General features: G+C 43.3%; 3 protein-coding genes and 1 non-coding gene across 5 annotated transcripts in view; 1 reads left to right on the top strand and 3 right to left on the bottom strand.

Annotated features, from left to right (window-relative positions):
* Positions 1-209,837: 209,837 nt before the first annotated feature.
* LOC137370288 (putative nuclease HARBI1) lies at positions 209,838-211,941 on the top strand. Its single transcript, XM_068032666.1, has 3 exons — positions 209,838-210,255; positions 210,563-210,821; positions 211,398-211,941. The coding sequence occupies exons 1-3, from the start codon at positions 209,838-209,840 to the stop codon at positions 211,939-211,941; spliced, it is 1,221 nt and encodes a 406-aa protein (XP_067888767.1).
* Positions 211,942-527,575: 315,634 nt separating this feature from the next.
* On the bottom strand, positions 527,576-1,078,083 carry itga9 (integrin, alpha 9). 2 transcript variants are annotated; one of them, XM_068032283.1, is made up of 28 exons: positions 1,077,710-1,078,083; positions 1,077,093-1,077,220; positions 1,060,187-1,060,293; positions 1,014,382-1,014,505; positions 1,006,812-1,006,879; positions 975,677-975,806; positions 969,630-969,715; positions 960,299-960,361; positions 949,091-949,228; positions 944,790-944,895; positions 936,662-936,756; positions 927,123-927,213; positions 910,870-910,915; positions 873,055-873,209; positions 850,905-851,062; positions 732,717-732,869; positions 697,175-697,251; positions 679,690-679,840; positions 662,809-662,895; positions 654,964-655,043; positions 624,580-624,669; positions 619,623-619,731; positions 610,369-610,476; positions 570,515-570,640; positions 564,552-564,671; positions 563,658-563,759; positions 546,811-546,930; positions 527,576-529,034 (listed from the first exon to the last, which is right to left on the bottom strand). In XM_068032283.1, exons 1-28 carry the CDS (start codon positions 1,077,883-1,077,885, stop codon positions 528,936-528,938), a joined length of 3,093 nt encoding a protein of 1,030 aa, XP_067888384.1. In that variant the 5' UTR covers positions 1,077,886-1,078,083; the 3' UTR covers positions 527,576-528,935. The 2 variants fall into 2 exon arrangements, with proteins under 2 accessions (XP_067888384.1, XP_067888385.1); XM_068032284.1 differs by lacking the exons at positions 1,077,093-1,077,220; positions 1,077,710-1,078,083 and adding an exon at positions 1,014,898-1,015,116 and having other exon boundaries at positions 1,060,187-1,060,268.
* Positions 644,887-644,998, bottom strand: LOC137370366 (U5 spliceosomal RNA). Its single transcript, XR_010975127.1, has one exon. It is a non-coding gene; the product is annotated as a U5 spliceosomal RNA (small nuclear RNA).
* A 21,340-nt stretch (positions 1,078,084-1,099,423) lies between the features above and the next one.
* The window catches only part of LOC137370287 (golgin subfamily A member 4-like), a 282,307-nt gene continuing 228,297 nt past the window's right edge, over positions 1,099,424-1,153,433 (bottom strand). Inside the window, 7 exon segments of the mRNA XM_068032665.1 lie at positions 1,099,424-1,099,949; positions 1,114,685-1,114,748; positions 1,128,222-1,128,308; positions 1,133,312-1,133,412; positions 1,145,773-1,145,848; positions 1,145,939-1,146,007; positions 1,147,118-1,147,147. Coding sequence (XP_067888766.1) covers positions 1,114,719-1,114,748; positions 1,128,222-1,128,308; positions 1,133,312-1,133,412; positions 1,145,773-1,145,848; positions 1,145,939-1,146,007; positions 1,147,118-1,147,147 — 393 coding nt within the window. The 3' untranslated portion in view covers positions 1,099,424-1,099,949; positions 1,114,685-1,114,718.

The raw sequence follows: 1,153,433 nt of genomic DNA, 5'->3' as shown, positions 1-1,153,433 counted from the left end.
CAATACTCTGCGCACATCTGCATAGGGAGGTCTCTGTGGCTCTATGCGCTCTAAGGAATGGCTATATATCATTCCCTATTGCGAGAGAAAAGCAAAGGCAGAGAACTCTAGGACTTGACAAGATTATCAGATTCCCATGGTCTAAAGAGCCATTGGCTGTACACATGTACAGACCCTCATTTAAACTTGGAGTTGTTTAAAACAGGAAGGGATTCCATTCCCTCAATGTGCAGCTCGTGTGCAACCACCATCAGGTGAATGTCTGCTATTCATGAAGCTGCCGCAATGCGTTTATAATGAGACAATCATTCATCCCACAGATTTTTGAGCCCCAGTGCAATGTGCATGGCTGGATAGTAGATGCCATGGCTCATGGCACCAGCTGAGCACTCCTGCAACGAGAGCCACTCAGCCACCATAAATATCATTGAGCACAACATTGAATCCCCATACAGAGGCTTAAGTGCCTTGTCTGGTCAGGAAGGGTCCTACAGTACTCAGCCAAGGAGATCTCCAGATTTGTGGTGATCTGCTGCACGCTCCACAATCTGGTGATCGTGAGATACCACTTGTTAGCACCAGCAATTGTTCTGGAAGGTCAAGTTCAAGAGTCAGAAGAGGGAGAGGTGGAAGCAAAGGAGAAGAAGAGGAGGAAGAGAAGGAGAAAGAGGACGAGGAAGAGGAGGGGGATCAGGGAACTATGGGGAGCGCCAGAGACTTGCAGGCAGATGGCCGCACACCTGGGTGGGACACTTGCCTCAATATAATTGAAGAGTGTTTTTAAGAGTCGTGCTCCACCATTAAACTCCAGAGCACTGTTGCCACATATTGTTCCTTCAGTGCCATATTGGACAGTCCATCATCTAGACTCAATCCTTTCAATCACTTCCCATGAATTACACAATAAAAAAGGCCATTGACTCCACCACTACTCAATTACCATCATCACTCCTTATCAACATCAAACAAAAGAAGGGAAACATTACACAACCAACAACACTTACAGATCTTAAACTATTCAACCTGCAGCTTACCTTTAGTAATCTACAAGTACGCTTTGGTCAGCTAGGGCTTCTAATAAGTGTAATCCCAGTAGTAGCAGCAGGCAAGGTAGATGGTACCTGAGAATCTGAAGAAAGTATTTTGAATGTTCTCCTGGGACACCCTTGAGAGACTGAGAGCTGAGATGGCCTCGCCTCAGAATGCACCATCTCAGCATGGGCTACAGCAATCTGGGCCACCTGGCTGACAGATAATGGCAAGGGAGTGGCAGGGGAGGGAGCAGCAAAGATGTCATCCAGAGAGAGGCCAGTAGGTTCTTGCTCCATGTGAGGAGCTCAAGGGCTTCTTTATCACTAAGGTTGGGCCTATCCCATCAGCTGCTTCTGTGACTCCCTTCCCTTCCCCCAGCCTGTCAGGTCAAGTTTCCGCTAAAGTACCCCCTAGCCTAGCCTTGAACTTGAATTGTTCTCTAGATTCTCCCTGATCTCTCCTCATCCTTGTGCCCTCTCCGAGCTCATCTTGTTCATGAGACCCACCTCCTGCTCCCTTGACCCTATTTTCACTAAACTGCTGACCACCCAACTTTTTTCCTGGCTCCCATGATAGCCGATATCATTAATGGTTCTCCTTCTTCATGTATTGTCCCTCACTCCTTCAAATCTGCCATCATCATCCCTCTCCTAAAAAAAATACAAGTCTTAATCCTTGCAAACTATTGCTCTATCTCCAACCTCCCTTTCCTTTCCAAAGTCCTTGAACATCTTGTCGCCTGCCAAATCTGTGCCCAACTTTCCTGAAACTTCATGTTTGAATCCCTCCAATCAGGCTTCTGCCCCCACCCCAGTACCAAAACAGTTCTTACCAAAGTCACAAATGACATCTTATGTGACTGTTATAAAGATAAACTTTCCCTTCTCATCCTTCTTGATCTGTCTGCAGTCTTTGACACTGTTGTTCACACCATCCTCCTTCAACTCCTCTCCACTGTTGTCCAGCTGGGTAGGACGGCACTTCCCTGGCTCCATTCTTACCTATTAAATCATAGCTAGAGAATCGCCTGCAATCGCTTCTTTTCCCACTCCTGCACTGCTACCTCTGATGTCCCCAAGGATCTGTCCTTGGCCCCCTCCTATTTCTCATCTGCATGCTGTCCCTTGGTGACATCATCCAAAAGCACAGCATCAGTTTTCACATGAACACTGATGACACCCAGCTCGACCTCAGCACCACCTCTCTCAACTCCTCTACTGTTTCTAAAATGGCAGACTACTTGTCTGGCATCCAGTACTGGATGAGCGGAAATTTCTTTCAAATAAATATTGGGAAGACTGAAGCCATTGTCTTCAGTGCCCCCCCACCCCACCCCACCCCTCCCCCCACACCCCACAAACTCTAGCCCCTAGTACCAACTCCATTCTTCTCCCGGGCAACTGTTTGAGGCTGAATCAAATTGCTCGCAACAGAATTTGAACCTGAGATGAGCTTCCGACTACATATTTGCACTATCACTAAGACTGCCTATTTCCACCTCCATAGCATCGCCCAACTCTGCCCTTGCCTCAGCTCATCTGCAGTTAAAAACCTCATTCATGCGCTTGTTACTTCTAGACTTGACTATTCCAATGAACTGCTGGCTGTCCTCCTACATTCTACCCCCTGTAAATGAAAATCCTGCCGCTTGTGTTCTTACTCACACCAAATCCTGTTCACTCATCCATCCTGTGCTTGCTGATGTGCATTGGTTCCTGGTTAAGCAACCCATCGATTGTAAAATTCTCAACCTTGTTTTCAAATTCCTCTATGGCCTCACCCCTCCCTATTTCTATCATTGCCTCCAGCCCCATAACCCTCTGAAATATCTGTGTTCCTCTATATGTGGCCTCTTGTGCATCCCCAATTTTATTCGCTCCACTATTGGTGGCTGTGCCTTCAGCTGCCTAAGTTCTAAGCTCTGCAATTTCCTCTCTAAACGTTTCTGCCTCTACTTCTCTTTCCTTCTTCAAGATACTCTTTAAAACCTACCTCTTTGACCAAGATATTGGTCATCTGTCCTAATATGTCCTCATGTGGCTCGGTGTCAAATTTTGTTTTATAAAGCTGCTGTGAAGAGACTTGGGATGTTTTATTACATTAAAGGCACTGAAGAAATATAAGTTGTGGTTGTTCTGAAGCCACTATCTCAGGGCATCTGTTCAGTCTGCCAAGTGATCTGGGGGCCCCTTTCAACTGTGGAGCCCAGAGCTACCAGGGCAGCTGCCTGACTTTTCATCGCATCCATTTGCTGTTTCATGCAAGCTGGAATGACTGAGGTGGAAGCTGTAACCATAATTTTCAGACGCTGCATGATGTTAGACTCCACAGGTCACTGGCTGGAATTAGCCATCACACTGGAGAGGATGGATTCCAGGCTTTCCGGAGAACCACAAACCACCATGGAGGTGGATTTCTCCATCCCCCTAGCCATGACTAGTAGCTTTCAGGCAGGCTCTCCACTGCACCAATATTTGTTTTGCTGCACTCATCAGCCTTTTTCTGAAGCTTGGCCCTGCCAGATCCTCATCTGACTCCACTACTGCAGACCTAGTATGCAACTTGTCTCCCAACAAGGTGGTACCTATGGTGTTCTTTCCACCCTGCATTGCTGCTATCCACTAGTGCTCAGTGCACTCCACTCTCAGAATCCCTCTTCTGTATGAGCCTCTCAGTTACTCACAGTGCTGCCGGTCTCTGAGCTGGTGCCTGTGACAATCGTAGCCATTAATGCAATGCATTCTTCCGTGTTGTTCTCCTCCTCCTCCTTATCCTCCACCTCCTCTTGCCCAATGGTGGATCTTGCACCTGGGAGCTTGCAATAATAAAGCTGGAAGGGTTAGGGTGCAGAGCCTGTGGACAAGATCAAAGGATTTGTGTGATGAGACATATGGAGCTTGGGAATGAGGATAGCTTTGGGTGATTAGGGGTCAAGAATAGTTGTGCAGTTGAAAGGATACTGGCATGGTCACATACCTCTAGGCGATAGGCCCACGTTCTGCCTTTGGCCATGACGTCTCCAACTCCTCTCCCAATCACAGCCAGCAGAGCCTAATCTGCCTGTTATGCGTTATTTTAGCCCTGAAGAGAAAGAGTGGTAATTGTGAATGAGTGTATTGACAGGTGTAATTGTGCATGCGCGTGTGTGTGTATATGATGTCTCACAAGGTTGAAGAGCTGTAGGACATGTGGAGGTTAGAGTAGTGCCTGCGAAGGCTGTAATAGTGCTGGGTGTATGAAGGTCAGTGTGTAGTTAGAAGGTGGATGCAGTGTGTTGAGGTTGTGATGCTGGCGTGATTTAGTTTTTAGGATCTTATCTTGACTATTCGTGTCAAGTTATTACATTTTTTGCAGTACTACAGCCATGTCCTGGGACTAGGGCTCCTGGTTGTGGCCTCCTGGGCGATCTGCTCCCATATGTGCTGCATCAGCTGCCTCCTTCTCCCCTGCACGTGTAGAACACCCTTCTTCCTTTGGACCTCCTCCACCAGGACCTTCAGTGCCACACCTGATAACCAGGGTGCCCTCTCCTTAGCTCCTTGTGACATCTTACACTCCCAGCTAACATAGTCCACACCTTCAGTGGAAATGATAAATGCAGGTTACACATACAGCTCCAGGAAAATTGTGTGCAATCAGCACTTGAGTGCTAAATCTGCAGGTGTCGGTTTCAGCACCTGCAGGCATGTTCAAATCATGATAATCATCAATTAAGCCGAAAATCGCCTGATAAATCCAGACTTTTCTCAAGGCATTTCTTATTTGCTTAGCACCCATTTAGCACCTGTTTTCACTCTGGTCACGCTGCTGCCTGGAATTTATAACAAACTGGATGAACTGCCCCGCTCTCCGAAGAATGGTATCAGTGACTTGATCGATGTTGGCTAGACAGTATCCTGGCTGATATCACACAGATGCCTCATGACTTGAAATGAGCTGGTAGCTGTAGCAATTTTTATTGCCAAAGGCAGGGCTGTCTGGGCAGATGATCTTGGCTGCAGGTCTTCAAACAAAAGATGGCTCCATTCTCCTGCAGCCTCTATAGTGAAACATAGTCTCTCACACAAAGCTCCAACTAAGATCTTCATGTGAGTATACAAAAATATTGGACAGAAATAGGTCCATCTAGTTGGCCCTGTTCTGATACCTTATGCATCAAGTCAAGATGCTCCTTACCCACTAGGTGCCATGCAATTTCCTGTGAAAGGCAAAAAAGATTGAAAACTTAAGACCAATTAGGAAATAAAAATCTGCAAAATTCTTCTCTGAATCTTCTAGGTGATCAAAACAAATCCAGGAAACCACATTGGCTATGGCTTATATTATTTGACAGATAACTCTTGTATGATGAGATCTTCACCTCAGCCAGCAAATGGTCCAGTTCTTTCTTGAAGGTATTCAGTAAATTAGCACTCACTGCACAAGCTGGCTAGGATGTGACTAGTGACATCCCACAGGGACCTATGTTGGGGCCTCAACTATTAACAGTATTTATTAATAACTTAGATGATGGGATAGAAAACCACAAAGATAGGTGGCATTGTAAGCAATGTAGATGGAAACATAAAATTGCAGAGAGATATTAATAGATTAAGTAAATGGACAAAACTGTGGCAAATGGATTTCAATATAGGCAAGTGTGAGGTCGTCCACTTTGGATCTATAAAGGATAGATCAGACTATTTTGTAAATGGTGAAAAGCTAGAAACAGTGGAGGCCCAAAGAATCTTAGGGGTCCAGATACATAGATTGTTAAAATGTCATGGTTAGGTGCAGAAAATAATCAAAAACTCAACTGGCATGCTGGCCTTTATATATAGAGGATGAGAATACAAGAGGGTAGTACTGTGGTAACATTTACTATTCTACAACTATAGTTGGACCATACCTAGAGTAGTGCGAATAGGTCTGGGTACCACACCTTATGAAGGATATAAACTGGACTCCAGGGTTCATATTATGGGAAGAGATTGCATAAACTAGATTGTATTTAGTGGCATTTAGAAGATTAGGGGGCGGCTTGTTTGAGGTTTTCAAGATATTAAGGGGAGCTGATAGGATAGATAGAGAGAAATTATTTATGTTGGTTGGGGAGTCTAGGACTAGAGGACATAGTCCAAAAGTTACAGCCAGGTCTGTCAGGAGTGAAGTTAGGAAACACTTCGCCACACAAAGGGTGGTAGAGTTTGGAACTGTCTTCTGCAAATAGCAGTTGACACTAGGTCCATTGTTAATTTTCAATCTGAGCTTGATCGATTTTTGTTAGGCTAGTAAGGGATGCGGGAAAAAGATCATATGGAGTTAGGTAGCAGATTAACCATGATCTTATTAAATGGTGGAACAGGCTCGAGGGGCTAAATGGCCTACTCCTGTTCCTATGTGAGTTATCTTAGCAAACACTTCCAGAAAAATCCAGGTAGACAATGTTTACTGGGATGATCTCATCCACCAAACTAGTAATTACTTCACAAAATTCTAGCAAATTAGTAACACATGACTTTCTTTTCCAGAAGTCATTGTGGCTGTCCTTAATTATTCCTCTCTGTTCCGATAATCATAAAGAGCATCTCTTATGGTCCTTTTGAGCGTCTAACCTGTAACTGAAGTCAAACTAATAGGCCTATAGTTTCTTGATTCTGCCTTGTCCCCTTTTTGAAAACTGGGACTAGATCAGCATCCTTGTCATATAGGGGAAGAGTACCTGATTCTAGTGAGCTGTTAAAGGTGCAGACAAGGTGATCATGAAGCATATGCTCCAACTCTAAGAATCCTCATATCCTCACGTGGATGTCATCTGAGCCGGCAGCCCAATCTGTTCTAAGGTTTCTGATTCTATCAAAGGTGATATCCTCACCTATTTTAAAACTTTCAATGTTTCTGCTAACAATGCAACTCTTTCTGATACTTCAGCATTGACTTTAGGATTAAAGACTTCTGCCATCTCCTGGGTGTCCATTTGAATCTGTCCCTGGGAATCTTTCAATGGCCCTATGACCAACAATGTAATTAAGAAAAAGCTTTTATTATTTTTATCATAATTGTTTACTATCCTCCACACTTACAAGCTCCTTTTAAATGTTCTTATAGCAGCTTTTGTTTCTTTTAATTGGATGTGAATTATTTATATATTTGTTTTCCCAAGCATTTTAGTTTTTTAAACCTATGAAAACATTTTTAAGTCTAATTTACCTTTGTACATGGCCAGTCAGCTACCTTGAATTAATCTTGCCATGTGACCTTCTTTGACTTTAAATTTTCTGTTGTTTAATAAACTCGCAAAGGGCGGCACAGTGGCGCAGTGGTTAGCACCGCAGCCTCACAGCTCCAGCGACCTGGGTTTGGTTCTGGGTACTGCCTGTGTGGAGTTTGCAAGTTCTCCCTGTGACTGTGTGGGTTTCCGCCTGGTGCTTTGGTTTCCTCCCGCAGCCAAAGACTTGCAGGTTGATAGGTAAATTGGCCATTGTAAATTCCCTAGTGTAGGTAGGTGACAGGAGAATTGTGGGGATGTGGTAGGGGACATGGGATTAATGTAGGATTAGTATAAATGGGTGGTTGATGGTTGGCACAGACTCAGTGGGCTGAAGTGCCTGTTTCAGTTCTGTATCTCTCTATTTTTTTTTCCAAAATATACTTTATTCATAAAAATCTGTAAAAATTACATTGCCAAACAGTTTCCAAACAGCACCAAAAAATACAAACATTGCAAGGGAGATCAGTTTCCTTCAATACTGTCATGAGTTTCTTCCCAACCCTTCCGTTTCTCAATTGTCATGTCAATTACAGTTTTACATTTACAGCAATTCAGAATATTAACGATACAGTTCGAGGGGTTTCCCATGGATCCAGCCCCTCAGTCTAGCTTGGTGGGGGAACCTTACACTGTGGTCTTTCCCCATTGAGCCTTTGCTGCGGCTGCCCCAAGCTTTAGTGCGTCCCTCAGCACGTAGTCCTGGACCTTGGAATGTGCCAGTCTGCAACATTCGGTGGTGGACAACTCTTTGCGCTGGAAGACCAGCAAGTTTCGGGCAGACCAAAGGGCGTCTTTCACCGAATTGATAGTCCTCCAGCAGCAGTTGATGTTTGTCTCGGTGTGCATCCCTGGGAACAGCCCGTAGAGCACAGACTCCTGTGTTACAGAGCTGCTTGGGATGAACCTTGACAAAAACCACTGCATCTCTTTCCACACCTGCTTTGCAAAGGCACATTCCAGGAGGAGGTGGGCGACCGTCTCTTCCCCACCACAGCCAACGCGGGGGCACTGTGCGGAGGGGGCGAGACTTCGGGTGTGCATGAAGGATCTGACGGGGAGGGCCCTTCTCACCACCAGCCAAGCTACGTCTTGGTGCTTGTTTGAAAGTTCTGGTGATGAGGCATTCCGCCAAATGACTTTGACGGTCTGCTCGGGGAACCATCCGACCGGATCCACCGTTTCCTTTTCCCGTAGGGCCTTGAGGACATTCCGTGCAGACCACTGCCTGATGGACCGGTGGCCAAAGGTGTTTTTCCGCAGAAACTGCTCCACGAAGGATAGGTGGTACGGCGCTGCCCAACTGCATGGTGCGTTCCGCGGCAATGTGACCAGGCCCATCCTTCGCAACACCGGGGACAGATAGAACCTCAGCACGTAGTGACACTTGGAGTTTGCGTACTGGGGATCTACACATAGCTTGATGCAGCTGCACACGAAGGTGGTCATCAGGATGAGGGCCACGTTGGGTACATTTTTCCCGCCCTTGTCCAGAGATTTGAACATCGTGTCCCTCCGGACCCGGTCCATTTTAGATCCCCAGACGAAGCGGAAAATGGCTCGGGTGACTGCCACGGCGCAGGAGTGGGGTATGGGCCAGACCTGCGCCACGTAGAGCAACAACGTGAGCGCCTCGCACCTGATGACCAGGTTCTTACCCACAATGGAGAGAGATCGCTGCCCCCACATGCCCAACTTTTGTCGTACCTTGGCTACTCGCTCCTCCCATGTTTTGGTGCACGCCCCGGCACTTCCGAACCATATCCCCAGCACCTTCAGGTAGTCTGACCTGACGGTGAAGGGGACAAAGGATCGGTCAGCCCAGTTCCCAAAGAACATGGCCTCGCTCTTGCCGTGGTTAACTTTGGCTCCCGAGGCCAGTTCGAACTGGTCGCAGATGCTCATCAGTCTGCGCACAGACAGCGGATCCGAGCAGAAGACGGCGACGTCATCCATGTACAGGGAGGTTTTGACCTGAGTGCCTCCGCTGCCTGGGATTGTCACCCCTCTTATGCTCGCATCCTTCCTAATAGACTCAGCAAAGGGTTCAATACAGCAAACAAACAAGACCGGGGACAGAGGACAGCCCTCTATGACTCTATTTTCAAATTGTCTTCTGTATCTGTAGCATCACCACTTAGTTTAGTTACCCAATTAACCTAATCCAGATCTTCTGCCATTTTAGTCAGACTAGTTATTTTAAAGTCTGGAATTTGATGTAAATTCATAAGAACAGGTGTGGCCTTTAAATTCTTTGGAGAGTGGCAATATCTTGTCGGATAAATCTCCTCAAATGTTGCCTCATGCTCCTTTCCCCAATCCTGTACTGCTTATCCTCCGCCATTAAACTTGCAAACAGGACTGTCCCCATTGGATATCACTGTAAGTCAGAATTGCTTATGTTTTAGGGGTGGAAAAAATATCCTGGTGGACTCACAGACCTTTAAGCTGTCAAAGACAAGGCCATCTGTATCCATTTGTAAAGTAACAAAAAAAATGTTTTAAACGTTCTCTTGTAGACGCCAAAGCAAAACATTTTCACTAGTTTCAGTTGAAGCTGGCAATAGGTAGGCTTCTTTTAATTCAGTGCTAATTATGCTTGGGACATTGGTGATCCAAGTCATAGGATTTCAGCACATCAGCACCATTGCAATTCATTTACATTCTCTTTCAGGTGAAATATTCCATGACAATTCGCTGTATAAAATAAAATTCTTATTTCTCCCTGGACCAATTTTTCCGCACCACAGTGCTGCCACTATAGGGTAGAAACAGGTTCTGCCTCAGAATCCATTCCAGAAAATGCAAATACGTTGGAATTTTACAGAACCTCGCAACAAAATGTGTGAAAATTTGGGGTGATGTAGGGAATTCTGTTTCCCTGAGTTAAGCCCAACCCCAAGAATTACAGGAAAACATTGACTACGAACCTAAATTATTCTGGTCAATCAATCGTTAGGTTTATTTAAAAATTTGATAACCAGTCCTGCAATACAGTACCGACTACAGAGATAAAATTGTAATAAAATGCCCCACCAGTTGCCCCGTGAACGATACGACTAACAACCATTAGCGACAGGTCACCAAGCGTTGATTGTCGTCTTCAAGGTATCTGATTAAACGTTACCCAGGGTGCAGCAACGAACTTCGCAGAATGCTGTCTTTTTGTCCTCTTGCACAGAATAAAAAGTTTAACAGACATTATTTTGTAAAGAACATCACATGTCTGGCTCCAGTGCTTTGTGATTAGTCAATTTTAGCGAAATCCATCAGTGAAACCCATCGTTGTTTCCTTATGTTTGGGGTCAGCTGCTTTAGCTGTGATGTTGTGGTTTTGCTCTTAACTGATATCATGTCTGAGTCCTGTCCTTTATAAGATTTCCCCTAGACTCTGTGGTTAGACTGTCAACATGTTTTTTTAAAGAGCTGTTGCTCGAACAGCCAAGTTCATGCTGCAACCTCAGCTGTTTACTCCCACCAGAGCACATCGGGTAAAATGATCACTTTAGCTGTTCTGTTTGAGTTTGTTTTATCCGACAGTGAGTGATGGGTGGCCAGAAACTGTAATGGCGGGACTAGAATGTTATATATTTGGTTCTTTATGCTGCCACCATACAGAGTCTAGCTAGGGAGGTTCTTAGACTGAAAAAGTTTAAACATTAATCTTTATTGCATAGTAACTACATACACTCCACAATAGCCTGTGCATCTCCTTCAAAAGCCATGCTGTAACTGTTCTTGAGTCTCTCCCACATGATCTCTTACCTCATCATGGTGGGTGGTAATCTTTACATTCTCTCAAGATGAGCTCTTCAATACCCTTATACTACATCTCCCCTAGGTCTTTCAATATATATTTACATACATTCACTTTTTTAAATTGCATGCTACCCCATCTCCCCCCAAGTCTCTGATTTCATAAGTTCAACTTATCAGGAGGCTTCACAACTCTCCATGATCTAGCTGTTGTCGAATGTGGAAGATCAGTAGTCTTTCTCTGATCATTTGTTTCTTGACTTGGACAGCCTTCATTGAGATTTGTAGCATTTGGCTGTTGGAGGTCAGTCATCTCAGTCCCAGGACATCACGGCAGGAGTTCCTTGCGGTAGTGTCCTAGGCTCAACCATCTTCAGATACTTCATCAATGACCTTCCCTCCACCATAAAGGCAGAAGTGGAGATTTTCACTGATGATTGCACAATGTTCAGCACCATTCATGACTCCTTAGATACTGAAGCAGCCCATGTCCAGATACAGCAAGACCTGGACAACATCCAGGCTTAGGCTGATAAGTGGCATTTGCACCACTCAAGTGCAAGGCAATGACCATCTCAAACAAGAGAGAATCTAACCATCTCCCCTTGATGTTCAATAGCATTACCATTGCTGAATCCAATCCTATCAACATCCTGGTGGGGGGGGGGGGGGGGGGGGTCACCATTGACCAGCAACTGAACTAGCCACTGCTGTGGCTACAAGAGCAGTTCAGAGGGTGGGAATTCTGTGGCAAGTAACTCACCTCCTGTCTCCCCAATGTCTTTCCACCATCTACATGGCACAAGTCAAGAGTGTGATGGAATACTCTCCATTTGCCTGGATATTTCAGATTGTTGATCTCGTCCAGAAAATATTTCGATTGATCTGCTGCAGGAGGTTGCTTAACTTCATTTAACACTCTATTCTTAACTACTTTTTCTTTAGAACTTGAGGTAGTTGAGATTTTATTTTGGCACATCTTACTGAAATGCCCTATTTTTCTGCAATAAAAGTGTTCTGCTCTATTGGCGGTACATTGTTCATGCCTGTGGGATGTTTTTGCACCACATCATTGCCAGGGTTTAAAGGTATACTTCTCTTTCCTCCTCTCCCCACCACCCACAAGCCCCCACCCCCCCCCCAGTTTATCTTTTTTCCTGGTGCCACTGCTCAGCCCTGTACCAAGGTCTTTTCTCACATTGTATGATTGGTCTGTTATTGCTGCGCCAATTGAAGTAGGAATCATAAGCATTTAAGACTTCGGCAAATGTGGCTGACATTTCAGCAGTATGTTGACTTGCTGTTATATCACCTGTTACAGCATCAATTAAATATAATATTCTATTCACTTGCTCTGTTTCAGACCAGCTATTCAATTTCAATGCAATTCTATATCTGAGGAACCTGTTCCTCCATAGTTTCCAGTTTTGAGTCTGATTGGATCCCTCATTGCTTTTGAAACTCTTTGGCACTCCCAAATTTTGATCCATATCTTAATTTTTCAGACTTTTTTGAGTGTTCCCCCTGTAAGAAACTCTTTTTTTCAGGCTAGCTTGCTTTAATGGAGTGTAACAGGTGCTTAACAGTGTTCCCTGTTTGTTTTTTGTTTGGTTCTCTTGGGGTTCTCGCTTTGCTTAAGCAGTTAACTGAAATGTTTACACAGCTGCCTATTGGCATTCACAGAGCTGTTCGATAAGTTCCAGTTGCCTTATTTTTGAGCTAGAGTTTATTTATCTTCTTCACGCTTGACTGATTTAATGATTCTTTTTTCTCTTAGCTGTGGCTGTTTTAATGGTGACTCTGCTGTATTTGGGGTTTTCCTACGCTATCTTCCCCATCGGACTTTATTTTTCTTTCTCTCAGTTTGTGCGCCTTTCAGGGTTTTTCCCTATTATTCTCTCTCGCTCATATGGAGCCTACAGAAAATTGATTTTTTAAGCTCTTCAAAAGCTTCTTTTTTACCTGGGATTTCTCGATCGTCCACAGAATGACGCAGGCGATCACTTGCTTTTCAGCCACGCTTCCATTCTATGGAGCTTTTCTCAGATCTGTAGTTTGTTTTTCTCTTTTCAGGTACTTGTTTTAAAGTTTATTCTCTTGTTGCTTCAAATTTTCTCTTCAGGCTATCGGACTTTGATCCCAGCGCAGTTCACTATGTTATATATTTGGTTCTTTATGCTGCCACTATACAGAGTCTAGCCAGAGAGGTTCTTAGCCTGTATTGTTTAAACATAATATTTATTGTAGAGTAACTATATACACTCCACACTAACCTGTGTGTCTCCTTCAAAAGCCACACTGTAACTGTTCTCGAGTCTCTCCCACATGATCTCTTATCTCATTGTAGTGGGCAATAATCTTTACTTTCTGTCAAGATTATCACATTGATACCTTAAGCTACATAGAACAGTGAGTGTGGGGAGATGCAGGCATGTTGCTGGGTGGCAATAACTAGTCTAAGCATCTTGGAGAAAACTAGTAGATAGATTAGGTGGTAATCTGTGATGTTGCAGGAATTAGCATCAGCATTTTAAGAAGGGATGGGGGGAACAGGGTTAGGTGGAATTGATTGACAACTGCTGTCCTAATCTATAAGATATGTGCCATTTCATTCTTAATTTAAACAGATACAGTGGCACATTTTCAAGCAAACTGAAGTATATCATGCTGTCGTGTTTGTGTGTCACACTGGTTACCTGCCATCATATTATTGGTCTCCTTATGTCATCAACATTCCTCAGCTGTGGTTTCACATATATCAGCCAGTTTATTTCAACACCAGACAAGAATCAGACATTACATTTTATTCTGCCAAACACCAGAATGGAATTCACATAACACTTGCTTGATTCTTCACTGAATGCCTGGAACACATGAGCCAATACATGCTACATACACAGGAATTGTATTTTACATCCAGCATCTCTGCATTAACAAATTAAATACCTTCAGATGATGAATCACTTTAAAAGTGAAAGAAAAAATAGAAGTCACATCTTTTTTTTTGTTTATGGGACAAATTTTACAATTTAACCTTTCTAGTACTGAGCCTGTGCAACCAGTACAGATGTCAGCATACTTAGTTCATGTTCAGCTTATTTTTTGTTTCTCCATTAAAGAAAGACTTGTATTGAAAATATATAGAACCTTCACAACCTCAGGATGCCCCAAATTGCTTTGTGATCAATTAAATACTTTTTAAGTGAAGCCACTGCTTTAAGGCAAGAAACACAGCAGCCAATTTGTGCACAGCAAGATCTCACAAATAGTAACGAGATAATGATCAGAGAATCTGTTTTAGTGATGTTGGTTGTGGGATAAATATTGGCCAAGACACTAGCAATAACTCCCTTGTTCTTCTTCAAGTAATGCAATGGGGTCTTTTACATCCACCCAAGAAGTCAGTTAAATGTCTCATCTAAAAGACAGCACCTCCAACAGTGCAGCACTCCCCCACTACTGCATAGGAGTATTGTGATCAAGTCTCTGGAGTGGGATTTGAGCCTACTAACCTTCTGCCACAGCTTCAGCTTCACCGGGTTCAATTCTGGGTACTGTCTGTGTGGAGTTTGCAAGTTCTCCCTGTGTCTGCGTGGGTTTCCTCCGGGTGCTCCGGTTTCCTCCCACATGCCAAAGACTTGCAGGTTGATAGGTAAATTGGCCATTATAAATTGCCCCTAGTATAGGTAGATGGTAGGGAAATATAGGGACAGGTGGGGATGTGGTAGGAATATGGAATTAGTGTAGGATTAGTATACATGGGTGGTTGATGGTCGGCACAGACTCGGTGGGCCGAAGGGCCTGTTTCAGTGCTGTATCTCTAAATAAAAAAAAAATGTCACCTTAAAGTCAGCAACATGAAAATTGGGCCGCAAATTTGGCATGCTGACATCTGCACACAAATTCTCATGTGCTCCTGTTATGAAAGCAACAGTAATTCCAATTCAGAAGGAATTAATTGACTGTGAAGCCCTTTAGGATGTCCTGATTAAGTGAGTGGGAAAAATTGTGGCAAATGGAGTTTGGTGTGGGGAAGTATGAGGTCATCTACTTTGGATAAGAAAGATAGATCAGAGTATTTTCCAAAGGGTGAGAAGCTAGGAACTGTAGATGAACAGAGATTTAGGGATGCAAGTACAAAAATCACAAAAAGCTCGTGGACAAATTAAAAAGGCTAATGGAATGTTGACCTTTGCCTTAAGAGGACTGGAAGTTATGTTAAAGCTGTACAGAGCTCTGGTGAGACCCCATCTGGAGTACTACATTCAGTTTTGGTATCGTACCTCAGGAAGGATATATTGGCCTTGAAAGAGGTGCAAAACATTCACCAGAATGATACCGGGGCTAAAAGAATTATATTATGAGGGCAGGTTGCATAGATTACGCCTGGATTCCCTTGAATATAGAAGATTAAGAAGTGATCTAATTAAGGTGTTAAAGGATTTTATAAGGTAGAGAGAAAGGTGTTTTTTTTTTGGTGAAAGGATGAAAGCAGTTGCTAAGTAGCTGCTGTGCTAATAAGACATGCCTGTTTGAAAGTCTGGTTTCAGCCCACAATCTTTGGGGTTAATTGATGATTACCAGGATCTAACATACCTGGAAGCTCTCAAACAAGTTTTGATTAGAAGGAATTTTCATGAATTGGTACATGCAGCCTCCACACCCCTACTTCCATTAGAAGTCTGGAGTGTGCTAGCTGACACATAGCAGGATGTTTGAGGATGCCTCATGGACTGAGGGAGCAGGTGCACTGGTTCTTGGGCACAGCACTGGACATTCTGATTGAGGAAATGCAGAGGTTGAGCGATGTCCTGCATCTTCAGGGGACATGGAGGCAGGTGGATGTGGGAGGCGATTCCCTAGAATTTAACAACCAGGAGGTCAGCCCCCAGGACAGGATTCCACTGCTATAAGAAATTTAACACCTTGATGTGAGTGGTCAAGGTAAGATCCCATCTTACAAACACACTGTTAAATAACTACACCAACACTAGTATCACAACATTAACACGTTAGAGCCACCATCTAACAATACACTAATATTTACACAAATCACAATTTTACATCCTTCATAGATACAACTCGCACCTTTTCAACCATGGGTAGGATCTTACACGCACACACCTGCAAATATATTCATTTACAATCAACACTCTCTTCCAGGATATATAACAGGCACCAGCATGACCTGGCTGGGAAGAGGAAGTATGACTGCATAACATAATTCCCCTTGAGAAGGCAGTGTTGCTGGTGATCAGGAGGGAAGTGACAGGCAGAGCAGGTGACAAATCCCCTAGAAGTATGTGGCCATTCCACTTCCCTTACGCATCCACAACTATTCTTGATCCCTAATTACCCAACCTCGCCTCACTCACAAGCTCCATATGATCTCCTCACACACACAGCCTCCTATAGTGGGCATGTGCACTGAACTCTAACACTTCTAGATTTATAATTGCAAGCTCTGAGGATCAAGAGCTGCCACTATCATAAGTGCTATCATAGGCATAATGGAGAGTTTTCCATAACCTTCCAATTTTCACTAGAATTGGGAAGCTGCCAGAGGATTGGAGAATGGCAAATGTGACCCCCTTATTCAAGAAAGGGTGGAAGGATATTTCCTAGTAAGTACAGACCAGTCAGTTTAATATCAGTGGTGGGTAAAGTTTTAGAAACAATAGTTAGTGAAAAAAAAATCTACTGACACTTAGAGAGGTTTGCATAATTAAGGAAAGCCAGCACGGATTTGTAATAGGCTGATTGTGCTTGATTAATCTAATTGAATTGTTTAATGAAGTAACAGAGAAGGTTGATGAAGGGACGGCAATGGATGTTGTCTATATGGATTTTTAAAAAGCCTTTCACAAAGGACCACATGAAAGTCTGGTGAACAAAATGTAATAGGGTCGGTGTCAGTTTGGATAAAACATTGACTTAAGAACAGAAAACAGGGAGCTGTGGTAAATGGCCATTTTTCAGACAGGAGGATGGTCGACAGTGGTGTTCCCCAAGGGTCAGTGCTGGGAGCACTTTTTTTTGAATGACTTGGATATTGGAATGCAGAGTAAAATTTCAAAATTTGATGATGGTACCTAACTTGGAGGAATTTCAAACAGTGATAATACCAATCAACAGTAACAGGACATTGGTATGCTGGCAAAATGGGTAGACAAGTGGCAGATGGAATTTAATACAGAGAAATGTGTGGTGATTCATTTTGGCAGAAGGACGAGGGAGAGAAAATATAGACTAAATGGCACAGTTCTAACGAGTGTACATGGACAGGGAGACCTGGGGGTTCATTTGCATAGATCTTTGAAGGTGGCAGGACATATTGAGTGAGTAGTTAGCAAAGCAGATGAGATCTTGGGTTTCATAAATAGAGTTATTAAGTACTAAAGTAGTGAAGTTATGTTGAACTTTTATAAAGCTCTGGTTACCACACTTTTGAAAGGTCCTTGAGTAGGTGCAAAGGAGATTTATCAGAATGATTCCAGGAATGAGTGATTTTAGCAACACGGTTGGATTGGAGAAGCTGGAGTTGCTTTCCTTGGGGCAAAGAAGGTTGAGGGAGATCTGATAGAGGTGCACAAGATTATGATAGATTTAGGTAAGGTAAACAGAGAAAAGCTGTACTCATTAGCTGATGGAACAAGGACTAGGGGACACAGATTTAAGATTATAGGCAAGAGATGCAGGGATCATGTGAGGAAGAACTTTTTTACACAGTGAGCGGTAATGACCTGAAACTAGCTGTCTACAAGGGTGGTAGAAGTGGAGACTATCAATTATTTCAAAAGGAAATTGGATGGGCACTTAAGGAAAATAAATGTACAGGGCTACAGGGATAGAGTGGGGGAATGGGACTGGCTGGATTGGTCTACAGAGTCAGTATTGACTTGATTGTCTGAATGGCTTCTTTCTGAGTACCTATTCTATGACATGCTAACATCTGATTTGTGGAGAGGAAAGATAGAATCATACTTTAAACATTGATTCGATTTTAACCAATGGAAACAACTCTATAGTGCAACTATTTATAATTTTTACTTATTGAAATATACAAACTCACAAGCATAGATAAATCATTAATGTTTTTTAACACTCCAAAAGCAATCCTGCCCCTATTTCTGATTGGACTCTCATCAATCATTTGGGATGTTGAGTAGATAAAGTAACCATCAATCATTTACAAGTGTCATTGTCAAAACAAGGATAAATGAACTTGGCAGTGAGCAGCAGACACATCCACTTCTCCTACACCTGTATATAAATACTTGTTTTCTTAAGAGTATTATTAAACCACTCTTTAGATGCAGCACTTACGATACTAAATAATGTTGCATAGGATTAATTTTTTTATTCGTTCTTGGGAGCATGCGTATTGCTGGCTAGGCCAGCATTTATTGCCCACCCATAATTGCCCTTGAGAAGGTGGTGGTGAGCTCCCTTCTTGAACCGCTGCAGTCCTTGGGGTGTAGGCACGCCCACAGTGCTGTTAGGGAGGGAGTTCCAGGATATACGGCACAGAAACAGGCCAGTCAGCCCAATCAATCCTTGCTGGATTTTATGCTCTACTCAAGCCCCTTCCTGTTTTTCCTCATCTAACTCTATCAGCATAACCCTCTCTTCCCTTCTCCCTCATGCTTATTTAGCCTTCCCTTAAATGCATCTATACCATTCACTTCAACCACTCCCTGTGGTAGCGAGTTTCACATTCTCACCAGTCTTCAGGGAAATAAGTTTGTTCTGAATTCCCTATTTCATTTCTTGATGACTAGCTTTATATTGATGGCCTCTAGTTATGCTCCTTCCCACAAGTGGAGACATTCTCTCTGTATCCATTCTATCAAAACCTTTCATAATTTTTTAGACCTCTATTAGGTCACCCCTCAGCCTTCTCTTTTCAAGAGAAAAGAAACCCAGCCTGTTCATCATTTTCTGATATGTTTACCCTCACATCTCTGGCATCATCCTTATAAATCTTCTCTTCCCCCATCTCCAGTGCCTGTATATCCTTTTTCTAATATGGTGACCAGAACTGCACGCAGTACTCTAAGTGTGGTCCAACAAAGGTTTGATACAGATTTCGCATCACTTCCCTACTTTTCAATTCTACCCCTCTAGAAATAAAGCCTAGTGCTTGGTTTGCTTTATTTATGGCCTTGTTAACCTGTGGCACAGGTGTATTTGTACTTTGTGATCCCTTTATTCCTCTACCCCATCTAGACCCATACCTTCCAAGTAATAAGTGACCTCTCTCTTCTTCCTACCAAAATGTACTACCTCACATATATCTGTTGAATTTCATGTGCCAATTATTTGCCCATTCTGCAAGTTTATTAATGTCCTCTAATTTGTTGCAATCCTCCTCAGTATCGATTATTTCTCTCCACCACCCCCCCCCCCTCCACTCCCAGCACCCCATTTGGTGTCATCTGCAAATTTAGATATTTTTTTTGATTCCAAAGTTCAAATCATTGATGTAAATTGTGAACAGAAATGGTCCCAACGCTGATCCTTGTGTAATACTACTACCCACCCTCTGCTACTATGAATAGCTACCCTTTACTCCCACTGTCTGCTTTCTGTCTTGAACCCAGCTGACAATCCATTCTACCACTTGTCCCATGGACTCTGCATTCTCTGACTTTATTCATTAGGCTATTATGGGGCACCTTATCGAAGGCCTTTTGAAAATCCAGATAAATTATGTCTACTACATTACCATTGTCTACTCTGTCACCTTCTCTAAAAATGCAATAAGGTTGGTCAATCAAGACTTTCACTTTTGAAATCCATGCTATTTAGATGTTCTTCTACTCTCTCCTTTAGTATGGTTTCAATTATTCTTCCTACCACCGATATTAAGCTGACTGGCCGATAATTCCCTGGACATGTTCTCTCCCTCTTAAATATAGGCATTAGGTTAGCTATCCGCCAGTTCTCTGGCACTATGTATTTTTCTAACAAATTATTAAGTATGTCTAGTAATGCCTCTGCTCTATCTTCCATAGATTCTTTTAAAATGCATGTGTGCAATCCATCCAGACCAAGGCATTTATTTTGAGTTTTTAGTTTGTTTAATATATCCCATTTTTATTCTAAATGCACTTTTCTCATTATGTATCTCATCCTTCAATGTCATGTCCCTGATAAATATCAAAGCAAATAATTATTTAATATTTCTCCCATCTCTCTATCGTTACATGTGGTATTATCCTATTTATCTCGTCATGGCCCTATTACCGTCCCAGCCTTCCTTTTTTTTTAATTGATGCGCCTGTAAAATATTTTGCTATTGTTTTATGTTCTTTGCAAGTTTAATGCTTAGTTCCACTTTTCTTTCTTAATTGTTTTTTTATTTATCTCCTAATCTCTTCATATTCTCTCCGATCATGCACTACTCTGGTGTCTATGTACTTAATGTATGCCTCTTTCTTAACCCCCAATTGTTCCTTTATGTCTTTATTCATCCATGGAGTCTCATTAGTGTTTTGTTTGTTCTTTCCTTTTAACAAATCTATTTTTCCTGCATTCTGTTGAACACCATTTTAAATGTTTCCCATTGTTGTTCTACATCATTATTTGTCAATATTGTTACCCATTTTATCTTTCTATGTTCTATTCTCAGCCCCTCATAATCAGCTTTTCTCCGATCTTTAATCTGGTTTTCGTCACACCCAAATCCTTTTCTATTATCATCTTAAGGCATATTATATTGTGGTCACTATTCCCTGGATGTTCACCTACTTTTACTTCTCTTATCTGCTCTGGCTCATTCCTCTTTACTAGATCCAATAGCGAATCTTACCTTGTTGGGATTTTTACACATTGGCTTAGAAAGGAGTTCTGTACTTAGTGTAGGAACACCATTCCCTTATCCCCTTACCTACCTCTTCTGTCCAATTAATATTTGGGTAGTTGAAATCCCCATGATTATTATGTTTTTTACTCAATTCCCTAAAGTGTCTGTGTATTTCTTCTTCCGCCTCCCCTTCACTATTAGTGTGATTAGTGTGATTGATCCTTTATTATCTTTTATCTCTATCCATATGGATTCTATGCTTGTCTTGCTGTTAGCTGTGTTCCTTTTTTTCTAATACCATTGCTATCCCTAATAAGTACAACTACAGCATTTTCCCTCTCTACCTTTTCTAAATATTGTTATACCCTGCAATGTTTAATTCCCAGCCCTGATTTTCCTGTAGCCATGTCTCAGTAATCCCTACTATGTCTGGTTCCTCACAACGCATAATTGCCTCCAGCTCCTTTGTTTTATTATGGACTTTTTCTTCATATACAGGCAGACATGCTGTGCAATCCTGTCTTTTGATTTCATTTTTCAGGTTAACAATCTATTTAATTCATGCTATCTAAATCGAGTTTTGAAAGAAGGAGTTTATTTGATTGATGGTTGAAGGACAGGGCAATGTGGAAACAGGGATTAGAACTACTGCTTATAGGCAGGATAAGAATAAAAGAATGAACTCCTATTTATATAGAGCCTTTCATGACTTCAGGATACCAAAGCACTTTACAGCCAATTAACAGCTTTTAGTGATGTTAATTGAAGGATTAAATATTGGCCAGGGCACCAGGTAAAACAATTCTGCTCCTCTTCGACACAGGGTCCCATGGCACTGAGAAGGCAGAAGGAGCCCTGATTTAATACCTCATCCAAAATACAGCACATCCAACAATGCAGCTTTCCCTCAGTACTGCACTGGAGTGTCAGCCTAAATTATAGGCTCAAGTCTCTTGAGTGTGACTTGCACACAAAACACACCACAGGCTGGATTTTATGGGTCCCCCTGAGACATATTTATATAGCAGCTTTCTATTCTCATGACATCCAAAATCACGTTGCAGGCCATAAATTAATTTAAAGTGCAATCACTTTTTTGTAGGTAAATGTCGCTGGCAGTTGGTATACAATCACATTTGATTAAAAGTGGACTATACAATTGGTTTCCGTGGAGTTTCTGCATCTTGTCCCTGTAACTTTATTGCAATATTTATGGAAAGCTTGGAAAAACAGTGTAAATACTGTTTGTAGGCATGTTCCCAGGGTTTCTGTAGCTTTTCCACCAAAGTTCTGTAGATGGTGGGACACTCGTGCCAATTTACTCCTGTGTTGTAAATAGAATGTACAGTGGGGACAGAAGTGCCTTCACTCATGAGGATGGCGATACTCCTTCATGGAGATAGTTATCCTATTTCCCTCTTAGCAGTAACATATTCTCTATTTACCTTTTACTGTTGGACTCTGCAACAGAATTATTAATGAGCACACAATGCCAAGTTTTTGTTTTGATATCGATGACATATGTGCCTACATGTAATTTGATTCTGTGATTATACACATATCTCTATTTATAATGCTTGTAGGTTAAGGTTGACAGATGGCCCTGCTTCACTGCTCTGCTAAACAAACTAATATATTTTCTATCTTTAAATGATTCCATTACCATGATAGGAAGACTGTGTGTTATACAACAGTGCCATGCAATACTGTTGTGTATACTCCTCATTTTTGCGAATTAAAGGCATTCTTCAGTTTAATGTTGAGCCAGCTATCCTGTTTCACTAATTTCAATCTTGCAATGGCTTTCCTTCACCTCACTTTGCATGCCACACATAGTCAATGGTGAATAATTTTGTTTCTTTTAAGACCATATCTTTCTAGTTGTGGCAGAGTGAAAAAGCTCAAATATTTATCTGCATTCCAAAAATTAGCAATGCACATAATCTTATCTAATTCTTTGAGTTCACTCGGGGAGATAGAATCCTCATGTTCAACTGTATGTGGTTTATGGCACTACTTGGTTATTGGAAGGTGTTGGTCACCAATGTGTTGCTGGTGCAAGAGTGGTTGAGGGCAAAGTTGCAAAAGATAACTATGATCCTGTCTTTTTAAAAATAAATACTTGCTTTTATATAGCAATTTTCAGGACTTCCCAATGTCCAAAATAACTTTACAGCCATTGAAATACTTGTAAATTGTTGCTACTGTTGTAATGTAGGAAACAGATTTTATAGGTAAAAAGAAAAATACCCATGTTTATATAGCATCTTTCTATTCTCAAGACATCCAAAATCACATTGCAGACAATAATTTAATTTAAAATGTAATCATTGTTTTGTAGGCAAATGTAGCTGCCAATTGGCATACAGCAATGTTTCAAAAACTGGAATGAGGTAACAAGTTAATCTGTTAGATTGTGCTGGTTGCTGGTAAAGGGCTGCTGGATTGAGATTTTTTAGGATTTTGAACAGAATTGATCGGGTAGATAGAAACTTTTTCCACTGGTGGGGGGTCTAGGACAATGGGACCTGACCTTAAAATCACAGCCACACCATTCAGAAGAGTTTCTTCATGCAAATTGTGGTAGAAGTGTGAAACACTATCTCAAAAAATAGTAGATGCTAGCTCAATTAATGGTTTTTAATCTGTGATTGATAAAATTTTCCTATGAAAAGTTATAAAAGAATATGAAGCCAAGGCAGATGGATGGATTAAGATACAGATCAACCATGACCTTGTTGAGTGCTGGAGCAGGCTCAAGGGGCTGAATGGCCTACTCCTGTTCCTATGTTCCTAGTAAATATTGGCCAAGACATTTGGAAAACTTCTCTGCTCTTCAAATATTCCCACCTGCCTGATTTCAATTGAATGTTTCAACTGAATAAACAACATCTCTGACAGTGCTGCACTCTCTTAATACCCCACTGAACTGCAAGTCTAGATTATGTATTCAAGCCAGGAGTGGGATTTGAACCCACAATCTACTAACTCAGATTTTGTGCCTCCCACACGATCAAACTGACACTTAGGCCGCAAAATTGGGCTATCGAGCGCCCGTAATTTCAATGTTACAGGTGCTGTTTTGATACCAAAATGGCACTCACGCATACATCTGGCATGGCCTGCACTGAATGCCATCGTGGTGAGGGCATTAACGCAGGCAGTTAGATTTTGAATAAGAAGTCAGCTGTGTTTAATGCTGATTTGATGCCAGAGCTGCCATTTCTGACCTCACAGATCTAACTAACATCCTTTCTGAAACACGCACTGCTGAGCATGCATTCAGTCACAAGAAGGGAGACCCCCACCTACATCCTGACCAAGACTATTTAAAGGTTAGTTGTTGATTACTTTCGACTGGGTATATTTTAAGTTTGTGGAAGTGCTGTGTGTTCTGAGGAGTTGGTTAAAGTTGGTGAAGTCTGCAGGGAGTGGTGCTGCATGTGGAGAAGACCTTGGTTATGACTGCAAAGGTCCTGGGCAGACCACTTGCTCCCGGTCATGGGTGAACAGTTACAATCCCCCTTGGATTGAGCATGAGTGAGAGATGGAGCAGAGACAGCAAAGAGGTCAAGCTACTCGCAGAGAGAGGAGGAGGAGGAGGAGGGGGGAGAAGGGCTCTCAGCAGGAGAGCTTCTCCACCTAGGGTCTTCTGAGTGCACTTCTTTTATCTCCCCCTAAACCAGATGCAATGTGTGCATCCACTTTGCTTCATGAATGAAATGCTCATGGAACTCTGCCACCTCTTGCCAGGAGACCAGCAACCACAGAGCAAGGGGAGGATGGTGCTGCCAGCGGCCATGAAGGTAACCCTTGCGCTGAATTTATTTATGTCGGATCCTTCCAGGCTGGAGCAGACAACATATCTAACATCTCCCAGTTCACCCTCCACTGCTGAATTAGAGAGGTGGCAGAAGCTCTTTATGCCAGGAGAGGGGAGTTCATTGTGTTGTCTCTAAACAGAGAGAAGCAGGCGGAGCATGCATGTGGCTTTACCTGTTTGCTCAATCTATCAACCACCATCTCAAAGTAGAGGGTGGCTGCTGGGCAACAAGGGTAACTCTCTTTACACCTGACTCATGCCTCCCCTCTGCAATCATTGCGTACAATGAGAGCCATGCTGCCAGGGGATGCATCATTGAGCAGACCATCAGGATGCTGAAGGAATGGTTCTTCTGCCTCAACTTCGCAGAGGAGCCTTCAGGTACTCACTGGAGAAGGCAAATGGAATTTAATCCTGAGAAGTGTGAGGAGATGCATTTTGGGAGGACGAACAAGGCAAGGGAATATACAATGGATGGTAGGACCCTAGGAAGTACAGAGGGTCAGAGGGACCTTGGTGTACTTGTCCATAGATCAGTGAAGGCAGCAGCACAGGTAGATAAGGTGGTTAGGAAAGCATATGGGATACATGCCTTTATTAGCCGAGGCATAGAATATAAGAGCAGGGAAGTTATGATGGAGCTGTATAAAATGCTAGTTCGGCCACAGCTGGAGTACTGTGTACAGTTCTGGGCACCACAATATAGGAAGGATGTGATTGCATTGGAGAGGGTGCAGAGGAGATTCACCAGGATGCTGCCTGGGCTGGAGCATTTCAGCTATGAAGAGAGACTGAAAAGGCTAGGGTTGTTTTCCTTAGAGCAGAGAAGGCTGAGGGGCGATATGATTGAGGTATACAAAATTATGAGGGGCATTGATAGGTTAGATAGGAAGAAACTTTTTCCCTTAGAGGAGGGGTCAATAACCAGGGGGCATAGATTTAAGGTAAGGTGCAGGAGGTTTAGAGTTGATTTGAGGAAAGATTTTTCACCCAGAGGGTGTTTGGAATCTGGAACACACCACCTGAAGTGGTGGTAGAGGCAGGAACCCTCACAATATTTAAGAAATATTTAAATGAGCACTTGAAACGCAATAGCATACAAGGCTACGGGGCCAAGTGCTGGAAAATGGGATCAGAATAGTTAGGTGCTTGATGGCCGGCACAGACATGATGGGCCGAAGGGCCTGTTTCTGTGCTGTATAACTCGATGACTCTATGACTATGGAGTGGGTGCCCTGATTTGTGGTAGTCTATTGCACTCTCCACAAGCTGATCATCATGAAGGCACAGCACTTGCCATGAGTGATCGGGTGAGCACCTCAGGAGGAGGAGGAGGAGGAAGAGGAATGGGAGGAGGAGCTGGCATATCCAAATTCCAGCCAGACAGTCGTGATGACCTCATTTGACTCCGATTCCTGTGAAATCCCTTTTGTACAACAGTTCCACAGACTACCAAGCCTCTCACAGGTCGTCACAGAGTCCTCTTGAACACAATCCTGAAATAAAAGCCACACAAAACAATCATTCTATACAGCTTTATTCATCAAAACATCCCATATTCCATGCAAAACCTAATCACCCTTGTGCATTCCCTTAGTGTCTGTTTTGCAGATGCTTTTGCCTGGCCTGGTGCTCCTATGCAGTACTATCCCAGTAGCTGCAGCATGGCTGGTAGAAAGCTGCTGACTTTCAGTGGGGGAGACTGCAGATGGTCTTGCAGGGCACCCTGAAGCAGCTCTGGACCTAGACAATCTGGCTTTGGACTGCACCAGTTCGGGGTGGGTGTCAATGGTCTGGGCTGGCTGGCTGACGGGCAACACCAAGGGCACTGGTGGAGTGATAGTGGTGTGAGGCTGAATGCTGTCATCTTGAAAGAGGACAGTAGATTCATTCTCCACTGAGCCCCTGCCACTTCCTCAGGGCAATGCCTCAGCAATCCTTGTAATCTGTTGAAGGACAGATTGCTGGACTGCTGCAAGACCATGAAAGCTCCTTTTGATCACTAGTATCCACAGCCATGATGCAGTAGTCTGAGGCTGCATGGCAACAAGCTAAGATTTGATAAGCTCAGCCTAAGCTTCCACTTCTGTAATGGAATCAGGGACATCGTTAATCAGTCGCTGCATCATGGTGGATCCACAAATATTCTCATGACGTTGGCTATTACTTCCAAGCTGGAAATTATGGCTGAGAATGTGAGATTGAATGACGATGTTTCTTCATCAGTGTCCTGATCCTGTTGGCCCTGACACTCCTGCACCAATGCTTGACTAGGGGGCTTTTCCTATGTGTCTGAAAGGAGAAAGGACAAGGATTTGGTGAGGGGATGGGGGATAAGAAAGCGGTGCACGCATACACCATCTGCAGCTTGCGTATCCGAAGAGATTGTGTTGAGGGGGAAGTGGGATGTGAGAAGTTAGATTAGTTGTAACATACTGTCATCTATGGTTTCAACCCCATCACTGGCCAAGGCCTCATCAACAGCCACTTCAAATTATAGTGACCACTGGTTCCTCCTTGTAAGTGAGGATATGCAGCCATGGCTGCTCCCTCCTGGCTAGGTGCTTCTGGCTCTGATTATGACCACCTTGTCCTGCAAGAGAGAAGGAATTTTCCGTGAATGTGGTGCAATGTGTTCAGGAGATTTATCTGCCATAGTTGAATAGCTGGCAGTGTGTACTAGCTGTGAGATGTAGGTATGAGGTTTGCAGTAGTGCTAAATGGGTGAGGTGGAGCATATGAACGTTATGTATGAGTAGTGCTTGATAGAGATTGTTGGTAGGTGAGTGGTGGGGGCATGATGTATGAGGTTCATGGTTCATTTGTAAGGGTATGGCATTTGAAGATAATTTACTGACCTTGACCACTAGTGTGAGGTCATGAAACTTCTTGTGGTAGTATAACCAGGTCCTCTGAGTGATACGTTATATGAAAAAGACCTCTGCTCTAGCACCAAGACTCGAATGCTGCATCATAAAATCTAGAAGCCTGCCCTCTGCCATGTTGTACCATCTTCACTCTTATTGTAAGCCAGATGCTCTTTACAATGATTTCCAGTAACTGCTGCTGCCAGAATGCACCTCTTCTTTGAGTGGGGCTAGCCTTGATGAACTTGGGGCCCACTGCTGAGGCATACTCAACAGCATGTTTAGTGCTGGGCTGCAGCAAATTATCATTTAAATTGGCAAGCAGCACGAAGTTTGCATTTTGTCTACCTTACTTTGAACAGACACAGGTTATTTGCTCATTGCGATCCCTGCACTGGTTTTCGGGAGCTATGAAATTTTTAGCCCTTAATTTTCTACAGTAATCCTCTACCAGGATTGAGCAGCTGTTAATTAACTTGTTAATACCTCCATCGCCAAACTTTTTTTTATCATTCCATTCATACATTTTCTGGAGCAAGCTGCATCACTTACACCTTAGCCAGGTGCAATGATTTTAAAATTCTACTGTTTATTCCAAACTTAGAATTAATCACAGTTCATGTACAACGACTTCCAGATCTCCCTGTACTGGAGCATTCTGCAGTCTCTCTCCATAGGAAGATTTGAAAAGCAAAATATTTCAATCAAGTTGGATAACCTCACATTTTCCCACATTATACTCTCATCTGCTAAATTTTTGCCCACTCGCTTAGCCTATCTATATTCCTTTGTGTCCTCCTCACAACTTGCTTTCTCACCTATCTTTGTATCAACAGCAAATTTGTCTACAATATACTTAGTTCCGTCATCCAGGTCATTAACATAGATTGTAAATAGTTGAGGCCCCAGCACTGATCCCTGTGGCACCCCCTACTTATAGTTTGCCAACCTGAAAATGCCCCATTTATCCTGACTCTCTGTTTTCTGTTAGTTAGCCAATCCTCAATCCATTCTAATATCATTTTGCCAACGCCATGAGCCCTTATCTGGTGTAGTAAGCTTTTATGTGGCACCTTATCAAATGCCTTTTGAAAATCCAAATACACTACATCTACTGGATCCCCTTTCATCCACCCTGCTTGTTACATCCTCAAAGAATTCTATTAAATTTGTCAAACACAATTTTCCTTTCATAAAACCATTAATTTTCTCATGAGGGTGTGGATCATGGTGATGGCACCAGAAGTGGGTGCCATTTCCGTTTGTCTGTTAGGCGGCTATCCTGTTAAGGTGCATGAGGCACAGGGGCCATCCTATTCTGGGCCCAAGCTGGCAACGCAGGCGGTGAGGTCTGGGTCCTCTGATGCAGCGGCAGGTGCTGGCGCAATATTTAAAGGGCTGCCAGCCCTGCATTTGTTGCTGCCTGAACAAAGGACTTCTTCCTGTTGCTTCCTTGAGACATCCTGCTACTGCTGCAGCCCCCCTCACTGAAGAGTCAAAGGAACCAAGGAGCTCACTGGAAGGCAACATCAATACTGGCAGAAGGAAGACCCCGGGTGGCCCCATGGTTCAGTGATGCCTTCCTGCAAGTTCTCCAGGCTGCAAGGGCAGGACAAGAGGTCCTCTTCCCCAGGCTGGGTGGAGGAGAGAGCCCCACCTGACCAAGCAAGCCTGGACAGAGATCACAGAGGAGGTCAGCAGTCATGGGGTCACCCTCCCCAGACTTGGATCCAGTGCCGCAAGTGCATCAATGACCTTATTTAGTCCACCAAAGTGAATACTCTATATGTCTTTTCCCTTTTGGGGTTGGTATGTGGTAACATGAGAGGGTTGACTTGGTGCTGTGGGAGTGACCGCCCAGTCGGTGGCAAGTGGGTGAGGCAGTAGCATATCGTGTCAGAGGTATGGCAGCCTTTCAGTGAGAGGCACTGGTCTGTCATTGCTGACCCCCACAAAGTCCCTCGAATAGCCATACACAGGTGACATTTGTGTGCCCCATCAAGGACTGATGGGCCTCCACCAGCATAGGCTTGTGCTTTTCTCCATGGGGAAACTAGCAGCCTGCCTTTTTGTAATTGCAGGAAATGATGCCATACAACACAACAAGAGAGGGCCAGGACCAACAGAGGGGTGCCAAACTTCCACATCCTCATGCCCATGGAGGAAGAGGCCTTGGAATTGGCAGGGCAGCTATGCAATCACTGCTGGCAAGATTGGGGGGGTGCCAAGGCAAGTGGGTAAGTTAACAAGTGCAGGTGCACGATGGTGCATCTGACACACACAAGGCATAGTGCCCATGTAACCAAAGCTGGACACTTGGAGCTCCACTGCAAGCATGGTTGGGATAAGGAAATGGGAAGCCCTTAACTCTTCAATGTTTCTGTTCTATCATGCAGATTAGTGTCATGCTAAGGCAAGAAGAGGTTGAGAGATCAGGGGCTGCCAGCCATCCCTGAGGAGGAGGTGGGGTCTTCAGAGGGTGCAACATCACATTATTCACCCACACCCTCCGCCAGCTCAGATTCTCTCATGTCAGCGGGTATGCATTCGCAATTAGATTCTGGGTCACAACCTGGTAGGCACACCTTAGACCTGCGCCAGCTGCTGACAGCGACTGTGACAGCCACAGCCACTGACAGACAGAGGACTGTGGGAGGCCTGGCCCTTGACTTGCCTGTGGAGTTGGCCGGGACACAGCAATTGCTGCAGCAAGAGGTGATGGAACATCTGGCAAAATGTACAGAGGCTATCCGCACCGATGATCGAGGAATCCATCCAGGCCATGAGTGCTGCCATGTCTCACATGGGTGTGCTCTTGGCTTCTTCCATCGAGACCCAGCTTAAGCAAACCACTCAGTGGATGCCAGAGATGTGCACAGACCTGTGTGTCATCACCTTGTCAATGAGCTCAATGCAGCAGTGGCAAGCTAAGAGCAGGACAAGGTGCCTGGAGTCTCCACCAGGTCCTTCTCAGGTGAGAAGGGAGGTATAAGTGTACCTTGCAAGGGAGGAGGAGTGGATGCCTTCTGCTTCTGGGGGCTCCTCTCAGGTGTTTCTGGTGTGGACAGCGGCTCCTCAGCCCCTCTGCCAGTGGAACCATCGCCTCAAAAAGCCGCAATGACAGAGGATGTTCCTGCACCTGTGCAGGAGCCCCTCAGCATGCTGGGGCCCTTCAGGCCTCAGGCAGCCAGAGGACGGCCACCATGATCATCCCAGGCCACAGGGTAGCGCAATCAGCAGCCTGCCTCCACATCAGCCACAAGCACAGGGGTTGCACCTCATAGGAGCACTTGTCAGTGAGTTAAGAAGAGCACCTAGCTGTACTTGGGGTTCACGGATGGTTACAATATGTAGATATTAGATTTCCTTTCTGTTGTGTGCCACAATAAATATTTCACTAGCTCATCCTGCTTCTCACTCTAATTCTTTCTTCCCTATGAAATCTCATCTACACCCCTGCTCCTTCAATGGGCTTGAAGCAGTGGAGTAAGGTGTGATTGTTCAGCTCCTCAGACTTGCCACTGTGCGCTGTGCACTTTGGCAATGGATTGTAAAATGAGTGGGATGACAGCAGGACTAATGAAAGGTAAGGCTTTATTGGAGTCTTTCTGAAAGGCCAAAGGGTCACAGGAAAGGGTTATGTATTAGGGTGGCCCAAGCTTCCTTTACACATTTCTCATCTTGTATTGCCTGGCCAGCTGGCTCTTCCACATCCTCATCATTGGAGGAGGCATCGTGATCAGTGATGTCCTCATTGCTCAATGTCTCTCCCTTCTGCAGTGCTAGGTTGTGCAGTGCACAGCAGACCACCATGATATGCAAGACCCCCACTGGTGCACACTGAAGCATGTAGCCAGTCCTGCATCAAGAATGCATTTAACTTTTTAAGAGGACGTTAAAGGATCACGGCTGTACTGTGAAGAAAGTTTGTAAATTGACAATCGTCAGAAATGGGCCAATTTTCATATCCCAAGAACCAACAGGACTTTTAACTGAACTCTTTTTAAAAAAAACTGGGAGCTGAAATGAAATTATTCATATAGAGACACAAACACAATAGATTGACTTCATGAATCTGTTAACCAGGAAATAGCTGGAGCAATCAGAGCATGCAATGGTATGTGCTTGTTCAAATTTAAGTGACTGTCCTTACCATTGAACTCCTGTGGCCAAGCTGTTAATAGGATTTGCAAAATAACAGCTATCTTTCGACAGCACCTGAATCGGCCTCCACATCCCTTGGAAATGTTCAATCTCAAATCTGTTACAGAAGGTAAAACTCATTCACCAACCTGATGATGCTGATTAAGTCCAGAATTTTCCCCATGAAAACACCTTTTTGTGTTAATGGCCTATTCAAGGACTTCGGATGTGGAAGTGATCAAGTCAAGCACTCCATAGATTTCAGAAACAGACAAGATTAAAATGTTACGATCAAAAGGGGAGGGGGGGTGCATGGGTTGAATCAATCATTGTCAAGGATGTGATCTTGTGCTATAGGAAGTTTGTGTTTAGGACAGAATGGGTGATTTGCAAGGAAAACCCCAGATTGGAACATACTTCCATGTCATCGCCGAGGTGAGCAGTGTTTGAAATGAAGGAGCAGTGTACTGATATGTTATCCTTGGTACAATAAATAGTTGAAAGAGTACTGAGTTGTGAGATTTGACCATTTTACCTGACCTGGACGGGTTCAGGCCAGACCCTGGAATTGGAGTATAACAGGGAAGGTGTGGGTTCACCTACCTACAAGGGGTCCACCAAATTCATCTAGGCACCTGAATATCATCTTCAGAAGGCCAATGGCTTGCTTAATGGTTGCTCGGGTTGACATGTGGCAGGTGTTGTACCACTCCTGTACACCCATGGGTGGGTTCCTCACAGGTGTGAGTAGCCATGTCTTTAAAGGGTAGCCCTTTTCTCTATGTATCCATCCCTGAAGGATCACAATGAGCCAGAAAAGCTGTGGGACCTGGGACTGCCGAAATATGTAGGCATCATGGCTCCTTCCTGGAAACCTTGCATACACCTGAAGGAATCACTTTCAGTGGTCACAGACAAGTTTGACTTTAATGGAATGGAAACTCTTCCTGTTGATGAAGGCCACTGGCAGGGCCGTGGGAGCCTTGATGGCCACATGCTTGCAGTCAATGACAGCCAGAAGTGCCAAGTGGATGATCCATCTTGGCCTCCTCCTGAGGTCCCCAGCATCACAGATGCCAGTTTTCAGCTAATCCGATTCACTCCACGTGATATCAAGAAACGGCTGAAGGCACTGGATACTGCAAAGGCTATGGGCCCTGACAACATTCTGCCATAAGTACTGAAGATTTGTGCTCCAGAACTTGCTGTGCCCCCGAACCAAGCTATTCCAGTACAGCTACAACACTGGCATCTATCTGGCAATGTGGAAAATTGCCCAGGTATGTCCTGTGCACAAAAAGCAGGACAAATCCAACCCGGCCAATTACTGCCCCATCAGTCTACTCTCTATCATCAGTAAAGTGATGGAAGGGGTTGTCGATAGTGCTATCAAGTGGCATTTGCTTAGCAATAACCTGCTCACTGATGCTCAATTTGGGTTCCGCCAGGGCCAGTTGGCTCCTGACCTCATTACAGCCTTGGTCCAAACATGGACAAAAGAACTGAAATCCAGAGGTGAGTTGTGAGTGACTGCCCTTGTCATCAAGGCAGCATTTGACTGAGTATGGCATCGAGGAGCCCTAGCAAAACTGGGATCTACCACTAATCTTTGCAGCATTATGTGCCTTTTCTTTCAATTTGATACCATCCATTAGCTACAGATGGTTAATCCTTCTCATAGTCTTTCTTTCCCAATCTTTATTGAGAATTAGGATATATCTCCTTAAATGCCCGCCACTGCTATCTACTGTCTTTCCTTTTAATTTATTTTCCCAGTTCACTTTAGCCAGCTTGCCTTCATACATTTGTAATTGCCTTTGTTTAAGTTTAAGACACTAATTTCAGACCTAAGTTTCTCGCCCCTCAAACTGAATGTGAAATTATGATCACTCTTCTCCAGATTATCCTTTACTATGAGATCATTAATTAATCCTGTCTCATTACACATTGCCAGATCTAAAATAGCCTGTTCCCTGGTTAGTTCCACAATGTATTTTTCTAAGAAACTGTGACGAATACATTCGATGAAGCATCTTCAATGCTACATTTGCTAATTTGATTTGTCCAAATGATGTGAAGAATAAAGACGCCCATGATTATTGTAGTACCTTTCGAGCTCCCATTATTTCTTTATTTATACTCTGTCCTAGATTGTAGCTACTGTTAGGAGGCCTATAGAGTACTCCCACCAGTGACTTATTTCCCTTGCTATTTCTTATCTCCCCACCAGCACCACCACCAACCACCCCCCCCACCCCCACCCCACCGAGCTGATTCTACATCTTGATCTTCTAACCCAAGATTACTTCTTAATACTGGACTTAACTCATCTCATACTTTATGAAATGAAGATGGGGGGGGGGGGGTCTTTCCCTAAATTGTACACACAACATTTAGCTATCCCACTTCCATTTCCTTTCTTCCTATCCTACCGAAATATCAAATACCCTTGAAAATGAGTTCCCAGTCTTGGTCACTTTGCAACCACATCTTTATATTGCCATCAGATCTTACCCATTTATTTCTATTTTGCCATTAATTCATCCATCTTGTTATGAATGCTGCATGCATTTAAATAAAGAGCCTTTAATTTTGTCTTTTAAACATTTTTTCTACTCAGACCCTATTTGCTGGTGCACTCTTTTATGTTTGTCCACTTCGTCTCTTCCTGTCTCACTCTGGTTATCATTACCAATATCGCTACCCTGCACTATTGCCTTGTCCTTTCTCTTAACTTTCTAAATTTCCCCTCACTTGATATATTTAGTTTAAAGCTCGCTCTGCAGACCTAGTTATGCAATTTGCCAGGACACTGGTCCAAGCGTGGGTCAGGTGAAGGCCATTGCAACAATACAGATCCCTCTTTCCCTAGTACTGGTGCCAGTGCCACATGAATCGAAACCCATTTCTCCCAATCTTTGAGCCATTCATTTAACTCTATGCTCTTATTTACCCTATGCCAATTTGCTCACAGCTCAAGTAGCAATCCAGCAATTATTACCTTTGTGGTTTTGCTTTATAAATTAGCCCCTGGCTGCTCATACTCCCTCAGCAGTACCTCTTTCTTAGTCCTACCTATGCCATTGGTACCTAAAGTGACCTACAACAACTGGATCTTTCCTCACAAGGCCCAAGTGGATATCCTTAACCCTGGAACTTTTATTTATTCATTTCATGGGATGTGGGCGTCACTGGCCGGGCCAGTATTTATTGCCCATCCCTAATTGCCCATGAGAAGGTGGTGGTGAGCTGCCTTCTTGAACTGCTGCAGTCCATGTGGGGTAGGTACACCCACAGTGCTATTGGGAAGGCAACACAGCCTTCAGACTCTCTCTCTTATCTGCAGAGAACAGTATCTATCCCCCTAACTATATTGTCCCCAACCACTACCACATTCCTTTTTACTCGCCCCAAGTTGAATGGTCCCCTGTACCATGGTGCTATGGTCAGTTTGTTCATCCTCCCCGCAGTTCTTGTTCTCATCCACACAGGCTGCAAGTACCTGCTGGACAAGTGCGAGGGCTGAGCCTCCTCCAAAGCTATCTTCTAGATCACCATATCTGCCTCACTTGTAGTTATACCTTCTGTCCCTAACCACGGACCAAATCTGAAGCGTTTAACTTAAGGGGTGTGACTACCTCCTGTAAAAAAAGTGTTCAGGTAACATCCCCCTCCCTGAAGCATTGCAGTGTCTGAAGCTCAGACTCTGAACTGAAGTTCCTTGAGCTGCAGACACTTACTGTAGATGTGTTCGCTGTGGATCACACTGGTGTACACCAGCTCCCACATTTGACAGCCGCAACATATCACACGTCCTGCCAGCTGTATTGTATTTTCTTCAATTAAGATTTCAAATTTTGAAATATTGCTCAATTGTCTGCTTATAGTTTTTAATCTAGGTAATGTTTACTTTATTAAATTTAGTTATATGCTTTAGGTCTTTAACTTGCTCACATTCCTAATTTATGCCTATTTAATTTGTTATATATATATCACCAACTCGTTCTTTCACACTAAACCCTGTCACCAGGTTTCTTGGAAGCACCCAAGATCGCATCGTTGGCACCAGCTGGACCTCATCGTCACAAGGCAAGCCTCCTTAAACAGTGTTCAAATCACACGCAGCTTCCACAGTGCAGACTGCGACACCGACCACTCCCTGGTGTGCAGCAAGGTTAGACTGAAACCAAAGAAGCTGCATCACTCCAAGCAGAAGGGCCACCCGCGCGTCAACACTAGCAGAATTTCTCATCCACAGCTGTTACAAAAATTTCTAAATTCACTTGTAAAAGCCCTTCAAAACACTGCCACAGGGGATGCTGAGACCAAGTGGGCCAACATCAGAGACGCCATCTTTGAGTCACCTTTGACCATCGATGGCAAACGTGCGAAGAGGAATGCAGACTGGTTTCAATCTCATTTTGAAGAGCTGGAACCTGTCATAGCCGCTATGCGCATTGCACTGCTGAACTACAAGAAAGCCCCCAGCGAGTTAACATCCGTAGCACTTAAAGCAGCCAGAAGCACTGCACAAAGAACAGCCAGACGCTGCGCAAATGACTACTGGCAACACCTATGCAGTCATATTCAGCTGGTCTCAGACACCGGAAACATCAGAGGAATGTATGATGGCATTCAGAGAGCTTTTGGGCCAACCATCAAGAAGATTGCCCCCCTCAAATCTAAATCATGGGACACAATCACTGACCAACGCAAGCAAATGGACCACTGGGTGGAGTACTACCTAGAACTGTACTCCAGGGAAAATGTTGTCACTGAGACCGCCCTCAATGCAGCCCAGTCTCTGCCAGTCATGGATGAGCTGGACGTACAGCCAACAAAATCGGAACTCAGTGATGCCATTGATTCTCTAGCCAGAGGAAAAGCCCCTGGGAAGGACGGCATTACCCCTGAAATAATCAAGAGTGCCAAGCCTGCTATACTCTCAGCACTCCATGAACTGCTTTGCCTGTGCTGGGACAAGGGAGCAGTACCTCAGGACATGCACGATGCCAATATCATCACCCTCTATAAAAACAAAGGTGACCGTGGTGACTGCAACAACTACCGTGGAATCTCCCTGCTCAGCATAGTGGGGAAAGTCTTTGCTCGAGCTGCTTTAAACAGGCTCCAGAAGCTGGCCGAGCACGTCTACCCTGAGGCACAGTGTGGCTTTCGTGCAGAGAGATGGACCATTGACATGCTGTTCTCCCTTCGTCAGATACAGGAGAAATGCCGCGAACAACAGATGCCCCTCTACACTGCTTTCATTGATCTCACCAGAGCCTTTGACCGCGTCAGCAGACGTGGCCTATTCAGACTACTAGAAAATATTGGATGTCCACCAAAGCTACTAAGTATCATCACATTCCATGACAATATGAAAGGCACAATTCCGCATAGCGGCGCCTCATCAGACCCCTTTCCTATTCTGAGTGGCGTGAAACAGGGCTGTGTTCTTGCACCTACACTGTTTGGGATTTTCTTCTCCCTGCTGCTCTCACATGCGTTCAAGTCTTCAGAAGAAGGAATTTTCCTCCACACAAGATCAGGGGGCAGGTTGTTCAACCTTGCCCGTCTAAGAGCGAAGACCAAAGTATGGAAAGTCCTCATCAGGGAACTCCTCTTTGCTGACGATGCTGCTTTAACATCTCACACTGAAGGGTGTCTGCAGAGACTCATCGACAGGATTGCGGCTGCCTGCAATGAATTTGGCCTAACCATCAGCCTCAAGAAAACGAACATCATGGGGCAGGACGTCAGAAATGCTCCATCCATCAATATCGGCGACCACGCTCTGGAAGTGGTTCAAGAGTTCACCTACCTAGGCTCAACTATCACCAGTAACCTGTCTCTTGATGCAGAAATCAGCAAGCGCATGGGAAAGGCTTCCACTACTATGTCCAGACTGGCCAAGAGAGTGTAGGAAAATGGCGCACTGACACAGAACACAAAAGTCCGAGTGTATCAAGCCTGTGTCCTCAGTACCTTGCTCTATAGCAGCGAGGCCTGGACAACGTATGGCAGCCAAGAGCGACGTCTCAATTCATTCCATCTTCGCGGCCTCCGGAGAATCCTTGGCATCAGGTGGCAGGACCATATCTCCAACACAGAAGTCCTCGAGGCGGCCATCATCCCCAGCTTATACACACTACTGAGTCAGCAGCGCTTGAGATGGCTTGGCCATGTGAGCTGCATGGAAGATGGCAGGATCCCCAAAGACACATTGTACAGCGAGCTCATCACTGGTATCAGACCCACCGGCCGTCCATGTCTCTGCTTTAAAGACGTCTGCAAATGCGACATGAAGTCCTGTGACATTGATCACAAGTCGTGGGAGTCAGTTGCCAGCGATCGCCAGAGCTGGTGGGCAGCCATAAAGGCAGGGCTAAAGTGTGGCGAGTCAAAGAGACTTAGCAATTGGCAGGAAAAAAGACAGAAGCGCAAGGGGAGAGCCAACTGTGTAACAGCCCCGACAAACATTTATTCTGCAGCACCTGTGGAAGAGTCTGTCACTCTAGAATTGGCCTTTATAGCCACTCCAGGCACTGCTCCACAAACCACTGACCACCTCCAGGTGCTTACCCATTGTCTCTCGAGACAAGAAGGCCAAAGAGATATATATCAATCACACCTCTTGCCTCCACCTCGCTGAATTCCCACACTCACCAAATTCCCTTCCACACTGATGATTCGATGAAATCTATGAAAATACACACCAACAAATCACTTACCTGCTTTCCTGTGATGTCACAATTTGTTTTATTTCGATCTCTTGGTTTGAACACTGTCCGTCACAGTATCATAGAAATTTACAGCACAGAAGGACGTCATTCAGCCCATTGTGTCCACACTGGCCAACAAGGAGCCATCCAGCCTAATGCCACTTTCTAACTCCTGGTCTATTGCCTTGCAGGTTATAGCATTTCAAGTGCCTATTCAAGTACTTTTTAAATGTTATAAGGGTTTATGCTCTCTACCAACTTTTCAGACAATGAGTTCCAGATTCCCCACCATCCTCTGGGTGAAAAGATTTCCCCTTGAATTCCATCGAAACCTTCTACCTCGTAACCTAAATCTATGCCCCCTTGTTATGAACCTCTCAACCAAGGGGAGTAGGGCCTTCCTATCCATTCTATCTCGACCCCTCTTAATTTTATGCACTCAAATTGGGTCTCCTTTCAGCTCCCCATTTCAAAGAAAACAACCCAAGCCTATTCAATCTTTCCTCCTGACTGAAATTCTCCAGTCTAGGCAATATCCTCACAAATCTCTTCTGTAGCCTCTCCAGTGCAATCATGTCTTGACTATAGTGCAGTGACCAGAACTGCACGCAGTACTCTAACTTGTGGCCTAACTAGTGTTTTACACGGTTCCAGCATAGCCTCCCTGCTCTTGTAGTCTATGCCTCAGCTAATAAAAGTAAGTATCCTGTATGCCTTCTTGACTACCTTATCCACCTGTCCAACACCTCAGGGATCTGTGGACATCACTCCAAAGTCCCTCTGTTCCTCTGCACTTCTCAGTATCTCACCATTTATTGTGTATTCCCTTGATGTTAGCCTTCCCCAAATTCATTACCTCACACTTCTCTGGATTGAACTCCATTGCCACTGTTCCACCCATATGACGAGTCCATTGATATTTCTTCTTCATTATCAGCCACACGACCAATTTTTGTATCTTCTGCATAAGTCTTAATCATGCCCCCTATATTCAAGTCCAAATCATCTATATGTGTCTCAAAAAGCAAGGGAACCCCACTAGAAACAGTCTTTCAGTGGTGCCGAAACTGCAGAGCTGCTGGCCTTCCGATTGACCGGGAGCTTGTCCCTTAAAGGGACTGTGTCCCCAACGGCGGGCAGTTAATTGCTTGCCTGCTGTAGAATTGCTTCAGCGGTTAGACAAATAGCCGAGGCAGGGTCTCCCCTCCTCCACCGCACCCCCACCCCCCCCCCCCCCCCACCATCGGCCCACTGCTGGGACTCCCGTCGCAAAATAAAATTTTGTTCCTGTGACTAGAGATCAGGGAGGGGGATTGAAATATACTTGAATATATTAACATTGAAAGGGAGGAAGTATTAGATATTTTAGCTGGCATAAAAGTGGATAAATCCCCAGGCCCAGATGAGATGTATCCCAGGCTGTTGTGTGAGGCAAGGGATGTGATAGCAGGGGCTCTGACACAAATTTTCAAATCCTCTCTGGCCACAGGAGAGGTGTCAGAGGACTGGAGGACAGTGAATGTGGTACCATTATTCAAGAAGGGTAGCAGGGATAGACCAGGTAATTACAGGCCTGTGAGTCTAACATCAATGGTTGGGAAACTATTGGAAAAAATTCTGAGGGACAGGATTAATCTCCACTTGGAGAGGCAGGGATTAATCAGGGATAGTCAGCACGGCTTTGTCAGGGGGAGATCGTGTCTAAATCACTTGATTGAATTTTTTGAGGAGGTGACTAGATGTGTAGATGAGGATAAAGCAGTTGATGTCGTCTACATGGACTTCAGTAAAGCTTTTGATAAGGTCCCGCATGGGAGATTGGTTAAGAAGGTAAGTGCTCATGGGATCCAGAGCAATTTGGCAAATTGGATCCAAAATTGGCTTAGTGGCAGGAAATAGAGGGTAATGGTCGAGGGTTGTTTTTGTGATTGGAAGCTTGTGACCAGTGGTGTATCGCAGGGATCGATGCTGGGACCCTTGCTGTTTGTAGTGTACGTTAATGATTTAGACGTGAATATAGGAGGTATGATCAGTTAAGTTCGCAGATGACACGAAAATTGGTGGTGTCATAAAAAGTGAGGAGGAAAGCCTTCGATTACAGGACGATATAGATGGGCTGGTAAGATGGGTGGAGCTGTGGCAAATGGAATTTAATCCTGAGAAGTGTGAGATGATGCATGTTGGAAGGACTAACAAGGCAAGGGAATGTACAATGGATGGTAGGACCCTAGGAAGTACAGAAGGTCAGAGGGACTTTGGTATACTTGTCCTTAGATCACTGAAGGCAGCAGCACAGGTAGATAAGGTGGTTCAGAAGGCATATGGGATATTTGCCTTTATTAGCCGAGGCATAGAATATAAGAGCAGGGAAGTTATGATGGAGCTGTATAAAACACTAGATAGGCCATAGCGGGAGTACTGTGTACAATTCTGGGCACCACATTATAGGAAGGATATGATTGCACTGGCGAGGGCGCAGAGGAGATTCACCAGGATGTTGCCTGGGCTGGAGCATTTCAGCTATGAAGAGAGACTGGATAGGCTAGGGTTGTTTTCCTTAGAGGAGAGAAGGCTAAGGGGGGACCTGATTGAGGTATACAAAAGTATGAGGGGCATTGATAGGTTAGATAGGAAGAGACTTTTTCCCTTAGCGGAGAGGTCAATAACCAGGAGTCATAGATTTAAGGATTAGGGGCAGGAGGTTTAGAGGGGATTTGAGGAAACATTTTTTCACCCAGAGGGTGGTTGGAATCTGGAATACACTGCCTGAAGTGGTGGTAGAGGCAGGAACCCTCACAACATTTAAGAAGTATTCAGATGAGCACTTGAAACACCCTAGCATATAAGGCTAAGGGCCAAGTGCTGTAAAATGGGACTAGAATAGTTAGGTGCTCGATGGCCGGCACAGACACAATGGGCCAAAGGGCCTGTTTCTGTGCTGTATAACTCTATGACTCTAATAGACTGGGCTAAATTTTACAGATCCCCTGATGTCATTAGTCATAGCAGCGGGGTGGGGTGGGAGGAGCCGGAAAATACCTCCGGAAGTGGGCCGCCAGACATCCCAACACCAGGACGGCCCAGCCTGATATTGCCGGCAGCAGCGATGTCTCGTGGCAGCCCCACCCCTCACCCCACCACTGCTCGGCGATGGGACTGCCATTTAAATATTTAAATAAATTTCAATCATTGAATTAATTGTATATACGTTCCGGCCGTCTGTCCCGATGTGATCTTCGTGCTATTAGCCGGCATTCCCGCACCTTCGGATCCCCATCTGGGAACCGAGGCAGAACATTGGTGGGGAGGGGGGAGGAGGAAGGTTTCTCAATGCGGTGGAGGGGAAGCGTGCTCAAAGTATAATCATTGGTGCAGGGGATGGTGGGAAGGGTTATAGTTTAAAGTTTATGCATTTTGGGAGGAGCAGGTGGACAAGGTCAGTGTTTTGTGAGGGGAGAGGGCAAGTAATTAATTCTATGGTTATTGGGGGATGGGGAGAGGGGCAAAATGTGTTTAATTTTTTCATTCAATGTCTCTTTAAAAATTTAAATTGAATTGCACACAGGCAGCTGACGCCATTGCCAGGGACAGAGAGCCGATCCCCTCCATGTGATTGGGAAGTGGGGCGGCCCGCCCCAGCTATTTAAATGAGCTGCTGCGCTTAATATTGTTGTGGCTTTGTGACGCGCGGCCCGCCTATTTTCATCTTCTGCTGATTCCGGCAGTGGGAGCATAAATTTCAGCCCACTATTATCCTTTGCTTCCTGCCTCTGAGTCAATTTTGGATTCGACTTACCTCTTCGCCTTGGATCCCATGGGTTTTTATTTTTGTGACCAGTCTGCCATGCTGGACCTTATCAAAAGCCTTGTTAAAATCCATATAGACTACATCAAATTCATTAGCCTCATAGACCCTCCTTGTTATCTCTTCAAAAAATACAATCATGTTAGTCAGACATGACCTTCCCTTAACAAATCCACGCTGACTGTCTTTGATTAATTTGTGTCATTGTAAATGAAGATTTATCCTGTCCCTCAGAAATGTTTCCAATATTTTTCCCACCATTGAGGTTAGGCTGACTGGCCTGTAATTACTCACTCTAACCCTTTCTCACTTTTTAAACAATGGTATGATGTTAACTGTTCTCCAGTTCTCCGGCACCACACCTGTAGCCAGAGAGGATTGGAAAATGATGGTCAGAGGCTCTGCTATTTCTTCTCTTGCTTCCCCCACAGCTTAGAATACATTTCATCTGCGCCTGGGAGTTTATCCACTTTCAAATATGTTAAACCACTTAATGCTTCCTCTCTCACTGTTTATTTCATCTCATATTTCACACTCCTTCTTCACCACCTGACCCCCACCACCCCTGATTGCAATGTCTGTATCGTCCCTTTCTTTTGTGTCCTGGCCCTCTCAAGGTACAACTGGTCTGGCCCAGCTTGTACTGGTCCCACCTCCCCTAGAAGCTGTCCCAATGCCTCAGAAATCTAAAGCCCTCCCTCCAGCACAATCTCTCCAACCATGTATTCATCAACTCTATCGTCCTATTTCTGTACTCACTACCACATGGTACTGGGAGTAATCAGAGATTGCTACCTTTGAGGTCCGGCTTTTCCATCTTTCTCCTAGCTCTCTAAACTCCCTCTTTTTGCCTATCTCATTGGTGCCGATGTGGACCACGACCTCCTGCTGTTCACCCTCACCCCTCAGAATGTCCAGTAACTACTCACTGACATCCTTGACCCTGGCACCAGGGAGGCAACATACCATCCTAGAGTTATATCTGCGGCTGCAGACGTACCTGTCTGTTCCCTTCACTATCGAATCTCCTACCACTGTTACTTTTCCTCTCCTCTTCATCTCCCACCCACCCTGTGCAGCTGAGATACCCATGGTGCCATGGACTTGGCTCTGTCTACGTTCCCCAGAGGAACCATCACTCTCACCAGTATTCAGAGCTGAAGATTGGTTGGACAGCGAGATGCATTCATGGAATCCCTGCCCTGCCATTCCTTCTGGCGATCAGGCATTCCCTCTCTGGCTCCACATTTTTAAGCTGCGGGATGACCACCTCCGGAAACGTGCTATCCACAAAGCTCTCAGCCTCACAGATGCCCTGTAGTGACTCCAGCCACCAGTCAAGCTCAGAAACCTGGAGCTTGAGCTGCTCTAGCTGGTGACACTTCCTGCACATGTGGTTGGCCAGAGCAGGATGGCACAGGATGTGCATTCCAAGGTTGAGTTGCCCTGCCATGCCTCTATTTTCAAGACTGTAATCTAGAAACACTTCCCAGCAACTCACTAATCAGCTCCTGCCCTGGTTGGGACATCACTATTTCTGTTTTGCAGATGTTTCTTTTGTTAATTTTTTAGGAGGCTCTCAACTCTCTTTTCCCCACCCCCCACCCGCTTTAACTCCTTGGTCGCTGCGCTCAATCTCCACCCAGCTCCTTCTGCTTCCACTGCTGCTCCCACTTCTCCCAACTAGATCTTTATCCTCCACTTCGGTCTTGCTCAACTCCTGTTCCTCGTGGTCCCGGGCCACCTCTGCCACTGCTTTTTATATTCAGCTCCAATTTCCCTCGACTCCAGCTCCTCCTGGTGCCAGCTGCAGATACCCAGAATGGAGAAGCAGACAATCAAAAGCCACCCTATCCTTTTATCCAAACAATACTCCTGAAGTCACTTAATATATCTAGCAAATTTCTTGGAATGCCATTTATGACATCAGATATAACACAGGAAGCCTTTGTCTATTGTTTGTAAGTTTTGGCACATTAGGTTGAAAAGGGCACTGGCATATTGGAAAGAGTTCTATGTAGAGAGATGAGGATGATTTGAAGTCTTAAAGTTCCAAGTTACAAAGAAAGACTTGTGAAACTCAACTTTTTTGGAGTGGAAAATAGAATGGGGGCCAGATTCAAGTCTTTATTCTTTCGATTGTCAGAAGGTCCAATTGAAATTCCCTGGTCCCAATCTACACACTCTTACAGATTTTCTGCTCACACAGTGACACAGAAATAAGCCTTAATGTTACACAAATGTCATGAGTAGTTTTATTGTTATATTATTAATTCCTCATATATCCTATCCTGCACCGAGTCCCACTCACACGTCTCTGCCCTGCTGATCGACACTGTTTCCTGGTCTCCCAATAACTCAAATTTTAAAATTCTAATTTTTGCGTTTAAATCCTTTGTGGCTTCACACTTCCTACAGGGATCCAAGGAAGCAGCCTGTACTCCTAAATGACAGGATATTTTGTAAAAAGCTTATAGTATCTGCCTCAAAAGATGTGTAAAGATATTCCCTGATGAGGATGGAGGCATTTCCCAAGATGGCAGGTATGGAGTTTCAACAGCAATGAGCTGGCAGGTGCCAAAGATGAAACCTCTGGCTCCATACAAATGAGATTCCATCCCATTGCTCCCTCATACTCTGGCAGGGTCAATGCTGGAGGATAGCAGTGTGTCTGATAATACTGGGTTTGTGACCTGAGGAATTTTGGGCCATTTAACTCGATCTGTTCTGTTTTTCTTTAACCCTGTTTTCATTCTATTTTCTCTTTCCATGAAGAAACTTAAATGAATAAGGTACATGAGGTTAAATTACATTTAACCTGAGGGGGATGATTTGCATGTTGATGCAGTCAGTAGGAGGTCTGATCAATTTTTGTGGTCATGCCTCATTTAAATTAAATCAGCAAGCTGCCAGAGCTAATCACAGTTGTTATAGTCAGCTTGCCGACTTGGAGTGTGGGAAATGCAATAGGATAGCTGCTACTTAAAGGCAGCTTGCAGCCCCTTAAATGGGAGGGGCACTTCTCAGAAGTGTTCAATGAAGAGTGTTCAAGCTATTGAAGCTACAGGCAGCATGGACGTTGTCCAGTGCCATCTGACCTTCTGAGATTGCTGTGGAGAGCAAATGAGAAAGAGGTCCTCTTCCCCTCTCATGGGGAATGGATGCTGTGACAAGTTAGTAACAATTTGAGAGCTGGATGATCAGGTCAGTGCCAATAACATTCCAAGGACATGGCTGAAGTACTGGAAGAAATTTAACAACCTCACCAGAACTGGCAAGTAAATTCTCCTCTTATATAATATAAAAACATAATACTGTGGATGCTTCTTGGCATGTCTTTGCTGACAAAGATTTTGGGAAGGTTGTCGTCATCAGTTGCAGGCCCGCTGATGGCTAGTCAGGCCTATCCGTGGCCGGCAGATTCTCCCACAGCGGGTACAAGTGAAGGTGTAGTCTCTGCTGGGGAAAATTGGATCTATCCTTCCCCTTCTTTTCTCTTTCATGCTGGCTCTTCACTCAGTCTCAAACGTGTCTGTAGCCCTCCTGAAGTAGCATCTCCAGGCATCACGATCTATGGCCTACGCTTCCCACTGGCGATGGTTGATGTGGCACACAGCGAGGGACTTCTTCAGGGAGTCCTTGAAACATTTGCATGGGGCCCCTCTGTTCCTTTTACTCATGGTCAGCTCTCCATACAGCACGGTCTTAGGCAGGTGACTGATGTCCATCTGGGCAACGTGACCCATGTTGGCTTTGCAGGAGGATGGCTTCAGTGCTGGTGATGTTGGCTGTTTCCAGGACCTCAATGTTTGTGTTGCAGTCCTGCCAGTGGACCTTGAGGATGCTGCGGAGGCAGCGCTGACGGAAGCGCACTAGAAGGCATATATGACGGCGGTATAGGGCCCATGACTCGGTGCCATACAGAAGGGTGGTGAGGACTATGGCTTTGTACACTTTGAGTTTGATCTGTGCTCTGAAGCTGTGGTTGCTCAACATACATTTGTAAAGTCTGCCGAATGGTGGCATCAAACGAGATGATGCTCCCCAAATAAGTCAATTACTTGATGGCATTCAGCTCGATTCCCTCAATGACAATACTTGGTGGTCTATCTTCTTCTTGGGTTGCAGACTGATGCAGGACTTCAGTTTTCTTTAAACTGATTTTAGTCCGAAGAGTTGAGCCGCCTCGGAAAAATGTGTTGTTATATGTTGCAGGTCTGACTGACTGTGCTCTCCTGGCCCACAGTCATCGGCAAAAAGAAGTTCACAGATGAGTTTTTCTTGTGTCTTTGTGTGAGCCTGAAGACACCTGAGGTTGAATAGGCCTCCATCAGTCCGGAAGCATACGTAAACTCCCTCCTTAACATCTTCCATTGCCTGCTGCAGCATCATGCTGAAAAAGTTGGTGAATAGGGTCGGGGCCAGCACACATCCCTGCTTCACGCCATTGGAGATACGGAAGAGACCTAAGTGGTCATTGTTTTGCTTGACTTGTCCGTATTGATTTTCATCAAACTGCTTCACCATGGCCAGGAACCTGGGTGGGCATTCAGGTTTTTTAAGGATTTTCCAAAGTCCATCTTTGCTCACAGTGTCGAATGCCTTGGTGAGGTCTACGAAAGTGACGTACAGGCCTTTGTTTTGCTCACAACATTTTTCTTGTAATTGAGTGCAAATATCATGTCTGTGGTGCCTCTGTTTGTTCTGAAACCACACTGGTTCACTGGGAGGTTTTCTTCCGCAATGGTAGACACAAGCCTGTTCAGAAGTATTCTAGCCAGGATCATCCCAGCAATAGAAAGGAGGGTGATCCCATGGTAGTTGGAGCAGTCTGATTTTTTCCCTTTGTTTTTGTACAAGGTGATGATAACGGCTTCACAAAGATCCCATGGAATTCTGCCCTGTTCCCAGCAGGCCGTGAAAAACTCATGGAGCTTGGTGTATAGGGCAGGGCCACCATGCTTCAAGGCTTCGGGTGGAATTCCATCGGCTCCAGGGGCTTTGTTGTTCTTCATCTGGTTGATGGCGGTCACAGTTTCCTCCAGAGTTGGGCTCTCATTCAGTTTTTCTTTGATAGGTTGTTGTTGGATGCGATTAATGGCAGTATCATGCACTGTGCACTTGGCATGGAAGAGAGTTTCAAAGTGCTCCGACCAGTGATCCAGGACTGACTCCTTGTCTGTGTGTAGGGTCTTGCCATCGGTGCTCCTCAGGGGGTTTGGGTTTGATATACCAGTCCATAGACAGATTTTCATGCTTCATAGAAACTTCTTATGTTGCCAGCATTAGCGTGCAGTTAAGTTTTTTTTCCCCGCGACTGCAATCCACCAGTCGTTTTGGATGTTCCTCAGTTTACATTGAAGTGTACTGCATGCTTAACAATAGGCTGTCTTTTTCTCTTGGCTGACCGGTTGAGCCAGGTGAGCCTGATGTGCTGACCTTTTTTTATTTTTAGCAGAACTTGAATTTCCTTGTCATTTTCATCAAACCAATCCCTATTTTTCTTGGTGCTGGGTCTGATGACCTTGTTGGAAGTATCCAGTACTGCAGCTTTGATGTGTTCCCAGAGTTCTTCTGGAATGGAATCAGTAGTGAGATCAGGATGTTCCAGTCTAGTCTGTAAGGTTGCTTGATATCTAATGCAAATGCAAGAAATCTGAAATAAAAACAGAAAATGCTGTAAAAACTCAGCAAGTCTGGCAGAATCTGTGGAGGGAGAAGTTAGCATTTCAAGTTGATGATCTTTATCAGAACTGGGAAAAGTTAGAAATGTAATATGTTTTAAGTAGGTCAAATGGGAAAAGGTGGAGACAGAACAAAAGGGAAGGTCTGTGATAGGGTGAAAGACAGGAGAGATTAATTGACAAAAAAAGTTGGTGGAGCAGAGCCAAAGGGAGTGGTAATGAGAGAAGAAACAAAAGATGCGTCCAGAAGAATCAATGACAGAATAATGAACTGCCATCTGAAAGTAAATAAAACAAGAGGAAAAAAGGTAAAAACAAGATTAAGGCTGAAAGATACAAAGAAAAGCAATCAAAATGGGGGTGGAGATTACAGTCTGAAATTATTGAACTCAGTGAGAGTCCAGAAGGCTGTAAAGTACCTAATCGAAAGATGAGGTGCTGTTCCTTGAGCTTGCATTGATTATCTTCATGGGTGGAATTTTATGGGTCCTGCAAGAGCAGATTTGGTGGCGTATAGTGTCATTTAATTAGATGGGAGGTGTTTTGTCAGATTCCCGATGGCAGGATTTTTTTTACCAAAATTAAGTCGACGGCATGTTTGCAATGTTCCAGAGTGCCCTCTGCACAGTGGCAGATTGCAGCTTTGCATTCATTTACATGCCATGAATGTTCATTACCTTACACTTCATTCCAATTAAGTCCAACCTGCCAGATTAAGTGAATGGCGAGCGCTATTTCCGTGCCACACAGTTCACATTTGTTTCAACATGGCATGCAGCAGTCAGCTTTGTGCAGTTAAGTCTGAGGTCAGTGTTTTTCTTTCCTGAGCTCATCGGCAAAACCAACATTGGGAATAGATGTTTGGCTCCAGGCTCGGCACCAGTAGAGGTGATTCTTCTCAGCAGATGGCTGCGAAGGCATGGGTGTGTTCACCTGGAGGAGCAGGGGAGGACTGTGTGGGGTGATCAGGAGCAAAGGTGGGAGGAGGGGAGGACAGGATGGTTAGTGGTTGTTATTGCTGCTGAAGCTGGATGTTGTTAGCTGTGGGGTTGATGGGTTGAATTTGAGTTTTGCAATCATCAGATGGTCATGAAGGATCTAAAGGGAGGGATGAGCGCTGTAATCGAGGAGCTGAGAGGTGAATTCAGGGTACTGGCTGGCAGAAAGAACCATCAGTTAATGGGAGCAAATGGATTCTCTACAGGGCAAGGTCAAGACTTGGAGTTGGGTATTCTACAACATCATGGAGAGGGGAATGGGATTAAGGTGTATTTGAGGTGGCTCAAGGGTCAGAGTCGGCATATTGATGGTAACTGGAGTAGGAATAGTGGGGAGGGATGACATAAATAAATTGATTGTGATACTGTCCAAGGTAATGGGGGTTGTTCAATGGTAATGGAGAGAAGGTTTAAGGTTACATTGGGTGGGTCAAGGGTGATGGTTCAGGCTGGAAGTTTGCAGGAGGAGGTTAGAAGGTGGGGGGGGGGGGGGGGGATCTTGCCCTAAATTGTACATGCACCATTTGCTCCAACGATAATGCAAACCATGTGGCCACTCAAGGGTTCCAAGGAGAGTGGAAGAAGACAACTGATAGTGGATGTGTTTCCACCTGGCTGCAATTCTAAGGCACATAAAAGTGAATTGCTCATTGCCTTGATGTTTTAGCTGACTGGCAAGAGAGGGCTGAATTGGAACGCTCTGCTTATTTCATTTTATGAAAAGCTGCCACGACATGGGTCTCATACACCCAATTTGTCTAGTACCACAGGAAGAGGTGCAGAGGGAGTAACTAAGGAGGGTCTTTTCCCTCAACTCATGATGCTTAAACACCAGCAACAGGCAGAACAAGTAGGTGAGGAGACTCCAAATGATAATATTATTGAAGAACGGGCACTTGTACGTCATAACATCCTGAGGACAAGGACAAATTACTTACAAATGTCAGTGAGGCAATGCCAGAAATGACTAAGGATGTCACGTAAAATGGTCACAGAAATTTGTAGGATCCTGCGGCATAACCTGCACCCACTTGGCTTTGTTGGGAATCCCATGCCAGTTGCCCTCGAGGTGACTGCTGCACTAATATTTTTGCTAGCGGGGCCTTCCAGGGATCAACCGGTGATATGTGGCATATCACAGTCTTCAACCCATAGGTGCACCAAAGAGGTGACTAATGCCCTATTTCGACATGCCAATGATTTCATCTGCTTACCTGTAGATGAGGACAGCCAGGCAGCAAGGTCTGAGGCCTTCAGCGCCATCGTTGGCTTCCCTAGAGTGCAAGGGATGATCGACTGTACTTATGTGGCCATTAAAGCTCCCTGAGTCCAGCCTGCTATATTTGTGAATCGCAAAGGCTTCCACTCTTTGAACGTACAACTGCTTTGCGACAACAGGAGAAGAATCGTGCAGGTTTGCACATATTTCCCAGGGAGCTGTCATGACTCCTACATCTTGAGGAACTCCCAGTTGCCAGCAGCTTTCAAGGAACCAGCTGAAGTAGATGGCTGGATCCTGGGTGACAAGGGTTACCCCCTTTGTACATGGTTGATGACACCCAAAGTGCTGCTGAAGAGAGATACAATGCTGCTCACGCATCCACTCGGGCCATCATTGAACACACCATTGGTATGCTGTTTTAAAACACACAGAATCTTAAGTTTTTGATACAAAAACAAAAATCCTTGTAACACCTCCACCCTTGGCAAAATGAAACACCATTTTTGAATGCGTTTCATTACAATGTAAAAACAGCAGTTGAAAACATTTTTAAACACATTTTCGCACTCATGCCCCCATTCGCTCTATAGGTAGTTAACATAATATTGCTTTGTACCATCTTTACTCATTTAACTCAACAAGGATAAATTTGTGACAAAGCATCTGCGCTAACTCGGTGGGCCGAAGGGCCTGTTTCAGTGCTGTATCTCTAAAAAAAACTAAAAACTAACATTGTTGTTCCCTGAATTGTGTACAATCTTTGCGCAATAAGTATGTAAGAGTAAGCTCCATCAGAATATTCTGGCATTTTGGGTTTTACATTTTTCCACAAAGGTTAATGGATTATGGTCAGTATTTTTTTTTAAATTTAGAGATACAGCACTGAAACAGGCCCTTCGGCCCACCGAGTCTGTGTTGACCATTAACCACCCATTTATACTAATCCTACACTAATCCCATATTCCTACCACATCGTAACCTGTCCCTATATTCCCCTTCCACCTACCTATACTAGGGGCAATTTATAATGGCCAATTTACCTATCAACCTGCAAGTCTTTTGGCTGTGGGAGGAAACCGAAGCACCCGGAGGAAACCCACGCAGACACAGGGAGAACTTGCAAACTCCACACAGGCAGTACCCAGAATTGAACCCAGGGCGCTGGAGCTGTGAGGCTGCAGTGTTAACCACTGCGCCCGTATAGATCAGTGTTTCTTTGTAGTCGTGGTGGACATATACTTCAAACTGTTTGAGAGCCAACAATAGGCTTAATGTTTCTTTTTCCATGGTGGAATACTTTTTCTTTTGGTAGCGATTCAGTTTTTTTGAAAAGTATCCTACTGGTTTTTCTATGCCTGATTTGTCATCATGCAATAGGGCTGCACTGACCCCCAGGTCACTAGCATCAATCATGACCTTGAAGGGCTCAGTGAAATGTGGAGCAGCCAACACTGTTTCATTAGTCAAAATGGCCTTTAGCTTTTCAAAAGGTGTCTGTCACTCCCCTGACCACACTACCTTAGTTTTCTTATTCTGTAGCATGTCTATTAGTGGAGCAGCTACAGGACTGAAATTTAGTACAAACTTTCTGTAAAAACCACACCCCCCAAAAAACCTCATGATTTTACTCTTAGTCTTAGGGATAGGGAACTCCGCCAAGGCTTGTATTTTTGCCGTTTTTGGCAACACTTGTCCTTGCCCCACCATATGACCAAGGTAGGTGACTCTTGCTTTTGAGAATTCACTTTTTGCCAAATTTACCACTAACTCAGCTGCTTGTAATTTTTAAACAGAGTTTCTAGCTGTTTCAAGTGTTCCTACCAAGTGTTACTGTATATTAGTACATCATCAAGATACACCATACAGTTGGGAACACTGGCTACAACTTGATTCATTAGTCTCTGACAGATTGCTGGGGCAATTTTTAGCCTGAATGGCATCACTCCACAGGTAAAGACCGTCTGATGTGACAAAAGCTGATATTTCTTTAGCTTGGCATGTTAAAGGAACTTGCCAGTATCCCTTTAACAACAAATCTATCTTTGTAAGAAATATGGCACTGCGCATTCTGTCAATACAGTCTTCCAAGTGAGGAATTATGTAGGAGTCTGCCTTCATTACTGCATTGACTTTTCTGTAGTCTATGCAAAGTCTGGGTGACCCATCGGGTTTAGGCAATAATACTGTTGGTGAACTCCAGCTGCTTTGACTAGGTTCAATTAAGTTGTTTTCTCGCATGTACTGGATTTCTGCTTTTACTTGGGCCTGTTTGTATGGACTTAAGCGGTAAGGATCCTGTTTTATTGCAACGGATTCCCCTACATCCACATCATGTGACGCTAAGGTTGTACATCCTGGTTTATCCCTACAGACTCTTTTAAATCCTGTGAGTAGCTTTGTTAGGTCTTCTTGTTGTTCTGCACCTAAATAAAAAAGCACGTTGTCCAATTTTCCTAGCCATTCTGTATTAGCTAACTGGGTAGTAGGAGGTTCAATTTGAGAATTGTCTAGGCCTCCTTCTGCCTCATCCTCACTATCCCTTTCATTTTTAACTGTCCCTCTTACCTGACGTACCTGTACTGGCTTATCCTCCTCCCTGCGATAATATTGCTTTAACATATTGATATGACACAGCCAATTCTTTTTCTGGCAATCTGGGGTGTCAATCAAATAATTTACCTTACCAATTCTTTTGACCACTTTATATGGATCACTGAACCATGCTTTTAATGGTTCACCCTGTAAAGGTAAAAATACAAATACTTCATCCCCTAGTTGAAATGTTCAGGTCTTTGTGTTTTTGTTTGCCCCTTTTGGTTTGGCATGCTTTAAGGTGTCCCTGAGCCACTTTGCAAACTTTTGTGAGCCTTTCCCAGAACACGGATACATAATCTAGCATAGAAGATTCATCCCTCTGTTCTAAAAACCTGTCTTTCATTAGTTTTAGAGGACCTCTTAGCTCATGTCCATAAACTAATTCAAAAGAACTAAAACCTGTAGATTCACTCAGTGAGTCTCGAGTGGCAAATAAAAGAAAGTTATAGCCCTTTATTCCTATCATGGGGATATTCATAACAGTATGCCCTAATCACTGTTTTTGAGAGTTTGATGGTACATTTCTAAAGCTCCCTGTGTCTGGGTGATTATGCTGAAGATTTTAACTGTTTGATACCCAAATTACCCATAACTTCTTCAAATATCTTAGACATAAAATTGGAACCTTGATCTGATTGAACTTTAATTGGTAATCCATATCTCGTAAAGAATTGGGTTAACTTCTCTACTACTACTTTAGCGGTAATTGTCTTCAAGGAAACAGCCTCTGGAAATCGAGTAACCATATCCATGATAGTGAGTATATATTGGTGTTCCGCTTTTGTTTTCAGGTAAAGGTCCGCCGCAGTCTACCAACACCCTACTAAATGGCTCCTCAAGTTTTTAATACAAAAACAAAAATCCTTGTAACAATTTCTATAATAGAAAAAGGACTGTTTTTGATAACAGCACATGAACTGGCTGTGGCAGTGTGCCTGATGACCTGTTTGCTATCAACTTCATGAAAAGAGACCTGTGTTTCCATTGGAAAAATTGTCCTGCATCAAGGTAGTAACCCGCATACATAGGAAGCTACAACTTTGCTGCACTTTGTTGTGACTGGCAGATCAAATCTTCTCAAGGCAATGACAGAACGGAAAACACACCAATGCAAGGAAAATAAGGGTGACCGCAGAACCACAAATGTAAGGCATGTTGGTAGTGAAAAAAGTGAAAAATCTTCAAATGGCAAACAGCCATCCTTGGAAACTGAAGGCTCAAACAGCAATGATAAATGGACACTGGACCCTTTCTGATATGCTCTGCAAGCATCAATGCATTCCTGCCATAGGCCTCCAATGAACATTTTCCTTTTCATCTGAAACAAAAGAAATGAGTTACAAGAGTGCATCAAATATTAAAGTAAATAAAGATGTATTTAAACTTCTGCAACACGTGCACCATATTTACAGCACCCATGCCACCTTCATGTTTAAAACTGTTTCTTTTTCCATTTTCTACCACTACGTCTATGTGCTACCCCACCATTAGCAGTTGAGGTGGAGGCAGTCTGCTCAGTGCACTAATATAAAATAAAAACAAAGTGCTGGAAATACTCAGCAGATCAGGCAGCATCTGTGGAGAGAGAAGCAGAGTTAACGTTTCAGGTCTGTGACCTTCCATCAGGGTGCTGCCCCATTGCTGTGGATGACCGTGCCTGGCACCCTCTGGAGGAATGGGGCCTTGATGGCTCCATCCTACTGGGGGTCTGCAGCACTGGTGTCTGAGTATCCCCCGTGTGCTTACCTGCTGGAGGTAAGGGAGTCAATGTCGGAGGGGAGGACGAAATGCCGCTTGGTTGGTGATAAATTAAGGAAGGAAAGAGCAGTTACAAATAAGTAAAAGATTTAATTCTGGTAACTCCAAACACACTTGTATATCACAAAGGCTGCTGCTCCTTGAGGCTTGAAACACAGAATGCTTTATAGCCGTGGTGATCAAGGTGCTTGAGCCAGTGATGGCAGGTTCCACCAATGAAAGGCCATCCGCACTGCATGATCCCACGTGTCTCCCATGCCCCGTCGCCACACTGTTCATTTATATGAGATCATGTGGGATACAGGAAAAATAGCAGAAGTTACGTCAACCTCCTGTCCCGCCGTTGGGAACGCCACGTGTCTCAAAATCCCAGCCCATATTTCTCTTACTTTCTGTGCATCCACCAGACTTCAGCCCCAGTCGAATCAAATTTTCCCTTCCCCACTTCCCATGTCTCTCTTCCAATCACAATGGGACATTTGTTCTTCTGCTTGCAATCATGCACTTAAAGTCTATCACTGCCCTCAGAACTACTTTGTCCTCTTACCACACTTACTGCTTCAACCTCACATCATGCACCCTATGCTAAACTGTCAATTGCTGCTCCTTCTTCCTGTTGTTGCTCCTCCCCCTTGTCCCGTAGCAAGAGTGAAATTTCCAGAACAATCCTATGAAGGCAAGTGTTTTGCCACGACCACTTTACAATTTAAGAATGTTGTACAGCCTCTACAATCACTTCAACATAGTCTATGTAGCAACATGTTAACTGAGAGCAGATGAGTATCTCTTTCAATGCTGTTGAAAAAGGCCACCTCCTAATCAGTACTGCCCATGGCATGTGAGCAAGTAGATGACCTGATGTTAACAATATGGATAAAGAGAAAATGGCACCTGGGGCTTAAGTGACTCCAATTTTGCATTTTCACATTCGGACCCAGTGTGTTTCAAGCAGGAGCTCTGGCCACCTAAACTGAGGTTGGCCCAAATACTGGAATGGGCTGACGTCTAGTGGTGAGTTGATTAGTTAAACCTCATGATTTTTTGTTTCTGCTGCCATCCCAGAATTAGATTTCAAACTTTCTTTTCTTCAATAGAGCATTGGCAAAACTTTCTCCAGCCTCAATAATATGGGGCACACCTGAATATGTAACAGGACTGAAACATTTAATTATTTTTCATTGTAAGAGGCATTGAATCATAGAGAATGAGGCCACTTGGACCATTGTGCCTTGCCGGTTCTCTGAAGATATCAATTTATCCCACATCCTTGCTCTTTTCCTACAGCCCTGAAAATTTTCCCTTTCTAATAGAGAAATTTTCCTCAGCTTCCCACTGGCTTTTTTTGCCAATCATTTTAAGTCTGTGCCCTCTAATTTCCAACCCCCCACCCACCCCTTATCCCAGCTACTGTTCTAGTAAATTATCCCTGGACTGTCTCCAAGGCTTTGAAGTGCTTCTTAAAGTGGGGTGCCCTCAGAATTGGACACGATACTCTAGCTGAGGTTTAACCAGTGATTTATAAAGATTTAGCATAACTTCCTTAGATATGGGATTTTTTTGTGAGTCTTGTCATTTTTGTTACGAATATATGAACTAGGAGCAGGAGTAAGCTACTCGGCCCTTCCAGCCTGTTCCACCATTCTATAAGATCATGGCTGATCTGTTTGTGGACACAACTCCACTTTCCTGCCTGATACCCTTTGACTCCCTTGTTTGTCAAGAATCTGTCTACCTCGGCCTTAAAAACATTCAATGGCCCAGCCTCCTCCGCTCTCCAGGAAGAGAGTTCCACAGACTCACGCCTCTCTAAGAGAAAATATTTCTCCTCATCTCTGTCTTAAATGGGAGACCCCTTATTTTTAAACTGTGTCCCCAGATTTAGTCTCTCCCATTAGGGGAAACATCCTTTCAACATTCACCATGTCATGTCCCCTCAGGATCTTATATGTTTCAATAAGATGATCTCTCATTCTTCTAAACGCCAATGAATACAGACTCAATCTGTCCAACCTTTCCTCAAAAGATAAACATCCCATTCCAGGAATCAGTCAAGTGAACCTTCTCTAAACTGCTTCCAATGCAATTATATCCTTTCTTAAGTAAAGAGACCAAAACTGTACTCAATACTCTAGATGTGGTCTCACCAATGGCCTGTACACTGCAGCAAAATATCTCTACTTTTGTATTCCATTCCCCTTGCAATAAATGACAACGTTGCATTTGTCTTCTTAATCACTTGTTGTACCTGCATATTAACTTTTTATGTTTCGTGTACTGGGATACCCAGATCCCTCTGCATCTCAAAGTTCTGCAATCTCTCTCCATTTAAATAATATGTTGCTTTTCTACTTTTCCAGCCAAAGTAGACAAGTCCACACTTTCCCACATTATACTCTATCTGCCAAGTTTTTGCCCACTCACTTAACTTATCTATATCCTTTTGCAGGCTCCTTATGTCCTCTTCACAACTTACTCTCCTACCTATCTTTGTGTCATCAGCAAATTTAGCAACCATACCTTCTGTCCCTTCATCCAAGTCATTGATTTAGATTGTAAATAGTTGAGGCCCTAGTACTGATCCCTGTAGCACTCCACTCATTACAGCTTGCCAACCTTAAACCAGCCCATTTATGCCTATTCTCTGTTCCCTGTTAGCTAACCAATTCTCTATCCATGCTAATATGTTGCCCCCTATACCATGGACTCTTATTTTGTTTAGTAACTTTTTATATGGCACCTTGTCAAATGCCTTCTGGAAATCCAAGTACACCACAACCACAGGTTCCCCTTTATCCACATTGCTTGTTACTGCCACAAAAACCTCGAATAAATTAGTTAAACACAATTTCCCTTTTCCAAAACCATTTTGACTCTGCTTGATTGCATTGAGATTTACTAAATGATCTGCTATAAGCTCCTTAATAATAGATTCCAGCATTTTTCCAATAACAAATGTTAAGCTAACTGGCCTGTAGTTTCCTGCTTTCTGTTTTCCTCCTTTCTTGAATAGCAGAGTTACATTTGCTATCTTCCAATCAGATGGGATCTTTCCAGAATCTAGGGAATTCAGGAAAATGTAAAACCAATACATCCACTATCTCAGCAGCCACTTCTTTTAAGACTCTAGGATGAAGTCTATCAGGACCTGGAGACTTGTCAGCTTTTAGTTCTAATAATTTTCTCTCTACCCTTTCCCTGGTGATGATAATAGTTTTAAGTTCCTCCTTTCCTTTCAACTCTTGATTCCAATTATTTTGGGAATGTTATTTGTATCCTCTACAGTGAAGACAGGTGCAAAAAAATCTGTTCAATTCCTCTGCCATTTCCTTATTTTCGATTATTAATTCCCTAGACTCACTCTCTGGAGGATCAACAGACACCTTGCTTCCTCTTTTCCTTTTTAAATACCTGTAGAAACTCTTACTATCCATTTTTAAATTTCTAACTAGCTTTCTCTCATACTCCTATTTCTCACTCCTTATTCTTTTATTAATTTTTTTTTAATCTTCTGACCTGCCACTACTCTTCGCTGAATTGTACACTTTTTCTTTCAATTTGATACTATCTATAACTTCCTTCATTAGCCACCGATGTTGCATCCTTCCCCTAGAGTATTTTTTTTTCTCACTGGAATGCATTTTTGCTGAGTGTTATGTATTATTGTTCATCCCCATTTGCCTAGAGTTGACTGAGGTACTTACTTGCCACAATCAATACTCTGTTTGTGAACAGTTGTAGCTTAAAATCCTGTTTGCACATGTTGGTGTAATTGACACTTCAAGAGAATTTGAATGTTAATTGCATTGGCATGCACAGTAAATAATGAGTTTTAAATTGGAAGATCAGCACCACAGTAATTTTTTTTTGTGACTGTTATTGTAGTCTCTACTTCACTCTATTCTGTTTCTTTCTAAGGTTAAGCCAAATGCTTGAGGATGCATAAGTAGTTGGGGATAACCTAGTGGAGAGGTTCATAAAGTTTACAGAACGCGCCCCATTCTTGATCCATTAATTTAAATGGAATGAAAATCGTGCAGGTTCTATACCAGCTGGGTAATCCACTTCACCGGGTTACTGCCCTGGTATGAAGCTGAAAGTTACTTTGGTTATTGGCTGCTTTACAAGCTTTGTATAAAATGCTTCAACTACCTTCTGTTCATGAGCACTCATGTAATGAGTTATAGATTAAGCAATTTCTAAATGTAGGCTTTGGTAGCCTATTATAATATTGAGCTAGCATCCCAGAGGTTCTGAATTTAACATTTGCTGTGGGAAGTTGTGAAATTGTAACTCAATAAATCATAATTATTGAGTTACAATTTCACTAATATCATTCAGAGAAGAAAATATCTACTCTTACCAGATCCAGCCTACATATGACTCCAATCCAACACTGTGATACAGAAAAGAAAGAAAGACTTGCATTTATATAGTGACTTTCACAACATCCCAAAGTGTTTCACAGCCAATAAAATACTTTTGAAGAGTAGGAAAGGTGGCTGTAATGTAATGTGTTTTACTTTTAATGCCCTCTGGGCAAATGGGGATGGGTAATAAATACTTCCTCATCAGTCTTGTCCACAACCCAAGCCTACTATGACCCCATCTAATTTTGCTGGGCTGGGGCTATTTCCCTATGCATATCCATTGCAATACTAGAAGAGGAAGATTGACTCTTCAAAGGGACAGAGGTGCCCTGAGAGATGAAGGAGAATTGAAGTATGGTTCATGGACTGAACCATAACCTAAAAATGTGGCTGCAAAATTCAGCTCTGTAGCACCTGTAGTTTTGATGCTAAGGGCACAGTTTTGGTACCAAAATGGTATCTGTGCTGTTCACACTCACTTCCCAAATGGTTGGCACTGAATGCCATCTTGGTGAGGGCATTAGCGTGGGAGTACGAGGCTGCAGTGGAAGTTTGCAGAGTAGACAGAACATGATGCCAGTTCGCATATAATGCTGATTTGATGTCAGCACTGCCATTTTGGATCTCACACTCTAGTTAATGCCCTCTCTTGAAAACAAACAGCTGAGCATGCATTCAGAAGCACAAAGGATCCATCCCCCACACTCCCACCAACCCCACCACCAGTGTTATTTAAAGGGATCATCTTGCAGGTTAGTTGACTACTTTCTACTTTTGCGTTTGTAGAATTCCTGGATGTTTTGAGGAGTTGGTGAAGACTGGAGCGAGTGGTGCTGCACATGAGGAAGGCATTGGCTGTGACTGCAAGGGCTCTGGACACACCACTTGCTCCAGTCATGGGGTGCAGCATGAGTGGGAGATCGTGCAGACGCAGCACATAAAAAAGGTAAGCTGCTAGCAGGGGGAGGAAGAGGAGAGGGAGAAATGCTCTCGGCAGTAGTATTGGGTCCAAGGGTCAAGAGGGTGCTGTATCGACTGCTGGGCTCTCTGTACTCCGGGAACACTTTTCTTTCTTCCATATAAGCCAGGAGCAGTTTGTGAATCATTTGGGATTCATGAAGGAGAGTTTTGCCACCCCTTGGGAGCAGATGTGCAGCCTCAGCAAGGCAAGGACATTGCTGCCAGTGCCTTGGGCTGGTGCCTCAGCAATCTGAGTAATCTGCAGGACAGATTGATGGACTGCTGTGAAAGCCTGCAGTTACCTTTTGGCATTAATCTCTCCAGCCATGATGGCAGCAGTCTAAGCCTGCATGGCAGCAAGCTGAGATCTCATGACCTCAGTCTGAGCTGCCACTGCAGCACTGAGACATTGGGTGGCTTCTGCTTGTGCTGCAATGGAAGCTGAGACATTGGTCATAAAATGCTGCATCACAGTTGGGTCCACAAGTGCTCTCATGGAGTTAGCTACCACTTCCACACTGGACTGCAGTGGTTCAAGAAGGCAGCCCACCGCCACCTTCTCAAGGACAATTAGGGATGGGCAATAAATACTGGCCTGGCCAGCGACACCCACATCCCATGAATGAATTAAAAAAAAAGAATGGGCTCCAAGCTCTGCTCAAAACCCTGTGCCAAGTTAGAGCAGACTCCCCCATGCTCCTTGACGCTGTCAGCAGGCTTTCTTGCAGGCCTGCTGATGCCTTTCTCTTTACGCCACCAATTTCCTCATCTGAGTCCTTTGCAGCAGAACATGTGCATAATCTTGCCCTCCAGGGAACTAGCACCCACACTATCCTTTTCCTTCTGCTCTCGATGCCACCCACTCATGCCAGTAACTCAATTGGCCAGCGGGAGCGGGAGTGAAGGAGGTGTGGAGGGCCGAAATTTCGGGACTAACATGCTTGCCCGGAAACCCAACATCTTGACGTTGGTTCCAGATTTTGTAAGAGGCAGGAAAGCTCCAAGGTGGCGTTGCCGCCTCGACATGGTGGGACTGTAATTTAAATTGCTGAACAGGTTGTTTCAGTACATTAACATTGAAGTGATCACAATTTTATTGGGAGTTTCAGATTCAGTCAATGGCATGCGGGGATCACATGCCTTCTGATCCTCAGTCATTTAAAGGTGGTGGCATCGAGGCAAGGCCTCAGTGACACCATGGGAAGGTAGCCAGGGGGAGCAGTGGATAAGGGAAGAGGGTGGAAGTGGAAGCATTGTCGGCCTGTGGTGCTGGGCACTCTGCACAGGTGAGCGCAGTTTCGGGTGCAAGGATTAAGTGGGCGCAGTCTCTGGTGCAAGGGTCAGGTGGGCTCAGTATTGAGCCAAAGGGTCATGAGGGTGCAGTATCGGCTGCTGGGCTCTCTGCAAGGGTGGGCATTGAGGGCCATTAGTGCATATTCTGAGGGGAGTAGCAAAGGGAAGGTTCCAAGGCAATTTAGTCTCTGCAAGGACAGCACTCGGGAGGGGTACTGATCAGATCACATGGATCTCATGACCCATCTTTGTGGACCCCTCTGCCATGCAGCAGCATCTCAGAGGATGTAGCTGGGCATGCCCGTGAAGCTCCAAAAGGAGAGTGGCAGCAGCTCGCCACACTAAAAGATCCCACCTGTGCCAGAGAACGTACAGGACTCACCTCAGCTACCTTCAAATGCCCCCCGAGTGGCAGTGCTAGCAAAGACTGTGGCTGTCCAGGGAGGTCATCCTGCCATGCTGCAGGATGTGCAGCAACCCAGGGATCAACCGGGGACATGTGTGGGGTCTCCCAGGCAACAGCCCACCACTGCAGCAGGAGGTGACCAATGTCATGTTTAAGAGGGCCAGCAACTATGTGCAGTACCAGACTAACCCTGACAGTCAGGCAGAGAGGACCATCAGCTTCAGAACCATCACTGGATTCCCCCAGGTGCAAGGTGTCATCGACTGTACACATGTGGCCATCAAGGCTCCCACCACCAGACAGTTGCCTTCGTCAACAGGAAGGGCTTCCATTCCATCAATGTACGATTGATCTACGAGCACTGGAGGTACACCCTACCGATGAGTGCCCGCTTCCCAGGAAGCAGCCATGGCGCCTACATACTTCAACAGTCCCACATGCCACAGCTTTTCAGGCTCCCTGGCTCACCTTCAGGGATGGATTCTCAGGGATAAGGGGTAACTATTGAAGACTTGGCTATTGATGCCTATGCAAAACCCTCACACTGCAGCAGAGGAGAAGTACAACACCTGCCACGGCTCCACCCAGGTGACCATCAAGCAGACCATTGGGCTAATAAAGATGAGATTCTGGTACCTGGATTGATCCGATGGAGATCTGCAGTATTTCCCTGTGAGGGCCTTGCTTATTGTGGTGGTCTGCTGTGCTCTGCACAATCTAACATAGCAGAGGTGGGGGGAGGCCTTGAATGAACAGGGCATGATTGATCGCCAGTCCACATCTGAGCTGGCGGAGGGGCTGAGGAACCCGTGCCACACTCAGAGTGCCCTGAGCAGAGCTTGCAGATGTGGAGGTCAGCCTCTCCTCCTCCCATTCAAGGCTTACTTGAACTTCCCTGTTGACCATAGAAGGACAAGGACCTGGAAAAGATTCCAGGGGCTTCCTCCACTCTCACCTTGCCACTGCTGCATTGCACTTGGATTTCCAGAAGGCATTTGACAAGGTGCTACAGAAAGGTTATTGCACAAAGTAGGAGCTCATGGTGTAGTGGGTAACATATTAGCATGGATAGAAGATTGGCTGGTTGACAGAAAACAGAGAGCATGCATAAATGGGTCCTTTTCTCATTGGCAGGATGTAACGAGTGGAGTCCTGCAGTGGTCTGTGCTGGGGCCTCAACTTTTTACAATTTATATCAATGACTTAGGTGAGGACAGTGATGGCATGGTAGCTAAATTTGCAAATGACACAAAGAAAGGTAGGAAAGTACGTCGCGAAGAGGACATAAGGAGCTTGCAGACTGATATAGATAGGTTGAGCGAATGGGCAAAAATCTGGCAGATGGAGTATAATGTGGGAAAATGTGAAGTTGTTCACTTTGGCAGGAAGAATAAATAAAGCAGAGTATTACTTAACCGGAGAACGACTGCAGAATTCCGAGGTGCAGAGGGTTCTAGGTGTTCACGTGCATGAGTCACAAAAAGTTAGTATACAGGTACAGTAAGTAATAAAGAAGGCTAATGGAATGCTATCCTTTATTACGAGAGGAATAGGAAAAGAAAGTAAGGATGTTATGCTCCAGTTATACAGGGCATTGGTGAGACCACATCTCGAATACAGTTTTGGTCTCCTTATTTAAGGGAAGATGTGACTGTGTCGGAGATGGTTCAAAGGAGGTTTACTAGATTGATACCTGGAATGAGTGGGTTGTCCTATGAGGAAAGGTTGGACAGACTGGGCCTGTTTTCACTGGAGTTTAGAAGAGTGAGGGGAGACTTGATTGAAGTTTTTAAGATCCTGAACGGTCTTGACAAGGTGGATGTGGAAAGGATGTTTCCTCTTGTGGGTGAGTGCAGAACTAGGGAGCACTGTTTTGAAATTAGGGGACGCCCTTTCAGGACAGAGTTGAGGAGAATTTTTTTCACTCAGGGTTTTGTGACTTTGGAACTCTCTGCCTTAGAAGATGGTGGAGGCAGGGTCATTGAATAATTTTAAGTCGGGGATAGTGTTATGGCATGACCACTCAGGACAAAGCCCCCAATCAAAATATATGCTTCTGATTGCGGTGGGAGCAATGCACTGTCAATTCAGTCGCACCGCGCCACAGGTCACATCATAAATATCTTTGAGCTTTCCAAATCAAACAAAGCAGAAGCCAAATTGAAACAATCTAGTAACCCTGAATGAGGTGAATCAAACCAGGTATCTTTATATATTAACAAATTAACTGTTTGTTAGAAAAAACTAAAATCCTAAACACTACTAAGATAAACCAATATCTAAGGACCTTATAAATTATTTTTAAAAAACTAACTCACGCATTCGCATACATATACTCAAACTAACAGTATTTTTGTTGTTTAGTTTAGTTTGCAGATTTACATTCCTGAAGAAATGGAACCTTCAATGTAGAAACTGTCCAAGGTTTCTTGAAGTCTTCGCAGTTGTCTGATGGGAAAAACACAAGTTCTTCAATGATAGGAAATGCAGCAGTCCAGTTCAGTAGTTGAAGTGTTACTCTTCTTTTTCCAGAGATGAACACAGCAGTCAACAATTTGCTATTTTTTTTAAGGAATTCATCTGGCTTGACTTTTCAGAACCCCAAGAGATAAATAAACAAACTAACTTCTCTTCCTTCAGTTTAAATTTGTCTGAGAGCTCTCCTTTCAGGTGCGAGCACGCAGATGTGGCTGTCTGTCTCTGGGGAAAAAACTGTTTTTTGTCAGCCAGTTTCAAAGTCAAATGGCAACATTGTATGTCCTGTTCTCCCTCTCTATATGGCTGTATCCAGGCAACCAAGATGCACTTTCACTAAGTCTCTGGAGCTTGCTGCCTTAAAGATGTACTGAACTTTTACAGCCTTAAAGGCACACCGCTTATTTCCCGCGGAGAAAAAAAAAGGATCATGACGGTAGATAGATTCTTGTTAGACAAGGGAATCAAAGATTATCAGGGTTAGATGGGAGTGTGGAATTCAAGATACACTGATCAGCAAAGATCTTATTGAATGGTGGAGCATCTAGAGGGGCTGAATAGTCTATTTCTGCTCCTAATTCGTGTGTTTGTATGTTCATATGAGCTCATGGCAAAGGCGTGCAGATTTGTGCACATCTGTAGGATCTGGCTTCCGATGAAAGTTGCTAACTTTTGGATGGTGGAAGCCATGTGCTCATATGCCTGAGACAGGGCAACACTCATGGCATGGATGGACTCCTCCATCGTCTGCTCATGGCTACACATTGCCTCTGGCAGCTCCGCCAGATGTTCCCTGACCTCTCTCTGCAACTCCAGCATGTTCTATGCTGCCAACACCAGAAGCTCATCATCAGCCTGGGGCTCAGTATGGGCCTGGCCACCCACAGTCCTCCGACTGATGGAAGCTGTGACAACCGAGGGCACTATCAGCTGATTGGGCACTTGTGTGGTGCTCTCACCAGCTTGTGACCCTAAATCTAAGCCCGAGTGCATACCCACCGATGTGAACGTCTCTATGCTGGTGGAGATTGCAAGAGAATGATGTGACGGTGCATCCTCTGACTGTTCCTCTTCCTCCTCAGAGGTTGATGCCAGGACCCCTGTCCCAGATGCTGCGCTTGTGTCCGACTTTCCATGACCTGCATGAGAAATCACCAACATTTTTGTTTAGGCTGTTCAGATCTCCTCATGACAGCCATGTGTGATGTGGATCACCAGAAGTGTGGTGGGAGACACATGAACACAATGTCTCCTCACTCTCTTATGTGGAAACTCCAGTCTCACCATCAGTGACTGCTCAGCCGCCCTTGGCCCCACTAGTTCCAAAGCTGCCTCTTCTACCGGCATCATAGCACGCACATCAAGAGTCCCTCTGCCAGTCCTCAAGGTCTCCCAGGGGTTCTGGGCCCATTTCTCCTGCAAGTGGAATGAGGGACATAAATTAGACTTTACACAAAGAGTAACAGAGCACTTCTTCTAGTGACAGCCCCTCGACTCCTGATGGGGTTTCCAATATGGCTCCTCCCCACGTCCGCTCTCAGGGGACATAATGGGGATGAGCCATGAAAGAAGGCGGCCTGTGGACAAGATGCACTCATGCATCTGATAGGGTGTGGTGATGTCTCACTCCCTTGCCACCGCCTTTGTGGTGAATCCCTTCCCTTGTCGCAATCCCTCTCATGTAGCCACATGCAAGCCCCAAAGAGGAGAGAAGCATAGAGCACTTACCCACTGGAGTGGAGGAAGTCATTGATCTTGCGATACAGTACCCAGTTCCAGGGGGCAATCCCATGGCTGCTGGCCTCCTCTGTGATCTCCATCCAGGTTTGCTTGGTCAGGCTGGAGGACCTCTTCTTGCCATTTCTTGGAAAGAGGACCTTCTGCTTTTCCTTACAGCCTAGCAGAGAATCTCCAGGGTGGGATCGTTGAACTATGGGGTCACCCAGTGTCTTGCCTCAGACATAGTCCCAGTTCACTTCCGCTCTGTCTGCACAGTTTGCAGTCCTGGTGCAGAGGCATAAGGAGCTCCAGCAGCAGCAGCAGTGGTGGAAGGGGGTCGAGGAGTTTGAACTAGTGCAGCAGCAGAGGTGAAGTATGGTCCAGGAGTTAGAAAGAACATCGAAGCAGCACTCCAGATTCATTGCCCCATTGAAAGGCAGCAGTACAAGCAGGGCTAACAGCACCTTAAAGATGGCGCCAGCACCTGCATTGCAGTTATCTGACACTGCCATCAGTGGCTTGGATCCCGCTCCTGCCCTGCAATAGGACAGGCCCCAAGCCTCCGATGTGTTAAGTGACCGGCGACCGCATGATCACAGTTAGCAAGCAGCATACATTACATGTGATGGCACCCGCTTCTGGTGCTGCTGCTGGGACCCACAATGGACTAACAAAATTCAGCCCACCATGTACAGATCTTGCCTCAATGCTGCCTAAAGTCTGCGGAGTGTCAGGATCTGTGCTGGTGGCTGCAAGTGTCAGATCAAGTGATGGTGTTTGTTCTTCATTGGTCTCTTCTTCCTCTAGGTCTTCAGCCTCTTACAGCACTGCTTAGCCAGGGGGCTGTTCTTGGGTTTCCGAAAGCATTAAGGCAAAAGGGTGGGGGTTGGAGTGAAGGAAGGAGATGAAAGCAAGAGGTGTATGCTTACACCATCTGCAGCTTGTAAATCATAATGGATTGTGGAATGTGAGAGGATGGCTTTTGTGGGAACGTTCCATTATCCTGGATAGTTTCAGCCTCACTGCTGGCCATGGCCTCAGTCATGGCCGCACCAATGGTATCTAGCACTGTCTCTCCACGGGGGGAGGGGGAGATGCCACTGTGTCTGTCCCCTGCCGGTTAGGTGCTGCTGAGAGGGAAGTGTGGCAGTGAATGTGGTGCAATGTGCTTGGCTGGTTTCCTGCCACGGTTGAATAGCTGGCAGTGTAATCTGTGAGATATGAGTGAGCAGTTTGCAGCAGTGCCAAGTGTGTGAAGAATGAGGTGAGGCTGCTAATGTGGGGAATGAGTCTTGGTTAATAGAGATTGTTGGTATGTGAGTGAAGGGTGTGGTAAATGGAGCGGTGTGCGAGCCTGATGGTTCATGTACAAGCAAATATCATGTGAGGTCATTAAACATCTTGCGACGCTACATCTAACTCCTTGGGGCTAAACTATTGGTATCGACTGCAACAGCTACCTGTTTACACTGCCTTCTTGGTGTTTGTCATGAGTGGCACCTGGCCCTCTGAGGGCAGAGGATCTCTCTCCTCCTGTGCACCTCCTGCACCAAGGCCTCCAGTGCTGCATCCTAGTACCTTGGGGCAAGCTCTCAGGTCTGTTGTGCTGTTCTTCCTGTTTATTAACTCCTCTTTGACCACTTCCAGCCCCTGCTACAGCCAGAATACATCTTGCCTTGAAGAGGTGAAATCTGGCTTTAAGTAATGCTAGTCTCGCACAAACATGGGCCCCTGTTGAGGCATGCAGCCACTCGACAGCACATTCAGTGCTGGGCCGCACACCATTATCATTATAATTAGGAGACAGCACAAACTTTTTTGCTACTTGCATTACTTTGAATGGGCGCTGGTTAATTGTGTATTGCGACCCCTGTGCCATTTGTCGTGAGCAATTGAATTAAGCCCCCAGTAATTTCTTAGACGAGTCATAGAACCAGATAAAAATTACAGCACAGAAGGAGGCCATTCAGCCCATCATGTCTGCACTGGCCGAAAAAACTAGCCATCCAATGTAATCCCAACTTCCAGCACCTGGTCTGTAGCGTTGCAGGTTACAGCACTTCAGGTGCATGTCCAGGTCTTAAAGCCTGACGAGAGGCAGAGCTTTCCATTACTGGGCCCTTTCCATCAAAAAGGGGCTTTGACAAGTCTTCCATGCTACCCTACAGTGTACTGCTGTCCCTTTCTTGATGGTCCCTGAGGTCAGAATTTGAAAGTCACAGAAGTATTGACATTTTATAGTATTACACATTGTTGTCATATAAAAATGATGGATTATATATGTATTCTGTCCCACAATCTGACCAGGGTAAACCTTGTGACCTAATGGGAAAGGTAACCTCAAAAACATGCTTAAATTTGGTATGGTCACTACACAGACACACAGAGAAATTATGAGCTGAATATTGGATAAGGAAACATCCCATAAAGGTGACAGATGAGAGATTACAGACAGAAATGGAGAAAACACATAAAATAGGCTAAACACATAAACATCAGGATAGCTGCATTTTTTATAGGTGAGATACTAAGCTGGAAAACATGAACTAAGTGGTGAATATAAATCAACACATGCATTGAGGGTATAATGACACAGTGTTGCTGCAGAAAAAACAAGAAAGATTTGCATTTATATAGCGCCTTACATGACCACTGGACATCTTTACAGCTAAGAAGTACTTTTTAAAGTATAGTCACTGTTGTAATGCAGGAAACACAGCAGCCAGTATGCGCATAGAAACACCAACATACAGCGATGTGATAATGACCAGATAATATTTTTGGGATGTTGATTGAGGGATAAGTATTGGCCAGGACACCAGAGATAATTGCCCTACTCTTCTTTGAAATAGTGCCATGGGATCTTTTACATCCACCCAAGCAAGCAGATGGGGCCTCAGTTTAATGTTTCATCCGAAAGACAGCAACTCTGACAGTGGAGCACCCCCTCAGTACTGCACTGGAGTGTCAGTCTTTATTTTTGTGCTCAAGTCCTGGAGTGGGAGAAGGGTATGAACCTTGACTTGTGAAGGGTTATGGATGATATAAGTTAAGGTTTCAGGTCAATGACTGAGTTCTGACAAAAAGTCATCAACTTGAAACATTAACACTATTTTTCCCTCTCCACAAATGCTGCCAGACCTGCTGAGTATTTCCAACATTTTATGTTCTAATTTCAGCTTTCCAGATTCCACAGTATTTAGCTTCTGTATCGATGATATCATCCTGGTGTTGGGAGGATTTGTGCTAGGATTGGTCTGTCAGAAAGATGAGATATAGAATGTTGCAGGTGCAGTGGGGAAGGAGAACACGGGCCTGTGTATGGACACAGCACAAACACTATCATTTTGTAATTATCAACAAATCTTTAAAACATTCAGTGGTCTGGATTGTACAGTCAGCAGCAAAGGAATGATGTTCATCATTCATTATTATAACTGCCCATCGACTTTTAGTGGACTTTTGTGCAACAACTTATGGTAATTAGAGCAGAAGGTGTTAGTTTAGGCAGGCATCAAGATCGGCGCAGGCTTGGAGGGCCGAAAGGCCTGTTCCTGTGCTGTACTGTTCTTTGTTCTTTGTTCTAGAGAACCATTGCAGCATGACACCCTCTACTAGTGATCTGAGAGCTGTGTGAATAGGGCAAGCAACCAATCAGATTGAAGAATACTTACTGAGGCACACAGTGGGTGAAATTGGGCTCTATAAGCAAGCAATTCTGGGCACTACGAGGCCGTTAAAGTTCCAAAATGGCATCTGCGGCATGTGTGCACACTTCTGATACAAATTGCACCAGATATCATATTGGTAAAGGGGCTTACGCACACACATATTACATCTGTCGACAGCCTGCAGGCCAGGAGGATCATGATTTGACACAAGCACTGCCATTTTGGACCTCTGTGCCTACACTCTCTATTAACTTTGCATAACTAAACATGACATTAGGCAGCCCCACCAGTGCTATTTAAAGGGATCATCAATGACTTCCAGGTTAGTTGCTGGTTATTTCTTCTGACTGTTGTTGCAATTCTACATGTTTGGATGCTTTCTATAGTTACTTAAAGTTTCAAAACTCTACAGGCTGATGCTGATGTACTGTTCTGCTGACCTCAATGCTTCTGTGCAACTCAGTTGCTTCAACACATGGGTGGATTAGTAGGCCTTCCTCTTGACATTGAGCATTACAGGGAGAATGAACAGAAGTTATGCACAGCAGGACAAGCTGCTAGAAGAGGTGGGGGTGGGAGAAAGGCCTTTCAGCAGGACATAATATCTGCAGAGGATGTTTAGAAAGTAATTCTCTTATCTGAACTTCAGTGTCGACCAATTAGATTAGATTAGATTAGAGATACAGCACTGAAACAGGCCCTTCGGCCCACCGAGTCTGTGCCGAACATCAACCACCCATTTATACTAATCCTACACTAATCCCATATTCCTACCAAACATCCCCACCTGTCCCTATATTTCCCTACCACCTACCTATACTAGTGACAATTTATAATGGCCAATTTACCTATCAACCTGCAAGTCTTTTGGCTTGTGGGAGGAAACCGGAGCACCCGGAGAAAACCCACGCAGACACAGGGAGAACTTGCAAACTCCACACAGGCAGTACCCGGAATCGAACCCGGGTCCCTGGAGCTGTGAGGCTGCGGTGCTAACCACTGCGCCACTGTGCCGCAATGTTTGAGATGCCTGTGCTTCACTAAGGAGATCAACTCTGAAATCTGCCAAATGCTACAGCTACAACTCCAACCTCGATGCAGGGCAAGGACCACATTGACAATGACTGTGAGGCTGCCTGTGGCTATGAACCTCTATGCACTGGCTCCTTCCAGGCTGCTGCTGGACTTATTAGCAACATCCCACCAGTTTGCAGTTCATTGATACATATGAGAGGTCACTGGGTCACTGAGACTCTTCATACGAAGAGAGACAGCTTCTTCTTCCTTAGCAGGTGGAGTGAGCTTGAGGGTTTGCAAGAGTTACAGGGTTTCCCATGGTGTAAGGTGCCATTGATAGCACACACGTTGCCCTGATTCCACTCAGTTTCCCCAATCTCTCTTCATAGGACAATCCCGCCAGCCCAGGAACAAGTCTGGTGAACCTTCGTTGCACTCTCTCAATGGCAATAATACCCTTCCGAAGGTAAGGGGACCAAAACTGCACACAGTACTCTAGCTGTGGTCTAACCAAGGTTCTATACAATTGAAGCAAGACTTCACTACTCCTGTATTCAAATCCTCTTGCGATAGTGATGAATAAGTAATTAATAATATTAATAAGTAATTGATGTTACTGGAATTCCTCTTGAATTATTTGTTCATGTACAGCACAGGCAGAAAGGGGTGGTCTAAGTTGCAGGCTTCAAATATGATCCCTTTAAAGAGCAATGGTTGGGCTGCTTAACATCATGTTTAGCTATGCAAAGTTAACAGAGAGTGTAGGCACAGAGGTCCAAAATGGCAGTGCTAGTGTCAAATTAGCATTGCATGCTGATTGACATCCTGGCAGTCCAAGAGAATCAGGCAGGTAGTTCAGGAGTCCCCTGGGGTCCTGCTTGCAAATCGGGATTCCATTTTGGAGGCTGATGAGGCTGGTTCCTCCAGGGAGTGCGGGCAGAGCCAAGCTTCTGGCACCACAAGCAGCCTGTCTGCACAGGAAGGGGGAAAGAGAGGAAGAGCAATAGTAATAGGAGATTCTATAGTCAGGGGAACAGATAGGCGCTACTGTGGCCGTCAACGTGACTCTAGGATGGTGTGTTGCCTCCCTGGTGCCAGGCTCCGGGATGTCACCGAACGGCTGCAGGGCATCCTGAAGGGGGAGGGTGATAAGGCAGAGGTCATGGTACATGTTGGTACCAATGACATAGGTAGAAAGAGCGATGAGGTCTTGCATCAAGAATTCAGGGAGTTAGGCAGTAGACTAAAAAGCAGGACCTCTCGGGTTGTAATCTCTGGATTACTCCCAGTGCCACGTGCTAGCGAGTATAGAAATAGGAGAATAGCAGAGATGAATGTGTGGCTTAAGAGTTGGTGCAGGAGGGAGGGTTTTAGATTCCTGGACCACTGGGACCGTTTCTGGGGAAGGTGGGACCTGTACAAGCGGGACGGTCTACATCTGAACCAGATGGGGACTAACATCCTTGCTGGCGGGTTTGCTAGTGCTGTTGGGAGGAGTTTAAACTAATTTGGCAGGGGGAGGGGATACAGACTCCTAGCAGAATAGGGACACAGCTAAACACAGGAAAGCGAACAAGTCAGAGGGAATACAGCGGAAGTAAGTTTCAAGGGAGTAAGACCAGGATGGAAGGCCTCTACTTTAATGCCAGGAGTATTGCAGGTAAAACGGATGAGTTAAGGGCAATGATTGACACGTGGAATTGTGATATAGTAGCCATCACGGAGACATGGTTGAGGGAGGGGCAGGATTGACAGCTCAAAATCCTGGGATATAGAATCTTCAGGCGAGACAGAGGAGGGGGTAAAAGAGGAGGGGGCATTGCAATATTAGTTAAGGAATCAGTTACTGCAGTAAGGAGAGATGATTTCTTGGAGGGGGCATCAAATGAAGCTTTATGGGTAGAGCTTAGGAATAAAAAAGGGACAGCCACATTGCTAGGTGTTTATTATGGACCCCCAAATAGTCAACGGGAAATTGAGGGGCAAATATTTGCAGAGGTGTGTAAAAATAATAGGGTAATTATATTAGGTGATTTCAACTTTCCCAACATTAATTGGGATAGTCATCGTGTTAAGGGCTTAGATGGAGTGGAGTTTTTAAAATGTATACAGGAGAACTTTTTGGCTTAATATGTAGAGGATCCAACAAGGGAGGGTGCAGTGCTGGACCTAATTCTGGGGAATGAAGCCGGACAGGTAGTTGATGTGTTGGTGGGGGCGCATTTTGGTGATAGCGACCACAACATGGTACAATTTAAGCTTGTTATGGAGAAAGAAATAGACAAGTTGCAAAAAAGGGTTTTGGATTGGGGGAGAACGAATTTTAGTAAAATAAGGCAGGATCTGGCCAAGGTAGACTGGAAAGAGTTACTTGTCAGGAAATCTACAGAAGAGCAGTGGGGGCATTCAAAAAGGAAATGGGGAGGGTACAGGCCCAACATGTTCCCTCTAGGGTAAAAGGTAGGAGCAACAAGCCCAGAGAACCATGGATGACCAGAAACATTCATGGTACGATGAGAAAGAAAAGAAAGGCTTTTAGAAAATACAAGGAGAGCAAATCAATGGAAGCATTAGTGGAGTACAGAAAGTGTAGGATGGAGCTTAAGAAAGCAATTAGGAGAGCAATGAGGGGATATGAGAAAGCTCTGGCTGGTAAAAGTAGGGAAAATCCCATGATATTCTATAAGTATATCACTGGGAAGAGGATAACCAGGGAAAGAGTAGGACCCATTAGGGACCCAGGGGGAAATTTGTGGGTGGAGCCAGAGGATATTGGTAGGGCGTTGAACGAATACTTCACATCTGTCTTCACCCAAGAGAAAGAGGATGTACATATGGAACTTAAAGAGAGAGACTGTGAGGTTCTTGAGCAAATTGTCATAGGGAATGACAAGGTATTGGAGGTTTTGGAAGGCTTAAAAGTGGACAAATCTCCAGGTCCGGACGATTTGTGTCCCAGGATGCTGTGGGAGGCGAGGGTGGAGATTGCAGGGGCTCTGACCCTAATTTTTAATTCCTCTCTGGCCATGGGGGAGGTGCCAGAGGACTGGAGAACAGCTGATGTGGTCCCACTATTTAAGAAAAGTTGTAGAGATAAGCCAGGGAACTACAGACCAGTGAGTCTCATGTCAGTGGTAGGGAAACTATTGGAGAAAATTCTGAAGGAGAGAATCTATCACCACTTGGAGAGGCAAAATTTGATTAGGAATAGTCAGCATGGCTTTGTCAGAGGGAGGTCATGCCTAACAAATTTGATTGAATTTTTTGAGCATGTGACCAGGTGTGTAGATGAGGGTAGTGCAGTTGATGTAGTTTACATGGATTTCAGCAAAGCCTTTGACAAGGTCCCACATGGGTGACTTATCAAGAAAGCAAATGCACATGGGATACAAGGTAACTTGATAAGGTGGATTCAAAATTGGCTTAGCTGTAGGAGACAGAGAGCGATGACAGACGGCTGTTTTAGTGACTGGAAGCCAGTGTCCAGTGGCGTACCACAGGGATCTGTGCTGGGTCCCCTATTGTTTGTTATTTATGTAAACGACATAGATGACTATGTGGGGGTAGGATCAGTAAGTTCGCGGATGACACAAAGATTGGCCGAGTGGTTAACAGTGAGGTGGAGTGTCTTAGGTTACAGGAAGATATAGACGGGATGGTCAAATGGGCAGAAAAGTGGCAGATGGAATTTAATGCTGAAAAGTGTGAGGTGATACACTTTGGAAGGAGTAATGTGACACGGAAGTATTCAATGAATGGCCTGACACTGAGAAGTTCCGAGGAACAAAGGGACCTTGGCGTGTTTGTCCATAGATCTCTGAAGGCAGAAGGGCAGGTTAATAGGGTGGTGAAAAAGGCATATGGGACACTTGCCTTTATCAATCGAGGCATAGATTACAAAAGCAGGGAGGTCATGTTGGAGTTGTACAGAACTTTGGTAAGGCCACAGCTGGAGTACTGTGTGCAATTCTGGCCGCCACATTATAGGAAGGATGTGATTGCATTGGAGGCGGTGCAGAGGCGATTCACCAGGATGGTGCCTGGGATGGAACATTTAAGCTATGAAAAAAGGTTGGATAGGCTTGAGTTGTTTTCACTGGAGCAGAGAAGACTGAGGGGTGGCCTGATCGAGGTGTACAAGATTATGAGGGGCATGGACAGGGTGGTAGGGAGCAGCTGTTCCCCTTAGTTGAAGGGTCAGTTACGAGGGGTCACAAGTTTAAGGTGAGGGGCGGGAGGTTTAAGGGGGATTTGAGGAAGAATTTTTTTACCCAGAGGGTGGTAACGGTCTGGAATGCCCTGCCTGGGAGGGTGGTAGAGGCAGGATGCCTCACATCCTTTAAAAAGTACCTGGATGAGCACTTGGCACGTCATAAGATTCAAGGCTATGGGCCAAGTGCTGGCAAATGGGATTAGGTAGACAGGTCAGGTGCTTTAATGCATCGGTGCAGACTCGATGGGCCGAAGAGCCTCTTCTGCACTGTATTATTTTGTGATTCTGTGATGATCCTCCTAGTCTGCAGGCTGTTGACGGGTGTAATATGTACGTGCGTAAACCCCTTTACCAATATTATAATAATGTAATATAATTATATTATTATTATTATGAGTGGTGTGCTGCAGGGATCTGTGCTGGGGGCATCAACTTTTTACAATTTATGCAAATGACTTAGATGAAGAGACCAAAGGTACGGTTGCTAAATTTGCTGATGACACAAAGATAGGTAGGAAAATAACTTGTGAAGAGGACATAAGGAGGCTACAAAGGGATATAGATCAGTTAGGTGAGTGGACAAAAATCCTGGCAGATGGAGTATAATGTGGGAAGATGCGAAGTTGTCCATTTTGGCAGGAAGAATAAAAAAGAAGCATATTATCTAAATGGTGAGAGATTGCAGAGCTCTGAGATGCAGAGGGTTTTGGGTGTCCTAGTGCATGAATTAGAAAAGGTTAATATGCAGATTCAGTACATAATTAGGAAAGCTAATAGAATGTTATCCTTTATCACGAGGGGAATTGAATACAAAAATAGGGAGGTTATGCTTCAGCTATACAGGGCATTGGTGAGACCACATCTGGAGTACTGTGTACAGTACTGGTCTCCTTATTTAAGGAAGGATGTAAATGCGTTGGAAGCAGTTCAAAGAAGGTTTACTAGACTGATACCTGGAATGGGCGGGCTATATTATGAGGAAAGATTGGACAGGCTAGGCTTGTATCCGTTGGAATTTAGAAGAGTAAGAGGTGACTTGATTGAAACATATAAGATCCTGAGGGATCTTGACAGGATGGATGTTGAAAGGATGTTTCTTCTTGTGGGAGAATCTAGAACCAGGAGTCACTGTTTAAAAATAAGGGGTTGCCCATTTAAGACAGAGATGAGGAGAATTTTTTTCTCTGATGGTCGTGAGTCTTTGGAACTCTCTTCCTCAAAAGCCAGTGGAAGCAAAGTCTTTGACTATGTTTAAGGCAGAGGTAGATAAATTCTTGATAAGCAAGGGGGGTGAAAGGTTATCGGAGGTAGGTGGTAATGTGGAGAAATCAGTTCAGCCATGAACTTATAGAATGGCGGAGCAGGCTCGAGGGGCCGAGTGGCCTAATTCCTCCTCCTAATTCGTATGTCCGTATGTATAAAGGCTATCATACCGTAAGCCTTCCTAATTGTTTTCTGCACCTGCATGTTAGCTTTCAGTGACTTATTGACGAGGACAACCAGTCCCTTAGTACATCGACACTTCCTTATCTCTTACCATTTAAGAAATACTCTGCACATCTATTTCTCCTACCAAAATAGATAACGTCACATTTTTCCACATTATATTCCATCAGCCACGTTCTTGCCCACTCACTAAGTCTGTCCAAATCCCCTTGAAGCCGCTTTGCATCTTCCTCACAACACACATTCCCACCTAGTTTTGTGTTATCTTCCCACATTATTATTTTCCCACATTATACTTGTGTTCTATGCTCATTTATTCACTCCCTCAATGCGCAGATGCTGTGTTACCAGTATCCTCACATTAGTCACATTACATTCATTCTATGACAGTCCGTACTTTGGACTTCGCCCTTGCCCGTCTAAGAGCGAAGTCCAAAGTACGGAAAGTCCTCATCAGAGAACTCCTCTTTGCTGACGATGCTGCTTTAACATCTCACACTGAAGAATGCCTGCAGAGTCTCATCGACAGGTTTGCGTCTGCCTGCAATGCATTTGGCCTAACCATCAGCCTCAAGAAAACGAACATCATGGGGCAGGATGTCAGAAATGCTCCATCCATCAATATTGGCGACCACGCTCTGGAAGTGGTTCAAGAGTTCACCTACCTAGGCTCAACTATCACCAGTAACCTGTCTCTAGATGCAGAAATCAACAAGCGCATGGGTAAGGCTTCCACTGCTATGTTCAGACTGGCCAAGAGAGTGTGGGAAAATGGCGCACTGACACGGAACACAAAAGTACGAGTGTATCAGGCCTGTGTCCTCAGTACCTTGCTCTACGGCAGCGAGGCCTGGACAACGTATGCCAGCCAAGAGCGACGTCTCAATTCATTCCATCTTCGCTGCCTTCGGAGAATACTTGGCATCAGGTGGCAGGACTATATCTCCAACACAGAAGTCCTTGAAGCGGCCAACATCCCCAGCTTATACACACTACTGAGTCAGCGGCGCTTGAGATGGCTTGGCCATGTGAGCCGCATGGAAGATGGCAGGATCCCCAAAGACACATTGTACAGCGAGCTCGCCACTGGTATCAGACCCACCGGCCGTCCATGTCTCCGTTATAAAGACGTCTGCAAACGCGACATGAAATCGTGTGACATTGATCACAAGTCGTGGGAGTCAGTTGCCAACATTCGCCAGAGCTGGCGGGCAGCCATAAAGACAGGGCTAAATTGTGGCGAGTCGAAGAGACTTAGTAGTTGGCAGGAAAAAAGACAGAGGCGCAAGGGGAGAGCCAACTGTGCAACAGCCCCAACAAACAAATTTCTCTGCAGCACCTGTGGAAGAGCCTGTCACTCCAGAATTGGCCTTTATAGCCACTCCAGGCGCTGCTTCACAAACCACTGACCACCTCCAGGCGCGTATCCATTGTCTCTCGAGATAAGGAGGCCCAAAAGAAAGATGACAGTCCTCTGTGCCAGCTGTATTTCAACCACCACAGCAAATCGAAGGGAGACTACGGAGACCACAGCTATCCACTGACATGTCATCAATGCACATACAGGTGTGTAGCAGGATATGACAAGAGTAATGCAACTACAAGAAATCTGATAGAGCAGACCATTGGTATTCTGAAGTGACAATTCTGCTGCCTCCACCACTCTGGGGGAACCTTGCAGAACTTGATTGAGTGGGTCTCAAGATTTGTGGTGAAATGCTGTATGCTGCACAACCTTGACATCACGAGGGATCAGTCCCTGCCATTTAGTTTTCAGGAGACAATCTGAGGAGCAGGACCATGATGAGGAGTCACCTATCAAGTCACTCTATCAAGTCACCTCTCATCCTTCTTCGCTCCAATGAGAAAAGCCCTAGCTCCCTCAATCTTTCTTTGTAGGACATGCCCTCCAGTCCAGGCAGCATCCTGGTAAATCTCCTCTGCACCCTCTCTAAAGCTTCCACATCCTTCCTATAATGAGGTGACCAGAACTGAACACAGTATTCCAAGTGTGGTCGAACCAGGGCCTTATAGAGCTGCAGCATAACCTCGCGGCTCTTAAACTCAATCCCCCTGTTAATGAAAGCCAACACACCATACGCCTTCTTAACAACCTTATCAACTTGGGTGGCAACTTTGAGCGATCTATGGACATGGACCCCAAGATCCCTCTATTCCTCCACACTACCAAGAATCCTGTCTTTAAGCCTGTATTCCGCATTCAAATTCAACCTTCCAAAATGAATCACTTCACGCTTTTCCAGGTTGAACTCCATCTGCCACTTCTCAGCCCAGCTCTGCATCCTGTCAATGTCCCGTTGCAACCTACAACAGTCTTCCACACTATCCACAACTCCAGCAACCTTCGTGTCATCGGCAAACTTGCTAACCCAGCCTTCCACTTCCTCATCCAAGTCATTTATAAAAATCACAAAGAGCAGAGGTCCCAGAACAGATCCTTGTGGAACACCACTGCTCACCGAGCTCCATGCTGAATACTTTCCATCTACTACCACCCTCTGACTTCTATGGGCCAGCCAATTTTGTATCCAGACAGCCAACTTTCCCTGAATCCCATGCCTCCTTACTTTCTGAATGAGCCTACCATGGGGAACCTTATCAAACGCCTTGCTAAAATCCATATACACCACATCCACTGCTCTTCCTTCATCAATGTGTTTTGTCACATCTTCAAAGAATTCAATAAGGCTTGTGAGGCATGACCTGCCCCTCACAAAGCCATGATGACTGTCTCTAATCAAACCACGCTTTTCCAAATAATCATAAATCCTATCTCTCAGATCATCGCCAAAGGCGCAGCAATCTCTTCCCTCGCTTCCCGTAATATCCTTGGGTATATCCCGTCTGGCCCCAGGGACCTATCTGTCCTCATATCATTCAAAATTTCCAGCACATCCTCCCTCTTAACCTCAACCTGTTCAAGCATATCAGCCTGTTCCACGCTGTCCTCACAAACGACCAGGTCCCTCTCACTAGTGAATACAGAAGCAAAGTATTCATTTAGCACCCCCCCTACCTCCTCTGACTCCAGGCACAAGTTCCCTCCACTATCCCTGATCGGCCCTACCCTCACTCTGGCCATCCTCTTGGTCCTCACATAAGTGTAGAACGCCTTGGGATTTTCCTTAATCCTACCCGCCAAGACTTTTTCATGTCCCCTTCTAGCTCTCCTAAGTCCATTCTTCAGTTCCTTCCTGGCTACCTTGTAACCCTCTAGAGCCCTGTCTGATCCTTGCTTCCTCACCCTTAAGTAAGCTTCCTTCTTCATCTTGACTAGCTGTTCCACATCTCTTGTCATCCAAGGTTCCTTCACCCTACCATCCCTTCCCTGCCTCATCGGGACAAACCTATCCAGCAGTCGCAGCAAGTGCTCCCTGAACAACCTCCACATTTCTGTCGTGCATTTCCCTGAGAACATCTGTTCCCAATTAATGCTCCCCAGTTCCTGCCGAATAGCATTGTAATTCCCCCTCCCCCAATTAAATATTTTCCCATCCCGTCTGCTCCTGTCCCTCTCCACGACTACAGTAAAGGTCAGGGAGTTGTGATCACTATCACCGAAATGCTCTCCCACCGATAGATCTGCCACCTGGCCTGGTTCATTGCCAAGCACCAAGTCCAACATAGTCTCCCCTCTAGTCGGCCTATCTACATATTGAGTCAGGAAACCTTCCTGGACACACCTGACAAAAACTGCTCCATCCAAACTATTTGCACTAAGGAGGTTCCAATCAATATTAGGGAAGTTGAAGTCACCCATGACAACAACCCTGTTACTTCTGCACCTTTCCAAAATCTGCCTCCCAATCTGTTCCTCCGTGTCTCTGTTGCTATTGGGGGGTCTATAGAAAACTCCCAACAAAGTGACTGCTCCTTTCCTGTGCCGAGGAGGTCCAGCCACCTGTCTGTGTGTGCCGCTGACCCAAATATCCCCCATGGCGTTGGGTCATCCACCAATCAATAAAATTCAGGCTGTTAACTCTGTTTCTCTCTCCACAGATATTGCCTGACCTGCTGAGGATTTCCAGCATCTTCTATTTTTAACTCTCCACCTCTCTGTGTGCAGTACTTCCTTCCGATCTGTCCATTCCCCTCCCCTCTTTGCAATGTTCCATCTGATCCATTCATTCTCCCTCCTCTGTGTCTGGTAGTTCTCTTTGATCTGTCCATTCATCTTCCCTCTCAGCTCTTTCCAATCCCCCTCATTGTCATTCTCAAGATCATGATAAAACATTTCTCAGAGCTTAATTTGCCAAAACAATTGAACATTTCAATAAACTCACTTTATTCCTCTCTTCTATAAACAAGCTCCACTTCCTTGAATTGTTCCCTGTTTACACCACTTAGATAGCTTGTTAGCTGCTGGGAAGTGTTGAAGGATTGTTATTATGGTTATGCCATGATTGACTGCTTTCTTGTTGTTCCCACTGGTGATACGGCATTCTCAGCAATCACGTCTCTCAAAATCGGTGGTTTAGCAGGAGATTAATTATAAGGGAACAAGGGAAACTATGCTTAACGTTTGGGCGGCTAAGATTGTCTGTTAATTTTTTAACTTGCTCAAAGCTCCCATTTTCAGTTCCATGTTTTGTCTTCTTGCTATTTGGTGGAGCGTTCATTTTAGTGGCTGGAATTTTATGGCCCCCCACAGGAGCGGGCTGGTGGGGCTGTAAAATTGAGTGGGATGCGGGGGCTGCCATTCCTGACGCCTTCCCACCCCCGCTGCGATTTTATGCGGGGCGGCGGTGACAAGAAATGGTCTGCCCACCTCAGGCCAATCAAGGCCCTTAAGTGGTCAATTAACTGCCACTTAATGACCTCCTCCCGCTGCCACTGGTATTTTACCAGCGGCAGCCAGGCAGCAAAGGCGCCCAGAATGCCGTCAGGTAAAACCTGGCGGTCCTCTTGCAGACTGGGGGGCGGGGGGGTGCCCTCCTGATAGGGCACCCTGTGCCCCGCAGAAACCACCCCCACACGGCCTAACCACCCCCATTGCATAACACTCCCAGACCCCCAACTGACCCCTCCTTGCTTCGCCGGGGCCTGGCCAATTATCCCCGACTAGGCTCCAAAAACTTACCATGGCCGTCATCCCTTTTGCTGTCGTTGGCAGGGTGCAGTCCCAACAGTGGCCACTGCTCCCATTAGCGCTGCTGGGACTGAGAGCTGCCAGCCTACAGATTGGCCAGCAGCTCTATGAGGTGGGAATTTCCTGCCTCAGAGAGGTGGAAGTCCCGCCCAAGGCCAATTAAGGGCCTGGGGAGCTAAAAATCACGACCTGGCTCCACAGGCCTAGTGGAAGTGGACTCGCTTCCGACTTTTTTGGCCAGCAGGCAGGGCCTCCTACCAAACATAAAATTTCGGCCAGTAAATGCTAAGCTGAGTATGTCACATTGATTCATATCTTAAGAGTGGATATTAACTCCCTCCACCTGGTGGAAAGTGGATGGAATGAGCAGAAATATTTAAGCAATTTACTTACCACTCCATTGATGTCCCATATATTGGAGCTGGGAAGCTGAGGCACCCATATCGTGGAAACCTCATGGGCTGGTTTTACCAGCCTTCTAGGGATAGGCTGGGAGACTGGGGGAGAGGAGTTGTGGTGGCTGGGTGTAAAATGGTGAAGGGTGGGGGATAAGTGCCCATTAATTTCCTGATGCCAGGGAATTTTACCAAGGGTGGGGAAGGTCGAGGACCGGTCCTCTGCCAGCTGGGGAGGCCACCCAGTAAAACCAGGCAGCCTCCCTGTGGGCTTGTTGGGGGCCCTCCTGATTGAACACTCAATGGCCCACAGAGGGACCCCTGGCAGGAAGGGCTTGCCCACGGAAACACCTCGTGCGCTCACCAGAACTACCCGCATGCCTCGCTGAGGCCAGCCTGATTGGCCCCAGGAACCCCCGACCCCACTTACATTCTGGAGAGGTTGGCGCCCAGCGCTGAGTCTCTGAGCTGAGCGTAGTCCCAGCAGTGGCCACCACGCCTAGTGGCGCTGCGATGACTGAAGCGCTACAGGCCCTCCGATTGGCCGGCAGCTCTTGGAGAAGGGGTTCAGTCTTTTAAAGGTACGGGAGCCCCGGTCCACGCAGTTAATTGTCACTGTAATGAAAAATGCAGCCAGGGGTCCTCAAAGCGGCCAAGACACGTTTCCCCCAGCTTTCTGGCCCAGCATTGGGATCCCCGCCGTGGGAACAAAATCTAGACCCATGAATTTATGCAAATTGGATAGCACCCCAAACCTGTTTAGTCAGGAGGGCCCCCAAGAAGCCCACAGGAGGCCACCTGGTTTTATTGGGTGGTCTCCCCATCTGGCGGGGGGCCCGTCTTTGACCTTCCCCACCCTTGGTAAAACTCCCCGGCATCAGGAAGTTGATGGGCACTCTATCCCCCACCTTCCTTCACCATTTTTGATGCCTGTTTGGGAAGGGAACATAGCCAACTCCATTTAAATTGACCCAACCATTAAAATTCAGCCTTTAAGTTCAGTCTTTGAGTTCAGAGGTTGATGTACTAGAAACTAAAGGTTTAAAGATGCAAAGTTACGAATGGTTTGTGTACACCTTTTGTAAAATAATATGAATCCCTCGGGAAGTAAATACCATTTTATTCATCTCTTAATGTTTTTAATTGAACAGATGTGATAGACTTATTCAATAAGACTGCAATAGATGCAATGGAATTATGTTTCATAAATTGGTGTGTGTTTGTTGGTTTATGGTACATTGATGTTTGAATTGAACCATCTGGCATTCCCCCTTTGTCAGTACATCAAGGAAAGGGAGGAGGAGCACATCTACCTTTTCCTTCTTTGTGAATTTGATTGTGGGCCTGATATTATTAATGGCTGTGGAAACGGCTTAAAATATGACAAGAAATGATCATGGACATGCCAGCTTTTTTGTTTAATTTTATGAGGATTGTTTTCCTGATGGTATCTACAGATGGCTAAAGATGAACTGCTGTGAAGGAGGAGGCTGCCGAGCCCATTGCGAAGGCAATAATTTATTCATAAACTTGCTGTCCAATTAAAAATAATAAAAAGCAGACATATGCTGAAAGTCTAAAATATTTTGGTTTATACTGAGCCTGCCTCCTATTTGGGATGATTTGACAATTCAGTTCTGTTGGTGAGTGTATTTTAGGCTATCACAGGCATGCAGTCCTTGATTTAGCATTTGCTAGTATCACCAACAGTAACGGATAAACTACTGAAACAGATCATTCTTTAAATGAGCATTGCCTGCACAAAAAGGCCAGGCAAACCTTTTCTGGCTGGAGGGGAGACAACAGTCAGGTGTGAGGGGAAGACTTCCTTCATGGTGATTGCTGCACTCTTATGACCAAGGTGGAAGGAGTGCACTGTTAATTCAGTCCCACTTCTCTACAGGTCGCAACATATTTTTACATTTTCCCACTTACCGAAACAAGCAATCATATACTCTACTTTTCCCCAGAATAAAAACACACCAACCAGGTTTCTTTAATAAACAATAAAATTATCCATTTATTATAAACCAAGTCTTAACTAATAATAAAGTAAACATATGCATGAATCAAAATATTAAAGCCCCTTATTCTAGCCCTCACGCACACACACACACACATACACAACCGGTTAACTTGGAAAAATAAAAGGGATTTTTGTTTACAGCTGTTGCAAAGAAATAGTGAGAATAAGAAAAAACACTTAGACTGAAAAGTAGGTACAGAAGATGTCCTTTGTTTTGGTGAGGTGTCCTAAAGGTGAATAGGCAGCTGCCACCAGGATCTTCCCAGAACAGTCCCTTCCAGACGATGTGTGAGGATCGGTCTGTGTAGACTTTCAAGATGCAGCTATAGGAGGCTTCACATAGGTCTTACATCAGGTGTGCAGCAACAAAGGTATGCCTAAGTAGGAAAACTGCCGCCACGCACTTGCTGTGCCCCACACCTGCACCACCACTACTGTCCATGCTATTAGGCCTCCAAATATAAGATATTTCTGTCTTTCCTCATAACTCAGACAACTTGAGGTCATGAAGGAGAATATATAAAAGCAAAATAATGCGGATGCTGGAAATCTGAAATAAAAACAAGAAATGCTGGAACCACTCAGCAGGTCTGGCAGCATCTGTGGAAAGAGAAGCAGAGTTAACATTTCGGGTCAGTGACCCTTCTTCGGAACTGACAAATATTAAAAATGTCACAGGTTATAAGCAAGTGAGGTTGGGGTAGGGCAAGAGATAACAAAGGAGAAGGTGTAGATTGGACAAGGCCACATAGCTGACCAAAAGGTCATGGAGCAAAGGCAAACAATATGTTAATGGTGTGTTAAAAGACAAAGCATTAGTACAGAAAAGGTGTTAATGGACTGAATATTGAACAGCAGCAAGTACAGACATGAAAACATGTTACTTTCTTTGACATATTCTACTGCTCTAACTATGGAGTTCAACATTATACTGGGAAACCTTTATAAATCACTGGTGAGACCTCAGAAAGAATATTGTGTTCAATTTTGGACACCACACATTAGAAAGGATGTCAAAGCCTTGGAAAAGGTGCAGAGGAGATTTACCATAATGGTACCAAGTACAAAGGAATTCAGTTACTTAGAGAGACTACAGAGGCTGTAATTCTTTTTACAGCAAAAAAGATTAAAGGGAGAGTTAAAATAGAGGTAGTCAAAAGTATGAGGGATTTTGATCCAATAGATAGGGAGGAACTGTTTCCACTGGCACAGGATTAATAATGAGATGACACAGATTTAAGATGATTGGCAAAAAGGTCAGGGGTAGTTGAGGAGAATTCTTTTTACTCCTACATTGCCTGAAAGAGTGGTGGAAGCGGATTCAACAGTAACTTTCAAAAGGGAATTGGATGCATACTTAAAATGGAAAAAATGTAGGGCTATGGGAAATGAGCAGGGGAGTAGGATTAATTGGTAGCTTTTTCAGAGAGTCTGTGCAGGGACGATAGGTCCGATGGTCTCCTTCTATACATTATAATTCTAGGGGGGTAAATTGGATGACGCCCAAAGTAAAGGGCATGGGGATCACAGAACATGATTAACCAGCGCCCATTCATTACCATGTTAAATTCACGCTGCCTGCTGTTCTAAATGATTGCTGTGAGCAGCCAGCACTACCCACACTATTCATCTGCTGCACGCGTCAGCAGAGCCATATATTGAGAGTGCTAGCTGAAAAAGGGAAGGTGCACTGTAGCTGTAGCAAGAATGGTAGGAGCATTTTCAAAAGTCAATCTAGGCTGTGATACTTTAGGCAATGGCAGATCATGCAAGAGATCAAGAACCAAGAATTTCAGACAATGCCATGGAGGTCTTGGCAGAAGAGGTGGAAAGAGGGAGAAAAATGTTGTATCCACAGGGTGGCATATGCTCAGAGAACAATGGAAACAAGTAGCAGCAGAGGTCAGTGCCAGCAATGTTGCTCCAAGAAAATGGATCCAGTGCAGGAAGAAGATGAATGATCTAACATGATTTGTCAAGGTGAGTGAGGTCATCTTCAAAATGTATATCCTACCAACTGCACCACACCAGTGTTCAATTCACTACATCTCCATCACCCACCTATAAACCGCTATCAATGAGTACTCAAACATTCAATTCATAATCTTTATCTCACCCTCATACAGTCAGATTGTTGCAAGCCTCACACCCACAACTCACAGCTATTCAACCACGACAGCCGTATCACCCAAGCATATTATAGGACACTCGCTGTCACATGCCCCTCTTTCTTGCAGGAAGAGGTGTTGTATAACTGGAGGCAGTGGGAAAGAACTGGAGGAAGATAAGCACCTACATGGAGGATACAGTGCTGGCCATCATGGGAAAGAAAATTACAGTGGCTCTGGCCATGACATGGCTGAAGGGATCGATAATGAGGGTATCTGCATTCATAATCCTTCTTTCTCTGTGCCCAATGCTTCTTAATCCCATATTATCTTCTGACTCAGAAGCTGCAGATGGTGTAAGCACAAGCTTCTTACTTTCTCCTCTCCCCTTACCACAATCCAAATCATGTCCATTTTTCATTTCAGATACCTAAGAACTGGAATGTAGCAAGTTAGAAGAGGAAGACAGTGAAGATGAAGAGACACTATCGTTTGATTTTACACTCTCATCCAGCAGCTGAGAGACTGACACTGTGCATATTTTAGAGGATAGTATAGAGGAGTGATCTACACGTGGTGAGACATCGGGTACAAGTGCACAGAAGATGGGGGGAGGGGTTGGGTGGGGTAAGGATAGCGCAGGTGCCAACTGACCAGAGGATGAGGTCGCACAGTAGCTCTGCTGCAGGGAAGTCAGATGGGACTTTGATGGGCCAAGCTACAGAAAAAGGATAGACATAGTCAAATGCTTGGTGCAATGGAAAGAATGCCAGAAAGCCTGCATTCAGTGTCAAAGAGCATGCAGGAGTTCAGCACCAACTTGGTACAGGGCTTTGCGCAGAGTTTGGAGATCATTCTTTCTGACATGGAACATATGGTCACCTCCTTCAGCACATCTGTGGAACCCACCGTGATGCAGCGAACTTCTAATCGCTCATGGCTAATGTCATAATCTCCATTGCAGCACAAAACATCTCCATCAAAGGTCTGAGTGGAAGCTCAGACTACTGTCATCATAGTTCTAGATATCAGTGTTCAAAGTGGTTTCCAGGGCAACACTGCAGACAATCAATTTATTTTCCAACAGATCAGCAGGATTGCTGAGGCTCTATTCCGAAAGAGTGGCAGTGGCTCCATGAACACAATACTGCTGTCCTCTCTCATAATGATAACATTCCTGCTCCCACCAATGACACTCTTCCAAATGCCCTTGCTGTTGCCTGTCTGTCAGCCAGCCAGCCAAGACTGTTGCAGCCCAAGCCAAGATGGTGCAGCCTAAAGCCCAGGGCAGCTTGACATCGTCCTCCAAGGCTTCCTACAGATTCCTCAACTCCAGGTCAGCAGCTTTCCACCATCCAGGCTGCAGCCTCTGAGGAAACAGCTTGTCGGAGCACTAGGATAGGTAGAGACACAGGGAAGACAGGCAGGAAGGGCATGCACAAGGGAAGGGTAGCAAAGTGGTAATGTTACTAAACTAGTAACCCAGAGGTGTGGATTAATGCTCTGGAGATATGCATTCAAATCTTTCCACAGCAGCTCAGAGAATTTAAATTTGAAAAAGTAGGCTCGCAGAATGGGAAGACAAGTGGCAGATGGAATTTAATACAGAGAAATGTGAGGTGATGCATTTTGGCAGAAGGGATAGGGAAAGCCAATATACACTAAATGGTACAGTTCTAAATACAGGACAGAGGGTTCATGTGCATAGATCTTTGAAGGTGGTAAGACATCTTGAGAGAGTAGTTAGCAGAGAATATGGGATCTTGGACTTCATAAATACAAGTATTGAGGACAAAAGCAGAGAAGTTATGCTGAACCTTTATAAAGCTCTGGTTAGGCCACAACTAGAGTATTACGTTCAGTTCTGGTTAGTTCACATATTCAGAAGGATGTGAGGGTCCTTGAGAAGGTACAGAGGAGATTTATCAGAATGATTTCAAGGATGAGGGATTTTAGCTACAATGTGAGGTTGTTCTCATTGGAGCAAAGGAGATTGAGGGGAGATTTGATAGAGTTGCACAAGATTATGACAGTTTTAGATAAGGTAGACAAAGAAAAGCTGTTCCCATTAGCTGATGGCACAAGGACTAGGGGCCACATTTAAAGTTTTGGGCAAGAAATGCAGGGAGGATGTGAGGAAGAACTGTTTTTATACAGTGAGTGGTAGGAACCTGGAACTCACTGTCTATGAGGGTGGTGGAAGTGGAGATGATGAACGATTTCAAAGGAAATTGGGTGAACACTTGAGGGAAATAAACTTACAGGGCTACAGTGATAGAGTGGGGGGAATGGGACTGACTGGATTGTTCTACAGAGAGCCAGCATGGACTCGATGGGCCGATGAGCCGTAATGACTCTTTGGGTGGAATTTTTGGGCCCTGCAAGAACTGAATCTGTGGCGTGCGGGATGACTTAATTAGGCGGGAGGTGTTTTTTTGGATTGCCAATGGCAGGATTTTTTTACTGAAATTAAGACGGCAGTATGTTTGTGGCATTCTGGGGTTCCCCCGCACATGGTGGATTGCAACTTCGCATTTATTTACATGCCATGAATACTCATTACCCTACACTTAGTTCCAATTAAGTCCTACCTGCTAGATTAAGTGAACGGCGAGCATTATTCCCGTACCAGCCGGTTCATGTTCGTTTGAACGTAACGTGGACCAGTCGGCTTTGTGCAGTTGTGTCTGAGATCAATATTTTTCTTTCTTGAACTAATCATCAAAAGGAACGCCAGCAGTGGAATGGATGTTTGCCTCCAGGCTCACCAACAGCAAGTGCAATTCTTCTCAGGGGATGGTGGCAAAGGCTGGGTGGGTCTACATCGAGGAGCAGGGGAGGGATGCTGGAAGCATCCAGGGTGCATGTTAGCTGTTATTGCTGCTGAAACTGGCTGCGGGCAGCTGCGGGGTTGTTGGGTGGATTCGAGTTTTACAGTCAGCAGATGGTCATGAAGGCCTTAAAGGGAGAGATGAGTGCAGTAAATGTCAGGAACCTGTGGGGCGAATTCAGGGTACTGGCTGGCAGAGGGATGGTCACAGTCAATAAGGGAAAATGGATTCTGTAGGGGGAGTCGTCGAGACGTAGGGTTGGGTACGCTACACCATCATAGTGAGGGGAAGGGGATTCGGCAGTAATACTCATTTTGATTCCTGGAGGATCAAGGGTCAGAGTGGGCATTTCGATGGTAACCGCGGGGAGGGATCGCATGAATAAATTGATTGTGACACTGTGCACGGTAATGGCGGGAGGTTCAATGGGAACAGAGGGAAGGGTTAAGGTTCCATTGGCTGGGTCAAGGGTGATGGGTTCAGGCTGGAAGGTGGCAGGAAAAGGTTGGAAGGTGGGGAGACTTGCCTTAAATTGCACCTGCACCAGTTTCTCCCTCACTAATGAAAACCACGTAGCCACTGAAGAATTGCAAGGTGAGTAGGAGGAAACAAATGACTGTGGGTGGGTACTCAACCTGGCAGCATTTCTAAGACACAGAAAAGAAGACTGCACATTGCCTGGATATTACTGCTGACTGGCATCAGAAGGCTGATTTGGAACATTATCATCACTTCATTATTTGCAAAGCTGCAGTGACATGGGTGTCGGACCCCCATTTTTCAAATACCACAGGAAAAGGAGCACAGGGAGCGACTAAGGATGAATCTGTTCCCTCAACGCATGATGGCTGAACGCCAGCAACAGGCAGAACAGGAAGGTAAGGATGCTGCGACTGACAATATGCAGGAATGGCATTTCTGAAGACTAGTGCTGGCACATCATCGCATCTTCAGGACAAGGACAAATGACCTTCAAATGTCAGAGAGGCAATGCCGGTGATTTTTTTTTTTGTTCATTCATGGGATGTGGGTGTCGCTGGCTGGGACAGCATTTATTGTCCATCCCGAATTGCCCTCAAGAAGGTGGTGGCCTTCTTGAACTACTGCAGTCCATGTGGGGTAGGTACACCCACAGTGCTGTTAGGAAGGGAGTTCCAGGATTTTGACCCAGCGACAGTGAAGGAATGGCGATATTATTCCAAGTCAGGATGGTGTGTGGCTTGGAGGGGAACTTGCAGGTGGTGGTGTTCCCATGCATTTTCTGCCCTTGTCCTTCTAGACGATAGAGGTTGTGGGTTTGGAAGGTGTTTGCTGTGCACAAATTGGCTGTCATGTTTCCTACATTACAACGGTGATTACATTTCAAAAGTACTTCATTTGTGCTATCAGGTGGTTATGAAAGTTGCTATATAAATGCAAGTGTTTCTTTTTTTCCTTTTGTACTTTCACCTCCTCCACTTCCTCCACTTTCTGTTCCTCCTCCTCATCGTGTTCCTGAACTTCTTAGTTGATAGGTGGTGGCAAAGACTAGTCCCTCATAATGGCCAGTGCATGTGCAGAATGAAGCATACCACTACAAAACTTGATACCTGCTCTGCAGAGCACTAAAGGGCTTCTTCAGTATAGGCAATAAACACCTTACTTGAGGACACTGATGGTATGTTCTTTAATTTTCCTGTGGCAGCATGGATCATACTGTAGACTTAGTGTGCACTTGGGCATGAGTTGCAGACTACAGTCATAAGCCATGTCATGAGTCAACAACGCCTGTTGCCCAGTAGCCAGCCTTTAATTTGACTTGCCATGGTGGGTCAAATACAGATTGCATAGAGGACTGCCTAAGGATGAGAGAATGGTGACTACTGCTAGGATAATGGGTATTCACCTACATGATGAACTGCCTGTGGTTGCATACGAGCTGTACATTAAGGGAGTAAAATTTCTTTCAGTTCATGGACATAGTTGAGTTCACATGAGGCACACATAAGGCAAAATGTGCATGCAGTTGATGGCACCTTGTACCATGGGAAAGCCTACAGTCCATGCAACCCCTTGTACTTGCTCTGCCTGCTTGTCTCTGACAAAAGAAAATGAGATTAAACTGTTTCTTTACGTATAGAGAGCCGCAGTGACATCCCTTATGCAGCAGTGCTCCGCAAACTGCAGATGTTGTTTCGATCTCCAGCAGCAGCCTGGAAGGAGACATCCGTGTAGAACCTGAGAACCATGGATACCTTGACAGCCATAAGTAATATGGTCCTTGCCCTGTTTTGAGTTTGCAGTAGTACCTGCAGATGTTTTACAGATTTCAGTCACAATCTCTTTTTTGAATCACAGATGTCTCTAGAATTGGACCTCACTGAAGTTGAGGTAAGAGAATTTTTCCCTAAAGACCGTTGGTGATATGGCCTCCTGCTGAGAGTCTTTTTCCCCCTCCTCCCTCTTCTAGTAGTTTATGCTCCTCTGTGTGGCCTCTCTTAATTTTCACAGTTAAATTCAATTCCCAAAGGCAGCCCTACCAGGCCACATAGAAACATAGAAAATAGGAGAAGAAGTAGCCTTTCGTCCCTTCGAGCCTGCTCCACCATTTATTATGATCGTGGCTGATCATCCAACTCAGTAACCTGTTCCCGCTTTCGCCCCATATCCTTTGATCCCTTTAAACTCAAGAGCTATATCTAACTCCTTCTTGAAAACATACAATGTTTTGGTCTCAACTGCTTTCTGTGGTAGCGAATTCCACAGGTTCACCACTCTCTGGGTGAAGAAATTTCTCCTCATCTCAGTCCTGAATGGTTTACCCCGTATCCTTAGACTATGACCCCTGGTTCTGGACTCCCCCACCATTGGGAACATCCTTCCTGCATCTACCCTGTCAAATCCTGTTAGAATTTTATAGGTTTCTATGAGATCCCCCCTCACTCTTCTGAATTCCAGCGAATACAATCCTAACCGACTCAATCTTTCCTCATACGTCAGTCCCACCATCCCAGGAATCAGTCTGGTAAACCTTTGCTGCACTCCCTCTATAGCAAGAACATCCTTCCTTAGACAAGGCGACAAAAGCTGCACACAATATTCCAGGTGTAGCCTCACCAAGGCCCTGTATAATTTCAGCAAGACATCCCTGCTTCTGTACTCCAATTCTCTCTCTATGAAGGCCAACATACCATTTGCCTTTTTTACCGCCTGTTGCAGCTGCATGCTTACCTTCAGCAACTGGTGTATGAGAAAATCCAGCTCTCATTGCATATTCCCCTCTCTCAGTTTATAGCCGTTCAGATAATAATCTGCCTTCCTGTTTTTGCTACCAAAGTGGATAACCTCACATTTATCCACATCATACTGCATCTGTCATGCATTTGCCCACTCACACAACTTGCTTAAATCACCCTGAAGCCTCTCTGCATCCTCCTCGCAACTCACCCTCCCACCCAGTTTTGTGTCATCTGCAAATTTGAAGATATTACATTTAGCTCCCTCATCTAAATCATTAATATATATTGTGAATAGCTTGGGTCCTAGCACCGATCCCTGCAGTACCTTACTAGTCACTGCCTGTCATTCGGAAAAAGACCCATTTATCCCTACTCTTTGTTTCCTCTTTTCTATCCATCACAATACATTACCCTCAATCCTATGTGCTTTAATTTTACACGCTAATCTCTGATGTGGGACTTTGTCGAAAGCCTTTTGAAAGTCCAAATAAACCACATCCACTGGCTCCCCCTCATCAACTCTACTAGTTACATCCTCGAAGAATTCTAGTAGATTTGTCAAGCATGATTTCCCTTTCGTAAATCCATGCTGACTCTGTACGATTCTACCACTGTTCTCCAAGTGCTCTGCTATAAAATCTTTGATAATGAACTCTAGAATTTTCCCCACTACTGACGTCAGGCTAACTGGTCTATCATTCCCAGCTTTCTCTCTACCTCCTTTTTTAAACAGTGGGGTTACATTAACTACCCTCCTATCTGTAGGAACTGTTCCAGAGTCTATAGAATCTTGCAAGATGACCACTAATGCATCCACTATTTCTAGGGCTGCTTCCGTAAGTACTCTGGGATGCAGATCATCAGGCCCTGGGGATTTATCGGCCTTTAATTCCATCAATTTCCCCAACACCATTTCTCTACTAATACTGATTTCCTTCAGTTCTTCTCTCTCACTAAACCCTGTGTTCCCCAACATTTCTGGTATGATATTTATGTCCTCCTTTGTGAAGACAGAACCAAAGTGTGCATTTAATTGGTCAGCCAGTTCTTTGTTCCCCATAATAAAGTCCCCCTGTTTCTGACTGTAAGGGACCTACATTTGTCTTCACTAATCTTTTTCTCTTCACATACCTATAGAAGCTTTTACAGTCAGTTTTTATGTTCCCCGCAAGCTTGCTCTCGTACCCTATTTTCCCCTTCTTAATCAATCCCTTGGTCCTCCTTTGCTGAATTCTAAACTGCTTCCAATCCTCAGGGCTGTCGTTTTTTCTGGTGAATTTATATGCCTCTTCCTTGGATCTAATGTTATCTCTAATTTCCCTTGTAAGCCATGGTTTGGCTACCTTTCCCGTTTTACTTTTGCGCCAGACAGGGATAAACAATTGTTGCAGTTCATCCATGCGCTCTTTGAATGTTTGCCATTGCCTTTCCACCGACATCCCTTTAAGTAACGTTTCCCAATCCATCATAGCCAACGCGCGCCTCATACCTTTGTAGTTTCCTTTACTAAGATTCAGGACCCTAGTCTCACAATCAACTTTGTCACTCTCCATCCTGATGAAGAATTCTATCTTATTATGGTTGCTCATCCCCACGGGGTCTCGCACAACTAGATTGTCAATTCTTCCTCTCTCATTACAGAATACCCAGTCTAGGATGGCCTGTTCTCTAGTTGGTTCCTCAACATATTGGTCCAGAAAACCATCCCATATACACTCCAAGAATTCCTCCTCTACAGTGTTGTGCCTAATTTGATTTGCCCAATCTATATGCAGATTAAAGTCACCCATCATTACAGATGTTCCTTTATCGCATGCATCTCTAATTTACTGTTTAATGCCATTCCCAACATTACCACCACAGTTTTGGGGTCTATATACAACCCCCACTAATGTTTTTTGCCCCTTAGTGTTTCTCAGCTCTACCCATCCTGATTCCACATAGTCAGAGCTAATATCTTTCCTCACTATTGCATTAATTTCCTCTTTAACCAGAATGCAACTCCACCGCCTTTTGCTTTTTGTCGGAAGAGCCAAAACATCCATAGGATTTCCCAAATCGAGAATTGTAATTGTCTGAAATCTGGGACAAAATCCTCCAAAAGTAAACAAATTGTCAAGAAAAGCACAAAAATTCACCTATCACGAATGCAAAATTAAAGTGTTTTTCATTAATGTTCCAAATAAAATTACAGCTGGTCTCCCTTTAAATACGATGGATATGCCTAACCCCCATCACCACCATTCACGTACACCTGAGTGACAGCAGGAGGAGGAGAAGTGGCAGCATAAATAGAGCAGGAGAAAAGGTCCCAGACAAAGCGTGGACCTGAGTGATGGCAGGAGGAGGAGAAGTGGCAGCATATTGTCCACGAAAAAATCAAGGAGAGATGCCACAGGACAGAAGGTAGGTGATTTGTTAGTGAGTATTATCATTGTCTTTTCTTCTCTGTGAGTTAGGGCAGTGGGTTAAACTAAGTTATTTAGTGGTCTAAAAAGTTTTAGGTTTGGTAAATTGTAAATTTGATAGGTTTTAATTAGGCTTAAGTCTATGTAAGTCTTAAGTTTTATTTTTGGTAAGTTTTGACAGTAGTCCATTAATAGAGATGTGACAGGACACCTCAGGCCCATCGAATGCACATCTTGTGTCACATGGGAACTCATGTCCTAGTCAACCACATGTGCAGAAAATGGCATCAGCTGGAGGAGCTTGAACTTGAAAATGGATAAATCACCAGGCACAGATGAAATATATCCCGACTACTAAGAGAAGAAATAGTGGAGGCTCTGATTATCATGTTTCGATCCTCTCTGGCTACAGGCATAGTGTCGGAGGACTGGAGGACTGCTAACGTTGCACCATTATTTAAAAAGGGAGGAAGAGATAACCCAAACAATTGCAGGCCAGTCAGCCCAAGTTATTGGTAAAAGTTCTGATGATAGCATAAATTTTCACTTAGAAAGGCACGGATTAATCAAGGTCAGTCAGACTAGCTTGGTTGCATTTTGTGAGGAGGCACCAAAGCGGGTCAATGAGGCTAGCACATTTGATGCAGTCTACATGGATTTAACAAGGCTTTTGACAAGATCCCACATAGCAGACTGATCAGAAAATTAAAAGTTCAAGGGATCCAAGGGATAATGGCAAGTTGGATTCAAAATTTGCTCAGCGGCAGGAAGCAAAAGTTAATAGTCGACATGTGTTTTTGTGACTGGAAAGCTGTTTCCAGTCGGATTCCACAGGGCTCAGTACTGGCTTCCTTGTTTTTCATGGTACATATCAATGATTTAGACTTAAATGTAGGAGGCATGAATAAGTAATTTGCAGATGAAACAAAAATTGACCACTTAGTTAAAAATGAGGAAGAAAGCAGTAGACCATCGGAAGACATCAATGGACAGGTCAGGTGGGCAGAATGGTGCAAAAGGGAATTCAACCTGGAGAAGTATGAGGTAATGCATTTGGGGAGCTCAAACAAGGCAAGGGAATACACATTATAAATGGTAGAATACTGAGAAGTGTAGAAAAACAGAGGGACCTTGATATGCATGACCACATATCCCTGAAGGTTGCAGAACAAGTAGATAAGCTGGTTGAGAAGACATGCAGGATACTTTCCTTTATCAGCCGAGGCATAGAGTATAACAGCAGAGAAGTTGAGCTAGAACTGTATAAAACAATAATTAGGCCATGGCTAGAGTACTGCGCACAGTTCTGGTCACCGCATTACAGGAAGAATGTGATCATACTAGAGAGGTTACAAAGGAGATTTATGAGAATGTTGCCAGGACTGGAGACATTTAGCTATGAGGAAAGATTGAATTGGTGGTGGTTGTGGCTGAGGGGAGAAAAAAAGACTTGCATTGATATAGCATCTTTCATGACCACTGGACATCCTAAAGCGATTTACAGCCAATGAAAATTTTTTTGAAGTGTAGTCACTGTTGTATTGTAGGAAACACGGCAACCAGCATGCACACAGCTACCACCCACAAAGAGCAATGTGATAATGACCAGATAATCTGTTTTTGTGAAGTTGATTGAGGGATAAATATTGGCCAGGACACTAAGGACCTGCTCTTCTTCAAAGCAGTACCATGGGATCTTTTACATCTACCTGAGCAAGAAAATGGGACCTCAGTTTAACATCTCATCAGAGAGACACCTTCAACAGTGCAGCACTCCCTCAGTACTGCACTGGAGTGTCAGCCTTGATTGTTGTGCTCAAGCCCTGGAGCCCAGCTCGAACCCAGAGCATTATGACCCAGAGACAAGAGTGCTACCAACTGAGCCACAGCTGACACTGAAAGCCGAGGGGAGATTTAATTGAAATGTAGAAAATTGTGAGGGACAAGTATAGGCAGGACCTATTTGTGCTCGCAGAGAAGTCAATAACCTGGGGAATAGATTGAAAGTAATTTGTAGAAAGGTTACAGGGGAGTTGAGTAACTTTTACACTGGAGAATGGTGGGGGTCTGAAATTCATTGCCTGAAAGGGCGGTGGAGCAGAAAATGTCATTGCATTTAAAAATACTTGGCTATGCACTTGAAATGCTGTAACCTACAGGGCTACAGACAAAGAGCTGAAAGTTGGTTTAGGCTGGTTAATTGTTTTTCAGCCAACACAGACATGATAGGCTGAATGGCCTCCTTCTGTGCTGTAAATATTTCTGTTTCGATATTTCTACAAGCAAACTGAGTGCACATCACATCCTCAGCAAGAAAACAGTGGAACTGTGCTCAATTCCATCTCATTACTGTTAAAGTTAGGCTTTTAGACATTTTATAATAAAGCACTTTGGGCCAACTGGCAGAGTACATGCATTGCACAATGCACAGAGATCAAGCCGGACATATCACCTGATCTCCAACACCATCCAGTGCCACTGCCCTTGGTGAAGGGAATATTTACCCTAGCATTTCAACATAGCATGTCCATTAAAGAAACAGTCTGATGTTTTACCCTCCATTTGCTTTGCATTGCCCCTTTTGATGCTGAGTTACACATTAGGATACTACATTACAATAATGACTACACTTCCAAAGTAATTTGTTGGCTATAAAAGGCTCTGTGACCTGCTGAGGTCATGAAAGGCACTATAAAAATACAAGTCTTTCTTTCTTCTTTGTCACAAAAAGAAATTGAAGATACTCAGCTAATCCAGCCCACTCCATTGGTCAGGTCTTTTGACAACTTTTGACTCTCCTTTGTGGATGAAGGTCCATATCCCTAGGCCACCTGTTCTTTCAGGTCCCTTTCTCAATTTAAGTGAAATCTAAGAGAAAGCAATACTCTTTATCGATATATTGCAATATCAAAAGCAATATACATTTCAAAATACATTGAACTGAATCATGTTTGTGTTATTTGAACAAATACAACATATACAAATGATTACACAATGTATAACCCTGAGAGGCAGTAAAGTTTAAGGGGTGGATTTTTAATTTACTTTCAGTGGGCTGATTGTATGTTAATCTGTTCTTTCTTTTATTGGTGCACTTACCTTATTGCAAATACTTGGATGCATTATGACGAATATGGAACTCTGAAGCTAATATGAAATAAAAAAACTGCAATAATGGTGCTGAATCATCTTTAAGTTTCTTAACAGGGCATGGAACCACTATAAGTAATGCTCAGTCATCAACTCAGCTGTGGCATGTGCAAATTTTAGCATTGTCAGAGAATGCAGGGCATAGAATGACCGGTTTCACTGAAACAGCCATGGACAGGATTGTTTTTCCAATAAAGCAATGAAAATGACTTCGATGGATGGGAAGCCAAAGCAGAGAGTCCAGCAAGATTAGGAGCCTATCATGGGGGAGGTCAATGCAGTACTAATGAACAAGTCCAAATTGAAGAGAAATTCCATTCTGAGCAATCAGTATTATTGTCAATTATGCCTCCCTGGTATATACATTTTTCTACTGTTAATCACCTAGATGAGAACAGTTCTAATAACCAGCCAAGCTCGAGATGGGCTGTGTCCTTTGCTGATTGCTATTTCCACTCCTTTTAGTGGTAAAAAACAATGCCATGGCAGATTAGTTGACACCTCTTAATATCTTAACAACCATAGTAATTGATAAGAAAGAGGCTGTGGTTGCTAAACCAAGAGGGATGGTGATTTGGAAGATATTGCAGAATCTCGACACACTGTGCTGTTTCTGTGGATGTAGTGATGGCTCACCAGACAACAGGCTTTAGGAACATAAGACAAATAAGGGGAAATAAAAAAAAAGGGGAAAGTTTTTTTTGTTGAAAAAAAAACTCTGGTGATAAGGTGAGTACTACTAAAGTGTTTTTTTTTAATTCAGTGTAGCTTATTAAGGACTTTAGATTGGAGTGGGTAGAACAAGGCCCCTAGTGTAATTAGTATTTTTTAATTAAGGGAGTAACTAATTAATCTAAGGGTAAGTCATGACAGGAGAGCTCAGCCCCGTGATATGCTCTTCCTGCGCTACGTGGGAAATCAGGGAAGCTTCCAGTGTCCTTGGTGACCATGTGTGTAGGAAGTGTATCCATCTGCAACTACTGGCTACCCGCATTATGGAGCTGGAGCTGCGGGTGGATTCACTTTGGAGCATCTGCGATGCTGAGGATGTCATTTAGTGAGGTGGTTACACCGCAGGTAATGGCTGCACAGGCAGAAAAGGGATAGGTGACCACCAGACGGAGTAGTAGGCACAGGCAGGTAGTGCAGGAATCCCCTGTGGCCACCCACCTCTCAAACAGATATACCGCTTTGGATACTGTTGGGGGGATGACCTCCCAGGGGAAAGCAGCAACAGCCAAGGGCTCTGCTGCACAGCAGAGGAGGAAAAGGGGTGGAAGAGCTATAGTGATAGGGGATGCTATCGTAAGGTGTGCAGATAGCTGCTTCTGTGGCCGCAAACAAGACTCCAGGATGGTATGTTGCCTCCCTGGTGCTAGGGTCCAGGATGTCTCGGAGCGGCTGCAGCACATTCTGAAAGGGGAGGGTGAGCAGGCAGAGGTCGTGGTCCATATTGGTACTAACAACATAGGCAGGAAGAGAGATGAGGTCCTGGAAAGTGAATATAGGGAGTTAGGCAGAAGGTTAAAAAGGGTTGTAATCTCAGGATTACTCCCTGTGCCACGTGCTAGTGAAGGTAGGAATAGGAGGATAAGGCAAATGAATGCATGGCTGAAGAGCTGGTGCAGGCGGGAGGGCTTCAGCTACTTGGATCATTGGGATCTCTTCGGGTGCATAGGTGACCTGTACAAGAAGGACGGGTTGCATCTGAACTGGAAGGGGACCAATATCCTTGCGGGGAGGTTTGCTAGTACTACTCGGGAGGGTTTAAATTAGTCTTGCAGGGGGTGGGACCCAAAGTAATAGTCTCTCCGATGAGATAGTTGAAGCAAATGTAGAGGTTAAAGCAAGCAAGTCCAGTAGGCAGGCCGGGCAGGGGCAGGACAAGGAGCGTGGAAGCTCTGGTAGGCTAAACTGCATTTACTTTAATGCAAGAAGGCTTACAGGTAAGGCAGATGAACCCAGAGCATGGATCGGTACATGGGATTATGATATTATAGCTATTATGGAAATGTGGTTGAGGGATGGGCAGGACTGACAGCTCAATGTTCCGGGGTACCGATGCTTCCGGCGTGACAGAGATGGAGGTAAGAGAGGAGGGGGAGTTGCACTATTGATTAGGGAGGACATCACGGCAGTACTTAGAGAGGATATCCCGGGGGGAATGTCCAGCGAGGCCATATGAGTAGAACGTAGAAATAAGAAAGGGGTAATCATTTTGATGGGATTATACTATAGGCCCCCCAATAGTCAGAGGAAATTGGAGGAGCATATATGTGGGGAAATCACAGATAGGTGTAGGAATTATAGGGTTGTAATAGTAGGTGATTTTAACTTCCCTAATATTGACTGGGACTGCCTTAGTGCTAAGGGATCAGATGGGGAAGAATTTGTTAAGTGTGTCCAGGATAGTTTTCTGAAACAGTATGTGGATGGCCCTACTAAAGAAGGGGCTACACTCGACCTCCTCTTAGGAAATGAGGCTGGGCAGGTGGTTGATGTGTCAGTGGGGGAGCACTTTGGGACCAGTGACTATAACTCTATTAGATTCAAGATAGTTATGGAAAAGGATAGGACTGGTTCTCAGGTTGAAGTCCTAAATTGGGGGAAGGCTAATTTTGATGGCATCAGACAGGAACTCTCAAAAGTTGAATGGGAGAGGCTGTTTACAGGTAAAGGGACGTCTGGAAAGTGGAAAGCTTTTAAAAGTGAGATAGGAAGAGTTCAGGGCTGGCATGTTCCTGTTTGATGGAATGGCAAGGCTGGCATGTTTAGGGAACCTTGGTTGACGAGGGATATTGAGGGTCTGGTCAGGACAAAGAAGGAGGCATATGTCAGGTATAGGCAGCTGGGATCAAGCGAGTCCCTCGAGGAGTATAGGGGATGTAGGAGTACACTTAAGAAGGAAATTAGGAGGGTGAAAAGGGGCCATGAGATTTCCCTGGCAGATAAGATAAAGAAGAATCCTAAAAGATTCTGTAAGTATATTAAGAGTAAAAGGGTAGCAAGGGAGAGAGTAGGTCCCCTTAAGGATCAGTGTGGTAATCTATGTGTGGAGCCATAGGAAATGGGTGAGGTCTTAAATGAATATTTCGCGTCTGTATTTACTGTGGAGAAGGTCATGGAAGCTGGTGAATTCAAGGGAGGGAACAGCGAAATCCTGGAGCATATCAACATTATAAAAGAGGAGGTGTTGGAGGTTTTGAAGTGCATTAAGGTGGATAAATTCCCAGGACCTGACCAGGTGTATCCTAGGATGCTATGGGAAGCAAGGAAGGAGATTGCTGGGGACCTGGCAGAGATTTTTGAATCATCGTTAGCCACGGTGAGGTACCAGAAGACTGGAGGATAGCTAATGTTGTGCCTTTATTTAAGAAGGGCAGCAGGGATAAGCCAGGGAATTACAGGCCGGTGAGCCTTACATCAGTGGTGGGAAAGTTATTGGAAGGGATTCTGAGAGACAGGATTTATATGCACTTGGAAAGGCAAGGTCTGATTAGGGATAGTCAGCATGGCTTTGTGCATAGGAAATAATGTCTCACAAATTTTATTGAGTTTTTTTGAGGAGGCGACCAAGAGGATTGACAAAGGCAGGGCAATAGATGTTGTCTACATTGACTTTAGCAAGGCCTTTGACAAGGTCCCGCATGTTAGGCTGGTCCAGAAGGTTCGAACACATGGGATCCAGGGTGAGCTAGCCAATTGGATACAAAATTGGCTTGGTGATAGGAGGCAGAGGGTGGTAGTGGAGGGTTGTTTTTCATATTGGAGGCCGGTGACCAGTGGTGTGCCGCAGGGATCGGTGCTGGGCCCTCTGTTGTTTGTCATATATATTAATGACTTGGATGTGAATGTAGGGGGCATGATTAGTAAGTTTGCAGATGACACCAAAATTGGTGTTATAGTGAAGAAGGTTGTCTAAGGTTACAACAGGATATAGATAAACTGGGAAAGTGGCAAGGGATTGGCAAATGGAAGACAATCGCAGACAAGTGTGAAGTGATGCATTTTGGGAAGTTAAACCAGGGCAGGACATATACAGTGAATGGCAAGGCCCTGGTGAGTGTTGTTGAGCAGAGAGACCTTGGGGTGCAAGTACATAGTTCCCTGAAAGTGGCAACACAGATAGACAGGGTGGTGAAGAAGGCGTATGGCATGCTTGCCTTCATCGGCCGAGGCATTGAGTACAAGAGTTGGGACGTCATGTTACAGTTGTACATAATGTTGGTTAGGCCGCATTTGGAGTACTGTATGCAGTTCTGGTTGCCGTACAACAGGAAGGATGTGATTAAGCTAGAGAGGGTGCAGAAAAGATTCACAAGGATGTTGCCTGGTTTGGAGGGCTTGAGTTATAAAGAGAGATTGGATAGGCTGGTCTGTTTTCCCTGGAGCGAAGGCAGCTGAGAGGGGACATGATAGGGGTATATAAAATTATGAGAGGCCTAGATAGCCAGACTCTGTTTCCCATGGTAGGGGTGACTAAAACTAGAGGGCATAGATTTAAGGTGGGAGGGAGGAGGTTTAAAGGGGATCAAAGGGGTAAATTTTTCACACAAAGAATAGTGGGTATCTGGAATGAGCTGCCAGAGGAGGTGGTGGAGGCAGGAACAGTAGCAACATTTAAGAGACATCTGGACAGGTACTTGAATGAGTAAGGCATAGAGGGATATGGAATTAATGCAGGCAGGTGGGATTAGTATAGATAAGCATTATGGTCGGCATGGACGTGGTGGGCCGAAGGGCCTATTTCTATGCTGTACGACTCTATGACTCTATGACTCTAATGAGTAGGCCCTCGAGCTTATTCAGCAATGAGATCATGATCTGTAGCCCAACTACATCCACTCCAGCTAGCAAAAATCTATTGATCACGCTAAAAAAAAGAATTCTGCTCAACTAATGATTTCTGTTCAATTTTACAGCCCAACTCTGAGATTGCTGAAAACACAATCAATACATAGATTGCCATAACATTTAATTAGCCAGAAACATAGTAAAATTCAGCTCACCTAATCATCTAGAGGGAGCGCAAAGAGAATCACACGAAAAAAAGTTTTAATTTCATCAGCAATTGATCAATTAAGTTAATTCCTGCAGGATTTTAATAACTGATAATATGAAATTGCTAACAGATTTTATTCAGTTCAAATCTTTGTTTCCTTCTCCTTCCACATAAAAAAAAAACTTGATACAATCTTCAGACTTTGTGGCAATATGCCTCTTGTATAGATTCTGGTCTTATTTAGATTTAAATGAAAGGATGACGTTTTAGGAAAAATCAAAGTTTGGGAGAAAGGTCAGATTGTGGCACTGTAAAAGTTTTTCAAGAATTAAATTTGGATTTGTATGAACGTGGGTCTGGGACAGAGGGAAGAGATATGGAAAATATTGTACTGTCAAAGCTCTGCCAATTTCATGCCTGGGACAACAGCACACATTGTTGTTAATGAAGGATCACTCAGCTCCATGGAGCACCACCTCAACAAGGAGAGTACAAAAGAAATGTAAAAAATAATTAAAAATAAGAAGGCAGTCCCCTCAAGGTAGATGAACAAATACAAACAAGTACCTTACACTGTTCCACATAATGAAGAAGGATCCCTTTTTTGATTAAAAGCAAAATACTGCGGATGCTGGAAATCTGAAATAAAAACAAGAAATGCTGGAAATACTCAGCAGGTCTGGCAGCATCTGTGGAGAGAGAAGCAGAGTTAACGTTTCAGGTCAGTGACCCTTCTTCGGCAGTCCCACAAAGATCTATCGTTGGCCCAACTCCTATTTCTTATCTACATGCTGCCCCTCAGTGACATCATCTGAAAACTCAACATCAGGTTCTGCTGACTACCTCAATGCCACCTCTCTCGTTCCCTCCACTGGCACTAAATTTCATGCTGTTTGTATGAACATAAAGAATTGAATGAGAAGACATTTCCTCTGATTAAACATTGGGAAGACATTGTCTTTGGCCTTTATCACAAACTCAGTTCCCTAGTCACCAACTGCATCTCTCTCCCTGGCCACCATTTTGAGCCTAAACCTTGGTATCCTTTTTGAACATGAGCTGAGCTTCCAGCCCTATGTCCTTTCCATCATCAAAACAGCCTACTTCCAACACCACTGCCTCCACTCATCTACTGCTAAAATGCTTGTCCATGCCCTTGTTACCACTCGACCCAATTATCCCAATGCTCTACATTCACACTCTGTAAACTAAAGCCCATCCAAAACTCTGCTGTCCGTATCCTAACTTGCACCAAGTCCCATTCACCCATCACCCTTGTGTTCACTGACATACCTTGGCACCTGGTCCGGCAAGGCCCTGATTTTAAAATTCTCATCTTTGTTTTCAAATCCTTTTTTTGCCTCTCCCCTTCTTATCTTTGTAAACTGTTTCATTCCTGCAACCCTCTAAAATTGCTGCACTCCTCCTATTCTGATTTTTTGCATATGCCAGATTTTCATTGTTCTGCCATTCACAGCCATGCCTGTAGCTGTGTAGACCCAAAGAACTACCACCCAAAACATTCCCTGTTTTCTACCTCTCTCTCCTCCTTTAAGTCACTCTTTAAAACCTGCCTCATTGATCAAGCTCCTCATCACCTGTCCTAATATCTCCTTATGTGGCTCTGTGCCAAATTTTGTTTGCACATGAGGATGTTTTACTACATCAAAGGGGCTATAGATAGATATATATATGCAAATTGTTGTTGTTACATGCCCACTGATGTCCCAAAATGCTTCACAGCTAATGAATTATTTTTGAAGCATAGTCACTATTGGTATGTAGCCAAACACGCCAACCTCCATGTCATCAATGCTAGCTTGAGGCAGGTGTACATGAGGGGAAATTAAAATGAGGCCCAGAAGTTAAAATAACCTGAGCCTCATGCGCCAGAGGTTGAACGAACTACTGCCCATTGTGGCCCTTGTGCCCACTATTGGTGCTGCAGGGTAAAAATGCTGCTTATGAGTATCGGTCTACCATCTGAATATTGGTGTACCGTAAGAGTGTGAGTATTAGTACAGTAAAGGAATACACTGTACCAGAGAGTACCCAGAAAGTGTGAACAAAGAGCAATATACTGCAGTGGCTGAAAGTCAGAAACAATAAAAAATGTTGGCAATATTCAGCACGTCAAGCAACATCTTTTGAGACATCGGGTGAACTTTGCTGATCTTCTTCTAAAGACACCTTGAGATATTTTACATGCACCTGGATAGTGTTTCGATAGATACTGTTGTTCTGAAGCAGAAATTAAGTACCTGAAGGTGGAAGTCAAGAGGCACAGTTTGTTGTAAAATTAAAGGTGTGTTAAACTTAGTAAACTGTTCGTACTGTCTCAGCAGCAGTGAGTGAAGATAGCAGAACAAGTGTACCAATACTGAGTAATAATACAATGCGTAAATATAATTCAGAGATACCAGATCAAGGATGTTTGCGCAGCCTACAAGATTTATATGCATATGCCTTCATTTCGTCCAAGTCCGGGGCGGTGTCCGGCTCGAAGTGCATTTGCAGCGCAATGTCAGCGAATTGCTGCTGGTACTGGTGCTCGATGCTGTCGCCCACTTCCCGGAGGACGGGGTGAGCTTTCTCGGCGACAGCGGAGGAGGCCATTTTTCAGATTCAGAGCCCGATTACCCTGATGTGGTCCTTTTTTAATTGCATTACTACTAACCAATTAATGAAGGTACCAATTAATGAACCAGCATTCAGATCACTAGAGGACAATGGCGGGAGCTGATGAAATGTTATATTACCTGCACCCCCTTCCTCTACCCCACCCCCCCCGCTCCCCCTTCCCAGCTTCCCCCTCGCGTACCCCTCCCAGCTCACCCCCCTGCCCCCACCCCCTCGCAACCCCTTCCCAGCTCCCCCCTCGCACCATCTTCCCCTCACACTCCCTTCCCCTGCACCCCCTCCCCTACCCCCCCTGCAGCCCCCTTCCCAGCTCCCCCTCGCACCCCCTTCCCTCCACCCCTTCCCACCGCACCCCTCCCCCTCGCACCCCCTTGCCCCCCGCACCCCCTTCCCCCCACCTCCTCCCACCAGCATCCACCTGTCCCTGAGCAGGGGCCCTAACAACCCCACTGCCTTGTGGGCGTCTCAGGAGAGACTAAGGCTAAGGGAGTAAACCCTAACAGAAAATCCGGAGCGGAACCCCGAAGGCGGTCATATGTCACCCTTGGCATGTTTCCGGCAGTTCCTGCAGCCATACCGGTGCCAAACGTCGTGCTCTGCACTTCTTTGGACCCCACCAGGAAGGCCGAGAGGGGGTTTTGAGGCTTGGGCAACTCACAACCTCCATACATCTGCCCAGGCATGCGCCATGGAGAGGTCACTCCATCGTCGCCTCACAGTGACCAAAACAATACGGAAGGCAACAGTTACGGGTTATAAGTCCAGCTCAATTGGCATAGAGATTGGGCGCCACGGGTTGCCTTTGTCGGTGGGAGAGGTCATCGCATCTCACTGGACAGCTACCACCCGCCTCAAACCGGGCAGCCCCCGGTCAGTAAGGTTCTATCCCGCCACAGTCCACCTGCTTCAATGGGGCTTGGAGCTCAGGGTCATCGCCCGAAAAGTGGACTGCAACACCGCACCAAACAACACGACAAAAAAAGGAAAGAAGGTACCAGCCCTTCGATTTGCAAGCTGGAATGTCAGAACTATGTGTCCTGGCCTGTCGGAAGACCCTACACAAATCAACGATTCTCGGAAGACTGCCATCATTAACAACAAGCTCAGTAGACTCAATGTGGACATTGCAGCACTTCAGGAGACTCGCCTCCCCGTGAGTGGATCTCTAACAGAGCAAGACTACACCTTCTTCTGGCAGGGTCGGGATCCTGAAGAACCAAGACAGCATGGAGTAGGCTTTGCCATCAGAAACGTTTTGCTCAGCATGATAGAGCCTCCCTCAAATGGCTTGGAACGCATACTGTCCATCCGACTGCTCACCGCCTCTGGTGCAGTACACCGACTCAGCATCTATGCACCAACACTCTGCTCCCCACCTGAAGTTAAAGACCAGTTCTACGAGGAACTCCATAATATCATTAGTAACATCCCCAATACCGAACATCTGTTCCTGCTGGGGGACTTTAATGCCAGGGTTGGGGCCGACCATGACTCATGGCCCTCCTGCCTTGGGCGCGATGGCATTAGAAGGATGAATGAGAATGGACAGAGACTGCTTGAGGTGTGTACCTATCATAACCTCTGCATCACCAACTCGTTCCTTCATACTAAAACCTGTCACCAGGTATCTTGGAGGCACACAAGATCACGTCGTTGGCACCAGATGGACCTCATCGTCACAAGGTGAGCCTCTTTAAACAGCATTCAAATCACACGCAGCTTCCACAGTGCAGACTGCGACACTGACCACTCCCTGGTGTGCAGCAAGGTTAGACTCAAACCAAAGAAGCTGCATCACTCCAAGCAGAAGGGCCGCCCGCGCATCAACACTAGCAGAATTTCTTATCCACAGCTGTTACATAAGTTTATAAATTCACTTTGAAAAGCCCTTCAAAACACTCCTACAGGGAATGCAGAGACCAAGTGGGCCAACATCAGAGACGGCATTTATGAATCAGCAATGACCACCAATGGCAAATGTGTGAAGCGGAATGCAGACTGGTTTCAATCTCACTTTGAAGAGCTGGAACCGGTCATCGCAGCTAAGCGCATTGCACTGCTGAACTACAAGAAAGCCCCCAGTGAGTTAACATCCGTAGCACTTAAAGCAGCCAGAAGTGCTGCACAAAGAACAGCCAGGCGCTGCGCAAATGACGACTGGCAACACCTATGCAGTCATATTCAGCTGGCCTCCGACACGGGAAACATCTGAGAAATGTATGATGGCATTAAGAGAGCTTTTGGGCCAACCATCAAGAAGATCGCCCCCCTCAAATCTAAATCAGGGGACACAATCACTGACCAACGCAAGCAAATGGACAGCTGAGTGGAGCACTACTTAGAACTGTAATCCAGGGAAAATGTTGTCACTGAGACCGCCCTCAATGCACCCCAGTCTCTGCCAGTCATGGATGAGCTGGACGGACAGCCAACAAAATCGGAACTCAGTGATGCCATTGATTCTCTAGCCAGTGGAAAAGCCCCTGGGAAGGACGGCATTACCCCTGAAATAATCAAGAGTGCCAAGCCTGCTATACTTTCAGCACTCTACGAACTGCTGTGCGCATGCTGGGACGAGGGAGCAGTACCACAGGACATGCGCGATGCCAATATCATCACCCTCTATAAGAACAAGGGTGACCGCGGTGACTGCAACAACTACCGTGGAATCTCCCTGCTCAGCATAGTGGGGAAAGTCTTCGCTCGAGTTGCTTTAAACAGGCTCCAGAAGCTGGCTAAGCTTGTCTACCCAGAGGCACAATGCGGTTTTCGAGCAGAGAAATCCACCATTGACATGCTGTTCTCCCTTCGCCAGCTACAGGAGAAATGCCGCAAACAACAGATGCCCCTCTTGCTTTCATTGATCTCACCAAAGCCTTTGATCTCGTCAGCAGACGTGGTCTCTTCAGACTACTAGATAAGATTGGATGTCCACCAAAGCTACTAAGTATCATCACCTCATTCCATGACAATATGAAAGGCACAATTCAGCATAGTGGCGCCTCATCAGACTCCTTTCCTATCCCGAGTGGCGTGAAACAGGGCTGTGTTCTCGTACCTACACTGTTTGGGATCTTCTTCTCCCTGCTGCTCTCTCATGCGTTCAAGTCTTCAGAAGAAGGAATTTTCCTCCACACAAGATCAGGGGGCAGGTTGTTCAACCTTGCCCGTCGAAGAGCGAAGACCAAAGTACGGAAAGTCCTCATCAGGGAACTCCTCTTTGCTGACGATGCTGCATTAACATCTCACACTGAAGAGTGTCTGCAGAGACTCATTGACAGGTTTGCGGCTGCCTGCAACGAATTTGGCCTTACCATCAGCCTCAAGAAAATGAACATCATGGGACAGGACGTCAGAAATGCTCCATCCATCAATATTAACAACCACGCTCTGGAAGTGGTTCAAGAGTTCACCTACCTAGACTCAACTATCACCAGTAACCTGTCTCTCGATGCAGAAATCAACAAACGCATGGGAAAGGCTTCCACTGCCATGTCCAGACTGGCCAAGAGAGTGTGGGAAAATGGCACACTGACACGGAACAGAAAAGTCCGAGTGTATCAAGCCTGTGTCCTCAGTACCTTGCTCTACGGAAGCGAGGCCTGGACAATGTATGTCAGCCAAGAGCGACGTCTCAATTCATTCCATCTTCGCTGCCTCCAGAGAATCCTTGGCATCAGGTGGCAGGACCGTAACTCCAACACAGCCGTACACCCCCAGCTTATACACCCTACTGAGCCAGCGGCGCTTGAGATGGCTTGACCATGTGAGCCGCCTGGAAGATGGCAGGATCGCCAAGGACACATTGTACAGCAGGCTCATCACTGGTATCAGACCTTGTCTCCGCTTTAAAGACGTCTGCAAACGCGACATGAAGTCCTGTGATTTTGATTACAAGTCGTGGGAGTCAGTTGCCGGTGATCGCCAGAGCTGGCGGGCAACCATAAAGGCGGGGCTAAAGTGTGGTGAGTCGAAGAGACTTAGCAGTTGGCAGGAAAAAAGACAAAAACGCAAGGGGAGAGCCAACTGTGTAACAGCCCCGACAACCAATTTTATCTGCAGGACCTGTGGAAGAGTCTGTCACTCTCGAATGGGCCTTTATAGCCACTCCAGGTGCTGCTTCACAAACCACTGACCACCTCCAGGCTCTTACCCATTGTGTCTCGAGACGAGGAGGCCAAAGAAGAAGAAATACAATACATGAGAGGCGAGAATGTGGAAGTCACTAACACATGGGGTAGTTAAGTCAGATAATATCGATGCATTTAAGAGGAAGCTAGGTAAGTACTAAACAGAGAAAGCAAGAGAAGGATATGTTGATAGAGAGAGAAGAAGTAAGATCTGAAGAGGCCCACATAGAAGTTAAAAACCAAAATAGGTCAGTTGGTCAGACTGACCTGATTTTGTGCTGTTATATAATATGCAATTATTTGCAATCACTGGAATAATGGTAAAAAAACTGAGAGATATCACAGTGTGCGAATATACCAGTATACTGTCAGTGAGTTTGAGTGTGATAGAGTACACAGTGCACCGGTACATTATATGAGATTTAGTCTGGTGTGAATATAGTACACCCTGTACCCGTACACTATCTGAGAGATGGTAGAGGTGAATATTGCACACTTTGCAACAGTTTACTGTCTGAGGAGGCTCGAAACATGTGGAAAACGGTCCATATTATCAAGGATCTTGCCACTGGTCTTGATTGACAGGGGGAGGTGTTGGGCTGTGGGAGCTGGTTGGAAGAGGACCTTCATTTTCCAAATGTTTAGTGAAAGACCCATTTTCTCATATGCTTCAGAGAGGGAGTTGACAATGATCTGGAGCTCAGTTTCAAAGTGAGTGCACACACAAACGTCATCTGCCTACTGAAGCTCAACGATTGAGGTTGGAGTGATTTTGGTTTTGGATTGAAGGCAGCGTAGGTTGAACAGTTTCCCATCTGTTCTTTAAATTATCTCCATGCCTGCGGGTAGTTTGCTGGAGGTGAAGTGTTGCAATGCAGCGAGAAAAATGGAGAAGAGGGTTGGTGCGATGACATAGCCTTGTTTGATCTCGGCAAAGGCAGATGTAGACAACAAGGTTCATTATTGCCTCCAATGTGCCAGTTCAGCGTTCGACCGACTGAGGAAGAGAGGATCATGATCTCAAACCTGAGACTAAGTTCATGGTTTACTGGGCAGCAGTGATCCCTGTGCTCCTATATGCTTCGGTGACTTGGACAACCTACAGCAGGCACCACAAAGCACTGGAGAAGTATCACCTGAGGTGCCTCTGCAAGATCCTCCAAATCCAGTGGCAAGAAAAGTGGTCCAACAGCAGCATCCTCTCCCAAGTCAACCTGCCCAGCATCGAGATGCTAATCACCAAAAACCAGCTCTACTGGGCAGGACATGTCGTCCACATGCCTGACACCAGACTCCCGAAGCAGCTGTTCGACTCAGAACTTGGTCACAGCAGCAGACTCCCAGGAGGACAGTAGAAATGCTTTAGAGATGTCCTCAAAGCATCCCTGAAATGATCACACATCCCTGTTGACTTCTGGGAGTCCCGGGCTTGTAATAGTCCTAGATGGAGAAAGCTCATTCAAGGGACTTCATCGGAAACATGCAGAGGTGAAGTCAAGGCATTGGAGGGAGCGCACAAACCTCCAAACTATTCATCTACCTGACCTTTCAAGCACCACCTGCCCCTCATGTGGCAGAGTCTGCAGAACATGCATTGGAATTATCAGCTATCACAGAACCCATCGATCCGGAGTGGAAGCAAGTCATCCTCGATCCCAAGAGACTGCCTAAGAAGGAAGAAGGCACTGTCTGAGCGTTAGTATGGTCTGAATACAGTGCACCCTGGACTGATACACTGTCTGAGAATTAATACAATGTGATTATAGTACATTCTATACCAGTACACTGTCTACAAGTTAGTATCGTGTGAATATTGCACACACTGTACCGTTACTCTGTCTGACAGTAAGCACAGTGTGAATATAATGCACTCTGTTCTGGTACCTTGTCTGAGAGATGGTACAGTGTGAATACAGTACATACTGTAACAGTACATCATCTGAGAGTTAGTGCAGAGAGTGAATATAGTACGCTCTGTACTGGTACACTGTTGGAGAGTTAGCACAGTGTGAATATAGTATACTCAGCACTGGGCATTGTCAAATAGTACAGTGTGAAGTTAGTATACTCTGTACCAGTACTCTGTCTGAGAATTAGTACAGTGTGAATATAGAACACTCTGTATTGATACACTCTCTGATAGCTAGTATAGTGTGACATTGCACACTTTGTACTGGTGCAATGTCAGAGAGTTAGAACAGTGTCAGTACGGTACACCTTCTACTGAAAAGGGCAGACTGCCAACGACCCTCGTGTCCACGCAGTTGGGTTTGCCATCCAGAATAGGGTCTTGGATGTACTGCCAGAACACCCCAGCTGCATGAATGAAAGCTTAGCCATAACCAATATGTCAGCGTTATCAGCATTTATGCCCTGACCCTTGACTCTGATAAAGATGTTAACAAAAAGTTCTACTCTGACCTTGATGAAGTCCTTACTGTCATCCCAAAACAAGAAAAAATCATTCTTATGGAGGACATTAATGCCACGGTTGGCTGTGACTCCAAAGTCTAGAGTGGAACCATCGGAAAAAATGGAGTGGGAAAAGCCAATGCAAATGGCGTCCTCCTACTGACAAAGTGTGCTCAGCATGGCTTCATTATAACAAACATCCTCTTCCACCACAAGGACAAATATAAAAGCACGTGGAGGCATCCTAGATCAAAGCATTGGCATCTCCTGGATTATACCATTGTTGAGGACAAAGATTCAAGTGATGTGTCTGAGTGTTAGTAGAGTGTGAATATAGTGCACTCTGTACCACAAGCAAATTGATGTAGGGTACATAAGATTAGGGAGTTTAATACATGACTCAAAGATTGGTATGGGCAGAATGGGTTTTCATTCATGGGGCACTGGCATCAGTGTTGGGAAAGTGGAAGTCTTCATCTGAACCATGTTCTGGCTAGTTGTATAACTGGGGCGGTAGAGAAGGATTTAAACTAAATAGTGGGGGGGAAGGGATTATGTGAGAAAAGATGTGGTAAATTAAAGGGAAAGGACAAGGCAATAGAGAAAGGAGGCAATAAGGGTAATGATAATCAGACTGTGGCAGGAAGGGACAGAGCACACAAACCTAAGAGTGCACCAGCAGATAAGGCCAGAATTTGCAAAAATAGTAAAAAGGCAGAACTGAAGGCTCTGTATCTGAATGCTCGTAGCATTTGTAACAAAATGGATGAATTGTCAGCATAAATAGAAATAAATAAGTATGACCTGATAGCTATTACAGAGACATAGCTGCAGGGTGACCAAGGCTGGGACCTAAATATTCAAGGGTACTTGACATTTCAGAAGGACAGGAAGCTATGAAAAGGTGGTGGTGTAACTCTGTTAATTAAGGATGGCATTAGTACAATAGTACAATAATGACCTTAGGTCTAAAGATCAAAATGTAGAATCAGTTTGGGTAGAGATAAGAAATAGGAAAGGTAAGAAGTCACTTGTGGGAGTAGTTTATAGGCCCCCTAACAGTAGCTACACTGTAGGACAGGGTATACAGGAAGAAATAATGGGGGCTGTAAGAAAGGTACAGCAATAATCATGGGTGATTTTAATCTACATATAGATCAGACCAATCAGATTGGCAAAGATAGCCTGGAAGATGAGTTTATAGAGTGGATTCAGGACAATTTCTTAAAGTAGCATGTTCTAGAGCCAACCGAGAGCAGGCTATCGTAGACCTGGTTATGTGCAATGAAACAGGATTAATTAATGACCTCATAGTATAGGAGCCCCTAAGTAGCAGTGATCAGAACATGATTGAATTTCGCATTCAGTTTGACAGTGAGAAATGTTGGCCTAAGACTAGTGTTTTAAACTTAAATAAAGGCAATTATAAGGGTATGAAGGCAGAGCTAGCTAAAGTGAACTGGGAAATTAGGTTAAAGGGTAGGACAGAAAAGATGCAGTGGCAGACATTTAAGGAGATATTTCATGACACTCAGCAAAGATATATTCCAGTGAGAAAGAAAGATCGAGGAGAAGGCTGCACCATCGGTGGCTAACTAAGGAAGTTAAGGATAGTATCAAATTGAAAGAAAAAGCATACAATTCTGTGAAGATTGGTGGTAGGTCACAAGATTGGACAGAATTTAAAAATCAGCAAAGAATGATGAAAAAAATAATGAGGGAGAAATTAGAGGATGTGGGAAAGCTAGCTTGAAATATAAAACTGGATAGTAAGAGTTTCTACAAGTATTCAAAAAGGAAAAGAGTAACTAAAATGAGTGTTGGTCCTCTAAGAGTGAGTCTGGGGAATTAATAATAGGAAATAAGGAAATGTCAGAAGCAATTGAACAGACATTTTGTGTCTGTCTTCACTGTAGAAGACACAAGTAACATCCCAGAAATACTTGTAAATCAATAGGTGAAAGGGGGGAGGAACTTAAAACTATTACTATCACCAGGGAAAGGGACTTAGAAAAATATTAGAACTAAAGGATGACAAGTCCCCAGGACCTGATGGCCTGCATCCTAAGGTCTTAAAAGAAGTAGCTGCTGAGATAATTTTCCGAAATTCGCTAGATTCTGGAAAGGTCCCATCAGATTGGAAATAGCAAATGTAATTTCTCTATTTAAGAAAGGAGGGAGATAGAAAGCAGGAAACTACAGGCCAGTTAGCCTAACATCTGTTATAGGAAAATTGCTAGAATCTATTATCAAGGAGGTTATAGCAGGGCACCTAGAAACTCTGAATACGATCAGATTGGAGAAGCTGGGGTTGTTCTCCTTGGAGCAAAGGAGATTGAGGGGAGATTTCATAGAGGTGTACAAGCTTGTGACAGGTTTGGATAAGGTAGACAGATGAAAGCTGTTCCCATTAGCTGATGGTACAGGACTAGGGGACACAGATTTAATATTTTGGGCAAGAAATGCACGAGGAACGTGAGGAAGAACTTTTTTACACAACGAGTGCCAATGACCTGGAACGCGCTGCCTAAGAGAGTGGTGGAAGCATTTCAGAAAGGAAATTGAATGCCCACTTGAGAGAAATAAACTTACAGAGCTACGGGATAGAGTGGGGCATGGGACTGATTGGATTGTTCTGCAGAGAACCGGCTTTGAAACGATGGGCCGAATGGCCACCTTCTGTGCTGTTATGACTCGATAAATCTATGACTGTACTAGTACATTGTATGAGATTTGGTACAGCATCAATATAGTGCACTCGGAACCAGTACACTACCTGAGAGTTAGTATAGTGTGAATATTACACACTCTGTACTGGTACACAGTCTGAGTGAATTGGGTGTGAATATTTCACACTTTGGACTGGTACATTTAATATTACTTGTCCTTTTTCATGTCCCCTCTTTGCTCTCCTAATTACTTTTTTAAGTACCCCCCTACACTTTCTATACTCCTCTAGTGCCTCTGCTGTTTTCAGCGGCACAGTGGCGCAGTGGTTAGCACCGCAGCCTCACAGCTCCAGCGACCCGGGTTCAATTCTGGGTACTGCCTGTGTGGAGTTTGCAAGTTCTCCCTGTGTCTGCGTGGGTTTCCTCCGGGTGCTCCGGTTTCCTCCCACATGCCAAAGACTTGCTGGTTGATAGGTAAATTGGCCATTATAAATTGCCCCTAGTATAGGTAGGTGGTAGGGAAATATAGGGCAGGTGGGGATGTGGTAGGAATATGGAATTAGTGTAGGATTAGTATAAATGGGTGGTTGATGGTCGGCACAGACTCGGTGGGCCGAAGGGCCTGTTTCAGTGCTGTATCTCTAAAACTAAAAACTAAAAGCACTCTGAATCTGCCATACGCCTCCTTTTTTTTCCTTATCCAATCCTCTATATCCCTTGGCATCCAGGGTTCCCTGGACTTGATGGTCCTACCCTTCACCTTAATGGGAACATGTTGGCTCTGAACTCTCACTATTTCCTCTTTGAATGACTCCCACTTTTCTATATAGACTTTCCTACAAGTAGCAGCTCCCAGTCCACTTTGACCAGATCCTGTTTCATCATATTGAAATTGGCCTTCCCCCAATTCAGAATCTTTATTTCCGGTCCATCTTTGTCATTTTCCTTAACTACCTTAAATCTTACAGAGTTATTAAAGTTTGAATATATGACACTATTGAATAAGAATTAAACCAGATGGAATACCCAGCAATGCCAAATACAACACAAGCAGAACCTGCCCACTCGATCCTGCAAAATGCTCCTCACCAACATCAGGGGACTTGTGCCAAAATTGCCATTCTACTCTCAATTGTCAGCAAAGTGATTGAAGGTGTTGCTGACAGTGCTATCAAACGGCACTTATACAGCAATAACCTGCTCACCGATGCTCACTTTGAGTTCTGCCAGAGCCATTCAGCTCCAGACCTCAACACAACCTTGGACAAAAGAGCTGAATCAAGAAGTGAGGTGAGGGTGACTGCCTATGACATCAAAACAGCATTTGACAAAGTTTGGCATCAAGGAGCCCTAGCAAAATTGAAGTCAGTGGGAATCAGGGTGAAAAATCTCCACTGGTTGGAATCATAACTGGCACAACTGGTTGTGGCTGTTGGAGGTCAATCATCTCAGCTCCAGAATATTGCTGCAGGATTTCTTCTGGGTAGTGTCCTAGGCCCAATCATCTTCAGTTACCTCATCAATGACCTTCCCTCTATCATAAGGTGAGAAGGGTGGATTATCGCTGATGATTTCACAGTGTTCAGTACCATTTACAGATACTGAAGCAGTCCATGCCCACGTGTAGCAAGACCTGGACGACATTCAGGCTTGTGCTGATAAATGGCAAGTAACATTCATGCTACACAAGTGCCTGGTAATGACCATCTCCAACACGAGAGAATCTAACTATCTACCCTTCACATTCAATGGCATTACCATCACTGAATCCCCCACTATCAGCATCCTGTAGGTTACCATTGACCAGAAACTTAACTGGACCAGCCACATAAATACTGTGGCTACAAGAGCAGGTCAGAGGCTGGGAATTCTGCAATGAGTAACTCACCTCCTCATTCCTCAAAGTCAGTCCACCATATACAAGGCACAAGTCAGACGTGTGATGGAATACTTTCTACTTGCCTGGATGAGTGCAGCTCCAACAACACTGAAGAAGCGCGACACCTTCCAGGACAATGCAGCCTGCTTGATCTGCACCATACCCACCACCTTAAAGACTCATTCCCTCCACCACTGCTGCACAGTTGCAGTTGAGTGTGCCATCTACAAAATGCACTACAGCAACTCGCCAAGCTTCCTTCGATAGCACCTTCCAAACTTGCAAACTCTACCACTTAGAAGGGCAATGGCAGAAAGCACATGGGAATACTACCACCTGGAAATTCCCCTCCAAGCCGCACAAAATCACACTTGGAACTATATTGCTGTTCCTTCAGTGTTGCTGGTTCAAGATCCTGGCACTCCTTTCCTAACAGCACTGTGGGTGTATGTGTGCCACATGGATTGCAGTGGTTTAAGAGGGAAGCTCACCATCACCTTCTTGAGGGCAATTAGGGAGGGGCAACAAATGCTGGCCCGCTAGTGATGCTCACATCCCATGAACAAAATTAAACAAATCTGTGTACCGTTATATATGAGAGCTAGTACAGTGTGAATATAATGCACTCTGCACCAGTACACTATCTGAGAACTCATACAGCTTGAATATAGTATATTTTGTCCTGGTACACAGTCTGAGTCTGTGAATACAATACATTTTGTACCAGTACACTGTCGGAGAGTTAGTGCAGTATGAATATTACTCAGTTTGTACTTGTACACTCTCTGAGTATTATTTGTGTGTGACTATGGTGAGAACAAATTGAGTAATACTTCTCTTATAAAGAGAAATTTCTCTTTTGTTTAACCTTTTCTCTTAGTTGTTGCAACATATGGGCGGTACAGTGTGCAATGGTTCGCACCGCAGCCTCACAGCTCCAGCAACCCGGGTTCAATTCTGGGTACTGCCTGTGCGGAGTTTGCAAGTTCTCCCTGTGACTGTGTGGGTTTCCGTCGGGTGCTCAGGTTTCCTCCCACAGCCAAAGACTTGCAAGTTGATAGGTAAATTGGCCATTGTAAATTGCCCCTAGTGTAGGTAGGTGGTAGGAGAATTTAGGGAAGGTGGGGATGTGGTAGGGAATATGGGATTAATGTAGGATTAGCATAAATGGGTGGTTGATGGTCAGCACAGACTCAGTGGGCTGAAGGGCCTGTTTCAGTGCTGTATCTCTCTATGACTCTATATACAAATAGCATCTATAATTCCCCCCAACAACATGATCTGAATCATGAAATGCTGAAACCACTCAGCAGGTCTGGCAGCATCTGTGGAAAGAGAAGCAGAGTTAATGTTTCGGGTCAGTGACCCTTCTTCGGAACCTGAACCAGTTCAGAAGAAGGGTCACTGACCCGAAACGTTAACTCTGCTTCTCTTTCCACAGATGCTGCCAGACCTGCTGAGTGGTTTCAGCATTTCTTGTTTTTATTTCAGATTTCCAGCCTCCGCAGTATTTTTCTTTTATGATCTGAATCATTCTGTCTTATTTCTAGGTCTAATGGAGTAACAACAGTTGTCTTTCATCGCATCATGGCAATGATAGCACCACAGTAGGTCTTTCTGACCATCGTATCTCTGCCAATGTATACTCTTCAACTGGAGTTATCAGCGTGGAACTTCTTCAACCTGTGTACTATAATTTATTTACTTATTGAGAGATACAGCACTGAAACAGGCCCTTCGGCCCACCAAGTCTGTGCCAACCACCCATTTATACGAATCCTACATTAATCCCATTACCCTCTCACATCCCCACCTATACTAGGGGCAATTTACTATGGCCAATTTACCTATCAACCTGCAAGTCTTTGGCTGTGGGAGGAAACCGGAGAAAACCCACGCAGTCACAGGGAGAACTTGCAAACTCCGCACAGGCAGTACCCAGATTCGAACCCAGGTCGCTGGAGCTGTGTGGCTGCGGTGCTAACCACTGCACCACCCTAATAACACACGTTTTCTCATGTCAGTGGTTGAAATTATGGTCAGAGTCAATTATTTTGGTTTCTGCCCCAGTTTTTCCACCTACCAAAATTTCTGTCCCATTTGAAGCTGGGTCCATAATAAGTTAAATAATTTGGTGCTTTGCAGCTACAGCAATGACGACGACGACATACATGCAGCATTCCAGTATTTTGCCTTTGGCAATGTTGGGTACAGGGGTGCCTGCACATCCCTGGAATTCTCATCACTAGGACGACAAAGGTATTTGAATTTTTAAAGGCTGGGAATTCCCTATTGCTATCAATCACATTATCTCATCCAAAATAAAATGCCGATTTTACCTTCAATGTGTGCTGCAGCTGGGCTCCGTGGTAAGCTCCCAAAGGCCCATGCAAGTTGAATCATTAGTGGCACAGACACCCACTCGATGCATACAAATGTCTTTGACCTCAGAAAGTGGAATGGTACCATGGGTATAATTAATAAGTGGACAGATGCTCCACCCACAACAAAGCCACCTCTAAAATTCATCCAAAGGAGTGTCACCTCCATGTCGTTCAATCCCCATTTCTTTACCCTTTTCCCAGCATCCTTTTGCAGTCAAAATACCTACCCAATTCCCTTTTAAATTATTGCCACTTATGGAAAAGTTTTGCATATTCTGCTAAACTCAAAGTGTGAAAGTATTCTTTCTAACTTTTACTGTTACTGGCTTGCTAGTGTACATAAATGTATACCATACCATATCAATATTGTTTGAGATTCATGAGTCATCCCGCTGACATGTAATAGTTTTTATGATAATAATAAGGTGCTATATGGAATTTAGTTAGCTGCAGAATGAGTGAGGGCACTAAAGACTTTTGGCATTTATTACTGACTAGCAAATTATAACATGCATTATGTATATTACATTAGCCATTAAAAAATGGCCTTGAACTTATATTATGCACTGCTGGTCTATACCTGCACAATGTATTCATAAAATTTCTCTTCAATGTTAGTTTAATGCCACTGCTAAACTTGTGAACAAAAAAATTATTATACTTATGCATTATTTATCTGTACGTCAATGTCCCAAACTGTAATCTTAAGACAAATGTTGATCAATAATCAACCTCCCCTTTCAATAACTCTCAACAATTTTCAGAGAGCAACAGGAAAATGTGTGAAATTATAACTTACAATAAATATATATACAGAGAGAAAGACAGAGAGAGATGAAAGACATGGTGGGTCTGATGTATTGGATTATATGCAGTGGGTCTTTTTCCTTAGTGTCAATCCATGGATTATTAGAGACATTAATAGGTAGATTCTTTTGTTGTTTGGGAGGGGAATAAAGAAAGGAGATGCTTGTAATTTCAATGTGATTCTGTGTTTGAAATGGCTTGTTTCAAAGCTTGTTTGTGTGGACTCTTTATGATGATGAAGAACATTTTCTATATGCTAGATAATTGGTATGCATTCTGATATGAATCTTTACTAAGATTCTGTACAGACTAAGAATCCCTGCTGTTTTTTTTTCACAGCTGTGTGTAGTGACCTTTTTGACCTCCTGGGAATTCAATACCAAGTTTGAAAGTTGGGTATCAGCCAACACTGTAATGTAACACCCTTCCCCCACTACCTCACCCCTCCCACCTCTCCCCCTTTGGTTTCATTAAATATTTTGGTACTATCAAAATTTGATAACAAATGAAGTAATTACATTCACAATTTTACTTTCAACCAGCAAATATGGATGTGTGCTGGTGAAAAGTCACAAACCTGAAACATTAACTCTGTTTCTCTCTCCACAGATGCTGTCAGACCTGCTGAGTATTCCAAGCATTTTCAGCTTTCATTGCCGGCTTCTTTCTCATATCATTTGCCCTCAAATAAAACTCAGTGCCCACATCTGCAATTATTCCCCAGCAAACATGCCACACTGCCAGTTTATTATTGCTTGATGATTCGGACGATCCAGTTCAGGTGGAGTGCTTACTGCCACCGTATTAAATCAAATAGCAAGTTTCACTTTGTAACTAAAAGGACACAAGGATTGAATTATGCATGAAAACATTCACTTTCAGTCACATTCCTAATGGTATTATTAAGAACAAGATGTAGTGCTTGTTGAATTAAAAATAACAGGCTTGACGTGCTGAATGTGTACTTTATATAGTGCTTGAATCTTGGCACTAGAAATACTGGAAGGAATTCTAAAGCATTTATGACAGTTAATGACTCTAAATTCCAGCATAGTAAACCAATTTTCATTCAGTCCTACTGTATGGATCCATGAATGGCATGTTACAGTTAGGAAAAAAACTTGAGAACATAGGAACAGGGGTAGGATATTCCAACATTCAACTAGATGATGGCTGATCTATATTCTAACTCCATTTACTTACTTTGGTTTCATAATCCCTTAATACCCTTGCCTAACAAAAATCTATTAATCTCAATTTTGAAGTTGTCAATTGACCTGGCCTCAACAGCTTTTTAATGGAGAGAGTTTTAGATTTCTGACGTATAAGGACCTGAAAGGGTTAATGCTGGAGACAGTGAGAGCAACCCCTCCCACTGTAGTGATTATGATGTAATAGTCACAATGTAATGGGCTTTGGAGGAAGAGAGTAGCAGCACAAAGGATGCTAGCTAGAGAGGCTTGTGGAGAGTGTAAATAGAGATGTGTAAATAATAAAAGAGTTATTAGTTAACGTTATCCAGATTCTGAAACTTTATTAGCAATGCCCTAGCTATGCTACTACTACAACAACACACAATACCCACCTCTTGCTTCCATTGTCCAGGTGTTTTCTGGTGTCCACAGCAAGAGTTCCTGCAGCCTTTCAGACCCCTACCGGGGTCCCTTTAAATAAAGAGCCTTACTGACAGGTCTGGTGCATGATCCTCTACACCCTCTCTGATTGGTGGGGAAACCCGGAAGTGGGATGCTTATGCCGTGACTGGTTAAAGAACCACAGAAAAGCCCACTGGAGATTACAATGGCATTTCAGCAGGGACTAAATCTTGAAAATTCCACCCTTTGATTCTGTGATTATTCCTGGCCAGGGTGGAGAGTGGGGGGGAGTTGAAAATTACTCACATCATTTTCAACTTTGCCCACTTTAGCAGTACCGAGCAGAGTGGCGCAGTGGTTAGCACCGCAGCCTCACAGCTCCAGCGACCCGGGTTCAATTCTGGGTACTGCCTGTGTGGAGTTTGCAAGTTCTCCCTGTGTCTGCGTGGGTTTCCTCCGGGTGCTCCGGTTTCCTCCCACATTCCAGAGACTTGCAGGTTGATAGGTAAATTGGCCATTATAAATTGCCCCTAGTATAGGTAGGTGGTAGGGAAATATAGGGACAGGTGGGGATGTGGTAGGAATATGGAATTAGTGTAGGATTAGTATAAATGGGTGGTTGATGGTCGGCACAGACTCGGTGGGCCGAAGGGCCTGTTTCAGTGCTGTATCTCTAAACTAAACAAGATCACAATAGACACTGCCTGATTATCGATCCATTGATTTAAATGGACAGATAGATGGATACAGATAGATGGATACAGATAGAGAGTGCGTATTGATCACAAAATAGTGGTGTTGGAGATTGTGAACAAAAATGTACAGGAAAATGGTTTACTTACCTAGACAACAAAATGTTCTATAATTTCAGATCTACTTCCAACCAGTCTTGACTAGGAAATTCAGGACTGTCACTGCAAGTATGAGGATAATGAGGAATTGTGGTTAAATTGGGATTTTATTTTAAAAATTACCAACATTGTTTATTCCAAAGTTGGATTAACAGATTTAAACCTGTTTAGTGACTCCTTGGATACTTTAAAAGCATTAGGACTGCTTGTTTTCAATTTCCATTAACAAAATAATATTCTGGTGAATGTGCATACTTCAAAATCTCAGCCACAACATGGGGCTGGATTTTATGGGGCCCCCTGAGGCAGAGGTGGGAGGGGCCCGTAGAACCTTGACGAGTGGTAGGGGGCAGAGGGCCCATTGCTGCCTAGTCACAAAGCGATTTTGCTGGGTGTGGGATAGGCCAACATAGTCCTTCCTGCCCAGAGGCCAATTGAGGCGGGGTTCTCCCCAACTTTTTGGCCCAGCATTGGGAGACCCACCTCCTCCACAAAATCCAGCACATGATGTTAAAATGTGGGAAATGTGGGTTCAATCTTGCACTCCTTCATTAATTGATTTTTATTCAAATTTGCTCAAGATACTTCGCAACTGAAAAATCATGAAGAGTCCAGCTTTGATAAAAATGATTATGCTTGTTAGCAACTAAATTGATTGTTAAGGGTGATATCTCTTTTACTTGGGATCATTTCAGGTTTGGAGTTACCTATCCCTTATTAAATGGCAATATACAGACATGGAGGCTCCAGTTTTCCCTTCTTCCATGCTCACATGCATTTTTCAGATTCCACTGTAAGTTTTCCACTGGAGCAAGCATTTGATTCTTTTTCCGTCTCCCTCGTTCTATTCCTTGCTAAATGTTGTTTGTCTGTAATATTGTTCAGTTCTGAGGAAGAATTCTACACACAAAACACTGAATGAGCTGTGTCCTCTTGACAGATGCTGTCTGGACTGCTGAATGGCTCCTATGTTTCTGAAATATGTTTTAAGTGCCTTCTGCACATTGTTTCAGACAGGTAGTAAGGGGCATGAGTGGTTCCCACTATTCACCTCCCAACTGACCACAATCGTGTTTTGTTTAAAATGAGTTGGTCTCTGATTGTTTTTTTAAGGTCAAATAAACAAATAAATTATAGGTTTTGTTATAGGTTTAAAACAGAAGATTATCTATTTATTGAATGATATTCATTCACCAAAATGTTCACAATACCACTCACGCACGCATTCACTCTCACATGCACTCTCAAGAGAAGATAGATAGAAGGTAAAGGGTAAGAGTTCAAGGTGTGATAGGTGTTCATGGTTTGCGGTATACCTATTGAATCTTCTAAGTAGGACAGTCTCTTTTAAAGCTGCAGGACTGTGTGTTTGTAGTCTTGAACTTGTCGAGGTATTGTAGATTTCTGGTGGTTAAGATTTCAGACTAGAGGTCGCTTTCAGCTGTCTGCTGCACAAAGTTGAAGTGTAGAATTAGCAGCAGGGCTTCTTCTTGTTTAGGCTGGATCTTTCCACAAGTCTTGTTGGACTGCCTTCTTTGATGTTTCTGTGATCTCTCCCTCTCTCTCCAGAGGTTTACCTTTTAAGGTCACAATTCATCATATTAGCACTTCTGTTGTTTGACACATAGCCTTTTCCCCTGGTGTAAACACACAATGGACCAGGATGTGGAATCCATGGCTATCTATTGATGTCTGAATGAGTATCATCCTGTTAAGATGTGGCTACTTCACACCCCTTTTTGTCTCAGAAGAAAACCATTCAATTCAGGAATGTCTCTTGATGGTTTCAGGATGGGTGTAGTCGACACCTCTTAGTTTGGAATGTATTATTTTGTCCTTTTGAGACAGTGAGGCATTGTTTTAATGCACAGGCCAGCTCATCTGACCTTCAGTGGCCATCTTTGCAGCACAGTGTCCACTTTTCTTAAAGGAAAGGCCAATTTCAAAGAGTTCACATTGAATAAAGTTTGTATATTAAAAGTCAGAATATGATATGTCTTTATTGGGCATGACAACATCCTCAAAATATTGTTGTTTATGGGGTTGATTTTCCTGATTGTTGACCCAGGGATCCCAATTTTCCAGTCACAAAGCTTGGGACAAGCTCGGGCGGCACAGTGGCGCAGTGGTTAGCACTGCAGCCTCACAGCTCCAGGACCCGGGTTCAATTCTGGGTACTGCCTGTGTGGAGTTTGCAAGTTTTCCCTGTGTCTGCGTGGGTTTCCTCCGGGTGCTCCGGTTTCCTCCCACATGCCAAAGACTTGCTGGTTGATAGGTTAATTGGCCATTGTAAATTGCCCCGAGTATAGGTAGGTGGTAGGGAAATATAGGGACAGGTGGGGATGTGGTAGGAATATGGAATTAGTGTAGCATTAGTATAAATGGGTGGTTGATGGTCGGCACAGACTCGGTGGGCCGAAGGGCCTGTTTCAGTGCTGTATCTCTAAACTAAACTAAAAGTGGAGGGAGGCCCATTATTCCACATTACTGTATCCTGATATTTTGAGGTCTATCCTGAATTTTATTGGGGAGGGAGGGGTGAAGCAGAGAAGCACTGAGGGTTCCCAGCTACAAGCTGAAGAAAAGCCCCAAGTAAGCTTATCGCTTTCTTCCACTTGTAATAGGATCTTTGGGGTTTCTGGCTGCTACTCTCCAGCTAGTAGTCAGGCCTACTGCTGTCCTTTAGTTTACCTGCCCTATTTTTCAGGGCTGGGCCAGTAATTGGGTGAGTGCACCAGAGGTTCCCCAAGACCATGTTAATTGCTGCTCCTGTAAAGTGCTGAACCAGAAAAACTGTCCTATATATACTTACCAATTTGCTGATGGGTATCAAGTATCCAATTGCAGTGGCCAATGGAGGATAGAAATGAGTGGCTTTTGGTATTGGAGTGTCCATCTGATTCCTCAGAAATGGTAGGCAGCCTTGTATTGGTGATAATTCATAGGATGCAATTGAAAAAGAAAGTTTCCTTCATCCACGGTCATCAGATTTGGTGAAATCTCTCAAATATAAGCAAGAAGGTAAGATAAACTATTATTTTCTATGATGCCGTTCTAACATTTACACATTTAGATTTTGAATAGACAGTTGTATGATGACTCAAAATCCAATCCTTAATAACCAAACGTAACAAAATATTGAAGAAAGGACTTTTACCACTAGTGGAATCAGTGAAAAGGAGACTCTTCGCAATAATTGTGATCACAATGCAATTCTACATAGCACCCAATAAGCCTTGTCAGTACAAAAGATGCAAAGCATTTTGTTATTCATTCATGTAATGTGGACATTGCTGGCAAGGCCAACATTTATTGCCCATCCATCGCTAATGCCCTGGAAAAGGTAATGTTGAGCCACCTTGTTTAACTGCTGCAATCCATTTGGTGCAGGTACACCCACAGTGCTGTGAGGGAGGTAGTTCCAGAATTTTGACCCGGTGTTGACGAAGGAACAGTGATATATTTCCAAATCAGGATGCTGTGTAATTTGGAGGAGAACTTTTGCTGATGGTGTTCCCATGCATATGGTGCCCTTGTCCTTCTAGGTGGTAGAGGACATGGGTTTGGAAGGTGCTAGCGAAGAAACATAGGCAAGTTGCTACAGTGCATCTTATATATGGTACACACTGCAGAAAGTGGCGAGTATTCCATCACACTCCTGACTTGTGCCTCGTAGATGGTGGAAAGGCTTTGGGAATTCAGGAGGTGAGTTACTCATCACAGAATAGCCAGGCTCTGCCCTGCTTTTATAGCCACAGTATTTATGTGGCTGGTTCAGTTAAGTTTCTGGTCAATGATGACCCCCAGGATGTTGCAGGTTGGTGATTCAATGATGGTAACCCATTGAAAGTCAAGGGGAAGTGGTTAGATTCTCTCTTCTTGGAGATGGTCATTTCGTAACACTTGTGTGGCGCGAACATATTTGCCACTATTGCCCCAGCCTGAATGTTGTCCCGGTCTTTCTGTATGCGGACACGGACTGCTTCCGTATCTAGGGAGTTGTAAATGGAACTGAACATTGGCAATCATCAGCAAACGTTCCCACTTCTGACCTTATGTTGGAGAGAAGGTCATTGATGAAGCAGCTGAAGATGTTTGGGCCTAGGACACTACCCTGAGGAACTTCTGCAGCAATGGGGCTGAGATGAGTGGCCTCCAACAATGGCAACCAACTTCCTTTGTGCTAGGTATGGCTCTAGCCAGTGGAATATTTTCCCCCGATTCCCATTGATTTCAATTTTACTAGGGCTCCTTGATGCCACACTCAGTCAAATGCTGCCTTGATGTCAAGGGCAATCACTCTCACCTCACCTCCAGAATTCAGTGCTTTGTCTGTGTTTGAACCAAGACTGAATTGAGGTCTGGAGCTGAGTGGTCCTGGCAGAACCCAAACTGAGCATCAGTGAACAGGTTATTAGTGAATAGGTTGATAGCACTGTGGATGACACCATCTATCACTTCGCTGATGTTTGAGAGTAGACTGATGGGCAAGAATTGGTCAGTTTGGATTGATCTTGCTTTTTGTGGACAAGCCATACCTGGGCAATTTTCCACATTGTCGGGTAGATGCCAGTGTTGTAGCTGTACTGAAACAGCTTGGCTTAGGGCACAGCTAATTCTGGTGCACATGTTTTCAGTACTACAGTCAGGATGTTGTCAGGGCCCATAGCCTTTGCTGTATCCAGTGCGCTCATCCATTTCGTGATGATATGTCGTGATTGGAATTAGCTGAAGTCTGGCATCTGTGATAGTGAGGACCTCAAGAATAGACCGAGATGGATCATCCACTTGCCACTTTTAGCTGAAGATAGTTACAAATGCTTCAGGCCTTGTATTTTGCAGTCACATGCTGGGCTCTGCCATCATTGACGATCAGAATGGTCATGGAATCTCCTCCTCTGGTTAGTTGGATATTTCAGATCTACAAAGCTTTGGTCCGATCCATTGTTTCTGGAATTGATTAGCTCTGTCTATAGCATGCTGTTTCTATTGCCTGGCATGCATGTTGGCCTGTGTTGTAGCTTCACCAGGTTGGCATCTCATGTTTAGGTATGCCATGCTCGCCTACACTTCTCGTTGAACAGGTTGGTCCCCTGGGTTGATAGTAATGATTGAGTGAGGGATACGCCAGTCCATAATGTTACAGGTTGTGTGGAATTCAATTCTGCTTCTGTTGATGGTGCACAGCGTTTCGTGGATGCCCAGTTTTGAGCTGCTAGATCTGTTCTGAATCTAATTCCATTTAGCATGGTGGTAGTGCTACACAACACAATGGAGAGTGTCCTCAGTGTGAAGATGAGACTTGATCTCCACAAGGACTGTGCAGTTGTCACTCCTACCAGTACTGTCCTGGACAGATGCATCTGCGACAGGTCGTTCAGTGAGGACAAAGTAAAGTAGGTTTTTCCCTCGTGTTGGTTCATTCACCACCTGCCTCAGGCCCAGTCTGACAGCTATGTCCTTTTGAACTCGGCCAGCTTGGTCAGTAGTGGTGCTACTGAGCTACTCTTGGTAATGGGCATTGAAGTGCCCCACCCAGAGTACATTCTGTGCTCTTGCCACCCTCAATGCTTCTTCCAAGTGGTGCTCAACATGAAGCAGTACTGATTCATCAGCTGAGTTGTGATTTTATTTGTTAATTTGAAGAAATGAATTTTTATCTCCAGACTATTTAAATTTTATGTTTAATTTAATGGGATATTTATCCTCATAAGAAACTTCAGATATAAGCCTTGGCTTTAAAACAAAATGATCATTTATTATATACAAAACAAATACCTACCTAGAGTTAAACAATATCTACAATTCATAAATGATTTAGAAGTGATTTAACATTTAAAAAATAAGAGCTTAACATAAGAACATAAGAAAGGGAAGCAGGAGTAGGCCAAAGGGCCCTTTGAACCTGCTTTGCCATTCAATATCATGGTTAATCTGCCATATCAACTCCGCTTTCCCCATATCCCTTGATTCGCTTAGCACTTAAAAATATATCAATTTCAGTCTTGAATATACTCAGTGACTGGATATCCACAGTTTTCTGGGTTAGAAAATTTTTAGGATTCACAACCCTCTGAATGAAGAAATTCCTTGTCACAGTCCTAAATGGCTGATCTCTATTCTGAGACTATTAGCCCTAGATCTAGACTCTCCAACCTCAGCATCTACCATGTCAAGTCCTCTAAGATTTTTAGGTATTTCAATGATATCACATCTTATTCTTCCAAACTCCAGCGAATATAAGTCAGTTCTACTCAGTCTTCCCTCAATAGGCCAATCTTCTCATCCCAGGGATCAATCTGGTGAAGTTCTGATGAAAGGTCACAGACCTGAAATGTTAGCTCTGTTTTTCTCTCCACAAATGCTGCCAGACTTGCAGAGTATTGCTAGCATTTTCTGTTTTTATTCCAGATTTCCAACATCTGTAGTATTTTGCTTTTGTATCTAGTGCACCTTTGTTACACCCACTCTGTGACAAGTATCTCCTGCTTCAGGTAAGGAGACCAAAACAGAATACAGTATACAGAACTCCAGCTTTGGTCTTACAAAAGCCCTGTGCAATTGCAGCAAGACTGCTTTACTTTTATACACTAAACCCTTGCAATAAAGGCTAACATTCCATTTGCCTTCCTAATTGATTGCTGTACCTGAATGTTATCTTTCTGTGATTTGTGTACAAGAACACCCAAATCCCTCTGAATACCAACATTTTACTCATCTCTTACCATTTAAAAAATATTCTGCTTTTCTATTCTTCCTATCAAAGTGGATAATTTCACATTTCTCCACATTATACTCAATCAGCTATGTTCTTGCCTAATCACTTGTCTGCATGCCTTTGCATGTGTCCTCCTCACAGATTATTTTCCCACCTAGCTTTGTTTTGTCAGCTAACTTGGATGCATTACTCTCAGTACCTTTATCTAAGCCATTAATATACATTGTAATTGGCTGAAGCGCAAACACTAATCTTTCTGGTACTCCACTAGTTACAACCTGCCAACACGAAAATTCCCCTTTTGTTCTTGTAGTCTATTTTCTGTTCATTAACCAATTGTCAATCCATGCTAATATATTACCCCCGTCCCATGAGCCCTAATCTTGTGTAACAACCTCTTGTATGGCACCTTATCAAATACCTTTCTGGAAAGCCAGATATACTACATCCAATGGCTCTCCCTTATCTACTCTACTAGGTCCACCCTCAAAAAACCCTAACAGATTTATCAAACACAATTTTCCTTTCACAAAACCGTGCTGACTCTGCCTAAGCATATTGTGATTTTCGAAGGATCCTCTTACCATGTCCCAAATAATAGATTCTAGCATTTTCAATAACATTTAAACATGAAAAGGGAGGTATTTGAGACATTGGATGGGCTAAAAATTGATAAGGAGCAGGTACTGGAATGGCTGGCTGTTCTCAAAATTGATTTGTTACCAGGACTGGATCAGGTGCATCCAAGGATACTGACAGAAATAACGGTGCAAATTGCAAATATGTTGCGCTGGGGACCTTGCACTGGAAGTCAGACAGATTGAGCGACACACCAAGGAGATAAGGGACAACCTCATAATTACCTGCTTCCAGCTACCTTGATGTCCACTCACAGGGAATCCAATACAGACTCATCTTAATGTATGCAGTCTTTCACCTCCTTTCTACTTGTGTTCCCTGACTTGCGACCAGCTGCAATGTGTACTGGTGTCCATGGGAGAACATATGTTAATGAGGGCTGTGGCCACATTGGAATTGCACTAAGGGGGAAGAGGGAAGTCAGCAGCTCACAATTAAGGCATAATGGAACATGGTTTTCAGACAATGAAGGCGAATGGTTTGCTCAAAAGAACTTCTAATTAATCGATACATTACATATTTCCTACACCTGTGAGTCCCAAAGTGTGGCTCGGTGCTCTTCTTAATATGTACGTGAGTGTTCCTACACGGTGTAATCCCTGCAACAGCAGGTGGGCTGGAGGCAGTCTGCTGATCAGGCTGCGTCCTTATCCTCTGACAACTTTGGCGGGTGTCCTCTGGCTGCTTACGTCACGGCTGCTGAAGCTGGGGTCACTGGCAGAGGGGCTGAGGAGCCAATGCTCACATTCGGACGGCCCTGAGAGGAAACCCCAGATGTGGTGGTCAGCCTCTTCTCCTCCCTTTCAAGGCTCACTTAAACCTCCCTGCTCATGAGAAGGATGAGCAGCTGAAGAAGACTCCAAACTCCTGTCCCTTCTCTCACCTTTCCACGAGCTCATGGCCAAGGCGATGGTGTGCAGACGTGCACATATCTGTGGGATCTGGCTCTCCAAGAGGGTCTCCACCCTCTTGATGGAGGAAACCATGCGCTCACATGCCTGAGACATGGCAGCAGTCATGGCATGGATGGACTCCTCCATCGTTCGCTCATGGCTATGCATGGCCTCTGGCATCTCTGCCTGATGTTGTCTTACCCCTCTCTGCAGTTACAGCATGCCTTGTGCTATTCACACCAGAGGCTTGTTATCAGCCTGGGGCTCAGCTTGAGACTGACCACCCACAGTCCTCCAACTGTCAGAGATCTCGGTTGTCTCAGCCTCAGCTAGCTGCTTGGGTGCGTGTGTGGTGCTCTCACCAGCCTGTGACCCTGATTCTAAAGCCAAGCAGTTACTCACCAAGGTGAAAGTATCTGCGCTGGTGGAAGGTGCAGGAGAGTCATGGGACGGTGCATCTTTTGAGTGGTCCTCCTCAGAGGTGGACAACTGTCCTCTGTGGCTGTGGTCTCCTGCAGATGCCGACCTGCATGAGAGAACACAAACAAGTGTGGGTTAGGCTGTGCAGATCTCATCATGCCAACCATGTGTGGTGTGGGTTTCCAAAAGTAATAAGTATATCAATGGAAGCCAATCCTCACTCTCTTATGCAGAGACTCCAGTTGTGAAACCTCCGAACAGACTAAAGCTGTGAAGTCAGAGACTTGGGGGAAGAAAGGGTAGTAGGTTAAGTCAAAAATGTATATTTGTTTAAAGAAAATGTTGGATAAAGACTTGGGGGGAGGTGTAGGGTTAGTGTAGGAGACAGTGACAGCAACCCCTCCCACTGTAGAGATGATGATGCAATAGTCATATGGTAATGGGCCTTGGAAGAAAAGAGTAACAGCACGAAGGATGCTAGCTAAGGAGACTTGAGAAGAGTGTAAATAGTAATGTATATATAATAAAAAGTTATCAGTTGACCTAATATAGACTCCTAGACTTTATCCGCAATGCCCTAGCTACGCTACAGCTACTACTACAACAGCACACAATATTGTGGCACTGGTTAAAATGACCACAAAGTATAGAAAATCACTTTACCTCATGAAGTAGTGCCAGGATAACAGCAGATCTCGTCGGGGCACTGCTATGAGCTCCAGAGCTGCTCCGCAGTTGAAGAAGACATGGACAGTCAATGAGCTAGCCGTGCAGGCATTCGGACTGCACCACAGTAGCATGGTACTCTGCAACGAAACATCCGTGTCCAATATTGGGTTTGATTTGATTTAGATTTAGAGATACAGCACTGAAACAGGCCCTTCGGCCCACTGAGTCTGTGCCGACCATTAACCACCCATTTATACTAATCCTACACTAATCCCATATTCCTACCACATCCCCACCTGTCCCTATATTCCCCTACCACCTACCTATATTAGGGGCAATTTATAATGGCCAATTTACCTATCAACCTGCAAGTCTTTTGGCTGTGGGAGGAAACCGGAGCACCCGGAGGAAACCCACGCAGACACAGGGAGAACTTGCAAACTCCACACAGGCAGTACCCAGAATTGAACCCGGGTCGCTGGAGCTGTGAGGCGGCGGTGCTAACCACTGCGTCACTGTGCCGCCCCAAGGGTTCCGAGACTCAGCGTTGGGCGACGGTCCAGGATTGTGTGAGAGACTTTCAAAGGGGTCATTCTTGGCAAACGGTGCACTGGATTGAAAAAAGCAGGGAGACAGGTCGATCGGGCGTAAAGGCAATTCGGGAATGGGATGAAGTCAGCAGCCATTACTCAACCAGACCGCGGAGAGAAAGCGCAGGAATTGTTGGAAAGCGCGGGAATGGTCGGAAAGCATGGGAAAACCCCAGAAAGATCGCGAACACCTCCATTAAATCCAGTACAATTTAAAAGGAAAGAGGTTCATCCTAAAAAGCCTAACAAAGCATAAGAAACAGAATGGATTCGAAATTTGGAATGCCTGAAAGTTTCCACGAAAAGGAAGGACCCAATCAGGTACAAAATTGGGCCTTATGGAGAGAAAGATTCCTACAATTTAGGTTTGCTTCCCACCTCCATACTAAATCAGAAACAAAACAAGTAAATGCCCTTTTATATTCTATGGGTTCAACTGCGGATGATGTGACTGTGAGGCAAGGGTTAATCAAGGCTTGTGATAAATTTGAAGATGTGCAACAAGCCTTCGACAAATATTTCAATTTACGCATTAACAAAACTCTGGAAAGAGCAAAATTTAACAAGTGAGTCCAGAAAAGAGGCAAATCCATAGATTCTTTTATAAATGACTTATATAGATTGGCAGAGGAATGTGAATATGCAGAATTAAAGGCAGAACTGATAAGCGACCAAATAGTTGGTGGCACAGCTGATGAATCTCTGTCAGATCTCTTGCAATCCAAAGATGACCTTACACTCGAGAAGGCAGTGCAGATTGTATGACAGGTGGAAGTACAAAGACAAAAAAGAGCCATTCTGCAGGCTGAAGGGCAGCCTTGGATTCAAAGAAATCCAATGACTGTACAGTTCTTGAAGTCAGAGAAGAAGACACACACAGGTGAGAAGGTGCAAGAAACCATGCCAGTGCTGTGGAGTCAGGATTTTGGACAGCGACTACCAATGTAAACGGGCACCTCATGAATTTTAAACTGGACACAGGTGCCAGTGTCACAGTTCTGGCAGACCAAGAGCCATGGTGGATGAGACATTGCCTACAACTGGCAGACACACAGCTGAATGGTCCAGGCGGGACCCAACTGAAAGTTAAGGGTCAGCTTCAAGCAACTCTCCAATATAGAGGGAGACAAATTAAGGAGACCTTATACATCTTGCAAAACCAAGAATTTTCCTTACTAAGTAGAAAAGCATGTTTGGACCTGCATCTGATTAAAAAGACTGACAAAGTCAAACAGCCACAGGCAAACTTCCAAGCAGAATACCCAAAACTTTTCACAGGTCTCGGAAGACTTTAGACGGAGAATAGAATCACACTTAAGGACAATGCCAGGTCAGTGTGTATCTTTACACCCAGAAAGATACCTCACCCGATGATGAATGAAGTTCAAGACCAGTTGGAAGGGATGACCAGACAGGGAGTAATTTCTCCGGTTACACAACCAACAGAGTCCTGTTCGGCCACAGTTCCTCTTCCGAAACAAAATAGAACTCTACGTTTTTGTGTGGATTTAATGCAACGTCACAAAGCAGTGGCACACGAGATTCACCAAATGTCCACAGTGGATGACAGCTTAGCGAAGTTGTCTCAAAGCACCATCTTTAGCAAACTCGACACCAATTGTGAGTTTTGGCAGGTACCCTTCGATGAGACCTCAAGATTATTAACCACATTTATAACATCTTTCAGGAGGTTTTGCTTGAATTAGTTACTATTTAGAATAACTCCACACCAGAGATCTTCTGAATTCACAGAAATTACATGTTGATACATGGGCAGACAATAGAGGAACATGACCAAAAAGAGTCTGAGCAATGACTTCATCTTGCAGGGCGAACTCTGAACAATAAGTGTGAATTTTCTCAGACATCCCATTTGTTTCTTGGGACATATAGTAAGCAGTAAAGGTATAAATGGCAGATCCACAGAAGACATGGGCCATTACAGAATTCCCTACTCATACTTCCGTTCAGCAACTCCAAAGATTCATGGGAATGGTGAATCAATTAGCAAAGATTTTACCTCATTTAGCGCAGGTGACAGAACCACTAAGACAGCTCCTCAGTAAAGAGCAAGTGTGGTGTTGGAGTTCACGCCAAGAACAAGCATTCCAAAAGATTAAAAGATATGCTCATATCACTGGACATCTTGGCACACTATGACCCTACACTACCAATGACGATAGCGGCAGATGCCTCCTCAACAGGTTTAGTGGCAGTCCTTTTCCAGGAGCAACCTGATGGTTCTCATAGGCCAATATACTACACATCTAGAGCTTTGTCCGACACAGAGACAAGGTATGTGGTAATTGAAAAATAAGCATTTGCCGTCACATGGGCATGTGAGAGGTTTTCTGATTATATTGTCGAATTGAGAGTCATCATCGAATCAGCCCATAAACTTTTAGTATCTTTGTTGGATGAAAAGGAGATTGCAAAAATGCCTACAGAAAGCATACAGAAATTGCGAGAAATTTGTCAAGCCCAAAAAAACAATGAATAAGGCAGTATTACACACAAGGGTGGCCACAAGAACGTCCTTGTGGGAAAACCATGAAAATATGAATATAAAAATACTTCACAATTATCGAATTTCTAGTTTATAATGACAGACTGGTCATTCCTAGTTCACTGAGATTGGAGATCTTAGAAAGTCTACATCAAGGTCATATGGGAATAAAGAAGTGCAGAGAAAGAGCACAATCATCAGTGTGGTGGCCTGGAATATCCAAAGACATCAAAAATCTGATCCAGAAGTGTCAGATCTGTGCAATACAAAGACCAGAACAGGGTGAACCTCCTTGAACTTCTCAATTTCCAACCAGATCGTGGCAACATCTAGGTATGGATTTATTCATATTCAACGGAAAGTCCTACATAATCGTCATTGATTACTTCTCAAGGTGGATAGAAGTGACAAGGTTACATTCAACTACAATGGAAGCAGTTATAAGAGTCCTACAAGACATCTTCATGACACATGGTATCCCTGACAAAATATTGTCAGACAACAGACCACAGTTTGTGAATGAATATTTCACACAATTTGCAACAAGAATGGGATTTCAACATCTCAGAAGTTCACCACGGTATCCACAGTTGAATGGTGAAGTGGAAAGAGGTGTAAGAACCAAAAATAATTTCTGAAGAATAAAGATATTCCAACCTCATTTCTAATTTATCGATCTGCACCATTGATGTATGGACTATCACCTGCAGAGTTACTGATGAACAGGAAGGTAAGAATGCAACTTCCTGTTCTGCCTAAAAAATTGATTGGATGTCCGGGACTACGAGAGAGTATGAGACTGGAAAAACTCTTATAGAAGGCAACAAACACGAAATTGAAACAAAAGATTTCAAGTCAGAAACTTACCAAAACTGAATGAAGGCCAAAGAGTATGGATACGTGACCTAGAAAGGGAGGGTACTGTAATCCACAGAGATGAAAACTACCAGAGATTGTATGTGGTTCACACAACTGAAGGAAACATACATCAAAATAGGAGAAACATTATCCCTATTCCCCAGAAGCAACAACCAATCATTCATTTGGAAGACCAAGATGAAGTTGAACAAACCCAAAGAAAATAGCATACTACAGCCCTTAGTAGAAATCAACCAAGTCAGCGATCCAGACTTAAAAGGAATACTACTGATCATCCCACTCAGACTAGCGCAAGATCAGGGAGAGTCAAGCAATGTTTTAGGCTGCACAAAGCTGACAATGACTCTAAGGCAGGAGTGAATGCAGGATTGTCAGGCTTTTAAATATGGTGTCAGCACCTGCTCCGGAGTCATCTGACATCATAATCAGCGACTTGCATTCCGCTCCCGCCACATGATTGGGGAGCCCGTGTCTCCACTATGCAAAATGGCCACCTGCCAGGTGATCGCAGTGGGGTGGTCACCCACATGATGGGCAGGAATGGCACCCATTTCTGGGCCCATAGTGTATAAAAGCAAGGGGGTTATGGTGAACCTTTATAAAACACTGGTTCGGCCTCAACTGGAATATTGTGTCCATTTCTGGGCACCACACTTTAGGAAGGATGTAAAGGCATTAGAGAGGTTGTGTGAAAAGATTTACAAGAATTGTTCTGGGGATGAGAGAATTCAGATACGAGGATAGATTGGAGAAGCTGGGACTGTTCTCCTTAGAGAAGAGAAGATTGAGAGGTTGAGAGGAGATTTGATAGAGGTGTTCAAAGTCATGAGGGGTCTGGACAAAGTAGATAGTGAGAAACTGTTCTCATTGGTTGAAGGGTCAAGAACCAGAGGACACTGATTTAAAGTGATTGGCAAAAGAACGAAAGGCGACATGAGGAAAAGCCATTTTACACAGCTGGTTGTTAGGATCTGGAATGGAATGTGTGAGAGTGTGGTGGAGATGGATTCAATCATGACTTTCAAAAGGAAATTTGATAATTACCTTAAGGGAAAAGAATTACAGGGTTGGCGGAAAAGATGGAGGAGCTGAGTTACTCTCGCAGAGAGCCAGCATGGACATGACGGACTGAATGGCCCCCTTCTGTGCTATAACCATTCTATGATTTTCCCTACTGCTGATATCAGGCTAACTGGCCTATCGTTCTCTGTTTTTTCTTTCCCTCCTTTTTTGAAAAACAGGGCTACATTTGTTCCTTCCAATCAACGCAGACCATTCTAGCATCTAGGGAATTCAGGAAAAGCAAAACCAATGTATCCACTAATTCTGCAGCAAACCTCTTTTAAACCTTAGGATGAGGACCATCAGGTTCAGGGGATTTGTCAACTTTTTGTCCCTTTAATTTCTCAGTACTGTTTCTTTAAGTTCCTTACTCTCATTTTACACTTTGGCCGGAATTGTGCTTTGGGCGGGAGGCCCCACCCACCGGCCAAAAGGTCAGGGGCGAGTCTGCATCTACCGGTCATGGGAAGCCACGCCAGGTTTTTACACACCCCAGGCCCTTAATTGGTTTTGGACGGGATTTCTGCCTCTCTGAGGCAGGAAGTCCTACCTCTAAGAGCTGCCGGCCAATCAGGAGCGGTGGCCATGCTGGGATTGCACTCAGCCTCAGCAGCAAGAGGGACACCGGCCCCAGAAAAAGGTAAGTTTGTGGAGCCTCACCAGGGCAATTGGCCAGACCCCGGCAAGGCAAGGGGGGTCGGTTGGGGGGGTGGGGGAGTGTTGTGTAGAGGGGAGCAGTTATGGCGTGGGGTTGGGGGGGGGCCCTTTGTGGGGGACAGGGAGCCCGATCAGGAGAGCCCCCTCACAGGATGCAAGGAGGCCACCAGGTTTTACTTGGCGGCCTCCTGGGGGACCTCAACCGCCTACCCACCGTTGGTAAAATACTAGCGGCAACGGGAGGAGGCCGTTAGGTGGCAGTTAATTGGCCACTTAAGGACCTTAATTGGCCTGGGGCAGCAGGCCGCTTCTCGCTGCTGCTGCCCCTTGTAAAATTGCAGCGGGGGCAGGAAGGTATTGGGAATGCCCCCCCGCCCCCCCACCCCCCTATCGTCTCCCACTCAATTTTATGACGCCCCTCCCCCCACCACCAGCCCACTCCTGAGGTGGGGCATAAAATTCCGGCCTTAGTTCCCCATTGTTTCTGGTATGTTTCTGACTCAAAAACATTTAAATCTAAAATGCATACTCTGATTGGAGAAAAAAGCCAACAGTACACTAACCCCTGAAAAGCAAGTTTTACATATTCTTAAGGTTGGCTCACATTTTGGGATTTAGAGTCATAGAGTCATTTACGGCACAGAAGGAGGCCACTCGGCCCATCGAATCCATGCCGGCTCTCCATGGAGCGATGCTATCAGTCCCACTCCCTGGCTCGATCCCCATATCCCTGCAATTCTATTTCTCTCAAGTGGCCATCTAACTTCCTCTTGAAGTCAGCGATTGTCTTCGCTTCCCACTACCCATGCTGAATTTTATTCGGGCACCACGCTGCCCGGCAGCACCCTTTCAACTCAGTGGGGTGCCCCCATTTAGCGGCCGCTGCACAGCACCCGTGATATTACACATGGGGGCTCATTAGAATCACGGCACCGAGCCTCCCTCCCCATATTACGCGGGGAGAGGCGGGACATTCGGCGCAGTGATGAACCCTTTGACAGCTGTGCAGCAGGTGCTGGGACCCTATTTTAAGCGCCCCAGCACCTGCTTCCTGACAGCTGTCAAAGAATACTTACCTGACTGCTGAAGAGTGGGGCTTCTGTCAATCTGGCAGCCAAGCAGAAAGTGCTGCAGAAATCCAGAAGGTCAGGCAGCATCTGTGGAGAGAGAAGCAGAGTTAACTTGTCCAAGTTCACAGACCTGAAAGTTAACTCTGCTTCTCTCTCCACAGATGCTGCCTGATCTGCTGAGTTACCCCATCATTTCTGCTTTGCTGCCACATACTTACCCTGCTGTGTTCCAGTGTCCTGTGAAGTTGTGATCCTCTTCTTCCACTCAAGTGTAACATTCCTTCTTGTAGGCATGCTGCACCTGGGTGAATAGTCATAAATATGCACATTCCAGGGCGTGAGGCTTAAATAGACCATAAAAGGTATTACAGATGTTTACAGAGAACACACTGACACAAATGGAAATACACGGGTGTCACAGCAATGTAAATACGTCTTTTATATTTGTTCGTATTTCGTAAATGTTCCTCACCAACATGTGTGTCCTTTTCTCTGTGCGTATGGTGACTCATGTAACTCAGTGGCTGGCGTTGTATCTCTCCTCTGCAGCAGTGGTAGGGTCTCTCACTGGTGTTGGGATCCATGTCTGCAAAGGATAGCCCTTATCTCCAGGAAGCCACCCCTCCATTTGAACTAGTTCAGTGAACAGCGGTGGCAGCCGGGACTGGTGCAAGACCCAGGTGTCATGGCAGCTGCCTGAGAAGCTGTCACACATTCGCTGCAAGCATCTGCGGTGATCACATACCAGCTTCCCCTAGATTGAGAGGGCTCCTTTAATGGTGATGTCTGTAGCTGGTAGCCGGGCGGGAGGCCTCATGGCCACATGAATGCAGTCTATGAACATTAAAACCCATGGTTCTCCGGCAATGGTGCCAGAACCAATGGCCCTCTGGGCCTGGCTGTGAGAGTCCGGCCTGAAGCGGACATACTCATTGGCCCTCTGGTGCAGGGCATTGGTGACCTCCCTGATGCAGCGATGCACTGCTGACTGTGTGATCCAACAAGGTCTCTGGTGGGCCCCTAAAAGGCTGCAGAGGTGTCAGGCTTGAGAGCCGCTGCCACTATGAGGAACACAGGCATGGGATGTCCACCGGAGCCCATGGGCTGCAGCTCATCCTTGAGCTGGGCACAGAGATATGTCACCACCATCTCTATTTGCGCAATCACCTCTGACACTGGCGCTCTGACATCCGATGACATGTCAAGTGGGGCCTGTATATGCACGGCAAGCGTTATGGTGAGCTCCCCTTGGGGGCTGCTCCTCACGACCGGGGGCCTCTACGTGGATCACACCTGCCTGTTGATATTGCCTCTGATGCATAGGGATCCTCACGTGCAGAGGATCACACAATGTAGGATGAGCCATTCCTATTTCCATGTGATAAATAAAGTTGAACCCTTCATGTATTGGAAGGATCCAAACAGGGCATGGATTGGTGTTGATGGGTACATCTGCTGCTTTCCTGAATCAACAATGTGGCGTGCCATGGCATTGCCCATCATGGCCAACACTCAGAGTGGCACTGCATGACCACATCAAGATCCTACCAGCTGAATTGATTGTCTCCACCATCCATAAAACCTTAAATAAAAACAAGGAATGCTGGAACCACTCAGCAGGTCTGGCAGCATCTGTGGAAAGAGAAGCAGAGTTAACGTTTCGGGTCAGTGACCCTACTCCATAAAACCTTAATGCTCCGGCCCTTTCTGGCACCATCCCCACAAACAGGGTGCCTGGTGTGCCGTAGCCCCCAAACAAACACGAGCAAACACCTCTGTGTACAATGTTGACGGAGAGATGGTACACAGTACCTCCCTTATGCCAGCAGAGCCTTCTAACAAGTAATCCAAGACCCCTTCCCTTTAAGAATGCAGAGTGAGACCCCTGTGCATCCCCCCTCATCCCTCCCAGTATGCAGAGTGAGACCCCTGTGTATCCTCCCTCCTCCCTTCCAGTATGCAGAGTGAGACCCCTGTGTATCACCCCTCCTCCCTTCCAGTATGCAGAGTGAGACCCCTGTGTATCCCCCCCTCCCTCCTCCCTTTCAGTATGCAGAGTGAGACCCCTGTGTATCCCCCCCTTCTCCCTTCCAGTATGCAGAGTGAGACCCCTGTGTATCCCCCCTCCTCCCTTCCAGTATGCAGAGTGAGACCCCTGTGTACCCCCCCTCCTCCCTTCCAGTATGCAGAGTGAGATCCCTGTGTATCCCCCCTCCTCCCTTCCAGTATGCAGAGTGAGACCCCTGTGTATCCCCCCTCCTCCCTTCCAGTATGCAGAGTGAGTCCACTGTGTATCCCCCCCTCCCTCCTCCCTTGTAGTATGCAGAGTGAGACCCCTGTGTATCCCCCCTCCCTCCTCCCTCCCAGTATGGATGAGACCCCTGTGTATCCCCCTCCCTCCTCCCTTCCAGTATGCTGAGTGAGACCCCTGTGTATCCCCCCTCCTCCCTTCCAGTATGCAGAGTGAGACCCCTGTGTATCCCCCCTCCCTCCTCCCTCCCAGTATGGATGAGACCCCTGTGTATCCCCCCTCCCTCCTCATTTCCAGTATGCAGAGTGAGACCCCTGTGTATCCCCCCTCCCTCCTCCCTCCCAGTATGGATGAGACCCCTGTGTATCCCCCGCCCTCCTCCCTTCCAGTATGCAGAGTGAGACTCCTGTGTATCCCCCTCCTCCCTTCCTGTATGCAGAGTGAGACCCCTGTGTAACCCCACCCCCCTCCTCCCTTCCAGTATGCAGAGTGAGACCCCTGTGTATCCCCCCTCCTCCCTTCCAGCATGCAGAGTGAGACTCCTGTGTGTCCCCCCTCCTCCCTTCCAGTATGCAGAGTGAGACCCCTGTGTATTCCCCCCTCCCTCCTCCCTTCCAGTATGCAGAGTGAAACCCGTGTATCCCCCTCCTCCCTTCCAGTATGCAGAGTGAGACCCCTGTGTATCCCCCCTCCTCCCTTCCAGTATGCAGAGTGAGACCCCTGTGTATCCCCCCCTCCCTCCTCCCTTCCAGTATGCAGAGTGAGACCCCTGTGTATCCCCCCTCCCTTCCAGTATGCAGAGTGAGACCCCTGTGTATCCCCGCTCCTCCCTTCCAGTAAGTAGAGTGAGACCCCTGTGTAACCCCTCCTCCCTCCCCCCCAGTATGCAGAGTGTGACCCCTGTGTAACTCCTCCTCCCTCCCTCCCAGTATGCAGAGTGAGACCCCTGTGTATCCCCCCTCCTCCCTTCCAGTATGCAGAGTGAGACCCCTGTGTATCCCCCCTCCCTCCTCCCTTCCAGTATGCAGAATGAGACCCCTGTGTATCCCCCCTCCCTCCTCCCTTCCAGTATGTAGAGTGAGACCCCTGTGTATCCCCCCCTCCCTCCTCCCTTCCAGTATGCAGAGTGTGACCCCTGTGTAACCCCTCCTCCCTCCCTCCCAGTATGCAGAGTGAGACCCCTGTGTATCCCCCCTCCTCCCTTCCAGTATGCAGAGTGAGACCCCTGTGTATCCCCCCCTCCCTCCTCCCTTCCAGTATGCAAAGTGAGACCCCTGTGTATCCCGCCTCCCTCCTCCCTTCCAGTATGCAGAATGAGACCCCTGTGTATCCCCCCTCCCTCCTCCCTTCCAGTATGCAGAGTGAGACCCCTGTGTATCCCCTCCCTCCTCTCTCCCTGTATGCAGAGTGAGACCCCTGCTATATCTAGCCTCTCCTAGTTTTAGCTGAATCTGGGTCAGACTGACTAAACCTCACAGATTCCCTGTTTACATTAGCCCCAATCAGTCCCCATTCCTCAAATACCAAGCTGGCAGCACACCTGACGTCCAGTCTTGCAGTTGGCAAAGCTCCCTTACTGTGCCCTCTCAACTCACCGCACAACTATACCACTCCTTCCACCAGCTGCCCACTAGACCAAAGGATTTGACATCAAAATTGTTAATGTGACTTCATAAAACAGTGAAATCCATGGTAGTCATCATGGGGGTGGGGGGAGGAGGGGGGGGGGGGGGTGGCAGTGGTGCAGAATCTTTGAATGTTGTGAGTTTAATGATGATAACAGTGCCATACACCAATGATGCTTAAGATAAGAGGTGCATTTTATCCACATAGAGGAAAACAATGATGTGTGCCAAAGAACTGTGATTTTGATGATGTTTTTGTTTCCCTATTTCCATATCAACCATAAAGAGAATTACAATAAAGAATATGTATATAGTTTAATGTTATGCTTACAAAGATAAAGTGAGGCCTGAAACCTCATAATTCCAATGTCCCTGCCCATCTGTTGTGTTGTACGTGTGCCAGTAAGTCTGTAACTAAGACTGATAAGTCACAATATCTCACCTAGGTATATAGAAATTGATGAATTGTTAGATCAATCTAGATGAGACAAAAATAGCTCGTGATAGTCCAGTCACACAATATTATCTTTTGACATGTTATTCAACAAGGTTCGCATTGATCAGTACTAAAGAGTGGCTGATTTTTAAATTATCTAACAATGAATGATACTCTGACATATCACAACCTCTGATATAAAGTACATCTTGTATGGCTTTCTCCCTATTAAAGGATCCAAATTAATTCATACTTGTATCAGCGAGGGACCACAATTGTCCTGGAGTCATAGAGTCATTACGGCACAGAAAGAGGCCATTCAGCATCTTGAGTCCATGCCAGCTCTTTGTAGAGCAATCCAATCAGTCCCATTCCCCTTCTTTAACCGCAGAGCACTCTAAGTTTATTCCCTTCAAGAGCCCATCCAATTTCCTTCTGTCTTTTCCAATCCACTGTATTCTGTTCCTAAAGGACCACTTCCTTCCTTTAAAAGAGATCTATTGCATTTGAAAACATAATAGCCTGGATTTTGTATTCAATGGTGAAGGAACAATGCTTGCTGTTCATTCGACTTACAGCTGCCCACAGACTTTTCATGGGCCTTTGAGTAGCAACTTATGGAGTAGGAATTCATCTCGGGCCGTGGTGCAAATCAGGCAGTATTGGATTGGCTATCCATTATATGCAGCACTTGATACTCAGTTCCAACTATTTTGCACCACCTCCGAGACAAATTTCTACCTCTTGGTTCCTGGAGATTATTTTCAGCGTGGCACACCCAACAAGGAATGTGTGGCATGTTTGTGCAGGGCGAGTAGCAATGTGTCTCTTCAGGCAATCAGATTGAAGAATCCTCACTGATCCATGCAGGCCCTGATATTAACAGGAGCAGGACTGTAAGCAAGTTGGGTAAGGTGCTGTGGATGATCTATGTAATTTGGCTCTCTGCCAAGCTGGGAGCTTTCCAGAGCAAGGCACAACCTCAGGAGTAAGTAAGGAACCTGCTGCTGCATTAATGGAAGCGTCAGGATAGTGACCATAAGCATAGGATAGTGGGTGGTCTGAATGCCAATCCCGGGAGTCAGGTTCCAATCCTTGACCCCAGGGGCGGTCCGGTCCCCGACCCAGGGTCTGTCCAATCGTGGGGAAAGATTTTATCCCCGATCCCGGAGAATGGAGGGAAGGTCCAATCCTGGGGTTTCATTGGATGAGGGGGGGGGCGGTCCATAACAGGAAGTAGGATAAGCTTGGGGGGCTGAAAGGAAGCACTCCTTCTCCTCCTCGCCCAAAAGCAATGCTCTAAAGCTTTTCTTCCCTTAAGCTGATGGGAAAGCTTTTAACTCACTCAAAACCCATCCATTTGAACAGAGTTAAAATCAGTGTTTCCCATGGCCAGTCAGGGTTAAACCTGCGAGATAGGTTCAATATAAGGCTCCCAGCCTCATCATAATATTTAAATGTGTAACATGCTTCCTGGGAGCAGGTTGGCTGTCTGCCTCCTACCACATTAAACCTGGAAGTGAGTGAGTTGACGGGGGGCTTGAGATCCTTTAAAGCGGGGCCTCACAGCTCCAGTGACCCAGGTTCAATTCTGGGTACTGCCTGTGTGGAGTTTGCAAGTTCTCCCTGTGTCTGTGTGGGTTTCCTCCAGGTGCTCCGGTTTCCTCCCACAGCCAAAAGACTTGCAGGTCGATAGGTAAATTGGCCATTATAAATTGCCCCTAGTATAGGTAGGTGGTAGGGGAGTATAGGGACAAGTGAGGATGTGGTAGGAATATGGGATTAGCGTAGGATTAGTATAAATGGGTGGTTAATGGTTGGCACAGACTCGGTAGGCTGAAGGGCCTGTTTCAGTGCTGTATCTCTAAATCTAAAATCTAAATCTAAATCAGTTCACCTAAGCCCAACCCACCCATTTTTGGGAGTTCAAATTATCCAGCAAAGTCTAAATCAGGAAGTATACATTAGAATATTTAATTCAATGTAAAATCGTGAACAGAAATTGAAATAAAGTGAGGGAAAGAAAGATGGGATTGGGAGAGGGAGATAGAAGAGATAGAAAGAAAAAGTTAAAACAATTATTTAATTTTTTAAAATCTCCAACAATATTTAAATTCCGAAGGAATAAGAATCCATACTTGTAAAGGTAAATTTTCAGTGCCAGAGAGGTTGCTTGGCATTAATTAGGATTTATCCTGGCATTAATAATTCACTTATAGCTAAATGTACCTCACTTCTTCTGCCATGTTTAAGGGGTATCATCAAATGGGTAAATACTTAAATGCCATGTCTCTTGGCAATTTACCCATGTAACAAACCCTGTGGATGGGCATGGCAAATCGGACAGCAACTTTTGGATATCCAAGTTTAACTACGCAATTGCAGACACCAAAAGTTGCCACCCAATTTACACCATAATACTTTACTCCAAATAGTGCAGATAGCCTTACCATTGTTCTTAATGCAAAATCTAGGCCAATGAAGTGGAATTGCTACCTAAGTCCAAGAGGTGATCAAGCTACATGATGAAAAATCTTGATCGATAATTATTGCAAACTCTGATTTTCATGCACTCAAGTGTTTGGGTGCTAAACTGTAGCCCTGTTTAACCTCTCAGGTGGGCCTTGGCACTATTTCAAAGAAGAGCAGGGAGTTCTCCTTGATGTCCTGGCAAATATTTATCCCGCAACAAACACATAAAAACAAATTATCTGGTCATTATCACATTGCTGTTTGTATGATTTCTGCATTTCCTATATTACAACAGTGGCTACACTTCAAAAATTATATAATTTATTTAAAGTGCTTAGGGGTGTCCTGAGGTTGTGAAAAGCACATAGACATGCAAGTCATTCTTTCTTTCTTTATATGTTTGAAGGCAAGGAATGAGTCCAAATGTGAATAATTCCTGATAATGGGAAAGGTCCTTCTAAAATTTCATTTTGGCAACAGTAACTAATATGTTCTAACATTAGTTTACCAAACCTACAAGTCTCACTACAAACCTCTAGTAGGTTGTTTTAAAATGCCTCCTACAGTTTCTTCAACACCTTTGGATGCCTGTGAATATATGCAGTATGGTTGTTAAAAGATGACTCAGAATAAAATATTAATTTGAGGAAACTTGTCTTCAATTTTCCTTTACCGTGTCAATAGAAAGTCGATTGCTAAACTGTCTACGGACTTGTAATGGCAATCAAGGCAATGGGAGCTTAGATTTTACTCAATCACAAATCTGTCATTGGTCTTTGTTTTTATTGATGGTTGGACAGTAGTGCCATTCACAATCCTGTTTATTGCAGATTTTCAAGACACTCTTGCAACGAAACATAGCATTTGAGGACAATGTGTGACAAGTTTACATCAAGGATGAGATGGAATACTTTGCCACATATAACATTTCACATCAAAGGAGGAGACTTGATGAAGATACTTGTCTGTGTTACAGAGAGAACTCCTTCTAGCAGCTGCTCAGTGAGGTACACTGTTATTTAAATTGTGGAAAGATGGTAACAAGGCATAATGGTGCACTGATACATTTGGCCTCAGATTGCAAGAGTGCATGTTTATGCCTATCATTCCCTAAATAGGCTTCCTATGGACTTGAGAAGATGCCATGAAAAATAAATTCCTGCTTCACAGAGAAGTGGGGTCAATTGAAAGATAAGTGCTGGGTCACACCTTACCCATTTCTTAGTGAGCTGTTACACAGCATTGAGAGAAGACTCAGAGCAGGTCACCTGGCTCCCCTCTTTATTATGAAATCGTACATGGCCAAGGAGAACCTCGGAAGACAGAAAATAATTTCAAAATGGAGGAAAGGGGGGTAAAAGTAATGAAAAGGTGAATGCTCGCTCTGACAACATCCCAGTGAAGAAATCTCCATGAAATCAATCGTTTACAAAGGAAAATGAAAGTGGGCTGGAAAACAAAAGGATATAACTGAATTGTAACACATTTTGGTATTCCAGGGGTTAATTTGAGGACTGTAATAAAACACTGATTAATGACCAGGGACTCCCAAAGCTATTTTATCTACATCAGCAATACATGGCTTGAGCAGCAGTGTAATATATAATAACTAATTACTGACACACGAATTAAGTCATTTTGCCATGAACAGATCATTATGGGCCATATTTAATTATAAGCAATGCAAATTCTATTGAGACATTCAGGGGACAATAAATTGATTCATTTTAACAATAACATTTTTGTATTTTATTAAATTGATGTAAATTCTGTGAAAAAGAAGGCAGTATATAAACAGGGCAGGTGTTGATGATGCAAATGAAATAGATGACAGATGGTTACCAGTGAGATCACTGGCTGTGTCTATAATGGATTGAGGTAATCAAAATCCTCTGTGAATATGTGACTTTGTTTAGATGTACAACTTTCAAAAACAATGCAGTAAGGCTCAGAATGCAATACTGGGAGCAAAGCTATGCACTGATTCTAATACTTCTAAAAGCACAACCCAGGTTCAATATAATTCCTAGCCATGTAACAGAGGAATCTCTTTAATTTAGGCAAGGAAATATACACCTTTATATTTGAATTAATCCATAATTCTCTATATATGTGCATTTTATTTTTGAAATTATACACAGTAAATTGTTTGAATTGACAACACAAGTGTTCTTTTTCCTCAGATCTCTTGCTACTCTATTCCAATGCAGGTTTCCACAAAGGGAATTATGCAGCATTATTTTATGGAATGTGTGCAGAAAAATATATTTTAGCAGTTTGCTTAAAGCTTTATGAATAGGGACTCGCAGTTGGTAGTTAATAAGAAGACAAGAACTGGTTTTGTGCACTGCTACACATGTAGACTAAGAATATGATGATTCAAGCTCTGAACAAGCACCATGGCTTTGATAATCAAAATATGCTGCACCACTGCAAGCCCAGATTATAACTGGTGTTTGCGTGTCTCACTTGTGCACTATCCCTGTTTCTTTTTTATCTTAACATCGGACATCAGTGCTTATTCTCAATTCCTTGTGTGCATCTTTATCCTCTTAAGTGGTAAAACTGTAGTCTATCTTACAAATGATTCCCTAATACAAATAAAAGTGCATTAACTCAGATACCACAAATAATAAGTCACGAATCAGCAGCTGCCATCATGACCACTGTAACTATTTTACAGACAGTTCAAATTACATATATGGTTGGCAAAAGCAAGATCATACTTTTTGGAGCTGTTCACCTCATTGAAACTTCAACGCTCCACGGCATGGAATGGTTTACATAGGAACATAAAAATAGGAGTAGACCATTCAGCCTGTCATGCCTGTTCCTCCATTCAATTAGAACATGGTTGATCTGTACCTTAACTCTGCCTACCTGTCTTGGTTTTGTAACTTTAATACCCTATCAATCTATCAATCTCAATTTTAACATTTTCAATTGAGCTAGCCTCAACAGATTTTTGAGAGAGAGAATTCCAGATTTTCACTACCCTTTATGTGAAGAAGCATTTTCTAATATTATCCCTGAATGACATATCTCGGATTTTATTGTTATACTCTGGAGTCTCCCACCAAAGGAAGTAGTTTCTCTCTATTCTACTAAATCCTCACTTCAATTAGACCACCCCTTCGTCTTCTATATTCAAAGAAATACAAGCCTGCTCTAAGCAATCTGTCCCCCTAATTTAACCTTTTTAGCCCTGGGTTCCTCATCCTTACATGGTAAGTTTCCAATCTCAGTTAAGTCTTCAAGGAAATGCTGACCACCAAACAGCTTGAAAAAAAGGTAACATTTTGTTTGAGACTAATTATACAATGAATTACAGTATTACCTTGTAACTAGCCAACCCATTCCAATTCACCAGTACCACTCCACCACAATTCAATAAATTAATTAACATTTGCCAATATTCACTTAGATTTTTTGCTTTATAGCAAAAACTGAATCATTTCCTGTTCAGACTAAAGCTGTGCATATGCTTGTAAATAGTGCTATTAATTATGGAATGAGTTCCAGGAGAATATACTTTTTCTTTGAAAATGCCACTTGCAAATAAGTATAATTTACAATAGTTTACATGTGTTGCTCCTCCACTTCCGTAAGTTTCCAATTTTACAAATGAAGGGTGTTTAAAGTATCTAACAATTCAACTTCAGAGCTCCTGATTAATTCTTGAAAGTGTATATGTCATAATATATAGGCAGAACTTTCAGGTCCACTGGGGATGGGAACAAGGCAGGTGGGGCACAGAAATACCGGCACTAGCGAGCATGCCAGTTTTCTGACGCCGTTCCCAGTGCTAACAAGTTTCATCAGGGCAGCCCCACGATCCAGCCCAATCGATTAACACTGCCATTTAAAATCATTAAAGAGCTCATTGAGAGCTTGTTAAGGGACATGTTCTGATTTTGATGGGGGCGCACGGGCTGCATGCACTGTCATGGAGGTGGACACACAGCAGGGAGCCAGTAATGGACACCCCAGGGAATGAGGTGGGCCTGACAAAAGGGTGAATGGCGCAGAGGGGGACTTGGCCATTGGCACACAGGTGCCGTAGAGTCATAGAGTTATACAGCACAGAAACAGGCCCTTCGGCCCATCGTGTCTGTGCCGGCCATCAAGCACCTAACTATTCTAATCCCATTTTCCAGCACTTGGCCTGTAGCCTTGTATGCAATGGCATTTCAAGTGCTCAGGTGCCGTTGGGTCAGTGGATGTTACGGTGAGTGTGGTCAGTAAGCGCTCAGGCAGTACAGAGGTTTGTGATCCTTCTGGCAAAGTGGGACCATAAGAGGAGGAAGCAAGGCTGCCAAACACAATTGGTGGTGGGGGTCACCTGAGCACAAGAAAGGCAGCAGCTGGCAATGAGGCCATGACTCTCAGATTTTGGGTCCAGTGGCGATAGGGAGCAACACCCTTTGCAGGAAGGCCAGAGCCCCGGGCATCAGGAGGGCAGAGAAGAGGGGTGAGGGGCAAGAAGGACATGTAGGCTAGACACTCAGCATAAGATCTACCACCACAGACAGAGATACGTTGAGTTGACGAAAACCACTGTTGCAGGAGACTGTGACACTACTGACAGATGGTTACAGAGATGCCCTAATCAACGAAAACATAAGAACATTAGAACTTCACACCTTGTAGCATTGCTCGCCATGCCCAGCCAAAAACCATCAAAGTCACTGTCACCTTGAATTTCTTCACTTCTGGCTCCTTCCAAGGATCAGCTGTGGACCTTAGTGGCATCTCGCAAATGGCTACACACCACTGCATCTCGACGGTCACTGATGTCCTATTTGTGAGAGCTGGACAGTACATTCAATTCCAGACAGACCAGTTTCACAGGCAGAGAAGGCAGTGGGTTTCTCCTCCATCGCTGAGGTGTGATGGTGCAGGGTAGGATCAATTGCACCCATGTGGCCATCAACGCATGACTAAGCACCCAGTAAGATTCATCAACAGGAATGGCTTCCATTCCCTCAGTGTCCAGCTGGTCTGCAACCAGATCAAGAGCTACCTCCAGGTGTGTGCTCGCTTTCCTGGCAGCTGCCACGACTCCTTCATTCTCTGGTAGCCCTGGCGGCCTCAAATCTTCACTCAACCCCCACATCTCTGTGGATGGATGCTATGGGACAATGGAAATCTACTCACTCCTCTACGAGAGCTCCAGACAGAGATATAGAGGTGATACAACCAAAGCCACATGTTCACTGGGACAACCACTGAGCAGGCCATCAGGCTTCTGAAGTTGTGGTTCCGGTGCCTGCACCAGTTGGGCGGCGCCCTGCAATGCACTTCTGCAAGGGTTTCGCTCATTGTGGTGATATTCTGTACCCTCCAGATAATTATGGATCTTCAAGAGGGTGAGGTCCTGAACGGACATAGCTCATCGGAGGAAGAGGAGGAGCAGGACATGGAACAGGGAAAGAAAGAGTAGCCAGAGCGGGAAGATGGCAGAACACAAAATTGCCCCAGCTGCACAGAGAGATGGCTTGGCCCAGCATGGGGCTCGAGCATCTCATCAGGATGCCATTAATGTCAGGGATCATCTGATTCAGGCATGTTTCAGCTGAGCCCCTCTGACCCAGGTGGAACAGTATGGTCTGGAACTCATACAGAGCTGCCTGTGCTAACACTTCTATTGAAGATGCAGCCTGGAAAATGTAAACTCCTATCACCAATGAACGATACACACCTGCCTAGATGTTTCACCATCATCATTGATGAACCCTTGCTCGCCTTCACTACTTAATAGCTCTTTTCTTCTCCTGCCATTAATAAAGAAGGCTCACACAACTGGCTTCATGTGGCAATATTTACATAGTGCTCATAAAGGAAAACAGTGCACGGTTAGTGACCCACTCGTGCCCATGGCTGCCACATCTGCATCATTGCGGGGGCAGTCTCTGTCACTGGGCCCTGCTGCACAGATGCTTCCACTCTCAGAAGGACCAAGGAGGCCAGTGATGATGTTGGTGCCATGTGAGGGGTGGCACCTTCATCCTCTTCGATGACTGGCTCAGCCCTTGGCTGGTGCTTCAGATGGCTGGAAGGGAGCACCTCCAGACATCCTTGTGCCATCAGCGCCAGTGAATGAGCAAGGCTACATTGTGTGGAATGCATCATATGAACATCAGTGGGCAGTTCCTGCATTCTCTACAAGTGCTGCCGCACATGTATCTCCATGAAACAAAAACAAGAAATGCTGGAATCACTCAGCAGGTCTGGCAGCATCTGTGGAAAGAGAAGCAGAGTTAACGTTTCGGGTCAGTGACCCTTCTTCGGAACTGACAAATATTAGAAAAGTCACAGATTATAAGCAAGTGAGGTGGGGGTGGGGCAAGAGATAACAAAGGAGAAGGTGCAGATTGGACCAGGCCACATAGCTGACCAAAAGGTCACGGAGCAAAGGCAAACAATATGTTAATGGTGTGTTGAAAGACAAAGCATTAGTACAGATTCGGTGTAAATACACTGAATATTGAACAGCAGCAAGTGCAAACCTGAAAAAAAACCTGAAAAAAAACAGTGGGTAAGCAAACTGAACAAACTAAGATGAAATGAAATAAATGCAAAAAAAGATTGTAAAAAATGTAAAAAAGAATGTTAAAAAAAGGAAGAAAAAATAACTAAAAATGAAAGTAAAATGGGGGGCTGTCATGCTCTGAAATTATTAAACTCAATGTTCAGTCCGGCAGGCTGTAGTGTGCCTAATCGGTAGATGAGATGCTGTTCCTCGAGCTTGCGTTGATGTTCACTGGAACACTGCAGCAATCCCAGGACAGAGATGTGAGCAGGGGGGAGTGTTGAAATGGCAAGCAACCGGAAGCTCAGGGTCCTGCTTGCGGACTGAGCGGAGATGTTCCGCAAAGCGGTCACCCAGTCTGCGCTTGGTCTCCAAAATGACGTCAAAATGACGTAGGGCGTCAGAAGAGTCACGGATGTAGGTGGGAAGAGACTGGACTAGGGGAGAAAAGATAGAGTCAAGATAGGAAGAAATAAGTTCAGCGGGGCAGGAACAGGCTGAAACAATGGGTCTGCCGGGACAGTCCTGTTTGTGGATTTTGGGAAGGAGGTAGAAGCGGGCTGTCCAGGGTTGTGGGACTATGAGGTTGGAAGCTGTAGAGGGAAGATTTCCAGAGGAGATGAGGCAAGTGACAGTCCTGTGGACAGTCGCTTGATGTTCGATGGTGGGGTCATGGTCCAGGGGGAAGTAGGAAGATGTGTCTGAGAGTTGGTGCTGAACCTCTACAAGGTAGAGGTTGGTACGCCATACAACAACAGCTCCACCCTTGCCTGCAGGTTTGGCCTGAGTAGGACTGGAACAAGGTATGTTCGACATATCCCACTATACCTGTGACTACTGGACCCCCTTGCAACACTACCATAGCTGCCGTTTCCTGTGACTGCAACTCCTGGACACCAGGACTTCTGACCATCGGAACAGAGCCCAATAGAACTGGGACCATGTCCGAGGCAAGGCACCAAGTGACCCCACGATTTAGTGATGTCTCCCTACAGATTCTCCACCAGGCTGCAAGGGAATGGCAGGAGGTCCTCTTTACCAGGGATGGTAAGACAAGGTCCTCCCACTTGGCCAAGCAAACCTGGCAGAGATCGCAGAGGAGGTCAGCAGCCATGGGGTTACCCCCTGGACATGGGTCCAGTGCAGGAAGAGAGTCAATGACCTTCAGTCTGCCAAGGTGAGTGCTCCAAACCCCTCTCCTTTTGGGGCTTGCACATGCATATGTGGCAGGCAGGGTGACATGAGGAGGGAGGCACTACAAAAACGCTCGCAAAGGGGGCTGTGCATCCCAAAAATTACGGGTGTCAAACACTTATCCTAAGGTATCCTCATCCTTGACTTGCATCTCCTGTAGTAATCCATTCTCACTGCTTGCATTGCCTGTTGACATGACAGGTTATCATTATAAGGACCATACAATCACCAGTTGAACAATGACCAGAATATGGATGAAAAATCCTAATCCACGGATGGATCTTAATATTCATACAAATATTTCACCAAGATAAATCATTCCCAACCATGTGTATTTCTTTAACAAAAACAAAAAGTGCTGGAAATACTCAGCAGGTCTGGCAGCATCTGTGGAGAGAGAAGTAGCATTAACGTTTCAGTCTGTGACCTTTCATCAGAAGTCTGACAGACCAGCTCAGTATTTCCAGCACTTTTTGTTTTGTTTCAGATTTCCGGCATCTGCAGTATTTTGCTTTTATTTTACTTGTGTATTTCTTTCCTCATTTCACGATTCCATTGAGCCAGAATGTAATAGTGCTTCTGAGACTGTTTAATATGCATCATTAATTCTGCTACGTGCTTGGGCAATGGTGGTACATTATACCCAAAACTTGCAAAGCATTTGTGTAACTGCTCTATTAACTCATCCTTTACATCAAAACTCACTTACTTATGTGAATATATATTTAACAATACATGCGCTCCACCCTTACAGGTCAGACAGGGGTAAAATAAAATGTTCCCATCACAATAGAACAGGTCAGATTATTCCACTGGTATTCCCTGTGCATAGTGGTGACACATTATTCACCTCTCCCCCTGTATGATGTTCTCATTGGGTAATGCCATCCACTGCCCTTCATGGCACAATTCCATTCAACATGATCCCAATTAAACCCATAAGTTGCAACTGCATGCTCAGCTATGTCATGGGGCAGATGAACATGTCCCAGATTTGAGTACACCCTGTGACGTCTGGCCCATCTACACAGGTCACGTACCCAGGAAGTTCTTCATTATTTCACTAAATGGTCCCCTTATGTACCCCTATGTTTTCCACATAAAACAAGGGACTCGGGGTTGCACTCCTACGCAGAGGTTGGATAAACTCGGATTGTTTTCACTGGAACGACGGAGGTGGAGGGGCGACATGATAAAGGTTTACAAAGTTATGAGTGGCATGGACAGAGTGTATCGTCAGAAGCTTTTTCCTAAGGTGGAAGAGTCAGTTACTAGGGGACATAGGTTTAAGGTGAGAGGGTCAAAGTTTAGAGAGGATGTGCAAGGCAAGTTCTTTACACAGAGGATGGTGAGTGCCTGGAACTTGCTGCCGGGGGAGGTGGTGGAAGCAGGTACGATAGCGACGTTTAAGAGGCATCTTGACAAATACATGAATAGGATGGGAATAGAGGGATACGGTCCCCAGAAGTGCAGAAGTGTAGGCAGGCATCAAGATCAGCGCAGGCTTGAAGGGCCGAATGGCCTGTTCCTGTGCTGTACTGTTCTTTGTTCTTTGCAAGACAGGATAGTACAACACCAGTTCCAGCCACTTGCATTCGTGTCTTATCAGGTACACCTGTAGTAATCTCCTGAACTGACATAGTCAAATTGAATTGGTGTGAAGGAATCTGTCCATAATGAGGGATTATAAGATTAAAGTTATTTTCCTACGAATGAGGGGTTAAAAATGTTAAAGTTCATCTCTATAACACTAAATGGACATGCCTCTGTGTTGAAAAGCTTGCCTCATCTGAGAGCTATAAAGGCAGATTCTGATCAGAGGGATCTGCGCCTAATGTCACAAACCTCACCACATGGTAAAACATTGAGAACATAGTTTTGCAAACTGTACCAAACACTACCACAGTGTCTTTGTTGTTAAGATGGTTTTATGCTGATAGCCCTAAACCACAGTCAACTGAATTTATGACCAAGCTAATCAAACCTCAAAACTGAATTATAATCGTGAAACACAGTTAGATAACTGATGAAAAATTGACCATTATGAAGCTCACAGCTTGGCTTTCTTAGAAATCAAAGAGGCTCGGACCTTACCTAGAAATTAACAGTTATACAACCTTGTTTGGGAGATAAAAGGGGATGAACTTGCTTACAGTTGAGGTAACATCCCCATATGTAAGAAATTAATTGTGCAACTTGAAAAACTGTATAAATATTGGAAGCACATATTGGATTTTTAGGTTGATTGGTCACACTCCAATGTCTCTTACAGTAAAGGTACAACTATTGAAGTGAGACAATAATAATTTTCCCTTTAACTGGGACAGAGGTATCTCACTAACTCTGCAGTCTTCTACTCACAGATTTAACGTAAGTGTTACTTTAATAATTGATAGATATCCTACTTAAATATTTTACTGTAACAAGATTGAACTTTCTATCTTTTCCTGGAACTATTAATGTTGCGATTAACTGTCACACCACCTGTGAATTGCATGTTTGGTTCTTTAATAAACTTTTATATAATTTAGATATTATATTGTCTCACATAGTCTTCTGTATCATTAACTCATAAACCCATCTCTGCACACTCTTTGATGGGGAGGGTACCTTACTGAGGAGAGATTCCCAGACCCTCATAATATCTGCGTTGTTATAATCTGTCTGAAACTTGTTAAAAAGATTATCTGGAGGAAGTAATAATCTCAGCTGGTTCTTTTTCTATAGGGAGAGTTAGATCAGTTCTTCAGACCCATTCTTGTGTCTTTAGGATCTGTCTTTCTCAACCTTAAGTTGACAGTGATCATCTGAGAAGTACGTCTGATCTGGGATAGCCCCAAAATGGGGCTAGGATTATAATCTACTACTCAAACGTTGAGTAGTTGTCCATGAAGGAAGCCTTCCCCCAATGATGTGTTGCAGGTTTTCCCCGGCCTGTTCCACCAATCAAGATCCATACATTACACACACATCATTTTACGTGGCCTCATCGCAAGTGTTACGATTTTCCTTGAACATCAGATCGATTGGTTTAGCATGGGATTCAAAATACCTGACCACATCCTGTAGGTGTATGGTCATGACTTGGCCCTCCTTAAATTCTCCCTGTGCTAAAGTATTCATTTCATTCAGAAGATTCCTTAAGCGGTTTCTCACCATCTTTACTGAGCTTTCTAAAGTGGCTAATTCAAGGGTATTAACTAAGGAAGTATCAGTGTTAAATATAGTAGCAACATCATTCAACAAGCTGCCATCTTCTGACATGCCTTTCCTCATTGTTTTTTTCTGCAGAATTATTAATTAATTCAAAGCCATTTATTTCAGAAGCAGCCTTAAACCCATGACGATCCTGATAGTCATTGTAGTACAGAGCTTCCTGACCAGTCTCTGCTAGTGTATCACTGGTTCTTTCACAAAATGTCTCAATCAATTTGCACAACAACCTTTCATACAATTGCAGTGTTTTAGGTTTGCACTACTCCCTAATTCTGTTAAATTTAAAATTACCGGTGTGATTTCTAGATGAACATTGTGATATAGAACCTTTCAAGTGGGGATTATTACTCACCCATTGGTTGGCCCTGGAGAAACTTTACAGTCCAATAGAATATCCTCATAAGGTCGTTAAAACAGAAATCAAACATTCCCATTTGATTCCAAACATTAACACAATTTGTTTGTCCATCCTTCATTTCAGACAATCTTCCATTTCTCCAAAATAATCCATTATATTGTGCCTGACATTTTATCATTTAAAAATTACCACAAATTCAAATGCTTTTGTTAATCTCCAATTATATTTCTCCCCAAAAGAAACTTTTATTCCTTGATAATCAGGAACCCCTTAGATTGCTTTTCATTAGTTCCTATGAATGAAAATTTGATTATCCCTTTTAAACTTCAGTAAACCTTCCCTTTCTTGAGTGCTTGAAATACCAACTAATATCAATTTATTGTATCAATTTCAATCTCAGAAACAAGGCTTGGGGGGGTCTTTACATTAAAGACGGAACTCTTGTAATTAATATCTCTCCTTCTTGAGCTCTTTATCCCTGAAGATACGAATCACCCTCATAGGTTAAAGCCAACTCTTTGAAAAGCAAAACCTTTTGTTCAAATCATCATCATGCTGTAACATTAGGTGTCTGCAGATAAGATCTTATCACTTGCTGCTAGATCCCTTGCTGCAATATTCACATGGACCTGGAAACCATGGTCATCTTTTTAAAGGAAAAAGCAAAGAATCCATCATGGCTCTGCTTAAGAGCCCAATTGGTTAATTTGTCCAATCATATGTACCAATTTAAAAACTTAAAATTTAAACTCCAATTGTTTCCAAACATTTAGCTTTTTATAAAAAAAAGGTTTCCAACCCAAGATTTTTAATACAACCAAGGTGATTCTACAACCAGAATCACCTTGAATGTCCCAAATTCCAGTTAACATCATTAAACATTAAAAAAATTCAAAACTGCCAATTCTTATGTGTGAATTTTATATCCGGAATTAAAATTCCCACATAGATTATCATATTAACCAGAATTTCACATGGCCTCAATGACATTCATGTTCTCACAACTTATTAACTTTAATAATTTCATTTTATTTCAAGCTAATAATTATTCACCAAACAACACAACACAATAGCACATGCTTTAAACAAGAAAAGATAAATTACGTCATTTTCCTGTTCCTCCTTCATTCGCCTTTCTAAATTATTGTGATAAAACTAAAGAAAAAGTTAACTCTCTCAGTTAAACAAAACTCTTCAACATTCTTACAGCAAAAAGAGTTAAGTGGGTGGAGCTTCCCACAGCTTGTAAGCTCCAACCATGTTTAAAGAGAAAACACCGCAACCTTGTGGTCCTTAACAGTAAAAAATAGTTTTCCATTTCTCCTTTATTTCATTATAAATTAATTTACCCTTTTCCTCACTTAAACCAATTTCCAGTTCCTGATATCCACATTATTCCAATCTGTGTGATTCAAAATCTCAAAATCACAGTTTGTGTCCTCAGCCAAACCCATACCTCTTGCAAAATTCTTAACACCTTTGTCTGGGTGAGGTGTAATACCATATGGAAAAGGTGAAGGGAATACCAAGACTCAACATTTCAACATCCCATCACCAATTCCACATCCCTTTAGAGTATGCTTACAACTCTTGCATTTTAATTTGGCACTGAAAATTTCTCCTTACCACAAGTAAAACTTTAGTCAAATGTTTTTTCAATCCCAATTTCAATTCTGGGTGCACAATCTTAAATTGACATAGACACACTCAATAATCAAATTCATGCTTTCAAATTTCTATGCACCCCAGAAATATGGATTCCTGTAATTAGTTATCAACTCAAAGTGCTATTCCCAGATCTCGAGCTCTAGGAAAAATTAAAAGTTTGAACTAGTTTAAAATCTCACTAATAATGTAAATGTAAACACGCATTGAATAAACAACACTCTTACAACCACATCCAAGACAAAACCATAAAGGATTAAACAATTTTTAGTTCTCTGCACAGACAGTGAAGCCGATACACACAGAGAAAAAAACATTCAAACAAAAGAATCACACCTTCCATGAATCTCTCACACTCTCTCAAACTGAAAAAAACATTTTTTCATTCACAGATTAGGAAGCTTCCCGACACACACTCCAATTGTCTTTTCCTTTCTCAAACATTTTTCTTCCTTTTATCCTGCCTCTGGTATGTCATTAACCTGACAGTATCAACCCTCGCCTGAGGGGCATCAGAATTCCCTTCTCCATCCGAATCCATATTCTGATTGGCGTTTTCACATCTTCAATTCCTCTCAGCCTTTTCTACCTTTTGCTTTTGGCTGCACACTTCTTCCCTCCAGGCTTCACTTTCCCTCTTATCTATACACTGACTTTCTAGATACTGTTCTTTAGTGCACCATCTTTCCTTTCCCTTTTCACACTCTTCTCTATCCCTTTTCCAACTTTCCATTCCTCTTCCAGTTCTTTTAGTAGTTTATTCACTACTTATTCTCTGTCTCTTGCCTTTGCATTAAATTCCTCAATTTTTTTCCCTTAACTGAATCCACCCTCTTTTAGGGTCATCTTCTTGTCACATACTCTGTGACTAAATGGACATACACAGTTCCTGGGATTAATCCATACCTACCCCTCCATGAGGGGCAACATCTTGTCACACCTTTGTGATCAAACAGACACAGCCCGGGGAATTATCTCCTAGCTACCCCTTCCTGAGAGGCATCTTTCCTTCATATCTTTTGTGACTATTCTACAAGTAGATCCTTGCTTCCACTGTTCTACCCTGTATATGTGATCACTACCATCTATAAAGACCCATCTCCACTCCTCCCGGAGGAGCAACTTCCCCTGCAACATATTTAATGACCAACACATGTATAGGTTTCACTTTAGGATTTGGGTGTGACATTATTCCCACTCATGTCTCATCTGGTCGCCAATTGTAAGGTGTAACCTTCTACCCCTCGACAGGATATTCTACTGTTTGGATATGAGAATTATGGGAAATAGTGAGTCAACAATCAAAGCCCAAATTAAACACTAATGTCTTTACTAGGCTTGATAGAAATACCAGTTAACAATACAAATATGGCCGTTAGCCACAAATATGGCCGTTAGCCACAAATATATTACAAGGAATCATACATACACGATCATCCAATGAGTGGTCTCCTCCCTGCCAATTGTACTGTTCAGTAGTTGACCAAACTACCCAACTTAAGCACCGAATCATTCTTTGCAACGATTTGTATATCTTTCTTTCCAAGGTGCGCAGGATGTTCCATTGACAAGATCATTTTGTCCTAACAAAATCCACCTTAAGCTACAATTGTCTAAAGAGGTGTCTAATTCTTTGTTCAAACCACAATATTAGAAACTGCCTTGATGATCATACATTTACATTTCCTTCAGTAATTTCACTTCCCTAATGAATGTTACAGATGTCTTCAAGATCTTTATCAGTAAAGACAATAACAACTTCCTTTCCTGATCTCTCTCACATTTTAAAAAGCACAGGACAATGAAACCATCAGAGTCCCTCAAATTACTGACTTCTTACAAGCTATTGCTTGGAGAACTTTTACTTTCTCTGCATTTCAAAAGAAGACAATCTCTGACATCATCAATCAATGTCAGTTTGTGTCACTCTCTTGCAACTTGTCAAAACACTTTGGCCCACTTAGGCCAGCTAAAGTAGCATTTCTTAAAACATCTCAATCTTTAATCTTTGTATTTCCAGACGCCATGCATTTTTTGGACATGAAACTTCTTCAAAGTTCTAACTCAGCATCAAAATGAAACATAGTCTGTTTATTGGTTTTGACTTGATTTTTATGGCTTTTCAGCTTTTTGCTAAATATTCCATAGCCTTAATGTGTCTTTTCACCAGTGGCTCTGTTTATCTGTAATAAAAACTGATTGCAGCTGTTAACACATTACTTTAGCTTAAAATGCCCTTTAGGCCTTCTCAATTCATGCTGGTCAGATTTGGTCAGTTTCCACTACACCTGTATACAGCATAGCTTTCTGGGTTGGATAGCCTTGCAAACCTCAACCACAAATTTCAGTTAAAGTATTAGCATTTTTTACATTGCTCTATACTTAAACATTATCCCAATTAATATTTGGGTAATTAAAGTTCCCCAATATCACCACTCTATAGTTTTTGCACATCTCTGTGATTTCCTTACAAATTTGCTCCTTTATTTCTCTCTCTCACTATTTAGAGGCCTATAGAATACCCCCAGTAGCATGATCATGCCCTTTTTGCTTCTCAACTCTAACCAAATGCATTCTGTCCTTGCCCCATCAAGGACCTCCTCTCTTTAAGGCATAAAAAGTGGCAAAAACTAGTGGTCGGCCAGAGAATTGGGAACTTTTTAAGCAGCAGATGACTAAAGAGCTAATAAAAAGGGAGAAAATTGATTATGAAAGTAAATTGGCAAGAAATATAAAAGCAAACAGCAAGAGCTCCTACAGGTATTTAAAGAGAGTAGCTAAAGTGGGCGTGGGACCCTTGGAGGATGCGACTGGAGAATTGATAACGGGGAACAGGGAAATGGCAGATAATTTAAATGAATATTTTGCATTGGTCTTCATGGTGGAGGACACTATAAACATCCCACAGATATCAGATAAGCAAGGAGATAATGGGAGGAAAGATCTTGTAACAGTCTCTATTATGAGGGACAAAGTATTTGACAAACTAATGGGACTAAAGGTAGACAAGTCGCCAGGACCTGATGGCCTACATCCAAGGGTTTTAAAGGAAGTGGCTGCAGAGATAGTGGAGGCATTGGTCGAAATATTCCAGAACTCACTGAATTCCAGGAGGGTGCCAGTGGGTTGGTAAACCACTAATGTGATGCTCCTGTTCAAGAAGGGAGGGAGCCAAAAAGCAGGAAACTATAGGCCAGTCAGCCTAACATCAGTCGTTGGGAAAATGCTAGAGTCCATTAAGGAAGAAATTTAGAAAAACTTAACGCAATCAAACAGAGTCAACACGGTTTTGTGAAAGGGAAATTTGCTCGAGTTCTTTGAGGATATAACAAGCAGAGTTGATAAAGAGGAACCAGTAGATGTAGTGTATTTGGATTTCCAGAAGGCATTTACTAAGGTGCCACATAATAGATTATTGCACAAGATAGGAGCTCACGGTATTGGGGGTAATGTATTAGCATGGATTGAGGATTGGTTAACTCACAGAAGACAGAGAGTCGGGATTAATGGGTCTTTTTTAGGTTGGAAAGACATAACTAGTGGAGTGCCACAAGGATCAGTCCTGGGGCCTCAATTATTTACTATCTATATTAAGGACTTGGAGCAGGGGTAATATATCCAAATTTGCTGACGATACAAAAATAGGTGGGAGGGCATGTTGCGATGAGGACATAAGGAATCTGCAAGGGGATATAGATCAGTTGAGTGGGTGGGCAAAAACTTGGCAGATGGAGTTTCATGTAGGAAAGTGTGAGGTCATGCACTTTGGCAGGAAGAATCAAAAGGCAGACTATTATTTAAATGGAGAGACTCCAAAAAAGTGCAGCACAGATCTGGGTATTCTTGTGCATGAAACACAAGAAGTTAGCATGGAGGTGCAGCAAGTAATTAAGAAGGCAAATGGAATTTTTGCCTTTATTGCTAGGGGGTTGGAGTTTAAAAATAGGGAAGTCTTGTTACAACTGTACAGAGTGTTGGTGAGGCCGCACCTGGAGTACTGTGTACAGGTTTGGTCCCCCTATTTAAGAAAGGATATACTGGCATTGAAGGCAGTTCAAAGGAGATTCACTAGGCTGATTCCTGGGATGAAGGGGTTGACTTATCAAGAACGGCTAAACAGGTTAGGCCTTTATTCATTAGAGTTTAGAAGAATCTTATCAAAGCGTATAAGATTCTGAGGGGGCTTGACAGGGTAGATATTGAGAAGATGTTTCCACTAGTGGGGGAATCTTGAACTGGGGACATAGTTACAGAATAAGGGGTCACTCATTTAAAACTGAGATGTGAAGGAACTTCTTCTCTCAGAGGGTAGTTAATGTTTGGAATTCTCTACCCCAGAGAGTTATGTAGGCTAGATCACTGAAAGTATTTCAAGAAGAGGTAGATAGATTTTTGAAATATCGGAGTTGAGGACTAGAGGAGCTGGCACGAAAGAGGAGTTGAGGTCTGGGGCAGATCAGCCATGATCTTATTGAATGGCGGGGCAGGCTTGAAGGGCCGAATAGCCTGCTCCTGCTCCTATTTCTTATGTTCTTATGTTCTTTCGAACACTGCAATGTCTTTCCTAATCAGTATTGCCACCCAACTTCCCTTTTTTCCTTCCCCATCTTTTCTGAACACTTTGTATTTTTGAATATTAAGCATCTAGTCCTCACCATTTTTTAAGACATGTTTCCATTACTGCCACTATAATACTTCCACGTGGCTATTTGTGCTTGTAGATCACCAACCTTACTCATCACACTTTGTGTGTTTAATTACATGCATTCTAAATCTGCCTTTGTATTCCTCATAGTCCTTCTTAGTCTCCCCCAATTAATATGATATTACTTCCACAGAGGTCAGTGCAAGGAGTCTAGCCCTGAGGGCCTTGATGCAGTGCCGCAAGAAGTTTAATGACCTCACACAAGTAGTCAAGGTCAGTGAAAGCATCTTCAAATTCCATATTCTACCAACTGTGCCACTAGCCTCAAACACTTTTCAATTCACTACACTCCCATCACTTACCTACCAACAATTTCTATCAATCAGGACTCATACCTAGTATTCAGATGCTTCACTGCACCATCACACTTCGTACTGCTGCAAATCTCACCCATCACTCACAGCTTGCACACACTGCCAACTATTGAATTGTGACAGTTACATCACCCAAACATAATGCACAACACTCATGAATACAGTTCTGTCTCCCTGGCAGCACAAGTTGGCGCACAACTGAAGGCAGCAGGAATGAGCCGGGGGAGAGGCATATCTCATGTTCTAACCCCCATAGAGGAGATGGTACTGGCCATTACAAGAAGGGCCTTTGCTAAGTTGATGGGCAGCAGTGGGGCTGAATCCATTGATGATGGGGTATCCTCACACCCAATCCTTCTTCTCGCATCCCACTTCCCCCTCATCACACTATCTCTGCTGATGAAAAATTACAGATTTTGTAAGTATGCACTTCTTATTTTTCCCTCTTCCCTCATCCAACTTTCCCCTTGTGCTTTTTTCCTTTCAGATACACAAGAATTGCAACCTGGCCAGGCAGCAGAGGGGGTCTATGAAGACAGTCATGATGAAGAAACATTGTCACTTGATTTCACACTCAGCCGCCAGCTCAGATACTGACACTACACATAGCTTAGAGGATAGATAGAGTTGGGAACTGCACATGATGAGACACTGGGTACAAATGCACTGCAACCATGGCAGAGGGCAAGGGTAGTGCAGGTACCAGCTCACTGCAGGGCGTGATCACACACAAGGGGCTAATAATTGGTTATGACCCATTTTTGGGCATGGGGATCATGGTTCATTGAGACACAAACTTGGTACTGCCTCCTCATTTACCTGATTGTAGTATTGGTCCATGTGGGGCCAGTGCTGCTGGCTGTCTGAGTACTCAGCAGGGACCTGAGCAATGTGCACCAATGAGTTTGATTCTCTTAAAAACAGTTTGCTGCTCTTAAAGGGGCAGTGAAATGGAGCTGCTTCTGGCTGTATGTACTGACACCAGCTGCATGTGGGAGCTGCACAAATGGAGCACCAGGGAAGTGATTCACAGATGTAGCGCTGGAGGCCTCAGTAGTGGAATTGGACAGTAAGAAAAAGAGGCCATGTTTCCGTTGTTGGGGGGGGGGGGGGGGGGGGGTTGAGAAAGAGAGGGCAACAGAAGGTGGTGCACAACTGGAGGCAGCAGGAATGAGCCAGAGGAGGAGAGGCATGTCTCATGTTCTAACCCCCATGGAGGAGGTGATACTGGCCATTAGAAGAAGGCCACTACTAAGACGGTGGCCAGCAGTGGGGCTGAATCCCTCAGAGATCCCTCCAGGATCACCCTCAAAAGAGATTTTCTCCTTTCAGACACCCTAGAATGCTCGATTCCAAGAGGAGGGCCAATGAGTGCATTCATGTCTGGGGGCAACTGGTTTGTGCAGAAGTCAGCAAAAAGTATTTCAGCACTTGCCACACTACTCCCTTTCGACTTTTAAAACTTGAAACAACTCCAGAAAGTATCAAAAATCTGTAGAATTGTAGCAACAGCCAGAAGAAATCGACCAGCAACTAACCTATATGTAGTTGGATGAACCCTTTAAATCGCGTTGGTGGGTGGAACTCCGGAATAAAGCTGCTGAATGTGTGAGGTTTAGAGAGGGCATAGGCTGGTGCAATGAACTCCAGATTGACAGTGCTGGCCTCAAATCAGCAATGTATGCAAATTGATGCCATGATTGACCTGTTCTGCATACTTCCGGTTGATGTTAAGTGCACATGCGCACTAACTCTTTTACCGAGATGGTGTTGAGCGCATTTGTGTCTCCAGTATGGGTGCACAGATGCCATTTTAGAACCCTAAATGCACTCATAACACCTAAAAAAAGAGCAGTACCAACCTCAATTTCTGGTCCACTGACTTTTGAAAGAAACCATCTGCCTGTCCCAGTGATGTAAAAGGATCCTTGTTATCTTTTCAAAGAGCAACAGAGAGTTCTCCCAATGTCCCAATCAGATCAAGATTATTCAGTCATTTATCACATTACTGTTTAAGGTCCTGTGCACAAATTAGTTTCTGCGTGTGTGACAATACTTCAAAATAAATTAGCCGTAAAGTGCTTTCAAATACCTTGCATTAAGCAGTGGTATATAAATGCAACTTAATTCCTTCCTTTCTCTTGTTCTTGCTTGTATCTTTGCCAAAACCCATTTTCACATCCATATTTCTATTCTCAGCACCTGCCTGCAGTTTTGACTAATTACATGTGGATTCAGTTCTACTTTCAAACATCAAAATTTTAGTCCATGAATAATTACCAAAAGCTTTATAGTATTTAGTACACTTCTGACCACTGCTCTTACCATCTCATACTGTCCACCCTCTTTTGTGTCAATGCATGCAATCTCTTGACGTCTGCCTCCAACTGTCCTAACCCTTAGTTCCACAGCATTCTTCATCTCACCTGTTGCTTTAACAAACAATTTTTCTTCTTCGTTTTGGGTAGTAACAACTGGAAGTTCAACCAACCAATTCCAGATCCCCACTCCCTTTCACTTTCTGATGTCTCAGATGTAATTCTTTGTCAGTGTTCAATGATGGTATTGGAACAAATGAGAAGATGAGAGTTCAAATCTCACTCTGACACATTGTGCAACTGATTTCAATAAATCTAGTAATTTGTGAGATATTATCAGAAAAAATGGTCCAACTGCTTCTTGAATGTCCTTCGGGAGAAAGGAGCCTGCTATGCTTATCTTGTTAGACCCACACATGATTCTAGATGCAACTGATATGGTTGATTCTTAATGCCTTCGAAATGGCTCGGCAAGCCTTTAAATTGTAATGATAATTATTAATTCACGGAAAGGGCCAACCTTTTCAGACCAATAATTGAGCCTTTCCAACATCACCCACATCCTAAAAATAAATTAAAAATGAACCTGCCTTTTCCTTTTACAGATGTTGACACACCTATTGTGTATCTCTGTTTTGCTTTACCTGATTTTCTCTCCTTCCCCTGACCACAACTCCAGCTCCATGCACTATCGAGGGGCTTGCTTATCTTCTAGTTTCCAGTTCCAATTAAGCATCGGTGATGAAACATTAACTCACCTTTTCTCTATGTATAATAAGCATTTAGGGTTGTGTTTTCTTTTTAGAGGAGGTTCTACATATGTGTGCTCCAGGTTAGAAGCCTCATCCACACCTTCTTCTTCTCTTCTTCTTTGGCCTCCTTATCTCGAGAGACAATGGGTAAGTGCCTGGAGGTGGTCAGTGGTGTGTGGAGCAGCGCCTGGAGTGGCTATAAAACCCAATTCAAGAGTGACAGGCTTTTCCACAGGTGCTGCAGAAAAATTTGTTTGTCGGGGCTGTTACACAGTTGGCTCTCCCCTTGCGCTTCTGTCTTTTTTCCTGCCAACTGCTAAGTCTCTTCGACTCGCCACACTTTAGCCCCGCCTTTATGGCTGCCCGCCAGCTCTGGCGAACGCTGGCAACTGACTCCCACGACTTGTGATCAATGTCACAGGACTTCATGTCGCGTTTGCAGACGTCTTTAAAGCGGAGACATGGACGGCCAGTGGGTCTGATACCAGTGGCGAGCTCGCTGTACAATGTGTCTTTGGGGATCTTGCCATCTTCCATGCGGCTCACATGGCCAAGCCATCTCAAGCGCCGCTGACTCAGTAGTGTGTATAAGCTGGGGGTGTTGGCTGCCTCGAGGACTTCTGTGTTGGAGATACGGTCCTGCCACCTGATGCCAAGTATTCTCCGGAGGCAGCGAAGATGGAATGAATTGAGACGTCGCTCTTGGCTGACATACGTTGTCCAGGCCTCGCTGCCATAGAGCAAGGTACTGAGGACACAGGCTTGATACACTCGGACTTTTGTGTTCTGTGTCAGTGCGCCATTTTCCCACACTCTCTAGGCCAGTCTGGACATAGCAGTGGAAGCCTTTCCCATGCGCTTGTTGATTTCTGCATCGAGAGACAGGTTACTGGTGATAGTTGAGCCTAGGTAGGTGAACTCTTGAACCACTTCCAGAGCGTGGTCGCCAATATTGATGGATGGAGCATTTCTGACGTCCTGTCCCATGATGTTCGTTTTCTTGAGGCTGATGGTAAGGCCAAATTCGTTGCAGGCAGCCGCAAACCTGTCGATGAGACTCTGCAGACACTCTTCAGTGTGAGATGTTAAAGCAGCATCGTCAGCAAAGAGGAGTTCCTGATGAGGACTTTCCGTACTTTGGACTTCGCTCTTAGATGGGCAAGGTTGAACAACCTGCCCCCTGATCTTGTGTGGAGGAAAATTCCTTCTTCTGAAGACTTGAACGCATGTGAGAGCAGCAGGGAGAAGAAAATCCCAAAAAGTGTGGTTGCGAGAACACAGCCCTGTTTCACGCCACTCAGGATAGGAAAGGGGTCTGATGAGGTGCTGCTATGTTGAATTGTGCCTTTCATATTGTCATGGAATGAGGTGATGATACTTGGTAGCTTTGGTGGACATCCAATCTTATCTAGTAGTCTGAAGAGACCACGTCTGCTGATGAGGTCAAAGGCTTTGGTGAGATCAATGAAAGCAATGTAGAGGGGCATCTGTTGTTCGCGGCATTTCTCCTGTATCTGACGAAGGGAGAACAGCATGTCAATGGTCGATCTCTCGGCACGAAAGCCACACTGTGCCTCAGGGTAGACATGCTCGGCCAGCTTCTGGAGCCAGTTTAAAGCGACTCGAGCAAAGACTTTCCCCATTATGCTGAGCAGGGAGATTCTACGGTAGTTGTTGCAGTAACCGCGGTCACCTTTGTTTTTATCGAGGGTGATGATATTGGCATCGCGCATGTCCTGAGGTACTGCTCCCTCGTCCCAGCACAGTTCATGTAGTGCTGAGAGTATAGCAGGCTTGGCACTCTTGATTATTTCAGGGGTAATGCTGTCCTTCCCAGGGGCTTTTCCTCTGGCTAGAGAATCAATGGCATCACTGAGTTCCGATTTGGTTGGCTGTATGTCCAGCTCATCCATGACTGGAGGAGGCTGGGCTGCATTGAGGGCAGTCTCAGTGACAACATTCTCCCTGGAGTACAGTTCTAGGTAGTGCTCAACCCAGCGGTCCATTTGCTTGCATTGGTCAGTGATTATGTCCCCTGATTTAAATTTGAGGGGGGCGATCTTCTTGATGGTTGGCCCAAAAGCTCTCTTAATGCTATCATACATTCCTCTGATGTTTCCAGTGTCGGAGGCCAGCTGAATATGACTGCATAGGTGTTGCCAGTAGTCATTTGCGCAGCACCTGGCTGTTCTTTGTGCAGTGCTTCTGGCTGCTTGAAGTGCTACGGATGTTAACTCGCTGGGGGCTTTCTTGTAGTTCAACAGTGCAATGCGCTTAGCGGCTTTGACAGGTTCCAGCTCTTCAATATGAGATTGAAACCAGTCTGCATTCCTCTTCGCATGTTTGCCGTAGGTGGTCAAAGCAGACTCATAGATGGCATCTCTGGTGTGGGCCCACTTGGTCTCAGCATCCTCTGTGGGAGTGTTTTGAAGGGCTGTTACAAGTGAATTTAGAAATTTTTGTAACAGCGGTGGATGAGAAATTCTGCTCGTGTTGATGCGCTGGTGGCCCTTCTGCTTGGAATGATGTTACTTCTTTGGTTTGAGTCTAACCTTGCTGCACACCAGGGAGTGGTCGGTGTCGCAGTCTGCACTGTGGAAGCTGCGTGTGATTTGAACACTGTTTAAGGAGGCTCGCCTTGTGACGATGAGGCCAATGATGTGATCTTGGGTGCCTCCATGAAACCTGGTGACAGGGTTTAGTGTGAACGAACGAGTTGGTGATGCAGAGGTTATGATAGGTACACAACTCAAGCAGTCTCTGCCCATTCTCATTCATCCTTCCAACGCCATAGCGCCCTAGGCAGGAGGGCCATGAGTCATGGTCGGCCCAAACCCTGGCATTAAAGTCCCCCAGCAGGAACAGGTGTTCGGTGTTGGGGATGTAACTAATGATATTCTGGAGTTCCTCGTAGAACTGGTCTTTAGCTTCAGGTGGGGAGCAGAGTGTTGGAGCATAGATGCTGAATAGGTGTACTGGACTAGAGGTGGTGAGCAGTCGGATGGACAGTATGCGTTCCGAGCCATTTGAGGGAGGCTCTATCATGCTGAGCAAGGAGTTTCTGATGGCGAAGTCCACTCCATGCTGTCTTGGTTCTTCAGGATCCCTACCCTGCCAGAAGAAGGTGTAGTCTTGCTCTGCTAGAGATCCACTGACAGGGAGGCGTGTCTCCTGAAGTGCTGCAATGTCTACATTGAGTCTACTGAGCTCGTTGTTAATGATGGCGTTCTTCCGAGAATCGTTGATTTGTGTAAGGTCTTCCGACAGACCAGGACACATAGTTCTGAAGTTCCAGCTTGCAAAGCGAAGGGCTGGTACCTTCTTTCCTTTTCTCATGTTGTTTGGTGCGGTGTTGCAGTCCACTTTTCGGGCAATGACCCTGAGCTCCAAGCACCCATTGAAGCAGGTGGACTGTGGCGGGACAGAACCTTATCGACCGTGGGCTGCCCGGTTTGAGGCGGGCGGTAGCTGTCCAGTGAGGTGCAATGACCTCTCCCACCAACAAAGGCAACCCATGGTGCCCAATCTCTACGCCAATTGAGCTGGAGTTATAACCCGTAACTGCTGCCTTCCGTGTTGTTTCAGTCGCCATGAGGCGATTATGGAGTGACCTCTCCATGGCGCATGCCTGGGCGAATGTATGGAGGTTGAGAGTTGCCCAAGCGTCAAAACCCCCCTCTCGGCCTTTCTGGTGGGGTCCAACGGAGTGCAGAGCACAACGTTTGGCACCGGTATGGCTGCAGGAACTGCCGGAAACATGCCAAGGGTGACACATGACTGCCTACGGGGTTCCGCTCCGGATTTTCTGTTAGCGCTTACTCCCTTAGCCTTAGTCTCTCCCGAGACGCCCACAAGGCAGTGGGGTTGGTCGGGCCCCTACACAGGTGTAGGAGGATGCCAGTGGGGGGAGGGGGTACGAGGGGGAGGGGTGGAGGGAAGGGGGTGCGAGGGGGGCGCTGGGAAGGGGTTGTGAGGGGGGAGGGGGGTGCGGGGTGGTTGAGCTGAGAGAGTGGAGCTGGGAAGGGGAAGGGGGGGGAAGGGGAAGGGGGGAAAGGGGGTGCAGGTAATAAGCCATTTCCTCAGTTCCCACCATCACACACACACACAAAGAAATAGTAGAATCACGTCACTTTATTAGAATGGACAGAAAATTGTACGGGGCGCACTAGTGATTTTATTTTTATTCGTTCGTGCGATGAGGGCATCGCAGACTAGGCCTCCATTTATTGCACATCCCTAATTGCCCTTGAGAAGGTGGTGGTGAGTTGCCTTCTTGAACCGCTGCAGTCCTTGGGGTGTAGGTACACCCACAGTGCTGTTAGGAAGGGAGCTCCAGGATTTTGATTCAGCGACAGTGAAGGAACGGCGATATAGTTCCAAGTCAGGATGATGTGTGGCTTGGAGGGGAACTTGCAGGTGGTGGTGTTCCCATGCATCTTCTGCCCTTGTCCTTCTGGGTGGTAGAGATCACTGGTTTGAAAGGTGCTGTTGAAGGTGAGTTGCTGCAGTGCATCTTGTAGATGGTATACACTGCTGCCACCGTGTGTCGGTGGTCAAGGGAGTGAATGTTGAAGGTAGTGGGTGGGGTGCCAATCAAGTGGGCTGCTTTGTCCTGGATGGTGTCGAGCTTCTTCAGTGCTGTTAGAGCTGCACCATCCAGGCAACTGGAGAGTATTCCATCACACTCCTGACTTTTGCCTTCTCGATGGTGGATAGTCTTTGGGGAGACAGGAGGTGAGTTACTCGCTGAAGAATTCCCAGCCACTGACCTGCTCTTATAGACACAGCATTTATGTGGCTGGTCCTGTTCAGTTTCTGGTCAATGATGACCCCCAGGATGTTGATAATGAGGGATTCAGTGATGGTAATGCCATTGAACATCAAGGGGGGATAATTAGATTCTCTCTTGTTCGAGATAGTCATTGCCTTGTGTGGTGCGAACATTACTTGCCACTTATCAGTCCAAGCCTGGATGTTGTCCAGGTCTTGCTGCATATGGACACAGACTGCTTCAGTATCTCAGGAGTTGCGAATAATGCTCAACGTTGTGCAATCATCAGCCAACATCCCTAGTTCTGACCTTATGATGGAGGGAAGGTCATTGATGAAGCAACTTAAGATGGTTGGGCCTACAATACTACCCTGAGGAACTCCTGCAGTGATGTCCTGGGACTGAGATGATTGACATCCAACAACCACAACAATCTTCCTTTGCACTAGGTATGCCTCCAACCAGCGGAGAGTCTTCCCCCTGATTCCCATTGACTCCGGTTTTGCTAGGGCTCCTTGATGCCATACTCAGTCAAATGCTGGCTTGATGTCAAAAGCAATCACTCTCACCTCTCCTCTGAAGTTCAGCTCTTTTGTCCATGTTTGGACAAAGGCTGTACTGAGGTCAGGAGCTGAGTGGCCCTGGTGGAACCTGCATCAGTGAGCAGGTTATTGCTGAGCAAGTGCCGCTTGATAGCACTGTCGATGACCCTTTCCATCACTTTGCTGATGATCGGGAGTAGACTGATGGGGCAGCAATTGGCCAGGTTGGATTTGTCCTGCGTTTTGTATACAGGACATACCTGGGTAGTTTTCCACATTGTCGGGTAGATGCCAGTGTTGTAGCTGTACTGGAAGAGTTAGCTAGGGGCGTGGCTAGTTCTGGAGCACATGTCTTCAGTACTATTGCTGGAATGTTGTCAAGGCCCATAGCCTTTCCTGCCGTGTATGGCTGGTGGACAATGAGCCAAGACCTTTCAGTTCAATATTGGCAAAAGCAAAGCCTTCCTCTTTGATTCTCACCACCATGGGCTGAATTTTACAGAGCCCGCGACGTCAGGAACGGTGTGGGGGGCATGATGATTGCTCCGGATGAGGCCCGCTACCGACCTTGACACCAAAAGGGCCCGTCCCGATCTCCGATGGGGAGATCACTCGGCAATGGACCTGCAGTAAAATATGCAGATAGGCACTTACCATACATTAACATGCAGGCCGCAGTGATTCATGCAGCAGCAGGTTGCGAACTTCATCCTGGTGGCTAGCACTTCTGTGACTTTGAATCCCCGTCCGGGGAAATGAAGTGCTGCTCCTGTTGGGAGGGGGGAGGAGTGAAATTTTCAGGTCAGGAGGGGTGTGGGAGCAGGGAAAACCGCTCCAATTGGTTGTGGGGATGGTGGCAAGGGGTTGAGGAACAAATGTTCTGAATGTGGGGGGTTAAAGTTCGGCATTTCCAAATATGGCTTTCCGGGGGTATAGGTTATTTCATTTATTGATAACTCATTGTGGAGATGGCAGAGTGGATGCAAAGTTTGAATAACATTTCATTCCTAATAGTGGTGCAGTGAGACCTTTAAACATTTAAATTTATTAGTAAGGGCTCTAAGCCCTTTAAAAATGGCACCGGCGCCTGTGCATTGGCGCTAGACCCTGTTCCTGGGGATGGCTCGCCCGCCTCCTCCACATCATCGAGGGTCGCATGCTAATGAGCCGCTGCTATTGGAATCGCGGCGGCTCCGCAACGTTCGTCCCAAGCGTGCGGGGTGTCATTTTTCTCACCCGTCATCTATTTCAGCGGCGGGCCTATAGAATCCAGCCCCATGCCTCTGGCTTCAGCTGCAACAACTTCCCCAGCTGCTTGCTCTGGTTCTGCTGCAGCCTGACTTTTCCATTTTACCTCAATCAGTTAATCAATCATTTTGCATCTAAGTTATATTGTCCACTTGTGCCTGCATCTTTCTTCCTCTGTTGCCAAAACCCTACTCCACATCTTCATCACCTGGAAGATTTATTTCTGAAATGCTCCCCTCAATGGAATTCCTTCCTCCTTCAGTTAAATCTAAACCAGAGGCCACAGATTTAAAGTAATTGGCAAGTGAATCAAAGGCAAGGTGATTTTCTTTTTTAAAGTAAATATTTATGATCTAGAATGCACTGGCTGACTGCAGGGCTATAGGGAAATGACAGGGAATGGGTCTAATTGGATAGCTCTTTCAAAGAGCCAGTACTAGCATGATGGGCCAAATGACCCTTTCTGTGCTGTTTCATTATATGATTGTATGATTTCATGATCCTTTGTGATCCTATGTCCTCTCTTGCATTGCTCTATTCTTGGCAGGCAGCAATTATTCCCTGTTCCCCAGTATATCACTTTCACGACATCACCAACTGTTCTATTCCACAATATCTCAGTATTCTTTTCGAGCCTACATTCCACCAGCTCCATTTCATTACTTGTTCACTGTTCTTTCCCCTCCACCATTAGAATTTCATGATTTAGCCACTTGTCCCTGCTCTCTGGAACTATTTCTCTAAATTTGCTGCCTGTCTTAGCTTCCATCAATGAATTATAGAACTAGAAATTCGTGTGCCCTGGCTTTTGAGTGCGGAGGCTGCAATCACAACCTGCCCGCATTGGTTCCCAATGAGATGGGCAACAGTACATTTGATGCACTCACTTTATCTGCATGATTGTATCGTGTGACCGAATGGGTTCCTCGCTGCTTCCTTCTTCTTTGTGCTGCCAACTGCCACTGCACCAAGTGAAAGGGAGAACAGCATTGTGCAGATACCACGTGGTGCAGCCAGCTTGCTTTTCATAAAAGCAGGCTGTCCCTCTTAAAGGGAAGCTACACTGAATAATATAGGTGTAATTTAAATGTTGGAAAATTGAACACCAGGGCAGAGAGAGGGTATCAGAGCGATGAATGAGGCGCTGAAGGCATTAATGGTGGAGCTGGACAGGAGGAGTGATGCCATGGTTCTACTGGGGGCTAGGAGACGCTGAAGGACCACTGTGAGTGGAAGCAGATGGCCAGGTCAATTCCGGGCAGCAGATTCACGAGAAGAATAATGATATTCAAATAGTCAAGGTCAGTGAATCCATCTCCATATGACATTTCCTCCCCATCACACCACCAACCTCTCACACTGTTCAATGCACCACACCCCCTTCACTCACCCAGCAGCACTTCCTGGCACTCAGGACTCATGTCTGACATTCAGATACTCTACCTCACCTTCACCCTCACACACCAGTGCTGCCAGCCTCACACCCATCTTTCTTCACCATTGCCTGCTCAGTATCTCCCCTGTTCTAAAGCCCACTGAGATGTTCTTCTATGTGAAAGAGATTATATCAATACAAGCTGTAGCTGTAGGATCACTACTGTTTGGAGAATGATGCAGGAATGCTGAAGCCCAAACACACTCTGCCAAGCAGTGATCGGATATTCCTGGCAACACCACTGAGTTCCCAATGTTAGCCAAGATGCCTTGAGAAGGTACAACGTAAACGCTTACCCACAGGAAGTGAGGGAAATTTGGAGGAAGAGTCCGGTTCAAAGATCGACCACCTTCTAGAAGTTAGTTTCATAGTGTCCTCAATGGAGGCCTAAGATTGAAGAAGTCATCCTTCGGGAAAAGTGAAAGTTATATTTTCTTCTGACCTTAATTTAGAAAATAACAGACACATGTCAAGATAGATTCTCATTGGTCAATTTCCTTTCATTAGCACTTATGGTTCAACCAGCTGAAAACATCAGAAGCAAAATGCTACATAATGTCGGGCAACCCCCACCTGCCAAGACTGAGGCACTCATTATTTCACCACATGAACATTAAAACATAAAATTGCAAACCCTGACCGGAAAGACATTTCCATGGTAACAGGCAATGTTGAAACAATGGGGATCCAGCAGCTGCTTCTCCAATACACAGAACTGGTCGGGCCAGTTTTGGTCACATGACTAGCTGGCTGGAGCTTTTTGAATTTGAACTCCCAAAGAGAGGGATTTGAACTAAGACAAAGCCATTGTCTCATGGAGTAAAGACCTTCTCCTGGGACTGAGAACATCTCCTCTCCTGCCTGCCTGTCTGTCTGTCTGTCTGTCTTCATCTCTTCCCATGGAACTGAATCTTGTGAAAACATGTGAAACTAAAAGAGAGAAAGATCTCCTACATGTACAAAGTTTGAGACTAAATCTTGGGCCCCAACGAACCACAAGACCATATCTTCAATCAAGGACTACAGCGAGCTCAAGAAACAGTAACAAAATATTGCCTCAAACTGTGCTACTTGTCTTTTTTTCTGTTCTTTTCTATTCCTATCTGCATGATTATATCGCGTGTGCATGCTAGCGTGAGTGTGTCGTATATCTGTTGGCGTGAACCGTATTAGGGTTTAAGTTTTAAAGTTTTAATAAATTTCTTTTCTGCTTTAAACAAAAGAAAGCCTGTTTGTGCTCAGTTATTTGCCTGATAATTGGAAACTGTGAACAAGGAATCACAAAGGGGGAGCTAAAAACACAGTTTGTTTAAAATTAAACCCTGTTACAATAAGACCAGGTAAAGATAGCAAGAAACCCCTAGACACCTTTCTCACCTGGTCGTAGCAACACTTATCATTTCTTTTGCTTTAACATTTCTCAAATGCTTAAATTGACACTTAAACAACTGAACTAAAAATTTATCATAGGTTCAGCTGTGCGGTTTGCTAAGTTTGTTCAAACGGGGCAAATAAAGATTGTGCAAAGCCCATGTCTCAAATTATGCCACTGAGGTATTGCTAGAGATCATGTACCTCCTGGACCTTCCTACTATCCTTTTCTTAAGCTCCTGTTATACTATGAAACTGGCGATGACTGCTGTACATATGGTGTGATGATGAAAACTTCATTGGCCCAGTCAATGTTGTGGGGAAACTTTGAATGCTGGCCTTCCCTTTGTGCAAATAACTCACTTATCTCAATGCAGGTAAAGAACTAAACTTTCAGTTTCCATTTCCCCTCCCAGAGTGCTTTAGAAAAGAGGAGGAAAATGAACAGACGTAATTAAAAGACAGTCATAGAGATAAGTTTTAACTAGTTTTATGAAGGAGTTTATGAAGCAGGTCAGGCAGCATCTGCAGAGACAAACAGCGTTAATGGGCTGAATTTTCAGGCCCCACTGAGGTCTGAATTGGAGGCGTACGGTGCCCAAAAGTTCTGAGGCTAGCCAGCATGCCAGCTTCCGAACCCCATTTCTGATGCCAGCCATTTTGGCTGACGTAGGTTCGGGGCCTCGGAAGGTCACTTGCCCCCACAAGGCGGGCTGGCACTGTGGCTTGTTAAGAGCCTTGTTGAGGAGGAATTAAGGAGGCAGACTGGGATTTTCCAGTCGCGCCCAGTTTCCTGCCAAGATGGAGGGGGCAGAACAACTGCCTGGAGGCAGGCACCCAGTGACAGGCTGGGGTGCCAGTGCTCCTGACAGGTCTACAGGCCCTTCCTGCCTGCCTGGGTGGGGGTCCAGCCAAAGGCCACCCTGTCGATGGGCTCCCCCACAATACCAGTGGCCTGGCTGATTTTTGTGATTTTTAAGTAAAGATTTTAAAAAGTGGCTGAGAGTGCACATTCTTGTTGAAGTGCCATTACACTTTGTGTGAAGAAGTGCTTATTGACATCACTCCTGAAGTGGCCTAGCACTAATTTTAAGGTTAGCTCCTTTGTTCTGGACTCCCCATCAGAGGATGTATTTTAACTTTATGCAATCAACTCATTTAATCAAACACCTCAATTATATCAGCTATGCTTCTTAATCTTCTATACATGAAGGAATATAAGCCTAGCCTATCTATCCTCATAATTTAACCCCTTGAGGCTGGTCTTATCCTGGTGAATTGCACTGCACCCCTTCAAAGGCCAAAATACCCTTCCTGAGGTTCAATCCCCAGAACTGAGTCCAATACTGCAATGGAGTCTAATCAGAGCTTTATATAACTGCAAATTAGCTTCCATCCCTTTGTATTCCACACCCTTTGAGATAAAGGACAACAGTCTTTTTAATTATTTTTTGTACCTGTCCACTTGCTTTTACTGATTTTTGTATTGGACCCCTATAACTTGCTGCTCCTCCACAGTTCCTACCTTACTCACTATTTAGAAAATACTCTGATCTATATTTCTTAGATCCAAAGTGTATAACAGTAGACTTACTACCGGAATCATTTGGGGAACACTATCATGACATCACAAATTTTTACATTGATGTTATTGGATAATGAACTGTGACCATTAAAGTCTGAGAGGAACAATTATTATTGGTTGGTTAGGGTTCCATTGTTTAGTTGATTGGTTACTCTGGGGTTGTTGTCAAGCTAATATTTTAGGCAGGGTTTTACCAGTCCTGGGGTGGCAAGCTTGGAGGCGGTGGTGGAGCAGTGGCTGGGAAAATAGTGGGGAGCTGCATCAGGACGGCTCCTAGACGCAGTCCCAGCACTGGGGAAGTTTCCCGGCGGTGGGACTGGTCGTGGATTGGCTGCCTGCTGAATGGAGGGAGGCAGTTAATTTGAATAATTAAAGGCCCTATTAAGGGCGATTTTGCTGAGCTGCTGACATTTTGCCAGCAGCAGAGTGGCCCCCTCTGTGTGGGGAGGCTGCCAGCTTCAAGGAGGTGGTCTCCCTGTGACCGTCTGGGGGGGCCATTGGACCTGGAGGCTCGATGCCCCAAGGAGGGGGCCACGGCCAGGGAAGGCCACCCTTGCGGCCCAAAGGGCCATCCAGAGGGGCCTACCTGCTTGGCAGCTCTGATTTAAAATTTTTCACTTACCTATCCGAGGGCACCTCCTTCTTGAGGCACCTTCTTGATCTCCAAGCTGCTTTAGCAACACCCATTGCTCCCAGTGGGCTGCTAAGGCTATCGAGCTGCAGGCCCGCTGATTGGGCCAGCAGCATCGACATCCTACCCACTGTCCTTACTTGGATGGCAAGCCCAGAGGCAGCCAATTAGCCTCCGGGAAAATTGCTTAGCCGGTCCTACTGCCGACTAGTGTGGGCTCAGGATCCCATTTGGTCCCGATGTCAGGGTCGCAAAGCCCATGGTAAAATTCTGCCCTTTGTCTTTCGCTCATACATGCGGCTGCTTTCTTACCTCCCATTCTGAAAGGGTTTGTGTTGAGAGGCTAATCTATGGACTTTGAAGATATTTGAGACTCAGGACATTAGGATTGGTGGTGTCATGCTGCCTTAGATTGGACCTCGGACAAGGAGCAAAATGACCATTAGCAGTGGCAACGGCTTGCTGCATGGAGATCATAGGTGGTATTCAGACATTGTACAGCAGCAAGGATTGGAGCTGCAGGAGGAACAAGGTACTGAGAGCATAACATCTACATTCAAATGCGATGAAGAGAAGGACGAAGAGAATGAGACAGAAGATGGAGATGGCATCTCCAATGCTGCACTAGATGCTCACATTGCTGTCTGGGGTGTCAGGGATTCCCTCATAACTGCAAGCTGTAGTCACTATGACTGGATCTATCACATCCAATGGCCACTCCCTCCCCAAATCATGTCCAATGGCCGCTTCCTGCCCACACCCATCCCGAATCCCACTGACCATCTATTCATTGCACATCGTCCCCATTGGTTCCTGTCTATTTATATCATCCCATTCATCAACATGCAACTGAAAAGGCAAATTGCCACGTGGCAACCAAGAATAGGCAACACAGGAAAGTCATGGAATGTAATACATTTTACGTGATTGTATTAAAGATCAGAAGCTTAACATAACATTTTGACAAACACCCATGTGCACATCCTTGTTGAACTAAAAGATTTTCTCTTCCACTTTCCTACCGCTCCAATGTAGAGTAATCCCTCTGGCTTCAGCAGAGGTAGAGGCGGGCTGCTCATTTCACTGCTCTGACTGCTGAGATGCTCTTGGCTGATGACTTCTGGGTTTTGGAGCCTGTGGGGGCCTGCCAAAGACTGCTCCACCTCCATCTGCAGAGGGGCAGACTCAGCCATTGGGAAAAAAACATAGAAACATAGAAAATAGGATCAGGAGTATGCCATTCGGCCCTTCCGGCCTGCTCTGCCATTCAAAAAAGATCATGGCTGATTGTCTAATTCAGTACCTTGCTCCTGCTTTCTTCCATATCCCTTGATCCCTTTGGCATTAAGAAATATATCTATCCTTCTTCTTTAATATATTTAATGACTTGGCCTCCACTGCCTTCTGTGGTAGAGAATTCCACAGGTTCACCACCCTCTGAGTGAAGAAATTTCTCCTCATCTCGGTTCTAAATGGCATACCCCATATCCTGAGACTGTGACCCCGGTTCGGGACTCTCCCCAGCCATCGGGAACATCCTCCCTGCATCTAGCCTGTCTAGTCCTATTAGAATTTTATAGGTTTCTATGAGATCCCCTCTCATTCTTCTAAATTCTAGTAAATATAGGCCTAGTCGACCTAATCTCTCCTCATATGTCAATCCTGCCATCCCAGGAGTCAGCCTAGTAAATCTTCTTTGCACTCCCACCATAGCAAGAACATCCTTCCTCAGATAAGGAGACCAAAACTGCACACAATACTCCAGATGTGAGGCAGCATGTCAGGTATTGACTGAAGAGGGGCAGCAAATGAGTTACAGGTGGGAGTATTTTGTAGGAGAGTTCACATTTCCATATCCCCTTTCATCATCATCTCTCTCATGAGCCAGCTGCAATGCACTCTTAACACTCTGTGAGGGAGCAGCTTAGAGCAAATCAGTGATTCACTATAAGGCCAATGCTAAGGTATCTGTCAACCTATATAGTGTGTTAGACGTACTGACGTCCAGCGCGTGCACAGCTTTGGTCAAGGCCTGCATAGGCTCATTTGATTGAAATGAGTGATGTTTCATGGAGTTGGCCAGACCATCCTTGGAAGAAGACATCCTTGCAATGCCCTGTGACATCAACCCATTCATGCTTGAGCTGGACTCCGTTGTCGCGGAAATCATGGACAGTGTGCGTGGAAGTTATATCAGTCCGTCACAAATTTTCTGCTGCCCTCAATGATTATCTTTTTTATCAATAGCCCCCAGGGTACATCAGCTGTGGCCACCTGAGCAGAGCTTGTACCTTCCGATACAGGCTCTTTACAGCCATCGTTGCCACCATTGTGTGCTGTTGTGTACTGTGAGTCACCAGATGAAAATGCAACTGCACAGTCTTTGAAGTTCCACTTCCAGTTCTCTGTCTCTCCCTTGTGGTCTGTGCTTTCTTTTCCTGCAATAGGGGAAAGAACAGATCCAGGAATGATCATAATAGCATGTTTCCACCTGATAGATGTGTATCTATGACTATGAGGGACAGGCATCAAATTGCATAAGGATTAGGGCGAGTGGCAGTGATGGATAGATAGATGGGGATGTAAGGAAGTGCATTGAAAGAAGTGTGCTTGTAAGATACGTGAGTTTGAGGAGTTATGTGATGGAATAGGTTTGTCAAAGTAGAGTGAGATAAGGGTTGTTATGTGCACAACAGTTTGTGGTGAATGTGCAATTGTTCCCACCTTTCCTGACTGTGTTAGGACAAATACAGAGTTAGCAGTAAGATCTGATATTTCACAAATGAGGAAGCCTGTATAACAAGGTCCTTACTGCACTGAATCCAGGTACATGGCACAATGCTCCTGCTGCTGACCTCCTGGGTCTTTGTAGCAGCTGCAAGTTTCCTCCTCCTAATGCTGGGGAAGAGTATCCCTCTCTGATTCCTCACTGCGCCCAGCAGCACATCAAGACATGCATCATTGAAATTTGGTGCAGCCCTTGACTCCTGAATCCATTGCAACACTTCTCCAGTTTGCTCCAACTCTTAATTCATCTAAATTTCATCCTTGGGTTGGCACTTTAAATGCTTGAGTCGAGATTGTGTCATACTGCTGCACATTGGATGATAGACCCAGAAGTAATAATATAATGAGGTGGCCACATTGAGACTTCTTATGGATTTCGCACCTGATATCGCACCCACCGCACCACCCAGTTCAGAACATGTCTTGGAGTTATTATTGGGGCCAGTGTCTGACAAATAGAATAATGTAGCCCAATAGTTCAGCATAACTTTTCTCCCCATTGATAAGCACCAACATTTTTTCACCTTATAGGAGAGTCAAAGATCAATTATCAATCCAACTAGTAGCTAATGGGGTAAGAATGCCATGAACTCTGCATGTGGTCACATTGTGAAGGAATTTGTGAACGTATTCACTGCACCCACCAGAATTGTAAACCTATATACCTCCCTGGGAGCGCCAAGTTCCCTGTAGTTCATTGGAGATTTTCAAGTTTCCATTGAATACATTAAAGACTTCCTTCAGACTTGTCCCATACTCAAATCCAATACTTTTTCTGCCATATAACACTGCTACTATGGTTGTCCATATAAATGACTGGAAGGGTTTGGCCTGAATTGTAAAATCTGTCATGTCACACTGGCATAATGAGTAAAATGACACAGATCCAGTGAGTGCAATCTGCTTTTGATTTCTCTGGTGAGTATGAGGTGGATAACACACAGCTGCGGGGCTTGTTATACAGGCTTCCTCACTTGTGAAATAACAGATTTTACTGTTAACTGCGTACTATCCTTTCTGTTGTATGCATTTGATGCTTTATGATCAGTAGTTTATGTCTCTCATGGGACTCTGCTAGAAGTATTTTGAAATGATTACCTGACCAGTGTAAATTGTGTTTGATGAAGAGTCCTAATGAACCCCAAGTAGTGATCACATTAGTAAAGTACAATTTAGTAGAAAAAAGGATCAGAGCAGAGCCTTTATTAATTCAATGCTTCACTTCCAAATTGCACAAGCTTACACTGCAAACATGCTCTAACATTTCAGTAAGACACATACTAACATTGATAATGATGAAAATGAATAAGAATTAGATACACTGCATAAAGAGCAAATACAACAGACAATGAACCCTGACATGACTTTGGGACTTGTATACAGAAGGGGCACTTCTGCATCCTGCAGCCCAATGTTCTCACTCATAAACACTTGGGGGGAAAAATTTGGTCGTGTAGCACAGCTTGAGACTACGTCAGTTCCCCGGGGGCAAACAGTGCCACGGGCTGCTGCCTGCATGGCCCATGATGCTGTCTGCCCCCGCCCCATGGAATCGACATAGTCTGCGTAACGTCACTTGAAGTGGCGCTATGCGTACAAATTTTTCCCCCTTGACCTTTTCTTGTTTCCTCTATGTGAGTTCCAACTACCTTTGTGTCAGGAGAGTGTCTGGGAATGTAAAACATCTAACAAAGTCCCAATTTAGTTATTATGATCAGCTACACAAGTCAAATTAAGACAGCATCAATCTCTGGAGCAAAATGTGATTCTATTTATACAGGGCACTTTTGGTAATATTTAAAATTATGATTTCTATGCAAATTTTTTATGTCATATTTGTATTCATAGGTTCTGCCACTGTGATGGAGGGTTGAATAGTGTACGTCAGGTCACTGTGACACTGACTAATTAGTGCAGCATGAGCTGAATGGCGATTGTACAGTAAGAGAAATAGTGATGGGAAATGAGTGGCAGGGATTCCACAGTAAGAATCTAAGGGAGCACAGAATGTGAAAAATCTCTGGCCTAGAAATTGGGTCATGGAGTGCTTGGCCAGAATTTTTCCCTTGGCGGACGGGAGCCGTCCACCGACCGAAACGTTGGTGGCGATCCTGCCCCCTTCCAGGCCTGAGGATCTAGTCCTGATTTTACGGTCCCCAGGCCCTTAATTGGTCTTAGGCGGGTCTTCCACCTCATTGAGGCAGAAAGTTCAGCCTAATGGAGCTGCCAGCCAATCAGGAGCCTGGCAGCTCTTAATCCGAGCAGCGTCACCAGGAGTGGTGGCCACTGCTGGGACTGCAACCCAGCTTCCACAAGAAGAGGAAGAATGGCTCCGAATCAAAGGTGAGTGTTTGGGGCCTCACTGGGGGTGATCAATCAGGCCCCCGGCAAGGAAAGGAGGGTCGACTAGGGAAACGGTGTGCGTATTGGGCATTGGGGGTGGTTGGGGCATCAGGGACGGCCCTCCGTCAGGCACCGAGTGCCCAACCAGGAGGGTGCCTCACTCCCCCTCCCACCCCCAGGCCATCAGAAAACTGCCAGTTTTTGTGAGGCGGCTTTTCTCAGGCCTGGGCCACCTGATCGGCCAAGGGTAAAATCCCCGTGGCGGCGGGCGGAGTCCCTTAAGTGGTTGTTAACTGACCACTTAAGGGCCTTGATTGGCCTGGGAAAGGAGGGCTGATTTTCTCTGACGCTGCCCCAAGTAAAATGGCAGCAGGGGCGGGAGCAGGTCGGGAAGGGCCCCTCGAGCCTCCCACTCTATTTTACGCCCTCTCCCCTCAACCGCCACCATCTCGCTCTTTGGGGGGGACGTAAAATTCCGGCCCATATTTTTCATGCATTATTCTGCCACCGAAAGACCCAAAATGGTGAGATCAATGCGCCCTCTGCAGTCGGAAGTGCTCCATTTGTTATTTTGATATCGGAGGCAGTGCTTGTGATAAGGTCATACACCCATAGCATTTAAAATGAGAAATAATTTATTTAACTGAGGGTCATCTGCTGGATTACCCCAGCTGATTGGACAACATGTGCGGACCTCACTAAGCACTGGGATGCTGACAAGTATGAAGGCCCACTTGTCAGTAATATTTAAAGTGATAATACAGTATTTACAGCTTAGTTCCTGGTTTACTATTTCTGGCTACTGTTTCACTTCGACACCATTATGCTTGTGGTGTACCACTCTTCAAACCTCACTTTCTCTATCTGGAGAGAAGTTTCGCTGCCTTTGCAAGGCTCTTGCAGTTAGTCTCACAGATAGTCTGCCTGCAAACATGGTTGGTGTGGTAGAGCTGCCTCTGGGTATCGAGTATGATTGGGAGCACCAAGGAAGACACCACAGAGCATCACAAGGTGCAAGATGTGACACCTTGGGGAGTGGCAGCATGGATACGAAATTAGCTGAGAGACAGAAAGCAGCAAGTAGTATTGAATGGTTATTTTTGACTGGAGGGTAATGTGCAGTGAGGTCCCACAAAGATTGATATAAGGGCCACTGCTCTTTTTGATAATATATTAATGACCTTGATGTGGGTATAGAGAGCACAATTTTTAAAGTTTGCTGATGACACAAACTAAGAAGTGCAGTAAACACTGAGGAAGCTAGTAACAGACTTCAGGATGACAGAGAAAGGCTGGTAACAGACTATGGCAGATGAAATTTAATGAGAAGTATGAAGTGATGCTTTGGGAATAGTAGCATAGTGGTTATATTATGGGACAGTGATATGAGTTCAAATCCCACCACAGCAGCTGGGGAACTTAAATTCAATTAATTAAATAAATCTGGAATAAAAATTGTTACGACCGAGGCAGGAGGAGTGCACTGCCATTTCTAGTTCCACTTCTACACAGGTCACAACATATATTTAACTGTTTATCCAGTTACCGATACGGTCAATCATATACTCTACTCTTTATCCCAGAATAAAATACACCATCCACGTTTCTTTAATAAACAACAAAATTATCAGTTTATTATAAAATAAGACTTATCCAGTAACGAAGCAAAGCATTAACACACAGATTGAAATATAAAAATTCCCTTCTTAAATATCCCACACACAAACTCACAAACACACTGCAAAAATAAAGAAATTCTCTCTGCAGAGGACTAGGGGACACAAATTGAAGGTTTGAGACAAGAGGTACAGGAGGGATGTGAGGAAGAACTTTTTTACTCAACAAATGGTAATGACCTGGAAGTCGTTGCCTACGAGGGAGGTGGAAACAGAGACAATCAATGACTTCAAAAGGAAATTGGATGGGTATTTGAGGAAATAAAGTTGCAGGGCGACAGGGATAGAGTAATGGAATGGGAGAGACTGGATTGCTCTACAGTGAGCCAGATGGACCTGCTGAGACAAATGGCTTCCTTCTGTGTCATAATGACTTTATGACTCTATGTAATGACCCTAGGAGGAGGAGCAAGAAGAGAAGGAAAAGGAGGATAAAAGAAGAGCAGGAAGATTGGCCCAAGAGAGCACCTATCTTTTCGAGTTTGTCGGAGACCAGCTGATCAAGAAGCACTTTATCTGAGCCAGATCTCCCATTCCCTGTTCAACAGCCATACCATCATTATCTTATATTACAACCACCATCTCATTGCTTTCCTTCACTCCATATCTATTGGTTCTCTCCCACTTCAGTCCAAATATTGGGCTGAATTTTATTCAGTGGCACGCCAAAAAATGGCAGCTCGCACATGCAGGCCATGCGCTGCCATGCTGCCACGATATACTGCACTGCGGCTCAAGATAATAAACCAGTCAGGTTGCACACCCCCCCCCCCCCCACCCCAAAAAAATGTGACGGGAGTGGGCTCTGCGACGCCCGCGATGATGCCGGCTGCCTGTGCCCAAGTGCTGGCGCCATTTTTAAAGGGCAGCCAGACCTGCCGCTATATTTGACTATTTAAAACCTTCCCCTTCCCAGTACACCACAATAAAAAAAAATCACCCCTTCCTCCCTCCCAACATTTACAGATAATGGTTGCCCTCTCCCCCTACCCCCCCACAAAAGACTAATGTGCAAGACTTGGCCTTTCACCTCCCAACAAACGGTTCAAAGTGCAGAGGTTACTCCTTCGCCCCTTCCCCTACACTATTAATGCACATTTGACTCTGTACATCACCCCGCCCCCCAACATCTCACAGCACTGAAAATCGTGTGTACTCCCCTTCCCCACCACGGTGGCGCCAGCTTTCCCTGGATGGGAAAGTGAAGGTGTGTGAGTACCAGCCGCTGCTCGGCAGCAGGTAAGATCGCTGACAATTTTATTTAAATGAATTCATTTTCTTAATTTACATATTCAAAGTGGAGTCCCGTCACCCAGCAGAGGGGGGGGGCGTCTGCTATGGAACCTCGCTGCTGCCGGGAAGATTGAGCCCAGCACTCGCGGCCTCAGGTTCCATCGCGGGTCGCTGCCAGTACAATCTTCCGGCTGCCTCATCCACGGATCCTGACATCGGGACCTCAACAAAATCTAGTCGATAAATTCTAATGCCTAATCCAAATCCAGAACCAAATTTATCAAATAAAGAATGTTATCACTAACAGAAAATGCGACTAACCACTCCTGTGCATACCTTTACCTGACTTGTGCCTTCCTTTCCCTACGTTAGTAGTCCTACTAAGTGTTTCCCTGGTATCTACAGCTTGGAAAGTTGAAGGCTGCTGAGATTTGAATGAGGATATTTCAGATGGCCTTTCAGAACAACATCAGGTAGCTCTGGGTCTAGAAGGCAAGACTGCAGACTGCGTCATCTCAGCAGCAGTCTGGACAGGTTGGCTCAGTGACACCAACAATGGCACTGGTGGAGTGTCTGGCTGGCTGGGGACCAGAAATACTGTCATCCTGCAAGAGGACAGATGGTTTGTCTCCCATGGAGCAAAGGCCACTGTCCTGAGGCAGCACCTCAGCACTCCATGTGCTCTGTTGGAGAAGAGACTGTTGGAGTGATGTAATCCCCTAGAAGCCCCTTTCCACAGTGTCACGCACAGCCAAGATGGTTTGACGTTTGAGCTTCCATGGCAGCAGTTTGTGCTGCGATGGAATCAGTCAAATTCATCTTCAGGCATTCCGACATGGTGGGCATCAGCTGTTCCAACATGACGGGATCATGTTGATAGATTAGACAACCTATGTTGGAAAGAATGGGCTCCATGTTCTGTGCAAAACTTTGCACCAAGTTAAAGGTGGACTTATCCATTCGCTGCAATGTTGGGCTGGATTTAGTGGAGCCGGCAGGGCTCCAGGCACCAGGCCAAAAAGGCAGTGTGAACCCTCGCTCTGCCATTCGGAGCTCCTCCCAGCTCTATTAAATGGCGCTCAGGCAATTAACTGCTCAGCGACGTAGTACTCATCCCTTTAAAGATGGAGATCCAGCCTCCAAGAGCTGCAGGCCAATCAGAGGGCTGGCAGCTCAGTAGTATCAGCAGCGACACTGGGAGCAGTGGCCACTGTTGGTACTACAGGAGGCCTTGGAACCAGGCCTTGCGCTGGATCCCCGGACCCCAGTTAAGTGAAACGGGGTCGCCAGGGCCAGATTGGCAGGCTCCAAGATTGGGGGAGGATGGGTGATGAGTGCGGGGGGGTGGGGGGTGGCGGTGGATTTATGGGAGGTGGGTTGTTTTCCACTGAGGACCCTCCATGGGCCACAGATTGCCCACAGAGAAAGGCCCCCACCAGCCCCCCCCCCCCCACGGCCACCAACCAAGCCTGCAGGGAGGTCAGTTCGATTTACTGGGTGACCTCCCCGTGTGATGGAGGCCCCCCACGCTAGCTTAAATCTAGCGGCTGCGAGAAGAGGCATTTAATTGGCTAATAATAGGCCTCTTAATAGCCTCAATTGGCTTCTGGGTGGGATGGACGTCGTCCACCTTCCCCACCCACAAATTAATTGCTGTGCGACAGGAAGGTGACGAGCACTCCGCAACCCACTAGCCGCCACAATTCTGTGGACCCCACCTCCTAGCCTATCTCCAGGGGCCCATTAAATCAAACCTATTGTGTGCTAACTCTCCAGCAAGCAGCCAGTATCCCAAACATTTCACAATGTGAGCCCATTAGCCTTCTTCTGTGGTCTGGCCTATTGAAATTTGGATCTAACTACTTTGCAGCATAACTAGTATGGAGCCTTGCTTGCATCTGCAGTTTGTTAGTTTGTTGTGTATCGCCATGCTGCTCCCCGCCACCCCCCCACCACCCCCCCCTCCCGATGGCATCCTGGTGCCTGGTGTTATGTGCCACCTTCTGCGACAAGGAAGAGGTAAGTGTGTTAGTGAGAGTCTTTCAAGGTGATTGGGTGGCTGTCATAGTTGAATATCTGCTATTGTGTGAGTGAGCAGTAAGCAGCAGGAGTGAAGCTTGTAAAGTGCTGAGTGGTGAGGATGAGCTAAAGAACATTGTGATATGTGCTGATTCGAGCAAATGCTTGGTGTTGGGGGACAGGATTAGTGTAATTGTTTTAATCAATGGGGATGCGAATGGTGAGAAAGTATTTAAATATTCTTCTTACCTTGATGACTGTAGTCAAATTATTTAACTCACGCAGCACCGCATCCACAACCTGGGAGTAATGCCCCTGGCATTCATCTCAGTGGTGACTTCCTCCCTTTCCTCCATTCCCCTGTTCGAGCCTGGCTTCAGCCAATACCAGGCTTTCACAAAAGATTGATACACAGTATTTCTTGCAGCCACAATCCACCTCCCTTTAGGAAGTACTGACTGCCTTGAAATAGCGTGGTTTCCCCCAATATTGCCATATCCAGTGCCCAACAGTCTTGCAGCCGGGGGAACGGTGAGTGCTGGTTGTATGCGCAGAGCATTAAAATTAGAAGGCAACATGGATTTTATTTGTTGCCTACATTGCTAACTGGCTGAATTATTAGCAGATTGCCATCACAATGCAGGTTGAATTTCTAGGCTATGTGTCTCCTCGAGCCCACTCATTCCTCAGACCATATACCATCTAATTAAACATAGAATCCACCTACCTTTTAATCGTCCAAGGGAAAATTCCATAAAATGCTGCATTAATCCAATAGCAATCATAAACAAAAATCTGGAACGCTCAAAGGTCTCCAGTATCCTATTTTGGCTAGTTGCTTTCCATAAGTGAGATTTCCAACACAGAAAGCATCATTGTCTTTGAAATTGGATTAAATCTGTCTGATCCTTCAATCTCATTGGCTTTCATTTTGCTAACAATTCTATTAAATGGTACTTTGTAAAACAGATTTTGCAAGGCAATATACACAACATCAATCACATTGCAGTCATCAATAGTTACCTTTACTTCATCAAAGAAGCTGAAATAATTAGTCAAACACGATTTGCTTTTAACAAGTCCATGCTGACTTTAATTTATTAGCCTATAGTCTTCTACATGGTAATTTAGGGCCGGCAGCTCAGCAGCCTCAGCATCACCTCCAGGAGCTGTGGCCACTGTTGGGGCTGCACCTGGAGGAGGAGGAGGGCATAGTGATGGACAGCACAGTCACAACTAGATAAGCGGGGTCTGGGGACATCAGGGCCAGTCAGGCAGGCCCAACTCCAGAGTTGTGGTGAGAAGGTTGGTGAAGGAACATAGGAAATAGGAGCTGGAGTAGACCATTCAGCCCCTCGAGCCTGCTTTGCCATTCAACTGGATCATGGCTGATCTTTTACCTCAATGCCATTTTCCTGCACTAACCCCATATCACTTGATGCCGTTAATATCTCAAAATCTATTGATCTCTATTTTGAAGATATTCAATGACTGAGCCTCCACCGACCTCTGGGTAGAGAATTCCAAAGATTCACCACCCTCTGAGTGAAGATATTCCTCTTCATCTCAGTCCTAAATGGTCTACCCCTTATTCTAGACCCCCCAGACAAGGGAAATATCTTTCCTGCATATACCCTGTCGAGTCCTGTAAGAATTCTGTATGTTTCAATGAGGTCACCTCTCATTCTTCCAAACTCTAGAGAATACAGGCCCAGTTTCTGCAATCTCCTCACACAGGAAAATCCCACCAACCCAGGAATTAGTTTGGTGACTCTTAATTGCACTTCCTCAATGGCAAGTATATCCTACCTTACGTAAGGCGAACAAAACTGTACACAATACTGTAAGTGTGGTCTCACCAAGGTTCTATACAATTGCAGCAAGACATCTTTACTCCTGTACTCAAATCCTCTTGCAATAAAGGCCACATAAAATTTGCCTTCCTAATTGCTTGCTACACCTGCACATTAGCTTTCAGTGACTCATGAACAAGGACAACCAATTTCCTTTGGACATCAACACTTCCCAATCTCTCACCATTTAAGAAATACTCTGCATTTCTGTTTTACCTACCAAAGTGAATAACTTCACATTTTTCCACATTGTATTTCATCTGCCATTTTCTTGCCTATTCACTTAGCCTGTCTAAATCAACCCTTGAAACTTCTTTGCATCTTCCTCACAACTTACATTCCCACCTAGTTTTGTGTCATTAGCAAACTTGGAAATATTGCATTTGGTCCCCATATCCAAATCATTGATATAGATTGTGAATAGCTGGGGCCCAAGGACTGATCTTTGCGCTACCCCACTATTCACAGCCTGCCAACCTGAGAACGACTCGTTTATTCCTAGTCTCTGTTTTCTGTCTGTATCCAATTCTCAATCATGCCGTATATTAACCCCAATATAACCTCATGTGTAGGACCTTGTCGAAAGCCTTCTGAAAATTCAAATACACAACGTCCATTGTTTCCCCCTTATCTATTCTGCCAGTTATATCCTCCAAAAACTCTAACAGGTTTGTCAAACATGATTTCCCTTTCATAAATCCATGTTGACTCTGCACAATTGTACCATTATTTTCTAAGTGTCCAGTTATCACATCCTTTGTAATAGATTCTGCCATTTTCCCAACTGCTGATGTAAGGCTAACAGGTCTGTAGTTCCTCGTTTTCTCTCTCACTCCTTTCTTAAATTTGCTACCTTCCAATCTGCAAGAACCATTCCAAAATCTATAAAATTTTGGAAGATGATCACCAAAGCATCCTCTATCTCTACAGGTACCTCTTTCAACACTCTGGGATGTAGATCATCAGGTCCAGGGGATTTACCAACATTCAGTCCCATTAATTTCTCCAGTACTACTTTTTTACTAATTCTAATTTCTTTCAGTTCCCCATTCTCACTAGTCTCTTGGTTCTCTAGTATTTCTGTGTTTTTTTGTATCTTCTTTCATGAAGACAGACACAAAGTATTTGTTGAGGGTTTCTGCCATTTCCTTGTTCCCCATTATAAATTTGTCTTTGTTAATCTTTTCCTTTTTACATACCTATAGAAACTTTTACAGTTAATTCTCATGTTTCTCGCTAGTTTACTTCCATATTTGATTTTACCTTTATCAGTTTCTTGGTTCTCCTTTGCTGAATTCTAAAATGCACCAAATCCTCAGGCTTACTACTTTTTTGGCAAGCCTCCTCCTTTGTTCTAATATAATCTTTAGCTTCTCTTGTTAGCCATGGTTGGATCAATTTTCCTGTTGGGTTTTTGTGCCTCAAAGGAATGTATATTTGCTGATAACTATGTATTAATTCTTTAAATGCGAGCTATTGCCTGTTTGCCGTCATACATTTTAATATAGTTTCCCAGTCTACCACAGCCAATTTGCTCCTCATACCTTCATAGTTTTCTTTGTTTAGATTTAAGACCTTAGTTTCAGATTGAACTACATCACTTTCAAACTTAATGTAAAATCCGATCATATAATCGCCACTCTTCAGTAAAGACTCCTTTACAATGAGATTATTAATTATCCCTTTCTCATTGCTCAATACTAGATCTAAAATAGCCCGTTCTCTTGTTGGTTCCTCAACAAACTGTTCTAGAAAACCATCTCGTATACATTCCAGGAATTCGTCCTCCACAGCATTAGTGCTAATTAGGTTTACCTCGTCTATATGTAAATTGAAGTCCCCCATGATTACTGTATTACCCTTGTTACATGCTCCTCTAATGTCCTGATTTATACCATACCCTACATTACCACGACTGTTTGGTGGCCTATAAACAACTCTCACCAAAGTTTGCTGCCCCTTGCTGTTTCTTAGCTCCACACAAACTGATTCTACATCTTGAACTTCTGATCTAAGATCCGCTCTCACTAATGCATTGATCTCATCCTTTATAAACAGCGCTACCCCACCTCCTTTTCCTTTTTGCCTATCCTTCCTAAATGTCGAATACTCTTGAATATTCAGTTCCCAGCTATGGTGTCCCTGCAGATAGGCAATTAGCTCATACCTGTTGACTTCTTTTTGTGCTGTTAATTCATCTACCTTGTTGTGAATGCTGTGTGCATTCCTGCCAAGGTGTATCCTATCCTTCTTGTACAGGTCCCACCTGCCCCAGAACCAGTCCCAATGCCTCATAAATCTAAAGCCTTCCATCCTGCACCATCTCACCAGCCATGCATTCATTTTCTGCATCCTATTATTTCTGTACTCACTAGAACATGACACTCGGAGTAATCCTGAGATTACTGCCTTTGAAGTCCTGCTTTTTAATCTCTTTCCCAACTCTCTCAAATCTGCTTTCAGGACCTCATCCCTCTTTCTACCTATGTCATTGGTTCCAATGTGGACCATGTCCTCTGGCTGTTCACACACCCCATAAGAATGGCCTGCAGCCATAGAGTGACATCCTTGACCCTGGCACCAGGGAGGCAACTATCATCCTGGAGTCATGTCTGCGACTGCAGAAATGCTTGTCTGTTCCCTTAACTATTGAATCCCTTACCACTATTGCTCTTCCACTCTTCTTCCTCCCCTCCTGTGCAGCTGAGATACCTGTGCTGTCATGGACTTGTCTGTGGCTGCACTCCTCTGAGGAACCATCACCCTCACCAGTTTCCAAAACGGAAACCGGTTACTGAGTGAGATGGACTCAGGGGTCTCCTGCACTACCCACCTGGTCCTCCCAGACTGTCTGGCAGTCACCCATTCTCTCTGTGCCTGCACTCTCTCAGCCTGTGGTGCGACCATCTCCCTAAATCTGCTATCCACATAGTTCTCAGCCTCGTGGATGCACCACAGTGATTCCAGCCGCTGCTCAAGTTTCGAAACCCAGTGCTCAAGTTTCTGCATCTGGTGGCACTTCCTGCACATGTGGTTGACTAGGTCACAGGAAGCATCCACGACTTCCTACATGTCACAGGATGCACATTCCACGTGGACTAGCTGCCCTAACTTTACAGAATATTTATTATAAACTGGAGACTAGAAAGTAAAAAGTAGAATTACTCACCAGCTATTCACTAATCAGCTCCTTTCTCTGTGCCAATGTCACTTTTTATTCCTGATGTCCCGTTTTGAACTCTGCCTTTGCTCTGCACTTTCTGCTACTTTTTATACCCCACACAGCTCTCGCTCCTTCCCATTCTCCACTGAAACACTGATTTGCTTCCCACTGATGTCACACTTGATTTTCTTTGGAACGCTGTTGGTCAGGTAAGGAATCCACAGACGAACCGCTCCCTCACAGACTCCTCCTGAGGTCCCCAGCATCACAGATGCTAGTCTTCAGCCAATTCAATTCACTCCGTGCGATATCAAGAAATGACTGAAGGCACGGGATACTGCAAAGGCTATGGGTCGTGACAACATGCTGGCAATAGTACTTAAGGCCTATGCTCCATAACTTGCCATGCCCCTAGCCAAGCTGTTCCAGTACAGCTACAACACTGGCATCAACTCAGCAATGTGGAAAATTGTCCAGGTATGTCTGGTATATGTGGTTGGCTAGGGCACAGAAAGTGTCCACGACTTCCCACATATCACAGGATGCACATTCCAATGTTAAAACAGATTGTAAGAGCTTTTATAAGTCCATAAAAAGGAACAGAGTAGCAAAAGTAGACATTGGTCCCTTAGAGGCAGAGACAGGAGAAGTCATCATGGGAAATGAGGAAATGGCAGAAGCATTGAACAAATCTTTTGTTTCTGTCTTCACAGTAGAAGACATTAGTTCCACACCAGAAATAGGCAGTCACCTAAGGGGCTAACAAGAGTGCGGAAATTAATGATATTGATATCAGCCGAGAAAAAGTATTGGAGAAACTTGAGGGACTAAAATCTGGCAAGTCCCCAGGACCAGGTGGCCTACACCTTAGGGTTCTAAAAGAGATAGCTGAAGGGATAGTGAATGCACTGGCTTTGATTTTCCAGAATTCCTTAGATTCAGGAATGGTGGCGTCAGATTGGAAATTGGCAAATGTTACACTGCTTTTCAAGAAAGGAGGGAGAGAGAAAACAAGGAACTACAGGCTAGCTAGCCTAACTTGAGTGGATGGGAAGATGCTGGAAACTATTATTAAAGAAGTCTTAACATTCCACTTGGAAAAGCATAGTATGATTTAAAAAAGTCAAAAAAAGGAGGTTTTTGAGGATGAAACTAGTAGGGTAGATAAAGGGGAACCAGTAGATGTAGTTTACCTGGATTTCCAAAAGACATTCAATAAGGTGCCACATAAAAGATTAATAGGCAAAATAAGGGCTCATGGTGTTGGGGTAATATATTAGCGTGGATAGAGGATTGGTTAACAGACAGGAAGCAGAGAATGGGCATAAATGGGGCATTTTCAAGTTGGCAGGCAGTGAATAGTGGGGTGCCGCAAGGGTCAGAGCTGGGGCCTCAGCTATTTACACTCGATATTAATGACTTAGATGAAGAGACAGAAAGTAATGTATCTATGTTTGCTGATGATACGAAGCTCGGTGGAAAGGTAAGCTGTGGGGAGGACATAGAGAGGCTGTAAAGAGATATAGACAGGGTAAGTGAATGGGCAACAAGTTGGTAAATGGAGTATAATGTAGGGAAGTGTGAGATTGTTCACTTTGGTTGTGCAAATAGAAAAGCAGAATATTTAAAAGGTGTGAAACTAGTAAGTGTTGATGTTCAGAGAGACTTGGGGGTACTCGTACCAGGAATGCACAAAGTTAACATGTAGGTGCAGCAGACTATTAGGAAGGCAAATGACACATTGGCCTTTATTGCAAGTGGATTGGAGAACAGGAATAAAGAAGTCTTCGTAAAACTGTACAGGGCTTCAGTGAGACTGCACCTGGAATACTGTGTGCAGTTTTGGTCTCCACATTTAAGGAAGGATATATTTGCACTGGAGGCAGTACAGTGAAGATTTACTAAATTGATCCCTGGGATGAGGGGGTTGTCCTATGATGAGAGGCTGAGTAAATTGGGCCTATATTCTCTGGAGTTTAGAAGAATGAGGGGCGATCTAATTGAGACATACAAGATTCTGAAAGGGCTTGATAGGATAGAAGTTGAGAGATTGTTTCTGCCGGTCAGGGAATCTAGAACCCGGGGGCACAGTCTCAGGATAAGGGACCAATCATTCAGTACTGAGATGAAGAGAAATTACTACACTCAATGGGTAGTGAATCTTTGGAATTCTCAACCCCAGAGGGTTGTGGAGGGTCCATCATTAAATACATTTAAGGCTGGGATAGATAGATTTTTGTTCTTGCACGGAATTAAGGGATATGGGGAGCAGGCAGGAGAGTGGAATTGAAGCCCAAGATCAGCCATATTGAGTGGCGGAGTAGGCTCATTGGGCCATATGGTCTACTTCTGCTCCTATTTCTTGTGTTTTTGTACACAAAAACCAGGACAAATCCACTCCGGCCAATTACCGCCCCATCAGTCTACTCTCGATCATTAGCAAAGTGATGGAAAGTGTTGTCGACAGTGCTATCAAGCGGCACTTGCTTAGCAATAAACTGCTCAGTGACGCTCAGTTTGGGTTCCATCAGGGCCATTCAGCTCCTGACCTCATTATAGCCTTGGTTCAAACATGTACAAAAGAGCTGAACTCAACAGGTGAGGTAAGAGTGACTGCCCTTGACATCAAGGCAGCATTTGACCGAATATGGCATCAAGGAGCCCAAGCAAAACTGGAGACAATGGGAATCAGGGGGAAAACTCTCTGCTGGTTGGAATCAAACCTAGCGCAAAGGAAGATGGTTGTGTTTGTTGCAGGTCAATCATCTCAGCTCCAGGACATCACTGCAGGAGTTCCTCAGGGTAGTGTCCTAGGCCCAACCATCTTGAACTGCTTCATCAATGGCCTTCCCTCTATCATTAGGTCAGAAGTAGGGATGTTTGCTGATGATTGCACAATGTTCAGTACCATTCGCGACTCCTCAGATACTGAACCAGTCCGTGTCCATATGCAGCAAGACCTGGAAGACATTCAGGCTTGGGCTGATAAGTGTCAAGTTACATTCATGCCACAAAAGTGCCAAGAAATGACCATCCCAATACGAGAGAATCTAACCATCTCCCCTTGACATTTAATGGCATTACCATCGCTGAATCCCCCACTATCAACATCCTAGGGGTTATTTTGAAAAGATTAATAGGCAAAATAAGGGATCATGGTGTTGGGGGTAACATATCTCCTCTGCACCCTCTCTTTTGGAAGGATGTGAGGGTCCTTGAGAGGGTGCTAATGACCTGGAACTCGCTGCCCATGAGGGTGATGGAAGTGCAGAAAATCAATGATTTCAAAAGGAAACTGGATGGGCACTTGAAGGAAATAAACTTGCAGGACTAGGGGGATTGAGTGGTGGAGTGGGACTGACTGGATTGCTCCGCGGACAGCCAGCATGACGTAAATGAATCTATGACTATGATTCCTGGAAGGAGCTGGAGGCAAAGAAATTAGGGCTGTTTTGATCTCGAGGGCCATTGGTAATCCATAGCCACCTGGCCCTCTTGGGCGGAGCTCTGCTTCAAGAACGCTGCAGATGTTGCCCATGACCTGCCACGAGAGCCTGAGCCTCCTGAGGTACTGTTGCTCTGACATGCTGAGGAAGTTCACCCATGGTCTGTATAGACCCTGCACTGGGGATATTGCCTCCTTCAAGCTGCAGCTCTCTGTCCAATCCCTCTGCCCCATGGAGTGCCATGTGGCTGTGGAGAAGATAGCTGCTACTGCGTGAGTTGCTGCTCCTAGTGATGCTTTTGTCCTTGTTGTCTTGCTGCTGTTGTGGCTGATCCTGTTGTTCCTCCTCAGAGATCCACGTTACTGCTTCATAGGTTTTTCCCATGCTGCTGTGAAGGCAAACAGCCAGGAAGTTGAAATCCATGTCATTATACGAATGTACGAATTAGGAGCAGAAGTAGGCCATTCGGCCCCTCAAGCCTGCTCCGCCATTCGATAAGATCATGGCTGATCTGTTTGTGTTTCGAATTCCACTTCCACACTCCCATCTACCCCCAATAATCTTTGATTCCCTTGCCTAACAAGAATCTATCTACCACCGCCTTAAAAATATTCAATGACCCCGCCTCCACCACCTTCTGAGGCAGAGAGTTCCAAAGTCGCACAACCCTCTGAGAGAAAACATTTCTCCTCATCTCTGTCCTAATTTTAAAACAGTGCCACCTAGTTCTGGACTCACGCACAAGAGGAAACATCCTCTCCACATCCACCTTGTCTACACCTTTCTGGATCTTATAAACTTCAATCAAGTCTTCCCTCATTCCTTTAAACTCCAGTGAAAACAAGCCCAGTCTGTCCTTTCCTCGTAAGACAACCCACTCATTCCAGGTATCATCTAGTAAACATCCTCTGAATCACCTCCAGTGCACTTACATCCTTCTTTAAATAAGGAGACATAAACTGCACACAGTATTCAAGATGTGATCTCACCAATGCTCTATATAACTAAAGCATAACAACCTTACTTTTATTTTCAATTCCTCTTGTAATAAAGGATAGCATTCCATTAGTCTTCTTTATTACCTGCTGTACCTGCATACTAACCTTTTGTGACTCCTGCACTAGAACACCTAGATCCCGCTGTACTTTGGAATTCTGCGGTCGTTCTCCATTTAAGTAATGCTCTGCTTTTTTTATTCTTCCTGCCAAAGTGAACAATTTCACATTTTCCCACATTATACTCCATCTGCCAAATTTTTGACCACACACTCAATCTATCTATATCAGTCTACAACCTCCTTATGTCCTCTTCACAACATACTTTCCTACATATTTTTGTGTCATCTGCAAATTTAGCTACCATGCCATCGCTCCCCTCATCTAAGTCATTGACATAAATTGTAAAAAGTTGAGGCCCCAGCACAGACCCCTGCGGGACTCCACTCGTCACATCCTGCCAATCAGAAAAGGACCCATTTATGCCTACTCTCTGTTTTCTGCCAGCCAGCCAATCTTCTATCCATGCTAATATGTTACCCCCTACACCATGAGCTCCTACTTTGCACAATTACCTTTTATGTGGCACCTTGTCAAATGACTTATGGAAATCCCAGTACAGTACATCAATGGGCTGCCCTTTATCCACAGCACATGCCACTCCTTCAAAGAGCTCCAACAAATTGGTTAAGCATGATTTCCCTTTCACAAAACCATGCTGACTATTCCCGATTACCTTGAGTTTTTCTAAGTGCCCAGCTACAACCTCCTTAATGATTGATTCTAACACCTTCCCCACGGCAGATATCAAGCTAACTGGCCTTTTATTACCTGTTTTCTGCCTCCCCCCTTCTTGAATAGAGGGGTTTATATTTGCTACTTTCCAGTCTGATGGAACCTACCAGAATCTAGTGAACTTTGAGAAATTAACACCAATGCATCTATTACCTTATTAGCCACCTCTTTTAAGACCCGAGGATGAAATACTTCATCCTCCACTATGATTACTGTTCGGGGGCCTGTAGACCACTCCCACTAGTGACTTCTTTCCCCTACTGTTCCTCATCTCCACCTAAACTGATTCTATATCCTGATTTCCTGAACCAAGGCCATCTCTAACTATTGCACCAATGCCATCCTTGATTAACAGTGCTACCCCTCCACCTTAACCTAGCTTCCTATTCTTCTTGAATGCACATACCCCTCAATATTCAGGACCCAATCTTTGTCATTCTGCAGTCACGTCTCCATAATGGCTATCAGATCATATTTACTTGAATGCACGCTATCAGTTCATCTACTTTGTTATGAACTCTACGTGCATTCAGATACAGAGCCTTTAGTTTTGTCTTTTTGTTACCTTTGTAACATCTAGTCTTGACTTTTGATGTGTTCTTAGGTTTTTTTCTCTCTGTCCCTTCCTGCCATTCTCTGACCTTCATTTCCCATATTACTATTCTGCTCTCCTACCTTGACTCTACCCTTGATTTGCTACATCTACCCAGGCTTGATCCCTCCCCCCCCTCCCCCCACCATATTTAGTTTAAAGCCCTCTCTACTTCCCTATTTATACAATTTGCCAGAACACTGGTCCCAGCACAGTTCAGGTGCAGACCATCCCAAGGGTACAGCCCCCACTTTCCCCAGTACTGGTGCCAGTGCCTCACGAACCAAAACTCAATTCTCCCACACCAGTCTTTGAGCCATGTATTCATTTCACTAATCTTATTTGCCCTCTGCCAATTGGCACATGGCTCAGGCAATAATCCAGAGATTATTACCCTTGAGGTTCTGCTCTTCAATTTGGTGCTTAGGTCCTCATACTGTCAAGGCAGAACCTCTTTCCTAGTCCTACCTATGTTGTTGGTACCTACATGGACCATGACAAGTGGACCCTTCCCCTTCCACTCCATTTTCCTGTCCAGCCCTGAGCAGATGTCCTGAATCCTGCCACTGGGTAGGCAACACAGCCTTCTGGACTCACACTCTCGGCTGCCATTCAACATTGCAATTACAAATTCCCCATCAAAGACTTCCCATCACAGATTCCTTTTCACAAATTCCTCCGCACAGATTCTCCATCAGAAAATTTCAGTCGTCGGTTCATCATCAGAAATTTCTTTCACAGATTTCTGCTTCGTAGTTCCTCATCATAGATGTTTGTTCCTGTGCCAATTTGCATGGTGGCATTAGAGGTTATTACCTGAGGTTCTATGTTTAAATTTCGACCCAAGCTCCTCAAACTCTCTTAGTGGAACCTCATTCCGAGTTCAACCTGTGTCATTGGTTGCAGCGTGGACCACGTTACCTGGATCCTCCCCCTTCAACTTCCACAATTTACATCACAAAAGGAGGCCATTCAACCCATCGAGTCTGTGTCAGGTGAAAATGAGCTATCCAGTCTAATCCCACTTTCCAGCTCTTGATCTGTATCCCTGTAGGTTACGAAACTTCAAGTGCTCATCCCAATTCTTTTTAAAGTGATGAGGGTTTCTCCTACTACTACACTTTCAGGCAGTGAACTTCAGACCCCCATCACCTTTTATATGAAAAATATTCTCAACTCCCTTTAATCCTTTTGCCAATTACTTTAAATCTATGACTCCTGGTTATAGACCTCTCTGCTAAAGTAAGTAGGTCCTTCCTATCCACTTTAACTAGGGCCCTCATAATTTTATACACCTCCATTAAATCACCCCTCAGCCTCCTCGGTTCCAAAGTATCCAATCTTTTCTCACAGCTGAAATTCTTAATTCCAGATAACATCCTTGTAAATCTCCTCTGTACCCTCTGTAGTACAATCATATCCTTCCTGTAATGTTGCAACAAGAACTGTATGCAGTACTCTAGCTGCAGTCTAGCCAGTGTTTTATATAGTTCTAGCATAACCTCCCTGCTCTTATATTCGATGCCTTGGCTAATAAAGGAAACAATCCCATATGCCTTCTTAACCATCTTACTTACTTGTCCTACTACCTTCAGATCTCAATCTGAGCCAATTTTGGATCCAGCTTGCCACTTTGCCTTGGATCCCATGGGCTTTTATTTTTCTGACTAGTCTGCCATTTGGGACCTTGTCAAAGCCTTGCTAAAATTCATGTAGACTTCATCAAACATGCTACCCGCATCGAATTTCATTGTCACCTCCCCAAGAAATTTAATCAGTTTAGTCAGACATGGCCTTCCTTTAACAAATCCATGCTGACTGTGCCTTTCTAGATGTCAATTTTTACTATCCCTCAGAAGTTTTTCCAATAATTTGCTTACCACTGAGATTAGGCTGACTGACCTGCAATTACTTAGTCTATCCCATCCTCCCTTTTAAAAAAGAATACAATGTTAATAGTCTTCCAGTCCTCCGGCACCATGCCTGCAGCCAGTGAGGATTGAAAAATGACAGTCAGAGCTTATGCTATTTCTTCCTTGCTTCTCTTGCTGCCTAGGATAAATTTCATCCAAGTCTGGTGATTTATCTACTTTTGAAGATGCTAAACACTTTAATATATTCCCCTCATGATGTTTATCCCTTTCATATTTCTCCTCCTTCTTAACTACAATATCTGCTTCCCCCCACCTTTTGTGAAAACAGCCACAAAGTATTCATTAAGAATCATGATCATGTCGTCCTCCTCCACACATGGGTTACCTTTTTGTTCTCTAATATGCTCTGTTCTTTTCTTAGTTATCTTCTTGCTCATTATGTATCTGAAGTTTGAGATACTGACTGTCATGCAGACTCCCACCTGCAAAGAATGAGGCATATTAATTTCATCATATGAACATTAATTTTAAACTGTTGGTGGATGAAGAAATGACTTGTTAAAGAGATCACCAGACTTTTGGTCTGGAAGGACATTTGCATACTAAGAGATGCTGTTTTTGGACTCAAAGGACGTAGACCTCATCAAACTAACCCAATTAACCCAAATGGATTTTGATCACCAGACATTGAAGGTGTAAGGAAGCACATTCCAGGGACTGCTAAAATAATACAATCCACAAACCTCACAGGAGAGACTGTTCCAAATAAGGAGCTAGTCACATGACTAACCTGCTGGGCAACCTGGGGGTTTTTTGAATTGTGCCACACAGAAAGGAACAGAAGGCAGTTTTGCAACTGAAGCTGGAACAAGGAAGCCTCTCTCCTGGCTGTCTCTCTCTTGCTTTCTCCCAAGCCACTGGAACCACAGAAGACACATACACCTCAAGAGAGAAAAGACTCTGACATCGAAACAAGTTGAAGCGTGAACTGGGCCCCAAAGAATAGCAGGACTTAACAGCAACCAAAGACTCCACATTGAACTCAAAGGACAGTAAATAACTAACAGATATTGCCTCAAACTTTTCCCATTTTATTCTTTCTACTTTTTCTGTCTCCATCTATGTGTGTGTTTATCGCATATGCATGCTAGCATGGTCGTGTCACATATTCGTAGTCGTTAACCGGATTAGATTTTAAGATTAATAAACTTCTCCCTTTCTTGTTTAAATCTAAGGAAACCTGTCTGATTTATTTGCCTTACAATTGGAGCAGTGAACAAGGATTCACTGAAGGGGGAGCTAAAAACATGGTGTTTTTAAAATTAAACCCTGTTATGGTTAAGCCAGGCAAAGGCTGAGAGGGAACCCCTAGACCTCTTCTCACATGGTTGTAACATGACACTTACTACAACGGAAAACCATATTTTTCCTTTCCTTTCCTTTCAGCTGCTGGTAGTCAGATATATCAATTATAGCTATTTAATTGTCACCTTTTTATTTTTTCTTATTTTTGTCTGGGATCGTAATGCTCTCAACAAAGTCACACATGCTAAATTGCAGAATATCTAATCTTGTTTTATATATATATGAAGTTAATGTATTTAATCAACTTGGCTTACGTTTAGTTTTTAATCTAATTACCTCACCTAATTTAAGTTATAGGTAGTTTCAGTTAAATGTTTACTTGTAGATTTATCCCTGTGCCGCTCCTTGTACTGTGACATCAAGTGTTTGTTTCTCCCTTGCCACTCACAAATTCATAATCCAATTCACCATTCCACTTTGCCCTCAGCCTTGGCCTTTTCACCATTCCACTGTGCCCTCAACCTCGGTCTTTACACTGTTCCACTTTGCTCTCAGCCTCAGCCTTTTCACTGCTCCACTCTTCCCTTAGCCTCGGCCTTTACACTGTTCCATTTTGCTCTCAGCCTCAGCCTTTTCACTGCTCCACTCTGCTCTCAGCCTCGGCCTTTTCACTGCCCTCAGCCTCGGCCTTTTCACTGCTCCACTCTGCTCTCAGCCTCGGCCGTTTTACTGCCCTCAGCCTCGGCCTCGGCCTTTTCACTGCTTCACTCTGCTCTCAGCCTCACCCTTTTCACTGTTCCAATCTGCTCTCAGTCTTTCCCTTTTCACTGCTCCACTCTGCTCAGTCTGTCCCTTTTCACTGCTCCACTCTGCTCTCAGCCTCACCCTTTTCACTGCTCCAATCTGCTCTCAGCCTTTTCACCGCTCTCAGCCTCGGCCTGTTCACTGCTCCACTTTTCTCTCAGCCTCGGCCTTTTCACTGCTCCGCTCTGCTCCCAGTCTCAGCCTTTTCACTGCTCCACTCTCCTCTCAGCCTCAGCCTTTTCACTGCTCTCAGCCTCAGCCTTTTCACTGCTCCACTCTGCTCTCAGCCTCAGCCTTTTCACTGCTCCACTCTGCCCTCAGCCTCACCTTTTTCACTCTTCCACTCTGTAATATTCTGATATATATCAAGAGTTAGTACAGAATATCGAAGAGTCCGACAGTTAAAGTAATAGAGTTTATTTACACATATCTTGCATCTAAGGCTTCCACTTACACTCTATACGAGGTTCTGTACAGATTATATTAAATTACCTCCTATGATGTACTCACAGTCTGTTTACATATTCTGCCCAGTAACAACCCGATATTGCATTATGCTACATCTTCCCCAAGTCTCTGACTTTTCTTTTCAGATTGCTAACCGCTGTGGCATTTTTACAAGTCTGCTGTAACGTGTTCTTCTTTCTTTTGAAGGTGTTTGAGGTTTTGAGTCTTCTATTTCCTCCTTCTGACTCTGCAGTGCTTGAATAGAACTATTAGATAATTCAAGTTCTTTATTCAGGTTGTTCTCTGGGCCGATGGCTGATTGCAGCATTGCTGGTTCATCAAACTTTTCAGATTATTGATCTTCTTGTATTTGCTGTTTCTTTGATATCACCACCAATGACGTTTTGTTTCTTCTTATCATCCCTTGGTCAGTTTGGACAATGTATGATTGTGGATATGGTGATTATTCTATCACTTCTCCATACCTTCTCTGGTTCCTAACCTAAACTGATTTCCCAGCTTGGATGTCTGACAAATTTCTGTTTCTGTGACATCTGTCATAATTTTCTGATTGATTCAACCGCTCTCTATCCCTCACTTTTTCCAAGTCTTCTGTATTCACTTGTGACTTGAGTGTTCTTGGGTGTGTAGGAAGTTGGGTCTTCAACTTTCTTCCCATTAACAACTCGCACAGGGCTAAACCATTCTGAAGTGGTGTTGATCAATAACTTAGAAGTGTTAATTGAAGATTTCATTCTTTTTTTAACAATGCCTTCACAGTCCTTACACCTCTCTCTGCTTCACCATTAGCCTGAGGGTGCTTCGGCGAACTAGAGATGTGGACAAAGTTGTGTACGTCTGTAACTCTCAGAAGCATTCAGTCGCAAATTGTGGCCCATTGTCAGGTATTATAATATCTGGAATTCCATGCGTAGCAAAAATTTCTATCAAGGATGTGATTACAGCATCTGAACTTTGACCTTGTAGTTGTTTAACTTTAATCCACATTGAATAATAGTCAACTACTATTAGGAATATTTTACTTCTGTACTCACAAGGATCCATACCTAGACGCTCCCATGGTCTAGATGGCAAAGAAGATGACATGAGTGGTTCCTTCATCTCATGACAATTGGCAGCACGCGTGATATAGTTTGATATTGTCTATTCAATATACCAGGCCACCATACTGATTGTCTTGCCCTGGCTCTACACTTTGTTATTCCCAAATGTCCTTGGTGTCATATCTCCAATATCTTTAATCTCAATACTCTAGGGATAACTGATCTCTCATCATAGATCAATAAATCATCAGCAATGCTTAGATGACCCCTCTATTTATAATACTGCAGTAGAACTGGGTTGTGCGACATGTACACTGGCCATCCATTCAAGCAATATTCTCTGATTTTCACACATACTTTGCCTGTTTTCTGCACATTCCTGATCTCACTCAGTTTCTGAGCTGCAGCAAGTAAAATTGTTGTCATTATCAAAGCAAAAATGTCTGTTTCTTCAAGAAGCAAAATATCTCCTTCTTCGGGTCCTGCTGCTGAAATTCATGATAAAGCATCTGCTGTTTCCCTGGAACGTTTTCAGTTTTCACACCAAATCTCATCAACCTCAATATAAACCTCTGTACTCTTGGAGGTAATTTCGCAAGCTACTTTGAGTTTAATGGAGTAACCAACGGTTTATGATCTGTTTCAATTTTGAATTGAAGACCTAGGACATAATCTGAAAAATTTTCACATGTCCAAGTTGCTGCCAATGCTGCCTTTTCTGTGACTGCCTATCTCTGCTCGTTTCTGTTAACGAATGAGAAATGAAATATAAAGGTGTGCATCTCCCATCTCTCTGAACTTGAAATAGGACTGCTCCTAATCCCATTGATGACGCATCTGCTGCTATGATGATGAATACTTTTGGGTCATAATGTGCTAACACTTCTGATGATACTAGCATGTTCCTAATTTTCTCATAGGATCCTTGTGGGCTTCTCTTCAACACCAAACATTGTCGTTTTTCAACAGCTGTCGTAATGGCTCACTGATTCAGTAAATTCAGTCAAAATTTCCCGACTTGATTGACCATTCCTATACCCCTTTGCAGATCAATAATGTATTTAGGCTCTGGAAAGTCCTTTATCACTTTTGTCTTTTGTGGATCTGCTCTAATGCTGGGCCCGTTGATTATATGTCCAAGAAATCTTACCATTCACTGAAAAAACACATTTCACGTTCAATGTGAGACCTGCATTTTCCACTCTCTGTAGAACTGCTCTCACTCTTGTATCATGTTCCTGCTGATTGGCTCCATGGATTAATATGTCAGCCATATGGCAGATGAGCTGGCAGGCAGCCATAAAGGCGGGGCTAAAGTGTGGCGAGTCGAAGAGACTTAGCAGTTGGCAGGAAAAAAGACAGAAGCGCAAGGGGAGAGCCAACTGTGTAACAGCCCCGACAAACAAATTGTTCTGCAGCACCTGTGGAAGAGCCTGTCACTCTAGAATTGTCCTTTATAGCCACTCCAGGCGCTGCTCCACACACCACTGACCACCTCCAGGCGCTTACCCATTGTGTCTCGAGATAAGGAGGCCAAAGAAGATGGCAGATGATCCTATCTAATCCTTCCAGGATTCTCAACATCGTCCTTTGAAAGATTTCCATTGTTGACGTAATTCCGAATGGTAGTCTGTTAAAACAGAATCTTCCAAATGGTGTTATAAATGTTGTCAAGTGTTTAGATTCCCCATTCAATGGTAATTGCCAAAATCCACTTTTAGCATCTAATTTGGTGAAAATTGTGCTTTTCTCCAGCTTTGCCAAACTCTCATCTACTGATGACATTGGATTTATTTCTCTTTCCACTGCCTTATTCAGTTGTGTGAGGTCAAGACAAATTCGAATGGACTCATTAGGTTTCTTCACTGGAATCATACCTGAGCACCCTCCTGTAGGTCTTGTTACAGGTGAAATGATTCCCTGTTTTGTCATTAATTCAATTTTGTTTTTAATTTTGTCTAGGAGTGGATGTGGAACTTTCCGAGGTGTATACAAACACACCGGCTCTGCCATTTTTAACTGCTCCAATCCTCTGAATAATTTTTGAAATTCAGCCCTAAAATTTCTATGTTGTTCTTCTGCACATTTATTATTATTTTATTTTATTTTGTTATTTTTAACCACGTGCTTGCCTTAAACTTGGTTGTTTATGTTTGTGCTTTTGGATAGAACTGTTCATTATTCTGTCATTATTCTGTTTCAGTGCTGTATCTCTAAACTAAACTAAATTAACACTCTCTCTGCACTATGATTTGTCTTTCACCACACCATTAGCACTCCCTTTGCCTTTGTCCCATGACATCTTTGTCATTTTACCTCTCTTGCCCTCTGCCCTATCACACACCTTCCCTTTTGTTCTCTCCACCACCCCCCACCCCCACCCCCCACCTTCACTTGCTTAAAACCTATTACATTTCTAGCCTTTGTCAGTACTGATGAAAGGTCACAAAACGGAAACATTAACTATGCTTCTCTCTCCACAGATGCTGCCAGACTTGCTGAGTATTTCCAGCACTTTCTGTTTTTATTTCAGATATGCAGAGTCCACAGTGTTTTGCTTTTAGTTTCGGATGAATTATGCCTGGAACTAGGGATTTATCCACTTTCAAAAACTCTCTCACGATGCAATATTTATATTCAGGGCCCTACCAAATTCACAGTCAAATTTTAAAAATGTCACAGTCATGACATTTTAAGAATTGTAAATTTCACGATTTCACATATTTAAATAATAAATTTCACGGTGTTGCAACAAACAATGAAAATGATCTATTTAAAACAAAAAAAGACAAGGGAGGTTTCTGGTTTCAAGTGGCATTAAAAACTATTGTAAAACGCTGACTACAAACTGGTCACTTTCTTTACTCACTGAAGTCAGTATTCCACCAGGATTCCAAATTCTTTCACTCAATGTGCTGCAGTAATGGTTGTGGCTGTTTATGATTTGCTCATTCTGGCATTCTCACTTGTCTGCTAATACTTGAGACTGACACTCTCAAAACTGCACCGGAAGCCTTCCCCCATCTACCAATCAGTGAGGTGAGCCTTGTGTCAATCACTAATATGTGCAAAGTTCGCAAAATGGCTGACTTCACGGAGGACCCGACATTTTATGGTCCGTGACGTGTTTTTCATCACCATGAATTTGGTAAGGCCCTATCTATATTGTCTCTTTCTTTTATGAAAACAGACTCAAAGTATTCATTAAGAGCCATACCATGTCCTCCACCTCCACTAACAGGTTACTCTTATGGTCCCTAATAGGATCTACTCTTTCTTTCATTATCCTCTTGTCCTTTATGTATTTGTAAAAAATCTTTGGGTTTTCCTTAATTTTACTTGCCAATATTTTTTCATACCCTCTTTTTGCTTTCCTAATTTCCGTGTTAATTTCACCCCTATACTTTTTATACTCCTGCAGTATTGAGTTTTCTGCAGTATTGAGCCCCTGGTATCTGTCATAAGCTTCCCTTTCTTTATTTATTCTCTCCTTTAAGCCCCTTGACATCCAGGGGGCTCTGGATTTGTTAGTTCCCTCCCTTTTTCTTTAAGGGAATATACTTGTTCTGAACCCTAGCTATCTCTCCCTTGAATGCCTCCCACTGTTCTGATCTGGCACTGATTTACCTTCAAGTAGCTGTTTCCAATCCACTTTAGCTAAATCATATCTCAGCTTACTAGAATTAGCTTTCCCCAATTGAAAATTTGTATTCCTATCTATTGTTGTCCTTTTCCATAAGACTTGCAGGTTGATAGGTAAATTGGCCATTATAAATTTCCCCTAGTATAGGTAGGTGGTAGGGGAATTGAGGGAAGGTGGGGATGTGGTCGGAATATGGGGTTAATGTAGGATTAGTATAAATGGGTGGTTGATGGTCGGCACAGACTCGGTGGGCCGAAGAGCCTGTTTCAGTGCTGTATCTCTAAATAAAATAAAATAAAATAAAAATAAAATAAAATTAACTACCCTAAATCTAACTGAATTATGATGACTTCCACCAAAGTGCACCCCAACCGATACCCCTTCCACATGCCCAGCTTCGTTCCCTAAAACTAAGTCCAGAAGCGCCCTGTCTTTTGTTGGGCTTGCTACATATTGGCTAAAAAAGTTCTCCTGAATGCCTGTTAAGAATTCTGTACTCAGCCCCATCCTTTTCACTGCTCCGGTCCTCTCTTGGCCTCTCCCTTTCCACTGTGATGCTGTATCTCTGATTGGAATGATTGATTGAGAATCTGGAAAGGGGAATCTGTGCTAAGGGATGAATAATGTAGAATCTGTGACAAGGAACTTGTGATGAAGAATCTTTAATGGCAAATCTGTGAGGGGAAATCTGTGATGAGGAATCGGTGTTGTGAAATCTGTGAATCAGGTTCAGTGATGAGGAAGATGTGAATGGGGCCCAGGGTGTGGAATCTTTGACAGAAAATTTACGATAAGAGACCTATGACAGGGAAATTGTGGTGGAGATCATGTGATGTAGATTCTATGTTGAGGTTTACTGATGGGGAATTTGTCATATCAAATCTGTGACAGGGCATTTATGATAGGGAATCTGTGATGAGGACTCTGTGACAAGAAATCTGTGATGGGGAATTTGTGATGGGGATATTGTGATGAGGGAATCTGTGATGAAGAATCTATGGTAGGAAATCTGTGAATTGAGAATCTCTGAGGGGGAATATGTAATGTAGAATCTATAAAAATTAATAATCTGTGATTACGAATCTGTGAGGTAGAAATTTATGAGCTGTGCAAGAGGGGATTTGGTGGAATGCAGGCTGATATAATTAGACGCAAGGTGTTTTATTGTGTCCCCTACAGTGGAATATTTTAGAGAAATTAAGTCAGTGGCAGGTTTGCGGCATTACGGGGCTCCTGCAGTGCGGTGGCGGATTGCAGCTTTGCATTCATTCAAATAATATGAATACTCATTACCCTATGCATAGTTACAATTCAGTCTTACCTTCCAGATTAAGTGAACGGTGAGCGATATTCCCGTACCACCCAGTTCACGACTGTTTTACCATGGCATGCAAGAGTCACATTTGTGCAGTTGAGTCTCAGGTTTGTGCTCTTCTCTCTTTAGCTCATCTGGAAAAGTAACGCCAGCATTGCAATGGATGTTTGCCTCCAGGCTTGGCACCAGCAAAGATCAATCTTCTCAGGGGATTGCAGCGAAGACATGAGGGGAGGCTACAGGGCGGATCAGGGCAGTGTACTCGGGGAGGGAAGGCTGAGGTTGATCGGGTGCATGGAGCAGCAGGGGAGGGTAGTCGTGGAGGGAAGGCTAAGGTTGATCGGGTGCATGGAGGAGCAGGGGAGGGTGGAATGGAATGTCCAGATTGTTAAATGGTTGATGTTGATGCTGAAGCTGCATGTTGTCGACTGCGGGGGTGGTGGGTGGCTTAGATCAGTACAATATGAAGATATCTGGCAAGGGCTTAAAGGGAGGGATGAGAGCTGTCAATGTCGGGGAGCTATGGGACAAATTGAGAGTACTGGCTAATAGAGGGAATGGTCACAGTCAATGGGGGTAAATGGATTATGTGGGGGCTGGGGGAAGGTCAAGACTAATGGGTGGGTATTCAACAATGCCATATGGAGGGGATCGGAACTCCGCAACAATGGTCAGTTCGATATGAGGAGGTTCAAGGGTAAGAGTTGGCATGTCGATAGTAATGGGAGCAGGAATGGGGGGAGGGATGGCATGAATAAATGATGATTACACTGTGCACGGTAATGGGGGGAGGCTCAATGGTAACGGAGGGAAGGGTAATGGTAACATTGGGTGGGTAAAATGTGATGGTTTCAAGCTGGAAGGTTGCAGGAGGAGGTTGGAAGGTGGGGAGACAAGTCCTGAATTCCAAACGCACCATTTTCTCCAACGATAATGGAAACCTGGCTGCAATTTGAAGGAAGATAAAAGGGAGCTGTTCATTGCCTCAATGTTTCAGCACACTGATAACAGAAGACTGAATTTCCACACTCTGCTTATTTGTTGTTCAGAAAAGCCACAGTGACATGGGCCTCATACACCCAATTTGTCTAGTACCATAGGAAGAAGAGCAAAGAGAGATTAAGGAGGGCTTTTTTGCCTCAACTCATAATGCCTGAGCACCAACAACAGGCAGAACAAGAAGTTGAGGATGCTCCCAAAGATAACATCTAGGAATGTCCTTATCAAAGACGGGCACTGGCACGTCATCGCATCCTCAGGACAAGAACAAATTACCTTCAAATGTCAGACAGGCAATGCCAGAGATGCCTAAGGATGTCATGTGAAATGGTCACAGAAATTTCTAGGATCCTGCGGCATGACCTGCAGCCACGCGGCTTCTGTGGAAATCCCATGCCAGTTGCTGTCAAGTTGATTGCTGCACTCAGTTATTTTGCTAGTGGGTCCTTCCAGGGATCCACGGGCAACATATGTGGCATCTCACAGTCTGCGACCCACAGGTGCATCAAAGAGGTGACCCTTTTTCGACATGTGACTGATTTCATCCACTTACCTGTAGATGAGGACGGCCAGGCAGCATGGTCTGCTGCCTTTGGTGCTATCGCTGGGTTCCCTAGAGTGCAAGGGGTGATCAACTGTACTCATGCGGCCATTCGAGCTCCCTGGGACCAGCCTGCTGCATTTGTGAATCGCAAAGGCTTCCACTTTTTAAACTGTTATGACCAAGGCAGAAGTAATGCACTTTTAATTCAGTCCCACTACTCCACAGGTTTCCCACCTACCGGAAAGTAGTCAAATAAAGAACACCAATCCAGGTTTCTTTAAACAACAACAAACTAACTATTTATTAATAAACCAATTTTAAATGATAATGAGATAAATCTATATGTATGAACAGATGTTATAACTTCTTATTCTTCCTAGCCCTCGTGCACACACATATATTCAAAACCCAACAGTTAAACGGGTTTTAAAAGATTGGTTTAAGTTCTAACTGCTTCTTAGGAATAATAAAATAACTGGGTTGTAACTTCTGGCAGAATATTTCCGGATCAGTGAGGTGTCCAAGAGTCGAATAGTCAGATGCCACTCAAAGTTTCTAGGTGAAATTAATGAAAAGTCTAAGGTGGGTAGGCATTCAAGGCAATTCGTCTGCAGCAGGTGTCACACAGATCTCCCAGCCAAAGGTGTAACAACAGGTCTACTTGGATTTCTAAGTAGCAATCCAAAAGTAGAAACTTTCTTGAGATTACAGGAGCTTCCAAAAAATATAACAATGCAACAGGCCTCACACTTGAGGTAGAGATTTTCCAGAGACTGGGGACTACCTTTAGCAATGCAGACTTCCTATCAGCAAAGGAGTTTTTCTCCAAAGCAGTGATTCTCCAAAGCAGAGTGTTGCAACTCCTCTTCCTGGGTCTTTTCTCTCTCTTCAGGCATAAACATCAACAAGGGTCTTAGCTCCCATACCTTTGATTTGCAATTCTGTCAAAGTTCTTTTAACATTATGAAGAGATTAGAATTTCCCTAGATACAGGAATTATTTTTCAAGAGAAAGAGTTTCTGGGCTGTCTTCCTACCCCTTCAAGCAGCAAACTGGTCTTTTGATTTCTTTCAGAGAGAGTTCTCTTTCTCTGATCTCCAGATCAGGTTCGAGCCAAAACTGGTCTTTTCCTGCAAAAGAAAAACTGAAACCCCCCCAGAAGTCAATCATGTGACAGTCATTTCTCTCTGCTGAGTGGCTTGGAAAAACAGATTGCCTTGCACCCAGTTCAGCATTCACTGTTCCCAGAGAAATCCTTTTCTCAGTCTTAAAGGTCTTTAAAAAAAAACAAAGCACTTGTAACAAAATGTTCAACTGGTTTGCAACCACAGGAGAAGAATCATGCATGCTTGCGCACGTTTCCCAGGCAGCTGTCATGACTCACACATTTTGAGGAACTCCCAGCTGCCAGCCATTTTTGAGGAACCAGCCAAAGTGGATGGATGGATCCCGGGTGACAAGGGTTATCCCCTTTGTACATGGTTGATGATACCAGGGCGTCATCCCCAAAGCACTACTGAAGAGAAGTGCAATGTTGCTCATGCATCCACCAGAGCTATCATTGAACATACCATTGGCATGCTGAAAATGTGCTTCCATTGCCTTGACTGGTCTGGAAGGACTGTTCAGTATGCACCACAGAGGGTGTCACCAATAATCGTTGTCTGCTGTGCCTTGCACAACCTTGCAATTAGATGTGGCAACATTCTGCAGGTGGAGAAACAGGAGGAACAACTGTCCTCCTCAGATGAGGATGATTATGAAGAGCAGGAGGACAACAATGACAATAATGCCATCATGGCTATGAGAGCCATGAAGAGACATGCAACGGACATCAGGGAGAACCTCATTTATGCATGTTTCATACAACAATAAGCCACATCATCAAGGAACGTTGGGAGGAGAAACATAATAATTCCCCACATAAATTCCCTCTTATTCATCGTTGCAATCTTAACAAAGTGTTGCTGCACTTCCATATGATTGACATTAGAAATCATCTATGCGCTACAGTGATTTCGACTACACACCACTCCAAACAGCATTAAGTTATGACTGCAGAAACTCAAAAGTAAGACATGACAGAATTGGAAAAAATTAATAATAATCAATAGGAAAATAGCCATCATTGAAGAGTGAAGGTTCAAATTTCAGTGAGAAATGGACAATGAGCGTTTTCTGGGATGCTTTGCAAGCATCATTGCATTCCTGCCACAGGCCTCAAAGAAACATCTTTGTATCCGTCTGCAACCAAGCAAAAGATAACGAGAGTAGATCAAATTTTAAACAAAATAAAGATGTACTGACAATTCTTTACTATTATCACAATATGGACATCACCCGTGCTACTTTTGTGCTCAAAACTGTTTCAATTTTTTTTTTTCTCCCACTACGACTAGATGCTACCCCAACATTAGCAGCTAAGGTGGAGGCAGTCTGCTCAGTGTACTGCCCCATTTCTGTGGATGACCGGGACAGGAGTCCTTTGGAGGAACAGGGCCTTGATGGCTCCATTGTACTGGGGGTCTGCAGCAATGGTGCATGAGTATTCCCCATGTGCTCACTGCTGGTGGTAAGGGCAACAATGTCAAAGGAGAGGACAAGATGTCGCTTTCCTTGGGGGTGTCCTGTGAGGAAGGCTCCCGGATAGCTGGTAAGTACTCCTCCTCCATCTGCGTGCACGATGGCACCTGCCTGTCTCCCTGAGGTGAAAGAGCACCTGGAGGGAGGTCCAGGTTCCTCATCCGCTCCTCGTTTAGGCTCTGCTGCATGGATCCCATGGCAACAGTGATGGATGCAGGTCAGATCACATATGGCTCAAATGCTCAACTAGACTCACAGTGGAGCTCGCCAGACTCTCGACTGAGGAAGCCATATGCTCATATGCCTCGGTTATGGCAGACGTCATGGCTTGCATGTACTCCTCTATGGCACCGCTCAAAGCCACGCGTGACCTCAGGCATCTCCGACATATTTTCCATATGGCTTTGCTGAACACCCAGCAGATTTCTCACAGCAATAAACATAGGATCATCATGAGCGTGGGGCTGGGCACAGGTCTGGTCCCCAGCAGTGCTTTGATTGTCAGGGAACCCGGCTGGCACATGCTCCCTCATCTGCTGGGATGTGTCTGGGCCATGCACACTAGATTGTGGCCCAGATTCCAATCTTAAACCCCCGTCGACCATGTGGATGTATCTGCATTGACAGAGGTGGAAGAAGAGGCAGGTGACGGTGCACCCTCTGGGGCAATGGCTTCTTCTTCCTCCCCAGAGAAGGATTCTTGGGCCACATGTTGCTCCATGACTTGAATGTGGGCATCTGCAGTGGTGACACAAACAGAGGCACTTTAAGCATCTCATGCACATTGTTATGACCAAGGCGGGGAGGAGTGCACTGTTAATTCAGTCATACTTCTCCACAGGTCACAACATATTATTTAAAATTTTCCCACTTTGGGCGGCACAGTGGCGCAGTGGTTAGCACCGCAGCCTCACAGCTCCAGCGACCCGGGTTCAATTCCGGGTACTGCCTGTGTGGAGTTTGCAAGTTCTCCCTGTGTCTGCGTGGGTTTCCTCCGGGTGCTCCGGTTTCCTCCCATATGCCAAAGACTTGCAGGTTGATAGGTAAATTGGCCATTAGAAATTGCCCCTAGTATAGGTAGGTGGTAGGGGAATTGAGGGAAGGTGGGGATGTGGTAGGAATATAGGATTAATGTAGGATTAGTTGATGGTCGGCACAGACGGCACTGTTTCAGTGCTGTATCTATAAATATAGATCAAGTTTTTAAAGTTCCAACATTAAATTTTAAAGTCCCTTTTTTTTTAACCTTAGCATCTCACACTCACACATACACACACACATATATGTATACCAGTTAACCAAAAGCTAATAAAAAGGGATTTTTGGATTAGAGCTCTGTTACAGACAAAAAAATACCCTGGCAGATCACTTGCCCACAGCTGAAGAAAACAGCAGATGAAACATGCTGCACCAAATCTGGCACACAGTCCAACCTCTTCAGGAGGTGTTGAGAATTATTTTTAGCAGGCTTTTTTCAAATATCAATCAACATATTGGACTTCTCAGAGACTTTTAAAGAATTGCTGGAAAGTGAGCTGGGTTGTAGTCTTCTGTTCTTCCTTGGAATTCTCTCCTTTTGCAACAGACTTGACTTTATCTCACTCCAGAAGGTGAACCACACTCACTCTGACTGACAACCAGAAAGCTTGTCAGTTTTCTGCCCTCCCAGATGTGCTCAGCTGCTGCTGGGCCTGTCCAATCAAGGGAACACTTGTGACCTCTATACCCCTGTTACCAGGATTTCTGCCTATCTCCAAACTCAGTCATGTGACAACCAGCAACACTGTTGCCAAATTAGTTCTTTCAGTGCCCTCTTGATTAAAAGAAATATTCAGTTTAACTTTAAATTCCTTTAAAAAATTATTTTTAACAAAAAACAGAATCACTTTCATAACAACATGAATTCACCCAATTTTCTTTAATGTCCACATATGGCTGCTAGAATGGAGATGACACTTCATCCTTATGCCTTGTGCCCTCGCCATCTCCAATCACCCTGCCTCACTCCTCTCTTTTGATCTCAGAGGCCTCCTCCTCAGCTGTGGTCAGCACTCTAATGACAGGGACCCCTCCTCCTGTTTTAGCAGGTTCGCACTGGTTGCAGTTTTGTTTATCCTGCAGGAGACAGCGCAGATTTAATGACATGGCAAAAGATGCATCACAGCCATTGTAAACATGCATCAACATCACTCATTCTGCAGTGGCTTTCCCACAACTCATCCAAGCACAAACAATATCAAACTTCATCGTGGCGCACACTCATTTAGTGAATGACACTAAGGCTGCTCACACATTCCACTCATTTCTTGGTTTCCCTCTGCCTTTAAGACATGGAGCCAGGGAGGAAAGCAATGGACTGCTTCGCCAAGGTCACTTAAGTTTGCTTATCTGAGCAAGTCATTGATGCATCTGCGACACTGCACCCATGTTCTATGTGTCACCCCACGGTTCGAGACCTCCTCTGTTACCTCCATCCAGGCCAGCTTGGTCAGGTGGTAGGGACTTCTGACTCCATCTGCAGGAAAGAGGAACTCCTGCCTTTCACTAATGGCTGGAGGAGCACCTGCAGGGAGGCCTCACTGAACCATAGGGCTGGTCCCTGCCGAGTGGCTGACATCTGACTCACTTTTGCTTCAGGAAAAATAAATGATGTGACTTCCACAAAATAAGGGAGGTAAAAACATTTTGAATTAAATTAAAACCTCAATTTAAGTTTATCTGAAGATACATGAAAGAAAGGCTGATGATCCTTAAGGCTGGGTGCACAGAATGTTTTATATCTGTGGTGATCATGGTGCTTGGGGCAGTGATGGTGGGTTCCACCAATAAAAGGCCACCCCCTGCCACAGGATCTCAGGGGTCTCCCATTTACATATAAAATCGCGTGTGAAATGGGGAATACAGCAGAAGCAGAAGTTATGCCAATTTCCAGTCCCGGCGGTGGGAATGCTGCGGGACTCATAAAACCCCGGCTGAGGAATCTGTGATGAGGAATCAGTGACAGGGAATATGTGATGGGAAAGCTGGAACAGGGAATCTGTGAGGGGGAATCTGTGAGGGGGAATCTGTGATGAGGGATCTGTGAGGGGGAATCTCTGAAGAGGGATCTGTGAGGGGGAATCTGTGATGAGGAATCTGTGAGGGGGAATCTGCGATGAGGGATCTGTGAGGGGGAATCTCTGAAGAGGGATCTGTGAGGGGGAATCTGTGATGAGGAATCTGTGACGGAATCTGTGAGGGGGAATCTGTGATGAGGAACCTGTGACGGAATCTGTGAGGGGGAATCTGTGACAGGGAATCTGTGAGGGGGAATCTGTGACAGGGAATCTGTGATAAGGGATCTGTGATGGGAATCTGTGAGGGGGAATCTGTGAGGGGGAATCTGTAAGGAGGAATCTGTGACGGGAATCTGTGAGGGGAATCTGTGATGAGGAATCTGTGAGGGGGAATCTGTGACGGGAATCTGTGATGAGGAATCTGTGAGGGGGAATCTGTGAGGGGGAATCTGTGATGGGAATCTGTGATGAGGAAATGTGATGGGGAATCTGTGATGAGGAACTAAATGTAATATCTCCAAATTTGCAGATGACACAAAACTGGGTGGGAGGGTGAGTTGTGAGGAGGATGCAGAGAGGCTTCAGGGTGATTTGGACAAGTTGAGTGAGTGGGCAAATGCATGGCAGATGCAGTATAATGTGGATAAATGTGAGGTTATCCATTTTGGTAGCAAAAACAGGAAGGCAGATTATTATCTGAATGGCTATAAACTGAGAGAGGGGAATATGCAACGAGACCTGGGTGTTCTCATACACAAGTTGCTGAAGGTAAGCATGTGGGTGCAACAGGCGATAAAAAAGACAAATGGTATGTTGGCCTTCATAGCAAGAGGATTCGAGTACAGGAGCAGGGATATCTTGCTGCAATTATACAGGGCCTTGGTGAGGCCACACCTGGAATATTGTGTGCAGTTTTGGTCTCCTTATCTGAGGAAGGATGTTTTTGCTATAGAGGGAGTGCAGAGAAGGTTTACCAGACTGATTCCTGGGGTGGCGGGACTGACATAAGAGGAGAGATTGAGTCAGTTAAGGTTATATTTGCAGGAGTTCAGAAGAGTGAGGAGGGATCTCATAGAAACCTATAAAATTCTAACAGGACTTGACAGGGTAGATGCAGGAAGGATGTTCCCGATGGTGGGGGAGTCCAGAACCAGAGGTCATAGTCTAAGGATATGGGGTTAACCTTTCAGGACTGAGATGAGGAGAAATTACTTCACCCAGAAAGTGGTGAGCCTGTGGAATTCGCTACCACAGAAAGCAGTTGAGGCCAAAACATTATATGTTTTCAAGAAGGAGTTAGATATAGCTCTTGGGGCGAAAGGGATCAAAGGATATGGAGGGAAAGCGGGAACAGGTTACTGAGTTGGATGATCAGCCATGATCATAATGAATGGCGGAGCAGGCTCGAAGGGCCGAATAGCCTACTCCTGCTCCTATTTTCTATGTTTCTATGTGACAGAGAATCTGTGAGGGGGATTCTGTGAGGAACATTTTTCACAGGGAATCGTGAGAGGGAATCTGTGACGAGAAATCTATGAAGCAAAAATCTACGAAAGCAATTGATGATGGCGAACTGACAGTTGCATTTTCCTAATAGAGAATCTGTGTGGAGGAATTTGTGAAAGTGAATCTGTGAAGGGAAGACTCTGATGGAGAATTTGTAATTGCAATGTGGAATTGAGAATTTATGATGAGGAATTTGTGAATGGAATTCTGAGTGGGAAATTTGAGAATGGGGAATTTTTGATTAAGAAACTGTAATCGTGAATTTGAGATGGAGAATCTGTGAATGCAATGCGTGGCGGAGAATTTGTAACGATGAATCTGTGATGGGGAATCTGTGAGTTGGGAATTATAGTATAAGGATGTAAAGGGTGAATACCGAAGACAGTGAGAGAGATCCCTCCCACTGCAACAGCCACGTGAGATAGGCTTGAGAAGAAGAAAGTGTAGCAGCATGAAGGATGCTAGCTTAGGTGGCTTGCGGAGAATGTATATAGTAACTATAAATAATGGAGTTGTTAGTTAACCTTTACCGGAGACTAAGACTTTCTCTGGAACACCCTGCAATGCTACAAATACAAACTTAACAACACAGCATGGTGGCAACAGTGAAAGCGACCAGGAGAATTTGAAGATCTCCTTACCTTTGGATGAAACACCAGGGGAATAATAGAGAAAAACTCACCGGTACAGTAAGAAAACTACTTACTGGCAGAAGAGGCTGTGAAGAACTTTGCAGCCTCTCAGACCACACCACAGCAGTATGGGGCTCTGTGTCAGTACTTCCAGCACATCCAGCAGTTGGGTCCCAATCTTCATGCCGGGCGACAATCCACGATCGGTGAGACAGTGAATCTGACCATTTAATTAAACGGGGAAAAAGATCGGGTGCAGAGCGCGATCTCGGTCGAATTGGCGACTCGGGAGGTGGGTCCAGTCAGCAGCCATTGCTCAGCCTCACAGGGAAGAGAAAGCACAGTAATCATTGGAAAGTGTGGGAAAGGTCGGGGAGTGCGGGAAAGCCCTGAACTGAATGCGAAAACCTCAAGCCTGAAAAGTTTAAAATTAATGGGGAACACCCAAGCAAAGCCTGACAAACAAAAGGAAGCAATATGGATCCAAAATTGGGAATGCCTGAGAGTTTGCAGAATCAAGAAGGTCCCAATCAGGTCTAAAATTGGCTATCGTGGAGAAAAAGATTCTTAAGGTTCCGAATTGCATCTCAAATCCATATCAAATCTGAAGTGGAACAAGTGAACACCCTCCTGTATTCAGTAGGAGAGATAATGGACGACTTAATTGTCTGACAAGGGATCAAAGATGCTAGCGATAAATTTGAAGAGGTACTCCAAGCCTTTGATAAATATTTGAATCTCTGAGAGAGAGAGAGATACAGCACTGAAACAGGCCCTTCGGCTGACCGAGTCCATGCCGACCATCAACCACCCATTTATACTAATCCTACATTAATCCCATGTCCTCTACCACTTCCTCCCCTTCCCTCAATTCTCCTACCACCTACCTACACTAGGGGTAATTTACAATGACCAATTTACCTATCAACCTGCAAGTCTTTGGCTGTGGGAGGAAACCGGAGCACCGGGCGGAAACCCACGCGGTCACAGGGAGAACTTGCAAACTCCGCACAGGCAGTACCCAGAACCGAACCTGGGTCGCTAGAGTTGTGAGGCTAACTACTGCGCCATTGTGCTGCCCGATAAAATCTGTACCAATAAAATCTTGGAAAAAGCCAACTTTAATAAGCAGGTGCGATGATCAGCGAATCTATAGACTCCTATATTAATGACCTTTACAGATTGGCAGAAGGTTCTGAATACAGCGAATTAAAGGCAGAACTAATTAGAGACAGGATAGTCATTGGCATAGCGGATGAATCCTTGTCAGACCTGTTGCAATCCAAGGAAGGCTTTGCATTGGAAAGGGCCATTCAAATTGTAAGACAGGCTGCAGTTCGCAAACAGAATATGGACCTCCTACAAGCTGAAGACATGCTGAGGATGAGAAGGAGTCCAATGCCTGTCCAGCTGGTTAAGCCAAAGCCAAGGAAACTCTTAGAGGAACAGAAAAAACATACAGGTGTGAAGGCGCAAGAAATAGGAAAACCTTGCCAATTGTGGAGCCGAGAAGACCCACAGACAAGAGCAGTGCCCAACAAGTAAAGTCGAGTGTTTTAAGTGTGGAAAAACTGGACACTATGGGAAGATGTGCCACAGCAAAATTTCTTCACCTAAAGGTACAAAGCAGAAGATCTTCATGCAAACAGCAGTGAATCAAATATAGCAGTACCCACAGCAGAATGAACCAAATGGCCTACTCCTGCTTCTATTTTCTATGTTCTATGTTTCTATGTAACCAGGAGAATTCTTGGGAGAAATCAGTAATCTAGACCAAGATTTCTAGACAGCAGAGATCTACGTGAATGGACACCTCACAAATTTTAAGCTTGACACAGGGGCTAGCATTGCAGTATTGTCTGACCAAGAGCCTTGGATGAAGAGACATAACCTGCAACCAACAGATATACAGTTACATGGTCCAGGTGGGACACAACTGAGAGTAAAAGGCAAACTCTAAGCAACTCTTCAGCATAAAGGCAGACAACTGGTGGAGACTTTATATGTCTTATACAATCAAGAATTTTCTTTACTAGGCAGGAATGCATGCTTGGAACTGCAGTTGATTAAAAAGGTAGCCAACGTCAAGCAAACAAAGGTAAAGACTCAAGAAGACGAGAAAGTTCGAGAAATGGAACACTCCTACAGAAGGAAGCAAACCCGGAATTACAATATGAAATTTTGAGTGAGAAGCTTACCCAAATTGAACAATGGTCAAAATGTTTGTATATGTGATCTGGAACAAGAAGATACAGTAATCCATAAACATGATGACTATCAGCTATCGTGTGTTACACAAACGAAAGAAGAGAACATACAAAGCAATTGAAGGAATATCATTCCCATTCCGCAAAAACAATAGCCAATAATCCATCTGCAAGATCCAGATGAAGATGAAGAAACCCAAACCTAATGGAATACTACAACCAATAGAAACGACAAAACAACTCAGCAACCCAGACTTCCTGCGAAGACTACTGATCATCTCAGAGAGATTACAACCGGATCGGGGAGAGTTGCCAAACCTCTGATGAGACTGAATCTGTAAACGCAGAGACTTGGGGGGAGAGTGGTAGAGAAGTCATGCATGTATATATATTTAGTAAAATGTTGGATTAATTCTTGGGGGGAGATGTAGTATAAGGATGTAAAGGGTAATACTGAAGACAGTGAGAGAGATCCCTCCCACTGTACGAGCGATGATGTAACAGTCACATGAGGTAGGCTTGAGAAGAAGAAGTTATAGCAGCACGAAGCATGCTAGTTTAGATGGCTTGTGGAGAGTGCATATAGTAACTATAAGTAATAGAGTTGTTAGTTAGTTTCCCGGAGTCTAAGACATTTTTTAGAATGTCCTACAATGCTACTAATACAAACCCAACAATACAAGAGGAATCTGTGTTGGGGAATCTGTGAGTTGGGAATATGCGAATCAGGAATTTATGATGAGGAATCTATGATGGGGAATCTGTGAGTCAGGAATCTGTGAATCAGGAATCCGTGAATCAGGAATCTTTGATGGGAAATCTGTGAGTCAGGAATCTGTGGTGGGGAATCTGTGATGGGGAATCTGTGAATCAGGAATCTGTGATGAGGAATCTGAGTCAAGAATCTGTGATGGGGAATCTGTGAATCAGGAATCTGTGATGAGGAATCTGAGTCAAGAATCTGTGATGGGGAATCTGTGAGTCAGGAATCTGTGGTGGGGAATCTGTGACAGGGAATCTGTGATGAGGATTCTGTGAATCAGGAATCTGTGATGGGGGATCTGTGAGTCAGGAATCTGTGAGTCAGGAATCTGAGTCAGGAATCGGTGATGGGGGATCTATGAGTCAGGAATCTGAGAGTCAGGAATCTGTGATGGGTGATCTGTGAATCAGGAATCTGTGATAGGGAATCTGTGAGTCAGGAATCTGTGATGGGGGATCTGTGAATCAGGAATCTGTGATAGGGAATCTGTGAGTCAGGAATCTGTGATGGGGGATCTGTGAATCAGGAATCTATGAATTGGGAATGTGTGAATCGGGAATCAGTGATGGGATATCGATAATTTTGAATCTGTTATGGACAATCTGTGACAGTTGTAGTAATGACACTGTCAGAAAGATGCCATTTGGTCCATCATGTCTATGCTGGCTCTTTGGTTAAGCTCTCCAATTAATCCCGCTCCACTGCTCTGTCCTTATTCCCAGTACATTTTCTTCCCCTTGAAGTATTCTCCCAGTTCTCTTTTGGATGTTATTGTTAAAAAAGACTTCCACACCCTTTCAAACATTCCAGGTCACAACAATTTGTTGGATAAAAACTGTTTCCTCATTTTGCCTCTGGTTCTTCTGCCAATCACCTTAAATCTGTGTTCTCTGGTTACCGATTCTTCTGCCATTGGAAAGAGTTTCTCCTTATTTCTTCTATTAAACCATTCATGATTTTGAACACTTGTATCAAATCTCCTCTTAACTTTCTCTGTTCTAAGGAGAACAATCCCAGCTTGTCCAGTCTCTGCACATAACTGGTGTCCCCCATCCCTGGTACCATTCCAGTAGATTCAAAGCAAAATGCTGCAGATGCTGGAAATCGGAAATAAAAACAGAAAGTGCTGGAAACGCACAGCAGGTCCAGCAGCATCTGTGGAGAGAGAAACAGAGCTAACATTTCAGGTCTGCGACCTTCCCTCAGAACTTCTAGTGAATATCTAGTAAATATCTTTTGCACCTCCAGCAAGGCCTAGGCATCCTTCCTAAAGTGCGAACCCAAGGATTGAACAAAATATTTCAACTGAGGCCTAACCAGTGCTTTATAAAGGCTTGTTCTTGCTTTTGTACTCTTTCTGCTGTTCATAAAGCCAAGGATGTGCTTTTTTAACAGCGGTCTGCCACCTTCAAAGATTTGTGTGCATGCTTTCTGATCTCTCTGATCTTGCTCTGCCTTTAAAATTGTACCAGTTTGATCATATTGCCTCTCCTCGTTCTTCCTACTAAAATGCATCATTTCCCACTGCTCTGCATTAAATTTCATGCACCATCTGTCTGCCCATTTCACCAATCTATGTCCTTGTTATTATCCTCATCATTGTTTATTACTTTTCGAGTTTCATATTATCAGCAAACTTTGAAAATATGCCCTGTATACCCTAGTCCAGGTCAAAAAGAGCAGTGGTCCTAATACCGAACTCTGGAGAACTCCTCTGAATATGTCCCTCCAGTCAGAAAACTAACTATTTACCTCTACTCTCTGCCTTTTGTCCTTTAGCCAAATTTGTACCTATTCTGCCACTGTTCCTTTAATCTTTTTCATTTTTCTAACAAGTCTGTACGTTGTCGAATAGCTTTTAAAAGTCCATATGTACATCAACAGTACTACCCTCATCAGCCCTCTCTGTTACTTCATTGAACAATTTGATCCAGTTAGTTAAACACAATTTGCCTTTAATAAATCTGTGCTGACTTTCATTTATTAGCCCGTACTTTTCCAAATGGCAACTAATTTTGCTCTAAATTATTGTCTTTAAAATTTCTCCACCACCAGCTGACTGGCCTGTAGTTGTCTGGTTTATCCCTCTTCCGATTTTTAAGCTGGGGTATAACATTTGCAAACCTCCAGTCCTGTGGAACCACTCCCATATCCATGGGGGTTGGAAGATTGTGGACAGAGTCTTCACAATTTCCATACTTAATTTCTTCAGTAACCTAGGATGCATTGCATTCAGACTGGGTGAATTTTCTACTTTGAGGACAGTCAACCTTTTAAGTACCTCCACTTTCTCTATTATTATCTATCCAATATTGATACAACTTCCTCTTTTACTGCTACATTGGCAGTATCCTCTTCTCTAATGAAGACAAATACAAAGTATTCATTTAGTATCTCAGCCATGCCCTCTGCCTGCATAACAAGATTTCCTTTTTGGTCCCTAATCAGCCCCAAGCATTCTTTGACTACTGTTTTACTTTTTACATGTTTACAAAATCCTTTTGAGTTTCCTTTTATATATCAGCCATTAATCTATTCTCATACTCACTCTTGGCACTTTTCGCTCCTTTTTTTTAGATCTCATCTGGACTTTTTTTATTTAGCTTGGTTCTCGACCATATTAAGAACTTTACAATTGTCATCAGCCTCCTTTTCCTTTCTTATTTTAACTTTGGTATATTTAGTCATCCACAGAACTCTAACTTTAGAGCCTTTCCTTTTCCATTCTGCATCACCTCCTCTTTGAAGGCCTCGCATTGTTCAGTTACCTTTTTGCCTAGCAATTTTTGATCCCATTTCAACTCACTAAAGTTAACCATCCTCCAATTAAATTTTTTTATGTGTTTGTCCTTTTCCATGATTATTCTAAACCTATGATATTATGATCACTATTCCCCAAATGCTCCCTCGCTGAAACACACTCCACTTGACCCACTTCATTCCCCAGAATTAGATACAATGCTACTTCCTTTATTATTGGGTTTAAAAAACACTCATCAACAAAGTTCTCTTGTACACATTTCAGGAAATCCTCCCCCTCTTTACCATTTTTATTGTTACTACCTGAGTCTACATAAAGATAATTAAAGCATCCATTATCACTACTCTGCTGGTCTTGTGTCTTTCTGTAATTTGTCTGCAAATTTGCTCCTCTATCCCCTTTCCATTATTTGGTAGCCTGTAATATACACCCAGTAGTATAATAGCTCCTCTTCTGTTCCTTAATTCTCACCACATTGATTCTGTCTTTGGCCGCACAACCACATTATCATTCTCCAGTAATATGATAGTTTATTTGATCAATACTGCCACCGTTCCTCACCTCCCTCCCCCCCCCCACCTACCCCAATATTCTTCCTTCCCTTTTTTTCCTGAATACATTGCAGCCAAGAATGAAAAGTTCCCAATCTTCCCTTTCTTTGAGCCAGGTCTCTGTTACTGCCACAATATCATAGTCCTACATGGTGACCTGTACCTGCAGCTCAGCAACAATTATTTACCATGCCTCATTTCAATACAAGCACTGCAAACCCATGTTAGGCATTTTCTCATTTGACGCCTGTCTGATCCCTCATATTTCTGAACTATTTTCTTCGACTGCTATCTGCCTCTTCCAATCCTCTGTGCACCTTGTTTCTCCTCTCTAATGTTTTATCCTGGTGCCCAGCCCTGACAAATTAGTTTAATCTCTCCACCATAATACTAGTTAACCTTTCCGCAAGAATATCCTTGACAGCTCTTGTTGCGGTGCAATACCACATTCAACAGGTCTCTCCTGCCATTGAACTGGTTCCAGAACCTCAGGCATCTGAAGCCCTCCTGCCTGCACCATTTCTCCAGCCACATGTTAAATTATTTTATCCTACTATTCCTGTATTCACTGGCTGTTCCCCTTCCCCCCTCAAAATGTTTAGCATCCTCTCAATGATGTCCTGTACCTTGGCACTAGGGAGGCAATACACCCTGTGGGATCCACATCAGCAGTTACAGAAATGCCTGTCTATCACCCTGACTATTACATATGCTATGAACACTGCATTTCTACACTTTGCTGTGTACCCCTGTGCAGTCCTTTGTCCCACAGTGGATGTGTTCTAGGCTGCAGTCTCCCAAGGTGTTGTCATTCCCACTGATATTCAGCACTGAAAACTGGTTTGAGAATTCCACACTCACAAAGGATTTCTTCATTACCTTCCTTTTCCTACCCGGCCAGAGGCCACCCACTTACTATCCTCCTGTACCCTCTATAGCTGTAGGGTGACCACCTCCTGGAATGCACACTCCAGGAAATTACCAGCTTCCCATATACCCTGCAGGGACTCAAACCACTCCTCAAGCTGAGTTAAAGTTCAAGCAACTGGAGGCATTCCTGCGCATGTGGTTATCCCTGACACATGAAGTATCATGGAGTTCCCATATGATACAGAAATTACAGACATTGGGTCTTGGCTATTCCATCATTTTGAATTAATTAATCTGAATATTTATACAGTTATTTTTGTCCCTTGGTTTAAATTAGCACTGACTTCCCCCTTGGCACTAAGTTCCCACTCTCACCAAATTCCCGTTGCTCTCTGTTTAGCATGTCACTTTGTTTAGTAGATACTCCAAGGTCTGTGCAGCAGATATCCCTTTCATATAATATTTTATGAACACCCTAGTTACATCTATTAAGTCAACAGTCAGCCGCAATAATTAACATCTAGTCAAGTATCCACTTACAGCTGATTGACTGTTAACTATTAACTGCCACTAACTTGCTGTTATAAAGTAACAATTTGAAGTAAGAAAAGTATGTTCAATTTCAGCTTGGAAAAAGTACATTATCTGTACTCTTTACCCACTATTTGCCAGGCTCAAAAAATTCCCGTTGCCACTCTGTTTAGCAAGCCATGCCATATATTGCCCCAGTTCTGTGCCCAGAACTCTGTATGCAGCAGATACAAGGTAGGATTTGTGATGGAGAACATGTGATGAAGATTCTGTGTTGGAACATCTGTGAAGGAGAATCGGCGCTGGAGAATCTGAGATGGAGAATCTATGATGAAGAACCTGAAATGGAGAACCTATCATGCAGAACCTGTAATGGAGAATCTGTGAATGGGAAATCTGTGACAGGTAAACTGAAATACAGAATCTCTGAAGCACAATCTGTAATGTAGAATCTATAATGCAGAATCAGTGATGGGAGATCTATGATGGAGTGTCTGTGATGGAGAATGTGTGATATATAACCTGGGATGGAAAATTGGTAAATGAGAAATCCATTATGGAGAATCCATGATGGAGAATCTACTACATGAAACTGTGGTGGAGAATCTGTGATAGCGAACCAGTGATGGAAAAACTGTGATGGATACTGTAAGGCATTTGGATATCTCTTGTATTTTTGTTATGCTGTGAGGCATTTTTTAATATCTCTTGCATTGCTGTTCATAATTAAAATGTAACCAGTTGTGGTGTGGAGCAGCATGTGGGGCTCACCAGGTGGTAAGAACATACAGGCGAAGGACATCGGATTGAAAGGAGAAGAATTCTTACCAAAGACATCATCGCTGGGGTTCATATTGGACACACACACACACACACACACACATGTCAAGACATGCCACTGCTGTGGTAGCCCGAACTGTTACAACATCAGACAGTCTGTCTAAACTACTCTCATGGACAATGGCCTCTTGAAATATGTGTGAATGGTATCCTTCTTGCCTTATCAAGATGCAGATATCACATCCATGGGTGGTATGCATCTAAGAACCCCTCCCCCTCACTGACAGCAGGATATGACCACATGCAGGTGGTCTTGCATAGCTGTGGTGGGATTGATAAGGTACTGAAACACAATCAGATGACCCAATTCGAAACATTACTTTATAAGTTGAGGGACCAGGGTCAGAAAGGGGTATAAAGCCACAGCTCACAAAGACATGGTTGCTGCAGTCAGGAAGTGTGACTTGGTTAGTCACAGGAAGTCATGCAAGAGAATTTGTTGCGGATCTGACCACCCAGGAACGAGCTTCTGTACACGGTTCTACTAAGCAACTGGTGTTGTAAGTATCTACCATTGCTTGGTGAGTTAATAAAGGTGTTTCCATATAAAGTGGAAATTGTATCCAAAGTTTGTTTCATGTGATTGATACTCAGTACGGGGTCAGGAACTTATAGGGAATTGAGACCCCCCTTTTAAGAGTCTTACAAGAATCAATCGGTGTTGGAAAATCTGTGATAGAGCAACTGATGGAAGTTGTGCAATGGAGAAACTACAATGGAGATTCTGTCATAGACAATCTATGATGGAGAAACTGATGAAAAATCTGTGAAAGAGAATCAATGATGGTGAACCAGTGACGGAGAATCTGCGATGGAGAATCTGCGATGGAGAATCTGCGATGGAGAAACTGTGATGGAGAAACTGTGATAGTGAATCCGTGATGGATTCACTCTCCTGACCACACTACCTAGGCTTTCTTTTTTTGTAGCAAATCCATTCAAGGAGCAGCTATAGTGCTAACATTTGGTACAAACTTGCAGAAGAAACTGCACATCGCCAAAAACGTCATAATTTCTCATTTTATCTTAGGGGCAGGGAAATCCATCAATGCTTGTACTTTTGCTGCTCTTGGCAACACTTGTCCTTGCCCTACATATGCCCTCGGTAGGTTACCCGCGCTTTTGCAAATTCACTTTGGGCAAGGTTTACCACCAAGTCAGCCGATTGTAATTTTCTGAACAGAGCTTCTAGCTGTTCCAAATGGTCCTTCCAAGTGCCACTGTATACCAGCACATCATCAAGGTAAACCACACAGTTAGGAACACTGGCTACCACTTGGTTCATTAAGGTTAGGGTTAGAGTTAGGGTTAGTCTCTGAAAAGTGACTGGGGCATTTTTTAGGCCGAATGGCATCACTCAGCATTGGAAAAGACCATCTGGTGTGACAAAGGCTGATATTTCTTTAGCTCAGGTATTAAGGAAACCTGCCAGTATTCCTTGAACAAATCTATTTTTGTACGAAACCTGGCACTGCCCACTCTGTCAATACAGTCTTCCACATGAGGAATTGGGTAGGAGTCGGCCTTTGTTACTGCATTAACATTTCTGTAGTCTACACAAGATCTAGCTGAACCATCAGGCTTAGACACTAACATGACTGGGGAACTCCAGCTGCTTTGACTGGGTTCAATTAGGCAGTTTTCCAACATGTACTGGATTTCTGCTTTTCCTGGGCCTGCTTCATTGTGAATCATGTTGAATCCAACAACGTAGCAAAGAGTAGATAGGAGTTCCTGCTTGGAAAGTACAAGGAACTAGGAGTTAAAGACAGGACCTCAAGGGTTATAATCTCTGGAGCCATGTGCAAATTGGTGTAGGAATAATCTGATCAGGAGGGGAACACATGGCTGAGGGAGTGGTGTGTGAAGTGGGGTTCCCTTTCATGGGACACTAGTACCAGTACTAGAATAGGAAGAAACTGTAAAATTGGGATGGGCTTCAACTAAACTGGGCTGGGACAAGAATCCTAGAAGAAAGGATAAATAGGGCATTGACAAGGGCATTAAGCTAGTAAATGGGGATTGCGGGAGAGCTCAGTTGGAAAAAGTAGTCTAAATAATACTTTGAAAACAAATGAAAAAGAAGTGAGTAGAGTAACAGTCATAAATTGTGCTTTAGGCACTACAGGTAAAGGGAAAACCAAAAAATGAAAAGTAATTAAACCAGGAGAGAGAAATAAGAAATGTGTGAGGAAAACATTAGACCAGAAAGACAGGATTAAGGTGTGTGGCCCAAATAAGCTTTCTTTTGTACAAACATATGGAGAAAAAGGAAACAAAGTGAATGAATTGCAGGTACAACTTCAACTTGGCAAGTATTACATAGGAACCATTACTGAGACATGGGAAACAAATATACCAGGTTATAAGAAAAGATAGGGAAAATGGTGAAGGGGATGAGTAGTCTTATTGATTGAGGATGAAATCACTTCAAATCTAAGAGAGGATAGAATGAAAGGTAATCAGGCAGTGGAGACTTAATGGGTAGAATTAATAAATAGAAGAGAAGTGATCTAGGAATGGAGTGCTTCGTGAACCAAGGACTCAGCCAGAAATTTGGTGCAAGCGAGAATTCGGGGCAGAGGGGAAAGGAGATGTTGCTTTTTATTCTTTCCGTTTTACCTCCATTAGCTGGTGAGTGTTCTTATATTGTCTCTAAGCTTGGAGGCTGTAGCTTGCTATTGCTTTAGCCAACTAGTTACTAATTTAGTAAAGCAATCAAATAAATAAATAAGGTTAGATTGATAGGGCAGTGCAGGTGGTGTGCCATGACTGCAACATGTGGTAGTCTATGGAAAGCAACGATATCTGCAGCAAGAGTGTGCTAGAGAATGATAAGAGTGTGAAACAAAGGCCCACGTGTGTGATAAGGATGCCCAAGAGTGGGCTAGGGTTGGCCAAATGTAGCCAAAGGAGTGCCCAGAGTGTACTAGGTGTGCCCAAGAAGGGGCTGGGAGCCCATGAGTGAGCTAAGTGATGGCAACAGTGTGATAGGTGTGCTAGGGCTGTAGAAGTGTGTCCTAGGGGTGCCCAAGATTGTGCTAGGAGATGGCAACAAAGAACAAAGAGCAGTACAGCACAGGAACAGGCCATTCGGCCCTCCAAGCCTGCGCCAATCTTGATGCCTGTCGAAACTAAAACCTTCTGCACTTCCGGGTTCCATATCCCTCTATTCCCATCCTATTCATGTATTTGTCAAGATGCCTCTTAAACGTCGCTATCGTACCTGCTTCCACCACCTCCCCCGGCAGCAAGTTCCAGGCACTCACCACCCTCTGTGTAAAAAACTTGCCTCGCACATCCCTTCTAAACTTTTCCCCTCACACCTTAAACCTATGTCCCCTAGTAACTGACTCTTCCACCCTGGGAAAAAGCTTCTGACTGTCCACTCTGTCCATGCCGCTCATAACTTTGTAAACTTCTATCATGTCAACCCTCCACCTCTGTCGTTCCAGTGAAAACAATCCGCGTTTATCCAACCTCTCCTCATAGCTAAAACCCTTGAGACCAGGCAACATCCTGGTAAACCTCTTCTGTACCCTCTCCAAAGCCTCCACATCCTTCTGGTAGTGTGGCAACCAGAATTGTACGCAATATTCCAAGTGTGGCCTAACTAAGGTTCTGTACAGCTGCAGCATGACTTGCCAATTTTTATACTCTATGCCCCGACCGATGAAAGCAAGCATGCCGTATGCCTTCTTGACTATCTTATCCACCTGCGTTGCCACTTTCAGTGATCTGTGGACATGTACACCCAGATCTCTCTGCCTGTCAATACTCCGAAGGGTTCTGCCATTTACTGTATACTTCCCACCTGTATTAGACCTTCCAAAATGCATTTCCTCACATTTGTCCGGATTAAACTCCATCTGCCATTTCTCCGCCCAAGTCTCCAACCGATCTATATCCTGCTGTATCTTCTGACAATCCTCATCACTATCCGCAACTCCACCAACCTTTGTGTCGTCCACAAACTTACTAATCAGACCAGCTATATTTTCCTCCAAATAATTTATATATACTACAAACAGCAAAAATTCCAGCACTGATCCCTGCGGAACACCACTAGTCACATCCCTCCATTCAGAAAAGCACCCTTCCACTGCTACCCTCTGTCTATGACTGTGCCAGTTCTGTATCCATCTTGCCAGCTCACCTCTGATCCCGTGTGACTTCACCTTTTGTATCAGTCTGCCATGAGGGACCTTGTCAAAGGCTTTACTGAAGTCCATGTAGACAACATCCACTGCCCTTCCTTCATCAATTGTCTTTGTCACTTCCTCAAAAAACTCAATCAAGTTAGTGAGACACGACCTCCCCTTCACAAAACCATGCTGCCTCTCGCTAATAAGTCCATTTGTTTCCAAATGGGAGTAAATCCTGTCCCGAAGAATCCTCTCCAATAATTTCCCTACCACTGACGTAAGGCTCACCGGCCTGAAATTTCCTGGATTATCTTTGCTACCCTTCTTAAATAAAGGAACAACATTGGCTATTCTCCAGTCCTCTGGGATCTCAAGTGCAGCCAATGAGGATACAAAGATTTCTGTCAAGGCCCCAGCACTTTCCTCCCTTGCCTCCCTCAGTATTCTGGGGTAGATCCCATCAGGCCTTGGGGATGTTTCTACCTTAATGTTTTTCAAGACGCCCAACACCTCCTCCTTTTTGATATTGACATGACCCAGACTATCTACACTCCCTTCCCGAGACTCATCATCCGCCAAATCCTTCTCTTGGGTGAATACTGATGCAAAGTACTCATTTAGTACCTCGCCCATTTCCTCCTCTGTCCTTGAGTGGGCCAACCCTTTCCCTGGCTACCCTCTTGCTCTTTATATATGTATAAAAAGCCTTGGGATTTTCCTTAATCCTGTTTGCCAATGACTTTTCATGACCCCTTTTAGCCCTCCTGACTGCTTGCTTAAGTTCCTTCCTACTTTCTTTATGTTCCTCAAGGGCTTCGTCTGTTCCCAGCCTTCTAGCCCTTACGAATGCTTCCTTTTTCTTTTTGACTAGGCTCACAATATCCCTCGTTATCCAAGGTTCCTGAAACTTGCCAAACTTATCCTTCATCCTCACAGGAACATGCCGGTCCTGGATTCTAATCAACTGATGTTTGAAAGACTCCCACATGTCAAATGTTGATTTACCCTCAAACAGCCACCCCCAATCTAAATTATTCAGTTCCTGCCTAATATTGATATAATTAGCCTTCCACCAATTTAGCACCTTCACCTGAGAACTACTCATCCTCATCCACAAGTACCTTAAAACGTACGGAATTATGGTCACTGTTCCAAAATGCTTCCCTACTGAAACTTCGACCACCTGGCCGGGCTCATTCCCCAATACCAGGTCAAGTACGGCCCCTTCCCTAGTTGGACTATCTGCATATTGTTTCAAGAAACCCTCCTGGATGCTCCTTGCAAATTCTGCCCCGTCCAAGCCCCTAACACTAAGTGAGCCCCAGTCAATATAGGGGAAGTTAAAATCACCCACCACCACAACCCTGTTACCTTTACATCTTTCCAAAATCTGTCTACATATCTGCTCCTCTACCTCCCGCTGGCTGTTGGGAGGCCTGTAGTAAACCCCCAACATCGTGACTGCACCCTTCCTATTCCTGAGCTCCACCCATATTGCCTCGCTGCATGACCCCTCTGAGGTGTCCTCCCGCAGTACAGCTGTGATATTCTCCTTAACCAGTAATACAACACCCACACCCCTTTTACATCCCCTTCTATCCCGCCTGATGAATCCAAATCCTGGAACATTTAGCTGCCAATCCTGTCCTTCCCTCAACCAAGTCTCCATAATAGCAACAACATCATCGTCCCAAGTACTAATCCAAGCTCTAAGTTCATCTGCCTTACCTGTTATACTTCTCGCATTGAAACAAATGCACTTCAGACCACCAGTCCCACTGTGCTCAGCAACATCTCCCTGCCTGCTCTTCCTCTCAGTCTTACTGGCCTTATTCACCAGTTCCCCCTCAGTTATTTCACCTGCTGACCTACTGCTCTGGTTCCCACCCCCCTGCCACACTAGTTTAAACTCTCCCGAGTGACGCTAGCAAACCTCGCAGCCAGGATATTTGTGCCCCTCCAGTTTAGATGCAACCCGTCCTTCTTGTAAAGGTCCCACCTGTCCTGGAAGAGATCCCAATAATCCAGATATCTGAAACCCTCCCTCCTACACCAGCTGTTTAGCTATGTGTTTAGCTGAACTATCTTCCTATTTCTAGCCTCACTGGCACATGGCACAGGGAGTAATCCCGAGATTACAACCCTAGAGGTCCTGTTTTTTAACTTACTACCTAACTCACTGAACTCCCCCTGCAGGACCTCATCACTCTTCCTGCCTATGTCGTTAGTACCAATGTGTACAACAACGTCTGGCTGTTCACCCTCCCCTTTTAGAATGCCCCCTTGACCCTGGCACCAGGGAGGCAACATACCATCCTGGAGTCTCTTTCATGTCCACAGAAGCGCCTATCTGTGCCCCTGACTATAGAGTCCCCTATAACTATTGCTCTTCTGTGCTTTGTCCCTCCCTGCTGAACAACAGAGCCCGCCGTGGTGTCACTGCTCTGGCTGCTGCTGTTGTTTTCCCTGATAGGCCATCCCCCCCAACAGTATCCAAAACGGTATACTTGTTAGAGAAGGTGACAGCCACAGGGGATTCATGCACTGACTGCCGACTGCCGGCCCTTTCTCGCGGTCACCCATCTATCTGCCTGCACCTTGGATGTAACCACATCTCTAAAACTCCTGCCTATGATGCTTTCCACCATCTGAATGCTCCTAAGTGCATCCAGTTGCTGTTCCAACCGATCCATGCGGTCTGTGAGGAGCTGCAATTGGGTACACTTCCTGCAGATGGAGTTGTCCGGAATGCTGGAAGCGTCACGGACCTCCCACATCTCACAGGTGAAGCACTGTACCCGTCTAACTGACATTTCTAGCACTAATTAATAAATTAATTTAAAATAAATACTTATTAAATCCTTACTAAATTAAGGTACAATTAACTATATGGTCCCTATCGCTAGGTTTCTACTATAAATATTAAACGCTAAAAACAGTAATCTCCTCCCTCCGGTTTAGTTACTCCTCTACTTATTAATTAATTAGTTAATTAGGGTTTTAATCAACTTTAATCAATGTTTTATTTTCAAATTCAGTGCAGATTCCCTACCAGCCAATCAGGTCACAGCTTTCCTGTGACGTCACTTTTTCAGGTTTTATTCCACCTTAGGTAAGTTACTCCGCCCTCCAAATCTTCTCCCAACCAATCACCTTGCAGCTCCTCTCTGACGTCACTGTTTGCTTTTTTTTTTCCAAAGGCAAGTGTGTATTAGGAGTGCCCAAAGTGTGTTAGATGTCCACATGAGTGCTAGGGGTGCCCGGAGTACACTAAAGGTGCCCAAGAGTGTGATGGGGGACCCAGGATCACACCCTGCCACCTTCAATGATTTGTGCATTTACCCCCAGGTCCCTCTGCTCCTGCATCCCCCCCCCCCCCCCTTTAGAATTATATCTTTTATTTTATATTGCTCCCCCTTGTTCTTCCTCCCAAAACGTATCACTTCACAACTCCCTGCATTAAATTTCATCTGCCAAGTGCCATTCCATTTAAGTTGGCCACTTCCTTTCAGGCCAGGAAATTAACTGCTGTAAGTTAACACATCCTTGGGTCACCCTGTTGTGAATTTCTTGATCATGGAACTTTGCAGATTGTAAGTTACAGTTTGCAGTTTTAAAGCTTCCAGCATTTTAACATTGTTATGCATCTTTTATTCTTTCATGGGAAGTGGGTGTCACTGGCAAGACCAGCATTTGTTGTCCATTCTTAATTGCCCTTGACAACTGAGTGACTTGATAGGCCATTTACCTCCTGTTCCTAAATAACTATTACCTGTCAGCCTGTGGCATTTTTCCAGGTGGAATGCCAGATTATAGGAAACAAAATAAAAATTATGTAATTGATAAAATATATAAGACTACATACCTAACCTTTCCACACACATGTTTTAATCCTTTCATGGGATGAGGGCATCGCTGAGAAGACCAGCAATTGTTGCCCATCCCTAATCGCCCTTGGCAACTGAATGGTTTGCTAGGCCATTTCAGCGGGCAGTTATGAGTCAACCACATTGCTTTGAATCTGGAGTCACATGTAGGCCAGACCAGGTAAGGACAGCCGATTTCCTTCCCTAAAGGACATTAGTGAACAGGATGGGTTTTTAATGACAATCAATGATAGATTCAACGCTAGGTTCATGGCAACCTTACTGAGGTTAGCTTTGAATTTCAGATTTTTTAAATTAACTAATTTATTAACTAGGCCTCTGGATTATTAGCTCAGTGACATTACCACTATGTCACCATGTCTTCCATACATGGTTGCAAGGTGACCAAGGTTGGGAAATAAATATTCTAGGATACACAACGGGCTGGATTTTATCTGTCCCTTGGAGAAGGCCTGAGAGGCAGGAGGCAGATAAAATGGTGTGGGGTGGCGTCGGGCAGCGTGCCCAATATTGTCCTGTCTCCATGCCATGTTGTCCAAGGCGGGCACTGTGGCAGATGGAAAGTCTGCTGGGAGGCCAATTAAACCACTAAAAGGCTGCTTCCCACCTCCCACCTCCACTGATAATTAGCCACCATCAGAGGGGCTGCCAGCCTCCAAGCAGGATCGGGGGTTGGTCTTTCGTCAGACTGTAAAATGTTTACACAACAATTTCCAGGAACAATAAGTTGTGGAACCAATTAGAGATAAAGCTATTTTTGATCTAGTATTGTGCAATGAGGCAGGATTAATTAGTAATCTCATAGTAAAAGATCTGCTGGGACAAAGCAATCATAATACAATTGAATTCTATATTAAGTTTGAAAGCGACATACCCCAGTCCCAAGCAAGATTCTTAAACTTTAACAAAGCCAATTACACAGGTCTGAGGGGAGAGTTGGCTCAGATTGACTGGGTAAATAGACTAAAAGGTATGATAGTAAATAAACAGTGTGAAGCATTTAAAGAAACAATTCAAAATGTTCAGCAAAATACATTCCAATAAAAAAACAAAAAGTCAGCAAGAAACGTACATCCATGGCTTAGTAAGGAAGTTAAATATAGTATTAGATTGAAAGAAGAGGCTTATAATGTCGCAAAGAATGGTAGTAAGTCTGAGGATTGGAAGTGTTTTAGAAACCAGCAAACGGCCTCAAAAAGTTGACAAAAAGGAAAAAAATAGAATGACAATAAACTAGCCAGAACTATAAAAACAGATTGTAAGAGCTTTTACAAGTATATAAGGAACAGAGGAGCTATAGTAAATGTTGGTCCCTTAGAGGCAGAGCCAGGATAAATTATCATGGGAAATGAGGAAATGGTAGAGACATTAAACAAATAGCTTGTGTCTGTCTTCACAGTAGAAGACACAAATTACATAACAGAAATAGAGGGTAAGCAAGGGCAAATAAGAGTGAGGAAATTAAAGTAATTGATATCAGCAGAGAAAAAGTATTGGAGAAACTTAAGGGACTAAAATCTGACAAATCCCTAGGATCTGATGGCCTAAATGCTAGGGTTCTAAAAGAGATATCTGCAGAGGTAGTGGATGCACTGATCATAATTTTACAAAATTCCCTAGATATTAGAGCAGTCCCAGCAGATTGGAAATTAGCAAATGTAACACTACTATTCAAGAAAGGAGGGAGAGGGAAAACTGAGAACTACAGGTCACTTAGCCTGACATCAGTCATCAGGAAAATGCTGGAATCTGCAATTAAGGGAGTCTTAACAATGAATTTAGAAAATCATAGTATGATCAGAAAAAGTCAACATGGTTATGTGATTTTCTTTGTGTTTGACAAATTTATTAGAGATTTTTGAGGATGTAACTAGTAGAGTAGATAAAGTGGAATGAGTAGGAACATAGGAACATAGGAGCAGGAATAGGTCATTCAGCCTGTCAAGCCTGCTCTGCTATTCAATTCAATCATGGCTGATCATCTACCTCGATAACACTTTCCCGGACTATCACCATATCCCTTGATGTCATTAGTATCCAGATATCTATCAATTTCTGTCTTGAACATTCTCAGTGATTGAGCTTCCACAGCCCTTAGGGGTAGAGAATTCCAAAGATTTGCCACCCTCTGAGTGAAGAAATTTCTCCTCATCTCAGTCTTAAATGGTCTGCCTCTTATTTTGAGACTGTCCCCTGGTTCCAGACACACCAGCCAGGGGAAACATCCTATCTACATCCACCACTTCCCAACCTCTCGCCATTTAACAAATACTCTGTCTTTCTGTTTTTTCTACCTTAATATTTATTCACATTATATTTCATCTGCCATGTTCTTACCCATTCACTTAGCCTGTCCAAGTCCCCTTGAAGCCTCCTTGCATCTTCCTCACAACTTAAATTCCCACCTAAGTTTGTGGATTTCCAAAAGGCATTTGATAAGGTACCACACAAAAGGTTAATGCATGAGATAAGGGCTCATGGAGTAGGGGGTAATGTATTAGCATGGATAGATTGGTTAAAGGACAGGAAACAGAGAGTCGAGATAAATGGGGCATTTTTAAGTTGGCAGGCTGTGCCTCGTGGAGGCATATAATGACTTAGACAGAGACCGAGAATAATGTATCTAGGTCTGCTGATGATACAAAGATAGGTGGGAATGTAAACTATGAGGAAGACACAAAGAAGCTTCAAAGAGATATAAACAGGCTAAGTGAGTGTGGAACAAGGTGGCAGATGGAATATAATATGGGGAAGTGTGAGGTTATTCACTTTGGTAGCAAGAATAGAAAAGCAGAATATTTTTGAAAGGTTTGAAACTTCTAAATGTTGATGTTCAGAGGGACTTGAGTGTACTCGTACAAGGAACGCAGAAAGTTAGCATGCAGGTACAGCAAGCAATTAGGAAGGCAAATGACATGTTGGCCCTTATGGCAAGGGGATTGGAGTAAAAGAATAAGAAAGTCTTGCTACAATTGTACAGCGCTTTGGTGAGACCACACCTGGAGTATTGTGTGCAGTTTTGTCTCCATATTTAAGGAAGGATATACTTGCACTGTGCAGCCAAGGATAACTAGATTAGTTCCTTGGGTGAGAGGGTTGTCCTATGATGAGAGGCTGAGTAAATAGGGTCTATACTGTCTGGAGTTTAGAAGAATGAGAGGTGATCTCATTGAAACATACAAGATTCTGAAGGGGCTTGACAGGGTAGACATTGAGAGTTTGTTTTCCCTGGGTGGGGAATCTAGAACACGGGGCCACAATCTCAAGATAAGGGGCTGATCATTTAGGACTGAGATGAGGAGAAATTTCTTCACTCAAAGGGTTGTGAATCTTTGCAATTCTCGACCCCAGAAAGTGTGGACGCTCCATCATTCAGCATAATTAAAGCTGAGATAGAGAGTTTTATGGTCTCTCAGGGAATCAAGGAATGTGGGGAGCGGGAAGGAGTGGAGCTGAGCCGTGATCATATTGAATGGTAGAGCAGGCTTGAGGGGCCGTATGGTCTACTCTTGCTCCTATTTCATATGACAGACTGTAGTGAGAGTTGTGTAGAGGCCCCTATGAAGATGTAGAATGTATAAGTGCCGAGATTTGACAAACATGTAACAAAAGCAGTGTGGTTTTAATGGGGGATTTTAACTTGCATATAGATGGGGGTAAGCAGACTAGCACCTGTCAGAAAGGAAACTTCTTGAGAGTGTTCGGAATAGTTGTCTGCAGCAATGTGTCCTAGAGCCAAAAAGGGGGAAGGCCATTTTAGATTTAGTATTAAGTAATGAATTAGACTTAGTTAACAGCCTAATGATGCATGAACATTTACCTAATAGCAATTGAAATATGATCATAATATAATCGAGTTCAAGGTAATGTTTAAAAGGGAGGAACGTAAACAGCTACTACGATTCTAGATCTAGGTAAGGCTTACTTCATTGAGATGAGACAGGGACTGTCTACAGTAAACTCGGCAAATTGTTCATGGGTAAAAAGACAGAAGATCTGTGGGAGGAGTGCAAAAAAGAATTTAATTTGATATAGAATCAGTTTACACCCCTAAGGGCCATGATAAAGCAGCCATAGATGACTAAAGACGTAAGAGGCGACATAAAACTGAAAGAAAATGCTTACAAAAATACAAAAAAAGCACAGATCCTGGTGCATGAAAGGGTGACAAAACAATAAGAGGGATATCAAAATCAACACAGTTTTTTTATAATTATATTGAGAAAAAGAGGGAGATCAGGAGCAATGTGGGTCCCTTGAAAACTGATTATGGTGATATTGTCAATGAAAATAAGGAAATGAGCATGTTGAATAATTATTTTATGTCATTATTTACAGTAGAGGAAGAGGGTAGCATGCTGGATATCCCAGTGAAACTGACATTGCACCAGGAATAGGGATTCACCAAAATTAACATAATCAAAGTAATGAAGAAAATAATGGCATTAAAGAGTGACAAATCCACGAATCTTCCAAAGTTTTCTCGATTCAGGAACTGGTCCTTTAGATTAAAAGATTGCACAAGTCACTATGCTATTTAAAGAAGGAAAGATATACATTTGTATTTTGCCTTTCACCATCTCAGAACATCCCAAAGCGCTTTCCAACCAATGAAGTACTTTTCAAGAGCAGTCATTGTTATAGGAAACACAAATCCAATTTGTACAGAGCAAGCTCCCACAAACATCAATGACCAGATAATCCAGGGGTGCCCAACCCTTTTGCATGAGGGGCCACATTACAATTTTTGCCCTACATAGGAGCCAAGTGAGCAAATTTCAGAAAGATAATGGTTTTACAAATTTATCTTACTATTAATCAAAACAACAACAAATGTGCATTTTTGTGAACAAGCTTTAAATGAAAAGACTAATTTATTAATTTACTTTCTCTTCACTATGTTGAACACTGATTTAGTGAGATACTTGGCATTTGTTTTTGCTTGCAAAATGTCTGCCTGCGCACTTGATGTAGCGATGCGGAATATCCTGAATAGATGCCCATCTGTCAGGACTGTGTTGTGTGATTGTCTTTAAGAGTGATGTCCCTTTCAGATCTTAATATGCATATGAGCTGAGTACCAGGATGCAGTCATGTGACTACATGCCAGTTGCATTCTGTAACTGTAACACCAAGAGGCAAGACCTGCAAATAGTTAGCTCTGCACCGTATATACTTGTTAGCTGTTAATAAACCTGAGATCTTCAATCAACTGAACTCCACGCATCTCATTTTATATTGCATCAGACAACATAAAAAGCTTCTCATTAAATGGTGGCAGCGATGGGATATGAACCCATGACTGATCTTGATCTCTTTCCATTTCCCCCCTCTCTGTGTCTCCCCACCCCCTCTCTGTCTCCCTCTCTCTCTCTCTCTGTCTCCCCCACTCTCTCTCTGTGTCTCCCCCCTCTCTGTGTCCCCCTGCCGTGTCTCCCTCCTCTCTCTGTGTCTCCCCTTCTCCCTATCTCCTCCATCTCTCTCTGTCTCCCCCTTCTCTCTATGTCTCCCACCCTCCCTGTGTCTCCCCCCTCTCTGTGTCTCCCTCCTCTGTCTGTATTGCCTCCTCTCTCTGTGTCTCCCCCCCTCTCTGTCTCCCTCTCTCTCCATATGTCTCCCTCTCTCTCCATGTGTCTCCCTCTCTCCGTGTCTCCTGCTATCTCTAAGTGTCTCCCCCCATGTGTCTCCCCCTATGTGTCTCCCCCTCGCTCTCTGTGTCTCCCCCGCTCTATCTGTGTCTCCCCCTCTCCCTTTGTGTCTCCTCATCCCCACCAGTACTGTATGCCAGTATTATACAGTAACAGACCTGTCTCCACGAATACTGTACACCAGTATTATACAGTGACAGACCTGCCCTACCAGTACTGTACTTCAGTGTTATACAGTGGCAGACCTGTCCCCACCAGTACTGTACCCCGGTGTTATAGAGTCATAGTTATACAGCACAGAAACAGGCCCTTCGACCCATCATGTCTGTACCGGCCATCAAGCACCTAACTATTCTAATCCCATTTTCCAGCACTTGGCCCATAGCCTTGTATGCTATGGAATTTCAAGTGCTCATCTAAATACTTCTTAAAATGTTGTGAGGGTTCCCGCCTCTACCACCCCTTCAGGCAGTGCGTTCCAGATTCCAACCACCCTCTGAGTGATTTTTATTTTCCTCAAATCCCCTCTATACCTCCTGCCTCTCACCTTAAATCTATGCCCCCTGGTTATTGAACCCTCCGCTAAGGGAAAACGTTTCTTCCTATCTAACCTATCAATATCCCTCATAATCTTGTATACCTAAATCATGTCCCCCCTCAGCTTTCTCTGCTCTAAGGAAAACAACCCTAGCCTTTTCAGTCTCTCTTCATAGCTGAAATGCTCCAGCCCAGGCAACATCCTGGTGAATCTCCTCTGCACTCTCTCCAGGGCAATCACATCCTTCCTATAGTGTGGTGCCCAGAACTGTACACAGTACTCCAGCTCTGGCCTAACTAGTGTTTTATGCAGCTCCTTCATAATCTCCCTGCTCTCATATTCTATGCCTCGGCTAATAAAGGCAAGTATCCCATATGCCTTCCTAACCCCTTATCTACCTGTGCTGCTGCCTTCACTGATCTATGGACAAGTATACCAAGGTCCCTCTGACCCTTTGTACTTCCTAGGGTCCTACCATCAATTGTTTATTCCCTTGCCTTGTTAGTCCTCCCAAAATGCATCACCTCACACTTCTCAGGATTAAATTCCATTTGCCACTGCTCTGCCCATCTTACCAGCCCATCTATATTGTCCTGTAATCTAAGGCTTTCCTCCTCACTATTTATGACACCACAATTTTCATGTCATCTGCGAACTTACTGATCATACCTCCTATATTCACAACTAAATAATTAATGTTATACAGTTCCCACCAGTACTCTACCCCAGTGTTATTCAGTGACAGACCTGCCCCACCAGACTGTATTGCAATATTATGCAATGACAGACCTATCTCCACAAGTACTCTACCCTAGTGTTATACAGTAACAGACCTGTCCCCACCAGTACTGTATTTCAGTGTTATACAGTGACAGGCCTGTCTCCACCAGTACTGTACTTCGGTATTATACAGTGACAGACCTGACCCCACCAGTACTGTACCCCAGTGTTAGACAGTGACAGACCTGTCCCCACCAATACTGTACCCCATTGTTATACAGTAACATCTGTCTCCACCAATACTGTACCCCAGTTTTATACAGTAAACAGATCTGTCTCCAACAGTACAGTACCCCAGTGTTATACAGTGACAGACCTGTCCCCAACAGTACTGTACCCCAGTGTTATTCAGTGACATCTGTACAGCAATGTAGTGGAATATCAATCAGTGCTGTAAATATTTCACAATTTGTTTGCTTCATATAAATGTAACATAACTTCCTTTCCATTTTTTATCCAGCTCCCATAAGGTAAAGGCCAACATTCCTTTTAAATTATTTTTTGTGCCTGTCCACTCGCTTTTAATGATTGCTGTTTAAGACTCCTAAATCTCACTGCTTCTTCACAGTTCCTAGATTCTCATAATTTAGAAGATATGCTGATCTAATTTTCTTAGGTCCAAATTGGATGATATCCATTTTCCCACATTGTACTCCATCTGCCACAGTTTTGTCAACTCACTTAATCTATCAGTGTCCTTTGTAACTTTCAGCTCCCATCTCTGCTATTTACTGTGCCAAGTAACTTAGTATCATCAGCAAACTTGGATATACGGCTCTCTATTGCTTCAACAAAGTCATTTATAAATATAGAGAAAAGTTGAGGCCCCAGTACAGATCCCTGGGCAACAACCCTGGTCACATCCTGTCAATTTGAATACATTCCCATTATCCCTATTTTCTGTCTCCCACCAGCTAACCAATTCCCAACCCTTGGCAAGATGTTGCCTCAATTTCTTGTGCTCTCATTTTTGTTAACAAACTCTTATGTGGAACTTAAGGGGCGGCACAGTGGCGCAGTGGTTAGCACCGCAGCCTCACAGCTCCAGCGACCCCGGTTCAATTCTGGGTACTGCCTGTGTGGAGTTTGCAAGTTCTCCCTGTGTCTGCGTGGGTTTTCTCCGAGTGCTCCGGTTTCCTCCCACAAGCCAAAAGACTTGCAGGTTGATAGGTAAATTGGCCATTATAAATTGCCCCTAGTATAGGTAGGTGGTAGGGAAATATAGCAACAGGTGGGGATGTGGTCGGAATATGGGATTAGTGTAGGATTAGTATAAATGGGTGGTTCATGGTCGGCACAGTCTCGGTGGGCCGAAGGGCCTGTTTCAGTGCTGTATCTCTAAACTAAACTAAACTAAATGTCTTCTGGATGTCCATATAAATAACATTCATAGACATACCCTCATCTACCATGTTACCTCCTCAAAAAATTCAACTAGGATCATTAGGCATGATATACAAATCTTTACAAATCCAAGCTGGATTTCTCTGATCAGTTTATATTTTTCCAAGTGCTCAGTCACTCTATCCCTAATAACAGATTCTAGTAATTTCCTCATAACAGTCTTTAGACTGATAAACCTATAATTTCCTATTTGGTCTGTCCTATCCATCTTAAATAGTGGAGAGGCATTGTCAATTTTCCAATCCAATGGGATGATTCCTAAATTAAGAGAGTTTTGGAAAATTATGACTTGAGCACCTGCAATATCCTCACCCACTTCTGTTAATTCCCTGAGGGTGATACCAATTAGATCTTAGAGATCTGTCATTCTTTAGTCCCATTTCTTTCTCCATTACCTTTTTCACTTATATTAAACCTAGCATGTTCTTTCCTTGAATTATTTTTAGTTTTCCACGTATCTCTGGTATTTATCCTCGTCGTCTACTGTGAAGGCTCATACAAAGTAACTATTTAGCAAGGTTGCCATTTCCTGATTTTCAATTACAGTATCTGGAGAAACTGTGAATGGAGCCTTTAGTGTAGAATCTGTGACGGGAATCTGTGATGGGAGTCTGTGAGGACAACCTGTGATGGAGAATCTGTGATCAAGAATCTGTGATGGAGAATCAGCAATGTTGAATTTGTGCAGGTTGAATCTATGGTGGAGAATATGTGAAGTTTAATCTTTGATGGCTGAGCAGAGATGGGAATCTGTGATGGAGAAGCTGTGATGGAGCATCTGAGATGCAGAATCCATCATGGGGTAACCGTAATTGAGAACCTGTGATCCGAGGTCTATGATGGAGAATCCATCCATAGTGGAGAGGAAACAATAGGGAGTAGATGGCATGAAAGTAGCTGTGAATTAGGCCCGCCAGGGGCTTTAAGGTTGCTAGCATATTTATAGAGATGTTGCAGAGACTGGGGGTTAATACTTGCAGCTGCCATATGTTGTCATTTGCCTTGAATTGGAAAGAAAGGTTTCAATAGTCTGAATACAGACTACAGATGCTGGTTTCAGTAACTTGCTTGCAAATGGTAATTTGCTGAAAGGCTGTGCAAAATTTAAATACTTGCAGACAATTTCCAATCGAAAATATTTTAACAGATTAGCCAACACGTTGCAAATGAGGCCTCAGCATCTAAAAACTCTGTGAAGGCAAAGCTTAGTAGGTATATGTGGGTCTCAAATCTGTACAGCCTTGTGGTGTAACATGATCTGCACTTGTGCATTTGATGCGTTGTGAAAAAATAAAAATTTCGATAAGCCTGTTTTAAAATCTCCTCCAATGACTGCCCATCCAGGCAGCTTGCGTCTTCAGTTTCCTGAGTGCTGGTATCCGGAGGCTGTGCTGCCAAGCTGCCAGTCTGCAGCGTCACACCTTACTGCTTTTAAAGATTGCCCTGCAGAGACAGAGGAAAATGGCAATTTTTACATGATGCAGTCTGGCAGCCCATGAGATTTAAAGACAGAACTGGTGCCAAGGATTACCCTAGAGAATGAAAGATGGAAAGCAGAGAACTGCATATCAGAAGAAAGTGCACATTAGCCACTAAAGTACTTTCAGAATTATAGGCAGAGTGACAGTAATCTAAAGAATTAAGTTTCACTTTTAATCTTTATTTTATTTTTGTGTTAAAAAGTAGAGCAAAAATTTGTGGGGGGTTTTTGTCAGAAATTGCAGTAGATTGTGAAATGTAAATGAGATGGTTATTACACCAATGTTCATCAAGCTGAGCTGGAAAGACTTCAATAGCCTGATGAATATGCATGTGAATTTGTTAATTAAGTTAATTATTCTGCTGAAAATTCATTTGTCTTCCAAGGACATTTTCCCAATGATTTTAACATGCTTGTGCCATTAGTCATGCCCTACGCAGTTTAAAATCACTTTTGTCCACCCATGTAACTGCAACTTCATAAACATGGTAACAAGTAAAATCTTCTTTATTTTTCTAAGCTTTTATAATTTATAAATAACTTTAAGTCCTTTTGTTCTGCTGTGAGTCTACCGATGAATTTTGCCTTTGAATCTGTGTAATGATTGCAGGTTCTCAAGGGTTATTGGTTTTAACAATAAAAAACGCCTTTGATGCATGAGAATAACTAAGCATTGGCTTCAGTGTGCAGCATATAAACTTTTGAGAGTGCCAAAGGGAATCTGTGTATGCAGTGACAAGCAACGCAATGCCAACATTCCGCCCTGCGACAAGAAAAATTCAGTTACAAGCCAACACTACAAAACTTATTCAAATAGAGATCTGTTTTGTACATCAAACACTTCCTTCTACAACATTTGTGCCTGAAATCTCTAGAATAAAACAGCATACTGCAGATTCAAGTAATATAATGACAAAGCTTGGGATTTTCCTGTCTTGCCCTATTTGGTGATGACCTTATGCAGCACAGCAGGCACTATCTCAATGTATTTTATGCCAAAATTTGTAAAATTATCATCGCTTTTAAAAGAAAACCAGCATTAAGGATCAGTGAAATATCTTGTTTTTATATTGAGCATCTGCGTGACTGAATGAGAAGTCGAGGACTCAGATGGTATTCAGTCACAAATGAGTGACACCGTCGGCAAGGAAATATGATGTATGATTTTCTGTCAACTTTCCAGTGGCTGTCAGTGCAGAATTACAGCACAGTAGGTATCCAGCCCACCCTTTCTTCAATAGATCTTCCCTTTCTCTCCACAACACCCAGCACCCCACCCCCACCCAACCCTTTACTGGAATATCTATCCTGTTCCAATTCATTTTCTCCTACATTTTCTCTTTCCTATTTTGGCATCTTTCAGTATTACTGCACAGAGTAGGTGCTAGGCCAATGTATCCCTCAGTGAGCACTTTCCTAGTATATCTCATTTACCATATAAACTTTATAACAGCCAAGATCATACCAGTGACAGCCAGGGCATGGCAAGGGAATTCATTTTGGCTGCTTTTACTTATTTACAACTGGGATCTTGTTTGTTCCCCATTCCCCAAATAACTTGAATCCACATAAACATGTTTATAATGTTTGCCAAGAAATGTTATGCTTGGATAAGGCTTACATTTGGATTAGAATTGCTGTGGAACGCATATGAAAAAAAAAACAATTTATAATAATTATACCTTAGCCTATTTATTGCTTAATTTGGTAAATTGGTGTAAATTAAAACAGCTAAGACTCTGCAGTGTTATAAATATGTTAAAGCAGTAACCAGTGGTTGACTCTTAACTGCCCTCTAAAATGGCTGAGCAAGCCATTCAGTGGTCAAGCACAATTAGGGATGGGCAACAAATGCTGGCCTTGCCAGTGACACCCACATCCCATGAAAGAATAAAAAAATTATTTCAAAAATGTAAATTCAAATACATTATTTGCAGTCACAACATTCTGCCATCTGTTTGAATGGAATGTCACTGCTGTAACAACAATCTAGTTTTGTAAATTTCTTCTGTGCCACAGAGATGCCATTGGTGTCAATTCTTGAAGGGTATTCTCAGTAAGACCATTTTAGTATAGGCTGCACGTGCTCTGTAGCTGCAGCCATGCTTTGTCACAGGTCACAGAATGCAAATGTATCTATATATATACACATACCTTGTGAGGAGATACCTGTGGCATTTCTCGTGGTTAATCAGATGATAGAGAAGAATCAGAAAGTCAAATTGATGTAACGTAAACATGCCTTCAGGTTGCAGAGCTTAGTTTTTATACACTTCAAGTAGCAAAGTGTGATTTCTGGTTATGAAAAAATGGGACCGATAATTTGACTTGTGGTACCCACCTGGTACCTGCATTTTTCATGTACTCTACGTGTTTGCTTGTGAGAGACTGATCTTGCTGGATAAAAGAAAGTCTGACCATTTTTGTAATTCATTGACACTCTAGTTTCCCATGATGTGCTGAGATCGCCAGATCCTCATGGTCAGGCACCAGCAGTCAATGAAGTTTTGCTGGATGTCCGTTGTACACTGCAAAATTGTCAGTCCATAGGAGCAGGATAATATACTGAGCCTGTGGAACGCATGTAGAAAAAATATAACCAATTTGCAATAATTGGATTTTAGCCCATTCTACTCATCCAAAGGAAACTTAAAAGCTATAAATTGCTATAGAGGGACAGAAGTATAATACTCTGTAATGCATAAATTGCATGAACCAAATAAATTATTTTATGCAAATTTCTTACAAAATTAAGTATAATAAACAAAACGCTGTATAGAAATAATATACCAGAGCTGTGGCACATTAGCCATACTCTGTGATACAATACTCCTGTGTGTTTTATAAAGATAGGTAAATAAATATATTGTTAGATAGACAGACAGACAGACAGGCAGGCAGACATGGGTAAATAGCTGTTTATACTTCAATAGTCCTTGGCTATACAGAACTGATCATTCCAGTACTTGTGAGGTGAAGAACAAATTCAAATATACCAAAAGTTTATTCGTGACAGGGTTTTTCTGTTATTGTTTCTGAATCGAATATTAATTTTTATTTCATCTTTTGGTATTCAACTATATAAATAGAAAAAATAGATTTAAAAAAACACAGGAGCATTCATAAATGTGCCAGCATAATAGGACAAAATTCAAGCTGCAACCTTTATACTTAATACAGCTAAATAATTAAGACAGCTCAGTCACATATAAATCTCGAAAAAGGCAGGGCAGATGGTTGTCTACCTAGAGGATGGGTGTGAAAGGGAAGTGATTTTGTACATTGGAATTCCACCCTTGGCTCAGTCAACTGCAGTAAAATTCTGAACTTCAGTGAAAACACTCCTTGGGAGCCAGATGCTCTTTTCAGTGCAGCTTGCACAATACACAGCTCCTCTTCTCTCACTCTCTCTTGAAATGACTGAATGTGAACTTCTCTTTGTGCTTTTTTTTCACTTTAATATCCTATCTACATGTTTTAACAAAGAGTGTCATCAGTTTGAAATGTCTAAACCCACAGTGAACATGATTCTACTGATCCGAAGGAAATTCAAGAGCTATAAATTGCTGCCTTCATACTCTAGAGCTTGGTTCCATGTCCATGCCTCATTGACTAAGTAACTTCAATAATTTCTCAGCTTTTTATTGAATATAAAGGCCTCATAGGAGTGAAAGAGGGGGGGGGGAAACTATATTCTAAAGGGAATTTTTAATTTTAAAAGTCTGCTTTTTCTTGAAAAGTGCTTTTTACTGAACACTTTTTCCCAATAGATCATTTGCTGAGGTAGTTAAGGATTAATAAAACCATTTCATTTCTTCATAGATGCAGTAACAGCACATTCTGCTCCAGTTTGCTCAAAGACCTTTAGTCCTGATTTTGGCCTAACCTGCCCAGCAGGAACACGGTGGGTTCGGGTCACACGCTTGTTTTACATCTCATCCGATTTTACACTCCATTAACTTCACCGGAGCATGAACTGAAGCTGGATATAAAACGGGCATCTGAACCTAACCTGCCCATTCCTGCTGGGTGGGTTAGCTCATCTCCAGCCAATTTCATTGTCCTTGATCTCAGGGGATAGGGGATGCTTGCATCTTCAACATTTACATTACCTTTTTTTAAAATAACTGGATACATTGTCACTGACAATACTCTGATTTGTCCAAATCTCTGTAAAATACCTGGCCACACAAGCCTATTAAACTGGATCCCTAATGCTCATGGGTCAAGTTGCATTGGTTTGATCCTAAAGTATTTGTACAGTAAATGCAATATGAACTCATACATTTCTTGTAAGTGGGAGAGAAAAATTTAGGATATCATCAAACTGATGAATTTGAATGGAACAGAATACAAAAGGCTTTCATTTATAGAACGCTTTAACAGGTCTCTCCAAAACATCTCAAAGTGCTTCACATGAATCACCAGTGGAGCCACTGTTGTTTGTAGAGAAATGTGGTAATTATTTTCTGCACAGTAAGATTCCACAAGAAACAATGACAAATTAATCTTGTGGACTATATATGGTCTAGAAACTATGATGTTTGAATATTATGATACAAATGCTTACCATGTTGCTTTCTCGACTATTTTAATCGGCAGCTTTCTTTTAGATGGGTTACTGGCCCTGTTAAATTAGCAGATACAAAGGTTTCACATGAATCCATTCAATGCTTGCACGTTCATTTTTGCACTAAGTAATTTTAAAGCCCTATATTTTTGTCAATGTCTAGAGGAAATAAATTAAAGATATATTCAGTGACCAAATTTACTAGAGGATATTGTTGCAGTAACATTATCTACTTAAGATATGCTTCTTGGTTCCTGATCTTGCTTCTACTCACTCGCGTATTTCTTCTGCCAGATAAAGGTGCAAGCAAGCAGAAGCAAACTCATATCTCTCCAGTGATTTAGAGGAGAAGATGAGGAAGAAGTGTGCTCCATCTCTCAGTAAGAGAGAACATGCAGAGTGTTTAGAGGAGGAGCAGGCTGAGCTTCTGGGGAGATGTACAGACGGCATGTTTCAGATATGCAGAATCTGATACTTGGCATTCATCAAAGCACACAGCCAGAATACCAGATTGTGACTCTGCCTACCTCGATATGTCTGTTACAGTATCACGTAATTGGGTAAAATAAAATTGTGCTGCATTTTTTTGATGGTCCAAATCTTCTATGACTGGTTCAGTAATTTCTGGTAAGCATTTTGATAGCACTTCTCCACATTTGGTTAATTTTAAGTATTCAGATTCCCTCTGATGAAAATTCAGTAGGGATTTGAGGCTTCTGGTTAGTACAAAGAAATAATTATGTGGATAGTAATTGTCAAAGTTACAGTGTAATTCAAGGAACTGTGGAACACTTAAAACCAACCTCATCTACTTTGGTACTCCAATTACAACAAAACCATGATGAGTTTTTTTAAGGCATTCAGTTAAAATGCCTTTGCCACAAATGCCAGTATAATATTAGTAGGGTTAATTGTTGTTAATGAAATGTTCGTTGACTAAAAATAATATAAAAATTAACATTCATAGATTATTTCATAATCAGTGACTATAACATTACATGTGCACTCTGCTCAGTGTCAAACTGCCTTTCATAAGACCAAAAAAATGTCCATAACTCCTTTTCTGCTGCCTGGTCATTGTCCCTCTAGACAAATCACCACAGATTCATATTTTCCAAACTGAATTAAACACAGCCATAATCGATCACTACATTATAACAAAAGTGCAAATTAAATATTAGAAAGGATGAATTTAACTAAAATAAGCAAAGCTACCATTTTATGTATCTTTTTCACTGCCAACAATGTACAATATGAATTATTTTTGAAGCATGGTGCAGTAGCACTGTTAGACACAAATTTCACATGCTGCACAATGTAATCAGTGAATAATAGTTGGATTTAAAGGTTGTGTGCGATATTTAAAAACTATCTACGATGTTTGCTCTGGAGGGATCATTTTGCAAGGCTTTGCTCTTGCAAGGTGGGAGTGAGGATTGGAGATCGGACTCTAACACTGTAGAGCCAATTCTCTGGCCCCTGCTTCCATCTGGCAAGGCTCCATGCCAGAAGCACAGCCTCATAAAATTACCCCTAGCATTATAACAGGAGAAATGGCATTCTGCCCATTTTGCTTTAATTTATTTTAATGAATTACCTGAAACAAAGCAAGACATCTTCTACATGCTTACAGTAAAGGAATGAGAACCCAGAGGCATTTTAAGATATGTCAGAATACCTCGGAAACAGAAAATGGAGCACATATGGCTCTCCCAGTGCTTACAGTTTTTATTTTTTATTTTAATTCATGGTTACAACTAGATTTTCAGCACCACGTCAAAAGGCACTGGATGAAGAAACATTGAAATATTTAACTTAAAAAAGCTTTGACAAAAAAGCAATAGGTTATGTTGATTATTTTATTTTGTACAAATAAAATAAACACAAGTTTTCTTCACTGATGGTTATAATTATTCTAAGGCCCTCAAACTTACTGAAAGGAAGAATCATGACACAAATGATCCACAGGGACAGCCCCTCTGTGGGAAGCAACACATCAAACACAATAGCTCTCAAGTCTGCCCCAAGAATTCTGCCAGGCTGTCAGAAGACTCCAAGGAAAAGGCCTGACTGGCATCATCCTTGAACTGCATGAAGGAAAGTGCCTGGCTTCAGACCAGTGTAGTTACTAGATTGACAACAGAGCCAACCTGCTCAACAAACTGTACCCAGCCAACTAGATTAGTGTGATTCACTGTAAAACAGACTGTACGCTATCCAAGAATTGTCAGAGTCCTGAGCCTTTAGAGTATTCATTGTATTGGACTGTCTTAAAGTGTGGAATGGGAAAGGGTTGAAGTCATGGCTCCTGGCCATTTTACTGATGTAACTTTCCTGTTGTTTCTTAAAGCACATACCCTCATGATAAGAAGTGTTTTGACCAACACATTTAGGAATGAAGAAGAATCAGAAAGGCCATGCATAATTTTTATCTCAAAAGATGGCACACAAGAAGCATGTTGCAGCATTTGCGGACAGATAATTTGTCACGCAACAATTCCTCTTTAAAGCCTGCTGCATTGAGCTAATGGTGAACGACCAAACATTCTGAAATGTAGTTTGTCATTGCAGCTATATCACATTAGCTGTGATTGGTATTATCTACGAAATGACATGATATAATTTAGGTCTCATCACTTCTTGTTCCCACAGACAACATCATATGGTAGGTCAATTCCTTTCTGTAACCAATAGTTATCTTCAATGACAGATGTCCACCCTTGTCTATTCTTCATATAGCTTTATTAAAGCCTAACTTAAGCATATCAATTGTTTAACATTATTGAGATCCTTACTGATATTTGGAAGGGTTCTTTTTGTGTTTTTTACTTTCTCCATCCGACTGAGGTTGAAAGCTCTGACCTTGTGAGATGCTTCATTTCCCAGTCCAGTCAATGTTATGTGCATGGACCTAGTTTTAAATTGATGAGAAATTTCTCCTTTTATCAGATTAATACGCCTGTGTGTTTTTTTCAGCAACCAATATCTCACCCACTGAACACAGCAACATTTCAAGACTCTGCTCCCTCTGTTGGATGTATATGTAACTACACAATATGGTTTTAAATACAACAACCAGGAAATGGCAAAAGCCATTCCAAACCAAGTGATCATGTGGTTGGAACTCCTGTAACTGGGAATTTATATTTCTCAGGACATGGACAACACTGGCAAGATTATATTTATTGCCTATCCCTAACTGCTATATCATTTAACCATGTCCTGTTTTCCATTTAGGCATTTTAAAGGCCAAACTATTTATTTTCCTGTACGTTTGTGTTTTTCTCTCCTCCTTCCCCTTGTTCTGTTCCTTTGCTATTTATCTATAATATCTTCTAATTCTGATGAAATCACACACTTGGAGCATTATCTTGTCTGCTGTCTCCACAGATGTTGAATGTTTCCATCATTTTCTATTTTTGTTTCAGATTTCCAGTCTCTGCAGTATCAAAATACTGTATCAAAATATTTGCCTGAATACTTTAGTGCTTTCCAAACCAATGTTTAAGAAAAATACATTTTTATTTGCTGGTTATTCAGTTGCCACCTGTACTTGTGGCAACACAAATAAAATAGAGCCACTGCAATATTAATTGTAAGAAAAAAGAGAACTCTTATTTACATATACTTTTATATAAATTTACAGGGACGTACACACTGCAAGGTCGCACAAACAGCAATGAGATAAATGATTAGGTAATCTTTTTTCATTCTTTCTTAGGTTGTGAGCATCGCTGGCCAGGCCAGCATTTGTTGCTCATTCCTAATTTCCCTTGAGAAGGTGGTGGTGAGCTGCCTTCTTGAACTGCTGCAGTCCATGTGAGGTAGGTACACCCACAGCGCTATTAATGAGGGAGTTCCAGGTGTTTGACCCAGCAACAGTGAAGGAACGACGATATAGTTCCAAGTCAGGATTGTGTGTGGTTTGGAGGGAAACTTGCAGATAGTAGTGTTACCATGCATCTGCTGCCCTTGTCCTTCTCGGTGGTAGAGGTCGCAGATTTGGAAGGTGCTGTCTAAGGAGGCTCAGCGAGTTTCTGCAGTGCATCTTGTAGATGGTACACACTGCTTCCACTGTGCGTCGGTAGTGAAGGGAGTGAATGTTGAAGGTGATGGACGGGATACCAATCAAGCGGGATGCTTTTTCCTGGATGGTGTTGAGCTTCTTGAGTGTTTTTGGGGCCGCACTCATCCAGTCAAGTGGATCATACTCCAGACTTGTGCCTTGCAGAGTTTGACTTTGGGGAGTCATGAGGTAAGTTACTCGCTGCATAATTCCCAGCCTCTGACCTGCTCTTGTAATCACAGTATTTTTTTTTTATTCATTTGTGGGATGTGGGCATCATTGGCCTTGAGAAGGTGGTGGTGAGCTGCCTTCTTGAACTGTGGCAGTCCTTGTGGTGTAGGTGCACCCACAGAAAAGTTAGGGAGGGAGTTCCTTTTCGGAGGCTTTGTAGCAGTTCGATACAACTGAGTGGCTTTCTCGGCCATTTCAGAGTGCATTTAAGAGTCAACCACATTGCCGTGGGTTTGAAGTCACATGTAGGTCAGACCAGGTAAGGATGATAGATTTCCTTCTGAAGGAAATTAGCGAAGCAGATGGGTTTTTAACAACAATCGACAATGGTTTCATGGTCACCATTAGACTAGCTTTTTAATTACAGACTTTATTAATTGAATTCAAATTTCACCATCTGCCGTGGTGGGATTCGAACCCATGTCCCCAGATCATTAGGCTAGGCCTCTGGATTACTCGTCCAGTGACATTACAACTACATCACTGCCTGGCTGGTCCAGTGAGCTTTCTGGTCAATGGCAGCCCCCAGGATGTTGATGGTGGGAGGTTTCAGCAATGGTAATGCTGCTGAATGTCAAGGGGAAATGGCTAAATTATCTCCTGTTAGAGATAGTCATCGCTTGGCACTTGTGTGGCATGAATGTTACTTGCCACTTATCAGCCCAAGCCTGAATGTTGTTCAGGTCTTGTTGCCTATGGATACAGACTGCGCCAGTATCTGAGGAGTTGCGAATGGTACTGAACACTGCGTAATCATCAGCAAACATCCCCACTTCTGATGGCAAGAAAATCATTGATGAAGCAGCTAACGATGGTTGGGCCTAGGATAGTACCCTGAGGAACTCCTGCAGCGATGTCCAGAGGCTGGGATGATTGACCTTCAAAAACCACAACCATCTTCCTTTGTGCTAGGTATGACACTAACCTGGAGAGATCTTTCTCCTTATTCCCATTGATTTCAATTTTACAAGGGCTCCTTGATTCCACACTTGGTCAAATGCTGCTTTGATGTCAAGGGCAGTCACTGTCACTTCACCTCTTGAATTCAGCACTTTTGTCCATGGCTGTAGTGGGGTCAGGAGCCAAGTGGCCCTGGCGGACCTGAACTGCACATTGGTGAGCAGGTTATTGCTGAGTAAGTGCCACCTTCCATCACTTTACTGATAATCGAGAGTAGACTGATAGGGCGGTAATTGGCCGAGTTGGATTTGTCCTGCTTTTTGTGTACAGGACATACCTGGGCAATTTTCAACATTATCAGGTAGATGGAGTGAATCAGTTTGGCTGAAGACTGTGTGTTGGCGACCTCAGAGGAGGACAAAATGTATCATCCACTGGTTGCAAATGCTTCAGCCTTGTCTTTTGCACTGACATGCTGTGCACCCCCATCATTGAGGATGGGGATATTTGTGGAGCCTCCTCCTGTTAGTTCTTTAATTGTCCACCACCATTCACGACGGGAGGTGGCAGGACTGCAGAGCTTTGATCTGATCCGTTGTTTGTGGGATCACTTAACTCTGTCTATAGTATGCTGCATGGAGTGCTTAGAATGCCTTTTAGAGATATTGGTTGAGGGATAAATATTGGCTAGAGAACAAGAAACCGCCCCCCAGCTTTTCTTCAACAGAGCTGTAGAATCTTTTACTTCCATCAGAGAGGGCGGATAAAGCCTTGATTTAATGTCTCATTCAAATTATGGCTCCTTTGACAGTGCAGAACTCGCACTCCTACACTGGAGTATATCAGCTTACCTTGTGTATCCAAGTGACTGGAGTGGGGCATGAACCCACAACATTCTGACTTAGAATTTAAATTAAAATACTATAACTATCAAATATTTCATCCTTTCAGCTTTGGAGTGTCAAAGATTTGGCATAGGAGAGTGGACAATTGGTAAAATCCATTTTACAGCTTGGGATATTGATAACCTAAATGACAGCATGGTCATGCATACAACTTGTCAAGCCTTTCAGTTTAAGGGAACCAGGTGAAAAAACCTGGCAATACCTCACAAACCAGGTCAATTCAGGGTTAATCACTGCAAGAAACAGGAAACAGGTGCATAAGAGCTTCTATACCTTTTCTGGAACAAATGCTCCCAATGATCCAATGAACACTTTGTGATACAAGATCCAACAACCAGCCAACACTGGCTGTAACTTGCTTCAACGTTACTTACGGACAAACACGGGGAAGAGTTGGAAGGCTTTGTTGTGGCCCACTCAAATAAATCATTAATGTATATTTAGTAGTGATGTGTATACAGAAGCATATAAGTTGCTGCATGACAGTGACATTAGTAATTTTGTCGCATTATATTTGTCACATTAACAAGTAGTGCTGGCACTATCTCACAAAGCTATAGTAAGATTCATAGCACAGATGTAACCCATCCTTCAGCAAGAACACATGCAACTTAAAGGGATCAAGTGCCTTACTGGAAAGGCATTGTGTAAATTGTCAAATGCCAGAATGGGCCAAGTTTTGCATCCCAGGAACCAGCAGCACTTTCAACTGAACTTTTAAGACAAACTGGGAGCAGAAATGAAATTATTCCTATAGAGACACAGATGCAATGGAGTGACTTCATGAATGTACATGTCAAGAGATAGCTGATGCAATCAGACAACACAATGGTATATGTCTATCGAGGTTTAAGTGACATCTTAAACATTGAAATCATGTAGCCAAACTGAAAATAGCACTTGCAAGCTAATGGACTGTGAGTATGTCTGGGTGGACACCCACATCCCTTGGGAATACTAATCCAAAACCTGTTTCATTAGGGAAAAACTCACACACCAATCCGACGATGCTGATAAACCAGAATCTTCCCCATCGAAAAACCTTCATATGTTAATGAGCTATTAACAAAACTATGATGTAGAATTGTTGAAAGATTGAAGAAGTTAGAATCAAAAGCGGGAGGAATTTGCATCAATCATTGCCATGGGTGTGATTTCTCTACGATAAGAAACATGTATTCAGGGTCAAGAGCAGCATCTTGCAAGGCAACGGTGGGCAGGACAGATCATTAGTACAGATAGGAAAGTAGTCCGCTGAGAGATCGGCAGGGTGACTGCAGCTAAATAATTGAGGGACAGCATCTCTCAGTATTGATTTATCCAGAATGGAGCAACGTACAAAAGTTTCTATTCATGTATCTCGAAGACAGGAGGGTACTGATGTTTGTATTGATGTATCTTGAAGGGAGCAGAGCACAGAGAGATGTATTGATTTATCTTGAAGGGATTAGGGTAGTGATGTTTGTATTGATTTATCGAGAGCAGAGCACAGATGTTTGTATTGATTTATCTTGAAGGGACCAGGGTACTGATGTTTGTATTGATTTATCTTGAAGAGAGCAGGGTACTGCTGTTTGTATTGATGTATCTTGAAAAGAACAGGGTACTGCTGTTTGTATTGATGTATCTTGAAAAGAACAGGGTACTGCTGTTTGTATTGATTTATCTTGAAGAGGGCAGGGTACTGCTGTTTGTAATGATGTATCTTGAAAAGAACAGGGTACTGCTGTTTGTATTGATTTATCTTGAAGAGAGCAGGGTACTGCTGTTTGTAATGATGTATCTTGAAAAGAACAGAGCACTGATGTTTGTATTGATTTATCTTGAAGAGAGCAGGGTACTGCTGTTTGTAATGATGTATCTTGAAAAGAACAGGGTACTGCTGTTTGTATTGATTTATCTTGAAGAGAGCAGGGTACTGATATTTGTATTGATTTATCTTGAAGAGAGCAGGATACTGATGTTTGTATTGATTTATCTTGAAGAGAGCAGGGTACTGATGTTTGTATTGATTTATCTTGAAGTGAGCAGGGTACTGATGTTTGTATTGATTTATCTTGAAGAGAGCAGGATACTGATGTTTGTATTGATTTATCTTGAAGAGAGCAGGGTACTGATGTTTGTAATGATGTATCTTGAAAAGAACAGGGTACTGCTGTTTGTATTGATTTATCTTGAAGAGAGCAGAGTACTGATGTTTGTATTGATTTATCTTGAAGAGAGCAGGGTACTGATGTTTGTAATGATGTATCTTGAAAAGAGCAGGGTACTGATGTTTGTATTGATTTATCTTGAAGAGAGCAGGGTACTGATGTTTGTATTGATTTATCTTGAAGAGAGCAGGGTACTGCTGTTTGTAATGATGTATCTTGAAAAGAACAGGGTACTGCTGTTTGTATTGATTTATCTTGAAGAGAGCAAGGTACTGATATTTGTATTGATTTATCTTGAAGAGAGCAGGGTACTGATGTTTGTATTGATTTATCTTGAAGAGAGCAGGGTACTGCTGTTTGTAATGATGTATCTTGAAAAGAACAGGGTACTGCTGTTTGTATTGATTTATCTTGAAGAGAGCAGGGTACTGATATTTGTATTGATTTATCTTGAAGAGAGCAGGGTACTGATGTTTGTATTGATTTATCTTGAAGAGAGCAGGGTACTGCTGTTTGTAATGATGTATCTTGAAAAGAACAGGGTACTGCTGTTTGTATTGATTTATCTTGAAGAGAGCAGGGTACTGCTGTTTGTAATGATGTATCTTGAAAAGAACAGGATACTGCTGTTTGTATTGATTTATCTTGAAGAGAGCAGGGTACTGATGTTTGTATTGATTTATCTTGAAGAGAGCAGGGTACTGATGTTTGTATTGATTTATCTTGAAGAGAGCAGGGTACTGATGTTTGTATTGATTTATCTTGAAGAGAGCAGGATACTGCTGTTTGTATTGATTTATCTTGAAAAGAACAGGGTACTGCTGTTTGTATTGATTTATCTTGAAGAGGGCAGGGTACTGCTGTTTGTATTGATTTATCTTGAAGAGGGCAGGGGACTGCTGTTTGTAATGATGTATCTTGAAAAGAACAGGGTACTGCTGTTTGTATTGATTTATCTTGAAGAGAGCAGGGTACTGCTGTTTGTAATGATGTATCTTGAAAAGAACAGAGCACTGATGTTTGTATTGATTTATCTTGAAGAGAGCAGGGTACTGCTGTTTGTAATGATGTATCTTGAAAAGAACAGGGTACTGCTGTTTGTATTGATTTATCTTGAAGAGAGCAGGGTACTGATATTTGTATTGATTTATCTTGAAGAGAGCAGGATACTGATATTTGTATTGATTTATCTTGAAGAGAGCAGGATACTGATGTTTGTATTGATTTATCTTGAAGAGAGCAGGGTACTGATGTTTGTATTGATTTATCTTGAAGAGAGCAGGATACTGATGTTTGTATTGATTTATCTTGAAGAGAGCAGGGTACTGATGTTTGTATTGATTTATCTTGAAGAGAGCAGGGTACTGATGTTTGTATTGATTTATCTTGAAGAGAGCAGGGTAATGATATTTGTATTGATTTATCTTGAAGAGAGCAGGATACTGATGTTTGTATTGATTTATCTTGAAGAGAGCAGGGTACTGATGTTTGTATTGATTTATCTTGAAGGGAGCAGGGTACTGATGTTTGTATTGATTTATCTTGAAGAGAGCAGGGTACTGCTGTTTGTATTGATTTATCTTGAAACGAACAGGGTACTGCTGTTTGTATTGATTTATCTTGAAGAGAGCAGGGTACTGATGTTTGTATTGATTTATCTTGAAGAGAGCAGGGTACTGATGTTTGTATTGATTTATCTTGAAGAGAGCAGGGTACTGCTGTTTGTATTGATTTATCTTGAAAAGAACAGGGTACTGCTGTTTGTATTGATTTATCTTGAAGAGAGCAGGGTACTGATGTTTGTATTGATTTATCTTGAAGAGAGCAGGGTACTGATGTTTGTATTGATTTATCTTGAAGAGAGCAGGGTACCGATGTTTGTATTGATTTATCTTGAAGAGAGCAGGGTACTGATGTTTGTAATGATGTATCTTGAAAAGAACAGGGTACTGCTGTTTGTATTGATTTATCTTGAAGAGAGCAGGGTACCGATGTTTGTATTGATTTATCTTGAAGAGAGCAGGATACTGATGTTTGTATTGATTTATCTTGAAGAGAGCAGGGTACTGATGTTTGTATTGATTTATCTTGAAGAGAGCAGGGTACTGCTGTTTGTATTGATTTATCTTGAAGAGAGCAGGGTACTGATGTTTGTATTGATTTATCTTGAAGAGAGCAGGGTACTGATGTTTGTATTGATTTATCTTGAAGAGAGCAGGATACTGATGTTTGTATTGATTTATCTTGAAGAGAGCAGGGTACCGATGTTTGTATTGATTTATCTTGAAGAGAGCAGGGTACTGATGTTTGTAATGATGTATCTTGAAGAGAGCAGGGTACTGATGTTTGTATTGATTTATCTTGAAGAGAGCAGGATACTGATGTTTGTATTGATTTATCTTGAAGAGAGCAGGGTACTGATGTTTGTATTGATTTATCTTGAAGAGAGCAGGATACTGATGTTTGTATTGATTTATCTTGAAGAGAGCAGGATACTGCTGTTTGTATTGATTTATCTTGAAGAGAGCAGGGTACTGATGTTTGTATTGATTTATCTTGAAGAGAGCAGGATACTGATGTTTGTATTGATTTATCTTGAAGAGAGCAGGGTACTGATGTTTGTATTGATTTATCTTGAAGAGAGCAGGATACTGATGTTTGTATTGATTTATCTTGAAGAGAGCAGGGTACCGATGTTTGTATTGATTTATCTTGAAGAGAGCAGGGTACTGATGTTTGTAATGATGTATCTTGAAAAGAACAGGGTACTGATGTTTGTATTGATTTATCTTGAAGAGAGCAGGGTACCGATGTTTGTATTGATTTATCTTGAAGAGAGCAGGGTACTGATGTTTGTAATGATGTATCTTGAAAAGAACAGGGTACTGCTGTTTGTATTGATTTATCTTGAAGAGAGCAGGGTACCGATGTTTGTATTGATTTATCTTGAAGAGAGCAGGATACTGATGTTTGTATTGATTTATCTTGAAGAGAGCAGGGTACTGCTGTTTGTAATTATGTATCTTGAAAAGAAAAGGGTACTGCTGTTTGTATTGATTTATCTTGAAGAGAGCAGGGTACTGATGTTTGTATTGATTTATCTTGAAGAGAGCAGGGTACTGCTGTTTGTAATGATGTATCTTGAAAAGAACAGGGTACTGCTGTTTGTATTGATTTATCTTGAAGGGAGCAGGGTACTGATGTTTGTATTGATTTATCTTGAAGTGAGCAGGGTACTGCTGTTTGTAATGATGTATCTTGAAGAGAGCTGGGTATTGCTGTTTGTATTGATATATCTTGTAGGGAGCAGGGTACTGCTGTTTGTATTGATTTATCTTGAAGGGAGCAGGATACTGATGTTTGTATTGACTTATCTTGAAGAGAGCAGGGTACGGATGTTTGTATTGATTTATCTTGAAGAGAGCAGGGTACTGATGTTTGTATTGATTTATCTTGAAGAGAGCAGGGTACTGATGTTTGTATTGATTTATCTTGAAGGGAGCAGGATACTGATGTTTGTATTGACTTATCTTGAAGAGAGCAGGGTACGGATGTTTGTATTGATTTATCTTGAAGAGAGCAGGGTACTGATGTTTGTATTGATTTATCTTGAAGAGAGCAGGGTACTGATATTTGTATTGATTTATCTTGAAGAGAGCAGGGTACTGATGTTTGTATTGATTTATCTTGAAGAGAGCAGGGTGCTGATATTTGTATTGATTTATCTTGAAGTGAGCAGGGTACTGATGTTTGTATTGATTTATCTTGAAGAGAGCAGGATACTGATGTTTGTATTGATTTATCTTGAAGAGAGCAGGGTGCTGATATTTGTATTGATTTATCTTGAAGTGAGCAGGGTACTGATGTTTGTATTGATTTATCTTGAAGGGAGCAGGATACTGATGTTTGTATTGATTTATCTTGAAGAGAGCAGGGTGCTGATATTTGTATTGATTTATCTTGAAGTGAGCAGGGTACTGATGTTTGTATTGATTTATCTTGAAAAGAGCAGGGTACTGATGTTTGTATTGATTTATCTTGAAGGGAGCAGGATACTGATGTTTGTATTGATTTATCTTGAAGAGAGCAGGGTGCTGATATTTGTATTGATTTATCTTGAAGAGAGCAGGGTACTGATGTTTGTATTGATTTATCTTGAAGAGAGCAGGGTACTGATATTTGTATTGATTTATCTTGAAGAGAGCAGGGTACTGATGTTTGTATTGATTTATCTTGAAGAGAGCAGGGTACTGATGTTTGTATTGATTTATCTTGAAGAGAGCAGGGTACTGATATTTGTATTGATTTATCTTGAAGAGAGCAGGGTACTGATGTTTGTATTGATTTATCTTGAAGAGAGCAGGGTACTGATATTTGTATTGATTTATCTTGAAGAGAGCAGGGTACTGATGTTTGTATTGATTTATCTTGAAGAGAGCAGGGTACTGATATTTGTATTGATTTATCTTGAAGAGAGCAGGGTACTGATGTTTGTATTGATTTATCTTGAAGAGAGCAGGGTACTGATGTTTGTATTGATTTATCTTGAAGGGAGCAGGATACTGATGTTTGTATTGATTTATCTTGAAGGGAGCAGGATACTGATGTTTGTATTGATTTATCTTGAAGAGAGCAGGGTACTGATGTTTGTATTGATTTATCTTGAAGAGAGCAGGGTACTGATATTTGTATTGATTTATCTTGAAGAGAGCAGGGTACTGATGTTTGTATTGATTTATCTTGAAGAGAGCAGGGTACTGATATTTGTATTGATTTATCTTGAAGTGAGCAGGGTACTGATGTTTGTATTGATTTATCTTGAAGAGAGCAGGGTACTGATATTTGTATTGATTTATCTTGAAGAGAGCAGGGTACTGATGTTTGTATTGATTTATCTTGAAGAGAGCAGGGTACTGATGTTTGTATTGATTTATCTTGAAGAGAGCAGGGTACTGATGTTTGTATTGATTTATCTTGAAGAGAGCAGGGTACTGATGTTTGTATTGATTTATCTTGAAAAGAGCAGGGTACTGATGTTTGTATTGATTTATCTTGAAGGGAGCAGGATACTGATGTTTGTATTGACTTATCTTGAAGAGAGCAGGGTACTGCTGTTTGTATTGATTTATCTTGAAGGGAGCAGGATACTGATGTTAGTATTGATTTATCTTGAAGAGAGCAGGGTACTGCTGTTTGTATTGATTTATCTTGAAGGGAGCAGGGTACGGATGTTTGTATTGATTTATCTTGAAGAGAGCAGGGTACTGATGTTAGTATTGATTTATCTTGAAGGGAGCAGGGTACGGATGTTTGTATTGATTTATCTTGAAGAGAGCAGGGTACTGATGTTAGTATTGATTTATCTTGAAGGGAGCAGGGTACTGATGTTTGTATTGATTTATCTTGAAGAGAGCAGGGTACTGATGTTTGTATTGATTTATCTTGAAGAGAGCAGGGTACTGCTGTTTGTATTGATTTATCTTGAAAAGAACAGGGTACTGCTGTTTGTATTGATTTATCTTGAAGAGAGCAGGGTACTGATGTTTGTATTGATTTATCTTGAAGAGAGCAGGGTACTGATGTTTGTATTGATTTATCTTGAAGAGAGCAGGGTACCGATGTTTGTATTGATTTATCTTGAAGAGAGCAGGGTACTGATGTTTGTAATGATGTATCTTGAAAAGAACAGGGTACTGCTGTTTGTATTGATTTATCTTGAAGAGAGCAGGGTACCGATGTTTGTATTGATTTATCTTGAAGAGAGCAGGATACTGATGTTTGTATTGATTTATCTTGAAGAGAGCAGGGTACTGATGTTTGTATTGATTTATCTTGAAGAGAGCAGGGTACTGCTGTTTGTATTGATTTATCTTGAAGAGAGCAGGGTACTGATGTTTGTATTGATTTATCTTGAAGAGAGCAGGGTACTGATGTTTGTATTGATTTATCTTGAAGAGAGCAGGATACTGATGTTTGTATTGATTTATCTTGAAGAGAGCAGGGTACCGATGTTTGTATTGATTTATCTTGAAGAGAGCAGGGTACTGATGTTTGTAATGATGTATCTTGAAGAGAGCAGGGTACTGATGTTTGTATTGATTTATCTTGAAGAGAGCAGGATACTGATGTTTGTATTGATTTATCTTGAAGAGAGCAGGGTACTGATGTTTGTATTGATTTATCTTGAAGAGAGCAGGATACTGATGTTTGTATTGATTTATCTTGAAGAGAGCAGGATACTGCTGTTTGTATTGATTTATCTTGAAGAGAGCAGGGTACTGATGTTTGTATTGATTTATCTTGAAGAGAGCAGGATACTGATGTTTGTATTGATTTATCTTGAAGAGAGCAGGGTACTGATGTTTGTATTGATTTATCTTGAAGAGAGCAGGATACTGATGTTTGTATTGATTTATCTTGAAGAGAGCAGGGTACCGATGTTTGTATTGATTTATCTTGAAGAGAGCAGGGTACTGATGTTTGTAATGATGTATCTTGAAAAGAACAGGGTACTGATGTTTGTATTGATTTATCTTGAAGAGAGCAGGGTACCGATGTTTGTATTGATTTATCTTGAAGAGAGCAGGGTACTGATGTTTGTAATGATGTATCTTGAAAAGAACAGGGTACTGCTGTTTGTATTGATTTATCTTGAAGAGAGCAGGGTACCGATGTTTGTATTGATTTATCTTGAAGAGAGCAGGATACTGATGTTTGTATTGATTTATCTTGAAGAGAGCAGGGTACTGCTGTTTGTAATTATGTATCTTGAAAAGAAAAGGGTACTGCTGTTTGTATTGATTTATCTTGAAGAGAGCAGGGTACTGATGTTTGTATTGATTTATCTTGAAGAGAGCAGGGTACTGCTGTTTGTAATGATGTATCTTGAAAAGAACAGGGTACTGCTGTTTGTATTGATTTATCTTGAAGGGAGCAGGGTACTGATGTTTGTATTGATTTATCTTGAAGTGAGCAGGGTACTGCTGTTTGTAATGATGTATCTTGAAGAGAGCTGGGTACTGCTGTTTGTATTGATATATCTTGTAGGGAGCAGGGTACTGCTGTTTGTATTGATTTATCTTGAAGGGAGCAGGATACTGATGTTTGTATTGACTTATCTTGAAGAGAGCAGGGTACGGATGTTTGTATTGATTTATCTTGAAGAGAGCAGGGTACTGATGTTTGTATTGATTTATCTTGAAGAGAGCAGGGTACTTATGTTTGTATTGATTTATCTTGAAGGGAGCAGGATACTGATGTTTGTATTGACTTATCTTGAAGAGTGCAGGGTACGGATGTTTGTATTGATTTATCTTGAAGAGAGCAGGGTACTGATATTTGTATTGATTTATCTTGAAGAGAGCAGGGTACTGATGTTTGTATTGATTTATCTTGAAGAGAGCAGGGTACTGATATTTGTATTGATTTATCTTGAAGAGAGCAGGGTACTGATGTTTGTATTGATTTATCTTGAAGGGAGCAGGATACTGATGTTTGTATTGATTTATCTTGAAGAGAGCAGGGTACTGATATTTGTATTGATTTATCTTGAAGAGAGCAGGGTACTGATGTTTGTATTGATTTATCTTGAAGAGAGCAGGGTGCTGATATTTGTATTGATTTATCTTGAAGAGAGCAGGGTACTGATATTTGTATTGATTTATCTTGAAGAGAGCAGGGTGCTGATATTTGTATTGATTTATCTTGAAGAGAGCAGGGTACTGATGTTTGTATTGATTTATCTTGAAGAGAGCAGGGTACTGATATTTGTATTGATTTATCTTGAAGAGAGCAGGGTACTGATGTTTGTATTGATTTATCTTGAAGGGAGCAGGATACTGATGTTTGTATTGATTTATCTTGAAGAGAGCAGGGTACTGATATTTGTATTGATTTATCTTGAAGAGAGCAGGGTACTGATGTTTGTATTGATTTATCTTGAAGAGAGCAGGGTGCTGATATTTGTATTGATTTATCTTGAAGAGAGCAGGGTACTGATGTTTGTATTGATTTATCTTGAAGAGAGCAGGGTACTGATATTTGTATTGATTTATCTTGAAGAGAGCAGGGTACTGATGTTTGTATTGATTTATCTTGAAGGGAGCAGGGTACTGATGTTTGTATTGATTTATCTTGAAGTGAGCAGGGTACTGATGTTTGTATTGATTTATCTTGAAAAGAGCAGGGTACTGATGTTTGTATTGATTTATCTTGAAGGGAGCAGGATACTGATGTTTGTATTGATTTATCTTGAAGAGAGCAGGGTGCTGATATTTGTATTGATTTATCTTGAAGAGAGCAGGGTACTGATGTTTGTATTGATTTATCTTGAAGAGAGCAGGGTACTGATATTTGTATTGATTTATCTTGAAGAGAGCAGGGTACTGATGTTTGTATTGATTTATCTTGAAGAGAGCAGGGTACTGATGTTTGTATTGATTTATCTTGAAGAGAGCAGGGTGCTGATATTTGTATTGATTTATCTTGAAGAGAGCAGGGTACTGATGTTTGTATTGATTTATCTTGAAAAGAGCAGGGTACTGATGTTTGTATTGATTTATCTTGAAGGGAGCAGGATACTGATGTTTGTATTGATTTATCTTGAAGAGAGCAGGGTACTGATGTTTGTATTGATTTATCTTGAAGAGAGCAGGGTACTGATGTTTGTATTGATTTATCTTGAAGAGAGCAGGGTACTGATATTTGTATTGATTTATCTTGAAGAGAGCAGGGTACTGATGTTTGTATTGATTTATCTTGAAGAGAGCAGGGTACTGATATTTGTATTGATTTATCTTGAAGAGAGCAGGGTACTGATGTTTGTATTGATTTATCTTGAAGAGAGCAGGGTACTGATATTTGTATTGATTTATCTTGAAGAGAGCAGGGTACTGATGTTTGTATTGATTTATCTTGAAGAGAGCAGGGTACTGATGTTTGTATTGATTTATCTTGAAGGGAGCAGGATACTGATGTTTGTATTGATTTATCTTGAAGGGAGCAGGATACTGATGTTTGTATTGATTTATCTTGAAGAGAGCAGGGTACTGATGTTTGTATTGATTTATCTTGAAGAGAGCAGGGTACTGATATTTGTATTGATTTATCTTGAAGAGAGCAGGGTACTGATGTTTGTATTGATTTATCTTGAAGAGAGCAGGGTACTGATATTTGTATTGATTTATCTTGAAGAGAGCAGGGTACTGATGTTTGTATTGATTTATCTTGAAGAGAGCAGGGTACTGATATTTGTATTGATTTATCTTGAAGAGAGCAGGGTACTGATGTTTGTATTGATTTATCTTGAAGAGAGCAGGGTACTGATGTTTGTATTGATTTATCTTGAAGAGAGCAGGGTACTGATGTTTGTATTGATTTATCTTGAAGAGAGCAGGGTACTGATGTTTGTATTGATTTATCTTGAAAAGAGCAGGGTACTGATGTTTGTATTGATTTATCTTGAAGGGAGCAGGATACTGATGTTTGTATTGACTTATCTTGAAGAGAGCAGGGTACTGCTGTTTGTATTGATTTATCTTGAAGGGAGCAGGATACTGATGTTAGTATTGATTTATCTTGAAGAGAGCAGGGTACTGCTGTTTGTATTGATTTATCTTGAAGGGAGCAGGGTACGGATGTTTGTATTGATTTATCTTGAAGAGAGCAGGGTACTGATGTTAGTATTGATTTATCTTGAAGGGAGCAGGGTACGGATGTTTGTATTGATTTATCTTGAAGAGAGCAGGGTACTGATGTTAGTATTGATTTATCTTGAAGGGAGCAGGGTACTGATGTTTGTATTGATTTATCTTGAAGAGAGCAGGGTACTGATGTTTGTATTGATTTATCTTGAAGAGAGCAGGGTACTGATGTTTGTATTGATTTATCTTGAAGGGAGCAGGGTACTGATGTTTGTATTGATTTATCTTGAAGAGAGCAGGGTACTGATGTTTGTATTGATTTATCTTGAAGAGAGCAGGGTACTGATGTTTATATTGATTTATCTTGAAGTGAGCAGGGTACTGATATTTGTATTGATTTATCTTGAAGTGAGCAGGGTACTGATGTTTATATTGATTTATCTTGAAGAGAGCAGGGTACTGATGTTTGTATTGATTTATCTTGAAGGGAGCAGGGTACTGATGTTTATATTGATTTATCTTGAAGAGAGCAGGGTACTGATGTTTGTATTGATTTATCTTGAAGAGAGCAGGGTACTGATGTTTGTATTGATTTATCTTGAAGAGAGCAGGGTACTGATGTTTGTATTGATTTATCTTGAAGGGAGCAGGGTACTGATGTTTGTATTGATTTATCTTGAAGGGAGCAGGGTACTGATGTTTGTATTGATTTATCTTGAAGAGAGCAGGGTACTGATGTTTGTATTGATTTATCTTGAAGGGAGCAGGGTACTGATGTTTATATTGATTTATCTTGAAGAGAGCAGGGTACTGATGTTTGTATTGATTTATCTTGAAGAGAGCAGGGTACTGATGTTTGTATTGATTTATCTTGAAGAGAGCAGGGTACTGATGTTTGTATTGATTTATCTTGAAGGGAGCAGGGTACTGATGTTTGTATTGATTTATCTTGAAGGGAGAAGGGTACTGATGTTTGTATTGATTTATCTTGAAGAGAGCAGGGTACTGATGTTTGTATTGATTTATCTTGAAGAGAGCAGGGTACTGATGTTTGTATTGATTTATCTTGAAGAGAGCAGGGTACTGATGTTTGAATTGATTTATCTTGAAGAGAGCAGGGTACTGATGTTTGTATTGATTTATCTTGAAGAGAGCAGGGTACTGATGTTTGAATTGATTTATCTTGAAGGGAGCAGGGTACTGATGTTTGTATTGATTTATCTTGAAGAGAGCAGGGTACTGATGTTTGTATTGATTTATCTTGAAGAGAGCAGGGTACTGATGTTTGTATTGATTTATCTTGAAGAGAGCAGGGTACTGATATTTGTATTGATTTATCTTGAAGGGAGCAGGGTACTGATGTTTGAATTGATTTATCTTGAAGAGAGCAGGGTACTGATGTTTGTATTGATTTATCTTGAAGAGAGCAGGGTACTGATGTTTGTATTGATTTATCTTAAAGGGAGCAGGGTACTGATGTTTGTATTGATTTATCTTAAAGGGAGCAGGGTACTGATGTTTGTATTGATTTATCTTAAAGGGAGCAGGGTACTGATGTTTGTATTGATTTATCTTGAAGAGAGCAGGGTACTGATGTTTGTATTGATTTATCTTGAAGAGAGCAGGGTACTGATGTTTGTATTGATTTATCTTGAAGAGAGCAGGGTACTGATGTTTGTATTGATTTATCTTGAAGAGAGCAGGGTACTGATGTTTGTATTGATTTATCTTAAAGGGAGCAGGGTACTGATGTTTGTATTGATTTATCTTGAAGAGAGCAGGGTACTGATGTTTGTATTGATTTATCTTAAAGTGAGCAGGGTACTGATGTTTGTATTGATTTATTGAAGTGAGCAGGGTACTGATGTTTGTATTGATTAATCTTGAAGGGAGGAGGATACTGATGTTTGTATTGATTTATCTTGAAGTGAGCAGGGTACTGATGTTTGTATTGATTTATCTTGCAGGGAGCAGGGTACTGATGTTTCTATTGATTTATCTTGCAGTGAGCAGGGTACTGATGTTGGTATTGATTTATCTGGAAGGGAGCAGGGCACTGATGTTGGTATTGATTTATCTTGAAGGGAGCAGGATACTGATGTTTGTATTGATTTATCTTGAAGAGAGCAGGGTACTGATGTTTGTATTGATTTATCTTGAAGAGAGCAGGGTACTGATCTTTGTATTGATTTATCTTAAAGGGAGCAGGGTACTGATGTTTGTATTGATTTATCTTGAAGTGAGCAGGGTACTGATGTTTGTATTGATTTATTGAAGTGAGCAGGGTACTGATGTTTGTATTGATTAATCTTGAAGGGAGGAGGATACTGATGTTTGTATTGATTTATCTTGAAGTGAGCAGGGTACTGATGTTTGTATTGATTTATCTTGCAGGGAGCAGGGTACTGATGTTTCTATTGATTTATCTTGCAGTGAGCAGGGTACTGATGTTGGTATTGATTTATCTGGAAGGGAGCAGGGCACTGATGTTGATATTGATTTATCTTGAAGAGAGCAGGGTACTGATGTTTGTATTGATTTATCTTGAAGAGAGCAGGGTACTGATGTTTGTATTGATTTATCTTAAAGGGAGCAGGGTACTGATGTTTGTATTGATTTATCTTGAAGAGAGCAGGGTACTGATGTTTGTATTGATTTATCTTAAAGGGAGCAGGGTACTGATGTTTGTATTGATTTATCTTGAAGTGAGCAGGGTACTGATGTTTGTATTGATTTATTGAAGTGAGCAGGGTACTGATGTTTGTATTGATTAATCTTGAAGGGAGGAGGATACTGATGTTTGTATTGATTTATCTTGAAGTGAGCAGGGTACTGATGTTTGTATTGATTTATCTTGCAGGGAGCAGGGTACTGATGTTTCTATTGATTTATCTTGCAGTGAGCAGGGTACTGATGTTTGTATTGATTTATCTTGAAGAGAGCAGGGTACTGATCTTTGTATTGATTTATCTTAAAGGGAGCAGGGTACTGATGTTTGTATTGATTTATCTTGAAGTGAGCAGGGTACTGATGTTTGTATTGATTTATTGAAGTGAGCAGGGTACTGATGTTTGTATTGATTAATCTTGAAGGGAGGAGGATACTGATGTTTGTATTGATTTATCTTGAAGTGAGCAGGGTACTGATGTTTGTATTGATTTATCTTGCAGGGAGCAGGGTACTGATGTTTCTATTGATTTATCTTGCAGTGAGCAGGGTACTGATGTTGGTATTGATTTATCTGGAAGGGAGCAGGGCACTGATGTTGATATTGATTTATCTTGAAGAGAGCAGGGTACTGATGTTTGTATTGATTTATCTTGAAGAGAGCAGGGTACTGATGTTTGTATTGATTTATCTTAAAGGGAGCAGGGTACTGATGTTTGTATTGATTTATCTTGAAGAGAGCAGGGTACTGATGTTTGTATTGATTTATCTTAAAGGGAGCAGGGTACTGATGTTTGTATTGATTTATCTTGAAGTGAGCAGGGTACTGATGTTTGTATTGATTTATTGAAGTGAGCAGGGTACTGATGTTTGTATTGATTACTCTTGAAGGGAGGAGGATACTGATGTTTGTATTGATTTATCTTGAAGTGAGCAGGGTACTGATGTTTGTATTGATTTATCTTGCAGGGAGCAGGGTACTGATGTTTCTATTGATTTATCTTGCAGTGAGCAGGGTACTGATGTTGGTATTGATTTATCTGGAAGGGAGCAGGGCACTGATGTTGGTATTGATTTATCTTGAAGGGAGCAGGATACTGATGTTTGTATTGATTTATCTTGCAGGGAGCAGGATGCTGATGTTGGTATTGATTTATCTTGAAGGGAGCAGGGTACTGATGTTGGTATTGATTTATCTTGAAGGGAGCAGGATACTGATGTTTGTATTGATTTATCTTGCAGGGAGCAGGGTACTGATGTTTCTATTGATTTATCTTGCAGGGAGCAGGATGCTGATGTTGGTGTTGATTTATCTTGAAGGGAGCAGGGTACTGATGTTGGTATTGATTTATCTTGAAGGGAGCAGGATACTGATGTTTGTATTGATTTATCTTGCAGGGAGCAGGGTACTGATGTTTCTATTGATTTATCTTGCAGTGAGCAGGGTACTGATGTTGGTATTGATTTATCTGGAAGGGAGCAGGGCACTCATGTTGGTATTGATTTATCTTGCAGGGAGCAGAGCACTGATATTTGTATTGATTTATCTTGCAGGGAGCAGAGCACTGATATTTGTATTGATTTATCTTGCAGGGAGCAGGGTACTGATGTTTCTATTGATTTATCTTGCAGTGAGCAGGGTACTGATGTTGGTATTGATTTATCTGGAAGGGAGCAGGGTACTGATGTTGGTATTGATTTATCTTGCAGGGAGCAGGGTACTGATGTTGGTATTGATTTATCTGGAAGGGAGCAGGGTACTGATGTTGGTATTGATTTATCTGGAAGGGAGCAGGGTACTGATGTTGGTATTGATTTATCTTGCAGGGAGCAGGGTACTGATGTTGGTATTGATTTATCTTGCAGGGAGCAGGGTACTGATGTTGGTATTGATTTATCTGGAAGGGAGCAGGGTACTGATGTTGGTATTGATTTATCTGGAAAGGAGCAGGGTACTGATGTTGGTATTGATTTATCTGGAAGGGAGCAGGGTACTGATGTTGGTATTGATTTATCTGGAAGGGAGCAGGGTACTGATGTTGGTATTGATTTATCTGGAAGGGAGCAGGGTACTGATGTTGGTATTGATTTATCTGGAAGGGAGCAGGGTACTGATGTTGGTATTGATTTATCTGGAAGGGAGCAGGGTACTGATGTTGGTATTGATTTATCTGGAAGGGAGCAGGGTACTGATGTTGGTATTGATTTATCTGGAAGGGAGCAGGGTACTGATGTTGGTATTGATTTATCTGGAAGGGAGCAGGGTACTGATGTTGGTATTGATTTATCTTGCAGGGAGCAGGGTACTGATGTTGGTATTGATTTATCTTGCAGGGAGCAGGGTACTGATGTTGGTATTGATTTATCTGGAAGGGAGCAGGGCACTCATGTTGGTATTGATTTATCTTGCAGGGAGCAGAGCACTGATATTTGTATTGATTTATCTTGCAGGGAGCAGAGCACTGATATTTGTATTGATTTATCTTGCAGGGAGCAGGGTACTGATGTTTCTATTGATTTATCTTGCAGTGAGCAGGGTACTGATGTTGGTATTGATTTATCTGGAAGGGAGCAGGGTACTGATGTTGGTATTGATTTATCTTGCAGGGAGCAGGGTACTGATGTTGGTATTGATTTATCTGGAAGGGAGCAGGGTACTGATGTTGGTATTGATTTATCTGGAAGGGAGCAGGGTACTGATGTTGGTATTGATTTATCTTGCAGGGAGCAGGGTACTGATGTTGGTATTGATTTATCTTGCAGGGAGCAGGGTACTGATGTTGGTATTGATTTATCTGGAAGGGAGCAGGGTACTGATGTTGGTATTGATTTATCTGGAAAGGAGCAGGGTACTGATGTTGGTATTGATTTATCTGGAAGGGAGCAGGGTACTGATGTTGGTATTGATTTATCTGGAAGGGAGCAGGGTACTGATGTTGGTATTGATTTATCTGGAAGGGAGCAGGGTACTGATGTTGGTATTGATTTATCTGGAAGGGAGCAGGGTACTGATGTTGGTATTGATTTATCTGGAAGGGAGCAGGGTACTGATGTTGGTATTGATTTATCTGGAAGGGAGCAGGGTACTGATGTTGGTATTGATTTATCTGGAAGGGAGCAGGGTACTGATGTTGGTATTGATTTATCTGGAAGGGAGCAGGGTACTGATGTTGGTATTGATTTATCTTGCAGGGAGCAGGGTACTGATGTTGGTATTGATTTATCTTGCAGGGAGCAGGGTACTGATGTTGGTATTGATTTATCTGGAAGGGAGCAGGGTACTGATGTTGGTATTGATTTATCTGGAAGGGAGCAGGGTACTGATGTTGGTATTGATTTATCTGGAAGGGAGCAGGGTACTGATGTTGGTATTGATTTATCTGGAAGGGAGCAGGGTACTGATGTTGGTATTGATTTATCTGGAAGGGAGCAGGGTACTGATGTTGGTATTGATTTATCTGGAAGGGAGCAGGGTACTGATGTTGGTATTGATTTATCTGGAAGGGAGCAGGGTACTGATGTTGGTATTGATTTATCTGGAAGGGAGCAGGGTACTGATGTTGGTATTGATTTATCTGGAAGGGAGCAGGGTACTGATGTTGGTATTGATTTATCTGGAAGGGAGCAGGGTACTGATGTTGGTATTGATTTATCTGGAAGGGAGCAGGGTACTGATGTTGGTATTGATTTATCTGGAAGGGAGCAGGGTACTGATGTTGGTATTGATTTATCTGGAAGGGAGCAGGGTACTGATGTTGGTATTGATTTATCTTGAAGGGAGCAGGGTACTGATGTTTGTATTGATTTATCTTGCAGGGAGCAGGGTACTGATGTTTCTATTGATTTATCTGGAAGGGAGCAGGGTACTGATGTTGGTATTGATTTATCTGGAAGGGAGCAGGGTACTGATATTTGTATTGATTTATCTTGCAGGGAGCAGGGTACTGATGTTTCTATTGATTTATCTGGAAGGGAGCAGGGTACTGATGTTTGTATTGATTTATCTTGCAGGGAGCAGGGTACTGATGTTTCTATTGATTTATCTTGCAGGGAGCAGGGTACTGATGTTTCTATTGATTTATCTTGCAGGGAGCAGGGTACTGATGTTTCTATTGATTTATCTTGCAGGGAGCAGGGTACTGATGTTTCTATTGATTTATCTTGCAGTGAGCAGGGTACTGATGTTTGTATTGATTTATCTTGAAGGGAGCAGAGCACTGATATTTGTATTGATTTATCTTGAAGTGAGCAGGGTACTGATATTTGTATTGATTTATCTTGAAGTGAGCAGGGTACTGATGTTTGTATTGATTTATCTTAAAGGGAGCAGGGTACTGATGTTTGTATTGATTTATCTTGAAGGGAGCAGGGTACTGATGTTTGTATTGATTTATCTTGAAGTGAGCAGGGTACTGATGTTTGTATTGATTTATCTTGAATTGAGCAGGGTACTGATGTTGGTATTGATTTATCTTGAAGGGAGCAGAGCACTGATATTTGTATTGATTTATCTTGAAGGGAGCAGAGCACTGATATTTGTATTGATTTATCTTGAAGTGAGCAGAGTACTGATGTTTGTATTGATTTATCTTGAAGTGAGCAGGGTACTGATGTTTGTATTGATTTATCTTGAAGTGAGCAGGGTACTGATATTTGTATTGATTTATCTTGAAGTGAGCAGGGTACTGATGTTGGTATTGATTTATCTTGAAGGGAGCAGAGCACTGATATTTGTATTGATTTATCTTGAAGGGAGCAGAGCACTGATATTTGTATTGATTTATCTTGAAGTGAGCAGGGTACTGATGTTGGTATTGATTTATCTTGAAGGGAGCAGAGCACTGATATTTGTATTGATTTATCTTGAAGTGAGCAGGGTACTGATGTTGGTATTGATTTATCTTGAAGGGAGCAGAGCACTGATATTTGTATTGATTTATCTTGAAGTGAGCAGGGTACTGATGTTGGTATTGATTTATCTTGAAGGGAGCAGAGCACTGATATTTGTATTGATTTATCTTGAAGTGAGCAGGGTACTGATGTTGGTATTGATTTATCTTGAAGGGAGCAGAGCACTGATATTTGTATTGATTTATCTTGAAGTGAGCAGGGTACTGATGTTGGTATTGATTTATCTTGAAGGGAGCAGAGCACTGATGTTTGTATTGATTTATCTTGAAGTGAGCAGGGTACTGATATTTGTATTGATTTATCTTGAAGTGAGCAGGGTACTGATGTTTGTATTGATTTATCTTGAAGTGAGCAGAGCACTGATGTTTGTATTGATTTATCTTGAAGGGAGCAGAGCACTGATATTTGTATTGATTTATCTTGAAGTGAGCAGGGTACTGATGTTGGTATTGATTTATCTTGAAGTGAGCAGGGTACTGATGTTTGTATTGATTTATCTTGAAGTGAGCAGGGTACTGATGTTTGTATTGATTTATCTTGAAGAGAGCAGGGTACTGCTGTTTGCATTGACTTATCTTGAAGAGAGCGGGGTACTGCTGTTTGTAATGATGTATCTTGAAAAGAAGAGGGTACTGCCGTTTGTATTGATTTATCTTGAAGAGAGCAGGGTACTGATGTTTCTATTGATTTATCTTGAAGGGAGCAGGATACTGATATTTGTATTGATTTATCTTGAAGGGAGCAGGATACTGATATTTGTATTGATTTATCTTGAAGGGAGCAGGATACTGATATTTGTATTGATTTATCTTGAAGTGAGCAGGATACTGATATTTGTATTGATTTATCTTGAAGGGAGCAGGATACTGATATTTGTATTGATTTATCTTGAAGTGAGCAGGGTACTGATGTTTCTATTGATTTATCTTGAAGTGAGCAGGGTACTGATATTTGTATTGATTTATCTTGAAGGGAGCAGGATACTGATATTTGTATTGATTTATCTTGAAGTGAGCAGGATACTGACGTTTGTATTGATTTATCTTGAAGTGAGCAGGGTACTGATATTTGTATTGATGTATCTTGAAGTGAGCAGGGTACTGATGTTTATATTGATTTATCTTGAAGGGAGCAGAGCATTGATGTTTATATTGATTTATCTTGAAGAGAGCAGAGCACTGATATTTGTATTGATTTATCTTGAAGTGAGCAGGATACTGATATTTGTATTGATTTTTCTTCAACGGAGCAGAGCACTGATATTTGTATTGATTTATCTGGAAGTGAGCAGGGTACAGATGTTTGTATTGATTTATCTTGAAGTGAGCAGGGTACTGATATTTGTATTGATTTATCTTGAATTGAGCAGGGTACTGATATTTGTATTGATTTATCTTGAAGGGAGCAGGGTACTGATATTTGTATTGATTTATCTTGCAGTGAGCAGGGTACTGATGTTTGTATTGATTTATCTTGAAGGGAGCAGGGTACTGATATTTGTATTGATTTTTCTTGAAGTGAGCAGAGCACTGATGTTTGTTTTGATTTATCTTGAAGGGAGCAGGGTACTGATATTTGTATTGATTTATCTTGAAGTGAACAGGGTACTGATGTTTGTATTGATTTATCTTGAAAGGAGCAATGTACTGATATTTGTATTGATTTTTCTTCAACGGAGCAGAGCACTGATATTTGTATTGATTTATCTTGAAGTGAGCAGGGTACTGATGTTTGTATTGATTTATCTTGAAGTGAGCAGGGTGCTGATATTTGTATTGATTTATCTTGAAGGGAGCAGGGTACTGATATTTGTATTGATTTATATTGAAGTGAGCAGGATACTGATATTTGTATTGATTTATCTTGAACGGAGCAGAGCACTGATATTTGTATTGATTTATCTTGCAGGGAGCAGAGCACTGATATTTGTATTGATTTATCTTGAAGTGAGCAGGGTACTGATGTTTGTATTGATTTATCTCGAAGGGAGCAGGGTACTGATGTTTGTATTGATTAATCTTGCAGGGAGCAGAGCACTGATATTTGTATTGATTTATCTTGAAGTGAGCTGGGTACTGATGTTTGTATTGATTTATCTTGAAGAGAGCAGGGTACAGATGTTTGTATTGATTTATCTTGAAGAGAGCAGGGTACTGATGTTTGTATTGATTCATCTTGAAGAGAGCAGGGTACTGATGTTTGTATTGATTTATCTTGAAGAGAGCAGGGTACTGATGTTTGTATTGATTTATCTTGAAGTGAGCAGGGTACTGATATTTGTATTGATTTATCTTGAAGTGAGCAGGGTACTGATATTTGTATTGATTTATCTTCAAGTGAGCAGGGTACTGATGTTTGTATTGATTTATCTTAAAGGGAGCAGGATACTGATGTTTGTTTTGATTTATCTTGAAGGGATTAGGATACTGATGTTTGTATTGATTTATCTTGAAGGGAGCAGAGTACTGATGTTTGTATTGATTTATCTTGAAGAGAGCAGGGTACTGCTGTTTGTAATGATGTATCTTGAAAAGAAGAGGGTACTGCCGTTTGTATTGATTTATCTTGAAGAGAGCAGGGTACTGATGTTTGTATCGATTTATCTTGAAGGGAGCAGGGTACTGATGTTTCTATTGATTTATCTTGAAGGGAGCAGGATACTGATATTTGTATTGATTTATCTTGAAGGGAGCAGGATACTGATATTTGTATTGATTTATCTTGAAGAGAGCAGGGTACTGATGTTTGTATTGATTTATCTTGAAGTGAGCAGGGTACAGATGTTTGTATTGATTTATCTTGAAGAGAGCAGGGTACTGATGTTTGTATTAATTTATCTTGAAGGGAGCAGGATACTGATGTTTGTATTAATTTATCTTGAAGAGAGCAGGGTACTGATGTTTGTATTGATTTATCTTGAAGAGAGCAGGGTACAGATGTTTGTATTGATTTATCTTGAAGAGAGCAGGGTATTGATGTTTGTATTGATTTATCTTGAAGAGAGCAGGGTACTGATGTTTGTATTGATTTATCTTGAAGGGAGCAGAACACTGATGTTTGTATTGATTTATCTGGATTTGAGCAGGGTACTGCTGTTTGTATTAATTTATCTTGCACGGAGCAGAGCACTGATATTTGTATTGATTTATCTTGCAGGGAGCAGGGTACTGATGTTTGTATTGATTTATCTTGCAGGGAGCAGAGCACTGATATTTGTATTGATTTATCTTGAACGGAGCAGGGTACTGATATTTGCATTGATTTATCTTGCAGGGAGCAGAGCACTGATATTTGTATTGATTTATCTTGAAGAGAGCAGGGTACTGATGTTTGTATTGTTTTATCTTGAAGAGAGCAGGGTACTGATGTTTGTATTGATTTATCTTGAAGAGAGCAGGGTACTGATGTTTGTATTGATTTATCTTGAAGAGAGCAGGGTACTGATGTTTGTATTAATTTATCTTGAAGGGAGCAGGATACTGATGTTTGTATTAATTTATCTTGAAGAGAGCAGGGTACAGATGTTTGTATTGATTTATCTTGAAGAGAGCAGGGTATTGATGTTTGTATTGATTTATCTTGAAGAGAGCAGGGTACAGATGTTTGTATTGATTTATCTTGAAGAGAGCAGGGTATTGATGTTTGTATTGATTTATCTTGAAGAGAGCAGGGTACAGATGTTTGTATTGATTTATCTTGAAGAGAGCAGGGTATTGATGTTTGTATTGATTTATCTTGAAGAGAGCAGGGTACTGATGTTTGTATTGATTTATCTTGAAGAGAGCAGGGTACTGATGTTTGTATTGATTTATCTTGAAGAGAGCAGGGTACAGATGTTTGTATTGATTTATCTTGAAGAGCGCAGGGTATTGATGTTTGTATTGATTTATCTTGAACGGAGCAGGGTACTGATATTTGCATTGATTTATCTTGCAGGGAGCAGAGCACTGATATTTGTATTGATTTATCTTGAAGAGAGCAGGGTACTGATGTTTGTATTGATTTATCTTGAAGAGAGCAGGGTACAGATGTTTGTATTGATTTATCTTGAAGAGAGCAGGGTATTGATGTTTGTATTGATTTATCTTGAAGAGAGCAGGGTACTGATGTTTGTATTGATTTATCTTGAAGAGAGCAGGGTACAGATGTTTGTATTGATTTATCTTGAAGAGAGCAGGGTATTGATGTTTGTATTGATTTATCTTGAAGAGAGCAGGGTACTGATGTTTGTATTGATTTATCTTGAAGGGAGCAGAACACTGATGTTTGTATTGATTTATCTGGATTTGAGCAGGGTACTGCTGTTTGTATTAATTTATCTTGCACGGAGCAGAGCACTGATATATGTATTGATTTATCTTGCAGGGAGCAGGGTACTGATGTTTGTATTGATTTATCTTGCAGGGAGCAGAGCACTGATATTTGTATTGATTTATCTTGAACGGAGCAGGGTACTGATATTTGCATTGATTTATCTTGCAGGGAGCAGAGCACTGATATTTGTATTGATTTATCTTGAAGTGAGCAGGGTACTGATGTTTGTATTGTTTTATCTTGCAGGGAGCAGAGCACTGATATTTGTATTGATTTATCTTGAACGGAGCAGGGTACTGATATTTGCATTGATTTATCTTGCAGGGAGCAGAGCACTGATATTTGTATTGATTTATCTTGAAGTGAGCAGGGTGCTGATGTTTGTATTGATTTATCTTGAAGTGAGCAGGTTACTGATGTTTGTATTGATTTATCTTGTAGCGTGCTGGGTGCTGATGTTTGTATCGAGTTATCTTGAAGAGAGCAGGGTGCTGATATTTGTATTGATTTATCTTGAAGGGAGCAGAGCATTGATGTTTATATTGATTTATCTTGAAGAGAGCAGAGCACTGATATTTGTATTGATTTATCTTGAAGTGAGCAGGATACTGATATTTGTATTGATTTATCTTGAAGGGAGCAGGATACTGATGTTTGTATTGATTTATCTTGAAGGGAGCAGAGCATTGATGTTTATATTGATTTATCTTGAAGAGAGCAGAGCACTGATATTTGTATTGATTTATCTTGAAGTGAGCAGGATACTGATATTTGTATTGATTTTTCTTCAACGGAGCAGAGCACTGATATTTGTATTGATTTATCTTGCAGGGAGCAGACCACTGATATTTGTATTGATTTATCTTGAAGTGAGCAGGGTACAGATGTTTGTATTGATTTATCTTGAAGTGAGCAGGGTACTGATGTTTGTATTGATTTATCTTGAAGGGAGCAGGGTACTGATATTTGTATTGATTTATCTTGAATTGAGCAGGGTACTGATGTTTGTATTGATTTTTCTTGAAGTGAGCAGAGCACTGATATTTGTATTGATTTATCTTGAAGGGAGCAGGGTACTGATATTTGTATTGATTTTTCTTGAAGTGAGCAGAGCACTGATGTTTGTATTGATTTATCTTGAAGGGAGCAGGGTACTGATATTTGTATTGATTTATCTTGAATTGAGCAGGATACTGATATTTGTATTGATTTATCTTGAAGTGAACAGGGTACTGATATTTGTATTGACTTATCTTGAAGTGAGCAGGATACTGATGTTTGTATTGATTTATCTTGAAAGGAGCAATGTACTGATATTTGTATTGATTTATCTTGAAGTGTGCAGGATCCTGATATTTGTATTGATTTATCTTGAAGTGAGCAGGGTACTGATATTTGTATTGACTTATCTTGAAGTGAGCAGGATACTGATATTTGTATTGATTTATCTTGAAGTGAGCAGGGTGCTGATATTTGTATTGATTTATCTTGAAGGGAGCAGGGTACTGATATTTGTATTGATTTATATTGAAGTGAGCAGGATACTGATATTTGTATTGATTTATCTTGAACGGAGCAGAGCACTGATATTTGTATTGATTTATCTTGCAGGGAGCAGAGCACTGATATTTGTATTGATTTATCTTGAAGTGAGCAGGGTACTGATGTTTGTATTGATTTATCTCGAAGGGAGCAGAGCACTGACATTTGTATTGATTTATCTTGAAGTGAGCAGGGTACTGATGTTTGTATTGATTAATCTTGCAGGGAGCAGAGCACTGATATTTGTATTGATTTATCTTGAAGTGAGCTGGGTACTGATGTTTGTATTGATTTATCTTGAAGAGAGCAGGGTACAGATGTTTGTATTGATTTATCTTGAAGAGAGCAGGGTACTGATGTTTGTATTGATTCATCTTGAAGAGAGCAGGGTACTGATGTTTGTATTGATTTATCTTGAAGAGAGCAGGGTACTGATGTTTGTATTGATTTATCTTGAAGTGAGCAGGGTACTGATATTTGTATTGATTTATCTTGAAGTGAGCAGGGTACTGATATTTGTATTGATTTATCTTCAAGTGAGCAGGGTACTGATGTTTGTATTGATTTATCTTAAAGGGAGCAGGATACTGATGTTTGTTTTGATTTATCTTGAAGGGATTAGGATACTGATGTTTGTATTGATTTATCTTGAAGGGAGCAGAGTACTGATGTTTGTATTGATTTATCTTGAAGAGAGCAGGGTACTGCTGTTTGTAATGATGTATCTTGAAAAGAAGAGGGTACTGCCGTTTGTATTGATTTATCTTGAAGAGAGCAGGGTACTGATGTTTGTATCGATTTATCTTGAAGGGAGCAGGGTACTGATGTTTCTATTGATTTATCTTGAAGGGAGCAGGATACTGATATTTGTATTGATTTATCTTGAAGGGAGCAGGATACTGATATTTGTATTGATTTATCTTGAAGAGAGCAGGGTACTGATGTTTGTATTGATTTATCTTGAAGTGAGCAGGGTACAGATGTTTGTATTGATTTATCTTGAAGAGAGCAGGGTACTGATGTTTGTATTAATTTATCTTGAAGGGAGCAGGATACTGATGTTTGTATTAATTTATCTTGAAGAGAGCAGGGTACTGATGTTTGTATTGATTTATCTTGAAGAGAGCAGGGTACAGATGTTTGTATTGATTTATCTTGAAGAGAGCAGGGTATTGATGTTTGTATTGATTTATCTTGAAGAGAGCAGGGTACTGATGTTTGTATTGATTTATCTTGAAGGGAGCAGAACACTGATGTTTGTATTGATTTATCTGGATTTGAGCAGGGTACTGCTGTTTGTATTAATTTATCTTGCACGGAGCAGAGCACTGATATTTGTATTGATTTATCTTGCAGGGAGCAGGGTACTGATGTTTGTATTGATTTATCTTGCAGGGAGCAGAGCACTGATATTTGTATTGATTTATCTTGAACGGAGCAGGGTACTGATATTTGCATTGATTTATCTTGCAGGGAGCAGAGCACTGATATTTGTATTGATTTATCTTGAAGAGAGCAGGGTACTGATGTTTGTATTGTTTTATCTTGAAGAGAGCAGGGTACTGATGTTTGTATTGATTTATCTTGAAGAGAGCAGGGTACTGATGTTTGTATTGATTTATCTTGAAGAGAGCAGGGTACTGATGTTTGTATTAATTTATCTTGAAGGGAGCAGGATACTGATGTTTGTATTAATTTATCTTGAAGAGAGCAGGGTACAGATGTTTGTATTGATTTATCTTGAAGAGAGCAGGGTATTGATGTTTGTATTGATTTATCTTGAAGAGAGCAGGGTACAGATGTTTGTATTGATTTATCTTGAAGAGAGCAGGGTATTGATGTTTGTATTGATTTATCTTGAAGAGAGCAGGGTACAGATGTTTGTATTGATTTATCTTGAAGAGAGCAGGGTATTGATGTTTGTATTGATTTATCTTGAAGAGAGCAGGGTACTGATGTTTGTATTGATTTATCTTGAAGAGAGCAGGGTACTGATGTTTGTATTGATTTATCTTGAAGAGAGCAGGGTACAGATGTTTGTATTGATTTATCTTGAAGAGCGCAGGGTATTGATGTTTGTATTGATTTATCTTGAACGGAGCAGGGTACTGATATTTGCATTGATTTATCTTGCAGGGAGCAGAGCACTGATATTTGTATTGATTTATCTTGAAGAGAGCAGGGTACTGATGTTTGTATTGATTTATCTTGAAGAGAGCAGGGTACAGATGTTTGTATTGATTTATCTTGAAGAGAGCAGGGTATTGATGTTTGTATTGATTTATCTTGAAGAGAGCAGGGTACTGATGTTTGTATTGATTTATCTTGAAGAGAGCAGGGTACAGATGTTTGTATTGATTTATCTTGAAGAGAGCAGGGTATTGATGTTTGTATTGATTTATCTTGAAGAGAGCAGGGTACTGATGTTTGTATTGATTTATCTTGAAGGGAGCAGAACACTGATGTTTGTATTGATTTATCTGGATTTGAGCAGGGTACTGCTGTTTGTATTAATTTATCTTGCACGGAGCAGAGCACTGATATATGTATTGATTTATCTTGCAGGGAGCAGGGTACTGATGTTTGTATTGATTTATCTTGCAGGGAGCAGAGCACTGATATTTGTATTGATTTATCTTGAACGGAGCAGGGTACTGATATTTGCATTGATTTATCTTGCAGGGAGCAGAGCACTGATATTTGTATTGATTTATCTTGAAGTGAGCAGGGTACTGATGTTTGTATTGTTTTATCTTGCAGGGAGCAGAGCACTGATATTTGTATTGATTTATCTTGAACGGAGCAGGGTACTGATATTTGCATTGATTTATCTTGCAGGGAGCAGAGCACTGATATTTGTATTGATTTATCTTGAAGTGAGCAGGGTGCTGATGTTTGTATTGATTTATCTTGAAGTGAGCAGGTTACTGATGTTTGTATTGATTTATCTTGTAGCGTGCTGGGTGCTGATGTTTGTATCGAGTTATCTTGAAGAGAGCAGGGTGCTGATATTTGTATTGATTTATCTTGAAGGGAGCAGAGCATTGATGTTTATATTGATTTATCTTGAAGAGAGCAGAGCACTGATATTTGTATTGATTTATCTTGAAGTGAGCAGGATACTGATATTTGTATTGATTTATCTTGAAGGGAGCAGGATACTGATGTTTGTATTGATTTATCTTGAAGGGAGCAGAGCATTGATGTTTATATTGATTTATCTTGAAGAGAGCAGAGCACTGATATTTGTATTGATTTATCTTGAAGTGAGCAGGATACTGATATTTGTATTGATTTTTCTTCAACGGAGCAGAGCACTGATATTTGTATTGATTTATCTTGCAGGGAGCAGACCACTGATATTTGTATTGATTTATCTTGAAGTGAGCAGGGTACAGATGTTTGTATTGATTTATCTTGAAGTGAGCAGGGTACTGATGTTTGTATTGATTTATCTTGAAGGGAGCAGGGTACTGATATTTGTATTGATTTATCTTGAATTGAGCAGGGTACTGATGTTTGTATTGATTTTTCTTGAAGTGAGCAGAGCACTGATATTTGTATTGATTTATCTTGAAGGGAGCAGGGTACTGATATTTGTATTGATTTTTCTTGAAGTGAGCAGAGCACTGATGTTTGTATTGATTTATCTTGAAGGGAGCAGGGTACTGATATTTGTATTGATTTATCTTGAATTGAGCAGGATACTGATATTTGTATTGATTTATCTTGAAGTGAACAGGGTACTGATATTTGTATTGACTTATCTTGAAGTGAGCAGGATACTGATGTTTGTATTGATTTATCTTGAAAGGAGCAATGTACTGATATTTGTATTGATTTATCTTGAAGTGTGCAGGATCCTGATATTTGTATTGATTTATCTTGAAGTGAGCAGGGTACTGATATTTGTATTGACTTATCTTGAAGTGAGCAGGATACTGATATTTGTATTGATTTATCTTGAAGTGAGCAGGGTGCTGATATTTGTATTGATTTATCTTGAAGGGAGCAGGGTACTGATATTTGTATTGATTTATATTGAAGTGAGCAGGATACTGATATTTGTATTGATTTATCTTGAACGGAGCAGAGCACTGATATTTGTATTGATTTATCTTGCAGGGAGCAGAGCACTGATATTTGTATTGATTTATCTTGAAGTGAGCAGGGTACTGATGTTTGTATTGATTTATCTCGAAGGGAGCAGAGCACTGACATTTGTATTGATTTATCTTGAAGTGAGCAGGGTACTGATGTTTGTATTGATTAATCTTGCAGGGAGCAGAGCACTGATATTTGTATTGATTTATCTTGAAGTGAGCTGGGTACTGATGTTTGTATTGATTTATCTTGAAGAGAGCAGGGTACTGATGTTTGTATTGATTTATCTTGAAGAGAGCAGGGTCCTGATGTTTGTATTGATTCATCTTGAAGAGAGCAGGGTACTGATGTTTGTATTGATTTATCTTGAAGAGAGCAGGGTACTGATGTTTGTATTGATTTATCTTGAAGTGAGCAGGGTACTGATATTTGTATTGATTTATCTTGAAGTGAGCAGGGTACTGATATTTGTATTGATTTATCTTCAAGTGAGCAGGGTACTGATGTTTGTATTGATTTATCTTAAAGGGAGCAGGATACTGATGTTTGTTTTGATTTATCTTGAAGGGATTAGGATACTGATGTTTGTATTGATTTATCTTGAAGGGAGCAGAGTACTGATGTTTGTATTGATTTATCTTGAAGAGAGCAGGGTACTGCTGTTTGCATTGACTTATCTTGAAGAGAGCGGGGTACTGCTGTTTGTAATGATGTATCTTGAAAAGAAGAGGGTACTGCCGTTTGTATTGATTTATCTTGAAGAGAGCAGGGTACTGATATTTGTATTGATTTATCTTGAAGTGAGCAGGGTACAGATGTTTGTATTGATTTATCTTGAAGAGAGCAGGGTACTGATATTTGTATTGATTTATCTTGAAGTGAGCAGGGTACTGATATTTGTATTGATTTATCTTCAAGTGAGCAGGGTACTGATGTTTGTATTGATTTATCTTAAAGGGAGCAGGATACTGATGTTTGTTTTGATTTATCTTGAAGGGATTAGGATACTGATGTTTGTATTGATTTATCTTGAAGGGAGCAGAGTACTGATGTTTGTATTGATTTATCTTGAAGAGAGCAGGGTACTGCTGTTTGCATTGACTTATCTTGAAGAGAGCGGGGTACTGCTGTTTGTAATGATGTATCTTGAAAAGAAGAGGGTACTGCCGTTTGTATTGATTTATCTTGAAGAGAGCAGGGTACTGATGTTTGTATCGATTTATCTTGAAGGGAGCAGGGTACTGATGTTTCTATTGATTTATCTTGAAGGGAGCAGGATACTGATATTTGTATTGATTTATCTTGAAGGGAGCAGGATACTGATATTTGTATTGATTTATCTTGAAGTGAGCAGGGTACAGATGTTTGTATTGATTTATCTTGAAGGGAGCAGAGCATTGATGTTTATATTGATTTATCTTGAAGAGAGCAGAGCACTGATATTTGTATTGATTTATCTTGAAGTGAGCAGGATACTGATATTTGTATTGATTTTTCTTCAACGGAGCAGAGCACTGATATTTGTATTGATTTATCTTGCAGGGAGCAGACCACTGATATTTGTATTGATTTATCTTGAAGTGAGCAGGGTACAGATGTTTGTATTGATTTATCTTGAAGTGAGCAGGGTACTGATGTTTGTATTGATTTATCTTGAAGGGAGCAGGGTACTGATATTTGTATTGATTTATCTTGAATTGAGCAGGGTACTGATATTTGTATTGATTTTTCTTGAAGTGAGCAGAGCACTGATGTTTGTATTGATTTATCTTGAAGGGAGCAGGGTACTGATATTTGTATTGATTTATCTTGAATTGAGCAGGATACTGATATTTGTATTGATTTATCTTGAAGTGAACAGGGTACTGATGTTTGTATTGATTTATCTTGAAAGGAGCAATGTACTGATATTTGTATTGATTTATCTTGAAGTGTGCAGGATCCTGATATTTGTATTGATTTATCTTGAAGTGAGCAGAGCACTGATATTTGTATTGACTTATCTTGAAGTGAGCAGGATACTGATATTTGTATTGATTTATCTTGAAGAGGGCAGGGTACTGCTGTTTGTAATGATGTATCTTGAAAAGAACAGGGTACTGCTGTTTGTATTGATTTATCTTGAAGAGGGCAGGGTACTGCTGTTTGTAATGATGTATCTTGAAAAGAACAGAGCACTGATGTTTGTATTGATTTATCTTGAAGAGAGCAGGGTACTGCTGTTTGTAATGATGTATCTTGAAAAGAACAGGGTACTGCTGTTTGTATTGATTTATCTTGAAGAGAGCAGGGTACTGATATTTGTATTGATTTATCTTGAAGAGAGCAGGATACTGATGTTTGTATTGATTTATCTTGAAGAGAGCAGGGTACTGATGTTTGTATTGATTTATCTTGAAGAGAGCAGGGTACTGATGTTTGTATTGATTTATCTTGAAGAGAGCAGGATACTGATGTTTGTATTGATTTATCTTGAAGAGAGCAGGGTACTGATGTTTGTAATGATGTATCTTGAAAAGAACAGGGTACTGCTGTTTGTATTGATTTATCTTGAAGAGAGCAGAGTACTGATGTTTGTATTGATTTATCTTGAAGAGAGCAGGGTACTGATGTTTGTAATGATGTATCTTGAAAAGAGCAGGGTACTGATGTTTGTATTGATTTATCTTGAAGAGAGCAGGGTACTGATGTTTGTATTGATTTATCTTGAAGAGAGCAGGGTACTGCTGTTTGTAATGATGTATCTTGAAAAGAACAGGGTACTGCTGTTTGTATTGATTTATCTTGAAGAGAGCAGGGTACTGATATTTGTATTGATTTATCTTGAAGAGAGCAGGGTACTGATGTTTGTATTGATTTATCTTGAAGAGAGCAGGGTACTGCTGTTTGTAATGATGTATCTTGAAAAGAACAGGGTACTGCCGTTTGTATTGATTTATCTTGAAGAGAGCAGGGTACTGATGTTTGTATTGATTTATCTTGAAGAGGGCAGGGTACTGCTGTTTGTATTGATTTATCTTGAAGAGGGCAGGGTACTGCTGTTTGTAATGATGTATCTTGAAAAGAACAGGGTACTGCTGTTTGTATTGATTTATCTTGAAGAGAGCAGGGTACTGCTGTTAGTAATGATGTATCTTGAAAAGAACAGGATACTGCTGTTTGTATTGATTTATCTTGAAGAGAGCAGGGTACTGATGTTTGTATTGATTTATCTTGAAGAGAGCAGGGTACTGATGTTTGTATTGATTTATCTTGAAGAGAGCAGGGTACTGATGTTTGTATTGATTTATCTTGAAGAGAGCAGGATACTGCTGTTTGTATTGATTTATCTTGAAAAGAACAGGGTACTGCTGTTTGTATTGATTTATCTTGAAGAGGGCAGGGTACTGCTGTTTGTATTGATTTATCTTGAAGAGGGCAGGGTACTGCTGTTTGTAATGATGTATCTTGAAAAGAACAGGGTACTGCTGTTTGTATTGATTTATCTTGAAGAGAGCAGGGTACTGCTGTTTGTAATGATGTATCTTGAAAAGAACAGAGCACTGATGTTTGTATTGATTTATCTTGAAGAGAGCAGGGTACTGCTGTTTGTAATGATGTATCTTGAAAAGAACAGGGTACTGCTGTTTGTATTGATTTATCTTGAAGAGAGCAGGGTACTGATATTTGTATTGATTTATCTTGAAGAGAGCAGGATACTGATATTTGTATTGATTTATCTTGAAGAGAGCAGGATACTGATGTTTGTATTGATTTATCTTGAAGAGAGCAGGGTACTGATGTTTGTATTGATTTATCTTGAAGAGAGCAGGGTAATGATATTTGTATTGATTTATCTTGAAGAGAGCAGGATACTGATGTTTGTATTGATTTATCTTGAAGAGAGCAGGATACTGATGTTTGTATTGATTTATCTTGAAGAGAGCAGGATACTGATGTTTGTATTGATTTATCTTGAAGAGAGCAGGGTACTGATGTTTGTATTGATTTATCTTGAAGAGAGCAGGGTAATGATATTTGTATTGATTTATCTTGAAGAGAGCAGGATACTGATGTTTGTATTGATTTATCTTGAAGAGAGCAGGGTACTGATGTTTGTATTGATTTATCTTGAAGAGAGCAGGGTACTGATGTTTGTATTGATTTATCTTGAAGAGAGCAGGGTACTGCTGTTTGTATTGATTTATCTTGAAAAGAACAGGGTACTGCTGTTTGTATTGATTTATCTTGAAGAGAGCAGGGTACTGATGTTTGTATTGATTTATCTTGAAGAGAGCAGGGTACTGATGTTTGTATTGATTTATCTTGAAGAGAGCAGGGTACTGCTGTTTGTATTGATTTATCTTGAAAAGAACAGGGTACTGCTGTTTGTATTGATTTATCTTGAAGAGAGCAGGGTACTGATGTTTGTATTGATTTATCTTGAAGAGAGCAGGGTACTGATATTTGTATTGATTTATCTTGAAGAGAGCAGGGTACTGATGTTTGTATTGATTTATCTTGAAGAGAGCAGGATACTGATGTTTGTATTGATTTATCTTGAAGAGAGCAGGGTACCGATGTTTGTATTGATTTATCTTGAAGAGAGCAGGGTACTGATGTTTGTAATGATGTTTCTTGAAAAGAACAGGGTACTGCTGTTTGTATTGATTTATCTTGAAGAGAGCAGGGTACCGATGTTTGTATTGATTTATCTTGAAGAGAGCAGGATACTGATGTTTGTATTGATTTATCTTGAAGAGAGCAGGGTACTGCTGTTTGTAATTATGTATCTTGAAAAGAAAAGGGTACTGCTGTTTGTATTGATTTATCTTGAAGAGAGCAGGGTACTGATGTTTGTATTGATTTATCTTGAAGAGAGCAGGGTACTGCTGTTTGTAATGATGTATCTTGAAAAGAACAGGGTACTGCTGTTTGTATTGATTTATCTTGAAGGGAGCAGGGTACTGATGTTTGTATTGATTTATCTTGAAGTGAGCAGTGTACTGATGTTTGTATTGATTTATCTTGAGGAGAGCAGGGTACTGCTGTTTGTAATGATGTATCTTGAAGAGAGCTGGGTACTGCTGTTTGTATTGATATATCTTGTAGGGAGCAGGGTACTGCTGTTTGTATTGATTTATCTTGAAGGGAGCAGGATACTGATGTTTGTATTGACTTATCTTGAAGAGAGCAGGGTACGGATGTTTGTATTGATTTATCTTGAAGAGAGCAGGGTACTGATGTTTGTATTGATTTATCTTGAAGAGAGCAGGGTACTGATGTTTGTATTGATTTATCTTGAAGGGAGCAGGATACTGATGTTTGTATTGATTTTTCTTGAAGAGAGCAGGGTTCTGATGTTTGTATTGATTTATCTTGAAGAGAGCAGGGTACTGATGTTTGTATTGATTTATCTTGAAGGGAGCAGGATACTGATGTTTGTATTGATTTATCTTGAAGAGAGCAGGGTACTGATGTTTGTATTGATTTATCTTGAAGGGAGCAGGATACTGATGTTTGTATTGATTTATCTTGAAGAGAGCAGGGTGCTGATATTTGTATTGGTTTATCTTGAAGAGAGCAGGGTACTGATGCTTGTATTGACTTATCTTGAAGAGAGCAGGGTACTGCTGTTTGTATTGATTTATCTTGAAGGGAGCAGGATACTGATGTTAGTATTGATTTATCTTGAAGAGAGCAGGGTACTGCTGTTTGTATTGATTTATCTTGAAGGGAGCAGGGTACTGATATTTGTATTGATTTATCTTGAAGAGAGCAGGGTACTGATGTTAGTATTGATTTATCTTGAAGTGAGCAGGGTACTGATGTTTGTATTGATTTATCTTGAAGAGAGCAGGGTACTGATGTTAGTATTGATTTATCTTGAAGGGAGCAGGGTACGGATGTTTGTATTGATTTAACTTGAAGAGAGCAGGGTACTGATGTTAGTATTGATTTATCTTGAAGAGAGCAGGGTACTGATGTTTGTATTGATTTATCTTGAAGGGAGCAGGGTACTGATGTTTGTATTGATTTATCTTGAAGAGAGCAGGGTACTGATGTTTGTATTGATTTATCTTGAAGAGAGCAGGGTACTGATGTTTATATTGATTTATCTTGAAGTGAGCAGGGTACTGATGTTTGTATTGATTTATCTTGAAGAGAGCAGGGTACTGATGTTTGTATTGATTTATCTTGAAGAGAGCAGGGTACTGATGTTTGTATTGATTTATCTTGAAGAGAGCAGGGTACTGATGTTAGTATTGATTTATCTTGAAGAGAGCAGGGTACTGATGTTTGTATTGATTTATCTTGAAGAGAGCAGGGTACTGATGTTTGTATTGATTTATCTTGAAGAGAGCAGGGTACTGATGTTAGTATTGATTTATCTTGAAGAGAGCAGGGTACTGATGTTTGTATTGATTTATCTTGAAGAGAGCAGGGTACTGATGTTTGTATTGATTTATCTTGAAGAGAGCAGGGTACTGATGTTTGTATTGATTTATCTTGAAGAGAGCAGGGTACTGATGTTTGTATTGATTTATCTTGAAGAGAGCAGGGTACTGATGTTTGTATTGATTTATCTTGAAGAGAGCAGGGTACTGATGTTTGTATTGATTTATCTTGAAGAGAGCAGGGTACTGATGTTTGTATTGATTTATCTTGAAGAGAGCAGGGTACTGATGTTTGAATTGATTTATCTTGAAGAGAGCAGGGTACTGATGTTTGTATTGATTTATCTTGAAGAGAGCAGGGTACTGATGTTTGTATTGATTTATCTTGAAGAGAGCAGGGTACTGATGTTTGTATTGATTTATCTTGAAGAGAGCAGGGTACTGATGTTTGTATTGATTTATCTTGAAGAGAGCAGGGTACTGATGTTTGAATTGATTTATCTTGAAGAGAGCAGGGTACTGATGTTTGTATTGATTTATCTTGAAGAGAGCAGGGTACTGATGTTTGTATTGATTTATCTTGAAGAGAGCAGGGTACTGATGTTTGTATTGATTTATCTTGAAGAGAGCAGGGTACTGATGTTTGTATTGATTTATCTTGAAGAGAGCAGGGTACTGATGTTTGAATTGATTTATCTTGAAGAGAGCAGGGTACTGATGTTTGTATTGATTTATCTTGAAGAGAGCAGGGTACTGATGTTTGTATTGATTTATCTTGAAGGGAGCAGGATACTGATGTTTGTATTGATTTATCTTGAAGGGAGCAGGGTACTGATGTTTGTATTGATTTATCTTGAAGGGAGCAGGGTACTGATGTTTGTATTGATTTATCTTGAAGAGAGCAGGGTACTGATGTTTGTATTGATTTATCTTGAAGAGAGCAGGGTACTGATGTTTGTATTGATTTATCTTGAAGAGAGCAGGGTACTGATGTTAGTATTGATTTATCTTGAAGAGAGCAGGGTACTGATGTTTGTATTGATTTATCTTGAAGAGAGCAGGGTACTGATGTTTGTATTGATTTATCTTGAAGAGAGCAGGGTACTGATGTTTGTATTGATTTATCTTGAAGGGAGCAGGGTACTGATGTTTGTATTGATTTATCTTGAAGAGAGCAGGGTACTGATGTTTGTATTGGTTTATCTTGAAGAGAGCAGGGTACTGATGTTTGTATTGATTTATCTTGAAGAGAGCAGGGTACTGATGTTTGTATTGATTTATCTTGAAGAGAGCAGGGTACTGATGTTTGTATTGATTTATCTTGAAGAGAGCAGGGTACTGATGTTTGTATTGATTTATCTTGAAGAGAGCAGGGTACTGATGTTTGTATTGATTTATCTTGAAGAGAGCAGGGTACTGATGTTTGTATTGATTTATCTTGAAGAGAGCAGGGTACTGATGTTTGTATTGATTTATCTTGAAGAGAGCAGGGTACTGATGTTTGTATTGATTTATCTTGAAGGGAGCAGGATACTGATGTTTGTATTGATTTATCTTGAAGGGAGCAGGGTACTGATGTTTGTATTGATTTATCTTGAAGGGAGCAGGGTACTGATGTTTGTATTGATTTATCTTGAAGAGAGCAGGGTACTGATGTTTGTATTGATTTATCTTAAAGGGAGCAGGGTACTGATGTTTGTATTGATTTATCTTGAAGTGAGCAGGGTACTGATGTTTGTATTGATTTATCTTAAAGGGAGCAGGGTACTGATGTTTGTATTGATTTATCTTGAAGAGAGCAGGGTACTGATGTTTGTATTGATTTATCTTAAAGGGAGCAGGGTACTGATGTTTGTATTGATTTATCTTGAAGAGAGCAGGGTACTGATGTTTGTATTGATTTATCTTAAAGGGAGCAGGGTACTGATGTTTGTATTGATTTATCTTGAAGAGAGCAGGGTACTGATGTTTGTATTGATTTATCTTGAAGAGAGCAGGGTACTGATGTTTGTATTGATTTATCTTAAAGGGAGCAGGGTACTGATGTTTGTATTGATTTATCTTGAAGAGAGCAGGGTACTGATGTTTGTATTGATTTATCTTGAAGAGAGCAGGGTACTGATGTTTGTATTGATTTATCTTGAAGAGAGCAGGGTACTGATGTTTGTATTGATTTATCTTGAAGGGAGCAGGATACTGATGTTTGTATTGATTTATCTTGAAGGGAGCAGGGTACTGATGTTTGTATTGATTTATCTTGAAGGGAGCAGGGTACTGATGTTTGTATTGATTTATCTTGAAGAGAGCAGGGTACTGATGTTTGTATTGATTTATCTTAAAGGGAGCAGGTTACTGATGTTTGTATTGATTTATCTTGAAGTGAGCAGGGTACTGATGTTTGTATTGATTTATCTTAAAGGGAGCAGGGTACTGATGTTTGTATTGATTTATCTTGAAGAGAGCAGGGTACTGATGTTTGTATTGATTTATCTTAAAGGGAGCAGGGTACTGATGTTTGTATTGATTTATCTTGAAGAGAGCAGGGTACTGATGTTTGTATTGATTTATCTTAAAGGGAGCAGGGTACTGATGTTTGTATTGATTTATCTTGAAGAGAGCAGGGTACTGATGTTTGTATTGATTTATCTTGAAGAGAGCAGGGTACTGATGTTTGTATTGATTTATCTTAAAGGGAGCAGGGTACTGATGTTTGTATTGATTTATCTTGAAGTGAGCAGGGTACTGATGTTTGTATTGATTTATTGAAGTGAGCAGGGTACTGATGTTTGTATTGATTAATCTTGAAGGGAGGAGGATACTGATGTTTGTATTGATTTATCTTGAAGTGAGCAGAGCACTGATATTTGTATTGATTTATCTTGCAGGGAGCAGGGTACTGATGTTGGTATTGATTTATCTGGAAGGGAGCAGGGTACTGATGTTGGTATTGATTTATCTGGAAGGGAGCAGGGCACTGATGTTGGTATTGATTTATCTTGAAGGGAGCAGGGTACTGATGTTTGTATTGATTTATCTTGCAGGGAGCAGGGTACTGATGTTTCTATTGATTTATCTTGCAGGGAGCAGGATGCTGATGTTGGTATTGATTTATCTTGAAGGGAGCAGGGTACTGATGTTGGTATTGATTTATCTTGCAGGGAGCAGGGTACTGATGTTGGTATTGATTTATCTTGCAGGGAGCAGGGTACTGATGTTGGTATTGATTTATCTTGCAGGGAGCAGGGTACTGATGTTGGTATTGATTTATCTTGCAGGGAGCAGGGTACTGATGTTTGTATTGATTTATCTTGAAGGGAGCAGGATGCTGATGTTGGTATTGATTTATCTTGAAGGGAGCAGGATACTGATGTTTGTATTGATTTATCTTGCAGGGAGCAGGGTACTGATGTTTCTATTGATTTATCTTGCAGGGAGCAGGATGCTGATGTTGGTATTGATTTATCTTGAAGGGAGCAGGGTACTGATGTTGGTATTGATTTATCTTGCAGGGAGCAGGGTACTGATGTTGGTATTGATTTATCTGGAAGGGAGCAGGGCACTCATGTTGGTATTGATTTATCTTGCAGGGAGCAGAGCACTGATATTTGTATTGATTTATCTTGAAGGGAGCAGGATACTGATGTTTGTATTGATTTATCTTGCAGGGAGCAGGGTACTGATGTTTCTATTGATTTATCTTGCAGTGAGCAGGGTACTGATGTTGGTATTGATTTATCTTGCAGGGAGCAGGGTACTGATGTTTCTATTGATTTATCTTGCAGTGAGCAGGGTACTGATGTTGGTATTGATTTATCTGGAAGGGAGCAGGGCACTCATGTTGGTATTGATTTATCTTGCAGGGAGCAGAGCACTGATATTTGTATTGATTTATCTTGAAGGGAGCAGGATACTGATGTTTGTATTGATTTATCTTGCAGGGAGCAGGGTACTGATGTTTCTATTGATTTATCTTGCAGTGAGCAGGGTACTGATGTTGGTATTGATTTATCTGGAAGGGAGCAGGGCACTCATGTTGGTATTGATTTATCTTGCAGGGAGCAGAGCACTGATATTTGTATTGATTTATCTTGCAGGGAGCAGAGCACTGATATTTGTATTGATTTATCTTGCAGGGAGCAGGGTACTGATGTTTCTATTGATTTATCTTGCAGTGAGCAGGGTACTGATGTTGGTATTGATTTATCTGGAAGGGAGCAGGGTACTGATGTTGGTATTGATTTATCTGGAAGGGAGCAGGGTACTGATGTTGGTATTGATTTATCTTGCAGGGAGCAGGGTACTGATGTTGGTATTGATTTATCTGGAAGGGAGCAGGGTACTGATGTTGGTATTGATTTATCTGGAAGGGAGCAGGGTACTGATATTGGTATTGATTTATCTTGCAGGGAGCAGGGTACTGATGTTGGTATTGATTTATCTTGCAGGGAGCAGGGTACTGATGTTGGTATTGATTTATCTGGAAGGGAGCAGGGTACTGATGTTGGTATTGATTTATCTGGAAGGGAGCAGGGTACTGATGTTGGTATTGATTTATCTGGAAGGGAGCAGGGTACTGATGTTGGTATTGATTTATCTGGAAGGGAGCAGGGTACTGATGTTGGTATTGATTTATCTGGAAGGGAGCAGGGTACTGATGTTGGTATTGATTTATCTGGAAGGGAGCAGGGTACTGATGTTGGTATTGATTTATCTGGAAGGGAGCAGGGTACTGATGTTGGTATTGATTTATCTGGAAGGGAGCAGGGTACTGATGTTGGTATTGATTTATCTGGAAGGGAGCAGGGTACTGATGTTGGTATTGATTTATCTTGAAGGGAGCAGGGTACTGATGTTTCTATTGATTTATCTTGCAGGGAGCAGGGCACTGATGTTGGTATTGATTTATCTGGAAGGGAGCAGGGTACTGATGTTTCTATTGATTTATCTTGCAGGGAGCAGGGCACTGATGTTGGTATTGATTTATCTTGCAGGGAGCAGGGTACTGATGTTGGTATTGATTTATCTGGAAGGGAGCAGGGTACTGATGTTGGTATTGATTTATCTGGAAGGGAGCAGGGTACTGATGTTGGTATTGATTTATCTGGAAGGGAGCAGGGTACTGATGTTTCTATTGATTTATCTTGCAGGGAGCAGGGCACTGATGTTGGTATTGATTTATCTTGCAGGGAGCAGGGTACTGATGTTGGTATTGATTTATCTGGAAGGGAGCAGGGTACTGATGTTGGTATTGATTTATCTGGAAGGGAGCAGGGTACTGATGTTGGTATTGATTTATCTTGCAGGGAGCAGGGTACTGATGTTTGTATTGATTTATCTTGCAGGGAGCAGGGTACTGATGTTGGTATTGATTTATCTGGAAGGGAGCAGGGTACTGATGTTGGTATTGATTTATCTGGAAGGGAGCAGGGTACTGATGTTTGTATTGATTTATCTTGCAGGGAGCAGGGTACTGATGTTTGTATTGATTTATCTTGAAGGGAGCAGGGTACTGATGTTGGTATTGATTTATCTGGAAGGGAGCAGGGTACTGATATTTGTATTGATTTATCTTGCAGGGAGCAGGGTACTGATGTTTCTATTGATTTATCTTGCAGGGAGCAGGGTACTGATGTTTCTATTGATTTATCTGGAAGGGAGCAGGGTACTGATGTTTGTATTGATTTATCTTGCAGGGAGCAGGGTACTGATGTTTCTATTGATTTATCTTGCAGGGAGCAGGGTACTGATGTTTCTATTGATTTATCTTGCAGTGAGCAGGGTACTGATGTTTGTATTGATTTATCTTGAAGAGAAATGCAGACTGGTTTCAATCTCATAATGAAGAGCTGGAACCTGTCATAGCCGCTAAGCGCATTGCACTTTTGAACTACAAGAAAGCCCCCAGCGATTTAACATCCGCAGCACTTAAAGCAGCCAGAAGTACTGCACAAAGAACAGCTAGGCGTTGCGCAAACGACTACTGGCAACACCTATGCAGTCATATTCAGCTGGCCTCAGACACCGGAAACATCAGAGGAATGTATGATGGCATGAAGAGAGCTCTTGGGCCAACCATCAAGAAGATCACCCCCCTCAAATCTAAATCGGGGGACATAATCACTGACCAACGCAAACAGATGGACCGCTGGGTTGAGCACTACCTAGAACTGTACTCCAGGGAGAATGCTGTCACTGAGACTGCCCTCAATGCAGCCCAGCCTCTACCAGTCATGGATGAGCTGGACATACAGCCAACCAAATCGGAACTCAGTGATGCCATTGATTCCCTAGCCAGCGGAAAAGCCCCTGGGAAGGACAGCATTACCCCTGAAATAATCAAGAGTGCCAAGCCTGCTATACTCTCAGCACTACATGAACTGCTATGCCTGTGCTGGGACGAGGGAGCAGTACCCCAGGACATGCGCGATGCCAACATCATCACCCTCTATAAAAACAAAGGTGACCGCGGTGACTGCAACAACTACCGTGGAATCTCCCTGCTCAGCATAGTGGGGAAAGTCTTTGCTCGAGTCGCTCTGAACAGGCTCCAGAAGCTGGCCGAGCGCGTCTACCCTGAGGCACAGTGTGGCTTTCGTGCAGAGAGATCAACTATTGACATGCTGTTCTCCCTTCGTCAGATACAGGAGAAATGCCGTGAACAACAGATGCCCCTCTACATTGCTTTCATTGATCTCACCAAAGCCTTTGACCTCGTCAGCAGACGTGGTCTCTTCAGACTACTAGAAAAGATCGGATGTCCACCAAAGCTACTAAGTATCATCACCTCATTCCATGACAATATGAAAGGCACAATTCAACATGGTGGCTCCTCATCAGAGCCCTTTCCTATCCTGAGTGGTGTGAAACAGGGCTGTGTTCTCGCACCCACACTTTTTGGGATTTTCTTCTCCCTGCTGCTTTCACATGCGTTCAAATCCTCTGAAGAAGGAATTTTCCTCCACACAAGATCAGGGGGCAGGTTGTTCAACCTTGCCCGTCTAAGAGCGAAGTCCAAAGTACGGAAAGTCCTCATCAGAGAACTCCTCTTTGCTGACGATGCTGCTTTAACATCTCACACTGAAGAATGCCTGCAGAGTCTCATCGACAGGTTTGCGTCTGCCTGCAATGAATTTGGCCTAACCATCAGCCTCAAGAAAACGAACATCATGGGGCAGGATGTCAGAAATGCTCCATCCATCAATATTGGCGACCACGCTCTGGAAGTGGTTCAAGAGTTCACCTACCTAGGCTCAACTATCACCAGTAACCTGTCTCTAGATGCAGAAATCAACAAGCGCATGGGTAAGGCTTCCACTGCTATGTCCAGACTGGCCAAGAGAGTGTGGGAAAATGGCGCACTGACACGGAACACAAAAGTCCGAGTGTACCAGGCCTGTGTCCTCAGTACCTTGCTCTACGGCAGCGAGGCCTGGACAACGTATGCCAGCCAAGAGCGACGTCTCAATTCATTCCATCTTCGCTGCCTTCGGAGAATACTTGGCATCAGGTGGCAGGACTATATCTCCAACACAGAAGTCCTTGAAGCGGCCAACACCCCCAGCTTATACACACTACTGAGTCAGCGGCGCTTGAGATGGCTTGGCCATGTGAGCCGCATGGAAGATGGCAGGATCCCCAAAGACACATTGTACAGCGAGCTCGCCACTGGTATCAGACCCACCGGCCGTCCATGTCTCCGTTATAAAGACGTCTGCAAACGCGACATGAAATCGTGTGACATTGATCACAAGTCGTGGGAGTCAGTTGCCAGCATTCGCCAGAGCTGGCGGGCAGCCATAAAGACAGGGCTAAATTGTGGCGAGTCGAAGAGACTTAGTAGTTGGCAGGAAAAAAGACAGAGGCGCAAGGGGAGAGCCAACTGTGCAACAGCCCCAACAAACAAATTTCTCTGCAGCACCTGTGGAAGAGCCTGTCACTCCAGAATTGGCCTTTATAGCCACTCCAGGCGCTGCTTCACAAACCACTGACCACCTCCAGGCGCGTATCCATTGTCTCTCGAGATAAGGAGGCCCAAAAGAAAGACAAAGAAATCTTGAAGGGAGCAGAGCACTGATATTTGTATTGATTTATCTTGAAGTGAGCAGGGTACTGATATTTGTATTGATTTATCTTGAAGTGAGCAGGGTACTGATGTTTGTATTGATTTATCTTAAAGGGAGCAGGGTACTGATGTTTGTATTGATTTATCTTGAAGGGAGCAGGGTACTGATGTTTGTATTGATTTATCTTGAAGTGAGCAGGGTACTGATGTTTGTATTGATTTATCTTGAAGTGAGCAGGGTACTGATGTTGGTATTGATTTATCTTGAAGGGAGCAGAGCACTGATATTTGTATTGATTTATCTTGAAGGGAGCAGAGCACTGATATTTGTATTGATTTATCTTGAAGTGAGCAGGGTACTGATGTTTGTATTGATTTATCTTGAAGGGAGCAGGGTACTGATGTTTGTATTGATTTATCTTGAAGTGAGCAGGGTACTGATGTTTGTATTGATTTATCTTGAAGTGAGCAGAGCACTGATATTTGTATTGATTTATCTTGAAGTGAGCAGGGTACTGATGTTGGTATTGATTTATCTTGAAGGGAGCAGAGCACTGATATTTGTATTGATTTATCTTGAAGTGAGCAGGGTACTGATGTTGGTATTGATTTATCTTGAAGGGAGCAGAGCACTGATATTTGTATTGATTTATCTTGAAGTGAGCAGGGTACTGATGTTGGTATTGATTTATCTTGAAGTGAGCAGGGTACTGATATTTGTATTGATTTATCTTGAAGTGAGCAGGGTACTGATGTTTGTATTGATTTATCTTGAAGTGAGCAGGGTACTGATATTTGTATTGATTTATCTTGAAGTGAGCAGGGTACTGATGTTTGTATTGATTTATCTTGAAGTGAGCAGAGCACTGATGTTTGTATTGATTTATCTTGAAGGGAGCAGAGCACTGATATTTGTATTGATTTATCTTGAAGTGAGCAGGGTACTGATGTTGGTATTGATTTATCTTGAAGTGAGCAGGGTACTGATGTTTGTATTGATTTATCTTGAAGTGAGCAGGGTACTGATGTTTGTATTGATTTATCTTGAAGGGAGCAGAGTACTGATGTTTGTATTGATTTATCTTGAAGAGAGCAGGGTACTGCTGTTTGCATTGACTTATCTTGAAGAGAGCGGGGTACTGCTGTTTGTAATGATGTATCTTGAAAAGAAGAGGGTACTGCCGTTTGTATTGATTTATCTTGAAGAGAGCAGGGTACTGATGTTTCTATTGATTTATCTTGAAGGGAGCAGGATACTGATATTTGTATTGATTTATCTTGAAGGGAGCAGGATACTGATATTTGTATTGATTTATCTTGAAGGGAGCAGGATACTGATATTTGTATTGATTTATCTTGAAGTGAGCAGGATACTGATATTTGTATTGATTTATCTTGAAGGGAGCAGGATACTGATATTTGTATTGATTTATCTTGAAGTGAGCAGGGTACTGATGTTTCTATTGATTTATCTTGAAGGGAGCAGGGTACTGATATTTGTATTGATTTATCTTGAAGGGAGCAGGATACTGATATTTGTATTGATTTATCTTGAAGTGAGCAGGATACTGATGTTTGTATTGATTTATCTTGAAGTGAGCAGGGTACTGATATTTGTATTGATGTATCTTGAAGTGAGCAGGGTACTGATGTTTATATTGATTTATCTTGAAGGGAGCAGAGCATTGATGTTTATATTGATTTATCTTGAAGAGAGCAGAGCACTGATATTTGTATTGATTTATCTTGAAGTGAGCAGGATACTGATATTTGTATTGATTTTTCTTCAACGGAGCAGAGCACTGATATTTGTATTGATTTATCTTGAAGTGAGCAGGGTACAGATGTTTGTATTGATTTATCTTGAAGTGAGCAGGGTACTGATATTTGTATTGATTTATCTTGAATTGAGCAGGGTACTGATGTTTGTATTGATTTATCTTGAAGGGAGCAGGGTACTGATATTTGTATTGATTTTTCTTGAAGAGAGCAGAGCACTGATGTTTGTATTGATTTATCTTGAAGGGAGCAGGGTACTGATATTTGTATTGATTTATCTTGAAGTGAACAGGGTACTGATGTTTGTATTGATTTATCTTGAAAGGAGCAATGTACTGATATTTGTATTGATTTTTCTTCAACGGAGCAGAGCACTGATATTTGTATTGATTTATCTTGAAGGGAGCAGGGTACTGATATTTGTATTGATTTATATTGAAGTGAGCAGGATACTGATATTTGTATTGATTTATCTTGAACGGAGCAGAGCACTGATATTTGTATTGATTTATCTTGCAGGGAGCAGAGCACTGATATTTGTATTGATTTATCTTGAAGTGAGCAGGGTACTGATGTTTGTATTGATTTATCTCGAAGGGAGCAGAGCACTGACATTTGTATTGATTTATCTTGAAGTGAGCAGGGTACTGATGTTTGTATTGATTAATCTTGCAGGGAGCAGAGCACTGATATTTGTATTGATTTATCTTGAAGTGAGCTGGGTACTGATGTTTGTATTGATTTATCTTGAAGAGAGCAGGGTACAGATGTTTGTATTGATTTATCTTGAAGAGAGCAGGGTACTGATGTTTGTATTGATTCATCTTGAAGAGAGCAGGGTACTGATGTTTGTATTGATTTATCTTGAAGAGAGCAGGGGACTGATGTTTGTATTGATTTATCTTGAAGTGAGCAGGGTACTGATATTTGTATTGATTTATCTTGAAGTGAGCAGGGTACTGATATTTGTATTGATTTATCTTCAAGTGAGCAGGGTACTGATGTTTGTATTGATTTATCTTAAAGGGAGCAGGATACTGATGTTTGTTTTGATTTATCTTGAAGGGATTAGGATACTGATGTTTGTATTGATTTATCTTGAAGGGAGCAGAGTACTGATGTTTGTATTGATTTATCTTGAAGAGAGCAGGGTACTGCTGTTTGCATTGACTTATCTTGAAGAGAGCGGGGTACTGCTGTTTGTAATGATGTATCTTGAAAAGAAGAGGGTACTGCCGTTTGTATTGATTTATCTTGAAGAGAGCAGGGTACTGATGTTTGTATCGATTTATCTTGAAGGGAGCAGGGTACTGATGTTTCTATTGATTTATCTTGAAGGGAGCAGGATACTGATATTTGTATTGATTTATCTTGAAGGGAGCAGGATACTGATATTTGTATTGATTTATCTTGAAGAGAGCAGGGTACTGATGTTTGTATTGATTTATCTTGAAGTGAGCAGGGTACAGATGTTTGTATTGATTTATCTTGAAGAGAGCAGGGTACTGATGTTTGTATTAATTTATCTTGAAGGGAGCAGGATACTGATGTTTGTATTAATTTATCTTGAAGAGAGCAGGGTACAGATGTTTGTATTGATTTATCTTGAAGAGAGCAGGGTATTGATGTTTGTATTGATTTATCTTGAAGAGAGCAGGGTACTGATGTTTGTATTGATTTATCTTGAAGAGAGCAGGGTACTGATGTTTGTATTGATTTATCTTGAAGAGAGCAGGGTACAGATGTTTGTATTGATTTATCTTGAAGAGAGCAGGGTATTGATGTTTGTATTGATTTATCTTGAAGAGAGCAGGGTACTGATGTTTGTATTGATTTATCTTGAAGGGAGCAGAACACTGATGTTTGTATTGATTTATCTGGATTTGAGCAGGGTACTGCTGTTTGTATTAATTTATCTTGCACGGAGCAGAGCACTGATATTTGTATTGATTTATCTTGCAGGGAGCAGGGTACTGATGTTTGTATTGATTTATCTTGCAGGGAGCAGAGCACTGATATTTGTATTGATTTATCTTGAACGGAGCAGGGTACTGATATTTGCATTGATTTATCTTGCAGGGAGCAGAGCACTGATATTTGTATTGATTTATCTTGAAGAGAGCAGGGTACTGATGTTTGTATTGATTTATCTTGAAGAGAGCAGGGTACTGATGTTTGTATTGATTTATCTTGAAGAGAGCAGGGTACTGATGTTTGTATTGATTTATCTTGAAGAGAGCAGGGTACTGATGTTTGTATTAATTTATCTTGAAGGGAGCAGGATACTGATGTTTGTATTAATTTATCTTGAAGAGAGCAGGGTACAGATGTTTGTATTGATTTATCTTGAAGAGAGCAGGGTATTGATGTTTGTATTGATTTATCTTGAAGAGAGCAGGGTACAGATGTTTGTATTGATTTATCTTGAAGAGAGCAGGGTATTGATGTTTGTATTGATTTATCTTGAAGAGAGCAGGGTACAGATGTTTGTATTGATTTATCTTGAAGAGAGCAGGGTATTGATGTTTGTATTGATTTATCTTGAAGAGAGCAGGGTACTGATGTTTGTATTGATTTATCTTGAAGAGAGCAGGGTACTGATGTTTGTATTGATTTATCTTGAAGAGAGCAGGGTACAGATGTTTGTATTGATTTATCTTGAAGAGAGCAGGGTATTGATGTTTGTATTGATTTATCTTGAACGTAGCAGGGTACTGATATTTGCATTGATTTATCTTGCAGGGAGCAGAGCACTGATATTTGTATTGATTTATCTTGAAGAGAGCAGGGTACTGATGTTTGTATTGATTTATCTTGAAGAGAGCAGGGTACTGATGTTTGTATTGATTTATCTTGAAGAGAGCAGGGTACAGATGTTTGTATTGATTTATCTTGAAGAGAGCAGGGTATTGATGTTTGTATTGATTTATCTTGAAGAGAGCAGGGTACTGATGTTTGTATTGATTTATCTTGAAGAGAGCAGGGTACAGATGTTTGTATTGATTTATCTTGAAGAGAGCAGGGTATTGATGTTTGTATTGATTTATCTTGAAGAGAGCAGGGTACTGATGTTTGTATTGATTTATCTTGAAGAGAGCAGGGTACAGATGTTTGTATTGATTTATCTTGAAGAGAGCAGGGTATTGATGTTTGTATTGATTTATCTTGAAGAGAGCAGGGTACTGATGTTTGTATTGATTTATCTTGAAGGGAGCAGAACACTGATGTTTGTATTGATTTATCTGGATTTGAGCAGGGTACTGCTGTTTGTATTAATTTATCTTGCACGGAGCAGAGCACTGATATTTGTATTGATTTATCTTGCAGGGAGCAGGGTACTGATGTTTGTATTGATTTATCTTGCAGGGAGCAGAGCACTGATATTTGTATTGATTTATCTTGAACGGAGCAGGGTACTGATATTTGCATTGATTTATCTTGCAGGGAGCAGAGCACTGATATTTGTATTGATTTATCTTGAAGTGAGCAGGGTACTGATGTTTGTATTGTTTTATCTTGCAGGGAGCAGAGCACTGATATTTGTATTGATTTATCTTGAACGGAGCAGGGTACTGATATTTGCATTGATTTATCTTGCAGGGAGCAGAGCACTGATATTTGTATTGATTTATCTTGAAGTGAGCAGGGTGCTGATGTTTGTATTGATTTATCTTGAAGTGAGCAGGGTGCTGATGTTTGTATTGATTTATCTTGAAGTGAGCAGGTTACTGATGTTTGTATTGATTTATCTTGTAGCGTGCTGGGTGCTGATGTTTGTATCGATTTATCTTGAAGAGAGCAGGATACTGATATTTGTATTGATTTATCTTGAAGGGAGCAGAGCATTGATGTTTATATTGATTTATCTTGAAGAGAGCAGAGCACTGATATTTGTATTGATTTATCTTGAAGTGAGCAGGATACTGATATTTGTATTGATTTATCTTGAAGGGAGCAGGATACTGATGTTTGTATTGATTTATCTTGAAGGGAGCAGAGCATTGATGTTTATATTGATTTATCTTGAAGAGAGCAGAGCACTGATATTTGTATTGATTTATCTTGAAGTGAGCAGGATACTGATATTTGTATTGATTTTTCTTCAACGGAGCAGAGCACTGATATTTGTATTGATTTATCTTGCAGGGAGCAGACCACTGATATTTGTATTGATTTATCTTGAAGTGAGCAGGGTACAGATGTTTGTATTGATTTATCTTGAAGTGAGCAGGGTACTGATGTTTGTATTGATTTATCTTGAAGGGAGCAGGGTACTGATATTTGTATTGATTTATCTTGAATTGAGCAGGGTACTGATGTTTGTATTGATTTTTCTTGAAGTGAGCAGAGCACTGATATTTGTATTGATTTATCTTGAAGGGAGCAGGGTACTGATATTTGTATTGATTTTTCTTGAAGTGAGCAGAGCACTGATGTTTGTATTGATTTATCTTGAAGGGAGCAGGGTACTGATATTTGTATTGATTTATCTTGAATTGAGCAGGATACTGATATTTGTATTGATTTATCTTGAAGTGAACAGGGTACTGATATTTGTATTGACTTATCTTGAAGTGAGCAGGATACTGATGTTTGTATTGATTTATCTTGAAAGGAGCAATGTACTGATATTTGTATTGATTTATCTTGAAGTGTGCAGGATCCTGATATTTGTATTGATTTATCTTGAAGTGAGCAGGGTACTGATATTTGTATTGACTTATCTTGAAGTGAGCAGGGTGCTGATATTTGTATTGATTTATCTTGAAGGGAGCAGGGTACTGATGTTTGTATTGATTTATCTTGAAGTGAGCAGGGTACTGATATTTGTATTGATTTATATTGAAGTGAGCAGGGTACTGATATTTGTATTGATTTATCTTGAACGGAGCAGAGCACTGATATTTGTATTGATTTATCTTGCAGGGAGCAGAGCACTGATATTTGTATTGATTTATCTTGAAGTGAGCAGGGTACTGATGTTTGTATTGATTTATCTCGAAGGGAGCAGAGCACTGACATTTGTATTGATTTATCTTGAAGTGAGCAGGGTACTGATGTTTGTATTGATTAATCTTGCAGGGAGCAGAGCACTGATATTTGTATTGATTTATCTTGAAGTGAGCTGGGTAATGATGTTTGTATTGATTTATCTTGAAGAGAGCAGGGTACTGATGTTTGTATTGATTTATCTTGAAGAGAGCAGGGTACTGATTTTTGTATTGATTCATCTTGAAGAGAGCAGGGTACTGATGTTTGTATTGATTTATCTTGAAGAGAGCAGGGTACTGATGTTTGTATTGATTTATCTTGAAGTGAGCAGGGTACTGATATTTGTATTGATTTATCTTGAAGTGAGCAGGGTACTGATATTTGTATTGATTTATCTTCAAGTGAGCAGGGTACTGATGTTTGTATTGATTTATCTTAAAGGGAGCAGGATACTGATGTTTGTTTTGATTTATCTTGAAGGGATTAGGATACTGATGTTTGTATTGATTTATCTTGAAGGGAGCAGAGTACTGATGTTTGTATTGATTTATCTTGAAGAGAGCAGGGTACTGCTGTTTGCATTGACTTATCTTGAAGAGAGCGGGGTACTGATATTTGTATTGATTTATCTTGAAGTGAGCAGGGTACAGATGTTTGTATTGATTTATCTTGAAGAGAGCAGGGTACTGATATTTGTATTGATTTATCTTGAAGTGAGCAGGGTACTGATATTTGTATTGATTTATCTTCAAGTGAGCAGGGTACTGATGTTTGTATTGATTTATCTTAAAGGGAGCAGGATACTGATGTTTGTTTTGATTTATCTTGAAGGGATTAGGATACTGATGTTTGTATTGATTTATCTTGAAGGGAGCAGAGTACTGATGTTTGTATTGATTTATCTTGAAGAGAGCAGGGTACTGCTGTTTGCATTGACTTATCTTGAAGAGAGCGGGGTACTGCTGTTTGTAATGATGTATCTTGAAAAGAAGAGGGTACTGCCGTTTGTATTGATTTATCTTGAAGAGAGCAGGGTACTGATGTTTGTATCGACTTATCTTGAAGGGAGCAGGGTACAGATGTTTGTATTGATTTATCTTGAAGGGAGCAGGATACTGATGTTTCTATTGATTTATCTTGAAGGGAGCAGGATACTGATATTTGTATTGATTTATCTTGAAGGGAGCAGGATACTGATATTTGTATTGATTTATCTTGAAGTGAGCAGGGTACAGATGTTTGTATTGATTTATCTTGAAGGGAGCAGAGCATTGATGTTTATATTGATTTATCTTGAAGAGAGCAGAGCACTGATATTTGTATTGATTTATCTTGAAGTGAGCAGGATACTGATATTTGTATTGATTTTTCTTCAACGGAGCAGAGCACTGATATTTGTATTGATTTATCTTGCAGGGAGCAGACCACTGATATTTGTATTGATTTATCTTGAAGTGAGCAGGGTACAGATGTTTGTATTGATTTATCTTGAAGTGAGCAGGGTACTGATGTTTGTATTGATTTATCTTGAAGGGAGCAGGGTACTGATATTTGTATTGATTTATCTTGAATTGAGCAGGGTACTGATGTTTGTATTGATTTATCTTGAAGGGAGCAGGGTACTGATATTTGTATTGATTTTTCTTGAAGTGAGCAGAGCACTGATGTTTGTATTGATTTATCTTGAAGGGAGCAGGGTACTGATATTTGTATTGATTTATCTTGAATTGAGCAGGATACTGATATTTGTATTGATTTATCTTGAAGTGAACAGGGTACTGATGTTTGTATTGATTTATCTTGAAAGGAGCAATGTACTGATATTTGTATTGATTTATCTTGAAGTGTGCAGGATCCTGATATTTGTATTGATTTATCTTGAAGTGAGCAGAGCACTGATATTTGTATTGACTTATCTTGAAGTGAGCAGGATACTGATATTTGTATTGATTTATCTTGAAGTGAGCAGGGTACTGATATTTGTATTGATTTATCTTGAAGTGAGCAGGGTACTGATATTTGTATTGATTAATATTGAAGTGAGCAGGATACTGATATTTGTATTGATTTATCTTGAAGTGAGCAGGGTAGTGATGTTTATATTGATTTATCTTGAAGGGAGCAGGATACTGATATTTGTATTGATTTATCTTGAAGGGAGCAGGGTACTGATATTTGTATTGATTTATCTTGAAGGGAGCAGGGTACTGATATTTGTATTGATTTATCTTGAAGAGAGCTGGGTACTGATATTTGTAATGATTTATCTTGAAGTGAGCAGGGTACTGATGTTTGTATTGATTTATCTTGAAGGGAGCAGGGTACTGATATTTGTATTGATTTATCTTGAAGGGGGCAGGGTACTTATATTTGTATTGATTTATCTTGAAGGGAGCAGGGTACTGATATTTGTATTGATTTATCTTGAAGGGGGCAGGGTACTGATGTTTGTATTGATTTATCTTGAAGTGAGCAGGGTACTGATGTTTATATTGATTTATCTTGAAGGGAGCAGGGTACTGATATTTGTATTGATTTATCTTGAAGGGAGCAGGGTACTGATATTTGTATTGATTTATCTTGAAGGGAGCAGGGTACTGATATTTGTATTGATTTATCTTGAAGAGAGCTGGGTACTGATATTTGTAATGATTTATCTTGAAGTGAGCAGGGTACTGATGTTTGTATTGATTTATCTTGAAGGGAGCAGGGTACTGATATTTGTATTGATTTATCTTGAAGGGGGCAGGGTACTGATATTTGTATTGATTTATCTTGAAGGGAGCAGGGTACTGATTTTTGTATTGATTTATCTTGAAGGGAGCAGAGTACTGATGTTTGTATTGATTTATCTTGAAGTGAGCAGGATACTGATATTTGCATTGATTTATCTTGAAGTGAGCAGGGTACTGATATTTGTATTGATTTATCTTGAATTGAGCAGGATAATGATAGTTGTATTGATTTATCTTGAAGTGAGCAGGGTACTGATATTTGTATTGATTTATCTTGAAGTGAGCAGGATACTGATATTTGTATTGATTTATCTTGAAGTGAGCAGGATACTGATATTTGTATTGATTTATCTTGAAGTCAGCAGGATACTGATATTTCTATTGATTTATCTTGAAGTGAGCAGGGTACTGATATTTGTATTGATTTATCTTGAAGTGAGCAGGGTACTGATATTTGTATTGATTTATCTTGAAGTGAGCAGGATACTGATATTTGTATTGATTTATCTTGAAGTGAGCAGGATACTGATATTTCTATTGATTTATCTTGAAGTGAGCAGGGTACTGATATTTGTATTGATTTATCTTGAAGTGAGCAGGGTACTGATATTTGTATTGATTTATCTTGAAGTGAGCAGGATACTGATATTTGTATTGATTTATCTTGAAGTGAGCAGGGTACTGATATTTGTATTGATTTATCTTGAAGTGAGCAGGGTACTGATATTTGTATTGATTTATCTTGAAGTGAGCAGGATACTGATATTTGTATTGATTTATCTTGAAGTGAGCAGGGTACTGAGGTTTGTATTGATTTATCTTGAAGTGAGCAGAGCACTGATGTTTATATTGATTTATCTTGAAGGGAGCAGAGCACTGATGTTTGTATTCATTTATCTTGAAGTGAGCAGAGCACTGATGTTTATATTGATTTATCTTGAAGGGAGCTGGGCACTGATATTTGTATTGATTTATCTTGAAGTGAGCAGGATACTGATATTTGTATTGATTTATCTTGAAGTGAGCTGGGTACTGATATTTGTATTGATTTATCTTGAAGTTAGCAGGATACTGATATTTGTATTGATTTATCTTGAAGTGAGCAGGATACTGATATTTGTATTGATTTAACTTGAAGTGAGCTGGGTACTGATATTTGTATTGATTTATCTTGAAGTGAGCTGGATACTGATATTTGTATTGATTTATCTTGAAGTGAGAAGGATACTGATGTTTGTATTGATTTATCTTGAAGTGAGCAGGGTACTGATATTTGTATTGATTTATCTTGAAGTGAGCAGGGTACTGATATTTGTATTGATTTATCTTGAAGTGAGCAGGGTACTGATATTTGTATTGATTTATCTTGAAGTGAGCAGGATACTGAAGTTTGTATTGATTTATCTTGAAGGGAGCAGGGTACTGATATTTGTATTGATTTATCTTGAAGTGTGCAGGATCCTGATATTTGTATTGATTTATCTTGAAGTCAGCAGGGTACTGATATGTGTATTGATTTATCTTGAAGTGAGCAGGATACTGATATTTGTATTGATTTATCTTGAAGTGAGCAGGGTACTGATATTTGTATTGATTTATCTTGAAGGGAGCAGGGTACTGATGTTTGTATTGATTTATCTTGAAGTGAGCAGGATACTGATATTTGTATTGATTTATCTTGAAGTGAGCAGAGCACTGATGTTTATATTGATTTATCTTGAAGTGAGCTGGGCACTGATATTTGTATTGATTTATCTTGAAGTGAGCAGGATACTGATATTTGTATTGATTTATCTTGAAGAGAGCAGAGTACTGATGTTTATATTGATTTATCTTGAAGTGAGCAGGATACTGATGTTTGTATTGATTTATCTTGAAGAGAGCAGAGTACTGATGTTTATATTGATTTATCTTGAAGTGAGCAGGGTACTGATATTTGTATTGATTTATCTTGAAGTGAGCAGGATACTGATGTTTATATTGATTTATCTTGAAGTGAGCAGGATACTGATATTTGTATTGATTTATCTTGAAGTGAGCAGGATACTGATATTTGTATTGATTTATCTTGAAGTGAGCAGGATACTGATATTTGTATTGATATAACTTGAAGTGAGCTGGGTACTGATATTTGTATTGATTTATCTTGAAGTGAGCAGGATACTGATGTTTGTATTGATTTATCTTGAAGTGAGCAGGGTACTGATATTTGTATTGATTTATCTTGAAGTGAGCAGGGTACTGATATTTGTATTGATTTATCTTGAAGTGAGCAGGGTACTGATATTTGTATTGATTTATCTTGAAGTGAGCAGGATACTGAAGTTTGTATTGATTTATCTTGAAGAGAGCAGAGCACTGATATTTGTATTGATTTATCTTGAAGGGAGCAGGGTCCTGATATTTGTATTGATTTATCTTGAAGTGTGCAGGATCCTGATATTTGTATTGATTTATCTTGAAGTGAGCAGGGTACTGATATTTGTATTGATTTATCTTGAAGTGAGCAGGATACTGATATTTGTATTGATTTATCTTGAAGTGAGCAGGGTACTGATATTTGTTTTGATTTATCTTGAAGGGAGCAGGGTACTGATGTTTGTATTGATTTATCTTGAAGTGAGCAGGGTATTGATATTTGTATTGATTTATATTGAAGTGAGCAGAATACTGATATTTGTATTGATTTATCTTGAAGTGAGCAGGGTACTGATGTTTATATAGATTTATCTTGAAGGGAGCAGGGTACTGATATTTGTATTGATTTATCTTGAAGGGAGCAGGGTACTGATATTTGCATTGATTTATATTGAAGTGAGCAGAATACTGATATTTGTATTGATTTATCTTGAAGTGAGCAGGGTACTGATGTTTATATAGATTTATCTTGAAGGGAGCAGGGTACTGATATTTGTATTGATTTATCTTGAAGGGAGCAGGGTACTGATATTTGCATTGATTTATATTGAAGTGAGCAGAATACTGATATTTGTATTGATTTATCTTGAAGTGAGCAGGGTACTGATGTTTATATAGATTTATCTTGAAGGGAGCAGGGTACTGATATTTGTATTGATTTATCTTGAAGGGAGCAGGGTACTGATATTTGCATTGATTTATATTGAAGTGAGCAGAATACTGATATTTGTATTGATTTATCTTGAAGTGAGCAGGGTACTGATGTTTATATAGATTTATCTTGAAGGGAGCAGGGTACTGATATTTGTATTGATTTATCTTGAAGGGAGCAGGGTACTGATATTTGTATTGATTTATCTTGAAGAGAGCTGGGTACTGATATTTGTAATGATTTATCTTGAAGAGAGCTGGGTACTGATATTTGTAATGATTTATCTTGAAGTGAGCAGGGTACTGATGTTTGTATTGATTTATCTTGAAGGGAGCAGAGCACTGATGTGTGTATTGATTTATCTTGAAGTGAGCAGGATACTGATATTTGTATTGATTTATCTTGAAGTGAGCAGGGTACTGATATTTGTATTGATTTATCTTGAAGAGAGCTGGGTACTGATATTTGTAATGATTTATCTTGAAGTGAGCAGGGTACTGATGTTTGTATTGATTTATCTTGAAGGGAGCAGAGCACTGATGTGTCTATTGATTTATCTTGAAGTGAGCAGGATACTGATATTTGTATTGATTTATCTTGAAGGGAGCAGGGTACTGATATTTGTATTGATTTATCTTGAAGAGAGCTGGGTACTGATATTTGTAATGATTTATCTTGAAGTGAGCAGGGTACTGATGTTTGTATTGATTTATCTTGAAGGGAGCAGAGCACTGATGTGTGTATTGATTTATCTTGAAGTGAGCAGGATACTGATATTTGTATTGATTTATCTTGAAGTGAGCAGGATACTGATATTTGTATTGATTTATCTTGAAGTGAGCAGGATACTGATATTTGTATTGATTTATCTTGAAGTGAGCAGGGTACTGATATTTGTATTGATTTATCTTGAAGTGAGCAGGATACTGATGTTTGTATTGATTTATCTTGAAGTGAGCAGGATACTGATATTTGTATTGATTTATCTTGAAGTGAGCCGGATACTGATATTTGTATTGATTTATCTTGAAGTCAGCAGGGTACTGATATTTGTATTGATTTACCTTGAAGAGAGCAGAGTACTGATGTTTATATTGATTTATCTTGAAGTGAGCAGGGTACTGATATTTGTATTGATTTATCTTGAAGTGAGCAGGATACTGATATTTGTATTGATTTATCTTGAAGTGAGCAGGGTACTGATATTTGTATTGATTTATCTTGAAGTGAGCAGGATACTGATATTTGTATTGATTTATCTTGAAGAGAGCAGAGTACTGATGTTTATATTGATTTATCTTGAAGTGAGCAGGGTACTGATATTTGTATTGATTTATCTTGAAGTGAGCAGTATACTGATATTTGTATTGATTTATCTTGAAGTGAGCTAGGTACTGATATTTGTATTGATTTATCTTGAAGTGAGCAGGATACTGATATTTGTATTGATTTATCTTGAAGTGAGCAGGATACTGATATTTGTATTGATTTAACTTGAAGTGAGCTGGGTACTGATATTTGTATTGATTTATCTTGAAGTGAGCTGGATACTGATATTTGTATTGATTTATCTTGAAGTGAGCAGGATACTGATGTTTGTATTGATTTATCTTGAAGTGAGCAGGGTACTGATATTTGTATTGATTTATCTTGAAGTGAGCAGGATACTGAAGTTTGTATTGATTTATCTTGAAGAGAGCAGAGCACTGATATTTGTATTGATTTATCTTGAAGGGAGCAGGGTACTGATATTTGTATTGATTTATCTTGAAGTGTGCAGGATCCTGATATTTGTATTGATTTATCTTGAAGTGAGCAGGGTACTGATATTTGTATTGATTTATCTTGAAGTGAGCAGGATACTGATATTTGTATTGATTTATCTTGAAGTGTGCAGGATCCTGATATTTGTATTGATTTATCTTGAAGTGAGCAGGGTACTGATATTTGTATTGATTTATCTTGAAGTGAGCAGGATACTGATATTTGTATTGATTTATCTTGAAGTGAGCAGGGTACTGATATTTGTTTTGATTTATCTTGAAGGGAGCAGGGTACTGATGTTTGTATTGATTTATCTTGAAGTGAGCAGGGTATTGATATTTGTATTGATTTATATTGAAGTGAGCAGAATACTGATATTTGTATTGATTTATCTTGAAGTGAGCAGGGTACTGATGTTTATATAGATTTATCTTGAAGGGAGCAGGGTACTGATATTTGTATTGATTTATCTTGAAGGGAGCAGGGTACTGATATTTGCATTGATTTATATTGAAGTGAGCAGAATACTGATATTTGTATTGATTTATCTTGAAGTGAGCAGGGTACTGATGTTTATATAGATTTATCTTGAAGGGAGCAGGGTACTGATATTTGTATTGATTTATCTTGAAGGGAGCAGGGTACTGATATTTGCATTGATTTATATTGAAGTGAGCAGAATACTGATATTTGTATTGATTTATCTTGAAGTGAGCAGGGTACTGATGTTTATATAGATTTATCTTGAAGGGAGCAGGGTACTGATATTTGTATTGATTTATCTTGAAGGGAGCAGGGTACTGATATTTGCATTGATTTATATTGAAGTGAGCAGAATACTGATATTTGTATTGATTTATCTTGAAGTGAGCAGGGTACTGATGTTTATATAGATTTATCTTGAAGGGAGCAGGGTACTGATATTTGTATTGATTTATCTTGAAGGGAGCAGGGTACTGATATTTGTATTGATTTATCTTGAAGAGAGCTGGGTACTGATATTTGTAATGATTTATCTTGAAGAGAGCTGGGTACTGATATTTGTAATGATTTATCTTGAAGTGAGCAGGGTACTGATGTTTGTATTGATTTATCTTGAAGGGAGCAGAGCACTGATGTGTGTATTGATTTATCTTGAAGTGAGCAGGATACTGATATTTGTATTGATTTATCTTGAAGTGAGCAGGGTACTGATATTTGTATTGATTTATCTTGAAGAGAGCTGGGTACTGATATTTGTAATGATTTATCTTGAAGTGAGCAGGGTACTGATGTTTGTATTGATTTATCTTGAAGGGAGCAGAGCACTGATGTGTGTATTGATTTATCTTGAAGTGAGCAGGATACTGATATTTGTATTGATTTATCTTGAAGGGAGCAGGGTACTGATATTTGTATTGATTTATCTTGAAGAGAGCTGGGTACTGATATTTGTAATGATTTATCTTGAAGTGAGCAGGGTACTGATGTTTGTATTGATTTATCTTGAAGGGAGCAGAGCACTGATGTGTGTATTGATTTATCTTGAAGTGAGCAGGATACTGATATTTGTATTGATTTATCTTGAAGTGAGCAGGATACTGATATTTGTATTGATTTATCTTGAAGTGAGCAGGATACTGATATTTGTATTGATTTATCTTGAAGTGAGCAGGGTACTGATATTTGTATTGATTTATCTTGAAGTGAGCAGGATACTGATGTTTGTATTGATTTATCTTGAAGTGAGCAGGATACTGATATTTGTATTGATTTATCTTGAAGTGAGCCGGATACTGATATTTGTATTGATTTATCTTGAAGTCAGCAGGGTACTGATATTTGTATTGATTTACCTTGAAGAGAGCAGAGTACTGATGTTTATATTGATTTATCTTGAAGTGAGCAGGGTACTGATATTTGTATTGATTTATCTTGAAGTGAGCAGGATACTGATATTTGTATTGATTTATCTTGAAGTGAGCAGGGTACTGATATTTGTATTGATTTATCTTGAAGTGAGCAGGATACTGATATTTGTATTGATTTATCTTGAAGAGAGCAGAGTACTGATGTTTATATTGATTTATCTTGAAGTGAGCAGGGTACTGATATTTGTATTGATTTATCTTGAAGTGAGCAGTATACTGATATTTGTATTGATTTATCTTGAAGTGAGCTAGGTACTGATATTTGTATTGATTTATCTTGAAGTGAGCAGGATACTGATATTTGTATTGATTTATCTTGAAGTGAGCAGGATACTGATATTTGTATTGATTTAACTTGAAGTGAGCTGGGTACTGATATTTGTATTGATTTATCTTGAAGTGAGCTGGATACTGATATTTGTATTGATTTATCTTGAAGTGAGCAGGATACTGATGTTTGTATTGATTTATCTTGAAGTGAGCAGGGTACTGATATTTGTATTGATTTATCTTGAAGTGAGCAGGATACTGAAGTTTGTATTGATTTATCTTGAAGAGAGCAGAGCACTGATATTTGTATTGATTTATCTTGAAGGGAGCAGGGTACTGATATTTGTATTGATTTATCTTGAAGTGTGCAGGATCCTGATATTTGTATTGATTTATCTTGAAGTGAGCAGGGTACTGATATTTGTATTGATTTATCTTGAAGTGAGCAGGATACTGATATTTGTATTGATTTATCTTGAAGTGAGCAGGATACTGAAGTTTGTATTGATTTATCTTGAAGAGAGCAGAGCACTGATATTTGTATTGATTTATCTTGAAGGGAGCAGGGTACTGATATTTGTATTGATTTATCTTGAAGTGTGCAGGATCCTGATATTTGTATTGATTTATCTTGAAGGGAGCAGGGTACTGATATTTGTATTGATTTATCTTGAAGTGTGCAGGATCCTGATATTTGTATTGATTTATCTTGAAGTGAGCAGGGTACTGATATTTGTATTGATTTATCTTGAAGTGAGCAGGATACTGATATTTGTATTGATTTATCTTGAAGGGAGCAGGGTACTGATGTTTGTATTGATTTATCTTGAAGTGAGCAGGGTACTGATATTTGTATTGATTTATATTGAAGTGAGCAGGATACTGATGTTTATATAGATTTATCTTGAAGGGAGCAGGGTACTGATATTTGTATTGATTTATCTTGAAGGGAGCAGGGTACTGATATTTGTATTGATTTATCTTGAAGGGAGCAGGGTACTGATATTTGTATTGATTTATCTTGAAGAGAGCTGGGTACTGATATTTGTAATGATTTATCTTGAAGTGAGCAGGGTACTGATGTTTGTATTGATTTATCTTGAAGGGAGCAGAGCACTGATGTGTGTATTGATTTATCTTGAAGTGAGCAGGATACTGATATTTGTATTGATTTATCTTGAAGTGAGCAGGGTACTGATATTTGTATTGATTGATCTTGAAGTGAGCAGGATACTGATATTTGTATTGATTTATCTTGAAGTGAGCAGGGTACTGATATTTGTATTGATTTATCTTGAAGTGAGCAGGATACTGATATTTGTATTGATTTATCTTGAAGTGAGCAGGGTACTGATATTTGTATTGATTTATCTTGAAGTGAGCAGGGTACTGATATTTGTATTGATTTATCTTGAAGTGAGCAGGATACTGATATTTGTATTGATTTATCTTGAAGTGAGCCGGATACTGATATTTGTATTGATTTATCTTGAAGTCAGCAGGGTACTGATATTTGTATTGATTTATCCTGAAGTGAGAAGGATAGTGATATTTGTATTGATTTATCTTGAAGTGAGCAGGATACTGATATTTCTATTGATTTATCTTGAAGTGAGCAGGATACTGATATTTGTATTGATTTATCTTGAAGTGAGCAGGGTACTGATATTTGTATTGATTTATCTTGAATTGAGCAGGATACTGATAGTTGTATTGATTTATCTTGAAGTGAGCAGGATACTGATGTTTGTATTGATTTATCTTGAAGTGAGCAGGGTACTGATATTTGTATTGATTTATCTTGAAGTGAGCAGGATACTGATATTTGTATTGATTTATCTTGAAGTGAGCAGGATACTGATGTTTGTATTGATTTATCTTGAAGTGAGCAGGGTACTGATATTTGTATTGATTTATCTTGAAGTGAGCAGGATACTGATATTTGTATTGATTTATCTTGAAGTGAGCAGGATACTGATGTTTGTATTGATTTATCTTGAAGTGAGCAGGGTACTGATATTTGTATTGATTTATCTTGAAGTGAGCAGGATACTGATATTTGTATTGATTTATCTTGAAGTGAGCCGGATACTGATATTTGTATTGATTTATCTTGAAGTCAGCAGGGTACTGATATTTGTATTGATTTATCCAGAAGTGAGCAGGATACTGATATTTGTATTGATTTATCTTGAAGTGAGCAGGATACTGATATTTCTATTGATTTATCTAGAAGTGAGCAGGGTACTGATATTTGTATTGATTTATCTTGAAGTGAGCAGGATACTGATATTTGTATTGATTTATCTTGAAGTGAGCAGGATACTGATATTTGTATTGATTTATCTTGAAGTGAGCAGGGTACTGATATTTGTATTGATTTATCTTGAAGTGAGCAGGGTACTGATATTTGTATTGATTTATCTTGAAGTGAGCAGGGTACTGAGGTTTGTATTGATTTATCTTGAAGTGAGCAGAGCACTGATGTTTATATTGATTTATCTTGAAGGGAGCAGAGCACTGATGTTTGTATTGATTTATCTTGAAGTGAGCAGGGTACTGATGTTTATATTGATTTATCTTGAAGTGAGCTGGGCACTGATATTTGTATTGATTTATCTTGAAGTGAGCAGGATACTGATATTTGTATTGATTTATCTTGAAGAGAGCAGAGTACTGATGTTTATATTGATTTATCTTGAAGTGAGCAGGATACTGATGTTTGTATTGATTTATCTTGAAGAGAGCAGAGTACTGATGTTTATATTGATTTATCTTGAAGTGAGCAGGGTACTGATATTTGTATTGATTTATCCTGAAGTGAGAAGGATAGTGATATTTGTATTGATTTATCTTGAAGTGAGCAGGATACTGATATTTCTATTGATTTATCTTGAAGTGAGCAGGATACTGATATTTGTATTGATTTATCTTGAAGTGAGCAGGGTACTGATATTTGTATTGATTTATCTTGAATTGAGCAGGATACTGATAGTTGTATTGATTTATCTTGAAGTGAGCAGGATACTGATGTTTGTATTGATTTATCTTGAAGTGAGCAGGGTACTGATATTTGTATTGATTTATCTTGAAGTGAGCAGGATACTGATATTTGTATTGATTTATCTTGAAGTGAGCAGGATACTGATGTTTGTATTGATTTATCTTGAAGTGAGCAGGGTACTGATATTTGTATTGATTTATCTTGAAGTGAGCAGGATACTGATATTTGTATTGATTTATCTTGAAGTGAGCAGGATACTGATGTTTGTATTGATTTATCTTGAAGTGAGCAGGGTACTGATATTTGTATTGATTTATCTTGAAGTGAGCAGGATACTGATATTTGTATTGATTTATCTTGAAGTGAGCCGGATACTGATATTTGTATTGATTTATCTTGAAGTCAGCAGGGTACTGATATTTGTATTGATTTATCCAGAAGTGAGCAGGATACTGATATTTGTATTGATTTATCTTGAAGTGAGCAGGATACTGATATTTCTATTGATTTATCTAGAAGTGAGCAGGGTACTGATATTTGTATTGATTTATCTTGAAGTGAGCAGGATACTGATATTTGTATTGATTTATCTTGAAGTGAGCAGGATACTGATATTTGTATTGATTTATCTTGAAGTGAGCAGGGTACTGATATTTGTATTGATTTATCTTGAAGTGAGCAGGGTACTGATATTTGTATTGATTTATCTTGAAGTGAGCAGGGTACTGAGGTTTGTATTGATTTATCTTGAAGTGAGCAGAGCACTGATGTTTATATTGATTTATCTTGAAGGGAGCAGAGCACTGATGTTTGTATTGATTTATCTTGAAGTGAGCAGGGTACTGATGTTTATATTGATTTATCTTGAAGTGAGCTGGGCACTGATATTTGTATTGATTTATCTTGAAGTGAGCAGGATACTGATATTTGTATTGATTTATCTTGAAGAGAGCAGAGTACTGATGTTTATATTGATTTATCTTGAAGTGAGCAGGATACTGATGTTTGTATTGATTTATCTTGAAGAGAGCAGAGTACTGATGTTTATATTGATTTATCTTGAAGTGAGCAGGGTACTGATATTTGTATTGATTTATCTTGAAGTGAGCAGGATACTGATATTTGTATTGATTTATCTTGAAGTGAGCAGGATACTGATATTTGTATTGATTTATCTTGAAGTGAGCTGGGTACTGATATTTGTATTGATTTATCTTGAAGTGAGCAGGATACTGATATTTGTATTGATTTATCTTGAAGTGAGCAGGATACTGATATTTGTATTGATTTAACTTGAAGTGAGCTGGGTACTGATATTTGTATTGATTTATCTTGAAGTGAGCAGGATACTGATATTTGTATTGATTTATCTTGAAGAGAGCAGAGTACTGATGTTTATATTGATTTATCTTGAAGTGAGCAGGGTACTGATATTTGTATTGATTTATCTTGAAGTGGGCAGGATACTGATATTTGTATTGATTTATCTTGAAGTGAGCAGGATACTGATGTTTGTATTGATTTATCTTGAAGTGAGCAGGGTACTGATATTTGTATTGATTTATCTTGAAGTGAGCAGGATACTGATATTTGTATTGATTTATCTTGAAGTGAGCAGGGTACTGATGTTTGGATTGAATTATCTTGAAGTGAGCAGGATACTGAAGTTTGTATTGATTTATCTTGAAGAGAGCAGAGCACTGATATTTGTATTGATTTATCTTGAAGTGAGCAGGGTACTGATGTTTGTATTGATTTATCTTGAAGAGAGCAGAGTACTGATGTTTATATTGATTTAACTTGAAGTGAGCTGGGTACTGATATTTGTATTGATTTATCTTCAAGTGGGCAGGATACTGATATTTGTATTGATTTATCTTGAAGTGAGCAGGATACTGATGTTTGTATTGATTTATCTTGAAGTGAGCAGGGTACTGATATTTGTATTGATTTATCTTGAAGTGAGCAGGATACTGATATTTGTATTGATTTATCTTGAAGTGAGCAGGGTACTGATAATTGGATTGAATTATCTTGAAGTGAGCAGGATACTGAAGTTTGTATTGATTTATCTTGAAGAGAGCAGAGCACTGATATTTGTATTGATTTATCTTGAAGTGAGCAGGGTACTGATGTTTGTATTGATTTATCTTGAAGAGAGCAGGGTACTGATTAGATTAGATTAGATTAGAGATACAGCACTGAAACAGGCCCTTCGGCCCACCGAGTCTGTGCCGAACATCAACCACCCATTTATACTAATCCTACACTAATCCCATATTCTTACCAAACATCCCCACCTGTCCCTATATTTCCCTACCACCTACCTATACTAGTGACAATTTATAATGGCCAATTTACCTATCAACCTGCAAGTCTTTTGGCTTGTGGGAGGAAACCGGAGCACCCGGTGAAAACCCACGCAGACACAGGGAGAACTTGCAAACTCCACACAGGCAGTACCCGGAATCGAACCCAGGTCCCTGGAGCTGTGAGGCTGCGGTGCTAACCACTGCGCCACTGATGTTTGTATTGATTTATCTTGAAGAGAACAGAGCACTGATGTTTGTATTGATTTATCTTGAAGTGAGCAGGGTACTGATGTTTGTATTGATTTCTCTTGAAGTGAGCAGGATACTGATGTTTGCATTGATTTCTCTTGAAGGGAGCAGGGTACTGTTCTTTGTATTGATTTATCTTGAAGAGAGCAGGGTACTGATGTTTGTATTGATTTATCTTGAAGTGAGCAGGGTACTGATATTTGTATTGATTTATCTTGCAGTGAGCTGGGTACTGATATTTGTATTGATTTATCTTGAAGTGAGCAGGATACTGATATTTGTATTGATTTATCTTGAAGTGAGCAGGATACTGATATTTGTATTGATTTATCTTGAAGTGAGCAGGATACTGATATTTGTATTGATTTATCTTGAAGTGAGCTGGGTACTGATATTTGTATTGATTTATCTTGAAGTGAGCAGGATACTGATATTTGTATTGATTTATCTTGAAGTGAGCAGGATACTGATGTTTGTATTGATTTATCTTGAAGAGAGCAGAGTACTGATGTTTATATTGATTTATCTTGAAGTGAGCAGGGTACTGATATTTGTATTGATTTATCTTGAAGTGAGCAGGGTACTGATGTTTATATAGATTTATCTTGAAGGGAGCATGGTACTGATATTTGTATTGATTTATCTTGAAGGGAGCAGGGTACTGATATTTGTATTGATTTATCTTGAAGTGAGCAGGGTACTGATATTTGTATTGATTTATCTTGCAGTGAGCTGGGTACTGATATTTGTATTGATTTATCTTGAAGTGAGCAGGATACTGATATTTGTATTGATTTATCTTGAAGTGAGCCGGATACTGATATTTGTATTGATTTATCTTGAAGTCAGCAGGGTACTGATATTTGTATTGATTTATCCTGAAGTGTGAAGGATAGTGATATTTGTATTGATTTATCTTGAAGTGAGCAGGATACTGATATTTCTATTGATTTATCTTGAAGTGAGCAGGATACTGATATTTGTATTGATTTATCTTGAAGTGAGCAGGGTACTGATATTTGTATTGATTTATCTTGAATTGAGCAGGATACTGATAGTTGTATTGATTTATCTTGAAGTGAGCAGGATACTGATGTTTGTATTGATTTATCTTGAAGTGAGCAGGGTACTGATATTTGTATTGATTTATCTTGAAGTGAGCAGGATACTGATATTTGTATTGATTTATCTTGAAGTGAGCAGGATACTGATGTTTGTATTGATTTATCTTGAAGTGAGCAGGGTACTGATATTTGTATTGATTTATCTTGAAGTGAGCAGGATACTGATATTTGTATTGATTTATCTTGAAGTGAGCAGGATACTGATGTTTGTATTGATTTATCTTGAAGTGAGCAGGGTACTGATATTTGTATTGATTTATCTTGAAGTGAGCAGGATACTGATATTTGTATTGATTTATCTTGAAGTGAGCCGGATACTGATATTTGTATTGATTTATCTTGAAGTCAGCAGGGTACTGATATTTGTATTGATTTATCCAGAAGTGAGCAGGATACTGATATTTGTATTGATTTATCTTGAAGTGAGCAGGATACTGATATTTCTATTGATTTATCTTGAAGTGAGCAGGGTACTGATATTTGTATTGATTTATCTTGAAGTGAGCAGGATACTGATATTTGTATTGATTTATCTTGAAGTGAGCAGGATACTGATATTTGTATTGATTTATCTTGAAGTGAGCAGGGTACTGATATTTGTATTGATTTATCTTGAAGTGAGCAGGGTACTGATATTTGTCTTGATTTATCTTGAAGTGAGCAGGGTACTGAGGTTTGTATTGATTTATCTTGAAGTGAGCAGAGCACTGATGTTTATATTGATTTATCTTGAAGGGAGCAGAGCACTGATGTTTGTATTGATTTATCTTGAAGTGAGCAGGGTACTGATGTTTATATTGATTTATCTTGAAGTGAGCTGGGCACTGATATTTGTATTGATTTATCTTGAAGTGAGCAGGATACTGATATTTGTATTGATTTATCTTGAAGAGAGCAGAGTACTGATGTTTATATTGATTTATCTTGAAGTGAGCAGGATACTGATGTTTGTATTGATTTATCTTGAAGAGAGCAGAGTACTGATGTTTATATTGATTTATCTTGAAGTGAGCAGGGTACTGATATTTGTATTGATTTATCTTGAAGTGAGCAGGATACTGATATTTGTATTGATTTATCTTGAAGTGAGCAGGATACTGATATTTGTATTGATTTATCTTGAAGTGAGCTGGGTACTGATATTTGTATTGATTTATCTTGAAGTGAGCAGGATACTGATATTTGTATTGATTTATCTTGAAGTGAGCAGGATACTGATATTTGTATTGATTTAACTTGAAGTGAGCTGGGTACTGATATTTGTATTGATTTATCTTGAAGTGAGCAGGATACTGATATTTGTATTGATTTATCTTGAAGAGAGCAGAGTACTGATGTTTATATTGATTTATCTTGAAGTGAGCAGGGTACTGATATTTGTATTGATTTATCTTGAAGTGGGCAGGATACTGATATTTGTATTGATTTATCTTGAAGTGAGCAGGATACTGATGTTTGTATTGATTTATCTTGAAGTGAGCAGGGTACTGATATTTGTATTGATTTATCTTGAAGTGAGCAGGGTACTGATGTTTGGATTGAATTATCTTGAAGTGAGCAGGATACTGAAGTTTGTATTGATTTATCTTGAAGAGAGCAGAGCACTGATATTTGTATTGATTTATCTTGAAGTGAGCAGGGTACTGATGTTTGTATTGATTTATCTTGAAGAGAGCAGAGCACTGATATTTGTATTGATTTATCTTGAAGAGAGCAGAGTACTGATGTTTATATTGATTTAACTTGAAGTGAGCTGGGTACTGATATTTGTATTGATTTATCTTGAAGTGGGCAGGATACTGATATTTGTATTGATTTATCTTGAAGTGAGCAGGATACTGATGTTTGTATTGATTTATCTTGAAGTGAGCAGGGTACTGATATTTGTATTGATTTATCTTGAAGTGAGCAGGATACTGATATTTGTATTGATTTATCTTGAAGTGAGCAGGGTACTGATAATTGGATTGAATTATCTTGAAGTGAGCAGGATACTGAAGTTTGTATTGATTTATCTTGAAGAGAGCAGAGCACTGATATTTGTATTGATTTATCTTGAAGTGAGCAGGGTACTGATGTTTGTATTGATTTATCTTGAAGAGAGCAGGGTACTGATTAGATTAGATTAGATTAGAGATACAGCACTGAAACAGGCCCTTCGGCCCACCGAGTCTGTGCCGAACATCAACCACCCATTTATACTAATCCTACACTAATCCCATATTCTTACCAAACATCCCCACCTGTCCCTATATTTCCCTACCACCTACCTATACTAGTGACAATTTATAATGGCCAATTTACCTATCAACCTGCAAGTCTTTTGGCTTGTGGGAGGAAACCGGAGCACCCGGTGAAAACCCACGCAGACACAGGGAGAACTTGCAAACTCCACACAGGCAGTACCCGGAATCGAACCCAGGTCCCTGGAGCTGTGAGGCTGCGGTGCTAACCACTGCGCCACTGATGTTTATATTGATTTATCTTGAAGGGAGCAGAGCACTGATGTTTGTATTGATTTATCTTGAAGAGAGCAGGGTACTGATGTTTGTATTGATTTCTCTTGAAGTGAGCAGGATACTGATGTTTGCATTGATTTCTCTTGAAGGGAGCAGGGTACTGTTCTTTGTATTGATTTATCTGAAAGGGAGCAGAGCACTGATGTTTGTATTGATTTCTCTTGAAGTGAGCAGAATACTGATGTTTGTATTGATTTATCTTGAAGAGAACAGAGCACTGATATTTGCATTGATTTATCTTGAAGTGAGCAGGGTACTGATGTTTGTATTGATTTATCTTGAAGTGAGCAGGGTACTGATGTTTGTATTGATTTATCTTGCAGTGAGCTGGGTACTGATATTTGTATTGATTTATCTTGAAGTGAGCAGGATACTGATATTTGTATTGATTTATCTTGAAGTGAGCAGGATACTGATATTTGTATTGATTTATCTTGAAGTGAGCAGGATACTGATATTTGTATTGATTTATCTTGAAGTGAGCTGGGTACTGATATTTGTATTGATTTATCTTGAAGTGAGCAGGATACTGATATTTGTATTGATTTATCTTGAAGTGAGCAGGATACTGATGTTTGTATTGATTTATCTTGAAGAGAGCAGAGTACTGATGTTTATATTGATTTATCTTGAAGTGAGCAGGGTACTGATATTTGTATTGATTTATCTTGAAGTGAGCAGGGTACTGATGTTTATATAGATTTATCTTGAAGGGAGCATGGTACTGATATTTGTATTGATTTATCTTGAAGGGAGCAGGGTACTGATATTTGTATTGATTTATCTTGAAGGGAGCAGGGTACTGATATTTGTACTGATTTATCTTGAAGAGAGCTGGGTACTGATATTTGTAACGATTTATCTTGAAGTGAGCAGGGTACTGATATTTGTATTGATTTATCTTGAAGAGAGCTGGGTACTGATGTTTGTATTGATTTATCTTGAAGTGAGCAGGATACTGATGTTTGTATTGATTTATCTTGAAGGGAGCAGGGTACGGATATTTGTATTGATTTATCTTGAAGGGGGCAGGGTACTGATATTTGTATTGATTTATCTTGAAGTGAGCAGGGTACTGATATTTGTATTGATTTATCTTGAAGAGAGCTGGGTACTGATATTTGTATTGATTTATCTTGAAGGGAGCAGGGTACTGATGTTTGTATTGATTTATCTTGAAGGGAGCAGGGTACGGATATTTGTATTGATTTATCTTGAAGGGGGCAGGGTACTGATATTTGTATTGATTTATCTTGAAGAGAGCTGGGTACTGATGTTTGTATTGATTTATCTTGAAGGGAGCAGGGTACGGATATTTGTATTGATTTATCTTGAAGAGAGCTGGGTACTGATGTTTGTATTGATTTATCTTGAAGGGAGCAGGGTACGGATATTTGTATTGATTTATCTTGAAGGGGGCAGGGTACTGATATTTGTATTGATTTATCTTGAAGTGAGCAGGGTACTGATGTTTGTATTGATTTATCTTGAAGGGAGCAGGGTACTGATATTTGTATGGATTTATCTTGAAGGGAGCAGGGTACTGATGATTGTATTGATTTATCTTGAAGGGAGCAGGGTACTGATATTTGTATTCATTTATCTTGAAGTGAGCAGGATACTGATTTTTGTATTGATTTATCTTGAAGGGAGCAGAGTACTGATGTTTGTATTGATTTATCTTGAAGTGAGCAGGATATTGATATTTGTATTGATTTATCTTGAAGTGAGCAGGGTACTGATATTTGTATTGATTGATCTTGAAGTGAGCAGGATACTGATATTTGTATTGATTTATCTTGAAGTGAGCAGGATACTGATATTTGTATTGATTTATCTTGAAGTGAGCAGGGTACTGATATTTGTATTGATTTATCTTGAATTGAGCAGGATACTGATATTTGTATTGATTTATCTTGAAGTGAGCAGGGTACTGATATTTGTATTGATTTATCTTGAAGTGAGCAGGATACTGATATTTGTATTGATTTATCTTGAAGTCAGGAGGGTACTGATATTTGTATTGATTTATCCTGAAGTGAGCAGGATACTGATATTTGTATTGATTTATCTTGAAGTGAGCAGGATACTGATATTTGTATTGATTTATCTTGAAGTGAGCAGGGTACTGATATTTGTATTGATTTATCTTGAAGTGAGCAGGGTACTGATATTTGTATTGATTTATCCTGAAGTGAGCAGGATACTGATATTTGTATTGATTTATCTTGAAGTGAGCAGGGTACTGATATTTGTATTGATTTATCTTGAAGTGAGCAGGATATTGATATTTGTATTGATTTATCTTGAAGTGAGCAGGGTACTGATATTTGTATTGATTGATCTTGAAGTGAGCAGGATACTGATATTTGTATTGATTTATCTTGAAGTGAGCAGGATACTGATATTTGTATTGATTTATCTTGAAGTGAGCAGGGTACTGATATTTGTATTGATTTATCTTGAATTGAGCAGGATACTGATATTTGTATTGATTTATCTTGAAGTGAGCAGGGTACTGATATTTGTATTGATTTATCTTGAAGTGAGCAGGATACTGATATTTGTATTGATTTATCTTGAAGTCAGGAGGGTACTGATATTTGTATTGATTTATCCTGAAGTGAGCAGGATACTGATATTTGTATTGATTTATCTTGAAGTGAGCAGGATACTGATATTTGTATTGATTTATCTTGAAGTGAGCAGGGTACTGATATTTGTATTGATTTATCTTGAAGTGAGCAGGATACTGATATTTGTATTGATTTATCTTGAAGTGAGCAGGATACTGATATTTGTATTGATTTATCTTGAAGTGAGCAGGGTACTGATATTTGTATTGATTTATCCTGAAGTGAGCAGGATACTGATATTTGTATTGATTTATCTTGAAGTGAGCAGGGTACTGATATTTGTATTGATTTATCTTGAAGTGAGCAGGGTACTGATATTTGTATTGATTTATCTTGAAGTGAGCAGGATACTGATATTTGTATTGATTTATCTTGAAGTGAGCAGGGTACTGATGTTTATATTGATTTATCTTGAAGTGAGCAGGGTACTGATATTTGTATTGATTTATCTGGAAGGGAGCAGGGTACTGATGTTTATATTGATTTATCTTGAAGGGAGCAGAGCACTGATGTTTGTATTGATTTATCTTGAAGAGAGCAGGGTACTGATGTTTGTATTGATTTCTCTTGAAGTGAGCAGGATACTGGTGTTTGCATTGATTTCTCTTGAAGGGAGCAGGGTACTGTTCTTTGTATTGATTTATCTGAAAGGGAGCAGAGCACTGATGTTTGTATTGATTTCTCTTGAAGTGAGCAGAATACTGATGTTTGTATTGATTTATCTTGAAGAGAACAGAGCACTGATATTTGTATTGATTTATCTTGAAGTGAGCAGGGTACTGATGTTTGTATTGATTTATCTTGAAGTGAGCAGGGTACTGATATTTGTATTGATTTATCTTGAAGTGAGCTGGGTACTGATATTTGTATTGATTTATCTTGAAGTGAGCAGGATACTGATATTTGTATTGATTTATCTTGAAGAGAGCAGAGCACTGATATTTGTATTGATTTATCTTGAAGTGAGCAGGGTACTGATGTTTGTATTGATTTATCTTGAAGAGAGCAGAGCACTGATATTTGTATTGATTTCTCTTGAAGGGAGCTGGGTACTGATGTTTGTATTAATTTATCTTGAACGGAGCAGGGTACCGTTCTTTGTATTGATTTATCTGAAAGGGAGCGGAGCACTGATGTTTGTATTGATTTCTCTTGAAGTGAGCTGGGTACTGATATTTGTATTGATTTATCTTGAAGTGAGCAGGATACTGATATTTGTATTGATTGATCTTGAACTGAGCAGGATACTGATATTTGTATTGATTTATCTTGAAGTGAGCTGGGTACTGATATTTGTATTGATTTATCTTGAAGTGAGCAGGATACTGATATTTGTATTGATTTATCTTGAAGAGAGCAGCGTACTGATGTTTATATTGATTTATCTTGAAGTGAGCAGGATACTGATGTTTGTATTGATTTATCTTGTAGAGAGCAGAGTACTGATGTTTATATTGATTTTATCTTGAAGTGAGAAGGATACTGATATTTGTATTGATTTATCTTGAAGTGAGCAGGATACTGATATTTGTATTGATTTATCTTGAAGTGAGCAGGATACTGATATTTGTATTGATTTATCTTGAAGTGAGCAGGATACTGATATTTGTATTGATTTATCTTGAAGTGAGCAGGATACTGATATTTGTATTGATTTATCTTGAAGTGAGCAGGATACTGATATTTGTATTGATTTATCTTGAAGTGAGCAGGGTACTGATATTTATATTGATTTATCTTGAAGGGAGCAGAGCACTGATGTTTGTATTGATTTATCTTGAAGAGAGCAGGGTACTGATGTTTGTATTGATTTCTCTTGAAGTGAGCAGGATACTGGTGTTTGCATTGATTTCTCTTGAAGGGAGCAGGGTACTGTTCTTTGTATTGATTTATCTGAAAGGGAGCAGAGCACTGATGTTTGTATTGATTTCTCTTGAAGTGAGCAGAATACTGATGTTTGTATTGATTTATCTTGAAGAGAACAGAGCACTGATATTTGTATTGATTTATCTTGAAGTGAGCAGGGTACTGATGTTTGTATTGATTTATCTTGAAGTGAGCAGGGTACTGATATTTGTATTGATTTATCTTGAAGTGAGCTGGGTACTGATATTTGTATTGATTTATCTTGAAGTGAGCAGGATACTGATATTTGTATTGATTTATCTTGAAGAGAGCAGAGCACTGATATTTGTATTGATTTATCTTGAAGTGAGCAGGGTACTGATGTTTGTATTGATTTATCTTGAAGAGAGCAGAGCACTGATATTTGTATTGATTTCTCTTGAAGGGAGCTGGGTACTGATGTTTGTATTAATTTATCTTGAACGGAGCAGGGTACCGTTCTTTGTATTGATTTATCTGAAAGGGAGCGGAGCACTGATGTTTGTATTGATTTCTCTTGAAGTGAGCTGGGTACTGATATTTGTATTGATTTATCTTGAAGTGAGCAGGATACTGATATTTGTATTGATTGATCTTGAACTGAGCAGGATACTGATATTTGTATTGATTTATCTTGAAGTGAGCTGGGTACTGATATTTGTATTGATTTATCTTGAAGTGAGCAGGATACTGATATTTGTATTGATTTATCTTGAAGAGAGCAGCGTACTGATGTTTATATTGATTTATCTTGAAGTGAGCAGGATACTGATGTTTGTATTGATTTATCTTGTAGAGAGCAGAGTACTGATGTTTATATTGATTTTATCTTGAAGTGAGAAGGATACTGATATTTGTATTGATTTATCTTGAAGTGAGCAGGATACTGATATTTGTATTGATTTATCTTGAAGTGAGCAGGATACTGATATTTGTATTGATTTATCTTGAAGTGAGCAGGATACTGATATTTGTATTGATTTATCTTGAAGTGAGCAGGGTACTGATATTTGTATTGATTTATCCTGAAGTGAGCAGGATACTGATATTTGTATTGATTTATCTTGAAGTGAGCAGGGTACTGATATTTGTATTGATTTATCTTGAAGTGAGCAGGGTACTGATATTTGTATTGATTTATCTTGAAGTGAGCAGGATACTGATATTTGTATTGATTTATCTTGAAGTGAGCAGGGTACTGATGTTTATATTGATTTATCTTGAAGTGAGCAGGGTACTGATATTTGTATTGATTTATCTGGAAGGGAGCAGGGTACTGATGTTTATATTGATTTATCTTGAAGGGAGCAGAGCACTGATGTTTGTATTGATTTATCTTGAAGAGAGCAGGGTACTGATGTTTGTATTGATTTCTCTTGAAGTGAGCAGGATACTGGTGTTTGCATTGATTTCTCTTGAAGGGAGCAGGGTACTGTTCTTTGTATTGATTTATCTGAAAGGGAGCAGAGCACTGATGTTTGTATTGATTTCTCTTGAAGTGAGCAGAATACTGATGTTTGTATTGATTTATCTTGAAGAGAACAGAGCACTGATATTTGTATTGATTTATCTTGAAGTGAGCAGGGTACTGATGTTTGTATTGATTTATCTTGAAGTGAGCAGGGTACTGATATTTGTATTGATTTATCTTGAAGTGAGCTGGGTACTGATATTTGTATTGATTTATCTTGAAGTGAGCAGGATACTGATATTTGTATTGATTTATCTTGAAGAGAGCAGAGCACTGATATTTGTATTGATTTATCTTGAAGTGAGCAGGGTACTGATGTTTGTATTGATTTATCTTGAAGAGAGCAGAGCACTGATATTTGTATTGATTTCTCTTGAAGGGAGCTGGGTACTGATGTTTGTATTAATTTATCTTGAACGGAGCAGGGTACCGTTCTTTGTATTGATTTATCTGAAAGGGAGCGGAGCACTGATGTTTGTATTGATTTCTCTTGAAGTGAGCTGGGTACTGATATTTGTATTGATTTATCTTGAAGTGAGCAGGATACTGATATTTGTATTGATTGATCTTGAACTGAGCAGGATACTGATATTTGTATTGATTTATCTTGAAGTGAGCTGGGTACTGATATTTGTATTGATTTATCTTGAAGTGAGCAGGATACTGATATTTGTATTGATTTATCTTGAAGAGAGCAGCGTACTGATGTTTATATTGATTTATCTTGAAGTGAGCAGGATACTGATGTTTGTATTGATTTATCTTGTAGAGAGCAGAGTACTGATGTTTATATTGATTTTATCTTGAAGTGAGAAGGATACTGATATTTGTATTGATTTATCTTGAAGTGAGCAGGATACTGATATTTGTATTGATTTATCTTGAAGTGAGCAGGATACTGATATTTGTATTGATTTATCTTGAAGTGAGCAGGATACTGATATTTGTATTGATTTATCTTGAAGTGAGCAGGATACTGATATTTGTATTGATTTATCTTGAAGTGAGCAGGATACTGATATTTGTATTGATTTATCTTGAAGTGAGCAGGGTACTGATATTTGTATTGATTTAACTTGACGTGAAATGGGACTGATATTTGTATTGATTTATCTTGAAGTGAGCTGGATACTGATATTTGTATTGATTTATCTTGAAGTGAGCAGGATACTGATGTTTGTATTGATTTATCTTGAAGTGAGCAGGGTACTGATATTTGTATTGATTTAACTTGACGTGAAATGGGACTGATATTTGTATTGATTTATCTTGAAGTGAGCTGGATACTGATATTTGTATTGATTTATCTTGAAGTGAGCAGGATACTGATGTTTGTATTGATTTATCTTGAAGTGAGCAGGGTACTGATATTTGTATTGATTTATCTTGAAGTGAGCAGGGTACTGATATTTGTATTGATTTAACTTGACGTGAAATGGGACTGATATTTGTATTGATTTATCTTGAAGTGAGCTGGATACTGATATTTGTATTGATTTATCTTGAAGTGAGCAGGATACTGATGTTTGTATTGATTTATCTTGAAGTGAGCAGGGTACTGATATTTGTATTGATTTATCTTGAAGTGAGCAGGGTACTGATATTTGTATTGATTTATCTTGAAGTGAGCAGGGTACTGATATTTGTATTGATTTATCTTGAAGTGAGCAGGATACTGAAGTTTGTATTGATTTATCTTGAAGAGAGCAGAGCACTGATATTTGTATTGATTTATCTTGAAGGGAGCAGGGTACTGATATTTGTATTGATTTATCTTGAAGTGTGCAGGATCCTGATATTTGTATTGATTTATCTTGAAGTGAGCAGGGTACTGATATTTGTATTGATTTATCTTGAAGGGAGCAGGGTACTGATGTTTGTATTGATTTATCTTGAAGTGAGCAGGGTACTGATATTTGTATTGATTTATATTGAAGTGAGCAGGATACTGATATTTGTATTGATTTATCTTGAAGTGAGCAGGGTACTGATGTTTATATAGATTTATCTTGAAGGGAGCAGGGTACTGATATTTGTATTGATTTATCTTGAAGGGAGCAGGGTACTGATATTTGTATTGATTTATATTGAAGTGAGCAGGATACTGATATTTGTATTGATTTATCTTGAAGTGAGCAGGGTACTGATGTTTATATAGATTTATCTTGAAGGGAGCAGGGTACTGATATTTGTATTGATTTATCTTGAAGGGAGCAGGGTACTGATATTTGTATTGATTTATCTTGAAGTGAGCAGGATACTGATGTTTGTATTGATTTATCTTGAAGGGAGCAGGGTACTGATATTTGTATTGATTTATCTTGAAGGGAGCAGGGTACTGATATTTGTATTGATTTATCTTGAAGTGAGCAGGATACTGATGTTTGTATTGATTTCTCTTGAAGTGAGCAGGGTACTGATATTTGTGTTGATTTATCTTGAGTGAGCAGGGTACTGATATTTGTATTGATTTATCTTGAAGTGAGCAGGATACTCATATTTGTATTGATTTATCTTGAAGTGAGCAGGATACTGATATTTGTATTGATTTATCTTGAAGTCAGCAGGGTACTGATATTTATATTGATTTATTTGAAGGGAGCAGGGTACTGATATTTGTATTGATTTATCTTGAAGTGAGCAGGGTATTGATATTTGTAGTGATTTATCTTGATGTGAGCAGGATACTGATGTTTGTATTGATTTATCTTGAAGTGAGCAGGGTACTGATATTTGTATTGATTTATCTTGAAGTGAGCAGGATACTCATATTTGTATTGATTTATCTTGAAGTGAGCAGGATACTGATATTTGTATTGATTTATCTTGAAGTCAGCAGGGTACTGATATTTGTATTGATTTATCCTGAAGTGAGCAGGTTACTGATATTTGTATTGATTTATCTTGAAGTGAGCAGGATACTGATATTTGTATTGATTTATCTTCAAGTGAGCAGGGTACTGATGTTTGTATTGATTTATCTTGAAGTGAGCAGGATACTGATATTTGTATTGATTTATCTTGAAGTGAGCAGGGTACTGATATTTGTATTGATTTATCTTGAAGTGAGCAGGATACTGATATTTGTATTGATTTATCTTGAAGTGAGCTGGGTACTGATATTTGTATTGATTTATCTTGAAGTGAGCAGGGTACTGATGTTTGTATTGATTTATCTTGAAGTGAGCAGAGCACTGATGTTTATATTGATTTATCTTGAAGGGAGCAGAGCACTGATGTTTATATTGATTTATCTTGAAGGGAGCAGAGCACTGATGTTTATATTGATTTATCTTGAAGTGAGCAGAGCACTGATGTTTATATTGATTTATCTTGAAGTGAGCAGGGTACTGATATTTGTATTGATTTATCTTGAAGAGAGCAGGGTACCGATATTTGTATTGATTTATCTTGAAGAGAGCAGAGTACTGATGTTTATATTGATTTATCTTGAAGTGAGCAGGGTACTGATATTTGTATTGATTTATCTTGAAGTGAGCAGGGTACTGATATTTGTATTGATTTATCTTGAAGTGAGCAGGGTACTGATATTTGTATTGATTTATCTTGAAGTGAGCAGGGTACTGATATTTGTATTTATTTATCTTGAAGTGAGCAGGATACTAATATTTGTATTGATTTATCTTGAAGTGAGCAGGGTACTGATGTTTGTATTGATTTATCTTGAAGAGAGCAGGGTACTGATGTTTATATTGATTTATCTTGAAGGGAGCAGAGCACTGATATTTGTATTGATTTATCTTGAAGAGAGCAGGGTACTGATGTTTGTATTGTTTTATCTTGAAGAGAGCAGGGTACTGATGTTTGTATTGATTTATCTTGAACGGAGCAGGGTACTGTTCTTTGTATTGATTTATCTGAAAGTGAGCAGAGCACTGATGTTTGTATTGATTTCTCTTGAAGTGAGCAGGATACTGATGTTTTTATTGATTTCTCTTGAAGGGAGCTGGGTACTGATGTTTGTATTGATTTATCTTGAAGAGAGCAGAGCACTGATATTTGTATTGATTTATCTTGAAGTGAGCAGGGTACTGATGTCTGTATTGATTTATCTTGAAGAGAGCAGAGCACTGATATTTGTATTGATTTATCTTGAAGTGAGCAGGGTACTGTTCTTTGTATTGATTTATCTGAAAGGGAGCAGAGCACTGATGTTTGTATTGATTTCTCTTGAAGGGAGCAGGATACTGATGTTTGTATTGTTATATCTTGAAGGAAGCATGGTACTGATGTTTGTATTGATTTATCTTGAAGTGAGCAGGATATTGATGTTTGTATTGATTTGTCTTGAAGGGAGCAGGATACTGAGGTTTGTATTGATTTGTCTTGAAGGGAGCAGGATACTGATGTTTGTATTGATTTGTCTTGAACGGAGCAGGGTACAGTTCTTTGTATTGATTTAACTGAAAGGGAGCAGAGCACTGATGTTTGTATTGATTTCTCTTGAAGGGAGCAGGATATTGATGTTTGTATTGATTTGTCTTGAAGGGAGCAGGCTACTGATGTTTGTATTGATTTGTCTTGAAGTGAGCAGGATATTGATGTTTGTATTGATTTGTCTTGAAGGGAGCAGGCTACTGATTAGATTAGATGAGATTAGAGATACAGCACTGAAGCAGGCCCTTCGGCCCACCGAGTCTGTGCCGACCATCAACCACCCATTTATACTAATCCTACACTAATCCCATATTCCTACCAAACATCCCCACCTGTCCCTATATTTCCCTACCACCGACCTACACTAGTGACAATTTATAACGGCCAATTTACCTACCAACCTGCAAGTCTTTTGGCTTGTGGGAGGAAACCGGAGCACCCGGAGAAAACCCACGCAGACACAGGGAGAACTTGCAAACTCCACACAGGCAGTACCCAGAATCGAACCCGGATCCCTGGAGCTGTGAGGCTGCAGTGCTAACCACTGCGCCACTGTGCCGCCGATGTTTGTATTGATTTGTCTTGAAGGGAGCAGGATATTGATGTTTGTATTGATTTGTCTTGAAGTGAGCAGGCTACTGATATTTGTATTGATTTGTCTTGAAGGGAGCATGATATTGATGTTTGTATTGATTTGTCTTGAAGGGAGCAGGGTACTGATGTTTGTATCGATTTATCTTGAAGGGAGAAGAGTCCTGATGTTTGTATTGATTTGTCTTGAAGGGAGCAGGATACTGATGTTTGTATTGATTTGTCTTGAAGGGAGCAGGATACTGATGTTTGTATTGATTTGTCTTAAAGGGAGAAGAGTCCTGATGTTTGTATTGATTTGTCTTGAAGGGAGCAGGATACTGATGTTTGTATTGATTTGTCTTGAAGGGAGCAGGATATTGATGTTTGTATTGATTTGTCTTGAAGGGAGCAGGATACTGATGTTTGTATTGATTTGTCTTGAAGGGAGCAGAGCACTGATGTTTGTATTGATTTATTTCAAGTGAGCAGGGTACTGATGTTTGTATTGATTTGTCTTGAAGGGAGCAGGGTACTGATGCTTGTATATATTTATCTTGAAGGGAGCAGTATACTGATGTTTGTATTGATTTATCTTGAAGGGAGCAGGGTACTGATGTTTGTTTTGATTTATCTTGAAGGGAGCAGAGCACAGATATTTGCATTGATTTATCTTGCAGGGAGCAGGATACTGATGTTTGTATTCATTTATCTTGAAGTGAGCAGGGTACTGATGTTTGTATTGATTTATCTTGCAGGGAGCAGGATACTGATGTTTGTATTGATTTATCTTGAAGGGAGCAGGGTACTGATATTTGCATTGATTTATCTTGCAGGGAGCAGGATTCTGATGTTTATATTGATTTATCTTGACGGGAGCAGAGCACTGATATTTGTATTGATTTATCTTGAAGAGAGCAGGGTACTGATGTTTGCATTGATTTATCTTGCAGGGAGCAGGATACTGATGTTTGTATTGATTTATCTTGAAGTGAGCAGGATACTGATGTTTATATTGATTTATCTTGACGGGAGCAGAGCACTGATATTTGTATTGATTTATCTTGAAGAGAGCAGGGTACTGATATTTGTATTGATTTATCTTGAAGAGAGCAGGGTACTGATGTTTATACTCATTTATCTTGAGGGGAGCAGGGTACTGATGTTTATACTGATTTATCTTGAAGGGAGCAGGGTACTGATGTTTATACTGATTTATCTTGAAGAGAGCAGGGTACTGATGTTGATACTGATTTATCTTGAAGAGAGCAGGGTACTGATGTTTATACTGATTTATCTTGAAGAGAGCAGGGTACTGATGTTTATACTGATTTATCTTGAAGAGAGCAGGGTCCTGATGTTCATACTGATTTATCTTGAAGGGAGCAGGGTACTGATGTTTATACTGATTTATCTTGAAGGGAGCAGGGTACTGATGTTTATACTGATTTATCTTGAAGAGAGCAGGGTACTGATGTTTATACTGATTTATCATGAAGATGCAGGGTACTGATGTTTATACTGATTTATCTTGAAGGGAGCAGGGTACTGATGTTTATACTGATTTATCTTGAAGGGAGCAGAGTACTGATGTTTATACTGATTTATCTTGAAGAGAGCAGGGTACTGATGTTTATACTGATTTATCTTGAAGAGAGCAGGGTACTGATGTTTATACTGATTTATCTTGAAGAGAGCAGGGTACTGATGTTTATACTGATTTATCTTGAAGAGAGCAGGGTACTGATGTTTGAATTGATTTATCTTGAAGGGAGCAGGGTACTGATGTTTATACTGATTTATCTTGAAGAGAGCAGGGTACTGATGTTTGAATTGATTTATCTTGAAGGGAGCAGGGTACTGATGTTTATACTGATTTATCTTGAAGAGAGCAGGGTGCTGATGTTTGAATTGATTTATCTTGAAGGGAGCAGGGTACTGATGTTTATACTGATTTATCTTGAAGGGAGCAGGGTACTGATGTTTATACTGATTTATCTTGAAGAGAGCAGGGTACTGATGTTTATACTGATTTATCTTGAAGGGAGCAGGGTACTGATGTTTATACTGATTTATCTTGAAGGGAGCAGAGCACTAATATTTGTATTGATTTATCTTGAAGAGAGCAGGGTACTGATGTTTATACTGATTTATCTTGAAGGGAGCAGAGCACTAATATTTGTATTGATTTATCTTGAAGAGAGCAGGGTACTGATGTTTATACTGATTTATCTTGAAGGGAGCAGGGTACTGATGTTCATACTGATTTATCTTGAAGAGAGCAGGGTACTGATGTTTATACTGATTTATCTTGAAGGGAGCAGGGTACTGATGTTTATACTGATTTATCTTGAAGAGAGCAGGGTACTGATGTTTATACTGATATATCTTGAAGAGAGCAGGGTACTGATGTTTGAATTGATTTATCTTGAAGGGAGCAGGGTACTGATATTTGCATTGATTTATCTTGCAGGGAGCAGGATTCTGATGTTTATATTGATTTATCTTGACGGGAGCAGAGCACTGATATTTGTATTGATTTATCTTGAAGAGAGCAGGGTACTGATATTTGCATTGATTTATCTTGCAGGGAGCAGGATACTGATGTTTGTATTGATTTATCTTGAAGTGAGCAGGATACTGATGTTTATATTGATTTATCTTGACGGGAGCAGAGCACTGACATTTGTATTGATTTATCTTGAAGAGAGCAGGGTACTGATATTTGCATTGATTTATCTTGCAGGGAGCAGGATACTGATGTTTGTATTGATTTATCTTGAAGTGAGCAGGATACTGATGTTTATATTGATTTATCTTGACGGGAGCAGAGCACTGATATTTGTATTGATTTATCTTGAAGAGAGCAGGGTACTGATATTTGCATTGATTTATCTTGCAGGGAGCAGGATACTGATGTTTGTATTGATTTATCTTGAAGTGAGCAGGATACTGATGTTTATATTGATTTATCTTGACGGGAGCAGAGCACTGACATTTGTATTGATTTATCTTGAAGTGAGCAGGATACTGATGTTTATATTGATTTATCTTGACGGGAGCAGAGCACTGACATTTGTATTGATTTATCTTGAAGTGAGCAGGGTACTGATGTTTACACTCATTTATCTTGAGGGGAGCAGGGTACTGATGTTTATACTGATTTATCTTGAAGGGAGCAGGGTACTGATGTTTATACTGATTTATCTTGAAGAGAGCAGGGTACTGATGTTTATACTGATTTATCTTGAAGAGAGCAGAGCACTGATATTTGTATTGATTTATCTTGAAGTGAGCAGGGTACTGATGTTTGTATTGTTATATCTTGAAGGAAGCAGGGTACTGATGTTTGTATTGATTTGTCTTGAAGGGAGCAGGATATTGATGTTTGTATTGATTTGTCTTGAAGGGAGCAGGATACTGATGTTTGTATTGATTTGTCTTGAAGGGAGCAGAGCACTGATGTTTGTATTGATTTATTTCAAGTGAGCAGGGTACTGATGTTTGTATTGATTTGTCTTGAAGGGAGCAGGGTACTGATGCTTGTATATATTCATCTTGAAGGGAGCAGTATACTGATGTTTGTATTGATTTATCTTGAAGGGAGCAGGGTACTGATGTTTGTTTTGATTTATCTTGAAGGGAGCAGAGCACAGATATTTGCATTGATTTATCTTGCAGGGAGCAGGATACTGATGTTTGTATTCATTTATCTTGAAGTGAGCAGGGTACTGATGTTTGTATTGATTTATCTTGAAGGGAGCAGGGTACTGATATTTGCATTGATTTATCTTGCAGGGAGCAGGATACTGATGTTTGTATTGATTTATCTTGACGGGAGCAGAGCACTGATATTTGTATTGATTTATCTTGAAGAGAGCAGGGTACTGATATTTGCATTGATTTATCTTGCAGGGAGCAGGATACTGATGTTTGTATTGATTTATCTTGAAGTGAGCAGGATACTGATGTTTATATTGATTTATCTTGACGGGAGCAGAGCACTGATATTTGTATTGATTTATCTTGAAGAGAGCAGGGTACTGATATTTGTATTGATTTATCTTGAAGAGAGCAGGGTACTGATGTTTATACTCATTTATCTTGAGGGGAGCAGGGTACTGATGTTTATACTGATTTATCTTGAAGGGAGCAGGGTACTGATGTTTATACTGATTTATCTTGAAGAGAGCAGGGTACTGATGTTGATACTGATTTATCTTGAAGAGAGCAGGGTACTGATGTTTATACTGATTTATCTTGAAGAGAGCAGGGTACTGATGTTTATACTGATTTATCTTGAAGAGAGCAGGGTCCTGATGTTCATACTGATTTATCTTGAAGGGAGCAGGGTACTGATGTTTATACTGATTTATCTTGAAGGGAGCAGGGTACTGATGTTTATACTGATTTATCTTGAAGAGAGCAGGGTACTGATGTTTATACTGATTTATCTTGAAGATGCAGGGTACTGATGTTTATACTGATTTATCTTGAAGGGAGCAGGGTACTGATGTTTATACTGATTTATCTTGAAGGGAGCAGAGTACTGATGTTTATACTGATTTATCTTGAAGAGAGCAGGGTACTGATGTTTATACTGATTTATCTTGAAGAGAGCAGGGTACTGATGTTTATACTGATTTATCTTGAAGAGAGCAGGGTACTGATGTTTATACTGATTTATCTTGAAGAGAGCAGGGTACTGATGTTTGAATTGATTTATCTTGAAGGGAGCAGGGTACTGATGTTTATACTGATTTATCTTGAAGAGAGCAGGGTACTGATGTTTGAATTGATTTATCTTGAAGGGAGCAGGGTACTGATGTTTATACTGATTTATCTTGAAGAGAGCAGGGTACTGATGTTTGAATTGATTTATCTTGAAGAGAGCAGGGTACTGATGTTTATACTGATTTATCTTGAAGGGAGCAGGGTACTGATGTTTATACTGATTTATCTTGAAGGGAGCAGAGCACTAATATTTGTATTGATTTATCTTGAAGAGAGCAGGGTACTGATGTTTATACTGATTTATCTTGAAGGGAGCAGAGCACTAATATTTGTATTGATTTATCTTGAAGAGAGCAGGGTACTGATGTTTATACTGATTTATCTTGAAGGGAGCAGGGTACTGATGTTCATACTGATTTATCTTGAAGAGAGCAGGGTACTGATGTTTATACTGATTTATCTTGAAGGGAGCAGGGTACTGATGTTTATACTGATTTATCTTGAAGAGAGCAGGGTACTGATGTTTATACTGATTTATCTTGAAGAGAGCAGGGTACTGATGTTTGAATTGATTTATCTTGAAGGGAGCAGGGTACTGATATTTGCATTGATTTATCTTGCAGGGAGCAGGATTCTGATGTTTATATTGATTTATCTTGACGGGAGCAGAGCACTGATATTTGTATTGATTTATCTTGAAGAGAGCAGGGTACTGATATTTGCATTGATTTATCTTGCAGGGAGCAGGATACTGATGTTTGTATTGATTTATCTTGAAGTGAGCAGGATACTGATGTTTATATTGATTTATCTTGACGGGAGCAGAGCACTGACATTTGTATTGATTTATCTTGAAGAGAGCAGGGTACTGATATTTGCATTGATTTATCTTGCAGGGAGCAGGATACTGATGTTTGTATTGATTTATCTTGAAGTGAGCAGGATACTGATGTTTATATTGATTTATCTTGACGGGAGCAGAGCACTGATATTTGTATTGATTTATCTTGAAGAGAGCAGGGTACTGATATTTGCATTGATTTATCTTGCAGGGAGCAGGATACTGATGTTTGTATTGATTTATCTTGAAGTGAGCAGGATACTGATGTTTATATTGATTTATCTTGACGGGAGCAGAGCACTGACATTTGTATTGATTTATCTTGAAGTGAGCAGGATACTGATGTTTATATTGATTTATCTTGACGGGAGCAGAGCACTGACATTTGTATTGATTTATCTTGAAGAGAGCAGGGTACTGATGTTTACACTCATTTATCTTGAGGGGAGCAGGGTACTGATGTTTATACTGATTTATCTTGAAGGGAGCAGGGTACTGATGTTTATACTGATTTATCTTGAAGAGAGCAGGGTACTGATGTTTATACTGATTTATCTTGAAGAGAGCAGAGCACTGATATTTGTATTGATTTATCTTGAAGTGAGCAGGGTACTGATGTTTGTATTGTTATATCTTGAAGGAAGCAGGGTACTGATGTTTGTATTGATTTGTCTTGAAGGGAGCAGGATATTGATGTTTGTATTGATTTGTCTTGAAGGGAGCAGGATACTGATGTTTGTATTGATTTGTCTTGAAGGGAGCAGAGCACTGATGTTTGTATTGATTTATTTCAAGTGAGCAGGGTACTGATGTTTGTATTGATTTGTCTTGAAGGGAGCAGGGTACTGATGCTTGTATATATTCATCTTGAAGGGAGCAGTATACTGATGTTTGTATTGATTTATCTTGAAGGGAGCAGGGTACTGATGTTTGTTTTGATTTATCTTGAAGGGAGCAGAGCACAGATATTTGCATTGATTTATCTTGCAGGGAGCAGGATACTGATGTTTGTATTCATTTATCTTGAAGTGAGCAGGGTACTGATGTTTGTATTGATTTATCTTGAAGGGAGCAGGGTACTGATATTTGCATTGATTTATCTTGCAGGGAGCAGGATACTGATGTTTGTATTGATTTATCTTGACGGGAGCAGAGCACTGATATTTGTATTGATTTATCTTGAAGAGAGCAGGGTACTGATATTTGCATTGATTTATCTTGCAGGGAGCAGGATACTGATGTTTTTATTGATTTATCTTGAAGTGAGCAGGATACTGATGTTTATATTGATTTATCTTGACGGGAGCAGAGCACTGATATTTGTATTGATTTATCTTGAAGAGAGCAGGGTACTGATATTTGTATTGATTTATCTTGAAGAGAGCAGGGTACTGATGTTTATACTCATTTATCTTGAGGGGAGCAGGGTACTGATGTTTATACTGATTTATCTTGAAGGGAGCAGGGTACTGATGTTTATACTGATTTATCTTGAAGAGAGCAGGGTACTGATGTTGATACTGATTTATCTTGAAGAGAGCAGGGTACTGATGTTTATACTGATTTATCTTGAAGAGAGCAGGGTACTGATGTTTATACTGATTTATCTTGAAGAGAGCAGGGTCCTGATGTTCATACTGATTTATCTTGAAGGGAGCAGGGTACTGATGTTTATACTGATTTATCTTGAAGGGAGCAGGGTACTGATGTTTATACTGATTTATCTTGAAGAGAGCAGGGTACTGATGTTTATACTGATTTATCTTGAAGATGCAGGGTACTGATGTTTATACTGATTTATCTTGAAGGGAGCAGGGTACTGATGTTTATACTGATTTATCTTGAAGGGAGCAGAGTACTGATGTTTATACTGATTTATCTTGAAGAGAGCAGGGTACTGATGTTTATACTGATTTATCTTGAAGAGAGCAGGGTACTGATGTTTATACTGATTTATCTTGAAGAGAGCAGGGTACTGATGTGTATACTGATTTATCTTGAAGAGAGCAGGGTACTGATGTTTGAATTGATTTATCTTGAAGGGAGCAGGGTACTGATGTTTATACTGATTTATCTTGAAGAGAGCAGGGTACTGATGTTTGAATTGATTTATCTTGAAGGGAGCAGGGTACTGATGTTTATACTGATTTATCTTGAAGAGAGCAGGGTACTGATGTTTGAATTGATTTATCTTGAAGGGAGCAGGGTACTGATGTTTATACTGATTTATCTTGAAGAGAGCAGGGTACTGATGTTTGAATTGATTTATCTTGAAGGGAGCAGGGTACTGATGTTTATACTGATTTATCTTGAAGAGAGCAGGGTACTGATGTTTGAATTGATTTATCTTGAAGGGAGCAGGGTACTGATGTTTATACTGATTTATCTTGAAGGGAGCAGGGTACTGATGTTTATACTGATTTATCTTGAAGAGAGCAGGGTACTGATGTTTATACTGATTTATCTTGAAGGGAGCAGGGTACTGATGTTTATACTGATTTATCTTGAAGGGAGCAGAGCTCTAATATTTGTATTGATTTATCTTGAAGAGAGCAGGGTACTGATGTTTATACTGATTTATCTTGAAGGGAGCAGAGCACTAATATTTGTATTGATTTATCTTGAAGAGAGCAGGGTACTGATGTTTATACTGATTTGTCTTGAAGGGAGCAGGGTACTGATGTTCATACTGATTTATCTTGAAGAGAGCAGGGTACTGATGTTTATACCGATTTATCTTGAAGGGAGCAGGGTACTGATGTTTATACTGATTTATCTTGAAGAGAGCAGGGTACTGATGTTTATACTGATTTATCTTGAAGAGAGCAGGGTACTGATGTTTGAATTGATTTATCTTGAAGGGAGCAGGGTACTGATATTTGCATTGATTTATCTTGCAGGGAGCAGGATTCTGATGTTTATATTGATTTATCTTGACGGGAGCAGAGCACTGATATTTGTATTGATTTATCTTGAAGAGAGCAGGGTACTGATATTGGCATTGATTTATCTTGCAGGGAGCAGGATACTGATGTTTGTATTGATTTATCTTGAAGTGAGCAGGATACTGATGTTTATATTGATTTATCTTGACGGGAGCAGAGCACTGACATTTGTATTGATTTATCTTGAAGAGAGCAGGGTACTGATATTTGTATTGATTTATCTTGAAGAGAGCAGGGTACTGATGTTTACACTCATTTATCTTGAGGGGAGCAGGGTACTGATGTTTATACTGATTTATCTTGAAGGGAGCAGGGTACTGATGTTTATACTGATTTATCTTGAAGAGAGCAGGGTACTGATGTTTATACTGATTTATCTTGAAGAGAGCAGAGCACTGATATTTGTATTGATTTATCTTGAAGTGAGCAGGGTACTGATGTTTGTATTGTTATATCTTGAAGGAAGTAGGGTACTGATGTTTGTATTGATTTGTCTTGAAGGGAGCAGGATATTGATGTTTGTATTGATTTGTCTTGAAGGGATCAGGATACTGATGTTTGTATTGATTTGTCTTGAAGGGAGCAGAGCACTGATGTTTGTATTGATTTATTTCAAGTGAGCAGGGTACTGATGTTTGTATTGATTTGTCTTGAAGGGAGCAGGGTACTGATGCTTGTATATATTTATCTTGAAGGGAGCAGTATACTGATGTTTGTATTGATTTATCTTGAAGGGAGCAGGGTACTGATGTTTGTTTTGATTTATCTTGAAGGGAGCAGAGCACAGATATTTGCATTGATTTATCTTGCAGGGAGCAGGATACTGATGTTTGTATTCATTTATCTTGAAGTGAGCAGGGTACTGATGTTTGTATTGATTTATCTTGCAGGGAGCAGGATACTGATGTTTGTATTGATTTATCTTGAAGGGAGCAGGGTACTGATATTTGCATTGATTTATCTTGCAGGGAGCAGGATTCTGATGTTTATATTGATTTATCTTGACGGGAGCAGAGCACTGATATTTGTATTGATTTATCTTGAAGAGAGCAGGGTACTGATATTTGCATTGATTTATCTTGCAGGGAGCAGGATACTGATGTTTGTATTGATTTATCTTGAAGTGAGCAGGATACTGATGTTTATATTGATTTATCTTGACGGGAGCAGAGCACTGATATTTGTATTGATTTATCTTGAAGAGAGCAGGGTACTGATATTTGTATTGATTTATCTTGAAGAGAGCAGGGTACTGATGTTGATACTGATTTATCTTGAGGGGAGCAGGGTACTGATGTTTATACTGATTTATCTTGAAGGGAGCAGGGTACTGATGTTTATACTGATTTATCTTGAAGAGAGCAGGGTACTGATGTTGATACTGATTTATCTTGAAGAGAGCAGGGTACTGATGTTTATACTGATTTATCTTGAAGAGAGCAGGGTACTGATGTTTATACTGATTTATCTTGAAGAGAGCAGGGTACTGATGTTCATACTGATTTATCTTGAAGGGAGCAGGGTACTGATGTTTATACTGATTTATCTTGAAGGGAGCAGGGTACTGATGTTTATACTGATTTATCTTGAAGAGAGCAGGGTACTGATGTTTATACTGATTTATCTTGAAGATGCAGGGTACTGATGTTTATACTGATTTATCTTGAAGGGAGCAGGGTACTGATGTTTATACTGATTTATCTTGAAGGGAGCAGAGTACTGATGTTTATACTGATTTATCTTGAAGAGAGCAGGGTACTGATGTTTATACTGATTTATCTTGAAGAGAGCAGGGTACTGATGTTTATACTGATTTATCTTGAAGAGAGCAGGGTACTGATGTTTATACTGATTTATCTTGAAGAGAGCAGGGTACTGATGTTTGAATTGATTTATCTTGAAGGGAGCAGGGTACTGATGTTTATACTGATTTTTCTTGAAGAGAGCAGGGTACTGATGTTTGAATTGATTTATCTTGAAGGGAGCAGGGTACTGATGTTTATACTGATTTATCTTGAAGGGAGCAGGGTACTGATGTTTATACTGATTTATCTTGAAGAGAGCAGGGTACTGATGTTTATACTGATTTATCTTGAAGGGAGCAGGGTACTGATGTTTATACTGATTTATCTTGAAGGGAGCAGAGCACTAATATTTGTATTGATTTATCTTGAAGAGAGCAGGGTACTGATGTTTATACTGATTTATCTTGAAGGGAGCAGAGCACTAATATTTGTATTGATTTATCTTGAAGAGAGCAGGGTACTGATGTTTATACTGATTTATCTTGAAGGGAGCAGGGTACTGATGTTCATACTGATTTATCTTGAAGAGAGCAGGGTACTGATGTTTATACTGATTTATCTTGAAGGGAGCAGGGTACTGATGTTTATACTGATTTATCTTGAAGAGAGCAGGGTACTGATGTTTATACTGATTTATCTTGAAGAGAGCAGGGTACTGATGTTTGAATTGATTTATCTTGAAGGGAGCAGGGTACTGATATTTGCATTGATTTATCTTGCAGGGAGCAGGATTCTGATGTTTATATTGATTTATCTTGACGGGAGCAGAGCACTGATATTTGTATTGATTTATCTTGAAGAGAGCAGGGTACTGATATTTGCATTGATTTATCTTGCAGGGAGCAGGATACTGATGTTTGTATTGATTTATCTTGAAGTGAGCAGGATACTGATGTTTATATTGATTTATCTTGACGGGAGCAGAGCACTGACATTTGTATTGATTTATCTTGAAGAGAGCAGGGTACTGATATTTGTATTGATTTATCTTGAAGAGAGCAGGGTACTGATGTTTACACTCATTTATCTTGAGGGGAGCAGGGTACTGATGTTTATACTGATTTATCTTGAAGGGAGCAGGGTACTGATGTTTATACTGATTTATCTTGAAGAGAGCAGGGTACTGATGTTTATACTGATTTATCTTGAAGAGAGCAGAGCACTGATATTTGTATTGATTTATCTTGAAGTGAGCAGGGTACTGATGTTTGTAATGTTATATCTTGAAGGAAGCAGGGTACTGATGTTTGTATTGATTTGTCTTGAAGGGAGCAGGATATTGATGTTTGTATTGATTTGTCTTGAAGGGAGCAGGATACTGAGGTTTGTATTGATTTGTCTTGAAGGGAGCAGGATACTGATGTTTGTATCGATTTATCTTGAAGGGAGCAGAGTCCTGATGTTTCTATTGATTTGTCTTGAAGGGAGCAGGATACTGATGTTTGTATCGATTTGTCTTGAAGGGAGAAGAATACTGAGGTTTGTATTGATTTGTCTTGAAGGGAGCAGGATACTGATGTTTGTATCGATTTATCTTGAAGGGAGCAGAGTCCTGATGTTTGTATTGATTTGTCTTGAAGGGAGCAGGATACTGAAGTTTGTATTGATTTGTCTTGAAGGGAGCAGGATACTGATGTTTGTATCGATTTATCTTGAAGGGAGCAGAGCACTGATGTTTGTATTGATTTCTCTTGAAGGGAGCAGAGCACTGATGTTTGTATTGATTTATCTTGAAGTGAGCAGGCTACTGATGTTTGTATTGATTTGTCTTGAAGGGAGCAGGATATTGATGTTTGTATTGATTTATCTTGAAGGGAGCAGGATACTGAGGTTTGTATTGATTTGTCTTGAAGGGAGCAGGATACTGATGTTTGTATCGATTTATCTTGAAGGGAGCAGAGTCCTGATGTTTGTATTGATTTGTCTTGAGGGGGGGGAAATTGATGTTTGTATTGATTTGTCTTGAACAGAGCAGGGTACTGTTCTTTGTATTGATTTAACTGAAAGGGAGCAGAGCACTGATGTTTGTATTGATTTCTCTTGAAGGGAGCAGGATACTGATGTTTGTTTTGTTATATCTTGAAGGAAGCAGGGTACTGATGTTTGTATTGATTTATCTTGAAGTGAGCAGGCTATTGATGTTTGTATTGATTTGTCTTGAAGGGAGCAGGATATTGATGTTTGTATTGATTTATCTTGAACGGAGCAGGGTACTGATGTTTGTATCGATTTATCTTGAAGTGAGCAGGCTACTGATGTTTGTATTGATTTGTCTTGAAGGGAGCAGAGTCCTGATGTTTGTATTGATTTGTCTTGACGGGTGCAGGATACTGATGTTTGTATTGATTTGTCTTGAAGGGAGCAGGATACTGATGTTTGTATCGATTTATCTTGAAGGGAGCAGAGTCCTGATGTTTGTATTGATTTGTCTTGAAGGGAGCAGGATATTGATGTTTGTATTGATTTCTCTTGAAGGGAGCAGGATACTGATATTTGTATTGATTTGTCTTGCAGGGCGCAGGATACTGATGTTTGTATTGATTTGTCTTGAAGGGAGCAGGGTACTGATGTTTGTATCGATTTATCTTGAAGTGAGCAGGGTACTGATATTTGTATTGATTTATCTTGAAGTGAGCAGGATACTGATGTTTGTATTGATTTATCTGGAAGGGAGCAGGGTACTGATATTTGTATTGATTTATCTTGAAGTGAGCCGGGTACTGATATTTGTTTTGATTTATCTTGAAGTGAGCAGGGTACTGATATTTGTATTGATTTATCTTGAAGTGAGCAGGGTACTGATATTTGTATTGATTTATCTTGAAGTGAGCCGGGTACTGATATTTGTTTTGATTTATCTTGAAGGGAGCAGGGTACTGATGTTTGTATTGATTTATCTTGAAGGGAGCAGGGTACTGATATTTGTATTGATTTATCTTGAAGTGAGCAGGGTACTGATATTTGTTTTGATTTATCTTGAAGGGAGCAGGGTACTGATATTTGTTTTGATTTATCTTGAAGGGAGCAGGGTACTGATGTTTGTATTGATTTATCTTGAAGTGAGCCGGGTACTGATATTTGTTTTGATTTATCTTGAAGGGAGCAGGGTACTGATGTTTGTATTGATTTATCTTGAAGTGAGCAGGGTACTGATATTTGTTTTGATTTATCTTGAAGTGAGCAGGGTACTGATGTTTGTATTGATTTATCTTGAAGTGAGCAGGGTACTGATGTTTGTATTGATTTATCTTGAAGTGAGCAGGGTACTGATATTTGTATTGATTTATCTTGAAGTGAGCCGGATACTGATATTTGTATTGATTTATCTTGAAGTGAGCCGGGTACTGATATTTGTTTTGATTTATCTTGAAGTGAGCAGGGTACTGATGTTTGTATTGATTTATCTTGAAGTGAGCCGGATACTGATATTTGTATTGATTTATCTTGAAGTGAGCAGGGTACTGATATTTGTATTGATTTATCTTGAAGTGAGCCGGATACTGATATTTGTATTGATTTATCTTGAAGTGAGCCGGATACTGATATTTGTATTGATTTATCTTGAAGTGAGCAGGGTACTGATATTTGTATTGATTTATCTTGAAGTGAGCCGGATACTGATATTTGTTTTGATTTATCTTGAAGGGAGCAGGGTACTGATGTTTGTATTGATTTATCTTGAAGGGAGCAGGGTACTGATATTTGTATTGATTTATCTTGAAGTGAGCAGGGTACTGATATTTGTTTTGATTTATCTTGAAGGGAGCAGGGTACTGATATTTGTATTGATTTATCTTGAAGTGAGCAGGGTACTGATATTTGTTTTGATTTATCTTGAAGGGAGCAGGGTATTGATATTTGTATTGATTTATCTTGAAGTGAGCAGGGTACTGATATTTGTTTTGATTTATCTTGAAGGGAGCAGGGTATTGATATTTGTATTGATTTATCTTGAAGTGAGCAGGGTACTGATATTTGTTTTGATTTATCTTGAAGGGAGCAGGGTACTGATATTTGTATTGATTTATCTTGAAGTGAGCAGGGTACTGATATTTGTTTTGATTTATCTTGAAGGGAGCAGGGTACTGATATTTGTATTGATTTATCTTGAAGTGAGCAGGGTACTGATATTTGTTTTGATTTATCTTGAAGGGAGCAGGGCACTGATATTTGTATTGATTTATCTTGAAGTGAGCAGGGTACTGATATTTGTTTTGATTTATCTTGAAGGGAGCAGGGTACTGATATTTGTATTGATTTATCTTGAAGTGAGCAGGGTACTGATATTTGTATTGATTTATCTTGAAGTGAGCAGGGTACTGATATTTGTTTTGATTTATCTTGAAGGGAGCAGGGTACTGATATTTGTATTGATTTATCTTGAAGTGAGCAGGGTACTGATATTTGTATTGATTTATCTTGAAGTGAGCAGGGTACTGATATTTGTTTTGATTTATCTTGAAGGGAGCAGGGTACTGATATTTGTTTTGATTTATCTTGAAGGGAGCAGGGTACTGATATTTGTATTGATTTATCTTGAAGTGAGCAGGGTATTGATATTTGTATTGATTTATCTTGAAGTGAGCAGGGTACTGATATTTGTTTTGATTTATCTTGAAGGGAGCAGGGTACTGATATTTGTATTGATTTATCTTGAAGTGAGCAGGGTACTGATATTTGTTTTGATTTATCTTGAAGGGAGCAGGGTACTGATATTTGTATTGATTTATCTTGAAGTGAGCAGGGTACTGATATTTGTTTTGATTTATCTTGAAGGGAGCAGGGTACTGATATTTGTATTGATTTATCTTGAAGTGAGCAGGGTACTGATATTTGTTTTGATTTATCTTGAAGTGAGCAGGGTATTGATATTTGTATTGATTTATCTTGAAGTGAGCAGGGTACTGATATTTGTTTTGATTTATCTTGAAGGGAGCAGGGTACTGATATTTGTATTGATTTATCTTGAAGTGAGCAGGGTACTGATATTTGTATTGATTTATCTTGATTTATCTTGGCCATGTGAGCCGCATGGAAGATGGCAGGATCCCCAAAGACACATTGTACAGCGAGCTCGCCACTGGTATCAGACCCACCGGCCGTCCATGTCTCCGTTATAAAGACGTCTGCAAACGCGACATGAAATCGTGTGACATTGATCACAAGTCGTGGGAGTCAGTTGCCAGCATTCGCCAGAGCTGGCGGGCAGCCATAAAGACAGGGCTAAATTGTGGCGAGTCGAAGAGACTTAGTAGTTGGCAGGAAAAAAGACAGAGGCGCAAGGGGAGAGCCAACTGTGCAACAGCCCCAACAAACAAATTTCTCTGCAGCACCTGTGGAAGAGCCTGTCACTCCAGAATTGGCCTTTATAGCCACTCCAGGCGCTGCTTCACAAATCACTGACCACCTCCAGGCGCGTATCCATTGTCTCTCGAGATAAGGAGGCCCAAAAGAAAAAAAGAGCAGGGTACTGATATTTGTTTTGATTTATCTTGAAGGGAGCAGGGTACTGATATTTGTATTGATTTATCTTGAAGTGAGCAGGGTACTGATATTTGTATTGATTTATCTTGAAGTGAGCAGGGTACTGATATTTGTATTGATTTATCTTGAAGTGAGCAGAGCACTGATATTTGTTTTGATTTATCTTGAAGGGAGCAGGGTACTGATATTTGTATTGATTTATCTTGAAGTGAGCAGGGTACTGATATTTGTATTGATTTATCTTGAAGTGAGCAGGGTACTGATATTTGTTTTGATTTATCTTGAAGGGAGCAGGGTACTGATATTTGTATTGATTTATCTTGAAGTGAGCAGGGTACTGATATTTGTATTGATTTATCTTGAAGTGAGCAGGGTACTGATATTTGTATTGATTTATCTTGAAGTGAGCAGGGTACTGATATTTGTTTTGATTTATCTTGAAGGGAGCAGGGTACTGATATTTGTATTGATTTATCTTGAAGTGAGCAGGGTACTGATATTTGTATTGATTTATCTTGAAGTGAGCAGGGTACTGATATTTGTTTTGATTTATCTTGAAGTGAGCAGGGTACTGATATTTGTTTTGATTTATCTTGAAGGGAGCAGGGTACTGATATTTGTATTGATTTATCTTGAAGTGAGCAGGGTACTGATATTTGTATTGATTTATCTTGAAGTGAGCAGGGTACTGATATTTGTATTGATTTATCTTGAAGTGAGCAGGGTACTGATATTTGTATTGATTTATCTTGAAGTGAGCAGGGTACTGATATTTGTTTTGATTTATCTTGAAGGGAGCAGGGTACTGATATTTGTATTGATTTATCTTGAAGTGAGCAGGGTACTGATATTTGTTTTGATTTATCTTGAAGGGAGCAGGGTACTGATATTTGTATTGATTTATCTTGAAGTGAGCAGGGTACTGATATTTGTATTGATTTATCTTGAAGTGAGCCGGGTACTGATATTTGTTTTGATTTATCTTGAAGGGAGCAGGGTACTGATGTTTGTATTGATTTATCTTGAAGTGAGCAGGGTACTGATATTTGTATTGATTGATCTTGAAGTGAGCAGGATACTGATATTTGTATTGATTTATCTTGAAGTGAGCAGGATACTGATATTTGTATTGATTTATCTTGAAGTGAGCAGGATACTGATATTTGTATTGATTTATCTTGAAGTGAGCAGGATACTGATATTTGTATTGATTTATCTTGAAGTGAGCAGGATACTGATATTTGTATTGATTTATCTTGAAGTGAGCAGGGTACTGATATTTGTATTGATTGATCTTGAAGTGAGCAGGATACTGATATTTGTATTGATTTATCTTGAAGTGAGCAGGATACTGATATTTGTATTGATTTATCTTGAAGTGAGCAGGATACTGATATTTGTATTGATTTATCTTGAAGTGAGCAGGATACTGATATTTGTATTGATTTATCTTGAAGTGAGCAGGATACTGATATTTGTATTGATTTATCTTGAAGAGAGCAGGGTACTGATATTTGTATTGTTTTATCTTGAAGTGAGCAGGATACTGATATTTGTATTGATTTATCTTGAAGTGAGCAGGGTACTGATATTTGTATTGATTTATCTTGAAGTGAGCAGGATACTGATGTTTGTATTGATTTCTCTTGAAGTGAGCAGGGTACTGATATTTGTGTTGATTTATCTTGAGTGAGCAGGGTACTGATATTTGTATTGATTTATCTTGAAGTGAGCAGGATACTCATATTTGTATTGATTTATCTTGAAGTGAGCAGGATACTGATATTTGTATTGATTTATCTTGAAGTCAGCAGGGTACTGATATTTATATTGATTTATCTTGAAGTGAGCAGAGCACTGATGTTTATATTGATTTATCTTGAAGGGAGCAGAGCACTGATGTTTGTATTGATTTATCTTGAAGAGAGCAGGGTACTGATGTTTGTATTGATTTATCTTGAAGTGAGCAGAGCACTGATGTTTATATTGATTTATCTTGAAGGGAGCAGAGCACTGATATTTGTATTGATTTATCTTGAAGAGAGCAGAGTACTGATGTTTATATTGATTTATCTTGCAGTGAGCAGGGTACTGATATTTGTATTGATTTATCTTGAAGTGAGCAGGGTACTGATATTTGTATTGATTTATCTTGAAGTGAGCAGAGCACTGATTTTTATATTGATTTATCTTGAAGTGAGCAGAGCACTGATGTTTGTATTGATTTATCTTGAAGAGAGCAGGGTACTGATATTTGTATTGATTTATCTTGAAGAGAGCAGAGTACTGATGTTTATATTGATTTATCTTGAAGTGAGCAGAGCACTGATGTTTGTATTGATTTATCTTGAAGAGAGCAGGGTACTGATATTTGTATTGATTTATCTTGAAGAGAGCAGAGTACTGATGTTTATATTGATTTATCTTGAAGTGAGCAGGGTACTGATGTTTGTATTGATTTATCTTGAAGAGAGCAGGGTACTGATATTTGTATTGATTTATCTTGAAGAGAGCAGAGTACTGATGTTTATATTGATTTATCTTGAAGTGAGCAGGGTACTGATGTTTGTATTGATTTATCTTGAAGTGAGCAGAGCACTGATGTTTATATTGATTTATCTTGAAGTGAGCAGAGCACTGATGTTTGTATTGATTTATCTTGAAGAGAGCAGGGTACTGATGTTTATATTGATTTATCTTGAAGTGAGCAGAGCACTGATATTTGTATTGATTTATCTTGAAGAGAGCAGAGTACTGATGTTTATATTGATTTATCTTGAAGTGAGCAGGGTACTGATATTTGTATTGATTTATCTTGAAGTGAGCAGGGTACTGATATTTGTATTGATTTATGTTGAAGTGAGCAGGGTACTGATATTTGTATTGATTTATCTTGAAGTGAGCAGGGTACTGATATTTGTATTTATTTATCTTGAAGTGAGCAGGATACTGATATTTGTATTGATTTATCTTGAAGTGAGCAGGGTACTGATGTTTGTATTGATTTATCTTGAAGAGAGCAGAGCACTGATATTTGTATTGATTTATCTTGAAGTGAGCAGGGTACTGATGTTTATATTGATTTATCTTGAAGGGAGCAGAGCACTGATATTTGTATTGATTTATCTTGAAGAGAGCAGGGTACTGATGTTTGTATTGTTTTATCTTGAAGAGAGCAGGGTACTGATGTTTGTATTGATTTATCTTGAACGGAGCAGGGTACTGTTCTTTGTATTGATTTATCTGAAAGTGAGCAGAGCACTGATGTTTGTATTGATTTCTCTTGAAGTGAGCAGGATACTGATGTTTTTATTGATTTCTCTTGAAGGGAGCTGGGTACTGATGTTTGTATTGATTTATCTTGAACGGAGCAGGGTACTGTTCTTTGTATTGATTTATCTGAAAGTGAGCAGAGCACTGATGTTTGTATTGATTTCTCTTGAAGTGAGCAGGATACTGATGTTTGTATTGATTTATCTTGAAGAGAGCAGAGCACTGATATTTGTATTGATTTATCTTGAAGTGAGCAGGGTACTGATGTTTGTATTGATTTATCTTGAAGAGAGCAGAGCACTGATATTTGTATTGATTTATCTTGAAGTGAGCAGGGTACTGTTCTTTGTATTGATTTATCTGAAAGGGAGCAGAGCACTGATGTTTGTATTGATTTCTCTTGAAGGGAGCAGGATACTGATGTTTGTATTGTTATATCTTGAAGGGAGCAGGATACTGATGTTTGTATTGATTTATCTTGAAGTGAGCAGGATATTGATGTTTGTATTGATTTGTCTTGAAGGGAGCAGGATACTGAGGTTTGTATTGATTTGTCTTGAAGGGAGCAGGATACTGATGTTTGTATTGATTTGTCTTGAACGGAGCAGGGTACTGTTCTTTGTATTGATTTAACTGAAAGGGAGCAGAGCACTGATGTTTGTATTGATTTCTCTTGAAGGGAGCAGGATATTGATGTTTGTATTGATTTGTCTTGAAGGGAGCAGGCTACTGATGTTTGTATTGAATTGTCTTGAAGGGAGCAGGATATTGATGTTTGTATTGATTTGTCTTGAAGGGAGCAGGCTACTGATTAGATTAGATGAGATTAGAGATACAGCACTGAAACAGGCCCTTCGGCCCACCGAGTCTGTGCCGACCATCAACCACCCATTTATACTAATCCTACACTAATCCCATATTCCTACCAAACATCCCCACCTGTCCCTATATTTCCCTACCACCGACCTACACTAGTGACAATTTATAACGGCCAATTTACCTACCAACCTGCAAGTCTTTTGGCTTGTGGGAGGAAACCGGAGCACCCGGAGAAAACCCACGCAGACACAGGGAGAACTTGCAAACTCCACACAGGCAGTACCCAGAATCGAACCCGGATCCCTGGAGCTGTGAGGCTGCAGTGCTAACCACTGCGCCACTGTGCCCCGATGTTTGTATTGATTTGTCTTGAAGGGAGCAGGATATTGATGTTTGTATTGATTTGTCTTGAAGTGAGCAGGCTACTGATGTTTGTATTGATTTGTCTTGAAGGGAGCAGGATATTGATGTTTGTATTGATTTGTCTTGAAGGGAGCAGGGTACTGATGTTTGTATCGATTTATCTTGAAGGGAGAAGAGTCCTGATGTTTGTATTGATTTGTCTTGAAGGGAGCAGGATACTGATGTTTGTATTGATTTGTCTTGAAGGGAGCAGGATACTGATGTTTGTATTGATTTGTCTTGAAGGGAGAAGAGTCCTGATGTTTGTATTGATTTGTCTTGAAGGGAGCAGGATACTGATGTTTGTATTGATTTGTCTTGAAGGGAGCAGGATATTGATGTTTGTATTGATTTGTCTTGAAGGGAGCAGGATACTGATGTTTGTATTGATTTGTCTTGAAGGGAGCAGAGCACTGATGTTTGTATTGATTTATTTCAAGTGAGCAGTGTACTGATGTTTGTATTGATTTATCGAGAGCAGAGCACTGATGTTTGTATTGATTTCTCTTGAAGGGAGCAGGGTACTGATGTTTGTTTTGATTTATCTTGAAGGGAGCAGAGCACAGATATTTGCATTGATTTATCTTGCAGGGAGCAGGATATTGATGTTTGTATTGATTTATCTTGAAGGAAGCAGGATACTGATGTTTATATTGATTTATCTTGACGGGAGCAGAGCACTGATATTTGTATTGATTTATCTTGAAGAGAGCAGGGTACTGATATTTGCATTGATTTATCTTGCAGGGAGCAGGATACTGATGTTTGTATTGATTTATCTTGAAGTGAGCAGGGTACTGATGTTTGTATTGATTTATCTTGCAGGGAGCAGGATACTGATGTTTGTATTGATTTATCTTGAAGGGAGCAGGGTACTGATATTTGCATTGATTTATCTTGCAGGGAGCAGGATTCTGATGTTTATATTGATTTATCTTGACGGGAGCAGAGCACTGATATTTGTATTGATTTATCTTGAAGAGAGCAGGGTACTGATATTTGCATTGATTTATCTTGCAGGGAGCAGGATACTGATGTTTGTATTGATTTATCTTGAAGTGAGCAGGATACTGATGTTTATATTGATTTATCTTGACGGGAGCAGAGCACTGATATTTGTATTGATATATCTTGAAGAGAGCAGGGTACTGATATTTGTATTGATTTATCTTGAAGAGAGCAGGGTACTGATGTTTATACTCATTTATCTTGAGGGGAGCAGGGTACTGATGTTTATACTGATTTATCTTGAAGGGAGCAGGGTACTGATGTTTATACTGATTTATCTTGAAGAGAGCAGGGTACTGATGTTTATACTGATTTATCTTGAAGAGAGCAGGGTACTGATGTTTATACTGATTTATCTTGAAGAGAGCAGGGTACTGATGTTTCTCCTGATTTATCTTGAAGAGAGCAGGGTCCTGATGTTCATACTGATTTATCTTGAAGGGAGCAGGGTACTGATGTTTATACTGATTTATCTTGAAGGGAGCAGGGTACTGATGTTTATACTGATTTATCTTGAAGAGAGCAGGGTACTGATGTTTATACTGATTTATCTTGAAGATGCAGGGTACTGATGTTTATACTGATTTATCTTGAAGGGAGCAGGGTACTGATGTTTATACTGATTTATCTTGAAGGGAGCAGGGTACTGATGTTTATACTGATTTATCTTGAAGAGAGCAGGGTACTGATGTTTATACTGATTTATCTTGAAGAGAGCAGGGTACTGATGTTTATACTGATTTATCTTGAAGAGAGCAGGGTACTGATGTTTATACTGATTTATCTTGAAGAGAGCAGGGTACTGATGTTTGAATTGATTTATCTTGAAGGGAGCAGGGTACTGATGTTTATACTGATTTATCTTGAAGAGAGCAGGGTACTGATGTTTGAATTGATTTATCTTGAAGGGAGCAGGGTACTGATGTTTATACTGATTTATCTTCAAGGGAGCAGGGTACTGATGTTTATACTGATTTATCTTGAAGAGAGCAGGGTACTGATGTTTGAATTGATTTATCTTGAAGGGAGCAGGGTACTGATGTTTATACTGATTTATCTTGAAGGGAGCAGGGTACTGATGTTTATACTGATTTATCTTGAAGGGAGCATAGCACTAATATTTGTATTGATTTATCTTGAAGAGAGCAGGGTACTGATGTTTATACTGATTTATCTTGAAGGGAGCAGGGTACTGATGTTTATACTGATTTATCTTGAAGGGAGCAGGGTACTGATGTTTATACTGATTTATCTGGAAGAGAGCAGGGTACTGATGTTTATACTGATTTATCTTGAAGGGAGCAGGGTACTGATGTTTATACTGATTTATCTTGAAGGGAGCAGGGTACTGATGTTTATACTGATTTATCTTGAAGAGAGCAGGGTACTGATGTTTATACTGATTTATCTTGAAGGGAGCAGGGTACTGATGTTTATACTGATTTATCTTGAAGAGAGCAGGGTACTGATGTTTATACTGATTTATCTTGAAGGGAGCAGGGTACTGATGTTTATACTGATTTATCTTGAAGGGAGCAGGGTACTGATGTTTATACTGATTTATCTTGAAGAGAGCAGGGTACTGATGTTTATACTGATTTATCTTGAAGGGAGCAGGGTACTGATGTTTATACTGATTTATCTTGAAGAGAGCAGGGTACTGATGTTTATACTGATTTATCTTGAAGAGAGCAGGGTACTGATGTTTGAATTGATTGATCTTGAAGGGAGCAGGGTACTGATGTTTGAATTGATTTATCTTGAAGGGAGCAGGGTACTCATGTTTATACTGATTTATCTTGAAGGGAGCAGGGTACTGATGTTGATACTGATTTATCTTGATGGGAGCAGAGCACTAATATTTGTATTGATTTATCTTGAAGAGAGCAGGGTACTGATGTTTATACTGATTTATCTTGAAGAGAGCAGGGTACTGATGTTTATACTGATTTATCTTGAAGAGAGCAGGGTACTGATGTTTGAATTGATTGATCTTGAAGGGAGCAGGGTACTGATTTTTGAATTGATTTATCTTGAAGGGAGCAGGGTACTGATGTTTGAATTGATTGATCTTGAAGGGAGCAGGGTACTGATTTTTGAATTGATTTATCTTGAAGTGAGCAGGGTACTGATGTTTATACTGATTTATCTTGAAGGGAGCAGGGTACTGATGTTTATACTGATTTATCTTCAAGGGAGCAGAGCACTAATATTTGTATTGATTTATCTTGAAGAGAGCAGGGTACTGATGTTTATACTGATTTATCTTGAAGAGAGCAGGGTACTGATGTTTGAATTGATTTATCTTGAAGGGAGCAGGGTACTGATTTTTGAATTGATTTATCTTGAAGGGAGCAGGGTACTGATTTTTGAATTGATTTATCTTGAGGGGAGCAGGGTACTGATGTTTGAATTGATTTATCTCGAAGTGAGCAGGGTACTGATTTTTGAATTGATTTATCTTGAGGGGAGCAGGGTATTGATGTTTGAATTGATTTATCTCGAAGTGAGCAGGGTACTGATTTTTGAATTGATTTATCTTGAGGGGAGCAGGGTACTTATTTTTGAATTGATTTATCTTGAGGGGAGCAGGGTACTGATGTTTGAATTGATTTATCTCGAAGTGAGCAGGGTACTGATTTTTGAATTGATTTATCTCGAAGTGAGCAGGGTACTGATTTTTGAATTGATTTATCTTGAGGGGAACAGCGTACTGATTTTTGAATTGATTTATCTCGAAGTGAGCAGGGTACTGATTTTTGAATTGATTTATCTTGAGGGGAGCAGGGTACTGATGTTTGAATTGATTTATCTTGAGGGGAGCAGGGTACTGATGTTTGAATTGATTTATCTCGAAATGAGCAGGGTACTGATTTTTGTATTGATTTATCTTGAGGGGAGCAGGGTACTGATGTTTGAATTGATTTATCTCGAAGTGAGCAGGGTACTGATTTTTGAATTGATTTATCTTGAAGGGAGCAGGGTACTGATGTTTGAATTGATTTATCTTGAGGGGAGCAGGGTCCTCATTTTAGAATTGATTTATCTTGAAGGGAGCAGGGTACTGATGTTTGAATTGATTTATCTTGAGGGGAGCAGGGTACTGATTTTTGAATTGATTTATCTCGAAGTGAGCAGGGTACTGATATTTGTATTGATTTATCTTGAGGGGAGCAGGGTACTGATGTTTGAATTGATTTATCTCGAAATGAGCAGGGTACTGATTTTTGTATTGATTTATCTTGAGGGGAGCAGGGTACTGATGTTTGAATTGATTTATCTCGAAGTGAGCAGGGTACTGATTTTTGAATTGATTTATCTTGAAGGGAGCAGGGTACTGATGTTTGAATTGATTTATCTTGAGGGGAGCAGGGTCCTCATTTTAGAATTGATTTATCTTGAAGGGAGCAGGGTACTGATGTTTGAATTGATTTATCTTGAGGGGAGCAGGGTACTGATTTTTGAATTGATTTATCTCGAAGTGAGCAGGGTACTGATGTTTGAATTGATTTATCTTGAGGGGAGCAGGGTACTGATTTTTGAATTGATTTATCTCGAAGTGAGCAGGGTACTGATGTTTGAATTGATTTATCTTGAGGGGAGCAGGGTACTGATGTTTGAATTGATTTATCTCGAAGCGAGCAGGGTACTGATGTTTGAATTGATTTATCTCGAAGCGAGCAGGGTACTGATGTTTGAATTGATTTATCTTGAAGGGAGCAGGGTACTGATGTTTGAATTGATTTATCTTGAAGGGAGCAGGGTACTGATGTTTGAATTGATTTATCTTGAGGGGAACAGCGTACTGATTTTTGAATTGATTTATCTCGAAGTGAGCAGGGTACTGATTTTTGAATTGATTTATCTTGAGGGGAGCAGGGTACTGATGTTTGAATTGATTTATCTTGAGGGGAGCAGGGTACTGATGTTTGAATTGATTTATCTCGAAATGAGCAGGGTACTGATTTTTGTATTGATTTATCTTGAGGGGAGCAGGGTACTGATGTTTGAATTGATTTATCTCGAAGTGAGCAGGGTACTGATTTTTGAATTGATTTATCTTGAAGGGAGCAGGGTACTGATGTTTGAATTGATTTATCTTGAGGGGAGCAGGGTCCTCATTTTAGAATTGATTTATCTTGAAGGGAGCAGGGTACTGATGTTTGAATTGATTTATCTTGAGGGGAGCAGGGTACTGATTTTTGAATTGATTTATCTCGAAGTGAGCAGGGTACTGATATTTGTATTGATTTATCTTGAGGGGAGCAGGGTACTGATGTTTGAATTGATTTATCTCGAAATGAGCAGGGTACTGATTTTTGTATTGATTTATCTTGAGGGGAGCAGGGTACTGATGTTTGAATTGATTTATCTCGAAGTGAGCAGGGTACTGATTTTTGAATTGATTTATCTTGAAGGGAGCAGGGTACTGATGTTTGAATTGATTTATCTTGAGGGGAGCAGGGTCCTCATTTTAGAATTGATTTATCTTGAAGGGAGCAGGGTACTGATGTTTGAATTGATTTATCTTGAGGGGAGCAGGGTACTGATTTTTGAATTGATTTATCTCGAAGTGAGCAGGGTACTGATGTTTGAATTGATTTATCTTGAGGGGAGCAGGGTACTGATTTTTGAATTGATTTATCTCGAAGTGAGCAGGGTACTGATGTTTGAATTGATTTATCTTGAGGGGAGCAGGGTACTGATGTTTGAATTGATTTATCTCGAAGCGAGCAGGGTACTGATGTTTGAATTGATTTATCTCGAAGCGAGCAGGGTACTGATGTTTGAATTGATTTATCTTGAAGGGAGCAGGGTACTGATGTTTGAATTGATTTATCTTGAAGGGAGCAGGGTACTGATGTTTGAATTGATTTATCTTGAAGGGAGCAGGGTACTGATGTTTGAATTGATTTATCTCGAAGCGAGCAGGGTACTGATGTTTGAATTGATTTATCTCGAAGTGAGCAGGGTACTGATTTTTGAATTGATTTATCTCGAAGTGAGCAGGGTACTGATGTTTGAATTGATTTATCTCGAAGTGAGCAGGGTACTGATTTTTGAATTGATTTATCTTGAAGGGAGCAGGGTACTGATGTTTGAATTGATTTATCTCGAAGTGAGCAGGGTACTGATGTTTGAATTGATTTATCTTGAGGGGAGCAGGGTACTGATGTTTGAATTGATTTATCTCGAAGCGAGCAGGGTACTGATGTTTGAATTGATTTATCTCGAAGCGAGCAGGGTACTGATGTTTGAATTGATTTATCTTGAAGGGAGCAGGGTACTGATGTTTGAATTGATTTATCTTGAAGGGAGCAGGGTACTGATGTTTGAATTGATTTATCTTGAGGGGAACAGCGTACTGATTTTTGAATTGATTTATCTCGAAGTGAGCAGGGTACTGATTTTTGAATTGATTTATCTTGAGGGGAGCAGGGTACTGATGTTTGAATTGATTTATCTTGAGGGGAGCAGGGTACTGATGTTTGAATTGATTTATCTCGAAATGAGCAGGGTACTGATTTTTGTATTGATTTATCTTGAGGGGAGCAGGGTACTGATGTTTGAATTGATTTATCTCGAAGTGAGCAGGGTACTGATTTTTGAATTGATTTATCTTGAAGGGAGCAGGGTACTGATGTTTGAATTGATTTATCTTGAGGGGAGCAGGGTCCTCATTTTAGAATTGATTTATCTTGAAGGGAGCAGGGTACTGATGTTTGAATTGATTTATCTTGAGGGGAGCAGGGTACTGATTTTTGAATTGATTTATCTCGAAGTGAGCAGGGTACTGATATTTGTATTGATTTATCTTGAGGGGAGCAGGGTACTGATGTTTGAATTGATTTATCTCGAAATGAGCAGGGTACTGATTTTTGTATTGATTTATCTTGAGGGGAGCAGGGTACTGATGTTTGAATTGATTTATCTCGAAGTGAGCAGGGTACTGATTTTTGAATTGATTTATCTTGAAGGGAGCAGGGTACTGATGTTTGAATTGATTTATCTTGAGGGGAGCAGGGTCCTCATTTTAGAATTGATTTATCTTGAAGGGAGCAGGGTACTGATGTTTGAATTGATTTATCTTGAGGGGAGCAGGGTACTGATTTTTGAATTGATTTATCTCGAAGTGAGCAGGGTACTGATGTTTGAATTGATTTATCTTGAGGGGAGCAGGGTACTGATTTTTGAATTGATTTATCTCGAAGTGAGCAGGGTACTGATGTTTGAATTGATTTATCTTGAGGGGAGCAGGGTACTGATGTTTGAATTGATTTATCTCGAAGCGAGCAGGGTACTGATGTTTGAATTGATTTATCTCGAAGCGAGCAGGGTACTGATGTTTGAATTGATTTATCTTGAAGGGAGCAGGGTACTGATGTTTGAATTGATTTATCTTGAAGGGAGCAGGGTACTGATGTTTGAATTGATTTATCTTGAAGGGAGCAGGGTACTGAGTTTGAATTGATTTATCTCGAAGCGAGCAGGGTACTGATGTTTGAATTGATTTATCTCGAAGTGAGCAGGGTACTGATTTTTGAATTGATTTATCTCGAAGTGAGCAGGGTACTGATGTTTGAATTGATTTATCTCGAAGTGAGCAGGGTACTGATTTTTGAATTGATTTATCTTGAAGGGAGCAGGGTACTGATGTTTGAATTGATTTATCTCGAAGCGAGCAGGGTACTGATGTTTGAATTGATTTATCTTGAAGGGAGCAGGGTACTGATGTTTGAATTGATTTATCTTGAGGGGAGCAGGATACCGATGTTTGTACTGATTTGTCTTGAAGGGAGCAGCGTGGTGATGCAATAAACTGTTAAATGAATATGCAGTGTTCTGAGTCCTGAACCTCAGCCATTTTTGGCACCCAGGTGGTTTCAGTTCGGACTTTGGATTAACTGTTTAAGAGGCGTGGTGCGGGTTCACTTACCTACACAGAGTACGTCTGACACTTGCAGGTGCATCAGGGTTAGTTGCAATTGTCAGTTTCCTGCTTTCTGAATCCCAGTGCATTTTGCCAGATGTTTGAGCACTGCTACCTCCTTTTTTAGGTGTACAAATAGTAGTCGAGTAAGTAGGACAAGCAGAAGACATTTCAAAAGTCACTCGGCCTACATTGAGACACTCACATCACCCACACTTTAAAAATATAGGCACTCACTCACTAACTAGAATTATGTCACTTTGAATATATCTCACTTTCTGTCATTCTTTTAATGTGTTGGAAAGAAAGCATAATTTTACCTGAAGTAGACTGAAGTGAACAGATTGGATTTATGAGGCACAACTAAACAGGCAAATCAACTAGCAGCTTCCTGGTAGATAATGTGTGCGATAGAAAGCTTCAGCAGATAATTGTAGAACTCATCAGATTCAACGCCACTGAGTATCTTTTGTATCCACCCTCCTGACTGCACTGGTTAACTGAATGCTGCTAAATACCAGTGTCATTCTGCTGTGCCCGGTCTTGTTGCTGCTCCTCATTCAAGCCCATAGTGAGGTGTCTGTCCATGGTAATTTAATACACCATAAAATCATAGAATCATAGAACAGTGCAGAACAGAAGCAGGCCATTTGTCCCATCAAATCTGCACCAGCTCTTTTGAACAGCAATCCAGTTAGCTCCACTTCCCTGCTCTTTCTCTATATTCCTAAACTGTTTCCTCATTCAAGTATTTATCCATTCTCCTTTGAAAGCTACTATCGAATCTCTATCTATCACCATATTCCAAATCCTGCCCACTCATTGCAAAATGTTTTGCCACATGTTGCTTCTGGTTCTTTTGCCACTCACCTTAAATCTGTCCCCCTGATTAGCGATGCCTCAACCATTGGTAACAAGTTACTCCTTGTTTACTCAGTCTCAACCCTTCATTAATTTAAACACCTCTCTTAAATCACCTCTTAGTCTTCTTTGCTCTAAGGAGAACAACCCCAGCTTCTGCTGTCTATCCACATAAGTGGAATCCCTCATCCCTGGAATCATTCTAGTAAATCTCTCTGTACCCTCTTCAAGGCGTTCACCTTTTTCCTAAAGTGGTGCCCAGAAGTGGGTACAATACTCCACCTGTCATCATACTAGTGTTTTATATAAATTTAGCATAACTTCCTGGCTTTTGTACTCAAGCAACTTGCCCTTTGGCCCACTTTCAGTTGGGCCTGTTAAAGAGACTCGAGCCACTGATATCCCTTTGCAAGACCTTTGGAGGCTCATTTGAAGTTGGGTGGAATTTCCATCCACCTTGTTACGGGCAGGTGAGGGGGAGTCGAAGGGCTTCCCTCGTTTCCCTCTCCTTGTTTGACCACAACAAGTTTAATTCTTTTTAAAAGTGGATTGTGACAGAAACCACACCTGTCAAATGGAAACATATTAATGATTAATTTATTAATTATTAATTTTGTCAGATGGAACACTACTTGAACCCTTTTACTCGACATTGCACAGAACTTGTTTAGAAAAAGACCACAGAGTTGGACAGCTGAAATATCTCAGCCCCAAGACATCACTGCAGGGCCTCCTCAGGGCAGTGTCCTAGGTCCAACCACCTTCAGCTGCTTCATCAATGGTCTTCCCTCCATCACAAAGTTAGAAATGGGGATGTTCGCTGACCATTGCACAGTGTTCAAGTCTATTTGCAATTCCTCAGATCATGAAGCAGTGCACGCGTGCATGCAGCAAGGCCTAGACGACATCCAGGGTTGTGCTTATAGGTGACAAGTAGCACTCACACCACACAACTGTCAGGCAATGACCAGTTCCACCAAGAGAGAGGCTAACCACCTCCCATTGACATTCAATGGTTTTTCCACCAATGACATCTCCACTATCAAAATCCCAGGGTCACCAGTGACCAGAACTAAATTGGACCAGCCACATAAATGCCAAGAGCAGAGCAGGGGCTAGGTATTCTGTAGTGAGAGTCTCATCTACTGGCTCACCAAATCCTTTCCACCACCTACAAGGTACAAGGCAGGAGTTTGATGGAATACTTTCGATGTACCTGGATGGGTACAGTTGCAACAATACAAGAAACTTGACACCATCCATGACAAAAAGCAGTCCACTTTACTGGCACTTTATTCACAACCTTAAACATTCACTACTTCTGCCATTCATAGGTGCAATGTGAGCTATCTACAAGATCTACTACAGCAACTCATAAAGGCTTCTTCAGCAGTACCTCCCAACCAAGCCCACAACCTCCACCATCACCTCTAAATCACACAGCATCCTGCCTTGGAAGTGTATCGACATTCCGTCATCTTATAAGAACAGAGCATTATGATAGTACCCTCATGGACTGAAGTAGTTTAATAAGAAGGTGCCCCACCACTACCTTCTTAAGGATAACTAAGGGATAGACAATGAATGCTGGCCTTGCCAAAATTAGCAGTGCATTGAAGATGCGATGCCTACAAAAACAAGCTGAACTGTCAAAGCTCTTCAGCTTTGTAGTGAAAGAAACGTGAGTCCCATCTGCAGCAGTTTCACAATGTACATTAAAGGGCCAGGAAATGACATTACTCATCACTGCTGCACAAGTAACACAGGAGTTAAACCAACACCAACCATCATTTTCAGACTCCCATCAGTGCTTTCATATGGCCTTATGAATTTAATAAGGAATGAATAAGGAATAGGCTTTAAATGTAGCCAAGAAAAAAGCTGCTGTAGCTTGAAATACCATCAGTGACCTCGTTTAGACCCCTCGTGGATAACTGAGTCATAGAGGTTAAAATGTAAGAAACTTTTGTGCCACTCTCAGCTAAACCTGTCAAGTTTCATCCTTGTCACATCTTTTTACCTCTGGCTATGCAGCTGTCATCATCTCTGAAGCAATAATGGGTTAAATAAGTCTGGAAACAGGCATGCAAATAAGCTGGATAAGTGCCGTATATACCACAAAACCACACATTGGATTTGAGGGGAGATGGGACGGTTAGCACCTCTGACAGTCGTAATGTGCTTAAAATAATGAGTGGGTGTGAATGACTTCACGTGATTTCACATAGAATGGAGGAAGGCAAGAAAGCTTCAGCCAGTCAGAGAAGGAGAGAGAGAGCACATTGCAAAGCATATGTATTGAGGCCAATTAGGTGGTCAGGTTCTTCAATGGTTTCCACCCAATCTGCAGATTAGGTGGAATTTCTCATTAGTTAATGAGAAAAGTGACTGCACTCATTAAAGATGTTCAGTGCCAAGATATGCTGAAACTGTTGACCACACATTTAAAAAAAATATTAGCTACAATGGATATTTCACTATTCAGAGTGTCTCCAATAGCTGAGGAACCTTGTTTTGCTGCAGTATTTATCATTCACTTTTCTTCAATGTTTTGAATCATATTACTCCAGGTTGACACCTCATCCACCACATTAAACATTCACTCCCTCCACCACCGGTGTTTAGTTTGATTTTGTTTCGTGTTTTAGTTTTTTTTTTGTAGCTCCCTTTTAATTTGAGACTTATTACCAACTGCAATTTAACTCACAACAATTACAATTCTGAAGGGAGTTATTCCATTGGGTATTTCTCTGCATTTGTTTGTTTTGGAAAAGGAAGAGGAAGATCCAATGGGGCTTGAGAGGATGGGACACACTAACTTGAAGCAATCTAACCACACCTGCTCTTACTTAATCGCTCTTGTCTACAGACCAAGGTGAACCCATCGAAGGAGATTATTTTTTATTATTCGTTCACAGGATGCGGGCATCGCTGGCCAGGCCAGCATTTATTGCCCATCCCTAATTGCCCTTGAGAAGGTGGTGATGAGCTGCCTTCTTGAACCGCTGCAGTCCATCTGGGGGAGGTACACCCACAGTGCTGTTAGGGAGGGGTTTCCAGGTTTTTGACCCAGTGACAGTGAAGTAACGGCGATATACTTCCAAGTCAGGGTGGTGTATAATTTGGAGAGGAACTTGCAGGTGGTGGTGTTCCCACGCATCTGCTGCCCTTGTCCTTCTAGGTGGTAGGGGCCGTGGATTTGGAAGGAGCTATGGAAGGAGGCTTGGCAAGTTGCTGCTGTGCATTTTGTATATGGTAGACACTGCTGCCACTGAGCATCAATGGTGGAGGGAGTGAATGTTTGTGAATAGGGTGCTAATCAAGTGGGCTGCTTTGTCCTGGATGGTGTTGAGCTTCTTGAGTGTTGTTGGAGCTGCACCCATCCAGGCAAGTGGAGAGTATTCCATCACACTCTTGACTTGTGCCTTGTAGATGTTGGACAGGCTTTGGGGAGTCAGGAGGTGGGTTACTTGCCACTGATTCCCAGTCTCTGACCCGCTCTTGTACCACAGTATTTATATGATTGGTTCAGTTCAATTTCTGGTCAATGGTGGCCCTCAGGATATTGATGTATCTTCAACGCTAATGGCAATCCGGATTTATGACATCTGAACAACCAGAAGATCAAACAAGTTCAAGTATAGCACTGGCAGCAGCTGCCAAAGTGGCCACAACCTTAAACTTCTATGTTACTTGATCTTTCCAAGCAATAACAGGGAACATATACCAAATTTTGCAACCAACAGAGCTCTGATTCATAAAGCAAGTGGTGCCTGAACCTTACAGTCTGCGTGGAAAGCAGCCAATACCATGAGGGAGTATTGCATTTTTCCCAAATTGAAAGTTTCTCCAAAGTGTAAGACATGATCAGTGGCATAGAGATGGCCGAAATTCCCAGTCCTGCTTGAACAGAAAGTGGCTTCACTCCATTACTCTGCAGCTAATGTTTTACCGCAAGCGCAATGTTATTCATGTCAATACCTGCCACCCTGATAACTGCCACAACTCAAATAAAAGCAAAATACAGCAGATGCTTGAAATCTGAAATAAAAACAAGAAATGCTGGAAATACTCAGCAGATCTGGCAGCATCAGTGGAGAGCGAAGCAGAGTTAACAGTTCAGGACGGTGTCCCTTCATCAGACTGGCAGAGGCTAGAAATGTAATAGGTTTTAAGCAAGTAAAGCGGGGGTGGGGCAAGAGATAACAAAAGAGAAGGTGTTTATAGGGCAAGGTCACAGAATAACTGACCAAAAGGTCATGGAGCAAAGGCAAACAGTATGTTAATGGTGTGGTGAAAGACAAAGCGTTAGGACAGAGAGGGTGTTAATTGACAGAAAACTGAACAGCTGGCCCAAAGCACAAACATGAAAAAAACAGTGGGTAGGCACAGTAGAAACAAGCTAAACAAACTAAAATAAAATAAACACATAAAAAAGAAAAAAGAAAAAATAACGAAAAATAAAAAGGGGGGCCTGTCATGCTCTGAAATTATTGAACTCAATGTTCAATCCGGCAGACTGTAGAGTGCCTAATTGGTAAATGAGATGCTGTTCCTCGAGCTTGCGTTGATGTTCACTGGAACACTGCAGCAATCCCAGGACAGAGATGTGAGCATGGGAGCAGGAGGGAGTGTTGAAATGGCCAGCAACCAGAATCTCAGGGTCATGCTTTCGGACTGAGCGGAGGTGTTCCGCAAAGCGGTCACCCAATCTGTGTTTGGGCTCCCCAATGTCGAGGAGACCACATTGTGAGCAGCGAATACAGTATACTAAATTGAAAGAAGTACAAGTAAATTTCTGCTTCACATGAAAGGAGTGTTTGGGGCCTTGGATAGTGAGGAGAGAGGAGGTAAATGGGTAGGTATTATACCTCCTGCGATTGCATGGGAAGGTGTCGTGGGAAGGGGACGAGGTGGTGGGGGTAATGGAGGAGTGGACCAGGGTGTCACGGAGGGATTGATCCCTTTGGAATGCTGATAGGGAAGGGGATGGAAGATGCGTTTGGTAGTGACATCATGCTGGAGGTGGCTGAAATGGTGGAGGATGATCTTTTGGACGTGGAGAGTGAGGACAAGGGGAACCCTGTCACGGTTCTGGGAGGGAGGGGAAGGGGTGAGGGTACAGGTGCGGGAAACGGGTCGGACACGGTTGAGTGCCCTGTCAACAACAGTGGGGGGGAATCCTCGGTTGAGGAAAAAGGAAGACATATCAGAAGTGCTGTCATGGAAGGTTGCATCATCAGAGCAGATGCGTCGGAGGCGGAGAAATGGGGAGAATGGAATGGAGTCCTTACAGGAGGCAGGGTGTGAAGAAGTGTAGTCAAGGTAGCTGTGGGAGTCGGTGGGTTTATAATGAATATTAGTAGACAGTCTATCCCCAGAGATGGAGACAGAGAAGTCAAGGAAGGGGAAGGAAGTGTCAGAGATGGACCATGTAAAGGCGAGAGAAGGGTGGAAATTAGAAGCAAAGTTGATAAAGTTTTCCAGTTTGGGGCGGGAGCAGGAAATGGCACCGATACAGTCATCAATGCTACGGAAAAAGAGTTGGGGGAGGGGGCCTGAGTAGGACTGGAACAAGGAATGTTCAACATATCCCACAAAAAGACAGGCATAACTAGGACCCATGCCACAACTCCTTCATTTTACCCAGTTTGTGATTCCACCAATATTTGAAGGAACAGAAAGACTGGATGAACCATTCCTCAGGAACTAAGGATATCCTCTCCAGTCTTGGCTATAAGCTAAATGATATAATCTTAAAGGTGTTGCTGGAACAGAGAAACCTGTGGCTTCACATACATAAATCTTTGAAGATGGCAGGACAAATTGAGAATGCTGTTAAAAAAGCAGACAGGATCTTTGAATTATGAATAGAGGCTTTGGGCGAAATCTTGTCAGCCCCGCTGAGACGGCTTCGGAGGTGGGGGGAGAGGAAATTTGGAAAGTAATGCATTGAGTCAGCTTCCCGACGTGTTCCTGCCTCTGTGCGCTTTTGCTGGAGGCAGGTTAACAGCAGTGGTGGGTAGCCAATTGGCCAATAAGGCCGCACTTAGGGGAAAATTTCAGACGCTGACGGTACCTTACTGGCATTGGACCCCCCCACTGAGTCTGGTGGCCAGTAGCATCATGGAGGCAGCCTACCGACAGCAGGCCAGAGGGTCATCGGTGCCTCCTATCAGTGGCCCAATGAATGAGCCTCAGGAATAAAAAGGCCACAGCCACAGCCCCTCCACACTAATGGTCCTGGGCGATGTGGGACTTCCTTATTTTTACCATTTAAGCAGGCATCTTGAGAGCACCTCCATTTTGAGATGCCCTCATGCTCTCCTACCTGTCTTCAGGATGGGAATAGAGGGATATGGTCCCCGGAAGTGCAGAAGGTTTTAGTTTAGACAGGCATCAAGATCGGCGCAGGCTTGGAGGGCCGAGTGGCCTGTTCCTGTGCTGTACTGTTCTTTGTTCTTTGTTCATAGTGCCCACCTTTCCCAGTGAGGTTGCCGTCTGCAGACCGTCCTATTGAGCCTCCTGCCTCGGGAATTCACCTGTCCTCCTGAATTGGAAGGTGAACTTGGAGGTGGCTTCTTAATTGGTTGCCTCCACTAAGTTTCCCCTCACTTGCCTCTGACCCATGTGGGTTCAGGACATGGAAATGCTCCCGCCCGTCATTATAAAGAAAGTTGGTAAGATTCTGCCTGTGGCGTACAAAAGTAAGGAAGTTGTTCTAAAATCTATAAATCATTAGTTAGACCTCAGCTCAAGTGTTGTGTCCAATTTTGAGCACAACACTTTAGGAAAGATGTCAAGGCCTTGGAGATGGTGCAGAAATTGATTTACTAAAATGGTACTAAGAATGAAAGACTTTGATTATCTGGAGAGACTAGAGAAGCTGGGATTGTTCCCATTACAGCAGAGAAGTTTAAGAGGAGATTCAACTGAGGTGTTTAAAATTATGAAGGGTTTTGATCGAGTAGATAGGGAGAAGTTGCTTGAACTGGCAGGAGGACACAGCTTTAAGCAAGAAAGCCGGGGGAGATGAAGAGTTTCTTTTTAACTCAGCAAGTTGTTATGGTCTGGAATGCATTGCCAGAAGTAGATCCAATAGTAACTTCCAAAAAGGCATTGGATCTTTACTTAAAAAGGGAATATTTTCAGGGCTGTAGGAAAAGAGCAGGAGAGTGAAAGGAATTGGTAGCTCTTTCAGAGAGCCGACAGAGACATGGTGGACCAAATGGCCTCTTTCTGTGCAGTATGATTCTATGATATATGCCTAATTGACCCTACATTAACCACCATGGAAACCAATCCATTCCTGTATTTCTGTCTTATTCCCTAAACCAAAGTGAACTCTAAAGACTCAGTTAAATAAAATAAAGTTATTTATTTTTCCATAATACTGTGTATATATGCTTGCCAATATGTCTTACCCTAGTGCTTCTCCTTTGTAAGAGTGCAAGGGATGTGTTTTTTTGCTCCTGAACCTCGTGCTCCAACTCAGTGATTTCCCAGTGGGAGGATTTACGGTGGTTGGCTGCTGCCAACTTAGCTTGCCTTTCAAAATGGAGGTGATCCAGTACCTCCTTGTCCTAGGTCATGGAATGTCCCTGCAACAGCAGTGGTGGCCTGCCTGGCCTGCATGCTATCTGGCACATTGTGAGTCATTTCAGCTGGGTATCTATGTGCAAAGGAAGGGAGAGACAGTTCCAGTATTTGTTCAAACTCTTGTTATCCCTACCTTAAGCACTGATCACTGGGCAGCAATGAAGTTGTTAAAGTTTTGCATAAAGGCTTTTGAATCCATTCCCTCACCATGTTTGAATCTCATAAGAGACTGTTGTATCCTGCAGCTCAAGGCGTCTGTAGCCCGAATCCTACCACTCATTAGTGAAATTGTACTGAGGCCTGAGTTTCAATCCCTGGGGTTCAAGCAGCTAAAAGAGGACACCAATGGACCCTCTGAATAACAAGTTTCTATTCCTTGACTGACATCTCTACTTTCTCTTTCTCATTCAGCCTTCCTCAAGTGTCAACCTTGGCTCTTGCCTTTAAATTAGAAGGCTGTGGGTTCAAGTCCCACTCCAGAGAATTGACGGAGTGCTGCACTTTCAGAGTATGCTGTCTTTCAGATGAGGTGTTAAACTGACCATTGCTTCTCTGCCCTAGCTTTGATTTACTTCCCACTGTCCCTGGTGGGACCACCTTTTGCCATATGATGCCTGTAGCGCATTGAGGCCTGGACTTCTATCCTATTTTCCTCCCGACCACCCTAGTTACCAGCACTCTCTGTGACCACCTGGTGGAATGGTGGTAGGTACAGCATAGCAGCAGTAATGGCCTCAATTTCTTCTGATGAAGGAAGAGGGCCTACTTGAGAACATAAGAAATAGGAGCAGGAGTAGGCCATTCAGCCCCTCAAATATGCTCTTGCATTCAATAAGATCATGAATAATCTGATCCTGGCCTCACTCCACTTTCCTGCCTATTCCCCAGAACTCTTGACTCTCGTATAGTTCAAAATCTGTCTAACTAATTCTTGAATATATTCAATGACCCAGCTTCCAATGCTGTCTGGGATGGAGAATTCCAAAGAATTAGGAATTAGAATTAGAGTTAGGCAGTCTTAGTGGTGACATGGATATGTGGTCAGAAGCTCATCTCGGGGTCAAATATAACACCAAAGTTGATAACAGTCTGGTTCAGCCTCAGATAGCTGCCAGGGAGAGAAAGAAAGAACGATTTGCATTTATATGGTGCCTGTCATGATCTCAGGACATCCTAAAGTGCTTACAGCCAATGAAGTACTTTTGAAGTGCAGTTGCTGTTGTAATGTAGGAAACGCAGCAGCCAATTCGCTCACAGCATGCTCCCACAAACAGCAATGTGATAATGACCAGATAATCTGTTTTTGTGATGTTGTTTGAGGGGTAAATATTGGCCAGGACACTGAGGAGAACTCCCCTGCTCTTCTTCAAAATAGAGTCATAGGATCTTTTATATCCACCTAGAAAGCAGACAAAGCCTTAGATCTCATCGAAAAGATGTCACCTTGGACAGTGCAACACTCCCTCTGTACTGCACTGGAGTGTCAGCCCAGATTTTGTGGTCAAGACTCTGTCATGGGACCTACGCCCACAACCTTGTGACTCAGAGGTGAGAGTGCTACCAACTGAGCCACAGTTGAGGGATAGAGTTGGTGGCTAGGGAAGAGAGTTTGGAGCAGGGACCAAAGACAATGGCTTTGGTTTTCCCAATATTTAATTGGAGAAAACATTTTCTTATCCAGTACTGGATATCAGACAAGCAGTCTGACAATTTAGAGACAAGGAGGGGTTAAGAGAGATGGTGGTGAAATAGAACTGGGTGTCTTAAGCATACATGTGGAAACTAACGATGTGATTTTGGATGATGTCGCTGAGGGGCAGCATGTAGATGAAAAATAGGAGGGGGTTCCAAGGATAGATCCGTGCGAGATGCCAGAGATAACAGGAACAGGGAGAGAAGACATTGCAGGTAATTCTCTGGCTATGATTAGATAGATAAGAATGGAATGAGGCAAATGCAGTCCCACCCAACTGGAGGCCAAGGAGAGGCATTGGAGGACTTACGATCAACCTTGTCAAAGGATGAAGACAGATCAAGAAGGATGAGGAGGGATAGTTTACCTTCATTGCAGCCCAGAGTTCCCAGAAAGATGGACATGGATTTGGGAGGCAACAACACATTCAATGACTTTGCAGAGGAAAAGGAGGTTGGAGATGGGTCAGTAGTTTGCAAGGATGGTGAGGTTAAGGGTTTGCTTTTTGGGGAAGGGATGATAATGGCAGATTTGAATGAAATTGGTACAGTACCTGAGGAGAGAGAACTGTAAACAATATCAGCTAACATGGGAGCTGGGAAAGAAAGTTGGGTGGTCAGTAGTTTAATAGAAATAGGATCAAGAGAGCAGGGGTCCAACAAGTAACAATGAGAAGACAAGAAATAAAGACTGTTTGCACTGAATGTTCTGATTTATTAAGTCATTTTACACGTTTGACTAAATTACTTTGACAATTAGACATTTCAAAATTATTCTCACAAAATAACTTGAGATCTGGATTTTGAAATGTTAGAGTTGTTCGCCATCTAGTGTAGAGAGGAAGAAAGTGCAAAAGAATTATCAGTAAGGAATTAATAGGTCAATGATAATGATAATGAGACACAGGGAAAAGGACTTTGTTCTGCTAATGTCTCTTCTTTGTAACTTTTTCCCTCTCTTTTCTGTTACAAAGTGGTAGGCACACTGATGACATTGGCCCTATGGCTGCAGCAAAGTTACTCGGGCTATTCAGGTTTATATTTATTTATTTTATTTAGAGATACAGCACTGAAACAGGCCCTTCGGCCCACCGAGTCTGTGCTGAACAACAACCACCCATTTATACTAACCCTACAGTAATCTCATACCTACACTAGGGGCAATTTACAACAGCCAATTTACCTACCACCTGCAAGTCTTTGGCTGTGGGAGGAAACCGGAGCACCCGACGAAAACCCACGCGGTCACAGGGAGAACTTGCAAACTACGCACAGGCAGTACCCAGGATCGAACCCGGGTCCCTGGAGCTGTGAGGCTGCGGTGCTAACCACTGCGCCACTGTGCCACCCATATACAGTTGTTCCATGCTCATGCAGCAGTTCTGAGTCTGACACCGAACACTGGTTTTACTCCAGGTTCCCTCAGGTCTGTCACATCGGCTTTTCTTTGCAACTCTTGGTCATTGGTTCAACCTCCTCTGATCTGGTTGATGTTTTCACAGTTTGCAGGCTACCACTTATACTGACCTTCTGCTTTTGCAAACACACATGAACATTAGTTCACCTCAACTACAGAACATGATGGATATATTGATCAAGTCTCTTGTTGTCAAGCAACAAATAGTCTCTCAATCTTACAGTAGCATGGTGGTGATGCAACTGGACTAGTAATCCAGAAGCAGCATTGGTAGATGTGTACGGGTGAGGTGGAGTTTCTGGATATTAGGCATGAGCCCTGAGTGCCAGGGAGTGCTGCTGGGTGAGTGATGGGGGTGTGCTGCATTGAGCAGCGTGAAAGGTTGCTGTTGTGTTGCCTAGGAGATGTCATGTGACGATGACACATGAGATAATCAAACTTCTTGCTAATCTGCTGCCAGGTCCTCAGGTCCAGATTCCAGGAGTTGGCCGTCCTGGCCACCAGCTCCCACTCCTTTCTGAAGGTAGTCAATGTGGGTCTCCTGGCCCCCCACAGAACCATGGCATCTCTGCCCCTCCTGACCTTCACCAGTAATGCCTCCAGCGCTGCATCCTTCTGTCTGGAGCCCTCTCCTGCTGTGATGTTCCAATTTCCATGTTTTAAATCCCAGCAACATTATTCAGTACAGCTTCCCTTTATTAGACTGCCTGTAAGAAGAGCAGGCTGGCTAAATCACATGTTTGCAACACAATACTGATAGGCTCCCTGCTGAGCACAGAGGCAGCAGGCAGTGAAGCAGAGGAAGCCAGCAGTGAGGAACCTACTCGTTCTCAAGCTATAACCATGGTAATGAGGTGGGAGCAATAAATTTGCGTGCTGCCCACCTTCAACAGAACCGGTGCAGGTAGAACTTGAATCACAAAAATCCTACGTCCAAAAAATGGGCCTGATGAATTTCTATCCCATAATATATATAAATTACAAGGTATTTACAGTACAGAAACAGGCCATTCAGCCCAACAGATCCATGTCACTGTTTATGATCCACACAAAACTCCTCTCACCCCTCTTGATCTAACACTATCAGGATATCCTTCTAAACCTTTCTCAGTCATGTACCTATCTAGTTTCTCCTTAAATACATCTATGCCATCTGCCATTTCTCCGCCCAAGTCTCCAACCAATCGATATCCTGCTGTATCCTCTGACAATCCTCGTCACTATCCGCAACTCCACCAACCTTTGTGTCGTCCGCAAACTTACTAATCAGACCAGCTACATTTTCCTCCAATTCATTTATATATACTACAAACAGCAAAGGTCCCAGCACTGATCCCTGCGGAACACCACTAGTCACATCCCTCCATTCAGAAAAGCACCCTTCCACTGCTACCCTCTGTCTATGACCGAGCCAATTCTGTATCCATCTTGCCAACTCACCTCTGATCCCATGTGACTTCACCTTTTGTACCAGTCTGCCATGAGGGACCTTGTCAAAGGCTTTACTGAAGTCCATATAGATAACATCCACTGCCCTTCCTTCATCGATCATCTTTGTCACTTCCTCAAAAAACTCAAATTAGTGAGACACGACCGCCCCTTCACAAAACCATGCTGCCTGTTGCTAATAAGTTTGTTTGTTTCCAAATGGGAGTAAATCCTGTCCCAAAGAATCCTCTCTAATAATTTCCCTACCACTGACGTAAGGCTCACCGGCCTATAATTTCCTGGATTATCCTTGCTACCCTTCTTGAACAAAAGAACAACATTGGCTATTCTCCAGTCCTCTGGGACCTCACCTGTAGCCAATGAGGATACAAAAATTTCTGTCAAGGCCCCAGCAATTTCTTCCCTTGCCTCCCTCAGTATTCTGGGGTAGATCCCATCAGGCCCTGGGGACTTATCTACCTTAATGCTTTGCAAGACACCCAACACCTCCTCCTTTTTGATAATGACATGACCGAGACTATCTACACGCCCTTCCCTAGACTCATCATCCACCAAAGTCCTTCTCTTTGGTGAATACTGATGCAAAGTACTCATTTAGTACCTCGCCCATTTCCTCTGGCTCCACACATAGATTCCCTACTCTGTCCTTGAGTGGGCCAACCCTTTCCCTGGTTACCCTCTTGCTCTTTATATACGTATAAAAAGCCTTGGGATTTTCCTTAATCCTGTTTGCCAATGACTTTTCATGACCCCTTTTAGCCCTCCTGACTGCTTGCTTAAGTTCCTTCCTACAGTCTTTATATTCCTCAAGGGCTTCGTCTGTTCCCAGCCTTCCAGCCCTTATGAATGCTTCCTTTTTCTTTTTGACTAGGCTCACAATATCCCGCGTTATCCAAAGATCACGACATTTGCCAAACTTATCCTTCTTCCTCACAGGAACATGGTCCTGGATTCTAATCAACTGACGTTTGAAAGACTCCCACATGTCAGATGTTGATTTACCCTCAAACAGCCGCCCCCAATCTAAATTCTTCAGTTCCTGCCTAATATTGTTATAATTAGCCTTCCCCCAGTTTAGCACCTTTACCTGAGGGCTACTCTTATCCTTATCCACAAAGCGGCGCAGTGGCGCAGTGGTTAGCACCGCAGCCTCACAGCTCCAGCGACCCGGGTTCAATTCTGGGTACTGCCTGTGTGGAGTTTGCAAGTTCTCCCTGTGTCTGCGTGGGTTTTCTCCGGGTGCTCCGGTTTCCTCCCACAAGCCAAAAGACTTGCAGGTTGGTAGGTAAATTGGCCATTATAAATTGCCCCCAGTATAGGTAGGTGGTAGGGAAATATAGGGACAGGTGGGGATGTGGTAGGAATATGGGATTAGTGTAGGATTAGTATAAATGGGTGGTTAAAGGTCGGCACAGACTCGGTGGGCCGAAGGGCCTGTTTCAGTGCTGTGTCTCTAAACTAAAAAGTACCTTAAAACTTATGGAATTATGGTCACTGGTCCCGAAATGCTCCCCTACTGAAACTTCGACCACCTGGCCGGGCTCATTCCCCAATACCAGGTCCAGTACGACCCCGTCCCTAGTTGGACTATCTACATATTGTTTCAAGAAGCCCTCCTGGATGCTCCTTATAAATTCTGCCCCATCCAAACCCCTAGCACTAAGTGAGTCCTAGTCAATATAGGGGAAGTTAAAATCACCCACCACTACAACCCTGTTACCTTTGCATCTTTCCAAAATCTGTCTACATATCTGCTCCTCTACCTCCCGCTGGCTGTTGGGAGGCCTGTAGTAAACCCCAACATCGTGACTGCACCCTTCCTATTCCTGAGCTCCACCCATATTGCCTTGTTGCATGACCTCTCCAAGGTGTCCTCCCACAGTACAGCTGTGATATTCTCCTTAACCAGTAATGCAACTCCCCCACCCCTTTTACTTCCCCCTCTATCCCACCTGAAGCTTCTAAATCCTGGAACATTTAGCTGCCAATCCTTTCCTTCCCTCAACCAAGTCTCTGTAATAGCAACAATATCATAGTTCCAAGTACTAATCCAAGCTCTAAGTTCATCTGCCTTACCTGTTATACTTCTTGCATTGAAACAAATGCACTTCAGACCACCAGTCCCGCTGTGCTCCGCAACATCTCCCTGCCTGCTCTTCCTCTTAGTCTTACAGGCCTTATTTACTAGTTCCCCCTCATTTATTTCACCTGCTGTCCTACTGCTCTGGTTCCCACAAGTGGAAACATCCTTGCTATTTCTACCCTATCGAACTCCTACATAATTTAAAGCCTTCTATCAGGTCACCTCAGTCATCACTTTTCTAAAGAAAGGAGCCCCAGCCTACTCAGTCTTTCTAATAGGTATAACTCCTCATTTCTGATATCATTCTTGTAAATCTTTTTTGTACCTTCTCCAGCGCCTCTATATCTTTTCTATAATATGGAGACCAGAACTGTGCATCGTACTCTAAATGTGGTCTCAGCGAGGTCTTATACACATTTAATATAACCTGCCTGCTTTTGAATTCTATTCCTTTAGAAATGAACCCCGGTACTTTGTTTGCATTGTTTGTGGCTTTGCTAACCTGCATTGCTACTTTTAGTGATTTTTGAATCTCTATTCCTCTACCCAATTTCGACTATTATGTCCAAGGAGTAGATAGTCTCCTTATTCCTCCTACCAAAATGCACCACCTCATATTTACCTATATTGAAATTCATTGACATGCCCATTCTGCAAGTGTGTTACTATCTTCTTGTATTTTATTGGATTCTTAATCAGTACTAACTATACCCCCAATTTGGTGTCATCCACAAATTTTGTATTTCTGATTCCCAAGTCAAAGTTATTTGTGTAAATGGTGAGTAACAGTGTTGCCGGCGCTGATCCCTGTGGAACACCACTTCCCACCTTCTGTGAGTCTGAATAACTACCTTTAACTCCTACACGCTGATTTTCTGTTTTGTACCTAATTTACTGGGGGTTGGGTAGCTCAGTTGGTTCAGAACATTAACAGCATGGGTTCAGTTCCTATTCCAGTCTGAGAAAGGTAATGGGAAACCACCTCATATACCCTCTAACCTAGTCATGCTCATCTCGCCTGGCAGTTAAAAAAAGAGCAGAGGACCTGCCTTGGGCATACCACCACAGCACAGCACCCAACGTATCCATTCTGCTTCTTGTCCCCTGACATGGTCTGACCTTAGACATGAGTCTATTATGCAGTCCCTCTCTGAAGGTCTATTGAAAACCTATGTATATTATATTTACTACAAAAATCTTGTTGACACTTTGTTATTTCTTCAAAAAAATTGACAAGTTTGGTATATATGTACATTCCATGCGCACACACAATGGCAGATTTCTGAGAACTAATATCTCCCCTGCTATGCGTGTGGACTAGAAATCCATGGACAATACAACTGTACTTTGCGTTCAGCAGACTTGTATATTAATCCTTGGGCAAGGACTCCAGATATTTCATTAGCTGTGTTGCTCAGATAATTGTTTGATTTTTGAAAATATTGTAAATCAATTTCATAGACCAGCCCGAATCGCAAATGGAAATAATAATCATCTGGTCCAGACTTGTTAGCATAATTATTCACAACTCCAAGTGCAAACTCAGATGAATCGAGGGATAACAACAACAACTTGCATTTACAGAGCACCTTTAACATATCCAAAGGCACATCACAGAGGTGTCATCAAATTTTTAAAAGTGCTGAGAAAGATATAAAGAAGGGTGACCGAATGCTTTGTCAAAGAGATTGATTTTAAGGAAACTCTTAAAGGGCTAGCATGAATTAGAAATGGAATTGCAGAGCATGGAGTCAAAATGGCTGAAAACAAGTTTGAAATGGTGGGGTGAAGGGATGGAGGAATGCACAAGAGAGAAGAGTCGGAGGAACCAAAAGTTCCGGGAGCTTGTAGAGCTAGAGTGTTTAGGGAACATGAGGGCGAAAATCTTAAATTTCAGGCATTGTGAGGACTGGGTGCCAATGCAGGTCAGCGTGACCAGGGGGCTGGGTAAGCAGGACTTGGTGCAAGATTGGATATAGGCAGCAGATTTTGGTTGAACTGAAGTTACTGAAGTTGAAGAATGGGAGGCCAATGGGAGCATTGGAATAGTCAGCTCTGGGAGAAACAAAGGCATGGATGAGAGTTTCAGTAGCAAAATGTGCTGCAGCAGGGTTGGAGCCAGTCATGCTACATAGGTATAAGTCGGCCATGTTTGTGATGAAGAGGATGTGGGGTTGAATGCTCAGCTCAGGGTCAAACATTGAGAAAAGATACCACAGGAGGTGGCAAAGTCAAGGGCGTGGCCATGAATATGGGTAGGATAATTAATATAGAGGGAGAGATATAAGGAGGATTGCTGAACTGAAGATTGAAATTGAGGATGATGAGGTTCTCATTGCAGAGATGAAGTAAGGTTATCTCAAGGAGAAATTTGGGGCGGAGTAGTAAATAATGAGGACTTGAAAAAGTTGGGTGAGAGGAATGGAACAAGACAAAGTACTTGAAGGAGAGGGAGGATCCAGAGGAGTAGGGAGAGAGAAACTAACACGTGACTTGGTAATAAAGGCTACACCACCACTATGGTTGTTTGTGTGGGGCAGGTGGTGGAACGTATTGGCAGGAAGGGAAGATTCAGTAAGAAACAAGTTGTGGTCCTGCCTCCCCTTCCCCCTCCCCCTCCATGAGCCAAGTTTCAGTCAGTCAAAGCCATGGTGTCAGTGCAATCGTCCATAATATTGTAGAAAGCAGTGAACGTGACCATTCCCTTGAATCTATTTGCCGGTAGGTCTTTCCATGCCGCCTCAGATGACTTCAATTCATATTAGTCAGGTATCAGCTGACCATTGTACAAAAAAGGCCACTGCTGCTCTTTCCAGCAAGCCTCATTGTTTTGCATATTCCATTGCAAAGGTAATAAACTAAGAGCAAGCAGCTAGTTCTACAGGCAAGCAGGACTACCACAAGTGTAATGCACAATTAATGAAGAATATGACCTTGAAAGCCTCTTACAACAATGTCCTCAATTTCAATTTCAGTCTATCAATGTCCAGCTACTTTACGATGCTAATTGCCTTATCATATATGTTAATGCCCGCTTACCAAATAGCTGCTATATTCATCATGCAACAATTCCCCATTACTTATCCCAGTAATACAGCAATATTATAATAATGCTTATCCCAATTATACTGATATATTATAACATTACTCACCCCACTTATATGGGTGTATTATATTATTATTTATTCCAGTTATATAGGTGTATTATAAACTTATTTATCCAAGTTAAACAGGTGTATTTATAACATTGCTTTCCATAGTTGTATAAGTATGACATTGCCTGTTTAATTATGTTGCTTTCCCAGAATTTTCCATGTAGATAGCATTCTGTCACATCCTGGTCAGGGTAAAAGTTCTGCCCCATCCCCTTATGGCCCTCCCTGATGCTGACTAATTTTCAAGGAGGCAGGCTATTTTTAGATTGTTAGGGGGCTTTCAAACCTTGCCCTGGGAACTCATCAATAAGCAAGCAGGAAATGTCTTTTATAATCATTGAGTGCCTCCCACAATGAAGTGTGCCTGATAAACTTTGGGACTGGCCCAAATTAAGATAATGTGCTTTCCACAATGGTTCTGCTCATCTCTCCCCATAACTAAAGCAAAATTAAAGGGTTTGTGCCAATCTTCTGCCAATCTGAAGAACTCTTCACAGAAATTCTACTTCATACTTTTTTCCTCTTTGTCTTTAACTGCTACCTTATGTGATGTGATTGATCAATCCGAGTGATTACATTGGCTAAGACAATCCTTTAATGTTTGGCACTATGGATGCCCAACATTCCAAACACCCAGTGTGTTGCTGAGGCACAAATGACAGGAATTATGTCAGACAAAATATTGCCATTATTGCATACCTTTACCATACACACGGCCATATCTGGACAAATGTGTACATCCCCAATCGCTTCCACCAGAAAATTCCAAAAGTGATGAAAGACATCAAGGAGCCAATCGCCTCATGTTGAATTCACACATATTCCGCTGAAATAACTCCAGCACAAAATCCTGCCCCTTTGGCTGTTCAGTGACTGGATCAGATTCAAACTGTTTTCTTATGTGTGTGTAGCAATTTGGCAAAACTGTTCCTTTCTAATGTGGCTTTGTCATTAGATCAGGGAACCACTAGACAAAAATTCTTATTATGGCCTACATATCTTTTTACTTCAGTTATTTTGACGTACTAATCTCTGGATAGCAGTGAAACTTTAATGAGATCGGAGAGCTTATAAGAAATTAAAAATATCAGAAACACTTATAAAGTTGGACCAACTGAGATCTTTGTAGCCAACACTTTGCAGTGATTGCATTCATACTGTAGCTGGTGTGAAGACAGTGGTGTGAGCTTATTTTCTGCTGAAATTTATGGCAAAACATGATTACATCCATCATAGTGACAGACCTATTGTGTATTACCAACATTCTCTGCTTTTGTTCCCAATTCCCAGCATTTTTACCTTGGCTGTTTAGTACTTTTGTTTAAATGTAATATGTTGCCCAGCTTACTAACCACACCCAATACATATCTTGCATCAGCATGAAACTAAAAAAAACTTGGCATTAATTCAAAATGTACATGATAACTAGTCTATAAAAGATCTGTCCCAGTGCCTTGCTTGTGCACATAACATATTGTTTGGGCTGTGGCCTCTAGGGGGAGTTAAACAACTAGTAACTGGGTTATCTCTTTGATGCACCAGCTGTGCTCTGTAGACAGTTTGCTTGACACTCCAGCATTTTATCATAGAATAGTTAGATATTTGGAAAAGTAACTGTGTCTCTGTTTCTCCTCAGGTATCCAACCAAGCGAGAAGCATTTATTCCAGATTTATGTGCCGACCCACTTGAGATTCTCATTCATCATATACAGATATTTGTATACACTGATTCCACGAGGACATCTGAGTGACAGACCAATGTACTTCTGATGAAAGGTCACAGACCTGAAACATTAATTTTGCTTCTCTCGCCACAGTAAAGGCTGGCTCGGGTCAGCAAACGAAACCCGACCCGAGCCCGACAGAACCACATCTGACCCCGAGCCCAACCCGCCCGAGTCCTTCCATTTTTTCCCGCTCCCTACCCAACCCAGCCATCAGTTAACCTACCTTCCGTTTTTTCACTTTGTTGCTGATCTGCACAAGCTGTTGGGCAGCCAAAAAGACGGGGCTAAAGTGTGGCGAGTCGAAGAGACTTAGTAGTTGGCAGGAAAAAAGACAGAGGCGTAAGGGGAGAGCCAACTGTGAAACAGCCCCGACAAACAAATTTCTCTGCAGCACCTGTGGAAGAGCCTGTCACTCTAGAATTGGCCTTTATAGCCACTCCAGGCGCTGCTTCACAAACTACTGACCACCTCCAGGCGCTTAGCCATTGTCTCTCGAGATAAGGAGGCCAAAGAAAAAAAAACAAGCTTAAAATAACTAACTAAACAACCATTCTAGTACAAAAATTACATTAACAGTGGAGCCACTTACCTGAGGTTGTGATAGAACGTGTCCAACACGGCCCGACCCAAGCCCGAATGCCAGACCCTGAAGTGTGACCCGACCTGACCCAAACCCGACACAGGTCCCGTCAGGTTCCGGTTAGGTAGCCAGCCTTTACTCCACAGATGCTGCCAGACCTGCTGAGTATTTCCAGCATTTTTGGTTTTGTTACTTCAGAACAGTGTTGATTTTCACTGCATGAATGTTCTGCTGGGATTCAAGCACACTGTGGCAGGGAGTAGCACAATATTAATTTACAACTGGAATTGGCCACATGGTGATCGCAGCAGAGAGTGGAGACCAGGCTGTTGCCGACAGGAAGGCAGGGAAAAAGGAAGACAGCAAAGCCAGTTTACACTCTTGTACCACCTGGTGTCTAAACACAGAGAGGCATCAGCAGAAATCCAGAGATAGGTTGCCTATCGGTCTTTAAATGAAAGATGCACGGCCTATAGCTTGGGGAGCTCGCTTCTAACTCACGGCAGGTCTTGGACAGTTGGAAAATCACCTGCTGCTTCTGAAATGAGGCCTGGGCTATTTTAATTCAGAGGCCTCATTTAAACCATTCCAGTTGTGAAAACAGTGGGAAGCTTGATGACTGGATAGGCTAAGGTTGTTTTCCTTAGAGCACAGAAGACTGAGGGGGGACCTGATTGAGGTATAGAAAATTATGAAGGGCATAAATAGGATAGATAGGAAGAAACTTTTTCCCTTAGCAGATGTGTCAATAACCAGGGGGCATAGATTTAAGGTAAGAGGCAGGAGGTTTAGAGGGGATTTGAGGAAATATTTTTTCACCCAGAGGGTGGTTGGAATCTGGAACACACTGCCTGAAGGGGTGATAGAGGCAGGAACCTTCACAACATTTAAGAAGTATTTAGATAAGCACTTGAAACGCCATAGCATACAAGGCTATGGGCCAAGTGCTGGAAAATGGGATTAGAATAGATAGGCGCTTGATGGCCATCTTGGACACGATGGGCCAAAGGGCCTGTTTCTGTGCTATGTAATCCTTTACTATGACTCTATGACCAGGCAGGTGGCAGTATTGACTGCCAGGACCATCTGTTGGGATTTTCACGATCATGAAGAGGGAATGAGTCTGCAGCAGGGGAAGCCTAAGCTTTCATTGCCTGGCATTCCTGTTCCGCCTGACTCTCCAAGGAAGGTAAAAAACTTAGATGTTTGCACCTCTTTTGGCCTGATCCTCCTCTCCGCTATCTTCATCTGACAAGGAAGCCACTGCAGTGTATGTAACCTGGGAGATTTTATCTATGATCCCACTCGGTTTCCATCGGGAAGTAGGTCAAGCCAGAGAAGTGAGTGGAAATGGTTATTGAAATATAAGAATCTACATCTTATTTTAAACTCCTAAATATATATTGCTGCAGCAGCCAATAATGTGTCAACCTGAACAGTTGACCACAGACGTGTTTATAGCAGTGCAGGGACACTGATGATATCAGTTACATATCAAAACCCTGCAATTTTCTTTATTGTTGTGACAGCCAAGTACTGGTGAGTCATCAGGATGCAAATTAGGTGTTAATGAAGTGTAATGCTGAAACTTTGCCCTGCACATCACATTTGAGAAATGCACAGACTTTTGAATATACCACAGCAAGGTAAAAAAGTAGGAGCTCATCACCGTTGGGATAGATTTATCATGACCAAAACAATCTCTGAGTAAGAGACCCTCTTCCCAGTACATTGCTTAGTTTACGTTGTTGCATAGTGTCATGCTAGGCCCCCACCTTTCAAGAATGAGGCACATTAATTTTGTCATGAACATTAATTTTAAGCTGTTACTGGAATGAAGAAAGGACTGGTTGACGTGGCTGAGAAAGACGTTTGCATATTAACAGATGATGATTAGAAGGACAAAGGACCATTCCCTGATGCATTCAACTCACAATGGACCTTGAGCACCAGATATTGTGTGTAAAAGGAGCATTCCAGAGACTGCCTAGGTGATACAATCCAAGACGCGGTCAGACCAGTTAGTCACATGACTAACCTGCTTGGCAACCTGGGTTTTTCTGAATTGTACAAACAGTTTGAACTGAGACTGTCTGTTTGCTCCTGGACTGAGAGGTTCTCTCATGACTACTCCCATCACTTTCTCACAAGCCTCTGAATCCACTGAAGACACATGAACCCCAAGCGAGAAAAGTCTCCTACGGTGAACAAGGTTTAAGAAGAATACTGGACCCCAAAGAAAAGCAAGATCTACCTACAATCATGGACTCTACAGTGATCTTGAAAAACCGTAACAAAAACTCTTCAGATATTGCCTCAAACTTTTCCACTTTACTTTTCTTCTGCTCTTTTCTGTCACTATTTGCATATATGTATCCCGTACGCACGCTAGCGTGGGTGCGTCGTGTATCCGTAGACGTTAACCGAATTAGAGTTTAAGTTTAATAAATTTCAACTTTTCTTCTGTAAACCTAAGAAAGTCTGTTTGTGCTAGTTTCTTTGCCTTATAATTGGAAAGCGGTGAACAAGGATTCACCAAGAGGGAGCTAAAAACAGTGTGTTTAAAATTAAACCCTGTTATGGTAAGAGCAGGGGAAGGCTGAAAGGGAACCCTAGACCTCTTTCTCACCTGGTCGTAACAATAGCAATTTTAGTGCAGTCACATCTCTGGTGAGTTGTTGAAGCTGTTTTGCTGCCAGGTTGTGGGACCTCAGTGGATTTGAAAGTAGGAAGAAATGCGATATATATGCCCCTGAAATAACATCACTGATAATCACCACAAAGCCTATGGGCGGCCACTTTATACAGTGACCAAAAATACTGCAGTTGGAAACAAAAAGTGTATAACTGATTTGCAATGCTTTTATGCACCACTAATTCCGACACAGAACAAATTTTGAAAATCAGCTGCGGTATTCCTATTCAGCTCCAAGTAAAATGTATGACAATGATGAGGCACTCCACCCAGAACTCACCCTGACTGTGGGCAGCAAGCTTCAGTGACATCCAGTCCTGGATCTTAAACATATCTCCAGCTGCTTGGAAAGAAACTCCCATAGTAATCCTGTGTGGATGAAACTATGATACACCATGACATTATGTTAAATCAGAATGCATTCAAGTTCATCTCTTTACTTGGGAAATCCAAGGGTTTCTGAAGAGAGAATTCACTGTCAAAATCCTTCCAAAACCAAATAGGGATGAAGTGCTATAAGTAATTTTGCCTTCTGTTTTCTTCTTTCTATTTCTGTTGATTTAATTTGGAATATCTTTGTTCACACATCAGGACATTATTAAGGAAGCTGATCAGGAGCAATTATACGCATACACATCTCTGGTGAACAGTTGAAGCTGTTTTGCTGTCTATATGAGAATTTGAAAGTGGGAGGAAAACATATGCACGTATATGCACACAAAAACACATGCACAAATACATGTATGTGTACATATAGATACGCTCAAAAACTCTCAAGCACAAGTGTGCATATGTGTGCACACACACTTAAGCTGGCACACGTACAGAAAAACACGTATACATACACTGAGAAACACACACACAACACACACGCACACACAGTTGTAAGGATACTATCTCCTATTCTTTTTGTTAATGTACTAATAAACTTGTTGGGCATATTTATATACAAAATTTACTTTGGCTCTTAACAATGAAGACAATGATGTTGATAAGCTCATTGGGATAAAGAATCCGCTTTGAGTGTAATCGACAATCCAGTCACAAATTGTGGCCAAAATTGCACTAGTTTCCCAAATTGAACTTCTTGCTCAGGATTCTGTCCAAACTCCCTCGCATATCAGTGAATATAAAATCTCCTATGAACCAATGCAATTGGATAGCGTTTCGAACATAATTTTTTTCTTGAATTAAAGATATTCCTTGATAACCTGGTGCAGTTTCATTAATAAGGCTGAAAATGGGTTTACCACAAAAATATTTTTAATCAGAGTATCCAGCCCACCACCTGTGAATAACCCAGTTAAAATAACTGAAAATGACAAAAAAACTATTCAGAAATGCTTACTAGTTTCATTAGTTTACACTAGTCCGTTTCTTAGTAAAACAAATTATTTTTAATATTTCAAAGTTTTTAAAATAAAGCTATTAGTACCATAGCTCCTAAACAATGGGGGTAATTTTATGGGCCCTTCAAGAGTGGCTTTGGTAGCGTGAAGGGTGATTTAATTAGGTGTGATTTGTTTTTTCAGATTTCTAATGGCGTTTTTTTAAATCACAATTAAATCAATGACATGTTTGCGGTAGTCTGGGGCTCCCCTCACATGCAGGCAGATTGCAGCTTTGCATGCATTTCCATACCATGAATACTCATTACCCTACACTTACTTAAAATTAAGTCCTACCTGCCAGATTAAGCTAGCGGCAAATGGCATTCCCGTGCCTTCCGGTTCACGTTTGTTTAAAGGTGGCCTACACCAGTCGGCTTTGTGCAGTTGTGTCTGAGGTCAGTGCTCTCATTGGCCAACATTTGAATGGATGTTTGGATCCAGCTTAGCACCAGCAAGGGCGATTCTTCTCAGGCGATGGCGGGGAAGGCATGGGGAGTGGTGCATGAAGGCACACGGGAGGGTACTCGGGGAGGACAGGGAAGGGTTATTGGGTGCATGAGGCGCAAGGGAGGGTAGCCTGTGACAAAACAGGTTAGGGTTATCAGGTGCGTGGAGGAGCAGGGGAGGGTACTCGGGGAGGGCAGGGTGGGGTCTTGGATGGGCAGTGGAGCAGATGAGGAAGGAAGGCAGCGTTAACAGTATATATTGGTTGTTATTGATACTGAAGCTGGCTGTTGGTGGTCGCAGGGAGTGGTGGGTTGATGTGTTCATGACGGTCAACAGATGGTCATGAGGGGCCTAACAGAATAGATGAGTGCTGTCTACATCAGGGTCCTGTGAGGCAAAGTCAGGGTACTGGCTGGCAGAGGGAATAGTCACAAGCATTAAAAAAACTATGACGGGGAAGTGATGCTTGGATGCAAACTTAAACTGAAGGTAAACCAAGCCCAAATTATAGTAAACTTATTCTGTGCTGTCCTCTTTCTTCCTTTCCTACATGAAACAGCCACCACTATAAAGAACTTTTTTACGCAGCGGATCGGAATGACCTGGAACTCACTGCCCACAAGGATGGTGGAAGCGGAAACAATCAATGACATCAAAAGAAAATTAGATGACCATTTGAAGGAAATAGACTAGCAGGACTACGGGGATCGAGCGGGGGAGTGGGACTGACTGAATAGCTCCATGGAGAGCGGCATGAACTTGATGGGCGAATGGCCACCTTCTGTGCTGTAAGTGACTCTATGACTCAATCAGCATATGCTTTCGAAGGCTGCTGATCCTGTGGCTTACAACACAGAATAATTTATCAACCTGTGACTCATGGTGCTTCACAGAGTGACGGCAGGTTCCACAAATGAAAGTCCGTCTCCACTGCATGATCACACATGTCTCCCATGCCAGTCACCACACCGTTAATTTGCATGTAAAATTATGTGCAAAATGGGAAAAAGGCCAACTACCGGTTCTGCCGTCAGAAACGCCACGGGACTCATAAAATCTCGGCCAATGAGTTTAATTGTAAGAACCCCAAGAACAATTAGTGGAAACTCGCCATGGTAATTTATTCAATCTGGGGGCGTGACCAGTTTTGTGGGTGGGCCCAGTATCCAGCATCATGTGTTTTAAAGCAGCTCAGTGAATCGCAGATACTTATTTTGCCCTGAACGTAATTTGCGCTTGGAATTCTACAATCTTTGTGCTAGTTTGGCCAATTCTGGGTGAATTGCACTGGAAACACCAGCACAAGCTAGTGGAAACTTTACCCCATTGTATTATCAATGCCTGTGTAAATGATGTTGTCTCTGTAGTCCCTGGGCTATTGAAAGTAGCTCTGCCAATATTATTGGGTCAGTAACTCTTCCAAACCAGTTTCCCGAGTGATGACATTCGCATTCATTATTCCAATTGACAGAAAATAAATAAAAGCAAAATACTGCAGATGCTGGAAATCTGAAATAAAAACAAGAAATGATGGAAATACTCAGCAGGTCTGGCAGCATCTGTGGAGAGAGAAGCAGAGTTAACGTTTCAGCTCAGTGACCTTTCATCAGAACTTAACAGACAGAAAATAAATGATTGTTAATCCTAGGATTTAACATCTGATTTTTTTTTTCAATGTAGCTGGTAATGATGCTCCTTCATTAGAGTAATTTAATACAATTCCTAGGAAAACTGGCTTGGAGCAGTTACTCTGTCTCGTAATGTAAATCAATATTCACAAAGTTACACTGATTATTCTAGGAGTTTAAGATACGGTATCATTTACAGAAGTATTCACTGATGCAGGAATGTGTTTCTCAATAGAATTGTTCACACTGGTACAGTAGGGAATATAGCTGATCTCCCTGAGAACTGTTGTGTGAATGTGGAACCATCTGTAGTTTATGTAATTTGTCTGAATTTTGATACACTTCAGAAATAAATGTTGATAATGGCCTCAAGATTCGCCTGTTGCTGAAGTTAGAGATCCCATCCCTAATGATGCAGACGGGGTCATTTAAATGAGCAGAACTAACGCACTACACCTGCAACTGCACGTCAGAGGGACCTGCCAATGTTGCTAGCTGATGTTAGATATAATATATGGAAGAGGCACAAGGTCATCAACTATCCAAAAGAAATATCTTTGAGAGAACAGAAGAACAGGATTCACAATTTATAGATTTCTTTCTTGATGTCAGTTTTTTCCCAGCAGCTCCCTTCAACAACTCAGAATTTCTTTTCCTTCCCCCTTCATCCTAACCGCCAGTTCTTTACAAACTCACACTTTACACAATGATATGCATCACAAGTCAAGCCAGTTACTTAAACATGCTTTTGACGTACTAGCTAACCTTGAACACTGGTCCCTGGTGAAATTATACACTGCACTGGTGATTAAAGTATTTTTATTTCTATATTACCCCTTTCCAAAAGTCAAGGAGAAAAGTCTATGAAGTTGTTGTCAGGATATGAAATTGTAAAGACGATGCTTCCGGCCATGATGTAGTGTTAGTAACCTTTCTTGTTGGAGCTTACTGAGTAATATGTGGTGTTGGTAACCCAAGCAACTTTCCTTTCCAGTACTTCCCCCGCCCCTTTTTCTCTGTCCTTCTCCTGCGTTTTTAAAAATTCAATCTTGTGATGCAGACATTGCTGGCAAGGCTGGCATTTATTGCCCATCCCTAGTTGCCATTGAGAAGGTAGTGGTGAGCTGTCTTCTTGAAATGGTGCAGTCCATGTGATGAAAGTACTCCCACAATACTGTTAGCTAGGGAGTGGCAGGATTTTGACCCAACAATGATGAAGAACAGTAATACATGTCCAAGTCAAGATGGTGTTCAACTTGAAGGGGGACCTGGAGGTGGTGGTGTTCCTCATGCACTTTGATGCATTTGTTCCTTTTATAGATGGTAGAGGTGGTGGGTTTGGGAGGCATTGCTGAAGAAGCTATAGTGAAGTACTGCAACATATCCGGTAGATGCCACTGCCACAGTATGCCAGTCGTGGAGGGGATGAAGGGTGAAGTGCCAATCAAGTGCATCGGCTTATCCTGGATGGTGTTGAGCTTCTTGAGTGTTGTTGCAGCTGCACCCACCCAGAGAAAGTGGAAATCATTCCATCAGAGTCCTGTCTTATGCCTTGAAGGTGGTAGAAAGGCTTTGGGGAATCAGCAGGTGAACCACGAACCACAGAATACCCATCCTCTGACCTGCACTAGCAGCGATGGCATGTATGTGGCTGATCCAGTTGAGTTTCTGGCCAATGGCAACCTCTAGGATGTTGATATGGGTGTCTCAACAATGGTAATACTGTTAAATTTCAAAAGGGGATTGTTAGATTTTCTCTCAGTTCCTACCAGTTGTGTGGTGCGATTATTACTTGCCACTTATCAACCCAAGCCTAGATGTTGTCCAGATCTTGCTTCATTCCTTCATTATCTGAGGAATGGTAAATGGAGCAGTCATCTGCAAACATCCCCACTTCTGACCCAATGATAGAGGAAAGGTCATTGATGAAGCAGCCGAAGATGGTTGGGCATCGGACACTACCCTGAGGAACTCGTGCAGTAATGTCCTGTGACTGAGCTGATTGGGCTCCAACAACCACAACCATCTTCCTTTGTACCAGGATCTAGTGAGTTTTCCCCCAATCTGCATTGACTTCAGTTTAATTCGGGCTCCTTGGTGCCACACTTGGGACACTATCAGACCCAAACATATCTAAAGCAGGAACAAAAACAAGAAATGCTGGAATCACTCAGCAGGTCTGGCAGCATCTGTGGAAAGAGAAGCAGAGTTAACGTTTCGGGTCAGCGACCCTTCTTCGGAACTGACAAATATTAGAAAAGTCACAGATTATAAACAAGTGAGGTGGGGGTTGGGCAAGAGATAACAAAGGAGAAGGTGCAGATTGGACCAGGCCACATAGCTGACCAAAAGGTCACAGAGCAAAGGCAAACAATATGTTAATGGTGTGTTGAAAGACAAAGCATTAGTACAGATTAGGTGTGAATATACTGAATATTGAACAGCAGCAAGTGCAAACCTGAAGAAAAACAACTTGAAAAAAACAGTGGGTAAGCAAACTGAACAAACTAAGATGAAATGAAATAAATGCAAAAAAAGATTGTAAAAAATGTAAAAAGGAATGTAAAAAAAAAGGAAGAAAAAATAACTAAAAATGACTAAAAATGAAAGTAAAGTGGGGGGCTGTCATGCTCTGAAATTATTGAACTCAATGTTCAGTCCGGCAGGCTGTAGTGTGCCTAATCGGTAGATGAGATGCTGTTCCTCGAGCTTGCGTTGATGTTCACTGGAACACTGCAGCAATCCCAGGACAGAGATGTGAGCATGAGAGCAGGGGGGAGTGTTGAAATGGCAAGCAACTGGAAGCTCAGGGTCCTGCTTGCGGACTGAGCGGAGATGTTCCGCAAAGCGGTCACCCAGTCTGCGCTTGGTCTCCCCAATGTAGAGGAGACCACACTGTGAGCAGCGAATACAGTACACTACATTGAAAGAGGTACAAGTAAATCGCTGCTTCACCTGAAAGGAGTGTTTGGGGCCTGGGATAGTGAGGAGAGAGGAGGTAAATGGGCAGGTATTACACCTCCTGCGATTGCAAGGGAAGGTGCCCTGGGACGGGGACGAGGTGGTGGGGGTAATGGAGGAGTGGACCAGGGTGTCGCGGAGGGAACGATCCCTTCGGAATGCTGACAGGGGAAGGGAGGGGAAGATGCGACTGGTAGTGGCATCACGCTGGAGGTGGCGAAAATGGCGGAGGATGATCCTTTGGATATGGAGGCTGGTGGGATGAAAAGTGAGGACAAGGGGAACCCTGTCACGGTTCTGGGAGGGAGGGGAAGGGGTGAGGGTAGAGGTGCGGGGAATGGGTCGGACACGGTTGAGGGCCCTGTCAACCACAGTGGGGGGAAATCCTCGGTTGAGGAAAAAGGAGGTCATATCAGAAGCACCATCATGGAAGGTAGCATCATCAGAGCAGATGCGTCGGAGACGGAGAAACTGGGAGAATGGAATGGAGTCCTGACAGGAGGGAGGGTGTGAAGAAGTGTAGTCGAGGTAGCTGTGGGAGTCAGTGGGCTTATAATGGATATTGGTAGACAACCTATCCCCAGAGATGGAGACAGAGAAGTCGAGGAAGGGAAGGGAAGTGTCAGAGATGGACCATGTAAAGGTGAGAGAAGGGTGGAAATTGGAAGCAAAGTTGATAAAGTTTTCTAGTTCGGGGCGGGAGCAGGAAACGGCACCGATACAGTCATCAATGTACCGGAAAAAGAGTTGGGGGAGGGGGCCTGAGTAGGACTGGAACAAAGAATGCTCGACATATCCCACAAAAAGACAGGCATAACTAGGACCCATGCGGGTATCCATAGCGACACCTTTTACTTGAAAGAAATGCATGGAGTTGAAGGAGAAGTTGTTCAATGTGAGAACAAGTTCAGCCAGGCGGAGGAGGGTGTTGGTGGATGGGGACTGGTTGGGCCTCTGTTCCAGGAAGAAGCGGAGAGCCCTCAAACCATCCTGGTGGGGGATGGAGGTGTAAAGCGATTGGACGTCCATAGTGAAGAGGAGGCGGTTGGGACCAGGAAACTGGAAATTGTCAAAATGACGTAGGGCGTCAGAAGAGTCACGGATGTAGGTGGGAAGAGACTGGACCAGCGGAGAAAAGATAGAGTCTAGATAGGAAGAAATAAGTTCAGTGGGGCAGGAGCAGGCTGACACAATGGGTCTGCCGGGACAGTCCCGTTTGTGGATTTTGGGAAGGAGGTAGAAGCGGGCTGTCCGGGGTTGCGGGACTATGAGGTTGGAAGCTGTAGAGGGAAGATCTCCAGAGGAGATGAGGTCAGTGACAGTCCTTTGGACGGTGGCTTGATGTTCGGTGGTGGGGTCATGGTCCAGAGGGAGGTAGGAAGAGGTGTCTGTGAGTTGGCGTTGAGCTTCTGCAAGGTAGAGGTCGGTACGCCATACAACAACAGCACCACCCTTGTCTGCAGGTTTGATGACCATGTCGGGGTTAGACCTGAGAGAACGGAGTGCCTCAAGTTCAGAGGGGGACAGGTTAGAGTGAGTGAGGGGGGCAGAGAAATTGAGACGACCAATGTCTCGCCGACAGTTTTCAATGAAGAGATCAAGAGCGGGTAAGAGGCCAGGGGGAGGGGTCCAGGAGGTGTAATACCTGCCCATTTACCTCCTCTCTCCTCACTATCCCAGGCCCCAAACACTCCTTTCAGGTGAAGCAGCGATTTACTTGTACTTCTTTCAATGTAGTATACTGTATTCGCTGCTCACAGTGTGGTCTCCTCTACATTGGGGAGACCAAGCGCAGACTGGGTGACCGCTTTGCGGAACATCTCCGCTCAGTCCGCAAGCAGGACCCTGAGCTTCCGGTTGCTTGCCATTTCAACACTCCCCCCTGCTCTCATGCTCACATCTCTGTCCTGGGATTGCTGCAGTGTTCCAGTGAACATCAACGCAAGCTCGAGGAACAGCATCTCATCTACCGATTAGGCACACTACAGCCTGCCGGACTAAACATTGAGTTCAATAATTTCAGAGCATGACAGCCCCCCACTTTACTTTCATTTTTAGTCATTTTTAGCTATTTTTTCTTCCTTTTTTTTTTACATTCCTTTTTACATTTTTTACAATCTTTTTTTGCATTTATTTCATTTCATCTTAGTTTGTTCAGTTTGCTTACCCACTGTTTTTTTCAAGTTGTTTTTCTTCAGGTTTGCACTTGCTACTGTTCAATATTCAGTATATTCACACCTAATCTGTACTAATGCTTTGTCTTTCAACACACCATTAACATATTGTTTGCCTTTGCTCTGTGACCTTTTGGTCAGCTATGTGGCCTGGTCCAATCTGCACCTTCTCCTTTGTTATCTCTTGCCCAACCCCCACCTCACTTGTTTATAATCTGTGACTTTTCTAATATTTGTCAGTTCCGAAGAAGGGTCGCTGACCCGAAACGTTAACTCTGCTTCTCTTTCCACAGATGCTGCCAGACCTGCTGAGTGATTCCAGCATTTCTTGTTTTTGTTTCAGATTTCCAGCATCCGCAGTATTTTGCTTTTATATCTAAAGCAGGACCCTGCTGCCTTCCTGCTGGTATCCTGCTCGCCTGCTCAAAAATGCAGGTTAATATCAGAACCGCCAAGAATGCAGTGCTTCCCTTATTTTAACTGCCCCTTGCCAAATTTCCACCAGATGGGTGGGTGGGGCATTAAATCCAAGGCCACATTGTTTGGATTATTAGTCCTGTAATGTACCACAATGCTTCTGTATCCAACTAATGCTGGGTATGTCTCCAGGGACATGTGGCAATCCAGTACACTACCAAGTGATAATTCTACAAGTATGAGTTTAATCAATGACCTCACCCAATGCTCATGTACATGCACTCATCAGTAAGGGATCTCTGGATAGTAATCAGGAGTTGAAGACCATGACAGTTTTCCACTTCTAATCCCCAAATTATTGGGGACAATTTGAGGTAGTTAACACAAAAGCAAAAGAAAAATACTGCAGCTGCTGGTAATCAGAAATAAAAAGAGCAAATGCCAGAAACACTCAACAGGTCAGGCAACATCTGTGGATAGAGAAACAGAGTTAACAGGCTGAATGTTAGTCAGTAGGGGTGTGTGGGTTTAGGTGTGCACGTAGCTGGGGGATTACACATTGATATCACATTGGGAAGCCAGCTCCAAGCTACCTTTGACTGGAGCACTTTAGCTTCATGAGTGCAACCCTCCTGGCAGAGGTGAAGTTAAAGATAGTATTAGATTAAAGAAAAAGGCTTATAATGTTGCCAAAAAGAGTAGTAAACCTGAAGAATAGGAGGATTTTAACATTCAGCAAAAGTTGACCAGGAAATTGACAAAGAAAGAGAAAATAGGATTTGTAAGTAAACTAACTAGAGACAAAGGGCCGGATTTTATGTTGAAGCCGCAGGTCCCGACATTAGGACTAGAAGCGAGTATGACTTCTGTCAGGGCAATCTTCTTCTTCTTAGGGAGTCCCTCGGGATCAAGGATTACTTGCTTCCACTCCGGTTTGATGGGTTCTAAGATATTGAGTGGCCGGTCACACACGATCAAGCAGCGAGCAGCCAATTAAGGTGAATCAGGCGCGGGGGCTGTCCAACAAAGTGGATGTTGGTGAGGCGGAGGGAAAGACCCTGGCATCAGTTGACACCACAGCAAGTGCTGGTGCCAGATTTAAAGGGCTGCCAGCCCTGCATTCAATGTTTCACTGCAAAGAGTAAGGATTTCTTCAGGGGAAAGTGGCTGAACAATGATGGCAGAAAGAAGACCCCACATGGCCCCAAGCTTTATGATGCCTCCCTCCAGGTTCTCTTACAGCCTGCCAGGGAAAGGCGGGAGATACTATTCTCTAGGGATGGGAGGAGGAGAGTTGGACATCTGACTAAGCAAGCCTGGCTGCAGATAGTGGAGCAGGTCAGCAGCCATGGCGTTACATCAAGGACCGGGATTCAGTGCCACAAGTGGCTCAATGACCTCATCTGGGCAGTCATAGAGTCATTGCAGCACAGAAGGAGGCCATTCAGCCAATGAAATCCATGCCAGCTCTCTGTAGAGCAATCCAGTCAGTCGCATTGCCCTGCTCTATCCCTGTAGTCCTGGAAGAGAAAGTGAGTACCTCTTAAAGCCTTTACACCCTGGGCCTTGCATTTTTCAGAGGAGGATTGCGCATTGGATGAGAGGGAGTGACAACCCAGATGTGGGCAACAGGTCAGGGCAAACAGACAAGCTGCCTGAGGCATGGCAAAATGGTGCTAAAAGGCAGCATTTTGTCATAGGAGACCCTCAGAAAGTTACTGGAAAGGGGCTGCATGCAGGAGACATCTGTGTGCCCCCATCAGTAACCGCTGGGCTATCACCAGCATATGCCTTGGGCTTGTACCTGCTAGGAGACCAACAACATTCATCTTTGTGTCTGCAGAAGAAGATAGCACACAATCGCAGAGAGTGGACCAAGACTGGCAGTGGGCTGCCAAATCTTCATGTCCTGAGCCAATGGAGGAGGAGGCCATGGAGCTGGCATGGCCACAGGACAGATGATGCATAGCGGCTGGAGAGACAGGGGCAACTTCCCAAGACAGTGAGTAAGGTCGCCATGGGAAACAAGGGTGCATCAGCAACGATGCAGCCATGCTGCTCATGAGGCATCCGATGTCTACAGGGGTCTCCAATGTTGGGGTGGTTGTTATGCCGGGAGCAGAGGCCCTTGACCCTTCAATGTCTCTGTTCTCTCATGCAGGTCACGTACAGTATCCACAGAGAGCCTCCAAAACTGTGGGAGAGCCTGTAACCTCTGAGGGAGTGGACGGAGTCTCAGAGGGTGGATCGTCACCTCATACCCCTGCACCCTACACCAGCGCAGAAACTCTCTCATCGGTGGGTCATGTTTAGATTCAGTCACACAACCCAGTGAGCACATCACAGACACACCCGAGCAGCAGACGGAGGCTGTGACAGCCCAGCCTCTGACAGTCAGAGGACTGTGGGAGGCCAGGCCCATGCCGAGCCCAGGCTGATGACATGCTTCGGCTGGTTGGCAACATGGGAAATGTTGCAGCTGCAGCGAGAGGTGAGGCAACATCTGGCAGAGATGCCAGAGGTTCTATGCATCCAAGCGCAGACAATGGAAGAATCCATCCAGGCCTTGAGTGCTGTACTGTCTCTGCCAATTGTGCGTCTGGCTTCCTCCATTGAGAGACTGGTGACTCTCATGCTCTCATGGAGAGACACATCCAGCAGACCAATCAGTGGCTGCCGGAGATGTGCACAGACCTGCACTCCACACTTTGCCCATGGGTTCGATGCAATTGTGGCAAAAAAAGAGGGGAATGAGGCACCTGGAGTCTCCACCAGGTCCATGTCCCTCTCAGGTCTGCAGGGAGGTACAAGAGTACCTTATAAGGGGGGGAAAGAGTGGCTGCCTGCTGCATTTGGGGGCTCCTCTCAGGGTGCTCCTGGTGTCGACAGTAGATCCTCAGCCCGTGTGCCAGTGACGCCAGCGTCACAATCGTCCCCAATAACAGTGGAGGGTCCTGCACCTGTACAGGAGCTCCTCACTATGCCAGGGCCCTCCAGGTCTCAGGCAGTCTGAGGACGACAGCCATGGTCATCCCAAGCCGGGGGCAGCAAGTTCAGCAGCCTGCCTCCACCTGAGCTGACAGCGCAGGGGAAGTACCACGTAGGAGCACCCAGAAAAGATTTAAGAAGAGCACCTAGTTGAACTTCGTGGTTCACGGGTGATTGTACATTCCAAATGGATAGGGTTGTGTTTGGTACCACGCAGAATAAAGAAATAATGTTCTCTCACTACGTCTCCTTCCTATTACCTTTGGGACTTCATTTAAATCCTTCCTCTTAAGGGGCCGCAAGTGAGGAACCAATCCTCGAGAGCTCAAAGCCTGGGCCTTGTCACTGTGCAATGTGCACCTGGGTGCTGCAGTGCAGAAGGAAGGAGGCGACAACAGGGCTGCTTAAAGGCAGATTTGATGCAGTTCCAGAAGGTGGTAAGGGTCAAAGGAAGCGTGAATGTATAGGGCGTCTCATGCCTCCCTTGTGTATATTTCATGGCATCTTTCCTGCTGTGACTGCAGCCCTCCATCTGGCATTGCCTGGGCACCACCTTTCTCCACATCCTCATCATCAGAGGAGGTATCTCACTCCACAATATCCTCACTGGTCACGCCTCAACCCTTTGTAGCACCAGTGCAGAGCAAACCAATACGATACGCGAGACCCTTGCTGGGACATATTGAAGGGCTCCACCAGATCAAGGCACCTAAATCAATTTGCCAATTGCTGGTTTGATAGTTGCTCAGCTGACCCTATGGCAGGTGTTGTACTTCCCATCTGCATGGGTTTCTCACAGGCATCAGTAGCCATGTTCTTAATGGGTTGCCCTTATCTTTAAGGATCCATCGCTGAAGGCGGGCAGAGGGCCAGTAAAGTTCTGGCACCTGGGACTGCCGAAGCATGTAGGCATCATGACTACATGATGCCTGGTCACAGACCAGTTGTACATTGAGGGAGTGGAATCCATTCCTGTTGATGAAGGCAGCAGGCTGCTCCATGGAGCCTTGATGGCCACATGTGTGCAGTCAATGAGTCCCTGTACCTGGGGGAATCCAGCGATGGCCCCAAATCCTATAGTCCTCTCAGCTTGACTATTTGGATTGGTGCGGTAATGCACATCATCACTGGCTTTCCTTAACATGGCATTGGTGACCTCCTTAATGCACCGATGTACCACAGATTGTGAGATTCCACATGTATCTCCAGTGAATCCCTGGAATGTTCCAGTAGTGTAGAGATTCAGTGCAATGGTGACCTTCAGCCAAACTGACATCTGGGGTCCACCAAGTCCCATGCGGCCCAGTTCATCCTGAACCATGGCGCACCGATCAGTGACAGCCTCCCTAGAGAAACTGAGTCTTCGAAGACACTGCTGCTCGGACATCTACAGGTAGTTGAGCCTTGGCTGGCAGACGGTCTCTGGAGAGTAGTTTCTTCTGCACTCAGGAAGCTATTGGTGTGCCCCTCTGCATTCTTCTCCAGCTCGCCATTCCTGAGGCTGGCCCTACTTTGGGCCTCCAAGCTCATGTGGTGTCCCTGCTAGTGCCTGCACCTCCTTTCTTTTATGCTGCTCCTCCTCCTCAATGGAGGCCTTGAAACATGGGTGAATGAGCCCCTTGACTAGATGCCTCTCCCAGAGTGCAAGGCCTTTACAGCAAATGCCCTCCCACCCTACCTCACTTGTCACGTCTGCTAAGGTGGAACTGCCCCAATGGCACCCTGGTATAGCTTCTCTTCAGTACTGGCATCTTTGCCCCCACTCCTGACAGTGATTCCCAATGTCCTCCATCCTCCAACCTCGCTGCCAAGAGATGCTGTCTCACCCAATGGATTCTCAGTGAAGCCAGCACTCAGCTCCTGCCTCCCTGTCACCTCCTTTTGCCAGCCGAGGCTCTGAAGCCCCATGGTTCCCATGCACCATTAGTTAAATCAGACCCAGTGAATAGAATTGCTGTCTATTGGGCTCTTAAATACCTTCCCGACTCATGGATATGCGAAGTCCGTCCTCCTTGTCGACCGCCGACAGTAAAATCTAGAAGGGACATCAAGATGTTGGACTTCTGGTCTGACGTCTGATGTCCTGATTTTATGCACCTCCCCATCCACCCCCACCCCACCCCCACCCCCGACCTCTGTTTCCAACTCCGACAGTCCCTTAAAATTCCTGCCAACACTTTTGAAGATGCAGCAATTCCTCAGTACTGCGCTGAATTGTCAGCCTAAGTTATGTGCTCAAGATCTGGAGTGCGGCTTGAACTGCTGACTCAGAGGGTCGAGTGGGGCCAACTGAGTCAAATCATAACATGGAACAAGTTGGGAAACTGAAGACCAGGCACTAAAGTGTGGCAGTGAGCTGGCGGAGGGCATCATAGCCAATCATGTTCAGGAGCCTTCAAATATTTGAAAGGACTGCTTTCAAAGAAACTGCTGCCAATTTAGGAAAAACTCCTCACCAGCCACAAAGTTGCCAGCCTGGAGATCTCAACTGGACATCACTCACTATTTTCCAGTTGGCTAACAGTTGTTTAGTTGCACTATTGCCGACAAGATAGAAGATCATAGGTTCAGGTCTCACCCCAGGAATTGAGTACATAATGCAGGCCACAATTTCAGCATACTGAGGGACTGCTGCACTGTCAGAGGTGCTGATTTCCAGATAGGACGTTAAAATAAGGTTATTGCTTTTGTTAAATCCAGTTTTTGTCTGCTTGTTTGGGTGAATGTTGGCTGTTAACTGCCAGTAAGGGGCCTTGATTGGCCTCGGGCGGGTGAGTGGTTCCACCCCTCCTCCCCACCTCCCGACCGCCGTAAAGTTGACCAGAGGCGGAAGCAGGGCGGGTAGGCGCCTGGAGCCTCCCGCTCAATTTTATGCCGCCCCATCTGCCCCCACGCCACCATCCAACCTGCTGGGGCAGCATAAAATTCAGCCCATAGTAACAGTAATTAATAGGCTGTGAATTTTGGATGACCTCAGGAAAGAACATAACACAGTTGGGGAGAGTTTAAACTAATGTGGCAGGGGGATGGGAACCAAATGAGGAGGTCAGTGGACAGTAAGGAGGTAGTAACTAAAGCCTGTAAGGAACTAGATAATGAAGTCAGCATGACTAAGGGAAAGAGTAGGCAGGGAGCAGATGATGTACGCAAAGGGACTGGTGGTCTGAGGTGCATTTGTTTTAATGCAAGGAGTGTAGTAGGTAAGGCAGATGAACTTGGGGCTTGGATTAGTACCTGGCAGTATGATGTTATTGCTATTACTGAGACTTGGTTGAGGGAAGGGCACGATTGGCAACTAAATATCCCAGGATATCGATGCTTCAGGCGGGATAGAGAGGGAGGTAAAAGGGGTGGAGGAGTTGCATTACTGGTCAAAGAGGATATCACAGCTGTGCTGAAGGAGGGCACTTTGGAGGACTCGAGCAGTGAGGCAATATGGGCAGAACTCAGAAATGGAAGGGTGCGGTAACAATGTTGGGGCTGTACTACAGGCCTCCCAACAGCGAGTGTGAGATAGAGGTACAAATATGTAAACAGATTATGGAAAGATGTAGGAGCAACAGGGTGGTGGTGATAGGAGATTTTAATGTTCCCAACATTGACTGGAATACACTCAGTGTTAGAGGCCTAGATGGAGCAGAATTTGTAAGGAGCATCCAGGAGGGTTTTCTAGAGCAGTATGTAAATAGTCCAACTCGGGAAGGGGCCATACTGGACCTGGTGTTGGGGAATGAGCCCGGCCAGGTGGTTGAAGTTTCAGTAGGGGACTACTTTGGGAATAGTGATCACAATTCCGTAAGTTTTAGAATACTCATGGACAAAGACGAGAGTGGTCCTAAAGGAAGAGTGCTAAATTGGGGGAAGGCCAACTATACCAAAATTCAGCAGGAGCTGGGGAATGTAGATTGGGAGCAGCTGTTTGAAGATAAATCCACATTTGATATGTGGGAGGCTTTTAAAGAGAGGTTGATTAGCGTGCAGGAGAGACATGTTCCTATGAAAATGAGGGATAGAAATGGCAAGATTAGGGAACCATGGATGACAGGTGAAATTGTGAGACTAGCTAAGAGGAAAAAGGAAGCATACAAAAGGTCTAGGTGGCTGAAGAAAGACGAAGCTTTGAAAGAATATCGGGAATGTAGGACCAATCTAAAACGAGGAATCAAGAGGGCTAAAAGGGGTCATGAAATATCTTCAGCAAACAGGGTTAAGGAAAATCCCAAAGCCTTTTATTCATATATAAGGAGCAAGAGGGTAACTAGAGAAAGGATTGGCCCACTCAAGGACAAAGGAGGAAAGTTATGCGTGGAGTCAGAGAAAATGGGTGAGATTCTAAACGAGTACTTTGCATCGGTATTCACCGAGGAGAGGGACATGACGGATGTTGATGTTAGGAACAGATGTTTGATTACTCTAGGTCAAGTCGGCATAAGGAGGGAGGAAGTGTTGGGTATTCTAAAAGGCATTAAGGTGGACAAGTCCCCAGGTCCGGATGGGATCTATCCCTGGTTACTGTGGGAAGCGAGAGAGGAAATAGCTGGGGCCTTAACAGATATCTTTGCAGCATCCTTAAACACGGGTGATGTCCCGGAGGACTGAAGAATTGTTAATGTTGTCCCCTTGTTTAAGAAGGGTAGCAGGGAAAATCCAGGTAATTATAGACCGGTGAGCCTGACGTCAGTGGTAGGGAAGCTGCTGGAGAAGTTTTGGAAGATCCAATTCAAGAGTGAACTATACAGTAAGTGGAAAAGTCCTGGGGAAAATTGATGTACAGAGAGATTTGGGTGTTCAGGTCCATTGTTCCCTGAAGGTGGCATCGCAGGTCAATAGAGTGGTCAAGAAGGCATACGGCATGCTTTCCTTCATCGGACGGGGTACTGAGTACAAGAGTTGGCAGGTCATGTTACAGTTGTATAAGACTTTGGTTCGGCCACATTTGGAATACTGCATGCAGTTCTGGTCGCCACATTACCAAAAGGATATGGATGCTTTGGAGAGGGTGCAGAGGAGGTTCACCAGGATGTTGCCTGGTATGGAGGGTGCTAACTATGAAGAGAGGTTGAGTAGATTAGGATTATTTTTATTAGAAAGACGGAGGTTGAGGGGGTACCTGATTGAGGTGTACAAAATCATGAGAGGTATAGACAGGGTGGATAGCAAGAAGCTTTTTCCCAGAGTGGGGGATTCAATTACTAGGGGTCACGAGTTCAAAGTGAGAGGGGAAAAGTTTAGGGGGGATATGCATGGAAAGTTCTTTACGCAGAGGGTGGTGGGTGCTTGGAACGCGTTGCCAGCGGAGGTGGTAGACGCAGGCACGATAGCGTCTTTTAAGATGTATCTTGACAGATACATGAACGGGCAGGAAGCAAAGTGATACAGACCCTTAGAAAATAGGTGACATGTTTAGATAGAGGATCTGGATCGGCGCAGGCTTGGAGGGCCGAAGGGCCTGTTCCTGTGCTGTAATTTTCTTTGTTCTTTGTTCTAACTAGGAGCAGGAGTAGGCAATTCAGCCCCTCGAGCCTGCTCCGCCATTCAATACGATCATGGCTGATCTCATCTCGGCCTCAATGCCACTTTCCTCCCCGTTCCCCATAAACCTTTAACTCATTACGAATTAAACATCTGTCCATCTCCTCCCTAAATTTACTCAATGTCCCGGCATCCACCGCACTCTGGGGTAGTGAATTCCACAGACTCACAAACCTTTGAGAGAAGTAATTTCTCCTCATCTCTGTTTTAAATCTGCTACCCCTATCCTAAAACTATGACCTCTTGTTCTAGATTGCTCCACCAGAGGAAACATCCTCTCTACGTCTACTTTGTCAATCCCCTTAATCATTTTATATATCTCAATTAGATCTCCTCTCATTCTTCTAAACTCTGGAGGGTAAAGGCCTAAACTGCTCAATCTGTCTTCATAAGACAAACCCCTCATCTCTGGAATCAATCCAGTGAACCTCCTCTGAACTGCCTCCAATGCAAGTACATCCCTCCTCAAGTAAGGGGACCAAAACTGTACGCAATACTCCAGGTGCAGTCTCACTCATGCCTTGTACAGTCGCAGCAACACTTCCCTACTTTTATACTCTATTCCTTTAGCAATAAATGCCAAAATTCCATTTGCCTTCCTTATTACCTGCTGTATCTGCGTACTAGTTTTCTGCGATTCATGCACGAGGACACCCAGATCCCTCTTCACTGATGCACTCTGAAGTTTCTCTCCATTTAGATAATAATTTGCCTTTCTATTCTTCTGACCAAAATGGATAACCTCACACTTATCCACATTAAACTCCATCTGCCAAATTTTGTCCCATTCACCTAACCTATCCATATCCATTTGTAAATTTCTTGTTTCTTTATTGCAACTTACTATCCCACCTAATTTAGTGTCATCTCCAAATTTGGCTATAGTACCTTCTATCCCTGCATCCAAGTCATTAGTATAGATTGTAAATAGTCGAGGACCAAACCCTGTGGCACCCCACTAGTTACATCTTGCCAACCAGGAAAAGACACATTTATCCTGACTCTCTGTTTTCTGTGGGTTAACCAATCCTCCTAAGGAGCTATATAAGTGCAAGTTCTTTCCCTTCTCACCTTTTCCAACTGGAAATTTCCTCTTCCCCCAGAAAGTAGTCTAGTTCTTTTCTGAAGTACTGCAATGAATACATTACTGTTGCATGATTTAGTCATCTGTTCCAGAATGTGACAACTCTACATATAGCAATATTTCCTGGCACCAAAATCGTTGCCTAATGATTTTCCATTTGTATCAAAAGGAATAATTTTTCCTTTTTTTCTAAGAATTGCACAAATTGTGCTTTAACAAATAACTGAGTTGAACTTAATTTCCTCTTCAGTAAAATGACAGAAGGCAGCTCATACATTATAGGGGTAATTTTATGAATTTATACTCCCAGGAGGGAGCCACCCCATCAGGAGCATGCATCATGAATTTGGACGTGAAGGTCAGCGAGCTCTGCTTTTCCGACTGTGGACTGAAAATCTCATGGGGCCCACACCGACCTCCAGCTCAATTTGCCAATAAGCTCCCCTGGCAGGAGACACTCTGTGCTGAAAGCAAAAGAATTTCTTAAGTTTACATTTCTGCAATTACGATTATTCTATGATTACAGAGGCAGCTTATCTTCTGGGCAAAAGTGAAACTCCCTGACAGCAGCCTGGTCTTTGAGAGGCTCCGAGAATCTCTGCAGCTGGGTTATGCTGTGCATTTTAATTTTATTCTGATAAAATAAGAACAAAATACAATGAGCTGCTCTTTGCTGCTAAAAAAACAATAATGCCCAACCCAGCCATGGGCCTGTAGTGGGTTTTGTGTAGCTGTAGATATAACCACTCACAGCACAGAGTACAAAAGTAAAACAAACCCTCCCCTCTGGCCAACACTGTAGCAGTTGTGTTGCCCCAATACAGAGCTCCCTTCAGAGAGTAAAAAAAAGAGAGGAGGAAAACACCATTATAATACCATTTTTATTGAAGGCTGCAGTACTGGCTGTATTTTATAGTGACTCAAGCAGGACCCACATCTTTAAAGTTTTGCTCACTTTACAAAGACGTTGGTTAATGTAGAAGCACCATGTTGAGCAGTCAGACTCATTCCAGGAGAACTACTGACTGGCCTCCGATTGCCAATGCATTTCTTTCTTAATTGCTAAGACACGTGGCTCGGCCACTCCAATGAAAATCAGGGTCCTGGAGCAATTTTACCAGGAACAACAGAACAGTTCTCTTCTCTTTGGCCTCCTTATCTTGAGAGACAATGGGTAAGCGCCTGGAGGTGGTCAGTGGTGTGTGGAGTAGTGCCTGGAGTGGCTATAAAGGCCAATTCTAGAGTGACAGGCTCTTCCACAGGTGCAGCAGAAAAATTTGATTGTCGGGGCTGTTACACAGTTGGCTCTCCCCTTGCGCTTCTGTCTTTTTTCCTGCCAACTGCTAAGTCTCTTCAACTCGCCACACTTTAGCCCCGCCTTTATGACTGCCCGCCAGCTCTGGCGAACACTGGCAACTGACTCCCACGACTTGTGATCAATGTCACAGGACTTCATGTCGCGTTTGCAGACGTCTTTGAAGCGGAGACATGGACGGCCGGTGGGTCTGATACCAGTGGCGAGCTCGCTGTACGATGTGTCTTTGGGGATCCTGCCATCTTCCATGTGGCTCACATGGCCAAGCCATCTCAAGCGCCGCTGACTCAGCAGTGTGTATAAGCTGGGGATGTTGGCTGCCTCAAGGACTTCTGTGTTGGAGATACGGTCCTGCCACCTGATGCCAAGTATTCTCCGGAGGCAGCGAAGGTGGAATAAATTGAGACGTCGCTCTTGGCTGACATACGTTGTCCAGAACAGTAAACCTGGATTAAAGATAAACAGTATGGCCTAGATTTTGCAGTAAAAATAATCGTGCCCCTATCAACGCGCAGTGTCATTATAGTGTAAATGGGACACCAACTTCCAGCAACCACACATGTGCAGTTAAATGCAGAATTAGGATGTTGCTGACCGGGTTCCCCTGTGTATATGCTCGGTATAGCATGCGCAGTGTGCCAGTAGATGGAGTCGATATTAAATGTTCAGTTTACAGCAGCAATCCAGAAGGTAACGCTGTGTGTTTCTTCCAGAGATTTACAATAACAGATCTACAGCGGGAGATCTTACAATGGCGACGAGGATGGGATCTGCATTTGCTTTATAGCCAGGTATTGTTCACTGTGCTTTCAGTCGTGAGCTCCAGGTAATGCAGATTATCAATTACGGACAGTGTTGAGGTTTGTGCACAGCAGCCCTTGTATATTTGTGCAGCTAATGCAGGACAGCCATTTTGTCTTATACATTAACGCAAAGGTAGTTTGATCTGCTTAAACCTCAGGGAAGAATTTATTGCAGGATTGTAACATCCCATGAAGTGCGCATTTGTTTCTTCCACCTGCCATTATTACTTTTGATGATGTCTGTGTGATTGTGCCTGTGGAATGCTATCCTGGATCCTTGATCACACACTATCACTACTGATGATCAAGATGGCAAAGGCTATGCCCAACCTATCACATTTTGCCGTGCACTCCGAGTCCTCATCTGTGTTCCCTTGCTGGCAGAAGTGGCTGCGGTATCTCGAGGGTGCAAGATGGGCTTTGGAATTACCAATGATAATAGAAAAAAGGCCTTATTTCTCCACTATGGAGGTGAAGAAATGGAAAATATTTTTGAAATACTTACACCTGTGCAAAATGACCATGACTCAGTGAAAAAAGCACTAAAAACTTATTTCACAACCAAGAAGAATACAATATATGAAACAATTACTTTCTGATGAACCAAGCAAGAAGCAAATGAGGCAATTAATCAATGTTGGTCAAGATTGAGACAACTGGCAACCAAATTTGACTTTGGTGATGTCAAATATGTTGAACGGGAAATCAAAACACAAATAATTGTAGGTGCCTCCAGTCAAATCTTTAGAAAGGCACTCGAGAAAGACAGAAAGCTATCAAAGTTGCTGGAGTTAGCAAGATCGTTATCCCTTTCAGATCCCAGAGCTGATGAAGGTGAGATTGTCAACAACAACAGCAACACTTCAAGCTCAACTCCTGTAAACAGTGTTCACCACTCATGTGCCAGACAACACCTAATGTCACACGTCGATATCCTAGTCGTGAGCGGAAACGTCCGCCTTACTTAAGCAATTATGTTACAAACTGAAGTAATGTCCAAACAAAACAATGTAAACCAACCACTGAAACTCCCATTTACCAAGAAGGGGAGGAATATGGTGTATTGTTCATTTATTGTTCATTTATTGTTCATTTGATATGTAGTGTATTGTTCATTTGAGTCCACCAGACATTCTTAGTGTAGCATATGCAGTGTGCCATTAGAGGGAGTCAATAATAAAGGTTCAGTTTACAGCAGCAATTCAGACGATAGAGAGAGCTGTGTGTTTCTTCCAGAGATTTACAATAGCAGATTGACAGAGATCTTAAACCCTGTTCCTCCAGAATCTTGGAATAAGAATCAACATTGAAATGCATGGAGTTCATATGTGTACCCACTAAACTTGCCAGAAAAATTTAGGGCTTTATCCACTGCAGTGTAAATACATTTTTTAATGGTGTGAAAAGTCTTTGTTACTATCAAACAAACTTTCTGGCATTGAAAATTAACTTTTATAATTGTGTAATCTCAATCCTTCAGATTTTAGTTATTGTTAGAGATTTTTTAAAAGTTGTTCCTTAACTTTTGATTACTCTTTTATGTTTACTCTTAATCCAATTTTTATTTCCCCTCTCTTTATTTCACATTCTATACATGATTTTACATTGAATTAATCATTCTAACTTGCATTTCCTGGTTCAGACACTTCACACCTCATTAAAATTCTTTCATTTAATTGATTAAGGAGGCACAATGTTACCTAAATATCCACTATAGTGGACATTGCACCAAAATGGCTCTCTAATCACACCAAGTTCCAGTGCAAACTCCCATAAAAATTCTGTGAGCAAGTCTAAGTATAGTTAACAGCTGGTGTTATTTGTTTGCTGCTGACAGCTAAATTCAGGCCATTTGTTTCCTGCAGCTCATAAGATGGATGTGATATGTATCTGACTCAGGCTTGCAGATCTCACACCAGATATTTGTCCAATATTGACAGTTCTGAAATCACCACTGTAAGCGTAACACAGGTTGGGTGCAAAATAGTGCTGGTTAGCTGAGATAATGATGGCTACAGGAATGTATTGCTGTAAATAGGCTCTATTATGATACAAGATAAGATAGATAAGTCAAACAACAGCCTGACATAGACTTACTCACTGAATCATACCTGATAGGCAATGTTCCAGATACCTCCATCACCATCCCTGGATATGTCCTGTCCCACCGGTAGGAGAGACTCACTAGAGGTGGTGGCACAGTGGTATACAGTCGGCAGGGAGCTGCCCTGGGAGTCCGTGACATTGACTCCGGACCCCATGAAGCCGCATGACATCAGGTGAAACATGAGCAAGGAAACCTCCTGCTGATTACCACCTACCGCCCTCTCTCAGCTGATGAATCAGTGCACCTTCATCTTGAACATCACTTGGAAGAAACACTGAAGGTAACAAGGGCACAGAATGTACTCTGGATGGAGGACTTCAATGTCCATCACCAAGAGTGGCTCGGTAGCACCACTACTGACCGGGCTGGCCGAGTCCTGAAGGACATAACTGCCAGATTGGGCCTGCGGCAGCTGGTGAGGGAACTAACAAGAGGAAAAAACTTATTTGATCTCATCTTCTGCAATCTGCCCATGACAGTATTGGTAGGAGTGACCACCACACAGTGTTTGTGGAGAAGAAGTCCTGTGTTGTGTGGCACTACCACCATGCTAAATGGAATAGTTTCAGAACAGATCCAGCAACTCAAAACTGGGCATTCATGAGGTGCTGTGGGCCATCAACCACAATCTGTAACCATATGGCCCAGCATATCCCCCACTCTACCATTACCATCAAGCCAGCAGATCAACCCTGGTTCAATGAGGAGTGCAGGAGAGCATTCCAGGAGCAACACCGGGCATACATAAAAAAATGAGGTGCCAACCTAGTGAAGGTACAACACAGGACTACAAGCATGCTAAAAGGTGGAAGCCGCATGCTATAGGCAGAGCGAAGTGATCCCACAACCAAAGCATCAAAGCAAAGCTCTGCAGTCCTGCCGCATCCAGTCATGTATGGTGGTGCACAATTGAACAACTAAATGGAGAAGGAGGCTCCAAAATCAACCCATCTTCAATGAAGGTGGAGCCCAGCACGTCAGTGCAAAGGACAAGGCTGAAGCATTTGCACCAACTTCCGCCAGAAGTGCCGAGTGGTGAGCAATCTCAGCCTCCTCCTGAGGTCCCCAACATCATAGATTCCAGTCTCCGGCCAATTCGAATCACTCCACGTGGTATCAAGAAATGGCTGAAGGCAGTGGTTACAGAAAAGGTTATAGCCCCTGACAACATCCTGGCTTTGGTTCTTAAAAATTGTCCTCCAGAACTAGCCGCGCCCTTAGCCAAGCTGTTCCAGTACAACTACAGCACTGGCATCCAACCAGCAATGTGGAAAATTGCCCAGGTATGCACTGTCCACAAAAAGCAGGATAAATCCAATCTGGCAAATAACAGCCCCATCAATCATCAGCAAAGTGATGGAAGCTGTTGTTAACAGTGCTATCAAGTGGTACTTACTCAGCAATAGCCTCCTCACCAATACTCAATTTGGGTTTCATCAGGGCCACTCAGCTCCTGAATTCATTACAGCCTTTGTCCAAACATGGACAAAAGTATTGAACTCATGAGGCAGCATTTGACCAAGTGTGGCATCAAGGTGCCTAAGCAACATTGCAGTCAATGGGAATTAAGGGTAAAGCTCCCCACTGGTTGGAGTCATACCTACAGTCATAGAATTTTACAGCACAGAAACAGGCCCTTTGACCCAACGTGCCTGCTCCGACCATCAAGCACCGTCCAAAACTAATCCCACTTCCTCGCACTTGGCCTGTAGCCTTGTTTGTTATGGCATTTCAAGTGCTCATCTAAATACTTCTTAAATGTCATGAGTATTCCTGCCTCTACCACCCCTTCAGGCAGTGTGTTCCAGATTCCAACCACCCTCTGGGTGAAAAAATCTTTCCTCAACTCCCCTCTAAACCTGTTGCCCCTTACCTTAAATCTATGTCCCCTAGTTATTGACCTCTCCGCTAGGGGAAAAAGTTTCTTCCTATCTATCCTATCAATGCCCCTCATAATTTTATATACGTCAGCCTTCTCTGCTCTAAGGAAAACAACCCTAGCCTATCCAGTCTCTCTTCATAACTGAAATGCTCCAGCCCAGGCAACATCCTGGTGAATCTCCTCTGCACCCTTTCCATTGCAATCACATCCTTCCTATAGTGTGGTGACCAGAACTGTACACAGTACTCCAGCTGCAGCCTGAAACCAGTGTTTTATACAACTCCATCATAACCTCCTGCTCTAATAGTCTGTGCCTTGGCTAATAAAGGTAAGTATCCTGTAAGCCTTCCTAACCACCTTATCTACCTGTGCTGCTGCCTTCAGTGTTCTATTGACAAGCACCCCAAGGACCCTCAGACCCTTTGTACTCCCTAGGGTCCTACCATCCATTGTATGTTCCCTTGCCTTGTTAGTCCTCCCAAAGTGCATCACCTCACACTTCTCAGGATTAAACTCCATTTGCCACAGCTCCGCCCACCTTACCAGCCCATCTGTATCTTCCTGTAATCCAAGGCCTTCCTTCTCACTATTTACGACACCACCAATTTTCGTGTCGTCTGCGAACTTACTGATCATACCTCCTATATTCATTTCTAAATCATTAATGTACACTACAAACAGTAAGGGTCCCAGCACCGATCCCTGCGGTACCCCAATGGTCACAGTCCTCCATTCACAAAAACAACCCTCGACCATCACCCTCTGCCTCATGCCACTAATCCAATTTGAATCTAATTTGCCAAATTACACTGGATCCCATGGGCTCTTACTTTCTTAACCAATCTCCCATGCGGGACCTTATCAAAAGTCTTACTGAAGTCCATGTAGACGACATCAATTGTCTTACCCTCATGTACACCTCTAGACACCTCCTCAAAAAATTCAATCAAATTTGTTAGGCATGATCTCCCCCTGACAAAGCCATGCTGAGTATCCCTGATCAATCCCTGCCTCTCCAAGTGGAAATTAATCCTGCCTCTCAGAACTTTTTCCAATAATTTCCCTACCACTGACTTTAGACTCACAGGCCTATAATTACCTGGTTTATCCCTGCTACCCTTCTTGAATAATGGTACCTCATTCACAGTCCTCTAATCCTCTGGCACCTCTGCTGTGGCCAGAGAGGATCTGAAAATTTGAGTCAGGCCCCTGCTATCTCCTCCCTTGCTTCACATAGCAACCTGGGATACATCTCATTTGGGCCTAGGGATTTATCCACCTTTAAGCCCGCTAATACAGCTAATACTTCCTCCTTTTCAATGCTAATTTGATCAAATATATCACAATCCCCCTCCCTAATCTCTACACCTACATCGTCCTTCTCCATAGTGAACACAGATGAAAAGTAATCATTCAAAACCTCACCTATGTCCTCCGGCTCCACACACAGGTTGCCTCTTCGATCCCTAATGAGCCCTACTTTTTCCCTGGTTATCCTCTTGCCCCTAACATACTTATAAAACACCTTGGGATTTTCATTTATCTTGTCTGCCGGTGAGTTTTCATGCCCCCTCTTCGTTCTCCTAATTACTTTTTTAAGTACCCCCTACATTTTCTATACTCCTCTTGGGCCTGCACTGTTTTCAGCACTCTGAATCTGCCATAAGCCTCCTTTTTTTCCCTTATCCAATCCTCTATATCCCTTGACATCCAGGGTTCTGACCTGTTGGTCCTACTCTTCACCTTCACAGGAACATGCTGCACCTGAACCCTCACAATTTCCCTTCTAAATGACTCCCACTGGTCTGATGTAGACTTTCCTGTCAGAAGCTGCTCCCACTTTGGCCAGATCCTGTTTTATCATATTGAAATCTGCCTTCCCCCAATTCAGTACTTTTATTTCCGGTCCCTCTACGTCCTTTTCCATAACAACCTTAAATCTTACAGAGTTATGGTCACTATCCCTGAAATGCTCCCCCACTTCCACTTCTACCACTTGTCGGGCTTCATTCCCTAGGATTAAGTGCAGTACCGCTCCTCCTCTTGTAGGACTCGCTACGTGCTGGCTCAAAAAGCTCTTCTGAATGCACTTGAAAAATTCCGCCCCCTTTGAGCTTTTTGCACTAATACTATCCCCTCTAATATAGGGGAAGTTGAAATCCCCTATTATTATTACTCGATTACTTTTGCACCTGTCTGAGATTTGCCTATATATCTGCTCCTCTATCACTGCCTGACTGTTTGGAGGCCTGTAGTACACTCCAGGCCAAGTGATAGTCCCCTTTTTGTTTTTAAGTTCTACCCATATGGCCTCATTAGAGGAACCTTCTAGGATATCATCCCTCCTTACTGTAGTAATTGACTCCTTGATCAACATTGCAATGCCACCTCCTCTTTTAGTCCCTCCCTTATCACATCTGCAGATTCCATACCCTGATATATATTAAGCTGCCAGTCCTGCCCTTCCCTCAACCATGTCTCAGTGATAGCAATAATATCATATTCCCATGTGTTAATCAACGCCCTCAATTCATCTGCCTTACTAGTAAGACTCCTTGCATTAAAATAGATACCATCCAGCCTTGCATTATTTGCTTGAACCTTAACAGGTCGACATTTACTCTGCCCTCCAGACTGACTTAGCTTCTCATTAATATTTGATTGTACAACACCCCCTACTGTGCTTCCACTCTGTATCCCATCCTCCTGCCAAATTAGTTTAAACCACCCCCCCCCCCCCCTCCCCCAAACAGCACTAGCAAACCTCCCAGCAAGGATGCTGGTCCCGTTCCGGTTCAGGTGCAACCCGTCCATCTTATACAGATCCCACCTTTGCCAGAAACAGGCCCAGTGATCCAGGAAACTAAAGCCCTCCCCCCTGCACCATCTCCTCAACCATGCATTCATCTGCTCTAACCTCCTATTCATATATTCACTAGCCCGTTGCACCAGAAGAAACCCAGAGATTACAACCCTTGAGGTCCTACTTTTTAATCTGCTACCTAACTCCCTAAATTCTTTATGCAGGATCTCATCTCTCTTTCTACCTATGTCGTTGGTACCAATATGGACCACGACCTCCAGCTGTGCACCCTTACCCTTCAGAATACCTCACACAAAGAAAGATGGTTGTGGTTGGTGGAGGCCAATCATCTCAGCCCAAGGACATTGCTGCAGGAGTTCCTCAGGTTAGTGTCCTAGGCCCAACCATCTTCAGCTACTTCATCAATCACCTTCCTTCCAATCTAAGGTCAGAAGTGGGGATGTTTGCTGATGATTGCACAATGTTCAGCACCATTCACAACTCCTCAGATACTGAAGCAGTCTGTGTCCATATGCAGCAAGACCTGGACAACATTCAGGCTTTGGCTGTAAGTGGCAAGTAACATTCACGCCACACAGTTGTCAGACAATGGCTTTCTCTAACAAGAGAGAATCTAACCATCTCCCCTTGACATTCAACGGCATTACCATCGTTGAATCCCCACCAAAAACATTCTGAGGGTTACTATTGACCAAAAATTGAACTGGACCAGCCATATAAATACTGTGAGCAGGCCAGAGGCTAGGAATTCTGCAGCGAGTAACTCATCTCCTGACTCCCCAAAGCCTGTCCACCGTCTGCAAGGCACAAGTAAGGAGCGTGATGGAATATTCTCCACTTGTCTGGCTGTGTACAGCTCCAACAACATTCAAGAAGCTCGGTACCATCCAAGACAAAGCAGCCCACTTGATTGGCACCCCATCCGCCACCTTAAGCATTCACTCCCTCCACCACCAGCGCATAGTGGCAGCACTGTGTACCATCTACAGGATGCACCGCAGCAACTTGCAGCAACTTGTACCTTCCAAACCAGTGACCTGGAGTCATTGAGTCATTTAGGGCATAGAAGAAGGCCATTCGGACCATCAAGTCTATGCTAGCTCTCCGCGGAGCAATTTAGTCAGTCCCACTCCCCCGCTTGATCCCCATTGCGCTGCATGTTTATTTCCTCCAAGTGGCCATCTAATTTCCTTTTAAAGTCATTGATTGTCTCTGCTTCCACCACCCTTGTGGGCAGTGAGTTCCAGGTCATTACTACTCATTGCGTAAAACGGTTCTTGCTCTCTTTCCTCCAGCATCTCTTGCCCAAAACCTTCAATCTGTGTCCCCTAGTCCTTGTACCATCAGTTACTGGGAACAGTTTTTCCTTGTCTAACTTCTTGAAGCCTGTCATAATCTTGTACACCTCTATCAAATCTCCCCTCAATCTCCTTTGCTCCAGGGAGAATGACCCCAGCTTGTCCAACCTAACCTTGCAACTAAAATCCCCCATCCCTGGAGCGATTCTGCTAAATCTCCTCTGCACCCTCTCAAAGACCCTCACATCTTTCCTAAAGTGTGGTGACCAGAATTGGACGCAGTATTCTAGTTGGGGCATAACTTCCCTGCTTTTGTACTCTACGCCTCTATTTATAAAGCCCAAGATCCCATAAGCTTTGCTAACCACTCAATGTGTCCTGCCACCTTCAAAGATTGATGCACATGCACTCCAAGGTCCCTCTATTCCTGCACACTCTTTTGAACTGAGCCATTAAGTCTATATTGCCTCACCCTATCCCTTTTGCCAAAATGCATCACCTCACACTTCTCTGTATGAACTTCCATCTGCCACTTGTCTGCCCATTCTGCTAGCCTATCTGTGTCCTGTTGCCGTTGATTGGTATCATCCTCACTGCTACACCTCCAAGGCTGGTTTCATCGGCAAATTTTGAAATTTTACTCTGTATTCCAATATCCAAGTTATTTATATATAGCAAAAAAGCAGTGTTCCTAACACTGACCTTTGGGGAACACCACTGTCTACCATTCTCCAGTCTGAAAAACAACCGTTTACCATGACTCGCTGTTTTCTGTACTTGAGCCACTACTGCCTCAAAGTGGATTGTTGAATTATTCCCTAGAGGGAGGTTCCAAAAATATATTCCTAACATTCAAAATGTTCTGCAACTTTAAACCATTTCACAACTCCTGACCATTTTGTAATCTATGATTTACTGCTAGTGTATGCAACAAACATGCCTTCTCCTCACTAGCACATTACACATTTAGTTTAGTTTAGTTTAGAGATACAGAACTGAAACAGGCCCTTCGGCCCACCGAGTCTGTGCCGACCATCAACCATCCATTTATACTAATCCTACACTAATCCCATATCCCTACCACATCCCCACCTGTCCCTATATATTTCCCTACCACCTACCTATACTAGGGGCAATTTATAATGGCCAATTAACCTATCAACCTGCAAGTCTTTGGCATGTGGGAGGAAACCGGAGCACCCGGCGGAAACCCACGCAGACACAGGGAGAACTTGCAAACTCCGCACAGGCAGTACCCAGAATTGAACCCGGGTTGCTGGAGCTGTAGGGCTGCAGTGCTAACCACTGCGCCACTGTGCCGCCCGTTGTTGTTTGTTTGTTGAGACTAATTGTTCTGAAGAATGGTTTACAATATAATGGTGTGGAATAATTTAAGGCATTGAATTAAACTCTTATTAGACCCTTCTTTTCATCATATGCCGAAACAAATAGTCATAAACCTTTATGTGCTAACTGTTAAAGTGGCACTGTCATCTTGTTAAAATAGGAAAGTCGATCTCTGTATGACTGTATGTTCTCTGTGATCTGTCAGATTTTCCTGTCTCTGGTACTTATTTGCTTTTCTTGTAATAAAGCTATTCTTTCTCCTGAGGCTTGCCAGATGAAACCTAAACTTTATAGAAAGTATATCTTATCGAGTGGTTGGTGACAATTGCTGTTACATTTTAAGCTGAAGGCCAGTCGTTTCACAAGAAATGTCCACTTTCCTCCACTGGAATTGTAGGTTGTCAGATGAATCAATCAGACCAGTTGCAAGGTGGAACTGGAGCCTAGTAGAGTCAGTCCGATTCATTGAAGGGTTGGACTTCGAGATTAATAATGGATTAATGCTTTCACTGAAGTAAACACAGAAATATACAAAGGTATTGAATGTTCATCTTCTATTATGGCCAAGCATAACTCCTAACCTCATATTTTAAGGATTTAAAAACAGTAAATGCCTGTAAATTTAAACATAGCAAATTCATATCTATCCAGTCATAGCCAGAGAATCTCCTGCAATGACATAAGCGGACTCCACTCAAAGTGCTTTCATTTATCATCCAATACTGCCCCCAAGTCAGTACCTAACATGCTGCCTCATCACCCGATGGCAGAATCTAGCCCTGCACAGGTGGTGGTGGGACAGCATTTGGCTCCAAAACCCAGAGGTCGAGACCAAGAGGATCTCAGCAGTCAGACAGGGATCTGAGCACCTTTGCTGAAGCCACAGGAGTTGCAGCATGTAACAGAGGAAGGAAAAGGAAGAGGAAAGCTTTGTAGTTGCACAAGAACATGCACGTGGATGTATGGTAAAATGTCATTTGATAAGTTTCCATTGTTTAAGCACATAAATTTTATTCTTTTGCACCACTTTCCCTTCTGGCCCATTCTTGATTGCAGAGTGGCAAGCAGCCTTTTAACTTGTTCGACAATGACTAGGAAGACATGAATTGACAGGACCACTGGGGAGATGTGCAAGGGGGCAATGGTTAAGTGTTTTGTGTCAATTGTGGGGGCAGGAAGAGTGGCTGATGGTTTGTGTGATCACACATCTGATGGTGATATGTCATTCATTGTAGCGCTGTTGGGTTTCATTGGTTGGGTTTCTGATGGGTGTCATAGCCAAGTTTGAAGTGGGTATCCATTGTCTTATAGCAGCCACTGTTTAAGTCTGTTTGCAAGCTCAAAGAGATCTGGGAGCTTGGACTGCCGAAGGATGAACATATCATGGGAGCTCCCTGAGACTCTTGTGTACACCTGCAGAATTATCTTTATGTGGTTTCACACCAGCTGCACATTGATGGAATGGAAGCCCTTGCAGTTCACTACTGGTTGATCTGGGGGTGTGTGGATTGCTACGTGTGTGTAATCAATGATGGCCTGCACCTTTGGGAAGTCAGCCAGAGACACAAACCAGAACATCTGCCCTTTTTGACTGGTGTCATTGTGGGCACAGTGAGGAAGAGGAAGAGCATGGCCAGCCCTAGCAAACAATCTGTCACCTGTATTACACATTGTGGGCTGCCTCCTGGCAGATCCTGGCCACCAGATCCAGCAGACAGCAGGTCTTTTCCAGCAAGCTGCAGATGGCATGACGACCTAAGCCTCCTGAAACACTGCTTTTTGCACATTTTTTTTTTAATTCATTCATGGGATGTGGGCGCCGCTGGCCAGGCCAGCATTTATTGCTCATCCCTAATTGCCCTTGAGAAGGTGGTGGTGAGCTGCCTTCTTGAACCGCTGCAGTCCATTTGGGGTAGGTACACCCACAGTGCTGTTAGGAAGGGAGTTCCAGGATTTTGACCCAGCGACAGTGAAGGAACGGCGATATAGTTCCAAGTCAGGATGGGTGTGTGACTTGGAGGGGAACTTGCAGGTGGTGGTGTTCCCATGTATGTGCTGCCCTTGTCCTTCTAGTTGGTAGAGGTCACGGGTTTGGAAGGTGCTGTCTAAGGAGCCTTGGTGCATTGCTGCAGTGCATTTTGTAGATGGTACACACTGCTGCCACTGTGCATCGGTGGTGGAGGGAGTGAATGTTTGTAGATGGGGTGCCAATCAAGCGGACTGCTTTGTCCTGGATGGTGTCGAGCTTCTTGAGTGTTGTTGGAGCTGCATCTATCCAGGCAAGTGGAGAGTATTCCATCACACTTCTGACTTGTGCCTTGTAGATGGTGGACAGGCTTTGAGGAGTCAGGAGGTGAGTTACTCGTCTCAGGATTCCTAGCCTCTGACCTGCTCTTGTAGCCACAGTATTTATATGGCTACTCCAGTTATGTTTCTGGTCAATGGTAGCCCCTAGGATGTTGATAGTGGGGGATTCAGCGATGATAATGCCGTTGAATGTCAAGGGGAGATGGTTAGATTCTCTCTTGTTGGAGATGGTCATTGCCTGGCACTTGTGTGGCACGAATGTTACTTGCCACTTATCAGCCCAAGCCTGGATATTGTCCAGGTCTTGCTGCATTTCTACACGGACTGCTTCAGTATCTGAGGAGTCACGAATGGTGTTGAACATTGTGCAATCATCAGCGAACATCCCCACTTCTGACCTTATGATTGAAGGAAGGTCATTGATGAAGCAGCTGAAGATGGTTGGGCCGAGGACACTACCCTGAGAAACTCCTGCAGTGATGTCCTGGAGCTCAGATGATTGACCTCCAATAACCACAACTATCTTCCTTTGTGCTAGGTATGACTCCAGCCAGCGGAGGGTTTTCCCCCTGATTCCCATTGACTTCAGTTTTGCTAGTGCTTCTTGATGCCATACTCGGTCAAATGCTGCCTTGATGTCAAGGGCATTCACTCTCACCTCACCTCTTGAGTTCAGCTCTTTTGTCCATGTTTGAACCAAGGCTGTAATGAGGTCAGGAGCTGAGTGGCCCTGGCGGAACCCAAACTGAGCGTCACTGAGCAGATTGTTGCTAAGCAAGTGCCGCTTGATGGCACTGTTGATGACAACGTCCATCACTTTACTGATGATTGAGAGTAGGCTGATGGGGCGGTAGTTGGCCGGGTTGGATTTGTCCTGCTTTTTGTGTACAGGACATACCTGGGCAATTTTCCACATTGCAGGGTAGATGCCAGTGTTGTAGCTGTACAGGAACAGCTTGGCTAGGGGCGCGGCAAATTCTGGAGCACAGGTCTTCAGTACTATTGCCGGAATATTGTCAGGGCCCATAGCTTTTGCAGTATCCAGTGCCTTCAGTCGTTTCTTGATATCACGTGGACTGAATCGAATTAGCTGAAGTCTGCCATCTGTGATGCTGGGTACTTCAGGAGGAGGCCGAGATGGATCATCAACTCGGCACTTCTGGCTGAAGATTGTTGCAAATGCTTCAGCCTTATCTTTCGCACTAATGTGCTGGGCTCCCCCATCATTGAGGATGGGGATATTTGTGGAGCCACCTCCTCCAGTTAGTTGTTTAATTGTCCACCACCATTCTCGGCTGGATGTGGCAGGACTGCAGAGCTAAGATCTGATCCGTTGGTTATCGGATCGCTTAGCTCTGTCTATTGCCTGGTGCTGCTCCTGGCATGCCCTGCTGCACTCTTCATTGAACCAGTGTTGGTCTCCTGGCTTGATGGTAATGGTAGAGTGGGGGATATACCGGGCCATGAGGTTACAGATTGTGGTTGAGTACAATTCTGCTGCTGCTGATGGCCCACAGCGCCTCATGGATGCCCAGTTTTGCATTGCTAGATCTGTTCGAAATCTATCCCATTCAGCACGGTGATAGTGCCACACAACATGATGGATGGTATCCTCAATGTGAAGGTGGAACTTCGTCTCCACAAGGACTGTGCGGTGGTCACTCCTACCAATACTGTCATGGACAGATGCATCTGCGGCAGGCAGATTGGTGAGGACGAGGTCCCGTATGTTCTTCTCTCATGTTGGTTCTCCCACCACCTGCCGCAGACCCAGTCTTGCAGCCATGTCCTTTAGGACTCGGCCAGCTCGGTCAGTAGTGGTGTTACCGAGCCACTCTTGGTGATGGACATTGAAGTCCCCCACCCAGAGTACATTTTGTGCCCTTGCCACCCTCAGTGCTTCCTCCAAGTGGTGTTCAACATGGAGGAGTACTGAGTCATCAGCTGAGGGAGGTCGTAATCAGTAGGAGGTTACCTTGCCCACGTTTAACCTGATGCCATGAGACTTCATGCGGTCCAGAGTCGATGTTGAAGACTCCCAGGGCAACTCCCTCCCTACTGTATACCACTGTGCCACCACCTCTGCTGGGTCTGTCCTGCCGGTGGGACAGGACGTACCCGGGGATGGTGATGGCAGTGTCTGGGACATTGTCTGTAAGGTATGATTCCGTGAGTATGACTATGTCAGGCTGTTGCTTGACTAGTCTGTGGGACAGCTCTCCCAGCTTTGGCATAAGCCCCCAGATGTTAGTAAGGAGGACTTTGCAGGGTCGACAGGGCTGGGTTTGCCATTGTTGTTTCCGGTGCCTAGGTCGATGCCGGGTGGTCCGTCCTGTTTCATTCTTTTTATAGACTTTGTAGCGGTTAGGTACAACTGAGTGGCTTGCTCGGCCATTTCAGAGGGCATGTAAGAGTTAACCACATTGCTGTGGGTCTGGAGTCACATGTAGGCCAGACCAGGTAAGGACAGCAGATTTCCTTCCATAAGGGACATTAGTGAACCAGATGGGTTTTTACAACAATCGACAATGGTTTCATGGCCATCATTAGACTCGTTTTAATTCCAGATTTATTAATTAAATTCAAATTCCACCTTCTGCTGTGGTGGGATTCGAACCCATGTCCCCAGAGGAATACCCTGGGTCTCTGGGTTACTAGTCCAGTGATAATACCACTACGCCACCGCCTACATATCAAGGAAACTCAGCCCCTGCCTGTTCACACTGTATTACAGGTAGTGCCTTCTGCAAACTGCACTCCTCTGCTGCTGCCCTCTTTATGGGTAGAATTAAGAAATAAAAAAGGACGTAAGACATTGGTGTGACTTCTGTATCGCCCCCACACCCCCATAGCTGTGAAATGGCAGAATGTAAAAATGTAGGGATTAGACAAGCATGTCACAACATCAGAGTAGTCTTAATGGGGGATTTTCATTTTCATTTGGACTGGGTTAAGCAGATTAGCACATGTCAGATAGGTCGTGAATTTCTTGAGTTTGTTCAAGATAATTTCCTGCAACAATATGCACTAACACCAACAAGAGGGAACATCCTGTTCGATGCAATAATAAGTAATGAGCCAGATTTATCTAACAGCCTAATTGTGCGTGAACATTTATCTAATAGTGATCATAATATGATCAAATTTAATGCTGTGTTTGAAAGGCAGAAACATGAAAGAGCGACTATGGGGAGAGAGTTTAACCTATAAGAATAGGCGGGTTTGAGAGAGGTGGGGGTTTAAAGTCTGAAAAATCTGTTTCCTGACCTAAACCCGCCTGTAGCCCACCCATTTCTGGCTTTATTTGGGCAACCAAACTGGCCCAAGGAGGCGGGTTGAAACATTAAAAATGATAATGATTCAGTGAGCTTCATTAACATTCTACTTTTAACTTTAACCACGGCAACTGAGTTTCCTGAGCATCAGGAAACCCAGCAGCTTCACCCAGGTGAGGACTTGATGGATTTAGGAGGTGAATCCCTTTACACCTACCTCCTGGATCCAGGTGCCTACCTGAGGAGCCTCCCCAATCAGGCACCATCCCACTGATCTCCCCAAGAATGCCGATCCCACCACCAGGCCCCCCCCCCAGATCCCCAATCCCCATGCAACAAAACCCCCAATCCCACACCCCCACCACCAGGCCACCAATTCCACACACACCCCCAACCCCACCACTGCCAGGCCCCAATCCACCCCCACCACCAGGCCCTCAATCCACCCCCCACACCCTCAACCACCCCCCCGCACCCCCCCCCCCCATTGTATTACTTCTTTCTAGACAAATACAAATAAAGCTGAAGGACAGGCATAAAGGTTTGAATGCAGAGCTTTAATGGAGATTTGCTGTTGCTTCAGCTTACATATCCTAACTGTGTAGCAGAACTGAATCACATGATATTACGTCCCTTCCAGTGATGTCAAACATATTAGCATAAACATATATTTAAATGATTATATTTAACATACTAACAAATACACTATCACAACATCCCCCTTCCCTTAAATGACAACTCCATATAGCATAACATTAGTATGTACATGAATAAGCAACCCTTATGAGATATATGTAAATAGTGTTATACTTGTCAAATTTCTTATAACATTTGACTGTAACAAGAACATTTGGAAAATTCCTCTTCGAGATGTTGTCTATGTCTTGAACCATACTGGTTGTTGGCCGACTCAACCAGACCTTGTGACAATGATATGTGAGAGTGTTCCTGAACTGTTCATCTTCTCCTCCTGAAACTTGTGTTTGGGAGGATTGTCCTCAGTTGTCATTGTGTTGCTTGCTGTCTCTTCATCTTCAAAACGTAAGCGGGTACGCGTAGGCGATGCTGATTGCTAGCCACGCACAAGGCAACCAGAGAGTCCCCTGAGATGAGACGGCTTTCTTTGCAGAACCACACCATTTTGTGTTGCCACCTCATACGAATGTGTTCCTTTACACACTTTGGATACCTCTGCTGGAATTCCTGTCTGTTCCTGTGGGTGATGGACCCTCACTGTTTGGGATAGAAATGCAATAATGTACCAATGTACCTCCTGGCTTGCTGTATTCATGTGACCTCTACCATGAGGGAATTGGACTGGGGGCAGCCAACACAGTGAATTTCAATAAAGACTCAGTATACACCAGACTGGTGTCCTGTGAGCTCGTAACATGATGTCAGAAATGAAAATCTGTTGAGAAGCACAGCGACAGAACAAAGGCCACAGGAAAGGTCACAACTGCTAACAGCTTCTGAAAGCCACAGGAAGCCACAGAAAAAGAACAAAGAAACAGCTGAAAGCACAGGGTAAGACAATGGCTACAACTTTTCCTCTGCCGGTGCCAATCAAAATGAAAGGTGATATGAAACAGAACTGGCAGTTCTTCCACTCGAAATGGCAAAATTATGAAAATGCGACAGATTTAATGAACAAACCAGAGCAACTGCGATTAGCTACACTGTTGGGGAGAGACTGTTACTGTAATCCACCCTAAATCTCTCTGAAGAACAAAAAAACAGACAGCAGAAATTTTGAAAGCCTTGAAGGCTCACTTTGAACCCCAAGTGAACGTAACCTATGAACGATATGTGTTCAATAATAGGGCCCAAGGTGAAAAAGAGTCCATTTATCAATATGTGGCTGCATTAACACAGCTCACAGAATGCTGTGAAATTGTGCAACTAAAATATGATCTAATTTAAGACAGGATTGTATTAGGCATAAGAGATCCCACAGTGAATGCACATCTACTGAGAGAGGAGAAACTGACTCTCAGGAAAGTGATCAACATGTGCAGAAGCGCTGAGGTTGTAAATCAGCAGCTAGACTATATTCCTGGCAGAACAGACCAAGCCTTGTATTGTGCTGATAGACATTCCAGGCCAAAAGGGCAAAATGATCACAGACAAAGGGCAGGCTGCAAGTACTGCGGAGGACATCACGCACAAGAAAAGAATACATGCCCAGTGTGGGGAAAGCAGTGTTTTCACTGCAAGAAGCTAAATTATTTTGCATGCAAGTGTTTGGCTAGGAGGAAGGACAACGACAGGTACAAATGACCACTGGAGAGATGTCAGCTGAAGATTCTGATGAATCACTGTAAAACATACAACAGGTTAGTTCAGACAGATCGATCAGTGATAAATGGTTTGTGACTGTTAGAATGATGACTGCAAAAGGAGAATATCATGTCAACATAAGATGCCAGGTAGACACCGGTGCATCATGCAACATAATGACCTTCACAGACCTGTGTAAAGTGGCTCAATATGGCGATCCAAAAATGAAGCCCTCAAAAGTAAGGTTGAGGCTATATGATGTCACCATACTAGTGACAAGAGGACAAGTTACTCTGACAGCCCAATGCAATGACAAAAATAAAGATCTGGAGTTCCAAATCACAGACGGCAAGCAAAAGCCACTCATCTCAACAGAAGCAAGTCTAAAGCTTGGACTGGTAACCCTCAATGTTCAAAAAGAGAAAACCCAGGAGATGGCCTACAGGAACAGGCGCCAGTGCTGGAACGAGAATGCCTTTGCCAGTCCCAAGGTGACGCAAGTCATACAGGCGCCCAGGAAGATCTGGCAGTCATCTGCTCAGGCACCCGAGGTGGGCTCAGATTCCACAGAGCGGGCAGACAAAATCAAGGTGAAATGGCAGAAAGCCAAATTTCATTTTGACAAAACTGCTGAACCATTGCTAGAATTGAGCATTGGAGAACCAGTCAGGGTACAAAACTTCAACGTGCTTAACAAGAGTCAGCTCAAGTGGCAACTTGGGACCTGCATAGAGCAGTTGTCACCTCGATCATATGCGATGGAAGTAAACGACCAGATATACCGTCGCAACCGCAGGCACACACGCCCAACTGGAGAAGCTGTTCCTTCACAGCAGGCGGCCAATCAGGAAGATGAGAACTCACCAGCTGCACAGGCCACAGAACAACCATCAGCCCCAGAGGTCCACAGCACCCCAACAACGGGAATGGAACAAGAACAGTTACCGAGGCAACAAGTGACAAGGAAACAACACTCGCTGGAGAAGGAGAATCAACCAGGTGAGCAACCAATCACAATGTGCACATGCACCGTTAAGAGACCGGAACGATTTAATAACCATGTTCAGAGACTGACAAGAATGATGAACTACTAATGCATGAGAACAGTTGCGTGCATAGTGGGTAACTTGGGCAACTCACAGTGTTAATGATAATGCATGCAAATTTTTTTTGTGTTTTTTGTATGTAAATGGGGATGTTTGGGATAGAAATGCAATACTGTACCAATGTGCCTCCTGGCTTGCTGTAGTCATGTGACCTCTAACATGAGGGAATTGGACTGAGGGAAGCCATTATAGTGAGTTTCAATAAAGACTCAGTATACACCAGACTGGTGTCCTGTGAGCTCGTAGCACTCACCTTCTGGCCAATGTACAGTGGCAGTAATTCTGCACCCACACACTTGTCGTGTGCGTCTTTCATCTTATCTTGTTTCTGACATAACCAGTTTGTGATCAAGGACATCTTGGTGAGATGATAGCTTGATAGTATTGTTCTCACTGGTTGACCAAACAGAGTCTCAGCAGGTGATGGCAATCTGGAGTCTAATGGCACTGAACAAAGATGCAATAACACAACTTGGATATCTTGCACAGTTTCCAAACACTTTTTGATCAATATTTTGACTGTCCTGACCATACGTTCAGCCATCCCATTTGAACAAGGATATTGGGGTGATGATGTGACATGGTTGATGAACCATTGTTCATACATATCCTGGAACGGTTTTCCTGTGTATTGTGGACAGTTGTCAGATACCACTTCTACCAGGGCACCAAAAAGACTAAAGATGGCACTAACAGTATTGGCCACTGCTGTACTCGATGTGTCTGGAAGCTTCTGCACAATAGGAAATTTGGAGTGATAGTCACTAGCAGATAGAATTCTCTACCCACAGAGTACATATCTGTTGCTATCTTGATCCATGGTGATGATGGGATGTCATGTAGTTGGAGAGCCTTTGTTGACTAGCCTGGTGTTCCTGACACACATCACAAGACTTCACCATCTGGTCAATGTCCTTGTAGATGCCAGGCCAGAACGCTGACTCGCGGGCGAGTCGTCTAGTTATTTCTATTCCCATGTGTCCTTGGTGGAACTGCCCAAGTATGTCAGACTGAAGTGTCACTGGGATGAAGACTTGGAGTCCTTTGAATAGTACTCCATTGGATTACTGATTTCATCCTTGTGTGGCAAATACGTTCTTAGATCAGTAGGGATTTCATGAATGGTCTCAGGCCCACCCTCTATAATGATTTGCCATAGAGCTCAGAGTTTGGGGTCTTGAGAAATCTCCATCTGGAGTTCCTTTCACTTGTTTTGACTGAAGCACATGTGATCTATGTTGTAGACATCCTCCAAGCTTGCACAGACTTCATCCATCTGGAAGTTGAGTGCTATGTCTTGTGCCTTCCCAGAGTTGGGCAGTCTACTTAGAGTGTCTAATAGGATCATCTGACTACCGGATTTGTATCTGACATCATAATTGCAGCCCTGAATCTTGACGACTAACCTCTGGAGTTGAGGTGGTGAACTCGCAAGCATTTTTCTCCAAATCACTACCAACGTCTTGTGATCTATCTTGACCATGACCTCTTTTCCGAATAAATATGTGCGCAACCTGATGCTCCTGAAGACGAGTGAAAATTTTTCATTCGACATTGGAATAATTTGCTTATGCTGGCGACAGACTTTTTGAACCAAGTGAGACAGGCTTGCCGTCCTGAAGAAGACATGCACTGAGACCTTTCTGTGATGCATTCACTTCTATTGTTGCCTTCTGAGGGTTACAGTATTGAAGACAAGACTCAGCTGACAGTGCTTGTTTCCACGTACTGAACACATGTCAGTGATCATCCTCCCTTAGGAACGGCACATCTTTCTTCAGCAATTCTCTTAGTGAAAGTGTATTCTCTGAGAAGCTCGGTATGCATGCAGCAAGGAAGTTGAATAGACCAAGACAACTTATGTTGGTCATCCTTGTCCCATGGTGTCAGCACTGTCTGGATGTCTTCAATCTTCCGAGGATCCGGGCAGAACTTGAGTAAATGGCACCAAAGAAATTTATGTGATCAGCCTTAATGGAGCACTTTTTGCTGTTGAAATCCAAATCTTCGCATCTGGCAGTCTTCATTAGTAAGTGTAAGTTTCTGTTTTGCTCTTCTTCCGTATGTCCTACGACAGTGATGTCATCTGCAATACACACACAGCCCAGGACTCATCCAGTCCATATGCTGTTGAAGTATATCCTGGCTGATCAACAGCTCAAATGGTAAACAAAGGAAACAGTAACTGCCAAAAGGAATTCTGAACATTGTTAGTTCTTGCGGCCCTCTTGACAAGTGTACGGGCAAATATCCATTTTTGCGTCTAATTTGGAAAAGTGTTTTGCTCCAAAGGGTTTAACTCTTCAAGTGTTTGTATCTTATGAGGTCAACTCTTTAAGGCTTTGTTTAGTCTCCTTGGGTCTAAATATAGTCGAATTGAACCGTCCTTCTTGATTGCAGTCGTGATGGAACTGCACCAGTCTGTGTGATGTTGCACTCGTCGAATGATGCCTTATTTTTCCATTCCATCCAGTTCCAGCTTCAGCTTTTCTCAAATGTACGCACTGCATTTTTGCGGTGGATCGATTGACGACATTGCTCCATCTTTAAGTTTTAGGACTCCGTTCCTGTGGAAGTTCCCAATTGTGTCAAACCGGGTCGGGTACAACCTCTCGAGGTCTTGTACTGATCCAATGGGTGTGCATCTGTTTTGACTGCTGTGGTCTTCTGACTGGGGCAGCTCATGGATGGTGACCATGTTAAGATTGTTGCACACTGGCATCCCTGCTACTGCTGGTCCTGACACATATACTATGTACAATATCTGAGTAGACCATGTTTATTCTTTGTACTTGCATTCCAGGTACAGGGAACATAGGTACTTTATTGTCAAGCCATTATATGCCGTAAGCTTCACTCTTGTGGGTTGGACCACAGACTTCCATGTCCTTGAGGATGTGGCAGGGTAAAGTGTTGGCAGTTGCACCGACATCAATCTTCACTCTCAGTCGATGCCTTATTGGGGCAAACGATCTGGAGTGTTGCAAAAGCTTCTGTTTTGTTAATGGAATGGACCTGTTCCACGAAGGTGATCGTGTGAAACAGCTGTTCACCTTTCATGTCTTCACCTTGATTCCCCCATTTCACGAATGGGTCTGTGCTTTTGGCGATGCCTGGAAGTGTCTCGCTTCCCTTCGCCTCTGGGTGGCGTACTTCTGTGGCTTGAGCACTGCCCGCTCTGGCGTCCCCCGTGTTCCTGCTACTGGACCTTCTGCAAAGTTTGGCCCAGTGGCCTTTAAGCCCGCATGCATTGCTTGTGTCTGTGTATGCTGGGCATCTACGCGGTTGGTGGAAGAGCATACTTTTACAGCCAGAGGTAGAATGACTCCCTTCGGTTGACCAAACGGGTGTCTTGAAAAGAAATTGCTTGTCAATTTAGTGAGCGTCTAACTGTTTAAGTGCTGTGACTATAAAAAACAGCCACTCAGCTCCTGACCTCATTACAGCCTTGGTTCAAACATGAAGGAAAGAGCTGAACTCAAGAGGTGAAGTGAGAGTGACTGCCCTTGACATCACGGCAGCATTTGACCAAGGAGCCCTAGCAAAACAGGAGTCAATGGTAATCAGGGGGATAACTCTCCGCTAGCTGAAGTCATATGTAGCACAAAGGAAGATGGTTGTGGTTGTTAAAGGTTCCTCAGGGTAGTGTCCTGGGCCCAACCAACTTCAGCTGCTCCATCAATGACCTTCCTTCCATCATAAGGTCAGAAGTGAGGATGTTCGCTGATGATTGCACAATGTTCAGCACCATTCGTGACTCCTCAGATACTGAAGCACCCCGTGTAGAAATGCAGCAAGACCAGACTTGGGCTGATAAGTGGCAAATAACATTCAAGCAACGCAAGTGTCAGGCAATGACCATCTCCAACAAGAGAGAATCTAACTATCTCCCCTTGACATTTAATAGCATTATGATCGCTGAATCCCCCACTATCAACATCCTGTGGGTTACCATTGACCAGAAACTGAACTGGAGTAACCATATAAATACTGTGGCCACAAGAGCAGGTCAGAGGCTAGGAATCCTGCGGTGAGTAACTCACCTCCTGACTCCACAAAGCCTGTCCACCATCTACAAGGCACAAGTCAGGAGTGTGATGGAATACTCTCCACTTGCCCAGATGGGTGCAGCTCCAACAACACTCGAGAAGCTCGACACCATCCAGGACAAAGCAGGATTTTCACCCCATCTACAAACATTCACTCCCTCCACCACCGTTGCACAGTGGCAGCAGTGTGTACCATCAACAAGATGCACTGCAGCAACACACCAAGGCTCCTTAGACAGCACCTTCCAAACCCGCGACTTCTAGTGCCTAGAAGGACAAGGGCAACAAATGCATGGAAACATCACCACCTGCAAGTTCCCCTCCAAGTCACACACCATCCTGACTTGGAACTATATCGCCGATCCTTCAATGTCGCTGGGTCAAAATGCTGGAACTCCCTTCTTAACAGCACTGTTGGTGTACCTACCCCACATGGACTGCAGTGGTTCAAGAAGGCAGATCACCACCACCTTCACCAGGGCAATTAGGGATGCGTAATAAATGCTGGCCTGGCCAGCGACACCCACATCTCGTAAACAAATAAAGAAAACCCCCACCATCAGGTCCCCAATTACACCACCACCAGGTCCCCAATCTCCCCACAACCAGATCCCTGATCCCTCCACACCACCACCACCAGGTCCCCAATCTCAACGCAAACCCCACCCCAACCACCGCCAGGTCCCTTACCTCCATGCCTCCCCCCAACCACCCCCACCAGGCCTTCGATTCCCCCTCAGGTCTCTGATCTCCCCCAGGCCTTCGACCTCCCCATCCACCACCCCATCCCCGGCCTCCAATCATCCCACAGCCTCCAAACATCACCCCCAGGCTCCTGGCCTCCCCCCAACATTCCACTGATCCCCCCTGGGCTGAATTATATCTTGAAGCCACGAGTCCCGACATCGGGTCCGTATGCTATCAAGCAACAGCGAGCCAATTAAGGTGAATAAGACACTGGGGCTGTCCAGTACAATGGTGGGGGTGGAGGTAGAGGTGCCGACATCAGCTGACGTCGCAGCAGGTGCTGGTGCCATATTTGAAGGGCTGTCAGACTTGCATTCAACGTTTTATTGCAAGAGTAAGGATTTCTTGAGGGGAGAGAAGCTGAACAACAATGGCAGAAGAAAGGCCCCATGTCGCCCAACACTTTAGTGATGCCTCCCTTTAGGTTCTCTTACAGGCTGCCAGGGAAATGCCCGAGGTCCTCATCCCTCGGGACGGGAGGAGGAGAGCTGGGCACCTGACCAAAGCAAGCCTGGCTGCAGAGAGCAGAGGAGCTCAGTAGCCGTGGGTTTTCACCAAAAACCTGGATTTAGTGCCGAAAGCATCTCAATTACCTCATCCGGGCAGTGAAAGTGAGTACCTCAAAGCCTTCACCTCTTGGGCCTCGCATTTGTCAGAGGAGGAGGCCATGTTGGGTGGAGAGGGAGTGACCACCCAGACATGGGAAAAGGGTCAGGGCATACAGACAACCTGCCTGAGGCATGGCAAAATGGTGGTGAAAGGCAGCCTTTTGTCATTGGAGACCCTCACGAAGGATGCTCCTGGTACAGGCAGCAGATCCTCTCCTCCTCTGCCAGTGATGCCAAATCCTCCTTCATCCCTGATGACAGAGGGTGGTACTGCTTCTGTGCAGCAGGCCCTCAGCATGCTGGGACTCTCCAGGCCTAAGGCATCCAGAGGACGACCGGCAAAGTCATTCCTAGCCAGAGGGCAGCAAGGTCAGCAGCCTGCCTCCACTTCAGCTGACAGTGCCGGGGGTGCGCCACGTAGGAGTGCATACAAAAGAATAAAGAAAGACACATAGAAGCACGGGGGGTTTAACAGGTGAATGTGTAATGTAAATAGAAAAGGTAGTGTTTGGTGTCACGGATAATAAACATTATTTTCTATTACACAAGATCTCCTTCCTCTTATTTATGGCCTTTCGTGCTTCATTTCAGCCCTGCCTCTGTCAAGAAACTCGAGGGGAGGGAACATGCTGCGAGGGGTCAACTCTGGAGCCTTGCCACCTGAGCTCTGCGCACTGGGAGTGAATGTCTCCTGAAAGAAGGAAGGCGACAACAGGGCTGCATAAAGGTAAGTCTTTATTGGTCAACGATCAAAGGAAATGCAATTGTCTAAGGGCATCGTGAGCCTCCCTTGCACGCATCTCATGGTATCTCTCCTCTTGTCCCTGGGGTCCTTGACCAGCTTCCTCCTCCATATCCTCATTGTCCGAGGAGGCAGCACGCTCCTCACTATCCTCATTGTTCAACACCTTCCCACTCTGTAGCGACAGGTTGTGCAGTGCACAGCAGACTACCACGATATGTGAGACCCTCACCCAAGCTTAATGAAGGCCTCCACTGCAATGATCTGGGCACTTGAATCTCATCTTCAGCAGACCAATGGCCTCTCAATGCTCGCTTATGTTGTCCCTTGGCAGGTGTTGTACATTTCCTCAGCATTTGTGCGTCAGATCCTCACAGGTATCATTGGCCATGTCCTCAGTGGGTAGACCTTGTCCCAAAGGATCCATCCCTGAAGGCACACAGGAAGCCGGAAAAGCTCTAGCACCTGGCATTGCCTTAAAATGTCAGCGTCATTGCAACTTCCCGGGAAGTGTGCACAGACCTGCAGGATCCATTAACGATGATCGCAGACTGGTTTTACATTGAGGGAGTGGAAGCCCTTCCTGTTGATGAAGGCCACTGGCTGGTGTTCAGGAGCTTTGATGGCCACATGGCCTGCACCTGGGGGAATCCAGCGATGGCCCTGAACCTGATGGACCCCTCAGCTTGAGAGTTGGAATCCGTGCGGAAGCGCACTCCTGAAAAAGGAATTGGTGACCTACTTGATACACCAATGGGCCGCTGACTGTGAGATCCCACACATGACCCCTGTGGATCCCTGGAAGATCCAGAGGCGTAGAAGTTCAAAGTCATGGTGACCTTCAGCGCCACTGGCATTGGATTCCCAAGTCCCCTGGGGCACAGCCCATACTGAATCATAGAGCATAGGTCAGTGACGACCTTCCTGGAGAGGCAGAGTTTGCGTTGGCATTGTCTCTCAGACTTCTGTAGGTAGATGAGCCTTGACTGGTAGACCCTCTCTGGAGGATAGCTTCTTATGCGCAGAGGAGGCTGTTGGCTTTCCCCTCTACACTTTCTCCACCATCTGGAGGCCGCTGCTGACCCTCCTGTGGGCTCACAGGTCATTGCAGTGCCGCTGCCAGTAGATGAACCTCCCACCCGCCCTGCTGCACCTCCCGAAGCCTGGATGAATGAGGTCCATGATACGTCCTAAGTGCAAGACCTTCACTGCCAACGGCCCTCAGCCTCCATTCCCCCACTTCTCACCTCTGACAAGGTAGCACTTACCCATTGCCCCGGAAAGGCACTCCCACAGTGTTGACACCTTTGCTCCCACTCCTCAGACAATGTCCGAAACCCTTCCTTCTCCACCCTGTCTGGCAGTCGATGCTGCTTCTCCCAATGGCCTCCCTTTGCAGCCAGCAATGAGCTTCCATCTCCATCTCATCTTGCTCAAACAGGTGAGGCTCTAAAGCCCCATGATTCCCAAGCGCCATTAATAAAATTTAAAACTAAGAATAAAATCTCTGTCAATAGGCCTCTTAACTACCAAAGCTGCCTGCCCACCATGTTGATGTCTGCTCTCTATCCTCATTGCTTGCCACCATCAGTAAAACCAGGATGGGGCATCATGATGTCGGACTTCCACTCAATGTCTCCTGTCCCGATAGTATCCACCCCACTTCCATTCCTGTCCCCGAGGGTCGCTTAAAATTCAGCCCCTAGAGTTTTTAATTAAGGATAGCTTGGCTGAACGCCTTGAAAATTTTCAGCTGATCAGACAGCCAACATGGATTTGTAAAGGGTAAGTCATGCCTTCAGGTCCTGATTGAATGTTTTGAAGAGGTGACTAAAATAGTGGACAGTGGAATGTCTATGGATGTCATTTATATAGACTTCCAGAGGCACTTGATAAAGTCCCTCATAAGACATTGTTAGCTAAAGTTGAAACACATACAATTGAAGACAAATTATTTACCTGCTTAGGAAATTGGCTGGATAGTAGGAGACAATAGGGGTAATGGGCGGGTACTCTAATTGGCAGGATGTGACGTGGTATCCTACAGGGACCCGTTTTGCGGCCTCAAGTATGGTCTTAGGTGATGGATAGAGAGACAAATATCCAAGTTTGCCAGTGATACAAAGATAGACAGCATTGTATGTAGTATAGATGGAAGAATAAAATTACAAAGAGATATATTGATAGATTAAGTGAATGGGCAAAATTGGCAAATGGATTTCAAGGTAGATTAGTATGAGGACCTAAAGTGGATTGATCAGAGTACTTTCTAAACAGTGAAAAGCTAGAAACAATGGAGGTCCAAAGAGACTTCGGGCTTCATATAAATGGATCATTAAAATGTCGTAGACAGGTACAGAAAGTAATCAAAAAAACTAATGGAATGCTGGCCTTTATAGAGCAAGGGCTAGAATACAAGGGGGTGGAAGTTATGTTTCAACTATACAAAGCCCTAGTTAGACCAGATTTGGAGTGCTGTGCACAGTTCTGGGAACCACAAGTTAGGAAGGATATATTGACCTTGGAGAGAGTGCAGTGTACATTTACCAGAATAATAGCTGGATTCCAAGAATTCCAGGAGCAGAGGTTATGCAAGCTAGGGTAGTAATCACTGGAATTTACAAGGTTAAGGAATGATTTGATCGAAGTTTTCAAGATGTTAAGGGGAACTGATAGGGTAGATAAAGAGACAATATTTCCACTGGTTGTGGAGTCTGGGACTAGGGTTCATCGCCCATAAATTAGAGCCAGATTTATCAGGAGTGAAATTAGGAAACACATACAAACATATAAATTAGGAACAGAAGTAGGCCATTCGGCCCCTTGAGCCTGCTCCGCCATTCAATAAGATCATGGCTGATCTGTTTGTCTCGAATTCCACACTCCCATTTACCCCCGATAACCCTTGATTCCCTTGCCTAACAAGAATCTATCTACCTCCACCTTAAAAATGACCTCGCCTCCACCACCTTCTGGGGCTGAGAGTTCCAAAGTCGCACAACCCTTCTGAGGGAAAAAAAAATTCTCCTCATCTCTGTTCTAAAAGGACGACCCCTAATTTTAAAACAGTGCCCCTTGGGTCTGGACTCATCCACAAGAGGAAACATCCTTTCCACATTCACCTTGTCTAGACCATTCAGGATGTTATAAACTTCAATCAAGTCTCCCTTCACTCGTCTAAACTCGAGTGAAAACAAGCACAGTCTGTCCAACCTTTCGTCATAAGACAACCTCAGTTTAACATCTCATCTGAAAGACAGTGCAGCACTCCCACAGTACTACATTGGAATGTTAGCCTTGATTTTTGTGTTCAAGCCCTGGAGCAAGATTGAATCTAGAACCTTGTGACTTAGAGGTAAGTATGCTACCAATTGAGCCACAACTCACAGTAGGCTAGTTGGTAAGAAATACAGAAAGAAAGGACAGTGTAATAGTATGGGATTTCAACTTCCCTAATATTGGACTGAATTTTACAGACCCCCTGACGTCAGGGGTCATGGCACGGGGGCCAGAAAATGCCTCCGGCAGAGGCCCGCCATGGGCCTCGGTGCCGAGAAGACCCAGCCCGATGTTGCTGGTGGCAAGGCCTCGTGGTGGCCCCCCTGCTGCTCGGCAAAAGGAGCGCTGTTAACATATGCAAATTAATTTAAATAAAGAAATTAACGAAACTTACGCTCCTACCAGCCATCCTGATGCAATATTGGTGCTGGTGGCCGGCACTCCTTCGCCTTCGGATCCCTGTCTGGGAATCTGAGGCGGAACACTGGTGGGGAGGGAGGAGCAAGTAAGTTTTTCAGTGCGGGGGGGATGGGGGAGCAGCATCAGACTCATTTCATTGGTTTAGGGGATGGTGGGAAGGGGTAAAGTTTAAAGTTTATGAACTTTGTCTGGGGGAAAGTTAGGTGCACAAGGTCAGTTTTGGTGGAGGAAGAGGGAAGGTAATTACTTCTATGATTATTGGGGGTAGTGGGAGAAGGTCAGGATCAATTTACATCTTTTAAACATCACTTTCTCTTCAAATATTTAAATTGCATTGTAGGGCTCAAAGCCCTTTAAAAATGGCATCAATGCCTGCGCAAAGGCAGCTGACACCATTGCCGGGGACAGACCATTCGCCCCCTCCATGTCAGTGGGGTGGATGGTCCGCCCTGGCTACTAAAATGATCTGCTGCACTGAATAGCACAGCAGCTCCGCGATGTGTGGTGCACGCAGGCAGAGTGCCATTGTTTACATCTGCCACCAAAATGTAAAATGCAGTCCATTAGCTGGGATAGAATCAGTGTAAAAGGTATGAAGGGTGCAGAATTCTTAAAATGCATTCAAGTGAATGTTTTGAGCCAGTATGTAGCAAGCCCAATAACAGAAAGGGCAGTTCTGGACTTAGTTTTAGGGAATGGAGCTGGGCAAGTGGAAGAGGTTTCAACGGGAGAGTATTTTTGCGGTAGTGATCATATTTAATGTTGTTATGGAAAAGGACCATGTTAGACCAGTGTCATAATGGAGTTTAGTTTTTTTTAAACTAAGAGGTCTGTGTGCCTTTAAAACTTGAAAAAAAAGACTGAACAGTGACTGAATGTTGACATTTGGTGTTTGAAGTGTAGGCTGTAATCTCGTATCCAAGCAACAGGAAGATTTTACAATAGTCTTATGACTTCAGCGGAAAGAATTTAGTTTCAGTTCTGCAGAGGGAAACAGAACAGCTAGCAGTGGCTGGAGCTGTGATCTACTGATCGATCAGAGAGAGAGATCTATTCTCTCTGAAAATGAGCTTTGCATTTCAAGGGAAAAAGTGCTACATTTAAGGTGAGGTTTTGACCTGCCTGAAGAGAGAGGAAAAGACCCAGAGAAGAGAAGAATTGCTACACTCTGTGGAGAAACACTGCTTTGGAGAAAGGAAGCCTGTGTTGTGAGTGTGGCAGGTTGCTGTTGCCTCCAATCAGGAATCACTGCCTCAAGAATGAGTTCTGTAGTAGCTCTGCTCTGTGGAGAAGGCTCCTTTGCTAAGAGTGAGTCCTGTGGCCTTTTGTATTTTTGGAAGTTTCTACTGTTAGATTGCTACTTTAAAATTTAAATAGAACTGTTGCAACAACATGTTACTGAAAGATCTGTGTGACATGTGCTGCAGACGAATTACATTGAACGCCTACTCACCATAGACTGTTTATTAATTTCACCTAAAGAGACATAGAATGGTATCTGACTATTCAACTCTGGAACACCTCACCGATCCAGGAAAATACTACCAGAAGTTACAACCCAGTTATTTTATTATTCCTGTTGGAAAGTCAATATTTCCGTTTTCCCCGGTTAACTATCGATATTGAATGTGTGTGTGTGCATGAGGGTTAGGAAGATTAAAGAGTTATAAAATCTTTTCATGCATATAGATTCATCTCATTATCATTCAAAACTTGGTTTATTAATAAATAGTTAATTTTGTTGTTGTTTAAACAAACTTGGTTTGGCGTGCTTTATTCTGGGGATAAATAAAGTGATTAATTTGGCTATTTTTCCAGTAAGTGGGAAACTTTACTAATATGCTGTGACCTATGGAGTAGTGGGACTGAATTAACAGTGCATTACTCCCACCTTGGTCCTAACACGAGGAATAAAAGTTCTAAATTCCTAGAAAGGGAAGTTTTTCTAAGCTGAGGGGAGATTTGACACAAGTGGACTGGAAAGAGATACCTGGAGGTAAATAAATGTCAGAGCAGTGGGAGGAATTTAAGGAGGAGATAGAGAGAGTGCAGAACAAATATGTTCCCACAAAGAAAAAGGGTGGAACTCCCCCATCTACACATCCTGCATGGCAAAGAGCATGCAGGGTAGGATAAGGCAAAAAGCGAAGCTTTTTCCAAGATCTTAATACTGTGGGAAGCCTAGAGGAGTACTGAAAGTGCAGCGGCAAAATTTAAAAGGTATTTAGGAAAGTAAAGAGAGGGCATGAAAATATATTAGCTCGTAAAATCAAAGAAAATCAAAAGTATTTTATAAATATCTAAGGATAACAATGGAAAAAAACAAAAGAAAGTCGATTAGAGACATAAAAGGGAACCTGTGTGTGGAGGCAGAAGACGCGGGCATGGTTCTCAATTAATACTTTGCATTGTCTTCACAAAAGAGGGGAATGATGCAGGAATTGCATTTAAGGAGGAGGAGTGCGATATATTGGATGTGATCATCATAGTGAGAGAGGAACTATTAAGGGGTTTAGCATCTTTAAAAGTATATAAATTGCCAGGCCCGGATGAAATGTATCGCAGGTTGCTAAGAGAAACTAGAAATGAAACAACAGAAGTACTGAGCATCATTTTCCAATCCTCTCTGGCGACGGGTGTGATGCTGGAGGACTAGAAGACTGCTAGTCTTTCTTAAAAAGGGAGAAAGGGGTAGACCATAATCTTGGTGGTGGGTAAATTATTGGAAAAGTTCTGAGACAGTGTAAATTATCATTTGGAAAGGCACAGATTAATCAGGGACAGTCAGCATGGATTTGTTATTTGTGGTAAGGCAGAAACCTTCATTGCATTTAAATAAATACTTGAATATGCATTTGAAGTTCTGTACTACAGGGCTACAGACCTGGAGCTGGAACGTGGAATTAGGCTGAATAACTCTTTTACAGCTAGTAAAGTCAAGATGAGCTGAATGGCCTCTTTCTGTGCTGTAAATTTTCGATGTTTCTCTGTTTCTATTTCCAGAATTTGAGTGACGTGAAGCAAAATATCATTGAGTGCTTAAAGCAGCCCGTGCATTGGGGAAATACACAGTGAAAGTGCAAAGCTATTGTGGAAGAATAATTTGAACTTTAATTTTTCAGATGAAATCATGTGTTTGTAATTAACTCTGTTCCCAGGCTATTGCCAAATAAAGCCATGTTGTTATATTTGGTAGAGTGATCTCACTCACATGTTATTAATGCAGCAATTTGGAGGTTTAATGTTGCTCTTAGGCAACAGTTCCACAGACAGGATGTGCCTTATTTTGATTCAACTCAACAGCTGTTCTCTATCAAACTCTCTCTGTCCCAATTCAAAAAGACGTTAACATAGACGCGATAAATGGATAAAAAAGGCAATTATTTTCACTTCCTATCATCTCACATGGACAATTGGGTTGTCCATTTCAGGGGGCCCTCTCAGAAGTAGTAGGAGGTGTGACCTGCCTCAGGAAATTCCTAGTCTCACAGAGCATGCAGTGCAAATCCAAGAACTGGGTGCCTAAGGAAGGTCACTCACTAGAATCAATATAATGTGTCATTTGCTCACAGTCCTTTATCAATGCCTGTTTCCTCAATCTTCCCTCGTCTTGAATGTTTTGAAAGATTTCCAGGAAAATGAGCATGAGGAATGGGCGAGCAGTCTACAAAAGGTGAGGCTGACGTAATTTTTCTACAATTACTTGGGGTCTCAGCTACTATGTTAATGAGCCCATTTTCTGGCAGAGAATGCATAAACACAGTTATTTCTCACTCACTAGTTTAATAAGCGCTATTACAAAGTGATGATCTGTGGCAGTGGTGAATGTCAACATGCATGACTTATGACAGACTTGTGGCTTAATGTAAGCAAATTGGTCCAATGTCACTTGGTGTGAATAAAGAAATAAGAATATCACCTGCCATTCCTGCTCCAATTAACAATATATGAAACTCAAATAAATAGTAACAGCTTGAAATTTCCCACTCGGCTGTGCAGGGACATTGAAGTAAAGCATTGCATGCACTTCTTTGCCGATCACCATCACTTTATGTTTCAAAACAATCAGTGGAGCACCTGTAATTTATTTGGAAGGCCACTTGGTAGCGTGAATCACAAGAGATACAACTCAGTGATTTACAGAAGGCACCTAAACCCTCCAATTAAACTGCAATACTTTTCTTATTCTTTCATGGGATGTGAGCGTCACTGACAAGGCCAGTATTTGTTGCCCATCTCTAATTGTCTTAGAGAAGGTGGTAGTGAGCTGCCTTCTTGAACTGCTGCAGTCCATGCAGGGTAGGTACACCCACAGTGTTGTGAGGGAGGGAGTTCCAGGGCTGTTACCCAGTGACAGTGAAGGAAAGGTAACATAGTTCCATGTCAGGAGGGTATGAGACTTGGAGCGGAGTTTGCAGGTGATGGTGTTCCCATGCATCAACTGCCTTGGTTCTGCTAGGTGATACAGGTCGCAGGAACCTTGGCAAGTTGCTGCAGTGCAGATGGTACACACTGCTGCCACTGTGCGCCAATGGTGGAAGGAGTGAATGTTTAAGGTGGCAATGGAGTGCCAATCAATCGGGCTGCTTTGGCTTGGGTGGTTTTGAGCTTCTTGAGTGTTGTTGGAGCTGCACTCATCCAAGTGGAGGGTATTCCATCACACTCCTGACTTGTGCCTTGTAGATGGTGGACAAGCTTTGGGGAGTCAGGTGGTGAGTTACTCGCTGCAGAATTCCCAGCCTCTGACCCTGCTCTTGTAGCCACAGTATTTATATAGCTAGTCCAGATCAGTTTCTTATCAGTAGTAACATTCGGGATGTTGATGGTGTGGGATTCAGTGATGGTAATTGAAAGTCTAGGGATATGGTTAGATTCTCTTTTGTTGGAGATGGGCGTTGCCTGGCACTTGTGTGGTGTGAATGTTAGTTGCCACTTATCAGCCCAAGCTTGAATGTTGTCCAGGTCTTGCTGCTTCAGTAACTGAGAAGTGGTGAATGGTGCTGAACGTTGTGCAATTATCAGCGAATGTCTCCAGTTCAGACATTATGATGGAGTGGAAGGTCATTGATGAAGCAGCTGAATGAAGATGGTTGAGCCTAGGACACTACCCTGAGGAACTCCTGCAGTGATGTCCAACGACAACCATATTCCTTTGTGCTATATGACTCCAACCAGTGGAGAGTTTTCCCTCTGATTGCCATTGACTTCAATTTTGCTAGGGCTCCTTGATGCCATACTCAGTCAAATGCTGCCTTGATGTCAAGGGCAGGCACTTTCCCCTCACCTCTGGAGTTCAGCTCATTTGTCCATGTTTGGACCAAGGCTGTAATGAGGTCTGGAGCCAAGTGGCCCTGGCAGAACCCAAACTGAGCAATGATGAGCAGGTTATTGCTGAGTAAGTGCTGCTTGATAGCATTATTGATGACACCTTCCATCACTTTGCTGATGATTGAGAGTAGACTGATGGGACAGCAATTGGCTGACTTGGATTTGTCCTGCTTTTTGTGGGCAGGAAGTACCTGGACAATTTTCCACATTGGGGAGGGTGAACAGCCAGTTGTCATTGTGCACATAGGCACCAATGATATAGGTAAAAAACGGGATGAGGTCTTACAAGCAGAATTTAGGGAGTTGGGAGCCAAGTTAAAAAGTAGGACCTCAGAGGTAGTAATCTCAGGATTGCTACCAGTGCCACGTGATAGAGTAGAAATGAAAGAATAGTCAGGATGAATGCGTGGCTTGAGAGATGGTGCAGGAAGGAGGGGTTCAGATTTTTGGGACATTGAGACCGGTTCTGGGGGAGGTGGGACTATTACATATTGGACGGTCTACACCTGGGCCGGACTGGAACCAATGTCCTTGGGAGTGCTTTTGCTAACGCTGTTGGAGAGGGTTTAAACTAATGTGGCAGGGGGATGGGAACCAAATGAGGAGGTCAGTGGACAGTAAGGAGGTAGTAACGAAAGCCTGTAAGGAACTAGATAATGAAGTCAGCGTGACTAAGGGGAAGAGTAGGCAGGGAGCAGATGATGAATGCAAAGGGACTGGTGGTCTGAGGTGTATTTGTTTTAATGCAAGAAGTGTAGTAGGTAAGGCAGATGAACTTAGGGCTTGGATTAGTACCTGGGAGTATGATGTTATTGCTATTACTGAGACTTGGTTGAGGGAAGGGCATGATTGGCAACTAAATATACCAGGATATCGATGCTTCAGGTGGGATAGAGAGAGAGGTAAAAGGGGTGGAGGAGTTGCATTACTGGTCAAAGAGGATATCACAGCTGTGCTGAAGGAGGGCACTATGGAGGACTCGAGCAGTGAGGCAAGAGCAGAACTCAGAAATAGGAAGGGTGCGGTAACAATGTTGGGGCTGTACTACAGGCCTCCCAACAGCGAGTGTGAGATAGAGGTACAAATATGTAAACAGATTATGGAAAGATGTAGGAGCAACAGGGTGGTGGTGATAGGAGATTTTAATTTTCCCAACATTGACTGGGATTCACTTAGTATTAGAGGTCTAGATGGAGCAGAATTTGTCAGGAGCATCCAGGAGGGTTTTCTAGAGCAGTATGTAAATAGTCCAACTCGGGAAGGGGCCATACTGGACCTGGTGTTGGGGAATGAGCCCGGCCAGATGGTTGAAGATTCAGTAGGGGACTACTTTGGGAATAGTGATCACAATTCCGTAAGCTTTAAAATACTCATGGACAAAGGCAAGAGTGGTCCTAAAGGAAGAGTGCTAAATTGGGGGAAGACCAACTATACCAAAATTCAGCAGGAGCTGGGGAATGTAGATTGGGAGCAGCTGTTTGAAGGTAAATCCACATGTGATATGTGGGAGGCTTTTAAAGAGAGGTTGATTAGCGTGCAGGAGAGACATGTTCCTGTGAAAATGAGGGATAGAAATGGCAAGATTAGGGAACCATGGATGACAGGTGAAATTGTGAGACTAGCTAAGAGGAAAAAGGAAGCATACATAAGGTCTAGGTGGCTGAAGAAAGACGAAGCTTTGAAAGAATATCAGGAATGTAGGATCAATCTGAAACGAAGAATTAAGAGGGCTAAAAGGGGTCATGAAATATCTTGAGCAAACAGGGTTAAGGAAAATCCCAAAGCCTTTTATTCATATATAAGGAGCAAGAGGGTAACTAGAGAAAGGATTGGCCCACTCAAGGACAAAGGAGGAAAGTTATGCGTGGAGTCAGAGAAAATGGGTAAGATTCTAAACGAGTACTTTGCATCGGTATTCACCGAGGAGAGGGATGTTGAGGTTAGGAACAGATGTTTGATTACTCTAGGTCATGTCGGCATAAGGAGGGAGGAAGTGTTGGGTATTCTAAAAGGCATTAAGGTGGACAAGTCCCCAGGTCCGGATGGGATCTATCCCAGGTTACTGTGGGAAGCGAGAGAGGAAATAGCTGGGGCCTTAACAGATATCTTTGCAGCATCCTTAAACACGGGTGAGGTCCCGGAGGACTGGAGAATTGCTAATATTGTCCCCTTGTTTAAGAAGGGTAGCAGGGATAATCCAGGTAATTATAGACCGGTGAGCCTGACGTCAGTGGTAGGGAAGCTGCCGGAGAAGTTACTGAGGGATAGGATCTATTCCCATTTGGAAGAAAATGGGCTTATCAGTGATAGGCAACATGGTTTTGTGCAGGGAAGGTCATGTCTTACCAACTTAATAGAATTCTTTGAGGAAGTGACAAAGTTGATTGATGAGGGAAGGGCTGTAGATGTCATATACATGGACTTCAGTAAGGCGTTTGATAAGGTTCCCCATGGTAGGCTGATGGAGAAAGTGAAGGCGCATGGGGTCCAAGGTGTACTAGCTAGATGGATAAAGAACTGGCTGGGCAACAGGAGACAGACAGTAGCAGTGGAAGGGAGTTTCTCAATATGGAGACGTGTGACCAGTGGTGTTCCACTGGGATCCGTGCTGGGACCACTGTTGTTTGTGATATACATAAATGATTTGGAGGAAAGTATAGGTGGTCTGATTAGCAAGTTTGCAGACGACACTATGATTGGTGGAGTAGCAGATAGTGAAGGGGACTGTCAGAGAATACAGCAGAATATAGATATACTGGAGAGTTGGGCAGAGAAATGGCAGATGGAGTTCAATCAGGGCAAATGCGAGGTGATGCATTTTGGAAGATCCAATTCAAGAGTGAACTATACAGTAAATGGAAAAGTCCTGGGGAAAATTGATGTACAGAGAGATTTGGGTGTTCAGGTCCATTGTTCCCTGAAGGTGGCAACGCAGGTCAATAGAGTGGTCAAGAAGGCATACGGCATGCTTTCCTTCATTGGACGGGGTATTGAGTACAAGAGTAGGCAGGTCATGTTACAGTTGTATCGGACTTTGGTTCGGCCACATTTGGAATACTGCGTGCAGTTCTGGTCGCCATATTACCAAAAGGATATGGATGCTTTGGAGAGGGTGCAGAGGAGGTTCACCAGGATGTTGCCTGGTATGGAGGGCGCTAGCTATGAAGAGAGGTTGAGCAGATTAGGATTATTTTCATTAGAAAGACGGAGGTTGAGGGGGGACCTGATTGAGGTGTACAAAATCATGAGAGGTATAGACAGGGTGGATAGCAAGAAGCTTTTTCCCAGAGTGGGGGATTCAATTACTAGGGGTCACGAGTTCAAAGTGAAAGGGGAAAAGTTTAGGGGGGGATATGCGTGGAAAGTTCTTTACGCAGAGGGTGGTGGGTGCCTGGAACGCGTTGCCAGCGGAGGTGGTAGACGCTGGCACGATAGCATCTTTTAAGATGTATCTAGACAGATAAATGAATGGGCAGGAAGTAAAGAGATACAGACCCTTAGAAAATTTGAAATTTGGCGGCACAGTGGCGTAGTGGTTAGCACCGCAGCCTCACAGCTCCAGGGACCAGGGTTCGATTCCGGGTACTGCCTGTGTGGAGTTTGCAAGTTCTCCCTGTGTCTGCGTGGGTTTTCTCCGGGTGCTCCGGTTTCCTCCCACAAGCCAAAAGACTTGCAGGTTGATAGGTTAATTGGCCATTATAAATTGTCACTAGTTTTGGTAGGTGGTAGGGAAATATAGGGACAGGTGGGGATGTTTGGTAGGAATATGGGATTAGTGTAGGATTAGTATAAATGGGTGGTTGATGTTCGGCACAGACTCGGTGGGCCGAAGGGCCTGTTTCAGTGCTGTATCTCTAATCTAAAAAAAAAATAGGCGTCATGTTTAGATAGAGGATCTGGATCGGCGCAGGCTTGGAGGGCCGAAGGGCCTGTTCCTGTGCTGTAATTTTCTTTGTTCTTTGTATTATCAGGTAGATGGAGTGAATCAGTTTGGCTGAACACTGGCATCTGTGATGTTGGGGACCTCAGAAAGAGGGCGAGATGGATCATCCACTGGTTACAAATGCCTCAGCCTTGTCTTTTGCACTGACATGCTGTGCTCCTCATCATTGAGGATGGGGCTATTTGTGAAGCCTCCTCCTGTTAGTTGTTTAATTGTCCACCACCATTCACGACTGGATGTGGCAAGACTGCTGTTCAGCATGCATCTAGTCCTGTGTTCTAGCTTCACCATTTTGGCATCTACTCAGTATTTTATCTGCCTGTACATAAATCAGCAAAGAAGGATCTTATTCAAGTGACTATTGCATTTGGGGTTGCACTTACATTATGAACTGAGTGTTTACAATGTTTGTGGATTTTAGGTTTGAATCATAATTCCTGTAGAGTGTATCCATTCGGTGTTTCTGCCAAGTCAGGCTAGCACTTCATATAGAAAGGTAATGAATGAAAATCGTATAGGTTATTGAAAATGTTGCATGAGATGCACATTTCCAGTCCATAAACCTTCCGACCCATTGTCTTGATTTTTAGTTACACATTTTGGTGAACATTTACTTTTGTAAATTTCTGTATCAACATTTCCCATTTAATTTTATCATGTCAATGGTCACAATGTAGTTGCAAGGTCTGGCCACTAGTTATCCTTGTATTTTCTGTTTCTGAAGTTTCTCCTCCAACTCTGTCACCATCTTGTTATGTTACAAAGAAATATTCATCAATGGTGGCAACCTTGGCTCAGTGGTAGCATTCTCATCTCTGAAGTCAGAAGGTTGTGTGCTCAGGACTTGAATGCAGAAGGTAGTTGGAACACACAACCTTACCAGTTCCATAAATTGGAGGCACCTTTTAATGATTGTCAGCTCTGATGCTTGTAACTATGCTTTCTGAAGCAGTCCACTGTGCAAGCGAATGCTTCCACTAAAAGTAAACGTACTCAAATACCAAAAATTGCAGCCAACAGACATACTTCCTTTTATATCTGATTTGGACATGTTCAGGAATTTTAATGAAGGAGGACCACAAGTCCAATGGAGGGAGATGACCTGAAGCAACCTCTCCACACCTACTTAATGCTGAAAGAAGTTAACTGATCTCTTCAGGGTAACAGGACACAGGAGGCACTCATACCTTGTAACAACGTAAAGCAATAAGCATGTCTCCTAGTTGCAGCTATCTTGCCCTCACTGTATGGAACACCATCTGCACTTTATCACCTCAGTTCAGGGAATACTGCAATACCATTCATACTGCCTTCCTTCACCTTTCTGAAATTGGGCTCAATATATATTGCCTTTTCAATCATTCTAATTTCTTTTTAAAAGGGAATTGGCCCACAACGAAAGACAAGGAAGAGTTACCACAATCCTCCAAGGCTCCTGCTGCAAACCTTTAACCAATCATATTCAAACCTTCTACAACTGTGAGAGAAGTAGGAGGCTAATAATAAAAGGGCACACAAGAGTAGGCATCAAGGAGATATCCAGAGTAAGCAGTAGATAGATGGCCAGTTTTGTTCAGAGTGACATGTTTTTGTCACTGAATGGAAAAATGAAATTGATTTTGGGGCAAGGAGGGCAAATGTCTTTATGAAAGAGGAGCAGAATGGTTTCCAAAAGGGAGCTTTGATGGGTGTGCAAGAAATCTGCATATTCGTGAGCAACCGAGTTGAGTTTGAGGCCAAAGGAGGACCATTGATGTCCGGACTTGTTGACAATGGGCTGGGGTCTTAGTCAGCTGAATGTCTCCCTGATATGATGCAACCACAGCTAGCATAACTCAGAGGTGCAGCTTTGTGAAGCATTACTAAGGGCTCACAGTGAAGTAATGAAGCCTGGATATGCAGTGGATAATGGTCAATCGTGTCTTGCAATTTCTTTTCTACCTGGAAACGCACTGTTGGTTCTCTTGATCATCCTCTGATTTCTCATCACAGAAACACCCACCATTGTTTCCCAAGGCCCAGTTCACAGACTACACTTCTAAACAAAAAATTATATTCAGAAAAAAACTTAAAGAAACTTTTAAAAAGAGATTTCACTTAATATAAAAATTTCAAACTCTTACTTGTAGGTTTCTTCCAAATTCCTTGTTGCCTTTAACTCTTGAGCAACTCTGGCCCACAGCAAGTAGATCCCAAATTCGAATTTGTTGAGATGCTTTTCATGGCTGTCAGCACTGGGCAGCAGAAGAGTGAAGTGAGCCCTAGCAGCAAACTCAGCCCATTCCCTCACCCATTATTTGGATGCAACAGAGTAAAGCAGCATTGCTTGCTCCAGATAGGTTTTTGGAATGGGATCCAACATTGGATCTTACAAAGATACGAATTAGGAGCAGGAGTAGGCCACTCGGCTCCTCAAGCCTGCTCCGCCATTCAATAAGATCATGGCTGATCGATTGTAACCTCAACACCACATTCCTGCCTACACCCAATAACCTGTCAGCCCCTTGCTTATCAAGAATCTACCTCTGCCTTAAAAATATTCAAAGACTCTGCTTCCACTGCCTTTTACAGGAAGAGAGTTTCAAAGACTCACGACCCTCAGAGAAAAAAATTCTCCTCATCTCCGTCTTAAATGGGTGACCCCTTATTTTTAAATAGTGACCCCTAGTTCTAGATTCTCCCAAAAGAGGGAACACCCTTTCCACATCCATCCTGTCAAGACCCCTCAAGATCTTATTTGTTTCAGTCAAGTCGCCTCTCACTCTCTTAAAGTTCAGCGGATACAAAACTAGCCTGTCCGACATTTTCTCATAAGACAAGGCGCCCATTCCAGGTATTAATCTGATAAACCTTCTCTGAACTGCTTCCAATTCATTTACATCCTTCCTTAAATAAGGGTACTGATATCATGCACAGTACTCCCGATGTGGTCTCACCAGTGCCCTGTATAACTGACGCATAACCTCACTACTTTTGTATTCAATTCCCCTTGCAATAAACGATAACATTTTATTAGCTTTCCTAATTACTTGCTGAACCTGCATACCAGCCTTTTGCAATTCATGCACTAGACACCCTGATCCCTCTGCATCTCAGAGCTCTGCAATCTCTCACCATTTAGATCATATATGCTTCTTTTTTATTCTTCCTGCCAAATGGACAATTTCACATTTTCCCACATAATACTCCATTTGCCAGATCTTTGCCCACTCACTTAACTTATCAATATCCCTTTGTAGCTTCCTTATGTCTTCTTCATAACATACTTTCCTACCTATCTTTGTGTTATCAGCAAATTCAGCAACTATACCTTCATTCCCTTTATCCAAGTCATTTATATAAATTGTAAAATGTTGAGGCCCCAGCACTGATCCCTGCGACACACCACACATTACATCTTGCCAATCAGAAAATGACCAATTTATGCCTACTCTCTGTTTCCTGTTAGCTAGCCAATCTTCTTCCATGCCAATATGTTACCCCCTACACCATGAGCTTTTACTTTCCGCATTAACCTTTGATGTGGCACCTTATCAAATGCCTTCTGGAAATCTAAGTACAGTACATCCCCTTTATCTACAGCACATGTTACTTCAAAGAATTCCAATAAATTGGTTAAACATGATTTCCCTTTCACAAAACCATGTTGACTCTGCCTGATTACCTTGATATTTTCTAAGTGCCCTGCTATAAATTCTTTCATAAAAGCTTCTAACATTTTCCTTGTGACAGATGTTAAGCTAACTGGGCTGTAGTTTCCTGCTTTCTGTCTCCATACCTTTTTTAAATAAAGAAGTTACATTCACTATTTTCCAATCTAATGGAACATTCCCCCGAATCTAGAGAATTTTGGAAAATTAAAACCAACCCATCAACTATTTCACTAGCCACTTCTTTGAGGACCCTAGGATGAAGTCCATCAGGGAGAGGGAACATGTCAGCCCGCAGCTCCAACAATTTGCTCAGTACCTCTTCCCTAATGTTTGTAATTTTCTTGACTTCCTCCCTCCCTTCCATTTTCTGATTTACAGCTATTTCTGGGATGTTACTTGTATCATCTATAATGAAGACCGATGCAAAATACCTGTTCATCTGCCATTTCCGTATTTTCCCCTCATTAATTCCCCAGACTCACTTTCTATAGGGCCAACACTCACTTTGTTAACTCTTTTCCATTTTAAATATCTATAGAAACTCTTACCATCTGTTTTTACATTTCTAGCTAGCTTTATCTTGTACTCTAATTTTTCCCTCCGAATCAATCTTTTCATCATTCTTTGCTGTTCTTTATAGTATGTCCAATTGTCTGGCCTGGCAGTTCTGGTCGCCACATTACCAAAAGGATGTAGATGCTTTGGAGAGGGTGCAGAGGAGGTTCACCAGGATGTTGCCTGGTATGGAGGGCGCTAGCTATGAAGAGAGGTTGAGTAGATTAGGATTATTTTCATTAGAAAGACAGAGGTTGAGGGGGGGCCTGATTGAGGTGTACAAAATCATGAGAGGTATAGACAGGGTGGATAGCAAGAAGCTTTTTCCCAGAGTGGGGGATTCAATTACTAGGGGTCACGAGTTCAAAGTGAGAGGGGAAAAGTTTAGGGGGGATATGCGTGGAAAGTTCTTTACGCAGAGGGTGGTGGGTGCCTGGAACGCGTTGCCAGCGGAGGTGGTAGACGCGGGCACAATAGCATCATATAAGATGTATCTAGACAGATACATGAATGGGCAGGAAGCAAAGAGATACAGATCCTTAGAAAATAGGCGACAGGTTTAGATAGAGGATCTGGATCGGCGCAGGCTTGGAGGGCCGAAGGGCCTGTTCCTGTGCTGTAATTTTCTTTGTTCTTTGTTCTTTGACACCCATCTTTGTGCAATTATATGCTTTTTCTTCAAGGTTGATACTTATTGCCCACATTTCCTCTTTAGGTCACCCCAGTTATGTTCAAATAACGGTGCCGTAATGGAGAAAAATCCAGCATGTAAATGTGCAACTTAAGCAAGTATTGCAAATTTACAGTGGGAGATTAAGCATAAAATATATTAAAACGTAAATAACTGGGGTAAGATGTTTTGGAGAGGGAGAAAAAGTTGCTTACATCTTTAGCAAGTTTTATAAATAGTATCACAAATATTATAGGTTTATTAAGAAGGTGACAGAGCTAGTGAGGGGTGAGGCCATGGACAAATGTGAACACAAGGATGAGAATTTTAAAATCAATTTGTTGTTAGACCAGGAGCCAATGCAGGTCAACGTGCACAGGGTGAGGGATGAACAGGACTTGGTGAAAGTTAGGTTTCAGGCAGCAGAGTTTGGGATGAGCTCAAGTTTACAGAGGAAGATGGGAGGCTGGTCAGGAGAGCCTTGGGATAGTTTAATCTGGAGGTGACAAAAGCACAGCTCAGTGTTTCAGCAGAAGACAAGCTGAGGCAGGGGATGATTAAGATAATATGGATGTAGAAGGGGACAGTCTTGGTGATGGAGAAGATGTAGGGTTGGAAGCTCAATAAAAGTCAAATAGGACACTATCGTTGTGAGCAGTCTGATTCAGCTTAAGATGGTGATTAGAGAGTGGAATGCAGTGGTGGCTAGGGAACAGAGTTTTGTGGTGGGGAATAAAGACAACGGCTTCAAGTCATCATAACATTTCATTGGAGAAAATTTCTGCTCATCCAGTACTGGATGTCAGACAAGCTGCATGACAAACCCATGGTAGTGGAAGGGTTGAGAGAGGTTGTGGTGAAATACAACAGGATTAACTCAATATCTGAAATCAAAACATCCTATCACGTTGAGAATGTATTGGAACACCAAGTCAATCACAAAATTCTCTTCTCTACCACATATCTCATCTACCAACCCACTTTCCCCATCCCTTTGACCCAATGCGAGGAGTTCATGGACTTCTTCATCTCCTTTTAATGATTTTTTATTTCCATTGAAGTCCAGTTAATCTGTTTTAGTAGCATTGGCTAAGGGACAGATGTTGGCCAGGATTGGGAGAACTCCTTAGTGCCATGGGATCTTTTACATTTAACTGAGAGGTAGACATGTTTAACATTTCATCAAAAATACATCATTTTTCAATAATGCAGCATCTCTGCACTACAATATTGAAATATCAGTCTAAATTATGTGTTGAAATCCATAGTGGGATTTAAACTATGACCTTCTAACTCAGAAGAAAGAGTGCCGCCAACTAAGCCAAGCTGATGTTTGACTCTCCATCTCCCAGCATATTCATTTCAAAATTCTTATGAGGTTATAAATCCCTCTATGGCATTGCTGAAGCCTGTGCCATGCTCTTCAAATCATATATTATAATTCCACCATCTACTTTTCTATCTTACTGTTCATTCGCCTCTCCCTCTGCCACAAATGATAGATGGCCCAGTCATCACATCCCTGTAGTTTGGGATTCGCAACTTCTCATTATCTCTCTCCACCTTCAAAAGACCCATCAAAACCATCTCCTTAAATGCACCTTTATTCACTTCCACAGGTTTTCTTTAACTTCCTGCTCAGTGTCCACCACACTTCCTGTAAAATGCTTTAGATCATTTTGTTATGCGGAAGGTACTATATAAATGTCAATAGTTGTTGTTGTAGTAATTTGCATTTTGCAATTGTCTATTTTGTGTAAGGAGTATAAACTAAAGTGAAACTACATGCTAAGGACAGTTAGTTCTCATTATAGCTTAATTACAAAAGACACTATAATCAGAAAGCATCTTTGGATTCTTTAAACAACAAAAAATTAACTATTTATTAATAAACCAAGCTTTAAATGATAATGAGATAAATCTACATGCATGAACAGATTTTATAACTCCTTATTTTTCCTAACCCTCCTGCGCACACACATAGACATTCAAAAATCTGTTAACCAGGGGAAAGGGGTAATTTAAGTTGTAACTTTTTCTTAGGAAAAATAAAATAATTGTTTGTCAGAGTCTGGTAGGATATTTCTGGATTGGAGAGATGTCCCAAAGTCGAATAGTCAGATAACACTCGATGTCTCTCTAGCTGAGTTTGATAAACAGTCTGTGATGGGTAGGTATTCAAGGCAATTTGTCTGCAGCAGATGTCACACTAATCTTTCAGCTCAAGGTGTAGCAATAGGTCTACTTAAATTTTAAAATGGCAGTCTAACAGTAGAAACTTTCTTGAGATGTCAAGGTCTTCCAAAAATAAGACAAAAAGCAACAGAAATCACTCTTGAGGCAGATTCTTGAGACTGCCAACAGCAGTTCTTTCTCTATCTGAACTCTACAGGGTGCAGTCTTCACCACATGGTGCACTTCTCTAGAACCTCCTCAGCTCAGCTCACAACAGTCTTGATGGCATGAATTTACCCATCTTTCCTTTATCAGAGTCCTTCAGTGACAACCAGTGCACTGTAAGGCTGGGTCTAGTTACTCAGCTACATTATGTAACAGAAATAGCTCCTGGATTCAATCTTCACTTTCTTCTGCTTGCTGGCACTCCACTCCTGCCTGGTCTGGCTGATCTGGGGAGGACTCTGTCTCCTTTTATCTGGTTCTAACCAGTGTCATTTTCCCCAGAAACCTGAAGTTGATTTTCCAGCTTCTGTTTCAGTTTTGGTTTCTGTTTCTATTCTAGTTTCTGTTTCAATTTTAGTTTCCCTCTCGGATAGGGTCTAAAAAAAAACCAAGCTTTGCAGCCACGGATTCCATCACACCTCACCACCCCACCCCCCGCCAACCACCCCCTCACCCCGCCCCCATAGGGGTAAAAAAGCTTTTCCTTAGTAAATAGTTTAGAAATACAGAAAGTTCTTAACATCATAAACATTTTAACAAATTGCATACTGCAACATTTTCATATTCCACAATTATACATATATTTACAAAATCTTAAGGGCTTAACCAATAACAAAATTCAAGTAAATGTGACAGTAGGATTCAAACATCATAGAATTATCATAGCTCAAGGCCTTCCTTCTCTTTTACATCCTTCTTTAAACTCTGGATAGAGCATCTGCAATTGCGTTGCTTTTCCCTGCAACATGCACAGTTTTCAATGTAAATGGCTGTAACATCAAACTCCAATGAAACAGCTGGAGGTTCTTGTTCTGAACTTTTCTCGAAACACGAGTGGATTTTGAATGTATTTCTCCCTGACTATTGGTTACATATACCTCAAACTGTTGTAAAACCAGCACAAGTTTTAAAGCTTCTTTCTCGATGGTCGAATACTGTGTTTGATGTTTATTGAGCTTCTAGAGAAGTAGCTAACAGGTTGTTCCATACCAGTGTCATCATCTTGGAGCAGCACAGCTCCTATCCCTACGCCACTGGCATAAATAGCCACTTTGAATGGTTAATTAATGTCTGAGGCTGCAAGAACTGGTTCTTCTAATAAAATGGACTCTAACTTCTCAAATGCTGTTTGCCAGGACTCTGACCATTCAAATTCCACATTCTTCTTTAACAGATTAGTCAATGGGGTGACTTCTGTACTGAAATTAGGGACAAACTTCCTGTAGAACCCACACATACCCGGAAATCATAACACGTCTTTCTTTGTCTTGGGTACAGGAAAATCTATTATCGCCTGAACCATGGCCTCTTGCGATAATAAACCACCATCTGTCCTAAATAAGTGACTTTGGCCTTGGCAAACTCACCCTTTGCCAGGTTTATGACAAGGTTAGCTTTGACCAGCCTGTCAAATAGAGCTCTCAAACGTCTGAAATGATCACTCCACATGTCACTATAACCAAAAGGTCCTCGATGTACACAACACAATTACTCAACCCGGCAATCATGTGATCGGTTAACCTTTGAAATGTGGCCAGTATATTTTTCATACCAATTGGCATGACTTTACACTGGAACAGACCAGCTGGTGTCACAAAAGCAGAGATTTCTTTAGCTTGTTCAGACAAGGACACTTGCCAATATCCCTTAAGCAAATCAATCTTGCTGACAAAGGCCAAGTTATCCACCCTATCAATAAAATCATCAAGCCTTGGGATCACATAGGGACCATCTTAGTTACCACATTAACCTTTTGGTAATCTGTACAGAGCCTTTAAGAACAGTCTGGTTTTGGTACTAAAACAACAGGAGAACTACAACTACTTTGACTAGGTTCAATTATATCATTACTTAACATGTACTGAATCTCCTCACTGACTTTGGCCAATTTACTGGGATTGAGTCTGTAGGGGTTTTGTTTAATTGGTTTAGCTTCTGTTATGATGGTGCTTCTATATTTTTTGTTAAGTGTTTTTGTGGGCTCATGTATTTTAGAATTATGGATATTGTTTTATTTGGGAAAACTGAAAATGATCCATGGATTTTTTTCACTGGGGTCATTGAAAGGACACTGAGAGGTCTTGTTTGAAAACAACATTTACTGGAAGTCACCTGTCTTCAGATAAATACCCAGCAGGGGCGTTTTGACTTGGGGGAGATTCTGACAGAGAAGTTACAAGATTTATATGGGTCCAGAGGCTTGATGCTTGAGATATTGTTTTTGGTTTCACTTTAGACAGTCAGTTGGGGTGTGGACAGTGTTTTGAAAGGAGTTTAAAAATCAACCTGCCAAGGACAAAACCCCAGCTCAGCCTTTTCCATCTCTTTGAAAAGCCTGCCAGTTTTTCCAACTCTTTGAGAATCAAGTGTAAGAACTAGAGAAACTGATGCTGCATTTCTCCTGGAAAGCCTGAAAAACTGATCTTCAATGCTGCCTGAAAAGAACTATTCTAGAAAAATCCCTGTGACAGCCATCTACACACATTTGAGATGCCAGAATAAAGAGACAACTGACAGCTTTCCGCATCTTCTCTTTTTTTTCCAAGAATTAGCAAGTATTTGGCCAAAGTACTTTATTTTGTGTTTTTTTTTGTAACAGAGCTCTTAAAGAGAAAATCTCTTCTTTTCAGTTAACCAGTGTGCATGTGTGTGTGTGTGAGGGGGCTAAGGTAAAAAGGGCACTTTCATATTTCAATCTGTCTGTTAATGTTTTGCTTCATTACTGGTTAAGTCTTGTTGCATAATGAACTGATAATGTTGTTGTTTATTAAAGAAACCTGGTTGGTGTATTTTATTGTGGGATAAAAAGTAGAGTATATGATTGACCTCATTGGTAACTCGGTAAACATTTAAATATATGTAGTGACCTGTGGAGAAGTGGAACTAGAAAAGGCAGTGCACTCCTCCCACTTTGGTCATAACACTCTACATCACCTCTACATCAACCTCTACATCATCCTCTACGTCACCTCTACCACTTGTGCTACACCTATAAAATCCACAAGATCACTACTAAACAATTAGTCAAATGCAGGTATCGGTATTAATAGGGTTGGCTTAATCGAAGGCTGTGGTTTCCCAATCATTTGACATGTGTGACATGTTTTACATAAGCCAACCTCATTCCTGTGCAGCTCTGGCCAATAAAAATACATCATGTCCCTAGCCTGTGTCTTCCAAATCCCCAAATGACCTGCAACTGGTAATTGGGCAGAGGGATGGGATAGAGAGTGGAGGTACAGTAGGGCACAGCCAAATATAGAAGAGAAACTAAGTCAATCTGGAAGGCAAAGCAAATATAGACCTGTTAAGGCACAAGCGAACAATGCAAGGCTGGATTGCATCTATTTTAACGCAAGGAGTCTTACAAGTAAGGCAGATGAATTGAGGGTGTTGATTAACACATGGGAATATGATATTATTGCCATCACAGAGACATGGTTGAGGGAAGGACAGGACTGGCAGCTCAATATTCCAAGGTATAGAATCTTCAGGCATGACGGGGTGGGGGGTGGAGATGGTGGAAAAGAGGAGGTGGCGTTGCACTGTTGATCAAGGAATCAATTACTGCAGTAAGGAGGAATGATATCTTAGAAGGTTCCTCAAATGAGGGCATATGGGTAGAACTTAAAAACAAAAAGGGGCAATCACTTGGCTGGGAGTGTACTATAGGCCTCCAAATAGTCAGGGAGAGATAGAGGAGCAGATATGTAGGCAAATCTCAGAGAGGTGTAAAAATAATAGGGTAATAATAATAAGAGATTTCAACTTCCCCAATATTAACTGGGATAGTCTTAGTGCAAAAGGCTTAAAGGGGGCAGAATTCTTCAAGTGCATCCAGGGGAGCTTTTTGAGCCAGCACATAGAAAATCCTACAAAAGAAGGGGCGGTACTGGACCTAATCGTAGAGAATGAAGCTGGACAAGTGGTAGAAGTGACAATGGGGGAGCATTTTGTGGATAGTGACCATAACTCTATAAGATTTAAGATAGTTATGGAAAAGGGCAAAGGTGGACCAGAAATAAAGGTACTGAATTGGGGAAAGGCCGATTTCAATATGATAAAACAGGATCTGGCCAAAGTGGACTGGGAGCAGCTACTTGTAAGAAAGTCTACATCAGACTTTCAGACCAGTGGGAGTCATTCAATAAGGAAATAGCAAGAGATCAGGGCCAACATGTTCCCATAAAGGTGAAGAGTAAGACCAATAAGTCCAGGGAACCCTGGATGTCAAGGGATATCGAGGATTGGATAAGGGGAAAAAAGGATGCCTATGGCAGATTCAGAGGGCTGAAAACAGCGGAGGCTCTAGAGGAGTATAGAAAGTGTAGGGAGATACTTAAAAAGGTAATTAGGAGAGCGAAAAGGGGGCATGAAATAACACTAGTGAGCAAGATAAAGGAAAATCCCAAGCGTTTTATAAGTATATTAAGGGAAAGAGGATAACCAGGGAAAGAGTAGGGCCCATTAAGGACCAAAGTGGCAATCTGTGTGTGGAGCTGGAGGATTTAAATGATTACTTTTCATCTGTGTTCATTCTGGAGAAGGACGATGTAGGTGTAGAGATCAGGGAGGGGGATTGTAATATACTTGAACAAATTATCATTGAAAGGGAGGGGGTATTAGCTGTTTTAGCAGGTCTAAAAGTGGATAAATCCCCAGGCTCAGATGAGGTATATCCCAGGCTGCTATGTGAGGCAAGGAAGGAGATTTTGGGGGCTCTGACACAAATTTTCAAATCCTCTCTGGTCACAGGAAAAGTGCCAGAGGACTGGAGGACAGCGAATGTAGTACCATTATTCAAGAAGGGTAACAGGGATAAACCAGGTAATTACAGGGCAACGAGTCTAACATCAGTGGTTGGGAAACTATTGGAAAAAGTTCTGAGGGACAGGATTAATCTCTGCTTGGAGAGGCAAGGATTAATCAAGGATAGTCAGCATAGCTTTATCAGGGGGAGATCATGTCTAACAAATTTGATAGAATTTTTCGAGGAGGTGACTAGGTGTATAGATGAGGGTAAAGCAGTTGATGTTGTCTATATGGACTTCAGTAAGGCTTTTGATAAGGTTCCACATGGGAGATTGGTCAAGAAGGTAAGAGCCCATGGGATCCAGGGCAATTTGGCAAATTGGATCCAAAATTGGCTTAGTGGCAGGAGGCAGAGGGTGATGGTAGACAGTTGTTTGTGCAATAGGAAGCCTGTGACCAGTGGTGTACCCCATGAATCGGGGCTGGGTCCCTTGCTGATTGTGGTGTACATTAATGATTTAGACGTGAATATAGGAGATATGATCATTGAACCCGTTTTACTGCCTAATCCTGGATGATCCGATCCTAAATAAGACCACAATTTTGTTACGACCCCCATGTAGATGACCCACAAGTGAAAAGAATTGAATCCACCAATTGACCCCAATTTAAGAAACCAAACCTAACAGAAAATATTTTACTTTTATAAATTTTACCTACACACTCAAACCAAAACCAACATAAATTAAACATGAAGCAACAAACCGATCACAATCAATATATATATTACAAATTATATGTCAACTATCAGATACAACAGAGGTATGTCTCACGGTTTCACTGGGCAGTCTACCCAGCATATGGCAAAAATTACAGTCACACTGTTCTTCACAACTCTGAAGTTCCTCAGGCAGATTGTCAGCTCCTTTCTTCCAAGGATTTAGCCGTTGTTTTTCTTCTGACAGCAGTCCCCTCTCAGTCCGAACTCCACAGGTGCAGTCTTCATCACAAAGCTCACTCTCCAGAACCTCCTCAGCTCTGCTCACAACAATCTTGATGGCATGGATTTACCAGTCTTCCCTTTATCAGAGTCCTTCAGTAACAACCTGTGCACTGTATGAACGGGTCTCGTCAGCCAGCTACTGGATTCAATTTTCACTTTATTTTGCTTGCTGGTGCTCAATTTCTGCCTCGTCTGCCTGGCCTGCCTCATCTGTCTGGTCTGGGGAGGACTCTGTCTCCTTTTATCTGGTTCTAACCAGTGTCAGTTTTCCTGGAAACTTGAAGTTGTTTTTCCAGCTTCTGTTTCAGTTCTAGTTTCTGTTTCAATTCTAGTTTCCCTTTCAGTTAGGGTCTAAAAAAACCCCCAAGCTTTACAACCACATGTTGTAGTTTTGAAAAGAGTGGATGTCCTGGAGGGGGCAAGGACAGATCCATTTGGTTAGAGTTGAGAAGCAAAAAGGGTATGATCACACTGTTGGGGTATTCTATAGGCCTCCAAATAGTGAGAGATATGGGATTTAATCTGCAGGGAAATCACAGAGATGTGAAAGAACTATAGAGTGATAGGGGAAACCAAAGCCAGGGCTCCTTGGATGAGGGAGATAGAGAATATGATGAAATTAAAAAAGAGGATGTATGATGCATGCCAGATAAATTCTTCAAGCAAGGACCAGGCCAAACACAATAAGTTGAGAGGGCAAGTGAAGGGGAAAATAAGATGGGCAACCAGAGAATATGAGAATAGAATGGCAGTTAACATAAAAGAGAATCCAAAAATATTCTACTGGCATATAAATAGTAAGCAGGTTGTAAGAGGTGGGGTGGGGCCTATTAGGGACAAAGAGGTGCTTAGAGGTGCAGGGCAAAGCTAGTATACTTAACGAGTACTTTGTATCAGTGTTTACTAAGGAAGAGGATGCTGACAATAGAACGATAATGAATGGGGTGAAAATTGACAGGAAGGAGGTACTGGAAAGGCTGGTTATGCTTTGATTGGATAAGTCACCTGGTTCGGATGGCTTGCATCCCAGGTTGCTAAAGGAAGTGAGGCTGGAGATACTGGAAGGGCTTGCCATAATCTTCGAATCTTCCCTAGAATTGGGAGAGATGCTAGAGGATTAGAGGGTGACAAATGTGAAACCCTTATTCAAGAAAGTGTGCAAGGACATTCCTCATAACTACAGGCCAGTCAGTTTAACATCAGTGGTGGGTAAGGTTTTAGAAACAATAATCATAAAATAAAAATCAACATGCACTTGAAGAGGTTAGAGTTAATTAGGGAGAGCCAGCACCGATTTGTAAAGAGCAGATCATGCTTCACTATTCTAAATGAAATTTTTTGATGAAGTAACAGAGAAGGTTGATGAAGGAAAAGCAATGGACATTGTCTATATGGATTTTAAGAAAGCGTTTGACAAAGTACCACATGAAAGACTAGTTAACAGAATTGAGGCTCATGGAATAGGAGGGTCAGTGTCAACTTGGATTAAAAATTGACTTCAGTTCAGAAAAAAGCCAATAGTGGTAAATGGTTGTTTTTCAGACTGAAGGATGGTGGACAGTGGTGTTCCCCAAGGGTCAGTGCTAGTATCACTGCTTCCTTTGATATAGTGATATAGTGCTTTTCATGATCATCGGATGTCTTAAAGCACTTCACGGCTAATGAAGTACCTTTGAAGTGTTGTAATGTTGTAATGCAGGAAACGCGGTAACCAGTTTGTGCACAGCAAACACCCACAAACAGCAATGTGATAATCACCAGATAATCTGTTTTTTTGTGCGTGATTTTGATTGAGGGATAAATATTGGCCAGGACACAGGGGAGAACTCCCCTGCTCTTCTTCAAAATAGTGACATGGGATCTTTTCCATCCACCAGAGCAGGCAGATGTTAACATCTTAGTTTAACATCTCATCTGAAAGACTTGGAATTTGGAATACAGAGTAAAATTTCAAATGATGTGGCAGACAGTGAGGATAATACAAATCAACTGTAATGGGACATAGATAGGGTAGTAGAATGAGCAGACAAGTGGCAGAGGTAATGCATTTTGGCAGAAGGGCTAGGGAGAGGCAATATAGACTTAATGGTGCAGTTCGAAAGAGTGTGTAGGAACAGAGGGAACTGGGGGTGCATGTGCCTAGATCTTTGAAGGTGGCAGGATATACAGAGAGAGTAGTTAGCAAAGTCTATGGGATCTTGAGCTTCATAAAAAGAAGCATTGAGTACAAAAGCAAGGAAGTTATGCTGAATCTTTATAAAGCTGTGGTTTGGCCCCAACTAGAGTATTGTATCCAGTTCTGGTCACCACACTTTAGGAAGGATGTCAGGGTCCTTGAGAGGGTGCAGAGGAGATTTAATAGAATGGTTCCAGGGATGATGGATTTTAGCTATAAAGTTAGGTTGGAGAAGCTGAGGTAGTTCTCCTTAGAACAAAGAAGATTGAGGGGACGTTTACAAGATTATGACATGCTTAGATATAGTAGACAAAGGAAAGCTGTTCTCATTAGCAGATGGTACAAGGACAAGAGGGCACAGATTTAAGGTTTGGGGTAAGAAATGCAGGAGGAATATGAGGAAGAACTTTTTTATGCAGTGAGTAGTAATGACCTGAAACTTGTTGTCCACAAGGGTGGTGGAAGCGGAAACAATCAATGATTTCAAAAGGAAATTGCATCTCTCTGTCTGCCTCAGCATTCATATGCATTGAATCATGTGAAATTCCTGCACTTGCATGATAGGTACAAACCAAACTCATCCCAAAAAGATAACTTTTTACTGTTCTCAGTCTTAATTTAGAGTCATAGAGTTATACAGCACAGAAACAGGCCTTTTGGCTCACCGTGTCTGTACCAGCCATCAAGCACCTATCTATTATAATCCCGTTTTCCAGCACTTGGCCGGTAGCCTTGTAAGCTGTGGCATTTCAAGTGTTCATCTAAATACTTCTTGAATGTTGTGAGGGTTCCTGTCTCTACCACCCCTTCAGGTAGTGTGTTCCAGATTGCAACAACCCTCTGGGTGAAAATAATTTTTCCTCAAATCTTCTCTAAACCTCCTGCCCCTTACCTTAAATCTATGCTGCTTAGTTATTGATCCCTCCGCTAAGGGAAAAAGTTTCTTCCTATCTACCCTATCTATGCTCCTCATAATTATGTATACCTCAATCAGGTCCCCCCTCAGCCTTCTCTGCTCCAAGGAAAACAACCATCCGACTCCAGAGATGGACCGGCGGGCGGAGGAGTAGCCAAAGCCCTCGGGACGCCCCTCACTGCGGGTGGCGAGGGGGCTCGGGAGAGCGGAGCGCTCCCGGCCGAGCTGACTCCCGCTTGGCCAGAACTGCTCATCGGACCCAGGCCCCGAAACCCTCCTCGGGAGCCGGTCCCGCACAACCTGAGCCACGTCTCGGAAATGCCCTCTGCGCCATTCCAATTGGCGCGGAGGGGTTTCCTGTACGGGCTGCTCCTGCACACTCTCCACTTCCTCGCCCTCATCAGCCGGCCAGACACACCCTGGCGGTCCGCGTTGCCATCTGGCGGTGAGGAGAAACCCTGATGGAGGTCTCTCTATGCGGGAGTCCTCCCCCTTTACATCGGGGGCCTGGGGTGGAGGGTGTTGCACAGGGCAGCCCCGTGCAATAGACTTTTAAGTAGTTCATGGACTCCCGGACCACCTGTACTTTCTGCGGCCTGGACGAGTCCGTGTTCCATGTATATATGGAGTGTGCGAGGTTGCAGCCCCTGTTTGAGTATTTGAAGGGGCTGCTCCTCAAGTTCTGGCTGCACTTCAGTCCCACACTCCTGATCTTTGGGCACCTGGTGAGGAGGGGCGTGGGCCAGGAGGAGGATCTCCTCGTCGGTCTGCTCCTGGACCTGGCCAAGGTGGCAATTCACAGGTCCCGGCTGCGGGCCGTCGGCGGGGGTCCGTCATCCCCGATTGCCTGCCCCTCTTCCGCGGTTACGTTCGTGCCCGGGTGTCCCTGGAGAAGGAGCATTCGGTGTCCGCCAGTACGCTTGAGGCCTTCCGCAACCGGTGGGCACCGCAGGGACTGGAGTGCATTGTCGACGCCGAGAACGGCATTTTAATTTGAGTTTTTTGTTTATTTATCGGTCTTTATTAAAGTTATATTAAAAATATGTATATAAAGGGGGCCTGAGGAATAAAGGCCCCCTCGACATAAAATATATAAAAGGGGCCTGGGTATTACAGGCCACGTTAAACAAAAAAAAGGGTTTTAAAAAAAAAAGGAAAACAACCCTAGCCTAACCAGTCTCTCTTAATAGCTGAAATGCTCCAGCCTAGGCAACATCCTGGTGAATCTCCTCTGCACCCTCTCCAGTGCAATCACATCCTTCTTATAGTGTGGTGACCAGAACTGTGCACAGTACTCCTACTGTGGCCTAACTAGTGTTTTATACAGCGCCATCATAACCCGCCCTGCTCTTATATTCTATGCCTCGGCTAATAAAGGCAAGTATCTCATATGACTTTCTAACCACCTTATCTACCTGTGCTGCTGCCTTCAGTGATAAGTACACCAAGGTCCCTCTGACACTCTCTACTTCCTAGGGTCCTACCATCCATTGCATATTCCATTGCCTTGTTAGTCCTCCCAAAATGCATCACCTCACACTTTTCAGGATTAAATTCCATTTGACACTGATCTGCCACTTACCAACATATCTATATCGTCCTGTAATCCAAGGCTTTCCTCCTCACTGTTTACAACACCATCAATTTTTGTGTCATCTGCAAACTTAATGATCATACCTCCTATATTCAAGTCTAAATCATGAATGTACACTACAAACAGCAAGGGTCCCAGCACCAATCCCTGTGGTACACCACTGGTCACAGGCATCCACTCGCAAAACAACCCTCGACCATCACCTACTGCCTCCTTCCATTAAGCCAATTTTGGATCCCATGGGCTTCTTATCCAATCTCCCATGTGGGACCTTATCAAAAGCCTTACTGAAGTCCATGTATACTACATCAACTGCTTTACCCTCATCTACACATCTAGTCACCTCCTCAAAAAATTCAATCAGGTTTGTTAGACATGATCTCCTCCTGACAAAGCCATGCTGACGATCCCTGATTAATCCCCACTTCTCCGAGCGGAGATTAATCCTGTCCCTCAGAATTTTTTCAAAAAGTTTCCCTATCACTGATGTTAGACTCACTGCCCTGTAATTACCTGGTTCATCCCTGCTACCCTTCTTGAATAATGGTACCACATTCGCTGTCTTCCAGTCCTCTGGTACCTTTCCTGTGGTCAGACAGGACTTGAAAATTTGTGTCAGAGCCCTGCTATCTCCTCCCTTGCCTCACACAACAGCTTGGGATATATCTCATCTGGGCCTGGGGATTTATCCACATTTGAGCCTGCTAAAACAGCTAATACTTCCTTCCTTTCAATGCTAATTTGTTAAAGTATATCACAAAACCCCTCCCTGATCTCTACACCTACATCGTCCTTCTCCAGAGTGAACACAGATGAAAAGTAATCATTTAAAACCTCACCTATGTCCTCCGGCTCCACACACAGATTGCCACTTTGGTCCTTAATGGGCCCTACTTTTTCCCTGGTTATCCTCTTGCCCTCAATATACTTATAAAACACCTTGGGATTTTCATTTATCTTGCCTGCCAGTGTTTTTACATGTCCCCTCTTCGCTCTCCTAATTACTTTTGTAAGTACCCCCCTAAACTTTCTATACTCCTCTAGGGCCTCCACTGTTTTCAGCACTCTGAATCTGCCATAGGCCTCCTTTTTTTCCCTTATCCAATCCTCTATATCCCTTGACATCCAGGGTTCCCCGGACCTGTTGGTCCTACCCTTCACCTTTATGAGAACATGTTGGCTCTGAACTCTCACTATTTCCTTATTGAATAACTCCCACTGGTCTGATGTAGACTTTCCTACAAGTAGCTGCTCCCAGTTCACTTTGGCCAGACCCTGTTTTATCATATTGAAATCAGCCTTCCCCCAATTCAGTACTTTTATTTCCTGTCCCTCTTTGTCCTTTTCCATAACTACCTTAAATCTTAGTTATGGTTACTATCCCCAAAATGCTCCCCCACTGACATTTCTAACACTTGTCCGGATTCATTCCCTAGGATTAGGTCCAGTACCGCCCCTTCTGTTGAAGGATTTTGTACGTGCTAGCTCAAAAATCTCCCCTGTATGCACTTTAATAATTCTGCCCCCTTTAAACTTTTGCACTAAGACTGTCCCAGTTAATATTGGGGAAGTTGAAATCCCCTACTATTATTACCCTATTATTTCTACACCTCTCTGAGATTTGCCTCCATATCTGCTCCTCGATCTCTCCCTGACTCTTTGGAGGCCTGTAGTACACACCCAGCCAAGTGATTGCCCCCTTTCTGTTTTTAAGTTTGACCCATATGGCCTCATTTGAGGAACCTTCTAAGATATCATCACTCCTTACTGCAGTAATTGACACCTTGATCAACAGTGCAATGCCACCTCCTCTTTTACACCCTCCCCTGTTACGCCTGAAGATTCTATACCCTGGAATATTGAGCTGCCAGTCCTGCCCTTCCCTCAGCCATGTCTCAGTGATCGCAATAATATCATATTCGCATGTGTTAATCAATGCCCTCAATTCATATTCCTTACTAGTAAGACTCCTTGTGTTAAAATAGATGCAATCCAGCCTTGCATTGCTCGCTTCTGCCTTAACAGGTCTATATTTGCTCTGCCTTCCGACTGACTCAGTTTCACTTCTATATTTGGCTGTGCATCACCGCTTACTGTACCTCCACTCTGTATCCCACCCTCCTGCCAAATTAATTTAAACCCCCCCCACCCCCACCCAACAGCACTAGCAAACCTCCCAGCAAGGATGTTGGTTCTGTTTGGGTTCAGGTGCAACCCGTCCAACTTGTACAGGTCTCACCTTTGCCAGAAACAGACCCAGTAATCCAGGAAACTAAAGCCCTCCCTCCTGCACCATCTCTTCAGCCATGCATTCTTCTGCTCTATCCTCCTATTCCTATACTCACTAGCGCATGGCACCGGGAGTAATCCAGAGATTACAACCTTTTGAGGTCCTGCCTTTTAATCTGCTACCTAGCTCCCTAAATTCTTGTTGCAGGACCTCTCCCCTCTTTCTACCTATGCCGTTGGTACCAATGTGTACCATGACCTCTGACTGTTCACCCTCCCCCTTCAGAATGTCCTGCAGCCACTCCATGACATCCTTGACCAGAGCACCAGGGAGGCAATATACCTTCCTGAAGTCACGTTTGTGGCCACAGAAACACCTATCTGTACCCCTTACAATAGAATCTCCTATCACTTTAGCCCTGCCACTCTTCTTCCTCCCCTCCTCTGCAGCTGAGCCACCCATGGTGCCATGAACTTGGCTCTTGCTGCTTTCCCCTGAGCCATTTCCCCCAACAATATCCAAAGCAGTATATCTGTTAGAGAGGGGGATGGCCACAGGTGACTCCTGCACTACCTGCCTTCCTCTACTCTGCCTGGCAGTCACCCATTCCCTTCCTGCCTTTGCAGCATTTGCCTGCGGTGTGACCACCTTGCTAAACTTGCTATCCACGATGATCTCAGCATCGCGGATGCTCCACAGTGAATCTACCCGCAGCTCCAGCTCTGTAATGCGGGTAGCCAGTAGCTGCAGATGGATACAGTTCCTGCACACATGGTCGTCAGGGACACTGGAAGCATCCCTGATTTCCCACATAGCGCAGGAAGAGCATATCACGGGTGCGAGCTCTCCTGCCATGACCTCCCTTTAGATTACTTAGTTACTCCCTTTAATTAAAAAATACTAATTATGCTCAGGGCCTTGTTCTACCCCAAACACTACACACTACAATCTAAAGTCCCTAATAAATTACATTAATTAAAAAAAAACACTTTAGTAGTACTAACCTTATCACTTTAGCCCTGCCACTCTTCTTCCTCCCCTCCTCTGCAGCTGAGGTTTTGAGGTTTTTTTTCAGAAAAGAAATTTCTCCTTTTTTAAAGCTATTCTGGCAAACAACCTTCATGGCACTAAAAATTAAGAATTATAAATGAAGAGACTCATTCCTTCAGCTTTTAATTATTGTTGGAGATTTTTAATGCAAATTGATGTTTTTCTTTTTATTGTTCCTTGCTGTCTTTTCTTTGTCTCTCTCTTAATCCAAACTTCCTTTCCCTCGCTTTATTTCTCTTTCTCTACCTGCTTTGACATTGAATTCACTACTTGAACTGTCACTTCCTGGTTCAGACTCTGCATGCTTATTAACAATTCTTTGATCTGATTGGTTAAGGAGATTCACAGTTGTTTGCCCTGTTCGCATAGATCCTCGATGCCTTGTAGCGGGTACTGCACCATTTCCAGCTTCTACTAGCAGCAACTTCCATTGCAATTAAATGGCCACTTGCAAGTTCAACAAAGAGTGAGCTCCTTTCATTCACTGGCCACAATATATTGTGGTCCATTGAATATTTTAAAAATGCATTTCACAATAACTTGATTAAGCTTAGCTATCGAATTCTTTATTCGGCCTTGCATTACCTATATTAACATATTTGTTTGGAAGCCCCAGGTTCTCTTCAAAGCCTGGGATTGGGTTTGATGTTCCTGCTGCAATGATAACACTGTCAGCTGAAAGGGATTATTAATTAATTCTGTGCCTGAAATTCCCTGAATTCTGTAGTTTGAGCATGTGCAATGTAGAGAATATCCCAAGCATGAATATGATTCTTTCAGTCATGCTACATGTTGTTCTTCAACACGGAACAGAGTATATCCATTTTTTTTCAGACAGCAGCTTTGGTGATGATTCTGCTATTGTCATTTACACCTCCTCTAGACCTATCTTTAGTGTCTTTACTTGTCCCATTACTACCTCCTTTTGCCTTGCACAATCATCCCTTTTATCATTGAGTCTTTCCTGCCTTCCACCCATCACAGACCTTCCCATTTGTTCTTTCCTCCCCTCTCCTTTCCATGCCTCTGTACTTGCTTAAAACCTGCTACATCTCTAACTTTATTATAAGAAAAGCAAATTACTGCAAATGCTGAAATTCTGAAATAAAAGCAGAAAATGCTGGAAATACTTAACAGGACTGGCAGCATCTGTGGAGAAAGAAACAGAGTTAACATTTTACAGCCTTCAGGACTCCACATTTTATTTCGTAACCTCCACCAGCATTTTGTTTTGTTTTTCTTTGCTTGTTTTTTCTCTCATTTCTCTCTTATTTCCTTGTCTTTGCTTTCAGACGGCAGCTCTTCAGAATCCTGCATTCACATCTCATCTAGACACATCTTTTGTTTCTTTAGATCTGATGAAAGATCATGACCTGAAACATTGGGCTGGATTTTATTTTCCTGGGGTGAAAAATTGTCGGGGACGGCCTCAGCGACGCCGTCAATGGCATTGCCTGTTTCTGCACAGGCACTGGCGCCATTTTTAAAAGGCTGCCAGGCCTGCATTGACAGATCAAAATTGATTCTTCCGCCCCCCCAAAAACTGCAACAAAAAATAAAGTTTGACCCAGCCCCCCCAACTTCACCAGAAAAGCCCAGATTACTCCTTTTCCATCTCAACTGCACAAAAGTGCAGAATTGACCCCTTTCACCACCCCCCAACTGACCTAGGTGCAGAGTTCCCCCCCTCCTCCCCCCACTTCACTACAGATACAAAGTTCTCCCTTCCCCACCTCAGTGGTGCCAGCTTTTCCTGGACGGGAAAGTGAACGCGCGGGAGTACCGCATGTCGCTCGGAAGATCCGGAACTGCTGGTACGATCGCCCCGGCTTCCATTTAAATGTATTTAAATAGCTGATTTGAATATTGAAATCTGGATGTACAGTCATGGAGCTTCCTCGCCGTCGGGAAGATTGAGCCCAGCATTTCCGGCATTGGGCTCTGTGACGGGCCACTGCCGATGTGATCTTCCGGACACCCCCACCACGGAACCTGACGTCGGGAGCTGAACAAACTTTATCCAGTTTTCTCTGTTTCTTTCTCCACAGTTGCTGCCTGACATGCTGAGTATTTCAAGCACTTTCAATTTTTGTTTCAGATATCCAAAAAGTGTTTTACTTTTGTCTTTTGTTTCTTTATTGTCCCATTATCACTTCCTTTGGCCTTGCACCAGGAAACCTTTTGTCATTTAATCTCTTCTGCCCTCCACCCTATCACAGACCTTCCCTTTTGTTCTTCTTCCCCCCCTCCCCCACCTCCCTTCACTTGCTCAAAATTTATTACATTTCTAATTTTTCCCAGTTCTGATGAAACGTCATGACCTGAAACGTTAACTGTTTCTCTCTGCACAGCTCTCTCCACAGCTGAGTATTTCCAACATTTCTGTTTTTACTTCAGCTTTCCAGCATCCACAGTATTTTGCTTTTGTATTATCCATATATTTTTGTAAAATTGTGTGCAATTCCTATTTGTCCTTCACACTTCCTACATCACACTTTGGGCATTGCATTTTCTTCACAAAACTCCTCCCAGCTGATAGATTCACAGAAAGAGCAACAAATTAAAATCCTACACGTTGGGCAGTGACAAAAATCTTCCCGTATAAAATTAAGCAAATCAAATTTGTAATTTAAAAAAAATATATTTTAAGTTCCCACATTATTATTCTTTGAGCCAGCAATGCGCAGGTAAAATCAAGTCTACAACATATTTAAAAAGCTACATATTTCACAATAACAGGATTTCATGTGCCTTTAAAATTGTACTTTATGTCTTTGATTACCTTCATTATTTTTTACTTAGCGCCTCAGATAAGTCATAGATTGGCATTGATATTCATCCTAGAGCTATCATCCTGCCAACTAAAGAAACATAAAAACTATCAGAATGCTGGGTCTGGAGTTTCCCTCTTGGGTGGATTTTGCACCCATTTTGCCTCCAGATTGCATCCAGGTAGCCTCCCAATCTCATTAAAATACATCCAAATCTAAAATGGGTATAACTGGCCATAAATCAGAGTAAACAATTGGGATACAATAAAAATAGCCCAACCCATGTTAGAATGTTCTTCTTTGAGTCTTAAATATTAAGGTTCGGCTTATTTAATCATTTACTCACATCTGGTGCAGGATGATTAAGAATCTAATTGTCACTCAGACTATTGCCGTAAACATTTATTATAGGAAACAGAAAATACAGAGCAGGTATCAGTGAGAATTTCTTTTTAAATGCTCAAAAATTGCAACTTCTACACCTAGCAATGTGGTTGCAATGTCAAAAGACACTGTGAATAAGCACAATTGGAGGACACTTGGATTTGGAAGTCAGGATGTGATCAGTTGTGTGGGCGGAAATTTGTTTGAATGGGGTGTTTAATAGACGTAAAAGATCTAGGAGACTTGAGCGTACTGTAGTTATGCAGCCCCAATTCATTCCATAATCTTTTAAACAATATAATTGATTTTCCCCGGATGATAGTTACATCTGAATGAAAATGTCAAGGAAACTCAAGGCCCAGCCATCTTACCATGTGCGGTGTAAGAAATCTTCCCATATGCATCAGTACAATTCATGTAATAACACAAAGCATGTCTTCCCTCAGCCTTTGACCGGAATTACGGGCTGAATCTTAACTCCTAAAACATGTGGGTTGGAGTTGGGTAAAAGATTAAAAAAGTCAAAAAATCTGAAACAGGAATCCAAACCGCCTTGAACCTGCCACTTCCGGTTTTAACAGAGGTTGGGGCAGGCATGAGGTGAGTTGGTCATTTAAATATTGTAGTGAGGTTGTACACTTTCATTTTAACAATCATTCTGTCTTTAACTCAAGACAACTGGGGTTTGCAGGAAATCCCATCAGCTTGAAAGAAGAGAAGGGCTGAATCCACAAGGTAAGTGCCTTTGCAGCACTCCTTGTGGGCCAGAAGGAGCAGGAGTGTTTCTTCCAGGCCCAACAAGCCACCCAGAAAAGTCCACCCCCTCCCGTCTATATGCTACACCCTACCTCACCATCAGACCCCTACCCCCCCATCTGACCATCATCAGACACTCCCCACTCCATGATCGGACCCCCTGCCATAATTGGTATCACAACCTGTCAGCCACCCCACCCCGCTACAATTGGGACAAGCCCCCCACGATCTCTCCCAACACCCCAGTAGACCTACCTGCTCCTGGTGCAGCTTGGCTGTGGCCTTGTGCTGTAAGCTTCCCCACCTGAAAGGCTTCCAGTCTATCAATCAGGCTGGCTGTGGGTGGGAAGCCAACAGAAAAAAAATTAAAATCATCGACTTTCGGGAACCCATTATTCCGGGTTTCCCAACCTCAAAACAGCTCCACGCATGAGTTTTGTTTGTTTTCCAAATGGCTTGGAAACAAGTCAGGTCCTGAACTGTTGAACTTTTTAAAATCAAGGTTTGACAGAGAATCCAAATATTATCACCTGTCAACACATTTAACACTCTTTCCTTTCAGCAATTTATATCTACAACTTCCTTTGCAAAACTCATACTTATGAATCATTTCAAATGTTCAAGAACTTGTCTATTTCCTTTCCAAACACTCTTAGAGTTTGTGAGCAGAGCAGTTGAGTGGAATTTCAGCTGGTCATGACAATACACAGGCCCCAATAGATGAAGACCAAGAGGACTCAGCATCCTTTCCAATAAAACAAAACCAGGGCTTCGATCTTGGGACTGATTAAAACAAGGTGCAGTTAATATTTGCACTCCATTGAGGTAATCTGTTTCTGATTAGGCTAACATGCAGTACTGAGTTCCTTTAGCCCCTGAGTTTCCATTGCACTCCTGCCCCAAACTTCTTCCAATCCACACACCGAGCACATAACAACCCCACGGAAAATCAGCAGCCACACAAGTTGGCAGGCGATGCGGCCCTCAACAATTGGAATGTGCAAGTCAAAAACTGATGAATTTATTTCAGCCTTTGTGTAATACTGATCTCAAATATAGCAATGACGTCTTTTTCCTCAGTTAAAGGCACAAATAAAGAAGAACTTGAAGGAAAACACATCACAGCTCAGTGGTCTTTGTATCACAGAATATAATTTTTATACTTTGTGTTTTTCCCCCATTTGGAAATTTAGTAGGAATTTAGAGACTGTTATGCATCTCTTTGATTTTTTTTTTATTGAGGTGACAACATCTGTTGTGCCAATAACTAAACACAAATATACAAAAAAGACCTGGTACACCAAGCCCACCAAATCCAACATGGTGCAGCCATATGTACCATCAACCCATGCCTTAATCTTCTGAAAGAAGCAAGAAAATCAGAGGAAAATACTTGAGGCTAATTTAGGAAAACTGGGAAATTCCTATTGTTACGACCAGGTGAGAAGGGTGTCTAGGGGCTTTTTACTGTCTTCACCTGGTCTTATTGTGACAGAGTTTAATTTTTAAACACACTGTGTTTTGAGCTATCCCTTGGTGAATCCTTGTTCACCACTTCCCAATAATAAGGCAACGAAATGAGCACAAACAGGCTTTCTTGGGTTTAAAGAAGAAAAGTGAAATCCTATTAAACCTTAAACTTAAACTCTAATACGGCTAACACCTACGGATATACAACACACCCACGCTAGCATGCACACGCGATACATACATGCAAATAGAGACAGAAAAGAGAAGAAAAAATAAAATGGAGAGGTTTGAAGCAGTCTCTAATGGTGGTTTCTTGTTACTGTTTCTGTATTTCCAGCTCACCGTAGAATCTTTGATTATAGACAGCTCTTACTTTTTGTTGGGACCCAGTATTCTTCTTAAACCTTGTTCACTGTAAGAAACTTTTCTCTCTTGGGGTTCATGTGTCTTCAATGGTTTCCGAAGCTGGTGAGAGCAGACAGGAGAGAGGTCTTCTCAGTCCAGGAGAAAAGTGCCTTCTGAGCTCAAATTCCTTGTTGGAAGTTCAAATTTAAAAAACCAACAGCCAGCTAGTCATGTGACTAAGACTGGTTTAACCACTTCTGTGTATTGGGGAAGCAAAGACTGGGTCCCTTTGCTCCAACACTGTCTGTTACTATGCATATGTCTTTCCAGTCAGGGGCTTGCAATTTTAAGTTTTAATGCTCATGTGGCAAAATAATGTATGCCTCAGTCTTGGTAGGTGGGGGCCTTGCCTGACACTATCCAGATCCTTAAGCCAAGGAGGCAGGCTCTAGCAGAGCACAGTAAGTCTTGAATCTCAGTTGTCCACACAACTTACCTCCTACAAATTAAAATACTCTCCTCCCTTTCTTAGGATTGCAAGGAATCCATTTTTAAGCACCTTGGGATCTTTACTATAGTAAAGGCACTATATAAATGCAAGCTGTTGTTGTTAATTCGCATTTCAGTAACCTAGCATATAGGGTGATGACAGACTGAAAAAATACCTACAGTCATCCAACCAAATCCTGCCCCAAGCTCCCTGGTTTCCCATCCCTATCCAACTGAAGTGGCCTATGCCATAGATGTCAGCCTTGGCTCAATGAAACACTCTTGCCTCTGAGTCAGAAGGTCATGGGGAAAAGCCACACTTCAGATATTTGAGCAGATAATTAAGGCTGACACTTCAGTGCAGTACTGAGGGAGTTTTGCATTGATGGTGATGAAACTATTTGAAGTGCAGTGGAGTTTTATCCCTCAACTAACACCACCAGATTACCTGTTCAATTATATCATTTTAGTTTGTGTGACTTGTGCACAAATTAACTGCTGTGCTTTCCTACATTGCAACAATGATTTAAAGGTGTTTCATTGCATTCCACAGTTGGCATTTCCATGTCCAAGTGGCACAGCAGCCATCATGTTTGAAGATTTTTTGATCATTCTCCCTGTACTTATCCTGACAATCTGCCATCCTACTCTCAGCTATTCATGTCGTTCTTGTTTAAAGAAATGGATCACTGTGACACCAATTGCCTTTGCTGGGAACCTATTCAATATATATTAGGAACATTACCATCTTCAAATGCCTAGTTTTGCTTGACACATTTTACATCTCCCAACCTTGAAAGTAGTAGGCCCCTGGGCACCCAGGACTGCACTCATGAAGCGGAGGAGGCAATTAAAAAAATACATACATGGACATGTGGCCTCTCCTGGTCCCACACCCGCCAGGACCACACTAACCTCATCCAACATGGTCAATGGTAATAACAGCTGATAGGCACATACAGGAACTTGTGCTGGAAAGTGCTCCATTCTCCACTGCAGATTTTCAGGGCCCTGTCTATATCTACATCGCCTTGGTTTCCTATCATCTCAAAGACGTTGATCATGTCCATCTACAATCTCCAGTCTTCCAAGTCCAATTCTGTATTTTTCTCTTTGTAACTTAGAACCACAGCCTCGACCTTGTCAGTTTTTCTCTGAAATCTGTCCAAGTATATGTTGCTTTGTTGATGCATTTTTTTTTTACAATAATCTGTTTCAACTCGAGCCAAGGGTTTCCATACTCCTGTTGTGGTACTGAAAGTGTAGACGGGAGGAACATCCAACTTCTGGATCCACATATGTTTTTTTCAAAGTCAATATAATATTCCAGGTGTAGTACTAAAAAAATTGCCCTTACACTATCTGTAAACATTATTCTATGCAGTGCATTTCCCCATCAAACTTTTCCTTTCTGCTATGTACAAACATGATTAATCCCTGTCCAGGCATGCTGTTGTAAATCTTTGCCTTCACTGCATGGAGTGGATTGTCTGTCATCGAACCTGTACAATTTTCATCTCATTTAAATCATTGGGTATTTTTCAGCTACTGAGATCAGTTATTTGCATCCTTGGATAGATTGATACTAAATGGCCCATGATGCCATGCTGTGTTCAGATAGCTGAAGTTAAATATAGACACAGGAATAATGTGCTTCAATTAATTAATATATTTCAGTGGAGTGAGAGATTGCCATTAAGGCAGAAAAAAATTCATCTTTCCTTTAAGTACAAACAAAAAAAGGATGTCATTAAATGTCCTAATTAAGCAACCTCTGGGATGTTGACATTAGTAGTTTTGAAGGGTATTTCACCAGTATCAATAAGCAAAGTGAATGGGATGGGTTACAGAGTGGAGGTACAGGAGTGAGGCACAGCCAAATATAGAAGAGAAACTGAGTCAGTCTGGAAGACAGAGCAAATATAGACCAGCTGAGGCACAAGTGAAAAATGCAAGGCTGGATTGCATATACTTTAATGCAAGGAGTCTTACTAATAAGGCAGATGAATTGAGGGCATTGGTTAGCACATGGGATTATGATATTATTGCTATCACAGAGACATGGCTGAGGGAGGGACGGAACTGACAACTCAATATTCCAGGGTACAGAATCTTCAGGCGTGATAGGGGAGGGGTAAAAGAGGAGGTGGTATTGCACTGTTGATCAAGGAGTCAATTACTGCAGTAAGGAGGGATGATATCTTAGAAGGTTCTTCGAATGAGGCCATATGGGTAGAACTTCAAAACAAAAAGGGGGCAATCACTTGGCTGTCAGTGTACTACAGGCCTCCAAAGAGTCAGGGAGAGGGAGAGGAACAGATATGTAGGCAAATCTCAGAGAAGTGTAAAAGTAATAGGGTAATAATAGTAGGGGAATTCAACTTAGCTAACATCAACTGGGATAGTCTTAACGCAAAAGGCCTAAAGGGGGACGAATTCTTAAAATGCATACAGGAGAGCTTTTTGAGCCAGTATGTAGAAAGCCCTACAAGAGAAGGGGCAGTACTGGACCTAATCCTAGGAAATGAAGCTGGACAAGTGGTAGAAGTATCAATGGGAGAGCATGTCGGTGATAGTGACCATAACTCTGTAAGATTTAAGGTAGTATGGAAAAGGACAAAGACAGGCCAGAAATAAAGGTACTGAATTGGGGGAAGGCCGATTTCAATTTGATAAAACAGGATCTGGCAAAAGTGGACTGGGAGCAGCTACTTGTAGGAAAGTCTACATCAGGCCAGTGGGAGGCATTCAAAGAGGAAATAGTGAGAGTTCAGATCCAATATGTACCCATTAAGGTGAAGGGTAGGACCAACAAGTCCAAGGAACCCTGGCTGTCAAGGGATATAGAGTATTGGATCCTGAAAAAAAAGGAGGCTTATGGCAGATTTAGAGCGCTGAAAACATCGGAGGCATTAGAGGAGTATGGAAAGTGTAGGGGGGTACTTAAAAAAGTAATTAGGAAAGCGAAGATGGGACATGAAAAAACATTGGCGGTCAATATAAAGGAAAATCCTAAGGTGTTTTATAAGTATATTAAGGGCAAGAGGAGAACCAGGGTAAGAGTAGGGCCCATTAGGGGCCAAAGTGGCAATCTGTGTGTGGAGCCGGAGGACACAGGGGAGGTTTTAAATGATTATTTTTCATCTGTTTTGACAGTGGAGAAGGACGATGTAGGTGTAGAGATCAGGGAGGGGGATTGCGCTATACTAGAACATATTAACATTGAAAGGGAGGAAGTATTAGATGCTTTAGCGGGCTTAAAAGTGGATAAATCCCCAAGCCCAGATGAGATGTATCCCAGGCTGTTATGTGAGGCAAGGGAGGTGATAGCAGGGGCACTGACACAAATTTTCAGATCCTCTCTGGCCATGGGAGAGGTGCCAGAGGACTGGAGCTCAGCGAATGTGGTAGCATTATTCAAGAAGGGTAGCAGGGATAGACCGGGTAATTACAGGCTCTAACATCAGTGGTTGGCAAACTATTGGAAAAAATTCTGAGGGACAGGATTAATCTCCACTTGGACAGGCAGGGAATAATCAAGGATAGTCAGCATGGCTTTGTCAAGGGGAGATAGTATCTAACTAACTTGATTGAATTTTTTGAGGAGTTGACTAGATGTGTAGATGAGGGTAAAGCAGTTGATGTAGACTACATGGACTTCAGTAAGGCTTTTGATAAGGTCCCGCATGGGAGATTGTTTAAGAAGGTAAGAGCCCATGGGATCCAGGGCAATTTGGCAAATTGAATCCAAAATTGGCTTTGTGGCAGGAAACAGAAGGTAAGGGTCGAGAGCTGTTTTTGCGAGTGGAAGCCTGTGATCAGTGGTATACCACAGGGATCGGTGCTGGGACCCTTGCTTTTTGTAGTGTACATTAATGATTTAGACATGAATATAGGAGGTATGATAAGTAAGTTCACAGATGACACGGAAATTGGTGGTGTTGTAAATAGTGAGGAGGAAAGCCTTAGATGGGCGGAGCAGTGGCAAATGGAATTTAATCCTGAGAAGTGTGAGGTGATGCATTTTGGGAGGACTAACAAGTCAAGAGAATATACAACAAATGGTAGGACCCTAGGAAGTATAGAGTGTCAGAGGGACATTGGTGTACTTGTTCATAGATCACTGAAGGCAGCAGCACAGGTAGGTAAGGTGGGTAGGAAGGCATATGGGATACTTGCTTTTATTAGCTGAGGCATAGAATATAATCAAGGAGGTTATGATGGAGCTGTATAAAATGCTAGTTAGGCCACAGCTGGAGTACTGTGTACAGTTCTGAGCACCACACTATTGGAAGGATGCGATTGCACTGGAGAAGGTGCAGAGGAGATTCACCAGGATGTTGCCTGGGCTGGAGTATTTCATCTATGAAGAGAGACTGAAAAGGCTAAGGTTGTTTTCCTTAGAACAAAGAAGGATGAGGGGGAACATGATTGAGGTATACAAAATTATGAAGGGCATTGATAGGTTAGATAGGAAGAGACTTTTTCCTTTAGCAGAGGGGTCAATAAACAGGGAGCATAGATTTAAGGTAAGGGGCAGGAGGTTTAGAGGGGATTTGAGGAAAAATTATTTTCACCCAGAGGGTGGTTGGAATCTGGAATACACTGCCTGAAGTGGTGGTAGAGGCAGGAACCCTCACAGCATTTAAGAAGTATTTAGATGAGCACTTGAAACGCCATAGCATACAAGGCTATGGGCCAAGTGCTGGAAAATGGGACGAGAATAGTTAGGTGCTCGATGGCCGGCACAGACACGATGGGCCGAAAGACCTGTTTCTGTGCTGTATGATTCTATGACTCTATTACCTGGTGACAAAGGCCTGCTAATAGTCTCCAAACAGATCTCGTCAAGTTAAAGACATTCACTTTCAAAATTGCTTATCATGTCTCACTAAGTAAGTGGTAGGGTCTATGTAGCAAATAGATATTGTATACATAAGAATGTAAGAAATAGGAGCAGGCCGTATGGTCCTTTGAGCCTGCTCCATCATTCAATAAGATCATAGAAACATAGAAAATAGGAGCAGGAGTAGGCCATTCATTATGGTCATGGTTGATCATCCAACTCAGTAACCTGTTCCCGCTTTCTCCCTATATCCGTTGATCCTTTTTGCCCTAAGAGTTGTATCTAACTCCTTCTTGAAAACATACAATGTTTTGGCCTCAATTGCTTTCCGTATTAGCAAATTCCACAGGCTCACCACTCTCTGCATGAAGTAATTTCTCCTCATCTCAGTCCTGAAAGGTTTACCCCGTATCCTTAGACTGTGACTCCTGATTCTGGACTCTCCCACTATTGGGAACATCCTTCCTGCATCTACCCTGTCAAGTCCTGTTAGAATTTTATAGGTTTCTATGAGATCTCCCCTCACTCTTCTGAACTCCAGCCAATATAATCCTAAACGACTCAATCTCTCCTCATACATCAGTCCCGCCATCCCAGGAATCAGTCTGGTAAGCCTTCACTGCACTCCCTCTATAGCAAGAACATCTTTCCTCAGATAAGGAAACTAAAACTGCACACAATATTCCAGGTGTGGCCTCACCAAGGCCCTGTATAATTGCAGCAAGACATCCCTGCTCCTGTACTCTAATTCTCTCGCTATGAAGGCCAACATACCATTTGCCCTTTTTACTGCCTGTTGTACCTGCCTGCTTACCTTCAGCGACTGGTGTATGAGAACACCCAGGTCTCGCTGATATTCCCCTCTCTCAGTTTACAGCCGTTCAGATAATCATCTGCCTTCCTGTTTTTGCTACCAAAGTGGATAACCTCACATTTATCCACATTATACTGCATCTGCCATACATTAGCCCACTCACTTAACTTGTCCAAATCACTGTGAAGCCTCTCTGCATCATCCTCACAACTCACCCTCCCACCCAGTTTTGTGTCATCTGCAAATTTGGAGCTATTACATTTAGTTCCCTCATCTAAATCATTAATAGATATTGTAAATAGCTGTGGTCCTAGCACCGATCCCTGCAGTACCCCACTAGTCACTACCTGCCATTCGGAAAAAGACCCGTTTATACTTACTCTTTGTTTCCAGTCTGCCAACCAACTTTCTATCCATCGCAATAGCGCTACCCCCAATCCTATGCACTTTAATTTTACATGCTAATCTCTTATGTGGGACTTTGTCGAAAGCCTTGTGAAAGTCCAAATGCACCACATCCACTGGCTCCCCCTCATCAACTCTACTAGTTACATCCTCGAAGAATTCTGGTAGATTTGTCAAGCATGATTTCACTTTCATAAATCCATGCTGATTTTGTCCGATTCTACCACAGTTCTCCAAGTGCTCTGCTATAAAATCTTTCATAATGGTCTCTAGAATTTTCCCCACTACTGACGTCAGGCTGTCTTGTCTATAATTCCCTGTTTTCTCTCTACCTCCCTTTTTAAATAGTGGGGTTACATTAGCTACCCTCCAATCTGTAGGAACTGTTCCAGAGTCTATAGAATCTTGGAAGATGACCACCAATGCATCCATTATTTCTAGGGCCACTTCCTTCAGTACTCTGGGATGTAGATTATCAGGCCCTGGGGATTTATTGGCCTTCAATCCCATCAATTTCCCCAACACCATTTCTCTACTAATACTGATTTCCTTCAGTTCTTCTCTCTCACTAAACCCTGTGTTCCCCAACATTTCTGGTATGATATTTATGTCCTCCTTTGTGAAGACAGAATCAAAGTATGCATTTAGTTGGTCAGCCATTTCTTTGTTCCCCATAATAAATTCCCATTTCTGACTGTAAGGGACCTACATTTGTCTTCACCAATCTTTTTCTCTTCACATACCTATAGAAACTTTTACAGTCAGTTTTTATGTTCCCTGCAAGCTTATTCTCGTACTCTATTTTCGCCTTCTTAATCAATCCCTTAGTCCTCCTTTGCTGAATTCTAAACTGCTCCCAATCCTCAGGTCTGTATTTTTTTCTTGGTGAATTTGTATGTCTCTTCCTTGGATCTAATGCTATCTCTAATTTCCCTTGTAAGCCATGGTTTGGCTACCTTTCCCGTTTTACTTTTGCGCCAGACAGAAATGAACAATTGTTACGGTTCATCCATGCGCTCTTTAAATGTTTGCCATTGCCTATCCACTGTCATCCCTTTAAGTAACATTTTCTAATCCGTCATAGCCATCTCGCGCCTCATACCTTCGTAGTTTCCTTTATTAAGATTCAGGACCCTAGTCTCAGAATTAACTACGTCACTCTCCATCTTGATGAAGAATTCTATCATGGTCGCTCTTCCCCAAGGGGTCTCGCACAACTAGATTGTCAATTATTCCTCTCTCATTACACAATACCCAGTCTAGGATGGCCTGTTCTCTAGTTGGTTTCTCAACGTATTGGTCCAGAAAACAATCCCGTATACACTCCATGAATTCTTCCTCTAGGGTATTGTGACTAATTTGATTTGCCCAATCTATATGCAGATGAAAGTCACCCATAATTACAGATGTTCCTTTATCACATGCGTCTCTAATTTCCGGTTTAATGCCATTGCCAAGATCACCACTACAGTTTGGGGGTCCATATACAACCCCGACTAATGTTTTTTGCCCCTTAGTGTTTCTCAGCTCTACCCATACAGATTCCACATCATCAGAACTAATATCCTTCCTCACTATTGCATTAATTTCCTCTTTAACCAGCAACACCACTGCCTTTTGCTTTTTGTCTGTCCTTCCTAAATACTGAATACCCCGGATGTTCATTTCCCATCCCTAGTCACCCTGCAGCCATGTCTCCATAATCCCGACGATATCATACCCATTTACATCTATTTGCGTGATTAATTCATCCACTTTCTTGCGAATGCTCCGCACGTTAAGGCACAAAGCCTCAAGGCTGGTCTTTTTGACATTACTTGTTCCCTTCCCACTATTTTTCACTGTGGCCCTGTTTGATTCTGGCCCTTGATTTCTCTACCTATCACTTTTCTTATTCCCCTTATTGTCTTTTGTTCTTGTCTTTGATTCCCCCTCCTCTGACTCCTTGCAAAAGTTCCCATCCCCCTGCCATTTTAGTTTAAACCCTCCCCAACCACTCTAGCAAATACTCCCCCTAGGACATCAGTCCCGATCCTGCCCAGGTGTAACCCGTCCAGTTTGTACTGGTCCCACTTCCCCCAGAACCGGTCCCAATGTCCCAGGAATCTAAAACCCTCCCGCTCACACCATCTCTTCAGTCACATATTCATCCAATATATTTTGCTATTTCTACTCTGACTAGCATGTGGCACTGGTAGTAATCCTGAGATCACTACCTTTGAGGTCCTACTTTTCAACTTACTTCCTAACTCCCTATATTCTGCTTTTAGCACATCATCCTTTTTTTGACCTACATCGTCTGTACCAATGTGTACCACGACCACTGGCTGTTCACCCTCCCCCTTCAGAATGTCCTGTAACCGCTCTGAGACATCCTTGACCCTAGCACCAGGGAGGCAACATACCATCCTGGAGTCTCTTTTGCGGCCACAGAAACACCTGCCTATTCCCCTTACAATTGAATCCCCTATGACTATTGCATTCCCACACTTTTTACTCCTCCCCTGTGCAGCAGAGCCAAATATGGTGCAAAGAATTGAGCTGTTGCTGCTTTCCCTTGAGAGGCCATTCCCCCCAACAGTATCCAAAGCAGTATATCTGTTTTGCAGGGGAATAGCCACAGGAGATTCCTGCACTGCCTGCCTAGTCCTCTTGCTCTGCCTGGTGGTCACCCATTCCCTTCCTGCCTGTGGGGTCTGAGCCTGCGGTGTGACCACCTCTCTATATGTGCTATCCACGATACTCTTCGCCTCGTGGATGCTCCACCGTGTCCTCAGCTGCCGCTCCAGCTCTGAAACCTGGGCTTCCAGGAGCTGCAGCTGGACACACTTCCTGCACACATACTGGTCCCGGGCACTAGAATTGTTCCCAGCTTCCCACATAGAGCATGAGGAGCACACCAGAGCTTTGAGCTCTTCTGCCATGACTTAACCCTTTAAATTAAACCTTTTGGAAGATGCTTAATATCAAACAATATCAATTACTCTAGGGCCCTTCTTCCCTGGTCCTCGTTACTACAGAACTTCCTAAAAAACACTACTTACTATATAAAAATAAACTGTAGACCATAATAGAAAATAAAATGTAGATTGTGGCTGATCTGTGACCTCAACTTCAGAAAAGAAGGTACACTAGGGGTGGGGGGCAGTGCAAGACACCGCAAAACCCTCCCAGTGCTGTGGTGCCAAAAAGACCCAAAGGCGCAAACAGTGTCCTGCAAACAAAGCAGAATGCTTCCACTATAAGAAAATAAGCCATTTTGTGAAGATGTGCCAATCTCTACTCCCACAAAATCTCTACTCCTACAGGTTTGAAAGAAAAAGTCCTCAAGCATGGAGTTGTTAATGAAGTTCAACAATCTCCATCAGGAAGGAAATCAGAAAACTTTCTTGGTGAGATCAATGATCCTAATCAGGCATTTTGGTCTGCAGATCCACATGTCAACAGATATTTCATTAATTTTAAACCAGACACTGGAGCAAGTGAAGTGGTCTTATCAGACAACGAACAGCTAACTTTGTACCATTGTTTAAAAGTAAGAAAGGGATAGACCAAGTAATTACAGGTTAGTCAGCCTGACCTTGGTGGCGGGAAAATTATTGGAAACATTTCTGAGGGACAGGATAAATATTCATTTAGAAAGACACTGATTAATTAAAGACAGTCAGCACATATTTATTAAGGGAATGTCATGTCTGACTACCATGATTGAATTTTTTGGGGAGGTAACAAGGAGGGTCAATGAGGGTAATGCATTTGATGTAGTGCCAAACGCCACTATTCACATCAAGCTTTGTGAACCTGGTACTTTTGGATAACTTTGCCAAGCTTTCATTCACTGAGGACATTGGATGCCATAGCCTTATTAAGTTGAGTTAAGTCTGCACAAATGTGAAGAATATCATTAGGCTTAGGAACTGGAACGATTCTTGAACACCGCTTTGTAGGTTCAGTGACAGGGGAAACAACTCCCATTCTGGTCAGCTCTTCTCGCTGATATTGGACTTGCTTCATTAGTGGGAGCTGGATTTTACCAGCCCCTCGGCATTGTAGATCATGGCAGGAAGGCCTGTAAAATTAGCAGAATAAATATTGAAATGAACTTACATGGTGCTGGTGGCCGTCCCACAGTGATTTTACAGTCGCCGGCCATAACTCGCGTGCTTCAGAACTCCATACGGAGTTCCGAGGTAAGACACTGGTGGGGAGGGAGGAGGACTAAAATTATCAGGGCAGAAGTGGGGGAAGCGGGCAAAATGTTTTTTATTGGCTGTGGGGATGGTCGGAATGGGTTAAAGAGCAAAAGTGACGAGGTTGGGGGGAATGCTCAGGGTGGGAATAAAATTGATGTCTGTCGTATTGGCATATAAAACAACCCTTGGGGTATTGGGAAAGGGGCTCCTGCTTTTGATATTTATGTTAAAAAATTAACAAAGTACTTTCTCTTTAAACATTCAATTTTTGTTAAGGGCTTGAAGCCCTTTAAAAATGGAGCTGGCGGCCGCTCAGTGTCACCGGATGCCATTGCTGGGGATGGAGCGGCCACCCCTTCTTACACCATTGGGGGATGCCGCTCCGCACCCTCCATTTAAATGAGCCCTGTGCAAAATATTGTGTCAGAAAGCCGCCGGCTTTAAAGCGGTGCACTAATAAAATTCAGCCCTGGGTGTGGTATCATCCCAGGCATGAAAAGACATAGTGATTTAGCATCTTTTCGCAAGGTAATACTATATTACCTGCAAGGCAACAGAAACTCAGTTACATGGCCTAGGAGGGATTGAACCAAAAGTCAAGGGAAAGCTACAAGAAACACTCCAGTACAAGGGAAAGCAGATATTGGAAACACTGTATGTTCTATAGAATCAGGAATTCTCTCTCTTGTAGAAGAGCTTGTATTGACCTTCATCTTATAAGAAAAGTTGAAGATGTTAAGCAACAAGAATCCAGGAGTCACTTCCAAAATGACTTTCTGAAATTATTTACTGGCCTCAGAAGACTGAAGACCAAATATAATGTTACTTTGCGAAAAGATACTAAACCTCTATGCTTTTTCACACCTAGGAAGATACCACACCCACTAATGAAGCAAGTCCAATATTAGTGAGAAGAGATGACCAGGACGGGAGTTGTTTCACCTGTCACTGAACCTACAAAGCGGTGTTCAAGAATGGTGCCAATTCCTAAGCCTAATGGTACTCTTCACATTTGTGTAGACTTAACTCAATTTAATAAGGCTGTGGCAACAGAGGTTCATCCAATGTCCTCAGTGAATGAAAGCTTGGCAAAGGTATCCAAAAGTACCATGTTCACAAAGCTTGACGCAAATAGTGGCTTTTGGCACTACATCAAATGCATTACCCTCATTGACTCTCATTGTTACCTCCCCAAAATATTCAATCATGGTAGTCAGACACAACCTTCCCTTAATAAATCTGTGCTGACTGTCTTTAATTAATCAGTGTCTTTCTAAATGAATATTTATCCTGTCCCTCAGAAATGTTTCCAATAATTTTCCTACCACCAAGGTTTGGCTGACTAACCTGTAATTACTTGGTCTATCCCTTTCTCGCTTTTAAAAAATGGTACAAAGTTAGCTGTACTCCTGTACTTTGGCACCGTACCAGTAGCGAGAGAGGATTGGAAAATGTTGGTTAGAGCCTCTGCTATTTCTTCTCTTGCTTCCCTTAACAGCTGGGCCTTGGGATTTATCCACTTTCAAAGATGTCAAACCCCGAATACATCCTCTCTCACTTTTCAGTGAATATTTCACACTCCTCCTTCCTGATAGTCATGTCTGTATCGTCCGTCTCTTTTGTGAAAACTAATGCAGAGTATTCATTAAGAAACCATTCAAATGTCCTTCGCCTCCATACACAGGTTACCCTTATGGTCCCTAATAAGCCCAACTCTTTCTTTAGTTAAAAGCAAAATACTGCGGATGCTGGAAATCTGAAATAAAAACAAGAAATGCTGGAAACATTCAGCAGGTCTGGCAGCATCTGTGGAGAGATAAGCAGAGTTAACATTTCAGGTCAGTGACCCTTCTTCAGAACTGGGCTGGAAATCTGAAATAAAAACAAGAAATGCTGGAAACACTCAGCAGGTCTGGCAGCATCTGTGGAGAGAGAAGCAGAGTTAACATTTCAGGTCAGTGACCCTTCTTCAGAACTGGTCTTTCTTTAGTTATCCTCTTGCTCTTTATGCATTTATAAAAAAATATTTGGTTTTCCTTGATTTCACTTGCCAATATTATTTCATACCCTCTCTTTGCTTTCTTAATTTCCTTTCTAATTCCACCCCCACACTTTCTATACACCTGTAGGTTTTCTGCAGTATGGAGCCCTTGGTATCTGTCATAATTTACCTTTTTTCTTTATTCTCTCGTTTAAGCCCCTTGACATCGAGGGGGCTCTGGATTTGTTAGTCCCTCCCTTTTTCTTTAAGGGACCATACTTGTTCTGAGCCCTCACTATCTCTTCCTTGAATGTCTCCCACTGATCTGGCTCTGATTTACCTTCAAGTAGCTGTTTCCAGTCCACTTTAGCTAAATCACATCTCCGCTTCATAAAACTAGCTTTTCCCCAATTGAGAACTTTTATTCCTGTTCTATCTTTGTCCTTTTCCATAATTACCCTAAATCTTACTGAATTATGATCACTTCGACCAAAGTGCTCCCCAACTGATGCCCCTTTCACCTGCCCAGCTTCATTCCCTAAAACTACATTCAGAACCACCCCCTTTCTTGTTCGGCTTGCTACACAGTGGCTAACAAAGTTCTCCTGAATGCATTTTAAGTATTCTCTTCCCTCTGTGTTTTTCATACTAACTCTATCCTAGTTAATATTAGGGTAGTTGAAATCCCCCCACTATTACTGCCCTATTGTTTTTGAAATTCTCAGAGATTTGCTTATATATTTGCTCTTTTATCTCCCTCTGACTGTTTGAGGGTCGATTGTACACTCACAGTAGTGTGATTGCCCTTTTTTGTTCTTCAGTTCAACGCCATATGACCACATACCATATCATCTCTACTCACAGCTATAATTGTTTTTTTTAAATCAATATTGTGACATCCCACTCCTTTTTATTCCTCGCTCTACCTCATCTGAAAACCCTGTAACCAGGAATGGTATGCTGCCATTCCTGCCCTTCTTTAAGCCATGTCTCAGTAATAGCTATAATATCAAAGAACAAAGAACAAAGAAAAATTACAGCACAGGAACAGGCCCTTCGGCCCTCCAAGCCTGCGCCGATCCAGATCCTCTATCTAAACATGACGCCTATTTTCTAAGGGTCTGTATCTCTTTACTTCCTGCCCATTCATGGATCTGTCTAGATACATCTTAAAAGACACTATCATGCCCGCGTCTACCACCTCCGCTGGCAACGCGTTCCAGGCACCCACCACCCTCTGCGTAAAGAACTTTCCACGCATATCCCCGCTAAACCTTTCCCCTTTCACTTTGAACTCGTGACCCCTAGTAATTGAATCACCACTCTGGGAAAAAGCTTCTTGCTATCCACCCTGTCTATACCTCTCATGATTTTGGACACCTCAATCAGGTCCCCCCTCAACCTTCGTCTTTCTAATGAAAATAATCCTAATCTACTCAACCTCTCTTCATAGCTAGCGCCCTCCATACCAGGCAACATCCTGGTGAACCTCCTCTGCACCCTCTCCAAAGCATCCACATCCTTTTGGTAATGTGGCAACCAGAACTGCACGCAGTATTCCAAATGTGGCCGAACCAAAGTCCAATACAACTGTAACATGACCTGCCAACCCTTGTACTCAATACCCCGTCCGATGAAGGAAAGCATGCCGTATGCCTTCTTGACCACTCTATTGACCTGCGTTGCCACCTTCAGGGAACAATGGACCTGAACACCCAAATCTCTCTGTACATCAATTTTCCCCAGGACTTTTCCATTTACTGTATAGTTCACTCTTGAATTGGATCTTCCAAAATGCATCACCTCGCATTTGCCCTGATTGAACTCCATCTGCCATTTCTCTGCCTAACTCTCCAGTCTATCTATATTCTGCTGTCTTCTCTGACAGTCCCCTTCACTATCTGCTACTCCACCAATCTTAGTGTCGTCTGCAAACTTGCTAATCAGACCACCTATACTTTCCTCCAAATCATTTATGTATATCACAAACAACAGTGGTCCCAGCACGGATCCCTGTGGAACACCACTGGTCACACGTCTCCATTTTGAGAAACTCCCTTCCACTGCTACTCTCTGTCTCCTGTTGCCCAGCCAGTTCTTTATCCATCTAGCTAGTACACCTTGGACCCCATGCGCCTTCACTTTCTCCATCAGCCTACCATGGGGAACCTTATCAAACGCCTTACTGAAGTCCATGTAAATGACATCTACAGCCCTTCCCTCATCAATCAACTTTGTCACTTCCTCAAAGAATTCTATTAAGTTGGTAAGACATGACCTTCCCTGCACAAAACCATGTTGCCTATCACTGATAAGCCCATTTTCTTCCAAATGGGAATAGATCCTATCCCTCAGTAACTTCTCCAGCAGCTTCCCTACCACTGACGTCAGGCTCACCGGTCTATAATTACCTGGATTATCCCTGCTACCCTTCTTAAACAAGGGGACAACATTAGCAATTCTCCAGTCCTCCGGGACCTCACCCGTGTTTAAGGCCGCTGCAAAGATATCTGTTAAGGCCCCAGCTATTTCCTCTCTCGCTTCCCTCAGTAACCTGGGATAGATCCCATCCGGACCTGGGAACTTGTCCACCTTAATGCCTTTTAGAATACCCAAACACTTCCTCCCTCCTTATGCCGACTTGACCTGGAGTAATCAAACATCTGTTCCTAATCTCAACATCCTTCATGTCCCTCTCCTCGGTGAATACCGATGCAAAGTACTCGTTTAGAACCTCACCCATTTTCTCTAACTCCACGCATAACTTTCCTCCTTTGTCCTTGAGTGGGCCAATCCTTTCTCTAGTTACCCTCTTGCTCCTTATATATGAATAAAAGACTTTGGGATTTTCCTTAACCCTGTTTGCTAAAGATATTTCATGACCCCTTTTAGCCCTCTTAATTCCTCGTTTCAGATTGATCCTACATTCCCGATATTCTTTCAAAGCTTCGTCTTTCTTCAGCCACCTAGACCTTATGTATGCTTCCTTTTTCCTCTTAGCTAGTCTCACAATTTCACCTGTCATCCATGGTTCCCTAATCTTGCCATTTCTATCCCTCATTTTCACAGGAACATGTCTCCCCTACACGCTAATCAACCTCTCTTTAAAAGCCTCCCACATATCAAATGTGGATTTATCTTCAAACAGCTGCTCCCAATCTACATTCCCCAGCTCCTGCCGAATTTTGGTATAGTTGGCCTTCCCCCAATTTAGCACTCTTTCTTTAGGACCACTCTCGTCTTTGTCCATGAGTATTTTAAAGCTTATGGAATTGCGATCACTATTCCCAAAGTCGTCCCCTACTGAAACTTCAACCACCTGGCCGGGCTCATTCCCCAACACCAGGTCCAGTATGGCCCCTTCCCGAGTTGGACTATTTACATACTGCTCTAGAAAACCCTCCTGGATGCTCCTTACAAATTCTGCTCCATCTAGACCTCTAACACTAAGTGAATCCCAGTCAATGTTGGGAAAATTAAAATCTCCTATCACCACCACCCTGTTGCTCCTACATCTTTCCATAATCTGTTTACATATTTGTACCTCTATCTCACGCTCGCTGTTGGGAGGCCTGTAGTACAGCCCCAACATTGTTACCGCACCCTTCCTATTTCTGAGTTCTGCCCATATTGCCTCACTGCTCGAGTCCTCCATAGTGCCCTCCTTCAGCACAGCTGTGATATCCTCTTTGACCAGTAATGCAACTCCTCCACCCCTTTTACCTCTCTCTCTATCCCGCCTGAAGCATCGATATTTTGGGATATTTAGTTGCCAATCATGCCCTTCCCTCAACCAAGTCTCAGTAATAGCAATAACATCATACTCCCAGGTACTAATCCAAGCCCTAAGTTCATCTGCCTTACTTACTACACTTCTTGCATTAAAACAAATGCACCTCAGACCACCACTCCCTTTGCGTTCATCATCTGCTCCCTGCCTACTCTTCCCCTTAGTCACGCTGACTTCATTATCTAGTTCCTTACAGGCTTTCGTTGTAGTGGTGACTTCACTTTTAAGAAACCGGGAGGAAACACCATTTTGAGTAACAGACTCAACACATGGCTTGCAAAGAGCACACACATACACCAGTGAGGAAAATATCTGAACCTGAGATAATGAAATGTAGGTAAGTAAGACAATAAATAGTGTTTGTGTTGAATCCAAATACAAAGCCTGCGGCTATCATTTAATGAAGACTTAAGAACACAACTCTCGCTGTTCACCCTCCCATCTCAGCATGTCGTAAAGCCACTTAGTGATATCCTTGATCCTGGTACCAGGGAGGCAACCTATCTTCCCAGAGTCACATCTGTAGCCGTAGAAGTACCTGTCTGTTTCCCTATCAAATTCCCTACCATTATTGCTGGGAATGCTGCAGTGAGTAACTCACCTTCTGACTCCCCAAAGCCTGTCCACCATCTACAAGGCACAAGTCAGAAGTGTGATGGAATACTCTCTACTTGCCTGGGTGAGAGCAGCTCCAACAATACTCAACAAGCTCGACACCATCCAGGACAAAGCAGTCAGCTTCATCAGCACCCCATCCACCAGCTTAAACATTCACTCCCTTCACCACCGGCACACAATTGCAACAGTGTGTATCATCTACAAGATGCACTGCAGCAAATCACCAGGCCTCCTTCCACGGCACCTTCCAAACCCACGACCTCTATCACCTAGAAGAACAAGGGCAGCAAATTCATGGGAACATCACCACCTGCAACTATAGTGGATTATTAGCATAGCCTCTTTTTGGGGCTATCCTGGATCAGGCGTACTTCTCCGATGATTACACTCAATTTAAAGTTGAGAAAGACAGATCCTAAAGACACTTGAATGGGTCTGAAGAACAGATCTAACTCTCTCTGAAGGAAAGAATCAGCTGAGAATGTTACCAGATAGCTTTTTTAACAAGTTTCAGCCTGATTATAATAACCCGAATATTATGAAGGTCCAGGAATCTCTCCTCAGTAATGTACCTCCCCACCAAAGGGTGTATGGAGATGGGTTCATGAGTTTGCAATACAGAAGCTTATGCGAGACAATATAATTTCTAAATTATATAAAAGTTAATTAAAGAACCGAACATGCAATTCACAGTTGGTGAGACAATCAATTGCAATGTTAATAGTTCCAGGAAAAGAAAGTACAATCTTGTTTCTTGTAGAGAATCCAATTTTTAAATCTAAATATTGTTGCAGTGAAATATTTAGGGAGGATATTCATCAATTATCAAAGTAACATTTGCCTTAATTTCCTGAGTAGAAGACTGCAGAGTTAGCGAGATACCTCTGTCCCAGTTGAGGGGAGAACTATGTAAGGGGATTTACTTGTACTTCTTTCAATTTAGTATACTGTATTCACTGCTCACAATGTGATCTCCTCTACACTGGGGAGACCAAATGCAGATTGGGTGACTGCTTTGCAGAACACCTCAGCTCAGTCCGAAAGCATGACCCTGAGCTTCCGGTTGCTTGCTATTTCAACACACCCCCCTGCTCTCATGCCCACGTATCTGTCCTGGGATTGCTGCAGTCTTCCAGTGAACATCAACACAAGCTCGAGGAACGGCACCTCATTTACCGATTAGGCACGCTACAGCCTGCTGGACTGAACATGGAGTTCAAAAATTTCAGAGCATGACGGGCCCCCCTTTTTATTTTTAGTTATTTTTTTTTGTTTGCTTTATTTTATTTTGTTTCATCATTCATTTTTTACCATGTGCCTACCCTCTGCTTGTGTTTTGGGCCAGGCTGTCCTATTTTTCTGTCAATTAACACCCTCTCTGCACGAATGCATTGTCTTTTAGCACACCATTAATATAGCGTTTGTCTTTGCTCCATGATCTTCTGGTCAGTTATTCTCTGTGACCTTGTCCCATCAACACCTTCTCTTTGGTTATCTCTTGCCCCACCCCCGCTTTATTTGCTTAAAACCTATTACATTTCTAGCCTTTGCCAGTTCTGAAGAAGGGTCACTGACCTGAAACGTTAAGTCTGCTTCTCTCACAACAAATGTTGCCAGACCTGCTGAGTGTTTCCACCATTTCTTGTTTTTATTTCAGATTTCCAGCATCTGCAGTATTTTGCTTTTAATTTATTATATAAGGGGAGAACTATCATCGCCTTACTCCAATAGTCATACCTTTACCATGAGAGATATTGGAATGTGTCCAAGGAATCTAAAAATCCAATGTGTGCTTCCAATATTTATAGAGTTATTCAAGTTGCATAACTAATTTCTTATGTATGGGGGTGGTACCTAAACTGTAAGTAAGTTTTTCCCCATTTATTTCCCAAATAAGGCTGTATAACTGTTCATTTCCAGGTAAGGAGCATCCTCTTTGATTCCTAAGAAAGGCTGTATAATTATTCATTTCCAGATAAGGTCTGTCCTCTTTGATTCCTAAGAAAGCCAACCTGCAAGCTTTTTGATGGTCAATGTCTCATTAGTCATCTAACCGTGTTTCAAGATTATAATTCAGTTTTTGGGTTTGTTTAGCTTTGTGAAAAATTCAGTTGACTATGAATTAGAGCTTTCAGCATAAAACCATATTATTAACTATTACACTGTGGTAGCTTTCATGACAGTTTGCAAAACTATGTTATCAATGTTTTACTATGTGATGAAGTTCATGACATTTGGGAGTGAATCCTCCTTAGTGGAAGCTGCCTTTAAGATGAGGCAAGATTTTTCACTGAGGCTTTTAGTTTTACAGAGATGAACATTTTTTAACCTTTTAGGAAGATGAATACTTTTCTAAAAATTCTTCAATCCCTCATTCATAGTAAAATATTAATTGTATATTAATAGTGGTAAGGTAGATTTGTTTTGGCAAAGTTTAGTATTAGCAGTACTAAGGTTATTATTACTATTGGTAGGGTTATTAGTATTAGCATTGCAGGATGTAGTTGTAGTACCAAGGTTACTATCTAATAGATAAAGGAATGACAGGGCTGCTTTAACCTCTGCAGTGCACATCCTGTGCCAGGTGGGAACTCCAGGAAACACTTCTCGGGTCCTGGATAGCCATAGGTGCAGGAAGTGTTGTCAGTTGCAGCAGCTTGAGCTCTGGATTTCAGAACATGAGCAGCTGGCGACATTGCAGTACATTTGTGTGGACAACACATTTATAGGTGTGGTCATCCCGCAGCTTAAGAGTATGCAGGGAGAGAGGGAATGGGTGACTGCCAGACAGTCAAGAAGAAACAGGCAGGTAGTGCAGGAGATCCCAGAGTGCATCTCACTCTCCAACAGGTATTCAGTTCTGAATACTGAGGAAGGTGATGGTTCATCTGGGAAGTGCAGCCAGAGCCAAGGCCATGGCACCATGGGTGGCTCAGCTGCACAAGGGGGCACAAGGAAGACTGGAAGAATGATAGTGATAGGAGATTCAATAGTCAAGGGAACAAACAGGCATTTCTGTGGCCGCAGACGTGAATCCAGGATGTTGTCTTGCCTTCCTGGTGCCAGGATCAAGGATGTCACTGAGCAGCTACAGAGCATCTTAAAGGGGGAGGGTGAACAGCCAGCAGTCGTGGTCCACGTTGGTACCAATGACATTGGCAGGAAGAGGGATGTGTTCCTGCAGTCAGAATTTAGGGAGCTAGGTAAGAAATTAGCAAGCAGGACCTCAAAAGTAGTAATCTCTGAATTACTCCCAGTGCCAACGCAAGTGAGTACTGGAATAGAAATATAAGACAGATGAATGTGTGGCTGGAAAGTTGGTGCAGAAGAGAGGACATAGATTCTTGGGACATTGGGAGCGGCTCTGGGGCAGATGGGACCTGTACTGGCCCGACCGGTTGCACCTGAACAGAGCCAGGACTGAGTTCCTTGTAGAATGTTTAACTAGTGCTGTTGGGGAGGGTTTAAACTAGCTTGGCAGAGGGATGGGGACCTGAGGGTAGACTCATTTGGGACAAAATCAGAAATGAAAAAGGAAGGCAGAAAATTAATGGATGAGTCTGGAAGGCAGAGGAAACAAAGGTTAAAAAAGGGTATCTACTTCAATGCAAGGCATATAGCAAATACAGTAGATGGGCTGAGGGCACAGATAGACATGTGGCAGTACGATTTCATAGCTATTACAGAAACATGGCTTAAGGACAGACAGGAATGGCAGCTCAACATTCCTGGTTACAGGGTTTTCAAATGCGATAGGGAGAGGGATAAGAAAGGAGGGTGAGTGGCAATTTTGGTCAAAGAAATAATTACAGCTATGAAGAGGGATGATATGTTGGAAGGTTCACCAAATGAGGCCATATGGATCGAGCTAAGGAACAAAAAGGGGGCAATGACACTGCTGGGAGTGTACTATAGACCTCCAAACAGTCAGGGGGAGATAGAAGAGTAGATATGTAGGTCAAGTGCAAAAAGAATAGGGCAGTATTAGTAGGGGATTTTAACTACCCCAATATTAACTGGGATAGCTTTAGTGTGAAAGGCATTGAGGGAGCAGAATTCTTGAGATGCATTCAGGAGAACTTTTTTGGCCGGTATGAAGCAAGTCCAACAAAAGAGGGTTCAGTTTTATACTTAGTTTTAGGAAATGAAGTTGGGCAGGTGGAAAGATTAGCAGTGGGAGAGCATTTAGGTGGTATCATAGAAAGTTTACATCATAGAAAGAGGCCACTTGGCCCATGGTGTCTATGCCAGCCGAAACACATTCCACCCATTCTAATTCCATCTTCCAGCATTTGGTCTGTAGGTGGTGTAGTGGTAACATCACTGTGCTACCATTCCAGACTCCTTAGCTAATGCTCTGGGGACATGAGTTTCAAATCCCACTATGACAAATAGTAAAATTTAAATTCAACTAACAAATTTTGAATTAAAAGCTAGTCTAATGGTGACCATGAAACCATTGCCGATTGCTGTAAAAACCCATCTGGTTCACTAATGTCCTTTAGGGAAGGAAATCTACCATCCTTACTCGGTCTGGCCTACATGTGACTCCAGACCCACAGCAATGTGGTTGACTCTTAACTGCCCTCTACTGCCTAGTAAGCCACTCAGTTGTCAAGGGCAATTAGGGATGAGCAACAAGTGCTGGCCTTGCCAGTGACGCCCACATCCCATTAACGAATAAAAAAAAGCCCTGCAGATTACGGCACTTGAGTTGCGTATCCAGACTTCTTTTGAATAAGTTGAGGGTTTCTGCCTCAACTACCCTTTCAGTCAGTGAGTTCCAGAGCCCCAGCCCTCTCTGGGTGAAAAAACATTTCCTCATCGCCCCCTCTAATCTTTCCACCAATCACTTTAAATCTATGCCTCCTAGTCACTGTCCTCTCTGCTAAGGTAAATAGGCCTTCACCTCCACTCTATCCAGGCCCCACAAAATTTTGTACATTTCAATCAAATTTCCCATCAGCCTCCTCTGTTCCAAGGGGAACAATCCCAGCCTATCCAATCTTTCCTCATAGCTGCATTTTTCCAGTCCCGGCAACATCCTCATAAGCTGGGGTTGTTCTCCTTGGAACAGAGGAGGCTGAGGGGAGATTTGATTGAAATGTACCAAATTGTGAGGGGCCTGGATAGAGTGGAGGTGAAGGCCTATTTACCTTAGCAGAGAGGTCAGTGACTAGGGGGCATAGATTTAAAGTGATTGATGGAAAGATTAGAGGGGGTGATGAGGAAATATTTCTTCACCTAGAGGGTGGTGGGGGTCTGAAACTCACTGCCTGAAAGGGTAGTAGAGGCAGAAAACCTCAACTCATTTAAAAGGAATCTGGATATGCACCTCAAGTGCCATAATCTGCAGGGCTACAGACCAAATGCTGGAAGGTGGGATTAGGCTGGGTGGCTTGTTTTTCGGCCAGGGCAGACACGATGGGCCCAAGTGGCCTCTTTCTGTGCTGTAAACTTTCTATGATTTTATTCTATGAAATAATTCTTTTAACCTTATAACCCCTCATTATGGCCTGATTCCTTCACACAAGTGTCTGTCCAAGTCACAGACCACCCTGACTTGCAATTGTACTGCATTCCTTCACTGTTACTGAGGTCAAATCCTGAAACTCCCTCCCTAACAGCACTGTGGGTGTACCTACACCACAGGGACTGCAGTGGTTCAAGAAGGCAGCTCACCAGCACACTCTCTCAGTCAGTTAGGGGTGGGCAATAAGTTATGGGCCTGTTACTGTTAATTTCCAATTCCATGTTGGCAGTTCAGGTTGGCAATATGATGTTAATGTCCTTTGGGTTTTCAACTTATTTCCTGATATTACTAAAAGACAGAGGGGAGTTAATACGTGTAAAACTGTTCATAAATGGTCATTGTTCAACAGATACAGTGTAACCTGACAAATTCCCTGTAAAATTAATTTTACCTCTAGAGGGCAGGATTTACTGTGATCTATGTTCAGAGAAATGGATTCTTCCATTACCACTTTAAGTGATGAAGATTAGCAGCTCAGCTTTGCCACCAGTACAGTTCTGATTCTCCTCTGACGGCTGTGAAACCTACATATAAATCATATAATTTTCTGCATGTCAATACTGTATCAAAATTTAGTAAGAAAATATTAATGGAGTTACAGAATGAAAGAACTTGCATTTACGGACTGCCCTAGGACATCTCAAAGCACTTTACAAGCAATGGACTACTTTTGAAGTGTAGTCACTGTCATTATGCAGGCAAACACAGCTGTCAGTTCGCAAGCAGCAAGAGCCCAATCACAGCAATGACTGGTTAATCTGTTTTTTATGGTGTGAGTTGAGGGATAAGTATAGGACAAGATGCCAGGAGAGTTCTCCTGCTTTACTTCGAATATTGCCATGGGATATTTTATATGCACCTGAACAAACAAATGGAGCCTCAGTTTAATGTCTCATCTACAAAACGGCACCTCCGACAGTGCAACGCTTCCTAAAGTGTCAGCCTCAATTATATGCTTAAGTCTCTAGTAGGACTTGAACCCACAGCATTTTTGGACTCAGAGAAGGACAATATTGTATGTGCCTACATTAAAAATGCTGCAAAATGTTACTTACTTATAAAAATTGTTGATTCTGGTGAGATAAAATATCAAAATTATGTTGCCAGCCAGGTTTGTCTTTGATGCTGGGAACCAGAGACAGAATTGCAGTATCTGTTAAGGAAGTTCATTGGGGAGGATTTTTCAGCCTGCGCGATTAGTTCTGTCATATCATAATGTATTTGTGAGGGTGAGAATTAGGCGGGAAATTCTTTTGTCCAGATCCCACTGGATTAATACAGTGTGCAATCTTCCAGCCAGCCTTTCGATACAACTGAAAGCTTTCTGACACAAAATGCAATTTAATGCAGAAAAGTATGAAGTAATGCACTTTGCATGGAAGAATGAAGAGAGGCAATATAAACTAAATGGTACAATTTGTAAAGGAATGCAGGAACAGAGTGACTTGGGGTTTCATGTTCACAAATCATTGAAGATGGCAGGACATGTTGAGAAGGTCGTTAAACAAGCATACAGGAGCTTTGGCTGTATACGCAGAGGCTTAAAGTGCAAAAGAAAGGAAGTTATAGTAAACCTTTATAAATCATTGGTTTGGTCTCAGCTGGAGTATTGTGTCCAGTTCTGGGTATCAATCTTTAGGAAGGATATCTAGGCTTTCGGGAGGTTGCAGAGGAGATTTATTGCAATATGGGATTTCATTTTTATGGAGAGATGAGAGAAATTGGCATGTTCTCCCTAAAGAATTTAGGCTTAGGGGCGATTTAATGGAGGTGTTCAAAATTTCAAAGGATTTTGAGAGAGAAAATAGGGAGAAACTGTATCCAGTGGGAGAAGGTCCAGTAACCAAAGAATACAGATTCAAGAGCCTCCTCAATTTTCACCCTTACTTCTCTCAGTAGCCTAAGATGCATCATTGAAGATGGCAGGACATGTTGAGAAGGTCGTTAACCTGAACTGGTTAGCTTTTCTACTTTGAGAATTGTCAACCTTTCTAGTGTTGTGGCTCTATTGGGTGCATAGTCACCTTTAAATCAGAAGGTTCAAGTCCCAATTCAGGAATCAAGCATGAAAATCAAAACTGAAACATTGGTGTTTCACTGAGGAAGTTCTAGACAGTCAGAGCTGCTGTATTTTGTTTAATTGTTAAATTAAGGCCCTACCTGCCATCTTAGAAGGATGCAAAAGATCCTACAGTCTTGTTTTGAAGAAGAGCAGGGGAGTTATCCTTGGTGGCTTAACCAATAATTATCACTCAATCAAAATCACAAAAATAGATTATCTGGCCATTATCGGATTGCTGCTTGTAGGAGCTAGTTGTGTGCAAATGGGCTGCCTCGTTTCCTACATTACAACAGTTCAAAAATATTTAATTAGTTGTAAAGTGCTTTGGGACATCCTGTGGCCATGAAGGGTGCTGTATAAATGCAAGTCATTCTTTTATTTTTTATTTTCTGTATTTATTTTTATCCTGTCCAATATAACTACTACCAATATAACTTACTGATACATTTTCAGCATCCGCTTCACTAGTGAAGACAGATGCAAAGTACTCATTTAGTATCTCAGCTATGTTCCGTGCCTCTACGAGAAGATTTCTTTTTTTGTCCCTAATCAGGCCAACCCTTCCCTTGAGTACCCTTTTACTATTTTTATGTCTATAAAAGACTTCTGGATTCAAAGGGAAACTGCAGTCTTGCAGCACTAGGGCAGGGGCAGGGGTGTGAGATTTGGAAACAAGGTTGGTTAATTGGCTGCGACACTCATTGAGGGAACAGCAATTCTGAGGTCAGAGTTCAAGGAAGGAGTCTGGAGGCAAGAAGCACTCAGGAGATCTGGCCCTGAAGAACTGGTTCTAGGAATCTGATTTACTAAGCACTTTTAACTTGGAGATCGTGGATGCATTGGTGATCATCTTCCAAAATTCTATAGATTCTGGAGTGGTTCCTGCAGATTGGAAAGTCACAAATGTCATTCCTCCATTTGAGAAAGGAGGGAGAGAGAAAACAGGGAACTATAGACCTGTTAGCCTTACATCAGTGGTTGGATAATAATGAACAAATGGGCACAGATACCGTTGATTTATGAATGGGAAATCATGTCTGACAAACCTGTTGGAGTTTTTTGAGGATGTTATCAACAGAATTGATAAAGGAGAGTTGGTGGATCTGGTATACTTGGATTTTCAGAAGGCTTTTGATAAAGTCCCCCACAGGAAGTTAATGAGCAAAATTAGAGCACATGGGATAGGAAGTGATATACTGGCATAGATTAAGGATTTGTTAACAGGCAGAAAGAGAGTAGGAATAAACAGATCATTCTCACGTTGGCAGGCTGTGACTAGTGGGGTACTGCAGGGATCAGTTCTTGGGCCCCAGCTGTTCACAATATATATCAATGATTTGGATGTGGGGACCAAATGTAGTATTTCCAAGTTCGCGGATGACACAAAATTAGGTAGGAATGTGTGTTGTGAGGAAGATGCAAAGCGGTTTCAAGGGGATTTGGACAGACTTAGTGAGTGGGCAAGAATGTGGCAGATGGAATATAATGTGGAAAAATGTGAGGTTATCCACTTTGGTAGGAGGAATAGATGTGCAGTATTTATTAAATGGTATTAGATTAGAAAATGTAAATGTACAAAAGGACCTGGGTGTCCTTGTCAATAAGTCACTGAAAGCTAACATGCAGGTGCAGCAAGCAATTAGAAAGGCTAATGATATGTTAGCAATTATCACAAGAAGATTTGAGTACAGGAGTAGTGAAGTCTTGCTTAATTGTATAGAACCTTGGTTAGACTGCACCTGGAGTACTGTGTGCTGTTTTGGTCCCTTTACCTTAGGAAGGATATTATTGCCAAAGAGGGAGTACTGTGTCAAAGTGGCCCCCTGCCATGTGCAGAGCCCTCCCAGCTCTTTAGAGGCAGCCTCCCGGCAGCAGGTTGGGGAACCATCGGAGCTGGAGGCTCCATGCCCCAATGAAGGTGCTGTCAAGACAAAAGGCCACCACTGTAGCCAAAACCAGGCCTGTGGTGGAGGGGATCCCCTACCCCAAACATACCCCACCGCCGCCCCCCCCCCCCCCCCCAACCACACCTGCTGCGGGCTTCTTCAATCTAACATTTGCAAAAGGCAGTGCAGAAGGCAACCATGTTGATGCGCTCTCACGCTCGCCTGCCTGCCTCAGCAGCATTCACCTCTCTCTGTGGGGCTGCCAGCTGGACATCACAGTGGGCCCTCTGATTGGGCCTCCCGCTTCCCTGGTCTGCTCACTTCCCTGGTCCGCCGATCATCCTTAATTGGATGGGATTCCCAGAAGCGGCTTCTTTATTGGCCACCTCTGGGATGATCGCAGCTGATGTCCCACCACAGCCACTTCCAGGTTCCTGACCTGGAATTAAGATTGACTTCAGGAACCCAACCCAACTGGCAAGATCCAATCGAATGAGGCAGCGATCTTAGTCATGGCGGCTTAAAACAGAGGATAGCTGCTACTCTAATATAAAAGCAAAATACTGCAGATGGTGGAAATCTGAAATAAAACCAAGAAATGCTGGAAATACTCAGCAGGTCTGGCAGCATCTGTGGAGAGAGAAGAAGAGTTAACATTTCAGGTCAGTGACCCTTCATCAGAACTGGCAAAGGCTAGAAATGTAATAAATTTGAAGCAAATAAAGCAGGGGTGGGGAAAGAGAAAACAAAAGTGAAGGTGTTGATAGGACAAGGTTGCAGAGAATAACTGACCAGAAGATCATGGAACAAAGGCAAACGGTATGTTAATGGTTATTGAAAGACAAAGCGTTAGTGCAGAGAGGGTGTTAATGGATAGAAAAATTAACAGCCCCAGCCCAAAGCACAAACATGAAAAAACAGTGGGCAGGCACATGGTAAGAAAAATGAATGTTGAAACAAACTAAAATAAAATTAAAAGAAAAAAGAAAAAAATAACTAAAAATAAAAAGGGGGCCCGTCATGCTCTGAATGTATTGAACTCAATGTTCAGTCCGGCAGGCTGTAGCGTGCCTAATCGGTAAATGAGATGCTGTTCCTCGAGCTTGCTTTGATGTTCACTGGAAGACTGCAGCAAGCCCAGGACAGATATGTGGGCATGAGAGCAGGGGTGTGTGTTGAAATGGCAAACAACCAGAAGCTCAGGGTCATGTTTTCGGACTGAGCGGAGGTGTTCCACAAAGCCATCACCCAATCTACGTTTGGTCTCCCCAGTGTAGAGGAGACCACATTGTGAGCGGTGAATACAGTATACTAATTTGAAAGAAGTACAAGTAAATCGCTGCTTAACCTGAAAGGAGTGTTTAGGGCCTTGGATAGTGAGGAGAGTGGAGGTAAAAGTGCAGGTATTACACCTACTGCGATTGCATGGGAAGGTGATGAGGTGGTGGGGATAATGGAGGAGTGGACCAGGGTGTCACGGAGGGAACGATCCCTTCAGAATGTTGACAGGGGAAGGGAGGGGAAGATGCGTATGGTAGTAACATCATGCTGGAGGTGGCAGAAATAACGGAGGATGATCCTTTGGATGTGGAGGCTGGTGGGGTGGAAAGTGAGGACAAAGGGAACCCTGTTGCGGTCCTGGGAGGGAGGGGAAGGGGTGAGGGTAGAGGTGCGGGAAATGGGCCGGATAGGGTTGAGGGCCCTGACAAACCACAGTGGGGGGGAATCCTCGGTTGAGGAAAAAGGAAGACATATCAAAAGTGCTGTCATGGAAGGTTGCATCACCAGAGCAGATGCATTGGAGATGGAGAAACTGGGAGAATGGAATGAAGTCCTTACAGGAGGCAGGGTGTGAAGAAGTGTAGTTGAGGTAGCTGTGGGAGTCGGTGGGCTTATAATTAATATTAGTAGACTGCCTATCCCCAGAGATGGAGACAGAGAAGTCGAGGGCTGCTACTCTGCGTTTTGGAAGGAATCTAAATAGACCAGTCATGCCAGGCTGGCACACACACCGACTTAGCATCAGGCTACATGCAGTATTGGCAGAGGGCTGGAAGCAGGTTTCTAACCCATCCTCTTGGACAATGGCAGTGCATGAGATTACTCAAACTGGGGGCTAAAAGGAAGCAAAAGGCAAAATGTTGAAAATATATTGTCCCTGAAATGAAAGACCGATTAACATTTTGGTTGTAAATGCTTTGTAAGTTTGTTTTCTCATTTTGTTTCTGATTTGTAGTTTCTTTTCTCTTTTTATAATAAAGACTTTTTAATAGCCCAGAGTGTTGGAGCTTCTTTACTTCGAATATTACCACTGGACCGCGTGCGTACACAATGAAGGATCTTTAGATTCTGGATTTAAGTTTGATTTCATTTGGTTTTCGCTTGAGCACCAGCTGACTCAAGCTGCTCATTGATAAAAAAAGAGCAGCTGTTGACTCTAAATAAGCAAGAGCCCAAGTATTGTTTGAACAGGAACTATGTCCAGAGCTTTTCAAGGTACACTGTAGTTACATAGAGAGGATTCAAGGCTGTTCACGACTGATGTGGTCTAAATGTTCCTTTGAACAAATTAGGGATAGTGAAAGTGATTTTATAATTTAGGATCTCTGGTCACAAGGCTGCTTTACATCTGCCAAAACAAGACGTGGCCAAAAGAAAATCAACATATGTTTGTAAAGCATGTATTTAATCAAGATTTGAGATCAAAGAATGGGCTTAATTAGCAAGTCTCAGCACAGAAACACAGAGAAGAGAAGATCTAAAGTAAGATACAGGACAATATGAAAAATTTAGGATAAGATTGTTCTTCATTTGACCACCCAGCTACAGGCAGTTTGCGGGCAGCTGGAAAAGGAAAATAGGTGGGGAGGGGGGTGGGGGTGATGGGGAGGCGGGTGGGTAGCAGGGGTGATGACTAGAGTCACATCCAGACTCTACTGACACCCATGAGAATTTTCCACTTGAAGTGCAGTCAGCACCCACCCAGATAATGGGGCCATTTGGAAACTGCATTTAAATAATGCTGAGACGTCAACCATTGGATTTTCTGATATTTCTGTTTGTGATCTACCCATCATAGATACCGGCATGTAAGAGGCAGAAGTGGGAAGCATCTCAGGAACCTAGGAATTCTATGGCAGTTCTTGCAGTCTGCTGTTGTAGCTTTGTTTACTGCTCTTTATGCGGTTTCTCTGATGGTGCATCGAACACTGGTCAAAATTACAACAGGAGATTGTCGGAACCTCCACACAACTTCAGAATTCAGGGTCTTTAAATCTCTGATTTTCATCCCTCATTGTCTCATATGTATTTAATTATTTTATTTCTCCCCTGACCTACAGATCCTTAGAAAGTTACAAGAGAGGAGGCCATTCGTAACATTTATGGCTGGGTCTGCTCTTTACTAGAGCAATCCAAAACTAATCCCATTGCCTTGCTCTCTCAACGTAGCCCTGCTTCACATATTTATCCAGTTTTCCATTAAATGATGCAACTATTTCTATATCAACCATTTTCAACACTCATGCTCCTTTGAGCCCAAATCAAATCAGTGGGCCAAGGTTGATTACTTCTTGTTCCACTGTAGTCCTCTGCTTTATCAGTTCAGTCATCAAAAACCTCATTTTTCCTAACCATCACTCCCATGCATACTGATGCAGATTATTTCTCAAGGCCCGCAGATGTTTGCAGCAGTGATGATGGGCACCAGCTGGGCAGACCTTCTGCTGCTGTCAAAAGCAGCAACCAGGAGACCTCCAACCCTGAAGATCTCTACTACCTGTATAAGAAAAGTTCTTAAATTTTCTGAGACTCAGTTGTTCTCAGCATTGCTATAAATGGTTCTTGTCTGACATGCTAAGAGCAAATGAGCTGCAAGGCACCACTCCTGCCTTAATTAAATTCAATTGGAATGGGCGCACCTGGTCCGAGCACAAGAACTTCTGCCCCTAAGCAGGGAATTCCTGGAAATCCCAGCATTGCAAAGTGGACAGAGACCAGGCATTTTGGGTTTCCACCTCTTTTTCCTCTGCTTTCCTCCGAGGTAGTAAAGGAAATTGGTCTTTATTGTCAGCTTGAGTGTGAATTTTCAAATCTGTAGCTCGTCTGATGTCTTGGTGGGTAAAAGCATATCCAGTGCTGAACCATACAGATCAGAAAACCCAGGTTCAATCATCAGTCATAGGTAGAGTCATTGAGTGATACAGCACTGAAACAGGCGCTTCAGTCCGCGCCAACCATCAACCACCCATTTATACTAATCCTACATGAATCCCATTTTCCCTCTCACATCCCCACCTTCACTCAATTCTCCTACCGCCTACCTACCCTGGGGGCAATTTTTACAATGGCCAATATACCTATCAACCCGCATGTCTTTGGCAGGTGGGAGGAAACCGGAGCACCCGGAGGAAACCCGCGCGGTCACAGGGAGAAATTGCAAACTCCACACAGGCAGTACCCAGAACTGAACGTGGGTCGCTGGAGCTGTGAGGCTGCGGTGCTAACCACTGCGCCACCATGTTCATTTTAGCCAAGTGGCTAATTAAGGCACTGCAATTGGCCTCAGTACCCCTGGGCGAAGGAAGAGGAACTGAATTGATTGGAATTACCACAGCTGCCCAATAACTCCTGCTGAAAATGGTACATGTACACAGTAGTTGAGAACAGCATTATGTTTGGCCGTTAATGCCCTACCTCTATGGTCAAATAGACTGCTGACACACAGTGGGGAATTTAACTTGAAAAAGTGAGTGGGTTTGGGATTGGGTGGGTTAAAAGGGCTGAACCTGCCAACATTCTCCTCTAACTTCAGCACATTCAGCTGAGTGCGGAAAACTCCCATGGGAGAGGTGGGTTGCCTATTACAATATGTAAAAAGGCAATTAACAGATTCTTTAGCTGGGATTTTGAAATTTAACTTTGAGTGCACAGGTTTCCCAAGCTTCCTGGAACTCGCCTGTGAAAGCAAGGAGAAAGGACAGCAAAAGGGAACTGACAGAGCTGAGCAAATGGCAGACAAAAAATTCTTTAAGTACTCAGATCTGCTTCCTTCCCTAAGTGAAAGGCTTTTCTTTCTCCTCAACCACCTGCTGCTCCACACAACAGAGGGGATGAGAACAGAGGTCCAGCTTGCAGGAGGCAATACACCTAACCCAGGGTATACAGGCAGAGGATCAGCTTCCCAGACATGGCCAAGCACCAAGGCCTCAGGAGGCTCAAGGTATCACATCAGGTGGTGCCTGACATTTGCAGTTTCCTGGAAGAAGAGCTCCTGAAAAGTGGGCCAGATGGATACACATTCTTAAAGTCATCAACACCTTAAATTTTTTTGCCCCTGGCTCCTTCCATGGATCTCCAGAAGGTATTTGCAAAATCTCACAATCTGCTGCATCTCACAGGTGACCAGTGTTATGTTTGCCAGGACCATGAATTATGTGCACTTTGCAACTGATAAGGCCAGTCAGAATGAGTCAGCATTCAGATTTGTAGCTCTGGCTAGCTTCCCAGTGGTCAGGGAATCATCGACTACACACATATGACAATCACGATAGCCTCAGATCACCCTGGGATCTTTGTTAACTGCATGGGCTTCCACTCTATTAATGTGCAACTCATCTGCAACCACAAGAAGATCATCATGCCATCATGCATATTTATGCAAGATACCCAGGGAGCTGCCGTGATGCTTTCATCCTGCATCAGTCAAGCCTCCCTGACCTCTTCACACCTCGAAGCAGAGTTAGCGGCTGGCTCCTTGGAGACATAGTCTTCAGGCAATGAAGACCTGGCTGATGACACCCTTAAGGAGCCTAGACAATGATACCCAGGAGAGATTCAATCTAAACCATCTGCCCATGAGAGCTGTCACCGAACAAGCAATTGGAATGCTGAAGATGCACATCAGGTGCTTGGCGAGGTTTGTGGGTGCCTTCACCAGCCCCTGTATCCAGAATGATAGTGCACCTTGCACAACCGGGAGGATTGGAGCTCCGGGGGGAAGAAGATGCTGAGTACACTGCCTCTTCAGAGGAGGAGGAGGAGGAATTGACATGGTGAGGGCCCAGCAGGGGTGCACATTGCTGCCTGGGATGTCCAGGATTGCTTAATTCTGGCAAGTCTCAGTTAGAATGAAGCAGGGAACTCATCTGGCAGCCAAATTCTTAACCCACTTGGCCTCCCTATCCCCCAACACAAAGCAGTCCTACAATTTACAAATCATCACTGTCACAGACATCCATTGCTCATCTTTAATTCTTGCCATCACAAATGAGAAAGCCATTTCCCAGTAGGCAAACATGAACAATATGGGGAAATGGTCCAAACAAATAATTCTAATTTCACAGAAAAATTAAGCAGAAATTTAAAAATCTAACATTGGGTTAAACACCCATGTGCATGTCATTGTGCAACTATAATTCTTTACTATTCCTTTTTCTATTACTCCTACGTGGTGCAATGCCAGTGGCTTCATCAGAGGTAGAGGCAAGATCCTTATATCCTGTTGAAATGCTCTTGGCTGACTTCCGCTGGGTTCTTGAGCCATTGGGCACCCGGCCAAAGACTTCCCCATATGCACCTATGCAGGGACAGACTCAGCCATTGGGATACAAGGCAGCATGTGGGGCACTGAGTGCCCATATCTTCCCTCTCCTGGTCCACCAGCACTTCCCTGCCTACAATAGGCTGGAGAGCGTTTGCTGCACATCAGAGAGGCTCTGAAGGACCAAGGCTAGGTTTTCATCAAGAGCAAAATACTGTGGATGCTGATAATCTGAAATAAAAATAGAAAATACTGGAAATACCAGTCAGGTCAGGCAGTATCTGTGGAGAGAGAAACAGAGTTGACGATTCACATGGATGACCTTTTGTCAGAACTCATCAGGTTTTCATCAATCCTGTTTGAGGTGGGTGTCCAACAGGTCAATGAGATGTGCCTAGTGTGTGGCTGAAGAGTCAGTGTGCTTCTCATTTTCAGCCTACACTACTGGCTAGCAGCAAAGTGAAAAGGAGAGCCAAATGCGTTAGTCTCTCCCTGTCAGTATACAGCCTTTCTCTTGGCATGTCTTCTGCTGTGCCTCCACACAAAGCAGTCCTACAATTTACAAAGCATCATACAGAAACTGGGTCCCTCACGGCCCCAGGCTAAAGCTTCAGAGGAGGTTTGGCCCTAGACATGCAGTGTGCAGATACCGATGTGTGGACACGCCCTGGCGCTCATGAACCAAACAGCCCCACTGTCCTGTGGATACTTGAGGAGAGATGAAAGTTAAGGGAGAAAACCTTGACAAAAAATCTGGAGTGGACCCCAAAGGCGGACGGATGCCTAAATACGTAATTTTTCCGGCAACTCCTGCAACTAAGCTGATGCCAAATGTAGTGCTCTGCTTTCATTTGGGCCCAACCGGTGAGGTCGAGAGTGGGATGCTGATGTTTGGGCAGCCCAGAGTCTCCAGAAATTTTGGCCAGGATTGTGCCCTGAAGAGGACACTCCAATTTCACTGCAGAGCGTTAATATAACATGGGAGACAACAGTTATGAGTGATAAGCCCAACACGATTGTTGTAGAGAATGCATGCTATGGGCTGTCTCAATTGGTGGGAGGGACCATCACGTCCCACTGGTCAACTACCGGCCACCTCAAGCTGGGCGGCTCCTGATTAGTAAAGTGCTGACCCACTACAATCAACCTGCTTCAATGTGTGCTTGGCGTTTAGAGTCTTTGCTCAATAAGTGGGTCGAATCCATCACACCAGACAAACAAACAAAAAGAAAGAAAATGGCAACTCTTCGATTGGCAAGCTGCAATGTCAGGATTGTGTGCGTGGGACTGACAGAAGACTTGCAGCTGGTCGACAATACCTGTAAGACAGCTATGATCGACATATAACTTGATAGGGGTTGAACATTGACATAGCTTCCCTAAAAGAGACAGGGCTCACCGAGAGTGGATCACTGAAAGGAAAACATTAAACGTTCATCTGGCAGCGGAAAGAGTTGAGAGGAAACGTGTGAACTGGATGTAGGCTTCACAATAAGGAACTCGCTGCTGTCAATGATAGAACCCCCAGTTCAGAACATGTTCTCTCTATTCGCCTCTCAACTCCAACAAAACCAGTTAACCTCATGAGTATCTATGCTCCAATGCCATGCTCATCTATAGAGAAGAAAGACCAGTTCTACGAAGAGCATGACACTGCTCTTAGCAGAATTGCTAAGACAGAACATCTTTACATACTGAGGGCTTTCAACGCAACAGTGGGCACAAACCATGAGGCATAGCCTACCTGCCTTGGACATCATGATACAGGAAAAATAAATGAAAATGGACAGAGACAACTAGAGCTTTGTTCTACCATGAGCTTGGTGTAACTAACACTTTTTTTCAGAACAAACCATGCCACAAGGTGTCCTGGAGACATCCAAGGTCAGGACATTGGCACTAGTTAGACCTTATCATCACCAGACATGACTCTCTCAACAGCATCCTCAGCACTCACAGCTGCTGTCGCGCTAAGTGCAACACAGATCACTCTCTGATGTGCACCAGGGTTAGGATGCAATCCATGAAGCTTTTCCATTCAAAGTGGAAAGGCCATCCGCGTATCAACGTCAGCCTTACTGCCTACCCAGATAAGAAACAACAGTTCCTCAACTTGAATGAACAGGCATTCTCTGGCATTCCCACACAGAATGCAGAAGCAAAATGGAACATACTTCGAGACACCATTTACAATACTGCACCCTCAACATGTGAGAAATAAGAACACTAACCGGCGGAGCAGCAGGAGAAGGTAGCGACTCTTCGGTGGGTGAGTGAAGGCATCAGGAGCTGTGTTTTAAAAGTAAGTACTTACTGTTTTACTTACTGTTTTCCTTGTCTTTGAGTTTCTTTTGGCGCCGGAGGAACCGGAAGCTGGTCGGCAGCGAGGACTCCTGGGTAGGTATTTTCCTTAAAGGTGCGGAGCTCCGTGGACTCGGCCTCATTTCCCGGCGGAGCAGCAGGAGAAGGTAGCGACTCTTCGGTGGGTGAGTGAAGGCATCAGGAGCTGTGTTTAAAAGTAAGTACTTACTGTTTTACTTACTGTTTTCCTTGTCTTTGAGTTTCTTTTGGCGCCGGAGGAACCGGAAGCTGGTCGGCAGCGAGGACTCCTGGGTAGGTATTTTCCTTAAAGGTGCGGAGCTGAGTAAACCCGAGGCACTACACATGTAGCGTCTCCCACCCATCCTCCTCCCCTAACCAAAAAGGACTGAGCAGGTAAGCTATTTACTGTTTTTGTTAATATCTATAGTTGTACTTAACTAAGGGGTAATTGAATAAAAGAAATGGCAGCCAGTGTAGTGTATTGCTCCTCCTGCAGAATGTTCGAGGTGAGGGAAACCTCCGGTGGCCCTGCCGACTTCACCTGCTGGAAGTGCATCCGTCTCCAGCTCCTATCAGACCGTGTTAGGGAATTGGAGCTGGAGCTGGATGAACTGAGGATCATTCGGGAAGCTGAGGGGTTGATAGATAGAAGCTACACGGAGGTCGCTACTCCACAAATCAAAGGCAGCTGGGTAACAGTTAGAGGTGGGAAGAGGTCAGTGCAGGGATCTCCTGTGGTCGTTCCCCTCAACAACAAGTATACAGTTTTAGATACTGTTGGGGGGGACGGCCTATCGGGGGCAGGCTGCAGTGACCGGGCCTCTGGCACGGGGTCCTGCACTGTGGCTCAGAAGGGAAGGAGGGAGAATGGGAGAGCACTAGTCATCGGGGACTCGATGGTGAGGAGTACGGACAGGCGGTTCTGTGGGCGCAGGCGAGACGCACGGATGGTTTGTTGCCTCCCTGGTGCCAGGGTCCGTGATGTTTGTGATCGCGTCTTCAGGATCCTTAAAGGGGAGGGGGAGCAGCCAGAGGTCGTGGTGCACATTGGCACCAACGACGTAGGAAGGAAGGGTGGCACAGATGTTAGAAGTGAGTTTAGGGAGTTAGGCTGGAAGCTGAAAGCTCGGACGGACAGAGTTGTTATCTCTGGTTTGTTGCCGGCGCCACGTGATAGTGAGGCTAGGAATAGGGAGAGAGCACAGCTGAACACGTGGCTGCAGGAATGGTGTAGGAGGGAGGGCTTCCAGTTCTTGGATAATTGGACTGCATTCTGGGGAAGATGGGACCTGTTCAAACAGGACGGGCTGCATCTGAACCAGAGGGGCACCAATATCCTGGGAGGGAGGTTTGCTAGTACTGTTCGGGAGGGTTTAAACTAGTTTGGGAGGGGGATGGGAACCGGACTTGTAATCCAGGGACCAGTGGGTCCACTCAGAAAGACAAAGAGTGTAGTGAGGTATTGGGGAAGGTAGCACTGTCGCAGAGGACAGATGGGCACGGAGAAGGGTTAAAGTGCGTATACTTCAACGCAAGAAGCATCAGGAATAAGGTGAGTGAATTGAAGGCGTGGATGGGCACTTGGGACTACGATGTTGTGGCCATCACTGAAACGTGGATAGGTGAGGGGGAGGAATGGTTTTTGGAGGTACCTGGTTATAGATGTTTTCATAAGATTAGGAATGGTGGTAAAAGAGGTGGGGGGGTGGCATTGTTAGTTAGAAATAGTGTAACAACTGCTGAAAGAATTTTCGAGGAGGATCTGCCGACTGAGGCACTGTGGGTTGAGGTCAGGAACAGGAAAGGAGCAGTCACCTTGATGGGAGTTTTCTATAGGCCCCCCAATAGCAGCAGGGAGGTGGAAGAGCAGATTGGGAAACAGATTTTGGAAAGGAGCAGAAGTCACAGGGTAGTAATTATGGGGGATTTCAACTTCCCAAATATTGATTGGCAACTCTTTAGATCGAATAGTTTGGATGGGGTAGTGTTTGTGCAGTATGTCCAGGAAGCTTTTCTGACTCAGTATGTAGACTGCCCGACCAGAGGGGAGGCAATATTGGATTTGGTACTAGGTAATGAACCAGGGCAAGTGATAGAGCTGTTGGTGGGCGAGCACTTTGGAGATAGTGATCACAATTCTGTAGCATTCACTGTGGTAATGGAGAGGGATAGGTATGTGCAACAGGGCAAGGTTTACAATTGGGGGAAGGGTAGATATGATGCTGTCAGGCAGGAACTGAGGAGCATAAGTTGGGAGCATATGCTGGCAGGGAAGGGCACGGTCGAAATGTGGAACTTTTTCAAGGAGCAGATAGTAGGGGCCATTGATAAGCATGTCCCTGTCAGACAGGGAAGGGATGGTCATGTGAGGGAACCGTGGTTGACAAGAGAGGTTGAGAGTCTTGTTAGGAAGAAGAAGGATGCGTATATAAAGTTGAGGAAAAAGGGCACAGGCATAGCTCTGGAGGGATACAAGATGGCCAGGAAGGATCTGAAGAAAGGGATTAGGAGAGCTAAGAGAGGGCATGAAAAATGCTTGGCGGGTAGGATAAAAGAAAACCCCAAGGCCTTTTACGCGTATGTCAGAAATATGAGGATGACTAGGGGGACCGTAGGTCCGGTCAAGGACAATAGCGGGAGACTGTGTGTTGAGCCGGAAGAGATAAGTGAGGTTTTGAATGAGTACTTCTCTTCGGTATTTACGAATGAGAAGGGGTGTATTACTGAAGAGGACGGTGGGAAGCAGACTGGTAAGCTCGAGGAAGTGCTCGTTAGGAGGGAAGATGTGTTGGGGTTTTTGAATAACTTGAAGATAGACAAGTCTCCCGGGCCTGACGGGGTATATCCAAGGATGTTATGGGAAGCAAGGGATGAAATTGCAGAGCCGCTGGCAATGATCTTTTCATCTTCTCTGCTGACGGGGGTGGTACCAGGTGATTGGAGGGTGGCAAATGTTGTGCCCCTGTTCAAGAAAGGGAATAGGAACAACCCTGGGAATTACAGGCCAGTTAGTCTTACTTCGGTGGTAGGCAAGTTGATGGAAAAGGTGCTGAGGGATAGGATTTCTGAGCATCTGGAAAGACACTGCTTGATTCGGGACAGTCAGCACGGTTTTGTGAGGGGTAGGTCTTGCCTCACAAGCCTGATTGAATTCTTTGAGCAGGTGACCAAGCAAGTGGATGAGGGTAAACCAGTGGATGTGGTGTACATGGATTTTAGTAAGGCATTTGATAAGGTCCCCCATGGTAGACTTATGGAGAAAGTCAGGAGGCATGGGATAGTGGGGAATGTGGCCAGTTGGATTAAGAATTGGCTAACTGATAGAAGGCAGAGAGTGGTCTTAGATGGTAAATACTCAGCCTGGAGCCCAGTTACCAGTGGCGTGCCGCAGGGATCAGTTCTGGGTCCTCTCCTGTTTGTGATTTTTATTAACGACTTGGATGAGGAAGTCGAAGGGTGGGTCAGTAAATTTGCAGATGATACAAAGGTTGGTGGAGTTGTGGATACCGAGGAGGGCTATTGTCGTCTGCAAAGGGACTTGGATAGGTTGCAGTGCTGGGCTGAAAAGTGGCAGATGGAGTTTAACCCTGAAAAGTGTGAGGTCGTCCATTTTGGAAGGACAAACATGAATGCAAAATACTGGGTTAACGGTAGGGTTCTTGGGCATGTGGAGGAGCAGAGAGACCTTGGGGTCTATGTGCATAGATCATTGAAAGTTGCAACTCAAGTGGATAGGGCTGTGAAGAAGGCATATGGGGTGTTAGCGTTCATTAGCAGAGGGATTGAATTTAAGAGCCGTGAGGTGATGATGCAGCTGTACAGGACCTTGGTAAGGCCTCATTTGGAGTACTGTGTGCAGTTCTGGTCGCCTCATTTTAGGAAGGATGTGGAAGCCTTGGAGAGGGTGCAGAGGAGATTTACCAGGATGTTGCCTGGAATGGAGAATAAGTCTTACGAGGAAAGGCTGAACATTCTAGGCCTCTTCTCATTAGAACGGAGAAGGATGAGGGGTGACATGATAGAGGTTTATAAGATGATCAGGGGAATAGATAGGGTAGACAGTCAGAAACTTTTTCCCCGGGTGGAGCAAAGCGTTACAAGGGGTCATAAATTTAAGGTGAAGGGTGGGAGATATAAGGGGGATGTCAGGGGAAGGTTCTTTACCCAGAGAGTGGTCGAGGCATGGAATGCCTTGCCCGGGGAAGTTGTTGAGTCAGAAACTTTAGGGACTTTCAAAAGGCTTTTGGATAGGTATATGGATAAAGGAGAATGATGGGGTATAGATTAAATTGTCCTTGACAGAGGACAAAGGATCGGCACAACATTGTGGGCCGAAGGGCCTGTTCTGTGCTGTATGTTCTATGTTCTATGTTCTATGAGGCCAACATCGCTATAATGGAACCTGTTATTGAAGCCAAGTGATCTGCTTTTATTAATTACAAGAAAGATCCAGGCGAGAAGACTCTGAATGCACTAAGGGCTACTCAAAATAAAGCCGAACAGACTGCTAGGCACTGCGCCAAAGACTACTAGTTACAACTTTGCCAGAATATCCATATGTCCTCCAACACGGAACGCAAGGGTATGTATGATGGGATCAAAAAGGCAACAGGTCCATCAGCGAAGAAAACAACTCCATTGAAAACAAAGGCAGGGGAGGACAACACCGACTGGAATAAACAGATGGGAGATGGATGGAACACTACCTTGAGTTGTACTCCAAGGAAAACACTGTCACCAAGGATGCTCTATACACTAAAGAGAGCCTGCCTGTCATGAAAGAGCTAGATACCGAACCCACAGTGGAGGAGCTTAGCAAAGCTATTAACTCGCTTGCCATTGGCAAAGCTCCAGATGATGATGCTGTACCACCTGAACTCATCAATCACGGACAACTGAGTGTGCAAGCCATTGGTGAGGGCCATCATGCACTCGTTTGACTGCTGCATGTGATGGTCTATGCAGGTGGCCACTCTTTCTATGGAAGTAGACATCAATGCAACGGCCTAAAGATCATGGCACTCATGGTTGAGACAGACTTATCCAATCTCTCTACAAGTATGTGCTGTCCAGCTGGAAAGGCTTACAGCACCTCACACATTTTCTGCTGCTGTTCCAGAATTTCCTCTTTGTTCACAGCCCCCGAGACTTAGTATCTGCGTACAGCTGATCTGCCTGTGCCCTCCAAGAGGCACTCTCCACAACTTGCTTTTGCTCACTTGTGATGTGTGAGATACCATGTGAATACCTGTCTTACCACTTCTACCGAGATGCATGTATCTGAGCTGGTGGAGAGTCTGCATGAGTCCTGTAATGGTGCATCCTGAGAGTGAATGATCGCCTCTGAGGATTGCTATGAAAGTGCTTCTGTTTCTGTTAAATATAGAGTTGTAGAGTGATAAGGTTATACAGCACAGAAACAGGCCCTTCGACCCATCGTGTCCGTGCCGGCCATCAAGCACCTAACTATTCTAATCCCATTTTCCAGCACTTGGCCCGGAGCCTTGTATGCTATAGCATTTCGTGCTCAGATAAATACTTCTTAAATGTTGTGAGGGTTCCCACCTCTACCACACCTTCAGGCAGTGCATTTCAGATTCCAACCACCCTTTGGGTGAAAAAATTTTTCCTCTAAACCTCCTGCCCCTTACTTTAAATCTATGCACCCGGTTATTGACCCCTCCGCTAAGGGAAAAAGTTTATTCTTATCTAACCTATCAATGCCCTTCATAATTTTGTATACCTCAATCATGTCCCCCCTCAGCCTTCTCTGCTCTAAGGAAAACAACCCTAGCCTATCCAGTCTCTCTTCATAGCTGAAGTGCTCCAGCCCAGGCAACATCCTGATGAATCTCCTCTGCACCCTCTCCAGTGCAATCACCTCCTTCCTATAGTGTGGTGCCCAAAACTGCACAGAGTACTCCAGCTGTGGCCTAACTAGCATTTTATACAGCTCCATCATAACCTCCCTGCTCTTATATTCTATGCCTCGGCTAATAAAGGCAAGTATCCCATATGCTTTCCTAACTACCTTATCTACCTGTGCTACTGCCTTCGGTGATCTATGGACAAGTACACCAAGGTCCCTCTGACACTCTACTTCCTAGGGTCCTACCATCCATTGTATATTCCCTTGCCTTGCTCGTCCTCCCAAAGTGAATCACCTCACACTTCTCAGGATTAAATTCTATTTGCCACTGCTTCACCCATCTTACCAGCCCATCTATATCGTCCTGTAATCTAAGGCTTTCCGCCTCACTATTTACGACACCACCAATTATTGTGTCATCTGCGAACATACTTATCATACCTCCTATATTCACATCGAAATCATTTATGTACACTACAAACAGCAAGAGTCCCAGCACCAATCCCTGCGGTACACCACTGGTCACAGGCTTCCACTCGCAAAAACAACCCTCGACCATCACACTCTGCCTCCTGCCACTAAGCCAATTTTGGATCCACTTTGCCAAATTGCCCTGGATCCCATGGGCTCTTACCTTCTTAAACAATCTCCCATGCGGGATCTTATCAAAAGCCTTAATGAAATCCTTGTAGACTACATCAACTGCTTTACCCTCATCTACACATCTAGTCACCGCCTTGAAAAATTCAATCAAGTTAGTCAGACACGATCTCCCCCTGCCAAAGCCTTGCTGACTATCTCTGATTATTCCCTGCCTGTCCAAGTGGAGATTAATCCTGTCCCTCAGAATTTTTTCCAATATTTTCCCAACCACTGATGTTAGAGTCACTGGCCTGTAATTACCCGGTCTATCCCTGCTACCCTTCTTGAATAATGGCACCACATTCGCTGACCTCCAGTCCTCTGGTACCTCTCTTGTGGCCAGAGAGGATTTGAAAATTTGTGTCAGAGCCCCTGCTATCACCTCCCTTGCCTCACATAGCAGCCTGGGATACATCTCATCTGGGCCTGGGGATTTATCCACTTTTAAGCCCGCTAAAACAGCTAATACTTCCTCCCTTTCAATACTAATATGTTCAAGTATATCATAAACCCCCTCCCTGATTTCTACACCTACATCGTCCTTCTCCATAGTGAACACAGTTGCAAAGTAATCATTCAAAACCTCCCCTATGTCCTCCGGCTCCACACACACATTGCCACTTTGGTCCCTAATGGGCCCCACTCTTTGCCTGGTTATCCTCTTGCCCTTAATATACTTATAAAACGCCTTACGATTTTCCTTTTTCTTGCCCACCAGTGTTTTTTCATGTCCCCTCTTCGCTCTCCTAATTACTTTTTTTAAGTACCCCCCCCCCCCACACTTTCCATACTCCTCCAGTGCCTCCGCTGTTTTCAGCCCTCTGAATCTGCCATAAGCCTCCTTTTTTTTCCTGATGCAATCCTCTATATCCTTTGGCAGCCAGGGTTCCTTGGACTTGTTGGTCCTACCCTTCACCTTAACGGGTACATGTTAGCTCAGAACCCTCACTATTTCCTCTTTGAATGACTCCCACCGGTCTGATGTCGACTTTCCTACAAGTAGCTGCTCCCAGTCCACTTTGGCTAGATCCTGTTTTATCATATTGAAATCGGCCTTCCCCCAATTCAGTATTTTTAATTCCGGCCCGCCTTTGTCCTTTTCCATAACTACCTTGAACCCTACAGAATTATGGTCACTATCCCCGAAATGCTTCCCCACTGGCATTTCTACCACTTGTCTAGCTTCATTCCCTAGGATTAGGTCCAGTACTGCCCCTTCTCTTGTAGGACTTTCTACGTACTGGCTCAAAAAGCTCTCCTGTATGCATTTTCAAAATTCTGCCCCCTTTAAGCCTTTTACACCAAGACTATCCCAGTTGATATTCGGTAAGTTGAAATCCCTTACAATTATTACCCTATTATTTTTACACCTCTCTGAGATTTGCCTAACTATCTGCTCCTCTATCTCTCCCTGACTGTTTGGAGGCCTGTAGTACACGCCCAGCCAAGTGATTGCCCCCTTTTGTTTTTAAGTTCTACCCATATGGCCTCATTTGAAGAACCTTCTAAGATGTCATCCCTCCTTACTGCAGTAATTGACTCCTCAATCAACAGTGCAATGCCACCTCCTCTTTTATCTCCTCCCATGTCACGCCTGAAGATTCTATACCCTGGAATATTGAGCTGCCCCTGCCCCTCCCTCAACCATATCTCTGTGATAGCAACAATATCATAATCCCATGGGCTAATCAACGCTCTCAATTCATCTGTCTTACTAGTAAGACTTCTTGCATTAAAATAGATGCAATCCAGCCTTGTATTTTTCACTTGAGCCTCTATATTTGACTGAGCATCACCCCCTACTGTAATTCCATTCTGTATCCCATCCCCCTGCCAAATTACTTTAAACTACCCCCCAACAGCACTAGCAAACCTCCCAGCAAGGATGTTTGTCCCGTTCCAGTTCAGGTGCAACCCGTCCAACTTGTACAGGTCCCACCTTTGCCAGGAACAGATCCAGTAATCCAGGAAACTAAAGCCCTCCCTCCTGCACCATCTCTTCAGCCATGCATTCATCTGCTCTATCCTCCTATTCCTATACTCACTAGCACGTGGCACCGGGAGTAATCCAGAGATTACAACCTTTGAGGTCCTGCTTTTTAATCTGCTCCCTAGCTCCCTAAATTCTTGTTTCAGGACTTCATCCCTCTTTTTACCTATCTCATTGGTCCCAATGTGTACCACGACCTCTGACTGTTCACTCTCCCCCTTCAGAATGTCCTGCAGCCGCTCCGTGACATCCTTGAACAGAGCACCAGGGAGGCAACATATCATCCTGGAGTGATGTTTGCGGCCACAGAAACGCTTATTTGTACCCCTTACAATAGAATCCTCTATCACTATAGTTCTTCCACTCCTTTTCCTTCCCTGCTGTGCAGCAGAGCCATCTATGGTGCCACGAACTTCGCTGTTGCTGCTTTCCCCTCGGAGGCCATCCCCCACAACGGTATCCAAAGTGGTATCTCTGTTTGAGAGGGGGATGGCCACAGGGGACTCCTGCACTACCTGCCTGCGGCTACTACTCCACCTGGTGGTCACCCATCCCTTTTCTGCCTTTGCAGCCATTACCTGCTGTATGACCACCTCACTAAATGTGCTATACACAATGTCCTCAGCATCGCGGATGCTCCACAGTGAATTCACCCGCAGCTCCAGCTCCATAATGCGGGTAGCCAGTAGCTGCAGATGGATACACTTCCTGCACACATGGTCGTCAGGGACACTGGATGCATCCCTGATTTCCCACATAGCGCAGGAGGAGCATATCATGGGTGCGAGCTCTCCTACCATGACTTACCCTTGGATTAATTAGTTACTCCCTTTAAAAATACTAATTACAGTAGGGGCCTTGTTCTACTCCAAACACTACCCACTACAATCTAAATTACACTAATTTAAAAAACACACTAGTAGTACTCACTTTATCACATGAGGTCTTCTTACAAACATAAAAAACAACTTTTCCCTTATTTTTTAAGCTGTTTAAATTGACTAACAGTTGTCACTTACCCAACCAATCACCTTGCAGATTTCCTGTGATGTCACTGTCAGTCTTTTTTTTCCTCTTTCGAGTCTCAGCGCGCGCCGAGAGACACAGGGAGCCTGCTGCCGCTCTGGATCAGCTTCCTCGCAGGTCTGCCAGTCGCCGCTCCACTCCCAGGCAAGTAAGGGCCTCAAGCCCTGCTCTTTATTAGGTTCCTCGCAGGTCCGCCAGTCACTGCTCTGCTCCCAGGTAAGTTATATTTTTTGAGGAACTCATAGTCAAACGAAAGAAATATTGGACCAGTATTTTTCCAAGAGGGTCATCAAGAGGCCACTGAAATGTCTTGTTTGACAACATTTACTGGTTGTCACATGACTCAAGTTAAAAATAGAACAGAAACCCTGGTATTTGAGGAAGATGTATGCAGAGAAGGGACAGGCCAGAAGGTGGACTTCCTGTTTCCAGTTTTGTTTTTGAATTGTTTTGGGTTCGGGTTAAACTGTATAAAAAAGGGAGAGAACTTCCAAGGAAGGAGAGAAGACCACAACCCAGCTCAGCTTTCCAGCACCTCTCGAAAATACCCTGGGAAGTCCAATGTGTCAACTCATCTCGTCTCCTGTCTTTGAAGAAAAGCCTGCTAAATTAATTCTCAATGCCGCCTGAAAAGAACTGTACTAAAAGATCCCAGGGATCTGTCCATATGTACTCAGAGGCCAGACTGTACGCCAGTTTTGGAACGCAACATATCTCATCTGCAATTTCTTTAAGAATTAGCAAGTAGTCAGCCCCAGTGTTTTTTTGTCCAGATTGGAGCTCTGAAAACAAAAATCCCTTTATTTTTCCCGATAACTGGTGTATGTATGTGTGTGAGTGCGTGGGGCTAAGGTAAAAAAGGAAATTTAATATTTCAATCAGTGTATTTATGTTTTACTTCATTACTGGTTAAGACTTGTTTTATAATAAACTGATAATTTTGTTGTTTATTAAAGAAACCTGGCTGGTGTGTTTTATTCTGGGATAAAAATAGAGTCTTTAATTGGCCGTATAGGTAAGTGGGAAAAGATTTGAATGTATGTTGTGACTTGTGGAGAAGTGGAACTAGAATAAACAGTGCACTCCATCTGCCTCGGTCGTAACAGGATTCTTTATCCTCTTCCTGCATTTCCTCCTGAGATTTGTTGATGTGCCTGTGGGCAACGTCCCCTCTAAGATGCACGGGTATGTGGCCGCGCAGCAATCCATAATGACTTCACGACAATCTTAAAAGGGACAATGCAATGCAAAAAGCCAGCCATGCAAAGCAAAGAGAAATTAAAGGGAACATTGCCTGTGGGAGATGAAAAACATGATTTAGAACTGTCAATGTAAGAAGGTGTTAAGTCATGATTGTGCACATGATCATTTTTTTTTTAGAACATTACAGCGCAGTACAGGCCCTTCGGCCCTCGATGTTGCGCCGACCTGTGAAACCATCTGACCTACACTATTCCATTTTCATCCATATGTCTATCCAATGACCACTTAAATGCCCTTAAAGTTGGCGAGTCTACTACTGTTGCAGGCAGGGCGTTCCACGCCCCTACTACTCTCTGAATAAAGAAACTACCTCTGACATCTGTCCTATATCTATCACCCCTCAACTTATAGCTATGTCCCCTCGTGTTTGCCATCACCATCCGAGGAAAAAGACTCTCACTATCCACCCTATCTAACCCTCTGATTATCTTATATGTCTCTATTAAGTCACCTCTCCTCCTCCTTCTCTCCAACGAAAACAACCTCAAGTCCCTCAGCCTTTCCTCGTAAGACCTTCCCTCCATACCAGGCAACATCCTAGTAAATCTCCTCTGCACCCTTTCCAAAGCATCCACATCTTTCCTATAATGCGGTGACCAGAACTGCACGCAATACTCCAGGTGCGGTCTCACCAGAGTTTTGTACAGCTGCAGCATGACCTCGTGGCTCCGAAACTCGATCCCCCTACTAATAAAAGCTAACACACCATATGCCTTCTTAACAGCCCTATTAACCTGGGTAGCAACTTTCAGGGATTTATGTACCTGGACACCAAGATCTCTCTGTTCATCTACACTACCAAGAATCTTCCCATTAGCCCAGTACTCTGCATTCCTGTTACTCCTTCCAAAGTGAATCACCTCACACTTTTCCGCATTAAACTCCATTTGCCATCTCTCAGCCCAGCTCTGCAGCCTATCTATGTCCCTCTGTACCCTACAACATCCTTCGGCACTATCCACAACTCCACCGACCTTAGTGTCATCCGCAAATTTACTAACCCACTCTTCTACACCCTCTTCCAGGTCATTTATAAAAATGACGAACAGCAGTGGCCCCAAAACAGATCCTTGCGGTACACCACTAGTAACTAAACTCCAGGATGAACATTTGCCATCAACCACCACCCTCTGTCTTCTTTCAGCTAGCCAATTGCTGCTGACATCAAGTCGGCACATCAGGGCAGTACAGTGGTTAGCACCGCAGCCTCACAGCTCCAGCGACCCGGGTTCAATTCCGGGTACTGCCTGTGTGGAGTTTGCAAGTTCTCCCTGTGTCTGCGTGGGTTTCCTCCGGGTGCTCCGGTTTCCTCCCACATGCCAAAGACTTGCAGGTTGATAGGTAAATTGGCCTTTATAAATTACCCCAAGGATAGGTAGGTGGTAGGGAAATATAGGGACTGGTGGGGATGTGGTAGGAATATGGAATTAGTATAGGATTAGTATAAATGGGTGGTTGATGGTCGGCACAGACTCGGTGGGCCGAAGGGCCTGTTTCAGTGCTGTATCTCTAAAATAAAAAAAATTTAAAAAGTCAACATGAGTGAGTGTTTTCTGTCATGTGCCTGTGTGTTATTTAATTCTGTGAGGAGGTAGCTGGAAGACCCCCATCTCCAAGGGCCAGGCACTCCAAGACTTGGCTTGTCTCCAGCTTTTCCTCCTCTGCAGCTGTCAGTATGGAGATGGCTGGAGGGCCATCACCACTTCTCTGTCTCTTCCTTGTGTTCTGTGCTCTCTTCTGCAAGGATTGAGAGAAGAAACCTATGAGTTGGAGCGATGGAATGTGCTGAATGGATTGATGGACATCATTTGTGAAGGGTTACTGTAAGGGAGAGGTATGTCATTACATTAAGATGAGGGTAAATGTCAGTGATGGATGGTCAGATGAGGATCTGAGGAAGTGTCTAGGCAGAGAGGGATGGACACCTGCAAGGTAACTTGGTGTGAGGAGTGATGTGCAGAAGTAGGTTTGAAAAGGCAGAGTGAGTGAAGGGGAGGGTTGGGGTTATACTTGAATGTGCAATCCCACTCACCTTTCCTTACCTGTATCCAGCAGCATGGCACCACACACCTGCTCCTAACCTCCTGAGCAATTTTCAGCCTTGTTTTCTTGTTCTCTGTGGCTTGCTTCTTCATCCTGACAGCAGGCAAAGAGGCTCCTTGTGGGTTTTTACAGCCCGCAGCAGCTTTAGGGAAGCCAGGTGCTGTCTCGTAACGTTAAGAATCCATTTCTGCAGCTTCTTGGTCTGTGGAAATCCTCAAAACTCCTTCAACTTCCATCCTAGCAGGGTCCCTTTAAATACTTCAGCTGAAATAAATCTCACCCGCTCCCGCCAATTGGTCGAGAAACCCGGAAGTCAGATGCTAATGCAGTGGGTTCATTAAAAAAACTTCTGACAAGCACACTGCTGAAACTTGATGTTATCAGTATTGGGTTAGATCAGTAGTACCTCAGATACAGATTTTTAAACTTCAATGAGAAATAAATAAAGCATATTCTAATATTTCCCTCTCCATATTTTCTTGCCCAGTGCCAGTACGTCGAGAAGTTAAAACCCAGCCACATTGTCCAGGAGTAACAGCCATTTGAGAGAGATTCTAGACGGCAGCTAATGCCTTTGGACATGCATATCAGAAGAGAAAATGTGGCTAGGGGAACATTAAAAGTGTTAGAATATGCTTTATTTATTTCTCATTGAAGATTAAAAATCTGTATCTGAGGTACTACTGATCTAACCCAATACCGATTACATCAGTGTGGTTAGATGTAGCCCTGGTGATGTGTTTTGAATTAGTCGAGGTGACGTTTAAAAAGCAGCCCTGCAATGGTGAGACCGTGCTCCCAGCCTGGAGTCTCACTCAATGGCCTCTGGACCCTGTGTGCTCGGTGCTCTCCAAATTCACAACGCACTCAATTTTCTGCCCATTGAAATGAATATCCAGAAAATTCGGGTGCACCGTGAATCGGGGACGTCTACCTCATGTCCAGTTCTTGGACCCATGCAGTCACCTAGTGAGACTCAGTGATGAGAACAGAATGTCTCTCAGTTTCAGGGGGCTCTGGAAGGAGAGCATCTCAAAATAGGTGTTCTAGTCATAAGTCAACAAATTATATGGGCCGATTCCATCCTGTCATTCCAAAGCACATGGCAGGTGCGTTGCCCGTGAATTTCCGGGCACACACTCCAGATGGAAGTCTCCCTCTAGGTAAGAAGTAGAACCCAATAACAAAATTTCCAAACATCCTTAAAGGCAATCTACAGGAGGCCAAGAGGATCAACAATATAGAAAACCCAACAGATTAAACGAGTGAATCCATTTTTATTATAAAATTAATGGAAATAATTATAAATATACTTTGGAATGAGCTTGCTCTTATACATGTAACACAGAAAATCAAATCCCAAGGATAATAACCAAACAGTAGTAGTATTTTCTAATCAGAGATAAAATGTGGAATACTTGATGGGCAATTTGTATGCAGTGCTGTCTGTGTCTATAAGGTAGCTCAACATGGTCAGCAAAATGTAAACATCCCGAAAGCTCCTCTGATGGGTTAGCGGTGAAGCTCATATCCAGCGTCAGTCAGGCCCTGGAGTTCCCGATTCAATTCCCGGCCGCTGTTGAATTAGCTGATTTTACCTGGGTGGCAGTTAGGGGACAATAGCTGTCCACAGACATCCTAAACCAGCGAGAGGGAAATAAATCAGCCAAGGTTCCTGCACCTCAATGTTATTCAGTGACCCCCCGCTCGAATTTACATGATCATCAGTCGTGGTTGAAAAGCGTCCCCAGGAAGAGCTACGAGCCAGTCAGCACCCAGGGAACTGTACCCTACATGAATCGACACCTTCTGGAGAGAGGAAGGGAAATTCTGAAAACTCTTCCCTTAACTTAACCAAGCAAGCAGATGACTAGAGATTAAATGTGTCCAACGATACAATTTTATCGATCCCAAATCCACTGAGAACCAATATAAAGAAAAAGGTTCAAGCTATGTTGCAAACATCAGAATCCAATCCTAAATCATCTGTTAATAGGATCATTTAAGCTCTAGAGCAGCAAACCTCTTCATTAACATAAATGCCTTTTTACAGATTCAACCCGATCCCTTGAAGTAGCATGTTCAGAAATGCTTTGGGCCATATTGTGAAAACACTAACCACTGCCATATGATAAAGTTACATTGTTTCCCTGAGCTCATGTCCACAGGGCAGTAGTTTGCCACATACACTGATAAATTCTTTGTAATAACGCTCATAAATAACAATTACTATACAAAGGTCTCTAATGATTTCTTTAGTTAGCATTTCCCATGTTCGATACTGCACAGTCCACGCGCAAAAAATCTTACACTCTAAATAATCTATTAGAGGAAAAGGGGCAGCTGTGCATTATTAAAATGTGATTAATAACTGCAACCAATAAATGTCTCTTCATTAGCTGTAAAATGCTTTCAATATTTTCTGTGAAGAAACACAAATTTTACTTCTCTCCAGAATACAAATTGCTTTTCGCCAGTCACGTGAAACAGCCGTCTCTCCCACACCACAGCTGATTTTCATTGACACCAATGGAAAAGATAATCGGGTGCAGTGTCCAACAAGCTGCCTTTCTTTTAAACCCTGTCTTGTGCTATTAGCAAACATCAAGTTCACCTCCACTCTGTCTCATCAAAGGGTAAATTCCCCAATCCCATTCCTCCATGGAGGAACCATGTGTGAAGGGAACACAGGTCAATTGGGTAACAAAATTGTAAGCCCTTTCTCCGACCAACAGCACTGGATTTACTCACGTTCTGAGTTACTAAAACACCATGGGGAGGATCACCTACGTATAACTTTGTTGGCCTGAAGCATGTTGATCTGGCGTCTTCCATTCTAAAGCCTAAGGGAACTCAGATTTTCATTATTTTGCACATTATATGTAACCTCAACACTGTCAGGATGATATGATGCATGAAATTAATTTTTAAAACTGTAAATCCCTTCACAAGGTCTTCCTGCATCCCTGGGCTGAGAGCCTATTGTTACTCAGACAAAGCCTGAATGCTGGAGCTGGGGAAGGGCGATATAGTTTAGGTTAGGGACTCTTTCTGGAAATTAGTGAAAACATTGCTGAAACCATGTGTAGCCTCTTCATTGGAAGATAATCCTTCATATTACAGACAACAAACTCCTTCATATTACAGACAACAAACTCAACTGCATGAGTACAAAACACAAAACTAGATATTCAAAAAAAAGTCATGCAAAACCAGTTGGTTAGTTATGAAAGTAAGAATAGCCACCAGCATTAATGCTGTTTGAATATCAGATACTCTCCTTGTGACATATTAGCCCATAACATTATGAGTGGGCTGGTAATCATTTAGTCCCTTGACTGAAAGGTTATGTTTTATAAATGTATATATTCTAAGTTTTATTATTACCTCAAGTAACATGTAACAATATTTCATCTTCATAAACTGGACTGCTGGTTAATATACCATTGCTGAATATTATACAGAACTTTCCTTGTGGCATGTGTAGCATATTTTTCAAAACAATAAAGCAATTCCACATAATAAACAAAGGATAACTACAGAAAAATTCGCCAAGCAGCTGGTACAGGAGTCAAATGAGATGCACTCCTTTCATTAACCTGAAATTGTGTCCTTGAATCACATGCTTACATACAGAAAGGGTGTCCAACCAGCGACCCCTAAGCCCTAACAATCAGCCCTTAAAGCTCAGGCACTTCAATCTTACTTGCACATACATTTCTTATTGTTTTGTTTGAATTTTGTGGATTATATCTCTGGTGGATTAATCCTAAAGCAGAACACCGCTACCTGCTTGTATCAGCAACACGAGATATATACAAATTTATAGAAACATGAATTTAAACATGGCCCCCGAGGTGTCATAGTCCATAGCAACAAAAATAAAAGCTTGAACAACCTGACACAGAAACTGTATTATGTTCAGCTTGGTTCCCTTAGACTGTAGGAGCTATTAGCAGATCAGTCATTGATGTGTTTATGGAATTATACACTGGGGAAAATGTTGCACAAGCTATAATGTAAATGTTTTGATCCATACACAATACACCAACTGTGACATGATAGAGACCTTGATTCCATGTCAGCCATAATACTGCAAGTGTGACCTGAACTTATATAGAGGTGAGGATATAACTTTATGGATAAAATCATGATCAGGTTTCATGACATATGTAGCAAGCTTGGGAGAAACGGGTGACTTCGAGCCTATGGTTCCCAAAGCTTTCCACCACTGGCTGTTTTCCTCATCTCATGTCTGGATCTGTTGAAGACTAAGTGATTGATTATCATGATTAGTCAAGAACTCCGTTATTGTTGTATCATGTAACTACCAGGATGGTAGAAGGCAAACTAGATAGGAAATTGGTCTTTTACCATCTATCAATTCTTATGTTCCTATCAATTCTTATAAATGAGAAGCAAAAGTATCTTCTCTATACTCTTATTGAATGACAACCATGAAGGATGAGTCCTTCATTGACTCCAACAAGAAATCTCCAGGTCACAGAGTTTGCTGTAGCAATTGGAGTACAGCAGGTGACCTATTAAAGGTATGCAAATAGCAAAAGTCTTTGTCAAGCTGGCATTACTTTTAATCCTCCTTCCCAGTGGTTTATCATAAGACTTGGTAAGTGGTGTTGACCATCACTAGTGGATCTTTACTGTTACTGGAGCTGGGTTATCCCAGATCTGTACCAAGCTGCTAGGTCCAATCTATCACTTCCTATGCAGGTGGCTGTTTGTAGAACTATACATCACTTTAACAATCCGATCAGTTATTTTACTGTATTTCAGCCTGGACTGGTGAGTGCTAAAGAAAGAACTTGCATTTATATGGTGCCTTTCATGACCTCAGGTTGCCACAAAACATTTTACAGCCCATAATATAATTTTGAAATGTAGTCACTGTTGTAATGTGGGGAAATGTGGCAACATTTTGCACACAGCAAGGTCCCACAAACAGAAATGAGATCAATGACCAGATAATCTGTTTTTTGTGTTGTTGGTTGATGCTGGGATAACTCTCTGCTTTTGTTTGACTAATGCCATGGGATCTTTTACAGCCACCTGAGAAAGCAAAAAGGACCTTGATTTAATTTCTCATATGAAAGTCGGGATCTCCGATTGTGCAGCACCTCCTCAATACTGCACTAAAGCATCGGTCTCGATGACATGCTTAAGTAATTGGAGGGAGACTTGAACCCACAACCATCTGACTCAAAGTGAGAGTGCTACCACTGAACCAAGGCTGACACCTAAAGTACACTATAGCAAATAGCAAAAACATAACTTTTGAAAACTAACAACTGGGCTGCAATCAGAATCTGGGATATAGTCTGTGAGGAATTTAAGGGGAAACCTTTCATTACAGTGCTTCCGGCATACAACCATGCCCATGTATTGAGAGATAGGACGTCCCCAGCATGCAAAATATTCCTCATTATTTTCAAATGTCCTCTATCACAACTAATTTGCCTCCTGTTTTAGCACAACATAGATACCGAGCCAACAGCAGGAAAATTGTCATAATTTTAGCAACAAACAGCAAAGCTACATTTTACAATGATACAACCTCAGCACTGCCATTTAATGGGTTATAAATATCAAAATAAGATCAGTTTGATAACTGGAATCACTTACATTGACTCGAGGACATCATTAGATTACACTTTTCAATTTGTAATGGGTGAGCCAATAGGCCAAATAGTAACCTGCCAAGATAAAGTGTGGCATCCAACTCTCTCCCTTGACTGATAACCAAGGCACAAACTTCAGCCCCAAACTCCATAGGGTAGAATTTCCACTTGGCGAAGTTTTCACAATATGCTTGAAATACAGCATAAATCCTGTGATCCCACACTCCCTTTGCGAGTTAGGGCATCAACATCTTATTCCTGATTCTCTCAACTGCACTCACTGTGAGCATTGGATCATGAAATTAGTTTATACTTTCCAGGGTGCACTATTTTTGCACCGGCATTAACCAATTTATTTTATTACTATAAAAATGGCAGTACCAACTCCATTTTAGGGAAGCAGCTCTTTTAGGCAATCACCAAGCAGCATTATGGAGTCTTTAACCATTAGTATCATTCTAGAAAAGATGAAGAAACTGACTTTTCATAAAAACCTAATAGTATTTTCAGATCACATTTAAGACAGGGCTGAGAATGGTAAATTTAGACCACAGACTGAAAGCTCTATTATCCTGCATGCTTGTAATCTGTGAACCAAGATCTTTTGCACTGCATCAACATTAACACTTCCTGTTTATGTGTCCAGAACAAGAAAAAGCCATCAGGACCTTAGCTGCTCACCCTTATCATTCTCATTTATCGACTTTACCTTCCCCATAACATGCAGCAGAAACAATAGATATTGTAAAATAATGCACAGATTGAATCAATTCTGACTCCACTCAACAAAAGTCATCTTGCACACCTATTGCTGTACCTCAGCCACTATTCCCCCTTTCTATTTTCCATTTTGACTTCAGTTCCTAACTATCATTAAAAATGTCAGACTAAATGGAGACCAGTGAGTGGCACAATTTGAGTTGACATTCATGGATCCCATCTTCTCCCTCTCAGCGGCATCATAAGCAAATGGCGATAATGCAGCTTCCCGCTCACATTGCTGTTATAGATGCTTCTCTCTGTATTGCTTGGTGCAATATTACCGGGGCACGTTAACAGGTGGAAATATGTATTCCTCTGCTGTTTTAAATTCAGTCAACTTATCATCACTGATTTTGCTCCAGAACTAATCTGATGCATCTAATGACCAATCAGAGATGCTCACAACCCAACTCTTTTGAATTTTTCAAGCATAATCAATTTAATTCTTTTAAATATTGAAGGGAAATGAACTCCCCTGAGTATTCAGCTCTCAACAAGCTTACATAGACTTCTTGGTCTCATTACTTCAGAGTAAATTCCGTGATGCTGTGCTCCTAGTGCACAGCCTCATTCAACAGGACAGCGAATTGCAGGTAGGTCCCTTAATGTTATATGACCAAATTGGTGACCAATCTCGCTGTAAGTGAGGCTCTAGCAACATCACTGAAGTTACCCTCACCTGTAATACAGTCCTGCATAATGCAGTGTGGAAAAATGTCAATGAATAACCCATTAAAATCACGTACAGCAAAACCTTATGAAATGTGCTTGTGACATGACAACACAGTAAACTTCCATATACTTCAGTCACAATACTTGAGTTTTGCTCTCACTGGTGTCACATTTTCTGTAACATGCAGAAAGCATTTTATACCATTAGGTCACCAGGTCAAGATTCAGGAAATCAAGATTCAGTAAGTCACTTTCAACAGCTCTATTATGGAGGGATTAATGGACAATCCTAAAGTCAAACAACATGCACAAACCATAGGAGTGCCCTTCTCGATAGTGTTATCACCTGCAAATACTTTCCCAATTGCTTTCCATAGCATGTAAATGATTTTTATCCTTCAGCTCTGTCATTGGCAGGCACTTGGTCCCTGTCCTCTTCAACTTTCTTCCTAAACTCTTCCATCGTGTTTTATCCTCCATCCCCCTCTGCTTTCAGAGGCTTTTAAAAATCCTCCTCTCTGGCTATGCTTTCAGTTCAGTTCCTAACTCCTCCCTTTTTTCCTTCATTTCTCCCCTCACTCTGCGAAAAACTCGAAGATCTTTTTGTGTGTAAGGAGTATTTTATAAATGTAAGTTCTCATTATACCCTGCATGCAAGCCTTTTTTCTCCTTTTTCCATCAATTTTCTCCCATTTTTCCTGAATGCGTTGAGTCCTTATCTGCATATATTTCCATGGGCATTGCTTGTCCTCTGGCACCTCAGACAAGTGCTCATTATTCTTAGCTGAGCCTTGTTAGTTCAGTGTCAGTAGGTTATTCAACTGTGAGAGAGAATTACAGCCAGACTTGATCCTAACCCCATCCAACGTCCACACATGGTACACTTTCATCAGGAAGTCACTAGATAGTGACCTGGTACAGAAACCCTGGCCCATTTTCTCTGACCTAACCCAATAGTAGTTACTCTGTTGTTCCCCACATTCCCCACCAGGCAGAAAGTTTTGCTTGCATAGTATACAACATTGCATGATCATTGTTTCAGACAGCAGATGATGGAAAATAGCTTGCTGCAAAGTGCAAAGAATATACAGTACTGAAAGGGATAGATAACTTTGCATGTGGTCGTGAATTTTCATCATCAAGGTTGACCTTACTGCAAAGACCTTCAGATAAAATAGCTTCTTCATCAACTTGTCATCACTCAGGTTCTGAGCAAGACATCAGTGCAGTGAGTGTATTATAGAAATGGATAAGAGTAAATTACATTTGGATAAAAATATAAAGGAATAAACATTTTGGACAAACAGGTTCTTCTCTTATAAAAAATATTTGTTTCTCTTCACTGAACACACAAAGAGAATTCAGTCCCCTGAGGGTCGTATTGTTGTAAATCCCATTCTTCTCCAACTTGAGTCTGTGTTCTTCACAGCACTTTGCTTTCTGAAGTTCATTGATGTGTTTTAAAGGAAGTCGAAGCAGCACACAACAGATCTTCTGTCTGCAATGCCTGCACCAGGAATGCTTCCAGCTGTTGAATTACACAAATACACAAATCATCAGATCTCCAAAAAATCTGAAGAAGGATTCCCTCTTCCACAAATGGAAGACTCAGGAACAGGGTCAATTGGCTGTCTGATGCATGCCACATGGTTCAATTATCTGGCAGCTCACTGGTCTTTTTGCACCCAGTCCCAACTTTCTTCACTGTCCTTCCTGTTCTTCTCAGCTTCAATGATTTCTTTGTACCTTCGACGAAAGAAGCCCATCTAGACAAAAAAAAAAGCGGAATGGATAAGTGTCCGAGATGATTGCACACAGTGCTGGAATGATATACAACAGTTTAGTTGTGGCAAATTTAACTGCAATCAATAAAGGCCTTTCATCCCTTGAATTCTGTTTCTTTTTTGTGGTTACTCATTCTTGGAGGCATGTTGTAACTCATCAGCACCAGCCCAATCACATTGAGTGGGCAGGCTGATTGATATATGGTGTTGGCATAGGGCCCCCTCATACCCCAGTGAACATTTTAGACATCATTAGAAGGAACCCATTCCTTATCACAAGACAAATTGAGATAACCTTCAGAATCAGAAGGTGAATGTGTTGCCAGAAGCATTGTATTTGAAAGACTTGTAAAGGATGCAGTGTTTTTGCATATTCTTCTGTCGCATAAATTCAAACTGAGATCAGATTAATAGGATCTGACAGTTGAAATGGTCCCACATGACTTGAGTTTCAACTCAGGACCCAGCTACCATGATGGCCAAAGTATAAAACTGCTGACAATTCAGTAAAAGTTGGCAATAATGTTCAGAGGGGTAATAACATGGGCTGTTATAACAAGTGAAATGGATCCAGTAATGGATAGCAGGGGCTTCTAGCATTCTGGCATTTTGTTGAAACTCAGCTGAATGAGATTTATGGCAGTTGACTGATCTTATATCGACCTGGGGAGAATACTGACACAAATGACTCAAAATGGAAAAGGTCCTATTCCCCTGTGCTGACATTAATCATCTTGATGAGCAACGTAAAATATAATTGAGGAAAAAAAAATAATGATCATCATTGTCAATGAAAGAATGCTGTCTCAATTAAACCCTGCATGACCCTCACACGGCCTTTGGCCATCCATTTTCCTGTTGTGTTTTTGAGGTAAATTTGAGCAGAGTAACCTACAGGGTGAATTCAGTAATCGCGACAGGAACACGGGTCAGAAAATATATTCTCTGATCTACTCTCCTTTCAAGAATACCTCCCCACTGCGAGTCCCCAATTTTCCTCATTTTCTTTGTCTGGACTTTGTACTTGTGCACTGACGATCATTTAGAGCTCAATGTGGCATTGATTAACAGTGACCCTTCAGCAGTCATGCTGAAAAATAAGGGGCATGAGGAACTTTCCACGTGCATGAAATATCTTCATTTCCACCATTTTGCTTTATGGGTCTGATGTTACATTACTTTGATCTTTTCAGCAAAACTTCAAATCACTGGCGGCATTCATGGGGAGCAGAGGACTGGTTGACAACCTCTGCAGCCCCTTTGCCCAGAAGCAGAAATCGGACCCCAGCAGCTAAGCCTGTCCGACATCTGGCCTCACTCTCAACTTATATGGGGAAATGTGATCTCAGCTTAAAGAAAAGTTTTGAAACCCACAATTTTCACGGTTTAAGCAATTTTTGCCATTTCCGCAAATACATGTTTGATCATAAATATTTTCTACCATAAATATTATTACAACCATAAAATTAATTGAAGTGCAGCACCTTAGATATCTTTGGCAGGGGCAACTGTTTACTGATTGAGCAATATGCGTGAAAGGATTATCTTTATTTGTGGAGAACTGAAGCTTTCTACTTGACGTTGAAAGACTTCAAGCTTCCATGTCGTTTTCTGATAACTTTTCCTTGCTTTGAATCATTTATGGGGTAACTTTCTGACTTTGTACTTAAGTCATAAAATTAGCCCTCATGTCAATAGAAAACCTATAAAAGCTGGAAATCTAAAGTAAAAACAGGAAATAATGGAAAATGCACAGTAGGGAAGGCCGCAGTTGAAACAGAACGAACAAAGTTGCACATCCTGAGGACATCCCAAAGTTCTTTACAGCCAATGAAATATTACACAGAAACACTGCAGCCAAATTTTGCACAGCAAGGTCCCACAAACAGCAATTTGCTAGGTTACCAGATAACTTGTTTTTGGTGGTGTTGGTTGAGAGATAAATATTAGTCAGGACTTCTCTCTAAAGATAGATTAATGTTTTGTTAATGGAAGTTTGCAACTCAATCATTGACCTATCCTTCTACATTTCAGGTGCTAACTGACCTGCTGTGCATGTCCAGCAGTTTCTGTTTTTATTTAAAGACAGTTATATAAAATGAGAAGAGTGGAACAGGCAGTTCAATTGTGTCAATATCTAATTAATCTGCTCCAAATTTCTTATAAACAGTATTTATTCTGGGTTTATTCAGTGTCTTTAGAATTCTGCAGTAAAGTTTCTATGACAAGAGAACGTCGATTTTGCAATGTTACCAAGTGGCGTACACATAATTATGTCTTGGCTCAAGTGTAACAGCAGTTACTTTTAGATTTTAAAATAGGACACGTTTAGAGAATGGCATGCAAACTATGAACTTACAGTAATAAGAACAGAAAGTGCTGGAAATACACAGCAGGTCAGGCAGCATCTATGGAGAGAGAAAAAGGGTTAACGTTTCAGGTCTGTGACCTTTCATCAGTTTTGATAAAAGGTCACAGACCTGAAATGTCAACTGTTTCTCTCTTCGCAGATGCTGCCAGACCCGCTGTGTATTTCCAGCACTTTCTGCTCTCATTTCAGATTTCTAGCATCCACAGTATTTTTCTTTTATGAACTTACAGTACCTGAAGAGGACAGAAAGAAAGACTTGCATTTATATATCATCTTTCATGACCACAGAATGTCCCAAAGTGCTTTACAGCAGATAAATTACTTTGGAAGTGTAATCACTGTTGTAATACAGGAAACGTGGCAGCCAATTTGCACACAGCAAGTTCCCACAAATAGCAATGTGATAACGACCAGACAGTCAAATACTGGGATGTTGATTGACGGATAAATATTGGCCAGGATACTGGGGATAACTCCCAGAGGACTGGAGAATAGCCAATGTTGTTCCTTTGTTTAAGAAGGGTAGCAAGGATAATCCAGGAAATTATAGGCCGGTGAGCCTTACGTCAGTGGTAGGGAAATTATTAGAGAGGATTCTTCGGGATAGGATTTACTCCCATTTGGAAACAAACAAACTTATGAGCGACAGGCAGCATGGTTTTGTGAAGGGGAGGTCGTGTCTCACTAACTTGATTGAGTTTTTTGAGGAAGTGACGAAGATGATTGATGAAGGAAGGGCAGTGGATGTTATCTATAAGGACTTCAGTAAAGCCTTTGACAAGGTCCCTCATGGCAGACTGGTACAAAAGGTGAAGTCACATGGGATCAGAGGTGAGCTGGCAAGATGGATACAGAACTGGCTCGGTCATAGAAGACAGAGGGTAGCAGTGGAAGGGTGCTTTTCTGAATGGAGGGATGGGACTAGTGGTGTTCCGCAGGGATCAGTGTTGGGACTGGGACCTTTGCTGTTTGTAGTATATATAAATGATTTGGAGGAAAGTGTAGCTGGTCTGATTAGTAAGTTTGCGGACGACACAAAGGTTGGTGGAGTTGCGGATAGTGATGAGGATTGTCAGAGGATACAGCAGGATATAGATTGGTTGGAGACTTGGGCGGAGAAATGGCAGATGGCGTTTAATCTGGACAAATGTGAGGTAATGCATTTTGGAAGGTCTAATGCAGGTGGGACGTATACAGTAAATACTCCCTTAGGAGTATTGACAGGCAGAGAGATCTGGGCATACAGGTCCACAGGTCACTGAAAGTGGCAACGCAGGTGGATAAGGTAGTCAAGAAGGCATACGGCATGCTTTCCTTCACGGTCGGGGCATAGAGTATAAAAATTGGCAAGTCATGTTGCAGCTGTACAGAACTTTAGTTAGGCCACACTTAGAATATTGCGTGCAATTCTGGTCGCCACACTACCAGAAGGACATGGAGGCTTTGGAGAGGGTACAGAAGAGGTTTACCAGGATGTTGCCTGATCTGGTGGGCATTAGCTGTGAGGAGAGGATGGATAAACTCGGACTGTTTTCACTGGAACGACGGAGGTGGAGGGGCGACATGATAGAGGTTTACAAAGTTATGAGCGGCATGGACAGAGTGGATAGTCAGAAGCTTTTTCCCAGGGTGGAAGAGTCAGTTACTAGGGGACATAAGTTTAAGGTGAGAGGGGCAAAGGTTAGAGGGGATGTGCGAGGCAAGTTCTTTACACAGAGGGTGGTGAGTGCCTGGAACTTGTTGCCGGGGGAGGTGGTGGAAGCACCATAGAGATGTTTAAGAGGCATCTTGACAAATACATGAATAGGATGGGAATAGAGGGATACGGACCCCGGAAGTGCAGAAGGTTTTAGTTTAGGCAGGCATCAAGATCGGCGCAGGCTTGGAGGGCCGAATAGCCTGTTCCTGTGCTGTACTGTTCTTTGTTCTTCTTCAAAATAGCATTATTAGATCTTTTTACATCCAATAAAAGGGCAGAGAGGACCGCAGTTTAATGTCTCATTTGAAAGACAGCACCTCTGACAGTACAGCACTCACTCACCACTAAGGTGTTAGCCTTGATTTTTGTGCTGAATCCAGGAGTGGGACTTGAACCCACAACCTTCTGATTGAGAGGCAAAAAAAACTTACTGACGAGCCATGGCTGATATTGAACAATGTGAGGCCAGTCCCACTGAACCGGACATTGGAGGAGAGGTGGTGAAGGAGGATAGAGTAGTGAACCATGTCAAAAGTTACAGAGAGGATGAGGGGAGACAGGGCCCATGGATGCAATTTATGACTTTGATTCGGACCATTTTGGTGCTTCAGCAGGGATGAAAGCCTGATTGGAAAGGTTCAAACAAGGAGATGCAGGGAACACAGGCATGGATGTGGCAGGCAACAATATGTTCAACTACTTTGTAATGGAAAGAGGGGTTGGAGATGAGGTGGTAAATTATAAGGTCAGAGGGTTGAGGGTGTTTTTTCAGGAGAGATGTGAGGATGGCAGTTTGAAAAGCATGGATGGGATAAGTAGAGGGAAGCTAGGTGGTCAGCGGTTTAGCAGAAATTCGACCAAGGGAGCAGAAAGCGGGTGCCATGGACAAGTTCAGCGTGGAAAAGGCATAATGGGAGTTAGAAGTTAGAGAAAGGTGATGTTTCAGGACTACAGCAGGGGTGAGCCTGGAATCAGGTTTGGCTTGGTGGGAATGCAAACAGGGAGAAGCAGCACAGGCAGCTGAATGGATGATCTCAATCTTAGTGACAAAGAAGTTCATGAGCTCTTATACTTGTTGTTGGAGGAAAGGGTGGAGGGGGTAGAGAAAAGGCCAATAATAACCCTGAAACAGTAGCATCAGTAACAACAACAACTTTGCATCTGTCTTTACCAAGGAAGAAAATGCTGAAAGAGGAGGTAATTCAGATGCTTGAAGGTTTTAAAATTGACAAGGAGAAGGTATTAGATAGGTTGGCTCTAGTTAAAATGGATAAGGCACCAGGACCAAGGATACTGAGGGAATTGAGAGTGGAAATTGGGAGGCACTGGTCATAATTTTCCCGTCTTTGTTAGATACAGGGGCAGCGCCAGAGGATTGGAGAATTGCAAGTGATACACCCTTGTTCAAAAAAGGGTGTAAAGATAAGCCCAGCAACTGCAGGCCAGTCAGTTTAACCTTGGTGGTGGGAAGGCTTCTAGAAATGATAATGTCGGACAAAATCAATAGTCACTTGGGCAAATGCATGTTATTTAGAGAAAGCCAGCACAGATTTGTGAAGGGAAAATTGTGTTCAACTAACTTTCTGGAGTTTTTGATGAGGGAACAGAGAAGGTTTATCAGGACAATGCTGTTGATGTAGAGTACATGGACTTACAAAAAGCATTCCATACAGTCCCAAACAACAGACTTGCGAGCAAAGTTATAGCTCATGGAATGAAAGGGACAATCACATCATGGATACGGAATTGGCTGAGTGACAGGAAAAGAGAATACTGGCTAATGGATATTTTTCGGACTGGACAAAGGTTTATAGTGGACCCCAGGGGTCAGTGTTGGGACGCTTGCTGTTCTTGTTATATACTAATGACCTAGACCTTGGTGCACAGGGCACAATTTCAAAATTTTGTAAGCATTGTGAACTGTGAGGAGGATAGTGTAGAATTTCAAAAGGACACAGACAGGTTGGTGGAATGAGCGGACAAGTGCAGAGAAGTGAAAAGTGATTTATTTTGGTAGGAAGAATGCAAAGAAACAACATAAAATAAAGGGTGCAATTCTAGAGGGGCTGCAGGAGCAGAGGGACCTGGATGTATATGTGCATAAATCATTGAAGGTGGCAGGACAAGTTGAGGGCACGGTTAATAGAGCTTATAGCTCCTAGGCTTCATTAATAGGGGTGTAGAGTACAAAAACAAAGAGGTTACATGAAACTTGTACAAAACACTGGTTTGGCCTCAACTGCAGTATTGTGTCATATGTTCATATGGTCAAATGTGTCCCGTTCTGGGCACCACACTTTAGGAAAGATGTGAAGGCATTGGAGAGAATGCAGAAAAGGTTCATGGGAATGTTCCAGGGATGAGGATAGACTGGAGAAGTTGGGACTGTTTTCTTTGGAGAAGAGAATGTTGAGAGATTTGATAGAGGTGTTCAAAATCATGAAGGGTCTGGACAGGGTAGATAGGGAAAAACTGCTCCCATTGGTGAGGGATTGAGAACACGAGGACACAGATTTAAGGTAATTGGCAAAAGAAGCAAAAGCAATATGCGGAAAAACTTTTTCACGTAGTGAGTGGTTAAGACCTGGAATGTGCTACCTGACAGTGTGGTGGAAGTAGGTTCAATCAAGGCAATTGGATTATTATCTGAAAAGGAAGAATGCACAGTGCTATGGAGAGAAGGCCATGGAGTGGCACTAGGTAAATTGCTCTTTCAGAGAGCTGGTGCAGACACAACAGGCTAAATGGCCTCCTTCTATGCTGTAACAATTCTGTGATTCTGATTCTGTGAACTTGTATTTATACAGCGCCTTTAATGCAATAAAACGTCCCAATGTGCATCACAGGAGAATTATTGAACAAAATTTGACATTGAGCCACATAAAGAGATATTAGGACAGATGACAAAAAGCTTGGTCAGAGGGAAGCTTTAAGGAGTATCTTAAAGGAAGAAAGAGAGGTAGAGAGGTGGAGAGGTTTAGGGAGGGAATTCCAGAGCTTAGGGTCTTGGCCACCAATGGTGGACTGATCAAAATTGGGGATGCTCAAGAGGCCAGAATTAGAGGAGTGCAGATATCTCAGAGGGTTGTGGAGCTGTAGAAGATTAAAGAGATAGCGAGGGGTGAGATTATGGAGGGACGTGAAATAAGGATTAGAATTTTAAAATTGAGGCGTTGCTTGATTGGGAGCCAACATAGGTCAGTGAGCACAGGTATGATAGGTGAACTGGACTTGGTGCAATTTAGGACATGGGCAGTAGAAATTTGGATGACTTCAAGTTTATAAAAGGTAGAATGTGGGAATATAGTGAGGAGTGCCTTGGAATAGTCAAGTCTAGAGCTAATAAAAGCATGGATGTGGGTTTCAGTAGCAGATGAACTGAGACAGGAGCAAAGACAGAGGTGGAAATAAGCGGTCTTAATGATGGTATGGATATGTGGTCAGAGGCTCATCTCAGGGTCAAACCTGACACCAAAATTGCAAACAGTCTGCTTCAAGCTCATAGAATTGCCAGCGAGAGGGACGGAGTTCATTGCTAGGGAGTGAAGTTTGGAGCGGGCACTGAAGACAATGGCTTTGGTCTTCTCAGTATTAAGCTGGAGGAAAAGTCTGCTCATCCAATACTGCATGTCGGACAAGCAGCCTTACAATTTAGAGACAGTGATGGGTTCGAGTGAGGTGGTGGTGAAGTAGTGCTGGGTGTTGTCAGTGTAGATGTGAAAACTGACGCTCTGTTTTCAGATGATGTTGTTGAGGGACAGCGTGTAGATGAGAAATAGGAAGGGGCCGAGCATCTTGGGGACACCAAAGATAATTGTCCAGAAGTGGAAAGGACATCAGAAAAAGGAGCTGGAGAAGGCTATTTGCCCCTTTGAGCCTGCTCAGCCATTCAACTAGATCATGAATGATCTTCTGCCTCAACTCCGCTTCCCGCAGTATCCCCAAAATCATTGCAGGTGATTCTCTGGCTATGATTAGATAAGAATGGAACCAGCTGAGTACATTTCCATGCAGCTCGATGATGATGGAGAGGCTTTCCAGAGGATGGTGTGGTCAAAGGATGCAAACCAAAAAGACTTGCATTTATATAGCGCTTTTCATGACCACCAGACATCTCAAAGCTCATAACAGCCAATGAAGGATTTTTAGGTCACCGTTGTAATCTAAGAAACGCAGCAACCAACTTGCACACAAGCTTCCACAAACAGCTATGTGATAATGACCAGATAATCTGTTTTTGTGATGTTGATTGAGGAATAAACATTAGCCAGGGCACCAGGGATAACTCCTCTGCTCTTCTTCGAGGTAGTGCCGTGTGACATTGCACTCCTTTGCTGACCTTCAGAGAGGCTTTAAAAATTAAGCAGTTTTTTGGGCACAAGGACACCAAAAGGTTAAAACCAAAAGGTTTTAACTGTGATCTTTGTCTAAATTTACTAAGAAACTGACTAATGTACCCCAATTTAAACAAAAAATAGTTCAATGTACTTTTAAAAATTGTCTGCATTAATTCAAAATTGAGTTACTCAGAGGTGATGGATTAAAAATGCTTACTTTTGTGATAACCAAACTTCGCCAACTTACTAAATTTTTTAAGGTATGAAGTCTCATGGCATCAGGTCAAACAGGGGCAAGGAAACCTCCTACTGATTACCACCTACTGCTCTGCCCACACCCCACCCCCTCCCTGCCGACTGATAATCAGTCTTTCTTCATGTTGAACACCACTTGGAAGAAGCACTGAGGGTGGCAAGGGGACAGAATGTACTCTGGGTGGGGGACTTCAATATCCATCACCAAGAGTGGCTCGGTAACGCCACTACTGACCGAGCTGGCAAAGTCCAAGAGGATATTGCTGCTAGACTGGGTCTGCAGCAGGTGGTGAGGGAGCCAACAAGAGGGAAAAACCTACTAGACCTTGTCCTCACCAGTCTACCTGTTGCAGATGCATCTGTCCATGACAGTATTGGGAGGAGTGACCACCGCACAGTCCTTGTGGAGACGAAGACCTGTCTTCACATTGAAGATACCCACTATTATGTTGTGTGGCACTACCACCGTGTTAAATGGGATACATTTAAAACAGATCAAGAAACTCAAAACTGGGCATTCACAGGGCCATCAGCAGCAGCAAAATTGTATTCAACCACAATCTGTATCCTCACGACCCGGCATATCCCCCACTCTATCATTACCATCGAGCCAAGGGATCAACCTGATTCAATGAAGAGTGCAGGAGTAGCATCAGGCATACCTAAAAATGAGGTGTCAACCTGATGACGATACAACATAAGACTACTTGCATGCTAAATAGTGGACGTAGCATGCGATAGGCAGAGCTAAGTGATCCCAAAACCAATGGATCAGAGCAAAGCTCTGCAGTCCTGCCATATCCAGTCGTAAATGGTGGTGGACAATTAAACAACTAACTGGCGGAGGAGGCTCCACAAATACTCCCATCCTCAATGATGGGGGAGCCCAGCACATCAGTGCAAAAAACAAGGTTGAAGCATTTGCATCCATATTCAGCCAGAAGTGCCGAGTGGATGATCCATCTCGGCCTCTTTCTAAGGTCCCCAGCATCACACCAGTCTTAAGACAATCCGATTCACTCCACATGATATTAAGAAATGGCTAAAGACACTGGATACTGAAAAGGCTATGGGGCCTGACAACATTCTGGAAATAGTGCTGAAGACTTGTGCTCCAGAACTGGCCATGCCTCTAGCCAAGCTATTCCAGTACAGCTACAACACTGGCATCTACCCGACAATGTGGAAATTTGCCCAGTTATGTCCTGTCCACAAAAAGGCTAAATCAGCAATCACCTGCTCACCAGTGCTCAGTTTGGGTTCTGCCAGGGCCACTCAGTTCCAGACATCATTACAGCCTTGGTCCAAACATGGACAAAAGAGCTGAATTCAAGAGGTGAGGTGACAGTGACTGCCTTGACATCAAGGCAGCATTTGACCGGGTGTGGCTCCAAGGAGCCCTAGCAAAATTGAAGTCAATGGGAATCAGAGGGAAAAACTCTCTGCTGGTTGCAGTCATACCTAGCACAAAGGAAGATGGTTGTGGTTGTTGGAGGTCAATCTTCTCAGCTCCAGGACATCACTGCAGGAGTTCCTGAGGGTTGTGACCTAGGCTCAATCATCTTTAGCTGCTTCATCAATTACCTTCCTTCAATCATAAGGTCTGAAGTAGGAACGTTCACTGATGATTGCACAATGTTCAACACCATTCGCAATTCCTCAGATACTGAAGCAGGGCAAGACCTAGACAAAATTCAACTTGGGCTGATAAGTAGCAAGTAACATTTGTGCCACACAAGTGCCAGGCAACGACCATCTCCAACAAGAGAGAATCTAACCACCTCTCCTGATATTCAATGACATTACCATTGCTGAATCCCCCATTATCAACATCATGGGGGTTACCTTTGATCAAAAACTTAACTAGGCCAGCCGTACAAGTACTGTGGCATCAAAAGCAGGTCAGAGGCTGTGAATTCTGTGGCGGGTAACTCATCTCCTGACTGCCCAAAGTCAGGAGTGTGATGGAATACTCTCCCCTTGCCTGGATGGATGCAATTCCAACAACACTCAAGATGCTTGACACCATCCAGGTCAAAGCAACCCACTTGATTGGCACCCCATCCACTATCTTAAACATTCACTCCCGCTACCACCCGCACATAGTGGCAGCAGTATGTATCATATACAAGATGCACGGCAGAAACTCACCAAGCCTCCTTCAACAGCACCTTCCAAACCCATGACCTCTACCACCTAGATGGACAAAGACGGCAGTTGCATGGGAACACTACCACCTGCAGGTTCCCCTCCAAGCCACACACCATCTTGACTTGAAACTACATCGCCGTTCCTTCACTGTCGCTGGGTCAAAATACCAGAACGCCCTCCCCAACAAGACCTACACCACACACACTGCTGCGGTTCAAGAAGGCAGCTCACCAACACCCTCTCAAGAGCAGTTAGGGATGGGCAACAAATGCTGGCCTTGCCAGTAACGCTCAGATCCGATGAAAGAATAAAAAACTAAATCCATGACTTCTACCACCAAGAAGGGCAAGAGCAGCAGATACATGGAAACACCACCATCTGCAAGTTCCCCTCCAAGTCACATACCATTCTGATTTGGAACTGGTTTGCCGTTCATCGTCAAAATTCTGGATCCCCCTACTTAACACTGTGTGAGTATCTTCATCGCATGGACTGCAGTGGTTCAAGAAGGCAGCTCACTACCACCTTTTCGAGCAATTAGGATGGGTAATAAATACTGGTCTTGTCAGCGATACCTGTATCCTGTGAAAGAATAAATTTTTAAAACTAGCTTAATTTGAAGAGCCTCTTCAAAGGCCTGTAATTAGGCACAATTAGTGAAAACTCCATGGTGATTCATTCAGTCTGGTGGTGGGCCAGTTTCTAGCACAAAGTTTTTTAAACCAACACAAAAAAATCAAGGCAACTCTATTTGTGCTGAACGCATTTCTTGCCAGTTTAAAAAAAACATTGTGCTGGAGTTCCTCAATCTTTTGTGCTCGTTTGGCCAATTTAGGATGAATTGCACCCGAGTGGAAATTCTGGGCCAATGTGTTGCACACAGTGAAATATTTGCAATTAGCCTTATGTAGCTCTCAGGACATATCCGTATACGCAGGTCAGCCATCATTGGAATTTCAACACCAGAGAATGGTGTCAGTGTTCTGTCCATTGGACCGATGGAGTAAAATGATTTGATGATTTCACTCTGCCGTGTGTGGTACTTGTAGTTTATTTGCTTTTCCTCACTTGGGAGATGAACACAAGGTGTTTGCTTGTGTTTTGCTTGCTTTTTCTTGTACAGAATTTGCCTGCACTCTCAGGGGGAGGGGAGCTGAAGTCAACAGTTGCAAACTCATCAGTTTTCCTTCTTTGATTTACTGATTGCACTTTTAATCTCAAGTGTTTTGCGTTGCTGTTCCCATGCTTAAGGAATGCTCGGCCATGCAACACTGAAACTAATAGCCTCAGGTGATTAGTATCAATGTACATCTCGTCTGTTCACCCGCGCTATGTTTCTTTAGTTCTGATAACTGAGGCATTGGTCCAGGATTATATCAATGGGAACTTTTCAGATGTAATAGTTCAGTAATAGTCAAAAGTTTACTCTCAGTGTTGCCAAAACTGCTGGCCAACAGCTGATGGGAAAATAAATTTCTAATTGCTTATCAGTTAAAATTCCAAAGAAAGCAGCTGGAATGTTGAACAAAGATAAATTAAAATCTGTCTTTGTCCTCTGCCTGATGACTCTCAGTGGTATTGAAGAATATATATATATATATACATATACAAATATATATAGATATAAAAATAAATATATATTTATTTATATAGCCGCTTATCGTAGATTTATTTTCCTCTTCTCCTTATATACACAGTGATGTTCAATCAGAGCTGCGTTTAACATAATTGACCGAACAGTAAAATGTGCTGGCTTATGGGGGAGATTTGGTACAATCAAGGTCATCATAAAAAGGCTTTTTCACATGAAACCAGTTAAGAACAGCTTCTTCGTGCCGGAATAAATGTTTAGTCCACAGTGACAACTCTTGCCATCTTAGCAAATGCTTACCTCAGAGTGACTCCTTCAGAAATAATCCAGTTGCTGTAAACTCAGTTTAATGAACCAACAGTCCACCAGGACTGAAATCCTGACTGAATTAATTTGAAAATCATCTGAACTCTATGCCAACCAGTGACTGCCTGTCAGAGGTTTAATCCTTTTCTTATTGAACAGAAATGATTGCCTTGGGTATACAGTTTGTTTATCATTGTGAAAAGTTTAAACCTAACATGCTTAGGTTAACTTACAGGAGGCTCACCTGATGAGTGCAGGTATTGAGAACTTGCAGGGCACAGTGCCTATAATTCCCTGTCCATTATGGAGTAGAGAATCATGGCGACTGCATCCATGATTTTCCAATGGGAATAATTTTATCAATCCACACTGTTGGCAATGACCCTCAACAATGCCAATTGGAAAGTCTGGTCAGAAATAATAGTCTCAAAATAGTTGGCAATTTGTGCCTGAGTTTCCAGTTTGTGCTGTTGACAGATGAGGGTCTCTGCTGGGAGCTGTGATTCATATGATAACTGGTCACTATGTACCACCAGCGGGCGAGAGTCTGTACTCAGAGCAGTAATTGGTGTAAAAACTGCTCATTATCTTCCACCAGTGGGTGAGGGTTTCCCCTGGAGACAATGTCTCATTAAATATCTCCCCCTCTATACACTCGCAATAGGTGAGGGTTTGTGCTGGGAGTAGTGATTGGTGCACTAACTGCCTCACTCTGTACTCCCAATAGGTGAGTGTTGCGCTGGGCACAGTGTCTCATGATATATCTCCTCTGATTCGCTTTCTTGATGGTTGGGAGCTCCCATTATTAAAACTTACCTTTAAGTGTCAATAAAATACTTATCACATATTTTATGTGCTGCATATTTTATGATTTAGAAAGTTATACCAGCAGTATTTCAGCAGACTGAGTAATGCTTCCATACAAAACAGGAAAGACACAGTGGGGGGGGAATTTTATGCTGGCAGTGGAGGTCTCAATGTTGGGGGAAACAGACACCGAAATTCACGTGTCACATCTTCTCCAGAAGGTCTGCAGAATTTAGTGCCAATCAGGCACTTAAGTGGACAGCAGTGGTCCTTCCATAGGATTTGGGACCCCATTGCCAGATGTCCCACCCTTGGAGAGATGCTGCCCAATCAGAGGCTGACAGCTGCACTGACAGCACGGAGGTCATAGTCATACAGCACTGAAACAGGCCCTTTGGCCCACCGAGTCTGTGCCGACCAACCGCCACCCAATTATACTAACCCTACAGTAATCTCATATTCCCTACCACCTAGCTACACTAGGGGCAATTTATAATGGCCAATTTACCTATCAAACTGCAAGTCTTTGGCTGTGGGAGGAAATCGGAGCACCCGGCGATAACCGGGAGAACTCGCAAACTCACAGGGAGAACTCGCAAACTCCACACAGGCAGTACCCAGAATCGAACCCGGATCGCTGGAGCTGTGAGGCTACGGTGCTAACCACTGCGCCACTGTGCCACCCAGGTGGTGGCTGCTGCTGGGGAATACCATCCTGGAGGCCGTGGACCGTCGCTGGACCCAGGACTTAGGAAGGTCAAGGCGGGAGGGGTCTCATGGGGTGAGGGTCATGGGGTAATGGGGGAGGACGGCCCTCAGCGGGCCCCCCCTTCCCGATGCTGGGTCTCTCGTTCAGATACTAAATGTCTTTGAACGAGGGATCCGCCCACCCCTCCACCCCGAGCCAGAAAGCAGCCATCACGGCTTTTCTTGCCATGCTTCCCACGCGGCGACAGGGCCGCCCGCCACACGGGTAATTGTGGGCTGTGGCAGGAAGAGGCCCTTAATTGGGAGTTAATTACCAGTTAAGGGCCTCAGTTGGCAGTGGGGCAGGAAGGCCGTTTACTGGCTAAGTTTCGGCAGAGGCGGGATGGGGACGGGAACCCCACTCCCCTCACAATCCCATCTGGTTTTACACTCCTCCCACCTCCAAACACACCACAGGGGAGAGCATAAAATTCCACCCACAGTTTCAGTTTCCAAACTGCACTAAGCTGGTTGATCTCAGCTGGAGTTGCATTATCAGGACTGAAAATGACCTCAGTAGCCCAGGGTTAGAGGCAGAACATCAACCAGGGTTCCCACAGGTGATGAAGGCAATAAAGAATTTCCCAGAGCCAAAGAACATAACAGATTTACAGTGATTCATGGGTATGGTTAACCAGGTAGGGAAATTCCTATCAAATCTGGCCACTAATTAACGAGCCTCTACAACAACTGCTAAAGAACAGCAATACCTGGTGCTGGGGAGATGGCCAGAAAAATTCTTTCACGATCAAGGAAAGGTTAACGTCATCAGAAGTTTTGGCAAATGCAGACCAGTGTACTTTGTCTCTCATTCATTTCCAGAGACAGAACGAAGGTTGGCAGTGACTGAAAAGAAAGCATTGGCAACAACATGGGCATGCGAAAAACTTTCCGACTATGTACTAGGTCTCAAGATCAAGATTAAAACTGACCACAAGCCACTAGTAACGTTGATTAATTCCAAGGAGTTAGCAAAATTAACCCCAAGGGTAGAGAGATTTCGACTATGACTAATTAGATATGACACAACAACTGAATATGTCCCAGGGAAACATCAGGTGACAGCTGGCGCATCATCAAGAGCATCAATTGCTATCCCTGAAGTGGGAGATGTCTCATTACTGGAGGAAGTGGAAATCTTTGCTTTAGCTATAATAGAAGATTTGGCGACACCTGCTCAAAGACTACGCCAAATTAGAAACCTGCGGAAAGAGGATGTAGTCTGCAAAAAAGTAAGACAGTTTTGCCAAAATATACGCCTAATAACCTGGTTTTAAGAAAATATCATGAGCAATGAAGCCGTTTTACTATTGTCGACGGATTACTAGTGTACGATGAAAGACTAGTTATTCCAAGGGCTTGAAGGTTAGACATCCTAGAGAAATGACACCAACGGAACTTAGGAATCACCAAGTGTAGAGCAAAAGCAAGAATCTAGGTATGGTCGCTAGAGGTTTCCAAGGAGATCAAAGACACGATTTCCAGATGTATCACATGTGCTTCGGCCAGACAAGACTCTAGAGAGCCACTGATGTCGTCTTTGTTACCGTCCAGGCCATAGGAGTGCCTGGGAATGGATTTGTTTGAATATGAAGGGATTTTCCTTATTGTCATTGACTATTACTCCAGATGGGTTGAAGTCAAAACAACACATGGCCAGAGTTCTGAAACCATTATCAAATCACAAAAAGAATTTTCGGCACACATGGCATTCCGGACCTGATGATTTCCGATAACGTACATAGTTGAGGCCCCTAACTGATCCCTGTGGCGCTCTACTAGTTACAGCTTGCCAACCTGAAAATGACTTATTTATCCCGAAGCTCTGTTTCCTGTTAGTTAGCCAATCCTCCTCTATCCATGTAATATATTAACCCCAACACCATGAGTTAAACTGAGCCTGGCATGCCCCCCCCTTTCAAGATATGCCGATATACTCAGAAACAGAGGTGGGGAGGGCAAAATCCATGCTGCCCCCTGTTGAATCAGAAAATCTAGGCACTGCATTTTTCTTTATTTTTGTTATGTATCAGATAAGATGGTATGAATCACAGCTAGACAGACCGGGCTGAATTTTGTTGTGGCGATGGAGGTCGCAGCAGTGAGCTGGAAGCTGGCAGGATACCCCCTTTCAGCCCTCTGACAAGCCCCTGTTGCTATTCCAAGGCGGGCAGGTACTTAACTGCCATCGTCTGGGATGCTGACCCTTTAAGGGACAAGCTCCCTTCTCCAAGAGCTGCCAATCAATCGGAAGGCCAGCCACTCTGCAGTGCCGGCAGCGCTACTGGGAGCAGTGGCCACTGCCGGTACTGCAGGAGGCCCTGCGCTGGATAAGGCCATATCGCAACAAGACTTAAGAAATTCCACATCATCCAGGATACCATAGTCTGCTTCACTGGTGCTCCTGCTAGTGGAATTAATATCCATCTCCTCCACCATTAGCGAACCGTGACTGCAGTATGCACTATCTACAGAATACCTAACAATAGCTCATCAAGGTTACTCTAACAGCAACTCCCAGCCTTGCGATGTCTACCACTGAAAAGAGCAAGAGCAGCAATGTCATGGGTACACCGTCATCTCTAAGTTTCCTCCAGGTCACACATTGGGACGTATTTTGCTGTTCTTCGTTGCCCCTGGGTCAAAATATGGGAATTCTCTACCTAGCATCATCTCCACAAGGGCTGTAGAGGTCCCACCACCACCTTCTCAGGCTAACTAGGGATGGATATTAAATACAACGTTGTTAGCATCGCCCAAATCCCAAGAACCAAAACAATTTCCAAGTTTACTCTCCTTTCACAGAGCTTTTGAAATGTGAAAGTGAGGCAGCATCTGCCAATTGTTTGGATGCAAGAGATCCCATGGTATTATTAGAAGAGCAGAGAGTTCTCCCAGTGTCCTGGCTATCATTAATCTCTCAGCCAATACCAGATTACCTGGTCACTTGCTTCCATTGCTGACTGTGGGACCTTGCTGTGCACAAATTGGCTGCCACTTTTACCAACATAACAGTGATTACAAAGCAAAAACATTGATTGTGTAGTACTTTAGGATGACCTGAGGAAGTGAATGGCACTGTATGGCTAGTTTATTTGTTTCTTTTGTTTGCAGCACAGATTAGTAATTCAGATTCATTTAAATGAATGGATAGAAAATCAGCTGCAACAAGGTAGTACCGGGAGCACCTGATTCAAAAAGTAATCACATAATTCAGAATTCTGTGCAAGTTCAGCAGTAATTATATAATCTAGCGCTAATGGGATGGAGCAACACTTGCATGAAGCGCATCTCTGGAAATTGCGTCCCTCACTACCTGCACATGCCACACCCAGGTTGTAGAATCAGCCCATGCATTAATATTGCAGGAAATATTTAAATGACTAAATGGATATTCCATCAAATATCATTTACAACAGAAGGCTAAACAAAGGCAAATTTCTGCTTCTACGGAAAAATATCAGACTTCTCTGAGAGATCACAGTGCAATTTACCTTCCAAAGCAAGACAGCAAGTAACAGGAAAATGAGGATTCCCACAAAAAGGCTGATGGCGATGATCCATCCCACAACGTAACCACGAGGCTCCAGATTGTGCAAGGCTTCAAACACCACCTAGACATAAAGAAAAGCTGTGTTACTGACCAAGATTACGGATGGCATCACACACGGTGCCAATAAGTTCTCAAGACACTTCAATCTGACTGTGTAGCTTTGAGCGAAGTACTTCTCATCTGACATCCATATGCCAGCTTTCTGAACTGTCTATCATGGGGAGGTGGTGGCATAGTGGTAACATCACTGGACTAGTAATTCAGAGCCCAGGCTAATGCTCTGGGGGGCATGTGTTTGAATCCCACCATGGCAGATGGTGAAGTTTGAATTCAATAAATGAATCTGGAATTAAAAGCTAGTCTAAAGATGACCATGAAACCATTGTCGATTGTTGTAAAAACCCATCTGGTTCACTAATGTCCTTACCTGGTCTGGCCTACATGTGACTTCAGACCCACAGCAATGTGGTTGACTTTTAAAATGCCCTCTGAAATGGCCTAGCAAGCCACTAAGTTCAAGGGCAATTAGGGATGGGCAACAAATTCTGGCCTAGCCAGTGATGCCCACATCCCATGAAAGAATCAAAAAAAGTCATGAAATAAGCAATTCTTCTGTGTATCAGCTGTGGCTCAGTTGTAGCCCACTCACCTCTAAATCAGAAGGTTGTGGATTTCAGTCCAACTCCAGAACTTAAGCATGAAAATCAAGGCTAACAATTCAGCGCAGTATTGAGGGAATACTGCATTGTTGTATGAGATGTTAAACTGAGGTCCCATCTGCCCTCTCAGGTAGACATAAAAGATCCCATGGCACTATTTGGAAGAAGGATAGGGATGTTATCCCTGGTGTCCTGGCCAATATGCATCCCTCAGTCAACACAAAAAACAGATTGTCTGGTCGTTATCACATTGCTGTTTATGGGAGTTTGCTGTGTCCAAATTGACAGCTGTGTTTCCTACATTACATATGAACATATGAATTAAAAGCAGGAGTAGGCCACCCAGTCCCTCGAGCCTGCTCCCCTGTTCAATAAGATCATGGCTTACCTGATGGTAACCTTAACTCCACATTCCCGCCTATGCCTGATAACCTTTCACCCCCTTGCTTATCAAGAATCTATCTACCTCTGCCTTAAAAATATTTAAAGACTCTGCTTCCACCGCCTTTTGAGGACGAGAGTTCCAAAGACTCACAACCCTCAGAAACATTTCTCCTCACGTCTGTCTTAAATGGGCGACCCCTTATTTTTAAACAGTGACTCCTAGTTCGAGATTATCCCACAACAGGAAACATTCTTTCCACATCCACCCTGTCAAGACACCTCAGGATCTTATATGTTTCAATCAAGTTGCCTCTTACTCTTCTAAACTCCAGCAGATGCAAGCCTAACCTGTCCAATCTGATCTACTTCCTGTCCCCTCCAGCAAGGTTAAGGGGCCATTTTGGGGGAGGGGCGGGCGGGGGGAGTTACTGGGCTTCCCCAGAAATTCTGCTTTCCAAATCACTGAAATATCTAAGCAGACCACCCATCAGTTGAGAGCTGGTTTGAATCCCTTTGAGGCCTTCTTAAAGATTCCAAGCTTTATCTAGATAAAGGTAATTGATCTCATGGGGAGGAGATTGATTAACCAGTCTGAAGACCATATAACTCCTTTGATTCCAAAAAGTTCAGGTTTTCCTGGAAAGTGAGGGGGGGCAGTGGGGGGGGGGGCTCTCAATTGGAGAAGCTGTGGACTGCGTCACCTTACTTGGCTGGATCAGGGCAGGTGCTGAAGATGCACTTTTGCAGGGGCCAATAGCCCACTTGGCCATGCAAGTGACTCCATTCCCTGGATTTGGGATATGTCTACAACTGAGTTCAGGGTGAATGTCAATGTGGCGGAGCTGACCTTCAGGAGTGTTAAATTTGAAGCTTAATGAAACTGTAAAACCTCAATAATGTGACAGAGGCAAGAGTGGAAAAATGCCCATGTTGGCACAATTTTGATGGTAAGTTATGGAACTGAATAATTTACAGCACAGAGGACTAGCCCTAAAGAAGTTGGCCATTTTGTCCCATTCCCCAGCCCTCTTTAAAATTTTATTTTTCCACTTCCCTTTTTATAGAGGCATAATGACCGTTCGGCCCATCAAATCCATGGGGGCTCTCTGCAGAGCAATCCAGTCAGTCCCATTCCCCTATTCTATCCCTGTAGCCCTGCAAGTTTATTTTCCTCAAGTGCCCATCCAATTTCCTTCTGAAATCATTGATTGTCTCCACTTCCACCACCCTCAAAGGCAATGAGTTCCAGGTCATTAGTACTTGCTGTGTAAAACAGGTCTTCCTCACATCCTCCTGCATCTCTGGCTCTAAACCTTAAATCTGTGTCCCTTAGCCTTTCCACCATCAGCTAATGGGGACAGCTTTTCTTTGTCTCCCTTATCTAAACCTGTCATAATCTTATACAACCCCTAAACAAATCTCCTTTGCTCCAAGGAGAACAACCCTAGCTTCTCCAACCTAACCATGTAGCTAAAATCCATCATCCCTGGAACCATTCTGGTAAATCTCCTCTGCACCCTCTCAAGGACCCTCACATTCTTTCTAAAGTATAGTCACTACAACTGGATACAATATTCTAGTTGGGGCCTAAACAGCTTTATAAATTCCCTGCTTTTGTTCTCAATACCTCTATTTCTGAAGCCCAAGATCCCATATGCTTTGCAAAATAATATCTCAATATATACTGCCACCTTTAAAGATCTATTTACATGAATCCCCAGGTCCGTCTGTCCCTCTACACTTTCTAGAACTATGCCATTAAGTCTATATTGCCTCTCCCTATCCCTTCTACCAAAATGCAGCACCTCACACTTCTCTGTATTAAATTCAACTAGCCACTTGTCTACCCATTCTGCTTGCCTATCTATGTCTTGTTGCAGTCAATTGGTGTCATCCTCACTATTTGTCACAACTCCAAGTTTGGTATCATCAGCAAATTTTGAAATTTTACTCTGTATTCCAATATCCAAGTTATTTATCTATATCAAAAAAAAAAGCAGCAGCCCTAGTATTGATCCTTTGGGAACACTACCATCTAGCATCCTCTCGTCTGAAAAATGACTATTTACCACAACATGCTGTTTTCTATCCTTAAGCAAGTTTTTTATTCAAGCTGACACTGACCCTCCTATTCTATGAATCTAAATTTTGTTAACCAGCCTATTAAGTGGTAGTTTGTCAAATGCTTTCTTAAAATCCATACAGAAAACATCCATTGCTTTCCCTTCATCAACCTTCTCTGCAACTTCAAAAAATCCTATTAGATTAGTCAAACTCAATCTCCCATTTACAAATCCATGCTGGCTCTCCTTAATTAACTCAAACTTCTCCAAGTGCCTTTTAATACTGTCCCTGATTATTGTTTCTAAAACCTTACCCACCACTGATGCTAAAATAACCAGGCTATAGTTGCCAGGAATATCCTTACACCCTTGCTTGAATAAGGGTGTCACATTTGCCACTCTCCAATCCACTGTTACCTCCCCCATATCTAGGGAAGTTTGGACGATAATGGCAAGCCCTTCCACTATTTCCATTCCCCCTTCCCTGAGCAACCTGCGATGCAAATCATCTGGACCAGACGACTTATCCACCCTAAGCATAGCCAGCATTTCCAGTACAATCTGCCTATCAATTTTCACCCCACCCATTATCTCTTGCATCTCCACTTCCACTGATATTTTTTTAGCATCCTCTTCCTTGGTAAACACCAATACAAAGTACTCATTAAGTATTCTAGCCTTGCCTTATGTCTCTAAGCATGTAATAGGCATATCTTTTCCCCTTTCTTGATCTTTGCCCCAACAGGCCCCACGCTGCCTCTTACTACCTGCCTACTATTTACCTGCTGATAGAAGATTTTTGGGTTCCCTTGCATATATTCTGCCATTCTTGTTCTCATATTCTCTCTTTGCCTGTCTTATTTTCCTCTTCACTTCCGCTCTCAACTTCTATTTGGCCTAGGTCTTGCTTGAAAAATTGCTTGGATCATTTATGTTTCAATCATATTCTATATCTCCTTCGTCATCCAAGGAGCCTTGGCTTTGATTCCCTTACCTTTCTCCCTTGTAGGGTAGATAAAGGGGAACCTGTAGATGTAGTACACCTGGATTTTCAAATGACATTCAATAAGGTGCTACATAAAAGATTAATAAGCAAGGTAAGGGCTCATGGTGTTGGGGGTAATATATTAGCGTGGATAGAGGATTGGTTAACAGACAGGAAGCACAGAGTGAGCATAAATGGGGCATTTTCAAGTCGTCAGGCAGTGAATAGTGGGGTGCCGCAAGGATCAGTGTTGGGGCCTCAGCTATTTACACTCTATATTAGTGGCTTGGATGAAGAGACAGAGAGTAACGTATCTAAGTTTGCTGATGATACAAAGCTCGGTGGAAAGGTAAGCTGTGGGGAGGATGTAGAGAGGTTGCAAAGAGATATAGACAGGTTAAGTGAGTGGGCAACAAAATGGCAAATGGAGTATAATGTAGGGAAGTGTGAAGTTGTTCACTTTGGTTGTAAAAATAGAAAAGCAGAATATTTTTTAAAAGGTGTGAAACTGGTAAGTGTTGATGTTCAGAGAGACTTGGCAGTACTCGTACAAGGAATGCACAAAGCTAACATGCAGGTGCAACAAGCTATTAGGAAGGCAAATGGCATGTTGGCCTTTATTGCAAGGGGATTGGAGTTACAGGAATAAAGAAGTCTTACCAAAATTGTACAGGGTTTTGGTGAGATCATACCTGGAATACTGTGTGCAGTTTTGGTCTCCACATTTAAGAAAGGATATACTTGCAGTGGAGGCAGTGCAGTGGAGATTTACTAAATTAGTCCCTGGGATGAGGGGATTATCCTATGATGAGAGGCTGAGTAAATTGGGCCTATATTCTCTGGAGTTTAGGAGAATGAGAGTCGATCTAATTGAGACATACAAGATTCTGAAAGGGCTTGATAGGATAGAAGCTGAGAGATTGTTTCCACTGGTCGGGGAATCGAGAACACGGGACACGGTCTCAGGATAAGGGGTCAATCATTCAGGACTGAAATGAGGAGAAATTACTACACACAAAAGGTTGTGAATCTTTGGAATTCTCTACCCCAGAGGGTTGTGGATGCTCCATCATTGAATACATATAAGGCTGTGATAGATTTTTAGTCTCTCAGGGAATCAAGGGATTGGGGAGCGGGCAGGAAAGTGGAATTGAAGCCCAAGATCAGCCATGATCGTATTGAATGGCGGAGCAGGCTTGATGGGTCTTATGATACAATGATCACTCTTAGGCAACTGTTGCCCCACAGACACTTGGTCTGCCCCATTCCCCAGCACCAGATCCAGCAATGCCTCCTTGCTAGTTGGACCAAGAACATACCAATCAAGGAAGTTCTCCTGAACACATTTCAGAAATTCCTCCACCTCCTTACCCTTTATTCTAACATTATCCCAGTTAATATTTGGGTCATTAAAATCCTACAGTATCACTACTCACCACTCTACAGTCCTTACACATCTCTGTGATTTCCCTGCAGATTTGCTCCTCTATCCCTCTCTCTCACTAGAAGCCTATAGAATACCCCCACTAGCGTGATCATGCCCTTTTTGCTTCTCGACTCTTAAAATGGAATCTGCCCTTACCCCCTCAAGGACACCTCTTTCCAACACTGCAATGTCTTCCCTAATCAATACTGCCATCCCATATCCCTTTTTTCCTTCCCTATCTTTTCTGTACACTTTGTATCATTGAATATTAAGTGCCCAGTCTTCACCATTTTTAAGCCCCATTTCTGTTACTCCCACACAGCTATTTGAGCTTGTCGCTCACCAACCTTATTCTCCACACTTTGTGCATTTACATACTTGCATTCTAAACCCATCTTGCTATTCCTCCTGGTCCTTTTTAGTCTGTCCCTATCTAATATGCTACTACTTCCTTCTCTAGTACTATCCCAACACTCTCACTCCTTTATGCACCTTATTCGTCTTTTCTACTTCTAATATGCTGATATTATGGCTTCTGCTTCTACTACTGATTCTAGTCGGACAACCACGTTTCAACAAAATTTATTCATTCCAGGGATGTAGGCATCGTGGGCAAGTCTGGCATTTGTTATCTGATTGCCCCGAACGCCCTGATGGTGTGGCTTGTTTGGCCATTTCACAGGGCAGTTAAGAATCATCCATTGGTGAGGGAACGCAGTCACAAAGAGGCCAGATGGCAAGTTTCCTTCCATTACGAAATTTAATGAACCAATTGGGTTTCGAGAACAATGCTCTGCATAGATACATTTCTCCCTTCATTCTTTGGTGGTGATCTTAAATGTGTGACCTCCAGTTACCAATCAACAACCAATGGAAATAGTTTTTCACAATTTGAAATTTTGAACATCTTTATTACATCCCCTTTCACATTTTGCTCTAACAAAGAAGCCCCGATTTCTCCAATCTCTCCTCATAACTAAATCCTCTCATCTCTAGTATCATCTTCATGACATAAACCTCTAGAAAATCAACTTTCAAAATAGAGGTGCAAAAAGCTAGAGGGACATAAATATAGTCACTACTAGCTCAGATAATATATAGACAGCATCACTTTTATTTACTTCAAACTGTTAACACACTTTAACATTCCAATCTGAGTGTTCCTTTCCCAGTGAGCGGATATGTGCTGGAAAGAGTTGACCTCTGACTTCTAATTTCTACACAGGATTTGGGCAGGCTTCTTGCATTAGCAAAGGTCATTTCTTACTTATTCCAGAGCTTTCAACATTGGGGATCTGTTAAGAGTCGCATTTATGATCAGCAAGCGTGACACAGATTGTAATCATATTTGAACATTGAAAATTTTCAAACTCACATGACTCAACACACTTGGATTTGAGATCAGAATTAATCGTCCAGGTTCATTCCCACTTTCCCATCCCCCATGCACTGCTCCGAGTATGCTGAACTTAACAACAAGAAGTTGCATTCATATAGGACTTTTAATGCAGTAAAAACATCCCAAGGTGTTTCACAGGAAATTATCAGACAAACTTTGACACTGAGCCAGATAGAGATATTAGGACAGGTGACTAAAAGCTTGGTTAAAGAGGTAAGTTATAAGGAGCAACTTAAAAAAAGAGAATGAGGTAGAGAGTTGAAAAGGTAGAGGGATGGAATTCCAGAGCATGGGGCTGAGGTAACTGAAAGCACAGCCGCCAATATTGGAGCGATCATTATCGGCGATCTACAAGAGGTCAGAATTGTGGGAGCGCAGAGATGCTAAAGGATTGTTCGGCTGAATGGGGCAACTAAAATAAAAAGTGACAGAGGCCATGGAGGGAATTAAACACAGGCTGAGAATTTTAAAATGAGGCACTGCCTTCAGAAGCATGATTGGAGTCCTCACAGATGTATTAAATATCAACAATTTGTGCTTATAAAGAGACACATGGATCTTCCGGTCTGTACTTGATTGTCATTCATTTAAATTGTCACCTTGGCTCAGTGATAGCACTCCTGCCTCTGAGAAGGTTGTGGGTTTATGCTCCACTCCAGAGATATGAGCACATCATCTAGGGTGACAGGGAGGTGTCGTCTATCATACAAGACATTAAATTGAGCTCTTATATTCCCCCTCAGGTAAATGTAAAAGACTGCATGACACTATTCAAAGAAGAACAGAGGAGTCTCCTGTTGTTTTGGACAAAAATTAGCCCTCAATCAATATAATTAAAATGGATTATCTAGGCAATTATCTCATGGTATTATTGTAGGATCCTCCTATGTGCATTGGCTGCCAATTTTTTCTACCTTACAACAGTTCAAAAAGTATTTTATAAAATTTGTTTTCAATTTATGGGTGGCATTGGCAAGGCTGCATTTATTGCCCATCTCTAGTTGTCTTGAGAGTTTGGTGCTGTGCCACTTACTTGACAATGATTGCTTTTACCATGAGTGGATTGCGAGGCAACTTCCAAGATTATTAAGAATCAGCCACACAGTGTAGGAAGAGAGTGATGTGTAGGCCAGACCTGGAGGACATTAGTAAATCAACTGGGTTTTCACAATGATCTGGTAATTCCTTCCGGTGCTAGCCTAAAAGTTACGAGATTTATTGAACTCACTTTCACAACTTGCCACAGTGAGATTTTATGCTCATGTCCTCTGGGTTGCTAGTACAGTACCAAAACCAGTAGGTTGGGGTACCCTACTTCATGCTTCTGCAACACATTTGAAAATTTACAGCATGGCACAAATGAAGGACAATATTTTACGGTGCTCTTATGGGAAATCCTGCAATTCCCGATTTAACACCTTGTGGCAGTACCATCACCACAACGTCTCCAGTAGTTCAAGTAGAACACCCACCACTACCTTTGCAGAGCATTTAGGAACGGGCAATGAATGCAGCCTTGCCAGCAGCATCCACATCCCATGTAAAGAATACAATAAAACAAGCTCTATAAGGGTGTTCACAGCAGGGAGCAGCAATCAGGAAATCAGAAACAGTAGGCCACAATTTTCCCTACAAGTACAGCTCCCTAATGGAAGCATTAGATTGTGTCACTGCTCCATCGCTCACAAGTGATGCATACACAGCAGAAAGACTCAGACTTGATTCCTAGTCTATGGTGAGCTGGGCAATGTCTTTAAGACTAATGTTGGGGAGTGAGGTGGGGCTAGAATAAGCCACAGTACACCTAAGCGAGGGAGGGGGAAAGAATCTACCATGGTATCAAGCAACCTGTGCTGGAAAGAATGTGTGCTGAGGACAGGATTAGAAGTGGTTGTTCTGTCCTGGTGTGACATTGACTATCCAGACTCACACATGAGAAATAGCAACTTGGACAATGTACTAGAGGGATAGTAGCACCTGTGGAATCCTGGGCCAATATGAGTCAATAACGAAGGAGCAGCAGGGAGAAAATGGGGTAAGAAAGTGAACTATCACCTTCTGCCATTCATGCTTTTATTCTGTGTTTTGTCCGAAATTGGCATCAGCATTTTATTAGACTGCATTACGGAGTGTGATAAGATGTGCCTTCACAGCAACTATTCCAAACACAGCAGAATCCATCTGAATAGTCAGACTTCCTAACTGAGATGGAGGGAAAACAGGATGATGGGTTATCCTGGCTTAACTGTATCCACTACCTGGATCCACTACCCATACTTACAGGGAGATCAATGTGAATGCAAAGAGATGAGGCAGATGTTGCAGTCAGTGCAACAATGAGCAGCAACTGTGCTTAAACTCGACCTGTGACCAAAGTTTCAGGGAGGGAGGATACAACCTCCTGTGATCACAACACCTGTACTGCGAGTGTTTTACGAGCATGCTAATAGCTGGAACAACAGCAGCTAAGCCCTTTAGCCGGGATGCTGATTTAGCACATGTGTTGATTCGGATACATATAAAACATCAAAGGGATTGGAGCTTGCCAGCTTCACTGCTGACAAACTCAGCAAAAATTACCAGAAAGGATTGTATAACCAGTAGCTCAGAAACAACCTGGATTTCTTACAATAAAATCCACCTCTCAACTAAATTAGTGTAGAAGAGGGATTGAGAGAATAATAAAACTGCTACAGCATGAAAAGTACATTTCCATGCACCATCTCTGCAGTCCTCGCTAAAATATAATTTAACATAACACCAAACAGAGTGAGTTAGTAGGAAATCGGGAATAGTAGATTGCTAGGGGAGATTCCAAAACAGTAATCAAATGAGGTCAAATGACTGGAGTGAAAATAAGTAGTTATAAACCACTCAATTGATCAAAATCTTCTAATCTCTCTCTAAATGCATCAGCTTAGAGATAGTAGGGCTGATTTTAACCATGAATTATGGTGGAAAACAGACGGCATCAGATTGATAGCCCATTATATACCATTCCTTTTTTTTCCTCACCAATCCTGGACCTTTCGCTATCATTGAAAGCTAGAATTGATCCCTTTTAGTATTATGCAGTAGTTAGATTTGTTTCAGATCTGTTTGATGCCTGTAGTGGCTGTCAGTGTATAACCTGGCAATGTGTCCCATCCACGTGCATATCGAATCTGTTACCCGAGGGATTCAAGGACAAGTGCACTCTTCACAGTTGCACTTGTAATCTGACAAAATTTGATGGCAAGCCATAGAAGGAGTTACCAGCAGGGATCTCTTTAAGTTTGGTCAAACAAATGGGTTTTAAGTCTTAAAAATAGGAGAGGAAGATTGAGAGATGGAGAAGATTAGAGAATGTTCACGACACAGCCACCAATGGTGGGGCAAATGGACAGGGGGGGTTGCATAAGAAATCAGAGTTGGAGGAACACAGTAAGGTCATGAAGGGATTTGAACAGCATGATGGGAATTGGTGCCACTATTGATCAAAGAGCAGTGTTGGGTAAATGGGACTTAGTATGGAATAAGATACAGGCAGCAAAGTTTTGAATGATCTAAAGTGTATGAAGGGCGGAGCATGTGAGGCCAGCCAGGAGACTTGGAATAGTCGAGTCTGGAGGTGGCAAAGGCATGGAAGCAGGTTCAGCAGAAGATGGACTAAGGCAGGGAAGGAGGCAGAGGCAGGTAATGCTATGGAGGTAGAAAAAGTCAGTCTTTTTCATGGACAGGATATGGGGTCAGAAGCTGAGCGTGTGAAGTGTGAAGAAAATGGCAGGGGCGTCATTCACGATGTTGCCCAGCCCCGCTGCCATTTTATCTGAGGCAGGCAAGGCTGAGGACCGCCTTCCTGCCCCAGGCCAATTGATGCCCCTATGTGGTCAATTAATCGCTATGTATAGGCCTCTTCCTGCCTCCACCACAATTTTGTGGCAGGCGGTGGGACCCACCAGGGTCAACCTGCTGTTCTCCTTTGTCAGGCAAAACCCCCCACCTGCCAAGACTGAGGCACACATTATTTCACCACATGAACATTAAAACCTAAAAATTGCAAGCCCCTGGCTGGAAAAAAATTTACATAGTACCAGACAATGTGGATACAAAGGGAACCAGTTCCTGCCCCCAAAACACAGAAGAGACCTGGTCAAACCAGTCAGTCACGTGACCACCTGCTGGCCAACTATGAGAGTTTTAAACTGGAAAAGCAGATTTTGAAATCAGAAAGCCGTGTGTTCATGGACTGAGAACATCCCTTCTCCTGTCTGCCCTCATCTCGCTCTCTCCAGCTTCGGAAACCATTAAAGACATGCAAACTCAAAGAGAAAAAAAGTCTCCTAAGTGAACAAGGTTTAAAAGGAACACTGGGCCCCAAGGAAACACAAGACCATATCTTCAATCAAGGACTACAGCGAGCTCAAAGCACAGTAGCAAGAAGTTGCCTCAAACTGTTCTACTTTTCTTTTGCTCTTTTCTGTCCCTATTTGCATATGTGTGTATCACGTGTGCATGCTAGCGTAGGCGTTAGCTGTATTAGAGTTTAAGTTTAAGGTTTAATAAATTTCAACTTTCTTCTTTAAACCAAAGAAAGCCTGTTTGTGCTCATTTCTTTGCCTTATAATTGGAAAGTTGTGAACAAGGATTCACAAAGGGGGAGCTGAAAACACGGTGTGTTTAAAATTAAACCCTGTTACAATAAGGTGAAGGTAGCTACAGACCCCTAGACACCTTTCTCATCTGGTCGTAACTCCTTTCAGGGTTAGCTGTGTCTCTCCTTTGGGGGCAATCCAGGGCCCCTGGAGGGCAACCCCCCCCCCAGCGGCGATCGCCAACCCCCCACAACCCCTCACTCGGGTCTGTCTGGATGACCCCGTGATCCCAACCCCACTTAACTTTCTCGGGGTCTCGGTACTGCAGGGCCAGCCTTCCTTAAAGGGATGGTGTCCCTGACAGCGGGCAGTTAATTGGCTGCCCGCCGTGAAATAGCAACTGGGGTCTGATGGAGGGCTGAGGCAAGGTCTCCCCTCGCCTTCTGGCCCGCTGCTGGGACCCCGTCCTCAGAATAAAATGCAGCTCTATGTTGTTTTAGTTGATGTAACTTTGATTAGGGCTGTGGCTGGGAGGGGAACCTGCTTTGAGAGATTCGAACATGGAGTTGTATGATGGATAGGCATGGGAGGGGACAACACATTCATGACTTTGTATAGGAAAGGAAGGTTGGAGATGGGGTGATGGTTTGCAAGAACAGAAGAGATTAGTTTTTTTGAGGAGGGGATGATGATGGTTTTGAAAGGGTAAGGGACAATGTCAGCTAGCAAGGGAGTCAAGAAAGAAAATCGGGTGCTCAGCTGAGAATACTGTGAATGGGGTCAAGTGGACAGGAGATGAATCTGATGGACAAGTCAAGCTTGGAGAAGGCAGGAGAGGAGATAGGAGAGAAAATAGAGTAAGTAGAGATAGACACAGATTTAGGGTTAGAGCTGGGGAGGAGTTTGAGCTTCCTGGCCAAGAAGAAATGGAGTTGCAGCAGATGCAGCTGCTCAATCTCAGTGACCATTTTCCCCATTTGTGAAACACACGGACTAAAATGTTTATGCGACATTAGTGCAACAAAGATAACATGTAATTATTCTGACTCTCGGCAACACAGACTGCTACTGAAATGTTAGCTTGGCATCGTGCTATCACTCCTCCCTGTTGCACAACAAGGCTCCAGAGAGGCCTGCTACAAGAATAGAGTCCCTAAACTTCACTCCTCGTCTATGACTTAGAATAAGTGCTCCACTAACCTCCTCTCCATTACTATGACTGAAGACTGGCACACTATTAATCTAAACTCTAATAATGTGACCAACAGCAGGCATACCAGTAGCCTTTATTTGAGTACTGTGACCAAGAACAGGCACACACGCAAGCACAACTAGAATCATAGAATGATACAGCACTGAAGGGGTCCATTCAGCCCATTGTGCTTGTGCCAGCTCTTTGGTAGAGCTCTCAGATTAATCCTCTGCTCTTTCCCTACAGCCCTGTATAGCTTTTCCCTTCAAATATTTATCCAATTCCCTTTCGAAAGTTACTACTGAATCTACTTCCACCACCCTTTCAAGCAGTGCATTCCAGATCACAACAACTCGCTGCATAACACAATGTTCTTCACCTTGCTTCCGGTTCATTGCTAATCACCTTAAATCTGTGTCTTCTGGTTATTAACCCACTTGCCACTGAGAGCAGTTTCTCCTTTTCACTCTATCAAAGCTGCTCATGATTTTGAACACATCTATAAAATCTCCCCTTAACCTCCTGCGCTCTAAAGAGAACAATCCCAGCGTTTCTACTCTCTCCATATAACTGAAGTCCCTCATCCCTGGTACCATTCTAGTAAAGCTTTTCTGCACTCTCTCCACAGCCTTCCTGAAGTGTGGTACTCAGAGTTAAATGCAATACTCCATCTGAGGCTTAACCAGTATTTTATAAAGACTTAGCATAATTTGCTTGTTTGTGAATATGATGCCTTAATGAAGCCATTTCATAAGGGACACTTTCGCAATGTCTCACTCCCTCTATACAACATCACTTCCTGTACTTGCTCTATTTCTGACCTATGCTTCCTGTTAGTGTGGCGCCTGTTGGCATGGGGGTTATGGAGTTGAGGAATCACCCTTGTGAAATGTTTCTCAAAGGTCTTTATTTGTGTTGAGCAATTGCAGTAAAAGTTAGCTTTAAAGTCTGTAACTAGGTAGCTAAGGGACATTTAAGCATCTGGAGTCAGTTCTGAGTTAGTTTTCATACCATATATGCGGTTTGGAAATCCTGCAAATATTTTTCATATTTCCACATATTTGTGGTTAAAGTTAATCTGCAGTGGGGACCGGGCCTTTTTCTACTATTCCCTCAGTCCCCACAACTTGAGTACATTCCCACCCTCTCCTGTCTCCCACCCCCCCCCAACTTCCAGATTGCTGCCAGTTATGACATGCTCAGTCCCCTGCAGCTCAACTGATTTTTTTTTTAAAAGGGCAACTGCACTCAAAAGTCAAACATTTAGCAACCCTCCTTCTCCTTGGGAAGAGAAAGGAGCAAAAGGAACCAGATACCATTTTAATCACAATAATCACCTGTACCAAGTGATGAACTCACATGTCACTGCTGTGTGTAAACAAATGTAAAAAGTACCTTGTCAAACACTTTTTCCACAAGGTTCATTTTAGCCCAGTGACTGAACATAAACAGGCAGAGAGCTTACTGAAAGTCACTGAGCTGCTATATAGATATACAATCTATATTTACTGCTTTAATTACATGCAGCAGATCATATATTTAATGTTACGGTTGTAAAGTTTAGAAACAACCACTACTGATTAATGGATGAATTCTTAATGCTTTTACAAATTTTAAGGCAGACATTAATTTACTAATAAACTTGAATCTACATAATGTAGTAAAACATCCCAAGGTGTTTCACTGGGATCTAATCAGACAAAACACTAAGACAAAGGAGGAGACATTAGGGCAGGTGATCAAATGCTTGGTCAAAGAAGTAGGTTTCAAGCAGTGTCTTAAAGGAGGAGAGAGAGGGGTGGAAAGGCAAATAGAGAATTCCAGAGCTAAGGACCTAGGTGGCTGAAGTTAAAACCACCAATGGTGGGGCGAAGAACTGAGGATGCACAAACACAGAATTGGAGGAGTGCAGAGTTCACGGAGACTTGTAGGGCTGAAGGAGTTGGCTGAGAGAGGGGCCAAGCCACGGTGGGATTTAAACATGAGGAATTTTAAAATCGAGGCATTGGTGGTCCGGGAGCCAATGTAGGTCAATGAGCATAGGGCTTATAGGTGAATGGGACTTGGTGAGAGTTAGGATATGGGCAGTAAAGCTTTGGATGAGATCAAGTTAATGGAGAGTGAAAGATTGTAGATGTAGTATATCTGGACTTCCAGAAGGCATTTGATAAGGTGCCGCACAAAAGGTTAATACACAAGGTAAGATCACATGGGGTTAGGGGCAATTTATTAGCTTGGATAGAGGATTGGCTAACCAACAGAAAACAGAGAGTTGGGATAAATGGGTCCTTTTTTGGTTGGCAAGATGTAACCAGTGGGGTGCCACAGGGTTCGGTCCTCGGGCCCCAACTATTTACAATCTATATTAATGACTTGGATGCAGGGATAGAAGGTACTATAGCCAAATTTGCAGAAGACACTAAAATAGGTGGGATAGTAAGTTGCAATAAAGAAATAAGAAATTTACAAATGGATATGGATAGGTTAGGTGATTGGGACAAAATTTGGCAGATGGAGTTTAACGTGGATAAGTGTGAGGTTATCCATTTTGGTCAGAAGAATAGAAAGGCAAATTATTATCTAAATGGAGAGAAACTTCAGAGTGCTGCGGTGCAAAGAGATCTGGGCGGCCTCGTGCATGAATCGCAGAAAGCTAGTATGCAGGTGCAGCAGGTAATAAGGAAGGCAAACGGAATTTTGGCTTTTATTGCTAAAGGAATAGAATATAAAAGTAAGGAAGTGTTGCTGCAACTGTACAAGGCATTAGTGAGACCGCACCTAGAGTATTGTGTACAGTTGTGGTCCCCTTACTTGAGGAGGGATGTAGTTGCATTGGAGGCAGTGCAGAGGAGGTTCACTATATTGATTCCAGAGATGAAGGGCTTGTCTTATGAAGAGAGATTGAGCAGTTTAGGCCTTTACTCTCTAGAGTTTAGAAGAATGAGAGGAGATCTAATTGAGGTATATAAGGGGATTAAGGGGATTGACAAAGTAGACGTAGACAGAATGTTTCCTCTGGTGGGGCAATCTAGAACGAGAGGTCATAGTTTTAGGATAAGGAGTAACAGATTTAAAACAGAGATGAGGAGAAATTACTTCTCTCAAAGGGTCGCGAGTCTGTGGAATTCACTACTGTGGTGGATGCGGGGACACTGAGTAGATTTAAGGAGGAGATCGACAGATTTTTCATTGGAAATTGTTTGAAGGGTTATGGAGAATGGGCAGGAAAGTGGAGTTGAGGCCGAGATGAGATCGGCCATAATCGTATTGAATGGCGGAGCAGGCTCAAGGGGCTGAATTGCCTACTCCTGCTCCTAGTTCTTATGTTCTTGTAGGAGACCAGTTAGGAGTGCATTAGAAAAGTCGAGTCCGGCAGTAACAAAAGCATGGATGAGAGATTCAGTGTCAGATGAGCGAGGCAGGGCAGAAATAGATGATATATTATGGAAGTGAAAGTAGACATCTTTATGATGGAGATAATATGGGGGCAGAAGCTCTTCCCAGGGTCAAATAGGATGTTGAGACTGCGTATAGTCTGGTTCAGCCTGAGTTTTTGGCATCTGACATAAGCATTTCTTTTTTGCTTTATCCTACTCTGTATGCCCTTTGACATCCAGCGGGCAGGGGTCTAGATTTTGGAGTCCCAAGCATTTTCTTTACGGCAACATATTTGTTCTGGACCCTCTTTAGCTCCTACTTGAATGCCTTCCACGGCTCTGACACTGATTACCCTTCAAGTAGCTCTTTCTAGTCCATTTTTGCTAGATCAAATATCAGCTTAGTAAAATTGGCCTTTCCCCAATTTAAAACTTTTACTCTTGGTTTATCGTCATTCTTTTTCATAACTACTCTAAATCTAACTGAATTATGCTCACTACCACTAAAATGCTCTCCCACTGATATCCTTTCCACCTGCCTGGATTCATTTTCTAAAACTAAGCTCAAAACTAAGTCCAGATTTCAGCCATTCCAAAATGTCTCAGAGATGCCAATCATTTTCAGCCTCAGTGCTACTTCAATGCATTCCGATGGAGTTTTGTTTCTTTTTTTGTCTTGTTGACTTATGTTTGGTCCAAATAACACTGGCATTGTGAAGTAATACTCACTGTTGCATCTTCAGGAAGTCCACCTGCCACCTCCACAATCCTAGTGTCTGACATTACCATTCCTTTTGCCCTGGTAACAAACTGGATAACTGAAGCACTGTCCTGCAGGGCACAAAGAGAAGTGGTAAAGAATGCAACAACGATGACTACTTCTACCCTCAGCATTGGTGTTCATGTTAGCACCAGATTGTATTCCAGATATTATACCAGCCAGGCAAGAGGCAAACATGCAAGTCTGTTCCATAACATGCTTATTACAGGTGGATAAAGTCACTGGTCCAACTGAAATGTATTGGTATGTTATTACTCAGAAAGGTGCACTATTTTCTGGGTGGGAACAGGACTGTACCATGCATTAGCACTCTATTCTTGGGCTTCCGGGCCTAAGTTTAAATCCAGCCCAGCCAGATGGGATGAATGTCTTCATAAAAGTCTTAAGTGATATGGGTTTGGGCAAGTGGATGCACCTTTTTACACTAAATGAGTCCATAATTTAGAACAAATTGGCACTAAATTACAGTCTGATTTAAAGTAGGCCATTAGGACAACTGGGGTGGGAAATGGAAATGTTGCACTGGTACATTTGTGGTATGTCTGGGGGTTGCGAGGGCAGTTGGGGGGGAGTGGGGTGGTGGTTAAGGTGCATCGTAGGGACAGAAGAACTTTCCTCAGCACAAAGCTCATGTTCTAACTAAATGAGGAACTCTCAATTATGGCAATGAGTGCCAAAGTGAAAATGTGCTGCGTTCCCCAACACATTGCAGTGCAGGACTATCCATTTTTTAAAAACAGATATAAGATGAAGCACAAAAGTCTTGGCTCTGAAAGGAGTCAGTGATTTCCTATTCAGCATTTGTGGGGAAAAAAGATCAGCAAGCTTTTAATTGCTCTCACCTTTTTCAATATTTCAGTATTGAGCAGCAAGTGTACATCGATGTTCCTGGTTTCTTCCTTTGCTATGGAGCTTAGTTTACAGTTGATGATTGAACAGGGCCGTCCAGGCCTATCACAATCCTAAAAGAATTAGCAAGCCAAAGAAAAGAAACTTAACATTATTCAATTAGATACTTGTTTTAACTAATTACCTGAGACAATAACTTGCTTAAGGATTGCGACTTGAAAACTGAAGGCACTGCAAATCATGGTCACCAGTTTTCACACCTGATTCTCCAATCTATGCTATGGGTCAGTAGGACACTGCATTGGAAGCAGAGTCTGGCAACTCCAGGACGTAGATGAAATGAAGTGCACAACAGCATGGGCTGAATTTTATGGGGCCCTCAGGAGCAGGATTGGAAACAGGGTTGAAAAATCAGGAGGGCCGCACTCACCCAGAACTCCGGTGTTGCGACATCGATTCCGCATTTTACCAGCAGCCAGCAATATCCAAGACAACATTGCCACTACGACATGGCGAGACTGCAATTAAGTTCGTTCACAAGGTAGTTAATAATAATTTGCATGCACTTGACTGGGAATTTATGCAGAGCTTGGCATTCTACAATCGGCGAATGGGGATCACGGGCCTTCAGATCCCCAACCAGCTAAAGCTGGTGGCACCTAAGCGAGGCATCAGTGCTGCCTCTGGAAGTCAGCCATATTGAGTTTGTTGCTTGATTATTGGTTGCCCTGAAGAGGAAGAACGGAGAGCAGAGGCCATTTCCAGCCTGTGCAGTAGGCCTCTAAGGATGGGATCAGCTTGTGGTAGTGGCTCTCAGCAACAGTCGGAGCTGCTTATGATGGTGGGCTCTCAACAACAGTGGCAGCCGCTTGTGGGTTGGGCTCTCAGCAACAGCGGAGCTGCTTGTGGTGGTAGGTTCTCAGCAACAGTGGGAGCCGCTTGTGGGTTGGGCTCTCAGCAACAGCGGAGCTGCTTGTGGTGGTAGGTTCTCAGCAACAGTCGAAGCTGCTTTGGTTGGTTTTCAGCAACAGTCGGATCTGTTTGTGGTGGTGGGCTCTCAGTAATAATGGGGAGCTGCTTCTGGTGGTGGCTCTCTGCAACAGTCATAGCTGCTTGTGGTGGTGGCTCTCTGCAACAGCAGGAGCCACTTGTGGGTTGAGCTCTCAGCAACAGTTGGAACTGTTTGTGGTGGTAGGTTCTCAGCAATAGTCAGAGCTGCTTGTGGTGGTGGGTTCTCAGCATCAGTTGGAGCTGCTTGTGGGAGTGGGTTCTCAGCAACAGTGGGAGCTGGTTGTGGTGGTGGGTTCTCAGCAACAGTTGGAGCTGCTTGTGGTGGTGGGTTCTCAGCAACAGTCGGAGCTGCTTGTGGTGGTGGGTTCTCAGCAACAGTCGGTGTTGCTTGTGGTGGTGGGTTCTCAGCAACAGTCGGAGCTGCTTGTGGTGGTGGGTTCTCAGCAACAGTTGGAGCTGCTTGTGGTGGTCGGTACTCAGCAACAGTTGGAGCTGCTTGTGGTGGTCGGTACTCAGCAACAGTCGGAGCTGCTTGTGGTGGTAGGCTCTCAGCAACAGTCGGAGCTGTTTGTGGTGGTGGGTACTCAGCAACAGTCGGAGCTGCTTGTGGTGGTGGGTTCTCAGCAACAGTTGGAGCTGCTTGTGGTGGTGGGTACTCAGCAACAGTCGGAGCTGCTTGTGGTGGTAGGCTCTCAGCAACAGTCGGAGCTGCTTGTGGTGGTAGGCTCTCAGCAACAGTCGGAGCTGCTTGTGGCGGTGGGTTCTCAGCAACAGTTGGAGTTGCTGTGGTGGTGGGTTCTCAGCAACAGTCGGAGCTGCTTGTGGTGGTGGGTTCTCAGCAACAGTTGGAGCTGTTTGTGATGGTGGGTACTCAGCAACAGTCGGAGCTGCTTCTGGTGGTAGGCTCTCAGCTACAGTCGGAGCTGCTCGTGGCGGTGGGTTCTCAGCAACAGTCAGTGTTGCTTGTGGTGGTAGGCTCTCAGCAACAGTCGGAGCTGCTTGTGGCGGTGGGTTCTCAGCAACAGTCAGAGCTGCTTGTGGTGATGGGCTCTCGGCAAATGTTGGAGCTGTTTGTGGTGGTAGGTTCTCAGCAAAATGGGAGCTGCTTGTGGTGGTGGGCTCTCAGTAACAGTCGGAGCTGCTCAGGTTTTAGAGTGGAGGGTTCCACAAACGTCAGGCTCTAGAGTGGAAGGGTCCACTCTGAAGGCAAGGGCTTCTCTGCAGTGTAGCTGCTGCGACTGCTGGCACTGCGGCACAGTGGCGCAGTGGTTAGCACCGCAGCTTCACAGCTCCAGGGACCCGGGTTCGATTCCGGGTACTGCCTGTGTGGAGTTTGCAAGTTCTCCCTGTGTCTGCGTGGGTTTTCTCCGGGTGCTCCGGTTTCCTCCCACAAGCCAAAAGACTTGCAGGTTGATAGGTAAATTGGCCATTATAAATTGTCACTAGTATAGGTAGGTGGTAGGGAAATATAGGGACAGGTGGGGATGTTTGGTAGGAATATGGGATTAGTGTAGGATTAGTATAAATGGGTGGTTGATGTTCGGCACAGACTCGGTGGGCCGAAGGGCCTGTTTCAGTGCTGTATCTCTAATCTAAAAAAAAAATGTAAGGCTGGACTGAATGCAGGGCTGGTAGGCCTTTAAAAATGGAGCCAGCACCTGCCTCATTAGGTGACGCCAAGATCAGTGCCTCATGGCACTGGATGGGTCTCGTGCTCCCAGGCCATTAATTGGCCAGCCGCCACGTGATTGCAGTCAGTCGCCCACATTTCTTCCATGTGGCAATGGCACCTACTTCTGTGGTTGCCGCCCAGACCTGCATCACACGCAATAAATTCAGCCCCATGTGTGCAATAGGATTCAAAACATCTGCCTTATATTTGATACATAATAATTTGGCTTGAACCTTCTGAAAACTAAACAATTTTCAAAGTCATATCCTTAACTAACAGTTCAGCTATGAAATGATATATAATATATACAAGATGCATCATTTTGCAATAAAATGGATAGACAGAAAATCACAGGCTGCAACTTAACATTTCTTGGGATATGCTCCTTGAAAGCACCACTTCCCACTTGGAGATCTGCTTTTGAAATCACCATTCCAATATTATAAAAGCTCCCTATCTTGCAGCTAAACCTTTAAAAATCACTGGTTGAGCCTCAGAGTTTTTTGTCCAATTCTGGGCACCACACTTTCGAAAGGATGTCAAGGCCTTGAAGAGAGTGCAATGCAGATTTACTAGAGTGATACCAGGAATGAGGGATTTCAGTTACTTGGAGAACCTAGAGAAGTTGGGATTGTTCTCTTTAGAACAGAGAAGGTTCAGGGGAGATTTGATAAGTGTGTTCAAAATTATGAGGGATTTCGATAGGGTAGATGGGGAGAAACTGTTTTCACCAGAGGGAGGGTCAGTAACCAGAGGATACAGTTTTATAATAATTGACAAAAATCCAGGAGGGAGATAAAAATATTTTTTTAATTTGGCAAGTTATGCATTGTATGAAAGGGTTGAGGCAGATCAATAGTAAGGGAATTGGATCACTACTTAAAACGGAAAAAAAATCAGGGCTATGGGAAAAAGCAGGGGACTGGACTAATTTGTAGCTGTTTCAGAGAGTCAACACAGGCATAATGGGCTGAATGCTCTCTTTCTGTGCTGTCCAATTCTATGATATCAATGCACAAGTTCTTCCCTCAGTGAATACATTCACTAATATCCCTTTCTTCTTTAGAAACAGTGAATTCTCCTCCATGTATTATACAGAATAACATGCATAACAGTGCCTTAAGGCAGTAATATCTTACAGGCAAATGTTGATAAGCTACTTGCTTTCTTGAGGTATCTGCCCTGTAAGGTATAGTGGACTGTGAGAGTGCAATGGAGTCTGCTTTACTTCTGACAATTCAAAGTCATATTTTATGGGAAAATATAGACTATAAATATTGCAACTGACAACTTCCTGTGCAGTGTTGTATTAGTATGAAGCAGATGTTTCAGATTTGAGTTATTTTATTGAATGAGAGGCTTTCCTTTTAGGAGTGGAGTTTTGATTGATGGGATACAAAATTATTTGTGCAGAGCAGACTGCTATGAAGTGGCATCAAGGTTAATATGGTCACATCACAGTTTGCCAAAAAATGCTGAGGTGTTGCATAAAGGTGGTTTGCAGTTCAGCAGCCATTAGGTGCTAGTTGCTAAGGATACAGAGGCACGGTCAGAGTCAGCAGAGAGTTTTGTCTCTGCTCCCTCTCCTGTAGTTACTCATGCTGAAGAACAGTTCTGTGGCATTGGCATCCCTGTGCTATCTCCAAGAGGTGGATATTCTTCACGTATAAGACAAGATTATGAAGCCTTTGAATTGCGGGTCTCTGCTATTGGTGTGGAATCTCACTGGACAGGAGTACAATCGATTAAGCGAGACTCTACTACTTGACATGGGGTCTCACGGGATAGGAATACAGATCAGACGCTGCAGTGGGAGTGGAGTCTTGCTATTTTGGGTCTTAAGTGTCAACAAACTATCTGACCTAGAGGTACACCACTGAATCCAACCCTAATCTCATCCAAAGTCCAGAATCACTAGATACTTCCAAGGACTGGTTAACCGAATGTCTTCCCCCAACCCAGGGATCCTGCACCAATTCTAGCTTCACATCCTCCAAATAATATTCCAAATGAAATCAGCCAACTCAACAGAGTTACACAAATGAAGCAGAGACCTCCCTAGTGTGCATGGTTCACGACAACAGAAGGCAGTGCACTCACTAACTGAGCATTCACGAGAAATCTGGAGTCTGATAGTTGTTTAAACTTCCTTTTTAACCTAGTAGGGTTAATGTTACTATCTGACGTACCTCTGAGCCATTCAAACCTGAAGGTGTCAGGTTGTTTGCCGAGTTAGTTCATCTTAACCAGGGTACCAGTTGTGAAGCTACGATCAGCCTCATCGCCCCTAAGCTTGGGAAGGGAACAATTTTACCAGGGTTCCTGTTCTTGACTGCTATCCAGTGTCTCCTGCTGAAAATGTGTCTGTATGTCGATGTTGACTGAGAATAGAATTGAGTTTGTTTTTAATATTTCCACAGAAATGTGGGCATTTCCAGGTGAGGCAGCTGGATTTACTTGTACTTCCTTCAATTTAGTATATTGTATTTGCTGCTCACAAAGTGGTCTCCTCTACACTGGGGAGACCAAATGCAGACTGGGTGACCGCTTTGTGGACCATCTCCGTTCAGTCCGAAAGCATGATCCCGAGCTTCTGGTTACTTTCCATTTCAACACAACCTCCTGCTCCCATGCCCACATTTGTGTCCTTGTCCTGCTGCAGTGTTCCAGCGAACATCAACGTAAGCTCGAGGAGCAGCACCTGATCTTTCGATTAGGCACTCTACAGTCTTGCAGACTCAACCTTGAGATCAACAATTTCAGCGCGTGACTGGCCTTTTTTATATTTTCCTATTTTTTGGATTTTTAATTTTTTTTTAACCATCTGCCTGTTTTTAAGTGGAAAGAGTTGCTCATTACTCTTGCTATTAACACTCTCTTTGGACTAATGCTTTGACTTTCACCACAAGCATTAGCACACTTTTTGCCTTTGTCCCGTGACAGCTTTGTTATTTAATCTCTCCTGCCCTCTGCCCTATCACACACCTTCCATTTTATTCTATTCCCACAAAACCTCCCCACCCACTTCACTTGCTTAAAATCTAATTCTTTTCTTATCTTTGCCAGTTCTGATGAAAGGTCATAGACTTGAAACGTTAACGCAGCTTCTCTCTGTACAGATGCTGCCTGACCTATGAGTATTTCCAGTACTTTCTGTTTTTACTCCTATAATGTCATCTTGATTGACAAACTGCATCTCATGCATCCCACTGTATTCCCTTAACTGACAACCCATGTTCCATTTAGTAATAAAAGCCTAACGGCCTAACTCACCAGTACTTTTCTGCCAGACTTGGTGAAGAAAGCAAAGATCGTGTGGAAAATGTTCTCCTTATCCTGTGGTATGAAGCAGGGTTGGAGGTTCCTGTGGTAGCTGCAGTTACCTCCCTCATGTTCAACCTTAACAAAGAACAAAGACAGGATCAGTAAGCATTAGACTATAGTAAAGCACAAGTTGACTAGCTGAAGAGTTGTTAATTGACTGAATGACATAGTGTGTTTCCACATGTACGCTGACGTCATCCAGTCCTACCTCCCCACCCCCTCTCTTGACCCTTTCACTGTATCTAAGTTGTCAGATTGCTTGACATCCAGTACCAGATCAGCTGAAATTTTCTTCAATTAAATACTGGAAAGACCAAAGCCATTGTCTTCAGTCCTCACCACAAACTTCATTCCTTAACCATAGACTCCATCTGTCTCCCTGGCAAATATCTGAAGCTGTGCCAGTAGGCTGTGTTTACCATTGAGTTGACACATAAACTGAATCACAATATCAACGGTGATTTCATGAAAACATGGAGTTTTACTGCAACCACAAAATTGAGCATTAGAAGAAGCAAAACAAAATGGCCGAACCCACATGGGAACTGGCTCCCAGCCACAAAAGGGCAACAACCTGTAAAGGTGCTGAACCAGACTGGTCACAACCTTGGGGATGCACTTGACTACAAGATCAGTTTCTCATAACATATCCTGCCACCACTAAGACCACCTATTTTCACTTCTAAGATTGCCTGACTCCGACCCTGCCTCAGCTCAATTACTGCTGAAATCCAGATTCATGCCTTTGTTACCGCTAGACTTGACTATTCCAATGCACTCCATGCTGGTCTCCAACAGTCTACCCTACATAAATTTGAGGTTATCCAACACTCTGCTGCCCATGTCCTAACCTGCACCAAGTCCTGTTCGCCCATCCCCTCTGTGGTCGCTGACCTATGTTGGCTCCCAGTCAAGCAACACCTCGATTTTAAAATTCTCATCCTTGTTTTCAAATCCCTCCATGGCCTCACCTCTCCCCATCTCTGTAATCTCCACAAGGCCCACAACGCTCTGAGATATCTGCACTCCTCTAATTCTGGCCTCTTGAGCGCCCCTGATTTTTTAATTACTCCACTATCGGTAGCGGTGCCTTCAGTTGCCAGGACCGATAAAGCTCTGGAATTCCTTTCCTAAACCTCTCTGCCTCTCTACCACCCTTTCCTCCTTTAAAACATTCCTTAGAACCTACCTCTTTGACCAAACATTTGCCCTCATATCACCTTATGTGGCTTGGTGCCTTGGGACATTCAATTATGTTGAAGGCACTGTTGTTGAATACTGCATTTTCAAACTCTATAAAACATCAGCTCGGTTGAAGCAAACATCTTCACAAATGTTCCAAATGTGTCAAAATATCAGTTGGGATCTTTGGCTTGTCATCAGCAGCATTAAGTGGTTCTCTTTTTTCCATAGTCCATGTGTTAGAAAGTTAAACAGTGGTCTATTGATGCTTACTGATTGTGGTTAAAACATCAGCCAATTCTTAGAGATATTTATATTACTGTTAAAAAAATTACACCAATATAAGCAGAGCTTAATCTAGCTCACCTTTTTTTTTAAGCCAAAATTCCACACTGAATAATTCTTGATAGCTCCGATTTTCACTCGGGGCACAAATCAAATTGGGGAGGTGGCATTCAGGGTGAGTGGGAAGCTCCCCACAAGGTCACCAACATGAGGACCATGCAATATTAATTCCTTTCAATATGATTGGCAAGCTGCCTACCCAATCGTGCCAGGAAACAGGCAGCAAGCCCACTTTACACATGCAATTACCAATGGGACTGTCCTCCTGCAGCCTCTTAAAGCAAGATTACATTTCCTGAAGGAAGATTGCCTTTCCAGACTGTCTGCACAATTGTGCTCGTCGAATGAATCAGAGTCTGTCTCAGGTTCTTTGATGCCAGCCTGGAGGTTCTGGTGCAGGGGGTCAGGGCAAGGAGGAAGGTATCATACCCTAGCACCCACAGAAGCATCCCCAGGGACAAAATTCAGCAGCCTGAACAGATGTGGCTGACAGGGTCAGCACTGGCAGCAGCACCCCAAGGTAGAGGTGGAATGATCTCACAAGAGCAGCAAGGGCAAAAACAGCTCTTCATCTCACCACCTCTCTCAAACAACACCTAAAGAAGCCAGCACTCCTTTCACCCCTCCTCACCATTCTCAGAAATACCCTTCCCCTCCAGCATCTCCTTCAAATTATAATCACAACACACTGAAACACCTCTCTTTCTCATTCCAAATATGGTCACCTCTTTGCTTTCTTTACACCACATCTAGTTCCTGTCAAGAGGGCAAAATTAAAATTCATCCTAATGTCTCTAAAAATAAGCCCCAATTACACACCTCAATAGGTTATTCAACACAGACAGAAGCAATGATTTTAGCTTGTGAGGTAAGCCCAGTGTGCAGGAGCCAGGGTAGGCAGGAAGTGCCCATGACAGCACCAGTATGAGACACTGGCCATTTTAACGCCATGTCCTCCTTGCCATCTTGGAGGATGGGCTCACACCCAACTCAGTGGATCTCGCCAAGTGGCTGATGGGCAGGAATGGGATTTTCAGAGCAGGAGACCACTGCTGAGACCTGAAGGAATGGATATGCTGTAAGATAAGTGGTGGGGTGGGGGAGCGAGGATAAGTGGCAAGAGGCATTCCTGGTCGAGAAAGGGGGATGGTAGCCCAGGGTACTCCTGCTCCTGGGGTCATGGGGAATCCATAAGAAAACTAAAAATTGCAACTTGCTGAAGCTTCTTCTGGACCCAATCCTGTCTGCCTCCAGGTAATCACTGGTGGCTCTAGCACTACACGCAACTTGCGTGACACAGGGTTAAAATCATGTCGCAGTCCAAATTATGTAATCAACCGACTTTTAACTATTTATAAGACCCTGCCTGTGGCGATCACTTCGACACTTTCCAAAACCTGGAAGTTAAAATAGAGGCAGGTGGGTGCCCAGTGAGAGTGTCATTAACTGGATGCTGTCCCTAGTCTTGAATACTTACCCAATCTGTTCTCAGCGAGTGGAGGGAGTTCAAATTGGGAGAATGATGTTTTCCTTTCAACTGTTTGTGCTCAGCTGTTACTGAACAGCAGTAAGAAATACCTCTATACCTCAGTCCTGGGAACTGACCCTACCATTCTTGCCGTTAAAAGCAACTGCCTCGAACACTATTGGTATAGCTGACTGGGGTCTTATTTATTACCTAATTATTATATTGCTGTAATTATACATTTACTGCTCCCAGCAGAATAATAAATGTCAGTGAAATTAGCAAAATTAATTTTTAAAGCAACTGAGTGAACCCCTTGGGCCTATTTTTCTGTTCAACTCTATCTGAACAATGGCCACCGCTGAAGGTCCTGTCACTTACACTTTGTGATATCTCTTTAAGAAGAATCTTGTTAAGTTCACATATTAAATTAAAAGTTCTTCAAATGATGCTCATCTTACTTTAGGCCAGTGTCTCTGCTGCAATGGGTCATAGTACTACTGATGCTTAAAAAGATCAATCAATCTCAAATAGAAACTGGCTGATGTATCCGTTAGGAGATTAATAAGCATGGTGCAGCTGAGTTAGAAATAACCATTTTTGCAGAAAGTAGTTATTTTTGTACACGCATAAACACATTGTTAAACTCAGGTGAGATTGCATTGACGGCTAAGTGGGTAAATATGCTATATGATGTCCTACCAATCTAGAGACTGGGAAGGTCTCAAGAATAGTCAGAAATTGTGCTTTAGGCAGTACAGGTAAAGAGAAAACTAAACGATGTAAAGTGATTAAACTAGGGGGAGAGAAATAAGAATAAAATGAGTAACTCATTAGAGCTAGAGGACAGGCAAGGCTGTATGGCCCAAATAAATGTTCTTTATACAAATGCAGAGTGTAAGGAACAAACTGAATGAATGGCAGCTGCAAATTTCAACTTGGAGGGTGTGACATGATAGTGTCATGCTAGGACCCCACCAGCCAAGAAAGAGGCATATTAATTTTCTCATGACCATTGATTTTAAACTGTTACTGGAGTGAAGAAAGGACTTGTTAAACAGACCAGTTCTGGCTGGAGAAGATATTTGCATATTAACAGACAGTGACTGGAAGGACAAAGGACCATTGCCTGATGCATTCAACCCACAATGGACCTTGATCACCAGGAATTGTGTGTAAGAACAGCATTCCAGAGACTGCTGTAATCCAAGACATGGTCAGACTAGTTAGTCACGTGACTAACCTGCTTGGCAACCTGGATTTTTCTGAATTGTACAAACAGTTTGAACTCAGAGTATCTGTTTGCTTCTGGACTGAGAAGATCTCTCCTGTCTGTTCCCATCTCTTTCTAACAAGCCTCTGAATCCACTGAAGATACATGAACCCCAAGAGAGAAAAGTCTCCTACAGCGAATAAGAAGAATACTGGGCCCAAATGAAAAGCAAGATCTACCTACAATCAAGGACTCTACAGTGAGCTCGAAGAACCATAACAAAAACTCTTCAGATATTGCCTCAAACCTTTCCACTTTATTTTACTTCTGCTCTTTTCTGTCTCTATTTGCATGTGTATATTGCGCATGCATGCTAGTGTGGAGCACATCGTGTATCCGTAGGCATTAACCAAATTAAAATTTAAGTTTAATAAATTTCATCTTTTCTTCTTTAAACCTAAGAAAACCTGTTTCTGCTGGTTTCTTTGCCTTATAATTGGAAAGCAGTGAACATGGATTCACCAAGGGGGAGCTAAAAACACAGTGTGTTTAAAATGAAACCCTGTTTCAGTCAGACCAGGTGAAGGTTGAAAGGGAACCCTAGACCTCTTTCTCACCTGGTCTTAACAGTAGCCATTATTGCCACATGGCTGCAAGACGGTCAGGACAGGGAACTAAATATACCAGGTTATAAGGTCGACAGGAAAGTTTGGGAAAATGGTGGGTGGGGGGGGGTGCAGTAGCCTTAGTGATTAAGGCTGAAATCACTTCAATTATAAGAGAAGATATAAAGAGAGGATATAACGAGAGGAAAGCAGGCAGTGGAGACTTTATGGGTAGAATTAAGAAATAGAAAAGGATTTAAGACTGTAGTGGGAGTTGTGTATAGGTTCCCTGATAGCAGCTGTGAAGTGGTAGATTGCATAAATGTAGCAAAGGCAGAGTGGTTTTAATGGGGGATTTTAACTTTCATATGCATTGGGACAAGCAGACTAGCACCTGTCAGAAGGGTAATTAATTTCTTGAGTGGGTCTGGGATATCTTTCTGCAACAATGTGTCCTATAAAAAAAGGGAGCATGCCATATTAGATTTAGCCATTAGCCAGATTCAAGTAACAGCCTAACAGCACATCGACATTTATCTAAAAGGGAGAAACGTGAATCAGCCACTAATGTTCTAGACTTAGGTGAGGCTGATTTCAATGCAACGAAACAGAGACTGTCCACAATAAAATGGGCAAGCATGTTAATGGGTAAATGGCAGAAGATCAGTGGCAAGTGTTCAAAAAAGTATTTAATATGACACAGAGCCAATTTATACCCTGAAGGGACAAGAACTCTACTTGCCAAAGAAAAAGCTATGGACAACTAAAGAGGGAAGAGAAAACTTAAAACTAAAAGAAAAAGCATACAAAAATGGGAAAAAGTTCAGATCCTGGCAAATGGGAAACATACAATGGATAACAAAATAGACGGTAAAAGCTACAAGAGGGGAGTATGAAAAGAAAATTGCAAGGGATATTAAAATCAACACAACAAAAATTACAACCATATTAGGGAAAATAGGGTGGTCAGGAGCAATGTGGGCCCCATGAAAACTGATAATAGTTATATTGTCAATGAACAAAGGAAATGGTGGGCATATTGGAAAATATTTTGCATCAGTATTTACAATAAAGGAACAGGTCAGCATGCCTGAAATTCCAAGGAAATTAATATTGAATCAGGGACAGGGACTCACCAAAACTAACATAAGGAAAATAATAGTAATGAAGAAAATAATGACACTAAAGAGTGACAAATCCCTAGGATCAGACGGTTTCCATCCCAGGGTTTTAACTATAATCTTCCAAAGTTCTCTCTATTCAGGAACTGTTCCTTTAGATTGAAAAATTATGCATGTCACACTGCTATTTAAGCAAAGTGAGAAAGGAAAACCATGGAATTACAGAACAGTTAGCCTTAACTCTATTGTTGCAGAAATTACTGGAGTCTTTAATTAAGGATTGGGTGACTGAAAACTGAAATTTTGCAGCTAATCAGGGAGAGTCAGCATAGATTTGTAAAGGATAGATCATGCCTGACTAAGCTGACTGAATTTTTTGAAGAGATGACATAAAGCAGTGGACAGGGGAATGTCTATGCATGTTATTTATATGGACCTCCACAACGCATTTGATAAAGTCCCTGCCAGCTAAAGTTGAAGCCCATGGAATTGAAGGCAAACTATTGACCTAGTTAGGAAATTGGCTAAGCAGCATGAGTCAGAGAGTGAAGATAATTGGTAGATACTCTAATTGGCAGGATGCGGCTGGTGGTGTCCTGCAAAGATCCGTGTGAGGGCCTCAACTATTCACCATATTTACTGACGAAGGAGATGATGGGATAGAAAGCCACATAATTAAATTTGCCAATGACACAAAGATAGGCAGCATTGCAAGCAGTGTAGATGTAAGTGTAAAATTACAAAGAGGTATTGGCAGATTAAGTGCATGAGCAAAACTATGGCAAATGAATTTAAATGTAGGCAAATGTGAGACCATCCAGTTTGAACCTAAATAAGGATAGAACTGGGTACTTTCTAAATGGTAAATAGGTAGAAACACTGGAGTTTCAAAGAGACTTGGGGGTTCAGGTACATAGATCATTAAAATGTCATGAAATGCTGCAAAAAATAATGAAAAAGGCTAGTCAACTGCTGGATTTTATATCTAGAGGGCAGAATACAAGGGAGTAGAAGTCTTGCTTTAGCTATACAAAGCCCTGGTTAGACCACACCTGGAGTACTGTGAAAAGGTACCACAGCTTAGGAAGGATATATTGGCCCTGGACAGAGAATATCGGACTAGGGAACATAGCCTAAAAATTAAAGCAATACCTTTCAAGAGTGAAATTTGGAAAAAACCTCTGCACACAAAGTGTGGCAAGATTTTGGAACTCTCTTGGACAAACAGCAATTGATTTATTTATTTATAGATACAGCACTGAAACAGGCCCTTCGGCCCACTGAGTCTGTGCCGACCAACAACCACCCATTTATACAAACCCTACAGTAATCCCATATTCCCTACCACCTACCTACACTAGGGGCAATTTACAATGGCCAATTTACCTATCATCTGCAAGTCTTTGGCTGTGGGAGGAAACCGGAGCACCCAGCGAAAACCCACGTGGTCACAGGGAAAACTTGCAAACTCCGCACAAGCAGTACCCAGAATTGAACCCGGGTCCCTGGAGCTGTGAGGCTGCGGTGCTAACCACTGTATTTTCCCAGTTGGCTCACAATCCCAACATCAGCCTCAATTCCTGGTCAGGAACTCGGAAGAGGCTGTGGCAGGATGTCGGTCGTGATCTTCCTGGAGACAGCCAATTAAGAAGCCACTTCCGGCAGCCTCATTCAATTAAGGATGGCGGGCGGACCAAGGAAGTGGGAGGTCCGGTCGGAAGTTCCGCAGCAATGTCTGACTGGCAGCCCCACTGAGAGAGGTGGGCGCTCCTGAGGCAGGTAGGAAACTGCTAGGGTACCTGAAAATGGAGGTGCTCTCTGCTGCATTATGAAAAAGTAAAAATCACGCACGGCCACAGCCGGCAGGCCATCATTGTGGAGGGGGAACCCCACCACAGGCTAACTTGCAGCTGTAGCTGTGGCCGTTGCATTCCAGCGGGTCTGTGCTGTGGTGAGCGAGAGGTGTCAATGGCCCCCTGCCTGCCACTAGGAGGCTGCCTCCAGTTACCTGCTTGACTCCGGCCTCAACAGGAAGACTATCTGCTGTCGGGAAGATCCTGGCGATGTCATCAACTCTACCCCAATTGGCCCGTTAATGGGCCTAATTGGCTACCCATCGCTGCCATGCTGGCGTCTCTGCCACACTAACCATGCCTCCAGCAAGAGCGATTGGAGGCAGGTTGCCAACCCAACATGCTATTTTCCAACTTTCCTCTGGGTCCTGCCTCCTAATCTTCCTCCGCAGCCTGGGAAAATGCAACCTGACAAGACAGCCAGCACTGTTGTGGGTAAACTACAACTGACCTCAGCAATCCTGGGCTCTTGTGGAGAGAAACACCTAATGAACAGCCAGAGACACCTGCTAGATACCAGTCATGTCAAAACCTATTAAAAGGTAGACAGAAGTTGCGCTAAGAGTTTATGCCGATCTTGTTGAAGATTTGAAGATTATGATGGAAACTGACAAATTTAATCCAAGTTCTGAAATTATTGTGGTCAAGCTCAAACCTGTCTTCACTTGAGAAGGGTTTGAATCTCAAAGGTCACAAGTTTGAACAAAAGGAAAAGAAGGGAAATCAATCAGGACTTTTCCAGCCAAAGAGCATTAAAATTGTGAAATAAGTTAAAAGGGACAGTCATTGAAACAAACAGCATAAATTTGTTCAAGAAACAATTGCATGTCTTTCCTGAATAGAGAAACATTTGACAGAGAGGTTGGTTCAAGTGGTGCTGATCTAAGAAAAAAGGACATGCTTTGTTTGGGCCTAATTGCCTTTTCCTAAGACTTCTTGTATTTTTATACTGTAAAATACAGATGGGGTTGTCAAGTGAAGACAGGTTTGGGCATGGCCACAATAGCCTCAGAGTCAATACCAACTCACAGTTTAGCCTCATACCTAAACAAAGGCACTTGGATTAAAAAAAAAACATCCATTGCATCTTGCCACCCAGTATGAGAGAGGGTGGGCAAGAGAAAAATTCAGGGAAAAAAATAGAAGTTTGGCATCTTAATTTTATGCCACACGTGGCCGTGTAAGATGCTGATGTGATGAGATCAATGCTGCTGAATTACAGTGGCATGCATCCACCTTCTCAAATGTATTATATGGTTTGCATATCACTGTATTCATAATTCCTTGCAATATCTGAGAGCACCAAAATGGCAAGAGACTTACAAAAAAAACAGAATAATAGGTGAAGCTGCAATTATATAGAGAAATAAGTGCCAATTTTTCAATATCACAGTGTCAGCAGGGAGCCTCACCCACTGGGAATGTAGATTGGAAAATCACAAGTGCATTCTTCACAAACTGTCTGTTCATAGCATCATAAAATTATAGAATAGTTCAACACAGAAGGAGGTCATTCAGTCTATCGAGTCTGCACCAGTTCTTTCAAAGAGCAGTCACATTGCTCCACCCTTTCCCCTTATCCCTGCAATGCTTTCTCATTCAAGGCGACTATTGAATCCGTATCCATCACCCTATCAGGCAGTGCATTCCAAATCCTAATCATTCGTTGCATATAAAAGATTTTCCTCATGTTTTTAGATTAGATTAGAGATACAGCACTGAAACAGGCCCTTCGGCCCACCGAGTCTGTGCCGAACATCAACCACCCATTTATACTAATCCTACACTAATCCCATATTCCTACCAAACATCCCCACCTGTCCCTATATTTCCCTACCTATACTAGTGACAATTTATAATGACCAATTTACCTATCAACCTGCAAGTCTTTTTGGCTTGTGGGAGGAAACCGGAGCACCCGGAGAAAACCCACGCAGACACAGGGAGAACTTGCAAACTCCACACAGGCAGTACCCGGAATCGAACCCGGGTCCCTGGAGCTGTGAGGCTGCGGTGCTAACCACTGCGCCACTGTTGTTACGGGTTCTTTTTAATGAATGGAAAATGGGGTAGTTCATTCATGTTTCATTGATACATGTTCCCAGTGAGTGAGGGCTGTGCCAGCAACATACATTTGGAAGATTGACCACACCAGATGAGACAGAATAGTCTCAGAAAAAATTAGAGCCAGGAGAGAAAAAAGCAGAGCTTTGAGGATCTCTTGCAAGGTTCCACACTTTTCTGGCTACAGATTTACTAATTATGAAGAAGTCAATTTTAAATATAACTCATCCCTGTACTCTGGGCAAATTGCCATCGGTCAATTATAAAGTTATACCTTGGAGAAAGGTGTGAAAAATAACTCTGATGAATACTTTTGATGTAATTTCCATATAAGATGAGAAAAATCAGCACAATGTTTCTCATTGCTTTTTAATACATCATTGAAGTGAAGCCTTCACCCAGCATTTGCAAAACAGGAGCAGTTTGGGTTGATCAACACACACACCACCAAGTTAAATGGGTGCAGGGCTCAGTGAATTGGTAGACCTTTTTCTGATGACTGACACACTTCAGGTAAAATTCCTCTGCTGTGCTGTGATGGATATTAGCACTGAACTTTTAACAGAGAATGGTGATTAAAGTGTAGGCAGGAAGGGTAATTTCTGGGCATTGTGGTACTGGCAAGGAATCACCACCAATGAACCACGTTACAAATTATAGGAAAGCCCTCCATGATTTTCTGTTTGTTTGAATTAATAGTCAGAAAATCATGAGCAGTGCATGGCCAAATTTCCCATACACATTTACAGTGGATGAGGTTACCCGATAGCAATGCAAATTTACTCCTGCACCTGAGACTGACAATTTATTCTGATACTGAGCAATAGACTGCCTCTTGTCTATTCGAGGAAAATCATGGGTTGTATGTGCACAATTTACCAAGGTGCATTCCCACAAGGCAAAATCATCACCCCTTCAATCTACTTTTAAATACATCATGGAGATGAAATTCCTCCTGTTTAAAAGACAGGAGGGATTATTTTAGGGAAAGGGTGAAAACAGACACTAAGTGGGTGCTCTACTAAGCTACATCTGTTTAAAACAGTCCAATTTAACCTGTAGTTTTGGGGCTAATTGATGACCACCATGATTTAAACTTGCCTGGAGGTGCTAACACGAAGAATGTTACTTTCAGTACTCAAGCACCGATTAAAAGCAATTTTCATGGAGCGGTATATGTAACCACCATACACATACTTCCACAGGAGGGGTGGAATGTGCTGGCTGACACACAAAAGCACATATCAGGATGCCTCAGGAAGCAAAGGAAAGGGCTCACAGGTTTTCAGGAGAGGGTTCACAGGTTTTCAGAAGCAGTGCTGGAGGTCCTGGTGGAGGAGGGATGTTCTGTACCCACAGGAGAGAACAAAGACACAGTGGCAGCTACTGCAGTGCATGTGGGAGGAGATTGCTGAGGTATTGACAGCCAGGAGCCCTGGCCCCAGGAACTGGCTCCAGTGCGACAGAAAAATTAACCATTTCACATGAGTGATCAAGGTAAGATGCCATCTCACAAACACACTTCTCAATAACTGCACTACCACCAGCATTATAACCTCAATAACTGCATCCACCTTCTGACTATACACTGACGTTCACACATCCCAAACTACTGCATCCTTCACAGGTACTACTCACACCTCAGACACATTGCAAGCTCTTGAATCACTTGAGGTATCACATACATACAAACACACATGGCAATACACTTGTTCACAATCACTACTCTTTCTCTTCCAGGACAAGTTAACACAGAATGGGCGCCAGCAGAATCTGACCAGGAGAGGGGAAACATGACTGCATGAGATCACTTCCCTTGAGCAGACAGTGCTAGTCATGATCAGGAGGTGAGTGGGAGATGCTGCGACCACAGGCAGAGTAGGGGACACATCGCCTAGAGAAACGTGGCCACTCCAGCTTCCCTACATGTCCACAACTGTTCCATTCCAAAACCTATTGTTATTTACAAGCTCCGTATGGTCTCATCGTATACACCCACATACAATGGCCACATACACTGTACCCTAAAACCCTTCGACCTTTATCAATGCTGGCTCCAAGGAGCAAGATTCACATTGCCTCCCCACCCCTTACCCAGAGGAACTTTTTTTTAATTCATTCATGGGATGTGGGCGTCACTGGCCAGGCCAGCATTTATTGCCCATCCCTAATTGCCCTTGCGAAAGTGGTGGTGAGCTGCCTTCTTGAACCGCTGCAGTCCATGTGGGATAGGTACACCCACAGTGCTGTTAGGAAGGGAGTTCCAGAATTTTGACCCAGCGACAGTGAAGGAACGGCAATATAGTTCCAAGTCAGAATGGTGTGTGACTTAGACGGGAACTTGCAGGTGGTGGTGTTCCCATGCATTTGTCCTTCTAGTTGGTAGAGGTCGCGGGTTTGGAAGGTGCTGTCTAAGGAGCCTTGGTGCATTTCTGCAGTGCATCTTACAGATGGTATACACTGCTGCCACTGTGCGTCGGTGGTGAAGGGAGCGAATGTTTGTGGATGGGGTGCCAATCAAGTGGGCTGCTTTGTCCTGGATGGTGTTAAGCTTCTTGAGTGTTGTTGGAGCTGCACCCATTCAGGCAAGTGGAAAGTATTCTATCACACTCCTGACTTGTGCCTTGTAGATGATGGACAGGCTTTGGGGAGTAAGGAGATGAGTTACTCGCCGCAGGATTCCTAGCCTCTGACCTGCTCTTGTAGTCATGGTATTTATATGGCTACTCCAGTTCAGCTTCTGGTCAATGGTAGCCCCTAGGATGTTGATAGTGGGGGATTCAGCGATGGTAATGCCATTGAATGTAAAGGGGAGATAGTTAGATTCTCTCTTGTTGGAGATGGTCATTGCCTGGCACTTGTGTGATGCGAATGTTACTTGCCACTTATCAGCCCAAGCCTGGATATTGTCCAGGTCTTTCTGCATTTCTACATGGACTGCTTCAGTATCTGAGGAGTCGCGAATGTTGCTGAACATGGTGCAATCATCAGCGAACATCCCCACTTCTGACCTTATGATTGAAGGAAGGTCATTGATGAAGCAGCTGAACATGGTTGGGCCTAGGACACTACCCTGAGGAACTCCTGCAGTGATGTCCTGGAGCTCAGATGATTGACCTTCAACAACCACAATCATCTTCCTTTGCGTTAGGTATGACTTCAATCAGCAGACAGTGTTCCCCTTGATTCCCATTGACTCCACTTTTGCTAGAGCTCCTTGATGCCATACTCGGTCAAATGGAAGGTCAACTAGAAAAGAAAAAGAACAGCTACCGCACCCCCGACCAAACACTTGCCTTACCCCACTCCCTTCCAGAGAAGAGGAGGAGCATCAGAGCAAGGAAGAAGGCACTGTGCCAATCATTACCACTGTCACAGGCACCAGCTTAGAGACCTTGCATAACTTAAGAGGCAAGAGTAGAGCACGATCCTCACAGTGACAATACAGGTGTCAGGTTCCACCTTTCTGGGGGCAGGGGGGTAGGCGGGGAAACAAGGTCACATACTAGTTCTGCTGTAAAGGGGTCAAATGAGGACCTCACAGGGCCCAGCTTCAGAAGGTTGATGGATTTGACAAACCAAATCCTTAATGCATGAACAGCTTTCCTGAAAGCTTATGGTAGTGGCTAAGGGGTAAGGAAGTCTGCTCCACATGGCCCTGCTTTCACCGATAGCCTGCAACTCATCCTCTCTATTGAGGAAAGGCTGGCCTATTCCATCCAGCTACAGCACCCCCCACAAAATACTCCCCTCCCATTCCCCCTACCCCACCCTCTTCCAGAAGAAGAAGAGGAGCATCAGAGCAAGGAAGAAGAGCCCAACATCATGCAGCATCTGATGACTGAGATAGCTGCTTCCACTGTGGTTATTACAGTTCAATGGAACAATAAAGTATTGCAATACTTTGCAATACTTAGAATATTGCGTGTAATTCTGGTCACCACACTACCAGAAGGACATGGAGGCTTTGGAGAGGGTACAGAGGAGGTTTACCAGGATGTTGCCTGGTCTGGAGGGCATTAGCTATGAGGAGAGGTTGGAAAAACTCGAATTGTTTTCACTGGAACGATGGAGGTGGAGGGGCGACATGATAGAGGTTTACAAAGTTATGAGCGGCATGGACAGAGTGCATAGTCAGAAGCTTTTTCCCAGGGTGGAAGAGTCAGTTACTAGGGGACATAGGTTTAAGGTGCGAGGGGCAAAGTTTAGAGGGGATGTGCGAGGCAAGTTTTTTTACACAGAGGGTGGTGAGTTCCTGGAACTTGCTGCCAGGGGAGGTGGTGGAAGCAGATACGATAGCGACGTTTAAGAGACATCTTGACAAATATATGAATAGAAAGGGAATAGAGGGATATGGGCCCCGGAAGTGCAGAAGGTGTTAGTTTAGACAGGCATCAAGATCGGCGCAGGCTTGGAGGGCCGAATGGCCTGTTCCTGTGCTGTACTGTTCTTTGTTCTTTGTTCAATGGAAGCTCAGGCAGCTGCAGTGAGTGGTGGCTCTGGATTCCTCCACTGAAAAGGACTTGAGCAGTACCTCAGCTGCTCAGAGATCTGTGTTCCATCAGATCAGTAGCAGAATAGATGCCTCAAGGCATTGGACTCATGGAGCGGGAACCTACTGGCCTTTCTCCCTCCTCCACCATTGCCCGTGCAGTTGCCTGTCAGCCAGACGGAACGACTGCTCAAGCCCATGGTGAGATGGTGCAGTTTCAGGTAGGGTTACCACAGCTGACAACCTCTCCAGTGCATCACAAGATAATACCTGAAAGTCCTCATCAGATTCTCAGCAGCCACCCACCTCACCTGCTGTGCCACTGGTGTTGCACTTCATAGAAGCACTACAGTATGCAAGAGCACTTATAGGATAGCCACTAAGGGTAAGCACCAGGGTGAATAGTTTAATATTTGTTAGTTGTTTCATGTTTCCATGATTTGTTTTTGTTATAGATAAAGAGTGATTATGCTAATTGGGTAGTGCTGAAATTGATGGTCTTTCTTTTGTGTTTTTCATGGGGAAGGGATTGAAAGGACTGAGTGCAGCTGGTGGACTGCCTGACAGATCCTCAGTCATTTTAGGTAAATGGTGGCAACAGTGCCCCAAAGTCTGATAGTGGAGGGCATCTCTCAAAAGCAGTCTTCAATTAGATGGCAGTGAGCATCCCTCCCTGGTGCGGGCCATCTACCTGGAACCCACTGCCCCCCTCCTCTTCTTCTTCCTACTCAAGCTCCTCTTCCTTCTCCTGAGCTTGACCCTTTGGCCTTCTGCTGGTGGTAATGGCTGATCTGTCATGATTGCCAGTTTGAGGAGCATATAGCAAGTCACCATGAATCTGAAGCCCTCCTCTCCCTCCTGTACTTCCTCTCCCTCTCTCCTCCAGCAGCTGGTGCTGCTCTGCCTGGCCACATCTCCTCCTGCAATTCCTCCTGCCATTCCTCCTCCAGACCAAGGGGGACCTCTAGCAAGATCCCAATGGCCAAGATCCCCTTTCTCCTGGTGACTCTTGTAAGATCTCCAATAAGGTACAGTAGCACAGCACTCTCTTTTTTTGGTGTAGTCCTCAGAGAGTTTCCAGAATAAATGTTGAGACAGTGTAGGTGAAATCTTAAAAAGTGTCCCAGAAAGTTTCCCTAATGTGTATCAAAAGTCCTCTTCAAACGTCGTGGAGTCAGTCGATCTCAATCAGCAAATGGACACTGAAAGTTGAGCGTGGCTTTAAGTAGTGCCCACAATCCTCACCAACAACTTCTTTACTCCTGTCCAGCTGGTCACAGTTAGCAGGGGCAGTAATTGCAGTGCTATCCACCAAATTATCATGCAGCCTCTTTAATGAGCAGTCGGAGCCAATTTAACTGGCTATCAGAGGCTTAATCATCCTCAGGGCGGCCACTTGTAGCATGACAGTAAACTTCTTTACTAAGATGGTGTCTTGCACTAAAGGGGGGCCAACTAGAAGTTGCAGCTTAAGACCCCCAACTTTGCCATCTCGGAGACTCGCATTTAGACTACCAATGCTACAGCAGGGAAAATAGCCTCCAGGATATTTTTGGTAAAATTAACAGGAGGAATTTAATCTTTTATAGTTCCAAAAATGATAAAATCTTGGCCGTAATTATCTTCTGATGGAACTGATGTCAGAACAATTATTTATGATGGATTTAAAAATGCGAAATGATAAAACAGATTCAATATTTTCATCATAATTCCATTCTGTTAAAGGGAAATAAGTTTTTGACAAGTTGTTGACCAATGCACAAGACAATGGCATTAGTCACTTGGAAATGTATTGTTGAACCTTGTCCATGATGTCAGCACAGAAATGACAGTAAGTTGTTCAGATGCTCTCCATCAACAAAAAATGCCAAAATCAAGATATTGCAATCAAGGTTGAATTGCTCATTTCCATTTCTTAAAGAACAAACAGTGCCTTTTGTTCAAATTGGTCTGCTTCCTATATGTAATTAACAGCAGGGTACATTTGACATGAAGGATAGTTTGTCCTTCGTATAGAGTTTGTATGTAAATTGGTAATAGCTGTCAGCATATGCACCATTGCATAGATTGAAGGGGGGATTACTTTACCTAGTGCACCTAGTGAGCGGGAATCTTGGAAAATTTTGTACACGCAGTCCATGATTTTCCTCCAACAGACATGTGGCAATCTAACACCCAGAGCCAGAATAAATCGCCAGTCCCAGACACAGGAATAATTTTCCAGCTTTGTGCCTCTGGCAGGTAACCTCATCCACTGCAAACATGTATAAGAAATTTGGCCATGGCCTGTGCATGATTTTCTGACCGTTAATTCAAACAGATAGAAAACATGCACAGGATAGGCCTACATTTTTATACATGCATTCATACTTGATTGTCAATTGTCAGTATGTATGAAGAATAGTGAAAAGTATCTGAAAACTATATTTGGACACCTCTTACTTTAAAAGCTGGAAAAGCTAGCAGAATGAGAGTTCTTCCAAAATTGTGAGACTCTAGACGAATACTACAGTTTTTTTCTAAGCTGAATGTTATTTTAAGATGCACAATGCCAATACAGAAGATGAGAAAATTCAGTTACGTGGAGAAGCTAGATTGTTTTAGTTTCTGCAACTGCCAACTTGAGTCCCACGTGGTGCATTGCCGCCCTGTGTTCCTCACAGCCTCCAGCATTAGATCCAGGTTGGCATCCATGAAGCGAGGGGCTACCCTGCCCCAGGTATCAGGCCTCCAGCTCCCCTGTGACATCTCACTTCCCTCTGGTGCAGTGGAAGGTTTTGGCACAAACCGCAGATCTTTCCCTCAGGGCAAGCAGCAACCTCAGTGATGGCTGCTTTGAGGAGTTTAAATGAGTCACACCCCAATCTAACCTGCCTCTGTCCCCATCCCCACTGGCTCTAAGTGCACAGGGAACCCATCTCCAGATCAATTAAGGGCTTCCCCCACCCCCCCACCAACCCCCACCCCCCCCGCCAACCCCCGTGAAAATCTTAACTTTACTCAGTTTCCCACCGGAGGCAGGTTTCTGGCCCAAAAACAAACCCGGCTACTGTTTTCCGCCTTGGTCGAAAATTTAGCACGGTGCATCCCAAACTCATTTCTCCAGTTGAGAGGCCTAACTAGCGATCTTTAAATGGACTGTCAGAGGCCTGTGTCCTAATAGGTAAAGCTTTTGGGTTCTTTGAGATTTTTTGCCATCCCAAAGTGCTTCCCCAGAGCTCACAAAAGCCTTAAGGCAAACTGCTGGCCTGTACTCGCCCTCCCACAACAGGCCTTACATCTCAGTTACTGCAGGCTACAGCTGACCAATCTTATACCATGGGAAACCAGCGAACTGCACTGTTCTTGCCTGCAGCTCATCAACTACACCTCAAAGCTAATAGTGCCTCCCAATTGCTAGAAAGGCCAGCACCACGAATGCATTGCAAATATTGCGAGTGTCTGCCACCCAAATCAAAAACTGTCCCCCATAAGTCTGAGACAGTCATGCTGAAGCTGGGCAGTGCTCCTGTCAGCCCACACCTTGAATGCTGCATTTAGTTCTGGCCACTGAGACTCAAGGCAAACATCACAAATAACACAAATGTATGATGGTGCATGCACCATAATGAAGATTGACTGTTACTGAATGAAACAAACTTTAATTCATTTTATAATATTCCACCCATGTTGCCATTCCTGCTGTGCTTACAAATGAAACAAGTACATATTGATATTTTTGAACAGGTGACGTGGCTTGGACTATAAAAGGGGAAAGGTCCCTGTTTCAACACTCTGCTCTGCTCTAAGTGCTGACCTCAACCAAGACCCATTGTCTTGAAGGTACAAGTCCTTGCTTATCTGTTGTCCTAAGGAGGGGAAGAGAATTCAGCCAGGGTTTCTTTTCCTCATCATTATCCAATTCCCTCTCCACCCACTACCACTGGAAACTGTGTGTAGGGATACTGGATGAGGTCAAGATTGGGCTCAGGCCCAGACACAAAGAATGGCCACTGAGAAAATACCACAGGTCCATCCCAGCCTAATCACCTCCTTCTGGAGATAATAGGGAAAGAGAGGAAAAGGAGGGTGGGGAGTGGACAATATTATCTGTAATATAATATGTATTTTCATATCTCAAGGTTTCAAATATCAGTGGTACAGGAGCCTTAACTGCTGTCAGAACACTTTACACAATAAATTTAGTATTTTACACCTCTGAGAGTTCCATGGAATGGCTTCCTTCAGGCACAGCTTCTGAATTACAGACCCCCATGGGGGTCAGTGTTACTGACCTTCACAGCCAACCTCTGGCAAGTTTACAATGGTTTGCTGTAGTTTACTCAACACAGATTTACAAGACATCCTTGACAGGCCAAATGATTAACAATGAGTAGGTTATCATACCGCAAACTCCTTTGACAGGCAGATGTGTGTGCCTGTATCATGCTTCACCTTCTATTGCTGTACTGTGCAATGTGCTTCTTGGGAGATGGTCCAGGCTGCTGGGCTCAGCCAACCCCTGTCACTGTACCAAGTCTGGTTTATTTATCCAGATATATTTTATTTATAAGTTTTTTTTCTTTCCATCACCTTGTAACTTCAGAACCAGACAGAATTATTCATGGCAAAATTATGTCGATTAATTGGAACCAACTGTAAATAATATGTTTGCATTCATTTCTCTTCCACGCAAACCTCTTGACTGATTAGTCAGTAAACAAGTTTTTTCAATGAAACAGACTGGATGAACTCATCAACTGTATCGCACCCAAAGGACAGGCTCTACTTTTAGCTTGTCAAACAGAACAACAGAAAATAATTCACTGCACCATAAAAATTATTTCTCTGTTTGTTATTCCTTGTTAAATGTATTTCTCTCCTCTCCTTGGGTCCCCTACTGTTCCATTGTCATTCTCTGACTGAGTTCCCAGCTCTCTTTCAATGCTGTCCTACAGCCAGCCACCAGGAGGTCGTCAGAAGTGGACCAGTGGGCCACAGTGACTCACTTCTCTCCCTCCATGCTGGAAACTATTTGACCTCCAAACTGTATCAAAACTTTATGTTCTGGCTGAGACTGGAAACTTGCCATATGAGGAATGGTGAGAGTGAATCAATGTCCTATCTTCCTATGTGGTAGAATATGCAAATATGTCAAGTACAGCTCTTCTATTTAGAATAAAACATGAAACCACTTAACCCTTAAAGCACTTGTCATAGTTTTTACTCTGGTAATAGCACAGAACTTCTGATTCTGCAGAAAAGTGTGAGTTAAGTGGTTAATGAAGTCGCAAGCTCACGTCAGTTGGAAGCTCAGAGGTTTGTCTGTTGGTAAGTACCACGAAACAAACTACAGCAAAGGGGCTCTCGCTTTGGCTTAATTAGAGCTGATTTCGTCAAGGAGCAAAGTTGAATCATAAGTATCAACTCAGAAGCAGGAATGACCAATATGTGGGTAATTTATTTTCCTTTTTTAATTCAAGATGAGGGATGTTTAGGCCAAACACTTCCCTACAATGGACACCCTATACTTTTATGGAATCAGTCAGCTGCAGAGTAAAGCTTTGTCCCAACTGTGTGATTTTATCCCAATTACAAAAGTCTGTCTTAGTTCCCTATTGTGCCAGTGGATAATTTTTGCCATTTCCCAAACTAACTCTTCTTGCAGCTCCCCTGACTGAGCTTGACGGTTTAGTGCCAGCTCACGTTGAATTAGGAGCAGTTCTATGCCGTGGATCTGCACTCAATGTGATCCAATACACTGGGGGTAATTTTCTGGGGTTTCTGCTGCTCTTGCACCCATGTTACAATGAACAAGCAGGACAGCCATGTGGAAAGTCAGCTCTATTCATTTTTTGGGGAGAAGTGAATCTTCATCTGTCAAAACCCTTGAGGATTACATTCCAGTACTCCTCTAATGTGTATTGTGGCATCAGATTTTGAGCAATTCATCTTATTTTTCTGATATTAAACATTGATAATACCAAATTGTAAAATTATAGTCATAATTTTAGCGATTATTTTCTGTTTTAGTCATTTCTCTTTCAGTTCTTATTTTCAATTTGTGTCCAATAATAAATTCAGGCTTTCTCTCTGACCAGCATTCTAAGCTGGCACTAGAAATTTTTCCTCAAGTACGGTTAAACCCAGTCTCCAGCTGCCAGTGCTTTTGCAGACCTGGCAAGTCTGTGCAGCTTTCCCTGCTGAGAGAAGTATCAATTTCCTTTTGAGTCTCTCTCAATGATGGACCTATCAAATCTAACTTACACTCAACATAACACTGAATATTTGAAAGGAAAGGAAAGTAAATGGTAGGGGAATGGCAGGGAGACAGGAGGAGAGTAGATAGGGCTGGATAAAGAGAAAGCACCGGCCCCAACTCAATGGCCTGTAGGGCCTTCTGCTGTGCTGTAATTTCTATGGTTTAATGTGAGGCTAAATTAAGTGCAGCTGCATGTTGTAACCACTTGTGAGTAACAAAGAAAACAAAGAACAAAGAAAATTACAGCACAGGAACAGGTCCTTCAGCCCTCCAAGCCTGCGCCGATCCAGATCCTCTATCTAAACATGACGCCTATTTTCTAAGGGTCTGTATCTCTTTACTTCCTGCCCATTCATGTATCTGTCTAGATACATCTTAAAAGACGCTATCGTGCCCGTGTCTACCACCTCCGCAGGCAACGCATTCCAGGCACCCACCACCCTCTGCGTAAAGAACTTTCCACGCATATCCCCCCTAAACTTTTCCCCTTTCACTTTGAACTCGTGACCCCTAGTAATTGAATCCCCCACTCTGGGAAAAAGCTTCTGACAGGCAGTTCAACATTTAAACAGCAATTTGTAAATTAGGATTCACCTGATAAAAAGTCTTACAAGAACTTTACATAGTATAGTGTCTTATAATGTGTTTGGCGATACATGATACGATAATACGGTATTACATGCAGGGGTCGGCAACGTGTCCGTACATGGACACCAGTGTCTGTGGTAAAAATTTTGAAGTTGTGACTGGTAATTTCAGGGATGAGAAATTTCCCTTTGGCTTCTTCTTCCAGACCAGACTGACTTTAAAAGAAATCGCAGCCCTCAGTATCACAGCTGACAGGTGCTTAGAGCAGAGACCATGCTTCCCAACCTCGTTCAAGTTCGGGGTTTTACGGTGAGTTCCAAATTTTTTTTCAAAAGCCCGCTGAAAACCATTAACTTGTCCAAGGATTAGAAGCACTGTCTCTGCTCTAACCACCTGTCAGCTGTGAAACTGATGGCTGCGATTTTTTTAAAAAACTGACTAACCACAAAGCTGAGAGTTCACACTCTCTGCAACTGTCAGAGAGAGGGGGCAGAGAGAGAGGAAAGGGAAAAGAGGGGGAGAGGGGGCAGAGAAAGAGAGAGAGGGAGAAGGGGCAGAGAGAGAGAGGGAGAAGGGGCAGAGAGGGAGAGAGGGGGCTGAGAGAGAGGGGGCATCAGAGAGAGGGAGGGGGCAGAGAGGGAGACAGTGAGGGGGCAGAGAAAGAGGGGCAGAGAAAGAGCGGACCAAGAGAGGGAGAGAGGGGGCAGAGAGAGAGAGGAGGGCAGTGAGAGAGAGAGGTGCAGACAGAGAGAGAAGGGGCAGCGAGAGAGGGCAGAGACAAAGAGATGAGAGAGAGAGAAAGGGGCCAGAGAGTGAGGGGGGAAGACACGGGGGGTGGGGGGAACACAGATGGGGGAACACAGAGATGGAGAGGGAGAGAGAGATACACACACACACAGACAGAGAGAGAGACAGAAGTGGGAGAGAGAGCGATCAAGAACACGCCTGACAGATGGACATCTATCTGGGATACTCTGCATCACTACAAGAAGTATGCAGGCAAACAATGACTACTTGTGCAAGAAAATAAATGCCAGGTATCTCACTAAATCAGTTTCCAATGTGGTGACCAGAAAGTAAGTCAATAAATTAGTCTTGTCATTTAAAGCTTCTTCACAAAAATACACATTTGTCGTTGTTTTGACTAATTGTAAGATAACTTTTTAACGCCTTTATCTTTCGCAAAATGTCTCACCAGCCCCTACGTTAAGACAAAAGTTATAATGTGTCCCCCCATCCAAAAATGTTGGACACCCCTGCTTCAAGCCTTTAACCCGAGTGATATTAGCAAAAACAGAATGCCGCAGACCCATATACAATAGTTAATAAATACAATGTAATGGATAGCTTTAATAAACCTTAATCTATGACGAACTGTCTATGATTCCTTAACAAAGTCCATGCTGCATTTGCAGTTTTAAGAACTGTCAGGGAAGACATAGTAAGAATTTATGTTTCAATGACTATGTTAGAAACAGTCATTAACTGATTTTTCTTTTGCTGCAAATTGGGTGAAAGGACACGTTTTACAAGTATGTCAAAGATCAATAAATGCAATATGCATCATTTAATACCCAGTTTGAGGGCAGATAACCTGAATGACCAACGTTATTTGAAATTTGTCTGTATTTTGTAATTACATTATGTTAAAACTGCACATTTGCTAACAAGTTATAGATTTGGCTTAGACATAAATTGGTTAGTCTGGAGTACAATCTTACAGATAGAGACTAAACATTTTGCAACTGAACAATATATGCAGTAACAACCACTCAACCTTTTGCAGAAAAGCTTTTTGTTAATAATTATCTTGTCAGAGCAGAATCTGAATCGACGGTGATAGACTGAGATATAGGCGCAAGTGAATTTAAGAGAATCGCTTTATTGGAGGAATTGAAGGATGCTCTTTGTTTGTAATTGTGTTTATCTAATTTTGTCCCTAGTTTTGGTGGGCAAATGACATTTTGTCCATGACAGATTCTGTTGCTTCTGGATTTTAGAATCCATGACCTAGTTTAATAGCCTGTCAAGATGAATAAACTAGTCTTGGCTACCTACCATTTAGCTCTCCGTCCCTTCCTGTCCCACTCTGGTTTTTCTGTTTTACAAGACTTTTCTGAAGTACTATCTGCTTCATCCTATAAAATTCTCTGGATTTGGAGATCACTGCCCTTTTGTTGGCTGCCCTGTCTTCAGACACATATTACAAGCAGCCAGAGAAGTTGCATCAACACTGACCATCACAGGTTAACTTGTCTTGTGACAACAGCAGTGTGAGAAATGGTCCATCGTCAAGAATTGATTTTTCGACAGCCTCACCTCAGTAACCAGAATAACAATCGTCTCATCGTGTTTCATGGTTTATTGGATGAATTTGCACTCCTGACAGTGTGAATCCACAGATGTCATCCAATAAGGTCCCTTTACCACCACATAACATGGTGACATGCTCTATTCCGTCAAAAAAGTAATTTTCATTGGCATTGTATATTATTTTGCTTGCTAGTTAGCTAATACAGTTGTGCTGCTCTCCATTGACGTTTGTATGCTTAGCTATTTTATTTACAGGGAGAAATGTGTTCAAGTCGAGCTGTGTTTTGATGGCATTAGATTGGCTATACACTCTATATACGGATTAAGTGCCCCCATGCCCATGACTGAGACAATAATTTTGTCAAATGTCATGGAGCAACGTGTCAGTGCCTATCCCTGATTACATGTCTGTGCCTATCCCTGATTACATGTCTGTGCCTATCCCTGATTACATGTCACACCTGGTCCTTTAGTGGTTTTAATTTGCGAGGAGAAATAATCTTGAAAGTAGCAAAGCAATCTTTCTCAGGCCATTACTATGCTAACGTTTGGCGGCATCACCATGCCATCATATGAAGTCTTTCTACCCCCAAGATTTTGTTCATTGACAAACTGTCTCCAAATATGTTTTCATCTCCCTCACCATCAATATCTTCCTACCAGTCTTAGTCCCGAGCACTGGAAATAAAAACTTTCCTATAGTTCCCTCACAAGCATACTCTCTAACCCGCAACTTTTCTGCTCTGACTGGTCATTGGCAAGACATTGCATCAACAGCTCCCTTGGTACTGGCTTTGACCTTAGAAGTCATTCACAGCCTCCCAAGCCTACCATTTCTTAGCCCATTTCCTATGTCCACACCTTCAAGTATAAAAGCTGCAGATTGGAGCATATCTAGTACAGGATTAGCATAGGTATCATCCATTAGATTCAAGTTGACCACCTAAAGCAATACTCCTTTCTGTGCCTCCTACCACTACTCCTCCTACTACTGCCAGCTGTGGCTTTGTTGTTGGCACTCTTGCTTCTGAGTCAGAGGTTATGGGTTCAAGTCCCTCTTGAGAACAAAACCCATCACTGAGGGAGTGCTGCACTGTCAGATGAGACATGAAACTGAGGCCCTGTCTGGCCTCTCAGGGAGGTGTAAAAGATCCCAAGGCACTATTTCAAAGAGATGGGGAGTTATCCCTAGTGTCCTGACCAATATTTATCCCTCAATCAAAATCAGATTATCTGGTCATTATCATAATGCTGTTTGTGGGAGCCTGTTGTGCACAAGTTGACTGCTGTATTTCCAACATTACAAAAGTGGCTGTACTTCATTGGCTATAAAGTGCTTTGTGGTGTCCTGTGGTTGTGAAAGAGACTATATAAATGCAAGTCTTTCTATCTTTTTACTCCAGCATCATCTTAGTCTGTATCTGTGACTCACTTGCTTCAATCCTTCCATGCCCCCTCCAACCCCAAGTATGAAGCGTTTATGAACGTTTTCATCTCAAAGATTGGGGCTATCCACATTGCTGCTTCTGTTGCCTCTTCCTCCTCTTCCTCCCCTTCCATGTCCCTTACTCTGACCTGAAACATTCCCTCATCGTGGCTGCCAATCCCACATCTTCTCTTCAATTTGTATCATAATATGATAGAATTCTTCATCAAGATGGAGAATGATGTAGTTGATTCTGAGACTAGGGTCCTGAATCTTAATAAAAGAAACTACGAAGGTATGAGGCGCGAGTTGGCCATGACGGATTGGGAAAAGTTACTTAAAGGGATGATGGCGGATAGGCAATGGCAAACATTCAAAGAGCACATGGATGAACTGCAACAATTGTTTATTCCTGTCTGGAGCAAAAGTAAAATGGGAAAGGTAGCCAAACCATGGCTTACAAGGGAAATTAGAGATAGCATTAGATCTAAGGAAGAGGATAGGGAACAGTTTCTTATTCAGCAAAGGAGGACCAAGGGATTGATTAAGAAGAGGAAAATAGAGTACAAGAGTAAGCTTGCAGGGAACATAAAAACTGACTACAAAAGTTTCTACAGGTGTGTGAAGAGAAAAAGATTGGTGAAGACAAATGTAGGTCCCTTACAATCAGAAACAGGGGAATTTATTATGGGAAACAAAGAAATGGCTGACCAACTAAATGCATATTTTGGTTCTGTCTTCACAAAGGAGGACACAAATAACATACCAGAAATGTTGGGGAACACAGGGCTTACTGAGAGAGAGGAACTGAAAGAAATCAGTATTAGTAGAGAAATGGTGTTGGGGAAATTGATGGGATTGAAGGCCGATAAATCCTCAGGGCCTGATAATCTACATCCCAGAGTACTTAAGGAAGTGGCCCTAGAAATAATGGATGCATTGGTGGTCATCGTTCAAGATTCTGTAGACTCTGGAACAGTTCCTACAGATTGGAGGGTAGCTAATGTAACCCCACTACTTTAAAAGGGAGGTAGAGAGAAAACAGGGAATTATAGACCGGTCAGCCTGACGACAGTAGTGGGGAAAATTCTAGAGTCCATTATCAAAGATTTTATAGCAGAGCACTTGGAGAACTGTGGTAGAATCGGACAGAGTCAGCATGGATTTACAAAAGGGAAATCATGCTTGACAAATCTACTAGAATTCTTCAAGGATGTAACTAGTAGAGTTGATGAGGGGGAGCCAGTGGATGTGGTTTATTTGGACTTTCAGAAGATTTTCGACGAAGTCCCACATAAGAGATTAGCATGTAAAATTAAAGCACATGGGGTTGGGGGTAGTGTATTGCGATGGATAGAAAATTATTTGGCAGATAGGAAACAAAGAGTAGGAATAAACGGGCAGGCAATGACTAGTGGGGTACCGTAGGGATCGGTGCTAGGACCCCAGCTATTCACAATATATATTACTGAATTAGATGAGGGAACTAAATGTAATATCTCCAAGTTTGCAGGTGACACGAAACTGGGTGGGAGGGTGAGTTGTGAGGAGGATGCAGAGAGGCTTCAGGGTGATTTGGACATGTTGAGTGAGTGGGCTAATGCATGGCAGATGCAGTATAATGTGGATAAATGTGAGGTTATCCACTTTGGTAGCAAGGCAGATTATTATCTGAACGGCTATAAACTGAGAGATGGGAATATGCAACGAGACCTGGGTGTTCTCGTACACCAGTCACTGAAGGTAAGCATGCAGGTGCAACAGGCGGTAAAAAAGGCAAATGGTATGTTGGCCTTCATAGCGAAAGAATTAGAGGACAAGAGCAGGGATGTCTTGCTGCAATTATACAGAGCCTTGGTGAGGCCACACCTGGAATATTGTGTGCAGTTTTGGTCTCTTTATCTGAGGAAGGATGTTCTTGCTACAGAGGGAGTGCAGCGAAGGTTTACCAGACTGATTCCTGGGATGGCGGGACTGACGTATGAGGAGAGATTGAGTCGGTTAGGATTATATTTGCTGGAGTTCAGAAGAGTGAGGGGGGATCTCATAGAAACCTATAAAATTCTAACAGGACTTGACAGGGTAGATGCAGGAACGATGTTCCCGATGGTGGGGGGTCCAGAACCAGGGGTCATAGTCTAAGGATACCGGGTAAACTTTTCAGGACTGAGATGAGGAGAAATTTCTTCACCCAGAGAATGGTGAGCTTGTGGTATGCGCTACCACAGAAAGCAGTTGAGACCAAAACATTGTATGTTTTCAAGAAGGAGTTAGATATAGCTCTTGGGGCGAAAGGGATCAAAGGATATGGGGGGAAAGCAGAAACAGGTTACTGAGTTGGATGACCAGCCATGATCATAATGAATGGCGAAGCAGGCTCGAAGGGCCGAATGGCCTTCTCCTGCTCCTATTTTCTATGTTTCTAATGCAACTTATTTTCATTTTATTTCAAAGTCCAAGGTACTGAGTATTGTGTTGAAGAGGAAAGATGGCAGGAACTCTCTCCCCCAATTGGCTGTAGGTGCCAGGTCAATTGAAATTTTCAACTGAGATTGACACATTTTAAGTAGTAAATGGATGAAAGGGTATGGACAAAGGTGGGTAAGTCGAGGTGAGGTACAGATCAGCTGTGATCGAATTGAATGGTGCAGCGAGCCCATCGGGCTGAATGGCCTACTCCTGTTCATATGTAAGAGTTAGGGAGTACTTTGGCAGAAAATCTAGTACAATAGCCTTAGCCCATGATGGGCTTGACTTTTCCCTGATATACAATACTATATAAAATTGTTGTTACAGCCACTACACCCATTTTGTTCCCTAATCTTTCATTTCAATGATGACACATGAAATAAAACATTTTAAAAATGAGTAATTTGAGAACATAATATAATTGCCACTATAAAAAAGGGAAAGGGCTGTCAAATATCTAAAGCTGGTTCGCTGATCTTCTGGCATGGAGCTGATTCCAGCAGTGCAGAATCCTACTAAATAAAATGCACATACTGGACCGAATTTAGTGAGCCCAATGCCAGGACTGGCGTCGGGTCTGGAAATGGATACTGTTCCTGTTTGTCATAAGGGTGGCTGCCCCACCGCGATCACATGGCAGGCGCCCATTTTGTATAGTGGAGGCGTGGGGCCCCCTCATCACGCAGTGGGGGTGGGAGGCAAGATGCCAACTACAACATCAGATGGATCCAGAGCAGGTGCTGGCGCCATATTTAAAGCCCTGCTGGCCCTGCTTTCATTGCCGCCTAAGTCTCATTTGCTGTTTCCTGTTCACTGTTGAAACTGGTGTTGGAGTGACTCCTGGATACCCCCAAAACTCCGAGATGGACCCCACAGGATGGCCAAGCCAAGACACAGGATGGCCCTACGATTAATGATGCCTCCCTCCAGATTCTCCTCCTGGCTGCAAGGGAAAGGTGGAAGGTGCTCTTCCCCAGCGATGGTACGAAGAGGTCCTCCCGCCTGACTAAGTAAGCTTGGATGGAGATTGCTGAGGAGGTCAGCAGCCGTGGGGTCAGCAGCCATGGGGTCAGCAGCATCCCAAAATCTGCAATGCCTAACCCACAGGTTTTTGATCTTTCATGCATGTCAGTCCCCCTAGGAGACACCAGCAGAAGGGGGTCAGATGTCCACTTCTGGGGAGGAGGAGCACTCAGAGGATGCACTGTCCAATGACTCTCATGCACCTTCCACCAGTGCAGATACTTTCACCTTGGTGGGTAACCACTCCGCTGTAGAATCAGGGTCACAAGCTGGCATCACATACGCGCCCAAGCAGCTGTCTGAGGCTGAGAAAGCTGAGGCCACTGACAGTAGGAGGACTGTGAACATAAGAAATAGGAGCAGGAGTAGGCCATTCAGCCCCTCGAACCTGCTCCACCATTCAATGAGATCATGGCTAATCTGATTGTGGCCTTAACTCCACTTTCCTGCCTGCCCCCTGATAACCCTTGACTCCCTTGTCAATCAGAAATCTGTCTAACTCCGATTTGAATATATTCAGTGACCCAGCCTCAACTGCTCTCTGGGGAACAGAAATCCAAACACTAAAAAGCCTCTGAGAGAAGAAATTCCCCTTCATATCAGTCTTAAATGGGAGACCCCTTAATTTGAAATTGTGCCCCGAGTTCCAGATTCCCCGATAAGGGGAAACATCCTCTCAGCATCTACCCCATCAAGCCCTCTCAGAATTTTATATGTTTCAATAAGATCACCTCTCATTCTTCTAAACTTCAATGAGTATAGGCTGAACCTGCTCAATCTTTCCTCATAAGACAAACCCTTTATCCCAGGAATCAGCCTAGTGAACCTTCTCTGAACTGCTTCCAATGCAAATATGTCCCTCCTTAAATAAGGAGACCAAAGCTGTACACAGTAATCTTGGTGCATCCTCAACAATGCCCTTTACAGTTGTAGCAAGACTTCCCTACTTTCATACTCCAATCCTCTTGCAATAAAGGCCAACATTCCATTTGCCTTGCTGTACCTGGATGCTGTGGGTGGCCAGGCCCATGCTGAGCCCCAGGATGGAGACTAGCCTCTGGTATCGACGGCACAGGGCATGCAGGAGTTGCAGAGGGAGGTAAGGCAACATCTGGTGGTGATGCCGGAGGCCATGCGCAGTCATGAGCGGACGATAAAAGAGTCCATCCATGGCATGACTGCTGCCATATCTCAGGCATGTGAGCACAAGGCTTCCTCCACCAAAAGGTTGGCGACCCTCATGGAGAGCCAGATCCCATAGTGTGAGACCTGCACATCATCAACTTGGCCATGAGCTCAACGCAGTAGGGGCAAAGTGAGAGAAGGACAGGACGCCTGGAGTCTTCTCCAGCTCTTCGCCCTTCTCTGGTGAGCACAAAGGGTCAAGTGAGCCTTGAAAGGGAGGAAGAGTGGCTGACCTCCACATCTGGGGGCTCCCTTCAGGGTGATCAGAGTGTGGACAGTGACTCCTTGGCCCCTTCGCCAGTGAGCCCGACTCCAATAGCCACGATGCCTGAGCATATTCCTGCACCAGTGCAAGAAACCCTCAGGCAGCCAGGGCCCTCCAGACCTCAGACAGCAAGAGGACGGCCACTGAAGTCATCACAGGCCAAGGGGCAGCCTAATCTGCAGCCTGCCTCCAGCCCAGCAGCTGTCACTGGGTTCATAGGTGTTTGACATCTGATTTGCGATGACTAATATAAAGTTCTTTGGTCAACCCATTAACACCCATTGTATAAAAGTGATTATTCTATTATGCCTTAATTATGAGCTGTTGACTTCACCCTTCCCCAGTGTGGATTGCCAATTTAAGCACAGCCCTTACTTACATATGATCTCTCATGGGCACGAGTGTTTGTTTCAGCAGAGCGCAAGTCAGGGAACACAAATGGAAAGGAAGTATCAGTCTATACACATTGAGGTGAGTCTGTATTGGCTTCTTTGTGAGTGAATATCAGGGTGGCTGGAAGTGGCTAAGTATGATATTATCTCTTGCCTCCTTAGCCTGGCCTCCGGTGCGAGGGCTTTAACATCCAGTTCTGCTTGCTGCTCTTCCTCCTTCACGTCCTCCTCGTTGGTGGAGGAGTGTCGCTCAGGCACCTCATTGTCATGTAAGGCCTTCCCCCTCTTCAGGGCTGGATTGTGTGGACCACAACAGACCACCATGATATGCAACACCCTCGCAGGGGCATAAAGCAGGTCTCCACTGGATTGATCAAGGTAGCGAATCTCATCTTTAGAAGTCCAATGGCCTGCTCAATGGTCAAGGGGAGGCGGTGGCGTAGTGGCATTGTCACTGGACTAGTAACCCAGAGACCCAGGGTATTGTTCTGGGGACACGGGTTCAAATCCCACAACAGCAGAAGGTGGAATTTGAATTCAATTAATAAATCTGGAATTAAAAAGCTAGTCTAATGATGGCCATGAAACCATTGTCGATTGTTGTAAAAACCCACCTGGTTTACTAATGTCCTTTAGGGAAAGAAATCTGCTGCTCTTACCTGGTCTGGCCTACATGTGACTCCAGACCCAAAGCAATATGGTTGACTCTTACATGCCCTCTGACATGGCCTAGCAAGCCACTCAGTTGTATCTAACCGCTAAGAAGTCAATAAAAAAAGGAATGAAACCAGACAGACCACCCAGCATCAACCGAGGCACCGGAAATGACAACGGCAAACCCAGTCCTGTCGACCCTGCAAAGTCCTCCTTACTAACATCTGGGGGCTTGTGCCAAAGTTGGGAGAGCTGTCCCACAGACTAGTCAAGCAACAGCCTGACATAGTCATACTCACGAAACAATACCTGACAATGTCCCAGACACTGCCATCACCATCCCCGGGTATGTCCTGTTCCACCGGCAAGATAGACCCAGCAGAGGTGGCGGCACAGTGATATACAGTAGGGAGGGAGTTGCCCTGGGAGTTCTCAACATTAACTCTGGACCCCATGAAGTCTCATGGCATCAGATCAAACATAGACAAGGAAACTTTCTGCTGATTACCACCTACCGCCCTCCCTCAGCTCATGAGTCAGTACTCCTCCATGTTGAACTGAACTTGGAGGAAGCACTGCGGGTGGTGGCAAGGGCGCAGAATGTACTCTGGGTGGGGGACTTCAATGTCCATCACCAAGAGTGGCTTGGTAGCACCACTACTGACCGAGCTGGCTGAGTACTAAAGGACATATCTGCTAGACTGGGTATGCGGTAGCTGGTGAGGGAACCAACAAGCGGGGAAAACATACTTCACCTCGTCCTCACCAGTCTGCCTGCCACAGATGCACCTGTCCATGACAGTACTGGTAGGAGTGACCAAAGCACAGTTGTTGTGGAGACGAAGTCCTGCCTTCACATTGAGGATACCCTCCATCGTGTTGTGTGGCACTACCACCGGGACAGATTTCGAACAGATCTAGCAATGCAAAACTGGGCATCCATGAGCGCTGCGGGCCATCAGCAGCAGCAGACCTGTACTCAACCACAATCTGTAATCTCATGGCCCGAGATATACCCCACTCTACCATTACCATCAAGCCAGGAGACCAACCCTGGTTCAATGAAGAGTGCAGGAGGACATGCCAGGAGCAGCACCAGGCATACCTCAAAATGAGGTGTCAACCTCGTGAAGCTACAACACAGGACTATCTGCGTGCCAAACTGCATAAGCAGCATGCGATAGACAGAGCTAAGCGATCCCATAACCAACGGATCAGATCTAAGTCCTGCCACATCCAGCCATGAGTGGTGGTAGACAATTAAACAACTAAATGGAGGAGATGGCTCCACAAATATCTCCATCCTCAATGATGGGGGAGCCTAGCACATCAGTGCGAAAGATAAGGCTGAAGTATTTGCAACAATCTTCAGCCAGAAGTGCCGAGTTGATGATCCATCTTGGCCTCCTCCTGATGTCCCCAGCATCACAGATGCCAGACTTCAGCCAATTTGATTCATTCCGCGTGATATCAAAACGACTGAAGGCACTGGATACAGCAAAGGCTATGGGCCCTGACAATATTCTGGCAATGGTACTGAAGACCTGTGCTACAGAACTTGCCGCGCCCTTGCCAAGCTGTTCCAGTACAGCTACAACACTGGCACCTACCCTGCAATGTGGAAAATTGCCCAGGTATGTACTGCACACAAAAAGCAGGACAAGTCCAACCCACCCAATTACTGCCCCATCAGTCTACTCTCAATCATAAGTAACGTGATGGATGGTGTCATCAACAGTGCCATCAAGTAGCACTTGCTTAGCAATAACCTGCTCAGTGACGCTCAGTTTGGGTTCTGCCAGGCCCACTCAGATCCTGACCTCATTACAGCCTTGGTTCAAACATGGACAAAAGAGTTGAACTCAAGAGGTGAGGTAAGAGTGACTGCCCTTGACATCAAGGTAGCATTTGACTGATTATGGCATCAAGGAGCCCTAGCAAAACTGAGGTCAGTGGGTATCAGGGGGAAAACCCTCTGCTGTCTGGAGTCATACATAGCGCAAAGGAAGATGGTTGTGGTTGTTGGATGTCAATCATCTGAGCTCCAGGACATCACTGTAGGAGTTTCTCAGGGTAGTGTCCGAGGCCCAACCATCTTCAGCTGTTTCATCAATGACCTTCCTTCAATCATAAGGTCAGAAGTGGGGATGTTCGCTGATGATTGAACAATGTTCAGCAACATTCGTGACTCCTTACGTATTGAAGCAGTCCATGTAGAAATGCAGCAAGACCTGGGCAAACATCCAGGCTTGGGCTGAGAAGTGGCAAGTAACATTCACGCCACACAAGTGCCAGGCAATGACCATCTCCAACAAGAGAGAATCTAACCATCTTCCCTTGACATTCAATGGCATTACCAACGCTGAATCCTCCACTATTAACATCCTAGGGGCTACCATTGACCAGAAACTGAACTGTAGTAGCCATATAAATACCATGGCTACAAGAGCAGGTCAGAGGCTAGGAATCCTGAGTAACTCAACTCCTGACTCCCCAAAGTCTGTCCACCATCTACCAGGTACAATTCAGGAGTGTGATAGAATACTGTCCACTTGCCTGGATAGATGCAGCTCCAACAACACTCAAGAAGCTCGACACCATCCAGGACAAAGCAGCCCACTTGATTAGCACCCCATCTACAAACATTCACTCCCTCCACCACCGACGCACAGTGGCAGCAGTGTGTACCATCTACAAGATGCACTGCAGCAATGCACCAAGGCTCCTTCGAAGGCACCTTCCAAACCCGCGGCCTCTACCAACTAGAAGGACAAGGGCAGCAAATGCATGGGAACACCACCACCTGCAAGTTCCCATCCAAGTTACACACCATCCTGACTTGGAACTATATTGCCGTTCCTTCACTGTCGCTGGGTCAAACTCCCTTCCTAACAGTGCTGTACCTACCCCACATGGACTGCAGTGGTTCAAGAAGGCAGCTCACCACTACCTTCTCAAGGGCAATTAGGGATGGCAATAAATGCTGGCCTGGCCAGCGACGCCCACATCCCATGAATGAATAAAAGAAAACTCGGGTGGAGCCATGGCAATTGTCACACCTCTCCTCCGCTGTATTGTAAGGGTCCCTCAAAGAAGCCATGTCTTCAGTGGGTAGCCCTTGTCTCCGAGAATCCTTCCCTGAAGGCAAGTAGGGGGCCTGAAAAGCTGTGGCACCAGGGACTGTTGAAGTACTTAGGCATCATGGCTACTTTCCGGGAAGCGGGCACACAACTGCAAAAAACGCTTTTGGTGGTCGCAGACCGTTGTTTGTTGATGGAATGGAAGCCCTTCCTGTTGATAAAAGCAGATGGCTAGTCTGTTGGACCCTGGATGGCCACATGTGTGCAATCTATCACCCTTTACACCTGGGGAAATCCAGCGATGGGCACTAATCCAAAGGCCCTCTCGGCCTGACTGTCAGGGTCGGTCCTGTAGCACATAGTCGCTGGCCCTCTTGAACATGACATTGGTCACCTCCTTGATGCAGCAGTGGGCTGCTGCCTGGGAGACCCCACATATGTCCCCAGTGGAACCCAGGGATGATTCAGACACGTGATCTTCGGGGCATAGGGTGATTCCCAAATCCCATAGGTTGCAACTCGTCCTGCAGCATGACGCATAGGTCGGTGATGGCCTCTCTGGAGAGGCTCAGTCTTCGCTGACAATGGTGCTCAGACATTTGGAGATCGCTGATTCAAGACCAGTACACTCTGGCACACGTGGGCCCTTTTTGGCATGACTGGCTGCTGTTGCTCTGGTCGTGGAGTTTCATGCCCAGCAGCCAGTTGTCGTTCCCTCCGTCGGAGGCGCTGCATCACCAAAAATACAAGGTGTATGAGACACATATCAGGTGACCAGTGGGCCTCCAGAGTGCTGTTGATACAGAGATGACCCTGCCTTGGTAACTGAGATCTTTCTACTTCTCCCGGTCGGCTCGTTGATGACCCTCAGTGCCCACTATAGTTGATGGCCAACTCTCTCATCCAGCAGTATGGGCAACCAAACATTACACATAACAGATTGTTCGTCAGATACAGCCACCCAAACCCAAGCACCCCCCACCCCTTGCAGAGCCCCCGAAACCCAGACCTACCCTTGCAGAGCCCCCGAAGCCTGCCGCAGTGTCGCCAAGATCCCAATTCCCAACCCCGCAGAGGCCTTGAGACCCCGCACCCCCCCCCCCGCAGAGCCACCGAGACCCACTACAGAGCCCCCGAGCCCCTGACCCCCCCCCTACCCGCAGAGCCCCCGAGACCCTGAGCCCCCGCAGATCCCCCTTTACCCCGACCACCCCCCGCAGAGCCCGACCCTCCCCGCAGGGCTGACCCCAACACCCACTACCCCGCAGATCCCCCAAGACCCCAAGCACCCCCACCCCTGCAGAGATCCCAAGACCCCAACACACAGAGCCCCTGAGATACCGACACTACCCCTGCAGGGCCCCCAAGCCCGGACACCCATGTAAAGCCACTGAGACCTGGACGTCCCCCATGAGAGCTGCTGAATTCCAGACCCCGCCCCTGCAGTGTACCTGAGACCCGGAAGCCCCCCCCCCCCCTCCGCAGAGTCGCTGAGACCCGGATCCCTCCCCCGCAGAGCTGCCGACACTCGGACCCCCCCCTCCCTGGCAGAGCCACCGAGACCCTGACACCCTCCCCCCGCAAAGCCCCCAAGACTTCGATCCCCATGCAGAGCCCAACACCTGGGCCCCGCTGCAGAGCCACAGAGAGGTGGACGACCCACCCCTGCTGTGCTGCTGAGACCTGGACCCACCCCACCCCGCAGAGCTGCTGAGACCCCAACCTCTCTTGCAGAACGCACAGCACTGCAGTCCAAAAATGGCCTCCGCACCTTCCTCTCCCCCGATGCAGCGCTGGTCATGGCTGTCTCCCCATCGCGACACTGAAGCCTCACCTCAGTGCCTCCAGCCTCCAATGGTCATGAACCCGAAGGCATATGGGTGCCACCCGCCATCCACTTTATCCCAAGCCTCCCATTAAATCGCAGCAAGAGATGCAAATGTATTTAAAGTAAGTATTTTACAATTTAAAATGCATTCCCGTTGCATCAGCCCGTCAATTCTGCTTCAGTGCTCTCCTACCACGGAAAAAATCTGGAACCAATGTCACGACGCTGGATTTCCAATGGACCTTTCTGATGCAATTCTTTGTTCCCCACCCGCACCCCCCCCCCCTCCCTTCCTGCTTTAAACGCTGCACAAAATTCTGCCCACTAAATTAGAAGACTACTATTAAATGAACTTAAATACTCTAACACTGTTGTACTATTTGGAAAGACACAAATCACTAATGCAACATGTACACCGACAGTTCCATTCAATGTTCTCAAGAGACAATACAGGTTTAATTTTTTTCCACAAAAGTGAGATGGGGAACCTTAGCATCCGCCTGCTATTGCTGAACAGAATGCTTCCTTCCTTTAGAAAAGGAAGAAACAACATCACTGGTGCCAACCACTGGGGAACATATGTGCCCTATCTGACTGTAGTTTGTTGGAGAAGGGATACTTGAGTAGAATAAATAAACATGATAGATAGCAGAAGAAAGTAGATATGTTTGGGCCTGAATGATCAGTTCAGTTGCCATTTATATTAAGCTGATTCCTTCTTTTCGTCTTTGCCTTTCTGATGTCATTGTAAAAAAAGTAATCATTAATGCTAGAAACAAGAGTTGAAGCTGTTATTTAATAGTAATTATTTTGTTAAGGGAATTAAGGAGCATGTCTGCAATTACCTTGCACAACTCAAGTGATTATCCATTAATCTTTGTACTCTTCACTCTGCCTTCACTTTTGTATGTGTTCAGGTGCTCATGACCAGATTGTATGTACCAACTTCAAGAAAGGTTTCGGATGTGTAGTTCACACAACTAATTTTATACAAATTTGCACGATTGGTTATGGGACTCAGAGTAAAAGATGCAGGGAAGGGAGTTAATTTCCGCCGAGGTTCTCCTGCTCATCCATCATAACTTTGGCAGAAGAACCGCAGAAGACCAGGTAAACCCAGCTCAATGTTTACAACGTTTTTCCAGGGATTTTACAGCTGCAGACAAATAGGAGAAACCCTGCTGAAATTTACTACTAAGGATTTTACAATAATAAACTTTGCATTAACTAAAGCACTTTGGAATGCCTCTGATAGAGATAGATATCAGAGAATACAAAGCACATCATGAAACATAAAGCAATGACTACCCTACCTTCAAAGTTATATTAATGCATTGGAAAGTTTAGAGTGCAGTAACAAGCATGCATCTGGGTCTTAAAGTTCTAAGTTATGAGAAGAAGCCTACAGAAATCTGCTTATTTTTAATTAAATGCCATTTTTTTCCTTCGTAACATCAACTCATAAGTAATTAATTAGTGCAAAGTGTGAAAGATGTTTTTTTTTTATTTGTGTGTGGGATGTGAGCATCACTGGCTAGGCCAGCATTTATTGCCCATCCACTATTGTCCTTGACCTGAGTGGCTTGCTGGGCCATTTTAAGAGTCAACCACATTGCTGTGAGTTTGGAGTCACATGTAGGCCAAATAGGACAATAGATTTCCGTCCCGAAGGACATTAGTGAACCAGATGCGTTTTTACAACAATCAACAATGGTTTCATGTTCATCTTTAGACTAGCTTTTTAATTCCAGATATATTAATTGAATTCAAATTTCACCATCATAGTGGGATTCAAACCCATATCCCCACAGCATTAGCCTGGGCTCTGGAGTATTAGTCTAGTGACATTATCACTATGCCACCACCTCCCATTAAATGGGAGCTTTATCTTTCTTGATTTCATTGGGCAAAAGACAGAGAGGAGCTATAATCCAGTTTTCTAAAATGTTGAAAGCCATGGATAATGTGGACACAAGCAGTTTACTTCACCTGGTCCATGAGCTCAGTACTAGAGTACACAAGTTCAACATTAGCAAAGTGAATTCAGACACTAGAGATTTTTTTCACTGAAAACTGGATACTGAGAACAAACTTCAATTATCATATTAATTGACAACTCCTCAAAAGGGGACAGATACCTGACAAAGAATGGGATTAATGGTTTTAAAGCTAACTACAGATTGAGATGAACAAAATCTTTATAGTTCAATTAGGCTCCAGTCCTGTTGGGATCATAGGAGCATTATTTGTGGAATGCAATTTGTCACGCTTCTCCTGAATTTTTACTTGATTGCCTTTGGCAGGAGGGAGAGCTGTTATAAAAACAAGAAACGCTGGAAATACTCAGCAGGTCTGGCAGCATCTGTAGAGAGAGAAGCAGAGCTAACATTTCAGGTCAGTGACCCTTCACCAGAACTGTTATAGTTTTACCTTCTTGGACCTTTTAACTCTGGTTATTCACCAGCGTCATGTGGTCAGAGAACATGGGTAAACTGTTGTCTTTATTTCTCCTGGCACAGAAGCTTCATACACCAGGAGCTTTAATTTATGGGCCCCACTGAGACAGGCTTGGAGGTGGGGAGGTCCATAGAATTGCGACAGGAGGTGGAAGGGATCGGATGGCCCATCGCCTTCCCGTCGCATCGGAATTTAGTTGAGAGCGGGGTAGGCCGACAACGGCCTTCCCGCCCAGACGCGAATTGAGGCCCTTAAGTGGCTTATACCAGTGACTTAAGGGCCTCTGCCTGCCACTGCTGAGATTTAACCAGCGGCGCAGGGGGCCTTCACCTCGCAGGGAGGCTGCCCAATAAAACAAGGCAACCTCCTTGTGGGCTTGGTGGGGGGAGTGGCTAGAGCATGGCTACCCAACCCGGACCCGACGACATGTGTCGGTGTCGGGTTCGGGTCAGATCGTTCTTCTGGGTCCGGCATTTGGGCTCAGGTCGGGTCAGGCCGGACACACTCTATCACCACCTCTAGTAAGTGGCTCCAATGTTAATGTACTTTTTTGACTAGAAAGGTTGGTTAGTTACAGTTTTTTTAAGCTTGTGCAGATAAGTAACAAAGTGAAAAACGGAAGGTAGGTTAACTGATAGTCGGGCGGGTTGGGTCAGGTCGGGGTGGGAAAAAATGAAAGGACTCAGGCCAGGTCAGATGTGGTTCTGTCGGGTATGGGTCAGGTTTCATTTGCAGACCCAAGCCGGCCTTTGAGGGGGTCCTCCTCCGTGGGCAATCTGTGGCCCATGGAGAACTCCCGTCAGGAAAATCACCACATACATTCACCTCCCTCCCTCTGCATTAAATGCCTACCCTCCCTCCCACCACCCCCCCACCCCTCCACTTTCCAGGCCTGCTGGTCTGGCCCCAGTGACCCCACCTCACTTACCTTGGGTCCAGGCTCCAGCGCTGGGCCTGGGCCCAGGCCCAAGGCCTCTTGTAGTACTAAAAGTAACCACGGCTCCCAGTGGCATTGCCGATACTACTAAGCTGCCGGCCCTCTAATTGGCCAGCAGCTCTGGGAGGTGGGATCCCCATCTTTAAAGGCTTGTTGGAAGCAGCAGTTTTATCAGGCAAAACAGCTTTTTCATACTTGCTTATTTTGTTAAAGGGCACTGTACACTTTTCAGAAAATAATTAGTCGCATTGGATAGAGTTAAAAAGCACACCGAAAGTAATCTAAGAACTAGTTCTTTGGCAATAAGAGAATAAAGAGTCCTCGGTCCTGATGTAATGCCTCGTTGCATTCAGTGTCAATCATTTACAAATGCAAATGGACAGAAAAGACAATTTAACAAAATCTAAGCCTCGAAAGTGAACATATGTGGAAAAAAATGAACTTCACCCAAACGACTGACAAAGTCCTATAGTAACTCTGCGATCGCTGCATAGTTTTGTACATGGTGCTATCTACACCTGACAATCAAGTTTCAAAACTAATACGAGCAATTTACTCAAAGGTATTAGGAGACTGCAGGAGTATCAATAATCCAGTGTACTCACCATAGCCTCCTGGACAAGAAAGATGTCAGCTCCATTCGTAAAAAGTCTGCTTGGAATCATAATTTGCACATCAAGTTCTGGCGCACTGCTTGGACCCATGTTTATAACCTTTAATTCAATAAAAAAGAGAAAAAAGGCTGTTATTCGCCCTGTTTGATTCAAACTGTTCTGTTACAAGCATCAGCAATAGCCTCACACCTCAACATAACACTCTCTGGTCTAGTGGCAGAACATGCATTATTTATGGCTCTCTCTTTAATACAGAACTCTGTAAAAGAACATACGATGGTCCTGCAATCCAGAGTCTTTTTTAATGAGTGGAAATCACATGCTGTACAGCCCCAATTTCCAGAGATGTGCCCATGAATGTTGCTCACTGCTGGAAGCACCAGCTTGATTATGTGCCCTTATTTGTCTCATTGTGATATCCTTCTGTATGGATCCCAAAGGTAGCCTTTATAGAGATGGTTTATGTTTTAAAGATCTACTTTCATTGTTTACTCTCTATATAATTATCACAAGTTGGAAACTGTAAAAGAGAAACAAAGGCAGTGCAAAGAAGTGTTGAAGTCGGACTTAATGGCAACTTCCCCTTAATTCTGATTATGGAAAAGCTAAGTAAACACTTAATTACAATTTGTTTTATTTATTGCTGAGTAACTTTTTTTTCCCCCAAAATATACTTTATTCAAAAAAATCTGTAAAAAATGCATTATAAAACATTCAAAACAGCACCAAATTGACATTCCAAAAAGTGCAGTCCTACTCAGGCCCCCTCCTCCAACTCTTTTTCCGGTACATTGATGACTGTATCGGTGCTGTTTCCTGCTCCTGCCCTGAACTGGAAAACTTTATCAACTTTGCTCCTAAGTTCCACCCTTCTCTCACCTTCACATGGTCCATCTTCGACACTTCCCTTCCCTTCCTTGACTTCTCTGTCTCCATCTCTGGAAATAAGCTGTCTACTAATATTCATTCTAAGCCCACCGACTCCCACAGTTACCTCGACTACACTTCTTCACAGCCTGCCTCCTGTAAGGACTCCATTCCATTCTCCCACTTTCTCCATCTCCGACGCATCTGCTCTAATGATGCTACCTTCCACGACAGTGCTTCTGATATGTCTTCTTTTTTCCTCAACCGAGAATTTCCCCCCTCCCACTCTGGTTTACAGGTCCCTCAACTGCGTCCGGCCCATATCCTGCACCTCTACCCTCACCCCTTCCCCTCCCTCCCAGAACCGCGACAGGATTCCCCTTGTCCTCATTTTCCATGCCACCAGCCTCCACATCCACAGGATCATCCTCCGCGATTTCCACCACACCCAGCGTGATGCCACTACCAAACGCATCTTCCCCTCCCTTCCCCTGTCAGCATTCCGAAGGGATTGTTCCCTCTGTGATACCCTGGTCCACTCCTCCATTATCCCTAACACCTTGTCCCCTTCCCACGGCACCGTCCCTTGCAATCGCAAGAGGTGTAATACCTGTCCATTTATCTCCTCTCTCCTCACTATCCAAGGCCCCAAACACTCCTTTCAGGTGAAGCAGCAATTTACTTGTACTTCTTTTTAATATACTGTATTCGCTGAGTTGGCAGGAAAAAAAGACAGAGGCGCAAGGGGAGAGCCAACTGTGCAACAGCCCCAACAAACAAATTTCTCTGCAGCACCTGTGGAAGAGCCTGTCACTCCAGAATTGGCCTTTATAGCCACTCCAGGCGCTGCTTCACAAACCACTGACCACCTCCAGGCGCGTATCCATTGTCTCTCGAGATAAGGAGGCCCAAAAGAATTCGCTGCTCACAATGTGATCTCCTCTACTTGGGGAGACCAAACTCAGATTGGATGATCGCTTTGCGGAACACCTCCGCTCAGTCCGTAAGCATGACCCCGAGCTTCAGGTTGCTTGCCATTTCAACAGCCCCCCATCCCCCGCTGTCATGCTCACATCTCTGTCCTGGGATTGCTGCAGTGTTCCAGCCAACATCAACGCAAGCTCGAGGAACAGCATCTCATTTACTGATAAGGCACGCTACAGCCTACCGGACTGAACATTGAGTTCAATAATTTCAGAGCATGGTGGGTCCCCCTTTTTATGTTTAGTTATTTTTTTCTTTATTTCTTTTTTCTTTTTTATTTGGTTATTTTATTTTAGTTTTTTTTTTAGTTTGTTTAGTTTGTTTCTGCTGTGCCTACCCACTGTTTCTGTTTTTTTTAATGTTGGTGCTTGGAGTGCTTTACAGTCTATTCACACCCTCTCTGTACTGATGCTTTGTCTTTCAGCACACCATTAACATACCGTTTGCCTTTGTTCCATGACACTCTGGTCAGTTATTCTCTGTGACCCTCTGTCCTATCAACACCTTCCTTTTTGTTATTTCTTGCCCCACCCCCGCTTTACTTGCTTAAAATCTTTTACATTTCTAATATTTGTCAGTTCTGATGAAGGGTCACTGACCTGAAACGTTAACTCTGCTTCTCTCTCCACAGATGCTGCCAGACCTCCTGAGTATTTCCAGCATTTCTTGTTTTTATTTCTTCAATACAGGAGTGAGTTACCTCATATCCCTTCCATTCCATTTTACATGTCATGTACATTTTACAGCAAACCCATATCTGGTGTATACAGCCCAAGGGGTTTTGCATGGGTCCAGCCCCTCAGTTCACTTTGGTGGGAGGACCTTACACAGTGGTCTTTTTTTATTGAGCTTTTGCAGCGGCTACCCCAAGCTTTAGTGCGTCCCTCAGCACGTAGTCCTGGACCTTGGAAAGTGCCAGCCTGCAACACTTAGTCGTGGACAACTCTTTGCGCTGGAAGACCAGCAAGTTTCGGGCAGACCAAAGAGCGTCTTTCACCGAATTGATGATCCTCCAGCAGCAGTTGATGTTTATCTCAGTGTACGTCCCTGGGAACAGCCCGTACAGCACAGACACCTGTGTTACAGAACTGCTTGGAATGAACCTCGATAAAAACCACCGCATCTCTTTCCACACCTGCTTTGCAAAGACACATTCCAGAAGGAGGTGGGCAACAGTCTCTTCCCCACTGCAGCCACCGCGAGGGCAGCGTGTGGAGGGGGCGAGACTCCAGGCGTCCAAGCTACGTCTTGGTGCTTGTTTGAAAGTTCTGCTGATGAGGCATTCTGCCAAATGACTTTGGCGGTCTGCTCGGAGAACCATCCGACAGGATCCACCATCTCCTTATCCCATAGGGCCTTGAGGACATTCCGTGCAGACCACTGCCTGATGGATTTGTGGTCAAAGATGTTTTCCCGCAGAAACTTTCCCATGAAGGATAGGTGGTACGGCACGGTCCAACTGGATGGAGTGTTCCACAGCAATGTGACCAGACCCATCCTTTGCAACACCGGGGACAGATAGAACCTCAACACGTACTGACACTTGGTGTTTGCGTACTGGAGCTCTACGCACAGCTTGATGCAGCCGCACACGAAGGTGGTCATCAGGATGAGGGCGACGTTGGGTACATTTTTCCCGCACTTATTCAGAGCTTTGAACATCGTGTCCCTCCGGACCCGGTCCATGTTGGATCTCCAGATAAAGTGGAAAATGGCTCAGGTGACCGCCATGGCGCAGGAGTAGGGTATGGGCCAGACCTGCACCACATACAGCAACAACGTGAGCACCTCACACCTGATGACCAGGTTCTTACCCACAATGGAGAGAGATCGCTGCTCCTATATGCTCAGTTTATGGTGTACCCTGGCTATTCGCTCCTTCCAGGTTTTGGCGCACACCCTGATCCTTCCGAACCATATCCCCAGCACCTTCAGGTAGTCTGACCTAACGGTGAAGGGGACAAAAGATCGGTTGACCCAGTTGCCAAAAAACGTGGCCTCACTCTTGCTGTGGTTAACATTGGCTCCTGAGGCCAGTTCGAACTGGTTGCAGATGCTCATCAGTCTGCAAACGGACAGCAGATCTGAGCAGAGGACAGCGATGTCTTCTTAATTGCTGAGTAATGCTGCTCATGTCATAAGCTGTAGCACTTTAGAAAGAGTCCTGTTGGAGGTAGTCCAACCCTTTTGACCAGAATTAACCAAACCATTTTAACATAATGTCAATTTAAATAAAGTTTTAAACTGCTGGTTATTGAAAGGCCCTTTAAGGTCTCATTCAGGCAAAGACATTTAAAATGTTCTGTTAAGTTCCTTTGACTTGCCTCATAAATTATTCATACCACATGAATCCAATAGGATGGAACTCTTAACACCAGGCAAAATTAAATGTAGACACAGAGGTAAATAGATGAAATCCGCTAGGGTTTCGTTACCTCAAAATAAACTCAGAATATGCCTCAGTTCAGTAGTGAAAAACCTGACAACTTTATAATGTTGCCATTAAACAAGCAAATGCACAAGTTGTACGACTTGTTCAAGTGTTCTACAACTGCCAGATTATAAAAATAGCATCAGTGTAAAATAAAACCTCAGAAAAATGTTCTTATGCTATTTTCAGGGATACAGTGATTCATACAAATTCCAGGTTCAGTCGGATATTAGACTATAACTCCTCCCCTGCTGTCATACCTTCCCCATTATGGGAAGGAGCATGGTCAGAATGAGATAAATAAAAGCTGTCACTGGGGCCAAGCAGGCATGGAATTGGGTTGGAATGCATTCTCGAGCTCCAAATGCATTTTCCCAAAAGGGTTGTTTATGTTGAAAGGAATGCTTGGAGAAGAAAGCTGTATGTCCCCAGCCAAGAATTTACACCATCCCAGAGGTACAGAAAGGGAGTGAGTTTAATTAAAATAATGTTGAATGCTTTGAATGTTCAGGGCTTGGCAGGGCTCAGAGAAAATTACAGAGCCCTTTTTAGTCAGTCAGTGAGGACAAACTACGGTGAATGCACCTACACGTCAGGTTCACACAGCTCTGTGTTCTTTTATGGATCAAAGACACACTTTTACACATTGCAGGCGGTAATTGAAATGTATAGTCTTCAAAGCAGTAATACCCCTAGCCCTCAGAGTACTGAGCATCTTGAGATCAAGGTCTGGAACTGTTCTATGGATAAGACAGATTATTACAGTCCAGACCAAGGTGCACATTAAGTTAGTAACACATGTGTGTACAGGTTATCATTTAGTGCTACCACTTTCTAAACCCTGTAAATTTGAACAGTAGAAGGTTACAGCAGAGCAATGATCTTTGCATCAACCACTCCGTATGACAAAGCATTCTGTGCTCCAACAATTCTCTACATCAAGAGTACCCAGCTTCAACCTAGGCACTGGAATTGACAATGGTACACACTGTCCAGTCGACCCTGCAAACTCCTCCTTACTAACATCTGGGGAGTTTTGCCAAAATTGGGAGAGCTGTCCCACCGGCAAGTCAAGCAACAGCCTGACATAGTCATACTAAAAGAATTATACCTTACAGCTAATGTCCCAGACTCTTCCATCACTATCCCTGGGTATGCCCTGTCCCACCAGCAAGACAGACCCACCAGAGGTGTAGGCACAGTCGTATACAGTCAGGAGGGAGTTGCTTTGGGAGTTCTCAACATTGACATTAGACCCCGTGAAGTCTCATGATATCAGGTCAAACATGGGCAGGGAAACCTCCTGCTGATTACCAACTGCCACCCTCCCGCAGCTGCTGAATTAGTACTCCTCCATGTTAAACATCACTTGGAAGAAACACTGAGGATGGCAAGAGCACAGAATGTACTCTGGGTGGGGGACTTCAATGTCCATCACCAAAAGTGGCTCGGTAGCACCACTACTGACCAAGCTGGCCGAGTCCTGAAGGACATAACTGCCAGACTGGGCCACCTGCAGGTGGTGAGGGAACCAACAAGATTGAAAAGATTACTTGACTCTGCACTCAGCAATCTACCTGCTGCAGATGCATCTGTCCATGACAGTATTGGTAGGAGTGATCACCGAACAATCCTTGTGGAGATACTGTCCATCGTGTTGTGTGGCAGTACGAACATGCTGAATGGAATAGATTCAGAACTGATCAGGCAGCTCAAAAGTGGGCAACCATGAGACACAGTGGGCCATCAGCAGCAGCAGAATTGTATTCCAGCACAATCAATAACCTCATCATTCAGCATATTCCTCACTCTATCACTACCATCAAGCCAGGCAATCAATCCTGATTCAATAAGAAGTGAAAGAGAGAATGTCAGGAGCAGCACCAGGCATAACTAAAAATGAGATGCCAATGAGATGTGGTGAATCTACAACTCATGACTACATGCATACTAAACAGCAGAAGCAGCACGCAATAGACAGGGCTAAGCGATCCTACAAACAACAAATCAGATCAAAGCTCTGCAGTCCTGCCACATCCAATTGTGAATGGTGGACAATTAAACAACTAACTGGAGGAGAAGGCTCCACAAAACATCCTCATCCTCAATTATGGGGCAACCCAGCACATTAGTGCAAAGGACGTGGTTAAAACATTTGCAACCATCTTCAGCCAGAAATGCCAAGTGGATGATACATCTCGGCCTCCTCCTGAGGAACCCAGCATCACAGATGCCGGTCTTCAGCCAATTCAATTCACTCCATCAGTAAACAACTGAAGGCACTGGATACAGCAAAGGCTATCGGCCTTGACAACATCCTGGCAATAGTATTGAAGACTTCTGCTCCAGAACCAGCCACGCCCCTAGCCAAGCTGTTCCAGTACAGCTACAACACTGGCATCTACTCGACAACGTGGAAAATTGCCCAGGTATGTCCTATCCACAAAAAGCAGGACAAATCCAACCTGGCCATTTGCCACCAGATCATTCTATTCTCAATCATCAGCAAAGTGAAGGAAGGTGGCATCGAGAGTGCAATCAAGCGGCACTTATTCAGCAATAACCTGCTCAGTGACGCTCAGTTTGGGTTCCGCCAGGGCCACTCAGTTCCTGACCTCATTACAGCCTTGGTTCAAACATGGACAAAAGAGCTGAACTCAAGAGGTGAGGTGAGAGTGACCGCCCTTGACATCAAGGCAGCATTTGACTGAGTATGGAGCCCTAGCAAAATTGAAGTCAATGGGAATCAGACTGAAAACACTCCACTGGTCGGAGTCATACCTAGCACAAAGGGAGATAACTGAGTTTGTTGGAGGTCAAACATCTCAGTCCCAGGACATTGCTGCTGGAGTTCCTCGGGATAGTGTCCTAGGCCTAAATGTTTTCAGCTGCTTCATCAATGACCTTCTCTCCAACATAAGGTCAGAAGTGGGAACGATCACTGATGATTGCACATTGCTCAGAACCATTCGCGACTCCTCAAATATTGCAACAGTCTCTGTCAACATACAGCAAGACCTGGACAACATCCAGGCTTGGGCTGATAAGTGGCAAGTAACATTCACGTCACACAAGTGCCAGGCAATGACCATCTCAAACAAGAGAGAATCTAACCATCTCTCCTTGACATTCAATGGCATTAACATCACTGCATCCCCCACCATCAACATCCTGGTGGTTACCATTGATCAGTAACTTAACTGGACCAGCCATATAAATACCATGGCTACAAGGGCAGGTCAGATGCTGGGAATTCTGCAGCCAGTAACCCACCTCCTGAATTCCCAAAGCATGTCTACAACCTATAAGGCACAAATCATGAGTGTGATGGAATACTCTCCACTTGCCTGGATAAGTGCAGCTCCTACAACATTCAAGAAGCTCAACACCATACAGGACCAAAGCAGCCCGCTTGATTGATATGCCATCCACCACCTTCAACATTTACTCCCTCCACCACTGGTGCACAGTGGCAGCAGTGTGTACCATCTACAAGATGCACTGCAGCAACTTGCCAAGCCTCCTTCGACAGAACCTTACAATCCTGCAAGTTCTACCACCTAGAAAGACAAGGACAGCAGACGCGTGGGAACACCACCACCTGCAAGTTCCTCTCCAAGTCACACGCAATCCCCACTTCTAACCTTATGATGGAGAGAAGGTAATTGAAGCAGCTGAACATGGGTGGGCCTAGGACACTACCCTGTGAAACTCCTACAGCCATGTCCTGGGGGACGGAGGCATAAGGTAACATTTCTTCACTCGCAATCCAGATGCCCGGACTAATGCTCTGGGGACACAAGTTCAAATCCCACCACAGCAACTAGCAGAATTTATTAAATTAATTGATAAATCTGGAATTAAAAGCTAGTCTCAGTAATGGTGACCATGAAACTGCAGGATTGTTGTAAAAAACCCATCTAGTCCACTAATATCCTTTAGGGAAAGAAACCTGTTGTTCTTACTCAGCTGGCCTAAATATGACTCCAGACCCACAGCAATGTAGTTGACTGTTAACTGTCCTCTGAAATGGGCTAGGAAGCCACTCAGTTGCAACAAACTGCTACAGTAAAGTGTACAGTGCCTTACTCGCCTCATCAGCATTTTAAAATCCTGTGAAAGGAGTTAGCGGATGTCAAACTAGCGACCACCACCTGTGGTTCTTTCCCCACCTTTGTTTTCATGGGTATATTCTGACATGAGCATGGCAAGCTGGGCTTGCACAACAGCACCATCTGCCTCTGGGGGGATGGGAAGCATGTCAGTATTTTGGATATGGACCTTTCATGAGAAGAAGAGTGTAGCAGAGGGGTCTGTGTCTCTGGGTTCTTTCTCTGTTTAGATGTTGGTAGGCTTGCTGTGCACATCCACTTCTACTGTCACCTGGTCTGGTTGCAATCAGATAACTTGGCACAGACCAGAGACCGAACCTGTTACCTCCTTGATATATGTATTTCAGAGCTACCGACTGATGTAACCAGCAGGTGCTCTGTGGCAGCTGCTACAAGGTACTTAAGGCTATGCTCGGGAAGAAGTTACAAGTTTGTCAAATGGTGCGCTGCTTGGCACCATTGGGTCAGAGACAGGGGTCCAAGACTGTAGTCCTCAATCCATGCCCAGTGATGACTGTGAATCTCTGTTAGAAGCTCAAGATCATGGAAGTCCCCCATATAATCAGCCATGATCATAACGAATGGCGGGGCAGGCTCGATGGGATGAATGGCCTACTCCTACTTCTATATTCCTATATAGGGTAGATTTTACAATTTCACACGCTTTGCGAAATGGAACCTAATATCCCAATTTAAGTGTAGGAGTCAGTATGCCTGGAATAATTTTTATAACTGATTAAAGTTACATAAACTGAAAGGATATTTTGATGGAACAAGTGCACAACTGGGAGACAAACTTCTTTAACAAAATTACTACTGTATAAGTAATTAATACTGCTTGGATAAGTCACCTGAAATGTCAAGTTGAAAGGTTGAAAGAGGCAGGGCATGTCTTGCAGTTGAATAAACTTTGATGCATCTACTGAATCTCCATAAATAAAGGAAGCTGGAGAAATAGACCTATTTTAAAAAGAAATGAAGATTTATCAGCTTGAACACGCAGGTGAGACAGTACTGTGGCCCAGCAGTGCTGAGCATCAAGAATAAACAAAGTATTAACACTTATTTTGTTTACCAGCTGACAGAATTATTCCTAAACACTTTTTGCAGTGCTAAATAAATGCTAGCCTTGAGTTTCAAAACGATGGGAACTTAAATTTGAATCTCTCTGAAGTAATATTTGGCGCTACAGAACAAAACAGCACCTGCATTTTTTAAACTGAGTTTATCAATAACAAATGATAAAATATCAACCAGATTGCCATTTTTTACAGCAAGTAAATGTATAGATAATAGAATAAATGCAAAAGTGAGTGTGTATATTTGACATATAAATTCTAGGTGTAACAACACCTTGCATTTATGAAGTAACTTTAATGTAACTTTGCATCCTCATTGGCTACAGGTGAGGTCCCAGAGGACTGGAGAATAGCCAATGTTGTTCCTTTGTTTAAGAAGGGTAGCAAGGATATTATAGGCCGGTGAGCCTTACGTCAGTGGTTGGGAAATTATTAGAGAGGATTCTTCGGGACAGGATTTACTCCCACTTGGAAACAAACGAACTAATTAGCGAGAGACAGCATGGTTTTGTGAAGGGGAGATCGTGTCTCACTAATTTGATTGAGTTTTTTGAGGAAGTGACGAAGATGATTGATGAAGGAAGGGCAGTGGATGTTATCTATATGGACTTCAGTAAAGTCTTTGACAAGGTCCCTCATGGCAGACTGGTACAAAAGGTGAAGTCACACGGGATCAGAGGTGAGCTGGCAAGATGGATACAGAACTGGCTCTGTCATAGAAGATAGAGGGTAGCAGTGGAAGGGTGCTTTTATGAATGGAGGGCTGTGACTAGTGGTGTTCCGCAGGGATCAGTGCTGGGACCTTTGCTGTTTGTAGTATATATAAATGATTTGGAGGAAAATGTAGCTGGTCTGATTAGTAAGTTTGCGGACGACACAAAGGTTGGTGGAGTTGCGGATAGTGATGAGGATTGTCAGAAAAATACAGCAGGATATAGATCGGTTGAAGACTTGGGTGGAGAAATGGCAGATGGAGTTTAATCCGGACAAATGTGAGGTAATGCATTTTGGAAGGTCTAATGCAGGTGGGAAGTATACAGTAAATGGCAGAACCCTTAGGAGTATTGACAGGCAGAGAGATATGGGTGTACAGGTCCACAGGTCACTGAAAGTGGCAACGCAGGTGGATAAGGTTGTTAAGAAGGCATACGGCATGCTTGCCTTCATCGGTCGGGGCATAGAATATGAAAATAGGCAAGTCATGCTGCAGCTGTACAGAACTTTAGTTAGGCCACATTTAGAATATTGCGTGCAATTCTGGTCGCCACACTACCAGAAGGACGTGGAGGCTTTGGAGAGGGTACAGAAGAGGTTTACCAGGATGTTGCCTGGTCTGGAGGGCATTAGCTATGAGGAGAGGTTGGATAAACTCGGATTGTTTTCACTGGAATGACGGAGGTGGAGGGTCGACATGATAGAGGTTTACAAAGTTATGAGTGGCATGGACAGAGTGGATAGTCAGAAGCTTTTTCCCAGGGTGGAAGAGTCAGTTACTAGGGGACATAGGTTTAAGGTGAGAGGGGCAAAGTTTAGAGGGGATGTGCGAGGCAAATTCTTTACACAGAGGGTGGTGAGTGCCTGGAACTTGCTGCCGGGGGAGGTGGTGGAAGCAGGTACGATAGCGACGTTTAAGAGGCATCTTGACAAATACATGAATAGGATGGGAATAGAGGGATACGGTCCCCGGAAGTGCAGAAGGTTTTAGTTTAGGCAGGCATCAAGATCGGCGCAGGCTTGGAGGGCCGAATGGCCTATTCCTGTGCTGTACTGTTCTTTGTATCTTTGTACGAAATGTTTCAGAACACTTTGAATCATAGTTGAAGAGGAACAAAACATTGAGCTGGAGGGAGAGCTTCAAAGGGCTGATTAAAGACTCGGAAGAGAGAATGGGGTGGGAGTTCCAGCGAGTGAGGCCTAGGTAGCTGATGGTTCAGCCACCAATAGTGGGACAGAGTGAGGGTGACATGCACAGCAGGTTTGAGACAGATGGGGTAATTTTTGTTTTCAGCACCATGGCAGTTAACTGGCAGGGTAGGTCACCCGCCTGTTGCAGATACTGCCCAATTTTCATTTCCAAGAGAGCGTTTTCTATATCACATAAGCTGCAGAAATGAAAATTACCCCCAATGACTTTTGACAGCAAGACCCAACTATTGATGTAAATCAACAGCTGGAATATCAGGAGCACCACATGTTGGACCTGCCAATCTTGACGCTTGATTCGCCAGTCCATATTCTGGTCAAGTGAGACTCCATTGTTGGAGCAGGGTTACACAATTGCTGCACTATATTGTGTATAGTTTTGTACATTTTAATTCATAACATTTAGTAGCTGAAATAGAAGTTAACTTCATGTTGATGAGATAGTGGATTTTTCACTGGATAGAATCATTGAATGTCTACAGCACAGAAGAGGCCATTCTGACTGTCGTGTCTGTGCCGGCTCTCCGCAAGAGCAACACACCTGGTCCCATTTCCCGGCCTTTTCCCCAAGCCCTGCAATTTTTTTTATCTTCAAATAATTGTCCCATTTTCTTTTGAAGGCTTCAATTGAATCTGCCTCTACCACACTTTCAGGCAGAGCATTCCAGAGGTCAATGCTGGTTTTGCAAGGGATAACATTTGGCATGGGCAGTAGAGCAAAAGCATGCCTGTTAACCTGAAACCTCTGTCTGCCACAGAGTGTAAAAAGTGCTCATTTGCTATCACCCTTTCAGGCTCAAAGACTTTGACATGTTGATAGCCTGCACTCAGCAAATAAAAGTGCCAATGCACATATTAATATAACAATCATACACTTTTACAAGAACTGCTAAGCAATGCACATGTAAAAACTGCTGTGATTCACCCATAAAAATCTTCAGCATGCATCTCATTGCAAAATGTAAATCCAAACTTTAAAAAAATGGATATTGACAAGAGTTATTTCTATGCTACTGCACTCACAGGGAGCACAGTTTGGAGGATTAGGGATTTAATGGCGTAGCTCGGTCTCCAAACTCTGCTTCCTTTAAGCACAGCTTCTCCACTGGGAATGTTGAATGATAGAATTACCCTTGCAATGCTTTTCCTTCTTTTCTAAACCACTAATGCCCACAGGGTAAACAGAAGGTAAGCATTAATATTGTTGGACTCATGAATATCAACCATCTAACTTATAGGGCTACAGCTACCTAACTGCCCTAACCTCACTAGCACCACTGCTGGACACTGCTTCCCCAACTGCCACAAGTAAATGCCACTGGGACCATTGGGGCCCACCCAGCTTTTTATCTCATTTCTCTTTCATCTGCTCTGTTACAGCCACTCACCAGGTGGTGGTGAGGGGAAATGATAGCAATGTGCTAGGAAAAGCCTCCTTTTCCTCCCTACACTATCTGTGTACATCTCCGTCGCCTCTGAGGCGAGTCTCTTCATTTTCTGCGTTCACAATTTAAGGTCTTCATCACCTTTTCCAGTGCTGCAGTAGTACCACTGCAGCACCCCCTTGGTTCCCTCTTCAAAATCGGCAGGCTTCCTCCTGGCAGTAGGGATGCTACTGGGAGAACTGCCATGCATGACCAATGAACCATGACCCAGGAAAATAGGTCAGGGTTGTGGTGGGGTCAAAGGGACAATGGAAGTACCGTCCTGCCATACCAGCCTATAAAGTGTGATGAGCCTTACAAAGACACATATTTTCAAAGCAGCACAGAATTTGCAGTGTCCAAAGAGTTAATTAACTCAATGGGATGTTGCTCTTCCACAAAGCTGCAGAAAGAACAAAGCTGAAAATTTCTAAACTAGCACTTGAGGAATGACTCAGGAGTCAATGAACCCATTAATAATAAATCATTAACTCTGACAGTGCAGTGGGTGTTCCTCTACACAAAAACACAAAGAGGAAGTCATCTGACAACACTGAGGGCCTGCAACATCCTTTGGAAACTACACACTGAGACAAAGTACACTCCCCTGATACCTCCTTCAAGTCCTTCCTGTATCGAATATTATCAGCAGATCTGCCTTTCTCATTAATCTGTAACTCAAAACACTTTTCCACCTCTCCTATCACCCTGTACCCTAGTATGATCAGGTCTCCCTCAACTCCTATTACTCAAATCACCCAGTTCTCAGATTTTTCTCCTCTCAGATTACTCTATAACCCAGTTCTAACAGATCTCCCTCCTCTCCGATTACTCTCCAGCCCATTGCAATTAGATTTCCCCCTCTGCTCTTTTCCTAATTGTATAGTACAATAATTGTCAGCCTTTCCTTCTTTCCTTCCATTCCTCTTTTACATGGCAGGCAAGAAGCGCGTGCAAAATTTCAGCTGGAAGTGCCATGTTAGGAGAGGAAAACAAATCGTTGTGCATTGCCTACACCTACGACCTTTCACCTCCCGACCGTGGCCTCCTTTTCCACCCAGCCTCCTTTACCCCACCCCGGCTCCCTCTCCCTCTCACCTCCCCTGGATAGCAGTGGCCGAATCGTAATTTATTCTTTGCTGGCTGTGTGCTTGCACCACTCCAGCTTGATGTTAATCAGGCCCAAGGCCCAATATCAGGCGCCTCAGGCCTCACCACTCAGGTGCAAGGATTCAACCTTGCACCCCCAGCCCACCCCACTCCCCAACACCTCACAGCCAAAAACAGGTGCACCTGAATTTCTACCCCTTAATCTTGTTTGTGGCAAATTGTGTTCCAGCAATATTCACTACAAAGTTTGACAGTACATTGATCGAATTTACCCTGTAATAGCTGTGTCCACTTCATGTTTCAGAGGCATTGTGAGGATGAGTGTGTTGTCATGTAGAGATTCATTACGCTCCACATTTCCACTGCAGAAAAGAAACCAAAACTATCTTAGAGACGGCATCAACAACATAAAAATAAAAACAGGTTCGACATTTCAAAATGACCTGTCAGGAACAATGTGGAGTTAAATTATTATAATGCTGTGGTTTTATCAGAATGATGCTGTGGGAGATATTTCCTGAATTAGTACTGCTAACACATAGTCTGAAAATGGCCCTTATAGCTTTTCAAACTGCTCATATTTGAGTAGAAGAAGTCACAACTGCATAATAGCTGCACCATTCAATACTTCTGAAGAGTATTTTTGAATATTGTGATCATTTGATATTTTTGTAGACAAGTAATGATGTCCCATTGGATTAGAAAGGAAATTTAAGGGAACAGGGGAATTCCAGACTTAAATGCAACGTTAACTGAATGTTAGCCTCAAAGGTCATGAACAGATTGGAAACACTTGGCTCGAAGTCCCTCAAGTTCAAGGTGGATGGACAAAAAAAATCAAAGTGCTGCTTAGTCAGAGACTTGCATCCCAGTGTAGCAAGCACGAGGAGTCTCTGCTTCACATACCAGTGCTAAGGTTAAAGATAAGAGGAATAAAACCCCACTAAATTTTAGTTTAGGGACTTGCACGTGTTAGGACATTTTAATAAAAGGATGCTGTAAATTTGAAGTAAAAACAGAAACCTCTATAAATATACAGAAGATCAGGCAGCATCTGGGAAAAAAAACACAGGTTAACATTTTCGGTGCGGAGCCTTCACGAGAACTGGAAACTGGAAGATAAGCAAGCTATTTAGTAGAACTGAACAGAACAAAAAGGGGAGAAAGAGAGGTAATGAGTTGAAGGTTTTATTGAAAAGCTGAAAAGAGTGAAAACTGATGGAGGATGTATAAACCAACTGGAGGGAAGGGTTTATAACTCAAGGTGGTGACTTTGAATCGAGGCTCAAAGAGCCAACTTTTGATACACAAAGTTCACAAAGGGATAAGAAGTCAGTTGTCGTCACTCGGCCCCTCTCTGCAGAAGTCAGTCTAGAGACATCAGAGTCTATCAGAGATGTCTCATTTTCTAGTCAGCCAAGAGACTGTGTATCTCCAGACTGAATCTAATTGGCGAGCTGCCGTTTAGTGCTTGTTGAGCTCTGGCAGCTTATTGAGTTGATCCAAATGAGGCCTGACCATGAAAATGGTTCAAGTGTTTGGAGCCATTTGGCAGGTGTAGCAAACGTCCCACCCACTGCCCATCTGATTTGCACCACAGACAATAATTTCCCCTAATGTGTCTGAATATATATATATATATATATATATTGCTCTGAGTACAGTATTAACAATGTGTTCCAGGCACACAGAGGTACAACATGTTCAGGGCACACACAGGGTGACAATGTATTCTACGAATTATCAGAGTGACAACATATTCTGGGCATAAACAGGATGGCAATGTGTTCTGTGCACAGAGGATGGCATGTTCTGGGCGATGTTACGACCAGGTGCAAAAGGTATCTAGGGGTTTGTTACTATCTTCACCTGGTCTTATTGTAACAGGGTTTAATTTTAAACACACTGTGTTTTGTGTCCTCCTTTTTGAATCCTTGTTCACAGCTTTCCAATTATAAGGCAACAAAATGAGCACACCAGGTTTTCTTTAGGTTTAAAGAAGAAAAGTGAAATTTATTAAATCTTAAACTTAAACTCTGATACAGATATCGCCCACACTAGCATGCACACGCGATACACACATGCAAATAGGGACAGAAAGGAGAAGAAAAATAAAATGGAGAGGTTTGAGGCGGTCTCTAAAAGGGGGTTTCTTGTTACTGTCTCTGTGTTTCCAGCTCACCACAGAGTCCTTGATTGTAGACAGCTCTGATTTGTCATTGGGGCCCAGTATTCTTCTTAAACCTTGTTCATTGTAGGAGACTTTTCTCTCTTGGGGTTCATATGTCTTCAATGGTTTTCATAGCTGGTGAGAGTGAGATGAGAGCAGACAGGAGAGAGGTGTTCTCAGTCCAGGAGAAAACAGCTTTCTAATTTTAAATTCCCTGTTAGAAGTTCAAATTCAAAAAACTCCAACAGTCAATTGTCATGTGACCAAACTGGCTGATTGCGTCTGTTTGTGTATTCAGCCATTTTAGTAGTTAACCTGGAATGCTTCAACGTCTGGTAATCAAAAGTCCATTGTGGATTAAATTGGAGCAGGGAATAGCTCCTTTGTCCTTTGAAGTATTTGTCTGTTAATATGGTAATATCTCTCTGCAGCCAAAGTCTCCAATTGTTTTTTTAAAGCAAGTTCTTTCTTCACCATCAGCGATTTAAAATCAATGTTCATGTGGCGAAATTAATTTTCCTCATTCTTGGCAGATGGGGGGGCTTGCCTGACAGCACACAGAGGGTGACATGTGCTGGGTACATACAGGGCTTTTTACAATTTGTTCTTGGGATGTGAGCATCACTGGCAAGGTTAGAATTTATTACCCATCCCTAATTGCCCTTAAGATGGTGGTGGTGAGCCACCTTCTTGAACAGCTGCAGTCCATTTGTAGGTACACACAGAGTGCTTTTTTCTGTTGTGATTTGATACAACTGAGTGGCTTGCTAGGCCATTTCAGAGGGCAGTTAAGATTCAAGCACAATGCTGTGGATCTGGAGTCACATGAAGGCCAGACTGGGTAAGGATGGCAGATTTCCTCCCCTGAAAGGCATTAGTGAACCAGATGGGTTTTTATGACAATCCAATAGTTTCATGATCACTGTCAATGAGACTAGCATTTTATTCCATCTTTATTAATTAATTGAATTTAAATTCCCCCAGCTGTCATGCTGGAAGTTGAACTCATGTCTCCGGAGCATTGGTTCCTGCCTCCAGATTACTACTCCAGTAACATTACCACTAGGCTACCATCCCCTGACAACATACCAGCTGTGAAGAACTAACTGCGCACTTAGTCAAGCTGTTCCAGTACAGCTACAACATTGGCATCTACCCGACAATGTGGAAAATTGCCAAGCTATGCCCTGTCCACAAAAAGCAGGACAAATCCAATCTGGCCATTACCACCCCATCAGTCTACTCTCGATCATCAGCAAAGTGATGGAAGATGTCGTTGACAGTCCTATCAAGCGGTATTTAGACAGCAACAACCACTGACCGATACTCAGTTTGGGTTCTGCCAGGACCACTCAGCTCCTGACCTGATTACTGCCTTGGTCCAAACATGGACAAAAGAGCTGAACTCAAGAGGTGAAGTGAGAGTGACTGCCCTTGACATCAAGGCAGCATTTGACCAAGTATGACATTAAGGAACCATGGCAAAATTGAAGACAATAGGAATCACGGGGAAAATTCTCCACTGATTGGACTCATACCTAGCACAAAGGAAAATGGTTGTGGTTGTTGGAGGTCAATCCTCTGAGTCCAAGGACATCACTGCAGAAGTTCCTCAAGGTAGTGACCTAGGCCCAACCATCTTCAACTGCTTCATCAGTGACCATCCCTCCATTATAAGGTCAGAATTGGGGATGTTCACTGATGATTGCACAGTGTTCAGTACCATTCGCAATTCCTCAGATACTGAAGCAGTCCGTGCCCGCATGGAGCAAGACCTGAACAACATTCAGCCTTGGGCTGATAAATGGCAAATAACACTCATGCCACACTCATGGTTGTTGCCAGGCAATGACCTACTCCAATAAGAAAGAATCTAACCATCTACCCTTGACATTCAACGGCATTACCATAGCTGAATTCCCCCACCATCAACATCCTAGGGGTTACCCTTGACCAGAAACTGAACTGGACCAAAAGCAGGTCAAAGGCTGGGAATTCTACGGCAAGCAACTCACCTCCTGACTCCCTAAAACTTGTCCATCACCTAGAAGGCACAAGTCAGAAGTGTGATGGAATACTCTCCACTTGCCAGGATGTGTGCAGCTCCAACAACACTCAAGAGGCTTGACACCATCCAAGACAAAGCAACCTGCTTGATTGCTGCACAGTTGCAGCAATGTGTACCATCCACAAGATGCACTACAGCAACTCGCCAAGACTCCTTCGATAGCACCTTCCAAACTCACAAATTCGATCATCTCAGGAGGACAATGGCAGCAGATGCATGGGAACACCACCACCTGCAAGTTCCCCTCAAAGTCACACACATCCTGATCAGGAACCATATCACTGTTCCTTCACTGTTGCTGGGTCAAAATCCTGGAACCCCCTTCCTAACAGCTCTGTAGGTGTACCTGCACCACATGGACTGCAGCAGATCAAGAAGTCAGCTCACCATCACCTTCTCAAGGGCAATTTGGGATGGGCAATAAATAGTGACCTTGTCAATGATGCTCACATCCTAAGAACGAATAAATAAAACATACAACGTTATGGACACATGCAGGGTGACGTGTTCTGGGCACACACAGGGTGACGGCATATTCTGGGCACTAACAGTATTGCAAAGTATTTTGAGCACACATGAAAAGCCAATGTGTTCTGGGTATGCAGAAGATGGCACTTTGTTTTGAGTATGCAGAAGCTGCAATGGCTTCAGGAGTACACGGAGAATAGTATGTGTTCTAAATACACAGAGGTTGGCAATTTGTTCTGAATGTACACAGGCTAGCAATGTTATGGGCATACAGAGATTGGCAATGTTATGGGTACACAGAGATAGCAATGTATATTGGATGGATAATTGGAACATTGGTGATTTGCTTTGGATAAACATGGAACAAATGACCAAAGGATGGCAATGTGTTTTGGGTCGACAGAGCCTGCCAATGTATTTTGGCTACCTGAAAGCTGCCAATGTTCCACTCATAATACTAGCACTTTCGTGGTAAATATATTGTAATGTTTTTAAATTAATTCCCATGGAAAATACTGGCAAAACTGTCTGAGGAACAGCATCACAACTTGCTGGCTTAAGCAGACCTTTTCACCCACCCCAGCTTCCCATATACAATAAAGCAGCTTACATATACAGTGGTGCTAACCATGTACTGACCTTTTCAATCCAAATTAAACAGTGCAAGATAATGGAGAGGAGGACCAGTGTGGTAGGATTTGTTTAGGCCAAGTGCCAAAAGCAGCTGAGATGTATCTTTGACTTGCAATTCATTGTCTGAATAAGTACTCATAATCACAAAAATAAACTTCTCAAAGAACTGGAGTTCCAAGGCAATGAGATGCCTAATGAGAATCAGTGAGAAGAGAACTCTAGGGGATGTCTGGGCAAGAACAGCTCGTGTGGCTGAAATAGCTGTTCAGTCAGGGAATGTTTGTATGTCGGTCTAAATTAGGAAATCTGGTAAACACTATAAACTGGCCCTGTCCCAATGAAAATCTAGCATTGTATTTTTACATTGCCTTTCATGACCTAAGGATGCTCAAAGCACTTTACAACCAATGAGGTACTTCAGCAGTTTAGTCATTGTTGTAATAATCGGAATGGTCACAAAAGGTGTACTGGCTGAAAATGGTTCAATAAATTTTGGCAAGTGAGCCCAAAATATTACAGCACATAAAATTATTAGAAACAAGATTGCAGGGCAAATATTTGGGAGGTGAACATTATTCTGTTTCACAGTGCTTGGGTTCTTCTCAAAATTGAATTTTTGCTTCTACATATCGAATAGCGTTAATTTGACAATTGCAATATTTTCATTTTTGTTTGGAAAATCTAAAAAGTGATAATTAACATTTGATTTTAAAAAGGTTAATTTTAGAATTGTTCCGTTAGATTGTTTTTTTCCCAGTGAGCCAGACCAGACCAACTCCAGAAGAATAACATTTGGCCCCTTTTGGCAAATGCCAGGTTCATTGTGGGATGGCTCTTGTATCCCTAGCAGACATGGGCCTGATTCCACAAAAAAAACATGGTGCTTGGCTATTGAGTTCATCAGGAAATAGCTTTGGAGAAATACTGTAAATAATCTGAATGTACCTGGTTTGTGTTAGGCCCAGAAATGTCAGTGGTTTCAAAAGTCTGCTGAGTGAGGGTTTGTAAGTGCTAAAATATAATTACACAAACTATTAACTGTCAGTAGGTAGTTGATGGCTCTGCTAATAGCTCTTTGCATTTCTGCCATGTATGGAATCAAATGCTGAATTGTTATGAGTATTCAGCCAGACTCCTAAAACTGCTAATCTTAGCTTATTAAGGGTTCCTCTTAGTAAATCAACACAATTTTCTCACTGTTATTTATCATACAAGAAATTGAATTCATATTTGAACTCCTTGTACTTTAGTGCAACTGTTATCAGTGGATAGCTCATTAGGGCCATTTTTGTGCATTCTTTGCTATTTTTCAAAGGATAACCCTTGAGTACTTGTATAGCAATGCTAACTACAGCAGAGTAGCTAGACTAAGCACTGCATTGTGACAATGATGAATTGAGCAACGGATAACTGATCTCAGTAGACCAAGGACAGGATTACACAGTGAACAAATTAAAGAGTGCAAGCTGCATCCTGCTATGAAGTGCCAAGGCCAAATGGGCAATTGTGGCTTATGCTATGGGTTTGTGTGTTTCTAACATGCACATCCCATGGAACCAGTGGCTTAAACTAGATTTAGTGCAAAGACCAGCTTTCATTTAATGGAACCAATACTTGGGAGTCTGACAGGAAGGCATTAATCTTGAGAGGTGACAGAACCAGCTCTCTCCTCATGTGGACCATTTGAAAGTGTGCAGATGTTAAAATGCCCCTTCATTTAGACTCACTTTTCTTGATCTCCAAAATATTCATAATTCCTCCTAATAAAATATTTGGTTGGATCTAAAACTGCTTTTAGATTGCAGCCCAGGTCTCAAGAGAATGAGTCAACTAAGCAAGTCTCCTGCATTAAACAATGTAACTGATTTTTGAGATCTACCATTTTGTATATATGCTGACTGGCCCTGTCATTTTGCCCAGTGTATGGTGTAGCAACATCATCATGTTGTGTTAAGACATCACTACTAAATGGTCAGTGGTACCTGTGAGTGATGTCATGATGTCACCTCCAAAGTATGCTGATGCCATTGGAGCAGAACGTTTATCAATTGCAGGCAGACCAACACAGTCAGTAAAAACAAGTTTCTTAAAAAATCCATGTTGTTTTACTTTGATATGACTACTGCTATGCAAAGCCCACAACAAGAAGATCAACTTGAATGTAAACGCTTGGGTTTAGAAAGGATGTTTTTATAGAAAGAACTTGCATTTTTATGCTGCCTTTCATATCCTCACAACACCCCAAAGCCAATGCAGTGTAGCCCCAGTTGTAATGTCGGCAAACATGGCAGTCAATTACACCAAAGCTGAAAAATATAGCCTTTATTATAGCTCAAAATCACTTTGCAGAAATTAATTTGCAATTGCGGTCACTATTAGCATGCAGGCAAACACAGCAATTGATTTGCGCACAGCAAGATCTCAAAACCATCAATGACCAATGAATCTATTGTTTGACGTTGTTGGTTGAGGGAGGAATGTTGGTCAGAACCCAGCAGAACCCCGACTCTTCTTTGAATATTCCCGTGACATCTTTTATAGCTGCCTGAATCACTCAGAATGGCACACCTCGGGCTGGATTTTGTTCTCAGCCCGACCTTGGGCTCTGTGGCGGGGGGGGAGGGGTGGGGAGCCGGAGGATCAGAGTGGCAGCAGTTTCCCCGGAGCCTGACACCAGGATTGCCAGTTCTGATCTTTCTGGTGGTAGCAAATATCCATGGCGGTGGCTCCGAGGTGGCACCTCCGCCACTCTGCGACGGCACCCTACCTTAAATATTTACAATAGCTCTCTGCATAAATTTAAATTTAAATTTAATTCCCACGATCTTATCTTCAGTTCGCAATCTTGAGCACGTCTTGCAGCACTCACGCGCCTTCACTTTCCCGTCCAGAAGAAGCTGGCATCACCGAGGTGGGGAAGGGGTCAACTCTGCATGATTTAGTGTATTGGGGGGGAAGGGGTCAGCTCTGCATGATTTAGTGTATTGGGGGCGGGGGGAAGTGGTCAACTCTGCATGATTTAGTGTATTGGGGGGGAAGGGGTCAACTCTGCATGATTTAGTGTATTGGGGGCGAAGTGGTCAACTCTGCATGATTTAGTGTATTGGGGGGGAAGGGGTCAACTCTGCATGATTTAGTGTATTGGGGGCGGGGGGAAGTGGTCAACTCTGCATGATTTAGTGTATTGGGGGCGGGGAGAAGTGGTCAACTCTGCATGATTTAGTGTATTGGGGGGGAAGTGGTCAACTCTGCATGATTTAGTGTATTGGGGGGGGAAGTGGTCAACTCTGCATGATTTAGTGTATTGGGGGGGGGGGGAAAGGGTCAACTCTGCATGATTTAGTGTATTGGGGGCGGGGGGAAGTGGTCAACTCTGCATGATTTAGTGTATTGGGGGGGGAAAGGGTCAACTCTGCATGATTTAGTGTATTGGGGGGGAAGGGGTCAACTCTGCATGATTTAGTGTATTGGGGGCGGGGGGAAGTGGTCAACTCTGCATGATTTAGTGTATTGGGGGGGGGGAGTGTCAACTCTGCATGATTTAGTGTATTGGGCGGAAAAGGGTCAACTCTGCATGATTTAGTGTATTGGGCGGAAAAGGGTCAACTCTGCATGATTTAGTGTATTGGGGGCGGGGGGAAGTGGTCAACTCTGCATGATTTAGTGTATGGGGGGGGGGGGAAGGGTCAACTCGGCGTGTATTGGGGGTGGGGGGAAGTGGTCAACTCTGCATGATTTAGTGTATTGGGGGGGGGGGGAAGGGTCAACTCGGCATTATTTAGTGTATTGGGCGGAAAAGGGTCAACTCTGCATGACTTAGTGTATTGGGGGCGGGGGGAAGTGGTCAACTCTGCATGATTTAGTGTATTGGGTGGAAAAGGGTCAACTCTGCATGATTTAGTGTATAATTAAACTCTACATTGTGTGTGCAGGGCTGGCAGCCTTTTAAAAATGGCACCAGCACGTGCTCCTGTACCAGGTGACGCCATAAACACCATTGTCAATGCCCACCATGTTAAGTGGCCGCCCGCCACATAAATGCGGCGTTGTGGGTCCTATGGGGGACAGCCACCATGTTCCGTGCCCGCCACTGTTCCAGATGGCGGGACTTCAAATTCAACCCCTAATTTTGCTGGAGAAATTGTGAAATCCTAAAGCAAAATTATTGTTCATTTTCAATTCTCCTCTCCTCCTCCTGCTTCTTTCTCACTTTCCCCATCGCCTGCTTAGCTCTATGGGAGATGGGCATGGGTAGAAAAAAAGTGCTGAAGCAGATCAGAGCTGACTGGAGCAGGCAAGGGCTGCAGGCCAAATGTTGCTGAAGCAGCCCAAAAGCAAGCAGGAGGTAACAATGCAGACAAAGGCTCTCCACACAATTCTGAAAGAACGGAGTGCTTTATTTAACAGTTTACATATATATCTGAAAGGTAGTTTTAGAAAAGTGCCCTGATTTTAACCAAACTGCTAAGTGTGTTGGTTGCATTTGAGTTAGTATGCTACAATGTTGATTTTTGAAAGAGAAAAAAAAATTGAACAAAAACCCTATCTTGACCCCAATCAATGAAGTCGGGGACTCTTTATCGGATGGGAACAGAAGAGCATTTAATAAGAACCGTACGTCTTTCAGGAGACTCAATCAAAATAACCAAATCGTTCCTCCTCCCCCAACCCCGCCACTCAAACTCAACAAGCAGCCGGTTCCAATTAAGATTAACACAGGAACTACAAGAATGCTGCATCTGAACGTATTGTGCAATTTATTTGTTAACCAGGCTCCATACAAGCTAGAATGTCGAACAATGACCAGGCCAAAATCTTTGAGTTATAATTCACCCTGTTCATTTTTCATGTTCTTATGTATCTTACAAACTATTCTGAGTAAACACTTTGTTCTAAAGTTTTACTGTGATTTATCTTTGTTTTGCAAATATCTTCTCAATATAAACTTTCAACAAACTATGCAAGTGTGTCTTATTGTGCTGATCTCTTTGATTATTACACAGTATAATGTGGCCTGAGAAGTGATGATATACTTATAGCCATAAAGATCTATTTACTTGGAGGACGCAACTTCCAGTCTGAACAGGGCTATGATTAGGGAAGAAAGATAAAGCTGGTAAAGTTTTGATCCCCCACATGGAATGTCTCTGGACAATGTGCTATAGTAAAACAGTATGATAGTTCTTCAAATGGAAGACATGATCAAACTGTGGAGTTGATTGATGTGAAGCTGGATTGCATGGTTGTGTTGTCATTTATAGCTCCATGTTGGTACGGTAGCAACAGATGAGCTTTTGAAAAGCTGATTGGAGGTTGGTTCCCTTATGAGTTCTGAACCTCAAACTCCAGCAAACACCACAGAAGGCAGCAAACAGAACCAAATCAAAGGCCATCAACTGATCGACTCTTGTGGTTGATCAAGGCTTAAGATTCACTACTAATGCAGCATCGGCACAAAACCAAAGTTACAGGGGTCAACATGGTGGCAGCTGGTGTTATCATGGATTGCAATAAAAAATGCAGGTGGCATGCCTATCATTTTGTAATCCACACCCCTTGTGTAAGGCCCCCACCAGGGAGAGTGGAGTCATACAAAAGTTTCACCATGGCATAAATCCAGGCAGGTCCTCCAAGCTCCGGGGCAAGACGAAGTGGAAGAACAGTCTTACTCCATTTCGTCCCAAGTTAGTTCAGATCTATTCACACCAATTTGCAGATACAACTGAAGAGTATCATTGGCAGAAGTTCTGGGGAAGGCAGCCATCCTTGTTAGACAAATGGAGGCTGGCTTTTCTAGTGGCTTGACTTGTTAAGGCATAAAGACCAGCAACGTCCCAGGTCCAAACGTCCTCTGTGCCACATTTGCTGATCTGAGCCATGCTGGCAGCAGGGTGCACTACAAATGGCCTCAATACCCTTTAAACAAGGAAAGTCATAGCATCATTATGGCACAGAAGGAGGCCATTCGGCCAACTAAGTCCATGCCGGCCTCCACAATGCAATCTAGTCAGTCACATTTACGCATTCTATCCCCACAGCCCTACAAGCTTATTTCCCTCACGCGCCCATCCAATTTCTTCTTGAAATCATTCATCATCTCTGCTTCCAGCACCCTTGTAGGCAGCAAGTTCCAGATCATTACCACTCGCTTCATAAAAAAGTTGATCCTCACATTCTCCCTGCATCTCTTGCCCAAAAGTTTAAAGCTTAAAGTTTAAAGACATCCTTCCTAAAGTGACCAGAACTCAATGCAATACTCTAGTTGTGGTCTAACCGGTGCTCAATAAAGACTCAGCATAACTTGCCTGCTTTTGCACTCAATACCTCTACTTATGAAGCCCTAGATTCCATATGCTTTGCCAACTACTCGCTCAAAATATCCTGCCACCTTCAAAGATCTATGCATATGAACCCCCAGTTCCCTCTGTCCCTGTACACTCTTTGGAACTCTATCATCAAGTTTATATTGCCTCTCCCTATCCCTTTTGCCAAAATGCATCACCTCACATTTCTCTATATTAAATTCCATCTGCCATTTATCTGCACGTTCTGCCAGCCTATATATGTCCTGTTGCAGTTGATTGGTATCATCTTCACTGTCTGCCACACCTCCAAGTTTGGTCTCATCAGCAAATTGTGAAATTTTACTCTATATTCCCATATCCAAGTCATTTATGTATAATCAAAAAATTCAGTGGTCCTAGCACTGAACCTTGGGGAACACTGATGTCTACCATCCTCCAGTCTGAGTAAAAAACATTGAACACAACTCGCTGTTTTCTGAAATAAAAACAAGAAATGCTGGAAATACTCAGCAGGTTTGGCAGCATCTGTGGAGAGAGAAGCAGAGTTAACGTTTCAGGTCAGTGACCTTTCATCAGAACTGTTTTCATCGCTGTTTTCTGTCCTTAAGCCAATTTTTAATCCAAGCTGAAACTGACCCTCAATTTTGGTAACCAGCCTTCTATATGGCACTTTGTCAAAGGGTGGAATTTTATGCTATCCCCTGTGGCGGGTTTGGAGGCAGGGAGAGCATATAATTGGGTCTGGTGGTGGCAGAAACCTGCCACCTTCCTGCCTCCAACAAAATAAGTCTGGGGTAGGAAGGCCTGTGAATCACATGGAAGGCCCGCCGCTGTCCATTTAAGTGCCTAATTGACACTTGATTTGGCAGACCACCCATAGAAGGGATATCGCGGGGTTCTCGGCGTCGCTTTTTCTGTAGGTCAAGACCTCATGTCGCCGGATAAAATCCCAGCCACAGACTTTCTTAAAATCCATACAGACAATATCCATTGCTTCCCCTTCATCAACCTTTGCTGTTACAACATCAAAAAAATCAATTAGACTAGTCAAGAACGATTTTCCTTTTACAAATGTGTACTGGCTCTCCCTAATTAACTCATACCTCTCCAAGTTCCTGTTGATTTTATTTCCCTGATTATTGTTTCTAAAATCATACCCACCACAGATGTTAAAATGACCAGCCTGTAGTTACTAAGAATGTCTTGCACCCTTTCTTGAATAAGGGTACCACATTTGCCATTCCAATCCTCTGGCACCTCACCTGTATCTAGGGAAGACTGGAGGACTATGACAAGCCCTTCTGCTATCTCCCTCCCACTTCTTTTAGCAACCTGGGATGCAAGCTATCTGGACCAGGCGACCTATCCATTTTAAGCATAGCCAGCCTTTCCAGTACATCCTGCCTATCAATTTTCACCTCACCTATTACCTCCGTTTCTATTGATATTTTGTCAGCATCCTCTTCCGTAGTAAACACTGATACAAAGTACTCATGATGTACTCTAGTATTGCCCTGTGCCTCTAAGCATCTATCATCCTCTTTGTCCTTAATAAGACCCACTCCACCTCTTACTACCCACTTACTATTTACATGCTGGTAGAAGATTTTGGGGTTCCATTTAATGTTAACTGCCATTCAATTCTTATATTCTCTCTTTGTCAGTCTTATTTTCCTCTTCACTTCCCTCTCAACTAATTGTATTTGGCCTGGTTCGCGCTTGAAGAAGTCACCTGACATGCATCATACACTCTCTTTGTTTCATCATATTCTCCATCACCCTCGTCATCCAGGGAGCCCTGGCTGTGGTTCCCTTACCTTTCACCTTTGTTGGAATGTACCTAACCTGGAGCTGAAACATTTCCTCCTTAAAGATCACTTATTGTTTCATGACAGTTTTCCCTGTCAATCTTTGGTTCCATTTTACCCTGGCTAGATCCCCTCTCTTCCCATTGAAATTAGCCCTCTTCCAATTTAGTAGCTTTACTTTACATTGTTCCTTGAATTTCTCCATTACTAATCCAAATCTTATGATACAATGATCAATCTTATCCAAGTGTTGCCCCACAGACACTTGGTCCACTTGGCCCACCTTGTTCCCCAGCACCAGATCCAGCAATGCCTTCTTCCTAGTTGGACCGAGAACATACTAGTCAAGGAAGTTCTCCTGAACACATTTCAGAAATTCCTCCCCCCAATATCACCACTCTACAGTTCTTGCACGTCTCTGATTTCCCGGCAGATTTGCCCCTCTATCTCTCTCTCACTATTTGGAGGCCTATAAAATGCCCCCAGTAGCGTGATCATTCCCTTTTTGCTTCTCAACTCTAATCAAATGGATCCTGTCTTTGTCCCCTCAAGGACGTCTTCCATTTCTCAACACTACAACGCCTTCCCTAATCAGTATTAACACCCAACCTCTCTGTTTTCCTTCCCTATATTTTCTGAACACTTTGTATCCTTGAATATTAAGTGCCCAGTCCTCACCATTTTTAAGCCACATTTCCGTTACTGCATCATATTCCCACACGGCTAACTGTGCTTGTAGCTCACCAACCTTATTCACCATACTTTGTGCGTTTACATACATGCATTGTAACCCTGTCTTTATATTCGTTGTCGTCCTTCTTAGTCTGCCCTTATTCAATATGGCACTACTTCCTTCTCCAGTACAATCCAACCCTCTCACTCCTTTATGTACCTATTCCTCTTTTCTACTTCTATATGCTGGTGTCTATCCCCCTCCTGCAGAATACTTGATAAAAATGATACTGCATTCCCATTGGAAGCAGCACTTACAAAGCTGTAGCCTCATCTCCGACTGGTGGACCCTGCAAGCAGCCACCCACATTGGGAGAGCAAGATCATGGAAGATACACAGTATAATTGGTTAGTGTGTGTTTTCCTGGCTCTGGATGAGTGTCCAGACAATGCTGAAGGGGAAGATTCATGTTTAAATTCCAGGATGCAAAGGGGTCCCTTCCCTTTAGTGAAGACACATTAATAGAAGAAGGGATGCCTGAAGTAACTGGTCTTCACTGCTGCAGCATATCTAATACTCATTTTTGAATGGCAGGAAATACACGTAGAAGCAAAGGAGGTGACTTCCCAAGGGAATTCTCCCGCCTGTCCACCAAAACTTTAATGGAAGAGCCATGGAAACCTTGGAAGAATGACAAGTTGTTTTTCTGGATTTTCCACTGCTCTTTGTGAAAGTTAGGATGGACGACTGAGATAACCCCAAGGAAATTCACTCGAAATTGTTTTTTTTTAAAAACATAGATAATAATGAAAAGAACTACTGCCCCAATAATGCAGCATTCAGTGTGAAGTCCTTTGACCCATTCAAACAGCACAACAAACAACAAATTTATGACATTTTGTAGAATAGGATTGTTAACAGAGAAAGATTTTTGTATCATGACATGCTGTTTAGTTTTTTATTCAATTCCCTTAACAGCAGCACTCACAATCTGAGTAGACGATAGGAGATGAAAAACATGTTTTGTCCCAATGTAACATGCCAAGTGAAGTCAGTAATGAAAGAATTTGCATTTATATAGCACTTTTCATGTCCTTAGGACATCCCAAAACACTTCACTGTCACTGGATTACCTCTGCAGTGTAGTCACCATCGTAAAGAAAGCAAAAACAGTGGCAGTAGATCCCACAAACAGCCACAAAGGTAAATGAGCAGGTAATCAGCTTTTAATAATGTTGCTTGAAGGTTGAATGTTGGCCAGGACAACCCTCCAACTCTTTCAATAGTGCCATGGAATTTTACATCCCACCCAAACAGAAAGATGTCTCAAGTAAAATACAGCACCTCCAACAAGGCAGCACTCCCTCAGTGTTGTACAATACTATCTCTGCTGTGCTTTTACTGAGTCAGTGTCAAGAGAGCAGCACAATGCACACACACTATCAGGGCAGACATTACAATGAGTACAAGCCAAACGTGACACCTTCACCTGAAAGACCACCTTGAGACTGCATTCAGTGTACCAAGGAAGAAACTGTTCCATTGCAGGAAACTAAGAAAATCTGAAAGCAGCACTTGTAGATGTTACTGATTTTAACTATAGAAAGTCTATAGAAAGAAGGGTAAATTGGTAAATAAAAGGGTAAAGGCTGTCATCTTATTTTACAACTATTATGTTGGATAACATCGATCCATAGCTTCATTTTTATACATCAAATCACTAAATTAATTCAATTAGCACTCTTAGCTTTTGAGAACTAAATCTTCCATCTTGACAGGCAATGTAGTGGGAATCCTATGTGAGTTAGGGATGCCAACCCTCCCTGGATTGCCCGGGTGTCTCCTGATATGGCGCATAAATCTACTTGGTGTTGCTGTTAGCGGCCTGGGGGACATACACACTTTACAGTTCCCACCCCACTTGCGAAATTACCAACTATTGCTCATGGAAGACTCCGACTCTATGATGTCACCAAACCCCACCACCACACAGAGCCAGGGACCCCCATGTGAGCCAGAAACAGTCGGGACAGTCAGCAATCAGTGAGTGGCCAGGAACTGAGAGGAGACGGGGGGGAAATGGGGTCTCGGGCCCAGAAAGTGAGTCTGGGGAATGGGGTGATTGGGGCCTGAGCAGAGACGAGAGAGGGAATGAAGATGGGACAGAGAATGAGACTGCAGGATGGAATATTGGCCCTCAAGCAGAGGTTAGAGAAGAGACTAGGGATCGGGGAAGTGGGGTAGCGATGGGGAGCGGAGATAGGGAGTTCAAACGGAAAGGAGTGGGGGGTGGGGGGTGGACGATGGGCTGAGCATGCGCACCAGAATTTTCTGTAAAGACAGAAGCAGCAGCAGCTACACAATGAGTGAGAGGAGCACAGAGAGAGGAGCAGCCAGTAAAGGGCTGAGTGAAAACTGGGATATTAACTGTGGCTAAACAGTGAAATATTCTTTCCATTGGTGGGAGAATGGGAACAAGTGGACGAAGACTGAGGATTCTCATTAAAGGAACCAAGGAGTAAGGGAGAAGGAACGGTCTTGAACTAAGGACTATTAAACCATGAAATGCTTCATCACAAGTGGCTACTGAAGTCGAGACCAAAACATAATTTAAAAGGGAATGGGGCTGGGGAGAGTGGAGTTACAGGAATGGCCTCTTCCTGTGCTCCAATTTCCATCAATAAATGAAAACTTTCCTTTATGGAGTCTGAGCCCATCAGTGATTTAGAAATGTTAGTGCTGAGTTATGTTTAGAATAGTGTGTCCTGTGAGAAGTGCCCCAAATACTGAGCCTAGTGCACTTTGTGTAATCTCTTGGTTTGGTTCAGCTGTTTGTATTGTGTGATGTTCAAGTACAGTTTGGTTCTGACTGAGACTCCAGGTTCAGAGTTCTCACCTTCATACAGAAGTTGAGTTCAAGCCAGAGACCAAGGGATAGTGAGACAGATGGAGCCAGTTAAAAGTGGCATTGACAGGCGAACCTGAGCACATCCATGGGCAGTGCAGTGGGATTCTGGTTTAGTTTCAACGGGTGATAAGACTAATGCTAGTTAAAGGTAAGATATCAGGCTGTTACATCTATTACTTCCAGTTACATATGGGATATAGTGAGTTATTCTATTATTTGTGACTTTGAGGGGAATCTGAGTGTTACCAGAATTACTATTAGTTATTGGTGCGATTTCAGTGAGTTTTTATTAGTTACTGGAGGAAACAAAGTTCCTCCATCTTCTGGTTTCTCCTCTGAAAAGTGCACCACAATCTCTGGTTCCTCGCATTCCCACCTTCATGTTCCCTTCTTCCCTTGCACACGGGTGCCCACCTGATTCTCAGAGCTTCTTGCTCAAAGTTGCTGGCATGAAACCACAAGTAAAGATACTGAACATCAGGGACCCAACCGTTATCATGTAAATACAATAACATTTGAAGATGTCATGTGATTAGATGTCACATGATCAGATGTCATGTGATTAGATGTCACATGTCAGTGATCAAAATGTTAAATGCTCCAACCAGAGTTGGGAACCCGAATGAAAGTTTGAGACTTTTTCAAAAATGTTTTCATGGGATTTGGGCATCGCTGTCTAGGCCGGCATTTGTTGCTCATCCTTAATTGCCTTGAGAAGGTGGTGGTGAGCTGCCTTCTTGAACCGCTGCAGTCAATTTGGTGTAAGTACATCCACAGTGCTGTTAGGAAGGGAGTTCCGGGATTTTGACCCAGCAATAGTGAAGGATGCCGATATAGTTCCAAGTCAGGATGGTGTGTGGCTTGGAGGGGAACTTGCAGATGGTGGTGTTCCATGCGTCTGCTGCCCTTGTCTTTCTAGGTGGTACAGGTCGCAGGTTTGGAAGGTGCTGTCGAAGGAGCCTTGGTAAGTTGCTGCAGTGCATCTTTTAGATGGTACACTCTGCTGCCACTGTGCGCCAGTGGTGGAGTGTGTTAATATTTAAGATGGTGGATGGGGTGTCAATCAAACAGCTGCTTTGTCTTTGATGGTGCCGAGCTTCTTGAGTATTGTAGGAGCTGCACTCATCTAGACAAGTGGAGAGTACTCCATCACACTCTTGACTTGTGTCTTGTAGATTGTGGAAAGGCTTTAGGGACTCAGGAGGTGAGTTACTTGCCACGTAATTCCCAGCCTCTGACCTGCACTTGTAGCCACAGTATTTATATGGCTGCTCCAGTTCAGTTTCTGGTCAATGGAAACCCCCAGGATGTTGATGGTGGAGCATTAAGAATTTTAAATACTGTTGAACATGAAGAGAAGATGTTTAGATTCTCTGTTGTTGGAGATGCTCATTGCCTGGCACTTGTGTGGCATGAATGTTACTTGTCACTTATCAGCCCAAGCCTGGATGTTGTCCAGGTCTTGCTGCATGCGGGCACGGACTACTTCAGTATTGAAGGAGTTACCGAGCCATTATGGGCATTGAAGTCCCCCATCCAAAGTACATTCTGTGCCCTTGCTACCCTCAGTGCTTCTTCCAAGTGGTGTTCAACATGGAGGAGTACTGATTCATCAGCTGAGGGAGGGCAGCAAGTAGTAATCAACAGGAGGTTTCCTTGTCCATGTTTGACCTGATGTCATGAGACTTCATGGGGCCTGGAGTTAATGTTCATGTCTCCCAGGGCCATTCCCTTCTGACTGTATACCACTGTGCTACCACCTCTGTTGGGTCTGTCCTGCTGATGGTGTGTACATAGCCTGGGATGGTAATGGAGGAGTCTGGAACGTTAGCTGTAAGGTATTCTTTTGGGCCTCCTTATCTCGAGAGACAATGGATACGCGCCTGGAGGTGGTCAGTGGTTTGTGAAGCAGCGCCTGGAGTGGCTATAAAGGCCAATTCTGGAGTGACAGGCTCTTCCACAGGTGCTGCAGAGAAATTTGTTTGTTGGGGCTGTTGCACAGTTGGCTCTCCCCTTGCGCCTCTGTCTTTTTTCCTGCCAACTACCAAGTCTCTTCGACTCGCCACAATTTAGCCCTGTCTTTATGGCTGCCCGCCAGCTCTGGCGAATGCTGGCAACTGACTCCCACGACTTGTGATCAATGTCACACGATTTCATGTCGCGTTTGCAGACGTCTTTATAACGGAGACATGGACGGCCGGTGGGTCTGATACCAGTGGCGAGCTCGCTGTACAATGTGTCTTTGGGGATCCTGCCATCTTCCATGCGGCTCACATGGCCAAGCCATCTCAAGCGCCGCTGACTCAGTAGTGTGTATAAGCTGGGGATGTTGGCCGCTTCAAGGACTTCTGTGTTGGAGATATAGTCCTGCCACCTGATGCCAAGTATTCTCCGAAGGCAGCGAAGATGGAATGAATTGAGACGTCGCTCTTGGCTGGCATACGTTGTCCAGGCCTCGCTGCCGTAGAGCAAGGTACTGAGGACACAGGCCTGATACACTCGGACTTTTGTGTTCCGTGTCAGTGCGCCATTTTCCCACACTCTCTTGGCCAGTCTGAACATAGCAGTGGAAGCCTTACCCATGCGCTTGTTGATTTCTGCATCTAGAGACAGGTTACTGGTGATAGTTGAGCCTAGGTAGGTGAACTCTTGAACCACTTCCAGAGCGTGGTCGCCAATATTGATGGATGGAGCATTTCTGACATCCTGCCCCATGATGTTCGTTTTCTTGAGGCTGATGGTTAGGCCAAATTCATTGCAGGCAGACGCAAACCTGTCGATGAGACTCTGCAGGCATTCTTCAGTGTGAGATGTTAAAGCAGCATCGTCAGCAAAGAGGAGTTCTCTGATGAGGACTTTCCGTACTTTGGACTTCGCTCTTAGATGGGCAAGGTTGAACAACCTGCCCCCTGATCTTGTGTGGAGGAAAATTCCTTCTTCAGAGGATTTGAACGCATGTGAAAGCAGCAGGGAGAAGAAAATCCCAAAAAGTGTGGGTGCGAGAACACAGCCCTGTTTCACACCACTCAGGATAGGAAAGGGCTCTGATGAGGAGCCACCATGTTGAATTGTGCCTTTCATATTGTCATGGAATGAGGTGATGATACTTAGTAGCTTTGGTGGACATCCGATCTTTTCTAGTAGTCTGAAGAGACCACGTCTGCTGACGAGGTCAAAGGCTTTGATGAGATCAATGAAAGCAATGTAGAGGGGCATCTGTTGTTCACGGCATTTCTCCTGTATCTGACGAAGGGAGAACAGCATGTCAATAGTCGATCTCTCTGCACGAAAGCCACACTGTGCCTCAGGGTAGACGCGCTCGGCCAGCTTCTGGAGCCTGTTCAGAGCGACTCGAGCAAAGACTTTCCCCACTATGCTGAGCAGGGAGATTCCACGGTAGTTGTTGCAGTCACCGCGGTCACCTTTGTTTTTATAGAGGGTGATGATGTTGGCATCGCGCATGTCCTGGGGTACTGCTCCCTATATGATTCTATAAGTATGATAGGTATGATTCTATAAGTATGACTATGTCAGGCTGTTTTTTTTTTCACTAAAAGCAGGGCCACAAAAAATTGTTCAAAACTCTGAGCGCTTCTCTCCACGGAAATCTTTAGTAAAAGGCGAAAGATTTATACGATCTGAAGAAAAACCAGAGTAAGCTGTTGCTTGACAAGTTTGTGAGACAGCTCTCCCAATTTTGGCACAAGTTCCCAGATGTTAATGGGGAGGACTTTGGTGCCTGGGTCGATGTTGGGTGGTCCGTCTTGTTTTATTCTCATTCGACTTTTCTACAGTAGTTTGATACAACTGAGTGGCTTGCTAGGGCGGCACAGTGGCGCAGTGGTTAGCACCGCAGCCTCACAGCTCCAGTGACCCAGGTTCAATTCTGGGTACTGCCTGTGTGGAGTTTTGCAAGTTCTCCCTGTGTCTGAGTGGGTTTCCTCCGGGTGCTCCGGTTTCCTCCCACAGCCAAAAGACTTGCAGGTTGATAGGTAAATTGGCCATTAGAAATTGCCCCTAGTATAGGTAGGTGGTAGGGGAATATAGGGACAGGTGAGGATGTGGTAGGAATGTGGGATTAGTGTAGGATTAGTATAAATGGGTGGTTAATGGTTGGCACAGACTTGGTGGGCCGAAGGGCCTGTTTCAGTGCTGTATCTCTAAATCAAAAAAAAAATCAAAAACCATTTCAGAGGGCAGTTTACAGTCACATATGGGTCTGGAGTCATAGATATGCCAGGCCAGGTAAGAACAGCAGATTTCATTCTCTAAAGGGCATTAGTGAACCAGATGGATTTTTATGACAATCCAGTAGTTTCATGGTCACCATTACTGACACCAGCTTTTTATTCCAGATTTATTAATTGATTGAATTCAAATACATTACTGTTAAATAGTATTACTAAAGTGTTACTGCTAAATTGGGTAGTCCCTGAGCTATGCTAACACAGAATGACAGAAGTGAAAGTGATCACTTTATGATTGTAAGGGTGCAATCTACTTATAGAAACATTCAGCCAATTTGCATAATTGGTGTTAGAATAAACTCAAATTATTAACACAAGAATGACAGTTTTAACTGTAGTTAATTTCTGACTCAGTTTCCTTGGTGATGACACTAGCTTGAACTTCCCTTCAACACATGAACATGTTCCATCAACATTACTGAGTGCTTCAGAATCTTGTTTTTAGTTCAGCTCTGGATAATAAAAAAACTTGTTTCACATACATATATACGTGAAGAGGACGAACAGAAATGTCACTAACTGGCTGGTGAATTGGTGGTATTTTTTCTCCGTGCCTGTGTTTATATCTTTATTCAGTAACTATGGAATCCTTCTTTATGAACTGAAACTGCAAATTGTTTCCAATCCTGCTTTTAATCAGCAGGGAGTAACCTCTTGACTTTAACATGTACTGGAAAGGTCAACCAAACCCAACTAAATGCCTGAAGTGACCTAAAATGACCTGAACTGGGCCATTTTTGGTTGAAATACAAATACCAAAATTTAGCCCATCTTGACCCCTTCAATATAAAATTGCAGCATGCATACTTATGGGCATATGAATGTGCAAAGTCATTAATGAGAATAAACTATTTGGTCCACTGAAGCTAATTCTTATAATAAATCTTTTTTGCCATCATGTTTTCTATTTGGAACAAGCTCAGTGTTTTACATGATTAATTATTCCAAATATTTATCACTCTAAATTTGGCTTGCCAACCCTCCAGGATTGGCCTGGAGTCTCCAGGAATTGAAGATTAATCTCCTGGACACTATTGCCAATCAGCCCCGCAGAAAAATCAAAGGAGCATCAAAAAAACCTTTTTGTTCATTTTCTTTGAACAATTCCTTTCATTAGTTATAAAAGTAACTAAAAAAAAAAATTACAGGGCCACGGGGAAAGAGCTGGGGAATGGGACTGATTGGATTGCTCTACAGACAGTCAGCATGGAGTTGATGGGCTGAATGGTCTCCTTCAGTGCTGTTATGACTCTATGTCTGCAATGTTGACAGACATCAAGAGAATATAGGCAAGCTGCTGGAATGGGTGACACGTGGCAGAAGTGTGAAGTGATGCATTTTAGTAGGAAGAATGAGGAGAGATAATATAAACTAAAGGTTGCAATTCTAAAGCAGGTGCAGGAACAGAGACTTGGGGGTATATGTGCAAAAATTGTTGAAGGTGGCAGGGCAGGCTGAGAAAGTGATTAAAAAGACATGTGGAATCCTAGTCTTTATAAATAGAGGCACTGGCTACAAAATCAAGATCATAAGAAATAGGAGCAGGAGGAGGCCATTCAGCCCCTCCAGCCTGCTCCACCACTCAATAAGATCATGGCTGATCTGATCATTGCCTCAACTCCACATTCCTGCCTGCCCCCATAACTTGGACTCCCTTGTAGATGAAAAATCTAACTCAGCCTCGAATATATTCAATGACCCAGCCTCCACTGCTCTGAGATAAAGATTGCCAAAGATTAATGACCCTCAGAGAAGAAATTCCTCATCTCCATCTTAACTGGGAGACCCTTTATTCTAAAACTGTGCCCCCTAGTTCTAAATTCCCCCACGAGGAGAAACATCTTCTCAGTATCAACCCTGCAATGCCCCCTCAGAATTTTACATGTTTCAATAAGATCATTCTCTCACTCTGCTAAACCCCAATGAGTATAGGCCCAACCTTTCCTCATAAGACAACCTTTCATCCCAGGAATCAGTCTAGTGAACCTTCTCCAAACTGCCTCCAATGCAAGTATTTCCCTCCGTAAATAAGGAGGCCAAACTGTACACAGTCCTCTGGGTGTGGTCTCACCAACTCCCTGGACAGTTGTAGGAAGATTTCCCTACTTTTATACACCAACCCCCTTGCAATAAATGCCAACATTCCATTTGCCTTCCTGATTAATTGCTATACCTGCATGCTAACTTTTTGTGATTCATGTACAAGGACACCCAGAACCCTCTCCACAGCAGCATTCTGTAGCCTCTCTCCATTTAAATAATATTTTGCTTTTCTATTCTTCCTACGGAAATGGATGACCTCACATTTTCCCACATTATACTCCATCTTCAAAATTTTTGTCCATTCACAGTAACCTTTCTTTATCGCTTTGCAGACTCTGCGTCCTGCTCACAACTTGTTTTCCCACCTATCTTTGTATTGTCAACAAATTTGGCTACAATACACTCTTCTTTCATCCAACTCATTAATATAGATTGTAAATAGTTGAGGCCCCAGCATTGATCCCTGTGGCAACCAACTAGTTAGTTTGCCAACCTGAAAATGGCCCATTTATCCTCCCTCACAGTTTCCTGTTCGTGAGCCAATCCTCGATCCATATTATCCACAACACCATGAGCTCTTATCTTGTGTAGTAGCCTTTAATGTGACACCTTATCCAATGCTTTTTGGAAATCCAAATACACTACATCTACTGGTTCCCCTTTATCCACCCTGCTCATTACATCCTCAAAGAACTCGAATAAATTTGTCAAACACAATTTCTCTTTCATAAAACCATGTTGACTCTGCTTGATTGAATTTTGACTTTCTACATGTCCTGCTATTACTTCCTTAGTGAAGGATTCCAGAATTTTCCCAATGACAGATGTGAGGCTAACTGTCCTATCGTGTCCTGGTTTCTATCTCCCTCCTATCTTGAATAGGGACATATATTTGCAGTTTTCCAATCCGCTTGGACCTTTCCAGAATTTAGGGTATTTTGGAAAATTACAGCCAATGCATCCACTATCTCTGTAGCCACTTCTTTTAAGATGCTAGGATGCAGGCCATCAGGTCCAGGGGACTTGTCAGCCTACAGTCCCATTAGTTTTCTGTGTATATTTTCTCTCGTGATAGTGATTGTTTTAAGTTCCTCCCTTCCTTTTTCCCCTTGATTTTCTACTATTCTTGTGATGCATTTATTGCCTTCTACAGTGAAGACTGATACAAAATATTTGTTCAAAGTCTTTGCTATTTCCTTCTTTCCCATTATCCTCTAAGGGACCAATGATTACTTCAGCTACTCTTTTCCTTTTTATATACTTGTAGAAGCTTTTACTGTCTGTTTTTATATTTCTTGTTGCTTACACTCATATTCTAATTTCTCCCTCTCTTTTTTTAGCCATCCTTTGCTGCTTTCTTAAATTTTCCCAATCTTCTGGCCTACCATTAATCTTTGAAGAATTGTACACCTTTACTTTCAATCTGATACCATCCTTAACTTCCTTAGTTTATCATGGATGGTTCATCTGTCTTGTAGAATCCTTCTTTCTCAATGGAAAATATATTTGTTGAGAGTTATCAAATGTCTTTTTAAATGTCTGCCACTGCTTACGTACTGTCTTACATTTTAACCTAGTTTCCCAGTCCACCTTAGCCACCTCTGTCTTCATACCTTTGCAATTGCCTTTATTAAACTTTAAGACATGAGTTTCAAACGCACATTTCTCACCTTAAAACTGAATGTGAAATTCTATCATGTTATGACCACTCTTCCCTCGAGAACCCTTTACCATGAGATCATTAAATAATCCTGTCTCATTGCACATTGTGAAGTCTTAAATAGCCTGTTACCTGGTTGGTTCTGTAATGTATTATTCTGAGAAACTGCCCTGAATACACTCATGAACTCATCCTCAATGCCACCTTTGCCAATTTGATTTATCCAATCTATACGAAGATTAAAATCTCCCACAATTATTACAGTACCTTTCTTACCAGCCTCCATTATTTATTGATTTATACTCCTTCCTAGAGTGTAGCTACTGTTAGGAGGCCTATAAACTATGCCCACCAATGACTTCTTCCCCTTGCTATTTTTTATCTCCAATCTGATTCTACATCTTGATATTCCAACCCAAGATCATTTCTCACTACTGTACTCATCATTATTAACAGAGCTACCCACCTCCTTCTCCTTTCTTTCTATTCTTTCAAAATGACAAATGCCTTTGAATAATCACTTCTCAGCCTTGGTCACCTTGCAACCAAATTTCGGCAATAGCCATCATATCATACCCATTTATTTCTAATTGTGCCATCAATTCATCCTGTTACGAATGCTGCATGTATTCATATAAAGATCCTTTAATTCTATCTTTTGACCATTTTTCCCTACTCTGACCCTACTTCTGGTGCACTCTTACGCTTGTACTCTGTGTCCCTTTCTGTCGCACACTGGTTATCATTACCAATATCGCTACCCTGCATTATTGTCTTGTTCTTTCTCTTAAACTTTCCCCTCATTGAATGGTGGGACAGGCCCGAGGGGCTTAATGGCCTACTCCTGTTCCTATGTACCTGAACCCTCACCCCAACTATTCAGTTTACAGCCATCTCTACAGCCCTAGTTATCTGATTTGCCAGAACATTGGTCCCAGCGCGATTTAAGTGAAGCCAGTCCCAATGGAACAGCTTCCTCTTTCCCCAGTTGTGGCCCTTAGCTGCTCATATTTCCTTAGCAGAACCTCTTTCTTAGTCCTACCTATGTTATTGGTACCTACATTGATGACTAACTGAATCCTTCCCCTCCTACTCCAAGTTCCTCTCCAGCCCCAAGGAGATGTATTTAACCCTGGAAATGGGCAGGCAACGCAGCCTTCGGGACTCTTGCTCTGCTGCAGAGAACAGTATCTATCCCCCTAACTATATTGCCCCTACTACTACAACATCTCTTTTTACTCCCCAACTTGAATGGCCCTCTGTATCACAGTGTTGTGGTCACTTTGCTCATCCTCCCTGCAGTCCCTGTTCTCATCCACACAGATTGCAAGAACATCCAACCTGTTGGACAAGTGCGAGGGTTGAAGTTCCCCCAGTGCTATCTCCTGGATCCCCATACCTGCCTCACTCATAGTCACACCCTCCTATCCCTGACCATGGACCAAATCTGAAGTACTAAACCTAAAGAGTGTGACTGCCTTCTGGAACATAGTGTCCAGGTAACTTGCCCCCTCCCTGATGCATTGAAATGTCCAAAGCTCGGATTCCAGCTCACCAACTCTGAGCTACAGACATGGTTGCTATGGACCACATTGGTGTTCACCAGCTCCCACATGCTGCAGCCACAGCACACCACCTGCCCTGTCACCTCTATTGTATTTTATTTAACTAATTAGGATTTCAAGTTTTGATATATCATTCAATAATTATCTGTAGCTATATTAAATATCTCCCCAGTCATAGTTTAAACGACTGTCCTAGTTTAAAGAGAAAATAAAACCTAAAGCTCACCAAATAATAACCTACCTGCTCGCCTAAATACTGCCTCCTGACCTCAGCTCTCAGGTCTCGCTGTCTTTTGTTCCATCTCTTGCACTGCTCCTCATTTCTTAAAATAACAGAACAGCATCTCTTCCCTCCACTGTGTCGAATTCCCTCACTCACCAGATTCCCTAACTAACTACCCTGTAGACACGTTATAATGAACCTTTATAAGACACTGGTTCCGCCTCAGCTGGAGTACTGCATGCAACTCTGGGCAACACACTTTAGGAAGCATGTGAAGGCTTTAAAGTGGGTGCAGAAAAGTTTTACAAGAATGGTTCCAGGGTTATGGGACTTCAGATATGTAGATAGACTGAAGAAGCTGCAGGTGCTATTAATCAAAACAACAAATGTGCATTTTTGTGAAGAAGCTTCAAATGAGAAGATTAATTTATTGACTTACTTTCTCATCCCTATATTGGGACACTGATTTCGTGTCCTAAAAATACCTGGCATTTTTTTTGTTTGCATAGGTAGTTGGTGTTTGCCCGCATACTTGCTGTAGCAATGCGGAGTATTCGGATAGATGTCCATCTATCAGGAGTGATCTTGATCGCTCTCTCTCCCACTTCTCTCTGTGTCTATCTCTCTCTCCCCCTCCTTCTCTGTGTTCCTCTCTCTGTGTCATCCACCCCTCTCTGTGTCGCCTCTCTCTCTCTGTTTGCCCCCTTTCAGTCCCCTCCCCGTGTCCCACCTCCTCTCCCTGTCCCCACTATGTCTCTCTCTCTCTCCCTGCCCCCACCTTGCTCTCTCTCTCTGACCCCCCCACCCCCACTCTATCCCTCTCTGTCTCCCTCTCTCTTTCTTTCTTTCTGACAGTTGCAGACAGTGGAAACTCACAGCTGAACAGCATCATGGTTGGTCCGTTCTTTTAAAAATAATCAGCAGTCAGTTTCACAGCTGACATGTGCTTAGAGCAGAGACAGCGCTTCTGAACCATGGACAAGTTTGTGGTTTTCTGGAGGGTTCCGGTTTTTTTTGAAAGCCCGCCGGAAAACCATAAACTTGTCCAAGGTTCGGAAGCACTGTCTCTGCTTTAAGCACCTGTCAGCTGTGAAACTGACAGCTGCAATTTTTTCTTATGTTGGTCTGCTCAGAAAGATCCCTGAAATTACTAGTCACAGACCTCAAAATATTTTACCATGGACACTGGTGTCCATGTACAGACACATTGCAGGCTCCTGTTACAGACCTTCCTCAGCCATGCCCCACTCTATCCCTAGGGACCTCTTCAGCCTCAAATGCCTGTCCATATTTCCACTTTGGTCTCATCTGCAATGCCCCTCCCTCAGTACCACTTTCATTGACAGAGCCTTCAAACATTTTGGTCTGATACTCAGACTGCTTTGTTAAATCCTTCTGCTATTGTCCCTTCTCACATGCCAACACATACCCTAGCTTTCAGTCTCTTCTAATTCTTATCCTGCAACTACACATCTATTTGTCACCTTTGGAACTTTTAGTGTGTTCAAGGTGCTTTATAAATGCAAGGTGTAGCATTACAATGGGTAAAAATTATTGCTTTTTTAAATGAAACATCTGTTTTTTATGGCAAGGGGCTGACCATGGAAAGTGTTTGAGTGCAAACAATGGCACAGGAGAGGCTTTTGTCTGTTGGTCTTATCACAGCATTTTCTGCTGGTTGCACAGAATAGCAGCAGGAAACAAGCTGTGGAGGGAGTTTACTATTTTAGTAAATGTGTTTTGATGTTTTAATTAGGCATCCACATAATCCAAATAAGAATTTGGTTCAATCCCAATTTTTCCAAATTAATTCACAAATGACAAATTATGACCACTTTGACCTGAGTATGTTATTGTTGGTTTGATCACATTTAATAATATCAAAATATTCTTCTGATTTAATGTAAGGATTATTACAGATTATTGGCAGCTCGGGGTAGACACCCCGAAACACAATCAAACTACAGACATTTTTCAGAATTTCTGTCCAAACCATTTAGAATGGTGACAGCATCTGAATGAGTTATGGAACAAAAAATGAATCTCACACGAGGGGACATATTTTTATCGAGTCATTGGGCCTCAATGTTATCAGACGGTAAAAAACACATGTTAAATGATCAGGCAATGCATTCCAGATCATAACTCACTGTGAGAAAAATGGTTCCTCATCTCACCTCTGGCTCTTTTGCCAAATATCTTAAATCTGTGTCCTCTGGTTACCGACTCTTCTGCAAGTGGAATCAGTTTCTGAAGAAGGGTCACTGACCTGAAACGTTAACTCTGCTTCTCTCTCCACAGATGCTGCCAGACCTGCTGAGTATTTCCAGCATTTCTTGTTTTTATTTCAGTTTCTCTTTACCTACTCTATCAAAACACTTCATGATTTTGAACGCCTCTATTTAACTTTCCTTAACGTTCTCTACTCTAAGGAAAAGAATCCCACTTTTCTAGTTTCTCCACATAACTCAAGTCCCTCATCCTCGGTATCATTCTAGTAAATCTCCTCTGCACCCTCTCTACATCCTTGATTCCGTTCGCAATGTGTGGTGCCTAACCAGTAATTTAAAAAGGTTTAGCACGAGTCCCTTACTTTTGTACTTTATACCTCAGTTTATATTAACAATGGATCCAATATGTCTTTGTAATAGCCTTATCAATCTACCACCTTCAAAGATTTCTGTACATAAACCCCCAGGTCTCTCTGTTCCTGCACCCCTTCCAAATTGTACCAAGTAGTTTATAACGCTTCCTTTCATTCTTCCTTCCAAAATGCATTACTTTGCAATTTTCTGCATGCAATTTTATCTGCCATGTTTCTGCCATTTTATCAATCTGTCCATTTCCTCCTGCAGTCCATTACTATCCACCTTACTGCTTACTACATTTCCAAATTTTGTGTCATTAAAACTTAGAAATTATGCTCTCTAAACCCAAGTCCAGGTCATTGTAACATATATTAAAAAGAGGCATGGTTCTAATACAGACCGTTGGGACACATTATAACAGAAATAGTGTAATATCTGAGTTTTTTAAACGAAGGCAGGCTGTAATGTCATTTTTGTCCATATCTTACAACCACATTCACCTAAAACAGGGGCTGTTGGGGTGGGGGTGGGGGCGGTGCAATGATACAATCCCGTATCCTGTCAGCGGCAGCCAATTAATCCTGGGCAACTGCCCCATCCCTATTAAGGATGGCCACTCACCCCCAAGAACTGCTGGTCAATCAGAGGGCCGGCAGCTCAGCAGCACCACTGGGAGTGGTGGTCACCCCTGGGGCGGCACCTGGAGGAGGGCACATCGATGGATGTGCACACTCACAACCAGGTAAGTGGAATCTGGGGGCACCACTGCCAGTCCGGCAGGTCCCCATGAATCCGGGGGTGGTTGGTGAGGGAAGGAGGTTCCATTGCCATAGGGGCAGCCATTGCTGCCAGGGGCTTCTCTGTGGTCTGAAGTGTACCCAAAAAATGAGGCCCCCACCCCCAGAGCCCGCTGGGAGGCCACCAGGGATTACCTGGCAGTTTCCCCAAGTGGCGTAGGGCCTCTCGCCGCTGGTAAAATGCCAGCCGAGGCAGGAAGAGGCCCTTAATTGGCCACTTAAGTGGTTCAATTGGGCATGGGATGGGAGAGTTGTCTGCCACCTTTCCCGCTGCTGGAAAGATGGCATGGTGGCAGGAAGACAATGGGCACTCCACTCACCGCCTTCCGTGTCATTTTGCCAGCCTTCCCGCCTCCCATCCCGTCCCCAAACGGCTGGTAAAATCCAGGACTTTGTGCTTTTCAGCAGACATTAATCTAACCAGACGATATAAAATGCTGATGGTACAAAAGAACAAAACCCAGATCACAGTAACTTCTACATTCCCCGGTGAGCCTTACCTTTGCGTTGTGATTGTGAACTCCAAACTCTCCTGCTCCCCAGACAGGTGACTTGTATCAAAAATCATGCTGAATTCATACTGCAGGGTAAAAAAAGGATTGAGATGAACAGATGAACTGATGAAATCTTATCTATCTTCCAGAGTGTTCAGGTGACTGGAGGTGCTGAGTGCTACACACTCTCATCTGTGCTGATGTATTGCAATGCAAGACAGGCACTGAGATACATCCACTATCCAGTTACCCCAGGCATTTTAATGAGCTGTCGCTGTTAACCTTTATCTTTGGTCCAAGGCAGCTCTGCCAACAATCTTGAGCTTTATCTGATCTAATATAATCTAATGGATTCCTGGGCCCCAAATTCAACAGAAAGCATAAACAACATGTGCAATGCCTTCACCAGGATACATCCCATAGTAGTTAGTGGAGGTCTGTGAGTTCAAAGCACAGCAATAAAAAAAAATTTTAATCAGTGTAACACAAAAAAAATTCTGCATGAAATTAGAAGAAATACAACAGAAAAGCTATGAATGCACTCAATGATTCAAGAACCTCTGATACATGCACATTAAACATCACACATATACAGTCCTTTGGGAGGTCACTGTAAATATCTCCAGGTGATAAATCAGGCAATGCATGCTAATCTAACCAGAGAATGGCCATGCTGTTTTAGTGCAGAGTTCCAAGTTATATGGTGGAAGTTTTAAAAATATCTTACAGTGAAAGTATTGATATGGAATGATGATCATCACAGAGATGAGGTTGTGGAATAACCCCCATTGTAATTGTTTTCTAGTTCCTGGTGTTACGTTTGAATTTCCAGGTCGCCACAGTTGACAAGGATGGAAGGATGGGGTTGGGGAGGGTAATGGGCAGTACAGGGTGGGAGGAAGGGGGTGGTGGAAAAGGAGGCAGGAAAAGGAATGAAAGAAAACCAGAAAATAACCTTGGAGGTAGCGCAGAACATTGGAGAAAACAGGAACAGCATGATTTGACATGCTGATCCTCACAGCTGATCCACTAATATGCTCTCCTGTCGAGGGATATTCCACACAGGGAGCACCCTGACTTTAATGTATAGAAAATTGTGGGTTGACCATAACAAAAAAGAAAACCTCAGCCTATCAGTTCCCACAGCATATAAACAATACACGGCAGTCAGCCAAACAGAACAGGGCCCTTCCTCCTTACCAGATCCTATATGAAAATAGCTCAGTGCTTTCTTTTTTAAAACTGTAAACAAAATTGCCTTTTTTCCCCCTCTCTTCATAGCTTCACATTTTGCAGGAGCTGCTTCCAAATGTAATCACAACACCATTAATTATAGGACCAGCTGCACAATATTTGACCCTTCACATATGTGATCTACAATGAACTCAATTATCAACATTAACGTGAGTCAGGATATATTCTTCATATAGAAATTGCTAGATGCGGAATATTCAGGTCCTGAAGGAGATATCTGCCAGACTGGGCCTGTGGCAGGTCGTGAGAGAACCAGCAAGAGAGAAAAACTTACTTGAGCTCTTCCTCACCAATCTACCTATTGCTGATGCAACTGTCCAGGACAGTGTTGGTAGGAGTGACCACTGCAAAGTCCTTGTGGAGACAAAGTTCCATCTTCACACTGCGGATGCCCTCCATCGTGTTGTATGGCATTACCACTGTACTAAATGCAATAAGTTCAGAACAGATCTAGCAATTCAAAACTGGGCATCCACGAGGTGTTTTGGGCCATCAGCAACAGCCCAATTGTATTACACCACAGTGTGTAAGCTCATGGCCTGGCATATCCCTTACTCCACCATTACCATCAAGCCAGGGGATCAGTCCTGGTTCAATGAGGAGTGCAGGAGAGCATGCCCAGGAATAGCACCAAGCATACCTAAAACGAGGTGCCAACCTGGTAAAGCTACAATGCAGGACTACATGCATGTTAAACAGCAGAAGCAGAATGCTATATACAGAGCTAAGCGAATTTTGGAATGGAGTCGTTTGCAACTTAATTGCAATCCATGAAATTTTCCATCCATTAATTCCTGATACAGATTCCCATCATGCAAAGCTCTGGAGCACTGAATTACAAAAATTAACGCCAAGTAGTTTTTTTTTAATCCTACAGAGAGTTGTAGGAATGGGATAAATGCTGGAAAAAGAATGACAAGTGTTTGATTAAAATGTTAGTGAAGTCTATAAGTCACAGAGAGATGATCAAATCGCATGTGGAGCAAGGTGCTGCTGTGAAATGGAACTGGTCAGAGCTGTAAGCGAGTGTTGTAATAATTATATGGATATCCTGAAGTTTTGTGGGATTCAGATGGAATCCATACAGGCCGTGTGAAGAAATTTGAGCTGATGGGCTGAAAGGCCTTTAGTTATTCTATACTTTTATTTATTGCTGGTTATTTATTAAAAAGTGTGTGTCTGCATGCACATCCTGTCAACTCTTCCATTATATATTTTGTGTCCACTCATCCTGGGAACTGTGCAAACTTCTCATGCTGTAATTATACTCTCACACCAGCGATGGCACTGCTGTTCTTCATTTCTGACCTAAAATGAACTGCAGAGAAGCTCCTATGCATCAATCAAATATAATTTTTTGCTTTCCAAATTAATACAAGTTGTACTATTTCATGAAAAATAATGATAAAGTATATGTAAAAACAGACAGAATGTATGACTTTAAAATGGGGACTGAATTATGTCTGCATGCCCTGGTCAAATTCTACTCTGCCTCTAACCTCATTTCACTTCAGTCCCATACTTGGGTTTCACTTTGTGTAGCCAATATCACAAGATTAATGATATCAACATATGTTAAAGGTCTTATGCATAGGATGCATTTTCTAAGTGTCACACTTCCTGAAACATTTTCCTCATCACATTTTGCTGATAGCAGCCCAACTGTTATAAATCAGCCTTTCTTCTGACTCACCATGAGAAATGTCACAGAAAATTTGCTAGTGTTTAGTGATAATCAAAGTACTTTTTTTTGTGTTTTTAAGGAATGTTTGTTGATATGGTCTCAGATTCCCAAATAATGCTTGAACAGTTTTATTGCTTTTAATCTTTGATTTTGTGCTCCTCTCTCACCTGCACTGGATACAAGGGGCTGGGCTAATTTCATTCCAACCAGGCAGCAGTGGGGAAAGACTTCCAGCTGCCCCTTCAACCCTGACCAAGGGTTAGTGTCGATTACAGATTCAACGCTGCCCCCAAGCAGGAACCCTCCACAACCAACAAAGGCAGTGCTGCAGTAGGGACAGTGCTGCAGAACCAGTAAAACTCGGCCACAGCACTTAAAGGAGCAGCACAATAACAAAGATAAATATTGGCTGCAGTATGTGTCAATAAGCGCCAGAGACCTTTTGAGAGAGGAAGAGGCCCCAAATAGGCCTCACCCACCATCACATTCAGGTCCATTATCCCTACGCCCTGAACTATACACTATCTTCTACCAGGTGGTCTCAAAGAGTGGCAGTCAAAGGGGAGCATGAGAGGGAAGAAATCTGTGTAGCCAGGTCCCATCCATAACCCTACCCCCTCCCCCCAGAACCTTCCTCTTGCACTTACATGTGGTGGGCAGGGAAGTTGCAGGCTGTGATGGTCTCGGCAGTCGGGGGAGGTAAATGTAGCTGAAGTAGAGGCAGCAGTTAGTCTTACCGCCTGACTTTGCCTTATTTTCCACCACTAACTCACCCAATTTTGGGAGGGATCGTAGAGAAAAATTTAACAGAGTGTTATGTATTTCCCCCATTTTCTCTCCACAAGGAAAGTCACACCATTACACTGGCATTGCTCGTTGATGAATTTTGTGCACCTCACTATGAGGGATATTGGTGTTGGAGAAAAGAACACTTTCTATTTCAGGAATCCATTATTATAATAAATCAGTCCCAGGTCAGGCACAGGATGCAGGGAGGCAGTGGCGTAGTGATAATGTCACTGGACTAGCAATCCAGAGTCCCAGGCTAATGCTCAGGGGACACAGTTCAAATCCCACCATGGAAGCTGGTGGAATTTAATTTCAACTAATACATCTGGATGAAAGCAAGTGGCCATGAAACCATTGTCAATTGTTGTAAAAACCCATCTAGTTTATTAATGCCCTTTAGGGAAGGAAATCTGCTGTCCTTACCTGGTCCGGCCTATACGTGACTCCAGCCCCACAGCAACGTGGTTGACGCTTAACTGCCCTCTGAAATGGCCTAGCAAGCCACTAGGTTGCATCAAGGCACTACAAAGTCTAAGAAGAGGAACGAAACCGGACGGACCACCCGGCATCGACCTTGGCACCAGAAACGATAACTACAAACCCAGCCCTGTCGACCCTGAAAAGTCCTCCTTACTAACATCAGGAGATGTGCCAAAATTGGGAGGGCTGTCCTACAGACTTGTCAAGCAACAGCCTGACAGTCAGACTCACTGAATCATACCTTCCTAGACACCACCACCACCATCACCATCCCTGGGTATGTCCTGTCCCACCGGCAGGACAGACCCACCAGAGGTGGCAGCACAGTGGTATACAGTCGGGAGGGAGTTGCCCTGGGAGTCCTCAAAATTGACTCCAAACTTCATGAAGTCTCATGGCATCAGGTCAAGCATGGGCAAGGAAATCTCCTGCTGATTACCACCTACCACCCCTCCTCAGCAGATGAATCAGTGCTTCTCTATGTTGAACACCATTTGGAACAAGCACTGAGGGTAGTAAGGGCACAAATTGTACTCTGGGTGGGGGACTTCAATGTCTATAACCGAGTGGCTCTGTAACACCACTACTGACCGGGCTGGCAAGTCCTAAAGGACATAGCTGCTTGACTGGGTCTGCGGCAGGTGGTGAGGGAACCAACAAGAGGAAAAGATTGCTTGACCCCGCACTCACCAATCTACCTGTCACAGATGCATCTGTCCATGACATTATTGGTAGCAGTGACCATCGCACAGTCCTTGTGGAGATCAAGTCCCATCTTCACACTAAGGGTACCCACCATCATGTTGTGTGGCACTACCACCGTGCTAAATCGGATAGATTTCCAACAGATCTAGCAATGCAAAACTTGACATCCATGAGGCGCTGTGGACCATCAGCAGCAGCAGAATTGTATTCAACCACAATCTGTAACCTCATGGCCCGACATATCCCCCACTCTACCATTACCATTAAGCAAGGGGACCAATCCTGGTTCAATGAAGAGTGCAGGAACGCATGCCAACAGCAGCACCAGGCATACCTAAAAATGGGGTGTCAACCTGATGAAGCTACAACACAGGACTACTTGCATGCCAAACAGCGTAAGCAGCATGTGCACGAAGGTGGACAATTAAACAACAGGAGGAGGCTCCACAAATATCCCCACCCTGAACAATGGGGGAGCCCAGCACATCAGTGCAAAAGACAAGGCTGAAGCATTTGAATCCATCTTCAGCCAGAAGCGCCGAGTGGATGATCCATCTCGGCCTCTTTCTAAGGTCCCCAGCATCACACCAGTCTTAAGACAATCTGATTCACTCCACATGATATTAAGAAATGGCTAAAGACACTGGATACTGCAAATGCTATGAGCCCTGACAACATTCTGGCAATAGTGCTGAAGACTTCGCTCCGGAACTAACTGCGCCTCTAGCCAAGTTGTTCCAGTACAGCTACAACACTGGCATCGACCCGGCAAGGTGGAAAATTGCCCAGGTATGTCCTGTACACAAAAAGCAAGACAAATCCAGCCCGGCCAATTACCGCCCTATCAGTCTACTCCCAATCATCAGCAAAGTGATGGAAGGGGTCGTTGGAAGCGCTATCAAACGGCACTTGCTCAGCAATAAACTGTTCACTGATGCTCAGTTTGGATTCCGCCAGGGCCACTCAGCTCCGGACCTCATTCCAGCTTTGGTCTGAACATGGACAAAAGAGCTGAACTCAAGAGGTAAGGTAAGAGTGACTGCCCTTGACATCAAGGGAGCATTTGATCAAGTATGGCATCAAGGAGCCCGAGCAAAACTGGAGTCAATGGGAATCAGGAGGAAAACTCTCCTCTGGTTGGAGTCAAACATAGCGCAAAGGAAGATGGTTGTGGTTGATGGAGATCAATCATCTCAGTTCCAGGACATCACTGCAGGAGTTCCTCCAGGTAGTGTCTTAGGCCCAACCATCTTCAGCTGCTTCATCAATGACCACCCCTCCATTAAAAGGTCAGAACTGGGGATGTTCACTGATGATTGCACAATGTTCAGCACCATTCGCGACTCCTCAGATAATGAAGCAGCCCATGTCCATATGTAGCAAGACCTGGACAACATCCAGCCTTGGGCTGATAAGTGGCAAGTAACATTCAAGACACAAAAGTGCCAGGCAATGACCATCTCCAACAAGAGAGAATCTAACCATCTCCCCTTGACGTTCAACAGCATTACCATCGCTGAAGCCCCCACTATGAACATCCTGGGGGTCACTATTGACCAGAAACTGAACCAGCCATATAAGTACTGTGGGCTATAGAGCAGGTCAGAGGCTCGGAATTCTGCAGCAAGCCACTCACCTCCTGACTCCCCAAAGCCTGTCCACCATCTATAAGGTACAAATCAGGAGTGTGATGGAATACTCTTCACTTGCCTGGATGGGTGCAGCTCCAACAACACTCAAGAAGCTCGACACCATCCAGAACAAAGCAGGCCGCTTGATTGGCACACCATCCACAAACATTCACTCCCTCCATCACCAACGCACAGTGGCAGCAGTGTGTACCATCTACAAGATGCACTGCAGCAACGCACCAAGGCTCCTTCGACAGCACCTTCCAAACCCTTTACCTCTACCACCTCGAAGGACAAGAGCAGCAGATGCATGGGAACATCACCTCCTGCAAGTTCCCATCCAAGTCACACACCATCCTGACTTGGAACTATATCACTGTTCCTTCACTGTCGCTGGGTCAAAATCCTGGAACTCCCTTCCTAACAGCACTGTGGATGTACCTACCTCACATGGACTGCAGCAGTTCAAGAAGGCAGCTCACCACCACCTTCTCAAGGGCAATTAGGGATGGGCAATAAATGCTGGCATAGCCAGTGATGCCCACATCCCAAGAATGTATTTTTAAAAAAATCATCAAGCCTAGACAGTACTGATTCTTATGTTCGAGATGCAAAATTCAAATCCCAGTCTTGATGGGCATCCAGAGATAGCTACCCTAATAGAAGGCAAATGCCACTGAGTCCAGGAAAATATCATTAGCAGAAAGCAGGAATGAAGGGAAAAGTGTCGACAAATTTTGGGGAGTTTTGAGAGAATTTGGGAAATGCTTTGCAGAGCTTTCCCTCAGAAAATTAATAAATTTGCAGGTTTGATAGATCAAATGACCTACACTCATTCCATGCTCACGTATGTTTTTAATGTGTGTGTTTCTGTCATATCTCAGGGAAGCCAGACTAGCAAAAGTCTTCATTCCTGAAGGAGTGTCAGGTGGGGAGGGGGAAATGAGCATGGAGGAAATTCACAATCAGCTACTGGGTCTCTCTTTCCCAACAAAGCAAACCTCCTGCAGAAAGATAGACCATGATATTAGTGTCTCCTATCATCATGTCCAGGAGGGTTCCAGAGGACAGATGAAATTTAAACAACCAAAACAGAGATGTAATGTGAGTAGAAAAAAAAAGGACAAAAAAAAAAGAATCCAGCACAGGGTTAACCTATTTAAAGTTAAGCTGTGCTGTCAGCATTGTGAAGGCAAAGGAAATCCATGCACAAGGACAATGACTAACCAGCCAAAGATTTAGAGATATTAATCAAAACAGGCTGTTACTGTACCATCTGGTGTAAACATAACAGACTCAGCACTCTACCTTCGACTGCGATCTCATGAAAGGAAATCCCACGCTGCACTTCAGGAAGTTCGACTCCATCAGCTCACAGTAAGTGCCCTTTTCTTCCTGAAATAATGATGGGCAGGGTGAGAAATTACCAATCACAACTGGTAAACTGGTTCCGAACAATAGTCAATTAAAGTAGCTCAATACCAGCTCTCTCTTCAGCAAGTCATTTTCTTCCTGGGTAAATTCAGCAGTAATTAAAGGACTATAAGGAAATACGAATACTCATTACATTCTAACTATAAAAACAAATCTTTGCAATTAAGGCTTGTAAAAACAGTCTAGAGAATACTTCAGTTCTCAGGAAATCTGTTAATCCTGCAGTCTCATCAGTGAATACTTTTATAGATACACTCCCATGGAGCTGAGATCACTGAGAAAGTGAACTCCTTTCTCTTTTACACCTAATTATTGAGCAGATATGGAATAAAGGTCCAAACCGGCCCAGTTCAATCAAATGGCTCTGTTTGGTTCAGCTCTGATTGCAATTTTTGATAAATGGATTTGGTGCTAATGCTGGCAGAAAATTCAGTGGTGTCACCAAGGCAGTTATCCAAATTGAGTTGAAATCAATAACCAAACATTCAAATAGGGCAAGCAGTTGAATCACATGTGGCAGAGTTAGGCTGTGACATATAAAATTAAAATAAAAACAGAAAATGCTGGAATTATTCAGCAGGTGAGGCAGCATACATGGAGAGAAAAACAGAGTTAACTGGCTGAATTTTTCTGTGCACGGTGCAGTCTCGCCGCTGGGGACAAGAGTGGAAGCCGAACCTGCTTTGGCGGGCAGCGGGACCCTGTGCGGCACTTTGCCAGTAACAGCCAATTAAAGGGCCGCCACCCAATTGAGGACAGTGGCCAGCTCCCAAGAGCAGCCGGCCCAATCAGAGTTGGTCATCGTTGAGGCTGCATCACCAGGGAGAGGGTGTCTCCATGGTGTGGCTCCCCCGAAGAAGAGAAGGTGGGTTTTTGTGGGTAAGCCAGGACCAGAGAGGCAGGCCCCAGCCCAAAGTTTCAGCTTGATGACCTTATTTTCTGACGCAGCGAGGAGAATTGATAAAGTTGATGGCATCTCACCTCTGAGTCAGAGGCTGTGGGTTCAACCCCCACCCTGGGACGCGGATATTTCATCTAGGCTGACAATTCAGTACATGACTAGAGGAGTACTACATAGTCAGAGGTGCTGTCTTTTGGACAAGACTTAAGCCAAGGTCGTATTTCTCTGCTAAGGTAGATGTAAAAGATCTCATGATATCAATCAAGAAAGGAGAGTTCCCTTGGTGTCCTGAGCAACATTTATGCCTGAATTCCCAACAGAAGAAACAGATTAACTGATGGTTTATCTCATCTGTGGCTGTGGGACTTTTCTGTGTGTAAATTGTTTGCTGAATTTGCCTACGTAACAACAGTGACCACTCTTCAAAAAGGAATTCAGTAACTGCGAACCAGTTTGTGACATCCCGTGGATGTGAAAGGTGCTATCTAAATGCAAGTTAATTCTTTCTCTCTTTGATAATGTGAGAATTGCATCAGTTGATTCTGTATAGTTTGCTGCGAGCAAGCAGTGATATTGTCACTTGCAAACTTAACCAAAACGTACTATGCCTAGGCTATGGCTGGGAAAGGATTTAACTGGTCCAAAATGTAAGCAGTTTACAAACAGATTGATGACAGTGACCAGCTGCTGTCTGCCGGTGTGACCCCCTCCCTCTGCATGGGAAATTTTAAACAGCATTAAAGATGGAATTAACCCTTAAAAGCACAAGCTTCTATTCTCAAAGCAAGACGTTTTTACAAATATTTTGCACTGCTATTTTGTAACAAAAGGTAAAGCAGTTTTCTTGTTGCTGGTTAAATTAAATGTTGGCTGATAAAGTAGCTAGTCAGCTGGTCTTTGCCGTAACTTTTTTCTCAGGAGAGTAATACGTTTTGGTGGGAGCAGAGAACATCCTGGCTGTACAGATCTGGCAATTTGGCAGCTGATTTTAACTTTTGACAGGTGTGGAAAAACGGGCGGTTGTAGATTGGCTGCTTATTTTATACCCCTCCAGATTTCCTTTTCATTAGTGTTAATGGAGGGCTGATTCACAATCACCTGCTTTCTGCTCCTGCAGTCTCAGTGACCCACTCCATATGGCCCATCCCTAATTGCTCTGAGGGGATGACATCAAAATCTATTAAAGCAGCAGTGGCACTGTGTGTGTGTGTGTGGGGCGGGGGGGGGGAGCGGGTATTGGGGTGGTGGCAGGGCATGTAGCCCAGGGCAAGGGAAGCCCGAGGCTTCCTCATGAGGCCCAAAAAAGCTCTCCTCTTCCTCCTGACTCACAAGGAAATAAGGAAACCTGAAATAAAGTTGTAAAATATATCTGCCTATGATCCACATTTGGCAAGTCTGGCCTGACAAGGAAGCCATCGCCACGCCCCTGCTCAGACGTCCAACTCTAATTGCAGATCGGGTCCTGATGACATTGTCTGATCCAATAATATTTAAAGAAGGACCCTGCTTCCATCATGCAGGTGTCCTGCTCGTCTGCTCAAAAGATTCACTGAGTTTCCAAACTTAGTTGTCTACCAGCTTTCTTCCTGCAGGATGAGTGAAATTCAGCCAGGAAGGCTTTTCCTTATTTGATGTTGGGTTATATTTCTTGCCCATCCAATTGGCCTACCAGCATTAAAGGTCAACTACATAGTGTGGGACTGGAGTTATATGTAGGCCAGAACAGGTAGCGATGGCAAATGCCATTGCCTGAAGAACAATAGTCAACCAGTTGGATGTTTACCATGATACAGCAGCCTTGAGACATTTTTCCCTAGCACTAACCCATAAATTGAACTCTCAACCTTTAGGCTGCTGGTCTAATACCATAACCACCAGGCTACCATGCTCTTGTCTCCCAGAGATATGTGCCCTGAGGGAGGGAGGAGGGAATTTGGGAAAAACAGACCAGGCTATTTGCTAGGCTGCCCCCATGCCACACCCCAAGGGGAAGATTTTTACTTGCTGCACCAGGTGGAAATGCTGCACTAGCTCTCCAAAATCACAGGAAACGCTAACTGCCCCATCTCTACGTCCACTTGACTAACATCACCCTGAAAGGGGCCAGCTACTAGGCGGCCAGAGCACCTGCCTGTTTCAGGCAGTTGGCCCTTTTAGTATACAAATTTGGGTCTGATCATGTATGATTTAGAGGCAGAACTCGGTGGAGCATGTGTTGTGGTCATTTTTACTTGGCAAACAAATACAGTAAGTTTAAAATTATTTGGTCAGCCATCCAAAATTTAAAATCTACCTTCAAGACTGAACTAGACAATTTGTTTGCAACTACTTGCCATTGTTAATTTGCAGCAAAGATCTCTTGATAGTAATCAGGAGTAAAAAACTGATTTATCACTGAGCATCTAAGGCCAACCACAGTCCCTCCCCTTCTCCATACCAGACCAGCTAAAATCTATTTACTGAACTTGGAATTTTTCTGGTCTGTAGGCCTTCAAATCTCATTTCACAGTTCATTTATTCAATAAGATATCTGGGGAGATAACACCTCTTTCCCTTTACCTCCTCTTCAGTCTTAATGGCAGCAAAGCATAAACAGACCTAACAGAATGTCCCTAAACCCAGATGTTTTAGAGATGCTTCATATTATCTCACCAACTGAGAAAGTTGATCTATGAGCACCGATAATGGCCAATCGCTGTGGCTGCTTGGAATGTTTGATTTAGTGAGCGCCCACATGTGGAAAATATGTCACAATAAGTAAAAGGGGCTTCACAAAATTCAATGTGGTAGCTCGATTAGCTGAAAATGACATCAAACCAGGCTCAATATGAACACATCTCAAAGAGCAAAACTTCCAAAATTCTCTCTTCTTTACTGCTTTCATCACATGTCATCACAATCCCATTTAAATTCAGCTTGTAACATCCTTTAATAGATGACCTCTCTATTTGGCACTAGATGTACATTTTCTTGCATATTCCGTTATCTCAGTAATAAATGCTGTCTGCCTCCCCGCTCCACATATACTAACAGCACTCCCATCTACAGGTCTACGAATGACTAGTCCTAAAGATGCCCTTTTTGTATCTTCTGTCACTGTATGGGTATGTAAAGATTAAATTCAAAACATTATATTGAATAGATGTGTTTTATTTTCATTTTAAAAACTTGTATTACTTGCTGCCTCTGTGCGGTAAATGTCAATACTCCAACCTCGGCCTCTTTCTTTACTCTAAAAACCTTTGTGCATTCGGGGAAGAAACATCATTGCTTCTACAGTAGAAAGTTAATTATGTTGCAGTTGTTTAAAACAAAATGAATTACATATCCATAAGGAATTTGATATGCTTTATAAAATTAGTATGACTAAATATAAGGCAACATTAAAGACAATTTTCCTTTGCTCTTTCTAAATGTTTTCTAAAATTTGGATTACTGTTGCTGGAAGTACTTCCAAATGGGTGATACCTCAATGATTTGAAAAGACAAAGCTGTGGCCATTGCTGTCTTGGGAACTGAAGAGTAGCAAAGAACTGTTGTAATCTGTAGAGCACTGAAATGCTTTGTTTCCATAGTCTATTCAAATACAATCAATACTATCTCACTTCCCCTCTCCCTCTGCACAGATAAATGTCCCACAGACAAAATCATCACATTTAATGCTGAATGGTGAGCAACTTAGAAACCGTAATGAACAGATTTATACATAAAGTATCAATCTGTCTAATCCAGGCCTTTATATCAGAAGGGGGCTTTTGAAATGAAAGAGGTTTTTCTCTGTCTTCATACTCTGCACAGCCTCATTCTCTGTTGTGATAGCAGATATTCCCTTTCTCACTGCTGGGAGGGAGCCTTGCACACTGGGGCTGGTTTTCGAAAAGCCGGCGGGGCTCCCGGCTCTAGGCCGAAAAGGTGGGGGGAATCCTGCCTCAGCCTTTGAGCCCTCCAGTGCGATCCTCCATTGTTCCAGAAGCAAAGTTTCCTGTGCCAGGATCTCAGTCCCTTTAAAATGGGGATCCTGCCTCCAAGAGCTGCCAGCCAATCACAGGGCTGGCCGCTTAGCAGGGCCGGCAGCTTAGTAGTACTGACAGTGCCACCAGGAGCAGTGGCCACTGCCTGTATTCTGCAGAAGCCTTCGACCCAGGCCCAGCGCTGGAACACCGGACCTCTGGTAAGTAAGGCAGGGTCGCCGGGGCCAGTTCGGAAGACCCCAGCAAGGAGGTACAGGCAGGAAGTCTAGGGGGCAAGGGGTCCATGGAGGTGGAGGTTTTTCTGGCCGGGGTTCTCCTTGGGCGGTCATGAGTTTCATTGTGTTATCTTAAGCAACACAATGAGGTTCGTGGATTCCAGTTCATTGAATATCTCTTATTAACAGCTAAACTAGTCCATACAATACAGAGCAAACTATTTACAGAACCTTTGTCTAAGGTGTTACAGTTGCAAAGTGACTATGACTTCTAGTCACATGACTACATCCTGGTACTAGCTCATTAGCATACTGAGTTCTTAAAGGGACATCATTCTTAAGGCGATCATACAACATGGGCCACAGATTGCCCACAGAGGAGGGACCACTTGCCCACACACTGGCCTGCCCCATCCCCAAGACTGCAGGGAGGGCGCCTTGTATTACTGGGCGCGCTTTCCACATGGCAGAAGCAACCCCACTTCCCAGTCACTGGTTAAATCCCAGCAGCGGGAAAAAGAGGCTCTCAACTGGTTGTTAATTGGCCACTTAAGGGCCTCAATTGGCCTCTGGATGTGAGGGCTGTCGTCAACCTATCCCGCGCCTGGCAAAATTCCTTGGTGATGGGAAGTACTGGGCCCTCCCCCCTCCCGTCATGATTCTATGAGCCCCCCTACCTCTGACCACATCTCAGGGAAGCCCATAAAATCCAGCCCTGGCAGTGATTTCCTGGCAGCAAACCTTACCTGTCAATCAGGCCTATTAGCAGTATCAGCACCAAAGCTTAGTTCTATAACTTTCTAGAAGCCAGGTTCAAATGCTTTCATAAATCTTTCCTTTGAAGTGTCAGCCTTGGCTTAGTAGTAGCACTCTTGTCTTTGAGTCAGAAGGTTGTGTGGTCAAGTCCCACTCCAGAAATTTTACTGCATAATCTAGGCTGATACTATGCAGTAGAGGGAGTGGTGCTATGTCAGAGATGCAGTTTTTTGGATGCGACATTAAACCAAGGTTTTTACAGATAGATGTAAAAGAATCCACAGGGCTATTTGATAAAGAGCAGGGGAGTTCTTTCAGTGTACTGGATAATATTAATCCATCAATCAACATCATTAAAACAGATTATCTGGTCATTTATCTTATTGTTTGTGGGACATTGCTATGTGCAAACTGGTTTCTGCACTTCCTAGTAACAAAAGTGAATAGACATAAAAACATGTAATTAGTTTTTGGATGTGCTGAGATTGCAAAACATGCCGTAAGTTTGTTCTTTCCTTATTTTCTTTTGCCACCACCGCCCCCAACCCCCCCCCCCCCCCCCCCCACCCCGTGCCCCTCCCACCCCACAGTAACAAGGACTGTTTAACCTGCAGTACAGGCACCTGGAATTTCTGTGGGTTGTTCTGATCTCCTGCTGTAAATTCAGCAAAGATCAGTGAAAACCCTGGAGAAATTGCATAAAAGCCCATTTGCACCATTTTCCTGGTTACAGCGAGAAATTGGGAAACGTCTGCCGCGATTCTACCCAAGAATATACTGAAAGTAGAATCAGATAGTTATCCGTCAACTAGATTATAAAATTGCAATATTTAGTCAAAGTGAATTAATCACAGGTAAAAAGAACTGCATTTCACAATGTCTCAGCCAGAATTTCCACAAAGGGTAATTCAGCCCCTATTCTGACAGCGTCTGAGCTTATCTTGTGCACTACAAAGATACTGGTGAAGAATTTTCGCAGGATTTTCCTGATCTCATGCTATAACTAGTGGCTACTTTTAGCCGTTTCTAGGGAGGTTCTGCCAAAGTTACAGCAGTAGGTTCAGTGGAACACTATGGAAGTGTTAGGAGATTAACAGGTAAACATTGATGTTACTTTGATAAGCCAATTTTAAAGCATTTTTACATTGTGATGGCAGTGCCTGATTCCCAACCTACATGATCATGCACAACCTACTACAGACTAACTGTAAAACTGCCAGCGTCACTAAGACTGGCAGCCCAAAAGATCAGCTCAGCTAGCCAGACTTTGTAATTCCTTAGCCTTTGGCTAGGTGTGAGAGACCCGTGCTTTGGGCACCTGGCCCCACCAGCTTGGGTCTCGAGAGGCGTCTAAGCACTGGGTTATTCTCATCACTCCAGTGAGGCGTCAGCTGCACTGCCACAGAAGAATCGGAGTTTGGATTTGAAGTTGGGTGCAAGCCCAACCCCCAGGAGGCAGTCTCCTTCTGAGTTTCATACAAGCTAAAGTACAACTGTAACTGATGCAAAACCAAGACTCATCAACTTCCATTATATGATATTGAGACTCATTCATATTGGGTTACTGTCACCCACTTTAATTTATCTCCCTCTAAAAAGCAAACACTGCTTGCTATTTAATCAAGATTCTTTTGATCATAAATCTCATTCCTAACATTTCCATAATAGTGACAGTTCAGTGCAAAGCAAATAGAAGTTTGTGAAGACCCAGGTGGCTTGCCGGATCACCCTTAATGTTGGAAACTTGCTGATTGTTTCTGTGGCTCACTGGTCAGACTGAAATTGCCACCAGTCAATGAGCAGAGCTCTGCTCTTCTCTGATTGCAAGTGAATCAGTGAGATAGATTCTACGCTTCTCTAAAAGTACTTATAGTAGAAATGGATCACAATATTGCACTTAGACACAGAATATAGGCAACAGCAAAAACCAATGTTCATCAAAAGCTTCCTTTATATCAAACGTGTTGTGACTCTCATAGTCCAGGTATCCAGTGAGATGAAGTTAAAACTTTGTTAGGCGGCAGCCAGGAACACCCAATTTCCACTTTGTTTAACTCTAGCCCCTAAATGTGCTATATTGCAAGTAGGATGATGTATACATTCTTGGAACACCTCAGCTGACATCACTTAATGACATCATGACATACGCAATACCATCATAACAATGTCAAGTTGGAACTTACTTTATTGCCCAAGATGTTAGATTCAGCTTTATGTTATCCTGGTTTGTTCATTCCTAGAAGGTTGACTGCCATGGATTCACACCTCCGTCTGTCCTGTGTTGCCCTTACACATTCCATATAGATCAACTGCATCCACTCCATTATATCTGTCATCCATTTTCTCCTCGGGTTCTCTCTCCTACATTTTCCGTTGATCTTTCCATCCAATAATTGTCTCTCTCTACCTTCTGCTCTAATGATATGACTGAAATATTGTATCTTTCTCTGTTTGATGTTATGCACTAATATCCTCGTTTCTCCAGCCATTCCCAGCACTTCCTCATTAGTCTTTCTGTCTGTGTCGGATATGCGGAACATCCTCCTATATGTCCACATCTCAAATGCATCAGCTTATCAATAGTCTCTTTGTTTGTTGTCCATGTTGCTGAGGCATATAACAGATGACAAAATGTAGCAGCTCAGCATTCCTTTCCTAAGATTCAGGTTCAGTTTCTTTGATGTTAACATGCCCTTTATTCTGACGAAGTTAGTCTTGGCTATCTCAATTCTCCTTCAGATCTTACAATCACATCTCCTATCATCTGTCACAAGATATGTAAACCTTTTCACTTGTTCAAGGACTTGTCCATTTACTTCAATTTTCACTTCTAGGGTTAAGTCCATGCTTATCACCATTGTCCTGGTCTTCTTCACATTAATTCTTAATCCACGCTCCATACTCCTTGTTTTCACTTTATTCACAATTTCCCCAGTGCCTCTTCTGACTCTGCAATCAGTGTAGTGTCATCTGCATATCTCAAGTTGTTGACATTCAACCCACCAATGTTGCAACCTGGTAGATCTTCTATGTCTCTGAAGATAGTTGTACAGGTTGAACAGTTTTGGGGACATAAGACATCCCTGAAGTACTCCTCTTATGATTGGGAAACTGTCTGGCAAGCCGCTATCAAATCTCATCACCAATGACTGATTCCAATATAGATTCTGAATTATCCTTTTATCATTACTGTCAATTTCTAGTTTGTTTAAGCACTCCATTATTTTCTGATGGTGGCCTCTATTAAATACCTTCCCAGCCTACAAAACATACATACACAGGTTTTTGCACTTCCAGGTATCTTTCAATGACTACTCTCAAGTTGAAGATGCCCTCTCTTGTTCCATTCTTTGGTCTGAATCCTGACTGACTGTCATCTATCTCTGCTTCTATAGATTGGTCATTTATTTCCAAATTGATTATTAAAATCATTTTCATCACATGGCTCATGAGGCTTATTATCCTGTGCTCTGATCACTGTCGGGCTTTTGGTTTTTTGGGAGCTTAATGAACACTGATTGCATAAGACCCACAAGTAGGAATCCTGTTCTGTAAATATTGTTGCAGAGGCTATCTTCAGTTCATCTTAAAGCTTTCGACAGCCAATTATTTACATGTGCAGTCACTGCTGTGTCAGTAAGTTTTATACAGCAAGATCCAAGAGACAGCAAATGAGATGAATGCCCACTTAATGTTTTTTGCTGTTGTTGGTTCAGGAAGGAATGTTTATTAGGATACCAGGATAAGTCCCACCTCTTCCTTGAACAGTGCAGTGTGATTGTTTATGTCCACCAGAACAAGTAGACAGAGCCTTTGTTTAACCAAAAGATGACACCATCAACAAAGGAGCACTCTCTCAGTATTGTGCTGGAACACACAATTAGGCTGACTCTCAAGTTTTTAGGTGCAGCCTGAACTGACAACCATCTGGTTCAGAGATGAGATTACCACCAACTGCATCAAGCAGACAAAATGACAAGCCCATCCCTATCACGACAGTTGCACTCATAACTTAATTGTTCCTGGTTATTCCATGACGGCTGAGCTCTAAACCATTGCTCTGAATCCAGTCCTATTCCTCTTATGCCTGATAAGCTTCTGTGTGCAACACCAACAGATAGTAGACTCCCCAACGCCTGTCCACCATATACAAGGTACAAGTCAGGAGTGTGATAGAATACTCTCCACTTGCCTGGATGGGTGCAGCTCCAACAACACTCAACAAGCTCAACACCATCCGGGATAAAGCAGCCAACTTGATTTGCACCCCATCCATCATCTTCAACATTCACTCCCTTCACCACCGACGCACAGTGGCAGCAGTGTGTACCATCTACAAGCTGTACTGCAGCAACTCACCAAGGCTCCTTCAACAGCACATTCCAAACCCATGAAGGACAAGGGCAGCAGTTGCATGGGAACACCACCACCTGCAAGTTCCCCTCCAAGCCACAGATCACCCTGACTTGGAACAATATCGCCATTCCTTCACTGTTGCTGGGTCAAAGTCCTGGAACTCCCTTCCGTACAGCAGTGTTGGTGTACCTACACCCTAAGGACTGCAGCGGTTCAAGAAGGCTACTCACACCACCTTCTCAAGGGTCATTAGGGATGGACAATACATGCTGGCCTAGCCAGCGATGCCCAAATCCCCAAACGAATAATTAAAAAAAAAATCAACTGTGACTTCCACATAGAACCAAACCTCAGCAGTCTCCTCTTCCGGGCAATCACATTCGTCAACAAAAGCCCAGTAAATTAAATCACTGGTTTAAGCCCTATGCTAAATGACCAACAGACAGAGATCCTACTACATGCTCATTATGTCAATATAACTATGCATCTTAAGATTAATTAAAGTCAATTATGTTTTGGCGTTAATTAGAGGGCTGTAATATTTATCATATATACTTTCTACACTGATGGCTGATGTGCAGGGATCATGTGAGGTCTGTAAGATAGAATAACCAGTGAATTAGCAGGTGTTAAAGGAATGACGCTCAGAATTCAAGCACAACTGCATATGGAAAAATGTGAAGTTTTTGTTGCTAGCAATTGAGGGGAGAAGCCAGTACAGATAGGAGCAGGAATGCTCCTTTGAGAATGTAGATCTACAGGTCTTACAACAGGAAGTGTTGCAAAGTCGGATTGATATGTTTGAAGCAAGACTTCTGAGTACAGATAATATATTTCTAGCTGTTATGATTGATGGATGTAGAAGATTGACTCGCTTAGCCACATCCAGTTTGACTACCAACACTATCTCCCATGTTTATTGTTTATGTGAGTAACTGTAATAGAAATTAGCTGGACTCAGGAAGATTACCAAGGAAGAGTTGCCACACGGTGACGACTTTTCATGTATGGTCTTCTGCTTAATATGAACAAGAATTCAGTATGAATTTACTGTAGCTTCACTGGAGGAAGCTTACAAAACACTCAGGCAATCTTGAGCTCTTCAAAACATGCACATTAATGCCCTTGTTGCAGGGCAGAAATTGTTGGTGGCTTAGAAAGTTGAATAATATCACACACAAATCTTATCAAATTAGGATCACTAACCACGCTGCCAACAGAAACATGCTGCGTGTTTATGGGATCACAAGATGGCATGCAGACTGGACACTTGGGTGCCACTCTCTCTGCTCTTCCAAATTCCAACATATGTATGTTTTGCATCTACCGACAGAAGAAGGTTGCATTTAACAGGAGGTAGGAACAGCAGACCATAGAGGGTCCTCCCAATAATTAAGTAACTGTAATGAAGAATTATAGATCAGTTAGCCTAACACGGGTTGTTGGAAAATTACTAGAGTTTATAATTAAGGACAGGGTGACTGAAAACCTTGAACATTTTCAGCTGATCAGGGAGAGCCAGCATAACTTTGTAAAGGGTAGGTCATGCCTGATGAACCTGATTGAAAGAGGTGACTCAAGTAGTGGGCAGGGAAATGTCTATGGATGCTATTTATATGGACTTCTAGAACGCATTTGATAAAGTCCCACATAAGAGACTGCTAGCTAAAGTTAAAGCTCATGGAATTGAGGGCAAATTATTCAGCTGGTTAGGAAATAGGCTGAGCAGCAGGAAACGGAGAGAGTGGATAAAGGACAGGTACACTAATTGGCAGGATGAGACCAGTGAAGTCCTTCAAGGATCAGTGTTCAAGAATCTATGCACCATATTTATTAACATCACAGATGATGGGACAGAAAATCACATTTCCAAATTTGCCGATCACACAAAAATAGATAGCATTATAAGCAGTGCAGATGGAAGCAGAAAATTACAAAGAGATATTGATAGATTAAGTGAATGGGCAACACTGTGGCAAATGAATTTCAATGGAGGCAAATGTGAAGTCACCCACTTTGGGCCTAAAAAGGACAAAACACGGTACTTCCTAAATGGTGAAAAGCTAGGGACCTGGGGCTGCAGGTACATAGAACATAGAACATTACAGCGCAGTACAGGCCCTTCGGCCCTCGATGTTGCGCCGACCTGTGAAACCATCTGACCTACACTATTCTATTTTCATCCATATGTCTATCCAATGACCACTTAAATGCCCTTAAAGTTGGCGAGTCCACTACTGTTGCAGGCAGGGCGTTCCACGCCCCTACTACTCTCTGAGTAAAGAAACTACCTCTGATATCTGTCCTATATCTATCACCCCTCAACTTAAAGCTATGTCCCCTCGTGTTTGCCATCACCATCCGAGGAAAAAGACTCTCACTATCCACCCTATCTAACCCTCTGATTATCTTATATGTCTCTATTAAGTCACCTCTCCTCCTCCTTCTCTCTAACGAAAACAACCTCAAGTCCCTCAGCCTTTCCTCGTAAGACCTTCCCTCCATACCAGGCAACATCCTAGTAAATCTCCTCTGCACCCTTTCCATAGCTTCCACATCCTTCCTATAATGCGGTGACCAGAACTGCACGCAATACTCCAGGTGCGGCCGCACCAGAGTTTTGTACAGCTGCAGCATGACCTCGTGGCTCCGAAACTCAATCCCCCTACTAATAAAAGCTAACACACCATATGCCTTCTTAACAGCCCTATTAACCTGGGTGGCAACTTTCAGGGATTTATGTACCTGGACATCAAGATCTCTCTGCTCATCTACACTACCAAGAATCTTCCCATTCGCCCAGTACTCTGCATTCCTGTTACTCCTTCCAAAGTGAATCACCTCACACTTTTCCGCATTAAACACCATTTGCCATCTCTCAGCCCAGCTCTGCAGCCTATCTATGTCCCTCTGTAACCTGCAACATCCTTCGGCACTATCCACAACTCCACCGACATAGATCATTAAAATGTCATGAACAGGTAGAGAAAATAATCAAAATGGTGAATAGAATGCTGGCCTTTGTATCTAAAGGGCGAGAATACAACGGGGTAGAAGTTACGCTACAGCCTCTTTGCAAAACCCTGGTTAGACCACATCTGGAGTAGTGTGAGCAGTTCTGGACATTACACATAAGAAAAAATATACTGGCCTTGGAGGGACTGTTGCATAGATTTACCAGAATGATACCTGGACCCCAAGAGTTAAAATATGAGGAGAGATGACACAAATTAGGGACTGGATTTTGTGCTGGAAGCAGGGCTCCTGGCTGAAAAGGCAGGGACAACCCATCTCTGCCTTTTCATGCACACCCACCACCGCCACCCCCCCTCCCCAATCACCTCCACCCCCACCCACCGAGAGCGAACCTCTGGTCTTTTTGAGTCAATGTTTTAGGAGGCGGGATCCCTGCCCTCTTAAAGACTTTAAAGGCATGGGGATCCTGCCTCCAAGAGCTGCCAGCCAATTAGAGGGCCACCAAGAGCAGTGACCATTGCCGGTACTGCAGCAGCCTCAGACCCAGGCCCAGCGCTGGAACCCCGGAGACGGGGTTGCTGGGGCAGTCCAGAAAGTCCAAGCGAGGGGGGGCTGGGGAGTGATCTTGCGGTCCAGAGGGAGGGAGCTCCCGGGGGTGAATTGGTTCCCAGTTGGGGGTGGGGGAGGGTGTCCTCCGTGGGTCATTAATTGCTGCTGGAGGGATCCCCCCCGACCCCGAAGCCCACAGGGAGGGCGCCTCGTTTTACAAGGAGTTCTCTCCGTGCGGTGGAGGACCCCCCTCCGCCACTGGTAAGATCACAGCGGTGGCAGGAAGAGGCATTTAATAGGCCACTGAAGGACCTCATTTGGCTTCTGGGCGGGAAGGCCGTCGTCGGCCTATCCCGTCCCCGGGAAGATCGTTGGGTGTCGGGCCCTCCACCACCCAGTGCGATTCTTAGTGTTCGTCCTCTTCCACACCCCCCTCCCCCACCCCCGACCCCACCTCGGGGGGCCCGTAAAATCCTGGCCTTGGATTGTATTCTCTGGAATTTAGAAGATTAAGGGGTGTTTTGATCGAAGTTTTCAAGTTATTAAGGGAAACCGATAGGGTAGATAGAGAGAAACTATTTCCACTGGTTGGGATTCCAGGACTAGGGAGCATGGTCCAAAAATTAGCGGTAGACCTTTCAGGAGTAATATTAGGAAACATTATTACACACAATAGGTAAGTTTGGAACTCTCACAAATGGCAATTGATGCTTGATCAATTGGTTGCAGATCAGTCATGATCTCATTGAATGGTGGAACAGGCTCGAGGGCCTAAATGGCCTACTCATGTTTCCATTTTCCTATGTTCCTCCCAGCTTTTGTAAATTGGCAAGTCCTTCTTCCATATTCTAGAACCAGGCAACATAGAAGGAGTGGGAGTAGGGAAGTTGAGAGGCCTTCCCAATTCAGTGTAAGTGTCCTTGTCACTTTGGGTGGTATTGTTGTGCAACTGAGTCCCTGGGGAACAGCAACTGATCCAGGCATCTGAACCCATTTTTACAATCTGATGATGCTCAGTACCACTATCCTGATGGATGGATCTGCTTTATTACCATAATTTTCAGAATATAATATGCCCCCAAATATTAATACTCACTCCTATTTTCATGAAAAGGAGTCACATTTCTCTTATCACCATGTATATTATGCACTTAGACTTGTGAAATAATGTGGACAAAGTGATACTTTATTGACAAAAGTAGTGAGCAAACCCAACTAATCTAAAGGGTCCGTTCCCAGCCTACTTTTCTGAGTGGCCACCCACATAAAACGTGCGATAGTCAAGTAGGCCGAATGAGCCAACAGCATTTATCAACTGATTGAACGTAGCACGTGGCGTGCATATGTCAGGCGTTCGTATGCCTCCTGTCCGAGTACGCTTAAAATTGGAGCTGATTAGTTTCTTTCCAGGGGCAGAGATCTTGTCATTATTCCCGGGACATGACAGGCCAGTTGCAAGTGATGGATGTAAGCTGCAACTGGCAAATTAAACAACAGATGCACCAAAAGTGGAATGAGCAGCTCTACTCTGGAGCACAGGTGTTTACACCATCGGGCAACCAGAAGAAACAGAAAGAATTTAAAAGAAATACTGTAGAAAAACAACATTTCTAATAAGTATGAATTATCATTCACAACACGTCCGACAAAAGATGTTCCTAGCCAGCTGCAAAAAAATCATTTTGATCTGTTACCATGTATTATATGGTTCTAGATCAATTTTTAAGAGGAAAATTGCATATTATATTTGGAAAATTATGGTATATTGCTTTCTGCTCTTACTCGTGATTGTTTAAAGGGAGTTATTGAAAAACAAAATATTCCTAGTTCCTGAAGAACCACCATTCAGAATAATTCCAAATGAGGAAGGCCATTCAGCCCATCTCAGCTCATCCATCCAGAATGACCCTAAAGACTCGTCATTGTAACATCCAAATGGTTCTTAAATGTTTCCAACCTTTTTGCCTCTACCTAAGAGTCTTCTTTCTGTTAAGAAAAACATTGACATCCGTGCTAAATTTACCTTTTACCAGTTTGTACCTGTGTTCTCTTGTTCAACGCTTGCAATTTATTGCGTTGTAATTTTTTGGGATTTACCTTTTCCATATTATTTACAATCTAATACATCTCATTCAGACCACCTTTTAGATGTTTCCTTTCAAGGATAAAAAATCTGAGATAGTCTAGTCTTTCCTGTCATCAAAAAAAATAACATGTATCCCTGCATAATTCTGATGCAAGAGCGAAAGTATTATGGTACATGTCCTTCAAAGTGGCAATGATGCACAGGAGAAAAATCAATGAAGGACAACCTAGATGATTCCTATCATGAAGGCTTTAATTTATGAAGAGAAGCTCAGGGACCTGAACTTGTTTTTATTAGAGGGATGTAATTTTCTTTTATTTTAAATGACAGACATTCATAAGAATTGATGTGAGCAGGTCATTTAACCAAAACTACAGAACTAGAGGAAATGTGTCCTAAATTAACTTGCTACAAAGCAAAGCCAGGGATTAGGAGTTGAAAAATTCAAAAAGAACATGGGATCATAGCATTAACATCAGGGGATCTGACAAAATATTTGACTCAGCTGCACTACTGAACTACAGTTCAAGCCAGTGAGATCACTGCTAATTCAATGGAATATTTTTTCTTTATCACTGTATCCCCAGTCAGAGATACAGGCTTCCGCAGTAGATAAGACTTGAACTCATCAGTCAGAAGACTTTGTTTTGCGGTTGTCAATGCAATTTCCCTTCTGACTTGTTGAAAGGGAGGGAGACACCAAGGAAAATGAATCAGCAAACTGCTGTTATGAATCCTTTTTTTGACAGACTTTATGCTATAAGTTACAACCAAAATAAACCTGAAGCCACAGGCCTGCCATGGATAGCCAAGCTTCAAAAACCTGGTACAACAGCCTGCGTTTTAGTGACTCATACATCAGGCCTAGTCTGAGATCTAGTTCCAAAAAGGCAGATCAAAGATTTCCAGCCTTATGAGTTCAAGATGCATCTACTGTTTACCAACCTTCTGCCACATTTTGATGAAGAAAAGCTCTTGAGTGAAGTTAAGGTAAACATTAGTGTCGTACGCATCATCTCCTGCATTTCGAATAGTCACATTCACAGAGATATTCTTCACTGCCCCCAATGCTAGGAAAGCCTTGTGCTCATCAATACTGGAAAAAAAATCAGAAACAGAAAAAAATTAGCGTTCTATACTGTTCCCAATCAACAAGGAGACCTGCTGCAGTTGGGATAGACTGTAAACATCAAGTATATCAATAATTAAAATTTGAGTAGCTAAAGCTAAATGCTCAGAGGTATCTTGTTAGCAACATATGAGCCTTTGCTGAAGTGTACAGTTTTATACTGTTTTCATCCATGACTAATGTCCATTAAATATCAACATAATTAATTGTGAATTAGAGCTAGTTTTTTAAATCCCATTTTAGAAATTCATTTCATAGGAAAGTACATGGCCAGAAAATATCTTACAAACTAGCTGATATCTGTAGGTATATATCACTTTCTTAAAAGAATAATTAAAAGAATTTTTACTTTTGTATTATTATTATATAACATTATAATTTAGATGGGGGTGCGTGATTAATAATCCATTTGGAAGGGAGTCATTCAAATAAAAAAGTTTGAGAACCACTTATCTGACACACTTATAGCTCAATCTTTCAGAGATATAGTATATGTGGAACACAGAATTTACTGCAAATTATTTCTGAATATACATCCTGGACTGAATTTAGTTAGATATCATTCCGAGTTCAGAACCTTGCTGCACAATCACAGGTACACCTCTCATTTTCCAGTCACTGCCACCCAGGCCTCTTTCCAGCACCCATACCCCTCCCAATGTCCACAGTCCCCAACTGACAAGGGAACTGTGCTAATGTGGTGATACGAATAGAGATCTGGGGAACTGAAAATTAGAAGGAGTGCAAATCAAGTGCACAGACAATCTTCTCTGCTGTCGAGGGAAACTCCAGACCAGAAGGATTCACTTGGAAAATTACTGCCATATTTGTTAATGGTGTACGAACATATTGTGAGCATTGAGCATACAGCCAATTATGTCAAACCCACAGGCTACTGGCTTCAAAATTGACCAAACATTGTGAAACAAGTGAAAACAGTACAAACTGTGGCATGAAGGAATTTAAAAGCTGTTGTCCAATGGTCAAGGTCTGCCAATAATCCTAAACTGAATAAGGTTTACTCTTACACTTTTGTTTGAATTCAGATAACTATTTCAGAATACCCATGTCCTTAGAAATAAATGTAATTACCAAGATTATTCATCATAAGTTAGGCTGGTAATTTTTACTATTTGAGATTCCAGACAACATAAATTTAAGATTACATGTAAATATGCAAAGTGGCAAGAAGTGCTGGACACAGCAAAAGCAAACGAGGTTCAGTCAGCTTTCTTTATCCTGAAGCTTTTGCAAAGGAGCAAGAGGGGTTGGTGTTCAGAACAAGCAAAGTGGCAAAAGAAACAGGAAATATGAAAATGCATGTCACCTAAGATTCAGGAAAGAGTATTACACACTGGTTTGATTGTTTATATTTCACCACAGTCAGGGTCATTATAAAAAATGCTGAATCAATCGTTGTGATCATATTTTACACTGTTTGCATGAATAGAAAATGGCGAATGTAGCAGGCCTGGTATCTAGAGTAATACATATTGAACAGGACTCCAATTAATAATAATGCAATTCAGATTCCAAGCTTTGGCTTGATCTCTCTCAATAGACAAGTTTCAGTAATTCTAAAGCTTCAAATGGAGACCTTCATAGTATGGGAGGATAAAAACACCAGGGGCTTGATTTTGAGCCCCCGCCAGGACCGGAAGCAGAGGCAGGCGAGTGCTAAAAATAGCACTGCCGGCCGGCATGTTGGTTCCTGGGCGCCATCCCACCACTAGGCCGTTTTTGCGGAGGCGGGATAGGGGGTGGGGTGTGGGGTGGCATGCAGGCAGACAGGGAGAGCCTCGGAGCCTGCCTGGAGCGCTGCTGCCACCAACACCTCCCACCCCCCACCCCACCCCACCCACCCCCTCACTGCTGCTGGAAGGCCGTCTCCAGGCATTTAAACAGGCCCTCGCCATCTGTGGGGGGTGGGGGGATCTGGAGGCTGAGTGGAAAACCCCACTTGGCCTCCTCTGATTAGCCTGAAGTGGCCATTAACTACCTGAATGGGCAGGGAATGGCAGCAGTATACATTTAGTGAAAATTAGCGTAAGAGGTCACCATTTCGCATACGGGCAGGAGATTGACTAAAATGACAAAAGTGCTGAATAAAAAGTACAAGCCAATGTAAATCATCCAGTTTTGATGTCTGTTTACAAAGGAATATTTGAATCATACTTGCCATAGGATAACAATTTGTTATGTCACTGCAAAAACATGGATATTCAAGGAAAACAATCCACGTTGAAGTCAAAACCACAATGGCAACAAAAAGAATAAATAAGTTAGTGTTAAAGCAAACCCTGAGACTGAATGGGTTTCATTTAAGGAAATTGGCATCAGCTGACTAGAAAGTATGAAAATTCAATAATTTCATGGCTGAACAGTTGAGGGGCAGCATTTTATAAATTGTTTTTCCACTGTTTTATGATACTTGATGTGATTTAACCACAGAAAAATAAACAGCACTTCTTCCCGCTGTTTGAAGTGCCAAATACGGTCTAAACAGAAAATCCAGAGTGGGGCTGTGGTGTCCCAGTCTCTTAAACCTTTTGCTTGTCCTTTTTTTTTCCAGATAAGACCAGCATAGTATTAACCTTTCAAGTGATGAACTTAAATTCAAAAGAAAATCTAACAGGTCAAAATCCAGGAACTCCCTCCCTAAAAGCACTGTGGGTGTACCTACAACACAACAACTGCAGCAGTTCAAGAAGGCAGCTCACCACCAGCTTCTCAAGGGCAATTAGGGAAGGGCTTAAATGCTGGCCTAGCCAGCGACACCCACATCCCATGAATGAATATTCAAAAAAGTATTCTTAAATGTCGTGGTAATCAGTTCTTTTCAGTACTGCCACATTATTACTGGGATAAGACACATTCTATGCGAACAGAAACCTTTCAAGTACACCTTTACAAATAACTCAAAAGAAAATCTTTTACTTTAAACCATACGATGCAATGATGAGCCAATAGGAACATTGGGATAGGTCTCCTGACAGATGATTGTTCACAAACACACTCAATGCATGACCATGCTGACCATGAAACCACAATGCATGAATTGTATCAGATGAATTTGTAACATGAGAAGGAATAAACGGGAAGTCATCCTAAACTCTGCTGCCTATGTCCTAACTTGCACCAGGTCCTGTTCATCCATTATCCGTGTCTTCACTGGCCTATATTGGCTCCCAGATAAGCAATGCCACATTTTAAAAATTCTTATGATTGTTTTCAAATCCCTCCATGGCCTTGCCACTAACCATCTCCGTAATCTCCTCTAGCCCTATAACATTCTGTGATATCTGCGCTCCTGCAATTCTGGCTTCTTGAGAATTCCCTTTGTTCATCATTCCACCATTAGAGGCCGTGCCTTCAGCTGCCAAGGCACTAAGCTCTGGAATTCTCTCCCTAAACCTCTGTGCCTCTCTACCTCTCTATCCTCCCTTAAGACACTTTTGAAACGTATCTCTTTGACCAAGCTTTTAGTCACCTGTCCTAACATCAACTTATGTGGCTTGGCATAAAATTTTGTTTGATAACGCTCCTGTGAAGTGCCTTGGGATGTTTTACTACGTTAAAGGTGCTATATGAATAAAATTTGCTTTTGCTATTGTTGTTGATGAAGATGCCAGTTTATATACACAAAGGTAAATGGCCAATACAAATCTCCTGCAGGAAAGCAGAGTTCAGCACATACACAGTGCTGGTAATTGAATACCACCCAACATTGCTCAGAGGACTGCAGTGAGTCCATTCAAATATCCCTTGCCCTTTCGAAAAAGAACCTTTGAATATTATTCATTGTACCTCATTTCTCAACTTTAAGTATTTTTTTTAAAAAAGGTTTCTACATCCAGGTTCTAATTAGAGGCTCAGTGCAAAGAATTGTTTAGAAATTGGTCTTCATAAACAATTGTTCAATAGGAGATTTTCCAGCCTACTAATTTCTCAAAGAAATCTCAGCACTGGAATTCCTCATGTTGATAACTATTTCGGAAATCTTGTTTTAGGAAATCCTATTTTGTAACTTTCTTCACTAAACTTAGGGAAAGGAGGAATTGACTTTACCTTGAATTTAAGATAAAGTCATTTAAGTCCTTCTTATCCCGAACGTGCTAGTGGCGAATCACACGCTGGATGATGCTATCTCCATCACACTAGCTGGTTTCTACCTCCTGTATATTTAAGTTTCTCTGAAACTCAAAGCATCACCGTGCACGAACATGCATACACAGACTGTGGGCTGAATTTTCACTTTGGGGATGAGAAACAGGAGTCAGGATTGTCACTGACCAGGGATTTTCACAGAGAGGCCCCCTTAATAGGAATGGAGACAGTTCCCTATCCAATTGAGGGCGGCAGGTGGGCTCTCGAAGCTGGAGGGCTAACCAAAGGCCTTTCAGCTTGAGATGAGCAGCAAGCTGCAGTGGAGGGTAACTAACTGAGAGGGCACTTCAACATGAAAGTGCCCTCTCACCACCTTCTTTAAAACTTCAAATAATAAATAGAAAAAGTAGGCAAGCCACTACTTTGGAGGGCAGCTTGGGGAGGGGGTGGGTGGAATCCCTCTAAGGGAAACTATTGGCTGCACCCGAACCCAGGCAAGCAGGGAAGGTCTGCAGGCCTGCCTGGAGGGCTGGCACCTTGGCCTGCCACTTCCAGGTGGATAAACTCATCCATCGTGTTGGGAAACTGGAGGGCGACTGGAAAATCCCAGTCGGCCTCCTTTAGCTGCCCTTAGCTCATAATGAGGCTAATTGGCTGACGCCCTCGTGGGGACGGGCAGCCCCGCCGGGCCTCGAACCCACCTCCTCTAAAATGGCTGGCGCTGGGAATGGGGTCAGGAAACCAGCACACCAGCTAGCCCCGGGATTTTTGGGCCCCGTCCGCCTCTGTTCCTGACCTCTCAGTGGGGCCCGCAAGTTCTGCCCTGTGTGCTACACAACTAGCATCGGCAGTGACATTCCGAGTTTCAAAGGAAATCAGAGCACACAATCTGTTCAGTGTAACTTGGTCACACACAAGTTATATAAATCCATTGGCCATTGCCCACTGATCCAAGGCTTATGATAGTTTATAGGTGTATACAGCAGGTCCAATTCACTGTATGATCCTGCAGCATTGTTTCCACTCTCAGGGTTACAATGGAGTTACTCCACCAATTTGGGTAGGTCTCAGTGGATCAAATGCCTTCAGTCCTTCTCGAGAAATTGTATCAGAAACTTTTAAGGGTGAATTAGTTTGAGATTCAGTGAAGGTTCAGCAAAAACCATGTTTGTAAATGGAAATGGGGTTTCCGACGAACTTACAGCAGCAGAGTAGCAGAAGCCTTAAGGAAAGTCACCCCACTCATGTATTAAGATAATCAAATGTTAATCGGTGGCATAAGCATATCAGGCAGCACCAGACAGAGATTTGGTTCATGATCTTCTACATGTTAAGCGCTTGGCTTAGTTGCTAACATTGCCTGTTACTGAGTCAGATGGGCTCAGTCCCCACTCCAGGCCATCATTGTATACCCCAGGCTGGGAATTCTAACCTGTCCTACTAATGGAGTACTGCACTGTCAGAGATGCTGCGTTTTGGATAAGATGTTAAAGTGATGCCTTGCTTAAATGGACTGAGAACTTACCATGGCACAATTTAAATCTAGCAGCAAGAAGTAGTGATCACAAAAAAATTAATCGGCACTTCCTCCCTCTGGTGGCACTGTCAAGACTGCCTAAACAGAAGCTGGGGTTTTCTGTTTCAGCATGTTCCATCCTGTGATCTTCTCCCCATTCATTTTAATGTGTGGAGAATTGTGGGCTCTTGAGCAAAGAAGCAAAAAACCCACGACCATACTATCTATGGGGAGGCGGTGGCGTAGTGGTATTGTCACTGGACTAGTAACCCAGAGACCCAAGGTATTACTCTGGGGACATGGGTTCGAATCCCACCACAGCAGAAGGTGGAATTTGAATTCAATTAATAAATCTGAAATTAAAAAGCTAGTCTAATGATGGCCATGAAACCATTGTCGATTGTTGTAAAAACCCATCTGATTCACTAATGTCCTTTAGGGAAGGAAATCTGCTGTCCTTACCTGGTCTGGCCGGGATGTGACTCCAGACCCACAGCAATGTGGTTGACTCTTACATGCCTTCTGAAATGGCCCAGCAAGCCACTCAGTTGTATCTAACCGCTAGCACTGTGGGTGTACCTACCCCACATGGACTGCAGAGATTCAAGAAGGCAGCTCACCACCACATTCTCAAGGGCAATTAGGGATGGGCAAGAAATGCTGGTCTGGCCAGCGATGCCCACATCCCATGAATGAATAAAAAAAAATCTAAACATTACAGATAAGCCATAATGTCCCAGTATGTAAACATTCTGTCTGACCTGGCGACTTTATTCAAATAAGTTTTAATAACCTTTCAAATGCTGAATATCAGTTCAAAAGGGAAGTCGTTAACTGGGGATGAAATATTTTTATTGCCACAGGGTAATGAAACAAGCATTTACATAAAATCGTTACAGGAATAAAATTGTTACTTCGTTCATTGCCATTCACACTCTGTACGACAGCGGGACAGGGTCATTCTGTTCAATCTGAAACCCATCAAACTTAGCAAAAAAGGGAAGAGTAATTTTCCAGGGCATGTAATGTTTTGATGGACTAACAGAGTCATACAGCACTGAAACAGGCTCTTCAGCCCACTGAGTCTGTGTTGACCATCAACCACCCATTTATACTAATCCTACATTAATTCCATATTCCCGACCACATCCCCTCCTACATTAATCCCATATTCCCTACCACCTACCCACACTAGGGGCAATTTACAATGGTCAATTTACCTATCAACCTGCAAGTCTTTGGCTGTGGGAGGAAACTGGAGCACCCGGCAGAAACCCACGCAGTCACAGGGAAAACTTGCAAACTCCACACAGGCAGTACCCAAACCCAAACCCGGGTCGCTGGAGCCGTGAGGGTGCGGTGCCAACCATTGTGCCACTGTGCTGCCCGGAATAACACCCAGAACGAGTTGGTTCTTGTGAATGGAGCTTAGTATGTTCTACTGTAGACTTATGAAGACTGATTTTAACGATTGCTGGTGCCAGAAATCAGGCGTTAGTCAATCAGTGATGGTGAGCATGAATTGCTGGTGTATAACCAGCAAACCATCTGTTACCGCCGTTTTTCTGCCACCACCAAAGTTGAAGTTTACAGCCATGATGTTGGAAACCAGGTATGGTAGCACAGTGATTATGTTACTGGACTAGTAGTCTAGAGGCCCAGACTAATTATCTGTATATGTGAATTCAAATCCCACCATGGCGGGTAGTGAATTTGAATTTAGTTAATTAAATAAATCTAGAATTAAAATGCTTGCATCAGTAATGGTGACCACAAAACTATCAAATTGTCATAAAAAGCCAACTAGTTCACTAAATTCCTTTAAGGAAGGAAACCTGTTGTTTTTACTGGGTCTGGCCTACATGCATCTCCAGACCCACAGAACATGACCGACTCATAACTGCCCTCTGAAATGGCCTAGTAAGCTAAGTGTATCAAACTGCTACACAAAATTACAATGAGAAAAAAAATTAAATGGACCGCCCAGCATCGACCTAGGCACCAGATACAAAAAAGGCATACCTAGTCCAGTCGACACTGCAAAGTCCTCTTCACTAATATCTAGGGACTGGTGACAAAATTGACAGAGCTGTCCCACAGACTAGTCCAGCAACAACCTGGCATAGAATCATCCCTATCAGCCAACATTACAAACTCCTCCATCACCATTCCTGGACAGGGCAGACCCATTAGAAGCAAAGTGATATACAGTCTGCAGGGAGTATCCCAGGGAATCCATAACATTCACCCCAGACCTCACATAGTCTCATGCCATCAGGTCAAACATGGGAAAGGGAACCTCCTGTTGCCTACTACCTTCCCTCAGCTGATGAATCAGCACTCCTCCATGTTGAACACCATATGAAAGAAGCACTGAATACAGGGCACAGAATGTACTCAGGGTGGGGGACTTCAATGTCTATCACCAAGTGTGGCTTGGTAGCACCACTACTAACCAAAATGGCCAGCTCCTGAAGGGCATAGCTGCCAGAATGGGCGGTGAGAGAGCCAACAAGAGGGAAACATTTCTTTTACCTCATCCTACCTGTCACAGATGCATCTGTCCATAACAGTACTAATCAGAATAACCACTGCACAGGCCTTGTGGAGATAAAGTCCCCTCTGCATATTTCCTTCCATTGTATCGTGTGGCATTACCACTATGCTAAATGGGATAGATTAACAACAGATCCAGCAGCTCAAAACCAGGCATCCATGAGGTGCTGTGGGCCATCAGCAGCAGCAGAATTGTATTCACCCACAATCTGTAGCCTCATGACCTGGCGTATCCCTCACTCTACCATTACCATCAAGCTAGGGGATTAATCATAGTTCCATGAGGAGTGTAGGAGAGCAGGCCAGGAACAGCACCCAGTATGCCTAAAAATGAGGTACCAACCTGTTGAAGCTACAACACAGGATCATATGCATACTAAACAGGGGAAGCAGCAAGCTATAGAGAGCACTAAGCAATTACACAACTAACAGATTGGATAAAAGCTTTACAGTCCTGCCACATCCAGTCATGAATAGTGGTGTTCAAAGAAACAACTCAAGGGAGGAGGAGGCACCACAAACATCCCCATCTTCAACAATGGTGGAGCCCAACACATCAGTGCAAAAGATAAGGCATCGTTGCATTTTCAAACATCTTCAGCCAGAAGTGCTGAGTGGATGATCAATTTCGGTCTCCTCCTGAGGACCCCACCATCACATAAGCCAGTCTTTAGTCAATTCAATCTAGCCCACAGGATAAGCTGAAAACAGCAAACATTATGGACCCCAATAACAACCCGGCTGTAATTTTTTTTAAGAGATATAAGACTGAAACAGGCCCTTCGGCCCACCAAGTCTGTGCTGACCATCAACCACCCATTTATACTAATCCTATACTAATTCCATATTCCTACCACATCCCCACCTGTCCCTATATTTCCCTACCACCTACCCATACTAGGGGCAATTTATAATGGCCAATTTACCTATCAATCTGCAAGTCTTTGGCATGTGGGAGGAAACCGGAGCACCCGGAGGAAGCCCACGCAGACACAGGGAGAACTTGCAAACTCCACACAGGCAGTACCCAGAATTGAACCTGGGTCACTGGAGCTGTGAGGCTGCGGTGCTAACCACTGCGCCGCCCCTTAATGTTGCAGACTGCTGCTCCAGTACTAGCATACCCCTAGCCAGGCTGTTCCTGTACAGCTACAAACACTGGCACCTACCTGACAATGTGAAAAATTGCCCAGGCATATCCTGTCCATAAAAAGCAGGACAATTCCAATCTGGCCAATTACCACCCATCAGTCTATTCTCAATCATCAGCAAAATGAAGGAAGGTGTCATCAGTGTTATCAAGCAATAACCTACTTACTGATGCGCAGTTTGGGTTCCACCAGGACTACTCGGCTCCAGTCTTCATTACAGCTTTGGTCCAACCATGGACAAAGGATCTGAATTCAAGAGGTGAGGTAAGAGTGGCTGCCCTGAACATCAAACAGCATTCGAACAAGTGTGGAACCGAGAAGCCCTAGTAAAACTGAAATCAATGGGAATCAGGGAAAAACTCTCCACTGGCTGAGTCATGACTAGCACAAAGGAAGATGGTTGTGGTTGTTGGAGGACAATCATCTCAGCCCCTGGACATCGTTGCAGGATTTCTTGAGGACACTGTTCTAGGCCAAACTGTCAATGACCTTCCTATCATCATAAGGTCAGAAGTGGGGATGTTCACTGATGATAGTGCAGAACTCAGTTTCATTCCCAATTGATCAAATAATGAAGCAGTCCATGCCTGCTGCAGCAGGAACTGGACTGGATTCAGGCTTGGACTGCTAAGTGACAAGTAACATTTGTCCCACACAAGTGTCAGGCAATGACCATCTCCAACGAGAAAGTCAAACATCTCCCCTTGACATACAATGGCATTGCCATCATTAAATTCCCCCACCATCAAAATCCTGGGGTCACCATTGAGTAAAAGCTTAACTGGACCAGCCACATAAAAATTATGGCTACAAGAACAGTTCAGAGGCTGGGTAGTCTGTGGCAAGTGACTCACCTCGCAACTCCCCAAAGTCTTTCCAACACCTACAAGTCACAAGTCAGGAGTGTGATGGCATACTCTCCACTTGCCTGAATTAGTGCAGCTCCAACACTCAAGAAGCTCAACACCATCCAGGGCAAAGCATTTGATTGATTTCCCATCTACGAGCTTAAACATTTACTCCCTCCACCAATGACACAATATGGTGGCAGTGTGCAACATCTACCAAATGCCAAGGATTCTTTAATAGCACCTTCCAAACACACAGCCTCTACCATCGTAAAGGACAAGGGCAGCATGTATATGGGAACACATAACCTCCAAGTCATACACCATCCTGACTTTGAACCATATTGTTGTTTGTTTATTGTTACTGGGTCAAAACTCTGGAACTCCTTGTCTAACAGCACTGTGGGTGTACCTACCCCACAACAACTGCAGTAATTCAAGAAGGCAGCTCACCAGTACCTTCTCAAGAACAATTAGGATGGGCAATAAATGCTCACCTTGCCAGTGACACCCACATCCCGTAAATGAATAAATTTTAAAAAATTGTGAACATACTGTGAAATTGACAATTAAACTGATCTAATTAAAGTGGGTTGTATTATGGTATCTAATTTTTAAAGGACCTGCACATATCACAATATAGATTCAAATTGGATCCCCACCTCCTTCCAATGAAACCTAAGCTGACTTCAAAGTTGGGAAGGTAAAATGCCTCCGGCTGGGAATAGTCTGACCTCGGGTTAATTTTAACCCCTCCTACATATAGTTCTTGCTGGACGGGAGGTGGGGCAGGGAGGGGTTCAAATTGACCATAATTTTGCAGTTTTGCTGAGCTTTTGGACTGAAGCAGGAATAAAGAGTCCAGTTTATCATTATCCTAACTTCCCAATCATATTATGTCATCTGTCATCAAATCATTCATGCATCTGTTCTGCATTATTCAAATAGTTGCACAGCAGAGTTACAAAGCCTATCTGTTCTCTTAGTAGCCAGAAGGCCTTAATCTTTGAAATTAAAAATGGCTTCAGTTTTAGTCAATCTGTCCAATAGTATTCTAATTGACACCAGAAGTGTTTGTATGCAAAAAGAGCTTGTGATTTTTTTTAAATATATAAGTACATTTAATTATTTCTTAACCCCAAACCAGACCACCAACGTTTTGGTTATACCCTGTGTAGTCCTTCTGCTTTGACAGGGCAAACCCAAATCAATCTTTATCCTTTAATAAAACAGATGACGTCAAATGATAAAGTCTTAAGCACATTTTCTCCTCCTCCATGTCTCATGACCCAGGTTTATAGTTTATAGGCAGCAGGGAAAGAAACTCAGATTGTGTGAAATTAAAGGGGCCAATAATTAAACGTATGCCGATTCTCCCTTTTCTTAGTTTATACAGAGACTGCACATTCAAACGAACAAGAAAACATCCAAGATGATAAGCACAACAGCCCTTAAGTTGGATTAAATCTCAACAAATCTGTGTTAGTTTTCGACAATGAAAAATACTGCTTGTCATTTGATGGGTTTAGTTTTGTTTTGTAAATACTATACTGTGAAGTACTTTTACTGGATAGACACAATATGCTTTGCACATTCCACTTCAGGGTACGGCAGTAATTTTCCAAACTAGCAAGAAAACATTCACACTAAAATGTGTATATGAGGAAACTGATACACACCACATATGACTGACCATTAAAATTAGGGGTTGAAATATCATGCACAACAAATGCCCACATTTCCAATATGCACTGCTACAGGGTGAGGTTCCCTTCCGGGGGTTTACAGCTGAAAAATGGGGCCTCATACTTTCCCCTGTACATTCATTTTGATAGAAAGTGGACCTATATAAACAGGGATATAATGCCAGTAGAATGTGATACCAACTGTTTTAACTGCTATACTAAGCCTGCTTAAATACTACAAAGTTCAACACAGTCAGTAACTTGGGTACGACAGAGGAGAGGTCACTCAAGACCTTCAGGGATAGCCAACCATCTACAGTATCAGCATAAATTAGTGAAAATATATCTGTTTGCCTGTGAAGGCCCTGTCTGGAGCAGTTTGAGCAGAATTTCATAGGGAGGGGGAAGATATAAACTAAAAGTGAGTTCTGAACTCCAGCTCAGAACTGACTATCGTATCATATGTTTGAAGACAGATTGATTTTTAGGGTGGAAATTCTTTTTTAGAGAGAAAGGACCCCTTTCAATGACATTACATTAGATGTTCTTTTGGAAGAGGTACAGCAGAAGTGGGTTGCTATATTTTTGAAAGAGTGGAACCCTCCTTGTGTGTGCAAATGAGGAACATGTACTGCAAGAGATGGTAGATAAAGTCAATAGTGTCTTTGTTACAAAAGTACTTCTATATTTGTTAAAATTTTGAGGACTTATGTTTTAAAACTGAAGAAGAATTCCAGCATCTATGGAATCCTTTGATTTTTGAAGAAAAGAGGACATTGTAAGATCTTTCAGACTTGGTTTGTAAACAGCCCTTACTGGAAGTCACCTGTCTTCAGATAATTACCCAGCATGGGTTTTTTTGACTTGGAGAAGATGTTAACAGAGAAGTGACATGTCAAGGTTGATAGGCTTCAGGAGGCTTGACTCTTGAGATTGTTTTTGGTTTCGCTTTGGACAGTCAGTTGGAGTTTTAAAAATCAACCTGAAGGGCAAAACCCCAGCTCAGCCTGTTCCAGCTCTTGGCAAAGCCTGCCAGTTTTTTTATCTCTTTGAGACGCTCTTCGAAGTGAGTGTAAGAAATACAGAAATTGTGCTACATTCATCCTGAAAGGTCTGCCTGAAACCCCAGTTGCTACATTTCTCTGAGGTTGGAAAAACCTGCCGGATAAATCCTTGACGCCGCCTGAACAAATTGCTCCAAAGAAAGATCTCAGTGACAGCCGTCTACACATATTTGCGACGCCAAATCAAAAAAAAAGAACATCTGACATCGTTCCATATCTTCTCTTTTTTTCTTCAAGAATTAGCAAGTATTTGGCCAAAGTGTTTTTTTTTATATGAGAGCTCTAAAGAGAAAATTTCTTTTTTCAGTTAACGTGTGTGTGTGTGTGTGTGTGTGTGAGTGAGGGGCTAAGGTAAAAGGGACCTTTCATATTTCAATCTGGGTGTTAATGCTTTGCTTTGTTACCTGTTATGTCTTCTTTTATAATAAACTGATAATTTTATTGTTTGTTAAAGAAACCTGGTTGGTGTATTTTATTCTGGGATAAAGAGTAGAGTCTATGATTGACCGTATTGATAACTGAGTAACATTTATATATATATATATATATATATATATATATGTTGTGGCCTGTAGAGACGTGGACTAGAGAAAGATAGTGCATTCCTCCAGCCTCAGTCGTAACATCTTCTCTGTCCATAGATCATGGGAACAGATGAGGAATACATTCTCTGCCTCTAAACCCTCTGCCTCTCTACCTCCCTCTCCTCCTTGAAGACTATCCTTAAAGCCATATTCTTGGTCACCTCTCTTATTATCTCTTTCTTCGGCTCAGCATTCTTTTTTTTTTACTACAACTCTATAATGCACAATAGGATGCTTTTCTATGTTAAATGTACTATATAAATGTAGGCTGTTGTTAAGGAATAGTTTGTTAACTGAGTAAATAACTCACGTTGAAAACTCAAATTAAATATATGCGATATTAGGTGTGTCACAAGTATTGTGCCCCAAACATGGAAGCATCAAAACTAACTATTATCTGTAATGCTGCAGCATGAACTTTGTACCTGGCACAGAGAAATGCCTCTAATATTACACCAAACTGCTAATTGTCGTGACACCAAGTCAAAATCTTACCAAATCAACCTGCACACTATATAGTCCTCCAATCACATTAGGCGTGATAACAACAGACATGGTAGTAAAGGCAGTGATGATTAGGCAGCTCTTGTTGTTTATCTTCTTTGGGCCTCCTTATCTCGAGAGACAATGGATACGCGCCTGGAGGTGGTCAGTGGTTTGTGAAGCAGCGCCTGGAGTGGCTATAAAGGCCAATTCTAGAGTGACAGGCTTTTCCACAGGTGCTGCAGAGAAACTTGTTTGTCGGGGCTGTTGCACAGTTGGCTCTCCCCTTGCGCCTCTGTCTTTTTTCCTGCCAACTACTAAGTCTCTTCGACTCGCCACATTTTAGCCCCGTCTTTATGGCTGCCCGCCAGCTCTGGCGAACGCTGGCAACTGACTCCCACGACTTGTGATCAATGTCACAGGATTTCATGTCGCGTTTGCAGACGTCTTTATAGCGGAGACATGGACAGCCGGTGGATCTGATACCAGTGGCGAGCTCGCTGTACAATGTGTCTTTGGGGATCCTGCCATCTTTTATGCGGCTCACATGGCCAAGCCATCTCAAGCGCCGCTGACTCAGTAGTGTGTATAAGCTGGGGATGTTGGCTGCCTCGAGGACTCCTGTGTTGGAGATACGGTCCTGCCACCTGATGCCAAGTATTCTCCGGAGGCAGCGAAGATGGAATGAATTGAGACGTCGCTCTTGGCTGATGTACGTTGTCCAGGCCTCGCTGCCATGGAGCAAGGTACTGAGGACACAGGCCTGATACACTCGGACTTTTGTGTTCCGTGTCAGTGCGCCATTTTCCCACACTCTCTTGGCCAGTCTGGACATAGCAGTGGAAGCCTTTCCCATGCGCTTGTTGATTTCTGCATCTAGAGACAGGTTACTGGTGATAGTTGAGCCTAGGTAGGTGAACTCTTGAACCACTTCCAGAGCGTGGTCGCCAATATTGATGGATGGAGCATTTCTGACATCCTGCCCCATGATGTTTGTTTTCTTGAGGCTGATGGTTAGGCCAAATTCATTGCAGGCAGCCGCAAACCTGTCGATGAGACTCTGCAGGCACTCTTCAGTGTGAGATGTTAAAGCAGCATCGTCAGCAAAGAGGAGTTCCCTGATGAGGACTTTCCGTACTTTGGACTTCGCTCTTAGACGGGCAAGGTTGAACAACCTGCACCCTGATCTTGTGTGGAGGAAAATTCCTTCTTCAGAGGACTTGAACGCATGTGAAAGCAGCAGGGAGAAGAAAATCCCAAAAAGTGTGGGTGCAAGAACACAGCCCTGTTTCACGCCACTCAGGATAGGAAAGGGCTCTGAGGAGGAGCCACCATGTTGAATTGTGCCTTTCATATTGTCATGGAATGAGGTGATGATACTTAGTAGCTTTGGTGGGCATCCAATCTTTTCTAGTAGTCTGAAGAGACCACGTCTGCTGACGAGGTCAAAGGCTTTGGTGAGATCAATGAAAGCAATGTAGAGGGGCATCTGTTGTTCACGGCATTTCTCCTGTATCTGACGAAGGGAGAACAGCATGTCAACGGTCGATCTCTCTGCACGAAAGCCACACTGTGCCTCAGGGTAGACGCGCTCGGCCAGCTTCTGGAGCCTGTTCAGAGCGACTCGAGCAAAGACTTTGTTTATGGGGCCAGTATATTGTGGAAAGGACCAAAGGACTGATCGCACAGGGGAACATTTGAAGACTTTAGTACCAGTTCCACCAATCAATAATTGGCACATCGTCTTCCTAGTTCACAATTCTTCCCACAACCATTTCCTCTGTCAAGATCTCAGGCTGCATGTCCAGCTGAACAGTTTCCCACCCTCTGGGTAGCAAAATTATGCACTGTATATAACTGAAGCAGATCATTTTTGGCAGCTTATCAGAATTAAAGAGCATTACCTTCCCTAATCTCTACAAACAGCAGCATTTCAGCTTTAGCATGTTGAGCATATGTTCTGCCAGAGTTAAAATGGATACATGAGCTTCATCGTATTCATGCTCCACCTCTGTCCAGGGCTTCTCAATAGGACTATTCACCAGGGCTCCAATGGATAGCCTTGGTTCACAGGTAACCATCTGTCCAGTCTGCTTGCTTCTTCAATAATGGTGGCATGATGGGCTGCTGCAAATTGAAGGTATTGCGGCTGCTGCCAGGATATCACACATTTGCCTGCATTGTTCTATCCCACTGGTCAAACACCATCTGCATGTTGTTGGAATAAAAGCCTTTTCTATTCACTGATGCCTTGAAGTGGTTGCTAGATACTGATAGGTAGATGGTCTAGAAATCTGTTTACACCAGTGTGAACTGTGTTCAGGCAGGGATCGATTCCTGCACCTCAGGCCTCATTTATATTAGATGCCTGCTGCAATAAATGCAGCAGCAAAGTAATGCTCCAAAAGTGCAGAATGTTTGTGCGAATAGTAAAACAAATAGGAGGAATCAGTCTTTTTGTTTCAAACATTTTAAGTTATACTTCCTTCTCTAGAATTGTATCGCTCGCATTATAAATGACAAACCTTGACAGTTTTGGTGCAGGTCAGCCGTTATAGCAAATCCCTTCAAAATGGGGTGTTGGCTAAGTCCTAGGGTTTGACTGGGATCATTATCTACCTTTGCATAAAATAATTTTGAAATATTAGATCCATTTGGGACCACACCCTCTCAGTCCTTACAAATTAGGTAATTTCAGGACATTGCTACTGCACCAATACAACTATAACTAATATGCCACACAAACAATTCATTCCTTGCTGCAGCACCATTGCACAGAAATGTGCAGATAGAAATGAAAAGAACCAGTCTCTAGTTTGTCATTCAACTGTGTGCACTGAACACAGAGTGATCAACACATGGAATAAAACTTCAAGAAGCGCAGGGTAGGCGAAACCCTGGAGTCTTTTAAGAAACAATTGTTTGCTGAAATGATTATGCTCTAGAATGCCTCTGAACGGGTAAATAAGATGGCCGCAAATGCCTTCTTCACCTTTAATTATCTCATGACGATTTAAATGGAAAAAAGTCTGATAGGTTTAATCTCTAACTCAACATATCACTTTATATTTTGCTGTTTACCGCAAATACTTAGCCGTGGTAAAAAAAAAATCAGTATGATAATTCTTTATTGTAACATTTCCTTTAATACTGATTTATAAGAGCTAACTCTTGGTAAAGTTGGATCTAATAAACAGTGTACAATTTAACTGAATGAAAAGCTATTTTGGGCAGTTATTATTCATTTGACTTGTTGCTTACAGTGGGATGTGGCACCTGTGGATATGATTTGCACCCTATCACATACCTGGACAGCAGCAGCTTGCCACGAAGTTGCAGATCAGCAGCACAGTCATCTGATAAGCAGTTTCTTTCAAAAACAGTCTGTAAAATGAAGAAGATTAAGGGTCAGTCAGGTCACATATTGAGAGCAGTATGTCGCACTGCTAGGAGTTTTGCTGAAATGTGAAATACATCAATTTAAATTAAATAAACGATGCTTTCCAACTGTATTATGTTTTTGAGGCAGTCCTAATTTTCACCTCTTCACCCCAATTTTTCCTCCTCCTCGTATTCCAACTTTTTCAACTGCACAAATATAAAAACATTTTGTTTATAAAAAAGGTTTTGCTGACAGCAATCAACAATCTCAAACTGATTGGCCAATCAATCAATCAATCATCCTTCTTCAGCACTAATCCAATCTCTTCATTGGCTCATCCTCTTCTTCCCATCCACTTTCATCCTTGTTGCAATATTGCCATAGAGCCACAGAAAAATTACAGCATAGAAGGAGGCCATTCAGCCCATCATGTCAGCGCCGGCCAAAAAATCTAGCCGCACAATCTAATCCCCACCTTCTAGCACACGGTCCGTAGCCTTGCAGGTTACAGTACTTCAGGTGCAGATCCAGGTACCGTTTAATGAGTTGAGGGTTTCTGCCTCTACCACCATTTCTGGCAGTGAATTCCAGGCATCCATCACCCTCTGGGTGAAAACGTTTTTCCTTATGTCCCCTCTATTGGTCAAGGTGGTAAGAGCCCATGGGATCCAAGGCAATTTGGCAAATTGGATCCCAAAATTGGCTTAGTGGGAGGAAGCAGAGGGTGATGGTTGGGAGTTGTTTTTGCAATTGGAAGCTTGTGACCAGTGGTGTACCCTCAGGGATCGGTGCTGGGACCCTTACTGTTTGTAGTGTACATTAATGATTTAGACGAAAATATAGGAGGTATGATCAGTAAGTTCGCAGATGACATGAAAATTGGTGGTGTTGTAAATAGTGAGGAGGAAAGCTTTAGATTACAGGACAATATTGATGGGCTGGTAAGATGGGCAAAGCAGTGGCAAATGGAATTTAATCCTGAGAAGTGTGAGGTAATGCATTTTAGGAGGACTAACGATGCAAGGGAATATACAATGGATAGTAGGACCCGAGGAAGTACAGAGGGACCTTGGTGTACTTGTCCATAGATCACTGAAGGCAGCAGCACAGGTAGATAAGGTAGTTAGGAAGGTATATGGGATACTTGCCTTTATTAGCCGAGGCACAGAATATAACAGCAGGGAGGTTATGATGGAGCAGTACAAAACACTAGTTAGGCCACAGCTGGAGTACTGTGTACAGTTCTGGTCACCACATTATAGAAAGGATGTGATTGCACTGGAGAGGGTGCAGAGGAGATTCACCAGGATGTTGCCTGGGCTGGAGCATTTCAGCTATGAAGAGAGACTGGATTGGCTAGGGTTGCTTTCCTTACAGCAGAGAAGGTTGAGGGGGGACCTGATTGAGGTATACAAAATTATGAGGGGCATAGATAGGAAGAAACTTTTTTTCCTTTAGCGGAGGTGTCAATAACCAGGGGGCATAGATTTAAGGTAAGGGGCAGGATGTTTCGAGGGGATTTGAGGAAATTTTTTTTCACCCAGAGGGTGGTTGGAATCTGGAACACACTGCCTTAAGGGGTGGTAGAGGCAGGAGCCCTCATAACATTTAAGAAGTTAGTGGCGCAGTGGTTAGCAATGCAGCCTCACAGCTCTAGCGACCCGGGTTCGGTTCCGGGTACTGCCCACGCAGTGTTTGCAAGTTCTCCCTGTGACTGCGTGGGTTTCCGCCGGGTGCTCCGTTTCCTCCCACAGCCAAAGACTTGCAGGTTGAAAGGTAAATTGGCCATTATAAATTGCTTGTAGTGTAGGCAAGTGGTAGGAGAATGGTGAGGATGTGGTAGGGAATATGGGATTAATGTAGGATTAGTACAAATGGGTGGTTGTTGGTCGGCACAGACTCAGTGGGCTGAAGGGCCTGTTTCAGTGCTGTATAATCTATGTAAAGTATTTAGATGAGCACTTGAAACACCATAGCATACAAGGCTACAGGCCAAATGCTGGAAAATGGGATTAGAATAGATAGGCTTGATGGCCAGCATGGACGCAGTGGGCCAAAGGGCCTGTTTCTGTGCTCTATGACTCTAATCCTTCTTCCAATTACCTTAAATCTGTTCCCCTTGCTAATTGACCTCTCCATTGGGGGAAACAGGTCCTTCCTATCTCGGCCCCTCATAATTTTGTACACCTCAATTAAGTCACCCTTCAGCCTCCTCTGTTCCAAGGAAAACAACCCTAGCCTATTCAATCTTTCCTCATAGCTGCAACTTTGAAGCCCTGGCCGCATTCTTGTAAATCTCCTGTGTACTCTCTCCAGAACAATTATGTCCTTCCTGTGATGTGGTGACCAGAACTGGACACAATATTCCAGCTATGGCCTAACCAGCACTTCATACAGTTCCAGCATTACATCCCTACTTTTGTATTCTATACCTCAGCCAATAAAGAAAAGCATTCTATATGCCTTCTTCACCACTCTATCTAACTGACCTGCTATCTTCAGGGACCTGTGGGCATGCACTCAAAGGTCTCTCACTTCTTCTACACCTCTCAATATCTTCCTGTTTATTGTATATTCCCTCACTTTGCTTGTCTTCCCCAAATGCATTACCTCACACTTCTCTGGAATGAATTCCATTTGCCACCTTTCCGCCTACTCATCCAAACAGAATCACAAAATTGTTACAGTGCAGAAGGAGGCTATTCAGCCCATTGTGTCCACACTGGCTCTCTGAAAGAGCAATTCCCTCAGTCCCATTCCCCTGCCTTCTCCCCATAACCCTGCACATACTTCCTTTTTATCTCACTGTCTAATTCGCTTTTGAATGCTTCAATTGAACCTGCCTCCACCACATTCTCAGGCAGCGCATTCCAGACCTTAACCACTTGCTGCGTGAAAAAGCTTTTCCTCATGTCACTTTTGCTTCTCTTACCAAATACTTTAAATCTGTGCCCTCTCATTCTCAATCCTTTGATGAGTGGGAACAGTTTCTCTCTATCTGCTCAGTCAAGACCTCTCATGATTTTGAATACCTCGATCAAATTACCACTCAGCCTTCTCTTCTCCAAGGAAAATGGTCCTAACTTCTCCAATCTACCTTCATAACTGAAATTCCTCATCCCTGGAACCATTGTCGTGAATCTCTTCTTTACTCTCTCCAATGCCCTTATGTCTTTCCTCAAGTGCAGCACCCAGAATTGGACCACTGATATCATTCTGGAGTCGACACTCCACTATCACCACATGACCAATTCTTGTGTCATCAGCAAATTTCCCAATCATGCCTCCCACATTTAAATCCAAATGATTAATATATACCACAAACAGCAAGAGACCCAACACTGACCCTTGTGGAACGCCACTGGAAATCGCTTTCCATTCGCAAAAACATTAGTTGACTACTACCCTTTGCTTCCTGTCACTGAGCCAATTTTGGATCCAACCTGCCACATTCCCCTGTATTCCATGGGCTTTCATTTTACTGACCAGTCTGCCATGTGGGACTTTGTCAAATGCCTTACGAAAATCCATGTTGACCACATCCACTGCACTACCTTCATCAATCCTCCTTGTTACTTCTTCAAAAATTCAGTTAAGTTAGTAAGACATGACATTCCCTTAGCAAACCCATGCTGACTATCCTTGATTACTCTGTGCCTTTCTAAGTGGCAGTTTATCCTATCTCTCAGAATTGACCAGACTACTCTGCCCTTCTCTCTGGTCACGGTCCAGTCTTCCATTTTGAAGATAAATATCTAATCTAACTGATTAGAATAGTGGAATCGGCAGTCAGGAATATACAAGGCATTGCAGTCAAACATACAATAGGCTCCTTTAGAATCAATGTACGTGTACATAAGAGGCCAATGGGACAAACAGCAGAGTCTGTAGCAAAATTAATTTTTTATACTCAGTATAATCTTGTAGGGCATTTAGTGAGGAGAGTAATCCATAAAACTAGGATGGTCCCAGTAATTTTGCAGCATCTCAGTTGTCTTACCGAGCAAAATAGATTATCCTAAAATCAGCACTTTCTTCAATTATGGGTACCAAACTCGCAGTCAAATTTTACTAAATTTCATGGTCACAGCATTTTAAGAATCATGACTTTCATGATTTCACGCACTTAAATTGTAGATTTCACAGTGTCGCAATAAACCATGAAAATTATTTATTTTAAAACAAAGAAGACAAGTGAGGTTTCTGGTGTCAAATGGCATTTATTGTATACTTAAAAATTATTCTAAAAAGCTGACTGTAAACAGGTCATATTCTTTACTCACAGGAGTCAGTGGTTGAATGTGAGCATGGAGCAACTTGCAACTGTCTCTTTCTTCATACCCTGTCTCTACATTGTGAAGAGCTGTCTGGGTTTAGACACAGCTCTCTCCACATCCACAGAGTTTGTTGGAATTGTCAAACAGCGCCGTGCTAGCCTTCTAAGGTGCGAGATTCTGCATTCTACAGAGTTCCAAAGCTGCAGCAAAGGCAAAGTACAATCTGCTTCTTTTGCAATGCTTTTATAAACAGGAATATCCAGCATACAGTTCTTGTCAAAGCCTGAAATCACATCAAATGAGTTTAAATCCACCATCAACATGTGCATTTGTGCAGGGCCAAAGATACGCACAGCTTTCAGGAATGCCGCAGAAGGTTATTGAAACCTTTGAGCTGCTTTTTCTTCACTGCTTGACTCTTCCCTGTAGCAGTAAAATTGTTTGAGCTTCTTTGCCCTGCAAGAAAACACCTGCTCAGCACAGGGATTTAATGTAGTGTCAGCGTGTTGTTTGTTTGACTGTGATTCGGCCCAGAACAGTACATCCATTAGTTCATTGTAAGCTTTGCGGATTATGACATATCGAGATTCAAACCAACTGATTAAATCCATCAGTCGTGCAGCATTCTTGGCAAGAAACTGAACCTCCTCATTTAGCTGAGCATCATTTAGAAGGGTTACAATGTCTGTTAAAACCTGTGTTTTCGGTGTCAGTGTGAGCTCTTCTGAGACGAAGGGCTGAATTTTATCAGTCCCTCGACGCGTGGGTCGCGGTGGGAAGGCCTGTAAAATGCTAGTGGGAGCGGACCACCTTGGCCCACAATGCCAAGGAGGCCCCGCCGGATATTAGCGGCAGCGGCGAGGCCTCGGTGCGGCCTCCCTGCCACTTGGCAGCGGGGCCTTCATTAAAATAGTGAAGTGAGGATAATTACCATTCAAATTAACTTACCTGCCGACGGTGGCTGTCCCACACTGATTTTACAGCCAAGCGGCCGCAAGTCGTGTGCCTTCGGAACTCTGTTGGAGTTCCAAGGCAAGACACTTGTGGGGACTGGGGGATCAGAGGATTAAAATTATCAAGGCGGGAGGGGTGGGGGAGCAGGGAGAATACTTATTATTGGCTGTGGGGATGGTGGGAAGGGGTTGAAGGGCAAATGTTAAAAGGTGGAGTGGGGGGTGTGGGGGGGATGTGCATATTGGGAATAAAGTTCCTTTTGATGATAATGCCCTGTAAACAAACATTGGGGGTTGGAGGGGGCAGTGGGAAAGGGCTCACAGTATTTATTAATTTTTCATATATAATGCTGCACAATGTAACTTTAAATATTTAAAATTTCTCCTGAGGGCTTGCAACCCTCCTAAAACGACGCCGGCACCTGAGGTGGCACCGGACGCCATTACCAGGGACGCGATGGCCGACCCCACTACGTAATTGGGGGCAGCCGCTCTGCCCCCTCCATTTAAATCAGCCCCTGCACGTAATATCCTGGGGGCCGTGCGGCAGTCCTTCAATATTGGAAGGTCGCCGCTTTCACAAACCGCCGCCGCAGAGCATGGCGCGCTGATAAAATGCAGCACCAAGTCTGAGTAGTATTTCTGATGAGCTGCATGATACTGTACTGCCCGAAATCAAGACTTGCACGTGTAATTACTGGCTCTGGAGGAAGGGTGATGTTTTGTTCCCCAATTTCAGCCATTTCAGTCACATTTACAATGCGCTGCCTGTATCGAAGCTTGCGGCTAGGGCAGCGTTAGAAGATCTTTTCAATGTAGCTGACCAGTTTGCCGACATTACCAAACTTGCTTTTCCACAGCTTAGTGATAAGAGAAATTATATGTGCATTAGAATTAGAACATTACAGCGCAGTACAGGCCCTTCGGCCCTCGATGTTGCGCCGACCTGTGAAACCATCTGACCTACACTATTCCATTTTCATCCATATGTCTATCCAATGACCACTTAAATGCCCTTAAAGTTGGCGAGTCTACTACTGTTGCAGGCAGGGCGTTCCATGCCCCTACTACTCTCTGAGTAAAGAAACTACCTCTGACATCTGTCCTATATCTATCACCCCTCAACTTATAGCTATGTCCCCTCGTGTTTGCCATCACCATCCGAGGAAAAAGACTCTCACTATCCACCCTATCTAACCCTCTGATTATCTTATATGTCTCTATTAAGTCACCTCTCCTCCTCCTTCTCTCCAACGAAAACAACCTCAAGTCCCTCAGCCTTTCCTCGTAAGACCTTCCCTCCATACCAGGCAACATCCTAGTAAATCTCCTCTGCACCCTTTCCAAAGCTTCCACATCCTTCCTATAATGCGGTGACCAGAACTGCACGCAATACTCCAGGTGCGGTCTAACCAGAGTTTTGTACAGCTGCAGCACGACCTCGTGGCTCCGAAACTCGATCCCCCTACTAATAAAAGCTAACACACCATATGCCTTCTTAACAGCCCTATTAACCTGGGTAGCAACTTTCAGGGATTTATGTACCTGGACACCAAGATCTCTCTGTTCATCTACACTACCAAGAATCTTCCCATTAGCCCAGTACTCTGCATTCCTGTTACTCCTTCCAAAGTGAATCACCTCACACTTTTCCGCATTAAACTCCATTTGCCATCTCTCAGCCCAGCTCTGCAGCGTATCTATGTCCCTCTGTACCCTACAACATCCTTCGGCACTATCCACAACTCCACCGACCTTCGTGTCATCTGCAAATTTACTAACCCACCCTTCTACACCCTCTTCCAGGTCATTTATAAAAATGACAAACAGCAGTGGCCCCAAAACAGATCCTTGCGGTACACCACTAGTAACTAAACTCCAGGATGAACATTTGCCATCAACCACCACCCTCTGTCTTCTTTCAGCTAGTCAATTTCTGATCCAAAGCTCTAAATCACCTTCAACCCCATACTTCCATATTTTCTGCAATAGCCTACCGTGGGGAATCTTATCAAATGCCTTACTGAAATCCATATACACCACATCCACTGCTTTACCCTCATCCACCTGTTTGGTCACCTTCTCGAAAAACTCAATAAGGTTTGTGAGGCACGACCTACCCGTCACAAAACCGTGCTGACTATCGCTAATGAACTTATTCTTTTCAAGATGATTATAAATCCTGTCTCTTATAACCTTTTCCAACATTTTACCCACAACCGAAGTAAGGCTCACAGGTCTATAATTACCAGGGCTATCTCTATTCCCCTTCTTGAACAAGGGGACAACATTTGCTATCTTCCAGTCTTCCGGCACTATTCCTGTCGACAATGACGACATAAAGATCAAGGACAAAGGCTCTGCAATCTCCTCCCTGGCTTCCCAGAGAATCCTAGGATAAATCCCATCTGGCCCAGGGGACTTATCTATATTACATGTAATATGGACAGCATTAGGCATTACACACCTTGGAGCACAGATTTGAAAGATTTTATAATGTAAGTTGCATTGTCACTAATGAAAGCAGACACTATGTTGAAATCTGCACTGTATTTTGATTATTGCTTGGGGAAACTGGGGTGTAATTAACAGCTTCTAAGTGGACACAGTCTGCGAGCACTATTGTTAGCTTTCCTGACTGTACATCTTTGAACTTACCAGACATAAAATCAAACAAAACATGCAGCACTTAGTTGTCTTGCTCATCGATGGGCTCATTAGAAATAATTGCAAAAGCCTCACCTGCGTTAATCTGAGACTTCATGTCGTCAGAATGGCTGGGATTTTATCCAGGCGACGGAGGTCTCGACGCCAGGCAAAAGCAACGCCGAGAACCCCACGTCACCACTTCTGTGGAGGCCCACCGAATCAAGTGCCAATTGGACACTTAACTGGATAGCAGTGGGCCTTCCACAGGGATCAAAGACCCTGGCAACAGAAGTCCTGCCCTTCGAGAGCTGCTGGCAGACTGTTCTGATGACAGGTCATCGACCTGGAACGTTAACTCTGCTTCTCTCTCCGCAGATACTGCCAGACCTGCTGAGTATTTCCAGCACTTTTTGTTTTTATGTAGGAGACTCATGCCAGGTGATCAGTCAGCCTCCAGAGAGCTGTCCTTACAGAGTTAAAGTTGCCTTGGCATCTTAGCCTTTGCATCTCCTTTCAGGTTATGTGCTGATGGCCCTCAGTGCCCACCCTTGCCAATAGCCAACTCTCTCATCCAGCAGTATGGGTACATAACCCTTTCACCCAGCTGTATGGCCACCCGTGCAGAGCGCACAGCACTGCAAGCCAACAATGACCTTCACTTCCCCTTCTTCCCCTATCCAATACTATTCATGGCTGTCTTCCCATCGTAGCACTGAGGCCTCGCATGGTGCTGCCAACATTCAACAGCCAGGGTCCGAAGGCACATGAGGGCCACCCGCGTTCACTTAATCCCCAGCCCCCCATTGAAACGCGATCAATTACATGTTAATGTATTAAAACAAACTGGTTAAAAATTCAAATGACAGTCCCATTGTATTGGGGTGGCAACGCCACCTTGGTGCTTTCACATTGCTGAATAAATCCAGAACCGATGTCACTATGCCAGATCTCCAGGCAGACACATCCATCACAATTCTCCGGTCCCCCACACCTCCATTTCCTCTCCAAATAGTCTGACTAAATTCAGCCCTGAGGGTGGAATTTTAACCTGTCAAGATGGGTGGGATTTCTGCGCAGGTGGCAGGTTGAAACACCTGGAAGCCAACAGGAATCCGTCAACTTCCACCTTTAACTCACGTGTGGGAAATCACCATGGGAAAGGCAGCTCTTCCATTTAGATATATTAAATAGTAATTAGCTGCTGTTTTAACCCAGGATTCTGAGTTTAACTCTGTGTACATGAGTTTCCCAGGCTTCATGGAACTCGCTAGGGAAAACAAAGTGAGAGGACAGGAGGAATTGTCGGGGCTGAGAAAATGACAGGCAAAAACGCTTTAAATGCTGAGATGTGTCACCTGCTTCCTTGTCTTAGTGAACAGTTTTTGCTCACAGAAATTGTTCTGAGAGTGTGCTTTCACTGCTTTGGATATAATCTGAGGTCATTTCTACTACCTTGGACCAGGTGGACACACATTGCCAGTGGGGGAAAAGGACACCACAACGATTACTTTCATCACCTCCAGCTGATTCCAGAGATCTGCTGGTGATATTTGACAAATCTCACAATCTACTGCCCAGAAATGCATTTCACAGGGTGACCGTGCATGTTTGCCAAGATGCAGTTTGCTACTGATCAGACCAGTCAAAATAAGCGGGCGCTCAGATTTGCTGCTCAGGTTGGATTTCCACAGGGCCAGAGTTGTCGATTGGACACATGGGGCAATCAAGGTGCCCCCAGATCACCCACAGTCTTTGTCAACTGAAAGGGATTCCACTCCATCAACCTTCAGCTGGTCTGCAACCCAGAAAAGAGCATCATTCATGTCTGTGCAAAGATTCCCAGGAGTTGCCATGATGCATTCAACCTGCACTAGCCATGTCTCCCTGAGATATTCATACCTCAAAACAGAGTCAGCAAATGGCTCCTTGGAGACAAGAGCTACCCTCTGTAGTTGTTGCTGATAACACCTATAAGGAGCCCAAGCATTAACACCCAGGAAAGGTACAACAGAATCCACACAAGCACTAGAGTTGCAACTGAGCAAGCAATCATGATGCAAAGATGCAAATCAGGTGCCTGGACAAATCTAGGGGCACCTTAAGGATGCACAAGCCAGGGTTTCCAGAATGACAGCAATCTGTTGTGCCGAGCTTGGAGGGTCCTGCACCCTCCAACGGGGACTCTTCACTGCTGTACCTAGCTCCAAATCCTGCTCCTGCTCACTTGTGATTCATCAGGTGACAACCCACCTACCTGCCTTGGCAGCCCCACTATTCTGACCTGGTGGAGGGTACGCATGAATTCTGCGAAGGTGCAGCCTCAGAGTGAGTGGCCTCTGAGTCTTGTCCTCCCCATGCACCGCCTCCCGAGGGACACATGGAGAGGGTGAATGACATGAATTAGAACTGAGAAGGTGAACGGGTTCTCAGTTCATATTGTGCAGATCATCAGATTTCAGTTTTTGCTTCAAGTCAACATGTGCATGTATGCCATGGGACTGTGTTATATTAATTCTGTCACCAGGTAGCTTGGGTGACTGCCCCTGCACCACCCCCCCCCCACCCCCACTCTCATCCAATGGCCAGCCATGCTAAGACTCAGTTCCTCTCCATCGCCTAGGTGGAGATGATTGGAGGACCACCTCCAGTTTTCTGTGCTCTGTTCTGCAAGGAAAGAAAGAGATGTATGAGTATGAACTGTGGAATGTTTTAAGAGGATGGAAGGACCAAATTGGTGTGAGGGATGAGCGTAACATTGCTGTAAGATGAGGGTGAGGGTGAGTGTGAGTTGTGGCTGGTCAGATGGGGATGTGAGGAGATGCCTTGACAGAATGGGATGGTTGCACCTGCAAGGTGGGGGTGATCTGAGGAGTAATGTGCAGGAGAAGGCTGGGGAATGCAGAGTGAGGGGATTTGTACTGCTATGTGCTGTGCCACTTGCTTTTCCTGCCCTAATCAGGTCAGTAAACCTCTTGAGGTTCTGAATCCAGGAGCGAGACACCACATCTGCCACTGACCTCTTCTGCCACTTCCAGCCACGCCTGCTTATTTTCTGAGGCTGCCTCCTTTCTCCCATCCATAGGAAACAGAATCTCCCAGCAGGCCTTTACAGTCTCCAGCACCATCTCCAAAAATACATGAGAAAGGTGTGGTGCTGCCTTGCCATGTTGACCATCCATCCGTGCAGGTTCTGGCTCTGACCAAAACATATCAACAATGTTTCCATTCTTACCCTCATAGTGTCCCTTTAAATAGAGGAGCTAAAAGAAATGTGGGTCATCAGCACACCCTCTTGCTCAAATTGGTTGGGAAATCCAGAAGTCAAATGCAGGGGCAGTGGCTGGATTAAAAAGCCACTGACAAGCGCGTGCTGAAACTTCAGGTTCATGACACGCTGCCGGCCTCTGCTGCTGCAAGTGAGCCTGAAAGTTAAAACTTAGCCTTGTACATTTAAACCTCCATCTTGTTTATTCCAAGGTCTCTCAATGTCTAGTGTTGGTTATTTCCAGTTGCAATGGATTTTCCCTGTTCTTGCTGAGGCCATTAGGTGGAGCAGCACACCCTGGCATCTGCTGTGAAAAAGCTGGCTGAATGAAGCTACAGGAAGCTTAATGGAAGGGCCAGCCTTGAAGAAAGCTGTGAAAAACCTGTGGCTTAGCAAGGACCAAAGGAAGCCTCGGAAAAGCTGATGGCTGGGCCAATTCTGAAGGAAGCACTGGAAAAGTCCACAATTTGCCGAGCCCTAACGGCAGCTGTGGAAAAGCTAAGAGCCAATGTGGAAATGCTCAGAAATTATGAGATCATACACTACTTCAGGCAAAGAATATTGTTTCCAAACTGCTTCAAAAACATTCTCAGTGTGAAAGTAACACTTTTCACAGCCTAGCTAAATATGCCACTCAAAGGAACTCCTTAAACAAATCACTTTGACATAATATGGCTGGTGGATAAAAACAAAGCATGTTAGTGAAGAAATCTCATCTGGGACATCTTTCATATAGATTTTATTTGTTCATATTCAATTGAGCCAAACTTATTGCCCTTTTTCACATGGATTTTTTTCTCTAATTTTTTTTGTTAAGGATTTTTAACCATAAGAACCCAATGTGACAGCACATCTCCAATGGGTCCTCCAATCTCCAGAGGGAATAGCATGGGAAGGACACTGACGTAATCACCACCTTCTTATGAGTGAAGTCATGATCCTTATCAGGTGCCAGGGTTGACAAACAGACCCTGACTTAACTCACTGAAGGCTGGAAAGACCTTTTCAGCTTTCAAACAAAATGCATCATTGCTATTAAATTGTACCTATAAAAAATAATCTTATGCCAATTTCCAACATTGATAATATAAGTGGAGTAGGTTAAACAAAGAGAATACATGAAAGCCATCTTCAAAATGCCAGCTAAGTTCTCTGGTTTCCACTGGGCAGAAAATTGGATTTTAGGTGAAATTTTGTTTTGAAAGGTTTTCCACCACCAGTTTAACTAATGTGATGGAATGCAAACACGTTTAAACTTGTTGCAATATTCTACTGTAATGCTCAAGTCAAAATCACCAAAGACAAGTGCTGTGGCTATGAGATGAAAATTTATGTTTCATGGAGACTTCAGTCTCATATACCCTGCTTGAATGATTACTGAAATTCCCTTTGTAACACCTGCAAGATCTCCCCTCAGCTTGACCATACGTAGATCCCTCCGTGGGTCACAGCATAACGTGCAGTACTTGCTGTGATATTTGAATTATCCCACATAGTGGACTGAATACAACCATTCTGAAGCCCAAAGCTCAGTCAAAGAAGCATGCTTGTGTACTCTCTAACCATTGACCCACAAACATGTGGCAAGTGTCCTATTGATGAATTAATATCCTTGCCTTGAAGGTTAACTCATTAATATATTTATCTATATTCCCTGCTTTATGCATTGGTATTCATGATTCTCATGAACTCCAACAAGTCTGTCCAATTCACTGTACTCAACTCTGTCAGTGATAATAATAAGACTGCTCATAGACATCATAAGACTTCATCACTTGTTCACGCCTCTGGCAACTCCTGTGGTTCACTTCCCAATGTCACACTTTTCTCTAGTCATTTTATCCACAAACTTTGGCCTGCCATGTTGCAGTTGGTAGCACTTGAGTCAGGCATTGTTGGTTCAAAGCCCACTCCAGAACTTGAGTACATAATACTGCATTGACAGATGAATATAGGAACCTGTGATCAGGAGTAGGTAATTTAGCCCCTCGAGCCTGTTCCACCATTCAATTAGATCAGAGCTGAACTTTATCTCAACTCTGCCTACCCACCTTCGTTCTGTTTGTCTTAATATCCTTGCCTAACAAAAATCTAACAATCTCTCAATTTTCAATTGACCTAGCCTCAACAGCTTTTTGACAGCAAGAGTTCCAGATTTCCACTATTTCTTGTGTGAGGAAGTGCTTTCTGACATCACGCCTGAACAACCCAGCTCTAATTTAGATGAAACATTAAACTGAGGCGCTAGTTGGCTGTGCTGGTGGACATAAACTATTTTATGGCACTACACAAAGAAGTTTCTCAGTGTCCTAGTTAGGGCTGCCAAACCTCACGGATTGTTTGGGAGTCTCCTGCAATTGAGGATTGCTCTCCCGGGTACTGTTGGTAATAACCTGGGAGAAAATTACTTTCTATCCGGGGTTAGGTGGAACTTCACCTGTCCCTGTTGTCTCTACTTGCAATTGCTGTCTGCACCATCATTCTTGTGGCGCTCAAAAAGCCTGTCTGACTGTCTCAGCCAGTCCATGCCTCCCTCAAATGATCCAGAATTTCTACGTAATTCGCTCTGCTCCGTAACCTTGGCTAACTGTGTCCAGACAACAGTAAAGTCAACTGGGCATACTAGAAATTTAAACAGCCAACAATCATTGATAGTTTATTTGTTGCAATGCATGTGATTTAGTTATGGTCTTAGGTGAATAACAATTTCACAAGTACATCCATGCCATAAATTACTGTGAGAGTTTTAATACATATGAATTCAGCCTAATTTGCGGTTAAAAAAATTGCTGTAAAATTGTGCTTTTTTCGTACCTTTTCTTGTCTCAAGCTTTCCTGTGCCATACAGGATAGAGTGAGACTTGACAATGCCTACACATCGCTGGCTACTGGGGTGTAGCTTAGAGTGGGCCAGAGGGCTCTCCATAAAATTTCCCCTCGCCTCCCTCAATATCAGGCCTCCACTGACCATCATCAACCAAAACAACAACAACAACTTGTATTTATATAGTGTCTTTAATGTAATAAAATGTCCCAAGGCACTTCGCAGGAGCATTATAAAGCAAAATTCGACATCGAGTCACATAAGCCGATATTAGGGCAGATAAGCAAATGCTTAGTCAAAGAGGTACGTTTTAAGGAGTATCGAAAAGGAGGAAGAAAAATAAAGAGTCAGAGAGGTTTAGGAAGAGAAGTCCAGAGCTTAGGGCCTAGGCGGCTGAAGGCACGGCAAACAATGTTGGAAGAATTAAAATCGAGGATATTCAAAAGACCAGAATTAGATGACCGTAGATATCTCGGAAGGTTGTGGGGCTGGAAGGGATTACAGAGAACAGAATGGACGAGGCCATGGAGGAATTTGAAAATTAAGGTGTTGCTTGACTGGGAGCCAATGTAGGTTGACCACAGGGGAGATAGGTGACTGGGGCTTGGTGCGAGTAAGAGCACAAGTTTTGGATGACCTCAAGTTTACAGAGGGTAGAATGTGGGAGGCCAGCCAGGATTGTGTTGGTATAGTCAAGTCTAGAGGTGACTTAATCATGAATGAGGGTTCCAGCAGCAGATGAGCTGAGGCCGGGGCAGAGTTGGGCCATGTTGTGGGAGTTGGCAGTGTTAGCAATGGCAATGTCACCTTCATGAAAGGAACAGTTATAAACTAAAGTGAACTGGAGCAACTATGAACTGTAAAAATGAACTGATGAAGTAAACTCCAAAAAATGGACACAGTTTAGCTGTAGACAAGATGAAGTAAGAAGTCAGATGACCCTTCCTGTTCTGCAAATAAATAGTGATTGTTGGAGTCCAATCCCAACATGACATCTAGATTAGTTCGGGGGAAGACACATTAAAATGCTAAACAGGCCATTCAATGCTAAATGGCTCCTATCTTCAAGAATTGGGTTGACAAAGACCTTCACAGACAGGGTGACTCCAGATGCAAAGTCAAGATAACAGGTGGGAAATAACACCACTTTATCAAGACAAGCTACATTCAAATCCCATTGTGTAACAATGGCCTCATGTTCAAAAACATTATATGAACACACTAGGGGAGAGCATCTAGAGTCACCTGACTGAAACCCAACCTGATAAGGTTTTTTTCGTAAAAGAGATTTCTCTTGAGAGAGACAGGGAAAGAAAACCAGCAGCTTGAGAGATCAATACCAGCCAAGAGGATCCTGCTGAAGAGAGTGCTGATTGGTTGGCAAGTACTCTCTTCTCATACAGTATAAAGTTGTTGCTTTCCCTTATATTTGCATTCTTACAAATTGTCCTGATGAGTGCAAGACGAAAAGCTTCGATAACATGCCTATTTTCAGCAATACTCAGGTTCTGTACTACCAAACGACTAACTGTGTTGACTTGGGCATTCTCTTAATCTACAATAACCGAGGCCTTGAAAAGCTGATTGCATCATTTTCTGTTGTCACTATTCCAAAGATTTTAGTAATTTGCTTATTCTGTTCATAACATACTGCATAAATAAGCATCATTTAAAACAAACATCATGATCATATTGAAGGAAAATTTGGCCATCCCTCTCCAAAAACTTAGCTGAATTGCCATCAATGTAGGTAAATGTGCTCTGCAGTTAGGCTGTACAAGCTGTTGGAAAAACCTTGCAGTTCGATTTATGCTTTTAGGTTAGTAGCAAATAAATGACAAAGTTCCTTTTTCCCTGCAGATGAAGAACATAACAATAAAGAGTAAAGTTCTCATTACACTGTCTTATCAAACACCCCCAGATCAGGTACAGTAGAGGTTACATACGAACATACAAACATATGAACTAGGAGCAGGAGTAAGCCACTCAGCCCCTCAAGCCTGCTCCGCCATTCAATAAGATCGTGGCTGATCTGATTGTAACCTCAACGCCACATTCCCTCCTACAACCAATAACCTTTCATCCCCTCGCTTATCAACAATCTATCTACCTCTGCCTTAAAAATATTCAAAGATTCTGCTTCCACTGCCTTTTGAGGAAGAGAGTTGCAAAGACTCACGACCCTCAGAGAAAAAAATTCTCTTCACCTCTGTCTTAAATGGGCAACCCTCATCATTATACAGTGACTCCCTAGTTCTAGATTCTCCCACAAGAGGAAACATCCTTTCCACATCCACCCTGTCAAGACCCCTCAAATTCTTTTGTGTTTCAATCAAGTCACCTCTCGTTCTTCTAAACTCCAGCGGATAAAAGCTTAACCTGGCCAACCTTTCCTCACAAGTCAACCCACTCATTCCAGGTATTAGTCTAGTAAACCTTTTCTGAAATGCTTCCAATGCATTTACATCCTTCCTTAAATAAGCAGGCCAATACTATACTCCAGATGTGGTTTCACCAATGCCCTGTATAGCTGAAGCATTACCTCCCTACTTTTGTATTCAATTCCCCTCACAATAGATGATAACATTCTATTAGCTTTCCTAATTACATGCTGTACCTGCATACTAACCTTTTGCGATTCATGCACTAGGACTCCCAGATCTCTCTGCATCTCAGAGCTCTGCAATCTCTCACCATTAAGATAATATACTTCTTTTTTATTCTTCCTGCCAAAATGGACAATTTCACATTTTCCCACATTATACTCCACTTGACAGATATTTGCCAATCACTTAACCTATATCCCTTTGTACCCTCCTTACGCCCTCTTCACAAGATTTAGCCTTGGATAGTGGGTAAAGTAATTATACAATGGATAGAGTAACTATTATCCAAATACATAGCGAATAAAAGCTAAAAGGAATATCCTACACATCCAATCTTCCCTAGATAAGGGGGAGGTGCCAGAGGATTGGAGAGTGTGTCATCCTTATGCAAGAAAGGGTGTACGGTAGTTCCTGTAACTCCAGGTCAGTCAGCTTAACATGGTGGTGGGTATGATTTTAGAAACAATAGTCAGGGATAAAAATCAACAGGCACTTAGAAAGGTTAGAGTTAATTAAGGATAGCCAGCACAGATTTGTAAAAGGCAGAACATACTTGACTAATCCAATTGAATTTTTTGATGAACAGTGAAGGTTCATGAAGGGAATGCAATGGATGCTGTCTATCGGGATTTTAAGAAAACCTTTGACAAAGTACCACGTAAAAGGCTGGTTAATAAAACTGAGGCTTATGGAATAGGAGGGTCAGTGTCAGCTTGGATAAAAAATTGGCTCAAGGACAGAAAACAGTGAGTCATGGTAAATGGTTGTTTTTCACACACTGGAGGATACACACAGAAGAAGGAATTTTCCTCCACACAAGATCAGGGGGCAGGTTGTACAACCTTGCCCATCTAAGGGCGAAGTCCAAAGTACGGAAAGTCCTCATCAGGGAACTCCTCTTTGCTGACGATGCTGCTTTAACATCTCACACTGAAGAGTGCCTGCAGAGTCTCATCGACAGGTTTGCGGCTGCCTGCAATGAATTTGGCCTAAACATCAGCCTCAAGAAAACGAACATCATGGACATCAGAAATGCTCCATCCATCAATATTGGCGACCACGCTCTGGAAGTGGTTCAAGAGTTCACCTACCTAGGCTCAACTATCACCGTTAACCTGTCTCTAGATACAGAAATCAACAAGCCCATGGGAAAGGCTTCCACTGCTATGTCCAGACTAGCCAAGAGAGTGTGGGAAAATGGCACACTGACATGGAACACAAAGGTCCGAGTGTATCAAGCCTGTGTCCTCTGTACCTTGCTCTATAGCAGCGAGGCCTGGACAACGTACATCAGCCAAGAGCGACGTCTCAATTCATTCCATCTTCGCTGCCTCCGGAGAATACTTGGCATCAGGTGGCAGGACCGTATCTCCAACACAGAAGTCCTCGAGGCAGCCAACATCCCCAGCTTATACACACTACTGAGTCAGCGGCACTTGAGATGGCTTGGCCATGTGAGCCGCATGGAAGATGGCAGGATCCCCAAAGACACATTGTACAGCGAGCTCGCCACTGGTATCAGACCCATCGGCCGTCCATGTCTCCGCTTTAAAGACGTCTGCAAACGCGACATGAAATCCTGTGACATTGATCATAAGTCGTGGGAGTCAGTTGCCAGCGTTCGCCAGAGCTGGCGGACAGCCATAAAGGCGGGGCTAAAGTGTGGCGAGTCGAAGAGACTTAGCAGTTGGCAGGAAAAAAGACAGAGGCACAAGGGAAGAGCCAACCGTGTAACAGCCGCGACAATCAAATTTTTCTGCAGCACCTGTGGAAGAGCCTGTCACTCTAGAATTGGCCTTTATAGCCACTCCAGGCGCTGCTCCACACACCACTGACCACCTCCAGGCGCTTACCCATTGTCTCTCGAGATAAGGAGGCCAAAGAAAAGGAGGATAGTAGATAGTGGAGTCCCCCAAGGTTCAATACTAGGACCACTTTATATTATATATATGGCTTGGATATTGGAATACAGAGTAAAATTTCAAAATTTGCCAATGATACCAAACCTGGAGATGTGGTAAATAGTGAGGATGATGCCAATCGACTGCAACAGGACATAAATAGGCTAGTAGAATGGCAGTCAAGTGGCAGATGGAATTTAATACAGAGAAGTGTGAGGTGATGCATTTGGCAGAAGGGATAGGGAGAGGCAACATAGATTTGATGGCACAATTCTAAAGAGTGTGCAGGGACAGAGGGACTTTGGGGTCCATGTGCACAGATCCTTAAAAGTGGCAGGAGATAATGAAAGAATAATCAGAAAAGCATATGGGACCTTGGGCTTCATAAATAGAGGTATTAAGTACAAAAGCAGGGAAGTTATGCTGAACCTTTATAAAGCTCTGGTTAGGCCCCAACTGGAGTACTGCACCCAGTTCTGGATACTACACTTTAGGGTTGAGGGTTCTTGAGAGGGTGCAGAGGAGATTTATGTTAAATTCCAGAAAGCTTGTTGTGGAAGGAAGATGCTGGAGACTATCTTTACTCAGTCTCACATTTATTGTATAGAGTAAAAGGATTACAAACATATAGCTCCTCACTCAAAAACCTCCACCAGTTTCAGTGAACGTCTGCTTATAAGTGCTCAACTGAGACCTCAATTAACATTCTCCACCTGCATATAATTAAACAATTGATACACAATTAACAGATTAACAATTTACCTAATTGTAATGTTTAAATAACCAACCCGCTTCCGAGAGTGGGTTGGTCACTTGTCCCACATCCCGCCTTTGTTACAACCAGAAGTGGATGGGTTCAAAGCGAGTTTGAATCAGGTTTGAGATTTTTAACATTCTAACATTTTTTAGGATTATGGCCACCTGGAATACAAGAAATGGAAGGGGACTAAATTGGATAACCCCTAAAAACAGACACAGGGATTATGATGAGCAGTTAACCTCCTCCCGTTTATGCCAACTTCATGCTGCCTGCTCATTTGAATGATCCCTGTGTCAAACCAGCGCTAACTGGGCTGGACACATCAGCGGAGATCAATATAGTGAGTGGCAATGGCCTACACCTTGTAAAAGGGGAGGGGTAATGTGGTTGGAGAAGGTGCCGGCAGTGATGCTAGAAGAGAATTTGACCTGGGAAAGAGTGAGGAAGAGCACAGGAGGGGAGAGAGTGGATTCCAAAGTTCTTGTACGCTGCACTGGAGGTCTTGGTAGAGGAAGTGGAAAATAAGAGAGATGCCCTGTATCTGCAGTGGAGGGGAAAGAGGTCCTCCAGACACACAGTCAAAAGGCAGTGGAAGCACATGCCAGGAGTCAGGCCCAAGGACCTGGATGCAGTGCTGCAAGAAATTCAATGACCCCACGAATGGTCAAGGTCAGTGAATGAATCTTCAAATGCCATATCCTACCAGCTGCACCACTTGTCTCATCCACGGCTCAATGCACCACATCCCCCCAGCACCCAACTACCAACAATCTCCATCAATCAGGACTCATACCTAACGTTCATAGCTTCAGTTCACCCTCATACATTCAGCACTGCTGCAAGCCTCACACCCTCAACTCACAGCTTTCATACACTATCAGCTATTCATCCAAGACAGCCACATCATGCAAACAGATTGTACAATATTCACTGATACACTCCTACACTACCTGCTCTCTTACAGGACAAGGTGGTGCACAACCAGAGGCAGAAAAAGCTACAGGAGGGGAGGACAGGCCCACCTCTATGTCCTAACCTCCCCCCCCCCCCCACCACCATGGGAGAGACAGTGCTGGCATTATGGCATTACTGGGATGGCCATTGCTGAGGGTCTGGCCAGTGGTCGGGTTGAAAGCATCAAAGATGATGACATCCTCATTCCTAAAACTCCTTCTCACATCCCACACTTTTCTGATTTACAAACTGCAAATGGTGTCATTATGCACTTTCAATTTCTCCCACTCCCTGCACCGCAACCTTACACTGTGCTTGTTCCTTTCAGACAGCCAAGAGTTGCAACCTGGCCAGGGAGTGCAGGAATATCAAGACGACAGTGATGATAAAGACATAGCACCTGTCATTTGATTTCACACTTGCAGCCACCAGCTTACACACTGACACTGTGCATATCTTATAGGATTAGAGACAGGATCTGTATGCGGTGAGACACTGGGCAGAAGTGTGCTGCGGCTAGGTCAGGGGCAAGAATCGCATAGCTGCTAGATCGCTGGAGGGTCAGGTCACACATGGGTTTTGCTGCAGAGGATTCAGATGAGGACTGCAATGGGGCAGCCGACAGATACAATCTGATGGATATGCACAAGAAGATGCTTGGCGCACTGAGAGGCCTGCCAGAAAGCGTTCAATATCAAGAAGCATGCAGCAGTCCAGCACCAACATGGCATTGAGCGTGGAGTCCATCCTCTCCAACATGGAAGTTGTGGGCAACTCTGTTCGCACACTTTTGACTTAACCTTGATGCAGTATCTGATGGCCGATGTCACAGCTTCCACTGTAGCACAAGCAGCAGCTACCCAAGATCTGAGTGCTACAGTGGAAGCTCAAACTGCTGCCATCATGGCTGTGGATTATCACAGAACCATAGAACGGTTACAACACAGAAGGAGGCCATTCGGCCAGTCATATCTGAGGTGGTTCTCTGCAAGAGCAACTCACATAGTCCTACTCCCCTGCCTTTTCTCCTTAGCCCTGCAAATTTTGTCTCTGCAGGTCTTCGCCAATTCCCTTTTGAAAGCCATGACTGCACCTGCCTCCACCACCTTCTCAGGCAGTGCATTCCAGATCCTAACCACTCGCTGCATAAAAATGTTTTTTCTCATGTCGTCATTGGCTCTTTTGCCATTCACCTTATCTCAGTGTCCTCTGGTTTTCGACCCTTCCACCAATGGGAGCAGTTTCTCTCTATCTGCTCTGTCCAGGCCCCTCATGATACTGAACACCTTTAACAAATCTCCTCTCAGCCTTCTCTTCTCTAAGGAGAACAACCCCAGCTTCTCCAATCTATTCCCGCAACTCTGGAACCTTTTCTGGAAAACTTTTCTGCACACGCTCTAAAACCTTCACATCCTTCCGAAAGTATGGTGCCCAGAATTGAACACAATACTCCCATTGAGCCCAGACCAATGTTTTATACAGGTTTATCATAACTTCCTTGCTTTTGTACTCCATGTCTCTATTCATAAAGCTCAGGATCCCGTATGCTTTTTATTATCTACTTCTTCAAGCTGCCCTGCCACCTTCAACAATTCATGCACATATACCCCCAGGTCCCTCTGTTCCTGCACTCCCTTTAGAATTTCACCCTTTATTTTCTCGTTCTTCCTACCAAAATGTATCTCTTCACACTTCTCTGCATTAAATATCATCTGCCATATGTCTGCCCATTCCACCAGCCTGTCTATGTTCTCTTTAAGTCTATCACTATCCTCCTCACAGTTCACTATAGACAGTGCACAAAGAAGCTTGCAGGGTATCACAACTGTCTAGCAATCTGCCCTTCAACAGATTACTAGGATTGTTGAGGCACCACCCCATGGAAGCAACAGTGGCTTCATGGAGCAGAAACTTTCTGTCTCCTCTCAGAAAGACAGGGTTCATCCTCCCATTCCACCAGTGCACTTGCTGTTGCCCGTTAACCAGCCAGCTTTGACTACTGCTGCCCATGCCAACACAGTGTAACCCCCAGCCGAGCATTCTAGGCCCAGAGCTGCTCGAGGTTATCCTCAAAGGTTATCTGTAGACTGTCCCATTGAAAGTCAGCAGCCTCCCATCAGCGATGCAGAAACCATTGGGGTAGCACTGTATAGTGTTACAACCAAGGCAGGAGTAATGCACTGTTAATTCAGTCCCACTACGCCACAGGACACAACATATTAATAAAGTTTCCCACCTACTGGAAAATAGCCAAATTAAACACTCTATTTGACCCCCAGAATAAAGCACAACAAACCAGGTTTCTTTAAACAACAACAAAATTGACTATTTATTAATAAACTAAATCTTAAACAATAATGAGATAAATTTACATATGTAAAGATATTATAACTCCTTATTCTTCCTAACCCTCATGCAGACACACATACATTCAAAAACCGGCTAACTGGGGATAAAGGCTTTTCTCTTTACAACTGCTTCTTAGGAATAATAAAATAACTGGGTTCTGACGTTCTGGTAGGATAGTTCTGGATCGTTGAGGTGTCCCGGAGTCGAATAGCCAGATATCACTCGAAGTCTCTCCAGGCAAGGTTAATGAACAGTCTGTGATGGGCAGACGTTCAAGGTAATTTGTCTGCAGCAGGTGTCACACAGATCTTTCAGCAAAGGGTATGGCAACAGGTCTACATGGGTTTTGAAATAGCAGTTTAGCAATAGAAGCTTTTGTGAGCTTTCAGGATCTTCCAAAACAGAAGAGGCAACAGGAATCGCTCCTGAGGCAGAGATTCTTCAGAGACTGGAGGCAGTAGGAATTTGCTACCTTTTTAAAATGCAGGGCTTCCTCTCAGCAAAGGAGCCTTTCTCCACAGAGAGCAGCAACTCCTCTTCTCCTGGGTCCTTCCTCTCCAGGTTCCTTTTCCTCTCTTCAAGCAGACCACAGCCACTACCTCAAATGTAAGAATTCTTTTTCCAAGAGGGGCAAATCTTTTTACAGAGTAGGTCTTTTTCCCTCTGGTCTGTAAGCACAGGTCCCAGCCAGCTCACTGCTTGCTGCTTCCAGCTCCCTGGTCTTTTTCACACAGCAAAACTGAAATTAAAATCCTAATAATAAGTCATGTCACAGTCATAAATCTTCCTGTCATTTCCATGTTGAGCTGCTTGGAATGGGTGTCTTGTAGTTTGTCGCACTCAGTTCACAATTCCAAGTTTCAGCATTCAATGTTCACAGAGAAAAATACTTTTTCTCAGTCTTTTAAAAGCACACAGAATTCTTAGCTTTCAAATAATCAAAAAACAAGGCTCTTGTGACAATAGGAACACTAGGAAAAACAAATGCATGTGAAAGACAGAGACTAAGGGAATGCAGAAGGGTATGCGGTATGCAGTATACAGTATGGCATGACTTCATTTATAAACTTGGTTTGGAATTTCATTTTGTTGTGGCTTTGGTTGTACATTGTGGTCAAGCAGACACTGTGATGGTGAGTGACAGAGGGAAGGAAAGGAGTGAGACTGCTGATGGGGGATCTAGGCTCTGGCTACTGGTATTGCACTCAGTTGAGTTGTTCATGGACAGCCCAGGCAGAAAGAGGTTGTGTTGGTTGCTTCCTCCCTCTCCTCCCAGTGCTTCACCGTGTAGCTGATGGCAAGGGCTGTTCTTCATGATGGTGAAGTTGTGCAGCATACAGTATACCACCATGAATCTCAGCACTCCATCTGCTAAGAACTGCTGGGTCCTCTACAGCAGTCCAGGCAATAGAAGTGTTGTTTCAGCATGCCAATGGTCTACTCTAACACATTTCATGTGTAAGCAAAGCTTTCCCTGCATGCATGCTATGCACATGTATTGGATTGCGCACCAGAGTCATCCGCCATGTCGTCAGTAGATTGCCCTCATCGTTCAGTATCCACCTTTTGGTTTTCCGTGGAGGCTTAAATGCAGCTGGCATACCAGATTGCTGCAGAATAAAGGCATCATGACTTCTGCCAGGATACCAGGGATTGAACTGCATGATGTTCTGCATATGGGCACACACCAGCTGGACACTGGACACTGAGGAAGTGGCATCCCTGTCAGTTGTTATATGACAGAGTTGACATGTAGAGCCTGTAAAGTGATATCTGTGCAGTCAATGACACCCTACACCATGGGAAGCCTGCAATTCTAATGAAGCTGTGTGCTCACTCCACCTGTCGGTCTCTAGCAAGACAAAATGAAATGTACTCAGCTCTCCTAGATCAGAGACCTCACTTATACAACAACGGATGGCAAACATCTCCAGCTCCAGTTTGGAAGGGGCCAGGGCTGAAACAACACTTTTGCTGCCTGGATCGCTGTAGAGGACCCAGCAGTTCTTCGTAAATGGAGTGCCGAGATTCATGGTGGTATACTGTATGCTGCAAAACTTCGCCATCATGTAGAACAGCCCTTGCCATCAGCTACACGGTGAGCAACTGAGGAGCACTAGGAGGAGGGAGGAGGTAACCAACACAGCCTCTTTCTGCCTCGGCTGTCCGTGAACAACTCAACTGAGTGCAATACCAGTAACCAGCACCCCGATTCCCCAACCAGCAGTCTCACTCAAAGAACAAAGAACAAAGAAAATTACAGCACAGGAACAGGCCCTTCGGCCCTCCAAGCCTACGCCGATCCAAATCTTCTATCTAAACCTGTCGCCTACTTTCTAAGGGTCTGTATCTCTTTACTTCCTGCCCATTCATGTATCTGTCTAGATACATCTTAAAAGACGCTATCGTGCCCGCGTCTACCACCTCCGCTGGCAATGCGTTCCATGCACCCACCACCCTCTGCGTAAAGAACTTTCCACGCATATCCCCCCCTAAACTTTTCCCCTTTCACTTTGAACTCGTGTCCCCTTGTAATTAAATCCCCCACTCTGGGAAAAAGCTTCTTGCTATCCACCCTGTCTATACCTCTCATTTCCTTCCCTCTATCACTCAGCATCACAGAGTTTGCTTGACCACAATGTACAAACCAAGCCCAACAAAATAAACATTCCAAACCATCCTGGTGACTTTCACAGTCAGTGGCAACATGATCCTCGCCCTGCTCTGAGGTTGCAGTTGTGGCTGCAGCAGATGGCAAATTTCAGTGAAGACATTCTTACTGAAGCACAGATGTCTCACACATTTGTTCCTTGCTGAGGTTCAGGAAGGAGAATTGCTCCCTGAACACCCCAAAGCAGATGTAGCCTTCCTGCTGAGAGCCCTTCTCCCCCGCCTCCTTCCTCTTCCAGCAGCTTGTCCTGCTCTGCGTGACCTCTGTTCATTCTTCAACTTATGCTGTACAACATCAGATGGATTGAGCTTTTCTGTCCCAATAATGGAACAAAGGAGAAATTGTGGGAAGGTGGCTCAGCTTGGATCAAGAAATGTTTTGGATTGAAAGGCATTAGGAAACAAGCCCAGGTAAATAACCTTTACATTTTCCCATTAATGTAATGCTGTTCTAAACAGGAGTTCCTTGTTGGAAGCAATAGCACCATTGATTAGTTATCTTTCTTGCATTACAACAGTGACAGTACTTCAAGTACTTCTTTGACTGTAAAATGCTTTGAGATGTCTGACGATCACGAAAGGTGCTATATAAATGCAAGTTTTTTTCCCTCCAGTGTAAGTAATGTTCAGAACTACTCTGAACATTTTTTCCAATAAAAAGCCTTTTATCTGAAGTTGATTCCAAGTTAATAGGAAGAGATTCCTCTTTACCCTGATTGCAGTTGTCATTTATAAAGTGTGACATTTCACTGAAATCATGTAATGGACACAATACTAAACAAAGTTCCACTGTCATGCTAGATTTCCAATGCAAATATCCTAAGGGTGTAAGAGCATCTGGAGAGCACATTGAAGCACTAATTGCCTTCTGAAAAATTTAAAATTCTTTGATTTGTATTTTTAAATAAAAGGACAGCGTTCAATGCTAACAATACTTCAGCTACAGCTGAGAAAATTCGAGAATACTGAGGAAACCAACTAACATCTTGAATTTCCTCGGCTGGGTCAACTATGAATATGTTCTTAAATTGTAGGTGGGCAGCTTTCAGAGTTATTTATGCACTGTTCACTTTCAGAAATTACATCTGTATGTTGTTACAAGCTCTATCCAAGCAACACTGTTCTAACGCAAAGAATTTTTCTTCAAGAGTCTGTCATAGTTGAGCCAGAAGAATTCAAAACAAGAATGTTTAAAGCATTACTATTTCATTTGGCCTGTGTATTAAGTTGTTAATAATTGGGTCAGTACCTCATTGCATTCCAACAGAGAGCAGCCCTCTGACTGTCATAAGGTGTCACTATGTCATGTTGTCACTTAGGCATGAGTGTGAAGTGATGCCAAACTGATGCTGAGAGGATGTTTCTCCTTGTCAGGGAATCTAGACCTCAGGGCCACTGTTTTAAAATAAGGGGTCTCCCTTTTAAGACTGAGATGAGGAGGAATTTCTTCTCTCCAAGGGCCATTAATCTTTGGAATTCTCCTCTCCAGAGAGCAGTGGGTTATTGAATATATTCAAGGCAGAGTTAGACTGATTTTTGATCTACAAAGGAGTCAAGGGTTATAGAGGGCTGACAGGAAAGTAGAGTTAAGGCCACAATCAGATCAGCCATGATCTTATTGAATGGTGGAGCAGGCTCAAGGGGCCGAATGGCGTACGCCTGCTCCTATTTCTGATGTTATTCTGACACTCTTGTGCACTAAAATCAGTTGGTGTCAGCTCCTCTCCAGTACAGTTTCTCAATAGACTCGAGTTACAGTATAATTTAATTTAACTCAAATCAGGTGCAGCACTAATTCAAAAGTACCCATGAGATTGCAGTGCTTTCAGAGATGTTTTAAGACCTTGAATGGATTTTTTTCTGGTGTCAGGAAAATACAAACACTTCCAAACTCAAGTGTTAAAGGCTAGCTGTAGGGAATAGCAGATCTCAACAACAACTAGCAATTATATAGCCTCTTTAACATAGCACAACATCCCAAGGTGCTTTATGTTGGAGCATGCATCTACTTGTGTGTCAGAGATGTGTATGCAGAGCTCCACTGCCACTACATTTGGCTGCCAGTCTGACTTTGGTCAATGCGTATTATAATCTGCACTTTCCAGTAGGCGTCACATTTTTAGTTACAGCCCAAGTCCTTGAATTCTCCTGTGTGTTTTCCTCTACCAATGAGAACCACCTTGCACTCGACTTCTTCCTTCTACTTGGAACATTTATTGGGCATCAATACTTTGATATGATTGCTAAAGATTCAAATGGTGAATAACTATGCTTGATTACTAATTTTTCATTTACCAGCACTAACTTATCTTTTTTCTTTCTTTTTCTTATAGGGTGGATGTTAAGCCATGTATGGGGTGCAGTGAAGATCCACTAGAATGACACAGGAATATATAGTTTTGAAAAAGGTTTTAAAAAATACTGTTTTTCACTTAAACAAAAAAAGTTAAGGGAGGGTCCAGTACATGTTCTGGGAAGTTAATATGAAAGATTGATTATTGCTTGGAGCAGTTCCCACTCCTCTGAAGTGACTTTGCTGGAGGTGTAGCTTGGTGGAAAGCTAAGCTGCGGGGAGGACCTAGATGGGCTGCAAAGAGATATAGACAGGTTAAGTGAGTGAGTGGGCAACAAGATGGCAAATGGAGTATAACGTAGGGAAGTGTGAAGTTGTTTACTTCGGTCATAAAAATAGAAAAGCAGAATATTTTTTAAAAGGTGTGAAATTGGTAGGTATTGATGTTCAAGAGTGTACTCGTACAAGGAACGCACAAAGTTAACATACAGGTGTAGCAGGCTATTGGGAAGGCAAATGGCATGTTGGCCTTTTGGAGTACAGGGATAAAGAAGTCTTACTAAAATTGTACCGGGCTTTGGTGAGACTGCACCTGGAATACTGTGTGCAGTTTTGGTCTCCACATTTAAGAAAGGATATACTTGGACTGGAGGCAGTGCAGCGAAGATTTACTAAATTGATCCCTGGGATGAGGCGGTTGTCCTATGATGAGAGGCTGAGTAAATTCGGCCTATATTCTCTGGAGTTCAGAAGAATGAGAGGCGATCTAATTGAGACATACAAGAATCTGAAAGGGTTTGATAGGGTAGAAGCTGAGGGGGGAATTTAGAACATGGGGACACAGTCTCAGGATAAGGAGCCATTCATTCAGGACTGAGATGAGGAGAAATTACTACACTCAAAGGGTTGTGAATCTTCGGAATTCTCTACCCCAGAGGGTTGTGGATGCTCCATCATTGAATACATTTGAGGCTGGGATAGATAGATTTTTGGTCTCGTATGGAATCAAGGGATATGGGGAGTGGGCAGGAAAGTGGAATTCAAGTCCAAGATCAGCCATGATCGTACTGAATGGCGGAGCAGACTCGATGGGCCATATGGTCAACTTCTGCTCCTATTTCTTGTGTTTACATGCCCTTGCCCATTTAATTTCCATGAACATTTGAATGGTGATTTGCTGTAATCTGTGCCAACAGGGCAAGCAACCATCTATTTCCTTAACCAATCAGACTGAAGCAGTGTTAAACAGCAGAGTCTGAATGAACCAGGAAGTGTATGTTATAATAGTGAATTCAATTTAAAATCAGGTACAGAAGCAAAATAAAGGGGGTGGGGGCGGTAAATAGATTGGATTAATAAAGTGGGAAAAAGACAGAAAGAAAAAGTTTTTAAAAGTTAGCTTTTCTTTAAATCTTCAGCAATGGTTGAAGGAATGAAACTCCAAAGTTGTACGTTAATTGTCAGTGCCAGAGAGGTTGTTTGGAAATAAGTAACACTTGTCACATTATTTAAAAAGGTACTTCAGCTGAAATGGACATGCCCTAAATTTCTGAGGTGAGTTTAGTTCATGTCTACCATGCAAGTACAATGCATTTGAATGTGAGTCAGACAGCAAGGTGCCATTTTTAGGAAGCTAATGGCATTTAACCTTGCATCTGCCTTTGTCTGAAGCTGCTTTGTGATTTGCACATAATTAATGGTGAGCGCCATTAGTGCCATTGTTATTTTGACAGAAAAATCTGGCCCATTGAGTGTAAACCAGTGGGAGTAAATTCTCCTTGAAACATTCTGTAACCCTCAGTTAGTCACTAAGTACCACACCAACACCAATATTTGGGTACAGTCTCCAGCAGTCTGGAAAAATGCAGCTAACAGCTCATGAGGATGGATTTTAACCTGCACAAATATGGACATATAGTCGGCACCAATGACAGTCTTGAGCCCTGAAATTCCACAAGGGTTCTCCCAGTTATGGTGCATCTTCATGGCAGACCACCATAACTCCCAAAGAAAATTTGTAAATGGCTAAAAATAGTTATTTATACCAATATTACCAAGACACCAATTTACACTTGCTAAAATTAAGGTAGGAGACCAAGAAACCCCTATGGATAACTAGAACCTTAAACACTCACCCCTGTTGACTCACTATCTCACATTTGTGATATAGGTAGACCTGTGCAGGATAAAGATATTAAATAACGCGAACCTCCATTTTTAATTTTAGTTGTTTTGACAACCTTTTGGAGCCATACAAGAATCTACAGCCAAGGCAGTTGCCGTGTGTTGAATGAAATCAGCCACGGTCATCTTTAATACAGCTGTAAAGACAGCCCAGCAACACCTGTTCCTCCAAACTTCCCGATGTACTCGGAGGAAGCACCTGGCCTCCACCCAACAGTGCTCTTAAATGGCTAACTGTGAAATCGGTCCATCGGCAGATGTCTATTGTACTTTTATTTAATTATTACTCATGAAAATTTCTACCCGTAACAAACTTTGCAGACATTGATTCCACTAATAAAGTACCCTCTTGCTGAAAAGAATTTTCTAACTACGAAACTCAGATTCAATGAAGATGTTTACAGCACACAAAGAAAATAGGATACCTCAAAAATAAAAATACTGAAGGTTATGAAAAATTATATATCCCCAAGAGACAGAAAAGAAATTGACTCATGCAGAATTCTAAATGATAAGGGAATGACTGCAGAGTTGGAACAGATACTTAACTGTCTTAAAGCTGAATTGGGCCTCTCCTGTAACAGATAAACTGAAGTTCAAATGGGTTACTTGTACATCTCAAGGGACATGATGCAATCTAAATTAAAAGGTTCAAGGTGGAAAAAGCGTGAGACACAAATCTAATTAATCTTAGGGTACTGAAAGAAATGGAAGAGGTCATATGTGATGGCTTAGTCAAATATTTCACTGAGAAGAGCCAGATAATTGCAGAAAGGCGTCCTTGTTTTATAAAAAAGGATCAAAACTTATAACCTGGTAACCATAGAATAGTGAGTTTAACCTGTCTGGTGAGGAAGTTAATGGAAACCATCATTAGGAATGCTATTAATGATCATCTAAAACACTATATGTGACAGGGGACATTCAACGCAACATCATAATGTGTGCGATCTAAAGTCATTAGAATTACATATTGTAGAGACGTAATGGACATTATCTACTTGGATTTCCTAAAACTTTTGATCAAGTTCTGTAAAAAGGATTCTGTGCTAAAATTAAATTCCAATGTATAATGGATCACAAACAGAATCATAGAATGATACAGCACAGGAGGAGGCCATTTGGTTCTTTGAATGAGCACAAGTAGTCCCACGCCCCTGCTCTTTCCCCACAGCCCTCTACTTTTTCTCCTTTCAAGTATTTATCCAAATCTCTTTTGAAAATTACTTTTGGTCTGGCTCCCACCAATCTTTTTAGGCAGTGTGCTCCAGGTTACAACAACTTGCTGTGTGAAAAAAAAACTGATCCCGCTTTTATTTATTTTTTTATAGCCGTAGATCTGTGTCCTCTGGTTACCAACCTTTCTGTCACTGGAAACAGTTTCTCCTTATTTGCTCCAGCAAAACCATTGATGATTTTGAACACCCCTATTAAATCTCCCTACTCCAAGGAGAACAACCAGCTTCTTCAGTCTCTCAACTTAACCAAAGTCCCTCATCCAGGTGAGATTGAAGCAAATTTCTTCCACCCCCTCTTAAGGCCTCAACATTCTTCCTTAAATGTGGTGACCAGAATTAAAATGCTCCAACTGAGTCCTAGCCAATGTTTTATAAAGGTTTAGCAAACGTATTTGTCTTTGTACCCAATGGGCACAAAATTCAATCACCCTGATTTCTGGGCACGGGGGCCATGGTTCGTGACGTGGCCATGCCCATTCAGATCGAGGTAGGTAAGATATAAAATTGGTCTATCCCCCTCACCTGAATAATTTCAGCATAAGAGTCTGGGCCTCCAATGCTGGTCTTCTCTTTGCAATGCTGCTGGCATGGTCTGCACACAGTAGGTGGCGATGGCAACACTGTTTCCTGATCACATGGTACAGGCAGCCTGCTTTTTCATAAATGCAGGCTGCCTCTCAAAGACAAGTTGAAAAAAAAGATTGCCACAGTGGAAAATCCTCAAAAATGAACATCAGGGCATGCAGAAGGATCAAGACTGATGGATGCAGTGCCGGAGGTGTTAGTGTTCCAGGTGGGCTGGAGGAGAGACACCATGATCCCACAGGGGCCAGGAGACCCTCAAAACCACCCTCAGAAAAGAGTGGGAGCAGGTGGCGAGGAGGGTCAATTCTCAGAGTCCGGAACCGAGGATCTGGTAGCAGTGCCACAAGAAGTTTAATGACCTCATCTTCACGATATCTCCTACCAGTTGCTCCACCAACTCACACTGCTCAATGCACTACATCCCCATCACTCACCCAGCAGCATTCCTTGGTACTCAGGACTCGCACCTAACATCCAAATATTCCAACTCAATCTCACACAACTATCAATGCTTCCAGCCTCACACCCACCTTTCAGTGTCTACATATACTATTCAGCTATGGCAGGCAGATCACCTCAACAGACATTCTGCCCTCTCTCTTGTAGGACAAGATGGTTCGCAATAGAAGGCGGCAGGGGGACAAGATTGCCTGCATCTCCTGAGCCCATAACCATTGCTTTCCACCCCCCTCACCCCAACCTTCCCCTTCTGAGTCCCTGCTTTCAGACATCCAACAGCTGCTGCCTACCCAGCCACAGTAGCTCAAGGAGGAAGAGGGAGAGCAACAGCACAGCTCTAATGAAGAGGCCCTACCATTTGATCCGACGCTCACAGCCACAAGCTCAGGTACTGGCACTGCACTTATCTAGGAGGTTACTACAGAGTTGGGATCAGCAAGTGTTGAGTCATCAAGGCACGATTGGGTTGGATCCAGGCAAGAGGTAAAGGATGGTTTGTGTGCCTGCTCTCTGCAGAGCAAAAGCATAGACGAGTTCTTGCTGCAGAGGATTCAGATGAGGACCTCAATGGGGCATGCACACTGAGATGTTGGGTGCATTGGCTGGCCTGTCAGACAGCCTCCTGTCATTGTTGAGGAGCATGGAGGAGTCCGCCTCCAAGTTGGCAGAGGGCATGGCATGCAGCTTGCCTTTTCCGCAGTCTCTGCTCCATTTCTCTTTGGTAATGCAGACCCAGCAGCACTATCATTGCTTCCCCCATACCTATTGCAGCCTTTGTGTGTACAGGTCATTTACTCCTCTATTCTCCCAATAAGAATGTGGCAACACTCTCTGGCAAATACACCAATACACCTCCAAAAACACACCTGAGTACTTACAGACCCTTCCCAGTGAAGAACTTCAATAAATTTTACTAACCTGTAATCAGGGTGCATGGACCTTTAAATAACGATAATGGAGGGCCACTTTGCTACCTTATGTTTCTTCATTTTAAGAGTCGACAATGCAGGCATTGCCAGGAGCTGGGTTGTTCAATTTTGGTATCCTGGAATCATATCAGCCAGTTGGATTGTGTGGCGTCAGGATCGCACCGTTTTCACGTGTTTGGGGGCACGCCAAGAAAGCAGCTGTGTGCGGCCATATCAATGATGAATGCCGCACTGGTTGCGCAGATGACAGACAGCAGCACTGCCTGCCCTCAAAGAATAGAGGTAAGTCTGCATATCACCATACCACTGAAGTTCTCACCCATTGCCTATATTAATAAAGCCAAGGAACCCATATGATATTTTTCAAACTGCCTTCCAACCTATCCTACTACCTTTAAAGGTCTGTGCAGATACACCCAAGTCACTCTGTTCCTCCTCCCCCTTTAAAACTGTAGCATTCAATTTATATTGCCTCTCATCATTCTTCCGACTAAAATGTATCGCTTCACACTTCTCTGTATTAAGTTTCACCGGTCATGTGTCTATCCATTTCACTGGTTCATCTGTGACCCCTGAAGTCTGTTATCATCATCATCATTGTTTACTACATTTCTAAAATGTCATGTTATCGAAACTTTGAAATTATGCCCTGAATACCCAAGTCCAGATCATTAATATATATAAAAAAGAGCAGTGTTCCTAATACCGACCCCTGAAGAGAACCATTTTATGTTTCTCTCCATTTTGAAAAATAACTGTTCACCACTACACTGTCTTAGGCAATTTTGACACTGTCCCTTTAATCCCACGGGCTTCAATTGTGCAATATAGTCTATTATGTGGTACTTTTTCAAACGCCTTTTGAAAGTTCATATCCGCTACATCAACCGCACTACCCTCATCAACCCTTTCCATTATTTTATCAAAGAACTTGATCAAGTTAGTGAAACACAACTTATCTTTAACAAATGCATGTGGGCTTTCATTCATTAGCCAATAATTTTGCAAATGACAATTAAATTTTTCTGGACTACTGTCTCTAAAAGTTTCTGCATCATTGATGTTAGGCTGACTGGCCTGTAGTTGTCAGGTTGGTTAAATGTCTTTAAGCAAAAATTGATTTTAAATGAGGGTACTTCCCAATGGGATCCTATCATTAATAGGATGCCCCATGGTTTGGTGCTCACTCTGCTTATGTTCATTACATTTAGTGACTATCTGGTGTAGGGAATGTGTAGTACAGTAATTCACGCAAAATACTAAATTGCACAGTAGATTCATACCCTGAGAAGAAGGGAATAGATAGCAACTGGATTTGGATAGCTTGGTACCTCAAGAGGACATTTTGGCTCAGAGATGGTATAGAGAACAGCACCAGACATGATCTCCAGCCTGCGAGCGCTGAGCTATGGAGACAGACTTCATGCCTTGGGTTTGGCTATGCTGGAAAAAGGCAGACTTGAAGGGGAACAGATTCAGGGCTTCAAAAGGTATTAAAGGCATCTATAACACACAAGTGGATAGTCTGAGGTGAGGGAGCCACGCAGAACTAGGGAATCACTCATTTAAACTGCAAAAGTAAAAAGTGAGTTTGGATGTGTTGGTCTTATTTTTCTTAGAGGATCTGGGTTGTCCAGAGGCTTATCTGATCACCCATGAGAAATGGGAGAGCCATTTTTGATAGATTCCTGAATTGTCTTCATGTTTTTATGTTTTCTTGCCTCCTCCAAGAGGTAAAGTGGGTGGGGGCAAGGGTAGGTATATTGGGATGAATCTAGCAAAAAGTGGGTGCAAGTGTGTACAAGTCTGAATGCCTTTTCCCATCCGAAATACACAGCATAATACAGATTTTGTACTCTGGCGAATGGCAAGTCAAACCAGCAAACATTATAATATAAACATTTGCAAATATTTGTAACATACAAAGTTTTCTAATGTAATAATGGGTGAGAAAATCACATGAGCATTTTGAAGTAAAATAATACACTTCCACTCAGATCAAAAGATAATTACTCAACAAGATTCTGCACTTCACAATTACAAATGATGCATCTATCACTGCCGAAATAAGACAATTTGGATAATGGGCTTTAGATTATTTTCAGTATAATAATACTGGCGCATTTTTCAATCAATTACACAGCAATTTCAACTTGATAGCACGTTAAAGGATTACTTCGTGACTAGTTATTAAAATGAGATCTTCATTAACCCTTTGATCTCTCAGAGACTTTGCCAGGTTTCTATTCTTACAAAACATCTGCTGAAATAATAGCTGTGAATTATTGTCAGAATGTCACTCTGTCAGAAAGTGAAGCTTCACATAAAGAACCATCAAATTCCAGGATCTGTGGAATGAAGTAAAACACTGAGCTTATGATGCTTGGTTTGTGCATGGAAGAGCTATCACTGCCCTCAAGGGGTTCAAGTGAATGGATTTACCTGTTGCTGACTATGGTATCAGTCTGCTTAGAACTTGCACTTCATTTTGAAAAATTATAATAACAAGTGTACATAAAGAACAGGAAATGTGGCATTTGTTGTACTTCAATATTCTGATCTAAGTTTCACCTGGTTTTGCTGAGCCAGCTTATGTCCCTTCCTCCAGCGCAGAATTGGCTTTAAAGCTGGAAGCTCCTTCTCAGATTTGCCACCAATTACGTGTTTGCCCAAGTCGTATGTCACTTCAAAGACAATTGGTGTTATCACGTCCTTCACTTCCCTCTGTGGAAAGAAGTAAATGTTGTGTTCAGAAACTTCACAGCAATGCATAACAGGAATAAAAACAGAAAATGCTGGAAATACTCAGCAGGTCTGGCAGGATGTGTGGACAGAGAAACAGAGTTAACGTTTCAGGTCAATAACATGAACGCTGTTTCTCTCACCACAAATGCTGCGAGAACTGCTGAGTATTTCCAGCATTTTCTGATTTTATTTCAGATTTCCAGCATCTGCAGTATTGTACTTTGAAAGGCAAAACAGAAAAGTCTTAAAAAAAGATCTGAGAAAATTGGGAAATACTTGCAGATCAACAACCTTCTTATTGTTCAACAAAACAACACTTACCAGAAACTATTGGGACCTACAGCTAACACAAGGCAGAAATTAAAGGAAGTCTTTGGGAATAAAAGCTGGCTCTTTTTGTTTTCAATGCTGTAAAATGACTTTGCCCTCTTCCAGGATGATTCATGCATTTTGCATTAATATTTTTCAGCTGGATGGCCTTTAACAATACAATTGCTTTGATTACACCAGCTGATGATAGCCACAGCTTTAATGGATTGAAACTGCTGAAAGGACCTCTATACAACTGACGCCAAGTATACAAACATCCAGCCCTCCATGTACTGATGCGCCTTACTCTGTATCTAAATGTGATGCTTAGTCACCAGCAAGATGCCACAAGGGAAGGTTAATAAACAGCAACAGAGGGAGAGTTCAGAGAAGCACAAAGCCCAAGTAGCAGCAAGAAATGTCAGAACCAAAGGTTTTGTCCCTTTACTTCAGTACTTCATCATAGACTTCCTTCTCTCCTCCTCACCGCATGCACAAACCCCTTCAAAGGCAGCAGAGTTTTCCACAACTGCTGCCTTTTCTGCCACAACAGAAAACTTGACAACAGCAGACTGAGATGGCCAACCAAGACTGAACAGATTTGACTATCAGCCAGCCGTATGGTCACTTCGCAAACAATTCATCTACAACTTAGGCATCCGGCCTCTGAACTGCAACGCTACTGTGAAATGAATCCAAAAGATCAGACATCAGCAGTGTTTTCTTGGTTCGCAGTGAAAGGAGCAATGCCAATATCTCTTTCTCACTCTCTCTCTTTGGCCTCCTTGTCTCGAGAGACAATGGGTAAGCACCTAGAGGTGGTCAGTGGTTTGTGAAACAGCGCCTAGAGTGGCTATAAAGGCCAATTCTAGAGTGACAGACTCTTCCACAGGCGCTGCAGATAAAATTGGTTGTCGGGGCTGTTATACAGTTGGCTCTCTCCTTGTGCTTCTGTCTTTTTTCCTGCCAACTGCTAAGTCTCTTCGACTCGCCACTCTTCAGCCCCGTCTTTATGGCTGTCCGTCAGCTCTGGCGATCACTGGCAACTGACTCCCACGACTAGTGATCAATGTCACAGGATTTCATGTCGCGTTTGCAGATGTCTTTAAAGTGGAGACATGGACGGCCGGTGGGTCTGATACCAGTGACGAGCTCGCTGTACAACGTGTCGTTGGGGATCCTGCCATCTTCCATGTGGCTCACATGGCCAAGCCATCTCAAGCGCTGCTGGCTCAGTAGGGTGTATATGCTGGGGATGTTGGCCAACTCGAGGACTTCTGTGTTGGAGATACGGTCCTGCCACCTGATGCCAAGGATTCTCCGGAGGCAGCAAAGACGGAATGAATTGAGACTTCGCTCTTGGCTGACATACATTGTCCAGGTCTTACTGCTGTAGAGCAAGGTACTGAGGACACAGGCTTGATACACTCGGACTTTTGTGTTCCGTGTCAGTGCGCCATTTTCCCACACTCTCTTGGCCAGTCTGGACATAGCAGCGCACGCCCTTCCCATGCGCTTGTTGATTTCTGCATCGAAAGACAGGTTGCTGGTGATAGTTGAGCCTAGGTAGGTGAACTCTTGAACCACTTCCAGAGCGTGGTCGCCAATATTGATGGACGGAGCATTTCTGATGTCCTGTCCCATGATGTTCATTTTCTTGATTAGGCCAAATTCGTTGCAGGCAACCACAATCCTGTCAATGAGTCTCTGCAGACACTCTTCAGTGTGAGATGTTAATGCAGTATCGTCAGCAAAGAGGAGTTCACTGATGAGGACCTTCCGTACTTTGGTCTTCGCTCTAAGAGGGGCAAGGTTGAACAACCTGCCAACTGATCTTGTGTGGAGGAAAATTCCTTCTTCTGAAGACTTGAACGCATGTGAGAGCAGCAGGGAGAAGAACATCCCAAACAGTGTAGGTGCGAGAACACAGCCCTGTTTCTCACCACACAGGATAGGAAAGGGGTCTGATGAGGCACTGCTATGCTGAATCCACCATTGACATGCTGTTCTCCCATTGCCAGCTACAGGAGAAATGCCGTGAACAACAGATGCCCTTCTACGTTGCTTTCATACATCGCACAAAAGCCTTTGACCTCGTCAGCAGACGTGGTCTCTTCAGACTACGAGCAAAGATCGGATGTCCACCAAAGATACTAAGTATCATCACCTCATTCCATGACAATGCCAATATGAACAGGGTGAAAGGCTCATAACTTGAGCACAATTCACAGTTGCAGGGCCGTTAGACAAATGCATACATAAATGCTGTGTAGGATATGTTACAGATTTATTTTAAGTTCATTTAACATCTCACTGTATTCCTAGTTCATGTGAAGATAAAATGTAAAGTGACAAGGCTGAATGATGCATCCTTATTTATCAACAGTTACAGATGTAAACATTTGGTACTAATGTTGGTTTAGAATTTTCCTATTCCTTCACCTGGATGTAAAAATCACCTAGGACACAACACATGGCAAAACATCCGGTGGGGAAAGCCAAACTCTCGCCTGCTTTTCCTCTGAATCCAGGTGATCCATTAGAACCAGGTGCAGGAGCAGGTAAATCTGATGTATCTTTCTTTGCATTATCAGTGTATTGCAGAATAGAGCCCACCTATCTACATATAGTCAGTATTAGGTATTCCTGACCCATACCCATCTTAGTCATAGTTACGTACATCATGTCATGCTGGGCCCCCACCTGCCAAGAATGAGGCATATTAATTTCACCATGTAGACATTAAATTTCAAATTGTTGCTGTGAAGAAGAGTAGAGGCCTGCTACCCGACCCGAACCTGACGGGACCCGAACCCGACGGGGCCCGACCACATGTTTCGGGTTCGGGCCGGATCGGGTCCATCTTCAGGGTCTGGCTTTCGGGCTCGGCTCGGGTCGGGTCCATCCAGAGACACAGGGTAAGTGCTCTGCTGGTAATTATTGAAATTAAAAAACTTACCTGAGCTGGGAGTCCGGGACAAAACTGAGTCTATGCAGTGAGCAAATGACGTCACTATGACATCATCACGCATGTGCTGCAGCTTCTTGCAGGTTCGGTGTCAGGAAGGTAAGTAAACGGATGGTCGGGTGGGGCTCGGGTCCAGTTGAGTCGGGGCGGGATCGGGTCGGGTCAGGCCCGGGGCTAAATCGGAGGAACTCGGGCCAGGTCGGGCTCGGGTCCACTGTGGTTTGGTCGGGTTTGGGTCGGGTTCCTTTTTCCCAACCTGAGCAGGCTTCTAAAGAAGAGAAGGCCTATTACAAGAGCTGCCAGACTTGGATCGAAAATATTTGCATACGAACAGACGGTGCTTGTGTAGACAAAGGACCATTCCCTGATACATTCAACCCACAATGGATGTTGATCACCAGAAAGTGAGGGGGTGGGGAAGTGCATTCCAGGGCTACTGGGGTGATGCAATCCACAGGGACCAGGGCTGGTTGGACCAGCTGGTCACATGACTAACTGGCTGTTCCAGGGTCTTCTGAACTAGCCACAGAGAGTTTGAACTGGAGAAAGACTGTTTGCTCCTGGACTGAGAAGATCTCTCCTGTCTGCTCCCATCTCTTTCTCACAAGCCTCTGAATCCACTGAAGACACATGAACCCCAAGAGAGAAAAGTCTCCTACAGCGAACAAGGTATAAGAAGAATACTGGGCCCCAATGAAAAGCAAGATCTACCTATAATCAAGGATTCTACAGTGAGCTCAAAGAACCGTAACAAAAACTCTTCAGATATTGCCTCAAACTTTTCCACTTTATTTTTCTTCTGCTCTTTTCTGTCTCTATTTGCATGTGTGTATCGCATATGTGAGCCAGTGTGGGCGAGTCATGTATCCGCAGGTGTCAATCGAATTAGCATTTACTTTCAAGTTTAATAAATTTCAACTTTCCTTCTGTAAACCTAAGAAAACCTGTTTGTGCTGGTTTCTTTGCCTTACAATTGGAAAGCAGTGAACAAGGATCCACCAAGGGGGAGCTAAAACATGGTGTTTTAAAAATTAAACCCTGTTACAGTAAGACCAGGTGAACGCTGAGAGGGAACTCTTGACACATTTCTCACCTGGTCATAACAATCTGAACAGAAAAACCATGCAATGAAGAAAGAATACAGTCTATTAAGTTTTTCCTTTATAGAAATCTATTATAGGGTGCCATATCATTGGTTCTATCTCATTTAGCTGATTGCTGAGGAACATGACTAAACACTTCTAACATGAAGTTGTGTAAAATTGCTCCCAATCCATTAAAAGCAAAGCTGAAGGATGTCAAACTCATATTACAGCTTACATTTTACACCAGTCATGTCCAACAGGGTACTCAGAGCCTGTGTTCCATGCAGCAATTGGTAACTGAGTTGTGAATAAACAACACCACCCTTTTGGTGAGTTTCATTTGTTCTAAATTCTCCAAATTCAGAGTAGAGTTTCCATCAACATAGAGTTGCATACTCAAAATTCTAGTGGGGATTTAACATGGCCATCAACCTATTTATTTTCTTCTTCCCTGAGAGCAAGTTAAAATCTGCCCCATTTCAGCAGCACCTCACCTCACTCCTCCCACCACCATCTAAAATGGCCTTGTTCCTCCTCTTGGTTTACAGTTGGATTTCCATTTAACCTCAGGTTGTCTGGTGCACTTCAGAGTAAAGGACTGCCTTTAATCAGGAACATACATCATGTTCAACCTGGCATGCCCCATGATATCGTGGTTTTGCTCCTCCAGTACACTGTTGGAAGCATCTCTTGTTAATTCTGGTGCAGGGAGCAAAACTTTCTTTGCAAGATATAGTTATAATAGCAAAATAAATCACATGGAAAAGCACACTAAAAAGCTTTTACTAATGGGACCATGGCAATGTTGTTTTATACAGTGTTGTACCAGGGATGCTCTGATAAAAAGATATTTTGGATTTATATAGTGCCATTTATGAGCACCCAAGTCATGTCAAAGTGCTTTACAGCAATGAAGCTCTTTTGAAGTATAGCCATTGTTGTGAAGTAGGAAACGCTCAATGTCCTCACTTCTAATAACAATTATGTGGTAAGTCTGTCACCTGTGTTCTATAATATTTACATTGTTTTTGAATTTAACAGTATTATACCCATGTTATACTTCATAAATGAAATATGGTATTTATCAAATATGAAGCCCAACTTAATAACTAAGACACAAAGACAGTTCTTAATTCTTGGTTCTGCATGTCTCAGAAGCTGTTTGTAGTCTAATAAAGACCATTTATAAGTTGTGCTGCCACCTATGTAAAACTGTACTGCTGCAGAATTGCAGCTAAACCAACATTTGTGACACTTAGACTGGAACTAAAGGAGATGCTTCATATCCAATAGAAGTCTCATACAATCTTGGGATAATAAATAACCTTATTGTTTAATATGATGGGAAAACGGTGTTAAACTGTACTAAGTGACAAAGTTAAAACTACTTTGCCCTTGGATCCTTACACATCTCATTTCATTATCCTTACATCTTTCATCTCTATCACCACATTCCAGTATTTCCATATCCCTGTATCTCAGCTCTAGAACCTGTTTATCAGTTTAATTATCTTTGAAACTCAATAATATAAACAGGCTGTATTCTAAATCACTGTGCAAACGTAGTGTTTTATCAGATTGCAGTTTCACTGGAGTCCCTCCCTAGAGCTTCATGATCAGATAGATACCTTTAATAGCTCCTGTCACCTTTACTCATTCAATGGGTAGTTCTGCATAATTATTTTAAATTAAATTATATCAAAAGTTATTAGCTCACTAGATCTGACACTAATTAAATTAGGAGAGGAAAGTTCAAAATCCCAAGTCAATGCCTAATTAAATGCAGCTTTCCATGTCAGACTGATTTATCTTAAAAGTGTGGACTGTACTCAGTAATCATACTGTTTAACAGAATAATAAAACATTGTGTTTAGTTGCGTTAACAACCAGGAGACATCAAGTTTAACTGTGAATCTCTCATCTATAAATCCGAATATCCTGCATCCCTATTTTTCTGTATCCCAATCTTTTGCTGTCTCCATAACCCTACATGTCTGCATTCCATTGTTGTTAATCTCATTCTGGCTAAAATGAAGGCTTCTGTAGGTAAAGCTCATCTAATACCTATGTTATGATGGTAACTATATAATTGAGCTGTTGCTCTTTCAGCTTTCTTAGCTTGGAATAGCCAGATATAGCATAACATTTACAAGCTAAACCAGGTGACACTGATTTAAGATGAATGGCAAAAGAATCAAAGGCGGCATAAGGAAAAACGTTTTTACATAGCAAGTGGTTTGGATCTGGAATGCACTGTCTGAGAATGTGGTGGAGGAAGATTCAATCATAACTTTCAAAAGAGAATTGGATAATTTATCTGAACAGAAAAACATTGCAGGACTACGGGGGAAAGGTGAGGGAGTGGGACTAGGTGAGTTGCTCTTGCAAAGAGCGGGCACAGACACGATGGGCTGAATGGCCTCCTTGTGTGCTGTAACAATTCTTTGATTCTATAAGCTAGCACTCACAGTGTAGAGCCTCGCAGAAGGTCCAATTGGACAAGTTAGTATGTAGGATAGCAACCCCAATTTTACAGTCATTAGAAATAAAAGCCAGAAGTTCGTGAGAGCTGCAAATCGAGTACACTGATCTAACCGCCCACTTGTCCCATCAGCACTTCTATCAAGGAAGTCTCGTGTAAGCACATTGACATATATACATCTACCCCATAGTTACAATATCTGCAAGCCATGGCTCAGTTAGTAGCATGCTTGACTCTAAGTCAAAACATTGTGGACTCAAGTCTCACTCTGGGATTTGAGCACAAAAATCAAGGCTGACTGCCCAGGGCAGTACTTAGGGGGTGCTTAGCTTTTCTTTTTCCTTTAAAGAAGAGCAGGTGAACTTCCCTGGTGTCCTGGCCAATATTTATCCTTCAATCAATGTCACAAAAACAAGTTATCACTTTGTTGTTTGTGGAAGCTTGCTTGGCGCAAATTGGCTGTCACATTTCCTACATTCTAACAATGACCAACTTCAAAAGCACTTCATTGGCTGTAAAACAATTTGGGACATCCTGTGATCATGAAAGGTGCCATATAAATGCATGTTTTTTTTACTATACATGCTGGAATTAGCACAGTCAGAAAGTAATACACACAATATCAATCACATTATTATGTGACTCAACCAGGTCACTTGCTCTGTGAAGATCTATAATGGCTGCTGGTCACTATTACTGCCAGGCAGGCACCTAGTGTACCAGCATTTGCTGTGAAAGATGCTGCCTTCCTAAAGTTTAATGACAAAAAGTTCTTCCAGCATCCATAATGCGCAACAACCATTTTGTTTGTCTGTTATAAACTGTCACTTTTGTTTCGATGCAGTGAAAGAAACACAGCCTGCAAGATATGGTAGAAATAAATACATTTTCTTTTGTGTTTTAGTGTGTTTGGGGTATGTGTTTAATACACTTTCCCTTCATGTGGTGTGGCCTTCGGCACATTAGCCATTGATGTGCTTTACTACCATGTGGTTCTCTGTGGAAGAAACAGCAGAGATGGGTGACTGCACAGCCAGTTGGTGAGCTGAATGGAATACAGAAAGCCTGCTACCTGTACTGAAGATTAATCCTGATACTCTTGTATGAGTGGTAAGGGCCTCTCATTATATGCTGTGATGCAATTGAAGATATTTCCTATACTCTTCACACTATTGGAGAACAGTAAAATTGTAGGAGCTTTACTCTGAGAGTGCTTGATGCTGGCACTGGATGCCTGAAACAGGAAGTGTCCCATTTCCCAGCATTAATATCGGTCAGCTTGATGTCTATAAAAAGAGCATTTAATTTCCTTTCCAATATAAACCTTATAAGTAAAATCCTCTCATACACTCTTATAATTGAATTATATACACCAAGTAATTGGCACAGTGGCATGATGCAGCAGCTATTGCTAATGTATACTTAGCATGCAGAAAATCAACATTAGGGATATGCCCTTCTTTACAAACTATTTGTCGCTAATGAGAAACATCAGTAACATCAAAAGTAGACTGCCCCAAGCCTGTAAAGAGAAAAATACTCTGGAAACCTCTTGTTTCCTTACTAAGTTGATTATATGTTCCCAGGTTATTGTTCTTAATGATCATCTGACTTCCTGAGCCAACTTTTTGTTGTATTCGTTCTCTCAATAAGAGTCCAAATCACCTCTGCGTCATTGAGTAATTAACTTCAACTATATTTAGCACAACAGCCATTCTTTGTTTCTCCAACACACTTGTCTGCAGGATAACATTGGTAAACCTCACTAAATAATGTTCCAAATTCCACAAGGGTAAATATGAGCCCCGTTGGTGGCGTCCAGGCCAGGCAAATTGCCTGAATGACCAAAGAGGTAAAGTTTCACAGATTGGCCCCCGAGCTCAGGAGACTGATAGGACCATTGCTGGGTCAGGGAGCTTAGACACCTCCTTTACCATAGGTGGCTGCTGAATTACCCAGCAGACATGGACATGCAGGTACCAGAATTGCACCCAGAGTGATGCTTATACCCACCCAACTCATGATAATGAGGTGCCCTCCCACTGACTCCACAAACTCCACGGGGTCAGCACCCTGTTGGATCAATACCCTGTTGGGGCATGGAGTCCCAATTCTATTCCACAGAGTGTGCTACAAAATGTATTCCACTTAACAACCCTAGTAATATGCCCAGACTTTCTACATTTTATAGCTTACAAGGAATAAATTACATCTCTGCCTGAATTTTTATAGGTCATGTGAAAAGACAGTGAACTATAGCTGCAGCAGTTACTGTCACAATGTCCTATCATCTGCAAAGTTAAAATCCCATTTGAATTTGTAAGTGCATTAAAGCCAGGTGGTATTGATTATGTCTGAATTATGATAAACATTTAACTGTTTTGCAAGGTAATTTTATGATTGGATTAGAAGCTCTGTAAACTAAAGATATAAATAGTCAATTGGCAGCCTGATAACACAGACTATTTCATTGTTTAGTCAACAATGAATGCTTAACACAAGCAAAAGAAAACACTCGCCAAAAAACTATTCTTTACTTATGGTATCTAGATCCAAGTCACTTAGCTAGTTCTGTCTCTGGCTATATTTGGTACACTGAGGGAATATTTTTGGGTCGTGTCAGAATTTGAAGCTGTTTGGATCAGCTCTGCACAGTGAAGGGGGGATTGATTTGGTGAGTTAGAATTTCAGGACTGGATCACAATGGTGCTTGGATCGGGATTGCATTTATCTATAACTGATTGCATTTCCAAGCATGCTTACAGCGACAATGGCCAGCAAAAGCAGATGTGATAGTTGCCTTTTATGCAAAATTGAATCAGCTTTATTCAGAGTGCTTGATGCTAATATTGGGTTCCATTCTCCAGCACTAACATCTCCCAAGTTGATGAAAAAAGAGCACTTAACTCCTTTTCCAGCAAAGCAATCTTAAACCCTATAATAAAATGTTCTTGTACATTCTTATTATTTAATTATATAAGTAATTGGCACAGTGGTGTGATACACAGCGAGCTATTGCTAATGAATCTTTTATGTTTAGCAGATTTCAACTCAGGGAGTAAGTGTGGTGTACAGGGGTTGGAGAGGGGAACCTCCATGATGTGAGGCCAGGGCCATTTAACTCCCAGGCCTTATTACTATTTTTTTTATTATTATTACTTTTTTTTTATTACTATTACTTATTACTTATTACAAGGATACTTGAGCTCAGTGGGAATCACTATCTGGGCAGGAGCAGGATTTCAGATGGCCAGAGTCCATGGGAATAGTCCCTGGCATGATAAATGGTGACAGGAAGTGGGGAAAGTCGGGAGGGGAGGGTGGCAGGGAGATATGGTGTTATCCAGAGGCATTCTCCACGAGGGGAGAAGGGAAGACCTGGGTAGAGGAGGCCCAATTTCCTTGCGGGAGCTGGAGGAGCACGCCTTCTCCTCCAAACCTAAAATAAAGCCTTCGAATAATTCAAAATTCCTGAACCTGCCTGTCTCAAGGTTTACTTGCTGGTCCTCCACTGTGGGAAAATTGTGCAATCCTGAATAAGAATCACATCTCTGGTCAAATGACATGATCACAAGGACTACAGCATTCAAAAGAGAAAGCCCACCATCACCTTCTCGGGGCAGTTAGAGATAGGAAATGCTAGCATTGCTCACATCACCACAGAACATAATCACAGACCTGTGCTGAGTTGGTTGACAGGGTGGTTATGGGTGCCCTCAACCATTTCTGGTGTCCCCAACGTAGGAAGGATTAAAGAAAATAATCCAAAATTCCTAAGACTGTCCCATGGTTCATCTGCTACGAATGTATGCCTGGACATCAGTGGAGGATGCAACAGGGTCTGGTTGTGTAACACCCATAGTTAAATAGTTGCCTACAGTTCACTAATTGCCACTCAGATGGGAAGAATGACCAAGATGACAAGGTACTGGAGGGCTGGCAGCACTGCAGTCAGGAAAGGGTGGGAGAAAATGGGGAGGAGGGATTTTCCACAAATCAAAATTGTTGTAAATGCCCCTTAAAGGTGCCAGTTGATTTCTGTGGTAGTTACTTCATATAAAATAATTTCAACATTACACAGAGGGTAAATTGTTTAAACGTGAGTTCCCAGGACAGAGCTTCATCCACTGGAAGCATACCTCAGGAGATCATGGAGAAAACACCTGCAATCTACTGATAAGTACACCCAAAGGGCAACACTCCACAATGGGAGTGTGCATTTTGAATATTTATCTTCACCTTAATACTTAGTGAGAAGGGTTGTGTAAACCCACTTACAATTATGGTAAAAAATCAATCATAACGGGTTTAACTGATCCCAACCTATTGTTCTGAAACCTTAATAGCTGACTTTAAGAGGACATTGTTGTCATTTAAAGCAAAGGTGTTTGCAATTTTTTTTCTCTGACTGCCAAACGTATGTCAAAATGCACAAAATATCAAGCCAGTCAGCATTGGTCTGCAAAAATATCACTGCATTCTTACAGGTATAATTAACCCAGGAACCAACCACCAACTCCCACAACCATTCTCTTCACTGGTAACAAAATCAGTGGTCCTTTAAATTAACCCTTCATCTGCCCGACCAACTATCCTGCGTTCAACATGAGACCCATGAGATCAATTGTCATCTTCTGCATCCTAGTGATAGCAATAGTGATGGCAATAGTAATAGCAATCATGATAACTATAGCGATAATGATAATGATGGTGATGAGGATAGCAATAGTAATGACGGTGGTGATAGTGAAAGTGACAGCAATAGTGATAGCTTTGTTAAATTATACCCTATACTTTTAATAGTATTTGCAGAAGAGGCCCTTCGGCCATCGAGTCTGCACCGATGCATTAAAACACCTGACCTGTCTACCTAAACCCATTTGCCAGCACTAGGCCCATGAATGCTGCAATATCACGGAATTCATAGCATAGCCATCCTTTCTCTTATTCTATGTAATGTATTTGTCCATAGATCTCTGAAGGCAGAAGGGCAGGTTAATAGGGTGGTGAAAAAGGCATATGGGATACTTGCCTTTATCAATCGAGGCATAGATTACAAAAGCAGGGAGGTCATGTTGGAGTTGTACAGAACTTTGGTAAGGCCACAGCTGGAGTACTGTGTGCAATTCTGGTCGCCACATTATAGGAAGGATGTGATTGTATTGGAGAGGGTGCAGAGGCAAATCACCAGGATGTTGCCTGGGATGGAACATTTAAGCTATGAAGAGAGGTTGGATAGGCTTGGGTTGTTTTCACTGGAGCAGAGAAGACTGAGGGGTGACCTGATCGAGGTGTACAAGATTATGAGGGGCATGGACAGGGTGGATAGGGAGCAGCTGTTTACCCTTAATTGAAGGGTCAGTTATGAGGGGTCACAAGTTTAAGGTGAGGGACAGGAGATTTAAGGGGGATTTGAGGAAGAACTTTTTTACCCAGAGGGTTGTGACGGTCTGGAATGCCCTGCCTGGGAGGGTGGTAGAGGCAGGTTGCCTCACATCCTTTAAAAAGTACCTGGATGAGCACTTGGCACGTCATAACATTCAAGGCTATGGGCCAAGTGCTGGCAAATGGGTTTAGGTAGACAGGTCAGGTGTTTTAATGCATCGGTGCAGACTCGATGGGCCGAAGGGCCTCTTCTGCAATGTATTATTCTGTGATTCTGTATTAGCATAATATGGTAATGATGTGATGACATAATGACAGGACAACATCATGATGTCAATAAACACTTCCTTGAACTGGCCATGCTTGGTGTCCGTTTTTTCTGCTAGTGCCACCTTATATCTCAGAAAATGGCGATGAGGATGAGATAGAAGTCCATCAATATAGGCAGCTAGCAACAGCAGGAACTACAGTGAACAAGTTCAGCCAGCTTTTGATACCCTGCCTGCTTGGATGGCAGAGATTTTGGCTGGTTTGTGCGAAGCCTTAGCCTCAAGCTGTCTCCTCAGTTGATAGGCTTCCGCAGGGACCTAATGTGCATCAGATTCAAAGAATTCATTTGACTAAGAGAATATTTTCAACCATCACCTAGACTGATTTTAGGTACACCACCGTTACGGACAGCCGCAGTAAAGGTTTTTCAGAGCTAATAATATTTTTGAACTCAAAGGTGATAGTGAAAAGGTCAAGACTCAGAATAAGGCAATTCTTGAGAGCAAAACTCAATTTTGCTAATGGAAATTGGCCCGGAAGAGTATGGCACACTAACAAACCTTCTTTCTCCCAATAAGGCATAAGATGTAAATTTTTCACACAAAGAATAGTGGGTATCTGGAATGAGCTGCCTGAGGAGGTGGTGGAGGCAGGAACAGTAGCGACATTTAAGAGGCATCTGGACAGGTACTAGAATGAGCAAGGCATAGAGGGATATGGAATTAATGCAGGCAGGTGGGATTAGTATAGATAGGCATTATGCTTGGCATGGACGCGGTGGGCTGAAGGGCCTGTTTCTATGATGTACGATTCTATGACTCTATGTGCCATTCAAAACAATCGTCACCAAGTTGGAATAACAATTCAACCCTAAGACACTAGAGATAGCAGAAAGCTACAAATTGGAAACCAGAAATCAGAAAAGTAGTGAAACAGTTGGTGAGTACATTATGGCACTGAAGAATTTATCACTATATTACAACTTTGGCACATTCTTAGACTGTGCATTACTAGACAGATTTGTGTGTGAATAGGTGGATGAAAGAATCCAATTGGAGTTACTGAACACATAAAATCTTACATTTGAGCTGGCACATAGGATTGCTCTTTCTACAGAGATGGCATCAAGGAATGCTTGGGAATTTCAGCCTGTGCCAGTGACTAGTACAGCTTCTGTCCACAGCCAAAAGGCTTTTGCAAAGCCTAAAGTGGAGAGACCTAGTCAGAAGAGTGATAGTGATAGTGGTTTAGTGTCTTGTTATGAAGGTAACAACAGGGCAGTACAGAAATGCCAAATGCTTTAATTGCCAAAAGAACGGTCATATTGCAACTGCTGGGTGAAGGCCAAAGCAGGAAAGGGAACTCATTCCAGTGGTAATGGAAAACAACATCACAAGGGTGGAGTTCACAATCTTGAAGTGAATCCAGACTGCCTAAGTGGAGCGGAGTTAGGACTGTACAGCATTTATGCCACTAGCAATCACTCAAATGACAGAGACTTTTGTACAAAGGTGTTGGTAAATCACCTGTACATCAACATGCACATTGATACAGTTACAGATTGTTCCATAATAAGTAGAGATATGGATGAGAGCAAATTCAGTGATGTACCTCTAACTGACAGCACAGTTCAGTTGAAAACCTGCTCTGGTGAGGTGTTAGAAACGTGTGGACAAATTGATTGCAATGTCCAATATAAGGGCAAGTCCCTCAAATTACCTATTGTAGCCAGATATGTCAACAAACCAACATTAATTGGCAAAGAAATAAAAACAGAAAGTGCTGTAAATACTCAGCAGGTCTGGCAGCAACTGTGGCAAGAGAAACAGAGTTAATGTTTCAGGTCTGTGACCTTTCATCAGAACTGGGCAAAGACTGGCTTCATGGCTTCATAAGCTGAAGTTAGACTGGAAGCATGTTTTCCAAGTTGAGGTGACCAAGAAGCTTTACCAGCTAGTGCATAGTTACAGGAACATTTTTGAGGACAGCTATGAAGGTATAAACAGTGTGAAAGCGAAGTCTGAATTAGGCCTGATGCAAAGCCAGTATATTGCAAGGCTAGGCTGGTTCCTTATGCTCTCAAAACCCAGGTTGAAGAGGAACTAAAGAAGCTAGAGAGGAACAGTGTGCTAGTGAAAACTGATCATAGTGATTGGACAGCCCCAATTGTAGTAGTGCTCAAGTCAGACAAAACCATAAGGCTATGCGGGGACTACAAAGTCACAATGATGAGCAGTATCCATTTACCAACCTCTCAAGATTTGTATGTGGAGTTAGCAGGGAGCTTTTCACAAAGTTGGATTTGTCCCATGTTAATGCACAGTTCAATGTGCTTCGAGTGTCTCATGATAAACACATATGGGTTATACTGCTACATGAAGCTGTCCTATGGTGTGAAGTCTTCTCCAAAAATCGTCCAAGCTACAATGGATAATATCTGGCAAGGAGTGCCGCACTTCTTGTGTAATCAGAGTGATGTGTTAATTGTGACCGCAACAGAGGAAGAGAACTTTCAAGTGTTGGACAAAGTGTTAAAAAGGTTCAATGATCACAATGTGAAGCTGCAAAAGAGCAAGTGTGCCTTCATGCAATCTGAGGTAGTGTACCTTGCCTTGAAAATTAATGAGCAAGGACTACAGCCAGTGAAAGAGAAGATGGAGAGAATAGTCAATGCCCCAACACCAAAAAATGTGTCTGAGTTCAAGTCTTTTCTAAGCATGGTTTAATACTACTCGCAATTTCTGCCTGAGCTTGCAACGGTCTTAGCTCCACGACATGAGTTGTTGAAGAAAGATGTGAAATGGGAAATATCTAAAGCACAAGATGCTTATGATGCATATAAGAGAAGCTTGACCAATGAAGCACTACTCGTTCATTATGACCCAAATCGTGACCTGAAGCTAACATGTGACGCTTCAAACTATGAGTAGGAGCAGTGATCAGTCCTGTCATGGATAATGGTCAAGAAAAGCCCATAGCATTTGTGTCATGTACTCTGACCAAGAGTGAATGTAGCTATGCACATACAGAAAAGGAAGCACTTGGAATCATCTTTGAAATCAAAATGTTTCATCAGTTTTTGTTGGGGAGAAACTTTACACTAGTAACAGATCATAAAACCCTAATAGCTATTCTGGGACCAAATCCTGCAATACCAACAATGGTAGCATCAATGATGCAGCAGTGAACTGTACTTCTCTCACAGTACAACTACAACATCGAATATCTCAGTTCAAAAGAGAATGCTTTCATTGCAGTTGCTGCATGAAGACTCGGAAGTAGGCAGTGAAGGTACAATCTTCAAAATAGGAGTAGTGGATAATGACTTTCCAATCACTGCAACTGAAATTGCAGCTGAATCTCAGAAAGATTCAGTGTTGAGAAGAGTCTACGAACAGACATGGAGTGGACGACAGATTTTGACCAGTGTTCAGGTGAAGAACTGAAGCCGTCCCACAATCGTTGCAATAAGTTGTCATGTGAACAGGGCTGCATTAAGTGGGGTCATTCAATGGTACTATCAAATTCTTTGAGAGATAGGGTTCAGGCAGAACTCCATACTGTACACACAGGAATAGTCAGTATGAAACTCATAGCTAAAAGTGTTGTTTATTGGCCTAGTCTAGACAGTGACCTAGAATCATTGGTTAGTAAATGTACTATCTGCCAAAACTGAAGAAATAAGGTGCCTAAAACTCCCTTTCAGTAGTGATCATGGTCGCCCTGACCATTTCAAAATGTTCATGTGCATCACATGATCCTGGCAAGGGAGAAACCAAAATATGAACACAATCTGCTTGGTAAAGAGTTCAGACTTCAGTGTCTGAAGTACCAATTTTTTGAGAAAGGGACGAGATCTTCTCCATGTTCTGAACCAAACCAAGCAGTTCAAAATCTGACTCGACACGAAAACCTGTCAGGAGATCAGAAAGGCTTTGTCAAGCAGTTATTAAACTTGATTTGTAAATATACTTAATTCAAGAGAAAAATAATTTTCTTTTGAAAGGGGAAGTAGTGTAATGTATTTATATAATAAGCTAATGATGTGATGACGTAACGACATCATGGCATAAATTCTTTGAACTGGCCATGCTTGGTGCCCATTTTTTTCGCTAGTGCCACCTGAATATATTACAATCTCTATGAAAAGAAAATACTATAGGGGGAATTTTATGGAGGCAACGAGGGTCTCGGCCACCGGCTGGAGAGCTGGTGAGAGACCTGTGTTGCCTCTTATGGGGAAGGGCTGCTGAATTACAAAGCACTTGAGAGGCCACCAGAAGGCTTTTCACGGGATCAGGACCCCAGGGACAGGAAGTCCCGCCCGCCCAGTGCTGCCAGCCAATCAGAGGCCAGCAGCTCTTTTGCTCAGCACCACCACCAGGAAGGCAGTGGCTTTTTTTTATTCTTTCATGGGATGTGGGCATCGCTGGCTAGGCCAACATTTATTGCCCATCACTAATTGCCCTTAGAAAGGTGGTGGTGAGCTATCTTCTTGAACCACTGCAGTCCATGTGGGGTAGGTACACCCACAGTGCTGCTGTGGGAACGATACCCACTGGAGGCCCAGGATTTCAGAGCGACCCAAGCCGGAGGTAGGTGATGGTGGGAGAGGTTTCATGGGTGGGGAGGGTGTAGGGGGTCAACAGAAAGGGCAAGGGTGTGGGGTTCAGTAGGCCCCCTCCCCTTAAGATGCAGAGCACCTTGATCAGGCTCTGAGTGCATTTAAACAAGAAATTCCACCCTCCCCACCACCCCCCCCCCACCCACCCCCCTGCCCCGCTGCCGGGAAACCACAAGCAATCCCAGACAAGTTTGCATGTTGTGCTGCCCAAGTGGCAACAGGCTCGCCTGCTGCTGGGTTAATACCAGTGGCGGTGGGATGAGGCCCTTAAGTGGGTTAGGCAGGAAGGCCATCCACGGGTCTTCCTGCCACGGACTAAATCGGGGTGGAGGCAGGAAGGTGGCGGGGTCTCCACCCACCACCATCCTGCCCGATTAAATGCCTTTCCTCCTCCAAACGTACCACGGGGGAGAGCATAAAATACTGCAGGCTGGGAAGACAGAGAGAGAGAGAGAGAGTTTGAGAAGAGGATAAAAGGAGGATAAATCCTCCAATCTTGAACCCCGAGCAGGAGCAGTACGCGGAGGAGGCATGCATCAGAGAAAGGGTTGCAACACTAGTTCTAATTGTCAAAAGGTGAGCTCTTTCAAATTGGAGTTGCCAACCTCTGCATCAATATTCCATTCCACATGCCAATCAAGCCACACTTTTACCAGAAGAAGTAAAATTTATCCAATAATACAAATAAACAGGAGTGACATATATTGGTAAAAAGATTCCTTTCATATAAAATGTGGGGATGACATGTACACAAAGTTTTATGGTAAACTATTAGTCCAGGTTTTCACCGTGCTACTGAGTTGCAGAAGAGAGAGGCCATTTGTCAAGCCAGGCCAGGCTGCGGATCAATGGTCTTATCAAATTGGACTGAACTACTGCACAGGTTGTTGGTCCCTGCTCACTAGTCTTGATTAAACTGATGGCCATCTCAACTAATGTTCCTTGCTAGTGTCCATGGAACTCGGGTGATATATCATTGTACTCACAGCTCTAACACCCCATATACTGGCACTTTCAGAGGGTGAAGTACAGCATTCTGTTACAAACAGATCAAATATGACTTTACTGTGGAATAATTGTTTCTAGTTCCAACTACAAACTGAATGATGAATCGACTTTCTATAAGCAAGGGACGAATGCTTTAATGGAACTGTGCCCCACTGGTCTACAAACTACAGGAAGGAAGGAAATCATTGAGACCTCAGGAAACTCCCTGTGATGATTTATGGCTAATGATCATTCTGTGACAACAATCTGTATTTCCACAGAAACACCTGGACAAATCAACTACATGACATCTTTGGCCACATCAATGACACACAGGAGGCATGAGCTCACTGTTCCTGGAGGATGTATCACACCCTCCATGTCATTGAAAGGCCTCTGCTTTCTCTGTCTTAAGCCACAGACTGTGTAATAGATTTTGAAAATTATGTAGAGTTTTAATAGAGTGAAAACAAAATACATTTTCTGTGGTTGTTCCAGTAATGAGAAGACATCAATTTAAAGTTGTCATTAATAAAGTGAGGAAAGGTGAAATTTCTTTAGGCAGAGTGTTATTCAGGCATAGAACATTTTGTCACAGGGAGCATTTAAAGCAGAGACCATTGCACCTTTTAAGGAAACAGCAGATAAACATTTGAAGTTACAGGGCAGTAAACAGAGATTAGCAGCATGGATTAAGATTTGCATTGGCCCAACACAGGCATGATGGGCCAAATGGCCTCTACCTCCACTGTAAACACCTATGGTTATGGTTCTATGTGGCTACCAACTTTGTGCACAATAATGTGACAGATGATACAACATCATCATTTCATTGGTCATGTCTGCCATTAATTTATTCCCATGCTTGTCAGCTGGAATATATAAAAGTTAATGTTGTGGTGTGAAACCAATTTCATAATAACAGCAGAGGTAGCATGTCTTCCTGAGGACTAATGTAGCAGTCTGGAAGAGGGGCCTTTAAAGCAGGCTTTCCCTGACTCTTTCCTGGAGAGGTGTCTGCCCATGATATCATCGAGGAGTTTTTAAACTAGTGTCTGGGCATAAACTGCTGATGCAGATAGGCCAGCCATTATAGAAACCTCACAATTTTCATTTCCAATTATTACAATGGCAGGTAGCCAGTTTAATGCCGAGGTGGCGAGTTCAAAATCTATTACCAGTTAACTGTGATGATAGTCTTTTGCGAGAGTTAACTCCATTTATGGAAAAAACTGATGAATTGGGTTTAAATATCCCTTACTGTTTCCTTTCCATCTAAACCCTTACAGGAACGGGACCAAGCATTGGCTGCATTTACATTGCACCACTTTGTTTCCAGAAACAACACCTGACTCCAGAAGAAACCCTGCAGTGAAAAGAAAGCACTGCTCGACTTGGCTCTGTTCACTGCTGGAGGTAACAGAGGCTGAACACACAGGATTGCTTGCATAAGCCAGCCACGCAGTTTCAGTATGCTGGCTTATACAGGCCTTCCAAGCCAGCAGGGAAATTCCAGCAGCCAGAAATAAGAATCAAAATATTGGCCTTGAAACCACTGCATAAGTTGCATTTATGTTGCTGCTGGTGGAATAAAACTGGCCATGGTATAATCAGGCAGATCTCACTGCAGTGGAAGCCAACATATGTACAACTTCAATTAAAAGAAGCACCACATAATATAGAGTTCTCATTAAATACAAATTCCTGATCCACACGTCTAACATATTTGCTGTCAATAACTGAATAGCTTTAGCTGTGAATTATCGGAACATATGTACAGCTAAAAATTATTCACAGGTCCGAAATAATTTGCTGAATTTAGACACTCTAAGATGGGTAACTCACAACAGGAATCCATTAGTCATTAGCTCAGTCTTGACGATATTTGCCTTTGTGATTGTCAAACAGGTTTGAGGTTCTTTCAGCCTGTTTGGATGAAAGTGGGGGCTGCAGGGTAGATGAGCTAACTGACCATGGCACCATGGTATAGGAAGCCATTCAAGTGGGGGGAGCAACAAGGAATATAGTGGTAGTAGGGGACAGTATAGTGAGGGGGATTGACACTGCAGCAAACAGCGAGAGTCCAGATGGCTGTGTTGCCTGCCCGGTGCCAGGGTTCGGGGCATCTGCTCAGGGCTAGAGAGGAACTTGCAATGGGAGGGGGAGGATCCAGTCGTCATGGTCCATATAGGTACCAATGACATAGGCAGGACAAGGAAGGAGGTTCTGCATAGTCAGTATGAGCAGCTAGGCACCAAATTAAGAAGCAGAACCTCAAAGGTAATAATCTCTGGATTATTACCTGAGCCAAATGCAAATTGGCATAGGGCAAATAAGATTAGCGAAATGAATATGTGGCTGAAAGACTGGTGTGGTAGAAGTGGATTCTGGTTCGTAGGACACTGGCACCAGTACTGAGGCAAGTGTGGGCTGTATCGTTGGGACGGTCTGCACCTGAACCATGCTGGGGCTGATGTTCTAATGAGCCGCATAACTCGGGAAGTAGAGAGAGTTTTAAACTAAATAGTGGGGGCATGGGATCAAATTTTGGGAAGATGTGGTAAATCAAAGAGTAGAGACAAGGCAAGAGAGAAAGGTATTAATATGAGAAATGACAGACTGTGGCAGGAGGGGACAGAGAGTACAAATCTAAGAGCAAATCTTAGATTTTAGATCTTAGATATAAATCAGGGCGGCACAGTGGCGCAGTGGTTAGCACCGCAGCCTCACAGCTCCAGCGACCCGGGTTTCAATTCTGGGTACTGCCTGTGTGGAGTTTGCAAGTTCTCCCTGTGTTTGCGTGGGTTTCCTCCGGGTGCTCCGGTTTCCTCCCACAGCCAAAAGACTTGCAGGTTGATAGGTAAATTGGCCATTATAAATTGCCCCTAGTATAGGTAGGTGGTCGGGGAATAGAGGGACAGGTGAGGATGTGGTAGGAATATGGGATTAGTGTAGGATTAGTATACATGGGTGGTTAATGGTTGGCACAGACTCGGTGGGCCGAAGGGCCTGTTTCAGTGCTGTATCTCTAAAAAAAAAATCAGCAGTCAAAGCTAGACATTACAAAACTAAGAAAAGGACAAAACTAAAGGCTCTGTATTTGAATGCATGTAGCATTCGAAACAAAAATCGATGAACTGATAGCGCAAATAGAAATAAATAAGAGGCGGTGAGCACAACCACTGTGTAAAAGGAATAAACCCTGTTGTGGTCAAATAAGAAGAAGGGAGCCTGAGACCCCCCCCCCCACCCACTCACCTGACCGTTACAACATATAGACTGGAAAAAATCAGATGGACAAGGATAGCCTAGATGAGGATTTCATAGAATGTTCCAAGAAACTGTCCCAAAAACAAAGAGACTCCTGACAATGCAGCGGCCCGCCAACATCATCAGAATGCTCCAAGCTGCTCACATGCACAAATGGTCTCCAGCGCTCAGTGAGCTGCTGCGCATGCGCAGCCTATGTCTTGCCAGGACTAACTGGCATATGCACGGGAAAACGTCATCAGGTACTCGCTCCCCTCCACTCAGCTACTCTCTCCTGCTCCACTGGCCACTCACCCCCCTCAGCCACTTGTTGCAGGCCTTGCCACTTTCTCCCCTCCTCCCCACCGGCTGCTTTCCCCCGCTCTCCGGCCGCTCGCTTCCCGTTTCCCACTTCCCCCGCCCCCACCCACTCTCCGGCTGCTCGCTCCCCATTCCTCGCTTTCCCCCCACATCCCGACCTCCGGCCGCACGCTCCTCGCTTCCCCCCATCCCCAGCCACAGCCTCACTGCTTCCCCCCTCCCCCAGCCCTCCCTCCAGATGCTAGCTCCAGGCCATGCCACTTCCCTCCTCTTGGCCACTTGCTCCAACATTCGATCGTTCTCCACCACGCCACCCAAAGAAGCAAGACAGGCCATGAGGGGTGACGGGGCGGGGTAGGTGCGAGTGGCTGAGAGGAGGGAAGCAACGCAGGCTAGAGCTAGCGTCTGGAGGGAGGGCAGGGTGGAAGCGGGGAACGAGCAGCTGCAGAGCAGGTGGGGGGAGTGGAGAGCGAGCAGCTGGAGAGCGGGTGGGGGGAGTCGAGAACGGGATGGGGGTGGGGGAAGCGGGGAGTGAGTGGCCGGAGAGCGGGGTGGGGGGAGGAGTGGGGAAGTTGCTTTACATTCCAAATTTCAATGGCAGTATCATACCAGAGTTCTGTGTTGTTTTTCTGTGATAAATTGAGCAGCGGAATCTTTAATCCTGGCAGTTGCCTGAAGGTTGCAGACAGTGTAGTTTCAGTGGAAGAGGCTGCATTTGTGCATGTGCTAGTACTACGCCACATAGTGGTAGCATTGCCAGCTAACATAACCTTCTTAGAACAGCACATTCTGAAGCCAACCAGAGAGTAGGGTACAGTAGACGTGGCATTGTGCAACGAGATAGGATTAATTGCTGACCTCATAGTGCAGGCGCCCCTTGTTATCAATAATCATAGTATGATTGAATTTTACATTCAGTTTGTGGGAGAGAAGAGTGGGTGCAAGACTCGTATTTAAACTTAAATAAGGGCAATTATGAGGGCATGAAAGCAGAGCTAGCTAAAGTGAACTGGCAAATTAGTTAAGGGATAGGTCAATAGCGATGCAGCAGCGGACATTTAAGTGGATATTTCAGAATGCACAGAATAGATACATTGCAACGAGAAAAAATTTCCAAGGGGAGGACTCCCTAACCGAGGTCAACTAAAAAGTTAAAGATGATATCAAACTTCAAAAAAAAGCGTATAATTGCGCAAAGATAGGTGGCAGGTCAGAAGATTGGACATAATATAAAGAACAGCAAAGAATGACTAAACGACTGATAAGAAAAATTGGAGTATGAGAGAAAACTAGCTAGAAATATAAAAATATATAGTAAGAATTTCTATAGATTTTTTTAAAAAAGAGTTAACAAAGTGAGTGTTGGTCCAATAGAAAGTGGGCAGATGAATTGAACAGCTATTTAGCATCAGTCTTCACTATAGAGGATGCAAGTAACATCCCAGAAATAGCTGTAAATCAGGAAGTGGAAGGGAGGAAGGAACTCAAGAAAATTACAATCATCAGGGAAGTGGTACTGAGCAAATTATTGGAGCTGCGAGCTGACAAGTCCCCAGGTCCTGATCGACTTCATCCTGGGGTCCTAAAAGAAATGGCTAGTGAGATAGTTGATGTATTGGTTTTAATTTTCCAAAATTCCCTAGATTCGGGGAAGGTTCCATTCGATTGGTAAATAGTGAACATAACTTCTTTATTCAAAAAGGGAGACAGAAAGTAGGAAACTACAGGCCAGTTAGCTTAACACCGGTCTTAGAGAAAATGTTAGAAGCTATTATTAAAGACTTTATAGCATGGCACTTAGAAAAATTCAAGGTAATCATGGTTATGTGAAAGGGAAATCATGTTTAACCAATTTATTGAAGTTCTTTGAAGAGTAACATGTGCTGTGAATAAAGGGGAACTGGTGGATGTACTGTACTTATATTTCCAGAAAGCATTTGATAAGGTGCCACATCAAAGGTCATTGCGGAAAATAAAAGTTGATGGTGTAGGGCGTAACATATTGGCTTGGACAGATGATTGGCTAGCTAACAGGAAAGAGAGAGTAAGCATAAATTGGTCATTTTCTGGTTTGCAAGATGTAACAAGTGGTGTGCCACAGGGATCTGTGCTGGGGCCTCAACTTTTTTACAATTTATATAAATAACTTGGCTGAAGGGACCAAAGGTATGGTTGCTAAATTTGCTGATGACACAAAGATAGATAGGAAAGTAAGTTGTGACGAGGACACAAGGAAGGTACAAAGGGATATAGATAGAGATTAAGTGAGTGGGGAAAAATCTGGCAAATGGAGTATAATGTGGGAAAATGTGAAATTGTCCATTTGGCAGGAAGAATAAAAAAAGCACATCTAAATGGTGAGAGATTGCAGAGCTCTGACACGCAGAGGGATTTGGGTATCCTCTTGCATGAATCGCAAAAGGTTAGTGTGCAGGTTCAGCAAATAATTAGGAAAACGAATAGAATGTTACTGTTTATTGCGAGACGAGTTAAATACAAAAGTAGGGAGGTTATGCTTCAGTTATACAGGGCATTGGTGAGACCACATCTGGAGTACGGTGTACAGTACTGGTCTCCTTATTTAAGGAAGGATGTAAATGCATTGTAGCAGTTCAGAGAAGGTTTACTAGACTTAATACTTGGAATGGGCAGGTTGGCTTATGAGGAAAGGTTAGACAGGATAGGCTTGTATCCGCAGGAGTTTAGGAGGCGACTTGATTGAAACATATAAGGTCCTGAGGGGTCTTGACAGGGTGGATGTGGAAAGGATGTTTCCCCTTGTTGGAGAATATAGAACTAGGGGTCACTATTTAAAGTAAAGGGTCGCCCATTTAAGACACAGATGAGGAGAAATGTTTTCTCTCAAAGGGACATGAGTCTTTGGAACTCTCTTCAAAAGGCAGTGGAAGCAGAGGCTTTAAATATTTTTAAGGCACTGGTAGACAGATTTTTGATAAGCAAGGGGGTGAAAGGTTATTGGGGTACACAGGAATGTGGAGTCAAGATTACACTCAAATCAGCCATGATCTTATTGAATGGTGTAGCAGGCTCAAGGGGCCGAGTGGCCTACTCCTGCTCCTAGTTCGTATGTTTCACTAGTCAGATTCTGCTAGTCTATAAAAATTAACAAAGCTTGAACTGAATTGAAGCCATCCATTGTTAACAATGGTGTGCACTTTGGTCACCAGGTAGCTTTAATGATGGAACATTGGATTCCAAACTCAGAGGGTTCAGAATATCTGCCCTCACTGTGTGACAAGTTACCAGGCAGGGTGTAGTTAGATATCCATTATATAGATCGGGCATCGAAGAAGCAGTCATGCCACAAAGAAGCACACTGCCTAGTCATTTGATTGAGGTATTATACTCATGACCAATTGGAGATTGATGGCTGAGAGTTCATATTGTTGTAGTGGGTGGGGAAGTTGACATGGGCACCCGCAGGATGATAATAATCATATTTATTTTCATTTGCTAGATTTATAACAATGCTTAAAAGTGGATAATGACCCTCCCACAGGTTATAAGTTGTCACAATGCTGTCAGAATTAAAGCTTTACTTCTAATCTCCTAGCCTTTCAATGTTTTACCTGAGTCTCCATGGTATTTCAACCCTTCCTTCAGCTGTTCAGTACTGAACTAAAAATCCCGAGGATGTGAAATTTGTGCAAACAGTCCAAAGATAAACAGCAATCTAATGGTGCTGACCGGCTTGTGTTGTAGCCAAATATTCCCCTATAGTGCCATAAATTGTGAACCAATGGGGCAATTATTACAGAAAAGAAAACGGCCTCCAAGTACAACACTACCTTTGACCAAAGGTCTACTGACCTCCTCATTCTCACAATAACCCTAAGACGGAAGCTGAAACCATCAGCATTTTCCTCTGGAAACACAGTGGCAAGAACAGCCCGGGCCAGCACAGAACTGTCTGCAGCCTGCCTGTGTTTGGCTTCTGTGTGGATTTCAAAACTGTTTTTCTTTAATTGTTAGCATGCTACAAATAGGTTTCTCAATTCAGAAGTGCTATTCTGGGGTGTGGGGAGAAGATGGCAACAAGTTTATATAACCATCAGTCGCCCCTTTTCGTTTGATGTGGAAAAACACATCAAAGTTTGCAACAATGTTTTTTTAATTTCTGTAACATTTGTTTGGCTGATCAATTATTTCCAAGGTTCCCAAAGGGACAGAGTGAAGCTGGAGGCTGAAGAGAAAAGGTGGATGATTTTAAACCCATAAAATTGGGAAATTAAAAGGCAAGAAGAACTATCTATCTAAATAAATATACAACCTGCATACAGTGGGTCACACAGTGAATGCATAAGATGGCAGATTATTTCTGTTCAAAGTACAAGGAAAAAAATCAAATGTCACATTTTTCTGTTTGGCCTTTATAACCACTATCCGTTAAGTTAACCATACTATTGTGCTAAAATATAGATCAGGAAAGCTACCAACCAGGACCCTACATAAAATCAACTAACTTAATCATTCATATAAGTTTTAAAGTTACTTTCTGAATAATAGCATCCATCATTCAATGTATTTTTCAAAGTGATTTCAGTTGGCATTCCTGACTTTTGATACAACTAAATATATAACAGTATAAATCCTATTGATAACATAATAAAAACATAAATATCTCAGATAATCAGCCATTACATGTGGGAAACTATGAAGCTCCCCTACCCAGGACCACCCCTCTCCCTGCAGCCTGGGGCTCAAGTGCTTCTAACTTTTCTTGAATTCAGTGTGCACCTTTGGTTTACCAAGTGAACAGATTCAACTGGGTAGCAGATTCCCAGCATGCACCAGTTTGACTATATACATGTCATGATTATAAATCTCAGAATACATCCAAAACCTGCCACTCTCTGCTCCATCAAGTGCAGTTTTGCTCAGTGATGGTAAGGCTTACAAATAGGAAATAAGAATATATGAAAAGTGGGATAGGAAAAGACCAACTGGTCCATCTAGACTGCCCTAAACAGTCATGACACAACAATGCACCAGGTCTCCCAGTGTTCCCTCTCACTAGTGGTCATATAGGGTTGGATTTTCATTCTGCCATGGCAGCGGGTTCAGAGGTGAGCGTGCCCTCAATTTTACACTACCAGCTGGCATGCTGGTCTGCTGGCATGGTCCCACCTCCAACCTGTTTTCAGTCGCCAATTAGGCCAAATTCAGTGCCTAATGAGGACACTCATCACATGCCGTCTGGAATTTTCTAGATAGCAGGCGGGCCCTCCACTGAGACTGAAGCCCGGCAGAGGGATGGAGGTGGCCTCCATCCTCTGACAGGTAAGGGGCCAGCAAGCCCTCCTTTAACTACCACCCCTATTTCCCACATCTCCCTGCAGGTGCCAGAGGGCCACAGCCGTAGGCCAGCCTGTGAAGCGGTTCCCCATCTTGAGGTGCCCTCTCGGCCCACCTACATCAGCAGTGCCCACCCCTGTGAGGCTGCCAACCGCCCAGAGCCTCGGATGCTCCCATTGGCCCTTCATGCTCTGGAACCTGCCCATCATCCTGAATTGGATGGGGCTCCCAGAGGCAGCCTGTTAACTGGCCACCTTCTCCAAAATATCCCTCGAGGTCCCACCACCCGCATTTCATCCCAACGAGATTGGGACCCAAGAACAAAAATTCTGCCAATAATCTCCTCGGAGAGGCAAAAAACTTGCAAGAATGTGGGTCAATTCAGGGGCCAAAAAAATTGGGGAAATTCCTTTCCATCCCCTTAAATCGATCAAAATGGGTTCCAGGGGTTCACAATGACCAAGAGCTACAAATCTTTCCACAGTTTGTGAATGCAATGACAAAAAATATTCAGGTAGTTTGAAAGAGACATCCCAATTTTCTGACTGGATGAATATTTTTTTCTCCTTATACAGATTTCTTATTAAAAATCAGATGCAAGGAAAAATAGAACATCAGACATAACAGTTTGCTACACTGGGGCGTTTAAATTCCTATTCCTCCCAAGGACAATTTCAAAATTTTATGCTCCACTCCTTTGTCCTCTTCACTGTGCTCAGTTCCATTCACACCATTGTTCCAGCTGGGGTCCCTTCCCAGATCTTTATTCCTGAGCTCATAATAGGGCCACACTAACTATCACAATATTTCTGCACTCCTGTGAACAATACCATGGCAATCACCTAGCAACAAATTAAGGTTATATTATGGTAACATTTCTATTAAAATATGTTACAGCATTTATCTTAGTAGCTGAAGGTTAACTTTTAATTAATTAATTAATTAATTACTCCGGAGACTTAATTTTTCTCCAGTATCCTGTCAGAGCCTACCGCTTGTAAATGTCACCAGGAAAGGGTGGATCCCAGCCTCCTACACTATTTCCCTCCTGTCTGTTTCTATTATCAGCATTCCCAGAACTGCTCTGATGTAGGGTGGGGGAAAAAACAGATTAGTTATAGTAATAACAGCAGAGTGCCTCTTTCAAATTTGACCACCACTCACTCACCTGTGCAGCCTTTGGCCTCTACTTTGATCTACAAGACAGCAGCTCCTTCAGTCTTTGTGGTTTTCTGCCCCTTTAAGATCCCTCAACTGATCTTATAGTGTTGCAGAGGCATCAACAAAGTTTCCACGGGAGCATGCCGGGTTCCCTCTTGGTGGTGGGAATCTCACTGGGATCCACCATACATAAGAGAATGAACCTCAACCCAGGATAATGGATCAGGGTTAGAGCCATGTCAGTGGGGACTGGGTATGATCATGGAATGTCCCACAAACAGCCCCAAAACACTGCCACTAGGGGGAAAATTCAATCCCTGATGATTTGAGTCTTATCAGTGCAATATTTTATTACAACAGAGAAAGGGCGGGGCCAAGAGAGGGACGGTCAGAGAGACTGGGGCCGAGAACGGGGCAGTCAGAATGGGCGATTGCTCTCAGTGCCACGTGCTAGTAAGTACAGAAATAGGAGACTAGAGCAGATGAATGCATGGCTGGAGAGATGGTGCAGCAGGGAGGGCTAAAGATTCCTGGAACACTGGGTCTGCTTTTATGGGAGACAAGACCAGTACAGGTCAAAAGGGTTGCACCTCAACAGAACGAGGACCAATACAAAGGCAAAACACTGCAGATGCTGGGAATCTGAAACATAAACAGAAAATGGTCGGAATACGCAGCAGATCTGGCAGCATCTGTGGATAGAAAAACTGAGTTAATGTTTTAGGTCTATGACCTTTCAACCTTCTAATTTTCTGAATAAAGGTCACAAAACTGAAATGTTACCCCAGTTTTTCTCCCAATGATGCTGCCAGACCTGCTGAGTATTTCCATCACTTATTGGTTTTATCATGGAAGTGTTTATAAAGTGTATTCAGGAGAATTTTCTTGATCGGTATGTTTCTGGTCCAATTAGAAAGAAAGCATTGCTGGATTTGGTTCTGGGGAATGAGGTGGGTCAAGTGGATCAAATATCAATCAGAAAACATTTAGGGAACAGTGATCATAGTACAAGAAGGTTTAGATTAGTTATGGAAATGGACAAGAAACAATCTAGAGTAAAAATACTTAATTGGAGGAGGGATAATTTCAGTGGATTGAGAACAGATCTGTCCCAAATAAATTGGAATCAAAGTTTGGCAGGCAAAACTGTAATCCAACAAAGGGATGCCTTTAAGGAGGAGATGGTTGGGGTACAGTTGAGGTGGATTCCCATGAGGAGGAAAGGGAAGGCAACCAAAGAGCTTCCTGGATGACGAAAGAGATAGAGAGCAAGACGAACAACAACATACAGTGCCTTTAGCGTACTAAAATGTCCCAAGGTGCACTTCACAGAAGCATTATGAAACAAAGTATGACACCGAGCCACATAAGGAGATTTTACGTCAGATGACCAAAAGCTTGGTCAAAGAGGTTGGTTTTAAGGAGTGCCTTAAAGGAGGAAAGTGAGGATTTTTTTATTCGTTCATGGGATGTGGACATTGCTGACTAGGCCAGCATTTATTGCCCATCCCTAATTGCCCTCGAGAGGTGGTGGTGAGCTGCCTTGTTGAACCGCTGCAGTCTTTGGGGTTTAGGCACACCCACAATACTGTTAAGGAGTTCCAGGATTTTGACTCCATGACAGTGAAGGAACTGTGATATAGTTCCAAGTCAGGATGGTGTGTGGCTTGGAAGAGAAATTGCAGGTGGTGGTGTCCCATGCATCTGTTGCCCTTTTCCTTTTCAGTGGTAGAGGTCACAGGTTTGGAAGGTGCTGTCTAAGGAGCCTTGATGAGTTGCTGCAGTGCATCTTGTAGATGGTACACACTGCTGCCACTGTGAGTTGGGGGTGAAGGGAGTGAATGTTGAAGGTGGTGGATGGGGCACCAATCAAGCAGGCTGCTTTGTCCTGGATGCCATCAAGCTTTTTGAGTGTTGTTGGAGCTGCACCAATCCAAGCAAGTGGAGAGTATTCCATCACACTCCTGTCTTGTGCCTTGTAGACGATGGACAGGCTTTGGAGAGACAGGAGGCGAGTTACATGCCGCAGAATACCCAGCCTCTGACCAGCTCTTGTAGCCACAGTATTTATGTGGCTGGTTCAGTTCAGTTTCTGATCAATGCTAACCCCCAGGATGTTGATAGTGGGAGATTCAGCAATGGTAATACCGTTGAACATTAAGGGGAGATGGTTAGATGCTTTCTTGTTTGAGATAGTCATTGCCTGGTGCTGAACATTGTGCAATCATCAGCGAACATCCCACTTCTGACCTTATGATAAGAGTTGAGGTCATTGATGAAGCAGCTAAAGATGGTTGGGCCTAGGACACTACCCTGAGGAACTCCTGTCGTGAAGTCCTGGGACTGAGATGATTGACCTCCAACAACCACAACCATCTTCCTTTGTGCTTGGTATGGCTCCAATCAATGGAGAGTTTCCCCCTTGATTCCCATTGACTCCAGTTTTGCTAGGACTCCTTATGCCATACTCAGTCAAATGCTGCCTTGATGTCAAGGGCAGTCACTCTCACCTCACCTCTGGATTTCAGCTCTTTTGTCCATGTTTGGACAAAGACTGTAATGAGGTTAGGAGCCGAGTGGCCCTGGTGGAACCCAAACTGAGCAACAGAGAGCAGGTTATGGCTGAGCAACTGCCGCTTGATAGCATTGTCAACGAGCCCTTCCATCAGTGTGCCGATTATCGAGAGTAGACTGATAGGGCGGGAACTGGCTAGGTTGGATTTGTCCTGCTTTGTGTGTACAGGACATACTTGGTAAATTTTCCACATTGCCAGGTAGATGCCAGTGTTGTAGCTGTACTGGAACAGCTTGGCTAGGGGCGCGGCTAGTTCTGGAGCACAAGTCTTCAGTATTAATGCCGAAATGTTGTCAGGGCCCATAGCCTTTGCAGTATCAAGTCCTTTCAGCCATTTCTTGATATCATGTGGAGTGAATCGAATTGGTTGAAGACTGGCATCTGTGATGCTGGGGACATCAGGAGGAGGCCGAGATGGATCATTCACTCGGCACTTCCGGCTGAAGATGGTTGCAAATGCTTCAGTCTTGGCTTCTGCACTGATGTGCTGGGCTCCCCCATCGTTGAGGATGGGGATATTTGTGGAGCCTCCCCCTTCCTGATCATTGTTTAATTGTCCACCACCATTCACGACTGGATGTGGTAGGACTGCAGAGCTTAGATCTGATGTGTTGGTTGGGGGATCTATCACATGTTGCTTCCACTTTGTGGCATGCAAGTAGTCCTATGTTGTAACTTCACCAGGTTGACACCTCATTTTGAGGTATGCCTGGTGCTGCTCCTGGCATGCTCCTCTGTACTCTTCATTGAACCAGGGTTGGTCTCCTGGCTTGATGGTAATGGTAGAGTGGGGATGTGCCGGGCCATGATGTTACAGATTGTGGTTGAATACAATTCTGCTGCTGATGGCCCACAGCACCTCATGGATGCCCAGTTTGGAGTTGCTAGATTGGTTCAAAATGTTATCCAATTTAGCACAGTGGTAGTGCCACACAACACGATGGAGAGAATCCTCAATGTGAAGATGGGACTTCGTCTCCACAAGGACTGTATGGTGGTCACTCCTACCAATACTGTCATGGACAGATGCATCTGCGACAGGTAAATTGGTGAGGATGATGTCAAGTAGGTTTTTCTTTCCTGTTGGTTCCCTCACCACCTGCCGCAGACCCAGTCTAGCAGCTATGTCCTTTAGGACTCAGCCAGCTCAGTCAGCAGTGGTACTACCGAGCCACTCTTGGTGATGGACTTTGAAGTCCCCCACCCAGAATACATTCTGTGCCCTTGCTACCCTTAGTGCTTCTTCAAGTTTGTAGTCAACATGGAGAAGCACTGATTCATCAACTGAGGTGGGGGGCGATAGGTAGTATTCAGTAGGAGGTTTCCTTGCCCATGTTTGACCTGATGCCATGGACTTCATGGGGTCCGGAATCAATCTTGAGGACTCCCAGGGAAACTCCCTTCCACCTGTATACCACGGTGTTGCCACCTCTGCTGGGTCTGTCCTGCCAGTGGGAGAGGACATACCCAGGGATGATGATGGCAGTGTCCGGGACATTGTCTGTAAGGTATGATTCCGTGAGTATGACTATGTCAGGCTGTTGCTTGAAAAGCTCTCCCAATTTTGGCACAAGCCCCCAGATGTCAGTAAGGAGGACTTTAAAGAGCCACAGGGCTGGTTTTGCCGTTGTCTTTTCTGGTGCCGGGTGGTCCGCCCGGTTTTATTCCTTTTCTTACAACTGGCTTGCTAGCCATTTCAGAGTCAACCACGTTGCTAAGGACCTGGAGTCACATATAGGCCAGACCAGGTAAAGACAGCAGATTTCCTTCCTGACAGACATTAGTGAATCAGATGGGTTTGTACCACAATCAATAATGGGTTCATGGTCACCATTAGACTAGCTTTTAATTCCAGATTACTTAATTGAATTTAAATTTCACCAACGGCTGAGGTGGGATTGGAATCCATATCCCCAGTGCATTAGCCTAGACATCTGGAATACAGTCCAGCAACATTACCACTATGCCACTGCCTTCCCTCGAGAGACAGAGAAGTGTAGAGAGGGTATTCCAGAGCTTGAGGCCGAGACAACTGAAGGCACAGCCTTCAATGGTAGAGCAATTAAAATCACAGATGCTCAAGAGGCCAGAATTCGATGACCACAGACATCTTGGAGGATTGTGGACCTGGAGGAGATTACAGAGATAGGGAGGCGCAAGGTCCTGGAGGAATTTGAAAACAAGGATGAGAACTTTAAAATTAAGAATTTGCTTATCCAGGAAGATGAAGCAGAAAAAAGCGTGCAGAAGACAGATGTCAGCTTGATAATACAAGTGATAACCAGCTGAACATCGCAAGTTCAGAGGGGAAGTGAAAAAGGAAATAAGAGCAGCAAAGAGAAAGTATGAGAAGAGTCTGCCATCCAACATAAAAAGTCTTCAAAAGGCATATAAATAGTAAAAAAGATAGTAAGGGAAGGGGTAGGGCCAATTAGGGACCAAAAGGGAGACCTACACATGGAGGCTGAGGGCATGGCTGAGGTACTAAATGAGTACTTTACATCTATATTGACCAAGGCTATAGATGCTGCTGAAGTAATTGAGATACAGGATGGGCTAAAAATCGATAAAGCGTAGGTACTGGAAAGGCTGGCTGTACTTAAATTTGATGAGTCACCAAGTCTGGATGGGATGCATCCAAGGATACTGAGGGAAGTGAAAGTGGAAATTGCAGAGGCATGGCCATAATCTTCCAATCCTCCTTAGATACAGGGGTGGTACCAAAGGACTGGAGAATTGCAAATGTTACACCCTTGTTCCAAAAAGGGTGTGAGGATAAGTCCAACAACTACAGACCAGTCAGTGAAACCTCAGTGGTGTTAAAGATTTTAGAAATGATAATCCGGGACAAAATTAACAGTCACTTGGACAACTGTAGATTAATTAAAGAAAGCCACCTCAGAACTGTTAAAGATAACTAACTTACTTGAGTTTTTTGATGAGGTAACCAAGAGAGTTGATGAGAATAATGCAGTTGCTGTGGTGCACATGGGCTTCCAAAAGGCGTTTGATAAACTGCCACATAACAGACTCGTCAGAAAAGTTAGAGCTCATGGAATAAAACAGACAGTGGCAGCATGGATATGAAGTTGGCCGAGTGACAGGAAACAGAGATTAATGGTGACCGTTGTTTTTCAGACTGGAAGTTGGTGTTCCCCAGGGGCTGGTATTTGGACCACTGTTTTTCTTGATATATATGTTAATAACTTAGGCATAGGCCAGGGCACAATTTCAAAATTTGCGGATGACACAAAATTTGGAAGCATGGTGAACTTTGAGGAGAATAGTGATAGACTTCAAAAGGGCATAGACAGGCTGGTAGAACGGGCGGACAGTTGAAAGATGAAATTTAATGCAGACCGGTGTGAAGTGATACATTTTGGTAAGAAGAACAAGGAAAGACAATATAAATGAATGGGTATGACACTAAATGGGGTGCAGGAACAGAGAGCCCTGAGGGTAGATGTGCACAAATCATGGAAGGTGGCAGGGCAGGCTAAGAAAGTAATTAAAAAGGCTTATGGGATCCTGGGCTTTATAAATTGAGGCATAGAGCATAAAAGCAAGGAAGTTATGATTAACTTTTACAGAACACAGATTTGGCCTCAACTGGAGTACTGTGCCAATTCTGGGCACCAGACTATAGGGAGGTTGTGAAGGCTTTAGAGAGCTTACAGAAACAATTTACAAGGGATGAAGGACTTCAGTCATGTAGATACATTGGAGAAGTTGGGACTGTTCTCCTTAGAGCAGAGAAGGTTGAGAGAAGATTTGATAGAGGTATTCAAAATTATGAGGGGTCTAGACAGAGTAGATAGAGAGAAACTGTTTCCATTTGTGGAAGGGTTGAGAACCAGAGGACGCTGATTTAAAGTGACTAGCAAAACAATCAAAGGTGACATGAGGAAAATCTTTTTTTACCCAGTGAGTAGTTACAATTTTGAATGCACTGCCTAAGGGACTGGTGGAAACAGATTCAATCATGGCTTTCAAAGGGAACTGGATAAGTACCTGAAGGAGAAAAATGTGCAATGCTACGGGGAAAAGGTGTGGAAGTGGACTAGCTAAATTGCTCTTGCAAATTGCCGGCACAGGCTTGACAAGCCGAATGGCCTCTTTCTGTGCTGTAACTATTCTATGACAATTATATTTTTTATAATTTATAATTTTATAATTATATAATTTGTATTATTAGTATTAATATTATTTTCAGCATCAGAATGTACTATATGTGCTCCAGCCAGCAGGCCACAGAGACAGTTGCTCTTTAAATTCAAACTCTGGGAGCATGGACTAAATTAACTGCCAAGCTAGGGGAAAAATGATTTAACAGTATCAAAGCTGGGAGCTTCCTCACAGAGTCAAAGTACACAAGACACTGAATTGGAGGCCAATCTTGAGCGTTAATAATAATCAACCCAAAAACACCATGCAACATCTGTGTACACACTTACCTCACAGCTGTAATCAGCAGGTTTATAAGATATTTTTGTGGTGCAAATTAACCTAATGTCCTTCAGAGAACAGAACCTGCCAACCTAACAGGCTGTGAACTACATCTTACTCCAGTTCCACACAGTATGATTGACTCTTCATGCCCTCTGAAGTGGTTAAGCGAGTCACTTTGTTGTGAAAACAATCATGGTTCAAGAACTAAGCCCATCACTACCTTTTCAGAACAATTAGAGATGGCCAATAAAAAGGTGCCTTCGCCCACATCCCAAGAACAAATCATAGAATCATACAGTTCAGAAGGAGGCCATTGTGCATGTGCTGAATCTTTGAAAGAGCTATCCAATAAGTCCCACTCTCCTGCCCTCTCCCTACAACTCTGTACATTGTTCCTTTTCAAATATTTATCCAATTTCCTTTTGAAACTTACATTGAATCTGCTTCCACTATCCTTTCAAACAATGCATTCCAGACCATAACAACTCAAGAGTTAAAAGAAATCCTCATCTCCCCTCTGGTTCATTTACCGATTATCTTAAACATGCATCCTCTAGTTACCGACCCTTCCAGTGGAAACAATCTCTCTTGATTTACTCTATCAAATCCCTTCATAATTTTTAACACCTGTATTAAATCTTCACTTAAACTTACCCGCTCTGAGGAAAACAATGTCAACTTCTCTAGTCCTTCCACATTCCTGATGTAATCCTCGTAATTGTCCAAGAGCTTGACATCCTTCCTGAATTGTTGTACCCAAAATTAGACACATTGGGCTGGATTTTAAGAGCTCACTGAAGCTCAAAAAATGGCGGCCCACACACCAAACTGCCACCATGATCTTAAGTGCGGCGGCTCATTTAAATAGCCAGGGCAACCCGCACACCGCCCACCCCCACCCCCCCACATCGTGGAGGGGGCAGGCTGTCCGTCCCTGGCAATGGTGTCAGCTGCCTTTGTGCAGGCGCTGGCGCCCTTTTTAAAGGGCAGCCAGCCCTGCCACCCAATTTAAATTTTTAAAGACAGATCCCCCCAAAATTAAATAAATAAATTTCTAATTTCCTACTTCCCCCCAATAACAGTTACATTAACTATTTGCCCTCCCCCCCCAGAATACTTACCTTTAACATCGGACCTATACCCCCCAAACTGCACAAAGTTCAACCCTTCCCACAATCCCCTACACCCATGATGTGTAATTGATCCTGTTCCCCCCACTCCGCACTGAAAAACGTACCTCCTTCCCCCTCCCCACCAGTGTGGCACCTTGTGCCAGCCCTCAAGATCTCAGGTAAGTATATTTAAATTGATTAATTTTATTAATTTGAATATTTAAATTGTGGCCCCATCACCAAGGTTGCGGGGGGAGGGGGGGGGGGAGCTGCCTCGGAGCCGCGCCACCGCCGGGTGGAGCGGGCCAGGTCCATGGCGGGCCTCATCCGGAACCATCTTCAGGTCCCTCCTCCAATCCGCCATGGATCACGACGTCGAGGGCTTGTTAAAATCCAGCCCAATATCCCAGCTCAGGCCTAAACAGCGATTTGACAAAATGAAACTCTACAGGTTAAACACGCAGGCAACTCAACCAGTGCAAAACAAGAGCACAACGGCATAAATACACAAAGTAAAAAATTAATATTTCAAAAATGGATTCAGATCCCAATCAGCTGCACCACTGAGTTCCAATTATCTTCAAGAGCATTTCCATTCTTTGCAGGTCATGTGCTGCCACTTAGAAATATACAAAATCACTACCAATAATCCAATTTTTGAATAGCAGAGAAGGAAATCATCAATTTTACACTAGTGTGACGAGTGCAACAAAAATCTTGAGGTCACCAATATAAAGTTAGGTTTTAGCGTTGTGTATAGAGCATTTTCATTCGGTAAATAATCTTCAGAAGTTTTGATTTTCAATGCAGATTTTTGAATCTGATCTACCAGGACATGGTATATTTGTACAAAGCTTTTGCTGTTATTGCTACAGTATTTTAGGAACCCTGTGAAGGAGCTGAACAGGATGGATCTGAGACAGCCTGCCTGTGGTATTTTTCTAAAATTAATTTTGAAATTCAGAAATCTGAGATGAAAGCAATTACCACATGAAAAGAATCAGTGCTAAATACTTTGACAACTTGGTTTTTAAATGCAGTAATCAAAGCCAAATAATTAAACTCTCACATTAGAGGGTGGCCAATTTCCATTCTTCCAAATAAAATATTTTTACTGTCATGTGGCCAAAATTTAAGTTATTCAAATAGTAAATCCAGGAAAGAGATTGAAATCTCTGTCCAACACAGTATCAAAATATTGGATTCAAAAATTTGTATTCTCAAGCTTTATCAGAACCTACAAAGTCAATTCAATTTATATTAATGCCATTCAACCTATTTTCAACATCAAACACTAACTGATAAATGATGCCAAATCACCGCTGGATTAGGAAATAAATTCAGAAAATTATGAGTAACTGTAACGAACACCCCAGTTATGCATTGGAGTGGAGCAAATACGCTCTGTAATATGTGCTGTCTCGTATAATGGTTAAGAGCTTTTCCCATTGCATGGAGTTGACTAAAGCAGAGCTATAAACTAAGAACTACTGGATCTCCTCAGTTCCAGTATCAATTGCACCACAAAATAAAACAAATCTTGACACTTCTCAACAGAACACATAACTGTGTGTGATCACACAACCATGAATCTCCACCACCCCAACACTAAATCTAATTAGTGCTCCTTTGTTTCAGAACTAAGGACAAAGTTCTACTTCTAAGACCTCAATTACAAATATCTACAAGTGGTCTTATCACTGGCTGCCAATCATGGCCAAATTTACTCACTAATTCCCATATGGAGCCAATATCAGTGTCACGCTCTTCGTCAGACCCAGTCCCAATTTCTGACAAGGCATACACAGGACACCTGACCATCCTTTCACCTCCTCCATCAATCTATGGCCTTCCAGGACCTACCAATCAGCCCCTGCACCTAATGTTCAACAAGAGCAAGTGGTGGAACATATGGCACAGGTCATATTTCTCACATACCAGTGGATGCCATAAGCTTAACCAAGGTAGAACAAAGTTTGCTTTATATTTTCAACACAAATGAAGCTTTCTGTTATTATTCAAACAGACAAGTGCTGCAAATTGTTTACTTGCAGAAATATTTACTTGTAAAATATCCTTCTTCTTCTTTGTCTCCTTGTCTCGAGAGACAATGGGTAAGTGCCTGGAGGTGGTCAGTGGTTTGTGAAGCAGCACCTGCAGTGGCTATAAAGGCCAATTCTAGAGTGACAGACTCTTCCACAGGTGCTGCAGATAAAATTGGTTTGTCGGGACTGTTATACAAGGGTTCTCCCCTTGCGCTTCTGTCTTTTTTCCTGCCAACTGCTAAGTCTTTTCGACTCGCCACTCTTAAGTCCCGCCTTTATGGCTGTCCGCCAGCTCTGGCGATCACTGGCAACTGACTCCCATGACTTGTGATCAATGTCACAGGACTTCATGTCGCGTTTGCAGATGTCTTTAAAGTGGAGACATGGACGGATAGTGGGTCTGATACCAGTGACGAGCTCGCTGTACAATGTGTCCTTGGGGATCCTGCCATCTTCCATGCGGCTCACATGGCCAAGCCATCTCAAGCGCCGCTGGCTCAGTAGGGTGTACATGCTGCGGATGTTGGCTGCCTCGAGAACTTCTGAGTTGGATACGGTCCTACCACCTGATGCCAAGGATTCTCCGGAGGCAGCGAAGAAGGAATGAATTGAGACATCGCTCTTGGCTGACATACGTTGTCCAGGCCTCGCTGCCGTAGAGCAAGGCACTGAGGACACAGGCTTGATACGCTCAGACTTTTGTGTTTTGTAAAATATGAGGTTACAACAAAGACACATCTTCTATATTGTGCAAAGTATTGCTCCCATTTCATTACTGCACATTTCATATAGGCTTCTTCCTTGCAGTAAGAGTAAACATTGAATGGATAGGGTTTCTTACACTTCCATTTATGAAAGAAAAGGCAAGAACAGATTAGCAGAAATTCAGAACTCATTGCCAGTGCACATCTGTACAGAATGACAGAAAAAGGGAAGAAAGAATGAAATTGTATTTATATCATGTCTTTTGCATTCTCAGGACAGCTCAAAGTACCTCAAAGCCAATTCGTTACTTTTGAAATCATTATTGGTATGGAGGCAAAAGCAGTATCCTATTTGTGCACAACCATTTGTGCATTATCCACAGAAAGCAATGATAAATGACCAGAAAATCCCTCTCGGTTGCTTCTGGTTAATGAATGAATGGAGGGAAGTAAAGCAAGAGAATTCCCTGCTATTTAAATGATGCCATGTGGTGTTTTACTTCCATCTCAACAGGCAGGCAAGGCTTTGATGCAAGATCTCATCTGATGGCATCTCCAACAGCGCAGCACTCCCTCTGTATCTCACTGCAGTATCAACCTAGATGATGTGCTGAATTCTGGAGTCGGACTTGAAGCCACGAGTTTCTGAGGTGGGAATGCCACCAACTCAGCCAAACTGATATTCAAGTTATTGTTTAGTAGAACCTCATTAGAAGTACACTGTATCGATTATCTTGCCTATAACATTACTGTTCATTTCAATCTCATTGGAAGTGCACCTTAGGGGTTATCTTGTAGTTACTGTTTTATTTAGACTTCTTTTCATGAAATTTGAGTTTGCATTTACACAGACTTCACACATGGATTAAGTCATGTCCTAGTATTTTGTTTCCATATAGAGAGCTTGCATGTAGAGTGGAGTTCACTTCAGACTGATGTCAACCTGAGAAGAAGGAATGCCTTTGATTTGAAAATAAATGTTAATAGCTGGCAGTGCAATGGCACTTGCTCCACAGGCCAATAGGATTAGACTGTACATTCACAGTTGCCCTTTCAGTCTGAACTGGGTCACCTGAGGAATTATCAAGACGAAGGGATGCATTTCTTCCACAATGAGTGAGGGAAGTCAGTGCAGAAACTGAAGAGAAAAGAGAATGCAGTCTTGGCAGAGATCTGGGAGCAATGTAAGCACTACCAGGCGATCGAATATGGGCTAAAACAGCTGGCAGAAAATGGCAAAGAAAATTAGAGGGAAATGTTTTCTTTCGTGCTCAGCAAGTTGAGGGGTTAGTTCTAAAAAAAAGAACGCTTACCATTTCAGGCACACATTGTTAAGATCAAGCAATCCTAGATCATGTGCAGCACTGCCATATCCTTCTGCTCAATAGCAACAAAATGCCTCAGTTCCAACGTCTGTAAAGCGTCCCTTATTGCATCAGTCTGATATTCATTTTCACATCTCATCACTCATCGTATACAGTCTCCAATTGCATTCAGTGGTGCCAAATTAGGGGCAGTTTCATCATAGAATCACAGAAATTTACGGCACAGAAAGAGGCCATTCAGCCCATCATGTCCACTCCAGCAGATGAGTAGCCACTCAGCCTAATTCCACTTTCCAGCTATTGCTCCAAAGCCTTCTAGGTTGCAGCACTTCAAATGCAAATCCAAGTACTTTTTAGATGTTATGAGGGTTTATGTCTCTATCACCCTTTCAGGCAATGAATTCCAGATCCTCACCATCCACTGGGTGAAAATAAAATCCCCTGAATCCCCGCTAAACCGCCTACCTCTTAACCTAAATCTATAACCCCTGGTTATGGGCCCCTCAGCCAAGGTAAATATGGCCTTCCTATCCACTCAATCTAGACCCCTCTCAATTTTAGACACTTCAGTTAGGTCTCCCCTCCGCCTCCTCTGTTCTAATGAAAACAACCCTAGTCTATCAAATCTTTCATCATAACTAAAATTTTCTACTCTAGGCAACATCCTCTTAAATCTCCTCTGTACTATCTTTCCTATAGTGCAGTGACCAGAACTGCACGCAATACTTCAGCTGTGGCTAACTTGTAGTTTATACAGCTCCAGCATAACCTCCCAACCCTTAAATTCTGTGCCTCGGCTAATAAAGGCAAGTATCCTGTAAGCCTTTGTGACCAACTTATCCACCTGTCCAGCCACCTTCAGGGATCTGTGGACATGCACTCCAAGGTCCCTCTGTTTCTCTACACATCTCAGTATCCTACCATTTATTGTGTATTCCCTTTAGTTTAGTTTAGAGATACAGCACTGAAACAGGCCCTTCAGCCCACCGAGTCTGTGCCGACCATCAACCACCCATTTATATTAATCCTACACTAATCCCATATTCCTACCACATCCCCACCTGTCCCTATATTTCCCTACCACCAGCTATACTAGGGACAATTTATAATGGCCAATTTACCTACCAACCTGCAAGTCTTTTGGCAGGAAACTGGAGCACCCGGAGAAAACCCACGCAGACACAGGGAGAACTTGCAAACTCCACACAGGCAGTACCCAGAATTGAACCCGGGTCGCTGGAGCTGTGAGGCTGCGGTGCTAACCACTGCGCCACTGTGCCACCCTTGCCTTGTTAGTCTTCCCCAAATCTTCCTGCAGTCTACAGCTTTCCTCTTCATTATCAACCACACTTACAATTTTTGTTTCATTTGCAAACTTCTTTATCATACCCCCTACACTCAAATCCAAATCAGTAATATATACTGCAAACAGTAAAGATCTAGTACAGAGCCCTGCGGAACCCCACTGGAAACAGCTTTCCAGTCACAAAAACACCCAAACACCTTTACCCTTTGCTTCCTGCCTCTGAGCCAATTTTGGATCCAACTTGTCACTTTGCTTTGGATCTTATGGGCTTTTACTTTTCTGACAAATCTGCAATTTGGAACCTTATCAAAAGCCTTCCTATGATCCACATAGACTACGTCAAATGTGATACCCTCATCGACCCTCCTTGTTACCTCCTCAAAAAATTCAATCATGTTAGTCAGACATGATCTTCCTTTAACAAATCTATGCTGTCATTGATTAACCTGTGTCTTTCGAGATGAAGATTAATCCTGTCCCTCAGAAATTTTTCAATAATTTTCCCACCACCAAGGTTAGGTTGACTGGCCTATAACTGATCAGTCTATCACTTTCTCACTTTTTAAATAATGATACAACCTTAGCTGTCCTCCAGTCATCTGGCACCATGCATGTAGCCGGAGAGGATTGGAAAATGATGATCAGAGCCTCTGCTACTTCTTCTCTTGCTTCCTTAACAGCCTAGGATATATATTGTCCAGGCCTGGGGATTTATTCACTTTCAAAGATGTTAACCCTTAATACTTCCTATCTCACAATGTTAATTCCATCTAATATTTCACACTCCTCCTCCCTGATTGCAATGTCTGTATTGTCCCTCTCTTTTGTAAAAACAGATACAAAGTATTTATTAAGAACCAAACCAAAATCCTCCACCTCCACACACAGGTTACCTTCATGGTCCCCAACAAGCCATACTCTTTGTTTAGTTATCCTTTTATTCATAATTCCAAGGTGTTGTAGTATTGGTAAGGTTTATTTTTGGCAGTAGCAAAAGGTCAACTAACAAATCAAGGAATGGGAGGGGTGCTTCAACCTCAAGAGTGCACCTCCTGTGCTTTGTGGGAGCTCCAGGATACTTCCCGTATCCTGGAGAACCATTTGTGCAGGAAGTGTTGTCAATTGTGGCAACTTGAGCTCCGGGTTTTGGAACTTGAGTGGCAGCTGGCGACACTGCGGTGCATTCGTGAGGATTAGAGCTACGTGGATAGCATGTTTATAGATGCAGTCACCCCACAGCTTAAGAGTACATAGGGGGAGAGGGAATGGGTGATCACCAGGCAATCAAAAAGAATCAAGCAGGTAGTGCAGTAGACCCCTGAGTGCATCTCACTCTCCAACAGGTATTCAGTTCTGAATACTGAGGAAAGTGATGCTTCATCTGGGGAGTGCAGCCAGAAACAGGTCCATGGCAGCACAGGTGGCTCAGCTGCACAAAAGGGTACAGTGAAGACTGGAAGAGCCATAGTGATAGGCGATTCAATAGTCAGGGGAACAGACAGGTGTTTCTGTGGCCGCAGACATGAATTCAGGATGCTATGTTGCCTCCCTAGTGCCGGGGTCAAGGATGTCACTGAGCGGCTGCAGAGCATCCTAAAGGGAGAGGGTAAACAACCAGCAGTCATGGTCCACATCAGAACCAACAACATAGGAGAAAGAGGGATGTGATCCTGCAGTCAGAATTTAGGGAGCTAGGTAAGAAATTAACAGGCAGGACCTCAAAAGTAGTAATCTCCGGATTACTCCCGGTGCCATGCACAAGTGAGTATTGAAAAAGAAGGATAAGACAGATGAATGTGTGGCTGGAAAGTTGGTGCAGGAGGGAGGGCTTTAGGTTCCTAGGACATTGGGACCAGCTCTGGAGGAGATGGAACCTGTGCAGGTTGGACGGGTTACACCTGATCAGAGCCGGGACTGAGTTCCTTGTGGGAAGTTTTTGCTCGTGCTGTTGGGGAGGGTTTAAACTAGTGTCATGCTAGGCCTTCCCCTGCCAAGAATGAAGCACACTAATTTTGTCATGAACATTGATTTTAAACTGTTACTGGAGTGAAGAAAGGACCTGTTAAACAGATCGGCCATGGCTGGAAAAGATATTTGCATATTAACAGACGGTGATTGGAAGGACAAAGGACCATTCCCTGACACATTCAACCCACAATGGACCTTGACCACCAGGTATTGTGTGTAAGATGTGCATTCCAGAGACTGCTAAGGTGATACAATCCAGGACGTGGTCAGACCAGTTAGTCACATGACTATAATAAAAGCAAAATACTGCAGATGCTGGAAATCTGAAACAAAACAAGAAATGCTGGAAATACTCAGCAGGTCTGGCAGCATCTGTGGAGAGAGATGCAGAGTTAACGTTTCAGGTCAGTGACCCTTCATCAGAACTGACAAATATTAGAAATGTAAAAGGTTTTAAGCAAGTAAAGCAGGGGGTGGGGCAAGAGATAACAAAAGAGAAGGTGTTGATAGGACAAGGTCACGGTTGACAGGGCCCTCAACCATTTCTGGCCCATTTCCCGCACCTCTACCCTCACCCCTTCCCCTCCCTCCCAGAACCGCAACAGGGTTCCCCTTGTCCTCACTTTCCACCCCACCACCCTCCACATCCAAAGGATCATCCTCCGCAATTTCCGCCACATCCAGCGTGATGCCACCACCAAATGCATCTTCCCCTCCCTTCCCCTGTCAGCATTCCGAAGGGATCGTTCCCTCCGCAACCCCTTCGTCCACTCCTCCATTACCCCCACCACCTCATCCCCTTCCCACGGCACCTTTTCCTGCAATCGCAGGAGGTGTAATACCTGCCCATTTACCTCCTCTCTCCACTTTTTTAAAAAGTGGGTAGGCACAGTGGAAAGAAACTAAACAAACTAAAATAAAATAAACAAATAAAAAAGAAACAAGAAAAAATAACTAAAAATACAAAGGGGGGGGGGCCGTCATGCTCTGAAATTATTGAATTCAATGTTGTGCATGGAGCCAGGGCTGTTCATTTTACACCCCCCTGTACTAATGCTTTGTCTTTCACCACACCATTAACATATCGTTTGCCTTTGTTCCATGACCTTCTGGTCAGTTATTCTCTGTGACCTTGTCCTATCAACACCTTCTCTTTTGTTATCTCTTGCCCCACTCTTGCTTAAAACATTTTACATTTCTAATATTTGTCAGTTCTAATGAAGGGTCACTGACCTGAAATGTTAACTCTGCTTCTCTCTCCACAGATGCTGCCAGACCTGCTGAGTACTTCCAGCATTTCTTGTTTTTATTATAGTCACATGACTAACCTGCTTGGTAACCTGGGTTTTTCTGAATTGTACGAACAGCTTGAACTGGGAGTGTCTGTTTGCTCCTGGACTGAGAAGATCTCTCCTGTCTGCTCCCATCTCTGTCTCACAAGCGTCTGAATCCACTGAAGAAACATGAACCCCAAGACAGAACAGTCTTCTACAGCGAACAAGGTTTAAGACGAATACTGGGCCCCAATGAAAAGCAAGATCTACCTACAATCAAGGATTCTACAGTGAGCTCGAAGAGCCTGAACAAAATCTCTTCCACTATTGCCTCAAACTTTTCCACTTTATTTTTCTTCTGCTCTTTTCTGTCTCTGTATGCATGTGTGTATCGTACATGTATGCTAGCGTGGGTATGTCGTGTATACGTAGATGTTAACCGAATTAGAGTTTAACTTTAATAAATTTCAACTTTTCTTCTTTAAACCTAAGAAAACCTGTTTGTGCTGTTTTCTTTACTTTATATTCGGAAAGCGGTGAACAAGGATTCACCAAGGGGGAGCTTAAAACATGGTGTGTTTAAAATTAAACCCTATTACGCTAAGACCAGGTGAAGGCTGAAAGGGAACCCTAGACCTCTTTCTCACCTGATCGTAACATTAGCTTGGCGGGGGATAGGGGCCTAAGGGTAGACTCAATTGGGACAGAATCATAAATGAAAATGGAAGGCAGAAAATTAATGGATAGGTCGAGAAGACAGAGGAAACAAAGGTTAGAAAATAAAAAAAAGAGTTTGGCAGTGCTCAAGGGTATCTATTTCTATGCAAGGGGTATAACAAATAAAGCAGATGAGCTAAGGGCACAGACAGACACATGTCAGTATGATATCATCGCTATTACAGAAACACGGCTTAAGGAGGGACAGGAATGGCAGCTCAACGTTCCTGGTTGCAAGATTTTCAGACGTGATAGGGAGGGGGATAAGGAAGGAAGAGGAGTGACAATTTTGGTCAAGGAAACTATTACAGCTGTGAGGAGGGATGATATGTTGGAAGGTGCATCAAATGAGACCATATGGATTGAGCTAAGGAACAAAAAAGGGGCAATCACACTGCTGGGAGTATACTATAGATCTCCAAACAGTCAGAGGGAGATAGAAGAGCAGATATGTAGGAAAATCTCTGAGAAATGCAAGAACAATAGGGCAGAAATAGTACAGAATTTTAACTACCCCAATATTAACTGGGATAGTTTTAGTGTGAAAGGAATTGAGGGGGCAGAATTCTTGAGGTGCATTCAGGAGAACTTTTTTGCCCAGTATGTAGCAAGTCCTCAATAGAAGGCACAGTTTTAGACTTAGTTTTAGGAAATGAAGGTGGGCAGGTGGAAGGATTGGCAGTGGGAGAGCATTTTGATGGTAGTGATCATAATTCAGTCGGTTTAACATAATTATGGAAAAGGACAGAGATAGAACAGGAGTTAGAGTTCTCAATTGGGGCAAGGCGAATTTTACTAAAGTGAGGAGTGATTTAGTGAAAGTGAACTGGAAACAGCTACTTGAAGGTAAATCAGTGTCAGAACAGTGGGAGGCATTCAAAGGGGAGATTCAAGGAGTTCAGAGTAAACATGTTCCCACAAAGAAAAAGGGTGAGATGGCCAAATCCAGAGCCCCATGGATGTCAAGGAGCCTACAGGGTAAGATAGGGCAGAAAAGGAAAGCTTATGTCCAACATCGAGAATTCAATACTACAAAAAACCAAGAGGAGTATAGAAAGTGGAGGGGTGAAATCAAAAAGGAAATTAGGAAAGCAAAGAGAGGGCATGAAAGAACATTGGCAAGTAAATTAAGGTGAACCCAAAGATTTTTTATCAATACATTAAGAGTAAGAGGATAACGAAGGAAAGAGTAGGACCCATAAAAGACAAAAAGGTAACCTATGTGTGGGGACGAAAGCTGTTGGTATGGTTCTTAATGAATACTTTGCACCTGCCTTCACAAATGAGGGAGACGATGCAGATATTGTAGTTAAGGAGGAGGAGTGTGAAGTATTGATGTGATAAACAGGGGGAGAGAGGAAGTATTAATGGGATTAGCATTCTTGAAAGTGGATAAATCATCAGGGCCAGATGAAATGTACCCTAGGCTGTTAAAAGAAGCAAGAGAGGAAATAGCAGAAGGTCTGACCATCATTTTCCAGTCCTCACTGGATACAGGTGTGGTGCTGGAAGATTGGAGAACTGCTAACGTTGTACTCTGTTTAAAAAGGGAGCGAAGGATAGACCGAATAATTACAGGCCAGTCAGTCTAACCTCAGTAGTGGGCAAATTATTGGAATCTATTCTGAAAGGCAGGATAAACTGTCACTTAGAAAGTCACAGGTTAATCAAGGATAGTCAGCATGGAATTGTTAAGGGAAGATCTTGTCAGACCAACTTGATTGAATTTCTTGAAGAAGTAACAAGGAAGATAGATGAGGGCATGATGTGGTTTACATGGATTTTAGCAAGGCTTTTGACGAAGTCCCACATGGTTGACTGATTAAAAAAAATAAAATTCCGTGGGATCCAGGGAAATGCAGCAAGGTGGATACAAAATTGGTTCAGTGGCAGGAAACAAAGGGTAGTTGTTGACGGGTGTCTTTGCGACTGGAGGGCTGTTTCCAGTGGCGTTCTGCAGGGCTCAGTACTGGGTCCCCTGCTTTTTGTGGTATATATTAATGATTTAGACATAAATGTAGGGGGCATGATCAAGAAGTTTGCAGATGACACGAAGATTAGCCGTGTGGTAGATAGCAAGGAGGATAGCTCTAGGCTGCAGGAAGATATTGATGGTCTGGTCAGATGGGCAGAAAAGTGGCAAATGGAAATCAACCTGGAGAAGTGTGAGGTGATGCATTTGGGGAGGTCAAACAAGACAAAGGAATACACGATTAATGGGAAAATACTGAGAAGTGTAGAGAAAGTGAGGGACCTTGGAGTGAATGTCCACAGATCTCTGAAGGTTGATAAGGTGGTTAAGAAGGCGTTTGGAATCTTTCCTTTATTAGCCGAGGTATAGCATATAAGAGCAGGGAGGTTATGCTGGAACTGTACAACTCATTGGTTAGACCACAACTTTAGTACTGTGTGCAGTTCTGGTCACCTCATTACAGAAAGGATGTAATTGCACTAGAGAGGGTACATAGGAGATTTACAAGGATGTTGCCAGGACTGAAAAATTGCAGCTATGAAGAAAGATTGGATAGGCTGGGGTTGTTCTCCTTGGAACAGAAGAGGCTGAGGGGAGATCTGATTGAAATGTACAAAATTTTGAGGGGCCTGGATAAAGTGGAGGTGAAGGGTCTATTCACCTTAGCAGAGAGGTCAGTGATGAGGGGGCATAGATTTAAAGTGATTGGTAGAAAAATTAGAGGGGAGATAAGGAAAAACTTTTTCACCCAGAGCGTGGTGGGGTCTGGAACTCTCTGTCTGAAAGGATAGTTGAGGCAGAAACCCTCAACTCATTCAAAAGGAGTCTGGATATGCATCTCAAGTGCCATAACCTGCAGGGCTATGGAACAAATGCTGAAAGGTGAGATTAGAATAGGTGGATCGTTTGTCAGCTGGCACAGACATGTTGAGCCAAGTGGCCTCTTTCTGTGCCTTAAACTTTCTATGTATTTATAAAAAATCTTTGGGTTTTCCTTGATTTTACTTGCCAATATTTTTTCATGGCCTCTTTTTGCTTTCCTAATTTCTTTTTTAATTTCACCCCTACACATTTTATACTCCACTAGGTTTTCTGCAGTATTGAGCCCTTAGTATCCGTCATAAGCTTCCGTTTTTCTCTTTATCATGTCCTTTAAACCCCTAGACATCCAGGGGGCTCTGGATTTGTTAGTCCCTCCCTTTTCTTTAAGGGAACAGACTTACTCTGAACCCTCACTATCTCTTTCTTGAATGCCTTCCACTGATCTGGCACTGATTTACCTTCAAGTAGCTGTTTCCAGTCTACTTTAGCTAAATCATATCTCAGCTTAGTAAAATTAGCTTTTCCCCAATTGACAACTTTTATTCCTGGTCCATCTTTGTCCTTTTCCATAACTACCGTAAATCTAACTGAATTATGATCACTTCCACCAAAGTGCTCCACAACTCCTTGTACCTGCTCACAGCTTCATTCCCTAAAATTAAGTCCAGAACCACCTCCTCTCTTGTTGGGCTCGCTATCTACTGGCTAAAAAGTTCTCCTGAATACGTTTTAAGAATTCTGCTCCCTCTGTGCCTTTCACACTAATTATATCCCAGTTAATATTAGGGTAATTGAAATCCCCCACTATTACTGCCCTATTGTTTTTGCACTTCTCAGAGATTTGCCTACATTTCTGGTCTTCAATTTCCCTCGGACTACTTGGGGATCTTTAGTACACTCCCAATAGTGTGATTGCCCTTTTTTTTGTTCTTTTGTTCATTCTGGAAGCCCATTCCCTCCAAGAATTGGATTGAAATCCAAACTCATTTCACATAGGATTCTCACTTTTGTCCAAAAATTCAGACACATTGCAGCAGAATTTATTTTGGGTGGCAGCATTAAATGTCAACAGACTGAATATCGGACAGGGAGTATTATGGACGAACAATTCTATATTGCCTGTTTTGTGCTGCCAGCCAAGAAGAATGCCTATGCAAGAATGTCCAAACATTGCAGGTTACATATGAGAATGAGTTCACCATATAATGTGGTACTCAACCACACAGGCCAGGAATGTTGCATGTTTCATCCTTGGTCTGTGCTGAGTTTGTTGATCTTGGCTGGGCCAGCAGTGTCATTGTGAATGATAGACGAGGGAAGCTTTGAGCTTGGATATGATGGCTCCACAGATGAATAGTCTATTAACAACAACAACTGGTATTTATATATTTCGTGCCTTTGACATCTTAAGGAATGCTGCAGAGGGAAGACAAAAGTAAAAGGCCAACCCATGGTCCAAGAGTTAGAAGAGGTGACCAAAAGTTCAGTCAAAAAGGATTTCAAAATATAAAAGGAAAAATGCAAATGCTGGAAAGGTGAAGTAAAGATTAGGTTGAAGAAGTTTTTTTAAAGGCTGAGAGTGAAACCATTCAAATGGCAAATGTTTTATTGGCTTAATTTAACTGCTCAAGGTGTCAGCTGTGGCTCAGTTGGTAGCTCTCTCACCTCTGAGTTAGAAGTTTGTGGTTCACGTCCCACTCCAGGAGCCCAAATATCAGGGCTGGCACTCCAGTACAGTACTGAGAGAATGCTGCACTGTCGGTGGTGCTGTCTTTTGGTTGAGACATTCAACTGATGCCTCGTCTATCCTCTCAAGTGGAGGTAAACGATCCTGTGGCACTATTTTCGAAGAGGAGCCAGGGAGTTATCCCAGTTATCCTGACCAATATTTATCCATCAATCAACATCACAAATTTGATTATCTAGTCATTATCACATTACTGTTGTGGGAACTTGCTATGCACAAATTGGCTGCCGCTTCTCCTACAATACAACAGTGACTACACTTCAAAACTACCCCATTAGCTGTAAAGCGCTTCGAGACGTCCAGTGGTCGTGAAAGGCGCTATATAAATGGAAGTCTTTCTTTTTTTCTTGCCTGTAGCAAACAAGACTGGGAGAGAGTAGTGCACTGAGTTACTGCTTACATTTAAAAATTACATCTTTCACAGTACACATGTGCTTTTGATTTATAAATCGTCTGCCAGCCTGCTTCCAAGGCAAAATCCTAAAATAAGCCACCAGCTGATGATTCTCTGCAGTTATATAACTGGGCACAGATAAACAATATGGAAGAGAGAATTTTAGAACTGAACTGAAGAGAATGTACATTTCATATTTGGGCTGTGGCAGAAAACTGACTGTTGCGGTTTGGTCACTCATGATATACCATGGCCAAAGTCAATGGAAAAGGAGATATAATGAGCAACCAAATGGTTATCTTCCATTTACCACCACCTTTGAACAGTAAAATCAGCACTAAAACACCTTCCAGAGCTGAAGGCAAACAATGGGGAAAAGTAGCATCCGTCCACCTCATTCATTTCTCTGTGTACTTCAGACAAGAATTTTAAGCGAAAGGTTTGAGAGGAAAGCGACTACACTGTCAACATACCTTTCAAACTGTCTGGATGAATAATTCATGCCTGACATGTTTCTATTGTACTTTTTTTTATTATTTTGTTTTATAATGCTCCTGTGAAGCACCTTGGAACATTTTATTATGATAAGGAACAAAGAGCAAAGAACAGTACAGCACAGGAACAGGCCATTCGGCCCTCCAAGCCTGCGCCGAACTTGATGCCTGCCTAAACTAAAACCTTCTGCACTTCCGGGGACCATATCCCTCTATTCCCTTCCTATTTATGTATTTGTCAAGATGCCTCTTAAACGTCGCTATCGTACCTGCTTCCACCACCTCCCCCGGCAGCACGTTCCAGGCACTCACCACCCTCTGTGTAAAGAATTTGCCTCGCACATCCCCTCTAAACTTTGCCCCTCTCTCCTTAAACTTATGTCCCCTAGTAACTGACTCTTCCACCCTGGGAAAAAGCTTCTGACTATCCACTCTGTCCATGCCACTCATAACTTTGTAAACCTCAATCATGTCGCCCCTCCACCTCCATCGTTCCAGTGAAAACAATCCGAGTTTATCCAACCTCTCCTCAGAGCTAATGCCCTCCAGACCAGGCAACATCCTGGTAAACCTCTTCTGTACCCTCTCCAAAGCCTCCACGTCCTTCTGGTAGTGTGGCGACCAGAATTGCACGCAATATTCTAAGTGTGGCCTAACTAAACTTCTGTACAGCTGCAGCATGACTTGCCAATTTTTATACTCGATGCTGTATGCCTTCTTGACTACCTTATCCACCTGCGTTGCCACTTTCAGTGACCTGTGGACCTGTACGCCCAGATCTCTCTGCCTGTCAATACTCCGAAGGTTTCTGCCATTTACTGTATACTTCCCACCTGCATTAGACCTTCCAAAACGCATTACCTCACATTTGTCCGGATTAAACTCCATCTGCCATTTCTCCGCCCAAGTCTCCAACCGATCTATATCCTGCTGTATCCTCTGATAATCCTCATCACTGTCCGCAACTCCACCAACCTTTGTGTCGTCCGCAATCTTACGAATCAGACCAGCTACATTTTCCTCCAAATCATTTATATATACTACAAACAGCAAAGGTCCCAGCACTGATCCCTGCGGAAAACCACTCGTCACATCTCTCCATTCAGAAAAGCACCCCTCCACTGCTACCCTCTGTCTTCTGTGACCGAGCCAGTTCTGTATCCATCTTGCCAGCTCACCTCTGATCCCGTGTGACTTCACCTTTTGTATCAGTCTGCCATGAGGGACCTTGTCAAAGGCTTTACTGAAGTCCATATAGATAACATCCACTGCCCTTCCTTCATCAATCATCTTTGTCACTTCCTCAAAAAACTCAATCAAATTAGTGAGACACGACCTCCTCTTCACAAAACCGTGCTGCCTCTAAAGGCACTATATAAATATAGGTTCATGTTTTTTATACTGCTGTATTGTCCTGAATCATGAATTCAAATCCCTCCATGGAATGTGGTTAAATGGAATTAAATAAATCTGGTAATTTGTGGGCAACTGTAGAAAAATGTCCATGAAAGCTGCCTCTACCCAGTCTGACTCCAGTTCCACAGTATGGACTGAATGCTTGCCAGAGGCAGGCAACAGCAGCCAGGTTTGTTTTCGGGTCAGAACACCACCTTTGATGGGAAACTGATTAAAGTTGAGATTTTCACAGAGGTGAGCCTTTAATTGTTATGGAGAAGGGTTTCCTGTTCAATTAGAGCCAGTGGGGGCGGGAATGGAGGTGGGTCTGATGAAGTGTGAGACTCATTTGGACTCCCCAGGGCAGCCAATGAGGCTGTTCTTTGTCCTGAACAGAGATCTGTGATTTGTGCCAAAGCCTTCCACTACACCAGAAGGAAGAGAGATGTCATGTCACAGGGCATCAGGGACAGGGCTGCCCTCGCTTCATTGATGCCAACCTTAATAGTGGAGGCCGACAGAGAGAGGAGGCAGGTCCTCTACCCAGAGGATGGCAGGAGGAGGTCACCTCATCATGCAGCTGGGACACCTCACTATTATCCCCCTCTGCCTCCAATTCCTCCTCCTCTCTTACCTACTGCTCCTGCTCCTTCCCCGATGAGCTGTCACCTTCCAGGCTTCACTGACCTCAAGGTCCCACTTCTCTTTCGGGCCTTTTTCAGGTAAGTGAACCAGACCATCACAATGTCAGAGACCCTTGCAGGAGGGTATTGGAGGGTGCCACCCAACTGGTCCAGGCACCGGAATCGCATCTTCAGAAGCCAGATGGCCTCCTCAAAGGTTGTCCTACTGAGCAGGTAGCATTGGCTGTATTGCCTCTGTTCCCCTGTATGGGTGAGTAGCCATGTCTCCAGGGGATATCCCTTGTCCCCAAGAATCCATCGACGTACTCTGGGGGTTGGAGTGAAGATCTGAGGTGTGGACTGGTGGAGGATGAAGGCATCATGGCAGCTGCCAGGAAAGTGAGCACACATGGAGGAAGCTCTTGTTTTGGTCACAGTCCAGTTGGGCTTTGAGGGAGTGGAAGCCCTTCCTGTTGATGAATATATTGGCTGGTTGCTGGGTGCCTTGATGGCACATGGATGCAACTCATGATGCCCTGCACCAACTGTCCCCGTGAGGCTGTGTCTGTCATGAAATGAATGTACTGTCCAGCCCTGGCAAAGAGAGCATCAGTGCCCAGCAAGATGCAGTGGTGTGCAGCCATTTGCGAGATGCCACTAAGGTCCACAGTTGACCCTTCGAAGGAGCCAGAAGTGAAGAGGTTCAAGGCCTCAGTGATTTTGACGGCCGCTGGCAGGGCATGACAACCAGTGCTGCGAGCTGTGAGGTCTTTGGTGACGAGGGCACAGATGTCTGTAACCATCTGCCTGGAGAGTCACAGTTTCCCACGGTACTGGGTCTCGGTCATCTCCAAGTAGCTTGGTGTTCAGCAGTAGATCCTGTGTTGGGGATATGGCCTCCAATGCCTTCCCGCCCATCCTTATGCAAAGGGTGTTGCTCCTCATCGCCACAGGGCCCAAAATCTGGCAATCGTGACCCATTGCCAGCTGCAGCCTTCCTTTTGGACTGGTGGCCAGCCTAATGTGATTGGCAGCCTACCCCCATCTTCTTCTGCCCCTGCGATGCTGGGTGGAATGACCCCCTCAATGCCTGACCACTGAGTGCCCACTGTCCCCGCCATCTGTTTAGTGCCAAGGGGCCCTCCTTACCAAATGCTGAGTCCCCCTTTGCCTTGCTGACCCTCTTATGGGGCCAGGGTGATGCTATGACTGGCTCCCCACTCTGTACCCGCCTCCCTTCAGCTGATCTGCAATAGACACTTCCTAAAAGCTGTGCACCACCTTCAAAATTCCACCCCGCACCCCACCAAGCTGTTAATGAGCTTTCTAAATACTTCAGTTGGCGTCAATAGGGAAGAGAGTAGGATCCCTCTTCTGCCATCCCCCCGCCCAGTTTAATATGTCGTCACCAGGAACGGTGCCCTGAAACGGACAGTGGCTGGCGCCAGTATTTTTGGGCTCACCACCCACCCTCCCCCACCACCATTCCCAACCTCAGGGGGGCCCGTAAATTCAGTCCTATGTGGCTAACTCTTAATGCCCTCAGAAGTGGCCGAGTAAGCCTCTTAGTCGAAAGGGATGATTGAGGTAACTGATTATGCCTTGTTTTCAGGCACTTAACCAAAGGACCATCCATGCCACAACTGGGAGTACCAAGTTTTCATATCAAGCTATAATAATGTTTTACCTTCCTGTTTTGGTGCTGTCCACTCATAAAACAGCAACTCATTTACATAGCACTTTCAATGTAATAAAATGTCGCAAGGAGCTTCACAGGTGTATCATACAACAAAAGTCGACACCGAGCACAGACAGAGACATTGCAGCCAATGGCCAACAGCTTGGTCGAAGAGGTAGGTTTTAAGGAGCATTTTAAAGGAGGAAAGAGAGGTTTAGCGAGGGAATTGCAGAGCTTAGTGCTTTGGCAGCGGAAGGCACGGCCACCAATGGTGAAGTGATTAAAATCAGGGATGATCAAGAGGCCAGAATTAGATGAGCACAGATATCTAGAAGGATTGCGGGGCTGGAGAACATTACAGAGATAAGGAGGAGCAAGGCCATGGAGCGATTTGAAAACAAAGATGAGAATTTTAAGATTGTGGTGTTGCTTATCTGGGAGCCAATGTATGTGAGTAAGCACAAGGATGAAAGGTGAACAAAACTTAGTTTGAGTTATACCATCGGCAGCAGAGCTTTGGATGACGTCATGTTTACTAAGGGGAGAATGTAGGAGGACAGCCAGGAGTACAGTAGAATAGTCAGGAGGTAACGAAGGCATGAATGAAGGTTTCAGCAGCAGGCCACATCCATGCCAGGAAAAGGTGAATGGAACAGGCCTGAGGCTGCTCCACTCAGAGCAGCCTAAATCCCAGAGGGGTCCAAAAAGAGGCATGGGTCCCTCATTAACGTATGGAAGCAGCCTATTTTAGGCTGCTGCTAAGGATGCCTGAAAAATCGCCTGGCTCAATGTGAGGTCAGAGCTATTTAGGGTGTCCTTGGGATGTGGAAGACAACCCCATGAAGTTAACTTTTGCACACCCCATTGGTACTGCACCCGAGAAATGGAGTCCAATTTCTTCTGCATTACCTTCTCAGGGTAACATCTTATTCTTTCATGCTCAAACATTTTTTTTCTTTATGAGGAGTAAAAAATTGATATAGGAAGTTCTGTGTGCTCCCATTGTGGAACCTCATCCACAGGGAGCTCATTGTAAAGTCACAGACACACTCTTCACAATATTCTGACATGTCCATTTGGAAAACTGTGGGCTGAGCGTCTCTCTTCTCAGACCTTTTGCTTGTTCCAGTCAACATATTTTGGTAACAGTTAGTAAATATAGGGTAACTGATGTGAGATGACACTTCTGATGTCAGGCCTCATTGAGTAGGAGTGCTGACCAGAGAATCGAACACTGCTGTAGCGCACTTGATCCACAACATCCCTCGTGCAACATTTCCTCTAAGTTGCGTGCATACATGTTGCGATAAAGAAGGTGCTCACAACAGCAACCTCAGCGGTGGGGTGGGGGACTGAACATCAAACCCAAAGACAAACCGCAAGTGATTGGAGAGAGTGGGGAAAAAGGCAGCTGTGATTGAAGGATCAGCGAGCACGGGAGAGAGGAAGTTTGTGTTTGGAGGATCAGCGAGCTGGCAGGAGGGATAGGTATGTCTGAAAGTGAGCAGTGTGTGGCGAGAAGGGCCAGAAGCAAGGAGCTAGACAAAGTCTCAGAGCCCCAGGAGAGACTGTGCTTCAGCAAGTGCGAGTGCTCCAAATTCATCAATCAAGGGTTGAAGGAGAAGGGGAGAGACTCAGGAAAATTCCTCAGTAGCTAGTCAGCCTGTAATGGGGGATTGGAGGGGGCTAAGCTGGCTGCATGTGATGGGGTCCATGGAGCGTCTGGTTGCCAGCACTGGATCTGAGTGAGACTTGGGATTGCTCCCCATTCTCAAGAAGCAGGACTCAATCTGGAGCTTAATGACCCAGAAAGGCTCACATCAGCTAAAGGTCACAAACCCAGTGGGCAAGGCCCATAATGGATGGATTAATATACCCAGCCTGAGGTGAAGTTGATCAATGCATTTTGTCTCAATGAGCGCCTAATGCTTTCTGACGGGCAAGTTTATGAAGCAGATTGGGTTATTGATCATATATGTGGATCATGGCCAACAATCACCTTTCTTTAGCACTGACATATACCAGCCTGGAAACTACAGGTTAATTGAAGCTGTCTTATTTAATGGATTATGGATGAGAGACCAGATTGGGTGTGTTCCATTTCACTGTTTGGCAAGATGAATGGATTGATAAGGTTGTTGCTGACCTGAGCTTAGGTTTGCAAGCTGTGTGCACCTACCCCGCTCCTTTTTCACTTCATCTCCCGAAAGTGTGTGTTCATGTGTTGGGAAAGAAGAGCTAACAGTCCAGGTGTCATATGTGAGGGGAGAGGGAGAATGGGACGTGTGTGAGGAGAGAGGGAGAATGGGACGTGTGTGAGGGGAGAGGGAGAATGGGACGTGTGAGAGGAGAGTGGGAATGGGACGTGTGTGAGGGGAGAGGGAGAATGGGACGTGTGTGAGGAGAGAGGGAGAATGGGACGTGTGAGAGGAGAGTGGGAATGGGACGTGTGTGAGGAGAGAGGGAGAATGGGATGTGTGTGAGGGGAGAGGGAGAATGGGACGAGTGAGAGGAGAGTGGGAATGGGACGTGTGTGAGTGGAGAGGGAGAATGGGACGTGTGTGAGTGGAGAGGGAGAATGGGACGTGTGTGAGGACAGAGGGAGAATGGGATGTGTGTGAGGGGAGAGGGAGAATGGGACGTGTGAGAGGGGAGAGGGAGAATGGGACGTGTGAGAGGAGAGTGGGAATGGGACGTGTGTGAGGGGAGAGGGAGAATGGGACGTGTGTGAGGAGAGAGGGAGAATGGGACGTGTGTGAGGGGAGAGGGAGAATGGGACGTGTGAGAGGAGAGTGGGAATGGGACTTGTGTGAGGGGAGAGGGAGAATGGGACGTGTGTGAGAGGAGAGGGAGAATGGGACATGTGTGAGGGGAGAGGGAGAATGGGACGTGTGCGAGGGGAGAGGGAGAATGGGACATATGTGAGAGGAGAGGGGGAATGGGATGTGTGTGAGAGGAGAGGGAGAATGGGACATGTGTGAGGGGAGAGGGAGAATGGGACGTGTGCGAGGGGAGAGGGAGAATGGGACATGTGTGAGAGGAGAGGGGGAATGGGATGTGTGTGAGAGGAGAGGGAGAATGGGACGTGTGTGAGAGGAGAGGGAGAATGGGACGTGTGTGAGAGGAGAGGGAGAATGGGACCTGTGTGAGAGGAGAAGGAGAATGGGACGTGTGTGAGAGGAGAGGGAGAATGGGACCTGTAAAGGAGATGTAGATTGGGACATGTGAGAGTACATAGGAAATAGGAGCAGGTGTAGGCCATTCGACCTCTCAAACCTGCTCTGCCAATCAGTTAGATCATGGACGATCATATACCTCAATGCCATTTTCTTGCACTATCCCCTTATCCCTGGATATCTTTAATATCTAGAAATCTATCAATCTCTATCTTGAACATACTCAATGACTGAGCCTCCACAGCCCTCTGTGGTAGGGAATTCAAAAGATTCACCACCCTCTGAGTGAAGAAATTCCTTCCTGTCTCAGTCCTACATGGCAACCTCTTATTCTGAGACTGCATCCCCTGGTTCTGGACCCCCCATGCTAAGAGGAACATCCTTCCTGCATCTGCCCTGTCGAGCCCTGTAAGAATTTTGTCTGCCTCAATGAGATCACCTCTCATTCTTGTAAACTCTAGAGAGTACAGGCCCAGTCTCCTCAATCTCTCCTCATAAAACAATCCCGCCCTTCCAGGGATCAGTCTGGTGAACCTCAGTTGCACCTCCCTCTATGACAGGTATATCCTTCTTTATGTCAGGAGACCAAAACTATACACAATACTCCAGGTGTGGTCTTACCAATGTTCTATACAATTGCAGCAAGACTTCTTTACTCCTGTACTCAAATCCTCTTGAAATAGAGGCCAACATACCATTTGCCTTCCAACTGTTTGCTGCACCTGCATGTTAGCTTTCAGTGACTCATGAACAAGGACACCCAGGTCCCTTTGGACATCAACATTTCTCAATCTCTCACCATTTGAGAAATACTCTGCATTTCTATTTTTCCTACCGAAGTGGATAACCTCATTTTTCCACATTATATTCCATCTGCCATGTTCTTGCCCACTCACTTAGCTTGCCTAAATCCCCTTGGGGACATGGGTTCGAAATCCACCATGGCAGATGGTGAAATTTGAAAACAATTAATAAATCTGGAATTAAAACCTAGTCTAACGGTGACCATGAAATCATTGTCAATTGTTGTAAAACCCAACTGGTTCACTAATATCCTCATGGGAAGGAAATCTGCTATCCTTACCTGGTCTGGTCTTCATGTGATTCCAGACCCACAACAATGTGATTGACTCTTAAAATCTCCTCTGAAGTGGCAGTTCAAGGGTAATTAGGGATGGGCAATAAATGCTGGCCTAGCCCAGCGACACGGAACACAAAAGTCCGAGTGTATCAAGCCTGTGTCCTCAGTACCTTGCTCTATGGCAGCGAGGCCTGGACAACGTATGTCAGCCAAGAGCGACGTCTCAATTCATTCCATCTTCGCTGCCTCCGGAGAATCCTTGGCATCAGGTGGCAGGACCGTATCTCCAACACAGAAGTCCTCGAGGCAGCCAACATCCCCAGCTTATACACACTACTGAGTCAACGGCGCTTGAGATGGCTTGGCCATGTGATCCGCATGGAAGATGGCAGGATCCCCAAAGACACATTGTACAGCGAACTCGCCACTGGTATCAGACCCACCGGCCGTCCATGTCTCCGCTTTAAAGACGTCTGCAAACGCGACATGAAGTCCTGTGACATTGACCACAAGTCGTGGGAGTCAGTTGCCAGTGATCGCCAGAGCTGGCAGACAGCCATAAAGGCGGGGCTAAAGTGTGGCGAGTCGAAGAGACTTAGCAGTTAGCAGGAAAAAAGACAGAGGCACAAGGGAAGAGCCAACTGTGTAACAGCCCCGACAAACAAATTTTTCTGCAGCACCTGTGGAAGAGCCTGTCACTCTAGAATTGGTCTTTATAGCCACTCCAGGCGCTGCTCCACAAACCACTGACCACCTCCAGGCGCTTACCCATTGTCTCCCGAGATAAGGAGGCCAAAGAAAGCCCAGCGACACCCACATCTCACAAATGAATAAAAAAAAACCTTATCTTCTGAAAATCCAAATATACCACATCCACTTGTACACACTTATCTATTCTGCTAGTTACATCCTCAAAAAACAACAGGTTTCTCAAACATGATTTCCTTTTCATAAATCCATGTTGACTCTGCCCAATCCTACCATTATTTTCTAAGTGTCCAGTTATCACATCCTTTATAATAAATTCTAGCAATTTTCCCTACTGCTGATGTCAGGCTATCAGGTCTGTAGTTCCCTGTTTTCTCTCTCCCTCCTTTCTTAAATAGTGGGGTTATATTTGTGATCCTTCCAATCTGCAGGAACCATTCCAGAATCTACAGGAGTTTGGAAGATGACCACCAATGCCTCCACTATCCCGACAGCCATCTCTTTCAACACTCAGATGTAGATCATCAGGTCCAGGGGATTTATCAACTTTCAGTCCCATTAATTCTCCAGTACTACTTTTTTACTAATACTAAATGTTTTCAGTTCCTCATTCTCGATAGTTCCTTGGTACTCCTGGGAAGTTTTTTGTGTCTTCCACTGTGAAGACAGCCACAATGTATTTGTTTAGTTTTTCTGCTGTTTCCTTATTCCCCATTATAAATTCTCCTGTCTCTGCCTGTAGTGGCCCACATTTGTCTTTGTTAATCTTTTCCTTTTTACATACCTATAGAAGCTTTTGCAGTCAGTTTTATGTTTCTCACTAGTTTACTTTCATATTTTATTTTCTCTTTCTTTATCAGTTTCTTGGTCCTCCTTTGCTGAATTCTAAAATGCTCCCAGTCCTCAGGCTTACTACTTTTTTGGGCAACTTTATAAGCCTCTTCCTTTAATCTATCACAATCTTTAACTTCTCTTGTTAGCCATGGTCGGATCTCCTTTTCTGCTGGGTTTTTGTGCCTCAAATGAATGTAAGTTAGTTGTAAATCATGTATTAATTCTTTAAATGAGTAGATGTATAATGGGACCAGTAAAGGAGAGGTGGGATGGGACATGTGAGGAGAGGGAGAATCGGACGATGGGACACATGAGGAGAGGTGGATTGGGACATGTGACAGTAGAAGTATCATGTGGCCTATTAATGCAGAGATGTATTGGGAAAAGTGAGGGGTGGAGGCGGAATGGGACCTGCGAGGAGAGGACGAATAGGACCAGTAGGAGGAGAACAATTTTCCTCTAAGGTACACGCGAGCTTGGCTGCAAAGCAATCTGAAATGCACTGCACATTGAAATAAACAGGCTGCTCAAATCCTCGTGAAAGTTGTGATTTTTAAAATGTAAGCTACCCATGGGCCAAAAACTAATGCTCAGAGGACTTTGCAGCCTGCATAGTACAAAGGAAATTTGAGGGACCATTACCCTGATGGTCAAGAAAATTGTGAGTGCATGAAATATCAATACTTAGAAAGCTAAACCTAATCAAACACAAGATTTATAAAGGATGTTTAACTAATTTAACTGAAGTTTGCGAAGAAATTACAAGAGTACCTAGGTAAAGAAAACTCAGTGGATGTGCACACACTTTTCTGAAGGACATTTAATGGGATGCCACATAATACACTTGCTGCAAAAAAATAAAACAGCTGTTGCAGCTTGAATAGAGAAAATGGAAAAGGGGACTGATATCAGAGATATCAGAGAATAGGGGTTAATGGATTTATTTGATGTTGGGGAGGATGTGGGTACTAGGGATCTATGCTGGGATCGCTTTTATTTTCTATTTATGTAAATGATTTGGACATAGGCAAGAGAAAAATCATATTGAAGTTAGCTTATGCTACCAAATTAGGGAGAAGAGGAGAGATTGCAGGAGGCCATAGACAGGTTAGTGGAAAGGGAGGATGTATTCCAAAGCAATGTATTACATCTTGGGAAAAAAATTAATGTGGGAGAATGTAAGCCCTAAATGGTGAGCTGCTTAAAGTGATGGAATAGAAAGTAGCAGAGGTGCAGACACATATGGGGCGAATGTCTGCAGGGCCTCTCTTGATCAACTGCCATAACGTTGACAGATGACTGGTTAATAATCTTGAAGATAATTGGTTGGACATCACTGCGGATGTTAGCTTTAAAAATTACCAGGCCAGGGAGAATGGAAATCCCTTCAGCTCCCATCAGTCTTTTTTAATCTACGTAATTTAATTCCACTCAAGTCCCTGCCACAAACTCCCTAAACACTCCCTAAACTCCATCACTCTCCCTGGCCAATGTCTGAGGCAGAACCAGACCCTTCGCAATCTTGGCATTCTGTTTGACCCTGTGCTGAGATTCTGATTCTATATCGTTTCCTTTAACAAGACTGCCCACTTCCACACCTGTAACATCACCTGTCTCCAGCACTGCCTCAGCTCATCTAATGCTGCAACCCTCATCCATACCTTTGTTACTTCTAGACTCAACTATTTCAATGTTCTCCTGGCTGGCCTCATCCAAAACTCTACTGCTCGTATCTTAACTCACACAAAATCCCATTCTTCCAACACCATTGTGTTCGCTGTCACGCCTTGATTTTAAAATTCTAATCCTTATTTGCAAATCTCTCTGTGGTCTTGTCCTTCCCCATTGCTGTAAACTCCTCCACCTATCAACCCTCTGAGATCTGAACTGTTACATTTTCCTGATTTTCATCGCTCCACCATTGGCAGCTGTGCCATCAGCTGCCAAGGCCCTCAGCTCCAGAATTTCCATTGTAAACCTCTTCACATCTCTCTCTGCCTTTAAAGCACTCCTTTCAACATACCTCTTTGATCAAGCTTTTAGTCACCTGTTTCAGTATCTACTTTTGTGGCTCGATGTCAGATTTTGTTTGATAACACTCCTGTGAAGTGCCTTGGAACATTTTACTATGTTAAAGCTGCTATATAAATGCAAATTGTTGTAGTCATTGAGAATCATCCAGAATTTACAAAATACTCCTTTTTTATAAATTTTATATATTTTATGCAAGAGAAGACTTCTGAGTTTGAGATCATAAAATTCCTGCATTATATTTCAAAGGTGAGTGTGACCTCGACATTGAAGTTAAATCCTTTTTGGAATCTCATTTGATGAGAAGAATAAGAGTTGTTGATTGACCTTGTCCTTTTTAACAGTGCTTTTCTGGGTATTTGACAGATTGCATAATATTTGGTCTATTCCAAGGCCCCCCACCATCCCCACCCCCCACCCCCTGCCCACCACCGCCCATCCGCCATGAAGAGTAAAGGCTCCAGAGTCAAATTAATTAAATGAGCAACAGTGCTGAAAAAATTATGGAGCTTCACACAGCATTCTGGACTGCAATTATTGCCTTGAAGGTGCCTACTCGCTTGCCTAAAATTCTGTTGTTTGAGAATCCAAGGCAGAATGATTTATTATGGTGTTCAGTTGGAATATTTTTTGTGAGTGGTTACTTGATAATGTCTGCACGGAACCCTATCTGGAGTTTACCACTGATGCACAAGGGTTCTGTGAAGTATGCCAGGAATGCAAGCCTGCACATTTATCCAATATCATTGCAACATCCAATCTGGTCCACTTTCAAATTCAGTAAGATGTTGATTCTTTGATATCCCCCACCCTAATCCAACATTTGGCGAGAATTCAACCACGTGCAATATCTCCACTCTCACAAAGGTGAAGATAACAAGTTCTCTGCACACCAAATGGTAGTGCAGACATTGACTCATTTACATTTACAAAAGAAAAGATAGGGAAGAAAAAAAAGGGAGGTGGGGTGGCAGTACTGAGCAGGGAATACATTGTAGTGTTGGAAAGAGAGCATGTCCCTGAGGGGACAAGGACAGAATCCATTTTGTTAAAGTTCAGAAGCAAGAAAGGTATGATCATGTTCCTAGGGGTATTCTATAGGCCTCCAAATATTGAGAAAGGGATATATGTTTAGAGATGCAGGACAAGGCTAGAATACTTAATAAATACTTTGTATCGGTGTTTACTAAGGAAGAGAATGCTGAGAAAATATCAGTTGAAGCAGAGATGGTAGAGGTAATGGATGGGGTAAAAATTTGACTGGCAGGTATACTGGAAAGGCTGGCTATACTTAGAGTGGATAAGTCAGCTGGTCTGGATGGCTTGCCTCCCAGGTTGCTAAGGAAAATTGGGGTGGGGACAGCGAAAGGGCTTGCCATAATCTTCCAATCTACCCCTGATACGGAGGAGGTGCCAGAGCATTGGAGAGTCACAAATGAGACAAGAAAGTGTGTAAGGACATTCCTGGTAACTACAGGCTGGTCAGTTTAACATGGATTTGTAAAAGACAGATCGTGTTTGACTAATTGAATTTTTTGATTAAGTAACAGAGATGGTTGATGAAGGGAATGCTGTGGATGTGGTCTAAATGGATTCTAAGAAAGCCTTTGACAAAGTACCACATAAAAGGCTGGTTAACAAAATTGAAGCTCATGGAATAGGTGGGTCAGTGTCCAATTAGATTTTAAAAATTGGCATAAGGACAGAAAACAGCAAGTCGTGGTAAATGGTTATTTTCCAGATAGGAGGATGGTAGACAGTGGTGTTCCCCAAGGGTCAGTGCTATAACCACAGCTTCTTTTGATATATGACTTAGATATTGGAATACAGGGTAAAATTTCAAAATATGCCATTAACACCAAACTTGAAGGTGTGACCAACAATGAGGATGATACCAATTGACTGCAATAGGACATAGGCTAGCAGAATGGGCAGACAAGGGGCAGGTGGAATTTAATATAGAGAAGTGTGAGGTGATGCATTTTAGGAGAAGGGATAGGGAGAGGCAACAGATACTTAATGGCACAGTTCTAAACAGTGTGCAGGGACAGAGGGATCTGGGGGTGCATGCGCATAGATCTTTGAAGGTGGCAGGACATATTGAGAGAGTAATTAGCAAAGCAGAGGTTATCTTAGGCTTCATAAAGAGAGGCATTGAGTACAAAAGCAGGGAAGTTATGCTGAGCCTTTATAGAGCTCTGGCTAGGCCACAGCAAGAGTATTGTGTCCAGTTCTGGTCACCATACTTTAGGAAGGTTGCAAGAGTTGTTGAGAGGGCGCACAGGAGATTTACCAGAATGGTTCCAGACAGGAGGGATTTTAGATACAAGGTTAGGTTGGAGAAACTGGGTTTGTTCTCCTTGGAGGAAAGGAGGCTGAGGGGATTCGTACAAGATTATGACAGATTTAGATAAGGCAGACAAAGAAATACTGTTCCCAGTAGCTGCTGGTACAAGCACAAGGGGACATAGATTTAAGGTTCTGGGCAAGAGATACAGGGGGAATGTGAAGAAGAACTTTTTTTTTTACACAGTGAGTGGTCATGCCCTGGAACTCATTGCGCACAAGGGTGGTGGAAGTGGAGATGATCAATGATTCAAAAAGAAAATTGGATAGGCACTTGAGGAAAATAAACTTAAAGGGCTACAGGGATAGAGCAGTGGAGTGGGACTGACTGGATTGCTCTACAGAGAGCTGGCACAAATTTGTTGGGCAAAATGGCCTCCTGCTATGCCGTTATGACTATGACTCTATGGCATGTCAATCAATTAGCAATCCGCACATCTTTCTAACACTACTCTTTGTTCAGACTGACTGTTCACCTCATGTTTCTTCAAGGTTGAAAATTCACAATGGGGTATTTAGTCTAGACATGCTGGGGAAGAATTTCTTAATCCATACTCCAAGTACAGAGTCTCACCCAACAGAAACACAATCTTGAGCTCCAAATACATCACAACTCTTGACATTGCAACGACAGTCAAAGCAATGTTGTACTGACAAATGAATGATTGAGAAATGCATGGATTGCTAATTGCTATACACCTTTGATTTCCCAGTATGCACTCCAAGTGAGCAAAGCTCTGCACTGGAAGTGCATGATTGGAAAGCATACACTATTGTTGGCATACTCTACAGTGAGGTACAACAGGCGTTCTCAGTTTTTTTGCTTCTGAGGTCCCTCTCCAGTGAACCCCCCTATAACTCGTGCGTTAGTTTAACAATTACAAAAATTGAACTTTGCTTGTCCTTTTATATTTCATACTTGGTAATTAAATATCTCTGTCATTTGTAGCATTTCAAAGATTCACTGGATAGTTCTTTTGGGCCTCCTTATCTCGAGAGACAATGGATACGCGCCTGGAGGTGGTCAGTGGTTTGTGAAGCAGCGCCTGGAGTGGCTATAAAGGCCAATTCTGGAGTGACAGGCTCTTCCACAGGTGCTGCAGAGAAATTTGTTTGTCGGGGCTGTTGCACAGTTGGCTCTCCCCTTGCGCCTCTGTCTTTTTTCCTGCCAACTACTAAGTCTCTTCGACTCGCCACAATTTAGCCCTGTCTTTATGGCTGCCCGCCAGCTCTGGCGAATGCTGGCAACTGACTCCCACGACTTGTGATCAATGTCACACGATTTCATGTCGCGTTTGCAGACGTCTTTATAACGGAGACATGGACGGCCGGTGGGTCTGATACCAGTGGCGAGCTCGCTGTACAATGTGTCTTTGGGGATCCTGCCATCTTCCATGCGGCTCACATGGCCAAGCCATCTCAAGCGCCGCTGACTCAGTAGTGTGTATAAGCTGGGGATGTTGGCCGCTTCAAGGACTTCTGTGTTGGAGATATAGTCCTGCCACCTGATGCACCTGTGGAAGAGCCTGTCACTCCAGAATTGGCCTTTATAGCCACTCCAGGCGCTGCTTCACAAACCACTGACCACCTCCAGGCGCGTATCCATTGTCTCTCGAGATAAGGAGGCCCACTGGATAGTACTTGTGCTCAAATTACACACTGCACTTGAGGCATATCACAAGTTCCAGTTCAACTAAAACCAAAATTCAAATAGCTGTCCTTGTATTTCCTTAATTTTGCAGAGTTAATGACAGCTTTATTTTTTTCACTCACACTTTTACCACCTCAGCCCTTATGGCTGAACCTGAAGACGGAAGTTCTATAGCATCTGTAGATTTTGTTATTTTGAAGCTGATGGTTGAATTAAAAAAAACCATATCTGGTGTCTATTGTGTGCATTTACAGTGATTTTTCCTGTTCATCATTTATCATGCTCCCGCTGAAATAGCGCAATTACACCTTAGGTTGAGAGAGAACATATTACATAACTTGAGAATGTGATATTTTCTGCACTTTCAGCATGTAATAACCATGCAACAAGTAGGGATGGGCATAAATGCCAGCCTTGCCCACATCCCCAAATTAAAATATAATAAAAATATCCCAGCCCTCATCCAAATGGTTGAGTAAAACATGATACCCCAACCTCAAATGGGCAAACATATGTTACCCCATATGGATGAGCAAAGCATAAGATACCCAGGAGAGTGAACAAAGTCAGATATCCTAACCCCTTCTAAAGAAATGTTTCCTGCTGTTCCTGTAGATGTTGACACACTGTTTTCCAGTATGTGTAGTTTTGCAGTGATTTGCTTTTTCCCTCCTGATAAAGGGGATTTTTTGATAGTCATTTTGTGAACCTGTACCATATTAATTCCCAGTTCTAGGGAGGTGTGATGCGATGAGTTGCAAGGCCCGACCACCTGTCTCACAGATGAATAAATGGTGACCCCAACACATCTGGAGTCTGGATGGTAGAAGGCTGTGGCAGAGGCCGGACGCACTGGGGGAGGAGTGCTGGTTAACTGTCAATATCACCACCGCACCCAAAGGCGAACTGAGAATTACCTAGAAGCCATGGCTTTACTGATTCCAGATGAGTTGCTAGGACGATCCCCATGCTATGCTGTCTATCTCCATGAGAGTCCTTTGCCTCATCCCACTGCTTAAAACGACTTGCCTTTTTCAAACATGACATTGCTGCTAACAGCTTCCAATCACAATCCCTTTTCCAGTGACCTCGCTGTACTGCATGCGCACTGTGGGGCTGTACCGATTTGAGAATGGGTGCCGCTATATTTCATTAGGGCAGAAACAAGCATTGCTTTTGCCTTTTGGCAGACACCCACTTTTTTTTTATTTCCAAAATATACTTTATTCATAAAAATCTGTAAAAATTACATTGCCAAACAGTTTCAAACAGACCCCCACTTGAGAAGTCTTAAGGTAGAATAAACCATAGTGGTGCACAAATTCACTTGTCTGCAGTCCTCAGTATAAACCCTGTGGCAATGGCATTCAGGTCATCCTGACCCAAATAGAATACCAGAATGAAACATTGAGAGTACAAACAGGGTAAAGAGAACACAGGGGAGTATTTGTTTACTTAACTAACAGACAGCAGTAATGACTGCTACATGTACGGTCATATTCATGTGAAAAAGAAATGAACAATTGATAAAATCAATTTCATCCTAATACAGCATAAACAAGCTGCTACACAGTAACAGAAGATCTTCAATCCATCCAGCCCACCTATCCACAGTAGTTCCTTTCTGCATTTCTATTAACACTGAATATCATTTGTTGAGAAGAAGCTGTCTGATTCTTTCACGTACTTTGTTGTTCCATCACCCATCTGTTCCATACACTTAGCGGCCTTTTACTACAATATTTCCTATTTTCTTTAGTGGTCCTTAATTTCCAAACACAAGCCTTTCTGCTTAAATTCTGTGCACGGCAAAAATGCTTACTGCGATCTAATGTGTCCATACCTTTCATAATTTTTAATACTTCTATCATGTTACCTCTCGATCTTTTTTCAAGAGAGAAAGACCCAGGATAGTCAATCTTTCCTCATACAGTATTCCCTGTTGAGAGGCACGTGAAGAATAATCTGAAGTTGCATTTCTGACAAATAAGACAATTTGTCCTAAATTAAGAACTCAGAGCAAGGAAAGAAATCGAGAATCCTAAAAAATTCTATAAGTATATTAAGAGTAAAAGGGTAGCTAGAGAGAGAGGAGGTCCCCTTAAGGATCAGTGTGGCAATCTATGTGTGGAGCCACGGGAAATGGACGAGGCCTTAAATGAATATTTGTCGTCCGTATTTACCATGGTAGCTAGTGAGTTCATGGGAGGGAACACCGATATCCTGGAGCATATCAACATTACAAAGGAGGAGGTGTTGGAGGTCTTGAAACGCATTAAGGTGGATAAATCCCCAGGGCCTGGCCAGGTGCATCCTAGGATGCTATGGGAAGCAAGGGAGGAGATTGCTGGGGCCCTGGCAGAGATTTTTATATCATCATTAGGCACGGATGAGGTACCGGAAGACTGGAGGATAGCTAATGTTGTGCCTTTATTTAAGAAGGGCAGCAGAGATAAGCCAGGGAACTACAGGCCGGTGAGCCTTACATCAGTGGTGGGAAAGTTATTGGAAGGGATTCTGAGAGACAGGATTTATATGCATCTGGAAGGGCATGGTCTGATTGGGGATAGTCAGCATGGCTTTGTGCATAGGAAATCATGTCTCACGAATTTGATTGAGTTTTTCGAGCAGGTGACCAAGAGGATTGACAAGGGCAGGGCGATGGACGTTGTCTACATGGACTTTAGCAAGGCCTTTGACAAGGTACCGCATGGTAGGCTGGTCCAGAAGGTTTGAACACATGGGATTCAGGGTGAGCTAGCAAATTGGATACAAAATTGGCTTGGTGATAGGAGGCAGAGGGTGGTAGTGGAGGATTGTTTTTCAGATTGGAGGCCGGTGACCAGTGGTGTGCTGCAGGGATCGGCGCTGGGCCCTCTGTTGTTTATCATATATATTAATGACTTGGATGCGAATGTAAGGGGCATGATTAGTAAGTTTGCTGATGACACCAAAATTGGTGGTATAGTGGACAGTGAAGAAGGTTGTCGAAGGTTACAACAGGATTTAGATCAACTGGGAAAGTGGGCAAGGGAGTGGCAAATGAAATTTAACACAGACAAGTGTGAAGTGATGCATTTTGGAAAGATAAACCAGGGCAGGGCATATACAGTGAATGGCAGGGCCCTGGGGAGTGTTGTTGAGCAGAGAGACCTTGGGGTGCAAGTACATAGTTCCCTAAAAGTGGCAACACAGGTAGACAGGGTGGTGAAGAAGGCGTATGGCATGCTTGCCTTCATCGGCCGAGGCCTTATGTCTTTATTCATCCAGGGTGACTCATTAATGTTTAGTTTGTTCTAATTTACTAGCTGAATATATTTTTCCTGCACTCTGTTGAACACCATTTTAAATGTTTCCCATTGCTGTTTTACATCATTGCTTTCCAATATTGCTTTCCATTTCCCAAGTTCTATTCTCAGACCCTCAAAATTGACTTTTCTCCAATGTATTAACGTAGTCTTCATCATATTTATGTCCTTCTCAGTTATCATCTTAAAACGTATTATACTATGGTCACTATTACCTAGATGTTCCCTACTTTTACTACTTTTATTTACTGTGGCTCATCCTTCAATACTAGATTCAGTGGCAAATCCTCCCTTGCTGAGCTTCTTGCAAATTGGGTTAGAAAGGAGTCTTGGAAACTTTGTAGGAACTCTGTTCCCTTAGTCCCTTTACCTACATCTTCTGGCCAATTAATATCAGGATCGTTGAAATGCCTCATTATTATTCTATCTTTTTACTCATTTCCCTAATTTGTTAGCACATTTCTTCCTGCACCTCCCTTCCACTATTAGGTGGTTTGTAGACTACACCCAATAGTGTGATTGATTCTTTATTATCTTTTATCTCTATCCATATTGATTCTATTTTTGTCTTGCTGTCTTTGTGTGTGACTTGGAGAGAAACTTGCAGGTGGTGGTGTTCCCATGCAACTGCTGCCCTTGCCCTTTCTAGGTGGCAGAGGTCGTGGGGTTAGAAGGTGCTGTCGACGGAGTCTTGGTGAGTTGCTGCAGTGCATTTTGTAGATGGTACACACTGCTACCACTGTGCGTCAGTGGTGCAGGGGCTACGGTGGATCAATTAAAATTGGGGATGTTCAACAGGTTAGAATTAGATGAGCTCAGATATCGCGGACAGTTGTAGGGAGATTATGAGATAGGGAGGGGTGAGGCCATTGAGGGGTTTGAAAACAAGGATGAGAATTTTAAAATCGAGGCTTTGCTTAACTGGGAGTCAACATAGGTCAGTGAGCAGCGGTCTGATGGGTGAAGGGGACCTGGTGTGATCTAGGACACTGGCAGCAGAGTTTTGGATAACCAAGTTTGTGGAGGAAAGAAAATAGGAGCTTGGCCAGGAGTGCATTGGAATTGGTAGAAAAAGGCACCAATCAGTAAACAGCAACCACCACAAAAGCAACCAATCAAATTACTCAAAAAAGGCAAAGGCATTTTGGTAGCCATGTTGCCTTTAGACACACCATGCCACGTACTCCCAACTACTACATTTATAACATAATAAATACATTAGAAATGAATGAGTAGGACTTATAGCAGGACAATATGTGCAGCAGAATTTTGGACAAGTGAAGTTTATTGAGGGTGACAAGGCAACAATGAGAGCATTAGAGTATTTATGTCTGGAGGTGATGACGGCATGTATAAGGATTGAGGTACAAGCAGAAATGAAACATGTGCGAGAGGGAGAAGCAGTCTAGGTGATGGATTAATGTGAAGTTTAAAACTCAGCTGAGGGTCAAATAGGACATCAAGATTAAAAACAGGCAGATTTAACCTGCAATAGTGACTGGGGACAGAAATGGAGCCAGTAGTAAGGAAAGGAGTATGGCTTCGTTCAAATAATTTTGAACTGGAAGAAAATGAGACTCATGTCAGCCAAGCCATCTGACATGAGGGTTGGAGGGAAATAGTTCAAAAGTGAAATGTTATATTGTCAATATACATTTGAACGCTGACATCAAATGGGTGGGGGAGGGTTTGTCAAATTGGGCAACCAGTTGGTGGAGAAAATGGTGCTGGGTAAAAATATGAACAATTGGAACAAAGGCTCATTAGAACTTGATCAGACCCAGGCGGAAAAAAAACAAACATGTTCCAAAAAATATTGCAGCTACAAAGTATCAAGTGTTCTGTGGTTGCTTCCAACCACAATCCGAAACAGAAACATAATAGCAGGAGCATAATTCACAGCCTCCAGTAGAACTAAATGCCAGCCAAATTTCATACTCATTATAACATGCGAGTGTTAGCTTGGCTCTCTCTCTCCACCCCACACAAGACAGGCAATCTGAGAGCACTGGAAACAGAGGTCAAGAGCAGAGGTCAGGGACAACAGAGGTCCTCAATAAGGTATTTTTCATCAAGAAGCAAATCATCTCCCTGATATCCTGACAAAACTGCTTCCTTATTCAAAACAACAAAAACAATTAACTGGCCATTCGCCTCATTTGCTGTTTGTAGGTCCTTGCGGTAGTTGTCGCATTCGCCTATATATCAATAGTTATTGCGCTTCAAAAATAATCCAGTGATGAAAATTTGGCGCATTCTGAAGATTTGATAAGATGCATCACTGATAGGTACAAGGCTGTCATTAATTTTCAGACTGCAGTAGTTTAAGGATCTAACTGAAATTCTGCCTCGGAATGGCAGCATGCAAGCACTTAACACATTGCTCGAAAATCCTCTCCTTGTTACTTTGGCAGAGATTTAATACTTCCACTATAATAGCGAACACAGAATCATTTCAGCTGAATGACTTAAGGGTTGGTTATGTGGATACCGCATAATGTAAGATCAGGGCTATTGTTTTTATAGTTAAACAGTCAAGCTTAATTCAAGGAATGTCAAAGCAACTTTCCAATCCCTGATGTCCACATTTTTTCCATGAATGTTACCAGGTCTCTGGAAGTCGATTTGCTTTCCTGTTCTCTCGTTCCTGCTCCACATCAAATAGTTTCCTGTGTTTAAATAAAAGCAAAATACTACAGGTGCTGGAAATCTGAAATAAAAACAAGAAATGCTGGAAATACTCAGCAGGTCACTGACCTGAAACGTTAACTCTGCTTCTCTCTCCACAGATGCTGCCAGACCTGCTGAGTATTTCCAGCATCTCTTGTTTTTATTTTAGTTTCCTCTTCTTTCTTTCTCTGCTGAGGTTTTCTGGCTTGGACAAAGCCGGGGACTTGATTACAGTGGACCTTCACTTGCTGACATATGCCTGGAGATTGGTCTAAATGACTGTTTTGCAAATGCGGGCCTCAGAGTCAGTCTGTGGGCGTAAAGCCTGGCTACCCGCCCCGAACTGACCAAACCCGACTTCATGTGTTGGGTTCGGGTCGGGTCTATATTCTATGACCCGCATTCGGACTCGGGTCGGGTCAGGCTCGGGTTGGCTGTGGTCAGGTTTTGTTTTGTATTGTTTTCTTCCTAACCTATGTTTTGACGTGATGTTTTTCTGTACTAATAACATGTTTGATATTTTCAGGTCGGGTCGGGCATGAAAAAAAATTGAAGGACTCGGGCCCGGGTCGGGTTCGGGTTGGCTGTGGTCAGATTGGGCCTGGGTCGGGTTATAATTTTATGATTTTATAATATGATTGCAGAGAGGGTGAATATGACTGAGAAGGAGGAAGTGAAATTCCAAAATTGTCCCGATGAAATGATGAAATGTTCTGCAGAAGGGTCACTGACCTGAAACATTAACTCTGCTTCTCTCTCCACAGATGCTGCCAGGCCTGCTGAGTATTTCCTGCATTTTTTTGTTTTTATTTCAGATTTCTAGCATCTGCAATATTTTACTTTTATTCCAAAATTGTCTGCTCCTCAGTAACATTCCTTCTTCTGGAACTAGTGGCAGCAAACTCCAACATCAGGAGCTGGTCACAGCAAAATGCCTGGACAGGAATTGGCGACAAACTATTTTAAACAGTGGCCCAATCAACCATTCGATTAAAATGAGATACACACTCAGAGTTTACAGTGAGCTGATTCCATTCTCAAAATTGGGAGCAATTCATTCCCGACTGCCTCAAAAACAGTGAAATCATTCTGGCTCAGAGAGAGTTCCAGCGCAATTCGTCTGAAATCGGCCAAATCAGCATAGCAGATTAAGGAATTTTACACACAAGTTACATGGGCGTAACTCGAGTTTCTGGGATCTTCAGCCCTGATTTCAAAAATCTTTCACTGGACGCTGACCTCGCCCACAAAACTAGCTTCACCCCAGATTGATATAATGAGCATAGCTAGTTTCCAGTGATTGTGCTCATGCAAGTAGACTCTAAAAATTTAAGAATTTGTTTATCTAGACACAGAGGCATTTGCAGACACATTTTAAAAGCTTTTATATATTTAAAAAAATTAATTAAGTAATTGACTAGTGCACACCAATGTAACCAGTAAGTGCACAGTATAATTTTAAGGTCATTTTTGACAATTGTAAATCAGTTTACTCACTGATGGTGGACTGGACACTCTTCTTAAAATGCCTCTTTTTTGAGATAAAGTCATTTTCAGCTGTATTAATAAAACTCCACTAGGTTACCACTTTTAAATGCTTCAATTAATATTTTTTGAATGCAAAGGGAGAAAATAAACTATTAGGATCTATTAAGCTGCCCTATTTCAAGGAAATTTTACATGTGATCATAACTTCACTCTTGGAAAACCAGCACAATTTGCATCTGGGTTGCCGACCGCAGAATTTCCAAAGTGGAAACTCTATTCCAAAATGTTTGACAGTACGCAGAGGCTGGTGCAGCCCATCTTCTACAGCTGCAACTGTGCTACACCAGCCAATAAAAAGATTTGGAAATACATTGCTGACTGCAGCAAATATTGGGATATATTCATGTCAGTGAGTCAGCATTTTGCTGATATCTTTCTAAACAAAGTTAACTAGTTCCTTAATATCCCTCTTATACTGTGGTTTTAAATCCCAAGTTGGCAGTCAATTTGATTCTCTTCCCTCCATATTATGATTGATTCTCTTATGACATTACCATAACTCCAAGGTGAATGTTAAGTAATGTTACAGTTTGGGTCTTGTTTAGCATTTCTATTTATACATGTTTAATGACAGAGGATGAACCTGCCAATTCAACACATTCAATTTACAAACAGGACTAATCTAAATCAAATTGACAAGACAAAAATGCCCTTGACAATTGTTCCGATATTCACAGGCAGCGGCATTGCCAAATTTCACAGCAGAACCAAATTAATGACACTCTAGCCAACAGAACTTTCTGATATATTTCTGTGGTGCATATCAATCATAGTCTTAATGATATTTGCTGCTTGACAGCTGTGGTGCGCGGTTTGCAAACTTGCTAACCCCTCACTGAGCATTCTTTGCGTAATTAATTATAAGAAAATTTTGTTTCCAACTCACTGCCTTTCATCCACTCACCATATACTGTCATCTGAATAGTAGAGCAAGAGTACTTCAACAGCATCTCCCAAGTCCCACAAACTCCACCAACAAGAAGGACAAGATCAGCAATATCAGGGTACCCCCAACACCTCAACACATCATCCTGACTTGGACATGTATCGCCATCCCTACACAGCAAAGCAATTCTATTTAATACCATCATTGTAGCATCATCACTACAAGGGCTGAATAGGTTCCAGAAAGCTCAGTAACACCTTCTCAGGATAACTGGGCATGGGCAAGAAATGCGGCTTTGCTAGTGTCCTGAGAATAATAAAAGTTTGACAGTGAGAACTGATTTAGTGGGTTTTTTAATACTATTACAGGCTGGGTTTTCTGCTCATACACTCACCTGTTCATGGGCCGGAATTTTACATTGGGTAGGAGGCCCCACCCATTGGCCGAAAAGTCAGGGGCGAGCCCCCCTCCACTGGGCCTGGAGAGCCACGCTGGGACTTTATGCTCCCCAGGCCCATAATTGGCTTTGGGCAGGACGTCCACCTCTCTGAGGCAGGAGGTCCCACTTGATGGAGCTGCCAGCCCATCAGCAAGTCGGCAGCTCTTAGTCCCAGAAGCATCAGCAGGAGCAGTAGCCACTTGCGCCCAGCCACAGCAGCAAGAGGGACAGCGGTCCTGGAAACCAGGTAAGTTTTTGGGGCCTCACCGGGGACAATGGGCCGAATCCCGGCAAGGTAAGGGGGGGGGGGGGGAAGCGGTCGGTTGGGGGGTGGTGGGGGACTTTATTTCAGTGGGGATGGTCAGGGCTTTGGGGGTGTCCTCCCACAGGATGCCCAATCAGGAGGGCAACGGCCCCCCCCCCTCCCCACCCCAGCCCACAAAAAGGCCACTAGGTTTTACCTGGCAGTCTTCTGAGGGCCTGAGCCACCTGAGTGACAGGAGACCTTTAAGTGGCAGTTAATTGACCACTTAAGGGCCTTATTTGGCCTGGGTGGGCTATTTCTCACCGCCAGCACCCCTCGTAAAATTGCAGCAGGGGCAGGAAGGCATCGGGAACAGCATCCCGACCCTGCCTCTCACTCAATTATACGCCCCCCCCCCCCCCCGCAACCACCACCAGCCCGCTCCTGAGGGGGGGCATAAACTATCAATGGAAAGGAAAATTCTGGACAGACAAGTACAGCCAAAAACTCAGACCAGAATTTCAAGAGCAGTGAATCCATTCTTACTTCGTATATTGAATGGAAAATGAATATTTATAGATAACAAAATAGTATGACTTCACAGGAAATTTGGTGTGAAAATGTGTACGAACTGGGAACCATACTATCCGAATCCTCTCCCCACATCCACCATTAATTACTTTCGGCTGCATTATTTCAAGATGCTAAAGATTCCGTTCATTAATCTGATCTACAGACATTGCAGTACGGGTCCTATTATTAATACCCCCACCCCCCTAACAGCCCTCCCAATCAGCACTGCCTCAAATACACTAAGAGGAGTTAAACTGATCTTGGACAGTAGTGCAAAATAGGAAACAGCGAATCAGAAGCCCATTCCACACCCTGCCAGATTTTCTGTTGTCGTCAATGCTAATTCACTATCACCCATTCTGTACTGCTGCCCAAGATCAAATTTATCACCCAACATTCATGGGCCTAACTTAACACTAGTCTTTGGTCAATGTGTCCATTCAAAGCAAAAACTGGTGTTAACATCCGGGTGTATGTGGATAACAAGGGCTGCAGTTAATTCTAGGCAGTTAGAAAATAACTACCCTTTTATTTACCAATAAAACTGTCACTGAAAAACAGATACCACAGTCCTTTCTATGAGTTTCTATTGCACAAGCTGCAGCATTTGTACACATGTCTCCTTTTTTAATTGTAAAATATGTGGATACATTTTGCAATACTGGGCTTCCAGGCCAGTCAAATCAATGCCATGAAAATTGGAAGCAGCATAAATTGGGCCCAATTATCCAATCCACACATTGTCCAATGAGGCTATGGGCTGGGAACTTTGCTTCTCAAAATCTGCCCACTAACACTAGCCAAGAAATCCCAACTACCCACAAGAAAGCATAAATTTAACAGGCTGGCCTTATGAATGTTCACTAAAAGCATGGAACCTTGTTCGCCAAATGTGCATATTAGGAAATTGTGGGTGCGCTGCCTCGTAATTCCCTGAATGCATTACCAACTGGCCAGGCTCCCTCCACGTTGGCCGCTATAGTACAGAAGTTGCTGCTAAATGAAATGAATTTATGTTTTGACAAGAACTTTGTGACAGAAAAATCACCGTCTAAATTTGTATGGCTTAGATACAAGGCAATGGAGAAAGCAAATGTGAGGGGGACTTTCAAATGTCTGGATTGAGGGAGAAGTCCAGTTAGATAAGCTGTTAGCATTAGGAAGAAGTATGTAATTAAGGAACAAAAGCAAAATAGTGCAGATGCTGAAACTCAAATCAAAACAGAAAACTTTGGAAATACTCAGCAGGTTAGGCAGCTTCTGTGGAGAGAGAAACAGAGCCAACGTTTCAGGTTTATTCATCAGAATTGGGAAAAGTTAGAAATGTAATATGTTTTGAGCAAATGAAAGAGAGGAGGGTGGGAAGAAGAACAAAAGAGTTCAGTGATAGGGTGGAAAGCAGGAGAGATTTAATGACAAAAGGGTTCATGGTGTAAGACCAAAGGGAATTGTAATGGGCCAAGGAAAGAAACAAAAGATGTATCTAGAGGAGGTATAAATGGCAGAATCATGAATAGATGCTGTCCAAACACAAAACGGAAAAAGAGAAACAAGTTGGGGAAAAAAAGCAAAGAAAAAGGAAACAAAATGGGGGCAGAGGTTATGATCTAAAATTGTTGAAGTCAGTGTTGCGTTCAGAAGGTTGTAAAGTGTCCAGTCAAAAGATGAGGTGCTGTCCCTCAAGCTTGTGTTGAGCTTCATTGGAACATTGCAGAAGGCCAAGGACAGAAAGGTCAGAGTGGGAGCAAGATGGAGAATTAAAATAACAGGCGACCAGAAGCTTGGGTTCACACTTGCGGACTGAACAGAGATGTTCTGCAAAACAGTCACCTAATCTGCGTTTTTGTCTCCCCATTGTAGAGGAGACCGCATCATATGCTAAATTGAAAGAAGTACAAGTAAATTGCTGTTTCACCTGGAAGGTGTGTTTGGGGCCATGGAGGATAAGAAGGGAGGAGATAAAGGGGCAAGTGGTGCAGCTACTAGGCTTAGATTGAAAGATGCTGTGGGAAGGGGAGAGTGTGTTGGGGGTAACTGAGGAGTCAACCATGGTAATGCGGAGGGAATGGTCCCTTCCGAATGCTGAACAGGAGAGGGAGGGGAAGATGTGTTTGGTGGTGGCATCATGCTGGAGGTGGCGGAAATGGCATAGGATAATCCATTGAATATGAAGGCTGGTGGGCTGGAAAAGGAGGTCAAGGAAAACCCTATTATGGTTCTGGGAGAGCGCGGAAGGGGTGGAAGTGGAAGTGCGTGAAATGGAACCATCATATTCGAGTGACCTCAAAACCATGGTGGGGGGATACCTCGGATGAGGAAAAAAGAAGACATATCAGAAGCGCTGTATGGAAGGTTGCATCGCTGGAACAGATTCGACGGAGCAGAGAAACAAGGAGATGGAATAGAATTCTGATAGGAAGTGAGATGTAAGGAAGTGTAGTCAAGGTAGATGTGGGATTCAGTATGCTTATAGTGAATATTAGTTGATAGCCTATCCCAAGAAATGGAGACGGAGAAGTCGAAGAAGGGAATGGAAGAATTGGAGATGGACCATGTGAAGGTGAGAGAAGGGTGGAAAGTGGAAACAAAGTCAATTAAATTTTCCAGTTCAGGGCAAGAGCAAGAAATGGCACAGACAGTCATCAATATATAGAAAAAGAGATAAGGTAGGGGCACGAATCAGACTGGATCAAAGAATGTTCCACATATCTTGCAAAAAGACAGGCATAACTAGGACCTTTGCAGGTACCCATGACAACACTTTTTATTTGAAGGAAGTGAGTGACGTTGAAGGAGAAGTTGTTCAATGTGAGGACATGTTCAGCCAGGTGGAGGAGGTTGGTGCTGGACGGAGACTGGTTCGGTCTTCATTCAAGGAAGGAACGGAGAGCCCTCAGACCATCCTGGTGGGGGATGGAGGTATAGAAGGATTAGACATCCCTGGTGAATAGGAGACAGTTAGGGCCAGGAAACTGGAAATTGTTAAAGTGACAGAGAGTATCAGAAGAGTCATGGATATAGGTGCGAAGAGACCGGACAAAGGGAGAAAAAATGGAGTCAAGAGCAATGGGACAGGAACAGGCTGGAACAATGGGTCTACCAGGACAGTCCTGTTTGTGGTCTTGGGAAGGCAGTAGAAGTGGGGTTTTCAGGGTTGTGGGACTATGAGGTTGGAGGCCATGGAGGGAAGATCTTCAGGGAAGATGAAGTCAGTGACAGTCCTGGAAACAATGGCTTGATGTACGGTGGTGGGGTCATGGTCCAGGAAGAGGTAGGTAGGAGCAGCTAGAGTGTCAGAGAGTTGGTGTTCGGCCTCTGCTAGGTAGAGGTCAGCACACCAGAACACAAGTGCACCACCTTTGTCAGCAGGTTTTGTGGCAATGTTAGGGTTCGACCTGAGAGAACAAAGTGCTGCAAGTTCAGAGAGAGACCAGGGGAGCAGAGAAATTAAGATATCTGATGTCACACCCGGAGTTCTTAATGAAACAATCTAGAGAGGCTAAGAGGCCAGAGGGAGGGGTTCAGGTGGAGGGTCTGCTGGGTGGGGGGTACGACTCCTGATAAAAGAAATGGAGGCAAAGGAGACGGAAGAAGAGCTCAGCATTGTGCCAAGCTTGAAATTTATTACGGTAGGGCCACAAGGGGATAAAGCTGAGGCCTTTGCGATCATTCAGGGTCAGAGATGTGTAGGTTGGAGGGCATCATGAATACACGGCAAGGAGTGAGATTGGAAGAAGGGATGGGGTCAGAAGGAAGTGAAGGGGAAGAATGTAATTCAGGAAGTTTGCTTGATGGTAGCCAGACAAGGGAGCTTCTGCTGGCTTAGAGCACTCAATTGAAGGAAAGTAAGGTGAGCAAAGGAAGCTGAACAGATCAAATAGGAGCAGGAGTAGGCCATGTGGCCCCTCGAGTTTGCACTGTCATTCAATAAGATCACAGCTGATCTTCTACCTCAAATCTACTTTTCCATCCCATTCCCATTTCCCTCAGTACACAAAAAATGAGTGATCTCAATCTTGAAAATACTCGGTACCTGAGTCCTCTGAGGTACAGAATACCAAAGACTCTCAATCCATTGAGTGAAGAAATCTTTCATCATCTCAGTCCTAAATGGCTGACATCTTATCCTGAGACTATGATCCCTAGTTCTAGACTTTCCAACTGGGGAAACAGCCTCTCAATATTTACCCTGTCAAGTTCTTTCAGAATCAATATGTTTCAGTTAGGTCACCTCTCATTCTTCTAAATTCTGAAAAGGATAGGTCCATTCTACTCAATCTCTCCTCATAGGACAACCTTCTCCCCAGGAATCAATCTAATGAACCTTCGTTGCACCCCCTTAACAGCAAGTATATCCTTACTTAGATTAGGAGGCCAAAACTGTACACAGTACTCCAAGTGTGGTCTCACACCAAAGCTCTATATAATTGCAGCAAAACTTTCTTACTCTTATACTCCCTATGCTGTTGCAATAAAGACGAACAGACCACTTGCCTTCTGGCAAGCTTGCTGTACCTGCATGTTAACTTTCGGTGATACATGTACAAGGACACCCAAATCCCTCTGAATGCCAACAATTACTCGTCTCTCAACTTTTAAAATATATTCTTCCTACCAAATTAATTTCACACTTCCCCACACTATACTCCATCTGCCACTTTCTTGCCCACTCACTTAACCAGTCTGTATTCTTTTGCAGTCTCTTTTCTTGCTCTGCACAGCTTATTTTCCCACCTAGCTATTTTTAGTCAGCAAACATGGATACATTACACAATCCCCTCATCTAAGTCATTGATTTGGATTTTAAATAGCTGAGGACCAAGAATTGATCCTTGCAGTAATCTTGTGTGGTGCATTATTGAATGTCATCTAAAAATCCAAATATACTCCATCTACCCTGTCAGTTACACCCTGAGCAGGAAGCTGAATCAGCAGTTGTAACCTGGGTGTGGCCCAAAAAAGTGTACAAAGGTAGACAGTATTGGCTGATGCATAGAGTGCATCGCAGAACAGAGTACATCCATTGAGAATTTGGTGCAGAGAGCGAAGGAGGTGTTGCTTTTTGCCTCGAATACCTATAGCAGTTTGTGTAAACTGCCTCCAGCTACGTATTTTAAATTGTTGTCCAATGTTTTAGTGCTTGGTGCAAATTTCTGTGTAGAGAAAGAAAAACACAACAAACTATAAAGTAAATATAACTAATTTCAATGAAGATATGGTAGAGCAGGCTGTGAGTCTGGACAGCAATATGTGGGGTTTGGCTGACAGCAAGTCTATCCCGAGCAAGCATGATTCACAGATCAGCCATGATCTTATTGAATGGTGGAACAGGCTCATGGGGTTAAATGGCCTACTATTCCTATGTTCTTACTTTCCTATAAAAACCCCATTAGATTTGACAAACACAATTTCATAAAACCGTACTAACTCTGCTTAATCATACCATGATTTTCTAATTGCTCTGTATCACATCCCTAATAATAGATTCTAACATTTTCCCTGCTACTTATGTCAGGCCACCAGGCCTATAGTTTCCTGCATTCTCACTCCCTCCTTTCTTGAACAGCAGGGTTACATTCGTCCCTGTGGATTGGAAGGCAGTCATTCTAGAATCTAGGGAATTCTGGAAGATGAAAACCAATACATCCACTATCTCTGCAGCCACCTCTTTCAAACCCTAGGATGTAGACCATCAGGTCTGTGGGATTTGTCATATTTTGTCCCATTAATTTCTCCAGTACTTTTTATTTACTAACATTAGTTTTCACACTCGAATTAGTCCCTTAGTTGCTCACTATGAGTGACGAGCTCTGCTAACAATGAGAAACCTAGGGTGTGAAAACAGAGAGGGAAGTCAAGTGTAATATTATAGATCTGTAGTCTAATCAGGAGATTCACACTAACATTGGAAATTGCCACTTGTTAGGCATAGCTGAATGAAAATCTGGAGTCGGATAGGCTGAACCTACACTGGTGCAGCGGACAAAAGAAAGATAGCCTGGTCCTATTCCATTGGGATGATTTTAAATGGAGCTTGTTCTCGTCCTTATTCTGCCCATCTGAATCTGTGAACCGACAAGTGAGTCACAGACCTTGATGAGGTCACTATTTCCTGACTTAAGGGGAATCACTCCAGGTCATGGTCATATCCCGAATTTACAATCTGATCAGGTTGGATCCTTGTGTAAAGCTGAATTTCCCTTGTGCTTCTTTCTATTAATACTCTGTAATTCTTCCTGTTGGTGTCAAATAACACGAACAAGACTCCCTGACACCAGGCTAGAACATTAATCTTTTCCAGGGGAGAATGGATCTAGAAGTCTGCAGCAGAGTTGCCGGAAACATCTAGAGCCTGCACATGGATGGCTGATGCTCGGAATCTGAATCAAAAGAAATCTCAGTTTCAATTTCCCATTTTTCTCAGCCAGTCATAAACAATATCCACCTATTGGGCTCAATTTTACACCCCGCACGACGTTGGGGGTCGTGGCAGGGGCTGGGGGGGGGTGGTGCGGAAAATGCCTCCAGCAGAGGCCTGCCACGGGCCTCGACACCAGCAAGGCTCGGCCCGATATTGCCGGTGACGGCGCAGCCTCATGGCAGCCCCTCCGCCACTCAGCAATGGGAGCAAATTTTAAATATTTAAATGTATTTCAATAAATGAATTAATTACTTGCCCGCTCCCGCCGTCCATTCCGGAACAATGTTGCTGCTGCTGGCCGGCACTCACGCGCCTTTGGAACCCCATCCGGGGATCCGAGGCATAACACTGGTGGGGAGGGGACAGCTGGTAAGTTTTCAGTGTGGGGGGGGGGGGGGGGGGCGGGGGGAGGGGGAAGCAAGGTCAAACTCATCCGATTGGTGTAGGGGATGGTGGGAAGGGGTAAAGTTCACAGTTTATGAACTGTGAGGCGGTGGGGGGGCGGGGGAGGGAAGATCAGGTGCTCAAGGTGAGTATTTTGGGGGATGGAGAGGGTAAGGAATGAATTGGGGAAGAATGGGAGAGGGGCTAGAAACATTTATTTAATTTTTTTGTATCAATTTCAAATCACTATCTCCTTAAATAGTTAAATTAATGGTTTCATTGAAGTATAAATTACGACACAGGGAATCAAAATACTGGAGGTCATTTTTTTGCGCTCAAGGTGAGGGCTGTTAATGCTAGGCAATAAAACACACCATGTTAGGCACCCAATATCGAATCAAGCACACTTAAAGGCAGCATCAAGAACTCCCAAATCAAGTCTACCATCGGTAGAGGCACAGTAAAATGCCCTCTACTATGTCCCATCCATGTAGTTCTGCCCTAAACTGAACTAACCCCTTTGCACCTTACCATTTCCCTCACTAATTATACTTAAGCCTGTTTGAGTAACACTACCAACCAATAACAAATTAGAGACAGTTTTATGACGTGAGCTCATGCCCAATAGGCACATCCCAAACTCCTGTCACAAGGCCCAAAAATACCACTGTCAGCTGGCATGTCAGTTACAGGATGCTGTTCCTGGTACCAGCAATGTTAAACGATATGGGGTGAGGGGAAGGGTGAGAAAGGCAGCCCACTCTTCTCCCTATTCAGGCCAATTAAAGTAGTTTAAAAGCTAGTTACTAGCTTGTTGGAGCGGAAGGGTGGAATGTTGAAGGGGGCACATGGGTTTCAGGAAGTGTCTGTTGCAGATCAGCCGAAGGGAGGCAGGTACAGAGCGGGAACCAGTCATCCTGCCCCAGGGCATTACCCTGGCTCCATAAGAGAGTCAGCAGGGTTAAAGGAACTCGGCATTTGGCGCTGCACTGGTGGCAGAGAGAGAGGGCGCTCAGCACTTGGGCACTGAACGCAGTTGTCATCCCCTTGCCACCGTGTGGTCAGAAGAACGGGGGCAAGGCTGCCAAGGCAACTGGGCAGCCACCTATCAAAAAAGACTGCAGCTGACAATGGGGCACAACTGTCAGATTTTAGGCCCAGTGGCAATGAGGGGCAACACCCTCCACAGGATAGGCAATGCCCCAGGCATCAGGAGAGAGGCAAGGGAGCAGGAAGGACATGAAGGGCATTTACTCAATAGAGGATCTACCGCTGAAGACAGAGCTACCTGAAGATGACCGAGAACAAATGCCATAGGAGACTGCGCCTCTCCATGCAGATGGTCACAGACATCTGTGTATAATCGCTGAAGACCTTGCACCTCCCAGTGCGTCACCATACCCTGCTAGTGGCCATCAAAGTCACCGTGGCCTTGACTTTCTGGCCTTGACCTTCTCTGCGTCTATCTCCTTCCAAGGATCAGCTGCGGACCTTAGTGGCATCGCAGGTCACTGGTTCCCTCTTTGCCAGAGCTGGACAGCACATTCATTTCACAACAGATGTAGCTTCGCAGCGATAGAGAGCATTGGGTTTCACCACCATCGCGGGCCAAAACTGCACACAGTATTCGAGATGTGGTCTCACCAATGTCCTGTATAACTGAAGCATTACATCCTTACTTTTATTTTCAAGTCCTCTCATAATAAAGGGTAGCAGTCCATTAGCCTTCTTTATTGCTTGCTGTATCTGCATACTAACGTTTTGTGACTCATGCACTCGAACACCTAGATCCCTCTGCACTTCGGAATTCTGCAGTCGTTCTCCATTTAAGTAATACTCTGCTTTTTTATTCTTTCTGCCAAAGTCAACAATTTCACATTTTCCCACATTATACTCCATCTGTCAGATTTTTGACCACTCACTCAACCTATCTATATCGGTCTGCAAGCTCCGTCCTATTCATAACATGCTTTCCTGCCTATGTTAGTGTCATTTACAAATTTAGCGACCATGCCATCGCTCCCCTCATCTAAGTCATTGACATAAATTGTAAAACGTCGAGGCCCCAGCACAGACCCCTGTGGGACTCCACTCATCACATCTTGCCAATCAGAAAAGGACCCATTTATGCATCCTCTCGGTTTTCTGCCAGCCAGCCAATCTTTTATCCACGGTACAAACTGCTGCCACTTGTATGTTGGTGGTGGAGGGAGTGAATGTTAAAGGTTGTGGATGAAGTGCCAATCAAGCGGGCTGCTTTGTTCTGGATGGTGTCAAACCTCTTGAGTGTTGCTGCAGCTGCACTCATCCAGGCAAGTGGCAAGTATTCCATCACACTCCTGATTTGTGCCTTGTAGCTGGTGGACAGACACTGGTGAGACAGGAGGTGAGTTACTCGCTGCAGAATTCCTCAGACCACTTTTCCTGTTACAGCAGCAGTAAGGAGTCCCAGACGTCTGGTTGAAAGTTTCTTCATTTATACAGTGCAAATAGAGGAAAGCAGTAGACTGAAACAGTAAGAAGAGACCCCAGTGTCTCACTTAGTGCTTCTGTGCAAAGCAGTAGCCTCTGCCTGCCACTCTCTAGGAAGAGGACCTCCCTCCTCTCCCTCACAGCCTCCAATATTACATCCACATCGGCACTGATGAAGCGAGGGACTACCCTGCCCTGGGTGTCAGGCCTGTGGCTCTCCTGTGACATCTCTGGGCAGCACAGTGGCACAGTGGTTAGCACCGCAGCCTCACAGCTCCAGTGACCCGGGTTCAATTCTGGGTGCTGCCTGTGTGGAGTTTGCAAGTTCTCCCTGTGCCTGCGTGGGTTTCCTCCGGGTGCTCCGGTTTCCTCCCACATGCCAAAGACTTGCAGGCTGCTAGGTAAATTGGCCATTATAAATTGCCCCTAGTATAGGTAGGTGGTAGGGAAATATAGGGACAGGTGGGGATGTGGTAGGAATATGGAATTAGTGTAGGATTAGTATAAATGGGTGGTTGATGGTCGGCACAGACTCGGTGGGCCGAAGGGCCTGTTTCAGTGCTGTATCGCTAAAAAAAAAAAATCTCCCTTCCCTCTGGTGCTGTGGAAACCTTTGACATAATCAATCTCCCTTAGGACAGCCTGTAGCCTCAGAGATGACTACCGTGGGGAGTCTAAATGAGTCCCACATTTTCCATACCAATGGTTCTAATTGGACAGAAAACCCGTCTCCATATCATTTCGGGCTCACCCCTTGTGAATATCCTAACTTTAATCAGTTTCCCAATGGAGATGAGTTTCTGACCCAAAACCAAACCTGGGACCTGTTTCCCACTTCCATGGTGAAAATTCAGCCCTTAAGAGTGGCAAAAGAAAATAACACTGCAAATAAGAAAAGCAGCTGTATGGGGAAATATTATTTCAAAAATAATACAGGCTGGGTAAGTAAACCTTAGGTGTTTTTCTAAATACTTTCAAAAGTAAACAGTTCAAAATGTAAAAATAAAAAACATCACAGAACTGAGATCTTTGCAAGGCACGCACACTGAGGGCACATTGAACTTCCCTTTAAATGCAGTGTTTGTGCACTATTCATGACAACATCGCCAAGCTCTCTGACATTCCCAGCACACAGTTTGAACTGTAGTCTGGTAAAGATGATTCGCAACCTGGCAGATAGCATGTAATATTCTTTTAAGGACAGAATATCAGTGACATGTTTCCTGGGAAGGGTCGGCAGTCCATTTTCCCAGGAAATGCTTACGACTTCAGTAGTGCTGATGAACAACCACAAAACCTGGGAGGTTGGGAGGAGGTCTCACTGAGTGTTACGAAGAAACAAATGTTTCCACATGCGTCATTATTTCATCTTGATAGGGCAGGAGCTACATTAAATTTTCAAAGTTTATGCAAAACATGTGTGACAACTTTTGGTCATTGAGGAAGAATCATATGACACAGAAGGAGGCCATTTGGCCCATTGTGCATGTTTGAAAGTGTTATCCAATTAGTTCTATTTCTCTGCGCTTTCCCCATAACCCTGAAAATTTTTTCTTTTCAAGTATTCCCTTTTGAAAGTTACAACTGTATCTGCTTCTTGCGCTCTTTCAGGCAGTGCATATCAGATCAAAGCAACTTGCTCCAGTAACTCCCCTCTGGTTCTTTTATTAACTTAAATCTGTGTCCTCTAGTAACTGACTCTCCTGCCAGTGGAAACAGCTTCTCCTTATTTACTCTCACAAAGCCCTTCACAATTTTGAATACTCATATTAAATCTCCCTTTGACCTCCTCTGCTCTAAAGAGAACAAGCTTGGCTTCTCTAACTTCTTCACTTAACTGAAGTCACTCATCATGTCCAGCTTTCCCCCACCCACCTCTCCACTCAACACCCCTCCACCAAAACCTTGCATGTTCGCTGCTTCAAATTTCATCCAATTTTCCCACAGAAGATGCAATGATCTGTGCCTCAATCACTCCCTTTGGCAAAGTGTTTCATTCCCCAATGACTCTTTGCATAAAGAAACTTCTCCCCTCATTCTCTAATTGACAATTTTAAATTGATGACCCCATAAAAGTGACTCCCAAATCAGTCTTCCGCTACCTTAATTTTAACAACCTCTTACCCTTATATATCCTCTTACCCTTCTCTGCTGCATGGAAATTGTTTATTTTCTGCAGTTAATGGGTACTTGTAGTCTTTTGTAATCATTGTTCCTTTTTACCCTCTACTTTTGTCTGTTCAGCAAATTTCAAGGTTGTGTTCCCTATGCCTAAATCCAAACTATCTAAATATACAGTGCCAATAGCATGCCCCTTTCACACCTCCTCCAATGTGATCAAATAATGTCTTGGGAACAAGCAAATTGCACCTTGGTTTAATGTCTCATCTGAAATACATCAACTCCAACAATGAGGCAATCCCTCCGTACTGTTGTACAGTAAAGAATTGTGGTCTGGATAATAAACTCAAATCCTGGAGTGTAGCTGGAAACCACAACCTTCTGACTCAGAGGTCAGAATGCTGCCATTGAGCAAAAAAAGGGAAGAACACAAGCAGACCACTAAAATGACCAAAGAATTTTGCCATTTGCTCAACTCCAAGAAGACAAGTGTACCGCCATCAGACCATGGCTGATACCTTATTGTAATGTCCAAAAGAACCTCAAAAGAATGAGGGGAGGAAACAACTGAAGAAACTTCAAAAGGAAATAAAAGATCCAACACCAAACATGACTTCAAATTCAAGACATTTTCACAAAGTATTTGCATAAAGACAAATTTGCTATTAATGCGTTTATTGGTAAGTTTAAGTGTTACTTCATAGAAGTGCTCAATGCAATTGCAGAGATTGGTTTAGATTTTAATTTATTTACAAGAAAAACTATCCACACATTTTCCAATATTTGTGAGTAAAATCAATGTAAGATGAAAGCCTTCGCCAAACCAAGCCTGGAGGCGGGGCTCCCAGCAACGAACCAAAAACGCGGGGGGAACACCACCTTGGCCTTTTTGTGTCCCCCAAAGAAATCCTCCGGTCTTTTAATCTCTAAGTTTCACGAGCCAGGATCCCCGTCCCTTTAAAGACCACCTCCAAGAGCTGCCGGCCAATCAGAGGGCTGACAGGTCAGCAATATCGGCAGTGCCACCGGAGTGGTGCCAATGCCGGTACTGCAGAGGCCTCAGACCCAGGCCCAGTGCTGGAACCCCAGACCTCAGGTAAGTGATGCACAGTCTCCGGCACCACTCCAGAAGGCCCCAGCATAGGGGCGTGGGTGGGGTGGTTGTGAAGTCCAGGGGGAGGAGGGTCCCGGGGCTCCTCCATGGGCCACATATTGCCTACAAAGGAGAGACCATCCCCTCCCCCCAAGCCCACAAGATGTCCTCCCTGTGTGACAGAGGCCCCCGTCTACCACTGGTAAGATCCCAGCAGTGGCGGGAAGAGGCTCTTAATTGGCCGTTGATAGGTCACTTAAGGTCCTCAATTGGCCTCAGGGTCAGAAGGCCATTGTCGGCCTATCACGCCCCTGGGAAGATCGTTGGGCGATGGGGAGGTGATAGGGCCTCCGCCCTCCCTGCCCACACGCCACCCATCGCGATACTCAGTGCCCAGCCTCCGGCCTCCGAACCTGCCTCAGGGGGCCACATAAAAACACCAGCTGGGATAAGAAACCATGGCTTTATCACCAAATGAGCATGTTGATGTATACTAATATATTTCTGGCTCTGTGTATTTCACCATAAATCAAGAAATTAAAGATTTAATGACATATGTGTGTTTTGTCACCAAGTCTTTTATTGATTTAAAACTTAAGTTATTGCTGACAACTCATGCAAATGAAAGTGTTTAATGACTGATTTTAGTATACAAACTTGTTGATAAAGAACTGAGTTATCAAGTTCATGCAGGGTGTTTCGTGATCATTGATTTTTAAGTAAAGGTTTGGTGGGATTTGCCACTCCTCCTGTTTCTTTTTAAATGACCAGAGCATTGCTTATTCTATTATTGGAAACTGTCCTATAAGATTAAATTGGTTGCTTGTTTAAACTATGACCCATTCAGCGAGCTGAACGTTGAGAGCTTTATAGGCTAATGTTTGTCGGAAGCAACAACCTTCAAAGAAGCAAAAATGTCAACCATCTGGAGCTGATTGGATGAAAGCACAAATGACCTTACTAAAGGCCACTTTAAAAGCAGTTTACTTTATCAGTATTAGTGACTTGTGGCTTTTAACCTTTATTTCTAATATCAAAGTCATTAATTTTGGAGAAACCATCTGACAGTGGTTTCTAAACAGGCGAGGACCTCATCTGTCTCCAAAAGCTAAACACTGATCAGGCATGTACTTAAAATTGCATTTACTCAGCCTTGATTTTGCTGTCCCTTCTCTGAAGAGAAAAGCCATGGTTATGATTTGTTCCATCTCACTGACGGTAACCCAGTGGGACCCCTCTAAAAGGTAATTTGACAGATATTCTGAGACAGCAATAACCCAGATCACCCATGTGATACCAGAGGCTCAAATATTGCTTCAGCTGACCAATAAATGTGAAGGAGGAGAATAATACCAAGCTATATGTTACAGGGGGCACTCTTGTTTCTTGGCATCCCTCTCTATGTTTGACAGACTTGCATTAAATCCACACATCGACTACCTCTAGGATGTTAACAACTTCCCAATATGTCAGATGATTTCAAGATTTTCATACTCCTGCACTGTATTCAAATTATAGATCCTACAGTCCAAAGAAGCTAAGCAACAGAAGATCAACCAATTGACCCAACCACGAAGGGTGGATTTCCAAGGCTTCACTGGAGCCAAAATACCACATCAAATGTAATAGGGCATGGCCAGGGCATTGGATGCTTATGGCTGGCAATTTTCCTTGCCATTCATTTCTTTGCATTGCTGGTTATAATGGGCCTCCACCATCAATGGAGACATTCTGCAGCTGTTAAATATAAATACCACTTGCATGTGCGGTAAAGAACTGTGGATGAGCAGCTATTTCTCCACTGCCATGAGTGCTCAATACAATTGGACTGGATTCCAAAGCACAAGTAACTTTATCACACAGGTTCAAGCCAAGCAGCTCCACACAGAGAACTGGGCGTAAAGCAGCATCAATACTTGGGGGGTGGGGTGGGGGGGGAGAAGGGCCAAGTCCTAAGAGAAGGTCTCATTTTGGAGTTGTCTACTTCAAATCCCATTGAGTTTCACTGTTGGGAATACTTTGCTCACAGGAAGTTAAAGTGAATAGTTGCATCTTAAATGTAACCACGCCATGACTTACTTTATAGGGTTACTGCAATATTGTGTAAATATTTTCAACTGCAACTTGCTTAACTTTGCAGTATCATGAGGCTTAAATTTCTTGAAAGTAACTGCAAAATAGCTGGATATAAATGAAAGGATTAGCAGTTTATCAGATTGAATCCCACAGCAGACACTTTCTGTAATTGTGTCTTTGAGGGTCACACATGAAAAGCAAGGATGTGGGATGATGGTATGTTATAAAGAGAGAGCTAAGTAAATGTATGGTACAACCCAATGTGTACTAAACGGTACACTGGGAGGCAGTTAATAGACACATTAATGCCTGACCTAACAAGGGTGACTGAACCTGCTAGAAAAGCATGAATGTCCAATTATACAGATTAAAGCACTGAGTGATTTCCTCAAGCTGTAGCCTGCTTGCTATCTTCACCACTTATTAAGAGATTTAATTTCCATTTGGAGAAATTAGCTACATTTTATTTATTAGAAGTGGATGACCCAGTTTGAAGCTCCAAGAAGTCTCTCATTCTGACACACCTAATAAAGTATCATTCATCAGCAATAAAAACAAGAAAGGCTGGAAATACTCAGCAGGTCTGGCAGCATCTGTGGAGAGAGAAGCAGAGTTAACGTTTCAGGTCAGTGACCCTTCATCAGAACTGACAAATATTAGAAATGTAAAAGATTTTAAGCAAGTAAAGCAGGGGTTGGGACAAGAGATAACAAAAGAGGTGTTGATAGGACAAGGTCACAGAGAATAACTGACCAGAAGGTCATGGAGCAAAGGCAAACAATATGTTAATGGTGTGCTGAAAGACAAAGTGTTAATACAGAGTGGGTGTGAATAGACTAAGTGCTTTGTGCTTTATGGGCGGCACAGTGGCGCAGTGGTTAGCACCGCAGCCTCACAGCTCCAGGGACCCGGGTTCAATTCTGGGTACTGCCTGTGCGGAGTTTGCAAATTCTCCCTGTGACCGCGTGGGGTTTTCGCCAGGTGCTCCGGTTTCCTCCCACAGCCAAAGACTTGCAGGTGATAGATAAATTGGCCATTGTAAATTGTCCCTAATATAGGTAGATGGTAAGGAATATGGGATTACTGTAGGGTTAGTATAAATGGGTGGTTGTTGGTCGGCACAGACTCGGTGGGCCGAAGGGCTGTATCTCTAAATAAATAAATAAATAAAACAAGCATTCTTAATACAAACATAGGGAGTACAAGCAATAAATTGAATGAATTGCAGGCACAAATTCAACTTGGAGGGTATGACATGGAAGCCCTAACTGAGACATGGCTGCAAAACCATGACTGGGAAATAAATATACCAGGTTACAGGAACGATAGAGTAAATGGTTGAGGGGCAGGAGTAGCCTGAGTGATTAAGGATGAAATCATTTCAATGGCAAGAGAGGATATAAGAAAAGTCAAGCAAAAGAGAATAAGAGAGAATAGAATAGTAGTCAACACAAAAGGGAATCCAAAGATCCTCTACCAGCATATAAATAATAAGCGGGTAGTAAGAGGTGGAGCGGGGCCTATTAAGGTCAAGGAGAGTAATATATGATTAGAAGCACAGGGCAAGGCTAGAGTACTTATCGAGTACTTTTATATCAGTGTTTACTAAGGAAGAGGATGCTGACAAAATATTGGTAGAAGCAGAGAGAGTAGAAGCAATGGATAGGATAAAAACTGAGAAGGAGGCAATACTAGAAAGGTTGGCTAAGCTTAGGGTAGTTACGTCACCTGGTCCAGATGGCTTGCATCCAGGTTGAGAAAGGAACTGGGGGGAGGAGACAGCAGAAGGACTTGCCATAATCTTCCAATTTTCCCGAGATATGGGGGAGGTGATAGACGATTGGAGAGTGGCAAATGTGACACCATTATTCAAGAAAGGTTGTAAAGACAGTTCTAACAACTACAGGCCAGCTAGTTTAACATCAGTGGTGGGTAAGGTTTTAGAAACAAGAATCAGGAAAAAAAATCAACAGGCACTTGGAGAGGTTTGAGTTAATTAAGGATAGCCAACATTGATTTGTACAAGGCAGATCATGTCTGACTAATCTAATTGAATTTTTTGATGAAGTAACAGAGAAGGTTGATGTAGAGCATGCGGTGGATGTTGTTCATATGGATTTTAAGAAAGCATTTGATAAAGTATCACATAAGAGGCTGGTTAACAAAATTGAGTCTCATGGAATAGGAGGGTCAGTGTCCAATTGGATTTAAAAAATTGTCTTCAGTACAGAAAACAGCGCTTTGTGGTAAATGGTTGCTTTTCAGACTGGAGGATGATAGACAGTGGTGTTCCCCAAGGATCAGTACTAGGACCACTGCTTTTTTTGCTATATATAAATGACTTGGATCTTGGAATACAGAGTAGAATTTCAAAATTTGCTGATGATACCAAACTTGGAAGTGTGGCAAACAGTAAGGATGATACGAACTGCCTGCACAGAACAGGGATAGGCTAACAGAATGGGCAGACAAGTGGCAGATGGAATTTAATACACGCAACTGTGAGATGATGCATTTCGGCAGAAGGGATAGGTTGAGGCAATATAGATTTAATGGCACAGTTCTAAAGAGTGTGCAGGGCCAGTGGGACCCGGGGTGCATATGCATCAATCTTTGAAGGTGGCAAGACATACTGAGAGAGAGGTTAGTAAAGCATATGGGATCTTGGGCTTCAAAAATAGAGGCATTAAGTACAAAATCAAGGAAGTTATGCTGAACATTTATAAACCTCTGGTTGGGCAACTAGAGTATTGCATCCAGTTCTGGTCACCAAACTTTAGGAAGGATGTGAGGGTCCTTGGGAGGGTGCAGAGATGATTTACCAGAATGGTTTCAGGGATGGGGGATTTTAGTTACGAGATTAGGTTGGAAAAGCTGGGTTGTTCTCCCTGGAATGGAACAAAGGAGATTGAGGGGAGATTTGATAGAGGAGATATGATAGAGATGTATAAATTATGACAGGCTTAGATAAGTTAAACAAGGAAAAGCTGTTCCCATTAACTGATGGTACAAGGACTAGGGGACACAGTTTGAAGGTTCTGGGCAAGAGATGCAGCAGAGATGTGAGGAAGAACTTTTTTATGCAGCAAGTGGCAAGTCTCAACCAGAGTCGCCTTGCCAACCAATAAGCACCCTTTTCTCATGTATTATAAATTGTTGCTCCCTTTGAAATTTGGCAATCTTGCATCTGTCCTGCTGAGTGCAAGGTGAAAAGCTTTGACAGCATGTCTCTTTTTCAGCAATACTCAAGTTCTGTACTACAAAGCATCTATTTCTACCCCTTTGTATTTTAGTCCTCCAGATATAAAGGCCAGTAATCATCTTGATTATTTTGTTTACCTGCTCAGGACATTTTAATAATGTATGTACCTGGAACTCCAAGTCTCTTTGGACTTCCACTGTTTCTCGCTTTTCACCATTTAGAAAGCATTCTGTTCTATCCTTTTTATGTCCGAAGTGGGTAACTTCACATTTACCTACATTGAAATCCATTTGCCACAATTTTGCCCATTCACTTAACTTATCAATATCTCTCCGTAATTTTATTCTTCCATTTACAATGCTTACAATACCGCCTATCTTGTGTTATTGGCAAATTTGTATATGTGGCTTTCTATTCCATTGTCTAAGTCATTAATAAATATGGTGAATGGTTCAGGCCCCCAGACAGAACCTTGTGGGACACAACTAGTCGCCTCCTACCAATTAGAGTGCCTGCCCATTACACCTAATCTGTGTCTAGCCACTCTGCCAATTTCTTGATCAGATCATTAATGCCTTCAAATCAACTTTAACTAATGATTCCTTCTGATGGCCTCTATCAAATGCCTTCTGGAAGTCCATAAAAATAACATCCATAGACATTTCCCGATCTGCTACTTTAGTCACCTCTTCAAAAAATTCAATCAGATTCACCAGACATGACCAACTCTTTACAAATCTATGCTGACTCACTCTGATCAACTGAAAAGTTTCAAGGTATTCAGTCACACTATCCTTAAAACTAGATTTGCAGTGTGGCGGTAGGTGGGAAGTAAAAGGTTACACCATTGCAACCCAGAAGAAGGTGTGGGATGATGGGAAGTGGGATCTAAGGAGGGGGATTAGGTATCATCATACCGTTAACTTCTATCCAATGTAAATACTGGTAATGGCCAGCATCATCTCCTCCATGGGAGTTAGGGCAGGCAAGTGCAACTATCCCTCTCCGGTTAACTCCAGCTGCCTTCAGTTGGGTGCTACCTTGTCCTGTGAGAGAGAAGATGTTTGGGTAATGTGGCTGTCATGGTTGAATACCTGGTTGTGTATGCAACTGTGTGAGATGTGGGTGTGAGGCTTGCAGCAGTGCTAAACGTGTGAGGGCAAGGTGAAGCTATGAGTGTTGGGTACGAGTCCTGGCTGATAGAGATTGTTGGTAGGTGAGTGATGGGGGTGTGGTGACTGGTGCAATTGGTAGGATATGGCATTTGAAGACGCGTTCACTGACCTTGGCCTCGTGTGAGTCATTATAAATCTTGCAGCACTGAATCCAGGCCTTCGTGGCTTTACTCCTGACGTTGGCCTCCATGACTATCTGCTCCCACTGTCTTTTAATCATGTGTCTGGAGGGCCCCTCCCTGTGGATACAGGACATTTCTCCTTCTTTCCACCTCATCTACCAAGACCTCCAGTGCCACGTTCAAAAATCTTGGAGCCTGCTCTCTTCCTTAATGTGCCATTCCTCACATTTTCCCAGGTCAGATTCTCTTCCACCATGATTCCCAGCACCTGCTCCAGCCACAATGTGTCTCCCCTTTAAGAGCTAAAGGTTAGTTTTAAGTGGTGTCAGCCACTCATAATATTGGTACCCTGCTGATGTATCCAGCCAATGAACAGTGCCGTTAGAGACTGCTGGACACAGTGAATATTCAAATGAGCAGGTAGCATGAAGTTAGAATGTTGCCCACATTGCAATCAACGGGTGTGGGTTAATTGCTCAAGGTGATCCAGTGCCTATTTTCAATAGCTTTCCAATTTAGCCCTCATTGGCGTGGAATTGGACTTCACTAGAAGCACGAAATGAGCTCAGAATGAATTGGCAGCTTGTTATACACCAGGCTCAATTTCCTTATCCCGCTTTGCGGAACATCTCCGCTCAGTCCGCAAGCAGGACCCTGAGCTTCCGGTTGCTTGCCATTTCAACACTCCCCCCTGCTCTCATGCTCACATCTCTGTCCTGGGATTGCTGCAGTGTTCCAGTGAACATCAACGCAAGCTCGAGGAACAGCATCTCATCTACCGATTAGGCACACTACAGCCTGCCGGACTGAACATTGAGTTCAATAATTTCAGAGCATGACAGCCCCCCACTTTACTTTCATTTTTAGTTATTTTTTCTTCTTTTTTTTTTGCATTCCTTTTTACATTTTTTGCATTTATTTCATTTCATCTTAGTTTGTTCAGTTTGCTTACCCACTGTTTTTTTCAGGTTGTTTTTCTTCAGGTTTGCACTTGCTGATGTTCTATATTCAGTATATTCACACCTAATCTGTACTAATGCTTTGTCTTTCAAAACACCATTAACATATTGTTTGCCTTTGCTCTGTGACCTTTTGGTCAGCTATGTGGCCTGGTCCAATCTGCACCTTCTCCTTTGTTATCTCTTGCCCAACCCCCACCTCACTTGTTTATAATCTGTGACTTTTCTAATATTTGTCAGTTCCGAAGAAGGGTCACTGACCCGAAACGTTAACTCTGCTCTTTCCACAGATGCTGCCAGACCTGCTGAGTGAATCCAGCATTTCTTGTTTTTCTTTCAGATTTCCAGCATCCGCAGTATTTTGCTTTTATTTCAATTTCCTTATCCACTGATTTTTTTTCTTCTGGTTATTTCCTCCACTTTGCTTTCGAAGGGATGATCAGGGTGCTGATATGCCCTTACAGGTACTGACAGCCTACTCTGGATATGCAAATGACCCTTTCCCTGGGATTTGGGATGGGGTTTCCGGCCTTGGGCAAAGGTGGGCAAGGGTTCTGTGCTTATACCAGCAGAGCAGTGCCCAGGGATCTCCAGGTCATTAAAAGTACACCACAAATAAAATAAATCTGGTTAAGACAGAACCATGAATTTAGAATAATGTAAATGCTAGACCAACATCTGTCCTGGATACACGACCTGTGCCAATAAAAGCAAGGACAAACTTACTGCCACAGCATCTGGGCTCCAGGTTTAATGGCATCAAAATGTATTTATTATTGAGTATACTGAAGCCTTAATGCACTTCGAATTTAAACTGCTCAATTCAGAATTCTTCTTCAGTTCAACTGGGGTCATCCCATCGAAATGAATGGAAACATAAAACTGTCAACAGAACATGCGACAACCCTACAATTCCTGGCTAGGGTGGTATTTCATGGAGATATTTTGATTGCATGTTGAAAGGAAACAGCTGGAAAGTTTTGTATAAGAATTATGGAGAACTTTTAATTAGATCTTAAATAAATAATTTACCATTTTCTTTCATTTTCCTGTTCCTTATCCAACGGTAGAGCACACATGACCTTTCATATATCATTTCAGTCACAAAGAGAAGAATTATCATGAAAAGATTCCAAATAAATCTTGTTCTTTTTTTAAAAAAACTATAAATTACTTTGTATTTCATACATGAACCGTTGTAGAGCAGCTCATGCAGAATACCATGATAAATTTCTTGCCACATTATGAAATTCAGATTGCGAAGTTGGCGTGGATTTTCCTCCACTATTCCACCCAAATTTGGGAAGGATAGTGGCAGAAACAATAGGAAAATGAGGTAGTGAAACCTACCTTCACCTCTGCTCAGACCATAATTTCCTTACCCCTGTATCCCTGCTAGGAAGTCTGTTAGCTGCTCCTTTTGTTCCAGCTGTTGTTAAACGCTGACGGAAAAACAGGGTCCAGATTTCCACCTGATTTGCCTTGCTGTCGCCACCGTCTCCACTAATCGCAGGGGACATCAAGAGAAGGATGACAGTATTCCCTGAGTAGCTGCAATAAGCCCCCTAAGTTGCAGGATGAGTTCAGGGAGCTTAGCAGTTGACTCCTATTCCTCCCAAAAACATACCCACTGAAGGCTTCTTCACTAAAACACTATGCAAAACTGATGTACATAGAACTATAGAAAAGTTACGGCACAGAAGGAGGCCATTCAGCCCCTCATGCCTGCGCCAGGGGACATGGCCGAAGTTGCTGCAAGGTCCAGGTGGCACACAGAATTAGGAAAATCCATGACCATTTACTTGTTACATAGCTATGACATCAGCATGGTGAGCTCCATGTTTCGTATACTAACTTTGGGGTAAATTTAAATGAGGCTTTACTCTGGGCAAAATCTCATTTGTCAGGTTGGGGATCAAAGAATTAGGCACAGTTTAGACAGCTCAATTGGTGGGGTTCCCAGATCTCTGGCAATCATTTTTTTCAATCACTAGAAAACCTGGAACACCATGAATTAGGTCCCACTGACCTGCACACCCAATTCTCTGAGCTGCATCTGCATTGCCAAGGCACCATGCCATTAACATAGCCTTGCTGAATCTAGCCCATCATATCACCACGGTTTAAAACTACTGCAAACTCTGAGTTAACAGTGAGGCAACAAAATAAATTATTCCTAACTAGAATTTCTATAACCTCTAGATATTCCAAAAATCACATATGCCAAGTAGAATGTATTTTGTTACTAATCTTTCAGAAGCTAAAAAGACATCCTCCTGCCAATGTTTCAGAATTACAAAACTAGCAATCAAGCATGAGTTAGGAGGCCAGATGTTGGGTGGAGGCATCACTCCCTAAATAAAGTACTACTCCCACAAGAGTGGACTTTTTGCTTATGTGGAGACTAAACACCAAGATGAGCTAGTTTGACTGAAAGGCCTGTTCCTGTGTTGCAACCTCTATGTATATTGGAGATTAAAAATAGAATTCCACTGGTGGATTAGAATTTTCCAGGGTGGGAATTGAAAGAGATGGAGAGATGTTAGTTGACTCATTGCTCACCTTGTCTATACAGAGACAGCTGCCAATAAACAAAGGAATTGGATGCTGGGTTCTAGTGCCATCTCAGTTAAATTCAAATTCCCAGAGGTTATGATGTACAATGTCCCGGTCAGTCGAGCTATACTCAGAGGCTTACATATAGTTCTGGTCACTGTGACACCAGGACCACCCAGTCCTTAAACAGAGGAGAGCAATGAGACTAATCACCAATGTCAGAGGAGCTATGAGATTTGATAAGCTATGGTTCGCCACTCTTGAAAAAAGATCTGTCAGCAGGGACCATATAGAGATATAAGATAGGAGAAGGAGCTAATTCTAAACAGTACTTTTAGATATGTAAGGGCATAGGTTCAAAGGGGTAAAGAGCAGAATTAGGACAGGTGCCAGGCTTTACACAGCTATTGATTGACAGCTGAGGCAGGTTGCCAAGGCAGACCCTTGACACTGAAGGCATTTAGGAAATGGCTAAATACTGCAGGGTTGATATTCTGGAAAGATGTAAATAAATGGGCCGAAGTTCCTTTTTCATCTGTACCTATCTAATGAGTAAAGCTGCACAGTAATAATTGCTTTTTCTGGTAACCAAATCCAGATGTTCATTACTTTGAGGAAAATGACTTCTGGTCCTTAGTTTTGCTTGAGGTTTATTCATTTTATACTCACTTCTCCATTTCCTGTGGTCACTGTCCAAATTAAATAGCATATTTACATCTGCATTATCTATATCACCAGCACACTAGAGGCCAGGACCATAATCCTATTGATTAAAAAATAGTTCAGCTCTGTGAGTTTCTCTTCATAACTTAGGACAGAGAATTTTTTTTCTTCTTTCATGGGATGTGGCCATCACTGGCTAAGCCAGCAATTATTGTCCATCCTTGAGTGCCATTGAGAGGGTGGTGCTGAGCCGCCTTCTTGAACTGCTGCAATCCATGTGGAGTAGGTATACGTACAGTGCTGTTAGGGCGAGAGTTCCAGGATTTTGACCCAGCGACAGTGAAGGAATGGCAATATAGTTCCAATCAGGATGGTATGTGGCTTGGAGGGGAGCTTGCAGGTGGTGGTGTTCTCATGTATCTGCTGCCCTTGTCCTTCTAGATGGTAGAGGTCACACGTTTGTAAGGTGCTGTTGAAAGAGCCTTGGTGAGTTGTTGCAGTGCATCTTGCAGATGGTACACACTACTGCCACTGTACTTCGGTAGTGGAGGGAGTGAATGTTTAAGGTGGTGGATCGGGTTCCAATGAAGTAGGCTGCTTTGTCCTGGATGGTGTCAACCTTCTTGCGTGTTGTTGGAGTTGCACTCATCCAGGTAACTGGAGAGTATTCCATCACACTCCTGACTTGTGCCTTGTGGATGGAGGACAGGCTTTGGGGAGTCAGGAGGTGAGTTACTCGCCACAGAATTGCCAGCCTTTGACCTGGTCTTGTAGCCACAGTACTTATATGGCTGGTCCAGTTCAGCTTCTGGTCAAGGGTAACCCCTAGGATGTTGATAGTGGGGAAATTCAGCAATTGTAATGCCTTTGAATTTCAGGGGGACATGGTTACATTCTCTCTTGTTAGAGATTGTCATTGCCTGAATATTGTCAGGACCCATAGCTTTTGCAGTATCCAGTGCCTTCAGTCGTTTCTTGATATCATGAGGAGTGAAACAAATTGGTTGAAGACTGGCATCTGTGATGCTGGGGACTTCAGGAGGAGGCCGAGATGGATCATCCACTCGGCACTTCTGGCTGAAGATTGTTGCAAATGCTTCAGCCTTGTCTTTTGTACTGATGTTCTGGACTTCCCCAGCCTCCTCCTCCTGTTAGTTGTTTAATTGTCCACCACCACTCACGACTAGATGTGGCAGGACTGCAGAGCTTAATTCTGATTGGTTGGTTGTGGGATCGCTTAGTTCTATCGCATGCTGCTTCTGCTGTTTGGCATGCATGTAGTCCTGTCTTGTAGCTTCACCAGGCTGACACCTCATTATTAGGAATGCCTGGTACTGCTCCTGGTATGCCCTCGTGCACTCTTCATTGAACCAGGATTGGTCCCCCAGCTTGATGGTAATGGTAGATTGGAGGATATGTCGAGCCGTGAGGTTACAGATTGTGGTTGAATACAATTTTGCTGCTGCTGATGGCCCACAGCACCTCATGGATGCCCAGATTTCAGTTGCTAGATCTGTTGGAAATCTATCCCAATTAGCACAGTGGTAGTACCACACTACACGATGGAGGGTATCCTCAAAGGGACGTCATTTCCACAAGGACTGTACGGTGGTCACTCCCACCAATACTGTCATGGCAGATGCAGCTGCGACAGGTAGACTGGTGAAGTCAAGGTCAAGTAGGTCTTTCCCTCTTATTGGCCTCCTCACCACCTGCTGCAGACCCAGTCTAGCAATTATTCCTTTGGGACTCTGCCAGCTTGGTCAGTAGTGGTGCTACTGAGCCACTCTTGGTGACGGACATTGAAGTCCCCCACCCACAGTATATTCTGTGCTGTTGCCACCCTCAGTGCTTTTTCGAAGTGGTGTTCAACATGGAGGAGTTACTGATTCATCAGCTGAGGGGGGGCAGTAGGTGGTACTCAGCAGGAAGTTTTGTGCCCATGTTTGACCTGCTGTCATGAGATTTCATGAGGCCTGGAATCAATGTAGAGGACTCCCAGGGCTACTCCCACTCAACCGTATACCACTGTTCTGCCACTTCTGGTGGGTCTGTCCTATCGGTGGGACAGGACATACCCACGGATGGTAATGGTGGTGTCTGGGACGTTGTCTGTGAGATATAATTCAATGAGTATGACTTTGTCAGGCTGTTGCTTGACTAGTCTGTGGGACAGCTCTCCCAATTTTGGCACAAGCCCCCAGATGTTAGTAACGAGGACTTTGCATGACGGGCTGTTGTCGTTTCTGGTGCCTAGGTCGATGCCAGGTGGTCCATCCGGTTTCATTCCTTTCAAACTTTTCTTTAGCGGTTTGGTACGTGAGTGGCTTGCCAGGTCATTTCAGAGGGCATTTAAGAGACAACCACATTGCTGTGGGTCTGGAGTCACATGTGGGCCAGACCAGGTATGGACAGCAGATTTCCTTCTATAAAGGTCATTAGTGAACCAGATGGGTTTTTACAACAATCAATAATGATTTCATTGTCACCATTATTGAGTCTAGAGATTATTGAGTTTAGAGCAACACACCAAGGCACCTTAGACAGCACCTTACAAACCCATGACCTCTACCAACTTGAAGGACAAGGGCAGCAGATGCATGGGAACACCAACACTTGCAAGTTCCTCTCCAAGTCACACACCATCCTGACTTGGAACTATATCACCGTTCCTTCACTGTCGCTGGGTCAAAATTCTGGAACTCCCTTCCTAACAGCACTGTGGGTGTACCTATACTCCACATGGACTGCAGCGGTTCAAGAAGGCAGCTCAGCATCATCTTCTCAAGGGCAATTAGGGATGGGCAACAAATGCTGGCATAGCCAGCAACGCCCACATCCCAGGAAAGGATGAATAAAAAAAATTGTAGAATCACTGCTGTTTTTTAAAAATCTGAACCCTCTCCAAGTGACTGCTGCCCTTTTAAAGATTGGATGTCCAAACTTACAATGATAAAATAAAATTTAAAAAATTTAAAAAAATAAATGATAGTAACTTCACTTATACAGTACTTTATGACACTGAAGCACTTTACTTCATTCATTACCTTTGGTAAAGTAGTAACTGTTCCTATGCATTTTACAACATCAACAGCACAGAAACAAGCATAAAATGAATTATCAGTTAATCTTTTTTTCATTTACTGGTATTGGTTGATGTATAACTACTGACCGAAACCCTTGTAAAAGTCCCTGCACTTCAAATATGGCGTGGAACCTTAAACATCTTACTGAATCATTAGAAGAGAAAAACAACTTATCTGAAAGACAGAAAATGTGACAATGCAGTACTTGCTTAGAAATACACTGGAGTGTCAACCTAAATGATAAGGTTAAAACTCTCCAATATGGAGCTCTGATCTACAATCTACTGACTCAAGGCAAGACTGCCCCCAACGACTCACACTCATGTGCCTTGTCTTTGCAATAAAGTCAACCACTGAGTGAATCTGTGAGGAGCAGCAATGGAGGATTTAATATCTAAAAGTACTGATGGCTGAAATCAAAGGTGACACACTAATCACAAAATGGCAGAGGATGCAAACTCCAAATGTAGTCTCAACAATGACTAAAATTGAGCTGTTTCAATTTACAATCGGATGTCCTAAAAATATATTGCATTGTGAATATTAAGCATATTGATAACTGTCCCACATAAATTGGCTGCATTCAGTGCATGGTCAAACATGCAATCTTTTTCATGTTTGCTAATAACAACAAATTGCATTTATGGAGCACCTTTAACTTAGTAGTATTAAGCAGTATCTTAAAGGAGAGAGAGGCAGAGGGGAGAGCAGTTTAGGGAGGAAATTACAGAGATTGGAACCTAGACAAGCTGAAGGTATGGCTGCCAATGGTGGAGGGAAGGAAAACAGGGATGCACAATAAGCCAGAATTGGAAGAAGGCAGAACTCTGGGAGAGGTATAAGGTTGGAGTCGGTAACAGATAAAAAGGGGCCATGGAGGGTTTTGAACAGAAGAATGAGAGATTTTAATTTGGGATTTTTCTGGACCAGAAGCCAATGTAGGTCAGAGACCACAGGGATGATGGGTGAATGGGACTTGGTGTGAGTTAGGGTACAAGCAACAGAGCTTAAGTTTACTGAGGATGGAAGATGGGAGGCCAGCCAGGAGATCATTGGAAGAGTCGACCCTGGAAGTAACAAAGGCATGAATGAGAGTTCAACAGCACATGGGCTGAGACGGGGCAGAGACGGGAAATATTACAGGGGTGGAAGTAGGCAGTCTTGGTGATGGAGAGGATATAGGTTCATAAGTCCAGCTCAGGGCCAGGGTCAAATAGGATGCTAAGGTCACAAGCAGTCTGGACAATGGCTTCAGCCTTCCCAATATTTAATTGAAGGAAATTTCTTCTCATCCAATCCTGGACAAATTTGGGCAAAACAAAAGCATGGCAAATCAGAAGCCATGGAGCATTAAGGGAGATGATGATGAGATGGAGCTTGGTGTCATCAGCCTACATGTGAAATCTGATGATTTTCTGATTATATAACCGAGGGGCAGCACGTAGAAGAGAAACAGGAGGGGGCTAAAGATACGTCCTTTGGGAACTCTACAGTTGACAATGTGGGAGTGGGAAGAGAAGCCATTGCTGTAGATTCCCTGGCTATGAATAGATAGATAAAAATGGGACCAGGTGAGGGCAGTCCCACTCAGACAGACAATGAAGGAGAGACTTTAAAGGAGAATAATATGGCCAACCATGTCAAAGGCTGCAGACAGGTCACAGTCACGTAGGATGTCATTTCTGACTTTAATATTTCAGTGTAGTGGCAGGGGCAGAAACCGGATTGGAGAGGTTCAAACAGAGTTGTGAAAAAATGGGCACGGATTTGAGAGATGACTCCATGTTCAAGGACTTTAGTGGAAAGAGAGGTTGGAAATGGAGGCAGTAGTTTGCAAGGACAGAGGGGTCAAAGGCGGGTGATGATGGCAGATTGTCAGGGGAGGTGGACAATGCCTGAGGAAAGGGAGCTGTTAACAATATCAACTAATATGGGCACCTGAAAGAAAATTGGTTGGTCAGCAGTTTAGTGGAAACAGAGTCGCGAGAGCAGGAGATGAGTCTCACAGAGACGAACTTAGAAAGGGCATGAGCGGAGATAGGAGAGAAACAAGAGAAAGATGTGAGTTCAGGGCTAGGGCAGGGGAAATCCTCAGGGGAGGTTTGGCTTCGTGGACTGTGGAAGAGAAGGATGGGGCAGAGGCAGCTGAATGGTTGATCTTGATATTAGTGACAATGATGTCCATAAGCTTCTTGCATGTATTTTTGGAGCTGAGTGTGGAGCAGATGGAGGAGAGAGATTTAAGAGTCATTTGGCAATGGGGAAGAGAAGCTAAAAGTTATCTTTGCCTTCCAGGATGATCCTAGAGTAGTGAACAATTTTGGTACAGGAGATTAGGACCAGATAGTGTTTTATGTGGTGCAACCAGATCTGACAATATATAGCTCAACTAATTTTCGCCAAGGACACTGGAGTGTGCATCCCTTGGATTTAAAATTTAGACATTCACTTTGTTCATCACCGGCACACTGTGGCTGCAGTGTGTAACATCTACAAGATGCACTGCAGCAGTTCACCAAAGTTCCTTCAACAGCACCTTCCAAATCCACAACCTCTACCGCCTAGAAAAAAAGGGCCGCAGACGCAAGGGGAATTTAAGAGTCATTTGGCAATGGGGAAGAGAAGCTAAAAGTTATCTTTGCATTCCAGGATGATCCTAGACTAGTGAACAGTTTTGGTACACCTGCAAGTTCCACTCATCATACATCATCCTGACTTAAAAGTATTATTACCGTTCCTTCATCGTTGCTGGATTAAAATCCTGGAACTCCCTATCTAATAGAACTGTGGGTGTACCTACACCCATGGAGTGCCGCAGTTTAAAAAGGCAGATCATCACCACCTTCTCAAGGGTAATTAGGGATGTGCAATAAATGCTGACCTTGGCAGCAATGCCCACATCCTATGAGCCAATTAAAATATGGGGGCCATAACTTGGGGAACGACTGCATCAGGGAGAGCAATGGCATTACTGGGGACTACAGCATCAAAGGTGAAGCTGAAAGAAATGATTGAGAGGTTGGCAGCTCCAAAAATATCGTGGGAAATAGACTAGACAGTTGAGAATCCAAAAATGCCATTGTACATGACTTGGGGAGAGTTTTTTCAAGTGTAATCACAGAAGAAAGTGGTAGTTGGAAGGGGAAAGCAGTACAGGAGGAAAGGAAGTGATCTGAGATGGCCTTATCTGTGGTTGAAATGATCGGAGTAGAGAGACAACGTGAGATGACAAGGTCGAAAAGGTGGCCATAAATATGGATAGGAGAGTTTATATGGAGGAAAAGGTTCAGGGAGGACAGGAGGGCAGTGAAGCAAGAGGAGAGGGCACCATGAGTCGAGATGGAGATTGAAAAGTTGCTTGGTGCTGGTGGTGAGCAAGGAAATCAATGAAGAGATTATCAGTGAAGATAATGGGCTGCATTTTACCAGCTCCCTGACGTCAGGGGTCATGGCAGCGGGGCACGGAAAATATCTCCAGGAGAGGTCTTCCATGGGCCTCAACGCTGGGAAGGCCCTGCCCCATTTTACCGGTGTCGGTGAGGCCTCAGGGTGGCCCCACTGCCACTCAGCAAAAAAAATTTAATTTAAATATGTTAATAAAGGTTAATGAATGAATAATGACTTATCTTGTAGCGATGGCAGTCCTACACTGATATTCCGGCCAGTGGCCGAAGACATCCGAGGCGGAACACTGGTGGGGAGGGGGGTTGTGGGAAAATCTATTACTATTGGGCGAGGGGATGGTGGGAAGAGGTTGAAGGGCAAAGATATCTAAGTTTGGGGGTGAAGTTTGGGACCACCAAAATAGTTTTTCGAGGGGAGAGGGAAATAAATAACTTGTTAGGTCATTGGTGGGGGCTGTAAGAGGGGCTTCGTTCTTTTATTGAACGTATAAATTTAAATTACACTTGCAGTTCTCTTCAAAAATGTGAATGTCTTGTAAGGGCTTGAAGCCCTTTAAAAATGGCACTGGCGGCTGCACAGTGGCACTGGAGGGCATTGCCTGGGACGGAACGCCCACTCCCTCTACATCATTGGGGGCGGGCGTTGCAACCCCTCCATGTTAATGAGCCACTGCGCGAAACATCGCGGCGGCTCCATGGTGCACATCTCACATGTGTGCCGTGCCAATCCAGAAGCTCACCGCCGACTATAAAAATTCAGCCTATGTGTTGCCTTTCATTGTGTTACACGTGTTTCATATTTGTTGTTTTAGTGCACTTTACCTTACCTTCATCCACACTATAATTCATGTGTTATTCCTCAACCCTCCATTTAAGGGGTGATTTTAATGCTTGTCTTAGGGAACCTCGTCCTTGGGAAGCATTGTAAGAAATGGGATCCCTTTAAGAAATAATACTTCTCAGAGTATTACAGAATTCTTATAGAAACAGTAGGCATAATATGAAACAGACCCACAGAAGAGGTATTTTTCTCAAAAAGGACAGAGAAGCAGTTCCAGGGTCATACTGGTGTAAACAAGATAGGGAGAAATGATCATGACATTCCCAAAGAGGTCATATAGAAGCCACTAGACACCATAGAGATTCCTAAGCTGATACGAGGGAACCTTGTGTACCCCAAGTGTCTAATGAAAGCTAACATTTGACTTCGAGCTGAAGTGATGGACAAGAGGGAGGTGACGACCCCGATATCTCAGGTACCTGTCCCGTATTCATTGGTCAGAAGGGTTCGAACAATTGATTGACAGAGGGGGAACTACCAGCCCCTAGAAATAAAGTATTTAAACAATTGCACTGTTTGAAGGAAAGAAGGGGAAGTTCCCGAAGCTTAGCCTGGGCTGAGCGTTAGGCTTCAGCTAACACTTTGGTTAGCTCTAGAAGACTGAGGACCAAAGAGGCCACCCACATCTTACGTGCCTCATCCCTTAGGAAGATTGAGAACTAGAGGCCTGCTCAGGTCGGGAAAAAAGAACCTGACCCGAACCCGACCGAACCACAGTGGACCCGAGCCCTCCCCGGCCCGAGTCCCTCCGATTTTGCCCCGAGCCCAACCCGACCCTACTCAACCCGACCCGACCATCCCTTTACTTACCTTCCGGCTCGGAAGCTCCAGGAAGCTGCACTGCATGCGTGATGACGTCACAGTGACGTCACTCACTCACTGCGCAGACACAGTTTCATCCCGGAGTCCCAGCTCAGGTATGTTTTTTAATTTTAATACTTACCGACAGAGCACTTACCGTATGTGTCCGACCCGACCTGACCCTACTCGACCTGGACTCGGCCCGACCCAACCCTACCCGACCTGGACTCAGCCCGACCCGAGCCGAGCCTGAAAGCTGTATCCTGAAGATGGGCCCGACCTGACCCAAACCCGACACATGTCGTCGGGTCCTGTCGCGTTAGGGTCGGGTATCAGGCCTCTACTGCGAACACCATTCTGCCCCACTGTATGATCAGTAATCCGTCCAATCTGTCATGGGTTATTAGTCTTTTCTGTCTATTTAGCTTATGCATCATCATATTTAAACTGCTACATCTTAATATACATTATATTTAAACTGTTGCTTCTTAATAAACTATTTTTAAATCACATTATGAGCTCAACCCCCTTCTTTGGGTATCTGTGACTCCCAAACCTAAATCTTATAGCCTGAAGTTAAAAAAACGATCCCTTTAATGTATCGCTTATACCAATGATTTGGACAGAAAGTTTGATGTCATTGTAGCATTACTATATTTATCTTCCCTGTTATTGTTAATAGCAGAACAGGCCATGCTGAATTCCATTAATCACTGCCTCACAGACAGAGGATTTTCCATTTATCATCACCCTCTGCTTTCTGTTGGTAAATCTCTTTTGAATCCAGCCAGCAAATTCTTAATTTTCATTTTAATTTCTAACAGCCTTAATTTGGGGAAAACCTCATAAGGAGAACGTTATTAAATGTCCTCTGGAAATCAAAGTTATGGCAAACGAATTGTCCTTGCCCTCTAATTAATTGCACGCTCAAAGAAATCCAGTCCATCAAAGAATTTATAATTTTCTCAATTTTCCATTGTTTCTTTGTCTTTTTGCTGTTCTGTTCTCTTTTATCTGTGTTCTTCTTCACCTGTACATACCTATTATAAATATCCATGCCTGATGTCTCACTATCTTTCTCCTGCTGCCTTTGACTGCCTGACTGCACAGCATTCCCATTAGGACAGGGGCTAGTTTGTGCACACATTTTCTAATTAGCACAAGAGTTTTAAACAACAAATCTGGAGGCCAAATAGAGCCTAAAATTGATGGAGCCACCAAGGAAATCCCACAGTACAGGCATGTATAAATGGTGTACAAATAGAGGTTTTTCAGTGCAGATGCTGAATATACAGAACATGTTCCACTTCATTTAAGTAGTGTGGATCACAGACGACTTATTGAGCAGACACTGCAAGGCTTTGATTTAAACTGCAGCTGAGGGCCAGGCCATACACAGGTGGTCTACAGGTGTGTCTACAAATGCCAAGTTCAGTGGCTTCAAGCCTTTAGGCTGTTACTTAAATTGCAGGCAAATAAAGCAGCAGGGTTCCTCAAATCAATTGGAAAGGTTGTTATTGGCAGCACTTCTGTTCCCATTTCACACACACAGGGCACTGTATGAATAACGTTCAGGGTGGAATGCAGGCTGCATTTCACCAACTAGCGTCATTAATTGAATAAGGTAGGAAATCAATATACCAGCATCACACACCATCAAATCAATAGTGGATTTTGGTGGCTATGCCAATATTCTACTTCTCTTGTTACTTTACTATTTACCACACAAGTGGATTTCCTGCGGTGCTGCCCAAAGGCAGTTATAGGGGTAAATTTTAACACAGCCTGCCCAGCGTGGGCCCAATGCTTTCCCATCCATGTCTACCTAATTCACCTCATAACACCAGATAGCATCTTCGGCTTTGCAACATCACTTTAACTTCCATGTTTGGGAGGCCCACCAGGGCCCAACCCTAACAGCTGAGCCACAGCGTTAGTTGTGGAGTGGTCAGAAGAGGACAAGATAAGTCTAAAAATTTAACTTCCTATGGAATCCTTAAAGGCCAAGAAAGGTTCCTCAGTATCCTCAAGGAGTCCTTTCTTTCTCAGCTCCTAGCGCCAGCATTAGCTGCAAAATTCCATCGCCTCCACCCATCAGCGCTAACGTTATACTGTTCCCTTAGAACCCATCATCCTTTGGCTCCTGACACAATTTATGCTGCTGCACCCCCCCCAACTCTGTTGCCACTCCCACAAGTTTTGGGCGGGATACTCTCACTTTATTCAAATGAAGACTGAGAGTTAAAATGGTCCTGGCACAGTGCTAAGCCTCCCACAGGTTTTCCCTCCCACCCTGCATCCCAGCCTATCCTGAAAGCACCTCCAGATAAAATCCATGCCAGTATTATCAATGTTATTGAATTTCAAAAGGAGAATGTTTTAATACAATGATAATAACTTGAAAGTACATGGGCACATTACATTTAGGATGTGAGTAACTCCAGCATGGTAAGATCCGATTCCCCCAATTTTAGGGATTGTTTTGGTTTGCTTGGATTGAAACTCTGCTCACTAACTGGATTTCTGCCTTGAGTTGGTGTAGGAATCAACTTCAAAATAACAGACTTCAGGTTGGCTTTTTTCTATGCTCAGACTGAGAAGAATTATATGCCCATTAATCAGGAAAAATTGTCCTGCTAGGCGTTTACAGCTCTTTGTTGGCTTGGTCTGCCTCCACCTAAATACAAGACATCAGATTTTGACTATATCATTACCAAACACCAAAAAATAAACCAGGGGGTTAATAAAGCTCACAATCTAATACCAATCTCTCAAGCATTGAGCTTTGAAATATCTTCTTAAGCACCACTAGAAATGCTATTCCTGACTTTGCTTGCAATACGCATGTCTTTTTTTCTGTCTTTCAGAATATAGTCATGGCACTCAGATCAAATGAAAAGTCATTGTGCATGAACCTCATTGAGGTAAAATATGAAGACTACTGTATGAAGAGTCCTACAGGAAAGAGAGAGCATTTCGGTCTGTAAAGTGCTGACATCAAACTGTAATAGAGTTATTAATATGCTTTATAGAACGTTTGTGTACAGCACGGTGGTTTCCATAGTCTCTCAACATTCCAAGATATATTCTTAATCCCTCTAGAATGTCTTTTGCTTGAACTCTCCTAAACAAAATATACAAGGCCTGGATTCACTTCTCAAAACCTCTCGTAAACAGTATAAATTGGCTACAAATCCTTCTGGAACCTGGAACCAAAGACTTTCAGTATTGCCGGTAAAGTTGATTTACAATTGCCACATGGTCCCATCAAACCTAGTTGGAGGCAACTTTAAAAAACAAAATGTTCACTGAATATAAATTGGAAAAAATTCTCCTAAGATGTATTTCATAATTTTTTTGAGAAACATGTTTGAAGAAGATTTATATTTGTGCTCTTTGAAACAAGATTTCTCAAACAATAAAATCTCCAAATTTACAATGCCAGAGGGATATAGAAGCAGCAACACTTGAGGTGCAAACGTGCACAGCTCACAATCCAACAGGGGGGGTCTGATAATAAATGCTGCTCATTAGTGCTTTCCCCCAAATTGTACAACGTACCTCTTGTGTGGTAGGAGACGTTATGATTTGTGGCTGTATAATTGAAGCCTGTCAAAGTGAATGCATCCATTGTGAGGCAACAGGCAACTTCATGAAATAATTCCTCTTACTGCCTCTTCATGAACCCTTGCTATCTGTGCATTACTCAACAACGCTAAAAACTGCCTTGCACAACCAAGTGGGTTGTTTTATCCCCAAGATAGGGGTAAGTCTGAAAAGCAATATCCAACAGTCGAGAGCACAAGCCCAGACAAAACTTCCGACAGTTTACAGTTTGATTAGTTTTCCAGCTGGGTCTGTAAGCCCAGTTTCAAACACTGGCGTAAACTATTTATTGTTGGCACTGTCTAACGACTCAGAGAACTTACATTATTATAACATTTTCACATCTTCAGGACATCTTAAATGTGCCTTACAACCAATTAATTAATTTAAATGTAGTCACTGTTGTTCCAACAGGCAAGTGCAGCAGCCAATTGGTAGACAGCAAGATCCCACGAACAGATGAATGACCAGTTAATCTGTTTTTGATCGTGTTGATTGAGATATAAATATTGGCCAGGTCACCAGGAGAACTCTCCTGTTCTTTGAATCTTGCTATGGAGACTTTTACCTCCACCTGAACAGCCAGATGCAACCTTGTTAGAATATCACATCCAAAAGACTGTGGCTGGAGTTTTTCCAGCTCGCTGCCAAGATCAGCAGCGAGCTTCAAAAGCAGCAGCGCGCACGCACAGGATTCGCTCTGCCAAGCCGACGCGTTATTTAGCCCGGCAACGGCCATGGCATCTGGCGCCATTGCATAGGCACCAGCGCCATTTTTAAAGGGTTTGCAGCCCTTCCAGTTAATTTACATATTTAAGGGAACAGTCACTATAAATTGAATTTTAAAAATGTAATATATGATTAAAGCCCCTCTTCCACCCCGCCCCATGAGTAAAGACTTTATTGATTGACCTCTCCCCCACAAAAAAAATTATCTTCTGATCCCAACCTTCCCCCCACCGAACTTTATTCACTTTCAACTTCAACCCCTTCCCACCATCCCCTCCACCAATCGCAAGAGTTTTCCCCGCTCCCTCCCGCCCTGAAAACGTAACTCCTCCCTCCCGCCCCCTCGTGTTCCGGAGTTCCGAAGGTGTGGAAGTTCTGGCAACCAGCCGGAATATCGGAGCGGGACAGCCATCTCAACAAGGTAAGCATTAATTAATTCATTGATATTTATTTCCATATTGAAATGAGGTTCCCATCGCTGTGTGGCGGGGCGGGACGGGGGGGGGGGGGGGGGTTGCCACCAGGAGGCCTCGCCGCTGCCGGTAATATGGGGCAGGGTCTTCTTGGAGCCAAGGCCCATGTCGGGCCGCTCCCGGAGGTATTTTTTGGGTCCCCCTGCCACAACACCCGACATCAAGGGGCTGGTAAAATCCAGCCCAGTGCTCTCAACAGTGCATTGAAGTGTCCGCCTAGATTATATGCTCAAATCCTAGAACTGAGCTTGAATCCACAACTATCTAACAATGGTAAGAGTGGTACCGCTGGGCAGATTTGTGGGAGTAATTAGTAAGTCCCTGGGGCCTGCTTTAAAGGGATAAAATATTAGCCAATCAATCATTTGTATATTGTCCATTATAAATTGTGATGTAACAAATTTCCAATCAAGTAGCTGCAAACAAGTTTGACCACAACTTTTTGGGATGAATTCACCTATCAAGTAGTTCCAGTGGGAAACCAAGTTAGAAGGGAGAGCAGGTCACACAACTGGTCCAACAGCATTGTAGCTGTGCCTCCAACCTACCCTCCCTTCAAGCATGGCTCCCCTCTATCCAGTCCATCAGAGGCCGGTTAATCCTTCATATGTCTGAATTGTTAGGAAAACAAGAATGTGAATTTCTCCCATAAATAGCTCAAATACGCCATTAACTATTCTGTTTTTTTACTTCCTATTATTAAATGCACAAATAACATAACAATGTTGTGCACAATCCTCATCCATTATTTTGTCATCTCAAGGCCCCATTTTTCTGGAGCTTTTGGCACTAACTCTCAAGCTGATCAGGTTTCACATGTATGTTGACAACACTCAGTTCAACTTCACCACCACCTCTCTCAACCCGTCCAATACTTCTCATCTGTCATGTTGCTAGGCCGATATCGTGTTGAATGAAAAGAAGCTTCCCCCAATTAAATACGAGACGACCAATATCCATATCTTCTCCATCACCAAGTCTACCTTTACCTGCATAATATCACCCGCCTCCACTTCTGCTTTAGCTCATCTGCTGCTCCACCCTATCTCCAGTGCTTCAACCCTCTAAGATCTTTGCGCTCCTCTAATTCTGGCCTCTTGCACGTCCCCAATATTCACCATTCCACCATCGGCAGCAATGCCTTCAAAACTGCGATGGTGGGATTGGAACCCATGTTCACAGGGGATTAGCATGGGCCTCTGGATTACTAGCTCTGGCACAGTGGCGCAGTGGTGGGGCGGCACAGTGGCGCAGTGGTTAGCACCGCAGCCTCACAGCTCCAGCGACCCAGGTTCAATTCTGGGTACTGCCTGTGTGGAGTTTGCAAGTTCTCCCTGTGTCTGCGTGGGTTTCCTCCGGGTGCTCCGGTTTCCTCCCACATGCCAAAAGACTTGCAGGTTGATAGGTAAATTGGCCATTATAAATTGCTCCTAGTATAGGTAGGTGGAAGGGGAAAATAGGGACAGGTTACGATGTGGTAGGAATATGGGATTAGTGTAGGATTAGTATAAATGGGTGGTTAATGGTCGGCACAGACTCGGTGGGCCGAAGGGCCTGTTTCAGTGCTGTATCTCTAAAACTAAAACTAAAACTAAACTGCCTAGGCCTGAAGCTCTGGAATTCTCTAAGTAAACCACTCCATCTCTTCACCTCTCTTTCCCCTTCAAGATACTCCTTAAAACCTATGTCTTTGACCAAACTTTTGGCCACCTCTCCTAATATTTCCTACTGTAGATTTTGTTGGATAGCACTCTTGTGATGTGCTTTGGGACATTTTGCTTTGCTAAAGGTGCTATTTAAATGTTGCTTGTTGTTACTGAAGCATCAACTCATAGGGCTGGATTTTACCTGCTCCTCAGCATCGGGGGTTATGTCAGGGGGGCCTGGAAAATACTTCCAGGAGAGGCCGCCATGGGCCTCAAAGCTAGGAAGGTCCCGCCCCATTTTACCAGCGGCAGAGAGGCCTCGGAGTGCCCCCCACCCACCCCACCCTGCGCTGCTCGGCACCGGAAACATAATTTAAATATTTAAATAAATGTTAATCAGTGTATATTAGCTTACTTTTTGACGACGGCCATCCCATGCAGATATTCTGGCCGGTTGCTGGAACTCCCATGCCTTTGGATCTCCAGGCAGAGATCCGAGGCAGAACACTGGTGGGGAGGGAGGAGAAGTGAAGTTTTCGGGGCAGAAGGTGGGGGGAGAAAGAGAAAACTCTTTCTATTGGCTGAGGAGATGGTGGGAAGGGGTTGACGGACAAAGTTAATGAAGTTCCGGGCAGAAAGTTCAGGATGGGAAGAAAAGTTTTTTTGAGGGGAGAGGGCAATAAATGAATCAATTAGTCATTGGGAGGGGGTGGGAGAGGGGCTTTGAACTTTTATCAAAGTTTTTTATGTCACTGAAATGTACATTTCTCTTTAAAAATTTCAATAAGTTGTAAAGGCGTGGAGCCATTTAAAAATGGTGATGGCGCCTGTGCAGTGGTGCCGGACGCCATTACCGGGGACGGAGCACCTGCCCCCTCTATGTCATCGGGAGTGGGCAGTTCAGCCCCTCCATGTAAATGAGCCACCATGTGAAATATTGTGGCGGCTCCGCAGCGCACATATCGCGCATGTGCCACGCCTTCTTAGAATAATGGCGAAAATGGCGAAGAATTGCTATAAAAATTCAGCCCATAGAATCATAGAGCACTTTTCCATAGCATTGCAAAATTTCCCTTTTCTACATGTTTGATAGGTACCAAATTAGCTTGTTAGCAAAATTGAAGCTCATGGGATAAAATAGGCAGCAGCAGATACTAAATAGAAGACAGAGAGTTGTGGTGCATAACTGTTATTCAGAGGGAGGGAGGTGTACAGTGGGGTTCCCCAGGATTCAGTACGAGGACCACTTCTCTTTCTCATATATATTGATGACTTGGACTTAAGGGTACAGCATGCAATTTCAAAATTTGCAGATGACACAAAACTTGGAAATTCAGTAAAAAGAGTGAGGAAGATAGTAATAGACTTCAAGAGGACATTGACAAGCTGGTGAAATAGGCAGATATATAGCAGATGAAATTCAACTCAGAAAAGTGTGAGGTGATACATTTTGGTCGGAAGAATGAGGAGAGACAACCCAAGCTAAATTGTACAATCTTAAAGGGAGTGCAAGAACGGAAGCCTGAGTTTTCACCATGGAGGCAGGAAAAGGATCCATTTCATTTTTGGATCCCACTCCCAGGAGGAAACTGATTCAAGTTAAGATTTTCATGTGGGGGAGCCCTTAATTGGCATGGAGACAGGTTTCCTGTCCAATTAATGGTAGCAGATGGTGTGTGTGTGTGTGCGTGCATGCGTGCGCCGGGAGGGTGGCCCATCTACAGGGTGGTCTTTAGCTGTATCCCCATCCAGGCAGGTAGGGAGGACCTGTGGGCCTGTCAGGAGCACTGGCACCCCAGCCTGCTGCTGGGTGGCCAGTTCCAGGCAGTTGATTTGCCCCCTGTCGCGTTGGGAAACTGGAGACTGACTGGAAAATTCTAGTTGGCATCCTAAATTCATCTTTAACAAGGCTCTTAATGAGTCTAATTGCCTGTCAACCTTGTGGGGGTGGGTGGCCTTCCCGGGCCCCGAATTCATCTCTTCCAAAATGTCTGGCACCGGAAAAGGCATCCTGCAACTGACATGCTGCTGGCACTGGTATTTTTGTGGCCCTCCACCTCTGTTCCTGCCTTTGGGGGCCTAAAAATTCAGCTCAGAGAGACAATTGGTATCTGTCGGCAAATGTTTGAAGGTGGCGGGGCAGATTAACAAAGCAGTTAATAAAGAATGTGGATCCTGGGCTTTATAAATAGAGGCAGAGAGTACAAAAGCCAGGAAGTTACACTAAACCTATACAAAACACTAGTTAGCCCCCAATATAATATATATTTGTTAGTTAGTAGAACACTAGTTAGCCCCCAGCTGGTGTACTGTCTCCAATTCTGGAAAGCATACTTTAGAAAGGAGGTGAAGTCTGTGGAGGGGGTACAAAAGAGATTTACCAGAATGGTTTCAGGGATGAGGGATTACAGTTATGTGGATAGACTGGAGAAACTGGGGTTGTTCTCCTTAGAGCAGAGAAGGCAAAGAGGAGAATCATGAAGGTTTTAGATAGAGTAAATTAAGAGAAACTGTTTTCAGTAGCTGAAGGGTTGATAACCACAGAACATAGATTTAAGGGAATTGGTGAAAGAATCAGAGGTGACATGAGGAAAAGCATTTTTATGTAACAAGTGGTTAGGATTTTGAATGCACTGCCTGATAGGCTGGTGGATGCAAATATAATAGCAGCTTTCAAAAAGTAATTGGATAAATACTTGAAGGAGAAAACATTGCAGGGATGTGGGAAAAGAGCAGAGACTAATTGAATTACTCTTCAAAAGAGTCCAATGGGCTGCATGACTTCCTTCTGTACCAAGCTATTCTAGGATTCTATGATTTATCCCTTTTGAAGGTTATTATTCAATCTGCTTCTACCATTCTTTCAGGCAGTGCATTGCGGATCATAACAACTCTCTGCATAAAAAAAAACTAATCTCCCATCCAGTTCAATTACCATTAACTTAAATCTGTGTCCGCTGGTTACCAACAATTCTGCCAGTGGAAACAGTTTCTCATTTACTCTATCAAAACCCTTCATCCAAAACCTGCCGACAGCATCCTGTCCCTGATTTAAATCCCGCTCGCTTATCAAACCTGACCTTGATGAGCTCAGCATCACCCCATCTCCCAACACACTGACTTCAGAATTCTTGCTTTCCTATACAAATCCCTCCGTGGCCTTCACAACACCTTTTCTGCGTTAACCATCCTTATACTTGTCTTGGATGGCATGTAATTAGTATCAAATTCAGAGCAGTGTTCAGCTACAGGACTTGGGGCTGAATTCAAAATGCTACAGAAAGCCCAAATTTTAAGTAAGGGACTCTCCAATCCTGCTTCATTTCAAACTATAATCCATCCTCACAAGACAGCTCGACATCCCCAAATTTTAACACAAAAGCAAAATACTGCAGATGCCAAAAATAGAAACAGAAAATGCTGGAAATACTCAGCAGGTCAGGCAGTATCTGTGGAAAGAGAAACCGACTTAATGGCTGGAATTTAACATTGGGCAGGACGCCCTGCCACCGGCAAAAAAGTCGGGGGCGAGCCTGCCTCCACCGGGCCTGGGGAGCCACGCAGGGATTTTTCGCTCCCCAAGTCCTTAATTGGCCTTGGGCGGGACTTCCACCTAAGGGCCTTAGTTCATTGGCTACCTGCCGCTTGTGGGTGGGTAGCCATCACCCCACTCCCAACCACCCGATTCTAAAATAGCCCGAAAGTAGGAACATGCCAGGAAACTGGCATGCTGGCCAGTGCCAGGAAATTGCAGACCTGTCTGCCTCTAGTCCCACCTCTGTGGCCATTTAAAAACTCAGCCATCTGTTTCACAAAACCTGGTCCTTAGTTTCACCAGTTTAAAACAGAATCAACTGGCAATAGATTTGCAAATGTCCCTTAAAGACAGAACTTAGCTCATTATTAAATAAGATGAGGTGCAGTGGACTGACCTTGACAATGACGAAGTAGTGCTTGCAACTCTCCTTCCTGGAGGACAGCTCAATTTTCTCCATGACCTGGCTCACCGGCTCACTGGCATAGATGTAAACCCTGGCCTGTAGGCCTTTCTCTTTCTTCACTGCATCTGCTGTCAGATTGTAAATCAATTCTGCAATAAAACATTGAAGGATTAGTCAGTGAGGTTATTACAGCATACGGTGTCAGAACAACAGGCCAGCATTTAGGGCAACAAGGACAATTTCGTTACACTGCAACATCAAAGGTAATGAGATTCTACTGACAATTAACCTCAATGAAATCAGCACCTGTGTGCAATAATATACATCGAAGAAAAATCACACAGCTGGAGGATTCCATGTTGGCAATGTGTTTGGACATACTTGTGATAACCCACTGATGCTGCTTGAATTTCACTAACATAATTTTTCTAGTATTCATCACACAATGAAAAATATTACCCTTCATTTTTTATTCCTACAGTCAATCCATGGTCAGGGGTTTGGATCTTGCTGCGGCAAGGGGTAGGGTATGTTAAATACAGAGTTTAGGTAGCATATGGGTTTCAGAACAAACATCAGCAAAAAATGGTGCAGATTTAAAGTTCCTATAGACTTAGCAGGTAGGATACACTAGTAATCACTGCAGAAGAAAGAACTGAGTGGGAGACACAAGAAAAGAAACAGACAGACAAAGCTAAAGGGAAAGAAAGAGATAAAGAAGAGACGGACGGAGAGGTGGGACAAAACAGAGCGAGTGAAAGAAAGGGAGACAAGAGCAAGAGAAGACAGAGGGACAAAAGAAAAATGCAAACAGATGAACTGACAGAGAGACTGTGAGGGAAGGGGAGAATTAGATAGATAGAGAGAGAGAGAGAAAAGTGGGGGTGGGGAGTGGGAAGAAAGGCAGAGGCAGACAGAGAGCGGCTGTCACCCCACAAGTCAAGCAGCAAAATAAAAGCAAATACCATGGCTGATCCAAGCAGACTTCACTAACAAGCTCTTGTGGATTGTCTAGGGGGAGGATGCAGGTGCATAATAATTCATTTTAATTTCTTTACAATAAAAGAAAATTTTCAAAAAGTAAATGAAAATAAATCAAGTTGCTACATCTTAAGAGTGGGTTGCTAAGCAGTGAATTTTATATTATTGGGACAGATTTTCTCTTTGTTCTAATTTAATGTTTCAAGATTTTGACAGTTCTGTTAGCTGACCTTTTATGATACTCCTCCTGAATTTTGCTTATTTTGTAAGATAAGTGTTAGTCAATCACGGATAAATGGAAAGTCAAGGAGAGCTGGTTCTAACTCACGGGGGAAATGTAATACCGGCTCTTACATCATATGGATAATTGACAATGTGTGTACGGTCTGTAAGTTGTATAAATTAAAATGTATTGCTTTATGCTTCTTGTTGGTCTAGATCTAGTAAACGCAGCCATTAAACTCATGTCACAATATTCTCATCCTGGTCTGTCATGGCCTCTCATCTTCCACTGTGCCTTCCTACTTTTGAAGACATCCAATCAATTCCAACAGTCACACTGCAGTGAGATGGAAACACAATCTGATTGTTCGTTTATTTTTCACTCTTAAATTTTTGCGCGATCTGCATGGACTGACCTCGGTTAATGTGAGAGGTTTAAATCCATCCTGATTTTCACTTGGAGAAGCAGACACTGGGTCTTGAACTCTACCTATGCACATAAATATGCAATGCTTCATTACATGGGACACTTTATATTTTCCATGTGTTACTGGCAGGAAGGAATTGTACCGATGGGATGGGCTCCACCTGAACTAGGCTGCAACCAGGGTCCTAGCAGAAATGATAAATAGGGCAGTCACAAGGACTTTAAATTAGAAAGTGCGGCAGAGGGCTTAGCTGGAAAAGATAGTCTTAATAATAACTCAAAATTAAGTGAAAGGGAAGTGAGTAGAGTAACAGTCAGAAATTGCGCTTTATACACTATAGGTAAAGGGAAAACTAAAACATGTAAAGTAATTAAACCAGGAGAGAGAAATAAAAAAGTGTGAATAAAGAATTAGAACACAGATACAGGTTAGTGTGTGTGACCCAAATAAATGATCTTTATACAAGCACGAAGAGTATACGGAACAAAATGAATGAACTGTGGGCACAAATGCAACTTGGAGGACATGGCATGAGGCCATTACTGAGACACGGCTGCAAGATAGTCAGGATTGGGAAATAAATATATCAAGTTATAAGGTTTAAGGAAAGATAGGTGAAATAGTAGAAGGGAAGGAGTAGCCTTAGTGATTAAGGATGAAATCTCTTCCATGATAAGATAAGTTGTAATAAACGATAAGCAGGCAGTGGAGACTTTATGGGTAAAATTAAGAAATAGAAAAGGAATTTCCACTATTGCGGGAGTTGTAGATAGGCCCCCTGGTGATACCTGTGAACTGGTAGATTATAGAAATGCTGTGATTAGACAAGCATGTAGTAAAGGCAAAGTGGTTTCAATGGAGGACTTTAAGATGCGTATACATTGGGATAAGCAGGCTAGCACGTCAGGAAGGTAATGAATTTCTTCAGTGTATCCAGGATAGTTCTATGCAGCAATATGTCCTAGAGCCAACAAAAGGGCATGCCCAGGACCAGATGTTTTTCCATCCCAGGATTTTCAAGGAAGTAGGTGAGAACATTGCAGATGCCCGAAGTATAATCTTCCAAAGTTCTCTCAATTCAGGAACCATTCTTTTAGACTTGAAACATGCACATGTCACTCCGATATTTACGAAAGGTCAGCGAGGGAAACCAAGGAATTATAGACCAGTTAGCCGAGCATCTGTTGTCGAGAAATTATTAGCATCTATAATTAAGGATAGAGTGACTGGACACCTTAAAAATTTTCCGTTCATCAGATAGAGTCAGCACGGATTTGTAAAGGGTAAGGTCATGCCTGACAAATCTGTTTACATTTTTTGAAGAGATGCATAAAGAAGTGGACTGGGGAATGTCTATGCATGTTTATATATATGGACTTCCAAAGGCATTTGATAAAGTACCTCATAAGAGACTGTTAGCTAAAGTTGAAGTTCATAAAATTGACCTAGTTAAGAGATTGACTGAATGGCAGAAGACAGAGAGTAGGGATAATGGCCAGTCACTCTAATTGGCTGGATGTGACTGGTGACATCCCACAGGAATCTAAGTTGGGGCCTTAACTATTCACTTAAAGGTCATGGACCTGAAATGTTAACTCTATTTCTCTCTCCACAGATGCTGCCAGACCTGTTGAATATTTCCAGCACTTTCCGTTTTTATTTCAGATTTCCAGTATCCATAGTATTTTACTTTTACAAAGGAAGATGGTTGTGGTTGTTGGACACCAATCATCTCAGCCACAGGACATCAATGCAGGAGCTCCTCAGGGCAGTGTCCAAGGCACAACTATCTTCAGCTGTTTCATCAATAACCTTCCCTCCAACATATGGTCAGAAGTGGGGATGTTTGCTGATGATTGCACAGTGTTCAGTGCCATTTGCAACTTCTCATATGCTGCATGTGGGCATAGACTGCTTCAGTAAGACCTGGACAATATTCAGGCTTGGGCTGATAAGTGGCAAGAAACATTCACACCACACAAGTGCCAGGCAATGACCATCTAAGAATCTAAACATCTCCCCTTGCCATTCAATGGCATTATCATTGCTGAATCCCTCACTATCAACATCCTGCAGGTTACCCTTGACCAGAAACTGAACTGACCAGTCACAGAAATACTGTGGCAAATGAGCAGGTCAGAGACTGGGAATTCTGCAGTAACTTACCTCCCGACTCCCTAAAGTCTGTCCACAAGGCACAAGTCAGGTATTTGATGGAATACTCTCTACTTGTCTGGATGACTGCAGTTCCAATAACACTCAAGAAGCTTCACACCATCCAAGACAAAGCAGCCCGCTTGATCATCACCCCTTCCACCACTGGCACATGGTGGCAGCAGTGTGTACCATGTACAAGATGCACTGCAACAACTTGCCAAGGCTCCTTAGACAGTACCTTCCAAACCAGTAACCACCTAGAAGCACAAGGGCAGCAGACGCATGGGAAGACCCCTCCAAATCACACACACCATCCTGACTTGGAACTATATCGTCGTTCTTTCACTGTTGCTGGGTCAAAATCCTGGAACTCCCTTCCTAACAGCACTGTGTACGTACCTCCATCACATGGACTGCAGCAGTTCAAGAAGGCGACTCACCACCACCTTCTCAAGGGCAATTGCTGATGGGCAATAAATGCTGGCCTAGCCAGAGGTGCTCACATTCCAAGAAGGAATAAAAAAATTCTTCATTCATCAGTGAGGGGGAACACATCCCCAGCATCTACCCCGTCAAGTGCTTAAGTATTTTATATGTTTCAATGAGATCACCTTTCATTCTTCTGAACTCTAGGGACTATAGCCCTAGTCTACTCAATCCCTCCTCGTAGGGCAATCCCCTCATCTCAAGAACTGGTCTAGTAAACCTTCATTGTACTCCCTCTAAGGGAAGTATATCCTTCCTTAGGTAAGGAAACCAAAGCTGTACACAGTACTCCAGGCACAGTCTCACCAAGGGCCTATAAAATTGAAGCAAGACTTCTTTACTGTTATACTCTAATCCCTTTGAAATAAAGGCTAACATACCACTTGCTTTCCAGATTGCTTGCTACCTGCATGTTAACTTTCCATGATTCATGTACAAGTCTACCTGAATAGTCACATTTCCCAGTCTCTCACCATTTAAAAAATATTCTGCTTTTCTATTTTGCCTTGCAAAGTAGATAACTTCACAATTCCCCATATTATATTCCATGCACAACTCACTTAACCTGTCAGTATCCCTTTGCAGTCTCTGCATCCTCCTCACAGCAAACATTCCCACCTAACTTGGCCCTGTTGGCAAACTTGGATACAATGCATTGGGTCCCTTCATCTAAGTCATTGATATAGATTGTAAATAGCAGAGGCCCAAGCACTGATACATCTGTACCCTATTAGTTACAACCTGCCAACACGAAAATGATTCATTTATTTCTACTCTCTGTTCTGTCTGTTAAACCAATCCTCAAACCATGCTAATACATTACTTGCATCCCATGAACCCCAGTTTTGTGTAATAACCTCTTGTGTGGCACCTTATCGAATGCTTTTGAAAATCCAAATACACTACATCCACTGGTTCCCCCATAGCTACCCTTCTTGTTACATCCTCAAAGAACTCTAACAGATTTGTCAAACATGATTTTCCTTTCTTAAATCCATGTTGACTATCTAATCATACTATGATTTTCAAAGTGCCCTGTTACCAAGTCCCTAATCACAGATTCCAGTATTTTCCCTACTACTGATGTCAGCCTAAGTGGTTGATAGTTCCCTATTTTCTCTCCCTCCTTTCTTGAATAGCTGGGTTACATTTGCTACCTTCCAATCATGGGAACATTCTGGAATCTATGGAATTCTGGAAGCTTAAGACCAATGCATTCACTATTTCTGTAGCTACCCCTTAAAACCCTAGAATGCAGACCATGAGGTCCAGGGGATTTGTCAACTTTTCGTCCCATTAATTTCTCCAGGAATATTTCTTTACTAATACTAATTTTTCCAAATTCCTCATTCTTGCTGGACCCTTGATTCCCCACTATTTCCAGAATGCTTTTTGTTTCTTCTACCGTGAAGACAGATACAAAGCATTTGTTTAATGTCAGTCATTTCCTATTTCCCATTATAATTTCTCCTGTTTCTGCCTCTAATGGACCCATGTTTACTTTCACCCATTTTGTATTTTTCTCATACCTATAGCAGTGGTTCTCAAACTTTTTCATCAGCATATCACTTAGGTGGAGCAATAGACCCTGCGGATCACCTACTGGTCCTACTCCACCTGCTTCTGCTGCCACCGCAAAAAAACTCATCAGAATTCATGGGAACTTATGAAAACTAATATTTTGTTGCTTTTTCACTGTTAAATGTAATAAATTTATGCACATTTATTTTATTAAATATCGTAATTAAATTATTAATTCATGTCAGAAACAGAAGTGTTGACATTTTCATATTATAAACATTAATACTACAAGAGACATTATTTGAAACATTCTAATATGTTTTGTAAAATCAGCAAAATAATCTTCTTCTGAGAAACGAATACTTATCTTACATTTATATAAGGCTGCGTTTGCTGACAACGCAGCCACTAGATGGCGCTGCACTGGCACATGCACAAATGCAGCCTGTTCACAGTGAGCAACGTTCAGGCAGCTGCCAGGACTAAAGATAGTGCTGCTCAAATAATCACACATAGGCAATGTAAACACATGGCAGCACACAATGACCGGAGAGATCAGGCTGGCTGGGGAATGGCCGGAGAGAGCGGGCAGGGGTGGAGGGCGGGTGGTGGGGAATGGCCAGAAAGAACGGGCAGGTGGGCAGAATGGCTGGAGAGAGCATGAGGGGGGGGAATGGACGGAGAGAGCGGGCATGCGGGTGGGGGGGGATTGCGGGGAATGGCCGGAGAGAGCGGGAGATCAAGGGGGGGGAATTCTCCCCAACACCCCGCTTCTCCCCCACGCCCCGCTCTCTCCCCGCTTCTCCCCCACACCCCGCTCTCTTCCCGCTTCTCCCCCACATCCCGCTCTCTCCCACTTCTCCCCCACACCCCGCTCTCTCCCCACTTCTCCCCCACACCCCGCTCTCTCCCCGCTCCTCCCCCACACCCCACTCTCTCCCCGCTCCTCCCCCACACCCCGCTCTCTCCCTGCTTCTCCCCCACACCCCACTCTCTCCCGCTTCTCCCCCACACCCCACTCTCTCCCCACTTCTCCCCCATACCCCACTCTCTCCCCACTTCTCCCCCACACCCCGCTCTCTCCCCACTTCTCCCCCACACCCCACTCTCTCCCGCTTCTCCCCCACACCCCACTCTCTCCCGCTTCTCCCCCACACCCCACTCTCTCCCCACGTCTCCCCCACACCCCACTCTCTCCCGCTTCTCCCCCACACCCCACTCTCTCCCGCTTCTCCCCCACACCCCACTCTCTCCCACTTCTCCCCCACGCCCTGCTCTCTCCCCGCTTCTCCCCCACACCCCACTCTCTCCCCGCTTCTCCCCCACACCCCGCTTCTCCCCCACACCCCACTCTCTCCCCGCTTCTCCCCCACACCCCACTCTCTCCCCGCTTCTCCCCCACACCCCGCTTCTCCCCCACACCTCGCTCTCTCCCCGCTTCTCCCCCACACCCCACTCTCTCCCCGCTTCTCCCCCACACCCCGCTTCTCCCCCACACCCCACTCTCTCCCCGCTTCTCCCCCACACCCCACTCTCTCCCCGCTTCTCCCCCACACCCCACTTCTCCCCCACACCTCGCTCTCTCCCCGCTTCTCCCCCACACCCCACTCTCTCTCGCTTCTCCCCCACACCCCACTCTCTCCCCGCTTCTCCCCCACACCCCACTCTCTCCCGCTTCTCCCCCACACCCCACTCTCTCTTGCTTCTCCCCCACACCGCACTCTCTCCCACTTCTCCCCCACGCCCCGCTCTCTCCCTGCTTCTCCCCCACACCCCGCTCTCTCCCCGCTTCTCCCCCACACCCCGCTTCTCCCCCACACCCCGCTTCTCCCCCACACCCCACTCTGTCCCCGCTTCTCCCCCACACCCCGCTTCTCCCCCACACCTCGCTTTTTCCCCGCTTCTCCCCCACACCCCACTCTCTCCCCGCTTCTCCCCCACACCCCACTCTCTCCCCACTCTCTCCCCCAAACCCCGCTTCTCCCCCACACCTCGCTCTCTCCCCGCTTCTCCCCCACACCCCACTCTCTCCCTGCTTCTCCCCCACACCCCACTCTCTCCCCGCTTCCCCGCTGGCTCTCTCTCCCGCGTTATGCAATGTCATCATCTGGGCATGCGTGTACCAGTCCTGGCAATTTTGCTGATGACGTCATCCGCGCATGCGCCAACCGGTCCTGGCAATGCGGAACGCAGCACACGCACAGAGAGCAGGAGCCCATTTGCGCATGTGCGCAGGTTGGCGCAGTTGGATGACGTCCCCGCTGGCTGCAATGTCAATAATCAAACAAAATCAACATTAATATAAAACTTGCTTGTAAAACTACATTGTTGTTGCTCACACATATGACGACTTGTGCTCTGTATGCGGGAGTCGATCTGGTTGTGTAACGCCATGCAAGTGGTGGGGTGAGGGTCTTGGCCTGTTCTCTCATATGGCTTTGACCATGGCATTGCACATCAGTGACTTGCAATTTGGACCAACCCACGGACCACCTGGAGGACCCTCATGGACCGGATCACCCTTTGAGAACTAGTGACCTGCAGAAGCTTTCGAAATCTTCTATGTCTCTCGCTAAGTTCACTCTTATATCTTCTTTTCTCTTTATCAATTTCTTGGTCATCCTTAAGTTCACCCACACTGATTCTACATCTTGATTTTCCAAGCTAAGATCCTTTCTTTCTACTGTCTTTATCCCTTCCTAGATTGTAAGGGCTGCCCCTCATCCTTTTCCATTTTGCCTATCTCTTCTAAACGTCAAGTATCCTCGATTATTTAAGTCCCAACCCTAGTCACTATCCAAACATGTCTCCTTAATGGCTATTAGATCAAACCCATTAATTTCTATCTGTGCTGTTAATTTATCTATTTTATTGAGAATGTTTCATGCATCAACATATAGAGCTGAATTTTCCCAGTTGGGTCGCAGTCCCGAAGTTGGCCTCAATTCCAGGTCGGGAACCCAGAAATGGCTGTGGCTGGATGTTGGTCACGATCTTCCCAGACTTGGTCAATGAAGAAGCCGTCTCTGGGACCTCTGTCCAATTAAGGATGGCAGGTGGACCAGGGAAGCAGGAGGCCCAATAGGAGGGACCACAGCGATGGTCGGCCGACAGCCCCACCAGGAGGTGGGCGATGCTGAGGCAGGCAGGAGATGAAGAGGGCATCTCAAAATGGAGGTGCTCTGAGCAGCATTGTGAAAAATTATAAAACACACATAGCCACAGATGTCAGGCCATTACTGTGGAGGAGAAACCCCTCCACAGGATGGCTTGCAGCCCATCACATCCTAGTGTGTCCTTGCTGGGGTGAGTGAGTTAATTAACTGCATCCCTCCAGCCTCAGTGGGGCCCTGTCCGACATCGGGAAGATCCTGGCGACGCCATCACCTTTCCCCCATTTGGTCATTAATGGGTCTAATTGGTTACCCGCCACTTCTGCCACGTTTGACCCCGCTTCTGGCAAGATCGCTCGGAGATGGGTACTTGTCGGGTGGCCGACCGATGCCCTATTTTACAACTTTGCTCCCGGTCTCACCTCCGAACTCGCCTCTGTGGGCCTGGAAAAATTCAGCCCATAGTGCCTTTAGCTTCAACCTTTTCCATTTTTCCCTGATGCTACCTTTGTCACTATTGCCCTTTTACCTTTTGTCAAGCTCTCTGGCCCTTTCTGCTTATTTTTACCCAAATCATTAGGCTACTGTACAGTCTTGGCATTTCTCTTACTGCTTTCCGGAATCCTCCCACCCATCCTTCATTACTTTAAAGTCCTACCTACTGAACTAGTTACTTGATTCACCAGGATACTCATCCCAGTCCAGTTTAAGTAGAGCCTATCCTAACAGTGCAGCTCCCTTTTTCCCCAGTACTGCTGCCAGTGACCCATGTGTGAAACGCCTCCCTCCCACACCACATTTTTCAGCCATGTATTTAACCTTCTAATTTGTTTGTCCTATTGCCAATTTGTACGTGGCTTAGTTAACAATCCTGAGAATATTATCTGTAAGGTTCTGAGTTTTAATTTGGACCCTAAATCCTCAAACTCTTTCAGCACCGCCCACCCCATCACTCCATGTTCTTCTCCAGCTTCGAGGAGATATCTTTAATCCTGGCATCGGGCAAGCCAAACAACATTCGGAACTCCCGCTAACCCTGTTTATACTGTCCCCTATCACTACCACATTCCATTTCACATGTGCCATTTGAATGGTCTCATCGAGTCATTGGGCTGAATTTTACCTTGAGCGGACGGGAATTCGCCACTGACGTGAAAGTCGGTGTCGAGCCTACTTCCGCCTCGCCTGGGGATCTGTCCCATATTTTACGGGTCCCCGGGCTTTAATTGTCCCGAGGCGGGACTTGCGCCCACTTGAGGGAGCAGGTCCCGCCTCAGTGAGCTGCCGGCCAATCAGCGGGCCGGCAACTCTTAGTCCCAGCAGCGACACCGGGAGCGGTGGCCACTGCTGGGACTGCAGCCCAGCCGACGCCATGGACCCTGGAGAGTGAGTGAGTTGGGCATGCCTCAATAGGGGGATCGGTCCTTCCCTGGTGAGGCTGGAGTGGTAGTTTGGGGGGGGGTGGTGTCTTGGGTCCCAGGGATGGGTTAGGAGGTGGGGATGGCCCTCAATCGGGCACCCTGTGCCTGACTGCCATGCCCCCCCACCTCCCCTCACCCTGGGGCGCAGAAAGACTGGCAGCTATTGCTGGGCGGCCTTTCACGTCCCCAGCATGCCTGCCTGCCACGGGTAAAATACCCGTGGAGGCAGGCGTGGGCACTTAAGTGGCCGTTAAGTGGCCACTTAATGACTTTGATTGGCATCGGGCGGGCGAGTCGTTTCCCCCCACACCTAACCACCGTAAAGTCGACCGGAGGCGGGAGCAGGGCGGGTAGGCCTCCCGGAGCCTCCTGCTCAATTTTACGCCGCCCCCACACCACCAATTGACCAGCTGGGATGGGGTAAAATTCAGCTCATAGAGTTATACAGCACAGAAACAGGCCCTTCGGCCCATCATGTCTGTGCTGGCCATCAAGCACCTAACTATTCTAATCCCATTTTCCAGCACGGTCCATATCCTTGAATGGTATGGCGTTTCACGTGCTCATCTAAATACTTCTTAAATGTTGTGAGGGTTCCTGCCTCCACCCCTTCAGGCAGTGTGTTCCAGATTCCAACCACACTCTGGGTGAAATAATGTTTGCTCAAATCCCCTCTAGACCTCCTGCCTCTTACCTTAAATCTATGCCCCTTGGTTATTGACCTGTCTGCTAAAGGAAAGAGTTTCTTCCTATCTCACCTATCAATGCCCATCATAATTTTGTATACCTCAATCAGGTCCCCCCTCAGCCTTCTCTGCTCTAAGGAAAACAACCCTAGCCTTTTCTGTCTCTCTTCATAGCTGAAATGTTCCAGCCCAGGCAACATCCTGGTGAATCTCCACTGCACCCTCCCCAGTGCAATCACATCCTTAGTTTAGTGTGGTGCCCAGAACTGTACACAATAGTCTAGCTGTGGCTCCTGTACAAAGGTGCCATATCAGATTGTTCATCCACCCTGTAGACTTTGCCCTCTTGCACACAGGCAGCAAGAGCTTTGTACATATTATATAAGGGCAAAGGCAGAGGCTCCTCCACCACAGCACCTGGGGTCCCCTTACCGACCTGAATCACGGTTACAACCTCCCGTCCATGATCATTAACCAATCGTGTACCATTATCTAACCTAACAGGTGTGACTAACTCCTGTCCAGGTAACTCTCCCCCTCCCTGATGCCTCGCAATGTCTGCACCTCAGACTTCAGGTCAACAACTCCGAGCTGAAGCTCCTTGAGATGCAGACACCTACTGCAGATGTGGTTGTCTGAGATCAAAAAGCTCTCCACGAACTCCCACATGCTGCAATTTTGACACACTACCTGCACTGCCAACCCTATTTAATCTAGTTTTATTTACTTAATTAATAAACTATCAAATTAAAATTAGGGACTCCTTTCTAAACTGCTCCAGTTCCTACTCTTTTAGTCTGCTCTGCTTCTTGTTTATTAACTCCTTTATTTTATTATTTACATATGTCAGATTTTAATTTAATGAAAAGTCAGAACCCCTTAATGTTGGTATCAACTATTTAGTTAATTTTAAAATAAATTAATCACTCAGCTGTCAGTCCCTGGGCTCCACCACTCTCTGACGCCACTTTTTGAAACTTTGAAATTTTTTCAGATTCTTCCCTACTAGAGTGGCCTCTCCTCACAGCCGCTTCTTCCACACTTTGCAGCCTCTCTCCACAGCTGCTTTTTCCAATCTTTACAGACTCTCTGGGCTGGATTTTGTTCTCCCCCAGATGCCAGGTTCTGTGACGGGGGTGGGGGGGGGGAGGGGGGTGGCGGTGGGTGGCCTGAATATGGTCCCAGATGAAGCCCGCCATGGATCTCAACGCCGTGAGGGCCCAGCCCACTCCTCTTGGTGGTGGTGAGGCTCCGTGGTAGACTCCCTGCCGCCGGGTGACAGTACCACAATTTAAATATTCAAATCAATAAAATTATTAAATTTAAATAGACGTGCCTGTGATCTTGAGGGCCCCCCCAATATGCGGTGTGGCGGCCAGCAGTCCTGTACCAAAGATCCCTGTCCGGGGAAACACGGCGCCACACTGGTGGAAATAGCGACTGCTCTTTGGCGGAGGGGCTGCCATTTTTTGCACTCGCCGCCAAGATCGGCGGCAGGCTCTTAAAATCCAGCCGTCTATTTCCCCTGATTGGGAAGTCTAGGACTAGGGGACATAGTCTAAAGATCAGAGCCAGACCTTTCAGGAGTGAAATTAGGAAACATTTCTACACACAAAGGCTGGTAGAAGTTTGTCTGGAACTCTCTTCCGCAAACAGCAATTGATGTTTGGTCAAGTAGTAATTTAAAATCTGACATTGATGGATTTCTATTAGCTAAAGGTATCAAGGGATATGGGGAAAAGTATATGGAGTTAAATCACAGATCAGCCATGATCTCACTAAATTGCAGAACAGGCTCAAGGGACGAAAGGCCTTCACCTATTCCTACGTTTCTATGTGCAAACAGGCTGAGCACTGTGGAGGATGAACACCAAACTGTTAAGACCAAATGCCTGTTTCCATGGTGTAATTTCGAACTAATTTCCTACCGCTGATAGCTTTGGGATAAGCACAATGGTCACAAGGGAGAGCAGTAACGTGACAGTTTTCATAAATTCAAAGGTCACAATATTCCATGTTTTTTGTTTTAATCAGAATTCCTCTAATTTAACAGGATTGTGTTTTGTTTCTCTTACAGCTACCGTTATACTTTGCAGCTGTATCCTGCAACACGTTTCTGATAAGATGAAGGAGCATTCAGAACTACAGAGCTACACAGGTACATATATTAAGATAAAGGCTATCCCTCCAGACAGGAGCACACTATAGATGTTCCTAATTTGTGTACAAATGTAATTTATCGTTCATTAAAGGCAAAGTAATTATTATAAATTGGGAAGAGTTGGGTATGGGGGAATGTGAAGATAAAGCCTTTTTATACTATTCTTGAACTGCGACCTACAGGAGCAGTAGCTGCATGTCACCCCTCCCCCACAATTTTGCCAGCATAAAGTTCTATGCTTCCTGTAACAGAGGATTCTTCATTCCTGCTAGTAATTTCAAGTAACCACACTCACTGTTTGAATTCCTGCAGCAAGTAGAGTAGGAGATTGCTTCTGGTTTTTTTGCATTTAATTTTTTGAAAAACAGTCACGGCACACACATACCCTGGGCTGTTCGCAGTCAGCAGCTTGGGGCTAGGTTTGCTAAACCTCTTAGCCTTAGTGTTTGATGATCCACCTCCTTCTAACATAAACAATCAGATATATAGAAATTGCAGTACAGAGAAAAGCCATTTGGCCTGCCATGTCTGTGGTGGTACAAACTCTTCAGCTGCGGCTGCCCTCTGAATGAGGAGGGCTCAGGCAGAAATAAAAATAAAAGTGCAAGTAGCTTCAAGATAAAGTTAGGATATTTCATTAATATGGTTTAAAACTAAATGTTCATTGCTTAGCTCCAGACATTTTAGCATGAAGGCAAGAGTCAATGGTAGGAGGGGGAAGTTGAGTCTTCTTTCTGTATTTGAACAAAAAGACATTTTCAAAGTTAAAAGACAGAGAATGCTGAGGTTTCAAAATTATAACACCCAAGTCAAGGGAATCAGGCAGCTAGATAAGGGCACTGTTTCTGAGACACCAATATGCTATAGTAACTGAGAGCATTGAAAGACTGCTAAAGCAGATAACACACAAGACAATAAGAAACAGATAAAAGGAATGCCTACACATTCCAAAGGATGAGTAGATGCAACCCATGGCAGCTGAATAGTATCAAGATAAAGCATCCTCCAATCCTCCATCCAGAAGTCAAAATTCTCAGAAAGGTCAGATGTCCAAAGCCAAGCAGGCAGCCTAGAGAGCCAGAACTGATTATTCTGGGCCTTAGGAACCAGGTTGTATTGCTTGCTTGTAATTTAATGTAATCTGAAGACAGCTGCACTTTAATAACATTGAATCAATTTATATTAAAACTTGTTATTGAATAAACCACTTGGCCAGAATCACACAGAAGTTAATGTTGAAGGACTAACAACCCTCTCTTGTGACAGTAATTATCGTAGAAATGGGATCAGACTAAAAGGGTGAGAGCAAAGCCCAGATCATTAATAGTGTTAAGGTACGATAAATACTTCATCAAATTCTACAGCGCAGAAATAGGCCATTCAGTCTATGCGGGTATTTATTCTCCACATGTGTCTTCTCCCACATTACCTCATCTCACCCAATCAATATATCCTCAATTCCTTTCTCCCTCATGTACTTATCTAGCTTACCCATAAATAGATATATACTATTGACTTCAACCACTCCGTGTGGTAGTGAGTTCCACATTCTCATCACTCCCTGAGTAAAGAAGCTTCTCTTGAATTCCTTATTGCTTTTATTGGTGTCTGTCTGCTATTTATGGCCCTTAGTAGTGGACTTCCCCACAGATGGAAACATCCCCTCTATGTCTACCCTGTAAAACCTCTTCAAAACTGTAAAAACCTCCACCAGTCCACCTCTCGGTTTTCTCTTTTCTAGAGAAAAGAGCCAAAGCCTGTTCAGTTTTTATTGATAGTTGTATCCTCTCTTTTCTGGTATCATCCTTGCAAATCATATTTGCACTTTCTCTGGAGAGTGACTGCCCTTGACAACAGCATTTGACCGAGTATGGCATCAAGGAGTCCTAGAAAAACTGAACTCAATGGGAATCAGGGGAAAATTCTCAGCTGGTTGGCGTCATACCTTGTGCAAAGGAAGATGGTTGTGGTTGTTGGAGGTCAATCATCTCATCTCCAGGACATTACTGCAGGAGTTCCTCAGGGTAGTGTCCTAGGCCCAACCATCTTCAGCTGCTTCATCAATGACCTTCCTTCCATCATAAGGTCAGAAGTGGGGATGTTCGCTGATGATTGCACAATGTTCAGCACCATTCGTGACTCCTCAGATACTGAAGCAGTCCATGTAGAAATGCAGCAAGACCTTGACAATATCCAGGCTTGGGCTGATAAGTGGCAAGTAACATTCGCGCCACACAAGTGCCAGGCAATGACCATCTCCAACAAGAGAGAATCTAACCATCTCCCCTTGACGTTCAATGGCATTACCATTGCTGAATCCCCCACTATCAGCATCCTAGGGGCTACCATTGACCAGAAACTGAACTGGAGTAGCCATATAAATACTGTGGCTACAAGAGCAGGTCAGAGGCTAGGAATCCTGTGGTGAGTAACTCACCTCCTGACTCCCCAAAGCCTGTCCACCATCTACAAGGCACAAGTCAGGAGTGTGATGAAATACTCTCCACTTGCCTGGATGGATGCAGCTCCAACAACACTCAAGAACTCGACACCATCCAGGACAAAGCAGCCCGTTTGATTGGCACCCATCTACCAACATTCATTCCCTCCACCACTGATGCACAGTGGCAGCAGTGTGTACCATCTACACTGCACTGCAGCAACTCACCAAGGCTCCTTAGACAGCACGTTCCAAACCTGCGACCTCTACCACCTAGAAGGACAAGAGCAGCAAATGCATGGGAACACCACCACCTGCAAGTTCCCGTCCAAGTCACACACCATCCTGACTTGGAACTATATTGCCTTTCCTTCACTGTCGCTGGGTCAAAATCTGGGAACTCCCTTCCGAACAGCACTGTGGGTATACCTACCTCACATGGACTGCAGCGGTTCAAGAAGGCAGCTCACCACCACCTGCTCAAGGGCTATTAGGGATGGGGCAATAAATGCTGGCCTAGCCAGCCATGCCCACATCCCATGAATAAATTTTTTTAAATGCCAGCAAGTCTGCCACCTTAAATAGGATAACAGATACCTTAGTCTTGGCCTTGGCCTCACAGCACCACACTGATCTGCACCAAAATCTCCAGCAGAGTGGTAGCAGTGAAGTGTGGCTGGTCCACGAGAGGGATGATGACAAAAGGGGACATAGAAGTGGAGACTCCACACTCCAAGGGCTTCCAGTTCTCACCCGTTGCCTCCACACCTCGCCTCAGTCAGTACTGCCACGATGCCTTCTACCCCGATGACTGAATTTGCCCCTGCACTGATGCAGGTTGCTCAGTCTTTGGCAGGCCCCCACAGGCTCCAAATCCCAAAGGTCTCCAGTCAAGAGCATCTCAGCGTCAGAGCAGGGATCTGAGCAGTCTGCCGCTACCTCTGCTGAAGTCACAGGGAGTAGTAGGAAAATGAAGAGTAAAGGTTTGTAGTTGCATAAAGGTTATGAAAAAATGTTATGTTGTGAAGGTTCCGTTCTTCAGTGGAATCATATCAATTTTCCCATCTTGCCCATTCTTGGATGCTGGGTGGCAAGTTGCCTTTTAACCTTTTAAGTTGCTTGATGACGAATGGGAAGACATGAATTGACAGCAACCAAAAGGGGGATGTGCAAGGGATGGTGCAATGTTGCGCAGAAGACAGCATGTCATGACCATTCTAGAAACCTTGGCTGATGGTTACTGCAAGAGCTTCCAGATCTGTCTAAGTCGCTGAAGTGCATCTTCAGAATGCTGATGGCTTGTCTGAAATCTGGAGGTCATATGGTATTAATTATAGTGCTGTTGAGCTTCACTGGTTGGGTTTCTGATGGGCATCATCGGTCAAGTTTGAAGTGGGTATTCCCTGGTCTACGAGCAGCCACCTCTTAAGTCTGCTTGCAGATCCAAAAAGGTCAAGGAATTTGGACTGTCTCAGGATGAAAGCATCTTGGGAGCTCACTGGTTATCTTGCACACACCTGCACAAATATCTTTTTGTGGTTGCATACCAGCTACTCACTGATAGAGTGGAAGCCCTTACAATTCATGAACACTCCTAGTTGAACTGGGGTATGTGAATTGCCACCTGTATGCAGTTAATGATGCCCTACACCTGTGGGAAGCCAACCAGAAACATAAACCAGAGCGCACACTGATTCAATGTGGTGTCATCGCAGGTGAATTTCACATAATTCCCAGCCCTGGCAAACAATCCATCAGTCACACATCTTATATATTTGTGGGTCACTAACTGGGAGATCCTGGATACGTCTACGGCAGAGCCCTGGCAAGATCTGGAGTCAAAAGAATTGATGCCGGTGATCACTTTGACAGCTACTGGTAACTTGTAGCTGCCAGATCGAGCAGTGAGCAGGTCTTCCAGGAGGCTGGAGATATCTGCCACCACCTGACACAACAACTTGAGTTTCCTGAAGCACTGCTGTTCCATCATGTCAAGGAAACTCAGGCTCTGCCTGTAACACCGTGTGTCGAAGAGAGTGCCTCCTATAAGCTACACCCCTCTGCTATTCCACTCGCTGCTGTCCAGCACCAGGTCTCTCAATGGTAGGCTGCTGCTCATGCAGGTGCTATTGCTGGTGCTGGTCAAACTGCTCCTTGTCTGAGTCCAATAGAAGGCAGCCAAGGTGCTACCCATCCTGAGGTCATTCAGGAAACCTCCAAAGCGTAGGAAAGTAAAATTTCAGCAAAAGTACTGTGAACAAACCCTTTCCACTAGAAGATTAAAAAAAAGCTGTGAGTACTGAGTATTTATTGCAGTATTTCAATGAGTTTTAATCAGCACCCTCAAATGCTGTTGTGTCCTTGCCTTGCTTTCAATGACAAGTTTTAGGAAGCCTGGAAAACTCATGGATGCGATGTTAAACTTAAAACTGTGTTGAAGTATCATTCCAATTGAGCAACTGCCACATGTCAATAGGCAACCCACCTCTCCTGAGAGGGTTATGCACAATCGGCCTAACACACTCAAGTTAAATTCCGAAGTCAATGGCTTGGAGCCAGCTTCCCGATGCGCTCGCACTTTTGCCAGGTTTAACCCCCCACCCACACCTAAACTCACAGACTCCTCCAGGTTAAGATTCCCACCCCCCACTCCACAATATGTTTTTGAACTGACAGGAGGACAGGCCATATTAGATATTGTCATGGTCCTGTTGTTTTTTTTCTGGGAATATGTGGTGTGTCTTTAAGGCTGGAAAAGGAGCCATACTGCTTTAAGAACCAGCAAGCCTCAGGAGTTAGAGAAAATGCATTTTAGTTGTTTGGATGCAGCCAAATTCATGAGACTGCGATTCAAAGGGTGCATTCTCATTACCATGGATACAGCCACTGGGACTGAACAACAAACGATATATTTGTTACAATTCAATTTTGAACTGACTTTTTAGTTGAGACAGTCTGTTCTAACAGAACACAGACAGACAGCTGGTGTTAGCACCTGAAAGAAGAGCGCTCTGCCATTTAAACTGAAGGAAGAGAATTTTGTCTGTTTAATTATTATCTCTCAAAATTCTAAAAAAAAGTCAAGCCAAAACAGAGATCTCTAGTAATTTAAACTCATGGAAGGGAAGTTAGATGTGACAATCTTTTATCCCTCAAAAACTCTAAAGTCAGATTGATTCTATTGAAAGTGCTTGCAAGTTATTAATTGTTGAAATCCATCACTGAAGGAAGGAAAGCATCACTTACTGCTGGAATTGGACTACGGGTTGTTCTACTATGGAAGAACCTTTTTTCCCCATCAGACAGTGGTGAGGACTTCAAGCAACATTGGACTGTAAATTTGCAAGGACTCTAATTTTTTCTATTTTAAATGTTGTTTATATCTTCATAGTGTTTAAGAATTTAGTTCTTCCAATTATACAGTTAATTTGTTGATTTAAAGATACCTGGTTTGGTAGCCTCATTTGGGGGTTAATAGATGGTTCAATTTGGCTGGGTCTTACTTTAATTTGGAAAGTTTCAAATATGTTAGGCGATGTGTGGAGGGCCAGGACTGATTAACAGTGCATTTCTCCCAGCACAATCATAATCATATATTTTGATTGGGGCTTTGGAGCGGTCAGTCGTAACAATATAGTGATGAATAATGAGTCATAATTAGTCAACAATCTAAGAGTAACGGAATACCTAGCTAACAGTGAGCAAAAATGATTAAATTCAATATTAGGTTTGAGAGGGAGAAGGGTGAGATAAGGTTATAAATTTAGATAAGGCTTACTTTGAAGGTTAAGGCAGCAATTAACCACAGCAGATAGTAACAGATAAAATTATAGGTAACAGTGGGAGGTGTTCAAAGAAGTATTTGGTACAAGATTTATATATCGCGCCCACCCCCAAAAGGACAAGAACATAACTTGTGTAATTAAACAACCTTGCTCAACAAAAGAGATGAGAGATAATACAAGACTAAAAGAAAGGGCTTGTACAAATGCAAAGAATACTGGAGATTCCATGGAGTTTGGGAGGATATAAAGAACAGCAACGGGATTTTAAAAAAGGGAGCAAGTGTTGCAAAAAGAGGATACAAGAAATAAAACTTACAAGCGATAGCAAAGATAACACTAAAGGTGTGTATGAATACATTAAGAGGAAGATGGTGGCTAAGGGTAATGTGAACCCTTTAAAGACAGATGCAGGTGATATTGTAATTGAAAATAAGAAAATGGCAAACTTGCTAAATACTAAAACAAAAAAAAAGTGCTGGAAATACTCAGCAGGTCTGGCAGCATCTGTGGAGAGAGAAGCAGAGTTAATATTTCAGGTCTGTGACCTTTCATCAGAACTGGCAAAGGTTAGAAATGTAATAGGTTTTAAGCAAGTGAAGCTTTGGGTTTTCATGTTTGTGCTTTTGGGCAGAGCTGTTCATTATTCTGTCATTAACACTCTCTCTGCACTAATGCTTTGTCTTTCACCACACCATTAGCACATTCCCTTTGCCTCATGACCTCCATGTCAGTTAATCTTTCTTGCCCTCTGCCCTATCACACACCTTCCCTTTTGTTGTCTTTCCCCCCCCGTCCGCCGCTTCACTTGCTTAAAACTTATTACATTTCTAACCTTTGCCAGTTCTGATAAAAGGTCACAGACCTAAAACGTTAACTCTGCTTCTCTCTCCACAGATGCTGCCTGACCTGCTGAGCATTTCCAGCACTTTCTGTTTTTATTTCAGATTTCCCGCATCCGCGGTACTTTGCTTTTATTTTAGTTGCTAAATACTTACTTTGCATCAGTCATCACAGTACATAAGTGTCAGGGATACAAGAAAAAACAAACTAATTGAAATGAAGAAACTTACTACATTAACATTACAGCTAGGCCATACAGGAGTGCTGCCAGGAAGCACTTCTTCACACAAAGGGTAATGAAAATCTAAAACTGTCTCCCCAAAATGCTGTTTATATTAGGTCAATTGAAAATGTCAAAACTGAGACTGATAGATTTTATTTTAGGTTGTGGCATTAAGGGTATGGAACCATGGTAGGTAAACAAAGTTAAGATACAGTTCAGTCATGCTATACCTGGATGGTGAAACAGGCTTGAGGGGCTGAATGGTCTACTCCTGTTCCTATGTTACATTATCAACCCATTTCCCTGCCCTTTCCTCATATCGCCATGGTCTTTCTCTGCCTCTTAGCATCTTCAATAAAAGGGCGGGCCAAAAATATTAATGGAATGGGGACAAGTACAGTTTTGCATGGACCCCCTCTAATTATGTATTAGAAAATAGAATGAGACCCCAGTGTGAGAGGATGGGGCGGCACAGTGGCGCAGTGGTTAGCACTGCAGCCTCACAGCTCCAGCGACCCGGGTTCAATTCCGGGTACTGCCTGTGTGGAGTTTGCAAGTTCTCCCTGTGTCTGCGTGGGTTTCCTCCGGGTGCTCCGGTTTCCTCCCACATGCCAAAGACTTGGAGATTGACAGGTAAATTGTCCATTATAAATTGCCCCTACTATAGGTAGGTGGTAGGGAAATATAGGGACAGGTGGGGATGTGGTAGGAATATGGAATTAGTGTAGGATTAGTATAAATGGGTGGTTGATAGTCGGCACAGACACGGTGGGCCGAAGGGCCTGTTTCAGTGCTGTATCTCTAAATAAAAAAAAGAAACCCTAAATATTTCATACATGTTATAAATCATGCTTGACATCCAACAGCCATTGCTACGAGTATGTAAATGACTCGTGAAACAACTATTTATTCCTGTGTAACACCTATGTTCTGTAATGATAATCGAACAATGTAATTTTCCTTGTTTCAAGGTACTGATTTAATATCAGCACATGACCCACAAATTGATAACTTTTCTAAGATCTTATTTCAACTCTGATTCACTTTTCTCACACCATAAACCTTAGAAACTCCTCCAAGTCAGTGCATCTAATTCGGTAATCAGCAAGCACTGGAGTATATTTTACGATCGTTGAATTTTAGGTGCAAGTACTTAGTGCGCCTGTACTATATTGTTCTGCATCTTATTTTTGACAGATATTAATTCATTTAATATAAATGAGTTAATCAGCCTGATAGTGCTAAGGATTCAAACCTGACATTTGCCAATTGAAAAGAATATAAAACCCTTTCAAAAATTATTTTAAAATTTAAAGGGAGCGACACAATAGGATTCTTTAAATCAATTAAACTTCCCAGTTAGTACAATTTAGCCCAACAGTTTTAATTATCATTGAATTATAACTTCTGACCATCAGATTGATGGTTATTGGGAAACAGATATTTACTCCTGTCAGGATGAGCTGTAAAGAATAGTTCAGTATTTTATTCCCACAGTTCTGTAAGTGGTTTGGCAACGGGTTGCAAAAAAAAAAGAGATAAGAGTGGTTCAATCTTAATTCAGTCAACCAGAAAAAGCCATGTGCCCATCAACTAGATGCTTAGTCAACCTGGAGAGTGTTAATAAGAACTACAAAAAAACAAAGCATCACAGAGAAAGTAATCACAGACTGTTACCTATTTCACCCGGGACCTGCTTGCCATGAAAACGGAAACATGTTGTGACGTTTAGACAGTTGACTGGCTGTATGCCATCATGGCACTGTGGAGCTGTGATGTTAATGGAGCCGGGAAGTAGGATGGAGATCTCCAGGGTAATAACCGGACGAGCTCTGGAAAGGAGGAAAAATATAAAAGAAACATTCTCAACACTAGATCAATAAATCATTGGACAGATTTCCTTTTTCATTGCCTAAGGTAATTAACATTTCTATGTGTAGGGAAGAGTTAAATAGGTGGAAAGGCCCAATATGGAGCCTCTAGCCCCACAATAGTACCCTCACTTCCTCTTGTATGTCCTGTGCCTTTTGGGTATCCAGTGATTGCCCATAGATGAAAACTTTTTTCCTTTTTTCACTCTCCAGAAACAGATTTTAAGGGGAAATAATCTTTCTTCTAGATTTTTATGGTCAGCAGTTCCCTTTCCCACCAAAATAACCTATTGTAAGGGAAGGTTTCAAAGCAATACCAAAAAAAGTAACATAGTTTTCTTTTGCTGGCTTACGCCAACCAGATTGCAAGAAAGATGAAAAATCAATCGTAACAGAATTCTTGTGTTTCAGTATTTTTAGAATGTTTAAGGTACGTTAGAGAATTCCAGTCAAAGGCGACAACAATATTCTCACATTTCCATTCCTTTCCAATTTTTATTATTTTCAATGTCTCCTCTTTAGGTTTCTGCCTCAGCCAAGAAAGTGAGCAACCTATTCCCACCTGTTTATCAGAACAGCCTAAACTGATTTTCTTCAATGTTTCAATCCGTTGTTTTGAGAAGTGCTCGGATTCCACTAAGCTTCTTCCCCAGACTATCTTATCGTTATCAGTAGGTTTTTAATTTGGGAGTTGTGGGGACAGGCTGCCATTTACTACCTTAAGACATGGTGCTTTACTGTATCAATACTTCTCCCCTTTCAGCCACGAAAAGTTTTTACTTTCCAAATACCACTGATGGAAGTTGTAAAACTATTCAAGCCAAATAATTTGTTTCTCCTGTCATCAATGAGAAAGATGATTGAGCATCTTATCACCTTTTCAGGGCATTCCAAATCATTACACTTCCATCCAAATATATTTAAATGCAGTTAATAAAAATATATCTAGAATAAATAGCTAGTATCAGTAATGATGACAATGACATTTGTGGATTGTCGGAAAAACCTATCTAATTCAGTAATGTCCTTCAGGGAAGGAAATCTGTTGTCCTGACTCAATCTGGTGTATGTGTAACTCCAGACCTGTAACAATGTGGTTGCACTCTGAAATGACCTAGCAAGCTGCTCAGTTGCATCAAACTGCTACCACAATGTCTAATAAGAATAAAACCGGATGGACCACCTGGCATTAACCAAATCACCGAACAGAACGAAAGCACACCCAGCCCTATTGACCCTGCAATGCCCTCCTCACTAATATCTGGGGACCTGTGACAAAATTGGGAGAGCTGTCACACAGACTAGACAAGCGAGAGTCCAACCTAATTACACTCACAGAATCATACCTCTCAGCCAATGTGCCAGACTCCTCCATTACCATCCCTGGGTAGATCCTGTCTAGTAGTATACAGTCAGAAGGGAGCAGCCCTGGGAGATTTTTTTATTCATATATGGGATGTGGGCTTCGCTGGCTAGGCCAGCATTTATTGCCCATCCCTAATTGTCCTTGAGAAAGTGGTGGTGAGCTGCCTTCTTGAACCACTGCAGTCCATGTGGGGTAGGTACACCCACAGTGCTGTTAGGAAGGGAGTTCCAGGATTTTGACCAGCGACAGTGAAGGAACGGCAATATAGTTCCAACTCAGGATGGTGTGTGACTTGGAGAGGAACTTGCAGGTGGTGGTGTTCCCATGCATTTGCTACCCTTGTCCTTCTAGTTAGTAGAGGTCGCGGGTTTGGAAGGTGCTGTCGAAAGAGCCTTGGTGCGTTCCTGCAGTGCATCTTGTAGATGGTACACACTGCTGCCAATGTGCGTCGGTGGTGGAGGGAGTGAATGTTTGTAGATGGGGAGCCAATCAAGCGGGCTACTTTGTCCTGGATGGTGTCAAGCTTCTTGAGTGTTATTGGAGTTGCACCCGTCCAGGCAAGTGGAGAGTATTCCCTCACACTCTGACTTGTGCCTTGTAGATGGTGGACAGGCTTTGGGGAGTCAGGAGGTGAGTTACTCGATGCAGGATTCCTAGCCTCTGACTTGCTCTTGTAGCCATGGTATTTATATGGCTACTCCAGTTCAGTTTCTGGTCAATGGGAGCCCCTAGGATGTTGATAGCGGGGGATTCAGAGATAGTAATGCCATTGAATGTCAAGGGGAGATGGTTAGATTTTCTCTTGTTGGAGATGGTCATTGCCTGACACTTGTGTGGCGCGAATGTTACTTGCCACTTATCAGCCCAAGCCTGGATATTGTCCAGGTCTTGCTGCATTTCTACATGGACTGCTCCAGTATCTGAGGAGTCACAAATGGTGCTGAACATTGTGCAATCATCAGCGAACATCCCCACTTCTGACCTTATGTTTGAAGGAAGGTCATTGATGAAGCAGTTGAAGATGGTTGGGCCTAGGACACTACCCTGAGGAACTCCTGCAGTGATGTCCTGAAGCTCAGATGATTGACCTCCAACAACCACAACCATCTTCCTTTGTGCTATGTATGACTCCAGCCAGCGGAGGGTTGTCCCCGATTCCCATTGACCTTAGTTTTGCTAGGGCTCCTTGATGCCATACTCAGTCAAATGCTACCTTAATGTCAAGGGCAGTCACTCTCACCTCACCTCTTGAGTTCAGCTCGTTTGTCCATGTTTGAACCAAGGCTGTAATGAGGTCAGGAGCTGCGTGGCCCTGGCGGAACCCAAACTGAGCGTCACTGAGCAGGTTTTTGCAAAGCAAGTGCCACTTGATGGCAGTGTTGATGACACCTTCCATCACTTTACTGATGATTGAGAGTAGGCTGATGGAGCGGTAATTGGCCGGGTTGGACTTGTGCTGCTTTTTGTGTACAGGACATACCTGGGCAATTTTGCACATTGCCGGGTTGATGCCAGTGTTGTAGCTATACTGGAACAGCTTGGCTAGGGGCGCAGCAAGTTCTGGAGCACAGGTCTTCAGTACTATTGCCGGAATGTTGTCAGGGCCCATAGCCTTTGCAGTATCCAGTACCTTCAGTCGTTTGTTGATATCACGCAGAGTGAATCGAATTGGCTGAAGTCTGGCATCTGTGATGCTGGGGACTTCAGGAGGAGGCCGAGATGGATCATCAACTCGGCACTTCTGGCTGAAGATTGTTGCAAATGCTTCTGCCTTATCTTTCACACTGATGTGCTGGGCTCCCCCATCATTGAGGATGGGGATATTTTGGAGCCACCTCCTCCAGTTAGTTGTTTAATTGTCCACCACCATTCACGGCTGGATGTGGCAGGACTGCAGAGCTTAGATATGATCCGTTGATTATGGGATCGCTTAGCTCTGTCTATCGCATGCTGCTTACGCAGTTTGGCACGCAGATAGTCCTGTGTTGTAGCTTCACCAGGTTGAAACCTCATTTTGAGGTATGCCTGGTGCTGCTCCTGGCATGCCCTGCTGCACTCTTCATTGAACCAGTGTTGGTCTCCTGGCTTGATGGTAATGGTAGAGTGGGGGATATACCGGGCCATGAGGTTACAGATTGTGGTTGAGTACAATTCTGCTGCAGCTGATAGCCGACAGCGCCTCATGGATGCCCAGTTTTGCAATGCTAGATCTGTTCGAAATCTATCCCATTTAGCACTGTGGTAATGCCACACAACACGAAGGAGGGTATCCTCAACATGAAGGCAGGACTTCGTCTCCACAACGACTGTGCGGTGTTCATTCCTCCCAATACTGTCATGGACAGATGCATCTGCGGCAGGCAGATTGGTGAAGACGGGGTCAAGTATGTTTTCCCCTCTAGTTGGTTCCCTCTCCACCTGCCGCATACCCAGTCGAGCAGAAATGTCATTTCGGACTCGGCCAGCTCGGTCAGTAGTGGTGCTACCGAGCCACTCTTGGTGATGGACATTGAAGTCCCCCACCCAGAGTACATTCTGTGTCCTTGCCACCCTCAGTGCTTCCTCCAAGTGCTGTTCAACATGGAGGAGTACAGAGTCATCAGCTGAGGGAGGGCGTTAGGTGGTAATCAGCAGGTTTCCTTGTCCATGTTTGACCTGATGCCATGAGACATCATGGGGTCCAGAGTCAATCTTGAGGACTCCCAGGCAACTCCCTCCCTACTGTATACCACTGTGCCACCACCTCTGCTGGGTATGTCCTGCCGGTGTGACAGGACATACCAGGGGATGGTGATGGCAGTGTCTGGGATATTGTCTGTAAGGTATGATTCCGTGAGTATGACTATGTCAGGCTGTTGCTTGACTAGTCTGTGGGACAGCTCTCCCAACTTTGGCACAAGCCCCCAGATGTTAGTAAGGAAGACTTTGCAGGGTCGACAGGGCTGGGTTTCCCGTTGTCATTTCCGGTGCTGAGGTCGATGCCGGGTGGTCCATCTGGTTTCATTCGTTTTGATTGATTTTGTAGCGGTTAGATACAACTGAGTGGCTTGCTAGGCCATTTCAGAGGGCATGTAAGAGTCAACCACATGGCTGTGGGTCTGGAATCACATGTAGGCCAGACCAGGTAAGGACAGCAGATTTCCTTCCCTAAAGGACATTAGTGATCTAGATGGGCTCTTACAACAATCGACAATGGTTTCATGGCCATCATTAGACTAGCTTTTTAATTCCAAATGTATTAATTAATTCAAGTTCCACCTTCTGGTGGGATTTGAACCCATGTCCCCAGAGCAATACCCTGGGTCTCTGGGTTTCTAGTCCAATGACAATACCACTATGCCACTGCAATATTAATATTGTCCTCAATATTAACTCCATTCCCCATGAAGTTTCACGTCATGACACAAAACTGAGTGGGAGGGTGAGTTGTGAGGAGGATGCAGAGAGGCTTCAGGATGATTTGGATAAGTTGAGTGAATGGGCTAATGCATGGCAGATGCAGTATAATGTGGATAAATGTGAGGTTATCCACCTTGGTAGCAAAAACAGGAACAGAGATTATTATCTGAACAGCTATAAACTGAGAGAGGGGAATATGCAGCGAGACCTGGGTGTTCTCGTACATCAGTCGCTGAAGGTAAGCATGGAGGTGCAACAGGCAGTAAAAAAGGCAAATGGTATGTTGGCCTTCATAGCGAGAGGATTCGAGTACTGGAGCAGGGATGTCTTGCTACAATTATACAGGGCCTTGGTGAGGCCACACCTGGAATACAGTGTGCAGTTTTGGTCTCCTTATCTGAGGAAGGATGTTCTTGCTATAGAGGGAGTGCAGCGAAGGTTTACCAGACTGATTCCTGGGATGGTGGGACTGACGTATGAGGAGAGACTGAGTCGGTTCGGATTATATTCGCTGGAGTTCAGAAGAGTGAGGGGGGATCTCATAGAAACCTATAAAATTCTAACAAGACTTGACAGGGTAGATGCAGGAAGGATATTCCTGATGGTGGGGGAGTCCAGAACCAGGGGTCATAGTCTAAGGATACAGGATAAACCATTCAGGACTGAGATGAGGAGAAATTTCTTCACCCAGAGAGTGGTGAGCCTGTGGAATTCGTTACCACAGAAAGCAGTTGAGGCCAAAATATTGTATGTTTTCAAGGAATTAGATATAGCTCTTGGGTCTAAAGGGATCAAAGGTATGGGGCGAAAGCGGGAACAGGCTTGTTCCAACTGAGTTGGATGATCAGCCGTGATCATAATGATTGGCGGAGCAGGCTTGAAGGGCCGAATGGCCTTCTCCTGCTCCTATTTTCTATGTTTCTATGTCATCAGATCAAACAGGGGCATGAAAACCTCCTGCTGATTACCACCTAGCGCCCAACCTCAGCTGATGGATCAGTATTCCTCCATGTTGAACACCACTTGGAGGAAGCACTGAGGGCAGCAAGGGCACAGAATGTACTCTGGGTGGGGTACTTAAATGTCCATCACCAAGAGTGGATCGGTAGCATCACTAATGACCGAGCTGAATGAGTCCTGAAGGAATAACTGCTGGACTGGGCCTGCAGCAGGTGGAGAGAGAACCAACAAGATTAAAAGACCTGTGTCAGCTGTGGCTCAGTTGATAGCATTTACGGTTCATGGAATAGGAGGGTCAGTGTCAGCTTGGATAAAAATTTGGCTTAGGGACAGAAAATAGTGAGTTGTGGTAATTTTGTTTCCATTCTGGAGGAAGGTGGACATTGGTGTTCCTTATGATCGGACCACTACTTTTTTTGTTACATATTCAGGACTTGGACATTGGTAAAATTCCAAAATTTGTTGGTGATACCAAACTTAGAGGTGTGGCAGACTGTGAAGATGATACCAATCAACTGCAACAGGACGTAGATAGGCTAGCAGAATGGGCAGACAAGTGGCAAATGGCATTTAATACAAGAAATATGAGGTGATGTATTTTGGCAAAAGGGACTGGGAGTGGCAAAATAGATGTAATGGTACATTTCAAAAGAGTTTGCAGGGTCAGAGGTTCATGTGCAGAGATCTTTGAAGGTGGCAGGACATATTGAGAGAGTATTTAGCAAAGCATATGGGATTTTGGGCTTCATAAAAAGAGGTATTGAGTACAGTAGCAGAGAAGTTATGCTGAACTTTTATAAAGCTCTTGTTAGGCCACAACTAGAGTACTGCATCCAGTTCTGGTCACCACACTTTAGGAAGCAAAGTGGAGCTTTGAGAGGGTGCAGAAAAGGTTTACAAGAATGGTTGCAGTGATCTACTTTGGTAGAAAAAACAGAAAGGCAGAGTGTTTCTTAAACGATGAGAGGTTGGGAAGCGTTGATGTCCAAAGAGACCTGGGTGCCCTTCTTCATGAGTCACTAAAAGCCAGTATGCAGGTGCAGCAAGAAATTAGGAAGGCAAATGGTATGTTGGCCTTCATTGCAAGGGGATTTGAGTGTAGGAGTAAAGATGTATTGCTTCAATTGTACAGAGCCTTGGTGAGACTGCACCTGGATATTGTGTACAGTTTTGGTCTCCTTATCTAAGGAAGGATATACTTGCCATAGAGGGAGTGCAACGGAGGTTCACCAGACTAATCCCTGGGATGCGGGATTGTCTTATGAGGAGAGATTGCAGAAACTTGGCCTGTATTCTCTCAAGTTTCGAAGAATGAGAGATGATCTCACTGAGACTTACAAAATTCTTACAGGGTGTAACAGGGTAGATGTGGATAGGATGTTTCCTCTGGCTGGTGAGGCTAGAACAAGGGGACACAGTCTCAGAATAAGAGGTCAGCCATTAAAGACTGAGATGTGTAGGAATTTCTTTACTCAGAGGGTGGTGAATCTGTGGAATTCTCTACCCCGGAGGACTGTGAAAACTCAATCATTGAGCATGTTCAAGACAGAAATCGATAGATTTCTGAATACTAATGACATCAAGGGATATGGGGATAGTGCAGAAAAATGGCAGTGGTAGATGATCAGCCATGATCTGTTTGAATGGCGGAGCAGGCTCAACGAGCCGAATGGCCTACTCCTGATCCTATTTCCTATGATCCTATGGCAGATTTTAGCTACAAATTAGTTTGGAGAAGCTGGATTTGTTTTCCTTGAAGCAAAGGAGGTTGAGGGGAGATTTGATAGAGGTGTACAAGATTATAATAGGTTTAGATAAGGTCGACAAAGAAAAGCTGTTCCCATCAAGGGACTAGGGAACACAGATTTAAGATTTTGGGCAAGAGATGTAGGGGGGATGTGAGGAAAACTTTTTTACGCAGCAAGTGGTAATGACCTGGAACTCACTGTCTACGCGGGTGGTGGAAACGGAGACGATCAATGATTTCAAAAGAAAATTGGATGGGCACTTTAAGGAAATAAATTTGCAGGGCTACGGGGATAGAGTAGGGAAATAGGACTGATTGCATTGCTCTACAGAGAGCCAGCATGGACTCGATGGGCCGAATAGCCTCCTGGTGTGCCGTAATGATTCAATGACTCCTTGACACTATCGTCTCTGAGTCACAAGGTTGTGGTTCAAGCCCCACTCCAGGACTTGAGTATACAAATCAAATCTGACACTCCAGTGCAGTACTGAGAAACTGCTGCACTGTTGGAGGTACTGTCTTTCGGATGAGGCACTAAACCAAGGTCTGATCTGGCCTCTCAGGTGGACGGAGAACATCCCATGGCACTAATTTGAAGGAGAGCAGAGGAGTTATCCCGGGTGTCCTGGCCAATATTTATCCCTCAATCAACATCACAAAAAGAGATTTTCTTGTCATTATCACATTGCCGTTTGTGGGAGTTTGCTGTGCACAATTGGCTGCCACAATTCCTACATTACAACAGTGTCTACACTTCAAAAGTGCTTCATTAACTGTAGCCTGCTTTGGGACGCCTGATGGTCATGAAAGGTGTTATATAAATGCAAGACTTTCTTTTTTTTACTTGATTTCATCCTCATTAATCTACCTGTCACAAAAAATCTCTGTCCATGATAGTATTGGCAGAAGTCACCACAGCACAGTCCTTGTGGAAGTCCCATCTTCACACTAAGGACATCCTCAATCCTGTTGTGTCTCACTACCACCGTGCTAAATGGAAGAGATTCAGATCAAATCTAGCAGCTCAAATCTGGGCATCCAGGAGGGTCTGTGGGCCATCAGCAGCAGCAAAATTGTATTCCACCACAATCTGTAACCTCATGGCCTGGCATTTCCCACACTCTACCATTACCATTTCACCAGGGGATCAATCCTGGTTCAATGAGGAGTGTAGAAGAGCATGCCAGGAGCAACACCAGGCATACCTAAAAATGAAGTGCCAACCAGGTGAAGTTTCAAAACAGGACTACATGCATACTAAACAACAGAAGCAACATGTTAAAAGACAGAATTAAGCAATCCCAATACCAACGGATCAGATCAAAGCTCTGCAGTTCTGCCACATTCTGTCGTGAATGGTGGTGGACAATTAAACAACTAACAGGAGGAGGCTCCAAGAACATCTCCAATCTCAGTGTTGGCAAAGCCCAGCATGTGAGTGTAAAAGATAAGGCTGATGCATTTGCAACCACCTTCAGCCAGAAGTGCCAAGCAGAACTTTCATCTCAGCCACTTCCTGAGGTTTCCACCATCATAGAAGCCATTCTTCAGACAATTCAATTCATTCCACATGATATCACAAAATGGTTAAGTACACTGGATGCAACAAAGGCCCTGAAAATATCCTGGCTGTAGTGCTGAAGACTTGTGACCAAGAAATAGCTGCTCCAAGTTATTCCCAGTACAGCTACAACATTGGCATTCACCTGACAACTACAAAAAACAGGACAAATCCAATCTGGCTAATTACCGTCCCATCAGTTTACTCTCAATCATCAGTGAAATGGTGGAATGTGTCATCGACAGTGCTCACCAATGCTTAGTTTGGATTCCGCCAGGACCATTCAGTTCCATACCTCATAACAGCCTTGGTTCAAACATGGACAAAAGAGCTGAATTCCAGAGGTAATGTGAGAATGAGTGCCCTTGACTTCAAGTCAACATTTGACCAAGTGTGATATCAGACAGCCCTAGTAAAACTGAAGTCAATGGGAAGCAGAGGAAAACACACCATTGGCTCGAGTCATACCCATCACAAAGGACAAGAGTTGTGCTTGCTGGAAGCCAATTTCAGCCCCAGGACATCACTGCACGATTTCCTCAGGGTAGTGTCCTAGACCCTAGCATCTTCAGTTCCGTCATCAATGACCTTTTCCCCATCATAAGGTTAGAAGTTGTTCACTGACGATTGCACGGTGTTCAGTACCATTCAGAACTTCTCAGAGAATGAAGCAGTCAGGACTGCCTGCAGCAAGACCTGGACAACATTTAGACTTGGGCTGATAAATGGCAAGTAACATTTGTGCCACACAAGTGCCAGGCAATGACCATCTCCAACGAGACAGAATCTAACCATCTCCCCTTGACATTCAACAGCATTACCATCGCTGAATCCCTCACCATCAACATCCTGGGGGTTACCATTGATCAGAAACTGAACTGGACCAGCCACATAAATATTGTGGAGAAATGTGCAGGTCAGAGGCTGGGTATTCTGCAGCGAGTAACTCACCTCCTAACTCCCCAAAGCTTGCACACCATCTACAAAGCACAGGACAGGAGTGTGATGGAATACTCTCCATCTGCCTGGATGGGCGCAGCTCCAACAACATTCATGAAGCTCAATACTATCCAGGGCAAAGCAGCTGCTTGACTGGCACCTCATCCAGCATCTTACACAGTAATTCCATCCATCTCTGGCGCACTGTGGCTGCAATGTGTACCATCTACAAGATGCACTGCAACAACTCACCAAGACTTCTTTGACAGCACCTTCCAAATCTATGACCTCTGCCACTTAGAAGAACAAGGGCAGCAGACACAGGAGAACCACCACTTGCACGTTCCCCTCCAAGTCACACGCTAACCTGACTTGGAAAAATATTGCCATTCCTTCATGTCACTGGGTCAAAATCCTGGAATACGATAACCAACAGCACTGTGTGAGTACCTTCCCCACACGGACTGCAATGGTTCAAGAAAGCGGCTCACCACCACCCTCTCAAGAGTAATTAGGGATGGGCAATAAAGTTTGGATTGCCAAAGACACCCTCATCCCTTGAACGAATAGAGAAGTGCAGTCACCAAAAGTCCCATACATTAATTGAGATTAATGACGAGCTAAGTTGTCTTTAGTTGTCTTACATACAGGACAAAGGTTGGCAAAGACCCTTCGAAAAATCCCTGCTGTTCTTTAAATTCTACCAGAAATCTGTTACATCCATTTCAATCAGCCTCTATTTATCATTTCATCCATAAAATAACACCACCTCACTAACATGTCAGTCTAGATGACATGGTCAAATCTAGGAAATGGGTTTTTAGAATTTATTGTGGTTGTAACCAGCAAGGTAGAGAAGAGGGAACCTGTGGATTAGTGTATTCGGATTTACTCAGTTGCATCAAACTGCTACAAAGTCGATAAGGAATGAAACGGGATAGACAACACGTTATTGACCAAGGCATCAGAAACAACAACAGCAAACCCAGTCCTGTCGACCCTGTAAAAGTCCTCCTGATTAACATCTGGGGGCTTGTGCCAAAGTTGGGAGAGCTATCCCACAGACTAGTCAAGCAAACGCCTGACATAGTCCTACTCATGGAATCATACCTTACAATGTCCCAGACATAGCCATCTCCATCCCCGGGTATGTCCTGTCCCACTGGCAGGACAGACCCACCAGAGGTGGCAGCATAGTGGTATACAGTTGGGATGGAGTTGCCCTGGGAGTCCTCAACATTGACTCTGGACCCCATGAAGTCTCATGGCATCAGGTCAAACATAGGCAAGGAAACCTCCTGCTGTTTACCACCTACCACACCCGCTCAGCTGATGAGTCAGTACTCCTCCATGTTGAACACCAATTGGAGGAAGCACTGAGGGTGGCAAGTGCGAAGAATGTACTCTGCGTGAGGGACTTCAATGTCCATCAGCAAAAGTGGCTCGGTAACACCACTACTGACTGATTGGCCGTGTCCTAAAGGACATAGCTGCCAGATGGTAAGGGAACCAACAGGAGGGGAAAACATACCTGACCTCGTCCTCACCAATCTGCCTGCCGCAGATGCATCTGTCCATGACAGTATTGGTAGGAGTGACCACCGCACAGTCCTTGTGGAGACAATGTCCCGACTTCACATTGAGGATACCCTCCATCATGTTGTGTAGCACTACCACCGTGCTGAATGGGATAGATTTTGAACAGATCTAGCAATGCAAAACTGAGCATCCATGAGGCGCTGTGGGCCATCAGCAGCAGCAGAATTGAACTCAACCACAATCTGTAACCTCATGGCCCGGCATGTCCCCCACTGTCCATGACCATCAAGCTGGGGGATCAACCCTAGTTCAATGAAGGGTGCAAGAGGGCATACCTCAAAATGAGGTTTCAACCTGGTGAAGCTACAACACAGGACTATCTGCATGCCAAACAGCGTAAGCAGCATGCGACAGACAGAGCTAAGCGATCCCACAACCAACGTATCAGATCTAAGCTCTGCAGTCCTGCCAGATCAAGTCATGAATGGCGGTGGACAATTAAACAACTAACTGGAGGAGGTGGCTCCACAAATATCCCATCCTCAATGATGGGGGAGCCCAGCACATCAGTGCAAAAGACAAGGCTGAAGCATTTGCAACAATCTTCAGCCAGAAGTGCCCAGTGAATGATCCCTCTCAGCCTCCTCCCGAAGTCCCTAGCATCACAGATGCCAGTCTTCAGCCGATTTGATTCACTCCACGTGAAATCAAGAAACGACTGAAGGCACTGGATACGGCAAAGGCTATGGGCCCCGACAACATTCCGGCAATAGTACTGAAGATATGTGCTCCAGAACTTGCTGCGCTGCCAGCCAAGCTGTTCCAGTACAACGACAACACTGGCATCTACCCGGCTGTGTGGAAAATTGCCCAGGTATGCCCTGTGCACAAAAGACAGGACAAATTCAACCTGACCAAATACTGTCCCATCAGTCTACTCTCGATCATCGGTGATGGAAGGTGTCGTCAACAGTGCTATCAAGCGGCACCTGTTTCGCAATGCCCTGCTTTGTGACACTCAGTTTGGGTTCCGCCATGGCCACTCAGCTCCTGGCCTCATTACAGCCTTGGTGCAAACATGGACAAAAGAGCTGAACTCCAGAGGTGAGAGTGACTGCCGTTGACATCAAGGCGGCATTTGACTGAGTATGGCATCAAGGAGCCCTAGCAAAACTTGAATCAATGGGAATAAAGGAGAAAACTCTCCGCTGATTGGAGTCATACCGAGCACAAAGGAATATGCTTGTAGTTGTTGAAGGTCAATCATCTCAGCTCCAGACATCACTGCAGGAGTTCCTCAGGGTAGTGTCCTAGGCCCAACCATCTTCAGCTGCTTCATCAATGACCTTCCTTCAATCATAAGGTCAGAAGTGGGGATGTTCGCAGATGATTGCATAATGTTCAGCAACACTCGCGACTCCTCAGATACTGATGCAGCCCGTGGAGAAATGCAGCAAGACCTGGACAATATCCAGGTTTGGGCTGATAAGTGGCAAGTAACATTCATGTCACATAAGTGCCAGACAATGACCATCTCCAACAAGAGAAAATCTAACCATCTCCCCTTGACATTCAATGGCATTCCGATCGCTGAATCCCCCACTATCAACATCCTGGGGGTTACCATTGACCATAAATTGAACAGGAATAACCATATAAATACTGTGGCTACAAGAGCAGGTCAGAGGCTAGGAATCCTGCGGTGAGTAAATCACCTCCTGACTCCCCAAAGCCTGTCCACCATCTACAAGGCACAAGTCAGGAGTGTGAGGGGATACTCTCCACTTGCCTGGATGGGTGCAGCTCCAACAACACTCAAGAAGCTCGACAGCATCCAGGACAAAGCAGCCCTCTTGATTGGCACCTCATTGGTTAGGCCACAACTTGAGTACTGTGTGCAGTTCTGGTCACCTCATTAGAGAAAGGATGTAATTGCACAAGAGAGGGTACAGAGGAGATTTTCGAGGATGTTGCCACGACTGGAAAAATGCAGTTATGAGGACAGATTGGATAGGCTGGGGTTGTTCCCCTTGGAACAGAGAAGGCTGAGGGGAGATCTGATTGAAATGTACTAGATTTTGAGGGGCCTGGATAGAGTGGAGGTGAAGGGTCTATTGACCTTAGCAGAGAGTTCAGTGACGAGGGGGCATAGATTTAAAGTGATTGGTAGAAAAATTGGAGGGGAGATGAGGAAAACCATTTTCACCCAGAGAATGGTGAGGGTCTGGAACTCACTGCCTGTAAGAGTAGTTGAGGCAAAGACCCTCAACTCATTCAAAAGGAGTCTGGATATGCACCTCAAGTACCATAATCTGCAGGGCTACGGACCAAATGCTGGAATGTGGGATTAGAATAGGTGGATTGTTTGTTGGCCGGCACAGACACGAAGGGCCAAGTGACCTCTTTCTGTGCGTTAAACTTTCTATGATTTTATGATCCACAAACATTCACTCCCTCCACTGTGCTGCGCACAGTGGCAGCAGTGTGTACCATCTACAAGATGTACTGCAGCAATGCACCAAGACTCCTTAGACAGCACCTTCGAAACCCGTGAGCTTTGCCACCTAGCAGGACAAGGGCAGCAGATGCATGGGAACATCACCACCTTCAAGCTCCTCTCCATCCTGACTTGGAACTATATCGCCGTTCCTTCACTGTCACTGGGTCAAAATCCTGGAACTCTCTTCCTAACAGCACTGTGGGTGTACCTAACCCACATGGACTGCAGCAGTTCAAGAAGGCAGCTCACCACCACCTTCTCAAGGACAATTATGGATGGGCAATAAATGCTGGCCTAGCCAGCGATGCCCACATCCCATGAATGAATAATAAAAAAGCATGCAATAAGGTGCCACCCAAGATGACATTACACAAAATAAGGTCTCATAGGATTAGGGTAATATATTAAAATGGATTAGAGGGTGGGTTAGCTTAGATGGCTTGTGTGAGATGCAGAAAGACACCACAGCACGGGTTCAATCCCTGTACCGGCTGTGGTAGTTCATGGAGGCCTACTTCCTTGCCCCACGCTTGAGGAGTGGGGACCCTCGAGCTATACATCACCAACTGTCTCTCTGTAATTGGGAGAGATGACTTTGGGACTATGACTAGAGCAATTAAAATGGTTTGGGGATCGGTTAATGGACAGAAAATAAAATAGGGATAAATACATCATTTTTGGGTTGTCAGGCTGTAAATAGTGGGGTACAAGGATCAGTGCTTGGAACTCAGCCATTTGCAATCCATATCAATGGGTGAGATGAGGGGACTGAGTGTAATGTATCCAAGTTTGCTGACGATACACAGTTAGATGAAGAAATAAGCTGTGAGCAGGACGTAAAGAGGAGGAATGGAGAAGCAGCTGAAAGGGCTGAATGACCTACTTCTGCTACCATTTCTTATGTTCTTATAAACCCACAATCTTCTAACTCAGAAGCAAGGGTACATCCAACTAAGCCAAGCTGGCAGGTAAAGGTTTAAGCTTTCCCTATCAGTTCCAAGTATTAAGGACTTGATTCTCACACATGTTTGTCCTGTAAAATTGAATTTTAGTTGTGTCAGTTATTATATGGACTTTCTATTTTCCCTGCTTGAATAAGACCTCCTGGCAGCTGATCACAGAGTTTCAAAGACAGGCCAGATATCTATATCTGTCGCACACTCATCGCCAATGGGTGAGTGGGAATGAGCAACTTGCAAAGGGAGCAAAATTGCTTTGCCAACATCAACAGACTGAGTGAGTTTCAGTGAGTCTGCTGGCAGAATTTGTACAGTCACAACGAGGAAGTAAAACAGCAACTATCATCTGTTGGTAAGTCATTAAGAGTCAGTCAGTCTTTTTCTTAAGAAGTTGTGCATTTACACTTTTAAGAGGAATTTGCTCCCTACCAACACCAATAGATGCTCCTGATCTGAATTGGACTGTTTAAGTTTCTTTCATTGTGTTTACTTCACCAGCACCAGCTTCTCAGTTTCAGAATAGCTGATACTCTTGGAGCTCTCCTGCAGCAGACCCATGCCTGTCGTGCCATGTCTGTGTATCTTGGCGGAGCAATATTACAAGAACAAATAGAGTAGCAGCAACAGAAGTGGGTCAAATTTTCAGAGAATCTCAGCAATGTATCAATAACTCTTGGCAACCTGTCTATGATTCTTGGCAGCCCTTATTGTTGAACTACTGTCCAGGACTTAAGGGTTTTATTTGTACAAAGTATTGGTTCACATTAAATGGTTCTTATCATAATAAACTTTTTCCAAAACTTAAATTTAAAAAAATGTCGTAACTTATTCAGAAAGATACAGGGATGGTGGAAGTATTCTGTGCCAATCACACCTGACTGATTATGTATCCGTGTGCATGGACCATTGGAGTATATTCAAGAGCATTAGATATTTAGCCTCCTTGCTTTTGACAATTATGTACATGTTGATGTCAGGTCAGTTCATAAACTCAAAATCAACCAGTTAATATTCTTAGTTTTACAACTTTTAGTCATGGCTACTTATTAGCTTCCACAAGTGTTAGCTTGGTTCAGTGGTAGCACTTTCACCTCTGAGGTAAGAGTTCAAGTTCCACTGAGTACACAATCTACGCTGATACTAAAGGAATGCTGCATTGTTGGTGAAGCTGTCTTATGGATGAAGTGTTAAATTCTGTCCACCTATTCAAATGGATGTAAAAGGTCCATGGCACTACTTGAAGAAGAATAGGGGATTCTCCAGATATCCTGGCTAACAATCTTCTCTCAAGTAACATCATCAAAAAATAAATTATCTGGCTATTCATTCATTTGTTGTTAGTGAGACCTTGCTGTACCCAAATCTGCTGCTGTGTTTGCCTACATAACAACAGTGACTGCACTTCAAAACTAATACATTAGTGATAAGCGTTAGGATGTCTGAGGATGTAAAAGGTGCTGCGTAAATGCAAGTTATTTATCTCAATGAAGTAATTTGTGGAATCAACTGGAAGACAGTAAATGGGGCAAATCTAACACTGACTCTAAATTTCTTTCCTAGCTTCAGCACTTAGACTGTTACTAAAAAGAAAAATGCATTTATGTAGTGTCTTTCACGACCTCAGGATGTCCCAAAGTGCTTTATGCAGTATAATGTGGTATACTGGACATTGGGTTGTTACTGGGTTAATATACTAATCATACTGCATACCTCATCACAGGAAGTGATGTAACAGCACATGTGAATCCACACCACATCCTCAATGATGGGGGAGCCCAGCACATCAGTGCAAATGATAAGGCTGAAGCATTTCCAACAATCTTCAGCCAGAAGTGCCAAGTTGATGATCCATCTCGGCCCCATCCTGAAGTCCCCAGCATTACAGATGCCAGACTTCAGCCAATTCGATTCACTCCACGTGATATCAAAAAGTGACTGAAGTCACTGAATACAGCAAAGGCTATGGGTCCTGACAATATTCCGGCAATAGTACTGAAGACCTGTGCTCCAGAACTGGCTGCACCCCTAGCCAAGCTATTCCAGTACAGCTACAACACTGGCATCTACCTGGCAATGTGGAAAATTGCCCAGGTATGTCCTGTACACAAAAAGCAGGACAAGACCAACCCGGCCAATTACCGCCCCATCAGTCTACTCTCAATCATCAGCAAAGTGATGGAAGGTGTCATCAACAGTGCCATCAAGCGACACTTGCTTAGCAATAATCTGCTCAGTGATACCCAGTTTGGGTTCCGACAGGGCCACTCAGCTCCTGACCTCATTACAGCCTTGATTCAAACATGGACAAAAGAGCTGAACTCAAGAGGTGAGGTGAGAGTGACTGCCCTTGACATCAAGGCAGCATTTGACCGAGTATGGTATCAAGGAGCCCAAGCAAAACTGGAGTCAATGGGAATCAGGGGGAAACCTCCCTGCTGGTTAGTCATGGACATGGACTGCAGCAGTTCAAGAAGGCAGCTGACGACCACCTTCTCAAGGGCAATTAGGGATGGGCAATAAATGCTGGCATAGCCAGTGATGCCCTCTTCCCATGAATGAATTTTTTAAAAAATCCCTCATGTACAGTCTTGGAAGATGTAAGCCACAGCAGTAAGACGTGTTTCAGTGAAGCTCCTGTTTCTTTTAACCCATCCAACTCTTTAGATATTCTGCATTAGACTGACAGTACGCAGAATATAATACTTTACAGCCAATTATTGCACTAAAAATGATCAAGGGAATCAAGCACCACAGGGTTCATTTACGGAGGAGTGCCAGTCATCTGCTGATGTTGTGCCCAGGAAAGTCTTGCTTGTAACATCACTACTGCTCTCTGCACAAGTTAGACTGACAGAAAACAGGCACAGCTGCTCCCCAAATTACCCAATTTGGGCAGAAGAATTTGAGAGCTTTGAAGGGGCCCCAAACTCTGCTTGCTGATTTCTGGCTTCACAAATATTTTTTTAACCCAGACTCAGCTTTGCACACTTGCACTTGACCTCCTTCTCCCCACAACAGTGGTATAGTCTCCTGCCCACCATCACCACCACGTGCCTCACCCACGCCACCCCCCCACCCCCCCCCCCCCCCACCGCCCAAACCCAACATGCTGTAAACAACTCTTGAAAGGTATAACATTATCCATGGGCATACGTCATGGAGAACATATAGTAACAGCATTGAGGTGAGGGAAAACATTCACACCATGTCTAAGGATAAACAGAGGTCCCTCAAGACCCACTCAGAGGAGCTCTGTCTTTGAAGAGTGTGATTGTCCAAGGCTTCCACTGCACATCAGTGTGCCCTTCTTTGCAACGATTTAAGTCCCCTCCACTCCAGAAAGACTCAGACTGTCACGATGAAAGTGACCATTGCCCTGATTTTCTTTTAGCATTGGGCCTTTCAAGATGCCATAGGAGATCTGTGCAACATCAGCCAGGGAGTAGTCAGGGTGGTGCCCTTGATGGCGAAGGAAGAAACGCACAGAGTGCTTTGGAAGTTATTTTGCCTGCATTGGTCAAGGCATTCAACTTCTTCTGACATTGCTGTGTTGTCCTTAGATGGAGGGTGTAGGCAATGAGTACCAGGGCCATATCCCTCCAGCAGCAAGGCTGGCACTGCTAGATAGCTTGCTGCCTGGCCCTTCTGGCTTGCACTTCTTCCAAGAGGGTTTGCAGGTCGCTGTGAAAATGCACAGCCCTTTGAACACAAGAACACAAGAAATAGGAGCAGGAGCAGACCATATGGCCCATCAAACCTGTTCCACCATTCAATACAATCATGACTGACCTTAGGCTTCAACTCCACTTTCCCACCCACTCACCATCTCCCTTGATTCCCTGTGAGACCAAAAATCTGTCTATCCCAGTCTTAAATGTTTTCAAAGATGGAGCATCCACAACCTTCTGGGGTAGAGAATTCCAAAGATTCATAAATGTTTGATTGAAGTAATTTCTCCTCATCTCAGTCCCTTATCCTGAGACTGCGCCCCCATGTTTTAGCTTCCTCAACCAGCGGAAACAGACTCTCAATGTCTACCCTATCCAGCCTCTTCAGAATCTTGTATGTTTCAATGCGATCACCTCCCATTCTTCTAAACTCCAGAGAATACAGGCCCAATTTATTCAGCCTCTCATCATAGGACAACCCCTCATCCTCGGGACCAATTTAGTGAGCCTTCACTGTACCGCCTGCAATGCAAGTCTATCCTTTCTTAAATGTAGAGACCAAAACTGCACACAGTACTCCAGATGTGGTCTCACCAAAGCCCTGTACAACTGTAGCAAGATGCGATGCTATCAGGATGCCCCATGGGCATAGCAGGCTTCTGACTATGCATGGTTCTGACAAGATGTGTGCTTGGTGAGGATGGAAGATTCCCTAAGTGGATAAAATGCAAAGGAATCTAAGAAAAATCTCTGCAGACACTCTTTGCTATCTCCAAGTGCTCTGGTGAATACTTCAGTATTTACAGAACCTGTGCCAAATTTGTATTGAAATTTCCAATGCCTTATGCTGTTCACTTCACTTCTGGAACACAATTACACCAGAAACTTACATCATTTCATATGAAAATTAACTTATCCAGGAAACCTGTGTACCAGTCTGTCTGATGGTTAATGGTATAACTTTCTGCACAATAGCACAATGGGCATCAAGGAACTTCATGGCCATTATTTCATTATCTAGCAGGCCTCCATCCATTCCAATGCTACCCATTTCAGTGATCATGGAATTGCACACAGTATTTGGAAATCAATTTAACTCTCCATCTAGATCAAACTTTCTTCGTTCAGTTCTGATCATAAGATGGATGCGTCTCCATTTAATTATATGGAAGAACAGACTCTCTAAAAATTATTCATCAATCATGATTAACTGCCAAATCAAACTGCACATTTTCAAAGATTCACAAAGCATTAGAATTATTTCTTTGGGGATTTAGGGTACCCCTGAATAGATTAGATTATTGTTGCAGATCCCCTGGGAAGGATGTGAAAGAAATGAAGTTGACCTACTCAACTAAAGTGAATCACTTAGTCTATTAGTTCGAGGTTCTTTTAAAATGCTTGCACTTTAAACACTGAAGTGGTGTCCCAAGGTAGCTGCACATAACCAAAAGAGCTGACTAGATCTTCAAAGAGACAACAATGGGAAGAGGAGACCAATTTCTTAATCATGAGGAGGTACACAAAATTGCACTTATCCAAACAGAAAAGGTGGAAATATGGCAGAAGATCACAAGTTATCAGTTGAATTGCAAACCCTTCATTCAAACCGAAGACTAAAAGAGCAGTTCTAACAAAGGGACCATATCTTTTAAGTCAATAATCTGTTTATTTCACAGATTCTAACAGATCTACAGAGTATTTCTACCATTTTCTGTTTTTCTGTCAGATTTCCAGCATTGCAATTTTTTATTTCTTATTCTTTATAATTTGACTTATCAAAAACTGTTAATAGATCAAGAACCTTGTTTAAGATCATTAAGTACTTCTTAAGCTAAAGTAAGTGAAATACAGCAGAAGTAACATATATAGAACCTTTATTAAGTATTGTCTTGTTCTTTGAACACCTGAAAAAATGGGGCGGTTTGGAATGTGGCTGATAATTCAGATTAGAATAAAAAAGGCCTTGGAGAGGGTGCAGAGAAGATTCACCAGAGTGGTACCAGGGATGAGGGGCTTCAGTTATGTGGAGAGGTTGGAGAATGATGCATTCAGGTGGAAACTGACTTTATGTTTTTGGATAATGTCACCGAGGGGCAGCATGTAGATGAGAAATGGAGTGGAAAGGGAGCAAAGATAGATTCTTGGGGGACACCGAAGTTAATGCTGCGGGAGTGGGGGGGGAGAAGCCATTGCAGGTAATTTTCTCATTAAGACTGGATAGATAAGAATGGAACCAGGTGAATACAGTCCCACCCAGGTGGCCAACACCAGAGAGGTGTTGGAGGAGGAGGGTGTGGTCAAAAGCTTCACACAGGTCAAGAAGGATCAGGAGCTTTTGTTTACCTTTGTCACAGTCACACAGGACGTCAAAGCTGTTTCGATACTGTTGCAGGGGCAGAAACCTGATTGGGGGAATTCAAACATGGAGTTCTGGGAAAGATGGGTACAGATTGAGAGGCAACAGCTCCTTTGGAGAGGAAAAGGAGTTTGGCGATGGGGCAGTAATTTGGAAGACGAAGGGGTCAAAGGTTTTTTTGAGGCAAGGGATTATGACATTAGATTTGAAGGGGACACAGTACCTGAGGAGGATCATTAACAATATCAGTAAACACGCAAGCTGGAAAAGGAAGTTAGGTGGTCTGCAATTTAGTGGGAATAGGGTTGAGAAAGCAAGAGGTGGGTCTCATGGACAAGATGAGCCCAGCCAGGGCACGAGGAATGATAGGACAGAAACTAGAGAAAGATGACAGCTCAGGGCTGGGATAGGGGGGGAAGATTACAGGACATTTGGCCTGGTGGACTAGGGGAAGGCAGAAGAAACTGCAGAGGCAGCTTATCAGATGGTCTCAATCTTAGTGACAAAGGTGTCCATGAGCTCCTCGCATTTCTTGTTAGAGGTGAGGGTGGACGAGACGGGGAAGGGATTTAAGAAGATGGTTGGCAATAGAGAAATAGACCTCCGAATAGTTCCAGAGATGTAGAGGAAAGGATAGCGAAGATGATTCTCGACAGGAGCGAGAGTAACAGGGTAGTTGTTATGGGGGACTTTAACTTTCCAAATATTGACTGGAAATACTATAGTTCGAGTACTTTAGATGGGTCAGTTTTTGTCCAGTGTGTGCAGGAGGGTTTTCTGACACAGTATGTAGACAGGCCAACCAGGGGCGATGCCACATTGGATTTGGTACTGGGTAATGAACCCGGCCAGGTGTTAGATTTAGATGTAGGTGAGCACTTTGATGATAGTGATCACAATTCAGTTAGGTTTACCTTAGCGATGGGCAGGGACAGGTATATACCGCAGGGCAAGAATTATAGCTGGGGGAAAGGAAATTATGATGCGATGAGGCAAGATTTAGGATGCGTAGGATGGGGAAGGAAACTGCAGGGGATGGGCACAATCGAAATGTGGAGCTTATTCAAGGAGCAGCTACTGCGTGTCCTTGATAAGTATGTACCTGTCAGGCAGGGAGGAAGTTGTCGAGCGAGGGAGCCGTGGTTTACTAAAGAAGTTGAAGCGCTTGTCAAGAGGAAGATGAATGCTTATGTTAGGATGAGATGTGAAGGCTCAGTTAGGGCGCTTGAGAGTTACAAGCTAGCCAGGAAGGATCTAAAGGGAGAGCTAAGAAGAGCGAGGAGAGGACACGAGAAGTCATTGGCGGATAGGATCAAGGAAAACCCTAAGGCTTTCTATAGGTATATCAGGAATAAAAGAATGACTAGAGTTAGATTAGGGCCAATCAAGGATAGTAGTGGGAAGTTGTTTGTGGAATCAGAGGAGATAGGGGAAGCGTTAAATGAATATTTTTCGTCAGTATTTACAGTAGAGAAAGAAAATGTTGGCGAGGAGAATACTGAGATACAGACTACTAGGCTAGATGGGATTGAGGTTCACAAGGAGGAGGTGTTAGCAATTTTGGAAAGTGTGAAAATAGATAAGTCCCCTGGGCCAGATGGGATTTATCCTAGGATTCTCTGGGAAGCCAGGGAGGAGATTGCAGAGCCTTTGTCCTTGATCTTTATGTCGTCATTGTCGACAGGAATAGTGCCGGAAGACTGGAGGAGAGCAAATGTTGTTCCCTTGTTCAAGAAGGGGAGTAGAGACAGCCCTGGCAATTATAGACCTGTGAGCCTTACTTCGGTTGTGGGTAAAATGTTGGAAAAGGTGATAAGAGATAGGATTTATAATCATCTTGAAAAGAATAAGTTCATTAGCGATAGTCAGCACGGTTTTGTGAAGGGTAGGTCGTGCCTCACAAACCTTATTGAGTTTTTTGAGAAGGTGACCAAACAGGTGGATGGGGGTAAAGCTGTGGATGTGGTGTATATGGATTTCAGTAAGGCGTTTGATAAGGTTCCCCACGGTAGGCTATTGCAGAAAATACGGAAGTATGGGATTGAAGGTGATTTAGTGCTTTCGATCAGAAATTGGCTAGCTGAAAGAAGACAGAGGGTGGTGGTTGATGGCAAATGTTCATCCTGGAGTTTAGTTACTAGTGGTGTACCGCAAGGATCTGATTTGGGGCCACTGCTGTTTGTCATTTTTATAAATGACCTGGATGAGGGTGTAGAAGGGTGGGTTAGTAAATTTGCAGATGACACGAAGGTCGGTGGAGTTGTGGATAGTGCCGAAGGATGTTGTAGGGTACAGAGGGACATAGATAGGCTGCAGAGCTGGGCTGAGAGATGGCAAATGGAGTTTAATGCGGAAAAGTGTGAGGTGATTCACTTTGGAAGGAGTAACAGGAATGCAGAGTACTGGGCTAATGGGAAGATTCTTGGTAGTGTAGATGAACAGAGAGATCTTGGTGTCCAGGTACATAAATCCCTGAAAGTTGCCACCCAGGTTAATAGGGCTGTTAAGAAGGCATATGGTGTGGTAGCTTTCATTAGTAGGGGGATCGAGTTTCGGAGCCACGAGGTCATGCTGCAGCTGTACAAAACTCTGGTGAGACCGCACCTGGAGTATTGCGTGCAGTTCTGGTCACCGTATAGGAAGGATGTGGAAGCTTTGGAAAGGGTGCAGAGGAGATTTACTAGGATGTTGCCTGGTATGGAGGGAAGGTCTTACGAGGAAAGGCTGAGGGACTTGAGGTTGTTTTCGTTAGAGAGAACGAGGAGGAGTGGTGACTTAATAGAGACATATAAGATAATCAGAGGGTTAGATAGGGTGGATAGTGAGAGTCTTTTTCCTCAGATGGTGATGGCAAACACGAGGGGACATAGCTTTAAGTTGAGGGGTGATAGATATAGGACAGATGTCAGAGGTAGTTTCTTTACTCAGAGAGTAGTCGGGGCGTGGAATGCCCTGCCTGCAGCAGTAGTAGACTCGCCAACTTTAAGGGCATTTAAATGGTCATTGGATAGACATATGGATGAAAATGGAATAGTGTAGGTCAGATGGTTTCACAGGTCGGCACAACATCGAGGGCCGAAGGGCCTGTACTGCGCTGTAATGTTCTATAAATGAATCTGGGGGTTATCTTTGCATTCCAAGATAATCCTGAAATATTGAGCAGTTGTGGCAGACAAGGACCTAACAGTGCTTTATGTGGTCCAGCCAGATCTAGCAGTAATTGACTAAACTAGTTGTCTGCCATATCCATTCAAGTCTGCATCCCTTGGACTTAAGGGAGTGGAGATGAGGGCCGTACCAGGGAGCCTATAGTATCAAAGATGGAGGTAAGAATGTGGTTCAGCAGATTGGTAGCTGCAAAACGCTATGGTAAATGGAGGGCCAAAGGCTAGATTGTTGGATTTTGAAAGTGCAGTTGTCAGTGAATTTGGGCTTCAGGAAAGGGGGCATAATTTCAAAGTTTACAGATGACAACAAATTAGAAAATGTAGTAAACAGTGAGGAGGCTAGCAGCAGACTTCAGAAGATCATAAACAGACTGGTGAAATAAGCAGACAAATGGTAGCTAAAATTCAATGCAGAGAAGTGAGAAGTACTGCATTTTAGAAAGAAGATTGAGGAAAGACAATATGAACAAAATGATTACAATTTTAAATTGATAGGAACCTGGGGGGTTTGTGTACAGAAATATTTGAAGGTGGTAGGGCAAGTTGATAGGCTGTTAAAAAATGTATACAGGATTGCCTGGCTTTATAGAAATATACAGTAGAATTTTTACAGGCAAAGGGAGGCAGGTTTGGGTGTGTGCAGAGACTTAAGTCCCCTAAAAGCAGCATCGGGTTGGGATCCTGGCATCATCCCACCCTCTTTCAAATTTCACCCGGGCGAGTTTGAAGACAAGCGGGGAACCCCTTACCAGCTGTCGGGAAAGACACTTAAATATTCAAATAGGTCATAAGTTCTGTTTTAACCAACATCTGATGAGGAACAAGAGGAGCAGCAACACCAACAACACCAGGAGCAGCAGGAGTAACACCAGCAGCAGCATTAGCTGCCTTCTTCTCAGTCATATGCTGCTCCATATGGCACAGGGGATGGATGCTGAGATCCAGCTGAAAGAAGGTGTGACCACAACACAGGGTCTTCAGGCAAAGGATCAGCTTTCTCGACATGTGTGAGCACCAGTGGCTCAGAGGGTCCAGGTTTTAAACAGTAATGGTTAGTAATGGTTTGTGTGGAGAGGACAGAAGGACAACATTTGTAGAGGATGAGTAAGGAATGGATGAGAGGTGGCAACAGGATAAGGCGAATGTGAATGTTGGCTGTTCAGATGGGAATGTGAGGTGCCTGGAGAGAGAGGAATATGTTGAATTGCAAGGTGTGTTGTTCTGAGGTGTACTGTGCAGGAGAATGCTGGGAATGTCAGTGTGGGACTTAGCACCTGAAAGTGTTATGCCACTCACCTTTCCCATCTCCTGAGGTCCTGGCTCCTCATGGTGTACTGTCTCCAGGTTGGAGGGAGCATACTTCTGCTGCTGACTTCCTCATCCACTTCCAACCATGTCTGCTTTGTTGGAGAGGCTATCCTCTTCCCACTGTCCATGGGAGAGCTCACCTCACTACAGTCCCTCAGATCCCACAGCATGACCTCCAGGTAAGAATGAGACACCCAGAGGGCAGCCTTCCTCGGTCTCCTCTCCATTCCTGTAGTTGCAACAACTTCAAAAAGCCATGTGCAGGTGAGCCATTGTAATCCACACCTGGGTCCTCTTAATCAGAAATCCTTCCTTTGAAAGATCAGGAGTGTGATCCCGCCTGCCCTCCCTCCCTCATTCATGATGGAATCCAGAAACAGATGTTAATCCCATGGCTCATTTAAAGAGACACGGCAAAGCCAGCTGCAGCTGTCATTGGGTTCCTGATTTGCTAACGGACCTGGCATTTCGGCAGAGACTAAGTTTAAAAAAATTCCACCCATAGAGTACAAAAGCAAGGAAGTTATGTTAAACGTTTATAAATCACAGTTTAGGCCTCAGCTGGAGCATTATGTCCAATTTTGTGCATCACACATTAGAAAGGATGTTGTCACGCTTATGGGAAGTGCAGCAATAGAAATAGAAAATCCAAACTGAAGAATTATAAATAAAGAACAATTCATAAAGACTGGTGCACTTGCCTTCAAGAAGATGGAAGACAAAGTCACATGACACATATCTTCTCCTGCATTGAAATACACATTCATGTCTGCTAGAACTGAAACTCATTAACCCCGTCTGAATTGAAATGAAACAGCTCATCACACATGGAAGTGAGCTAAAACAAAGGCACTCAAATGCTCCATCTCCAGCTACAATCACCACAATAGAGTGTGAATGTCCCTCACCTTATCAAAATGAACTGAAATCAGCAGCTATTGTGTAGCTCCTGAGAAACCGAAAACCTAAAGTCACATGGGCAAAACTAACACTTTATGAATTTACCTTTAAAGGTAACCTTTTTGGACAACAAATGGAGTCATCAAGTCATTCAGTCAAGTCATCAGAACATCAGTCTGAGATCTCCAGTCACAGAGAGAACATCGAAAGCCATCTTGAATTCCAGCATAAGGCTGAGAGAGAGAGAGATCAATTCCAGCTGAGACATTTGAACCCCATTGAGACGCGTTGGCAACCAACTGCAGCAAAATAAGAGAGTGCCTTTTGAACAACTCCTCCACCTGTGAAAACTGAACTAAGGCGTACCAGCACTGTCTTTGAACTGAAGTGTTGGCTGCCAGAAGACTTCAGAAACCCAGCAGGGGCAAGACAGCCAGCAAACAGGCCTGCAATTTAAAAAAAATACCTTCCAAGAGGATCCCACAGGTTTTTCCTGAAAACAGCAGACTTTTACACATTGAACTCAACGCTTCTTACCCTTTACCTTCTAACTACCTCTTCTTGATTACGCATGCGAGTGTGAATGCATGCGTGGGCGGTGTTGTGAATATTTCGGGTCATTATTGTTCAATAAATATCTAATCTTCTATTTTAAACTCATGAAAAAACCTGTCACTGTTTGGACAACAAAACACAGGGCTGAAACACAAGCTTAAACAAAAACAATACCTGTGGACAGTTGGGAGGTGACCAGCGGAAACCAGCCAGGCTATTTCCCAACTATCCATAACAATGTCAAGGCCTTGGATGCAGAGGGGAATTATTGGAATGGTACAGAGGTGAGGCAGTTTAGTAACATGGAGGGTCTCGAGAAGTTGGGCTTGTTCCCCTTAGAGTATAGAATCATGGAATGGTTATAGCATAGAAGGAGACCATTCAGCTCATCGGGTCCAGGTCAGTTCTCTGCAAGAGCAACTCACCTAGTGCCATTCCCCCACCTTTTCCTCATAGCCTTGCAATCTTTTCCCCTTCAGATATTTATTCAATTCTCTTTTGAAGGCCTCGATTGAATCAGCCTCCACCACACTCTCAGGCAGTGCATTCCAGATTCCAACCACTCGCTACCCAAAATGTTTTTCATGTCGCCAATGCTTCTTTCGCAAATCATCTTAAATCGGCGTCCTCTGGTTCTGGATCCTTTCACCAATAGGAACAGTTTCTCCTTATCTAGACCCATTGTGATTTTGAATGCCTCTGTCAAATCTCCTCTCGGTCTTCTCTTCTCCAAGGAGAACAGCTCCAACTTACAGAGATGCAGCACTGAAACAGGCCCTTCGGCCCACCGAGTCTGTGCCAACCATCAACCACCCATTGATACTAATCCTACACTAATTCCATATTCCTATCACATCCCTACCACCTACCTATACTAGGGGAAATTTATAATGGCCAATTAACCTATCAACTAGCAAGTCTTTGGCTTGTGGGAGGAAACCGGAGCACCCAGAGGAAACCCACACAGACACAGGGAGAACTTGCAAACTCCACACAGGCAGTACCCAGAATTGAACCCGGGTCGCTGGAGCTGTGAGGCTGCGGTGCTAACCACTGCGCCACTGTGCCGCCCTTCTCCCATTTATCCACATAATTGAAGTCTCTTATCCCTGGAACCATTCTTGTGAATCTTTTCTGAACCCTCTCTAATACCTTAACATCCTTCTTAAAGTATGGTGACCAGAACTGGATACAACACTCCAGTTGAGGCCAAACCAGTGTTTTCTACAGGTTTATCATAACCTCCTTGCTTTTGTACTCTCTGCCCCTATGTATAAAGCCTAGGACCCCGCATGCTTTACTAACCACTTTCTCACCATGCCCTGCCATCTTGAGTAGAGAAGATTGAGGGGAGATATAATAGGTATGTTAAATATCATTAAGGGTTTGATGGAGTAAATATGGAGAAATTGCTTCCACTGGGAAAGGGTTGATACCCAGAAGACACATTTTAAGCTCCCAATAACTAGCGTTATATGCAGTTCTAGTATAACTTCCTTGTTCTTATGTTCTATGCCTCATCCAATAAAGGAAAGTATTCCATCTGCCTTCTTAACCACTTTAGCTACCTGTCTGCTGCCTTCAAGGATCTGTAGACATGTACTTCAAGGTCCCTCTGTTCTTTCACACTTCTCTGTAATATACTACTTATCATGTATTCCCTTGCCTTGTTTATCCTCTCCAAATGCATTACCTCTGAATTCTCCCGATTAAATTCCATTTGCCACTTTTCTGCCCACCTGATCAGTCCATTAATAACTTCCTCTACAATCTACAGCTTTTGTCCTCATTACCAATTACATGGTCAATTTTTGTATCATCTGGAAGCTTCTGTATCATGCCCCCTATCTTTAAGTCTAAATCATTGATATATACCATGAACGGAAGGGACCCAGTACTGAGCCCTGCGGAACCCCACTAGAAACAGCCTTCCAGTTACAAAAAGCACCCTCGACCATTACCCTTTGCTTCTTGCCACTGAGCAAATTTTGGATTCAACTTGCCACTTGCCCTTGGATCCCATGAGCTTTTACTTTTCAGACCAATCTGCTGTGTAGGACCTTGTAAAAAGCCTTGCTAAAATCCATGTAGACTACATCAAAGTGTTACCTTCATTGACCCTCCTTGTTTCCTCCTCAAATTCAATCACATTCGTTAGGCACAGCCTTCCCTTAACAAATCCAAACTGACTAATTCATGACTTTCTAAGAATTAGAACATTACAGCGCAGTACAGGCCCTTCAGCCCTCGATGTTGCACCAACCTGTGAAACCATCTGACCTACACTATTCCATTTTCATCCATATGTCTATCCAATGACCACTTAAATGCCCTTAAAGTTGGCGAGTCTACTACTGCTGCAGGCAGGGCATTCCACGCCCCTACTACTCTCTGAGTAAAGAAACTACCTCTGACATCTGTCCTATATCTATCACCCCTCAACTTAAAGCTATGTCCCCTCATGTTTGCCATCACCATCCGAGGAGAAAGACTCTCACTATCCACCCTATCTAACCCTCTGATTATCTTATATGTCTCTATTAAGTCACCTCTCCTCCTCCTTCTCTCTAACGAAAACAACCTCAAGTCCCTCAGCCTTTCCTCGTAAGACCTTCCCTCCATACCAGGCAACATCCTAGTAAATCTCCTCTGCACCCTTTCCAAAGCTTCCACATCCTTCCTATAATGCGGTGACCAGAACTGCACGCAATACTCCAGGTGCGGTCTCACCAGAGTTTTGTACAGCTGCAGCATGACCTCGTGGCTCCGAAACTCGATCCCCCTACTAATAAAAGCTAACACACCATATGCCTTCTTAACAGTCCTATTAACCTGGGTAGCAACCTTCAGGGATTTATGTACCTGGACACCAAGATCTCTCTGTTCATCTACACTACCAAGAATCTTCCCATTAGCCCAGTACTCTGCATTCCTGTTACTCCTTCCAAAGTGAATCACCTCACACTTTTCCGCATTAAACTCCATTTGCCATCTCTCAGCCCAGCTCTGCAGCCTATCTATGTCCCTCTGTACCCTACAACATCCTTCGGCACTATCCACAACTCCACCGACCTTCGTGTCATCCGCAAATTTACTAACCCACCCTTCTACACCCTCTTCCAGGTCATTTATAAAAATGACAAACAGCAGTGGCCCCAAAACAGATCCTTGCGGTACACCACTAGTAACTAAACTCCAGGATGAACATTTGCCATCAACCACCACCCTCTGTCTTCTTTCAGCTAGCCAATTTCTGATCCAAAGCTCTAAATCACCTTCAACCCCATACTTCCGTATTTTCTGCAATAGCCTACCGTGGCGAACCTTATCAAACGCCTTACTGAAATCCATATACACCACATCCACTGCTTTACCCTCATCCACCTGTTTGGTCACCTTCTCGAAAAACTCAATAAGGTTTGATGATTAATATTGTTCCTCAGAAATATTTCCAATATTTTGTCCAATACCAAGGTTAGGCTGGCTGACCTGTAATTACTCAGTCTATCCCTTTCTCCCTTTTTAAACAACGATAGCACGTTAGCAGTTCTCCAATCCCCCAGCACCATGATTACAGCCAGAGAGGATTGAAAAATGATGGTCAAAGCTTCCGCTTGCTTTCTTTAACAGACTGGGATACATTTCATCCAGGCCTGGCGATTTATCTACTTTCAAAGATGCTAAACCATTTAATAATTCCTCTCTCCCTGTGTTTATCCCATCCAATATACCACACCTCTCCTCCTTAACTACACGTTTTGCATTGTCCCCCTCTTTTGTGAAGACAGATGCAAAGTATTCATGAAGAACCATACCCACTTCTTCTGCCTCCTCACAAAGGTTGCCTTTTTGATTTCTAATGGGCCCTACTCTTTGTTTAGTTATCCTCTTACTCTGTTTATAAAACATTTTTTAGGTTTTCCTTGCCAATATTTTTTCATGCACACTCTTTGCTTTCCTAATTTTCTTTTTAACTTGACTGTTGCACTTTCTAAACTCCTCTAGGTTTTCTGAAGTATTGAGCTCTCGGTATCTGACATAAACCTTATCCTACTCTATTTGCTCCTTATTTTCCAGGGAGTTCTAGAGTTGGGAGTCCCACACTTTTTCTTTGTGGGAACAGAATTATTCTGAACCCTCAAATCGCCTCCTTGAATACTTCCCACTGCTCTGACACTGATTTACCTTCAAGTAGCTGTTCCCAGTTCACTTTCACTAAATCACATCCTGGCTTAAGAAAACTAACCTTTCCCTTTAGCTCCTGGTCTATCTTTGTCCTTTTCATAACTACACTAAACTACCTGGATTATGATCACTACCACCGAAACGCTTTCCCACTCGTACCCCCTGCACAAAGAACTAAGTCCAGATCTACTTCTCTTGTTGGGCTTGCTAAGTACTGGCTAAAAAAAGTTCTCCTGAATGCATTTTAAGAATTCTGTGCCCTCTATACCTTTAACACTGATTCTAACCCAGTTGATATTAGGGCAGTTGAAATTCCCCACTATTGCTGCCTTATTGTTTTTACACTTCTCAGAGTTTTGCCTACATGTTTGCTCTTCTATCTCTCTGACTGTTTCAGCTGTAGTACAATCCCAGAAATATGATTGTTCATTTTTTGTTCTTCAGTTCAACTCATATGGTCTCATTTGGTGATCCTTCGAGCATATCATCCCTCCACTCGCTCTTGCTCTTCTGTCATTAGTGACTCGGGATCTTTTACGTTCACCTGAGAGAGCAGACAGGGCGTCAGCTTAACATCTCAAGTGAAAGACGCACCTCGAACAATACTGCACTTCCTCTGTACGGCACTGGAGTATCAGATTGGATTATTTGCCCAAGTCCCGGAATGGGGGCTTGAACCCACAACCGTCTGGCTCAGCAAAACAGCTATCAACGGCACCAAGGCCACCATCTAAAGAACTATCTTTAACATTACACAGTGAAGAACATACACTCTTACCTTCAGGGTCAGTACTGAATTATACAATCACCAAAGGAAGAACCTTATTCACATAGGCTATGTTAAAAAAAGTTGGTTTTCTAAATGGACATGGGATTGAGGATTCTTGACCTTATGCCCTTGGTATAAATAATAGATACTTACTTTTGTTTTAGCTCTACTGTTCTAAAACTCTATGGACGTGGCACCTGCATCTATTTTGATGGGTTCAGAATGGAATTTAAATAGACTTTTCTTTGAAAACTCACAAAACTGCTCATGCTTGTTCCTTATAGATTAACGTTCTTTTTAATGTCATAATAATTCTGTGGAAAATGCCAACATAAAAAAAAAGTTCAATGCATAACCCTGGTCTCCCTAATATCTATGATTTCATGCTGCAATGGTATGGTTCAGAAATATAACAATGGGAGGGAGAGGGAGGGGGACGAGGGGGAAGACAGGCATCGTATAGAGACAGAGAGAAAGATAAGAGACAGGCAGTTAGAAACAGAGGGCAAGTGACAGAACAGAGACTGACACACACATACACTCACACACAGACAAAGAAAGACAGGGCTGAATTTTTAGGCTGCCACCAAGCGACCTCTTCAAAGGCCTACTAAGGCCTATTGTCTGAGGCTAACTGTAATTTTCCAGTTGACCTCCAGGTCCCAGGAGACATCAGGCATCAGTGCAGCTGCCTGGAGGCAAACTCCAAGTGGCAGACCGGGGTGTGTGGGGCAGCACTCCAGGAAGGCTTAAAGGCTCTCCCTGCCTGGTTGGCTTCAGCTGCAGCCAGAGGCTGCTTAAATTCAAAACGTTGGAGAGAGGGTGCCTCCATCTTGGAATGTCCTCTCCCTTACTTAACTGTAATAGCAGCCTGCTGCTTCTTCCATGTAGGAGGGCCTCTTGCTTCCCCCCTAATCCACTTCCCTCACCCCAACTTTTCCCTTCTGATTTGCTGCTTTCAGGCACCCAAGAACTGCCAGTTGCCCAGCCACAGGAACCTCAGGAAAAAGAAAGGGAACACCATCACAGCACTAATGAAGAGGCCCTGTCACTTGATCTGACACTCGCAGCCACCAGCTTATATACTGGCACTACATGTACCTCAGAGGCTAGTACAGAGTTGGGCTCAGCATGTGATGAGTCATCCAGGTGCAAGCGGGCTGCAGCCAGGCCAGGGATAAAACATGGTTCAGTTGCCAGCTCACTGGAAGGTGAGGGGCAGATGAGCACTATTGCAGAGGACTCAGATAACGACCTCAATGGGGCAGCATACAGGGAGCACTGATGCGCATACACACCAAAATGCTGAGTGCATTGGCTGGCCTGCTAGACAGCCTCCTGTCACTGTCTAGGTCCAACTTGGCAGAGGGCATTGTGCACAGCTTGATCACTCCACAGCCTCTGCTCCATCTCCCTGGCATGCTACAGACTCAGAGGCACTGTTCCTGCTGATCCCATACTGGTTGCAGCTTTTGTGTGGACAGGTCACCTAGCCCTCTGCTGCTGCACACCACCAACACCCCCAAACATGAGAATGCGGCAGCACTCTCTGGCAAACCCAGGAACTCATCAAAATACCTCAAAAACACTGCACAGTACTTCCAGACACTTTGCCGTAGAAAAGCTTTAAAAGAAAAATCAAATTGCCTGCAAGTTCGGTGCCCAAACCTTGAAATAATTCTAGTGCAGGGCCTATCTTACATCTCTGTGCCTGTTTGCAGAGTGATGTAGGACTACGTTGCCTGCACATTTGTTCTACAAATTTAAGATCTTGGCATTACATCAGCTGGTTGGGCTGTGTGACACCAGCCTGGCATCCATTCACAGCCTTCTGCTGCCACGCAAGAAGCGGCTGGCAGCGCAGGGGGACACACAAAGAGCAGCTGAAAGCCTCAGTAGCGCTATCACAAGTGACGCTACATGAGGCATTTTCTTACTCAAATGAGAGAAAGTGCTTGAAACACAAAGCAGGTCTGTGAATATCAGTAAGGAAAAGGGAAGGTTTTGGCTGTGTCATGCAGGCCCCCACCTGCCGAGAATAACGCACATTAATTTCGCCACATGGACATTAAATTTCAAATTGTTGCCGGGATGAACAGAAGGTCTATGATAAGGGGTTGCCAGGCCCCTGGCTAGAAAAACATTTTTGCATATTAACAGACAGTGTCGGAACAAAGGAGCTATCCCCTGCTCCAACACAATCCACAAACAGACCTGGTCAAACCAGTTAGTCACATGACTAACCTGCTTGGCAGTCTGTTTTTTTTCCCTGAATTGTACGGTTTTGAACAGAAAGCTCTTTGCTCCTGGACGGAAGCAGACCTCCTCTCCTGTTTTGTCTGCTCCCATCTCTTTCTCACGGAACTACAAAAACCGACTGAAGCCACATAAACCCCAAGAGAGAAAAGTCTCCTCCAGGAAACAAGGTTTAAGAAGAATACTGGGCCTCAAGGAAAGCAAGACCCACCTACAAACAAGGACTATACAGTGAGCTTGAAGACCCGTAACAAAAACTCTTCAGATATTGCCTCAAACCTTTCCATTTTATTGTTCTCTTTTCTGTCTCTATTTGCATGTGTGTATCGTGTATGCATGATAGCATGGGCACGTCGTGCGTCCATAGGCGTCAACCAAATTAGAGTTTAAGTTTAATAAGATTTCACCTTTCTTCGTTAAACCTGAGAAAGCCTGTTTGTGCTCATTTCTTTGCCTTATAATTGGAAAGCGGTGAACAAGGATTCACCAAGGGGGAGCTAAAAACATGGTGTGTTTAAAAATAAAACCTTGCTACAGTAAGACCAGGTGAAGGTTGAAAGGGAACCCTAGACCTCTTTCTCACCATGTCATAACAGCTGTAATATATCATGGAACTATTCTGACAAAGAGTCTCCACCTAAAACATTCAACAGTCATTTCCCTTTATGCAGGCTGATAGACCTGCTGCATATTTCTAACATTATCCATTTTGATTCAGATTTTCATCATTTCTTTTTGTTAAAGAGATAGATCTATCTGTGGCTTACTAGGGAAGTTTAGAATAGTATTAGAGTCAAAGAGACTTAGCAGTTGGCAGGAAAAAAGACAGAAACGCAAGGGGAGAGCCAACTGTGTAACAGCCCCGAAAAGCAATTTTTTCTGCAGCACCTGTGGAAGAGTCTGTCACTCTAATATTGGCCTTTATAGCCACTCCAGGCGCTGCTCCACAAACCACTGACCACCTCCAGGCGCTTAGCCATTGTCTCTCGAGACAAGGAGGCCAAAAAACATTAAAAGAGGAACTTTAGAATGTTGCAAAGAATAATAGTAAGCCCGACGATTGGGAGTGTTTTAGAAACCAGCAAAGGGCAACGGAAAAGTTGATAAAAAGGGAAAAACAAATAGAATGGCTTGGGCAGCACAGTGGCGCAGTGGTTAGCACCGCAGCCTCGCAGCTCCAACAACCAGGATTTGATTCTAGGTACTGCCTGTGTGGAGTTTGCAAGTTTTCTCTGTGATCGTGTGGGTTTTCGCCAGGTTCTCTGGTTTGCTCCCACAGCGAAAAACTTGCAGCTTGATAGGTAAATTGGCCATTATAAAATTGCCCCTTGTATAGGGGGATGTGGTAGGAATATGGGATTAATGTAGGATGAGTGTAAATGGGTGGTTGATGGTCGGCACAGATTCAGTGGGCCGAAGGGCCTGTTTCAGTGCTGTATCTCAAAATTAAATTTAAAAACTTGCCAAGAATATGAAAACAGATTGTAGGAACTTTTACAAATATATAAAAAGGAGTAGCTAAAGTAAATGTTTGTCCCTTAGAGGCAGGGGCAGGAGAAATTATCATGAGGAATGAGGAAATGGCAGAGATGTTGAATAAATATTTTGTCTTTGTCTTCAGAGCAGAAGACACAACTTACAAACCAGAAATAGAGGGCAACCAAGGGGATAATAAGAGCGAAGAACTTAAGGGATTAAAGGTTGTCATAGCCCCAGTTCTTGATGGCCTACATTCTAAGGTTCTAAAAGAGGTAGCTGTAGAGGTAGTGGATATGCTGGTTATGATTTTCCAAAATTCCCTAGATTCTAGAAGGTCCCAACAGATTGGAAGTTAGCAAATGTAACATTGCTATTCAAGAAAGGAGGGAGAGAGAACACAGGGAACTACAGGCCAGTTAGCCTGACATTAGTCATCGGGAAAATGCTGGAATCTATTAAGGAAGACTTAACAATGCACTTAGAAAATTATAGTATGATGAGACAAAAACAACGTAGTTTTACGGAAGGGAAATAGTGTTTGACAAATTTATTAGAGTTTTTTGAGGATGTAACTAGTAGCGTCGATAAAGGGGAACCAGTAGATGTAATATACCTGGATTTCCAAAAGGTATTCAATAAGGTGCTACACAAAAAATAAATATACACGATACGGGCTCATGGAATTAGGGGTAATATATCAGCGTGGATAGAAGATTGATTAACAGACAGGAAGCAAAAAGTAGGGATAAGCGGGGCATTTCCAAGTTGGCAGGCTGTAACTAGTGGAGTGCAGCAAAGATCAGTGCTGGGGCCTCAGCTATTTACAATCTATATTAATGACTTAGACGAAGAGACAGGGAGTAATATGTCTGGGTTCACTGATGATACAAAGCTAGATGGGAATGTAAGCTATGAGGAGGACACAGAGAGGCTTCAATGAGATACACAGAGGCAAATGAGTGGGCAACAAGGTGGCAGATAGAATATAATGTGGGGAAGTGTGAGGTTATTCACTTTGGTCGAAAGAAGAGAAAAGCAGAATATTATTTAAAAGGTGTGAATTTTGTAAATGTTGATATTCAGAGCGATTTGGGCATACTCACACAGGAAACACAAAGTTACCATGCAGGTACGGTAAGCAATTAGGAAGACAAATAGCATGTTGGCCTTTATTGCAAGAGGATTAGAGTACCAGAATAAGGAAGACTTGCTACAATTGTACAGGGCTTTAGTGAGACCACACCTATACTATGTGCAGTTTTAGTCTCCATATCTAAGAAAGGATATCCATGCCTTGCAGGCAGTACAGTAAAGGTTGACTAGATTGGTTCCTGGGATGAGAGTGTTGTCCTGTGATGATAGGATGAATACATTGGGCCTATAATCTCTGGAGTTCAGAAGAATAAGAGGTGATCTCATTGAAACATATAAGATTTGGAAGGGGCTGAACAGGGTAGAAACTGAGAGGTTGTTTCCTCTGGATGGGGAATCTAGAACATGGGGACACAGTCTCAGGATAAGGGGTAGATAATTTAGGACTGAGATGAGGAGAAATTTCTTCAATCAAAGAGTTGTGAATCTTTGGAAATCTCTACCCCAGAGAGTAGTGGATATTCCATCATTGCATATATTTAAGGCTGAGATAGACAGATTTTTGGTCTCCCAGGGAATCAAGGGATATGGGGAATGGGTGGGAAAGTGGAGTTGATGCAGAAGATCAGCTGTGGTCATGTTGAATGGCAGAGCAGTCTCGAGAGCGGTATGGTCTACTCCTGCTCCTTTTGTTTAATTCTTTCATGAGATGTGACCATCGCTGGCAAGGCCTGCATTTATTGCCCATCCCTAATTGCCCTTGAGAAGGTGGCGGTGGTGATGGGTTCTTATGTTCTTAAACTAATTTTAAGACAAAAACAGAAGTCTAATCTGATAGAGTTTACATACACATGCCTATACAATATTAATTCAAAGAAAAATCAGACTACAGTAAGAGACAAACAGTTCTTACCTCAATAGGACCACACTGTCTGACATGAAGGCGCCAATGGTTACATCTGGAGGGAAAGGAGACATGCTGATAATTTACCAACCCAGTAATGTTTCTCATGAGAATTTTATTCCATTTTGCAGGTGGACAATATTTTTCACCTTTGAACCACTCTGAAACTGTAACGTTTCAAGAATTTTTCATGTCATTTTCTTAAAGGATACCTTGATCAGACCCCATCTGAAGTACTGTGTTCAGTTTAGGGCACCAGGGCTCAGGAAAGATAATTAGCTTTGGAAGGGATACGTGCAGATTCACCAGAATTATACAGGGAATAAAAGGTTAAATTATCATGACTGGTTGCAGAATCTCAGCTTATAGTTCCTTGAGTTTAGAAGATTGAGGGGTGATCTAATCAACATCTTCAAAATGACAGAAGGATTTGATAGGTTAGACACAGAAAAACTACTTCACCTGGTGAAGAAATCCAGAATGAGGGGACATTTTCTCAAAATTGGAGCTAGCTCAATTAGAAGTGAAATCAGGAAGCACTTTTTCCACGCAAGACCTAGTAAAAATCTGGAATTCTCTCCTTCAAAAGATTGGGGAGGCTGGGACAGTTGAAATTTTCAAGACTGAAATTGATATATTTTTATTAGGTAAGGATATTAAAGGATAGAGAACAAAGATAGATTTGAGGTACAAATCAACCATGATCTAACTGAATGGCAGAACACGTTTGAGAGGCTGAAAGGTCTCGCCCTATTCTTATGAAATTGATGCACTAACACACTGTATTGTGGAATGGTAAAATGACAGTTTATATCTGGGATTCTCTGCATAGAGAGGTCCTTATTTAATCCAGTCACAACCATAGCAGCATTTCCCATGGCTGGGGTAAAATGAAAATCATGTACCATGTCTACTCACATTGATTTTGCATACATACTAGTGGCTAGTTAAGACAGATGATTACTTATCTATCTGATCAGGAAATAGTATGAAATACAGTGATGCCTGAAAGAGAAGTGGAGCATAACTTATAAATGGAGGGGGAGGGATTCAAATGTAGAACTTCAAACATCTCTAATCACACAAAAATTGTTGAGGTACTGAGCATTTCAGAAAGACTTAGTAAGTTATGCAAAAACAGGTAAATGTCTTACAAAAAAACTGAAAATTCTATGGATCATACAGGGAGTGAAAATATAGTACACACAATGGGTATTATACTCCCAGACAGAGCCTCACAACCCAATATGCATTGGGAGGCTAGACAATGAAAGTGCAACGTCACCATATTTCCTCGGCAGATTAACAAATGACTCAAATAATGAGTTTGTTCTTAGTCTCTAACATAATCAAGGAGGTCCAACGATCTAGGGGTTAAAGGTTTGCTTCACCTTCTTCATGGCATGGGTTAGGGCACATATCGAGTGAGCTGCACACCTGAAGTCCTTGGCACTATGCCCAATAGCTCATCATTTTGCATCCATTAAAGTTAATGCACTCAAAATCACAGATTGGGAAAGAAAGAACTGCATTTATATAGCGTCTTTCACAACCACTGAATGTCCCAAAACGCTTTACAGACAATGAAGTACTTTTGAAGTGTAGCCACTGTTGCAATGTAGGAACCACTGCAGTCAATGTCCACACAGCAAACTCCCCCAAACAGCAATGTGATAATGACCAGATAATCTCTTTTTGCGATGTTGATTGAGGGATGAATATTGGTCAGGGGATAACTCCCCTGCTCTTCTTTAAAATAGTGCCTTGGAATCCACCTAACAGGGGAGACAGGGCCTCAGTTTAACAACTCATCCAAAAGACAGCACCTCCAACAGTGCAGAACTGCTAGTGTCAGCACAGATTTTTGCATTCAAGTCCTGGAGTGGGACTTGAACGGAGGACCTTCTGGCTCAGAGGCAGGAGTACTACCAACCAGTTTCCTGATCAGCAATCTTGCTTATGCCAACAATGGGTGGAGTAGAACTGTCAGCTCTAGAATTGTGCATAAATGCAGAATTAGGTCATTAAGTTGCCTGATATTGTGGTATTCATTTTTGTCTGTCCTCAATGCTCATTGTACCTCAGTGTATTCTTTAAAATTTATGGTCAGAATCTCCTTACTATACAAGGTTGGGTTCAGAACATGAGTTGTTTGTGACTTTTCCCCATACAGATTTTATGACTAAGATTTCAAACAGCCAATATCATCTGGCCAAACAAGCTTGTTATATACCATTACAGTAATAAATGGTGTATTATTTTCATTTACATGCATGTTTTGATAGCTTTCAATTACAGAGGTACAATTCACAAAATCAGTCTAGTGTAGAAAGTTTGATGAAAATGTCTATTTATAATGTGTGTTGCTTGTACATCAGTTTATATGGCTGTAAAAATGAAGGTGGCACCATCTTCAAATGCAGCTGAATACTCTATTCATAGTAATAAAATATCAACTCTTAAAGTGAGAGCATTAACTACACACAAAATGCTGGACAGTTGGGAGTATTATGAGCAACTAACAAACACACTATTAGCTATGACAGGAAGAAAGCTAATATACGATTGGAATGCAAGGGCCCAAAATAAACAGCAACATGCAACAAGAGTGTGTCCTTAGTCTGCTATAAACAGGGAGATTCTGAGGGATAAACATTTCAGATTGTGCTCATGAGTGGGGGAGGGGGCTATTATGTAAAATAGCTGATAGTTCACCACAGTTAGTTAATTATGGACTTGCAGAAAAGTGCATTTCAACAAACTAAACACGATATGGCAGATAGTCCATTTGAAAAGACTAGAACTTTTATTTAAAAATGGTAGGAAGTCTTTAAGTATTGTCATTCTTTTAAATCGGCAAAACTAAAAAGCAAACAGATGAATTAAATTGAGAAATATATCCCCCGCACTCATTATGAACTTCTCAGCTATAAAGGAGTTTGTTTTCTCTCAGGCCATTTCTAAGTTATAGAGCATTCTCTGCATGATTCTCATTATCACTCACTTCCACTTTCAAACTATTTCAGACTGTCCTCCCTCTGAATCCTTTCAGTTATAGTGCATCGATTCTCCCAATCCTCAACAACACTACCCCACCCCCAATTCCAAACAGACATCCGTAGCATCGCCCAACTCTGCCCCACCTCAACTTATCTGCTGCTGAAACCCTCATCCATTCCTTTGTTATCTCTAGACTTGACTATTCAATGCTCTCCCATCTTCCACCCTACATAAACTTGAGTTCATCCAAAATTCTGATGCGCATATCGTAATTCGCACCAAGTCCCGTTCACATATGAACTCTGTGTTCACGGATCTACATTGGCACCTGGTTAAGCAACACCTTGATTTTAAAATTCTCATCCTTGTCTCCAAATCCCTCCATGGTCTCACCCCATCCTCTCTCAGTAATCTCCTCCAGTCCTACAACTCTTCAAGATCACTGCACTCCTCCAATTCTGGCATCTCGCTCATCCCCGATTTTAATCGCTCTTTGGTGGCCATGCCTTCAGCTTCCTCGGCCCAAACCTCTGGAATTTCCTCCCTAAACCTCTCCTCCTCTCTACCTCTTTTGTCCCCTAGAAAACACTCCTTGAAACCGATTTCTTTGGTCATCTGTTTTTATGTGGCTCGATGTCATAAAAAAAATGGCAGGAGATCTCAGACCCGTGTCATGCTCCTCTTGCTCAATGTGGGAGCTCAGGGACACGGCTGATGTCCCTGACTCCTTCACGTCCAGCTGCAGCTCTTGTTAGACCGCATGACGGCTCTGGAGCTGCGGATGGACTCACTTTGGAGCATGCGCGATGCTGAGGAGGTCGTGGATAGCACGTTCAGCGAATTGATCACACCGCAGATTAGGATTGCTGTGGGAGAAAGGGAATGGGTGACCAAAAGGCAGAGAAAGAGCAGGAAGGCAGCGCAGGAGTCCCCTGCGGCCATCTCCCTCCAAAACAAGTATACCATTTTGGATACTGTTGAGGGAGATGGCTCACCAGGGGAAGACAGCAGTAGCCAGGTTCATGGCACCGTGGCTGGCTCTGCTGTTCAGAAGGGCGGGAGAAAGAGTGGAAGGGCTATAGTCGTAGGGGATTCGATTGTAAGGGGAGTAGATAGGCGGTTCTGTGGTCGAAAACGAGACTCCCGAATGGTATGTTGCCTCCCAGGTGCACGGGTCAGGGATGTCTCAGATCGGCTGCAGAACATTCTGAAGGGGGAGGGTGAACAGCCAGTTGTCATTGTGCACATAGGCACCAATGATATAGTTTAAAAATGGGATGAGGTCCGACAAGCAGAATTTAGGGAGTCAGAAGCCAAGTTAAAAAGTAGGACCTCAGAGGTAGTAATCTCAGGATTGCTACCAGTGCCACGTGATAGTCAGAGTAGAAATGAAAGAATAGTCAGGATGAATGCGTGGCTTGAGAGATGGTGCAGGAAGGAGGGGTTCAGATTTTTGGGACATTGGGACCGGTTCTGGGGGAGGTGGGACTATTACAAATTGGACAGTCTACACCTGGGCCGGACTGGAACCAATGTCCTTGGGAGTGCTTTTGCTAACGCTGTTGGGGAGGGTTTAAACTAATGTGGCAGGGGGATGGGAACCAAATGAGGAGGTCAGTGGACAGTCAGGAGGTAGTAACGAAAGCCTGTAAGGAACTAGATAATGAAGTCAGCGTGACTAAGGGAAAGAGTAGGCAGGGAGCAGATGATGTACGCAAAGGGAGTGGTGGTCTGAGGTGCATTTGTTTTAATGCAAGAAGTGTAGTAGGTAAGGCAGATGAACCTAGGGCTTGGATTAGTACCTGGGAGTATGATGTTATTGCTATTACTGAGACTTGGTTAAGGGAAGGGCATGATTGGCAACTAAATATCCCAGGATATCGATGCTTCAGGCGGGATAGAGAGGGAGGTAAAAGGGGTGGAGGAGTTGCATTACTGGTCAAAGAGGATATCACAGCTGTGCTGAAGGAGGGCATTATGGAGGACTCGAGCAGTGAGGCAATATGGGCAGAACTCAGAAATAGGAAGGGTGCGGTAACAATGTTGGGGCTGTACTACAGGCCTCCCAACAGCGAGCGTGAGATAGAGGTACAAATATGTAAACAGATTATGGAAAGATGTAGGAGCAACAGGGTGGCTGTGATAGGAGATTTTAATTTTCCCAACATTGACTGGGATTCTCTTAGTGTTAGAGGTCTAGATGGAGCAGAATTTGTCAGGAGCATCCAGGAGGGTTTTCTAGAGCAGTATGTAAATAGTCCAACTCGGGAAGGGGCCATACTGGACCTGGTGTTGGGGAATGAGCCCGGCCAGGTGGTTGAAGTTTCAGTAGGGGACTACTTTGGGAATAGTGATCACAATTCCGTAAGCTTTAAAATACTCATGGACAAAGACGAGAGTGGTCCTAAATGAAGAGTGCTAAATTGGGGGAAGGCCAACTATACCAAAATTCGGCAGGAGCTGGAGAATGTAGATTGGGAGCAGCTGTTTGAAGGTAAATCCACATTTGATATGTGGGAGGCTTTTAAAGAGAGTTTGATTAGCGTGCAGGAGAGACATGTTCCTGTGAAAATGAGGGATAGAAATGGCAAGATTAGGGAACCATGGATGACAGGTGAAATTGTGAGAATAGCTAAGAGGAAAAAGGAAGCATACATAAGGTCTAGGTGGCTGAAGAAAGACGAAGCTTTGAAAGAATATCGGGAATGTAGGACCAATCTGAAACGAGGAATTAAGAGGGCTAAAAGGGGTCATGAAATATCTTTAGCAAACAGGGTTAAGGAAAATCCCAAAGCCTTTTATTCATATATAAGGAGCAAGAGGGTAACTAGAGAAAGGATTGGCCCACTCAAGGACAAAGGAGGAAAGTTATGCGTGGAGTCAGAGAAAATGGGTGAGATTCTAAACGAGTACTTTGCATCGGTATTCACCGAGGAGAGGGACATGAAGGATGTTGAGGTTGGGAACAGATGTTTGATTACTCTAGGTCAAGTCGGCATAAGGAGGGAGGAAGTGTTGGGTATTCTGAAAGGCATTAAGGTGGACAAGTCCCCAGGTCCGGATGGGATCTATCCCAGGTTACTGAGGGAAGCGAGAGAGGAAATAGCTGGGGCCTTAACAGATATCTTTGCAGCATCCTTAAACACGGGTGAGGTCCCGGAGGACTGGAGAATTGCTAATGTTGTCCCCTTGTTTAAGAAGCGTAGCAGGGATAATCCAGGTAATTATAGACCGGTGAGCCTGACGTCAGTGGTAGGGAAGCTGCTGGAGAAGTTACTGAGGGATAGGATCTATTCCCATTTGGAAGAAAATGGGCTCATCAGTGATAGGCAACATGGTTTTGTGCAGGGAAGGTCATGTCTTACCAACTTAATAGAATTCTTTGAGGAAGTGACAAAGTTGATTGATGAGGGAAGGGCTGTAGATGTCATAAACATGGACTTCAGTAAGGCGTTTGATAAGGTTCCCCATGGTAGGCTGATGGAGAAAGTGAAGGCGCATGGGGTCCAAGGTGTACTAGCTAGATGGATAAAGAACTGGCTGGGCAACAGGAGACGGAGAGTAGCAGTGGAAGGGAGTTTCTCAAAATGGAGACGTGCGACCAGTGGTGTTCCACAGGGATCCGTGCTGGGACCACTGTTGTTTGTGATATACATAAATGATTTGGAGGAAAGTATAGGTGGTCTGATTAGCAAGTTTGCAGACGACACTAAGATTGGTGGAGTAGCAGATAGTGAAGGGGACTGTCAGAGAATACAGCAGAATATAGATAGACTGGAGAGTTGGGCAGAGAAATGGCAGATGGAGTTCAATCAGGGCAAATGCGAGGTGATGCATTTTGGAAGATCCAATTCAAGAGTGAACTATACAGTAAATGGAAAAGTCCTGGGGAAAATTGATGTACAGAGAGATTTGGGTGTTCAGGTCCATTGTTCCCTGAAGGTGGCAACGCAGGTCAATAGAGTGGTCAAGAAGGCATACGGCATTCTTTCCTTCATCGGACGGGATATTGAGTACAAGGGTTGGCAGGTCATGTTACAGTTGTATAGGACTTTGGTTCGGCCACATTTGGAATACTGCGTGCAGTTCTGGTTGCCACATTACCAAAAGGATGTGGATGCTTTGGAGAGGGTGCAGAGGAGGTTCACCAGGATGTTGCCTGGTATGGAGGGCGCTAGCTATGAAGAGAGGTTGAGTAGATTAGGATTATTTTCATTAGAAAGACGGAGGTTGAGGGGGGACCTGACTGAGGTGTACAAAATCATGAGAGGTATAGACAGGTTGGATAGCAAGAAGCTTTTTCCCAGAGTGGGGGATTCAATTACTAGGGGTCACGAGTTCAAAGTGAAAGGGGAAAAGTTTAGGGGGGATATGCGTGGAAAGTTCTTTACGCAGAGGGTGGTGGGTGCCTGGAACGCGTTGCCAGCGGAGGTGGTAGACGCGGGCACGATAGCGTCTTTTAAGATGTATCTAGACAGATACATGAATGGGCAGGAAGTAAAGAGATACAGACCCTTAGAAAATAGGCGTCATGTTTAGATAGAGGATCTGGATCGGCGCAGGCTTGGAGGGCCGAAGGGCCTGTTCCTGTGCTGTAATTTTTCTTTGTTCTTTGTTCTTTCTTTGATTGATCACACTCCTGTAAAGCACCTTGAGATATTTTACTACGTTATCTTTCTTTTTTCTTTTGGGCCTCCTTATCTCGAGAGACAATGGATACGCGCCTGGAGGTGGTCAGTGGTTTGTGAAGCAACGCCTGGAGTGGCTATAAAGGCCAATTCTGGAGTGACAGGCTCTTCCACAGGTGCTGCAGAGAAATTTGTTTGTTGGGGCTGTTGCACAGTTGGCTCTCCCCTTGCGCCTCTGTCTTTTTTCCTGCCAACTACTCAGTCTCTTCGACTCGTCACAATTTAGCCCTGTCTTTATGGCTGCCCGCCAGCTCTGGCGAATGCTGGCAACTGACTCCCACGACTTGTGATCAATGTCACACGATTTCATGTCGCGTTTGCAGACGTCTTTATAACGGAGACATGGACGGCCGGTGGGTCTGATACCAGTGGCGAGCTCGCTGTACAATGTGTCTTTGGGGATCCTGCCATCTTCCATGCGGCTCACATGGCCAAGCCATCTCAAGCGCCGCTGACTCAGTAGTGTGTATAAGCTGGGGATGTTGGCCGCTTCAAGGACTTCTGTGTTGGAGATATAGTCCTGCCACCTGATGCCAAGTATTCTCCGAAGGCAGCGAAGATGGAATGAATTGAGACGTCGCTCTTGGCTGGCATACGTTGTCCAGGCCTCGCTGCCGTAGAGCAAGGTACTGAGGACACAGGCCTGATACACTCGGACTTTTGTGTTCCGTATCAGTGCGCCATTTTCCCACACTCTCTTGGCCAGTCTGAACATAGCAGTGGAAGCCTTACCCATGCGCTTGTTGATTTCTGCATCTAGAGACAGGTTACTGGTGATAGTTGAGCCTAGGTAGGTGAACTCTTGAACCACTTCCAGAGCGTGGTCGCCAATATTGATGGATGGAGCATTTCTGACATCCTGCCCCATGATGTTCGTTTTCTTGAGGCTGATGGTTAGGCCAAATTCATTGCAGGCAGACGCAAACCTGTCGATGAGACTCTGCAGGCATTCTTCAGTGTGAGATGTTAAAGCAGCATCGTCAGCAAAGAGGAGTTCTCTGATGAGGACATTCCGTACTTTGGACTTCGCTCTTAGACGGGCAAGGTTGAACAACCTGCCCCCTGATCTTGTGTGGAGGAAAATTCCTTCTTCAGAGGATTTGAACGCATGTGAAAGCAGCAGGGAGAAGAAAATCCCAAAAAGTGTGGGTGCGAGAACACAGCCCTGTTTCACACCACTCAGGATAGGAAAGGGCTCTGATGAGGAGCCACCATGTTGAATTGTGCCTTTCATATTGTCATGGAATGAGGTGATGATACTTAGTAGCTTTGGTGGACATCCGATCTTTTCTAGTAGTCTGAAGAGACCACGTCTGCTGACGAGGTCAAAGGCTTTGGTGAGATCAATGAAAGCAATGTAGAGGGGCATCTGTTGTTCACGGCATTTCTCCTGTATCTGACGAAGGGAGAACAGCATGTCAATAGTCGATCTCTCTGCACGAAAGCCACACTGTGCCTCAGGGTAGACGCGCTCGGCCAGCTTCTGGAGCCTGTTCAGAGCGACTCGAGCAAAGACTTTCCCCACTATGCTGAGCAGGGAGATTCCACGGTAGTTGTTGCAGTCACCGCGGTCACCTTTGTTTTTATAGAGGGTGATGATGTTGGCATCGCGCATGTCCTGGGGTACTGCTCCCTCGTCCCAGCACAGGCATAGCAGTTCATGTAGTGCTGAGAGTATAGCAGGCTTGGCACTCTTGATTATTTCAGGGGTAATGCTGTCCTTCCCAGGGGCTTTTCCGCTGGCTAGGGAATCAATGGCATCACTGAGTTCCGATTTGGTTGGCTGTATGTCCAGCTCATCCATGACTGGTAGAGGCTGGGCTGCATTGAGGGCAGTCTCAGTGACAGCATTCTCCCTGGAGTACAGTTCTAGGTAGTGCTCAACCCAGCGGTCCATCTGTTTGCGTTGGTCAGTGATTATGTCCCCCGATTTAGATTTGAGGGGGGTGATCTTCTTGATGGTTGGCCCAAGAGCTCTCTTCATGCCATCATACATTCCTCTGATGTTTCCGGTGTCTGAGGCCAGCTGAATATGACTGCATAGGTGTTGCCAGTAGTCGTTTGCGCAACGCCTAGCTGTTCTTTGTGCAGTACTTCTGGCTGCTTTAAGTGCTGCGGATGTTAAATCGCTGGGGGCTTTCTTGTAGTTCAAAAGTGCAATGCGCTTAGCGGCTATGACAGGTTCCAGCTCTTCATTATGAGATTGAAACCAGTCTGCATTTCTCTTCGCACTTTTGCCGTAGGTGGTCAAAGCTGACTCATAGATGGCGTCTCTGATGTGGGCCCACTTGGTCTCAGCATCCCCTGTGGGAGTGTTTTGAAGGGCTGTTACAAGTGAATTTAGAAATTTTTGTAACAGCTGTGGGTGAGAAATTCTGCTCGTGTTGATGCGCGGGTGGCCCTTCTGCTTGGAATGATGCAACTTCTTTGGTCTGAGTCTAACCTTGCTGCACACCAGGGAGTGGTCGGTGTCGCAGTCCGCACTGTGGAAGCTGCGTGTGATTTGAACACTGTTTAAGGCGGCTCGCCTTGTGACAATGAGGTCTAGCTGGTGCCAACGACGTGATCTTGGGTGCCTCCATGAAACCTGGTGACAGGGTTTAGTGTGAAAGAACGAGTTGGTGATGCAGAGGTTATGATAGGTACACAACTCAAGCAGTCTCTGCCCGTTCTCATTCATCCTTCCAACGCCATAGCGCCCAAGGCAGGAGGGCCATGAGTCATGGTCGGCCCCAACCCTGGCATTAAAGTCCCCCAGCAGGAATAGGTGTTCGGTGTTGGGGATGCTGCTAATAATGTTATGGAGTTGTTCATAGAACTGGTCTTTAGCTTCAGGTGCGGAACAGAGTGTTGGAGCATAGATGCTGAGTAGGTGTACTGGACCAGAGGTGGTGAGCAGTCGGATGGACAGTATGCGTTCCGAGCCATTTGAGGGAGGCTCTATCATGCTGAGCATGGAGTTTCTGATGGCGAAGCCCACTCCATGCTGTCTTGGTTCTTCAGGATCCCTGCCCTGCCAGAAGAAGGTGTAGTCTTGCTCTGCTAGAGAGCCACTCGCGGGGAGGCGAGTCTCCTGAAGTGCTGCAATGTCCACATTGAGTCTACTGAGCTCGTTGTTAATGATGGCGGTCTTCCGAGAATCGTTGATTTGTGTAAGGTCTTCCGACAGGCCAGAACACATAGTTCTGACGTTCCAGCTTGCAAAGCGAAGGGCTGGTACCTTCTTTCCTTTTTTCATGTTGTTTGGTGCGGTGTATCAGTCCACCTTTCGGGCAATGACCCTGAGCTCCAAGCACCCATTGAAGCAGGCAGACTGTGGCGGGACAGAACCTTATTGACCGGGGGCTGCCCGGTTTGAGGCGGGCGGTAGCTGTCCAGTGAGGTGCAATGACCTCTCCCACCGACAAAGGCAACCCGTGGCGCCCAGTTTCTACGCCAATTTATCTGGACTTATAACCCGTAACTGCTGCCTTCCGTGTTGTTTCAGTCGCTGTGAGGCAACTATGGAGTTACCTCTCCATGGCGCATGCCTGGGCAAATTTATGGAGGTTGAGAGTTGCCCAGTCGTCAAAACCCCCCTCTCGGCCTTTCTGGTGGGGTCCAAAGGAGTGCAGGACACGACGTTTGGCACCAGTATGGCTGCAGGAACTGCCGGAAACATGCCAAAGGTGACACATGACCGCCTACGGGGTTCCGCTCCGGATTTTCTGTTAGGGTTTACTCCCTTAGCCTTGGTCTCTCCCGAGACGCCCACAAGGCAGTGGGGTTGTTGGGGCCCCTACACAGGTGTAGAATGGTGCCGGTGGGAGGAGGGGATGCAAGGGGGAGGGGTAGAGGGAGGGGGTGGGGGGGGGTGCAGGGGAAGGGGGTGCGGGGTGAAGATGGTGCGAGGGGGGGGCGGGCTGGGACGGGGTTGTGAGGGGGTGAGCTGAGAGGGTGGAGCAGGGAAGGGGACGGGGGTGGGGGGGGTGGAAGGGGGGTAAAGGGGGGGGGAGGGGGGGTGGAATCTGGTGCAGGTAATAAGCCATTTCCTCAGTGCCCACCATCGACGTCCGGAAAGCTCATCCACGTCCTTCGGGAGGTGAAGCATCACTTTATAGGCAATATATAAAGCTATATTTGTTGGATAGGTAACTTGAATCCCATTGGGAGAGAGTTGTCTCTAATGGGAGCAGATATGAATGGTCATGAGTGGAGTTCCACAAGGCTCCACTTTGGAACCATCGCTATTTTGAAATTGTATTGTTAACTTGGATTAAAGCAGTCATGGAGACGTTTGTAAATTTGCAGATGGCACAAAAGTACACACAGGTGTTAGAAATTTAAAATACATAGGTTGCAGGCTCTTTTAGATGATTTGGTGTCAGATGGCCGTCAACATGGACAAGTGCAGCATTTGGGGAGGTGAAACTCCAGGTATGATTATACCACACAGTTATCACTTAGAAGTCAAGGGAAAGACCGGGGGTAGCAGTTAACACCTCATTAAGAGTATGCAAGTAGTATGAGGTGACTATAGGGAAGGCAAATAGGGATTAGCGTGTTTTGCAACAACCACTGCGAAAACAATACAGATCACCAGATTTAGGTTATCCTACGCTTTGGACACTCTGGTATTGTGTCCAGTTTAGGTTTGTGTACAAGGTGAAGAATGGCAAGGTTCTACAGAATATGCACAGGAAGGCTACCAGACTAAATTCTTAGTTGTCTGGAAAGGCTCCAAGGGTTAAGGCTGTTTACTTTAGAAAAAATGTAGGATTAGTGGGATACCATTGAGTTTTATAAAATGATGAAAAAAATGGGATTCAGTCCAATTGAAAAGGTTACTTTTAACTGGATCGACTTGCTAACACAAGTCATGCATTTAAACCCTTAAACAAAGTGTCAGCTTAGATGCCAAAGAGTCTACCAGAACGTGAGTCTTCTAAACAGAAATTTGCCAAGTTCCTGAGTGAAGAGGATATTTTCAGTTATCGGATCATGGAAAAGGACAGCACAGAAGGAGGCCATTCAGCCCATCAGTTCTGTCCCTGCTCTTTTGAACAGCAATCCAATTAGTCCCATTCCCCCATCTTTCCCCACATCCCTGCAATGTTTCTCTCCTTCAAATATTTATCCAATTCCCTTCTGAAAGTTACACATGAATCTGTAGACACCATCCTATCAGGTAGTGCATTCCAAATCCTAACCACTCATTGCAGAAAAGTTTTTTCTCATGTCGCCTCTGGTTCTTTAGTCAATCACCTTAAACCTGTGCCCTCGGGTTGTCAACCCTTCAGCCATTGGAAAACAGTTTCTCTTTATTAACTATATTTAAACCCTTCGTGATTTTAATCACCTATCAAATCTGCTTTTAACCTTCTCTGCTCCAAGTAGAACAACATTACCTGATAAGTAATGGCCTATCATATGTCAGAGTCATTTATAGCACAGAACACTGGCATTTACCTGGCAATGTGGAAAATTGCCCTGGTATGTCCTGTAGACAAAAAGCAGGACAAATCCAACCCAGCCAATTACAGCCCCATCAGTCTACTCTCAATCATCATTAAAGTGATGGAAGGTGTCGTCGACAGTGCTATGAAGCAGTACTTGCTTAGCGATAACCTGCTCAGTGACGCTCAGTTTAGGTTCTGCCAGTGCCACTCAGCTCCTGACCTCATTACAGCCTTGGTTCACACATGGACAGAAGAGCTGAACTCAAGAGGTGAGGTGAGAATGACTGCCCTTGACATCAAGACAGCATTTGACCGAGTATGGCATCAAGGAGCCCTAACAAAATTGGAGTCAATGGGAATCGGGGGAAAACCCTCCGCTGGTTGGAGTCAGACCGAGTACAAAGGAAGATAGTTGTGGTTGTTGGAAGTTAATCACCTCAGCTCCAGGACATCACTGTAGGAGTTCCTCAGGGTCGTGTCCTAGGCTCAACCATTTTCAGCTGCTTCACCAATGACCTTCCTTCAATCATAAGGTCAGAAGTGGGAATGTTCGCTGATGATTGCACAATGTTCAGTACCATTTGCGAATCCTCAGATATTGAAGCTGCCCGCGCAGAAATGCAGCAAGACCTGAACAATATCCAGGCTTGGGCTGATAAGTGGCAAGTAACACTCGCACCACACAAGTGCCAGGCAATGACCATCTCCAACAAGAGGGAATCTAACCATCTCCCCTTGACATTCAATGGCATTACAACTGCTGAATCCCCCACTATCAACATCCTGGCGGTTACCATTGACCAGAAACTGAACTGGAGTAGCCATATAAATTCCATGGCTACAAGAACAGGTCAGAGGCTAGGAATCCTGTGGTGAGTAACTCACCTCCTGACTCCCCAAAGCCTGTCCACCATCTACAAGGCACAAGTCAGGAGTGTGATGAATACTCTTCACTTGTCTGGATGGGTGCAGCTCCAGTCAAGAAGCTCGTCACCATCCAGGACAAAGCAGCCCGCTGGATTGGCACCCCATCCACAAACATTCTCTCCCTCCACCACCGATGCACAGTGGCAGCAGTGTGTACCATCTACAAGATGCACTGCAGCAATGCACCAAGTCTCCTTCAATAGCATCTTCCAAACCCGCTACGTCTACCACCCATAAGGACAAGGGCAACCGATTCATTGGAACATCACCACCTGCAAGTTCCCCGCCAAGCCACACACCATCTTGACTTGGAACTATATCAGTTTTCCTTCACTGTCACTGGGTCAAAATCCTGGAACTCCCTTCTTAACAGCACTGTGGGCAATTAGGGATGGGTAATAAATGCTGGCCCCATAGCCTTGCTATTTCCTTCAAGTGTCCATACAATTTTCTTTTGAAATCTAAAATTTAAAAAAGAACTGATGAAAGGTCATTGACCTGAAACATTAACTCCATTACTCTCTCCACATATGCTGCCTGGCCCACTGAGCATTTCAGCATTTTTTGTTTTTAACTCTTCATGCCTATCTCTTATCAAGTCACCTGTTCTAATTTGACCAGTTCCTTTCATCACATGATAATTTCATGATCCTAGCAGTAAAGGAACTATCATATTCCTTGGACTATTTGATCATCTTTGTCTAAATCTCTCTCTACCAATCATATATATATGGAGGGCCATATTTAGGTGGCTACTCTTCTGAACTCCCATCATAACTTTGGTAGGATTCTGGAAGCATGGCTTTTGTAAATAGACTCCGCTTGCTTTTTCCAAGGAGGAGCCACAGCCAGAGACTCTAATTCATACCTCCTTTATGCACATCACCGAGCCATTCAAAATCATATGAATAGTATGAACAGGAAGAGACCCAGACTGCTGGATACCTCTGCTGATCTCACCCATAGACCCAACCTGACACAATCATTTTGCCTCTGCCACCTGTTACAAAGTCGGTGTTTAATAGAGCTGCCTAATTTGCCTCTGCTTCCAAGAATTTCTTAAAAATGCCACATCAAATATGGAATTCTGGTTCCAAACACAAGAACTGATTCTCATTATACATGGAGGTTGTATCATTATAATGTTTACTATGAATACTATGTGATAAATTTTATGCATTAGAACTCCTGATGGAGACAGAAGTTCATGTTCGGAATAGGGCCATGGAAGTCAGCATAACCCATCTAATTTTCCACTTATTAAGGGCAAAAAACCATGCGGGGCACACTTCAAACTCCACGATCAAATTGTTGAGACATGTGCTCCCTTTTTGTGCAAAGTTCTGCACCAGAAGCACCAACTCATAATATCTACAGTATTGTGCAAACAGTTAAATATGTACTACAGTGAATACCAGAATGATTGACATGGTTAAGATAATTAAAGGATCTGATAAGTAGACAGAGAGACACTATTTCCTCCCTTGGGGGTAACCAGCACAAGGAGGAATAACCTTAAAATTACAGCTGGACAGTTCAGAGATGATGTCATGAAGCACTGGAAATCTGGAACTCTCTTGCCCACATGCCTCCCACCCTTAAAAAATTAGAGGCTAGGTCAACTGAAGATTTTAAATCTGAGATTGATAGATTTGTTAGGTGAGGGTATTGAGGGCTATGGTACCAAAATAAGTAAATAGAATTAAGGTACAGATCAGCCACAATCTAATTAGATGCCAGAATAGGCTCGAGGGGCTGAATGGCCTCCTGTTGATCCTATCTACCAGCTCAATGCACAGTGAATACATATGAAAGGAAATTCATGATAGCAGGTAGTTCCAGGAGGGTATGACCAAATTGAGAAGGGGTTGAATATGAAGGGATGTGTTTGGAGGTACGATGATCTGATCCAGATTGTGATATAAACCATAATTCTCTTCCATGCTATTCTTCAACACTGACTATATAGTATTAAATATCTATTGTACTTAAAACAGGCTTAAGATACTGCAGAATGCATCAGCATTAAAGAATGTACATAACATGGATTATAATGGAAACAAACTGCATCCAAATTTCAAACTACTACAGAACATGCAGCCAAAAGCATAAGCATGTTGACATACTGAAACAAAACAGCTCAGATTTTGGCCAAAAGACAAGACACAACAGAACAAACATTTTTAAGCATGGCTTTCAACTCACATACCTGGATAAGCATTTCCATCCATGTCCACTCCCCCTGATATAGACTGGCCAAACATGCGCAATATTGGATTGATTGTCTGCCCTGACAGCCTCTAGAGGAGTGAAGATACAGCAGGCATTAGAAAAACCAGATAAATCTTTCGTCTGATCTGCAAGTGAGGGGACAGCAAACTACTTGCTTCAGAGCAGACAGTATGCTAGTATCATTTAATACATCTGATGTTTGAACCAACATGAGACTCCAGGCAGGGATTCTAGATGCCACGCTTCTGAGTAAGGTAGCAAACAGTTCCATGAACTTTCCTACTGCCATCAATGGTCCCAAGTGCTATAATATTAAGTATTTCCCAGTTATGTATGAGCACTGGTTGTCATTATGTCACTGTGACGCAATTTCAGGAACAGAGTAAAATAAATACAAATGTTGTCTGTTTGACAGCAGTGACATTTCATCTCTTTTGGACTACATCAGTATAAATGTTTTGAAATCCATAAAGCAGTGCAGGTTCCTTGGAACTTTCAATCTTGTCCTAGCCCTTATATCTTGAGCCGTAGTCACAATTTGTTTTCAATACCATTGATAAAATGAAAGAATTAAGGTTGCAGTAATTTTAATAATGACCAGGGGTAAATGCTACTTTTATTACTGGGTGAGAAATGAGTGATAGCAAGACAGCAATCCATTTTACACCTCAACTGATTTTTTTGCCCATTGACATCAAGCGGGCGAGATGTAAAACAGGCTGGTAAAGCTGTAACACCCATTTTTTGCCTGATAAGTGAAACAGCCCAGCAGTATGCTGTTGCTCTGCTTGCTAAAACAGTAACCAATTCGAACCAATTCTCCTCTTCGGATTCCATCATCTTCAATCAGAGTTCACACCTTAGACCAAAATGTGTTTTGAATCATAGAATAATACAGCACAGAAGGAGAACGTTCAGTCCATCAAGTCTATGTCGGCTCTTTCGAGTTAGTCCTACTCCTCACTCTTTCCCCATATCCCTGTAATACCTTTTCTTTCATGTATTTATCCAATTCCATTTCGAAAGCCCGCACTGAATCTGTATCCACCAAGCTACCAGGCAGTGCATTCTAAATCCTCACCACTTGCTGTGTAAAAAAGATTTTCCGCAGTCGCCTTCAAGTTCTTTTGCCAATCACCTTAAATCTGTGCCCTCTTGTTATCAACCGTCCTGTCAGTGGGAACTGTTTCTCTTTATTTACTCTATCTAACCCCTTCATGATTTTAAACATCTCTATCAAATCTCCTCTTAGCCTTCTCTGTTCCAAGGAAAACAACCCCAGTTTATCGAGTCTATTCACAAAACTGTAACCCCTCATCCCTGGAACCATTCCAGTAAATCTCCTCTGGACCCTATTCACAGGCTCCAAGTCCTTTGTAAAATGTGGTGCCCACAAGGTGACAACATATATCTGCTGAACTACTGTTTTATATGGGATTAGGTCAACATCTTGGCTTTTGTACATGATGCTTCTGCTTATAAATCCCAGGATCCCAAATGCTTTATTAATTGCATTGTTAACCTGTCCTAACACCTTCAAACATTTATGCACTAACGCCCCAGATCCCTCTCTCATCCCCTTTAAGATTGTACCATTTAGCTTGTATTACCTCTCATTCTTCCTACTAAAATGGATCGCCTCACACTTTTCTGCATTGAATTTCACCTACCATGTTTCTGCCCATTCCACTGATCTATGTCCTCTTGAAGTCTATTTACTATCTTCCTCTCTGTTTACTGCTCTTCCAAGTTTCATGTCATCAGCAAATTTTGAAATTGTGCCCTGTACCCCCAATACCAAGTCATTAATGTTTATTTAATACAACAGTGGTCCTAGTACTGAATCTTGGGGAACTCCACTGTACACCTCTCTCCGGTCTGAAAAACAGTCATACACCAACTCTCTATTTTCTATCCCTTCACCAATTTTATGTCCATGCTGCTCTGCCCCTTTATCCCATGAACTTCAATTCTGCTTACAAGTCTAGCATGCAGTATTTTATCAAATGTCTTTTGAAAGTCCATATACGCAGCATCATCTGCATTGCCCTCACCCACTCTCTCTGCTACCTCATCAAAAAACTCAATCAAATTAATCATATTCAATTTGCCCTTAACAAATCTGAGTTAGCTCTCCTTTATCAATCCATACCTGTCAAAGTTACTGTTAATTTTCTCCCAGATTATTGTTTCTAAAAGCTTCCCCACCATTGATGTTTAACTGACTGCCTGTAATTACCAGATTTATCCTTCTCCCCTTTTTTGAACAAGGGTGTAATATTTGCAATCTTCCAGTCCTTTGTCACCACCTCTGCATAAGAGCATAACATAAGGGACAGGAGCAAAAGGACCATTCGGCCCCTCGAGCCTGCTCCGCCAATCAATAAAATCATGGCTGATCTTTTGTCTCAACTCCACCTTTCCGCATTATCCCACATTCTTGATTCTGCTCACATCTAAAAATCCATCGATCCCTCTCTTGAATTTACTCAATGACTAAGCATCCACAGCTCTCTGGGTTACAGGATTCCAAGGCTTCACAACATTTTGAGTGAAGAAATTTCTTCTCATTTCAGTCGTAAATGGCCAATCCCTTATTCTGAGACAGTGATCCTTAGGTCTAGACTCAACAGCCAGTGGAAACATCCTCTGAGCATCTACCCTGTCAAGCCCCTTACGAATATTATATGTTTCAATGAGATCACCTCACATTCTTCTAAATTCTGGAGAATATACGCCTAGCCTACTCATTCTCTCCTCAAAGGACAATCCCCTCAATCCAGGAATCAGTCTAGTGAACCTTTGTTGCACTCGCTCTAAGGCAACTATATCCTTCCTTAGGTAAGGAAACGAAAACTGTATACAGTACTCCAAGTGTGGTCTCTCTAAGGGTCTATACAATTCCAGTAAGACTTCTTTACTCTTATATGCCAATCCATTTATAATAAAGGCTAACTTACCATTTTCTTTCCTAATTGCTTGCTTTACCTGCATGTTAACTTTCTGTGATTTGTATACAAGTAGACCCAAGCACCTCGCAATACCAACATTTTCCAGTCGTTCTGCTTTTCTATTTTGTCTACCAAAGTGGATATCTTCACACTTCTCCACATTATATTCCATCTGCCATGTTCTTGCCCACTTACTTAATTTGGCAATATTTCTTTACAGCTTCTTTGCATCTCCTCACAGCTTACTTTCCCACCTAACTTTATATCATTAGCAAAGTTGAACATATTACACTCAGTCCCCTCATCGAAGTCATTGATTGTAAATAGCTAAAGCCAAAACACTGCCAACTCAAACCTTACAACTAAGCTGTTTGCTTTTCTCTGATTTAAGACCCTAATTTTCGACATAACTAAATCACTCCCAAACTCCATATATAATTCTCTCATATTATGATCATTTTTCCCTAGAGGCACCCTTACGACAAGATTATTAGTAAGGGCCTCCTTCTATGCTGTAACCATTCTATGATCTTATGATATCAGAGTATGCTGTGAGACACTAATACCAATGTTTCAGTCCTGACAACTGATATTTTGATCTTTACTGCTCAAACACACCTACCCCTGGCAAGTGCTGACTCATGCTTGTGTACAGTTCAAAGGGTTCCACCTGCCCTCCAATACTTCACCCAAGTAGTCATTATTTATTTATGAGCCTACAGAATGAGTGTCAGAAGGTTATTCAATCACAAGGAGCATCACAGTTCAGCCCAATCCTGTCCATTCTCACCATTCACGCATACTTGCTTTCCAGCAGAATTTACTGGATAGTGATCATCAGGGCTTTTTTCCTTCCCAATCTGGGGGTACTAAGGCCAATTGTAATTCACCTGCTGGGTCATACACCACACACACACATACTAGTGGTTCATGACCTATGGGGGAGCCAAGAGGGTAACAGAATTACTTTGGATTGCTCTAGCCAAAAGCCAGTACAGGCACAATGGGCTGAGTGGCCTGTGTGATGTAAACCTCTATGGCTAATGAAATATTATTACGGCACCCTGTTGATCATCAGTCCTTTATGCAAACGCCATACAGATCTGACCTCTCCATTACTTCCACAGACATATGGTTCTGATCACTTGCAAGTATTTATGAGCAAAGAATATGCCATGAATTTAAAAACAGCCTTTGCTAAGTATCCAGTCTATCAGCCATTGGATTCGCCTAAGCTTACAGATTTGTGATTTAGACTAAAAAAACACGGGGACAATATGTACTGCTAAAATTGCTTTTACAGTATTCTAACAGAAAATAAGCACATAAGAAAACACAAAACAAGAAAAACTTGCACAGTACATCAACTGCATTTCCTCCACAGACTGTGGCCCTGATATCAACTTGGAGGCGGAGAAGTAGGGAGGAGCTGTTTTGCAGTCGGAAATCCTGCAAGAACGAGTTTCCCTCAGGCCCTGCTGAATGTAATGGCAGGACCCGATTGCCACTTTGTGTTTCCATTTCCCAGCCGCACAAGCCAGTTAAGGCCTGTGGCACCAGGCCACAGCCGGGCATCCATCTTAGGAGTGGAGACATGGTGGAGATGGACACACGCTGAAGGAACCAGAGATACATCAGGGGACACCGAGGTGGGACGGAGGCATCAGCGGTGAGAGTCATGTTGGGAAGGCTCAGATTGATGGGAGATTGTGGCTTGTAGGTGTGTTTGATCATGAATTGGGGGAGGAGGGGCAAGGTGAGCTGGTAAGCTGGATCTAGCAGGTAAGGCATTTGAAAGGTACTTAACCTGTTGGCTCCAGAAGTCCTCACCTCCCGTTAGCTGCCAGCTTTCCTGAGGTCCATTATAATGTTAAAATGACCAACGCACCCGCTGGGAGCTGATTGGTTGCCTCTGCTTAAAACGGAAGTGGGCTGGTTGGGGATTGGGTTTGAGATATTTAACATTTTTACATTCTGCCAGACTCAAACCCACCCGTTGGGAGTTTAAAATCCCACTTATGTATACCTTGCTCCATATGGACTCTGCACATCTCCCTCATTTTGAGAAAGGGTTCTGCCAAGTTTCTTCATGTTACCTCAAAGACAAATACACAAAATCCAAGCTTGCATCTTACATTATTCATCCTTTATTTGTTGCCATCCTTGACACAACTGTTCTATGGCCTCAGCAAATTTCTTTTTACAGGAATGAGTTTCTTTTGAAACCTTCCAAACATACACGCTTTCAACCAAGTATTTCAATGCTAAGTGTTCTAAAGTAAACATAAAGCAATAGAGCTGTGGGAACAATCGAGTGAAGAACACAGACTAAAATGGGCCTAAAGAGAGAATTTGGTGTGGAGAAAGAGTTGGACGGATCGATCACACCAGATCCCATAAGGGATAGTTGTCATCAGTCAGCATGATGGCACAGATAAAGGCAGCATTATTTTTTATTTTATTTAGAGATACAGCACTGAAACAGGCCATTCAGCCCACCGAGTCTGTGCCGACCAACAACCACCCATTTATACTAATCCTACATTAATCCCATATTCCCTACCACATCCCCACCATTCTCCTACGTACACTAGGGGCAATTTACAATGGCCAATTTACCGATCAACCTGCAAGTCTTTGGCTGTGGGAGGAAACAAGAGCACCCGGCAGAAACCCACGTGATCACAGAGAGAACTTGCAAACTTTGCACAGGCAGTACCCAGAACTGAACCCAGGTCGCTGGAGCTGTGAGGCTGCAGTGCTAACCACTGCGCCACTCCATAGAGTTTGTCTGATCAGCATGTGTCCAGGACAACCACAAATGGAAGAATGTTAAGTGAACTCATTCAACCTCAAACTTAATGAACTTGAGCAACAGTTGGAGTCATTCTAACATTACACAAGGAGTTAGGGATTCTGGGATGTACAATCTAGAAGGTTCACTCTGGAGGTAGAGAGAAAGAGTATGGTAAAGATGGAGAATGGAAGTATGTGACTTTTCATCGTGGGGAAAAGGAGACTGAAAGAACATGCATGGCCTGTGAGTCTGAAAGCTTCTAACATGTATAACAGTGCTGGATGCTTGTGATGTAGTGGCATGGAAAGGTAATCATGAGCATCACAGCACCATGGAGCAAGTAACCTAAGGGGGAGAAACATACAAGTACTCACAATAAAAGGCAACCCATAGGTGTGGAGGGAGGGGAAATCTAGAAGTCACAAACCATGTGGGAACCAAATTGATAAGGAAAAAACAAGTTAGAGACCTTGCAAAGGCAGTTTTAGGAGTCAGGCATTCGATTAAAGAGTAGTGAGCAATGATCTTAGGATAATTTCTGCTGTCACACACTGGATTGGTTGGGAAGAAACAGATTAAATATATGAACGTATGCCTTGAGTAATGTTGTGAGCAAAAAGGTTTCTGATCCTTTGAAATTAGGAAATGTGAGTCAAACAAATTTGGAATATTGCATTGTTTTATTCATCACCTTAGAAAGGATATACTGGCATTGGGGGAAAGTCTACCAACAGTTCCCAAGGTTGACAGCAGGTGTGATGAGAAACTGGATAATATTCCTTACAAATGAAGAGGTTAACAGATGAATGTGAGTGCGGCATTTAAAATAATGAATTATTTATATATATATATATATATAAAATAGTCCTTTCCTGTAGTAAAGGAATCCAGATCAAGGGAACAAAATCTTAGAATTAGACCTAAACCAATTAAAACCAAACACAGAAAAAACATCAAATGATTGTGAGAATGTGGAAAAAACATCCTCAAATGACCATAAGGGCAGAATCAATTGAGATATTGAAGATGTGCACATGGAAAATAGGAGTATTAAAAGATAGGGATACCATATGGGCAAACTGATTAAAGAGAAAAAGTTGCTATGGCCAATAGAATAGTTGAACAAGTTCAATGGAAAAATTGGACTACAGTTTACAATTCTTCGAGACATAAGAAACCTGCTTACCCTTCCACATGCTGCACAGAACCTGTACCAGCACCAAGGAGCTCTCGTGAAACTGAAATCAATGGGGATCAGGGGAAATCTCTCCAGTAGCTGGAATGTAGTCCAAGCAGTATAGTCCAAGTCAGGATGGTGCGCAACTTGGAGGGGAACTTGGAAGTGTTGGTGTTCCCGTGTACCTGTTACCCTGGTTCTCCTAGGTAATGGAGGTTGTGGGTTTGGGTTGTAGCTGTTGAAAAAGCCTGGGAAAGTTGCTGCAGTGCATCCTGTAGATAGCACACATTGTAGCCACTGTGCGCCAGTAGAGGAGGGAGTGGATGTTTAAGGTGTAGATGGGCTGCCATATCAAGTGAACTGTTGTATCCTGAATGGTGTTGAACCTCTTGCGTATTAGTACAGCTATACCCATCCAGGCAAATGAAGGGCATTCCATCACACTCCTGACTTGTGTCTTATAGGTGCTGCAGAGGCTTTGGGCAGTCCTAAATCATCACCTGTGATCCAAGCATCATGGCCTAGTAATTGGTTCACCCTTTCTCCTTTTATTAGTTCATCTAAAGTCAGCATCAATACTGATGCTACTTGACAGCCAGTCAGCAAATGGGAGTGACTTACTGAAGTCCCTTCATTTGATATGCGTCCTAACTCTCTCTCCTTCCCCAACAACAGGCAAGCTTTCAACCTAGTTTCCACACATTGCCTTCCTAGCAAAATAACAAACTCAACGGAAAGGATGATTTGAGGCTTCGCCCCTTTGCACTACAATATTACTACTCTGCTCCGAGCTCAACACTTGGAACTAGAGAAGTCTATAACACAGAAGGAGGCCTTTCAGCCCATCATGAACCTGCTGGCTCTTTGCTAGAGCAATCCATAAATAATCTCATTGCCCTTCTCTCTTCTCACTTTCTCCGCTCCAAATATTTATCTAATTTTTATTTAGAGGATGCAATGGTCTCTCTGTCTCTACTATTCCATGTAGCAAACCGTTCCTTGCTCCAATAGCCTGCTGTGCAGAGCAATTTCTCCTAACCTCTCTCCTCACTTTCTTAGTGACAATTTTAAATTGATGAGTCCTCCTCAGACACATAAAATGGTCAAATGTCATCTAGAAACAATAACAAGCTGAATTTTGTTCATCTCCCAACATCGAGCTCCATGGCAGGGTGGGCTGGAAGATCAGAGTGGCAGCGGCCCACCATGAAGCCCGATGCCGGGATTGCCGGGCCTGATCTTGCCGACAGTAGCAAGGCTCCATGGCGGCCCCTCTGCTGCTCGGCGATGGGACCCGACTTTAAATATTTAAATGGGGTGTTTGCATGCATTAAAACCTAACCCACAGTGATCTTACCGGCTGTCCGGGATCTTCAGTATGACAGGCGGCACTCATGCACCTTCACTTTCCCATCCAGGGAAAACCGGCGCCACTGAGGTGGGGAAGGAGGGAACCCAGTATTTTTAATGTAGTGATGGAGGGAAGGGGTGAACTCTGCACTTTGTGCAGTTGGTTGGGAGAAAGGATGAACTCTGAAATTTTAGTGCAGTTGGTGGAGGGGATGGCGCAAGCATTTATTTTCTCAGTAGTGGGGGGTAGATGGGGGCAACTCTGCATTCTCTATGCAGGGCTGGCAGCCCTTTAAAAATGCGCCAGTGCCTACACAGAGACAGTTGACGCCATTCATGGCATCGCCAAGGAGCCCCCCACCACCCCCACCCCCACCCCGGCCACGTGATTGGGGGTGGGGTGGGGGGAGGTGGCCGCACTACATATTCTAATGAGCCGCGGGCTTAAGATCGCAGCGGCGTGGCGGTGCGCGGCCCTTGCGGCAGGAAAACACAAATCCTATCACTCATTTGAAATGTGTTAAGTATTTTCTGTTTAGAGCAACTCAGTGATGAATGGAGTAGAGTTAAATAGATTTACTGCTGATTACTTTGCTCTGAAGTTGGCAGAAATCTTAATCTCATTGTAATATCTGTGCATTGGTCAAGATGTAACTATATTTCATTCATTTTGTATTGAGCTACTTGAAAGCAAATTTCTGAAAATCTCTCTGGTGTAAAACTCACGCTCAGGACTTCAACAGTGATTGCCAATTCACAATTGGACAATTGGACCCTTGTATAAAATGTTCACATGGGTCCAGAAAATGCAACCTGTACAGTGAATTTTACAGTATCAATTACAGGGGAAGAAAGTTTCTCACAGTCATTAGTTAGTGGTGTTCAATGATCACATTTTTTATCCACAAGCATTTAAGTTATATCAGTCCAAGTAAACTGTTTGATCTTCCTTCAAAATGAAAATGAAGCAGACATTTTCACTCCCTCTAAAAACAAACAGCAAAGGACTTTTCTTTCCACTAGAAAGTTAAATGCAAGACTGATAGACCGGGTACTGTCATCAGAAATCCTGGAAGTGGCGGCTGGTGATGGTGAGCCACCACAGATCTACCCAAAATCAGACAGAAAGGAAGAGGAAAATCTACCCTACAATGTATTTCCTACTCTGTGTAAAGGATAGTGCCATAAACCAGCACTGGGAAGTCACCCTGATACAATTAGAAAAATCAATGAATAGTTACCATTGAATATTTGGAGACTATTCCATTGGCATCTCCATGGTAAATGTAGACAGCACCTCTATAATCATTTTCACTGGGCGCACCAATCGCAACATCTGAAAAGAAAAAATATTTTCAGTAACATCAGGTAAATGAGTATGGGATTAATAGTGTTTTGGTCGAGCTTGGGTGTGCTACTGGACTCGGGCCATATGGCTGTGGTACAGGACTCAGGCCTTGTGGCTGTGGTACTGGATTCCAGCCTGCTGGCTGTGGTACTGGACACCGGCCTGGTGGCTGTGGTACTGGACTCAGGCCTGCTGGCTGTGGTACTGGACTCAGGCCTGGTGGCTGTGGTAATGGACTCAGGCCTGCTGGTTGTGGTACTGGACTCCGGGCTGGTGTCTGTGGTACTGGACTCAGGCCTGATGGTTGTGTCACTGGACTCTGGGCTGGTGTCTGTGGTACTGGACTCAGGCCTGCCGGCTGTGGTACTGGACTCAGGCCTGCTGGCTGAGGTACTGTACTCAGGCACGCTGGCTGAGGTACTGTACTCAGGCCTGCTGGCAGTGGTACTGGACTCCGGCCTGGTGACTGTGGTACCGGACTCAGGGCTGGTGGCTGTGGTACCGGACTCAGGACTGCTGGCTGTGGTACTGGACTCAGGCCTGCTGGCTGAGGTACTGGACTCCAGCCTGGTAGCTGTGATACTGGACTCCGGCCTGATGGCTGAGGTACTGGACTCAGGCCTGGTGGCTGAGGTACTGGACTCAGGCCTGGTGGCTGAGGTACTGGACTCCGGCCTGCTGGCTGAGGTACTGGACTCCAGTCTGATGGCTGAGGTACTGGACTCCAGCATGGTGGCTGTGGTACTGGACTAAGGCCTGTTCGCTGTGGTACTGGACTCAGGCCTGCTGGCTGTGGTACTGGACTCCGGGCTGGTGGCTGAGGTACTGGACTCAGGCCTGGTGGCTGTGGTATTGGACTCACGCCTGGTGGCTGTGGTACTGGACTCAGGCCTGGTGGCTATGGGACTGGACTCAGGCCTGCTGGCTGTGGTACTGGACTCAGGCCTGGTGGCTGCAGTACTGGACTCAGGTCTGCTGGCTGTGGTACTGGACTCAGGCCTGGTGGCTGAGGTACCGGACTCAGGCCTGGTGGCTGAGGTACCGGACTCAGGCCTGGTGGCTGAGGTACTGGACTCAGGCCTGGTGGCTATGGTACTGGACTCAGGCCTAGTAACTGAGGGACTGTATTCAGGCCTGGTTATTATTATGCACATGGTAGCCACAACATATTCAAAATTCTAAAGCACAGTTTTTAGTAAAATAAATGGAACAGATGATTTGTTAAACTCCTGCCACCCTTTTCCACAGTTCTTTCATTCTACCTTTCATTTTATTCTGAAACTATCTAATCTAATCTCCTCATACTTTTGTGGAGGGCGGATGGTTTAAACTAATTTGGATGGAGAGGGGAACCAGGATGAAGCATCAGAGAGAAGAAGGAGCATGGAGGATTGGGAGAATTTAGAATAATCAGGAATCTTCTTCATCAGTATGTTTCCAGTCCAATGAGGAAGGAAGCAGTGTTGGATCTCGTTCTGTGGAACGAAATGAAACATCTTTCAATGGGAAAGCATTTGGGAAACAGCGATAACAATATCATTAAGTTTAGAGTATCATAGAAAGGGGCAAGGAGCACTCTAAAATGAAGATATTTAACTGGAAGCGGGCTAATTTCAGTGAGCTGCACAGCGATCTGCCCCAGGTGGACTGGGAATAAAGATTAGCTGGTGAAATGGTAAATGAGTACTGGGAGGCCTTCAAGGAGACTAAGCATTTTCCTATAGGGGGAAAGGAAGGGCATTCAAAGCTAGAGCTCCCTCGATGGCTAAAGCTATAGGTGGCTAAATCAGACAGCCCCCGGAAATGGGCACCAGGATCACGATGCGTGATTATCCAGTGCCCATGCAGTGCATTTCAGGTAGCTCACCTACATTGTGCAAATGAGTTGAATGATTTCAGCACCCAGCGAGTGCTAACCATCATGCTCATTAGCCGACTGCATCAGCAGGAGACTAATACCATGAGTGGCTAGCACTACTTAAAGCTAGTCTGCACCTCTTAAAGGGGAGATGCATTGTGGCTGGAGAAGATGCGGGCATTCATGCAACAAGTGAATCTGACCTGGGAAACCATGAAGGATGGCACATCATGGGAGACAGCGGGCTCCATGGCGTTCAGCTGCTGAACTGGAGGACTTGGAAGAGGAGGTGGTAAGTAGAAGAGATGTTCTGTATCCGCAAGAGGTCCTTCAGACACACATTCGGAAGGCAATGGGAGCAGATGGTCCTGGAGGTCAAAACCAGGAGTCAAACCCTAAGGACCTAGATGCAGTGCTGCAAGTTCTGTGACCTCACACGAGTGGTCAAGGTCAGTGAATGCATCTTCAAGTGCCAAATCCTACCAACTGCACCACTAGCCTCAGCCACTGCTCAATTCATCACACCCCCATCACTCACCTACCAACAATCTCTATCAATCAAGACCCATATCTAACCTTCATATGCTTCACCTCACTCTCACATAGTTAGCAATGCTGCAAGCTTCAAACCCACATCTCACAGCTTACAAACACTGCTAGCTATTCAACCATCTAACAGCCACATCACTCAGATTTCACAACACTCAATGGCAGACTTCTATCTCTCATACAGAACAAGGGTGCACAAAACTAGGGATAGCAGAAGCTAAAGGGAGGGGGGCAGGCAAGCATGTATATCCTAACCCCCATGGGGGAGATGGTGCCATTATCACGATGCCCATTGCTGAGGCCGTGGCCAGTAGCGGTGCTGAAATCATCAAAGATGATGATATCCTCAGACCTAATCCTCCTTCTAATATCCCACCTCCCCCTCAGCTTACTCTTCTGATTTACAAGCTGCAGAAGATGTTAGCACGCACAGCTTACTTGACCTCCCTTCATGCACCACAACATTAGCCTTTTTCCTTTTTCCTTTCAAATGCCCAAGAAGTGCGACCTGTCCAGACATTGGGGGAACAGCAAGAAGACAGTAATAAAGACACTCGATATTACACTTGCAGCCACTAGTTCAGATACTGACACTGCTTAATTTAGAGAATAGCATAGAAATAGAATCTACACATGATAAAACACCAGGTCCGAGTGGCTTGCAATTATGTCAGGGGGCAAGATTAACACAGATGTCAGTTGACCAGAGGGCAAAGTTGCACATATGTTATGCTGCCAAAGATGAGGACTTTGATGGGACAAACTACTGAAGAAGGCTGATGGTTACACACAATTAAATGCTCGGTGCATTCGATGTAAAGCACATGAGGAGTCCAGCACCAACATGGCAGAGCACTTTGCACAGAGCATCCCAGCATGGAAGTGGAGGCCAACTACATTTCCACACTTAAAGACCCAATCGTGATGCAGCATCTGATAGCCGATGTCACACCTTCCACTGCAGCACAAGCAGAAGTCACCTAAAATCTGAGTGCTACCATGAAAGGTCAGACTGCTGCCATAATTTCTGTGGATTACTTCTTCTTCTTCTTAGGCAGTCCCTCTGGAACAAGGATGACTTTCTTCCACTCCAGGGTTGTGGGTTCTTAGTTGACTGAATCTGCCACAGGTGGGGCAGGTGGTGTTTGATGAGGTGAGTGGATGGGATGCTCGAATTTCCAAATGCTCCTTCTGCTGTTTGTACTTGGTCACTGCCTGGGCATATCGACGTAGTTCGCACTGGCTGGCACCTTCACGAATGTTTCTTCTCCATTTTGGGCAGTCTCGGGCAAGAGGTTCCCATGAATCAGTGGAGATGTCACATTTTTTCAGGGGGGCTTTAAGGACATCCTTGTAGCATTTCCTCTATCCTGCTGGTAACCTCTTGCCATGTCGGAGCTCAGAGTAGAAAGCTTGTTTTGGGAGTCTTGTCAGGCATGTGGACGATTTGGCCCACCCAATGTAACTGACAAGCCATGACCAGTGTCTTGATACTGGGGATGTTGGCCTGAAAGAGGACACTGATATTGGAGTGCCTGTCCTGCCACTGAATTTGCAAGATCTTGTGGAGGCACCGCTGGTGATCTCTCTCCAGGGCTTTGAGATGTCTGCTGTACAGTGTCCATGTTTCCGACACATACAGGAGGGCAGGTAACACAGTGGCCCTGTAGATCATGAGATTGGTGGCAGACTTGAGGTTTTTGTCATCAAACACTCTTTTCCTCAGACGACTGAAGGCTGCGCTGGCACACTGGAGGCGATGACTGTGGATTACAGTGTGCAGAGGGCTTACAGGGTATCACAGCTGTCTAAGAAGCTGTCCTCCAACACATTACTAGGATTGCCACTCCCCCAGAGGAGTGGCAGTGGCTCTATGGAGAACAAACCTGCTGTCCTCTCTCAAGATGACAGACTTCATTCTCCCATCACAGCCACTCTGCCAGTGCCTTTGCTGTTGCCTGTCAGCCAGCCAGCTCAGACTGCTGCGGCCCATGCAAAAATGGTGCTGCTGACACCGGCCCTTCCAAGGCCAGAGGTGTCCATGGCCATCCTCCAGGGCCATCTGCAGTCTCCTCTGCTGAAAGTCAACAGACTTCTGCCAGCCATATTGCAAATACTGGGGTAGCACTGCGTAGAAGCACGCGGACAGGCAAAGGCACATGGAAGACAGGCACTAAGGGAATGCATAGGACTTTTATATGCAATATGCCACAATTTCATGTCTAAACTTGGCTTGAAATGTTTATTTTGTGGTGGTTTTGATTTTTACATGGTAGTCAAGTAGACACTATGACAGAGGGAAGGTAAGGTGTGGGATTGTTGGTAATTGGGGTTGTGGTTACTGCTATCACACCCAGATGAGTTCTTCACTGACAGCCCGCGCAGGAAGTAGCTGCCTAGGTTGCCTCCTCCTTTCCTCCTCTTCATGCTCCTCAGCTGCTCACCATAAAACTGGTGGCAAGGGTTGTCCTCTCATGATGGCAAGGTTATAAAGCATGCAGTAGAGCACCATGGATCTTGACACCCACTCTGCAGAGTACTGCAGAGCTCCTCCAGAGCTGAACAGTTGTTTCAGCATGCCAATGATCTTCGCTATCACATTTCATGTGGCTGCATAGCTTTCATTGTATACAGGTTGTATATATGTGCGTGGGTGACGATTGGAGTCATCAGCCATGTCACCCTTGACTCCCAGCAGCCACCCTTTGGTATATCATGGTGGCTCAAATGCAGCTGGCACAGCGGATTGCCATAGAATGAAGGCATCATGACTGCTGCCAGGATATCAGGCATGACCTGCATGACTCACTGTCTACGGTCACACACCACCTGTTCTTTCGAATGGAAGCCCTTTCGGTTGCAGTACTTGGCAGAATTGGCATGCAATGCCACAATGCAATGTGCGTACAGTCAATTGCACCTTGCTCCATTGGGAAGCATGCAATCATAGTGAAGCTCCAACAGTTTCTCTTTGGCAAGAAAGAATGAAATGTAGTTAGCTCTCTTTGAATAGACAGTTTCGTTGATCTCCCTTATGTAACAGTGGATGGCAAACAGAGAGATGTTGTAAATATCTCTAGCTCACAGGGAATCAGACCCATAAATGTTCATCACCATGTGGTTCTTGCCCTCCTCTGAGGTTGCAGTTGTGGCTGCAGCAGATGGCAGATTTCAGTGAGGATATCCTTACTGAAGCAGACTTCTCACACATTATTCCTCACTGATATTCAGGTAAGGGAATTGTTCTCTGAGCACTCTGAGCGGACATGGTCTCCTGCTAAGAGCCCTTCTCCCCCAGCACTCCTCCAGCAACTTGTCCTACTCTGCGTGGCCTCTGTTCATTCTCCAAGTCATGCTGTATTCCAAGTGGAATGCCTACTAGTGAACCCATGTCTGGAAGCAACTGATTTGTGCAGAAGCCTTAAAGCCAACGAAAAGTCCTTCTGCACCTACCACACCATTCACTGTGAACCTTTGCAATTTGAAACAACTATAGAAAGCAACAAACACTTGTAGAATCATCACAACAACCTGAAGAAATCAACCAGCAACGAACCGTAAGTAGTTGATGATTCCTTTAAATTGCGCGAGGAGTGGCGGAGAGGAGGGGGTGGTCCTTCCTGCAGCTGAATGTATGCTCAGCTGTGCAAGGTTAAGAGGGGGCATTAGCTTGAGCGTTGAGCTCCAAAATGGCACCACTGGTTTCAGATCAGTGTTGCAAGCTGATTGATGTCATAATTTGCCTGCTCTGTATACTTCCAGCAGATGTTCACTACACATGCGTTAATGCCCTCACAAATTTGGCATTGGCATAAATCACCCCAAAAATGTGCGCTCCCGTCACAGATGCCATTTTGGAGCTCTTAAGGGCACTCGTAACTTCCAAAAGATGGATGCTGATGAGCCCAATTTCTCGCCCACTGCAAGTAAAATTAAACAGTAAAGGCACACTTAAGATAAATGTCATGTTCATAATACAGTAGAGAATCAAGCAGAATACAAAGATTGAAGAGGAGAATTGAAAAAGGAAATAAGAGGGTTAAAGAGAATATATGAGAAAAGATTAATGGATAAAATAAAAGGAAACACTAAAATATTTCATAAAGATACAAAGAGTAAAAATAATAGTCAAATGAAAGGTGGGGCTGGTTAAAGACCAAAAAGGAAATCCTGTTGGGGCAGAGAGCATAACTGAGGTTCTAAATGAGTACTTTGCATTGTCTTCACAAAACAAGATGCTGCCAATGACAGTCAAAGAGTGGGGTGGGGGGGGGGCATGGTGGGTAGGCTAATTAGATTGGATAAAAATAGGTAAAAAGAAGCTACTTAGAAGGTTGGCAGTATTCAAAGTAGAAAAGTCACCCAGTTCAGACGGGATACATTCTAGGTTGCTGAGGAAAGTAAGGATGGAAAAAGCAGAGGCTGTGGTCATAATTTTTCAATCCTCCATGGATATGGAAGTGGTGCCAGAGGATTGAAGGGTTACAAATGCTACAGCACTGTTCAAAAAACGGGGACAGGGGCAAACCCATTAACTATAGATCATTTAGCCTAACGTCGGTGTTGAGGAAATTTCCCCGAGACTATAACCCGGGACAAAATTAATTGTGACTTGGGACTAGAGAAGCTGAGATTGTTCTCCTTAGAACAGAGAAGGTCAAGGGAAGATTTAATTGAGGTGTTCCAAATTATCAAGAGTTTTGATAGAGTAAATAAGGAGAAACTGTTTCCACTGCCAAGAGGGTTGGCAACCAGAGGACGCAGCTTTAAAATATTTGGCTCAAGAACCAGAGGGGAGGACAATTTCTTTTCGCATTGAATGGTTATGATCTGTAATGCACTGCCTGAAAGGGTGGTAGTAGCAGATTCAATACTAACCTACAAAGGAGAATTGCAGAGATACTTGAAAAGGAAAGATCTGTAGGGCTATGGGGAAAGAATTGGGGTGTGGGACTAATAGGATAGCTCTTTCTTTACTCGTGGATGTTGAGCTTTGTTTGGTCCTAATATAGACCGAATGGCCTTCTCCTGATCTTAGGTCTTTTGTCTCCCTTTTTGGAAATGTGGGCAGTTTTTTATGACAACTTTTTTATTGGCTCAACGGGTACTGAAAGACTAGTTCTCTAGCCAATCAGAATCCTAGTTATTAAACTAGAAAACAAAAGCAAAATATTCCGGATGCTAGAAATCTGAAATAAGAACAGAAAGTGCTGGAAATACTCAGCACGATGATCATCAGTTCTGACGAAAGGTCATCGATCTTTAATGCTAACTCTGTTTTTCTCTCCACAGATACTGCCAGACCTGCTGAGAATTTCTAGCATTTTCTGTTTTTATCCTAGTTCTTGAATATTGATACGGCCAAATACTGTAGCAAAAATCACACCTGAAGCAAAAGATAATACCAGCACTAAATAAACTCCAGAGTGAATCCTGCAGCCTAATAGCACCGGGACCAGTGAGTTGTGGTTTAATATTATTTTAAAATTGAATATGGTGAATATAGGGACAGGTAAAGAGCTGGTAAAATAGTTTTATAAAATGGGAAGGAAAATTGATATATTTCGATAAGCTTTAGAAATTTAGATTTAGGAATACATCAGGAAGTACTGACCTGGAAACCCATCATCATCAATGTCGCCCAGAGATCCAATGCTATTTCCAAAGTGAGCATTGTACACGCCATCACCCCTTAAAATCTGCTGTTCCTCCAATGCTGCCTACAAACAGGGAATAAGGCATGCTGAGTAAATCGTCTGATCTGATCGTCAAGGACAATCTGCGTGATATTCTGCTCCCTTCAGCAAATACCAGCTCTGTGCTCTGGAAGACTCCAGACTGACTTTCACCAAAAAGTTAAGACCAATTTATTATTTTACTCAAAAGCACTTTGCATTACTTGTGGAGTTTTGTTTGGTCCTGATCTAGTTTCTTTGAAACCTTATCTTTACTGTGCCAAAATGAAAAAACTAAATTTGACTTCAGCTATGGCTCAGTTGGTAGCACTCTCACTTCAGAGTCAGAAGTTTATGGCTTCAGGTCCCACTCCAGAGACTTGAGCACGAAAATCTATAGTCGCGGTCCAGTGCTATAGTACCAAGAGTTGGTCGGAGGTGCTGTATTTTGGATCATATGTTAAACCGAGGCTCCATCTGTCCTCTCAAATGAGCACAAAAAGTCCCATGACACTATTTCGAAGACGAGCAGCAGTAATATCCAGGTGATCTGGCCAATATTTATCCTTCAATCAACATCACTAAAACAGATTATCTTGGTCATGATCACATTGCTGTTTAGTTTAGTTTAGTTTAGTTTAGAGATACAACACTGAAACAGGCCCTTCGGCCCACCGAGTCTGTGCCGACCATCAACCACCCATTTATACTAATCCTACACTAATCCCATATTCCATATATAGCGATCTTGCTACAATTTGGCTGCTGCATTTCTGACATTACAACAGTTGCTTTTCACACTTCTTTAAAATGCTTTGGGATGTCCTGAGGTTGTGAAAGGCACTGCACAAATGCAAGTCTTTCTTTTAATTCAGCTGATAAGGAGTTGTCTGCTTGCAGTCATTTTGGGGTAAAGCCAGGCAATGGCACAATCTACTTGTAAAGAAGGCAGCAATGGAGCATTTCTGCTTCAATGATATTTATTTTCTTCTCATCCTTCCTGAAAAGGCCTCCCTTGAGATGTGGGAAATGGGGCACTGGCAATCAACAGCAGAATCTTTGCAGGAAGGATGGATAAAACAAAAGCATAATTGGAATGAATTTACACGACAAAGTTCAGATGTCCTCAAACATTCATTTAGGAAAAAAAAGCTATTAGATTTTTCATCAAAGAAAATTATTTATTAGTGCCTTTTTAAGCTCCCTATGATTACTGGCAGAGCATTCTGGAGGGTGAGGACAAGCAATGAAATGCCTGTATTGTACCACTTGCCCCCTTACCCCATGTGAGATAGTGATTTATTTGTACTTTTTCCAATCTAGCATTTGCTGCTCATGATGTGATTTTCTCTGTACTGGGGAGAGCAAACACAGATTAGTTGACCAATTCAATAAACCTCACCATCTGTCTACAAGTGTGAAAATGGGATGAACTGCAGTTTATTTTATGAAACGAAAGCAAATCTTTTGCAATATCCAAACAAAAATTCAAACTCACTTCTGAGTTAATGACCTGATGGCAAAATGGGTTGAGAGGGGTAAAATGGAACCAAAGATTGACAGCAAAAACTGTAATGGAGCAATGGGTGATCTTTAAGGAGGAGATGTTTCAGGTACAGGCTAGGTATATTCCAACAAGGGAAAAAGGTAAGGGAACGAAAGCCTGAGCTCCTATTTGACAAGGGAGATAGAGAATATAATGAAACAAAAAAAGATGGCGTATGATGCACATCAGGCGAATTCTTCAAGCGAGAATCAGCCAAATACAATAAATTGAGAGGGGAAGTTAAGGGGAAAACAAGATTGGAAAAGAGAGAATATGAGAATACAATGCAGTTAAGATAAAAGGGAACCCAAATATCTTCTTACCAGCATGTAAATAGTAAGCGGGTAATAAGAGGTGGGATGGGGCCTATTAAAAACAAAGAGGCTGATATATGCTTCAAGGCACACAGCAAGGCTAGAATACTTAATGAGTACTTTGTATCGGTGTATACTAAGGAAGAGGATGCTGACAAAATATCAGTCGAAGTGAAGATGCTAGAAGCAATGGATGAGGTGAAACTTGATAGACAGGATGTACTGAAAAGGCTGGCTATGCTGAGAGTGGATAAGTCGCCTGGTCTTGATGACTTGCTAAAGGAAGTGCAGTGGAGATAGCGGAAGGGCTTGCCATAATCTTCCAATCTGCTCCAAAATAAAGGAAAATTGAAGCCTCTGCAAATCGAGCTAATTCTACAGTTGCCAGAGGATTGGAGAGTAGCAAATGTGACACCCTTATTCAAGAAAGGGTATAGGGACATTCCTAGCAACTACAGGCCAGTAAGTTTAACAATTATTGTGGGTAAGGTTTTAGGAACAGTAATCTGGAAAAAAGTCAACAGGCACTTGGAGAGGTTTGTGTTAATTAAGCAGAGCCAGCACAGATTTGTAAAAGACAGATCATGGTTGACTAATCTAATTGATTTTTTTGATGAAGTAACAGAGAAAGATAATGAAGGGAAAGCAATGGACATTTTCTATATGGATTTTAAGAAAGCATTTGACAAAGTACCACAAATTGGTTACCAAAATTGAGGCTCATGGAGTAGGAGGGTCAGTGTCAGGTTGGATAAAAAAATTGGCTTAAGGACTGAAAACAGCAAGTCGTGGTAAATGGATGTTTTTCAGACTGGAGGATGTTAGACAACGGTGTTCCCCAAGGGTCAGTGCTCGAACCACTGCTGTTTTTGATATATGTAAATGACTTGGATATTGGAATACAGAATAAAATTTCAAAATTTGCCAATGAGACCGAACTTGAAGGTGTGGCAGACAGTGAGGATGATACCAATTAACTACAATAGGACATAGATAGCCAGCAGAATGGGCTGACAAGTGGGAAATGGAATTTAATAAAGAGAAGTGTGAGGTGATGCATTTTGGCAAAATGGATAGGGAGTGGCAACGTAGACTAAATGGTACAGTTCTAAAGAGTATAGGAACAGAGAGACCTGGTTGGGGGTGGGATTCATGTGCACAGATATTTAAAGGTGGCAGGACATAGTGAGAAAGTAATTAACAAAGCATATGGGATCATGAACTTCATAAATAGAGGTATTGAGTTCAAAAGCAGGGATGTTATGTTAAACCTTTATAAAGATCTGGTAAGGCCACAACTACTGTACTGCATCCCGTTCTAGTCACCACACTTTAGGAAGGATGTGAGGATCCTTGAGAGGGTGCAGAGGAGACTTATCAGAATGGTTCCAGGGATGACAGATTTTAGTTACAAGGTTAGGTTGGAGAAGCTGGGGTTGTTCTCCTTGGAGCAAAGTACATAGAGGTGTACAAGATTATGACAGGTTTGGGGAGGGTAGACAAAGAAAAGCTATTCCCATTAACTGACCATACCAGGACTAGGGGACACAGAGTTAAGGTTTTGGGCAGGAGATGGAGGGGGAATATGAGGAAGAACCTTTTTACGCAGTGAGTGTTAATGACCTGGAACTCGCTGCCTATAAGGGTGGTAGAAGCAGAAACAATGAATGGTTTCAAAAGGAAATTGGATGGGCAGTTGAGAGAAATGAACTTACAGGGCTATGGGGATAGAGCCAAGGAATGGGACTGATTGGATTATACTGCAGAGAGCCCTCATGGACTCAATGGGCCGAATGGCCTCCATCTGTGCTGTTATGACTCTATGAAAAATCCAACACTCTAATTGAAAGGGCTAACAATTTTTATCTTGCCACCAAAACTTGTAACCCTAAAGAAAAGAAATAAGCTGATTACATTACGACATGCTATTTTGATCCTGCCATATCAGAAAAGCCTGAAGCACTATACATTTCATAGGACTCTGATTCCAATGTAGAGTGCTGCTTGATGTGGAAGTGTTTCATTTGGTGGTTAATTTTCCAATGATTAATCTGCATGCCAGATTCTCCAATCCACACTCCCTGTCAAGCAAATCCTTTATTGGGATGTAGCCTTGGGAACTTCATCCTATATGTATATACTGTGCACATTTTCCTTTGTCACTGAGGCCCATGGTCTAGTTTCATTACTTTGTGGCAAAGACCGTCAAAATAGGGGTGAAATTGCACCCTCTTCATACAGCAAACACTACTCTGATTAACTCTGCACAGACCAAGATAAAAAGGGGTTTCTCCCATTCAGTCCATTATTTTTGTCGAAATAAGCAACAAAGCACTGCAAAAGTAAACCATCACATGTTGATCTCAAAGATTAAACTTACATTGCCCTTGTTGATGAACACAGTTACTTGGCCTTCATCTCTTATCTCCGAAAACATGGGGGCTCCAACCAGAAGATCTGAGTAGCCATCTGAGTTCAAATCAACTGTGCATAGCGATGAGCCAAAATAGGACCCCAACTAGAATGAATAGATTCAAAATGTATTATACATATATGCTGGATAAATGATTCTACCATTCAATAAAATCTTCACTGTAAGATCACTGACTTCACATTTCAATATAATATTGTAATCCTGGGGCACATTTCTGTGCTTAATGTTTTATTGTAAGAAAATTCAAAGCTGAGTTGTATGAAAATCAATCGTTGAATGAAGCAGTCACTATTCTTTATCCCAGCTACCTCAATAATTTTTTTTGTTCACTTTCAATTTAAAAGTCTTCTGAGCGAGAACACTTACCCACCGGAAATGTACATTGCATGTGCATTGAGCCTGATTTTCCAAGCATTTAAAATGATAATCAGAAAATCGTGCAGGCACATGCCTGAATTTGATCTGCACTGGTGATGATTGAGGCTCCCAGCAGTGGAAGGAAGTCAGAATATAATGACTTTAATGTAAAATACTGCTCCATTATCATATTGAAGAAGGTATCAGCCACTTGATAGAATGTTTGCTCAAATAATGCACACACAATGCTTGATAAAGTACTTTGAGTTTTACCAACAGACTGGTATTTTAGAGTCTACTGGAACACAGTCTGCTTAATGATAGTTGATCATTATGCTTTTAATACATTCAGCAAGGCAAACAAATGATGGTTAGGTTAGCTTCAGCACTCTAAGGAGCAGTGCTTCATAATACACAAGGCAAAACAGCAGAGATGCTTAAACCCAGCAAGCAAAAACAATTAATGCAATTGTACAACTGCCAACTTTTCTACTTCTGTGCCCAATGTCTGACTTGTTATTGGTATCTGATAACAAGTCAGGATCGGGGAGGCAGCAGCTTCCTTTCTGACAAGATCAAGCGATGTACAAAGTACCTTTGGAGGTACACAACAAATCCCACCCAATAATAAGCAAAACAACCTGGGAGGCGACTGCTTCAAAAGTCACCTGCCAGGTCAAAGAACTGGGATTGACAGTCAGGTGCAGTTCACCGATGTTTGAGAACATGTACTTTACTGCCAGACAAAATCTCACAAAGGAAATGAGACACAGTCCGGTCCTTCCAACACCTCTCCCACCTGCATCTAACATCATTGTTCCCATAGATCTAACTCCATTATCATAGTGAAAATTGGGGTTTCAGGAAGTGATTCTTGGCAGCAATGGAGCGTTTGTCAGGAAGGTCAGCCATATCAACACAGTTAATGTCTTTCACTGTTACGCACATTTATAATTAATTATTTGGTAGTCTATTCATCGAGATTCCAGAGAGGGAACTAGGATTACGTGGCATAAAAACAGAAAACACTGGAAATACACAGCAGGTCAGGCAATATGGGCTGGATTCTCGCAGTGAGCATACCAAAGAGCCGCCACAATCTCAAGCGCAGCGGCTGATTTAAATAGCCGGGGCGGCCCTCACCACCCCCCCCCCCCACCCCTGATTACATGGAGGGGGCAGGTTGTCCATCCCCAGCAATGGCGTCAGCTGCATGTGTGCAGGCGCTGACACCATCTTTAAAGGGCAGTCAGCCCTGCTAGGGCGGCACAGTGGCGCAGTGGTTAGCACCGCCGCCTCACAGCTCCAGCGACCCGGGTTCAATTCTGGGTACTACCTGTGTGGAGTTTGCAAGTTCTCCCTGTGTCTGCGTGGGTTTCCTCCGGGTGCTCCGGTTTCCTCCCACATGCCAAAGACTTGCAGGTCGATAGGTAAATTGGCCATTAGCAATTGCCCCTAGTCTGAGTAGGTGGTAGGGAAAATATAGGAACAGGTGGGGATGTGGTAGGAATATGGAATTAGTGTAGGATTAGTATAAATGGGTGGTTGATGGTCGGCACAGACTCAGTGGGCCGAAGGGCCTGTTTAAGTGCTGTATCTCTAAACTAAACTAAACTAAACTAAAGACATATATAATAAAATTGAATGAATACATTTCTTTTGCCCCTTTCCCACCCCCACCCTCCCATAACAATTATGGTAACTATTTGTCCTTCCCTTCCAAAACACTTACCTTTAACATCTGACCTTCTCTCCCCCAAACTGCACAAACTTTAAAGTACAACCCTTCCCACCATCCCCTACATCCATGACGTTTATTTGACCCTGACCACCCCCCCCCCCCACCCTGCACTGATAAACCTACCTTCTTTCCCCCTCTCCGACAGTGTCGCACCTCATTTCCCTGGAGGGGGATCTGATGGCGCGAGAGAGCCGGCCGCCGTGCCAAAGACCGCAGCGGGCCCTCAAGATTGTGGGTGAGTATATGTAAATATATTACTTTTATTAATTTGAATATGCTGATTGTGGTCCCATCGCCCAGCAGCAGGGGGGCTGCCATGAGGCCTCACCGCCACCCGGAGGATCAGGCCGGGTCTTGCCAGCATTGAGGTCCATGGCGGGCCTCATCTGCAGCCATCTTCGGGCACCCCCCCGCGCCCCCCTGCTGCCACAGATCTCGACGTCAAGGGCTGCTTAAAATTCAGCCCTATCTGTGGAGAGAGAAACAGAGTTAACGTTTCAGGTCTATGACCTTCCATCAGAACTCCTGCTGAGTATTTCCAGCATTTCCTGTTTTTATTTCAGATTTCCAGCATCCGCAGTATTTTTCTTAAAAATTGCATGGTGTTTCTATCACTTGTACCAACAAAGGGCTTTTTCTGTAAATAAATAACCAGTGTTTATAAAGAGAACATGTATTTTGGTAACAACAATGCTTCAAAACATGAATGAAAGTTTTGCTGAAAATTATGGGTAAATTCAGGGGCGTACCTAAGTTCTGCAGGGCACAAAGGCTTCATTCAGCTGTAGGCCCATATTGGTCTGAAGTGAGTCAATATCTATAAAGCCAGTGTTTCCATATCAATCCAACAGTGTACTTCTACTAGTAATCTAGGGGTTGTGTTTTGCTTCATAAACAACCCATTTACAGCTAACACCACAATGGCAGTAGGAACAAAATCGCAAAAGAAAGTGAACCACTACAACTGGAGGTCTGCCTGTTCCAATTTTCAGACAGATCTTGACCTAGGTTGCCAGAACACCTGCTGGAAAGAGGCAGGGGCCTATTTAATGAAAGCAAATCTGAGTCAAATTACACAGTTGAGACCCTAATACCAATTTCTCTATTTGCATTACGACCGACTGCTCTTCAACCCGCCAGGTAACCATGGGTAGTACAAGTCAGGTTGTAGCCATTGCACAGCTGCCCATGCTGTGGTACTACAGCTCAGCACTCTCACTAATCTGCAGGAGAGCAGATTGCAGGACTTCCATGAGACAACGTTAGCCTCGATCCGTTCAGTCTCCCTACCTGTCCAAGGCAGAGGAAATGGTGGAACCCAGAGCTTGCATGGCCTCAGTATGAGAAGCCCTAAGAAATGCTACCACTGGTGCCACACACTCCCGCAAGGATGATCAGCTGTAACCTCCATTGAGATGACCACACTCTATGGTTGACTGCCGAGTTTCAATGCCATGTGCCTGATTCCCAGACAATTTTGCAGTTGGAATAAAAACAGAAAGTGCTGGAAATACTCAGCAGGTCAGGCAGCATCTGTGGAGAGAGAAGCAAAGTTAACGTTTCAGGTCTGCGATCTTTCATCAGAACTTGATGCTACACAGACGGCCTCTAAAATGTACATCTGTGCCCTCTTTAGCAGGATTAGGATGCTTGCTTGCCCTCCATGAAAATGTCCTAGCCTGTCTTGTCCTTTCAACCTGCACTTACTCCTGCTCAGTGATTCAACCAGTGCAGATCCCTCAAACTAAATGTCTCTATCATGTGCTGGTACTTGGAAGGGTAAAAGGAAGTGATGGTGCATCTTCAGCTATACAACGTAGTCGTTCTTTTATGTTACTAATTAAATGAGTTTGAAAACTGCCTTAGTTTTTGACCAGTTTTAAGACTTTGTAGATGTTGCTATTCCAGTCATAACAAAGTTTCTAGTTAGATGGTTGTTTGTAAAGAAAAGACATGAAATATATTTTTTGTCTGATGTAAATAAAATGACAACTGCTGGATTACTGCTGTAATATCCCTACAGTATCAATATTTTTGATTTTTCATTCAATAGTTTATGGAAGATTGCTGGAGTAATCTGAATTTGATTTTATAAATGATCTAGAAACGTATCAGTGAATAAACACAGCTGTTTCTGCCTGAAATAAATGCAGCACTTAAGACATAATAACCAGCAACTTTGAAATTAATGTTAATGCAAATAAAGATTATCCATTTTTAGTGGTGGGACTGTACGTGGTTCCAGAATGAAAGTTCATTAAATCTACATTATAAAGCCAATGAACACTGTAAACAGCATTAACATACCTGTTGAAAAATATTAGCAGCTGTACATTAGAATGTACATTGAAGATTAAACACATGGAAAACTTAAGTGAAAGACTGAGAGACACAATTGATTAGAAATACTGTCCTTTAAAAATGTTCAAACCTAGTTCACCTCAAAAACTCTTAAACTCTGTACAAAATGCCAGCCCCTTCTACGATTTAAGTCCTACTCCCCCATCTGGGAACAGGTTTCTGGTCATTGGGAAAATGCTAGAGTCATTAAGGAAGAAATAGCAGGACATTTCGAAAAGCTTAACGCAATCAAACAGAGTCAACACGGTTTTGTGAAAAGGAAATCATGTTTGACAAATTTGCTAGAGTTCTTTGAGGATATAATAAGCAGATTTGATAAAGGAGAACCAGTAGATGTTTTGTATTTGGATTTCCAGAAGGCATTCGATAAGGTGCCACAAAAAAGATTATTGCACAAGATAGGAGCTCACGGTATTGTGGGAAATGTATTAGCATGGATTGAGGATTGGTTAACACACAGAAGACAGAGAGTCGGGATTAATGGGTCTTTTTCAAGTTGGAAAGACGTAACTAGTGGAGTGCCACAAAGATCAGTCCTAGGGCCTCAATTATTTACTATCTATCTTAATGACTTGGAGGAGGGGGCAGAGTGTAATATATCCAAATTTGCTGACGATACAAAAATAGGTGGGAGGGCATGTTGTGATGAGGTCATAAGGAATCTGCAAGATGATATAGATAGGTTGAGTGAGTGGGCAAAGACTTGGCAGATGGAGTTTAATGTAGGAAAGTGTGAGGTCATGCACTTTGGTGGGAAGAATCAAAAGGCAGACTGTTATTTAAATGGAGAGAGACTTCAAAAAAGTGCAGCACAGAGGGATCTGGCTGTTCTTATGCATGAAACACAAAAAGTTAACATGCAGGTGTAGCAAGTAATTTAGAAAGCAAATGGGGGGAATTTTGGCCTTTATTGCTAGGGGGTTGGAGTTTAAAAATAGGGAAGTCTTGTTACAACTGTACAGGGTGTTGGTAAGGCCGCACCTGGAGTACTGTGTACAGTTTTGGTTCCCGTATTTAAGAAAGGATATACTGGCACTGGAGGCAGTTCAAAAGAGATTCACTAGGCTGATTCCTGAGATGAAGAGGTTGACCTATCAAGAATGACTAAACAGGTTAGGCCTTTATTCATTAGAGTTTAGAAGAATGAGGGGTGATCTTATTGAAATGTACAAGATTCTGAGAGGGCTTGACAGGGTAGATGTTGAGAAGATGTTTCCACTAGTGGGGGAATCTCAAACTAGGGGACATAGTTACAGAATAAAGGGACACTCATTTAAAACTGAGATGCGAAGGAATTTCTTCTCTCAGAGGGTAGTGAATGTTTGGAATTCTCTACCTCAGAGAGTTGTGGAGGCTAGATCACTGAAAGTATTTAAAGAGGAGGTAGATAGATTTTTGAAATATCGGGGAGTTGAGGCTATGAGGAGCTGGCATGAAAGAGGAGTTGAGGTCTGGGACAGATCAGCAATGATCTTATTGAATGACAGGGCAGGCTTGAGGGGCCGAATGGCCTACTCCTGCTCCTATTTCTTATGTTCTTATGTTCTATCTCCATTGCACCTTTGGACAGGATATGAGAAAAGTTTTGTCACCTGATTTTTCTGTTTTTCATCTCTAATATTCAACCTTACTTTATTTGTATTCCTGTAGTCAATGATGTTATACACTCCAATTTTCTCTCTTACAAACTCTTCACCTCCATTCCCACCATGTTGAAATTAACGGGCCGATTTTACGAATGTGCATTTCTGGCAGGGACCCTTGCCCACAGGCTGTACATATTGAGGGGTCCCAGTCACACTATTCACAATTTTCTAAATATTAACAGTTGCTTTAAAAATGTGGATTAATTAAGGAAATCTAGCATAGATTTGTTAACAGCAAATCGTTTTTAACGGACTTGATGTAGTTTTTCTATGAGGCAACAGAGAGGGTTGATGAGGGTAATGTGGTTGATGGGCTTCCAAAAGACATTTTAAAGTGCCACGTAACAGGCTTGTCAGCAATATTAAAAATATTAAAGTCCATGGAATAAAAGGGACAGTGGCAGCATGGGTACGAAGTTGGCTGAGTAACAGGAAACAGACAGTGGTGGTGAACGGTTGTTTTTCGGACTGGAGAAAGGTATACTGTGAGGTTCCCCAGGGGTCGGTACTAGGACCACTGCTTTTCTTGATCTATATTAATGACCTAGACTTAGGTGTATAGAGCACAATTTCAAAACTTGCAGATGATACAAAACTTGGAAGTAGTCTGAACTGCGAGGAGAATAGAGATAGGCTTCCAGAGGATAGGCTAGTGGAATGAGACGACATGCAGCAGTTGAAATTTAATACCGAGAAATGTGAAGTGATACATTTTGATAGGAAGAACGAGGACAGGCAATATAAACACAAGGGTACAATTCTAAAGGGGTGCAGAAGCAGAGGGACCTGAGGGCTATATGTGGACAAATCGTTGCAGGTGGCAGGGCAGGTTGCGAAAGTGGTTAAAAAGCCATACGAGATCCTGGGTTTTATAAATAGAGGCAGAGGGGCGAATTTAAATTTTACCAGCTGTCGTGGTGGGATTTGAACCAGTGTCCCCAGGGCATTAGCCTGGGTCTCTGTATTGCTAGTTTAGTGACATTACCACTATGCCACTGTCTCCTGCGCAAGATCCTACATATCAAGTGGGAAGACAGGTGCACCAACATCATTGTCCTCTCACAAGCAGTCACCACAAGCATCGAGGCTGTGATTATTTACCATTAGCTTCATTGGATTGGTCAGATAGTTCGGATTCAGATACCAGGCTCCCAAAGCAGGTCTTCTTTTCCCAGCTCAGTCAGGGCAGACGCACCAGAGGAGGACAAAAGAAGCACTTCAAGGATGCACTGAAAGCCAACATGAAGAAATGCAACATTGACATTAACTCCAAGGAGACCATTGCCCTGGACTGAACCAGATGGAGGCAGAGTCTGTGGGAAAGATCCCAGCATTTTGAGACCCAACGACGACAAAATGAAGAGGAAAAGCGAGAGTGGCGGAAAGAACAAGCCATGACCCAAACTAATAATACACGACCAGACATCCCACCTGACAACAAATGCCCTACGTGCAATAAAGTCTGTATATCCTGAATTGGCCTCATCCGCCATTTTCGGACTCACGGAAGATAATCATCCTTGTCTGTGAGGGATAGCCAATAATAGGGCTGAATTAAGTCAAGCTGGTGAGAGTCCTGGTGCCAGGCCAAAAATGAGAAGGGAATCCCGAACTGGTCCTTTGGAGCTCCCTCACCATGATTCAACTGCACTCAGGCAATGAACTGCCTTGTGCCGGGGTCCCCATTTCTTTAAGGACGGGGATCTGCCTCCAAGAGCTGCTGGCCAATCAGAGGGCCGGCAGCTCAGTAGTATTGGCAGTGCCACTGGAAGTGGTGGCTACACCAGGCTGGGGACCAGGCCCAGTGTTGGAGCCTCGGACCAAAAGTAAGTGAGGCAGGGTCGTCGGAGCCCAACCGGGGGTGCGGGGGGAGGATGGCTGTTGCGGCCAAAGGGTGTTAACAGAGGGGCAGCCTTTGCCGCCGCCTGTCCTCCCTGGGCCATAAATACCAGCAGTGGCAGGAAAAAGGCCTTAAGTGGCTACTTATTGGCCATTTAAGGGCCTCAAGTGACCTCTGGGTGTGAAGGCTATCTTCAATCCATCCCGCCCCCAACTTGACTGACAGGCCCTTCAGTCCCCTGCCTTTCGTCGCAATTCTTTGGGGTCCACCCACCTCCAAGCCCACCTCTGGGCGCCCATTAATTTCCGCCCATAGAGTATAAAAGCAAGGAAGTTATGATGAGCCTTTATAAAACACCAGAATGTTCTGTCCAATTCTGGACATTGCACTTTAGGAAGGATGTGAGGCATTAGACAGAGTGCAGAAAAGACTGATGAGAATGGTTCCAGGAATGAGGGACTTCAACTACATGGATAGACTGGAGAAACTGGGATGTTCTCCTTAGAGAAGGTTGAGAGAAAATTTGATGGATGTATTCAAAATCAATCAAGTCTGGAGAGTAGACAGAGAGAAACTATTCCTATTGGCAGATGTGTTGAGAACCAGAGGACACCAATTAAAGATGACTGGCGGAAGAACCAAAGGTGACAGAAGGGAAAATGCAGCGAGTGGTTAGGATCTGGAATGCACCGCCTGAAAGGGTGGTAGGGGTAGATTCAATCGTGGCTTTCAAAAGGGAATTGGACAAGCACCCCAAAGTAAACTATTTGCAGGGCTACCAGGAAAGGGCAGGGAAGTGGGATGAGCTAAATTGCTCTTGCAGAGATCTGGCACAAACTTGACAGGCCAAATAACCTCCTTCTGTGCTGTAACCATTCTATGATTCTATGATTTAAGGCTCTTTGCACTTTTAACTGGGCTAAAAGGGTTAGATTATGAGGATAGTTTGCATAAACTAGGCTTGTATTTCTTTGCCTATATGATAGGGTGACCTAATTGAGGTGTTTGAGATGATTAAAGATAGGTAACAGGAAACCATTTCTGCTGGTGGGGAACAAGCAGCATTAACTTAAAATGAAAGCTAGGTCATTCAGGAGTGATGCATATCTTTACACAATGACTATTGGAAATCTGGGACTCTCTCCATCAAAGTGAAAAGCTAGGCTAGATCAATTGAAAACTTAAAAATTGGAATTGATACATTTTTATTTAGGGATATTTAGGGATATGGAACCAAAGTGGGTAAAAGAAGTTAAGTACAGATAGCAATGATTTAGCTGAGTGGCAGAACAGGCTCCAGGGGCTGCCGAGCATTCTCCTTTCCTAACTTATTCTTCTGAACCTCAAAACAGTGGATTTCATCACATCCTTCAGCCTTTGTTTCCTTTTACAATCTACATGCTTTTAAAACCTGTGCATGATGTCAACTAATCACCCCTTCCTGATTTACATAATTCTTCCTCTTTTCAACTCCCTGGTAGAACAGGCTTTGCCCCATCACTTTGGTTTCTTGATATGAACAAACATTATTAATTGGAGTTTCTAAAGGTCTTAATGATAATCATTTACAACACCCACTGGAGCAATGTTGGTCAAACATCTCAAAATGGCCCATAATTTGACACAAATAAAGAATATAACAATGGTTGACGGAAGAAATTCACACTGATGGAACAGGAGTCTTCCTCTGAGGTTGAAGTGAAAGCTGTTGGATTACAGCAAAAATTGTCTTTATCTTGGATCCTGCCTGTGAACCAATGTACCAGAGAGTGCTGATTCAGAGTCTGAGTAGAAAAAGTGTTCCATTTTTTGCATGGGATTCTCAAATGGAAAACAGAAGCAGATTGGTTGACGTGGGAGTATTGGATAACACCATTAATTGTAAGAAAATAAGAACATAAGAAATAGGAGTAGCAGTAGGCTATTCAGCCCCTCAAGCCTGCTTTGCCATTCAATAAAATCATGGCTGATCTTCTACCTTTTCTGCCCTGTTCCCATATCCCTTGATTCTCTTAATGTTCAAACCAAGTTATCTATATGATGCGGATCTAATATGGAGAAGGAGTCTTGTTCCTGGCTGCACCGTTCTGCCTTATAATTTTTTTAGGATGGGAAGCCAGTCCTGTCTCACCAGGAAGTCTATCTACGCAGTTGACCATAGAGCAATTGTGGAATCCCAGACGATGGCTTTGTCTTCATTGGAGAAAAAAAAGAGAAGGTACTGAATATTTTGGCAGGGGAGCTAAAAACTGACAGAATGCTTTACCTTTATAATTTACCTGAACAAACATCTATCGGGCATGTCACTGCAGTAATCCACAAATTGGCTGCCACATTTGCCGACAAAACAGTGACTATGCCCAGCTCCAAAGTGCATCGAATTGTTCCAAAGATATGAAAGGCTCTATACAAATGCAAGCCTTTTTTCTTTTAGACAGAAGTTAGCCTTACCTGATCAGAAATTTAGGGCTGAATTTTACCAGCCCTTTGGGGCCAAGCTGGGAGGCAGGAAGGCTGGTAAAATGGTGCGGGAAAGCATTGGGTGGCATGCCTGTCATCTTCCTGCTGCCATGCCATTTTGACTGGCAGACAGCCCGTCCACCTGGAGCCCAATTGAGCCACGAAAGTGGCCAATTAAGGGCCTCTTCCCACCTCCACTAGCATTTTACCAGCGACTGGGGGGGGATTGTCCCAGTGGGCTCCGGGTTGGGGTGGAACCTCCTTTTTGGGTACTCTTTGGCCCATGGAGGGCTCTGCAGTGGCCATGGCCACCCTCAAGGTGACAGTGATTTCCCACTTACCTGCTGACTTGGAGGGCGCACGGCCATCAATGCGCCCTCATCCTCCAGGTGCAGCCCCAGCAGTGGTCACCGCAGTGGTGGCACTGCTGAGGCTGCTGAGCTGCTGACCCTCTGATTGGGCCGGCAGCTCTTGAGGGCAGGCCACCATCCTTAATAGGGATGGCAGCTCCGGCAAACAGCTACTTAATTGGCTGTCAGCAGCAAAATGCAGCCCTGGGTCCTACCACCCGCCAAAGTGGGGTCGACCCCAGCAGTAGGACCCCTGCTGTCTCCACAAAATCCAGCCATTAGAGTCAATTTGCACAACTAAAACACAGTCAGATCTTCTGTTACCTTTAAAAGGTACCCAGCCTGTAAATTGCTGCCCAGCAAAATCTTAACAAAACATCAATTGTCTGCAAAACTGACCTCTTTTCCTGGAATTGTGAAAATCACTGTGAGTTTGCCATTGCCAATCTTAAATATGTAAACCTGGAAAAGGAAATTAGATGGCATTAGATTACATCAACCTTAACCAGACAGATCACATTATAAACATTACTTCTGAGTTGAAAAATAAATGTCATCTCCTAATAATTCTTCACAAATGTATGTTGTTGCTTGGCAGTTTTCAATATACCTTATGACACAAATTATACCTTAATCACTTTTGAGAAAGGGTAGAGGTTATGCATTTGATCAGTGTAAACTGTGGCTTTAATTTCACCATATTGTATAATGTAGGCGTAGTTTCATGTAATTGCTCTCCTGGTGCAGAGTCCTGCCTGCTGGAAGCTCAATACGGAAAAAAAAAAACCTTATAAAAGTATGTTGCAAGGTAGCATTTTGAGTGACAGAGTTGGTCTGTGCAATCTTAGAGAATGGGAGATTGGCCTTAAAACAGCAGAAGCATGTAGATTTGACACCAGATGTCTATGCTAATTACAGTTAATCAAAGAGTACTTTCTCCACAAAAATAATTTTTAGCAAATTTCTGTTTAGGGACAGAAGTGGGAAACAATCCTTGATGCCACTTTTGTCACGACACACCAAGCACTGTAATGTGGAAGGTAATGTCACTGTATCAAGCCTCAGTATGCCCATGGAAAAAATGCTTTCCAAATAATTTAGGCAAGTATATTTCAAGAGCATGAGAAGGAATTGAGTACAGTGCCCTATTAGGCAGTTAAGTGAATTCCAAAGCACAGCAATGCATCTTGCCCGTCAGGGTGTGGCAAACGGGCTCAATGGATGATACAGTACATGCATGCCATGTACTTTGCCCTGTACTTGTGAACCCTGGCACCTGGGAAACATCCTGTGCCATGTCAAACTAAGCCTTTCCACAAGGCTTCTGCCACTTGCTTGATGCATTTGTGTACAACTGACTGATTTGGCACATGTCACCAGCACTGCCTTGGAAGGATCTGGTGTTTAATGTTTAATGCATGCCTGCAGGAAGAGTGTCCATATGTTACATGATGCCTTTAGGTTGGCATCCCAGAGATGGCATGGTAACGTGACAACCTCTTTGTGACTCAGAGGTGCTGAAAAAACATCGGGTTGAATTTTGTCAGTTTGCCGCAGGTCCTGGTGGTGGCAATTGAATTGGGCGAATGTAGGAAAGAGGGAATCTGTGGCTGGAGGAGCAGCGAACGTAGGAGAGAGGGAATCTGTGACTGGAGCAGCGAACGTAGGAGAGAAGGAATCTGTAATTGGAGGAGCGGCGAACGTAGGAGAGAGGGAATCTGTGATTGGAGGAGCAGCAAACATAGTAAAGAGGGAATCCGAAATTGGAGGAGCAGCGAACGTAGGAGAGAGGGAATCTGTGATTGGAGGAGCAGCGAATGTAGGAGAGGGAATATGTGATTGGAGGAGCAGCGAACATAGGAGAGAGGGAATCTGTGATTGGAGGAGCAGCGAATGTAGGAGAGAGGGAATCTGTGATTGGAGGAGCAGCGAACATAGGAAAGAGGGAATCTGTGATTGGAGGAGCAGCGAATATAGGAGAGGGAATATGTGATTGGAGGAGCAGCGAACATAGGGAAGAGGGAATCTGTGATTGGAGGAGCAGCGAATATAGGAGAGGGAATATGTGATTGGAGGAGCAGCGAACATAGGAAAGAGGGAATCTGTGATTGGAGGAGCAGCGAATGTAGGAGAGAGGGAATCTGTGACTGGAGGAGCAGCGAATATAGGAGAGACGGAATCTGTGATTGGAGGAGCATCGAACGTAGGAGAAAGGGAATCTGTGACGGGAGGAGCAGCGAACGTAGGAGAGAGGGAATCTGTGATTGGAGGAGCAGCGAACATAGGAAAGAGGGAATCTGTGATTGGAGGAGAAGCGAACGGAGGAGAGAGGGAATCTGTGATTGGAGGAGCATCGAACGTAGGAGAAAGGGAATCTGTGATTGGAAGAGCAGCGAACGTAGGAGAGAGGGAATCTGTGGCTGGAGGAGCAGCGAATATAGGAGAGAGGGAATCTGTGATTGGAGGAGCAGCGAATATAGGAGAGGGAATATGTGATTGGAGGAGCAGCGGACATAGAAAAGAGGGAATCTGTGATTGGAGGAGCAGCGAACATAGGAGAGAGGGAATCTGTGTTTGGAGGAGCAGCGAATGTAGGAGAGAGGGAATCTGTGATTGGAGGAGCATCGAACGTAGGAGAAAGGGATTCTGTGATTGGAGGAGCAGCGAACGTAGGAGAGAGGGAATCTGTGACTGGAGGAGCAGCGAACGTAGGAGAGAGGGAATCTGTGACTGGAGGAGCTGCGAACGTAGGAGAGAGGGAATCTGATTGGAGGAGCAGCGAACGTAGGAGAGAGGGAATCTGTGACTGGAGGAGCTGCGAACGTAGGAGAGAGGGAATCTGATTGGAGGAGCAGCGAACGTAGGAGGGAGGGAATCTGTGATTGGAGGAGCAGCGAACATAGGAGAAAGGGAATCTGTGACTGGAGGAGCTGCGAACGTAGGAGAGAGGGAATCTGATTGGAGGAGCTGCAAACGTAGGAGAGAGGGAATCTGATTGGAGGAGCAGCGAACGTAGGAGAGAGGGAATCTGATTGGAGGAGCAGCGAACGGAGAGAGGGAATCTGATTGGAGGAGCTGCGAACGTAGGAGAGAGGGAATCTGTGACTGGAGGAGCAGCGAATAGAGGAGAGGGAATATGTGACTGGAGGAGCAGCGAATGTAGGAGAGAGGGATTCTGTGACTGGAGGAGCAGCGAATATAGGAGAGGGAATATGTGATTGGAGGAGCAGCGAACATAGGAAAGAGGGAATCTGTGATTGGAGGAGCAGCGAATATAGGAGAGGGAATATGTGATTGGAGGAGCAGCGAACATAGGAAAGAGGGAATCTGTGATTGGAGGAGCAGCGAATATAGGAGAGGGAATATGTGATTGGAGGAGCAGCGAACATAGGAGAGAGGGAAACTGTGATTGGAGGAGCAGCGAATATAGGAGAAAGGGAATCTGTGACAGGAGGAGCAGCGAACGTAGGAGAGAGGGAATCTGTGATTGGAGGAGCAGCGAACATCGGAAAGAGGGAATCTGTGATTGGAGGAGCAGCGAACGTAGGAGAGAGGGAATCTGTGATTGGAGGAGCATCGAACGTAGGAGAAAGGGAATCTGTGACTGGAGGAGCAGCGAACGTAGGAGAGAGGGAATCTGTGATTGGAGGAGCAGCGAACATAGGATAAAGGGAATCTGTGATTGGAGGAGCAGCGAACGTAGGAGAGAGGGAATCTGTGATTGGAGGAGCATCGAACGTAGGAGAAAGGAAATCTGTGATTGGAGGAGCAGCGAACGTAGGAGAGAGGGAATCTGTGACTGGAGGAGCAGCGAATATAGGAGAGGGAATATGTGATTGGAGGAGCAGCGGACATAGGAAAGAGGGAATCTGTGATTGGAGGAGCAGCGAACGTAGGAGAAAGGGAATCTGTGATTGGAGGAGCAGCGAACGTAGGAAAGAGGGAATCTGTGACTGGAGCTGCGAACGTAGGAGAGAGGGAATCTGTGATTGGAGGAGCAGCGAATGTAGGAGAGAGGGAATCTGTGACTGGAGGAGCTGCGAACGTAGGAGAGAGGGAATCTGATTGGAGGCGCAGCGAACGTAGGAGAGAGGGAATCTGATTGGAGGAGCAGCGAACGTAAGAGTGAGGAAATCTGTGACTGGAGGAGCAGCGAATATAGGAGAGGGAATATGTGATTGGAGGAGCAGCGAACATAGGAGAGAGGGAATCTGTGATTGGAGGAGCAGCGAATGTAGGAGAGAGGGAATATGTGATTGGAGGAGCAGCGAACATAGGAAAGAGGGAATCTGTGATTGGAGGAGCAGCGAATATAGGAGAGGGAATATGTGATTGGAGGAGCAGCGAACATAGGAAAGAGGGAATCTGTGATTGGAGGAGCAGCGAATGTAGGAGAGAGAGAATCTGTGATTGGAGGAGCATCGAACGTAGGAGAAAGGGAATCTGTGATTGGAGGAGCAGCGAACGTAGGAGAAAGGGAATCTGTGATTGGAGGAGCAGCGAACGTAGGATAAAGGGAATCTGTGATTGGAGGAGCAGCGAACGTAGGAGAGAGAGAATCTGTGATTGGAGGAGCAGCGAACATAGGAAAGAGGGAATCTGTGATTGGAGGAGCAGCGAACGTAGGAGAGAGGGAATCTGTGATTGGAGGAGCATCGAACGTCGGAGAAAGGGAATCTGTGATTGGAAGAGCAGCGAATATAGGAGAGGGAATATGTGATTGGAGGAGCAGCGAACATAGGAAAGAGGGAATCTGTGATTGGAGGAGCAGCGCTTATAGGAGAGGGAATATGTGATTGGAGGAGCAGCGAACATAGGAAAGAGGGAATCTGTGATTGGAGGAGCAGCGAATGTAGGAGAGAGGGAATCTGTGATTGGAGGAGCATCGAACGTAGGAGAATGGGATTCTGTGATTGGAGGAGCAGCGAACGTAGGAGAGAGGGAATATGTGACTGGAGGAGCAGCGAACGTAGGAGAGAGGGAATCTGTGACTGGAGGAGCTGCGAACGTAGGAGAGAGGGAATCTGATTGGAGGAGCAGCGAACGTAGGAGAGAGGGAATCTGTGACTGGAGGAGCTGCGAACGTAGGAGAGAGGGAATCTGATTGGAGGAGCAGCGAACGTAGGAGGGAGGGAATCTGTGTTTGGAGGAGCTGCGAACATAGGAGAAAGGGAATCTGTGACTGGAGGAGCTGCGAACGTAGGAGAGAGGGAATCTGATTGGAGGAGCTGCGAACGTAGGAGAGAGGGAATCTGTGATTGGAGGATCAACGAACATAGGAGAGAGGGAATCTGATTGGAGGAGCAGCGAACGTAGGAGAGAGGGAATCTGATTGGAGGAGCAGCGAACGTAGGAGAGAGGGAATCTGATTGGAGGAGCTGCGAACGTAGGAGAGAGGGAATCTGATTGGAGGAGCAGCGAACGTAGGAGAGAGGGAATCTGATTGGAGGAGCAGCGAACGGAGAGAGGGAATCTGATTGGAGGAGCTGCGAACGTAGGAGAGAGGGAATCTGTGACTGGAGGAGCAGCGAATAGAGGAGAGGGAATATGTGACTGGAGGAGCAGCGAATGTAGGAGAGAGGGATTCTGTGACTGGAGGAGCAGCGAATATAGGAGAGGGAATATGTGATTGGAGGAGCAGCGAACATAGGAAAGAGGGAATCTGTGATTGGAGGAGCAGCGAATATAGGAGAGGGAATATGTGATTGGAGGAGCAGCGAACATAGGAAAGAGGGAATCTGTGATTGGAGGAGCAGCGAATATAGGAGAGGGAATATGTGATTGGAGGAGCAGCGAACATAGGAGAGAGGGAAACTGTGATTGGAGGAGCAGCGAATATAGGAGAAAGGGAATCTGTGACTGGAGGAGCAGCGAACGTAGGAGAGAGGGAATCTGTGATTGGAGGAGCAGCGAACATCGGAAAGAGGGAATCTGTGATTGGAGGAGCAGCGAACGTAGGAGAGAGGGAATCTGTGATTGGAGGAGCATCGAACGTAGGAGAAAGGGAATCTGTGACTGGAGGAGCAGCGAACGTAGGAGAGAGGGAATCTGTGATTGGAGGAGCAGCGAACATAGGATAAAGGGAATCTGTGATTGGAGGAGCAGCGAACGTAGGAGAGAGGGAATCTGTGATTGGAGGAGCATCGAACGTAGGAGAAAGGGAATCTGTGATTGGAGGAGCAGCGAACGTAGGAGAGAGGGAATCTGTGATTGGAGGAGCATTGAACGTAGTAGAAAGGGAATCTGTGATTGGAAGAGCAGCGAACGTAGGAGAGGGGGAATCTGTGACTGGAGGAGCAGCGAATATAGGAGAGGGAATATGTGATTGGAGGAGCAGCGGACATAGGAAAGAGGGAATCTGTGATTGGAGGAGCAGCGAACGTAGGAGAAAGGGAATCTGTGATTGGAGGAGCAGCGAACGTAGGAGAGAGGGAATCTGTGACTGGAGCTGCGAACGTAGGAGAGAGGGAATCTGTGATTGGAGGAGCAGCGAATGTAGGAGAGAGGGAATCTGTGACTGGAGGAGCTGCGAACGTAGGAGAGAGGGAATCTGATTGGAGGAGCAGCGAACGTAAGAGTGAGGAAATCTGTGACTGGAGGAGCAGCGAATATAGGAGAGGGAATATGTGATTGGAGGTGCAGCGAACATAGGAGAGAGGGAATCTGTGATTGGAGGAGCAGCGAATGTAGGAGAGAGGGAATATGTGATTGGAGGAGCAGCGAACATAGGAAAGAGGGAATCTGTGATTGGAGGAGCAGCAAATATAGGAGAGGGAATATGTGATTGGAGGAGCAGCGAACATAGGAAAGAGGGAATCTGTGATTGGAGGAGCAGCGAATGTAGGAGAGAGGGAATCTGTGATTGGAGGAGCATCGAACGTAGGAGAAAGGGAATCTGTGATTGGAGGAGCAGCGAACGTAGGAGAAAGGGAATCTGTGATTGGAGGAGCAGCGAACGTAGGATAAAGGGAATCTGTGATTGGAGGAGCAGCGAACGTAGGAGAGAGGGAATCTGTGATTGGAGGAGCAGCGAACATAGGAAAGAGGGAATCTGTGATTGGAGGAGCAGCGAACGTAGGAGAGAGGGAATCTGTGATTGGAAGAGCAGCGAATATAGGAGAGGGAATATGTGATTGGAGGAGCAGCGAACATAGGAAAGAGGGAATCTGTGATTGGAGGAGCAGCGCTTATAGGAGAGGGAATATGTGATTGGAGGAGCAGCGAACATAGGAAAGAGGGAATCTGTGATTGGAGGAGCAGCGAATGTAGGAGAGAGGGAATCTGTGATTGGAGGAGCATCGAACGTAGGAGAAAAGGAATCTGTGATTGGAGGAGCAGCGAACGTAGGAGAGAGGGAATCTGTGATTGGAGGAGCAGCGAACATAGGAAAGAGGGAATCTGTGATTGGAGGAGTAGCGAACGTAGGAGAGAGGGAATCTGTGATTGGAGGAGCATCGAACGTAGGAGAAAGGGAATCTGTGATTGGAAGAGCAGCGAACGTAGGAGAGAGGGAATCTGTGACTGGAGGAGCAGCGAACGTAGGAGAAAGGGAATATGTGATTGGAGGAGCAGCGAATATAGGAGAGGGAATATGTGATTGGAGGAGCATCGAACGTAGGAGAGAGGGAATCTGTGATTGGAGGAGCAGCGAACGTAGGAGAGAGGGAATCTGTGATTGGAGGAGCAGCGAATATAGGAGAGGGAATATGTGATTGGAGGAGCAGCGAACGTAGGAAAGAGGGAATCTGGGATTGGAGGAGTAGCGAACATGGGAGAGAGGGAATCTGTGTTTGGAGGAGCAGCGAATGTCGGAGAGAGGGAATCTGTGATTGGAGGAGCATCGAACATAGGAGAAAGGGAATCTGTAATTGGAGGAGCAGCGAACATAGGAGAGAGGGAATCTGTGATTGGAGGAGCATCGAACGTAGGAGAGAGGGAATCTGTGATTGGAGGAGCAGCGAACGTAGGAGAGAGGGAATCTGTGACTGGAGGAGCAGCGAATATAGGAGAGAGGGAATCTGTGATTGGAGGAGCAGCGAATATAGGAAGGAGGGAATACCTGATTGGAGGAACAGCGAACATAGAAAGAGGGAATCTGTGATTGGAGGAGCAGCGAACATAGGAGAGGGAATCTGTGATTGGAGGAGCAGCGAATATAGGAGAGGGAATATGTGATTGGAGGAGCAGCGAACATAGGAAAGAGGGAATCTGTGATTGGAGGAGCAGCGAACATAGGATAGAGAGGGAATCTGTGATTGGAGGAGCAGCAAATGTCAGAAAGAGGGAATCTGTGACTGGAGGAGCAGTGAGCTCATTTGGTGGGGAGGGAAGGGGAGGTGTGCCTGGAAGTGAGCAGTGTGCGGCAATAAGAGTGGGAAACGAGGGGTCAGACAAGGCCTCATAACCCCAGGTACAAGTGAGGGAAGGATTAGCCCTGTGGGCTTCTGAACCTTGCCATCAGGCTGAAATGGTGAGTCAGAAGCCAACACTAAGCTGGTTTTTGTGCTGGAGGTGTGGCTCCCAGTGCTGGGCCGAAAAGGCACAGGAACCCCGCCTCTGCCTTTTGTGCCACCGCCCCACCCCAGGCCAATCAGAGGGCCGGAAGCTTAGCACTCAGCAGTATTGGCAGCACCACCGGGAATGGTGGCCACCACCAGTACTGCTGAGGCCATGGTCAAGAAAGTAGTCTCAGAGGAGTTTGTTGCCCACCCAGAACAAAGAAAATTTAGGGGGAACATTGATCAACACCAGTGCAGTCTGGTGAGTGCATAAATTTCTTCACTACCAAACAAGCTAATGTAGAGCTCGGCAGAATTGGACCTTTAATTTATGTCTTGGTATCATGAGAGGAAGCAAAACAAAAATGTATCCCAATGTATTCTGAGCCTTCAGCTTGCAAGGGAATAGTAAATAATGCAGTGAAATGATGTTAAGACTAAATGATAAGGTTTAAAAATGCATAATCTAGGCGCAGTACATTGCCCACTGGGAATACACTTAAGAAAATCAAGAAACTGCAAGCCATCCAGATACTCTATTCATTAATCTTAATATATGGAAAAATCATGGGAAGCATGCACGCATATTTTGCCAGCCTGCAATCCCAGTGGGCAAAGCTTTTCACCTAGAGTACGCATTCCACATGTACACTTAAATGTTGACCCGTTGCCTTCAGCTTTCATGCACTTGAGGAAGGATTGCTGTATTTGGACCCATTGGAGATAGCGAGCTGATTTCAGACATCTTTGCAAAAGGAGCAGCAGAATGAGATTGGTCTTCGAAATCAAGACTGGAGAGTCTATTCACAAATAGTGTGTTGTTATCAATCTCTTGAAATTGAGTTCATTTCTGGCTTTGAATTATGGCTAGGCGAAGCAGGGCTGGGGTAGAAACAAAGGATTTGTACAATAAGAAGTCTCCGTTGACCTGAACTACACACCAGTAATAATATACATTAACTGAACACAACTAGCAAGCTTTATAATTGTGACTGCTTTTCAAGAATTGGATCCAGATGTTCTGAGCCCACTAGTTCAAGTAAAACTCTTAACACCACAAACAAAATTGTACAAATAAACACAGTGACAAAATGCACCCTTTATTACACAGCTGCTTTTGAAAAATATAATGAATCTGGAAATGCAGCTTTAAATGGTGTGACATGTGACCTTTGTGGCCATTTATGGTAAAAGTGGGCTATTGACTTGGTTACACTTCCTTAGACCTGTACCTTTCCAATGCCTCCATCCTGTGGGGCTCCTCCTACAATCTCCAAAGAACTGGGTTGCGTGAAATGGCCGGTAGCCACCGCATATCCTATATGGAAAAGGAAGAACATAAGGAATGTGTGGTCCAGCTGGTTCAAATTAACAGTAAGGCCTGTTTCAACAACCTCCATTCTGCCCCCCCCCCACCCCATCTCAATGTAAACAAATAGCCTCAGCAACTGCCTCACAATTGTGTTTGTCAGTGTGAACAGCAACTCTCAGGAAATCCAATGCAAATACTTCACTGCAAAAAGGAAATTGGATTAAAGCAGCATGTGATCTTATTTTAGTTGTTCTCCCATGCATTTTAGGAAAATAACACAATAAAATGTTGGTGCTTTAATGAATACATGTGTTTCAGTAAAGTTAATTTCCTATGAGATATAGCGAGGCTAATATTGACATAAATATTTTATTTAAGACTATGAATAATGCTGAGTGGAAATGTAAAATGGGTCAAATTGCAAATGCTCAAAATGAGTCGATGGTCAAATGTGTGACTTCCCTCCCAATGAGTATGAAGTGGATCTTCCTCCACTTAAAAGATCGTTTGATGCTTCTAATTGTTGAGCTGCACAAGAGTAAATTTCCAAGCTTGTAATCCCTGAATAAGCTAACACACTCTTATAAACAGAAGATGTTTCATAAACCCAAAGAAAGGGGTGGATAGTATCACCTGAAAGGGATGCAGCACCCCAAACCCTGGTCACAAACCAAATCTTAGACATTACATACCACCAAATTTGATGGTCCAGTCCATCATTCTTGTATTGTACATGTGTTATTAACACAAACATACCAAACACTATAACAATGATTGGTAAACTAAACAAAGGATTCTTTATTGAAGAATAACAGGATTCGAGGAGTGCTTTTCATTACACATGCGCCAACTACTGTATCACATGTTAACTTGCATCACCTCCTGATACTAAACCATTTATATATTCACTAGTATGTTAATCAGTATTAAAGCAATTAAAGCAATATCACAACATCCCTTTTCCTTAGACAGAAACATTTTATAAGTTATAAACTATGCAGAGAATGAAATAGGATAATTGTGAACAATATTTACACATGTATGGACTCTCACATTAATTATTCAAGTGTCTCTGAAATGTACAGGTGGTCTGCTGACTCAACCTGATCTGGTGACAGTGAAACTTTGCTGAGATCTGGAATTGTCAATTCTTTTCTCTTGACCCGCAGGTCTAGACTGCCAATTATCTTATACTTGAATGTTGTAGATGTCATCTTCCTGAACTCCAGTCTCAGCACTCAAATGTGAACCTATCCTTGATGCTACAGGAATGTCAGGTATAATGTTGTTAGATAACTCTCTCGGCTGACATCTAGTCCTCCTCAACCTCGCTCCATTCGGGGTGGTTACCTCGTATGACCGTGGATCATTACAGATCTTTGACAGTTCCACAGGAAACCATGTCTACTCTTGTGGGTGGATCACTCTGACCTTCTGTTCAATCTACAGAGGAGGCAACTCCACACCTGCATGTTTGCCTTGTGTGATTTTCATTTTCTCTTGTCTCGCCAATAATCTATTTTGGACTGATGACGATCTGATCAGGTGATGACTCGCAAAAGTTGTCCTGACTTGCCTTCCAAACATGTTCTCTTCTGGCGATGGTAATCCTGTATCTAGTGGTGTTGTTCGTTGATGCAATGTTGCTATTTGAATGTCTTGATTAATCTCTTTACATTTCAAGATTAGTGACTTTACCATTCTCATCATCCTTTCTACTAGTCCATTTGACCTTGGATAATGTGGAGATGATGTGATGTGAGTTACAGCTCACTTTGCACACGTGTCTTGGAATGGTATACTGGTGTACAGTGGACCATTATCTGGTACTATCTCCTCCGGGGAACTAAAAGGACTGAAAATTGCATTCATCGTGTTTGTTACTGATGCACTTGATGTGTCCCTCAGTTGGTGAATGATAGGAAATTTGGAGAAGTAGTCGATAATAAGTAAGAAGTCATCACCTCTGACAGTAAATAAGTCAGTAGCTATTTGTGACCATGGATGTGATGGAACATCATTAGAACGTCTCTCTGTGTTGACTCGGCTGATGCCCATCCTCACTTGCTTGTCCTTTGTTGTTCTTGATCCCTGGCCAATCAACTGCCTTACATGCAAGTTGTCTTGATCTTTCAAAGCCCAGATGACCTTGATGTAATTGGGTAAGGATATCCTGACAAAGCGCTTTTTGGTATCAATACTTGTCTGCCCTTGAAAATGACTCCACTTGATATCCTTAATTCATCACAATATGGCCAAAACATACGAACATATGAATTAGGAGCAGGAGTAGGCCCCTCGAGCCTGCTCCGCCATTCAGTAAGATAATGGCTGATCAGATTGCAACCTCAACTCCACATTTCTACCTACCCCCCAATAACCTTTCACCCACTGACTTTTCAAGAATCTATCTATCTCTGCCTTAAAAATATTCAAACTCTGCTTCCACCGCTTTTGAGAAAGAGGGTTGCAAAGACTCACGACCCTGAGAGAAAAAATGTCTTCTCATCTCTGTCTTAAATGGGCGACCCCTTATTTTTAAACAATGCCCTCTAGCTCTAGATTCTCCCACAAGGGGAAACATCCTTTCCACATCTACCCATTGAAGACCCCTCAGGATCTTACGTTTCAATCAAGTCGCCTCTTACTCTTCTAAAGAGTAAAGATTCTGAGATCTGTGGGAACCTCTTGCATGGTATCTGGCCATCCATTGATGATGAGCTGCCATAATGCCCTGAGGACAGGATCTCTGGAAGTCTCTCTTTGGAGCTCTTCGTGTTTGTTCTGTCCAAATCGCAATAAGTCAATGTTGTACACATCTTCTAGTTCCACATTTATTTTGTCAACTTGGACATCCAACTGTATATTTTCTGTCTTCTTGGGGTTGGATATCGGACCTCAAAATTGTACCCCTGTACTTTGATTAGCAATCTTTGAAGTTGTGGTGGCACGCTGGTGAGTGTTTTTTGTCAAATCATTGCTAGTGGCTTGTGATCAGTCTTGACAACAAAGTGTTGGCCAAACAGGTACATATGGAATCTGGTGATACCGAACAGTAATGCCAATGTTTCTCGTTCTATGTTTGGATAGTTCACCTGAGTGGGTGGCAAACTTTTAGAATCGAATGCAATTGGTCTACCTTCCTGTAACAAACATGCTCCAAGACCCTTTTGTGAAGCATCTACTTTGGGTGCAGTTTCTTTCCTTGAGTTTTAGCATTGTAAAGATTCTTCTGCAGTAAGTGACCGCTTTAACAAATGGAATGCATGCTGATGATCCTCATGTCATAGGAATGGCATATCTTTCTCGACAAGTTCACGCAGTGATGATGCTTTCTCACAGAAATTAGAGATCTTTGGTGCTAAGAAGTTAAACAGGCCCAAACATCTCTGTAAATCTTCTTTATCCTGAGAAGTAAGCATTGATTGTACATCCTCAACTTTACTGGAAGCTGGTCCTATTCTAGTGTCAGAATAGATTGAACTGAAGAAGCACATTTTTTGCTATTAAACATGAGACCTTCTCTTCCAGCTGTCTCCATTAGAATGTGAAGATTCTTGTCATGCTCCTGTTTGGTATTTCCCATGACCACTAGGTCATCTGCAACACAAACACAGCCAGAACACTCTCAGTAATACAATCCATATGCTGTTGGCACAGGTCTCGACTCACTGACAGACCAAATGGTAACTATAGAAAGCAAAACATTCCCAAAAGGTGTTCTGAATGTTGTTAGTTCCTGTGAATTCTTGGAAAGGTGCATGGACCAATATCCATGATTTGCATCCAAGTTTGAGAAATCCTGGGCCTAGCAAACCTTGGGTTGAGCTCCTTTAAAGTATGAATCTTGTGAGGACACCTATTGAGTGCTCAATTTAATCTTCTGGGATCCAAGCATACTCTAATCGTACAATCTTTCTTAATTACTGTGGTTATAGAGCTACGCCAATCAGCATGTTGCTGAGCACGGCAAATAATCCCTTGTCATTCCATTGTGTCAAGCTCGGCCTTTAAATTTGTCCTTTATGTGGACACTGCACTTCCGTGGTGGTTCCTGGAGGGAATTGTGACGTCTTTCAGATGAAGAACGCATTTCCTATAAAACTGCCCAGAGTATCAAGTCAATCCTTTTCTGTTACAAATCTTGAATAGACTCAATAGGGTCACACTTGCTTTGATTATCTAGCATTGGTGCTCTACTGATCTCGTGACTTGTCATGATCTGAAGTTCACTGCACGCTGGTAGTCCTGCTGCAGCTGGACCACTGGTATAAACAACATAGAAGACTTGTGGCAACCATGCAGAACTTCCATATCTGCAGTTCAACATCAATGTTTCCACGCAGCAGATTGGTGAACCGTTATATGCGGTGAGTAACATAGACTCCCACTTCACTAGGTACATGTCATTGAGTATCCACAGTGCTAAAATGTTGGTGCTTGCCCCAGTATCTATCTTCAGTCTTAACATGTGCTTGCCTCTTTTGTTAGGACATACAATTTCTACTGTGGTGAAAGCTTCCAGTTGTGTGATTGCATCCATGTGCTTTATGGCTGTCACTGAATGGAAACCTTGTTCACTTTCTAGCTTGAGTTTGCCTCTTTCAGTGCTTTCTTTGCTGTGCAGGTCTCTGCCTACCTTGTGGATGTGCCTGTGCTTGAAATGGTACTTGGTGAACTCTTTTCATCCATGTCACTTAGGTGGCATCTGCTTTTGTTGGGCTGTGGCTTTCTGTGGAATCAGACTGCCTCTTCACTGCCAGATTTTCAACAGGTATCTCTGAATGAGGACAGTTACATGGCTGATGAATTAGACCACACTTGCCGCACGCCTTGCCCTGTCAAGGTACCTCAGCTATCATACCTACGGTTGTTGCTGCTCCAAACACTTGCATATATTGCCCGCACACAGCTATTGCTTTGAATTTTCTGCCATCTTCAAGTAGACTGTCGATGTCATTTCTTTTTTCTTATCAAGTAGATCCTTTTGGAATGCCTCAATTGGAGTTGATGCGATTGTCAGCTCCATTATTCTCTGAGGAATCACAATCTTTGAATTTGTTTCGACATCTACTGACAAACTGGACAATAGTTTCTTTGGGCTGTTGTCTATAGACCATCAATTCGAGTCGATGGATTCTAAAGTTGACCTTGACTCTTAATTGATCTTTCAGTGTTGTCCAGAGTTTAGATAGGAGACCTCTTCATTACACATGTTACCTGCTGACTAACACTACTCCAACTACTATATCACATGTTAAGTTGCATCACTTCCTATGATGATGTTACTAAACTATTTACATATTCAATAGTATGCTAATTTGTATTAAAGCAATATCACAACACATGTCTGTGTACATTTTGTACTAAAAACAAGCTCATTGTCCTAATGCCAATGCCTGACAAGCTGTATGATTCTGGCATGACCTGTTTGGCATTTTTAAATACCAATACATGGCAACCTTAGAAAACTCAATGTTCCATCCCTTAATTTGTGAGGAAAAGTAACAAATGGTATATGTCTCTCTCTATAATTTTTTCTGTGACTTTTTTTCCAAAGTGTCTGTAAATTGTTAAGGACCTAGCAGAGAAAGTAAGTTGAGTGGCAGAACACCATCCCACAATCCCCACACAATATTCATTGAATTTAACCCATCCGATTATCACGCAGATGGCAAACTGGAAAAGCTACCTCCCCAGTGACGCTGGAGTGCAGTGCTGTGAGACTCCCTGAGGGAATCTCACTCTTCTTCTCTTCAAATTCAATTTGGCCTGATTTTAACTTCACAGTTTTAAAATGCCCGGAAGCCAAAACTGCTTTGCTGCAACTCTAAACTTGGAGTGCAATGCACCAGAAGAAAACAGAGAAAAAAATCATCTTTCACTAAATGTTGCTGGATTACCACTGAGAGGTCAGGTCTTTTATACTTGTGCACTACAAGTTGCTGAAAGGTTTCTTTTACTTACCAAGGTAACGGTAATGCCTGGACCCAATAGTTGAATCTTCAAAGTGATAATACTTGCCATCTTTCAGACTGTAAACTTTGACTGTGCCAGTCCAGTAGTATGACCCAGGTGCCCCCATTACAACCAGATCCTACAAAATAAAACAGTTGTTGAGCCCACTAAAGTGACGATAACAGTGCAGTATCATACACACCTGACACTCACTGATCATTGCATCAACATTACTAATTTCATAGCCACTGTGTATGCTAGACTGTTGCCAGTATAGGATTAGGGACCTTTGGCAATCGAAGTCTGGGGGCTAGAGTCTCCACAATCGGCTGAATTATGTTTTTATGTACTTAAGAAATTTACTGGTGTACACCAATGAAACTACTAAATGGTTCAATATAGCTTTTTCAAGTCATTTTCAGTCATTTAAAATCAGGTTTCTCAACAGGTGGAGAACTAGACACATATTATAATGCTTATTTTTTGTGCGGCCTCTCATTTTCAACTGTATTAAAAAAACTGTATCAGGTTACCATTTTTAAATGCAATGAATACTTTTTCTTTGCATTAAAAGATAAACAATTAAGTTTTATTATGCTGACCGATTGCACTGGTGCATGCAAGATTTTATGTTCGTAATTATGCAAATGAGTTTGGGCAGACACTTGAAGCATAAATTCACTTGGAAAAACAATACAATTTCAAGCACAATTTGTGTCCAATTTCCCGATTGCTCCCAAAATGAAGTCTTTACCCCTGGGAATTTTTGATTCTTTGACTTCTATGTTTCCTTAATCTCCAGTAGACCTTTCAGCCAGGGATAGGTACCATCATGTTGCACCATGACAATATTATTAAGTCATCCATGGTCATGGGGTAGTTAATCTCTATATAAAGTGCATAACTAAACTCATGCCACAAAGCACAGTCCAATTTAAAATACATTTCTCCCTATAAATAAAATAGCTAAGCACACACACATCCCTGGAGAGCAGTACAACTGTATTAGCTAGCTAGCAAGCAATACAGTATGCAATGCCAATATGAATTACTTTTGTTGACAGAATCCAGCTAGCTACACCATGTGACGGGATGGTAGATGGACCTTATTGGATGACCTCTGTGGATTCACACTGTGTTAGGAGTGCAAATTGATGTAATATACTATGAAACTCAAGGAGAGGATTGAGTGGGACAGGAAGGGACAGAGAGAGAGACAGAGGTAGCCAAGACTAGTTTATTCATCCTGACAGGCTGTTAAACTAGGTCCTAGATTCTAAAATACAGTAACAACAACATCTCTCATGGACAAAATGTCATTTACTCACCAAAACTAGTGACAAAATTAGATAAACGCAATTACAAATAAAGATCACCCTTCAGTTCCTCCAATAAAAGCGATTCTCTTAAATTCAGTTATGTCTATATCTCAGTTTATCACTATTGATTTTGATTCAGCTCTGACAAGATAATTAACAAAAAGTTATGCTGCAAAAAGTTGAGCAGTTGTTACTGCATGCATTATTCCATTACAAAATGTTTAGTCACTATCTGTAAGATTGTACTTCAGACTAACCAATTTATGTCCACGCCAAATTGCTTACCTGTTAGCAAAGGTGCACTTTTAATGTAATGTAATTCTATGACACAGACAACTTTCAAATGACATTGGCCACTCAGGTTATGTGGCCTCAAACTGGATAGTAAATGATGCGCATTGCAGTTACTGATCTTTGACATACTTGTAAAATGTGTCCTTTAATCCAATTTGCAGCAAAAAAAATCAGTTAATGACTGTTTCTAACATGGTCATTGAAACATAATAAATTTTTACTATGTCTTCCCGACAGTTTTTAAGACTGCAACAGCAGCATGGATTTTGTTCAGGAATCATAGACAGTTCATCAAAGATGAAGGTTTATTAAACCTATCCATTACATTGTATTTACTAACTATTGTATATGGGTCAGCAGCATCCTGTTTTTGCCATTATCACTCAGCCCCATTACATTGTACTCTTGTATTCATGAGGAACGTACAGTGCTGATGTCTGGAGAGTCCTTGGATTTTCTTGCCTGTTTTCCCCTCAATACAATTTCTGGAACAATGTGATTCAAAATGGATGGTGCAGAATTGTGACATTTATACAGAAGCAAATGTCTGGCAACTTTCAACATGTCACTGAGTTTGGGTGCCAAGTGAAAGTAATACGTGACAGTGCATATAAATTGAGACATTCCCTCAGTGATTTCTCCATTTTAAAATGAGTTTACATAACACAAGCCTTTAAACTTGTTTTAAAATAACCTAGCTGTCGGTGTATGAACATGTTTTGACCCCTGCTTTCAGCAGCACAGAATTGGTTGAATAGCTGTTTAAATATCTCAAATTACTGGACTAAAAGGCACTTGGTTTGGTCATCAGCTGTCACAAGGTACATATTGTATATTCAGGTGTTAAGACAGACATTGGAGTTTAGCTTTCATAACTGAGTTTATTGTACTTAATCAAAAACCTGATCTAGATAAAATAATAAACAATGCTACACACTCACTCGCACGTACACATGAGAATCACACACACAAATGGATTACTGTATGGAGAGGAATAGTTTGGGTTGGATTAGAGTCCAGAACAAATAAAAATAATATACAGTCTGTGGTGTCTTTTAAATCAATTGTCTTTCAGCTGAATCTGGACTCCTGATGTTCTTTGTTGGTAGATATTCTTGGAGACAGTGGAGCAGGTGGTCTTTGTACCTGAGGTCTTTGTCTTAGATCTTGTTCAGCCAGCAGGCAAGCTTTGAATGCCTCAAGGTCACCTGGAGAGAGAAAGAGAGAGAGAGAGAGAGAGAGATTAACCCCCCCCCCCCCCCCCAACCCCACCATGGGTTCTGCTCAAAGTTTCAGGGTCTTGCCCCTTATAGCAAAAGGCTACTAGTTTTTTACAGATAGGGAGGTGGTCACATGATTGTCCAATACCCTTGTTTGCAATTTAATTAGATTCAAATCTAGGAATTCTCAATCTCTCTTGGGTCTCACTGTTTCAATGTTGACCTCCCTGTAGGTAGGTCTTCAATAGTGAATGCTCCAAGATGGCTTTGATTATTCCACTAACAAGAGTGATACTGGATAATCTACTCAGTGATCCAAGCCATTGTCCTGGATAGGAGCCTTGTTAAACACGTGTCTCCAATTCGATGTCCTGGAATGTGAGATGTTGCAATGCAAATTGTAGTGGCCATCTTGGCTGCCAGCTGTTAAAAGTTAAATATAGGATCCCAGCTTTCCTTTTTAAAAGTTTAATGTGGGTTTCCAACCAATTAATTAAAAATACTCATTTGGTATAGCATGTTTTATTGACACTGTTAAAAACCTGACACCAACTATGTAATCTCCTAAGGAAAAATTCTACAAAAATTCCACCTGACCCTCAATTTTATGTTTTATTTGAGTGTCTATCTACGTCAAGATCTCAATTGTTTACATAAAAATACACAAACCATGTACATTGTCATATAACAGCTAGTCATATATGTCAGCTTAGCCCACCGGTAGCAGCTTCTAAATCAGAAGATCACGGTTCAAGCCTCACTCTAGGTCTTGACCAGATAATCTAGGCTGACATTACAGTGTCGTACAGAGGGGGGTGCTACATTGTCACAAATATTAAAGCTACCTGGTCAGGTCAACTATAAGATATTATGGAATTACTTGAAGAACATGGAAACAAACAAAACAGATAAACTGGTAATTTCTCTCAATGCTGTTTGTGGGACCTTGTTCTGTGCAAATTTGCCTAGAAAACAAAATTACTACAGATCAAAAGTAATTCAATGGCTCTTGAAGTGTTTGGGGTCTGAAAGATGCTGTATCAATGTAAACTCTTTGTTTCAAGGATCAAGTGCTTCTTTGAGCAGCAATTTGACTTATTCAGTCAAACCCTTCAGACAATACAGATTCTGTTCTTTCCCAAAACAAACAAACCTCAGAATGGTAACAGTTTTCAATCTCTTTACAGTGCTGTTCCTCAAGTTCCCCTTCTATGTACTCCCGCATAACACAGCAATACCTCTCGGTAAAAGAAACATAGAAACATAGAAAATAGGAGCTGGAGTAAGCCATTTGGCCCTTTGGGCCTGCTCCGCCTTTCAAAAAGGATCATGGTTGATCGTTTAATTCAGTACCTTGCTCCCGCTTTCTCCCCATATCCCTTGATCCCTTAGGCATTAAGAAATATATCTATCTCCTTCTTGAATATATTTAATGACTTGGCCTCCACTGCCTTCTACGGTAAAGAATTCTACAGGTTTGCCACCCTCTGAGTGAAGAAACTTCTCCTCATCTCGGTTCTAAATGGCATATCCTCTAACCTGAGACTGTGACCCCTGGTTCTGGACTCCCCAGCCATCGGGAACATCGTCCCTGCATTTAGCCAGTCTAGTTCTGTTAGATTTTATAGGTTTCTATGAGATCCCCTCTCATTCTTCTGAACTATAATGAATATAGGTCTAGTCGACCCAATCTCTCCTCAAACGTCAATCCTGCTATCCCAGGAATCAGCTTAGTAAATCTTCTTTGCACTCTCTCCATGGTAAGAACATCCTTCCTGAGATAAGGAGACCAAAACTGCACACAATATTCTAGATGTGGTCTCACCAAGGCCCTGTATAACTGCAGTAAGACATCCTTGCTCCTGTCCTCAAATCCTCTTGCAATGAAGGCCAACATACCATTCGCCTTCCTAATTACTTGCTGCACCTGAATGCTCGCTTTCAGTGACTGCTGTACAAGGACACCAAGGTCTCGTTGCACCTCCCCCTTTCCCAATCTATCACCATTCAGATAATAATCTGCCTTTCTGTTTTTTCAAACAAAGTGGATAATCTCACATTTTTCCTCGTTATACTGCATCTGCCACGCATTTGCCCACTTACCCAACTTGTCCAAATCACACTGGATACTCTTTGCATCCCCCTCACAGCTCACATTCCCCCCCAGCTTTGTGTCATCTGCAAACCTGGAAATTTTACATTTAGTTCCCTCACCCAAATCATTAATATATATTGTGAATAGCTGGGGCCCAAGCACTGATCCCTGCGGTACCCCACTAGTCACTGCCTGTCAACCGGAAAAAGACCCGCTCTCTATTTCCTGTCTGTCAACCAATTCTCAATCTATTACTCCCAATCCCATGTGCTTTAATTCTGCACACTAACTTCTTATGAGGGACCTTATCAAAAGCCTTCTGAAAATCCAAACACACCACATCCACTGGTTCTCCCTTATCTATTCTACTAGTTACATCCTCAAAAAATTCCAGTAGATTTGTTCAGTATGATTTCCCTTTCGTAAACCCATGCTGACTTTGCCCAATCCTGTTTATGCTTTCCAGGTGTTCTGCTATCACATCCTTTATAAGTGCAAGAAATCCCTAAGAAATTAGTATACATGCAGTGATTGCAACCCTAACCTTACAGACATTCTACAGAGTTTTAGCTCTCAGAAAATGTGAATTAAACAACTTGTCAAATGCTCAACTAAACCTTTGCCTCAAATTCCCCATATTCCATTAGAACGGTGTAATGCGGCTTCCAAGGAACTCTAACCTAATTTATAAGTTTCACCAGTCAGGAAGACCATCTTTGAATGACCAGACAGGACAAGAATTTGGAACATTTTCTCACAGTTTCATGCCAGGCCAAGTTAGAAAGTATTTGCATAGGAGTCCATTGCCAAACACAGAAGAGTCACTGACCCGAAACGTTAACTCTGCTTCTCTTTCCACAGATGCTGCCAGACCTGCTGAGTGGTTCCAGCATTTCTTGTTTTTATGCCAAACACATTTTAATGGGCAAACATAGAATATGAAAATTCAGTACAGACATCATTAGCAATGATATCAAAAGGGCCAATTTATAAAACAAATCACCAGTATTCGGTTACTTGCCCCCTTGCTAAGAGCATTTCCTCTCAGTGCCACCCCTAGTTTTGAAGTGCAGAAGGAACCTTCATGTTGCCACGGTCACCCTAAAAGCAAGCATCATTATACAAAAACGTAGTGTCAAGAAAACCCCTTATGCCAAATGAGAAATATTAATGTCATCGGTTGGAAACTTGCATTAGACTTTTAATGGGGAAAAGTCCTACAGTAACTTTTTAAAAACTAGCAGCCAAGATGGCCACTGCAACTTGCATCTGAAATACCAGGAGACTGAACTGCAGACAGAAGTCTGAGAAGCCCTGGACCCAGAACAATGGCTTGCTTTAAGTAATTGAATTACCTAGGATTGCTTCATTAGCACAACAGTCAAGGCCATCCTGACACATTGACTTTGAAAGAGAAAGCCCTTCTGAATGTAAATATTGGCATCCTGGAACTTGTGGAGCCAATTCTGAACCTTGTATCTCATTAAAAACAAAGGGGATTGAGAGAACCCTATGACCATCTGTCAATCTCTGCAAAAACAGGAGTTTTGTTACACTCACAGAAGCCAAGGAGAAACTGAGACTGCAGCAACAGAGAAAGTTGTGTGCTTACCTTTCTCTCTCTCTCTCTCTCTCTCCCCAGAAACCATCAAGTTTGAAAACTGTCTGCGACTGTGGACCCTTCAAGCCTAACGGACTGCTACAGCCAGAGACCCGGGCAAGAGAGCAACTACAATTCTGCCTTCAAGAAAACCCTGAGCAAAGCAGGCCAACCACAAAGTGCACTTTGACCAGCAAGGACTTCAAGAATACAGCTTCAGCCGAGGACTACCGGATCATCCACTTCACAGACTGTGTATTTAAGTTCCATTTATTCTGGACTTTAATCCAATCACCAAATCTATTTTTCCCTCTGTAATCTATTTGTGTGTATGTGATTCTCGTGTGAACGTGTGCATGAATGTGTATACTGTTTTTGTTATTTTTAAAATCGGGGTTAGAATGTTAAGTACAATAAACTTATGTCTTTCTTGTTTAAACGCAAGAAAACTTGTCCCATTGGTTCTTTCACAATCACAGTAAAGGTAAAACCGTCACAGAGGTTGTAAGCACAACCATTGTTTAAAAGAAATAAACCCTGTTGCGGTCAAATAAGAGGAAAGGCAAGAGGGAGCCTGTGACCCCTTCCTCACCTGGCCGTAAAAGTAGGGTATTTAAAAATTCATTCGCAGAATGTGGTCAATATTGGCACGGTCACAGTTACTGCCTTGAGCAGAAGGTGGTAAGAGTCTCCTCCTTGAAATCATTGCAATCCTTGTGATGGCGGTGCTCCTATAAGATAAGGGATTGCGGGATACTGAACCAGTGATGATATCCTTTTTAATGTCTTTTTTTTATTCATTCATGAGATGTGAGCATCACTGGCAAGGCCAGCATTTATTGTCCATCCCTAATTTCCCTTGAGAAGGTGGTGGTGAGCCGACTTCTTGAACCACTGCAATCCATGTGGTGGAGGTATACCACAATGCTGTTAGGAAGGGAGATCCAGGTTATTAAGCACATAGGAAATAGGAGCAGGAGTAGACCAAATGGCCTGTCGAGCCTACTCTGCCATTCAATACAATAATGGCTGATCTTCTGCCTCAATTCCACTTTCCTGCCCACTCTCCATATCCCTTGATTCCCCAAGAGATCAAAAATCTACCTACCTCAGTTTTAGATATCTCAATGATGGAGCATCCACAACTGTCTGGGGTAGAGAATTCAATGATTCACAACCTTTTGTTTCTCCTCATCTCAGTCCTAAATGATCTGTCCCTTAACTTGAGACCATGCCCTTGTGTTCTAGATTTCCCAGCCAGGGGATAAATCTTCTCAGCGTCAACCCTATCAAGCCCCTTCAGATTCTTGTATGTTCCACGAGATCGCCTCTTATTCTTCTAAACTCCACAGAGCGTAGGCTCAATTTACTCAGCCTCTCGTCATAGGACAACCCTCCCATCCCAGGAACCAATCCAGTCAACCTTCGCTGCAAGTATATCCTTTCTTAAATATGGAGACCAAAACTGCACACAGTACTCCAGGTGTGGTCTCATCAAAGCCCTGTACAATTGTAGAAAATCTTCCTTGTTCTTGTACTCCAATCCCCTTGCAATAAAGACCGACATGTCATGTGCCTTCCTAGTTGCTTGCTGTACCTGCATGCTAACTTTCTGTGTTCCTTCTATGAATGCACCCAAGACTCTCTGAACATCAACACTTCGAAGTGTTGAATCTTTTTTTTTAGAATTAGAATTAGAACAGTACAGCGCAGTACAGGCCCTTCGGCCCTCGATGTTGCGCCGACCTGTGAAACCATCTGACCTACACTATTCCATTTTCATCCATATGTCTATCCAATGACCACTTAAATGCCCTTAAAGTTGGCGAGTCTACTACTGCTGCAGGCAGGGCGTTCCACGCCCCTACTACTCTCTGAGTAAAGAAACTACCTCTAACATCTGTCCTATATCTATCACCCCTCAACTTAAAGCTATGTCCCCTCTTGTTTGCCATCACCATCCGAGGAAAAAGACTCTCACTATCCACCCTATCTAACCCTCTGATTATCTTATATGTCTCTATTAAGTCACCTCTCCTCCTCCTTCTCTCCAACGAAAACAACCTCAAGTCCCTCAGCCTTTCCTCGTAAGACCTTCCCTCCATACCAGGCAACATCCTAGTAAATCTCCTCTGCACCCTCTCCAAAGCTTCCACATCCTTCCTATAATGCGATGACCAGAACTGCACGCAATACTCCAGGTGCGGTCTCACCAGAGTTTTGTACAGCTGCATTATGACCTCGTGGCTCCGAAACTCGATCCCCCTACTAATAAAAGCTAACACACCATATGCCTTCTTAACAGCCCTATTAACCTGGGTAGCAACTTTCAGGGATTTATGTACCTGGACACCAAGATCTCTCTGTTCATCTACACTACCAAGAATCTTCCCATTAGCCCAGTACTCTGCATTCCTGTTACTTCTTCCAAAGTGAATCACCTCACACTTTTCCGCATTAAACTCCATTTGCCATCTCTCAGCCCAGCTCTGCAGCCTATCTATGTCCCTCTGTACCCTACAACATCCTTCGGCACTATCCACAACTCCACCGACCTTAGTGTCATCCGCAAATTTACTAACCCACCCTTCTACACCCTCTTCCAGGTCATTTATAAAAATGACAAACAGCAGTGGCCCCAAAACAGATCCTTGCGGTACACCACTAGTAACTAAACTCCAGGATGAACATTTGCCATCAACCACCACCCTCTGTCTTCTTTCAACTAGCCAATTTCTGATCCAAAGCTCTAAATCACCTTCAACCCCATACTTCCGTATTTTCTGCAATAGCCTACCGTGGGGAACCTTATCTTCTAAAAAATATTCTATTTTTTTTCTTCTTGCTACCAAAATGAATAACCTCACACTTCACCACATTATACTCCATCTGCTGCCGTCTTGACTATTCACTTAAGCTGTCTATATCTCTTTGCAACCTCTTTCTGTCCTCCTCACAGCTCACATTCCCACTTAGCTTTGTATTGTCAGTAAACTTAGATACATCTAAGTCATTAATATAGATTGCAAACATCCAAGACCCCAGCACTGATCCTTGCGGCACTCCACTAGTTACAACATGCAAACTAGAAAATGTCCTATTTATACCTACTCTTTTCTTCCTGTACATTAATCAATCCTCTATTCGCACTGATATATTACCCCCAACTCTTAACTTGTGTACTAGCCTTTTGTGTGGCACCTTATCAGATGTCTTTTGGAAATCCAAGTTATCTAAATCCAACATCTACTGATTCCCCTTTATCTACCTGACTAGTTACATCCTCAAAAAGTCTTATAGATTAATCAAACACGATTTCCCTTTCATAAAACTATGTTGACTTTGTCGATTCATACTTTTTTAAATTCATGCATGGAATGTGGGCATTGCTGGCTAGGCCAGCATTTATTGCCCATCCCTAATTGCCCTTGAGAAGGTGGTGGTGAGCTGACTTGTTGAACCGCTGCAGTCCATGTGGTGTAGGTACACCCACAGTGCTGTTAGGAAGGGAATTCCAGGTTTTTGACCCAACGACAGTGAAGGAACGGCGATATAGTTCCAAGTCAGGATGGTGTGTGACTTGGAGGGGAACTTGCAGGTGATGGCGTTCCTATGCATTTGTTGCCCTTGTCCTTCCAGTTGGTAGAAGTCACGGGTTTGGAAGGTGCTGTCTAAGGAGCCTTGGTGCATTGCTGCAGTGCATCTTGTAGATGGTACACACTGCTGTCACTGTGCGTTGGTGGTGGAGGGAGTGAATGTTTGTAGATGGGGTGCCAATCAAGCGGGCTGCTTTGTCCTGGATGGTGTCTAGCTTCTTGAGTATTGTTGGAGCTGCACCCATCCAGGCAAGTGGAGAGTATTTCATCACATTCCTGACTTGTGCCTTGTAGATGATGGACAGGCTTTGGGGAGTCAGGAGATGAGTTACTTGCTGCAGGATTCCTAGCCTCTGACCTGCTCTTGTAGCCACGGTATTTACAGGGCTACTCCAGTTCAGTTTCTGGTCAATGGTAACCCCTAGGATATTGATAGTGGGGGATTCAGCGATCGTAATGCCATTGACTGTCAAAGGGAGATGGTTAGTTTCGCTCTTGTTGGAGATAGTCATTGCCTGGCACTTGTGTGGCGTGAATGTTACTTGCCACTTATCAGCCCAAGCCTGGATATTGTTCAGGTCTTGCTGCATTTCTACATGGACTGCTTCAGTATCTGAGGAGTCACGAATGGTACTGAACATTATGCAATCATCAGCGAACATCCCCACTTCTGACCTTAGGATTGAGGGAAGGTCATTAATGAAGCAGCAGAAGATGGTTGGGCCTGGGATGCACCCCTGAGGATCTCTTACAGTGATGTCTTGGAGCTGAGATGATTGACCTCCAACAACCACAACCATCTTCCTTTGCGTGAGGTATGACTCTAACATGTGGAGAGTTTTCCCCCTGATTTCCATTGATTCCAGTTTTGCTAGTGCTCCTTGATGCCATACTCGGTCAAATGCTGCCTTGATGTCAAGGGCAGTTACTCTCACCTCACCTCTTGAGTTCAGCTCTTTTGTCCATGTTTGAATCAAGGCCGTAATGAGATCAGGAGCTGAGTGGCCCTTGCAGAACCCAAACTGAGCGTCACTGAGCAGGTTATCGCTAAGCAAGTGCCGCTTGATAGCACCGTCGATGGCACCTTCCATCACTTTACTGATGATTGAGAATAGACTAATGGAGCAGTAATTGGCTGGGTTGAACTTGTCCTGCTTTTTGTGTACAGGATATACCTGGACAATTTTCCACATTGCCGTGTCGATGCCAGTGTTGTAGCTGTACTGGAACAGCTATGATTTTCTAAGTGCAGTGGCAAGACTTCATTAATAATAGATCCCAGCATTTTCTTGAAGACTGATGCCAGGCTAACTTGCCTGTAGTTCCCTGTTTTCTCTCTCCTTACTTTCTTGAATAGCAGTGTTACATTTGCTAACTTCCAATCTGCTGGAACCATTTTAGAATCTAGGAAATGTTGGAAAATCGTAACCAGTGTATCCACTAGCTCTGCAGATACCACTTTTAGAACCCTAGGATGAAGGCCATCAGGTCCCGGAGGTTTGTTGGCTTTTAGTCCCTGAAGTTTGTCCAATACTTTTTCTCTGCTGATATTAATTACCTTCTATTAATTAATTAATAGAAAAAAATTCTGGAATTGAAAGCTAATCTCAGTAATGGTGCCATGAAACCATCATTGATTATTTGAAAAAACCATTTGGTTCACTAATGTCCTTTAGGGAAGGAAATCTGCCTTCCTTACCTGATCTGGCCTACTAGTGACTCAAGACCCACAGCAATGTGGTTGAGTCTTAAATGCCCTCTGAAATGACCTAGCAAGCCACTCAGTTGTTAAGGATAATGAGGGATGAGCAGCAAATGCTGGCCTTGCCTGCGACACTCATATCCCACAAAAGAATAATTTAAAAAATACACACTGTTGCCACTGTGCACTGGTGGTGAAAGGAGTGACTGTTTAAGGTGGTGGATGGGATGCCAATCATTTGGGCTGCTTTGCCCTGGATGGTGTTGAGCTTCTGAGTGTTGTTGGAGATGCACTTATCCAGGCAAGTGTACAGTATTCCATCACAGATTTGTCTTGTGTCTTGGAGATGGTGGACAAACTTCGGGAGTCAGGAGGCGAGTTACTCACCACAGAATTCCGAGGCTCTGACCTGCTCTTGTAGCCACAGTATTTAAATAGCTGGTCCAGTTAACTTTCTGGTCATTTGTAACCCCCAGGATGTTGATGGATAGTTGGGAATTCATCGATGGCAATGCCATTGAATGTCAAGGAGAGATGCTTAGATTCTCTCTTGTTGGAGATGGTCATTGGCTGGCACTTGTGTAGTGCCAATGTTACTTGCCACTTATCAGCCCACAGCTGAATGTTATCCAGGTTTTACTGTATGTGGGCACAGGCTGCTTCGGTATCTGAGGAGTTGTGAATGGTACTGAACATTGTGCAATCATCAGCAAACATCCCACTTCTGACCTTATGATGAAAGGAAGGTCATTGATGAAGCAGCTGAAGGACACTACCCCGAGGAACTCCTGCAGTGATGTCCTAGAGCTGAGATGATTGACCTCCAACAACCACAACCATCTTCTATTAGGTATGACTGCAACCAGTGGAGAATTTTCCCCCTGATTCCCATTGAGTTCAGTTTTGCTAGGGCTCCTTAATGCCACACTCCGTAAAATGTTGCCTTGATTTCAAGGGTAGTCACTCGCACCTCACGTCTGGAATTCTGTTCTTTTGTCCATGTTTGGACGAAGGCTGTAATGAAGTCAGGATCTCAATGGCCCTGGCGGAACCCAAACTGGTTATTGCTATCTAAGTGCCACCTGATAGCACTGCCTGTGGCACCTTCCATCAGTTTGCTGACGATTGAGAGTAGACTGATTGTCAGGATTGGATTTGTCCTGCTTTTTGTGGGCAGGACATACTTGGATAATTTTCCACATTGTTGGGTAGATGCTAGTGTCCTGGCTCTATTGGAACAGTTTGGCTAGGGGCACGGCTAATTCTGGAGTACAAGTCTTTAGTACTACAGCCAGGATGTTGACAGGAACGACAGCCTTTGCTGTATCCAGTGCCATCAGCCATTTCTTGATATCACATCGAGTGAATTGAATTAGCTGACTACTGGTATCTGTGATGGTGGAGACCTCAGGAGGAGGCCAAAATGGATCATCCTCTCAACATTTCTGGCTGAAGATTGTTGCAAATGATTCATCCTTGTCTTTCGCACTGATGTGCTGGGCTTCCCCATCATTGAGGATGGGGAGATTTGTGAAGCTTCTTCCTTCAGGTAATTGTTTAATTGTCCACCCCCATTCACTACTGGATGTGTCAGGACTGCAGAGCTTTGATCTGATCCATTATTTGTGGAATCACTTTGCTCTGCTTATCGCATGCTGCCGCTGCCATTTAGAATGAATGTAGTCCTGTGTTGTAGCTTCACCAGGTTGGCACTTCGTTTTTAGGTATGCATGATGCTTCTCCTGGCATGCTCTTTTACACTCCTCATTGAACCAGGATTGGTTCCCTAGCTTGATGGTAATGGTACTGTGAGGGATATGCCAGCCATGAGGTTACAGATTGTGGTGGAATACAATTCTGCTGCTGCAGCTAATGGTCCACAGCACCTCATGGACGCCCAATTTTAAGCTGCTAGATCTGTTCTGAATCTATTCCATTTAGCACAGTGGTAGTGCCACACCTCAATGTGACTTCATCTTCACAAGGACTGTGCGGTGGTCATTCCTACCAATACTGTCATGGATAGATGCATCTGTGACAGGTAGATTGGTGAGGAAAAGGTCAAGTTGGCTTTTCCCTCTTGTTGGTTCTCTCACCATCTGCCGCAGGCCCAATCTGACAAATACGTCCTTCAGGACTCGGCCAGCTCGGTCAGTAGTGGTGCTACCAAGCCACCCGGTGCTAGATATTGAAGTCCCCCACCCAGAATACATTCTATGTCCTTGTTCCCCTCAGTGCTTCTTCTAAGTGGTGTTCAACATGAAGGAGCACTGATTCATCAGCTGAGAGAGGGGAGTAGGTGGTAATCAGCAGGATATTTCCTTGCCCATTTTTGACTTGATGCCATGAGACTTCATGGGGTCTGAAGTTAGTGTTGAGGATTCACAGGCCACTCCCTCCTGTCTGTGCTGCCACCTCTGCTGGGACAGTTCATACCAAGGGATAGTGATGGTGGTGTCTGGGACATTGGCTGTAAGGTATAATTCTGAGAGTATGACTATGCCAGGCTGTGCTTGACTAGTCTATGAGACAGGTCTCCCAATTTTGGCATGTCCCCAGACATTAGTGACGAGAACTTTGCAGGGTCGACTAAGCAGGGTGTGCCTTTGTCATTTCCAGTGCCGAGGTTGATGCCGGGTGGCCCATCTGGTTTTATTCTTAGGTTGTAGAAAAGTGAAGTGAATTAAGTTGCCTCAGTGCATCCTGTACATCGTTCATACTGCAGCCACTGTCGACCAGTGATGGAGGGATGGATATTACGTGCAATGACAGAAGCACTCATCAAGAAAACTGAACTGTCCTGGAGGCTGAGTTTCTTTTGTGTTGTTGTGGTTGAATTCATGCAGGCAACTGGTGAGTATTCTATCCTATTCCAGACTTCAGTCTTGTAGATGTGGAGAAGCTTTGGAGGATCAAGAGGTGAGACACTCATTAATGGTTACCCAGCCTCTGTGCTGCTCTTTCAGCAACAATGTTAATAAGGTCCAGTTATGGTTCTGATTAGTGATGATTTCCATGATATTGATAATGAGGGCTTGGCGATGTTCGTGCCATTGAAGGTCAGAAGAGATTTTTGAGCTTTTTCTTCTTCAAGGTGGTTAATACCTGACACTTCTGTGGTCTGAGTGTTTACCTGCTACTTGTCAGCCCAAGCCTGGATATTGTCCAGGACCTACTGTAGTTTGGCATGTGCTGCTTTGTTATTGGAGGATTCTGAATGGACCTGAACATTGCCCTGAGGAATTCCTGCAATGAGGACAGCCACAATCATCTTTGTTGTCAGGTATAATTCCAGCCATTAAGGGTTTTCATTTGCCCCTCTATTGACCTCAGTTTTGCGAGAACACCTTGGTGCCATATCAACTCTCTCCTCACCTCTATCATTCAGTTCTTGCATCCATTTCTGGAGCAAGGCTGTAGCAATAGCTGGAGCTGTGAGGTTCAGGTGGAACCTGAAACGAATGTCACTGAACAGGCTATTTGTGACCCAGGGCCAGATTTTATTCCGGCGACGGGGGTCCCGGCAGCAGGCCGGAAGGTGGAAGGGAGAACCCGACTCAGGCCTCTTTCGGGCCCCCATTGCAATTTCACAGCGGGCAGCCAATTTACTGCCTGCTGTCATGGACACCATCCCTTTAAGGGGCAAGCTCCCACCTCCAGAGCTGCCGGCCAGTCAAAAGGCTGGCAGCGCCACTGGGAGGCCCTGCAATGCTCAAGAAAGAGAAGACTCCGGGACAGGTAAGGGGGGTTGGGGTCACTGGGTCAGTGAGGTAGACCCCAGCAATGGGGTGTTGGGGTCCTCAGGGGCCCTGGATTGCCGCCAAAGGAGGGCCCCCCGCCCCCCCCCCACCCCGCTAGGAGGCTGCCAGTCTTTACCTGGCAGTAGCTCCCCACAGCGGCAGGCCACTCTGCCTTCAATAAAATTGAAGTGGAGGTGGGACGAGGCCCCTAAAAATTGCCTGGGGCAGGCTGTCCTCAGCCTTCCCCACCCCGGACAAAATGGCAGTGGGCCCAAGCAACGTTGGGTACGGTGACCCCTGCCATTTTGTTTGCCCCCCCAATGCCTCCAATCCATCTCCAAGGGAAGAATAAAATCCTGCCCTGTGTCTCTTGATGGCCTTTCATTACTGATGATGGGAGGAGGCTGACAGAACGGGAATCAGCCAGGTTACATTTACCTGGGGAATCTTTCATATTTTCAAATAGATAGCAAGTGTCCTACCTGCACTGAAATATTTTAGTTAATGAACCATTATCACTGGCGCATGGGTCTTTAGCACTACAACCAGGGGTATTAACAAGGTCCAAATGCCTAACTGTGCCTAATGCACTCAGCTGCTGCTTAATGCTACATGAAGTGAAGCAAATCACTGGAAATTAGCATTCATGCTGGTGTAGACCTTAACAGGAGGCCAAGTAGGATCATCTAATTAGAATTTTTGCTTAAAGAAATGAGCAAACATGTTATCCTTGTCATACATTTGTGCTGGGCTCCTCAATGGGCATGACAATGTCAGTCGTTGGGCTTGTCTGTGGGATAGCTCTTCCAACTTGGGAACCAGTCTCAGAGGTTCTTGGTGAAGCCTTTGCTAAATCAATTGCCTCAGTCTTGTGACCTCCATCTCAACTCATCACACCCTATCTCCTCCGAGTACACTACCCTCCATATAAACACCCCCTTGACCTTGCCATCTCATGTGGCCTCTCAACACCTCTCGTCTCAACCACAGATAAGGCCATGTCTGATCACTTTTTGTATCCTTCTCCACTCACATCTCCCTTTATCCTCCCAACCCCACTTCCTTCTCTTCATCCCTTAGAAAAAAAACTCTCCCCCAGTCACTTACAACAACATTTAAAAATTCCCAACTGTCTAGCCTTTGACCCTCCATCCACTGTGACATTTCTGCAGCTACCGATCTGCTCCATGCCACCCTCACCTCTACCTTTGATGCCCTGCTCCCCACTGAAGCTATTACTCTCTCATGCTGGTCATTTCCCCATTGCATTCCTCATCTCCCCTCCCTTAAGTCTACTGGAGGCATCCTTGAAGGTTTATGGTGCAGAACCAGTTGTGCCATTTATCACCAGAACTGGCTGGACAACAAAGGACTATCGCATCCTGATCGTCACTGCTAAAACTGCTTTCTATTACAGGATGCAACAATAACCATTGGCTTCTCTTCACTACAAATTGTCTTCTTAAACCCCTCTCCCCTGCCTCCTGCAATACCAGCTCCAACAATAAGTACAAGGAGCTCATGGACATCTTTGTCATCATGCATCCGCATTTTTATTCATTCTTGAACTTTGTAATAACTTATTTACATCTCAGTTGCTTGCCAAGCCACTTAAGAGGACAATAAGAGTCAACCATGTAATGTAGAACTGGAGTTACATGTAGACAAGACTGAATCGGGGCAGCAGGCATTTCTTGCTCAAAGGAAATTAGTGAGCCAGTTGGATTTTTATTACAATCTTGGAAGCTTTCATAATTATTCTTCTGCAGCTAGCCTTTCTCATATAGGTTGTGCCTCTGTTTTGTAGATCTCTATGAACACCTATAACGGTGATGGCAAATGTATTTCCTCCCAGCTGTTTTCCTTGTGAAATCTGTCCAAATCTTACTTCAAAATCTGCTTCCCAAGGGTCTATTGCAGAAGCTGCAGGTAGCGATCACTGATAAGCTGGCTTTGAATTCAGGATGTTTACTTGTTTTACCTCTGTGATTCTTTAAGTCATTAAGTAGAAGTCAGGCTTTATTTCAAACAAACATCTGCATCTACAAGAGCCAACTGAATCATTCACTGTTGAGGTTTCTAACTCTTGTATTGCTGGAGGTTTTACCCATGGCTTTCTGCCTCCATCATGCCCTCATCGTCTGCCACTGGTCTCCAGACACGTCCATCCTCGCTGTGCAACCACTTCCCACACCATTGGAAAGCAAACAGACTCTTGTTGCCCGATTGAATAATTCTTGACTGTTAGTCAAACAGCCTTTTCTTTTACCTCAAATGTTTGTATAAATGATAAAAAAAGTTGAAAGATAAACAAATGCATAGTTTTTAATACCTCAAAGGTATTTCTCCCAGGTTGCTTACAACAGTGTCCGCAAGATTAATCTTTAATTCCTGGAAACTCGAAGACAACTGTAAGGATTGGCAAACTCACTCACTGCCCTTCAGCTCTTTCAATGGCTCGGGCTATTAACTAGAAACAGGTGTCCATGTCATTGCTAAACTCGTGCTCTAGATGGCTCTGCATTTGGAGTCAAAATTCATGTTTCTCCAACTGAGCAATTCACCTCCATAATCAAAATTCACAATGAAATTGTTAGGCAAAAAAAATTCTTCCAGCTTCGTAGACAGCCCTTAGCAGTTTTTCCAAGTAGTCGATGTACTTTTAATAAATGCCATTCACAGAGACATAGGCTGGAATTTTATCAGCCCCTGGAAGACAGGATGGGAGGAAGGGGGGCCCATAAAATAGTGACGGAAGGCAGTGAGTGGCGTGCCCATCGCCTTCCAGTCGCGTGCGATTTTGTCGGGGCTAGAAAAGGCCGAAGATGGCCATCCTGCCCAAAGGCCAACTGAGGCCCTTAAGTAGCCAATTGATAGCCACCTAAGGGCCTCTTCATCCCGTCACTGGTATTCCACCAGCAGCGAGGAGGAGGGTCTGCCACATGGGGAGGTCGCCCAGTAAAACAAGGCGGGCACCCTGCGGGCTGGGCAGGGAAGGGCCTCCTCCGAGGGCCCACAGATGGCTCCCAGCAGCAAAGGCCACTCCTCTGTGAACAACACCCCTGCCAACCCTCAACAACCACCCTCCACCCCTCTCCTCACCAGGGCCTGGCAGAATGGCCCTCACAATCCCACCACACTTACCTAGGGTCTGGGGCTCCAGCGCTGGTCCTGGTCCCGGGTCTCTTGTCATGCCAGCATTGGTCACCACTTCTGGTGGTGCTACCAATACTACTGAGCTGCCAGCCCTCTGATTGGCTGGCAGCTCTGGGAGGTGGGATCCTCGTCCTTAAAGGGACAGGGACCACGGCGCCAGACAGTTAATTGTCCGTGCACCGTTACGTAGAGTTGAGGGGGTCTCCAAAGTGCTGAGGCAGGGTTTGCCTCGCCTTTAAGGCTCAGCGTCAGGACCCCCGCCGGCTCCATAAAGTTCAGCCCACAGAGTCAGAAGTCTTTTTTATGCCTCACATAAACAGAGTACTCTGTGCAGTCAGTGATCCACTAGGGCGTTTGTTATGTTACAGTTGCCATGGGCACTGTGTTAGTTGTGCGAGCTAAAATTCTCTGTAAAAAAGCCATTTAAACTGAGCCCCGGCCAGTTTTGTGTTGAAGTATTTTACTCTAAATTTATAACTTCAATATTTACAGTATAATTTTATGAGGATACATTGGCTCTTTGCAGGGTTAAATGAATTTTGTATAGGTAATCCGGTGATAGAGTGCATTAATTCATAACGTTTGCCACAGTTCTCCAATGTGGTGACCTCCCATTCTCAGCAAGAGTGTCAGGGGAGCAATGGGAAAATTGGAACCAATTAGTTGAAGTAGATTCACAGACAAGTTGGCAACCGGTTAGAAAGCTACTTTGAAAGGCAACTGGGCCTGTGGTCGATTGGTTGAACTTCCAGTCTGGAGAACCAGGCATTGTAGGAAGGATGTAGCCAACTCATAACATAAGTGGAAAAACAGAGGAAAACAAGAGATAAATTTAAAGCAGAAGTTAAAAAGAAATTCACCCAGCCATGATTATACCCCAGGAACTCTCATGGCATCAGGTCAAACATGGGCATGGAAACCTCCCACTGATGACCATCTATACCATGCACCCCACCCTCTGCTAATAACTCAGTTCTCCTCCATGTTGAACACCACTTGGAAGAAGCATTAAGGGTAACTAGCATGCAAAATGCACACTGAGAGCTGGATTTTGTAGTCGCGCCGCCGGGTGAGCAAAATGTCGACCATCCCACGCGTTTCCCTCGCGAATTACATGGCAAGGCAGCATTGGCAATGCCATGAACGGCGTCACCTGATGTCGGATCAGGTGCTGCCGCCATCATTAAAAGGCTGCCAGCTCTGCATTTTCTCACCTTGCATCCACAAACATTTCATTTCAGCAACACTTCTTCATTGTGGATTAATGTCAGCAAACATGCCCCCAGGCACCTTTACCAATATGGCAGGTGCAAGAGCAAGGGTGGACCCACAGTTCAGTGATGCCTCCCTGCTGATTCTCCGCCAGGCTGCAAGGGAAAGGCGGCAGGTACCTAACCTTTGCAGGGACCAAGGACTCTCACTTCGGTGATGCCAGCTTTTCAAGGATGGGGAAGTGAAATCACGTGAGAGCCACATGTCAAGCTGAAGATTGCGAATGGCTAGTAGGATCATAGTGAATTGCATTCTAATTAATGCAAAAAGGTATTTAACATATTTAAAGTAAGGCCCCGTCGCAGAGTGGCGGAGGTGCCGCCAAAGAACTTCGCCATCTCCAGGAAAATTGGAACCTGGTATTACGGCATCGGGTTCCATGGCAGGCAATTCTGCTCCGATTCTTTGCCCCCCTCCCCCCCACCATGAAACTCATCTTCAGGCTGAGCACAAGATCCAGCCCTGAGTGGGGCATTTCAATGTTCATCACTAAGACTGGCTCGTAGTACTACTACTGACCAAGCTGACAGAGGGAAACATCTACTTGAACTCATCCTAACCAATCTATCTGTCACAGATGCATCTATCCATGACAGTATTGATAGGACTGACCACTGCATATTTCTTGTAGAGACTAAGTCCTGTCTTCACACTGAAGACACTCTCCATCATCCCTGCCAAGCTACACAGCATCCTGGCTTGAAACAATATCACTGTTTCTTCATTGTCACTGCATGAATACCCTGGAACTCCCTTCCTAACAGCACTGTTGGTGTACCTACACCCAAGGATTGCAGCAGTTCAAGAAGGCAGCTCACCAACTTCTCAAGGGCAATTAGGGATGGGAAATAAATGCTGGCCTTATCAACAACGCACACATCCCACAAATGAATAAAATAGTGGCGATGTATGCTGATTATTGCATAGTGTTCGCAGATTTTTATTTTATTCGCTCATGAGATGTGGGCTTCGCTGGCTAGGCCAACATTTATTGCCCATCCCTAATTGCCCTTGAGAAAGTGGTGGTGAGTTGCCTTCTTGAACCATTGCAGTCCATGTGGGGTAGGTACACCCACAGTGCTGTTAGGAAGTAAGGTGGTGGTGTTCCCAGGCATCTGCTGCCCTTGTCCTTCTAGGTGGTAGAGGTCGCGGGTTTGGAAGATGCTGTCGAAGAAGCCTCGGTGAGTTGCTGCAGTGCATCTTGTAGATGGTACACACTGCTGCCACTGTGCGTCAGTGGTGAAGGGAGTAAATGTTGAAGGTCCTGGATGGTGTCGAAATTCTTGAGTGTTGTTGGAGCTGCAGCCATCCAGGCAAGTGGAGAGTATTTCATCACACTCCTGACTTGTCCCTTGTAGATGGTGGACAGGCTTTGGGGAGTCAGGAGGTGAGTTACTCACCACAGAATTTCCAGTCTCTGACCTGCTCTTGTAGCCACAGTATTTATATAACTGGTCCAGTTCAGTTTCTGGTTAATAGTGACCGCCAGGATGTTGATAGTGGGGGATTCAGCAATGGTAATGCCACTGAACATCAAGGGGAAATGGATAGATTCTCTCGTGTTGGAGACGGTCATTGCCTGGCACTTGTGTGGCACGAATGTTACGTGCCACTTATCAGCCCAAGCCTGGATGCTTGCACAGATTGATGCCCCAAAAATTCCGGTCAAACAACAACAGCATTTATCTGATGGCTTTAATGAAGAAAAACATCCAAAGATGATTCTCAGAGGCGTAATCAAAAATGGATGCCAAGCCAAAGGAGGCGATATTAGGAGGGGGGAGCGAAAGCTTGGTGTGTTTTAAGGAGCGTCGTAAGGGTAGAGAGGGAGGTGAAGAAGCAGAGGGGTTTAGGAAAGAATTCCAGAGTGTGGGACCTGGGTTGCTAAAGGCATGGCCATCAATGATTATCCAAAGGAAACAAGATGCACAAGTGGGAAGCATCGGTGAAATGGAGAGTTCGGAAAGGGGTTATAGAGCTGCAGGCAAGGTTTCAGACACAGGGAGGGACAATGCGATCAAATGATTTAAACGTGTGGATAAGAATTTTAAATTTAAGATGTTGGGGGACCGGAGGCCGGAGATCAGTCAGCACAGCCTCCAATTAAATGCCCATTGAGCTCATTGAGGAGCTCATTAACAGGCTTGTTCGCAACAATTTGGGATTTTTAAAGGAAGGGAACAGGGTGAACGGCATGTGTGGAACACAGCAGGATTTAGGAGACATGAACAGAGGGGGCAATGAGGGCTCCCAGAAGTATTGATTAAAATAATGCAAAGGCATAACATAAAGCTCAGCTGCTTCAAACATGCCACAGAGTGGCCATCGCTGGAGCTGCGAGACTTGCTTTTCTAGGTAGTGAATGGCAGGAATCCGGAGAGTGACATGACCACGCTGGTACCACTGGGGCAGCTGGAGTTGACAGAGGAAGGCCTGATGAACCAGCAAAGCCCAGCTGAGGGAGTTCAGATGGGAACAGGTGACTCTGACATTGGACAGAGCAGCTCGGATGAGCTTCAGCAGAAGCAAACTCCTGGACAGAAAAAGGCCAGAGGAGTACAGCGGGGTCTGCAAGAGGAAGAAGGCGCTACCCACGACATCGGGTCTACCAACCAAGAGTCAACCATGCTGTAGGAGGCTGCACCTATCCAGGCAGATGGTATGTTCTGATCCACAATGACCTGAGGCTTCACGGCCCCCATGGCAGTCCCTTACCTGCAGCCATCAAGGTCACCGTCACCCTGAATTTCTATGGAACCAGTCGTTCCAGGGATCAGCTGTGGACCTAGATGGCATCTCGCAGTCAGCAGCTTATCATGCCATCAGGCAGGTCACAGATGCCATATTCCAGAGGGCAGGCGACTACATTAAATTTGACACAGATGGGCCAGTGCAGGCAGAGAGGGCATGGGATTTCACCTCCATCGTTGGGTTCCTCCAGGTGCAGGGCATCATGGGTTGCATCCAAGTGGCCATCAAGGCACCCAATAACCGGCCAGTGAGATCCAGCAACAAGAAGGGCTTCCACTCCCTCAAGGTCCAACTGGTCTGCGACCACAACAAGAGCTTCCTCCATGTGTGCGCTCGCTTTCCTGGCAGCTGCCATGACTCTTTCATCCTACACCATCTCAGGCTGCCTCAGATCGTCACTCCATCCCTCAAAGTGTGTGGATAGAACTAAGGAGACAAGAGACAGCTACTGATTCCTCCACGGGAGCTCCCGATAGAGGCACAGAGGCAATACAACCAATGCCATCTGCTCAGTAGGACAATCATTGAGCAGGCCATCGGGTTTCTGAAGATGTGATTCTGGTGCGCTCTCCAATACCCTCCTACAATGGTCTCAGTCATTGTGGTGGTCTGCTGCGCTCTCCATGACAAGGCCCTTCAGAGAGGTATGGACCTTGAAGACAGTGAGGCCCTAAAAGGAGACAGGTCACCAGGGGAGGAGCAGGAGATAAGAGAGGAGGAGGAAGTGGGTGTGGAGGGGGATAAAATTGAACAGAGAGGTGCCTCTGCTGCACATCAAGGTAGCCTCCTCCTGCCATCCTCCGGGAAGAAGACCTCCCTCCTCTCCTTCCTGCCTCCGGCATTAGATACAGGTCAACATCAATGAAGCACGGGTCTGCCCTGCCCCTAGTGCCAGGCCTCCAGCTCCCCTGTGACATCACGCTTCCCTCTGGTACAGTGGAAGGTTTTGGCACAAACCGCAGATCTCTCCCTCAGGACAAGCAGCAGCCTCAGTGATGGCCATCGTGGGAGTCAACATGAGCCCCACACATCATCTGACACACCTCCATTCCAGGCCGCAGTGGCTCTAAGTGGAGGGGAAACCCATCTCCACAACAATTATGGGGACAGCCATTTGAAAATCTCAATCTGAATAATTTTCCCACCAGAGGTAGGTTTCTGACCTAGAACCAGACCCGGTTCCTGTTTCCCCCTCCGTAAAGAAAATCCAGTCCCACTTTTCAGGAAAGATGTAAAGGCCTTAGAAAAAGTACAGAGGTGATACCCAAATGTATATATACCAAATGGGATGAGGGACTTCATTTAGGAGGAGGGACTGACAAAATTAGGACTATTTTCCTTGGAACACAGAAGGTTAAGAGGTGTCATAACAGAGTAGATAGAGAAACACTATTCCCTCTGGCAAGTGGGTCAATAACCAGAGGGCATGGAATTAAAACCATTGAAAAATGATCTAGAGAGGAGATGAGGAGAATTTTTTTTTCACTCAGAGTTGTCAGAATCTGGAATGCTCTACTTGAAAAGGTGGTGGATTCCATAAATAATTTTAAAAGCAAGTTGGACAGGTATTTGAGGATGAAGAATTTACAGGATTACAGAAATAAAATAGCGGTCTGGGACCATGCATACTGCTCTTTCAAACAGCCAGCACAATCACATTGGGCCTATTTTTTATACATTCATGGAATGTCAGCATCGGTGACAAAACTAGCATTTATTGCCCATCCCTAATTGCCCTTGAGAAGGTGGTGGTGAGCTGCCTTTTTGAACTGCTGTAGCCTGTGTGGCGTAGGTACACACATGGTGCTGTTAGGCAAGGAGTTCCAGGATATTGATCCAGCAACAGTGAAGGAACGGCGATATATTTTCAATTCAGGATGGTAATTGGCTTGGAGGGAACTTGCAGATGGTGGTGTTCCCATGTGCCGGCTGTCTTTGTTCTCCTAGGCAGTACAGGCCACAGGTTTGCAAGGTGCTGTCAAAGAGGCCTTGGCAAGTTGCTGCAGTGCATCTTGTTGATGGTACACCCTGCTGCTACGATGGAGGGAGTGAATGTCTAAGGTGGCGGATGGGCTGCCGATCAAATGGGCTGCTTTGTCCTGATGGTGCCAAGCTTCTTGAGTCCTGTTGGAGCTGCATGTATTCAGGAAAGTGGAGAGTATTCCATCACACTCCTGACTTGTACCTTGTCAATGGTGGAAAGGATTTGGGGAGTCAGGAGGTGAGTTACTCGCCACAGAATTCCAAGTCTCTGACTTGTAGCCACAGTGTTTATGTGGTTGGTCCAGTTTAGTTTCTGTCCAATGCTGACACCCACCCCCCCACTAGGATGTTATTGATGGGGATTCAGCGATGGTAATCCCATTGAATGTCAAGGTGAAATACTTAAAATCTTCACTTCTAGGAAATGGCCATTGCCTGGCTCTTGTGTGGTACCAATGTCATTTGCCACTTACAGCCCAAGTCTAAATATTGTTTTGATCTCGCTACATGCGGGTACAGACTGCTTCACTATCTGAGGAGTTGCGAATGAAACTGAACATTGAGCAATAACTGGCGAGCATCCCCGTTCTGACCTTATGATGGACGGAAAGTCATTGATGAAGAGATGAAGATTGTTGGGTCTAGGAAACTGCCCCAAGGAACTCTTGTTGCAATGTCCTGGGGCTGAGATGATTGGCCACTAACAACCACAGCCATCTTCCTTTGTGTTAGGTATGACTCCAACCAGTGGAGAGTTTGTCCCCTAATTCCCATTGACTTAAATTTTACTAGGGCTCCTTGATGCCAGACCCGGTCAAATCCTGCCTTGATGTCAAGGGCAGTCACTTGCACCTCACCTTTTGAATTCAGTTCTTTTGTCCATGTTTCGGCCAAGGTTGAAATGGGGTCTGGAGCTGAGTGGTCCAGCCGGAACTGAAACTGAGCATCAGTGAGCAGGTTATTGCTGAGTAAGTGCTGCTTGATAGCACTGTATACGACACCTACCATCACTTTGTTGATGATTGCGAGTAGACTGATGGGGTGGTAATTGGGCAGATTGGATTTATCCTGCATACCTGGACAATGTCCTTGGCAGAGATGATTGGCCTTCAACAACCACAATCATCTTCCTTGTGCTAGGTAGGATTCCAGCCGGTGGAGTCCCCTCAACCCCCATTAACTTCAATTTTACTATGGCTCCTTGATGCTCAGTCAGTCAAACATTACCTTGATGTCAAAGGTGGGCACTCTCACCTCATCTCTGGAATTCAGCTCCTTGGTCCATGTTTGGACCAAGGCTGTAATGTGGTTTGGAGCTGAGTGGCCCTGGAGGAACCTAAACTGAGTAAGTGCTGCTTGATAGCACTGTCAACAACACATTCCATCACTTTACTGATGATTGACAGCAGGTTAATGGGACATTAATTGGCCATATTGGATTTATCCTGCTTTTTGTGGACAGGAGATACCTGGGCAACTTTCCACATTGTCATGTGGATGCCAGTGTTGTAGCAGTACTGGAACAACGGCTCGAGAGATTCTGGAGCACAAGTCTTCAGCACCACAGCCAGGATGTTATCGAGGCCCATAGCCTCTGTTGTATCCAGTGTGAACAGTCGTTTATTGATATCAGATGGAGTGAATTGAATTGACTGAAGTCAGGCATCTGATGGGAGGCACCTCAGGAAGACTTATCATGTCTGGCTGAAGATGGCTGCAAATGCTTCAGTAATATAAAAGCAAAATACTACACATGCTGGAAATCTGAAATAAAAACAAAAAAATGCTGGAAATACTCAGCAGGTCTGGCAGCATCTGTGGAGAGAGAAGCAGAGTTAACGTTTCAGGTCAGTGACCTTTCATCAACCTTTGCCAATTAACTCTGCTTCTCTCCCCACAGATGCTGCCAGACCTGCTGAGTATTTCCAGCATTTTTTTGTTTTTATTGCAACAGCTTCAGCCTTGTCTTTTGCACTGACATGCCTGGGCTGCAGCCCCATTGAGGTTGGACATGTTCATGGAGCCTCCCCTTTCTGTTAGCTAATTGTCCACCACCATTCATGAATGGATGTGGCAGGGTTGCAGAACTTTGATCTGATCAGTTGGTTGTGGGACAGTTTAGGTGTCTATAACATGCTGCTCTGCTGCTTAGCATGCATGTGGTCCTGTAGCTTCACCACATTGGCACTTCATCTATAGACATGTTGGTGTTGCTCCTGGCATGTTCTCCTACACTCCTCATTGAACTAGAGTTGATCCCTTGGCTTGATGGTATTGGTAGAGTGAGGGATATGTTGGGCCATGAGATCACAGATTACTGTGGAATACAATTCTGCTACTGCTGATGGCCTACAGTGCCTCATGGATGCCCAGTTTTAAGCCACTAGATTTGTTCTGAATATATCCCATTTAGCATGGTGATAGTGCCACACAACATAATGTAGGGTGTTTTCAGTGTGAAAATGGGACTTGGTCTCCACAAGGACTGTGCGGTGGTCACTCCTACCAATACTCTCATGGATAGATGCATCGGCGACAAGGAGGTTGGTGAGGACAAGGTCAAGTTGATTTTTCCCCCATTTTGGTTCTTTCACCACTTGACACAGTCCAGTTTGGCAGATATTTCCATCAGGACGTGGCCAGCTCAGTCAGTAGTGGTGCTACTGAGCCACACTTAGTGATGGACATTGAAGTCTCCCAACCAGAGTACAATCTGTGTCCTTGCTACACTCAGTGCTTCTTCCAAGTAGTGTTCATATTGAAGGAGTACTGAGTCATCAGCTGAGAGAGGGCAGTGGGTGGTAATCAGCAGGAAGTTTCCTTGCCCATGTTTGACCTAATGCCAGGAGACTGCATGGGATCTGGAGGAATGTTAAGGACTCCCAGGGCCACACCCTCCCAACTGTATACCACTGTGTCCCCACCACTGGTAGGTGTGTCCTGCAGTGGGACAGGACATACCCAGGGATGGTGATGGAGGCGTCTACGACATTTTCTGAAAGGCATGATTCTGTGAGCATGACTATGTCAAGCTGTTTATTTACTTATTTAGAGATACAGCACTGAAACAGGCCCTTCGGCCCACCAAGTCTGTGCCGACCAACAACCACCCATTTATACTAACCCTGCAGTAATCCCATATTTCCTATCACCTCCCTACACTAGGAGCAATTTACAATGGCCAATTTACCTATCACCTGCAAGTCTTTGGATGTGGGAGGAATCGGAGCACCCGGCGAAAACCCATGCAGACACAGGGAGAACTCCGCATAGGCAGTACCCAGAATCGAACCCGGGTCCCTGGAGCTGTGAGGCTGTGGTGCTAACTACTTTACCGCTGTTGCTTGACTAGTCTGTAGGACAGCTCTCCCAATTTTGGCACAAGTCCTCAGATGTTAGTGGGGACTTTGCAGGGTTGCTTGGGATGGTTGTACCTTTCATGTCTGGTACCTAGGTCAATGCTGGGTGGTCTGTCCAGTTTTATTCTTTAGACATAATAACTTTGATACAACTGAGTGGCTTGCTCGGCCTTAGGTAGTCAAGAGTCAAGCATATTGCTGTGGGTCTGGAGTCACATGTAGCCCAGACAGGATAAGGATGGCAGATTTCCTTCCCTAATGGACATTATTAAACCAGATGGGTTTTTACAATAATCCAGCAGTTTTATAATCATTGTTACTGATACTAGATTTTTATTCCCAATTTATTTAATTAACTGAATTTAAATTCCCCATGTGGGATTTGAACTCATATACCTGGATCAATCGTCCAGGCTTCTGGATTGCTAGTGCAGAAGCAAAACCAGTATCCAACTGTATCTGTGCTTTCCTTCTGTGTTGTAACTTTCTATGTTTGTAATAAAATTCAGGTCCAGATTTTCTGATGTTGGGTAGGGGCCAGTGGGGCTGGACTTCCAATAGTTTTACAGATATCCTTGATTTTGTGACTAAATGTCCAGCTCCAGAAAAATCTTCATATGGGAAGTGGGATCCATGGGATCCACCAGAAAGTCATCCCCAACTGGGGTTGAAACTTGTGATGGCAGGTCTTGCAGCCTGCCACAACAGGAAGAGGTAGCTGCTGAGCTCCCTGGAAATATAGGTCACATGTTTTAAAGAGAGCGTTTGGAGTTTGATCCTTCAGCCTATGCACAGCAGCATTAAGAGCACATGTCTCTTTTCAAAGACTCCCATCCCATCCAGAGGCCCCTCTGACTCCTTAGCAACTCTGGATTCTGGGGCCTAACAGGTATCCTCAGTGTCTAATCAGTGCAAGCAGTGGGAGATATGGCAGAGGCTGTATTCCTGTTTTAATTAAATTTGCATGCATCCATCCACAGATGGACACCACATTTTATTCCATTGGGCTTGTCCACCAGGAGAAGGGAGGGAATGGAGATGCAGCCCCGGTGCACATGCCAGGAATTAAGTTGACCTTTTCGCCAAAAAGTCAAGAGTTCTCCTATTATTGACAGGATACCTTGGGCAAAATGGATTTCCCATAGAGTTTCTCTATCCCCTTCATTTATATGAAAATCATTCTTCAGAACATCCAATTTGAACACATTACAAAGCAAGTCAGAATGTCCAGTATCTCGCAGGATGAGGTTTTCCTTTATAACATTTATTTTATTAATCAGGAATACATAGAAAATGCACATGAAGGAATAGGTTCCAGTTGCTATAGAGATACCTTGATTCCGGGGCTTGAAGTGGAGTTGCACAAGGGATACAGATGTTTTGTGAAAGGTTATGTGGCCACGACATCCCAGATGGTAAATTAAAATGTGGTCAACAGCTCATTTGTAAGAAAAAAGATAAATCCCGGCAACTCAGCAAGTGTCCCTCAAAGAACTCCTGCAAGAATTCAGCACCGACAGAAACAAAATGTAATGGCAATACACATTTCTTCTCTTTATTAGGTTAATTGAAAGAATATCAAGAATGGAGACCTTCTTATTAACCCTTTTATCTCTCAGACTATCTGAACGCTACAAAGTGTCACTCTCTGCAGCTGTTATTTTATGCAAAGCATGCGTGTACTTTGAAAGCACCAGAAGACTTTCAGCACTCAGAACAATTAACACAAATAGAATCCCACGAGGAGGAGATCGTTTAAGTAGAAGGAGCAGCCCAAGGAACCATGTGTTGCTCAAATCCTTTTCCTTTCACTTCTGTTCCAGACATTTAGCTGTAAGTTTATTGTAGATATTCTGATCAAACTACCAATAGCAACAATCAGGACCATTTTGAAATTCTCACTAACAATTAGGATTTTAAGCTAATTTGAAGAAAATGAACCATGAGAACTTTTTGGAAAACAAGAAAAAATTTCTTGCCAGCAGATTTAAGTAATAAAAATAGATTAATTTAGCATCCTTTATTTCTACACCATAATTCAATCAAATATCAGTATTCACCATACCAGATGATAGACACACTGGATGAACCCTAGTTCACATGAGATCAGTTTAGCACAAATACTGCAGATTTTAAGACGGGATAATTTTCCACCAATCTTGAAATTTCTAGTACACCCAGACCCATATATAAATGTCTTGAGCTGAACAAATTTTTTTTTTATAAAATTGCTGTTAGAAAGGAAACCACACAATATTGACTAAATCAGAGTCTATGTTATCCAGGAAAGTATTCATTTCAGTAATTCAAGTATAAGAGTCAACACTTAGGGCAAGTGTGGTTGTAGATAAAATGGAGTGCATTGGAAACTAGATTATTGTCTTTTAGTTCACTAAAGTGTTGCACTTCTTTTGTATCTTTGTGTTTAACAAGATAGGGGTTAGTCACTTTTTCCACTTTAGTCACCCTGCACTAACATTACAACTCCAACGTCAGGAATGGGCCAGATTTAAACTACAAAATTGCCATGCTACTTCCTGATGCACTGTCTCACTCCCTCGACTGCAGCACAGATTGAAAAATTTGTTGCAGAGGTTAGGGCACCTTATTTGCATTGCTCACAATTTTCCAGTTCGCAGGGATGGGGCATGATGAGCTCCGCACCTTATTCTCCTTCTATTCCCCGCAATCGAGTGAGATGCTACAATTTTAAGGATTTAAAGTTCCCCTGCTCTGCACCAATCCTTAAAAACAACCTAAAAAGGAACTCCAGCTATTGCACAAGCTTAACATTTCCATTTTTCACACTAGCCAACACCAGTCCATGAGTTTTGTGCTATGGTCCCAACCCTCTTGCCAAACCTGGGTAAAGTATCCAAACTCAGTGTTTCACACATTTAATAAAATGTTTATGTCATTAATGTAGATGGCACTTGAACCCAAGACCTAAGTATGAAGAGGCAGTGACCAGACCAATGTAATAGATTGCATTGGTCTAGACACTGTATAGTATTCCACGATACAGATCTCAGTAACACAAAAAGATTGATTACTTACCTCAGTGAAGTGGCCTGCTATCCCAGCCTGGCACGAGCCATGTTCCTCACCATACTTCTTCTTGTACTCTGCACAAAAAGCATCCACTGTTAGTGAAAGTCTTTGCCAGAAACTGGAACTAATGCTTTTCAGAACTCCTTATTTTAAACTGAATTTGTATCACTGATGCTCCATGGCAGAGACCACCTGGCCCTTGAAGACAAAATCTAGGTTGCCCATGTTAAGCGCAATGCAAAATGCGGTGTCTAAGCTCTATATCTCTCAGCGTGCCTGAAACCGCTGAGGTCTCACATTGAGATAAAAGCTGAAATGCAGGTGGATTCAGCAAACTTCAGCACCAATTTGGCCTCCCCTCTGCAGGTTCTTGTTAGGGGAAATATTACAATTGGCAGTTTTGTTCAAGCGCATAAGGTGTGAAACCTACCAAAACAAAACATCAACTTGTGGAATTTTGGCTGGGAAAACCACTTAGCTCCATGGTAACAGGAAGCACTCTAATTTACTGCGAAGGTACTTGGACTTAACACAGATGTGTGAAAGCTTTTTCTTCAAATGCCACATAGTAAACGCCATGGAGGCCAGGGATACAAATTAAGTTTAAATCTAGCCTCCTTGCATTCCAAGATGCTGATATGAACAGGTTTTGGTGTTCTGATTTAGGGTATATCCACCAATAATGCAACAGCATTAAGTACAGGCCTTCTAAACCTCCAGGCCCATGAAATTCAAACAGGAGAAATTAGTGAATAGGAAATGTAAGTGCAAATAGAATTGGGTGGCTGGGGCTTTAAGGACTGGTTGTCAAAGATTGGGGAAGGAGGGGTGTTGATATGGCATATGGACTATTGGTTGGACACCCCGGTTTAACTTTACTTTATGGGAAACTTGGTTCTCATTCTTATATTGGTCTACTTAAGTTAATATAGTAGACTATGGACTGAAATTTATAACAGAGACATGCGTCCTTACCTATATGGACTTCAGTAAAGTCTTTGACAAGGTCCCTCATGGCAGACTGATACAAAAGGTGAAGTCACATGGGATCAGAGGGGAGCTGGCAAGATGGATACAGAACTGGCTCGGTCATAGAAGACAGAGGGTAGCAGTGGAAGGGTGCTTTTCTGAATGGAGGGATGTGACTAGTGGTGTTCCACAGGGATCAGTGCTGGGACCTTTGCTGTTTGTAGTATATATAAATGATTTGGAGGAAAATGTAGCTGGTCTGATTAGTAAGATTGCAGACGACACAAAGGTTGGTGGAGTTGCGGACAATGATGAGGATTGTCAGAGGATACAGCAGGATATAGATCGGTTGGAGACTTGGGCAGAGAAATGGCAGATGGAGTTTAATTCGGACAAATGTGAGGTAATGCATTTTGGAAGGTCTAATGCAGGTATACAGTAAATGGCAGAACCCTTAGGAGTATTGACAGGCAGAGAGATCTGGGCGTACAGGTCCACAGGTCACTGAAAGTGGCAACGCAGTTGGATAAAGTAGTCAAGAAGGCATACGGCATGCTTGCCTTCATCGGTCGGGGCATAGAGTATAAAAATAGGCAAGTCATGCTGCAGCTGTACAGAACCTTAGTTAGGCCACACTTAGAATATTGCGTGCAATTCTGGTCGCCACACTACCAGAAGGACGTGGAGGCTTTGGAGAGGGTACAGAAGAGGTTTACCAGGATGTTGCCTGGTCTGGAGGGCATTAGCTATGAGGAGAGGTTGGATAAACTCGGATTGTTTTCACTGGAACGACAGAGGTGGAGGGGCGACATGATAGAGGTTTACAAAGTTATAAGCGGCATGGACAGAGTGGATAGTCAGAAGCTTTTTCTCAGGGTGGAAGAGTCAGTTACTAGGGGACATAGGTTTAAGGTGAGAGGGGCAAAGTTTAGAGGGGATGTGCGAGACAAGTTCTTTACACAGAGGGTGGTGAGTGCCTGGAACTTGTTGCCGGGGGAGGTGGTGGAAGCAGGTACAATAGAGACGTTTAAGAGGCATCTTGACAAATACATGAATAGGATGGGAATAGAGGGATACGGACCCCGGAGGTGCAGAAGGTTTTAGTTTAGGCAGGCATGAAGATCGACGCAGGCTTGGAGAGCCGAATGGCCTATTCCTGTGCTGTACTATTCTTTCTTATTTGTCCTGCTTTCGGTACCATAAGCAGGCACGAGCCATTTTTTTATTCGTTCGTGGGATGTGGGCATCACTGACTAGGCCAGCATTTATTGCCCATCCCTAATTGCCTTTGAGAAAGTGGTGGTAAGTTGCCTTCTTAAACCGCTGCAGTCCTGGGGTGTAGGTACATCCACAGTGCTGTTGAAAAGGGAGGTTTTTGACCCAGCGACAGTAAAGGAACGGTGATATAGTTCCATGTCAGGATGGTGTGTGGCTTGGAGGGGAACTTGCAGGTGGTGGTGTTCCCGTGCATCTGCTGCCCTAGTCCTTCTAGGTGGTAGAGGTTGTGGGTTTGGAAAATGCTGTCGAAGGAGCCTTGGTGAGTTGCTGCAGTGCATCTTATAGATGGTACACACTGCTGCCACTGTGCATCGGTGGTAAAGGAAGTGAATGTTGAAGGTGGTGCATGGGAGCCAATCAAGCAAGCTGCTTTGTCCTGGATGGTGTTGAGCTTCTTGAGTGTTGTTGGAGCTGCACCCATCCAGGCAAGTGGAGAATATTCCATCACACTCCTGAGGTGAGTTGCTCACTGCAGAATTCCTAGCCTCTGACTTGCTCTTGTAACCACAGTATTTATATAGCTAGTCCAGTTCAGTTTCTGGTCAATGGTAACCCCTAGGATGTTGATAGTGGGGGATTCAGTGATGGTAATGCCATTGAACGTGAAGGAGAGATGGTTAGATTCTGTCTTGTTGGAGATGGTCATTGTCTGCCACTTGTGTGTTGGTAATTATCAATTACCCTAATATAGACTGGGATAGTGTAAAGGGCAGAGAGGAGGAAGAGTTTCTGAAGTGTGCTCAGGAGAATTTTCTTGATCAGTATGTTTCCAGCCCACTGAGGCAAGAGGCATTGCTGGATCTGGTTCTGGGGAATGAAGCGGGTCAAATAGGTCAAGTGTCAGTAGAGGAACATTTAGGGCACAGTGATCATAGTATCATAAAGTTTATATTAGCTATGGAAAAGGATGAGAAGAAATCTAGAGTAAAAATAATTAACTGGAGGAGAGTCAATTTTAGTGGGTTGAGAATGGATCCGTCCTCGGTAAATTGGAATGAACGATTGGTAAGCAAAACTGTAATCGAACAATGGGCTGCCTTTAAAGAGGAAATGGTTCACAAACAGTCAAGGTACATTCATATAAGGGGGAAAGGTGGGGCAAATAAAGCCAGAGCTCCCTGGTTGACAAAAAGCAATAGAGACTAAGATGAAGCACAAAAAGGGTGCGTCCGATTGGAAATGAGGAAGAATATAGAAAATTCAGAGGGGAAGTGAAAAAGGAAATAAGAGGGGCAAAGATAGAGTATGTGAAGAGACAGGCAAATAACATAATAGAGAATCCCAAAGTCTTCTAAAATCTGCTAAAAGGATAGCAAGAGTCGGGGTGGGGTTGATTAGGGATCAAAAAAAAGGCCTACGCATGGAGGCAGAAGGCATGGCTGAGATACAAAGTGAGTACTTTGTATCTGTCTTTACTAATGAAGAAGATTCTGCCAAAGTCACAGTGAAGAAGATACTGGATGGGCTAAAAATGGAGAGGAGGTAATAGGAAGGTTGGCTGTACTTAAAGTTGGTAAAGGCAGAGCAGGTTGAGAAAGTGGTTAAAAATGCATATACGGGATCCTGGGCTTAATAAATAGAAGCATAGAGTACAAAAGCAAGCAAGTTATGACGAAGCTTTATAAAATAATGGTTTAGCTCAATTGGAGCATTGTGTTCAATTCTGGGTACCACACTTTAGGAACGTTGTGAAGGCTTTAGAGAGGGTGCAGAAAAGATTTACGAGAATGGTTCCAGAGATGAGGGATTTCAGTTAAGTGGATAGATTGGAGAACTTGGGTTTGTTTTCCATAGAAAAGAGAAGATTACGAGTAGATTTGATCAAGGTGATCAAACTCAAGAGAGGTCTAGGCAGAGTAGATAGAGAGAGACAATTTCCATTGGTCAAGAACCAGAGGACACAGATTTTAAATGCTTGGCAAAAGAATCTAAGGCAACATGAGGAAAAGTTTTATGCAGTGAGTGGTTAGGTTGTGGAATGAACTACCTGAAAGGGTGGTGGAGGCAGATTCAACTGCGGCTTTCAAAATGAAATTGTATGAGAGCCTAAAGGGGAAAAGAATTGCAGGTCTGCAGGGAAAGAATGGGGGAGTGGGAGTAGTTAAATTGCTCTTGCAAAGAGCTGGCAAGGACTTTACATGCTAAATGGCCATCTTCTGTGCTATAAACATTCTATGATTCTATAATTTTCAAACACTGAATACCAATACCTGAGGACACTGGGGATCCATGGGTGACAAAGTCACCTACATCAGTATGCTGTGTGCATACGTAATGAGCCTACCCCCTTAATTGAAATGGAATGGATTAATAAGGCATTTATCCCAATGGAACATTACAACTGGCCAGTTTAAGCAGAATCTGGATGGGAACTATAGCAGCTCTAATTCCCTGCACATCTCAATCCATTGTGCAGGGTGTGTAGAGGTTCTCATTTCCCTTTACCTGTAGTCAAATCTGATTAACCAATCCCTCTGGAATAGAATCAGCATTCCTATTCTATCATTGGTCAGAACATTTTGGAGTGCTTTCTGATTGGCCAGCATGGCTGTCAATCATTTAGTCATTGTCGATGACCTGAGCAAAACAATTTAAATCTTTCCAGTCTAGTAATGCACAGCAGGCTAATTTTGTTTGTAATAATGGTAGCCTTTTCTGACTGGTTTTCAATCAGTATACCTGCCAGTAAACCAGGTCCAGTTTAAAAGCACCCTAGCAGTCAGCCCTAGGGGGCCGAATTTTCAAAAAGGGGTTGGGAACCCAACACCCTGATGAATTCCGGATCCCGACCCCATGCTTCAGCTGTGTCAATCTTGCACCACGATCTTTGAATGCTAATATCCTGAGCAGGAGGCAAGCTCGGCGCCCAATTAGAGATGCCAATGCTTTTCCCGAAGGCAGGAGCTGCCTGCCTGGCGCTAGCAGCAAAGACAGGCAGCAGCCATGTTGGAGGCTGCCACTGCCTTGCCAAGGAGAACAGGCAGCTCATGACATGTCCAGGATGATAAAGATGGCAGAAGGTGGACATGAACGTCAAGAGCATGTACAGCATTTGGCTGGCGCTAGTTGGCCCTTCAAATTTAATTTCAACACACATAGAAACAAACTTTCTGTTCCTCGTGGCAGCCCTGACAGCTGTGCAAGAGACTGGTCGAACTCGTGAAATCAGATTTAAAACCTGCCTTCCTGAATGCCCTGGCCCATTAACAAGCTCCTAAAGGAGATTAATGGGTCAGTCATTGGTGGTGTGTGTGCTCCCTCCACACCCCCCGCCAGCACTTTGAAAATTGGAAACTATCCCAGAGGTATCGGGATGCTGAGACGACCTCTGGAAGCACGATTTTCAAATGGTGCCCGCGTCAGGTCCTGACCCCACAGCCCTTTGAAAATCCAGCCTCGGTAGTCAGATAGAACAGTTCAACTGTTATCAGTCAGTAGCACTTTTAATCCAGCTGTGTGAAGGTTAAGACTGATTCATGCCAACAGGCTCAGCAACTCCTCCTTGTCATCCCTTCAATGTCACTGACAATGTAACTAAAATTCGGGCGGCACAGTGGCGCAGTGGTTAGCATCGCAGCCTCACAGCTCCAGCGACCCGGGTTCAATTCTGGGTACTGCCTGTGTGGAGTTTGCAAGTTCTCCCTGTGTCTGCGTGGGTTTCCTCCAGGTGCTCCAGTTTCCTCCCACAGCCAAAAGACTTGCAGGTTGATAGGTAAATTGGCCATTATAAATTGCCCCTAGTATAGGTAGGTGATAGGGGAATATAGGGACAGGTGAGGATGCGGTAGAAATATGGGATTAGTGTAGGATTAGTATAAATGGGTGGTTAATGGTCGGCACAGACTCGGTGGGCCGAAGGGCCTGTTTCAGTGCTGTATCTCTAAATCTAAACTAATTTTAACTGGTGTATTTCTTAAATAAGCGAGGATGGACTCCCTCTTTAAAGTGGGATCAATTCTGTTAAATAGCTTCAGAAATGTTTTTTTATCTGAAAAGTGATGTGCATTCCATCGAGATGCCCTATAATCATAATCATGTTTATCAAACAGGAGTGATCAAGCTTTTGTCTTTGGCTACATTCATGAAGCCTGAGGTCCACATATTTAGATCTCTGCTCCCAGTGATTTGTATAATTCTCAAGCTGCCAATAATTAACGGATCTTGGATGTTCCAACTAAGGATTTATCCAACAACAAGCAGCAGCACTCAAAAAAGCATTTTACAAGCCTCCATGCCCAGTGAATAAAAATATATCTGCATTTAAGATAGTATTGCCTAGTCTCAGAGATGTGGTGCCACAGGTTGGAGACCGAGGAGGTACCTGTGCATGCACTGATGGCAGTTTAATGCAGCCCAGAGCAGTCATTTTGTCCAGTGACATTATCAATGAAGTGTATTAACAATCCACTGTTGAGGCATGATGTCACAGGAGGGGAGCTTCTACATAGAATGTCTATGTACTTGTATTGTATAAATATGTAGCTATCTGTTTTGTAGCATCTGTGGTTCGGTTAGTAGAACTATCACCTCTGAGTCAAAAGGTTTAAGTCCCACTACAGGGCTTGAACACAAAATCTAAGACTGACACTCCATGCAGTACTGAGGGAATGCAGCACTGTTGGAGGTGCCGTTTTTCAGATGAGATGTTAAACCGAGGCCCCATCTACCTGTGCGAGTGGATGTAAAAGATACCATGGCACTATTTCGAACTAGAGCAGAGGAGTTATCCCTGGTGTCCTGGCCAATTTATTCCTCAATCAATATCACAAAAAACAGATTATCTGGTCATTATCTCATTGCTGTTTGTTGGAGTTTGCTGTGCACAATTTGTCTGCTGTATTTCCTATATTACAACAGTAACTACACTTCAAATGTATTTCATTGGCTGTAAAACACTTTGAGATGCCCAGTGGTTTTGAAATAGTCTTTTTTTCTATCTATCTATGATTATGGGGTGGGGGGGGTGTGGGTTTCAATGCAATGTAGTTCACCTTTTACATTGAAGCACCGTTCAAGTGCATGACAAAATGGTTTGGATCCCAGAGATATGAAAAAGGTCCGTTCAAACACAGGCACACGGTGTTTACAATCCCAAAATAATCAAATTTAACTGTCCATCTTTTCAAACCTGGATTGGCCAGTTAAAAATCATCAGCCACCATTCCCTCCCCACAACCCACACCCAGCTGAATGGTCAGGGAAGCTATCTGTTCCTAGGCCTCTCTGCCAGGACTGTTTATGTGGAGAATTGCTGCAAAACATGCCAATTTTTCTAAAACCAAGGTCTAGATGAGTTAGCCTCTACCAATAATTACAGCAAGGACTTTACCTTGATAGCAGGGGAGCAGTTCTTTAGTTTTTCTGGATAAATTAGGTGGGATGATGTAGCAGGCTCCATGGGGCAGGATGTGTTCTGACTCATAGTGTATATTCTTCCAACGATGTGCACATGCCTAAAATCAAGTGACATTCAAAAATAACCATGTCATCTATATGTTGTTTAAAAATTTTGCTCAGTGTATGCACTTCCTGTGCAGAAATCTTACTTCCTGTTGTCAGTTTCTGGTCACTTTTTTCTGTCAACAATTACCATTGTAAACTGCAATATCAACATATCCCATTCAATTTTGCTGTGTCAAATGCCAGTGTAATTGGACACTTTGGTCTCGAGTTGTCACTGTGCCGTGAATTGAGAGCCTCACTGCACTCCATTGCTGTCTTGTGTAGATATACATATTTAAAAAAAACACTGGCCATGAGCAATGACACAAGCAATTTAAATGGTCTGAGGGAGAAAAATAGGTTTGATTTTACAAATTAGAGCTCCCAGAACTAAACTTCGCACATTCATTTGCAACTTGCTGACTTCCATGTCCAAATTCCTAGTATGTGCTCCCAGTGTGTACAGGAATTTCCTTGAGTGTTCTCCAGATCAGCCGCCATAATTTCGGCAGAAGCTCTGTTTACGCATCTATCTGGGATTTCCACTGATCTTCTGGCGAAGTTACAGTGGCCGATCAGCAGTGCTTCTGTGGAAATTCCCAGAGAAGCTCTCTGCCAGGAGCTGTAAAATACAAAGAGGGTGGAGAGATCAACATCTTTTTACAAGTTTATGAAGCGTTTCTGTTCTAATATTTATAATTTTGTCAGAAAATCTGCAACACATGCACCTACACCTATCCTGAGGTCTGCACAAACCATACTCCTGTCAGCAGTTACTTCCATTTCTGTTTGCATTAACAGCTTCCTGATTAACCAGTTTATTCAAGGCCTTAGAAAATGCAAATCAATACAAATGCTAGCAAAAGGATAAAATCATTATTGGTAATTAAAAAATGCATATTTTATTAAAAATCCAATGTATTCCCTGTGAAATTCTCTTCCATAAACTTAATTTCCTGTTGTCATAAGGTTTGGTCACAATTTTGATGTCAACATTCACCACTGAAAATCAATTACAATGTGAAATCTCTACGTAAACACATCCTAGAGATGTTGCAGTTGCAGGCTGAAGTCGCTCAACAACATTGTAGTGTACCCTGTATGACACCATCTTCGGACACACTTTAAGCAATGGGAGATCAATTAGTATTCATTTTTTTAACAAAGTCTTGAACAAAAATGATAATTTCCAGCAATGTGTAGTAATTACCTGAAAGAGAAAGACAGACTGACATTTTGGCTATGACGACTGACAAAGGTAACTTCACACCAATAGGGACATGTAGATGTCAAGAGTGTCAATGGTAAGATAAAAGCAAAATACTGCAGATGCTGGAAATCTGAAATAAAAACAAAAAGTGCTGGAAATACTCAGCAGGTCTGGCAGCATCTGTGGAGACAGAAGCAGAGTTAACGTTTCAGGTCTGTGACCTTTCATCAGAACTCAGTTCCTCAGAACTGAGGAATTCCTATATATTTCCCTGTCCTCAGCAAAGTAGACTGGGGGAAGGAAGGATAAACTGGCCAGTGGAGAATCCTAAACCAATGAGCAAAAAAAAACCCTGCATTTTTATAGAGTTTTTCACATCTTCAGGATGTCCAGAGTGCTTTTCAGCCAATGAATTGCTTTTGAAGTATTTCTCCAGAGGCAAACACAGCACATTTTGTGTGTAGTAGAGTCCCACAAACATCAGTGAGATGAATGACTGTTTTTGGTGCTGTTGGTTGAGAGATACATGTTGGCCAGGATGTCATTGCTGCTCTTCTTCAAAGAGTGCCATGGGATCTTCTGCATCCACCTGATAGGGCAGACAAGGATCTCAGTGGAAACAAAGAACCTTCAACAATGCAGCACTCCTTCAACACTACACCAAACTATCAGTCTAGATTATATGCTCAATTCCTGGAGTGGAACTTGAACCAATAACCTTCTGATTTAGAAACAAAAGTGCTATCACTGAGTTAAGGCTGACAGTAGTATTTATACTCGAATACCTGCAATCATCAAGGAGGACAGCATGTATCGAGGAGAGACTCATGATGAATGACTTATAGATGCAGCAAAGTGGAGAAAATATTTTTCTGGCCTTTTACATCTAAACCTATAATAAATATTGAACGATAGAATCCTCGAATGATACACCACAGAGGGAATCCATTCCACCCATTGTGCCTCTGCTAGCTCTTTGAAAGAGTTATCCAATTAGTCACATTTGGCTTCCCCTTCTCCACAGCCCTGCAAAATTTTCCTTTAATTATTTATCCAATTCCCTTTTAAATGTTATTATTGTATCTGCTTCCAACAGCCTCTCAGGCAGTACATTTCAGCATAGTCAGCTGGATTTTGTGGGTCTCAATTTGCGTCAGAAATTTGGGGTTTGAGTCCCATAGCAGGACTTAGAAACATGAGGCAAATTTTGCAATTTAACCATTCTCAGATTGGAGCTTTACACAAAAGGAACCCATATCAGGATTTCAAGAAAGAAAGCCATGCTTGTTGCAAATGGAGCAAAGGTCTGGACTGGGAGTGATAAATTTAACCCATATTCTCAGCTGGCACCCTGGTACAGTAATGGGGGAGTACTGCTTTGTCAGGGGTACCTCCCTTCTGATGAGACAGAGTTCCTTGATTGCCAGATTCAGTGGTTCATTTGAATGTTGAAGATTTGAAGAACAGTAGGGAGTCCTCCTGGTATCCTGACCAAGATTACTCCCTCAACCAATGCTACTATTGTTCATTGTTATTTGTGGGAATTTGCTGTGTGCAATTTGGCACAAATTATATGTGAGTGTTAGCTTTGGTACAATGATTGCAAGTTTACCTCAGACTCAGAAGATCATGGTTCCAAGGCCCACTTTTCAGACTTCAATACATATATTGGGTGACATTTCAGTGCAGTACTGAATGAGTGCTGAACTGTCAGCAGTGCTGTCATAGAGATGAGATGTCAAACTGAGGTCTGGTGGATGTAAAAGATCCTGTAGTATTATTTGAAGAAGAGCAGAGGAGCTTTCAGTATTCAGCCTAACACTTATACCACAACCAACAAAGAAAAAACTAGACTTTTGGTCATTTCTCATGTTGCGGTTTGTGAGATGTTACCGGCAAAGAACGACTGGTGAATGTGTGTACAAGAACAATTGTTTATCGGAAATTTTGCTGCAATAAGGCAGTGTATGAATATTATTGTATCAAGAATCCACTTCATTCAACTTATTTCCATTTGCCTCCTGTCTGTTGGCCTGATAAGAATTTTCCTATATAAGTATTACAAGCTGCAAAGAGGCATTGTCAGAAAGCGGATCTTTTCACACAAGTGCTATGTATAATTTACAACAGAGTAGAGGGCTGCGTCTGCAAGAAAATGTTCAAAATCAAACATCTCTTCAAAGAAGGGTTGAAGTGCCCTTAATAGATCCTTCCGTTACACACCGGCATATAGTTCTAGTACTTGAACCGTTTTAAACACACGTGTATGAATATAGGTACTGCCAACCAACTGAGTGAGACAGCACAATTTGAATGAAATCAAAAAGAAATTGGATAAATGCTTGAAAAGGAAAAATTGAAGGAGATACGGGGGGAAAAGTAGATTATGGGACTAATTGGATAACTCTTTCAAAGATCTAGCACAGACACGGTGGGTTGTATGAGCTCCTCCTGTGCTGCAAGATTCTATAATTCAATGAAATTAGAGAATCTTTCACACCGGAAACTTTGTGAATAGTGAATACTTGTCAGTGTCTTTGTTGAAGCAACCAACATGAAATATGGTGCATACCCTTGCAGAAAGGCTGTCACCAGATCACAAGATAATAATGAAAGACAAAATGTTTTTCCCTCCATTAGAAGTTAATTCCAGGTGTTGGTCATGCTTTGGCCCACAACATTCCTCTCAGAGAAGAAAAGTGTGTGGAAATCAAGTTTCTGTCCTTTTTATATTGCTCAAGGATTTCCAAGGTTTCATCAGATAGGCAGACCTAGGCATACATGTAGCACAGGTACAGGGTCAGAGCAGCTATGGAAATGAAGTACGAGGGAACATTCCCAGCCTTCACACAGCGATTGAAGAGGGCCCATTTTCAGGAAGCTGGTATTAGGTCAGATATCTGTGGGTTTGAGGGGGATAGGCCGGCATGAGAAGGCCTTTTGTTGCTGTCCCTTTACAGGGGGTGGAATCTTATCAGCCCCATAGAGGCGGCTTCAGAGGTGGGGAGAGGAAATTTGGAAGGTTGCATGTCTGCTCAGCTCCCTAACGTGCTTTTGCCGTAGATGGGCTTACAGCAGCTGAGGCTAGGCATCCGACAGTGGTGGGTAGCCAATTAGGCCAATTAAAGCCCCACTTAGGGACAAGGATGCCGATGCCAATGGTATCTTACTGGTTTCAAACTAGCCCCCACTGAGGCCAGCAACACCTTGGAAGTGGCCTGCCAAGAGGGCCATCAGTGCCTCCTCTCACTGGTCCAATTAACAAACCGCAGGAATAGAAGGGTCACACCCTCAGCCATAACCCTTCCCGTGGAAGGCCCTAAGAGCTGCGAGCCTTCTTTATTTTTAACATTTAAGCAGGCGTCTGATAGTGCCTCCATTTTGAGGCACTCTCGCGCTCCCCTACCTGCCTTAGCAGCGTCCATCTCTCCCAGTGTGGCTGTCGTCCATCCACAACTGTGGGCACTCCTATTGGGCCTCCCACTTCGGGAACACAACAGCAAACAAGGAGGTGGCTGCATAATTGGCTGTTTCCCATAACATTATACTTTGGCACACCTCTGACCCAGTCGGGACCTGGAAATGTTCCTGGCCCGCAATTATAAAAGTGCCGGTAAGATTCGCGGATTTCCAACAATAAACAGAAGGCCTCGAGGACAGCAGCCAATCCAATCTCATAGGTGTGCAGCGGCATCTATATGCCTACTTCTGTTTTCCACTACAAGGGATGGGGCTGGGCCAAGGATACACTTAGGTCATGTAAATGACCCAGCCCACCAAGTCAGACACTCAAAATTCCAATGGCACAGCAAAATTTGAGTAATTTAGGACTTTGAGCTTCAAGACCAATCCTAAATGTGCCTTACAGCAATTTAAACTTGTCCTACCCTCACAATTTCATTTGAAGAAATATTCCAGATTTACCTTTCCAGTTAATTTACTATCTCATATTTCTATAAGGTCACCTCCCAACTGAGGCTAAATAGCCCCAGTTTCTTCAGTATTTCTTACGCCTCAGACCACTAACACTAGGGGAGCCTCTTGGCTCTCTTTCTAAACTGCCTCCAGCACTGGAAATGTCTCCAACTCCCAGCTGCAATATCCCTGCTTACTTTGATCATCTGCCTTTCATTCCACTGGGGCTTGCTGCCAGTAATCTGACCTGTCATCAGACATGTGATCGCTCAATAGATCTCCTTCTCCTAAATGTGAGGTGCTGAGAGAGTAAAGGCAGGCCTATCATGAGGATAGAGAGATAGCAATGAAAAGACAAATAGAGACAGAGACAGCACACACATGCCTTGACAAAATGCTCATGAGACACTAATGTATTAGTCAAAACCACAAGTGTAACTCTTGTGGTTAGAACATCCGTTTTTACCGTCTTCAAAGAACTTCCCATACACATTGTTTTTTAACAGAATTTCTGACTAACTTAGAAAAGGTGTGGAAATAGCAGGGTGCAAGGAAATAGATGGAGCAAAATGCATAGAGAATTCCAAAGGACAGAAATGTCATGGCTGCCAATAGTGAGAGTGAAATGAAAGTGAAAATTTACATATAGAGTTAAGAAATCAAAAGCCTTTCTGCCATTTTGTTTACTGAAAAGAGCAGCAAAGGACCTGAATCAAGCTTTAGTCCGAGTGGTGCTGCTTTCTCGTTTGCTTACAAGCAAATGATTTAAATGGGTTTTAAAGTTTATTAACACATTCCACATTCAAGAATTGTTTTTACCAAACAAAGGGGAGACAGCTGAATGGTATCCCTACTACTTCAAAAGCATATTGTATGTTCAGCCTTTAATCAGGGGGCAATCTCTTCCTGTTGGCCACATTGATATGAAGAAGTGCCATGCAGGCAAGTTCTCTGTAGAAAATCAGCTCATATTACTAACATAGGGGGAATTTTGCAAGGCTCTGCCCCCAATGCGGAACTGCATGAGACGGGAGCATGGGTTAAAGATAGGACAATGACAAAAAGGCTGATACTGCAACCAATATAGTGAGGTTCCACACCTGAAGTCCTCTCCCACAAAATTTCCCATGTCATTAATGCAAAGTCTCATAAATCAAAAACACTCTCTTCGTACTTTAGACAACGAATCGGAAATAGCCAACCTAGTTATGTATGAGATGCTAAGTTCCGAGATCACGATAATGCCGCAACACAGCAGGTTTCATTTGGCAGTGTTGAATTTACAGGATTTCCTAGACTGTGTAGCTACACCACACATCATCAGTACTGTTACTACTACAACTATTACTAATATTACAACAACTACAATATTACTAGTATTACTTCTACACCCATTATTCCTACTAATTTCACTACAGCCACCACCATTTATAGTCTCTTCAATGTAGAGAAATGTCCCAAAACTAAACAGGCTTGTGGGCAGAGGGGGAGGAAAGAGAAAGCATGAGAGTGAGCGCAAGAGCGAGTGTGAGAGTGTTGCCCAAACAGTTCTGAAAGACGATCAGACTAGCTAGGTTTGGTTCTTCCTGTACAAATGGGTTTTAATTACTTTGAATTGATGAGTATTTGTTATATATTGTAATATTATTCGTAAAGATCTAGGAATTAATTAGCTCGGATCTAATTGTTATGTGTAAGTGTGTTGCAAGGGTGTTATATTCACTGCTGCACTGGAGTCATGTGATGTGTAACACTACACCAGTCTAGGTAGTTTTTACCAAGCAGAATGGTGAGCTGTATGAAATAAACAAATAGCTCCAGCATTTTAAGCCTAAAGAATGATTACTTCTAACTTATGAGAACCAGAAGACGTAACAGTATTGCTGTCACTGCTTAAAACCTGAGTGTAGACTGGACCAGGATACATAAGAGGCCAAAGCAATTTGCAACAGACCTTTTGTCAGGACTTTCAAACCAACCATCAATCAAAAAGTGAGAAATCCCTGATCATCAAGGGTTCCTGTTGTATCCAAGCTGTGCATTTAACAGTGATTTACCACAGGTTTTTGAGAGATTATTGCACCAGTGGAATTATTGCATTAATGTGCATGTCCCAAGTCCTTTCTTCCCAATCACAGAAAGCTTTTTCACTCTTCCTCAGTGCTCCCTTGTCTTTCTCCCCATTCTCTCTCAGTCTTGCTGTTCTGTCCTGCTTTTCTAGCTCTTCCCCTCCCCCACTGTTGCTGCCTGTTATGAAGCCATCCTTTATGAACAATGAACCAGCTGAAGACAGACCAATGCTTTGCCATTCCAATTACAGCAGGTACCCTTTCTTTCTTTTGGGCCTCCTTATCTCGAGAGACAATGGATACGCGCCTGGAGGTGGTCAGTGGTTTGTGAAGCAGCGCCTGGAGTGGCTATAAAGGCCAATTCTGGAGTGACAGGCTCTTCCACAGGTGCTGCAGAGAAATTTGTTTGTTGGGGCTGTTGCACAGTTGGCTCTCCCCTTGCGCCTCTGTCTTTTTTCCTGCCAACTACTAAGTCTCTTCGACTCGCCACAATTTAGCCCTGTCTTTATGGCTGCCCGCCAGCTCTGGCGAATGCTGGCAACTGACTCCCACGACTTGTGATCAATGTCACACGATTTCATGTCGCGTTTGCAGACGTCTTTATAACGGAGACATGGACGGCCGGTGGGTCTGATACCAGTGGCGAGCTCACTGTACAATGTGTCTTTGGGGATCCTGCCATCTTCCATGCGGCTCACATGGCCAAGCCATCTCAAGCGCCGCTGACTCAGTAGTGTGTATAAGCTGGGGATGTTGGCCGCTTCAAGGACTTCTGTGTTGGAGATATAGTCCTGCCACCTGATGCCAAGTATTCTCCGAAGGCAGCGAAGATGGAATGAATTGAGACGTCGCTCTTGGCTGGTACCCACAGTGGTAATAAACTGTCAAACTTCATACCTTTTGAAAAAAACCACAATAGATTTCCACAATTGGAAGCAACAAGTGTGTAAATAATCTATACCTTGAGATGTCAGTCAATCATTTAGAATAAAGCACTATTGAGCTGCCTGTTATCACATGGCAGGAAAAAAGACAGAGGCGCAAGGGGAGAGCCAACTGTGCAACAGCCCCGACAAACAAATTTCTCTGCAGCACCTATGGAAGAGTCTGTCACTCCAGAATTGGCCTTTATAGCCACTCCAGGCGCTGCTCCACAAACCACTGACCACCTCCAGGCGCATATCCATTGTCTCTCGAGATAAGGAGGCCCAAAAGAATATCACATGATCCTGCATCTGCTCACCTTTCTAATTGTTTACTTTCTCTCATTTACCCTTTCCTGACATAAAGAGTAACTTTCCAATAGCCAACACCTCTCGTTGGGTGATTGTTCCCACCAAGAATGCAAAGTACTTAAAAGGTCGCTGTCTTCATCAAAAAGTGTACGACAAACCTTTTCTTATTTGACTAGAAGCAAGTAATGCATTAAAAAGCACAACCCTGCTATGGCATGTAGTTCCATTGAAACAAAACGATGCACAGTTCCCCACCTTTCCCAAAGTAGACACAACAAATACTTTTTTATACAGAGAGTGCCCCTTTAACTATGGTATCTCTGGTTTACACAAATAGTTCAAATGTCTACTCAAGCATTAAATCAATAGCATTTTTAAACACACACGAAAGATAAAGCCAGAACTTACTCGTTCTTGATCAATTTTGAAATTTCCTTTTTGTGTAATGCACAATATATTTATATTTGAAAGTAAAAAGACATGCATTTATATAGTGCCGTTCACAATGTCAGAATGTCTCAAAGCACTTACAGTGAATTAAGTACTTTTGAAGTGCACTACATTACTGTTAAAATGTAGGAAACACAGTAGTCAACAGTGCAGCACTCTCTAAATATTGTCCCAGAGTGTCAGCCTAGATTTTTCTGCTCAAGTCCTGGAGCTGATTTTTCGCCACAGAATTGGGAAACAGGAGCTGAGTTTGTTTTTGGGTCAGAAACCCACCTCCGGGGAGGGGGAGGGGGTAACTGATTAAAGTTAAGATTTCCGCGTGGCGAAGCCCTTAACTGGAATGGAGACAGGTTTCCTGTCCACTTAGAGTCAGTGGGGGCGGGAATGGAGATGGGTCAGATGAAGGGCTGCATTTTGTTGAGGTCCCAACATCGGGATCTGTGGCGGGAGGATGCCGGAAGATTGTAACGGCAGCAGCAGGCCACGGAGCCAGCGCCAGGAGTGCCAATGTTCCTGGCGGCAGCGAGGCTCCATGGTGGACCCCCTGCCTCTGGGCGACGGAACTCGACTTTGAATATGTAAATTAAGAAATTAAATACATTTAAATAAAATTGTCCGTGATCTTACCTGCTGCCCGGGATCTTCCGTGTGACAGCTAGCACTCACGCACCTTCACTTTCCCGTCCAGGGAAAGCTGGCGCCACCAAGGTGGGGCAGGGGGGTACTTAGAATTTTCAGTGTAGTGTTGGGGGGTTGTACAGGGTCAAATGTGCATTAATAGTGTAGGGGAGGGGGTCAAGGGGTAATATCTGCACTTTGAACAGTTTGGTGGGGTGGGGGTGTGGGGGAAGGTTAAATCTTGCATGCATGCCTTTTGGTGTGGAGGAGGGAGAGGGCAACTCTTATCTGTAAGTGTTATTGGGCAGGGAAGGGACGATATTATTTATTGCGGTGTATTGGGGGGTAGGTACGGTTTTAAATATTTAAATTTAGTGGCAGGCCTGGCCTGGCTGCCCTTTAAAAATGGTGCCTGTGCACAAGCAGCTGACGCCATTGTTGGCATCTCAGAGCCCGCCCCCACCATGTGATTGGGGGGGTTTGGGGAATGGCCTAACCGACATATTATCTTGAGCCGCCACGTGGTAGATCATGGCGGCATGGCGGTGCATGGCCCCCACATGCGTGCCGCCTTCACCTGCCATCGCTGGAAGAATAAAATTCATCCCAAAGCATGGAATTTAGACAGTTTGGTTGCTGGTTGTCCTGAGGGGGAGAGCTGTGGTTTGTGCCAAAGCCTTCCACAGCACCAGAGAGAATTGTGATGTCACAGAGGAACCAGAGACCTGGCACCCGGGGCAGGGCAGACCCTCGCTTCATCAATGCTGACCTGGATCTAATGCTGGAGCTGTGCGGGAGTGGTCCTCTTTCCAGAGAGTGGCAGGAGGAGGGCACCTCATCATACAGCATGGGGCACCGCTCTGTTCAGTGTCATCTCCCTCCACCTCTTCTTCTTCCTCCTCCTTTCTCACCTTCTGCTCCTTCCAGGGCCTCATTGTCTTCAAGGTTCACAGCTCTCTGGACAGCCATGTTATGGAGAGCACAGGCGACCACCACAATGACCGCGTTGCTTGCAGGAGGGTACTGGAGGGCACCACCTGACCAATCCACACCAGAATCACATCTTCAGAAGCCCAATGGCCTGCTCTATGGTTGTCCTACTGAGCAGGTGATATTGGTTGTATCGCCACTGTGCCTCTGCCTGGGGCTCACGTAGAGAGATCAACAGCCATCTTTTCATCTTGTCTCCTAGGATCCATCCTCGGAATTTGGAGGTTGGAGAGAAAATCGGAGACATCATGGACTGCCAGAGGATGAAGGAGTCATGGCAGCTACCAGGAAAGTGAGCACACATGGAGGAAGCTCTTGTTGTGGTCACTGACCATTTGAACATTGAGGGAGTGGAAGCCCTTCCTGTTGATGGATCTCATTGGCTGGTTGCTGGGTGCCTTGATGGCCAGATGGGTGCAATCGCTGATACACTGGGGGAATCCAGCGATTGTGGCAAAACCCAGTGCCCTCTTTTCCTGCGAGGCTGTGTCTGTCGTGAAATCAATGAGCTGTTCAGCTCTCACAATAGGGCATCAGTGACCAGCAAGATGCAGTGGTGTACAGCCATTTACGAGATTCCACCAAGGTCCGCAGCTGATCCTTGGAAGGAGCCAGAAGCAACAAAGTTCAAGGCCATAGTGACTTTGAATAACAGGCCATGCCGACCAGCGCTGTGAGACCTTTGGTGATGAAAACACAGATGTTTGTGACCATCTGCCTGAACAGTCACAGTCTCCTGTGGCACAGGGTCTCTGTCATCTCCAGGTAGCTCCATCTTCGGCAGTAAATCTTGTGTTGAAGGTATAGCCTCCGTTCCCTTCCTTCCTTCCATTCAATGCTTGGGTGCCGTGTGCCCACTCTCCCTGCCATCTGCACAGTGCCAAAGGCACCCGCTTACCAAATGCCGACTCCCCCTTTATCCCGCTGGACCTGTTATGGGGTCCTGGGGCAGCCATAACTGGTTCTTCACTCTTTACCCACCTCCCTTCAGCTGATCTGTTTCTGAAGGCATAGGTAACCCATGTGCCTCTTTAAAAATGTCAACATCCAACTCTCAACAAGCTTTTAAACTACTTTAATTGGCCTTAATTGGGAGGACAGCAGGATTCCTGTGCCGCCCTCTCCCCGGCCTGATGAATATATCCAATGTTGGGAAAGGAGTCCTGCAACCGACACACCGGCCGGTGCCAGTAATTTCGGGCCCCGCCTCCATTCCCACCTTTGGGCGAGGCATGAAAATACAGTCCATGGAGTAGGATATGAACCCACTGACTCAGAGGCAAGTGTGCCACCAACTGAGCCACAGCTGACATGAAAACACCAAAAATAAACCACTGTTATTGAAAAGCGGGTCAAAGCAAAGTTACAGCACAAACCTCAAAACCAACTACAATCATCCAGCAACCTGCTGACGAATTGTATGGACTCAGCTAGATTCGTATAACTACGGTTAACCAGGTTTAATAAAGAATTCCAAGAATACATATTAAAAATTGCCCATGATATTTAGAACAACCAACAGCACATGCAATCAGCACATAAAGACATTCCACACAAAGCCTAGCTGTGCAAACACTTCTACCTCTAAGTTCACAGAGAGGTCATACTTGCTCTCTTAATGTGACACTCATGCTACAATGCTCAGATCACATTTATTGTATGGTGTAGCCAGTTATATTATTCACTATTTTGGAAAACACCAGTATCTCCTTCTGCCCTGGTATTGTAAACGTTAATGCACTCCTTCACACTGTTGCAGCAACAGCTTCAAGCTTCAGCTGTAGAAATTAGATCTGCTGACTGATTCTGATTTGTAGCTGGGCAAAGAGCCTCTCATTCAGTAAAAATATCAACACTGATGTTAGAACATCAGAATTAGGAGCAGTGGTCGGTCACAAGGCTCCTCAAGCCTGCTCCACCATTCAAGAAGATCATGGTGGATCTGATCTTGGCCTCAACTCCACTTTCCTGCCTGTCCCCCATAATCCTTCAGTCCCCTATAGTTCAAGAATCTGTCTATCTCCACCTTGAATATATTCAATGATTCAGCCTCCACAGTTCTCTGAGAAGAAACAGGGACCGCAAATAAAAGTACTGAATTGGGGGAAGGCCGATTTCAATATGATAAAACAGGATCTGGCCAAAGTGGACTGGGAGCAGCTTCTTGTAGGAAAGTCTACATCAGACGAGTCGGAGTCATTCAGAAAGGAAATAGTGAGGGTTCAGGTCCAACATGTTCCCGTAAAGGTGAAGGGTAGGACCAACAAGTCCCGGGAACTACCTGGATGCTAAGGGATATAGAGGATTGGATAAGGGAAAAAAAGGAGGCTTATGGCAGATTCAGAGGGCTGAAAACAGCAGAGGCCCTAGAGGAGTATAGAAAGTGTAGGGGGTACTTAAAAAAATAATTAGCAGAGTGAAGAGGGGGCATGAAAAAACACTGGCAGACAAGATAAAGGAAAATCCCAAGGCGTTTTATAAGTATATTAAGGGCAAGAGGAGAACCAGGGAAAGAGTACGGCCCATTAAGGACCAAAGTGGCAATCTGTGTGTGGAGCCGGAGGACATAGGTGAGGTTTTAAATGATTACTTTTCATCTGTGTTCACTATGGAGAAGGACGATGTAGGTGTAGAGATCAGGGAGGGGGATTGTGATATACTTGAACAAATTAGCATTGAAAGGGATGAAGAAGTAGCTGTTTTAGTAGGCTTAAAGGTGGATAAATCCCCAGGCCCAGATGAGATGTATCCCAGGCTGCTATGTGAGGCAAGGGAGGAGATTGCAGGGGCTCTGACACAAATTTTCAAATCCTCTCTAGCCACAGGAGAGGTCCAGAGGACTGGAGGATAGCGAATGTACCATTATTCAAGAAGGGTAGCAGGGATAAACCAGGTAATTATAGGCCAGTGAGTCTAACATCAGTGGTAGGGAAACTATTGGAAAAATTTCTGAGAGACAGGATTAATCTCCACTTGGACAGGTAGGGATTAATCGGGGATAGTCAACATGGCTGTGTCAGGGGGAGATCGTGTCGAACTAACTCGATTGAATTTTTCGAGGAGGTGACTAGATGTGTAGATGAGGGTAAAGCAGTTGATGTGGTCTACATGGACTTCAGTAAGGCTTTTGATAAGGTCCCACATGGGAGATTGGTTAAGAAGGTAAGAGCCCATGGGATCCAGGGCAATTTGGCAAACTGGATCCCAAAATTGGCTTAGTGGAAGGAGGCAGAGGGTGATGGTCGGGGTTCTTTTTGCGAATGGAGGCCTGTGACCAGTGGTGTACCACAGGGATCTGTGCTGGGACCCTTACTGTTTGTAGTGTACATTAATAATTTAGATGTAAATATAGGAGGTATGATCACTAAGTTCGCAGATGACACGAAAATTGATGGTGTCATAAATAGTGAGAAGGAAAGCCTTAGATTACAGGACGATACAGATGGGCTGGTAAGATGGGCAGAGCAGTGGCAGATGGAATTTAATCCTGAGAAGTGTGAGGTGATGCATTTTGGGAGAACTAACAAGGCAAGGGAATATACAATAGATGGTAGGACCCTAGGAAGTACAGAGGGTCGGGGGACCTTGATGTACTTGTCCATAGATCACTGAAGACAGCAGCACAAGTAGATAAGGGGGTTAGAAAGGCATATGGGATACTTGCCTTTATTAGCTGAGGCATAGAATATAAGAGCAGGGAGATTATGATGGAGCTGTATAAAACACTAGATAGGCCACAGCTGGAGTACTGTGTACAGTTCTGCTCACCACACTATAGGAAGGATGTGATTGCATTGGAGTGGGTGCAGAGGAGATTCACCAGGATGTTGCCTGGGCTGGAGCATTTCAGTTATGAAGAGAGACTAGATAGGCTGGGGTTGTTTTTCTTAGAGCAGAGAAGGCTGAGGGGGGACCTGATTAAGGTATACAAAATTATGAGGGGCAATGATAGGACAGATAGGAAGAAACTTTTTCCCTTAGCAGAAGGGTCAATAACCAGGGGGTCTAGATTTAAGGTAAGGGGCAAGAGGTTTAGAGGGGATTTGAGGAAAAATCTTTTCACCCAGAGGGTGGTTGGAATCTGGAACACACTGCCTGAAGGGGTGATAGACGCAGGAACCCTCACAATATTTAAGCAGTACTTAGATGAGCACTTGAAATGCCATAGCATATAAGGCTACGGGCCAAGTGTGGGAAAATGGGATTAGACTGGATGGGTGCATGATGGTCGGCGCAGATGCGTTGGGCTGAAGGGCCTGTTTCTGCGTTGTATAACTCTATGACTCTCTATGACTCCATGAGAAGAAATTCCTCCTCATCTCCCATTTTGAATGGGCAACCCTTTATTCTGAAACTATGTCAGCAACTACCCTGTCAAGTCCCTCAGATATATGTTTCAATAAGATCACCCGTCATTCTTCTGAATGCCAATGAGTATAAGGCCAACCTGCTCAATCTTTCCTCATAAGGAAACCCCTTCATCCCAGCAAAACAACACTGAAGATTAAAAGGATCGATTCACTGATGAAAGCTGTGCACAAGAGACCCACTCCCAAAAGCTGACTCCTGCCTTCAGATCCCCATGTGTCTACTTACAAGGCTGCATGCAGAAGGTCACTGAGAAATATGAGCTTAATCTTTCCTCTTACTTTCCTAGTTCACTGTCAATTCTTTTGAAGCACAGGTACTGGTAACCTTCACTACAGATTACTGGACTGTCATCAATCAGGAGCTACAATTTTACGGTAGTAATTTAAATAAACCATGCATAGCATATAGCAGGTCGTTGCGATATACAATACCACCTTCCCGCACCCCCCACCCCCCCACTCCAGTCATCATTTCTTTTGCTTGGGAACATCAAAAGAATAATTAGGGCCACATTTTTGGCTGTAATAAGTTTTTTGTTACTGGATTTCCACTTTTCCATCACACAACTTGAGCCTTTCATTCATTTCATTTTACAGAGAATTTGGGCTAAAATATTGATGGAAGGAATCAGTGAGTTGCCAGTCACAATATAAGCTAATTACATCTTTAATCGTCTAAACACTCCTCTAGGTTAGAAATCAAACTCCACATTGAAGACGCTCCCCCAACTCCACAGCCCAGTACAGATGTGAAAGCAGCAATTTCATGTCACATGCCCCCATCCACATGGCTGGATTAAGAATTCTTGGGGCCTTGTCCTTCTGCGCCTCCCACCCCCTTCCCTTTAGGGTTGCTGTCATGCAGGCCCCCACCTGCCAAGAATGAGGCACATTAATTTTGCCACATGGACATTAAATTTCAAATTGTTACTTTTTTTTATTCATTCATGGGATGTGGGCGACGCTGGCCAGGACAGCATTTATTGCCCATCCCTATTTGCACTTGAGAAGGTGGTGGTGAGCTGCTTTCTTGAACCGCTGCAGTCCATTTGGGGTAGGTATACCCACAGTACTGTTAGGAAGGGAGTTCCAGGATTTTGACCAGCGACAGTGAAGGAAGAAGAGGTCTGTTACTGGGAAGAAAAGAAGGTCTGTTACAAGAGGTTGCCAGGCCCCTGGCTGGAAAGACATTTTTGCATATTAACAGACAGTGTTTGTAGCTACTCCCTGCTCCAATTCAATCCACAAACAGATGTGGTCAGACCAGTTAATCACATGACTAACTGGCTGTTGCAGAATTTGAACTGAGAGTTTTTAATTGTAGAGACAGTGTTTGAACTGGCAGAAAGCTGTTTGCTCCTGGATTGAAGAAAACCTCTCCTGGCTGGCTCGTCACAGTCTCTCCTGTCTGCTCCCACCTCTTTCTCACGGAACTCCAAAAACCGACTGAAGACATATGAACCAAGAGAGAAAAGTCCCCTACAGTGAACAAGGTTTAAGAAGAATACTGGGCCCCAACGAAAAGCAAGATCTACCTACAAAAGGACTCTACAGTGAGCTCGAAGAACCATAACAACAACTCTTCAGATATTGCCTCAAACCTTTCCACTTTAATTTTTCTTCTGCTCTTTTCTGTCTCTATTTGCATGTGTGTATCACGTATGCATGCTAGCAAGGGTACGTCGTGTTTCCGTAGGCGTCAACCAAATTAGTATTTAAGTTAAATAAAATGTCACCTTTCTTCTTTAAACCTAAAAAGCCTATTTGTGCTAGTTTCTTTACCTCATAATTAGAAAGGGGTGAAAAAGGATTCACCAAGGGGAGCTAAAAACAGTGTGTTTAAAAATAAAACCCTGTTACAGTAAGACCAGGTGAAGGCTGAAAGGGAACCCTAGACCCCTTTCTCACCTGGTCATGACAGTTGCCAACTTAGAGGTTTCATCACATAAACTCTTGCCTCCAACCGACCCACCCTGTCGAACAGCCTTTCTTCCTCCCCATCATTCTTCCAAATTTTTATAACCAGTAAACAATGCAAAAAACAATTTTATTAGCACGCCTTGGATTTTTCTCCCGGACTTTTAACAGTTTCCAGGAGATCAATCCTTAATTCTGAGAGAGTCGGAGGATTTGCAACCCTCCTTCCAAACTCTCACCCCACCACCATTCGATCCAGCAAAACACGTAAATTATAAACAGCATGCGTTAGTACTTATCTGGTAACAAATCTGCCAACTCTGCTACTTCCCCTTCTGAAAGTATTTTTAATTGCTGGGCTATTTTGATCCAGCAGTTGGATGCAGTTTTACTGTGTCAGGTGGCTGTGGCCCCTGGACGTCGAGCTCATAGGCCTGTCTGTTAATCTGTACATTCCTGTCCAGAAGCATATTTTCAGCATACATTTTTCCGCAGCAGTTGCTCAACTTCCACCTGTTTCCAGATCAACAGAAACCAGTGAGCTAATAGGCTACACTATCATCCTGGATCTGACCAAAATGTAATTTGAAGAGTTTAAGATATACCAGTGGGACTCGAGTATTGTCCGGAATTTGACAAATGGTATATTTTACAGGTCTCTACATAGAAGGGACAAAGTTAAAATTGGTGATAGAGAGCTTTGTGAGCTTATGTTGCAGTGTTCCACGCAAGCAACTGTTTAAAGGGGGACCAGTCACTATTTAGGGAAGGAAAGAGCCCAGGTTATTTTTATCATTGGCACATCATGAAGACACCATTTACAAGTAGCACACTGGCATTTTGTGATGCTGTGCTAGGTACCTGCAATGACAATTATGTCAATTAGTTCTGATTATGGAAAGACCAAAAGAAAGAGATTCTTAAATATATCACAGGACTGCTACTGTCTCTTTAAACAAAGAGGATCAAAAAAAAGACTTGTGAAAGCATCTAAATTAAAAACATGCACTGTATGAAAGAGTTTGTACCAAATAAATGAAGACACAATTTGTACTAAATAATCACAAAAAATTTGTACTAAACAGAGACTTGTGTTAAGCAAATATAGAGGTCCCGTTTTAATGGGGCTGGGTGGGGGGGGGCGGTGAATGCACACCCCAAAGCTGGCAGTGAATCAGGGGATATGGATACCTCATTGCTATAAATATTCTAACCTAACAGCACTGTGGGTGTACCTGACCGATACGGACAACAGCGGTTCAAGAAGGGAGCTCACTACCACCTTGTCAAGGGCAATTAGGGATAAGCAACAACTGCCGGGCCTTGTCAGTGATGCCAATATCCCATTAACGAATAAAAAAAATCACGGAGACCCTCCTGACCCTGACCAGATCCAGTAACTGCCCAGCAAGCAGGAGCAAGAATTCGGCAGCAGGAGTTAAGACCCATGTAAATGGCGAGGCAGGCTGTGGATGCAATTGGAGAAAAGAGTTGGAGCCCAGGGCTAGGGAGATTCAAGGCTTACAAACATACAAACATTCGAATTAGGAGCAGAGGTAGGCCATTCAGCTTCTCGAGCCTGCTCCGCCATTCAATAAGATCATGGCTGAACTGTTTGTGTTTCGAATTCCACACTCCCATCTACCCCCGATAACCCTTGCGTAACAAGAATCTATCTACCTCCGCCTTAAAAATATTCAATGTCCTCACCTCTATTATCTTCTGAGGTGGAGTTCCAAAGTCGCACAACCTTCTGAGAGAAAGAATTTCTCCTCATCTCTGTCCTAAAAGGGCGACCCCTAATTTAAACCAGTGCCCCTTAGTTCTGGACTCACTCACTAGAGGAAACATCCTTTCCACATCCACCTTGTCTAGTCCATTCAGGATCTTATAAACTTCAATCAAGTCTCCCCTCACTCTTCTAAACTCCAGTGAAAACAAGCCCAGTCTGTCCAATCTTTCCTCATAAGACAACCCACTCATTCCAGGTATCAATCTAGTAAATCCCGTCTGAACCTCCAACGCATTCACATCCTTACATCCTAAGGAGACCAAAACTGCACACAGTATTCGAGATGTGATCTTACCAATGCCCTGTGTAACTGAAGCATAACATCCTTACCTTTATTTTCTATTCCTCTCGTAATAAAGGATAGCAATCCATCAGCTTTCTTTATTACTTGCTGTACCTGCAAACTAACCTTTTGTGACTCATGCACTAGAACACCTAGATCCCGCTGCACTTCGGAATTCTGCGGTCGTTCTCCATTTAAGTAATACTCTGCTTTTTATTCTTCCTGCCAAAGTGAACAACTTCACATTTTCCCACATTATACTCCATCTGCCAGATTTTTGACTTATCTATATCGGTCTGCAACCTCCTTATGTCCTCTTCACAACATACTTTCCTACTTATCTTTGTGTCATCTGCAAATTTAGCTCCCATGCCATCACTCCCCTCAGCTAAGTCATTGATATAAATTGTAAGAAGTTGAGGCCCTAGCACAGACCCCTGCAGGACTCCACTTGTCACATCCTACCAATCAGAAAAGGGCCCATTTATGCATACTCTCTGTTTTCTGCCAGCCGGCCAATCTTCTATCCATGCTAATATGTTACACCCTACACCATGAGCTCCTGCTTTGCACAATAACCTTTTTGTGGCACCTTGTCGAATGCCTTCTGGAAATCTAAGTACAGTACATCGACGGGCTCCTATTTATCCACAGCGTATGTTACTCCTTCAAAGAACTCCAATAAATTGGGAAACTATCCCGAATTACCTTGAGTTTTTCTAAGTGCCCAGCTATAGCCTCCTTAATGATCGATTCTAACACCTTCCCCAAGACAGACGTCAAGCTAACTGGCCTATAGTTACCTGTTTTCTGCCTCCCCTCTTCTTGAATAGAGGGGTTGTATTTGCTACTTTCCAGTCTGATGGAACCTTTCCAGAATCTAGGGAATTTTGAAAAATTAACACCAACGCATCTGTTACCTCATTAGCCACCTCTTTTAAGACCATGTGGGCATGAAAGCCGAACTAGCTGAAGTGAACTGGGTTACTAGGCTAGGAGATAGAGCAACAGAGAATCAGTGGCAGACATTTAAGGGGATATTTCAGAATACTCAGAATAAGTATATTCCTACTATAAAGAAAGATTCTAAGGGGAGGACCCACCATCCGTGGTTAACTAAAGAAGTTAAGGAAAGCATCAAACTTAAGGGAAAACCATATCATTGCACAAAGATGAGTGTTAGATCAGATGATTGGTCAGAATATAAAGAACAGCAGAGAATGACTGAAAGGTTAATCAGGAGAAGGGAATTAGAGTATAAGAGGAAGCTAACTAGATGAAGCCCATCAGGACCCAGGGACTTGTCAGCCTGCAGCTCCATCAGTTTGCTCAGTACCGTTTCCCTGGTGATTGTAATTTCATCAAGTTCCTCTCTCCCTTCCATCTCCTGATTTACAGCAATTACTGGAATGTTTTTTGTATCCTCTGTAGTGAAGACAGAAGCAAAATATATTTGTTCATTTCATCCGCCATTTCCTTATTATCTACTATGAACTCCCCATTCTCACTCTCTAGAGGACCAACATTCACTTTACTTACTCTTTTCCTTTTTAAATACCCGTAGAAACTCTTGCTACCCGTTTTTACATTTCTAGCTAGCTTCCTCTCATACTCTAATTTCTTTCTCCTGATTAACCTTTTAGTCATTCTCTGCCGTTCTTTATGTTCTGACCAATCATCTGACCTGCCTACTCATCTTTATGCAATTATATGCTTTTTCCTCAAGTTTGATGCTTTCCTTAACTTCTTTAGTTAACCACAGATGGTGTGTCCTCCCCTTAGAATTTTTCTTTATAAATTCCTCGGGCCTGATAATTTGCATCCCAGAGTACCTAAGGAAGTGACCCCAGAAATAGTAGATGCATTGCTGGTCATTTTTCAAAATTCTATAGACTCTGGAACAATTCCAACGGATTGGAGGGTAGCTAATGTAACCCCACTATTTAAAAAAGGAGGTAGAGAGTTAGCCTGACATCAGTAGTGGGGAAAATGCTAGAGTCCATTATAAAAGATGTAATAGCAGAGCACTTGGAAAACAATGACAGGATTGGACAAAGTCAACATGGATTTACGAAAGGCAAATCATGCTTGACAAATCTACTGGAATTTTTTGAGGATGTAACTAGTAGAATAGATAAGGGAGAACCAGTGGATGTGGTGCATTTGGACTTTCAGAAGGCTTTCGATAAGGTCCCACATAAGAGATTAGCGTGCAAAATTAAAGCACATGGGATTGGGGGTAAAGTACTGACACAGATAGGGAACTGGTTGGCAGACAAGAAACAAAGAGTAGGAATAAACGGGTCTTTTTCGAGTGACAGGCAGTGACTAGTGGGGTACTGCAGGGATCAGTGCGAGGACCCCAGCTATTCACAATATATATTAATGATACAGATGAGGGAATTAAATGTAATCTATCCAAATTTACAGACGACACAAAGCTGGGTGAGAGTGTGAGCTGTGAGGAGAATGCAGAGAAGCTCCAGTGTGATTTGGACGGGTTGAGTGCGTGGGAAAATACATGGCAGATGCAGTATAATGTGGATAAATGTGAGGTTAGCCACTTTGGTGGCGAAAACAGAAAGGCAGATTATTATCTGAATGGCGATAGATTGGGAAAGGGGGAGGTGCAACGAGACATGGGTGTTCTTGAGCACCAGTCACTGAAAGTAAGCATGCAGGTGCAGCAGGCAGTTAAGAAGGCAAATGGTATGTTGGCATTCATAGTGAGAGGATTCGAGTACGGGAGCAAGGATGTCTTGCTGCAATTATACAAGGCCTTAGTGAGACAACAATTGGAGTATTGTGTGCAGTTTTGCTCTCCTTATTTGAGGAAGGATGTTCTTGCTCTGGAGGGAGTGCAGCGAAGATTCACCAGACTGATTCCTCGGATGGAAGGATGTATGAAGAGAGATTGGGTCGATTAGGCTTGTATTCGCTAGAGTTTAGAAGAATGAGAGGGGATCTCATAGAAACCTATAAAATTCTAAGAGGACTGGACAGACTAGATGCAGGAAGGATGTTCCCTATGGCGGGGGAGTCCAGGACCAGGGGTCACAGTCTAAGGATAAGGGGTAAGCCATTTAGGACTGAGATGAGGAAGGATTTCTTCACCCAGAGAGTGGTGAACTTGTGGAATTCTCTACCACAGAAAGCAGTTGATGCCAAATCATTAAATATATTCAAGAAAGAGTTAGATATAGTTCTTAGGCCTAAAGGGATCAAGGGATACAGGGAGAAAGCGGAAACAGGGATGATCAGCCACGATCGTATTGAATGGCAGTGCAGGCTCGAAGGGCCAAATGGCCTACTCCTGCTCCTATTTTTCTATGTTTCTATAGTAGGAATATTCTTATTCTGAGTATTCTGAAATATCCCCTTAAATGTCTGCCACTGCTTCTCTGTTGATCTATCTCCTAGCCAAGTAACCCAGTTCACTTCAGCTAGCTCAGCTTTCATGCCCACAAATAATAAGTTGCCCTTATTTAAGTTTAAAATACTAGTCTTAGACCCAGTCTTCTCTCTTTCAAATTGGATGTCGAATTCAATCATATTGTGATCGCTGCTAGCTAGAGGTGCCTTTACTCTGAGGTCATTCATTAATCCTGTCACATTACACAATACCAAGTCTAATATAACCTGCTCACTGGTTGGCTCCAGAACGTGCTGCTCTAAGAAACTATCTTGAAAGCATTCTATGAACTCTTCAGCCAGGCTAATATTGCCAATCTGATTTTTCCAGTTTATATGTAGATTAAAATCACCCATGATTATTGTTATCCCTTAATCACAAGCATCCAAGCTTCAGTGTGAGGCCCAGAGGAGCACTCCTGGCCCACAAGGAAACCTAAAGTTAAATCTTAAAACTTCCATGCTGGATTTCTTCTGGCCCACAATCCCCCTCCTGGCAGGTCTGGACTGATGGGATAGCTATCTCTCCTCCCAACTCAGATCTCAGACCAATACTGCAGTTGTGTCACGATGACATAATCAGGACTCGATCTGCATATTTAAAGAAGATCTCAGCTACCTTCCTGCAGGTATCCTGCTCAAAGGAAGGCACCAAGATCAGAAGGGGTAGGTAACTGTCCTCATTTAAACTGGCCACTTCCTTCACAATCCCTCCCCACAGCCGCACCACCGCCGATGCCCCCCCCGCCACCCACCCCCCGCCTGTTTTCTGCCAAGCAGAGGAAGTTAAAATCGAGCCCAAGAGTTTCTACCAAATAGACGAAGAGAGTTTCTTTCAAACCATCACATTCAGCTGTTGCATTTTGAAAGCAAAGCTTTATTCAGGAAATGTCGCACCCTGCAGTACTCCTGCTCAATATATCAAAAACAGAGGTGCATCAAATGAGCTGAGTTCAAAGGTGCATGGAATCTGCCAGTAGATGTGTACCACCTCTTTTTAAAATCCTCCAACCTGATATGTTTCCTCATTTGAGAATCCCACTGGAGTTGAAGCTGGTCACAAAATAATGTTAAAGGGGCAATGTCATCAAGAAAGTGTCAGATTTTTTTGACATGTCAGATGTTGAAACTCATGATACTGTAAAGATGGAACTGATAAGGCACTTCTCAGTCCCCAAATAAGAAATCATTTGCCTAAACACATTTCATAAAAAATGCGTTATATTAACATACAGCAACCATCACATTTTCTTGCTTCAGGATCTGCAAGTGAGTTTATACAAATATATATCTATCTATAACATATCAAATATCTTAAATCTGTATGTTCTTGTTGTCGACTTTTACAATCATAAATTACAATGTCAAAATTCATAATGGAAAGTGTCTATGTTAATTTGTCATGCTGCAAATACAGTCTGCCATCAGTGGAGACACTGCAGCATGACCACTGGAAGAAGGGTAGAGGTGCACAGAAATAGTTGTAGGCTATTCAATCCCTCCAGCCTTTTCCGCCATTCAATTTGATTACAGCTGATCTGTGTCTTAACTCGATTTACCCGCATTGATTCTGTAACTCTTAATATTCTTGTCTAACACAACACTAATTCTAGAGTTCCATTATTTTATCTGTGAAGGCATGCTTCCTGAATGGCCCACCTCTAATTTTGCGGTTATGTCCCCTTGTTCTGGACTCCCCAGAGGAAATCGTTTCTCTCTATCTGCCCTATCAACACCTTCAAATCATCACTTAATTTTCCATGCTCAAGCCTAGTCTTTATAACTTAACCCAAGAATCATTCTGCTGAATCTGCACTGCACCCCTCCAAGGCCAATTTATCCTTCCTGAAGTGTGGTGCCCAAAACTGAACACTGTACTCTAGATGGGGTTTAACCAAAGCATTATATAACTGTAACATAAGTTCCAACCCCTTTGTAATCCAGACCCCTTGAGAAAAAGGCCAAGATTCCATTAGTCTTTAACATTATTTACTGTACCAGTCTACTGTCCTTAAATAATTAGTGTGAAGATAAGATATGCAGCTTCTATAATAAATGTAGTAAATTATTATAGAAATATAAAAGTAAGGACAGAATGTATGACTTTAAACAAAGATTAAATTACATCTGTGCATCCTAGCCCAACTGTCTCCTGCCCTCTGACCCCACAGCCAGGATTTTATGTCGGGGTGGAGGCCCTGCCGACCAGCTTAAAATTCAGGGGCGAGCCCGCCTCCACCAGGCCTGGGAATGCACAGAGATTTTACGTGGCCCACGCCTTGGGCTGTAAAGGCCTACTACCCAACCTGAACACGACGGGACCCGACGACATGTGTCGGGTTCGGGTCAGGTCGGGCAACTCTTCCGGGTCTGGCTGTCGGGCTCGGGTCGGGTGGGGCCGGGTCCAAGTCGGGCACACACAGTAAGTAAGTATTTAAAGGAAAAAACTTACCTGAGCTGTGAGTCCGGGACATCAAGCAGGGAAACTCTGAGTCTGCGCAGTGAGCGTGTGAGCATCTCTATGACATCATCACACTCATGCTGCAGCTTTCGGCAGATTGGGAGTGAGAAGGTAAGTAAAGGGTACATTGCGGTGGTCGGGTCGGGCTCAGTTCGGGTTAGGTCGGGTTGGGCTCAGGTCGGGCTCGGGGGGAAAATGGAGGAACTCGGGCCGGGTCAGGCTCGGGTCCGATGTGATTCAGTCGGGTTCGGGGTCAGGTTTTTTTTAATGACTTGAGCAGGCCTTTATCGGGCGGGATTTCTGCCCCTCTGAGGCAGCAAGTCCCGCCTCCAAGGCTGCCAGCCAATCAAGGGGCCGGCAGCTCCTCAGTTCCAGCAGCGTCTCCAGGAGCGGTGACCACTACTGGGAATGCACCCAGCTTCAGAAGGATCATGGATGCCGGTGCCGAAAAAGGTAAGTGGGGTTTTGGGCTTTGCCGGGGACAACTGGCTGGGCCTCTGCGAGGCAAGGGTTGTTGTTTGGGAGAGGGGAAGGAACGAAGTGCAGTGCAGGGTGCCCAATCAGGAGGGCCCCCCACAGCCCGCAAGGAAGCCATCAGGTTTTACTGGGCGGCCTCCTGGAGGTCCTGAGCTGCCTGCCCGCCGCTGGAGGCCCTTAAGTGGCAGTTAATTGGCCACTTAGGAGCCTTAATTGACCTGAGACAGGCAGGCCATTTCTCACCACCACCACTGCCCATAAAATTTCAGCGGGGGCGGGAAGGCGACAGGAATAACACTCCCCGCCTTCCACGCAATTTTACGCCTTCCACCTCCGTAAAATTCCATCCCACTTCACCTGTGTGCAATGTCATGAAGATGAACCAGAAACAGTATGAACTCATTTGTATTTGAAAGCATCCAGCAACACATACTTTTTCATTTGTACAATGGAACAAACATCCAGTATTTTTCTGGATGCCACATGTATTAGTTTGTGAGGTCACTTACTAGCTCAGACAGATGGAAATTATTTGAAGTGTGGACAAAACCACAAAACCTCAAAATATTGACACTTCTCTTAAAATGCTCACCACACTGTGCATTGTGAACACACATTACCCAATCCTTCTTTTAGTATCCACTTAAATTGCCCACATTTAAATTAGGAAAAATACACTCCCCAATTTCCATTACCATCATTGTCAATTACAAAAAGTTAATTACACGTTTACAGTGCGCTGGCTAATTTGGGCAGAAACAAGTGTTCAACTGAAGACGTATAATGAAAAAGAGAATTTATTGAAGCAATCATGCTTGACCGCCTACCTTGGCTGTGATCAAATTCATTTAACCATCCAAGAAACTGCACACACATACAAGAGGAATGATGGCAAGATCAGATCAAGAGCATCACAACATTGGGCCAGGCAGAGTGGAGCAATTAGCAATGTCATAGGATTAGATATCTGTGACTAACCATGATAAACATTCCAAGGTAGTTACTGGGCTGTATTTAAACTGTCCAACACGTGTAACAAGAAAATCATGTTAACACCAACGATAGGCAGTAGGGAATTGTAGTAAAATGACAGTGTTATTCGAAATAATTTCATCATGGAAGAATCGAGATATTGGGAGAATTCATTCCAGAAGGGCAGTCTTGCCTGATGGCAGCAGAGAGGTCAATGCAGTTTGAAGAATTAGGCCTAGAAAATTAGCTGCGTTGCCTATCTGAGGATCGAGCTCCTTCATCAGGCACTGCTGGTGACAAGTGCCACTCAGAGGATGTGCTACTCCAGAGTCTGAGAGTTTGTGGAATTTTGTACAGAAAAATATATTTTACATTGTACAGAATGTAAATGATAACAGAAAACAGATTGGTTGCCTGCAGTCAATCAAGCCTTCTGGCATGCTGACCCCTCCACCTGGTCCACACTCCCTTTGAATGAGACATCAAGTGGAGTCTGAAAATTTCCCCTATTAAAAACCTGTTTTCATCTCCTTTTGAGAATGATGATACTAGCTACTTAGAGAAGGGAATGCAGGGTAGTGCACTAGATCACACCCACACAGTGCCTTGGGTGTATCACATGTACAAGAAGTGCAATGAAGAAAAATGAAGGACAAAAAAATGAAGACTTATAAAAACTAGCTTGGAACTACCCATATCTCACCATGTGGTCGTAACAAATTGGGGGCTCGTCCAGGATCTAAAGCACCAGATAAACAAGAGATTTGGAAAATGGGAGGAAAATTGACCTCTAAAATTGTGGAAAAATAAACCAACAGGTTTTCTTGTAATTTTCTGGGGTTTTTTCTCTACATTGCTAGAAACAAAAGAGATGGCCACATTTAATGCTAAGGAGTTTTTAGAGCAGGGAGAGATATCATATGATAAGAAACAAATTAAGTATTGAAGATTTAGAAAGCATATCGACAGAGTGGGAATCACGTTCAAGCAAAAAGCAAAGAAACCTGAACTGGTGAAAAGTCACTTTAATCTTACCCCTGAACCAGAAGAAGCATGGAATCTGAAACTAAAAGGATAGCCCTATCTAGAATTCAGAAGGAAAGGGAGGATTTGCAGTTGAAAAAAGAGGAGATGCAGTTAAGAGAGGAGATGAGCTAGAAAGGCTACAAGCACAGGGTGAGCATGCCACTCAAACCTTACCCCCAATTCAGAGCTAAGCGCTGATGTAACGTGACACTCACGGTTCGTGCCAAAATTTAATGAGGTGGAGGTTGAGTCATATTTTACCTCATTTGAGAAAATAGCTACCAGGCTAAAATAGACAAAAGAATTTTGGACTCTCCTCTTACAAGGCATGTTCGTGAGTAGGGCTTGTGAAACTTTTTCTCTGTTATCAGAAGAAAGTTCCTCTGAATATGAACAAACTAAAACTGCAATTCTACACGCATATAAGCTAGTACTGGAAGCATATAGACTGAAATTCAGACATACCCAGAAAAGACCCACACTGACTTACATTGAATTCGAAACAATTAAACATATGGCTTTTGATTGCTGGATACGATCTCTCCAGCTAGAACCCTCATATTAAAAGTTGAGAGAAGTGATATTGCTGGAAGAATTTAAAAATAGCATCCCAGGTAGTATAAGGATCCACAGTGAAGAACAAAAAGTCACAAGAGTAAGAGAGGCAGCAGAAATGGCTGATGATTATGAGTTAATTCACAAATCCCTAACAGAATAAATTTGGGTCTAGTAACTCTTATAGTCTAGGGAGAGATAGCAGGGATGCAGAGGAAGCAGAAATGTGCTCGAAAGAAAAGAAAGCAGGGAAGGAAAACCAGATCAGTCTTCAACTTTTAAAAGAAGGAACCCAGGTGATAAACCAGTAGGCGTCTGTCCGACATGTTTCCAGTGAGGCAAATCTGAGCATGTCCAGGCAAATTGTTGGTATGCCAAGAAATCAACAGGAGGTGCCAGAGTTAAACCAGTGTCAGTGGCTTTGGAAGTGGTAGGTGCAAGTTCTAACATCAATCAAGATCAGAACACATACCAGAACTTTTTACACAAAGGAAAAATGACTTATTTTGAGTCCCTTGCACCAGGCAAGAAGAAAACCATCCTCAGGGATAATGGTTGTTTTCAAACTCCACAGGCAGCCAAATGTACAGAAATGCCACCCAAAATAAGAACAAATACCATGGTATTGGTAAAAAGGCTGCCTAGCAAATGCTTGAAGATTCCCTTAGTTAACTTTTACTTACAGAGTAAGTTGATCACCAGAGTAATGACAGTCAGGATCATCCTGATCTTACCCATGCAGGGGGTAGACCTATTGTTGGGAAATGACTTGGCAGGAAGCACAGTATTGTACCCAAAGGGTCCAGAACACAGTGGCGCAGTGGTTAGCACCGCAGCCTCACAGCTCCAGCGACCCGGGTTCAATTCTGGGTACTGCCTGCGTGGAGTTTGCAAGTTCTCCCTGTGTCTGCGTGGGTTTCCTCCAGGTGCTCCGGTTTCCTCCCACATGCCAAAGACTTGCAGGTTAATTGGTCATTAGCAATTATCCCTATTGTAGGTAGGTGGTAGGGAAATATAGGGGGACAGGTGGGGATGTGGTAGGAATATGGAATTAGAGTAGGATTAGTATAAATGGGTGGTTGATGGTCGGCACAGACTCGGTGGGCCAAAGGGACTGTTTCAGTGCTGTATCTCTAAATAAATAAATAAAAAAAGTCCACCCGGACTGGAGAAACTGAGGGGAAGAAACAAAACTCTATACAGCTGCAGAGGGCTGAGAAAGTCCCAAAAGTCCCACAGTGGGTGATAGAGCCCAAAAAATTTAAAGAGGCCAAGACAAAACCAGAAACATTTAAAGGAGCCAAGATAAAAGTGGCAAAGTTTGAAGGAATGGCACCAGAGATATGATTAGCTGAAACCTTTTATAAGATGTAGATGGGAACAAGGAAAGTTACCAAACAGGAAAGCCAAGAGTGAGGGAGATACCTCACCTAGTTGAAGTGTCACAGGGGAGTGTAGTGGAAGCTGGACAACCACCTATGAGCAGTAGTGTCCCAGAGGACATGGGGCAGATTAGGGAAAAACTATCTCTGAAGTAAAAGGAAAAGGGAAGGTAAAATACCCTAAAGTAAATCACACATGAAAATCACAAGGAAACTATAAGTGAGGACAGTGTGGATCTACCCACTGAAGAATCAAATGATCAGGTTCAAAATCCAAAACTAATCAAACCCAACAATTCAGATTGAGAACTCAGTAGGAACAAGGGGCAGGAGAAAATCCCAGATGCCTCACAGGGGCTAAAAAAAGTTTATCAACCAATATCAGCCTTGAAATAAGAACTACCAATGTGTCAAAACCTGAATTGTTAAAGCCATGTATTTTACAGACAGGAAAAGTTGCAAGCACCCAAAACCATGCAGTAATGGAAATTTGCATACTACAAGCTTCGCAAACAACCACATGCTTATTGAGATTAATGTTCCCGAAGTAGTACAAACTGATGCAAGAGAAACTCCAACCCCATTTGACAACACATAACCAAAAGAAAAGCAACTTTTAATGATACCTCATCCAAAGGAAGGATGATGATAAAACTTAAACTTGAACCTGAAATGGCTGTTACAAGCAATGGCAGCTGTAACAGTTGTAAGATTCAGAAGTGAATGAAATGAAAGGGCAGTAGTGTGACCCTATATCTTCTTTCTTTCCAACACCAAAAAAACAAACAGAAAAAAATGGAATTTCATTTTTCCCTTTTTGGGGAGGTGTCACGTGTACAAGAAGTGCAACAATAAAAAATTATAAACAAAAACTAAAGAGTTATTAAAAACAAACTTTGTCTTTTTAAAAAAATGGACCTCTCTTTTAAAAAGTGAACAATGTGCTCCAAAATAGCCACCGAAGGAAAGGGACATGGTCTTTGTATATTCAAACTGTCTGACAGGGACAAAGTAAAACCTTCAAAGCTAAGAGGTATCAATTGCACCCATCCTACATCCATCCTAAAATATTCCTGAATTGAATGGGTTATTCTGAAACAAAGGTGTGAAGTGGAAACATCATAACTAGATTATTCTCATACTGAACCCATCAAGAGACCCTTTCAAAATGAAGAGGTGAATTAAGCTATGTTCTGGGCCATTGTACGATTACCATGGGGGAAAGACCAAAGTGCCTTCTACCAAGAGGCGAGATGTAGCACGTCTTTACCTTAAAGGGCAGCCTATAGAGAGAGAGAAGGAGAGACACCAAGAAAGCAGCATCCATGAAGCTTGTTTCCAGCAAATCAGAAGGGACATGCCCTGCTGTAGAATTCTACATCTATACTTTATACAGCAGAGAATTATAAGTGATCCATTGTCTTCAACTGAACTTTCAACCAAGAGAGGAATTACAAACAACTCAGGACTGCAACCAATCAGAACTTGACTTCTGAGAGACTTCAACAGGTTTACCATGAACCCCAAAACCCACCCCCACTTAAACTCACTTACCCCTTTTCCTCTCTATCTGTCTCTTGTGTGTGCACATGAATGAGAGAGTGGATGCGATTGTGGTAATTTCGGGATAAGGCATATTGATCAATAAATAATTGATTTTCTATCTTGAACCTACAAGAAAACCTGTCGCTATCTGTTTATTGCAAAAATAAAAAAACAAAGGGGTTAAACCCTAATAACAAACACACTTGCTGCAGTCAGATGGGGGTTGAACGGTGGAAAACACCCAAATCACACAATGTGGCCGTAACAGGTACAATAAAATGACCCATTTAACGCACTATATTTGACAGACTTTTCCCCCACAAACCTTCTAATAGTTACTTGAGTATTACTCATCTGTGAGGTGTACAGTCAACATACCCTCTATAACAATGCTTCTGCCACCCATACAAAGGTGTGTTAAAGTGAAAAATTTTTTATTCTGTTACTGAAGAAGCCACAGCCAAAAGATGCAACGGATTTCATGAATTACACTACAGGAAATTCTGCACAAGTTTTCTTGTCACTGCTTTTTGTACCTGTCATTTTACCATTATAAAAATATGGCAAAAATATCAACAACCCAATCTTCATTCACAAAACTGAATTCAAGATTACTAACAATGTTGCATATCATTACTGTAATATTACTTGTTCATTTGGTATGTAAACTATTGTAAGATTCACAGGACTGCAAGCAATATCCAAAGAAAACGTGGGCTTTAATGATAACATAAATGAGAACATATAGCTACCAAAGAAGCTGCACCAACACATGTCTCACTCTGTTGGGCTACACCCACAACTCCCTGATCATGTGTGATGTGACATCACTTCCTCTGGTGACCTTCACTTACAGCCTCTTAAAGTGGTCCTTCCTTAAGGTGGTCCCAGGTCCCAGAACATCCACCTTTTTCCCAAAGATAAAAACATATGGACAATATACAATGATGTTGCAGTTGGACTAACCATTCTTGATTAAAACAAAACATTATTTAAAAGTAAGCAAGTTTTACACTCTCTAAAATGTAAAGGAGGTTTGCTTATTCATCCCGATCTTGTTATCGTAAACCTCTTCCCAGAGCTGAGCTCATCTTGATGATTCTTCTGAGATTCTGGTGACTCAAAACTCTGGTTAGCATGTTCTTCCTCTGTGCTCGTAGCCTCTGTACGTTCATCTTCAGACTTTGTCTTTGAGCATGTCCACGATGTCACATGTAGTGTTGTTGTACAGCTCTCTGAGTTGACTTCAGTTCCATCTGAGAATCACACCATTGGGTGTCTGGGCCTCGTACGATCTTGGCTGGTCACATATCCTAGCAACTTCTGCAGGATACCAAGCTCCTGACGCATGATTGAGGACTCTGTCCCACACACAATCAAGCTAATTCTGGTCCTGCTTCCCTGTCATACGATGCCTTCATCTTCCCTTCTTTAGAAAGCTTAGAAAAATGATGACTGGCAACATCACCAATCATCGGCAATCCCTCTGACCTCCAGGTACTTGCTGCAACGAACTGAAGCCCGAGGAGAGACTCCTGGTCACATCGCCTCTTCATGTCAGATTCCAGCCTTTGTGTCATTCTTTACCTGATACACCTGACCTGGATATTTTCTACCATCTTCGGTGTGTTACTGAGTTCATGTATTGTGACAATTCGTAGACCCCAGCATATTGGAAGTCTTGTGATAGGTGATCCAGTTGTGTTTACAATATAAAACATTTGTGGCAACCACTTGTAGCTCCAATAGCTGCATTGCATGGTTATTGTTCCAATGCACTTGATTGGAGAACCATTGTAGGCAGTCAGCCTAGACATGGTGGGTCATACAATAGATTCTTATTTCTTTAAACACAAGTCCTTCGGTATATGGATGGGCAGAATATTTGCACTTGCTCTGGTGTTGATTTTCATTCTGAGCTTAAGCTTGCCACTCTTCTGTGGACATTTAACCTCGAATATGGCAAATGCCTCAGATTGCGTAATAACATTAATATGTTATTTGATCCAAATTGACAATGTGAAATGTTTGTTTGCTGTTCGCAAGAGTGCATTCTTCATCCATGTCCTCCTGATAATCTGTCTCTCTGCTGACCTGATGTAAAGGCCTGCTACCCAACCTGAACCCAACATGTGTCGCTTTCGGGTTAGGTCGGGCCGCTCTTCCGGGTCCGGCCTTTGGGCTCGGGTCGGGTCAGGCCGGGTCCGAGTCGGGCTGGGTCCGGGTCGGGCCAGGTCCACGTCGGACACACACAGCAAGGTAAGTGTTAAAAGTTAAAAACTTACCTGAGCTGCGAGTCCGGGACGTCAAGCAGGGAAACTGAGTCTGCGCAGTGAGTGTGTGAGCGTCTCTATGACGTCGTCATGCTCCAGCTTTCGGCAGATTGGGAGTCGCAAGGTAAGTAAAGGGAACATTGCGGTGGTTGGGTCAGGTCGGGGCGGGTCAGGTCGGGTCGGGCTCAGGGGGAAAATGGAGGGACTCGGGCGGGTCAGGCTCAGGTCCCATCAGGTTCGGGTTGGGGTTTTTTTGTGACTTGAGCAGGCTTTTAACCTGATGTACCTGCTTGGGCTTTTGTTGTGTGTTGGCATACTTTTTGTTGTTTTTGCCTGTCTTGCAGATGTTCTCTCTGCCTGTGATCTGCGTGCAGTATCAGTGTTTGCCTTCTGCAATGCCTTGCCCAATGTCCTCACACACCACAACCTTTGCACTGGTCCTGGTACGCCAGACAACTGCGAATTGGGTGAGTCAGGCCAGATTTGCCACAAGGCTTAGCAGACTTCTGAGTCTTGGTTTTCATACCAATTGTCGTAGCCACCTCCAACGCTTGTAACTGTTGATGCCCAACCATGATGGCTTCAAATTTCCTTCCATCATTAAGTACTGCATCTATGGTGTGCCATTTCTTCTTTTCTAGCAGGTCTTTTTGAAAGTCCTCTATTGGGGTAGACGCGATGGCTCATTCTATAATCCATTCCGACAATTCAATATCTGCAAAGTCGCATTCTTGAGCTTTGTCTTGGCACCTTGCAATAAACTGGTCAATGAACTCACCTTGCCTTTGCCGGTACGTCACAAGCTCAAGCCTATGTACTTGGAAATTGAGCTTCACCTTGAGTTGTTCCTCCATGAATGCTGGGATCATTCTGATGCTCAGCTGACAATCCTGATGTGTTGATCTGTTGCAGGCCCTCATTGCCCAGTGTGATCTTGATTTTTACAGCTTGTTTCTCTGATTCGCTCACTTCCTGATCCAGGAGACACAGTTTGATCCGTTGTCGGAACAGTTTAAATTCAGACTCTATGTCTGGCGCCTTCCAATCCATGATTGAATACCTAAAAGCCATTTTTCTGGATGATCCTACTTTTGATAAATATAGGACTTTTTACAGAATTTCTTTTTCACAGACACACTTCTTTTACAGTCTCTCTGCTTTACAGATTCCTTTACAGTTTCCTTTTTTAAGACAAGTTTGTTTTTTGCAGACCTGCCCCTTTTAAGGATGAGACTACAGCTGCTTTTGTTTACACAGGTTAGTTCACTTTTTTAAATCTGGGAGAGTATTTCTTTCCTCTCTCAGGCATCTCTCTCCGCAGCTTGCAGTACTGGCAGCTGCCACAATCAGTCTTTTACATTGTGCTGGACCTCCAGTGGCACTGTTGAGTTCTTTCTGCTCTTTTTAGCTTAGGCCTCACCCACAAAGCAAAAAAAAGGGGAACGCTAAAGCAGTATGGCTGTACTTCTTTTCAAATTTTTCAACCCACTGCCAGATTAGTTGAAAGCTCTGATCTCCTGGCAAATTTTCTACAGTACTCAAAGAGTTTCAACACCTCCCAGGGTCCTGTCTGCAGTCCTCGCACGCTGCACTGTTGTGGAGTCTCCTGTCAACTACTTGCCACCTGAATCTTCAGTCGCTCCAGGTAAGCAATTATTTGCTCTTTGTTCTCTCTTGGTGTGTTCTTCATTAAAAACATCAAACATCGCCACAATGTAAAATTTGGTGGTCTTCAGAAAAAACATATCCCAAATGTTGCCACGATGTAATAGTACTTGTTTCTTTGGTATGTGAACTATTGTAAGATTCGCAGGACTGCAAGTAATATCCAAAGAAAATGTGGGTTTAATTATAACTTAACTAGAACACACACATGCATATATATATATATATATATATATTTGTATATGCATATTTATGAGCCTCACTATCACAAGTCTTACTCTGTCGGGCTACACCCACAACTCCCTGGTCATGTGTGACACAGTATCACTTCCTCCGGTCACCTTCACTTACATCCTCTTAAGGTGATCCTCTCTTAATGTGGTTCTGCGTCCCACAATTACCAATGCAAATACAATTCTGTACAGGTCCTGTATTTACCACACTGTTTATTCTATTACTCCAACTCAAATTACAGTAAAGTGCTCATTATGGTTTGGTCTTCACTAGGTATTTCTTTGTTCTGTCCAATACAACACTCAGCTCTCACAGGCAAGTCCACACTTGCTATTAACTGAATCAAGACCCTGTGCAGAAAGTAATGCAGATATCATGCACAGTGAACAATAGATTTCTTTATCGTCTCTAGATTTACATGCAAGATTTTCACTACTCATCCACGTCATCCTATAAAATGATTATCAGTCATCCAGACACTTTAGTAAGACTATACTACCAGAATGATTTATTTCCAAATCGAATTAATTACAGAATCAGTCATTAACAGCCAGTTATTGAAATTAGTCTGATTATAGCACCATTGGCCCAGCTCAAGAAAGGGTTAAATAGATGAACCATGTTAATTGTATATTAGTTGTGATTCATTATTTTTAATTGTATGCAGGTGGTGGGCATTTCTGGGTATTCACTTGTGCCCCTATAAATAGACACAGACTGAAACTGTGGTTAGTGGTTGAGAAAGTGCATGCTTGTATTGTGTAACTGTAAATAAATGCTTATAAAAGTCTGTAAAGATTGGCTCCAGTTCTAACCTTCACCCACTGACTTTCCAAAAAATATCAAGCCAGACCAGCTTATTTTCTTTGAGCACCGTTCTTTCCATACAAACTGTTGGCAGAATGGGAGTAGCTGCCTGATCTAAGTACCGCCTTTCTCTGAACTGCATAGGTGTCACTCGGGAGCTGCATATTGCCATCTGAACAGTTTGGTTCTTATATCCACAAAACCCTTTAAAATACAGTTCACTTTGCAAAGTCCATCCATGAAACAGAGGCACATTCCTCAAACAGAGGATATTGAACTCAATAATGCTTACACAAAATAATGCTGATGGTTATGTGTGGTGTTTTACAAGTGCTGCACTATCCTGATTAGAAGATGTCAATGATCAATAGCCCAGTACTCCATGTTGAACTGTTTTTATGGTTGAATAATCTGAGCAACTTTACACAGGGTGAAAATGCATCATAATTTAGGCTGGCACTTTAGTGCAGTACTGAGGGAGTGCTGCACTGTCAGAGGTGCCATCTTTCAGGTGAGACGTTAAACTGAGGCCCTGTTTGCCCTTTCAGGTAGATGTGATAGATCTCATGGCTTTATTCTGATAAGAGCAGTTCTATTCCGTCTTTCCAGAATTTATTCCATGACCAACTTCCTAGTTATTTTAACTAGGAAAAATAACTAGGAAAAAGTGATGCAAAAGGAACAGGATGAGAAGAAAGGAGAAAATTAAAACAATATTAGAAACAGGAAGGGGGCCAAAAGAAATCTTTAAAAGAAACAGGGCAAAAACAAGAGGGCAATTCGGAATGGGCAATAAATGCTGGCCTGGCCAGCGATGCCCACATCCCATTGAATGAATAAAAAAAAAGAAGAATTCAACAATTAACGAAAGCAGATGGCAACGTTACATCAAATTGAGGAGAAGTGTTTAAGGTATGTTCGGCTTCTGCCAGGACTTATACAGTTCCAAAGCAGAAGGATCTGAAGGTAAAGAAACAACAGTGTCATCAAACGCAAACAAAATACCAAATGTTACTGAGGCAGAAGTTGAAAATGCATTGAAACAGATAAAAAGAAATAAAACCCCTGGGGAGGATGAACTAACAAGTGATATACTCAAGGAGGGAAGTAATGAGATCATCACGCCGCTCACTATATTATAAAACCAAATATTCAAGGAACAAAAGAAGTTGGAAAGAAGCAAAAATTATTATTTTTCATAAAAAAGGAGAATGAGCAGACATTAAGAATTATCGACCCATCAGTCTATTATCTCATTTGTACAAAATTCTAACTAGAGTTATTCAAAATAGAATAAAGACAACATTAGATGAACACTAACCAAGAGACAGGTGGGGTTTAGGGAAGGAGACGCTACAACAGGCCATCCACATATAATGAAGCATCTCATTGAGAAAGCAAACAAATATTAGCTGAACCTGTGCGTTCGATTTATTGACTATGAGAAGGCATTCAATTCAGTGCAGCACAGAGATTTATTTATAGCTTTAAGGAAGACAGGAATAGAAGAGGGATATGTGAAGATCATAGAGGACATTTACAGTTGCAAGATGCAACAGCCATAATACGCAGTTGATAAATATTGAAAGAGGAGTGAGACAAGGGGATACAATTTCACTTAAGATATTCACCACAATAATGAAAGGCATATTCAAGAAGATATCCTTAAAGGAGAGAGGATTAAATATTGCTGGAGAAAAACTAACAGACTCGCACTTTGCAGATGATGTCACACGAATAACTTCATTTGTTAAAGATGTGGAAATACAACTAAGTAACTTAAATAAAGAGAGTATAAACATTGGACTGAAAATGAACAAAGTATATGACCAACTTCAAGACAGAAGATACCTTTACAAATTGAAGACCAAGAAATTGAAAAAATGACTGAATACAAATATGTGGGCTAAACATTTAAAATGGAGGATTATACAAATGAAGGGGTACTGAGTAGGATTGGAGCAGTATGGAGTTGTTTTGGGAGACACAGGCTGAATTTTATGGGCCCCCGGAGATTGGTTTGGAGGCAAAGGGGCCCATAGAATTGCAATGGGAGGCGGGAGGGGGGGCGGATGGAGGGCCCATCACATCTCAATTTTGTCGGGAGTGGGATAGGCCGACTAGGGCCTTCCCACCCAGAGGCCGATTCAGGCCTTTAAGTGGTCTGTTATCTTTCTGCTGCTGCTGGATTTAACCAGCGGCGTGGAGGTGTGGCCTCCGCCATGCGGGGAGGTCGCCCAATAAAATGAGGCGACCTCCCTGTGGGCTTAGTTGGGGGGGGGGCAATCTGTGGCCCACAAAGGGCCCTTGCCAGGAAAACCTGAAACTCCTTGAACCCTGTCCCCCTGCAATTAATGTCCACCCTCCCACCCCACCTTGCCAGAGCCTTCTGCACCGGCCATGGCGACCCTGCCTTACTTACCTTGGATCCGGCTCCAATGCTGAGCCTGGGTCCAAGGCCTCTTGCAGTTTTGGCAGTGACCACTGCTCCCGGTGGCGCTGCCAATACTGCTGAGCGTCCAGCCCTGTGATTGGCTAGCAGCTCTTGGAGGCGAGATCCCCGTCTTTAAAGAGTCCAGGATCTTGGTGCTGGGCTGTTAATTGGCTCGGTGCTGTAGAATCACGCCAAGGGGTCTCCAGCTGGCCAAGGTGGGAATTTCATAACATTTCGGACTGGTGCCAGGAGCCCTACCATAGGAACAGAATCCAGCCCATTCTGTGTGAGCAGAAAATACCACTGGCGTTAAGGAGGAGGGTGTATGATCGGTGTGTGCTACCGACCATGACATATGGGACAGAATCATGGGCAACTACAAAATATATAAAACAAAAACTCTGTACAGCTCAGAGAGCCACAGAAAGGCTAATGTTACACATCACTATTCAGAATAAAATCAGGTATAATGTAATACGTCAGAAAACCAGAGTTAAGGACATCATTTAGAAAATAAAAGAGGCCAAATGGAGATTGGCTGGACATGTTGCTCAAAGAAGTTATAACAGGTGGACAAAAAGGCTAACCGAGTGGTAGCAAAGAACAGGAAAAAGAAGGGGAAGACCAAGAAGAAGATGGAGAGATGACATAATATCATAACTAGGAACCACATGGGTGAGAACAGCAAGGGATAGAGATAAATGGAAAAGGTATGAGGATGGTTACATCCTCCAGTGGATGATCACTGCCTAAATGATGACGATGATGGAATCAACATCACAAAAATAGATGATCTGGTCATTTATTTCATTGCTATTTTTGGGATTTTGCTGTCTACAAATTGGCTGCCACAGTTTCTACATTGCAATAGTGACTGTAATGAGTGTGAAGAAGGGAGGTTGGTAGGTGATGGCATTTTAAGGATTAATCTCTCCAGTCTAGTTTCTTTGTTTAAATTTAGCAATTAACTAAAACTATTGTTTAATTTAAGAGGAAAGTTAAGTGTCTTACAGTTTTAAACAGGGATATACAAGCTCTGAGTTGCTGTAGCTAGTTAATAGGTAGCTAGCTTAAACTGGTTTCTGAGCTCTAGCAGAGCTCTAGCAAACCTGATTTATCATTGTTTTCAGAGAATATAAATTCAGGGGTCTCTGAGTGCTGCTTGTCTGCACAGAGTGTGAAGTGGGGAGTTTGGTAAGTGAGGGAGTTATGTACGGAGGGAACTATAAATTAATTAAGATAAATCAATTTAAATTTAACTGAGAGGGAGAGAGGGCAAGCGGGAGAGTTCACCGGGAATCAGCAAGGGAGGGGCGGGGCTAGCTGCTCCTGCTGCTGCCAGTCTGCCGGCGCTTGGAAAGAAAAATCGAGGCGTGACATCACAGGGAAGCAGGTAGGTGACTGGCTGGGTGAGACTTTGGAGCTACAAACAGTGTGAAATGGGAGAGAGAGCGGTGAGGCACAGGTAGAAAGTCAATGAGTATCTGGTGGGTATTTTCTTACTTATTTTCTTTTCTGCTGATTTTTATTTTTTCTCTAACATTTAAGTCTATCTACTAAGTAGAAGCTAAAATACCAGTAGTCGGTAGGTGGTTACTTGTTTGTTTGTTCTATTTATAACCATTTTATTGTGTTTATTTAACTCCCAATTTTAGTGCAGTAAATAAATAGCACGTTTCAGGAGGTGGTCACCCCGCAGCTTAAGAGAGCGCAGGCAGAGAAGTACTGTGCAGCTGGCAGACAGACAAGAAGGACAAGGCAGGTAGAGCAGGAGACCCCGGAGGACATCCCACTTTCTGAGTACCAATGGGAGAAAGGATTCCTCTGGATAGTGCAGCGAGAGTCGTGACCAGAGGACCCATGGGTGGCTCAGCTGTGCAGGGTGGGAGGAGAAAAGATGAGAGCAATAGTGGTAGGGGATTCTATACTCAGGGGAACAGACAAGCATTTCTGTGGTCACAGACATGATTCCAGGATGGTGTGTTGCCTCCCTGTTGCAAGGGTCATGGATATCACCGAGCAATTACAGAACATTCTGGAGGGCTAGGGTGCACAGCCAGAAGTCGTGATCCACATTCATACCAACAATATAGGAAGGAAAAGGGATGCAGTCCTGCAGGCTGAGTTTAGGGAGTTAGGAAAGAGATTAGACATCAGGACCTCAAACTCTCCGGATTGCTCCCAAGGCCATGTGCTAGTGAGTATAGAAATAGGAGAATACACCAGATGAATGCGTGGCTGCAGAGATGGTGCAGGAGGGAGGGTTTCAGATTTCTGGGGCATTGGGACCAGTTCTCGGGAAGGTGGGACCTGTACAAACTGGACAGTCGACACCTGAACAGGACCAGGACGAATATCCTTGCAGGAAGGTTTTCTAATGCTGTTGGGGTTGGTTTAAACTAAATTGGCAGAGGGATGGAAACCTGAGGGCAGTTTCAGAAAGGACAAATTCAGAGCAGGGAACGGAAGGCAGAAAATTAGTGAGTCACTGAAAGACAGAAGAAGCAAAAGTAAAAAAGTGTGCAGCATAGGAATTTTGCAATGTTAAAATGCATTTATTTACATGCAAGGAGTATAGCAAATAGTGGTGTTCCTTAGAACAGAGGAGGCTGAGGGGTGACTTAACTGAGGTGTACAAAATGATGAAGGGCCTAGATAGAGTAGACAGGGAGGACCTGTTTCTCTTCGCGGAGAGGTTAATTACCAGGGGACACAGATTTAAGGTGATTGGTAGAAGGGTTCGAGGGGACATGAGGAAAAACTTTTTCGCCCAGAGGGTGGTGGGTGTTTGGAATTCACTGCCAGGATCGGTGGTGGAGGCAGAAACCCTCAATTCATTTAAAAGGTACCTGGACAGGCACCTGAAGTGCTGTAACCTGCAAGGCTACAGACCAGGTGCTGGAAGGTGGGATTAGATTGGGCGGCTAGATGTTTTGGTAACTGCAGACACGATGGGCTGAATGGCCTCCGTCTGTGACATAACTTGTCTATGGTTCTATAGTTCTAAAGCCGATGATCTGAGGGCACAGATAGTCACATGGCAGCATTATATCAATGCTATAATGGAAATTTGGCTTAAAGAGGGGCAAAAATGGCAGCTCAACATCCCTGGATATAGAGTTTTCAGGCATGATAGAGAGGAGGATAAAAAAGAAGGGGGTGTAGCATTATTGGTTAAAGAATCAATTACAGCTGTGAGGAGGGATGATATGCTAAATGAATCATCAAATGAGTCACAGAATCATAGTCGTACAGCATAGAAACAGGCCCTTCGGCCCACCGCGTCCATGCCGACCATAAAGCCTATCTATACTAATCCCACCTGCCTGCATTAATTTCATATCCCTCTATGCCTTGCTCATTCAAGTACCTGTCCAGATGCCTCTTAAATGTCGCTACTGTTCCTGCCTCCACCACCTCCTCAGGCAGCTCATTCCAGATACCCACTATTCTTTGTGTGAAAGAATGAGGCCATATGGGTTAAGCTCAGAAATTAAAAAGGGGCAGCTACACTACTAGGAGTGTACTATAGACCCTCAACTAGTGTGAGGGAGATAGAAGAACAAATATGTAGGCAAATTTCTGAGTGCAAACACAATAGGGCAATCATAGTTGAGGACTTCAGCTATCCTAATATCAACTGGAATACAAACAGTGTGAAGGGCACAGAGGGCACAAAATTCTTGAACTGCATTCAAGAGAACTTTTTTAGCCAGCATGTAACAAGTCCAACGAGAGGAGGTGTAATTCTAGATTTAGTCTTAGGAAATGAAGCTGGGCAAGTGGATGAAGTAGCAGTGGGTGATCATTTTGGAGATAGTGACCATAATACAGTGAGCATAATCATGGAAAAGGACAAAGATAAAACAGGAGTAAAAGTTCTAAATTGGGGGAAGGCAAATTTTACGAAGCTGAGAGGTAATCAAGCAAAAGTGGACTGGATACAGCTACTTGAAGGAAAATCAGTGGCAAATGAGTCGGAAGCATTCAAAAGTGAGATTCTACGAGCACTGTGTAGGCATATCCCCACAAAGAAAAAGGGTGGTACTGCCAAATCTAGAGCCTCCTGGTTATCTAGAAGCATACAGGGTAAGATAAAGCAGAAAAAGAAAACTTATGACAATCACAAAAAACTTAATATTTAGAAAGCCTTGAGGAGCATAGAAAGAGCAGGGGTGAAGTAAAAATGGAAGTTAGGAAAGCAAAGAGAGGACATGAAAAAATGTTGACAAGTAAAATCAAGGAAAACACTAAGATGTTTTATCAGTACATTAAGAGCAAGAGGATAACTAAGGAAAGGGTAGGGCCTATCATGGATGCAGAAGATGTGAGCAGGGTTCTTAATGAGTACTTTGTCTCTGTCTTCACAAAGGAGAGGGTTGATGCAGATATTGTAGTAAAAGAGGAGTGTGAAATATTAGATAGAATAAGCAAAATGAGAGAGGAAGAACTAGAGGGTCTGACATCCTTGAAAGTGGATAAATCACCAGGGCCAGATGGATTGTATCCCAGGCTGTTAAAGGAAGGGAGGAAATAGCAGATGCCCTGAAATCATTTTCAAATCCTCACTAGATATAGGCCAGGTACCAGAGGATTGGAGGTCTACAAATGTTGTACCATTGTTTAAAAAAGGTGCAAGGGATTAGCCAGATAATTATTTTTTTTTATTCATTCATGGGATGTGGGCGATGCTGGCCAGGCCAGCATTTATTGCCCATCCCTAATTGCCCTTGAGAAGGTGGTGGTGGTGAGCTGCCTTCTTGAACTGCTGCAGTCCATTTGGGGTAGGTATACCCACAGTGCTGTTAGGAAGGGAGTTCCAGGATTTTGACCCAATTATAGGCTGGTCAGTCTGATCTCAGTGGTGGGCAAATTATTAGAATCAATTCTGAGAGATAGGATAAATTGTCACTTAGAAAGGCACAAATTAATCAGGATAGTCAGTATGGATTTGTTAAGGAAAGGTCATGTCTTACTAACTTAATTGAATATTTTGAGGAAGTAACAAGGAGGATTGATGAGGGTAGTGCAGTGGATGTTGTCTACATGGACTTTTAATAATTTACAAGGTCCCACATGACAGACTGGTCAGAAAAGTAAAAGCCCATGGGATTCAGGGGAATGTGGCAAGTTGGATCCAAAATTGGCTCAGTGACAGGAAACAAAGGTTAATGGTTGAAGGATGTTTTCAGTGGCATTCCACAGGGCTCAGTGTTGGGTCCCTTGCTGTTTGTGGTATATATTAATGATTTGGACTTAAATGTGGGAGGCATGATTGGGAAATTTGCTGATGACACAAAAATTGGCCATGTAGTTGATAGTGAAGAGGATAGCCGTAGACTCCAGAATGATATCAATGATTTGGTTGTGTGGGTGAAAAAGTGTCAGATGGAATTCAATCCAGCAATGTGTGAGGTAATGCATTTGGTGACAGCAAACAAAGCAAGGGAATACACGATAAACGGGAGGATATTGAGAGGGGTTGAGGAAGTCAGAGACCTTGGAGTGCATGTCCACAGGTCCCTGAAGGTGGCAGGACAGGTATATAAAGTTGTGAAGAGGGCATATGGAATGCTTTCATTTATTGGCCGAGGCATAGAATACAAAAGCAGGGATTTAATGTATAAACTGCTGGTTAGGCCACAGCTAGAGTATTGCATACAGTTCTGGTCACATTACAGGAAGAACATAATTGCGCTGGAGTGAGTACAGAGGAGATTTATAAGAATATTGCCAGGGCTTGAAAATTTCAGCTATGAGGGAAGATTGGATAGGCTACAGTTGTTTTCCTTAGAACAGAGGAGGCTGAGGGGTGACTTAATTTGAGGTGTACAAAACTAGGGGGGACCTAGATAGAGTAGACAGGTTTCCCTTAGCGGAGAGCTCAACTACCAGGGGGCACAAATTTAAGGTGATTGGTAGAAGGATTAGAGGGGAGCTGAGGGAAAACTTTCTCATTCAGAGGATGATGGATGTCTGGAATTCACTGCCAGGAATGGTGGTGGAGGCAGAAACCCTCAACTCATTAAAAGGTATCTGGACCTGCATCTGAAGTGCTGTAACCTGCAAGGCTACGGACCAGGTGCAGGAAGGTGGGATTAGATTGGGTGGCTATTTTTTTCGGCTGGCGCACACACTATGTGCAGAATGCCCTCTTTCTGTGACATAACCTTTCTTTGGTTCTATGGCACTACACTTCAAAAGTGCTTCTTTGACTTTAGGGCATCCTGAGTTTGTGAAAGGCACTATATAAACCTCAGTCTTTCCCATTGGATTACATGCAATTTTACACATTGTATCTCATCAGACTCTGCTTAATGCAACCAATCTTAAAATGGCTACAATTAAGGAATGAAATCCCATAAATATTTAAACATAGAATCATTTATGACATAATATGACAGATCACAGTATAGTCCTAGAAACATAACAGATAGTAAGATAAGTTAAATGCAAATTATTTTCCAGGAAGATCAGAATTGGTTTTCATATAGCCATTAAAAAAGACTTGCCTGTATATATAGCATCTTATCACCCCTCAAATGCCTCAGTGCTTGCAGTGAAGGTTTATCTCATTGAGCAGAGCAGCCATGTAACAAAACGTATGACTAATTAATCTGTTTTATTGATGTGGATTGTGAGATGAATGCTGACCACTACACTAGACAAAGAGTGCCAAACTGCAGCCTGGGGGCCTACATGTGGCAATCGGCCCTCACAGCCCAGACGGCACAGTCCTTTCTTACCCTCGTATTTTGTACTTGCTAGTTTATTCTGTTTGAAATTTATGGGCCTGGAACTTTGGAATTATTTTTAGCATTGTTGTCTTATTGGTGAATAAATCCTAAATCAGGTATCCCAGGGACTGTTCTTTTGCATATTGTTATTGGTCCTACCATCTTAAAGCCTTCTTCTACAAACTGTAATCGTTTGACAATCCAGTTCTAAACACCTTTCAATGCAACTAACAAAAAGCAAGATCACACAATACATTAGCTCTTCAACTCCCAGCATCTCTCACACCTTACTCCCCCTAAGCCTCCCCTTTTATGCTCACCTGGCTAGGGAAAGTCCCCTCCCAATCAAAGTCCTTTCACTCCAGGTGCATTTATCTTTAACAGGTGAGGTTCTTAAACAGCCATACACATACTTAGGGACCAGAGGCTTCATCAGCCTGCGGCTAGCATACCGGCCCTCAATCACCCTGCTACATTATGTAATTTTTCTGTTTTAAGTTTTTCCCCACTTTTCTCTGGTCCGTATGAGTCTCACTTTTTCATTCAAAATTGTAGGCATCATGTACCCAGACCTTTTACCACTGGCCTCTTTAGTGAATTGCTGGGAGGTCCAGTTAACAACTGGACAGTCTTCACCATCTGATACCTCCCTTTTCCCCACAGGAGGAGACTATAACCTCTGATTGGCTACTCACCATTTGACACAACCTGATTTGTATCTGAGCAGTTTGGGGAACTGTTTTAAAGAGATGACTTCCCCAGTGGAGAAAGAGCTATAAACAAATCATGTTGTATCAGAGATCATAGTGTAAACAGAGAGGGCATCTGAGTTGTCCCAAATGCTAAGAAACATCGTTGTCTTACCAGAACACTGCCGTTGCCTCCTGCCTGGCGGGACAGACTCACGCCCATCCACTCGTTGTCCCTGTTCTCTTTGCAAGTTTTACCACAAGTCTTACCCCGTTGATTACCTGAGAATTTCAAGAACAATTGTTATGCTCCATGTAAGTCCTAATAATGATGAGTTTCTGTCCATCAAAAACTGATTGACACTTGGACACTGAGCACTAAGAGATTCTTAAACTCAAAATGGAATATCCCAGTTTATTCCGAGCAGGTTGTGACTTTGAGGATCTCTAGTCCTACACATGAAGGTAGGGATGTCAATAGCTGGAATTACAAATTTACTCCCACTAATAAAATGGTGTTTGAGCTAAAATAAAAACTATGACTTTCCAATCATATGAATTAAGCAATTTTAGTAACATATCAAAGTGGGAGCTTAATGGTAAGAAAACAAATGATCAGACAATTTATATAAATTAACTTTGAACTCAGAGTGTGCTGTATCAGAATATCTATGGCATTTCTAATATATGAGTTTAAGTAAGTTCTCAATCTCAGTTAGCTCTAACCTGGAGAACTGTGCACAGTTCTGGCTCCTATGTTACAAAAAGGATATCTGGATACAGGAGAAAGTGCAGAAAAGAATTAAAAGGATGATAGAAGAATTTAGAGATTATAACAGTCATGAAACAGGCTCGGCTTTTTTTTCTGGAAAATGGAAAGCTCAGAGGTAGCCTAATGAAGGTCTTTAAAATTTAAAGGTGTTTGATAAGATACATACAGAGGAGATGTAGGGGGGGGGGGGGGAGTCCAAAACTAGGAAGCATAATTATAAGATAGTCACTAATAAGTCCAATGAAAAATTTAGGAAATATGTCATTACCCAGAGAGTCATTGGAATATGGAACTTGCTGCCACATGGAACGGCTGAGGAGAATAGCATTTAAGGAGAAGCTACATGAGTACATAAAGGAGAAAGGATAGGAACATATGCTGATAGGATTAGATGAAGTAGGACAGGCAGAGGATCGAGTGGAGCACTAACACTGGATGAGCCAGTTGGGCCAAATGGCCTGTTTGCGCTATAAATTCTGTGTCCAAGTATCGTCAGTGCAGTGCCATCTGGAGACACCTCAATATGCTTTCATGCTGCTGCATCATTATAAGAAAACTGATTTTGGTCCACTTCTCCAATTGAGGTCCTACTGTGGGGTGTTGTGGAGTCAATGCCCAAAATAGGTAAATATTTTAACCACAACAAGCCACCTATCTCTGAGAACACAGTCATGAATTGTCTGCAGCCACTGCACAACAAACTAAAGCAAATGCAAATGTTTGAAGGTGTAGTATAAGGCCACTCAAATCAGTCTCCTTTTAATTTAGACTCTGAGAGTCAGTACCCGATTTTTATGCTGTTGAATTGGTTTTGTGCACCAGTGACAGACTAAGGAGAAGAATTTAACCATATCTATCAAACCGTCACAGGCTTCTACAAACCAGATTTAAATGCCAACAGATGGCTCTCGTACAGAATTCCAGTTCGGAGACCAGTATAAAAGGTCTTGTCGATACAACAATTTTAGAATGTCAAATAATTCCACACAGGTGAACATGTTTGTCTAACAGTCAGGATTAATTGTTGTATGGGCTACAGCATAGATATCTGAAAGTAATTCATTTCTGAGTAGGCGAAAATAAGTGTGTTCAAAGTAGTAGGATTCTTGCCTCTAAACCAGAAGATTATGGGTTTAAGCGCATGTCATGCAGGCCCCCACCTGCCAAGAATGAAGCACATTAATTTCGCCACATGAACATTGGTTTTTAAACTGTTATTGGAGTAAAGAAAGAACTTGCTTTTAAAAAAAACACACCAGACCCTTGACTGGAAAGACATTCGCATATTTACCGTCAGTGCTTACAAGGGACAAAAGACCATGCCCTGACACATTCAATCCACAATGGACTTTTGATTACCAGACATGAGGGTGGGGGAGCTCGCATTCCAGGTTGACTGCTAAGATGGACGATTACACAAACGGACGTGGTCACACCCTACTCACATGACTAACTTGCTGGACAACCTGAGTTTTTTGAATTTGAACTTGCCACAGAGTTTGGAACTGGCAGAAAGCTCTTTGCTCCTGGACTGAAAAGACCTCTCGTGGCTGGCTTGCCGCAGCCTCTCCTGTCTGCTCTCATCTCTCTCACCAGCTTCGGAATCCATTGAAGACATATGAACCCCAAGAGAGAAAAGTCTCCTACAGTGAACAAGGTTTAAGAAGAATACTGGGCCCCAATGAAAAGTAAGATCTTCGTACAAGCAAGGACTACACCGACCTCAAAGCACAGTAACAAAAAACCCTTTTCAGATATTGCCTCAAACCTCTCCACTTTATCTTTTGTTCTGCTCTTTTCTGTCCCTATCTGCATGTGTCTATCGCATATGCATGCTACCATGGGTGCATCATGTATCCATAGGCGTTAACCGAATTAGAGTTTAAGTTTTAATAAATTTCATTTTTCTTCTCTAAACCGAAGAAAGCCTGTTTGTGCTCATTTCTTTGCATTATAATTGGAAAGCGGTGAACAAGGATTCACAAAGGGGGAGCTCAAAACATGCTGTTTTAAAATTAAACCCTGTAACAGTAAGACCAGGCGAAGGCTGAAAGGGACACCTTTCTCACCTAGTCGTAACAGCGCATAACAGAGATTTAAGCACATTACCCTTGACAGATACTTCAGTACAATACTGAGGAGCTGCTACGCTGTCAGTGATGCCATCTTTTAGATGAGACGTTAAATCGAGATTTCATGGTCAGTGGCTTCTTTAACCACTTAATTAACATCTGCTTTCTGGGTTTCCCATCTTATTAGCATTAATGAGCATGATGATGACCTGTATGAAATGGGGCTGAATTTTATAAGCATGCCGCACATCGCGGTGGAGGGCTTCGAAGTCAGCGGCCTTCAGGCACGGAAGTGCAGCCACTGTTTTGTGCGGAGGCTCATTTAAATGGAGGGGGCAGAGTGGCCACCCCCGATGGCATCATCGGGGGCAGACGCACCGTCCCCAGCAAAGGTGTCCGACGCCACCGCCACAGGCGCCATTTTTAAAAGTCTTCAAGCCCTTTGCAAAAATGTGACTTTTTAAAGTTAGATCATTGCCGATTTTCGTTAACCAAATAATGAAAAGCTGGAGGCCCTTTCCCAACCCCTGCAATTGTTTTATTAATGGCCTATATGTCGAAAAGTTATTTTAGTCCCAACCTGAACTTCCCCCCCCCCAAAAGCTCTTCACATTTGCCCTTCAACACCTTCCCACCATCCCCACAGCCAATAAAAAGTGTTTTCGAGGCTTGCCCCCCAACCCACACCCTGATATGAGGATAGTGTGGGAAAAGGTCATTGAAGTGGATGATCAGCCATGATCACAGAATGGCAGGCAGGCTCGATGGGCTGAATGGCTTGCTCCTGCTCCTATGTTGCTATGATAAATTCACTCTTCCCCCTCCCGACCTGTGTTTCCCCTCAGAACTCTGAACGGAGTTCTGAAGGCGCGCGAGTTGCGGCTGACGGCCGTAAATTCAGCGTGGGACGGCTGCCGGGACAAGGTAAGTTGATTTGCATGTTATTTTAATTAATTTTAATATTTAAATGAAGGCTCCACTGCCTAGCAGCCGGGATCCACACCGAGGCCTCACCGCCACCGGTAAAATTCGACAGGGCCTTCTCGGCTTCAGGGCTTGGGGCAATCCTTTCCCACAAGTATCTTACAGGCCCCCCTGCCATGACCCCGACATCAAGGGGCTGGTAAAATTCAGCCCATGATCTCAATGCCAAGTTTTAAGTGGACACTCCTAACATGGAAGTTGAAGACATTGGATTAGCCATGGAGAGAGAAAGAAGTATTGGAATAGAGTCAAGATGGGTAATGGCTGTGACTCGCTTCATTGATGATTTCTTGATCTGCTGGGGGCTAAGACAACCCAAAAGGCGATACTGTTCCCCAGCAATGGGAGGAAGAAAACAGTTGGTGAGACAAAGACGACGTGGTTGGTGGTTGCTAAGGATGCCAGCAGCAGGAGCGTGGTGCCATGTTCCCAGATCCATTGTGGAAAGCACTTCAATGGCCTAAGCAGGGCAGGAAAGGTGAGAGCAATGGCACATTGTCCTACATTCTGATGTGCGTATAACCCCAACCTCCTCATGCTGTCTTCGCAAGCCTATTCCAGCACATCATTCTTCACAACAATTTACCTTGCAGGTGCACCCATCTCGCTTTGTTTATGCGCTTAATCACATCCCCATTTATCCGTCCACCACTAACACTCACCCTCATTCCTATGCAATGTCATGCTTCTCCCTCATAGACAACTTCAACAAATGCTCTCCATCCATCCATTCAACACATGCCACTACTACTTACGAACATACAAACACTCGGCCCCTCGAACCTGCTCCGCCATTCAACAAGATCATGGTTGATCTGATTGTAATCTCAATTCCACATTCCCGCCGACCCGATAACCTTTCATCCCCTTGCTTATCAAGAATCCATCTACCTCTGCCTTAAAAATATTCAAAGACTCTGCTTCCACCGTCTTTTGAGGAAGAGAGTTCCAAAGACTCACAACCCTCTGAGAGAAAAAAATTCTCCTCATTGCTGTCTTAAATTTTTAAACAGTGATCCCTAGTTCTAGATTCTCCATCAAAAGGAAACATCCCTTTCCCTATTTTTTTTATTCATTCATGGGATGTGGGCGTCGCTGGCCAGGCCAGCATTTTTTGCCCATCTTTAATTGCCCTTGAGAAGGTGGTGGTGGTGAGCTGCCTTCTTGAACCGCTGCAGTCCATTTGGGGTAGGTATGCCCACAGTGCTGTTAGGAAGGGAGTTCCAGGATTTTGACCCAGGGACAGTGAAGGAACGGCGATATAGTTCCAAGTCAGGATGGTGTGTGACTTGGAGGGGAACTTGCAGGTGGTGGTGTTCCCATGTATTTGCTGCCCTTGTCCTTCTAGTTGGTAGAGGTCGCGGGTTTGGAAGTGCCATCTAAGGAGCCTTGGTGCATTGCTGCAGTGCATCTTGTAGATGGTACACACTGCTGCCACTGTGCATCGGTGGTGGAGGGAGTGAATGTTTGTAGATGGGGTGCCAATCAAGTGGGCTGCTTTGTCCAGGATGGTGTCGAGCTTCTTCAGTGTTGTTGGAGCTGCAACCATCCAGGCAAGTGGATATATCCATACTTTCAAGACCCCTCAGGATCTGTTTGTTTCAATCAAGTCGCCTCTTACTCTTCTAAACTCCAGCAAGATACAAGCGTAGCCTGTCCAACCTTTCCTCAGTAGACAACGCACCCAAAAACCTTCTCTGAACTGCCTCCAACGCATTTACATCCTTCCTTAAGTAAGGAGACCAATACTGTACACAATACTCCAGATGTGGTCTCATCAATTCCCTGTATAACTGAAGCATAACCTCCCTACTTTTGTATTCAATTCTCCTCGCAATAAACGATAACATTCTATTAGCTTTCCTAATTACTTGCTGTACCTGCATATTAACCTTTTGCGATTCATGCACTAGGACACCCAGATCCCTCTGCATCTCAGAGCTCTGCAATCTCTCACCATTTAGATAATATGCTTCTTTTTTATTCTTCCTGCCAAAATGGACAATTTCATATTTTCCCACATTATACTCCATTTGCCAGATCTTTGCCCACTCACTTGTCTATATCCCTTTGTAGCCCCCTTATGTCCTCTTCACAACATACTTTCCTATCTTTGTGTCATCAGCAAATTTAGCAACCATATCTTCAATCCCCTCATCCAAGTCATTTATATAAATTGCAAAAAGTTGAGGCCCCAGCACTGATCCCTGTGGCACACCACTCGTTACATCTTGCCAACCAGAAAATGATTCATTTATGCCTACTCTCTGTTTCCTGTTGGCTAGCCAATCTTCTATCCATGCTAACATGCTACTGCCCAAACCATGAGCTTTCATTTTCTGCAATAACCTTTGATGTGGCACCTTATCAAATGTCTTCTGGAAATCTACTTCCACCAGTTCCCCTTTATCCACAGCACGTTACTTCCTCAAAGGACTCCAATAAATTGGTTAAACATGATTTCCCTTTCACAAAACCATGTTGACTCTGCCTGATTAGCTTGAATTTATCTGAGTGCCCTGCTATAACGTCTTTAATAATAGCTTCTAATATTTTCCCTAAGACGGATGTTAGGCCTATGTCTCCCTCCCTTTTTGAATAAAGGAGTTAGATTGATTATTTTCCAATTTAATGGAACATTCCCAGAATCTAGGGAATTTTGGAAAAATAAAATCAATGCATCAACTACATCACTTGTCACTTCCTTTAAGACCCTAGGATGAAGTCTATCAGGACCCTGGGACTTGTCAGCTTGCAGCTCCAACAATTTGGTCAGTACCACTTGCCGGGTGATTGTAATTTTCTTGACTTCCTCCCTCCCTTCCATTGCCTGATTTACAGCTATTTCTGGGATGTTACTTGTATCCTCTATAGTGAAGACCGTTGAAAATTCATTCATTTGCCATCTCCTTATTTTCCATCATTAATTCCCCAGACTCACTTTCTATAGGACCAACGTTCACTTTTTTAACACTTATTTATTTATTTAGAGATACAGCACTGAAACAGGCCCTTTGGCCCACCAAGTATATGCCGACCATCAACCACCCATTACCTTTTTTTAATATCTATAGAAGCTCTTTCTAATCATTTTTAAAATTCTTGCTAGCATTCTCTCGTACACTAATTTTCCCCTCCGTATTAATCTTTTAGTCATTCTTTGCTTTTTTTAAAATTCTGTCCAATTTTCTGACCTGTCACCCATCTTTGCACAATTATATGCTTTCTCTTTAAGTTTGATACCATCTTTAACTTTTTTAGTTAACCACAGGTGGTGAATCTTCCGTCTGGAATTTTTCTTTCTCGTTGGAATGTATCTGTTCTGTGTATTCTGAAATATCCCCTGAAATGTCTGCCACTGCATCTCTATTTCAGCTATGAAAAGAGACTGGATAGGCTAGGGTTGTTTTCCTTAGAGCGGGGAAGGCTGAGGGGGGATCTGATTGAGGTATACAAAATTATGAGGGACATTGATAGGACAGATAGGAAGAAATTTTTTCCCTTAGCAGAGGGGTCAGTAACTAGCAGGCTTAGATTTAGGGTAAGGGGCAGGAGATTTAGAGGGGATTTGAGGAAAAAATATTTCACCCAGAGGGTGGTTGGAATCTGGAACACACTGCCTGAAGGAGTGGTAGAGGCAGGAACCCTCACAACATTTAAGAAGCATTTAGATGAGCACTTGAAACACCCTAGCATACAAGGCTATGGGCCGTGCTGGAAAATGGGATTAGAATAGATAGGTGCTTGATGGCCAGCACAGACACGTTGGGCCGTAGGGCCTGTTTCTGTGTTGTATAACTCTGTGACCTATCCCTTAACCTAATTTGCCAGTTCACTTTAGCTAACTCTGCTTTCATGCCCTCATAATTGCTCTTATTTTAGTTTAAAATACGAGTCTTAGACTCACTCTTCTCTCCCTCAAACTGAATGTGAAATTCAATCATATTATGATCGCTGCTACCTAGGGGCACCTTCACTATGAGGTCATTAATTAATCCTATCTCATTGCACAATACTGGGTCTAGGAGAGCCTGCTCTCTAGTTGGCTCCAGAATATGCTGTTCTAAGAAACTATACCGAAAACATTCTATGAACTCCTCATCTAGACTACCTATGCCCGTCTGACTTTTCAGTCTATATGTAGATTAAAATCCCTCATGATTATTGCAGTACCATTCTGACAAGCTCCCATTATTTCTTCCGTTATACCCCATCCTACTCTCACTTATAGGTCTCTTCTTTCTCTTCTTACAGAAGAGAGCACAGAAAAGCAGGGAGAGGCAGAGAATCGGAGGGTTCCCACCACAGATGTCAAAACAATCAACTGCAAAGGAGGAGGAGCTGCAGGTAAATGGAGTTTCAGCTGTTGGAGATGGAGACATGGGGACCTCCTAGCTATCTGGTTACTAAATTAAATATCATACAGCCACATGGCACACCAAACTCAGTCATGTTCACCTTATGCCAACAGGGAGTAAAATATGACTGTACCCATAAGGATAACTTCACACATCCTTGTACAGTAGACACTCATGTCTTTTATCTCCCACAGGGCCTTCAGGCATCCAGCAGGAGGTGGTTGTGTTCACTGATGATGACAGCACCTCCTCAGAGGAGGGCAATCCCTCTGAAGATGCACCATTGAGGATTTGTGCAGACCATGCACCAGCTCAGATATTCGTACTTCAATCAGACAAGTTAGAGAGATAGTTCAGTTTTCACCTTGTAGTGGAATCAGGGACTGTCAGAGGGCGTAGGGCCCTCCATGTTCTACTTGGCTGCTGCCAATGCTGTACCTCAGAGGCCATGAAGAGAATACTTATTGAGGAGCAGCGAATGTGCAATGCACTGACAGGTGTTCCAAGCGCCCTGTGCACAATTCCAGAGAGATTGAGGATGCCGCCTCAGGCGTGAGTGGGATGCTGTTGCAGACCAACGATGTCTTCTTCTATGAATATAGTGTCTGGATTTAGTGGAACTGGTGGGGCTCCAGGCGCCGGGCCGAAAAGGTGGTGGGAACCCCGCCTCGGCCTTTTGGAAGCCACCCAGCTCTATTTAATGGTGCCTGGGCAATTAACTACCTGGCACCGGGATCCCCATTCCTTTAAAGACAGGGATGCCGACACCAAGAGCTGCTGGCCAATCAGAGTGCCACTGGGAGTGGTGGCCACTGCCGGCACTACAGGCCCAGCGCTGGAGACCTGGACCTCAGGAAAGTGAGGCAGGGTCGCCAGGGTCAGTCCACCACTCTCCAGTGATGGTGGGGAGGGAGGGTAGGAAATGCTGAGTGCGGAGGGTGGGAGGGGTTTTCAGGGAGGTGGCTTGTTTTCTACAGATTACCCACAGAGGAGGGCCCTCCCAAGCCTGCAGAGAGGCCACTCTTTTTACTGGGTGACCTCCCCACGTGGTGAGACCACCCACGACCGCACCGCACCCCCCCCCCACCCCGGATCCCTATGTCCCCGGCCACTGGCTTAATTCCAGCAGCGTTGGAAAGAGGCCCCTAAGTGACTAAATAGGCCTCTTAAGGGCCTCAATTGGCCTCTGGGTGGGAAGGCCGTCATCGGTCTTCTCCACCCACCCCCCCACCCCACTTAATTGCAGTGCAACAGAAAGGACACAGGCACTCTGCCCCCTGCCCTCCACCACAATTCTATGGGTTGCCCCTCCCCCGCCTCTCTAGGGGGCCATTAAAATCCAGCCCTCTGAATGCACATTCTTAAATAGGATGATACCCGAACCTTGGCCTTTCATCACCCCATCAATCTGCAAACAAAGTGAAGTGTGGCTGGGCCATTAGGAGGATGATGGTGAAAGGGAACATGAGAGTGGGGCACAGCTCAAAGCTAAACAGATTGTGCAAAAAATTGGCAAGATTCAATCAGGGTCCTTTGATCAGTACTGGCATTTAAATTGCTGGAGTGTGCTTAGGTGTCCCGTATGAACAGGCTCTGCTTCTAACTGGTGTTCAGTTCTCGGAGAGGGCGAATCTGTTGGATGAGATGTCTCCTGCCTTGATAAATTCCTGGGGAAACAGTCATTTCCTTCAGCCTTTGTGAACAAATGGAACATTTCATGGTGACAAAAAGATTAGAGTAAGATTTAAAATTAGGAATCAAGCTTGTGGGCTTTTAAATATATTGGTTTATATATTAAGAAGGGTAGGTCTGGAAAATATTAAATCAACAATACTATTTAGAGAGTGTTCTTCCCATTCCAGTTAATCGTACTAGGTCATCACAGAAAGATGATGTTATATCGAAAGAACAGGCAGAGCAATTGCAAAACTTGACGGCTCAGTTGAACTGGTTGGGCACTAAGACTAGACCAGATCCTAGTTTTGGACTTAAGTACTATGAAGAAACAGCCTAAATTGGAGCATGTTTTAAGGCAAATAAAACATGAAATTAAATCTGGAGAAATGCATACTTAAGTTCCCACCCTGGTATATAAACAAAATACAACTCGTATATAAACAAAATACTGCGGATGCTGGAAATCTGGAATAAAACCAGAAAATACTAGAAATACATCTGCTCCCGGATGGACCTGCTGAGTATTTCCAGCATTTTCTGTTTTTATTAAATATTATAACATTAGGGATCCTGGCATTGCATCAACTGGTTGGGCTGTGTGACGTCAGGAAGCATCAATTCAAGGCCTTCCAATGTACACAGGGGATACCCCTGCATCCACCCTTCTCTTCAGAATCACAGAGTTGTTACAGCACATAAGGAGGCCATCTGGCCCATCATGTCTGCACTGGTTCTCCAGAAGAGCAATTTCCTAGTGCCACTACCCCGTCTTCTCCCTTAGCCCTGCACATTCTCCCTTTTCAGATAATAATCCAATTCCCTCTTGAATGCCTTGATTGAACCTGTCTCCAGCACACTCTCTGGCAGTACATTCCAGATCCCAACCACTCACTGTGGGAAAAAGTTTTTCCTCATGTCACTACTGCTTCTTTGGCCGCTAACCTTAAAGCTGTGCCCACTTGCACTCGATCCTTCCACCAATGGAAACAGTTGTTCCCGATCTACTCTGTCCAGACCCCTCATTATTTTGAACACCTCTATCAAATCTCCTCTTAACCTCTTCTCCAAGGAAAACAGTCCTAACTTCTCCAATCTATCCATGTAACTGAAGTTCCTCATCCCTGGAACCATCCTCGTGAATCTTTTCTGCACTGTCTCTAATGCCTTCAAGTTTTTAAGTGTGGCATCCAAAACTGGACACAATACTCCAGCTGAGGTCAAACCAGTGTTCTATACAAGTTTAACATAAGTTCCTTGCTCTTGTACTCTATGCCCCTATTAATAAAGCCCAGGATACTGTATGCATTATTAACTGCTTTCTCTACCTGTTCTGCCACCTTAATGATTTATGGTCCCAGGTCCCTCTGCTCCTGCAGCCCCTTTAGAATTGTGCCCTTTATTTTATATTGTCTCTCTGTGTTCTTCCTACAAAGATGAATCACTTCACACTTCTCTGCATTAAATTTCATTTACCACTTGTCTGCTCATTCCACCAACTTGAGTTCTACACTATCCTCCTCACAGTTCACAATATTTCTAAGGTTCGTATCATCCGCAAATTTTGAAATTGTGCCCTGTACACCAAGGTTTAGGTTATTAATATATATCAGGAACAGCAAGGGTCCCAATACTGACCCTTGGGGAACTCCACTACAAACCTTCATCCAGTCCAACAAAATCCATTAACCATTCCTCTCTGTTTCCTGTCACTCAGCCAATATCCATGTTGCTACCATCTCTTTTATTCCATGAGCTATAACTTTGCTCACAAGTCTGTTGTGCGACTCTATCAAATGCTTCCTGGCAGTCCAGGTACACCACATCAACAGCATTGCTAATGATTTTGGATCATAACCTCTGCCTGCATTTTTTTTTCTTTTCTCAAGTTTCTTTTTCTTGCTGTTTTGTTTCCTCCCCACTCACCACCCCCACCCCCCCCCCCTCACCACCCCCACCCCCCCCCCCCCTCACCCCACCCCCCCACACCACCCCCCCCACCACCCTGTTTCTTTCTTTATCCTTTGAATGTGTGTCCGGACAGTTGCCACCCTGCCATTTACATCTCATCCAGATACATCTTTTGTTTCTTTCCTTGGTTTTGTACCATGAAACCTTTTGTCATTTCATCTCTCCTGCCATCCACCCTACCACAGACCTTCCCTTTTGTTCTTCTTTACCCCCTCCCCCCTTTCACTTGCTGAAAACCTATCATATTTCTAACTTTTCCCAGTTCTGATAAAAGGTCACAGACCTGAAACATTAATTCTGTTTCTCTCTCCCCAGATACTGCCAGACCTGCTGAGTATTTCCAGCACTTTCTGTTTTTGTTTCAGGTTTCCAGCATCTGCAGTATTTTGCTGTTGTATCCCCTTTCTTGTTCTTCAGTTCAATCAATATGGCCTCATTTGATGATCCTTCTACCATATCATCCCCCCTCACAGCTATAGTTGTCTCTTTAATAAATATTGCGACCGCCACCACCCCCCCCCCCCCCACCCCGCCCACCACCCCAAATCCTCTTTTATCCCCCTCCTTATCTCATCTGAAGACATTGTAACCAGGAATGCTGAGCTGCCATTCCGGTCCTTCTTTCAGCCATGCCTCAGTAATAACTATAATATCATACTCCAACGTGTCAATCTGTGCGCTCAGCTCATCTGCCTTATTCCCTAGACTTTTTGCATTGAAGTATATACCATTCACCATTGTCAAACTCTCTTCTTGTCTATTTTGTAGCCTTTGTTTCCTCTGCCTTCCATTTCCAACCTTTCCTTTCCCCCTTCTGAATCTACTCTCAGATTTCCATCCCAATGCCAAGCTCGTTTAAACCTCCGCACCTGCACTCGCAAAACCCTTTGCAAGGATATTTGTCCTGGCCCTGTTGAGGTGCAACACGTCTGGCTTGTACAGGTCACACCTCCCCTAAGAGGCAGTCCCAATGTCTCAGAAATCTAAAGCCCTCCCACCTGCACCATCTCTCTAGCCATGTATTCATCAGCTCTGTCTTTCCATTTCTGTACTCACTAGCATATGGCACTGGAAATAATCTGCAGATTACTGCCTTTGAGGTCCTACTTTTCAATCTCTCTCTTAGCTCCCTAAACACTGCCTTCAGGGCCTCATCCCTCTTTCTGCCGATGTCATTGGTGCCATTATGGACTACGACCTCTGGCTGTTCACCCCCCTCAGAATGTCCTGCAGCTGTTCAGTGACATCCTTGACCCCAGCCCAAGGGAGGCAGCATCACATCCTGGAATCATGTCTGTGGCTGCAGAATTGCCTGTCTGTGCCCCTCATTAATCAATCCCCTACCACTATTGCTCTCCCCCTCTCACCCCCATGCAGCTTAACACACTCTAGTGAAATGCAGAAGTCAGTGGATCAGAGCTGCCTTCTCAATTTTGTCAGTTTTAACCCCCACCTGTTCCCAAATCCACACGCTCCAGTTCATTAAATTCCAGCTCAATAGCTTTGCTTGACTTTTGGAAACACTCACCAAGCCTTGACCTGTCTTCTGCTCTCCACTGTGTGAAAATACAGCTAAAGAATAAGTAATGTCTCAAATGAAAGTGGAATTGACCCTAAGGGAGTTATGTCCGAACTTAACACTTATTGTAATCTTAAACTGTCTAGTGCAACCTGACGGCTGAAGCACATCATTAATTACCTTCAATACATTGATTCTGGTCTTCAAGGTGTTTATTTTATTCCATTTTAAACTAGCCACTACAATGAAGAACTGTAGCACCTATCACATCCTCAGTGGGTCCCAAAGCTCTTCACAGTCAATTAAGTACTTTTGAAATGTCGTCAGTGGTGCAAAAGCAGCAGCCAATGTGTGCAGAGCAAGGTCCCACAAACAGCAGTGGGATACATGAGCAGATAATCTGTTTTAGTGGTGTTGTTTGAGGGATAAATGTTAGCCTGGATACTGGGGGAATTCTGCTGTTCTTCAAAAAACTACAATGGCATCTTTTACGTCCACCTGAACAGGCAGTTTAACATCTTATCCAAAAGGCTTAAACACAAACTCCCTCAGTATGATAATGAAGTGCCAGCTTAGATTACAAGCTCAACTCCTGGAATGGGGTTTGAGTTTTTGCCCTTCTGTTGTTGCAGAGGTTAAAAGTGCTACCAGTGAGTGAAGCTGACACTAGGGGCTGGATTTTATTCCAGTGACGGAGGTCCTGGCAGCAGGCCTGAAAGTGGGGGAGACCCGCCATGGCCCTCCGTCGGACCTCCAGACAATTAACTGCCTGCATAATAAAAGCAAAATACTGCAGATGCCGGAAATCTGAAATAAAAACAAGAAATGCTGGAAATACTCAACAGGCCTGGCAGCATCTGTGGCGAGAGAAGCAGAGTTAACGTTTCAGGTCAGTGACCCTTCATCAGACTGCCTGCATTGGGGAAGCCATCCTTGTAAGGAACGAGCTCCTGCCACCTGCCGGCCAATCGGAAAGATGGCAGCGCTGCAGTACTGGCAGTGCCACTGGGAGCGGTGGCCACTGCTGGTACTGCAGGAGGCCCTGCAGAGGCAAAGAGTGATGAAGACCCTGGGGCAGATGAGTGAGGTTAGGGTCACCATGCCATTATGGTAGACCCAGTGATGCGGTGGGGGAGGGGTGGGGGGTGTGGGTGGTGAGTGGGCTGTCTCCTCAGGGGGGTGGCCATCATCAACCGGGGTGCCCTCCGGGGGCCCTAGATTGCTCACAATGGAGAGACCACACCCCGTCAAGAGGCTGCTAGGTGTTACCAGGTCAGCGTCTCCCCACAGCGGCAGGTCCCTCTGCCTTCCATTAAATTAGCCTGGGGTGGGAAGGCCGTCCTCAGCCTTCCCCACCCCAAACTAAATTGGAAGGGGTCGGGAAGGCAATGAGCACTCTACTCCCGCCTTCCCACACAAATTTATGGCCCCTGGCCTCTGTTATTGTCCCTTGGGGGCCCATAAAAGTCATCTCTCCATCCAATTAATTAGCTGCAATTGGGAAACTGGTGGAATGGGGCGGACTGGCATGAACCTGCATCCTGGCAACCTGTGACATATAAAGTTACTCAGGGTCCTGGAGTTTTCTGACCAAATCCCAGCCACACATCTGCAAAGGTAGGGTTTTCTCTAAGCTGGGAATCGCATTATACAAATTGATTTGCTTCTACCAACTTAAGGCCATGGTGATTGCCAAACCTACAGGATATGCCACTCTCTTAAAAACACAAAGGGGAAGGAAACAGAACCTTCCCCCTCAGTAATTAGGTGTGAAAAGCAGGGTTTTCATATATTTGGATGATAACTAAAATCTTAATATATGATTGGTCATCAAATGTGCAAAGTAGTTTTTGCCATTCCCTGCTAAGTAATAGCAGCAGGAACAGCTTTCAATGAGTGACCTCATTGCTAGACAGAATGAACTACTGATCAGTATTGGCAGAAAATACAGGCAGTCTAAATAAAACATGCAGAGAAAACTCTCATTTTTAAAAATGACAGTGTAATCCTGTCATCCAACACATTGGGCCATCAGCTGCTCCACTGCCTGTATGTACCAAACTAGGGCCAGCATTAAAGTGCTGTCTTTAAAGGGTACAGTGGCCCTGTCGTTGTGGTACTGAATTGGCAGCCTAGAAGTCAGAAATTTATATTTCACCATAGTAAAATGATAAATTGAATACAATAAATCTGGTCATTTGTGGGTTGGCACCAGAGAAAATGGCCATGGAAACCATTGGATTCTTGCCAAAACCCAAGTGGCTGAGGACCTGTTACCCCTACCTGGTCTGGACTACAAGTGACTGCAGTCCCGTGTGATATGATTGATTTGTAATGCCTGCAGGGAAACTAGGGATGGTCCCTTGCCAGTGTTGCCCACATGCCAATAACAAATGTAAAAAAAGTTGTCAGTCAACTTTTACGCTGATGTTTGCATGCTACACAAATGATGTATGCAAGGAAAAAAAATCTAATTATCAAATATGATGTACTCTTAATGACCTCAGGACATCTAGCAATGAGCAATAAATGCTGCCTTGAACCATCACAACTGTCGAAGGGTATATTTTCCCAGTTAGCAGCTCCGAAAAAGAGTTCTTACAAGATATTACTGCAGGCTTTTCTAGGAACTCAGCCTGCTCATAAACACCCTGAAAGGCAATGAAGCCCCCCTTTCACAGGAGGTTAATCCAAGTGCACACAACTGAGTGTAAATCAGGGCCTCACAGGTAAAAGGTGTTGATAGTTGATTCAGACTTTACACCCTGTACCCTGAAGAGTGTTAGGATCCAGCACCAAACCTTTTCATTAAAGGTTGAATTAAGAAGCTTCAGCCATTCATTACATTAATTTCAGTCTTTTGATAAATGCCTGTGATTAACAAACATATTTGCAATATGTTGTTTCTGATATTTCTGCAAGGAATAATCTTTGACATGTAATTATGAAAAAAAACCTTTGATGATAAAAGTTGCAGAGCTGATGATGGGATCATTAAGTCTCCTATGTGAGAGGTTGGTTCTTAAGTTCCCCTTCCGATTATACTATTTCATACTTCATTTTATACTTCATTTAAATGCATTGTGTGTGTTCAATCCTGCAACAGTTTGCTTTTTTGACCAATTTGGGTTCCTGTAACTGTAGATTTTACATGACTCTAACAATGCTTCCAAAATCATCTCAGGAGACTTTGGTGAATGTCTCATCTTTTTTTAAACAACCCTGTGTGATTATCAAATGAGCAGGGATAATGCAGTGCCCTATCTGGTAATGGAATGATTGTGTGTGTGTGTTTGAGAGAGAGTTTATCAGCTCATGAACATTTTATAAAGGGGCTAAAGGCTGGGAGAATCCGCCACAACGACTGATACCAGCAGAAGCAGCATATACTCAGAGCACTGATCGAACCATTAAATTACCCCCATCACATACGGTCCACAGCTCAGGGAATGGTCCCTTCCCCTGCTTGAAAATATTTTAAGTTAAATTAACACCCACCTCTACCTCCACAGTTACAGGGTACGACAGGCCACAAGTAATTAGCACAGTCGTTGCGTTAAAAAAAATACCTGCAGATTTTTCCGGGTTTACACCGTGCAGGAGCAATAGAGACATGCACCAGAATTGTTTCACACTGTGCCGTTGTGCACGCTCATGATGGGACATTGCATCACACCGTCATAATTCAGGAAGGAAAACAAGTTCTAAAAAAGGAGGAAAGCGAGACTAACCTCGACCCAGATCCAACTCTGTACATCTCTTCTCAGGGTTACTGTGAATTCGACATTTATACACAGCTCCCGGGGACAGCACAGACGAGCTATAGGTGGAGTTAGCCTGGGGGGCCCCGACCAGCACCCTGCAGAAATTACATCACATTACAAGAGAGAGAAAATCTGTCTATAAAAAGCATTTGTACATCCAAATATTGCAAAACACAGGTAAAAGATTTCAGCAGTCCCTGCTCCCCATTGTCAAGAGAGTAAATTCACACTGGAATATACTGGAGGAAACATCATAAAGTGTTGGAGGCTGAGTGATTCAGCCCTTTTTTTGGCTGAAATCAGTGAGATTGCTATACCGAAGAAGCAGTCAGTTTACTAATCCAACGCTAGCACTCATCCCGAGCCAGCATTCGTTTTACCTTCAGAATGACATTATCAGTCAAAGATCTCAGCTACATCTCTTCATTAAAATGCAAGGAAATTACATTTACACAGACTGGAATTTCCTCCAATTAATACTGTTACAGGCGAGGGCGAGAGAAAGGGGCTGCCCAACAGAGAGTTTCAGACGCAGAAAATGCAATGCTGTCTGCCAACTTGCTGACACTTCTTGTCCTACTCACCACCGTGTGTTGTCGTGAAAATGCTCCAGTACAGAATATCCAAAAAAAGTTCCACTGGTTCCCCGAAACACGACTGGATGATCCAGGTCAATGTTGTACGAATGCACCAAACCAAACCAAATTAAAGCCACACAGAGTTTCAACAACTTCATATCCTCGGCAAGCAGCCCATCCATTCCCCACTTCACCAGAAGCAAGAAGAAAAGTTCCTTCAGGGGTCTCTAAGCGAATAAAAGTAAATTCTCTGACGTAATGGAATTAAATCCTGAAGGTGATTTGGTTAGTTGGCAATGCGGCTGGTCTCCGATCAGAGGTTCTGATCAACACCCACATACAAGCCGCTGAGGACAGGGTTTCTACCCTCTGATCATCTGACTGGCTGGGAGTGGGCTGAGGAGCAGTGAATCGAAACAGAGAGCAAAGGCGCCACACACCGGCGATGCGAAGTTTTCTATTTCTCCACCGTGTGTTGCACATTACAGCATTTAACGCGTTGCTTTCATAATCCTGATTCAAACTACAACAAATGATTTTTTAAAAAGCTGTTGAAGATACCAGCTGTAAGATTCCCAGTCAATCTTCATAAAAGCTGGGTGCCATTTGTTTAAAACATGTCGAAATATAAAGTATTTGCATTTATTTCGTCCACCACAGCAAAGAATCGCTTTTTAACTAGCATTACGGTTGTTACTGACAAACAGCACAAGCAATCTCTAATAGAAACCAAATGAGATGAATGACCAGGTAGTCTGTTTACAGTGGTTTTGGTTAAGGGGTGAATGTTGGCCAGGGCACCAGGAGAATTTCCCTGCCCTTCTTCAAATCGTGCCATCGGATCTTTAATATCCATATTAAATGAGAAATGAGGCTTCAGTTTAATGTCTCAACTGAAGGCAGCACTTCCAGCAATGCAATACTCCTTCAGTAATGAAATGAATAGATAGATTCTTACCTAAAGTTTCCTTCAAGTTGATGATTTACTACTGTACTACTGCTAACATGGTACTACTAATTTTATTCATCTTAACCTTGTCTTCTTATCAATAATTTTAAAACAGAATATTAAAAATATTGGTGAAAGAGTGAATCTTACAAAGATCAAGAAGGTTGGTTGTTGCTGAATCATTTATTTAGTGCGCACTTGGGAAATTGTTTATTTTCTGCTTATCTTTGAGCAGTTCTACTGTTTTCGCGTCTCCAAATAAGCACTCACAGAGCTCAGATGTAACAAATCACTGCCCTTTAGGTGTTTATGTTTATTGATACAGCACTGAAACAGGCCCTTCGGCCCACCGAGTCTGTGCCGTCCATCAACCACCCATTTATACTAATCCTACACTAATCCCATACTCCTACCACATCCCTGTCCTAATACCTGTCCTAATATTTCCCTACCACCTACCTATACTAGGGGCAATTTATAATGGCCAATTTACCTACCCATTGTATTGGATATACAATGGATTCAATGCCACTGTACCACTGGGACTGATTTCAAATCCAACCCAGACTGATTTCACTCTCTTCTGTCTGTTGACTCTGAGAGTGCAATGTGTACTAAGTTTGAGCAGTCCCAACCCAGTTTCTAGGAGGTAGAAGGCCACAGGACAAACTGCCAGGGACTGTTTGAATTCTTGTATCTGAGTTATGCTATTGGTGTTCATGTGTGGAGGCATTTAAGATTACAAAGGCACAGCTTGCTTATTACTCTGTCCTTTAAAAGGGTCAATTTTGAATCATATGCATTTGAATCTGGTAGGAATCAACTGAAGATGATTTTAAAATCAGAATCAGTCTAATTCGGATTAATTTATGATTGATTATGGAACAGGCCATTGGAATTGCCATCCATTTTCTGGAGCTGTCAACTTGGCCCAGTGATCGCATTCTCACCTCTGAATCAGAAGTCTGTTGCTTCAAGTTCCACTCAAGACAAGAGCATGTAGTCTAGGCTGACACTTCAGTACAGTACTAAGGGAGTGCTGGAGGTGCTGTCTTTCAGATGAGATGTTAAACCAAGACTCTTTCTTTGGAATCAAAAGATCCCATGGTGCTATTGGAAGAAAACCTGGTTAATATTCATTCTTCACCCAACACCAGTTAGCTGCTGTGTTCACCTACATACCAACAGTAACTATACTGCTTCATATTAATGTAAGTTCTTTCTCTAAGTGCAATGGACACCTTTAGCAGCATGCATGAATCTTGTGCAGCATCATGCCTTATGATAGTTCTGCTTCACAAGCAGACAGAACAGAATGATTATCATGGAGGTAGTTTGACCAGCGTACTTCTTTAGATATGTTCTCTGTTGGTGCCTGTCAGGTTGTGTGAAGCAAAATTGACTTCTGGAACAGTAAGTTGGCTGAATTTCCTGTTGGTTGGGTAGTATCTATCTACCTTCCTGTCAGATACATTCATTTTCCTTCCTGATGGTCAGGGAGGGGTGTGCTTAAGTCTTCCTGCTTTAATCAAGGAAAGCTCTTTCTCAGCCAGCTCTGTGAATGTATATTTTTAATTGGTTTTAGAAAATTTAAGCTTTGGGAGGAGGCTAGCTGCCCGAATCTGAACTCTATATTAATGTGAAGGTTGATTTTTCAGTGCCACATTTTGCACTGGATATTAGAGCATTATGGAGATGTTCAATTACTTGTTGGAGAAACTGTGCTTTTTTGCAAAAATTTGTCTTCTGTACACAAAGAATTTTAATAACAATGCCCACAACTGTTGTGCTATCTCATATATTGGTGTTTCAGTTATACTGATGGTACACTCCTTGTGGTCCTTACCTCCATGGATCCATCACCAGAATTGTTTTTATATTCTGAACCATTAGACTGGAGGCATTTTGTTTTTGGTAAAGTATCCACCTATCATGATCTTTGTTTATTTTTGAAGAACTTAAGATCATTTTGAACTGTTGTTTCAACATCTTCATGGAGACAAATATGAAAATGAAAATTGGGCAGGTTCAGCCAAATTACCATCCAAGTAGTGAAGAAAGGAAAAAGAAAGATTTGCATTTATATAGCAACCTCAGGACATCCCAAAGCACTTTACAGCCAATAAAGTACTTCTGAAGTACAGTCATTGTTGTAATGTAGGAAACATGGCAGCCAATTTGCACACAGCAAGCTCCCACAAAAATCAATGAGATAATGATCAGATAATCTGTTTTTGTGATGTTGGCTGAGAGATAAATATTGGCCAAGACACCAGGGGGAGGGTCCCTGCTCGTCTTCAAAACAGTGTTTTGGGAACTCTTGTGTCCACCTGAGAGGGCCAATGGGGCCTCAGTTTAACATTGCATCCAAAAGGTGACGCCGCTGACAGTGCAGTACTTCCTCAGCGATGCATTAGAATATCAGATTTTTGTGCTCAGGTCTCTGGAATGAAACGTGAGCACACAGCCTTTTGCCTAGAGGTGAGGGTGCTACCCCTGAGCCACAGCAAACACTTCAAGGTTACAATAAAATACAAGTTCCCCCAGGGAAACTAAATTAGGTAGCTCCAGTTGAAGAACTGATACTGGCACATGTATGATGGGCTGAATAGCCTCCCTCTGTCGTGCAATTTCTATAAAGAATGTTACTTAACATTTAGGGGCCCAGTATCTGCAAAGTTCCAAAACTATTGAAATCTGTCCAGGACACAATCTAGCAAATAAACTAAATTAGTGCAACTACAAAGGAAACAGTCATTGATGGAAATTTGAAATGTCAGAGATATAATGGGGGCTCCTAAACCATGATCATGTCAGTTCTGATGAAGGATCCCATCCAAAATGTTAACCAGCCTTTCCGCTTTCAGATGCTGTGCATGTCCACCATTTTATTGAAGTAAATAGGCACCTGGTAACATAGAATACTTTTTCTCATTTGCTGAACAATGTTCTCTGCCAGTCTACAAAATTAATTCCACTTTTCTACATTGTCCCTTTAACACCCTTGGTGTAACTTTGTGCCCAAATCACGCCTTCTGTCAGGCTTTTGTGACCTGTGGATTTTCATGACCACCTATAGAGTTTGTTTTAGTCTGGTGTTATTGAGATAGTAAAAAGGTTTCCAACTGTATTTTTGGAGTGCCAAATCTTAATTCCTAGCTTTATAGCATTTTCAGTAAAACACATACTTGGTACTGTTCCCTAAAGACCCTGGACATGTTTTCAATGTTGGCACAGAAACAGATGAAGCTGGGCCTCCCCACCCCGCCAGTGTTTGAGTAATACAAAATGGGAAGCTGGTTTGGGAGGGAGAGGGGCAGTGGGTAACACTCTGCACCTGGGACTCTTGATTCCTTTTTGGCCTGTACAACCAAAGCAAATGAACTTGTTGAAAACAACAGCACCTCAGACCTAGTATATTTGTTTAACAGAAAGCCTGCAAAATCTACTCTATTTATATAAAGTAATGCATGAGCTCTCACCCCTGCTGAGTAAATACGTTTTCTAATCTAACATTAGGTTATCTGAAGAAAATGTAAATGTTTTATGCAACTAAGTGCAAAAATTCAATTTGCCTACTGGAGGAGTTTTGTTTCCATTGTTTTAGTAGTAGTAATTTTCATCCTTCGTACTTGAAGATGACCATGACATCAATTAGAATTCAATAAGATTTAGGTGTAGTGTGTTTGAAGATGACTAATCAGTCCAATTTGAGCATGAAAAGACCTGTTGCATGTTGGACACATATGTATTGTTGGTGTGGAAGAGGTGCTTGGGGCTCCGGACTTGTGAAGCTCACGTTTCCTGTTGGCCAATGTGAAGCTGTTCTGTTCATGGGAGGTGGTGCCTTTGTCGATGAGACTGCCCCAATTATAGAGTGATCTTGTGCAAGGTTCTCCCATGTCTCTGGGGCTGTGTTGAAACTCTTCAGTGAGACCTTCAGGGTGTCCTTGAAACCCTTTCCAAGGCCTCCATGTGAATGTTTCCCTTCAATTAGCTTGCCATAGAAGAGCTTTTTTGGCAAGCGCTCATCAGGCATTTTGGCAACAAGTCCTGCCCACCTTATCTGAGCTCTCCAGCAGAATGTGGATGGTAGACATTGTCGGTCAGGGAGAGAATCTCAATATTAGGAACCTTGTCTGGCCATCTGATCTTGAGTAGGCTCTACAAGCAAGTCATGTGAAAGTGGTGTAGCTTGTTCGCGTGCCTGGAGTAAACTGTCCACATCTCACAAGAATACAAGAGCGTGGGAAAGACAACTGTTCTATATACCTTCACTTTTGTTGAATGACTATTTCCTCTTCACTACCAGACAGTTTTTCGTAGCTTGCCAAAAGCAATGATGTCCTTCGCTATTCTGGTGTTGACTGTGTTGTCAATGTGAACTGCTCAGGAAAGGCTGCTGCCGAGGTTGGTAAATTTGTTGATTGCTTCAAGCCTTTAACCATTGACTGTAATAGCTGGCTTCACATACTGCTTTTGTAAGGCAGGTTGGGCCATGACTTCAGTTTTGTTGGCGCTGATGGTGAGACCGAAGGTATCACATTAAGATGAGAAGCAGTCCATACGATATTGCATTTCTTGTTCTGAACAGGCATTTAATGCAGTCATCAGTGAAAAGAAAGTCACGACCCACAGATTCTTGCACTTTAGTTTTGGTTTGTAGTCTACTCAAATCGAAGACTTTGTCGTCTGTGCGAGATTTAATGTGGATATCACTTTTGCTAACACAGAATGCTTCAGAAAGCATGGCACAGAACATCATACTGAACAGGGTAGGAACCAACACACAGCTTTGCTTCACTCCATTTGTGACTGGGAAGGGGTCAGAAGGCTGTCCACACAAGCAAGCATGCCGTTGTGGAATTGTCGTACCATAATAACTAACTGTGTCAAAGGTTTTAGTCAGATCAACAAACGTTGAGTACAAGTTGCAGTTCTGCTCTTGGCATTTCTCCTGGAGTTGACATGCAGCAAACACCGCGTCAACTGTACCGTGACCTTTTCTGAAACCGCATTGACTCTCTGGTAGAAGGTCCTGTGCGAGATGCCATCTCAAGCAGTTTAGCAGCTCCCTTGCAAGTATTTTCACAGCAACACACAGCGGGGATGGTTGTCACAAGCTCAACAATTTCCCTTCCTTTTATAAAGGTGGATAATTAATGCATCTTAGAATTCCTGAGGAATGGCGTTATCTAGAATAGTTTGGTGAGTTTGTCAGCGAGTATTCTGCCTCTTGTCTTGTATATTTCGCCTGGTATTGTATCTGACCCGGGTGCCTTGCTACTCAACAAGAGACACTTTGCTTTCATGATCTCAGCTTTGTTGAGGGTGTCAGCAAGTGACATGTTGGGCTGGATTTCATGGGCCTCCCTGATACAATACGGAGGGACAGGTGGGGGACACAGAGAATCATGATGGGTGGCGGAGGTGGAGGGCCCATTGCCTCCCTGTCACCAAGCGATCTTACCGGGGCAGGATAGGCCGATGATGGCCTTCCTGCCCAGAGGCCAAGTGAGGCCCTTAAATGGCCTAGTAATTGCCATGTAAGGGCCTCTTCCTGCCTCCACTGGGATTTTACCAGCGGCGGGGGATCTCCACCACACAGGAAGGGCACATTGTAAAATGAGGCACCCTCCCTGTGGGCTTGGGGGGTGGGGGCGCCCTCCTCTGTGGGAAATCTGTGGTCCACGGAGGACCCCCGCCGGGAACTACCTCACCCCCCCCCCCCCAGGACCCTCCTCCTCCGGACTGCATGACCACCCCCTTGCCCCGGCCCTCCGGACTGGCCCCAGCGACCTCGTCTCACCTACTGTAGGTCTGGGGTTCCAGCACTGGGCCTGGGTCCAAGGCCTCTCCTGTACCGGCAGTGGCCACTGTTCCCGGTGGCATTGCCAATACTAGTGAGCTGCCAGCCCTCTGATTGACCAGCAGCTCAAGGATGCAGGATCCCAATCTTTAAAGGGTCGGAGATCCCAGCTAGTGAAACCTTGATGGAAAAAGACTAGAGGATCGCTCCAGGGGGAGGGTGGGGGCAGGAAAAAGCCTGGCACCAGGAGCCTCGCCTCCTACACAAAATCCAGCCCGTTGACTTCAGGCAATTGCCTCATCGTTGATTGTTGAGGGCCTATTCAGAGCATTATTAATATGTTCTGCTCATCTCTCCAGGACTTTGGTCTTAGGAAGATAGGAAATAGGAGCAGGAGTAGGCCATTGGGCCCCTGGAGTCAACTCTGCCATTCAACTAGATCATGGCCGATCTTCTACCTCAACGCCATTTTCCCATACTATCCCCATAATCCCTTGTTATCTTTAATATCTAGAAATCTATCAAGCCTCCATAGCCCGCTGGGGCAGAGAATTACACAGATTCACCACCCTCTGAGTGAAGAAATTCCTCCTCATCTCAGTCCTAATTCTGAGGCTGTGTCCCCTGGGGAAATATCTTTCCTGCATCAACCTTATCGAGCCCTGTAAGAATTTAGTATGCTTTAATGAGATCACCTCTCATTCTTCTTGTCTGCAATAATGTGGTTCCATCGCCACTGAGAAGAGGAGAATTTCTGGAATCCTGTGCACTGTAGATTGTCTTCAGAGCATCATCGAAGCATTTAGTATCATTTCTGTCTGCATACCATTGTATTTCCTCTGCTTTTTTGCTTAGCCAGTGATCCTGCATCTCTCTAAACATCGATCGGATGATTTTATGGATGTTGTTGAAGGCGGCTTCCTTTGAAGCAGATGAATGGTTGTTTTGGTAGGCTCTAAGGAGATGGTGTTTCTCATCAACAGAGTCTGAATCTCCTCATTGTTTTCATCAAACCAGTCCTGGTGCTTACGGGTGGTGGGTCCAAGGGCAGTAGAGTGCACCAGGTCTCTGAAGGCTATCCAGTCATTCCCCATGCCGTGAGAGACAAATTTAAGACCATCTAGCTGGCAGTCCAAACCTTCTGAGAGGTTTTGCCTCACAGTATCCATTTTGAGTCTTGAGATGTTGAGTCTCTTATTGACATTTTTCACCTGGGGGCATCTCTTGGTCTGAATATGGATGTTGAGCTTTGAAACAACGAGTTTGTGGTCAGTACAACATTCTGCTCCATACAAGGCTTTAGTCACTCTGACATCCTTCCAACAATAATGTGGTCAATTAGATGCCAGTGCTTAAAAAGGGGCATCCAGGATGTTTTGTTTTGGTTTGGCAGACGGAATATAGTGGCAATGAGGAGGTCATGCTCTGCCCACGTCTTCAGCAGAAAAGGCTGTTCCTGTTGCAGTTAACAACTCCGTTTCTCCCTATAACTCTCGCCCAGATTTGATGGTCTGTGCCATCTCTGGTGTTGAAAGCACCAAGGATGATGAGATTGTCTGATCTTGGCACTGAACAATCAAAGATTTGAGCTCTTCATAAAATTTATCTTTCATCTCTGCAGGATTTGTCATCATGGATGCATAAGTACTGACAGTAATGGTATGATTTTTCCCTGTGAGGGAATGTTGCAATGTCATGAGTCAGTTGTTTGTGCCTTTTGGGAGGCTGGCAAGTTTCGGGACTAGGTTAGACTTGATAGCAAACCTTACGCCTGCTTCACAACGCTCTTCGCTACTGCAACCATTCCAAAAGAAGGTGTATCCAGCTTCTGTAATTTGCCCTTCATCAACTAGACGAGTCTCATATAATGTTGCTATGTGGATATTGAATCTAGTAGGTTCTCTCCCAACCAGGGCTGTTCGTCTCTCTGGTCTGTCTGCTGTGGCATAGTACATGAATGTTCACACGTCCCATGCACTGATGGTAGCGGTGTTACCTTTGTCTTCTTTGCACTTGATGTTTGACCACTGTAGGAGATCCCAGTCAGTCGCAGTAAATTGGTCAAGGGAGGTGATGCCACTACCAGTCGCATCTTCCCCTCCCTTCCCCTGTCAGCATTCCGAAGGGATCGTTCCCTCCTCGACACCCTGGTCCACTCCTCCATTACCCCCACCACCTCGTCCCCATCCCAGGGCACCTTCCCCTGCAATCGCAGGAGGTGTAATACCTGCCCATTTACCTCCTCTCTCCTCACTATCCCAGGCCCCAAACACTCCTTTCAGGTGAAGCAGCGATTTACTTGTACTTCTTTCAATGTAGTATACTGTATTCGCTGCTCACAATGTGGTCTCCTCTCCATTGGGGAGACTAAGCGCAGACTAGGTGACCGCTTTGCGGAACATCTCCGCTCAGTCCGCAAGCAGGACCCTGAGCTTCCGGTTGCTTGCCATTTCAACACTCCCCCCTGCTCTCATGCTCACATCTCTGTCCTGGGATTGCTGCAGTGTTCCAGTGAACATCAACGCAAGCTCGAGGAACAGCATCTCATCTACCGATGAGGCACACTACAGCCTGCCGGACTGAACATTGAGTTCAATAATTTCAGAGCATGACAGCCCCCCATTTTACTTTCATTTTTAGTTATTTTTTCTTCCTTTTTTTTTACGTTCTTTTTTACAATCCTTTTTTTGCATTTATTTCATTTCATCTTAGTTTGTTCAGTTTGCTTATCCACTGTTTTTTTTCAGGTTTGCACTTGCTGCTGTTCAATATTCAGTGTATTTACACCTAATCTGTACTAATGCTTTGTCTTTCAACACACCATTAACATATTGTTTGCCTTTGCTCCGTGACCGTTTGGTCAGCTATGTGGCCTGGTCCAATCTAGACCTCCTTTGTTATCTCTTGCCCCACCCCCACCTCACTTGCTTATAACCTGTGACTTTTCTAATATTTGTCAGTTCCGATGAAGGGTCACTGACCCGAAACGTTAACTCTGCTTCTCTTTCCACAGATGCTGCCAGACCTGCTGAGTGATTCCAGCATTTCTTGTTTTTATTTCAGATTTCCAGCATCCGCAGTATTTTGCTTTTATTTTAATGTTTAAGGCACCTTTTCTAGCCCTTTCCCCATGCCATGGAGGTGAGTAGTGCAATCTTGAAGAGGGTTGTTCAGTTGCTCAGGGGGCTGTCAAAGTGCACCAGCACTTCAATCCAGTGAAAGACGACACTCTGGCCTGAGTTGCCTGTTTGCAGGGTTACGGCTACAGCTTCCAGTGTATCCTCACCTGCTGCTTCGTTGCTCCCTCAACATTGCAGGATTTGAATTAGTGAATGATGTGACTACATTAATCTCACTCTCTCATCCAGGCACATTTGAATCCAGTGGCAAGACAAAGTCGAGACGGCTGGAGATGATTCAGGATGCAGTGGATGACCTTGGTACCTTGAGTTCCTGACTGCACTCTTAGCGTTCTACAATGCTTTGCTTAGTCTCCCTCATGGCCATTGAATTCACATTAACTCTTCCGCCCACTCTGCCAAGTAAGACTTGCATGCAAGGATAGGCAAATTCTAAATGACCAATGGGAAGACACATCGGCTATCTTCACCTGGTTTTGCCCATCTGTCGAGACGGTTTGCGAGGGTGTGGCCGCTGTCTCATACAGACAACTACTTGGAGCCACAGATGAGAGCTGGATGCCGGTAAGGACCAACGAAAGATGAACCACTCCGAAAAATGCAACAAGATTCCCCCTTTTCCGAGGTACTACCCCTCCCAGACTACCCCATTGTTTTAAGGACATGTAACAAGGCAAAGGTTCATATACCACAAGTGGATAAATGTTGTGAGACTCCTGGTGTGACGCTTCCATCAACTGGAGCATGAATCGGAGAATTGGTCACTCCCAATATTCCTGCGAGTAAAATTACTACACATCAGACACTCTGACCTCCAAAAAGCTCTTGATAGTAGCTCAATTGAAAATTTCAAACCTGAGAGTGATAAATTTTTGTTAGGCAAGGATATTATTGATTACAAAACCAAGGAAGGTAGTTGCAGTTAAGATACATATCAGCCACGATCTAATTGAATGTGCTCGAGGGGCTGAATGGCCTATTCCTGTTCCTACGCTCCTGTGTTCCATTTCCAGTCTCTGCTCTGTGTTCCCATCAAGTGACATTTTCACTAACAGCCTATTCTCATAGAATATGCCCTGCAGTATAAAAGATTTAGCAGCAACACAGCAATTACTTGTAAGGCTCCTTGAAGTGTTTCCTCAATGATTACAATGTAATCAATGCAAATAATAAATAAGTTTCATGCAGTATAAAAAAGAATTGTCATTTATATGGCACTCGTCATGTCCTTGGGAGATCCCAAAGCATTTCACGGCCAAATAATTACTTTTGAAGAGCAGTTGTTGTTGTTATGTAGGTAATGACTGCAAGCAGTTTGTGCACAGCAAGATCCCATAAACACAAAATGTGATGGGTGACCAGTTGATCTGTTTCTTTGTGGTGTTGATTCACGGAAAAATGTTGGATTCCAGGAGAACGCCCCTGCTCTTCTTCAAAAAAATGCCATAGGATCTTTCACCGCTAACTGAATAGACAGGTCCTCGCTCTAACATCTCAGTTTAAAGATGCCATCTCCAACCCTCCCTCAGTACGGCACCAAAATATTAGCCTGGGTGACTCCATGATTCAGTGCTCCCAGTGAGAAGTAGGTGTACAGGGAGGTTCAGGCTGAGAAATTATAATATTACATCCAAGATGGCAATTTCCCAATTTCCTGACCTTTCATTTCTGCAAGCACTGGATTGTGAGATAATGCTTCTTGTGTAGTTCAAACATCGATAGGAGCCCTGATCAATTTTCCCAGTATGAGCAAACATAGCCCATTAGAATGATGCAGTCACTTTGCCTGATATGTTGTTGATAATACTCATCATCTATTAAAACACAACCAGATGTTAATACAAAAGTTGCATAAAACATCTGCCTTGCTTTAACAGTTAAATGTTAGTCATATATCAGCTGTAAAAAAACATTTTAAATGATGTAATCATATTAAAATCCAGGCAAACTATCAACATGTGGTCTCAAAATAGCAGACCATTACACAAATGATATCATTGTAAATGGCATCTCTTGAAAAGGATACTATAACAATTTCAGAAATTATATTTTAGAGCCTATTAAGGTACTAAAATAGCCAGAAGGGGGAAAAGGAGCAGCCAATTTCAAACGTAGTATGAAGATTCAGGAGAAATCTCAATCAGGAGATGAGGAATGAAATGTATGCTAATATCCCTAGAATCAAGATAGTTAATGAAATGGAAAAGGTAAATCTCTAATATTGATTAAACTGGGGTTCACAATTTTTCCCGGGGTTAATTACAATTCTACTCACTGGAAATGGAGAAGTGCCACAAATTGAGCATGTTGACCTCTGCACCCAATTCTCTGATCTGTTTCCCTGTTAGTGGAGGCTTCAAACCTTGAGCAGGGCCTTGCAAAATTTACCTACATATGACATACGAACTTTTGCCACATTACATATTTCACATTTTTTAAATCAAATAAATGTTAGAATTGAGAAGGCAAAAGAACACTGACAAAAGGCAATTCCAAAATTCCTGATCCCAATTCCACAGTTTTCATTGCGCTACCACCTTATTTTTAAATGTAAATGGACCTATGTTCACCTGTTCCAATTCTGAAGCAGATGACCTTGAAAATAACAAAGTAGTTTGAGAATCCCATTTCAACCCCAGAAAGTCACAAGGTTTGCTACCCTCTGTGCTTAATTACAAGATCTGTGATTCTGTTGAGCAAGGCACTGTACTGTTTAATCTTCAACGGCACCATCTACATTAACAATGTCTGCACTGTGATGCTCCTTCTGATGACTTGATACATGTACTAGCTGAGATTTTGTCCTCCCTTCACACATTCCAGTCAAATCCACTTATAAGTGCAGCAAGGTAGAATTTCCCCAGGATTCTGCACTGTACCATAGAGCCCAGCAGGGCTGGGACAAAGATAGCTGCTGCCATCGTACATAGGCAGGACGCACCATGTCCAAGATTCATACTATCCGCACAAGTAACCAGAGTGACTTGAGGGAAAAATCCTGCCTGCTTCATTGAAACATGTTAACAGAGGAGATGTGGAGAAACATTTTTATGCAGCGAGTGGTTATAATCTGGAATGCACTGTTTGAAAGGCTGCTGGAAACAAATTCAATAGCAAAAGGAGATTGAATATATATACCTGAAGGGAAAAGTTTTACATGGCTATGGGGAAACAGTAATGTGTGGGACTGAATGGATAACACTTTCAAAGAGCCAGCACAAGCACAATGGGCCGAATTGCCTCCTTGTGCATTGTATGATTCTATGTATTCAGAAATGTAACACTAGTCATTACGTATTCAGCCTATCATATAGCCCCTGATCTGTAACATATTTAAATAACTGTTGTATCAAATCATTCAGATCACATGCGTGGACTTTATTACACTTGTTGGATGGTCAGCTCCACTCAGTGTTTCAATGTGGAATTACAGGAGTGACCCACCTACTATACTTTAAGGGAGTCTTATTTTTGTACTATAATTTGCTATTGTTGCTACTATTTCAAACAGATCCAGGAAAACTCTTCTAGAAACGAACATTATTTTTCACAACCTTTAGTACTGCTTTAAAATAAGCTTTTCTTTATGTATTTTCAAGCATTCTGGAATAACTTAATCAGATGCTCCTTGCTGCCAGGATGCATTTTTTGTGTAGAATAATGTTTTTCATTGAATATAATTAGAGTTTGGAAAAATTATCTATAGAAACATTGTTAGAAAATACAGCAATAGCAGTTTTTAGCCATTAATGATAATACTAGTTTTTAATTCTAATAACACTGAAGCATTTCTGCAGCTTAGGAGAACACTGAGCTTCCAACAAGTTCCTCTTATCTCATACAGCATACTTCAATAGTCCTGCTCTGATCACAGGTTCCTTATTACCACTTTTTGACACTATTTAACAGCACTATGGGTGTACCTACACCACATGGACTGTAGCAGTTCAAGAAAGTGGCTCACCACCACCTCCTGAAAGGCAATTGGGGATGGCAATAAATGTTGGTCTTGCCAGCAATACTCACATCAGATGAACAAATTAAAAAAAATTCAAAGTGAGTGGTGCTCAGAACAGCCAGAGATCACAGACTAGATAGTTATCTATCGAGAGGTGTTTTCAATAGCTTTACACTGCCTGAAACACCCTAGAGACCTACAATTCCACAGCACTGGTTAAGTTAGTGATCTTAGTTGCTTTTCAGAGTGTAGGTTGGCCATTAACATGAAGCAACCTTATTGTTTGGTTAATGTGTATGAACAACCAATTCGTATAAGATCTCCTAACTAAACCCCATTCTCATGTTGTCATTCACAGTTTCTCCCTGTATTTTAGGTAAAATAATGGTAACTAAAGGCGTCTAATGTATTCTAAAGTAGTCTCAAAAATTGTATCAGAATGGTAAACGTTTACAAACCAGAGCCTGGTGTACAAGATAAAAATTGTTCCCAGGTTTCAGTTCACACAAGAAGTTTTCACGCTGCATTAGTTTAGTTTATACTATGTGCGGTGATCGTGCCCCACTTGGTAGAGGTCATAGGTTTGGAAGGTGCTGTTAAAGGAGCCCTGGCAAGTTGCTGCAGTGCCCTCTGCTTCCATGCATTGTTCCTCATTTCAGTTCCAAATCAGCCCCACCCATCCTATCACTACACTTTAATATTTATATGTCTGTAGAGGACTTGAGGATTCCCCTTTATGTTAGTTGCCTGTCTCTTCTCATACTCTTTCTTTTCCTCTCTTACTTCCTTTCTCGCTCCCCTCTGAATTTTCTGGTCAGCCTGCTTCTCACTTGTATTATCAACTTGACATCTGTCATATGTGCCCTAGTTCTGCTTTATCTTATTGTCTTTCGTCATCCAGGGAGCTCTAGTTCAGTTTGCCCTACCTTTCCCCCTCGTGGGAATGTACCTCAACTCTACTTGAACCATTTCCCCTTTAAAAGCAGCCCATTGTTCCATTACAGATTTGTCTGACAATCTTTCATTCCAATTTACCCAGGACAGGTCCATTCTCAATCCACTGAAACTGGCCCTACCCCAGTTAATTATTTTTACTCTAGATTGTTTCTTGTCTTTTTCCATAAATCTTCCGATACTGTGATCACTGTTTCCTCAATATTCCCCTACTGACCGCTAACTCACTTGACACACCTCATTCTCCAGAATCAGACTCAGCAATGCTTCCTTCCTCGTTGGGTCAGAAACATACTGATCAAGAAAATTCTCCTAAACACAATTCAGAAACTTTTCGCCCTCTGCCCTTTACCCTATTATCACCTCAGTCTATATTAGGATAATTAAAGTCCCCCATTGCCATTACTCTATTTTTTTGCACCTCTTTGTAGCTTCCCTGCAAATTTCCTCCTTTTTTATTCATTCATGGAATGTGGACATTGCTGGCCAGGCCAGCATTTATTGCCCATCCCTAATTGCCCTGGAGAAGGTGGTGGTGAGCTGCCTTCTTGAACCGTTGCAGTCCTTGGCGTGCAGGTACACCAACAATGCTGTATATCTATATCTTTCCCAGTAGTTGGTGGTCTATAGAATACAACCAGCAATGTAATGGTACCTCTAATATTTCTTAACTCTAACCAAATAGATTCTCTCCCTCCAACACTGTATTTTTCCTTATTCAATAATGTCTCCCCTCCTCATTTCTTTCCTTCCCTATCTTACCTGAACACCTTGTATCCAGGAATATTTAGTACCCTGTCCTGCCCTTCATTGAGCCAAGCCTCCATTATCGCCATGACATCATATTCCCATGTGGCTATTTGCGCCTGCAGCTCACCAACCTTATTTACCATGCTCAGTGCATTTACATACATGCACTGTGAACCTGAATTAGATCTTACTGTATTTCCTCTTAGTCTGGCCCCACCTAATACCTTACTATTTCTTACTCGAGTGCTATCTGTTGTTACAGTCAAGTGAGGAGGGGTTGAAGGGCTTCCCTCATTTCCCTCTCCTTGTTTGACCACAACAGGTTTAATTCTTTTTTAATGTGGATGTACTGGCCAATTCAGTCGGTGATTGATTACTTACTTGCTATGATTATAACAAGAACCAATCGGACAGGTTTTCTTGAGTTTAACAAAGAAAGAGATTAACTTTATTGTAACTAAACCAAACTGATGAAAGTAATAAACTACATGCCAACATTCACTCACACACATAAACTAGAGGTTTACACACACAAAAATAGGTTACAGAGTGGGGAAAGGTAGATTGGCTAAGTTAGAGTCCATAGAAAAAAGGGTATACAGTCTGCGGTGTTTGGTGATTCGAATGGCTTCTAGCTGAATTCTGTGGTCCTGAGTCATTTAGTTTGAAGAGGTAGATGACTGGTTCGTGGGTCTCTTGGAGACAGCGATGTGGATGATTTACTCCAACAGGGTTTCTGATTGTAGCCGGAGTATGCAAAGGTGTTCAGTCAACAGGCAAAGGTCAAAGCTTATAAGCTGAAATAGAGAGAGAGAGAGAAAGAGGGACCCTCACTTGGGTCTGCATGTATCAGAGTCCAGTTGCTTCTCCTTGCTGCTTCAGAGAAACACAAGCTTAAAATCACAGATGGGGAGGGGCTTGACACATGACAGTCAACCAGTGATTCGAACATGGTAGCAGTATTTCTTTTCTTGCTGAAAAGAACAGGTAGTTTTCTTAAACATCCTGGGTCTTGGTTCTTGCTGGGATGAGCAGCCATTTCATCTCCATCTCACAGGCCTTGCAATGTAGGATACAGTGTTGCAAATAAGTGGCCATCCTAAGCTACCAGCAAAGTCAGCCTTCATCTGTGCTGTCTTAAATTTCTTCAAAAAATATAAATTCAGATCTCCAGTCAGCAGATTAAAGAAAATTATCAGTCAACAAAGCAAGTTGGCATGACACTGCCCCTCCCAATCCTTGTTTATCCTTCCTAATGCTACATCCTTGTTCCCATCTCGCGCCAAGTTAGTTTAAACCCACCCCAACAGCACAAGTAAACTGCCATGTGGTAGATGGGGTGCCGATCAAACGGGCTGCTTTGTCTTGGATGGTGTCGAGCTTCTTGAGTCTTGTTGGAGCTGCACTCGTCCAGACCAGTGGAGAGTATTCCATCACATTCTTGACTTGTGCCTTGTAAATAGTGGACAGCTTTTGGGAAGTCAGATGAGTTACTCACTACAGAATTCCTAGACTCTAACCTGCTCTTGTAGCCACAGTATTTGTGTGGCTAGTCCTGTTAGGTTTCTGTTCAATGGTAACTCCCAAGATGTTGATGGTGGGGGAGGCAGTGATGGTAATGTCATTGAATATCAAGGGGAGATGGTTAGATTCTCTCTTGTTGAGGTCGGTCACTGCCTGGCACTTATGTGGCATGACTGTTACTTGCAATTTGGCAGCCCAAGGTCTTACTGTATGCGGGCACAGACTGCTTCATTATCTGAACAATGAGCAATCATCAGCAAACAGCTCCACTTCTGTTCTTATGATGGAGGTAAGATCATTGATGAAGGAGCTGAAGGTAATTGGGTCTAGGACACTACCCTGAGAAACTCCTGCAGTGATCTCCTGGAGGTCAGATGATCAGTCTCCAACAACCACAACCATCTTCCTTTTTGCTAGCTATGGCTTCAGCCAGTGAAGAGTTTTCCCCCTGATTCCCATTGACTTCAATTTTACTAGGACTCCTTGATGCCACACTCAGCCAAATGCTGCCTTGATGACAAGGGCAGTAATTCTCACCTCACCTCTGGAATTCAGCTTTCGTCCATGTTTGGACCAAGACTGTAATGAGGTCTGGAGCCGAGTGGCCCTGGCAGAACACAAACTGAGCATCAGTGAGAAGGTTTTTGCTGAGTAATTGACACTTGATAGCACTGTCAATGACATCTTCCATCGCTTTGCTGATGATCAAGGTAGACTGTTAGGGCAGTAATTGGCTGGACTGGATTTGTCCTGTTTTTTGTGGACAGAACAGACCTGGGCAATTTTCCAGTGTGGGGTAGATGCCTGTGTTGTAGCTGTTTTGGAAAAGCTTGGCTAGGGGTGCAGTTAGCTCTGGAGAATAAGTCTTCAGTACTGTAGCCAGGATGTTGTTGGGGTCCATAGCCTTTGTTGTATTCAATGCATTCAACCGTTTCTTGATATCACGTGGAGTGAATTGAATTGGTTTAAAACTGTCATCAGTGACACTAGGGACCTCAGAAGGAGGCCAAGATAGATTATCCACTTGGCACTTCTGGCTGAAGGTTGTTGCAAATGCTTCAGCCTTGTCTTTTGCACTGCCATGCTGGGGCTCCGCCATCATTCAGGATGGAGATGCTTGTGGAGCCTCCTCCTCTGCTTATTTGTTTAATTGTCCACTTTCACAACTGGATGTGGCAAGACAGCAGAGCTTTTATCTGATCCATTGGCTGTGAGACCACTTAGCTCTGGCGATAGCATGATGCTTCCACTGTTCTACATGCTTGAAGTCCTGTGCTGTAATGTCACCAGGTTGGCACCTCATTTTTAGGTATGCCTGGTGCTGCTTCTGGCATGCTGTCCTATACTCCTCAATGAACCAGGGTTGATCTCTTGGCTTGATGGCAATGGTAGAGTGAGAGATATGCTGGGCCCATGAGGTTACAGATTGTGGCGGACTACAATTCTGCTGCTGCTGATGGTCTACAGCACCTCATGGGTGCCCAGTTCTGAGCTGTCAGATCTGGTCTGAATCTAGCACTGTGCCACACAACACGCTGGAAGGTGTTTCAATGTGAAGATGGGACTTGGTCTCCACAAGGACTGTGAGGTGGTACTGGATGTATACCAATACTGTTATGGACATATGCATCTGCGACAGGTAGATTGCTGAGGTAAAGGCCAAGTAGGCTTTTTCCTCACGTTGGTTCTCTCACCATCTGCCGCAGGCCCAGTTTGGCAGCTATTTCCTTCAGGACTCAGCCAATTCGGTCAGTAGTGGTGCTACTGAGCCACTCTTGGTGATAACTTTGAAATCCCCAACCCAGAGTACATTCTGTGCCCTTGCTACCCTGAGTGCTTCTTTCAACATGGAGGAGTACTGATTCATCAGATGAGGGAACTTTGTAGGTGGTAATCAGCAGGTTTCCTTGCCCATGTTTGACCTGATGCCATGAGACTTCATGGGATCCAGAGTCAATGTTGAGGACTCCCAGGGCCACTCCCTTCTGACTATATACCACTGTATCATCATCTCTGGTGGGTCTGCTATGCTGGCGGGACAGGACATACCCAAGGATTGTGATGAAGTCTGGGATATTGACTAAGATATAATTTGGTGAGTATGACTATGTCAGGATGTTGCTTGACTAGTCCTTGGGACAACTTTCCTAATTTTGGCACAAGCCCCCAGATGACAGTGAAGAGGACTTGGCAGGGATGACTGAGCTGGGCGTGCCTTTGTTGTATCTGGTGCCTAGGCCGATGCTGTGTTGTCCATCTGGTTTTATTCTTATTCGATTTTTTTGTAGCGGTTTGATACAACTGAGTGGCTTGCTAGGCTATTTTAGACGGCAGTTAAGAGTCAACCACATTGCTGTGGGTCTGGAGTCACATGTAGACCAGACTGGTTAAAGACAGCAGATTTTCTTCCCTAAAGGACATTAGTGAACCTGATTTTATTTTAACGACAATCTAGTAGTTTCATTGTTAGCATTACTGAAATGAATTTCTTATTCCAGATTTTTACCTCCATATTTCCTCTGTAACATTGCCCGTCTCTGGCCCTGCCTCAGCCCATCGGCTGCTGAAATGCTCATATCTGCTTTTGTTACTGCCAGACTCGAGTATTCCAATCGGCAGTTTTCCTTCAACCCCTCCATTGGAGCTGTGCCTTCAGCTCTCTCGCCTCAAGCTTTGGAACTCCCTTCCTAAATTTCCCTGCCTCTCCACCTCTTTCTCGAAAATGGTACTTAAAATCTACCTCTTTGACCAAGCTTTTGGTCACCTATACTACTATCTCCTTTGGCTCGATGCCAATTTTTGAGTGATTACTCTCCTATAAAGAGCCTTGTACATTGTAGCATGGTAAGGACACTATATAAATGAAAGTTATTGCTGTTGTTGCCTAAGTGGTCACTTGTCATATGAGTGAGCTCTTTAACATTGGGGAACATCACATCTGAGCCTAGTCCTGTCCTGCTGCAGTGCATATTGTAGATGGTACACATTGCTGCCACAGGGCGCCGGTGGTGGAGGGGGTGACTGTTTAAGGTTCTATATAGGGTGCCAATCAAGTGGACTGCTTTATCCTGGATGGTGTCAAGTTTCTTGAGTGTTATTAGAGCTGTATTCATCCAGACAAGTGGCGATATTCCAACGCACTCCTGACTTGTGCATTGTAGATGGTGGACAGGCTTTGGGGAGTCAGAAGGTGAGTTACTTACCACAGAATTCCCAGCCTCTGACCTACTCGTAGCCACAGTATATATATGGCTTGTCCAGTTAAATATCTGGCCAATGGCAACCCCCAGGATTTTGATGGTGGGGTTTCAGTGAAGGTAATGTCATTGAACGTCAAGTGAAGGTGGCTAGACTCGGTTGTTGGAGATGGTTTTTGCCTGGTACTTGATTGGTGCAAATTTACTTGCTACTTATCAGCCCAAGCCTGAATGTTGCCCAGGTCTTGCTGCATGTGAGCACTGACTGCTTCAGTATCTTAGGAGTTGCAAATGGAACTGAACACGAGGCAATCATCAGTAAACATCCTCACTTCTGACCTTAGGATGAAGGGAACCTGAAGCAGCTGAAGATGGTTGGGCCAAGAACACTGCCCTGAGGAACTTCTGTGGCCATGTGCCGGGGCTGAGATGATTGGTCTCCAACAACCACAACTGCATTCCTTTATAAAAGAATCCATTTTTAATAGAAATTTCCTCTGTAAACTTACGCTATAATTACACTCCACCCTCCAACAACAACCCCCCCACCCCAAAATAGGAATGCAAAAATAAAAAATACAGCTTTAAAATCCCCCATCTGTACATTCTAGTCCAAATATTTCCCAGCCTCCAACCCAACTTCACTTGGCTACACTTACCCTTGACTGTCTGTGTGCAACATTACAGAACAATAATCAGTACATAAATCAACTAGTTCCCATCACCAAAAAATATCTGCAATGCCTGAATGTACGCTGTAATAGGGGTTTCGCATTTAAGCACTCAGCCATTTGTCAAGCTTCTCGTCACAGCAGTTCTTTTGGAGCTGGTGCTGCTCAGCCATGTAACTTTGGCATATGCATTGCAGGAGCCTTGCTCATCTCTCCACAATTGGCGGCTATACCTCCAGCTGCCAAGGCCCTAAGATTAGGAAATCCTCTCCACTAAACCTCTCCTGTGAAGCACCTGGGGATGCTTTACTACGTTAAAGATGCTATATAAATACATGTTGTTGTTGTGGTTATGCACATAACTGGAGTTTCCAACACTTTCAGCATAGTTACAGTGGCAAAATGAGATCTCAAAAGAAAATTTCAGGCCTAAATTTATCGCTCGGCCTGTTTTCAGTTCCCATCAGAAATGCCATGGGACAGCGACTAATAACTTGAAATATTACCCTAAATTAAGCTGATGCAAGCTGTTTACATTTATATAATTCACGGTCAGCTGTTGTGTTAAGTTAAAACAGATCAAGAGAAATCACTGGCAGTTCTTTGAAGTAAAGGCCTTCAGTTTGGCACAGGTACAGCTGTGACAGAGATGGTGGAAAGATGCTAAAATGGTTAGCAAATACCATGTAAATCGATCTTGGAAAAGCACTTCTCTACATGTTTACAAACAGGTGATCAGGCTAACAAAACACAAAGACATCGCTGTCGTACAGTAAATAAAACTTTATTTCACTTCTCCAAGTGAATGTTACAAGTTACCCTTCTGCTTAGCATAGATATGAATCATGTATTTACAATTTACAGTAGTGTATCTTTCCAAAATACAAGTACAAAAGCTATAGTAAACAAACGAGGTACTGCGATTTGGTATCTTTATAAGCTGAAGCTCCAAGGATATGACCTAGCAAAAAAAAAAATCAAGCTGTACAGAAAGCATTCCAGTCAAACATTAACAGTGTCCATTAACGGCTTATATCCCATTAGAAATTTATTGCACAATTTATCCTAGTGCCATTTAACAAGAATCTGCTAGAGTTAACATAAGAATAATGTTTTGTGTCTTTAAGTTTTAGTATTTGTACAAATCACAGTAAAAGGCCATAGAAACATCATCTTGATAACAGTACCACATTTCCCTTCTCCCCACTCGCAACCAGATAAATAACATCCCAGCAGCATGATCATAGAACAGCTCTGTTTCACCCTTGAAGATTTCCAGTTAGCGTAACCAAGTCTGGAAAAGGAAACAAATGATCATTTTGTAAAGTACACCACAATTATTTCCCTGTTATATTGTCAGATCATAATATGCAATTTCTTGGCAATGCAACCAAATGACTTTGTTCCTATGGTCCATGTCTTGAATGATTAAAGCTTTGGTGATCCACAAAAGACATATATAGATTCATGAACATACCATTGATGTTTCTGCAATATAGAATATAGTTTTAAGTAACTCAATTACATTTTGTAATCCATAAATAAAAGCACAATTTTCTGATTATTCCAATGACCAGCCCAGAGGGGCAAAAGAGCCCTCAAAAAAGATTATCAATTTCAGAACATATGAAAGGTCACAGACCTGAAACGTTAACTCTGCTTCTCTCTCCACAGAGGCTGCCAGACCTGCTGAGTATTTCCAGCACTTTGTTTTTATTATAACTGAAGTATTTCCTGCTTATAGCAATCCCCTCCCTACCTTTCCATCTCAGCTTTAAGAAAACACATCGATAGAAATATATATATTTTTATTCGGTAAAGGGACGTGGATGATGCTGTGCCCATCCCTAACTATCCTCGAGAAGATGATGGTGAGCTGCCTTCTTGAACTGCTGCAGTCCATGTGGGGTAAGTACTGTGAGGTTGGGAGTTCCAGGATTTTGATCCAGTGACAATGAAGGAACAGTGATATATTTCCAAGTCAGGATCATGAGTAACTTGGAGGGGCACTTGCAGGTGGTGGTGTTCCCTTAAGCCTGCTGCCCTTGTCCCTCTGGGTGTAGTGGTTACATGCTTGGGAGGTGCTGGCTAAGGAGGCTTGGCGAGTTGCTACAGTGCATCTTGTAGATGGTGTACACTGCTGCCATTGTGTGCCAGTGGTAGAGGGAGTGAATGTTTAAGGCAGTGGATGGGATGTCGATCAAGCAGCTGCTTTGTTTTGGATGATGTCGCACTTCCTGAGTGTTGTTGGAACTACACTGATCCAGGCAAGTGCAGAGTATTCCATCACACTCCAGACTTGTGCCTTGTAGATGATGGAAAGACTGTGAGGAGTTAGGAGGTGAGTTACTTGCCACAAACACCCAATCTCTAACCTGTTTTTGGAGATACAGTATTTATGTGGCTGGTCCAGTTATGTTCTGGTTAATGTTGTTGGAGATGAGTGGCCCTGACGGAACCCAAACTGAGCATCGGAGAGTGGGGTATTGGTGCCTAAGTGCCACTTGATAGAGCTGTTAACGACAGCTTCCAACATTTTGATGACTGTAAGCAGACGAATGGGGTGGTAATTGGTTGGACTAGATTTGTCCTGCTTTTTGTGGACAGGACGCAACTGGGCAATTTTCTACTTTGTCGGGTAGACACTAGTGCTGTAACTGTACTTGGCTACAGGCATGGCTAGTCCTGGAGAACAAGTCTGCAGCACAATAGCCAGGCTGATGTCAGGGCCCATAGACTTTGCTGTATCCAATGCATTCAGCCGTTTCTTGATACCATGCAGAGTAAATCGAATTGGCTGAAGACTGGCTCTGTGATAGTCGGGACCTCAGGAGGACGCCAAGAAGCTTCATCCAATCACCACTTCTGACTGAAGATGGTTGCAAATGCTTTGGCTTTATTTTTGCGCACTCAGTCTGGATCATTGAGACTGGGGATTTTCATGGGGCCTCGTCCTCCTGTTACTGGTTAATTGCGCACCACCATTCACAACTGGATATAGCAGAAGTGCAGTGCTTTGATCAGATCAGCTGGTTGTGGGAACACTTAGCTGTCAATAGTATGCTACTTCTGTTGTTTAACACGCATGCATTCCTGTGTAGCTTCACCAAATTGGCACCTCATTTTCACGTATGCCTGATGCTGCTCTTGGTTTGCTGTTCTATACTTATCATTGACCAAGGGTTGATCTCTGGCTTGATGGTAATAATAGAGTGAGGGATATTCTGGGCCATGAGGTTCAGATTGTGATGCAATACAATTCGACTCCTGCTGATGTCCCACAATGCCTGGTGGATACCCAGTTTTGAGCTGCCAGCTCTGTTCTGAATCTATCCCATTTAGGACAGAGGTAGCATTGGATGGAGGGTTTCCACAGTTTGAAGACAGGACTTTTTTTTTCATTCACTCAAGGGATGTGGGCGTAGGCCAGCATATATTGCCCATCCCTAATTGCCCTCAAGAAGGTGGTGGTGAGCTTCCTTCTTGAACTGCTGCAGTGCTTGGGGTGTGGGGACACCCGCAGTGCTGTTAGGGAGTTCCAAGATTTTGACCCAGCGGCAGTGAAGGAACGACGATATAGTTCCAAGTCAGGATGATGTGTGGCTTGGAGAGGAACTTGCAGGTGATGGTGTCACCATGCATCTGCTGCCCTTGTCCTTCTAGGTGGTACATGCCGTGGGTTTGGAAGGTGCTGTCGAAGGAGCCTTGGTGAGCTGCTGCAGTGCACCCTGTAGATGGTACACACTGCTGCCAGTGTATCGGTGGGGAAGGGAGTGAATATTGAGGACCTTCATGGAGGACTTAGCAGCAGTGACTGATACCAATACTAGCATGCATAGATACATCTGCAACTGGACAATTAGTGAGAACGAGGTCAAGTAGGGTATTCCCTCATGTTGGTTCTCTCACCACCTGTCACAGACCTGGTCTGGCAGATATATCCTTCAGGACGTGGCCAGCTCAGTCAGTAGTGGTGCTACCAAGCTAGTCTTGGTGATGGACATTGAAGTTCTCCACCCAGACTACATTTTATGCCCTTGCTACCCTCAGTGCTTCTTCCAAGTGGTGTTCAAAATGGACGAGTACTAATTCATTGGCTGAGGGAGGATGGTAGGTGGTAAACAGCAGGAGGCTCTCTCACGCATGATTGACATGAAGCCATGAGACTTCATGGGATCCAGAGTCAATACTGAGGACCCTCAGGGATACTCCCTCCCAACTGTATACTACTGTGCCACCATCTCCCGTGGGCCTGTTATGTTGGTGAGACAGGACCTATCCATAGATGGTGACGGAGAAGTCTGGGCCATTGGCTGAGAGGTATCATTCTGCCAGTATGACTATGTCAGGCTGTTGCTCAACTAGTCTGAGAGACAGCTCTCCCAATTGTGGCAAACGAACATACATACGCAGGAGCAGGCCACTAGGCTCTTTGAGCCTGCTCCGCCATTCAATAAGTTCATGGCTGAACTGATTACTCCACATTTCCACCTACCCCCAATACCCTTCCACCCCCTTGCTCATCAAGAATCTATCTACCTCTGCTTTAAAAATATTCAAAGACTCTGCTTCCACCGCCTTCTGAGGAAGAGAATTCCAAAGACTCACGACCCTCTGAGAGAAAAAATTTCTCATCTCTGTCTTAAATGGGCAACCCCTTATTTTAAAACAGTGACCCCTGGTTCTAGATTCTTCCACAAGGGGAAACATCCTTTCCACATCCACCCTGTCAAGACCCCTTAGGATCTTATATGTTTCAATCAAGTCACCTTACTCTTCTAAATTCCAGTGGATACAAGCCTAGCCTGTCCAATCTTTCCTCGTAAGACAGCCCGCCCATTCTAGGTATTAGTCTAGTAAACCTTCTCTGTACTGATTCCAACGCATTTACATCCTTCCTTAAATAAGGAGACCAATACTGTACACAGTACTCCACAATTGGTCTCAACAATGCCCTGTATAGCTGAAGCATAACCTCCCTACTTTTGTGTTCAATTCCCCTTGCGATAAACGATAACATTCTATTAGCTTTCCTAATTACATGCTGTACTTGCACACTAACCTTTTGCGATTCATGCACTGGGACAGCCAGATCCCTCTGTATCTCAGAGTTCTGCAATCTCTCACCATTTAGATAATATGCTTCTTTTCTATTCTTCCTGCCAAAGTGGAAAATTTGCACACATTCCTACATTATACGCCATTTGCCAGGTCTTTGCCTGCTCACTTAACCTATATATATCCCTTTGTAGCCTGCTTATGTCCTCTTCACAAGTTACTTTCCTATCTATCTTCGCGTCATCAGCAAATTTAGCAACCATACCTTCTGTCCCTTCATCGAAGTCATTTACATAAATTGTAAAACGTTGAGGCCCTAGCACAGATCCCTGTAGCATACATCTTGCCAACCAGAAAATGACCAATTTATGTCTACTCTCTGTTTCCTGTTAGCTAGCCAATCTTCTATCCATGCCAATATGTTACCTCCTACACCACGAGCTTTCATTTTCTGCAATAACCTTTGACGTGGCACCTTATCAAATGCCTTCTGGAAATCTAAGTACAATACATCCACTGGTTCCCCTTTATCCACAGCACATGTAACTCCCTCAAAGAACTCCAATAAATTGGTTAAACATGATTTCCCTTTCACAAAACCATGTTGACTCTGCCCGATTACCTTGAATTTTTCAAAATGCCCTGCTATACCGTCTTTAATAGCAGCTTCTAACATTTTCCCTGAGACAGATGTTAAGATAGCTGGCCTGTAGTTTTCTGCATTCTTTCTCCCTCCCTTTTTGAATAAAGGATTTACATTTGCTATTTTCCAATTTAACGGAACCTTCCCCGAATCTAGGGAATTTTGGAAAATTAAAACTAACGCATCAACTATCTCACTAGCCGCTTCTTTTAACACCCAAGGATGAAGTCCATCAGGACCTGGGGACTTGTCAGCCCGCAGCTCCAACAATTTGTTCAGTACCACTTCCCTGGTGATTTTAATTTTCTTGAGTTCCTCCCTCCCTTCCGTTTCCTGACTTACAGCTAATACTGGGATGTTACTTGTATCCTCAATGGTTAAGACCGATGCAAATTACCTCTTTAATTCATCTGCCATCTCCATTATTAAATTCCCCAGACTCACTTTCTATAGGACCAACACTCACTTTGTTAACTCTTTTTTAAATATCTACAGAAACTCTTACTATTTGTGTTTATATTTCTAGCTAGCTTTCTCTTGTACTCTAATTTTACCTTCCATATCAATCCTTTAGTCATTCTTTGATGTTTTTCATATTGTGTCCAATCTTCTGACCTACCTCCCATCTTTGTGCAATTATAGGCTTTAAGTTTGATACTATCTTTAACTGTTTTAGTTAACCACAGATGGTGGGTCCCACCCTTGCAATTTTTCTTTCTCATTGAAATGTATTTATTCTGTGTATTCTGAAATATCCCCTTAAATGTCTGCCACTGCATCTCTATTGACCTATCCCTTAACCTAATTTGCCAGTTCACTTTAGCTAGCTCTGCTTTCATGTCCTCATAATTGCCCTTATTTCAGTTTAAAATACTAGACTTGGTCCCACTCTTCTCTCCCTCAAACTGAATGTAAAATTAAATCATATTATAATTGCTGCAACCTAGGGGCGCCGTAACTATGAGGTCATTAATTAATCCTATCTCGTTGCACAATACCAGGTCTAGTATAGCCTGCTCTCTGGTTGGCTCCAGAATGTATCATTCCAAGAAATTATCCCGAAAATATTCTATGTACTCCTCATCTAGGCTACCTCTGCCCATCTGATTTTTCCAGTCTTTATGTAAGTTAAAATCCCCCATAATTATCGCTGTACCATTCTGACAAGCTGCCATTATTTCTTCCTTTATACCCCGTCCTACAGTGTGGTTAATGTTAGGTAGCTTGTACACCACTTCCACAAGTGACTTCTTGGCGTAACTCCCCAGATGTTAGTGAGGACTTTGCAGGATCAACTGGGCTGGGTGTGCCTTTGTAATGTCCAGTGCCTGTATAACCAGTATCCTGAGTGGTCTGTTCAGTTTCAATCTTCTTTGACCTTTTCCTAAGAGTCTGATACAAAACTGAATGGCCTGCTGGGCCATTTCTGGGTCTGCAATCAGATACAGGCCAGACTGGGTAAGGAAAGCAGATTTTCTTCCTTGAAAGACATTTGTGAACCAGATCATTTTTAATGACATTTCATGGTCACCATTACTGATACTAGCTTTTTATTCCAGATTTATTTAACAAACTGAATTAGTGTTCTCCAACTACCAGGTTGGATCTGAATTCATTTTGCCAGATCATTGATCAGGCCTTTAGATTATCAGCCCACTAACATAACTACCATAGCCCCTGCATGCCTTACAATGAAATATGTTTGATTTTGTAGCATCACAATGACCACTTGGGGATAATATTTCCCTTTTCAGCTGTTTCAGTGCTGTGTATCCAGAAGGCATTCAATAAGGTTCCACACAAGAGATGGTTAACAAAAATGGTGGTGCATGCAATAGGAAGCAACCAGCTAACGTGGATAAGGAATTGGTTAGGTGGCAGGAGAATAAGGGTAATGGGTATGCACTCAAATTGCCTGGATATGACTAATGGTGTCACCTGGGATCTCTACTAGAATCTCAGCTTTTCACCATATTTATATGGCTTGAGTTTGAGCTCGCTGCTGATACCAGATTTGATGGCACGGTAAATAGAAATGGGAGCAGAAAGTTGCGAAGGAACAATTATAGATCAAGTGAGTGGGCAAAATGGTGGCAGATGGAGTTTGATGTTGTAAAGTGTGAGGTCATCCACTTTCAACCTCAAAGATAGATCAGAATATTTTCAAAATGATGAGAAGCTTAAAATTGTGGAAGAGCAGAGAGATTTAACAGTCGATTTACAAAGATTTACAAAGGCTGGGTTTGCTGACAACGCAACCACTAGGCGGCGCAGTACTGGCACATGCACAAATGCAGCATCATCCACTGAAACATCACTGTCTCAGGCAGCTACCAGTAATAAAGACAGCACTGCTCAATTTGTCACAAAAAGCAAACGCAGCCTTAAACCCATCCCATCCCCAACAGTTCCCTGCCCCCTCCTGCCACTGCGTTTCTCTTTGCTGCTCCCTCCTGCGCCCGTCTGTTGGTCGCTCGCTCCCCGCCTTGCCACTTCTCCCCCGCTTGGCCACTCACTCCCCACCTCGCCACTGCCTTCCCTCAGCCACTTGCTCCAGCCCTCACTGCTTCCCCACCTTGCCGCTGAATTGAATGGGTTCTTCTGAAACTAAGGTGTGAAGTAGCCACATCATAACAGGATTATACTCATCTAGACATTAATGGATGACCATGGATTCTACACCTGGTTCATTTTGTGGTCACACCAGGGGAGAAAAACCAAGTGTCGGGGACAAGAAATGTTAATGATGAATTTTGATCTTAAAAGGTAACCCTCTGGGGAGAGAGAGAGAGAGAGAGAGAGAGAGAGAGAGACATAGAGAGAGAGAGAGAGAGAGAGAGAGAGAGAGAGAGAGACAATGACAGAGAGACAGTTTTTTTTTATTCATTCATGGGATGTGGGCGACGCTAGCCAGGCCAGCATTTATTGCCCATCCCTAATTGCCCTTGAGAAGGTGGTGGTGAGCTGCCTTCTTGAACCGCTGCAGTCCATTTGGGGTAGGTATACCCACAGTGCTGTTAGGAAGGGAGTTCCAGGATTTTGACCCAGCGACAGTGAAGGAACGGCGATATAGTTCCAAGTCAGGATGATGTGTGACTTGGAGGGGAACTTGCAGGTGGTGGTGTTCCCATGTATTTGCTGCACTTGTCCTTCTAGTTGGTAGAGGCCGTGGGTTTGGAAGGTGCTGTCTAAGGAGCCTTGATGCATTGCTGCAGTGCATCTTGTAGATGGCACACACTGCTGCCACCGTGCGTCGGTGGTGGAGGGAGTGAATGTTTGTAGATGGGGTGCCAATCAAGCGGGCTGCTTTGTCCTGGATGGTGTCGAGCTTCTTGAGTGTTGTTGGAGCTGCACCCATCCAGGCAAGTGGAGAGTATTCTATCACACTCCTGACTTGTGCCTTGTAGATGGTGGACAGACTTTGGGGAGTCAGGAGGTGAGTTACTCGCCTCAGGATTCCTAGCCTCTGACCTGCTCTTGTCGCCACGGTATTTATATGGCTACTCCAGTTCAGTTTCCGGTCAATGGTAGCCCCTAGGATGTTGATAGTGGGTGATTCAGTGATGGTAATGCCATTGAATGTCAAGGGGAGATGGTTAGATTCTCTCTTGTTGGAGATGGTCATTGCCTGGCACTTGTGTGGCGCGAATGTTACTTGCCACTTATCAGCCCAAGCCTGGATATTGTCCAGGTCTTGCTGCATTTCTACACGGACTGCTTCAGTATCTGAGGAGTCACGAATGGTGCTGAATATTGTGCAATCATCCGCGAACATCCCCACTTCTGACCTTATGATTGAAGGAAGGTCATTGATGAAGCAGCTGAAGATGGTTGGGCCTAGGACACTCCTGCAGTGATGTCCTGGAGCTCAGATGATTGACTTCCAACAACCACAACCATCTTCCTTTGCGCTAGGTATGACTCCAGCCAGCGGAGGGTTTTGAGAGAGAGACAGACAGTGAGAGACAGATCGCGAGATTACAAGAACATCACAGAAAAGCAGTCCAGCCAGCGGCTGTGGAAAGAAGTCCTGAGGAAGGATGGAAAGTACAAAACAGATTCACTAGAATGATACTTGGGCTAAAAGGGTTAAATTATGAGGTTGATTTATTTCTACATGGGATGTGGCATTGCCAGCCTGGCCAGTATTTATTGCCCATCCCTAAATGCCCTCGAGAAGGTGGTAAGGAGCTACACAGACAAGAACATATTCTCTTCAGAATAGAAAATGATTAAAGGAGTTGACAGGATGGACAGAGACTAAGTCCAGCCAGGCAAGGAAGGAGGCCTGCTGCTAATTCAACATTTCAATTTGCTGCAGCAGAGAAGTGAAAGTGACCCACCACCTCCAATCTGAAATCTTAAACCACCAGAAATCTACAACACCTCAACAAATCAAGACTACAAACAACATGTCTGCATCTTTAAAAAACACTGTTCTACTTAGAAGGTTCAACAGGTTTACTGTAAACCACAAACACCTACCACACCTTGAACCATTATCCTATGCCTTCTATCAATCTTCTCAAGAGTACATGAGTGTGTGAATGTGTGCGTGAATGGTATTGCAGACATTTCAGGAAATGAATATCGTTTAATAAATAGTTAATCTTCTCTTTTAAACCTACATGGGTGGCACAGTGGCGCAGTGGTTAGCACCGCAGCCTCACAGCTCCAGGGACCCGGGTTCGATTCTGGGTACTGCCTGTGCGGAGTTTGCAAGTTCTCCCTGTGTCTGCGTGCGTTTTCGCCGGGTGCTCCGGTTTCCTCCCACATCCAAAGACTTGCAGGTGATAGGTAAATTGGCCATTGTAAATTGCCCCTAGTGTAGGGAGGTGATAGGGAATATGGGATTACTGTAGGGTTAGTATAAATGGGTGGTTGTTGGTCGGCACAGACTCGGTGGGCCGAAGGGCCTGTTTCAGTGCTGTATCTCTAAATAAAATTTAAAAAAAAATAAAAATAAAACCTGTCACTGTTTGCTTATTTGGCAAGTAAAACACCCAGGGGCTAACTCATCATTTTAAACAAAATACGACTCCGATCAGTTAACAGTGGAAATCACCCACACCCCTTGCAACCCGGCTGTAACACCTCTGATTGGGAAAGTCCAGAACAAGGGGGCATAACCTTAATATTAGAGCCTGCCCATTCACGTGTGATGTCAGCAAGCACTTCTTCACACAAAGGGTAGTGGAAATCTGGAACTCTTCCTTCCCCCCCACCCCCTCCTCCACTTAAAGCTATCGAGGCTAGATCGAATTAAAATTTCAAAACTGACATTAATAGGTTTTTGTTAAGCAAGGGTATTAAGGATTACAGAACAAAAGCAGGTAGATGGAGTTAAGATACAATTCAGCTGTCATGTGACTGAATGACAGAACAAACACGAGGGCTGAACTGTCTATTCCTGTTCCTATATCACTGCAATGACTGAATGTGTCCAATGGGGCTCCATTCACTTCAAATGAAGCTGACAGTCTTGATCAGTTTGCGAGGCAGTACAGAAATGCCCAATTCTAGAAAGCCACTACTAGATGATTCGGTGGATCCAGATTGTCTTCTCAGCCTATCTGAAGTGTTAGTTCCTGTTAAAGCACATGGAACCATTCCAAGATGTACACAGAGCATCCAGGTAATGCTAGTCATTAGTGTGGTCAAGGAGGGAGGTAAAATGTCCAACTGCACAAGATTGCAAAGTTCAAGATATTTCAAACTGGCTAATATGAAGCTTTGTTGTCTTTTTCTCAGGGCAGAATGGGAACCTATCTGAACAAAAAAATTATTTCCCCACACCTTCTTTGTCCTTTTGAGGTGTTTTTTTAATAATAATTTATAATTATGTATTTCTTAGTGCAGTGACAATTATGTATGATGAATTAGGCTCTTTTACTGCAGTATTTAAAAAGGTAATAAGCTTAATTTGAAGACTTAAGGTGGGAAAAACTCCCCCACTGAGGTCAGTCATTGACAGAGAAATGGAAGATGCCAAGCAAGAGCAAACTGCTTTGTTCTATTAATTACATGGTGTAGGCCGAATGGCCTACTCTTGCTCCTATTTTTCTATGTTTCTAATCAGGTAATCATAATGTCCTTGGAAACTAGGAAAAATGCTCTACTTGCAATCAACTGGTAGAATTGACTTGAATTGCATGTCAATTAAACGAAGGAGCATTATAGTGGAGACACTACTGAATGTTAAACAAAAGAATCTAAAGCTCCCAAAAGGAACCTCATCTCAGGAAAGATGATTGCAAAGTTTGTGATTTTCCAAGGTGCCCTCTCGTTTGGAAGGGTCAGATCATGGCATCATCCCTTTGAAATAAAAACATCTTCCTCATATATCACTAGGAGAAACACAAGTAACCAACAATTAGAACCAATAGCTATTAGAATTAGAACATTACAGCGCAGTACAGGCCCTTCGGCCCTCGATGTTGTGCCGACCTGTGAAACCATCTGACCTACACTATTCCATTTTCATCCATATGTCTATCCAATGACCACTTAAATGCCCTTAAAGTTGGCGAGTCTACTACTGCTGCAGGCAGGGCGTTCCACGCCCCTACTACTCTCTGAGTAAAGAAACTACCTCTGACATCTGTCCTATATCTATCACCCCTCAACTTAAAGCTATGTCCCCTCGTGTTTGCCATCACCATCTGAGGAAAAAGACTCTCACTATCCACCCTATCTAACCCTCTGATTATCTTATATGTCTCTATTAAGTCACCTCTCCTCCTCTCCAACGAAAACAACCTCAAGTCCCTCAGCCTTTCCTCGTAAGACCTTCCCTCCATACCAGGCAACATCCTAGCAAATCTCCTCTGCACCCTTTCCATAGCTTCCACATCCTTCCTATAATGCGGTGACCAGAACTGCACGCAATACTCCAGGTGCGGTCTCACCAGAGTTTTGTACAGCTGCAGCATGACCTCGTGGCTCCGAAACTCGATACCCCTACTAATAAAAGCTAACACACCATATGCCTTCTTAACAGCCCTATTAACCTGGGTAGCAACCTTCAGGGATTTATGCACCTGGACACCAAGATCTCTCTGCTCATCTACACTACCAAGAATCTTCCCATTAGCCCAGTACTCTGCATTCCTGTTACTCCTTCCAAAGTGAATCACCTCGCACTTTTCCGCATTAAACTCCATTTGCCATCTCTCAGCCCAGCTCTGCAGCCTATCTATGTCCCTCTGAACCCTACAACATCCTTCGGCACTATCCACAACTCCACCGACCTTAGTGTCATCCGCAAATTTACTAACCCACCCTTCGACACCCTCTTCCAGGTCATTTATAAAAATGACAAACAGCAGTGGCCCCAAAACAGATCCTTGCGGTACACCACTAGTAACTAAACTCCAGGATGAACATTTGCCATCAACCACCACCCTCTGTCTTCTTTCAGCTAGCCAATTTCTGATCCAAAGCTCTAAATCACCTTCAATCCCATACTTCCGTATTTTCTGCAATAGCCTACCATGGGGAACCTTATCAAACGCCTTACTGAAATCCATGTACACCACATCCACTGCTTTACCCTCATCCACCTGTTTGGTCACCTTCTCGAAAAACTCAATAAGGTTTGTGAGGCACGACCTACCCGTCACAAAACCGTGCTGACTATCGATAATGAACTTAAACTTTTCAAGATGATTATAAATCCTGTCTCTTATAACCTTTTCCAACATTTTACCCACAACCGAAGTAAGGCTCACAGGTCTATAATTACCAGGGCTGTCTCTACTCCCCTTCTTGAACAAGGGGACAACATTTGCTATCCTCCAGTCTTCCGGCACTATTCCTGTCGACAATGACGACATAAAGATCAAGGACAAAGGCTCTGCAATCTCCTCCCTAGCTTCTCAGAGAATCCTAGGATAAATCCCATCTGGCCCAGGGGACTTAACTATTTTCACACTTTCCAAAATTGCTAACACCTCCTCCTTGTGAACCTCAATCCCATCTAGCCTAGTAGCCTGAATCTCAGTATTCTCCTCGACAACATTTTCTTTCTCTACTGTAAATACTGACGCAAAATATTCATTTAACACTTCCCCTATCTCCTCTGATTCCACACACAACTTCCCACTACTATCCTTGATTGGCCCTAATCTAACTCTAGTCATTCTTTTATTCCTGATATACCTATAGAAAGCCTTAGGGTTTTCCCTGATCCTATCCGCCAATGACTTCTCGTGTCCTCTCCTTGCTCTTCTTAGCTCTCCCTTTAGATCCTTCCTGGCTAGCTTGTAACTCTCAAGCGCCCAAACTGAGCCTTCACGTCTCATCCTAACATAAGCCTTCTTCTTCCTCTTGACAAGCGCTTCAACTTCTTTAGTAAACCACGGCTCCCTTGCACGACAACTTCCTCCCTGCCTCACAGGTACATACTTATCAAGGACACGCAGTAGCTGCTCCTTGAATAAGCTCCACATTTCGATTGTTCCCATCCCCTGCAGTTTCCTTCCCCATCCTACGCATCCTAAATCTTGCCTAATCGCATCATAATTTCCTTTCCCCCAGCTATAATTCTTGCCCTGCGGTATATACCTGTCCCTGCCCATCGCTAAGGTAAACCTAACCGAATTGTGATCACTATCACCAAAGTGCTCACCTACATCTAAATCTAACACCTGGCCGGGTTCATTACCCAGTACCAAATCCAATGTGGCATCGCCCCTGGTTGGCCTGTCTACATACTGTGTCAGAAAACCCTCCTGCACACACTGGACAAAAACTGACCCATCTAAAGTACTCGAACTATAGTATTTCCAGTCGATATTTGGAAAGTTAAAGTCCCCCATAACAACTACCCTGTTACTCTCGCTCCTGTCGAGAATCATCTTCGCTATCCTTTCCTCTACATCTCTGGAACTATTTGGAGGTCTATAAAAGACTCCCAACAGGGTGACCTCACCTCTCCTGTTTCTAACCTCGGCCCATACTACCTCAGTAGACGAGTCCTCAAACGTCCTTTCTGCCGCTGTAATACTCTCCTTGATTAACAATGCCACACCCCCCCCTCTTTTACCATCTTCTCTGTTCTTACTGAAACATCTAAATCCCGGAACCTGCAACATCCATTCCTGTCCCTGCTCTACCCATGTCTCCGAAATGGCCACTACATCGAGATCCCAGGTACCAACCCATGCTGCAAGCTCACCCACCTTTAAACCAGCTATTTCGTCTCCATTTAGCGATACGAGCATCATGTATGATACAGTCTACCTTCTATACTGCCTCACCATCAGAAGATAGTTAACTTCCCAGAGCCCACCGAAGAGTGACTTCCAATAACAATGCCGGCACAGACACGATGGGCTGAAGGGCTTGTTTCTGTGCTGTATAACTCTATGACTCTAACAAAAACGCAGTAACATGAAGGCCATATCACAACCATGCAAAGGATCAAATTAAGGTCCCAAACCAATACTGAAGCAGTTTTTTTGTGCACAATCTGTGGACTGCCTCCCACGATGTGGTGCATGAACTTCTGGTAGAGAAACACAGAATGGCTTTAAATGAGCAGGGGACAAGGCCTCTTTCAACCCCTAGACAGGAAACCAGAATCCCTAGGATGACAGTTTCACTATATAACCATTAAAAAAAATCCATCTTAATGTTTGAGATACTTTTCTCAGCAAATCTTCAACCTGTTCACCTAGAGGACCTGAATAATGATAATCATTTCTATAATGCTGCAGCTTGCAAATCTAGAAGTACACCAGAGAACATTTTTGTTGCAGTGATATAGCCTGCATGAAGTTCTTGACCATGAAACAGTACAACAGGCAAATGGTCAACAACTGGAACAAAATAAATCGGTGATGAGAATTATCCACTATATGAAGGAAATCATTCTGCAATCTGCTCAAGGCAACAAACTGTGATTGAGTTGAACAAGATTTGAAGATGCGCAAATGTAAACCATGGAATTCTAATGTGATACCAGCTAACCTTCTAAAATGTGATCATTTTTAAAATGACAGGATACATTTTTACAGGTAAAACACTTCAATCTGTCTTTGTTATTATTTGGTCTTCCCATTCCTAGATATTTCACTTTTTGGTCATCTCCTTCAGAAAATTAAACTAAAAAGTGTAATCCATGGTAAGGCACACTATATGAGGGCTGTGGAAGGAAAGACTGAATTTCTGTTTCTTGTTACAGATTTTCCTGTACGAACATTGATCTGCACCGTCAATCAATTACAGTGTCGAAATAGACGAGTGATAGAATACTTGCATTAGTTTGTTAGTAGGATAGCTTTATGTTATGTTACAAAAAAAGACAAACAAAAGGTATCACTCACCCATGCGTTAAGTGACTGCAGCACCAACCAATTCTCAGAAAATACCAGTGCGAGATGAGGAATACTACAGAGCAAGGGTAATGAGCATAATGGCATTTATTAGATAAGCATGTAACACACCCACTGCCATGGAAAATGCATGCAATAGAGGTAACTGCTCGATGAATTGTCTAAACAATTATAAGGATTGTTAAACTAGCATCTGAATGGGAGAAATCAGTGATGAATCATGGGTAGAGAGCCAGAAAATGCTCCTACATTGGACCAACAACTAGTTCCTTGGAAAGGCCTGACACACTTAGAAATGGGACCTGTTAGAATTAAGCTAATTTAACACAATACAATTAATATGTTAAATTTGAACAACCATGTATTTTCCTCTTAAAATGCTATTTACAGGTCAATCTGTGACTGATTCAGATGCTAATTTACAAACCTGTTACTTTCTACCAACATTTAAAAAGAAAGTAATGTTAACTTTTTCTTTCTCTTAATCCCATATTTCTTTGACTTTCTTCATTTCGCTTTTGTACTTTATTTTATATTGAATTAAATATTCTAACTTTCACTTCCTGGCTTAGACACTGCGTGTCTCAGTTAGCATTCTTCAATGTGACTGGTTGAAGAGACATGCTATTGCTTGCCCTGATCACACAAAACACAGATTCCCTGTAGAGGGTGCCACTCTGTTCCAGATGCCTGATGACGTTAGGCTGCTGCTCATGAAAAATCTGAGGACAGCTGAAAGTGCAATTAAAATCAAGCACCGATTGCTCACCGGTGACTGCAAAATCCAGGCCAATATAATCACCTAAATGCTAACACCTCTATTGTACCTATGCTTTTGTGCGAAACAAAAATAAAATGTGTATTTTCCTCTTAAAATACTATGTACAGGTCAATCTGTGATGATTCAGATGCTAGTTTATGATCCTGTTACTTTCTACCAAGATCATCCACTTGTACATAAAGTTATTTACATTTGTGGACACCAAATACAGACTGAAAGTGAGTACATTATATTCAGTAGTAATGACAGAGTTGAAAAGTACAGCAATAAACAAATTAATAGTTGCTTGGTAGTACAGAACTTGAGTATTGCTAAAAAAAAAAGACAGGCTGTTGAAGCTTTTCGTCTTGCACTCATCAGGACAGATGCAAGAATGCCAAATTTCAAAGGGAGCAACAATTTATACTGCATGAGAAAAGGGTGCTAATTGGTTGTCAAGTCGACTCTGATTGGTCGAGGTATTGCCAGGGAGAATGCACCAGGGAACTACTGTTCCCCAAGCATTTTCTAAATTCAAAAAGGGTGCAACGCCTGGACATGTTGCCTGCAGAGTACAGGTCGCTGCATGTGAATATGTAGCTTCTAGTAAGCAAAGGTCAGCCACATTGCGAGCCCGAATGATAATCTTAAATTGACTGTTAGTGTAATTCTTAGCAAACTCGGGATTGTTCAGTAAGTGCTGTCCAATTGAGGAATCACATCCAACATTAGACATTGTGTTCTGAATTTTGCAAGCACGAGCTGGTTGAGTACGGTCAGTAATCTGTCTTTTGCAAGCAGCTGAAATGAGTAATGTGGTATATGAATTCCAGTGCTGGTGCGATGGCAGGTATGTAGACCATATGCCCCAACAACTGGCAAATTGTATCGAACAGCACATACCTTCAGCTGTTCGCAACAGGCAGAATACCGACTGTACATACTGTGCACTCTCCATGGCGACGCCTCAACTAGAGTCAGCTTGCCAACCAATCAACAATCTTTTCTCATGCAGTATAAATTGTTGCTCCATTTGAAATTTGGCATTCCTGCAACTGTCCTGATGAGTGCAAGACAAAAAGCTTCGACAGCATGTCTCACTCTTCAGCAATAAACAAATTAATGTTAAAAAATTGGGCAATCATTGAAAATGGAGCAAGCTTCAAGACTGTATGGTTCTGCTGGAACACTTACGACAGTGAGTCTGACCTCACAAATGCTGAGTCACAAACCAGGAAGATCACAATTCGAGTCCTGATATGTGCTAGATTCGCTAATGACAGAGTTGCGGAGGGGATTACAAATGCCCTGAATTAAACATGGAGGGAATGGGTCTTACATCAAAAGTACCTGGATACAGTTACTGGTGACTCATTTAGTCCCTGCTGTCAGTAATTTAACCCATTAAAACAGTTTTTCTTCATGAATTTGATAATATTTAAATATTTTAACTGCAACAAGTCACATCAGTCCTAACAGAGGCTGGTGAAAGTACTATAAAATGATTGTTGTCTCAGGACCACTGAGATCTCACTTTTTTGATGGCTATTTTCACTAGTCAAGAACTAGTACAATATTACAGCTGTCTTTGAACCCTATTCAAAATTACTGATGGATGGGTGTGGGAAGAAAGAAGTGCCTCTCCTGTGGCTCAGTGGATAAATCAACTGGATGCACAACACAGAAATAAACAGGCCAGTATTTGCGCAAGGTTCGCTGAAGTCAGGTAGCTTTGTTGTGGGGATTTACCCATAGAGCAGCGAGGGTTTTCTTTTTTGGGGGTGGGGGTGGGTAGAGAGAATATCAGCTCCCAATATTGCTAATCAATGATCCCTGCTACAGAGTCTGATGACCTCTGCTAATTTGCTCCATGATATTAAAGTGCTCTCCTATGCTTTTAAGTCCTCAATAAACTAAATGTAAAATGCGAATATTTATAATTAATTACACAATAATATGGGCACTATCAATAGGTTACACTGAGGTTACACTGTAAATTATATTTGCCACATGATAAATAAATTGTTAGGTGTCTCTTACCTGTTAAGTAATTCATTACCTCTTTAGTAGTCAAATTTTCCCTAAATTGCTGATTTCCCTCTCTTTCAGTAAAACATGGTATAATACACCAAATTAATATCTCTTTCCAGTTATCCTGTCACTGAAGATCTAGTTCTACTGCACCAGCTGTGTTTTAATCTGTCAGGACATACAAACTGGCATATTCCAAGAAATAAAGAGACAAACCAACTTTTAAACTGATCCATATTTTCAATACGGCCTCTTGAAAAAATATTCTGCAAAATCTGCACTATAACTGGCGTGATAAAGCTTTATTTAAAGCACACACTTTGAATTAGAGCCAAATTCTCACACAAGCAAACCCATTATGGAAAATTGTTGACGCTGCACAAGAACTTCATCTCATCCTGACATACTCATGTGTAGATTTGTACTGAAAAAGTCCTTCCCGATGGAACTGATGAGGCTAAAATGAGGCTCCTTGCGAGGGGTTTTGAAGAGCGACTGGTTGAAAAACTAAATCTGCAGAAATGTGTACTGAAGTTCGCATCCTTAGGTGACCCAAAGAATATGAAGCTAATAATTTTTAGTAATGCTTCACATGCTAATCTTGCTGATGAGTATTTGAGTGCAGCTGGCTTCATAATATTTCTGATGGGTGAAAACGGGAAATGTTGACCTTTAGTTTGGGAGGCTAAGAAAATAAATGGGTTGTTAAAAGCACATTAGCTGCGGAAACACTGGGTCTTGCGGAGGCAGTGGATATGGGGTTCTATTCGTCAAATATTTTGGGTGAAATTCTGAACAAGGGACATAGTGAAGCAAGGATACCCATTGAATGTTATGTGGATAATCGTTCTTCGTGGGACAATGTGCGCTCTACAAAAAGTGAGAGTGAGAAAAGACTACGTATTGCTGGATTGTAACAAATGCTGGAGAGAAAGGAAATCTCCAAACTTAAGTCATCAGCTGATTGTACTAACATTTCTTTTTGTAAAACAGAGGAGGGGTGTCTCACAATGTAATACTTTGTACCCAATATGGAATTTATTTTGATTTATTCTGAAATATTTTTTGAGCATGTTAATACTTTGTGCATAAAATCCCACTTATTTTGAAATATTGTTTGAGCATGTTAATCCAAGTTGTAATGTAAAAGAAAGGGAATCTGTTAATTGTGTGTCAGTGGTTTGATTATCTGCAGGTGAAGGGTGTTAATTGGGGTCGTAGTTGAGCACTTATAAGGAGAAACTCACTGAGACCTGTGGAGGGTTTTGAGTGAGGAGATGCATGTCTGCAATCCTCTTACTCTGCACAAGAAATGTGAAACTGAGTAAATATATGCTCCAGCATTATCCTTCTCCTGACTTAGAACCATATTGCCGTTCTTTCACTGTCGCTGGGTCAAAATCCTGGAACTCCCTTCCTAAGATCACTGTGAGTGTACCTAAACCACATGGACTGCAGTGGTTCAAGAAGGTGGCTCACCACCACCTTCTCAAGGGCAATTTGAGATGGGCAATAAATGCTGGCCTAGCCAACAATGCTTACATCCCATGAAAAAAAAATGCTAATTTCATGAGCAGGCTGAAGGGAGGATATTTTTAAAGACGTTAGTATAAGTTATTGCAGCATAATCTACATTCTGAAAAGCTGATCCTAAGCATTTCCAACAACATAGTGCAAATTTATGTCAACATCCTCACAATAACCTTTTGATTCAATATAGTTTATAGTGGTTCTCTGCATGAGATTCTTTGAAATCTATTTTCTAACAATAAGCTCACTACTTTAAAAATATGGCCAATTTTTGTTTATAAAATCCTGTGCCAAGTGTTCTGAATCATCACTTGATGAGAATCCAGCTTCTAACATAACATTTAATTATTCATTTTGGATTTCTGGATGAAACAGACAGGACAAGTCAATGGAATTTTTTTTACATAAAACGGATACAGGCTTTTAGTTAGGCGCCAGACATTTGCAGGTAGTTGTTCACAGTTCAGCTGCAGAGCACAGATTAGCCAGAACAACGGTGCTTTGAACGTACTGCACGGAGATACAGTGAGGCTCCCCGGCACATACAAGAAGCAATGATGCAAATAAAATGTCTCCAAAACACATGAATCTTACTCATATGCAAATTGAAACCTACCATTTTTCCAATGGAACTGCAATCACTTTTAGCTTTTCTTTAATTTTCACACCATTTAAGTGCAATACAGCAGTATTGGAAAACTTTTGTAAAGCTACATCAGTAACTACTATACAAAATTTAACTGTCTTTCTTACCCTACATGTCAAAACATATAAATTTAAGATGTGGTTGAGCATATAGAAAATAACTTTAACAAAATGTAATTAGCTACCTAATAATAAATTTAATGAATTATTTAATTAGTTAATTGTGTGTCAGCTGTGGTTCAGTTGGTAGCTCAACTGCCTCTGAGTCAGAAGGTTCTGGGTTCAAGTCCCACTTCACAAAATCGAAGCACAAACTCCAGTGCAGTACTGAAGGGAGTGCTGCACTGTCGGAGATGCCGCTTTCAGATGAGAAATTAAACCAAGACCTCATTTGCCCTCTCAGGTGGTGTAAGAGATCCCGTGGCACTATTTCGAAGAAGAGCAGGAGAGTTAGCCCCAGTGTCCTGGCCAATATTTATCTGTCAATCAACATCACAAAAGTAGATTATCTGGTCATTATCACGTTGCTGTTTGTGGGAGATTACTGTGTGCAAATTGGCTGCTGCATTTCCTCCATTACAATAGTTAGCACACTTCAAAAAGTACTTCATTGACTGTAAACTGGTCTGGGACATCCAGTTGTCATGAAAAGTGCTGTATGAATGCAAGTCTGTCTGTCTTTCTTTGTTTAAACCCATTAAGCACACTGGATATTAATTACATTCATATTATAAACACTTAGGGTAAGTAATGCTTTGGGTCATGTAGAAGATTGCAGCACAAAAAAAAAGATAAATTAGAGGTGTTTGAGTCAGATTTCAGGAAAGATTGGAGTCTCACTCCGCACCTCACCTATGTTCACTTAGGTTTCCACAGCAACTCAATATTATACCATCATTTTGCAAATGTAATTTGCCTTGAACCTCATGACAAATTAATCCGTTTTCCCTTTATAGCTGGATGAGGCATTTACAATACAAGATTATAATTTATCAACAGGATTTGTGTGCCAAAGCAAATGAAGATAATGCAATGCCAGTTTAGTCTTGGTTTTATAAGTGTTGATTAGACTTCCAAACATGGCATTCTAGCTTTGTTATGCATTACTCCAATGATCTTGGAGACATTTTCTTAAGGCAGTTTCCAAAAAGGAGACAAAAAAATTAATTGCATAGAAACCACACTAGAAATAAAATCAGCAAAATGTATGAGTTATACAAATGTCAACACACTATAGTGAAACATTAACTGGTTTTTACAGTGAACTTATTGTCCATTTCATAACATACGGGCTCTTGAAATAATTCTCTGCAGATTGCATGACTCGAGATATGAAGGTTTAAAAAAAAACCTTACCAATGAAGTACTTTAACTATATACCACTCTATGTGGCATTACGTTTTAGCTGAAATAGGATGTAACGAGTGAAATCAACCTTTAGATTATTAAGAAGCTATAGAACATACTTGCACTACTGTATTTTGTACGAGATCATTGATGCAAAATTCGGTCAGAGCTTTTCTATTTAAATGAGGGGGTTCTTTGTGGTCTCTGAACAGCACCAAGCACTCTAAGTAGAGCACCAGCTGTTTCAATTCCCAGTGTGTTCAAACTGCTGCCAATGCTACAGGGAACACCAAGTAGTGCACTTAAATGAAGAGCACTGAATGAATGTTAAAAATAATTGATAAAAGATTGTGTAAGGGCACATTTTTAAGAAGAGTGCTTGCTCTCAGCATTGCTCATCAAGACTTCAAATATCTGAGCAGTGCTCTGCTATACAGTGCTAGCTCTGCAGGGTTTCATAGCATCACCACCTTCTTTCCCAGGAGTCCAGAACAAAATGATGAGAATACAATCAACTTGAATTATTCAGTATGAATATTTGAAAACAAGGTTTTGATTTGATTTCATCCTTACAGTCTTGTAATCATCACAAACAGCAATGAATTCCTATGAATTTCACTAATAATTTAGAAAAAAAATCATCCAGGTTATCAACTGTAGAAAACTGAAAATAAACCTTTCATTTTCTTTGCAATCTGATTATTTTTCAATTTTGCATTTATAGGCCCAACTAAGAGCTTTTAAGAATAGTCAGCAGATGAGAATCAAGAGTTGCCAAAAGATAATCTAGGATAAGACACGACACTCTGGTGTTTTCCGATAACTTTGGTGCACTGATAATTTACACTGCTTTTTCGGAAAATTCAAGGGCCAAAAACACATACTGCAGGATACTACCAAGACTGAAAAGATGAGATAAATGAGGAGGCATTCATCAGCTGAGGCCATGCTTGTATTTTAAAAGCCTGAAGATTGTAGGTGAAAGGAAAGACGAAAGGAGGTAACGAGTTCAACTTTTTAGATCTTGAACCACAGAAAAGTCACGGCACAGAAAGAGGCCATTCAGCCCATCATGTCTGTGCTGGCTGAAAAACACTCGCCACCCATTCTAATCGCACCTTCCAGCAGCTGGTCCGTAGCCTTACAGGTTACAGCACTTCAGGTGCAGGTCCAGATACCTTTTAAATGAGTTGAGGGTTTCTGCCTCCATCACCAATCCGGGCAGTGAATTCCAGACACCCACCACCCTCTGGGTGAAAAAAGTTTTCCTCATGTTCCCTCTAATCCTTCCACCAATCACCTTAGTTGGTAATTGACCTCTCCGCTAGGGGAAACAGGTCCTTCCTCTATCTAGGCCCCTTATAATTTTGTACACCTCAAATTAAGCACCCCTCAGCCTCCTCTGTTCTAAGGAAAACAACCCTAGCCTATCCAATCTTTCCTCATAGCTGCAACTTTCAATCCTTGGCAACATACTTGTAAATCTCCTCTGTACTCTCTCCAGAGCAATTATGTCCTTCCTGTAATGTGGTGACCAGAACTGTACGCAATACTCCAACTGTGGCCTAACTAGCTTTTTACACAGTTCCAGCATTACATCCCTGCTTTTGTATTCCATACCTCAGGCAATAAAGAAAAACATTCCATATGCCTTCTTCACCACTTTATCTACCTGGCCTGCCACCTTCAGGGACCTGTGGACATGCACTCCAAGGTCTCTGACTTCCTCAACCCCTCTCAATATCCTCCCGTTTATTGTGTATTCCCTTGCTTTGTTTGCCCTCCCCAAATGCATAACCTCCCACTTCTCCAGATTGAATTCCATTTCCCACTTTTCCGCCTACTCAGCCAAACCACCGTCATCATTCTGGAGTCTACAGCTATCCTTTTCACCATCAACAATTTTTGTGTCATTTGCAAATTTCCCAATCATGCCTCCCACATTGAAGTCCAAATCATTAACATATACCACAAACAGCAAGGGACCCAACACAGCCCTGTGGAATATCACTGGAAACTGCCTTCCATTCACAAAAACATCTGTCGACCCTTGTTTCCTGTCAATGAGCCAATTTTGGATCCAACTCATCCATTTCCCTGTATCCCATGGGCTTTTACTTTTCTGACCAGTCTGCCATGTGTGACCTTGTCAAATGCCTTATTAAAATCCATGTAGACAACATCCACTGCAGTACCCTCATCAATCTTCCTTGTTACTTCCTCAAAAAATTCAATTTAGGGCTAATTAATAATCTTGCTGTAGAAGAACCATTAGGGATGAGTGACCATAATATGATAGAATTTTGCAATATGTTTGAAAGTGAGGTAGTTCAATCTGAAGCCAGAGTTTTAATTTGAACAAAAGGAAATTATAAAGGAGTGAGGGACAAATTGGCTGAAGTGGATTAGGAAAATACATTAAAAGGTATGACAGTACACAGGCAATGGATGGTCTTTAAAGAAATATTACAGTTTACAGCAACTATGCATTCCTTCAAGGCACAAAAACCCCAAAAGTAAAGGCAGTCAACCGTGGGTAACAAAGGAAATTAAGGATGTATAAGATTAAAAGAAAAGGCCTATGAAGTTGCCAGAAATAGTAGTAAACCTGAGGATTGGGAGGATTCTAGAATACAGCAAAGGAGTATGAATAAACTGATAAAGAAAGGGAGAATAGAATATGAATGTAAGCTAGCAAAAAATATAAAAACTGACCTTAAAAGCTACAGGTATGTAAAAAGGAAATGTTTGGCTAAGACAAATGTTGGTCCATTACAGAGTCAGGAGAATTTATAATGGGAAATAGAGAAATGGCAAAGAAGCTAAATGATCACTTTGTGTCTGTCTTCACTGAGGAAGATACATGAAATCTCCCAGGATTAGAGATCCAAGGGATTAGGGGGAATGAGGAATTGAAGGAAATTAGTTTTAGTAAGAAGGTTGTATTGGAGAAATTAATGGGGCTGAAGGATGATAAATCCCCAGGACCTGATATTCTACATCCTAGAGTGTTGAAAGAGGTAGCTATGGAGATAGTGGATGCACTGGGGAACATCTTCCAAAATTCTATGGATTCTGGAGCGGTTCCTGCAGATTGGAAGGTTGCAAATGTCACCCCACTATTTAAGAAGGGAGGGAGAGAGAAAACAGAATTACAGACCTGTTAGGCTTACATCAGCAGTAGGGAAAATGCTTGAATCTATTCTAAAGGATGTGATAAATGGACACTTGGACAATAATGATCTGATTGGGCATAGTCAACATGGATTTATGAATGGGAAATCATGTTTGACGAACCTGTTGGAGTTTTTTTGAGGATGTTACTAACAGAATTGATAATGGGGCGTCGATTGACATGGTATACTTGGATTTTCAGAAGGCTTTTGATAAAGTCCCCACCTAAGGTTGGTTAGCAAAATTAAAGCACATGGGTTAGGAGGTAATATACTGGCATGGATTAAGGATTGGTTAACAGGCAGAAAACAGAGAGTAGGAATAAACGGGTCATTCTAGCATTGGCATGCTATGACTAGTGGGGTACCTCAGGGATCAGTGCTTGGGCCCCAGCTGCTCACAATACATATCAATGATTTGGGTGTGGGGACCAAATGTAGTATTTTCCAAGTTCGCGGATGACACAAAACTAGGTGGGAATATGTGTTGTGAGGAAGATGGAAAGCAGCTTCAAGGGGATTTGGACAGACTTAGTGAGTGGGCAAAAACGTGGCTGATGGAATATAATGTAGAAAAATGTGAGGTTATCCACTTTGGTAGGAGGAACATGTGTGCAGAGTATTTCTTAAATGGTAAGAGATGAGAAAGTGTAGATGTACAAAGGGACCTGAGTGTCCTTGTCAATAAGTCACTGAAAGCTAACATGCAGGTGCAGCAAGCAATTAGGAAGGTTAATGGTATTTTAGCCTTTATCAGAGGATTTGAGTACAGCAGTAGTGAAGTCTTGCTTCAATTGTATAGAACCTTGGTTAGACCGCACTTGGAGTACAGTGTGCAGTTTTAGTCTCCTTACCTTAGGAAGGATATTATTGCCAAAGAGGGAGTGCAATGAAGGTTCACCAGACATGTTCCCAGGATGGTGGGACTGTCCTATGAAGAGCGATTGGGGAAACTGGGCCTGTATTCTCTAGAGTTTCGAAGGATGAGGGATGATCTTATTGAAACCTACAAAACACTTAAAGGGATAGAAAGGGTAGACTCAGCTAAGATGTTTCCCCGGGTTGCGAAGTCTAGAACCAGGAGAGACAATTTCAAAATAGGGGGAAGCCACTTTGGACAGAGAGGAGGAGAAATTTCTTTACTGAAAGGGTTGTGAATCGTTGGAATTCTCCACCCCAGAGGGCTGTGGAAGCTCAGTCATTGAGTATGTTTAAAGCAGAGATTGACAGATTTCTAAATATAAATGACATAAGGGGGTATGAGGATAGTGAGAGAAAAAGGCATTGAAGTGGATGGTCAACCATGATCATATTGAATGGCAGGGCAGGCTCGATGGGCTGAATGGCCTACTCTTGCTCCTATGTTCCCAAGATATGATCTTGAGAAAGAACTGAGTGAGAATAAGAGACTGTATGATGAGTCTTAACATGAACATAGAGGGAAAATAAGTATGGAGAACAATACATTTGCTCAGAAGGAAAGTAGTACTGACCATAGGGGTATGGACAAAATATAGAAAGAAAAAACTCACATGCATGAGAGAGAGTGTCTGAGATTGGAAGCTACAATTGAAAGAGGGATCATGTACCAGAGTTGTTTATTTTATCCTATGCACTTTGGAAGGTATTTAAGCTTTGCAGACTTTACATAATAGTGAAGATGGTGCCATATACAATGACAGCAAAGTCTATGCGTTTATCAAAGTGGTATCAACTCTGAGACAGGTCACCAGTATGCAAAGCACTTGTATTTTAAAAACAAAATGGCTTTTTCATTCATTCATGGGATAAGGGTGTCACTAGCAAGGCCACCATTTCGGGCCCATCCCTAATTGCCCTCGAGGTGGTGGTGGTGCTGATGTGTCACCTTCGCGAATACAACTGATTTTCAGAAGGCAGTTAAGAGTCAACTGCATTGCTGTGGGTCTGGAATCACATACAGGCCAGACTGGGTAATGCAGCTGATTTCCTTCCCTAAAGGGCATTAGTGAATGAGGTGGTTTTTTAACTACAGGGTCACCATTACTCTTACCACCTTTTTATTCTATTTATTACTTATTCAATTAACTGAATTTTAATTCCCAGCTACCGTGGAGAGATTTGAACTTATGTCTCCTGATCATTAGCCCAGACCTCTGAATTACTAGTCCAGTAACATTACCACTAAGCAATCATACCCATATATTAGCCAATCTCCTGTGTCATTGCTCATGATATTGTGGCATCTGTAACATAGCTGTTATGTTTACTTGTTAACATGGGCTGGCTCTTTGAGGCCACTACTCAGGTTCCCTCTGCAAAGAAACTGTTTATTTATCCCAAGGTAGAGATTGATTTTCTTTAGACTGGCAGCTGCTTGGTCCTCCCTTTGTTACTTCAAAGTCAGAGAAAGAGCAGGAATTAATTGGGTTTTCTTCTGCACACTTTCAAGATGAATCAGTTGTGATTTGTTAATATTTTTATATATATTCTGACAACTAGAGTAGGATAGGCATTATAATAATTATTTAGAAAAATATATTAAAAATGTCCATTTTTCTGTGGTTATTATAGCACACAACTGGCTGGAAGCATTCAATGCTTAACTCTGAGAAAACAAATACTACAATTTAACACACGTATGCATTAACATTTATTTAGCTACTGAAGCAGTTCTCCCATGGTGTTACTCACAGTGAATCAGAGTATATGTTTAATAAGTTACAATTATTGATAGGGCTATTATGTCATGTTAACATAAAATGCTTAAGTAAGCTGTGTCCCTTTAATGCCACAAGGTATAATAGCACATGTAGAGGTCAACTGCTGGCTAATACCTTTTAGCACATTGTGAGGACACTGATAGCTGGCAGAAGGTTGTAAATCCCTGCTCCTCCTGTTCAAGTTTTGTGCATTCAAGAACCTGATTGCACCAGAATGGGGTCTGTGCAGTTTCAATGTTATCAAGTTAATTTATAGCTTAAGTCTAGGGACTTGAACATTTAAATGAGAGCCACAAAAGCTCAGTTGGTAAGTCTGATTAACTATTGAGGATATCTTTTAAAAACAAAGCAATGAGACATATAACTAAGCTTGTATTCCACATTTTTCAGTTCACATGATGTAAACATTTAACTCTACATCAGTGAGCCAGGACTCAGGAGTCAATAGAAACTCATGTATGGGAATGTAACTCTTAAAGAATGCTGGGTCAAAAGATTTTAAGGATTCTGAAATGATGTTGACGTCAGAAATTATGTTGACCTCAGAAAACAGTTTTGAAGTATTACTGATAAAAATAAGTTAGTCTTTAGTTATCTGATTTATCTTTTTTGCGTCTGAATAGTTTATTACTTGTTTAAAATGAACTTTTTTTTGGCTTGAACAGTCTGTCAGCATGGTGGCTTCCACTAAATCATAGAGATCAAGAGTAGATAGTAGCATTCTCATACTATTTCCAATTCCAGAGGTACAAAGAACAAACTTGCATTTGTACACAGCACCTTATCACATATTCAGGATAACCCAAAACACTTTACAACGAAAAGATAACTTTTATAAATGTATTGCGAGCCGTGTGATTTATAATCCAAGATATATTAATCTCTAGATCATAAATGGTGGAGCCCTGGTATTAGGTTTGTATCTGCTCTTTTAGCTGCAGGATATACCTGACCTGGGGAGACTGGCTTAAGGGTAAGGAAAATGGACTGATCATTATAGACATCAGACTTCACTGTATGAAACATAAGTATTGGATGATAGGATCTCTTAATGTGATTTGCCAAGTTTTTTTGTTTTGTCATGCTTTGCATAACATGACAAACGAGTATCACAGGGTTCAGTTTTGACATAATTTTGGTTATTGCTGTACACATTCACCCTCAAGTAAAAGCAACCTGGGGCATCTCATTTGTAAGACTTCGTTGAGACCCAAAATCTAATTGATACGTCTTGAGGGTGTTGTTGCAAAAATTAAGATTGGTGCCTTACTCTGAAAATCTCGTCCATTATGTATTGTGAAAATAGCTAAGACTCAAATTATTACTCAATATAGACTCACCGTGGATCGAGAATCTTCCCGCTCTAATATCTTCTGTGTCTGATCTGCTGGGAACTTGAGCACAGTGGTTATAACTTTCGCCAAAGTCTGAAATATAAAAAGATAATATAATTGCAAAAGTCAAGTTTTCTCCCCAAAAGGATAATCTGGACAAGTATTCATAATCTGATATTTAAATAAGTTGTGGACTACAAATAAATTATCTATATCAAACACCAAAAGGTCAATAGAATAATCAATAGGAGCTAGAAATAATTTGGTTGAGATCAATGAAATAGTCCTCTACCAGACTGCTGCTATTAACTTTCACTATTTCAATTGCGATTGTTTCCATTGGCACTGAATTACAATACTAATTATAGTCATCGCTTCAAAAGGATGAGTGTTGTGATGGGAGCTTGATGTATGCAATTTCAAACACCATAAATTTGTTAGAATAAATTAGCTTGAAGGTAAGAAATCCTTCAAACTAAACTGAGAACCATTCCAGAATCACATACCATTAATTGCTTTAAAGATTCCTTAAGTACATTTCAGGAAATTAATTCATTCCAAGTATTATAACCACTAGAAATACTTCCAGGTGGAATAAGATAACCTCATTTTCATCCAGTAAAACAGATTAGACTTTGTCATTGCAGCTATCAAAAATGAAATCTTCATCTCTTTTTAAAAATGTGCAACATTCTGATTAGAAAGATGTTATCAGGTCTTTAACTCATGAAATTAAACAAAAGGAATATTTCCAGAAATTAGGCGAATAAATTGTGACACTAGTAACACTTCGCAGTTGACTAAATAGATCAAACAAAACTTTTTTATAGGTTATGTAGGTCACCTCGTCACCCTCCCAAGCAAATGCAGGAGGTGTAATACCTGCCCTTTTACCTCCTTTCTCCTCACCAACCAAGGCCCCAAAAACTCCTTTCAGGTGAAGCAGCGATTTACTTGTACTGTGTTTAATTTAGAATACTGTATTCGCTGCTCACAATGCGGTCGCCTCTACACTTGGGAGACCAAATGCAGATTGGGTAACCGCTTTGCGAACACCTCCACTCAGTCCACAAGAATGATGCCAAGCTTCCGGTTGCTTGCCATTTCAATTCACCACCCTGCTCCCATGCCCACATATCTGTCCTTGGCCTACTGCAGTGCTCCAGAGAACATTAACGCAAGCTCGAGGAACAGCACCTCATTTTCCGATTAGGCACTCGACAGCCTTCTGGACTGAACAGCGAGTTCAATAATTTCAGAGCATGACCTGGCCCTTTTACATTTTCTTTTTAACCATGTGCCTGCCTTAAACTTGGTTTTTCATGTTTGTGCTTTTGGACAGAGCTGTTCATTATTCTGTCATTAACACTCTCTCTGCACTAATGCTTTGTCTGTCACCACACCATTAGCACTCTCCCTTTGCCTCATGATCTCCTTGTCAGTTAATCTCTCCTGCCCTCTGCCTCATCACACACCTTCCCTTTACCATCCACCCCCCCCCACCCCGCCTCACTTGCTTAAAACCTATTATATTTCTAACCTTTGCCAGTTCTGATGAAAGGTCACAGACCTGAAATGGTAACTGCTTCTCTCTCCACAGATGCTATCAGACCTGCTAAATATTTCCAGCACTTTGTTTTTACTTTTAATTCTAGTTTGTTTAACTTTCCCTGGGATTCCTGCAGCAATTAAATACCTTTTCCCTCACTTGCATCTCAGAGACACATGCCAGATAGTCAAGAGATGCATCTGAAACAAGTGAATGAGAAGGACAGATGTTATAAACAACAGCTGCCATGAAATTCCCCCAAATACACAACAATCTAAGACAAAATCACATGGCTAAAAATATTGTGGAATTTAGACCCCTCCCTCGTTCTGGTTCAAGATTTCTCCTGAATCTCTTATCAATCACGTGACTGGCAAGCACACCATATTTCTTAAGAACTGAAATCTGTGTCTTTCATTCTAGGCTACACTGAGATAGTGCAGCCCAGGTTCAACATTTAACTCTAATAATGTAAAGTGCTATATATTTGTATGGCTGGGGAAGTAGTTATAGTTTGATGTTGAGGGTAATTGTCATTCAACAGCTTCAGCTGATGCAGTGTGAATGGTTGTGATGCCACCAGGAATAGATCTCTCAGGGCAAGAGTTCATTGGTGTGCAATGGTCTGACTTGGATGGCCAGAGTCAGAATTTGTGCTGGTCCTCTTGTTCCACTTGTGCAGCAAATGACCATATTTTCCTTGGCCCATCCTCAAGTGGCTGAGGGTTGTCCAGATTTTCCGTGGAGGTTGAAACCTGGGACTTTCACCACTCAGGTCAGTTACCAGGTTGCGGTTGGTGATGCTAGCAGTCAACAAGGAGGTGCGCCATCAAAAGGTGGGGCTGTCGTCAGTTTGTAGGGTGTGGAGTGTGCTCCAGTAGGGGCTTCGAGTTTTCAGGTAAATGCGTGTTTTTTTTTTAGGTCCTGTATGAATGGACTTTGTTAGTTATCAGCTGGTGGCGTTCTTTGAGAAGAATGTTTTCCCTGCGAATATCAGGTGGTTCAATGTGTGCTAACACAGGAAGCCACTCAAGCTGTGTTGGTCCCAGCATTCCATGATTTCCTGGAGGTGGATATCTACTATGTTTGTGTGGGGGGAGAAAGCAACCTTCACATTGTCTTGCTGTTAAAGTAAGCTTTCCTTCTTGAAAACCTGTGAATTAATGCTGTCAAGAAGGTGACCGAATCCTGGTCACAAGGTTCTCAGTCCAAGCAGCAAAAACTCTCTGGGAAATGGTGAAATGCTTACTGGAGAATACACAGAATGACCACCACAGTTTCGTCAGTTCACAAAGCAGAAATTATTGCATCACAAGACCACTCTGTGCAGGCTATACTACTGTCTTGATTTATTTACAAATATAAATTAAGTGAAGCAAAGGCATAAGCAAATGTTGTGCAGCACAACTGAACAATCAGTAACTTGCAATACATGGCTGCTTAACAGAGTAGGCTGCCACTTGCTGAGCAATAACCTGCTCATTGCTGTTCAGTTTGAGTTCCACCACGACCATTCACCTCCAGGCCTCATTATAGTCTGGGTCCAAAAATGAATTTCAGCCATGAGGCAAGAATGCACCCCTCGACCTCAAGGCAGCATTGAACTGACTGTGGCACCAAGAGCCCTGGAAAAACTAAAGTCAACAAGGGTTAGGGGAAAACTTTCCATCAGCTGGAGTCATACATGGCGCAGAGTAAGATAGAAAAGTAGAAACTGGCTGATTGTGGTTATTGGAGATCATGCATGTCAGCCCCAAGATAGCGCTGCAGCAGTTCCTCAATGCTACCTCCTAGGCCTTTCTATCTTCAGCTGCTTCAAATGACCATCCCTCCATATGGCTAAAAGTGAGGGTGTTTGCAGATGATTTCAGTGCTCCATTTACAATTACTCCGATAATAAAGCAATCCATGGCTTCATGCTGCAAGATATCAGCAATGTCCAGGCTTGAAGGCATGAAGGGCAGGTTATATTCATGCCATATAAGTGCTAGATAATGACCATCTCCAACAGAGAGTCTAATAAGCACCCCTTAATGTTTAATGGCATTACCATCACTGCTCTCCCTTCTGGGTATCAATCAATTTTCATTATAAGCTCACTGACTCCCACAGCTATCTCTACTACACTTAGACCCTGCTCAATTGAGGATTCCCGATTCCCCCCACTGTTGTCAACAGGACCTCGACCCTGTCCTACCCATTTCACGCACATTTGCTCTCACCCCTCCGCAACACCCTGGTCGGTCCACTGCTCAACAACCCCCAACACCCCGCTCCTTCCCATGCTACCTTTCCACGCAAGTACAGGAGATACAACACCTGCACTTTCACCTCTTTCCAGGTGAAACAGTGATTTATGTGTACTTCTTTCAATTTAGTATACTGTACTCATTTCTCACAATGTGGTCTGCTCATCACTGGGAAGACCCGGGGTTTTTGGTGGCCTGCCATTTTAATTCTCCACCTTGCTCTCATGCTGACATCTCTGTCCTTGGCCTACTGCAGTGTTCCAATGAAACTCAATGCAAGCTCAAAGAACAGCACCTCATCTTTCCATTACAGCCTTCTGGACTCAACATTCGAGTTCAATAATTTCAGACCATAATCTCTACATCCCACCTGACCCATTTTGTTTCCTATTCTTTGCATGTTTCAGTATTAATCTTGTTTTTTCTGGTTTCGCTCTCGGATGGCAGCTGCTCATTATTCTGCCTTTCACACCTCCTCTAGACACATCTTTTGTCTTTTTACTTGTCCCATTATTTCTCCCTATGGCGCTGCACCACCAGCTCTTTTGTCATTTAATGTCTCCCGTCTTCCACCCTATCACAGACCTTCCTTTGTTATTTTCCACCCTCTACCATTTGACCTATTTAAAAGCTATTATATTTCTAACATTTCCCAGTTCTGATGAAGGGTCACTGACCTGAAACGTGAACTTTGTTTTTCTCTCCACAGATGCTGCCAGACCTGCTGAATATTTCCAGTATTTTCTATTTGATTTCCATTTGATACCATCTGAGGTATTTTGCTTTGACATTTTAATAAGCTCCTCTTCAGTCCCATATAAAATGTGTGGTTTTTGAGAAATTAATGAAAACATTTATGATGACACTTTTTCCCCCTTCATGTTCCTGGACTTCTGCAGGTTATATACTGTGTAGGATATAGTTCCATCAGTCTCACTCCACAGAGATTGCTATCAATAATCTAAGTAAAATATTTTAAAAAGGGATCTTAAGCCATGTATTCAGTACTACATTCCCCTGCCTTATAACCTTAATTTTTCTCTCAAAAATAAAGTATATGAATAATCAAAAGAATGTTGAAATTAGCATAGCATTGTCCTCTTAATAAGAAGTTCATTAATCAAAAGATTTCTGGCAATAGGAAAGCTCAGCAAAAATATCATCTGAAGACAAGGAAAAAAGTGATTCTGGAAATACCATAAATACCTTAGCACCTGTCAGACATTTTCTGAAACAAATTGCACTGAAACTTCAAGGGTTTTGGTCATTAAATATCACAAAATATTATAATGCCATACCTTAGTTTCCTTTCCCATCATGTATTCAAAAAGCACCTTCTTAAGGTATTCTAATTCTGTGGGCTCCGTTATCACAGAACCATCAACAGTGTAATTTCCATCTGTTCAGTAACAAAGAAAAATGACAGAGAGGTAAGATGTTATGGAAAACATATTAAACCTCGACAATGCCAACATCTCAGTCAATATGAAAAGCACTATTTCTCACACTGACAGAAAACCACCAACCTTAATCATTTGGAAGTGTCAGTAAAGACAGCCATTACTAATAATGGTTGAATAACAATTACACTGTGCCAAATCAAAACAGATTTCAGTATATGCAACTTAGACCAATGATAATGCTCTTTTAGCACATTAATTTTGTTATATCCTTTTATTTATTTATTTTTTTACAGTGGGTGAATAGCTGCTTTACTTGGAAGTAGTAGGCAAAAGATGGCACCCAAAGAAACTTGGAATTCATCCTGGCCCAACAAAGACATTGCATCAGTGAACCCCTAAGCTGATGCTTCCTCCAATGAATACTGTTAAAGAATTATCCCTAGCCTAGATGCTAATTTAAGGATAAATATATCGGCAAATTTTACTCAACCCAAAGTCACATTTTAAGAACCACTGGTTAACCCTGCACATCGTTGAAGATGTTGTCCAACTGGCAAACCTCTGGACAAACAACTACACAAGAGTCCAGATCATCAACAGAGAAGCTCATTCTCAAGCCCTGCTTTTGGGTATGATTTGAACAGGCCAATGGAGTCACATAGCAGAAACAATGTACTTCTCAACATAGGATTCATAAATTTAAAAACCTACGATCCCAATATATACCACAACCTTGAAATGTCCCAAAATGTTTACTACTAAAACACACATGTAACTTCATATATATTAAGCAGGCATATGTTTCCGTTGGGCCAATTTTTATGCAGCGAGTGTTTAGAATCGGCCTGAGAGTGTGGTGATGCCACATTTAATCTTGACTTTCAAAAACGGAATTGGATAACTACTCGAAGGAAAAAAAAGGGCTACAGGGAAAAGGAAGGGCAGTGGGACTAGCTGAGTTGTTCTTTCAGAGAGCTGGCATAGACATGACGGGCTGAATGGTCCCCTTCTGTGCCATAACCATTCTATGAATCTATTTATGGCTGGGCAGTTTTACAAGCCAGTAGGTAGGGAGAGCTAATCACAATTCTTGCTCCAAGCTCAGGTACCTACACTCCTGTCCTACCTACCGAGGCCAGCTGGAAAAACACTCTGAAGAAAAATTAAAAAGGGGAACTAATTTCTGTGCACGTGTGCACCTCAGGTTTAATTATCTGCAGTATTTTTCGTTATGACTGGATGACTACACAGGAGATGAGATACATACAGACACAAATTGCAGCCTGTTATTTAGAGCTAAAAATCTTGCTTTTTAAAAAAAGTGTACAGGTTAAATGTTTCAAAAAATGAAAAGGACTCTACTGCCTCTCATCCAAAATTAAAACAAAATCTAAACAGCGGAGCGTATCGATAACTATTTTTACGAGGTCGTAATATTACTATTACTAGCCTTTAAATAAAACTATCGCAGCAAATCTGATCATTTCATAATCATAATATTTATTTCACAAAACTAAGAAACTGTATAGTTTAAGTACAAGGTTTGCTCACAATAGCATTTCCCATCCAATTTAAACTAAATCATAAGCAACCCAGCAGAACAAAACTAACTACCGACTCCATTCCTCTTCCTGGCAACAGTTTGAGATTAAACCAGTCTGTTCGCAACTTTAGTGTCACATTTGACCCCAAGATGACCTTCCGACCTCATATTTGTGCCATCACTAAGACCACCTATTTCCACCTCCATAATATCGCCCGACTTCGCCCCGTCTCAGCTTATCTGCTGCTGAAACTGTCATTCATGCCTTCGTTACCTCGAGACTTGACTATTTCAATGCACTCCTGGCTTGTCTCCCACATTCTAATCGCCGTATTCTTGATGTCACCTAAACTCTGCTGCCCATATCTTAACTCACACCAAGTCCCGCTTCCTCTATCACCGCTGTGCTTGCTGACCTACATTGGCTCCCTGTCAAGCAATGTCTTGATTTTAAATTCTCATCCTTCTTTCCAAATCCCTCCATGGCCTCACCCCTCTCTAACTCTGTAATCTCCTCCAGCCCCACAACCCTCCAAGATATCTACACTCTAATTCTGGCCTCCTGTGCATCCCTGCTTTTAATCGCTCCATTAGTGGTCGTGCCTTCAGTTGCCTAGACTCCAAGCCGTGAATACCCATCCTACACTTCACTTTCCTCTTTTAAAACAGTCCTTAAAACCACCTCTCTGACCAAGTTCTTGGTCATCTGACCCAATATCTACTTTTGTGGCTCGGTGCCATACTTTAGTTTAGAGATACAGCACTGAAACAGGCCCTTCGGCCCACCGAGTCTGTGCCGACCATCAACCACCCATTTATACTAATCCTACACTAATCCCATATTCCTACCAAACATCCCCACTTGTCCCTATATTTCCCTACCACCTACCTATACTAGTGGCAATTTATAATGACCAATTTACCTACCAACCTGCAAGTCTTTTGGCTTGTGGGAGGAAACCGGAGCACCCGGAGAAAACCCACGCAGACACAGGGAGAACTTGCAAACTCCACACAGGCAGTACCCAGAATTGAACCCGGGTCGCTGGAGCTGTGAGGCTGCAGTGCTAACCACTGCGCCACTGTGCCGCAGTGTGTTTTATAATGCTCCTGTAAAGTGCATTGGGACATTTTTCTACATTAAAGGTGCTATATAAATATATGTTGTTGTCGTTACACGTGTAATATTTCAAATACCAATGTACAAAATATTTTGCTTATTGGGAAAGGTTACAAAACTACTGACTATGTTGCTATCCATCAGCGTTTCAGATGCTGGCAGGACTCTGCAGATTTCCAGCATTTTCTGCTTGGATTTTATGTCTTATAGAAAGTTTGTAGGTCATTGTTAGCAATTCATTGCTAGGATTCACCACAATTTTTTCATATTTGATTAAATTTAACTGTTTGGTTTTCACTGCTCAAATTGCAAAATGCCATCCCCTCCCTCCCCGCCCACTGCTCATCCATCCATTCATTCTGGTAGGAAAAAATTTGAGGTTTTCAGCAGCAAAGTTTGACCAAAAAATAATATGAAAATGGTCAGAAGTGTTGAACCAGGACAGAAGATCCTGCAATCAGTGTTATATACAAAAGCATAACTTGTCAAACCAAATTAAGAGAAAACCTAAGCTGAGGCAATGGAGAAAACACCATCACTCAGGCTGACTGCTATTCTAAATTATCTATGATAATGATGCTTAATCAAGCACTAATGATACAGTGAGTTACTTAGACACAAGGCGCTCGCTCCCTGCCTTGCTGCTTGCTCCCAGCTGAAGTGGCAAGGTGGGGAGCGAGCGGCCGAGGGGGGAATTCGCGAGAGCGGGAGCGAGTGGCTGAAGGAAGGCAGCTGGAAATTGAAAGTGGCAACTGCAGCGAACATGGCGGGAGGGAGCGGGGTACTATTCTGGAGAATGGAGGCAGCGATCGAGGCTATTGAGGGGTGAGGACATCATTGCGTGGTGACGTCAGCGTGTGCATGCACGCATTCATACTGGAAAGCTGGCAAATGTTAGCATGCACTGATGACGTCCTCGATTGCTCTGCGCATGCTCTGCGTTGTCAGGAGTCACTGCGCTCTGCTTAACTTAAGCTACTCTCTCTTAATTACCATTTTCTTTTCAAAAACTACGAAATGTTTACATAGACAATTTTCTTACAATGTACCCACCAAAAACTCCCACCTACAGCATACATTTCATTGTCATGAATTGATATAATATTCATCTAAACACCACACTATAAAATGAACAAATTCTCCTTGTGCAGTAAAATTAAATTTCTACATCAAAATTACAACAGACCTATGGTTTTACCTTCATCATTAAACAGCAACAGAGATGGTGCCTCATTCCCCATCTCACCTGTTCAGAGACTGAAGTGGCTAGACTTGGGGAGGGGAGTGATAAAATGGATTCACTTACAGTACCAGTAACAGCAGGAAAATATTTTCTATTTGCCACAGTACACCAGTGTTTAGCATGGTTCGTTATGTGAGGTCGACTACAATTAGCTGTTTTTTCTTGGATCTCAACTGTCTCTTTTGTTTTGCTACATTAAATGCGCTAAAAATGTAAGTTGTTGACCTCTCTGTCCTCGGCCTCCTGCAGTGTTCCAATGAAGCTCAACGTATGCTTGAGGAACTGCACCTCATCTTTCAAGTAGGCCTTCCGGACTCAACATTGAGTTCAACAATTTCAGACTGTAACTTCGGTCTCCATTTTGTTTCCATTTTCTTTGCAGGTTTTGGTTTTTCTCTTATTTTTCCTTTGTTTTTGCTTTCGGACAGCAGTTGTTCATCATTTTGCTATTCACACAGCTCTAGACACATATTTTGTTTCTTTACTTCTCCCATTACCACTCCTTTTGGCCTTGTACCACCAACTCTTTGGTCACTTAATCTCTCCTGTCTCCCGCCCTGTCACAGGCCTCACCTTTTATTTCTTCACACTCCCCTTCACTTGCTTAAAACTCATGACATTTCTAACTTTTACCAGTTCTGAAAGGTTATCAACCTGAAACAGTAACTGTCTTTCCCTCTCCACAGCTGCTGCCTGACCTGCTGTGCATTTCCAGCATTTTCTGGTTTTATTTCAGTGGTCTAACCAGTGTTTAATAAAGGTTTAGCATAACTTCTTTGCTTTGGCACTCTATTCCTTTATTAATAAAGCCAAGGATCCCATATGCTTTTTTTTTATATAGTTTTCTCAACTTGTCCCAACACCTTCAGTGATTTGTGTATATACAACCCCAGGTCTCTCTGCTGCTGTACCTAATATAAAAATATACCATTTAGTTCATATTGCCTCCCCTCATTCTTCCTACCAAAATATATCACTTCACACTTCATTTAAATTTAATTTGCCATGTGTCTGCCCATTTCACCAGTCAGTCGTTATCCCCTGACATCTGTTACTCTCCTCCTCAATGCTCACTACATTTTCAAGTTTTCAAGAATGGGCAGGTATTCTAATTGGCAGAATGTGGTGTCCCGTAAGGATCTGTCATAGGAGCCTCAACTATTCACTGTTTATCAATGATTTAAAGATGGACAGAAAATCGCATAAACAAATTTTCCGATGACACAAAGATAGGCAACATTGTAAGCAGTGTAGATGGAAGCATAAAATCACAAAGAGATTTTGATAGATTAAGTGAATGGGTAAAACTATCGTAAATGGATTTCGATGCAGGCAAATGTGAGGTCATCCATTTTGGACCTTAAAAAGATACAACAGGGTACTATTTAAATGGGGAAAAGATAGAAACATGAAGTCCAAAGAGATAATAAAATGTCATGAAAGGTACAGAAAATAATCAAAAAGACAAATGGAATGCTGGCCTTTATATCTAGAGGATTAGAACACAATGGTTTAGAAGCCATGCTTCAGCTACACAAAACCCTGTGGTTAGACCAAACTTGGAGTACTGTGAGCAGTTTTGGGCATTACATCTTAGGAAGGATATACTGGCCTTGGAGGGAATGCAGCATAGGTTAATCAGAATGATATCTCGACTCCAAGGGTTAAATCAAGAGCAGAGATTACAACAAACTAGGGTTATAATCCCTGGAAATTAGAAGGGTAAGGAGTGATTTGATCAAAGTTTTCCAAGATATTAAGGGGAACAGTAGAATAGATAGGAGAATTGCAAATGTTACACCCTTGTTCAAAAAAGGATCTAGGGATAAGCCCAGCAACTACAGGCCAGTCACCTTAACCTGGATGATGGGAAGGCTTTTAGAAATGATAATTCAGGACAAAGTTAATAGCCATATGAACAAATGTGGATTAATTAAGGAAAGCCAGCAGGGATTGGTTAACGGAAAATCATGTTTAACAAAAAATGCTTGACTTTTTTTGAAGGAACAGAGAGGGTTGATGAGGCTTAGGCAATTGATGTGGTGTACATGGACTTCCAAAAGGCATTTGCAAATGTGCCACATAACAGGCTTGTCAGCAAAGTTAGAGCCCATGGAATAAAAGGGACAACCCTACAGCTGTCAACGGCACAGTGGTTAGCACCTCCAGCGACCCGGGTTCAGTTCTGGGTACTGCCTGTGCGGAGTTTGCAAGTTCTCCCTGTGTCTGCGTGGGTTTCCGCCGGGTACTCTGGTTTCCTCCCACCTCCAAAAAACTTGCAGGTTGATAGGTAAATTGGCCATTGTAAATTGCCCCTAGTGTAGGTAAGTGGTAGGAGAATGGTGGGGATGTGGTAGGGAATATGGGATTAATATAAATGGGTGGTTGTTGGTCGGCACAGACTTGGTGGGCCGAAGGGCCTGTTTCAGTGCTGTATCTCTAAATAAAAATAAATAAAATAAAAAATAAATAAAAATAGAAGGGCCTGTTTCTATGCTGTACAACTCTATGACTGGAGGAAAGTATACTGTGGGGCTCCCCAGGGATCGGTGTTAAGATCCCTGCTTTTCTTGATATATATTAATGACCAAGACTTGGGTGCACAGGGCACTATTTCAAAATTTGCAGATGACACAAAGCTTGGAAGTAGAATGAACTGTGAGAAGGATAGTGATAAACTTCACGTAGATAGGCTGGTGGAATGGAGAGACAAGTGGCAGATGAAATTTAATGTAGAGAAGCGTGAAGTGATTCATTTTGGTAGGAAGAATAAGGAGAGGCATTATAAAATGAAGGGTACAATTCTAAAGGGGATGAAAGAGCAGAGGGACCTGGGGGTGTATGTGCACAAATCACTAAAGGTGGCAGGGCAGGTGGAGAAAGCGGTTAATAAAGCATATGGGATTCTGGGCTTTATAAATAGGGGCTTAGAGTACACGAACAAGGAAGTTATGATAAACCTGCAAAAAACACTGGTTTGGCCTCAGCTGGAGAATTGTGTCCAGTTCTGGACACCACACTTTAGGAAGGATGTGAAGCCATTAGAGAAGGTGCAGAAACGTTTCACAAGAATGGTTACAGGGATGAGGAACTTCAGTTACGTGAATAGGTTGGAGCAGCGAGTGGTAATGACCTGGAACTCACTGCCCACAAGGGTGGTGGATGTGGAAACAATCAATGATTTCAAAAGGAAATTGCATGGGCACTTGAAGGAAATAAACTTGCAGGACTACAGGCATACAGCGGAGGAGTGGGACTGACTGGGTTGCTCCATGGAAAGCCGCATTGACACTGACTCGATGGGCTGAACGGCCATCTTCTATGCCATAAATGGCTATAAGCTGTTCTCCTTGGAGGAGAGAAGATTATGAGGGGATTTTTGAAGTGTTTAAAATTATAAGGGTTCTGCACAGAGTAGTTGGGAAAAACTGTTCCCATTGATGAAAGGATCCAGAACCAGAGGACAAAAGAAACAACAGTGACATAAGGGAAAACCTTTTTACGCAGTGAGAGTTAGGATCTGAAATGGTGAAGGTTGATTCAATCCAGGCCTTCCAAAGATAATTGGATAATTATCTGGAGAAGAAAGTTTTAGGGCTACAGGAAAAGGTTGGGGAGGTGGGACTAGGCGAGTTGCTCTTGCAGAGACACGATGGGCCAAATTGGCCTCCTTCTCGGCATGGGACGCTAAGGAAGCTAAATGACGGAGGATTGCTCCGGGGAGGCGGGGAGGGAGCGGCAGCATGAAAAGGCTGGGGCAGGACTCCTCCCACCTTTCCGGCCCAGTGCTGGGAGCCGCGCCTCCTTCATGAAATCCAGCCCAAAGGGTGGTAGAACTTTTGAACTCTCTTCCCTAAATGGCAATTGATGCTAGATCAATTGTTAATTTTAAATCCGAGATTGACAAATGTTTGTAAACCAAAGGTATCAAGGGATGTGGGGCAAAGGGATATGGAGTTAGGCTGCAGATCAGCCATGTGAGGGCTGGACAGGCTAAATGTCCTACTCCTGCTACATCATCGGCAAACTTTATGCCTTGTCTAACCAAGTCTAGGTCATTAGTATATATCAAAATGAGCCGTGGTCCCACTATTGCTGGGGAACACCACCGTATATTTCCCTCCAGTCTGAAAAACAACCGTTCACAACTGCTTTCTGTCCCTTAGTCAAGTTTTGTATCCATACAGTACCTTTAATTGCATGGACTTTAATTTTGCTAACAATTCTATTAAATACGTTTTGAACATCCATATACATATTAACGGCAATATCCTCATCAACGGTCTCCTTTACTCAAAGAAGTCAATCAAGTTAGTCAAATACGATTTGCCTTTAACAAGTTTGTGCTGACTTTCATTTATTAGCCCATACTTTTCTAAACGTCAATTAATTTGTGCCAGATTATTGTCTCAAAAAGTTTCCTCACCACCGTTAGGCAGGCTGGCCTGTTGTTGCTGGGTTCAAAGCTCTGACCTTTGTTAAACATGGGTGTAACATTTGCAATCCTTCAGTCCTCTGGCTCAACTCCCTTGTTGAAAGAGGAAGATTGTGGCCAGAGCTTGGGAATTTCTACCCAACTTTCCTTCAGCTACCTAGGATATATTGCATCTGGTCCAGGTAAATTTTTTACTTCGACGTCTGCCAACTTTTAAATACCTCCTCTTTATTTATTTTGATCCTATCCAATATCATAACTGCCTCTTCCCTTATTGCTTTCTTGGCAGCATCCTCTTCTCCAGTGAAGACAAATGCAAAGTACTCATTTAGTACTTCAGCTATGCTCTCTGCCTCAACACATGATCACCTTTTTGGTCCCTGTTTAGACCTTTAAGAGACAGACAGACAGAAAGGGGGAGGGAGGGACGGGCGGAGAGAGAGGGGGAGGGAGGGACGGGCGGAGAGAGAGGGGGAGGGAGGGACGGGCGGAGAGAGAGGGGGAGGGAGGGACGGGCGGAGAGAGAGGGGGAGGGAGGGACGGGCGGAGAGAGAGGGGGAGGGAGGGACGGGCGGAGAGAGAGAGGGAGGGAGGGACAGGCGGAGAGAGGGAGGGAGGGAGGGACAGGCGGAGAGAGGGAGGGAGGGACGGGCGGAGAGAGAGAGGGAGGGAGGGACGGGTGGAGAGAGAGAGGGAGGGAGGGACGGGCGGAGAGAGAGAGAGAGGGAGGGAGGGACGGGCGGAGAGAGAGAGAGAGGGAGGGAGGGACGGGCGGAGAGAGAGAGAGAGGGAGGGAGGGACGGGCGGAGAGAGAGAGGGAGGGAGGGAGGGACGGGCGGAGAGAGAGAGAGAGGGAGGGAGGGACGGGCGGAGAGAGAGAGAGAGGGAGGGAGGGACGGGCGGAGAGAGAGAGAGAGGGAGGGAGGGACGGGCGGAGAGAGAGAGAGAGAGAGGGAGGGAGGGACGGGCGGAGAGAGAGAGAGAGGGAGGGAGGGACGGGCGGAGAGAGAGAGAGAGGGAGGGAGGGACGGGCGGAGAGAGAGAGGGAGGGAGGGACGGGCGGAGAGAGAGAGGGAGGGAGGGACGGGCGGAGAGAGAGAGGGAGAGGGAGGGAGGGAGGGACGGGCGGAGAGAGAGAGGGAGGGAGGGACGGGCGGAGAGAGAGAGGGAGGGAGGGACTGGCGGAGAGAGAGGGGGAGGGACAGCATTGGTTACTGGTGTTACCACACGACCGATAAAGCCTAGCATTTTTTTCCCCTTAAATGTGCTTGCCCTAAAAGTACAGTCAAATCTGATATTTTCTGCTGGTTTGACTCCCGGTAGGCTTCTGGAAAACTTGTAAACGATCAAAAACCTGGATGACAGATAAACGAACAGAATTTCTGCTGTTCGGACTAATCTGGTATATACCCATAACAAGCCTGGACACTTTGTCCCAAAAGGAAATCAACAAAACAAATCAAGATCCTTTCATAGTCATCATCATTTCGGCAGTGTTCATCCAATGAAGAATGTAACCCTCCTCATGCCTTTTCCATTTATCTCTATGCCTTGCTATTCTCGCCCATGTGGTATATGTCATTTCTCCAACTTCTTCTTGGTCTCCCCCTTATTTTTCCTGTTCTTTGCCACCGCTCCATCAGCCTTTTTGTCCACCTGTTATCATTTCTTCGAGCAACATGTCCAGCCCATCTCCATTTGGCTTCTTATATCTTCTGAATGATGTCCTTAACGTTGGTTTTCTGGCATATTTCATTGCACCTGATTTTATTACGAATACAGATGTATAACATTAGCCTTTCCATTGCTCTCTGAGTTGTACAGAGCTTTTGTTCTCCATATTTTGTAGCTGCCCATGATTCCACTCCATTTTCATGATCGGTAGCAAACACTGATCATACACCCTCCTCCTTAATGCCAGTGGCATTTTCTGCTCACATAGAATATCGCTGCATCTTCTGAAACAACTCCATCCTGTCCTAATCCTACACAGTAGCCCTTCATTTGTACAACCCTCTACCTTAAATGTTTGTATTCAGTCACTTCTTCAATTTCTTAGTCTTCAATTTGTTTGGTAACTTCTGTCTTAAAGTTAGTCATATATTGTTTTTTCCTTTGTGCATTTTCAGCCCAATATTTTTACTCTCTTTATTTAAATTATTTAGTTGCACTTAGAAGTTTTTAAACAGATGAAGCAATTAGTGCAACATCAGCAGCAAAGCGTAATTCTGTTCATTTTTCTCCGTGTAGAAATGCAGCAAGACCTGGACAATACCCAGGCTTGGGCTGATAAGTGGCAAGTAACATTCACGCCACACAAGTGCCAGACAATGACCATCTCCAACAAGAGAGAATCTAACCAAGTCCCGTTGACATTCAATGGCATTACGATCGCTGAATGTCCCACAAACAACATCCTGGGGGTTACCATTGACCAGAAACTGAACTGGAGTAGCCATATAAACACCATGGCTACAAGAGCAGGTCAGAGGCTAGGAATCCTGCGACGAGTAACTCACCTCCTGAGTCCCCAAAGCCTGTCCACCATCTACAAGGCACAAGTCAGGAGTGTGATGGAATACTCTCCACTTGCCTGGATGGTGCTGCTCCAACAACACTCAAGAAGCTCGACACCATCCAGGACAAAGGAGCCCGCTTGATTGACACCCCATACACAAACATTCACTCCCTCCACCACCGACGCACAGTGGCAGCAGTGTGTACCATCTACAAGATGCACTGCAGCAACGCACCAAGGCTACTCAGGCAGCACCTTCCAAACCTGCGACCTCTACCACCTAGAGGAACAAAGGCAGCAAATGCATGGGAATACCACAACTGCAAGTTTGTGGCACAGTGGCGCAGTGGTTAGCACCGCAGCCTCACAGCTCCAGCAACCCAGGTTCGATTCTGGGTACTGTCTGTGTGAAGTTTGCAAGTTCTCCCTGTGTCTGCGTGGGTTTTCTCCGGGTGCTCCGGTTTCCTCCCACAAGCCAAAAGACTTGCAGGTTGGTAGGTAAATTGGCCATTATAAATTGCCCCTAGTATAGGTAGGTGGTAGGGAAATATAGGGACAGGTGGGGATGTGGTAGGAATATGGGATTAGTGTAGGATTAGTATAAATGGGTGGTTGATGGTCGGCACAGACTCGGTGGGCCGAAGGGCCTGTTTCAGTGCTGTAACTCTAAACTAAACTAAGCCACACACCATCGTGACTTGGAACTATATCGCCCTTCCTTCACTGTCGCTCGGTCAAAATCCTGGAACTCGCTTCCTAACAGCACTGTGGGTGTTAATACCCCACATGGACTGCAGTGATTCAAGAATCCAGCTAACCACCACCTTCTCAAGGGCAATTAGGGATGGGCAATAAATGCTGGCCTAGCCAGCAACGCCCACATCCGATGAATGAATAAAAAGAAATTTAATTCTCTCTCCTCTAAGGGTATCTCTTCTTGAATGTGTCTTCCATTAGATTCACGATCCTTTAAGCTCCAGAGAAGGCTGCAACTGCTCAGGTCTTGAGACTCTATGCAACACAATATTAGGAAACCATATGCATCACCATCTATCAGAAATGCCACGACAATAGTTTGTTGTGCATTCTAGGTAGACGGCTTCCTAATAAAGTAGGCTACACTCCTACAGTGCAAGCCGGGCTCCAGAAGAACCAGCATTCCAGCCAATTAACAATCCAAAACTTGCTTACATAAATCAAGAGGAAGAACTATTATTAGATGAGCACTTGAAACGTCATAGCATACAAGGCTACGGGGCAAGTGCTGGAAAATGGGATCAGAATAGTTAGGTGCTTGATGGCTGACACAGATACTACGGGCCGAAGGGCGTGTTTCAGTGCTGTATAACTCTATTATTCTATGACACTAACTACAGGCTAAGTCAGCTTATTTGCAGCATTTTAAGTGAGAACAATGACAACAAACTACCCCAATGTCAACAAGTTGGCATCTCTGTCTGTCTGCAGTAAGACTAAAAAGGATTCCCAATTTCTCACCTCTGTATGGCATCCCAAATGGCGACATACAGGAATTTTTCTCACGGACCCGAAGCTGATCCTCAAGTGAATGAATCTGGGAAAAAAGCCAGAAGAACAATTCAGTGAATAAGAGTTTTGCAGCAGAAATTAACCAAAGATTTTATCATAGAAAATGTAAATTTACCTGCTCTCTAAACTCCTGTTCCTGGAGTCTAGCATCATTAACGAGAGTAGTTTTCTCTGCTAGCTGCGCCTGATTGGTTAAGTAAAAAATACCTCAGCATCAAAAAAAACTTTTAAAATTGCAACTGAATGAGATTTGCGATGCATTTACACAAGACATTTGACATCAGTGAGAAGCAGATTTTGGCTTTGCACTGACACTAAAACTGTGCACTGTAAATCAGATTAAGGGTCAAAATAATTCCGACACTAGGCAGAGCTAGCATACATCCTTCAGGCAGTCTCACTCGATTTAGCTCTGGTGTCAAGGTCAGGTTCTGATCCTGGATTCAGGGTATACTTGCCTGTATCTGCTGCGCTCGTGTGAAGCAAGGTATGTTCACATCAATGTTAAAGATGAAGCAAATGCAACCACAGTTTCATAGATCTGAAGGGTTTGATATCTAGCACATGGCTCAGTAACTCAGTTGGGCAAGCATTTCAGTCTAAACTCTCAAAACAGGAGATGTTTCCATTTTGAAAATATATAAATTTTCAAAGCACAATTCTAAGTATGGAAAACCTACTTTCAGCTAGATTTTCTCTAATTATCTGCATATAATATGAAAAATAAAGATTTTTGTGACATTTGGCTCTTAAACACTGCCAATTTTCCATACTATTTGATAGTTCAACCAATGAAAATGAATAGAATGATGAATAACATGTCAAGCTTGGTTGAGAAACATTCTCTGGAAGTTAAGAGTAAAACTGCATTTAAATAGTTTGGCTTTCAGGCCACAAAGGATTCCAAAAAAACAAAATCCACAGTGCTTTTTGAATCCTTCTTGAGAAGAATGAATAAGTGCAAACAAATAATGTAATTGCAAGCATTAAAATCATAAAATGCACACCAAAAAAAGTGCTAACAATGCAACCTTTTTCTCTGAACACATTAACTACAACTAATGACTCCGTGCAAGTAGGTCTGAAATACCAAAAAGCCAAAAAAAAGTGAACACACAACATCCAAAGAGCTCATGAGCATATTCAACATAAAATGTGATATTTGGGAACTATGTAATGCTTTCCATACTTCTTCAATGATGTGTATATTACTTAAAACTGGCTCTCCTTGTATAATAGCACCTGAATATTCGCCAGTAACTGGCATCAAAATATTATTCCAATATAGTCTCACCTGGAGTTCTGTTACTGTTAGTGGATGCCCCTGTATAAAATCAACCAAAAAAAATGACATAAAAATGTAAATAAAGTTGCTTCATGGCACAACGATGCTTGAACTCTTCACTAATAACATCTGTGGCTATTGTATAATATTTGTGGAAATTGTTCTGGCTTTTTCTATCACACATTCTCACACAATTCAAGTATCTAGATAATCCTGAAAAGTTCATCTAATAGTACATATTCAAGGCAACAAAATATAATGTGGGAAATAGTCGAGAGGGAATTTTAACCCATGCCACACCAGCGAGCAGCAGTAATTTAAACTGTCAAACGTGCAAAACCCAACCTCAACCCTCTATGAACAAACCTATCCCTTTTTAACTGTTGGGGGTTTGGGTGCATCAGAGTAACCCGCACTGAAGAGGCAGGTCTATGATTGTAATATGTAAATGAGGCTCTGTCCATGCGATTTTGGCAGTCACCTGAATTCAAAGCTGATGTGCTGGGTATCCCAGGGCTCAACACCGGGGTGGCTAAACTAAGGTGGGAACTGCTAGATCCAGGATTCAAGTCTTTTTAAAAACCTGCTGCAGTCAGTTCAACCTTGCTCCAAACCACCCCTGTGATCTTCCCAATCCCTCCTCCATCATGAATGCTGGTCCAACATCCCTCACCCGAACCCCACGATGTCTTTTACGCCCCATTCAACCTGACTGAACACCCCCCATAACATCTCCCACTATCCCCACCAATGCAGTGATTTCTCCTGTTCCCCTCTCCCTCTTATTGTGGGTCTGTATTCTTGCCAGGCAGCCAGCCAGCATTTCAAGGTGGGAAAGGGAGTAAACAAAAATATAATGGGACCCTCCATTAAATTTGGCACGACCTCTGCATCCCTGGGATTTACCAACTCCCCACCACCTCCCTCACATTTTTATTCCATATAAATCTAAATGGGAAGGTGATCTCCTAATATGATAGATAACTTTAACCCAACACATTTATATGTACACTTTGATCAACATTTATACCACTTTTGTGACAATGCACACCATTTTATTATTAGTACTAGATTAGAACACACAACACCAACTTGCACTGATATTGTGCCTTTAACATAATACAACGACCCAAGATACTTCACATGAGCATTATAAAGCAAATTTAACACCAAGCCACATAAGGCAATATTAAGGCTGATGACCAAGAGCTTGGTCAAAGGTAGTTTTTAAGCAATGTCTTTTAGGAGGAAAGAGTGGTAGTGAGACAGAGAGGTTTAGGGAGGGAATTCCAAAACTTAGGGCCAAGGCAGTTGAAGGCACAGCCATTAATATAGGAGCAATTAAAATCAGGAATGGTTAAGAGGGCAGAATCAGATGAGCGCAGATATCTCAGAGGTTTCTGGGGCTGGAGGAGGTTACAGAGATAGGGAGGGGCGAGGAATTTGAAAATGAGGATTACAAATTTAAAATTGAGATGTCGCTTGACCGGGAGCTGATTTAGGTAAGCGAACATAGATAGGGGTATTGGGTGAATGGGACTTGAATGGGCAGCAGAGTTTTGGATGACCCGAATTTTACACAGGATAGAATGTGGGAGGCTGGCCACGAGTGCACTGGAATAGTCAAGTCCAGAGAGAACAAAGGCATGGATGAGGGTATCGGCAGCAGATGAGCTGACTTTTGTGATGTTATGAAGGTGGAGACAGGCAGTCGAAATGATATCGCGGATATGTGGTTGGAAGCTCACCTCAGGGTCAAATATGATACCCAAGTTACAAACTGTCTGGTTCAGCCTCTGACAGTTGCCAGGGAGAGGAATGGAAATGGTACCTAAGGAATGCAGTTTGTTGTAGGGTCCGAAGCTTCAGTCTTCCTAATATTTAATTGGAGGAAATTTCTGCTCATCCAGTACTGGAAGTTGGATAAGCTGTCTGTTAATTTAGCAATGGTGTAGGAATCGAGAGTTGGTGGTGAGGTAGAGCTGGGTGTCGTCCGTGCACATGCAAAAACTAACGCTGTGGTTTCGGATGATGTTGCCAACAGAAGAAATAGGAGGTGGCCAAGGATTGATCCTTGGGGGACACCAGAGGTAATAATGCAGGAGCAGAAAGAGAAGCCATGGCAAGTGATATTCTGCCTACAGTTAGACAGATAAGAATGGAACCAGGCGAGTGCAGTCCCACCCAGCTGGATGACAATGGGGAGGTATTGGAGGAGGATGGTGTGATCAAATGTGTCAAAGTTAGTTAAGAATGAGGGGGGGTTAGTTTACCTTTGTCACAGTTACATAGGATGTCCATGTGACTTGGATAATGAAGCGATAAGTTGATAACAAATCTTTGTACATAGCAGAGGCTTTCAAACTGGGATGTTTGACTTCAGTAAGTCCCCAAGAGGATTCCTGGGTATGAGGTTTCGGATTATCATTCCGTAATTGTTGACTGAAAAAAATTCACTGTTTTTTTTTATATAGCTTACAATGCTTGAGAAATTAGGAGAGGGAGTCCCGAAGAAGATGTTAGTATTTGCAGGCGATCACCCATACAAAGTTTGAAAAGCATTGGTGTGCAGGGATTAAGAGTCAAACAAGAACAGAGAGAACTGCAGGTTATTATTGCTGATTTTAAGGGCACAATGTAAAAAGTGGTCTTATCTCATTCATCGTCAACAATTTATGATGTGCATTTTAGTGTGATGAAATGTAAACATACTTGAAAATTAAAATAAATTCTATCACAAAAAAGTATTACACTATCACAGCTGTTAAGAAAATAGCCTTAAAATTGTCCTTTCGCTGGTGGTACTTCTACACAACTAAGGCTTCTTTTTAAAGCAGTTATTACACATTTTGCAGAAATGGAAAACTCAACAGTAGAAACAGACATGACAAAGACATATGATAGGAAATTTATTTGGTACACAAGAATATACAGTATGATACCATAATAGAAATTTTACTGAGACTAACTTTTTCATGAAAGACATATTAAATTAATAGTCAGCATGCTTTAGCACAGGATCTTACCAATTACTATTATTCATGAGTTATAAAATAGATCCTATAGGTGAAATAAAATCAGACTTTGTAGCAGCTCAATTCATATATCCTGTATTATTGAAATGGTGCTTGCAAAACTAAATGCAATGTGTTATGTATTTCAATATCAATTTTATGATTGTTGCACCTTTATTTTGGATCCAATGCATTTATTAAAATGTTTCACCGTAAATCCCATTTCTGAGTAATCAGCTAGCATGTGTCAAAGCCATTTCTTAAAAATAAGCCAACATGTGACTTAACTGCTTTCCATATTGTTTTAAGTATTAATTTACCTTTTAAGGGATTTATTTTCAACTAGTAAAGTTCTCCTGAATACAATAACCCTCAGAATTTTGCTCACATTTTTAGTCTAAAATAATGTTGAGCTGTAACTTAAGTTTTATTTTAATCTAGAAGGATGAAGAAATAGTTTTGCATATTCCTCTGATTCTACTTCATATTCTTCATCCAGTCATTGATACCAGTAGTTAAAAGAAAATTGTGTGCGCACTTTAAAAGTTCATTTGAAGGATTACTATATTAAAATCTTTTCTGGAACAATAATTTTCATTCCCAGATGTGGGCGTCTCCAGCAAGGCCAGCATTTATTGCCCATCCCTACAGCCTTGAGAATACAATGGTGAGCTGCCTTCTTGAATACAACTGAGTGGCTTGCTAGGCAATTTCACAGCGGCAGAGAAGAGTCAGCCACATTGCTGTCTGTGGAGTCACATATTGGTCAGACGAGGTAAGGACAGCAGATTTCCTTCTCTGAAGGACATTAGTGAACCAGATGGATTTTTACGACAATCCAGTAATTCTTATGGTCAGCATTACTGACACTAGCTTTTTAATTTCAGATTTATTTAATTAACTGAATTTGAATTTACAGCTGTCATGGTAGGATTCGAACTCGTGGGTTGAATTTTCCTGGCCCTGGGTTGGTGGGCTAGTAGGCTTGGGGGGATGGGGGGGGGGTGCGGGGGGGCAGGAAAATAGCAGCAAACCACATCAGGACGACTCCCTGACTCATTCCCACCTCTAGGGAACTTTTCTGGGGATGGGCTAGCAGGTGGATCGACTGCCCACTCAACAAAGCGGGACCCAACTGAAGTCATTAAGCCTCCAATCAGGGGCAATTATTCACACATTTTGCCAGCAGTGGAGCAGCCCCCGGCATGTGCACTCAGTAAAAATACATTCCAATGAGAAAGACAGACTCTAGGGGAAAGATGCACCATCTGTGGCTAACTGAGGAAGCTAAAGATAGTGTCAAATTGAAAGAAAAAGACGTACAATTCAGCGAAAAGTAGTGGCAGGTCAGAAGATTGAACAGAATATAAAGAACAGCATAGAATGACAAAGAATAATGAGAAAGAATTTAGAGTATGAGAGAAAGCTAGCTAAAAATATAAAAACGGATAGTAAGAGTTTCTACAGGTATTTACAACGGAATAGAGTAAGTAAAGTGAATGTTGGTCTTCTAGAGAGGGGTTCTGAGGAGTTAATAACAGAAAATAAGAAAATGGCAGAGGAATTGAACAGATGTTTTGCATCTGTCTTCACTGTAAAGGATACAAATAACATCCCAAAGATAACTGTGAATCAAGAGTTGAAAGGGAGGGAGGAACTTAAAACAATTACCATCACCAGGGAAGGGGTACTGAGAAACTTATTAGAACTAAAAGCTGACAAGTCCCCAGGTCCTGATGGACTTCATCCTAGGGTCTTAAAAGAAGTGGCTGCTGAGATAGTGGACATATTGGTTTTAATTTTCCAAAATTCCCTAGGTGCTGGAAAGGTCCAATCAGATTGGAAGATAGCAAAGGTAACTCCGCTATTCAAGAAAGGAGGAAGACAGAAAGCAGGAAACTACAGGTCATTTAGCTTAACATCTGACGTAGGAAAAATGCTGGAGTCTATTAATAACAAGGTTATAGCAGGTCATTTAGAAAATCTCAATGCAATCAGGCAGAGTCAACATGGTTTGGTGAAAGAGAAATCATGTTTAACTAATTTATGAGAGTTCTTTGAGGAAGTAACAAGCAATGTGGATAAAGGGGAACCTGTGGATGTGATGCACTTGGATTTCAAGAAGGCATTTGACAAGGTGCCACATGAAAGGTTACTAAACAAAATAAGAGCCCATGGTATAGGGGATAACATATTAGCATGGATAGAGGATTGGTTAGCTAACAGGAAACAGAGAGAAGGCATAAATGGGTCATTTTCAGGTCAGCAACCTGTAACTAGTGGAGTGCCACTGGGATCAGTGCTGGGGCCTCAACTTTTTACAAGTTTACATGACTTGGATGAAGGGACCGAAGTTATGGTTGCTAAATTTGCTGATGATACAAAGATAGGTAGGAGAGTAAGTTGGGAAGAGGACATAAGGAGTTTGCAAAGGGATATAGATAAGTTAAATGAGTGGCAAAGATTTGGCAGATGGAGTATAATGTGGGAAAATATGAACTTATCCACTTTGGCCAGAAAAATTGAAAAGCAACATATTATTTAAATGGAGGGAGATTGCATAACTCTGAGATACAGAGGGATCTGGGTACCCTAGTACATGAAACACAAGAAGTTAGTATGCAGGTACAGCAAGTGATTAAGAAGGCAAATGCAATATTGCCGTTTATTGCAAAGGGAATGGAAAGTACAAGTAGAGATGTTTTGCTACAGTTGTATAGGACATTGGTGAGACCACATCTACAGTAATGTGTACAGTTTTGGTGTCCTTACTTAAGAAAGGATATAATTGCATTGGAAGCAGTTCAGAGAAGGTTCACTCCACTGATGCCGGTGACAAGAGAGTTATCTTATGAGGAAAGGTTGGACACATTGGGTGTGTATTCATTGGAGTTTAGAAGGATGAGAGGTGATCTTATTGAAACACAAAGATCCTGAGGGGACTTGACATGGTGCATGTTGAAAGGATGTTTCCCTTTGTGGAAGAGATTAGAACTAGGGGGCACAGTTCATAAATAAGGAGTCGCCCATTTAAAACAGAGATGAAGAGAATTTTTATCTCTGAGGGTCTTGAGTCTGTGGAGCTCTCTTCCCTGGAGAGCAGGAGAGGCAGTGTCATTCAATGTTTTTAAGGCAGAGGTAGACAGATTCCTGACAAACAAGGGAGTCAAAGGCTATCAGCGGTAGGCAGGAAAGTGGATGTGTGTCCATAAACAGATCATCCATGATCTTACAGAATGGCGGAGCAGGCTCGAGGGGCCAAATAGCCTACTCCTGCTCCTAGATCCTGTGTTCATAAGTGCAGAGGCTCC

This window comes from Heterodontus francisci, chromosome 5 (genome assembly GCF_036365525.1).
Source record: "Heterodontus francisci isolate sHetFra1 chromosome 5, sHetFra1.hap1, whole genome shotgun sequence".
In the NCBI taxonomy this organism is placed as follows: Eukaryota; Metazoa; Chordata; class Chondrichthyes; order Heterodontiformes; family Heterodontidae; genus Heterodontus; species Heterodontus francisci.
Note: the sequence above shows the minus strand (reverse complement) of the source record. Positions and strands in the feature narration are given on the sequence as shown.

Excerpts from the sequence above, each read along its gene's own strand:
- LOC137370288 (XM_068032666.1), top strand. The coding sequence starts at position 209,838 with ATGTCATGTGAAATGGTCACAGAAATTTCTAGGATCCTGCGGCATGAC. Across the intron at positions 210,256-210,562 it reads CTGTTATGACCAAGGCAGAA|AATATTTCCGGATCAGTGAG; the intron begins GTAATGCACTTT and ends AACTTCTGGCAG. Across the intron at positions 210,822-211,397 it reads CAACAGGCCTCACACTTGAG|GAGAAGAATCATGCATGCTT; the intron begins GTAGAGATTTTC and ends TTGCAACCACAG.
- itga9 (XM_068032283.1), bottom strand. The coding sequence starts at position 1,077,885 with ATGGATGGGCTGCTTGCCGAGGATATGAAGTTGTTGAAACTCTGTGTG. Across the intron at positions 662,896-679,689 it reads TCATCAAAATGTGGCAGAAG|GAAGAAAAGGGCACTTACTG; the intron begins GTTGGTAAACAG and ends TCATTATTTCAG. Across the intron at positions 619,732-624,579 it reads GTGGACACAGCTATTACAGG|GTCTATTTCTCCAGCTTCCT; the intron begins GTAAATTCGATC and ends TTTTTAAAATAG.